Source organism: Pseudopodoces humilis, chromosome 25 (assembly GCF_049639895.1).
Source record: "Pseudopodoces humilis isolate 2021_Gansu_Grassland_sample_001 chromosome 25, ASM4963989v1, whole genome shotgun sequence".
Taxonomy (NCBI): Eukaryota; Metazoa; Chordata; class Aves; order Passeriformes; family Paridae; genus Pseudopodoces; species Pseudopodoces humilis.
The window spans coordinates 928,603-2,054,161 of record NC_142224.1 but is presented as its reverse complement, the minus strand read 5'-3'; the positions used below and the strand labels follow the sequence as shown (position 1 = coordinate 2,054,161).

At 49.8% G+C, this 1,125,559-nt stretch overlaps 34 protein-coding genes and 2 long non-coding RNA genes across 82 annotated transcripts in view; 19 read left to right on the top strand and 17 right to left on the bottom strand.

Moving 5' to 3' along the window:
- The window catches only part of ADAMTS15 (ADAM metallopeptidase with thrombospondin type 1 motif 15), an 11,989-nt gene extending 4,560 nt beyond the window's left edge, over nt 1-7,429 (bottom strand). The window contains exons 1-5 of the mRNA XM_088066845.1: nt 6,389-7,429; nt 2,156-2,288; nt 1,463-1,630; nt 771-1,054; nt 1-11 (exon numbers count right to left, since the gene is read on the bottom strand). The exon at nt 1-11 is cut by the window's left edge and continues 167 nt beyond it. Of these exons, the coding sequence (XP_087922971.1) occupies nt 1-11; nt 771-1,054; nt 1,463-1,630; nt 2,156-2,288; nt 6,389-7,303 (1,511 nt within the window). The 5' untranslated portion in view covers nt 7,304-7,429. The remainder of the gene's footprint in view (nt 12-770; nt 1,055-1,462; nt 1,631-2,155; nt 2,289-6,388) is intronic.
- A 6,358-nt stretch (nt 7,430-13,787) lies between these two features.
- Nucleotides 13,788-33,753, top strand: ADAMTS8 (ADAM metallopeptidase with thrombospondin type 1 motif 8). The gene is made up of 10 exons (XM_005528499.3): nt 13,788-13,805; nt 16,266-16,922; nt 24,127-24,366; nt 24,593-24,725; nt 25,554-25,721; nt 26,131-26,429; nt 27,936-28,119; nt 28,426-28,598; nt 28,710-28,885; nt 30,255-33,753. The coding sequence occupies exons 1-10, from the start codon at nt 13,788-13,790 to the stop codon at nt 30,985-30,987; spliced, it is 2,781 nt and encodes a 926-aa protein (XP_005528556.2). The 3' UTR covers nt 30,988-33,753.
- Nucleotides 33,754-40,596: 6,843 nt separating this feature from the next.
- Nucleotides 40,597-78,368, top strand: ZBTB44 (zinc finger and BTB domain containing 44). 4 transcript variants are annotated; one of them, XM_014257366.2, is made up of 6 exons: nt 40,597-40,706; nt 58,123-59,192; nt 62,822-62,906; nt 68,463-68,575; nt 70,788-71,088; nt 73,146-78,368. In XM_014257366.2, exons 2-6 carry the CDS (start codon nt 58,175-58,177, stop codon nt 73,426-73,428), a joined length of 1,800 nt encoding a protein of 599 aa, XP_014112841.2. In that variant the 5' UTR covers nt 40,597-40,706; nt 58,123-58,174; the 3' UTR covers nt 73,429-78,368. The 4 variants fall into 4 exon arrangements, with proteins under 4 accessions (XP_014112841.2, XP_005528510.3, XP_014112840.2 ...); XM_005528453.3 differs by having other exon boundaries at nt 68,412-68,575; XM_014257365.2 differs by lacking the exon at nt 40,597-40,706 and adding an exon at nt 50,485-50,586 and having other exon boundaries at nt 68,412-68,575.
- Nucleotides 78,369-102,823: 24,455 nt separating this feature from the next.
- LOC148182585 (ubiquitin carboxyl-terminal hydrolase 36-like) lies at nt 102,824-107,948 on the bottom strand. Its single transcript, XM_088066719.1, has 7 exons — nt 107,807-107,948; nt 107,282-107,392; nt 106,673-106,743; nt 105,353-105,493; nt 105,052-105,152; nt 104,779-104,867; nt 102,824-102,858 (listed from the first exon to the last, which is right to left on the bottom strand). Exons 1-7 carry the CDS (start codon nt 107,946-107,948, stop codon nt 102,824-102,826), a joined length of 690 nt encoding a protein of 229 aa, XP_087922845.1.
- Nucleotides 107,949-115,843: 7,895 nt separating this feature from the next.
- On the top strand, nt 115,844-119,671 carry LOC148182584 (uncharacterized). Its single transcript, XM_088066718.1, has 5 exons — nt 115,844-115,898; nt 116,950-116,995; nt 117,545-117,587; nt 118,497-118,835; nt 119,390-119,671. Exons 1-5 carry the CDS (start codon nt 115,844-115,846, stop codon nt 119,669-119,671), a joined length of 765 nt encoding a protein of 254 aa, XP_087922844.1.
- A 6,668-nt stretch (nt 119,672-126,339) lies between these two features.
- Nucleotides 126,340-140,985, top strand: FEZ1 (fasciculation and elongation protein zeta 1). Its single transcript, XM_014257332.2, has 10 exons — nt 126,340-126,478; nt 131,025-131,327; nt 134,016-134,112; nt 134,982-135,083; nt 136,291-136,507; nt 137,696-137,967; nt 138,548-138,628; nt 139,022-139,097; nt 139,593-139,658; nt 140,821-140,985. The coding sequence occupies exons 2-10, from the start codon at nt 131,053-131,055 to the stop codon at nt 140,835-140,837; spliced, it is 1,203 nt and encodes a 400-aa protein (XP_014112807.1). The 5' UTR covers nt 126,340-126,478; nt 131,025-131,052; the 3' UTR covers nt 140,838-140,985.
- A 1,136-nt stretch (nt 140,986-142,121) lies between these two features.
- Nucleotides 142,122-234,544, bottom strand: PKNOX2 (PBX/knotted 1 homeobox 2). 3 transcript variants are annotated; one of them, XM_088066776.1, is made up of 15 exons: nt 234,477-234,524; nt 191,012-191,077; nt 189,555-189,639; nt 182,233-182,378; nt 181,842-181,917; nt 171,356-171,463; nt 165,579-165,718; nt 160,334-160,505; nt 156,949-157,137; nt 150,571-150,703; nt 149,801-149,898; nt 146,754-146,873; nt 144,977-145,053; nt 144,328-144,506; nt 142,122-143,663 (listed from the first exon to the last, which is right to left on the bottom strand). In XM_088066776.1, the coding sequence occupies exons 6-15, from the start codon at nt 171,437-171,439 to the stop codon at nt 143,416-143,418; spliced, it is 1,440 nt and encodes a 479-aa protein (XP_087922902.1). In that variant the 5' UTR covers nt 171,440-171,463; nt 181,842-181,917; nt 182,233-182,378; nt 189,555-189,639; nt 191,012-191,077; nt 234,477-234,524; the 3' UTR covers nt 142,122-143,415. The 3 variants fall into 3 exon arrangements, with proteins under 3 accessions (XP_087922902.1, XP_087922900.1, XP_087922901.1); XM_088066774.1 differs by lacking the exon at nt 189,555-189,639 and having other exon boundaries at nt 191,016-191,077; nt 234,477-234,533; XM_088066775.1 differs by lacking the exons at nt 189,555-189,639; nt 191,012-191,077 and having other exon boundaries at nt 234,477-234,544.
- Nucleotides 234,545-246,862: 12,318 nt separating this feature from the next.
- TMEM218 (transmembrane protein 218) lies at nt 246,863-249,347 on the top strand. Its single transcript, XM_005528450.2, has 3 exons — nt 246,863-246,966; nt 247,120-247,222; nt 248,841-249,347. Exons 1-3 carry the CDS (start codon nt 246,863-246,865, stop codon nt 248,973-248,975), a joined length of 342 nt encoding a protein of 113 aa, XP_005528507.1. The 3' UTR covers nt 248,976-249,347.
- Nucleotides 249,348-254,347: 5,000 nt separating this feature from the next.
- Nucleotides 254,348-263,670, bottom strand: SLC37A2 (solute carrier family 37 member 2). Of its 3 annotated transcripts, XM_014257323.2 has the most exons (20): nt 263,551-263,670; nt 261,759-261,840; nt 261,557-261,644; nt 261,122-261,200; nt 260,793-260,928; nt 260,313-260,389; nt 260,052-260,218; nt 259,635-259,672; nt 259,218-259,397; nt 258,991-259,081; nt 258,851-258,913; nt 258,282-258,367; nt 257,415-257,463; nt 257,051-257,124; nt 256,497-256,575; nt 256,317-256,414; nt 255,932-255,996; nt 255,647-255,695; nt 255,064-255,096; nt 254,348-254,608 (listed from the first exon to the last, which is right to left on the bottom strand). In XM_014257323.2, the coding sequence occupies exons 1-18, from the start codon at nt 263,607-263,609 to the stop codon at nt 255,653-255,655; spliced, it is 1,554 nt and encodes a 517-aa protein (XP_014112798.1). In that variant the 5' UTR covers nt 263,610-263,670; the 3' UTR covers nt 254,348-254,608; nt 255,064-255,096; nt 255,647-255,652. The 3 variants fall into 3 exon arrangements, with proteins under 3 accessions (XP_014112798.1, XP_014112799.1, XP_014112800.1); XM_014257324.2 differs by lacking the exon at nt 255,064-255,096; XM_014257325.2 differs by lacking the exons at nt 255,064-255,096; nt 255,647-255,695.
- A 1,297-nt stretch (nt 263,671-264,967) lies between these two features.
- CCDC15 (coiled-coil domain containing 15) lies at nt 264,968-278,874 on the bottom strand. Of its 2 annotated transcripts, none has more exons than XM_088066769.1 (11): nt 278,845-278,874; nt 278,180-278,357; nt 276,430-276,579; nt 275,468-275,632; nt 274,637-274,723; nt 271,272-271,433; nt 270,099-270,209; nt 268,367-268,470; nt 266,295-266,465; nt 266,075-266,223; nt 264,968-265,395 (listed from the first exon to the last, which is right to left on the bottom strand). In XM_088066769.1, the coding sequence occupies exons 2-11, from the start codon at nt 278,345-278,347 to the stop codon at nt 265,289-265,291; spliced, it is 1,374 nt and encodes a 457-aa protein (XP_087922895.1). In that variant the 5' UTR covers nt 278,348-278,357; nt 278,845-278,874; the 3' UTR covers nt 264,968-265,288. The 2 variants fall into 2 exon arrangements, with proteins under 2 accessions (XP_087922895.1, XP_014112813.2); XM_014257338.2 differs by having other exon boundaries at nt 278,791-278,863.
- Nucleotides 278,875-280,305: 1,431 nt separating this feature from the next.
- On the top strand, nt 280,306-286,386 carry HEPACAM (hepatic and glial cell adhesion molecule). The gene is made up of 7 exons (XM_088066806.1): nt 280,306-280,459; nt 282,695-283,036; nt 283,256-283,537; nt 283,645-283,738; nt 284,264-284,337; nt 284,420-284,490; nt 284,592-286,386. The coding sequence occupies exons 1-7, from the start codon at nt 280,375-280,377 to the stop codon at nt 284,877-284,879; spliced, it is 1,236 nt and encodes a 411-aa protein (XP_087922932.1). The 5' UTR covers nt 280,306-280,374; the 3' UTR covers nt 284,880-286,386.
- A 448-nt stretch (nt 286,387-286,834) lies between these two features.
- ROBO4 (roundabout guidance receptor 4) lies at nt 286,835-294,890 on the top strand. Of its 2 annotated transcripts, XM_088066913.1 has the most exons (19): nt 286,835-286,898; nt 287,020-287,064; nt 287,149-287,427; nt 287,504-287,642; nt 287,717-287,844; nt 288,583-288,695; nt 288,802-289,021; nt 289,100-289,221; nt 289,790-289,961; nt 290,041-290,191; nt 290,272-290,402; nt 290,833-291,009; nt 291,092-291,383; nt 291,468-291,992; nt 292,080-292,262; nt 292,353-292,739; nt 292,820-293,148; nt 293,266-293,403; nt 293,490-294,890. In XM_088066913.1, exons 1-19 carry the CDS (start codon nt 286,835-286,837, stop codon nt 293,633-293,635), a joined length of 3,741 nt encoding a protein of 1,246 aa, XP_087923039.1. In that variant the 3' UTR covers nt 293,636-294,890. The 2 variants fall into 2 exon arrangements, with proteins under 2 accessions (XP_087923039.1, XP_087923038.1); XM_088066912.1 differs by having other exon boundaries at nt 291,468-292,739.
- A 38-nt stretch (nt 294,891-294,928) lies between these two features.
- On the bottom strand, nt 294,929-307,540 carry ROBO3 (roundabout guidance receptor 3). The gene is made up of 26 exons (XM_088066717.1): nt 307,393-307,540; nt 304,334-304,660; nt 303,214-303,371; nt 302,482-302,602; nt 302,256-302,394; nt 301,619-301,746; nt 301,414-301,538; nt 300,763-300,934; nt 300,462-300,673; nt 300,158-300,239; nt 299,905-300,073; nt 299,652-299,818; nt 299,287-299,408; nt 298,987-299,206; nt 298,794-298,906; nt 298,512-298,683; nt 298,203-298,388; nt 297,997-298,123; nt 297,813-297,916; nt 297,523-297,732; nt 297,292-297,460; nt 297,041-297,226; nt 295,568-295,674; nt 295,406-295,483; nt 295,224-295,331; nt 294,929-295,143 (listed from the first exon to the last, which is right to left on the bottom strand). Exons 1-26 carry the CDS (start codon nt 307,538-307,540, stop codon nt 294,929-294,931), a joined length of 4,065 nt encoding a protein of 1,354 aa, XP_087922843.1.
- Nucleotides 307,541-315,970: 8,430 nt separating this feature from the next.
- On the top strand, nt 315,971-337,742 carry MSANTD2 (Myb/SANT DNA binding domain containing 2). 7 transcript variants are annotated; one of them, XM_088066802.1, is made up of 9 exons: nt 325,119-325,209; nt 325,302-325,371; nt 325,444-325,490; nt 325,859-325,894; nt 326,834-326,916; nt 327,545-327,587; nt 328,183-328,441; nt 330,052-330,112; nt 335,876-337,742. In XM_088066802.1, the coding sequence occupies exons 6-9, from the start codon at nt 327,576-327,578 to the stop codon at nt 336,726-336,728; spliced, it is 1,185 nt and encodes a 394-aa protein (XP_087922928.1). In that variant the 5' UTR covers nt 325,119-325,209; nt 325,302-325,371; nt 325,444-325,490; nt 325,859-325,894; nt 326,834-326,916; nt 327,545-327,575; the 3' UTR covers nt 336,729-337,742. The 7 variants fall into 7 exon arrangements, with proteins under 7 accessions (XP_014112853.1, XP_014112855.1, XP_087922928.1 ...); XM_014257381.2 differs by having other exon boundaries at nt 327,542-327,587; XM_088066800.1 differs by having other exon boundaries at nt 325,302-325,490; nt 327,542-327,587.
- Nucleotides 337,743-338,155: 413 nt separating this feature from the next.
- ESAM (endothelial cell adhesion molecule) lies at nt 338,156-347,643 on the top strand. 3 transcript variants are annotated; one of them, XM_088066911.1, is made up of 7 exons: nt 338,156-338,254; nt 344,257-344,411; nt 345,559-345,772; nt 345,849-346,004; nt 346,177-346,299; nt 346,390-346,528; nt 346,906-347,623. In XM_088066911.1, the coding sequence occupies exons 2-7, from the start codon at nt 344,298-344,300 to the stop codon at nt 347,255-347,257; spliced, it is 1,098 nt and encodes a 365-aa protein (XP_087923037.1). In that variant the 5' UTR covers nt 338,156-338,254; nt 344,257-344,297; the 3' UTR covers nt 347,258-347,623. The 3 variants fall into 3 exon arrangements, with proteins under 3 accessions (XP_087923037.1, XP_014112852.1, XP_014112851.1); XM_014257377.2 differs by lacking the exon at nt 338,156-338,254 and adding an exon at nt 338,495-338,590; XM_014257376.2 differs by lacking the exon at nt 338,156-338,254 and adding an exon at nt 338,986-339,077 and having other exon boundaries at nt 346,906-347,643.
- An 840-nt stretch (nt 347,644-348,483) lies between these two features.
- On the bottom strand, nt 348,484-353,659 carry NRGN (neurogranin). Its single transcript, XM_005528446.3, has 3 exons — nt 353,460-353,659; nt 350,967-351,173; nt 348,484-348,633 (listed from the first exon to the last, which is right to left on the bottom strand). The coding sequence occupies exons 1-2, from the start codon at nt 353,472-353,474 to the stop codon at nt 350,967-350,969; spliced, it is 222 nt and encodes a 73-aa protein (XP_005528503.1). The 5' UTR covers nt 353,475-353,659; the 3' UTR covers nt 348,484-348,633.
- A 4,571-nt stretch (nt 353,660-358,230) lies between these two features.
- Nucleotides 358,231-363,911, top strand: SIAE (sialic acid acetylesterase). The gene is made up of 10 exons (XM_005528445.3): nt 358,231-358,413; nt 359,978-360,142; nt 361,189-361,352; nt 361,436-361,574; nt 361,659-361,842; nt 362,140-362,249; nt 362,334-362,467; nt 362,639-362,793; nt 362,872-363,067; nt 363,143-363,911. The coding sequence occupies exons 1-10, from the start codon at nt 358,362-358,364 to the stop codon at nt 363,422-363,424; spliced, it is 1,581 nt and encodes a 526-aa protein (XP_005528502.2). The 5' UTR covers nt 358,231-358,361; the 3' UTR covers nt 363,425-363,911.
- A 313-nt stretch (nt 363,912-364,224) lies between these two features.
- Nucleotides 364,225-367,188, bottom strand: PANX3 (pannexin 3). Its single transcript, XM_005528496.3, has 5 exons — nt 367,008-367,188; nt 366,199-366,341; nt 365,885-366,099; nt 365,107-365,771; nt 364,225-364,286 (listed from the first exon to the last, which is right to left on the bottom strand). Exons 1-5 carry the CDS (start codon nt 367,186-367,188, stop codon nt 364,225-364,227), a joined length of 1,266 nt encoding a protein of 421 aa, XP_005528553.3.
- Nucleotides 367,189-368,221: 1,033 nt separating this feature from the next.
- RPUSD4 (RNA pseudouridine synthase D4) lies at nt 368,222-371,472 on the bottom strand. Its single transcript, XM_005528495.3, has 7 exons — nt 371,305-371,472; nt 370,152-370,317; nt 369,743-369,944; nt 369,432-369,525; nt 369,189-369,339; nt 368,819-368,916; nt 368,222-368,679 (listed from the first exon to the last, which is right to left on the bottom strand). The coding sequence occupies exons 1-7, from the start codon at nt 371,461-371,463 to the stop codon at nt 368,494-368,496; spliced, it is 1,056 nt and encodes a 351-aa protein (XP_005528552.3). The 5' UTR covers nt 371,464-371,472; the 3' UTR covers nt 368,222-368,493.
- Nucleotides 371,473-371,593: 121 nt separating this feature from the next.
- On the top strand, nt 371,594-377,091 carry HYLS1 (HYLS1 centriolar and ciliogenesis associated). The gene is made up of 2 exons (XM_005528493.3): nt 371,594-371,663; nt 376,014-377,091. Exon 2 carries the CDS (start codon nt 376,038-376,040, stop codon nt 376,797-376,799), a length of 762 nt encoding a protein of 253 aa, XP_005528550.2. The 5' UTR covers nt 371,594-371,663; nt 376,014-376,037; the 3' UTR covers nt 376,800-377,091.
- On the bottom strand, nt 371,787-378,166 carry PUS3 (pseudouridine synthase 3). 2 transcript variants are annotated; one of them, XM_005528494.3, is made up of 5 exons: nt 378,104-378,166; nt 374,669-375,098; nt 373,065-373,615; nt 372,562-372,752; nt 371,787-372,191 (listed from the first exon to the last, which is right to left on the bottom strand). In XM_005528494.3, the coding sequence occupies exons 2-5, from the start codon at nt 375,053-375,055 to the stop codon at nt 371,902-371,904; spliced, it is 1,419 nt and encodes a 472-aa protein (XP_005528551.1). In that variant the 5' UTR covers nt 375,056-375,098; nt 378,104-378,166; the 3' UTR covers nt 371,787-371,901. The 2 variants fall into 2 exon arrangements, with proteins under 2 accessions (XP_005528551.1, XP_014112801.1); XM_014257326.2 differs by having other exon boundaries at nt 378,099-378,138.
- A 140-nt stretch (nt 378,167-378,306) lies between these two features.
- DDX25 (DEAD-box helicase 25) lies at nt 378,307-383,774 on the top strand. Of its 4 annotated transcripts, XR_015774530.1 has the most exons (11): nt 378,307-378,408; nt 378,943-379,078; nt 379,164-379,256; nt 379,349-379,451; nt 380,084-380,198; nt 380,551-380,728; nt 381,352-381,589; nt 381,805-381,967; nt 382,087-382,275; nt 382,812-382,989; nt 383,342-383,774. XR_015774530.1 is itself a non-coding variant. In XM_088066908.1 (10 exons), exons 1-10 carry the CDS (start codon nt 378,351-378,353, stop codon nt 382,671-382,673), a joined length of 1,383 nt encoding a protein of 460 aa, XP_087923034.1. In that variant the 5' UTR covers nt 378,307-378,350; the 3' UTR covers nt 382,674-382,926. The 4 variants fall into 4 exon arrangements, 3 of the variants coding, with proteins under 3 accessions (XP_087923034.1, XP_014112786.2, XP_087923033.1); XM_088066908.1 differs by lacking the exon at nt 383,342-383,774 and having other exon boundaries at nt 382,564-382,926; XM_014257311.2 differs by lacking the exon at nt 383,342-383,774 and having other exon boundaries at nt 382,538-382,926.
- A 994-nt stretch (nt 383,775-384,768) lies between these two features.
- On the top strand, nt 384,769-389,693 carry VSIG10L2 (V-set and immunoglobulin domain containing 10 like 2). Its single transcript, XM_088066865.1, has 12 exons — nt 384,769-384,844; nt 384,921-385,274; nt 385,995-386,279; nt 386,775-387,050; nt 387,200-387,481; nt 387,754-388,014; nt 388,103-388,396; nt 388,501-388,803; nt 389,004-389,126; nt 389,204-389,228; nt 389,357-389,535; nt 389,632-389,693. Exons 1-12 carry the CDS (start codon nt 384,769-384,771, stop codon nt 389,691-389,693), a joined length of 2,520 nt encoding a protein of 839 aa, XP_087922991.1.
- Nucleotides 389,694-392,156: 2,463 nt separating this feature from the next.
- Nucleotides 392,157-447,003, bottom strand: CDON (cell adhesion associated, oncogene regulated). Of its 4 annotated transcripts, none has more exons than XM_088066783.1 (20): nt 446,595-447,003; nt 426,542-426,678; nt 424,235-424,507; nt 422,593-422,739; nt 422,178-422,321; nt 421,187-421,474; nt 420,087-420,356; nt 418,836-419,168; nt 414,405-414,697; nt 412,392-412,566; nt 410,118-410,246; nt 408,617-408,823; nt 407,824-408,005; nt 406,593-406,710; nt 403,335-403,457; nt 401,680-401,907; nt 400,376-400,650; nt 397,985-398,064; nt 393,372-393,628; nt 392,157-392,483 (listed from the first exon to the last, which is right to left on the bottom strand). In XM_088066783.1, exons 2-20 carry the CDS (start codon nt 426,615-426,617, stop codon nt 392,317-392,319), a joined length of 3,765 nt encoding a protein of 1,254 aa, XP_087922909.1. In that variant the 5' UTR covers nt 426,618-426,678; nt 446,595-447,003; the 3' UTR covers nt 392,157-392,316. The 4 variants fall into 4 exon arrangements, with proteins under 4 accessions (XP_087922909.1, XP_087922908.1, XP_005528501.1 ...); XM_088066782.1 differs by lacking the exon at nt 446,595-447,003 and adding an exon at nt 445,576-445,756; XM_005528444.3 differs by lacking the exon at nt 446,595-447,003 and adding an exon at nt 445,576-445,756 and having other exon boundaries at nt 406,605-406,710.
- Nucleotides 447,004-459,992: 12,989 nt separating this feature from the next.
- On the bottom strand, nt 459,993-470,165 carry CHEK1 (checkpoint kinase 1). Its single transcript, XM_005528443.3, has 12 exons — nt 470,026-470,165; nt 469,209-469,432; nt 469,046-469,110; nt 468,720-468,789; nt 468,056-468,244; nt 465,044-465,148; nt 462,727-462,822; nt 462,548-462,656; nt 462,169-462,346; nt 460,569-460,700; nt 460,373-460,474; nt 459,993-460,230 (listed from the first exon to the last, which is right to left on the bottom strand). The coding sequence occupies exons 1-12, from the start codon at nt 470,088-470,090 to the stop codon at nt 460,135-460,137; spliced, it is 1,431 nt and encodes a 476-aa protein (XP_005528500.1). The 5' UTR covers nt 470,091-470,165; the 3' UTR covers nt 459,993-460,134.
- A 185-nt stretch (nt 470,166-470,350) lies between these two features.
- STT3A (STT3 oligosaccharyltransferase complex catalytic subunit A) lies at nt 470,351-478,726 on the bottom strand. Of its 2 annotated transcripts, XM_014257315.2 has the most exons (19): nt 478,662-478,715; nt 477,516-477,683; nt 477,237-477,362; nt 477,081-477,141; nt 476,476-476,597; nt 476,158-476,303; nt 475,827-475,917; nt 475,090-475,196; nt 474,541-474,705; nt 473,831-474,011; nt 473,201-473,356; nt 472,941-473,032; nt 472,154-472,309; nt 471,860-472,048; nt 471,669-471,785; nt 471,487-471,589; nt 470,971-471,159; nt 470,741-470,856; nt 470,351-470,664 (listed from the first exon to the last, which is right to left on the bottom strand). In XM_014257315.2, exons 3-19 carry the CDS (start codon nt 477,322-477,324, stop codon nt 470,626-470,628), a joined length of 2,118 nt encoding a protein of 705 aa, XP_014112790.1. In that variant the 5' UTR covers nt 477,325-477,362; nt 477,516-477,683; nt 478,662-478,715; the 3' UTR covers nt 470,351-470,625. The 2 variants fall into 2 exon arrangements, with proteins under 2 accessions (XP_014112790.1, XP_005528499.1); XM_005528442.3 differs by lacking the exon at nt 477,516-477,683 and having other exon boundaries at nt 478,662-478,726.
- Nucleotides 478,727-479,042: 316 nt separating this feature from the next.
- On the bottom strand, nt 479,043-486,709 carry EI24 (EI24 autophagy associated transmembrane protein). Its single transcript, XM_005528490.3, has 11 exons — nt 486,623-486,709; nt 485,574-485,721; nt 483,969-484,114; nt 482,732-482,792; nt 482,033-482,099; nt 481,513-481,637; nt 481,163-481,282; nt 480,961-481,072; nt 480,054-480,165; nt 479,887-479,961; nt 479,043-479,776 (listed from the first exon to the last, which is right to left on the bottom strand). The coding sequence occupies exons 2-11, from the start codon at nt 485,613-485,615 to the stop codon at nt 479,602-479,604; spliced, it is 1,035 nt and encodes a 344-aa protein (XP_005528547.2). The 5' UTR covers nt 485,616-485,721; nt 486,623-486,709; the 3' UTR covers nt 479,043-479,601.
- Nucleotides 486,710-487,959: 1,250 nt separating this feature from the next.
- FOXRED1 (FAD dependent oxidoreductase domain containing 1) lies at nt 487,960-491,874 on the bottom strand. The gene is made up of 10 exons (XM_005528489.3): nt 491,703-491,874; nt 490,717-490,952; nt 490,523-490,633; nt 490,327-490,445; nt 490,144-490,238; nt 489,870-489,971; nt 489,725-489,792; nt 489,493-489,641; nt 488,674-488,803; nt 487,960-488,598 (listed from the first exon to the last, which is right to left on the bottom strand). The coding sequence occupies exons 1-10, from the start codon at nt 491,872-491,874 to the stop codon at nt 488,239-488,241; spliced, it is 1,542 nt and encodes a 513-aa protein (XP_005528546.2). The 3' UTR covers nt 487,960-488,238.
- Nucleotides 491,875-492,284: 410 nt separating this feature from the next.
- SRPRA (SRP receptor subunit alpha) lies at nt 492,285-498,602 on the top strand. The gene is made up of 14 exons (XM_014257321.2): nt 492,285-492,460; nt 493,209-493,292; nt 494,100-494,263; nt 494,360-494,520; nt 494,642-494,795; nt 495,248-495,398; nt 495,561-495,667; nt 495,856-495,974; nt 496,250-496,336; nt 496,427-496,599; nt 496,689-496,902; nt 496,976-497,139; nt 497,265-497,363; nt 497,581-498,602. The coding sequence occupies exons 1-14, from the start codon at nt 492,341-492,343 to the stop codon at nt 497,707-497,709; spliced, it is 1,926 nt and encodes a 641-aa protein (XP_014112796.1). The 5' UTR covers nt 492,285-492,340; the 3' UTR covers nt 497,710-498,602.
- Nucleotides 498,603-498,695: 93 nt separating this feature from the next.
- On the bottom strand, nt 498,696-508,987 carry SIRAL1 (SIR2 antiphage like 1). Of its 4 annotated transcripts, none has more exons than XM_014257327.2 (9): nt 508,897-508,987; nt 508,548-508,579; nt 504,811-504,888; nt 502,605-502,857; nt 501,591-501,818; nt 500,308-500,436; nt 499,746-500,031; nt 499,212-499,271; nt 498,696-499,140 (listed from the first exon to the last, which is right to left on the bottom strand). In XM_014257327.2, exons 3-9 carry the CDS (start codon nt 504,879-504,881, stop codon nt 498,929-498,931), a joined length of 1,239 nt encoding a protein of 412 aa, XP_014112802.1. In that variant the 5' UTR covers nt 504,882-504,888; nt 508,548-508,579; nt 508,897-508,987; the 3' UTR covers nt 498,696-498,928. The 4 variants fall into 4 exon arrangements, with proteins under 4 accessions (XP_014112802.1, XP_014112804.1, XP_014112803.1 ...); XM_014257329.2 differs by having other exon boundaries at nt 499,746-499,950; XM_014257328.2 differs by having other exon boundaries at nt 501,591-501,785.
- A 136-nt stretch (nt 508,988-509,123) lies between these two features.
- Nucleotides 509,124-514,640, top strand: TIRAP (TIR domain containing adaptor protein). Of its 7 annotated transcripts, none has more exons than XM_088066797.1 (6): nt 509,124-509,282; nt 512,033-512,108; nt 512,270-512,353; nt 513,103-513,157; nt 513,430-514,035; nt 514,174-514,640. In XM_088066797.1, exons 1-6 carry the CDS (start codon nt 509,254-509,256, stop codon nt 514,215-514,217), a joined length of 894 nt encoding a protein of 297 aa, XP_087922923.1. In that variant the 5' UTR covers nt 509,124-509,253; the 3' UTR covers nt 514,218-514,640. The 7 variants fall into 7 exon arrangements, with proteins under 7 accessions (XP_087922923.1, XP_087922925.1, XP_014112865.2 ...); XM_014257389.2 differs by lacking the exon at nt 513,103-513,157 and adding an exon at nt 512,812-512,912 and having other exon boundaries at nt 509,258-509,282; XM_088066799.1 differs by lacking the exon at nt 512,033-512,108.
- Nucleotides 514,641-514,776: 136 nt separating this feature from the next.
- On the top strand, nt 514,777-531,007 carry DCPS (decapping enzyme, scavenger). 2 transcript variants are annotated; one of them, XM_014257386.2, is made up of 8 exons: nt 514,777-514,958; nt 516,459-516,627; nt 523,682-523,827; nt 524,113-524,261; nt 525,781-525,859; nt 526,361-526,474; nt 529,675-529,785; nt 530,588-531,007. In XM_014257386.2, the coding sequence occupies exons 1-8, from the start codon at nt 514,791-514,793 to the stop codon at nt 530,852-530,854; spliced, it is 1,203 nt and encodes a 400-aa protein (XP_014112861.1). In that variant the 5' UTR covers nt 514,777-514,790; the 3' UTR covers nt 530,855-531,007. The 2 variants fall into 2 exon arrangements, with proteins under 2 accessions (XP_014112861.1, XP_005528495.1); XM_005528438.3 differs by lacking the exons at nt 524,113-524,261; nt 525,781-525,859.
- Nucleotides 531,008-533,958: 2,951 nt separating this feature from the next.
- ST3GAL4 (ST3 beta-galactoside alpha-2,3-sialyltransferase 4) lies at nt 533,959-552,707 on the top strand. 9 transcript variants are annotated; one of them, XM_005528436.3, is made up of 12 exons: nt 533,959-534,079; nt 542,894-542,963; nt 548,959-549,031; nt 549,541-549,610; nt 550,163-550,246; nt 550,354-550,451; nt 550,945-551,005; nt 551,241-551,336; nt 551,414-551,603; nt 551,702-551,845; nt 551,942-552,085; nt 552,488-552,707. In XM_005528436.3, the coding sequence occupies exons 1-12, from the start codon at nt 534,063-534,065 to the stop codon at nt 552,572-552,574; spliced, it is 1,134 nt and encodes a 377-aa protein (XP_005528493.2). In that variant the 5' UTR covers nt 533,959-534,062; the 3' UTR covers nt 552,575-552,707. The 9 variants fall into 9 exon arrangements, with proteins under 9 accessions (XP_005528493.2, XP_087922913.1, XP_087922921.1 ...); XM_088066787.1 differs by having other exon boundaries at nt 549,541-549,622; XM_088066795.1 differs by lacking the exon at nt 533,959-534,079 and adding an exon at nt 534,794-534,820 and having other exon boundaries at nt 549,541-549,622.
- A 1,127-nt stretch (nt 552,708-553,834) lies between these two features.
- On the bottom strand, nt 553,835-904,806 carry KIRREL3 (kirre like nephrin family adhesion molecule 3). 2 transcript variants are annotated; one of them, XM_088066785.1, is made up of 17 exons: nt 904,379-904,806; nt 678,951-679,028; nt 652,154-652,303; nt 650,156-650,305; nt 610,394-610,551; nt 606,746-606,896; nt 600,736-600,841; nt 578,446-578,594; nt 577,970-578,097; nt 574,917-575,043; nt 569,733-569,833; nt 569,456-569,654; nt 568,229-568,264; nt 565,491-565,598; nt 561,756-561,865; nt 555,612-555,698; nt 553,835-554,723 (listed from the first exon to the last, which is right to left on the bottom strand). In XM_088066785.1, exons 1-17 carry the CDS (start codon nt 904,437-904,439, stop codon nt 554,280-554,282), a joined length of 2,343 nt encoding a protein of 780 aa, XP_087922911.1. In that variant the 5' UTR covers nt 904,440-904,806; the 3' UTR covers nt 553,835-554,279. The 2 variants fall into 2 exon arrangements, with proteins under 2 accessions (XP_087922911.1, XP_087922912.1); XM_088066786.1 differs by lacking the exon at nt 568,229-568,264.
- Nucleotides 806,357-812,575, top strand: LOC148182582 (uncharacterized). Of its 2 annotated transcripts, none has more exons than XR_015774522.1 (3): nt 806,357-807,341; nt 808,184-808,761; nt 811,392-812,575. It is a non-coding gene; the product is annotated as an uncharacterized LOC148182582 (long non-coding RNA). The 2 variants fall into 2 exon arrangements; XR_015774523.1 differs by lacking the exon at nt 811,392-812,575 and having other exon boundaries at nt 806,357-806,547; nt 807,270-807,341; nt 808,184-810,307.
- Nucleotides 904,807-905,879: 1,073 nt separating the features above from the next.
- Nucleotides 905,880-908,802, top strand: LOC148182581 (uncharacterized). 2 transcript variants are annotated; one of them, XR_015774518.1, is made up of 3 exons: nt 905,880-906,187; nt 906,574-906,656; nt 907,320-908,802. It is a non-coding gene; the product is annotated as an uncharacterized LOC148182581 (long non-coding RNA). The 2 variants fall into 2 exon arrangements; XR_015774519.1 differs by having other exon boundaries at nt 907,232-908,802.
- The last annotated feature ends 216,757 nt before the right edge of the window (nt 908,803-1,125,559 follow it).

Below are 1,125,559 nucleotides of genomic sequence, written 5' to 3'. Positions count from 1 at the left end.
CCACCGTCCACCTGCAGGGATGGACAGGATGAGGCGCTGCATAGCCGTCATCTCCATGCCTGGAGCCATCCCTTCAGCAGTAAAACCTCCCATGAACCTTCCTTGTGAGGGGAATCCAAGAGGGAGATGCTGATCTGCCCAAGGGAGTGGTCTGAAGCCGTGTCAGGGGAGGGTTAGGTTGGATATCAGGAAAAGGTTCTTCCCCCAGAGGGTGCTTGGGCACTGGAACAGGCTCCCAGGGAAGTGGTGACAGTCCCAAGCCTGACAGAGCTCAAAAAGCATTTGGACAATATTCTCAGGCACATGGTGTGACTCTTGGGAATGGTCCTGAGCAGGGCCTGTAGTTGGACTCAATGATCCTTGTGGGTCCCTTCCAGCAGAGCAAATTCTGTGAAACTTGCCCAGGGCTGGCTGGAGCAGAGCAGCAGCCTCACTTATTGAGAAATACATGATACCCAAGGGATGTCCAGTTCTTTCCACATCAGTGTCCCCATGCTGGATCTGCACCATCAGGAGATTGGGGATATCTCTGCCAGCACCTGCTCAGAGTGACCCTGTGGGGTGTTTTTGGGGCTCCTGGCACAGGTACTCACCCTGTACTCACTGAGTGGCCTTGTGGGGTGTTTTTGGGGCTCCTGGCACAGGTACTCACCCTGTACTCACTGAGTGGCCTTGTGGGGTGTTTTTGGGGCTCCTGGCACAGGTACTCACCCTGTACTCACTGAGTGGCCTTGTGGGGTGTTTTTGGGGCTCCTGGCACAGGTACTCACCCTGTACTTGCTGACGTTGTGCCTCTCCACGCAGGAGCCCTTGAGGCAGAAGCGCCCCTCGCCGCAGGCGGTGCCGTCGGCCCAGGGGAAGTGGCGGGTCTGGCAGACGATCTGCCCGCGCGCCTTCCCCGTGCACCACAGCTTGGCACAGTACTGCATGTAGGGGCAGGGCTTGGAGCCCACCCCGAAGGCGAGCTCGCACTGCTGGTTCAGGCTGTAGCTCGTCCCCGGCAGGTCTTCGGGCAGAGGGATGGGGTTGGCAGGCTGGTCCAGCAAGCAGTCCCCTGCAGGAGGGGGGAGAGAGGGTCTACCAGGTCCTGGGGGGTTGTGTGGACCAGAGTGGGGAGGGAAAGCACTGCCGTGGGGAGATGAGGGAGAGATCGGGCCAAAACAACCCCAGGGATGCCCTCAATCTTGGCTGTATCCCAGACACAGATGATTCCATCTCCTGGTGATCCCTTGGAGCTGTGCCAGCAGCCTGAGTGCAGATGTCACTGCTGGGGACACCCAGGAGGTCTGGATGCTACAGAAATGCTGCCAACCTCCCATTTCCTTCTAAATTTGTTTCCAGAGGCAGGAGAGGAAGAGCTCTACTGCCAGCCATCTTTTCCCAGTAAACACCTGCAGGAACAGACCCTGCTCCTAGGGGACAGGGACACAGGTGGGGGGGTGAGGGGCACGGGAGGGCTCACCGTGGCCACTGTCCAGGAAGTCAGTGATGATGGCAGCACTGCAGGCTGACCAGGGGTTGGCACGGTCGATCTGGATGAGGGTGGGGGACATCATGTGGTTGGTCTTCAGCCGGCCAAAGACCTCCTCACAGGCTTTCACGTTGTCGTGGGGCATGTTGAACACGTGGCCTGGGGGTGGGATAAGGGAGGCAGCGTGAATAACCCAGCACAGCAGGATGAGCAGCAACCTCCCCCAGCTTCTGTCAGGGGAGACTGAGACACGGAGTGGGGCAGAGCCCTGCAAGGATGGCAGCTGCAGACAGCCCAGAAGAGTCAGCAAACATTCCAGCTCTCACCCAATGCCTCATGCACATGGAAAGCACACGGAAAAAGGAAGGGCAAGGGAAATTGTGAAGGTGAAGTGACTTCAGCACTTGCCCCACTCCCTCCCAGAGGTAGGTGTGCCCTCTGCTTGTTATTTCAGGACTCCTGAATCCTGGAAACCCAGCTGTGGTACAACCATGAGAGCAAAGCCTTTTGCTTCCTCAGCAGCCCCTTCCCACCTGCCTCAGGGGGACTCTTGTACCCGAGGCAGTTTTCTATCACAGGATACCGCCTATTGTCTCATCTCCCAGAGGCTGAAACCAGGGCTTTTCTGAACCTTGCCAGCTCCTGGAATCCTCCTGAGAGGAAGAGGAGAGCTGGGAGCCTTACCCAGCTCGTGGGCGGTGGTGAAAGCCGAGGGCAGCCCATCGTCCTCGATGACGGAGCAGCTGCGCTTGGGGTCACACATGGTGCCCACGTCTGCCATTCCCAACGTGTCACAGGTGGTGGCACCACACAGGTCCTGCCAGTCACAGAGGGAAGGGGTTAGTCCTGGGCTCAGCACAGGCACCGCGGTTCCCCTTTCCCACCTCATCCCTGATGGGAAGAAAGCCCAAAGGGATGGGAACCACACCGGGATGCAGAGGCAGGAAACGTCAATCCTGGCCCAGCTCAGGCTGCAATGGTGTGTTTGCAGTTATCCCTGGCACCAGGGATGTGTGTAGCATCCTGCCCTGCCTTCAGCAACAGCTTTTCCTACCCAAACAGCTCCTCTGGCCACGGTGGAGCTGGTTTTGTCTCGCAGGAACCAGTCTGGTTCCCTTCATCTTAAGTGTGAGCTCAAGGACTAGACCCAGGTGGGTGGATGGGAACACATCTGGCCTTGGACTCAGGGCTCAGCCACTTCTCAGTCTCATTTCTCAGCTTCTTTCAAGGAACAAGAAAGCCCTGGAGCAGGTCCAGAGATTTCCAAGGCTAAAGAAAGTTGCCAAGCTGCCTCTCTAAGACACCCTACAGCCATCCTTCAAGGAGCAACCAAGCCCAGCTGATCAAAGGAGGAACCAGCCCAAGCTTCCACCCCCAAACTGAGGACAGCCATCTCCTACATAGATGTTGCCAGGAGAGAGGCTGGGAAGGGTCTCATTGCAGGCAAATCTGGCCTTCCACAGGTGCTTGTGCTAAAACAAAAGTCCATTTAAGACACACTGATGCTGCAGCCCGGCAGTAACCTTGTCCCAGGTGCTCCCTTCCCCTGCTGGGGTGTGGTTTTGGTTTGGAAGGGCTCGATCATCCTCCCCTCCCTTGGTGCTGCCCCAGAGCTGCCATGCAGTGGGCAGGGAGCTGGTTTCCACATGAAAAGAAAAGTAGGGGACTCGCTGGGCGCTCCCATGCTATAAATAAGTGTGATTCATGCTCAGCACTCGCCCAGCCAAAGCGCCTGGGTTGCTCAAAATCCTGCAGGAGCTGCTCTGCCAATATTTCCAGCAAGGTTTCCAAGCTGAAGGCATTCCCGCGCAGGCAGGTTCAGCCGTGGGTAAATAACAGTCCTGATGACTTCAGAGAGCCCCAGCCAGGGCTGAGATGGCTTTAACAGGAGACCTGGGGCTACGGAGTGTGGAGGCAAGACCGGCATCTCCAGAGAGGTGACGTGAAGAAACGTCTGGGTCTGCACTGGTGGTGGAAAACCCCCATCACAACTGGGCTCAGCGCTTTGCTCTGCAGATTTCCTGACCAGCTGGGAGCCTGCTGCATCCCTGATCCCATCAAACATCGGTGTCAGCAGGGAGAAGAGGTGGCAGCCCCTCGTTGCATTGGCAGTGCCACCACTGGTGGGCACAGGCTGATTAATGGTGCTGGCAAGCCCAGGTGCAGAGTCCCTGTCCCAAAACAGCACCAGGACCCAGTGCCACCACCACACTGAGCCAGCCAGGGGTGCAGCTTGTCCAGGAGCCCCTGCCCGTGCTCTGAGCAGCACTGGGGGTTTGGGGGTGAGGATGGGGCATGGAGAGGAACGTCACAGCTCACAGCTCCCCGCTCACTGCTCTTTGAAGAGTTCTTTCCTCGCCAGCACAGCGAGTTTTGGCTCCCAGCCCAGCACCTGCACTGACACACTGACCCACTTCCCGCTCTGAACCTCGCTGTTCACACAACCAGCGGCTCCTCAGGGGCTTTCTCCTCACTCCTCACCGCAGGACAGACCTGGGGATGCCAGGCAGCATCTCTGGGCTTTAATGAGAGGTCCTGATCCCCCACCTGAACACCTCCTTCAGCCTTGTCAGGTGTTGGAGCTGCTCAGGAGGGGAGCAGAGGGAAATGGAAGAGGTTTAGGGTGGGAAAGCAGCGTGCAAGGCTCTGCCTTTGCTTGCTGTCACCACTATCCCCACTGCTGGCACAGATACAGGGAGGCTGCTTGGTCGCCCAAGGGGCTGCAGACAACCTGCTCAGTGCATCAGCTGCCAGCCTGACCTTCCTACCTGGGACCTTCCCAGGCTTTTTGTCATCCCTTGTGAACTTCTCAAGACATTCCACAGATCAGTTAGGGGGATCCTTGTGGCTCGTGCATTAATTCACCTGCTCAGAGTCATAAGCACTCTCCCTGCCACAGAGGCTTCCTGTGAGCATCCAAAGCAACTCCAAAAAGCTGAGGCTTGAGCTGCAGTTTCCAAATCCCACAGCATCAACCACGTGCTAAGCTACACCCAGATGTTCCTTCATGCAACATCCCTTCGGTTTTACAGCAAAGCAAAGACGCGCAGCCAACGTTTGCCGGTGTGACAGCAAAGTCCAGGAGGGGTGGAGAGAATGGACAAGCCCTTTGCCATGGTGTGCAGGGATATTTCCAGGAGGCAGGATGGCAGCTGAAGGCTGGATGCTCTGCAGGACCCTGGGTAGGAAGGGAATCTGCACCCACCAGCTGATCAAGACTGAGCTTCCCAAAGCAAATCCATCATTCAGCATCGCCGATGTTGGAAGGGAGCAAATCCAAGCAGTAGAAGAGAGCCCCATTCGTCAGCAACTCATCAACACAACTGAAAACTGCCTATCAACCAGCCTGGAGGTGAAACTTAAGTCGAGGGCTTATGTAACAGCTTTTTGGCAGGAAGATAAGCTTCGGGATGTCAGGGGACCACAGATGGATGCACTCAAGGAAGGCAGATGTCTCCCTGACCGTGTGCCTTTGCACTGAGCTTGCTTAGGGATTTCAGGAATGGATGGTTTAGCAATGTGTAAAAAATGCATCCCAGACGTGATCCACATCTTTTGAATCACTGGGACCGACTCTGTCCCACGTGCAGCTCCAGTGACCTCACTGGGTTTCCACCAGAGGTGGAGCTGGCTCGTCCCTGCAGAGGTGTCAGCAGTGTCCTCCTCTTTGAGCTGCTCCAGCAGCCTGGGCTTCCATCCTGTCTGTGCTCCCAGAGGATTCACAGCTGGCCCAGGGTGGGGGGGACAAGAAGACACACAGGACAAGATCTCACACGTCCTGCACGGCATCATTCCTGCTCCAGGCCATTGTCAGCCCTTGATGAGCCCAGCCTAGGGACAGCTGAACTGAGCTGGATGTTATAGCCTTCCCACCCACAAATCTTGGACCTGGAAAAGTGTTTTGGAAATGGTCTCACTGCCGCTGAGGGGAGTTCCTCACCTGTCCCTAATCCAAAAACATCTGGGCAGGGATAGTGGAAGGAGAAAATGCAAGGAGCCTTTTGTGCCAAAGCCTGCTGCAGCCAGGATAAAACGTGACTGTCCCCTCCAAGCTGGGCTCATCCTCCTCCCATCCCATCAGTGATTTTGGAATGCAGGCACTGGACTGATGTCCACACTGAGACAGGGCTACAGGGAGGGAGATGGACAACGGGCAGAGGCTGTGGGAACTCCAGTGTCACCCAGTTTGTGGGGGTGGGAGGATGCAGAGCTCATCCCACACCCCACATCACCGTGGAGCCACGCCAAAGGCAGCTCCAAGCCTCTCTCCCACCACAGGGACACAGCCAGCCCACGGCAGTGGTGGCAGTGGCTCTCCCCTCTCCCCCACCCGAGGGCTGTAGCGCTGGCTGAATCTCTGGTGCTTCACTTCCAGCCCTGAACCGGCTCCGTGCAGCGCAGCCAGCGCCGAGGAGAGGTCCAGCTTCTCAGGAGGACCTCGTGCATGAGTCAGAGGAAGCAGGGAGAGGTTTTTTCTTGGCAGGTGGCACTGTGAGCTCTTCCCAGCTGGGGAGGGGGAAGCGGGACCATGCCCCTCCTCTTCTGGGCTCGGACCTCTCATTTCAGGGTGCACAGCAGAGCCGCAGGGCGCTCGCTGCCAGCTCCTGCACGGAGGCAGGAGATAGAGCAGCAGGTTTCTGCTCGTGGGGAAATCTTTGGACACCTCCCGGCCTCGTTCACCCCATGGCAGGGATTTTTCCAGGCTGCCAGCCAAAACCTGCCCAGGGGACAGCAAGGGCTTGCTCCATGCCTCTGCACCCCCTAGCCCAGCATCTGAGAGTGGAGGTTCCCCGGGAAAGAGGGATCAGCCACAGGCACAACCTCCCCCATCATGCACACAGGTGGCAGAACGCCTTAGCCCAGCAGGGCTCTGTGACAGGGGGCTCAGCTCCTCCGGGTCACCCTCCCTGCACCCACCTGCTTGGTGAAGAGGATGGCGGTGTCCCAGTACTCGGGGTGCTTGTCGCTGACCTTGTTCCACTTCTTCTGCCAGGCGCAGAAGTTGCGGAGGGTGAGGGCGGCGTTGCTGGTGACTTTGGGCCCCTTGTCATCCTGCCCGATGAGGAGGAACTTGACCACGGAGATCTGGATGGGGTTACGGATGCTGGGGTGCTTGTAGAGGCGGGCGGCCGTGGCCATCAGGGTGAGCAGGTAGTGCTGGAGGTCATCCCCGTGGAATTTCACCATCGACTCGTCGGCCACCACCAAGGTCTCCACGTAACGCGGGACCGAGGCAAAGCGCTTGGCCCGACCGCCTTTCCCCCCCGCACGCCCCCGGTACTTGTCGAGCGCCTGCAGCACGCCGGGGGTGAGCCCGGAGCCCACGGCGCAGCGGGATGCTCCGGCCCCGACGGGGCGGCCGGGGCTGCGGCGCTGCAGGCGATGGAGACCCCCGGCCGCCCCCCCCGCCAGCGGGCTGATCAGGTACTCGGCTCCCCGGTATCCGAAAGCCCCCCGGAGCCCCCCGCAAAGGCTGAGGGCGGCGAAGGACTCGCGGTCGGCGTTGACATCCCCCGAGTAGAAGCAGTGGCGGAGAGCGGGGAGCGGCCGGGCGGCCGCCCCCAGGTACTGGGCGGCGAAGGCGGGCGCGATGAAGCGGGCGTCGGGGGAGAGGTGGAGGTAGAAATCCTCCCCGAAAGCCGAGAGCTGGATCACCACCGCCTGTCCCCCCCGGGGCGGCTCGGCAGGGCCCCCCCTGAAATAAGCCGGCCCGTTGATGTCGGGGTCCAGGCGCAGGGGAGTGACCAGCGCGGAGTCGGGGTCCGGGGGTGCCCCCGAGCTCAGGCTCAGCCCCGGGGTGCCCAGCAGCAGCAGCGGCAGCAGCGGCAGCATCGTCTCGGCGGGCTCAGGCCGGCGGCATCGGGGATCGGGGGAGGCGAGGGGGGGGAGACAGCAGGACCCGGCCCCCCCCTTCCTCCCTCTCCTCCTCCTCCTCCCGGACCCGCGGAGGCTGCAGGAGCGGAGCGGCCCCGCCGGTACCTGCTCTGCGGAGCGCACCGCGCTTTTATAGTGCGGGAGCGGGGCGGGGGCCGGAGCCGAGCGGGGCCGAGCGGGGCCGGGACAGAACCGCGCTCCGCCCGGGGCTGCCGCCGCCTCCCCGGGGCGGAGCGGGGTGGGGGGCGGCACCGCCGCCAGGACGGGAGGGGATGGAGGGATGGGGTGGGATGGAGGGAGGGGGTGGGATGGAGGGATGGGGTGGGATGGGATGGGATGTGGGTTTGAGGTGGGCTGGTACAGAGGGTGGGATGAGATGGATGGGACTGAGGAGTGCGATAGGATTGTGTGGGATGGAATGGGATGCCGGGGTTGGAACAGGATGGAAGAAGGGGTGGGGTGGGACAGGATGGGATGGGTGCTGGGATGGAATGGAATGGAATGAGGTGGGATGTGGAGGATGGGACAGGATAGGATTGGGGTGTTGGATGGGATGGAGTGGGAGGAGACCCTCTTCACTTCTATTCCTGCAGCAAAGAGGGAAACTCTGCAGCCCCCCAGGGATGCTCCCACCTGCCAGGCTCCCTCCTGCCACTCTCCAGTTTTTCTGGATCCTGCTCCAAGTGAAGGGATAGAGCTCTGTGATCCCACGGGGAGGGGGCCTCTGGTTACAACAGGGGTGTGCAGGGAAGATAAAAGGTCATAGAATCATTGAGTCATGGAATAGCTTGGGTTGGAAGGGACCTTTAAAGGTCAGCTATCCCAGCCCTCCATCCTCTGCTCCCTGCTGGTATTTGGGACAGTTCAGTGGAGTGGGGAACCCACTATTTGGCAGCTGAGGGCTTAGTTCCCAGATTTATTCAGGAAGATAAATGTTTTCCACATCCCAGGGATGTCTAGCACCGAGATCTGGGCTGCACCCCTCCATGCACCTCCAGACCTGGCACCCCAGTGTAACACTGCCCCAACAATTCCTGCACTCACACCATCCCTGCTCTCCCCAGCAAAGCAGCTTCCAGCACACCCCTCTCCACCCCACCCTCACCCAGGGCTCCAGCTGGGGGGCAAAGGCGATTTCCACTTCTGAGCTCAGCCTCCCTTCATCCCTGACCACCAAAGTGCACTCTGTAAGTGTTAACATCTGCAACATCCTCTCCTCTGAGACCGCAGGGCAACCTGTACGGTGAATTCCTCACACCCACCATACACAGGGATCACCAGAACGGTGTGTGGAGGACCCTGGGACAGTTAATGCTCTTGGGAGGTGGAAAGATCTCACCGTGGATGGGATTTTTGGAGAGCAGTGAAGACTCCTCAGTGACAACCTGTAGCAGAGGGACAGATTTATCAGCACCAGTAAGCACCACAGTTTGGTTTAGTGATAAAATTAAGGCCTCTCATGGACAAGCTGGCTTTGATGCGATTTCAGCAAAGGCTGAAATCCTTTGAAACCCAAGCACAGCTGAAGAATGTGTGCATGTATGAAACAGAATCCGAGGTTATTGCCTGAGGCACAGAGCCCACAGCCCACAGCCCAGCTCGTTTTGCTGTCCCCGTGCTGCGGTTTGCTCAGTCGTGTGCCTTGCAGCTGAACTTGTGACCCAAAAAAACCATCTGACTGGCCTGGGCTGAGGGAACCAGGGATTTTGTCTGTTGGCCAAAGTGCAGCATGCCCAGGGATGTTGGGAATGGGCAGCCCAGGGACTGGAGGAGCAAGGGAAGAAGGACACGGTCTTGAGGTGCTGGGAGGGAATTTCTCCTTCCCACAGCCTTGCTCTGCTCAGCAGGATGAGTTTCTCCAAAGACCACAGCGGCATCCAGAATGCCACAGGCTCCCAGAGCTGCCACCAGGACCTCAGCCTAGAGGTCATCAAGCCAGAGTTAGTTACTGCTGCCCCTGAGCTCCAGCCCCTCCATCTGGGAACTCTCAACAAGAGATGAGTCAAACCAAGCTGGCAGGAACTTTATCTCCAGCCTGGAGAACATTTGATTGTCTCCTGATGGGGAAAGGCAGGCAGAAAATGTGAGTGGTTTGGCTCTGTCTGGGCTGAGACCCGCTGGATCCACCAGGCCCAGGACTCTCGTGTCCCGTGATGCTGACGGTGTGCCAGCATCCAAGGGCTGGGAGCACAGGGATGGATCAGCTGGATGCTCCATCCCAGCCTCCCCAACCCGCCCTCTGCACAACTGGGAATCACCTACCCCAAGGCAGGTTGCTTTGTTTGCAAACCAAACCATGTTTGCTCCCATCCCCTGCCCAGGGTGAGCAGAAAAGCTGTGGAGCTCAAGGAGCAGGTACAGGTCACCCTTCCCAGGCAGCTCCAGCAGTACAGGAATGATTCACAGCACTCCATAAAAGGAGGCACATTTTTTATCTTACTTTTCCTCTTGCTTGAGGATGTGATGTGATTTTTCTCTCTGGGGACAAACCAGCAGCTGCTTGCACCCCACACCTGAAGGAAGGAGCTGGTCCAGGCAGCACCTTGGGGTCACTCCAGGTGCTTGGGGCTGAGCCTGGCTGCTCCTCACCCCCTGCAGTTTGTCTGGATGGGATGGAAATGGGATGAGAATCTTGAGACTTGAAGGAGAGAACACAGAAAGCACGGAATGGAGATGGAAGATGCCTTTGGAACATTCTGAGCAGCTACAGATAATGAAATATATCAAAGTATGTAAGGTGGATTCTGCTTCTGCTTTGACTTTTGTCTAGAAACCACTTTAAGGTAAAGCCTCACTCAGGCTTAATGCATTGGTCACTCTGATCTTGAAATATCAGTGTGAGCTGGTCTGAAGTGTGGATTCTCCTTTTTCCACCTTCCTCTTGCTTCATCACAAGCATCTCCAGGAAGCACCAAGTTATTTTATTTCTTTTATTCATCACTGTCCCTCAAATGTATTCATTTTAAAATACAAAATGAGCAAAAAATAACCACTTCAAACCTCACATATCTCTTGGATGTTCCAGTTCACCAAAGAAATGGTTTTAAATGGACCATCTGAGAATTTTAGACCAAAGATGGAGCAGGAAGGTGGCTAAGACAAGGAAAAGTGCCACTCAAGCAGCTGATTTTGGCTAAAAGGTTGGCATATCCTCACCCAAAAGTTCAAGCTGTGCTCTCCCAACTCCCCATCACCTGGGCAGGAAGGAAGATTATCTCCAGGGCTTGAGGATGAGTCAAAGTGCATTATTAATCAGCTTTCCAGGAAATAAAGGCTTGGAGAAAAAAATCCAGCTGGGTCTAGGTAAAGTCATTGAGGGTGAGATACACAAGAAACCTGAGCATGTGGAGGACTCAGTAACCCAAAACCTGCCCCATCCTTGGACCAGGAAGATGCTGAATTTAATTAGCTTTATCCTGACTGGATGATAGGACAGGAGGTGGGCAGGGTGCTCCTCCTGGCGTTCCCCACACTGTCCTACACAGCAGGGATGGAGCAGAGGAGGATCTGTGCTTTGGAGGTCTTCAAGCACACATCTCTGTGTCCCACAACAAAAATCGAAGCAGCCTGCTCCCCCTGTGCACAGGAGACACAGCAGAAGGATCCCTGGGCCTCTCTCATGGTCCTGACACATAATGGCACCTCTGGAATCTGGGAATATCATGGTACATTGAAAAAAAGCTACCTAACTCCTGGTTTTGCACAATTTCCAGCTGGTGTTGCAGGTCCTGGGGTTGCTGATAGCTCATTCCTTCTGAAAGCATCTAAAATCCCCCCTCTCCTCGGTATTTAAGGCTTTCTCCTGTTTGAGGAAGAGAGCCACAGGTTTTTCCATGGTGTTTTAAAACAGTACATGGAAGCTGAGAAGAGCCAGGTGTCCCACACATCCCAAAACCCAGTATCACACATTTCTGTTCACCTTCAGCCTGGAGATTGATGAGCCAGGACTCACAGAACTGCATTGTTCCCACCTGGGGCAGGGTCCAGCCTTGATTAATTCCCTTTCTGGGGCAACACAGACACCAAAGGTGCACAAAGCCACTGAGCTTTCAAAGGGTGAGGCTGCAGCTGTGGGTAAGCCTGAGGGGTCATTAAAATGATGCACATCTGGAATAAACCTGGGGTGATGGAGATTCCACAAGCCAGCTCTGGAGAGGGCTCATCACTCAGGAAAATCATTACAAAGTTCATTCATTTTCATCAACCCATAAAACATGTGAGAGTGGAATAGAGAGGAGGGGAGATTTTATTTTAAAAATATTATTATTGTAATTATTATTATTATTTGTAGAAAAGAGTCTTTTCATTCCATCATGTTATATTTATTTAGAGAATTTATGGGCTGCTCCATAGGAAAAGCAGCCCTACAGCAAGCTTGGGGAGTTTCAGAAGGTTTTAACCCCGGACCAGACACAGCTTTGGAGTCTCAGGAAGGACCAGACAATCCTTGGAGCATCCTCTCACTGATGTGCTGGTCTCAGGACACCTTGGAAGCCCCAAGACCCAGGCAGGAAGCAGAGAAGCAGCTCCCCAGGGAGGAGGCTGCAATGCTGAAAACAGGATTTAGCCCTTGATTTTGGAAAGCCACAAAGCTGCTTCCCTTCCACCTGGACACAAGTGGGGCTCCAAACCCACCCTGAGGCAAGGCTGACCTCTGGTGCCCCATCCTTGCTCTGGAAATCCAGGTATGAAATGGAATGAAGGCAATGGATGATGGCGTTGCAAATCAAAATGCAAATAAAAATAGGTAATAAATACGGAAAATAGAGAAAATTATGTGGGGAAAAATATCTAAAGATGGTCTAGAAATTAGAAATGGAATTCTTACAAATCATATCAAATCAAATGAAACCATCAAATCACAGCCATGGCTCTCGATGTGCTCAGGATCAAGGGCACCAAATCTCAGAGGCAGCATCATCAGCTGATGAACCAAGCCCCAGCCTGGATTTCCCTGCCCTTTCCTGACTCCTACAAATCTTCTTTTCCCTCGTTTAGGGGACCCAGGAGAATTAGCATTTGCCCAGCATCACTCTCACAACAGCCAACCCTCGGGTGCTGCAGATAAATCACCTCCAGGGATGAGCTGCTGCACCGTGGGGGCGTTCAAATACAGCATTAAGGGAAGCAAAACCCCCTTTTTTTACGGGATATTCACGGTTTGGAGGCACCAAACCCTAAATAAACCACTTTTAAGGCAGGAGGGCCCTCTTGTGGATGTGGCCATGGGGGAAGGGGAGGGAAGGCAGCGACCACAGATCCATAGTGACACATTTCACCACTTAATTCACTCACTGGCTCCAAATCGAGCCCAACTCTCCCCTTCCCTCACAGAAACAACTCTTTCCCTGACTTCCCCCTTCCCAACCCTCACAGCCAGGATGGTTTCACTTGGCAGGACACAGGCCAGGACCCTGACTTAAAGCCCAGCTGCTTTTCTGGTAGGCATTTCCACCCATCTGATTACTTTAAATGAAAACTATAGGAAATGTTTATTTTGCTGTGGGGTGGGGTTTGAGCTGGCTGCAGGAGCCCTTCGCTCCCACTTTCCCAGCAAATTCCCAGGGATGGATTTGGGCTTTCCCACCGCAGCGTAGGGCAGCACTGACATCTAGCGGTCTCAATTTTGGGGCTTGGAGCTGCTTCATTCGTAGCTCAAATAATTGTCCCAAGTGTTTTCTCTGCGCTGAGGGCAGAAAGGAATAACTAAAACTCAGCCTGGAGCTGCAAATTTGGGTGTGAACCCTCTGGCAAAGCAAGGAGGGGACAGCAAAGCATCGCAGCCTGCCCAGAAACGGGGAGGTGTTGCTGCTGCAGAACAGGAATAGCAGGAGCGATGTGGTGTTGCCGCTGAAGATGAACAGATCACACGGACACAGGTAGAGGTGTGGTGAAAAGAAGAGAAAGTTACTTTTCCTCCCAGGATTTATAGGCTTGTGACCACAGCCAGGGATTGGAGGGTCAGGATAACACTTTCTCACTGCACTGGCCATGAGAGATGCCCATCACAAGACGTGTAACAGAAAGAATGTTCACATCTCTATGTTTACAGTCACTGTCCTGGGAAAGGCTTTAGAAAACCATGTCAGCAAGCTCAGAAGCTGAGTTTTCAGGGCTACAATGTGGGTCTCATCCTGGGAGCCAAAATCCCCTCGGGAGCTGCGTGCCCGGCAGGAGCAGCCCTTGGGGAAGGGGCAGGAGGGACCTGGCCGGCCCCGCAGAGCTGGGGACACGCGGAGGGGAGCGGGACACACGGTCCCAAGCTGTTTGATCAAAAGGGTCTTTAAATCACAGTGACTGGGGAGTTAATGGGTTTCACATGCTCAGGCAGCCCCTGGAAATGGGAGCGGAGAGCGAGGTTTGGGGACGGCGCATCCAGCGAGCGGTTAAGGGGCAGGAACCCCAAAAAGTCTCGAGGCTCCTCACCCTTTGCTGGGGGGAGATGCAGAGGGGCAGCCAGGTGAGGTTTTGTTATTTCCCAGAGCGTCTTTGGGCCGGTTTGTAACGAGCCCGGCGAGGCTTCAAGAAATTCCAGCTACTGTTTGCAGAGCGAGCCGCTAATGAAAACCAGCGGTGCCTCCAAGCTAAGATGCGAGCGTGTCCTCCCAGATCAAAGATGCAGCTCCGGGAGCGGAAAGCCGGGAATTAATTACATCCTGTTGCCTGCAGCCTTACCTGTCCTAGTTCAGAGCAGGGGCAGCACCTCCTGCCTCCCCTCCTGCAGGAAGGTAAAGCTCGGGGAGGTGCTGGCACCTTCACTGGGGTTTGGGGATGCAGGAGGCAGAGTCAGGGCTCGCTTTTGGCTTCTTGTCCTGGCTCTGCATTTTCCTGCTGGTGTTAAAACACAAACTGTCCCCAGCCCGAGGAAGCTGAAGAGGGAGAAAAACCCACCTGAGTCAGTGGGAAGAAGCAGCTCCAGCTGTCCTCCGGGAGAGGAGGGGGCTGCTGAGGAGACCAGCCAAGGCTCTGGGTTTTGAAGGACCCCCTTAGATATGGAGACATGTCCCAGACCAAACTCCACCACACCTGGCCTTGCTTTTCTCCCTTCCTGCAGTTTTCTGGCCGCTCTGGATTGGAAGTGTTCCTTTCCACACCTGTGTCACTGTCCACTGCAAGGATCCAAAATTATTTTAAATTATTTTTTCTTCCTCTGCTATGGTCACAAACCCTACACTTTATAAAGGAGTAACCAGAGCCATGGCCCCTGGGAAGCTGCTGCTTGCAGCCAGGGCTGTGAGTTTACTATATAGGTAGGGATGTGGCTTTCAAGTGGAGATAATAACACAGTGAGAGATGTAAATACATCCTGGAGTAAAGGGAGAGCAGCCTTTAACCCCACTCCTCATTACTCAGCACTGGCCAGACTCTGCTTTCCCAGGAATCCTGAGGTGCCAAATGCTGCTTTGCTCTTTCAATTCTTTTTAAGATTAGGCTGAGGGGGAAAGAAACCAAGTGTGGAGGAGCTGGGCCTTGGGCTGGCACTCCCAGCAAAGTTAAAGGAGCACAGCCCAAGTCCTGGGCTCCCTGTGAAGGGTGTAGAAAATCAGGGCATGGAGCAGGATAGGATCCACCACCCCCAAACTGCAGCAAGGACATCCCAGGATGTTCCAGTGCCGCACAAAGGGCACTCCAGAGGCCAGGAATTTCATGAACTAATGGAGAAGGAGGGCTTAGGAGGAAAGAAGGAGTAATATATACGTAGTGATTTCCCTTTCTCCGTGACAGCCGGTTGTTCCCTGTTCCTGAGTGGGTTCCCAGCCAGGGACAGAATGTTTCTGCCCATCTCCCAGTGTTTGCCACACTGAGCACACAGCAGCTACCTGGATTTACAGCCTGAGACTTTTATATTGCTGTAGGATTTTTCCTCACTGCAAGGGAATTCAGTCGGGGATTCAAACTCAGTCTGAAACGGGGTGAATGAAAGGTTTGTAAATGAAGTCACACAACACACACAGAGAAACAAACAAAAAAAGAGCAAGGGGAGGAGCTGGCTGCATTGTATTATTCTCATAGGTATTTTCCACAAGTCTGATTTAGCCCGTTGTCTTATTCCAGCTGGAGGAAACCCCATGTGGATCCAGCTGTTGGTTCAGAGCATGGAAACTCCTTGTACGTGTGTCCTGTTGGAGTTTTCCCTGGGGCCCAAAGCCCTCTCTGTCCCTGGCTAAGGGAAGGACATGGGAACCTCCCGAAGCACCTTCTGAAACGAGATGCTCTCCAGCTGGCATGGGCCGGGTGCTTTCCAGCTGGGAAGAGATGCTGAGAATCAGCCCTGTGGAGTAAATCCTCCCATGGTGGTGGAAGGGGACGTGTGCCAGCTCCTCTCCCGGGGGAAGGACCCCCAGAGCCTGGGAAGGATCAGCCCCGTGCGGGCAGCACTGGGGCTGAAGAAGGGGTTAATACTGGGAGAGCAACAGGCTGGAGTTGACACTTGGAGGCAGGCGGGGCTGCCGGCGCCTGATTGGCCTCAAATCGTATCCAAAAGTGGGTTGGGGTTTTTTTTTTTACTATTTTCCCCTCTTTATTTTTTTTTTCTTTCTCCGCTTCTTTTTTTATTTTTTTTCCTGTTTTTTGGGGGGATTTTTTTTTTTTTTTTTTTTTTTTTTTTTTGGTTGCGGTTTTTTTTTCTCTCTCTCTCTCTCTCTCTTTCACTTCCCCTCCTCCCCCAGGCTCCGGCTGGCAGGGGAGGGGAGTGGGGAGAACAGCGAGAGATCAAAAATAAACCTCTTATGTCAAAGCCGGGGGGAGAAAGTATAAATACAGCGGGCTCGGCGGCCGGCGCGGAGGCTGCGGGGGAAGAGCCCGGGGGGTGCGGGGCCGTGCCGGGATGGGGCGGCGGGCGCTGCTGGCCGGCCGGGCCCCCCCCCCCCCGCTGCTGCTGTCCCCCCCCTGGGCGCTGCCGCCGCCCCGGGACGCGCAGCCCGTGCTGCCCGCCCGCCTGCCCGCGCCCCCGGGGCAGCTGGCCCTGCGCCTGGCCGCCTTCGGCCGCGCCGTGGTCCTGCGCCTCCGCCCCGACACCGCGTTCCTGGCCCCCCGCCTCCGCCTCCAGCGCTTGGGGAGCCGCCGCCCGCCGCCGCCGCCGCCGCCGCGCCGGGGCTGCTTCTACTCGGGCGCCGGCGGGGGGGGCCCCGACGCCCCCGCCGTGCCCAGCGGCGGGGGCGGCGGCGGCCTCAGAGCCGCTTTCCTGCTGGACGGGGCGGCCTACGAGCTGCAGCCGCTCGGGCCGGGAGCGCCCGGGCCGCGCTGGAGGCGGCCGCACTGGCTGAGGAGGCGCGCGGCCCCGCCGGGGGCGCGCCCCGCGGGCAGCGCCCAGCGGCGCCTCAGGGCCCGGCCCCCCCCCGGGGCCCGGCAGCTCCAGGGGGCCCGGCAGTCCTCCAGCGCCCCGCGGCTCCTCGGGGCCCGGCAGCTCCTCGGGGCCCGGCAGTTCTCCAGCGCCCAGCAGCCCCCCAGTGCCCAGCAGCTCCCCAGCGCCCAGCCGCTCCGCAGGGCCCGGCGTTTCGTGTCGCAGGCCCGCTATGTGGAGACGCTGCTGGTGGCCGACGCGTCCATGGTGCGGTTCTACGGGGAGGATGTGGAGGTAAGGGCTGGCGGTGTCTGCCGTCCCCCCTGCACGCAGCTTTCTGTCCGTGTCTGTCCCTAACTCATCTCTTTGGTCCCCGCAGCCATCCTTCCGTCCCCCGCTGTCCCCATCCCGGCCGCCTGTCCGCCTCCTCCCATCTCCTGCGCTCCCACTGCCTCTCCATCGCCTCCATCCCTCTGTCCTCCGTACACATCCCTTCATCCCGCTCTGTCCTGTCCCCATCCCCGCCGTCTCCTCCTCCCGAATGCGCTCTTCCAGCCCTACTGCCTCTCCGTCCCCTCTGTCCTGGCCGCTGCCGGATCCCCCCAGCCCCGGGACACCGGAGACAGCTTTGAGTGAGCGAGGAGCGGAGCAGGGGGACCTTGGTCCCCACCTTCCCTTGCTGTGTCTGGGCTGTAAAACTCCGGGTCAAAGCTGCAGTGCTGATCTGTGGGGTTCACTCAGTGTTTGGGAACCCTTTCCAAGAGCCAGCATCCCTCGCACACACAGGGCACTGTGATGTCCCGTCAGCCGGTGTCCCCAAAGCTGGGGGACAGGGCGGGTTAATGCTGTCCCTGCTGCAGGGAAAGAGCCGCGCTGCAAAGCGATGGGTTTAACTCGCTCCCGGGCGGGAGCCGGGGCCAGACAGTAAATAAAGCAGGGCTGAGTAATGCGCAGCCCCGCTCCTGAGCCACCTGTTAGCAGCTGAGCAGATGGATAGATGGATGAACAGCCCTTTCCCTCAGCCGCCAGCTCCAGGAATTCTCACCCTCCTTAAACACTCTCCGCGGAGACCCTGCCCTGACCAGGATTTTGGGGAGACTCCAGGAGCAGAGACCGAGGTGCCTCAGCCCCCCACGTCCATCTCCAGGGCTGTCCATGTGCCTCATTCATCAGCACCAGGTCATTTTTCACGCCTCTGACAAAGCCAGCTCCTCACCTCTACCCTGCAGGGATGGGTGGTTCAGCCCCAAATTCAGGTTTGCACCATCGGAAATGCTCTGAGGTCTTTGCAAGGGGTAATTGTGCATTGGAGTTGCTCATTCTCGGGTTGTTTAGGCTCGGGGCTGGGAGAAGAGTCCTGGAAGCTGAAGCTCAGCAGGGAGCAGTCGGGAAGCTGAAACGGCAGCCTGGCTTTGCCACTTCTATCGACTTTATCCTTCCCCTAGGGGCTTCTCTGCTCCTAACAAAGCAGTGTTTTAATTCCAGCCCTGCTCAGGCAAGGCTGGACCTTGGGAAATGCTAAACCTTGGGGCTCCAGCTGATTTCAGCTGCTCCGCATCACTCTGGTTTTGCCCATTGCTTGGTTTTGCCACCAAGCCAGGCTGGCAGGAATAGGTAGCAGAGGGTCAGTGAGAGAGGAGTGATGCACTTGGAGGTACCCCGGGTGCTCACAGTGCTCAGAAAAGAGTCTGAAGTGGATTAAGCAGAATTTTTAAGCAACAGACCTATAAATGGTGGTGGGAATTACTCTCCCCATAGTGTGATGTTGGTTTTTGATTCCCCAAGGAAAAATAGTACAGTGAACCTTCTGCAGCCAGATGTGCACCTGATGGTTTTAAAGCAATACCCAGGGATCTCTAAATGCTAGAAATAAGGTTATATTATCCTGATAATGCCCAGCTTGAGCTGGGGAAAAAGCAACAGCCCTCTGGGTGAATCTGTGTGTGCAGGAGGGGAGGAAATGGCACCTACACATAGGCAAGGGGCTGGAACACGGGCACCCTGCCCTGGTTTGGCTGCTGCAGCCCTGGGCTGGGTGATGCTGCCTGGCTGGCTCCCATTTTACCATCATTTCCTTGGCCCCTAGAGCAATATCTTTGCATCAGTTCTCAGAGATGGGAAGGAAACCTTCAAAGATCTTGTTTTGGATGAATAGAGTAAGAGCATATTAAAATATTTGGGAGAAAACTTCCACCAGCTCTGGTGTAGCAGCTAAAAACACAACAACTAAAAAACCACCTGCTGTGTTTCTGTGTCTTTTGTTCTCTGGAACAAGAATGCAGGGAGCAGCACAACAATCTTGCTTCTCCCTAAATACCTTTCTTGTGGGGTGAAAAAAGCAGTGGCAAGTGCTGGTGGGATCTTAGAGAGCTGACTAGGAGAGATGCCCAGGGAGTTGAAATGTTGAGTCAGAATAAACCATATTTATATAATGACTTTTCTTCCCGTAACCACACTTTAATTACCAAATATTTATTAAAGGTCACCAGCATTGTTTGTATTCCCAGTCATTTTCTTGCATAAGTTGTAACAGCTCGAGCAGAAGAGTCACCCTAAGATGCGCTCAAGCGTTGGGAGTTATAATCAATGCCATGCTTGTGGTGGGAAAATGCTGTTAGTGATTTATTTCCAATCAATTTGAGCCTTACAGCTCAGCTGTTAACCTAATTTAGACAATAAGAGCTTATTCTACCTTCAATACTTTTATGTAAACCAGGAGGGAATGGTGAAGTGAGAGCAGAACTAGACCTGAAATTTGGGGGTTTAATCATTGTCTGGGCTTGATGATTGCAGGGGGTGGGATATTTGAGGGGGCAGCAGCAGCAGCAGGACAGTGCTGGGCGGTAAATCCTGGGGCATGTGGCAGGATTCAACCTGCAGGGACTGGGAAGAGCCCTCTGATGTAGGATGGGAGCGAGGCTCCAGCTGGACACAGTTTTTGCATTTTTCTTGCAGAGGATCCCAAGTGCTTGAAAACAAAGGGACTGTGAGCACCACCCACAGAATGAAGTGGGGTTTTGAGCAGGGGGAACTGAGGCAGGAGATGGGGCTATGTGCAGGAGGGCTGAGCACCTGCAGCTGGGCTGCACTTGTGAGGATGCTCTGCATGGCTCGGGAACGTTTGCCAGGACACCTAAAGCACCAGGCGGCTCCAAAACCCAGCTGCAGCATCCCCAGCCAGTTGGCAGCCAAATGGGATTCCTGTGGTGGGATTTCTCCGGTCTCTTGGGTGCAGATGAGACACATTTCCAAGCTTTCCTCCGCAAGCACGATGGCTGTGATCCCCTTTCCCTCCTCCTCTTGCAAGAGGAATCTGCTGTTCCTGACTCCTGGGGCTGGTAATGACTAAGGACCACAGCAGAATCAGATCAGTCTGGAAAAGCTGGGATTCCTTGCTGACTTCTGTGTTTTTTCCAGGCAGATTGATGAGGTTTTGGGAGTGCTGTTGCAAACCCTTCTCTTTAAGACCAGACAGGAGAGCAGGGCGTGGGGCATTGCCGGGGTCCTGCTGCCAGCTCTCCCACACCCAGATGGACAGGAGGTAAATCCAAAGGCACAGTTCTCCCACACCCACATCGACTGGAGGTAAATCCAAAGCCACCCTGGAGCCCTGGGTCCCCTCATGTCCAGGTCTTAGCCTTGCTCTAGGATATTTTGCAGTGTGAGTGGGTAAATTTGCTTAATCCCTTGACAAAAGAAGCCAGCCCCTCCTAAACCACCCCAAAGGCAACTGGAGTGGGATTAAAGGAGATCTTTGCAAAGGGGGACCTGTGTGAAGCTGCCATGCACCAGCTTTTCTTCTGGGATTTGTCCTCTGAGTGTGACCCTGAGCCTGCATCCGCTTTGGGGCAGGGGGCTGGAGGAGCAGGCAGCCTCCCTAAATATTCCTCTGGCTGGGGCACTCGCCTCACGCCGGGATATTCAACAGCTGCTGCATTTCAGGGCTTTGGAATGAAGTGTGCTGGCTCCCACTGAAGCAGCTCCATGCTGGCTCCCAAACTGTAGCACTCTTGCTCTGGGGTGCTCTCAGGATGGGGTTTTACTCCATCTCTACCTCTGGGGAGGTGGGGACAGTCTGGATGTGCCTCAGTTTCCCCTGCCTTGAACAGGGGTAATTGCTGGTTTTGTGCCCCACCTATCCAGCAAAGAGGGAAAGAGGAGGGGGGTGGAAATCATGTGGGAAACAGAACAGGGATGGGCAGGCAGGAGGGCAGGCTGGCACCCTCTCCCCTGGCTTGCCCCCCCATTTCCCTTGGCTGCCTCCCACATTTTTGCAAGGGAATTCTTGGCCCGGGCTTGAAACCACAGGAGGAGGCTGGCAGGGCAAGCAGCAGCCCCCGGGCACCCAAGCCAGGGGGGGAGCTCACAGATGGTGCCTTGGGGGAAAGGGACAACCTGAGATGTTTTTGCCAGTTGAAAGCTGGGCAGCCCTCACATCTGACCCTGGGTTTGCTTCCTTCCATCTGCCTGTGCTCCAGAATCTCAGCATTTCTTTCTTTTTTCCCGCCTCTGCAGAAATGCTGGCTTCTAGGGGGGAAAGCAGGGGGAAAACCCAACCAAATCCGAGCAACAAGCAATCCCACAGCCCCAGGCTGGGCTGGACATTGCTCCCCACACACTGGGCAGCACGTTGGAGGGAGGCAGGTTGTGCTGGGGTGTTCTGTGGGTGCTCCCTGCTGTCCTTCTGTTCTGGGTGGGTCCAGCAATATTAAATCATTCTGTGCATACCACAAGAATAGTGTCTGTGTAAGAGCACTTTCACCCATCAAAATAATAATAATAAAAATAAACACCAGCGTTCTGGTATCTTTGCAGGCTTCTGTGTGGTTCCCATGAAAGGGAATTTGTGAGAGCCTGTATCAGAAAACTCAGTCCTTCAATGAGGGTAAAGACAACCACTTCAGTTCCCCTTGCTCTGATTTGTATTTCTTTTTCCTGTCCTTCTGTTTGCTGCTGGAGGGCTCCTGTCAGGCAGTGCCTGGCTCAGGGCAGGACTCTCCCAGACACAGGGATGCTGTGGCAGGAGGGGTCTCAGGGAGCTGCTGTAATACAGGTGTGGCAGACAAAAGTCATCCCTCCTCATTTTTAGGGGGAATTGGGTGGAATTTGATACTGAGAGCAGAGGGAGCCCAGGATTGCTGCTGGGGGAACAGGGGCAGGAGGTTTGTGGGGCATCACCCTCCATAGTGCCTTGACATAGATGCAATGCATGAATGAGAAGGGGTGCTCCAGGACCCTCTCTGGTTCACACTGGTGTCCTCTCCCCCCAGAGCAGGTAAGAGGCTGATTTTTCACTTAGCAGACATCCTGCCAGATCTCCCAGGATGCTGGTTGGAAGTGGCAGGGAAGCCCCTTGTGCCTGCAGGGCTGCAGTGCCTGGCAAGAAGGCAGAAAAACCAGTGTGTTTGCAGCCCTGGGCTGCTCAAACCCATCCCAAAACACTGCCCTGCACATGATCCCAATCCCCACATCCTCAGTGCTGGAAGGAAGCCCTGGAGAAGGCAGTTTTCCCTCCTGGGCGGATGGTCCAGCCAGAACTGGTTTGCAAAGACAAGAGAGGATGGGACCAGCAGGATTCAGCTCATCCCCAGGCAGTTGTTGGCCAGAAGTGCTCAGCTGGCCTCTTCTGAGCCCTGAGGATCCATAATTTCCTTTTGGCCATGGTTTCAAGCCCTTGGCTAAGCCAAGGCAGTGCAGGTGGATTGCTGCTCTCCCCAGAGCAGTCAGGGTCCATCTGAAACCCAACCCACTCCTGCACGGGCCAGGGATGGGTATAAATAGACACCAGATGGTGGAACAAGTGAATTTGACCTTTTAATCCTCACTAAATAGCTGTTTGTTCGGTTTGCTTTCCATCTTCCCCTTCCAGACACAGGGAAGGTGGACAGATGTTTTCCAAGTCCCTCTGTTCCTACTGCTGAAAGAGGTTTTTGGCTGGATGTACCCCTGAGGATGTGAGGGTTGGTGTCCTGGGGGATTTGTGGTATGGACTGAGATCTCCCAGGTCAAATCTACTGTTATGGCCAGAAACCTCTAATGGCTTAGAAAAGGATGAAGATTTATTCCCTTGGAAGTGAGTGATGATCCCATGATGAGCAGCTCCAGCACAGAGCATCCTTCTAGATCTTCAGGGGCATAATTTTAGGAAGGCTTTATGATATTTTTAGCAAAGTTCCCAATGGACTTTCCCCACAGGGAGAACAATTCCCCCAAGTTTCATGGAGCAACGGCTTGTGGGGATCTCTCTTCAATTTGTTGCCTCTGCAGTGACTTCTCCATGACATGATTGCATGCTCTGGGCTGGATGTGAGTCATGGCATGGAGATCTGGCCAGTCTAAATAAACCAGTCTATTCCCTGCTCCCATCAGCCTTGCTGGGGCCTGCCCTTGGATAATGAGCCGGGGAGGACTTGGGATATATCTTGTTGAAACAAAACATCTGTTTACGTGGAGCTGCCAGTGACGGGATAAAATGTGGCAGAATAATTTAAAATAGCCACAAGTGTGCTGGGCAAGCAGCTCTTGGTGCAGTAAATATGCTGTATCTCTCTCAACATCTCCCTCATTTGCTAAGAAAACAGCATTTTGTGTCTCAGAAAATGGCACTGTCCTGGCAGGACCGTGATGGATGAGCACACAGAGTCAGCTTTGCTCAGGAAATGGATTTTGGGTGAAACTTGGCTATCAGAGAGGGCTCCCATCGAGTCCTTCCAGTTTAATTAGGCTCTGAATTGAGACCGCAGGGTGTAATTTGTCTGGGGAGGAGAGAAGCCACTTTCTCTTTCCCAATACTATATTGTGTAATAGCTGCATTTTTTTCTCCTGACTCTGGGCCGTGAGCGATGCCAACAGAGGAGGAATTTTGATGCTCTGATAAGATGTTTACATCAGCCTAAACATCGCTGGCGCTGTTGACATATTAAGTAATCCCTGGTCATCACCAGGCAGGGGATGCTGCTGGGCACAGTCTTGGCTGTCAAAGTGTTTTAGTCCCCGTTTGTTGCCAAGGAGGCCGGGTTCAAACCCTGTGACCCACACAGACAGAACTTTTACTGGGATGTGCGTGAGTTGGTTCCTGCCCCAGGGCAGCGAGGGCAGGGTTAATGCTTTGGGAATATGCAGAGAACTCTCCAGAAGCTGAGGTTTTTCCCAAGGAATTTCTTCCAGAGGTATTTCTAGGTTCAAAGGGTTCGTGAGAGAGGAGACACGGCGTTTGGAGAATGCCATTTATTTGGTGCATTTGCCAGGAAATGAAAATGGCAAATCTAAACTACTACATAATAGTGTTTTCTACCTGGTTTTTGAACTGAAGCTGTGAGATGGAGAAGGGGATGCAGGTGTAAAATCACATGCAGGGAAGGCAGCACTGAGTCCTTCAGCCCATGGTCGGGATGTGATGTCCTTTATAAATGAAGCTGATTCTTTCTCTTCAAACAAAACAATTGCCCCGTAGCAGAGGTTTGACCCAGGCTCTGCCTGCCCATCTCTTCCCCCACAGAACCATGTCCTGACCCTGATGTCCATGGCAGCTCGCATCTACAAGCATCCCAGCCTGAGGAACTCCATCAACCTGGTGGTGGTGAAGGTGCTGGTGGTGGAGGAGGCAGCGGCAGGGCCGGAGGTGTCCGATAACGGCGGGCTCACCCTGCGCAACTTCTGCAGCTGGCAACAAAGGTTCAACCCCCCGAGTGACCGGCACCCCGAGCACTATGACACTGCCATCCTCCTCACCAGACAGGTCAGCACCCCTCGGGAATGCTCTGCTGCAGAAAGGAAAGGGGTCAAGGAGGGGAGAAGGGGATTGATCACGGAGGTCGATGCCCCACCGTGCAAAGAATGGAGCTTGCAGTTGGGGGAGGTTTTGTCTGGGGTGCAGGCCACCAGTGGGTCGCTCACAGAGATGTTGGGGCTGAATGTGGGGCCCTCTCCCCCTGCTGACCGCTCCCCCTGCCTGGCACAAACAGGATTTCTGCGGACACCAAAGCTGTGACACGCTGGGAGTGGCAGATATCGGCACCATGTGCGACCGCAACAAGAGCTGCTCCGTGATTGAGGACGAGGGCCTGCAGGCAGCCTACACCCTGGCTCATGAACTGGGTAACACATCCTTTCCCAAGGGGAAGCCTGCTTCTTCCAGTCCTGCTGCTGGGAGGGGTTGTGGCACAGCCCAGCACCAGCATCCCTTGCCTGGGGACCACTCACTGAGCCTTGGGGAGCTTCTGGCACTGACAAAAGCTGGTTTGCACCCGCAGAAACACTAAGAAGTGCCCAAATCAGTGTAAAATGGTGCATTTGCACCAACTCAGGAAGCCTTTCTTCACTGCAAGGGTTGTTGAGCATTGGAAGGGGCTGCCCAGGGAGGTGGTGGAATCCCCATCCCTGGCATTGTTCAAGAAACACCTCGACATGGCACTCAGTGCTCTGGGCTGGGTGAAAAGGTGGGGATCAGTCACAGGTTGAACTTGAGGATCTTGGAGGTCTTTTCCAACCTTAGTGATTCTGTGATGAGCTCAGGCATGGGATCAAGCACATCTCTGCCTTGGTTTGCCATTCCTGACTAATTTTTGCCCAGAGAAGCTGTGGCTGCCACATCCCTGGGAACATTCAAGGCCAGGCTGAACAGGGCATGGAGCAACCTGGTCTAGTGGAATGCCTGTCCATGGCAGAGGGTGGAGCGAGATGAGCTTTAATTCCCTTCCATCCCAAGCAATTCTGGCTTTCTACAAATTTGCACTGCTTTGCCCTGCACACAGCAGGCTGTACCACTGAGGCAGAGCAAGCAGTCTTCTATGCCTCCTGATTTATGGCAGCAAACAGCTTTGGCAGAAATAGGAGCTGCTTGGTGCCTTACAGATGGTCCCACACAGCATGAGGAGCAGGAGCTGGGCTGGGGAGCTCAGCTGTGCTGTGTTCTCTGCTCCCCAGGCCATGTGCTCAGCATGCCCCACGATGACTCCAAGAACTGCGAGCGGCTCTTTGGGCCCCTTGGCGAGCACCATGTGATGGCCCCTCTCTTCATCCATTTGAACAAGACCCAGCCCTGGTCTCCTTGCAGTGCCATGTACCTCACCGAGTTCCTGGATGGAGGGCACGGTAAGGCTGGAGTCAGCTGCATCATCACTCAAAACAACCATGAATTTTATCCCTGCAGATAAGTGGCTTTTTTAGGGTTCAAGTGGCTTTGCTGCTGTAGGTCTGAGCAGGAAGGATTAGACTGGATTTTAAAGATTGCTCCTGATAAATTGGGTTGGTCTGGGAGAGTGGTAAGGGGGTTGAATTTTTCTAGGTGGAAATTTTCCAAGGTCTAGGAGGAGGTGATGGCTCTTTGAAATGTCCATTTGCCATGATCTCTCGGGCTCTTTGCCATGCCTGGAGGGGCAGGCGGGGTGAAGGGGGAGTCAAAGCAGACCATGGACAAGGTGTGGGGTGCCCTGCTTGGTGCAATCAGTGCCACCAAGCCCTGAAAACTCCATCTCCAGCCTAACTCCTGAACCTTGCCCAGGTGATTGCCTGCTGGATGCCCCGGCCAAGCCCGTGTCCCTGCCTGCCGAGCTGCCCGGCCGGACAGCCCTGTACAGCCTGGACCAGCAGTGCCAGCAGATCTTTGGCAAGGACTTCCAGCACTGCCCCAACACCACGGAGGAGGACATCTGTGCACAGCTGTGGTGCAGGATGGGCAGTGGGGAGCCCCTCTGCCACACCAAGAATGGCAGCTTGCCGTGGGCCGATGGAACCCCCTGCAAAGGCGAGGGGCTGTGCTGGGATGGGCGCTGTGTGCAGCAGGATACCCTGAAACCCCAGGTAAGGGGACACCAGGGAATGCTGGTGTGGTGGCACCCACCAAAGCCTCCCTCTCGTTCCCCTCCACAGCTGCACAGGGAAGGGAAAAATGGAAGGTTCATGATTTGATATAAGGACTTTGAGAAATTACTCACCAATCACCATCGTGGGCAAAACAGGCTCAAGTTAAAGATGTTAATTGAATTTATAACAAAATCAGGATAATGAGAAGTAAAATAAAACCTTAAAAACACATTCCCCCCACACCTCCCTCCTTCCCAGTCTCCCTTCTCTCTCCAGTGGGACAGGGAGGCAAGGAATGGGGTTATGGTCAGTTCACAGGCTGTTCTTGCTGATGCTCAGGGAGAGGAATCAGAGTGTTTCCCCTGCTCCAGCATGGGGTCCCTCCCATGGGAGACAGTTCTCCACAAATTTCTTCAGTGTGAGTCCTTCCCATGGACATATTCTCCACAAACTGCTGCAACATGGGTCACTCTTCCACTGGGCCAGTCCTTCAAGGACAGGTTGCTCCATTGTGGGTCTTCCACAGGGTCCCAAGTCCTTCCAGCAGACCTGCTCCAGCTTGGGTTCCTCTCTGCACAGGTCCTGCCAGGATCCAGCACCAGCTCAGGTTTCCCACGGGGTCACAGCCTCTCTCAGGCATCCCCCTGCTCTGTCCTGGCTTCCTCCAGGGGCTGCAGGTGCATCTCTGCACCCCCATGGGCTGCAGGAGCAAAGCTGCCTCACCATGATCTTCCCCACAGAATTTTGGGGGAATCTCAGCTCCAGTACCTGGAGGAATCCTTGCCTTTCCTCCTGCACTGCCCTGGGTGTCTGCAGAGCTTTTCCTCTTACATTCTCACTTCTTTCTTCTCTGCACCCAATTACATCTGCCTAATAACTTTATTTCTTCTTCTTATACACATTATCCCCAAGATCAACACCATCCCTGCTGGGCTCAGCCTTGGCCAGTGGTGGGTCCATCCTGGAGCTGGTGTTGGCTCTGCTGGACACAGGGGGAGCTTCTGGAATCTCTCTGTACCACCCCTACCCCCACAAACCCAATAAAGCTGGGCTGGGCTTGACCCTTTGGGATTCCCAAATCTCTGACCCCACCCCTGCCTCCTTCTTGACTGGCTTTGGATTGGGCTGGTTTATTTGTTAATATTTGTTACTGGCAAGTCCAGCTCGCAGACAAAATTCTGCTACTGAGCCATGGGCTGGTCTGAACCGAAACAAGCAGTGTAGATCTGCAATTAAATCACGACTTTTTGCCCTGCTGGGGAAATTAGCAGTGATTTCAGAGTCAGTCAGCAAAGTTCTCAAAGCCCAGCTTAACTTTAAGCATGTGAACAGACTGGTGGAAGTCAGAATTAACTTTGTGTGAAGTGTGTGCCAAAGCGCTTTTCTGGATCAGGGCTGGGGGAGGTTTTAGCATTGCTCCAGCCCTGAGCTTGCCCTGGGAGGGAGCAGCTGGGGATGGACAGGCTCAGAGATGGATTCAGCAGCTTCTCCTGCCTCTTGCAGCCGGCGGTGGACGGCGGTTGGGGCCCGTGGAGCGCGTGGGGCTCCTGCTCCCGGAGCTGCGGCGGAGGCATCCAGTTCTCGCACCGCCACTGCGACAGCCCCAAGCCCCGGCACGGCGGCAGCTACTGCGAGGGCCAGAGAACCAAGTACCAGTCCTGCCACACCCAGGAGTGCCCGCCGGATGGTGAGGATGGCAATTCCCAAATGCCCGCTCAGCTCCTGCCCCTGCTTCTCCAGAACAGGGATTGCTCTGCTCTCCCTTGGATATTCATATCTGGGGGGAGCAGCAGCTTCCTGCTGGGGGCTGTGACCTTCTGTGGCTGATGGAAGGAGACTGGGATCCCTCCTTCATGATGTTCCTCCTCTGCTTGCACGCTCACCACGTGCTCTCACTATCCTTAGCTCACTCCCACATTTCTGTGATGGCCAAGGACAGCAGCTCCTGCCAGCTTTCCATGGATTTTGGGCCATGTTTCACCTTTCCTTTCAGGGAAAAGCTTTCGGGAACAGCAGTGTGAGAAGTACAACAGCTACAACTTCACTGACGTGGAAGGGAATCACTTGGAGTGGGTTCCTAAGTATGCAGGAGTATCCCCCCGGGACAGATGCAAACTCTTCTGCCGAGCCCGAGGGAGGAGCGAATTCAAAGTCTTTGAGGCCAAAGTAAGATTCCTGGTGATGGGAATCACCAAAGATTCCTGGTGATGGGAATCCCTCCTGTTTACCCCATGTCAGAACTCCTCCCCAGTTACTCCTCTGCATCCCCCTTTCCAGGTGATCGATGGGACGCTGTGTGGCCCAGAGACCCTCTCCATCTGTGTCCACGGGCAGTGCATCAAGGCTGGCTGTGATCACATCATTGGGTCCTCCAAGAAGCTGGACAAGTGTGGGGTGTGCGGGGGCAATGGCTCCACTTGCAGGAAAATAACCGGCTCGCTCAACAGATCCAAGTGAGGTGCCAGGGAGAAGCTTCTGCAGGGATGGGCTGTGGGAGAAACACCAGCATCCTCTCTCATTCCCCTTTTTCTATCACTAAAGTTGTAGGCTAGGAATATATTAGGATCCAGCCAGCATCCTCAGCTGGCTGGCATTGCAAGGGCCTGGGCTCCTCCCCAGACTCCGGAGCTTAGGCTCAGTTTATTTCAGAGCAGAATTATACAAGCTAAGTAGAGCTTATTTCCTAAAATAATAACTGATGTGACGGGCTTGCTACACCACTGCAAATAAATCTGCTGGCCCAATGAGTTTACCAAACACATTTCACACCAGTGCAGTGAGTTGGACACATATTTAAGGGCTGATGTGTGATTTAAATGTTCAATAACTTTTCCCTGGGCTTGGGGGTGAATTTGAATACTGGGACAAGGGCACTGAGGCAGCCACTTCCCTCACCCAACATCTCTGTGGCTTTGCCAAAGAGCAGAATTTAAGGCTTTTATTGGAAAACCATAACAAAAGCCCAGCCATCCAGTTCCATGCAGCGAGGTGACTCACACAGTCAAATTAGATTTCCTAAATGATTTCCTTCCAGGGAACAGCTGAAACAGGGCTTCCACTCTCCTATGAGTTGTTTGTGGTTGACTAAAGGGAGATTAGCACAGGAGCTACAGCCAAGAAGAGATCCCATTAAGATCAGGGTGAGGGAGGCCAGGGTGACGGAGAGCAGAGTTTGACTCAAAGGCTTTTTTCCAAAATACTCTGAACCTAATTACTGACCGCAGCATCCACCATGGGGATCCACGGAAAATGATCCTGTGCTGGTCCCACAGTGTGAGTCACAGTGCTGAGGGCTCAGTGAAACCTGCGTGCTGTCCCGGGAGCCGTGGTGCTCCAGGGATGGGCCTTGGCTGGCTCTGCAGGAAAATGTTTCCCTGGCATGGGAATGTCCTCTGTATCCGCCAATGGGATTAATTCTGCATTGTGGCGGCTGCAAAACCCTTCAAAAAGTGAGTTTTTCTACATCTACATCTGTATCAGTACCTACATCTATATGATCTCTATATTATCTCTGTCAATAGGTGATGTCACCCTTCAGCATCCCAAACACTTCACCATTTCCAAGCATAGGAAGTGAGGGGAATTTCCCACCTAGGCTGGTGATCACAGGGCTGTTCATTTGATTGCATCGCTCATTTTCATATGTAATTCACAGAGAAATCTTCCAGCTGGGCTCACATCTAGAACATCTGCAATATCTCTAGCTCTTGAGTGCTCGGGGTTAGAGGGATGGCTTCAGAGCCAGGATCCTCAGTGCTGTTCTTACATGACTCTGCTCTCAGTAAGCCTTGAAGAATAACCGTGTCCCTTTGTCCCGTGCAGATACGGCTACAACGACATCGTCACCATCCCCGCCGGGGCCACCAACATCGACATCAAACAGCGCAGCCACCGAGGGGTCCGGCATGACGGGAATTACCTGGCCCTGAAGACTCTTGAGGGCAAGTACCTGCTGAATGGAGACTTTGCCATCTCAGCCATGGAGCAGGACATCCTCATTAAGGGCACCATCCTGAAATACAGCGGCTCCATGACGACTCTGGAGAGGCTGCAGAGCTTCCGGCAGCTCCCAGAGCCCCTGACCGTGCAGCTGCTGACGATTGCCAGCGAGGTCTTCCCACCGAAAGTCAAGTACACCTTCTTCATCCCCAAGGACGTTCCTTTCAGCAAGCAGAAGGGCAAAGAGAAGAAGTCGGTGAACGTCATCCGACCGATGCTGACCTCCCAGTGGGTCCTGGGTGACTGGTCCGAGTGCTCCAAGACGTGCGGCTCCGGCTGGCAGCGGCGGACGGTGGATTGCCGGGATGTGGAGGGTCAAACCTCCTCTGCCTGCAACAGATCCCTCAAGCCTGAGGACATCAAGCCCTGTGGAGACATGCCCTGCCCTCTCTGGCGCCTGGGTCCCTGGTCGCCCTGCTCCCAAACGTGCGGCGAGGGCGTGCGGACGCGCAACGCCTCCTGCATCGATTACACCGGGAAAATCACCGCCCCGGAGAAATGCAGCTCACCAGAGCCACCGCCGGCCACCACGGCCTGCGTGCTGCGCCAGTGCTGAGCCACACTGCGCTGCTGCACTCAAGGGTGTCACTGGGGCAGGACACAAGGGTGCTGTGGGCTCGCTCGCCAGACCAATGACCACTCTCCAGTGGTTCATCCCCACCGCATCGATGTCTACCTCAGAGGGGAGAATAACAGCGGCAAAACAGGGAGGAATCACTTCTTTTCCTTTCTTTCTTCCTTTTCTTTCTGGCTGGCTGCTCTCAGGCAAGTTGTAACTTAAAGGGAAAAATAAGCATATCTGTAGGGTGTTTCCCAAGAGCTGTGGTTGAACGTGGTTGCAGATTGCTTTTGAAAGGTTTGCTGGGGTTTGGCACTGAGGAAAATGTGGAGCCTGGTTTGGCCATCGCCTCGTCCCAGCTGCAGGTCAAGGGGGTCCAGGGTGGGTGTCTTTGCTGATAAAACTGGGATGTCTTCACAAAAGGCATGGAATGGTTTGCCATTCCCTCCCTGCAGCAGTGTGGGTGTCCTTGAGCATGAGGAGTGTTTTATCAGCTGTGGGTCTCGCTTGGGAGATAAATTTCTCATGTGAAGGAATAAGCTGAGAGCCAGATCCTAGCATGAATCAGGCAGGAAGACAGGTGAGAGATGCTTTCTGCTGGATTTATAATCTACGAGGTGACAAACCTGTCTCCAAACACCCCCAGCATGTGCGATTATTCCTAGAGCTGCTACCCCACACCTCTGTTTCCCCAGCTATAAAACCAAGGCTTAGTTACACCTGTCTTACAGGTGCAACTCACATCCACTGTGAGGATTAATTAATTCCTAATTCTGCAGTGCTCTGACTGTGAAATGCCTATTGCAATGCCCTCTGGAGCAGGTGATCTGGTGTGCCAGTGTTTCCTTTCCCATCCTTGGCTTTCAGTCCCGTGGGCTCATTTTTTCAGCTCTGCTGTAGTTTTGGAGATAATTCACTAACCTGCTTTGCAGCAGGGATGAGCCCAGGATCTGTAGATCATGCCAGAGGTGACCAGTGATGCTCTTCACCTCTGCTTTCCTGGGATGTGTGAAAACTCTCAGATCCGGTGCCAGCTCCAGCCTTACTTGAGCAGTTCCGTCCAAAACCAAGGCTGGCAAGGCTGGAGCTGCTCTTTCCCAGTGGGAAGCAGCCACATCCCTCTCCCCAGCTGCTGCCTGGCCCCAGCACAGATGGCTGTTCAGACCCTGAACTTTGCCCTTGCCGAAGCAATCGCTGGCCGTGTGCTGGCAGCAGCCAGTGCCTGGGGAGCAGGGATGGAATTTGGAAAGATTTTGCTATTGCTGGATGAGCAATTCAGTATCTCCAGGCTCCTCTCATACCCTGCTTTGGCTTCCTTTTTGGCAGCAAAATGTTGAATTTCCAGTGGGATCTGCCTTTTTCTCATAGGAAGGGGAGGAGTGCTGGAATTTTTGATGGTTCAGATTCCCCATTCACATTTATGGAGCGAATCCTTTTCCTTGTCCCTTTTGCCCGAGCGAGCCAAGCTCATGTGAGACCCTTTCCTGGCTGCCCAGACAGGTTTGGAATGGGATTGGTGGGATGAGCTGCTCCACTGAAGACAAAAACCTCAAAAAAAACCTATTTACCTGAAAACATGAAATATTCCTGTTTTATCTCCCACACATGATTTTTATCAAAACCACAGGAGCTACAGCCCAGGACTGAGGGTATTGAGGGCTTGGCTCCTTTATTTTTTTTAGGAAAGGAAAAAAACTGAAGGCCAGCTGCAGAGTTTGGATGCAGAACTGTTTGGGCTGTGGTACAGACCTACCTTTGGGCAATGTTCTACATCTGCTAATTAATCTCCAGGAATTTAAGTTCTAACAAATAGCTGGATGCTAAAGTCATGTAGCCTTGCAGGGTTATTTTCTTTTTCCCCTCTGAGTCTGCAAGGGTTTTAACTCAAAGCCAGCATGTGTTTCCTCTCCAGTGTCACCACCAGCATTTAGGATGGGTCAGGAACATCAGTCTGAGACAGTGCCAAGGAAAACGTCTGTATTTATCACACAGGAGTCGTGCACGCCAAGGGGCTTTTCCAGTTTTTTTTATAATCACTGTGCAGCTGCTTCGCTGGAGATTCCCAGATGTAAAAACTCCTTGTTGAGGGCAAATCCTGCTGCTTTTCCAGTGAGGAGGGAGGTGGGAATCCCCCTGGGAGGGGGGGACTGGAGGCAGTGATGTTCTCTTGAGGCGTGGGTGATGCTAAGTGGAATTCCTGCCCCAGGCTTCTGTAAAAACAAGTAGCCTTTACGCTGATTTAAGTCAAAGAGGTTTTATATATTAGGCTATATATATGTGTATATATATATATATATATATATATATATTTCCCTTCAGTGAAGGATTGTAGCAATGTACTGAGCCTCTTGTGTTAGGTATTTATTACAAATTTCTGTTTGGTTTTGTACAGTAGCTGTCTGGAAAGGAGAGAAAAAATAAAAAAAAAAAGGAAAAAAAAAAGATTAAAAAAACTGTGTTTTAACATGCTGCTCCTACGTCCCCTCTCTGAAAGCTGCAGGGAGCTCGGAGAGGGGATGTCTTTGCTCATTGTTCATCCACTCTGGTATCTGACTGGTGTTTCCCTCCTCCCTGGAGTTCCAACCAAGCTCTGCAAGCAAAACAAACCCAACCAAAATTAAGCTTTGGAATTCATCTTAAGGAGAGGGGGGAAAATACAATTTTCTGATTTTTAGCCTCTTGTTTGTATTTGTTTTTAATTTTGAAAACAGTCTGTTTGTGGCTCTGCCTTTACCCCTTCAATAAAGGATTTCCTGCCTTTTATCTCTTTGCATTGGTCTTTATTTGCACTTTTCTCAGGACTATTCTTATCTCCACCCCAGAGGGATTTTAAATCTCTCTTTTCCATATCTTATTGATAATAAATGGTTCATTCAGTTTTAAGATGCTGAACCAAAATATTTCATGAGAGAACAGACAAAATCCATGGAGCCAGAATTATTCTGCAGAAGTTTTGAAGCAACTCTATTTTGCAGATACCTTATGAGCACCTCCCTCTTTTCTATACCTATACAGTATATATCTATATTATATATTTATTACAGAATTATATGGTTCTATGATAATATAGAACCATTTCATATCAACCATGCATCATTTTATATTATATATGAACCATATCATATAAACCATATATCATATATTACATATGAACCATTATAGAACCATATATTGTGTATATTATGTATAGATCATATATATGTTGTTTATATTATATATAAATTATATAAATTATAATTTCTATATCATATTTATTATATATGCATAATATACATATATATCACAGAACTCTTAATTGTATTATATATATACTATATATAGATATAGATATCTATATATACTTAATCTATTAGATATATACATGTTCTATTATCATAGAATCCCATTACTTCATTCTATTCTATTCTATTCTATTCTATTCTATTCTATTCTATATTATATTATATTATATTATATTATATTATATTATATTATATTATATTATATTATATTATATTATATTATATTATATTATATTATATTATATTATATTATATTATATTTATGATATATAAATGTTATATATTATATAACATATATTAATATATAATATATATATTTATATATTTATATAAATTATATATCATATATATTATATATACATAATAGATACATAGAACTTTATTACAATATGTAATAGATGAATGTAATAGTTATATTCTAGATAATGTATCTTTATATAAGTAATGGGTATTATATATACACACAGAATAGAAATCTGTTCATGTATAGAGATAATTCTGTTTATTAGGACAGACAGCCTAAACTTAAGCAGAGGGGATTCTGATTCCTTCCCTTAACTGTGAGATAACCCCAGGCAGTGGAATTTGGTGCTCTCCTGTTCTCTGAAACACGTCAGGGCTAAATCTGGTTTGTGCCAATGGAACCAGCTCGTTGGGATAAGCCTGGGCTCATTACAGGGGAGTCTGGATACCTGCCAGCCCAGCCTGAAATCAAACAGCAGTTCTGGTTTATTTTCTATAGATTATTATATATAATACAGTAAATATAAATAATACACTATATAATATAATAAATATAAAGAATATAATTAATACAATATCAGTAATATCAATAATATAATAAAAATATAATTAATATAATGTATAATATAAGATACTATAAGATACTATAATATAATGTCATATAAATATGATTATATAATATGGTATAGTATAATATATCATATATATCATGTGTCATATCAGTATGATTATATATGATTATAAAATATGATCATATAATAATAAAATAATATAAAATATAATATAAAATAATATAGAATGTAATGTAATATAATATAACATAACAACATAACATAATAATAATATAATATAATATAATATAATATAATATAATATAATATAATATAATATAATATAATATAATTCTATTCTATTCTATTCTATTATAATATAATATATGTAATATAATATAATATAATATAATATAATATAATATAATATATAATATAATATAATATAATATAATATATAATATATAATATAATATAATATAATATAATATAATATAATATAATATAATATAATATAATATAATAATATTCACTGTTACTATTATTTACATTATAACCATTATACCACATTATTACAACATATAATCCACATACAAAATTTTATTACTATAACATTCTGCACCATATTATTATTATTGTCAACACTTTGGGGATTTCCATCCACTGAGGCAGAAAATGACGCTGCAGAGGCTGCCTGTGCTCACCCTGCCACCACGGAGGTGTCCCCACGTTAATGGGCACAGCCACTGCTGCCACCCTATTTATAACCAGGTGTGACATTCATTGCAGATCACTTCTCTTGGCACAGGGACAGTCCCAGACAGGCACAGCCTGCTCTGCCTTTTCCCCCACATTTTTATTTCCTTGTTTTGTTGCCATCGCTGGGTTTGAGTTGAATCATTTCAAACAATGCCAAAGGCTTTGGGATATTACCAGGTAGGGGAAAAGTCCTTAATTAAGGATATTAGTGTAACCATCATAATTTAACTGAAGTAAATAGTAGGATAAGAAAATAAACCGTGGGGTAAGAAATTTTATGGGATCATTTCTTACACTGTATCCACGATGGTACCATAGAGACAACGGGGACCAGCAGGCAGAGATGGATCTCTGCAGTCCCACCAGGGGAAATCACTGGGATCAACCCATGGCTGAACCTCCCCAGCCTGTGCTGCACGTAATGCTGCTCCCCAGTCAGGGTAATTATATTTTATGGGCATATTTCCTCTGGAGAGGCACTTCCAAAGGATGTAGGGTGTCACAGGCTTCTCCTGCAGGCATGAACATTAGCAGGTGTGTGTTGCAATGGTGGTTTGCTCCTTGATCCCAAGAGCTTCTCCCTCCAAGAACTGGGTTCTCCTGACCTCCAACCCCAGCCATTGCTGGATCATTTGTTTCCCTTATCCTTGAGCTAAAACTGGCCTTTATTTCAATGGTTTTCCTCTCTCCTGGGTCCATCCCTCCCTCCCCATGTGTTTGTGGACAGAAGTCAGATCTCTTCCTACCTTACTTCTCTAGGCTTTGCAAGGCTCACCTCATAAAACACCCTCCTCAGCTCTGAGCTGAATTCATTACCCCTGGACAGGAGGGACCACAGTGTCCCAGCAAGGTCACAGGTGCTTCAGCCACAAACCCATCATTATTCCTGATGGAATCATCCTTCCTGCTGTGTCCTAGAACCATAACATCCCTTTTCTGCCCTCTGCTCAGCTCATCCATCTTAGTCTTACAACCCCTCCACACAGATAAATCCATCCTCAGGTGTCCAAGGAACTCTCTGGCTCCTTGGCAATGGCATTTCTGGGGGCCTTTTGCAATTCAGAGCGTTTTAGAAGGGTTTCTCTCCTAAATTCCTGCTTCAACCTCCTGCCAACTAGGATGCTTTAACCCTCAGCACTACACCCACTGAGGAAAAGGCAGAGCACTTCCAGGTCTGGGGAGGACATAAACCCCAAATCCTCCCCATGTCAGGAAAAAATCAGGAGTTTCCAAAGAGAGGAGTCAGCAGGATTGAGTTAAAGCAGATTAATGGAGCCCTGGACACCACAACAGACATGAGCATGGAGGGGAAGCAGCTCCTGCACTCCGGTGGCAAATTCAGGAGTAGGCAACAAGTCTTTGAGTGTGGGAGCAAAGATGTTTTCCCTCAGGAGCTGCAGGGTCAGGGAGGTGAGAGCGAGGCTGTGCAGAGAAGGTGTCACTTGCTTTGGTTGTTAATGGTGAATCCTGCCAGGAGCAGGCTCCTGGGAGAGCAGTGTGTGCTGCAAGAGCTGCTGAAGCACAGGAAAACACATCCCACAGGCTGCATGGAGAGGGTGAAGCAGCTTCCAGCCAGAAATGGCACCTTCTGGCTGCTTGGATGGGGTAAGCAAGGGAGAGATTGAAGGATTATAAAAAGGGGCAGATCCCAGGGATGGGTGGGAGATAGACCTGGGTGAATGTATGTATTTCTGAATGTATGGGGAAACAGAATTTGTGTTTAGACCAACAAAGGAGGCTTTAAAGGCATGGCACAACCTCCAGTCACTTCCCTCATGCTGCAGACAGGAATCCCATTGAGAGCTCTCTCCTGTTTTATCAAATTCCAGGAGGTTCAGCCCAGGAACTCCTGAGATCCCTTTGTGTCCCTGTGAAGGAGCACAGAGCAGTTTTATCACTGAATCACTCAGGGATTTTTGTTGGTGTTACTCCATCTATGCCCACAAATCAATCCCAGAATATTGTAAAATGCATGTAAGAGCAAATCCCATCACTGGGCAAATACCAAGAATGAGGATTTGGCATTTCTCAGCCTCTCACTGGGAAACTGCAACTTCGTGGAAAAAGCAGAGTAATAAAGGACAAGCCAGTCGCTTAGGAAACCTGAGCAGGTGTGAATCAACACAGCTCCTCCTCTGGTTTTTCTTCTCCCTGGCTCTGGGAATCACTGGAGAACCTCTCCAGGTAAGCCAGGGTTGATAAAATGTTGTTAATGAAACAGCCCCTTCCGATGCAGGGAGAAGAAACTGAGGTCTGAGCCAGGCTGATGTGCCCCTGCCCAGTGATGATGTGTGGAGTGCTCTGTATCCCAAACCTGCCAGCTTCCTGCACACAGGAGTGACTCAGCTAATTACTGACTTAATTCTTTAAAAAGAAACTCAAAGTAGTTATTTATTTTTTATTTTATTTTTGTTATTTTATTTATTTATTAATTTTTTAATTTTTCTTTTTTATTTCTTTATCTATTTCCAGGTCACACAGAGCAGGTTTAAAGACAGTTGGTTTATTTCTGAAGCACAGTGAGGACACACACACCATGCTTAATTTTACCATCTTCCTGCCATGAATTTGTGTAGTTTAGACCCATTTTCCCTCCTGTGCAAAGCCCATGACCTGCTCAGAGCAAGTTTCAAGCTGATTACAAGCATGTGTGACAACCCACAGCACTGAATGTCTCTGCTGTGCTCACCTGATGCTTTATTCATGGAATTGTTACAAATCAGCATTTTAAAGCAATTTTAAAGTTGCAACAACACATCTAGAAAGTCAGCAAGAAAAGGCACATCAGGTTCTGCTCAGTAAAATCACTCATTCTACAATTTCACCATCAAACTGCCCCTGATTGAGACTTTTCAGAGCTTTTTGAAGGTAAGGGATGGCAGCCTGAGGTTTTTTCCATAATCCTCTGTGATTCAGGAGTTGCCATGGGTATCCAGGAGCAGATTTCCTTGAAAATTATGTCTCATTAAAGTGGAAACAACACCTGCAGACGTGTAATGTGCTGAAATTAGTGCTGCTTTACTCCTGCTTTCCACAGGAGTACATTGCAATGGGAGGCTGCACGTGTCAGGATTCCAAGAGAGATCCCTGGGAATACAAAACCAATGTAAGAGGAAGTGAAATGAGAATTAAGCAGAGTCCAACTCTCTGCTCTGGTTCTTCTCCCAGTTTTGCAAGGAAGCATCTAAAAGGATTCCTGAATTTTCACAGCAGCACGAGGGGAGTTTGGCCCCTTTTCTTCTTGCTGATGGAGCAGCGTGGCTTTTCCAGGGATGGGTTTTAAATTTCTTACTGCTGATTAACACTTTTGGACTGTGGCCCCTCAATCTGTTTCCTGCTTCAATTTACCAAGAGCTCATCACCAAAGACAACAAACCCAAACCAACAGAAAACCACACCATAAAACAATCCACTGAGGAAAGGGTTGCGTTAATCCTGTTGGATTAAAACTGTATTTACCCAAGTAAGTGCAGATTTGGACCAAATTATTGGCGTGGATTAATTAGAGACTCATTGAAGTTGATTGAAATTTGTTGCAAACTGGTGGGTGGTTTGTGAGGTTTTGGGAGTGCATGGGGTACCCCACGTTTGGGGAGGGCAGAATGCCTGTCAGAGGGTCTGACATCCTCCTGGATGGACATCCTGCTGCTCTGACATGCAGCTGGAGGATGCAGGAGCAGAGCATCCCGCTGCAGCGGGACACCACGGGCTGGGAGTGCAGGAGAACGCGAGCACTGCAGCATCCCGGTGCCCGGGGGCAGCCCATGTTCGGGGGGATGAGAAGCGCAGCCGGGGGGATACACTCCCCAGTCTCCGCCGGCCGCCTGTCCCGGTGCCCCTCGTTCCCCGGTGCCCCTCGTTCCCCGGTGCCCCTCGTTCCCCAGTGCCCCTCGTTGCCCGGTGCCCCGCTCCGGATGCGGAAAGGGGGGCACCGGGGCCCCTGGGACACCACGACTCGGTCCCCTCTGCTGGGCCGCACCAGGACCCGTTCAGCCTCCGGCGGGCGGCTCTCACACCCCGTTACCCCATTGGGGGGCACCAAGGCCCCGTTTTCCCCCTGCTGGGGGACACCAGAGCCCCGTTAACCTCCGCTGGGTGCAGCAGGAACCTCTTGGGTGCGGTAAGACCCCGCCGGGGTTCACTAGGGCCCGGTTTTCCTCCGTTGGGGTACACCAGGGCCCGGTTTCCCTCCGTTGGGGTTCACCAGGGCCCGGTTTCCCCCCGCCGGGGTTCACCAGGGCCCGGTTTCCCCCCGCCGGGGTTCACCAGGGCCCGGTTTCCCCCCGCCGGGGTCCACCAGGGCCCGGTTTCCCCCCGCCGGGGTTCACCAGGGCCCGGGTTTCCCCCGCCGGGGTTCACCAGGGCCCGGTTTCCCCCCGCCGGGGTTCACCAGGGCCCGGTTTCCCCCCGCCGGGGTTCACCAGGGCCCGGGTTTCCCCCGCCGCTGCCAGGGCCGGACCCGCTCTCCCCGCGGGGTGCCCGGCTCCGCCGGCTGCCCCGAGCGCCCAGTGCGCATGCGCGGGGCCCCGCCCCCGCCGCCGCTCGCGGTGCACTGTGGGACACAAACAAAGTGCCCGGGCGGCGCGCGCGGGAGCTCGGACGGAGGCGCGCGCGCTCCCCCCCCCCGCGCCCCCCCCTTCCCCCGCGTGCACGCGCGGCGCGCGCGCCCCTCACGGCCCTTCGCGCGGGGGGGTCGCCCGCTCCCCTCTCTTTCCCCCCCCCCGCCCCCCCTCCCCCCGCGTTCCCCCGCGCCGCCTGCGGGGGAGGCGCCGCCCTCCGCCTCCCCCCCGCCAATACCCCGCTCATCCCGCCCGTCCCGCCGCCTCCCGGCCCCGCCGTCATGGCCCCCAGATAGCGGCCCGGCCTCACCGACCGCCCGCAGGTAACCGGGGAGCGCGGCCGGGCCTGGCGCGGGAGGGGGCCGGTCGGTGGCGCGGCGGCCGCTGGTGCCCCACAGGGGCGGGGGGCGGGGGGGGGGATCTGGCTCCGGCCCCTCTCCCCCCCTTTCAGACCCGTCCCGTCCCTTCCCCCGTGTTTCCCGTTCGTGCCCCGCGGCCCCGGGGCTGCGCTCACCCCCCCGGGGGATCCCATTGCGCGGTGCACAGCCGGTGTGTCCCCCTCCCGCGGGGCCGTGTCATCCCCGCGCCTCACCGAGGGTTCCCGGGGCGGGGGGTGTCTCCTCTGCCGATGTTTCACGGTGTCACCTTTCTCCGGGAGTGTCCCCTGTCCCTTTTGCCGGTGCTTGGGGGTGTCACCTCCCTTTGGGATGTCCCGTGTTCCGTTGTTTAGGGGTGTCCCCGTGTTTGGGGGTGTCCCCTGTGCCGGTGTTCACCCCTCCGGGGGTGTCCCCTGCCCCGAGGGAGCTGCAGTGGCTGCCGAAGCCTGTGGGTACACACGCAAACCTGGAGTTCCAAGGGGCGTGTGGGGGAAGTTGTGTTGTTTCCTGCATCCCAACGGGATACCTGCTGCCTCCAGTGCCGGCTTATGGGAGGAAATAGAGGGATTCCCACTAGCTGTGAAGCAAAGCTTGCTGTCCCTTTGTTGTTGTTTGTTTTTTTTCCTACAACAGTACCTTCTGCATATTCCTTAGTGTCCATCTGCTGCGCTGCCTCTGTGTCCATGCGCCGTGAGGGTGTCACAGTGCTCATCTGCCAGGAACTGCTTCACGTTTTTCTGCTCCCCTTCCATCTCTCTAGAGTCATTCTCCTATACAAACATAATCAGCAGGTTCTGGGAGGGTATAATCTGTTTCTTCCTTGCCAAAAGCCTCTTGTCTTCTTTAACACACACAGGGTATCCTACTAAAATATGCTGTACCTGTTTCCATGCACATGTGGAATGAACTCTGTGCTTGACCAGCACAGCCTGTTAAATCCCACACCTCAGGGGGCTCCTGCCTGTCTGCAAAAAGCTGCTGAGGTTTTCCCCACCCACAAAGACCCATCCTCCTCCAGATGCTAAGGGGTGACTCCTCTAGCCCATCTCCTGTGCTGTGGAGCCTGCTCTGCCCACTGATGAGGGATGTGTGTCTCCTCCTCCACACTCTCCAGAGTTATCCCACTGCTTTCCTGCCAAAGCCGCTGCATCCTGCACTGTGTGTGTTTGCACCCCTCAGGGAAGGTGCAGTCCAGCAGCCTTTCTGCAGGCAGGCATTTCTCACTGTGGGTCCTTTCATGTCTTGGATGTTCCCACAGATGCCCAGTGCCAGCTGTTCCCATGCTTGCTGCCATCACCTCCCTGCTGCACGTGCCAGAGAGGTCACCCCTGTACCCATCTCTGATCTCTTCTTGGCTGCCTGTTATCTCTTCCATGGCTGAAATTTTCCCCCTTTTCCTTCCTGGGCCCTGCTGATCCTGCAGTGGGAGACTCTCAGGTTGAGCCTACCTTGGTTTTTGCTTTGGCTTTGGGGTTTTCTTTGCTGAGCTGTCCAGGAGTCAGGAGTCTGTGTACTTCTAGGTATCTGCACATCCCATGGGTCTAAAATACGATCACTTTCTCTTTTTCTGGTCATACACATAATTTGGCCACTCCTGGATTTTTTTCTGAGACCTTAAGAGTCCCTTCCAGTGCCTGAAAAGTTTCCAGGAAGGCAGGAGAGAGACTTTTGACAAGGCCGTGGAGTACCAGGACAAGGGGGAATGGCTTCAAATGACAGAGGGAAGGGTTAGATGGGATATTGAGAAGAAATTCTTCCCTGTGAGAGTGGTGAGGCCCTGGCACAGGGTGCCCAGAGAAGCTGTGGCTGCCCCATCCCTGGGAACATTCCAGGCCAGGCTAGACAGGGCTTGGAGCAGCCTGGTCTAGTGGAAGGTGTCCCTGCCCATGGCAGGAGAGTTGGACATGATCTTTAAGGTCCCTTCCAACCCAAACCATTCTGTGATTTTTCTAGAAGTCTCCTGCTTTCATAGTTGTCCTTATGTGATACTATGGGTTTGCCATACCCCCATGGGAGTTTCTCAGTTTTCCTAGTTCCACATTTGCCCCTGTTTTCTTTCTGTGCCTCTGCCTGATAGGAGGCTTTTCTTTACCCTTTTTAAAATTTTTGTTTTATTTATTCTTGGGGTGTATCCACCAGGTTATGCCACATGGCAGCTCTTCCTTAGGAAGAGGTCACCCAGTTCACTCCTGAGCTGATCCCTGGCTCTGAGCTGGATGTTTCCATAGATGAGATGATGGTTATTTGTCACATGCAGGGCACACCTGTGGCACTGCTCTGTGGATCTGCAAGGTGATGCTGAGTGGGAGCAGGTCCTGTGCAGACACGTCACAGACCAGCACTCAGGAGTCTTTCAGGGAATTAGGAGAGCAATGTGCTTTTCTTCTGCCCTCGAGGTCTCCTGCAGCTTGATGTCTACACAGATCCAAGGTGTGATGAGCCTGGAGAGCTTGCCTGGGTTTAAGTGCAGCTGCTTAAGGAGGTGGAGCTGAACCTGGGAGCTCAGACACAGCTGTCCCGGTGTAAATGCCTCCATTGATATCCAACTGTTTATTCCAGGAACTAGTTACAATGCTCTAAGTGCCTCTCCCTTGGGACTACTTCTATTTAAACAGCTGGTTTTAATCCAAACCTTTAATTGGTGCTAACACTCCAAGCAGTCTCTTTCCATGGGAAGGGAATTTCCAGCCCCACTTTAGTCTCCCCAGGTGGATGATGCAGGGATGCTGAGGGAGGATCATGCTTGAGAGCTTTTGCCCTAGTTTTGTTTCCAGGGTGAGAGAATTCCTGCCTCTGTGACTGTGAGGTTTGGAGGAGAGAGACTGTCCTTAGGTATTCTTTCTGCAGTCTGTAAGAGGAGTAGCCAGAGAGTGAAATTGAATCCTTGCCATGTTTGTTGCAACAGGAGGTTAATCATAAACTCTGTCACTTTCCAGAGGGGTGGGTTCATTCTGCATTGGTGAAGAATTGTGCTGCTCGAAGGGTCTGCTTAGCTGTTTGCCAAGAGGATGAAAAGCAAAACAGCTTCCCCCTGTCTGAGGCTGAACAACCACCCAGCCACTGGTTTTGGTTGTATCCTGTGACTTGCTAGAAGGAGATTTTATATCTTTGTGGCTTTTCTGTGAATGGATGTGTGATGCCTGTGCCTGGTGAGGTGTTTGTGTGACTTGGGTCCTTCACACTTGTGTGGGGTATTTCACATCAGTATTTCACTGGCCTCACCCATTATATCTGGTAAACTCATTTTTCAGTGAGCTTTGAGAACATCTGAGTGTATTCCTAGGAGAACATCTGGTGATATATGTAGCTTCACTCCTTTTAGGAATTGTAATCCACTAGCTTAAAGAAAAGGAAAATCAGCCTGTGAGAAAGCAGTGGTGCTTTTGCTGGCATGTGACGAGGAAGGAGATGTCCCCTGACGTAGAAGGGATTGTCTGTTGACATTCTTCTCCCTCTCCCAGTTATAAGTAGGTTATCCCTGCTCAAATTATGCAACTGTGCAGACAGCCAGACTTCAGGAATTCCAAATACTTCAATGTGTCAAGTGCTGACTTCTAAATTAAATGCCACGGTTGCAGAGCGTGTTCACAGTCTGTCGCTTGAAATACGACATCAATCTTGGAATCGTGTGTGGCTGAGAAGGGGCAGCAACTTAATTGCTTGTTTCTTCCAAGAAGTGTTGTGTGAGGGTGCAGGAGCCAAGCTGGGTGGGAGATGTGCCTCTACCTGTGACAGGGTTTCCATATGGAAGTCGGCAGTTACAAGCAGAAAAAAACCTACTGAAAACATTGATTTATGTAACAAATTTAAACACTTCATTCTCTGTGGCCACGGCTGTTCCTCAAAGATGCAGTTTCCAGCATCTAGATCTAATTAAATAGTTGTGTGCTTATTGCTAAGTAAACATAGGAGTCCATCACTCTCCTTGCCTTGGAGAGCAGAATTGATTCTTCTAATGGTTTCACTGGATGAAAGCAGGTGTCTGGGGCTGCTTTGTGCAAGGTGCTGACATGAAATGGTGGTGGGAGGAAACGAGCTGCAAACCTGATAAAATGGGATGACAGGAAAGGTAAACACTCAGCATTTTGTTCAATTCTTACATTCCATTTAATCACATTAAGGAAGTGACTTAAACTGTGCATTATTTGTAAATAGTGTTTTCTTAATGCGTTCCACTTTAGAGCTGGGGAAATAATTATTTCACATGAGCAGATTCATCAGAGTACGTGAACGATGGGATAATAAGGGCTGCAAAAAGTGTGTTGGGCTCAGCTTGTGGTCTGTGTCAGTGGGCAGAAGTAAATCATTAGGGGAGAGTGGAGCAGCAACCCCAGGCAGCTCAGTCACCATCCCCAGCTCCTGGCAGTGAAGGGTTTCCAGGTGGCCTGAGCAAGAGGGTCTGAGCTGGCAGTGCCTGTTGGACCTGTCCTTGAGGGAATTGCCTAAACATTTCCAAGAGTTTATACCTGGAGCTTCCACAGAATACCCTGTGATTAATCCCTCAATTTATACAAAAATAATACCTGGCTTCTGGGGGGGGTTTGTTTCTTTTTAAACTGGAATCTCTTTGAGTCCCTCCTGCTTTTTGTAGAACAAGAAAGAATAGTCTCTTTTGCGTTGGCACCTCATTTGTGATTTTATAGGTTTCAGTGTTCTCAGTTTACTCTCTTTGGGTTCTTCTCCTTTTCCAGGCTGCATTGTCCCAGTCTGTTTAGTGCCTCTGTCTGGGGAGGCAGCTCTACATCATTTTGTTTTGGTTTTTTTTTCCTTTGAGTTCTGCTATTGTTTTGAGGTGATTTGGCCACAACACTTGTTTGCTTGCTTTCCCCAAGAAGACTGAATAAAGGGAGATTTGCTTTTCTAATAAAGGGATACTTTGTAGCTCCTCTGTGATAACATTAGAAACATTTACTATGTGTAATGTTTTACATTCAAAGTACAAATGAACTGGGTAATCGTAGTGAGAGATACTGTGGTGGAAATACAGATACTGAAGAGGATCTTAGTTTATAAATACAGCTACAGATGGCTGTTGATAAGGCATTCTGTATTTGGATATTACCAAGAGAGCATTATGGAAAAAACTACAGTTGTGGTGGATACTTGCCAGAGCTAAGTCTGTTGGAAGGCATTGGAAGCACGAAGGTGCCATGTCCTGTGGAGACCTAAGAGTCCCAGAAATTACTGGTGGATTTGGGAATAACTGGTGGGTTGACAGACACGTACTCCTGTGTTAGGGGCAGATATTGACAGGGTTGAAGCTCTGTGGTCTCACGGTTCCTGCAGTTTTCTTTCAACATCTTGTTTCGGTTTTTTTAAATGGATAAATACCCCTCTTACCTACTGTGAGAAGTTTCTGTAAAATGTTAGTAAAGATGCTGGAGGTTTAAAAACAAACCACAAAACTCTCCTTATACCCAGCACATACCATGGATATGGTTCTGCCAGGCCAGCTTTGGCCATACAAGGGCAGACAGCTCCAGCCTGTGGAGTTGCTGCTCACCTGATAACGTGATTTGTGGGTAAATACAAGGACTTTTAGGTTTTGGAGCCAAGAAGAACTCCTTTTAGGCATTTATCTGCATAAATGAGTCATTAGGAAAATAAAGGTACGAGTAGTGCTGAAAGGGTGATGACACAACCACATTCCTGCCTTGCTTGAACTTGTTGAGGATTCTTTCTAGCTGCTTCCGTTGGGAAGGTGGCTGTTGTTGATGTGTCTGTGACACCTCGGCTGGCTGGCAGCAGTCCATGCTGTCTGGATTAGCAATGCCTGTTCTCCTCCTCGGATCACACGGGATGTGAGACTTTGCCTTGATCTCTCCCTTTTGCTCTTTACTGAGGTTTTTCTTCAGTGTTGCTTCCAGCACTGGGGGTGTTAATGGGGCTGCTGTGCTTCAGGGAGAGTTCACATTTGCATTGTCCTTAAGAAAAAATCATTTATTATAGTTAATGTGGATTTCATTAGGGTGTAATGCTTCCTGGAATAAAAGTGAGAGAGAAAAGCTGTCACTTTGTGTAATAAACCTGAATATTTCAAACAACCAGTCAGTTGACAGGTAAGCTTTGTACTGAACTAGTAAAAACTAGCATTTAGCCAAATTTGGTTGTGACAAACCTACTGGTTGTGGTGTGCCTTCCAGTCACTTATTTCTGTCAAATGAGACAAGGGAACAGGAGGGAACACAGGGAGGTGGGGGGATAATGAAGAGGAGAGACTCTGTACTTTGGTTGCTTTTGGTGTAATGCATCCCTGATTTGGCCTAGGAGGAAAGGAAAAATGATGTGTGAGGACCCACAGATAGGGGAGTTTTGTTATTTTTGTCTTTTTGACTGTTTCATGGATCCAGAGTAGTGCTAGCAAGAACATCTTGTGCCTTACTGCTTTGCTGTGCCATTTTTCCTGATATTTCTTCCACGTGCCACCACCAGAAAGGGCTTGGAGATTTTTGCTTTTGTGACTAATTTGAGAGACTGGCCTGAGTAGTCTTCTTCATTAATATTTTCCCCGACTTTTTGTTGATATACTCATAGAGCTTCTGGAAGTGAAAGCTCAAATGCTGTGGGTAGCCATGGTAAAATAAGAAAAAATAGCTTTCTGGAATTAGTTTAAATTAGCAGGTTGCTGCAATTGCTGCCACGTGCAAATGAAAGTAATATATGGACGTTTTTTGGCAATTTGCAGTACTTAGAAGTACTTAATATTCAATTGGGGGTTTTTGTACTTTGTTTTTTTGTTAAAGACCAAGGACTATAAAACTGCAGCCTCGCTTTTTATTACAGAGTAGGAAATGGTCATCTAACAGCTTTTCTACACTAAGAAATTTGTGAAAAACTTAACCTGAATTTGCATAGAGCAAGAGTATAAAAAAGTTACTGAGATACATAAAAATTATGCATGAACACTGCTGTGGAAAGCATGGTTAAATTTGAATGTGTGCCTTAGGGCTGTAACACATCAGTCCCTTTACTATAGGCTGATTATATTCTGAGGTGCTTCCCTGCAAAAGGATATGAATTCACTTTTTATTGCTTTTATTTTACCAAAAACCAAAACCCAAAAATGTGCAGATTTGTTTCATATGTTGATGGCACATTTAGTAGTTCGATCATGTGGTTTTTGGGGGAATTTGTGAAAACCAAGAGGACAGGGTAGTGAATCTGCTGTTAAATATCCCAAAACACTCTGTCTAGTGAAGTTGACACATTAATTTTTATTATGAGAATGAAGGTAATTCAGTGTGGAGCAAGACCTTTCACAGTTACTGCTCAATTTGTTAAACGAGCCTCAGTTTTAAGTGCTGTCAGAAAATTTGCTTTCATGTGTTACATGGAATGCTAACATGAGATTCTTACAATGCAAAGTTTAAAGCACCAGAGGCTGGGGAAAGCAGCATTTATCTGGTTTGCTTATTCAGCCATGTGAAAGCTATATTAGGCACATAAACTTTCTGCACTACACTGCGGCTTCAAAAAAGCAACAAGTTAAATCTGGGTCCTTTGAAGTAGTGAATGGTAACATTCTGTTCTCCAGAAGTGATGACTTCAAATGATCACAGCATAACTCAAAAAACTGTCGTGGCTGAGGAAAACAAGACAATTCTCCCCAGATAAATCTTATTTCAGAGTATCACTGTTGCATGAAACATGGGTTTTGTTGGAGCCAGCAAGCTTCAGTTATGTAGAAAGGTAGAGAGTCTTTAAAAAGGACACAGATCTTCTTTATCTGTAAATGATCTCAGGAAACATCTTCCTGTTGCAGAAAAGCAGACTGTGGCGTCAGATCAGTTTACATACAGCAGGCACTACCGTCCTGCCCTGATTATTGTAATCTCTGTTGTTAATTAGATGCTGAGATTAAGAGCTGTTGTGCTGCTCAGTGCCCTCGATGTGTTCCCTGTCAGTTCTGGCCACTCCCGTGTCCCTGCTGAAACATCACCTGGTAAAGGAAGATGCTCTGAAAAGATCTAAACACAGTTTACTTTACAGACACATTAAGGCACAGCTGCATAGAGAGGAAAAATACACCAAAATCCCCTTCTCGAGACTCTTTCAGGAGGTTAAAATAGATATTGACAAATACCTGGCAAGAAATTAGGCACTGCAGTAGGCTGGTGTTCTGTGTGCTTTTTACTTAGCTGTTGATTTAATTTAACAATATGGAGATCTTACCCCAAAGTCACTTTTAACTCATTAGCTCCCAGTTCACAGCTGGGGTCCATTCTAGCTCCCTAATGTATCACATCAAATGTTAAATTCATACTGTTGGATTTCCCATGGATTTTGTTCTGTTCCTGGGGCTCCAATTGTCAGTCATTTGTTTTTGTGTGTTGTGCTGACGATACACCTTAACCTTTTGGTCAGCATTTTCTGAGCCAGTGTCTTGGAGATCTTTGCTGAAATAAGTTCTTGCATCACTTCAGAGGTGAATTCTTTAATCTGTTATTCCAAGTACATGAATTTCTTTCAGCTGTTTCTTTACCTTCAGTTTGTCTGTTCATCTCTGTGTTTTCACTAACAGCTCTATTTGTCATGTTAGTCAAACATTTAATGAAGTTCTCATCATAGCTGGCATTTCCTCTTTTTCTGAAAAATACATTATTGATTCCGTTTGAGACACTTTAACTTCAGTAAACACAGGTGGTATCCCAATTTCTGTTTGTTTTCTCATTATTCATTCTTTTTTCTTCAGTTTGTTTTCTTTTGGCTGGATTTCTGCACTTGTATACAAACACCTGCAATCACGTATCTTTGAGAGATGAAAACATCTCTATATTTTTTATTAATCAGACCTTGTACACTAAATATTTGAGAGACAAAATTATCATAGTGCTAATGTTGCCAAGTTTATTTGCAGGTGTGCACCACAAAATGAGACACTCTTTGAACAGTCCTGCCTCTTGTCCTGATACACTGACACCTTTTCCCTGAGAATTAAAGTATCACTGTGTAATCACAGCAGTGTCTAATGGAAACACTTTTAGACTGGCTTCTAATGAAAGGAGTGGTAACATGTTTTACACACCTACAACATGACATTTAATCTGCAAGTTTTATCTGGGCCAGGAGTTGTAGCTATGCTTTAATCTTGCTGCATTAATCCAGCACACTCAGTGCCTACGTTCAGAGCTCCAGGTCGGCTCTCAGTGATTCCCAAGCGTTTGGATTACAAACTGCTGCCAGCTCGCAGCTTTTGCCATCAGTCAGGAGGGTCTGTGCTCAGCCACGGCCATTTACAGAGCTGTGCAGATGAGTTTCCATTGCCCTGAAGCCAATGGGAGCATTTAGCAATTGAAACTTCACTGTGGACAGCTTCAATTCCAGCCCTGTGACATTTCTACAGTTAATAATGTCCCGATTTATCTGTGTATTGGTTTCCCACTCTAGACCTGCTTCATGGCAGCTTGGAGTCCATCAGCTGCAGAGACCACAGCTCTCATTTGCCGGAGACATAATGAGACATAACTGATGTGCAATTCTTGCCACAAGAATTAAAAAGGGAGGATTGAAGTAGAATTAAACTCGCCTGCCAATTTGAGATCAGACAGGAGAAAGTCTTGCAGGCCCCTTCCTGTAGGCCATATATAAGGGTTGATAAGAGACATGATTTCATGAGGAAATGACAAGCCAGAGCTGCATGAGAGTCTGCTTCAAGTATGTGGCTGCTGGTGAAGTTAATGAATGTACCCTTGGAATCTGTAATTATTACAGTCAGGCAGACAAGTGCTTGATTCTGCCAGATGGGAGAGCTCCACTCTGAGTTCCAGGACATGCCTGGGGGTTTCACTCTGCAAAATCACTCTGGAAGATGCATCAGCCCAAATAGGTAAGTTCTGTGCCTTGTTCTGTTCCGTCACTGGGAAGTTTTTGAAGGTTTGTGGAGTCACTGTGACTTGGTTTGGATGCACAATTTCCATCCTGTGCCATGTCCTAGGCTCTCCTCTGCAGGCTGTAATTCTTCTCCTATCAGCCCACACAGGCTCTCTTTAATATCTCCTTTTACACTGTCAGAGCACAACTGCTGAATTTTTACATTCAATTTCTTAATTCCCATGCAAATGACTTAGTCAGGAAAACAAACAAAAATCCCTAAGACACATTGTGCTTCACCTTAAATGTAGAAAGAGCAACTCTGGAAAAATAGTGGTGGTTTAACTAATGGTTTTCAGCTTTTTCTTCGCTGTGACCTCACAGTACAGGAGCAACAGCTCTGTGATATGTTTTGTGTTGGTTTTAATATTCTAAAATAAAAATAGTAGACACATATATACCTTTTTTTCATCACAGTAGATGTTTTGGGGTTTTTTTTGGCTTTTATATGCTCAGGCAGTCTTGTGACATGAGGAAGACTTTGGTCATCTCCATTTGGAAACTGTAAACCTTTTCTTGGAGATTTATAGTTTTGAATGAGGACAACAGATATTTGGAATTAAGCAAATATTTCTGATTTGTTCTTGGTCTGTATTGCTTTAACAGCAGCTATTGTGCTTAACATCCATGGTGTAAAAATACAAAAATTCTGCTAAACCACAGAGGAACGGGAAGTACATGCTAAGGTGTTGATTGTCCGTCTTTTGGCAAGGGAAGTTAAATCAAGTACCAGGGAGGTGTAGATTGCAAGGATGGTGCAGTGTCTGACCATATCTCACACCTTGCTGCTGGTAAGAATTAAAACAGAATGCCAAAATAGGAGGATTTTTTTCTCTCTTTTGTATAGGAATATGCATTGAGAAGTTAATTAGATAAACTTTTTTCAAAAAGCTTCCAGTGATTAAGGCATTGTTACCAAAAGCAGAGGCTGGTTTTGAGTGATAAATTGTAGGGGTGATAAGTGGCTGGGAGCCTTGGCACCTCCAAGAGGAGGGATGTCAACTCCTGGATTCCACACTCAGCTGAAGTTCCACTTGTGCAAACCAGTCTAAAATAATCTGTGCTTGGTCTGTTGGTACTGTTCTCTTAAAATGTGTATGTAAATGTTTCCTAATTTTATCCTTTCAGAAGTGTTCTGTTGCAGCTGACATTCCATCTCCACTTACAATAAAACCATTTTGTAGAGCAAATTGATGGGTTTGGCACCCCACTACTTCTCTCAGTGCCTTCACCAGCCCTGAGAATTAAAATGCACCTCCTAGATTTGCATCATGCAAATGCATTTTTCCATGATCTGAGTCAGTTTTTTCCTATCCCCATGAAAGATTAATGTTTTCGATAGCAGTGACAGCGTGAGTCAGAGCTGTAACTGTGAGCTGGGGCTTTGCCATGGCCGTGCACATCTGCGTTCTTCTTGTGGCATGGTACAGTCAAAACTTTTGTTTTCTATTATTACTGGGTTTAATTTGGGGGGAAACTGAAGAGATCTCTTAGGAACACAAAACATTTATTTCGTAGACACTCTGGGCCTGCCTTTTTGCTAAGTAATTATTTTGGAAGAGGAGATGTTGGATGCTTTTCACCTTGTCCTTTGCAGATAAACACTGTTCCTGGTCTGTTGGAGTAAAGAAATATATAAGGGCTTTTGTCCTTATCTCTTTCCTGCCCTGAAGAGGTTTACCTTGGTTGCTACCAAAAATGGTGGTGGGCCCTGTCACAGCTCAGGATTTCCAGATGTGCAAATCTTTTCAGCAATTTTTTGTGAAGAGTTGCAGCCTTGGTGCATTGACTTTGTAAACCTCAGCTCTTACAGCGCTCACAAGAAACTCACCTCAGTGTTTACAAATTCATTTAAAATTGGGGGATGAGAGTAGTTTATTGTCACAGTGCACTTTCTGGGAGTCTTAAACATTGAGAACCTCTGATAATTATGTGGGTTATTGGATCAGTTTGAACCCTGGCTGCTTCCTGATTGTGTTTTAGTCTCCCTCCATGGAGCTGAAGTCTGGCTCTGGAGTATTGCCTGCCACTTTTCAACAGCTCCTTCTGCTGGGCTATACCTAAAATTTAGGAAGATCTAAATTCTAGAATTTGGAAAGTCTCTTTGCCAGGAGTTTTTTAGAGGAAGAGATGGCTGCTTGTGAAGCAATTTACCCTTGTAGGATCTTTTGAAAGTGCTTTTGTAAAAATAAAATAAAAAATTAAGTGTGGAACAAAGGAACAGGCTGGAGGGTGAGTACAGAGCACCCAACAAATGCTCTCTGTGAGCAACACTGATGGTCATGAAGTCAGTGGCCTCAAAGGCTCTGGCACATGAACTTGTCAACAGTGGTGTGCCAAAACCCCAATCTTTACAAAATATATGGTCTGGTCAAGGGCAGTATTTTTGGAGTACAGTGGGGAAGGACAACACACTCTTTATGTGCCTTCTGCTGTGAAGGGGAGTATTAACTGTTAACAGTAAATAGGTGGGTTGTAGTATTTCAGTTTGTGAGGTGGAATTGTTATTCTATTCCAGCTCCCAAGTGGAGTTCTCTGGAGTTACTTACATTAGCCCCTCTTGGCTGGGCAGACAGAGATCCTCCCAGGGGACTGATCCATGTGGCGCATGAACCCTGCTCAAGAACAAAACACCTCCAAACTCTTTAAAACAAAAAGTGCCTGAAAATAGTCCTCTTCTGAGAAGCTGGCGGGAAAGGGACACGGGGGCAGTATCAGTATCCTGGGATATTTCAGTGAAATGGTTTGGAGTCAGAGTCTGGTTCCTGAGGTGAGAGACCAGCACTGGGTGCTCCCAGCTGTTTGCAGGCTGTGGCATCTCCTCACTCCCAGTACAGGCTGGAGTTTGGCATCTCAGGTTTAACACAACGGTGTTTATGCAGTAGCTCCTTAACACTGGCTCCTTTGTGCACTCACAGTTTAGAATCTGCTGTCCTGGAGGAAATTGAAGTTCTCAAGCCCAGGGTCATTTTCCTGGTCCACTCACCCACTGCAGCCAAAGGTTACAGGTTTGCATTCCAGAGATTCCAGAGCTCCAAAGTGGATGCTCCACACTGACATCATTTTGAGCACAGAAACCTCGTGTTTGCCTCTTTTACATGAATACTGCCAGGCTTGGCAGAGCTGGGTTGAGGTCAAACTAGGTTTACTAAGCTGAGTTAAAATATGATTTAAAATAAAGTTTAGAAAGTGCTGCTGATTGGTTTAAAACTGGAACAGTGTGGTAGCTCTGGCCAGCAGTTTTGTGAAGTGAACCAGGACGAGATTCATAGTGGAGGTAGTTCCTTTTATTAGGCCAGCTGCTGTTGGGGAAACAGATGTGTGTTTAGATAGAAATAGAAATAGAAATAGCAGACTTGAAGTTTGTTCTGATTTAAGCAGTTGTTCTGATTCGATTATGAACTTAATTATACTTAATTATACTTACCAGTTAATTTGAGGGAGTGAGGAGTGCTGGTTCCTGTGTATTGCGGCGAGATGACAGAGATAAAATGCTCCAGGTCACGTGTTTATCCCCGTGGAAGATTTACCTGTGTCTGGACTACTGCTGTGGGTGGAATGCTGCTCTAACCAGTCTGCATTAGAAAAAAATAATAATATAAAAAAAAACAACCAATGATCTGATTTACACCATGGGCTCACAGTTGGATGAATGTATCTGAGGGGTTCTCACCAGGGTGGGCATTTCCTAATCATTTTGAGGACTTATGTGGCAACAAAGTGGTATAAAGTCTGTTGGTTTCAGTGTTCAGAAAAAGTTGATGTTTTCATGCTGTAAATTGCCATAGGTCAGGATACAGAGGTTAAAGGTAGGGCAGTGGTTTTGTGGTGCTAAAAATTATGTTTGTTTTGAAATGATGTGCTTAAGTGAGAAACTGAATGCAAACAGCTGCCTGATTTGATTCACTGACTCCTCTAAAATGTGATTATAGATACCATGTTTCAAACCCAGTGATTTGAGCCATAACATTAACCAGCAGGTGAAAAAGGAGCTAAATTTTGTGTACATGGAAGTAGATACTGCATAAACAATATTTTTCAACTCCAATATAGTTTCTTTTCCATTCACAGTTTCATTACATTATAACATTACACTTACAGTGTAGAGTTTCATCTTTGCTGTTTCTAAGCTCAGAAACTCGACACCTGTTTAATCCCAAAACAGTGTATGTGCCATGGTAGCCGTTGCTAAAACCTGCATTTCAGTAGCCTTGAAACAGTGAGAATGAGCTGAGTTACTCCAAACTGCTCAAAGGTCAGGTCTTCATTAGTGCTCCTAGGAGTAAAAAAAACCTAACTGATTTTCAAATTAATTGTACAAAGCCTTTGGTACAGTAGCACTTCCCTTCAGACTGCTTTTGGCTAATAGTGGACAAAATAGTCCGTGCTCTGGAAGCCCTGAAGTGCTCACATTTGAAATCTCATCTTGTTCAGGGACGTGTGCTGTGAAGGTGATTCCTCACATATTTCCAAGGCAGGAGTGCATGCTGGAAAAGCCATTCTCTCCAGCTGTAAATGTCTGTGGCAGAGTTAAATACAGCCCATTAAATATGGACTGAAGTGTCCCACTGTGAATATTTTTAAAATTTGTGAAAGTGTCTTTGAATTTTGCTGTATTTCCCTAGAGGTTTGAAATGTGTTGTGGGCCAGGGTGTAAGTGTGTGCCCGGGGATTGGAAGGAGGAGCCCTCCTCCGTGATACCATCCCTGGTCCCTGCCTAGGGAATGCCCGATGGTTTGTGGTTCCAAACTTAACAGCTTTTCCAGCTCCAGCCCACTTAGCGCTTAGTTTAGGTGTGCACCTTGATGTTCCCACCCCAGCATTCCCAAGGGCGTGGGTATATTTAGTTCTTGGATGTGGATCCTGTGCCTTATGGTCCAAGAGCTGCTGTCAGGGACTGCCTCAGAGTGGGAAATAAGACCTGACAAAGTGTTACTTGGAAATGGTGATGATCCAGGGATGATGGACTTGTGCTGAAGCTGTAATGTAGCAGCCTTTTACCCTCTGAGGTCACTGTGAATTGAGTGCAGCTATAAAAATGCCTTCTGCCACTGAAAGATTAGAAAGAGGGTTGAACCATTGATTAACCTGGCTGTGCTTTAGCACGCTCATCTTTTCACGTTGAAAGTATTTTCATACTGTTTAAATTGCCATCTAAATACATTTGATGTTTTTACTACATCATTAACCGTAAGGAGCTGATACTGTTCCCCCTCCTCAGCCTGACCCTTTGGATTTTCCTGAAAATACCACATGTGTGGATGCTCCTTGTTCACTCTGAGGCCTGGGTGGGAGCTACTTGTTAGAATGGAGGTGTCAGTGCAATGAGGCCGAAAGTCACTTTACAGAAGTGATTTAATGGAGCAATATCCCACATTTGTGGCAGGAACACTGCTCCTCTGATACATTTAAATCAATTTTTTGCACATCACTGACTTCCGCTATTTTATTTTCAATTCTGTAACCAGATCAAGGTCAAGGAAGCAAAAGATGAAAGGAGAAGGGGAAAGGAAGCCAGAAGAGGGGAGAGGTGGCAGGAGGGAGGGGCAGGACAAGGAATGGTTTAGAGCAGGGCAGCAGAATTGAGCTCTCACTTTGGGACCGGAGGGCTGAGCATTCCTTGTTCAGAAGAACCGAGAGGAAAATGGGCTTGTCTTTTGGGCCTGTAGGAACTGGGAGGATTGCTTTGAGATTTTTCTCCTTGTTCATAACCACGTATTGGTACTATTTCTAAATACCAAATTATTCTGTGGCTTGTCCTTGTGAGCGTATTGTTCTTGTACGAGCTGCAGAACAGAAGTACTTGAGGACTTCTGATGTGCCAAGGAACAGCTGCAGCGACCAGGATTTCAGCAGGAAGGGTATCCAAAGGCCATTTTTGAATATGCTGCTACAAGATTTTGCTGTATTGTGTTGGTCTGAGATCAATGAAATATGCTTTTCATTTGATTCATGCTAAAGAACAAACAGTCTGGATATTCAGATGCCTCTTGAGGTCGATCCATTTTCTTTCAGTGAAGGGAATGTTTTGCTTGTGCTTAACTTCTTCCTCTAAACCAGTGTGAAATTTCATTTTAAACCCAAATGGCTCTAATAATTTCCACCAGACTTTATATATAATTATCAGGTGTTAGTTAATCTGTTCTCTTGAACAGTTAGTGTTCCTCTGTCTGTAAGGGTTTGAGTATCAAAAGTGAAAACCCAGGAACAAGGAGCAGCCAAGTGTGAGTGTCTGTAGAACCAGGTGGGCTGTGACAGCTGCTCTTTCAATGTGTCACATTTGGGGTAAGTTGTTCCACACTTGCAGTTGCTCTGTGAAGCTCCACGTGAGCCATTTGCAAGCATGGAATGTTTTTTTACATGGAAGGGAAAGAAGGATGGTGTGCAGAACTGGCTGACTCCAGGAACAAATCAAACACAGTAATGTTGATGTTTAACCAGTGAGATAGTTCTATATCTTGTAAATTGTATGAGGCACGTACAACACAGAAAACTTGCGTGGAGGCTTGGAAGGAGCTTAAGCAGGTGAAACTCTGTGATTTATGTTTCCTTTACAGTGAAATGGTTCTGAAATCCAGGGGTCAAACACCCCATTCTCATCAGGACCTTGCATAAAAAACGTGTATTTGCTCCCACATGGAGAGAACTGGTCCCCAGGAGGGCAGGTTTGTGTTTTTCAGAAGACTGAAGTTGCCCTTCTTGTTTTATTTATCACATAAATAAAACCAGCTTATGTGTATTTGACTTAAACTTAAACTTTCCTTTGAGGTTTATATTGCATTGTGTTTGTGGAGGAATTTTCAATAACTTCTCATCCTAGTTGAAAACTATTAAAAGCAGCTTTAAGTAATCAATACCTGCACTACAGCAGGGAATCAGACCTATTGGCAACTGTTGTTTTATGTTTACTGGTTTGAACTCTGGCCTCTGAAAATTCATGCTGTAGTTTCTCTAAAGCTTTTCTGGTATTAAATACTTTCCCTTGGAGATTTGCTTACTCCTGCACCCTTCTTGTTGATTCAAGCTGACTTTTCTGCTTAAAAAAACCTTCAATAGTCTCTTAGGTTTAAGAACTGTGAACAATAGTTTTCTGGACCCAGAAAATAAAAATGCAGATTTCTACACAGATAACAGTTTTAAAAATGCTTTATTTTTAGTATTACAAACATTTTTCTGAACTGTGTTGGGAATTTGGTTTTGAGTGGGCAAAGCAGGAATGTGGAGAGAGAGAGGGAGGGAGAGATAACCCTATAGGTATAGGGAGATACAGATACATGGAAGATAGTAGGGATACATTGCAAATAATTTAAGCTGTGATTATGAAAACTACAAGTAATTGCATTTCTGTAGAGTTAGTCCCTTGCACAGTCTGGATTCTAGAGGAATGTGGCCTTAGAGGATTCAGATGAATTCTCTTCGTACAGAGTCTTACAATCACGAATCCACTTTTTGCTTTCAGAGATGAAAATGACAGTTTTCCTCTTTATTTCAGGATACCTTTGATCTGTCATATGTGGGAAGAACGTTAAGAGAACCGTCTAAAAATGGGTGTTAAAACATTCACTCATAACTCCCCTGCTCACAGTCAGGAGATGCTGGGGAAGCTGAACATGCTCCGGAATGACGGCCACTTCTGCGACATCACCATCCGCGTCCAGGACAAGATCTTCAGGGCACACAAGGTGGTTCTGGCAGCCTGCAGCGACTTCTTCCGCTCCAAACTCGTTGGCCAAGCAGAGGACGAGAGCAAGAGCGTGTTGGACCTGCACCACGTGACGGTGACGGGGTTCATCCCTCTGCTGGAGTACGCGTACACAGCGACGCTGTCCATTAACACCGAGAACATCATCGACGTGCTTGCCGCCGCCAGCTACATGCAGATGTTCAGCGTGGCCAGCACGTGCTCGGAATTCATGAAGTCCAGCATTTTATGGAATACACCCAACAGCCAGCAGGAGAAGGTGCTGGATGCAGGACAGGAGAACAGTGCAAACTGCAATTTCACCTCCCGGGATGGCAGCCTGTCTCCCGTCTCCTCCGAGTGCAGCGTGGTGGAGAGAACCATTCCCGTTTGCCGGGAGTCTCGGAGAAAGCGCAAGAGCTACATCGTCATGTCTCCTGAGAGCCCCCTCAAGTGTAACACACAAACCAGCTCCCCACAAGTGCTCAATCCTTCAACTTCCTACCCAGAGTCCAGAAATCAGCCCGTGGACTCGTCCTTAGCTTTTCCCTGGACTTTTCCTTTTGGAATTGATCGAAGACTTCAGTCAGAAAAGGTGAAGCAGGTGGAGAACTCTAGGACTTTGGAAATGCCTGGGCCCTCCGAGTCCGCCAGGAGGATGGGGGATTATGTGACTTGTGAGAGCACCAAAGCCAGTTCTCCCCTGGTGATCGAGGAGGACGTGCGTGTCAAGGTGGAACGGCTGAGTGACGAGGAGGTTCACGAGGAGGTGTCGCAGCCTGTGAGCGCATCCCAGAGCTCCCTGAGTGACCAGCAGACGGTCCCAGGGAGCGAGCAAGTGCAGGAGGATCTCCTGATCAGCCCTCAGTCTTCATCTATAGGTATGACCATTTCTGCAGTTACGTATCCCAGCTGGCACGTGAGCACTGGGGATTTTATTGGGGGAAATCTGCCTCATGCGTTTCCATGCTTTACTTTTGTGAAACTCCCTTTCTTCCCCCTGATTTTTGAAATGTAACACATAAACTCAGAGTTCTTTAAATAACTTTGCAGAAGGCAGCTGAGAATGGTGAGCCTGTGGTAGCCCTCTTTATTCAGCAGAGGTTGATAACTCCTTTTTACCTCTTGCTGCCTGACTGGGGAAACTTAATTCTGCTTTCATTAGTGCCAAAAGGCACGATCTCAGCTGAGCTGCAGCATCAGATTTGAAAAGCTTGTGCCTGTAACCACAAAGGGTTAGAATAGTACTTTGCCTCAGACATCAAATCTCGTCTAATCGTGACAGAGAGCCTTTGTAAGAGGATTTGCAAAATAAGTGGTGAAACACTGTCATCTTAATGCCCCAGACAAAAATAAAACCACACAGTCATAATATTGAGAATCTGCATTTCTGTGGGATTTGATTCTCAAGTTGCTTCATCAAATGCTGCTGGTTGCTGAGAGAAATCTTTTTTCCATGACAGACAATTTGAAACCAGTTTTGGGTTCTTATAGCAGGCTGTTCTTTATTAAGAGCTAATACTTAAAGGTTACTGGAACAATCCCTTTTTTCCTCTGAGCAGAATGCATTGAATGGCTTTTAGTAAATCAGAAGATAGAGCTTTTTCAACATTTCTAGTTTAATTATCAAAATTTTGCCCAAGTCAGCTATTTTACTCTCAAGTGGCTTGACCTGTGCTCAGCAGAGTTTTGCTGAAAGATTTTTAATAACGCCTGTTCTGTTTGAAGACTGTAAGAATGGCAAATGGACTGCTCTGCTTCATTCAAATAACGTGAGTGTGAAAGGCTGCCCCCAGTAATGAAATGAATAAACTACAGCAAAGAGTTGTAGCCTTGTAAGTCTGCATTATTTGTTTGGTTTGGTCGGTGCAACACTGTGACTTTCAGGCTGACCCTCCAGAGCAGCAGTGTACATTCAATGCCAAACTATTCAGGCAATACCCACTAAAAAGAAATGAAAATATTTCCCATTTATGCCATCCCTTGCTGTTGGATTGTTCTCCAGTTTGTATAACTCACGTGTTGATATTTTAGATTATAATGCTTTTTTCAAATGATAATGTTTTCTTTATTGGAGACAAGGATGTTTAGCTTTGCTGAGGAGCAGACTTAATGTCTTATGTTTAAATCTTAAAATGTAGTTTGCCAAAGTAGTACATAAATTAAAAACTAAAAGAAACTATTTGCTGGGGAGCCACCAGGAAAAGTGGTCCTTGTTCAAAAACAAGTTTTGTTTGATTGAGTTTTTAACTCATTGCAGTCAGAACTGGAAGACTTTGCTGGGGCCATGTGATAAGAGATACAAATTGTTTCATCAAAGTAATTATATCATCACAGTCAAAATAGAACAAGAAGCAATAATGATTAGGGAAAGTTAAAAATAGCATATTGAGTGATATATATCATAAATATATAAATAAATATCACACCAAGGCAGCTTAAAGAACAAACTGGGTGTAAACTCCAGGCCACAGATGAGTTTTGTGTGCATGGGGTGGAGAATCTCAGGCTTTAGTGATTATAATTTTTAAACTTAAATATCTGTCATTGCTGTTAGTACAGCATGTTCTGCCTTAAAACAGCTGCAGAGAGAAGGAAAATGTGCCAGGGCCAAATCTTTAAAGTACAAATCTGCTCTTTGTCTTTGAATGTGTTTGAATTAATATTTAGTGGTCTTGGCATAATAACCATCCTCAGAATGGCTTTTATTCATGTTTTGCTATAAAGGGAAATGGTGTTCTTGCTTTTTAGCACAGTTATGATACAGCACACTTTGTAGCTAGAAAGCACTTTTTACCTCCCAAAAATGCATTACTTTATGCAGTAATGGGAGAACAGTAAATGGAGGCAGCAAGATATGTTAAAGTACAGTTTTTTCTTCCCTGAACATATTTTCCTCATATAATTACATATATTTATCTTAGTGTTTTATAGTGCATTTACAAAAGCATTCTTGCCTCTCTCTCTCTGATATTGCAAAAAGCTCTTATTCACTCTTTGGAAAATTTAAGAATTGTTCATTTGCTATTTATTGGAATATTTGGAAGCAGTTTATAATATGGAAGGAGACATGGAGCAGGGACTTGATAAATAAGTCATTATGGTTACAAAACAGCTGTGTCTAAGAAGATACTCTCATAACTCATTAGCACTTTTGGCTTTTGAGAGGTGAAGGCATGAAATTAAACCTAAGAGCAGTTGGGCTTATTTTTCAGTAGACTGTCATGTAAGTATTTAATGAGAAAGAAGGATAAATCAAAATGGGATTAACTTTTGTGACTTTTATTTTATTTATTATATTTATTTTTATTTTATTTATTGTGACTTTTTTTAATAGATTGCTTAGTTGGTGAATTCCCCAAGTATAGTTTGTCACCTCTTAACAAAATTAAAAATTTTGATTTTACTAATTGTGAAACTGCCAGAGATGCAATTTTCCTCTTGCCACTGGCCCCATAACATGGCATCACACTCACTTCAGGAAAGATCTCTCATTCTTTTTGACAGAATTTGCACATTTTCTGCTTCACCTTTCACGTCCCTGTTCCTTCTCTTTGGTTTTCCATTTCGTCTGACACTTTTCAGTGTACACCTAATTCTACTTGATTTTCCTGGTGAGCTTTAGGGTCCCCAAATTCAGATTGCTCATGTACCCCTCTTTTAGAAAGCAGAATTATTTTCCCCCAGTAGCAAGAGCAGCTCGTAGCACTGTCCTGCACTTTGCCTGTCCTCGAGGTGGAGGGAGAGAAATCTCCTTCCCCATCTGTCCTCCCATGGATTCAGTGGGGAGATCCAGAGGCTGCTTGACCAAACACCCAGCAGTGATGAGCAACAGCCCCACCAGTGAATGGAGGTGTGGGTTTATTTTAGTGCTGAATTTCCATTGGATTCTGTTCCCCAAGGCCCTGGAGCTACATTTGCCCTGATGCTGGTGAACTGAGCAGAGCCCTGGAGTGGTTTTGTTTATACATTTCTCTTACAAACAAGTGTTTGGTCTCTTTTGTGTTGCATTTCTGATTTCCTAGAGGGCTCTTCCTGTCTCAGCTGCTTATCAATAAACGAAGACATTATCAATTAATATATTTATGGAAGATTTAGAACACAAAAGCCATTTAGTGTAGCAGGCTTGAATTCCTTATTGCTCAGGAAGTCTTGAAAAATTGACAAAATAATCCCTTTGGGTGAACATAACATTTCCGCTTTACAGGGCTAGTACTGGATGTATTTTGAAAACTGGCTGTATTTAACATTTCCATTTCCTAGGTGCACCAAATATGTGTCCTTTATTGAGCTGTCAATTTACTGGGTAATCTGTGCAGAGAGAAGCTGATTCTGAACAAGTTGCTTCTGGGTGTTCTAAATTACTTTCCCAAGGCACTTTTATTATCTTATCACCCAGGAAGCAGCATCTCTCAGAGATTTGGGAAAGCAAGCTTGATATGTATTTACCTGCCACCCAACCCTTTTTGAACAGGTATTTGCATTAAATTGCCCTTTTTTCTTTGCCTAGGCTCAATAGATGAGGGGGTTACAGAGGGATTGCCCACACTCCAAAGCACCTCTGGCACTAACGCTCATGCAGACGATGATGATCGGTATGTACCAACCTGGTGTGCAAAGTGCTCTGCACCAAGTGCTGTGCTGTAATTAACCTCCCCAGCCTTAATCCCACAATGTTTAGTTGTTTCTACATCAAGTTCTCCGTGTTGATCAAAGTACAATCAGTGCCTGGAGGAGCAGATGCTTTAGAAGAATGTAGGTGATGAAAGTCAGAATCTGCTTACTCGTTGCTTTTTGTTTCCTATCTATTTCCAGGCAGCACTGGTGAAGAAAGATAGTGCTGTTCCTGCTGTTTCTTCATCATTGCTCTTTATTAATAAATTTTAATTAAACCTCCATATGAAACATGCATGCTAAAGCAACAAAAACAAGGACCTAGCTCTGACTTCACAAGGCCTTGCTGCTGCAAGCCACAGGAGAGGCAGAGGAGCCTTAAATCTCTTCTCCCAAACTTTCTGCCTGTAGCTTCTTACCAAGATGCTGTGTAGCACTTACTGTAAATATTTAGCAGGCTTTTGCTGTGCTGAGCTGAGTGATTTATTAAAGGAATCCTTTATAAGGGAAAGCTGGCAGAGAAAACCAAACTAAACCAGGTCTGTTTGGTCAAAGAGACATCGGAGTTCTGTTAGTGAGGTACCCACACATGGCACACAGGGCTGCTCTCAGCTGCTCTGACTTCCAGTTCTTAGCTAGTCCCTCTCTAAAGCACATTTTTCCAAACTGGTGTTCGCAGGGGTTTGTGAGACAAATGGGTCTGAGGAAGAAGTGTGAACCTTTGGAAGTTGTTCCAGAAACTCTGTCAAGAGAAGCTTCCTATAGAGATAATAACCAAGAGGTGCATTTTCATAGCTCATAAAATCTTTCCTGTCATTTCCATCTCAAATGTGTCCCACCTCCCTTAAAAAGGGAAAATAACTGCTTAGATAAGACTTTTTGGATGACATGGAAGATTTTATCTATCTGCTAACAAACTTGTGTATAAAAATAACACCCAGCACTTGAGGGTTGAATTAATAGTAGGAGCACATGTTGCACTTGAACTAATCCAGGCTTTTAAACCTGTAATTCTGAAGTCAAGTGGCACACGTATTTTCAGCAGTGGAATGTTTCAGAAGATTCCTATAAAACTGCAGAGCTTCAGCACAAACTGCATAGAAAATTTAGAAGATAAAAAAGGTCTTTAAACACACTGAAAATTCCCACTAAAAGATCTCTTCCATGCAGAGAAGGAAATAATATTTACCTTAGTTTATGCACCAGTTTGAAAATAGTCTCAGAGTGACAGAAGTATCAGCAAAATTAACTACAATTTGCACCTTTTTTCAATAGCTACAAGTGTACTAAGAGTCATGGGGGTTTTAGGCTCCAGAACTAAAGCTTTCCACCAGGTGATTTATTTTATAAATACAAATGAAAGTGTCAAGAATGTTCTTATTCCAGGAACCAGTTAAATGTGTAAAATGGTGCTTCCAAGACCTAAGCAGTTTCCTTTCAGGGGTGTATGTGTGTTTGTCTTGTCAGTGCATTCAAATCCACTGGGACAGTGTAGGGTTAAACTTAAATTCCCATTTCAAGCATGGGATGGGCACAGCATAAATAACATAAATATGGCCTGTCATTCACTGTGCAGCAGTTTGGGCACACAGTTTTGGGGGCGTAAGAATTCTGAATAAAATGAAATACGTTTCTCTAGCTGGATCAAGAAAAAACAATCAGTGCACTTTTTCAGTGTTTCATGCACCTTTAAGTCTATGTTGTATATTACATTTCTATTTCTAAAACAAAGGAAAAGACTAGTCCTTCTAAAGGTCTCTCAATATTACATCTGTGTCACTGCAGAAAGAATCATAAAAATTTCAAAAACTAAGATGTCTTATCTCTTGAGTTTCTGTATTAAATAATTAACATCATTAATTTGGCCTCCTGCATAATCAGTGTTTCATAAACACTACGTCACGTGTAATTGCTGTCAGCTTAATGGGCACACAGGAATCTTTAAGTATTAAAATTACTGCTCCACAGTGAAGTGACTCGATCTTCTCGAGTGTGGCCCGGCTAGCTCAGTGATGAGGTTTCTCTTCACTCGAGTTTCAAGCCAGCATATGTTTGTGGGGTTCACTGATTTTCTTCAAGAATCCAAGTCTATAGAGCGAGTAAAGAAATCAGGGGGGGACTCTCTCTCTGGTTTGCATTCCACAGTTTATTTCTGTGAAGGGGAATCCAAAGGATGAGAGACAAAGGATTTGGGGTCTGGGGGGGTCTCTTTTAACAGGGTTTCTCGGAGGGAGGGAACATCAGAGAGGGAACCAATTATTTTCTCAGTTAGTACATTTTACAAACTTTCTACAAATCAAGGTTACACACGCCAAGATAAAAAATAACAGACACCGACTTCTTCAAATGCCCACAAAGGTGTGGGAGTATTCTATACAGAGGGGCAGAGGGGAGAGAGGGGGGGCCTGGTTTCCTGGCAACACAGGGGGGAAAGAAAGGGAAGGCAAGGTAAGCATGCCCTCTCAGCTTCCATAGCTCACAGGCATTCTGGGACAGGAAAAAGTTACAAACTTCCGTGTAGGAAAGAAGAGTTCTCTTCTCCCAACCCCGTGCTTTCCTGGGCTAAAGAAACTTCAAGCAGCTGGAAATGCCAGCGGGGTCCTCTCTTTACTCTATCCGGCCTCTCGCCGTGGGGCTGAGGAGAGAAACTTCAGTAACCATGGTAACTTGACGCCAGGTAAACAGGAGAAAGAGAAGCTGGGGGGGAATTACAACTAAAAGATGGGAAAAGATACATTTCAGGCTATCAACTACAACAGTGAAGTATCTATTATTTCTTTGATATTTCACATTTGGATTGTTATACACTTTTCTAATCTTGCCTGCTTTAACAGTTGGTCTGTATCAGTTTGTGGCTGCACTTAAAAAGGAGTTGCCCAGTTATAAAAGTTATAAAAGGTCTCTCTGAACCAACAGAATGAGAACCTCCACTTCTCTAAAATAATTGTTATTTGCAAAAAAATGGAACATTTCTAGGTTCACTGGCATTTTGGCATTCATGTTTGTCAGAGTTTACATAGTTAAATATGTAAATAGTCTCAGGGTGAAAAGAAGAAAATATGCAAGTAGGATATTTCAGCGCAAACATTTGAAACCTCTCTATGTAGCTGGTACTAGACAGACAAATCTCAACTGTTAAATGCCACCTTGATCACAAATTGAAAGCCATGAAAAATTAAGTAAATGTGGGGAAAAAGAAGCAGGGGAGAGACAATCTAATAGTGTTTCAAATATAATCTCTTCATGGTGCTAAGTTATGTCACCAAATAGGTATTTCACCCTGCTGGCAGTGTGAGCATGGGAAAAGACAAGCCAGGCACTGATAGCTGGAGAGCCTCATGATTCCCATTAGATCTGCTTTAATCAGCCCTCCTCATCATGAAAGATGTATGAATTAAAAAACCAAACTTTATTTTCAATTTCTTCTGTGGAGTTGTACCCATAGCACTTCTCCTCCAGGGGTAGAGGAGGTGGCACAGGCGTGGAGGGTGAGCAAGCCTGAGAAAGGTGGAAACAAAAGGAGAGCTCTGGCTCCTGATTCCTGCCCTACTTTGAGAGAAAGCTCCTGAGAAAACTCCTGAGAAAGCTCCAGGAGCACAACGAGCCCGTGCCTCCTCACAGTCCCCTAATGTAGGAGTGAGGGAGGCAGGATCTAAGGTACACGTCAGTAGAAGATGAAATTCTTTGTTGTCACAAAACCCAAATGTTATTCTTATTTGAGCACACTCTGTCTATAAAAAAGGAAGTGGAGTGCCAGAGTTGGTCAGGAATTTGGTTAGAATATCAGAATCTATGTTTAAAATACCTTCACTTATTTCAAAAAGCCTCAGTTGCCTTTTTTTAGACCCCAAAATGGCAAAGAGCTCCATTCTGCCAGGCCCAGGACAGGAGCTAGTGACTGTGCTCTTGCAAATATTCCCTTTATCACAGATCAACAAGTCTGTCAGAATCTCTGTTTTCCACAGCTTTGGGACCCTACTGTGTATAAAAACTCAAGGACAATAAAATTTCTTCTTTGGTGCAATTCTTCCTCCAGTGTCATGTGAGATCAGAAATCCTGATGGGTTTTACAGATTGATACTAAACTCCTACAGGAAACTCTTTAATCTTGGGTGTATCAAGAGATACCTGGTGCTCTGTCTCCAGATAAATTTTACAACTGGAACTTCTGCTGCTGAGAATTCTGCACTCAGAGTTCAGATACCCTCTGTCCTCAGAGTTGTAGTGACATCCTTTTCCAGAGTAGAGACAGATTAAATGTTGATTTTAAAGAGATGATCCTAGTTCTTGCCCTCCTGTGCTGAACTGCTCTGTGGATTTTTTTATAATATCAAGGAAACTGTATTTGTGCAAAGTGCATGTTTCATTTGTGTGAGTGCTAGAAATCCCCATATCCAGCATAACCCTGAAGCCAGCCCTCTGGGATTGAGGGGGAAGCAGAGCAGCAGAAGGCTTTCCTCAGTTAGGAAAACTTTCTGACTGTGAGGAGACCTCATTGCATCTTTTCTCAGGCCATTTCAGACCTTACAGCTGAATAAAGTTAAAGTTGCAATGTGCTGGCCATGGAATGAACAGTCAGGGTCAGAGCAGTTCCCTGCTGCCAGTGATGGCTGATCTTTCAGCAGGCTGGGAGCAGCTGAAGTGGCTGTTTCACCAAAAATCCAGATCCCCTCAGGGAGGGGAAACCCTAGGTAAGTACAAACCCTGTTGTTCCCATGTTTGTACCAGCAGGTTTGTTCCTATTTCACTGTGCCCTTTAGCAAGTTCCTTCCCAGAGGACTTGGATTAGAGCACTACAGTTCCCTTAAACAGTCTGCAGCTGGAAGCTATGGAGGAGCAATTAGTCAGTTTTAAATAAATTACTTTGAAAGTTAAATTGTTCCTTATTGCAGTCCGTGTGCTGTTTTTTAAACACAGCACTGGAGCTCTGTTCATGGAGCTCTTTGAATCAGACAAGGAACAAGTATTGCTTCATTAGATTGATATTTTAAACTTAGAAATATTCAATTGTAGATACTATTTGTTGATGAAACTTGGATTGAGATGAAAAATTAATTTGCTTTAATTTCATTTGCAAATATCACTGAAGCTGCAAAATACTCCTTTGCTTTTCATTTGCTCAGCTCTATAAACTCTTCCTCAGGGACTGTTTAGTGATTGCAAGTCATCAATGTGCTGGAGAAAATGCCCACGCCTGGAAAATAACATTCAGTTTGCAGTTGTGCTCAGGTCTGTTGGCCAAAGAAACAGAATTCTGAGCTTATTCCCTGGCTGTGTTCAGATGTGCAGTGTCAGTGACTGTAAGACTTCAGGTGCAGATCAGACACGTTGTTATGGACCCAGAGATTTCCAGAATAAATGGGGATTTCAGCAGAAAAGTCTCTTCCTTCTCACATAAAAATGCTCAAGGTTCAGATTTTCACAGACAAGGCTTCATGGGTCATTTCTCTGGCTTGTTTGTAAATCAGTGCCTTTTTATTTTGTAGTCTGGAGAACGTTCAGTATCCCTACCAACTCTACATTGCTCCTTCCACCAGCAGCACAGAGAGGCCCAGCCCAAACGGTCCCGACAGACCCTTTCAGTGTCCCACGTGCGGGGTGCGCTTCACTCGCATTCAGAACCTAAAACAACACATGCTTATCCACTCAGGTAAGAAACACCCCTGTTCCCCAGAATTCGTGACTCACAACCTCGCTCTGCAGCAATTGTAATAATGCAGCTCTTTCACTTCACTTGCCAAGTGCTTGAGAGTTGATTTCAGAAAGGCTGGGTAGAGGTTTGTCTCGCTTGTCTTGATCCCTGGAGTCTGACTGATAGTTGTGCTCATGGATGATTAGCGTTTGTGTGGACTGAAAAAAAACCTGATTGCCTGGAACTCATCAGGATAAGTAATTTTCATGAAAAATATCTGAGATGAAATGAAGTATACTTGGCCCTTTTATTGCTCTAAAGAAGTAGATTGAAATTCTTCCTCTGCCATGTTGTAATTATCTGCTGTGTTTCAGAGGAAGCTTGAAGCCATAAGCAAGTATCTATGTCCTTGCATTGAGGAAGGTTGTGTGCCTTGGGATCTCAGACTTTTTGGAGGGATTGCAGGACAACTGAATTGGTTTGATAATCAATTTAGCTCCTGCAGGTAGCACAGGCAACCAAAGGTTTATGTGAGTTCTTCCTCTGGGCCTTGCTCCCCAAATACAGTTTGATTTCTAACCAAGCATGAACTCCCCATGTATTTGCTATTGGTGTTTTCAAGACCTATCAGCATTACGTGGCAATAACATTGACATTTGAGGGAATAAAGGGAATATTGAAGGGTTGTTGCACTTGGGCACAAAGCCTCATGGTTTAGCATCTCCTGGTTTGAGTCTGATTCTTATCTGCACACAGAGGCTGAACCATTCTGGGACAGAGCAGCCACAACTGACAAGGTCCAATTTTTTTCCCCATCAACAATTATTTGTTGAATCCTTTCAAGCAAAATAACCAGATATGTGTTTAATACTTGAAAAAGCAAATTCTGTGGGCATATCAGGTTCAAAATTATCCCAAACCTGTTGTTAAAATCTGACAGCAAAGCATCTCTGGCCAACCTGTCAACTGACAACCCCTGGGTAAAGCTGAGAGATTTGAATAGCTGGTTTAGAATAATTGACATGCAAAAGAACTCTCAAAGCTTGTCAATGTTGAAAGTGTTTTCACATGAGCAAAATGGCTAAAGAGATTTCCCTCAAACTACCAGAGGAAATAGGTGCCCTTGCACAGTAGGAAAGCATGAAAAGTTTGAGCTCCACCAGACCATATTCCAGTTTATTGACTTGTTTTCACATGCTTAACAGGGTGTTTCAGTGTAACCTTAACTACAGCTTTCTCTGTCTAAAAACCCTCAATTAAAAGTTCACCTCCTGCTTTGAAAGTAAGGAAAGTAGAGTGAAAGACTGGGGGAATTAACAGCCAGGCCTGATGCACATTCAGCCTTCTGAAAAAATCTTTTCTATTCCTTGACAGCCCTATTATGAATAGAGCTCCATATTCCAGATTCTTAGCCTCATGTTTGGATTTTCCCACTTTCTGGAGTTCAGACTTTTTATTAAATCTGAAGGTTTTGGTGACTCAGACTTCTACATTGTAATAGTTCTGTTTGTGTGACTGCACATTCAGCCACTGCAACATGTTGCAGAGCTCACATGTTTTAGGGAAAGAAATCAAAAATTTGATAGGAACTGAATTTCTAAATTAATACAAGAAAAAAAAATGAGAGGCATGAAGCTCAGCTGTCTTAGAGAGCTGTCTGTCATGCAAAGTTGCCGAAAAGTCTTGTACAGCAAGGTTCCCACGCAATATAAAGGCTCCTAGTGCCCCTTTTATCACCATTCCTGCTGCCTTCCAGGGGTGTCCATGTGCACACAGTCCCCTTGCCAGAGCACTTCTCCGAGGCCAAAGGCAGCCAGAAAAACGGCAATTAAGGGTAGGCTGATAATTGCATTGTTGGGAACCAGTCTGGCACAAGAATCTGCCGAGATCAAAGGAGTTCAAAGGCACTGGAGACAACTGCAGCATCAGGTCCTTGTTGGCTGTGCCTGGGGATCTTTAATCCACGGGGGCTTGTGTTCCATTTAAAGCGTGGGGAAGGAGCCTCGGGACAGGTCACAGCGATGAGATTTCTCGGAGGTTGTCACTGAGGGAGCACAGCTCTGCTCTAATTGTTTCTGCCTTTTTAAAGTTAACAGAGAATCTCTTCCTCAAACAGGGCTTTGCTGTGACCGCCTACAGCTGCTGTCCCTGTGCTGTAGCACTCTGGGAGGATTTTGCCCCTGAGCTGTGGCTGCACAAGGTGAACGTGTTTGCGCTCTCTCTTCCACAGGCATTAAACCCTTTCAGTGTGACCGCTGTGGGAAAAAGTTCACCCGAGCTTACTCGCTCAAGATGCATCGCCTGAAGCACGAAGGTAAACGCTGTTTCCGGTGCCAGATATGTAGTGCCACTTTCACTTCCTTCGGGGAATATAAACACCACATGCGGGTTTCCCGGCACATTATCCGCAAGCCTCGGATTTACGAGTGCAAAACATGCGGCGCCATGTTCACCAACTCTGGAAATTTAATCGTTCACCTGAGGAGCTTGAACCATGAAGCATCAGAGCTAGCAAACTACTTCCAGAGCAGGTGAGGTGCACAGCAAAAACCTAACAGGGAAACTTGCTTTTTTCTTTTTTTTTGCTTTTTTTTTTTTTCCTTTTTTTCTGCTTTTTTTTTTTTTTTTTTTCCTTAGATGATCATTTCCTGCTTTCAGGGCAGCCTGCTGTGCCTCTCATCAGGTTGCCAGCTAATTCCAGTCAGATTGATTCCTGCTCCACTCTCTGTTGTATCTGATCTGTCTTGCAGCATGGGAGCTATATAGGAGGCTACTGAAGAATCCAGTGATATGCAGAGGCTGGTTCTGGGTTATTTAATTTCTCTTTTCAGTAGTATCTGTGGCCAGGCCAATGGTGTGAAGCCATAGTGTTCTGTCCTACAGGATCTGTGATTTGATATTGATTTGCTTTTCAAAATCTTGTACGTAGCCTGTTCACTTTCATAGGGCACAGACTTCCTACTTCATTTTAAGTGCTTGCTTAACACTGTGGAAAGTTTGCATTACTCCAGACCTTCTCCTTTCTCATTTCCCAGATAACATTACTAAATGATTAGGATAATAGGTTTGGAAATAGTAAGGGCCACTTGGACATTTTTTATCAGGGCACAAAAGACTTGGCATATCTCACAAATGCACTGCTAAAGACTATTAAAAGAGTTCTGAGGTATCAGACAAGTGCTGTATTCTCTCATTGATACAAATGTAATGTTGGAATTTGAGATAGAAAATACAAAAGTTGGATGAGAGAAACTGAAGACAGGAAGGTCTTCCAGCTCTTAAATCTATAGAGAGAGTGCAGCTTGGTGTGTGTAAGTCATCTGCCCTCAGCAATGCAAAAGAGGTGTGTTCTGAATGTTACAGCATCCCAATCCCACCTCTCCTGATTTCCAGACATTATTCTTTTTTCCATAATAAACATTTGAGTATTTTGTTCTGTCTGATTAACTCAGAAGTGACGTAGGACGAAAAAAAATTGAAAAACAAAGCAGGAAAGACTGTCACTGTTCTTTCAGCAGAATATTGTTTAAAAGTACAAGTGCTTCATATCTGTGGGCTTATGCTGTTCTTGTTCTTGGTTCTTGTGCCAAAACTGGAGCATAAACCCTGCAGGGTGGTGCCCTGGTTGTGGTAAGCACTGCATTGTTGTCAGCAAATTTAAGTCATGTTAAAGAGTGTGATTTTAGTTGCTTATAGCCCTTCCTTCAGTCTGATTTGACAAACACAAGGTTTAGCAGAGCTGGCTGTGAGTTTGGGTTGGAGCAGTGAATGCTGCTGTCATTTAAGGATTTCTTTTAACTGAGGCATTGCCAGGTGAACCAAGGCATACAAACGTGCTGATATGTGATATATGTATATACTTGTCTCAACTACAAACTTCATGTCTGGTGCTGAAAACTTGCAAAGAAATTTATTTTTGTTACATCCTCATGCTCTGAAAATACAACTGGAGCGTTTGATAGGTTTTCTTTGGATCCACTCAGCCCTCAGCTGTTAAGAGTGCATAGTTGTCCAGAAAGGATTAAAAGGGGAAGGAAGTGCAATTCCATTCTTTTCTCAGGAGTGTGATACGTGTCAGGATCACAGCCCCCACTGCAGCTGGCAGCTTCCACTGCCTTCAGCTGACTCACCTTGTGCCTCTGGTTCCAGCCTGCCCACTTGGAGGGCAGTCCTGCTGCTGCTCTGGGGGATGTTGTACCTCAGACATGGAAAAGGCCACGTTTTGCCAGTGCTGAACTCATTTTTGTTTCTATTTTTAAAGCCTGAGTGCTCCCTTTTCTTCAATGAGGTTTTCAGTGCCAAATGCGTTCCAGACATTAACTTGCATTCTCATCAAGGTGATACAATCTAATAAAAAGAAGTTGCTGTGTAGGAAATACAGATGCGAAATAGATGCCACTGAATAAATTCTGTGTGTGGGAATGAGAACCAGGTTATGGTGCTTAGTGGAGTATGTCAGTGCCATGATCTTGGCCAGTGTGAAATGAGTACCTTTGTTCTCTGTCAATGCAGTGTGTAGCTTGTGTGATGGAGCCGATTCCATGGTGTGAGAAATGACATTTCTCTTCTGTCCTTTACCCTCTTCCAGTGACTTCCTAGTACCGGACTACTTAAACCAGGAACAAGAGGAGACCCTCGGGCAGTATGAGCTAGGGGAGCATGGCTTTGAAAGCAACTCTTCTGTCCAAATGCCTGTCATTTCACAGGTGTCGTCAACTCAGAATTGTGAAAGCACTTTCCCCTTGGGGTCTCTGGGTGGGTTGGCAGAGAAGGAAGAAGATGTGCCAGAGCAGCCAAAGACTAACGCCACTGCTGAGGCAGCTGCGGGTGACCCTCCGAAACCGGAGCTGTCATCTATTACTATCGAATAATTCATGGTTTGGTTTCATTTTTGTTCTTTGGAAAGTGCCTGTGTTTGGTCCTGTACATTTTAATTTAATTTTTTTAAACGAAAAGTGGGGAGATTTTCCCCTTTTTACTTTGTAAGCTACGCTTTAAACTGAGAACTGCGACAGATGTTACATTATTTTTCATGACTGAATGATCACTTCTGTGAAAATATTTAAGACTGATTGCACAAAAAAAGATCTTGTCAGAACATCATGGAAGCTGTGATATACTTCTAAAGAAGAACAACTGATTCAGATCACTTTAACTATTCCTTCTTCCACAGTTAGAACAGCTCATTAAGTTTCTCTTGCTTCTGCAGGCCCTCTGGTTAAGGGAAAGAAATCAGAGGAAACCTTTTTTAAATGATAAACAAAGGGATGCATTGGAAACCATGATTGAACAGTTTTGACTAGTTTTGAGTGGATGCTTTAATCTTCTCCATAAAGAAGTGACACTTCCTATATGTGCCTGCTGTTTTTCAAAGCCCTTACTGTGCCCTGTGCTTGGAAATGGTGAGCGGTTTTGAAAGGAACAGTCACACACTTCTTCAAAACACACGATCCCTGTCCAGCCCAGATGAATGCCAGGTATTCCTATTTCTTCTATTCCAGTCCTTTTAGAAACTGCTTGATCAAATAGCCTAAACAGATCTGCCCAGCTGAGGTTAGGCCTGGAAAGTCTAAAGGTGCACCAGGAATTGGGAACGATGGAAAAGTGTTTGGCCATGCAAGCCTGACAAATATCTCCTGACTGTATCTGTCTGTAGATGGGGAACCACAAAGGAAAATGAAGATTTTCCCAAACTGAAATTCTTAAACCACAGCCAGATTATTTGCAGTTCTGATCATTGCCCCCTCACGTACACACTGTATTTTTACTAATCTGAGAGCTAGCTAGAGGGAGTTTACAGACCGGAAAAAAATAAGCTCTTTTGTGCATTATTGCACATTTTTTTTTGTTTATACATATGTATGTATAGTTTTAGAGATTTTTATTAGCCTGTTTTGGACAAAACAAGCAATTTATTCTCTCTAAGGACAACTTTCTAACCAACAGGGGGGTTGTTTACAAAAAGCCTATAGAGCAATGATGAATTGTTCCTGTTTCAAAACACTTTAAATCCTTGCCAGCTCGGTTTATTAAAGGCCATTACTCCAGCTACACACACAGCTCAAGCATGCAATAAACTGAAAATATTTGCAATTTTGTTTTTCCATATTTAGAAAAAGCTACAAATGGAGGGTGTGGGATTTTCAGAGCAGTGAGTCTTGTTTGGTCAGTGCTGTTTGGGCACAAGTACTGCTTTGAAACCTAAATTAGGAAGTACATTAGGAGATTTGTGATTTTTCTTACAGCTTCTGAAGTTAACTCAGTGTTTGATGCCAAATACCCACGGCCTACAGATGATGTGCTGAGTGAGTAGGTATTGCTTGATCTCAGTATTCCAAAGGCACTCCCTTACTTTTGGGTCTTGTTTTTTGTAAATTGTTGTTTTCTGGCTGGATTTGTTTTATGCAAACATGAGGAGGAAATGGAACCAATAGAGAAAGTTGCTCCTGAAGAAACAGAAGACACAAAAGTTGTATTATATTGCACATCAATTTGTATTCAGTCAGCCTAGGCAGCTCTAATACTCTCTGGGTCTGAGTTCTTTCTATTAATAGCCAGCTTTTGTAAGGAAAAAAGTTTATTGACCTTTGGAAAGAGTTTAAAGGGTTTCAGTGACTTAAGCAATTTTTCTCCTTTTAGGTAAAACCCACATATTTTAGTTAAATAGAGAGAAAACAGTTTGGATTGAAGTACTTTCCAAGTTGCTGGAATGAGGTTTCTCCACCAGATCCAAAGGGTATTTTAGAAACCTGCTGCAAAGAAGTTCTGTGCTGCAATTCAGTCTTGATTATATCTACCTTTGTGAGGATTCTTAAAAGGGCTTGAAGGAGAAATGCTTTTTCTGGGCTGCTGTACTGTGAAATAGCCCAGTGCCTGTTGATGAGCTGAATTTAGAGACCATTTCTCTTCCACTTCTGATTTCTCTGAGAAGCCAGTGAGACAAGACAATGCCTTTTGCTGAGCTTTATTCTGAACTAGAGGGCTATGACACTGAACTCAAATACAGCATTTTCTCTTTTTCCTTATGTCTTATGCAGGTAAATGAGAGTCCTTTGTGATTCATGTTCTGAAAAGTGCTTCACCCAAAGCACATTTCCTGGCTGCAGAGATGTAATAATCAAAGGTGGTCAGGTATGAGGTGGAGGACATAATCTGATCATTAGAATCTGATCATTTTCATCCCTGAAATATTTTGCTAAAGAGTTCATTGGTGAGAAGGTACAAATACACCATAGACATATCTGGATATTGGATTTTTAAGACTTAAAATTTTGAGCCAGAAGGCAAATTGCTTTCAGAATACCAAAGAGAAGGGGGAAAGTTACAAAGCCTTTATAGCTCTGATCTGTTCTTCCTTGAAAAGAAATAAGGAACATTAACACTGAGGTACAAGGCAAGGCCTGGGGTTCATTATTCATTGCATTGTATGTTACACATTATCTTTTTAACCTCCTTATCTCTGGGTAACATCTTAATTTAGCTCTCACTTTCCAATCTGGTTCAACTGGAGGAACAATAGAGTTCTTGGAGGATTTTGTTTGGTTGGTTTAGGGTTGGGTTTACTTGTTAATTTTCCTGTCTGTAATTGTTTCTTGTTAATATCTCTTTTCTCCATAGAAATGAATACAGTTTAAATGCAAACACTGTTTTATTTCTCCTCTCTAAGTTGTTGGAAGTGTTCAGTTCTTTGAAATGCTGGTGTTCTTCACAAGAGAGATGTAAAAACACAGGACATCTTAAAACAATTTATGTTGCTAATGTTCTTGGATTCCAAACAGAGCAAGAGAGATAACTAAAACAGAAAAGATCTTGCCTTAAACTACACTTGGGATTAAACCTGAAACATAAATTTCCTTCAGTACATTATCAGAGCATTTTGAATTCTAGGATGCATTTTCTTATTTCTTCTTTGGTTTTTTTCCTCCTCCCCCAAAAAAATCCATTATTTAGTATGCATTTCTGTGTCTGCTTTGACAAGGGTCAGGGTTGATGTGGTTCAGCCCTCGTGCTCCAAGCAGAGTCAGCCACGAGTGGTGTTTCCCACAGCTGGAGTTCAGTTGTCAGGCTCGCAGAGACCACGGTCAAGTCTCTCATACTGAGAGATCAGTAGACTCGGTTATTGAAAATGGTTCTGGGTTCACATGGATTCTGAGTCTAAAAGGTGTGAATTTAAACTTTTTTAAAAAGTAATAGCTGCCAATGCAGTCAAATATATTTTATAAGACTATGATCCCTATATGTCCCCTGTGGGATGAAATTTTATTGTTTTTAAGCTATGGTTTAAGGTTTTTATATGAGGGCTTCAGGCGCTTCTTGGTCGCTGGTTCCACCCTGCAGCCCAGGGTGTGGGAGCGCTGAGATGAGTGCTGGTCTCTCCCAGAGACAAACCAGGAAGCATTTTATATGCAAATCCAGCAGGAGCTTTGTGCACCCTGCAGGGATGAGAGAATTCAGATGGAGGAGCACCTGCTGCTCCTACATCCATTGCAACTTCCACACCATCAGAATATGGAAAACAGCTGATTTTCATTCAGGCCGGTTATGTTCGAGTTTTGCTCACAAGGTGAAATCCTGTTTTGGAGGGTTCTCATCTCCAACTCTAGACATAATAAATCCCATAGCATCGTGATGGCAGGTAAGAGGGTTCAAGGCCAGACAGTGCCTCAGCCACATCAGAGGTACCTGGTAAATAGAGTGGGTTCCAAGTATTTGAGGAAATGTACCATAAAAGAAACAAATGTGAATTTTTTTAGTGCAACAGTACTTTCTGCTCTGGGTTTTCGTTCACTCTGTGTGTGCTAGCGCAGTAACTCCGTGTCCCACAGGTCTCACCTACAAATCTGGTTGCACTAAAAAAACAAAGTGGAATCTGGTGCTGCCAGCCTGTGGCAACTGTGCCTACAGTCTTCCTGAGGGTTGCTGAAGTCCCCAGAAGAGTGATTTTGTTTCACCATTCATTTAGCTGATGCATGCTTTTGATATTCTGACCTGTAACCCTGGCTACACCAAGTCCTTGGACAGCTTCCTTGCTCTGTTCCTGCAGTGCCTTCACTCAAGGTGCTGCCCCATGGTGAAACCCCAAAGAGGGAAAAGCGGAAGCTGGAGGGAAAAAAAAATGTGAATTAAATTATTGTTGGGCTTCTTTGTGCATTTTAGTACCAGTGAAACCCCCTTAACTGTGCCAGTCTCCAGTCACCAGCCGTATATCCAGTCATCATCTCATCCACAGTACAGCTTCTCTTGTTGATGCTGGCCACAGCTAGATTACTTGGCATGTTTATTGACCTAACAGAATTGGTTTTGGGTTTTGGTTTTGTTTTTTAATGTATACGATGTTTAAATACACTTCACATTTTATATAATACTATCTGGCTATTAGTATTTTTCAGGAACCATAGTTCTTGGTGGCTATATATATTTTTGTGACTTTTTTTGTAAACTAAGTGCCGTTTCAACGTTACAATCATTTTTAGAGTTATTGTAATCAATGTGAATATCATGTTTTTTCAAATCTGTTCTGAGCCTGTAGTGTTTGCTTTGTGATCATATGTGTAATGTATATATTCTGTATAGTTACATTGTATTGAAATACTAGCTTGTTTGATATAAGAAAAGTATGTATTGGGTAACTTTTTGCTAGCCTGGTTGTTTAATCTTTAAAAAAAAAGTTCCAAAATACAAAAAAAAAAAATCTCCAAACTGGTCCCATTATAGGTCAAAATTAAGGGGGGAGAAAAACTAGTTTTGAGTGTCTTTGGATAGAAACATGAAGCTAAGATTTTTCATTAAAATATTAATGTTTTATGGAGTATATCTTTGCTTTGTGTCGTTATTTAACTCTGCCAGAGTTTGCCTTGCAGTACAACAGAGTAACTTGGACCTTGAGTGAGAAGGTGCAGCTCTGTCCCTTGAGCTACATTCTCTTACAGCTTTGCTTATAACGAGTGCCAAAATAGCTGATAGGAGGAGAACTCACTGGTGCTGAAGCTGCCACTGGGAGAAAGGTAGTTTAAAACAAAATTAACATTAATAAGTGGTTGGAGAAGTTACATGAGTAAAGAGTATTAATAAAGTACACATTTCTGTTTCATTTTCCATTGTATATTACATTGCCTTCTGTTCATGTTCTCTTTAGACCTCATTCTGCAAAGGTGCTGGGGCCAGCTTTGCACAGGGTGATGTTGGAAATCCAAGGGGGAGCCTAATCAAATTAGCAGAATTGTCTGAAAAGGACAGTAGGCACTCATTGTAGTGGCAGCTGTGAGCTTCAAAGTAGTGATGAAACAGCCCAGAATGATGGGACTTAAAATCCATCTCTGCCATTCCTACAACCCTTGTGATTAAAATCACTTTCCTCCTACAGACCCACCTGTCTGAGCTGCAATCCCAGCTGAATCAACAGATAACTTGGGAAAAGGGGAGGGTGGTAAGTGCTTGGCTGAAGAGGTAACTCTGCCCTAGAGCAGCTCAATAACAACAGGCTGGAGTGATTTATACAGCAGCTGCCAATCTGTGTTTGGTGTCTGACACAGTGAGACACAAAATGGAAAAGCACTCCCTGGTGCTGGAGCCACGATGAACCTCGGGTAGGGCTGGAGAGGTTCTAAATCCCAAATTCTCCTTTTACTGAGGACCATGTGTCTGAAAGAGCATTACTGGAAGAGGAGTTTATCTGGTTAGGGCTCTGGAGAGGGTGCAGCATGAGAGGCAGAGGCTTGGGTCTCCCATGAAAGCAAAAGTTCTGGTTCCTTGAAGCCAGGTGCCATTTGGAGTCTGCAGTGATGCTTAGCCAAGTGTCCCCAATTAAATTCTGGCTATGAATGCACACAGCACCCCAGAGCTGGGCAGAGCACCCCTGAAGCTGGAAATTCTCATAGCACCCCAGAGCTGGGCAGAGCACCCCTGAAGCTGGAAATTCTCACAGCACCCCAGAGCTGGGCAGGGCACCCCTGGGTGGATGGTGAGGCCTGGGCTGGTGACTGGAGCAGGTTCTTCCAAAGCACAACCCCATGTTCTGTGTGAAACATCTTTTAGCCACCCTTAACAAAGCAAGTGCACACTATTGAAGCTTTTTGGGTGGATTCCTTAGAGCGTTAAGCATTTTATTCCTGACAGTAATGAAGGATTATTTCTTTGGCTTAGAGGAGAGCATCTGAGCTAAGACCAAACTCAGCTACGGAGAATGGGGCAGAGCAGGGACGAGAGTTCTCCCAGAGCTGATTCCACCGTTCCTACCCAGGTGATATCCTGGGGAAAATGAAGCTGCTGAGAAACCTGGCTGGGGTTATGCATAAAGTGCTTTCCACAAGCTGCATCCCCAGAGTAGTAAGGTAACATCACCACTGTGAGACCCTGAGCATGCAGAGCAGGGGAGGTGTGTCCATGGCAGAGCCTTTCTCCCAGCCCAGAGATTGGGGTGCAGTCCTTGTGGAGTTTGGGGTCTTTAACAGTTTTTCAGAGCACACAAGCGTGCTTGAGAAGCAGATTTACTGATAGTAGCCCTGATTTCCTTAGCTGCCTTTCACAAATCCTTGAGAAATAGGCCACAAACACCCAGAGTGAGATGTGTGTGTTTGAAAACCACTCCAAGGGCTTGAGTTAATTGCCTTTGAGCATGAGTTGCCTCTGAGTCACAAGGTCTCAGGTGAAGATAAGAGCAACTCACAGGGCATCTATTTATGTATCTCACTTGAACCATTACCTCACTGTTGAGGTTTGAACTCTTCTATCCAAATTATAAAGTTAATAAATTCAACATGCCTGTGTGTTAATTTGAGTGGCTGTGCCCTGGCTCTTAGACACACACATCCCTCTCATTTCAAACACTGCAGGATTCCTGTGGGAGTGTCTTTAGGAATGCATGCACTGCATCTGGGTAAGCTGCATTCCCAGTTTCCCCTATGCCTCCCTAGGTGCTTGAAATCTGTTTTGCAAAGCTCCCATCACTCTGAAGGTGACAGTTTTTTCTCACAGAGTGCTGCCCATTCCCCTGAATGTGCACAAGCCATCCCAAGTGTGCTCATTCAGAAGGAATTTTCAACAACGACCATGTGAAAACATCAATTGACCAACTCCCTCCTTGCTGCTTCCCCACAGGAACAGCTGGCACTGCTGTCTCTTGGTTAATGCTCAGGTGAAATGGGTGACAAGCACAGACCTCCAGCAAGAACCTTGCTTTGCTCTGGTTTAGCCCTTACAAGCTTGATTTTGAAGTGGAAATGAGAGATGTGGTTTCCTGCCTTCCCATGCCCATCTCTAAACAAGCTTCTCCTCCCCAGGGAGGCAGGACTTACAGACAAGATACTTTTAAGAAGCAGATATATTTTCTGCTCTTGTTTCTTTTTTTTTTTAGGAGGGACTGAGCATTGGTAGTATTTCAGTATTTGTTTTTTCTCTTTGTAAAGTTTGACATTGTGTAGACTTCTTAAAGAAAAAGCAATGTCAGCTACAAACAGATTGCTCTAAAGTATGAAGGAACATCGAGTAAGTATTGGGTACAATTCACTTATGTCAAAAGTCCTTAATTATTTGCTGGCTTGAAGCATTTCTGTCTGCAGTGCAGAATGGCTTTCAGACTACCTTGGGCCCAAGAGATCTGTGAGTGTGGCCCTGGCATTTGTGGCTCTAGAAAGACAGAAAACAAATGGTAAAATGGATCATTTAAATCCTCCGGGGCAGGGAGAAGCCTCCCTCCCAGGTGAGCACAAAGGGGATGATCAGGAGTGCTCAAAAGGAGCAAGGACACCGTGAGGAGTTTGGAGGAGCTGACTCTCAATTCCAGGAGCATTTCTGTGTGTTTGAGTGAAGAGAGACACACAAGGAGAAACCATCCCACCAGGTTTGATACTCCATCACTGCAGGCAAACAGTCCACTGGTTTTGGAAGAACAAGGTAAATTACAATCCCAGCCATTGAAGCATTTAAATAGTCTGCCTTGCCAGAAACTTAAATTGCTCCTTAAGAGCTTACCCATTTTGTGAACTTGACTTTTGCCAATAGCTTCTCTGACTCAGCAGAGTTTATTTTATAGCCTGTGTATTAATGGGGTGCACAGAACTGGTTTTGGAGAATTTCTGTGCATAAACAGACCCTTGCACTGTGTAAAACAAAACTGGAGAGAAAAGACACCAAAGCACAAGACTAATAGACAACAGAGCCTAGAAAAGCAAAACATCTCTCCAGGGTAGGACTTCATCTTCCCACAATTTAAATGAGAAAAATAACAAAAATCCTAACAAAACCTTTTATATAACTCCAGTGTTGCAGTGATCAGTTTCAGGGTTGACGTGACAGCAATTACAAACAACAGTTATGCAACTGCCTCGTTGATGGAATTGAAATTAATACAGAGAAAGGAAGGAGCCAGACAAAAAAAAAATAAAATAAATGGCTTTGGGTTTGATTGTTATGCTTGAAAGAAATAAAAAAAAATGCTCAGGTCAGCCTCTTTTGAAAAAGTGAGCATAAGCCCAGGGTGAAAAATCTTGAACAGACAGAATGAATTGCTCTTAAAAATTCTCTGTGTTAGAGACAAAATTGTGTTTCTCTTCTAAGATTTACAGCTCATTTTTTTAATCTGACTAGCTAGTTCAGTATTTTTAATTTTGCTCAAGTTCCTTTAAGTCTCCTTTTTAGAAACCATGGAACAGAGCATCACTGGGTATTGTGATTGCAGCGTGGCTGATTCACAGCAGGAGGAGAAGCCCACGTTCACGTGTGCCCCCACATCATCCCCTCCACTCTCCATCTGGCTGTTGGTGGTGGAGCTGAAGGCAGAATTCCAGGCAGGAATGCTTCCTTAGGGTGAATACTGTTTGATATTTCATGGAAAGAAAAGCTGGGAAAATCCTGAGATCCTGAGTCAGAGCCCTGCCTGCATTGACAGGAGCTGTTCCAGGCTCACTCCCTGAGCTGTCTCTGATGAGGCAGGATGCAATTCCTGCTCATCCAGCAATGGGTTTCTGCAGACACGAGCCAAACTCCTGGAATCCATTTGCCATTCAGAGGTAGGTGTATCAAACCATGCCAGGGTGGGTCTCTTACTGAAGAAACACTGCGGATTTTCTGTTTCCCTAGAACTGGCCCAGTGCAAGGTTCCCTGCCCAGGGCAGGGGTTGGAATGAGAGGATCTTAAAGGTCTCTTCCAACCAAACCACTCTGTGATTCTGTGAATTTCTCCTGTTGATTCAGGGAATAAAACACCGAGGGAGATTCGGGGGATAGGAATTAAACCTGTTGTTTCTTTGCTCCTCCTCACCCTTTTCACCCTGAGTAGCAGGAAGAAAAAGAGCCCTGAGCTTTTTGCTTCCAGAGGGAGAAGAGGAGCAGATTTTTGAGGACCCTACATGAGATGGGTTTGCTACACATCCCACTGCCATGTGCTGGTTTCTGGGAGTCACCCTGGGAATTCACTGCCTTGCACAGAGCAGGTTCAGTCAGAACAGTGCTGAAGGAAACTTGCAGGATGGAAAACTCTGAGTATCCCTGCATGTCATGAGTTTTTATGCTGGATTCCCTACGAGCTCAGCCACAAGTAGGTGTTGGACATGTACCCTCATCCCCAGCAGCCTCATTGCTGAGAAAAGCTGATCTCCATCCTTGGCTGTTGAGCCCCCAAAGGCCTCTTGTTCCCACCTGTGTTTCTTGGGCCAGGAGCTGAGCATCGCAAGTGGCCCTTGGCTCTGAAGTGGCATGAAAATTCCAGTTTCTGTTGTTCTCCCTTGCCTTTCCTGCTTTCCTCCTCCTGTCTGTTGCTGTGGGCTCTAAGGGAACAAGGAAAAGTGAAAGCTTGCGTGGCCTCTGACATCTTCCACGCCAGAAAGAAAGTCCTGGGAGGTTAAATCTGATGACTTGCCTGGCCTTCCCCTCTGGAGACATGGAAAGATTAGAGGAGCTTGATCTATGGTGTGGCTGGGCAGCTGTGATGGGTGCTTTGTTACAGCCCAGAGCAATCAGGCTAACACAAACCAGAGCCTTCCCTGTAGCTTTATGGAACCCTTTTAAAAGTGATGGATGTTCTGCAGCAGAAGAGGAAGGGGAATCAGTAGGTTAGGTCAGACTGCAGAACACGACAACCAGGGTAATTAATACCACTTAATGGGAAACTGCAAGCTCCTGGCTCCTCAGATATTACAGGGTTTCTAATCCAGGCCAGATTGCCTTTGAAGTGTGGCTCTCATCAAGGGAGGCTGGAGAGCCTCGCTGCAATAAAACCATTCCATGGAGATGATCCTTGTCGCTGTCTGCCATGTCTTAAGCAGTTTTTGGCTACTGGCTTTGGCCCTCTTTGTCTCACTGTAGGGGCTGTGCAGCTTTGGGAGGGAATGGGATCCCTTTGGAGAGCTGGGAGCTGATCTCAGGTGGCAATGGGGCCTTTTCCCCATCACTTGTTGTTTATGCAAACTCCCTGAATCAGCTGCAGAGCTGTAACTGGGCACAAAGTGGTTTTGTCTTTGTTGCTGGTGATGGTGCCAGAAAGCCTTCAGCCTGAATTCCTGTCTCAGAGTGGGTTTGCAGGACCCTGTTCTGAGAAAGTCTCTTTTGTGTGCTGGCCAGCACAGAGCTCTGAGATGGACGCTGGGAGGGACAAAGGCTGTAACAGCACTGACCAGGGCACATTTTCCCCTCCTTCAGCACCTTGGATGTTTCAATCCTTTAATTAACCTGAGAAATTCCATTTTCCAGGTACCTGCTGGTAGCTCAGGCAGCTGCTTTCCTGTCTTCCTGCCTAAAGCCAGAGAGGGAAGAATCAAACCACAGCAGGAGGAACCAAAGAGAAAGAGGCAATTCCTGCTGAACAAGTGTCACCAGGATATAAAACCCAGCCTTCTCCTGTCCTTGCCCTCTAGATCTGTGCAGGGCCATGGCTCTAAGTCTGCACTTCCTCTTCTTATTGCTTTGTGCTGTTATGGTTTTCTCTGACAGAGTGCAGCCGCATCATTCCAGGGTTTCCTGTGTTCTGAAACTGGCACAGAAGTGGAAGAGCTGAGGTTCTCATGTCTGTGATATTTTTTATACAACTGCACAAAATTCATTACTGCATTGGTTTGGGTTTCATTTATCAGGGGTGTCAGGCACAATTACTTTGCTCATTAAAACTAACTTTATTTTTAAATTCCTGAAGGAAGACAGAGGGAAGGAAGAAGTGGAGTTTCAGTTTTCTGAAAGTGTCTAAAGGAAATTACTGGATTATTGTAATTATCTCCAAAACAAGAATATAAAACCTGAAAAACTGGAAACTAATTTTCACTGCAACTTTTTCATTTAGAAAGTGACTTTCATTCAGAGTTGGTGTATTCTGATAAGATGAAGATGGTGGTTTTGTGCAAAATACCTGAATGATTTTGAAACAGCCTCCATAAAATGTCTCCCTTTTATTTTTAATGTGATATGCTTGCTCTGAAAGGTTTTCTTCTTGTCTTGGAAGACAAGGTAATATCAAATCATTAAAATCTCACACAAAGAGGTCTCTGGCTTGGCCTTTGGGCAGGCTCAGGAAGGCAACACTCCCCTGCTTGCATTCAAGTCATGTTTGGTAGTTTGGCTTTGGGACAGAGGTGCTTTTGTCACAGTTTTGAGGACTGAAAAATAAACCCTTAATTACCCTTGAGAAAACCAAAAGGACTGTACTGAGAATCACCAAAAGGTGCATGGAAAAGGGCAGGTATTGGCAGCCCTCTTTCAGGTCAGCCATGTGGAATTCCCCAGCTATAACCATGGAGCAAAATGCCTATTTATAGAAAACAAATGTAATAATAGCAGGAGAGAGGCTGCACTCAGAAAATTGCATTAGCACTTTGGCAGAGTGTGGGTTCCTGGCCTGGAATAGTGTCCATAACACAATAGTCTGCTTAATTACCCCAAGGTCCAGCAGCCCTGAGTGACAAAAAGCAGATTTTGCAAAGTGAGCCCAGTCCTGCTCTCACCTCTCCACCCCCTGTGCTCAAACAAAGCAGTTCCATCTCTGCATAACCTTGTGGTGAATGAACATCAAGTCTCTAAAGCCAAGGCTGAATTTAGCTTGTGGTTTTTTATCTCCAGAGGTGTTTCATTAGCTCAATTACAAGTGACATGTTCCACTATGTGCTGCTGACTGAAAAAACTCAGCCAGCCTAAATCCCTCTCCAAATAGAATCCAATTAACCTCTTACTCCCCCTTGCTTTAATCCCCTGTGCCTCATGACTCATTCACAGCCACACCTTTTAAAGAAGACCAAATTGAACTCCCTGAGATAACCATGGACTGAAGAGCTGAGCTGTTTGTCTTGGGTTTGTTGGGCTGGGGTGTGCAGTGGTTGTCCCAAAAGTCAGACCTGTGTGTTTTGTGATGGTGTCCAGTGACAGTTCTCTGCTGCACAAACCACCATGGGCAGGTGACCCTGTGTGACACAGAGAGAATCCCAGAATGGTTTGAGTGGGAAGGGACCTTAAAGATCACCCAGTTCCACCCCTGCCATGAGCTGGGACACCTTTCCCTATCCCAGGCTGCTCCAAGCCCTGTCCAGCCTGGCCTTGGACATTTCCAGGGATCCAGGGGCAGCCACAGCTGCTCTGGACACCCTGTGCCAGGGCCTGCCCACCCTCCCAGGGAAGGATTTCTTCCACATATCCAACTTAAATCTACTCTCTATCAGTTTGAAGACATTCTCCCTTGTCCTGTCCCCCCAGGTGCTTGTGAAAAGTCTTTCTTGTTAGCCCCATGAGGTACAAAAAGCCACAGTCAGGTCAAGCTTCTCTTCTCTTCTCTGGGCTCTCCAATTTTCTCAGCCTTTTCTCACAGAGGAGCTGTTCCATCGCTCTGATCAATTTGCTGCCTCCTCTGGCCTGGCTCCAGCAGCTCCAGGTCCTTCCCGTGCTGTGCCCCTGAGCTGGGGGCAGGTGAGGTCTCACCTGAGGGGACAGAGGAGCAGGATCCCTCTGTCAGTCGGGTGCTGACCTCTGTGGACCCACAGAGCCCACCCTGGGCCACAGGGGTGCCCTGCAGCTGTGGACACACCAAGGCACTGGGTGCTGCTCCAGCTGCCAGCTCAGGGCTGGGTGCTGCCCCAGATCCATGAATGTCCTGGCAGCAGAGCTGCCCCACCACTGTCGTCAGGAGAGCTGGATGCTGAAGTCATCAGTGAGGTTCATAACCTGGAATGGAGGGTTTGGATCAGTGCCCTGCTTTGCCACACGAGCCTTGCACAAGCCTGACCTTCTCCACAGGACCCACCCCGAGCCCTCAGCAGCACAGGCCATGGCAGAGCATCCCCTGCTCTGGATCTGGGTTAAAGTCCTGAGGCAGCAAGTCTGTCAGCTGGGGCCAGGAGCTGGGATTTGGAAACCCTGAGTGCTCGATTTGGCCACAGCCTCACTTTGCAAATACACACAAACATGTAATTGTCTCCATTTCTTTGCCATCATATCCGTGGTCTGTGTCCTGATGAACTTGTACTCCCTGTGAATTAGTGGTAGGATTATTGCTGGAATTTCATCTGCTTGCAGGCTCAAAGAAGCTTTGATTTGAGATTTAGGCTGTTGCAGTTGTTGTGTTTGGTTTTGTTACAATAGTTTGTGTCTTACAAGAATTTTCCTCCAAATATAACTACAACAAATAAGCAGTAAAACTGAGAGTGCAGCTGAGGAGGAAGCAGCCCTTGGGACTGCTCAGGACACATTACAGAGCTGTGGGGTTACAAACAGAGAAACACTGGAGAAGACATCCAGGAAAACTCCATCTCTTCCAATACTGATGTTTTGTGTGTCTTGTGGGTCCTGGATCAGCACAATCCAGCTCTCTGTGTCCCAGCCAAAGCCACTTTTGGAAGTATTGCTACAAATGGCACCATAAAATTTCATATCTGTGTTGGGTTTCACTTCTAATTCTTGTAGGTTTGGATGTCCTGACAAGGGTGTTTCAAAAAAATAAAAATAAAAATCTCTGGTGCGTGAACTGAGCCCAGGAATGCTGGAGTGCTGTCCAAAATGAGTCAGTGTGTCCTGGGGGGCAGCAGAGCCTGCCTGGGGAAGGCTGATGGGATCGGGATGGGATGGGATGGGATGGGATGGGATGGGATGGGATGGGATGGGATGGGATGGGTCGGGATGGGATGGGATGGGATGGGATGGGATGGGATGGGATGGGATGGGGTGGGATGGTGTTGGTGGGGCACAGTCTCACTGATGTGTGCCAGTGCAGGCTCCAGGCACAGCCCCCAGAGCGCTGGGACGGGGCCGGTTCCGTGGGTCTGTCCTGAGCTGCAGAGCCAGCACAGACAGAACCAGTCTGGTCAGGTTTTCCTCAGGCAATTATCTATTTATTCTCTTCCAATGACATCCCTCTAAATCCTTTGCTGGATTTTCTGCTTTTAATTCTCCTTTCCTCTCTGAAGCGGAACATCCATCCTTCCTGTCTTCTGCTGGCTGCAGCCCATCCTCGCCAGCGCTCCCAGCAGCTCAAAGCTCCTGTCCTCCCTTCATCAGCACAAACTGCAGCCTCCTCCTCCTCCTCTTCCTCCTCCTCCTCCTCCTCCTCCTCCTGCCTGGCCCAGGGCAGCTCAGGACTCTTGGCTGCCAGCAGATTTCAGTTTCTGTGCTCTGAGCCCAGCTAACCCAGCTGGGTTTGACACAGGCAGCTCCCAAGGCTGATCTCAGCCTGCCCCAGAGGTGCTTTCCCCATGTCCCAGCCAGGCTGGGATGTTCCCAGGTGTCACATCCCGAGGAGCTCTGGGCTGTCTGAAATCCACACAGCCTTGCTGTGGCTTTGGCTTCTTTCTTCATCTTATCCCCTCTGCTCTTGGAGATGTTTTGTTTGTGCCCTTCTCCTTAAGGGGTCAAGTGCTTCCACGGGGAGGTCAGCCTGTAGTTTTCCATGGATCCAGACTGCTCCATGCATGAGTGGATTTGTTCTGTGATAATACAGCCGAGCAGGCAAAACCACAAGTAAATCAGCCTGGGTTTTTTTTCCCATTTTTAATAACAGTTTACTATTCTGTAAGTGCATGTAAAGCACATGCCCTGTTCTCCCAGCCAGGAGCCTGACAGCTTGTCAGCAAGAACTACCATAGGTCTAGAGTGACTGATTTATACAAGTAAAAGCACACGTGCCAAGACCTGGCAACAGCCTCCTCCTTTTTTTTTTATTGCAATGACTTGGCAACCTTCTGTCTTCTCCTTCATCCAAACTTTTGCCTTTTATAGTCTTTGAATAACACCTTTTTTTATTAAATATATGCAGCAGCTTCCCTCCCTTCTCTTTCAGCCATTTGCTCTCCTTATCTGAATTGGCCATGGGACAGGAGATCTTGGCTTCACAACAAGCAGTTCCTGGCTGAGTGTGCACAGTCACAGATTGCACATGAACCTGTGTTTTTGTGGACTGGGATGGGTGTGTCAGGGATTTGTTACACTTTTTTATCTGTGTTCTGACACCTCCAGGCTCTCTTGTTGTACCTGTTGGTGCTAAAACTCACCTCCCCTCATAGAACTCAGCACACCTGAGCTCACACTGCTACAATCAGGTGTTTATTAACATTATTCTCATTTCTTCAGTGTGGAACGGTGGAACAGTCCTCTAAGGAATCCCACAAATTCCTTTGTATCCACGCAGGAATCCTGACATTCATTCACACACATACTAAAGCCACCTTGTGTAATCAAACAGCCTCCAACAGAGATCCAAACTGGATTGTGCCAGGGTTCCTGCGTTGTCTGTGTCTGTGCTCAGGTGCAGGCTCGCTCACAGCTGTGCAGCCACGCGCTTTCTCAGACACCAGCAGTCTCAGGCACAGACAGTCTCTCACACATAAGCTTATAGATTTATGATTTGTTGTCAGAGTGGAAAACAGCTGCTGCAGGCTAATCAAATACAGCAGAAGATTTAATGCAAAATATTGAAAAACACTGTCTGGTAGGAGGGTGAAACTCTGAAAAACATGCTGGTCTCATGGCGCTGGGCCAGTGCAAGAAGATTTGCACCTGGCCATGATAAACGTCAGCAGCCGGGCTGGAGGAGGCTGCTTCACCCTCCTAGGCTGCCAGACACAGGCTAAAATTCATCTTGGGCTTGGCCCTGGGAAGAAGCTCCACCAGTCTGGGGCTGGGGCTTTCCAGCAGAGCTGCTCAGGTGGAGCAGGGGGAAGCAGGAGCAGCCCAAGCCTCGCGGGTCGCTGGCAGAGCAGGCTGGAGCTCTTGCTGCTGGCTCCCTTCTGCCCATCCCTGTGCACACATGGAAAGCCTGGGCTGTCAGTTGAGCACCTTTCACCAGTTCTGCTAAGGCTTGGAAATAATTAACTGCAAATGAAAGAATTTAGTCTCAGGTTTCTGCTGACTGATGACACAGGCAGTTTACGATGCCATAAGAAGCGCAGGCCAGGATTATTTCTGTGTAACACCCAATGCTGCTGCTTGGCAGCTCGGTGATGGTGTTGGAAGGGACAGAACTACATGAATACCTTGTGGATGTCAGCTATAAACTTCCACGGGTTTGGAGCTGAAGGGCTCAGCTTAGCTTGCAACATCGTCATCTCCCTTTCCCAGTGCTGTGGGTGGGACTTGTCAGCACAGCTCTTCCCTTTCTCACCTGGCAGGTATGATCTCACTCATCCATCTCCAAGAGTCAGACCATGAAAGGCTGGGCTGTGAAAACAGCACAGGATCTGTCTTCAAAGTGTCCTTCCCCCAGAGCCTTGGCTTGGCAGGCTCAGACTGCCAAAACAAAGCCACCTGCTCCTGCTTCCCTGTGTGCTGAGCAGAGAAACAGGACACCTGAGCAAGGCACCCCCAGACTGTGGCTGAAGGACAGGTGGATTCTGTTCCTGTCCATTCTTGCTCTGCTACAGGACACAGAGGCTTCTCCTTCAATAGTGGCTGCAAAAAGAGGTTGTTCTTGTCAGCTGATGGTTGTGGGGTCAGCCCCTGTTATTTACTTGCAAAAGGTGCCAGTTTTTCTGGCTGGGAACTCCCCAGGCTGACCCAGCAGGTCAGCTCTGCTGCTCACCCTGCTGTGAGCTGGGATGAGGTTTTCTGAGAAGGGCCATGGTGCAGCTGGGCTGAGCTCACTGATTTCACAGTGCCTTTGTGCACAATCTTCACCCAGGAATCACTTCCAGTTATTCCTGGTCTTTCCTGGTGCCGTGAACTCTGTTTGGCTGTGTGTTCTGAGATCATCAGGTGTTTGGGGCTGTTCAGTCTGCTCTTTGCAGTGAGGCACCAGCTCCGACTCCCAGCTCTGCCAAGGAGCCCAGATTCCCCTTCTCCAGGGACAGACAGCCCTGGGTGGCATCCAGCACACTCTGAATTGCACCATCCAGGGATATGAGAAGCATCTGCTCCTTGCAGATGTTCACCCATCTCATTGTTTGTTAGATTTCAGGACGGGAACCCTCTTCAGTTATGTGAGACACTCTCTGTTCTCAGATGTCTGGGAGAGTGTGTGGGGTGGGGGGAGAAGTGTCTTTGTGTGACGCCAGCAAGGAACAGAGACAGAGGTTTCGTGCTCTGTGGAAAATACTTGAAAGGCCTTTGAGCTCTGGCTAATCTCCATTTCTGGTGTGTTTTCCAGCAGCAGAATGAGGGAGGAAGAGTGCAGAGGCAAGAGAGCAGGGCTGAGAAGTAGAACTGGACATCTTTCCTGTGCTCAGGAGAGCTTGGCAGATTGTGCCAAATGGAGCTGGATGCAACAGAATCCAGGCTTAAGCTTGGCTCAGATCTTAGGTCCAGCAGAGCCTCCTTGGATCTGCAGGAGCTCTGTCAGGAGCTGAACGTGTTTCAGCCTCACTGGAGCAGACACAAGTGCAGCTGTTGGATTCAGCTGTGGCGTGGGGCAGAGGGGAGGTTCCCCACATTTGAGGCCTTTTTGCCCACAGCCATTTTTTATCTTTGGGTTTTCTACAGATTTATTTTCTTCTTTCTCTGTAGATCAGGTTGTAGAATGACAGATGCACTGCAGGCTTTGAACCATTAGTGTAGGAAACCTGAAGCACAAAGCTGCACAACAGCACGTGCAAAGATGCCAGGGAGTGTTTAGCAGAGCTGTGTCACCCCTGAATTCCAGGTTAAACCCCTGATCCCCTCCTCTCCCAGCTCAGTGCTCTTTAGCCATTTGCAGAGTGTCTTTTGGTCTGAGTTACTGTGCCCAAGCTGACAGGTGGGTTTGAGCTACAGGGTCCCCACCTGGGTTCTCATTCTGATGGAGACTTTTCTAAACCAGACAGGATTTGTGGAACAGAGGTAGTGTGGCTCTCAGTTTTTCTGCATGGGTTCAACCAGGTACAGACTAGAGCAAGGCCAGAGTAGAAATCTGACACTGATTAAAGCAGTGCCAGAAAGAACTGGCCCTTCAGTATTTCCCTCCGACCTCTCATGGAAGGAAAACTCCATGCAGCCCCCAAACTTTCCTATTCCAGCACTTGTTCCCTTTCCTCTGCACCAGCAGAAAAGCTTTGTTAAAAAGAATCATTTTCAGGATTTTGAATGTTTTGTTCCTGCCAGTGAGTCAATGGTTTTTCCAGTCCCTCCCCCACAATAAGTGAGTGCAGGCTGAGTGTGGTCCAGAGGAAAATGTGAGTTACACGTGTCCTGGCCACATGCTGCTCTGGTACCAATGATAACCAGATGGTGGCTTTCAGATCCCAGCTCTCCAGCAAGGAGAAAGGTTAGCAGGAGTCAGTGCAGAGTAAATCTATAACCCAGCCTGTGCCCAGCAAACACCTCCCCACAGGAAGGACAGGGCTGTAGGACCTTGGTTTGTGGCTCAGCATCACCTGAGCTGAGGAGGACTGGGCTGGAGCACAGGAACCCCCTGTAACCAACTCATCACTGAGCCCAGACTCCCACTGCCTCTCTCCAGCACTTTGCTGTGCTGCTCATCTCCACTCCTCATCATCTGAGCACATTTTCTGTTCTGGGAGTGGAAATCAGATGGGCTGGACAGCGGCAGAGACAGGACTTGGGGTAATTTCAAGGTCTGGGGGCAAACTAAATGCAACTGGTACTTTATCATTTTGTCATCTTACTCATTTAGGATGCAAATACTGCCAGCCCTCTGTAGCTGGAGCAGCCCATCAATTGCTTGGCAGATTTGAAGACTATCACAGAAGCATCTCTGTCCCAAAAGCAGTGCAGGAGCCACAGTGTGCAGCACGCTCCTGGTGCATGTTGGACCCCTTTGCCTTTGCATGGTGCTGCTTGCACACAAAAAAATGTCCACAGAGCTCTCAGCTCCCCCTGAGTTATCACCATCATCATCATCATTGTCAGCAGAGTGGCAGGACAGCCTAAGCCCAGAAGATGATATTCCTGTAACAACCTAAATGTTAGGTTTAGGGGAAGACTGGGACATGGAAGGAAGTCCTCTCAGTCTGAGGCTGGTGTCTTTGTCTCCCTTGCTCTGCTTGCCCTGGTCTTTGCTCCCCCAGGGAATGAGATTCCCCATTCCTCTGTGGAAACAGCGAGTTCCTGCTCCTACCTCACTTCCCTCTGCTCCTGCTTCCTTATTTTGAGCCACTAAGGGAGTCAACAGGAAGAGATCCATTGATGATTTTTAGGGTAAGATCTCAGATAGGTTACCTTTATTAAAGATAAGTACAAAGAAACATGAGCTTTACTCAGGCAGCAGTTCACAGGAACTTGGCAGAGGCCTGCCTGCATTTCAGAATCCTTCTCCTTTTTCTAGATGAAAGCCCTGCAGAAGGATTTGTTTTTCAGACAGAAGGCAAGCCAAGTTGGTGATTTCATCCTAAAGCAGGCTGTGTCAAGCTGGTCCTATTCAAACACGCAGGAAATCAACCCTGGAGCTCGTTCAGAGATGAGGATGGAGAGAGGGGGAAGAGAGAGGGGCCCTGAGGAGGAGGAGAGCCCGGATTCTGAAAGCAAGCTCAGGACAAGCAGAGAAGGTTCCTGCTGTCAGGAGCCCATCCCTCACCTTGGGAAGGATTAACTGGCACAGTTTCAAGTAACATTCCTTAATTTCCAGCTCTCAAGCAGCTCTCCCATCTCTGTCCTCACGGATCGCTGCGAGGGACACGCGTGGCACTGCTCTGCTGAGGGGGCAGCTGGCTGCCACTGCCCAGGGAGGATTTCCCCAGAGCTCCCTCATTCCAGCCTGATTCTTTCTGTTCAATCATTGCTAATTAAAACAGCTGCTTTATTAGTGTAAATGGGGAGGGGAGGGGAGGGGAGGGGAGGAGAGGAGAGGAGAGGAGAGGAGAGGAGAGGAGAGGAGAGGAGAGGAGAGGAGAGGAGAGGAGAGGAGAGGAGAGGAGAGGAGAGGAGATTGCTCTGACCATGAGAACAGGGAAAAGTGAGAGGGAAAAGGAAAAGAGACTCTGTGAAGACGTTCTTTACAAACTCTCACAATGCTCTCCACTTAAATATTTGTAGAGCAGCTATGGAACACCAGTGATAGAGGGGAGGCAACAGATGGCAGAATTCAGAACATTTGTTCTTGGGTCTGCTTCAAAATCTCTGAGCTCTTTGGACAGTCCATTCCCAAGCAGCAAGGGAAGGACTGTGGATAAAAAATTGGCTTAATTTTATCTTCTGCATTTTTGCAGCTGCCAGCTTGCCTGTTGTTTAGTGAAACATCACTCTGAGAACCTCCACTGCAGAGCCCAGCATCACAAAGCCATGAGAAAAACCTGCTTGGGATCTGTTTGTGAGTGTGTATAATCCTTCATCCCTAAATAAAGTCTGGGCAAGGGAGGCAGCGTTTGCTGTCACTGCTGGAAAAAGCTCAGATCTGCCCCTTTGCTCTCACTCTGTCTGCAGAAAAACTTCAAGGGCTCCAGGCCTTCCTTTCTAGCAACTGCTTTCATTAATCCAGATTTTAGTGGTTTGGGTTTTATTTAAATCAAGCACTTTCTGATGTGAATAATACCAGCAAAATTTTTTTTTGTAATTTTGCAATTTTGTGACTTGGCCTGGAAAATGCAGACACCAAAAGCCAAGGCAGGCTCTTAAATGTCAGTGTTCATTAGGCACTTTTTAACATTTTAACATTAGTGCCTGGTGCTGGAATCTGCCCATGCAGGCTGGAGGATGAGGAAATATTATTTGAACACATCTGTTCCAAGAGATACTGTCAGACTTGGGGAGCATCTTGTGGCAATTAGGGGAATTAATTTCATTATTTAGTCCAGCAGTGGAGTTTTTTTTCCTGATTTTTTTTTTTTGTTTTTTGTTCATTTGTTCGTTGTTTCGGTGGGGGGTTTTTTTTGAGGTTTTTTGTTCGGGTTTTGGGGTAGTTTTTTTTTGTGGGGGATCCATTGAAATTTTGTTTTCTGCATTGTTTAACAACTGAAAAGCTCTCTGGCAATATTAAGACCCTGTATTCTCATAGCACCCCCCTCCCTGCTGCAGAGCACCTGGGTAAGAAGCATTTTGGAAGTCAAGGAAGAGAACCTTGTAACCGAGTATTGCACTGTATTTTGAATTCTTGGCTCAAAACATAATACAGCTGTAGACCAAATTTGCCCTTCTCCTTTCTGTCTCTGCCATATCTTGTCTCTCTTCATTTCCCAACCCACACATGTGCATCTCTCTCCAGACAGAGGCCCCCACGAGACCCCTGTGCTGTGATTAAAGCAAACCTTTGACTTTCCTGTCCAAAATTCTGCCCTGAGCCCTCCCCAGTCACTGTTTCTGAGAGTTCCATACTTAGTGTGACAGAAAGGGGTTGAACAGGATCATCCAGATTATGTTCCAGGCCAGAAGGTTCTTTCTCCTCTTGCCAAAGGCAGGGTGGCACCTGTGTTCCCCAAACCAAAACTCTTCCATCTCCTGAGAAGAACCTTTACAAAATCCATTAAAGAAAATATCAGCTTTGAGCCCTTATTTTTTTTTAATTTATCCTGGAAAAGGGGTCTCTAATACTGTTTAATTAAAAGCTCATTCTGCAAGGCTCATTTGATGTCAGCTTTGAAACTCTGTGCGTTTTGTTCCCGTTCTTCTCCTTTTGCGTGTTTAATTCATTTAATAATGATTCCATAATTATTAGTATTAGTATTATATATATATAATTATTATTAATATTAATAATAATATTAGTAATGATAATAATAATAATAATAATAATAATAATAATAATAATAATAATAATAATAATAATGGAATTTTAATAATTCCAAACAGGGTTTCTGTGTGCTCACTCCTTGAACCTCGGTGCTTTGTGGAGCACTGAGCAGTGACAGAGTTATGTCAACCTCTCTGCTTCACTGGGCACATTGGTTCTCTCAAAACCCACACAGCAGCTGGAGATGCTGACACCTGGAACACCCCTGGCTCCCTCCACAGCACCGAGCTCCTCTCTGGGCTGCCTGGAGTGCACACAGTGCCTTGCACTGAACTCAAGCCAGACAAGCAGGTGCTCAAGGATAACGAAGCCTTAGCCAAAATAAAATTTAAAAAACATCCTTAGCTAGGAAAATACAGGTTCATGGGCTGGGTTTGTGACTCCCACTTTGGCTGCCTCGTTGGGAGCAGCTCCATGGGGTCGTTTCATTGGCATGGAGCAGTTGGGTGGATGTTGATTGGGGTGAATTTGCTTAAAGTCAGGCTTGGGTTGGGGCCAGCTCGACCCAAACCTTCCAGTTCAGCTAAACACAAGCTTTAATCCTGCTCCTGGGGGAGGAGAGCTGGCTAAAACTGCCTGCTGCTCCAGGAGCTTCTCCAGCCCTTCCTGGGAAGGCAAAAGATTGAAGGAAAAGGCAAGGAGTGTATAGTGGGGAATGTGATGGAAAAGGCAAGGATCTTATACTGGAAAATGTGGTTTTGCAAAAGATGGGTGTTGGAGAGCCTGACTGAAAATCCTCCTCCTCAGGTCCTGTGAGGATCCAGCACGCTGGAAAAGCAAGGTGGGATGTTAGAGGTACATAATGCTTGAGCATAAATGCTGTGTGAATTGGGCTGGGGGTAAAACTGTGCAGTGATTGTATTTCTGTCTGATCACTCTCTGGGGAGTGAAGAGCTTGGGAATGCTGCTGGGAGAGCAGGCAAGGTGTTTTAGCTTTTTTAATAAAAAAAAATGAGACAGCAAAGGTCATCCAGAAAAAAAAATGCTGATACCAAGCTCTAAGAATCTTGCAAAGGTAATGCAGGGTCTCACCCTAGTCCTCAATTTCCATTTTCAGCACACCTGGCTGCTAGATCCCCTCCTTGGCTGGCCAGGGATCTTCCTCTCAGCTACAGCAGGGGCAGAAAACAACCACAAATGTCTGTCTTGGAGAACTGAAGCTTTTATGGCACCAGCTCTGTTTTGTGTCTGGATGAGCACTTTGAGAGGACAACAGGACCAGAAGGTGCTCGAAGTGCTGGGAAGATGCAGCAGGAAGGCAGCAAAAGGTGGGAGTGAGAACTGGTGTGTGGGTCCCTTCCAATATTCTGTGAATATTCTGTGATTCTGTTTCAGATGCCAGGGAGGTGGGCTGGGAGGGTGAGGGGGCTGCTCAGTTCAGTGCCTTTTCCCTGAAGCAAAAACGTGTTAATGCCAAGGTCTGAACCATTTAAATTTTATTCCTAACTTTCTGTGTGTGCACAGCTCATAAAATCAGTGATGTGGGTGCCCAGTGGAGATGAAAGCTTCCCACCTGATGTGTATGGTGAATAACAATGATAGATCAGTTGCACATTTTAGAATTGTTCCTGCTATTCTAGAAAGATGAAGCTCTGCCATGAAATGGTGGATTTCCTTAAGCTTTGCCTGTTTCTTAGCACCCATGTTAATTTTCATACAGCTTTTCCATTTGTTTTTCTCGGGTTTTTGGAAACAAAGTGCTTGGAGGTGCCTGCCTGGCCTCTGTGTCAGTGGTGAAACAGGGAGGATTGGAGCTAGGGGTATGAAAATGGGCAGGTTTCCCCTGTCTGCTGAGCAGAGAAGTGACATCAGGGGTCTCTGAATTAGGGAGGACTGTGGCTCATTCCCAGTGTTGTTCTGTCCTCCCCAGCCAGGTGGAAACAGAGGTTGGTGACCTTGGGGCCTGTGGCTTCAGGAGTCATTTTTGTTGTCTGATACCAAGAAATGAGTGGTTGTCATGGTTACCTGCCTCCCTTTCCTGATCTTGCCAGATGTCTTCTCAGGAGCCTTGGGCTTGGAGCAGGATTCAGCATCTCCCTCCTGTTGAGATCACACTCTGATCCAAGCACCTTGAATTTCAAATGTGCTGCTCTGTCACACTGGGGTGACATTTCTGTGCTTGGGTACCTTGGGAGTTCTGGTGCTCCTGTCTCCTCACTGATCCTTCAGAACAGAAATGATTGAAATGAAGGCATCTCTGGGCTTATTTAGGGGTGCAGCCCTGAGTTTGCAGTGCTGTGGAGTTCTCTCCTCACCAGCCCATCCACAGGTTCAGGGGCTCAGTACAGACCATGCTTCCCACAGAAAATCTCCAGGGATCAGCCCAGCTCTATCTTTTCTCTCAGTCCTGTTTTTTAATATCAAACTAGTGTGGCAAGTTACAAAGTGACCTGAACCACGGAGATCAGTCTCCACAAACCTTTTGGATTTAATCTTTTTCCCCCCTTTTAGTGCCTTTTCTCCTTTGACAGAAGAGGAAGCTTGAGTGTGAAGGGAGCAGGTTAACAAAGAGTCTCTTCAGGGTTTTTTTAGTGCTGCCTTTGGTTGGCATTGCTTTGGAGAGGAAACTGAGCTCTGAAAAAGGGCTCTGGAAGCCGTGCAAGAGTCCCTTGCAGCAAGGGGATGGCAGGGAATGCAGCGACTCATGCTGTAGGAATTCTTGGAGGAGGAAGGTGAGGAGTCCCAAAGGGAACACACAGTCATTTCCCTTTTCACAGAGTACATTTCAGAGATGCTTTAACAATTGATCAATATCTAAATGTGCAGTCTGCTGGAGGCCTTGATGATGGGTTATTTTACAGATTAACATGGCCATGCCAACAGGCTGAACCCCTGAGCTGAAGGGAAGGTGACAATCCCATGGGGAAGGACAGCTTGCTCCTCTGGGCTTCTTTTGAAATGAGGTCAATTATATTTACCATTTAAGGAAGATAAATCCAATTAAAATTACGAGGGTGAAAGGAATCCACTGTTGCTTTCTTTCTGTTCAGCTTTAATAGTAATAATCATTACCAAAACGCCAGGAACGAGGGGCAGGGGAATCTCTGTGCATAAACAGCCAAGTGTTACAACACAGCTCTGGCTCGGGCTGCTGAGCCCCCCTGGAGCCTGGGCTGGAACATCTGCTCCATCTCCTGATGGAAGGTCATCCTGAGCAGCCAGGCAGAGGAACCAGGTCCTGACTGCTGCACATCTGTGTCTGGCGCTGGGAGTCTGCGTGCTTGAGGTGCTCCTGGGGAAACACATCGGCTTGTGAGGTCGTGCAGGCAGTGATCCAGGCTCCTCCATTCCCTCCTGGCTCCTGGATGGCTGGAATGCCTCCCAGCAGAGCACTGGGCTTCCCCAGCCCTCCCAGCAGGGTCCTGGTGAGGTGTTCCTGGCATCAGGAGCGAGGGGATGGAGGTGGTGTGCTCAGGGCAGCAATCCCTCCCCACATTTTTGGCTCTGTAGCTGGGAAGTGCCCAGGACTTGCTGCTCTGCCCAGGTTACCTGGGAAACCCTTTGGATCAACTAGCATTTCCAGGAACACATCAGGTTTCTTGCACACCCCTCTCTTCCATCTCCTGAAATCCACATCACACTGCTCTGACACCTGTCTGGGACCTTACCTGGAGCAGGGGACAGTGACAGTGACAGGCTGTCCTGTGAACTGACCTGGGCCCTGGAGATGGGGAGGGAATTGTGCTCTGTGCCTGAGGGTCACCACTGCCACAGCAGTGGGAAGGCATTAGTCTTTTAATTAGCATTAATAGGGCAACTATTACCTTAATTAAAAGACAGATAGTGACACTGAAGTTGTATTTGAGGTTTAAGTGCTGCAGGAGCCAGACTGAACTGTATGTTTGTTAATCCTCAGAGAGGGAGTTCTGTTTCACTGAGTGATGTTTATTTAACATACAATAAGTGTCCTAATGAATCTCTATTAAAGGCATATGTGGAAACTTTAATTTGAAGCATTACAGAAGAGAGTGAGATCTTCAATTCATAAAACCCTTTTTAAACACTGTGAGCTCCAAAATCTGGCCAGTGCCAAAGCAAACTCTCCTGTAAACTCTGTGCCAGATGTCTCATGTGGGGTATGCTTAAGGTCCAAAGAAAATAAGGTCTGAAGGGAACAGTTTGGCCACTGACTCCCTAATCCAGCCTATATAAAGGAGTTTCGTTTCCATTCAGGAAATAACCTCTCCTGGATGGATCCTGTTCAAAATGTGTCTGCTGAACAATTCTTAGCAACACCTACGCCTGTGAGCAGAAAGAGATCTCGTGGGAAGCCTTGGGAAGAATCTGGAACCTCCTGAAGTTTGAGAGAGAAGAGATAATAAACAGGTTAGAGGCATCTCGGTGTTTGGTGTGGCACTGAAGACTGCCTGGCCTGATGCTGAATACAGGGAATATTCTGGTATGTTCTGGGTGTGATGTGAGATGAAACTTCAGCCAACCTCAGTCCCTTGTGTGAAACTTGCTACTGTGCCTTGTTCTGCTCTGGGCAGGGCACTCCAGGATATCTGGGTTAAAACAAACTCCAAATTTAACATTTAATCCTAAACATAACCATAACTCTATCCCTAAAACTAATCCCAACCCTAAACATTGTTAACCCTAGCATGAACACTAACCCTAACTAAAACCAAACTCTAACCCCGAATGTAACCTAATCATAAACACTAAGCTTAACAAAAAAAACAAGATTACCTACCCTAACAACACTAGGAAGCCCAAATGGCCACAAAACCTGACCCTACAGCTACCAAAAATCCCAAAAATAAACCCTACACTAAGCAGCACTATCAGCCACCAGCCATGACCCTACCATTATCCCTACAGCCAAAACCAAAATCTAAACATCAATCCAAACCATAACAAACTAAACCCAAACCTAACCCTTACATAACCCTACCTCAAACCCTAACCCCAATCCTAGCTAACCCTAAATCCTAACCCTAAACTGGACCCTAACACCCTCACCATAACTCTAACCCTTACTTTACCCTAACCATAACCTCCTAATCCCAAACCGTGAGGTGCCCCCTGCCCAGGGAGGCAGAGATTTAGTTTCAGATAAGCATTGTTAAAGTGAGAGGAGTGGCTTTAAAGCCTGGGAAGGGGGGATTCCATCCCTCTGCCTCAGGGGATGGGCCCCTGAGAGCCCAGGACCCTGGTGGGATGGCAGCCCAGGGAGTTCTGGTTGGGTTTGTGCCCCTGGGGTTTCTTCCTTGCTGTCCCCAACCTTAAACTCCACCCTGGTCCCACAAACCCCATCACCCTGCCTCTGTTCAGGCTCTCTGTCCCTGGATCTGAGTTTGTTCCTGCGTTGAATAAATGGTTTCCTGAGCAGAATCCCATCTCATTGGGTCCCATGTTGGTCACTGGTAGCTCCCTGGACATGATCCTGCAGCCCTGGAACGCAGCACCAAACCTTAACCCTTGCCTTGCCTTGGCTGCCCCTGCTTTGACCTGCCCTGGCTTGCATTGCCTTACAGACACATCTGTATCCCTCCCTTGCTCTTCCCACCACTCCACTGCCTTGCTTTGTTGTGCCTACTCATCCCCCACCTTGACTTTCCCACTTTATTTTCCCTGGCCTGTTCCCTGGCCCATCACTGGACTGACCTTCCTCTCCCTCAGCCTTGCCTACAATTTCTGGGCATTCTCTTGTCTTGCCTTGCTCTGCTTTCCCCTCACAGCTCTTGCCTTGCCTTGAGCTGTCTACACTTCCACTGCCTTGCTTTGCCCCCATGGAAGGCAACACAAGGCAGGGGAGGTGTGGGCAAGGAAAGATAAAGCAGTGGTGGCCTTGACAGAGCTGGGCAATTGAGGGCAAGGCAAGCCCAAGTGGCTCAGAGTGCCTTTGCCTGGGAAGCCAAGGTTGTGGTCCCAGTGTTGGTGGATCACATTGTAAGGCACCACGAGGAGCTCAATTCCAAGGGGACATTTTGTCCTACACGTCTTGTAGCAATTCTTGGGTGCAGCTCTGGGTATTCACTACATTCAGTACTGGAGGTGGCGAGTTCCTGCACGAGGGTGGCAATGCTTTGCCATGGGGAGGAAAACACAGCCCCAGGGTCTGAAGTGAAGATTAGGAGCTGCCTAGAGGAGGTCGAGGGCAGCAGCAACTTTCTCTCCTGGCATATTTGGTGCAGGAGCATTCCCTCAGCTTGTACAGTTCTGGGGTTGGTATCCATATTTTGCAGGGGGTGCCCTGAAAGGTTCAGTTTGGCAAATCACTCCCACCTTTCAGAGGTGGTGATCTGAAATTTCTGGCAGAACCTTTATTTTCAGCAAGGTAAGCAGCTCAGTCTCGGTGTGCAGGTGGCACAGTGCCCAGGGCAGGTAACAGCCAGTAACAGGGCTCTGGCACCTTTATATGGGATCATTCCCCAGATGATTGCTGTTTTGGAGGAGGGGATCCCATTTCTTTTGAGATGGGGTCATAGTTCCTCTCTTTGGCAAAGAAACCAGTCTTGGATCCACACGTTGGATAGTCTTGGTGAATTTAATTGCTTTTTCTAGTGTACAGCTCTGTCTGTTAGAGCTGCTGAACCACTACAGGGGGAATGCAAAAGCCAAGCTGCTGAGAGTTTTGTCCTGGTACCTTTAACATGTGAGCAGTCCCTGGTGCTGTTCAGTTTGGCTCCTGACTCTGAGGCAGAAGGATTATGATGGTGCCTAGAGCTGAGAGGGAAAGTGCAGATACCAGGGTGGTGCAGTTCAGGTTATAGCCAGGAAGAGTTCTCTCAGCTGGCACTTTTGTGAGCTCTGCTTTTGCTGGATGCTTTTGGATTTGTAGCTGAACTCCATGACAGTGCCAATAGTTATTAGCAGAAAGGATTTCATGTTGCCCTTTGAGTGTGGTGCAAATAAGATTTTGTACTTGGAAGGGGAAGGCCAGTGAAATCTTTTTGTCCTGACAGAGTTTATCTGAGAGCAGTGATGTTTTCAACAAGGACCATTGGCTTCTCCTGCAAGTGCACAGCGCCATTGTGTGGTGATTTTCTGTGTCAGGTGAACGCCAGGAGCTTTTCTATCCTGGCACTGTTAGTGAGGGAACAGTGAGCGCAAAGTCGGGGTTCCCTTGTGGATCCTGGCTGTGATGCTGCTCATTCCTGGGAAGAAAGACAAATCGTCTCATCATTGACTACGCAATTTATAGGCTGCAAAAGAAAAGTGAATTCCAGCACTGCCTCTTTCTTCCAGAACCTTTTCTGTGCTGAATGTTTTCAGCTGCTGAACTTCTTGGTTTTGGAACTGGACCCTGAGAGACAGAAAGTGCCTGAGGGTCCATTGAGCCGAGCACACAGAGCTGTGTGTGCTGCATGTTAAAAAGCTGCAAGGCAAAAGTGAAGGCCAGCACTTACTTTTTGTTTTAGGCTCTCTGGTGTGGGAGCAGTTGTTGGACATATTAAATTTTGAAGCTGGGCTCTGCAAGAGTGGAAGAATGTGATGGCACCTGCAGCCGGGCAGGGAAGTGCCAGACTCCAGAAGGTGTGTTGCTTTTCCCAGCATGCAGGTTAAATGTGGAAACAGCAACAGCTTGCTGAGCTGGAACCTTTTGTGACCAAAATTTACATTTGATACAGTTAGTTTGGTTTCAGCAGGTCTGCAAGATTGGCAGAATGTGATAGGACATTGAGTTAGAAAGGGAAGCTCATAGCCTTGGTTTGCATGATGCTGTTGCTATCCTTCAAAGTCAATGTGAAACCCTCAGTGTGAAATGTTTTCTCCTCTATTGCTTCCACATTAAAATGATGGAGCTGCATTCAGTGAGAGAGCACAAATGTAAATGTGCACGCAGCACCTGGCCTAAGCACCACCACCAAGTTATCTGCCAACCTGCTGGTGCCCTCTGCCCCAGCTTCCAGACCATTAGTATTGGAAAATGTTAAACAGGGTAGGTGCCAGTGCTGGTTCCTGGGAGACACTGCTTGTTCCTGGCGCCACACAAGACTGGGTGCTGCTGAGCAGCAGCCCTGGGGCTCAGCCATCCAGCCTGTTTCAGTCCTGGTCACTGCTGGCTCATGCAGCCCACGTTTCTTTGAGTGAATTGAACTTCATATTAACAAACCCAAAATTGCCAGGTGGGCACACGCAAGCTCACAGTTTTCAAAATCCCATCACACCAACATCCCTCACTGCGTGTTTCCACCAACTGCCCCAAAACATAAGGAGAAGGAAACACCCCGTAAAATATTCATGGAAGGCCAGGAAATGGTTTTAATTATGGCTTTGGCTCTTCTGCTTGTAGGTTCCAAATGAGTGTTTCCTCCTTTTCCTTTTTGACTGGTGGAAGTCCCTGAGCTTCACAAACCGTCTGCAGAGATGGCAGCCCTACCGTGAGGGTCTGCTCTGCTGTTTCTGTCTTGGCAAGGGTTGTTCCCAAGCAGCCCTGTGTGCTGGAGCACGCTGGAAGCTCCTCCTGGAGGACCCTGGAGCTGTGTCATCCCTGTGAGCGTTGTCATGACCTGGAGGACGCGTTCTCTTCCTCTTCAGTGCTGAGTTGTTGTAGTCGGTGGTGTTCATGATCCAGCTGCGGCGTTCATTGCCCCACAGCGGGGATCTGCTCCTGTCCCTCTCCCTGGAACTCTTCCTCTGGCTGTTTGTCACCCTCATCCTGCCAGGCCGAGCCTGTGGTCCTGCAGAACCTGCCTGGCTGCTGGCCTGCTCCTGACTGAGGAAGGAATGGGACGATGGACAAGGCGCCGTGTCTTTCATTTGTGAATCGGAGCACCTGGAGAAAAAAAGAGGGATCTCTGTTTAGGGCATTTCTTGCAGATTTATCTGGGATTCAGTCATTTTTTTGGAGTGGTTTCTATGACAGAGAACCAAGGTCACCAATGGGAAATTCAGACACCTGGGGTCTTCTTGCCAGGCCTGTGCCTGTCACAGGAAGCCTTTGTCTTTACAGCCCCTACAGCCTCCACTTCACAGAATGGGTTGGGTTGGAAGGGATGTTAAAGCTCATCTCATTCCAAGCCCCCTGCCATGGGCAGGGACACCTTCCATGATCCCAGGCTGCCCCAAGCCCTGCCCAACCTGGCCTTGGACACTCCCAGGGATCCAGGGGCAGCCACAGCTGCTCTGGGCACCCTGTGCCAGGGCCTGCCCACCCTCACAGGGGAGAATTCCTTCCTTGTATCTAAATTAAATCTTCCCTCTTTCACTTTGAAATTGTTACCCCTTGTCCTGTCACCACACTCCCCGATAAAGAGCCCCTCTTCATCTTTCCTGGAGGCCCCTTTAAGTCCTCTTCTCTGCATCAGCCAGCTTCAAAGAGCAGACAAGGAGCAGCTTACACAGGACAGCAGCTAAAGCCCAGCAAGGGATGAGAAGAACTGGTGTGGGATAGTTCAGAACTGAAAGCACTGAAGGATGCAGGGAAGAATTGTCTCCTATGGCAGAAACACTCTGGAGGAGAAGAAGACAAACAGCAAAGCCACCCTGGTATTACCTGGCATAGAACAGCAAATAGGCTTGCTGCCCCAGAACTGTCTGGATGCCACAGCTATCCACAGACACATCATTCATCTTGTACCACTGCTCATTGCTCGCCTGCAAAGGAAGGCATCCATCTCTGAGGGGAAGGGCAGTGTTTCTGCACAGGAAACTGCCAGACCAAGAGACACAAAAACAAGTCCAATCCAGCCCCAAAGCTGGAGCTCTCTCAAAGCCTTGGCTGCCAGAAACACTGCCAGGATAGTCTGAGTTCCCAGCACACGCTTTTCCCTGTCAGGAGGGAAGTGGCTCTTCACCTTTGTGTAGCAGAAAAAGTGTCCACCAAGGCAGGTGTGACCAGAGTGCACCACAACAGCATATAAGGAGTAGAGGACGGGCTCTCCAGCTGGGTCAGACATGTATGGCCGGAGATCCAAATACTCAGGATACTCCACGACCTATGGAGAAACCAAGATGGCTCAGAGATGTTCCTGAGCTAACTCATGAAATAGCCTTCAACATGTAATGGTCTGGGTGGGAGGAAATGTTCTCGGCTGGTCTTCCCATGGGAAGTCTCCTCTCCCCAGAAGGGAACATGAAAATCCCAACATGAGCAGCTTGTGACAGAGCCTTGGGGAATCTGCTGCTCCAAAGAGGGAGCTGCACTCTGGTTTCATACACACCTGGCTGAGCTTCCTGCTGGTCTGATCATCAGCCCTTCCCAGACACACCGTGAGGATCCTGGGTTCGTGATGGACTGTGACCATCTTGGAGGCAGAAACCTTCTTCTTACACCTTGAAGCCAAGCACAGAGTGCCAAGTGCTGAAATGAAGCCGACCTTACCTCGAGAGTGCCAGACAACCTTGTCTTTCTCACACCCTGGCACCAAACTTAAGGCTATTGCAGCATGTGAGGCCATAATTAAAAAATCTGTATCCCATTATTGTGCATTAAACCTGAGAAACTGATTCTGCTTGATTTCACACAGTGCCTCATGCAGCATCTGGTGATAGTATATGGTAAGAAATCATCTTACTTGCTACATTTGAAGCACTTTCTCCCATTCATCTCCTTGGGTGCCACAAAATCCTCCAGAGCTGTGTTGAGGGATGAGGCTCCCTGGAGAAGTGGGAAAGGAGATGCTGAGCTGTGGGGAATCCCAAACCTTTCCTGGGAGCTGACAGGAAGACCCAGGCTGAGGAGACCCACCAGGACCCCACAGGGAGTGTTTGCAAGGAGACAGAAGGAGGGTGTGATACTGAACATTTCCCTGTGTCCCAGGGGTTCCTGGGGCCATCTAGAGCTGCCTCTCAGTGCCACTGCTCAGTTCAGCTACTGATGGTGTGCAGGGGCATCAGGAGTGAAAACTGATCCAACCCTGGGGTCTGGATGGGTGTTGAGGGAGGACCAAGGGAAGAGGGAGGACAATGCAGAGGGGACAGTGCTGCTTAAAACCAGCACTGGAGTGCTGCCAGCAGTGGCACAGCCTTTGCAGAAGGACACTGTCCCCTCCACTTCACACTCATTTCACACACGAGATCCCTTGTGCTTGCAAAAGTTTTCAAGACAAATGTTTTGGTTCTGGAAAGCAACAGGGGCCTTGGGACCTCTTGAAGCACAATTGCAAACCTCTTACCTTGATTTTCAGAAGGATATCCAGGAAGATTCTGTAGAAATCAAAAACTGTGTTGCAGCTCAGGCATGTGACTGGAAGGAAAATCAAAATGCTGAGGGAAGTTAATTGATGGTGTCAGTTCATGCTCCTGGGTCCTCCTTGGCCAGTCTTCGCAAGACCAGCTGCGTGTCACAGGCACATAAGGGCACAGAAAATGCCAAGAAGGGCAGTAGTTCTGGAAGCATACCTCTGGATCTCAGCAAGCCCCCAAATATTTGATGGATGATGGTAGCTTCTTCAGAAGGGACGTCCAATCTGGAAATAAATGGCAAGGCAGAGAGTTACATCCTCCAAGAGCTCAGCACTGAAAGCCCTGGGTGTAGCTTTTCCTTGGTGGGAGCACTTCAAGGAGCCCAACAGATTCAGGAACATTGAAAAGGGAATTTTCTTGTGCTTACTCGCTGCATTCACCCAGACAAGCTGTCTGCATGGCACTGACAGCACAGCGTAAGAACTCGTAGGCATCTCCCGGGATGTCAGGCTTAAATTCTCCTATGACTAAGAAAAGAGTTAGTAGTTCTCCCCTCAAAGAAGGAAAGAAAACCTGTCAAAGCACCTGAAATTGCTTACATTTGAGGTCCCTGATGATAGCTCTGGGGCGGATGGCAGTGGCTGAGGAATACAGGGCTTTCCGAATGTGGGCTTCCATGACGCACATCATGCAGAAACCTTGCTGACAACCTGAGGAGGGAGGGAAGCTCCTCAGGTCAGCAAAACAACCCCCAGGTGGAAAACCTAATGGAGGTCTTGAAGTTGTAAAGCCTCTCTACTCCTCTTCTCCCGAATGTCCTGACAACCCTGGGACATTTTAATGCATAGAAAATGTTCTTCATACAGAGACCAAACTGGCACAAGTTTTCTGTGCAATAAGCCAAGAGGGTTCAACTCGAAGGGACAGAGACCCAGGGCTAGGAGGAGGTGCTTTTCTGAAGATGAATGCACCTTGATAGGACAAGTGGCTTTTAATTTGAGTGTTTGAGGAGCATAAGCTCCTGGGGCTAACAAAGAAGGGCTGCTGTTCTCCTAAATCCAACTGCAGAAATCTTTGGGATGTGCCCAAGAGATTTAAAAGGAGATATTTCTGAAAGTACTCACAGACCCGGCTGTGCTGACGAGAGAGCAGGTAATTAGCCAGGGGGGCTGTGTATGTCAGGCACTGCAGGATGACGTTGAGGTAGCAAGTGCTACCAAGGTTGTAAAGTCCTGCTCCAGGTCTCCGTTTCTGCTGCCAGTCCATGCAAATCTTCTCTGAGGTAGAAAGGATCTTTTGTGATGGAGTCATTCCCTCTCCTTGACTGCAGGCAAACAACATTTGAAAAGAGATGAGATAATGGGTGGGGGAAACAGTGAGCTGGGGGGGAGGACAGTGGGGGACAATGGGGGACAATGGGGGACAATGGGGGATAGGTGCATTTTCCCCTGGGTAATGGCCAGGCAGGGCCCAGAGAGTGGTGGTGAATGGGGCTGCATTCAGTTGGCATCTGGTCACTAGGAGTGTCCCCCAGGGATCAGCGCTGGGCCCAGCTCCTGTTTAATATCTTTACTGATGATTTGGAAGAGTTAATCAAGTGTACCCTCAGCAAATTCACAGACCACACCAAATCTGGAGGGTTGGAAGGCTCTGCAGAGGGCTCTGGACAGGCTGGATCAGTGGAATGAGACCAACAGTACGAGGTTCATCAAGACCAAGAGCCAGGTCCTACCCTTCAGTCACAATAACCCCACCCAGGGCTCCAGGCTGGGCAGAGTGGTTGGAGAGTGGCCCAGGCTGGAAGGACCTGGGGGTGCTGGTCAGCAGTGGCTGAATGTGAGCCATCAGTGTGCCCAGGTGGCCAAGAAGGGCCAAGAGCATCCTGGCTTGTATCAGGAATGGTGTGGCCAGCAGGACTAAGGAAGTGATTGTCCCTCTGTGCTTTGGTGAGGCCGTGCCTCGAGTGCTGTGTCCAATCCAAAGGATTGTCCAATGTCCAAAAGTCACTGATGTGTGGTGCATGCCCAGAGAAGGGCAATGAAGCTGGGGAAGGGTCTAGAAGGAAAATCCTATGAGGAGCAGCTAAGAGAAGTGGGATATTTCATCCTGAAAAAAAGGAGGCTCAGGGGTGACTTTAACCCTTTCTATGACTACCTGAAAGGAGGCTGTAGCCAGGTGGGGTTGGCCTCTTTTCCCAGGCAACAACCAATAGGACAAGAGGATATAGAGTCTGGAGCTCTGCCAGGGGAGGTTCAGCTTGGACATCAGGAGGAATTTCTCCACAGAAAGAGTGATTAGATATCAGCATGGGCTGCCCAGGGAGGTGATGGAGTCACCATCCCTGAGGTTTTTAAGAGAAGACTGGACGTGGTGCTTTAGTGCCATGGTCTGGTTGACATGGTGGTGTTTGGTCAAAGGTTGGACTCGATGAGCTTAGAGGTCTTTTCCAACCTAATTGACTCTGTGGTTCTGTCTGTGAATATTTAAATGCTGAGTTCACTCTATGACACCGAGGACAACAGCTCTAACCCTCAAACCAGAAACATCAGGGGAAGCCTGTTGATATCTACTGAGAGGGAAACACTTCTAGAAAACTGTTCCCCTGCTAATCTGCCTCAAGTCCAACAAATCCACACTGATTCCTGGGCCCCAGGCTGCCTTCCTTTCCCTCTAGAGCCTCAGATTTTCAGATCTTCACTTTTCCTGATTGTAATGTGATGAAAACAAGCAACACCTGGGTCTGGCTGCTCTCAGGGAATGCCCCAGAATTCACTCCAGGCTGTCAGCACATAGACACTTAGGGATGCAGCAGTGGCCATGTCCGTGGTCCGTGGGCATTCACAAAGTCCGAGCCAGCTGGTGAAAATGTTACTCAAAAAAGTCATTCCCTGTTGTAGCCATTGTTCCTCTCAGGTACAGAGTGGAAAGCTTTGGATGACAAAGGATATCAGGACCTCCTCCAGAAAGATCACCTGTTGGGAAAGGAAATATTTGTAGCTCAATAAAATTATTTTAAAACCCCCAAATGCCCAAAAAAACACCTTCAGCTGTCAGAAGTGTTTTGTTGGTGCTTGTGGCTGCTGCCAAAGACAAAGAATACTTGGGAAAAGGCAGGCATGCACGTAGCAGGGAAAAGAGCCAAGTTATCCCAAGGGCCAGCTCAGTCCAAGAGAGCTTTTGCTGGGCCACTCCTGAGGACACCAAGCATTGCACAGGTGAGCTCACAATCACCAGCCACCGGTTCCACATCTCTGCCACTTCTGTGACACAGCACAGGACACACTGTTGGCCCTGTGGCCACCACGTCCTGGCACCTCCCGCAGCTGGAAGTCACTGGGCCACCCAGGTGCTGATGCTGAAGGGCTGTTCATGGGCCAGCAGAGCTCCTGCAGCTTCCAGGACCTGCAGCAGGCAGAGCAGCCAAAGCCTGCTCAGGGCTGGGATTGAGCCAGCTCTGGCTGGCACACTTGGGGTGCCGGTGGTTCCTGTTCCTCCCAGGTATTGGACTGTGCCCATTGGGCTCTTTGGGTCATTTTCAAGGAATTTTCTCTGTGAGCCTCGGGTTGACCCTGAACTGGCTCTAGCAAGGAGACACCTTCAGTGATGGCACAGAGCAGACTTGAGCTGCCTACCAGACAGCTCTTTCACCCTGGAGCTCCCAAAAGTGCTCATAGATGGCTTTTTAGCACTAGGATGCTTTGGAATCCAGCCCTCAGGAGAACATCTTAGGCTCCAAACCTTCCTTTTAGGGTGCAAGCTCCTCACTGAGAGCTCAAAGCCTCGTGTTCCTCATGTCTGAAGCTCCTTTAGAATGTGCAAAAACTGATTTCTAGAGTATAAAGTCCCATTTTGAAGGCCAAAAGACTCATTTGTAAGGTCCAAGTCTGTCTTCTAGTACCCATAGCCTTTTTTAGGACCAGCAGTTCCATTTTTAAGATCCAAAGCCTCCCTGTTTGATTCCAAACCATCCATGTTTGTGCACACTCGTTTTTATAACCAATGTTCTTTTTCAAAGTCTTGTGCACAGAGGCAGAGAAGAACCAAAAGACATTTTACTGTGTCCAACCAAAACCACCTGGGTCAGTCTGGCTGCTCTCAGGAAATGCCTTCTACCCACTGTGCTCAGTTCTGGTTCCTCTCTGCCCCAAGAAATAAATCCTTGGTCCTGGCTGAGAGGGCTTTGGGCACTGCAATGGAAGCTTCAAGCAGTAAAAGATGGCTTTGGGCCAACTCCAAAGGAGGACTTGGGTCTTAAACCAAGCATTGAGCTCTAAAAATGGACCTTTGGAAGGGGAAAGGAGGGTTTGAACCCTGAAGTTACGTTTTGGGCCCTCAAAAGATGTTTTGGTAACAAAAATAGGTCTTTAGAGACTTAAAGGTGTTGAGCCAAATTGCAGACTGAATCATAATGAGGAGGGTTCGGTCCCTCATAGATGGGCTTTGAGAGCTAAAAAAGGAGTTTGGGCCCAAATCTGAGACTTTGGACTCTACAAATGAAATTCTGGACCTTCCAAATGAGACTTGGGGATTTCAGAATTACACTCTGGGCACTTCTGATGAGCCTTGAGACCTTACGTGCAGGGCTTGCAGCTTAGGAATGAGGGTTTGTGCCCAACAAAGACCACAGAAATTACACTGTGAACCCTAAAAAAGGTGAGAAATTTGAGATACTACAAATGACCCTTTGGACCCCAGAAAAAAGTGAAATTTCTGCTTCCTCTCCAGCCCCAAGGACCAAAGCTTTGCCCAGCACAGGTGAAGGTTGTCACTGTACTGTCACAGGCCAGCAACAGTCTTCTGTCCTGGCACCTTTTGTGTGGGAGCAATCCCTGGACATACTCAGTTTGGGAGCTCCTGAAAGAAGAGTGGGGCCTTTTGGGGTGGTTTCCTGCTTCCTGAGGAGGGCAAGAAGTGCCCTGGGCCTGGGCCAGGGGCACTGCCCCCTTCTCTGGGGGATTTTCCTCCAGCTGAGGAGGATGCAGGTGTTGTCCCACCTTGGCAGATGTCGGATGTAGCCACCACCGTGCTCCAGATGGCTGTTGGCTCTAGAAAGCAAAGGAAAACCAGGCTGCACTTTGTGTCTGCCAGCTCTCAACTCTCCAACCCCACTGGGCTGTGGGGCATTGGCAGGTGTGTCCTTGCTGTCCCCAGCCCTGGTGGACACAAGAAAAGGCTGCAGTGCTGAGTCTCGGTGCCTTCACACTGCACTGGTGGGTCCTGGCAGCACTCCTGGCAGCTGTGGGTACCCTGTGATGATCCTGGGGTGATGCTGGGCATCATGAGATGGAATCCATCCTGTTCCAGAAGTCTTGGATTGCCTCACACTGCTGGGCTGACCCTCACCGGGTACAGCTGTGTCAGCCTGTCCTGGGATCGTTTTTGTTGTAGCTGGGAGCGTGCGTGGCCAGGACCCAGAGCTTATCTATGCCACCTCCATCACTGCTGGGGCAGGGGTGAAGGGAATCTCATCCAGGGACAGCGGGTTCCTTCTGGTCAAGAAAAAGGTTGGGGTAGCTGGTGCTGATTATTGTGACAGGCTTTCCATGCAAATCCTTCTTTTCTCGTAGTTTTTGCTATTAATATTGTTGCTGTTAGTTTTCTTTTCTCATTGCTGTTTCCAGTAAACTGTTCTTTATCAACCCATGATCTTTGCCTTTTGTGCCTCCAGCTGGAGGTAGAGGAGGAGGAGGGGAAGCAGCACGTGGCTTTAGCAGAAATACTAAATTGAGGAATACTAAACCATGACACAGCTGTGCTGCAGAACATTAAAACTGCAGCTGGGAGGTAGAAATACATCAGCTTGCCCAAAAAGCTGTTGAAGTGGAGCCACAGAGCTGGACTGATGGGGCTGCCATGCTTCCCAGTGTAACATGGGACACCCACGTTTTAGGTTCTGCCTTGTTTTCATTTAGATGTTCTCTGTACTGTTCACAAATATTTGGAGCTCTGTAACCTATTGGATCAGTGGCTGGTTTCCCCAGTAATGTTCCTGGCCTTTCACTGGGCACAAAGACAAAACAAATTGCAGAGCTCCAAGCCCCAGGGGTCCCAGGTCCCTGTGCTGGCTTGGCTCTTCCAGGCTCCCGAGGTTGGGAACAGCTCTTGGAGATCCATTTCATGGGCAAAGTACAGCCAGTGCCAGGGGGAGACTCCAAAGAAAGAGCAGGACCTGGGGGGAATGGCATCACCACTTGTCTTCCTAATTGCTGCTTTTTATCAGTTATGCACATTTTCTAAAACCTATAAATGTGTGCTCACCCCAGTGGGGGTGGGCTTTTGTGGACATCTTTCCATACCTGCCCCTGAAGGCCTTCAAATAAAGATCCACTTTTACATTACCTCCTTCCTGAAATGATCTCGAGCTGCATTTCCAGGTTAGGAAAAGGCAGCACCCACACCAGGAAGGATGAGCACTCTCACCCTCACCATAGGGACCTACTCATGATGAAATAATGGTGAATGGAGAGATTTTGGTTCTCTAGGAGCCATCAATTTCAGCTGCTGCTGAAAAGGCAAGAGCCATCCCCATGGATCAGGGACGAGCCCTGCTTGAGCTCTGGTGTTTGCACAGGGCAGAGTCTGTGAGCTCAGCCTCTGATCCCAAGCCAGACCATGCTCCTCTGTCCCTCTCAGTGCCAGTGGCTGCTCTTCCATGTCCATTTCTGTGACAACACCATAAATACCTTCTGTGGGGCAGAGAGGGAGCAGTTCTGGAGGAGTCTGTGACACTTGGTCCACAAGGAAATGCATCCCTGGGGCATCACCTCAGTGTGGCCACATTCTGCAAAATTTGTGGCGTGTTTGACTAAAAAGAAAAGCTTCAAAAAGAGTCAGTGAAATCAGCAGCAGAGATTTTTTTCTGGGTTTTTTTTTCTGGATTTTTTCTGGATTTTTTTCTGGATCTCAGCAGTCCCAGCAGCTGGTGCTGAGTGTGAGCTGTGGAAGCAGAGGGTGGAAGGCCTGCAGTGCCAGCTGCCAGGCTGTCCATGCTGGGCGAGGACAAGGGGGGAATAACCTCTCCAGGAGCAGCTGGCAGTGGGATTGGGATGGGCTGATGAGCAAAAAGGGTTTTAATTGTTCATTTTTCTTCCCCATCCTTCCTTCTCCTACCCATGTCCCCACCCCACTTCTGACCCCTGAGGCACCCAAGAGAGGAGAGCAAAGATGAAGTGGGGCTGGCAGAGCTCTAAATTAAAGGTTCTGCCTTTATTTCACTCCAAAGTTTACAGCCATAGGCTTCTATAGAAAATCCCCATTCCCACCCCCACCATCCCAGGGAAGGACACACTCCCTGCCCCAGGGGGCTGGGGAGGAAAGTCGAGGGAAAGCACTGAGCTGAAGCAGCCCCAGGCAGGCTGTGAAGGGAGATCTCTGTCCCTGGAGATGCTCAGGGGGCTGGGAAAGGTGAGAGTTCCCATCCCCTGGATCTGGGGAGATCTCCTTTGCTCCAGGGCAGATGCTCAGCAGAACCCAGCCGTGCTTGAGTGAAACAAGGAGGAAAAATTTGTCAACAACCTTTGCATGAAAAAAGTAAAACTCAAAAACTATCTCTTCAACATCATTCCCAAAACAGCAAAATAGAACAAAAGCAGCAAGTAAAAACATCATTAATAAAAACATCTACACTGACCCCCTTTGCTTTTCTTCCCACTCCATTTTCCCCCACTGCCTTTTTCCTCCTTCCCTTCTTGCTCCCTTCTTCACCCCAATTTCCCTTTTGCTCCACCCATTCCCTTTCCTCACACCTTTTTGTTTTATTCTGCCTCTCCATTCCTGTGTTCAGAGCTGCAGATTATTCCAAAACTACCTGAGGTCACCTCACATGTGTTGAGATGGGCCCAAATCCTTCAAATCAATGACATCAAAGACTACAAATAAATCTGGGGACAAGAAGCAGGGCAGGATTTGTTCAAAACACCCCAGCAGGCTCAAAACTTATGAATATTTATTAGAATTAATTAATTAAACAGCGCTGTAATGCTTTGTATGTATGGATATGGATTTAATTAGCAAGCTGGTGGTAATTAGCAAGCTGCATTGAGATGGTTTCTCTGAGAATGTTTCCCTGTGGATCCCAGTGTGTTTCCCAAGTGCTCCATTGACCAGGTTTAACTTTAACAAGGAGTGAAGTGCCATGGAAGGCCAGCTGTGGCAATAAATCCAGGATTTTGGCATCATTCTCATATGATCCCTATGCTGAATCCCATTGTTTCCTCATCTCACAACCAAATACTCCAAAATATCCCCCTTGGACGGGGCTTCAGGGTGGCAATCATCTTATGAATGCAGTTTGTCCATGGAAGTCGGTTGGAAGGGCTTCATTTGACTTTTATTTCATTTTTTTCAAGTTAATTCATTCCCCCAGGTGTCTCTCAGCTCACAGGTTTTCAGCTTCACTCCTCATAGAACAACGTGAGGATTAAAGTGTTTCAGAAACATTAAGTCCTCTGCAGAGGCCCAGGACAATCCACATTTTTGTAAAAAAAGCAATTTCATCCAGCTCTTACAAAACCAAATCATAAAAATGCCCGTTTCTTCATCACTTTATCTCACACCATGAAGTTAAAAATGTTTTTCCTCCACTTCCCACCTCAGAAAGAATTTAACTCTCCCAATAATTTAATCTTCAAACTCTTGTCACCCTGTGAAGTGTGTTTTTAGGGGTAAAAATTAATTAAAAGCTACGAAATTCTGAATGCTGGAGGTGGAGGGAGGGTACAAAGGAAGCTGCAAGATGAGGGACACTCAGTGTGGCTCCAGGGAATTGCAGCTTTTGACTGAAACCGATCCAAAATATTCTTTGGGTCAGAAAGGGGTGAGAAAGGGCCATTTGAGGCAGCATTTCATCATTGGGGTGTTATTGTCGCCTTTTGGTTTTGTCCTGCTTTGACAACAGGAGAAAACCCATCAAATCTTTTATTCTTCAACTTCTGATTGACTTTGGAGCCGTTTGATTTGCTCCAGCTCTCAGCTGGGACACAGAGCATCACTCTGCTCCTCTCCCATGGCAACAGAACTCGGTGGCCACAAGAGAACGTTGACCTCAGTCCTGGTTGCCAACAACAGAAGCTGGCCCTGGGACCTGCTGGTGCTGCCCTATGACACAAACAGGTGGCTCTTGGAAATGACCACGTGCCAGCGAGGGAATTTTGTCCTCAGCCATGGCCAGGTGCCGCCCGTGCCACATCATTTTTTCCCTGAACCCCCCACATCAAAGTAAGCGCTTTTATTTAAGGAATATCAAATATTTATGTTTACAGGGAGAACTCTGAGCTCTGCAGGGGCTTCTCTAATGGTTATTTTCAGGCCTTGGTGTTCACTCCTGCGCATTAATTAGTGAGAGCTGTGCTTGTTTGGAATCAGTGAAAATAAGATGGAATATTTTGGGTCTAATTTAAGAGTATTTCACCCTTGTGCTGCCCAGTGTGATTCCTGAGCCTCCATGGAACCACTCCCCAGGTCAGGGGCTGCCATCCCTCGTGGCTGTGGTCACTGCCTTCAGTTCAGTCAAGTCCTATCACAGGGATCTACGTAGCTGCAAAACATCTTAATGCAATATCCCCCCACCAGGGAATGGCAAGGGGGGAAATCCTTGTAAATAATGGGTTTGGGGGTGATAGCAGAAGATATTTTTGTCTTTATTGTTGTAATGGGTGCTTGCTTTCTTGTTTTCCTTGATTTTTATTTGTAGTTTCATAGTGCTGCACCCCCAAATCTAGCTCAGATCTGAGGAAAAGAGGGAAAACCCCAAAAACACACTTCCCATATCTGCTCATCAGAAGGGGCTTAGGAGGAGGGTTCCAGGTTATCATCAGAAAATCCTCAAATCCTTCCAAATCCATTTTGCCACAGCGGAATTTTAGGGATAAAAGTGCATAAATCAGTGATGTTAAAGGTGAGTTCTTGCCAAGCTTTGGCAGCATCTGGCTCCAGGTGCTCCCGGTGTTCAGGATCTCCAGAACCATCTCACACCAGGCACAGCCAGCAAGGCACCGGTGTCCCTTGGCAAGGTGAAAATGAGCCAAAAACCTGCTGGTTTGGGCTTCAGAGTGAAATGTGAGCTCCTGCTGGGAGAACTCGGAGTGAAATCCTTCTGGTGGGCAGACAAGGAACCACCCAGGAACTTCTCCAGGTTCCTGATTGTGGGCTGATGCCCCTCAGAGTACTGGATCCTCCTCTTGAGGTGTCTGCTGGTCTGGTCACCATCATCATCATCACCACCAGCCCCAGCTCTCCTGACATTCCATTCTCTCTCTGTTCTTGGCAGTTGACAGAGGTGCCAGCAGCAGCTGGGGCGTGCCAGATGTCCTTTAGTAAGTCCCACAAATTTGGGGTGGGAGAGGGGATTCCACCACCCTCAATCTCCATCAAGGCTTCTCTGGTGCTGGGCTTGGGTCTTCCAGAGCCAAAACCCACCTGAGGTGTCTCCAAAAGGGCTGAAAAGTCCTGAGATGGGTGGAAAACATCCTCCAAAAGCCTGGAAACACCCCAGTAGTACAGAGAATAAATGATGGAATAGGAATAAACCCCACTTTTCAGTCATTTCACCCAGAGCTGTGGCATTTAGGGCTCTGTTTTCTGCCCTGACAATGTTTTGCTGAATGGTTCGTTTCTTGTTCTGCTCATGAAACTGTTGATAATTGTTGATTTGTACCATTATGGGGGAAAGGAGAATAAAGGGTGTAAGTGATATAGAAGGCAAAAACTGGTCTCTGAGAACTCACTTGATGTTTTAAATTGGTCATAAAACATAATTCTTGGATCATAAACCTGTGTCCATCATCAGTTGTAGCATTTATTAACATTAATTTGTTAATTAGGTGTTGGCACTGTCTCCTTAAACCTTTTTCTGATTTTTGCAGCAATCCACAGGCCTTGAACAATTTTGTGCCTGGATCCAGCATGGTGAGCAACAACTCAGCTCCCTCCCCAAACCCACACAACTTCCACAACACAAACAATTTCTTTAAAGAAAACCTGGATTTCTCTATCAAACCTCCCCAAAGATCAGGATCTTTTTAGGTCTGAGCTCCTGCTGCTGCTCATGCAGTACACCCAGGGATTCTGGGGTGTTTTGAGCCAAAACTGGGAACAGGCAGAGCTGCTGTCCAAGTGCTGGGGAGAGCTTGGAGCTTTCTGGGGCTGCCCCTCGCTGCTGCACCCTCTTTTTATTCCCCATTTTTAAAATTCTGCACCAAATAAATATTGGGAATTTCAGACTGACCATGCTGCTTTCTCAGCACAGAGGATGCAGCTGATGCCTCGGGATTTTGGCTTTTATATTTGTCACACATCTGTAATCCTGCCATTCCTCAGTGTGTGACTCCAAACTCCACACACACTGGGAGCTGCTGCTTCCCCACTTTGGGCAGACACAACAATTCCTCTCCAGGCCTGGCAATCAAGGACACCTCACTGCCTCAGGCCCCAGAGATGGAAACAAAAGGGAGTTGGGGGCAGCAAACTTGGGGGAAATTCCTTCATTCCCTGCAGCTGGAATTGGGAGATGAACACCCAGTGTGCAAACGGAACAAACTTAGAAAAGTGTCAAACCTGTGAGTCGTGGTCCATTTTGGGTGCAGCCCCTGGGGGGCTTTGTCTGCCCTAAATGCACCTGAAGGCCCTTCAATAAATAGAACTGCTTTTTATTCCCTTAATTTTGTCTGGCCTCTGTGTTTAGGTAAACCCAAAAGGCATCACACCAGTGCCTTTGTTTGAAGGCCCTGGCCAAGGCCTTTTCTAAACCACTCCTTGGAGAGCCTTTCATTCCCACCATCCTCATCTCCCCGGGTGTGTTTTCCATCCCTTTCCCAGGTGTGGGAGCCCTCGGTGAGCGTGGTGCAGCCGGTGCTGGCGGTGCCCGAGGCCGGGGGCTGCCGGTGGGGCGGCGGGGATCTCCTCCAGCAGTGCCTGTGGGCAGCGGGCATCACCGAGCAGCTGCTGGAGGCCGAAGCCAAGCGGGACCAGCTCCCCGTGGCTTCCCGCAGCGTCCCGCGGATCTTCCCCGGAGCTGGGGCCCAGCAGCCGCTCCTCCAGCCCTTGGTGCAGCACCTCGGGCCCTTCCCCGGCCTCCAGCCGGCCGTGGGACACCTGGGGGGACAGCAGGTGATGGCCACTGCCCTGCCAGCGCACCAGGTCGTGTTCCTGCCGCAGGCAAGTGCAGCCCCTCATCGCTTCCATCCTCTCCAAACACGCTGTTGTACTTCTGTGAAGGGTTTTAGCTCTATATTTTTTAGTTTAGTCCAGTTTCTCTTTCTTTAAATTCCTATGGATTTCTATTTTGCTAATTCTTTTCATTTTTGGTTCTATTACTTTAGTCCTGTTTCTTTAGTTCCTTCATTTGGGAAAGGGGAAGAGGAATAAAGGAAAAGATCCCAATACTTGAGCTTTTATTTGGCTCAATCTTCACCTCCCTGTGTAGACACCTCATTTGTGGGCTCAGGGCACACAGCCCCATTTCTGGGGTTCAGACCCTGAGAGGGGCACGTCTGCAGCACCTTTTTCAAATCCTGGAGTCCTTAATTTGGGAAAACCCTTGAAGATCCTCAAATCTGACCCTTTTTGTCCTTCCTCGTACCCTCCAGTGGCAGGGCCAGGAAGTCCCTTCCTCCTCACACATTCACCCCAACCTCAGGCAGTTTGTGGGTTAAAAAGCACCAGATTTAGGGCGTGTTCTCATTTCCTGCGTTGTTTTTCAGCCTCTCCAGGTGCCACAGAGGATCATCCTGCAGGTGAAGCAGCCAGGCCCTACCATGCTCACCCTGCTCCCCAGCCCAGCCTCCTGTGTCCTGGGGAGTGGCCAGGGGCCAAGGCCACCAGCCCACAAACCCCACTGCCACCCCCATTCTGCCACCCCATCACACCCTGGAGCAGCAGCACTCGTGCACAGCAGCATCCCCACGCCCCACGCTGTGGGAATTGAGCTGCGGCATGGTGAAAACTTCAGGGACCCAAAATGTGGGAAAATGGATTATTTTGTTTATTTTTAATAAAACTCTTGATGGAAAGCGCCCTAAGAATCCAAAGTGAGATTGTTTTGTGTTAAGGCTTGGGTTTAAACACATGCCTGGTCTTGTTTCATGTTTGCAAGACATCATCACCCTGGTCCCTGTGCAGAGGAAAACCTTCTCCAGCATTTCCATCCCCATTTCTGCTGGGAAGTTGGGGGGTCCTTGTGCCATCCAGCAGCCCCTTCAGGTGAGGAACTGGTTTTCCTGGCAGCACTCTTTGTTTCCAACTTTTTCCACTTTGTTTCCAAGGCTTTCTACTTTATTTTCCCTATAAAGTTTATTGACCAGTTTTCTCCTCCTTCCCAGTTTTGTTCTTCATTTTCCATTTTTTTCCCTCTAATTCCCATTTCCCCCTTTATTTCCAAATTTTGCACCTTCTTTCCTAGTTTTACCCTTTATTTTCTAGTGTTCCACTTCCTTAGCTTTCCCCTTTTTATTTCCAAATCCTCCACTTTATTTCCAAGATTTTCCACTTTTTATTTCCAAGGTTCCTTTTATTTCATTTCTTTTTTCTCCTTCAAGTTTTCCCCCTTCATTTCCACATTTCTCCACTTTGTCTCTTAAGTTTTCTCCTCCCTTTCCAAGATCTCCTCCTCATTTCCCGATTTCCCCCTTGATTTTGAAGGGTTTTTTCCACATGAAAGCCCAGGAGAAACGCTGGGACTTCTTTTCTGTGCAGTCAACAGCTCCGGGTGACAGAGCAGAGGAGAGGGAATTCAAAGTGAGGGATGAGGGTAAAGGATAAAGAAAGATGGTGAAATTCCCGCCTCCTCTGGTCCCACCTGTACCCCTCCGGCCCCACCTGTGCCCCTCCTGCCCCACCTGTGCCTCTCCATCCCCACCTGTGCCCCTCCTGCCCCTCCTGTGCCCCTCCTGCCCCACCTGTGCCCCTCCTGCCCCACCCGTGCCCCTCCATCCCCACCTGTGCCCCTCCATCCCCACCTGTGCCCCTCCGGCCCCACCTGTGCCCCTCCATCCCCACCTGTGCCCCTCCTGCCCCACCTGTGCCCCTCCGGCCCCACCTGTGCCCCTCCATCCCCACCTGTGCCCCTCCTGCCCCACCTGTGCCCCTCCATCCCCTCCTGTCCCGGCCGCCTGCCCGGGCCCGGAGCCAGGCGGGGACACCGCCGCATCGCCCGGGGACCGCTCAGCGGCTGCTGCCGCCGCCGGACCATTCCCGGGGCTCTGCGGGACCATTCCCGGGGCTCGGTCAGACCATTCCCGGGGCTCGGTCAGACCGTTCCCGGGGCTCGGTCAGACCATTCCCGGGGCTCTGCGGGACCATTCCCGGGGCTCGGTCAGACCATTCCCGGGGCCGGTACCGCCGGTGGGAGCACCGCGCTGCAGTTCCGCACTTTGGCCGCTCGGTGGCAGCCGCGAGCGTGGGAACCGCACGGCGCTAGAGGGGCGCGACGGGAGAGCCCCGGGAGGAGGGGACAGGAGGGGACAGAGGGGACAGAGGGGACAGAGGGGACAGGAGGGGACAGGAGGGGACAGGGGGGACAGGGGGGGACAGAGGGGACAGGAGGGGACAGGAGGGGACAGAGGGGGACAGGGGGGGACATGAGGGGACAGAGGGGACAGGAGGGGACAGGAGGGGACAGAGGGGACAGAGGGGACGGGGGGGACGGGGGGGACAGAGGGGGACAGGGGGGGACATGAGGGGACAGAGGGGACAGGAGGGGACAGGAGGGGACAGAGGGGACAGGGGGGGCGGGGGGGACAGGGGGGACGGGGGGGACAGGGGACAGAGGGGACAGCGGGGACAGGAGGGGACAGGAGGGGAGAGAGGGGACAGGGGGGACAGGGGGGAGAGAGGGGACAGGGGGGACAGAGGGGACAGAGGGGACAGGGGGGACAGGGGGGACAGAGGGGACAGAGGGCACAGAGGGGACAGGGGGGCGGGGGGGGGACAGGAGGGGACATGAGGGGACAGAGGGGACAGGAGGGGACGGGGGGGACAGAGGGGACAGGAGGGGACAGGAGGGGACAGGGATGGGGACAGGAGGGGACAGAGGGGACAGAGGGGACAGGGGGGGACGTGGGGGGACAGTGGGGACAGGAGGGGACAGGAGGGGACAGAGGGGACAGGAGGGGACAGGAGGGGACAGGGGGGGACAGAGGGGACAGGAGGGGACAGGGGGGGACGTGGGGGGACAGAGGGGACAGGAGGGGACGGGGGGGGACAGAGGGGACAGGAAGGGACAGAGGGGACACAGGGACACGGACACAGCGGAGATACAGGGGGGGACACAGGGGGGACAGTGGGGACCCAGGGGGATACAGCGGGTATAGAGGGGGATACGGGGGGATAGAGGGAGACACAGCGGGGACCCAGGGAGACACAGGGGGGACACGAGGGGACACAAGAGGACACGGGGGGATACAGGGGGACACAGGAGGACACAGGAGGACACAGGAGGACACGGGGGGATACAGAAGGACACAGGAGGACACAGGGGGGACTCAGGGGGACACGGGAGGACACGGGGGACACAGGGGGACACGGGAGGACACAGGGGGGACACAGGGGGATACAGAAGGACACAGGGGGACATGGGGGTCTCGCGGAGGTGACACGCACAGGGGAAGGGCACGGAGGAGAAGCTCAGTGAAGGGACAGCGGTTCCTGCCCGGGGGTGGCCCCAGCGGGAGTCACGGCCCCAGCCCGGCTCATCCACAGCCGGGACCCCAAACTCTCGGGATTTCACCCCAAAGTGCAGCGTTCGGAGGTGCTGTGGTCTTTATCTTTTCCATAATATAAACATGCTGGAGGTTCGTTTTCCATCGTACTCAGTCTGGAGGTTTTCCAGTGCTTTTCCACAATTTAAAGTGGTTTTTGCTTTTTTGCTTTTGCATTTTGGGGAGATTTTGCTTTCTGGCTGTGAAAAGCCAGGAAAGGATTTGGCTTTTCCAGGAGCCCCAAAATGGGAGTTTTCCCCCCAAAACTGTTTTGTTACTCTCCTCACCTCCCTCTTCCCCATTTTATATATTTACAGACATCTATTTAGACTGTTTATTATTATTATATAGAATATATATTAATACTTACACATCTATCTACTTATAAATCTATTTACACATATTAGTACATATAGCACTTCTACATAGGCTGTCTGTTGAGGTTTATGTATTTTGGCCCTCTGAGATTATTTCAGACATCTCTATTTTTACTTTAAAATCTGCTTACATTTATTTCATTATCTGCTTGCATACAATCTCTATTTAGACACCCTCTGTCTCTCTATTCAGCTTTTATATCATAAAGTCCTTTGTGTTAAAAACAGCAAAACCTGCACAAGTATATACAAGTTTTCAGTTTGAAATCAATTTATATCCATATATATATATTCAATATCTATATATATATTCAATATCCATATATATATTTTCAATATCCATATATATATTCAACATCCATATATATACAATATCCATATATATATATTCAATATCCATATATATATATTCAATATCCATATATATATATTCAATATCTATATATATATTCAATATCCATATATATTTTCAATATCCATATATATATTCAATATCCATATATATACAATATCCATATATATATATTCAATATCCATGTATATTCAATATCCATATATATATATTCAATATCTATATATATTTTCAATATCCATATATAAATTCAATATCCATATATATACAATATCCATATATATATATTCAATATCTATATATATTTTCAATATCCATATATATATTCAATATCCATATATATACAATATCCATATATATATATTCAATATCCATGTATATTCAATATCCATATATATATTCAATATCCATGTATATTCAATATCCATATATATATTCAATATCTATATATATATTCAATATCCATATATATACAATATCCATATATATATTCAATATCCATATATATACAATATCCATATATATATTCAATATCCATATATATACAATATCCATATATATATTCAATATCCATATATATACAATATCCATATATATATATTCAATATCCATATATATATTCAATATCCATGTATATTCAATATCCATATATATATTCAATATCCATGTATATTCAATATCCATATATATATATTCAATATCTATATATATATTCAATATCCATATATATATTCAATATCCATATATATATATTCAATATATATATATATTCAATATCTATATATATTTTCAATATCCATATATATATTCAATATCCATGTATATTCAATATCCATATATATATTCAATATCCATGTATATTCAATATCCATATATATATATTCAATATCTATATATATATTTTCAATATCCATATATATATTCAATATCCATATATATACAATATCCATATATATATATTCAATATCCATATATATATATTCAATATCCATATATATACAATATCCATATATATATATTCAATATCCATGTATATTCAATATCCATATATATATATTCAATATCCATATATATACAATATCCATATATATATATTCAATATCCATATATATTCAATATCCATATATATACAATATCCATATATATATTCAATATCCATATATATATATTCAATATCCATATATATACAATATCCATATATATATATTCAATATCCATGTATATTCAATATCCATATATATATATTCAATATCTATATATATATATTCAATATCCATATATATATTCAATATCCATATATATATATTCAATATCCATATATATTCAATATCCATATATATACAATATCCATATATATATTTAATATCCATATATATATTCAATATCCATTTATATACAATATCCATATATATATTCAATATCCACATCTATATATTCAATATCCATATATATATATATTCAATATCCATATATATACAATATCCATATATATATATATTCAATATCCATTTATATTGAATATCCATATATATATTCAATATCTATATATATATTCAATATCCATATATATATTCAATATATGTAAAAAGGATATTTTTTTTTCTTTCTCTCTTTTTCAGCTCCTCTCATCCATATTTACAGAGCTTGGATTTTTTTTGTTTTAACACTTCCCCCATGAAGTTTCAGTCATTTGGGGACATTTTGGACATTTGGAGGCAGCTTTGTCACCCTCAGGAGCTCCGTGCAGGGCTGGGAGGAGCTCCCAGGACTCAGGACATGGAGCACAGCAATGGTGCAGCCCAACTGCCTCCACTCTTCACCTCTCTGGTGAGCTCCAGGTCCAAGAACATTTCTCTGGCTGCTTCATTCAACCCCTGGACGTGGAATTTGTGACACTCCTGGGTCCCCTGGATTGCTCCCAGCCTGTTGTGCTCCTGTCTCAGAGTTCATCCCGGCGATTGCAGCCCCAGGCTGGGGTGAGAGACTGGGGAATGATGACCCTGGGGGATGGAGAACGAGGCCTCTCTGCCCAGCTCCTCCTCTGCCCAGTCCCTGGGTGTCACCCACAAGCCCTGCTGGGCTGCAGAGCATCAGCTTTTGGGGCGAGGGACACCTGAGTGTCCCTCCCGTGCTCCCACCTCACTGTCCAAATCCCTGCTGCAGGAGGTTAATCAGGAGCTGAAGGAGCTGGGGAGCAGCAGGAGATGGGCAAGGCCGTGCTGGAACAGGTGATGGCCAAGAGGAGTGGCTGGCTGCAGGAGCAGGTGAGCCGGAGGGAGCACTGTCAGCTCAGTGGCAGGATGGGTGGGATATTGGGAAGAAATCCTTCCCTGGGAGGCTGCTGAGGCCCTGCCACTGGTATCCCATAGAAGCTGTGGCTTCTCCATTCCTTGCAGTGTTCAGGTCCAGATTTGATGGGGCTTGGAGCAACTTGGTCCAAGCCCTGGGAACAAAATGAGCTTTAGGGTCCTTTCCAGCCCAAACCGTTCTGGGATTCGAGGATTTCTTCGGCACTGTGCCAAAGCATGTGATGCTCCTGCCAGGACTTGGCAAACGTTCATTAAACTTAACAACAACCATTTCACAGACTCTTTTGAGGTTTTTTTCCTTAATATGAGCAACTTATGTGCTAAGTGCCAGAGGAGAAACCCTTCTCCTGTCCTGCTGCATGGAAAACCAGCACGGAGAGGGAGCAGGCAGCTGCAGGTAGCAGAGCCTATCAAGACCTGGGAAACTGAGCTTAAGCCCAGAGATTCCACTGGGCTGTGAATTAAACCCAGATTTCAAAAAGAAAAAAAAAAAATAAAATAAAAAATACGCAGCCTACACGACAACATTCGTCCAAAACAATTGTTTAAGTTGTCAATAAATTTTAAAAATTAAAGCTGAAAAAAAATTATTATAAAAAGCTACTAATTTCTTGTGATCCCCATTTTATTTTTGAGAGGAAAAAAGACTTTATTTATTTATTTTGTACTTCCCTTTATTTTTATTTAATAATTTTAATTGCTTTATTTTCGAAAAGAAAAAAATTTGAGAGACATGACTTGACCTTTCTGTCATTTTTTTAACATTTCCTAGCTATAAATTCCTATTGTCGCTTCCATGGTTTCAATTACTTTCTCCTTTCTCCCTCAGCGTCACGGACACGCGCAGACCCGCGTGTGCAGATGAATGGATGGACACGGCCGGGGTTCAAAGGGATTTTTAGGGATCGGGAAAAGGATGGAGCCCCCCCGGGATGAGGGATGACGTCACGGCTTCCTTGACCACCATCCGCATCCCCCTTCCCGGTGACGTCACCAGTCCTCCCCCGCGCCTGCGCAGTGCGCGCGCAGCACCCCCCGGCGCGGCGCGGAGGATGCGGGGCTGCAGGTGGGTGAGGGGCCGGGGGCCGGGGGGGCTGCAGGTGGGTGAGGGGCCGGGGGCTCGGGTGGGCTGCGGGTGGGGCCGGGGGCTGTGGGGGCTGCAGGTGGGGCCGGAAGCCGGGGGGGCTGCAGGTGGGTGAGGGGCCGGAGGCTCGGAGGGGCTATAGGTGGGGCCGGGGGCTGTGGGGGGGCTGTGGGGGTTGCAGGTGGGGCCGGAGCCGGGGGGGCTGCAGGTGGGTGAGGGGCCGGGGGCTCGGAGGGGCTATAGGTGGGGCCGGGGGCTGTGGGGGCTGCAGGTGGGGCCGGGGCCCCGGGGGGCGGTGAAGGGTGCGGGGCTGGGGGGGCGATGAAGGATGCGGGGTTTGGGGGGAGCGAGGGGCGATGCTGGCCTCGCAGGCGGCCCGGGGGATGTCGCCCGGGGGTGCGGGGGGCGCATGGCGGGCCGAGGCTGCGGGGAGGGGGCGGCGGAGCGGGGCCGGGCGGGGGGCGGGGATGCGCTCGCGCACCGCGGGGGCGGTTCGGGGGTCTCGGGGGGCGCGGGGGGAGCGGCGGAGGGAGGGGAGGGGAGCACAGCGAGGGCGTGTCCGTGTGTGTGATTGTGGGAGTGTGGGAGTGTGATTGTGTGTGTGCGTGTGTGCAAGGGATGCGCGTGTGCGAGTGTGTGTGTGTGTCTGCGTGTGCAAGGGATGTGTGTGTGATTGTGACTGTGTGCGTATGTGCGCGTGTGTGCAAGGGATGCATGCGTGCAGATGTGTGCACATGCAGATGTGTGTGCGTGCAGATGTGTGTGTGCAGCTGCAGGTATGTGTGTATGTGCAGGTGTGTGTGTGTATGTGCAGGTGTAGGTGTGTGTGTGTATGTGCAGTTGTGTGTGCAGCGGGCACGGTGGGGCCCGTGGTGCGTGTGTGGGAATGCACAAGTGTGTGAGAGGATGCAGGCCTGCACAGGGGTGCAGTGTGTGTGTGTGCATGCACAGCACTGCTGTGGGGATGCATGAGTGCATGGCTGTGCACACACGGACCCTCTGTGGGGATGCATGAATGCGCAGATGCACCTGCAGGCTTGCGTGGGACAGGGTGTGCATGCACCGGGGCACGCGGGGGTGAGTGTGTGTGTGTGCAGTGTGTGTGTGTGTGCAGTGTGTGTGTGTGTGTGTGTGTGCAGTGTGTGTGTGTGTGCAGTGTGTGTGTGCGTGCAGTGTGTGTGTGTGCAGTGTGTGTGTGCAGTGTGTGTGTGCGTGCAGTGTGTGTGTGTGTGCAGTGTGTGTGTGCAGTGTGTGTGTGCAGTGTGTGTGTGTGTGCAGTGTGTGTGTGCAGTGTGTGTGTGCAGTGTGTGTGTGCAGTGTGTGTGTGTGTGCAGTGTGTGTGTGTGTGTGTGTGCAGTGTGTGTGTGTGTGCAGTGTGTGTGTGTGTGCAGTGTGTGTGTGTGTGTGTGCAGTGTGTGTGTGTGTGTGCAGTGTGTGTGTGTGTGCAGTGTGTGTGTCTGTGTGCAGTGTGTGTGTGTGTGTGCAGTGTGTGTGTGCAGTGTGTGTGTGCAGTGTGTGTGTGTGTGCAGTGTGTGTGTGCAGTGTGTGTGTGCAGTGTGTGTGTGTGTGTGTGTGTGCAGTGTGTGTGTGCAGTGTGTGTGTGCGAGTGTGTGTGTGTGAGTGTGTGTGTGTGTGTGTGCAGTGTGTGTGTGTGCAGTGTGTGTGTGTGTGCAGTGTGTGTGTGCAGTGTGTGTGTGCAGTGTGTGTGTGTGCAGTGTGTGTGTGCAGAGTGTGTGTGCAGTGTGTGTGTGTGTGCAGTGTGTGTGTGTGTGTGCAGTGTGTGTGTGTGTGTGCAGTGTGTGTGCAGTGTGTGTGTGTGTGCAGTGTGTGTGTGTGTGCAGTGTGTGTGTGTGTGTGCAGTGTGTGTGTGTGCAGTGTGTGTGTGTGTGCAGTGTGTGTGTGTGCAGTGTGTGTGTGCAGTGTGTGTGTGCAGTGTGTGTGTGTGTGTGTGCAGTGTGTGTGTGCAGTGTGTGTGTGTGCAGTGTGTGTGTGTGTGTGTGTGTGCAGTGTGTGTGTGCAGTGTGTGTGTGCAGTGTGTGTGTGCAGTCTGTGTGTGCAGTCTGTGTGTGCAGTCTGTGAGTGTGTGTGTGTGCAGTGTGTGTGTGTGTGCAGTGTGTGTGTGTGTGTGTGTGTGTGTGTGCAGTGTGTGTGTGTGTGTGTGCAGTCTGTGTGTGTGCAGATGTGTGTGTGTGTGTGTGCAGTCTGTGTGTGTGCAGATGCGTGTGTGTGCAGTCTGTGTGTGTGTGTGTGCAGTGTGTGTGTGCAGTGTGTGTGTGCAGATGTGTGTGTGTGTGCAGTGTGTGTGTGCAGTGTGTGTGTGCAGTGTGTGTGTGCAGATGTGTGTGTGTGTGCAGTGTGTGTGTGCAGTGTGTGTGTGCAGTGTGTGTGTGCAGTGTGTGTGTGCAGTGTGTGTGTGTGTGTGTGTGTGTGCAGTGTGTGTGTGTGTGTGTGTGCAGTGTGTGTGTGCAGTGTGTGTGTGTGCAGATGCGTGTGTGTGCAGTCTGTGTGTGTGCAGATGCGTGTGTGTGCAGTCTGTGTGTGTGTGTGTGCAGTGTGTGTGTGCAGTGTGTGTGTGCAGATGTGTGTGTGTGTGCAGTGTGTGTGTGCAGTGTGTGTGTGCAGTGTGTGTGTGCAGATGTGTGTGTGTGTGCAGTGTGTGTGTGCAGTGTGTGTGTGCAGTGTGTGTGTGCAGTGTGTGTGTGCAGATGTGTGTGTGTGTGCAGTGTGTGTGTGTGTGCAGTGTGTGTGTGTGTGCAGTGTGTGTGTGCAGTGTGTGTGTGCAGTGTGTGTGTGCAGTGTGTGTGTGCAGTGTGTGTGTGTGTGCAGTGTGTGTGTGCAGTGTGTGTGTGTGTGTGCAGTGTGTGTGTGCAGTGTGTGTGTGTGTGCAGTGTGTGTGTGCAGTGTGTGTGTGCAGTGTGTGTGTGTGTGCAGTGTGTGTGTGCAGCCCAGCACAGGTGCAGCACGCATGCATCTGTCCACAGACACTCCATGCACGTGTGCACTGCTCTGTGTGTACTGCAGGTACATGCAGGGACGGGCTCACCTGCAGGTGTGCCCTGTGTGTGTTGCAGGTGTGTGGGGGCACACGTGCATGGGGGTGTGCCTGTGCTGCACACGGCTGCAAAACTCACTCAAAACTCACTCAAAACCCTGCTCAGGGCAGGTTTTCCCCCCAAGCTGTGATGTTTGTGCTCCCCTCCACATCACCAGGGCTGAGAGAATGAGCTGGGGTACCGACACCTGTACTGGGCTGCTCCTGGCTTACTACTGAGTTACTGTTTGCTTCCTCTGAGGCTACTGCTAGGATGCTACTGGGATATTCTCCTGAGGGAGTAGTGAAATACTGTCAAGACACAGCTGAGATGCTCTCAGGATACTACTGAGATGCTATGAGTTTACTAGAATGTGTACAGAGAGCAGTAAGGCACTTCCAGAGTGGCACTAAGCTACTCTTAGGATACCATGTAGATGCTACTGGGATGCTGCAAGAGCTCCACTAAGGTACTATCAGGCTAAGATATTTCCAGAGCTGATACTGGGGTACTCATATGAAGGTGCCACTGGAGCAGCTCACACAAGGTTGATTTCAGCATAGTTACATGGTAGTAAGAAACCACCAACACACTCTGAGGGTAACAACTGTATCCCATTACACCACCATTAGGATCCTACCAGGATACTCATTATCTACTACTGTGATACTATCAGGGCACCAGGATGCTGTTGGGATGCTCCAGACATAGAATCAGGATATTCCTTCCTCTGCTAGTGCAGCACCAGGACAATGCTGAACTACTCAATGCTGAGCTGCTACTAGGATACTCTCAGTGTAGCATAAAGGTACTATCAAGATGCTGCTGAGTATTATCAGGGTAACATCCTGGATACTCCAGAGTATCACATTGCTAATGAGGCAGTACTAAGATACTACAGGGTCATTACTAGAACACAACAGTACTGGTACTACTGATAGTACCAGGATGTTATCACAAAGCTCCGAGGTGCAGGAGCCAGTTTCCAGTAGGATGCTCTCAGGATAAAAGTGCATTTTTATCCTAAAGTATCTGTAGGATACTTCCAAGATGCTACAAGGACACTAGAAAAGATGCTGGTAAGATACACCGGGCCAACATTCACATTTTTGGGACTCTGTCAGCACATTACTGATCCTTTCAGGCCACTTGCTTAGTACAAGGATACACCTAAGATACTACCACTTCAGGGAAGCAGCTAGTGCTATGACATTTTTTACAATACTATCAGGGTAGCACTAAGCTGCTTGGAGCACTACCAGCACTTTGTTACAACTAGGAAATTACTATCAGAATAGTGCCACAATATCAGAATATTTCTTCTGAAGGGAGTACATCTTGTTGGGATACTGCCAGGATACTCCAGAGATCCTGCTGGTTGTGTAACAGCCCTGGCAGTAGGGTTTCAGTGAGCGCAGCAGCAGCCAAAGGAACGGAGAGCTGGGTGTTGTAAGCTGTTAGTAGCCTGGTGCCTCACGGGCACGCTGTCCCTGCAGCTAAGGCAGCACATCGGTGTTGAGGAGGATGGAGGCGCCCCTGGTCAGTCTGGAGGAGGAGTTTGAGGAGGGGTCTGGGGACGATGGGGGGTCCCTGCAGCACGCTGCGGACCCGGCGCTGGCCGAGCTGGAGAGCTTCTCGGCCGAGATGATGAGCTTCAAGTCGATGGAGGACCTGGTGCAGGAGTTTGACGAGAAGCTCACCGTGTGCTTCCGCAACTACGACGCCGCCACCGAGGGCCTGGCCCCCGTGCGGGGGCGGCTCCAGGCGCAGGAGGAGGAGGAGCGCCTGCAGGATGAGGAGTGAGTAAGGCCCCCCTGCTCCTGGGGCCATTCTGCAAACCCTGAACCCCCCCAGCCCAGGGTAACTCCCAGCGCTGCAGCGTGGCCATGCTCCGTGTCAGGAGTAGCGCTGTAGTATCCTGTGAGGAAGGGTCTGCATGCTCAGCCCCTTGCACCACAGCACGGTCACACAGCAGCGTGGAGTAGCTGGGGAGTATCTTTCGAGTAGCTGTGTAGCATCCTATAAGAAGGACACCCTCAGGCCTTCATGCATCCTGTCATGGTGGTGAGATACTCCCCTTTCCCAATGTGCAGTCCTGCTCACAGCGTGATTGTGTGGCACTGCAGAGTAGTGGTGTAGTATCCTATGAGTAACACCCCTCCAGGGCCTGTTGCACCTCCTTGCACTCTTCCATGAGTCCATCATGCAAATCCATGCCTGGGCTGTGCTGTGACCCTACAGCACCTTGGAGTAGCTGTGTGGGACCCTTGGAGTAGCAGCCTATGAGGAGGAAGAGCAGCATGTCCCATACCACATTGCAGGGGGCCACAGCTCTGTCTGTGCAAGGAAAGCGCCAGGGGCTGAGCATAAACCTTGAGTAAGGTGTGAGTAGAGTTCAGCCACCCCCTCTGTACCATGCTAGGGGATGGCCAAATTCCCTAAGGTGAAATTCCCCTCTAGGCTCCCCCAATTATTCCTGTGCCTTTTGTGTTAAATTCTACAGTTTCATTAAAAACCTTGGTTTGTTACAAAATGCCATTTTTTCCTGCAAATCCTTGGGCTTTTTCCTCATGATGATTACACACAATCACATTTCTAGTGGATTTTTTGTGTGTTTAATCGGGATTATTCCAAAATTACTAACCCTTACTTCCACCAAACGAAGGGGTTGCTTTCAACCCAAAAAGCCCCAAATCTGTCGGTTTTGTTGCTTTCTGTTTGGTTATTTTTTCCCCCAAACCCACTGAGGCTGAATTGATTTTTGCAATTGGTTGAATTCATGGTTTTTTCAGAGCAAAACGCAGCTTGGCTGCGCGCCGGGGCTGCCGTGCTGTCGCCGCTTTGTGCCACTTATTGTGTCTTTTTTTGGGTCACTTTGGGCAAAACAGGGCTTTTTTTTTAGTCTTCTTTGAATGAGCCCTGTGTGCAGACTGGGGGAGGGGCCACAGCCTCACAGGCACTGAATTTCCAGAGTTTTTAACCATTTCTTGCCATAATTAACTCAGAAATCACTGCTGGTCTCAGCCTGCCTCTGTGGGGTGCTGGTCCTTTAAGAACAAAAAAATAAATAAAAAGCAAATTTGGGGGGGGATAATTACTAATTTGCTGTGCTTTGTTAAAAAATAAGTATTTAAGATTTGGCATCCACATTTTTCTATGTTAATTTTTGCAATCTGTAATTCCAAGGGGAATTCAGCCCTGGTGAGGAAAGAAATATAATAAATCCCAAAAAATGAGCAGTTTTGGGGTTGGAAAAGGGGAAAATGGGTTTGGGGTGATTTTCAGGATTTGGATGTGGCACCACTGTGGACTGAACCCACCATTCTGGTGGGAAAATGGGGGGGTTTGCCTGAGATGGGGAGAAAATGTAAGAAAAAAGGAAGAATGAGGGGGAAAATGGAGAAAATGGCAGGGAAAGTGGAGAAAAGGGAAGAAATGGAGGAGAAAGACAGAAGATGGCAAAAAAAAGAGCATTTTCTCTTTTTCCTCATTTCCTATTTCTCCTGATTTTTTTCTCTTTTTTGGCCATTTTCCTTCTTTTCCTATTCCCTATTTTCTCCCCTTTCCCTTTCTTCCCCTTTTATTCCTCTTTCTCCATTTCCCACCATTTTCCTTCTTTACCCTCTTTCTCATTTTTTCTTCCATTTCCCCCCTTTTACCCAGATTTTCCTTCCTCCACTTCTTCCCCTTTCCCCCCTTTTTGCCCCTTTTTCCATCTTCTTCTTTAGCCCTTTTTTCTATTTTCTCCTGTTTCCCCCTTTCATTTTTTCCCTCGTTCCCCTCCTTTTCCTTCTCTATTTTCTCCTCTTTTGGTCAGTTATTTGGGAATGCATTTTAGGATATTTCTGGGGGTTGAAAAGTGACATTTTGGGGTCTCTGGGGTATTTCAATGAGGAGGTTGAGTGGTTGGAACATGACAGGGTGACATTTTGGAGCTTTGGAACCTTTAAGGGCATTTTGGGGTTATTTCAGAAGAACATTTGGGGACAGTTTGGAGTGTTCCAGGGCAGCATTTGGAGCTGTTTTGAGGCCTTTCAGAGTCTTGTGGCTTTGAGGCTGCTTTAAGATAATTTTTGGGTCACTTCAAGGCATCATGGTGATGTTTTTGAGTGGCATTTGGGGACATCTAGAGACATTTTGGGACGCTGCTGTGGCCTTTTGGAGTGTTTTGATAGCAGCATTTCAAAATGACATTTAGAGGGCATTTCAGGGCAGTTATTTCGTGATGCTATTTTGAGAAGCTTTGGGGTCTTCTAGAATAGCATTTGGGGTTTTCTAGGATAGCATTTGGGGTCTTATAGCATTTGGGGATTTCTAGGATATTATTTGAGATGTTTTGGGATGTTTCAGGTGTCTGTTTTGGGATTTTGGAGGTCATTTTCAGGATGTTTCTGGGCTGTATTTTGGGATGTTTTGTGGCATTTTGGCATGCCGTTTTTGGGATGTCTCTCTGAGATGGTCAGCACTCACCACCTGCCTCCCTGCAGGGTCTGGGATGCTCTGACCGATGGCTTTGCCCCCCGGAGCTCCCCCCGGCCGTGGCAGCTCCCTGGGACCGAGGCCCTTGATGGCACCGACCCCCAGGTACGGCTGTGGCACCCCTGTCCCCACACGCTCCCCTGGCAGTGATTGACAGCTGTCAATCAACCCCAAGGCTCAGTGACCATCATGACACTGCTAAACTACTCGTTTAAGCATCTGGTCTTTGGCAGTTTGCCCCTGTGTCACGGGGGGGGTGGGTGTTTTTGGGGTAGGAAATGTGTTTGTAGTGAGCTTGTGCTGTCAATCGCTGCTTTTGGGGTTATAAAAATGTCCCAATATCCACGGAATTTAACCCATTTGGATGTAACGGCCTCTTGCTAAAGGGGGAAGAGAAGATAACTTCCTTGGGTTATTTTCTGCTAAAAAGGTGAAAAGATAGTGAAAGTTGGGAAAAAAGAAGATGCCTCCTCACCCAACATCTCCATCCATCCATTCCCTGGTGGTGTTCCCCTCTGCCATGTCCCCAGCCGGTGTCCCCACCCCGTGTCTCCATCAGAGCTCTCCCATTCCACTCCACCAGCCCCATCCAGCATTCCCAGCATCTCCACCGAGCGTGTCCAGCCCCACTCCCCATCCAACACCTCCATCCAGCAGACCTGGGCTTCTCCCTGTCGTCTCCCTAGTCCATTCTGCAACTCTCCATCCATCTTCTGGCAACACCTCCCCCTCCAGTGCTTCCATTGTCTCCAGTGTCCCAGTCCAGAGCCCATCCAACATCCCAATCCAGCATCTCCATGTGATGCCCTCAATCCAGCACGTCCCCACCCAGTGTCTCCCCATTTGATATCCCCACCCAGTGTCTCCCCGTGCCACCCCCATGTCCCCCTGAGCCAGGGTTCCCTGGTGGCTCCCCCCATGCCAGGCCCAGGCCAGTGGTGCCACCAGGGCTGCCCAGCCTGTATCTCCTGCAGCTCGGTGGGAAGGAGGAGGAGGAGGAAGAGGAAGAGGAGCTCACTGAGAGGAGTGAGCAGGACTCTGGGATCAATGAGGAGCCACTGCTGACAGCTGAGCAGGTACCCCATGGGCATCTGGAGCCCTGCATGTCCTCCAAAAGCCAGTCTTGGCCACCTCAGCCCCATGACCACGAGCTGAAAGCACAAGAAAAAGCCAAATCCCATCACCTTGGGATGTGGCGTGCAGGACCTGGAATGTGGATGTAGACAGAAGTGCAGGTGGTGGGTGCCAATGTGGGATTTGGGTGAACGTGGTGGCCTGTACAAAATGGGTGCCATGGGAGGACGGGCCAAAGTGTGGGGGCAGAGGTGGGATGGAGCTGCAGGATGCTGGTGTGGATGCGGGATGCAGGATGCAGGTGCAGGTGCAGGTGTGAGGTGCAGGATGCAGGGTAGAGGTGTGGAGAGGGGGATGTGGGGTGTGAATGCAGGATAGAGAATGCAAGTGCAAGTACAGGATGCAGGAGGAGGAGGTGGGTGCAGAGAGCAGGATGCAGATTCAGATGTGGATGCAGGTCCTCAGTGCCCATGGAATGTGGGATTTGGATGTAGATGGAAATGTGGGATGCAGATGCAGGATGCAAATAGAGGACCCAGGGTACAGATGGATGTGAATGGAGGTGCTGATGCAGGGTGAAGGGAGCAGAATGCAGATGCAGGATGGAGGGAGCAGGCTGCAGGTGGAGGATGGAGATAGAGGATGCAGGTGCAGGATGAAGGGAACAGCTGCAGGTGTGGCTGCAGGACAGGGTGCAGGTGCAGGACAGCTGCAGGTGTGGCTGCAGGACAGGGTGCAGGTGCAGGACAGCTGCAGGTGTGGCTGCAGGACAGGGTGCAGGTGCAGAACAGCTGCAGGTGTGGCTGCAGGACAGGGTGCAGGTGCAGGACAGCTGCAGGTGTGGCTGCAGGGTGCAGGTGCAGGACAGCTGCAGGTGTGGCTGCAGGACAGGGTGCAGGTGCAGAACAGCTGCAGGTGTGGCTGCAGGACAGGGTGCAGGTGCAGGACAGCTGCAGGTGTGGCTGCAGGACAGGGTGCAGGTGCAGGACAGCTGCAGGTGTGGCTGCAGGACAGGGTGCAGGTGCAGAACAGCTGCAGGTGTGGCTGCAGGACAGGGTGCAGGTGCAGAACAGCTGCAGGTGTGGCTGCAGGACAGGGTGCAGGTGCAGGACAGCTGCAGGTGTGGCTGCAGGATGTGTGGGGTGCACGGTGCAGAGGCAAGGTGCAGGTTGGATGCAGGTGCACATGGAGGTCCCTGGTGCCCCGCAGGTCATCGAGGAGCTGGAGGAGCTCATGCAGAGTTCACCTGACCCCGAGGCTGACCCTGAGGGTGAGGAGGAAGAGGAGGAGGAGGAGGATGAGGATGAGGAGGAAGAAAGCAAGGCTGATGCTGAAGGCAAAGGTGGTGGCGGGGGCACGGAGCCCATCGTGCTGCGGGAGCTGCATGCTTTCTCCCCTGCCTTCAACAACAACTGCTCCCACGAAGGTACGGCCAGCAAAGCCCAGGCCAGTCACTGTCTGGGGACAATTCCAGCCAAATTGGACAACTGAGTCTCTCCAAGCCTCAGTGCTCTGGGACTTGGCCAGAAGGGCTTTTGGCAAAAACTGTGAAGAACGCAGGGATCTGGCTTTTGGTGTGGAAAGGCACGTGGGGTTCACCAGAAGCCTTTGTGTTGTGCATGGGGTGTTCCACGCACGTGAGATTTGTCACTAGTGCCATGGGCTGTGTCACCAACAAGCCCAGGCTCTCCACTAATTGCTCTGCTCTTTATCACACTGTGCAGGTTACTAATCACACCATGTCACTAATTGCACCGTGCATGTCACTAATTGCACCGTGCATGTCAATAATTGCACCATACATGTCGCTAATTGCACCATGCATGTCACTAGTTGCACCACACATGTCACTAATCACACCCTGCCTGTCACTAATTGCACTGTGAATATCACTGAGTGCACCTTGCATGTCACTAATGGTGCCAGGAAGTTCCTGAATTGCTCTGGGCACGTTGTTTATGGCGCTGAGCGGATCAGTAATTGCACAACGGGTTTCTCTCTTGGTGTCTCAGAAAATGCAGAGCACATCTCGCTCAGCACGAGATGCATTTTAATGGTTGCAGTGTGCGTTTCACTGACTGCTCTGGGGGTGTCACTGATATTGCACCAGGCTTTTCCCTCGTTTCCCCATGCATGGCACTGGCTGCAATGGGTCCAGAGGAGGCCACAGAGATGCCCCAAGGGCTGGGGCGCCTCTGCTCTGGAGCCAGGCTGGGAGAGCTGGGGGTGCTCAGCCTGGGGAAGAAAAGGGAGAGCTCAGAGCCCCTGCCAGGGCCTAACGGGGCTCCAGGAGAGCTGGAGAGGGACTGGGGACAAGGGATGGAGGGATGTGACAAGGGGGGAATGGCTTCCCACTGCCAGAGGGCAGGGATAGATGGGACATTGGCAAGAAACTTCCGTGTAAGGGTGGGGAGGCCACAAGGTTTCCAGAGCAGCTCTGACTGCCCCATCCCTGGAAGTGCCCAAGGCCAGGTTGGACGGGGTTGGAGCACCCTGGGATAGTTGTCCCGGCCCCATGGCAGGGAGGTGGGACGAGATGGGCTGTGCGAGCCTTCCAACCCCCCAGCCGAGGGCTGTCCCCTCGGACACGAGCCCGTCTGTGCTCCGCGGGCAGGGCTGGGGCAGCTGTCGGCGCGGGAGCTGCTGGCGGCCGCGGGCCGGGCGGAGGCGGCGAGCCGGGCGCTGTCGGCGGAGCTGGTGGCGCAGCTGGCACGGAGGGACGAGCTGGCCTTCGAGAAGGAGGTGAAGACGGCGTTCATCGGGGCTCTGCTGGCCGTGCAGGGCGAGCAGCGAGAGCAGCGAGAGGCCGCCCGGCGCCGCCGCAGGGACAAGGGGCTGAGCCTGCAAGGGGCGCGCTCCGAGCGCGGCGGCCACATGCCCCGCAAGGTGCTGGGTGCGGGGACATCGGAGGGAGAGGAGGAGGCGGGGGGATGTGGGGACAGGATGGGGCAAGGGGATGAGGGATGGGATGGGAAGAGTGGCAGGATGGGGCAGAGGGACGTGGGGGCAATGAGGGATGGGATGGGATGGGATGGGATGGGATGGGATGGGATGGGATGGGATGGGATGGGATGGGATGGGATGGGATGGGATGGGATGGGATGGGATGGGATGGGATGGGATGGGATGGGATGGGATGGGATGGGATGGGATGGGATGGGAATAGTGGCAGGGTGGGGCAGAAGGACATGGGGGTAAGGCAGTGAGGGATGGGATGGGAAGGGAATAGTGACAGGATGGGGCAGAGGGACAGGGAATGGGAAGGACACAGCACAGGAGGTCATGGAGCAAGGACGGGAGAATGTGGGACAGGGGGACTTGGAGCAGGGGGACAAAGAGATACGGGATGTGGATATGGAGCAGGGTGATAGCATCTGGGCAAGGTGTGGATGTGGGAGTCAGGGAGTTGTGGGGGATGCTGGTGCCACTGTCCCTGGGAGGTGACAGGGTGACATTGTCCCCCCAGCGCTTCAGCATGGAGGGCATCTCCAGCATCCTGCACTCCGGCCTGCGCCAGACTTTTGGTCCTACCACCAACGAGAAACAGGTGCCCTTTTCCCCCCCAAAATTGCCCCAATCTGTTTGTTTTCACTCCTCCCTGCACTCCCAATTCCCCTGCACCCCCCCAACCCCCTTTTAAAATGTTTTTTAGTTTCACAACACTGCTCTATCCCCTACACCCTGCTAATCCCTCTTGGAAAAATTACCTGTTTTCACCCCAAAAAATCCTTCCTGAGGAGGGATGGATTTGGGTGGAGTTTGCAGCACCCAGTTACTTCAGCACTCCCCAAAATACCTGCAAATCAAATGCAATTGCAGGAATTTTGCAGAAATACTCTATTTTTGCACAAAAATTGGGTGATTTGTCTCAAGGCAGTGCAAAAAGCAGCTGGTTTTGTGCAATCTGTGTGGGGTTTTGGGGTGGCTTTTGTTTCTGCAGTACCTGAACACAGTGATTCCCTACGAGAAGAAGGGCTCACCACCCTCCGTTGAGGACCTGCAGATGCTCACCAACAGTGAGTATTCATTCAAGCTGCTGTTTTGGGTCAGCATCAGATGTTTAGGGGGCACAAAGGCACATTTAGCTTTGCCTCAGAGGCTGCAGTTTGGGGTATCATTGCAGCACAGCTGGTTTGGGGGATTTTTTGCATCATTGCAGCATGGGCAATTTAAGGTGCTACCACCCATGTTGCATCATCATTGCAACAAACCCACTTGGAGGGGAAAATGCCTGGTTTGCATCACTGCAGCACAACTGCAATAATTGCTCTATGCAGGCAGACACCTTCCCCCAATTCATGCTCCTTTTACCAGGGTTTATTTGGGGGTAAATCACCCATTCTGCATTGCCTCGGATTGGCAAACTGGGGGCAAAAGTCCTTTTTGGATGTTCCCAGACCTGCTGCTTAAATCGTTTGTGGAAATTGTACATCAACTGTGGGGCTGGTTTGGGGGGAAAAGGGAGGTTTGGGGGCAGCAGGGCCAGGCTCACAGCTTGTTCCCCCTCACAGTCCTGTTTGCCATGAAGGAGGGGAATGAGAAGGTGCCCACTCTGCTCACGGATTACATCCTCAAAGGTACCTGCACCCTCCTGCCCCTCCATTGCATCCTTTGTGCATCCCTTCCCTCCTGCAACCTCATTTGTCCCTTTTGCATCTCCTGTGCATCCTCTGTGCATCCTTGGAGAATCCCAGATACATCCTGTGTCACTCCTTCCATTTCCCTCATGCATCCCTGGTGCATCCTCCACGCATCCTTCAGGAATCCCAGGTGCACCTCCTGCACATCCCTCAGGCATTCTTTGTACAGCTCTGCTGTTCTGCCACACCTCTGGGGGGCCCTGTGCAGCTTCCTGCCCCATCCTGGGGCCCATCTGCTTCATCCACACAGCCTCAGCACCCTCTGCACGCCCCCTCTCACCCCCACACCCCATCAGGCACCCTCCTCTGCCTCCCTTGGGCATCCCCATCCATCTTCCTTGCATCTCCCAGGCACCCTTGTGCATCCCTGCACATCTCTCACACCCCTCTTGTGCATCCCTGCACATGTCCCACACCCCTCTTGTGCATCTCCCTGAGTCCTCGTGTGTCCTTCATGCTCTTTCTGTGCACTGCTGTGTGTGTGCATTCCCTGTGCATCCTCATGCATTCTGGTGCATCCATGTGCATTGTGGTGCATCCCTGTGCAGTGTCCTGCATTCCAGTGCATCCTCATGCATCCCTGTGCTTCCCTGTGCATTCCAGTGCATTCCCTTGCACACTTGTGCATCCTCCTGCATCCTGGTACATCCCTGTGCATCCTCATGCATTCCTGTGCATCCTCATGGATCACAGTGCATTCTTAGGAATTCCAGTGCATCCTTGTGCATCCCTGTGCATCCTCACGGATCACAGAGCATCCTCCTGCATCCCTGTGCATCCTCACGGATCACAGAGCATCCTCCTGCATCCCTGTGCATCCTCACGGATCACAGAGCATCCTCCTGCATCCCTGTGCATCCTCACGGATCACAGAGCATCCTCCTGCATCCCTGTGCATTCTCCTTCATCCCAGTGCATCCTCATGGATCCCTGTGCTTGCTCATGGATCACAGCACCTCCTCCTGCATCCCTGTGCCTCCTCCTGCATTCCAATGCACCCTCATGCTTCCCCCCCACACCTGTGCATGCTCCTGTCCCACTGCAGCCTCGGTGCCCCCACCCTCTCTCTCTCTCTCTCTCTCTCTCTCTCTCTTGGCAGTGCTCTGCCCGACCTGACGCGGTGCTGCCCCCACACTCCCACCCCGGCGCCTCCAAAACAGGGCCAAACCCAAGGAAAAAGGGGTCACCCACCCGTGGCTGCCCCACCCTGCACTTCCCCCTTTGCACAGCTGGGAATAAAGAATTCCTTACATTAATTAAGCAACTGGTGTCCGGTGTCTGTGTCCCCTCCTTGTTTGTGGAGGTGCTTTGCGACTTTTAGATAGGAAAATTATGTTTTTAAGCAAAAAAATCCCTGCACAGACTTAACTGCAGTGCTCGGGAATATTCTGGGATCTATAAAAAACACAAACTTCTGGCTAAGGAGCTGCTGGGTGCTCAGAGGCAGCTGCAGCTGCCACCATCAGAGGGGCAAAATTCAGATTAAATTCCATTCTCGAGGGTTTTTCCCATTTTTTTCACTTTTCTGCAGCCAAATTTTCTGCTAAAAATTGTGCAAACATCACCTTTTTTCCCTTATTAAATCAACCCATTATGAAGGAATGGCTCATTAAGGGACAGGGGGGCTTCCATCACTTCTGTTTTTGGGAGAATTTCTCTGTTTTGGGGTTTGTCACTCATTTTGGGGAAGAGTGCCTGATTTTGGGGTAGTTGTTCATTTTTGGAGAGTGTTGTCCATTTTGGGGTAAATTCAGTCATTTGGGGGGAAGTCACTTATTTTGAGGAGAGTCACTCATTTCCAGAAGGACCAGTTTGGGACATCATCCTCTGGGGACATGTCACTCATTTTGGGGGAGAATTTTTGGAGAATACAACTCCTTTTGGGGTGAGCACCCATTTTGGGGGGGAAATCACTCATTTCAGGGAGAGATGAGCTCCCTTTTGGGTCATCATTTCATTCTGAGGAGTGATTTTTGGAGACCATCACTCAATATGGGGTGAGCATCACCCATTTTGGGGTTGTCTGTAACATTTTAGGGGAGTTTCTGGAGGGAGAATCACTCATTTTTGAAGAACACAGCTCATTTTGGGGTGTGCATCACTGGTTTGGGGCAAAATCCCATTGGAGCTTGTTTGAGGGGGAAAACTTTCATTTTTGGCAGACCATCACTTTTGGAAGTATAAATCTAATTTTCTCCACATTACTCAATTACCAATTTAAGTCCATCCACTCATTTTGGGGGTAAATTAGTTTTATGAGAGGAGTTCTGCCCATTTTGGGGGGTTATTCCTGCATTTTGGGTCTTCTCCACTCAAAGGAAGAAGCTGCCAAGAAAATACAGGTGCGACCCCTCATCTTGTAGCACTTTATAATAAATGGCCAGGAATTAATACTAAATTACAATGAATCCTTTATGAAATTACAGATTACATTCACGCCAGATCAGTATCCAAAAATAGGCATTTTCTGCCCATTGCATCACTTGTGGTTTTGATCCCAGCTCTTGTTCAGGTTCTTTTGTCAACTCTTCAAGAGCCAGGAAAAAAAAGGACAATGTGGGCAAAAAGCCACCAAGAGAATGAGCCTTCTCCTAGAATCTCACATTTACAGCAGGAACCTGCAGAAGACAATTCCTTTATTTTTGCCCTGGTTTGCTTTTGCATTTCCTCCCATGCCACATTTTAAGGCGAGTACACCCTTTTGCTAGCATTTCAAATAAAAAAAACCCAAAATACAGGGTTTTTGGCATCTTCCCTCCCCCACAGGGCTAAAGCTCCACCCTTTTCCCATGTGGAGGGACAATACCAGGGAGAAATTATCTTTTAAGCAATAATACTGAGTTTCCTTCCACCCAGGCGAGTCTTGGGCATCGCCATTCAATTTTGGGTGAAATCTTGCTATTTTTAAGACCAATTTTTCCCCATTTTTAACTAACTCTGTGCCAAAATGCCTTGGAAAAGTTTTACTTTCGGCGGCCTTTGCCCCAACTCTGCGTCCAATCTCGGCCCTTAAGGATGAGAATGGGGTGAGTTGGTTTTCTTTTCAGATTCAGCAGAGGTTTCAGCACATAAATTAAAGGATTTGGAAGAATTTCCTCCCTTTTCCAGAAAGTTGTGTCCAGAGTCACCAAACAGCCGCAGCATCGGGGCCAGAGTTGGGAGGTTTGGGCAATCCCATGAGTCGAGCAGCAAACCCTCCTCGCAGAATTTGCACTCGCTGATTGTTTTTCTTCCCCCTCCATGCCAGTATTTACTCCTGTGAATGACCTTTCTGGGGGAAAAATCCAAAAAGCATCAAGTCCTGGGGTTGGTTTGGCTTTTCTTTGCACCAAGAAATCCAAGGGATGGACGCCGTGGCCCACCCGCCACTGCCCAAACAGCATCCGAGCATCACGTGGGGAAAACAACTTCCCCTAAAAATGCTTTTGCTTACCAAAAAAATGAAGGGAAAAAGAAAAATAAAACCTGAAATAAAGGATTAATCTGGCCACAATATGTGCCTTGTAAACGTGTGTCCTTCACTTCCGTGCGCTGCCATGGTGGTCCCCGCGCTCCTGTGGGCAGCCAGGGCCTCTGCCAGCGCCACCAGTTCGTTTTTTTCTCACTAATTTCTTCTTCTTGCCTTTTCTTTTTTGCATTTCAGGGGGAATTTTGTATCTGGTGCTGTCAATGATTTGGGAGGGTGCAGGGGGAGCTATTCCAGTGAGTCACTGTGGTCCAAACCAAGGTCAGCGCCAGGTGCTGCTGGGAGGCCGCCAGGCTCTTCCTCCAGCTCTTCCTCCTCTTCCTCCTCCTCCTCCATCTCGTCCTCGTCCTCCTCATCCTCCTCCTCTTCCTCAGTGCCATCCAGGGAGTCGTCATGGGCTGCCAGCATTGCCTGCTGCATGGCCATGGTGGCAGTGGCTGATGAGAGGGGTTGGAGGTTGTCCATGCTGAGCGAGCCTGGAATTAAAAGTACAGAAATAAGGACAGAAATCCAGAATACAGAAAGGACAAAAGAAGTGCGTAAAACAAGAATAACTCAAGTGAGAAGCTTCACCCACAGGGTGTCCCACCTACCCCAGTCACTCTGCAAGGTCCAGTCCTTAAATTTTTTAGCTAATACATCATTAAATAACAAGAAACCTTAGTTCTGAGCAAGTAGATGCCCAAATTGGTTGGGCAGATCTTCTCTTCATCTTCTCTCAAGTCCTACCTTTCCTTCTCTTCATCTAATCTGGTGTATGTTAATTTCTGCTCTCTTCACCTTCATCTTCTCTCTTCATTTTCCTCATCTGTTCTCTGTTCATCATCTCTCTTCATCAGCATCATCTTCTCTATTCTTCACTTTCACTGTCTGTTTTCATCTTCTCTCTTCCCATTTTGTCTCAATGTGTCTTCTCATCTCCATCTTTCTGTGTCTCCCCTCCCTCCCTTCCCCAGCTCCTCAGGAGATGCCCCACAGTGGGTGATCATCACTGGTGGCCAACCGGAAGGCTCTTCTCGCATGGGCCACCTCGTGTGTTTCCCCACAGCTCAATAAAGGGCTCTAGAAATTACCAATTAAGGCCATAATTAGTGCAAGGCACTTCCTGGAAGGGCAGGGGCCACCGGGGCTTGTCCTTACCATCAGGATTTGTCCCTGAATTTCCCCCCTGCTGCTGCAGGACGCCGGCGGCGATGGAGTTGGGCCAGAACCGCTGCGTGGGCCGGTGCTGGGATTTGATTTTCTTGGCTTTGGGGGCTGGGTCTGGGTTGCTGGCATCGAGCATTGGCTGCAGGATGCGCCGCCGGGCGTTTATGAACCTTCCATGGAAAAAAGAGAACACTGGAGTAAGAGTTGTTACACCAATACCGAGTTAAAACAACATTATAGCAAATCAATGAGTTGAAATATAATAATAATACTTTAAGAAATCAGCTTCATGCTTCGAGAAGCTGGGGGATTTTTATTTGCCTGTGGCACATTATAGCTCTGCATTAATTTTTCCTGGATTTGCCAGGAGAGGGCACTGAGACCTTGCAAACCAGCACTGACACTAAACACAACCGAGCTCATCTCCCAGAAATCCCAAAGTCACAAAATCAAATTCTGCTGAGCTGGAAGGACTCACCAGGACCATTGAGTCCAGCTCCTGGTGCTGTGCAGGACACCCCAAAAATCAGCCTTAATCACCCAAGTAACCCCCCCAAAAAGCATTAAACAGCACCAAAAGAGGGTGGAAAAAGTCCTAAAGCCAGCAAAATGACCCTGTGGGCCACCAGGATCTGCTCACCAGTTGTTGACTTGCAAGAGGGTCAGGTTGGTTTGGGCAGCGATTTGCCTCTTCTCATCCTCTGTGGGATAGGGGTGCTGGAAACAAAGAGAGATGGGATAGCAGGATTACATCCCTGCATGCAGGATGTGAAAAATAATGAAAACCTGCCTTTTTTCCTATTTTTAACATTTTCCCACCCTAAATTTCATATCTTCTTGCATTTGCTGAATGCAAGATTGAAGGGTGGCATCCAAGAGCATCGAGATTTCCTCAGGTGCACTTAGGGCTTTTCCAAAGTTTTCCATCAAATTCCCTTGAAGGAAAATGTTCTTGGTTTTTTTTTTTTTTAACTCTAGCAATTTTCCAGTGATGGTTGTTGGTAAACATGGGATTTGTGCTTCAAAACCCACAATGTTTATTATCAGAGGCATCAATAAAACACCCTGAAACATCTGCACTGGAAACCACCAGCACTGAAAGCTCCAGCAACCTCCTGCCAGCTGTGCTGAAATGCTCTTTTCCAACCCCAGAAATGAAATTATTATCAAACCATGCCATGTTTTGGAGCCCCAAGCCAGTGACAATTACCATGGCTTGTTTTTCATCTGTTATCCCCCAGAACAGCGTGATTTCCTTGACAAAACCACCCAAAGTCAATGCACTCGGGGGACTCACTTCCCACTGGGGCCTCAGTGGTTAAAAAAGGCTTTTTTTGGGGAGAAATGTCCTATTTTTGGTATATTATTTCCAATATTATTTCTTCTTGCTGCTGCTCCAGAAATTCCAGTAAAATGATGAGCATTTTTGGTTAAAACCTGTATCATCTCTGCCACCAGATGGAGAAGTCTCATGGGGAAACCCAAATTTCTTCTGACCACGAGGACCAGGCTGAGATCAATGGTCCAACCATCCAGCAGAAGAATTTCTCTCAATTCAATTTCAGTTCAGTTTTGGTAATCTTGAACCATGAGGTTCTCTTGGCTCCTGGCAGAAAATTGCTTTGCAGTTTCTGGTCTCCCAAATCCTTTCTGTGCCTGCAGATTTGCAGTTGTGCCCTCCAGAAACACAGGAGATGCAGGACACAGCAACACTCTTGTCCTCATTGCAATAAATACAGAATTTTCCATTAAAAAAATTAGGCTGGGAAGTTCCCAACCTGCTGCTGCTTCATGTCCTGGCTGGTTTTTCCACAAGTTGCTCTTTGGAGCTTTTACCTTCTGCCTTGGGATCTCCCACCACTTGGTCTTCATGGAGATCCAGGCTTTGAAACCAGTTTCCAAGCGATTTCTTGACTGAATTATGCAGGAAAAAAATGTGGGGTTTTTGGTTTTTTGCCCTTCTCCCAGCCCTGCTGATGAGAGAGAACTCTTCATGCATGAAAATATCCAGTTTGCATCTAAGCTCCCTCTACCTTCCATCTCCAATCCCCCAAAATGGTGTGATCTTGCAATTCTGAGTTTTGACTGATGGCTGGTGTGCTACAACCCTACCTGTGAGCAGCTCTCACATTCCAGCTTGCTAGAAAAGGATATTTTGGAGCTGTTAACTGCAAAAAAATTCTCAATTATCCATCTTCAAAAAGTCAAGGGAGTCCCCTTCTAGATTTGTGTGCTTCTTCTTGCCTTAAGGGAATTTTTTTTCCCACCTGCAGTGACAACAGTCATTCCCAAAACACTCCCAAAACACAAACTTTGCACCTCCAAACACAAATCCAGACAAACCACCACCTGGATCTGAGGATTTCTGGACTTTTTTGTCCTTTTTTCCTGTCTTGCAGGGTGTTTTGGTGGCTCACCATGAGATGCTGGAAGAGCCATGAGCGCATGATGTTGGTGGCGTGTTTGGGCAGGACACCCCGTTTGTTCTTGGACTTCTTGTCCTCACCATCAAGGAGGGAGGTGAGATCCAGGTTCACCTGTCAGGAGAAAAGGAATGGGGAGAGAATTGGTTGAAAGTGGTGATGGGCAACCCAAAAAATGGGCAAAACCAACCCAAATTGAGAGCGGGATGAGTGAGAAAAACCTGGCATTTCTAGGAGCATCCAAAACCCATTTCCTGCTCTACCAAATCTGCATAAATGCAGATTTTCTCCCAGGATTTGTATCTTTTATCTCAAATTTTCTCTCAATGTTTTGCAAGGGGTAAAATGGCACAAGTGGGGAGTGTGGTGATGATGCCATGACCAATTTCAATGTGTGCTTTAGGAGGAAACCACTTTTACCTGAAAAAATAAAGTAAAAAAAAAAAAAAAAACCCAAACCTCATAAAAAGATGATTTTCTCAACTGAAAGTTAAAAAACCCCTGCCCCTCACCAACCCCTTGCAAACCCATGTTCCTCACCCAGCTGATTTCCACCAAAAGGAGGGAGATGCCCATCGAGCCAAAATTTGCTTTTTGCCCCCCAGAAATTAAAAAGATGCATCTAGCTGCAAGAGAAGTTTTAATGAGGATTCAGGAACTGAACTGAAATCTAAGCACTTGAGTTAAAAAGGGATTTTTTTTTCCCCAAGTCTTCATCAAAACACTTCTCCTGGATGAATTAAACATCAGGCCAGCAGGTTCCTGTGATTCCCCTGGGCTCCATCTGAATAAATCATGCCAGTGGCACAGGAAGAGCATCCGAAGGTGCTTGTCCAGGCTCTCTGCCTGCCCCAAAATTCCCTCTGCACATGTTTTTCCCACACCCACAGAGGTTTTTCCTGCAAGATTTAAACCTGCAATGGAGAGATATTATAGAAAGAAAATTTTTAAGCATTGCACAGGCAAAAAAAAAAAAATCTGCCAGGGAGGTGCCACCTCTTTCCAAAATGCTGTTTATTGATTGTTTTATTAGAGGCTCCTGCAATTAAAATGGAGCATTTCAGAAATAATGGGGGTGAATTTCTGCTGCTCTGCCCCCAGGAAGCAGTGTTACAGAAATTGATGTTTTGGGTTTGGTTTTTTCCAGATTCCTGGGGAATAGGGGTTGGGAAGAGCTCACAGACAAGTTGTGCTAATAAATCCAGTTCTGCTCCAAATCATTGTCTCCCTGCAAGAATGCAGGGATCATTGCATAACTCATTGCAATGTCAGGAAAAAAAGAAGAAAAGGAATAAAACCAGAGCAAATGGCTGAAAAATATCCCCAAATTCAGAAAGGAAGACCTGAAAATGAGCATTTCCCACAAGTGCCATGATTGCTGTGCTGAACAGGCAATGCCAGTGACCCCAGAGCTATGATTTACCAGCAATAATATCCTATATCCTATATCCTATATCTTACATCCTATATCCTATATCCAATATCCCATATCCCATATCCCATATCCCATATTCCATATCCTATATCCTATATCCTATATCCCATATCCCATATCCTATATCCCATATCCCATATCCTATATCCCATATCCCATATCCCATATCCTATATCCCATATCCCATATCCTATATCCTATATCCCATATCCCATATCCCATATCCTATATCCCATATCCCATATCCTATATCCCATATCCCATATCCCATATCCTATATCCCATATCCCATATCCTATATCCTATATCCCATATCCCATATCCCATATCCTATATCCTATATCCCATATCCCATATCCCATATCCCATATTCCATATCCTATATCCCAGATCCCATATCCCATATCCTATATCCCATATCCTATATCCCATATCCTATATCCTATATCCCATATCCCATATCCTATATCCCATATCCTATATCCCATATCCCATATCCCATATCCTATATTCCATATCCTATATCCTATATCACATATCCCATATTCCATATCCTATATTCCATATCCTATATCCTATATCACATATCCCATATTCCATATCCTATATTCCATATCCTATATCCCATATCCTATATCCTATCCTATCCTATATGTATATATATCTATTATCTATTATCTATTATATATATAATAATATAGAGTATAGAATATGCAATATGTGTATTTATATAATAAAAAATACAGAATAATACAGAATGTTCTATCACACATTACAAATAACAGATATTGTTATGTTATATATTACACAAATAATAGATATTGTATTATTATTACAATACATTTAATATATTAAATGTAATATAATAAATATATAATAAATAAAATAAATATAATATATATAAATATATAAAAATATATATAACTATATATGTACATATATAAATATATAAATATATAAATATATAAATATATAAAATAAATAATAAAAATATATAATAAATATATATAACATATAATAATATATAAATATATATAAAAATACATAAATATGTAATATATACAATACTATAATATAGTATAATATAATATAGTATAATATAATATAGTATAATATAATATAATATAATATAATATAATATAATATAATATAATATAATATAATATAATATAGTGTAATATAGTGTAATATAGTATAATATTATTTAATATAATTTAATATAATATAATTTAATATAATATAATATTATATAATATAATATGATATATAATATAATATAATATAATATAACATAACATAACATAACATAATATATTATATTATATTATATAATGTTGTGATGTTATGTTATTAATACTATAATATTATGTATGTTATAATTATATGTTGTAATATTTTATAACAATAATATAAGCATTGTTATAACTTCTTAGGTCATTGCTATAATTTGTTAGATACCCCAAAGGCACCTGGCAGATGGGTTTAATCAACGTTTCTTGCTAATTAAAAATTGAAGATCCTCCAAGGATTGAATTTATGGAGAAATGGAGGGTTCTGCCTGCTGCAGTGCAAAGTTTGGGCTAAACCTGATCTGGGGAGGCCTTACCTGGGCATTGGGGATCTGCAGGGCACCAGGGGTGATGGCTTGGGCGAGCACCTGGCCCTGCGACGTCACCATTGTCACAGGCTGGTACAAGGCTCCACCTACGGCACAAAAACCACACAAAAACCTCATTAAGGACTTTTGGGTTAGGTTCTTTTTCCCTTTGAACTGAAGATTGAGAGAGGGAGGCAGTTTTCTCTTGTTCGGTCTGAGTTGTTTATTCTTTTCTTATCAGCATTGCAAGGTACAAGGAGCTATGTGCACTATGATAGAAAAGGGGTAAAATGGCTAACAAAGATCTTCTTCAAGGTCTTTTATATGTCCATTTACCCAATTAACAGATGCCAACTAAATTATTTTTCTTAGTGACCCAATGACCCAACACCTGTGCGCTGCACTGCGGCATTTTTTACCCAATCACCTACTACCACCCGAAAACCCCTAGGAGAAGAACATGAAGAAGAAAGAAGGACAAGAGACAACACCCTAAATCCTCCATCTTGTCCTCTGCTCTCTAAACTACCTTAAACTCTAAACTTCAACCCATTCACCCAGTGACTCAAGAAACTTTCTAATTCACACACATTTTCAGTCTTTTCTACTTAACTCTAACCGTTGTCTCCATGGTGCTGTGCGAAACTCGGCGCATTCTTGGCTGTCAGAGTTAGGCATTACAGATAAATGTATATATCTTGCATCTCTGACCCCAACAGAGGGGGGAACCAAAACCCCCCAAATTCCCAGCTGGCCACCACCTCCCCTGGGCTCCCTACCTGGCACGGCGGGCGAGCTGCTGCCGGTGCCCATGGCCAGGTTGCCCGGTGGCAGCGTGGCCGCGGGCACCACGATGCCCGGAGCGGGGTTGGACGCCGGCGGCAACGCAGCCGGAGAGCTCTGCAGCATCTCCTGCACAAAAGAAAATGTCAAACCTGTGAATTTCAGCATGGGAGTTTTATTTTTATCCCCTGTGATCTTTTATTTTATTTTATTTTGGTGGAATAAACGCAGAAAAGGTGATTTTTCTGTTTGTTGCAGAGAAATAAGGATTTATGCACTGCAAAGCCCCTGTTCAGCATCTCTCCCAAACCTTTCCTCTGTGCATAAAAAAAAAGAAGGAAAAAAAAAACCTTTCCTCTTTTCCATAAAAAAAAAAGAAGGAAATAAAAAGATGGTGAGGGACCAAAAAGAATTTCCTTCATCTTTTTCTTTTTAGACATTCCTATTTTTTTTGGTGCTTTGACTGGGACTGGATGATGCAGCCTTTGCTAAAATTCAGGGTGAGCACCACGGTTTCCCTTAGAGTAAAATAATGAAGTTAATACTAATATAATCCCATTGATATAATTCCTTGCAGCTTTAAGCTGATTTCTTTCAAAAATGGGCAATTTTTTTGAGCCAAAAGCTGTAATTTTATTTTAAGGCCCACCTCTGGAGCAACCACCAAAAGAACTCCGAATGGAATGATTATTTGATTATTTATTTTAATATTTAAATGACTATTTGAGTATTTAATGTGACATTTTGGGAAAGGAGGAGTGCCACAATTGAGGCTACGGGGGCAATGTACCCCAAGCTTCCACGTGGGCAGGATTCTGCAAATAACATTGGTAATATTGATAAAATGATCATTTTCAAATAAACCAAAAATAACTACATCTCTCTAATTCACCCAACTGAAATGGATATAAAACTGCACTTATTTTTTTATCCCTTTCCTACTGACTTTCCCACTCTGCATCACTTCCCTGCTGTCCAGCTGATTCTCGAGTGTTGAACAAAATATCAACAAAGGGGATTTTTTTTCACCTTGTCATTCATTTTTCCTACATTTTGATGCATTTCTTCAAGAATCCTGTTCCTTGGGTTAAGAAAAGAAAACTTCCCTGGATTAGTGATTACATTTCCCATTGCTGGGGGGAAAACCTGAGTTCTGTTCCTTTTTTCCCCCTTCTCCCCAGCACATTCATGCAACTTTTTCCCCATCAATCACCACTGCTTTGCCTGTGCCATCATTCTCACTAAATTTAATGTTTTCTCTATTAAAACCCTTTTATTGCACTTTCTCCTCCTGTGATGCCAATTCCAAAATGTTGGGTCCAATATCTGCCACAAGTTAATTTTGTTCTTTTTCTTATCTGGAAATTTTGCTGCAATTACTGTGAATTTTTCATTCACTTCCCAGACATTCCTTTCCATAGCTGAATTAATTTTAAAAATGCAAATATGACTCTAAAATACTTGTACTTTTTTTAGTATTCCTTCCCCACCTCCAGTCTTCTGGGGGATGTAGTTTTCAGTTTGAGAAATGAGTATTTCTCAGGATATAAAGAGCAAAATTCAGTCTCTTTTGCACATTCTTGGATTCAGCCCTGGCAAATGATAAACAGTGTGGAAATATTCATTAAAAAAAAAAAAATGTGGTCCAGGAGAACACCAAAAAGCACCCAGATATGGCCAGGTGCAACCAGAAGTTTGGACCAGCTTGAAGACCTCTAGATTTCCTCCCCTGCCTTGGTTTTTCCATGATTATTCCCAAAGAAGGGCATCCAGAACATCATTTTTGGGAGTGCATTGGGAAGAAGCAATTTGGAATATCAGAAAACAGGAACAGAAAGCTGCTGTTTCCAGATCCAGTGGTCAAAGCCATTTCCAACAGTATTTTGTGATGAAAAAAATTGCCTTTGTTTTTGTGGGGTAGAGGAAAAGTCTCCCAAAACACCAAAACTGGTGTCCAAAAAGGCAGAATATGGGTAGTTATTGGAAAGAGCTTTTTTTTTTAATTTAAAGGAATTAATTTAAAGAATTAATGAACTTCCTGCAACAGAATTGTGAAACCAAAGTGACCCAATGGAAGTGGAGGCTCCACCTTCAAATAAATATAGATATCTCCAAGAAGATTTAAAAATATATTTTGTACACCAATTGCCTCAGACTGCAAATGTCAACCAAATGCTGTTAGGCTTGGCAGTTTTTCTGCAGTTGAAAATATTTTATGTATTTTTTATTTTATATTTTGAGACTCAAGGAAGTTCATAGAATCCCAGAATGGTTTGGGTTGGAAGGAAACTCATCTTGCTCCTGCCACCTTCCACTGTCCCAGGTTGTTCCAAGCTCTGTCCAGCCTGGCCTTGGACACTCCCAGAGATCCAGGGGCAGCCAGAGCTGCTCTGGGCACCCTGGGCTGGTGCTGCACCACCCTAAAGCTGAAATGTTTTTGGCAATTTTGAAATCTGAGCGTGAAAAAAAATGCATCACTAGGTGTCTCTGCAGACCCACATCTCAGCACTGATCAACAGCAAAACATTTCTCTGAATTAAAAGTCACTTCAATGAAGAAAAGATCTGGGACATGACACAAAAAAAAACCCCTTTCTTACAATAAGGAAAATGTTCAAGTGACAAATTGTAAGAAAGTGCTAAAATTCACAGCAGCTACTTGAGCTGCTGTCCTTCCCTTGTGCTTTATGACACAAACATTCATTTTTGGGTGGTACACAATGTGTCAAAATGTCTGTCTCATCCTAACTCTGAAAATTACTTGTGCTGGAGGAAATTGGGATTAGATGTAGAGAAAAAAAGAAATCCATGGGTTTGCCAAGAAGGAGCTGGCCAAACTCAAATCCATGTCAGATAATTAATAATTATGTGTCCATAACTTTTTAAACATGTCCTGTGGTAAAAAACTTGGCCAAAAACTGAAATGTGAATGGATGTGAATGGATGGGTGGATGGAGACAAGAAAAAAATTGGCTTTAAATAAAGAGAAATCCAGGGCTGATCAAGGGGAAAACTTGGATAAATGAAGATCTGAGGATCACTGAGTTCCACCAGCAGTCTGTGTTTCAGCCCATGGCAGACTGCTGGAACAAGATGGGTTTAAGGTCCCTTCCAACCACACCATTCTGTGATTGTAGAGAAGTAATCTAAGAAGAAATGCTGTCCTGAAAATGCCCATTCAAACATTGCCAATCTGAAAAGAAAAATTTGATTCCATTTAAATGTCCCTGGCAGTGCTGTGGCTCCCGATTGGTTTTGCAACTGTTTCTTCCTTGCAAGTGGAGAGCAATGAGGAGCCCTTTGATGACCAAGGAAAGTTGAAGTTAAGCATTGATTTAAATTGGTTTCTTTCCTCTGAAGGACCTCCCCTCTCCCATCCTGGTCAGAAAAAGCTAAAAAAATACTCATTAAAAAAGGGAGGGGGATAAAAAGAGCCCAAGGAGGTAGAGGAATGAAGCCACTCAAAAGTAACCAACAAAAATAGAAAAGGAATTGCTTGGTGGACTTGCAGGACAAAGAGTCAACAACTCAATCACCAGACAAAGCAAAGCACAAAATGAGTAAAGAGGACACAAAAATCTTTGTAAGGTAAGGAAAGTTCAGGGAAGACTCATCAAATTGGAGAACCCCACACTCGTCAGCCAAACTTGGGAAACACCAGGAATCATCTCTGGACCTGTTGAGATTTCAGCAACAGCCAAAACACCTTGTCTGAGTGTTCTCTCATCTTCCCATCATCTCAGGCATTTTGCATCTCCAAAAATTCTTGCATTTTCCATCTTAGAAAGCAGAAATAAGAGCAGGTGAAGGATCATCCTTTCTGGAGACACCAGGGAAATCCAACAGATTGTCCTGTGATGATATTTTGGCAGGTCCAAACATTGTTTTCCCAGTTTTGGTTGATATCCTTGTTATTGTGTGTCCATAATTTTTTAAACATGTCCTTTGGTAAAAAACTTAGCCAAAAACTGAAGTATTTCACTTCCATTACAAACCTGGTGTATCTCCTCACAAAATGATTGGTGCTCCTACCAAACCCTAAGAAAACCTATTTGCTGAGAAACCTTCACTGATACTAATTGATACTAATTGATACTAATTGATACTGATTACATTTCATTATTTAGATTCTTCTGAAATCCTAAATTAATGGCCCATTTGCTCTTGCACCTCCCCTCAGAATGAAACCAACAGGCCAATAATTAGAGAAATCATCCCACTTGCCATTTTTTAAACAGCAATCCCATGGTTTTTCAGCTCTCTGGAGCCTCTAAAATTCAGCTGATGGACACAGAGTATTTCCACCCTTTTTTTAATCATGCAAACTCGAGTATACTCAATGAGTTGGAGCACTCAAGCACTTGACACGGCGTTGTTGGACACAGGAAATATTGTATTTGTCACTGGTCTGGCACCCTCATCCCATGACCAGGTGAGGTGGTGGCTCCCTCGTGGTCCATCACCGTGAATATTTCACTCCACCTGCTGAAAATCCCTCAGTGGCTGGGCCAACATTTCCCCTCCAGCTGGGTCTTTCCTGGGTGTGTTCCCATTTATTTCACAACTGCCTTCAAACCCTCGGCTGAATTCCTCAACTTTCAAGTCTGGCCCAGAAGGGAAATGTCAGCAGCTCTGGGTTTACAGGAATCAGAAGCGCTTGGTACCTCTCCATGGGCCTGATTATTTTCCAAAGACTTGTGCTAATTTTCTGATATGATCCCCACCTCTTTGTGAGACACTAAATCCTCATTACTTTTCCTGACCGATGCATTCTAATTAGATCAACACTTAAAAAAAAAAAAAAAAAAGAAGGAAGGAGAGGGGGGGGGAAAAAAAAAATTCACAATAGCCACAGGACGGCTTTCCATCTCATTAACTCCCTCACTTATTATTTTCATGAAAATTACTGATAAAAAACGTGCATCTCCATTTGCTGGGACCGGGAGCTTTGTCGGCTCATATCTAACATCTCTCTCATCACCCGGGATGTGAGCTGTTGCCATGGCAATGCACAATAATAGAAACTAATAAATTACAAACGAGATGCTCGTTGAGCAATTATTGTTCTCTTTTATGCAAGTGTCTTGCTAATTTTGATCATAAGGAATGCTTCCATAAAGCAGCCAAGGGATAATAAGTCTATTTCTAGAGATTATTAGAATATAGAGTGAGGATGGGGTTTCTTAGATCAATGATTAAGTGGTTTGGTGCTTTCAGGGAACCCAAATAAGAAACAGAAGTTTTCTGGGGGGTTTTTTCCCTCATCATGTTGGGAGTTTGAACTCTGCAGCACCCAGAGCTGAGCTGCTAAAAATGATATTTTTTCCTTTCCACCACCTTAAAAATGCCCCAAGCCCTAAGCCCTAAGAAGGCCCCACCACTTTCCTCCTTTTCAGAGAGAGCCCCAGGAACTGCCTGGGTTATTTTGGATTCCCTGCAGTTATTTCTGGTGGGATTGTGCAACCCTAAATTCCATTTTTCTACCCCAAAAATCAAGTGTCCAAGAGAAAGAAATGCTCTAGGGGAACACAATATAGCACCAAGTTTTTTTGGATGCAACCAGCCAAGATTTATTCCCTTCACTGCAGAGCACATGAAAACCCCAACCCATGGGAAACTTCTTTTCTGAATATTGAATTTCAGTCCCTTATTTTGCCCCCAAAGCCACCAAGGTTCAACTTCAGCTGATATTTCTGCAGTTCTCAGGCATTTCCTTGTACTCTTCCACTACGCTTGAGGCACCAAATGTCTTCTTCTCCCAGCTAAAATCCAAATTATACAAAAGAAGAAGTCAAGGGAATGTTGGTCATGCTGGGGAGAACTGCAAGATCTGCTGAGACACAAAAAGGAGCAGTGAAGCTAAAAAGGGTTATCTGAGACCCAAAAATCCTTTGAGCTGCCTTGAAACAAAAAGTGAGAGAGAAGCAGTGAAGAAAATCCTGATGTTTTTGTCCTTCCTGCCAATAAACAGCATTTTTTTCATTAAAAAATGCAAGTTTCTTGTTTATATTATTAAATGTGAGGGCTCCCTTGCCCTCACATTTAATTGCTGCAACATTAGAGTTTAGGAGTCCTTCATTATTTCTCTTGCAGAGCCACAAACATCGAGGTTGCAGCTTTGCCAACCCATGAAAAAAAAAAGACATAAAAAAATTAAAAATAAAGAAAAAAGTCACCACAACATCATTTATTGCACTCTAGGAACAAGATGCAGGATATGCAGGATTTTTTTTTTCTTTAAATTGTTGAGAATGGACTCTGACAACTTTTCAGGAGGCCACAACTTGTAGAGCAAGTGTGAAACCTCGTTGGCCCAACTCCCTTTGTTGGCCAAAGTGCAACAATGGTTATTAGAGAGGAATTTGAAGGCATTACCTGGGGGTGGAGGCTGATGGAGGAGGGGTTGGGGGAGTAGGGCCCCCCCAGGTCATTCCTGAGTAGGTTGTCACTGTGCATCTTGGTTTTGAGGCAGGTGATGTAACGGTTGCAAAAGTCCTTGCACAACTCATTGACCTTCTCCAGCTCCAAGAGGTGGATGCGCAGCACCTGGATTGCCTTCACCATCTACACAAAGGGCACAAAGTTCAAATCAATATTCTCCCCCAAAATCAAACATAGACCAAATCTCTTACAGCAGAATGAAATTAATTTCCTTTCTCAACACACAAAAAAAATGAATATTCCTGCCCCAAAACCCATCCCAGAGCCCATCCCTCTGCATATCTGCATTCTTCTTCTCCTTGCCTGAGATCCAAGAGGAAATAATTCACCAAATTCACCACTGCCTTCATGGGAATTGCTCCCCACGCCCCAAAACAAAAGTGCAAGCCAAACCCCTCGTTGTTGAGAAGTGTTTGGTTATTCTCTGGAGGCCACTTCTTCTAACAAGATTACGGGGCTGCAGCTCAGCCGTGAGCTGTTGCTGGTGCAAAGCCTGGGCCTCATTAAAACGTACCCCATAAACCTTAAAAAATTTACACATAAAACATTCCTCTCACCGAGCTGAAACCTTAAGTTTTACAGCCGCTGTTTGAAATCTTGCATAATATATAAAATTTCAGCTATTCACTCCGGGGCAATAAATCCGGTTTTATGTAACAAAGCGTCTTTGCATTTCAAAGAGTGTTTTTAACTTGCAAATTTTAGTGGTCATCTTTACAAACTGCAAGTTGCCATGGTTGGGAAACATCCTGAAAAATCCAGGGCCAAACTCCAGCAGCAGCTCCACGACGGAGAAAGTGAATTTTTGGTGGGTAAATAACAGGGATGATGAGTTGAAAAATGGCTGGAAATAACCTTTTATTTAGCTTTTTTTTTTATTATTATTATTTCTTTTTTTTTCCTGGGGTTTTTTCCCCTTCCTCCACAGTTGACACAGGCAAAGCACAAGGTGGAGGTGTCGTACCCAGGATTTCCACGTCTTCCCAGGGCTCACCGGCCATGAAAGTCAATATTCAAGGGCAAAGGCAAGAAGACCTGACACATATATGTAAAAAAATAAATCTCTCAATTATCTCAGCTCATTTGCTTAGGGTCTCATTTTATGTCCCTGCTCCGCTGCGTCGTATATCTGTCCGGATAAAGAGTTACAGTCCGATGGCGTACGTGCGCGGGGTTGTAAAAAATACAGATGCTGAATTAATTGACTGTGTGGCACTCGGCAGCTGATTGAGTTGATAATGGTGAGATCTGACCTTTTTCTAATTTCTAATTATGTGCATCTTGGCAGCGAGGAATACATGACTCTTATTCTAATGATAGCTAATGCCACTGGCCTTTTCAGCCCTGCTGTGCCATCACCAATTCCTGGCAAGTGGGTGGTGTTAAATAAAAAAAAGAAGAAGCAACACCCAAAAAATAATAACAAAAGTTAAAAAAAAAATAGCAAAAAATAAAGGACAATGTAAATAAGGGAAAAGTGTCAGCTCAAGAGCAGGTTGAAATGTTGTGTTTTGAGCACTGCAAGACTTTTAAACACAAAATTTCTTGCAACTAGTGCCTCCCACCAACAGGAATGTGCTTCTCCAGCATCATATCAACCATCTCCTCTACCTTGATGCAGGTTACTGAGGTGGATGGCTCCTCCTTTTTCAGAGGAGTTCTGGACATTGGATAGAAAATATCGATCCAGCAATGTACTAGAACTAGAAAAAAAATCCTAAATTGAGATACAGATATACAGAATGACACAGCAACACATACAGAAAAATATGACTATGAATGAATCATGTACTGCAAGGTCATCCATGGGATCAACCCAACTGCTCATGGCCAAATTTCACCTTGGCAGCAAGAGAATATGCCTAAAAACCATGATTGCTGTGTATTGGGTTTTTCTTTTTTAGAAATCACAAAAACCCCTGAAAATAACCAGTGTGAATACATTTCCTGCACTGTTTGCTGGTGATGTTTCATCCTGATAGGTACAGAAATATGTTTTCCTTTCCCAAAATTTTAGATTTTTTTTTTCTTCACCTGGCTCTTTCTCTCCTCCTGCTAGACCATTACACCCATATTTATGCAATTTAATGCAATTGGGGTTTGTTGGTGCACCTCAGCATTCGCTCAATCCAAAAACTGAAATAATCCAAAACATCAGTTGGATTGTTGGGTTTTTGCTTTTTTTTTTTTTTTTTTTTTGATTGCTTGTCCCAGAGCAATTTCTGTTCTTGACTGCAAGTTATTGCAAAAAGGGCTTTGCCTGCAAATTTTTTGGAGGTTGTTCCGCAGACTCTTGGTTTAGGGATGTTAAAAAACTCTCCTTCACACAACATGTAAGCACAAACATGTGAGCTTTTACTTCACTTTGAAATCCTTTCTTACTTTTTTTTAAGAAAACCAGTTCCTGCACCTAGACAAGATTTGCTAGTTCTTCCCTTTGTGATACATTTAAAATCGCCTCCTTGATACCTGGAATACTTAAAATAAATAATAATAACAATAAAGTAGCCTGTGAATTGCCTGATTTTGCTTCTTTTCTGGGATGGAAATCCCTCTGTTACATGTCCCATGGGACACACAGCCCCCCAGGGAAGGTGTTTTGCTGTTTGCATCATGAGAAGTGCACAGAATTGCCTCTTCAGAACTTGAAAATTTGCTTGTGGAGCATCAGGACGGTGCCATGAACTCGTCTTAACCCAGATGTTTGCCATGGAGACCACGTTTGGATGCTTTCTGGACAAAATAACAGGATTTGGGGACATTTCCTGAGGTCAACACCTTGAGAGAAATCCCAAGCAGAGTCTTGTGAGACACCTTTCAGCAGCAATGGATGCAGTAGGAAGTTTGAGTTGATGTGGCATGAAATCCACCAAAACCAGACCAAGTGTTCCAAACTGTTGATATCCATTACCCTATGGAAAATGTTTTCATTTTGCTCTGCTTCTAGGACATAAGCTGGCCAGGACACTGCAAACCAGATGGTACCAGATGAGAGAGCTGACACTACTGCACGCTGCATGAGGAGCAGTAATTCCTCCAAGTTTTGGGGCACAAACCAGCCAGCGATCTCAGCTGTTTTCAGGAACCTCATTGACCCCATGAAGGCTGTGTGGGACAATAAGCCAAAAGGGGCCAGAGGGGTTGTTCTTACAGGGGATCTTCTGGAGAAGGTCCTGGAGAAGATCTCACAAGTGTGGAAAACATTACTGCGATGACACCACAGACCCCAAGGACATGGTGGTAGATCTTCATTTGTTCCTCACCCCCTATCTTGTCAACAACCCCCAAAAATCATCTGCCAAGCCCCAGCTGCCTATACCAGGTTGTCCAGCTCGGGGTCGTCACTGAAGAAGGGTTTGTGTTCCTGCTCCTGCTGGTGGACAAAGTTCTCAATGTCGACATCAAAGCTGGCCGAGGTGATGCACTCAGAGCCCTGCGTCGCCTGCTCACATTTCTCAAAGAGCAACGTCAGCAGTGGGAACAGCGGGTGCCTGCAGAGGACAAAGGAGACCACCCATAACGCCCACTGTCTTAGGTCCCATGTGCCTCTTCACCCCACATCAGTTATCCATCCATCCATCCATCCATCCATCATCCATCAATCCATCATCCATCCATCCATCATCCATCATCCATCCATCCATCATCCATCCATCCATCCATCCATCCATCCATCATCCATCATCCATCCATCCATCCATCATCCATCCATCATCCATCCATCCATCCATCCATCCATCCATCATCCATCATCCATCATCCATCCATCCATCATCCATCCATCCATCATCCATCATCCATCATCCATCCATCCATCATCCATCCATCCATCATCCATCCATCCATCATCCATCATCCATCATCCATCCATCCATCATCCATCCATCATCCATCCATCCATCATCCATCCATCCATCCATCATCCATCATCCATCATCCATCATCCATCATCCATCCATCATCCATCATCCATCCATCCATCATCCATCCATCATCCATCCATCCATCCATCATCCATCCATCATCCATCCATCCATCATCTATCCATCCATCATCCATCATCCATCATCCATCCATCCATCATCCATCCATCCATCCATCCATCATCCATCATCCATCCATCCATCATCCATCATCCATCATCCATCCATCCATCATCCATTCATCCATCCATCCATCCATCCATCCATCATCCATCCATCATCCATCATCCATCATCCATCATCCATCATCCATCATCCATCCATTCTCTCCCAGTCTGTAAGAACCTGGTGGTGCAAACCTCACTCCCAAGTCACACTGGAAGTGCCGCCTCTTGATCTCTTTCAGCAACAAAAAACCCAAGCTTAAAAGTTGTAAAATTCACTATTTCCTCCCTGAGGCAATGACTTGTTCCAAAGTCTTGGTGTTTTCCATCACTGCACCAAAGTCAGCATTTCCCAAATGGGCACAAAGTCTGTCTTGGACATAGACAAGATGTCCTGGAGCCATCTGCTGTCCAAGTGGCTCCTCCTTTCGAGGATGGACATCAGCACCTGCTCATTTATTGCAATATTTTACCTCAAAATGTTGGCTGGAGATGATGGATGGGGACTCCTATCTGCCTGCAGCATTCTATGGACCAACCCTGCTATGGGCTGCTCCTCCACCAAGAGGTCTCTTTGCACCTCTGGCAAGTCCACAAAGATGGGTCAAATCCCACTTCTCTCTTACCATGAGATGATCTTGAAAACAAAAATTTATAGCTCTTCTTGAAATTCAAACCTCTCCAGTGATGACACTAAACTGATGCAATATAAAATGCAAATACACAAACAGCACCAAAGCACGTGGACAATACGACGATGAAGACCACAGCTTAGGGCAAGCCTCAGCGAGCCTCTCCAGCTGTGCAAATTCAAATAAAAAATGTTTTATGGAGTCTTTCCAGGCAGAAATGCAAAATACTCCTGCAGGAATGGTCTCCCACAGCACTCCAGTTATCCGAGCACAATGGGATTGGCTCCACCATCTTACCTCCAAAAGATGGCCCAAAAGATGATTACGAATCACTTCCTCACAGCCTTTTTGAGTCAGAGTCAGGCGAAGGGGTTAAACCCCTTGGCTAAGTCTTCATTTGCAGCCGCTAATACCACAGCATATTATAGTTTAATCTGTCCTGATCCTGGTTTAATGCAAGATTCACCGAGGCTGCAGCAGAGAGTGGCAAGGGGGGGAAATCATTTCATAATTTCAGGAGCCCCGCCGGAGCTTAGCCAAGGGATATGAAAGGCAAATTCCAGGCGTAAAGCTGAATTATTGGGACTTATGAAGCGGTGGCACCGCAGCAGGTGCCTGCTGCCATTTCCAGAGCCCCTCCATCAATTAGGAGCAGAGGCATGGAATTAGCCCATGGATGGGGGTTTGGGGAGGGGAGAAGGGGGTTGCAGCCCCCCAGAAATTTTCTTTGAAAAACCCTTTTCTTTGAGGGGTTGCATTGACCAAGGACTTTGCCAGCATCACCCCGTGCTCCTCAGTATTGATAACGGGGGCAGAGCTGCTCTGGGCCCCCAGAAAGGTTTTGGGGCTGGGAGTAGGAGAAGGAAGGAACATGGCTGAGGGTAGAATGGTTTGCTTTTCAGCTGAAAATAAAATGGAATAAAAAATTCAGAATCTAAGATAAAATTTAAAAAAAAAAAAATAATTGGAATCCGATCCAATCAAATCCATCAATATGTAAAAACAAAATTAAATGAAGCAAAACAATAATTTTTTTTAAAAATCCAAACAAAATAAAATAACATTAAAGTACATTAAACAGAAAAAATATATCAAAACTTTAAAAATATGTATTAAAAAAAATCCAAAACAACAAACACAAGATGAAATCAGAGGGCCAAAACCCCCCAGGGATGGGTTAAGGGAGGTCACCAAGGGCACTCTCTGAGAGCAGTCTCCAGGAGTGCCGGAATTTGGGGATTTACCACGAGTTTTCTGTGAACTGCTGTGGAATTTGGGATTTTTTTTTTCATTTGTGCATGGGAAAAAACCCAACTCAAAGCACAGTTTTCTCCATTTCCAGCATTTCTGTGGTCACACCATGCAAAGGAAAGGATGGCCCAGCACGGCAGGTGGAGATTGTGGCATAAAAACTGAGAGCTGGAGCATTTTGCCATGAAATCTGCAGTGGATATCCAGATAGATGGATATCCAGGATGCACAGGGGAGGATTTTCCCCACTGTGGGTGTTCCAGAGGTGGAAACCACCCCTTATGGCACGAAGGAGAGTTTTGGAGTAGAAAAATCTGCTTTTGCTGATTACAAAAAGAAAAACCGTTTTGTTAGTTGGGTTGGTATTTTTTTTTTTTTGCCAGGGAATCCTCCAAATGAAAGGGCTGAACCAGCCCTGACATTTTCCTGCAGGAGAGAGGTCGTTTGCTGCCACTAATAAAAAGGATTCGACACGGGCTAATAAAGAGGAATGAATTCCTCTAATGGCCTAATTTCCCACCTTCAGCCGAGCCAGCAGCACAGCAGGCACATCACAACAGGAATTATATTTTTTTTCACCCCTTTTCCCCTAAAAAAACCCCAAACAACCCAAAACAAAAAAAAAAAAAAAAAAAAAAAAACCAACCAACAAAAAAAAAACCACACACAAAAAGCCCCCAACCAAACTTAATGCAAAGAAATCCAGCCATTTCCCACTTGGAAAAATCCAATTTGTGGTGCTCGGGTGGTTTAAGCATCATTTCCCTTCAGGAGCATCATCTTTTCTGGTCCAAAATCCATTGGGAAGTCCCAGCCCCGCTGTTGCATAAAGTCAAGACAACACTTCAGCTGACAGAAAATTGCAGCTGAGAAGTGACACTGCTGTCCCAGTCCCTGCCAAGCTGCTCCCACATCAAGAAGGGTGGGGAAGGATATTTTTTCCCCCCTTTTTTTCTATTTTTTTAACGGGTGATAAACCTCCTGCTAGGGCATAAAACCCGGCAGGGCGACTTGTCCATCGGTTTTTATATTTCCCATCACATTTTCCCAGCAATTTCCCTCCAGCTTGATCGACTGACACAGCCAATGCCTCCTGCCCTGGTGCAATTATTGAAAATTAACAAAAATCCATTGTTTTGGGTGGAGGGAAATGGACCTCAGAGGGCTGAGGAAAAATCCTTGTGTGCATTTGATACCTAATGGAATATACACCATCCATTTTAACCACTGGAAAAGAGATATTCAGCAAAAAAAGGTTAAGTTTTATGTAATTATATAACGTATTGCATAAATATATAGCAGTATATATTTGTTTTATATAAAAATGTATTTGTGGGGTTGTTTTGGCTAGTTCCCAAAAATAAGTGTCTAGGTTTGGGCAAGAAGTGTACACATGGAAGTGGGAAACAAATTTCCCCCATCTTTTCCAGGGGAATGCCTCCCATAAGGTGTTTTTTGCATTTCTTTGACCTTCCAGTTAAGGCTGTGAAAACTCCAAGGGTGGGGTTTGATTTTTTTTTTTCCCTTTATCCCACTGATGCTGCAGAATTGCTCATGGAAGGGAGAAAAGAAGGTGGTTTTGTCCTCAAATAGCTTCTTTTGCTTTGAGGAAATTATTTCCATCACTGGGAGACCTGCAGTAAGTAATCCTTTGTGTTTTCCTGGGAAAAAGTGAGTTTATTCCATGCTTTCATCCACCTTTTCAGGCCTTTCAGCCTTGTAGGATTTGAATGTTTGGAGGACAAATATTTTAATTCCTTCAAGTCCAAGCTGCAATTTTTTGCTTCACAAGGCCCCACATCCCTGGTCATTGGTGGGTTAATCCTAAACCTTAAACCTTAACCCTAATTTTATTAGAATATTGTTACTCTTACATCATGTAAGAATATGATCTAATATTGTAAATTATCACATATCACTTGTATAATTAGGTATTACTTACATAATTATACTATTTACATAATTAGAATATTACTTACAGTAGTTATACAGCAACTGCCTATATTAAAATATAATATATTAAAATATAATATATTAAAATATAATATATTAAAATATAATGTATTAAAATGTAATGTATTAAAATATAATGTATGAAAATATAATATATTAAAATATAATAAGATAAAATATAATCTATTAAAATGCTCAAATTGAAAAAAAAGGACAGCAGGAGCCACCCACCACTGCCCACACCATGTAGAGATGCAGGAACTGCACATTTCAGGTTAATGTGTGACTTCACTCCTTGTCCAGCCCCAAATCACATGGCTTTTCCCCAAAAAAAGGTTAATTTGAGGGGGGTTTTAAATATTTTGAAGGGGCAAAACAAAGTCCACAAAGGAGCTCCATCACCAGGCGCTATAATCAATGGTTATTATTGCTAAAAAGGAGCTAATTGCTAATTCCCCCCTTCCCATGTGTTAATTAATGCATTAGAAGACAGCAGATTAATAATGCATAATAATAACGAATGCATCAAAGAACCGATGCATTAATTAATGCATCGCCGAATAGATGCAATAATAACACTGCATTATAACAACGAAACCATTAATTAAAAGGCATTAATGAATGCAATTATCTTGCCTCACCTGTAGACAGCCCTCTTGTCGGCCTCCAGCTGCGCCTGGGGGTCGCCGCCCGCGGCCGGCACTGGCGCGTTGGCAGCCGCCGCCGGCGTGGTGAGGTGCACGGGCTGGGCTTTGGTGGGCTGCTGGGCTGTGGCTGTCATCTGGGGAGGGCAGGGAGTAAAGGAGAGAGGGGAAAAAGAATGTAAAATAACCTCAAGATCGGGTTTGTTGCGCTTTTCCCGCGAGTTTTACGGCGTTCCACGCGGAGTTTTGGGAGTTCGGGACGCAGGTAAAGCATAGCAAGGAATATCTTTGCCTGCAAAGAGAAGGTTTAGATTTTTAACACATTTTCCCCCACTTTTCACCAGGGGAAAACACAGGAAAAAAATCCCACCATCTTTATTGTGTGGGGTAATTTAGGAAGGGATGTTGCACAGAAGTCCCAGATTAAATCAGCTGCAACGCCGCGGTTTGCCAAGAATTCTTTCAAAGCAGGTATTACTGTCTAGACACAGTCATTTTCAATTTTATCCCAAAATTAGGTGAATTTCTTCCAGCTCGCCAAGCCCAGCAATGAGTCACCTCAGAGCTGTGAGAAGACAGCCAAAAAAAATCGGATTTTTTTTGGTGCCCAAATCACCCAACTTCAGCCGCCATCACGGGGACGCGCTGTGCAATAAATCACCCTGACAACAAACATTGTGCTTATTTTATAAACTTTTATATATAAATATGAATGTTTATTTATATTTATAAATAAACATTTATTTTTATTTATAAAATTAATAAATATTTATTTTTATTTATAAAAACATAATTAGGTAAATATGGATCTTGAAGATGGGAGAGGTTCTTGTGCCATTGCTCCTGAGACTCCCTGAGCGTCCTTCCAGCACCACCCCAAAAATTGCCACCCCCTGGAACAGGGCAACACCCATTTATGGGGCAGTTTTTAATTAAAACTATCAAATCCTTAAAAAAAAACTTGATTACTTGCTGTCACACTTCAGGTCAAACTTGTGCTTTGCATTATTGTCACAAGATTCAGTTAAAATAAAAATTTTCAGGGAGAATTTGAAACGACTGAGGTTCAAATGCATCAGCAGCACCCCAAATCCAGCGGTTTCAGCTTAAAATCTCAGTGGAAATTTATTGCAAAGGGGTTGGTTTGCCTCCCTCTCTGCTGAAATTTGTAAAAAAATTAGTATTTGCCTATTTTTACCTGTAAATGTTCAGTCCTCCCTCGAGGCATGGAGCAAAAGGAAGCTCTGGTTCTTGCTAAATGTTATATATATATAATTTATTTATTTGTCTAATACACTTATTTCTGTATCTGTATATATTATCTACAATTATTCAATGTTTCTTCCTGTTTTTTGATATAAATAATATATATTATTTATTTGTCTGATACACTGTAACATATTTATTTCTGTGTTTATACAGAAATGGGCTTATACATATTTTTTATTTATTTGTCTGATATGCCTTTACACTTATTTGTGTTTTTTAATATATAAAAATGTCCATACACATAAATGATCATGTGATTCATTAGTGTAAATGTGTATATATGTACATTTATACACAAATATGTAAAACTTTATAACCCCAAGCTGGACCAAAACCATGACACCTTTTGCTTTTAAAATGTTTGCCTTTAATATCTCCTGCCTGACCTTTTGCTGGGGTTTTTTTTTCCATTTTTTTTTTTTTCCTTTTCAATCTCCTTTATTGTTCATAACTCCAAAGTTGGGCTCCAGCACCTGCAAATTCACTTGGCTCTATTTAATTTCCAACTCTCCCAACTCTCCCATCAGGTTCAATTTCTGTCCCTTTTTCCCTTCCCTGGTGCTAAAGGAATGAGTGAAATTTGGGTTTCACTTCCCCTCCTGATCCCAGCAGTTGGGATTTCTCCTTTTCCCCCCTCTTTTTCCATTTAAAACCAAAACAGAGCAGATTTTGGGATGCTCCAGCCACATCACATCATTCCTCATCCTCTTTCCCTTTTCTCCCTTTTTTCTCCCTATTATATCTGTGGAAAATTACACTTATTCAGAAAAAATGGCTTTTTCCCCCAACCTTTTCCCCTTTTTTTTTCCCCCCCCTCATCACACTTATTTACCAGGATTCCAAAGTCCTTTTTGCATCCTGCCAAGTTGAATATTCCCAGCCAAGTCTGCAACTAATTGAGCTATTACCCAAAATAAAAAATCCTCCTTTGGGGCTGCTCCGAAGCCATTACCTCACCTTGGACTAAAGAAAAGAATAAAAAATAAGTAAAAATAATTCCAAGTCTATGGAAAAAGAGGGGAGAGGGCTCTGGGATGGGGGAAATTTGCAGCTGAATAGTCAGGAAGGCAAAAAATAAAGCCAAAAATTGGCATTTGGAGGAGCAGGTGGGGAGGGAAAAGGCAGGAGATTCCTGGGAGTGGGAAAATGGGAAATAGGAGGAAATATTTGGGTGTAAAAGTTACAAATTTTGATAAAAAATGCAGGTGGGTTTTGGTTTGGGTTGGTTTTTTTTTCCCCCCTGGAAAATGGCCAAAAAAAGTTGCAAGAGGGGGAAAAAATGTAAATGAGAAAGGAAAATAAAAAGCACAAAAAATTATGTTTAAAAAGCAGCAAAAAAAAGTGATGAAAAAAATACAATGATGTCAATAAATATTATATCATTATTATAAGCTACTAAAATTTATTAAAATATGTTTCAAATATGCTAAAAATGTGTTTACAAATATATTGGAAAAGTAAAGTTTTAAAATGTTACAAATACATTCAAAGATGTGAAAACCAAAAAATGCTTTGTAAATATGTTAAAAATTTATTTAAAATACAGAAAAATGAAAAAAAAACATGTTTGCCATTATGTAAAAATCTAAAAGGCTTAAAAATGTAGAAAATCCATGAAAATATGTTAAAATGTTGAAAAAATTTTTAAAAAATATTTTTGTATTTAAAAAGATAGAACTATATCCAATTTTTTTTTTTATTTTTGTCCCTTAATAAACAATTAAAAAGCGTTCATTAGTGGGAGGAGGGGAGAAGAAAAGATACAGTGTTAAAAATTATGAAAAATTAACTTTTTCATCCAATTTTTAATTTATTTTTTTTTCAAAATATATTTATAAAGTAAGTTAGTTAATTAGTTAGTTAGTTAGTTAGTTATTGGTCATTTTTGTCCCTATTGTAACTACTTGGGGGAAAGGGAAAGGTGCTTTTTGTCACTTTCTGTACTGAAATTTATGTAAAATTAACCCAATTTTTAATAATATTTTTTTCTTATTTTTCGAATAAATAAATAATGAAAATAAACAAATAAAAATGAAAAAAAAAATAAAGAAAAATAAAATAAAATATAAAATAAAATATAATAAAATAAAATAAAATAAAATAAAATAAAATATAAAATAAAATAAAATATAATAAAATAAAATAAATGGAAATAAAATAAAATAAAATAAAATAAAAATAAATAAAATAAAATAAAATAAAATAAAATAAAATAAAATAAAATAAAATAAAATAAAATAAAAAAATAAAATAAAATAAAATAAGTAAATAAATCCCCCTTCCTCCCTTTTTTTATCTCTCTTCTGACCACCTAAAAAGCATTTTTGGCAGGGCAAAACTGCTTTCACCACTTTGGATGCTAAAAATACCTATTTTTCAAACAGCCTCTTTTTGCCAATGAAATGGCTGAAGACTCTTCCTCAGCTTTTTGTTTTCATTCTTTTTAGAAAATTGATTTTAATGCAGACTTTAATTCTCAACAGGAAGAGAACTCAAGGAGTGAGACCATGTTTGGTGTAAAAGATGCTCCATGTTCCAGTCCTTTAACAGATTCCAGTGATTAATGAAGCATTTTTTCCTTCCAAAAGGCAGATTTTCCCATCATTTCTGCTTCATTTTTGCCTGTTTCTGCCAGTGAGGGTGACAGCTTGCACAGCCTCTGCTGTAAAACATAAATGCAAAGCTCCCCAAATCCCTTTTTTTTAGCACTTTTCTCCCCAGTGGTTCCCTTGATGAGAAGGAGCTCATTGTAGCTCTGATAATCAATAATTTTTCCATTTATCACCAGTCTTCCCCATTTCTTCCCCACTTTCGGGGAGAAGAAATTTGTATCATTTGCTTTTCCCTTGAAATCCCAAATTTTCAGGTGAAAAGTTCACAGCAGTCACAGACGAGTCAAAAAAAAACAAAAATTAAAAAAAAAAAATCAATTCTTGGCTGCAAGAATTGTGTGCAAACCCACAAAACAGAAAGAGAAACGCTTGAGCAACCCCCTTGATAAGGTAAAACAAGGAAGGATTTGGTCAGCAATGCTCCTGAGGGTCCCCAAAATTCAATGTATTAAAAGAGGGGGCAGATAAGGGCCAGGGATGAGGAAGGGAGAGAGGGGACGTCTCCAAAGGATGCTCCGGAAAATGTCGGCTATTTTAAAAGTCCCTTAAATTGCCCATTAGGACTCAAACGGTGCCGTGGCTCCTGCTGAGTAAGTGAGAAAAGGGAAAGAAAAAAAAATTTGGATAAAAAAAAAAAAAAATCCCTACTGGAGGCAGAGCAGTGGAGCGAGCAAATGATGACACAGAAGTTGGAGGAGCCATAAAACCCCACTGAGGTGTCGTTTGTGAGAAGTGACCTTTTCCCACCGAAGGAAATTAGGAGAAAGGAGACGCGGGTGGCTTCAAGGAGGGGGTGTGAAAGTCAATTTATTTGTTTTAGCTTGAAGAGGACAAGCTTGGGGCTTTGGGGTTTTTGGTGGGGTTGTTGTTGGGTGGTTTTTTTGTTGTTGGGTGGGGTTTTTGTTGTTGTTGTTGTTGTTGTTGTTGTTGTTGTTGTTGTTGTTGTTGGGGGGGAGATTTTTCTGCTTTTGCAGATGAGGAATGCAGCAAAATGAGGAAAAACTTGAAATCTTCCATATGAACAACAGAAAAAAAAGCTGCTTTGAATGTGCAGCTGGCTCAGTGCACAACACAGATCACCCCTGTTCAGTCATTGTGGCTGGAAAAGCAGAAATGCAATATAAATTTACCCTAAAAAAATCTCAGGATGGGCTACAAGGTGTAGGATCATGTCCAAAATCCATCCTCAACTCCCAAGTGCAGCCCACTGGGATGCTCCAGAAGAGTTTGGACAAACTCCTCTTCTTACAATAACTCAACTCCATAAGGATGCTTGGAAAAGCTATTTGACCACTTAGAGCACCACTGGAGATGAAATCTTTTTTTCTCCCCTGCCAAAGGTTATTAAAAAATGCCGTTGAAATAAATCGAAGGCCGTTGCTATGACTGAACTGGTTTAGTCAAATGTTTCACCTTTCCAGCTAATTAACCTGCTGGTTGCAGTCATGTCAGCTTTCCAAGAAGACCCAAAGACCCCAAAATCACAGAGTCACTGGGTTGGAAGAGATCATCGAGTCCAACCCATGCCCTGACACCACCTCAACTAAACCATGGCACTGACTGCCACATCCAATCTTTATTTAAACACATCCAGGGATGGTGATTCCACCACCTCCCCAGGCAGAACATTCCAGTACTTTATCACTCTTTCAGTAAAAAACTTTTTCCTAACATCCAACCTAAATTTCCCTTGGCACAGCTTAAGAAATTAGACAAAAAGGGGAAAACCCCATAGTTTTAGCCAAAATCTTTCAATTTTGGAGATGGATAGGAGGGGTTTTCATTCTGCCAGTCTCTGAGAGGAATGCTCTGGGGTTAAATACTTTGTAATGGCCATTCTTTAGGAAATCAAGGTAAGTAATGCAGGAGTTGGGGGTCCTGGAGGACACTCACCTGTGGGGTGTCTTGGTAGGGAGGAGGAGGCACTGTCTGCGTGGCCATCATGGTCAGAGCTGGTGCCGGGGAGACATGGTGCATCCTGCTTGGGATCACATCGAGAACCTGTGGGCAGGAGAACGGAGCTGCTGGATTACCAGGGAACTCTCCTCCCCCAGAAAAATCCCACAGAAAGGGAAGGAAAAATAAAAGACAGAAGGGAGAGGTGAAGTTGCTCACACAAGCCCTGGAAGAAACTCAAGGTGGTTTGATGACCCTTGCTGTGATTCAATGATTTTTTGAGATTTGTGATTTTGGGTGAGGAATGCACTGGGAGGGAAGAGAAGCAGATCACTGGCAGGGAGATCTTCACTGGAGAGCTCTTGGAGATGAAGGTGCCATCAGTGCAACTCCTGATATTTTCTCCCCTGTGAACCCTGGCACACCCAGGGCATTTTCTTTCTCCCTCTCATGCCTAACCACAGTGCCCAAATGGGGATTTCCATCCCCTTTCCAGCTATTCCTCTTTCCTGGAAGCAGAAAGACAAACCATAATTGCAAAACTTGCAATTTTTAAAATTATACATCAAACCCTCCCAAAATGATGTGTCTCTTTGCCCTGAGCCACCACAGAGTCACATCCTCAGAAGGGACATGGAGAATCCAGTGTGGACATTCACCACTATATTTAATATATCCATTTATTAATTCATTTAACATATTCCTATGTTGTGCTGTCCAACCCAGCTGTCTCCTGTGCTGAGGTGACTGCACAGAATGCACAGAAATGTGGAAACTCTCGTTGGATTTGAACCAGGGAGCAAACCTGGATTTTACACACCCCATAAACTGAGGAGATGGTCCTCACACCACCTCCAACCTCTCTGGAAGTTGATGCTTTCTCCAAAGTTCTCTGTGAGGAAAACAGACTAATTTTTTTTGTATCTTCAGGTCCAAAAGAGATGGAGAAAAAAGAGGGGTACCAGGAAGGGACAAATTTGTAGTGGCTGGGAAAAGTCCCTGACAAATAGACCTGGTGGTAGATGTGACCCAAAAGCAGCTCTTGGCCCTGAAGATATCTCCTCTCCCACTATTTCACTGCAGCTCTGTGGTTGCTTTAGAAAGAAAAGCCAATAATCTTGCCTAAATTCTTTTAAAAACTCTGTCCTGTCCTTTCTGCGGCTCGGAGCTCTGCTTTGGGCCAACTCACAAAGTCACCCAGCAGATCTTCCTGGGTCCTCCACAGGTGCATTTCTTCTTGCAATGCCTCCTTTTTGTAAGAGATGACATCTCCCCAGGGATCTCCTCGTTGTGGGGCACTGCTTTTCCCACTGGTTTCTCATCTGGGGAAGAGCTGTGGCACCACCCCATGAGGAAATGCAGAGAGTTACGTAAAACCCCGAGATATTGTGAGGGAATATAACCAAAACCCAGCATCAGCATCGCTTTCACAGCAAAATGGTCACAGGCAGGAAGGTGCAGGGAAGAGGAACAGAGGCACTGATGAGCTCAGTCAGAACCAAGGCACATCTGGGAGTCTTTGTGGAAAATGCAGTTCTCTCTGTGAGGTCCATGGGTGTTTGGGGGAAGAGGTGCAACATTCTGATCTTCTCGAGGCTTCAGGCTTTGCCAGGGACTAAGGTCACAAATGCACCACATCCAAAAGGAAAACCAAATGCTGTGTGCATGGGATGAGAGTCAACAACTCTAATTTATTTTGCATGAATAAATGAGGTTGTTCTTTCTTATGCTTTGCACAAATATGGAGAACCCAAGAATGGAATAGTAAGAAATCACACCCGAAATCCTGTGCATTGTGAAGGTAGATCAGGGTTCTTGCATGACACAGACCTCTAGCAGTGAGGATATTGCATTTATGGGATTAAAATGATGCTTTTCATCTTTTTCCTCCCAACAGCAAAATAGCAGGAGGCAAAATTATCTGCTCCTGAGTGAACTCACAGCTCAAAATCTTTGATGTCCAATGTCAAAACTCAGCTCGCAGCTGCAGGCACACAAATATCTGTGTCCTCAGGGGGTAACACCAAGGGAAAAACCTCCCCACCAGAAAGAGTTTCAGCTGGGGAAAAGCAGAATTTAGCACTGTGACAGTCTGGACATCTGGGTGGGAAGCTAAAAAAAAATAAAAAGACATTGCTATTTTTGGGAAAAATACCCTGCTTGGCATCTATTGTTCCTGCCAAGAGCGATCCTACAACCAGCACGTGGCCATTTACTGGGGGGTGGGAGCTTTTTGGGTGAGTTTATTCCCAGAAGGTGGCAGCCCAGAGCCCAGTTTAATTGCTGAATAATATCTAAGCTGCTCAAATCAAGCCCTTCATTGAGGTTTATGGGTGTTGATTTGTTTGGAGAATAGGACTGACAGCTAAATGTGGGGATAGAAAAAAAAAAGGATAAAAGTGGGAGACAGCTGTTGCCAATAGCAGTATATTTATCTTGGGGGAAACAAATGCACTCAGGCACTGTAAATATCCAGGAAAGTGTCTGGTGGCCACAGGAAAAGCTGGACAGGTGTTTCACATGGGAGCCCCAAGCCATGAACCTCAGGATAACAGTGCAGAGCTGTCAGCCCCGTGGATTTATCAGCAGCCAACACAGGAAGGGTTGAAAGCTGTCATTGCATGCATTAACCCTTTCTTATTTTTTGTATTTTTTGTTTTATACATGAATCTCCTCTCTTTTCCTTCTTTCCCCCATTCCTTAAATTAATTTGTCTGTGGGAGCTCTTGGCTGTGGGCATCCAGACACTGGAAGGAGCAGAGCAGCACCAAACCCCTGCCAACTTCCAGCCCACCTCAAGGAAATGTTCAGATCTTGGGTGAAGAGTGAATTTGGGGATCTGGAGATCAAGGAAGGCAGGAATTGCAGGCAGCTCCTGGGGGATTTGCACAGAAGAAAGAAATGGTGAGCAATAAAAACCCATAAAGGCCCTCTCATTTCTGGAAGCAGCAGTACTTCAGGTTTTGGCAGTGACTTGAGATCAAAGTATCCTAAATTTCCTTATGAAATAAAATTATTTCAGCTATCACTGAAATGTTGCCATTACGTTGGAAATGTATTTCCCAAAATTGTGCCTATCTAAAAGACTCTCAGATTTACAGGCTGGCTTTTTTTTTTTTTTTTATCAGCAATATATTTCATAATTTTCCAAGTAAAAATAATTAAAGCCTAAGCTGAAAAGTTGAAATTTTTTACCATAACTCCTTAAAACACTTAAAAAACCAAACTATTGTCAGTCACCCACCACCCTCTAGGTGAATATGACCTCCTTGATTAATCAAACAGCCATAAACTCATAATAGAATGGTTAGGGCTGCTCAGAATTGGGGCTGAATGAAAAAAAAATAAAAATAAAAATAAAAATTCCTTTTTCTGGACTCTACATCACTGTTTTCAAAGCAAAATGTTAATATTCAATCCAAACTCTTGTTTCTGAACCAATGGGAAAATGGGGATCATTTTTTCAAGTCATTGAGAAGCTTCTGCCCCACAGCAAAACATGCAATTGATAACGGGGGATTCAACACGAAAAATCAGAAAATCAACTTTTCTTCATCTCCACCTGAAGCAACAAAATTATTAGAGATACTTAAGGATGGGGCTTTTTTTCCCCAAAAATACCATGGGAGGTATTTTTCTGTGTTAAGGGCAGATTGCCTTGTCTGAGGGGGATTTTTTTGAAGCGGGGATGCTGCGAGATTCACAACGACGCCGTGTCACTCACGCTCCCCCCACAGCAGGCTGAGAGATTTTTATGTCACCATCTTCAGAGAGGGCTTGTGCAGGCTGAAGGTTGTGATATATGAATTCAGCCAAGTTCAAATGAGGAATTACAGCAGAGGAGGGATGGAGAGGGTCCTCCAGAGGACGATCCATCTCACTCAGAGCCACCAGGACAGGCTCGCCCTCGGCGGGTGATGCCAACTCTTGATTGGCCATAAAGCAAATTAAGAGTGACCCTCTCCTCTTGAATGTCCCATTTCTATCAACAAATCTTCACTTTTTTTGCCTGTTTTTGCCAATATTCACACATTACCCCGAAAGATGAACACTGGGTTTTCATGCCATTACAGGAAGTCCTTTATGCCACCCTGAGCTTATTAAAAATAAACCAAGTGCTATTAAATGGTCAAAACCAGAAAAAAATCCAATTTTTCAAGACATTACCAATTCTTGACCATTCCTCCACATTCAAGGTTGATTCCAAACAGGCTCATGCATCATCTCATCTGGAGAGATCAGGAACATTTGTGCAAAGACACCACTGGGCCATCAAATAGTTCTAATTTTTTTTAACAACATATCACAGCCAAAATTCTTCAATCCAATCCCAGGAGGTTTTCTTGCACTGGGAGCATCTTTTGCTCTCGGCCATGATGCTGGTTTTACTCAATGCTGACCTCCATAACCTCCCAGCACCCTGTTATTAGTTATTGCATGGTAAAAAAGGGAGAAATTGAGCCTGTGTTTCTGCTAAAAGCATGGGTTAAAGCAGATACTGATTTGATATTTCTGTAGAACAAAGTCTAGACCAGAACAAATCCCTTTTCTATTTTTCTCCTAAAAAAGCTGCTGGTCAATACATAAGCACTGGGGGAAAAAAGGGAGAAGGAAACACCGTGTTGGACAATGCCAAAAAAAGTCTTGGTTTGGAATGTCAGTGGATGGGTCCCTGAGCACCAGGAAAAGAAGCATTTATTTATTTAATATTTTCACCTAGGTATTTAATTTTTTTTTTTTTTGTTTGATGTTTACATTGTTATTAGTATTTATTTAATTAATATTTCCCAATCCTCATCCCAACTTCAGCTCCATAGAAAGGACGGAGCTGCTCCAGTGGATTTCTGATGAGAACAACAATTACTGCTAAATATTTCTCTCCTCTCCAAAGATACCCATCTCTGAAAGGCTCCAGGGATATCTCTGCAACATAAACACGAGAATAAAACCTGCAAGAGCCAGTCAGAGCTTTAGTAGACAAGGTTAATGTACCTTGAACGGCAGCATTAAACAACTTTGCTCATTTTTTTAAGTGGAGAGCTGAGATACCTACATACATTTTAAAGTGTTATTTTTATAGGGGAAGACCATTAAAGCACCTTCCAAAACAAACTGGCACAGGGAAACATCAAAGAAGCTTCTTCAAAGTAACCTGAGAATACTTGAATTTTGTGCAACCCAGCCCTCTGCCCAAGAAAAGTTCCCAAAAGAGCAAGCTGTGATTTTTTTTTTCAGCAAATCAAAAAGCTTTGAAGTGAAGTGTAGCTGAGGAACCCCAAAAATGCAGAAACTTCCTCTTGCTGGGCATGAAACGTCCAAAAAAAAAATTTCTGGGAGCAGATGAATGCTTTAACAGTTCTTCTCTGAGAGCAATTAGCTCTGAACAATTTATGTCCAAAGTCTAAAGTCCTGCCCTATGCTTTCAAACCTTGCCTCGTGCTCTTCATTCTCCATCACAACCTGCTAATTCCATGGGTCAGGAATCACAGAGCACCCACATTTCCACCCTGCAGACACCAAACCTCAAACCCCCATTGGCAATGAGGAGAACCACGGAATAGTCTGAGCTGGAAAGGATCCCCAGGGATGATGGAGCCCAGCTCCTGGCATCCCCAAGAGTCCCACCACGTGCCTCAGAGTATTGTCCACCTTCTTCTTGAGCTCTGCTAGCCTTGGGGCCATGCCCAGTGCCCTGGGAGCCCGTTCCTGTGCCCAAGCACCCTCTGGGTGAAGAACCTTTCTCTAATATCCAACCTAAGCCTCCCCTGACAAAACTTCAGGCCATTCCTTCGGGTCTTGTCGCTGGGCACCACAGAGCAGGGAGCAGTGTTTGCCCCTCCTCTTCCCCTCACAAGGAAGTTGTAGACTCCTCTCAACCTCCTCCAAGACCAAGCACCTTCAGCTGCTCCTCCTTGAGCTTCCCCTCAAGACCCTTCATCATTTTTGTTGCCTTCCTTAGGATGCTCTCTAATGGTCCAATATCAATTTTGTGCCTAAATCTGCCCACAGGACTCCAGCTGAGGCCACCTGGGACAATCCCTTCCCTCACCCAGCTGGTGATGCTGGGCCTGAACCCCCCCAGGACAAGGATGTGCACCTGACTGCCTCAAATTCAACTCCTAAATTATCATAAATATCATCAAAAAAATCTTAAATTCCTCACTGCTGACTCAAATTCAACCTTTCATTGACCAGGACCAGGTCCCTTTCTGCAGAGCTGCTCTCCAGCATCTCCTTCCTTTGTCTGCCTGAACCTCCAGGTGCAGAATCCAACACTTTCCCTTCTTCAGCTCCATGGTGATGGCCCAGTGCTCAAATTTGTCAAGGTCTCTGCAGGGCCTCCCTGCCTTCAGGGGACTCAACAGATCAGTTTTGTATTGTCTGCAAACTTGATTAATATTTAATATCCCTTCCAGTTCTGTGTCTCAGTCGTTTCTGAAGATGCTGAGGTGCAGGGGGTGCAGGATGGAGCCCTGCAGGCCCCCACCAGTGACAGGCTGTGGACACTTTGTGCACAGGATGCTGTGACAGATGGCATTGAAGGCTCCATCCCCAAGGTCCCTGACAGGTTAAAAAGAGCTGCTCACAGGACAAAAAAGGAAATGGAAAAAATGTGATTGAGTTTTGGAGACATGAGCTGGAAGAAGAGGTTTAAGTGAAGGTGAACAAGGCCATGGGAAACTGTAATATTTGTGAATTCCACAAAACTTCTGTCCCAAGACCAAAGGTTACATCAGTGCTGCTGCTTGAGGATGGGTAGCTGAGAAAAAACACGCTCAAAAACTCTCTTGCTCTGCAAAAATGAAACCATTGTTGAAGTTTTTTCCATTCCAAACTGACACCTGCAGTCCCTGACCAAAGCCCTGGTTTCAACCAGGACAGAGTGAATTTTTACAATAGCTGGGAGGGGGAACTTCACCAGACCCTAATATTATTTGATACCAAACCATGCCATTGCCAGGAGAAGGGGAAAGGGAATTTCTGTCTTCTGAGAAGGGAATTCATTCCTGTGGAGCAAGCACAGCAGAGCAGTGGGGTCATGCTGGTCCTGAGCAGAGGGAGCTGTTTGGGTGGCATGGCTGTGGTTGGGTAAAGCTCCATCCTCTCTTTTGCACACTTTTGTTATTTGTATTGCTGTCACAAGCTCGTTTCCCTATCTCATTGCTGTTTCAGGTAAATTGTCATCCCAACCCATGATCTTTGCCTTGTGTGCCTCTCTTCTCTATTCTCTATTTTCTAAATAATTATTTAGAAATTTTAGGAATTATTAAAAATTTAGAAAAAAAATTCTAACATTTTCTCTATTTTTCTCTTTTCTCTATGAGGGGAAGGATGAACTGCAGGAAGTTTTGGAGACCTGGGGAGGGGGCACTAAATTGGGAAAAACCATTATTAAATAACAACAACCAATTTCTCTGCCTCTGCAAATATCACAAAATGCAAAACAGACCAATGCCAGTGCAAGACCCACAACACTGCCAACAATTCTGGCACAGATCCCACCACAAACCAAAGACTTTTTGTAAATGTTGCTGCAGTCCATAAACACCCCATAATCAATACTGCAATCTTCCATATTTTTAGAGACTATTTCAATTTAATGCCTTCCTGGGGTGGTTGTTTTGCAACTCAAATCTCACAGGTTTTATGCAAATCTCCCAAAACCTCCATGAGTATCACCAGGTAAACACAGACAGACACCAGCTTTTTCTGTTTTGGACTTGCTAAAAACAGCAGAGTGAACCCAACTGCAGAAACACAGGGGAGGTGAGAGTTCATGCAAAGACTTCCCACTTCCCTGACTGGGAAAATCAGGAAAACAGCAATTCCACAGCACACCAAATAAAATCCCCCCTTAAATCTGCCTCATTTCTTGCTATATCCTGCTATCATGCTTGGAAATTTTCCCCTTGGGAGGGGGAAAAACTCCCTCTGGAGCCCCCATAAATCAGAGTTCTTGACTCGCAGTTTTTACTTCACATCCCTCTCTTGCAACTCTCTGGCTTCTCTCCATCTTACCTTCCTCCTGAATTTCTATGTAAAATGTAAAATTCCCTGTGAAAAATAGGGAATTTTCTGACTGCTGGCCAGAAAACAAAAATAAGGTTTTCCTTGAGGCATGTCAGGCTCTCTGGCATCCAGAGAGAGTTGTCCCTATCCAAACCCCGAGCCAAGACACTAAAGATTGAGATGGGAGCACCTTGATTAATCACCACAATTGAAACATCTTTCATTTGCCCATTTGAAAGCAATTTTTTGGCCATATTTCCAGCCTCAATGATAAAAGAGATGTTTGAGATATGACATGGTGATTTATAGGGAGTTACAGTGGGTTTCAAACTCCTTTAGTAATGCTTAATAAGACTGTCTTCTCCATTTACTCCAAATGGGAGTAAACCTCAGCCTGGCCTGAACTCAACACAATGAGGAGATTTGAGTCAAAAAAGGACTGGAAAGTGTTCATGGTGTGAGACAGATATGATAAATTCTTTCACCATTTATTTTTCACAATGACAAAAGGTATGGCCTGGCCTCAGAGGTGCATCTTGTGGTCATAGGGGCTTCAGGAGAAGAAAAGCTGAAACAGTTTTGTGCCTGGAAACTGGGGGACCAACACACAATGGAGAAATCCAATGGAAACCAAGTTGTTTCTCAGAAGACTTCAGGTAATTTCTATCATTAACCACCTCGAGCAATGCCAGCCCAGCGTTCCAGAAGGTAATTAAGTGGACACCCACCACCATCACATCTTTCTGTGCCTTTACAGGAAGGTGTCTGGACCTTGTTGGCACCATTTGCTGAGCAGTTCAGGTTTGGTCTCCTTGCAGGAGATACCTCCAGGCCAGGTTGCACTTTGTGTCCTCCACAGACCCAGCTCCTCCAAAGAGAACAACCCAATGCACACAAAATTCATGGCAGGGAACCGAGTCCTTTTGATGCCTTGAGATTTTAGTCTTTATATTTTCCAAATCCCACAGTGCATAACTCTAAATTCCATATAAAGTGTCAGCTGCTGTCTTCACACCTTGGCCACACAAAACAATTCCTCTGGGCCTGGAAGCCAGGGACACCCAACAGCCTCAGCCCCCCAAAATACAAACAGCAGTGAACTGGGGAGGGGCAAACTGGGGGAACGCGGCTTCATGACCTGGAGCTGTAATTGCACAATTAACCCCTGATATGCAAATGAACCAAACTCAGATCTGGCTGAAAAACTGGTGCCCATTGTCCAGCCTGGGGGCAGCCTCTGGGAGGCTTTGGCTGCCCAGGGTGTGTCTGTTAAAGGCCTTTAGTAAATCCCCACTTTATTCTCTCAGCTCTGTCTGGGCTCTGCTCTAGGGAGCCTCTCCAAGGCATCACTTTTAGGCAAGCACTGGGCAGCTCAGTTTGAAATACAGATTGGAAAGAGGGCATCAAGCAGACAGGATCCCCCTGAAAAGTGGTGATTGTGGTGACCCCAATCCCCCCCACACTCACCAGAAAGGTAATTCCAACATGAACCTGCACCTTTATCAGAAAGGGGTAAAATCAGGCTGAGGAGAAATTCATCACTTCCTTCATCGTGTGGTTTTTGTGGTTTTGGCTGAAGCAGGGTCACCAGCAAGAATCAGGGCTTAAAGGACAGCCTGGGGGAAATAATCCTCCCCCTGTTGGCTGCTTCTTACGAAAAGGGACTTTCAGAGGAGGCAAGACTCAAAAGAAAAGGTTCAAAGAAAAGATGCTCTGCAGGGCCATGGACCAAATGATGGTTTTGGGGTTTTCCCTGAGAAGCCCCCACTTAAAACCAGTTTAGGAATAAACCTTTGTAGAATATTTACACATTTTGAAGGTTCCACTCCCATTTTCAGTGACCAAAGATCTCTCTCTGCTCCTGCAGGAGGGAAGCTGTAGCCAGCAGGGTTTTATTTTCTGTGTCACCTGCCGGGTGCCCTGGTTTTGGCACGGATCAAGCACATTTGTCACTCTGTCAAGCCCTAATTTTAGTGATCGGGGTTGACTAAAGGACTGTGAAACCCTTGGTTTCATGTATATCTTATTTTAAGCTCTGCATTTCGTTTATTTTTAGTTGGTGACCATTTCTCTGCACCCTACTGCTGGCTGTGCCAAAATTTTGCAGCGACAACAGCCTATATTTCAGAGTATTTTCACAAAAATATATCTGTGTTTTCCTGCAGGCTGCTTATGCCTTGTAGGGCTCTTAACAATATGTTATCTACACTTGAGCTTTAAAACAAGACTCCCTGCACAGACTGAGTTCTTAAAAAAAAAATAAAAATAAGTGTAATTCTGCTCTGAAATGCTCACTGCATTTAGGGAAGGGTTGATACAATTTAAATGCAACAGATCACAGCAAAAATTCCTCCAGATAAAGCCACCAAATAAAACCAAGGTCATGACTCACTAAATCCTACTCAATTAATGTACATAACTGCACAATTAATATATATAATTGATTAATTAATATAAAGCAAAGCAGCCTTACTGTTAGGGGGTGCTCAGGGAGCCACTGCCCTGGAAGTGTCCTCCCACTGCCCCGAAAACTGGGTAGGGATCACAACCTGGGAAAGCAAAAATGAAATATTTGAATATTGAGAGAAAATGATGAAATAAGAAAGTGAAATATTAAGCAAAGGATGAAGGTCTGCACTAGGAAAGGTATTCTGGCAGGGTCAATGAAGCCATGGATGGCAAGTCACTCTTAATTTTTTCTGAAGGATGATGGGGAAAATAGGAGGAATGAAGGAATAAAGGTGGGAATATCCCCTGGGGATGAAAACAGAACTGATGTCTGACCTAGATCAGGGGTTTTCCCCAGCAGGGTTAAAAATCTCCAGAAAAGGGCAAAAAATAAATCAGATATTTAGAGGTCGAACCGAGATATGTCCAGAAATGGAAGTTGTTGTTGGTCTGCCCACAGAGGATGGAGGCTGAACTCGTCCTGTCCCCTCCTTTTCCACTCCTGCTGGGTGGTGAAAGTTTGTCACGGGACCACACTGAGGGTTACTGGTACAATCCAAGTCTGGAAAGGAGAAAAAAGGAAAAAAAAGGAATGAAACAGCACCTGATGTTTGCTGTGTCCCCATTTCATGCTGGCAGTTGCCATTTCCCTGGTCAGTTATAATATTTCCTTGAGTGTAAATGTGTTTTTGGGCTCAGACAGAGTGAACTGGGGAGCAGATACCACCTCCAAAATGGGGGAGCTCCCAGACACTGTTTAATAAAGAAAAGTCCATCCATATGCATATGAAGATTTTGCAACTGCCAAAAAATCTGGTCTTTATGGGACTGAGATTTCCAGGCCTATCTCAGCAGCTTCAGTGGAAAAAGGAAGATGAGCAAGGACCAGCACAGCCACAGCCACAGGGGTGTTTTGTGTTTGACTGCAAAAAAAAGGAATACAAGGGATAAAATTCACCAGATCTCTCCAAATATATCAACTCCAGTGATCCCCTCAGACCTTCAATATCCATCTGATGAATGTCCCTCAATACATTATACAATATATATATATTGTATAATGTATTGTATAATATTTATATCATAATATAAATTATGATATAAATATTATATCATTATATTATAATAATATATAATATAATATTATATTATAATAATATATATCTTGTATAATATTATAATAATATAATATAATATAATATAATATAATATAATATAATATAATATAATATAATGTAATATAATATAATATAATATAATATAATATAATATAATATAATATAATATAATATAATATAATATAATATAATATAATATAATATAATATAATATAATATAATATAATATAATATAATATAATATAATATAATATATATTATGATTGTATAATACATTATACAATCAATTATACATCACCTTCAGGTATTACCTCTACCTCTATAATCATCACCTGAGACCTCCCATATATGTCTGATGCATCTCTCTTGATATTTATCTCCTGGTAAAGAGCTCCTCAGATCTCCAGAATAAATCCCTTATATTTTATATATATACAGTCCAATCTATGGCTCTTGATGCACAAAACCTCCTCTCAGTCTGCCCCTGATGCATCACCTTGGTACAAACCAGCCCTGGACAGCTCCTCACCAGCTCACAGCTGACGTGAACAGCTCTGAAAAACAGCACCAGGCTGCAGCTCCTCAAATCTGTCACACGTGCCATACACCCAGCATGGCACACACCATCTTCAGGGAGCTCCTCAGACACCCCAAACACACCTGAGATACCCAAAACACTCACAGCTCCTCCAGAGAGCTCCTCAGACACCCCAAACACACCTGAGATACCTACCAGCACTCCAGAGAGCTCTTCAGACACCCCAAACCCACCCCAGGGGTGCAGCTCTGCTTTACATCTCCAGCAGAGCCATGTCTGGTGTGCTGTGGCCAGAGAGGAGATCCATGAGAACTTTTCCCCTGGTTTTAATTCCATCCCAAACCCCTGGCCGTATCAACACGTGAGGTTTTGTGCCTTCACAGCAGGCATCCATCATCTCAGCCAGGAACACGGGTCCAGAGTGTGGGGAAGGGCCATTTCTGGAAACCTGGCCTAAGGTCGTTGCCCAAGAACAGACATGGAAACAACCGGGTCATCCCAGAGCAAAACACGCCAGAAACCTCCAAACACGGAAAATTTGGTGAGACAAAAGGTCAAGGTGCCTCTTGACTTCTCAGGCAGGTGTAGGTCCTGCTGAGATCTGCTCAGAAGGGCCTGAGTCCAAAATTCTTCCACCACAGAGGAAGCAGGTGAGATATTAAGGTTATTTATGGTAAATAAACAATGCTCATGCCTTGGAGGAACATGCCAAACACATATAGCAAACCCAGACTTGATTTTCATTGGATTTGTCCTGACATGGTGATGGAAAAGCTCATGTTCTGCACCAGCCCTTCATCCCCATAAAGACTTCTTTCTATCCCACAGGAAAAACTTTGCTTGCTGTGTGAACAAAGCATGAGGGCTGGAGGAAAGGGAGCAGAAATAAGGCTCTGTCAGGCTGATTTCCATCCTTGGAGGGGGTCAGACCTGAGGTATTGGGTGCTGCACGCATTTAGGACACAAACATTGTGCAACTTTAGCAGAAACGGAGCCGTTTTTGTCCCCGTCACGAGGAACACAAGGAGCCAACCCCACCAGGGACACCTCCCTGAACAGCCTTGCAGAGAGAGAGAGAGAGAGAGAGGAGTCTTTTTGAGCACTTTTAGCAACTTCAAAAGGCATCCTTTGAAGTTTAGCAAAGGCTTTTGAAGTCCTCCCGATGCGAAAGGGAGTGGAGGAGATGCCTCCTTCAAGATGCTCCACCACAGGCAATGCAAGGCAGAAGATCCAGGCTGTCCCATGGTTGTATCCAGCAGCTGCCCCAGGTCATGAATGAGACACCATTTCTGACAAGTCATCAATCCCCACAAATGCCCTAAATCCTGATCTGGCTGACCTGAATAGCATCCAGGAGCAGAGATGGGAGCCCAGTTATCCTGGGACAGCAGCCTCTAGCCCGGCTGCAAAAAGCCAAGGGCATCCCTTGAACAAGTTTTAATGAAGTGGAAGGGAATGCTAATAAAGCTGACATTCAGCAAAACAAAATTCAGGATTTTTGCAAAATGTGGGATTTTAAAGCAAGGAGGCTTTTCCAGGCATGTCACTTTGTTCCTTTTCAACGTGAGCAGGCCATGGTGCTTCCAACCTCATCACATCAATGCTATTTAATTGTGACTATCATGTTTTAATAAACTTAATGCCAGCTCCTCTGACTTGGGGGGAAACCTTAAATGGTGAAATCCCCACCAATGCTGGGGTTTTTTGAATTCTTTTTATACCACAAACTATCCCCAGCAGCAAGTTCTGCTGGCCCCAAACTCCACACCCATGGAGACAAGCAGAGGAACCCTGAACCTGTGAAAAACAGTAGAAATGCAGAAATCAAAGCTCAAGTTTCAGTTAACCCTTTAAGGAGCTCCAAGGGATGATTGTGACTCCCCAAATACCCTGACAACACCTGCTGCCATCTGCCAGGAGGACTTTTGTGATAAGAACCTTTGGTGTGTTGGGCTTTTCCCCCTGCAGTGCAACTTCTGTAGCACCTCCAGCCTGTGGATACGGGCTGGGGATGCTCCAAGGGGAAAAGAAGAATATGGTGTTTTCATTTCAGAAGTTAAACTGGCGATGCACAAACCCCACCCTTTCTCAGAGAAAGATTCGAGACATGCCCATACACCCAAATATTTTTGTATTTCTGCAAAAGCAAAGCTACTTTGAGGAAAAACACGGCTGGGAGAGAGACACGTCTGTTGGCAGAGCCCTGCTGTGGGGGACTCACATTCATCCAAATGGGGCATGTGGAGAAATACTGGACATCCCCACCCCAGATTTGTGCATGTGAGCACATCTGGACCCAGGGAACAAAAGCAGCCTCTCTCCACTGTGCTGATAAATAATGGAAAGGCAAAGTGCCCTGCAGAAGCAGCACCACACTGTTCGGCCTCGGGCGAGACGGAGGAAAATTCGGTACCCATGAGGTCTGGAACAGTGGGATTAATAACACATCAATTTTAATGCAGGGTGGCTTGTGAGGTTTTTTTCCCCTTTTTCCTTTTTTTTTTTCTTCTTTCCTTTCCCTGCTTCACAAACAGCAAAGTGAATGTTTGAGCATCTCAGTGGGGGGTTAATGAGGACTCTGATTAGTTATTCAGATTTGCCGATGCTGCCTACATCCATCCTCGGATGGGGGAGTAACAGGAAAGGGTTTGCAGAAAAAGCTCTTAAAGATGACCTGCTTGGCTTTCACAGCTCTGGGGGATGAAGGTTTTGGGGGGCTCACGTTACAGGGGTCCCCAACCCCAAAATCTTAGTGCCAACTTTGAGATGGAAAAGCTTCTTTGCCCATCATTTGTCGGGGATGCTGAAAGCTGCTGCACCTTCAGCCATGCCAATTCCTGTAAAGTTTCTGAGGAAAACATTTGGATTTGTGGGATTTTTTCAAGTGAAATAAAAAAAATAAAAGATCCTTGGGTGTCCTCAATGAAATTTGTGTGCAGTTCTGGTCAGATGTGCAAGACCAAAAATGACGGATGGACGGATGTGTGGATTCATGGATGCAAGGATGCACAGATGCATGGATGAACACACATGGCGAAAAGACACATGGACACATGGTGGAAGGAAGGAAGGATCATCCCAAAAGCCACCACTGGGCTGCAAAAAATGCAACAACTGCTGCAGTATTTCCTACAGCATCCCATAAAAATCTAACAGTGGTTTATGTCCTTGCGGAAAAGCAATGAGCTCACCTCCTTGCTCCCTTGACCCAGAGATATTTTAAGCAGGTTGAGCTCACTTCAGTATTTTAAGAAGGTGGAACTGCTGTATTTCGGGGTTTCTTTCCAGATTTAGGCTTTTGTTCTCCACCTGCATCAAAAATCAAAACGGAACCTGAGAAAATAAATGGCGGCTGCCCAAAATGATGCTGCAAAAGGCCAAAAGGATGGAGCCAGGGATGAGTTTCATGGCATTGCCAAGGGGCCAGCAAAAAAATTCAGGCATTATTTTAGGATTCATTCTAGGTTTGGCTATTTCTTCATCGAGAAGAAATATTTGAAGGATGAGCAGGAGGCTGAAGCCACTCTCAGTGGTAAATTCATCCTAACAATGAATGTCAACACTTGATTTCTTTTTGGGTCCAGAGACCCAGCTGGCTCTTGCTCTGAGCACCGACCCAGCATCCCAGCAGGGTTTTTGGTGGACTAAACTCTCTGGTATTTGTGTCATTTCCCACACCACCTGCCAGGATTTAAGGGGAAAGACAAACTGGAGTTATCCTTTGATTTTACATTGAGGAACTCCATCCCAAGCACTCTTTTCCCAAGGACTGCCTCCATATGCTTTGTCTGGGTTTTAAACGGTGTGTTAATTGTTCTGAATTAACAGCTCCAGCTGGAGAAGCAAACAAGCAATTTGCAGCCTTAAGATAACATCCAACTTATCTCAAGTGATTTAAATTGGGATTTTTTTTGTTTGGTTTGGGGGGATTAGTGTTTTTTTTTGATGGGGTTTGGGTTTTTTGGAGGGGATATAACGCTTTTCTGGTTGTGAATGCACTGTCCAGAGCCTGGCTAAAGTCACTTAGTGCACCCAATCTATCAGGAGGAGGTGGGATTGTAGGACAAAGAGAAAAAATTAAAAATCTCTGCATTTCAATTTGCTTTAGAGGCAGGAAAAATCTAATATAAGCTCATCACTGCTGGGCAAAGCACTGACTGCAGAAGAGTTAAGGATTATTTTCTTCCCAACACCCTTTTTGTTTTTATTACATAGAATCAGGGAATCCCACAATGGTTTGGGTTGGAAGGGACCCTAAAACTCACCTTCTTCCAGCTCCCTGCCCCAGGCAGGGACACCTTCCACTATCCCAGTTTGTTCCAAATCCCTGTCCAACCTGGCCTTGGCCACTTCCAGCCTGTACCAGGGCCTCACCGCCCTCACGGGGAAGAATTTCCATTTACAGTTGGTTTCAAAATATTCAAGCTCTCAAAAAGACCAAAAAAACCCACCAGCAAACTCTGTCAAGCTTTATCCCTTTTCCCACTTTCATCTTTTTCCCTTTCCTTTTTTTCTTTTGCTGCTAGATAGAGGAAGGGAGAAGGAAAGACCATGATGATTATTTGTTTACAATAGTGGATCTTCAACATGAATATATCAATTTTATTTTAATTGCCATTTCAGCAATTTAAATCCTTTCTAATCTCACTCAGGGGGTGGGATTCAAGGATTGTGGGATCCCTCCCCACCCTTCCATTCCTGTTTTTAAAAGAAGCCAATGGCGCTGGCAGCAAAACAGACTCCACAAGGAAAGATTTCTATGATCATGGCCAAGTGTTTGTTGCCAGACTGAGTGGAAATTCCTCTTGCTACCTGTCCTGGTTGCAGCCAGGCGAGGGTTAATTCCTGCAGAGGCTGGGAGGGGGCATGGCCAGGACCTGGTTATTCTATACCACTTCACATCATTTTTGGGGGGAAGGGCAGGAAAGGGACTCTCTTCCCAGCCAGAGCAGCTCTGGCTTAAGGTGAGCAGTTTTGTATGTGAATCACTCTGGTTTTGTACCCTTTTGTTATTTATATTGTTGCTGTTACCGTTTGTTTTCTCATTCCAGTTTCCAGTAAATTGTTCTTATCTCAACCCATCATTTTGATGATGATCTTTGCCTTCCATGCCTCTAATTCTCTTCTCCAGGAGGAGAAGGGGAGGGGAATGGGGATCCAGTGAGCAGCACAGTGGTTTGCAGAGTCTCAGTAGAAGCACTGAACTGGGGGGACCATTCCTAAACCATGACTCCACCCCAGCCAAGAGTGAGTTGGGAGTCAGTGTCCATCAGCTCCCAAATGTTTTCCAAGAGCATCAGGATTGGGTCCTATCAGAAGAGTGGGGTCGTGGATGGGGTCATGGCCCTCCAACATGGTTTTCTGCTGAAGATGGGACAGTTTATCTCCATTTTGTCTCCATTTTGTCTCCTTTTCCCAGAGAAAAAAAGGTTTAACTGTGCCCTGAAGACACGAAGAAGGGACATTAAGATGCAATGACACATCCTTCTCCAGCCATGGGAGGCACCTCCAAAACACAGACCCAACTCTGGGGCCGTGGGGCTCAGGCAGCCTCGGATGCTCAGATCCCCAGTGCCAAACTGTGCTACCTGACGACCTCCTGGCACATGGATAAAGCAACAGGAGAAGCGATAAATCACTTTGGCACCTTCCCTGGGCATGGCAGCCCTTGATAAAATACCAAAACTCAGGGGAGGGAGTCTGACACCACACTATTCCCAGTGCATTCTGTTGCACAGATTAATCCTTCTTGATGGAGAATTACAATTAGGGCTCCGTCTTAAGGAGATATCAGCAATCAGATATCTTATCAAATGCCACCTCAATTATTCAAATAATCCCTGGCTCTTAGATTTGGGTGCTGTTTAGGGAAAGCGGTCCGATTAATGTGCTGACACTTCCCCATCACGTCCGACATCCTCAACTTCATGTCTGATTACGGAATTTGCATTCAATTTAATTTTTTTTCCATCTGGAGTAAATGAATAATCCGAGTACCTACCCCAGCCTTAATTACATTTGTTAAATTAAAAACCTGGGATGTGAGAAATTTAAATGCATGTAGCTCCATGGCCAGACAAACCTGCATGTTCAACCTGCTGCAGCCCTGCCAGCTCCTGCTCCAATTTCTCTTCCTTCCCCACAGCCAGGCATCAAGGAAATTACAACTAGAAAACAAAAATTCTTTCTAAACGATGAAACAATAGATGATCTTTTGACATTTCCAGCGCTGTTTGCGAGGGAATGAGATAAAATGTAATAAATTCATATACTTCTGTGTGTTTCTTGGCTCCAGCAGCTAAAATTTCCATCTCTTTATGCAGGAGTCCTGGGGAGCAGAAATCCTTGATAATGCCAAACAATTCGACACTTTATTTTCTCTTTACTCCACACCATGCAAAACACAGGCTTCAAGCTGCCAGCTGCTGGGAGTGAAACCAGATGCCACATCCCTTTTCCATATGGAAACAGAAATCGCCGCGCCTGGGGGGGCCATGAGCTCCCCTCAGCCTCAGCCCTCCGTGACCCCAGGGCTGCTACTGGCACACAGCAAAAGCTCCCTCCAACAGCAAAAAAATCCACTTTTTCAATGGTGCAATTGTAATTTTCTACATAGCCTGGCTCAGGCTGGATCCTGGTACCATCAGACCCAGAGAACGTGAAAAAAGATTTGCCCCCAAGCCATCATATTTCCTAATTTTAAAATAAAGAAGTGTAAGTAGAACTACTGAACTTGATAAATTTTTCAAAATAAACTCAGCAAAATCTTGCTGAATTTCCCTTCTTTTGGAGATGATGAAACTTAAAAGGAATTAATAGGTGGACTCAAAGTGGTGATGAGAAAAGTGCCCAAATAATTAAAGAATAATTAAACATTAAATGGAAGATAAAGCATTACCAGCTCAGACCATTTTAAGGGGAATACTTCACAGATTAATTGGAAATGGGAAATGTCAAATAAATAAATTTGGGTGTTGATCTAGATGTCAACAGCAATGAAAAGGTTGAGGAAAGTCTCTTCTCAACACTCACAAAGACTGAATTAAATAACTTTCATGTCAGTGAGTGCACTGACAGCAATCCCCCAGTTTGAGGCTTGTGAGACCAGTAATAAAACAGAGTTAAAAATATTCAGGGAAAGCCACGCTTGGGTAAAGTGAGACAGGTGAGAGCAGAATCAAAAATAGTTCTCCCTTTCCTTCCAGCAAGCTTGCAGCTCAGACAAGATTTCTGCACTCCTGGGAAGCTGGATTTGACTCCCCAGCCCAAAAAAATCCCTTCAGAGGGGTGTAACAGAGCATCCCCCCAGGCACAGTGGCCACCAGATCTGGCCATCAGAGGAGGCAACTCAGATGCAGCCTAATGGACCTGCGGTTCCTCGTCCTTCCTGACTTTCTTCTGCTTTGTTTGGAGTTAACAGTTATAGTTCCGGAGAAGAAAACATCATGTTTTAGCAATGAGGTCCCCAGCGAGGCTGTTTAAAAATTAATTAGTGCCATGCAACGTATTAGTGATGAATAGTAATTTTAGCTTTTGTACCTACTTCATTGCCTTCTACATGGTTGTTATTCCAGCTTTTCCATGGTGCTCCCAGCCAGCCAGGACCTACACAGAGCACACCAAGGGAATTATTGGCTGTGTCTCCTGGAAATGCCCAATTCAACAGCAAACACACCCCTCAACGTGTTCTCTCTGAAGCTTTTAAATCAATTAAGGTCATATTTGCTGAGCTGGCGGGAAGGTTGGGAAGCTGCTCTGCTCACAGAGGTGCCCATCATCCAAAATCTGCAGCTGTCCAAGGGTATGAGCCTGTCCAAGGGCAGTCCCTGAGCAACGAGGGCCTTGTGGTGTGGAGGAGGTTGTGGCTTCATCCAGGATGGAGGACAGAGGTCCTCCCTCCATGGACAGACACGGGTGTCCAAACCCAAACCTGAAGGTGGAGAACCTTTGAGGATGGAGGTCTGCCAGCCCCAGATGTATCTGCCAGCCCCAAGGATGAAGATTTTTCTCCAGCCCCAAGGATGAAGATTTTCCTCCAAACCCAAGGAAGATCCCCGTATCCCAAAAATGGAGATACACTCTCAGCTCTGAAGGTGAAGATGCTCAAGCCTCAGGGATGGAGCTGCACAAAACACAAGGAAGAATCCACCTAACCCCAAGGTTGGGAATTCCCCCAACCACAAGGAAGGAGATCTCCCAACCCTGCAGATGAAGATCTCCAAAACCCAAGGATGGAGACTCACAAACTTCAAGGATAGAGCTCCTAACCCTGAGTATAGGGATCCACCAACCCTGACGATGTAGAGCCTCAAAACCCAAGGACCCTCACAACCCTGAGGACAGAGATTGGACAGAGATTCTGTTGCCCTGAAAACTCATCTTTTGAGCTTGCTGACATGGTTTTCTAAGACTTTCCCAGGACAGTAACTGTAAACATAGATATGTGTACATTCCTTCTGTTACATATGTTGTGATGGGCATCTCTCATGGCCAGTGCAGTGAGAAAGTGTTATCCTGACCATCCAATCCCTGGCCGTGGTCAGAAACCTGTAAATCCTGGGAGGAAAAATAAACTCTCTCTTCCTTTCACCACACCTCAAGCTGTGTCAGTGTGATCTATTCAGCACCAGCAGCAACAAGATTCTGCAGACTCCAAGGATGGAGATCCCCCAACCAAAAATGGAGAGAGAAATCCCCTCCAGGACAAAGACCCCCCAAACCTAAGGATGCAAACCCCATCTCCCCCAGTCCCATGGAGGGAAATCACCCCCTGGGACATCAGTGGCTGAAGTCTTCACCCCACACTGCACGGAGCAGAACCTGGGGTCATCACCCTGGCCCAGTAATGGCCACGTCCCGAACTGCAAGCCCAAATGAGCCACCACGGCTCCTTCTGGCAGTGAGCGAGGCAGCAGGGACCGAGGAACCTCGCTGTGTGGACTGCCTTCAGGTGGACTGCGGAGCTGAGGGGAATTTGCTGGGACATCTGGAATATATTGGTTTTATGGCATGTTTCATATCACAGACAGGTACTTTGAAGCAGTTAAGTAGTAGCAGGGCAGCACGTCCCCATGGGTGGGCTGCGGTTTGCGCTTTCAGCCCGAGCTGCACCGGCATGACAAAGGGGCTGGGGAGACAGAGCTGACGTTTTCCAAACACAGCTTTGTGCCTCTGGGGGAAAATCCAGCAAGAAATTAAAACCCAAAAGGCAAAAAAAAAAAAAAAAAAAAAGGAAAACAAGAAAGAAAACGACCCCCACATCTAAGTGATGTTGATACCCACATCAGGCTATTAACAGGCCCATCACAAATTGTAAATGACTCAGATAAATTAAATGGCTTAGCAACTGTGAGGAAAGGCCCTTCTAAAGATTCATTTGTTTTGCGGAAAAGAAATTATTTGGGAATTTAAGATCTTTTCCAGTGGCTTGACACAGGCACTCTGTCAAGCCCACATGTTGATACTCACGCAGCCCTGGGAGGCAGTCAGCCCTGAAAAGAGAAGTCAGAGAATCAGAGAATCCCAGAAGGGTTTGGGCTGGAAGGGATCTTAAAGATTCTTCCAACTCCCTGCAATTGGCAAAGACTCCTTCCACGATCCCAGGCTGCTCCAAGCCTCATCCAGCCTGGCCTTGGACACTGCCAGGGATCCAGGGGCAGCCACAGCTGCTCTGGGCACCTGTGCCAGGGCCTCCCACCCTCACAAAAAAATTGTACCACAGGGAACAATTTTTTTCTGATATCTGAACTTCCTCTCTTTCAGTTCAGTGCCATTGAAGTGCTCCGTGAGCCTCCAAAAGCGGGGGGACACAGGCAGGGCCCCGCTGGTGAGCCACTAACAAGGCTGTGCCTCCTCCTAGCAAAGCTATTAAACACCTCAGCCAGTGAGGAGGGCTGAAAATGGGATGGTTTCACCCAAAACATCTCCACGCAGAAGGAAAGCCGGCAACTCAGCTGCAATTAAAAAAGAAAGTGGGGACGGTACCATGGGGCAGGAGGTTAGGGTTGCAAGCCTGAGTGCAGTGAGGTGCAGTGATGCCAAAACCTGCAGTGATCCCCCGAGGCTCAGTGAGCTGCAGTGATTTGCCCCCCAAAGCAGGGAGCCGCAGCTTTCCTCCCTGTTAATTCATGAAATTCATGTGTTAAACCTACCTGACTTCAGAGGCAAAGCCCAACTCCCCATTCACAACCCTTTTAGCTCATGCAAAATTGAGGGGTTGTTCACCTTCAGATGCTATTTCGCCAGCAGCAGCAACTCAAAACCCCTTTTAGTGGAAGTTCAGAGGTATAAAAGATGCAAAACACCCCTAAATTATTCACAGGGTGTTTCAATCAAAGCCTCACTATGGGGTAAAGGGAAGGATCTCGTGAGCCTGGGGATGTCTCCCCATCTACATCTGGATGGAAAAACCCTTCTTGTATTTACTGGGGAGAAGTGAATGGGGGAGACAATAAAATAAAAGGGTTTTCTGTATCCAGAAAGGGCTGGAGAGTGAGGAATGCAAGGAGTATCCATTTTTCAGGTGCATCCAACCAGAGAATCCTGGTTGCATTTGCCCTTTGGCAACACTGAAGCTTTTCCAAACTTTTATAGCACCAGAGGAGTAAAATTAAAGTGGGGCATGGGAAGAGAAATTGCAAACCAAGAAATCCAGCAAGAAAGGATAGCAACAAGTAAAAAAAAAAAAAAAAAATTAAAAAAAGGGAAAATTCATAGGAAACTCAGAAACTATTATTTTGTATTTCAAATACAGGAGGTTTTCAAAAAAGGAAAAGCCTTGGCAGATATTTTTTCTTCCATCTATTCCTCTCTGTTTTGATTCTTTCTCTTCCATTGAGCATCCAGGTGCTCCTGAGCTGGGATTTCCATTTCTCTGGCTCCTTCCTGGGGCAAAACCCCAACAGCCCAATACAAAAAAAACCCAAAACCCAATCCCAAAAGTAGGACACTGAGTCCTGCTCAATCCAACCCCAGCTTGAGGCTCACTAATTACCCAGTAATAGTATTTATATGCTGCTGGCACACTCGGAAATGCAGCTCCTAATAACTGAGGTCGGCATCAATATTAATGTCCCGGCTTGACTCTCCATACGCCGGGACCAACGAGAGACAATAAAAAACCATCACAGCAAAGTGAAAAGAGGAGCAGAAAATGAATTTAAAAAGTATTTTGGGCAGAAAGGGAGAGCTTGAGGTTAAATGTGGGGAGCAGCAATAAGAGCAAATGTAAGTTCCCATCTCTGAGGCACAAATCTTCCAGTGGTGCAGAATTTTTCACCATCCTCAAACTTTGAGTTTCCTCACAGATAGGAACAAGCCAAAAAACTCTTCTTTTCCTGGGATGGGAATAGATCTCTAAAACTCAGGGCATTGCCCTTGCCAGAATTAATCTAAAATGATTGGCTCCAAATATTCAAATTCTGCAAAATTCAGTCCTCTTTTGGTTACTCATGCAAAACCCCAGGCTTTGGGTTGGCTCAGCAGGAAACAACCACCTAAGAAGCACTTCTTTTCCAGTGATAGTCTGGAAGCATATCCCCCCCAGATCCAGTTTTATATTGCATGCAAATGCACACAGAATATTTGCAGAAATGTGGCTGCGCAGGGCACCGTGTGAGTCGCACACGTGTCCCAGCACCGCTCCATAATTCGATTAAAAACCGTCTTTTCTTAATAATTTCTACGCAGAGACACTTGTCACACCAGGAGCTTTAAGGAAGAGTTGAAATGGAGTTAATAAAGTATTAATAGCCTGCAGTAAGGCTGTGATAGATTTGAGCTGCATGTGATCAGTAGCCCTTGGTACAAGGTGTTACTGCCAATGTCCGTGCTCGGTGCACGTCAAAAAAAAAATCAGAGGTCTTCCATGAAAAATGCAGTTCCAGGAAATCAGACGTTTCTCATGGAAAGATGCAGGTTTTGGGGGTTTTTCCCATCAAAATGAAAGCTGGCAGTTGAAGAACAAGCATGGATTTACTCTGTGGAGTGTCAGGTGTGGTACCAACCCACGCCACTGACACGCTAATTTGTGTTGATTAATGCTGAAAGAAAACCAAGGGAAGCCATGAAGTTCATGCCCAAGATTCCAACATTAAAACATTCCCAGATCATCATTTTCTGTTACTTTCTTTCCAATGCAATTTGAGAATTTCCTCATTTTTAGTCAAGCTCCAAGCAAGAAAAGGGCAAATTGTGGAAAGTATTTGAAACTAGATGCTCTACTTCCCCAGAAAATGTGGCTACAAAGCCTTTACTGACACATTTTGAGCTGTTACTAAACAACATCAACGAGGAACATTGATCCTTCAGGGAAGAGCCAGCTCTGTATTGATGACTACAACAGCAGCAGGTAACACATTAATTAACCCTTCAAAGGCCCAGCCCTGAGTTAATGACTACAATGGCAATGAGTAAACTGGTGATGCCAGAGAGAAGACCCAGCCCTGCATTGATGACTACACTGTGCAGAGGCAGGACTCAAGCCAACTGCCTAAAGACTGCCATAAAAATCAAATGCTACTATTAAGTGATTTCAGATATTGCAAGAAATCTCCAGAGACTAATTAGAACCTCGTTTGGCAATCTGGGTGGAAAGTGCACTCTGCAGTTGTAGCCTTGGCCATCAATTCTGGTCAAACCTGAGATCTTTCTAAAGAACCATTGTGTGACCCAGTGGAAGTGGCAATTTTTCATATGGAATTTTTCCCAACGCTTAAATCGCCTCTTTATTAATTATTTCTTAGTTCTAACTTGTGGAAAGAGGCTGCAAGAGGAGGAGGAGCAGTCTGTGAGAAAATGTCAGAGGGTAAAAACATCTCAGGGAAAAAAAATGAGGATTTCCACTGGAGATGCTGACTGGCACCACCAGAGAACCCAAACCCTAAAACAGGAGAGGTTTGTTTTCCTTTGTTGAGGTGATGAAAGAAGAACCATGAGAAGGAGTAACACCTTCTCCAGCTGCAGATGGTCACCACCTTTTGGGCACTCAGAAATGCTGTTTTTCCAAACAAAACCCTCACTAGAAGACTCTTCCCCACCACTCCCAAGACAGAGGAGTGAAAGCGCCTTCCTCCAACGCTTCCAACAGCATCAGAGAAAACACCAAAATCACCACACCTTGCAAATCCCTCCCTGCCTTCCCCTCCCCAGGGTCTGCTTTCACCAGAGGATCCTCCAAGACGTCCAAAACCTGCTCAAAATCATGACCTGCAGACAAATAAATCAACCAAGAAACCGAGTTAATTAATAAATTGGGAGCTCCTGAAGCCGACGAGCCGCACAATCAAACTCGCCATACCAGACATGGCTGGTTCATCAGTGCTCCAAGTCTGCCCCCGTTGATTCCCCATGAAATGGGAGCTGCAAGGACTGAGAGAAATAAAAAAAGTGATTTTGAGGGTTGCTGCAGCTTTTCAGCTCTCTGATGAGATACTATTGGCTGACCTCCTACACAGCTGCTCCCTGCTGAATAGACACATCCCACCTCCAGTGCCGTTGGCCATCAACCAATGAGGGAATAAATGCAATTTTTGGGTTTGTTGTTGGTTTTTTTTAAGTTGATATGAATTATTTGGAGATTTTTTTATTTTTTTGGCTAAGGAATACCTGGTGATTTATCCAAAACTGCATTTAGATGGAAAAATCCCCTCTTTGCTGTCTCATCCCTACCTAAGTGGGCAGCTGCGGGTGGTCCAGTGTGGTGACCACCATCTACAGCCAAGTGGGTCAGGATTATTTCATACCAAAAAACAGGGGAGAAATATTTTTTTTCTTCAGCAATAAATGCTCCTTTTCCCAAAGTGCAAGTTCAGAATGGAGAAAAACATTCAGTTTTGAAATGCCTCAATGAAATTTAATTTTTGGTTTGAATCAACAGCTTCACTCGGTGCCATTTTAATGCTATTTTATGCTGAAATGTCAATTGGAAACTAACATTTTAAAATGTCAAAACATTTCACGTCTGCAGACGGTGCCGATAGTTTTTTGCTTCCATGTGTCCAAACAGAAAACGCTTTTGGAATTTTACCATGGAAAGAAAAAAAAAATATATCTATATCTCTCTCTATATATATGTATAAAAATCAATATTTTGACTTCTTGGAATGAAAACAAAGTTAAAATATAATATTTCCTCTAGTATGCAAACAATGTTTTCTGACAAGCTGTAATCACCAAAAAGCAATCTGAGCCAAATGTTTGCTACCACGATCTTTTATAGCTCCATGGCAAGGGAAGAGAAAGAGATTTTTGATATTGTAGCCTCTCTGAATCCTTTTTTTTGCCAATTATTTCCAGGGTGCAGGAAGCTCCTTCCACCACACAGAACCATTTCCTTAATTTTCCTTAATAGTAGGGCAAATAGCCTCAAAAAATCATGTTTTTCTCTCCTCTAAAAAGGGAGAATTTTGGGGGGGATGTGAATTTTGGGGGGATTCTCCCTGTATTTTGCACTGATGACACCTTACCCTCACCAGTTTGGGGGAAGTGGGGAGGAAATGGAACTGGGAGGTTTTTACCACACTCCTGCTGGCTGCAGGGAACACGTGCACAGGGTGTGGGGGTTTTATCCAATGTAAATGCAATTATCCAGTCATCTAACCTTTGAAATACCTGCCTTGCCCACGTGTTATCAAAAAAACAAATGGAAAAGAAATACAAAAAGAAAGCAAATAGAAGACAAGCAATGCAGGGCAGTCAGAGTAAAAAAAAAAACAGAATTTTGCTCATTTTCCTGGTTCCAGGGGCAGGGTGTAAACATGCGTTGGAAAACGGGATGAAAACTGGTAGTTTTGGTAGTTTTTATCAGCCAAGTTTCTTGTTCCGAATCTCACAGCTCCATCATCCTCGACAGCAGAGCTCAGCCACCCTCCATCACCTTTACATCTCCTCCAAATTTCTATTTTTCTCTTTTTTCCCTGAGCCCCGCGCGGGGAATAAGCGCAATTATCTCGTCTCGCCACATTTTTCCAGCTCTGCCTGAGGTTTAATTAAAGCCAAGAGAAAAACACAGAGGAGCAGCACTGGGTTCTGATATCACCCCACCACATGTGGCAGAGAGAGGGGGAAAAATGGGGGGGAAAAAAAAACACATAGAGAAAAAAAATAGGAAAAAAAAAACCCCCACCCCCCATTCATCATCGACTTTTTAATTTAGCAAACCTTCCTGGATATTGCTCCTTTATCATATTTCCTTTAAAAATATATTTATATAAATATCTATATATGTAACTGTGCAGGTGTCTATGAATATATGGACAGTAGGATACACCCTCTCTCTATAAAAAATATATATATAAGTGTAGCCTAATCCCCTGTAATCTCCTTGAATTACACCTCAACCACCCTCCTCACAGGTGACCTTTCCACAAAAGGCTGTTTCTATGCCAACAGCATTGTTTGAGTCAGGCAAGAGAAAAAATACGGCACAATAATCTGTAATTTTTCCTTAATTCAGTGTTTTCGCCCATGGTTAGGAGCCAGTTGATGCTAGGAACACCCTGGTCACAGGAAAAAAATAATCTTAAAAAATTAATTAATATCTAGGATTTCAATATGAAGGGAAAAGGGAAAATTGACCCAATTTAGATCCTGACTAAATTTCTGGAATTGTTTCTTCACTGTAATTCCCCTCATTTGGGGGTTTAGGAGCAGAATCCTACAGTTTTAAGGTCCTTCCCATATTAAAATCTGCATTTCTCTCTCCCGCTCCATCTCATCTTGCCAACACAATCCACAGGTATCGGTTCCTACCAACAAGCCCAATTATAGAAAAGTCAGAAGATGTCAATTTTTTTCCATTTTTACTGTTTTTTGAGGAATTCCACCAAATAGCTTATCTCCAGTGAGGAAAAAAAATAAAATTACAATGCATAACAGATCTGAAAAGCTTGAGAAATTGTTATAACACGCACCAAGCCAGCGAACAATGTCAGGTAATAAGTGGTTATGAGATTTGACTGAGCAAAAGCAGCTCAATATAAATAATTTTCTAAAGAAAAAATACTCTTTCAGGTCTAGAAAATGTTATTGCATTTAAAATTTGGAATATTTTCCCTCACTTTTCTCAGTTCCTGGAGTTCCAACTCAGCCCAAAAAGCTCATCCCAAAGCAGAGAATCTAACAATGATACAGAGAAAGAAAAATGAGATTTTTCCAGCAGAAGTTTTGGGTTTTTTTGGTGTATTTTGGAGAGAGGCACAAGGAGCCACTGACTGTTGGGTTGAAGCATCCCCAAAATTGTTTTTGTCTGGTTTGTTGAGAGAGGGACAACCTCCAGATTCCTGCATATTCTTCTTATTGGCTGCTGGGGATTTATTTCTGTTTTTCTTCTGTCCCAACCCCAATATCTTCATGGATCCCAGGAGGGAAAATATTTCCCAACAGATCCATCTCACAAGCGCTGAACCAAGAGGATAAAAATACCGGTTGCCATGGGAACGTAAACTCTGGAGTTTGAAAATACCAGAATTAAACCTTACACTAATTTTGATCCTTAAATCCCTGTTTTTGCATCTGTGTTTTGGTGGGTTTGAAGGTTTTGGAGCAGAAAACCTAAATTTCAAGACCTCTGCCAGGGTTTAACATCCTTACAGATATTTTCCTGCAGCTGGATGCATCCCCAAGCCAGGAGTAAATTTATAAATTTTAAAATTCAAATTCAGAGGTTAATTTAAAATATAAATTATTTTCTAATTGAATAACAATTTTATAATTTAATAAAATACGTTCTTTTCTAATTCAATAATCTAGGTAACTTTTAAATTAAAAACAAGGATTAGTCCCAGCTTGTGGAATCACCTCTCACCATCCAGCCTTGGAATCTGCCCCACGGATAATTCCTGGAATCAGGGCAAGGAGTTGATCATCCAGGGCCAAGATACAAAATCCATTTCTGTATCTTTTTTTTTTAAAAAAAACCACTTCTGAGATTAATTTTATTTGCTCAAAATACACTGCAATCAGTTAAGAAATATTAAATAATAATAATAATCAGGCTAATGATGCTCAGGCAGAGAATCCCCTGTTCAGTGGCAGCGAGAGCTTCAAACGGATTTAATGCAACTTTTGGAGTTGGTGTTGAGCAAAACTGCTCAGCCCAAATAGAGAAAAGCCACACTCAAATGAAAATAAAACATGTTTTACTCATTAATAAGGAGTTAATTTGGGCTCACAAGCACAGGGATCGGTCAGCTAAGGAAAGCTGAGTGATAATCAAGGGATCATGAGTGAGATGGGGACATCAATATTCCCCATCACAACGATTCCAATCATTAAACTTGAGTTTCCAAAGGAAAAATGGAAGAGGGAATCCACTCCCAGTACCAGAAAAACACAGAGTTACTGCAACTGATCTGCGGGCAACAACAATAAAATTACTTTATCCCGGCGTCAGAGGAGCGCTGAGGGTTGGGAAGGTTTGCCATGGGGCGCTGTGGGTTTGTTGGATGTTTTTCCAACAGGATCCCAAGTGTTTGGAGCTTTGGAAGAGCTGAATCAGTCCAACCACCTCCGTAACAAGGGTTAAGTTTCCTTAAAACACAATTCAGGCTGATGCTTTGGACTCCTCCCCATCCCAGCTGCAAAACTTCAGGTGACAGAGACAACGTGGCACCCTGGTGCTGCCACAAATAACAATTGCCATTTTCTTTTCTCCCAAAACAGGGGGGATGCTGAGGAATTTCATTTCTCTAGAGAATCAAGCCACAATCCTGCTGCATTTTTTGAGAAAATCTCTGATTTGGGGCGTTGTGGATGTTAGTGGGACACTCTGTCGGGTGTAGAAGCAACCGCGGGAATTTACTTACCCAGGTGATGCTTTCCTTTGGTAGCAATATCTCCCCAAACCCCAAAAAATGGGGAAAAAACAAGACTGTGGGCCCAAAAAGGGGGTTTTTCACCTCAAATTCCTATCTGGGAGAGGAGGCCTGGCTGTTTGCATGCTTCCACATTAAAAAAATAAAATTAAAAAAAAAGCATGAAAAAGGAAAAAGGAAAGAAAACCAAGAAAAAGGGGAGGAAAAGCAAAACAAAAGCAAGGAAAAGCAAGTAAAGCAGGAAAAGAAGCAAGCAAAAGGCAAGCTCGTTGGTGCAGTTTGGGAAACAGAGAAAGCAGAGCAGCTTTCCCATCGCCCCACAATCCCTCGCTGGCCCCCAGTGGGCTTGTGCAAACACCATCGGAGCGGCCGGCGCTGGCCACGCTCCTGGGGCTGGGATTTTAAATAAATACGGGAAACAGCAGCAGCCAGGGCCAGGGGGAGAGGCTGGACCCCCGTCCCAGCAGGGAATCTGCATTTGGAGGATGCTAAAAGGTGGATTTGGGGGAAGCTGTTTCTCCCACATGTCTGAAAATATGGTTTTTGCAGGTAGCAAAAGGGTAAACTTGATTTTCAAAGGCAAAGGGAGTGAATGGGTTGTATATGGTTTATATGTGCATATTCAGAATTAATTTGGGGTTTTTTTAGTAACCCAGGCAGAAATTCAAGGTATGATTATGGCAGAGGGAGAGGGTGGAGGCCACCACATCACCTAACACCACTATATAACTTATATATCACATACCTTATTATATACATTTTAATTATATAAGTTTAGATGTTCTCTAGCATTACATGTTATAAATGTTACATGTTATATATATTACATACTATATTAGAGTAATATGCATTAGTTATATTCCAATAGTAGACTATACATTCATCTATTTTTTATTGCATGATACCTATTATAAAATATGGGATCAATAAATTATTTAGTCTCTATTATTTCCTTCCATGGTTATATATCTATGATGTGATGGGAACAACATATATTATGTATTATTCTAATGTATATTATCTATCATCCCCATATATTATTTGTTTGATGTGAGATGCATCAAATAGATGGATTTATGTTTGTGTGAGCTTCAGGATTTTCTTGGGTATTTAGTGGAGAAAAGGTCTTTTCCCAGAGGTACCTGCTGGACCTGGGACCACTGGAAAAGCACTGCAGAGCACGGATTTGGGGGGGATGTGGCCCTTGCACAGCTGGCAAGGGAAGATGCTGACAGCTGTTTGCAACCCCTGGCACTGAACCCACCTCTCTCCCCCTGCAAAACTCCATTGCATCATTTCAGGGATGCTTTCAGTGCCAGAAAATAAAATAAGATATAATAAAATAAAAAATTCCCTTCCTGAGCATCAACCTCACAAAAAGGAGCTGAAATTTGGTGCCTTTCCCCACCCAGAGTTTTTACCTGGACCCGGTGTTCAGCCCATCCCAGCTAAAAAAGAAGTCAATAAAGGGAAGATGAAAAGCTATTTATTAGGATTGATAACAATCATTAAAACTGCCTCGGTAGGAAAGCACGATTCTCCTCCAGAGAAAGAAGAGGGAAAAATGCAAATTCTGCATGAAAAGAAGATATTTCCCTAATCACCCCAATCAAAAGCTGGTGCAATTATCTGTGGCCAACCCAACGGGTTAAAATTATCCTCTTCATCTCCGGACACAGTGAGGAGCCGAAAAAATGTTTCATTTTAATAAAAATGAAATCTGGACCCTGCAGAAAGCAGCTTTGCTAATGACGTGTTTACACAGAAAAAGACAATTTCTATTTAATGGTGATTACTAGAGAGAAGAAATTAAACTTCCCAGAGTCCATGGGTTAGGGATAATGGGAAGAAAGTTATTGAGGGTGTGTAAATCAGGAGAGCTGAATGTGGGAACGGCCACGCGTGCCGACAGCTCAGCGCACACAGCTCTGCTTCCCCGGGTCTTAGTGGGCAAAAATGGATGTTTTTCTATGCAGATTTATGTGCCTGAGTGTGTTTGCATATATGCAAATATCCGTGAGCACTGCAAAAGTGCAACGGCATGGGGGAAAGCGGCGAAGGCGCACCTGGAAACGCACGTGGAAACGGGAACAGGCACGTGCACACACAGCCAGGGAGGCCAGCACACACCTGAGAACGGCCCAAAGCACGAGGAACACACATAGAAATGCAAAAAAACCCGAGGAACACGCACAGAAATGCAAAAAAACCTGAGGAACACGCACAAAACCACCAAAAAACCCAAGGAAAACGCACAGAAATGCCAAAAAAACCCTAGGAACACGCACAGAAATGCCAAAAAACCCAAGGAAAACACACAAAACCACCAAAAAACCCAAGGAAAACGCACAGAAATGCCAAAAAAACCCTAGGAACACGCACAGAAATGCCAAAAAACCCAAGGAAAACACACAAAACCACCAAAAAACCCAAGGAAAACGCACAGAAATGCCAAAAAAACCCTAGGAACACGCACAGAAATGCCAAAAAACCCGAGGAACACGCACAGAAATGCCAAAAAACCTGAGGAACACGCACAAAAACACCAAAAAACCCAAGGAACACGCACAAAAACACCAAAAAACCCAAGGAACACGCACAGAAATGCCAAAAAACCTGAGGAACACGCACAAAAACACCAAAAAACCCAAGGAACACACACAGAAATGCCAAAAATACCCGAGGAACACACACAGAAACACCAAAAATCCCAAGGAACACGCACAAAAACACCAAAAAACCCGAGGAACACGCACAGAAATGCAAAAAAACCCAAGGAACACGCACAGAAATGCCAAAAAACCCGAGGAACACGCACAGAAATGCCAAAAAACCTGAGGAACACGCACAGAAACACCAAAAATCCCAAGGAACATGCACAGAAACACCAAAAATACCCAAGGAACAGACTCAGAAATGCCAAAAAGCCCAAGGAACACACTCAGAAATGCTAAAAAACCCCAGGAACACACTCAGAAATGCCAAAAAAAACCGAAGGAACACACTCAGAAACGCCAAAAAACCCGAGGAACACGCACAGAAATGCCAAAAATACCCAAGGAACACGCTCAAAAAGGCCAAAAAACCCAAGGAACACGCACAGGAACGCCGAAAATAGCCAAGAAACATGCACAGAAACACTAAAAAACCCAAGGAACATGCACAGAAAAGCCAAAAAACCCTAGGAACACACACAGGAGAACGCAAACACGCACGGGACACGCAAATCTGCAAATGCACGCGCAAACCACGGCAAAATCCAGCCTTGCTGCGCCCCAGGCCGTGCAGGCCCTGCACCGAGCTCCTGGGGGCATCCTGGGATCCCAGTTCTGAGTTAAAAAGTGTAAAATAGGGTTTGATCCCCAAGCCAAGATTTCAGGGTTTGGCTTCCCAGGTAAGCGGAGCAGATCCTTCCTATTCGTTCTATTTATTTAATTAATTTTTAATTATTGTTCTCTGTTGAAATTATTTTTTCAGGATTTAAAAAAAAAAAAGAAAAAAAATAATTATTAATTTCTTTCTGAAGAAGCCAAGATCTTTTCACACCCATCTCCTGCCTAGGATGAATTAAGTTTTGGGGTTCCTCTTTGTGCCATTTCCATCCCGCACCGACCTGTGCGAACCCATCCCGGGGCAAAATCCCTCCCAACGTCAGGCTTTAATGTCTGCTCCTTCCTCAAACATCTGCAGAACAAGCCCAGATGTGAGTGCTGCTCCCCCCCCTCCTTCAGGAATTTCAGCTCCAAGGCACATAATAAGGCAACGTCTGGGATGGTTTAATAATAGTAAAATTAAAATCGTTCCCGAAGCAGAGTGAAGGGCACACTCGCGAGGAGGTTTGCAAAACAAAAACGAGCCCCGAGCTGAAGTCTCAGGGGAACAGTTGGATCAGAGGAACAGTAAACAACGCACAGAAATGCAACTTAATTATCTTTACAAGCCGAGTACGCAACCGGCTGCCGCAGCTTTCCACGGATGTGGGAGCAGAGAGGTGCCGGCATCCCCACGCTGAAGCTGCAGCATCCCCAAAAAGCCAGGAAAAAGGATTCTTTTTGCTTGAATTTTCAGCCCAAGAGCTGAAAACTGCAGGGCTGATGTGGGATTGGGGATGCTCATTCTGACTTCTTGTTCAGCTTGGTAAAACACAACTTGTTGGTAATTTTTTGCTTATTTTTTTTTTAAGAAAAACAAACTCTTGGCTTGACCTTGTCAGGTCTCACTGCACACATGACCATCGTGCTCCCTGAATTAGCACCAGCTGGGGAAACCCTCTCTCACTGGGATGCTCTCCCATGAAAAATAGCTGTAAAAAATGGGAATGAGCAGGAAAAAAAATATATATTTTATAATTTTTTTATTTATATATATATTCTTTTTAATTCTTATTTATTTATTTATTTCTATTTACATATATAACCTGGAAATCACGTTAATTTAAACTGAGGATGCTGATGAGGAGCGAAATGTTTGAAATCAAAGTGTGGGAATGGTCTCAAACCAGGGATGCTGGAAAAGACCAAAGCAAGGATGCTGGATAGGATTAGCTCATGGATAAAAGAATCAATAAATGGATGTTGGCTCTTCTCAAACTCAAACTTCCAGCTAAACACAAAATGAGGATGCCAAAGGGCCAAAGCTAAGACCATAGCTGCAGATCAGGTTCAAGAACATCCAAGAACATTCAATGCATCCATTATTCAACCTGAAGGTGCAGGAATCCATGGAACCTGGGAAGAGGCACCCACTGGAAGCATTTCCTGAGGGAAATGGCAGAGGAAGTGGTCGAGCCATTATCCTGAGAAGTGGCAGCCTGCACTGAAAGAAAAAGGGGAAATAGAACCAGAGGAGAATTTGGGGTTCTGCTGGGTGAGAGCTGCACAGGCCCTGGCCCAGAACCCCCCTGTGCTGGGCTGAGCCCCCGGCGTGGGCAGCAGGGGAGGGGGGATTCTGCCCCTCTGCCCCACTCAGGTGAGACCCCACCTGCAGAGCTGCCTCCAGCTCGGGGGTCCCAGCACAGGAAGGAGCTGGAGCTGCTGGAGCCAGGCCAGAGGAGGCCACGGAGATGCTCCAAGGGCTGGAGCCCCTCTGCTCTGGAGCCAGGCTGGGAGAGCTGGGGGTGCTCACCTGGAGAGGAGAAGGCTCCAGGGAGAGCTCAGAGCCCCTGCCAGGGCCTGAAGGGGCTCCAGGAGAGCTGGAGAGGGACTGGGGACAAGGGATGGAGGGACAGGACACAGGGAATGGCTCCCAGTGCCAGACATTAGTGTTAGATGGGATATTGGAAAAGAATTGTTCCGTGTCAGGGTGCCCAGAGCAGCTGTGGCTGCCCCTGGATCCCTGGAAGTGTCCAAGGCCAGGCTGGACAGGGATTGGAGCAGCCTGGGATCGTGGAAGGTGTCCCTGCCCATGGCAAGGCTGGAACTGGATGATCTTTAAGGTCCCTTCCCACCCAAACCACTCTGGGATTCTGTGACAATTAAAATTAAACCAAAATCCTGTCTGGGCCCAAAGCAGGGATGTCAGCTGGGATCAATCCAGGGATGCTGGCCTGGAACCAGCCAAGGCCACTCGCAGAACAAACTGAAGATGCAGCCAGGACCAAAGCAAAGACACTGGCCTAAAGCACAGCCCAGCAACTCTCCATTTTCATCCAACTTTAAAAAAAATGCTAATTTTGATATCTCCCAGTCTGCCAACAGCCTGGCAAGGTCCTGCCACCGCTCCACAGCCCCTCCAGCGAGGCAGCAATGGGTTTTTTATTAACCTGACTGAACTAGCTGGGAAAAATAGAGACATTTTCTGGCACAGTTTGGATCACAAAAGGTCCAGCCTGCTCCTGGCTGCAGAGCTAAGGGCAGCCTGGGGCTGTCTGCATGGTGCAGGCATGCCTGGAAGTCAGCTCAGCTCCCCCAGAGCCCATGGGCTGTTTCTACCCCTGCGTGTTTTTTCTGCAAAAATCATTTGTTGCTGCCATTTAACTCGTGGCACGGCTCAAGCACATAAATTCTGTGGTATTTTGCTCAAAAAGCGCTTTTCATCGAAAATTTCTTGCAAAACACACTGGTAATAACTTCTGCACCCAGCACAGGGTTTGGTTGTTAAATGGTGATGATCCTTTTCAAAAGATATTCAGCTTTCAACTAAGGCTTCCAGCAACCCTAAACCAACCAAAACCATCCTAAAACTCTATATTTAGTTCTTGACTTCATCAGAAAACCTCAAGATTTGGGTGGTTTTTGGGGCTTGGGGGGTTTTTTGACACCTGTCTGTATTGCCAAATGAGATGTCTGAAGTGGAGAGTAATGCAGACTTTACCCAACTTCAAAAATAAAATTTTTAAAAAGCCTCATGCTTTGAAATTCAGTTCACTGCTTTTTTTTTTTTTTTTTTTTGCTTTTTTTTTTTATTTTAAAAAATAGGTGATTTTTCCTGGAAACATAAAATTTTTCACCACTCTCTTGGCACACCTGAGCCAGATTTAAGCCTCAGAAATAACACTAAGAAAAAGAGAAAGCTGCAAAAAATCCAGGATTTCCTGCAAACCCAATAGCAATGCAACAGCTGGAGGAAGAACCCAGTCCCCAGCCACCCACCCCAATTGCACCCAGTTTCCAAACTGGACAGCAATTCATTCCTCTGTCCAGCTTTCAGTACAAGGAAGCCACATTACAATATTTTCCTGCCCTGGGATGAAGATAAATTAAGACCTAAGTGTTGCTAGAGCCCCATTCGATGCTCCATCCTAAAAAAGCATTAATTGCAAAATGGTTTTCTAATTACTTTAACAAGGATGCAGCTCTGACAGGGTGAGATGTGATGCTCTGCAACCCCTCCAGCCTCTTTTTCCATGCATTTAAGTGCTGTAATGTCACAGTCCAGCACTGGGGAAGTTCAGGCCACAGTTCCACGAGCTTTGTGCTTAATGAGGGGTGCCTAATGAAAGTTGGGAAGCGCTGATTTTGTCAGGAGACCCTGCATCAAGTCTGTCCTAGGTTTTTTCGGGAAGTGAGCATCCCTGGCCGTCTGGTCACTCATCCCAGCAAGGTCACGCCTGCAATAATTAAAGATTTTGGCTCATCGAGTTGCACCATCAAGGCTCTCCACCAAAATAATCCCAAATAATATCCCAAATTATTCTGATGATTAAGATGGTGCTTGCATTCCCAGAGAAAGGAAAGCACGTGGAAAAATACGGATGCTCTTAAATCTTTGGAAACACGGAAAATCGAAAGCTCGGAGCGATGCAACCCCAAGCTGTTAAATCCAATGAGGATGAGGATGCTAGGAAAACAAGGATGAAGGCAGTGGTGCACATCCACCCTGGCTGGCTGCCAGGTGACAAGGAGCCCCAAAAGGACAGGGTGAAAATTAGCAAGAGCAATCAAGTCACCGAGACGGAGACCCGGTGGCACGCGGCGCTGGCTTAATGGAGCTCTGCAGCAGCAGCTGGCTTTGGCAAAAAATCCACGATTTTGCCCCAAATGAGAGGCTGGAACACACAGCTTCGAGCATTGTTCAGCCCAAGCTGCCACCAGCACCCCCATTTTTGCAAATTTTAGGTGTTTTTCTGCTTTCTAAACCTCACGTGGCAGCTGTGAGTTAATTCAACCAAACCCGAGGTGTCCCCATCAGGAGCACCCCCAGTTTGGTAAAGGAGGGCACTGCCTTTAGACAGCTCCAGAAGGTGCCTAAAAATGCCAGGAAAAATACACACACATCCTTGGAGGTCAGGTAGTGTCTTAAAAATATCCATTTTGCAGGTTTTTTAATGGATTTTGTCTCCTTTTATCTCTTAGGGGGAGGAAGGGTGAGCAGCTCGTGGGTGGGAGTGGCAGGTGGAAGGATGTGCAGCTCAATATTTACTATCATTAAAAATATTATGGAAACTATCAGGAAAGCAAGATATTTACAAGGAGACACCCTTGCTCCTATGCCCAAAATTATTCTTTTTTTTTATTTTTAATTTCTTTCTCGTGGGGCACAGGGAGTTTTTGGGGGAGAGGCCGGATGTGTGCAAGGCAGAGCTGGAGGAAACTGGGATACAATGATTGGTGAAGGATGCAGTGCCAGTCAAAACGTGTTCAGAGGCACTTTTAAATAAAAAAAAGGTCTTTTCCTGAGATAATACAAGATTTGCTCCCCTGGTTTGGTGGGCAAATCCATATTCCAGTGGTTTAACACCCAGAAGAGTTGGAGTTCTCTGGCATGATGAATATGTGAAGAGCAGCATCCAAGATAAAGATAATTGGAACATTTTATAGATATATATTTATATATACACTTTAAAAGAACATTTATATACCCATCCTATACATATAAAGAGAATATATGGGGGGAAAGGAGAGAGCAAGAGGATATATAGAAAAAAAGATATGTATATATTGGATTAATATATTAGATATATTATACTTTTTATCTCCAATGGATAAAATATTAAATTTATATAATAGTGTGGTTATAAGGATATAATATATGCAGTGCATTCATATAATATTTCCAGTGGCTGGATGCAATGTAATATATCCAATATATTCAATGTATATCCTATAAATATATATATATCCTATCATATCTATACATATCTATATACATATCTATATACAGATATATCCATACATATCTATATACAGCTATATCTGTATCTATATCTATCAATTAAAAATATATTATATTTGTATATAGGATATATATATATATATGAAAAACTCAAAATAACATTATTAGTATATATAATTTAAAATAATCATCCAACATAATCCAATAGATGGATATAATGTAACATCTCCAACACACTCAGTCTGTATCTAACATATATATTTATATATAATATCCAATATAATGGATCCAATGGCTGGATCCAATGGAATAGAGGTACTATAACCTGTATATTTATTATATATATCTGACTTCCATAAGCATTAACCCCTTCTGCTGCTGTCAAACTTCACAAAAAACTCAACTTTTCTCCAGTTTTTGGCTTTCCCTCCTTCCACACACCGGTGAAAATCAGCATTTTCCTCAGATGAATTAAATTCCTCAATTAAAGCATTTCCCCTCCGTTTTGGGGCGCACCATGCTGCCAAAAATCGCTATTTCTGGAAATGCAGCAGGTGTGACACTGCAGAAAACAAACTGGCCATTCTACCCAGCTTTTCCCAATTTTCTCACATCTACACAAGCACCTGCTAATTGTGGGGGTGGCTCTGGCTCTGAGTCTTTCACCCCACTGTGAATTCTGATTTTTTAAAGGGTTTTCCCGGAGTTTCCAGCTGGATTTTCCTTTTCCATGAAGCCCCACTCCCGTTATCTGTGCCAGGATGCTTCGGCCCTGAGCATCATCCAATGGCCAGGGGTTTGATTTTGCTTTTCAAAATTAAAAAATCCCCCAGAAAAACCAAAACTAAAGACTTTGGGGGAATTGATTTTTGTTTAATATTTTAAAAAAAGAATTTCCCTGAGCTGTGACACCCAAACTCCACATGGTACCACAGCTCCATCCCAGCACCTGAAGCACATCTACATCCAGCAAAGGAGGGGAAAAGGAAGAGGAAGGGTGGGGAAAAATTGGGAGAAATTTCAAAACCAAAAGGTTTTTAGAAATAAAAATAACACTGAAATAATATCTGCTTGAGGAGCAAAACTAACACCCAGTGAGACTCCAAAATTCAACCAGAAACCCCCAAAAGCTTTGTCTCTACCCCTGCCTGGGGGGGCCAATTTCTGGTAGCAGAAATAGATCATTTTATAGCAATAAATTGATGATATTGAGAAATATATAAATATAGCTAGATATATAGTACTTCTAATTAATGGTATTAAAAATAATATATACACCACAATATATAGCAAGATAATAATTCCTTATTATATCAAGCATTTTATAGCAATCTAATACATATTCCATAAGTTTACCCCTACCTATCAAGCCTTATAAATAAATATATCAATGTGAATAGACCCTAATCAATTCCTGTAATATAGAATTATGTCATGTAGTTATTTAATTATTTATAAATATTTGTGTATTATATGCACTCCTAACAGGTTATATATCAAGATTATTATATTGCTATGTCTCATACATTTCTATAATAATATTTATGGCAATAAATATGATTTATTGATATACACACATAGTAAAAAAAGAATAAATAAAAAAATAAGGAAACCAGTTTTTGCAAATTAGAATCATTTTAGAAAAGGAAAAAAAAAAAACATTTTTAAAAATCCCTCAAAAGCTTTTGGGAAAACTTAACACCCAAGCAACGCTTCGAGCATCCACACCCAAACCCCGCTCAAACCCCAGCACACCGAGTTATCCCAATAAAATAAAAGAAGTTGTTTAAATCTTTTCTTTTTTTTTTTTTTTAATCTTTTTTTCCCTTTTATTTTTTTTATTTTTTTTTGCCCACAGAGCTGGAGCTGGGAATCCATTAGCCTTTAATGAAGTGAAACCCTCATCTTGCCGGAGCCACCTCATTTAGCGCAATTGTTTCGCAGCCATTACGGAAAGACAATTACAAGGAAGCGGCGAGAGTAATTGGAAATGCTGGCAGGAGTTGGGCGAAATGATAATAAATAAAAATATTCCCCCTAATAAGCTTGCCAGGAGGGGGGTGGGCTGGAGAAAATCAACATAATTAGAACTGAACCTCAGTGAGGAAAAACAGACAGCGGGGTGGCGAGCGCTCGGCATGGAGGAGTGGGGGGAAAAGTGGAGAAAACTTTGGGTTTTTACTCAAAAACCGGCAGGGAAAAGGCTTCCCCCACCTGTACGCAGCTATCAGGAGCAAAAAAAATGGTTGGAATGGGAGATGCTGTCCATAGGGATGCTCCTCCATCACCTGGTCCTCCATCACCTGGAGTTAAAGCCAAAAAAAAGCTTAAATTGGGATGGTTTTGAGATCCCTGTCCATAGGGATGCTCCTCCATCACCTGGAATTAAAGCTTAAATTTGGATGGTTTTGAGATCCCTGTCCACAGGGATGCTCCTCCATCACCTGGAATTAAAGCTTAAATTTGGATGGTTTTGAGATCCCTGTCCACAGGGAAGCTCCTCCATCACCTGCTCCTCCATCACCTGGAGTTAAAGCTTAAATTTGGATGGTTTTGAGATCCCTGTCCACAGGGAAGCTCCTCCATCACCTGCTCCTCCATCACCTGGAGTTAAAGCCAAAAAAAAGCTTAAATTGGGATGTTTTTGCTCACAGGACATCATGGAGGAGCATCATTGGGTAACAGGAATTTCTCTTCCTGGGGGGTTTAATGTGGAAAATAGAATTATTTTTGCAAAACCTGTATTATTTACATTAAAACCAGGAAGCATTAAGGATGTGGATTTGGGGGAAAAGGGTTAAATAATACTCAAAACCCAACCCAAGTAGCTGTTGGTGGGTTCCTTCTATGCTCCTAAAATCCTTTTTTTTTCCACCAAATCCCTGTCCCCTATAAAACCATCCACAGCTCTGTTCCCAGTCTCATGCCAACACAAAACTGCTTTAGCAGCTCTTCCAAGACAGTTTGCAGAAAAAAAAGCCTTTAAAATCGGGGGTTTGCACCCAAAAAAGTCATTGAAGAAAAGGTTTGCAGAAAAAATATCCTTCAAGCAGGGAATTGTACCCAAAAAAGTCCTAAAAATAGGGGCTTGCACCCAAAAATGTATTCTTAGCAGGGGTTTTCAGCAAAAAAAAAGTCCTTAAAGCGGAGTTTTGCAGAAATAAAGTCCTTGACACAGGGGTTTGAACTAAATGTTGTCCAAAAGGGGTTTGTACCCCAAAAAAAACCTCCCTCAAAAATAGTTTGCACCAGAAAAGCTCCTTTAAAATAGAGGGTTTGAATCAAAACCAGTAAATGCATCATAAAACGTCATTTCAATGGGTGTCTGCACCCAAAAAGTCCCTCAAACAGCAGCTTTGTACCAAAAATAACTTTAAATATGGGTTTATAGACAAAAAAGGACTTTCAGTCAGGTGTTTGAAGTTAAAAAAGTTCTCAGACCAGGTGGTTTCACACAAAAAACTTCCCCAGGACCTCTCCCCTCTGCAATATCTGCTACAAAATCCAGCTCCTGGCAGCATTCCGAAGGGTTGGGATAAATCCCTGTTCCATCACAGCAAGGGTTTTCCCAAATCCAGAAGAAAAAACTGCAAGGGGAATTCTATTTCTCCTTATAATTTCTGTTTTACTCAGTCTCTGCAATCCTGTTGGGGCAGGTGGGAAAAGCAAAAATGCAACATCAAGCCCTGAGCAAGGTCACCCCAAATATAAAATAAACACTAAATTAAGAAAATAGGTCCCCAAATTCATAAAATATCCTCCCCAAAGACATAAAAAAAATAAATTCCCAAATAGAAATACCTCCAAATAAATTAAAAAATTTAAAAGTGACCCCAAATAAATTATAAAATACAGAAAAAATAAAATTTTCCAAATGAGTTACAAAATACACCCAAAATAATAAAATAACTCAAATAAATTACAAAAAAACCCCAAATAAATAACAAAATACCCCCAGAATAATAAAATAACTCAAATAAATTACAAAAAAAACCCCAAAATAATAAAAAACTCAAATAAATAACAAAATACCCCCAGAATAATAAAATAACTTAAATAAATTACAAAATACCCCCAAAATAATAAAATACCCAAAGTAAATGATAAAATAAGCCTAAGTAAATAACAAAAAACCCAAATAAATAAGAAACTACATCTCAAAAGTAATAAAATACTCCCCAAAATAATAAAATAAATTGAATAATTAATAAAATAATCCCCCCAAATGGTCAAATAATCCAAATATCTGCCCCAGCCCTCTGGAGCAAAGGCAATTTTCATTTAAAAACCACACACGTTTTTTTCCTTGCCAGTTCCCAACTCTGTTAAGATCATTATCACAGAATGGGAGCAGAGATAAAACATTTTTATTTTCTTTTCTTTTCCTTCTAGTGGGATTTTTTTTTTTAGCAGAGCATCCCCCCACTCTCATGGAAGTCAGCTCATGTTGGGAGTTAATGTTTCGTTAATACATAGGTTTTTTTGTTAATTTATTTTACTTTCTTTTACTTTTCCCTATTTCTCCTCGGTCACCAATTATTTTGTTCCCAAAGGGATTATTACAATTCTCCCAGTGACTTCTTTTTTTAGCCTTGGTGCCTTCCATAAGCCACAGGTGATGCTCATGCCACAATAATGTGTTATTAAATAATATTAAATTATTTAAAATTATGTAAAATGATTTAAAGCACATTAAATGTTAGTGAATAGTATAAAATATTATTAGATCTTATTAAATATTTTGCAAAGCCATACACACAAATATTTAGGAGTTGTGAAATGACTTCACCACCGAGCTGGGATGCTCCAGTGGGTACCAACATGCTGAGTCCTGCTGGGAAGCCAGTGGGAAAAACTCGGGAAAATTGGGGGGAAATTGGGGAAAAATTGGGGGGAAATTGGGGGGAAATTGGGGAAAAACTGAGGGAAAATTGGGGAGAAATTGGGGGGAAATTGGGGGAAAATTTGGGGAAAATTGGGGGAAATTGGGGAGAAATTGGGGAGAAATTGGGGGAAAATTGGGAGGAAATTGAAGGGAAATTGGGGAGAATTTGGGGGAAATTGGGGGAAAATTGGGGGAAATTGGGGGAAAATTGGGGGAAAATTGGGGGAAAATTGGGGGAAATTGAAGGGAAATTGGGGAGAAATTGGGGGGAAATTGGGGAGAAATTGGGGGAAATTGGGGGAAATTGGGGAGAAATTGGGGGGAAATTGGGGGAAAATTTGGGGAAAATTTGGGGAAAATTTGGGGTAATTGGGGATAAATTGGGGGAAATTGGGGGCGAAAATTGGGGGAAAATTGGGGGAAATTGGGGGGAAAATTGGGGGAAATTGGGGAGAAATTGGGGGGAAATTGGGGGAAATTGGGGAGAAATTGGGGAGAAATTGGGGGAAAATTGGGAGGAAATTGAAGGGAAATTGGGGGAAAATTGGGGGAAATTGGGGAAAATTGGGGAGAAATTGGGGGAAATTGGGGAGAAATTGGGGGAAAATTGGGGGGAAATTGGGGAGAAATTGGGGGAAAATTGAGGGAAAATTGGGAGGAAATTGAAGGGAAATTGGGGAGAAATTGGGGGAAATTGGGGGAAAATTGGGGGAAATTAGGGGAAAAAATTGGGGAAAAAATGGGGAAAAATTGGGGGGAAATTGAAGGGAAATTGGGGAGAAATTGGGGGAAATTGGGGGAAAATTGGGGGAAATTGGGGGAAAATTGGGGAGAAATTGGGGGAAAATTGGGGGGAAATTGAAGGGAAATTGGGGGGAAATTGGGGCAAAAATTGGGGGAAATTGGGGGGAAATTGGGGAGAAATTGGGGGAAATTGGGGGGAAAATTGGGGGGAAATTGGGTTATTTTGGAGCTTTTTAGACCATTGCTGGTGCAGGAGAGGGAGATGTGGAGAGAGGTGAGAGCGTGTGAGGGCAGGGGAGTGAGAGGGAGAGAGGGACAGGGAGTTGTGGAAGGAAGAGTGAGCAAGGAGTGAGTAGAGAGTGAGCAGGGAGTGAGCAGAGAGTGAGTAGGGAGCGAGCACAGAGCGTGTATAAAAACTTTAGGTTTTACATTTTTCAGATCCTCCAACTCTCATCTCCAGAGTGTTGCTGAGCTCTCCTCACACTCTGGTCAGACAAAACAAAATCCTTCCAGGCCTGAGAACCAAGGTCACCCAACAGCCTCAGCCCCCCAAAAACACAAACAGCAGTGAACTGGGGAGGGGCAAACTGGGGGAACGTGGCTTCATGACCTGGAGCTGTAATTGCACAATTAACCCCTGATATGCAAATGAACCAAACTCAGATCTGGCTGAAAAACTGGTGCCCATTGTCCAGCCTGGGGGCAGCCTCTGGGAGGCTTTGGCTGCCCAGGGTGTGTCTGTTAAAGGCCTTTAGTAAATCCCCACTTTATTCTCTCAGCTCTGTCTGGGCTCTGCTCTAGGGAGCCTCTCCAAGGCATCAGGGAGTGAGTAGGGAGTGAGCAGGGAGTGAGCACAGGGTGAGCAGGGAGTGAGCAGGGAGTGAGCAGAGAATGAGTAGAGAATGAGCAGGGAGTGAGCAGGGAGTGAGCAGAGAATGAGTAGAGAATGAGCAGGGAGTGAGCAGAGAGTGAGCAGGGAGTGAGCAGAGAATGAGTAGAGAATGAGCAGGGAGTGAGTAGAGAATGAGCAGAGAGTGAGCAGGGAGTGAGCAGAGAATGAGTAGAGAATGAGTAGAGAATGAGCAGGGAGTGAGCAGGGAGTGAGCAGGGAGTGAGCAGGGAGTGAGCAGAGAATGAGTAGAGAATGAGCAGGGAGTGAGCAGAGAATGAGCAGGGAGTGAGCAGGGAGTGAGTAGAGAATGAGCAGAAAGTGAGAAGAGTGAGCAGGGAGTGTGTGGGAGCTGGGAGCATGCCCCACCTTCCCACCCATTAAAATCCCATTAGATTTCCTGAAATTTACTTTTTTCTCTCAGTAATAATAAATAACAATATCTTATATTTAAATACACAGTTATAAATATTACACACATATATATATAACTATGCATTTATAATACATTATATATATTTTATATTTCCTATATGTTTAACTATGTATTATAAATAGTATATAGAAGGGGGTTTTTTATATACACACTATATAACTTATTTATTATATAAAACAGAGATAGCATAGCTTATCCTATATGTAACAATACTGTATTACATATAGAGATAGTCTATATTCTATATAGTCTATATTATAGTTTGTATTTCATCTTTTATAGTCTGTATTATCTATTACTGTCATTCTCATACATATTAATTATATTCTTAAGCTATATTAGATACTTTATGTCTATTATAATCTAAATATAACATATATTTATTATATCATATATCATAGATATTATACACTACACTGTATATCACATCATTTAATTATATAAATACATGCATGATATGTAATTTATCGAAAAACCCATGGTTCAGCCCCTATTTTTCTGTATATAAATATATATTTATTTTTTTATATATATAAAATATATGTATTTTAAGTTCCAACCCACAGTTCAGCTCCTGTAAAAAAAAAAAATATCCAAAACCTGAAGGACCACTTGCCATTGGAGAAAAATGTGGAATGTAACACCTGAGATGGAATACATCTCCATTCTGGATCTCAAGTGAGATAGATTGAGAAATAACAGGATTTGAGGTATTTGGGAATATCTCATTTACAAAGATCTATTCTAGTCCATTCTATTCTATTTAATCCAAAGTGAATTTGCTCAGAGATTCCCATGGAGGCTGGCAGAAATAGGAATCTTTAGGAGAAAAACCAACACCTTGACACAGAGATGCACAACTTGGGAGTGAACAGCACTTTCCAGGACTGGCAAGGATTTCCTTCCTGAATTTCCTGAATTCATTTTCCTGAATTTCCAGACTCTGCAGGATTCTGCTATCCTGACATCGTGGCTTTTTGGAGAAAATCTAATTTATTCTTCAACAAACCCACTTTTGCTACACCACAAGATATCAATGATGATTTTGGGGCTACTTTTGAGCCTCAAAACCTCACTCTGCCTTTTCCTGATCAACCATCCCAGGTAAGCCAAAACCCTCTGGAATTTGGTACTTTGCACCAGAATTCCATCTATCATTTGACACACGAGCATCCCAATGTGGATGGATGTTGCAGGAAGCAACTCCTCTAAATTTTTTGGGGGGGATGGAAAAGCATTTTCAGGGTTGCAAGAATTAATTAATTTGCCAAAGCAGTGTTTATATCCTGCATTCCCAGTGGGAATTTTTCAGTAGCCAAGTGGAAAGGTTTATTTAGCCGGGAGCGGCACTGGCTTCACAAACATTTCCCCTTATCCAGCAGGGAGAACCTCACCAACCGAAAGGAGATTTAATTAGTGAAAATCTCGTTAGGCAAACGAAATTATCCGTAAGACAATCCTGCTCTGGACAGGGGGGGTGATTAACCAGAGCCATTAATTGAGAGCGGTGCTCCAACAGGCAGCTCTGCTCCAGGATGGGGGGGCTGGGGGAGGACCCCACACCCCACCCCCACCCCCTCCGTGCTTGCCTAAAAGCCCTTGAGCATCTCATCAGCTCACCTTGATTGCATCATGCAAATTGCAATTAGCTTTTCGTTTCATCACCCCAGAAAACAGGAAAAAAAAACCAAACCAAAAACGTATTTTGGAGGTGCGGGCGCAGCAATGCCCAAAATTTGAGAGGGATCAGAGTGGTACCCACCAGTCAACGTGCCTGCATCTCACCACCCAGCACTGAGACACACAAATGCCATTTTTCAAGTTATTTGAAGATATTTTGTTATTATTTCCAGCTCTCACAGGAGGGTTTTTACCCTAAAGCTGTGGGTGTTTTCACACTGGTCCCTAATGACGCCTGGGAGCACCAAGGGCATTGTTCAGGCTCAGGACTGCAGGGAAACCTAAAAGAGCTGAGAGCACAAGCTGGGATGCTCCAGAATTCTGCAGGACTGAGCCTTGGAGGTGATGACACGGCCAGAGGAGTGGGAAGGGACCTGCAGCTATTTTAACCTCCTGTTTTAGTAGGATATCACAGAGCCACCTGTAAAAATCATCCATTCAGGGCAAGAGAAGCCCTCCTTTTGCCAAGAAGTCCTGCAAGACGCCTTGAAAAAATGGGGGGAAAAAGCCAAAACCTCATCAAATTGGTGCCCATAAAACACTCCTGGGTTTTACATCTATAATTATGTTTATATATCTCTTGTTCAAGAGGAATCCCTAGGGATCTCACCCCAGGAGCAGCCTCCAACTCCAAGTTTGAGCATCCCTAAAATGATGATTCCCACCCCCATCAGTTCCCAAGCGTGGAGGAAGGACACAAAATTGCCATCACCACCTAAAAAAACCTCAAATTTGGGAGTTCTTTAGATGCAGGGTAAAGATGAGCTGACTGAAAACCTGCCAGGGATGCATCAGGTTCCAGGTGGAGTGAGAGGATGGAGCAGGGTGATGATGGATACTGGAGGAATGACCCACCTGATATCCCACAGAGCAGCAGCTAATTGAGAAATACCAATTAATTCCAAGCTGCCAGGGCCCAGTATATATATTCCCCATATATTACATTCCCAAATATGTTCTTCCACTATATTCTCCAATATACCATATTTATATATTAATTTTAAATATATTATAAATATATTAATTATAATTATATTAATTATATATATAAATTATATATATATTAATCTATATATATTTTTTTTAGACATACAGATGTCTGAAACATTGCATTTCCCAATACATATACAAGGAATATTAATTATAAATATATATTTTATATATATATATAGACATACAGATGTCTGAAACATTGCATTTCCCAATACATATACAGGGAATATTAACTATAAATATATATTTTATATATATATATAGACATACAGATGTCTAAAACATTGCACTTCCCAATACATATACAGGGAATATTATCTAATTTTCTTCAATACATATAATATTCCCCAATATTTTCTATTTCTAAATCTATTCCCTAACATTATATATTTTATATTCCTTATGAACAATAAATAAATAAATAGATAGATATATATATTATCTATATATATATTAGATATATAATATATATCTAATAGTATATATATATAACTATATATATATATATATATACTATATTATTTGCATTGTCCTTAACTTTAAATTGATTCAGAGTCTGCAATCAACTCAATTATTTGAATTTTTTTTGCCATATCCATCAGTTTTTCTACATCTTGGGCTCAACTTATTGTTGTCCAACTTCTGTCACAAATTTGTTATGACTTTTCAGTCAAAACTCAATTTTTGTCAGGCAAAAGGCATTTAATCCTTTAAAGATCCTTACCAGATCCTACTCTCTGGACACAAAAAATAAATTTGAAAAACGAGGCTTTATTTAAAATTTGGTTTCATCTGAAGGTCAGATTTTACTGAAAAGCTCTGTTTTTAAGGAAAACCATTTGATGGGCAGTGGGTTTGGATGGGAATTACAGACCTTGGGCATCAGATCCATTTTGGGATGAGATGGGAGTGACCAGCCCGGTGTTGGACACTTGTGGAATTTTGGGGAATTTCCTTTTGGATGGGTTTTGGGGAATTTCCACGCTAAAAGTGAGAAAGGGTCTGGAATTTGGACTTTTGGTGTGTGGGTGCACTGCTGGGAGGTTTTAATTCAGGTGCCCTGTGAGCACCTCTGCTAATTAGGGTACCCCATCAGGACCTTGGCTGACTTGGGTGCCCTGTGAGCACCTTTGCTAATTAAGAGGGCCTGGCTGGAGTTTTAATTTGGGTACCCTGCAAGCATCCTTGATGACTGGGGTACCAACTCAGTCTTTGTTAATTAGGGTGCCATGCCAGGGTCTTTGCTAATTAGGGTGCTCTGGAGGAGCTTTGCTGATTTGGGCACTCATTAACTTGGGTACCCTGCAAGGACCTTGGCTCATCCACCTTTGCTAATTCGGGTCCCACGCCACCATCTCTGCCCATGCAGATGCCACACCAGGCTCTCTGCTAATTAGAAGGCCCTGCAATGACCTTTCCTAATTTGGGTGCCTGGTTGGCATCTTTATTCTTCGTGCCCTACGAGGATCTTTGCTAATTAGGGTGCCCCGTGAGGGTCTGTGCCATCCCACGGCCTCTGCCACCGCGGCTGCTCTGCTGAGCTCCTTCCCCCAGGAGGAGTCTCAGGTGCCTCAGGGCACCTTTGGTCTCCAGGTCACGAGCAGCAGGTGACACAAAGGGCCACCACAGAGGTGACACCACTCCTGCCTCACTCTGGGATGCTCCATGGGCAGGACGTGGCTCCATCCATCCCTCAGCAACAGGAATGGCTTTGGCATCCCAAACTCCCCCAGGAGTGGGTGATGGACCCCAAACTCCCCCAGGAGCAGGTGATACACCCCAAACTCCCCCAGGAGTGGGTGATGGACCCCAAACTCCCCCAGGAGCAGGTGATACACCCCAAACTCCCCCAGGAGTGGGTGATGGACCCCAAACTCCCCCAGGAGCAGGTGATACACCCCAAACTCCCCCAGGAGTGGGTGATGGACCCCAAACTCCCCCAGGAATGGGTGATACACCCCAAACTCCCCCAGGGGTGGCTGATCCATCCCAAAATCCCTCCAGGAATGGGTGATACATCCCAAACTCCCCCAGGGATGGCTGATCATCCCAAAATCCCTCCAGGAATGGGTGATACACCCCAAACTCCCCCAGGGGTGGCTGATCCATCCCAAAATCCCTCCAGGAATGGGTGATGCATCCCAAACTCCCCCAGGAGTGGGTGATGGACCCCAAACTCCCCTAAGGAGAAGGTGATACACCCCAAACTCCCCCAGGAGCAGGTGATACACCCCAAACTCCCCCAGGAGCAGGTGATACACCCCAAACTCCCCCAGGAATGGGTGATACACCCCAAAATCCCCCAAGAGTGGCTGATCCATCCCAAACTCCCCCCAGGAGCAGGTGCTGCACATCCCTGCAGGCCACGGGGCAGCTCCTGGGATGCCTCACTGGAGCATCCCAAAATCCCATCTGCAACCCCCACGCCACATTAATGACTCGTATTTTGCTAATTGTACAAACCTAATGGGGGAAGGAGCTGGCAGGGGGAAAAAAAAAGGGTAATGGCCATCAGGCCAGCAATAAACCAAAATTAATGGGCTGTGGGAAGAAATCATGTCCACTTAATCCCAGCTTTGGAGCTCTAATAGAATCCTGGAACACCAGGGGGGGTTGCTGAATGCTGGGGTCACTCCTGGGCTTGCAGGACAGTTTGTGGGGGAGAGGAAAGAGCAGGAGCATCTCTCCAGTGCCCTGGAATGCTGCAGGCAGCAGGAGAGGGGATAACTCCCGTGGGAGAAGGCAGAGATGGAAAATGCTGCTGAAAAACACCGTGGTGGGACTCTGCCTTCAGCTGGGGGATAGCTGCTTTTTATCCCCTTTCCATTTCTTTATTTCTAATTTTCCTTTTTTTTTTCTTTTTATCCCAATTTTCTCTTTAAATATTATTTTATTTTTTTTCAATTTGATTTTCTTTTACCAATTTCCCTTTTCAATTCTCTTTTTCTATTATTTTCCCTCATTTTGTCTTTTGTTTTTAATCCATTTTTTTTTCAATTTTGCTTTACTATTTCTTTTTAACCAGTTCTTTTTTTCATTTTCTTTTCTTTTTATTTTTTTCTCCTTTTTCCCCACCTTTTCTATTTTCTACCAAGTTTCTTTCTTCTTTTTACTTCTATTTTCTGTTTTTTCCCCATTTTTTTGTTTTTCATTACCATTTTCTTTACTTCCTTTTTTTAACCAATTTTCTGTTTTCTTTTTATTTTCTCAGAGAAAAATGAAAACTATTTCCCCACCACAAAGCAGGAAAAACCCACCCAAAACTCTAACCCAGCAAGACAGAGATGCAGGTGTGGGAACCACCCAGGAATTCCCAATCCCTATTTTCACTCTCTCACATCCAACTTTTTCCCCAGCCCTGCTTCATCCCAGTAAAAATTTAATTACTTTGTGATTTTTGCTTGTCCTGGAACAAAAATCCAGTGCATAAATATCCCTGTTCCTAAAGGGATGGAGAAAAAACTCATCCCAAACTTTCCCTTTGGATTAAACAAAAACAACAACAAAAACCCAAAACAAAAACAACAAAAACACCACAACTTTTTCCCATAAATTTGGGTAGGAGCAAAGGTCCTCATTCTAGGAAAATTTGGATTAAAAATGGATGTGGAGCATTTCTGTGAAGCTGTGCAAATACAGATGAGAGTGGACATCACAAACACTTGGAAAAACTCAAATCATTGTTTTCCAACCAAACTGCCCTGCCCAGGAGACAAAAATGTCCAGTAAAATCCCAGTAAAACCCAGTGGTTTGTATTAATGCCCCAAATCATACTGGGAGTGAGACGCCAGAACCCCAGAGCCAGGCTCCACTCCCTGCTCCTGTTTGGGATGGCTCCCTCCAGGGAGGCTGGAGAGCTTCTTCCTATGGGAAAAATCCCAATTTTTTCTCCTGAAAATGCCAAGGGGGAACAATTATTTTTAAATGCTCCTATTGTTGAGGAGCCATTTAGGGCTGGGAACGATGGATTATCCCAGGCTGGAGCAGGGATGCTCAGGGATGCTCCAGCTCCCTGTGCTTGGGGTACCAAGCAAGGATACAGGGATCACCCTGGGCTGGAGCAGGGATGCTCCAGCTCCCCGTGAGCAAGAATTCAGGGATCATCCTGGGCTGGGATGCTCCAGCTCCCTGTGAGCAAGAATTCAGGGATCATTGTGGGATGGACCAGGGATGCTCCAGGTCCCTGTGAGCAAGAATTCAGGGATCACCATGACTGGACCAGGGATGCTCAGGGACGCTCCAGCTCCAGGGATGCTTGGGGTACCAAGCAAGAGTACAGGGATCACCATGACTGGAGCAGGGATGCTCAGGGATGCTCCAGGTCCCTGTGAGCAAGAATTCAGGGATCATCCTGGGCTGGGATGCTCCAGCTGCCTGTGAGCAAGAATTCAGGGATCATCCTGGGCTGGGATACTCCAGCTCCCTGTGAGCAAGAATTCAGGGATCATCCTGGGCTGGGATACTCCAGCTGCCTGTGAGCAAGAATTCAGGGATCATCCTGGGCTGGGATACTCCAGCTGCCTGTGAGCAAGAATTCAGGGATCATCCTGGGCTGGGATACTCCAGCTGCCTGTGAGCAAGAATTCAGGGATCATCCTGGGCTGGGATGCTCCAGCTCCCAGAGCACAGGGAGAAAATCAAGCACCCAATACAGACACACTGAATTCCCAGATTTTTCCCACAAGGATTCAGGCTGTTCATGTGGAAAGCTAATCCAGGGTTACAGGCACGAGCTGCTTTGATGCCCTGGCAGCAAAAGGAGGAGCGAGCTGATGTAAATCAAGCAGGGATGTCACCCAGGGAGGCGCTGGCCCGAGGCTCAGGTTGCAGGATCCACCGAGGGATTGCGGGGCCGTGTTGGAGCACAGCTATTTTAGGATTGGGGATATCATTTCACCAACAATTCCCCTCAGTTTCATGTGACACAGACCCAGCATCCCTAAAATAAACGGGGACTACACCCCATCTTAAAGGGAATGGAAATAGAAATGTTAAATGTAATAACAGGGATCCAAATCGTCACTGCCAATGATTTGCCTTATTTTATTTCCAGGAAGGAGAATAAATGCACACAGGGGGAGAAAAGCACTTTGGATTTTGGCAAATATTTGGAAATCTTGTTAATTAATGGTAGAGTGGACACAAAGATGCAGCTGAGATGCAGAGCTTGGGATCACAGAGGGATTTGGTGGATGTTTATATTGTATTTGGGGAGTTTCCCCGTGGACATTAAAAATAAATAAACAAAAACTTTCCATTGGTCCCTGCCAGTGACATGCTCAGGGTTCCTTACCCAGAGCAGCAGAAAGATGTGATGTTCCATGTGCCAAAATAGCAAAAATTTCAAGGAAAATTGTTATTCACTGATTTTTTTTTCCCTACTGTGCAATGAATCGAATGGGGATTTTTTTGGGGCCCAAAATCTCTGATTTAGGATTATCCCAATTCTTGCAGCCATATCACTGCTTAATTTCATTGTATATTGAAATAACTTTATATTATACATATTTCTATTAATTGTATTTATTATATATATAAATATGCATGTATTACATTATATATATGCTATATACATGATATATTATGTATTATATTTACTATATATTAATTATTATATTTATTTTTATATATTTATTATATATAATATATGTTACATATATTATATTACATATTTCATATATATTTATTATATTTATTATATGTGTTTTATTTATTATATTATATATTATTTATATTATGATATATTATTATAATATATCATATTATACATTATATATTGTATATTATGTATTACATATTATATTTTATATTATATTTTATATCTATTGTATTATATATATTATATTTTATATTTTATATGTTACATACATATATTAATTATACTATATTACATTATAAAAGTTCATTAACATATCCCAATCTCTTCATTGAAAACTATCACTTATCAGCTGGAAAAATCATCTGCATCTCCTGTGGAAGGTCAACATCACTTTTGGCAGCTAAAACTCACTCAGCAGCAAGTTTCAAATTTCTTTTAGACCCCATTGCTGCAGCTTTAGAGAACCCACCTCTGTTTTAGTCCCCTTCCTCGCTTGCAAATGGAATGTAAAGTTGAAATTCAGCTTGTAACCCAAAAAAAAAACCCAACAGAGGGACAGGGAATTTTCCAGGAAACTGAAAATCCACCGAGCTCATGCACTCAAACACTGGCAGGAGGAGCACCAGGAGTGTGTGCACGTGTATCCAAGCCGTGTTTTTCCCTGGAAATCACCACTGGCATGTTTAGTTTGCATCAGAAAAGTTCTTTTCCTTTAGGATTATATGAACAGGTTGATCACCAGCTGCATTTTGCTGTGGGGGACAAGATTTTCCCCCCTCCAAAACTGCCCAGCACTCAAGCTGCTCTCATGTTTTATTAGAATTAGCAACTGATTGATAATTTGCTATTATAAATCAACCAATATTTTTACTATAAATTAATAATTTTCTGTTATAACCTGACCAATCCATTACTTCCTATTACAAATCCATCAATAATTTTCTAGTATAAATCAATCCATAACTTTTTACTATTAATCAACCCACTATCTTCTATTACAAACCAATCACCAATTTCCCATTACAAATCAATCAACCCACGATTTTCTACCCCCAAACCAGCCAATAAATTTTTATTACAAGCAAACCAACTCATGACTTTCTATTACAAGTTGATCCATCGATAATTTTCTATTAGAACCCAATCGACCTTTGGCTTGCGAGCGGAAATCAATCAATCAATCGGGTTTTATTCCGAGTCCATTTGAATTTAATTGAAATTAATTAGCTCCCAGGGCCCCCACACCCCCCCCAAGCAGGTATTTATAGCCACCATGTCTCATCCCCACTGCCCTCAGCCCCGGTCATTAATTAAATTAGCACAAAGAGGGGTTTGTTGAGCGCTCCAGCCTCCCGAAGTGGAGCCGGAGAACAGGAAACAAAGGCTGGAATTCTGTCTGCTCGGCTCAGGGGTGCTGCAGCAGGGCATGGGGTGCCCCCACCCCACAGCAGCTGTGCCATGGGATGGGGAGCAGCCCCCCAAGATGTGGGATGGATGGGATGGAGCAGCCCCCTGAGGTATGGGATGGATGGGATGGAGCAGCCCCCCGAGGTATGGGATGGATGGGATGGAGCAGCCCCCTGAGGTATGGGATGGATGGGATGGAGCAGCCCCCTGAGGTATGGGATGGATGGGATGGAGCAGCCCCCCAAGGTGTGGGATGGATGGGATGGAGCAGCTGAGTGATGAGAACCTCACTAAAGGAATTAAATCCCACCTTGCAGCGGGTCTCACCCCATCACTTCAATATTTACACTCAGGGCACCCCAAAGCAGAGGCTGGAACACCTCAATTCAGCCACTTCCCAATCCTTGAGCCATTCCCAACTTATCACAGCCCTGCTGCACTGAGCCCCTCTCCAAGCACAATTAACTCAGGGTGGAAAAGCTCCCAGTAATTCCTGCAGGGATAACAGCGCTGGGAATTTCTCTGGCTTTCCCCCTGTTGAGCCAAATCCCTGTAAAAATGGATGCAGGGAAAATAACAACACCCCCACCTCGATGTCTACCTTGAGATAACCTTGGCCCCTTGCCAGCTACTCAGCTATTAAAGATGCTACTAAACCACTTTATTTAGTGGTTTTAGCATAAATATTCTCACCAGGACCTTCAGCTCCACTGTTTGGGGTGTTAAAATTTAAAAGGGAAGGAAAGGGGAAAAAAAAAATCAACCTTCTGGAGGTTGTTTAGGCAAGGAGGAATGATTTAGCACGGTGCAGGGTGGGATTAAGATGGCAAAGGTCAGGCTGAAAAGAAGGAAAAGCTCCCCAACAGCAAGAGGTGTCTCCTGGTATGAGGAAAAAACACTGAAAATGCTCAAAAAGAGTGAAAAGCAACTTGATAAAAAGTGATGGTTGAGACAGTGGGTTTGTATGGGGGAAAATCGTGGGAATGGGGAATTTGGCCAGGAGGGTTCCTGGTCTGGGGGAGTCACAGCCAGGAGCCTGAAGAGCATCACTAGGAATGGACAAATGTTGGTAAAAATACATCAGAACCCCTAAAACTGCACAAGTAGTCCCAAATTTGGATAAGCACCCCAAAAAAATGTAGCAGCATTGCTAAAATCAGATGAGCAACACTAAAAATGGGTAAGAATCCCTAAAACTGCATCAAGTACCCCTAAAGCTGGAGCAGCATCACTAAAATCACACCTAAATTAATCATCCCTAAAACTGCATTTATGAAAACTGCCCTGGCATTCCTGGAACTGGCACCAGCACCCCTGAAGTTGGATAAGGATCTAAAAAAAATCTAAATCTAAAAATCATACCAGCATCACCTTATAGGAAAATAATCCATTGATACCATTTAGTATTTAATTCATTTAATTTATCTTTAATTATTTACAATTTACTTTTTATTGGTTATTGAGTATGTATTACTAATTTATTTTTTATTGTTCATTTTTTCTGATAGTTAAAGTTTGTTCTTTACCATCCCACTGCCAAAGTGGCCCACTTCATTATTTTTGTTTTAGAGCAATTAATTAATTACAGGAGTTATGAGAGGTTGGATCTGGCAGCAAGACAGAAAGAAACCAATTTCTGCACATAAATGCATTAAAAGACCTTTGCAGGTATTTTATATAAATGGGATTTTCTTGGGATTGAGATAAAAAATAATCAGAATTTATTTCTTTTTCTTTTTAACTCCTCTAACAAAGTTCACCTCCTCAGAATCCAGATTTTGGAGGATTTTTGACTAATTCTATCTAAACTGGGTGAGTGAGGAGGGTGAGCAAGGTCAGGGAGGGGATGCAGGATGCAAGGGGTGGGATGGAGAGCAGGGGATGCAGGGAGACCTCCACCCACCATGCCTGAGCCAATTATTTATAATTATTTATTATGAGCTGATGAAGGGATAATAAAATACAAGACCTGGAGAGGGCTCAGCTCACTCACCAAGAGCCCTCCCTTCGGAAAGAGGCAGCAGGAAGACAGTGGAAATAGGGTGAAAATAGGGGAAAAAAAGGAGAAAAATCAAGCAGGAAAAGACATTTTTTATCTGGGACAGCATTGAAATCTCCATCCAGGCTCCCAGCTCGGCAACAGGCAGCGGCATTCGGATGGAGAAATTAGCAGCTTGGAACAATAAATTCCCTTTTAAATTTATTGCTCAGGAGCATTAAAAATGTCTAAAGTGGTTTACATCCACCAGCACCGTGGGAATTCGCCCAGGGATCCAGGAGCTGGTAATTGCTATTCCCAAACTTGCCTTGGAAGCTTCAAGTAGTGTTTAAAAACAACATTTGAAGGGTTTTATAAAGCCATAAAGTGCCCTCGATGTACCTGGGAGTGATGGAGCTGGGAGAGGCTGGTCCTGCCTCCACCAAATAATCCTGGGAATAACTCACTGCTGATCTGGTAATGGGAAAAGAAACTGCTGTGATTCAATATTGGGATTTTTTATTCCATTATTTGGCCAAGTTTTGCCTTGCTGGTGGGTTGTGGGGGGACATCAGAGAGTCTGGGCTGAAAAATGTTGGGTTTGCTGCTTGGACAAGGCTGGGCTGTCAAAAAAAGGGGGGGGAAAAAGGGGGAAAAAAGAGAAAAAAAATGGTAAAATAGTAAAAGGAAAAATAGAAGTTAAAAAAAAAAAAAAGGGAAAGAGGAAAAGCCAAAAAAGAAAATTAAAAAGGGCATAAAAAGGAAAAAATAAGAGTGAGAAAGAGGAGAAAAGGGAAAAAATATCCCCCCTCTTTTTTTAGGGGAGAAAAAAGAAGAAAAGGAAAAAAAGAAAGGAAAATGAAGAAAAAAAGAGAAAGAGAAAAAATTTTTAAAAAGAAAAAAAGTAAAATCAAGGGAAAAATAAAACAGCAAAATAAAACCAAAAAAAGGGAAATATTTAAAAAGAAAGAAAAAAGGAAAGAAAATAAAGGAGGAAACAAAAAAGGAAATATGGTAAAAAGGAAAAGAAAGGGGAAAAAAGAAAAGAAAGGGGAAAAAAGAAAAGAAAGGGGAAAGAAGACAAAGGAAAATAGTAAAAAAAAAATAAAGGAGAAAAGGTGGAAAAGGGGAGAAAAAAGGAGAAGAGAGGGGGAGGAAGTGGGAAAAGGAGGAAAATTAGGGGAAAGGTGGGGGGGGAAATGGGGGGAAAAAGAAAAACAGAATCAGCTTTTCCTGCCATGGAAAAAATTCCAAGGAGTTCAAGCTCCAAGCCCAGCCTGAAGGAACTCCCAGGTCCTGGGAGGCTGAGGCTGCTCCCAATCCCTGCCAGGAATTTCCCACTCCCAAACACATCTTCAAAACAAACATGAAATGGGGGGAAAAAAACAAAATAGAAGCTTCCCATAACTGCTCCAAAATTTGGATTATTTTTAATTGGCTTTCTGAGATTTCTGGCAGGGATCCAGGCACAGCCAGGGAAGGGAAAACCTGGCCAAAAACTGTGGGTTCAGTAATAACATTTTTCATAGTTTTTGTAACACCTTGTTAAAGCCAAAAGCTCCGGATTGAACATTCATGGGCAAATTTTTTTCCCCCCTCAACACAAGTTTCACTTTCTCCTCCACCTGCACCAAAATAATCTGGTTTTTCAGGAGCATCAGTGCTGCTGCACACCTAAACCTGTGGGTTTATGGCCTTTTGGTGATATTTGGGATTCTAATTTGTATGGGAGGGTTGGGACAGGTGGCACAGGATGTTGAAAGACGGGTCTGGAAAGTGAAAGTCAAAAAAAAGTAAAAATGAAAGTCAAATGAAAGTAAAAAAAAATCCAATAATGGTAAAGCAGAAAAAAATGAAATAAAAATTTAAAAAGCAAATAAAAATGTAAGAATAAAAACAAAACTAAACCAGATAATCTAAAATAAAAATAAAATATGCCAAAAATTAAATAAGAAATAACATGAAATTAAAATTAAATTCAAATAAAATAAGTAATAAGTAGATAACAATTCTTTAAAATTGTAGAATTTAAAATGTTGCTTTGGGAAGTGGTTTAGTGGTCGATTTCACAGCTGAACCCAATGGTCTTGAAGGTATTTTGCAACCCAACTATTTAACAGACACCAGTTAACCAGTAAACCCAGGCTTTGTGTTCCTGCTTGGAAAAGCCAAAAAAATAGGATATAATGGAGCAGTTGGGAAGTGCTGAGGCCAAATTCCCGTCTTATTTATACAGCTGCAAATCACAGCTGGGCAAAGGCAACCTCATCCCACCAGGATCATGGTTCCATCCCATCCCATCCCAGTTTTCCCATGGGGATCACCTGGAGCACCACCTCAGTCCCTTCAAGGCTGGAGGCAGAGATAAACCCGAGTTTAAATTTAATTGAGGATTAATTCCCATCCTTCCGGATTATTATTTGGAGCTGGCATCTTAATGATCTGACTAATGATGCTGGGAATTAATTTATTTTTGGGCTAATTAGAGGGCATTTGTTAACACCCTCTTTGGTGGTGGCGAAAATTATTTGGGAATCAAGTTATTCGAGAGTGTATGGGATATTAAATGCAACTGGGAATTGTCTGGATCCAGTAAATTATCCCACTACCACCCCAAAAAAGAAGATTTCCACATGCAGGAGTGAAGGAAGGATGGGGAATAACTGGGGACAGGATGCTGGGATGCATCAGCAGTACCCATGACCTAAAATAAAGATGATCCTGATGCTCAATCTGGCTTTCCCACCAGGATTGCAGATGCCAAACCTCCCTTAATTTATCCCTAATTGTGGCAAGAGTTTCCTCCCAACTTTAGGAAGTGTGGGCTGTTGCTCCTTGCATCCCTCCCATCAACTCTCAGCTGCCCCATCCCATCACTCTGACTCATTTCACTGATTCCTTCAAGCCACAGCAGCTCCCAGGAAAATAAATTGTGCCAAACTGGGGTGTCCCAGCATCCCGGGTTAATTTTCTCCATGTCTTCAGGAAATATCCCAAGAATCCATCACACAAACCCAGCCAGGATGTGCGTGGTACCCAGAGGTGCAGTGCAGCCCCTGCATCCCTGAGGATGAGGATGGATGGGTAAAGGATGCTCTTCCCAGCAGGACCAAGCCAATATTTAAGTTTTGTGGGAGGACAAAAAAAAAAATACCCTGTTGTCACTCAGAGATTTATAGATGCTGTCCATCAACTTGGAGAAAAGACAAGAAGTAATTCAGAAGTTCCCTGGAAAAGCCAAAATCATCCAAAATTCAAAGCTGCCCCATGAGGGTCTTGTTTTATCCTTGAGTTAGAAAAACAGTTATTCCTGATGTGCCAGAGGGGTAAAACATTCTTCTCCCAATACAACTTCATGCATTTAATCCAAAAGAGGAAATTTCCTTTAAAAAAAAAAAAATCCTTGGAAAAAAAATGAGATTTCCTTAAAAAAAAAGTGACTTCCTTTAAAAAAAACACTATTTCCTAAAAAAAGTGTTTCACTTGAAAAAGGAGAAACTTTTTTAAAAAGACAATTTCCTTAAAGAAAGGGAGACTTCCATAAAAAAGAAGATTTCCTTTATTTTCCCCTCCCAAAAACGATGGAGGGAAAATGGAATATGTTCCTGCAAGCTCAGTGGGGAAGCTCAGCATCACTTTTCTCCCTGTTTTTACCCTCTCCCCACGATGTCAGGGAGTGTTTAATGCTATTTATAAATAAATATCTAATATTATAAAGATCTCAGGTTAAAATGAAGGGGTTTATGGGCTGGCTTTGGGGGTCAAGGGCTGCAAAATGCCTTAAAAAGCCAAATTTTGGGATGCTAAAGGAGCACAGCATCTTCTTCTCCTCCTGACACCACCAGCTCCCCTATTAGCCTCTCCTGTAATTAGCCTCAAGCAATTAACTTTTGCTCCTAACGAAGGAATCTCAGTGCAGGGAGTTAAATAAAATAGGAGGGAGGAGGGGAAAAAAAATAAGGGGGAATCCTGATCCCATCATCCGCCTGCTCCACATAGCTTAAACCCAAAACAAGGTGCTATCTTTTCACCTAAATCTCCCAAAATCCAATTGATTCACCCAAACCCCTCTCCCCGTCCACATGAGGCTGGAAAGAGCCCCCAAAACATCGGACCCCAAAGGTTTTGGGGTGTTTTTTTTTCAGAGAGTACCAGTTTTTCAACAAAGGGATGATGCCAGCCACACCAAGTCAGCGCTTTCGGAGGCACGATGTCCAAAAGTTTCATCAAAGCCAAGTCCACTGAGCCACACGCTGCTTTTCCCAACTCCAACCCCAGAACCTTTCAGGATTTAAAGGCAAAATAAGTTGAAAAAAGGCAAATTAAGCCATTTCCTCTCCTATTTTTTGCTTCTCCCCGGCAGACAGCTGTCCCGCATCCCAGCCAAAAATAATCCATCCCCCCCTCCCTTTCCTCAATCTAATCTCCCCGGCTGGGAGTTTGAAAATATCCTGCCGGGTTTAGGGTTTCCCGTTACCCGGTGGGCGGTGAGATAGTGGGAAAAAAGATCCTTGGGAGCGAGAAAAACCGGGAAGAGCCCAAACAAAGAGCCGGAGCCCAAGTTGAGCTTGGACACCTGGCGAGGATTGGGATGAAGTGGAGGGACACCCCAAACCCTCGGCAAAACTTCCCGAGTTGCACAATGCCACCGGAGCCGCCCTCCCACAGACGGAAATGCAACAAAAAAATCAAGGATAAATTTCAAATATTAATAATATTAGTAGTATTAATGATTATTATTATTATTATTATAAAGAAGAAGAAGAAGCCGTCCCTGCATTGCTGCAGAGCCACTAAAAGGCATCGAGTATTCATCCATCCATGGGGCAGCTGCCAAGGGGTCCCGCGGAGTGTTCCGGGGGGGAAGGGGGTGTCCTGGGGGAAATGGGGAGCTCCAGGAGACGGCGGCACACGGGGGATTCGGGGGTGCACGGGGGGTTTGTCCCGGGAGAGGCGGCGGGATGCGCCATTCCTGCGGGGGCCACGCTGGGCCACTGGAGGCGAGCCCGCATCAGGCCCTGCGAGCTGGCACCGCTGTCCCCCCGGCCCAGCGGGTGCCCCGGGGGTCCTGGGGGGGCACCCCGAGCTCACTGGGTGCTTTGCAAAGCCGGGATGCTGCAGATAAATCGCCCCCCCCACCACCACCCGCTGCAGCCCCCCCAACCCCGGGGTGGGGGGGGGACAACTGCCCGGCCACCAAATGCCACCAGCTGGGGGGCTCCAGCCCTCCCCGGGGGTCGTGACCAGCGTGGGGGGCTGAGACCCCTCCTCGGGGGAGCCGTGGCCAGCTGAGGGGGGCTGGCATCCCCGGGAGAGGGCTGCAAGGAGCCAAGGGGGGAGCGCAACTGCTCGGGGGGGGGCTGCAGCCCCAGGGAGGGCACCCCAAGAGCTCGGGGGTCCGCAGGCAGCCCGGGGACACTGCGGGGAGCGCGGGGGCTGCGACCCCCGGCCGCTTCCAGATGCCCCCTCCCCTTGCAGGGCCCCCCCGGGGGTCGCAGCCCCCCTAAAAGCTCAGCAAGCGAGCGGCGGGGGGAGGCTGCAGCCAGCCCTGGGGTACGGCCCCCCAAAAAACACCGCGGGTTCTGCGCCCGGGCAAGTTCTTATGGGGGCCGCAACCTTCGGGGGTCTGCGAGCGCACCCCGCAATCACCGGACACCCCCCGGGATCGCTGCCGTCCGCCGGGGATGGGGAGGAGGGGGTGCACCCCGCCCCGATCGCCGCATCCCCCCAAAATTATCGCGCCCGGCCGAGGGGGTGACGGCGGAGAACCGCAGTGGCACGGCCGGCCGGAGGCCAGCCCGCAGCGGGAACCGGACACCGGGGACGGACACCCGCGCTGCCCCGGCCCCGCAGCGCCGGGGGGACGGCGGGAACGGCAAGTTACTTCCCGCACCGGAGGGGATGGGGGGTGGGGGGGTGTCCCCGCCGCCGCCGCACGTGCCCCGCCGCCCGCGCCGCTTTGTCCGCCGGGCTCCGCGGCTCCGCCCGCCCCCGCGCGGCGGCCCCGCCCTGGGTGACAGCCCTACCTGCCCGCCAATCTTCATCACACCGACACCCGCCTGACAGCGCGGCCGCCGCTCGCCGCCCGCCCGCCCGCCCGGCCCCGCCGCGCCGCCGCCGCCACGCCACGCCCACCGCCCGCGGGGCCACGCCCCCCACGCCGGGCCACGCCCCCCTCGGGCCCGCCCCGCCTCCGGGCCCCGCCCACGGGCACGCCCCCTCAGCTCCCCTCAGCGCCCCCTGCTGGCCCGCGCTGTTCCCCCGCCCCCCGCCCCAAACGGAGCCGCCCCCCCCGGACCCCTCCGGACCCCCCGGTGTCCCCAGCACAGCGCTCAGAGCCTCCCCCGGACACCCCTGCTCCCCTCTAACACAGCCCCAGCACCACATCTGCCTCCCGGCAGCGTCCGTCCCCCGCTTTATTTCCCAGACAGGCTGCCCGTATCACCCCCCAACACCCAGTGCCCCTCCAGCAGCATCTGCTCCCCTGCAGATCTCCTCGCAGCCCTTCTCCCCGGGATGCTTTTGCCATCCCAGACAGATTCAGAGCCAGCCTCGGTGGCCTTTGGGCTCCCCTGAGTCCTTCGGAGTCCCCCCCTCCATCAAGCCCCCAAGGGGAGGTTAACAAACCCGTCCGCCCCCCAGCACAACCTTGAAATTTAGGGTACCCGGTGAAATCCCACCCCAAACCCCTCCTGTGCTATTATTCCCCAGGAAAAACACTCTTATTTTGGAAATATCTATTAGTTATTGTTAATTTGGGAGAGGGGGGGCTTCTGACAGAGCTCCCCCTACCCAAATTTTGGTCCACGTGAGACATCAACTGCCCTTCTCTCTCCCAAAGACCTGAAGATGAGCTTTCCCTGGAATCATATTCACTGGATCCACTGGGTCCTACAGCCTAATTTTCCCACATTTTATTGCAAAAGCCACAGGGGTAGATTTTTCTAGATCAGCCTGGCCACATTTTTTTTTCTCCCAATTTTCCATCCCCTTCCTTAAAGAAAAATGCCACCGAGAACGGATTTAACGAGAAATGCCGAATTTCTGCCCATTTCCTAAAGATATTGGGTGGGAGACAGAGTCACTCAAAAGAGCCCCAGAATTCCTTTGGAGCAGGTCAATAGGTTAAGGAATAGGTTAAAGCTGACTCCAAAGAGTTACAGAGGGATGTAGGAGCCAGGTGTGTAAATGATGGCCATGGAGTAGGGATGCAATGGGAAAGGTGAACAAACAAATTCAATTTAAGGCCAGGAACCCAAAACACTTTAATATTTCCTCTTCAGTTTTCCAGAACAAATGGCCTCTTGAAAAACCAGCATTCCTAAATCTCTCCTTCTAGTTTATCCCAAAAATAAGTCCATCCAGAAAATATTTTCTCCACTGTTTGTACTTCCTACTTGGGAGCAGGCTCTAACACACGCTGATGTCCTTTGGGTTGGCCAGTGAAGAGCAAGGGAAAATAGATGGCTCCCACTTGGAATCCATCAATAAAATAACAGAGAGATGCAGTGGGTGGTTGGGATGAATCCCACCCACCCCCCCCTCAAAAAAAATAAAATACAGAAAAAAATCACTGCATTGCATCGCTGAGAAAACCAGCGGGAACTCAGAGCATCCCCCCGCTCCTTCGGAGATGTTGGAATGATTTATAGGAATTTCTTGCCTTGTAAATCAGCCAGCGGGACGTTTTTCCCCTCCCTTATTACTATTCCACAGAAGCGAGCAAAGATGAGGAGCCATAAAGCTGTCGCCGGTTGTTTCAACCAGCTGGGGATGCCAGACAGAAAATATTTCGGGTTTTGCAGAAGCTGTAGAACTGGAAAGAAGAGAGAAGGGGAGGCAGATGGAAAAGCCATCACCGTGATATCAAAGGACCACTGGATCATCCACACTTGGCATCTCATCTTTCCTGCATCTCATCTTGGAAAACAGGGATGTAAAAAGCAGGCACATGTGGGGCATATTTTAAGCTACATCATTGCCAAAAATATCCAAAAGCTCAAAATTTTAGGGTCCTTGTGGTGCAGGGGTATTTCTTCTGGAGCCAGCAGCAACAAGCTCCTCACATTCGTTCCTCAAGCATCCCAAGTTCATTCCTCAAGCATCCCACATTTGATCCTTGGATATCCCACATTCACTCCCTGGGCATCCCTCATTTATCTTCCCCAATTTGTTACCAATCGCCAAAGCAATTCCTCCACTGGTTTTAGAATCTCACTCTTAAACTCCAGGGAAAGTATGCAGGCCCAGATTTTTCCTTCACAAAGGCAAAAGCTTCTTCTTCCCTGGAGAGGTTTTTCCAGAGGTTAATTATCATCAATTATCATCCCTGGTTAAAAAAAATACATTTCCCAGTTGGATTGGCCACTTCATCACCCAGCCGTGGGAGCTTGCTGGAGTTTTTGGTGATAAATTAAATTTTGCTCATACTCAGTCTCGTAGTTCTTTTCCCCAGAAAAAAAAAACATCTTTCTGCTGCAACAGGCCATTACTGAGTGATTTTTTTGGGGTCAGATCTCAGCCCACAAACCCTGAGCCTCCAGATCTCCAGGATCCTGCATCCCTACTGAGAAGAGTTTGGGTACCAACTCACTTCTTCCCACCCTGGGCTGCTGCTGGAAGGGATGTCCAAACCCCAAAACCAGGAAACCCTCCTTCAGACACCTTTTTCCATCCCTATCCCAATCCAGATTGCTGGAAAACCTCCCTGAAATTAAACCCCCTTTACTTAAAATTCCCCCAAATTCTGGGGGTGGTGCCATTTCCATGCCCCAGACTGGAGCATGGGCACCTCAGAGAGATTTTTTTTGCATGTGTGAAATCAGTATTTTAAATATATAATTGCCACAAACTCACTGGCACTTATTCCAGAGGACATGGATGGGTCCTTTCCAAAAGAGACAAGTACTCGGAGCAGGTTTGATAAAATATTAAACATTTGGCAAGAGCAGCAACATACATAACCAGCAATATTTACATTTTTACATAACGGGCTTCAGGAGAAAACAAATTACATAAAATATAGAGGTTTAGTCTCCGTCATTTCACTGCTCCTCCATAAATAATTCAATTCTCTTTCCAAGATTGTATTATTGCTCGTGCTGGATTTGTCTAAGAAAAACTGTGACGGGATTCTCTGCAAGGTGCAGAAAAGCAAAACCCAGTAAATTATTCAATGATAGATGTTTAAAAAAAAAGGAAGGTTTTGGGGACATTTCCATGAGGCTGAGCCTTGCTTCAGCCCTGCAGCAGGTTGGAGGGCTCCAATGTCCCTTCCAAACTGCTTACAGAGAGGATGTCCAACTCCTCAGGAGTTAAAAGATGCTACAAAGGAATCCCTAAAGACAATTTAGGATTTGTTTCGGGCAGGATGTTTCTCCAAACTGTCCCAGTGGTACCCACCAGCCCTTCATCCCTCTGGCTCAGCCACTACGTTTGGATCTGGCGATGATGTGCAAAGCAAATCACTCATTAAAATTTGTGCTGGATTTTTAGGAGATATTTAAGGACATGAATATTTTCCTACACCTTTCCAAACCCTCTCCAGTAACAACTTTCAAGAAGTGAGAAGGAAATTCAACCAATGAAGCCTTAAAAGCCACGTAGGGACCGTCCACACAGACAATCATCCGTCCAAACCCAACAATGCTTGTGCCAAATGTGGGGTGAAATTAAAAGATTCCCCAAATTTTAACTGTTCAGCTCATGGAAGATTTCTATTTCACTTGATTTTCCCTCCATTTTTGGTATTTCACTTACTCACAGGACAACTTCTCTTTTTAGCTGTGCACATGATTTTCCTGGGAATAATAAGAGAGTCAAGCCCAAAAGATTTACGATGCCGAGACAACAATGTTATTTTTGAAGTCACCGTGCATTTTAAACAATCTCAGACACACAAACAAGCATGTAATTTCACAAGAACTAATAGATAAATACATGGGAGAATATAATTAAGGGGTTTCTAAATAAACCACAGGGACAAGGAGGATATATTAAAAATAAGTGATCAGTTCCAGGATGGCTCTATATTCCCAGAGATTTTCCTATGCAAGATTAAATAAGATTAGGTTTATTTCTTGTGAGAGATTGATGGATTGATAATGAAGAAAGCTAAAGCCAAAACAAAGGAATTTTCCCCATTGATGGGGGAAAATCCACCCAGCAACTGGGATTGGGTGGGAAAACATCTAAAAAAATGGGATTTCTCCCCTCCTCACACCAGCTGAGGGGGGGTTAATGATGGCTTGTTGAGCCAGGAAGGCATTTTGGGGTCCTTCCAGAGGGCAAGTGATGGATAAATTTATCGGGCAGGTTATATATATTTTGATTAGAAAATCCCTGCTGCCAACTTACTCCTCTTAAATGTTTCATTTCAAGGCATAATAAGTCCTCAGCTGGTTTTTGCTGCTCCTTCAGGCTCTCCTGTGCAAAGTTACTGAAAGCATCTGACTGACTGCTCCTTTCCCAAGCATTTCCAGGGATAAATAATAAAAAAAAGAAGGCTTTTAAAAGTGACTTACCTCCAGCACTTGGACAAGGTTTGGAGTCTATTTTCCAGAGGCAATATCAGCCGACTGAGATAGAGATGGGCTGGAGGGATGCCCAAGGGGGGAAACAAAAATTAGAAATGTGAAACGGCACCTTGCGCAAATACTGCAAAAACAAAACCAGGGTTGGTCAATAGGCTGAGCCCCCCTCCAGTTTCTGTTTCCCTTGGTTATCTGCAGTACCTGGCAGTCAGCAAAGGCAACGTGGAGATGCTGATCCCTCCCTTTTAAAATTTTGACTCCACCTGAGATGTTTCTTCACCTTGGCTGGGCTTTGGCGCTCATTCCCCATCCTCTTTCTGGTTCAGGCCGTGATGGGAGCTCAACCTTCACCCGCAGCATCTCCTCACTGAGCTATGCCAGCACCAGCCTGGCTTCCCAGCAGCTGGTGAAGGGAGAAGAGCAGAGATGGTCACAACTCTTTAAAGATGCAAATTGAGAAGCAGCCATCATAACAAGAGAGCTCTGCTAATTCTCTTACAAGTATGCAGATTTCGACGCTGACTTTTCCTAGGCTTATTTGTTTTATTTAGCAACGAATTTAATACCAGCTCCCTGAAGCAAAGAGACAGATGGACTATAAACTTTGAATTTTGAGTAGCTTTACTTTCTTAGGTTCATGTCATCTTTGATGTCTTCTGAAATTACATCTTGGAAAGTTTGCAGGGATTGAATTCTGCTTTTTTACAGCCCCCAAAGCCATTTGATTAGCTGCCTTTTAATTTTTTTTTTCTTGTACAGGTTACCTGAAGGATCTTAAATACCATCTCAGTGATTCATATCCTTGGCTGCCAGAGTTGTCTCAGGGAGTTGCCAGTGGACCTGAGAGAAACAAAGCACTGCATAATATCTTCTCAAAATAAGTTTTATGCATCCTTTGGGATGGAAAACTTCTGAGATCTGAGACCAAAACCCCTGGGCTGAAATAAAATGATGTCCTTGCAGGACACAGGGAAACTGGGGTGGGGTTTTGGAAGGACCACAAAGTCATAATGCAGCAGGAAGGATTCATCTCCTTTTATTATTTTTTTTTTTTTGCCATCCACCAGCAATTAAAAAATTGGGCTGGAAATGAGGAGAAACAATGAGGAGAGGTTGGTGCAGCTCGGGGAAGCCACTGAGGGGAGGGTGGTGTCCATCCTTCAGTTGTCCACAGGTGGCCGGATGAAGCCACGAGCTGATTGAACACCACGATGGTCAGATACACAAGACCACCCTTTTTACCAACAGCCCTGAGGTGTGTGAAAATTTCAAATTTAATCTGGAGGTATAAAAAAACATATCCCACGTGCTCAGGAGTCAGGGAGAGGTGAACTTAAGGGTAACACTGCGACTTTTGAAGTTAACTGCTTCGACCTAGCACATCTAGGCCCAGCCAGGTCCCATCACAACTCATTTCCCTACCATCACACACAAACCGGAGAGGAAATTAAACTTAAAAAAAAAATCCTACAATGACAAAAAACCCTGCATCATTTCCGAGCTGCAGCCCAGGAAACAGTGGGGAAAAAAAATCAATGTATGTCAAATGAATAAGGGTGAGAACAAAGGTGTTTCAAGGAGCCAAGAATAAAACCAGAATTAAAACTGCAAACAGGCTTGACTGCCAAAAAATCCACCTGCCTGGAAGTCCTGTGGGTCTCAGCAATGAATTTGGGCCATTTCAGCAGTTGTTGGTTGACTCCAGCCACCAGCATCCCACCACGGGCAGATGTTGCCACCGCTCAACCCTTTCTGGCTTTGAGACATTATTGACTGCTCAATTGCAGTGGAATTATGACAGATGATTATTATGGGCACATTAAAGTCTAATGAGTGGCCAGTGATTAATGCCATGGTGAAGAATACCAAAAGAACTAATGATGATGGGCCACTTAAAATGGAGTGTTGTGGGTTTCATTATCAATGGCTCCTTGGTTTCTCACCTGAGAGCTCTTGGGTGGGAAGGGAGAGGAGGTTGACACAGGTAAAGGTGCAAGGAATCCAAAATGATGGTGCAAGGAGGCCCCACAGAGATACCCTTTAAAGGTAATATTGGTGAGAATAGCATTTCTTGAGGAAATGTATGGGAAATAGAAATCTCTTGGAAATCATTTTACTGTGGGCTTTAGAGCCTTTGGAAATGTCATTAGAAAAGCAAATTTTAATTGTAACCATCTCCCCAGAGCCTGTTCTTGTCTTTCTTTTTCCCCCCTCAATCCTCTTATACTCATTTTCCATGGATTCTTCCCCTTTTTCCTTTAGCTTTGCCTCTTCTCCATACCTTGCAGCACTCACAGAGGTCTCTGCAGTCAAATTTCAGTCTCTCAGGTGGTTTCTCTCCTTCCTCCCCTTAGATGGAACAGATTTTGCCACAATATCAACCCATGTTGACTCCACGGGGACATGTCATCCCATGTGGGCATGATGACATTAAAACACCCCTAGGAGACAACTACAGGAGCTTTCTTTTTGTAGGGTGTTTTGGGAAATTACAGCAGCTGCTTGAACTTTGGAGAACCAAATATCAAAATCTTTATTTGAACCAATCTATAAATTTACTGGACTGAACTAAAATTACATTTACAAGTCACCAAACCCAAATTATTACCAACTTCCTCCCAGCTGGGAGCGATGTGAACCACAAGAGGAGTCATTAGGTGTGAGGACATCCACCTTCTCCAAGTGCTTCTGGCTTGAGGTCAGCCTTATCCCACAGTGGGAAATGTTTTCTCTCCTCCCACCAACCAGGGTCTTTTAGAGCCATTTCCACTTGCTGGGATGTGATTTATTTTTTTTTCCCATTTGAAAAGTGACTTCATATTCCATTTTATTATTTTTTGAATGTTGCAGGATTTATTCTGTTTGAAGTCTTACATCCTCATTTCCTGTCAGGATGATTAAAATTGATTTCCGCCATCAGCTAGAAAAAGATAATCTGAAGTGGGTTCCTGTGAGAGAGAGCTCTATCCCCACTGGAGACATTACTAACCCTCTCCTATTATTTTAACTTTCTTTTTTTGGGGGGATGTCTCTTTGGAAAAGGACAACTCAGTGCTCTTCAGCCATAAGTGTCCTCCAGGTAAGCTGGCAAGAACAATTTAAGCTCATTTTCCCCATCACAGGAGGTGGACTGGGGGATTTAAATAGCTCTTGTTTACCACTGTATTTTTAGAGGAGTAATTGGATCCTCCTGACGCCTTCACTTTGCTTTCTCCAGCTCCTCATCTCTGACCCCACACCTGCACCTGTCCCAGTTTGTATCTGGGCAAGAAGAAATGGGATGGGGTTTTTCCCCAGCATTAATCTGGGCAGTTCCAACTTCACTCAGAGAGTTTGGAGGAGGAGGAGGGAGGGATTTGGGCTGGAAAAACCATTGGCAAGCTGTAAAACATCTGGCCAACAAAGAAAACATGAAAAAATTAGTCCAGAGGGCAAGTGGCACTCAGGGATACAGCAGTTCCAACCTCTACCCATCTCTTAAATCAACTAAACCTGGAATATTCTAAAAAAAATCAATTAAAATAAACAAAATATTTTTTTTCTAAATCAATTCAGTACATTTTTATAATTGATTAGCTAAATTTTAAAATTAACAAAATCAGCTAAATGCTGGATATCCTGACTAATCCCCAAAATATCCCTGAAATATAAATAACATCTTTCCATGCTGAAGGATCTTGGGGCCTCATGACCACACTGGTTTGCAGCAAAACCCCGTAAGCAAATTTATGCAAATGAGGGGGCCTGGCGGTTCCTATCACACCAAAGATGAAATGTTATGTGTGTTCTGACACTCTTTTCCCCATCCACCACTTCCAGACTCCCAACCCATGAGGAATCCCCCCAAAAGAGGGGTCCCCACCATCCAACAGATCCCCATCACAAGGTTTAAACACCCTTACAAGAAGAGTAATTTAACGCCATTCCCAGCTTAAGCTCCATATCTACCGGGCGTGAAATTAGTTCCAGCAAGCTGCAAATTTGCCACTAATAAAAATATTTAGCAATTCGCTAGTCTTTAAATCAGGAGCAGAATATTTTCTTTTCTTGCATCAACGCCTGTTTCTTTTTAATTCTAATATTGGAGCATCGGGGAGCTCCAGCCGTAAAACTGGAAGTCTCACGACCGCGCGAGCAGTTTTAAATCAGTTCCCTCAGCGCTCCCAACTCCACCACCAAGAGTTTGATCATTTATTATCATTTGATATTAGGCCTCATTGGTTGTTTTGGCCACCAGGATGAGCTGGGCATGGTGGATTTGCAGGTTTTAACCCAAAGGAAGCCGAACCCGCCCTGTTTCCAGGGGCTGCTGCCCTCACAAAAGAGCTTTGATCCATGTGATCCTATCTTGCAGGCCTTGAAGGAAAGTGACCTCTCTGTCCTCCTGAGCCAAGCATTTAATTAGCCTCAGCACTAATTGCATCTCTCTGCCAAGCCTATTTCATCCAATGCCAGCCTCAGGATCTTTGTCACGCCTTTGCCAAGAAATTCCACAATTCCCTGATCTTTTCCATGGGAAAAACTCCCCACAGTGACACCACATCCTTCAAACCATTCCTTTTCCTTGGCAGGACAGCAGCACCCATCCACTGGACAAGAGAATCATTTTTGTCCAAGTAAATCCTTTGAATTGGGTTTTCTGGGCCATGAGCATCCGACAGCACCTGCATGACTCCGCTTCTCCGTATTTAAAGCAGATTATTGCTTGAGAGCCAGGAAAGGCTTTATTATACCTCTGTTATGGATATCAAACACATTGGAGCTGGAATTCATCGTCACCCCTTCATCTGTCATCACTTGGATGTGTCCTGTCCCCAGCACAAGGGTTTGGGTGCAAATTCCACACAGTGCAAATCAAAAGTCTTGGAGAAACCTGAATGTGTGACACCAGCAAACTTCTCTACGTCAACAGTTATCCTGAAAAAAAGCACCACAGATAGGAAGCTTGTCCAAGAGTCATGAAAACAACAGAAAAATCCTCAATATTTGCTGCTCTCCTATGTTTTTTAATTCACTTTTTATACCCAGCATTGCCTTTCTCCCACTTTCTGTTACTTCATTTCTCCAGGTGCAATGCAACACTCACACAAGCAATAAATGAGACCAAATCTAAGCAGGTAAAAGCTGGAAGGAAAAGTTATTTTAGGCCAGCAATAAATGATTTTTGGGCAATAAAACCAGATCTTTACATTCAGCTGATGGGCTGACAGAGCAATCTGCAAGGCAAATCCCCAGCAAGGCATTTCTGGTGCTGGGAGGAGGCTGAGGGTGCAGAAGAAGGATGGGTTTAGGATGATGGGGTTTAGGATGATGGGGTTTAGGATGATGGGGTTTAGGATCATGAGCTTTGTTGCAGATGGGTTGGGGAAATTTCTGGTGAAGGTTGTGCTTTGATAAAAGTATCACACCAATGGGGTTGGTTTTTGCCAATTTTCCTTATCTGTGGGTTTGCCATTTGCCTTCATCGTGCTCATAGAAACCTGCAGCCTTGCTGTGATACCATGTGGGCTCTGCAAATAAATAATATTAAATATTATGTGTTATATGTAATTTATTACATATAATATACCTTATTAAATACATTTAATATTAAAGGGATACATAAAATATAAGTATTTTGGAGGGTGTTAGGCTGCTGGACTCATTTCAACTCCAAATCTTGTGCTTGAGTTACCATCAGCCCTACTGCTCTGGTGGGGTTAAAATGAACAAAATCAGATAAATGATCAGATGAATGATGCAAGGAGCATGGCTCAGAGCTACCCACTGGATGTGCTTGCTGGGCTGTATATTGCATTTATCCTTCAACTTCTGGCCAAATATCTGGGATGTGGCCTGGTCCACCAGCAGGATCAATAGCTGGATGATTCAAGCTCTCTGCTTCAAGATTTTGAACTGGCTTAACATTGCTGTTGCTGGCATCAAGAAACTTCCAGGCAGCACCAAGACACGGAGATGAGAAATGAAAACCAAATCAATATGGGAAGAGGTTAACAAGGCTGTTGGAAAAGCTGTGGATAAGAGGTACAAGAGAAAAATAAGCCAAGGAAAAGCTTTATTGGCTGATGAATCAAACATATTGCTTCTAGATGAAAAGCCAAAGGATGCAAAAGGAGTGGCAGAAGGAGAGGGCTCCAGTTGAAAACAGGGTTATGGAAAGAAATTTGGGGTTTTAGAAACAACCGGGATCCAAAAAATGCAAAGAAATGGGAAAACAGAGAAAAGCAAAGGGAGAGCCCCAAACAACAGGAGCAAATGTTTCATTTCTCATTGCCAGCAGGAGCAGGAAGCACAGGGAAAACAGCAGAGAAGGAGTGGGAAAGGAAGGGCAGAGATGGACATCAACAAGGCGGGGATTGCAGAGGGGGAAAAACCCTGCCTGGTGGGATTAACAACACCAAGCAGAGCAGGAAGGAGTTTGCTATCAAACATACGTTTTTAATGTGTTGGCAGCCGGTCACCACTCCATGCCAAGTAAAGGCAGGTGTCAGAGACAGTTTGTGTTCTGCTTGCTGAAGCATTTGGTGTCATGCTGGCGACTCTGATTTCATCACAGGGAAAGGCAGGTCGGTGCTGTGCAGAATAATTAACCGCTGCTTTATTCCTCCCCTTGAAAGAAGCGACAGAAAGCGCCCACTCAGGTGACATTTTATGCAGCCAAAGTATTGCAGACTTCAAGCAGCTGAGACAGAAAATATCAATGTTTAGGGTTTTTTTTGATTCACGGCCCAGAGTGTCTGGATTTGGAACAAGATCGTCTTTAAAATCCTTTCCGACCCAAAGCATTATGTAATTCTGAGATTCTGTGATAAAGTCACTCATCAAACCACGCTGGCCTGGGTCTGATGGGCAAGATGTGATGGTGAAGAGACAGGATTTATAAACAGGCTGAAATATTTATTTTAAATGGAAATTCCTCTTGTCTTGATATTAGAAGATGTTCATAGCATCGACCAACCTCTCTAGTCTGGCTTGGCTGCTCCAGACCCCCAGCATGGCTGTTCCAAAACCCTGCTGTAAGTCCCTGCGTCAGCGTTACCGTATTAACGAAATCTGCCTGATTTGGGCCCTAAATCCAACTGAGGGGGTGGACAGGTGAATTTTTAGGGTTCTGGGGTGAAAGCGTGTTCAGAGGTGCTCTTTGCAGAGGGCTGGGCAGGAGCTGGGTGTCCCCGGCCCATGCGGGGAATGAAACACAGGGAGGGGAATTCGCGATCCCCCGGGAGCAGCGGCGAGCTCCGGGACGGGGCCGCGGGACAGGGAGCGGGATCCTGGGGATTCCATGAGGCCAGGGCGACCGGGACTCAATAGGGACCGGGTCTGTAGGGCCGGGTTTCAATAGGATTGGGACCGGGATGGCACCGGGATGAGGGCTGGGATGGGATGGGGATCGGGATCGGGCCCGGGATCGGGATCGGGCCCGGGATCGGGATCGGGATCGGGATCGGGATCGGGATCGGGATCGGGATCGGGCCCGGGATCGGGATCGGGATCGGGATCGGGATCGGGCCCGGGATCGGGATCGGGATCGGGCCCGGGATCGGGATCGGGATCGGGATCGGGATCGGGATCGGGATCGGGATCGGGATCGGGATCGGGATCGGGCCCGGGATCGGGATCGGGATCGGGATCGGGATCGGGATCGGGCACTCAGCCCCCCCAGCGCGCCCCCGCCTCCGGCAGCGCGCGGAAAGCCCCGCCCATCCCTCCCCCCTCAGCCAATGGGAAGCGTCGAACGAGCGCCGGGCGGGGCAGGGAACGCGGCGGTCGCGCCCCCGCCCTCTGCCCCTCAGCCAATAGAAAGCTCGAGCCGCGCTGCGGGCAGCGCTGATTGGTCGGGGCGGTGCGGTTGCTAGGCAGAAGCGGCGGCGCGGGGCGGCATGGCGGGCGCGCTGGGCGTGGGGCCGGGGGTGCTGGCGCTGCTGCTGCTCTGGGCAATGGCGCTGCTGCTCGTGCTGGCGCTGCTGCGCGCCGGCCGCGCCCGGTGAGAGCGGGGACGGCACCGGGCCCGGGGACACGGCGGGGATGGGGCGGGATCCGGCCCGGTGGGTGCAAGGGACGGGAAGGGCCCGGTGAGCGCGGGGGTTCGGGCCCGCAGGTGCTGAGCTCGCCCCGCCGCTCCCCGCTGTCCCCGCAGGGTCGCCGCGGTGCCGGTGGTGCTCGGAGCCGCCGCGCTCACGGCCGCGCTGCTGCTCTTCCCCCGGGAGGGCGAGAGTCCGGCCCCAGCCGGCGCTGAGGAGGTGAGGCCGGGCATGAGGGGCCGGGCGGGGCGGGCGGTGCCCCGGCTGTGCCCCGGGATGGGCCTGGAGGGCAGTGCGTGGCCCCGGCTCCTGCCCTGAAGCGCCGGGGATGGATCTTTTCCTTGGGAATGGCCCCAGATGGGTTTTTGACCCAGGGATGGGCCCCAGCGGCCGTCCAGGAGCCCTGGGAATGGTTCTGTACCGCGGGGATGGGCTGCAAGGATGCCCGGAGGAATCCCGGAGGGAACGGGCTTTTACCTCAGCCACAGCCCCGGTACCATCCCCGGTGCCCAGGAGATTGCCCCGGGCTCATTTCTGGTCTCCCGCTGGCACAGCCTGTGTCGCTCATGGAGCCGGTAACTATGAATTTCTCTAACTAAATTGCTGATTTACACAATGATCCACCTGAGCCGTGAGGTTTGGCTCCCCTCCTCCTGTCCCCAGGGGCGCTGTGCGGGGATTGCACTCCTGCTTCTCTCCCTCCCAGCTCCAGCAGCCTCTGCTCCCTCTGCTATTCCCTTTCCTTATCGTTTTCCTTCCAATTCTGCAGCCTTTCCCTCTCCCCTCAGCTCTGTTTTCTGATTAAAGCCCAATAACTGCTCTTTAGCTCTTTTGTAGGTTCTTGCCGTGCTTGAGCATGAAAAGCCATCTGCATTGTCAGGCACAGGGATCTCCCCCAGTTTTTGGATCAGGCTGTCTGAGCTGCCACCCTGAGCTCTCCCAGAGCTCTTTGGGCTTTGAATACACAAAGTTTTGTGGCCTTTCAGGTGCCATTTCCTATGTTCTATTATTAATGCATGTTAATTATTGCTCTTCTGGTTCTTGTTCTGTGTAAATCCCTACTAAAAGACACTTGTAATGTTCTTTTCTTCTCTCTGTGTCACATCTGCCCTGCTGGTGTGAAGGTTAGGAGTGAGATGAAGGGCAGCCCAGTGCGTGTTTGTTGCCTGGGAGGCAAATGGAATTGGAAAGCTTATTTTTATACAGATCTTCAATTGGACTGGACCTGCCCTGCCTATCAATAATACATGACCTGGGCTTTCTGCACCAAAACTCTGCTAATTGGCTAATTAAAAAGTGAAACGTGCAGAAGGAGCCGGTGCTTGGCTCACCAGAGACTCTCTGCAGGAGCACCAGGGCCGAGCTAATGCGATGGATAAAGCTGAGCCGGGGCTGAGCAGAGCTCTGGGGGGTCTGGGGAGCAGAGAGGGGATTTCATAAACAGCCTCTTCACTGTGGGCTTCTCTTTGTCTTGCCTACCTACCATAGGGTTTTTTTTTTTAATTGTTATTTTTTTTCTTTTCTCACTATCTCTGTTCTAAAAGGGAATCAGGGCTGGAGGTTTGTGACTGGGGAGAGCTGCTTCAGGGCTTGACTCCTGTCTCTTCCCTTTGCTCTGGACTGTGCTGCTCCACATTAACATTCCCAGTACCTTTTTGCAGGGATTCTTGTTCTCATTTGTTGCACACTGTGCATCCCAGAGAGTGCCCATGCCAGGGATGAAAAGCAAGGAGAGAAATCTGGGGGAGCCCCAGAGGTTCTTTTTCCCAGGACGTGGTGCCCTGAAGCAGACTGGGGCTGTGACGTGCTGGGAATTCTGTGTTTCTCTTCCCTGCAGATCGTGGACACCTTCCTCATTGGCCGCTTCATCCTCCTTGCTGTGATGAGCCTGGTCTTCCTCGGCTGCCTGTTCCTGTTCCTGATTTACCACCTCATGGAGCCTGTGTACGCCAAGCCACTCCACAGCAGCTAGAGACAGCAGTCTCTGCAAAGAGGAAATCCTGATTTCATGGCAATAAACCAGGAAGAGACACCAGCTGGAGGTGACCATGATGTTCTTTCTGAGCTCAGAAAGAGCCAGGGAAGCAAGTGGAGGCTTTGCTTCATCTTAAAAAGCAAAGTTTGGTCTCAGCAAGATCCTCTTCCTCCCCAGGGGGTTGAAACCTCTGCACCTGCAAAGGTGTGTGAACCTCTGAATCCTGCTCTCATTTACAGGAGAGCTGAGATCCAGGCACTTGGTGCTGCTCCTCATTCAGTGCATTGAACTGAGATGGTTTGTTACTGTTCCTTTTTCACTATAAAACTCTTTTTTTCATTTTAATAAAACTCTTTGTGAAATCCCTGACTCAGGCTTTATTTATTCCACAGGGATGTCACATTTGGCCACACTGTGGTGACAGTGCCCATGAGGACTGCCTTTTTCTGGGGTGGATGTGGGGGTTTGAAGAAAAAAAAAGCCTGAACAAACATCATTGTGTGGCTGTGGATTGTTTGGGATGGTTCCTTGGACTGGAAATCAGGAGTGGGGAGTGAACAACATGCAAAGTGATGGCAGAACAGCAAATGGAAAGCTGCTCTCCCCAGGAGTGAGGGAAAAGCTGTGTCTGACCTCCCTTGTGCTGAGCAGTCCTGCCAGCCATGGAAAATCCCCTTGCTGATACCTGAGTGTTCCCTGCCTGCTGCCAAAGGCTCGTAGCTGCTGCTACCCTAAAACTTCAATGCTAGCACAGATCCTGCTGAAGCTGCTGGTCAACTCCAAACCTTCCCTGTCCCTCTCTTCCCCTCGTGGGGGAGACTTTCTATGTTTTGCAGGAGTAGCAGTGGGGTGGAATCCCATTTTTGTCCCTCTTTTGGGAGGGAAGCCAGGGGAACAATCCTGCTGAATCAGAGCCAAGCCATCAGCCTGTGCTGAGATGAACCTGGGGGCAGCAGTGGCACGAGCTGCACAGCCAGTGGCAGCAGTTTGTTTTCTTGCATGAACTCTCAAAAGGTTTTTAGATTGCAGGAGAAAAGCATTTTTGGTGGCCTGGAGCATCCTGTGACTGTTCTGTAGCAGGGAAGAAGCCTTTACCCTCCCTGCTGCCCACAGGTCATGGGGTGAGGTGGCTTCTATGGTCCATGTTTTCCAGCCCCACAGGGATGGAGCTGCTCAGCCTCCCACGGTTGAGCAGGCAGTGAGTGTTGCAGTGAGGTCAGAGCCACTGAGACAGCCCTGAGCAGTGGTCAGGGTCAATACAGCCAAAAACTTGAGGGCAGAAACTCAGATTTAAATTTTTCTTTCCCGTTTTGGAGATTTTTATTTTTCATTTTGTACTGAAGACAGTAAATTAAATAACTGACAGGCTTTTTCCAGCCCTGTCCTGACAGCTGTCAGTCACCAAGCAGAGCTTTCAGGACATGAAAGATTGATAAGACAGAGCCAGTGGGCGTGGAGGTGATGCTTCCCTGGCAGAAAATGCCCCAACACCCCAGAGCACTGACTCAGTCAGCTAAAAAATATAAGTACAGTCCCAAAAAAAAGCAGAGAGGAGGCATCTCTGCTTTCCAAACTGCTGCCTTCCTGTCCTGCTGCCCGTGTCCAAGGGAGCCGAACGAGGGTGTTGAGGAAATGCTGAGCATTTATGCAACACAAGCGCTTTGGGGTCTCCTGGTGATTTTGATGTTACGCCTGAAACAAAATTCATATTTAATTCATCGTCTTAATAACATTTATGAATGTGGAGTTTGTCTGGCAGCTCTGTGCCTATGGTGTTGTTATCCCTGTGTTTGTGGGATGATTTGGGGAGCCTCAGTGAGGCCATGGTGGTGTTTCACCGGGGCTTCAGTCCAGCACATGGGAGGGAAACCACGACAAAAGCAGCTGGGGCAGTAAAAACCCAGCCCTGAAAGCAGAAATGTGAAACTTCTCCCCATTTTGCACTGTAATTAAACCCAAATAAGGGCTTTTTCTGTCCCCTTAAACTGTTTGTGACTAAAACAGATGGAAAGGCTGATAGTGCAGCAGTTTTTTTGGGGCCAGCAGAAAGCCATGCTGCAAGAGTAGCTCCTGCTCAAGGAGGCCATTTCAGCATTTCCCCAAAACCCCATTAACTGGGGAAAGAGCTTCATGTGCTCTCACCCCCACCGAGACATTTTGAGCTTCATCCTCATCCTGAGCAACCCTTGGCAGTGGGGAACAACCAGCTGGATGAACTCAACCCGGGCTGTCTGTGTATTTATTTATTCTGGGGAATTCTGCTCCTCCTCACACAGGGGCTTTCCAAACGGTTCCTGTTTATTTTTGGAAAAGGAAAGACCACGTCAAGGAATTGGTATGAGACAGAGCTGCTTCCCAACCAGCCCCAAATGGGGATTTTTTTGCTTCCATCCCCATCCCAAAGCTCCAATTCCTGGAGGAAAACCTCTTGTTAGCACATCTGCCTCCACCTAGCAGCCTGATCCTTTGTTTTGGAATTCATGTGCCACAGGAGGGCAGGTTTGTCTTAAACCCCAACCTCTCAGTTGCTGGTGAGGATTTGGGGACCTCAGAAGATGTTATAGCCAAGGAGCCCTGCTCCAGCCCAAACTGATCCAGATTTCCTCTTGCAGAATGAGAGAACCACATCTGCCATGTCCCGAGGTGCAAGCCCCCATGCAGGCTGAATCTCAGCACAAGAAAGCTGTTGTTCTAAAAGATCCCAGGTGTGCCAGGATGAGGGCAGGCTGGCTGCTTTCAGGTCAGCTGGAAAACCAGCCCCCTTTCCCCCCTAAATTCTCTGCCTGGCTCGTTAGGACTGAGCAGGGATGCCCCTGCAGCAGGATGTGTGCCCATGTAGTGCCAGCCTGAGGGCAGCTGCTCCCTCCTGCCCGAGGGAGCAGTGCCAAAGCAGAGATGGAAGGAGCAGGAGTGTCTGCAGGGGAAACTCCTCTCCTTGATTTAAGGTCCTTGAATGACGGTAATTCCTCATGTCTCACGCTGCTCTCTGCTGGCACTTAATTACCCTCGCTGGAAAAACTGCCCTCAGATTTCCACCTTGACTTTGCTGACTTCAGCTTCCCTGCTGTTGGATCCTGATTTGCCTTTGGCTGCTAATTAAAAAGCCCTTCAGCCTTTGCCAGCTGCTCCTTGCATAGGTAATTACAGACCGTGCCCCAGCCACCTCTCCACCTTCCCAGCAGCATTCCTCCAAAATCTCTGCAGCCTTTTCCCACTCTGCCTCCTGGTGAGTGGCACTGCTGTGGTCACCTAGAGAAAAACCCGAGTGCTGCACTTACCAAACCTAAAGAAGCTGAGAGTTTGAGGTGGGATTTTTCCCATCACAGACAGAGGTGGACATGTGTCAGTGCTCTCAGTGCCAAAGGGGATGGTGGCAGAGGAAAAGCAGCAGCCCCTTATCCAGCAGAGGAACAAGGCAAGTTCTCTTCCTGACTCCTCCCAGAGGAGCTCAGCTCCATTTAAACAATTTTTTTGGCTAAGGTGAACCCAGGGGATCCCCTCCCTGCCTTCCCACTCACCCTTCACTTCCAAAACTCAGTGAGATCTGGAGTTTTCTTTGGCATTTGGATCTTCTTTATTTGAAGTTTAAAACTGCCATGGGCTGTGTGCCCTTTCTCCTCGCTCCTGGCAGCAGAGCCAAGGCTGTTCAGACTTTCCAGTCCTAAGTGGGACACGACCCAGGCCTAAATTTGTCCCAGAAAAATTGTAAGCAGATGAAAGAACAAACAGGAGGGGGGAAAGGTGAAAAAAATAAAAAAGGAAAAAATGGGGGGGAGGGGGTGGAACCCCCAAACCAACTTGCTGTTGCAATAATCCCCCATGTGTGTCAGGATTTATGGGATTTTTTGCTTGAAAACGTATTTTGAGCCCCCCACCTCCACAAAAGTTTGGTCATTAAGCATCACAGAGCTCCTTGTGCCCGCAGAGGCCACCTGTGCCACGAGCCAGTGGCCTGGGGACGCTGCAGGGTCAGTCCTGTGGCTCTGCAGAGGACAGATCCTCTTGTGACACCTCTCCCCATCAGGGTTTAGCCCAGCAGGATTGGGTTTTTTTCCTGGGAAAAATGGCAATTGGGGATTGTGTTTTTCTCTGCCTCCTCCATCATTTTTCTTGCTTTTTTCCTCAGGAAACCAGTGAGTTTCCAAGGCCCACTGGGCATTACTGGTCAGAGTGGAGGGGATTGAAAGCCATCAGTGTTTGGCCACCTCAAACCTGCAGCTGCCACTCTCCAAGCTGCCTGCTCCCCTGGGCCACTCCATCACCTTCAGAGGTTTACAGGGAGCTGGTCCAACTGGCCAGAAAGTTTCCTCCTTTTTTTCCCCCCACCCTTTTTACCTCTTTGCTGATGAAATCAGCACTTAATAAAATCACATCAGGCCCAGATGTTTTCTTCTCGGGTCAAGATCCAAGGAGGAGAAGTCAATTTGAGTTGCAATTTATCCCAGGCTTACACAGAACCCCCCGCCCTGGGCAGAGAGCCAGAGCCTGCCCGGGCGCGACCCCCGGGTGGAGAAGGGATGGAAACACATCCCGGGGGACAAAAACACATACCGGGGGATGGAAACACATCCCAGGGGGGACAAAAACACATACCGGGGGATGCAGTCACATCCCAGGGGATGCAGTCACATCCCAGGGGATACAAACACATCCCGGGGGATGCAAACACATCCCGGGGGACTGCAGTCACATCCCGGGGGACTGCAGTCACATCCCGGGGGACTGCAGTCACATCCCGGGGGATACAAACACATCCCGTGGTGTCCAAGCGCCCCACATGTCCCGGCTCCACACACATCAAAGTCGCCCCCCGGAGCACACAGCTGGCTGCACAGCTGGTCCTGCCTTCAGTCATCTGACACCGTGGGGGCTTCTGAGCCCCATCCCTGCCCGGGGAGCCTGCAGGGCTGGCAGCCAGCGGCACCTCCTGGGGAACCTCCCTAATTAGGAAGCGTCTAATGAAGATCAGCAGCTGCCCGCACTGGACCAAGAGCAGGCAGAGTGTGTTAGCAGCTCACCGTGGTGTGGTGCTCCTATTTTGGAGCTAAATGATTTTGGAATATTAATAATCAGGAAAAACATTGGGTTTTGTCTTTTTTTGCAGTGGGTGAGTAAACCCAGCTTAATTGGGGCTCAGCCCAGGGATGTTCCCTGTGTAGAATAAGCAGTGCTTTGTTGGAAGGCAGTGCCTGAAGTGATTTGGCATCATCCTCCTGATCCAGATCCTGGAATACGAAGCATCTGGATGGGGCAGGCTCACAAACAAGAGACTGCATGTGGGGGAAAGCAAGAGGAGGGGTGTGATCACTGCCCCCAAGGATTCACAGACTCGGCTGAGCCCCGTCAGGACATGGCATGGAGTGGCCACACAGTTTTTGCATGTTTTTATTAATAAAACGGCCGATGGTGAAGAATTGACCCAGAAAACCATTTGGCCAGGGCCCTTTGACTACTCCTCGCCCCTGCCTCCATTGGAAGCAAACCCATGGTGGCAGTGAGCCCGTGGGGCCGTGCCCGAGGCTGGGCTGCAGCTTTGCCGAGACGCCCGCGCTCCGGTGTGTGTGCCCCAGCCTCTCTCCTCCCTCTGGGCTTGGGGCGGCTCTCAGGGGGTGCATCAAAACTCCTTAAACCTGCGGGGAGAGAAGCGAGCGGCTCAGGGCGGAGGGAATCGTCCCGCAGAGGTTGGGATCGATGGTGGACACTGCGACGCTGCTGGAGATGGAAAGGGAAAACAGCTCTGCCGGGAAAGCCCAGCCCCATCCACACCACAAGGAGGAGAAGCAGGTGCAAGGAGATCCAGCCACTCTTTTGTCTGGCCAAAGATGAAATGTCCCCAAAAATCCTACAGCGTTTGTGCCTCTTCTCTGCAAGCTGCTCCAGAGACACTCCCCAAAGCCCTCAAGACATTGCAGTATTGCCACAAACTGAGCCAGCTGCTTCCCCCAGCAGAAACCAGGCAGCACTTGGTGCAAACACGGGTGCTGTCAACCCCTAGGACAGCCATCACCCTAACCAGCCCCGGCACAAGAGAGCAGAGCCTGGCAGCCCTCCACCGGCAGCTGGAGAAGATTTGGGCTGCACTTACCGCAGCACGAGGGCCAGACTATTGGTCTTTCACCTGCAAACACAAGACATAAGGGACGAAATGTTCGCAGGGGGTCGGGGTCTGGCAGCCCCACTGCCAGCACCGGCAGTGGCCCCTTCCTCTAGATGTCACATGGGGATGGTGGTGGCAATCAGAGCCAGGCCAGCGCTGATCTGGAGATTATTTATACACTCACTGCAGTGATTCTGCTACAGATTTGATTAGTGAGCCCTGGCTGTGTGTAATCAAGCTCAGTAGCACAGGTGGGCAAAGCCTATAAATTCACTTGTTTCAAGTGCATTAATCAATCCCAATCGATTGGGCACCTGGGCCAGTACCTCCTAAGTCAGCCGGAGACAAGGATGCACTGCCCATCCACATCTCCCTCTCCCCCCTTCCTCCCATCCCCTCCCACCATCCCACACTCTTCATTTGACCTCTTGATTCCCAAATCTTGATCTCGGCCCTAAATGATTGGGGGAGTGGCTATTTGGAGGCCGAGCCTGCAAAGCGAAACTCGGAATCAGAACGAATCAAGCTTGTGTTTGAGTTTAATCCTCAGGGCTCAAGTGAAGATACTTACACCGAGCTACTTCCCATCCATCACTGACTCTGTTAGCTGCACACTAGAGCTACAAAGACACAAGGATGCTGTGTTTAGAACCCCACGTGCTTTTTGAGGTGCAGATGGCTAAAATCCCCCAGGTGCTGCCTCGGCTGGAGGTGGAAATGTCTCTGTGGCCTCACGATGCCCGCGCGAAGATGCAGCAGCGACAGCAAGGGATAACAAACATCTTTCTGGAGCAGCACTGACACCGTGTTTGGGCACTGTGGGACCAGAGGCCACCCCGGGGTGGCAACTACGTACCCTCTCTGCCTCGCCATGTAGCCGCACCAGCCACGGGCCTCTTTGACCACCACACGAACAAGGAGCTGCAAGAGGAAGGGCGGAGGATCGCTGCAAGGCTGGTGGCACTGCAGCCTCCAGCCTTGGCATGAGTATTTCCATCACCAGATCGATTTTACAGCTCTTCTTAGCAAAGATTATATGAGCTAATCCTGTGCAAGGAGGAGGTTGTTGGGAAAAGCCAAGTGGAAGCAGAGGCTTGGAGCCAATACAGGCCTTTGCAGTTTGCCCAGTGCCTGGATGTCTTCTGAGAACCATCTGTGCCCTCCACCAGTGAGCAGGTAGCTAAAAGGGAGCCTGTGACACCCCAGGGTAGAGAAAGGAGTCCTACCAAGGAGAGACCTACCAGACAAGCCAGGACATCAGCTGCTATCAGCATGTAAAAGACGTTATTCCAGCCTGTGGGAGAGATGAGCCCCGCGAGCAGCGGCCCCAGCGCAGCACCTGCGGGGGCACACGAGCCACGTCAGCCCCTGCTCACACACGAGAGGGGACCAGGACAGCCAGCACCCCCAGCCATACCCACCAACAGATCCCGTGCCATCGATGATGGCCGTGACAGTCGAAAGGGCTTTGGCATTTCCTTTCAGAGATTCATGGGTGCCCTGTAAGGATGGAGGAATAAAACATAAGGAGCAAAAGCAGTTTTGGGGTGCACGGCTGGCATATCCCAGAGTGAGGCTGATGTCCCAGTACAATTTCCATGTGTCAGATGCAGCCATGGATGGGAGAATCAAACTCAAATGCTGTCTGCAGCCAAACCATGGCAAAACCTGGATCACCAACAGCAGGCAGAAATTCCCAGGGGATTTGCCACCAAATATTTCCACTCTGCTTGTGCTCAGAGGGAGATGCAGCAAAGCTGAAACACAGCCATATGGCCAAGGTGAAAACAGGAAAATCCACCGTGTTTAGGGGAGAGTGGGGAGCACAGCACCAGGTGTGACAGCTCTGCCCTTCTCCACTGGGCCTTGGAGGTATTGGAAAACAAAGGCAAAGTGCAAAAATCCCAGCAAAACATCCTGAACAGCCTCTGGGTGTGCAAGGGCATCGTGGCGGGGTCTGAAGTGCACCTCTTACCAAATCTGCCGACACCGCTGTTGTGATGAGCGCGTAGGGCCCGTTAACCAGAGCACCACAGATGATCAGCATCCCTACACAGGTGCCCAGGGAGAGATCAGATCTTTAGGTGCAGGGAGCAGCAGGACATTGGATCCATCATCCCCAGCCCACGTGTGGACATTGCTGTCCCATGCATCCGTCTCCTGTGCATCTCCATTTTCCCATGACGATCCCACTCAGCAGGCAGTGAACACTCATTCAACACCACCCTCCCCCAAATTCAGGAGCCTGGCTCAAGAGGAGGAATAAAGGCAGGTGAATGCACAGTGTCTTCCATCACCACTTCAGTGACAGGAGCTGGCTGCACCATGGAGCTCCTTACCTATTGATATGCCAATGCCGTTCTGACCCACGTGGTTATACAGGAACAGCTGGAAAAGAGACACAGGGTGAACCAGTTGCTATTCCAGCTGTTTTACCAAGCGTTTTCCTTGCAGCAGTACCCTGAGGATAGGATGGAGAATGTGGGGACCTGAATTACTGCTCATGCCGAGCACCAGCTGGGATGGGGGGCTGAGTGCACCCCTGTCCTCTGCATCCCACTGGCATGATGAAATACCTGGCAGCTGGCAAACAGAGGTGCTGTCACAATTTATGGCCAGTGAAGAAGCTCTGCTGCCTCCCAAGACTGCAGCCAGACATAATTTGCCCCAGTGGTGTCTCGGGGCCGCGGATGTGACGCAGCCCCTCTGCTTCCCAGCGTGCGCCTGCTCCTTCAGCGGGAGAGGCTCCCATCCTGGAGCCAGCCAGGATTGGATTACAGCTAATTAGCCATGTTGTGGAAGCAAAGCCAAATGAGCTCTGTGCAGGTGCTTGGGAAGGATGTCCAAGCCAAGCTCCAGCAGAGCATGAGGCTGTTGGCATGGGGGCTTTTGGGATGAAAATCAAAGAGACAAAAGCTGGACCGGCTCAGTGGGACTCTTAAGGCTTTGAGCAGAGTTATGGAAGGATGGAAAAACCTACAGGGTTTTTTTAGTTGTCAAGGTCCCTGCAATCCCTTCCCAGCCCCTAGAGCTGGACATCCTTCCCAGGAACATCTGGGCACGTGAATCAATCCCAGCTCTCATCTCAGCCAAACGCGTGACCAGCTTATCCCGGGCACTTGGGAAGAGGAAGGCAGCTGTGACTCAAAGGAGCCAGAGCAGAGGAAAGCCTCGTGACAGGGTTCTGAGCCCGTGTGACAGCTCACCATGGGAGCAGCAATGACCAGCATCACGCAGCACGTGGTGGCTCTGCCGCCAGTGTAGTCAGAGATGAGGCCGGCAAAGATCCCCCCTACAAGAAAGAGTCGCAGGTGTCAGTCACACCACCCCAAAGGCAGAGCTTTGCCCTGGCTCAGCCCAAAATCCAACATGATGCTCCTTCATCCCTCATCTTCTGACCAGTATGCCCCCCAAGGTTAAGCATAATATTATCAGAGTGAAAAGCTTTGATTTATCCCTTCCACTTCCTCCCTGCAGATTGTTTCTCAGCACTTCCATGCCACTCTGTCTCTTCCATGCTTGAAAACTGTAGGAAAAGGAGTGCCTGAGCAAGTGAGACCTGAGGAAAGAGGCTGTGATGGTCATCAAAACAAATGGATGCCAAAATAAAATGGAGGGGTGTTTGCTGCCTGCTGAGTGCTGTGAACACTGAATAAACCTCCCAGGGGAAAGAGATTGGTGTTGCCTGTGGGGGGACCAGCCAAGGCTGGTCAAGGCCAGGATTGTCCCTAAATCATCCCTGATCCACTCCCTCCACCCCGGTTTGTTAACGAACCTAAAATACCCCCGACATCAAAGAGGGTCGACAGGTCCCCGGCTTCCTTGGCACCAAAATGAGCTGTGGGGGAGAGGAGAGGGGTGAGAAGATGTTTCCTTTGCAAGGCTCACTCCTGCCTCACTGTCCCCAAAACTCACCGACGTTGACAATGTAGAGGGGCAGCCAGTACAGGAAGGTGTAGCTCACCAGCTTGGCAAAGAGCAGGCACAGGGAGAACTCCACCACGCCCTGGGAGGAGAGGAGGGGACATCAGAGGAGCCTCCTCCCTCTCACCTCCTCTGGATAGTGGGTTTTTTTCCATTTTCTGCCCTGTGGAGGCTCTGAGTTGCTCTGGCTTTGCTCTTTCCTCCATCCCCGCACTCACAGGTATCCGAAGTGCCCCAAGGAAGCTGATGGCTTCAGGCTCCTCAGCTGGCTCCTTGGGGTTGTGGGAGTGATCCACACTGCTCTGGCCTGAGAGGCTGAGTGGGCCCTCTTTGGAGGTGACTGCTTCAGGATCCTTCTCACTGATGGTCACTCCTCCAGGATTATCATCAGAGGCCATCTAAAATCAAGTGAAAACAGCAGATGTGGCTCTCACAGCTGGAGGAGGCTGCAGCATTGGCTCTGCTGCTGGGGCATGACCTAGAGGATGCTCCCAGTGCAAAATCAACAACCATCCCCTGTGACAACTGAACACTGCTCTAATTCCTGCCATCACAACCTGATGACCCAGTTGTTTCACTGTGCCCTGAGCGACACCCAGCCCAGGCCAGGCCCGCTGGGAATCGGCGCGACTCACGTGGTGCAGAGGTGGATCACAGTCAACATCCTCAGGGTCTGCAGGGACAAAGAATATCCTGTGAGGAGAACCTGGACCAACCCCACTCCACCTGCTCTCCCTCCAGCATCTCACAGGGGCTGGGAACCCCCAGGTCTAGGCTGCATCTCTGGGTACATTCTTCCCCAGTAAAAACCCAAGGGACTTCCCTGATATTCCTAGAAAGACAGGCTCAGAGGAGTGACTGGGATGGGGGATGAGCCTGCCTGGACAACCCCAATGATGCCAACCATCCCCACGGTGGTCAGATCCACATCCCTGCTAGCCACAGGCTGGAAATAAGTATTTGGGATTGCCAAAAATGCTTAGAGCTGGGCAAGGTGGAAAATTGTATATTTTACACAGGTTGTCTGCTGTGCTCCAGATCACAACACTCACACTCCACAAGGAAGAAGAAGCAGATGATGCCTGCAAGGGTGATGATGATGCCAGGCACAACAAAGGACAGGCCCCAGGCAGAGGAAACCCAGACACCGGCGATGAGCGACCCTAAGATGTTGCCAACAGAGGTGTGCGAGTTCCAGATGCCCATGATCAAACCTCTCCTGGTGGGGACACAGCCGGGTCAGTGGCACTGAGGTGGCTGCCAGGGTCAACAGGGACCAGGACTGGCATGGGACACATCGGAAAAAAACTCACTTTCCTTTGCCAAACCAGTTTCCAACACACGCCACGACAGCAGGCCAGCCGGTCGTCTGCACCAGCCCATTGCAGACCTGGCAAGAGATGGGGAGCATCACTCAGCAAGCACAGCCATGGAGCCCCTGCACTGTTTTGGGCAACTGGACTCGAAAATAGCCACCCCTATTCCAAAGCTGTTAAGAAAACACTTGGTTTGTTTGTTTGTTTCCCTGTTGGGGCAATCCTGGAGCCATTTGCGTCGCTGCCATGGCTAAAGTGGGAGTGACTGGTGTTGCCAAACCAGCTGCCTGCACTGCTTGGAGACGGGCACACCCGGTGGTTTCAACACCCACACCACGCACAACCAGGCTTTGCGGGGAATGGATATACTCAGTGCTCCCCTGCTCAGAAACTGGGCCACCCCAATCCATGAAGGTCACTGAAAAACTGGGATGGGGCCGTGGTGATAAAGCCTGGGCATCCCCCAGCACAACACACCTGCACGACAATGAAGTACCAGAGGACGTGGATGTTCCAGAAGTAGCCAAGGCCAAAAAGGGCAGTGAAGAACCCGCTCAGCAACATTCCCCCCGACAGGTAGTAACGTAGAGGGAGGCGCTCCCCAAAAATGCCGCTGCAGAGAGAGGGAAGAGCACGACCAGAGCCGTCACAGGTGACGCCACCAATGGGCATTATCACACTGAGCCAGTACTCGAATCCTGAGCGGATCCTTGGCTGCTTTCCTGTTAGCATGACCCCATCCCAATGGAAACCAGCTTCCGCCAGACTGGTGAGAACTGGTGAGTGGAGGGAAAGGCCCTGTGTACCTGATAAACATCCCGATGGCGTAGGCCACCAGGAAGGCATTATCCAGCGCCCCAAAAAGTTCCTTGTAGTTGTCCCCATCTGGAAAACAAATATTAGGGCCATCTCAGCCTGGCTCCCATCTTGTTCCCCCTTCCCGTGGCTGCTGGCTCAGCCTTGTCCCCCATTCCCAAAAGCCTGGTCTCCATGGTGGCTTCTGGGTGGGTGCCACCCGCACTGGGACCTGGTCCTGTCCTGTCCTGGACTTCACCACCCACTGCTGCCCTTCGGCCCAGGGGCATGGGACAGACTTTTATCACCTAATTACCTCCGGGTGCCTAATGAGCAGGTGGCCCCCAGCCAAACCCTGGCCACGACCTGGTCTTAGGGGATGGGGGGAGCCCAGTTCAGCTGCCACGAGTGTGGGTTTCGGGGTGCCTTGGGGGGCTCAGCCTTACCAAAGGGGGCCCAGCTGCACCATGTGGTGCTGTTGGAGTCATTGTGGGGGTTTGGGCCCAAGGCTGAGCAGTTGGGGTGCAGCTGGCTCTGCAGGGAGAGAGAGAGGGGGTGAAATCAAGGTGCTGTCAGCACCCCCCTCCCCATATGGAAACCTCCAGGTTCCCTGTCCCCACAGCAGGGTGTGGTGAGGCTGGAGCTCACCTTGACGATGCTGATGGGTTTTCGGGAGAGGTGGTAGCTGCTGTAGGAGAGGAAGGTCAGTACCAGAGTCAGTCCCCGATAGCTGTGGGAGGGAGGAAGCGGAGGTCAGGGTTTGTGGGACAGGAGTGGGTGGCCTCAGAAGCCAATGGGACTCTTCTACTGGATTGGTGACCTGAACCAGCTCAGCAGAGCTGGTCAGGAAGTGAGCAGACCCCTCCAAAATACCCAGGATGCAGCTTAAAAAGATCAGCTGAGTTTTGTGGGGAGCATCAAGCAGTATTTCCACCTCCTCAAGCAGTTACATCCCACCGAAACACAGGGTGAGCAAGTGCCTTCCTAGTGTCACAAGTGGAAACTGCACTGATTCATCATCACTCCCAGGATTAATCAAAGATAAACTGGAAAAAAAAGTAGGGGGCTATACCAGCTGCCCTTCCTCCACCAAAAAGCCATTTCATCCTCTTTGCTTGGATTAAATGCAGGGAAATGGGGGAGTCTGGGCTCAGAAAATGGGGATGCCCATCAAAGCTGACAGATAAAGCCTGCAGAATCCCAGGTAGGATCTGGCACTTTGGAGCAAGATGAGTATCTCTGAAGGATCTCTGAGAATCCTGCCTTCAGGAAGGGTTTTATGGCAGCACAGAGGATGCAAGTGGGCAGGCTGCAGCACACAGACATGTCACGGGGTTGCTTCAAGTTCAGAAAAAAACAACAGCCCTTTTTTCGGTGGTTTTGGCCCATTCTGCTCCTCTCTGCAGTTTCACTTCTCCCTGGAGCTGCAGCAATGATGGGTGCCCTGCAAATCCAGGGCAGCTCCCTGTGCTGCGGTGCCGGCTCCAAGCTGTGGCTGAGAAACTGCTCCTTCCCACCCCAAAAAATTAATAAACCACCCAAAATCACTGCTAGTGACTGCAGGGCTGATCCAAGAGGAACAGAGAGGCCACAGTAGGAAAGGGAAAGATAAACTTCATATGTAGTGCCCCCCTGGGCCAGACACTTGTGTGTCGGGCTTTTTCTTTTTACCCTAAGTGTTCTGGCAGGGAAAATTCCAGCAGATGGAAAAGCAGGGGGAGTGTCTGGCAACGGGCTTCCATAAAGTCCAAATATTAATTGAAATTAAATGGGCAGCAGTCCCATCACCTCACCAAAAGAGAAGGCAGCAGGCGAGGTCTCTGTGCTGGCCACATCCCACTGAATTTTCAGTGTGAAGGCCTGAGACATCTGGAGGCTGCTGGGTGCCTTCCCCGTCCCGAGGTTCCCCCTCCCCAGGCCGAGCCCAGAGCCCTGGGCTGCTGGGATGGCTGATCCCATCTCACAGTGGCTCCAGTGCCTGAGGGCGACGCTGGGCCCCCGCGGACCCTTCATCTGTATCCCCAGCCCAGGTCTGTCCCAAGTGCCAGTCCCCAGACAAGTCAAGTGGTTTCCAGTCTGGCGCTGCTCCCAGTGCTGGTGCCCATGCTGGTCTGGGATCAGTCTCCATCCCAGTGCCAGTCCCTATGCCCAGGGCCAGTCTCCATCCCGGTTCCACTTCCAGTGGAATGACACTCCCTCCTCCCTAACCCAGGGCTGCTCCCTGCACCAGCTCCGCTCCCATCCTGCTGCCGGCTCCAGGGCCAACCTCTCTTCCAGTGCTGCCCCAGTAAAGAGTGAGCCCCGTTCCACAGACCGTCCCTCTGCCGTGCCCATACCCTCCCTGCCCGGTGTCCGTCCCTGTCCCAGCTCCAGTCCCGATCCCGGTCCCTCTGTGCAGCTGCAGTGGCGGTCCCGGTGCCGTCCCCCCCGTCCCGCTCACCGGCTGTCCCGGGGGAGGGCGCGGAGCAGGCGAACCCCGGGGGCGAGCGCTGCCCTCATGGCGGCGGCGGCGGCACTCGGGCACCCCCCGGCTCCTTTTCACCGCCCCCGGGGCCGCCGCTCCCGCCCCGCCGGCCCCGGTCCCGCCCCGGCCCGGCCACAGCCCCGGCTCCTCGGCCGCGAGGGGTGAACCGGGCTGTCCTCGCTCCCTCTAAAGCAAAAACCCACTTCAAATCCGGCTGGAACGAGGGAACAGCCGCGCTGGGCAGTGGGAGGCGGCAGAGCCCTGAAGGGACCGACCAGCCCTTTTCATGTCCCCCCGGGGCTCTGTGAGCTTCCCCAGATGCTGCATGTTCCAGCAGAAAAAAAACTGGATTGAACTTTTCCAGATTGAACATTCCCAGCAAGCCCCGAACAGACGTCACTGCCCTGATGGTGACAGCTACGCCAGACACGCTTTGGGGTTATTGCCCGGGATTCTGGGAGTCCTCTCCCCCCACCCCCTTTCAAATATCCCATTTATTCTGCTAGGGACAGATTGAGGCTGAGAAGCAGCAACAGATTTATTTATCCCTTTAACTAAGCCCCAAATCAGCCCACAGCCCCTTTGGGGATGACTCAAGAGAGGTAGGAACAGGGTTCCTCAGGGCCTGAGCAAGTTCCTTGGGGACTTGCCAAGGAACTGCTTGTCCTCAGCTGCCCGAGAGCTGAAATCAGTTACAAAAACCCATTTGCAGCTTTAGCCCTTTGCTTCCTTGCCCCCCTCACGGGGCAGATCCTGCCCTTTCCAAACCCACTCCAATACCCTGAATTAGGGCTGCAGCACCTTCCCCTGACGCAAGCAGCTGTTAATAAACAGCATCAGGCACCATGGATGTCTCAGTGAATGATTCTCCAGGGGAAACTGAGCAGCAGTCCTGGCTCTGTGACTCTGTGCTACCTCTGGACCAGGGGTGGGTTTGCTTTGTGCCCAATGGGATGGAAACAGGGAAAAGAAATGATCCGGCACACTCGGCCACCCATCCTTCCTGCCATAGTTAATATTGGAGAGGGCGGCCAGCAAGGAGCAAATATTAATGACAGGGTACGGAGTAACCTCTGCCCAGGACGTTATCTCACCACAGGCAGCTTTGGGAAAACCCATCTTGCTCCAGTCACTCCTGCAAAGGCCTGCACATTTTTTTACTACAAAAATGCTCCTTCCTTTCAGGAGCAAAGTAGAGGCTATGGGAGCATGGGTCAGGTAGGAAGCTATGTGGGTGTTACTGGAAGAAAGGTCCTCACACAGAAAAGAAGGAGGGAACAATAAATACCTGGCTCTGGAAAGTGATCCTAGTGGCAGGGGCTGGCAGAAGCCCTAGGAAAAGGAGAGAAGGGAGCAGGGAAAGGTTAGAAATCCTCCCTGAAGAGATACTGACCCCTGGCACCTCATTTCTCCTCCCTTCACACTTCAAATGAGACAAAGAATCTTTGAAAACAGTTTATTCCACAGTCAAATGCTGGAATGCAAGTGCCTGCCATAAACCAGCCCCACAGAGCAATTGCCTCCTTCACCTCGACCATCGCCCCGGCCAACCGCACACCTGGAGCAGAGTGGGAGAGGCATTCACAAACCAGAGCGCACAAGCCAGGAGAGCAAAGGTGACACCGTCCTGGCAGCTGGCGTGGAGGAGCAGGCAGGACACGGCACAGCCCCTCTCCCTGCTCACACCAGTGGCTGGGACACGGAGCTGCCTGGCTCACAGATGCTTCCCCGCGCGGGCACAGAGAGCAGCCAGGTCCTGGAGAGGCCGTGTGGCTGCATGGGCACAGGAGGAGATCACCGAGTGCAGCGCCTGGCTGTAGGCTGAGCGGGAGGGGGACACAGAAACACTATCAGGGCATGAGGGTTGCCCTTACAGCCCGAAACTGGGCTTGGCTCTAGCCTTTCACCAGAGCAGAGAGACAGTGATTGGGGTTTAAGGTAAATCGACATGCCTGTAGTTTTCCACACACCCATTTGCACACTCCCGAACATAAAGCAGTACTAAAGCCAAAGACCAATGAACCAATTCATGAACCCAAATTTCTCTATCTTCCCTCCCAGATTGCCAGCTGCCCAGCCAGGTATTTTCCCAAGGTGTGCTCAAGGTCAGAGCACTCCATCATCTAAGGTAGGCCCTTTCCACACCTTTGTGCATCCTCCCAGCAGAAGATTAGGCATTTAAGGCAGAGGGCTCTGTGTCCCTAATGAGACGCTTTTGCAGCATTTTTGTCATGGTTGTGTCCATAGTCACATGTGGCTGTGTCACAGCTGTGTTATTTAACACACTGTAGGGGCTGGTGCCTTACTGAGGATGCCACTACACTCCCTAAGGGACAGAGGTTGGGTCAAGCAGCAAAGCCCCTGACTTGCCTTCTTCAGAGTATATTTGGAGGAGAATCTCTGCACAGCAGCCCAGGAGAATGGAAACACCTATCCTGGATTGATTTCTCCCTTTATAATCAGGCCCAGATGTCTCCTCTCTGAAAGCAGGAGCTCCTACCTTTGTGGTTTTTGTAGAAGACGCAGTTATTGGCACAGGTATCCGGGTGAGAATCCCAGAAATCAGAGCCACAGGAACACAGTGGGGGCAAGTCGATGTTACAGAGTTTGACTTTCTCCCTCATCTGGGCTCTCAGAGCTTCAACATACCTGCAAGGGATCAAACATTCACCTCTGCCAGTGACACCTGGCTCTGCACAAGGAGCACACACTGGCTGTACCTCATGTGCTCCTTATCCCGCTGCTGTCTGTCCCTCACTCTCCTCTCCTCCAGCTGGAGCTGGGCCAGGGCTTCCCAGGCTCCCTCTCCCAGGGAGGGCTCTCGCTGCTCAGCCATGTCTCGCATCCTCTGCTCCTCTGCCCGGCGCCGATTCTCCGTCTGCCTCTTAATCCTGCAGGAACACACGTGCTTAGAGAAGGAGCTTCCCCATCCCAACCTCCATTCCTGGCTGATCCCTGGCTGTGAGGTCAGGGCACAGGAATCTGGGTGATGCTGCTGCTTTCAACGGCAAAAATAATTCTGCACTAATAACAGCATTAAATATAAATAAATATAAACCAATATATTAACTTTAAACATAAAATGGTCAAAAAGGCTTCCTGAGCCTCCATTCTTCCTCCCATATGGCAACACCAGCCTGTGAATGCTCTCCTGCCCTCAAACTCTTCCTGCCTGCTCGTTTCTCACCATCATGGACTTCCTCTTCCAGCTCCTTCCTGTATCACATCCACTCATGCTCCTGCCACCCACAGTTCCCCAAAGCTGTGCTTCTGTCCTTAAACAAAGCATGTAGGCTGGGCTCTTTCATACCCCCCAGAAAGTACCAACACCTTGGCTTCCCAGCTTTCCCACCTCCCACTGTTTCTGATTATGAGGCAGTCATAATCCTTGGATCCTTCTGTAAGCACCTTCCAGGACAGGGAAGCGTGACAGGGCTGGGTACAGCAGAGACATTCCAAGGATCCCACCTTTACTCTCAAACAAGCTTTAAGATGTATTTTTAACCAACTTTTCCTCTATTTCCTCAGTCTCCCTTGCACCTACATGGCCCTCCATCCCTTTAGTGGGACCTGGGTTGTGTAAGTCCCACCAAATACAACACACATTCCCCTGTCAAGCAGCAATTGCAAAACACAAAGACTTTACACCAAAGTATCTGACATTTTATTCCCAAATGCATCAATGTGTCTCAAGCCACTCCTTGCCAGGGGGCATTAAAACTAAAATCAAGGCTGGGAAGAAGCCAGAACAAGACATTTTGGACCTTACTTCACATAGGGGGTCAAATCTTTACATCCAGAAGGAAAGTGCTGAAGTCAAACTTCTCTGAGTTATAAACTCAGAAATGTTTTTAAATGAAATGTAGAACTTTAAGTATAGCACCATAAATCTGCTCCAGAAATTGAGGCCAAGGCCAGCTTGGGGCTTTACACCCCATAATTACAAACCCAGCTCCTCTCTGCACACACTTCAAGGGAAAAAATAATAATAAAAAAGGTATCACAGTAACTAGGAAGTCCCTGGGGCCTTGCCAGCTTTCACAGGGTGGGACAAGCTCTCCCAAACTCCCGAGTGCCATTGGAATGACAGGATGTGGCTCAAGGAGCACTGCTTTAGACTGGCAGTTCTTCCCCAAAAACGCACATGAAAATCCTGTCCTGTGGTGCCTGTCCCACTCCCCCAAAGCCTGATCACAAAAGCCAGGATGGTTGGATTTAGGTCAGTTCATTCAAAGGAAAGCCAGGGAAAAAACAAAAATTAGAGGATCTTTCCTATTTTGCTGTGAATTTGCAGAGCTTCTCCTTAGTGAACTCCTTCACAGCAGAAGCTGAGAAAACTCCACCACAATTGATACTTTTACACAGATACCAAGTGTTCAACTCTGGAACAAATGCCTGGAAATCATTTTATTACACTGTGTAAGTTTTTATGACTGTGAGGGTGAAGGGTCTGATACTAAAAATGCCACAGGGTATCACAGCTTAGCACAATGTGACCTCACCCCTAAGTTTCTAAACACGGGCTTAGGTTCCCAGAGTCATTGTTTGGGAAGTTGCACCTCTCCATGATTTGGCTCCCAACTCCTAAACAAGCTGCACAGGGACTTCAAAAGCAGATGGGGAAGTGCTAAAGGGCTCATCATGGCTCAAGGGTCTCTACTTGGCTGTGTGAATCCCACCCCAGAGGGTCACACACCAGTACCTGCTTTACACCAGACAAACTCACAAGACTTCTCCAACCTCCTGAAGGACCCTGATGGAGGAGGTGACCCCAGCACCTGCACAGACTCACTGGGCAACTCTCTGCTGCCTCTCTCGCTGCCGCTGCTGTTCCCTCACTCGCTCCCGCTCCAGGGCCATGAAGAGGCGCCGGCACCGCAGGAACTCGCTCTGCCGCTTCAGGGAAGAGAAGGACATTTGGGAAGGATGTCTGGGATAAATATCAAGCTGTATCAGTGCTCAGCTTAATTTCTGGAGGACGGAATAGCGCTCTTTCCCCTAAAGACCCTCAAAGATCTCTGAGTGCACATGACCCAGGACTGGGAAGCTGGAGAGATGGCACTGAGGTAGGAAAGACCAAGTCATCTCGAAGCATTGGAGGGCTTTGTACCAGAGTCCATCCACTGAAGCTGCCTATGAGCTGGCAAATTCCTAAACTCTCACTTTGCTGAGGGGAAAAGAGCCAATTCCAGCTTCAGCCTGCTTGAATTTGGATCCACCTGGACACTGGTGCTCCCCTGCAGTGCATTGGAACCCTGTATCTCCTCCAAAAGATGAACATACGACACCAAGCTGGATTTTCTACATGCAGGGGAATCACAGACGTGGCAAAACCACTGCTGAGACAAATCCAGGGGCCCCACAGGGAAGAACTCCCATATGGATTCTGAGGGCTCAGTGTCTGGGCTTTGTCTGATTCCACTGATGCAGCAAGAGCAGGGAAACCTCCTGGCTAAAGCTCACATCAAAAGCCTTCCTTCCATGGGGTACAGAGATAGTTTGAGCTCCATGACTCCCGAAAGTTTAATACATAGATTTTTCCTCATGAATGCCAAAACCTTTGGGCTGAGTTTGTCCACCTCACTTGGTGGAGAGAGCCCAGCACAGCTGGAGATAAAGGAGGAGGAGAAGAGATCAGCGACCAGGCTGCCAATGAAGAAAACCGGATGGAAAAAACCCAGGCAGAGGAGAGGGCCGCAAAACCAGTTATCTTGGATGGATCAGAGCCAAGGAGATTAAAAGCAAGGGGAAAGGGAATGGCAGGGTTAGGAGGAGCAGCCTGAGAAGCCCCAGCTGTTGTCACGCTGGCGAGAAACCACAACCATATTTGGGATCAGTTGGTTGGAAAACACTTGTAAGAAACAAAAAACATGCAAATTGTTCAGAGTTTTAGCTGCAAGCTGCAAGAAAGGTGACAAAAGGAGAGAAAAATGTTCCTCTCCATGGCAGGAGGAAGCAGGAAAATAAAAGTCATTGGCTTTTGGCATCCAAGACAAACATCATCACTCTGTATCACGCAGATTAGCGTGAGCCAAACTGTCCAGGACACAGGCTGTAAACCATCACTGTGAAATCATCCACTTGGCCGCAGGCTGGGCTTGAGGCTATTCCCAAAATCAGAGAAACCTTTATATTCCAGCCTTGTATTTAAACAAGATAAAGTTGGCTTTGTTCTTTCTTCTTTTTTTTTTTAACCATTTTTGGCAGCTTCTTGGGCTCCCTGCAACTACAGCAAGTACCCCTTGGTTTTGCCAGGCAGAATGAAAGGAGCCTGCTTCTCCTTCAAACTTCTGGCATTATTGAGATCCCAGATTTTGCAGGAGGAGTAGTTAACTGTTGCACTTAATAGCAGAGGTTTTAAAAAATAACTTGGTAGCTTTGCCCAAGACCTGAGACACCATCAAAGCTGACAAACTAAACCCAGTACGGGTTCCATACTGAGGTTTCTTATTTGAGCCAGCAGCACTCCCAACACCCAATCCCTTTCAAACAAAACCACAAGGGCTTGGCTGTCCTGGACAGACCTGCTTCCTGGTTTCCTCTTGGTCAACACCAGCCCAGAGTTTGAGGGGAGATTGGTATTTACTGTGTGGCCTCCCAAGCAGGCTCGAGTCCTTCACTGACCCATCACAGACCTGAGAGACAATGGAAGAGAGCAGCATCAGCATCACCACACTTCTTTTTCATCTTCCCCCAGCAAAATGCTCTTTACTGAAGGCAGAGCCTCTGTGTGATCCCTCCAGACCTCAGTGGGATTTCCCACCTTGGAAATCTGCTTTGTCTGGGGTACAGGTTGGCCATGAACAGGAGAAAAGTGCCACATCTCAGCACTGAGCACCAAAGCTTTGTCAAAACATCTCTAGAAATATCCTTGGAGGAGGGTTCTGTTTTAATTTAAATATGGATACACATCTCCCCATCCCAAACTTCTATTATGAACTTCTGGAAGTGTGAGTGAAATATCTAAATATAAGGGGAATTGCACAGCCAACATCTCCCAAAACCTCAGTGTAAACCTCAGCATAAACTTCTGCTGTGTCTCTATCTGCCCAGCAGTATTTCTACTCCAAACTGGACTAATCCCCAGCCAAGGCTGGGCACACACTACCACAGCCATAAAGCCTTTGCCACCACCCCAGATAATCAGGATCAACCATTTCCACCCCTGAGATGCTCAAAAAAAGCTGCCTGAAAACAAAAGAGGAAGGATAAGTACATCAAGCCCCCCTCAACCCCTCCTAGGGCAGGGCCTGCCACCCCCAGGCACCAGGATTGCCACAGCCATCTCCTTCCACTGATACAAAGCTTTTTTTCTTTTCCCCTTCTTTTCAACGAGTTTCTGACTGATTTGATCCCTTTTGATCTCTTCCACCCTCGGGTCTTTCGGTGTGGTCCGAGCATGGCTCTGGGTATGATGTGACTGCATGCCCTCAGTTTCAGCTTTCACCTGGGCAACTGCCAAATGGCACCACAAGCAGGCAGGAATCCAAGGCCACAACTGTACATGAAAGCAGGGAATGGCAGTGCTGACCTCACTGAGCTCCAGTACTGCTCCCGAGCCCACTTTGAGGATGATAGGCTTAACAGTTAAGCAACCCTGAGGGAGCAAGTACTCTACTTCAAGAGCAGCCTCTTCCAGACATCAAAATAAATCTAATGAACCAAACCTCTTAAGACCAACTTTGCACGAGCCTTACTTTTTTAAATTCAATTTTGATGCAGAAGTCATCATCCTGCGCAGCGCTGTTTGTGGCTGTGCCCTGCTCCAGCAGCTCAGCAGGCAGATCGTGGTGTCCTGCCAGCAGCAGCTCCTCACTCTCCTCCATGGCCACTGCAGCTGCCAGGCAAGGGTCTGGTTTCTGGAGAAGGGAGGACATGGGTGTAAACGTGGAATTGAAATCTGGCTGCTTTGGTGCCAAAGGAAAACTGAACACCCTTGGAGCAGCTTTAACACACAGGAGGCTGTGTGTGCTGTCACTTGAATGGGATCTGGCAGCACCATGTGTTCAGCAGCACCATGGGCCACCAGAGCTGGGAAACAGGAATGTAGCAGGGTGACTGTGACTGTGCCCTCCCCAACTGCAGAAGCAGTGGGACAGACGTGTGGGGTGAAGAGAAGACAAGGCAAAAACCTCTCCAGGCACTATTTCACAGTGGCAAGGAGCTGGGATCTCTGAGTGACACCCGAGTACAGAGTACACTCCTTCAGATGGGAAGTGGGCAGGCTCCCCAGTGGCAATCCACAATATTTTGAGAGGCAGCAGATTGTTTCCTACAAACTAAAGAATCAAAATGCCAGAAGCAAGCTTGAAGCCAGGATAAATCTTTTTCCCTTGCTTTCTTTTTTCCCTTCCGCATGGTGGGAAGGGAAGTGCAGGACTGCTGACAGAGGGAAAGGATGGATCAGTAGAACAGGTGATGCCAAGAATTCCTTGATATGGCTCTGCTGCTGTTTGGGAAGGACAGAGAATAGTCTGGAGTCAGTCTGAACATGGAATTATTTGACAGGCACAGGAATTACTCCATCAACCCCATTATGACAGAAACATGATAGAATAGCTGCTTTGGTAAGGGTAAGGGAATAGAGGGGAAGGGTTATTGCTTTGGAAGGTTGCTCTGGAGCACTGAAGGTAGAAAGACATGAAACTGTGGAAAAACACCACCAACTTGGTGGAATGGTGCCATGCTGGGGAGCTACAGATGTCCATCAAAGCCTGAAGGCAAAGACTCAGTAACAGGATGAGCTGGAACACTGGACAGGTCATTTCCAGGCAATTACTATTCCTGTATCTGCTTGGGAAAGCAGGCAATTAACTCTTTGCTTTCAACCTGAAAAGAAATCTTGAGGGGAGAGAAAGAGCAACAATTTTAGGAACATGGATTACTGATCACAGGGAATGCAACACTTCACAGGGAGAAAGGAAAAAGAAGAAAAATTCAGAAAGCAGGACTGAAGGGGAAAAAAACCCAGTTCAGCCAAAGACTTGCTTAGAGTTAGCCACATCAGGGAGAAAAATGCTAGGACTATTATTGGGAAGAAAAAGTCAGGTTATTCCTAAAACTGAGGATTTTAAGGAGGACGGACCTGTCCTGGGCTGCTGCCAGGAGTAGCAGCTAAGGTGCAAACAGCTCCCCAAAATCTATGGAGGTCCAGATTATCAGAAAAGGGCACAAGGAGTGTCTTTCTTTATTTAAAGGAGAGGAAAAGGAAATACCAAATAGAAGATTTTAGCCTCAAGAGTTTAACTGTGACTGTTACTGTTGACAAAACTAGAGGAAATCACCTTGCAAACTGCCTGTAAGCCACGAGAAAACAAGATAAGCAGCAACCAGCATGAATTTGTCAAGACTGAGTCAGGTCAAGCTAAGCTGAATGTCTCCTATAATAGAAGGAAAAGGCCTCAGGCAAAGAGCAGCAGAAGACTCTGGGGTTCAGCTGAGCTCTTGACATGGCCTAATTCAGCACTGGGGTTAAGCAAAACCTCATAGATGGAAGTCTGATGTGGGATGTGCAAAACTGATTAAAAACGTGGCCCACATTTGGTCTCAGGAGTTCACTGCACAGAAACAGGGTAAGAACAAGGTGGGCTCTGCTCTTTGATTTCATTACCAGCCTGGATGAAGGAAGAAAGAAGCATTTTGATTAAGCTACTAACCCCATTTGCATTGTAGAAGTATTGGGTGAAAAAACCCATGGGTTCAAACAGAAGAAATGAGCTGGAATACAAAGCACAAGGAAATCCAGGGAGCACAAAAGCAGAGGCAGCACTACCAAGGGGGTTAAGTCCATGGTTATATCTGTGGCAGCCTTTTGCACCTGATGGGAACACGTTGCTGTCCTGCCAGGCTGGGAACATGCCAAACCTTCATACTGGGAGAGATTCAGATTAATATGGGAGCTTTTTTCTCCTCATATATCATGGAGTAATAAAACAGAGCAATGCAATAAATCAATATATTCTTCCTAGAATTAATCAGGGAAGCTGTTAAACTTCCTTATGTAGATTAACTGTAGCTGCAGTGAGGCTGGGATGGGAGGATGGTCCCAAATCCCTCCCAGTGTTTCTCACTGCTGTGGATGACTTGCCCAGGACTCCCACAGATCTCCTGTAACTCTCTGGCTCACCTGGGCAGTGGCTTTATTTTTTATGTGAGGTCATGAATCAGCTCATCTCACTGAATGCATTAATGGCTCAAACAAGAAGGATGTTTGCTGGAAACACGTAACAAGGATTTTGAGACCATAATTAATGTGTTTCTCTGAGTCCTATTTGCAGAGCTGTCTTCATCAGAAATCCAAGAGTACAAAGAAGAGTAAGAGCCAGACCAGCCCTTCTATAAAAGGTAGTTTCTAGATAATCAGCAAAGATCTATTTCACCTTTGGTGAACCTGAGAAATAGAAGGGAATGAAGATTTACAGGATGGGCAGGAAACTGGCTCCAGAGCCAATAACACAAAACACCAGGCTGGGCTGCTCCTGGTGCTCTCCAAAGTACATCAGTTTAAGAAAGGTCTTGGCATAGAGACTGGGAAAATAGCTACAACACAAAGGTGTTCTTGAGAACTGAAGGAGCAAAAGCAGGATGAAATTCAGCAGAACAAAAGGTGGGACTGAACTCCTTCCACACATTGCTTTGAGAAAAGCATGCCAACCATTCTCTAGCAGAAGTCAGCGCCGGGTGAGGAAAGCCTCTCCAGATCTTTGCCACCCACACAAAACAAGGGACTGATGTAAAGGGAAGAGTTGTTGAGGTTTGAAGAAATAAAGGCACCTGAAGGGAGGGCTGGTCATCACATTCCTCCCAGATACCCAGATCACAATCTCAATCTTTAAAAGTCTTTTTTGCATTCTTGAGTTCATCTCAGAGATGTTTTCACACACTTTATCCTGTTGTCTTCTCTGAAATGAGTTACCCATGAGGTGTGTCAGGAAAGCACAGTTTATTTCATTCCTGCTGGAGAAACATCCTGAATTATGTTTTGGATTTGCTAGTTAGAGCCAAACCTTCAGCAGTTTTCAAGGTGATTTCTCTGCCCTCAGCCCAGACAGCTCTTGCTCACCTCCTGCCTCCAGGCACCAGGGGACATGCGGGCCACGGTCCTGCGGGACGCCAGCCTGCGCCGCACCTGCTGCACAGCCCTGCTGAGCTGCACCCAGAGGAGAGGCAAAGGAAACACAGGACAAGTTCATCTGCATGGAGACATCTCCCAGCCAGTCTGCTCCAGCCAAGAAGTTCAGTCAAGGCAGCACGACCCAACACACAATCATCCAAGGGTCTTTTAGAGCTGCCCAAGGTACCAAAATCCTGATCCAGGCAACTCATCTGCTCCCAAAACATTATTTCTGAGATACCAGATCCCAAATTTTCTTGCTTGGTATCCAGCCAGAAGTGATTTTCCATCCCAAGGTACTTCAACTGGAATGCATCCCATGGTGCTTCAACTGGAATAACCCCAGCTCCTAGGTGAGCACAGAGGCTTTCTAAGACACCAAAGGCACCACAAATATCACTATTAAAAAAACCCAAAAAAACAAAAAACAACCTAAACAATCCTGAAGGCAGGTTTTCCCAGATTTTGGTCTACACAAGACAAGCTGCAATGAGGTGGCACCACCTAGTGCCACCTCTGCGCCAGGACACGCCTGGGAAAACACCGTGCCTGCCAGCAGCCAGACCAGTACAGCCACAGCACCTGGGGCAAGCCACCCAGCTGGATGCTCTGAGGAGCACGACAGCATTCAGGGTGACAATATGAGCTAACCTTTCATTCAATATCTAAACACAAATACTAGGGATGTGCTGTAGAAGAAAAAAAAAACCACGGCCCATTCCCCACTTCTAACACGGAGGATCCAAAACGCCGAAGCAGCGATGGAAGGGCAGGGCTCACCTCAGCAGCTTGTTGCTGGAATGGCTCCCCAAGCTCCTCTTCTGGCTGGGCTGGACCCAAGCCAGCACCGGGCCCACAGATGATGGGAGCAGGGAGACCCTGGAACAGGCACGTGTTCTTCCAGGGGGCCGAGCACTGTACAGCAACACAGCTCTCCCTCTCCGCCTGCCAGGAAAAAGCCAGTGGGATCTCCAACCATGATCCAGCAAGATGTCAACTGTGGTGACATTTCACCACCCTTGGGTGAAATTTCTTGGGAGGGAGGTTTTGGTTTTCCATGCTGAGAGAATACAAAGAACCATCAGGCTCTCTGGGGCCGAGGGCATTTGCAGCTTCCTGCTTGGAGCTGGCAGAGTTACATGAGGACATCCCTAGTCAGCCATGGAAACAGCCCAAACACCCCAAGGGTGGCCAAAGCTGGTGACATGTCAGTGCATTCTCTTTTCTGCCACAGTCAGATCCTGGCAAGCTTCCCCAGTACTTGTTTGAGAATAGAAAGAATTAAATATATTCACAGGATAATCCAAAACAAGCCCATGGGGGAAAATGGAATGTGGAGACAGAGGGGAAGTGTTGTTTGAAAACTTTGGCTGCTCTGGAAAAGGGATGGAAGTGACAGCAGAAAAACTGCTTGACTTTAAATGCAGCCAGGACATCCACATCATTCCCAACTCCTGCCTGGGTGTTTAACTCCAGGCAATTCCACAGAGAGCTTCAGAACTCTGTTCTGCTGTTGCCTGAGGGAGCCAGTAACCTTCCCCTGAGGAGGCTTCAAAGCACCTCCAGCAACAGCCAAAGTGTCACAGTGACCCAGCCTGCTTGGACACTGCTTGCCACCACAGGGTCTGGAACCTCAGATTTTCTCATTAACACCTTAAGGTGTTGACTTAAGATCCAGTGTTTGGATTTCTCCCAATTTATGTTGGGTTTGGAGGAGTTTCTCCCAACAGAGCCTCACTTACTGCTTCGTAGGCCTTCTGCAGCTCCTGCCTCCGGCGCAGCCTGACCTGCCGGTTCACCCGCTGCCTCACCTCGCCCTGGAACCTCCTCAGCCTGGCTGCCTTCTGCTGCTGCTGCTCCTTCAGCTCCTCCTCCACCTGGAATACTGAAGCCTGGGAGAGGTGGAAGCAGATTTCACCAGGGTTTGGCTGCACTGTGACATTAGAGAAGCCTGTATTCCTGTATTTCCCTTTCCCCCAGAGCAAACTTTATGTTTTGTTCCAAAATATGTGGAATAACAGCTTGGACAATATCTACTGGGTAATTATGGACTGGATTGGGTCTGATTAGAGATACAGAGCATGCACACCTCTGCCTTTACCTCTTTGCAACATACACGGAAGGAAAGAAAAAGGAGACCCTCAGAGCAGCTCCTGCTCCCATGAATGGATGCTCAAATATCCAAGGCCTGGATCCAAAAGGAACAGGCCAGCCTCTGATCCTGTTAATTTTCTGCAAGGCTGGAAGCACATCAGGGAAGCAGTTCACAAAGCACAGGACTGCTCTGGAATGTCTTTACCATCTGAAGTGAAAGATTAAGAGCAATGACCTGAAAACCCCCCAAAATCCCATTTTATTCTCCTTGCAATTTTGCCAAGCAACTCTGCAACACCATCATGGCTTAAATTAAAGCAGCACTGCTCTCCTTGCTGCCTACACAGCAAGAGAAACCAGAGACTGAAGGGATGGAGAAAAGGGATGAGGCCAAAGATGAACTTGGAACAGCAGGGTCAGCACAGGCAACAGGTTGGGATGGGGAGAAATCTGCACTGTTAGGGATGGAACCAAGACAGTGCTCCAGGGAACAGCCCAGTGCCAGCTCACCCACTGCCCACCTCAGCAGCAACTGATGCATTAGGCATTACTATGGATTAATTAGAAGTGTATTAAATAAGCTCAGATAACCCTGGGCAGCTCCATTCACCTCTGGAAGCCCCATATGGGGGGCCCCAGGAGCATCCAGGCCCCCTGAAGCTGTCAGGAAAAGTTCAGCTCCCCCAGAAGTTTCACAGTACCAAAATGGAAGTCCTGTGGAATATGGAGATGACTGATTTCCATAAATCATCTCAACCTTTCAGGATTTAAATTACAATATAGAAATAAATCATCTCAGAAGGGCAGGAGCTTCTATAATGTTCAGACATTAATTACAGGGGACTGAATTCATCATCCAATATTTAATGCACTTTTAGTCCTCTTAGAATAACCCTCAAAACAGAAATCCCTCAGATAAGCCTCCATGAAGATTTCCTTATGTGTTTCTAACAGGGTACAGTGGAGATTGGCTCCAGACCCTGGAACACTCAGCTTATTTTTTATTTTTTTAATCATCAGCACAGAATAAAATCTCAGCTCCCTGACATCTTTTAGGGATGAGTGGGAAAGCGAGAAGCAGCACTGGCTGGGTTCCCCACCTGATTGATGCTTAAAATAGATGCATTTATCTCCTAAAAAACACAGTTTATTCAAGGGGGATCAACTCCGAGAGATGTTGTGGGCTTGTGCAAAGGGGAGGCCAGACTACATGGACACATAGCAGCTTATGACCCTGCTAAATCACATTAAAACAAATTATTATTTCTAGGAGACATGTTCCTGGCTGCCCTCAGGCTGTGAAAAGGATCACTTTTGGCTCTGACCCCCCCCGGGAGTTTTACTGGCACTTTGAAGGATCCGAAATGCCCCAGCAGATGGTGCCCTCGGTGCACTCACAAAGGCCGGGCTTTGCTCTCCGGGCGCACTCTCCACCCAGGCTCCCACGGGCACCACGCTCTGGTTCCTCTCGGCCAGCACTCGCCATCCGCGCTGCAGGGGTGCCGCCTGCTGCCTCCCCGGGGCCCGCCCGGCCCCCCGCCGCTGCTCCTTCGAGGGGAGCCCCATGCCGGCACCCCTGCGGAGGGGGAGCCGAGGTGAGGGTGTCTCGCCGGGCACCCCAACCCGCAGCCGGCCCCATCTCCTGCTCTCAGCACCCCGGTGCCCTCCCAGCTCTCCAGCCCACCTGCAGCTCCCCGCTCTGACCGCGGACCCCCAGCCCTTCTCTACCCCCATCACTGCACCCTCTCTCCCCACTGCCCCCCGTTATCCAACCCCACGGCACCCCGCCTTCAGCTCCGCCTTCCCCCGAGGGCACTCAACCCTTCGTGCTCAAATCTCCCAGCGCCCCCCATCCCAACCAGCCCCTCCCCAAGCACCTCATCACCCCCCCGGGGACTCCCCTGTGCCCCCGTACCCTCACCACCTCATCCAGCCCCGGGCAGTGCTGCACCGCCTCGGGCCCATCCTCCCGTATCCCGCCCCCCAATCCCCCCCGGAGGCCTCTGCACCTTCACTCCCCGTAACCCCCTGGCCGAGCCCCGCGGAGCCCCCTCAGGCCGCACCAACCGCCACTTCCGCCGCCACCGGAGCTTTGAATCCCGGCGCCACTTCCGCCGCACGGCCGCGCCCCGGCCACGCCCCCGGGAGTCCTGGCCACGCCCCCGGGAGTCCTGGCCACGCCCCCGGGAGTCCCGGCCACGCCCCCGGGGGTCCCGGCCACGCCCCCGGGAGTCCCGGCCACGCCCCCGGGAGTCCCGGCCACGCCCCGGGGGTTCCGGCCACGCCCCCGGGAGTCCCGGTCACGCCCCGAACACCTTTTGGCCACGCCCCCTATGTTCCCGGTCACGCCCATCTGGCCCCGCCTCCCCCAAGCCCCGCCCACTCCTGCATAGCCAACTCCCGGCCACGCCCAGCCGCAGCCCCTCAGGGTTCTGAGGTCCCAGGTTCGAGTCCCGCCTCCGGTGGAAAGGGGGTGGAGGAACTGTGTGCCTCAGAGCATCCCTGAAACTGCCCCCTGAGCATCCCTGGAACACCCCACACAGGGGATCCCCGTGCAAGTCACTCCCAGATATCCTTATAGTGTCTCACCACAGCATCCCTGACCCCCTCCGAGTATCCTCTTACAACATCTCCACACAGCATCCACCCAAAGCACCTCCCCATAGAGTGAATCCAAAGCATCTGCCTTACGAGCCTTCCCCCCTTAATGTCTCCGCAAAACTCCCTGAAAGCCTCTTCCTGTAGCACCCCCCACACCCCTCCTTGTAGGGTGTCCCTATAGCGCCCTCCCCAAAAGTCCCCCAAGCCCCAGCCCTGTGCCATCTCCCCATAACGCGTCTCCCCCAAAGCATCTCCCTCCCACTGGACCAGGATGCTTGGAGGCATCGATCCCCTTGGGGGGCCAGGGAACCTCCGGGGGTGTGGGCGGTGGCTCATTGGGGTGATGAGCTTGGCAGGCCTCGGGAGGGGGGTGGGAAGTGGCTCCGGGCGTCCTGCCTCACATCCCGCTGCCCTATTCAGCGATGCCCGGGGAACCAGCGCTAATTGGCATGGAGTTGGAATGAAGCCTGGATGCCACCGGCCTTCGTTTTAGAGCCTGGGAAGAGGGGGGAAAAAAAGCGAGGGGGAGCTCCTTTGGGGGTGGGGGGGTTCAGCTTTGCAAATTATCTCTCCTAAAGAAAACTTCGGCTTAGCTTAATGGGATGTTCAGAGCCCAGAATCCCATTGGATTGTCCGCAGAGGGGATGGCAAATCTTAGTTGTGCTCCATGAGGATGCCCCCCACCCCAAATGTGCCCCGGGGACTGGCAAAGCATGGAACTGGGGGTCTGTAACCGGGGAAAAAATTGCAAATCTGAGTGGTTTTTCCTCAAATAAATGTCAGCTCGAGGCCGCCGAGGAGGCGAAAGCCACCAGGACACAGGGCTCTATTGAGAAGGGACAGAACAGAAAAGAAAAAGAAGAAAAAAAAAAAAAAAAAAAAAAAAAAAAGGGAAAAAAATAAATTAGCCGGGCGAAGCGCCAAGCCGGGAGCTCCGAGGGACGTGCCCAGAGTGGGGAAGCGGAGCAATTCGGGGGGCGAGCCTGCCCGAAATGTGGGGAGCGCCGGCTGCCCCGCGGGGCCACCCCGCTCCCCCCTGCTTGCTGCCGGTGACCTGGCTTCTGGCGCTGCATGCAGGTAGGGAATTTTCCCATTTTTCCACGGTTTTCCCTTTTTTTCCATGGGTCTTGGGGGTATCCAGATGGAGGATGAAGGCCGGGGGGGGTGATGAGGGTGGTGATACCCTACGGGGGGGGTTGGAGGGAGGGTTGTTGCGCTGTCGAGCGTACCCTCTGCTCGGGAGCTGGGAAAAAATGGGGCAAAATTGGAATAGAAAACGGGGGAAAACAATTTTCTGGAGCCAAGCAGGTCCTGATGTGGGGGAGGATTTGGCACCGCCCCCACCCTGAGCTTCTCCCCATTTTTTTTCTTTCCCAAATCCCATTTTTTCCTCATTTTTTAGCATCTCCAAATATTTTTTTTTACCCATTCTTCAGCTTTCCTTTAAAACTCATTTTTCACCCCATTTCTAGGCTTGCCTCATCCCACTGCAACACCAGTTTTCTCCATCATTTATTCTCTAAATTCTCACATTTTGGAATTCAGTGAGCCCCAAACTGCCCCATCCCAGGTCTGGCAAGACTGAAAATAACCTTCGACAATTTTGTTCCACTTTACCAAAGTTTGCACCCAAAAGCAGCCCTGGGGAGGCCCCATTTCCCTTCAGATGAGCAGGAAGGATGAAAAACAAAACCATCTGGGTTCTTTGCTGCTTTGATTTAGACTCTAAAAAACAGGGCTGTGGCCAGAACACCCCAAAAATGCTGCTGGGTTTTTTTGTTGTTTGGGTTTTGTTTTTTTTTTTTTAAAAAAAAGGGATTGTGCTACAAAATAGTGTGAAAATGAGGATTTTTGGTGGGCTTTTTTCAACAAAAGCCATTGAAAGGGGCTGAGAGATCTCCATCCCTAAGCCAAGGATGCTGGAGGAAAATGGAACGTTTCCTGATTTATTAATGAACTCCCAATTTTTTTATCCCAAGTGGAGACAAAATAATTAGGAATAGGGTTAAATAAAGGGAAGAAACAGTTAAAGAGCAGCGATTTGGTGGTGCACAGGGAGGGGGCAAGGATGCATAGAAGGCCACATCCCCATCCCATGCCTTGGCCTTCCCCCTGGGGTGAGGGTTCCCCTAAATTTGGCGAGTCAGGACATGTTTGTGGGGCCGAGCGCGGCGCTGCCGGGGAGGACGGACGGACGGATGCTGCATACCAATAGGTCCCATGACTTTTCGGGCTTGTTTAAAGCCTTTCTTGCTCCTGCTTCACCCTGCCCAGCTGGTTTTCCCACTCTCCCCTCCTCTTCAATATGGGGTTTGTTCACTGTTGATGATGGTATCCATATGGGGGGCTCACGAATGGGACCTCTGGGATGTCAGGAGGGGGATGCTATGGTATTCTGGGGAGGGAGAGTGTTTTGGGGAGTCCCCTCCCCCAGAAAATCATGTTTTTACATTTTTGCCTGCCTTTTTTGGCTTAAAACCAGTGATGAGGAGCAATGCACGTGCACAGACTCTCGTGATGCGGTTTTGCATCTGAGGGGGCTTTGTCTAGACAGGAACATCCAATGTAGATGGGGGTGGGACAAAATCCTTCCCCCCACCATTTTTGGGGGAATTAAGGTATCTTTGCAAAGCACTGCACTGATCCAAGCACTGGCGTCTCTCACTCCCCAGGCAGCTTTTGCAGGGCAATGATACAGCTTAGCCAAGAGTTGCCTTGACCTGCCTCCCACCCCCTGCATTTCTGCAAGTGAAGTGTGCATTTTTGCAAAGGGTTGCATCGACCTAGCTGCAGGAGCACTCCCCCTGCATGTTAGGGGGTGATAGACGAATTTCTGCCAAGAGTTGCACTGACCCAGGTGCAACTACCCAAGCCCTGCACATTTTGGGGGCACCACATGCATTTTTGCAGAACCCAGCAACAGGATGTATGCTGTCCACACATCTCCCTTGCATTTTTGGGGTGATGCATGCATTTCTGCAAAGGTTTGGTTACATTAACCTGGCTGCAGGAGCACTCCCACCCCTAATGCAGCTTTGAGGGGTGATAATGCATCTTCACAGGAGGTTGCATTGACCCACCTCCCATGCCCATAGCCATTTTGGGGATGATTCCTTCATTTTTACAACATGTTGCACTGATCTGAGTGCAGGAAGGCTCCTACCGCTCATGCACTTTTGGGGTCATGCGTGCATCTTTGCAAAGGTTCCAGAACCAAGCTGGGCACCTTGAGGGTGCTCAGCACAGCTCCAGCTTGGGGTTTCCCTGTTTTCTCCATGCTCGGCACTCCACTGTCTCTCCCCACACCCCAAGGTCTGCTGACAGGGGTGAACATCACCAGCCCCACTCCACTCGTCCGTGGCACGGCGGGCAAAGCGGCGCTGCTGTCAGTGCGCTACGCCAGCGCCAGCGCTGACAAGCCAGTGGTCAAGTGGCAGCTGAAGAGGGACAAACCTGTCACCGTCGTCCAGTCCATCGGCACCGAGATCATTGGCAACCTCCGACCCGACTACCGCGACCGCATCCGGGTGCTGGAGAACGGCTCGCTGCTCATCAGCCCCTTGCAGCTGGCTGATGAAGGCGCTTACGAGGTGGAGGTGTCCATCACTGACGACACTTTCACTGGCGAGAAGACCATCAACCTCACCGTGGACAGTAAGGGCAAGAAGGACACCCAGTGGAGACTGAATTATCCATGGGATGTCTTCCCTGACCACATACTGGGAGGGCTTTTTCCAACTGGGAGGTGGTTTGGGGGGTTTCCACCACCCTATGTAGTCAAGCTGGTGTGATTTTGATGTCTCTCTTCCTGTCCCCTGAGCCCATCTGTCCCCTGAGACATGGCATCACCGTGGTTCCTCTACTTGCCCACAGTTCCAATCTCAAAACCACAAGTGCTGGTGGCCTCCTCAACGGTGCTGGAGCTCAGTGAGTTCTTCACCCTCAACTGCTCACACGAGAACGGCACCAAGCCCACCTACACCTGGCTGAAGGATGGGCGGCCGCTGAGCAACGACTCCCGCCTGCTCCTCTCCCCTGACCAGAAGATCCTCACCATCACCCGTGTTCTCATGGCTGATGATGACGTCTACAGCTGCCTGGTGGAGAACCCCATCAGCCATGGCCGCAGTATCCCCGTGAAGCTCACTGTTTACCGTAAGCCACCCTTTCTCCCCTCCTGCACTCCCAGGTTTGGCCATCCCTTGCAGATGCTTTCAGCAAAAATTTCTGGGGGGTTGTCCGCCCTCATTCCTCTCCTGCAGGCCGGAGCTCTCTCTATATCATCCTGTCCACAGGCGGCATCTTCCTTCTTGTCACCCTGGTGACAGTTTGTGCCTGCTGGAAACCCTCCAAAAAGTATGTGTGGGGATAACATGGGAGACAAGGGGGGTTGTACCATCTTGTCCCATCCTGCCTTGTCCCATCCCATTTTGTCCCATTTCATCTCTTCCCATCCTATCTTGTCCTGTCCCATACCATCCTGTCTCATCTCATCTCAACACATCCTACCTACCCCATGTCATACCGTGCTGTGCCATCCCATCCCATCCCATCCCATCCCATCCCATCCCATCCCATCCCATCCCATCCCATCCCATCCCATCCCATCCCATCCCATCCCATCCCATCCCATCCCATCCCATCCCACCTTGATCCATCTCTCCTGCACTAATCTATTCTATTCTCTTCCATCATCTCATCCCATCTTGTCCTATTCTGTTCCATCTCATCCTTTTCTATCCCATGCCATGCCATCCTGTTCCTTCCCATCCCATCTCTCTCTCCCTGCAGCACTTGACCCTTCCCTGGATGAGCCATAGGCAGTTCCCCCATCACCTCTAACACAAAGCCACTGCTGCCCCATCCCCTATCCCTTTCCAGGGAGAAGCGACAAGCGGAGACACAACCAACCTCTGACTACGCGGAGCAGGATGAGGAGCGCCTGAAGCACGAGGGTGAGTGCTGGAGCATGGCAGTGGAGGGCTGGGGGAACACCAGTGCTTCTGGCATGGTGAGCAGCACCTTGCTTCCACACAGCCGAAGGCATCCCACGGAGTGGCGAGCACGAGCGCAAGAACCCAGTGGCTTTGTACATCCTTAAAGATAAGGTGAGAGCCAGTAGCACCAGCAGCACCAGTAGCACATCAGCAGTGTCCCAGCACCGGGTCTCACACATGTCCCACATTCTTCTGCTCTTGGCTTTTGGCAGGACTCGCCAGAGGCGGAGGAGGATTCATTGCCTGAACCCCGCGGCACAGTTGAACCAGGCTACACCAGCTCACCAGTACCAGCAGCCGGACGCTCACCAGGACCAGTGGGGCGTTCGACTCGCCGTTACCATCGCTCGCCAGCTCGCTCACCCGCCTCGACGCGGACCCACCGGTCACCACCGGGTTCCCCGGCACGTTCCCGCGGCGCTCCACGGCTGCTGCGGACTGCCGGCGTCCACGTTATTCGGGAGCAGGAGGAGGCCAACGCCGTGGAGATCAGTGCCTGAGCAGGGGGGACTGTGCGCGCTTTGGTGGCAGCGTGCAAGTGAGCAGGGACACCAGCACGGCCACATTTCTGCCACCGAGCAAGCGGGGACACCGGCACAGCCCTGCTCCCACCACTGGGCGTCATTCTGCTCGGCGTAAAGTCACTAATTTCCTATTGATCCCACCCAGAGCTCCCCTCTTCCGTCCCCCATCTTCCTGGGGCATCGCTTTAATGGCTTTCTCGCCGGGACGAGCGTGCAGGGAGCGTGCAGAAAGCACACGCGTGTGCAGAGAGAACATGCAATCATTGCACGGAGAGAGTGTGCCAGAGGGTGTGCATGGAGCATGCAGAGAGAGCGTTGGAGCGCTGCACAGTGGAAGCATGCATGGAGCGTGCAGGAGGGCGCATGGACTGTGCACACACGGTGCATGGGGGCAGGCACGTGTGCAGCAAGTGTGCACACAGCGTGCACAGAGGATGCACAGAGCATGCAGGAGAACATGTGGAGCCTGCAGAGAGAGCACACACTGCACAGAGTGTGCACAGAGTGTGCATGGAGTGTGCAGAGTCCACTGAACCAGCATGGCCTTTGTGAGCGTGCCAGCACTGGGTGTGTGTTCCAAGTGTGCACAGAGTGTGCAGAGAGAGTCCATGCAGAGAGCACCTGTGCAGAGTGTGCACAGAGCACGGGGAGTGAACATGCACACGGCATTTGCACAGGACATGCATGCAGCATGTGGTGAGTGTGCAAAGAGCGGGAGCAGGGAGGCTGTGTGCAGTGCTTGCACGAAGCACACGCAGAGCGTGCATGGTGTGTGTGGAAAGTGTGCACAAAGCCAGCAGCTGAGTGTGCTCAGAGCATGTGCAAGAATGAGTCTGCAGTGCTGGCACAGGGCATGCGTGGAGCCTGCAGTGAGCGTGCAGAGTGTGTGCGCTGCGCTTGCACAGAGTGTGTGTGGTGCATGTGGAGAGAGCGAGCACAGAGAGCTGAGCATGACTGGAGCCAGCACGAGGAGCACACACACTGCACGCCCAGCAGCCTCGTGTGCACACGTGTGTGTAAGAGCACGGTGCCCACCCGCCATGGCACACCCCCCATGCATGGAGCAGGACATGCACTGGCACACAAGCTCGCCCAAGGGTGCAACATGCATCAGGAGGTCTAAACAGGGGGCTCCCTCCTGCCCCCCAGCTCCCCAGCTGCAATGTCCCCTAAACGTGGGCTGGAAGCCCAGGCCCAAGCATTGCCCCTTTGCCACGGTAGGATTTTCTGTGAAAATCCCCCAGTTTTGGGGCACACAACGCTGTCTCTCCCCAAGCCTTCATGGGAAATAGGTTTAGGATGAAAAGCACAGAGTGGCTGGCCAAGTGAGCCGGGCCCTGGGGCATCCGGGGTGGGTGCCGGGGCACCCCGGAGTGCTCGGGGTGCACTACTAACCAATAAACTAAACGTACTACCCATCTGGTGGTGGCACCCTTGGGTGTCTTTGTGGGACAGGGGTCCCCCAGGGTGGGGGGATACCATGAGAAGTGGCTGACAGGCAAGACCACACAAACCCGATGTACCTGGGTGGCATTCAAACCAGCACTTGAAGTGTTTGGGAGACCTTGGACTGTTTCCCTCTGGTACCTACTGATGGTGTCCTCAGCTGAGAGCCCATTTCTTTTTAATTTGTCTTCCTCTGAACATGGCAAAGGAGAAGGGGAATTTATTCTGACTAATTAAATTCATCAACCGCTGGTGTCCCCCACTCTACTGTCTCCGGGTGCTGCCAGTGCCACCGTGGCCAGGCACTCCCACTGCCACAGGATGGCTGAGCTGTTTGTGGCCACCGTCACCTTCCCCCCCTTCGGCATTTCCTGGCCCCCGCATCCGGCTATTGTACCCCCCCATCCGGAGCCGGATCCAGCCCCGGTGCTGGCAGGGAGGAACCGGGATTTCGGGAGGAAACGGGAAGGCTGGCCAGGGCCGGCATGGCGGGCGGCTGGGAGACAGCACTGGGCCTGGGGCTCTGCCTCGCTGCCCTGCACCACGGAGGTGAGTGCAGCCTATGGGGGCCAAAATCCACTTAACTCTTCCCTCTGCCCTACCCCGGATCTGAGGCCATGCCCACCTGGGGCACCTATTGGCATTCCCCCACCTCCTTGTCACCCGACAGGCTGCCACCTCCCCAGCATGGCCACGGCACCCCAAACTCCAGCTGGTAAGGACACCTGGTGGGTGGCTGATACAGAAGACACCAGAAAATCCTGTTCCCCCCACCCACAATGTGCCCTCCCGACCGCAGTGCTGCGGGACAATTTCCGCCTGCAGCCAGGTGATTTGGTGACCACAGCGGGGCAAGCATTGGAGCTGGATTGTGTCCCCCCCTTGGGGTACCCTGAACCCTACATTACCTGGAAGAAGGACGGGGTGACCTTGGACTTGGTAGGTGGCAGGTACGTGGTCACCAAGGGGAAGTTGCAGGTGGCATCGGCGCAACGGAGCGACTCCGGTCTCTACATCTGTGTGGCGGCCAATGCGGCAGGCAAGAGGGAGAGCCGGGGTGCCCGTGTCTCCGTGCTGGGTAAGCCAAGCGTCTCCCACGGGTGGTGGGCACGTCACACCCAGCCATGGTGTCATGTGCGTGATTTCCCCCGCAGAGAAGCCGAGCATTGTGCGGCACCCAAGCGACACCGTGGCGGTGGCTGGCAGCACTGTGGAGCTGGGGTGCAGCACCCGAGGTGACCCAGCGCCACAGGTGCAGTGGCACAAGGAGCGTGGAGACCTGCCCTGGGGCAGGTAGGTGGTGGCAGGGGGGAGGTGTCCCATCCCTGGTGTGAGGATGAGGCTGATGGAGAGCTGGTGACCCGCAGGCACGAGGTGGACCGGGAACACACTCTGCGCCTCTATGCCGTGACGTCTGCCGATGCCGGCGCGTACGTGTGTACAGCACAGAGCCAGCTGGGCACCGCCGCCGCCACCACCTTCCTTCATGTGGAGGGTCAGTGGTGGGACCTCCGTGGCCTCCACCATCACAGGCACCCAGGGCCATCTGGGGGTTCATGCAAGGGGATCCATCTAACAGGGTCCATCTAATGGGGTTCATCCAAGGGGGCCATTCAAGGGCAGTCTGCCCAGGGGGTCCATCCAAGGCCATCCATCATCCATCAGATAAAAGTCCATCCAGCTGAGTCATTTGAGGTGATCCATCAAAGGGGGCATTTCCAAAGGCAGGTCCATCTAAACACATCCATCCAACAGGATCCACCCAAGAGTTCCATCCAAGAAGGTTCATGTAAGGGGATCCATCTAAGGAAATGCATTGAGGTGATAGTCTGTCCAAGATTCAAGATCACCCACCTAAAGGGGATCCAGCCAACCTGGTTCCTCCAGGAGGATCCATTTAAGGGGATCTATGCAAGGTGGAAGTACATTAAAGGGGGATAGAACAAGAAATATCCATCCAAAGGGTCCACTTAAGAGGGATATATCATGGGGGTGTATCATGGGATCCCTTCCCATGTCCCCCGGGACAACACATCAAAGGGGGCCCATCCAAGAAGGGTCCATTCAAGACAGACCCATCAAAGGGTGTCTGTCCAAAATAGTTCATTTGAGTAAGTCCATCCAGGTAGACATCAGGATCTCCATGTGCAGGTATCTGAGGTAGATGTCTGGGCAGCTGCCAGGAGACCTTGGTCCTGCCTGGTGCTGCCATTCACCTTCTTCTGCCTCACAGACCGGCTGGCAACGGGCCAGCAGGAGGCTGCACCACGGGACCTGCTGGCTGTGCGGCTGCACCTGGACAACGGCACTGCACTGCCCACTGCTGCTGTCCAGCTCCGCTGGCAGGTTGGCGTGATGCTCAGCTGCCCCCAGGGGAGGGGGAATGGGAATATGGGAAATGGGAATATCCCCATGTGCCACCTTAACTTGGAATTCTTCCCATCTCCCTCAGCTGCTGATGCCGGTGCCAGTGCCTGTGGGCTACGTGGTGCTGTACCGCAGCCTGCTCCCGGTCACCACCTCCTGGCTCCAACATGACGCAGGCAGGGAGCTCAGCGCCATCATCCCTGCACTCCGCAGGGGCTACAAGTATGAGTTCAAGGTCCGACCCTACACTGGAGGGACCCAGGGCTCAGACAGCAACAGCAGGCACCTCTGGATACCTGAGGAAGGTATGTTGTGTGTCCCCCAGGATGTCTGGGTGGAGGATGGGGAGGTCAGCTGGGGTCTCAGCATCCCTGTCCCGGCAGTGCCCAGTGCAGCGCCCCAGCGCGTCACCGTCAGCCAGGCTGAGACTGGGAACGGCACTGTGGTTGTGAGCTGGGAGCCACCTCCCCCTGAAGCACACAATGGCGTCATCCGGGGCTACCAGGTTTGGGGCAATGGGGCAGGGGGGCAGGGCTGGGGTCTTCTGGCCAAGGACGGTCAGTCCAAGGAGATCCATCCAAAAAGAGAGCCTGTCAAAGGTGGGGGTCTACCCAAGGGGGGAACCATCCAAGGAGTCTATCCAGTCTACCCAATCTAACCTCCATCTCAACAAAAGGGTTCATCCAAAAGGTTCATCCAACCAGGGTGGAGGTCCATCCCAGGGCATCTGTCTAGTGGCATCCAAGGGAGTTCATCCAAAGGGGTCCAGCCTAGGGGATTCAGCCAGGGTGTCCATCCAAAGAGGGATGCATCAATGGGGGTCCATCCAAGAACTATTCACCCAAGGAGGTTCATCCTAGGAGCATGCAAGGGAGCATCCAAAGAGGAGTCCATCAAGGAAATTTATCTAAGGGCACCCATCCAAGTGAATCTATCCATGGGGGATCCAATGGGAGTCTGTCAAGGGATGTTCATCTGACGGGTCACAAGGGATGGACATCCCAGGGTGTCCATCCACAGGGGGCCATCAAAGCTAATCTTCTAAGGGGACACATCCTCTTGGTGTCTGCCAGGTCTGGTCAATGGGTGAGGGCTGGCAGCATCCCACCAACAGGACAGTGGACGGAGCCACCCGCCGCCTGGAAACCCTCCTCCCACACCCTGGGACCGAATTCTGTGTCCAGGTGGCAGCTTTCAACAGCGCAGGGCTGGGGGTTCCCAGCAATGCCACCTGTGGAGTCCTGGGTAGGAGATGGAGAGCAAGGTGGGGTGCAGGTGGGGGTCCGAGTAGTGACGTGAAGTGACACTGATGGAACCCTTGCAGGGCTGACAGCAGGGAGCAGCAGGGTGGTCCAGGCACTGCGGCAGCCTGCTGTTATCGCAGCCGCTGGTTCCATGCTCTGGTTGGCCTTACTTGCCCTCCTCCTCCTCCTCTGCCAGCGCCGTGCCAGCCAGGACGCCGCAGCCCGCCACAGGTGAGAGGCATGGGGTGGGGGACACAGCAGACCCCGGTGTGGTGGGGATTGATGCACTGACAGCACCTCTTGCCCTGCAGACTGATGGCTGGTGACTCACCATGGCTTGGTGGTCCCTGGAAACCCAGCTGTGCCCCTCGAAACCTCAGCAGCAGCAGCAGCCTCAGCAGCCGACTCCTGGGCAGTGATGGCAGGGACCCCCACCCCTCCAGTGAGCCCCATGGGGACTGGGATTCCCCACCCACTGCCATGGGAACCCCACCCCTCCAGTGAACACTAGGGTTGGGACCCCCACCTAGAGCCATAGAGCCTCCACACTCTGCCATGGAACCCCCACCAGCACTGTGGGACCCCCATCCATCCCATGCGATGCCATTGGATGCCCACCCAGTTCCATGGAACCCAGACCTGCTGCAACAGGGCCCCCAGCCCAGGCCTAGGACCCTCACAGAGTGCCATGGGACCAGCAAAGTGTACCCAAGACCCCCACCCTATTCCTGGGGGTGCTATGGGACCCTCATCTTGGTGTCCCTCATTGTTTGTCTGCAGGCAGCAAGGACTTGAGGACACACAGAGACAAGGACAGAGGGGACAGGGGACACATGGCCCCATGGGTGCCCTGACCTCTCTTACTCTTCCAGCTCTCTCCTTGGAGCCGCCGAGCCTTGGCCCCCCCACACCCCCCATCCACAGCAGCCTCCATGGGGGACGCCCACCACCCCTCGGGGACATGGGGTGCTGTGGTGGGGGGCACCCCGGGGTGCATTCCTCACCCAGCACCCCAAACCCAGCACCCTGGGAGCGTGTACGCAAGAGAGGTGGGTGTGGGGGGCACATGGGGGGACATGGGGGACACCAGGGTAATGGCCCATGGCTCTGTGTCCCTCATTCCCCTCGCAGAGCTGCATCAAGTACACAGCACCCCGCTGCTCATAGCTGGCCCCAGCCACATCCCTGTCACCGGAAGTGGAGGCGAGTGGGGGACAGATTTTGGGCTGGCAGCCCGGCAGCCTCAGCAAAGGGGACACGAGGGTGACACCGCTGCTGCCGTGATGAACAGCAGGGACCCACGGCTGCCTGTCTTCAGCTCTCCAAAACCACATCGGGGCAGCACTTCACTGGCCTCTGGTGTAACCAGGTCACCGGTGACACCCCCGAGACCACCCCATGCCTGGCACCCACCAGTGACACGGTGAGTTTGAGTGCCCCCATCCAGATGGGTGCCCTGCAACCCAACCCTTTGCTGCAAAACCAAACATGTCCCTTGCACCTGCAGGTCCCCGGCCTCCATGTGCCCCAGGGACACATCTCTGGTCACCAGGCATCCCAAGGACATGTCCCCAGTCACTGAGATCCCCAGGGACACATCTCCAGTCATGCGATGCCCCAGGGACACATCCCCAACCACTGAAAGCCCCAGGGGTGTGTCACTGGCCACCAGGAGCCCTAGGAACATGTCCTTGGTCACTGAGCACCCCAAGGACGTGTTCCTGGACAGCAGGCATCCTAAAGATGTGTTGTCAGTCACCAGAACCCCCAGGGACATGTCACCAGCCACCAGGCACCACAAGGATCCATCACCAGCAACCAAGCAGCAGAGCAAAACAGTCTTGGCCACCAGGCACCCTGAGGACACCTCTCTGGTCACCAGGTGCCCCAGAGAGCCATTACCCGTGGCCAAGTGCCAGAGGGACACCTCACTGTCCACCAGGCACCCCAAGAACACGTCCCCAGCCAGCAGGCACCCAGAGGACACATCCCCAGGCACTGGGCACTGCAGGGACAAGTTCCTGGCCTCCAGGTATGCCAAGGACATGTCCCCAGCCAACGACTACCCCAGGGAGCCATTACTGGTGACCATGCACACAAGGGACATGTCCCTGTGCAGCAGGTTCCCTGAAAACATGTCACCAGCCTTGAGGCACCCCAACGACACAGTGCCAGCCACTGGGAACCCCAGGGACACATCTCCAGCCACCAGGCACCCCAGGGACACATCCCCACTCACCAGACACCCTGAGAAGATGTCACCAGTCTCCGAGCACCACAGGGACAAGTTCTTGGGAACCAGGTATTCTAAGGACATGTCTCAGGCCACCAGGAACCCCAGGGAGCCATCACTGGTGACCATGCAGACAAGGGACATGTCCCTGTGCAGCAGGTACCCTGAAAACATCTCACCAGCCTTGAGGCACCCCAGGGACACATCTCCAGTCACCAGGCACCCCAGGGAGACATCTCCAGCCACCAGGCTCCCCAGGGAGACATCTCCAGCCACCAGGCATCCTGAAGAGGTGTCTCCAGTCACTGGTCACCAGGACATGCTCTCAGGCACCAGGTACCCCAAGGACATGTCCCTGGCCACCAGCCACACCAGGAACATGTCACTGGAGACCAGGCACCCAAGGGACATGTTCCTGGCTACCAGGTACCCCAAGGACATGTCCCTGGCCACCGGGCGCCTCTCGCTAGCATTCAGCGATGGGGTCCTCACACAACAGCAGGTGGCTGAGGTCCTGGAGATGGACCAGGACACCGCCTCCTGCAGGTATTCCCCATCCCCCTGGGACACTCCCATGGTTGCAGCATCCCCTGGTGCCAGCAGTACCCTCGCTGTGTTCCCCACAGACCCCCGGCACCAACCACACCACGGTCCTTCTCACCACTGCACACCTACGGCTACATCTATGGGCCACCAGCCTCTGAGCTAGGTGAGGAGGAGGAGGAGGAGGAAGAAGAGGAGGAGGAGGAACGTACAGCAACGAGGGGCTCTCCAGGAGGGTCGCTGCTGAACGGCTGGGGCTCTGTCTCAGAGGACAACTTTGCCAGCACCCGCTGCAGCTTGGTGAGCTCCTGTGATGGCTCCTTCCTCCTGGATGCCAGCTTTGCCCGGGCGCTGGCTGTGGCTGTCGATGGCCTCTACTGCAGCCTTGAGGACACCGATGGGGCCTACGGGGGTGAGTGAAGGGTCCCTGGATCCCCTCTCTGACCCTGAGCATTGTCACCTCCCCAAGGAAGACAGTTCCATCATGACACCATGGTGATGCCACCATCTCTTGTCTTCTTCCCTGCAGGTCCCTCACCACCACCATCGCCCTTGGAGCAAGTCTTCCCACCTGGAGTCCACTCTAGCACCTGGGACTGGTGGAAAGTGCTGGAGGTCCCACAGAGATCCAGGACAGAGACAGCCATGAACAGTAGCTCACAGAACGGTGCGTAGTGTCAATGCCAGAGTGGTGGGCACTGGGGGTGGTGAGGTGTTGGCAGGGTGTTGGAAAATGTTTCCTTTGCTTTCCAGGTGGCCAGGGGTCAGGGATTGGCAGCCCCTGGGCCAGGGAAGATGGTGAGCTGGGGACAGGAGGGACAGGAGCATGGCAGTCCCCAGGGCGCAGGACACAGCAAGGCCAGAGTTCCCTTGGCTCAGCTAAAATCCAACTTTATTAGGCAGTTCCCCAAACAGGGGCTCTTTACTAGGAAAAGCCACCCACGGAGGCTGGGTGGCACCAAGGTGGTGGGTGTCCCTCCTTATTCACTGTTCTTGTCCTCCTTCTTCCACAGTGTCCCCATCCCTCCTCAGCATCTCCACCCCTTTCAAAATTCTTCATTCCTCTCCAGCATCCTCATCTTCCCCAAGAATCTGCGTCCCTCTAAGTGTCTTTGTCCTTCCTCAGTGTCCTCCTCCTTCCCCAGCATCCTCATCCCCCCTAACTATCCTTCTCTAGCCCAAGCACTGTTGTCCACCCTGTGTCCTTATCTTTCCCTAGGGTTGTTGGCTCCCTGACCATTCCCATTCCTGCTGACTATCCCCATTCCTTCCAACTGTCCTTGTGCTTTCTGATAGTTCATGTCCTTCCTCAGCATCCTTGTCCTACCTTGTCCATCCTTGTCTCTCCCAAGTGTTCTCATCCTTCCCAAGCCACCTGAGCACCTTGTGCTCCCTCTAAATGTCCTTGTCCCTCCTAATCATCCTCATTCCCAGGTTTCTCAGCCCTCCTGAGTGTCCTCATCCTTCATCAGTTGTTTTGTCCCTCGTGCCAAGTGTCCTTTTCCTTCCCCACTGTCCTCATCCCCCTGCAACCATCCTCCTTGTCCCTTACTACTGTCCTTGTCCCTCCCAAGCAATCTTGTTTTTCCCAAGTGTCCTCTTCCGCCAGCAATCCTCAATCCCCTGGAAATCCTTGTCCTTACTCCATATCCTCTTCCCTCCAGGTGTCATTGTCACCCAGCCTTCTTTGTCCCTCACCAGCACCCTCATCCATCTGCTGTGTCCTTGTCACCCCCATGTAATCTTGTCCCCCGCCAGCCGTCCCCTTCCCTTTCAATCACCTCATTTCTCCCAGACATCCTTGTCCTTTCCCAGCATCCCTGTTCCTCCCAACTGTCCTTGTTTCCAGGATCTTTGCCCCACTTAGGCATCCACCTCACCCCTCCCCAGCGCCCTCATCCCTCTTTGTCCTCATCTGTCCCAAGTGTTTCTGTCTCCAGGGTTCATGTCCTTCCCTGAGCACCTTCCTTGTCCCTCCTGAGCATCCTTGTCCCTCCCCAGGGTCCTCATTCCTTGTGAATTCCTTGCCCCACCCCAAGATTCCCTGTCCCCCCTCACGCTGACGCCCACTGGCCGCGACCTCTGTGCAACCCCATTTCCATGGAGCCGCACAGAAATTAAAGAACATCCCTCCGTGTCCCCTGTGTTCCCATCCCCGTGTCCCCAGCTCTGTCACCGACTCGCCCTCCCTTTTATCGCTTTTCCTGCGGCGGGCAGGGAAACGGGGCCCCCGGGCGGCGGCAGTGGCCGGTGCCTTCTCCGCGCTCCCCCGGGGTCCGGCTGCGCCCCGAGCCGTGGCCGCGGGAGCTGCTGGAGCCGCGGGACGAGACGCTGCCCGTGGTGGAGCAGCTGCCGGACACCTGCCCGCGGGGCAGGCAGGAGGGTTTGTTGTAGGGGATGACCTCATCTGCAGGGGAGGGGACAAGGTTGGGGCTCGGCAGTGACACCCGCAGCCCTTTTGTGGCGCAGCCGGTGGCTCTGGCTTACCGCCGCGGGGCGGGCGGTGCGGGACCCTGCGCTCAGCCCCGCTCGGCTCCAGCTCCGGAGAGGGCCCGGGGCTCTCGCCGGGCGGCGGCAGCGGCGGCGGCGGCAGCTCTGCGGCAGAGAGGGTGGAGAGGACTGAGCTCCCCTGAGCCCCCTGAACTCCCTATTTTTGCCCTCCCACTCACCTCCCATCTGCTTTTCCCGGCGGTAGCGGCTGCATTTGGGCTTCAGGCGACTTTTGGAGATCACCCCGCGGGTTTTCCCTGGGGAGGCGGGGATGGCAGCGTCAGCTCCCCCCAGCAGCCATTGAGGCTCCCACGCACCCAAAGTGGCCCCTCGGGGCTCACCTGTGCCAGGAGGGCAGCGGGCTCGGGGTGGGTGGCCCTCGCTGGCATCCGGAGTCACCGAGGGACTGGGTGCCTGTTTGGGGGTGCTGACGCCGGGGGGGTGTCTCCTGGCAAAGAGGGGTGTGGAGTGAAGGCAGGGTGGGGGGAGTGGGATGGGGGCTCAGTGGCCGCCACAGTGCCGGCACAAGTCCTCTAGAGCTGTGCAGAGCCGGAAGAAGCCATGGGCTATTGTCACAGCTGGATGGCACTGATGTAGGTGGGCTGAAGCATCACAGCTGGATAGAAGTGCCACAGCTGGATCACAGCCACACACCTGGGGTGGCAAAGGGGAGCTGGATGGTACAGCTAGGGTGAAGGGCCACAGGCCTGACAAGGTTGTGATAGCATGGCTGGCCTGCAATGGCACATCTGGAGCACAGCTGGATAGGGGCTGCTCGGCTGGATTACAGCCACACATCTGGATTGCAGCAGCACAGCTGGATCACCACACATCTGGATTGCAGGCACACTGGCAGATTGCAGCTGTACAGCTAAATCCACACGGCTAAGATCATGGCACAACTGAATTGCAACCGTGCAGCTTGATTGCAGCTGCACAGCTGGGTCATAGCACAGCTGGATTGCAGCCATGGAGCTTGGCTGCAGCTGCACAGCTGGAGTGCAGTGACATGCCAGCATTGTGATGGCACAGGCGGATCGTGGCAGAGCTGGATCACAGCAGCACAGCTGTGTGATGGTGGCCCACCTGTCCCATGCAGCTGTATTGCAATGCCCCAGTCAGCCCACAAAATCATGGGTGTGTCATGACAGCATGGCCAGAGCACAGCTGAAGAGCAGGGGTGCATGGTGACACCATGGATGGATCATAAAGAGATGCCTGGACCATGGTAGGACATCCAGACCCCAATGGTAAGGTCAGACCGTGGTGGCACAGCAGGACCAGATCATGATAGCGTGGCTGGATTGTGATGGGACAGCCAGGCCATGGTGGGACATCCAGAAGCCTGGTCCAGAGTCCAGTGGCAAGGCCAGACTATGGTGGAACAGTGGAACTGGATCATGAAAGCATGACTGGGCATGACATCCAGACCTCAGTGGGACATCTGGACCTCAGATGACATATCTGGACCTCAGTGGCATGGCTGGACTATGACAGCACAAGTGACACATCTGGACCATGACAGCACGGCACAGCCAAATAGTGACAAAATGGCTGAGTTGTGATGGAACATCTGGACCGTGGTGAGGCCTCTTGACCCCAAAAGAACACCTGGACCCCAATGAGACGCCTGGACCCTAATGACACAGTTGGATCATGATGGCATGGCAGGGCTGGGTAGTGACAACATGGCTGAATCGCAATGGAACGCCCAGGCCATGGTGGGACATCTGGACCTTGATGGGACATCTGGACCCCAATGGGACATCCAGACCCCAGTGGCACGGCCATACCAAGCAAGGCCCATCTCCTACCAGGACAGGAGGGAGCTATCGAAGTCGCGGAGGCGAGGGATGTCCTCCGTGGTGCGAGGCGATGGTGTCAGCGTGGCGGTGGAACGGCAGCCGGACGAGGTGGTGGGTGAGGATGCAGCAGTGGCACAGGGCACGTCCTCACCACGGTACCACACCTCCATCCCCAACCTGCAGGGTGGAGACCACAGAGTAGGTGCTGGGGGCAGCATGCCCAGCCCCCAAGCCCCCATACTCACCCTCCAGCTGCATCTTCCTCTTCATCCTCCTCTTCCTCCTCCTTCTCCTCCTCCTGGGCACACTGGCTGAGCTCACTGGCTGAGGGTGGTGGGGGCAGCAGCTCTGTCCAGCTCACCACCGGTGGTTTCACTGCTTGCCCCAGCTTTGCTTTGGCCCCTGTGCCAAGGAGGGATGCTGGGGGGGCTGTGGGGAGGGCACCGCACCACGAGCACCCATGTGTGCCCACACCCATCCGACCACCCTACCGTGCTCAGCCCGGCCACGGGGCACCTGGGAGGCTGCAGCATCCATTGGCTGAGAACTCCCCCCAGGGTAGGAGGTCCCATACTGTGAGAAGGGTCGGGGGAATGTGCAGAGCTCCTCACTGTCAACGTCGATGGTGCTGTAAACCGGCCCCTCGCCAGCCCCCGCTCCGAACTGCTCTGTCTGGGCGATGTACCGAGTGATGCCGGCATCTGCAGAGGGTGAGCAGCATCATCAGGGCTGATCATGATCCTCTCAATCAGGGCCACCCAGCCCCATGCTGACCCCTCACCATTGTAGTATCTCTCAGTGCTCCCCAGGCAACTGGCAGCACCGGCTGCGCTGCCACCACGCCACGCATCCACCAGCCACGGGTAACCACCAGTGGCAGCTGCCCTGCAAAAGGATGGGGTGGAGGAATGCTGGTGGGCAGCCCTGGGGCTCCTGGGGAGGGCAGGGGATGCCGGGGGGGTTACCTGGGGTTGCTGCGCACTGGAGCCGGGAAGGCAACTGTGGAAAGAGATGGGGGTGAGGGCAGCGAGAGGCCGTACTGGGACCCCGCAGCACTTAGGGGCTTACCGGTGGGTGTGTAGGCAAAGGATGCTGTAAAGAGAAGGACAGTGGGTGGCTTATGGGCGAGGGGTGAGGGGTGAGGGGTCCCAGGGGTAGCGCCCCCCTGTACCGGTGAAGTGGCTGAGCTCCTTCTTCCTCCGGCGGCGGCTGTAGAGCCAAGCAGCAAAGGCAGCGAGAATGACCCAGCAAGCACCACCAACGCCGGCAATGAAGGCTGGCTGCCTGGCTACCTCTGCTAAATGCTCAGCCAAGCTGCTCCCGCCCGCAGGCCTCGCATCTCGCTCCACCAAGGGGGCTGCAAGTGACACGGGAAAGAGGGACACACCGGCGGGGTGCCAAGGAGCCATCCCCAGCACTGCAGTGGGTGACCCCACCCTGCCCCACCCATGGGAGGAAGTTGTGACAATGAGGAACTCACCGAGGTGGATGGGGACAGGGGCACTGCGGACACCCACACCAGCACTGGTGGCAGCGGCAACTTCAGCACGGTAAGGGACGCCAGGGACGAGTCCCTGCAGCACTGTCGCCAGCACCGTCCCCTCCACGCTCTGGTTGATGTGGAAGCGGCTCTCATTGCCCAAGCACCAAATCTGGTGAGGACCAGGAGGAAAAGATGGGGAACACCCATAAGGACGCCATGACATGGTGTCATGAGTGGACAGAGTGGACCTGCCACGTCCCTGCTGCTGTCCACACTTACCCGGTAATCACGGATGACACCATTCTGCTCTGCCAGAGGGGGTGGCTGCCACGAGATGCGGACACTGGTACCATTCCCAGCCACACTGACAGCTCGTGGCGGGGCGCTGGGGGCTGCCGGTGGAGGACACATGGGGTATCACTGCCAGGCTGTCCCCAGGGACCCACACTATCAACTCCATCCCTACACTCACCCGCTTCGGGGGTGTGCAAAGCTCGCACAGCGCTGTCAGGACCATGGAGGTGTTGAAAATAGGGTCGAACCTTAACCTCGTAGTCCTGGCCCCGGAGCAGCTCGGTGAGCAGGGCCCCCCGCTCCCCTGGTGCCCACACCATCCGTGCCTCCTCCCAGCGCCCGCCGCGCTGCCGGTACAGCACCCGGTAGCCCTGAAGGAATGGTGCCTGGTGCTCCACCTGAGGACCCGAGGGAAGGGTGGGATGGGGGGATGATCAACACCGAGAGCCCTGTACCAGTAGGGAGGCTCAGCACTCACAGTCCAGGAGAGGTGGACGGTGCCCAGTGGCAGCACCACAGGTTCCTTCAGGTGCACAGCCACTTGTGCCAGCTCCTGCTGCACCTGCTCGGGATCCAGCCCTTGCTGCACGGGATTGGCATCTGCTGGAAACATGAGAGGGTGGAGGGTCCATGCATATCTCCACTGGTGTCACCAAGTGAAGGAGCCATGGTGACAGCACATACCCATGGCAGGTCCATGGGAAATTCCATTGGCATCACGGGACAAGGATGGACCCAAAGATTTTGGGTGCACAGGCACCTCCATTGGTGTCCCCAAGTGGAGATGGACCCAAGGGTGGGGGGTTTGTGGACACCTCCACTGATGTCACTGCTGGGTCTCACCTTGGGTGCGCACAGGCTCTGAGATGCCGCTGGGGTCACTGAGCCCGTAGGCATTGACCGCCCGCACCAAGAACAGGTAGACAGTGTCAGGGACAAGGCTGGTCACTGTGTGGGTCTCACCCTCCACATCGGCTGCCACTGTCTGCCACGGGCCACCCGCTGCCTGGCTGCCAGGGGACAGGGGTGACTCGTGACAGGGTGGTATCAGGCCACCACATCATCCCTGCAGCCAGAGAAGAGGCTTGTGTGATACCTGAAAGCCTCCACTATGTAAGAGGTGACATCGGTGGCACCACTGTCCTTGCTCCCTTTCCAGCTCAGGGTGACACTGCTTTTGGTAACGTTGGTGACCACAGGGGTGGAGGGTGGCCCAGGGAGGAGACCGGGTGCAGGGGAAGGCAGGGAGAGGTCGGATTCATCACCTGCAGGGAGATGCATGGAGGTCTGGGGTGGCTTTGTTCCCAGTGCCATGGTGTTCCCGCTGCAGTGGCATCTCCATGACCCACCTTGTACCTCCAAGGAGATGCCCCAGCGTGTCTCGCCCGCTGGGCTAGTGGCCACACACTCGTAGAGCCCAGAGTCTTTCACCTGCAGGGGTGAAGAAGAGCTCCTGCCCCATCACCCTGAGCACCCATCACCTCAGCACCCCCCGCCCTGAGCACCCCCCACGCTTTGTACCCACCACCCTGAGCCCCAGCACTGCTTGTACCACCACCGTGAGCATCCATCTCCCTTTGCTCCACCCCTCGCAGCCACCGCCCCCTCCCTCCCTGCGGTATCCCACGGGTGCCCCTGCCGGGGCCGGCTCACCCGGAGGCCGGTGATCTGCAGGGTGCCGTTCTCCAGCAGGCTGGCACGGGGCTGGGCACCTACCAGGGCACTGCCATCCTTCAGCCACCCCACGCTGCCCGGGGGGCCATGGGCCCCCTCTCCGCACGGCAGCCGCACTGTGGCCCCCACTGGCAGCACTGTCTGGTTAGCGGGAAGCAGGCTGATCACCCGTGGGTGGAGTTCAGTGGGTGCTACAGGGAGAAAAGTGGGAAATTCTCGTGGTGGGGTGGGTGTTACTCATGCACTGAATGTATCAGCTCTCCACTGGCCCTGGACTTACCCCCTGTCACCTCCAGGCCTGCCCTGGCCAGGATACTGCCGGCCACACTGATAGCCTGGCACAGGTAGTGGCCACCATCACTGGGCTGGACGTTGACAATGGTCAAAGCACCACTGGAGCTCACCCAAACACGGCCCAAAGGGATTGGGGGCTGGCCCGGGAACAGCAGGGTCTGAGAGGGAGTGGGATTAGTGAGGGGATGAGGGAAGGGGAGATTGAGAAGCAGGGGCTGAGATGAGGGTTAGGGGTGGGAGTGAGAATGAGACTGGGGACAGGGATGAGGATGGGGATGGGATGGGATGAAATCTGATGGGGACTGTGATGGGAAAGGAATGGGGACAGGGATGTAATAGGGACTCTGGTGGGATGGTGATGAGGACAGGTAGGGAGGAGAATTGGTACTGGTGTGAGGTTGAGATGGGATGAGATTGGGATGGAGATGAGATGGGGATGGGGATGGGGATGGGGATGGGGATGGGGATGGGGATGGGGATGGGGATGGGGATGGGGATGGGGATGGGGATGGGGTGGGAATTGGGATGGGGATTATGATGATAATGAGGACAAGATGGAATGGAAATGGTAATGGGATTGGAATGAGGATGGGGCTATGATTGGGCCTGGGATCAAGGATGATGGAAGGAGACAGACCTGGCTCCCCTCCTTCTGCCAAAAGACAGCGGGTGGTGGGTTGCCCTTGCTCTGGCACTGGAAAGTCACGCTCTGGCCAGGGGTGACAGCTTGGTCATGGGGTCCGATGACAAGCTGAGGGGGCACTGCAACAGTGTGGGGAGAGACAAAGGCTTGTCTGGGCACCCCACCAGCACCCAAGGGGGCTCCCCAGGGTCCCCCTTACCATGCACAGTGAGGGTGCCCGATGCCTCCGACCTGCCCACGCTGTTATCAGCCACGCAGGTGTAGGTGCCCTCATCCTCCACCTGCAGCCGGCTGATCCGCAGGGTGTTGTCTGGCAGCACCTCCCACCTGGGGGGGACCCCACGAGGCTCTGGCACCAGCAGTGTGCTGGGGCACCAGAGAGGTGTGAGGTGCCATGGGGTTGGGATGTAGTGAGGATGCAGGATGTGACGGGAATGTGGGATGTGATGGGTACAGTGGAAATCTGGGATGCAGGAAAATGGGAGATGCTATGGGGATGTGAAATGTGAGGGAGATGTGGAATGTGATTGGGATTTGGGATGCGATAAGAATGTGGGATGCAAAGAAGATGCAGGATGCAATGAGGATTAGAGATGCAAAGGGGGATGTGGAATGTGATGGAGTTGTGACACAATGGGAATGTGGAATGCAATAGGGATGCAGGATGTGCTGAGGATGAAGGAAGCTCCAGGGTTATGGGATGCAATTATTTGATGTCATGAGGATGTCAGGTGCTCCAAGCACACCAGGCTGGCACACACTGATGCCTCCCAGCTGCACCACAGAACCCTGGCTGGCCTTGGCATCCCTGAGCCACCCCCTTCACCCCTACTCACCTTCCCAGTGGCATTTCACCCTCCTCCTTGCGCCAGCGTGCCGTCGGCTGCGGATCCCCCACCGCCTCGCAGGCAAACTCCGCCGTCCCCTCCACCAGCACCACCTGGTTCTGGGGCCTCTTGCCAAATGCTGGGCGCTCTGCAGGGTGGCCATCAGTCTCACCAGGATAGCACCCACCTCCCCAGAAATTGGGTGTCACACCCCAAAAATTAAATCTCCACGCACCAAAGACGACCAGCTCGGCCGGCTCGCTGTCCCTCTCCCCCACCACGTTGGTGGCCACGCAGACATAGACGCCAGCATCGCTCTTGTGAGTGCTGGCCACCATCAGCTTCCCACCACGGATCTGCAGGAGGCAGAGCTCATCCCACATCCCCATCACATTCCACATCCAAACTGTATCCCACATTCACACTGTATCCTGCATCCTCACCACATCCCATATCCCCACTGCATCCTACCCCGCATTGCATCCTGTAGCTCCATGACATCCCACATCCTCATTGCATACATGCACACATCACATCTCCCACCCCCCTCATATTCTGCATCACCACTGCACCCTCCATCTCCACTGCATCTCATATCCCACTGCATCCCAAATCCTCATTGCATCTCTCACCCTGACTGCATTCTGCATCCCCATCACACCCTGTATCCTCATTGCATCTCACATCCCCATTGCACCCACACTGTCATCACATCCCATCTTTCCATTGCATCCCAAATCTCTGATGCATCCCATATCCCTATCCCATCCTACATCCCCATCTCATCCCGTATCCATCACATCGCACAACTCCTGCATCCCACATCCCCATCACATTCCAGATCCTCACTGAATCCCTCATCCTCGCTGCGCCCACATCCACGTCACACCCCCATCCCCATCGCATCCCGTACCCCTACAGCATTCCCCATCTCCTGTGCATCCAGTTCTGAGCCCCCACCCCTCACCGTCAGGCGCTCATCCTTGTCGCTGACCCGGACTCCGTTTTTCTTCCACGAGACGCTGGGCTCGGGGTGCCCGCGGGGTGGGACACACTCCAGCACGGCCGGTTCTCCCGCGGCCACCACCACGTCCCCCGGGGGCTGCCGAAAATCGTCCCGCAGCACTGCGGGGACACCGCGGCCTCAGCTCCCCAACCCCGCACCCCCGGGCTGGGCACAGCACCTGGAGCAGCCTCTGGATTTGCTTTAACAGATCTGAATTGATCTTCATTGATTTGAGTTGATTTGACTAGATTTCATTTGTTCTCATTTATTTTCATGTTTCCAATTCACTTCTTTTCATTTCTTTTACCGTGTTTTCACTTGTTTTCACTCGTTTTCAGTAATTTTCACTTCTTTTATATCCAATTATTTTCAGTTTTTTCATAATTTCTCTTCACTAATTTGCACTTACTTTATTTTTTCATTGATTTTCACTTACTTTCAGTTATTTTCACTTTTGTTATTTAATTTATCTTTTTTTCCATTTCTTAATTTATTTTCTGTTATTTACATCCATTTTCTCTCATTTCAGTAATTTTCAATTCTTTTCATTTATGTCCAATTATTTTCAGTTTTTTCATAATTTCTCTTCACTAATTTGCACTTTATTTTTTCATTGATTTTCACTTACTTTCCGTTATTTTCACTTTATTTAATCTTTTTTTCTGTGTTTTAATTTCTTTTCTGCTATTTACATTCATTTTCACTTACTTCCTCACTTTTATTTTCATTTATTTTCACTTGTTTCCTTTTTTAATTTGTTTCCACTTAGTTTCATTCTTTTTCAATATTTCTCACTTCTTTGAACTTATTTTCACTTGTTTTCTTTTTTAATTTGTTTCCACTTAGTTTCGTTAATTTTCAAGATTTCTCACTTTTTTGAATTTATTTTCATTTCTTTTCACTTTACTTATTTCTATTTTCCCCTTATTTTCATTTATTTCCTTCTCTTCCCTTGGCAGCAGAGGCTTGGGAATGTGAAACCCTCTTGTCCCACAGCCACTGGAGAAGGCTGGGCTCAGGGATGATACCAGAACCCCAAATTTCCACCCCCTCAAATCCTCCCAGCCCTCTCAGGACTCACCAGCCACCTCCAGGGAAGCATTCCGGCTGGTGGCCTCGCCCAGGTAATTCCTGGCCACGCAGACATAAACCCCCTCGTCGGGCTTTCCCCTCCTCCCGTGCAGGATCCGGAGGAAGAAGAGGGATCCTCCCGGGAGGAGGGTGCGGTGCGAGCGGGGATCCTCCCGGTCCGTCTCCACCCGCTCCCCGTCCTTGTACCACTCCACCTCCGGGGCCGGGCGCCCCTCGGCCTTGCAGCTCAGCGTGGCCGGTTCCCCCTTGGAGACCAGGACGTCCGTGGGGTGCTCCACGATGCGGGGAGCCGTGTCCTCCAGCTGGCCGTGGGATCCTGAAGGAAAATCAGCAGGGATGGGGATTGGGGGCTGAGCATCCTTGGATTGTGCCGTGCTTTCCTGGTCCCACACCTGCTTTGCTTGGAAGGCAGGAGGTGAGAGATGAAGTGTGGCCAGGTCCCAGCCCAGTGTATGCCAGGGTGGGTGCCCTGGGGAGGGAGCAGCACCACAGGATCACAGAACTACAGAGCCACAGAGCCACAGAACCACAGAACCACGGAATCACAGAGCCACAAAACCACAGGATCACAGATTCACAGAACCACAGGATCACAGAACTACAGAGCCACAGAGCCACAGAACCACAGAACCACGGAATCACAGAGCCACAAAACCACAGGATCACAGATTCACAGAACCACAGAACCACAGAATCACAGAGCCACAAAACCACAGGATCACAGATTCACAGAACCACAGGATCACAGAACCACAGAGCCACAGAACCACAGAATCACAGAACCACGGAATCACAGGATCACAGATTCACAGAACCACAGAACCACGGAATCACAGAGCCACAGAACCACAGAATCACAGAACCACAGAACCACAGAGACACAGAATCACAGAGTCACAGGATCACAGAATCAGAGCCACAGAACCACAGAGTCACAGAATCACAGAATCACAGAATCACCAGGCTGGAAGACACCTTTAAGGTCATCGAGTCCAACCCATGCCCTGACACCACCTCAACTAAACCATGGCACTGACTGCCACATCCAATCTTTATTTAAACACATCCAGGGATGGTGATTCCACCACCTCCCCAGGCAGAACATTCCAGTACTTTATCACTCTTTCAGTAAAAAACTTTTTGCTAACATCCAACCTAAATTTCCCTTGGCACAGCTTAAGATGGGATCAGGAGGGTGTCAGGCAAGGCCAGTGGGACAAAGCAGTTTAGCTCCCAGTAAAGACCTTTTCCACCCAGTTTCCACCTGGGCATCCCTGAGGAAATGGGGTTGGGGTTAAATTCTCCCCAAACATGGATTTTTCCATCAGCTGCAAGCACTGACTTTCTGTAGCAGAGCTGGTCATTCTGGGCAGCAGAAAATGCACAGTTTTAAGCTTTAAAAAGCCCCAGTGCATGTGCATTACACGCACATGCATGCATGCACAAGTGCATTATGAGTGCCAGTGTGTATGTGCACACGTGCATCGCACACGTAGGTGCATGTACAAGTGTGGGCAGTCATGCAGGGGTGCACACACACACACACACACACATGCAGCCACACAGGTGTGCTTGCACTTTTACACACACACACATGCACATGTGTGCATTCAGGCAGGGGGGTGCATGCCCTGAGATGCACAGATGCATTCAGGTGTGTGTGAGTTCACACAGGGTGTGCATGCACACACACACCTGCACAGGTGCATGCATTCAGGTGGGGAGTGTCCTTACACACACACACATGCAGACAATACAGATGTGCAAACACCTGCACAATGTACAGATATGCACATGCACACATGCACACTGCCCATAAATGCACACACACATGCACATACACACACACACACCACACACGTGCATCTCTCATTCACACATGCCCTCCCCCTGTTCCCCACACCCTGGGGCAGGATTTGGGCATAAGGGGGCTGCAATTTGGGGTGCCCAAGGGGTTGCCATGGGGATGGGATGTGGCTGCCATGGGGACAGAAGCGATGCTGCAGGGTACTGGGTACCCCCGGGGGGCACAGCAGGGACTGAGGGGGCCGCAGCTGGCCCGGTGACTAATTGGGACAAGCAGGGGGTCAGGGCAGGCCCCTTCCTGTGCCTGGCTGGCTACACAGGGGCAGGGGGTCCCATGAGCTTTGGGAACGCCCCCGCCCCCTCACCAGCCACCCAGGGCCAGCTGGAGGGGGGACAGAATGAAAAAGAGAGGAGAAGCTCAAAATGAGGTCAAAATTCAGCAGACACCCTCTCCCTCACCCCTCCTTCACCCCCACTCTGTCCCAGTTAGGGGCCATGGGGAGGATAAGGGCGCTTGGAGCTGTTTGGAGGACACTGGGATGGTTTAGGAATGTTTGGGAACACGGAATCAGTTCCAGCTCCAGAGGACTGGCTTGGGGACACAGGTTTGGAGACATAGAGTCTCTCCTAGTTGTGTCTGGGAGTTGGTTTGGACACACAGGGACAGCTTTGGGACACAGGGCTGGTCCAGGTTTGGAGACAGGGGATGGATGTGGGGACATGAAGGCTGTTTGAGGACATTGGGCTGCCCCTGCTTTGGGGTCTGGGGACTGGTCTGGGGACATGGGGATAATTTGGGGATGCTGTGTCTGTCCCAGCTCGTGGTCTGGCAGTTGATGTAGGAACACGGGACAGTTTGGGAACAGGGAGCTGCTTGCAGTTCAGGATTTGGGAACACAAGACTGATTTGGGAACACCGGGACGGTCCAGACTGAGAGCGGGCTGGTCTCAGTTTGGGGTCGTGGGGACGATCTAAGGACACCACATCACTCCCGGGAGTTAGTCTGGGGACAGGGAGCTGGTCCCGGAACGGGGACACGGGTGTGGGGACATTGGGTCAGTTCGGGAGCTGGGACACGGGGCAGGTCCCGGTTTGGGGACAAGGGGACAGGCTGGGTATCCAGTGTCGGTGCTGTTGGCGTCCCAGCTGGGGCTGGGGTCTGCGGGCTAATTCCAGCATCCCGGCTGGACCAGGAGCAGGAACGGCGGGACAGGGGGACAGAAAGACCGGGAACCACGTACCGTTACCGGGGGCGAGATCGGGCAGGTGGAGCGCGGCGATGGAGCGGTTGATGCCGAGCAGCAGCGAGGAGGAGTTGGAGCCTTCGGCTCCCAGCGAGTCGGCGAACAGGTTCATCTGCAGCAGCGTCTTCAGCAGGTACCGCAGCATCCTGCTCCGGCTCGGCTGAGATGCGCTTGGCTCGGCTCGGCTCTGCACGACACTGCCCGGCACGGCAAAGCCTGGCTCAGCTCAGCCCGGTCCGGCTCAGCCCGATCGGCTCAGCCTGATGTGGCTCAGCCCAGTGCGACTCAGCCCCGTCCGGCTCAGCTCAGCTCGGCTCTGCTCTGCTGGGCTCGGCTCAGTTCTGCCAGTCTGGCTCGGTTCAGCCCAGTCCGGCCCGGTTCAGCCCAGTCCGGCTCAGCCCGGCTCGACTCGGCTCAGTCCAGCGCGGCTCAGCAGAGCCCGACTCAGCCCGGCTCAGCTGAGCTCGGCTCGGCTCGGCTCAGGCTGCAGCACCGCCCCCGGGTGGGGGACGGGCCAGGGCGGTGTGGGGCGGGGTGATGGGGGTGTCCCTGTGCTCCGTCCCTGAGAAGCTGGATGGGGACGAAGGCGGGGGTGTCCGGTATGGGGAGGGGGCTTCATGGTGGAGTGGAGCTGGGATGACTTTTGGAGGGGGCAGAGGAAAAGGGTGGTCCTAGAGCTGGAGGGAGGAGAAGGAAGAGACTCAGCAGCTCCCTGGCTTCACCCCAAATTATGTGACACCACATGGGGCTGTGCCACCCTCGGGACCCCTCCTCAGTGAACCCTGAAAGGCGGCATCACCCCAATACTGGGGTGTGCTGGTAGGGATAGGGGCACTTTGGGGGTGCTGGGATCACCAGTGGCCTCGATTTTACTGGGTCGGGGGCGGGGGGAAACACGAAGGAATCAGCACATGGTGCCATTGAATCCGTAAGTAGCAATTGGCCACTTAATTATTGTGTTGGGGCTGATGTGGAAAGCAATGAGCCTCCTCCAGCGAGCACCCGGCGTGGGGGGGTTGGGGGAATTCGTTAGGGAGGTTCATTATGGGGGACTGCTGAGGGGGCTCGTTATGGGATTTTGTTATGGTGGCACTTGGAATAGGGAAAAAGTGGGGAAAAGGGGGAATTCGGGAGTGTGGGGAACCTGGAGGGGGCTCAGGGAGAAAGAGGAGGTGGGGAGGAGAAGGGGCAGAGGGAAGGAGTGGGGGGACTTGCATTTGGGTATGCACATCTGGGATATTGGGAGGGAGAAGGGTCCTCACATCTGCATGCACAGCAGCGGGTGAAATGGGCCCACACGTGTTTGCACATCTGGGTGCCCAAGGGCATTCGCATCTGGAGGACTCCTGGGGCACAGCTGGGGAGGGGGGAGGCTTTTCCACGTACATCTGGAGCACCAAGGATCTCCAGAATGTTCACATCTGGGAGGGTGGAGTGGTCTGGGGGATGCAGCTGCATTCAGACCAACAGCTGGAGAAGTCCCTGGTGTCACAGCTGGGCACACAGCTGAAGGCACAGGGATGCTCAAGCACATCTGGAGAGCCAGGTGGTTTCCATTTGTGCACAACTGGAGGCACAAGGTGAGCATACTTCTGGAGAGTTTGCACATCTGGAGCGCTTGCCCAGGGCTGTGACAGAGCTGACAGAGCTGTGCTGGGGCTGCAGACAGGCACACATCTGGACTCAGCCTCAGCAGCATCCTCTGGGCTCTTCATATCCCAAATCTGCCAGGTGTCTGGTGGGCAATGCATTATTCATCTGTCCCTTGGAGCCGGGCACAGAGAAAGTAAATAAATATTAATTTGATAGGAGTACAAAGCTTTTCTGCTTCTCCTGCTGGCAGTGCGGCAGCACAGGGATTTCTCAGTAGGATCAGGGGGAAAAAAAAATCCATGGAATAACAGGTTTATCCAACTATTACCTGAATAATTCTCTGGGATGGGATTTGATGACAATGCTGGAATATCTAAAGCTGCTGTGTATCACTGCCTTCTCCTTTTGGGTCCCTCTGAAAAGCTGACCTGAGGAATGGGACATCTCCAACACAGAACTACAGGATGGAAAAGGGTGTTAATCCCTGGAAAGCGTTTGGGGCTCTTTTCATGGAGTTCTTGGAAAATGTGAGAATTTTAATGGGAATCCTGGAGGTTTTTGGAGCCTCAGGGATTAAAGCACCTCTGTATTAATCCCACTGTGAGGCCTGAGGCTGCAGAGATGGGCTCCCAGGGGTGACACACGCACATCCAATACCTCCTCTGAGAGAGCTTGTGATGGGGAATGGAGACAAAGGAGCCGCCTCATCCCGATGGATAATCCCCCTCAGATTCATCCCCGTTAATCAGCTGGGCAAACAGCAAGTGCAGGGGCATCGCCTCCTTGTTAGCAAATTTATTCTCACTGCCACGGCATTTAATTGCTGCTTGATTTGGCGATTAGTGGCTGTTTGCCCAGGCTTTGCCCAAATCACCCCCCTCAAAGTTTTTAGATGGGATGAGGCTTCCTCCATACTTTGTTATTCTCATTATTCTACCTTGATTTTGCTGCTTTCTCATTCTTCCTGGTTTTTCCCAGCCCTCGCTGGGCCACATCGGGGGACTGGGGGTGGGGGGGTGGGAGGGGGTTTGGGAAACTGAGGCATGAAGTTTGGCCATAATGAGGAGCGACAAGATATTTGTCTGGGCAAATGAGCGGCTGGGTCCCCCCTCCCCGCTGCCAGGGGGGAATCCCTGGCAGCCCCATTATTAACATTCCCCCCGGGAGCCCCCCACCCCAAGCCAGGCGCTTGGCCGGGAAATGCGGCTTTTTGAATATTTATAGAGGTTGTGGCAGCATTTGGGGTGGGGAGGAGGGAAAGGGGAGCACGGGGGCTGCTGAGGGGGGATCGGGAAAAGCAATGCTGAGGACTGGGGGTGGTGGGGATGGAGGGGATGGAGCTGGAATCCTTTAGGGATGACACTGGGATGATGTAGGTGCTGGATGATGCTGCGATGGTGTAGGTGATAACACTGGGATGTATGAAGGGATGGCATTGGGATGCTGTCAGGATCTGTAGGGGATACTGCAGGGGATGATGGTGGCATGCTTGAGAGGACAGTGCTGAGATGCTTTAAGGAATGATGCTGGGATGTTTTAGGAGAGAGTAGTGGATGTTCTAGAGGATGAAAGTAGGACACTGGGAGATGATGGATACCTCAGGGAGTGACAACACTGGGATTGTTTGAGGGATAACAGTGTGATGTTTTAAGGAAAAATGCTGAGATGTTTTAGGGGACCATATGGGAACGACTCTGGGATGCTTTAGAGGATGGTGCTGTGATGATTAGGAGGATGATGCTCGGGTACTTTAACAAATAACACTAGGATGTTGTAGGGCATGGAGCTGGAGCATTTTGGAGAGCATACTGTGATGGTATAGGGGATGACACTGGGATGGTGTGGGGAAAGATGCTGGGATGGTGTGGGGAATGACACTGGGATGGTGTGGGTGATGACACTGGGATGGTGGGGGGAACAGTGCTGGGATGGTGTGGGGGATGATACTGGGATGGTGTGGGGGATGATACTGGGATGGTGTGGGGGATGATACTGGGATGGTGTGGGGGATGATGCTGGGATGGTGTGGGGAACAATGCTGGGATGGTGTGGGGGATGATACTGGGATGGTGTGGGGGATGACACTGGGATGGTGTGGGGGATGATACTGGGATGGTGTGGGGGATGATACTGGGATGGTGTGGGTGATGACACTGGGATGGTGGGGGGAACAGTGCTGGGATGGTGTGGGGGATGATACTGGGATGGTGTGGGGAATGGTGCTGGGATGGTGTGGGGGATGACACTGGGATGGTGTGGGGGATGACACTGGGATGCTGTGGGTGATGACACTGGGATGGTGGGGGGAACAATGCTGGGATGGTGTGGGGAACAATGCTGGGATGGTGTGGGGGATGATACAGGGATGGTGTGGGGAATGGTGCTGGGATGGTGTGGGGGATGATACTGGGATGGTGTGGGGGATGATGCTGGGATGGTGTGGGGGATGATACTGGGATGGTGTGGGGAATGGTGCTGGGATGGTGGGGGGGATGACAGTGGGATGGTGGGGGGGATGATACTGGGATGGTGTGGGGGATGGTGTCAGGATGCAGTCATGGAAAACACTGTTTAAGGGGAGCACACTGGGATGTTTTAGGGGATGATGCTGACATACCCTAAGGAATGATACTGGGATTTTTTCAGAGAACAGACTGGGATGCTCTAGGGGGATGATGGTGGGATGAATTAAGGAGCGATGCTGGCATATTTTAGGGGACTTTATGGGACTTCAGGATGTGATGCTGGCATGCTGTAGGGGAGCAAACTATGATGCTTTAGAAAATGTCTCTGGGATGCTTTAAGGGATGAGTCTGGGATGCACGGAGTGATGTCAGGATGTATTAAGGCATAAGGGTATAAGTAAGACAGTAGTACACCAGAATGCTGCAAGGAATTACTGGAATGCTGTAGGGGATGGTGCTGGGATGCTTTAGGGGAATGATCCTGGGAAACTTCAGGGAAGTGCTCTGGAATGATTTAGGGGATGATAGTCAGAGGCTTTAGGGGACAATGCCAGGGTGTGTGAAGGAATAACATTAGGATGTTTCAGATTAACATACTGGCATGATCAAGAGGATGACACTGGGATGCTGTAGGGGTTGATGCCAGGATATTTTAGGGGGTGGTGCCAGAATTTTTTAGTGGATGATGTTGGGATGCTTTAGGAGAGCTCAGTGAGACGCTTTAGGGGATGACTCTGAGAAGATTTAGGGGAGCGCACTGAAGTGCTTTAGGGGATGATGCCAGGGTGTGCTAAAGGATAAAGCTGGAATATTCCAGGAAAGTGCACTGGCATGCTTTAGGGGATGTTGCTGGGATGCTTTCAGTGAGCAGATTGAGATGCTTTAGGGGATGACCCATGGAGCCTCTGTGGAACGGTGTGGGGATGCCTCAGAGGACGGCTGTCAGTCTGTCTGTCCTCCACACCTGGCAGGCGCAGGAGGCTGGTGGGTCGAGATCTCCTCGCGGGCATCCCAGCCCGCCTCATTACCAGCATCTCTGGAAAGCCGGAGCCCATGTGTTCTCGAGACGAGCGGCTTGGGGTATATTAACATCCCATTTCCACCTCTTTAATATAGAGTTTGTCGAGATCATTTATCAGCCGAGCTTCCCTTCAGGGCCAGGGAAAGCCGGGCAGAACTCGGCAGCTGGGTCATGGTGAGAGGCGAGGGATGCTCGTCCCCGAAGGAAGCCGACGCCGGGTTTAACAGGTAGTGGCTCATGTGCGAATCGCTAGTTTGGGACCGCCACATCATTGGGAAAGGCTTTATCAAAGCTGGGCTTAATTGGGTGGAAGGCTTGTTTGCATGGCCGCTAATGGGGGATCAGAGGGCCGGGGACCCAGCGCTGACGGCCTCACAAAGGCAAGCAATTACTTGCTTGTCTGCATTATGTATTAACCCATCTGGGGTCGGGATATTGGCTGTGAAAGGGAGACAAAGAGGGGGGCGTGCCGGTTGCCCCCGCGCCGAATTAGCCCGCCTGGGTCCCCTTTGTGCAGCGGGCAGGGCAGCTGGATCGGGATGCAGGCGCTCAGGATGCTGATGGGCACCGGCGAGCGGCAGCAGGGCGCTGCCTCGCTCGGCATCCCCGCGTCCTTCCAAACATTGCATCGAGCGTCTTTTCTCTCCTTTCATCAGTTTCCTGCCTGCGGCCACATCTCAGGATAATTACAGCTTTCGCTTTAATTAGCCACCGTCGCCACTAATAAGTTTATGATTCTTTTCAGCAGCGTATTTTGGCGGCAGGAGGTTAATTACAAGCAGGTCAGTAAATTGCAGAACACACTGCTCTGGGTCTAATAACTTGTCCGCTCGGCTTTTTGGCGGACTTTCAATTATCCCCATTGAATCGGAAGGCTGACTGGAACGAGGGAGTGTGGGGACCGAGGAAGTGTTTCCCCACTGCTTCCCCAGGCTGCTTGTCCCGCTGTCCGCACATCCCCAGAAGCTGAGAACGGCCACAACTCATTGCATGGGTGAGCCCTGACTGAGAACGGCCACAGTTGATTTCGCAGATGACCCCTGGCTGAGAACACCCAAAAATCCTTGCACAGGTGAGTCTGGGCTGAGAACACACAATTTGCTGCACGGACAAGCCTTGTCTGAGAACAGGCACGAGTCGTTGCACGGGTGAAGTCTCATTTGAGAATGGTCACAACTCGTTGCGTCGGTGATCCTGGCTGAGGGCACCCACAGCCCATTTCACAGGTGAGCCCAGCTGAGAACATCCAGACCCCATGGCATGGGGCGATGCTGGCTGAGAACTGCCACAGCTCAGGGCAGGGCTGAGCCGTGGCTGATCACAGTCCCGGCTCAGGGCAGGGCTGAGCCGTGGCTGATCACAGTCCCGGCTCAGGGCAGGGCTGAGCCGTGGCTGATCACAGTCCCGGCTCAGGGCAGGGCTGAGCACGGGCCCTGCTCCTTCCAGGAATGATTGCGGAGGTGCTGGGGGTGAGCCATGTCCCCCCGCTCAACCATCGCCCCCCACCCCCATGTCATTACCGCGCGGTCAAATGGCGCTGCCGGGACTCGGAGCTGCATCGCAATCAGCTGCTCTCGGCCGTAATGAGTGTTCAGGCCCTAATTAACCGCCACCCTCATTTGCATCCGGCCCACCCCCTCCCTCCCTTCCCGGGCCTCTAATTGTGGTCTGGCCAGCTCCGGGGGGCTCGGGGGTCTGCAGCTGCGGGGACACTGGCAGCTGGTATGGCAATCTGAGGACGCGCCAGCAGTGGGGACACAGGGACTCTGGAAACCCTGCTTTGGGGACACATGGGGTGGCTGGCGGTGGGTGCAGCCCTCTGGGGACACTCAGCAAGGCTGGCTGTGGAGATATCCCCTTGGGGACATGCCTCAAGAGTGGCAGTGGGGACAGATTAGTGGGAACACCCCAGGGAAGTGGGTGCATACCTCTGGGGACATGGTGGCAGCAGGGACACCCCCTTGCGGTCACACCGGCACTGGGAACTTCCGTTTTGGGACACGGTGGTGGCAGACACATGTTTTGGGGACACGATGTGGGTCTGACATTGGGGTCATGCTGGCAGTGGGAGCACACCAGCTGTGTGTCCCTTTGGGGGCATGTCACAGTGGTGACAGTGGGTGGATGTGCCGGCAGCAGGGACAACTCCTTGAGGATGTGGTGGCACCAGCGACATTCCTTTGAGGACATGCCAGGGGCAGATGCATCCCTTTGGATGCCATTGGGGTATCCCTTTGAGAGCTCGCTGGCTCATGACACCCTTGGGGATGTGGTGGCAGCAGGGACATCCCTTTGGGATATCCCTTTGAGGACATGTTAGCGTTGGGGACGTCTCTCGTGGACACTCCCTGGGGACAGCAATGACAAAAAGCCCGATCGGGGTGGGGGATGGGGTGTGGGGTTAACGCTCCCCCCCACATCCGCAGCCTCGCCGCGAGCCCCTAATCCCGCTAATTAGAGGGGTATAATTACACTCCTGATCGCTTCGCACCGTGCTGCGGGCAGGGACAGGCAGAGGCAGGGGGGATGTCCCCTTCCATCCTCTCCCCCCCGCATTTGTTTAACCAACACAGCCCTAATTAAAGCGTTTAATTAACCAACCCGGGCGGGGGTCCCACAGGACCTCTCTAACCACCCCCCTTGAATGGGGGGGCTTTTGAGGGGGTCTGGAGAGGTGGAATCTCCCCGATGCTCGTTAGTCTTGGCTTAACGAAGAGTTGGGGCGCAGCTGGGGTGTCCCCCCACCCCCCGCGAGCTGCGCCCTGGCTCATCAATCACGGTCACCGCTAATTGGGGTCCCGGGGTTTGGGAGGCACCAGGGCCGGGGGCAGCAAGCGGTGGGAAAGGAGAGGTCCCCGACCACCCGGACTCAGCTTCAATCCTTGCAGGATGCTCAGTTCGGGAGTTCTGGAACCCCAGACTTCAGGGGTGCTCCACAACAGGGATGGGGGTGCCCAGCCCGGGGGGATGCGCTCGGCCCGGAGGAGCGAGCTCAGTTCCAGCACGATGGGAATGCTCTGCCCCAAGGCTGGGCTAAATCTCCCGTTTGGGATGTTCGGCCGCACATTTGGAGTCCTGAGGCCAAGGCAAATCCCGGGCGATGGGAGGGAGGGGTTGAAGGGTCTGAGACCCCAAGAGGTCTGAGGGGACCCTGCCCATGGGCCACGCCCACATCGGGGGCGCTGAGGGAGAGAGCCACGCCCATCATCAGACCACGCCCACAGCACAAACCAGGGCCCGCCCATTTTATGCCGCTCACTACTCCCCGCCCCGTGCCCCGCCTCTGGCCACGCCCCCTGTGCAGAGCCACGCCCCCTCCCCGTCAGTCACACCCCTCTCTTGCAATGGCCGCGCCCCCTGTGGCCACGCCCCTTCCCTCGGGGTCCCGCCCCCTCCGCCACCGCCCCGCCCCCCTATGCCCCCCCCCCCTACCGCTGCCGGAAGTCCCGGCCCCGGGTGCCGCGTCACTTCCGCCCGCCCGGTGCGCACCCCCATCATGGCGGCGCCCTGCGGCTCCTCGCAGCTCCCGCCGGCCGAACCACCGCTCCGCGTCCCCAAGATGGAGGTGCTGTCGCCGGGCTCACCGGGCGCGCTCAGCGACGGCAACCCCAGCCTGTCCGACCCCTCCACGCCCAGCGGCGCCTCCCCGCTGGGCGCGGGGCCGGCGGCCGGCGGGGCCGCGCTGGGCGCTCGCGGCGGGGCCTCGCCCTCCGTCTCCTTCTCGCCTGGCGGCGCCGCCGCGGCCGCCGCGGCCGCCGCCTGCCGCGGGATGTCCTGGACGCCGGCGGAGACCAACGCGCTGATCGCCGTGTGGGGCAATGAGCGGCTGGTGGAGGCGCGGTACCAGCAGCTGGAGGGTGCGGGCACCGTGTTCGGCAGCAAAGCGCCCGGGCCCGCCATGTACGAGCGCGTCTCCCGCGCCCTGGCCGAGCTGGGCTACGAGCGCACCCCGTCCCAGTGCCGGGAGCGCATCAAGGTACCCGGGGGGGAGGCGGCGCGGCGCGGCCCGGGACGGGAGGGTGGGCCGGGGGTCCCCGTGCTCGGCCGCCCGCCCGCGGGTGGGTGAGCTCCCGGGCCGGTCTGGGGTCACTTCTCCGGAGGGGTGTTCTCCTGTGTATTCTTTGCTGCTGGGCCTGGGGCAGCCTGTCCCGGGAGTTGAGTATTTTCAGGATCTGTCCTGAGTGTCCTTTGGCGCTGGCTGTGGGCATCCTCCTGGCTCAGCATGTCCTTTGGCCCTGGGTTTGGGGGCACCGTGTCCCCGGGGTCTCCGCGCTGCAGTGTTCTGGAGCATTCTCTGGCTTTGGCACAGTTGTCCTTCGGTCTGAACCCAGCCCTTGCCCTGGGTGCAGGGTATCCCGCTGCCTGGCTCCCCACGGTTCCATTTGTGTCTCCTGGGTGCCACATCCTGTGGGTTCCCCCCTTGCTCCCGTAGCCTCCAGCAGCACCTTTGGAGCACGAGCACTGAACCCCTGGGCTCAGTTCCTATCGCGTTGGTGGGCTGTGGCAACATCCCATGGTCTGGAGTGGGGAGGGACACAGCATCCCAGTTTGTGTCCCATCATGGGGACAGCCCCAAGAGGATCTTTCCCCTGGGTTTTTGGACCACCACCTCTCCTGGGTGTCCTCCTTGGGCCCCGAGTGTTGTGGGTGCTGTGGCTGACTCTGTCTGTGAGGGGCTGGCACTGGCTGCTCCCTGCAGCCCCCTTGGGAAAACAGGGCTCCCAGTTCCCCCAGTAACAAGGGGTGGCTCTGGTTGCTCTTGTATTCCTGGCTCTGCCCTTTGCTGTGGAATTGTTTTGTGGTGTCTGATGCCTTCTCTGGCTCAACAGGAACATGCTGTGGCTTCACAGACCTCTTGAGTAATTGATAAACAGCCTCATGGGCTGTATTTTCCAGTGGGGTCTTTCCAGTTCCATCATTCCCTGGGAAAAAAGGGCTGGGTTTGGTTCCTGGTTTGGGAGCAGTCTCTTTGTGCATCCTGCTTTTACAGAGAGGAGGTATTTGGATGATGTGGAAATGGCTGTGAGGTTTGAGTTTGTAAATGTGGATGATGTTTGGGAGGGTGAATTACACACTGTGATCTCCCTCTGGCTCTGATTTCTGCTTTCCTGACCCACTAGGCTCCTGCAGCCACTTCAAATACTGATGGAGTGAAAAATGAATATGTTATTGCTGGGGCTCAGTGGACTTTTTGTTTCTCCCTTCCTCTTCCCATCCCTTAAAAATACCTGCTAGCCAAGCTGGGCTGGGGCTGTGCAGGTGTATACACCTGGGCTACCTTTAATTTCCATGCAATATGCATGGAATAAGGGATGCTGCAGCAGCAGGAATGCCTGAGAGTGAGAGATTTCCACCTCGATCCCTGTTGATTAGAATAGCCTGTCCTGGAAATAGAGACTCAAAACAAACACACTTTCTATAGAAGTTTTGGGTTCTCAATGTATTTTCCTCATGTCTGTGTATTTGCTGCTCAGGGATCTTTTTCCCTTGAATACACCCAAAGATTTTTGGAGAGAAATGTTGCTGTACTGCAAACCCTCTTGGATTCCCTCATTTTCCTGGTGGCTTTCAAGGTGCTTGTTGCTTGAATCAGCTCTTATGCAAACCTGTGACCTTTTTCAGAGGCAGTTGCCTGACAGAAAAGTTCCTTGAGGTGTTTTGGCTTTGTCCAATGATTTTGGGCTGTGATGAGAGTCAATGCAGTGACTGTCAAGGCCCCCAGCCCCAATTTTGGGGCATGCTGGCAGGTTGTGAGGTGTCACCGTGCTGTTAGAGCAGCCCAGAACTGGCTGTTTGGGTTTGGATGGAGCTGATTGTGGGAGCATTTTGGTGACTCTCAGCAGTTTGAGCTCCTTGCAGCTGAGGATTCTCCCACTTTCCCCTCAGAAGTGAGGCTTGAACACGTCTTTGCCCCTGAAATGTTCAAGCTTGGAAGAAACCACCTATGAAACATCAGTAACAGAGCTCAAGGCTGGTATGTCACCAAGAGCAGCTCCTGACAAACCTGTTAGATGTTTCTAGACTGCAGAACATCAAGGTGGGCTCTCCTTCAACACTGTAACACCCAGCTGGAAAGCAGTTATCTGTGTTCCATCCCTGAGTGTTCCTGTGCACAGCTTGGCCTCTCACCAGGCCATGTGCAGGAGAGGAGCAGCCAGTTGAATGCTGCTGTCTCTGGCACCATACACCCAAACTTTGCATATCCTGGATCCCCACAGTGAGAGCTTTCCTCAGCACAGTCATCTGGAGCAGCAAAAATGTGGCTTTTCTGAAGCCTTTGGGCTCTCAGTGGGTTTTGGCCTGGAATTGCTGGGAGATGAGCACTTGCTGGAAGCTGTAAACTCTCTTGGGTGTCAAGAATTTACCTCATTGCAGGGATTATTGAGATAGTTGGGGTAGCTGTTGTCAACCCTCAAGTCCCAGTTTTTGTAAGATTCCAGGCAGGATTGGCTGCTTGACATTTTGATGGTCCACCACAAACAAAAGTCACTTCTGGTTGTGAAGGGGTCCTGCATTCTGGATTCTTCTCTGAGATGGAGCAGGAGGGCTGTCATGTGCTGAGGGAACAAGAGGAGGGTGCAGGTGCTTTGGAATCCTCCACACTGAAAACAGGACTGGGGAAATGGTGATGAAGAAGCACGTGGCTGCGTTGTTCCATTTATTACCCAAAATGTTCTGTGTTTCCATCATTTTTTAGGATACTCAATGCCCATCAGGGCACAGAAGCTTGAGGATTTGCTGCTGGATAATAAATGGTGCTTCAAACATTCCAGGTTCAGCTGGTTTTTAAATGAATTTTAGATAAGGATGCTGTACTGCTTTCCTTGGGAACATCTGCATTCCCTGGACACAGCCAAATTTTGAGTCTCAGCAGCCAGTTGAGCTGGAAAGGAGCAAGTCAGCTTGTAAGCTGAGGGTTTTCCAGTTGTTTGGCATGGATGCATTCTCTCTTAATTCAGACAGGGTGTGCAGAAAGGTCCTGATGCAGATTTTTGCCTGTCTCTCAGCATCTGCATGTGCTTTTCTGCACATCAGCAGCTGGAATGGGGCTGCTGTCAGGTTGGAGCTGCTCTGGAGGGGTCTGTTTCAAATTTAGGGATTCACATGTAACTATTCCAGCAGCTTTTCCTTTGGAAAGAGACCTGGAGTCCATCTTGGTGGCTCTGAGGTTGGTAGCTTGGGGAGCTGTGCAGCTGGGAGCTACAGGAAGGATGGAACATCTTAATTTCTGCCTGTTGCATTCCCAGAAGAGCTGTCTTGTGTGCCATAGCATCCTCATCCTGACAAGTCATGTTCTATCCTTAATCCTTGCTTGTTCAGTGACACTCTGCTCTTTTCATCCAGCACCTTTACTATTCCCTATGTTCCTGAGCAAGGATTTAGCCTGGTTTTCTATCCTGAAACTCATCACCTTCCCACAGCAGCACATGGAGAGCTTTTTGTTTTCAGGTTTGACCTTGGAGCTGGGATTTTGAGGCAGGTGATGGATTATTTTTGGCTAAACCCTTTCCAGCCTTGCCAGAATCCTGTGTCCTGCACTGGGTGATGCTGTTTCAACCAAGCAGCAGAAGGTTTGCTGGGAATTTAAGCATGGCGAAATGAGACCTTGCCTTGGGCTGTGAAGCTGTTGTGTGAAGGCCACACAGCTTGGAGATGACAGCCCATGGGGTACATGGAACATGTTCCACAGGTGTGCTGGAACTTTGTTTCATCCTCTTCCAGCCCCCCGAGGTGGCTGCAGTGACAGGGATGCTCTGGGAAAGCTCAGGTGAGCTCAGGTGCTGCAGTCGGAGCTGTGCGAGTCAAGGGGCGTTTTCAGGCAGTAAAGGCTTGTTTTGTTTTAAAGGACTGTTCTTTGTTTTAAAGGACTGTTAAAGTTGTTTCTTCAATACCAGATTTTAGGCCTTTTTTTTAAACCCGTGGGAGATTTTCTGCTTCTCTTCTTGGCATCTGTATGGAAGATGGAATCAAAGACTTGTCCTTCTGATGGCACATTGCTCAGCTGGGCTGAGAGAGTGGTGCAGGGCTGGAAATCCTCTGGCTGTGGGTACAGCTGGAGAGCCTTTCCCCAGCAGAGACAAATCCCTTCTTAGAAGTTGCTGTTAAAACTAATTTGGAGGCGTTTTTAAAATGTCATTTCTTCAGCTACTGCAGAAATGTGAGTTCTGCTTTTATTTTGCCTTTCCCAGAGTCAATGCCAGCCTATTGATTCAAAGAGAAGCAGTTCCAACATCTTAACTCCTGACTGCAGGAATTCCCAAGTATCACTGCCAATCCAGTTCCGCTGTTGTTGGTTTTTCTGTGTGCAGCAACCTCCTCCTCCTCCCCCCAGATGGGTGACTGGAGGTTTTGGCTGGGTTGTGGTTGACCACAAAAGTAATTTGGTTTGCAAAAGGAAAATAAATATCTTGAAGATGCTGGTTCAGTGCTGAGAAAGAACAAAGAGTAGATGGGAGTGCCACAAACCCACATGAAGTGGGAAGGGATGAAAAACCACACCTGACTATCAGCTGTTGGTATTTCTTGCTTTAGGCAGCAGTAACTTGATGGTGGCACGGGCTTGTTTGTAAGGGGGCTGTGTTTTTAGCTGCTCTGTGATGTAAACAATCTGTAAATCTTGCATGGCGTTGTTTTTTAAGGCAGGAAAAGCTGCTCCAGCAAACCTGTTTTGGAAGCAATGCTTGCTTTGATTTAGTGTGAGCTGCTGGACATTAGAGGGTTTCAGCCAGAGTTCCATCCTTGGGTCCAGTGAGTGGAGTGGCTGTCTTTGTGACTCAAAGATGTCAAATGATGGAGCATTGGTGCATTTCATAGCAACTAGCCAACCATCCACCTTCAAAGCAACTTTGCCTTTGATTTGAGCTGACAAGAGTGGTGGAGAGGGACTTTCTACAAGGGCCTGGAGTGGCAGAGCAAGTGGGAATGTCTTCCCAGTGACAGGGCAGGGCTAGATTGGATATTAGGAAAAAATTCTTTCGTGTGAGGGTGCTAAGGCCCTGGCATGGGTTGCCCAGAGCAGCTGTGACTGCCCCTGGATGTATCCAAGGCCAGGTTGGACAGAGCTTGGAGCAACCTGGGATAGTGGAAGGTGTCCCTGCCTATGGCAGGAGGTTGGAACAAAATGAGCTTTAAAGTCATTCCCAACCCAAATCCATGATTCTGAGTTTCTATTTCTTTTGAATCTGGTTTATCTCAGTCCCAGCTCCCCATTCCATTAACTCCCTAGGCTGTGATGTGCATAGGTGTTCAAGTTACCTCCCATTCTTCCCTTGGCTTAAATAGATTCAGTGTTTCCCAGGCTGGGCTGTTTCTTGGCATTCCTTGGGTCCTTCCCAGCAGCCCAGCTTCTCACTGGAGGATCTCATGTGCTCCAGTAGGTGGGAGCACAACTTTTTGACATTTATAGCTGGGAAAAGTAAACCCTTCAGTGGCAAAGAGCAGATGTAATTGTTTCAGTCCTTTGTGGGGCTGTGGCAGAGGAGCATTTCTGGGATATGAGTGTCATGTGGAAAGAACCCTCTTGTATTTGCACTCAGCCAGGATATTTGCAGAGTGCTGTTGTGCTGGTAAGAGTCTGGCTTGAATTGCACATGCAGGATGAGTGTCTTTATGATCCAGTGGCTTCTGCAGCCATGGCCATCCTGGCCATCATACCAGGATACCTGGGCCATCCACTGCTCGTTCCCCAGGTGCAGAATGATTCCCAGAGGGAGCTGGGAAGTTACCTTGTTGAGACAGAAAAAGTTGATGGTCAGGAACTCATTGCAGGAGGACAGATTTGTGAAACTTGAGCATTAAATCTCATTTAGGGAAATTTGTGAACATTAAACCCTAGAATGGGTACACACAATTTTTTCCTGTAGTGCTCTCTGACTGTGGAGGACTTGGGGAAGATGTTAAAAATCCTCCTGATTGTTGCACTGTGCTTCAAGCACTGTCACAGGAGCAGATTCCTGCTTACCTCCCTCTTGCTGAGTGTGTCAATTTGGGGTCCAAGCAGACAGTGCTTTCTAGACTGCTGTGGTCTCACCTGTTACCAAACTTTTCACCACTAGAGGTGAAAATTTGGATTCAAGACACTTTTGGTATTTCAGTTCCAGCTTTTCTGATGGATTTCGAGGTTGGTCTCCCCAGTAACGTTTTCACAGCACAGCTGAAGTGGTGTGGAACTTCTTCTAGAGACCACAGGATGACACATGGCTGGGACACTGTTGGATATCAAGTGTTTTAGGGTTCTGAACTACACAAACCATTTCCCTTGTGGTACTGCCCATGTTGATGCTTTCTGCCACTTCAGTGAAGCTCATTTTGGAGAGGAGTGTTTTCCATCCCACCCATGGAGTGATTTGTGCTGCTCTTCTTCTGCTGGATGGGCTGTGGCTCCTTTCACTTGAGAGTGAGGACCAGCTGGGATTTAAGTCTGTGGTCTCTCTCTAGGCTTGCATAGACATGGCTTCTTGAGTGCAGCTCAGACCTCTTTTCATCCAGGCTGCTGCAGTTTGGGTTTTCCTTAAAAGTCTGGTTTTTGTGAGTGGTGTAATGATGTTTGTCCTGATCACAGTAGATGCATGCAACTTTAGGTTTGATTTTTGATATGAGCTTGTTTCCAAAGGCAAGGTAACCTGCTCAGGTGTGGCTCCAAAGTAGTGTTTGAACAGGTCGTGCCAGGAGCAGGTTGAACCTTACTCAGGCATCTCATCCATTTAGGCTGGAAAAGGTTCCTTCCCCAGAGGGTGCTCGAGTACCTCCACAGGCTTCCCAGAGAATGCTCATGGCCCTGACCCTGCAAGAGCTCGGGCAGCACCCTCAGACACATGGTGGGATTGTTGGGGTGTCTGGGCAGGGCAGGAGTTGGACTGGATGATCCTTGTGGGTCCCTTACAACTCAGGATATTCTCTGATTTGGTGATCTCTGTTTGGAGGACCATCCACTACAGCTAAACTGTTTACAAAGTCATTGGCTTTGTGGGTCTGGAGGAGGGTTGTGCTTCTCTGCCTTCTCAAGCTCTAACAAGTTCCTTCCTATTCTTTTCATCCAGTTAAAGAAAACCAGGAGCTCAGAGCATCAAGAGACAGAGGTGCCCAGCTGCCAGCCTTTCTGCAGGCAGTGCTGGAGTCTCCTCTCTAGGGGTCTGGCTCAATTAGCAACAAATCCCTGAGAAGGGTCTGGGTATCCTCAGCATTCTCATAGCAGCACCCAATGGAGCATCTTCCCAGGTTGTAGATGTGAGCCTGCAGCACTGTGGGGTCTGTTGTCACAGCACCACACCCTGATGGGACCCGGCCTGTTGAGCCCCAGCTTTGTTCACTCTTGGCTGCTGGCAAAGTCTGTCTCACAGAGACTGACCTGTGCAATTGGCTTTGGAGCTTCTGTAAATAATTCCTGTGAGGCAAGAGCTTTTTTTTTGTATTATATGTAATTGTGATTTAGAAATTGGCAGTGGTGGCTGTGAAATTTTGTTTGGTTCCAGCTCTCCCTAGCAAAAACCCATGTCTGCCCTGCCTTGGCTGATATCCCCCACCTGTGTCTGCCAGGGTGACTTTGCTTCTTCATTGTCCAAAGAGAGCTCTGGTTGTTACCTAAATCAAGAAAATCAACTTGTCTATATTTACTCCCCCAACCCTTCTCCCCTCAGCACTTTTCTTCTGTACCAAAGCCAAATCCTTCAGGAGGTCCTTGTGTATTTGGGTAAATCAGGATACAACCAAGGCCTTGCTCTTTGATGTAGAGAGCATTTCACTGTGACAGTTGTCATGTCCCCAGTGCTGTGTCCCCAGTACAGTGCTCAGGCAGATGTGCAGCCAGCTGTGGGGCTGGAGCCTTTGCAGACTGGGCTGTGGCAGCTCCTGGGACTGACCCTGAGCTCCTGGGGGCCTGTTTGAATGCTGGGCTCTCCTGTTCTGCAGAGGGGTATTCCTGTTTGGGTCCTCATGCTGGAGATGCATTGATGTCATCAGCTGCTTCCTGCAGTGGCGTGTGGCTCTCCCAAGAGTTTGAGGTGCTGCTCTTCTCGTTTTATTTTTGATAAACCACAGAAATGGGGCTTGTTGAGGCAATACCCCATGTAAGTCTTGTGTTCTCCTGCTTGCACATAGCTTTTAACCTAAAAGTTCATGTACTGAAGCTATTGCATAGATTTGTTACCTTCTGCTCCCAGGAACTTAAAAATAGAGACTTCAAGACCTTTCACTGTCCCCTACAACCACTGCATGCTTCAAAAGCTGTTTCTTTTGTCCCAGTGTAGTTTCATCTTGTGATTCCTGTAAGTATCCTGGCATGATGAGAGAGGGAGCTGTTGGGCACTGCTGTTCTTAATTCAGGATATAAAGCTGAGAGCTCCTCTTCATTAAGTAAAAGAGCATCTTTGAAGCTGAGTGTTGTGCTAAGTGCTACTCTGGGACATCAGGACCCCTTTAGGCTGCTATCAATGAATCAACATAGATGAATGTGGACACAGCCACAGGCCACCAAACTGCTCTGCAGAGCCCATAGCTTCTCCCTGAGTAAGAGCATGTCTCAGATCAGGGATCTGGAATTCCATGTTGGACGACCTCAGGTTATATATAAAAAGCTTGCTGTGGTCTGGTTCTCCCTCATCTTATTTTTTGCTGGATGGAGGACCATGTCTGCAGCCTTCCTAAAGGTTTTTCTCATCCTCATCCTGCAGTTCCTGCAGAGCTCCAGGTTCTTCGGTGGCTTCACTTGTAGAGATGAGGACTCGTGAGTTAGAAATGGTGAGAAAATCCACATTGAGCTTTGTGACTGTCTCCTCCTTTGGTTTTCCTAATTATAAATTAAGCGGGGATAATATGTGTTCGTGTTGCAGGCAGTGTTGCAGAACAATAAGCAAAAGCCTCGGTCTCTTCCAGTCTGAGCAGTCACTGGGCAGTGATCAGGTCTGTTTTCAGTTACTTGTCCTAAATTTCCTGCTTTCTGTATCTGTATCAATATGTGTATGTGCACTTCAGGAACCACGGAGCAGGAGTTGAGCTGGACACCGGGAGGAGTAGAGGAGGTGCGTAAGAAAAGACCAGATCTTAGATCTTGGAGATCAGAATAACCTGGTGAGAGAAAGGTTAAGGGTTATAAAATGCCCAGGTTTCCTGAGGTCTGAGCAATTATTTAGGTCTTACCAGGCTCTCTGAAGAAAAGAAGCCTGTGGACTTAAAAGAAACAAGGCTGACTTGTGGTATTTGGAGGGAACATCAGGTGAAGTTGTAGGGACTGCCTGTTGGAGACACTGGGGAGAGCCTCCAAGAAGAAAGAGCTGGCAAGAATCTTGATTCTCCAGCACACAAGACCAAGGGGCCACCAGCTGCTTAGCCACAGGCCTGTTGGTGCTTTGGAAAGCCCTATATTTGAGATATCTCCCTCAAATTTTAGGTTGTCTGCTTCCAGAAGTGGAGGTAACACAGCCAGGTGAGCATCTGGGCACTACCCCCAAAAGTATCTTGACCTTTAAGAGTAATGAGCAGTCACACTATTGCTCATTTATTTTCAACCCCCTTCCTGTGTTGCTCCCTTTAATTTTTCTACTAGTCCACATTGACTTAATGCTAAATTATTTTGATAGTAAATTATGCCAGATTGCAGCCTGACTGAAATAATTAATTACTACTAGGTTAAAACCTAGTGTGGGATCCTCCATAACCCCATTGGTGGGGAGTGATGTTTGAAGCACACACTGGAAATAGGGTGTGAAAATAGTGGCTAAGGGTGTCTGGCATTCCCAGAGGGCTTGGCCAAGCGTAGGGATGCTTTGGAAACAGTTTGTTTTGCTTGAAGGCTGCTAATAAATTCAGCTGGAGGCTCTAAATCCATGTTTAACTCCTATGGATAAGCTGGGGCAGGTACAAGAACTGGGGTTTGGGAAATACATTTTTAAAAAATCTGACTTGGGTGGATTTTAGTAAGAATCTGGGAGTGAAAAGTGACTTTGCCCTTATTTGTCAGTGAAATTTGAGCTGAAAGAAGAGAAATTGGAGTGAGAAAGCTGAATTCTAACAACCAAATGTATCTATACCCCAGCCTGAGGAAACTCTCTTTGCACCAGTGAATGCCAACAGGTTTCTAGGCTGGGTTTTGGTTCTAGGTTGCCACAGCAGGTTGTTTTCCACTCTGCTCACAGAAAATTAAAATCTTCTGGTGTCCATCCAAAGAGGATCTGCCTGTTGATCCTGAGGTAGTTATGGCAAAAGTGGGAAGAGTTCCACCTTAAACTGTGGACTAACTCATGCCTGTTGCTGCCTGTGTGTTTATTTGGGTTATTTTTTTATTTTGTGTTATTTTCGTGTGTTTTTGTTTAAAACAGCAGGGTAATACTGACTTGCTGCTTAGCGGTTTTGCTTCTGCCCCCAGGGCTCTGAATCTCAGGAGGAAACTGGTTAGAAATGTATCCCTTTGCTGCTGATGCTGTTAAACCAGTGTATGAGGAGCATTAGGTAGGTTCCAGCTTTCTGGAGTTTTAAAAGTTCCTTTATTTGGGGGGTAAAAAATAAGTAGTTTTTGTAATGATGTGTCCATTACAGTCCTCCTGCAGAAAGCAAGGGAGCAGGACTAGTCCTTCCCAAATTAATGCCTCTCTTGAATTCCAGAGACAGCTTTGCCATTCAAGTTAGAACCTCAGCAATCTGATAAACTTAATTTTTCAAAAGTTAATGCTTTCTAGCAGTTTACCAATCTGAAAAAAAGACCCAGCAAACCTGGGGCATATCATTATCTCTCAAAATCAGAGCAGTGGTAGAATTAAAACCACATTGAGGGCTGTGTCGAAAGCTTTAGTTTTTTTACCCCCAGGTAGTTGTCTTTTGCTCCAGATTAGGGGGAAATAATGGATGGAACCATAGGCTTATCCAGCAGCAATGAAGTGGCTCAGCCCTTGATGTGGGATGTCAAAGGGATCACCAGAGCTGGATGAGGCTTTGGCACCTGTGTGGGAGGTTTTGCCCCAGCTCCGTTTGAGAGGCTGCTCATACCAAGCCACCTCAGTGCTGTTACTTACTTGATGCTTGATATCAAAGTCTGGGAACTGGGAGCATTATTGATTTGACCTCTTTTAAATTTCAGCAGCTTCACAAGAGACAGAGTGAGTTAGTAAGGAATGCAAAAATATGTAAGTAATAAATATTTTCCTAGCTGAATAGCTTAGGCATATCCATTTTGTACCTTGTGTCTTCTTACCAGAGTAAGGAAGGTTGGACTGTCTTTGCTTTTGGGGGAAGTCTTTCTGTTTTCCTTTCTCTCTCCTCCCTGCTTCCCCCTCTCCAAGCTGTGGGCACAACACCAGCTCTGCTTTCTCCTCCTCATAGTAGGTGTGCATTTTCCTGGCTGATTGGTGTCTCTGACTGGGGGGCTCTTGGTATTTTTATTTTATTTTTTCCCTGCATCCATAGGAGATCCAGGGATTTTATTTATTTATTTTTTAAGTGAGAAAGAGAATAAGTCGCCCAAGTTAAATCTGAGGAATCTGTAGCTGCTACACAACTTGTCCTGTGTCATAGATGTTAACGCTAAGCGGGAATGTCAGATGTATATGATGCTTCCTGGTGGGTGTGGATTAATTTGGGAGCATTGCTCATGAGCGTGGGGCAAATATGACCAACAGAAATAACCCCCGAAGCCCTAAACTCTGCCTGTGTGACTGTGTGTGAGTGCCTGTGTGCTCATCCAGCCCCGCACCCCCTGACTGAGCCGCTTCTCTCTCCCAGACCCTCCGCAGGTGCTACAGCCGCGTGAAGGAGCACGGCGTTGGCAAGAGGAAAAGCAGCTACACGTTTGAACAGCTGGAGCAGGTGTTTGGGCAGGGAGGATGGGACTCCCAGCCCTGCCAGCCCGTGCTCATCAACAGCAGTGGCTTGTACCAGGAGCTGGAGTCGGATGGCAGCACCATGGAGGAATACTCTCAGGAGGACTGGGGAAACCACAGTCAGGATCTTCACTGCTACCAGACTGGCGAGCAGGAATTGGGTAAGAAATCCCATCTGGGCACATCTCTGTGCTTGGATTTTACCTGTGCTTGTAGCTGTCAGGCACACACATCTCTGTACCACCTATCACCTCTGGGACAGAAAGTGCTCACAATGTTAAACACATCCTTGGGGAGAAAAGGAACAGGAATTCCTCAATTAGTCAAAAGCAAACTATGGTTCTTGAAATATTTTAGGATAGGACTGGAGGAAAGAAGGGCTGTTTGGCCAGAGACAGTGGAGGTGACACCTTTCACAGTTTTACCTTCCCTCATGGGATTTTGGAGATACTTTCCCTTTCAGTGGTACCTGGGTGTTACCATTCAAACACCAGTTGTTATATTGTGAGCGTGGCTTCAGCTGTCAACACCAACAACTGTAAAAAATGTTGCTCTTTCTAATTTACCTTGACATACTGATATTAAATATGTCAATATATTTATATCCAGAGGTGTGGTCTTTTTTAAATAAAAAAATAGCAAGCAAGCTCACACTAGTTGTTTGAGACCTAAACCAAACTCCTCCACATGCTTTTCTTCCCTAAATTATTGCTGTCTCTGCCTGAAAGTCAATATTTTAAATAATTTGGAAGTTTAGTTGTTGCTCATGGCTTTTTGAACTTTGTTAACACATCCCTGATAGAAAACACCCTCCAAACTGAACAGTTCTGGGAAGAAGTGGGTTTCTTGAGGCTTATTTCTCTCAAGCTCCTGCTCTTACAGGTGTGTTCCTCCCTTGCCTTGGTTTTTTTCACAGCAGAAGCTTTAAGTTGATCAGATCCAATGGAGATGCAGGTGAAGAAGGTGAATTGTATACAGGCTTTTTTTTCCCCATTTGTAGGATGAAAGAGGGAGAGGAGACACAGTTGGGTATCTGTACACATCTGTGTTTGGGGGACTGGTGAGTCAGGACGCTTTGAAAGAACCTTAGATCGCAGTTTAATGTTAAAATTTGCAAGTTGGCTGTTAACCGCATTCCAGCTCCTCAGACTCCTTCCCTGGGGGATTTAAAAGTCAGAAATATGTGGGAGAGAAACAGTGGGGAGGAAAAAAACGTTACAAAACATATGTAAATGATGGCTAATTCTGTCTGGTGTGGCTCCTTTTGGTGAGTCAAGCTGGGATCTCCTGGTTTGTCACCAGTTTCAGGGACGTTTGCGTGAGCTTGGGCTGACGATGCCCTTCACGCTCAGAAGTTGTGAGCAAAGCCCTTGGCACACAACGTCTGAATTGAACACAGATGCAGTTCTACTGCTGCTTCCTCTTGAAATGGTAGAAAAATTGCTTTTTCTTATTTTTTTTTTCCGTGAAACAATGTAGTTTGCAATTCTGTCAATGTGTGATTTAATAGGAGGGAGTGGAGACTTGTCCATGAAAGGTTTTGCACTTGCAGAGTGAGATTTAGATCTTAACTGACCCTACCTCTTCCAGGTTAAATAAAAACCCAATCAGTTACAGAGGGTGTAGGAGCTGGAGCTGTCTCATGTAAAACTCCTGGCTTAGGAAGCAGCTCAGATTTCTTTTTTATTTAATTTCAATCTTTTTTAAAAAAAACCAAAACCCTAAGAACATTATTTAAAATCTAATTATGTGTTGGAATTTTACCTTTCAGATGAAATGCCTACCACGAAAAGAACATTAAAGATAAAACAGGAATCTTCAGAAGACACACAGTAAGTAATTTATGAATGTTTTACCCTGGAATGTATTTCCCTGGGGATGCTTTGCAGGAGGGGAGGATATTTGAAACTTCTGTTTATAATTATAAATACATTGTGCAAGACTATTCATACAGTTGAATCTGCTTTATGCATTATTCCCATTACCTCAGAACAGCTGAAAAGCTTCACAACTCTGTTTCTCCTTGGCTTTGCCATTCAGCAAATGAAATGAGACTTACTACATGGACGTGAGGACGTAAACCACGGATAGAATCCACAAGAACAGCTCCCTTCCTTGCTGGGAAGGCATGCCAAAGCTTGGGAGTCTTTGATTTTCATTTTTATAATTTTCCAGACCTTACTTGTAACCTTTTGGCTGGGTTGAATCCAACAAACACTGGAGCCTTTTGAGTGCTTTGAGCATGCGACTCTCCCTTGCCTCTCCAACAATAACACAGAGCATTCCCAAAAATGAAAGGAATTGTGCTCTATTTACTCTGTCCAGGGCTGCTTTCTGCCAGCCTTTAGGGGTGGTTGTGGCTCTGTCTGCAGTGGGAGTGAGCCCAGGCTCACAGATCCTTCGGGGTTCCACACAGGAGCTCCCACACCAGTGGGTTTTAGTGTCACTGGGGTTTTCCATGGTAGAAAATCAGCTGCTGTAGGGTAGGAGGTCACCAGCACTGGGAACAGCAGCAGAACATCCCTGATGAGCCAGGGATGGAACAGAGGCTTTGTACTGTAACTCAATGGAAAAAAAAAATACCTCTAAAAAAATTAATATAAATAAATAGAAATAGAAATAAATTTAAAATAAAGTACCTCAAGAATATAAAAAATAATTTAAAAGAAAAATAATTAATGAAAAGCTTCCAGATCAGAGGAAAGAATTTAACACCATGATGAAACACTGGGGAGAGGATCCTTGCAGGGGAAAAGGTCTTAACAGTATTTTTAAAGCAGTAATTTTTAAATCAAGATTTGAAAACTGAAAACACTGAAAAAAATCCTTCTATTTCAAAGAATTTTTCAGTGCTTAACATATTTTCTGTGGGTTTTTTTTAATTACTTCCTGGTCAAGACCAAGCAAACTGTCCAGAAAGAGTTCAAGAAATCCAAATCAGTATAAATGAGGTTAATTCCAATTCTACTTCAGCAAGTGGATGATCCCCTCTCGATTGCTTATTTTCCTATTTTCCTTCAAGGTTCTTTTTCCTTCTGTCTGCTCCAAACTACATGGGTGTGTCAGTGTAAAATCCAGAGTAGCTTCATCAGACTCCTCACTTCAGGTGGATATTTACGTAGCCAAATTTTCTTCACAAGGAGCAAATTCAGTTTAACAACTCAGGGACAATCTGGAGAAAAATAACTTTTTTCAGTATAAACATTCTTTCTGCCTCCTTGAACAGTTTCTGGGTGCTGCTCTGGAATAATTTTTATCCTGAGTTTTCTGAGGCTTGGACCACATGAATCTTCTCTTCCAAGTTTAATGTCTACGTGAACAGCTGAATTAGATTTTGCTAAATGAGACCTTTCAAAGTTTTATGTTCATTTTTCTCCTCAAATTCCCTCTAAAATGCAGTGGAGTCTGTGAACTCTGGGGCATTTTGTGAGGCATGCCAGCAATAAACTTGTCCTACGTGCAGAGTGGAAGCACAGAGCATTTTCCAACACACAGATTTGCTGAAAGCTGCTTTTCCCCTTGTCTGTGAGGAGAAGGAACTTGTAAACTCTGACTCAGTAGGTTAAAAGCAGTCAGAAGATGCACAGCTGATACAAAGATAAGCTGGGTATTTATTTATTATCTTAAAAAAATAAAATTTCATCTGAAAGCCACAGTAGATAAATAGTTGTCAAACTCTTTCACATCTTTGAACAGCATTTTAAAATGAAGAGAGCCTAGTTCAGAGTTGGGTTCATCTGCCTTCGTGGTCAAGGGCAGATTTTCAGCAGAAATTGTCTCCAAAAATCATTAAAATCCTGGTGAAACTTGTGGTGTGCTTTTGGACATAGAGGAGCAGAATTCTAGAATGGTTTGAGTTGGAAAGGGCCATAAAGCTCATCTCATTCCAACCCCCTGCCATGGGCAGGGACACCTTCCACTGTCCCAGGTTGCTCCAAGCTTTGTCCAGCCTGGCTTTCAACACTCCCAGGATCCAGGGGCAGCCCCAGCTGCTCTGGGCACCCTGTGCCAGGGCCTGCCCACCCTGCCAGGGAAGGATTCCTGCCCAATATCCCATCCATCCCTGCCCTCTGGCAGTGGGAAGCCATTCCCTGTGTCCTGTCCCTTCATCCCTTGTCCCCAGTCCCTCTCCAGCTCTCCTGGAGCCCCTTCAGGCCCTGGAAGGGGCTCTGAGCTCTCCCTGGAGCTTCTCCTCTCCAGGTGAGCACCCCCAGCTCTCCCAGCCTGGCTCCAGAGCAGAGTGACTCTGGTCTCTGCAGCATCTCTACCATGTTCCCCTGGAGGAGCCCATGGCTCTCTCTGTGTCACTTGGAGACACCCTGCCTCAATGGGGCAACCTGGGCTTGGAGCAACCTGGGATTGTGGAAGGTGTCCCTGCCCATGGCAGGGGGTTGGAATGAGATGAGCTTTTTAGGTCCCTTGCAGGCCCAAGTGTTCTGTGTCTGACACAGGGACTTCAACCTTTCACTTTATTTTTGTCAGTATGGGAAGCAAAGGGAATAGGTAACCTGTGTCCATGTCCCATCCTCCATCAGGATGCTCCTTCCCCATGTCAGCTCTGCTGCTGCCTGCCCTTGGCTGTTTTCTCCAAATAAACTGTTTTGAAAAGTTAAATACTACTTAGAGACTTTGAGAAGTGTTTTGATTCACTGCCGGTTTTTGGAAGATGAACTAGAGAAAGCTTGTGGATCTTCAGTGAAAGCAGCTGTTCAGGGCTCTTTGAAGTCTGCCTGGTTTGGAAACAGCTCCTTAAGAACAAATTTGCGCCTACTCTTGTCTCAAGTCTTTCCTCATTTGAATTGCAAAAGCTCCTGAGGAGGAAGAAATGCAGGTCCCAGACTCCAGCAGGGAGGTGATGGTTTGATGATGAGGGAAAATCCAGCTCTAGGGCACCTTCTGCAGCCGAAAAGTGAGATTGTCATGAGACACACGACAGGTTAAACCCTCTGCTCAGTTCCTGTTGTCCTCCTGAAAAACGAATCATATTAACAATATAAATATAGCAAATACATAGGTACATGTTTAATAAATAATTTTAAACAGTTGAATTAATGATAATTACATTTAAAATTAATAAATAATTAAATAATAGTAATTTTTACTGCTTATGATACCTTTGCTTGCCTAAGTTGTTGAGATCCTGGGTACAGCCTGAGAAGGCAAAGCTCAGCCAAGTCAGGTCCCAGCAAAAACAAGATGTTAAACCTGAAAAGCAAAACTCTTTAAAATTTGTCTTTCCCTGTGTTCCTCTGTGCTGGAAGTGGTGGGTTCCCTGTGGAAAGGCTTTCTCTGTCTGCTGCTGAAGCTCTGCTCTCATGCAATGATTCCCCTTCCCTGCAGTGACTAATGCAGCCGAGCTCGGGCTCTGGGTTGTGCCGAGCTAAACCAAGCAGAGTATTTATAGTGCACTTAATAAAGGTGGGGGCTTTGCTTTCAGTTCCTCACTCTGCTCCTCAGCTGTTGAATGAAAACCTGCCCACGCCGTGCTCTCCTGTCTTTGCTTTGGGAAGGGAATAACTGGAGCTCAGCTGCCGTCAGGAGTCGAGCGTGTGTGCCAGTGCTGAGACACCGAGCTGTGCTCCAGCACTGCCCTGTCCCCTTGCCTGTCCTACCCCCTTGTGCCCAGAAGGTAAACTTGCACTTCCAGAAGCCTCAAAATGATATTTTCCAAGCATGGCAAAGCATCAGGGAAGTTTTAAATCAGTTTTGCTGCACTGTTTGAGTAAACGGAATGGATTTGGGGTAAACACACATTCTTCCTGTCTGGGATTTCTCTCTGTTGCTGCCAGGTAGTGGAACTGACTCCTCAGGAATAACTTGCAGTAAGAAGCAGAACTTCGGTGCTGATGGAATCAGCATTTTTAAGAACCCCTGACACAGACAGGGCTCTGCTCTCCTGTCCCTCCTCAGTGCTCTAGAAACTCTGTTGCGCTCCAGTTGTGGAAATGCGCTTCCCAAAATGCCTTTGAAGGTCTTTTCAGGGAACTTCTGACATGGCTGGTGCTACAAGACAGCTGGGATAGATGAGGTGGTGATGGATGTGCTGCTGGTGTCACTGTGGGGAGGGAGCTGTCCCAACCTGGATGCTCAGGAACGCTCCGGGGGGCTTGGACAGCACAGATGGGGTTTGCAGATGGTGTGCACCAACCATCACACATCAAACCAGAGCTCTGTGTCCCGAGCCCAGGGTCCTCAGCCTGCTCCAGAGGCCTCCATCACCTGCAGGACACCCAGCAGCTGCAGAACCTTGCCAGAATCACTTGCCTTGTAGTTAGACCTGTAAAAGCAGTTTTTTGGGATGAAGGCTCTAAAGTGAGGCCTCTCCAGCAGCACATGAAGGCTCTACAGCTCCCTGTCTGGTTTTCTTTGAACCTTTCTATACATTATGATGTAAAGAGACCTACTCCCCCTAGGGATTTACTGGGCAGGAATGCATGTGCCAGAGTCAGCCTTGGTTGTGGGATGTCGTATCTGCCCTTAGAGGCCTTTGTGTCCCTCACCAGTCTGATGCTGGACTCCACTGGGAAGGACTGGTTTAGAGTTCAAGTGATCTCAAGGAACCTGCAGGAGGAGGGAGGTTTGCCCCACAGAAGAAAACCTGTGTTGTCTGGTACAGTATGTCCTCCTGCTGGGATGTGGAAGGAGAGAAAATCCTCCTGGGAGTGCAGCAGCCTCCACAGTTCAGCTTTCCAGATGTGGCACAATGGATAAAGGAAGGAGAGTTGCATGGAAAGATCCTTTACATCCCTTTTGTTGGACCAAGAGAGGTTTCTCCGTTAGCAAACGAGTTGTAATATCTTCCTACAGCTTTGATTATAGGACAATAACTCCTCAAATTAGTTCTCCCTACTGGCTAATTACACCCTAACGCTCTCATTTATCCCGGAGGAAGCGTTTCCAGCTCACTGCAGGTGCACACTGATGCTCTCTCCTGATGTAAACTCCTCTCTGAAACCTTGCTGCTGGGAGTGAAAACAGATTTTTGGGAGCATGGGGATTTCTTTATTGGCTGCCTGGAGGGATTGCTGCTGTCCATCCTGCAGCATCCAGGATGTGTCTGGGGGCATTTTCTGCTCCAGGGGGTTGGTCCCTTGAGCTGTGTTTCTACCCCAGCACCAGGATAGAGCCCTTGGGAATGGCTTCATGCTCATATTGGGATTTTTACGATTACAGTCCCACTCGCTGGCATTAATTTGGGGATAACAATGAGGCAGAAGCGTTTTGAGTGGCAGTTGTGAGTTCGGGATGCAGCTCATGGACCACGTGCTGACAGAAGCCCAGGACTGTAAAGAATGACCCAGTAGTTGAATGTGTATTTATTCAGCAGTGCCAGATACATGCTTCCTTGGAGGTGCTTTGATATCAGGAAGAGTTTGGGTTCAGTTTTTTTTTTGGTTTTGTCAAGATTAATTTAAAATTTCCCCATGAGGACATTGTTATAACCCATAAACTGCCCCAGAAATGTATATAATAGTAAGAAAAATCAGGCAGGAAAGCTGATGGGGATGAATGTTTTCTGAAGGTTGATGCATTCACTGGGAAAGTTTTTCAGCTCTGATGCCTTTATCCTTCTCTCCCTGTTTCTTAATTTCCAGGAAGCGTGACGTCATGCAGAACATTATGCAAATCTTGGAGTCGGTCCAGTTGAAGTGGGAGCTGTTTCAGAGCTGGACAGACTTCTCCAGGCTCCACCTTTCTAACAAACTGGCCATTTTTGGCATTGGGTACAACACCCGCTGGAAGGAGGATATCCGTTACCACTACGCAGAGATCAGCTCCCAGGTGCCCCTCGGCAAGCGGCTCCGGGAATATTTCAACTCGGAAAAACCGGAGGGTCGGGTGATCATGACCCGAGTACAGAAAATGAACTGGAAAAATGTTTATTACAAATTCCTGGAGATCACCATCAGCGAAGCCAGGTGCTTGGAGCTGCACATGGAGATCGACTGGATTCCCATCGCTCACTCCAAACCCACTGGAGGGAACGTGGTGCAGTATTTATTACCAGGAGGGATCCCCAAAAGCCCTGGCCTGTACGCCATTGGATATGAGGAGTGCCACGAGAAACTCCCCTCCCCTCTGGCCGAGCACCGGGCACCCGACCCCGGCAATGAGACTCCAGGGGAGCTCGAGGTCCCCTCGCCACAGGCCTCCCTTCGGGTGGATATGGAATCTGCCCGGATTATCTACTGTTACCTCGGCATCGCCGAGGTCCGGACTCTCCAGCAGTGCCTGTTTTTACACTTCCAGGCAAACACCAAAACCTTCAGCAAAGATTGGGTCGGGATCAACGCCTTTTTATCTCAGAACTGCGTCGTAGAGCCCGGTGTCTCACCCAAATCCATCTACATCAAATTTGTGGAAGTGGAGAGGGATTTTCTGTCTGCCGGCTCTTTGGTAGAGTGCCTGGAAAAAGCCATCGGGTACCCCTTAAAATTTAACAACTGAGTCTCGTCCTTCATAAGGATCAGGGCTTTGCGCCCCATTTTCCATCTCACTGGGATCCTGTCCGTTCACATCCGGGCACGCTGGACTTTTCCGCCTGGAAGCGCGTTTTGGGGTGCGCGGAGGCCGCCGGGGCGCTCCCCAGGCGCCGCGCCCGGCTCTGGCCGGTTCCCCAGGGAGCGGCAGGAGGAGCGCCCGGCCCGCCAGACGACTCTCGGTACATTCCACACGGGACAGGCTCGTCCACACGGCGTTTTCATACAGAAACTGAGGGTTTGGTCTTTCCTTTATTCCACGGTGTCTCATTTGGATGCATCCGTCTCTGAGTGCTCCTGTGGATCTGACTCAATAAGCAATAGATAACGGCGAGGGAAACCCCAACGCCCGGCCCGGGGACTGTTTTTCAAAGCCACCCTTAGATATCTTGTATATAATTTAGAACTTCACTTTTTTCACCATCGAGTGTTCTCCTCTCTCCAAACAGTGTTGCCTGCAAAGACTTTGGGTTCTGTGATGTATTCCACATCCTTAGTAGTGTTGCCATATCTGCTTTTATTTTATTTTATTTTTTTAACATTAAAATAATTCCTGGCCTTTTTATTTTTTCTTTATTTTTTCTCTCATTAATTTTGCCCTTTTTTTGTCTTTTTTTATAATTATTTTTCTCTTATTTCTCTCCTTTTTCCTCTTTTCTTTTTCCTCTATTCCTCCTTTTTTATTTTCTTTTTTTATCTTCTTTTTATCTTGTCTTTTTTGTTTGTTTTTTGAAATTTCTTTATCATTTTCCTTTTTTCTTTTGCTTTTTTAATTTTGTTTTTTTTATGATTTCTATTTTTACTTTTGACCCTTTTTTTTTTTTGTCTTTTCTTTTTCTCCTTTCAGTTTCCTTTTTTTTTTTTGTTTTAATATTAATTGAGTTCCAAAACTCTCAATGAAAACAACCTGGCAGCTGGGAAAAAAACTATTATTATTTTTATTTGTTTTGTTGTCGACCCATTGCTTATGGATACAATCAAAGCTGTGAGAAGGGGAAGGTGGGGAGGGGGAGGGATGGGAGGGGGGTGGGGGAGGACGCATTTATGCCTTTTCAGCGTGTTCCTGCTCCAGCCCCGCGCGCAGCTGCCGGGGCCGGTGGGTTTTATTTCCTGGAGCTCATCCATCGGTGACGTTGTGACATACGATGAATGTGTCGGTCCTAATAAAATCAAACAAACACCTACAGAGGCTTCCACACAATCCTTCTCCTTCTCTGCGGGAGTTTGGGGAGGTGCTGAGCTCTTCCCTGTGGATGTTCCCATCAGGGCTTTGTTCCTGGCCTCGTTGAAGGAGCTGCTGATTTTTTGACATGGGGAGCCGGTTGCTTTCCCTGCGGAGGTTCCCAGAATCCATGGAAGAGGTGAGGATCACTGCCCAGCTGGAAGTTGGCGTCGCCTTTGGGTGCAGCTGAGATGGTGAAGAAGGGGAGCAGGTCAGCAGTGGGTCACCAACCCACCCTCCCCACTCTCCATCTTCAAAACAGAGGGAGCAAGGTGGGTTCCCCGAAGAGGCGGTGCCGAGTTGGAAGCTCCGGGTGTAGCAGAGGGTGGGAACGCTGTCAGGGACAGGTGGGGTCCCGGGGGGATCAAGCCAGGTCGGTCGCCCAAAGCCTCCTCGCTCCCGGGATCCTGCAGGCCTGGAGGCCAGCCTGGATTTACGGGGGGGTGGCGAGGGCGAGAAGGGATTAATTCTGCCCCCACCGCCTCCTCCTCCTCCTCCAGCAGTGTCTAATCTCCGCTGGGGCTTCGAGGTCTGACCCTGCTCTGAGCGAGGACCGGGATAACCCTGGCTGAGCCGGGGAGGATCCACCCGGGGCTCCCGAAAACCAGGTAGTCAAAATTGCCCTTTTTTTTGATACTGTGTTTACTTTTCGGGATCCAAAAAGGTCTGGAGGTGGGGGGAGTGTCGGACGAGGGTGAGGGATGCAGGATGGGACGTTCCACCCGGCTGGGCGTGGGACGGATGAGAACGGGGAGGCTTTGGGGTCCCTGTGCACCCCCTGGGGGGGGGTTACATTAACACCGAGGTGCGGCACTGAACCCACCTTAACCCTACCAGAAGTTATAATAACCCATCTAACTAATTAATAACCGCGCTCCGTGGGGCGGGCGAGGGGCTGGAGCCCGGGGAGGAGGGTCAGTGCCGGGGAGGGGACACCCCCACGGGGTGTGGTGGGCTCGGGCCCGCCCCCACCTGCGCGGCGCCGCCCCCGCTGCCCCCGGGCCCCCCCGGCACCTGCTGCTGCTGCCGCTGCTGCTGCGGCTCCGGCCATGGGCGCGCTGCGACGGGCGGCGCTGGCGCTGGCGGCGCTGCTGGGTGAGCCCCGCGGCACCGGGGGGCTCCGGGGGAGGGGGGACCGGGAGGACACCCGGAGAGATACCGGGGGAGCTTTCGGGATGCGGCAGGCAGGGTCCGGCTGGGGCGCGGGGGAAGCGCTCCGGACCGAGGTAGCGCGGCGGGGACGGGGCAGGACGCGGGGGTACGGGGGGGCGCCCCGAGGCGCTCGGGAAAAGCGGGATGGAGCCGGCAGGAACAGGGAGAGCTTTTGGGAGGGCATCGGGCAGGACCCGGAGACATCGAGAGGGGTCACCGGGCAGGGTGTGGGAGCAGCCGGAGGCACCAAGAGAGAAACCCGGGAGCGCGACACCGCCGGGCGGGAGCCTGGGAAAGCTTTAGGGTGGCACCGGGAAGGACCATGGAGTACCGGGGTCACAACACCCACCTGTCTCCGTGCCCCCAGTCCCCTTCCCCAGCAGGCAGGCTGGGGGGACGATCCACCCCACTCCCCTTTTAGGAGTGCCCGGAGTGGGGAAAATCTGAGTCTTCCCGGGAAAAGCCATTTGTACCTTGGAGCTGCCAAAAAGCCGCTTCCAGCACCCCCCAACCCAAAGCTCCCCCATATGGGAACACGCCAGGGACTCCGATGTGAGAATCCATAGTTCACCTCCCTGTGTGGCATTGGGCAGGAGAAATCCATTTGTTTTCCCTTGTTTACGGGTGCTCCACAGCCATCCCAGCTGGTTTTGAGGTGAGGGATCTCAACCCTTCTCTGTCCATGGGTTTTTCCCGTCTTCTGCCCCTAATTTCCCACCCTATTTGAGATTTTTTCCAACTGCCATGATTGTTCCAAAAGGAAACATCCTTTGGCATTCCCAGCGAAGGAGAGGCCTTTGGAGAAAGGAAATGGCCCCAAAAACAATGGCAGCAGCATTTCCTTCCAGCAGAACACTGGGTGGGGGTCCTGGAGTCACCACTTGTTCCTCCTTGAAGGTTTTCTTCCATGATAAAAGTTAAATAAGCACGTTGGTATGAGGCGCGGACATCACTCAGCCCTTAAATCCCACCAGGGCGCTCCTTTGCCGCATCCCAATGGCATTTTTGGCATGGGATCGTGATGGATTCCCACAAAAAAAGTCACACTTGAGCCCTGGGATGTGACATCATGGGCACTGACAGCTCAAAAATGCAGCAAAAAGACCCTTTTGAACCCCAAATGTGTGTTTTTCCTTCAGTTTTGCTTTCAAGCAGTCCTTCCTCGTCCCGTGGGATCCTCATGGGCTTGTGATGGGGAAAAGCAAAGTGAGGGATATTCACCATCCCTGTTGTCTTCCCATCCCCAATCCCAACCCCAATCCCTTCCTCAATCCCAATTCCCCATCCCATGCCCACCCCACCCCATCTCTGCCTCTCTCCCCCACACTGGGGTGAAGCACGTTTCCATCTATAGCAAAGTCACGTATGATTATTGTGTTATTTAATTTTTTTTCCCCAAATTTGGTCTCTCTGGAGGATACGGCACTTTCTGCCCCCCCCGCCCGCCCCCGGGGTCGTGAGAAATTCCGCTGTGGATTTTCCCAAAGGACACTGCTCCAGAGCCCGGCATCTCCTATCTGCCCGTTTATAAATAGCCAAAGTTAAGGGAAGAAAAGGAAAAAAATCCCCAAAAATGATGTAAAAATAGGGAAGGCAACCGTCTGTGTCGCAGTGCCGAGATGCTCCTTGACCTTTTTCCAAGCTTTTTCAAGGGTCCCTTTTCCGGCCAGATTCCCGCTGTGTATTTTAAATCCCAAGCTTGGTCTTTTGGGATTTAATTTGGGTCTGGGTTTCACATGACTCCAGCGCCTTAATCCTATCAACTGGGGTCATCAAACCCCAACCGCCTCCGGGATTTAATTCCCTGTACAGTTAATGGTTTAGAGACTCGGGGAGGGGGCTGGAGGGAGAGTTTGATTTTTTTGGGGGGTTCAGGCTGTGCCAGAAGTTGGAAACAGCTTTTATTTTGGGGTGAAATGATGCAATTTTAGATGAGGATAGGGTGATTGGTATCAGCACAGGGATTAATGTTAAGATTGTGGGGATTTAAAGGTGATTTTTTTCCATAGGGAAAAAATTCGAAGGGAAATTTCAAGCAGCTTTTTATTTTTTATCTTGGGAAAATTTAAAGTATTTCAGAAGGCTAAATTGTAAGATATTTATTCCATAGGGGGAAAAAAAATGTATTGCTATTTTTAAAAGTAAATTTAAGTCTATTCTGTTTTTCCATATGCAAAAAAATCCCAGCAGATGGGCTGGGGCGGGGGGAAAACACCCGGGCAGGTGTTTAGCTCAGGGCAGCTGGATAAAAATCCAGGTTTTGAGCCCAAAGAGCAGGAGGGAGGGGCTGAGGGCCCCAGGCCCCCCCTGGATCCGTATGAGCACCGCCAGCGGCTTAATTTTTTCGATCTGGTTAAAGCATTAGAGGATTTGGAGCGTCGAGGTGGCCAAAGCCAGAGCTGTGCCAGGGGGTTCAGTCCCATGCCTGCAGCTCCAGACCCAGCTCCACCAGCTTTTTTTAGGATCACATCTGTGTGAGATGGGGAATTTGGGTGAATTCTGCAAGAAAAAAGGGATTTTGGGGAGCGAGCAGCCTTCAGATCTGGATCCATCTCACTCTTCCTGATACACTGGAGGGGAGATGATGGAGCTGGGATCTCCTGTTGCCACAGGAGTTTTAAGGATGACAGAGCAAAGCTGCAGCCCCAGAGCACAATTAACATAATTAACGTGCTCATCATTAGATTTCAGAGTTAACACAGCCCGGTTTGCAGCGCTGGGAGCAGCTTTGAGGCACACGGGGCTGTTTTAATGCCTTGGGGCACGCCAGGAAACCTCTGGCTGGTGCCAGAACATCTTTTCCCTCTCTGGAGCCTGGATTTCCCCAGGAATGCCCAGCACCTTTTGGCCCAGCACCTTTCTTGTGCCCAAAAAATCATGCTGATGGAGGAGTTGGGCTGAAAAACCTGGGTTTTCCCAGCTGTTGAGAATGCACAGGGGTGTAGAAGCTGTGGAGTCACTTATCGATGCCATCTGCATCATTAATGATCTATATTATGAAATAATTATTATTATTATTATCATTATCATCATCATCACTCATTTATTACTATTATCTGTATAATCACTATGTTATTATAAGTGTCATAACTTACAATTATTTTTATTAAATTATAATTATTCTAAAATATCTGTTACCTGTTATCTCTAATATTTCTAATAGAAATTGCAATACAATTATTGAATATCATCTATATTCTTCTAGATTATCCCAAGTTAACACATTTTTATAATAGTGGAGGATCTGGGCTGAAAACACCTGGATTTTCCCAGCTGTTGGGAATGCAGGGAGGTTTAGGGGCTGTGCCATCTGCATAATTAATGAACTGTATAATTTTGATCACTATTATTATTATTATCATCAGTATTATAATTATTATCACTATTATAATTATTATGACTGTTATCATTATTGTATTGGGATCATTGTTACAATTATAATCACTATTACCATTATTATTGTTAGCATTATTAATATCACTTTTACCATTATTATTCCCACTTTTATAATTATTATTCTCACTTTGATCATTACTCTCATTATTCTGAGCTCTATTATCACTCTCACATCCCCACTATTATCCCTATTCTTACAAAAATATACCTATATTTATAACTATTATAAATTATATGTTCTTGATGATCTATTTTGTTCTGGAAATTCCAAATTAATGAGTCGCCATCCCATATTTCTTTCCACTTTCTCTAAATTTAATACAATTATCTGTATAATTACATAGAAATACACTATAATTACCATTATTTTTTCCATACTGTCTATTGGATCTGATACCACAGCTTTATATAATTAATAAATAATATTATCAATTATTTGGGACCCGCAGGCACCTCCAGCATCTCCCCCCTGCAAACCCTCCAGGATTTAAAGGTTTATGTTCTTAGCCTGGGTGAGCTATTTTTAAGCATCCTCACCAGACTGGGCCTTATTTCTCCCAGTTTTTCACCAGAGAAAGGAAATTTAATTATTTTTTTTAATTCCTGAGAAGACTTATCAGCCAGAGCAGAGTTTCCTGCCTGGAGCTGGAAGGCTCCGTCCGGAAATGGCACCAATGCCTTGCCAGGAGGGGGGGATGAACGGATGCGGGAGGAAGCTAAAAATACCCCCCAGCGCCTTGTTTTCCTCTTCCCACCCTGGAAAAATCCAATTAAATCCTCTGAGCTCTTAGTGAAAAGTGAAAGATTGTTGAAAGCTCCCGAAATGCTTCAAACCCGGGGGTTTTTCCCCCCAAACTGAGGATTTGGGATGACGGGGTAGCATCATCCTTTTCCCCCGCATCCCAGTGCGAAGCATCCCTGGGGTGCTGGCAGGAGCAGGGCCAGCCGGGGTCACGGATCGATGGGTGGATGCAGGGATGGAACTGCTGGGATGCAGGGCCTCAGTGATGTTCCCCTGGGAAAAACAAACCAAGCCCAGCACAAACTCAGCCTTGCCCGAGCTGATTAATGTTCTGGCTGAGCCTTAGGGGCAAAGCTGGGGAATGATCTTCCCCCAGGAGTGGAGCATCCCTCTCCGGTCCGTGGTACCGCTCTTACACCATTGCCTCCTCCCAGTGGGGCCTGGGGGAAGGCTGGGATGCAGGGGATTGGGATGGGATATTTGGGGTCAAATGAGATGGGGCAACAGAGGAAGCCACTCATGGATTATCCCAATTTAGTGCTGGCAGCAAAAAGGGGGGTGCTGCTATGCTGGGGAAGGCTGGGGTGTGTGTGGGGGAGCCCTACAAATAAATCCCATGGGATCTGGTGCAGCATCATGGGGGCTGGGAGTACCCCAATACTGAGCTAAGGGGGTGTCTGCCTGCTGGAGGCAGCTGTCTCCTGCCAGGGGTGACTTGGGCCTTAGGAATTCCCAAGCTGAACGTGGGGAGGAAGCTGGGATGGGAGGGAACAGCAATGTCCTGCATCCTCCGGAGCAGGCGGAAAGCCCTTCCTGTGGCTGGGAAGGAGGCGAAATGTTCTTCTGGCCCAGCTTCCTGGTGATAACCTGGGATTGTTTTTTTGTCTTGGGAATGGGGTTTTTTCTCACAGTCAGTGAGGTTTTGTGGAGAAGTAGCACCTGGGGTTGAGTCATTTCCCAGTTTCTTCCCTCTCCCATGGGCAGGTGTCTCCTTGGCCGTGCTGGAGGTGCATGTGGGGACGAGCATGGTGTTCTCCGTGGAGGGGCAGCAGGCGGTGCTGCCTGCCTGGTACACCAGCCACTCCCAGAACAAGCCCTACATCACCTGGATGCTGAACAAGAATGCAGGTCCCTTCCAGGTGAGAAGAGGGCAGGGGCTGCAGGACAGGAGATGGGGGGGGGCCAAGCTGGGCGGTGACCATGTGGCCATGGAGGGGGTGCTGGTGGTGCCCATGATGGGGGGAAGATTATGGTGCCCACCATGGGGTAGTGACCACACTGCCCATGGCGGAAGGATGCCCATGATGGGGAGGTGGCCATGATACAGGAAATTCCATGGTGCCCACCATGTGATGTTCATGATGGGATGAAGCTCATGGTGCCAGTGTGGGGAAGATCCCCACAATGGGTAAGTGCCCATGGTAAGGACATGGTGCCCATGATAGGGAGATGCTCACGGTGGGGATCTCCACAGGGAGATTTGTGTGGTTCCCACAGTGCTTGTGGTGCCCATGGTGGAGACTTGGCCCATGATGGAGTGAAGTTCGAGGTGCCCACCATGTGGGACATGGTGCCCATGATGGGGACATACCCATGGTGCCATCCCCGTACCCATGGGGAGCTGCTTGTCACGCCCATGACGGGGTGGTGTCCATGATGGGGGAAGCTCATGGTGGCCACCATGGGGGGGTGCCCTTGATGGGGGGTGCTCATGGTGATGTGTAGATGCCCATGATGGGGTCATGCCCACAGAGCCTGGGGGGAGGTGCTTGTGATGCCCAGAGTGGGGAGAGACAGAAGATGGGGAGAGATCCAAGAGGGGGTGATGCCTATACGAGGAGGTGTTTGTGGTGTCCACAGTGGGGAGATGATTGTCATCCTCATGATCTGGAGGTTCCCACAGCGGGGAGGTGCTCATTGTGTCCATGAGGGGAGATGCCCACACTGGGGGCCTGCAGTAGGGAGGTGTCGTGCTCACAATGGGGAGATACCCATGATGGGGAAATACCCTTGGAGGATGCTCATGGTGCCTACAATGGGACAATGCCCAAGTGGTGCCCCTGATGGGGAGATGCCTGTGATGGGACAGTTGCTCGTGGTGCCCATGCCAGGGGTATTTGTGCCTGTGGTGGGGAGCTGCCTGCAGTTCCCATGTCCAGGATGCTCAGGGAGGGGGCTGGAGGGGGCTTATATAGCAACCACTGCTCTATGAAATTTGGGATCTGGGGGGCTTTTCTCTCCAGCAACACCTTCCAGAAGTGAAAGCAGGTGTTTTATTCTGTGCAGATCCTGTCATACCTGGGCGGGGTGGTGAAGGTGGAGGAGACGGATCTGAAGCCCCGCATGGGGTTCCTGTACCCCATCCTCACCCACAACATCTCGGTGTTCATCAACGCTACCCGGGAGCAAGACTCAGGCCAGTACATGTGCTCCGTCAACGTGGTGGATGACACCATCAGGTTGGACAAGAACATCGGCATCATCAACCTCACCGTCCTTGGTAAGGCTGTGCCAGTCACCCTGGCTCCCTTGGACCTCCCCATGGTGGCCCTCAGGACTAACATCAGTGCCCACAGTGCCACCAGCCACCCCCACCTGCCAACTGCACGGCAGCGCCATCGTGGGGGCCAACGTGACCTTGAGCTGCTCCTCCAAGAAGGGGAAGCCCTCGCCCATGTACCAGTGGCAGCGCGAGCCGCCCACCCTGCAGGTCTTCTTTCCCCCTGCCCAGGGTAAGGTGGCACCAGTGTGGGGCTGGGGAGTGGGGTGGGTGGTTGGGCTGAAATATCCTGAGAAGATTCAGCTGAGGGATTCTTTGGCTTCATCCCCTTAACCACTTCCCACACGAGGAGGTGCAGGATGTGGGGGTGGCTGTGAGGCAGCTCTCAAATTTCTCACCCGCAGACCGGGCCAGGGGCACCCTCAAGCTGACCAACCTCTCCCTGGAAATGTCGGGGGTCTACGTCTGCAGGGCTGAAAACCAAGCAGGTTCTAAGAACTGCAGCATTGTCCTGGAGGTACACTCAAGTGAGTACGTGTCCACAGGATAGGGGAGGGGGACACATGAGCTCCCTGTGGGCATCAGGGAATGAGGGAATATCTGTCTCTCTCTGGCAGCAAGCACCAAAGCAGTCATAGCCGGCGCTGTGCTGGGCTCCCTGGGTGCCCTTGCCACCATCATCTTCTTTGCCCAGAAGGTTGTCGGCTACAGGAGGAAAAAACGTGACAGCCAGGAGGAGGGAGCCAACGAGATCAAGTGAGGCGCTCTTCCTGTGGAGGGGCTTCAAATCTTCATTAGGTTTCAGTGTTAATGGGTGAAGAGGGTGTTTCACCTCTGGCCTGTCATTTCTCAGGTCCAGAGTTAATAGTGGGGAACAGTTCTTGATCTCTGGGCAGTCATCAATATGCTCCAGAGGTAACAGTCAGGAAGAAAGCTTCCACCTCTGGCCAGTCATCATTAGGTTTCAGAGTTAACGAGGGCATTTTCCACCTCTGTTTTCCCCTTTCCCTTTTATCCCTCTGTTTGGAGGTCCAGGACGTCAGCACAACCTCATTGCTCAGGGAGAGTGTGCTGGGGTGGGCAGTGGAAGGGTTCCCAGAGCCGATTTCTCTGACACTCTCCCCTCTTGGCAGGGAAGACGCCGTGGCACCCAAAACCCCGTCGTGGGCAAGGAGACCAGCTTCAGACACCATGTCCAAAACCAGCACCCTGTCCTCCATCGCCGGCACTCGGCAACCCTACGGAGCCAGAGCCCCCTCCGACACCGCCTCCATCCTCACCACCACCGGCAGCTACCGGGGACCCCCGCCCCGGGGAGGAGGGCGGCCCCCCAACCCCTCACCCCCCGCCGTTAATGGGACCCCCCGGCGCCGCCAGGATCCAGCCGCTGCTCCCGTGGGGTCGTTGCCTCCCTCCAGCCTGGCACGAGCAGGTGCCGTTCCTGTCATGGTGCCAGCGCAGAGCCGAGCTGGCTCCTTGGTGTGAGCACCTCCCCCCAAAAAACAGGGGTGCCCATAGCCAGCCCACCCCACTCCCTGTTTCCTGGGGTGGTTTTGTCCCTTTTTGGGTTTTCTTTTCTTTTCAACAGATGCCTCGAGCAGCTGGACTCATCGTGGGCGTGTTTAATGGGTGCAGGGGCTCCCTGGGTTTGGAGGGACTGAGTCTCCCCATAAATATCACCCCCCAAACCAGCCCCAGCCCTGCCTCAGGGGAATCCCCTTCTTATTATTATTTTTTTCTTTATCTATATATCAGATGAAATGAGGGATTTTTCATAAAAGAGCATTAAAAGTGGGGGGTGGGTGATGGGGACGCGCACACACACACACACACACACACACACACACTTTTTTAGGGGTTTTCTGATTAAAAGCTGCTGAACTGCCCAGCATTGGCGCTTTGGGTGAGTTTGTGCGGATTTCGAGGTGGGGAGGGATGTCCCACAACCTTCTGGGTGATGTCACAGGGCAGGGTGATGTCACAGGGCAGGGTGATGTCACAGTGCACCAGCCAAGGTCCTCAGGGTGAGGTGAGATGGTGATGCACGTATTGTCACACCCCATGACCATGATGTCACAGCCCGTGTCAGGAGCTATGATGCCACCATGTGTGTGACATGACAGCATCTGACACATGCCTGTATGATGTCACACACGTCACACGTCCATCAGGGATGTCATGTGTGCCTGCATGACATCACAAGTACCATCACACGGCACCAGTGATGTGACACATGCCTGTATGATGTCACCCCCACAGTCACACGCAGTGGAATGATGTCACTCCAGCCATCACACACACCTTAATGACGTCACACACCCAGCAGTGACGTCACACACACACCTGTGTGGTGTCACCTGTCCAGCAGTGACATCGCCACCCATCTCATGCCAGCACCTCACAAGTCACCTCCCACCCACCGGTGATGTCACACCAGCTGTCACACGCTCGGCAGTGATGTCACACGCTCAGCAGTGATGTCACACGCTCGGCAGTGATGTCACACGCTTGGCAGTGATGTCACACGTGCCTGTACGATGTCGCACCTACACATGGGAGATCACTGCTGGGCACCACCTGCCCCACACCCCTCCCACCCCTGCCCGCTGTGACCTCACCGCTCTGCCGGTGACACCAAAAGGCACAGAGGACAGGCCGGGGCTCTGGCAGGGGCGTTTATTGGGGCGGGGTGTGTCTGGGGCGGGGGGGCGCAGCCAGGGACAGGGGCAGGGCCTGGCTGTGGGGGGACCCCGGGGGATGCATGCGGGGGGTAGGGGGTGAAGCGGGGGCTCCTGGGCCTCGGTGGGCGGCGGCGGGAGGGGGTCGGTGGTGAGGGGCTTCCGGTGAGCAGCTGGTGGCCCCTGCAAGCAAGGAGAGAGCGAGTGGTCAGCCTGGGCCTGACCCTGCCTGTACCCTGCACACTGAGCCTTGCCTGCACCCTGTGCCCTGTCTGCATCCTGTACCCTGTGCTCCTGCCTGTACCCTGTGCCCTGCCTGTACCCTGTGCCCTGTCTGCACCCTGCACCCTGTGCTCCTGCCTGTACCCTGTGCCCTGCCTGTACCCTGTGCCCTGTCTGCATCCTGCACCCTGTGCCCCTGACTGCATCCTTAGTTCTCTCTGTACCCTGTGCCCTCCCTGCACCTTGAGCACTGTCTGTACCCTGTACTCTGTGCCCTGTCTGCACCTTTAGTGGTCTCTGCACCCTGCACCCTGCCTGTACCCTGTGCCCTGTCTGTATCCTGCACCCTGTGCCCCTGACTGCACCTTTAGTGCTCTCTGCACCCTGTGCCTCTGACTGCACCTTTAGTTCTCTCTGTACCCTGTGCCCTCCTTGCACCTTGAGCTCTGTCTGCACCCTGTGCCCTGAGTGCACCCTGCCAGTGCCCTGCCCGCACCCTGCCTGCACCTTGTCTGCACTCTGTGCCCTGCACTTGCACCCTGCCCACGCCCTGCACCCTGCCTGTACCCCGCTCACATGCTGCTCCTGCAGCCTGCACCCTCTCCATGCCCTCACCCTGCCCACACCCTGCCCATGCCCTACTTGCAGCCCGCCCACACCCTGCCTGCACCCTTGTCCTCCCTCCACTGCTGCCCACACTGTGCCCTCACCCAGCCCAGGAACCTGGGGGGGATCCCTGCCTGCCCCCTCCCTAGGCAGAGCACCGTGGCAGAAGGAGGGGAACCTGGCTCCCCTGCTGCCAACCTGCTCAGCTCCCCTAACAAGACATCCCAAAGGAACCTCTGGGCCCTAAGAAACTGCACAGCACCTCCCCACTGCAGCCCTGTGACATCCTTACTGCAGCCCCAATGCAGCCCTCGTGCATCCTCACTCAATCCTCACTGCAGCCCCATTGAATCCCCACAGCATCCTCAGTTTGTTCCCATTGCATCCTCACTGAGGCTCTGTTGCTTCCTCACTGCATCCCCACTTCATCCCAACCACCACCTCACTGCATCACCTTTGCAGCCCCACTGCAGCCTCACTGTGTTTCCACACTGTCCCCACTGGATCTTCATGAAATCCCTGCTGCATCCTCAGTTCATTCTCATCCCAGCCCCACTCAATTCCCTCTCCATCCTCAGTGCATGCTCACTGCATTTTCACTGGATCTCCAGTGCATTTTCACTGCATCCCCACTGCTTCCCCACCACAACTCAGTTCTCTTCCCACTGTACCCTCAGCTCATCCCCACCGTGTCCCAGCTGAGTTCCAGTTCCATCCTCACTACATCCTCAGTCCCTTCCCACTGCAGCCTTGTTGAATCCCCACTGCATCCTCACTGCATCCTTCTCTTCCTACCCCGCTGCATTCCTGCTGCATCTTCAGTTCATCCCCACCGTACCTTCACTGAATCCCCATCGCATTCCTACCCCATCCTCACTGCATCCCAGTCTCACCCCAGTCCCATCCCAGCTGCATCCCAGTCTCACCCCAGTCCCATCCCAGCTGCATCCCAGTCTCACCCCAGTCCCATCCCAGCTGCCTCTCCAGCAGCCCCGCCACACTCACGTGGCCGAGCCGGCAGCGCTCCCTCCCCGCCGCTAACCCCGGACGAGCCTCGCAGGTATCCGCGGCCATCCCTCGCTCCCGGCACCGGCTCGGCCCGGGGCACGGCCCGGGCACGGCGCAGCCACCACCCGGGCTCCAATGCCACGCGGCCTCGGCACCGTGGGCGCTTTTTAAATTTACCTTTTCCTGCCAGGAGACTGTGACACAGGCTTTTAAAAATAGCATGTGCTGAGGCGAGGCGCTCGGGGTGGTGTTGCTAAGGGAGAGATTCAATCCAAATCTAGGGCTGCGCCTTCCCATCCTACTTCCCATCCTTCCCAACTACTACGGCGCGCACCCAAAATTAGGGCAAGGCAGGGGCTGCCTGCCTGTGTGTTTCCATCTCCTGGGAGGAAAAACCCCTTCTCCACCCTGAACCAGTGCGGGGAAGGTTGCTCCGTCCCAAAATCTGCACGGGGAAGGATGCTCCATCCCAAAATCTGCACGGGGAAGGTTGCTCCATCCCAAAATCTGCATGGGGAAGGATGCTCCATCCCAAAATCTGCACGGGGAAGGATGCTCCATCCCAAATCAGCTTGGGGAAGGATGCTCCATCCCAAATGAACACAGCAAAGGACGCTCAGAGCAGCACCCTTATAGAAATTACCCAGATTTGGGGGAAAGAAGCGGGATTTGGGATGTACCTAGTCGCCGTTGCGGAGGTCGCCGCCGCGGGTGCTGTTGGCGCACTCGGCGTCCTTGGTTTTCCGATCAATCTCGCCCCCTTTGATCTTCTTGCGGGTCATATGGCCACGGAAACTAGCCTGGATCTTGGCAGCTGCCGCGTTGGCATCAGGATCGTCCAAAGGGATGTCCAGGATGTCCTCGTCCAGCTTTGTGCAGGCTCCCTCCTGACGGTGGCAATGGCAGGGTTACAGCTGGTGGGACCTCACACAGCGCAGCCCCCTCCCCAAATGAATCCGTTCAAGAAGGTCTTAAATGAGCCCCTGTTCTAAAAATTTGGGGGGGGGGAGTGCTAAAAATCAAGTTTAGTCATTAAAAATTTGGTTCCTTTCCTAAAAGTCAGGGTCCTTTGCAGGTGTCCTGGGTAAATGGCAAAGCTGCAGGTGGGGGAAGATGCTTCACCTCCTGCTCATCCCTAAATCCCACCCTGGACCACACGGCTGTAGGAAGCCAGACTCCAGCCAGGGCTATGATGCAGGGAGAGGAGAATCCATGGGAGCAGAGGATGGGTTCTGAGGGGTATTTTTGGCACAGGGCTGGGGGCCATCCTGCACAAAATGAGCTGGTCGTGCCTCAGTTTCCCCTTCCCTCGTAGTCTGTTGCATCCTCCTGCATCCCTCCTCAGAGCTTTGGTTGAAAACACCAGGAAATTTGGGAAAGGAGTGATGCCAGAAGGGAGGAAAAGCCCCAGCAAGGACAAATCACTGTAACCCATTCCCCTCCTGCCACATCCCACCAGAGCAGTTGGACTCAGCACCAAGTTCAACGGGGGAAAAAACAAACAAACAAAGGGAAAATGAAATGAGGTGGAAATGAGCTGGCATTGGATGATCCAGTGCCAGCAGCTGTGGGGGTGAACCTTTGTTTTGCCCCAGAAGCGCTTGAAAGGACTTAAAGGAGTTTTGGGGGCTTATTTGGAAGCTGTAGATTTGAGGGGGGAGGAAGCTCATCCTGTCAGAGCATGCCACGGCTCCATGAAGTTGCTCGGGTTGTTTTACCGTTGTGAAAGGTGAGGATGGGTCCAGGGTGGAAATGATACGTCCAGGGTGGAAATGCTATAGCCAGGGGTGGAAATCCTATAGCCAAGGGAGAAATCCTATAGCCAGGGGAAGGAAATCCTATATCTAGGAAAGAAAGCCTATATTCAAGGGAGAAATCCTATATATGCAGAGGTGGGGGAGAACAACCTATATCCAGGGGAGAAACCCTATATACAGGTAGGAGAAACCTATATCCAGGGGAGAAATACTATATCTGGAGAAGGGAATCCTATAGTCAAGGGAGAAAACCTATACATGGAGGGGTATATCCTATATCCAGGCAAGAAATCCTATATCCAAGGGAGAAATCCTATATTAGGAGACAGGAAATCCTATATCCAGGGAAGAAATACCATATACAGGTGGAGGAAATCTATATATGTGGGGGCATTTCCTCTATCCAGGGGATAAATCCTATATTCAGGGAAGAAATCCTACATACAGGTGGCAGAAACCTATATCCAAGTTGAGAAATCATGTATATAGGTAGGAAAAACATCTTTTCAGGAGAAAAAAAATCCTATATCCAGGGGAGACATCCTATATTCAGGGGAGAAAACCCATAAACAGGGGCCATATCCTATATCGACAGGAGAAATCCTATATCCAATGGAAAAACACCATATCCGTGGGGTGAAAACCTCTATGCAGCTTATTAAAACTTGTATCTAGGGGAGAAATTCTATATTCAGAAGAAATCCTATATATGAGGGGAAAAGTCCTATACATAGGCGAGAAATCCTATATCCAGGCAGGATAAATCCTATATCCATCCAGGGTGGGCTTTGCCTCTCTGGAGGTGCCCAAGAAGAAAGATGGGGGCTTTTTCCTGTGCTGCTGTCTTAGCAAGAGGGGGAAAATGGGGGAAAAAAGTGGGGAAAGGGAAAAAAAAAGAGAAAGAGGGGGGGAAGGGGGAAAAGGCAGGAAAAGTCAGAGGATCAGGGAGAAAGGGGAAAAGGATATGGGTTTTTCCCTAAGCCGGCTGGTAGCCAGGAGGGAGGGGAGCTCACCCTCGGGTGAGGAGAGAGGGGTGCAACCCCAATGAAGCCCTTTATCCATACGCAACCCCGATCCCACCTGTAGAGCAATTGTGGGATGGGGGGAAGAAAAAGCCAAATAAAAGCTGGATTCGAGGACAGGGGTTTTTCCTCAGTGGGCTGCGGGGTGCAGGATGCTGGCCGTGCTGTGGCCCCGCTGGGATGGATTCCGAAGTGGGGATTTGGGGGGGCTGGGGGGGGAAGAAGGGCCCGGGGGGCTGCAGCAGCGCTGGCGGGGTCGCGGACCCAGGTGAGCTCCTGGTGGGTGCAGCACCCCCCGCCCCCACCACCCCGGAGCCCCCGGCCGCCCCCAGCCCGGAGCAGCAATAATGGATGAAAAGCAGGAGCTGGGGGGATCGGAGGAAGGGGGACCTACATTGCAGCAGTCCATGGCGGAGGGCGGGTGGGCGGCCAGCGGCGGGCGAGGGGCTCCGGCAGGATCTCGCTTCCCCGGCAGCTCTCCCGGCGCAGGTGGCAAGTTGAGCGGAGCCGCTTGCCTACGTAATGCGCTTTCCTCCGGGCGAGCCTATCAGCCCGACACCCCTGCCAGGCTTTTGGGGGGGAAGGAGGGGTGCCTTATTTTTTTTTTCCTCCCTTTCTCCTGTTTCTTTTTTTTTTTTTTTTTTAATTTTTTTTTTTATTTTCCCTCCTCCAATTTTATTTCGCAGCCTCCAACTCCCTCCTAACACTTAAAGGAGCCGGCAGCTCGCCTTGGAGTTTTGTGGAACACAACATCACATGCAGAGGATGAGAGCCAAGATGTGATGAGCCTTGCCTTTGGCATGGAGGGTTTTTTGGGAGGCAAAGCTTCAGCAAATGGGGTTAATGGGTTCATTTTGGGGGGGTAAATGACCCACAGTGATGCTGGAGGCAGGTTTTGCCCCCTGGGTTGGTTTGCACGGGGGGGGAAAAAACCTTCTTGACCTACTTAGGACTTGGTCCTGAAGAAGGGTGAGGATGAGGGTGGCAAGGATGAAGATGATGAGGAAGAGTGGGCATGGTGGGACACAGCATCCCACCAAGCACCCGCAGAACCCCGGGGTTGATGTGCCCAGCTGCAGGCTCCAAGCAGAGGAGTGGGCTCCACTTTGGGAGCCTGGGGGTCCCTTCCCCACTCACAGAAGCACCTGAGCCCCCAACATTTGGGATGTTCTCCAACCAGACCTGCAGTCCCAGCCACTTTCACAGCCTTTGGCGCTCCTTGCAGACCCTGCTGCCACCCCTGGACTGTGCTGAGGTGCTGGGACTGCCAGGGTGAGCTGGGGCACCCCGGGAATCAGGAGGGACCCCCAGGGCAGTGCAGGGGGCTGCAGCCCACAGCCCCCCCATCGCCTGCCTCGCTCGCCTCTAATCCGGGTTTGGGAGTTGCTAAGCAACTGCATAAATCGCCCGTGGGCTCCGCGCCGATGCTGCTCCAGCCAGCCCCCAAAACACAGTGTGGCCCCCCCAGGGTGGGCACCAGCACCCCCCGACCCACCTGCACACTCGGGCCCCACTGGCTCTCCCTGGCCAAGTTTGCTCTCAAGGGTCATCTGCTTGGGGGCCTGGTGGCACTGACCTTCCTCTTTGCCACCACCACCATCATCATCATCATCATCATCATCATCATCCCTGTTAGCATCCCTGTCCCACTGACATCACTGTTTCTGGCACTGGAACGGGCAGTGTCCCCACTGCTGCCACCAGCCCTGTCCCCGTCCCTGACTTCATCCCCATCACCTCCACCATCTTCTCCATCCCTACCACTGTCCCTGTCCCCATCTCTATCATATCCCTGTCATGACTTCCATTCCACTTCTTGCCCCCATCCTCTTCATAATGCCAATCCCTGCCCCCATTCCCAGCTTCAACCTCATCTCTGTCCCTCTCCCTGTCCCCATCCCCATCATCACCCTCATCCCTGGCCCTGTTCCCTGCCATATCACCATCCTTGTTCCCATTCCCATCCCATCTCCATCTCCTTCTCCAAGGCCGCTCCTGCTGGGCGCAGGTGGGGGCACCTCTTGTCCCCTGACACCCCACTCCCCATCCCAGGCACATCCCACCACCTGCCACCTCCCTCAACTGCTTCACCCACACTTGGAGATTGATGTGGGTCACCCCTGCCCCAGCACCATCCAGGCACCCAAATTCCCCCTTGGGAAATGCTCCCAAGCATCCCTCAAATTCCCCGGAGCCACTTTTCCATCATCACTTCTTCCCACCAGCACACCAGGGTGGGGGGGGGTGGGGATGGGAATAGCTCTGCTCCAGAAAACCCCGCTCCAGCTTCCCGGAGAAGCCTTGGCAGCTCTGCTGGGATTTTTGATGGGAAAAGATCCTTTTCCCTGGATTTTAGACCCTCCAGATCCATCACTGCCTGCTTCAAAGAGAGAAGACGGGGTGTTTTGGGCCAGTTAAGTGGGAAGGGTTTTTGGGGTGACTCATCTGTCATGGATCTGAGAAGTTAGCCCCAAAATTAGGATTAGTCCCTCAATTAGCCCCCAAAATCTGCTCCATCCGTGGCACCCGGGTCCTGGCAGAGCCGCCAAGCGCCGCCGTCTCCCGCAGGCTGTGGCTGCGGAGGAGGGACGCGAAATGCCAGAACATTTCTAATCATTAATGGCGGGTTTTGAGCCTGTTCCAGGCTCTGCATTTTTCCTCTTTGGACCCCTTCATCTGGATGATGCTTTTTCAGGTGCTCCAGCACCTCCAAAACTTGAATTCCAAGGAAACAACTCAGATTTTGGGAGGGGAGAACGGGAAGTGCAGCTGGCGAGACCTGCTGAGAACATCCCGCCGTCGTGATTTGAGATGGTGGCACCGAGGTGCTAAAAAATCCTTTAAAAAAGGGGGAAAAAATCCTTAAAAGAAAAGGGAATTGGATGCTGGAATGATGCCCTGGGCGGGCAGTGTTGCCGGCTGCCGAAGCAGGAGCCGGCAGCCGGTGAGGCGGTGCTGGAAGGGGGGGTCAAGACGTAGCTGGTTGGCATCAGCCCCGGCACGGGGTCCCCGCCAGCTTTTTTTCCCCCATCCCTCCTTCCTGTTTTTCCCGGGGGAGCCGCTGTCATGCCCCGTGCCGTGGGCGAGCACCACATATGGCGATGGAAAACAGGAAAGAGGGGGTAAAAACGGGGTGAGCATGGATGGGGGGGTTCAGGCCTCTCCAAAAATAGAGCAGCCGGCTTCGACGCAAACCCCACGTTTTGGGGGGGATTTTGAAACCACTCTGTGTGGGAAAATATGAATTTCACAGGTAGGAATAGGACTGGCGAGCCCTTGCGTGCACCCCAAAATTTCATTGAGGTATCTCAGCTTATGGAGGGGGGTAGAAGAGGAGCAATGTCACATCATTCCTTCATGCTGGGATGTTATGAAGTTTCTTCCAACCTCCAGGGATGCAGGGGCCTAAATATACAGGCTAAAAATATCATCCCGTGCTCAGCTCAGCCCCAAACCCAGGATTTTTCAGGGAGAAATCTCAGGTGATCGGCGCTAATAACGGCAGGGACCTCGTTAATAAAATTCCTAATTAAAACAGTACCGCAGGGGCGGAATGGGAGTGCAGCACCGACCCACGGGAAAAGGGCAGGAGCCAAAGGAGGACCAACGGGGTTTTTTTAGTTTTGGGGTTGGACAGTGAGAAATGGGGGATTTGGGGCAAGTGCTGCGATTGCATCTCCAGAGACATGTCCCAGTTCATGAGGGTTACGGGGACATGCTCCCCTTTGGCTCCTCTCCACGCATTTTGGGGCGGAATCACAGTGATCTGGAGCTGTGCGTGCTGCCTGCTCCCCCTGGTGCTGCCTGCTGCCCCTCAGTGTCCTTGGCCTCCTTCAGGTCCCAGAGGAAAGAAGAAAATTTAGACGATGTGGCACAAGGCGGGCAGGGACAGCGTGGGAGCAGGGACACAGTGCAGCTCTTGGCACCTCAGATTCTCTGGAGGGGCCTGGAGTGGAGGGCAGCCTACCTGGGAAGGGGGCCAGGTGAGACGGTCGTCCTCCAGCATGGCTCCCCACGCCACCGGGTCAATGCCACCAGCTGGGGAAGGAGGAGGCTTGATGCCACATGCAATGGGCACCGGGTACCATGGGTGGTGGGCACATGGGACAGGCACAACATCCCTGGTGATGGCGCAAACCGAAGGCCTGATTGCCATAGGTGGTGGACATCTGGGACAGGCACAAGGCCATGGGCAATGAGCACAAGGGACATGTTTGGTGCCCTGGGTGAGAGGCACATAGGAGAGGCCTGATGCTGTACATGGTGGGCACATGGGGCAGGACAGACACCCTGGGCAAGGGACATGTGGGGCAGGACTGACGCCCTGGTGATGGGCAGATGCAGAAGGCAGGGTAGATAATGCAGCCTGCCCGGGGAGGCAGGGGATGGCAGTGTGGGGGTGGGTGCTGGGCAAGGCCACTCACCCTCTCTCTGTTCCAGCAGCTTTTGGAAGTGCTGAGCTGCAAAGGCCACCACGTTGGTAGGCTGCTCCCGCAGCACTTCCCGTGCCAGCCCCTCCAGCAGGTTCCGGAAGCCGGCGGGCACCCTCATGGTGGTGTTGGAGGAGGCGATGGACATGGCCGCTTCTCCCTGACCCACTGCAGCGGCAGAGCCCGAGATTAACCGCAGCCCACAGTCCCCGGTGCCACCGGGCAGCGCCGGGACTCGAACCCGCGGGCAAACGCCTGAGGGGGCCAGAGCCGCCGCTAGGGGGCGACACTCTCCCCGGCCGCCGCGTGCGCGCGCGACCGTCTCTCGCTGCGCGCGCGGCCCCGGCCCGGGCGGGGAGAGCGGGGTCGGGGGGGCCGCAGTTCCCCCCGCGGTGTGCCCCGGCTCCCTGCCCCGGTGTGCCCCGGCTTCCTCCACAGCAGCCCCGCAACCCTCGGCCCCGCGCTCCCGCCTTTCCCCTCGGCCTCTCCCGTCAGACCCGGACCGGGCCGCGCCGGCGCCTCAGGCCGTGCTGCGGACGCCGTCGCTAGGCACCCGCCCCCACCACGGGCGGTGCGTGCTCAGACCACGCCCCCTCGCGCTGGGCCCGCCTGCGGGGCGGGGCTACCGGGGGCACCGGAGGGTACCGGGGGTATCGGGGTACTGGAGAGTACCGGGGTTATCGGGGGCACCGGAGGGTACCGGGGTTACCGGGGGCACCGGAGGGTACGGGGGGCACCGGAAGGTACTGGAAGTACCGGGGTACCGGAGGGTACCGGGAGGCACCGGAGGGTACTGGGAACGGTACCGAGGGGTACCGGGGAGTAGCGGCGGTCCCGAAGCCCTCGCAGCCCGTTGTGGCCCCAGGATGGCGGCGTGGGCGCTGCTGGCGCTGCTGGCTCTGGCTCCGGCGGCGGCAGGTAAAGGGCCGGGGAGGGCCAACCTCCGAGCCAGCCCCGCGGGCACCCTCTGCAGCCAGGCCCGGCAGCGGGGCCTGCCCTGGGCGGACCCACTCGGGGCACTTGGCATCACAGCAGCCCGGCCCCGATGCCCAAGGAATTCCCTGAGCCCTCCCGAGCCCTGATTTTGTGCCCTTTGCACGCTCCGAGCCTCCTATGTGCCTTGGCACTTCCCCAAGCCCGCTTTCCGGGTGCACCTCTTGGCACCTCCCGTAAACCCCCCAGCCCCGCTTTGATACCTCTTGTACCCCAGACCCTCTTTGATGATGTTGGCACTACTCTGAGCCCCACTTTGGGGCCCTTGGTGCCCTCCCAGCCCCACTTTGATGCCTTTGGCATTCCCTTTAGCCCAGTTTTGATGCCTTTGTTACCCCCCACCCATCTTCCACACTTTTTGCGCCCCAAGCTCTGCTTCTATGCCCTCTGCACTCCCAGAGCCCCAGTTTGATGCTCTCTGCACACCCTGAGTCCCACTTTGGTACCCGTGGCATCTCCCCAAGCCCCAGTTCAATGCCCTTCACATTCTCTGAGTCCCACTTTGAGACCCTTCACACCCCTAGCCCCTCCCCAACACCCTTGGCCCGGCAGTGCTGCCGTGGGATGATGCTTTACGTAAGGTGGGAGCTGCATGCAGCTCCTTGGTGGTGTCTCGTGGGCTCTCCTCCCTTCCCTCCTCCCTTCTTCTTCCCTTCCCTCCTCCCAGCTGCTTTTTATAGCCTCCACTCTTCCCTGGCGTCTCAGTTTTAATTTTTTTTTTCTCCTCCGACTTGTTTTTTATATAACTCCCAGAGCCTCGTGGCATGAGGCAGTGGGACCAGCGATGCAGCTGACTCCTGAGGGGCCAAGGATGTTGTTCCTTTTTCCCCTTTCCTTTCCTTTTTCCTTTTTCCTTTTTCCTTTTTCCTTTTTCCTTTTTCCTTTTCCCTTCTCCTTTCCTTTCCAAAACCCAGCCTAGGCTGAGGTGCAGAGGAGATGAGGTTCCACGAGCTCTGATTTGGTCACTGGGGTTCTCTGCCCAGATCACCCCTCACACATTGCTCCTGACCCCCTTTACAAACATTATTTTCTTTTCACACTGCAAAAATGAGACTTTTGGAGTTGACAGGGCTGAGCCTTCTGCTTCTGTCCCCACTGAAGGTGCCTTTGCCAATGCTGCACACCTGATGTTTTCCATCCCACCCCTTGACAAACCTTTTTCCAAGGGAAAAAATATATCAGAATATTCATTAGCAAGGCTGGGCTGGGAAAGACACTCCCATGCTGCTATTAGAGGAATTTATACCAAAATCTCTATCCAAATCCGTGTAATACAAGATGTAACATGCTCCCTGTGCTTTGGGAGGTGAATTCCCTCCTGTGGACTTTAAATTCTCCCTCTTCCTCAGCTCTGTGATGATTTTCACCACCTTAAAGCTGACCAGGAAGCTGTAAATTAAGTGGGATCTCATTATCTGTATTTAAGAGGGGGTCAGAGGCCATGCTGAGGGTATTTTTCTCTCGGAGCTGATGTTTGCACTGATTCCAGGGGGATTGCTCAGCTTTGCCTCCTACTATGGTGACCACATGGTGCTGCAGAAGAAGCCGTCAGGGGCTGTGGTGTGGGGCCACGGGAAGCTGGGGGCCGTGGTGACCGTCACTCTCTCAGGGGCCAGTGGCCTTGTCATCATGGAGAAAACAGCACAGGTTAAAGGTCAGTCCCAGACTTTGACTAGAAACCGGGGCCAGTGGTTTTGGTGGCCAAAGAACTTGCCTGAGCCAAAATCAGAACTCTCAGGGGTGAGACAGGGTTTGGCACTACCCCTGTGTTTGTCACACTGCTGCCCTGGGGCTGCAGAGGTGCTGGTGACATCTCCAGCTCGTGCTTTTCCCTCTCCAGGAGACCTGGGGTGGTTCAACCATTCCCCTCCCCAGCAGTGCCAGCCTTTGCTCACTTTGGTTCCCAGCAGCAGATCCCGTGGGCGCCCAGCGGGAGCCGAGCTGCTGCTGGAGTGGGTGGCACCACACAGGCTGGAGCCGAGCGATGAGGCTGTGGAGGGGAGAAGGGGAATTTAGCTTCTCTCCCTGTCTAAACCAGAATCACCAGAGCACTCCCAGCTTCTTTTTCAATCTGTGCCCCCTTGGAGGATCCTATGGGATCTGTAAGCCCTGAAGGATGTTTTCTATGCAAGCAGGGCCTTCCTGGAGCTGGGAGGGCTCAGGGGCCCCTCAGATCCCAGCTACATCCCTGCCTGAAGAGTTGGGAGGGAGCTCATCACCTTTGGAGGGTAAAAGTGCTGCCCTAGGGCACCTCCATAAGATGAAGAGCCTGGAGGTGTCTTGTGGGAGAGCAGTGATCCTGGAGATCTGCAGGATCCAGCCAGAAAATCCACGCTAAGCTCCAGCAGAATATCTTTACGCTTCGATTTGGCGCCTCTAAAATTAGCCAGAGACATCTCAGTGTCACACACAACAAGCTGCTCCTGTAATCCCAGTTCCTCCCAGCAGCTTCTGCTCTGACACACATTTGTTTTCAAGGTTTTATTTTTTAACCCCTAAATTCCTGCAGGAGAAAGGTCCCTCTGATGCCAGAGAGCTTCTGAAATCCCTTTCCCCAACCTGTCTCTGTGGTGGGGAAGCTTTTTCCTGTTGCTTGTCCTTCCCCACTGGTTGGTTGCTGCTCATCCAACATCCTGGTGAAGGTCTTGAGGCCTTCATAAGGGTGGTTGGAGATAAGCACCATCCTCTCTCTTCCTCCAGGATCATCTGGGACTTGGACAGCTCTCCTGGACCCAATGGATCAGGGCGGTCCCTATGCACTGACGGCTGAGCAGGGCTTGGAGAATGTGACACTGCGGGACATCTACTTTGGAGATGTGTGGCTTTGCAGTGGACAGAGCAACATGGCAATGACAGTCCTGCAGGTAGGGCCCCACAGCACAGATCAGCTGGGACCAGGTAGGAATCAGGCAGGGAAGTGCTTTGCATGCTCCTGGCCCTTCCTCAGGTGGCCAATGCCAGCCAGGAGCTCGCCGCTGCTGCTCGCTATCCCTATGTCCGTATCTTTGCTGCGGCACCTGCCCGCTCCGACGTGGAGCTGGAGGACCTGGAGCAGGTTGACTTGCCATGGTCCATTCCAACAGCTGGTGAGTGCAATGTGCCACCAAAAGAGAGCTTGGAAATGGCTTTTTCCCACTGTTTCCCTTTGCAGCCTGCTGTTTCTTGAGCAGAAAACCTGGGCCACGGGAATTTCACCTACTTCTCGGCCGTGTGCTGGCTGCTGGGGCGTTCCCTGTATGAGGCTCTGGGGTCCCCCATCGGGCTGGTGGAGGTAGCCTGGGGGGGGACCCCCATCGAGGCCTGGTCCTCCCGCCGGGTTCTGCAGGCGTGTGGGCTCCCAGAGGACACAGAGAGGTGAGAGAAGGTGCTGTGGAGACACCTTCTGCCCTGTACCATGCTGCTTTTGGAGAGCATCCTCATCCCTTCCCACCCCACCTCCTCTCCTGGAGCCTCACAGACCCCTCTATGCATCCTATGCATCATTATGCCCCCTCTGGATAAAAATCTGTCTCATGCCAAGGGCGTAAGGCACATCTGGGTGGGTAAAAGGGACAGGGAGGCACCCCAGATCTCCCTTTGGCATGGTGCTTGCTTTAACCTAAAGCCTCTCTTGTGCTTTGCACCCCCTTTAAACCCAGCTTTGTCTTTCAGCACTTCCCCACATCAGCATCTCTCTGGCCCACAAAAGCCCTCCGTGCTCTGGAATGCCATGATACACCCGCTGCTCAACATGACCCTGCGTGGTGTCGCTTGGTACCAGGGTGAGCCTCCATTTCTGTCCCCTGGGGTGAAGCAGCCCCCACTATCCCACCGAGCTCTCACCAGCCCTTCTTTTTGGGGGACAGGTGAGGCCAATGTCTTCCTGAACACAGACCAGTACAACTGCACCTTCCCTGCACTCATCGCCGACTGGCGCCAGGCATTCCACACTGGATCAGCCGGACAGACAGAGCCACTTCTCCCCTTTGGCTTCGTGCAGGTGGGGGTGGGGGGGTGGAGGCAGGACCCCCGTTGTCCTGGGGGGATGTCCAGGGAGAGGACACTGTAAACACATGGACACATCCCCTCAAATGCTGAAAATCCCAGGCAGTGACCACAGTGGCCAGTTTTGGGATGTGAGCCATTCCCCCATTTCCCCTGTGCCTCGCAGCTGTCCACCTACCGCCGTCGGAGTGCAGACGACAGCTTTGCCCGGCTCCGCTGGCACCAGACTGCTGACCTGGGGGTTGTTCCCAATGCCAGGATGCCCAGAACTTTCATGGCCGTAGCCATGGATCTGGGTGATGAGCACTCTCCCTATGGCAGGTGAGTCCTGGGCTGGGGTGAGGGTGTAGGGATGGAGTGTTTGGGCACCAGCCCCATCTCCCTCCTCTTCCTGGGCAGTATCCACCCCCGGGACAAGCAGAATGTGGCGCACCGACTGCTGCTGGGTGCCAGGGCTGTGGCTTATGGGGACAAGGACCTCGTGTTCCAGGGCCCATATCCCACCCGGGCTATCCTGGACGTGACCACGGGGCTGCTGAATGTCACCTACAGCCAGGAGCTCATCTGCCGTCAGAGGGATGCACAGGCATTTGAGGTGAGGAGTGAGATATCCTCTCCAAAGAGCTGCGAAAGGGAAGGCAACACTGATGGGGGTGTCTCCTCTCCCCAGGTGTGCTGCTCCAGCCAGGCATCCCCGTGCCAGTGGCTGCTGGCACCAGTGGTGGCAGTAGGGTCCCGCACGGTGACGCTGGCCCTGAGTGGCTGCAGGACGCTGCTGCTGGGCCTGCGCTTTGCCTGGGCTGAGTGGCCCTGTGAGTACCAGGCCTGCCCCCTTTACAACTCCCAGGGGCTGCCTGCACCCCCCTTCCTGCTGGACACCCTCCCTGCAGGGAATGCTGCTGGAGGGAGGGAGCTGCTGCTCCTTCCTAGTTCCAGGTTCCCTCTGAATTAGGAAGATGAGTGAGCTCAGGCTTCTGGCAGAGCACTCATGGCTCCTGGCACTGTCCCTTCCCAAACCAGGGAATCAGAGGCTTCATTACTACCTTATTAATTAAGCAACTTTTCAGCTCCCCTGTGGACTCAAGCCAAGGCTATGGGGTGGGGGAAGGGGAAAAAGACAATTTACAATTATATATATGAAAAATTATGTAAGGAGTAGCAGCAGGACTCACCAATGGGAGCTGAACCCTGCACTGCTGCTCCCTTGCCCATGGAGCTGGTCCTGGCCCCCCCAGACACCCCATTTCTCTGGGCATGGACTGCTGATCCCCAGGGTAGGGTGCTGACAGGATCCAGGGATCAGCTTCCAGCTGCAGGGTGGAGAGGGGGAGAGAGGAGCTCTGCTAAAAAAAAACAGCCAAACACTAAGGCTGGGCTGGAACAGGGAGCTGTGGAGGGCTGCGAGTGCCTTCCACTTCCCTCTCTTAATAAAGAGTTAATAAACCACCTCATTTTATTCCTGAATCCCTTTTTTCTTTCAGAGGAGCATTCCTAATCCTTCATTCCCCACCTCTTGCCGTAAGAGCAAGGAAATTTGTGTGGAAGAGGCACAGCATGGCACCCAGCACTTAGAATAAGAGACCCGAGAGGTTCTGCACAAAACATGGATTGTTTAACCCTTTTTTGCTGGACAAATGTACATAAGAGAAAGGCCAGGTGCAGGAGGTGCAGGTGGGTTCAGCCTGGCTGCTGCAGGACAGCTGTGTTAGAAAAGTGGCTCCTGGGATCACAGGATCCCTGCCTGCTTCTGGGTCAGGCAGAGCCGAGCGAGTCCCGTGAGGCTTTTCCCATCGTTTCCACTCCAGGCTTTGGTTCTAGACAAGGGGGGAAGAGCAGGCAGTTAATTAGCTGGGCAACGGCAGACTAGGATCTGGGCTTTTTTCAGCACCAAGTAACTGGCCCAGGAGCCAGCTGTGCTGGCCCTGGGTTGCCATGGTAACGAGGATGCAGAATGCAGCTCAGTCTGTGGATTTTTTTAAAGCATAATTCAGACTGTGTGTTCAGGGCCAGGAATGAAGCCCAGGCCTCTCAGCTCCTACCTGTGGGGCTGGGCTGTCTCACACAGCCTGCAAACCACTTGCCATGGGTGCCAGGAGTCCCTGTGAGACCCCAAAGGAGGCATCCAGCTCCCCAAAACCCAAAGTACATGGGAGAGGGAGCAGTGCAGATCCTGGGAATGTGGCTCTATCTTGGAACCCATCTCCATATCCACACACAACCCCACTCTGCCCGCCAGTGCCATGCGAACAGGAGAATAGGGTGGGCATGTCTCCTTGGCATCATCATCCCAGGATTTAAAACTCCCAACTCCACTCCCAGCAGGATGAGCTGCCAAAAACAGGGACCCTCCCAGCCCCGCAGTTTGCCCAGAGCTTGGATTTAAGCAGCAATCTCTTGGCTTGCTGTTCCTATAGCAACCCCTGCCCACACCTTGGATCACAGTAGCATCACACTCTGGAAGCCAGAACCCCTTTCAGGATTTGTCAGCCCTCACAGTGACCCCCAGCTATGCCCCAAACACCTTAAGGTCATGGCAAAAAATTTTGGGTGGTCCAGCCACATTCTGAGGGTGGGATCTTATGGTGTGGGAGCCAAGAGAAGAGGGAAGAAGTTGTCTCTACCCAAAAAGCCTACCTAGGGCCGCTCCTTTGGAGAGCGCTGTACTGCCTTCGGCCTCGGGGGTGCAAGCTTGGTGTTTGGGCTTGGTGATCTCCAGCCCAGCCAGCAGTGTCATGAAATCGATGACAGTATCGATGTCCTCCTTGTTGGCAGTGGCTTCCCTCAGGGCGCTGACGGCGTTGAGGCGGCTGAAGGAGGTCAGCTCAGAGATGTTGGCGCGGAGGAAGAGAAGGATGACGTTGAGATCGTTGAGGGGACAGGTGAGCATCCTGCGACTGAGCAGGTCAAAGGCAGGCAGCATCTCATAGACAGAGAGCAGTCCCTTGTCCCACTGGCAGAGCTGCAGGGCATTGTAGATGACAACAGGGATGAGGAGGACATAGACACTGCCCACTGAGAGGCTGATGAGCTGGAACACGGAGAAGAAGACCAGCTTGCAAGGGATGAGCGGAGGGATGTGTGGCTCCTCCTGGAGCAGCCCCGTTTTGATGGAGCAGCTGAACTCATCCTGGAAGAAGATGTTAAGGTGGAGAAAGACCAGGTAGAGGCAGGTGGCAGCCAGGAACAGAAGCAGCAGCAGGTTCCGCAGGATGTAGATGAACACCAGGGCATGGGAACGCTGCTTGCAGGTCAGGTACCGCTCCAGCAATGGGAACTCGAAATACCTCTCCCGACGGGCCCTGGGGTGGAGAGACACAGGGGGAGTGAGATCCACCCCCCATTTCACCCACATCCACCCTGGGTGAAGCCACAGTGCCAGTCCAAGGGCCACGGTGACCTGGCCTTGCCTCACCTCTCATACTCCTCCCAGAATTGCTCTGGCTCGGCACTGGCCTGCTGGACCTTCTTCATGTGCTGCACCAGGCGCACGGAGCGGTTGTAGGATTTATCCAGCTCGTCGATGATGAAGAGGAGGTCGCAGTGCAGGGCGGGGGCGGCAGCGTAACGCCACAGCAGGTACGGCAGGTACATCAGCACCGCCACCACCAGCAGCGAGTAGGGGAAGACCTGGGCAAAGAAGACAAATGGTTGTTGAGGATGTGGAATCACTCTTGCTGTGGACATCCAGATGGATGCAGGGGCACCCAGACATGACTTTAATCCTACCTTGAGAGCCCAGAGGGACTTGGTGATGGCACGTCCCTCGGCGTCGAAGCCATGGTGGATGAGGGAGTCCCAGCAAGCCGTGTCAGTGTAGGCGGACTGCTTCCCCGTGAAGTTGGTGGGAGAGAAGCAGCTGATCTGGGAGCCTGGGGTGAGGAGGAGGAGAGCAAACCTCAGCCATGGAGGGTGGAGGAACACTCCAAAGCCACAAGCCAATGCCTTACAGGAGGGTAATTACATCTTACTCATCTTTGACTCAAAAAAAGCCTTTTTCATGGTCATTTTGGAGCTGCTGTGTTTCTAGCGAGGACTTTTCCATCTCTTCCTAAACACAAACCCTTTGTGTGTAGTGGTGTGTACACAGTGCAGGGAATTATAGACTGACCAGTCAGGAACTGGAGTAAAACCAAATCCTCAGGGAGAGCAGCTGGATGTTGGCCGAGGCCAGATTTAGCCTGAGGTCACAATGCATCTCTCCATGCTGCTGGCACCCTCCTCCTCCTCTTCTTCCTCCTTGGAAACAAGCCCGTGGCACCCAAAGGTGCTGGGCACAAGCTGTTGGGGGTGGGAATTGACTCAGTGCTGCTCCTGGGGTTAGCATGGCTGTTCCCAAGCTTTCCCAGTGAATTATGATCCATTAAAATCAATAAACACCCATGAGGCAGAACAGCTCCTAAAACCGGCCTTCTGGGCTGTTCCACTTCAGATCATAACACCGTCAACATTACAAGGGGTTTGCCACAACAACCAAACCACCACTGGTGATTGATTACCCACGACCTGAAGAACACATTGGAAAAGCCACAACTCACCAGCAGAGAACTCCCGGGCGAAAGCCAGTGAGACGAGGAAGAGGGGCAGCCCCACGGTGACAAACTTGAGCAGGCGATCGCTTGGCAGCTCCAGCCGCAAGCCCTTGGCTCGGGAGCTGCTGGGATCCGGGAGCAGAGCATCAGAGAGCATGTACTCGGCAGCCGTGTGCGACAGGGACATTTTGAAGTGAGGAAGAGACGCTGCCGAGGGCTGCCTGAGGTGTGACTGGCTCAAAGAGTGACTCTGCCGGGCTGAGGAGTCCCTGCTGAGCGCTGTGTCCGGCAGCTGTGAACGACAGCTCAGACAGGGCGTTAAATCGCCTCGTAATTACAGGGGAAGCCTTTTCACAAGCAGAAATAGAAAAACCCACCCCGGCAGCCGCAGCAGTGAGCTGGGAAAGCAGCGGGCTGGGAAAGCAGCTTTCCTCCCTGACAGCATTCCTGCAGGGCAGCAATCCTGCCCGGCCGCAGCCGCTCCTGGCTCCCCGTGGTTTTACGTCCCTCTCTCATCAGCCAACAGATTTTTGGTGCTGTGGGCCGAGGGCATGGGGGTCCCCAGCTATTTTCAGCAGGGAGCCAGGAGACTGGGCCCTCCCACAGCAAGAAACCCCAGCCAGATACATGGTGGCCCTGTGGGGTACAAAAAATCTCCAGCACCCTAACCAGAAAGAGGGGCCAGAGAACATCCAGCCCCAAGCTCCTCAGACAGGCCAGGAGACACCAAATGAAGTAATTTTGAAGCAAAACATCAGCTGCAATTCCCCAGATCATCCTCTTGCCTCCCTCTCAGGGCACAGAGGGAAGAATCTGGCTCCAAGGAAAGCTCCCAAGAGCAGGGGATCCCAATAAGGGGTTCTAGAAATAAGGGATAAGGGATAGGGAAACTGAAGGAGCAGTGGGACAGAACAGTTCCCCAGCAGCACAGTGCTCAGAAATCCACACCAATGCTGCTGGAAGCACAGAGCAGTCTTAGAGCTGCTCAGCCCAGCCAAGCCAAGGAACTCCCTGTGCAGTCTCTCAGCACAGCAAAAAAATACCAGAGCCACTGCCAAATTGTACTTTCGATGGATTTTCTAATGATAGGACTCTCCAAATCTGAGCTAAACAACTCTGGAGAGACAAGTGACAGTTCCAAAATCTGTGTAGGTCTGCTCAGATCTACACAGGGACTGAGTACCACCTGGCTAAAGCACAGAGACACACAACACCTTCCCTCAAGGGAACTGGAGCTTTTATTGCCCGGAGACAAGTTCAAAACACAAATCAGGCAAAGCCCAACTTCCACACAGCCTTGTTCATCTCATCTTCAGCGTGTTCAGCTGCTTCCCTGGGCCAGAAGCACATATAGGCACCCAATCTGAATCCAGCAACATCAGCATCAGCACAGTGACTGCAGGCTTCACCCCACCATTGGCCCCAAGGTGGGCACAGCTGCTGTCACGTGCTGGAGACACGGAGATACATGGCACCATTCCAGTCCTGCTCATCAGTCCTTAGGGATGTCCAGTTCTAGCTTCCTCAGGGTTTTTTGGAAGAAGAGGGGTGGCTTGCAGACAAAGTCTAAGGGCTGGCCCAGGGGCAGGCAGAGCCGGTGGGCGTGCAGGTGTAGGGGCAGGTGCCGAGCCTTGCTCTGTTCCAGCTTCAGCCTCTTCAGGGTGAGCTCAGGAAGCTTCTGCAGCAAAGACAGAAAATGTTCCCTTCAAAACTGCAGCTTTTCAGCTGGGACTCGAAATCCCCAGCCCACGAAGAGTTGAGGGATACAAGGGGCTGTATCAAGCTCCAGCTGCTCCCCAGTGCAAGACTTGCATTACCTGGGGTGCCAGTTTGCTCCAGTGCGAGTATTTGTGATCCCCCAGGATGGGGCATCCCAAGCCATAGGCCAGGTGAACCCGGATCTGGTGCTTCACCCCTAAGGAGAAAAAGGGAAAAGAGAAAGGTGACATCTAGCTGTGCCAGGCCTCAGCACCCACCACCCTCAGTGCTGGACAAAGCCATACCAAAATCACTGGCAGGCAGCAAATAGCTCAGCAGCAAAGCATCACCCCAGCAGGGCTTATTCCCAAAGCTTTGTCCCAGAAAGGATTCCAGTCATGTCTAGTGATAAGTTCCCCCTTCCAGAGATGCTGCTGACTGCACAGAGAGCAGATCCAGCCCCAGGACAGCTGGGCAGGCCTCACTCACCAGTGATGGGCTGGAGCTCCAGCAGTGAGCAGGCGGAGGCCCCGGCCAGCCGGCGGTACCGAGTCACCGCTCTCTCAGCGTTCCGGTTCCTGCGGATTTTCATCACCTTCCCATTCTCCGGACACAGGCGGTAGTTGGGAGCCAGCGTCATCTGGAGGGTGGTGAGAGGGGGAGTTGGGGGAGACAGGAGGGGATGCTGGGGCTGCCTGGCCAGAATGGTGGCTGAGGGAACATAGGACTCACCTTGTAGTGGGACTGGTGGCTCTGCACTTCCTTTTCCACAATGGGGATCTCCACAACGCCCTCAACAGGGTCCGGGTCCCCCAGGACAACTGCCCTGGAAAGGGAAAGCAGAGGTCTGCGGGGTGCTGCTCTCACAGGACAGGAACCTTCCCCTCAGCCCCTCTCCCATGACCCAGCCCCATAAAATGGTGCTGAAGGGGGAAGATAAACAACATCCCCTGCTTCCAGAAAACCCCCACACCCCAGTGATTGTCCCCTCACCCTTTTTTAAACCCCCTTCACAGCCCCTTTTTCACTCAAAACTTTCCTACCAGTAGATCTTCTCCACCTGACGGGTTTTGAAGAGCAGACGGATCTTCTCTGCTGCCGCCTTGCTCCGTGCCAGCACCATCACACCCGTGGTCTCCTTGTCCAACCGGTGGCAGAGGTGGAGGGGGTCAGCTTTCATGTTCTCCAGCATCTTGGCCAAAATGGGCAGCACATCAGCGATGCAGTTCTTGATGCCAGGGCCGCCTGCATGACCCAGGGCAGCAAGGAGTCTCACCTCTTGGGCTCCCCATGCACCCCAAATCATCCAAAATGTGAGGGGAAGGCTGAGATCTGACAGTGACCAAGTCCCTGGAACCCTCCCTGGGAAGGGAAACCCCAGCACAGGAAGGACAGAGACAGAGGATCCCCGTCAGCACCATGGAGACATTTCCATTCCCCGCTCCACCTCACCGTGCACAGGGAGCCCGTAGGGTTTGTCTATCACCACAATCTCCTCATTCTGGTATACAGTTCTCTGCTTCAGGATCTTGGCCAGAACATTGGGGTGAACCTGCTGCAGCTGCTGGCTCAGTGCAGCAAGTTCCCGGAGCCAGCGCTGCACCGGGTCCTTGGGGATCTGAGGAGAGAACCAGACACCAGTGCTGGGGTTTAAACAGCTCTTGGCTTTCACACAAACCTGCACTGAGACCTGCAGCAACGTGCTCGCCTTTCATGTGCTCCTGCTCCACAACTGAGGGACGGTGTGGAATCCAGAGGGATCAGGACAAGCTCAGACAAAGACCTTGTGGCCTCTCATGAGGTTCAACAAGGCCAAGGGCAGGTGCTGCACCTGGGTCAGGGCAACACTCAGGATCAGTTGGGGCTGGGGATGAAGGGATGGAGAGCAGCTCTGGGAGAAGCACTTGGGGTTCTGCTGGGTGAGAGCTGCACAGGCCCTGGCCCAGAACCCCCCTGTGCTGGGCTGAGCCCCCGGCGTGGGCAGCAGGGGAGGGGGGATTCTGCCCCTCTGCCCCACTCAGGTGAGACCCCACCTGCAGAGCTGCCTCCAGCTCGGGGGTCCCAGCACAGGAAGGAGCTGGAGCTGCTGGAGCCAGGCCAGAGGAGGCCACGGAGATGCTCCAAGGGCTGGAGCCCCTCTGCTCTGGAGCCAGGCTGGGAGAGCTGGGGGTGCTCACCTGGAGAGGAGAAGGCTCCAGGGAGAGCTCAGAGCTCCTTCTAGCGCCTAAAGGGTCTCCAAGAGAGCTGCAGAGGGACTTTGGGTAAGGGCCTGGAGTGACAGGATAAGGGGGCATGGCTTCACACCGACAAAAGACAGAGTTAGAGGGGGTATTGAGAAGGAATTCTTCCTTGTGAGGGTGGTGAGGCCCTGGCACAGGTTGTCCGGAAAAACTATGGCTTCCCCATCCCTGGGAGTGTCCAAGGCCAGGCTGGCCAGCGCTTGGAGCACCCTGGCCTAGTGGAAGGTGTCCCTGCCCATGGCCGGAGATGGAACCGGACCTTTTCTGTCCCATCCCTCTCACCCGCTCCCTGTGACCGCCCGCGCTGTGCACGCCGGGAGTTGTAGTCCGGGGACACCGGGCCCTACGGCCCGCAGTCCGCTCACCTCTCGCTGTTGCTCCTCGCTCTTCCGCAGCCGCTCCGCCAGCTCCTCCGCCCGCAGAGCCGCCGTCACCCGCCCGCTCCCGCAGACGCCACGCACCGCCCGGGCCAGCCCCACACCGCTCCGCCAACAGCGCCTCGCCGCGCCGCTTCCCGCCGCCATCTTCCGCCTCCTTCTCCGCGTCTCTCTACCGGCCAATGGCGGCGCCGCGGGTGCGGCCCCGCGGAGCGCCTGTCCAATGGGAAAGCGGCATCAGCTGAGTGACAGCCGCGCTGACCAATGGCGGCGCGCGGGGGTGTTTAAACCACGGCGGCAGTTGCGGATCACAACGGAGCAGCGGGAGCGGCGCGGCCGGGCCGGAGGTACCGGGGAGAGAGCGGGGTGGGGGGGTCCGAGCCCGGAACAGCCTCTGCCGCCCCCCTCACTGCGCGGTGGGGGCGCTGAGCCCCCTCCCATCGCCCCCAGCCAGAACACAACACCGTTACTCCGGTTTTCTTGAGATTTATAAAAAATAGCATTAAAAAAGCGCATATTTTTTTTCCAATAACAGTAATTTAAAAAAGGGTGAAACCTCAGCTGCCCCTATGCCGTGATGCCCCGTCACTCGGTGTCCATGCAGATCCTCTTGGGCAGCTGCTCGGGGGCTCCGGTGCTGCCCCGCTTGCCCTCGGGGGGCTCCCCGGCCCAGTCCCCCGGCAGCCCCGGCCCCTGGGGCGGCTCGATGCGGCCCCTCCGCACGAAGTGCTCGATCCGGGCCTCCAGCCCCTCGCACCTGGGCCGGGCCAGCAGGGGCTTGTAGCTGCGGGCTTGGACCCCTTCCACGAAGCCGCTGATCTGGCTGTGGAGTAGGGGCTGCAGCTCACCCCAGGGCACCAGGCTGCTCCCTGGACCTGTGACATCATGGAAGAACAACATTTAATTGCCCAATTTTTTTTTTCTTTTTTTTTTTTTTTTTTTAAACCAGTTAATCCTCTGTAGTTCACAGAATCCCCTAAAGGTTTTGTTGGAATGGGTCTTAAAGCTTATCTTGTTCCACCCCCTGCCATAGGTAGGGACAACTTCCACTGTCCCAGGATGCTCCAAGCCCTGTCCAGCCTGGCCTTGGGCACTGCCAGAGATCCAGGGGCAGCCACAGCTGCTCTGGGCACCCTGTGCCAGGGTCTGCCCATCCTCCCAAGGAAGAATTTCTTCCAATATCTCATCCAACCCCGCTGTCTGTCAGTGTGTACTCCCAAGTTATTCCCCACAAACTCACTCTACCTTTTCTGGTGACAATGGGAGCAGCATCCAGCCCTGCCAACATGTCCCGGAGCACGTGGGTTTTGACGGCGTGGCTGGCCCAGAGCTGCTGCAAGTGTGTCACATTGAAGCCCTGCACCTCTGGGTCGTAGAGCCACTGCAGGTCTGGGAACTCGCAGTTGTACAGGACCAGGGGAAACTCCACTGCCATGCTGGGGACAAGGACAGGAGGTAGGAGCACAAAAAGGCTCAAGAACAATGATCTGCCAAAGCCAGCCCTAACCTTCACAGAACTTCCTTTCTAAGTAAAAAGCAACTTAGTTTTTACTAACTTCCAAGGACTACAGCTATCAAAACTTTGCTCAAGAGCAAAAGAAGAGATATCCTTGTAGATACATTCCAGTGAGGCCGCTGGCAGCCTGTTTCCATGCATGAGACTGCTTCATGTGCTGGCATGGCTTGCCAACAGCTCTCCAGGTTGCTCTCTGAAGAGCAACCCATTGGTTTTCCAGACCAATCCCTACCTGTACTGTGGTTTCCGGGGGTTCTTCTCCACGTTCAGCAGCTCGTCAATGACATCTGGGCTCTCCATGCCCTGGCCAATGAGGAAGAGCACGGCCATCATGCAGCGGACTTGGTGGTACAGGAACGCCTGTCCTGTCACCTCAAACTGGCACAGCTGGAAGGGATCCCGTGGCCCAGCTTCTCCTCCCCTGTCCACCCACGTCACTCTGGCACTCAGGATCGTCCTCTGGAAGTTGAGCACCCCATTGGCCACGTCCATCTTGCAGAGGTTGCGGAAGTCGTGGGTGCCCACGTAGCGCTGGGCCGCAGTGTCCATGAGGGCCACGTCCAGCTGGGCGCAGGGGAAGAAGTACCGGTAGGTCCGGCTCAGGCAGCTGAAGCGGGCGCTGAACTCTGGCTCCACGGGGGCCCAGGCCAGCACTCGGATGTCAGCTGGCAGCACCCTGTTCAGGATGTGGGTGTAGCGGAGCTCCTCCTGCTGCCCCTCACCCTCGTGGCCATTGAGCTGCTGCCCCTCTGGCAGGCTGGAGCGGAGATCCAGGGAGATCACCTGCAGAAATGACGAAAGGCAGGATTAGAGCGTGGATGGATAGGCGCAGCAGCATGTGGAGCCAAGTCTTCCCACACCTCTGGGAAATAAATCCAGGATCTCCTACATATGAAGGTGGCTTCAGTCAGGCAATCCTGCCATGGCAGAGCTGTGAGTGCCTCTGTGGACCCAAGCAGATGCCATGGATTCCATTAATAAAACAGGGAAAGTTGCAGGCTGCCTACGTATCACGGTATCAGAATGGCTTCATCTTTAGTCACTGGGTTATAATGTACTTTTCCAAGCTGGAGGTGATGACTTGAAGGCAATAACAGCCTGCTGGCCAGGAAGCCTGGTGTGGGAACAGGTTCATTCCCACCCTGGGTGCTGTGTGCTGGAGTGGTGCAAGGGAAGGCACCAAATGCCCTGATTTCATGTGGCTTATCTCATGAAGGAGAGTAGAGCAGCCCTTTGAAGTTAAACCTATGCCAGCTCTGCTTTCTGCGCTGGGAGGGAAGAAAGGAGACCCAGCCCTATGGTGAAGCCACCAAGGTTGTGTTCTCCCAGTGTCTCAGCCAGCCTGATGGCTCCATGCCCAAAGAGCAGGCCAGCTTGCTTCCCTCCCTCCAGCTCCCACTCCCACGCTCCCTTCCGCTGGCTGCAGCTCCACTCAGACCCTTCTGTGCAAGAATTCAGCTGCCTGATGCTGCAGGAAGTGAGCCAGTTCCTGGAGATTTTGGGTTTTTGTAGGATTGGCAAGTTAAGTCAGTGAGAGGGCCCTGCCAAGGGCAGGGTATCACTGATCTATTGGGAAATCTGCAGCCTAAAACACATTCTATCCTCCTAAAACAGGGCCCTGGAAAACAACTAACATAGCAGGGAAATGGCACTGAAAAGGCTTCCAAGGTCTGAAATCATCATTGCACATGCAGGAAGCCACTGCCAGGTTCACTTCCAGGGTTAAGAGCTGATGGCTTCTAAAGAACAAATCCAAGCTGTACTGCGGGACAATAATCCCATCAGAACTCCATCCCAGCCAGGAAAACCCACAGGAACCTCCATGGAGATGCTGACCTGCCCGAAGGCACTGACACCCTTGTCCGTGCGCCCGCAGCGGTGGTAGTTGGATGTCTGTCTGTCGTCCACCAGCCGTGTCTTCTTCAGGGCTTCAAAGAGCTTCTCCTCGATGGTGTTGGGGGTGTTCTCCTGGCTGGCGAAGCCCTGGTAGCCCCAGCCCAGGTAGGCGATGCGCAGTGCCACGTGTCTGCGGCTGTGGGCACCGAAATCAAAGGGCCGTTGTTGGCGTTTCCTGGCTTTCCCAGGGGCTGGGGGAGCCTCTCTCCTTCCAGCACCCTCCTTGTCCTCCTGGAGCTTCTCCTGCAGCCGCTTCACCTCCACTTCCAGTTCCTGCACCCTCCTCAGGAGCTGCTCATGGTCAGTAGCCGTGCTCTCCTCAGCCATAGCCACCACCTTGGAGTGTTTGTTGCTGGTGGATCCTTGTGATCTGCAGGAAAAGAAAAAAATGGTGGATTTGCCTTTTTATGTGTTTTTTATTAGATTTCTAGGCTTGTTCTGCAAAATAACTGTTACCAACAGAGTCAGTCTTTATTGTCTGAGCCCCTTGGTGTTCCCAGGGGAGCACAGGCAGGGCAGAGCCACTGGTGCTTAGCTTGGGCAGCTTCATTTCACTCAAATCTCTTTTTTTGGACTCTTCAATCACTCCTCTTCCCCCAGCTGATGGGATCTGCTCCGTCAGCAGCAGCACGTTCCCGACGAGCCGTCACGGAGCCCTTGTCACATTCACACCTGCATCCCCGCTGCAGACAGCGTGCTGATGGCTGCCACTCATCCCGCCCCACCATCTGCTCCCACTGTTCCCAGCGGCACCGGCAACACTTGTGGCTTTTCAAATCGCCTGAAAAAGATCCTAAACCCATGCTGAGGGTGGAATCCATGTCTGGGTCCCTTTTTGCCACAGGACTGGAGGTTTACTATCACCAGATTCATAAATGAGCATCTGAACACTGCACTGAGCCCTTCCATCCTCTGGAAATAAAACACCCTCTTGGATCTCTTGATTAAATTAGGACTAAATATTTCGGGTTTAGAAGCAGAGATATAAGGAAAGACCATTAATCTCTCACCCAGTGCACGGAACCTGTCCTGTTTTTCCATAAGGACTTCATTTATCACATAATTAATTCTAGTGTAGTTTTCTAGCAGGAATTTAGGGGTTGTATTTGTGTTACTGTAGGGAAGAGCCTTCTGCTGGCAGCAGGAGGTTAAGCAGCGCACTGAGGACACCCCCAACATAAATCAGCACCACTGAACCCAAAAACTTGAGTGTCAGAGCCCCTCTGACATCTTTAGTCAGCCTGAATGTACTGCAATAAATTAACCCTGGTTTCTTTTTCTGCAGAATCCACCCAGTTTGGTGGGAACCATGGAGAAGGTGCTAGGAGCAGAGAGTGAGGAGCAGCTGGCAGCTGATCTGAGCCAGCTGAGCTCCTGGGAGGGAGGCAGCGAGGGGCTGTCACGTTCCCACGATCCCTATGCCGACTCATCCATCGTTGCTGACGCACAGTCGACCCTTCCCACGGGTCACAGGGAAACCAAGGTGATGAAGATGAAGAGGAAGGTGCTGAGGCACAGACCCGATGGAAGGGTGGAGGTCTCCGATGAGTCACCGAACGCCAAGCCACCATTCCTGGGGCATTCCAGGACTAATCTGGGTGACATCCACTCCAGAGAGAAATTAGAGACCAGGCGTGGTACCATGGAGGACTACCTGCACTTTGATGATGATGATGATGATGATGACTGGTTCGTTGAGGACAGCCCCCGCTCTCTCCTTGGGGATTTTGGGAGCGACACTATATCCGTGTACTCCATTCCAGAGCGACCGTCCATGTCCTACATTGCTCCACAGGCTGAACGAGTGAGGAGAACTGACCCAGTGACTGTATTGAACAAATATAGACAAGCCTGGCAAAAATTCCGCTTTCCTGGGGAGGATGCACGTCAGAGCTTGCGCTGGGCCGTGCGGAAGCAGATGCTCCAGCTGGGGCTGCCGCCGCGGGCGCAGAGGCGCCTCGTCCCCAATAACTACGAGGTGCCCACGATGAAGAAGCGTGACGCCCTGCGCTTTGCTGTGCGCTGGGACCTGGCCAACCACCGCGTGCCCCAGCAGAGCACCTCCTCCTAGAGCCCCAGCCCCGCTGCTTTCTCCTTCCCAACATCCTCCCATAGTCTGGAAAATCCCGCTGGTGCGCTTCAAGCAGGTTAAGCTTTGGTGTGGAGGAGGTTTTCTTTGCAATGTCTTGGCAATATCTTTTTTCCTCAATAAAGCATCTGCAAAGATTCCTTATTGTTCTGTGGGTTCATTAGAAACACTTCAGGCAACATCCATTATTCCAGACTTACCTCTGCATCATCTAACTCTGCTGCCTTTGCCTTATTTTACCTCATCTTTAAAATAAAGGAGCTTTAGGATGGAAGCAAGGTATTATTAGCACTACTAGTAGTGTTATTACTATTACTAGCATTAATTTTTTCCCAGATATGGGAATGGACAGAAAAGGCGACAGTTCTGGTGCAGGAAAGGGTCCCCAAAAGCTCAGTGGGATGGCTGGAAAAGGGAGTGGCATGATGGGAAGTATGTGAAAGCTGCAGCCTGGAGTCCTGTGTCCAACTTCCCCTGAACCTCTCTTGGAGCTGATCCCAAATGGGGGACACACAAGCCTGGGGACCCGGCTGTCACCCCACAGTGCAGGGGTTCTGGCATCTCAGGGGAACTTTCAGGTTGGTGTACCCTGGTTCTCCAGCACCCTGTGGATCCCTATCCATCTGTGAAGGAGTCTTTGCCCCCCAGAACCCTTGAAAACCCTCCCCAAACCCTACAGAGGACAGCACCCCAACCCTCCAGTTTTTCTCCTTGTTCAGCACCCAAGGGCCCCTTCCCTCCCCTCTCAAACCCTGTGAGGTCCTGTCTGCAGCAGGGGACCCTTCCTGCTCTACAGGGTCCATGTCATCCAACTCCCCAGGCACCCCACAATCCTATAGGGCAGTCTCTTATTCCCCAGAGACCCCCAAAACCTTATGGGGACCAGTGCTGGCACCATATAGCATCCCTCTGTGTAACTGGGGCCCCTCACTGTCCTATGGGGCAATCCCAGGGAACCCCCCAAAACCCCACAGGATCCCTGCATCTCCATCACCCTGGGGACACCTCCTTCCTTCTTGGTGTCCCAGGACTCAGCACCTTACGGAGAGGGGGACACAGCCCCCAAACCCTGCGGGGTCCCTGTCTACAGCAGGGGATTCTCCCTTCTCCACTGTCCCCGACTCCCCAGTGCCTCCCAGCACGCTACGCTGGGCCTCTGTGCCCCAGAACCCCCTACACCTTAGAGGGACACGTGTCGGCGCCCTCCGGAGTCCCCGTGTGCAGCGGGGGACCCTCCCCGCCCTGTGAGGAGCCGGTGCCCAGCACCGCAAGGACGCGCACCCTACCGCGGGCTCTCCGCTCCCGCCCCCGCCGCTGCCGGTGCCGGTGCCGGTGCCGGTGCCGGATGTTCCCGCCCCATCCGGCGCTCCCGGCTCTGTGCGCCGGCTCCATGGAGGAGTCGGAGCGCGGGCTCGGCGGCCTCGGCCGGGGGGCCCCGCCAGCGGCCCCGGCCCGGGCTGTCCCTGGCATGGGCTGCGCCGCTCGGCCTCTCGCTGTGCCGGGCTGCGCTGCCCCGAGCGGCACGGCCGGGCCATGGCCCGCGGGCTCGGCCTGCTCCCCGCACCGGCCGAGGCGGAGGACGAGGAGAAAGGTGGGTCCCGGAGGGGAGCTCGGAGAGACCCCCGCGGGGTCCCGAGGAAGGGGCGCCCCACAATATTTAGTCAGGATTTAATCAAGAGGGTGTTTTACCTCAGAGGAGGGAAAGGCTCGGTGCATTGTGTTTAGACGCTCATTTGTGAGTACGGTGATAGGCTGGAATAATGGATGTTGTCTGCAGTGTTTCTAATGAACCCACAGAATAATCAGAAATCCTCTGGAGACAGAAGATTATTCTCATTACGAGCCTTTTGTTGTAAACTAAAACACAAGAAGTTCCACCTCAGCATGAGGAAGAACTTCTTGACATGGAGAGTGGCAGAGCGCTGGGACAGGCTGCCCAGGGAGGTCCTGGATTCTCCCTCTTAAGAGACATTCCAGACCTACAGGAACACATTCCTGTGTCACCTGCTCCAGCTGACCCTGCCTTGGCAGAGGGTTTGGACTGGATGATTTCCAGAGATCCCTTCCAGCCCTAACGATTCTGTGATTCCATTTGTTTTATTTACGGAGTTGCTGCCTTTCCCAGTGCCGCTGGCAGAGATCTCACTGATGAACAAGTTGATCCACACATCCCTGGTGGAGTCCCAGCAGCACGTGGAGATCCTGCAGCGGGACCCCAGCTCCCCACTCTTTTCCATCAAGACCTTTGAGGAGCTGCCCCTGTGAGTTGCCACAGCCCCTGGCCCCACCATGCTCCAGCACACCAGCCTCCTTCACATGGGCGCTTGGGATGCTTTGTTTCCACAGGAAGAAGGAGCTCTTGAAGGGGGTTTATATGATGGGCTTCAACAGACCATCCAAAATCCAGGAGCAGGCTCTGCCGCTCATGCTGGCGCACCCGTGAGTAGAACACGGCTCCTCGCGGCATCACTGTGGTGCCAAGCAGGAATGCCCTCACCCCTGAATTCCACTAAGCTGCTTTTGCTTTGCAGGCCCCAAAATCTGATTGCCCAGAGCCAGTCAGGGACAGGGAAAACAGCAGCTTTTGTCTTGGCCATGTTGAGCAGAGCCAGTGCCAGCGAGAAATACCCGCAGGTAACGCAGGACAGGGAAAGCTGATGCAGGAGGGGTTGGCCCAAGTGCCCAGGACACGGCCAGGGGCAGAGCTCTGGGCTTTGTCCCAGTTCCTGTGTGACTTTGCCCACTGGAGTGGGACGATAAGCCACCAGGGCCCGTCACAGTGCCAGGTAGGACCAAAAGCATGGTGCCCACCTCAGGGACGTGCTTTGACCTGCCAGAGTGGATCAGTCCAGACTTCAGTTATCCTGGAATTTAGGTTTTGAGGAGCAACTGCAGACACTGCTGGTTTCTGGTGATCAGATACTCCCAGTCCCCTCTCTGGCTGCAGAATCAGCTTTGCCAGCTGTTTCCAGCCATGTAAGATCCCCTCTTGTGTGTATGGACAGTGTGACCGAGCTAGGGCACAGGAACAAGCTGCACCACGCTTCTGAGAGAGGAATTTCCTCCTCAAAAATAGCAGCAGCAGCTTCCTTCTGCCTCCTTGGCTGGGGCTGGGAACACAGCCCAGCTCCTGAACCTGCAGCTCTGCTGTGCTGCCCCATCCCCTGTGCCTCAGTGCTGTGGGATGCTCCTGAGCTCCTCTTGCTGTCCCTGCCTGGTGTGCCCCATCCCAGGCCTGACAGCTCCTTCCTCTGCTCTCCTGCCAGTGCCTCTGCCTGGCTCCCACCTACGAGCTGGCTCTGCAGATCGGGCAGGTGGTGCGGACCATTGGGAAATTCTGCACTGACATCAAGGTGAACTACGCTGTCCGGGGAAACCGAGGTGAGTCCAGCCCGGCACAGCCACCAGCACTGCTCAGAAATGGGAAAGGAGCACAGGGATCCCCTCTTAGAGCCTGGAGCTACCAGGGACTGCCCAGATATCCATGAAGGGCAATAAAGTAGTGTCAGTCTGCCTCTCCTACTGAGGAGGCTTTTCCACCGTCACTGGCTGCTTGCAGACTGCCTTTTCCCCTGTGGGGGTGGTTCCCACGCCCCAAGGCTGTAGGGAAGTGTCATGATGACGCCTTGAAGGCATCACTGAGCAGCCAGAGTCTGAGCAAGCCAGGGGAAAACACACAGCCCCAGAGAGCTCTGTGCCTGGAGGCAGCCAAATGCCTTTTGCCCCCTTGCAGTTCTGAAGGGCACAATGCTGGAGGAGCAAATAATCATCGGAACCCCAGGCACCACACTGGACTGGTGCTTCAAACAACACCTCCTGGACCTGACAAAGATCTCCTTGTTCGTGCTGGACGAGGCCGACATCATGATCGACACGCAGGGCCTCTCCTGTCAGAGCATCCGCATCCACAGGTGAGGATTGCTGAGGGCTGGTGTCCTGATTCCCTGCTTTCCCTTCTTTTCTTTAGCTTTAAAGGAATCTGTCACCAAAGCACTGTGAGAGTGTCCCCATGGTGCCAAAGAGGCTTGTCCACAGGTCTGTCTTTGTGTAAAACTGCGTGCACTGGACACACAGGAGGACACTTCACCTCGTTCACCTTTCCTTTGAGCTGTTACAGGCCTCGGACTGACTCACAGAATCATAAAATGGCCTCACTTGGAAGGGACCATAAAGCCCATCTTGTTCCCACCCTTTCCCATAGGCAGGGACACCTTCCATTAGACCAGGTTGCTCAGAGCTCCTTCCAGCATGGTCTTGAACCCTTACAGGGATGGGGCAGCCACAGCTGCTCTGGGCAACCTTTGCCAGGGCCTCACCATCCTCACAGGGAAGAACTTCCTCCTAATATCCAAACCTGTTTTCTTTCAGTGTGAAGCCTCTTTCAGTGAGAAACCCTTTTCCTCTCCATCTTACCAGCCCTCTTAGCTTCCCTTTCCACTGAAGGCAACACAAAATCAGTTTAAATGAGGGTTTCTGTCCTTCTCCTGGGCAGCAGCTGCTCTCCAGGGCTGACAGAGCTTATTCCCTGCCCCAGGGCTCTTCCCAAGAACTGCCAAGTGTTGCTGTTCTCAGCCACTTACAAGGAACCCGTGCGGGCCTTTGCGGAGCGGATCATCCCCAACCCCATCGTGATCAAGCTGCGTGAGGAGGAGCTCACCCTGAGCAACATCAGGCAGTACTTCATGGTGTGCCAGAACTCAGATGAGCAGTACAAGGCCCTCTGCAACCTCTATGGCAGCTTCACCATCGGTCAGGTCATGATCTTCTGCCAGGTAAGAGCCCTGCCTGGGAGAGCCCTGCACTGTCCCTCTCCCATTGGAAATAGCAGGAATGGGTCATTTTACACTGTGGGCAAAGTGGGCTCCTTCCAGGAGCCCCAAAACAAAGGAGCACAGGGGAGTGTTGAAAACAGCCTTGAGCTCCCTCAAAAGGAGCAGGGGACTCTGGAGGGGGAACTGTTGGCCTCAGGCTCTCCCTGTGTGTGCAGACCCGGAGGCTGGCAGTCTGGCTGGCGGGGAAGATGAGCCAGGACGGGCACCAAGTGGCCATCCTGACAGCAGAGCTGACGGTGGTGCAGCGGGCCAGCGTCATCCAGCGCTTCCGTGACGGCAAGGAGAAAGTCCTCATCGCCACCAACGTCTGTGCCAGAGGTATCCAGCGCCCCTCTGACAGCCCAAAATGCACCAGGCCTGCTGTTCTTCCACGTGGGCTTGGACAGCTGGTCCTGTGGGAAAAGGCATCCCAAGAGGATCCTTTCCCTCTCTTCCAGGCATTGATGTGCAGCAGGTCACCACCGTGGTGAACTTTGGCCTCCCCACGGATGAGCGCAACGAGCCGGATTTTGAGACGTACCTGCACCGCATTGGGAGGGCAGGACGCTTCGGGCACCGCGGCATTGCCTTCAGCGTGGTGGAGAGAGACAGCGTGGAGCTCGTGCACAGGATAGAGGAGTATTTCCGTGAGTATCCACACAATCCACCGCTCTGGCAGGCGAGGTTGGGACTGTGATCCCCTCCAGCTCATTTCCTCTTTGCAAATTGTCCTTGTTGGGCTGCTCCTCTCCCCAGGGCTCATCTCACTGGGAGATGCAGCTTTTAGGGTGATTTTTTCTCCCCAGCAGGCAAATTTCCCAAGAAGCAGCCCTGGAGGTTGTTTGCAACTTGCAAGGGACGTTACCAGTACCCAGGATGCCTCAGCACCTTTTTTTTTCCATCCTTCAGGCATTTTTTCTGCCTTTCCTTGCAAGGTCTTGTCCCAAGGGACCTGGTGCCCCAGCTCAGCTCAGCCCTGGCTGTGGGAGAGGAGATGGCAGCTGTGGAAATATTTCCTGAGTGGAAATTGATTGTCACTTGTTAACATCAAGAGGATTTTCATGGGATTTGCCAAATGCCAGGACTGCACTGATGACTTTTGAATCCCAGTGCCTGATTTCCCTGTGATTTTTAGAGGAAACCTTCTGATGGGCAGAAAATGGTGTCCCTTTCTCATCTCCAGCCTCAGAGCCACTCAGCCCTCTTGGTTCCTTTAAATGTCCACCTGTCCTTGGAACCTGGAGTGAGCCTGAGGCAGACACCAGGCAGACATGAGCCACACATTCTGGCAAAGATCGTTGCCGTGGAGTAGAAGCAGTGAGCAGCTGGAAGCAGCAATGAGCAGCTGGAACAACTGGCATGTGGGTACAAACCTTCCCTGTCCTGCGTGGCCGTGGAGGTGGGACCAGGGAGTGGGGGTACATCGGAGGCTGAGCTCTGCGTGCTGCTGCCGTGGGGCCGCTGCTTGCGCTTCCTGCTGTGCCTTGGCTGCTGCCCTGATCCAGTTCCTCTCCTGCCTTCTCCCAGCTGCTTGCCCTGCTGACCCAGTTCCCCCTGCACTTCCTCCCAGTTGATTTCCCTGCAGAGGGAGATGCTGCAGTGAGCACTCCAGGAGCTTCCCAGCTGGCGTGGGGCACTTGGGTGCTGCGGACACCGGCTCAGGGGAACCAGCTCTGCGCTCACATCCCAACAATTGCTCTTTCCTTCCTACAGAGACCACGATCAAGCAGCTGGATCCATATGACATGGACGAGCTGGAGAGGCTTGCAGCTGAGTGAGGAGCAAGGATTCGTTCTCCCAAACCCAAGTTCTAGTTCTAAACAGGAGGAAAAGTTACAGGGGGAAACTTCCTGGTTCTCTTGTATCCTCCTGAAGCTGTTGAGTTTTGTTGTGTTGCCTGAGGAGAGGCTGGAGCCAACCTTGTCTCGCTAGATGGCAGCAGGAATCCACTGCTGCTGTCCCAGGTCCCGGAGCAAAACCCAAGTGTTCAGGGTGCCGGCAGTGCAGGAGAGAGGTTGGACCCCCGGGGATCTGAGATCCAAGTGTTTGGGGTCCCATCGGTTGGGGAGAGAGGTTGGACCCCAGGGACATGAAATCCAAGTGTTGGGGGTCCCGGCAGTGTGAGGACAGAAGTTGGATTCCAGGGACTGGGCTGTGTTTGTACCTTTGTTAATCTTTAATAAATGGAATTGTTTGCGAACACCAGGTTGGCTCCTTCTTTACCAAAATTCTCTGAAATGTATCAACATTGCAGGAGGGGTTTGATAAGGTCAGTGTTGACAATTGATGTCATTTGTTGGGTTGGCTACTGCACCCTGCTCTCCTCATCCAGATTTCTATCCAAACCTGACCTGAACGGGCACAAAAAGTGACCAAACCATGATGAGAGCACAGCCAAAAGTGCGTGGCAGAGAAAGCAGAGAAACCTGGTGGTAGCAGGAGTGGGGCTCACCCTGGTTCTGCAGCTCCTTGCCACCAGCTTTAACCCTTTGGGGCATTTCAAGCCCCAAAATCTCATTGTGGGGAGTACACATCTGGTTTTAACAGTGGAATTTTGGTAACAAACAATGAATTCTTATTAAAGGATCAGTGGGGGAGATGAGAGATGGCAGGTTGTTTTCCAGACTTTGCTGAGTGTTCCCTGATCCCCCTCTCCACGTGCACCCCCAAATCCCCCCTGGTTCTCCCCTACCCTGGCATTGCGTTACGGCACAGCCGCCCCTATGAATGTTTGATGGTCTGGGGCGTGGCAGACAGTGGGAGATGAAATATCAAACCTTGATCCTTGCCTGGCTTCCCCAGCTCCAAACCCCCCAGCTTTGATCATGGGGGAGTGGCAGTGTATTTTCCCCCCTTTAGCCAAAAAAATAATTGTATGTGGAAGAGGGAACACTCAAGAATTAAATTCCCACGTGAGGGGAATGCAAGGATGCTGCCATTCGCAAAGCAAGCTAATCCCTCCTCAGCCCTGAGATTGCAGGGGCCAGGCGGCAGCGGCGTCGGGTTCTCCCTGTGCTGGCAGGTTGATAAATAATTAACAGTTAATCAGGGCTGGGCTTAATTACCTAGGGGTAACCCGAGAGCAGGTCGTGCCGGAGAGCGCAGCCCTGCTTCGGCGTGCCGGCGCTGGACATGGCGCCATGGAGCGTGGTCGGGCACCGCCGCTGCCTTGGAGGGGGCCGTGGATCCTGTGCCTGCTGCCGGCGCTGGCGGGGGGTGAGCACAGACCTGGCCCCTCATTTCCCGGGTGGGGGGCGAGCAGAGGCCTGACGGCCGCGCTGCCCCGGGGCAGGGCAGCCGCTGGCGGCCGGCGAGGCGGCCTACGAGGAATGGCGGGCGACGGGCGTGCGAGGCCGGGCGGTGGAGATGAGCTGTGGGCCGGTGGCCGCAGCCCCGCCGGCCGTGGTCTTCTGGAGCTTCACGCCGCAGGGAGAGGGGCTCCCGCAGGCCGTGGCCGTGGGCTCGGGCAGGGAGGTGGCCGTGGCCCCTGGCACGGGGATGCTGGGCCGGGTGACGCTGCGCAACGGGACCCTGGAGCTGCGGGAGCTGCGGGTGGCCGCCCAGGGCCGCTTCCTCTGCCAGGGGCTCTTCCCAGAGCGGGGCCGGCTCCGCGTGGGCTATGCCGCCGTCCTCCTGCGTGTCCTGGGTAAGTCCCGGGCTGTGGCCAACCTGAGGGGACCCACTGGCCACCAGCAGCCAGCATCACACTCCCCTAGATGGTGGTCAAGCCCAACCCCTTGCTCAGTAGCCAACAGAGCCATCCACTGGGCAGTAAAACACCCCCCTAGCCAACACAGGGCTCCCCAAGTCAATAAAGAGTAGCACAAGCCAGCATAGTGCCCCACTAGCCAATGCAGAGTCCCACTGGCCAACATGGTGGTTCGCTAGAAACTGTAGTACCCATTCACCAACAAGGGGCCCTCCTAGGTAGCAGAGTACCCTACTTGCCAACATAGTCTGCCACTAGCCAGCAAAGCATCCTACTAGCCAACGTAACACACTACTAGCCAATATAGCAACCCACCAGCCAGGGTAGCTCAACACGAGCCAACATAGCACTCATCAGCCAGCAAACCTCCCTTGCCTCCAGCTAGTGTAGCCCCCTACTAGCCAACACAGCAGCCCACTAAGCCAGCTTCATTTCCTTGCCCTGGCTACCCAAGCATCCCACCGCCCCAAACTGGTCCCAGTAGCTACCCCGCCTACGTGCCCACAGCCAGGCTGCCCCTCACTAGCCTGCAGGTGTCGTCACTAGCCACCCCACTGGCTGCTGTGGCACTTCACTGGCCAAACAATCGTCTGGGAGATGGGTGGGCCCCGGGGTGCTCTGATGTCTGTGGGGGCCGCTCACACTCGGTGCCCCCAGTGCCTGTCTCCAAGCCCTTCGTGCGGCCCACGGCGGCGGCGGCAGCGGAGGGGGCAGCGGTGACCCTGACGTGCACTGTGCGGGAGGGGACGGAGCCGCTGAGCTTCTCCTGGCAGCACCAGGAGCCCCGGGGGGGTCCCTCAGTGACCCCTGCGGCGCTGGGGGGCTCCAGGGCAGAACTGCAGCTGACACCTGCCAACCGCAGCCACACGGGCTGGTACATCTGCACCGTGCACAACGAGGTCAACAACCACACCAGCGACCCCGTCTACCTGGACATCGTCTGTGAGTGCCCTGGGCGCCACCCACCTCAGGGGGGCCCTCAGCCACCAGCTGGGGGGACATCTTCAGGGCTGGAAACATCCATAGCATGTCTGTGGCCACCATAATGCTCCGTGGTTTGTCCATGGCCACTGAGCACCCTGCCACCATGGTACGTCCATAGCTACCGTGGAACACCCATGGACAGATTGTATCCTGCCACCATGATGCCTCCGTGGCCACCACTATGTCTCTATGGCCACCATGGTATGGCTTGCTGTTGCTTTGACGTGTTCATGGGCATCATACACCCACCAGTAGAGTTCCTCTCTAGCCACCATGGCCACCACGATGCATCTGTGGCCCCTGTGCATCACGGTGTGCTCACAGCCCCCATGATGGGGACCCTTTCTAAGGGGGCTTTGCTGCCCTGCTTCCCACCAGGGGGAGGAAGCCCCAGGGAGGGCTGTGTCCCCTCTGTGGGGACATCCCTGTCTAAAGGGCCCTGTGTCCCCACAGATGGCCCTGATGAGCCGGCCATCCGTGTGGAGCCCTTCTCCCCCGAACAGGGGGGCTTCTCGGCGGGCGAGCGGGAGGACGTGGTGCTGAGCTGCTTGGCCCCCTCCAACCCCCCCAGCCGCTACGTCTGGCTGCACAACGGCTCCCAGGTGCACGTCGGCCAGACCTATGTGATCACTGCCATCGCCCGCGCCCAGGCGGGCACATACACCTGCCTGGCCGAGAACAGCCACCTGCAGACCCGCACCCAGGCCACCATCATCCTCACCGTCTACTGTAAGTAACCCCGCGGGGGGGGCCGTAGGTCCCCACGGGGTGAGACGGACCAGCGCGGCTCCCTGGTGAGGATGTGGGTGGGAGGGGAAATTTGAGGTGGGGCTGGGGGGGAACCCGCGCTCTCCCCCAGTGCCGATGGTCTCCTGCAGTTCCACCAGCCGGGAGCCCCAGCTGCTCTGCCCTGGCCTCCGATGATCAGCGGGATGTGGCCCTGCGCTGCCGCTGGCTGGGGGGCTTCCCCCTGGCCCGGCTACGCTGGCTGGGCCCCCAGGAGGAGGAGGAGGAGGAGGAGGAAGAGGGGTTGATGGGGACCAGTTTTTCCATGGCCACCAGGATCCAGCCAGGGGCAGCCACCAGGAACGGCAGCTCCTTCTCCTGCCTGGCCTCCCACCCCGCGCTGCCACTGGGGGCTGCATGTGGGACCACCCTGTGTGAGTGACAACGGGCCCATGTGCCCCCAAGCCCTTTCTGACCCCCGGTGTCACAGCACAGCTGCAATGACCCCGTGCCGTGGCCAAACCACGGGATGGGCACTCCGGGGCGCTGCTGCCTTCCCTGGCACCTTCAGCACCAAAAGGGGGGACGCTGTGGCACAGCCGGGATTGCCAAACCCCCGTCGCCCTGGGAGGGAGTGCGTCTCATTTTTGGGGGTGCTTTGGCACAGCGTGGCACTGTCCCGCTCTGACACCGCTCCATCCCGCAGGGGTCCCGTCCGGCAGCCCCACCTGCGCGGCGGCGGCCACCAAGGGTGACGAGTACGTGATGCTGCGGTGCCGCTGGGAGGGGGGCACGCCGCTCGTCACCCTGCGCTGGCGGGACAGTGCGGGCCGGAGCTTGGGCGAGCCCGCAGCCTCCACCGCCGTGCTGGTGCTGAGCACGGACGGCAGCCTGGGGGGCCGGGAGTTCGTCTGTTCGGCCGCACACCCGCTGCGGGCCGCCGCCGCCGAGTGCCGCCTGAGGCTGGGTAAGCTGGAGCCGGCCCCAGCGCGCCCACCGTGCCTCGGAGGGGTGCCACGGCCCTGGCGACACCGTCCCCCCTTCTGGCCGAGCAGAGGTGCCCGAGCTGGAGGCGGTGAGCGAGGTGGCGGTGCTGGAGGGCGGCGAGGCACGGCTCGCCTGCCGGCAGCGTGGCAGCAGTGCCGGGCTCGGTGCCACGGTGGCTTGGTACGACCCAAAGCAGCGGGAGGTGACGCCGGGGCTGGCCAAGTACCTGCTGGAGCAGGGAGAAACGTGGGTCAACCTCACGGTCCGGGATGCTGAGTGGCCGGGGGACAGCGGGACCTACCGCTGCACCGCGACCAATGCCGTGGGCACTGCCAGCCTCCCCGTCCGCCTCCGCGTGGACCGTGAGTCCTGGGACGGGCAAGGGTGGGCTGGGGGCATCAAGGGTGGGTTGGGGGCATCAAGGGTGGGCTGAGGGCATCTAGCCCCTCCTGCCATCTCGCCGCAGGGTACCCAGCCCCGCCCAACGTCACCATCAGTAAGCTGCGGTACACGCGGGCGCGCACCGAGGTGCGGCTGGAGTGGCGGACGCAGGGCGCCGGCAACCTCACCGGCTTCGTGGTGCAGCGGCGCAGAACCAAGAAGCCCCTCCGGGAGGCTCCCAGCCCCTGGGAAACAGCCGCCGGAGACATCGAGCCGCACTCCCGGGACCGGCGCCTGGGGGGGCTGGACCCCGCGGTGCTCTATGCTTTCCGCGTCCTGGCCGTCAACCACCGCACGGCCGGGCACCCCTCCGAGGTGCAGACGCCAGGTGAAGTGGGCAGGGGCTGCTGCTCCGTGGGGGCAGAGCAAGGGTTGAGTGGAGAAGGGCAGCGTTTCCATCCTGCTGGAGCTGAGGAGCCGAGTGTGAGCAGCCGTCAGTAGGTTTCAGGCGCAGGCTCGCACCTTCCCTGGCCTCGCTGGGCTCTGCCCGTCCCTGTTGCCTGCCATGTTCCCTCTGCTCTCTTCCAGCCGAGCCTCCCTTCGAGGCCTACCCGGCGGTGACGGGGGCGGCGGTGGCAGGGATGCTGGTGGCCACCGCAGCATCGCTCCTGGCCGTGCACTGCATCGCCCGCCACCGGGAGAGCCTCCCGCGTGAGTGCCGGGGCCGCGGGGGCTCATCGGGGCCACGACCCCCGGCACCCACAGCTCACAGCCCTCTGTCTCCCCAGGGCTGCACGACCTGCTCTTCCGCACGTGAGTGCCCAAATCCCTGTGCCCAAATCCCAGTGCCCAAATCCCTGTGCCCAAATCCCAGTGCCCAAATCCCTGTGCCCCACTGCTCCCGTGCCCGGGCACCGGCCAGACCCCGCGTGTCCCCCCAGGGCTGGTCCCGGCGCCCAGGAGCCCGTGGGCACAGCGGAGGATGCTGAAGCAGCCGCAGGCGGGGATGAGGAAGCCAGGCCAGCACAGGGAGACTCGTCTGCCCCGGGCACGGCAGCAGCTGCCGAAGCAGCAGCAGCAGCAGCAGAGGGGGACCCGTCTGTCCCCAGCACGGCCGCAGGTACCGGGGCGAGCTGAGGCTGAGCCCCCTGCCCCGCTGAGCCTCTGCCCACCTGCGGCACTCGGCCCCCACCCCTTGCAGAGCCGCTCTCGGCAGCACCAGGCACCACCGAGGAGCCACCAGTTAATGTCACCATCACCGTGACGGCGACACCGTGACCGCTCCGGCTTTTGCTCTTTATTTCCCTTCCCTCCTCTCTTCCACACCACGGGACGGCAGCACCCACCTGTGCCGTGCTGGGCTGGGAGGCAGCTGGCTCCAAATGCAGCACCCGGTGAAAGCCCCTCCAGCTCAGGCTCAGGCCTGCAGTTACTGCTGGAGCTAAAATAAATATTTAGGCTACAATAAATAGTTTCTCACCGATGGCAGAAAAAAAGCCTGAGGGCTGAAGCGCCGCTCTCAGCCCCAGGCATCGACAGGGGATGCTGCTTTGGGGCTGTGCTGAGCTTTCTGTGGTGCAAAAACAGCCACAAAGCTTTTTGTGGGAAGGGGCCTCATCTTCACTCCAAAATCCCCAGTTTCAGGCAAAACTGCAGGAGGTTAAGAATAGTGACTGGAGATGGTTTTTCCCTGCATTGGTGCAAGCATGAAGGGAAGCAGGCTCCAAGTAAAGTGTCAGGCAGTTACCAGCTTCCCTGAGTCCTCATCTTCTGGTGTGTGTGGAAACAAGGGCACCTTGGGCCATTTTCTCCATTAACCCATTGGGAAGTATCAAGCCACACGAACCAACCTCAATCAGTGTGCACAGAGTATCAATCCCCACACCAGCCATAAATCAGCATCAATCCCTTTATCAAACCACTGTCAGAAATACAAACCCTGCCCAAAGGCCCTGCAAAACCATCACTTCCAAACACACAACATTCCAAAGGGATATTACAGGTTCTCTGGAAAACAGAGCATCTTTATCTGACACACCCACAATACAGGGGAGATTTAAGCAAGGTTGTTTAAAACCATGGTTAAATTTCAGTGTTTGGGGAAAACGAAGCAGCCAGAATTAAATCCCAGCCACTTCTCTGCCAATCTCTGTTGGAAAAGGGGAAAGCCTTGCAGCAAGTCCTGCAAAAGGAAAATCCATGAGGATGAGACAAACAAAACAGGATGAGGGAGATCTGTGGTGGCTCTGGGGTACGTGGCAGCCAAAGCCCACGGATGTGAAGTCCATGGTGTGTAGAGAACTTTGGAATAAGGCAGCTCTAGCTGGGAGGATGCACAACCCTAAAAAAAAAAGGCAAAAAATAAATATAACCACAAATAATGCAATAGAAGAGAAGGCTTTGGGGAGAGCTCATTGTGGCTTTCAATAAGCCCCTGAAGGGGGCTTAAAAAAAGGAGGGAGAGGGATTTCTTATACAAGCAGACAGGGACAGGACAAGGGAGAATGGTTTCACACAGAGGGCAGGTTTAAATGGGATATGGGGAATAAATTCTTCTCTGTGAGGATGGTGAGGCCCTGGCACAGGGTGCCCAGAGAAGCTCTGGCTGCCCCTGTATCCCTGGAAGAGTCCAAGTTGGATAGGGATTGGAGTAGCCTGGGATAGTGGAAGGGGCTAGAACTGGGTGAGCTTTAAGGTTTCTTCCATATCAAACTGTTCTGGGATTCTATGAAACACAAAAAAAACCCATCCCAACACTTGGAGCAGCCCATGGAGCTGCTGCTACCAAAGCAGATCTCCAGGGCTTCCTCCTCACACAGACATCACTCCCCAAAGCCTGTGACTGGCAAAGCTGCACCAGTAGCCCTGAGCGCCCCAGGGCTTGGAGCAGCTGCAGCCAGGCTGGCACAGCTCCCTCCCTTCCCAGACTGGCCAGGGACACGCTGCTCTGGGCTGTAGATGTCACCTCGGGGTGCCCATCAATGTAAATTGTGCTTCATTTCTGCAGCTTTGCACTGTGACTCGTGGTGGGGGGAGGGAGTGCTTTGTGAACACTGGTTTGGTTTCTTTACTGGGATTGAATTTGGAAAGGAAAAATCAGAACACCCACCCAAAGCCCTGTAGTTAAGGTTGCAGCACCTCCATCGTGCTGTGTCCAGGATGGACGGGTTCCTGGCAGCCGTGCCCAGGGCTGGTGGGAGCTGCTTCACCATGACTGGTTTCATTTCAGAGCTATCCAAGCTGTTAATAATCCCTCAAACCAAGAGCTGAGCTGTATTTTGTCTTCTGCAAGTGGGAAAGTGAGGCTGGATTTCCACCTGTACTTCTGCAGAAGCACCTAAAGACACAGTCACTGACCCAAGTTCTGCTTCAAGCTGCACAGGACAGACTCAACCAAGGCTCACTTTTCTTATTAATCTTCTTATTTCCTCATTGGGATCTTCCCAGCAAAACCAAAAGAGGCCAGGAGGTGTTCATGGAAAGGAGGGTTCAAGTACCATGTCACTGAGCTGGGAGGTGGCAGCTGTTGGTCCTTTCAGACCTGCTTAAATCCCTCTCTTGGGCTCCTCAGAAGAGCCTGTCCCGCTGGTAAATTGCCACAGAAACACACTCCACATTTCCCATCCTCATTCTTTATATTATTACAATTCTTTTTTATACACATAACCAGGCTAGTTTTGTGGTGTGTGGGGAAAAAAAAAAAAAAAAACAACAAAAAAGGGATTTCAAGGCATAAATAATATAAAAAGACAACCATTTTGAAACCAAGATACATTCATATGACACTACTACAAAAAATAAATAGTGACTCTCTCTGTTATAATTAACATCCCCCCGTGACTCCCTTTCAGCAATGCTGCGGTGCAGTTCCTGGCGTTCAGTGGGGACCATGGTCACTGCCTCAGGTTTCCCGCAGCTGGAGCTGACAAAGGTCCCCAGAACCATTTAGGGTGACTCCTGATGAACTCCATCCTGGTTTTTCCTTACAGTCCTTGGAAACAGGCTGAAGAATGAGGGGACTCCAGCTCAAAATGTGGTTCGATGTTTCCGAGTGCACGCAGCTGCCGCCTGCAAAGCAAGAGCAGGGCGGGTGGTTGTGTTGGGTTTTTCAGGAGATTGTCAGCTCAACAGATCCACATGCCCCAAAAACTCTTTATTTCCAGTGGGTGATGCTCTTTGGGCTCAGGCTCATTCCCACATAGCAGGCACAAGTACAGGGCATAGGCTCTGTGCCAACACAGCACCTGAGCACGCTGCGGTCAGCCCAGCACTGGAATAATAAAACCTGCTCTGAAATGGCTATTGCTGAAAACAGCCATGAAATAATGCTTTAGGATTCATTTGCACGTGGTCACAATTCACACAACTGCTACATTCACCCCAAATCAGCAACAGCTCCAGGCATTTGGTGGAAATGGGTCAGTGAGGAGCTCACAGCACCAAGGCCCCACTCCTGATCTGGCACACCCTGCCAGAAGTGTGTCCACCTGAACCTCCCTTCCCCTCCTGCCACGGGGGTGCAGAGGGAGCTGCCTGATTTCAGCACACAAGCTGCAATAATTCTAGGGTGGGACAAAGTACAGGTTCTTTCCACCAACAGAGACTGGTCCCTTCCTGTGCCAGTTGCAGCCTCCAGGATGGCTCTGGAAGGCCTGTGTGTCCTGTGTCAGGGCCAATGGGTGTGCTGTGAGTGCAGCACCCATCAGTCACAGCCTCATGTGCTCAATGAGACCTCTTTAGAGGCACCAATCACAAGGGCATGACAGGACCAGGCACTGGAGCAGCACTGCTCCCTCCTTCTGCGATGGGAAAGGGAAGACACTTCACCTTCCTCCAAGCCTGCTCTTACAAGGCTTTAATTACCGGCTTCTCAGCAATAAATGAAGCTCCCTACAGATGTCATATAGAATATTCCCAGCTTCCCAGCCAGGTGCTATCCTCTGTGGGATGCCTCACCGTCCATGCAATCCACAGAGAGCTGGCTCATGCCCTCCCGACAGCAGGGATGCTGCGCCGGGGGCTGCTCCGCGCTCTCCCTGCCCTCCTCCTCCAGCCGGGTGCTGCACTCGGGGGTGGCCGAGGCCAGGCACATGGCCACCATCACATGGGGGCTCAGGGGCTTCATCTCCACACCATCCTGCTGGAAAGGGGCTCCGAGGGGCACCACGGGCAGCGCGCTGCTGCCAAAAGTGCCGTTGGTTTTGGTGAAACACCTGCGGGAGGGACAGAGATCAAAGTTACTCAGAGTGGCTTCTTCCCCCACTTCTTCTACCCTCCACCCCCACAACTTTTCAGTGTTTTACCACATCAACAATCAGAGCATTTGTCAAATCAGTTTTAAATATATTTGTGGAGTGATTCTGACATTAAGAAAAGGATTGAGTGGGGTTTTTTTTCTCCCAGCAGACAGCTGAAAACATTCAAAACACGCTCAGTTCCTTCCCCCATCGATTGAGCCCCAGTGACCTGACTTGTGAGTCCATTTCTCCATCAAAGCAACTCCATAAAACATGTTTTCACTGCCAAGATAAAGAGCTCAAATTTGAAACCCAAGCAGCACACTTAAGTACCTTGAAAAATAAATACTAAGTGTTATTGGAGTGAATGCAAATTAGAAAAATAGATGTAATATAACAAATTTAACCCCCCTCCTTCTGCTGTGTAAGTCAGATTGTAATACCTGTGTAAAATGGTGGAACTGATATGAAAAGGCTGAATCAATTGTTACAGCTGAGGTATTTAAGCTTTAAACAAAAAGGAGCAGGACTTTGACACACATACCATTGCGTCATGAGGGAAAACACCTCAGTGTTTGCAGCCCCATGAACAATGTGGCCTCAGGGAACATTTATACAAACAATTCCTACATAAGAAAGCCATATCTACCCCAAAAGTAAAAGGTTCACTTGCACAGCTACCACAAACTTTGAGAAGCTGCACGCCAAAATGCTCCTTGTTATGTGGTGCAAGAGATGGATTCACAGATAAACACATGGAAATAAGGATGGAGAGTGTTCACACCCTCCAGTGACACCCCAAAATGCTCCTGTGAAAGCTGAGCAGGTTTCAGGTCCTTATGTGCTAGTGCAGATACAACTCTGAGCACTCTTCTCTTTTTTTCCTACCAGTTGTAAACCCATCCCTCACCTGCTTTGCTCACAGGGATCAGCCCAGTGCACTTGCTGTATGCCATCCCTGGGGCTGTTTAAGGCTGGCATTTGGAAATGCAAAAATTCATCCCTGGGACCTGTCTGCTCAGCTGCTGGCTCAGCAAGTAGCACTGTGTGCTGCTCCAGACTGATTCTGGCCCAAAACTGAGCAGAGTGGATGAAAAATTGCTGGAAAAGGAGGACTGGGACACCAGCAGTGCCAGGGCAGCAGCCAGCAGAGCTGACCTCGATAACAGGCCAGCACTGAACCCAGAAGGGTTAAAACCAGGACATGTTAAGCTTGGCAGTCTCACTTAAGTCCTGTCTAAGTCCCAGAGAACACTTGTATGCCATTAAAAAAGTCATGGCAATAAGGAAAACCACCACGCTGGAGGGAGCTGTCCTACAGCCCTGCCTAGAGCCTCAGTTCATACCTGAAACCTGATCAAAACCTGGGACCAATATTGTCAGAACTGAAAGAGCAACAAAACACCCAACAACACAAATAAATTTATCAGAGGAGGAACTATTGTGAGCTTCCCCTTCCCTTCACCTGCAAAGCCAGAACAGGACAAATGGGCTCCCTCTGGAGCCTGCTCCCCTCCCCAAAGCTGGAAGGATGGAGCAGCACTAAGCTTCAACCTTCACTCTCCTATTTTGTCCTTCTGCTCCTGTAACTGCCTCCAAAATCATTATTCCAAGTACCAAAATACCACAGAAGCCACTGGAGAATCCACATGAAACACATCTGGTCCTCAAACAAATCCATTTATTAGTTTGCCTTTCTCTCCGCAGAGGTTTTGACTGCACTCACTTATTATTTAGAAAAAAAGGCTCAGAGAAACCCATCTAAATGTTTGGGTTTGCATGTTTCTGGGGTTTCTTCTTAAAGATACAGAGGTCAGTGGAGCTCTCTGTATTATTGTAAGAGCTTGAAGGATGTTTCAACACAGCAGTTCAGCCTTCTAAGCTTCAATAACCACAATTTGATGGAAACTAGCCATGGGGATATCCAGAGCAGAGTGTGGAGGAAGAGTGATGTAAAATCCCTGCTGCAGAAAACACATCTTCTATCAATTCTTAACACTGAAACCCTACTAAACCATAATCCAAAAAAAATAATAATTTAGATGAAAAAGCTGGAAAAACAAACTGATGTTCCCACATTTAATTTGCACATTTCAGATTTCTCATCAAAATACAGTGAATTTGCAAAGCAGAGAGATCTGCAAAAGTGTAAATTCCTCTGCAAACATCAGGTATCTTGAGAGCTTTAGCACAAAAGCACAAGAGAAGAAAAAAGATCAATTCTCAATCCTGTCAACCACAAGCTTTGTCCACAATAGTAAAGTGGGTCTCCAGTTTTCAGCAGCTTCTCCCTCTGGCAAGGCTCCACAAGCAGTTATGAGGGATAAAGTGCTAATTTAAACAGAAGACCCAGGGATCTCAGCACTGGAATAATAAAACCTGCTCTGAAATGGCTATTGCTGAAAACAGCCATGAAATAATGCTGAACCTTTAGGATTCATTTGCACGTGGTCACAATTCACACAACTGCTACATTCACCCCAAATCAGCAACAGCTCCAGGCATTTGGTGGAAATGGGTCAGTGAGGAGCTCACAGCACCAAGGCCCCATTCCTGATGTGAGGTGTGTCCACCTGAACCTCCCTTCTCCTCCTGCCACCGGGGTGCAGAGGGAGCTGCCTGATTCCAGCACATGATTCCAGGGTGGGATGAGGAAAAGATTCTTTCCACCAACAGAGACCAGGTCAGGGGGACTGACCTCACCTCTGCAATGAGGTTGAACAAAATGGGAAAAACACTCAAATTCCCACTTGCCAAAAGCTGACTGCACTAACCCAACAGGCCTTCCTCCTGCTTCTGCTGTTCCTCCTCCTCACCCTGGCCGTGGAGCCAGCTCCCTGGTGTAATGCTGAGGCACGTTCTGGTCCTCTCCATTCCCCTCTCCCATGTCCTCTTTCCATTCCCCCAGCGCCAGGACAGGAACGGAGCGGTCTCTGCTGTGCAGCTCTCTGCCAAACCGAGGTTAATGATCCCCTCTGGGCAAGGCAGCTGTAAGGGACAACTTGTTTCTCTATCAAGCAGTCAAATATAGAATGGGGCTGTGAAAACTCAAAGTTCAGGCCCTGCTGATGACCTGTCTGGGAGGAGCAGTGCAGCTGCAGAGGACGGAACCCTTTCCCTTGGTTTCTTAGGGAGTGAAAAAAAAGCAAATAAAAATCTAAATGTGTTTAAAACTGGAAGCAAGCTCTTAATTACAGTGTAACACATGTGGCATGTTCCAAATTACTGTGAGTCTCAGACATCCTGGTGAGAGCTGCTGCACAGCCTGCTCGAAATCACAGCAGTGGTGGGTGAGGGAACATATTGGGCTTTCCTGAGACCTGCCAGGGACACTGGGCCAGGCAAGGCATGCCCAGCTCTGCCTGCGAGCAGCAGCTTGTCATGCACATATTTATAGAAGGATGAAGGATTCAAAGCTCATTATAAGTGCTATTTTGATAAATAAAACTATGAAAATAAAGTGAACATGTTTTCTGCCTTCAACAACGGCTTTATTGTTCAACAGGGGTCAGACTCGATGATGCTCGTGGGCCCAACTCGGAATATTCAATGATTCAATGATTAATTTCAATTCAGCTGGGTGCACACCTAAAGGCAGCTGAAGATTTTAACAATACTGAAAAATCAAAGTATGATTGAAAAAGATGCCTAGAACCTACCAGTCAGAGCAGCCAAGCTTGTCTGACTTCCAGTGCTATTTCTAATCATTAAAATAACCAGAGATTTATTCAGTAGCCGAGGAGGATAATAATTCCAAAGTGAAAATGTATCAATTTTTATTAGGTTTCCAACTCCCAGCTACAATGTAGAAGACAAATTTTCCCTTATTCTACAAAAGAATCCTTTTTCCCATGAAAAAAAGTGTGTCCCACTCTGACAATGGCTGGTCAATCTCCTCCTGAAGGCCTCAAGAACTTCAAATCCCACGTTTTACAAAGAATAGCATTGTGAAGGCAAAGGGGTGAGTTGCTTAGTGTTCTTAAGGGAATGTCAGGAAGTGTAAAATATAGAAGACCAATTAAATCCTATTTGACAAGCTCCATATGGAATGATTTTGTTATCTCAAAACTGAGGAAAACACAGGAAATACGGATTTTTTTAAAAATCCAGCACCCAACCTGTCTCAATTCCTAGAGAGCATCAGAGGAGCACGTTGAGCAAAGAGAGCTCTAACAACTCGTTTTATTTTATCCTATGGACAATCCTCAGCTGCTTTCCAGGTCATCCATGGAACTCCTGGTGCCAGCCAGGACTCCAGCTCAGCTTTTGTCAGCCCCAGCTCCACCCCAGCACACAGAGGGAGGGCAGTTCTCTGGGCAGGTCATTTCTCACCTGTTATTGTTCCGACAATTCCGGCAGCTGATGCACTCCGAGGGGTCAGCCTGCGGCACTGCCGTGTACAGCCCACCACCCTGCAGCAGGAAGGATTAATAACAAATAATTAGAAATCAAATCACTATTGGGACACTCAAGAGCTCTTTGACTCAGTTTCCCCACTCTGATCACGTTATCAATGCCCTGCTCCGGGCTGTACGTGGCACGGCAACACTGAGCGATTGTCCAGGGGAGAGCTTTGCCAGTGTGTGTGTCAGGGAAAAGTAAATAACTGCAGCTTAGACAAGTATGTGGTCATTTCCCTGGTCTGTTTTCAGCTTAATATGCTGAGGTTTAATTTAATAAACACACTGTAAATATATTTATTTTTAACGCTGATGACAGACACGAAAGCGAATTGCTGTTCATTAGCACGCAAGGCTTGTTTAGGGAGACAGAGGATTAAATCTGGAGGGCTGATGTCACACACAAACCCATCCCACTTTCCTGTAATTACTCCGATTAGATCAGTTTACTTCACTATACTGATTTTTGAACCGTTTGGTATTTGTACAGATGGGGTAATTCCTCAGCCAGCAATGACTCCGGGTGAGAGGGATTTTGTGTTGTTGGTTTTGGCTAACAGGGCCATTACAAGCCAGTTGAAATGCCCAGATTAACACATACCTCATTGTTAGGGACCAGGCAGACAGTGATGCAGGAGCCACTCCAACAGGGCTGCAGAGCCAGGCTCCCGGCCCCGCTCCAGGAGGGAGCCAGGCTGGGAAGGCTCACCTGGATTTTGGCAGCTCAAGTGGTAGAGAATTTCTAGCAATCCCTATTTTTGCAAAACCAGAGCTTATCCTGATGTTTTTGAGGGATAGGGAGCACTGAGGAAATGCCTAATTAGTCTTGATTGCCATCCTGGCCAGTTTCTCCCTTCCTCATTTAACCCAATCACTGAAACAATAAAGAGCGACCAAAGGAGGCTCGGAACATCCTGTTCCTGTGTGTAGCCTCACCCACGTGCCAGTCCCAGCCCTTCTCCACAGGCAGAGATCCTGTGACATCGTGTGACTCAAACTTTCTACAACAGGGAGTGGGGAAAGAAAAAAATCAACCCCATCACCTGTTCCCAGCAAGAACCGGCGTTGGGTGGAGGCCTCGTGGCACAGAGGAGCTCCAGCCACCAAGACCTGTCACACACATGTATTTTCCTTCTTTTCCCCCAAAGAAATAAAAATGGGAAGGGCAAAACATAATGCAAACTCTCAGTCTTTTTCCTGGGTGAGCTTTTGAGCACTGCAAACTCCCTGAGGGCTTGGAGATTTCTGCAGAGTTTCACCCACTGGGAGGTTGGACAGGTCAAAAAAAAAAACAGTTTGGGCCTTGGTTACTCTTGAAAACACCCAAAAGTGAGCACTTCTTGCTACACAAGTAGGCCAAGGACAGAATGAGGTAAAGAACTGACTGGTCTGGGCTCAGACTGGAGGGAACTGAAGTGGCAACTACTGTGCAAGTGCTAATTTGTTGTTCAATAAAATGAAGTGCTTGTGCTCAATTACCAACACAAACAATAGACCCGTTTTTTTTCTCCAGAAACAGCATGGGTTATTCAGACTTTTGAACTTTTTCTTTCAGTTTTCCTGGGCAATGTTCACAGTTTTGAGTAAGTTTAGTAAGTTTGAATGCAAGCCATCTGTTTCCATAGACAATAATGAAATCATTATTCTCTCTTGGAAACAGGACACGTTTCAGCAAATGAAGTATTTTTCCACAGCATACAAAGGCTGGATCGCAGACTGAAATTAGTTTTTAATTTTATTTTCAATTTCAAAACAAAAAACGAGCCTGTCTCAACAGTCACAAACAGGGGACTGAAAAAAAAAAACCAACCCAGCATTACTGCTCTGCTGTAGCTCAAGATGTATGGGGCACTTCATTCCATGGAACCTCCTGCGCCATTCGTGCTTTGCCATAATTAATAGCATTGCTCAGAGTTACAGATCTGAAACAGGTGGGGGAAAAACGGGTGATCCATAAAGCTGCAGAATAAGCAGCTATAATTAAATGTATTTAACTTGGAGATTGAGAAATACCATATGTACAAGTAAAGTATCTCAGCCCAGCACTGAGGCATTCTCAGAGCTTACATGCTGTTAGGAGGAGGGTAGAGGCAGATTTCCCAGAGTAAGTGGAATTCTTGCCGTCATCTGATATTCTCAAATGAAAACCATGATGTTTGTATCACAAATATCAGCCCAGTTGCTTCCTCTGGGATAAGGAATTCAGTGGAACTGGCTGTTATCAATGGATGAGTATTCCCCCACTCGAATTAAGCCTGCTTCAACAGCCCCTGAATGAATCCCAAGGTCTGGGCTCAGCCTCCCACCCGGAGTAGGACCTTACGTTCACGAGGTGATGGGGATGTTCGTAGTCCACGTGTGTTCTGGACAGGGAGTTGGTGTGCCCTGGGTACAGTCCTGCTCCTCCTCCACTCATGATCCCATTGACACCATTGGCAACTTTGTGATGGACATGGGGGCAGCCGTTGCTGAGGCCGTTGCTGAGGAAGTTTCCGTGGATGCTGCCGTTGACTCGGCTGGTCCCGGGTAAGGTTGTGTACTCAATCATCTGCCCGTTGATATCTGCCCCTTGGTAGAGGTAGCCAGGAGGGTCATATTCTGCAAAAGATATTATCACTGAAAGCACTTTTATTGCTAAATGAGAAGCTAAATGAGCATCCCTAAAAAATAAACTTGTTTTTTTCGTTCTCCAGCTTTTGTGATCTAACTCTGATCTCCAACTGCTTAGCATACAAATGTAGACATGGAAAACAGCCCCATCCTGGAGAGCAGACCAGAAATGTTGGTCTGGAAGGACCTGGCTGATGTCAGTCACTACCAGAGCATCCTGAAACCGGGGCTTTTGTATCACCAACAGCCCCTCTGCTCTATCTGCTGTAAGCTGCTTCCAGATCTCTCTGGGCTGCAGCTGAAGACACCATCTTATCTTGCAAGAAGTTTTGTTTCATTTCTTTCTGTAGGAGAGTAAGAGCATTTAAAAATAACCACAGGCTGTGGCAAGAGCAAGGCTGATTTATGCACCAGGAGCAGAAAAGGCCAGTGCAGAGATTCTGCTGGCTCTGGGTTGGTGGTGGGTGCAGAGCACCTTGCAAAGCTCCTCCTCCAGGCTCCTGCTTGCTAATGAACAGATTTTCATTATTAACACCTCTCTGGAAGACTTGGCCATTGAATGCCATCTCACTGTACAGGGTAACAAGGGACTCATCCTAGAGCTGCAACTTCTCTTTCTTTCCAGATGCACTCAAGAAAGAGAGAGATCCAGGGTTTAACTGTCCACAATTTTAACAAGTGATAACGATTACACACACTCTGCCTCTGCAATCATCAGAGACCCGTGCAGGGGCTTAAACACAAACTGCAGAAACTTTGCCCAAGCCTTTCCCACACCATTCTCTGGGTGAAACTGCAGCACAATCCTCCAGGGACGCAGCAGGACAGGGAGCATCAGTGTGAAGAAATGGAGACATTGCTGCTCTTAAAAGCCCAAGGCACACCTGGAAGTACAAGTCTCTACAGAAATGCAAGTTGGCTCCTAGCAGGAAACTGCTTCCCATCCGTAAAACGCAGCATGGACATTCCTAATTTTACTCTGGTAATATTTTCCTCGTGAAACCAACCCCCACTCACTCTGCATGGCGTTCTGCTGCCGGTTCTTCCAGAGGCACATGGCTATGAAGACAATGAGGATGAGGACCATGACCCCCAGCACACAGCCCACAATCAGGTACAGCATGTCACTGCTGCGCACGGGGCCGCTGGCGGGCACGGCCCCGCTGCCCCCGGCCCGCTCGGGGGGGTTGGGTGGCGTGCTCAGGTCCCTCACTGGATATTCAGATGCTCCTGGCGTGCGTTTCACTGAGGAGTAGAGACAAACGTGTGTATATCACTAAATGCATTTTCTAAATGTGGTTTTTCATCGTGAAGTGAAAATAATTACAGCTGAGTCCCGATGCCTCGCAAAGAAAGCTTCCAAGTCAATATTAATTCCTACAATGAGAATGCCAACTCCTATTGGGTAATAACTGTTTGCCTTGGAAAATGGTGATTATCCTGCCTGCTCACCCACTCTTTGAGGTCACTGGAACTTTAACGAGCTGCTCGAGGTACCCGTGGCTGCAACTGCTCTAACTCTCAACTTGAAAAGAGCACAAATCTTTCCATTTCTGAGGTCAGGAAAAACCACAACACTCATTTCTCTCGCCCAGGCTCTGCCAGATGACCTGCTCTTATCTGATGTGAACCCTGCTAACCCCCTTCCCAAACCACACAGTTGAAGATCAACCAAGAGATGAACAGAAAATCACTGAAAATGAGATGCTAGTTTAACCCAGGAATTGCATTTACATTCGTTTCCAGTACACCACAGTTCAGATTTATTTCATTTGACACTAAAACCCTAAAAGAGGTGCCTGGCTTAGGAGTGAAGCTGGTCAGAGAGATACAAACACCTCCATGCAGGAGTGTTGGATAAGCTGAATCATCCTTATAAGCCTGGGGGAGATAAATTTTAAGGAAGAGGCAGGGGGAATGACAAATTACATCTTGCCCATTTTAAAATTAGAGAAGAACATTATATTCCTTGCAGGAGGGAGACCCACTGTGTGCACAGTCCCAAAGCCCTGCAGCTCCTATTCCCTTCCTTCAAAGGTTTCTCTACTCACTTTGCTGAATTTTGATGCTTCCGCTCCCAGAGGGCTTTTTTCTTTTTTTTTTCAAACATTTTTTCATAGCACTGCATTTGAAGTTTACTGTCTGCATTTTCCCTTTACAGCCTAACTTGGTTTTAGAGATTAAAGGAGACAGGAATTCTTTGCAAAATAAATGTGACTGCCATATCTGACACTTCCCGAGAACAGTACAAACTTTGTGCCAGAGGCATGCAGGATTAGGGATGGAGGCAGCCAACACAGCCATCAATTGCTGTGGTCTGCACTTATACAACGTGTCACAGAGCCCTGAAGACATAAAACAGACGTACAAATCAATTCTGTCATCTTCAGGCGCATGGTTGTCTCCTAAGGAGAGGCCATCAGCACCGCGGAGGCAGCGGCGCTATCTCTGAGGGCAGGCAAAGCTGCAGAGCTCTGCTGAGAGCCTCACGAGTGCAACAGATCACTTTCCATATGTTCAAAACAATCCCAGCTTGGGAAGACAAAACAATCCTCCGAAACATTCCAGAAAATTATGGTCATCATGGCAGCTGACTTTTGTGCTGCACTAAAATTCCCCCAGTGGATCTTTCCCATCCCAAAGGCCACCTCGGCTTGGCCCCGCAGCCTCACCTTTGGTCTCGCAGATCATCACGTTGCTGTACTCACTCTCTCCCCCCTCGTTATAGCACTGCATCTTGATGTCATAAGAAGTTTCAGGCTGCAGGTGATTTATCAGGTGCCACTGCTTTGTACCTGTTGGGGAACAAAAAGTAAATTGACTGCAGGCCAATTACCCACAGGAGCCAGAATTATGGATGAGTGCATTGCACCAAATGCAAGGGCACTGCAGCTTGTCTTGTTAGCACAAAAATCTTCAGTAACAATTTATGGACTTAGCTGAAGCCATGGTCCACGAGTGGCATCCCTGCTCATAGCAGAGGGTAGGAAATAGATAATCTCGAAGGTCCCTTTCAGCCCAAATACTCCGTGACTCTCTAAGACTTGTGTTATCATGTGAAATTGATTATTAGAAGGACCTTTTGATGAATTAAAAGTGAGAGTTTTTTCAGTATTTTCTTTTAAATAAAGTCTTTCTCTACAAAAGCCAGAACTCACTAAACTCAAAACCCAGCCATCCAAGTGCCCACACATGTGCATTTAAATCCAACAGCAGCCCTGTGCACCCTCAACATGGAACTGCCAAAGGGATGGGTTTAGGGTGGATTATGCTGACTATTTACAGTACACTGGGCAAATAATACGGAAAACTGGCACAGAGAGCTTGGGACAAGGGAAAAACTTGACTGTGAGCAGACCTTGAGGTGCGAGGTACCACTGCAGCCATCGGTGTGGTGCATGAAGGACACATCTGGGTTGTTCAATTTGGCTGAAACCCCAAATAACTGAATGTGCATTTTCTGAACCATCCTGGGAACGCAGCAAGGCTGTCCCGGTGCCACTGCCCCTGCAGAGCCCAAGCCCCAGCCTGAGCCAAGCAATCTTCTCTAATAGGATGGTTTTGTCATCTCTGGCCCCTGGCCAACATTTCATTTAGACACCCTCCTGAAGTACTGAGCGCTTCAGGATAAATCACTCCCAGTTTTTACTTTCACAGGCTTGTGACAAATTTTACTAAACAGCGACCATTTTTTTTTATTTTATTTTTTTTTTTTTTGGTAGTTTAATTAACTGTTTGAGTGCTCTTAATCCCTCTTGGAAAATACCACCTTGAACTGTTTCCACTGTTTCTAAGGAACTGTCTACCACCTACTGATTTAAACATTAATAAAAAGGCTCAGGCGTGCTGGGGCTGTCACTGTGACTCCTCTGAGAGTCCAGACCCTCTGCCCAGCCCCAGCAGGGTGGGGGTACCCAGGAGAGCCCCCCTGCACCGGGGGCTGGTCCAGCCCTCACCTGCTGCACATCCTAGTGAGGGTGGACAAGTCCTGGCTGAAGCTGGAACCGCCTTTCCCTAAATCGCACGTTTTCCCAAGATTCCGACTCGGTTTTCCCGGCGCCCCCACCCCCAAGCATTCCTTTTGGTAATTACTACACCAGGTTTTAGGTTTCCGCTTCAAACCATTAGTGGGACTGGAATCAGTACAGGCACTTTAACTGTCCTCTTCGTGCACCATTAGCAAGGGAAAACATTTAAACAACTGACATCAGACTGCATTTACATTTAAAATTCAATCTCCAGGATCATGGAAACAGAGAAATTCAGACCAGAAACAGAGAAATTCAGACCAGAAACAGAGAAATGCATCGTTGCAGGACTGGGGTGATTTTTTTTTTGCTTTTGCTTAAAGCAGCTGAGAGATACCGAGGAGCCATCAGAGTCAAGCTTTTTGCTTGTTTTTTCCTTCAAATAAAATCTGATTTTGCCTGTAGCGGCATTTATAAGGAAAAAAATGTTTCTGCAGAGTTTTGAATGTCTCGAAAGACAAGACTTAACAGGAAGCGGTGAGGAAAGCCTGCGGCAAGCACTTATAGCACAGGCATCACAACACTTTTTCCACAACTCATACAGTCATTTCAAGATAAAATTCCCTGTCAAAAAACAGATTAATTCAAAGGTAACACAAGGGGAAAAAAAGTGATTTATGGCAAAAATACCTTAAGTCACATGTTCCTCTACATATTTCACATCAAGTGCTTCCAATCACAACTTAATTGAAAATAGTTCTCTCTCATTTTTTTTTTTTTCCCTCCTGAAAAGTTAATTTAGGGGAGCACAGTAAAGAAAAGTTGAAGTTTAAATCTTTCCACCAAGTGATTTCTGTTGCAGGCTCTGGCAGAGCAGAGCAGCTGCTAATGGTTTCAGACTGCCACAAAGAGTTCAATACACACACGCTCGGAAAAAAACCCGAAACAAGCTAATTTCACAGCACAGTGGAGCCCACTTAAACAACTAACTGCACAGTGTATAAGATTTATAAACACACAAGTTCTGTCTAGAAAAGGCTAAAATACATTTGCAGATGAAGGTGCAGCCTGCATGAGGTTCTATAAAGCCTCTGAGCTCAAACTCTGGATCTTTAATAGCTTTATAGTGTGCAAAAGCTTATGTCATGCATCAAAGTACTATGTGCAGTATTGTCTGGCAGGGGAAATTTTTCAAAATAAAGGTCCATTCCTCTTGTAACTGAATAAATGAGGGGGAAAAAAATAATTAACGTCATCGGGCCAGAATGAGATCACTGCGTTTGCTCAGCCCAAGCAATAAGGACATTAAATAAAATATTTTTAAAAGGGTTTTCCACTTCTGGACTAATATAGACATTATCTAATAACTTCTTCCAGGAAAATGATGATCTAATATGCACAGGGGAAAAAAATAACTTGATTAAAAGGCAAAATGAAGCACAAACATACTTGTATTTGCAGAGTGCTACAGCACTTGAGGCTAAAAGCAACTTCCTTATAGCAGGAGAAGTGATTAGGCGAGGTAAGAGGAGAGAAGGGCAGTTACACTCAAGGTACAACCAGATTAGAAAATCCATGCTGGGGTAAATAATTTGAAAAGCCAGCTAGTTGTTAGTACAGTCTGTAACCCAGATGTTTTTATCCTGGGTTAAACCTCATTTACACTGCTTTCTCTTTAAACAAATTGAAGCTACACCAGTTTAAAGAGACCTTCATTAAGGATTTGCAGCTGTATAACAAGCCAAACTTAAACCCAGTATTTAGGTCTCAAGCTTCCACGTCAAAGAGGCTTCAGAAGGAAAAAAACAGCTCACGTGTGGGCAAAACCCAGCGCTAGGGAATTGAGATAGCTCCTTTTGTGAGACAGATTATAAAGACTGCTTGGGAAAAGCAGTTTAGATTTCATATAAACACAGCCAACGTGGCTACAGGGTGTCCTTTCCCTTCTCCAAGCACACGTGCCTGGCACCGTACCGTCCACGATATCCCGCTTGTAGTCGCTGTCGTTGTCGCTGTCCGTGGGCCGGTAATAGATATAAAATCCTTGGATGGGCGTGTTGTTGTTGCTCGATGTGATGTACTACAAAGGAATTTTAAGAGACTGCGTGAGGGAAGAGTTTTAACTGAGTCCTGCTGAGCTGTCATCACTGAGCATCTCATCCTCTGTAACGATGAGTATTTGTCATGAGGTTGTGTAAGTAAAGGTGACTGAGCTCCCTGGAGTAGCCAGAGAAGGATGGGGACAAGAGACTGAGCTTAGGCATCACTTCCCAAACCCTCAGTTAGGGTTTGACCATGCACAGCCTGAAAATCTGCATGATTAATGGAAATGGAAAAGTTAGAACCATAAAACTCTTCAGAAAGAGTTAAGGTCACTCTAAAAATCAGTTCAAGAATCTTTAAGTTATGCAGCCTCCTGAGGAACCAGAGGTTATTTTAAGTTTATTATCCTTAACATCTCTTAAGGCTGAGCTAGCAGAGCAAACTAACACTGGGAACTCTACACATTAAATCCTCCAAAGTATACCAGGGGGTTAGATTTCAAAACAAGAGCAAAGAATTTCTGTGGGTTTCAATAAGGACTTTAAAGTACTTGTTTACAATAGACGAGGTAACAGGGGAAAGGAAAATGTTTCTCTAACATGAAACCTCCACTGGATGTGAGGGAAGACGGTGGGTTTGAAACCCGCTCCCAGCCACCCCAGCCTGGATTGACAAAAGCAGCAGGACTTGCAGGAAACGGAGCCAACTCGCTCACAACTCATGGCATGAGCAGGGCTTGGGACAGAGTTAAGCCCACTGGTGCCTCTGCTATGTCTGTGCCAGAGCAGGTGGACTGGTCCGGCTGTGGCCTCTCACTGGAGCTGCCAGTTGGGCACATCTGGCGTAACCCAAGGAGGGGTGTGTGGGGTCCCCACGGAGCTGGAAGGGGAGTGGGGAGGAGGGAAGCTGGGAGACGGTGCAAAAGGCAGCAGACAACTGACAGGGCTGCCTCTGAGCGGGAAAAAGGGCCTGGAAATGGGGGCAAAGGGCTTGAGAGGCACCAGTCCCATTAATTCCCCCAGTTCTACCATACAGAAGTGCTCAGCCCCATCCTAGGAACACGATTATCTCCAGCTCTCGGGAGGAAGCAAACAGCTCCTAACCCTCAACTTTGCAGTCCAAACTGTGGGAAGAACAGTGCCATACCCACCGTCCATTTCAGCATGATCTGGGTGTCGCTGATGGCCTCGGTGTAGGCGATGTGCGGGCCGGCGATGGGCCGGCTGGAGAAGCGGCCGCTGAACCCGGCCACCTGGTACGGGCGCGACGCCGCGCTCCGCGGGCTCTCCCCGTAGTTGTTCACTGCGATCACTCGGAACCTATACATTTCTCCTTTTAAGGGAAAGAGGGAAAGAAAGAAGCCCTTGTGGCAAAACAAGTGGTGGAAAGAGAATTCAAGGAGTGACTAAACAGATTAGGAAGTACTTTTTGCACAACGTCCAGTTAGAAAAGGACAGGAGTCCTTGCCACGGACTGATGTGGAGATATAAACAGCTCCTAAAACTCACTCAAGGCAAATCCAAAGGCTATGGATGGAGATACCTCCATCAGCTCAGGAAGTCCCTAAACTGGTGGGCACTGAGAAGATGCTTCAAAGGATCCCTATCACCATCCACTCCATCTTCTCTTGTGCTTTTTGCCTGAGTTTTTAGGGCTGGACACTGGAAGAAGTCAGGGCAGACATTTTTCTCTACATTCTGAGTGTTCACTAGGACAATTAAGTTAAAAATAGCAGTGATACACAACCCTCCTCTCCACATGAACAAGCATTAAATTATGGTGGGGTTTTTTTCCACTTGGAAAGCCAGAAATCAACTTGAATTCATGTAACGAGCTCCTAGGCCATGCACAAGACACAAACCTAATGCAGCAGAAACGGGGTAATCCAAGCAGAAGTTGAAAAGAAGCGAAGAGCTGCAGTAATGAAAGAACATTTCTAATACCTGGCTCCAAGTTCCGAACTTCCACAGACAGCTTGGAGGGAGAGATGTTGCCAGCTGCCACGAGCCAGTCGCTGTTGCGACCCAGACGTTTGTACTCCACTTTGAAGGCAGTGATGGGGGAGCCCCCGTTGGCACGGGGGATCCACGTGACGTAGACGGATGATTCCGATGCCGTGGATATCGTGGGTCGGTCAGGAGCTTCTGGAACTGAAAGGAGAAATTTGGTTACAAGAGGATTAGAGTCAGCTGAAACTTAATTTTCACTAACGGCAGATTAGAGTTGTTGCTGATAATTATGTTGGATTTCACATATTAACGAGGAGAATCTTAAATCCTCCTGAAATCACCACTGCCCTTATTCTGCTGAAAGGGATGGATGATGAGCAGACAACAGAAGAATTGATTATCTTATCAATATAATATTAAAAAATTATATGGTATTGCACTACAACCATTTCTACATGAAAACAGACACATACACTAAGTGAACAGGAAAAACATGGTTATTTTTATAGCCCCCAAAATCCCCCCAGACCCAATGAAACTTCAACCCATCTGCATTAACGAGTGCTGGAGAAATGAGAAGGAAAAGAGAACAAAGCATGCAGCAGGATGTACTTACGGAACTCACTGAAGTTACAGGCAGCAGTGGCACAGAGAGAAGGGAAAGAGGGGTGTTAGTAAATGTGGTTTTAAGAGCTGTGAGGCTTTACTAAACCAGTCTGGATTCGTAAACGTGGAGCTGGTGCTGAGGAGTGGAGCAAGGAGCAGCAGGCTGGCAGCTCTGGGGCATGAAGCAGCTGAGCATTTGCAGCCAGGCACAAGTAAGGCCCTTGTGTGGCTCCTCTGACATTCAGTGCTGCCACAAGCTCAACTCCTCGCCTTAAACCTCATCACTCACCTTTGGCTTTACCCCAAATTTTAGATACCTTTGAGATCTCAGCCCCTGACTAAATCTGCCTCAACCAGGCCAATGAGTTCAAAGGCTGGGGGGAAGGGTGGGTGAGAAAAAGGACTATAAATATGCTCTTTCCACTGGAAACCAGGCCAAACGTCACATCTACTGGGAAGTGCTTATAGCTCCTCACCATCAGAAATCAGCCTGTCCCTGGGAAGCCACAGGAAAACATTCAGAACAGATATCACACACTTGGAGAACTTAAAGCTCTGACACAGCCATTTCCCATTTCCTCTTCCTCTGGCTCTTCCTCAGTGGAAGGAAAGAGAATACCAGTGTATTTAGCAAAAAGAAACCATAGGTTTAAAAATGAGCAGTAAGAACATGAGTTGTAAGCGAAAATTCTCTTGATTTTTTGAGAGCCACACATGGAGGCAGCAGCATCCTTGGAAATATCCTATGAAACAGAGTAATCTCAAAATCAACAGGAAATAGAGGAGGTAATACAAGCACCTGGAGCAGAAATAAACACAGGTTAACTCAGATGCAGCTCTTTGCAACACAGCTTTTAGTGCCCGAATCACAAACCATCCACACTCCTACCTCCACTGTGGCGAGACAGGTCCGGAAGGATGACACCAAAATTATTTGTGCCTTCATGAACAATGGGATGTTTGGGGATTCCTACAGGTGGAGATGGAGCCTGTGTGTTTTTCGAGGGTGATGTTCTTTCTAAGAAGAATTGACAGACAGTACATCAGTGTAGGGCCTGCATAAGGAAATGCTGTTTGTCAACAAGGTCACTTGCTACAGTGCTGCCCCAGCTCCAAATCCCAAGCTGAACAGTCAGGAGAGCAATCAGGGAGTTTCTCTGGGAGAGAAAGAGAGATTTCCTACCCAGGCAGTGGGTGAGCGACTGTCCATCTGCAGTAATGACACCCACAGTGCTTAGTGGTGATGCTGCCTGTGCTGCCCAGCCTGCTCATCACATCATCACCAGGTGGGGAAAGCTACACACTGAAATTCAGTCTAGAGAAGGACTGAAAATGCTGTGGAAGCAGCTGGAGTCAGCACACCAGGCTGAGAGGGCTTTTGACATGTAGGGGTGGCAGGAGAGTATAGTGGAGCAGGGTAGGGGTGGCAGTACTGACTCCTCTGAGTTTGCCAGGGACTGATCACAGGACAGCAAAGAGGAAGCATCATCTGGATTTCAAATGATGAGCTGTGATAAGTGGCTTTGCTGGTGTGAAGTTTTCTTGGTCCCCCAGTAAGCTGGGAGGGTTAGGAGGAGGAGGAACATGAGTATGAACACTAGGATGTCTTTTATGGAAAAGTATGGGTGGAATGGGATTTTGCCACAGTTTGATACAATACCCTAGGGGTTGTTTGAACCTGACTCATGGAGGAAGGTGGGGTGGAGGAATGTGCACCTGTGATGATAAAGGGAGGAGGTGTAGGGAAAAAAATCAGGTAGGTGTGGGGTTTTCTACAGAGAATCCTCACACTCATCCTCTGAGGGTCTGTGCAAGGAAGGGGATGGCTGAGAACAGGCTGGGGATGGATGGCTGTGGCCTCTCAAAATGGTGTTTGGCCTCATGGTAGGAACCCAGCCTATGAAGGGGAAGCAGGAGAAGGACTCCTGTGTAGGTAGGAGCCATAGAAGAATTCTCATCCAGCGTGCTGACAGATGCAGATGAAGAATGAGGCTCCCTTTGAGCAGGTGAGGGACCAGTCAGCTGTAGGGAACATTTCTGGGTGTCTGGGTGAGGCTGGTGCAGGCTGGGGCTGTGTAGGGCAAGTAGTAGGTCAGTCTGGATTTGAGTTGTTAGGCAGATACCTGGGAGGGACCCAAAGCTTCCTCAGGCAGAGGTGTTCTGTGGGGTGGGTAGGTCACAATTAGGGAATTGTTGACATTTTTAGCAGGGGGGGAGATTTTCAGAGGTTGGGGGCCATCAGTTTTGTATTTGTTTATTGATAGAATGATGATAAGGATGGATGGAACAATGAATCTGAGTATGTTTCACAAATTTCATGAAGACATTAAATTCTTAAGAAAATTTTAAGCTATCCTTAATTCTCCTTCATAGAATTCCAGAAGGGTTTGAGTCAGAAGGAACCTTTAAGCTCATCTTGGTCCACCCCCTCCCCTGGGCAGGGACACCTTCCACTATCCCAGGTTGCTCCAAGGCCCATGCAACCTGGTCTTGGGCACTTCCAGGGATGGGGCAGCCACAGCTTCTCTGGGCACCCTGTGCCAGGGCCTCACCACTCTCACAGGGAAGAATTTGTCCTAAATATCCCAGCTAACCCTGCCCTCTGTCACTTAAAAGCCATTCTTAGACAGTAGCACAAAAAATATCTACTTGTTTGTGTGCTAAAGAGCACAGGCACCAGTGTCCAAGACTGAAAGAAGAAATGCTCTGATTAAGAATGTTGTGCTTGTTGCTGTCTGCACACAACAATCAGAACAGCTGGCTCGTGGTCAGCAGAGATTGTCACTGAGGTGTCTGCAAAGCAAACCAGGAACAGCTTTGTTGATACATAGAAACTCAATGGTGCAGAGTTTCTTCTGTGATTAGAAACCTCAACAAGGACAGGCTGCTCCTGACTTCGCTCCTTAAAGCAAGAGAAACCTCACAGTACAAATCCTACCATCACCCCAAAAGTAATATCAAGCTTTTAATAGCTTCTGCTTACCAACAGCCTCACACTCAGGCAAGTTTGCCCTACAGCAATTTCAGCTATTCGAGGCTGTTCTTTAGCAAATAAATTGCAGAATATTTCACATATGGCTTAGCAGATGCCATTAAATAACTGATGTCATTAAATAAATGTCTCTGGAAGGCCAGGACACAGGGCACATTGTGCTGCACCTACCCTTGCTGGTGCGGAACGTCAGCATGGCCGGCTGGCCCTCGCCGGCGGCGCTCCTGGCCACCATCAGCACTTCATAGAGGCTGGAGGGCTCCAGCTCGGTGAGGCGCAGCTCGTTCTCACTGCCGGGCACTCGCACCGTGTGCCAGCCGCCCGCCGCGCTCACGCCGTCCTCCAGCTGCATGGGGAGAAACCATCAGCACACAGAGCACCTCTGCCCATCCCCAAAACTGATTTCACCCACAGTTTGTCTCCAGCTGCATCAGGGAGCACCATCAGCACACAGAGCACCTCTGCCCATCCCCAAAACTGCTCTCCTACATCTACCTACGATTTGTCTCCAAGTGCTTCTGCTACAAATCAGCAGCTTTGCACCCACTTTCACAGCACTCCTTGGATAAACTTATTTTCCCTGTCCATAAACACACACAGAGCTGGTTGTGACTGTTTGTTTTTTTTTCATTTTCAAAATGAAAATGTGGCTAAAACTACAAGAGCTCAAATGATTTTCAAGCCTTCAGTCAGCCTTCAGCTGCTTACTACTAAAGGGCTGGACCCAATACCCTAATGAGAAGATTTTCCCTGTACTAGCCCAGCTTTCTCTGTACTTCAGTATTTAAAAATATTTATTGGCTAAAATGGACAACAAAAAGTATGTCTTAGTTACTCCTTAAAGAAAAAGTCAGCAGGGAGACCAAAGATTTGGGTTTATCAATGCATGTTTCCTTTCTTTTAAAACAAAACCAGTCTTTAACTTAGCAGTGAAACCACCAGCTCTGTTAAAAGAAAGACATTCTGGGTAGTCTCTTAATGCTTGACCTTTGCAGGAAAACATTACCCCAAATCCCAAAGGAAAAGACAAAGATTCCATCAAAAATAAACTACTAAACAATATAAGACTTTAATAAAACTTTGGAGGCAGATCTAAACGCTGTGGATTATCAAAGGTTATGCCAGAGGTTTTTGTTCAACTATTTTCTTCTACAGCAGCCACTCCAAGGCTTTTTTTCCCCCAACTTTTTTTTTTTTTCCCCTCTATTAAAAGAGGGAAATCAATAAAATAATTTAATTACACAAAGAGAGCACCACCCTAAAAATGAGGATAAATTCACTGCTGAGAAATGCATGCGTGAGCACATTCAATGTGGAAAGGATTGGTGTGAGAGAAGGGAGAGCATCAAAAAAGTCAAAAAAGCATTCAGAGCTTCCGGGGCTTATGTGAACCAACTGCCTTTGGATGAGAAATTATCACCAACAAACTCTGGCACTTGGTTTTCAGGAACCAACAGGTCAAAAATCTAAGCATTCCCTCCAGGCTAAGACAAGATCAGGATGTAAAGGATTAAAAAGCTTATGAAAAATAAATCAAACAGCTTTGCCATGCAGAAAACTGGTTTGCTTGGAAGAACAGACGCAGGCATTGCTTGGTTCTGATTTTAGAATAACAGAACCTCCTGAGCTGAAAGTGGCCCACAAGGATCACAAAGTCCAGCTGTTGGCTCTGCACAAGAATCCCACCACGTGATGTTAAGCAAAAGAGTTCGGTGTTGACACACTACTTTTAATGCCATAGTGGGTAGTGCCCTGCAAGTTCACTTTCAAATTTGATAACTTCAGTTTAATTGAGTCCCTTTGGGACCCAGAGCAGCAAACTCGGTGATGTACTAAGGTAAAACTCAGCTTCCCTTCTGCTCTCACACACAGATTCAAGCTGTGTGTGAGAGCATCACACTTAGATGCATTTTTAACCCCACTGACTGCACACAACCCTGGAGCCCCATTCTCCATAATGACACCATAGAGGACAGAAAAGCCTGGATAAATCTCACTTAAAACTAGACAGAGCAGCGTGTTGGTGACAATGTCATCCACCCCTCAAACAAGCTGTGTGGGCACAGGAACGTCGTGCTTCGACTACCTCTGCCCATGTCCTGGCCAACACCAGCACCGCAGGTTCCTCGGGAAACCCACGGGGCCGCGACGCGTCCGCGGGCTGGGGATGGCTGGGGACGGTACCTTGCGGTATTTGACAAAGTAGGCGTTGATGGGCAGGCCCCCGGCGCGGCCCGGCCGCCACACCAGGCTGTACGTGTCCGGCTTCGGCGTCTGCGGGGGGCTCAGGATGATGGGGGCCTCGGGCGGGGCCGCTGCGCTCGACGCCTTTTCCATCGCGGCCGCGTCCAGAGGAGATTTTGTCGGAGGCGAGCTTGAAAATGCCATTTCTGCACCAAAATCACCGCCGCTCTCGTTGCTCTGGGCAAGCTCCAGAGGAGCTGTTTCTCCTGCTCTCGTGCCAGTTGCTGAAGGAACTGCAAAGGGAGGGTCTGGTTACATCCCCACGATGACGTACGTTCGCCCCGTGCCGAGGGGACGCTAAATCATTTCAGAGTGACATTTCCAAACAAGCCCTGCTGCAAAACACCAGGGCCAGAGGTGCCCACACAGATCTGAGCCCTGTGCTAAGCTGCGGCCTGGGTGTTTTCTCAGGGCACAGCAGTGGGGTTCGGTTTGTTTTATTTGGTTTGGTGTTTTTTTCCGCAGTTGCAAAGAGAGAAAATCTGAAACTCAAGGTCTACAGGCACAGTTTGAGTATCTCCACTAAATTAAGTCATGGCAATGCATGTTAAAAGAAATAAATAAGTGTACAGCTAAATTTGTGAGACAAACAGAGTAATTTGTACGCTGTTGTAAAAGGAACTTTTCATGGCCTGCACTGGCATGCACACAAGAGGACATTCTCCTACCCCGGTTTCTGAGGTTTTAGCTGAAATTTAGAGAAGCTTTGAAAGCTGCACAACTCAACTACCTCATTTGAAAATTTATGCTGAGAATAAACTCAGTTTACAGGAAGATCTACATGCAATTTAATACCAACACATTTCTAGAAATCCTTCTCCAGCCTCCTCCATTCTATTTACTTTTGCTGGTATGAAAAAGAAATCTATATAGTACCAGAAGTCTAAAAGAGGCCACAAGACAAAAAAAAGGCCCTGTTCAGCTGATGCAGGGCTCATCAGAATTCCAGGCAGGGAAAGGATGGCAGGTTGGACATCTGAGATTATCCAGGACAAGAAAACATCAGTACTTAAAGCAAGAAGGTTTGGGAAGCAGTGCAGCTCCTCAAGGCTGCACACGGCAGCTGCAGGACAGCCAGATGTTCGGAGCCCTGTCCGTCCCTTCAGATTTGTGTAGGTTTATGTTACGTGCCGGGGTCTGGAAGGGGAAGGGAATGAAGGGAACTTGGTTTACAAAACAAACAAATTCCTTGGTAATGTAAAGCCTAGGCAGTGTTAGCCTGGCTGACTCAGATTCCTTCAAACCTCCATTAAAATACCAGCAGCAAGTGTGGCTGCTATTTTTGGCCACTTTTAAAAAAGCTGGGAAGGAAAGTTCTCTTTTCAAATTGAAGACACGCTCTCGGCAAGCATTCCTTGTTTGTTTCTTCTCATCTATTTAGCAATGCCACAAAATTCAGAGACAGGAAGAAGTCAACAACGTGGGGAGGATGTCCCCAAAGCCCAGATGGTCTTAAAATGCCAGGCACTCCCAGAACAATCCCCGAGCGAAAGGGTATCTCTGCTGTCAGTGGAGCAGCGGGAAGGGTGTGATATTGAAAACAAATGGGAGGAGGTGGAAGGCCCTCAGCAGCGTGGTGGACCCCGAGGATGTGGGTGGGCATGGTTTGGTTTGACGCCTGCTGGCACTGGGGACACGGACTCTTGGAGTGGAGAATGAGTTGTGGTTTCAGCTGGTGACAGCAGACCCAGTGCTGTGTTCACTGCTGCAGGAGGGGAGTCGTCAACAACTGCTGGGTTGTATTTTTGCTTTGGAAAACAACCCCCGGGTAACAATTCCCATTAAATAATTCAGTTCTAAGTTCTTTTGGAGAAGTTTCTGGTATAATTACTACCCATATAACCCAGCATCAGCCTTCTCTCTGCTGCTGTGTCATTATGCAACTTTTTTTGGCTGTTGCTCTCAGTGCCATATCTTTTCTCTTAGCCATGGGGATTTTTCTTCCCCAGTTTCCCAATCCCAGCAGGAATACCAGCAGCACTGAGCTGAGTCAGGCTGAAGGCTGCATGCATCCAAAGTCCTGATCCCACCAGCAACTGGAGAAGGATTGAATATCCCGAATTTGGGCATTAAAAGAATGTATTCATAGAATCTTAGAACGATTTGGGTTGGAAGGGACCTTAAAGGCCATCCAGTTCCATGCCCCACTGACCTTCCACTATCCCAGGGTGCTCTGAGCCCTGTCCAACCTGGCCTTGGACACTCCCAGGGATGGGGCATCCACAGCTCCTCTGGGCACCCTGTGCCAGGGCCTCTCCACCCTCACCCCTTTCTATTGAGGAAGAATTTCTCCCCAGTATCCCATCTAACCTGGCCCTCTGGCAGTGGGAAGCCATTCCCCCTTGTCCTGTCACTCAAGGCCTTTGTACAAAAGCCCTCTCCAGCTCTCTCAGGCATGGGAAGGGCATCTAAGATCTCCCCAGATCCTTCTCCAGGATGAACCATCCCAACTCTCCCAGCCTGGCTCCAACTCACACATCCCGTAATACCCAGTACTCTACTCTCTGCTGTCGTTTCTCCCCTTCAGCTATCTCATTTTGAAGGGGAAGAGCCCTCACTTCTTCAGCCTCTCCTCCTGCAGAAACCTTTCCCCACCTGCTGTGCTTCACAGCCCCTTTGCTTGTTCTCCTGCTCCCCTCCTGACCAGGGTACAGCCACGGGCAGAGCCAGGAGCTCCAGGTTTGATCTCTGCTGTGCAAACAGCTCACATTCCCAGGCACCTCTTCCCTGCTCCTTTAACAGCCAGAGGATCTTCCCTGCTTTGCAAGCTCTCCAAATACCTCAGCACAGGCTGGAAAAGCCCTCTGAAAACCTGAACACAGCGCATCAGCAAGCTCACCCACACCTGGCACGTGTTTCAAATCACATTAGGCTTCTCAGAGCTCCTCTAAAGTTTCTGTGGGAGCAACTTCAGCCCATTTGCCCCTGAAACACCCACCTGTGTCGACTAAATGCTCCTTGTGTTTTTCACTCCCACTCCTGATACTCACTCTGCCTGCAGTGTATTTTTCTCCTTCCTTTCCATTAGATGAAGTTATTTTGGAGATTTAACCTTGTGTTCAGCAGCTCTGGGAAGCTCCTGCCATGCAAGCCAACCCCACAACTGTCTAAAACAGACTTAAAAAAGGGAGGGCCATGGGTACAGGATCCTGAGGCATCATTTTACATTTTGGTGGTTTCTCACTGTGATGGCAACTGAAGTTGTCCTGCCTGCTGTAAGACCATGCAATGAATCGCAGCCTGGAATAGATCCAACAAAAGGAAAAAAAAAAACAAACCCATTTTTCAGCCAAATGGGCTCTCTTACTGTGTACTGGGACAAGGCAAACTACAGGACTGGGTACTGAGAGGTGCTTAAGCTGATCCTTCTCCCAAAGAAATGCACTGGAATCCCAGCTGAAGTCATTCAGGTGCCTCAGAAGTGTTACCTGGCAGAAATTCTTCATTAAACAGCTGAGTGTCTGAGCATGTCTTTGGCATGGCTGGGAGCTGTTCTAAACCCCTAACAGCTCCCAGAAAGTCCTCAGGGACTTTTATATCAAAACCAAATGCCTTAACCACCCTCTGCACCATAATCAGCAGCCAGTACAACGTATTAGAAACCGATAAAAGTTAATAAACAAAGCATTAAAATTGAACTCACTGCCATAAAATTCTGAGGCAAAGCAGTGGGATTTTTCTCTTTAACACAGGCTGAATTCTGGGATGATATTTGGTTTCGTGTTTCCACTCAGCAAGGTCCAAAAATAACTGATTTATAAAACTACATGATGGGATCACTTTCTTGAGGTTTCTTCTTTCTTTTTTCCCCCTAAGTGAACCTTTAAGCATCTTTTCATGTTATTTACAGGAGTTTTAAAATCTAACCAAAGAACTTTAAATATGGGGCCACATATAAAATCCCACTGACCTGAAATCTCCCTGGCATTCACCTAAATTAACTAAGGCAAGGTGCTGAAAGAGCTGAGAAACTTAAGTAACTTCATGTAAGTACAAATCTGTATCTCAGTTCTTGAGGGAGCTCAAACCTGATATTAATGTCACTTAATATTCCAATGTGAGGAAAGGCTCTTTCCCGTCTTGCTTTAGTGTAAGTACTGTCTTTTCCTAGGAGAAATTTCAAGAAAGAAATAAAAACCCACCACCCTCAGATAGTTTTTATCACATATAAGATGCTAAGTCCATGCAATGCACACAGCATTCCTCCTTTGTCTAAGGTGGGAGGGAGGAACTGGTCCATGAAGACAACTGAGACTCCTCTGCTTCCTCTCCCTGAGACTCCGCCCCACCCACCTGCCACGCATTTCTTATTTTGAGGCATTTCTCTCCTAAATCAGGGATTCAAGAGGGAAGTTTGAGGCTTCAACTTACGGACTGTGAGGAAGGCTGTGGACAGGGCAGAGCCGTGCTCGTTGCTGGCCTCGCAGCGGAACTCGCCGGCGCGCTCAGGGGTGACGGCCCGCAGGCGCAGGGAGCCCCAGCCCACCCGGGGCACCGAGGGGCAGGAGGGCTCTGGCCCTGCCCGGGGGGGGCTCTGTGCTTTGGGGTGAAGCCCCTGTTGGCCGATCACGAGGCCTCTGCTGTCGTACCAGCGGATCAGAGGAGCGGGCAGGCCGGTGGCATTGCAGGACAGGGTCACGTCCCCACCAGTCACCACAGTGGTGTTGGCTGGGGAAGAGATGATGATGGGGACAGAGTCTTTGCCTGGGGGGAAATACAATCAAAGACTTAATTCAGCTAAGGGATATGACACTTAATGCCAGAAGAAGTCAATATGATTTAAAAAATCACATGTGGTTCTTTCTGACCGTTTTAACAATTATTTCTTCTGTACACAGCTTTTCTAGACTCCCCTTCCAGACTGAAGGGATCAGCACAGACTCCTCCTTAGAGAAGGCTGATAAAAACCTACACTCAAACCACACTGTAAATGCTCTAAATGACGAAGAGTTGACTGTCAGTGAGGAACACAGTGCAGGCAGGACTGGCTTAATCCACTCCCCACACACACAGCCCATGAAATCTCTGCTCAGCCAGGCTCTGCACAGCTCACACCAACTATAACTGGTCCAGAGAAGGTTCAAGCTGTGCATGACAGGGAGAGAACAGGGACAGCAACAGTCTTGCCAGCATCCTTGTGCCAGCAGAAATCAACTTCTCTGGGTATTAGAAGGTATCTTAGACAGAAAAGAGATCAAAAAGACTACTGCTACCTGATCCTGCCAATCTGATAGAGGGGAAGTGTGCATTAACCCCAAACCTGATGATTGTTGTGTAAACTTGATTATGGAACAGGCTTAACTACTCAGCAGCCAATACTACTAGGAGTACCAGCTCATCCAGCACAACAGGATCCTGATTCTATTTAAGAATAAATCACATCATATCCAATCATAAGCTGATTTGATTGCAGCTGATAATCCAGGTTTTAAGTACTGAGTAGTCACACTACCCCAGAAATCCCTACATCTCTTAAAATCCAGCTGAAAGCACCTTCTTTGTAAGATTAGCAGTCAGAAACAAATTAATACATAATCTAGGGAAAAAAAACCACAACAGAATAAAGCTTAAAGTATAAATGCTTCATGTGAGTTCTTGAGGGCTGCGAGTAAGTGCTCCTACCTGGCTGGACACGGAGTCTCCCTGTGGATTGCACAAATCCAATTCCATTGTTTGCCACACACTGGTACAAGCCAGAGTCCTCCAGGGTGACCCCACAGATCCGCAGGTGGTTCCCTGAGGGGAAATGTCGTGGGGAGGGACGGAGAGGAGCAGCGTTGTGGAGCCAGGTGAGGGCAGGAGCAGGGCTGCCACCAACGTCACACCAGAAATGGACGCTCGCTCCAGCAGCCACAGTTTCATCCTGCAGCCCCCTGGAGAGCGAGGCAGGTTCTGGAAAAGGGAAATGATTCTACATAAATGACTTAGACTAAGTCCTGAAAAAACCACTTTGAAACATTACACAGGCTTCTCACATCCAAAGGCTGAGCAAGTACCACAAACTGCAGAGCCCAAAGCTGGTTTTCTCACACATGGGCTTATGTGAGTGGTTTCTCCCTTTTATTCCAACAGCCGTATGTTTGTGTTAATCTTGTAAATAAAACACTTCTATTTTCAAAACAATTAATTAGTGACATCCCCCACAAAGAGGTGTGTTGTGCATCAACACCCTGTTTTCTGAGTAACTCCAACATACGCATTTTAAAACCCAAACAAAATCTGTCACGAATGCAGAAAAACTCAAATACCAGGAAAATCTGCTACAATGGAAAGGGGAGGTGAGTAACAACTAGCAGCTAAACAAAAGAAGCCAAATATATGATTATGTTTCTTTTGCTTTTGTTTATGTTCTCATCCAAACATATCACCTTCCCTTGCCAGCTTTTTGTTCACATACAACCTCAAAAGAAGCAAATCTGGTCCCAGGCACATTAGTGACACTGGCACTCTGTAGGAAAATAAATGGATCAGTTCTTCCCTTGGAGTTTGTTATCCTTCAATTATTTCAGACTGCAAATAGTTTGAAGAGATAAATAATTATTTAAATAAATAATTTCAACTTGGGAGAAATGATGGAATATGGTCATTATAAACAGATCTGTATTCTTTATTTTAATATGGTTGAGAAAGAATGCAAGGCTGTTTGGAAGCACATGCCAAAACTAGCAGGTACACGAAGGGTACGTTTGTTGCCTGAATGTGAAAATGTCTTTGCTCCTTACCAAGTACAGTAAGCGAATAGTTAACATATTTCAGTGTTGCAGAGTCACTTCCCACCACGCAGGAGTAATTTCCAGCATCCGAAGGCTCAAGCCGGTCCGTCACCAGGTGAGAGTGCAGCAGCTTCCACCTGCCTCTCCTCAGGACATCCCGGCCATCCTTCAGCCAGCGGATGGGGGCTGGAGCTGACCCACTGACCACACACTCCAGGGTCAGGGCGCTGTGCCTGGGCACTGCCAGGCTCTGGGGAGCCAGCGGGTGAAGGATCTGGGAGCCACCTGAAGAAGGGCCTGGAGGAAAGGAGATGAGTCATGGAATACAATCACACAATGGTTTGGGCTTCTGGTCACCTTCCACTAGATTGGGTTGTTCCAAGCCCTCTGCAGCCTCACCTTGAACACTTCCAGGGATGGGACAGCCACAGCTTCTCTTGCCAGAGAGCCTTACAGCCTTCACCACCCTCACAGGGACCCAATATCTAATCTAAACCTACTCTCTATCAGTGCCATTCCCCCTTGTCTTGTCACTCCAGGCCCTCTCTCCCCATTTTTTTTGTAGGCTCCCTTCAGGTACTGGAAGGTCACAATTAGGTCACCCCAATTTTCTTAGCTTTCCTTGCAGCAGAAACCAACTAGGCTTTTAAACCACACCCTCCCATCCCATTCCCTGTCCTCCTTCATGTCTTTTGAACAGCACACCTGGGACTGAACATGATGTTGTAACACTGTCTTCCAGAAGTCCTGCTCCAAAATAGATTTGGGGACAGAAGTATCAGCAGTATTCCCTTTCCAAAGGTGACTGCCTGGGATTTAAAAGCAGTCACACTGCTCCTCCACAGCAAGGGGAAATAAGAACCGAATGTCCAAAGAATGCAGGACAGATCTTACATAACATGGTATTGGAGGCACTGATAGGCCCTTGCTAAAAACCTCAGGGATGTTATTTATTCTGTTTGAGCTGTATTAATTCTGGAAAGCTGAACTGAATACTCACGTGTGACTGTGAGCTTCCGTCCAGTGAGTTCTACTCTGAGGTCGTGAGTAACTGGGTTGTACACTGCACACCTGTAGGAACCTTTGTCTTCTAAAGATACATTCAAAATTTGCAGGTTTCCAGATGGAAGAATTAGGTAGTTGCCTAAACAAAGTGGGGAAGGAGAAAGAGAATTAAATTTAATTTCGTTTCAAAAGATTTTTGTTATTTTTAAAGTTAATTTTTCAGCTATACCTATTTATTCTATATATACAATCACAAAGAAATCACCATGCAAAGGAGACTAATTTCCAGGGGTGGGTTTAGATAAAGAGATTGGCACAGGAAGGTTACAGAGAATCTTTTTCCTTTAGGTTCAAAGAAAAAACTCCAGGCAAGCTTTTGTTGGATACTTATATTGCACAGAACACCTCACCTGTTGATTGTTCCAGCCATTTCCCCCGCACTTGGAAGCGAACCTGTGCTTTGGGGTGACTTTCTGGTACCTTGCACCTGATGAGAGCTGTGCCTCCTTCCTCTGCTGCAACAGCAGCCATCCCCAAAGCATCAAAGTCAGCTAAACCTGCAGAGAGTTGGGAACAGGGTTAGAGCAGCCACGGCTTGGAAGAGGGGAAGGGCAGCAAGCTCAGTCCTTGTGCTCAGAATACAGTCATGCTGAAAATCATGCTGATTTCCTTCTCTGGTGTAGCTTTTGGACATTCACAACAACAGGTCTGGTCTATCCTGCATCCCATTACAACATAAACCCTCCTTATCCACTTCCTTATCACAAAGAGCACCAGCTTTTACATGGGAACGGTGAGGAGAAAAAATAATTCCTACATCCCCTCAACTACTCCCAGAAAAGCCAGCAGAGACACTGGAAAGGCTGCAGGACTCCTGACAGGCTCTGCAGGCACTACAGAAGACAATTCACACTGACAGCAGGGAGCCTGTCCATAAAAACATTGGAATTGTCTTTTTGGGATGATAATGAACACAGCAGTGCCGTGAGGCGGGCACAGAGCTCCCAGCACCTTCCTGTGTGCTGCCAAAACCTCCAAGGGAGGAGGCAAGTGTACTCTTCTACTCCATGTTCAAACTTCTTTGAGGCTGTGAAGTTTTCCTGTGTTGGCCACCCTTGGAGTTCTCTTGAGAGGGGCTGGCCATGGGTCAGTACTTTACCAAAACACTTCTAAGCGATTTTCCTCCCAAGGGGATTTTGGACATGCTCCATAGATGAGGTACCCTTCCAGAGAAATCACTCAAACCCTGCTTGACAAAGACCTGATTCAGACAGCCCACAGATCCTAAGGAGACAAATCACACTCATGCAGGAATATTCTCATTCTCAGCACTGCATCGTCCTTTCCATGTGGAAGACATTGTCCTTCCTCTTCCAAACCCCTTGAGGTCACATAATTTACAGATCAAGCATCGAGGCAAAGACTGATCAGAAGAACCAGTGCAACTAAGAGAAGGGAAGCTGTCCCTAAGAGGAGAAAAGACTGTCCCCACCTGAAGAACATCAACTCTGGTTTGATCAAATCAAATGAAAATGAAAATCTGCAGCTCCCACTTATTTCTCAGGCAACAATTTCTCCTCAACTCTCAAATGCACTTCTGCAATGGCATGGCAGCCCAGCTGCTCTTTCCTTTGTGAAGGGAAGCACTTGGGAATCTTGTATTTTTAGGCCAACCCATGGAAATTAGTATTATTTCATTGAATAACATTGGTGTTTGCTGAAGGAAACCCTTGAGGTCCTTCAACTCTAAATGAGGCTGACACCAACACTAAATCCATCAGGTATGGTTTGGTCTAGCTGAGGCTTTAAAAGCCTCCAAGGATGGGGATCCACAAGATGGGGAATCTGTTCCAGGGCTGCATCACCTGACAGGTCTCAGCTGATGTAATTTTTTAAAAGGCAAGAAGTGTATAATCCATCATATCATACGTACTGGCTGGGGAACATTTGATCTAGGCATTTTCTAAAAGTCAAAGAAGAACAAACCATACAAGCCAGCTAAGCTCTGTAGAATTGGCAAGGAGCAAAGAACAGAAATGCAGATGAACTCACTGCCCATGGACACCGTGGCCGGCTGGCTCAGCACAGCTCCCACGCTGCTGCTCGCCACGCACTGATAGCGTCCACACGTCTCCGGGCTCAGGGACACGATTGTCAAAGATCCTGACTGGATTTCCACTTCTCCCACCCTGCTGTCCAGAGGCTCCCCATTAAACAGCCAAGAAATGTGAGCTGAGGAGGGCTCGGCCGAGCAGCGGAGTTGGACGGGCTCACCAGACTTCTGGACAGTAGATGAGGGCTCAGAAATAAAACAGGGAGTTAAATCTAAAAGGAAAAATATACATATATTGAGTTAGAGACCAGAATTTTGCATGGACACAGGTGGTAAGGTTAACAAAGTGCTGACTGGTAGGAAAGACTCACCCTATAAAGGGTCCCTAAACTCTGAGTTGCAAGTGATACTCAAGCAAGTGTTGCCTTTTCCTTGGCAAGAGGAACTCAGGAGAGATTCCTGCTCACTCTCAAACACTGGGAAAATGTCAAGATTCAAACCCCACCAAGGGGTAACAACAATTAAACGGAGGTAGGCGCAGTAAGGGGGAAGTACATCCCCAAGTGTGCACAAGGCAGAGGCGTCACGCTTGCCAGGGCCAGCAAAAATTGGAATCCCACTGGATTTATCCAGAGGAAAACAGCACCCGTCACCTGAAGAGACGGAGCACAGGAACACGCAGCTGTAGCTGATCTGTCCCATATGAAGCAGGCCTGGACGTGACTTGTAAAATGCTAGAAATGGCAGGAGCCTGCCAGGTATTTACACAGAACCGTCTCCGAGTCTGCAGAACTAATTAAAAATAGCCGGATAAAAAAAGCTGGACGAACAGCAAAGGCTCTTGCTAATTCCAAATACATGGACTTCATCAGGACAAGGATGATGAATTGGGCATCCATTATCTTTACTGAGTAAAGATGAACAGAAACAGGAAGAGCTGCTAATAAATAAAAGGTTCAATTCCACAGAACTTGGTTATGAGAATCCATTTATTTGCCAGAAGAAAATTCCTGCTTGTTGGAAGAGATTTTTTCCTATCCTGGCCAATGAAACACTGGGAAGTATTTCCATTTGTTTTCTATTGAATGCTCCCCTAAAGATTTTGCATGAAGGAAGCAAGCAAAAGGCAATTAACACCAGTAATACTTAATTGGTTAGTAATATAAATTAGGAGAAAAAACTAAATTAAAAATAGACACATTGGCAGGGAAAAACAAATTCTATTTTGTAAAGGATCTAAGGAATTCCAGATAGTATGGGTCAAGATGATATTAAATGACATCCAAGTCAGAGACAGTTTTCTTATAGGTGGGGCCCTGGGTTCATGCTTTTCCTCTCAAGTCAGTCCATCCCAGCTCTGGTTATGAGTTTCAGATGAGAAACTGCACATTTTTAACTGAACCATAAACTATCTGCATAAACATAAAATAAAACTGGAAATTAAAGTGTGGCTTCACTTAACAAAAAAAGATGAAATCCATAAAAATGGTATCCAAGCATTTCGCAGGACTCCAGATGTCCATTTTTAGCTTTTAATTAGAAAACTGTTTTTCCTATTAGTTCAGTCTGAATTTCCAGGGATAAGAGGGAAGCACTGACCTTTCAGTTTGCTTGCCACCAATTGCTATGAAATCATACTGCTACTTTCATCCTCGCCCCTGCCCTCACTTCTGACACCAACACTGCACTTCACGTAAAAGGCAAAATTGGTAGCAGTGACCCTGCAGCTGGAATTTATCTCCTATGACTGCTTGAAAAATAAAATTTATCCCATTTGCTCATAACGATTGGCTATGAAGTGCTAAAAGTAGTAAAAGCTTCTTTTTTGTGTGGTTACATTAAGACAAGCTGACTACACAGAGCAGATGTGTCAATTAAAACCATCCCTCTTCTTTTTTTTAACACCAGAGCTGTTCCAACTGCAGCCACGCATCAGCTTTCGCATTTCAAAGGGCTGATTCCCCTCTCCCCCTGCAAATCCAAACCCCTCCCGACCCCTGGGAACACGAGATGCACTGCATGCAGCAGAATCGGCATCCAGATGAATCCATGGAGATCCCAAGGAACAAACCCAAGCGACGCAGAGTCTTCCACGTTCTGGCGCTTGTCTTGAGCCAAGTTTTCACAAGCAAAGTCACATATTGAGTGTAAGGCTGCGTTTCAGTGCTCCACGCTTCCTCAAAAGCAGTTTATTGACAATATCCATTCACGCTGGCCACTTTGAAGTGCACTCCCAAGCGTTGTTTGTTCCAAAGTTTGGGCTCAACCCCAAAACCTGCAAGTCCCCGGCTTGGGCGAGGCCTTACCTGTGCTGGTGGCAGTGACAAGGCTGGTGGCAGCAATGAGCAGCAGTGCCTGGAAGCGCCTGGGGGCTGGATGCATAGCGCCAGATTATCCAAATTGAAAGCCTGAAGCTCCAGACTAAGATGAGGCACGGAAACAGCTACAAAACAAACAGGCACGTGTCTACTGTGAGTTTCAGGAGTTGGTCTTTTGACTCTCTTACAACAAAGTGTTTGGGATTTAAAAAAAAAAAAAGAAAAAAAAGCACAACCAGGAAACAGCCAATATTCTTTGCAATATAGAAACCATCTGTAAAAGTGAGTTAGAGCTGAAGTTCACTGTGGTTCCAAGGACTATTCTTAATGTAAAAGTTTTTCCACAGCTGGGGCATGAGGCATCCGCATTGAACCGCTCTGCCTTGATAAATTAGACTCCGTTCCGCCTAGAGGAGCTGGAGTCCAAAGTAAACAGCTTATCTATTGGAGATAATATTGTTTGCAAACAATAATCATTTGACCATCTATCATCAGGCTGCACTTGTTTTACAAGTTTCTATGAATCTACTGCTGCGATGCTCCTGCCGCTCTCAATTGCTCTAAAGCTGCTCACTGAGACCTGTCATCTGCTGGCTCCTTCTGCTGGGCTTTGCAGGCAAACCACAGCAAAGAAAAAATACCAGTATTAGTTTTGTTCTCATTTATATTCCCAAAAAAATGGTGCTTTCTCCTATATCCTTTTGGGACATCCATTATATCCACTTTTATTTCCATGGCTGCTTCTAGAGAGGGCAGTCTTTTCCTTGGCTGTATCACACACAACTCTTCAGCTATGCAAGATCTCACTTTCATCATCAAAAATAAAAACTACATCATTAAACCAGCAAAACACAAACTAGTTATGATCCCAGAGGTCTCTTCTAACCTAAATGACTCTATAATAAATTATTAAACCAGCAAAACACAAATTAAATAATGGAACTGGCAACTGAACTTACAAGAGGTGAGCCTCAGGAACAGTGTTTCTGACACTCTGAGTCTCAATCAAACACTGGTTTCTCCAAGAAAACAATAAATCCACAGCTGCCATTCACGTAAATGTCCTACTGGCCTTGCATAATGCTATGATGGATAAGATCTGAGCTCATTTAGCACAGTTACTTCATTTATCAGCCCAGCCATACAATTCCACTGCTGATAACACTCAACATAAACTTTAAACATCTCATCTATCAGCTGTGTGTATAAACACGTATCCAACACACACACACAATAACTGGGAGTTTTACTTGAGCACAGAAACAAGTGCAGCAATACACATGCTTGGTAGGAATAAGCCTCAGATTATTGGGTGTTCACAGAGCCATTTGCTTTCCAAGAAGCTGGATCCAGATATCAACAGCAAAATTATTCTTGTGGTTTATTTTAAAATAACCATGTTTTATCATCACAGCATCACTGTAAAGTATATATGCAAATTAAGCATCAGGAAAAGCTTCCAATCTTAATTAAAGGATGGCTCTGGATTTTATGGAGCTGTTTGCTCACTGCCACTTCTGCCCACAAACTGCACCCTGGGTTACACTGACAGCTTGAGAGGGCGGCAAGAAAAGCTGTCGAGTTCTGCTCCTGTTTCTGGGCAGTTTTATCTGATCCAGCAAATTTATTTCAGCTGTTGGGAAGACCCGGTGATCCTGTGGCCCAGGCTGGTTCCCAAGGCAAGCTGGGGCTGTTTTGGGAAGCCGCAGATGGCAGAAGAGCCCAGCTGTGCCGAAGGGGTTGGTTTATTTGAATTCTCCCTCGGTTCAAGGGCAGGAGCGCTGCTCCACCAGCGCACGCAGAGGACAAAGTAAACACCCAGAGAACTTGTTAACATCAAACACTTTGCTGAAGAGGGCTGGGGGCAATGTTGCTTTTTGCCAAATCTTCCCTCCACTATTTATTTATCAAAAGCAACGAAACGTATATTCTGGGTCAACTTTAACCCCAGCACATGGAGCTACCGGGTTATTTTGCAGCTGTCTTTTTAAACAAGGCCAGCTCATTATCTTTAACTAAACTTTATCTTTGGAGATCTACTTTATCCAGGCTCTGATTTCCCTCTGTTTATCTTTCTCCTTACATGTTCCTCGCTGCCAGTGTCAACAGCTACTCCTCTTTTGACCTACCAGTTTGGCTTTTGCAGCCTTGTGGAGTGGTAAGATCAACTGCAAAGCAGTGAGTACACACAGAGAGCCACAAACACCAAAGTTCTTTGACTGGGGGGGGGAAAAGGAAAAATATTGTCTTTAACTGGAGTGGGATTGTTCAGCATCAACACTCAGGTATCTGAATGAAACTTCTCGACATCTGCTTCTGAAGGGATGGCACAAACATCTTGCTCACTGGTAGATCTGGGAACACAGGGGAAGATAAGACCCAGCAACACAACATAACCCAGAAATGCTTCTTTCTTTCTCTTCTGCAGATGGTGACACTGCAGAAGTCCCTTGTTAAATACAGAGAAGACAGCAAGACCACAGCTCGTAGTTTTTTGGTCTTTAGAAAACCCGTGGAGAAACTTTGCCTCTTTAATACTGTACTTAAAAAGCCCTAGGGATGGAAAAACGCAACTCTTCCCCTTTGCCATCTTCTCAATAACCCTGAGCTCCCATTTTGACAGCAAGTACCAGTTACTGGGGACGTGTTGGGATCTGAAAGAGGAGCATCTTGGTTAGATGTGACTCCATTTCAGTGTCCTGGACTCCAAGATGAACTCTGCTCAGAACAGTTCTGCCCACTGTTCACTGTTCCTAGGTTGGGAGGATGTATCTCCATCACTTGTGCATCAAATAGTTGAAATTATTTTGAAGTAAGAGGTGTCACTGTCTGAGCATTTTAAACTAAAAGAGGAATTATTCATATAAATAATCTTCAAGGTTGAATAGAGACGGATGTGGTTTTTGTGGATCAGGAAAATGTTTCACTTTCACTGGCCATTTCTCCAGCCCAGCAGAAAGGCACAGCATGGCAAAGGCCACATTTCTCTCACTTCCACCCAGACCTCTTCACCTAAAGTCATCCTCCAGTTATCTTCACGCAGCACTTGACCTCCTTGTCAGCTCTAAAGTAGGTTATTGCTCATGGATCAAGGGCAACAAGGAAGATAACAGACTTGTGTCATGGGGAGGGCTCACCCTGACCGTTCCAATGGATGCCTGCCCCTCAGAAGCACACACAGGGACACCCAGAAACGTGTGCCTGGCACTTCTGGACGTAATTAGTGAGATGAAGTATTTCTGCACATGACAATTCTAGCTGTGTGCCTCATTTGTCACAGACCCTTTATGAAAGGAGCCCCTGAGCACAGAGCTGTGGGGACAGGCATCCAGCAGCTCCCAGTTTCAGCCCCTCAACCTCTGGAATGCCACGCACAGACAAGAGAATGTAAATAAACCATCACCTCTAACTCCAAACAGAGGGGAAGGGACAGCTCAACAGTGGTTTCCCAGCACAGAAGCAGGGCTGTCCCCAACACCAGACTGGCACATCAGCCTGGCACAGGATGCTGCAGGGGAGCTGGCACACAGTCACACACCTGGCACAGCCTGGAGACCTCACCAGGATGGACATGGGTCATCCTGGACCAGAGAGCAGCCCCTGGGCTCACTGAAGCACCCTACTGAGCCAAGATGGGGAGGCACAGGCACCAGAGCTGCCGGGATTTCTGCAGCCCTGGCAGTGACTCGAGTCTCTTCCCAAAGCTTTGTGTTTGTCACTGTTTCTCCAGAAACCAATGGCCTTCAATGTACAGCTCCACAGGTCTGGTCCTGGCACTGTAACTTAACCCTCACCTCCCAAATAACTCACTCCTACCCATGTTCACCCCCAAATAAGGTTTCATACTCTAAAACATGACAAAATGCTGTTTTCTATGCATTGCCATGGTGCCAAGCTCCAGTGTCCTTCCAAACACAGCTGAGATCCTGCCCCGCTTATTTACTGGACCGTGAACTTCTCCTCTCCACCCTTGCAGCTGAGACCAGAGTCACTATGAAAAGAGCATTATCTCATCCCCATTTTGGTTTAGCTCCCTGAATCATCTTCCTGCCATCTCAGACCAGCTGGCAGGACAACACCAGAACCTCCCTTGCCAAGAGCAACCACCCCATCTCGGATCTGTTACTGCACTCCTGCTCCATCACTCCCCGCTCCAACACTCTCCCAACCTCCAGCGAGCTGCTCCATGAGGAACAGCTAAATGAGGAAGGGTTTCTGCACCACCCAAATGCTCCAGGTCCTATAAATGTTGGGTAGAGCAGGAGGAGGAGGAGGAGGAAGGAAACAGCACGCTCAGGAACAGAGGGAGTTATTCAGGTTTCCCACTCCACCTCCAGGAGCTGACGGCCTTTGCTAGGAAGTCCAAGGAAAAAGTGACTGAGCCTCAGGAGCAGCACTGCCCACCAGCTGCATCGTGACAGCCCTCTGGAGTATACCAGCTTTGGATACACAGATTTCCCATTTTTTTCCTAAACAGCAGCAACTCAAAATTGATTAATCCCACCTCACTTTATAATGCCATATGTGATTTAACACCCAAAGCTTGGAATATTTTTTATTTTTTTCCCTAGGTCATTTATTAGAATTACCAAGAAAAATTTCATTTTAGCTTGCTATCAGTACAACAAAACCCAAATTCTCAAACCACCTAAATTTAGAGCAAATGAATCCCCTTGAATTAACTAAAATACTCTGGCTTCAGCGTGAGCAAGCTGAGTTAGATCATTAAATCTCACACCAAGACACCTTTAAAAAAAAAAAAAAGAAAAAAGAAAAAAAGGAGGTATTGAAGCCTGTGGCATTCCAAGAGAAAGCAATCAGACATTCCTGCCGCTCGGCTCCTCAGTGATCTCCAGAGCCTTTGATCACTGACTGTCTTCATGCTGTCCTCCTGGGGTCTGGCAAAATGAGTGTAACAGCTGGCACATAGCCTTCATTAGCCTCTGGGCTGGGAGCAGCGGGCTCCAGCCCGGGAGCCACCGGCAGCCTGCCCGCAGCCGAACCTCCCGGTCCGTCCGGGGCGGGGACAGCCCGGGGGACAGCTCGGGGACACCTCGGCAACAGCTCCAGCTCGGGGGACAGCTCGGGAACAGCTCGGGGACAGCTCCAGCTCGGGGACAGCTCGGGGACAGCTCCAGCTCGGGGATACCTCGGGGACACCTCGGGGACAGCGCAGGTGACAGCAGAGCGCTCCGCACCCCCCGAGCCGCGCTCCTCATGCCAACCCGCGGGGCTCGGCGTGCCAAAAGGCAACGGAGCCGGCCGAAGCCTCGTTTTTATGAATGCCTAATGACCACTCAATCATTAACATCAACCTTTAAAAAGCAAATGCAGCACCTACAGTGTTCATTACCCTCCCCCTCCCCCCCTTTCAGGGTCTCAATCGAGTCAGTCAAGCGTGCAAACCGATCCTGTCGCCAGCAAAAGCATTTCCTTTCACTGTGGTCAGCCAAAAGCAGGGGAAAAAAATGGAAGTGACTTGGAGTTATGGCACCAAAAAGGCCAGACAAGCAAGGAAATAATCAACTCCACATGAGCCACTTCGAGCCCATCACAATGAAAAGGGCCTACGACTAACCCCAGGAAAGGTCAGCGGGACTATGGGGGTCAGAAGCTGAAAAAGGCAATAGCGAGCAGCTGCCAGCTGCAATAAGAATCAATGTGTTCCTAATTACACTCCGAAGAGAGGGCTCGAGCGCCGGGAAACGCCGGGCTGTAATCACAGCTTGGGCAAAAAACATTCAAGTGCTCCTGTTTTACTCTTCTCCACCTCGAGCACTGGAGCTGCAGTTTGTGTGCTGCTAAATCACAGGAAGCCGAGTGCTGGAGATAAGGAGCCAGGCAGCTACAGAAGGGCTGGGGAATTCTGCGAAAAATACCATAATTGAGCATTTGTGTTGGAATTATGGCATCACCAGCGAGAGGATTTCGTGAGTGTAAGCAGTAAAATTACATTCTTCAAAGGGATTTTGCGTGTGCGTTTAGGAAACACGCAGAGCTCTGCCGACCAGTCCCATACGCCTGGGATTTTCTCAGTCCCCCAAAAAACGTGAAAGGGAAAACCCCAGAAAAATCAGTTTTCTGACAGCAATCCTATAAACCAAGTGTGAGAGACACAAACGGGTCAGAACACAAGGAAATGGACACCAAAGGATCCACAGAAACACTGAATGGAGAGGCAGTTAAAAATTACAAGAAAAAGCATCCTTTGATGTTCTGTTCGTATTTATTTATTGCATTTTAAACAAATGAAAGTGCACCCTCCAGATCCTTATCGGAAGGATAAGGATCTCCTGAATAAAGGAGAGAAATTACAGTTGCTCAAATTTTGCAATCCTCAGTTTGGATTTCAGTAATGCCTCCACATTTCTGCCCATGCCTGGCACCTACACCCATCAGTGCCAAAAGCCAGATCCAAGTGCTTCCTATGCCACTTCCCACCTAAAGATTCAATTGGCATTTTTACTGCTTTTTAGGTAACATATTTTTATGAGCAGTCTTGTATGGAGCTTTTTTATTGCTTCACACTATTTAAAACCCCTATGAATCAGTGATGAATCCAAAGAACAATTTTAGGAATTGAAGGCCCTCATCAATTGTGTAGCAATTTCTAATGGCACATCACCTTTCATAGAATGGCTTGAATTGGAAGGGACCTTAAAGACCTGAAAGTTGATATTTTTGTCAAAATGCAGAGCAAGTGTTTGCTCGGGTAGCAGATGGCAGGAAAAACAAACAGTGCTGAGCAAACAAGACAGTGACTGAGTCCCAGAGAGGACAGGGGATCCCACATCCTGATGGCCTTCCTCAATAATCAGGCAGAGGTGTTTCCTACAAAGCTATAAAACACCTTAAATAATGTCATTCATTTACTCAAACCGCTCTAGGTAAGGTCCAGTGGCCCAGGACAAAGGTGACACAAGAAGAGGTTAAGCAACTGAGGAAAAAATAGCAGTATTAGCCCAAAACATGGCCAAGAGGCTGAGTGCCTCAAAGATGGAGAAGGAAGTATTTTTTATTGGATTTTTTTATTTTGCTTTCAGGCCTGGAAAATCTCATGGTTGGTATCAGCTGTTGGACTTGGATCAAAGTTTAGGCTTCCATTAATCTTTTGAGTTATATGTGAGGCTGATAGAGATTTTTTTTTTTTTAGAAGACAGTTAAGATAACTCAGATACTTAATTTGCACTCCAATATTTCAAAAACACCTTGACTTTAGAACCTCGGTCTTGGCGTACATATGGTCTTGATAGAAGAACGCATGCTTTGGCATGGACTGGAGGAATGGATTTGGGAGCTGAGGGAAGGAAATTTAACAGTTTGTGTACTGTGCCTCGGCACACACAGATGAAAACATTCCCGAGTCACGACTCTGCTCCCGAGACACATCTGTGCTCTGAGGGGGGAGAGCTGGGGTTCCCATCCTGCCATTCCAGCACCGGTCACAGCAAGGCAGGCATCAGGAGAAAAATAAATAAATCATCCCAGAAGCCACGCTTTCTTCTCCACAAACAGGCATAACAATTAGTTTAATTTTATTATTAACTTCAGCCAAAGAGCTAAGACAAGTCCCCCTGCTGCCACAGTAATGAAGTGGGAATGGCTCCTGCCTCCTCTGGCCTCGGGGGAAGGAGAGAACAGAGCATTAGCCCCATACCCAGCTCTGCTGGGCTGCAATTACACTTAAATGCCTAAATCAGGGCTTTCAGCCCCCAAGGGAGCTAAAGGTATCATTAGTTTAACAGTTCCATCACAGTAGGCCAAATACATACAAAATTCTCACTCTTTGCTCTTCGAGGCTCCCCCACACCTCCCTGTCTTGATCTCTCCTGCTTCAGTACTACTTTGCCTCGTATTTCCATTTTTTTCCCCGCATTTAGCACAACACCCGTGCCATGCCACTGAAGGACACCTGTGCCAGCTCTGCTGCCTTCAGCCACATCTCCAAGGGTCCTTGGGCCAACACCCCGTCCCCTGTTTCCTCAGGGCTGGCCTCAGCCTTGGAGAGAGGCGCCTGCTTTACTTCTTTAGCTCTGGTTTTTAGCAAGAATGATTTCACAACCAGGTTTTCAGCCAATTTAAAGCCGGGCTGCTGCCGAGGAGGGCAGCAACACCTTCCTTCAGGACCTGGCTTGCATTCTCCTATCTGCACCAGGGATCCTGCGGCCAGCAAGTGAGTCACATCTGCTGGCAGATCCAGCCGAAAATTCAGCCAGAGAAAAAATGAGGTTCAGTTTTCACCTGGATGAGGGAACAGTTTCAGCTCCCCATGCTGAACTGAGCACCAGCCCAAGGGAGGGGCAGGGAATGGACATCCAAGAAAAGGAACTTAGCACTTGAACAGCATGAGGCCTCAGTTCAACTCATGAAGCACCACCCCAGCATGTTAGATAAACCCTGGACTGCAAGAATGTGCGCAAAAATGAAGAAAAATATACAAAACCAAACTCCAAGTGAGCCATGCCCCTTTTCTCAAGAGAGCTAGGGAACTCACCATGCTAATTATCCAAACTACAGGTGCACACACCACAGCAAGCTGGAGTAACTGCCTGAGGGGTTGTTTTGCTCCCTCCAAAAAGTTTGCATTTTACACGTCAAGGACCATCACCCACAATTATAATCTGTCTATGGTTTCTAAAACCAGAATCCAGCATGAATAAAAACTAAAAAGGACAAGAACCACAGTCTTGTTCTGGTCATGAGAAAAAGCTGTCAGACTCTCAGACAAAGGTTCCTGTGTCCACAGAGGCTGCCTTAAGGTCCACTTCCAGTGGCACTCTCACACCTGGGCAGTTCAGCCACGAGAGAACATTGATGGAGAGAATTGGAACCACGGCTGAGCTCCGTTAGAGGACAGCGAGCTCATTCCCCAGGCAATTCCAGCTGAACACTGACACCTCATCCTTTGGTAGCCTCCAGCAAGCAACAGCTCTGAAAAACGCAGACAAATGGGTTCTTTTAGCTGCACTAGCCTGAGTCCAACTCGGTCTGTTGTAACTTGCAGGGATCCATGCTATCCGTGAGCCCTTAAAGGGAAGCACAGCCATTAAATCCACACCTGCAGCCAGAATTTATAGCAACCTCATCTACTGCTGTCTTACATCATAGGCAATTAGGAGCCTGTGAACTCATGGCTGCAGGATATGGGAGGTGCGCTGGAAGCAGAGAGCCAAGCCTGTGTTACAGCACAGTCGTCAGTCACCTTCGAATTCACCGTGCCTGCGGACGGCTGGGCTGTGCACGGATTGGAGCGACAGACCCACTTGGACCCTGCTTTCTAAACAAAAGGGCTTCTCTGCACTCCATGTCACTCTTTCCCCTCTTGTTACAGCTGTCCACACGCTGTCACAGGCAATGCCAACGCTACCTGCTGCCGGACACAGGCTCCAGGCAGAATAATGCTTATTAAAAAGCAAACCAGCTAACCAGGGACAGCTGAGGGAGAGAGCAGGAAAGACCCCAGCCTTTCCTCCCCCGATTAAAACAAGCCTTCACACAATCCATCCTCCAGCCTTACAGTAATTCAGTTTTACTGCTCTCCTCCCCTCCCTTCCCCCATGCTCAGAAGACCAAACCTGGTTTCAAAATTGAAGTCCGAGCTCTGCGGCAAACACACACTCCTGCACTTCTTCACCTCGAGGGAAGGAATCCTGATACAACCAACAATATTGCTGAGCAAAAGGAGCCCCTTTGCCTCAGGCCCAGATAAAAGCAGCAGCACGGCAGAAAAATAAATGAAAACACTGTGGTGGTCAGGCCAGGTTTGCTACAACAAACCAACCTGGCTCCCAGGCAAGGAGAGGGGTAGAGGAACATGGGGGGAAGAGAGGGAGGCTTTGGGTTGGCTTTGCTCAGTGGTGTTGCACAACCGAGCACTGGTGCAGCTTCCCGCCTCCTTCCTCATGCCAGCAGAGCCGAAAGAGAGCGTTGATCCAAGGGAGGGAGGCAGCAGTCATCACAAAGATCTGGCCTGAGGGTTTGGCTCCTCCAGCCCTCCTGCTTCACTCCCTGCAGCCGAGCTTAGACCTGCCGGCAGCAGGGACCCCTGCTCAGGGCTGGGGGCACTTGGGGCAGCACCCTCACAGTGGCAGGTCATGAGTCAAAGCCCAAACCTCCTCTTGCCAATCAGGGCCATGGCAGCTGTTCCCAGCAGAACCAGTTCAAACACGAGCAACTGATAGGAAAGGAGTTAAGTTTCATCACAGGGACCAGGGAAAAAGTTCCGCCAGGTTCACCTGACTGCGCCCTGTTCTCACTCGCTCAGACATATCCCGCTTTGCCGAACAGGATTTCTGTTCGGATGTCCAACAGCAGACTGACAATCCCTGGAGACACCTTCCCAAAGGAAGATGGATACCACAGAGTCACCACATAGGAAGAAAGTTCCAGACTCTTCATAGCGCATCAACTCCCCCACGAGACTTTAATGCCGATCTCAGCAACATGGGGGCCCCGCAAAGATAACCGGCTGCCGGGATTGATTCCATCCCACGTTAGCATCCATCAGATAGCAAGAAAAACAAGATTAAGCAGCACCACAGCATTAGTCTTCATTTAAACTTGGCAAAGAAAGCAAATGTTTCTTTTTTGTTGGCTTCTCTCTGTGTGTTTTTTAAATCAGTCCCAGGCTCAGCCAGGGAAAGGTGCCTGGACTGTTTAATGTTGGGGGATTAGAAGGGACAACACTTGTACACTCGCCAGAGCCCAGATAAGCAGCGAGTGCTTGGGTTAAGCAGGCAAGCATCTGCCTCCTGCAATATATACATTGTCCCAGTGAAAATAAACAGCTTCACACCTTTGGCTCAGAGAAGGACTTGAGCTTCTTCTGCATCCTCAACCTGCAGCCTCTCCACTCGAGGACGAAGGGTCACAAGGGTGAAGGTTACTCACAGTTCCCTTATTCCAAGTCTAAGGCTGGAAGCTTTCTGTCTCCTCTCACACTGGGTTGAGTCTTTGCTGCTGTGCATCAGATCTGGTGTTGCTTCCTTGTGTTCATTGTGCCCCAAGCCCTGAACAAACTCTGAACACATACACTTTCTACATGTGCTGGTTACGTTCAAGCCACGACAAACACACTAATTAGGAAAAATGCTAACTTGGAAACTGGACCCTTTTTTAAGTGCTCAGCCACAAAGTCCATAATCTAGAAAACCACACCTCAATTTAATGCTGCCACCCCAGACACTGGAAATCACAGGGCTGAAGACTCTAGCCATATCACTGCAGCATCCACCACCTACTGTCTGCTCCAAACTCCTCTCTGGTCCATCTCGATGCACAATTTGGAAGTGCAATCTGCACCCCAAAACCATGCCTCAGTCTGAATAGCTGAATTTAAAATTATATCATTAAGTTTAAAATTTCAACATACTAAGAGAGTTTTGATAATAACATTTTTGATTACATCCGTTGCCAGCTTCCTTCTACACCCTGACAGAGATTTAAAGTATACATTCCTATTTCATTCTGCAACAGAGATTAGTGGCAGGAACAGAAAACATCTTCTGTTCCAAAAAACCCTCAGGGTTTTCCTCCTCTTGCATTTTATTAGAAGAGTCTCAAATCTCCATCAAGCTATGATACACTGTCACTGCAAAGCATTTAAGGCAACAAGTATATCCGAGTGCTACACTGAAACACACCTTCCAAAAAAACTCCTGAGAAGCAAAGAGATTTCCAAAGCTGTCCCAAAGGTGAAAGCACTCCCCAAGCAGTAACAGCCCTCAGCAAGCCTCATGAAAATTTGAGCCTATGCTCGAGCGTATGGCACGCAGAGCCCTAATTCAAGAACTTTTGTGAGCTCTTATTGTGGGGAAGGGGGGGAACAAAGGAAAACCACATGCTATTGTTTATTTTGACTCTGCAAAACATTTAATCTACATGGGGTTGGAACATTACACAGCAAAACTGCGCAGCTCCCAGAAATTATGTACAGCCAACAGCAGCAAAGCCCGCTCTCCAAAGGGAGAATGCCATTTTAAGTGTTATCTTCACCCCACACAGCACAGAAACTCCAAACCTGAAAGCTGCCACCAATCCCACACCCCAAGAGCATGGGATCAAGGCAAGGCTACTGGCATTTATGACAAGGAAAGTCAAAGGTGGGGGCTTCCACCAACTTGAGATTGAGCTATTGAAGCCTTTCTCAGTAAGACTGTGACTGCTTGGGGGGGTCCCTGAGCAGGAGGAGCCCCGGGCACCTCACACCCTCACAGCCTCTTTGAGCCTATCAACAGGAGCAGACCTTGATGCATTCCGAGATGTTAAAGCAACAAGACCCAGCATATGAGCTGCCAAAGAATTATTCCAGTGTATCCACAGGGATGATAACAGATCTCACTACATGAATTCCACTGCTGGAGCTGCACAACTCCCTTCCAGCCCTGTATCCTATTGCAGGTGTGCTGACAAGGACTGCCCACGTGTCACTGAAGGCCTTCAGTGTCTGGCTCCAGGACACCCCCAAGCAGCTCAAGAAGCTGTGGCTCTGCTGAGGAGTTACAGATCTGCCCTGGCACAACTAAGAACCATCCTCCTAAATACCATATTTCTGTTCAAAGCCACCCACTGCCATGTCCTTGTAGCCAGTGAGTTCACTCCCCCAACCCCAATATTCCAGCTCCTTTACACAATTTCTCCTGGACACAGAGCCTGCTGCCTCATGGGGTACAACCACTGCTGCCAAGGGACTGGAGCTGTGCCACCCCAGGCAGGTGCCAGCATCAACACTCCCACCTAGAGCCAGCAGAATGTGCAGACAGCTGATGTCATGGCCAGAGCAGACAGGTGACATCACAGCCCCAGCAGCCCACAGGCACCTTCTCTCCATTCTGGTTTATCTCCTCCTGCACCTGGGAGCAGAGGCCTTTGGCACAGCCCCATCCTCGCCCTCCGCTGGGCCGGGGGCTGGTGCAGACACAGGTTGCTGTGAGGTTTCAACAGGCTGAATGAAACGGTGAAGAAAGACACTTTTCAGAGGGGGAGGGGAGGCACACACGTACTGAACAAATCATCTGTTTGGAGCGCTGGCTCCTACTTGTTCTCAGTTATATTATTCACTCAAGGGTGGATTAATCCATCACTGCAAAGGAATCTCCTGATCTCAGAGATAAAGGCAACAAGTCATGCACTGACTGTCTGTGGATCCTCCTGGAAATGGCCAGCCTTTCTCATGGCCTTATTTGGGCCGATCCATCAGCTCTCAACTAACAACAAGCAAGGAAAAAAAAAAAGAAAAAAAGAAATTAAAAACTGAAAACATACCACCTGTCTACAGTAACTTCAAGTGGATTGATCTGGAAGCAAGCAGAGGATTTTTACTCCAAACAATGACTGTTTGTTTCAGAAGGGGCCACATGAACTGTCCCCTTCCCTTGCTGGTGTTCCTCAGGAGAAGAACAGTCACCTGGGTCCTTACCTTCCAAATTGGCATGGAAAAAGGATTCATTTCTTGCAAGATTCTTTAGGATGAGGCCTTTTACCCAGATAAAAGATTTTTTACTCACTGGGGACTGGGAAACAAACCCCTCTGGTGCCATCCCCTGCAGGAGCATCTCCAGCTAGAGCAGGCTGTACTCAGACACAAGGTGCCTACACAGAATATACCAGCAATTCCAGGAGGTTGGACATCTCATGTCAGTACTTCAGTAGATGCCATAGGGTGATTACAGAGACATTCAGGATCTGTCTGTTCTTCAGCTAAGATTAAGGGGGGCAAAGAAGCTCCCCTCTGACTGGAGCTAGCAGCCCACAATGCCCAGGGCTCACCAGCACACAGAAGGCAAGCTGGCAGGGAATACTCACAGGCAATGCAACCCTCAAACATCTCTGCAGAGACAAAACACCCTCAAACCCCTTCAAAAACATAAATTTGCGGCTCTCAGCCTCTTTGCCAAGACTGTTTCAATGATGAGCTGCTCATGGCTCAAGCCTTTTAGTCCTTATCTTGGCATTTTATAGGTTCACTGCAAAGAAAACCATGGGCTGCGAGGCAGAGCCTCCATACACACTGCAAGGAAGGAAGCATTAAACTTCTCTTTGAATTAAGCAAATAAGATTCAACCACTTGGTTCATTATCAGATTCAATGGTTGCAGTCTGTGGGGAAAGCTAAACAGCAGAACCCAGGGTAGAACTCAAAGATGTGATCAGAGAGACAGGTGAGGCCAAGGGTGTGGTTTCACCTCTCAGCTCAGCCACTGCCAAAGGGATGGTCTCCTTCCCTTTCCCCATGTCTCCTCCCTCCCCAGCACACTCACCCCAGTACCCTCGTGCTGCCAAGCTGATGGCAATATCCCAGCCAAGCTGGTCTTGCCCACTGAGCTTTAGGGAATTATTTTATCCTTTTCCCATGCTGTTCCTGTGAGCTGGACTGGTTCAACTGGGCATTTCCAGAGGCAGGAGATGGAGGGAGGTGGCCAGAACCCCTCCCTCTCTGCAAGGCACCACCCTTGGCTCAGCAGCAGAGCGAGTGCACAGGATCAGGAGACAGCAAATCCAATTTAGAAGCCAGTGCTGCCAAAAGCAGCCATCCCCCCCCAGCCCCTCGGGGCCTTCCCAATCATCCAAGTGGAAGATTTAGCAACTCTTAACTGCAGGGCAAGATCCAGGAAAGTTTGGGGCTTGGGTACTCTTTTTTTTGAAGGGTTAGCTGGAGTCACTCCCCTGCGGCTGCTCCAGTGCTGGATTCCCGCAGCAGGGAAGAGGCAGGAATGTACCTGCCACCTCCTGCAGCAGCGAGTCCTTGGATGGAGCTGTAACGTGAAACTGCACCCAAGGAGCTGGGGAGGGGGAAAAAAAAGGGGGGAAAATAAAAAAAAAATAGTCCCACCTGGCTAGAAGAGCTCCAAGATATCTCATAGGTATGGAAAATGGGAAGACAACCCACCTTGCATGATTGTTTTCCCTCCTGTTGAAAGACAGCAGATATTTCTCACACAGAAAAAATGAGTACAGGCTTAATGGAAATGGCAGGTGGGCTGGATGTACAAGGCTCAATCCCTTACTGGGCTGAACAAGCATTTCCCCTAAAAGTGATCACTGTCACTGGAGAATCACCATCCCCACCAGAAAGGGAGAAGCGAGCTGGGGAACGTAAGTGGAAAACTCTGACACACTCAGCCCTGGAAGTTGTCTTGAGCCATCTACCAAGGAAATAGCTGGAAGAACACTCAAGTGAAAAAAGTGAACACATACACAGAGGAAACTATCTAGTCTAGAAGTTCTTGAGCCAGCGTAGTTGGAGACCTCCCACCAGCCAAAGTAATACAGTAAAGAGGTTTATGCTGACTTTGCCAAAGACAAACAGCATCCCAGAGCAAATGATGCAGGGTAAGGGGACACACAATAGCGGGGTTTGCTCAGGGAGGCCTCCAGGAGAACAAAAAGTGAGTAGGAAAGGGAAAACACCTGGAGAACCAACCAAATACCAGTCCAAACAACAAAATAGGTCAAAATTACCAGAATAGGTTGGAATGGCAAAAAAAGTGGACAGAGAACACAGTTTGGTGCCCACATACTGGCTTTAAGAGTCAGGACTGCAAGGCAAGCTGCAAATTCCCGTTTAAGGAGGAAATTTGACCAATTCCACTTGAAACCAGGTTTTCAGCTCATTCTCACCCCAGCTGTAGATAGCAACTGGCCCTGAAGCTCCCCAGCCCACAGAAAACCAGAGAACTGACTGCAAATCACTGCAGCGAGGAGCAAGGAGCAGGACTCAGCTCAAGGGAGCCACTCACTAAACAGCAGTTCATAAGCAAAGCAGGAGACAAAAACCTGACCCTACATACAAAGGGCAAGTTTACAGTATCAATTAATTTATACAAATGAGATGTTCCCTAACAAAAGACGTTCGGCAGGTTTCCGAGTTGCCAATTAAAGCAATTCCATAAAAAACATTACCTGAGATACCCAATCCCAGCAGGTTTGTGGGTGAAGACCTGCTCAGTCTCAGGGCTTCTTGTACTAAACCAAAGGTTTCAAAGCCTCGTGGCAGCTTCCCAACAGGTTCACCACATTTCCAAGTCATTTTGCATAGGATTATGTGCCAAGACCACAACACTGCAATGAAACCCCTCCAGAGTCACACCTGTGGACATGGGAACAAGGAAGATGCAGAACAGGAGGTTTTCCACCACAGGCTAAAAGGCCTGGCAGAAAGACAGGAGGTAAAGGAGCTCTTGGAGAAGGTGTGAAGAGTGGGTTTGGTGAAGTTCAATGCCTTTTTACACACAGAACTAGAAACTAGCTCACATAACCTGCGGGGAACCTTTTCAATATAGCTCATTCCTTGTGCTATATTGCATACAAACACTCAGAGATCAGCCCCTGACCCACAGCTCCTCACACCCAGCCCTGCAAACAACCTGAAATCACAGCAGCTGGTCCTGTACACACCCAGTCACACCAACAACCGTATGGGAGAAGGCGCTGCTGACTGTACCACCGCATCAGAAAACAGCTTTATTCCCAAAATCATTTAATCATCACATGCTTCCCAGTTAGTTCTTTGGCACTGAGACTTTGTTGGTCTTGCAGTTCATGGTAGTGCCTCATCTTGAGCACCCACCAATTAATGCCCTGGTCATGGTACACCTGAGGCCTCGTTAGGCAGAGCAGATCTGTTGTGGGACAGGCAGAGGGGGGATTTATGAGATGCTGAACCCTGATGTGGCTGTGCACTCACAATCCATTGCTTTGCTTCCCCATTCCCACATCTGCAGAAGCAGTCTTTAAACAAGCCAGAGTATTTTTAAGCTCTGACAGTTAAAATCCTCAAGTGACATCACCTGAAGTTGGAGCACAGCTGCCTTATTCCTCTGGCACACCAGCAAGCCAAAGTAAGCAGGAGCCTCATTTATGGGCTTACAGCACACCTTGAGATAATGAAAGCACTGGTGGGACTTGCCCTGCACAGACAGGCCTCTCCTTGCAAGGCGTTTTTCCCCCCTCTCCTCAGTTTTGGGGTAAAACCCAAGTGTTTTAGCAGCAGAGCAGCCCAGTGATTCAGCAGAGGGGGCACACGGGGGGGCCAGCCCAAATCCCACTGCCACTATCCCAGGGGTTTGGTGGCAAAGAACACAGAGCTGGCGTCCCACCAGAGAAAAAGGATGAAAAATCACCAAGACTGCACGAAGGATGGCAAAAACCAACCCCTGAAGCTACTTCCGTGGTGTACCTGAGCTCATCTGCCCACACTTCACCTTGCACACACAGGCATGGCTGTTTATGAGCACTCGGAGCAGCTTAAGGGTGTAAATCACCTTAATCCAGGCGACAAAGCCACCGAGCTCATCCTCGGGTGAGTTACTAATCCCTCCACACCATCTCACTTCCTACCCCTTGAGGAGGGAAAAAAACCCTTTTAACATGGTAGGTAATTCAGTGGATCCCACCTTCTCTCTGAATCCAGCTTTCAACAAGTCATGGCTCTCCCCACAAGCCTGAGGATTTTCTGGGATGCAGACCAAGCCAGTCAGAGGCTTCCCTCTTCTTATGGAAAGGGGAATACAGGTCAAATATATTTATTTCTTTTTAATCACTCCATTACCAAGTCCTCCCCACAAGATAGGCTTGTAGCTGCTTTGAAAAAGCAGGGTTTGGTTTCAATGTGTTTGACTCATGCTCTCACCACCTATTTTAATTTGGTGGAACAAAAGCATGCTGGCTATAATTAAGGCAAATAATATCAAGTTCAACAGAAAAACGTTAAGAAATTGTGCTGGGAAATGTTCACTGCAGATTTTTGGAATGGAGAAAGAACTGGCCGTCGCCCACAGCAACTGCTACCACAAAAGCAGTTTTTCTCCTTAAAGCAGCTACAGGCAGGCTGTACATCCCATAGCTGTCAAAACACCCAAGTAGTGGGAGATGAGAAAAGGAAAGGAGCTCTACACAGCTCGTCTGGGAACACCAGCACCCCAGAATTACCTGCTTTGTTCAAGGAAAACACCGGGCCACGAAGGAGAAAACCCCAGTGAACCAAAGCTTCCACGCTGCCGGGAACCTCGGCGGCCGTGGCTGGTGTTTGGGTCAGTAAATTGAATTTCTGGTGCATGTGTGAAAGATACAACTCATTGAGTAAACAGCCCTTCAGAGCTGACAGCTTTACAGCCGCAGGATCGGCGCGACTACTCCTTCCCAGAGGCAGCAAAGCAGTTGGGGAGAGCAGTAAAATAATAATTAAAAAGAAAAAGCTACATAAAGCCATCACATTTACCCTTTCACCAACCCTTTACACAGTTACGAGGCGGGAGCAAAGTAAACATTGCCTGTTTGCTGCCCGACAGTGTGTCACGGCTGAAAAACACACCTCTTTTGGTTTAAAAAACATCAGTATTGGAAAGCACGGGATAGACGACTGGAAAGTTCTTCCATGAGAAGTCAGGAGCTACATAATTTATATTTGTTTTTGGCAAAGAGACAGACAAAGCAAGGGAAAGTAATTTAAAATTCAAGAATCGCGTGGCTTTAAGAAGGTAGGCAGCTTAATGCAATAAAAATAGCAATAACAGAGATAAGATGTCAGGATGCTTAACAGCCAGAGACCTCAGGCAGGCATCGCACACCACCTCCTGCCTTAGGGACTGACTTTCCATCGCTCTAATTGCAGAGAAAAGTGACCTTACAGGTTAAAAACATTGAGATTAACCATTTTAAGGCGGTTAGGAGGCTGGACGCGACCCCAAACCCATCCCCTACGGCACCTCCTTCAAGCAGAGCAGCGTTTAAATGACAAATAGAGGGGAGTGGAGGCGCGTTCCCTGCGAAATGAGACCATAAATCAGAGCCAGGCAGCTCCGAGGGCTCGTCCCGCTCCCCGGTGAGCGCGGTGCACCGGCTGAGCCCCGCGCGGCGAAGGCACGGTCGAGCCCTGAGGGTGACAGGAGCCGAGCCCTGCGGGGTGAGACGGGAGCCGCCACCTGCGGCCGCCCCGGGCCGCCCCCGCCCCTCCCGGAGGAGCCGCGCTCGCGCCTCCCCGCGCGGGCCCGCCCGCCCCCCCCGAGCGGGAAGCGCGCGCGTTACCTCTCCGCCGCGCCCCCTCCCTGGTCCCGGTCCTGGTGCCGGTGCCGCTCGGCGGCGGCTCGCCAGGACATTCCAGGCTGGGGCGGGCGTCCCGGCGGGCGGGAGCCTCCATCCAGCGCCGCCCGGCCGCTCGGCGCCGCTTATCTCCCCCCGCGCCGCGCTCCCCGCCCCGCTCCCACCGGCGCCCCGTGTCGGGGGAGGTGCCGCCGCCCCGCCCCGCCCCGCGGAGCGAACCAACTCCTGCCGGGGGAGGGGAGCACGGGTGCCCCGCGGGCGGACCCACCGCCCGAGGAGGGGAGGGAGCGGGCGGCGATGAGCGCGGTCCGAGCGTGCGGCCAGCGGGGCCGTGCGGGCCCTTTAAGGGGGGCGGGAGGGCGGCAGGGGATGCACGTGCGCGAGGGGTCCCCGCGCTAGCGGGCAGAGCAGGGCCGGGATACCCCCGAACAGCCGGGACACCCCCGAACCGGCGGGACACCCCCGAACCGGCGGCACCGGGCAGAGCAGGGCCGGGACACCCCCGAACCGCCGAGTCAGCCCCCGAACCGGCGGGACACCCCCGAACCGGCGGCACCGGGCAGAGCAGGGCCGGGACACCCCCGAACCGCCGAGTCAGCCCCGAACCGGCGGGACACCCCCGAACCGCCGGCACCGGGTCACTCCCGAACCGCCGGCACCGGGTCACCCCCGGACCGGCCGCACCGGGCAGAGCAGGGCCGGGACACCCCCGAACCGCCGGCACCGGGTCACTCCCGAACCGCCGGCACCGGGCAGAGCAGGGCCGGGACACCCCCGAACCGGCGGCACCGGGCAGTGAGCGGCCGGGACACCCCGAACAGGTGCAGCTGGGCACCCGCGGGGCTGGGAGGGCACCCAGGGGGCACCCAGGTAGCCGCAGGGCCCCGACACCCCCTGTGCTCCCCCGGCGCTCGGGCAGAGCCGCGGAGCCGCAGCCGTGCGCTCTCGCTCCCGCACCACCTCTCCACCTGTGACAGTCCCCGTGTGCCCCCATCCGAGCGCACCTGAGCACCGAGGTCACCTGGGCGGCCTCCCGGGAGCCGCCCCCCGTGCGAGTGCAGAACTCATCCCGTGCTCGTCCCCACGAGCCCGCGGCTCCCACTGCGACTCTCCTGCCTCGATGTTCCGAGTGTCGCTGGAGTGAGGGAGTGGCTCTCGCTTTTTCCAAAGGTCCGGGAAATGCCCCCACACGCCACACATGCTCCATGCATCATCTTTCTCCGGTGACTCCACCAAGAACCCCGTACTCACGCTAAAAAACAGCAAAAAGGGGCTTTATCAAGGGCTCATACTGTGCCCAAACCATTGCCCCCTTCTGAAAGAACACAAACACATCCAAAATACACCCAACATGCCCTGTTTTTTGGGAATTTGCTGTATTTTGGTGCCATCCACAAGTAGTAGCTGGAAAGGGATTTATCCCAAGGAGAGTTTAGCCTGAAAAGGCTTCAGAGCCACATGGAGCAGAGTGCAAAGAAACACAGTTGCTGTGTTCAAAAATAAAGAAAAAAAGAAACTTAAAATTCCCCCCCAAAAAACTAGACTTGAAATAAAATCTCATGGGTTTTGGACAAACCTGTGAGACCAAAACACTGCACTACCCTGTGTTTACCAGCCCTAATTTTATCCCTCAGGAGGATTCCTGTAGGACGTCATTATTTCCACAAGTGAGAAAGGGGAGGAAAGAAATGAAAAGTAGAAAAATCCTCAACAGATTTTTAATCTGGTTTTTTAATATTTAATTTTTAATCCCATAATCTGAAGACAACACTTCAAAATAAAACAAAATGGGGGCTGACACAGCTGAGGGGTTAAATGACTTGATTTATGGCAGCCACTGGAAAAAATGAAGGCTTCAGGATTGTTCTCAGCACAGAAGAGACAGCCAAGTCTGTTTTTTTGGGATAAAAATACTCAAAATGAGGATCATAATGAAGGTGTTTTGCAGACCAGGGGAGGTGCCAAATTGCGATTTCTCCCTGTACATTTTTTGGGGCGATGTTTTCCCCTCCTTGAGCTCATTTGCATGAGAATACCCTCTTGGGCAGGAGAATTGCTGCTTAATTAGCGAACAGCAATCACTTTAATTAGCATGTCTCCATGCTCCCTGCTATTTTGCATAGATTCAAATGAGATGCTCATTAGGGAGAAGGCGCCCGGACAAGCTACGCCCTTTAGCCACTCACTAACCCAATTAACTTCAGCCAAACCGTGCCGGGCCCTGTGCCAGGAGGGATCGGGCTGCTCCCACAAGGAAGGTGCAGAACCTCTCCCTTCAACCTGTTCACTTCCTCCTAACCTCTGAGGTTTCCTTCCTTGGAAGGTTTTTCTCCTTCAAGGTTTTCCTTCTTGCAAGGTTTCCTTCCTTGTCAAAGGTTTTCCTTCTTGTAAGGTTTTCCTCCATACAAGGATTTTCCTACACTGAAAGTTTTTCCTTCCTTGAAATTATTTCCTCCTTGGAGTATTTTCTTCCTTACAAGATCTCCTTCCTTGCCTAAGGGTTTCCTCATTGCAATGTTTTATTTCCTTGAAAGATTTTCCTTCTTTGCAATATTTCCCCCACCCAAAGTTTATCATCCATATAAAGTTTTCCTCCTTGCAAGGTTTTGTTCCTTGGAGGTTTCCTTCCTTTCAAGGCTTTACCTCCTTGCAAGTTTTCCTCCTTGTGAAATTTCCTTCCTCATAAGGCTTTCCTCCTTGCAAAGTTTCCCCTCCTCATAAGGTTTGCTTCCTGCAAGACTTTCCTCCTTTTCCTTTCTTGCTCAGAGCTGGGATTTGGGAGCAGAAATCGAGGGCAGATCCCCAAAAAGCCACCCTCCCTCCCTCCTTGGGGATCCTCAAGCCCTCTCCTGCCAGGAATGCCGGCCCCTTCCCCCCGCCCAGGTGGGGCCATCATTCCTGGCAGGAGCACGAGGGAATTCGAGGGTCCCTTTTGTTTTTCCGCCCAGCCAGCGTGGTCCCAGCGAGGTTGGGTTTTATTTTATTTTATTTCTCTTGCCCCGTAATCCCATCGTCTTGTCACGGTTCCCCGGGAAGCGGGGCCGCTCCGAACAAAGCCCCCGGAGCATCCCGGGCTCCCGGAGGGGGTTTTGCAGCTGCGCCTCGGAGCGTGACCGATCGGGAATGAGCCTTCGCAGCGCGTCTAATGCCGCTTGGACAGGGAGCCTTTCATCCGCTCGTGGGAGTGAGGCCCCGGCATTGAGCCGGCAGCTCCCGGTGCTCCGGGGCTCGGCGCTGCCGGCCCCGCGGGAGCCGCTCGGCACCGCCGCCTTTGGGCTGAGCCGAGCGCGGAGCCCCGTGCTCGCCTCCACTGCTGCGGGCTCGGCTGCGGAGATCAGGGGTGCAGGGGCTGAGGGTGGGAGATGCTGCCCATCGCCATGGTCCGGTCGCTGTCGCCCCATGCTGGGCTCCACTGGGTTCCTTTTTGTGGTCTCCTTGCTTCTGGCTCTAGCAGTGCCTCATCCCGGTTCCCAAGTTCCCACTTCCACCTCCTCAGCAGCTTCCTTGTCCTGGTTCTCATCATCCTGTCCCTGGCAGGCACCTCCTTCCAGTCCCCATTCTCCTGCCTCCAGCAAGGAGCTTGTCCAGGTCCCATCATCCCACCCCTGCCCCCTTCAGATCTCTCATCCCCGTCCCCATCCTCTGTCCCTGTCCCCATCATCACGTCCTGGTCCCCATCACTTTGTCCTTGTCCCATCACCCTGGCCTGGATTCCAGCAGGTGCCTTGTCCCAGTCCCTGTGTCTCTCCACAGGGCCAGCCCAAAGCCCCGATGCCCTTTGCCACCCAATGATCTTCATGGAGGGAAGGTTTGTGGGTCCTTTTTGGGAAGGGGACAGCAGGTGCCAGCCTGGTGCCCCCCAGCCTTGGCAGTGCAGGTGGCATTGGGTGGCAGCAGCTGCTGAATGTGCCCTGCAGCGTGACAGGCAACGTGTGTGAGGGGGGAATCTCGGGATTCCACTCCAAGAGAACGGATCAGGAGCAGGGCACAGAGGCTGGAGGGGTGCTGGGATGGAGCACACGTGGAAAGAGAAGATCACATCACCTGGGAAGAGAAGATGGAGATGAGAAGAGACAAGACAACAGGAGAGAAAAGAGGAAGAGGAGAAGGACTAAAGGATGAGGAGGACTGGAAGATTAAGAGAAGGAAAGGAAGAGGAGTAGAAAGGAGGAGGAGGAGGAAGAAGAGGAGAGATATCACCTCTAAAGAAGCTGCTTCTCCCTGTGAGCTTTGCCAACCCATCACTTCATGCATTGGTCAGGGGTGTTTTGTTGGTTTATTTTTCCCCCCAGTGAAAAGTGGCTTTTTGACCTGAACACATGTTTTCATAGAAAAGGGTTTTTTTTGGCTGAAAGGTTTTTTATTCCTTATTAAAAAGAAAATTGGTGAGGTTGGTGGGAAGGGTCACTGCTGTAAAACCTCTTTTTTTCTTAAAAAAGCCCCAACTAATCTGTTTGGGCTTTTTTTTTTCATCAAAAATACCTCTGCAGGAGGCTTTGGGAGTGAATCATTCCCAAAATCCCCTGTCCCACGCTGTGCCTGGTCCTGCCCAGCTTTATCATCTCCCCTGCAGCAAACACCCAGTGGCAACAAAATAAAATTAGAATTATTACGAAATACTTTTTTTACTTTAATATTTTTTTTTCCCAAGCAGACTACGGGGTGATTTTGCCTCATTTTCCTGTATTTTGGTCATTTAACTCCATGGAGCTGCTTTGGCACCAAAAATTGCCTCAGTGTTTAGGAAGGAGCAAAGAACTACCTCACGTAGTGGGGTTACCTGTGGGAAGAGCCCAGACTGCTGGGGTGGGACAGAACTCCCTGCACCTCTGTGGAGGATTCTGAGGGTGATAAAAGTTCTGTGGCCCGTGACCTCTCCAGCACCTGCCTGCCCCAAGGCCCAGCTGGAATGAGCCTTGCTGGAGCCTTGTCTCCAGCCTGGACTCCTGGACAGACCTTGGGCCCATGATTCAGGCAGCTTGTCCTCAACCTTCTCTTTGTATGGACCTCAGTGTTTCAGGGATGTTGTCTCCATCCTTATCTTCCTGGTGGAACCCAGATCAGCATTGTGGGTCTCTTGTCTCCATCCCCATCTCCTGAAGGCTCTCAGGTGGCTGCTGCAGGTACCTTCACTCCATCCCCATCTCCTGAAGGCTCTCAGGTGGCTGCTGCAGGTATCTTCACTCCATCCCCATCTCCTGAAGGCTCTCAGGTGGCTGCTGCAGGTATCTTCACTCCATCCCCATCTCCTGAAGGATCTCAGGTGGCTGCTGCAGGTACCTTCACTCCATCCCCACCTCCTGAAGGAACCCACAGAATCTCAGGTCGCTGCTGCAGCCAATCACCACCTTCTCTGAGCTCCCCAAAACCCAACCCACCACCTCACTTTGCTGATGGTGCCCATTCCTACCCCAGCTGGACCCAGCTCATGGTGGACGCCTCTCGAGGGGCCAGGACTGTGGTGGAGAGAGAACTGGAGACAGGCGGAGGGGATGGAGTGCCTTCAAAATTGACACCATATGGCTGCTCCTTATCCCTGGGCCCAGTAAATAGGTCTTTCATGCTGGGCCGGTTGCCATAGGAGCAAACACGCAGGAAATATCCCAGATAACTCGAATAGTGGTGAAAACATATGTTTTGGATAAAACCCGGCAGAAAATCGCCCCGTTTAACCCCTCCAAGGCAGTTTTAACCCCTTTGCCACACCTCAGTGCTGGCATGCAGTGGGGAAACTGAGGCACACTGGGTCTGGGCCCCTCATTAACTGGCAGTGGGAAATCTGACTGGTTTTTTGCCATGAAGAAGGATTGCTGTCAGGTTCCCTGTGTCAGCTTGCCGCCTCCTCCTCCCCAGAGCCCCTTATCAAGACTGATGGCTGGATGCAAGGCCGTGTGCAAGCATTTTGCTTTGATTTGCCAAGGAATTTGCTTTGCTTTTGCTTTTTTTTATTTTCCCTTTTTTTCCCCTCCCTGCTCTTCTTTTTCTCTCTTTTTTCCAGCCTCAGCCAAACCTTTCCTTATCGCATCTGGCGAGCAGCGGGCCCCCAGCGCTGCCCTGGCCGCCGGCCAAGCGCGGAGCCGACAACCAGGCGGCCACAGCACGGCCAGGTCTCCCCACACCACAGCGTCCTGTAAGGCTGAGCCCCGAGAAACCAACAGCCCTGCCTCTCAGCAAGGGGAAACTGAGGCAGGGAAGGCCTGAAAAGCCGCTGCAGGTGTTCTTGTAAAGTGGTTTTGTGCATTCCCCGCCATGCTGCAAGTGTCCTGGTGTGCTACAAATATCCCCCTGCACCGGCAATATCCCTGTGTGCTGCTAACATCCCACACACCCTGAGCATTCCTGTGTGCTGTCAGCATCCCTGCACACTGCTGCAAACAGCCCTGGATGCTGCAAACATCCCTGGGCACTGCCAGCATCCCTGTGTGCTGCATCCCTGTGTGCTGCATCCCTGTGTGCTGCATCCCTGTATCCCATAAACATCCCTGTGTGCTGCTGCATCCCTGTGTGCTGCTGCATCCCTGTGTGCTGCTGCATCCCTGTGTGCTGCTGCATCCCTGTGTGCTGCTGCATCCCTGTGTGCTGCTGCATCCCTGTGTGCTGCTGCATCCCTGTGTGCTGCTGCATCCCTGTGTGCTGCTGCATCCCTGTGTGCTGCTGCATCCCTGTGTGCTGCTGCATCCCTGTGTGCTGCATCCCTGTGAGCTGCATCCCTGCATCCCATAAACATCCCTGGGTATTGCCAGCATCCCTGTGTGCTGCATCCCTGTGAGCTGCATCTCTGCACCCCATAAACATCCCTGGGCACTGCCAGCATCCTTGTGAGCTGCTGCATCCCTGCATCCCACAAACCTCTCTCCACTCTGCAGTGCTTCCCAGGGCCTTTTTCCAGGAGAGGACATTGCTGCTGGGTTTTCCCAGCACTGCCTGAAGATGAAGCAACCCTGTGGAGTCCATCCCAAACCCTGCACCCGAGAGCAGCCTTGTCTCTATAAAAGGCTGCAGGGTAAGCTGTGGGTGCTGGGATGGTGAAAATTTTGGGAGGGGCTGCTCTGGAATGTCATGAGCAGGAGTTAGGCACAGGAGGGATTGGAACTATGAGGTGCAGATAGCACAAACCAAAAGGATCAAGGAGATCCAAGGTTAAGAAGCAGGGGGTGATCCCCAGTGGGAGGAGGTCCAGCCAACCTGGGATTTCTCCTGGTGCTGTCTTGTAAATACTGCTGACGGCAGGAATGTGCAAGCACGGAGGAAAATCCCCTTCCACAGCAGAGCATCGCCTCACAGCCTCCCTCCCAGTGGGATCAGAGCCCTCCTGATGCTTCTTATCCTCCCAATTCTCCTGGGGAATTTTTTCTCCATCTTGATTGTGGTGGGATGCACATCCCCAGCCAGGTGCAGCATCCCTGCCACCCACACATCCCTGCTTCCCACAGCATCCCTGCCAGCACCACATCCCTGCCACTGTCATAGCCCTGCTCTGCTCCAATCCCAAATTCATTCTGCACTTCAGCTCTTGTTTTTTTGTTTTCCCCCTGTTTTTTAATAACCTTTCCACGCATCTCCCACCTCCTCCTCCCTCTGAGCTCTGGTTTGGGTTTTGGTGAGGTTTAGCAAAACAAACACGGTCCAACCACCCCCTCCTAATGTGTAAAATCCCTGGAAAAGCCACAACAGCTCCGCAGGGCGACCGAGGGCTCGTGCAAGGCGCTGGCAGGACCCTGAGCTTCTCAGTCAGCCCTGTGAGCAGAGCACAACAGATGAAATCCATTTAATTTCCCCCTCTTTTTTGATGTATTTTCCAGCAGGATATTCCTTGCACGCAGGTCCCTTTGCCCCAGGGGGTTGTTGCTGGGTGCTGAGCCCGCCGAGATGATGCTGAATCAAGGAGGGATTGAAGTGATGATAAAACTCTCCAGGACAATGGGAAAAATGGCATTTTCCCTGCCAGACCCCCTCACTTTCCTCTTCTCCACATCCCAAAAATCCCAGCAGTGGCCAAATGATGCTCAAAAGCCACTTTAATGATTCAGTTCTCTGCTCACAGGGGGGATTTTCCTCTCCTCCATGAACTGTTTTCACACCTCTCCCACCCCAATCCTCATTTACTCCACACCTAGAGATTTCAAAGAAACAGTCTGGGGACTGGGGAGCTGATTTGGGGGGGTTTCAGGGTATTTGGAGTTTTTCCTCTCTGGCATTTGGGGGTTTGAGGGTTCTGCTCTCGATGGTGAGAGCAGAGCTTTCTCCCCACCCTGCCCAAGAATGTTTCTGCTGATATTAAACCCGACCCGGAGGCATTTGGAAGGAGCCGACTTCCTCGCCAAGAAAATGACCTCAGCCTTCTGCTTTGGAGCTTTTTTTTTACCTTTTTGAAGCATTTTTCTCCCTCTCCTGCCTGCCAGGCAAGAGGCACTGCTGGGGCCTCATCTGTGTCCCTGGCACCACTGCCAGGCTGCATCCACAGTGCCAGCCCTCCAATTCAGGGTGATTGTTTTAAGTTTTAACCTGAAAGTTCCAATTTGAAGCTGTAAATTCCAGGTTTTTTCCCCACAAAATCCCTCCCTGATACTGACTGGAGGATCCAGGGGCCAAACCTGCTGCCAAAACCCACCTTGCACCATGCTCTGGGCACGTGATGACCTCCAAAACTCATTTTCCCAATGAAATAAAACAGGGAAAAAAAGCTCCAACCAAGAGCTAATATTGACCACGATGTTTCTGGAAGGGATTTTTGCAGGAGTTTCCTTTACAGACTCCTCTGCATTTTTGCTTTTATTAATGTGGCGGCATTCCCAAGGCTGCTGCGATGCTTTTGCAAGAGCTAAAACATCTCCTGACTTAAAAATCCAACAAATCCAGCCCTTCAGGCACCTCCACAGTGGGAAATGCTAAGGAGAGAGGAGGGAAATGCTGGATTTCAGTGTCTTCAGATGGAATTGTTCCAGCTTTAGGGTTTTTTTCTCTATATGAATACTTCTGTCCTGGAGACACTGAGCTGATGGGGGCAGTTCAGAAAAGAAAAATGTTTCTGGAATCCTGTTTGATTCTGGAATCCTGTTTGATTCTGGAATCCTGTTTGATTCTGGAATTCTGTTTGATTTCCAGTCCCCAAGAAGCTGATGCTATTGGGAAATTCTCTCATTTGCCCCTAAAAATCAGATGGGAAATGCTCCCACCATTCTTCTGTGTTTGAAGTGGTGCATCACCATCCTGGAGTTTCACTGGTACCCCACAACATCCAGCACCAACATCCTACATCCCCCTCCTGCACCCTGGATTCCACATTCCATTTCTTCTATCCTAGAGCTGCACCCTCCACCTGCACCCTGCTTTTGCATCCCACACCCATCCCCTGGATCAGCATCCTGTGGCTGTCTCCTGCATCCCAAATCCTGGTTCTGTACCCTGTGCCCTTCATCTCATGTCCTGCACCTGCACTCTTCATCCCACATCCTGCATCATGCATCCCACTTCTCACACCCTGCATCCCAAATCCTGGATCTGTACCCTGTGCCCTCTCATTCCACATCCTGCCCTCTGCATCCTGCTTCTTGCACCCAGCATCTGAGTTCTGCAGATTCTTGCATCCCAAATGAACATCCCAGATCCTGCATCTGCTCCATGTCCTGCCTGTGCAGCCTTCATCCCACATCCTCCATCTGCACCTGCATCCTGCCCCCCTCCTACACCTGCACCTTGTGCCAGCCCTTGTTCTGTGCCTGCATCCCAAACTCTGTGTTTGCATTCCACATCTTCCCACCCCTGAATCCCACATCTCCATCCCACCCCCTGAATCCCACACCTCCATCCCATCCCTGCATCCCACATCTCCATCCCATCTCTCACATCCACATCCCCATCCTGCTGCCTGGATCCCAAGGGCACCAACAGCCCCTGATGGTCCAGTTGGCCTTACCAGGACCTCCCACCCACCCAGGGTGCTGGGTGAGCTCAGCCCAGGGTCCTTACTGGGCCATACTGGGCTGTGCCCCCTATAGCTGCACCCTGGCTCTGTCTCATTGCCACCTCCCCCAGCCACAGGACAAAAACTTAATTACAATAAAAATCATTTGTGAGGCTGGATTGGTCCCATCCAGTCCTTCCCTCCCACTGCTCCCTGCTCCCATCCAGGTGTTTCTTCAGAGCAGGTGTGATATGGTAAAGCTGCATTCCCAACCTGGCCTGCACACAGGGGACTGGGGAGGTTTCCCATCCACAGGGGCTCTGCTCCCCTCCCCAGCACATCTGGCAGGCAGATGTGGCCAAATGGCTGGGATCTGCCTCCCAGATGGGGGACGAGCTGCAAAATGTCTGTATGGGATTGCAAAGCAATATTTTTTTCCTTGGAAGTCTGCATTTCCCGGCTCGTTGCACGCACTCCCCATCTCCAGGGGTGCTGCAAAATCCCTGTGCAGAGCTGGGGCTGTGCTGTGGTGCTCTGGTCTGAGCATCCCATATCCTGCACCTCCATCCCATGTCTGCACCCTAAACCCCACTTCTGCATTCTGTATCCTGCATCCACATCTCCTGTGTCCTGCATCCCACCTCTGCATCCCAAATCCCTCTTCTGCAACCCATGCCCTGTACATCCTTCATCTGTATCCTATATCACATGCCCCTCATCACCTGCCCTATATTCCACCTCTGCATCCTAAATTCTCCTTCTGTACCCCACGTTCTGTATCTGCATCCCGTATTCTGCATCTGCCCCTTCATCCCAGGTCCTGTGTCCTGCATCCCACATCTGCAGCCCTTCTCCTGTGTCCTGCATCCCACATCTGCAGCCCCTCTCCTGTGTCCTGCATCCCACATCTGCAGCCCCTCTCCTGTGTCCTGCATCCCACATCTGCAGCCCCTCTCCTGTGTCCTGCATCCCACATCTGCAGCCCCTCTCCTGTGTCCTGCATCCCACATCTGCAGCCCCTCTCCTGTGTCCTGCATCCCACATCTGCAGCCCCTCTCCTGTGTCCTGCATCCCACATCTGCAGCCCCTCTCCTGTGTCCTGCATCCCACATCTGCAGCCCCTCTCCTGTGTCCTGCATCCGTGTCACATGTTCTGTGTCTGGAAAACTGCATCTGCCTCCTAAAACCTCCATCCTGCATCTGGGAACATGTGTCTACATCCTAAATTCTCTATCTGTTTCCTAAATTTCTGTGTTTTTTCCTGGGTCTGCATCCCCCATCCTAAATGGTTCCACAGTCCCTCTTCTGTGCCCTACATCTGGCACCTTGAATTTGCATCTCAAATCCTGTCTCACATCTGCATCCTGAATCCTCCATCCTGAATCCTGCACCTACATCCTAAATCCTCGATCCTAGATGTTGTCCTGAATCTTATGTCCTACACCTGTATCCTAAATCCTAATGTTCCCATAGTGTTTATATCCTAAATCCCACGTCCTCAATTACATTCCAAATATTCCATTCCAGACCTGCATCCATTCTCCATTCTGTCTTGCATTCTACATCCTACATCCCCCACCTACATCCTAAATCCTCTATCCTGCATCCTGCATTTACATCCCCAGTCCTGTGTCCCACATCTGCATCCTCCATCCACCATCCTAAATCCTATATCCCACATCTCCATTCTAAATCCTACATCCTGCATCCTAAAGCCTACATCTCAAATCCTGTGTCCCACATTTGCATCTCAAGTTCTCTGTCCTGCATCCTGCACCTGCATCCTTTCCCCCATCTAAATCCTAAATCATCCATCCCCCATCTTGCCTCTATGTCCTAAATCCTGTGTTCTGTTATCTGCATCCTAAATCCTCCATCCTGTATCTACATCTGAAATCCCAAGTCTCCCTGTACCTCCTAAATGCTCTATCCCACATCTACATCCTAAATCTTCTATCCCACAATTGCATCCTGGATCCTCCATTCTGTGTCTTGCATCTTCATCCTAAATCCTATGTCCCATATCTGCATTTCAAGTTCTCTGTCCCAGATCCTGTATCTATGTCCCAAATCCTGTCCCACATCTACATTCTAAATCTTGTGTTCCATACCTGCATCCTGAAACCTGCACCTGTGTCCTAAATCCTACAGCCCCATCAACATCCTAAATCCTCTGCTGCATCCCATGTCTAAATCCTAAATACTCCATCCTGCATCCTGAATCTACATCCTAAATCCTGCATCCTCAGCAGGATCTAAATCCCATATCTGCATCATAAATTCCACTTCACACCCTGCATCTACATCCTAAACCCTCCACCCTGTGTCTACATCCCAAATCCCATATCCCACATTTGCACCTCAAATTCTCCATCCCACAGCCAACGCCTACATCCTAAACCCCACATCCCCATCTAGATCCTAAATCCCCCATCTGTGTCCTAAATCCTACATCCCATCCCTGAATGCTGAATCCTCCATCCCGCATCCAGCACATCCCTAACTCTGCATCCCCAACTCCAGGATGCTGCCAGGAGACCGAGGGCAGGCAGAACTCCCTGTGCCTGCTGGAACATCGTGAATTTGGGATGAGGAGGGGGCAGAACCCCCTGTGCCCTCTGGAACTCCATGAACTTGGGATGAGGAGGGGGCAGAAGCCCCTGTGCCTGCTGGAACATCGTGAATTCGGGATGAGGAGGGGGCAGAAGCCCCTGTGCCTGCTGGAACATCGTGAATTCGGGATGAGGAGGGGGCAGAAGCCCCTGTGCCTGCTGGAACATCGTGAATTCGGGATGAGGAGGGGGCAGAAGCCCCTGTGCCTGCTGGAACATCATGAATTCGGGATGAGGAGGGAGCAGAAGCCCCTGTGCCTGCTGGAGCTCTGTGAATTTGGGATGAGGAGGGGGCAGAAGCCCCTGTGCCTGCTGGAACTCCGTGAATTTGGGATGAGGAGGGGGCAGAAGCCCCTGTGCCTGCTGGAACTCCGTGAATTTGGGATGAGGAGGGAGCAGAAGCCCCTGTGCCTGCTGGAACTCTGTGAATTCGGGATGAGGAGGGGGCAGAAGCCCCTGTGCCTGCTGGAACTCTGTGAATTTGGGATGAGGAGGGGGCAAAGCCCCTGTGCCTGCTGGAACTCTGTGAATTTGGGATGAGGAGGGGGCAGAAGCCCCTGTGCCTGCTGGAACTCCGTGAATTTGGGATGAGGAGGGGGCAGAAGCCCCTGTGCCTGCTGGAACTCTGTGAATTTGGGATGAGGAGGGGGCAGAAGCCCCTGTGCCCGCCCTGGCCGTGCTGTTGGTTTAAGGATTTGCCACGCTCCGGTGCCTCCGGGTCCCCGGCGGGGCTGCACAAAGGGCGCTTTCAGGGCCCCGCTCAGCACGGCCCCCCCACCCGGCCACAGAGGAACACAAACCTTTTATCCCCCTCGAGTTTCCCCCACACACCCCAAAAGTGGAAAATAATCCCGTCCACGGAGTTAAAAATACAAAAGGACCCTAAAATTTAGGGTTGAAAATGATTCCCACGGGAATGGAGCCCATGGGAATAAGGGCAGAAGCAGAGCCCAACCTCCTTTGAAGCATCCTGGGCAGGATGGGATGTACCTGTGACCCCCCAAAACATCCCATTTCCAGCAGGTAACAGGTGAAAAATTAACATGTTTTGACAGTAAGACCCACTCATGCACTGAGTTGTGTCCAGCCTCACACCCCTCCACAAACCTCCCTTCCCAAGGCATTCCCAAAGATTTTCTTTTTTATGCCCTTAGAAATATAAATTCCTGGGGGGAATGAACCAGAAAACCCTGTATTCAGCCTAATTATCCCCCCTGGCCGCAATCTGTGATCTCTGGGACAATTAAAAGCGCTTAATCCCAGCTGAAAAGCAAACAAGGTCGGAGCGCGGCGTCTTCCTGCTTTCCCCTCGCCCGCTGCCGGGGTCTCGCTCCCCAGCTGCAATATAAATATGCAATTAAAAAATCGCTGCTAATTGCTTTGCCCAAGGGGGGTTCCCACCAGGGAAACAAAAAAGCCAGGGAAAGGGTTATTAAAAAAAAAAATAAAATTAAGAAGTGGTAAACAAGTAAGAAGTGTAAGAAGTGCATTTTTTAGCCCAGGAATTAAATACTGATGCAGCTTTGGGGAGAAACCGTGGTGATATCTCAGGGTTTGCACCCTGGGGTGGGGTTTTTTTGGGGGGGATGCTCTTTTTTGGGGGGGATGGGGTTAATCCCTGTCTCTCCTCTCTCGCTCCAGCGCTAACAACCCCTGGCAGCTCTCGGGCTCGTTAGTCCTTCCGAAAAGCAATTAGAGAGGCTGGAAAATGAGGGCAGCCGCTGCCCTGAGACAGGGCAGGAATGGGGGGTGGGGGGGTCAGCTCCCAAACCTTGGGGCTGCTTTAGGGCTGCCCGGCTCGGCAGAGATCCCACAGTGGGATTGATGCTGCGCCATCAGGAGGCTTCAGAGTGAACACCCCCCCTCTGCAGCAACCAGCCTCGCTCTGCGGCCCCCAGGGCTTTATTGAACCTTCAAAACCTAGAACAAGTGGCCAGACATCCTCACAGCGTGTGGGTGGTGCTGCCAGAGCCCAGCCAGGAGGAAGAGGATGAGGTGGAGGAAGAGGCAGAGAAGGAATGTGAGGGCTCAGGTGCCGGGCAGCCAGACTTTCTGGGTGCTGACGATGTCGCTGAGCTTGGCTTTGATCTTCAGGAAATGTCTCTTGAACTCCAGGCCATCGCCCTGCGTGGGGAGAGACAGAGTCTGCATCCCCCTCCAGCCCCTGGCACCCACCTCCCGTGGTCACCCCACCCTGCACCCACCTTCCTTCCCCACCCTGCCCCTGCTGTGCAGCCCCCACCACCCACCCCGACCCCTTGCACACCTTGGAGAGGCGAAAATCCACCAAAATCTTGCTCTCCATCTCCACCAGGTTCACCTTGAAGATGAGTTTGTTGTTCCTCCTGTCTGTGGTCGAGATGGTGACCTGCAAAGTGGGGAGGGGGGTAGGGTGCCTCGAATTACTCCCTGATGACCCAGCACAGGGGGTCCCAGCCCCACTTCCACACCCTGACCCCCACCTGGTTGGTGCAGCTCATCTTCCAGCCGTATCCCATCTTCTCACACACCTCCTTCAGCGCGCGGTAAGAGCCGTCGGCGTCCAGCTTGGTGAAGAACCGCGTCATCCGCTTCACCAGCCGCTGCCACGGGCTCTGCCGCCCCAAGAAAACGTTCCAAAGGTTATAAATCCCGCCAAAAAGGTCACAAATCCCACCAGGTTCCAGCCCCAGCTCTGGCAAATCCCGGCTTTCGGTGAGGAAATGTTGGGAAGCTGCACCCCCTGATGGCACAAGCCAACAACCGCATCCCAAACACCAGAAATGCTGCACAGCCACGTCCCAAAGCAGCCCCTGCTACCACAAAAACGCTCTTTAATGACACATATATGATGCAAAGTTCCACCCCAATGGTATAGTGCAACGATGGACCCCAATATTGTAAATTGGATGCCAAGTTGCCTCCCAAACGCTGCAGAGCTGTACCCTGGAACTGGAAAGTTGCATTTTATTACTTAAAATACTGCAAAATCGTGCCCCAAACACCACAAAGTTGCACTCTGAGATGACAAACCTTGCCAAGCTGCTCCCTGATATTGTAAATCAGGTGCACAGCTGCTCCCCAAACACCACAGAGCAGCCCCCAGCGCTGCACAAAGGGCACCCTGATTCCATAAATGATGCACATTTGCATCCCAAATCTTGGGAGGTGGCACCCTGAGATGATAAAACTCACAGCTGCATCCCAGCCTTGCCAAGCTGCTCCCTGATGTTCCATACACAGCAATGTTGCTCTTTAATGTGGTATTTATGATGTAAAGTTGCACCCCAATATTTTACACAGCACAGTGCTGCACCCCAGTGCTGTAAATGAGATGTGAAACTGCCCCTCAAGTCCCTGGCAAAGCGACAAACTGACACCAAAATATTGTAAATTTGCACCCCAAATCCTGCACCTCACACCCTGAGGTGATAAATATTCAGCCACAGCCCCAAGAGTTGCTCCCTGACATTATAAATAGGACGAAAATTGCTTCTTAATCTTACCTATCTGAGGCAAAGTTGCACCCCTGTAGTATAAAAGCTGCAACACCAGATCCTGATGTTGCAAACTGGACGAGACTCTGCATCCCAAACGCTGCAGAGCTGCACCCCAAGACGATAAACCTCACCCAGCCACAACCCCAAACATTGCCAAGCTGCTCCCTGGTGTCATAAAAATGCAAAAAAGTTGCTCCTCATCCTCATAACAATGCAAGGTTGGACCCCAGTGTTGTATATTGGATGTGAAGCTGCCCCCCAAACACCCCAAGGCCACGGCAAAGCATCACCCTGATACTAAAAATACCGAAAAGCTCTGCCCCAACTCGGGCAAACTCACACCGAGGAGATAAAAACCAAAAAGTTCCGCCTCCAATATTGCCCTGACACTCTCCATCAGGCAAAGCTGCACCCCGACCACCACAGAGCAGCCCCCAAGCCCTGCAAGGTGCACCCTGACACCGCCGATGATGCCGAGCTGCGCCCCAAACACCGCGAGGCGAAATCCCAAAGAGGATCGGCCTCGCCCAGCCCAGCATCCCGATATTCCGAGTGGTGCCAGGTGCCCCCTGCAGCCCCTGACCTGGGAGGAGCCTGGGGTGCCCAGGAGTTGGCTGTTGACCAGCATGTGCTCGGGGCAGGCGGGCTGTGAGAAGCTGAAGCCCTGCACCAGCTGGTCGATGCTTCCTGCGCCACTCTCCCAAGGCATCCCGCCCGTGCCGGGCTCCGGCTGAGACGTGGAATAGCTTGCCTTGTCCTCACTGCAAGGCAAGGGGGGACACGAGGGTTAGGAGCGCTGCAGGGAGCTGGATGTGGGAGCTGCACGGGGTTTTGCAGGATTTGGGACGATGGCAGGGCTCGTGCCTGGTCTCCACCCGAACGCCTCCCGGAGAAAACGCCGGGAAAGGCCCGAGGTGCCGAGGAACCCGCAAAGAGCCGTGTGGAGGGAAGCAGAGGCTCACCCCAGCGCTCCCTTCACCGGCGAGAGGTCTGAATCGGATCGGATGTGCTTGGAGAAGCCTCCAGGGGAGTCAGCGACCCCCCCCGAGGAGAGCCGAGCCCGCTTGACATCTGCAAAGGGACAGGACACCCAATAACCCCCAAATCCGGGGGCACGAGCGCGTCCCCCCCGGCCCCTTACCCTTCTTGAGGGGTCTGCAGTACCACCGGTCCTTCTGGATGTCGGGAATGGTGATCCTCGCTGCCGGGCTCTCCGTGAGGATCTTGTGCAGCAGCGCTGGGAAACGAGGGGGTGGAATCCAACATGGTGTGTAAATGTGTATATTTGTGTGTATATATGTAATATTTGTGTGTATATATGTAATATTTGTGTGTATATATGTAATATTTGTATATATGTGTATATTTGTGTGTATATATGCAATATTTGTGTGTATATATGCAATATTTGTGTGTATATATGCAATACTTGTGTGTATATATGCAATATTTGTGTGTATATATGCAATATTTGTGTGTATATATGCAATATTTGTGTGTATATATGCAGTATTTGTGTGTATATATGTAATATTTGTGTGCATATGTATATATATTTGTGTCTATGTGTATATTTGTGTATATATGTAATATTTGTGTGTATATATGCAATATTTGTGTGTATATATGTAATATTTGTGTGTATATATGTAATATTTGTATATATGTGTGTATTTGTGTGTATATGTATATATATTTGTGTATATATGTGTATATTTGTGTGTATATATGCAATATTTGTGTATAGATGTGTATATTGGTGTATATTTGTGTACATATGTATATATTTCTGTACATATATGTATATATTTGTGTATATATATGTATATATTTGTCTGTATATATGTAATATTTGTGTGTATATATGTAATATTTGTATATATGTGTATATATGCAATATTTGTGTATAGATGTGTATATTGGTGTATATTTGTGTACATATGTATATATTTCTATATATATGTATATATTTGTGCATATATATGTATATATTTGTGTGTACATATGCAATATTTGTGTGTATATATGCAATATTTGTGTGCATATGTATATATATTTGTGTCTATATGTGTATATTTGTGTGTATATATGCAATATTTGTGCATAGATGTGTATATTGGTGTATATTTGTGTACATATGTATATATTTGTATATATATATGTATATATTTGTGCATATATATGTATATATTTGTGCGTATATATGCAATATTTGTGTGCATATATGCAATATTTGTGTGTATATATGCAATATTTGTGTGTATATATGCAGTATTTGTGTGTATATATGTAATATTTGTGTGCATATGTATATATATTTGTGTCTATGTGTATATTTGTGTATATATGTAATATTTGTGTGTATATATGCAATATTTGTGTGTATATATGTAATATTTGTGTGTATATATGTAATATTTGTATATATGTGTGTATTTGTGTGTATATGTATATATATTTGTGTATATATGTGTATATTTGTGTGTATATATGTAATATTTGTGTATAGATGTGTATATTGGTGTATATTTGTGTACATATGTATATATTTCTGTACATATATGTATATATTTGTGTATATAGATGTATATATTTGTCTGTATATATGCAATATTTGTGTGTATATATGTAATATTTGTGTGTATATATGTAATATTTGTATATATGTGTATATTTGTGTGTATATGTATATATTTGTGTGTACACATGTAATATTTGTGTCTATATGTGTATATTTGTATATATATGTATATTTCTGTGTATATATGTATATTTCTGTGTATATATGTGTATTTCTGTGTATATATGTGTATTTCTGTGTATATATGTGTATATTTCTGTGTATATATGTGTATTTCTGTGTATATATGTGTATTTCTGTGTATATATGTGTATTTCTGTGTATATATGTGTATTTCTGTGTATATATGTGTATTTCTGTGTATATATATGTATATTTCTGTGTATATATGTGTATATTTCTGTGTATATATGTGTATATTTCTGTGTATATATGTGTATATTTCTGTGTATATATGTGTATATTTCTGTGTATATATGTGTATATTTCTGTGTATATATGTATATTTCTGTGTATATATATGTATATTTCTGTGTATATATGTATATTTCTGTGTATATATGTATATTTCTGTGTATATATGTGTATTTCTGTGTATATATGTGTATTTCTGTGTATATATGTGTATATTTCTGTGTATATATGTGTATTTCTGTGTATATATGTGTATTTCTGTGTATATATGTGTATTTCTGTGTATATATGTGTATTTCTGTGTATATATGTATATTTCTGTGTATATATGTGTATATTTCCGTGTATATATGTGTATTTCTGTGTATATATGCGTATTTCTGTGTATATATGTATATTTCTGTGTATATATGTATATTTCTGTGTATATATGTGTATATTTAGGGAGCTGCTGGGTGCTTACCCAAGGGAGCTGAATCAATCTTCTTCCAAGGTGGGAGGTAGGTTTTTTTCTCCTTCCAGTCGCTGTACTCCTGGCAGCTGTCGCTGGGCTGGTCCCAGGGCAGCTCTGCCGGGAGATCCCACTGCTGTCACCCCTGGTGCCACAACCCCCCAGGCACGCATGTGGCACTGTGGGGACGTGGTGACCCTGCCCTGCCATGGATCCTGTGTGCTCCCTGTGCATCCCAAACCTCCCTGTGCATCCCAAACCTCTCCGTGCATCCCAAACCTCCCCGTGCATCCCAAACCTCCCCGTGCATCCCAAACCTCCCTGTGCATCCCAAACCTCCCCGTGCATCCCAAACCTCTGTGCATCCCAAACCTCCCCGTGCATCCCAAACCTCTCTGTGCATCCCAAACCTCCCCGTGCATCCCAAACCTCTCTGTGCATCCCAAACCTCCCCGTGCATCCCAAACCTCTCTGTGCATCCCAAACCTCCCCGTGCATCCCAAACCTCTGTGCATCCCAAACCTCTGTGCATCCCAAACCTCTGTGCATCCCAAACCTCCCCGTGCATCCCAAACCTCCCCGTGCATCCCAAACCTCTCTGTGCATCCCAAACCTCTCTGTGCATCCCAAACCTCCCCGTGCATCCCAAACCTCTCTGTGCATCCCAAACCTCTCTGTGCATCCCAAACCTCCCCGTGCATCCCAAACCTCTGTGCATCCCAAACCTCCCCGTGCATCCCAAACCTCCCCGTGCATCCCAAACCTCTCTGTGCATCCCAAACCTCCCCGTGCATCCCAAACCTCTGTGCATCCCAAACCTCCCCGTGCATCCCAAACCTCTGTGCATCCCAAACCTCTGTGCATCCCAAACCTCTGTGCATCCCAAACCTCTGTGCATCCCAAACCTCCCCGTGCATCCCAAACCTCTCTGTGCATCCCAAACCTCTCTGTGCATCCCAAACCTCCCCGTGCATCCCAAACCTCTGTGCATCCCAAACCTCCCCGTGCATCCCAAACCTCTCTGTGCATCCCAAACCTCCCCGTGCATCCCAAACCTCCCCGTGCATCCCAAACCTCCCCGTGCATCCCAAACCTCTCTGTGCATCCCAAACCTCTCTGTGCATCCCAAACCTCTCTGTGCATCCCAAACCTCTGTGCATCCCAAACCTCTCTGTGCATCCCAAACCTCCCCGTGCATCCCAAACCTCTCTGTGCATCCCAAACCTCCCTGTGCATCCCAAACCTCTCTGTGCATCCCAAACCTCCCCGTGCATCCCAAACCTCTCCATGCATCCCAAACCTCCCCGTGCATCCCAAACCTCTCTGTGCATCCCAAACCTCCCCGTGCATCCCATGGTTTCTCACACACATTCCATACCTCTCTCTGCATCCCAAACTCCTCCTATGTGTCCCATACCTCCCCTGTGCCTCTCACACAGCCCCCTTACACATCACAAACATTCCCCTCCTGCAGTCCTCTATTCCTTCCATACACCCCTACAGATATTCCAAACATCCCCCTCCACGTATTCTACACCTCCCTTATGGATGGACACCTTCCATCTCTGTGTTTCACACATCCCTCTTGCTGTGCACTCCATACATCACTCCCATCTCAGGTGTGCTCCTTCCCCATCCCATCCACCTGTGCACTCCACACACCTCCCCTCACACATTTCACCCGTGCACCCCTTCTGCATTCCATACATTCACCCCTGGACATTGCACAAACACTCCCCCATGTCCTCTGCACCACTCCTGCATTTCCCCCACACCCCCTGAGCACATCACACACATTCCATCCATTCCTAGAGGCATTCCCACCTCTGCTGGCTGTGTGTCACCCCCTGAGAATTCCATCCATCCCAACATTCCCACCTCCAGCCAGCATGGCCATGGGCACATCACATCACCCTCTGGGAATTCCACCCATCCCTGGCCAGCATGGCCATCAGCACATCACCCCCTGTGAATTCCACCCATCCCAACATTCCCACCTCTGCCCAGCATGGCCATGGGCACATCACATCACCCTCTGGGAATTCCATCCACCCCAACATTCCCACCTCTGCCCAGCATGGCCATGGGCACATCACATCACCTCTGGGAATTTCATCCACCCCAACATTCCCACCTCCAGCCAGCATGGCCATGGGCACATCACATCACCTCTGGGAATTCCATCCATCCCAACATTCCCACCTCCAGCCAGCATGGCCATGGGCACATCACATCACCCTCTGGGAATTCCATCCATCCCAACATTCCCACCTCTGCTCAGCATGGCCATGGGCACATCACTCTCTGGGAATTCCATCCATCCCAACATTCCCACCTCCAGCCAGCATGGCCATGGGCACATCACATCACCTCTGGGAATTCCATCCATCCCAACATTCCCACCTCCAGCCAGCATGGCCATGGGCACATCACATCACATCACCCTCTGGGAATTCCATCCATCCCAACATTCCCACCTCTGCTCAGCATGGCCATGGGCACATCACATCACCTCTGGGAATTCCATCCATCCCAACATTCCCACCTCTGCTCAGCATGGCCATGGGCACATCACATCACCTCTGGGAATTCCATCCATCCCAACATTCCCACCTCCAGCCAGCATGGCCATGGGCACATCACATCACCTCTGGGAATTCCATCCATCCCAACATTCCCACCTCCAGCCAGCATGGCCATGGGCACATCACATCACCCTCTGGGAATTCCATCCATCCCAACATTCCCACCTCTGCTCAGCATGGCCATGGGCACATCACATCACCTCTGGGAATTCCATCCATCCCAACATTCCCACCTCCAGCCAGCATGGCCATGGGCACATCACATCACCCTCTGGGAATTCCATCCATCCCAACATTCCCACCTCCAGCCAGCATGGCCATGGGCACATCACATCACCTCTGGGAATTCCATCCATCCCAACATTCCCACCTCCAGCCAGCATGGCCATGGGCACATCACATCACCCTCTGGGAATTCCATCCATCCCAACATTCCCACCTCCAGCCAGCATGGCTGTCAGCACCACTCCGCAGGCCCAGACGTCGACGGGCTCGGCGCGGAATTCCGGGCGCCGCAGCAGCTCGGGGGCCACGTAGGGCAGGGTCCCACACATCTTGTTCAGCAGCCGCTCCCGCCCGTTGTGCCGGAACACCGTGGCCAGGCCGAAATCCGAGATCTTCAGGTTGTCTGGGCCCAAACAACAGCGAAAAGCCAAGTTAAAACTTTAAATCAAACTTTGCCCCCTCCAGCAAAATTAATTTAAAATGCAAATTGGAATCTAAGGAGAAATCAAAACGTAAGTTATAAGTTCAAACTTAAAATTTGTTTAAAAATTTGAGTTGAAAATAAAAGTTGAAGTTAAGATTTTAAAGTTCTAAGTTTAAAAGTTTAACCTAAAATTTGAATTAAAATACAAATAAAATGAAAAGAAATTAAAATGCAAATTCAAATAAAAGCTTAAATTAAGAAATGAAGCTAGAAACTGCAAAATCTTTACATTAAAAATATACTGTAGAATTTAAATTCAGAATAAAATTAAACCCCTACATTAAAAGCTCAAATGCAAAATATAAGCATTCAAATTAAAGCTTTAATTTAAACACTCAAAAAATACAAGTTAAGAAAGGAAAACTTCATGAGGGTCAGACACATCTGCCCCCACCTCGCTCATCCAGCAGCAGATTCTCCGGCTTCAGGTCGCGGTGGGTGATGCCGATGCTGTGCAGATACACCTGTGGAGGGGCAGGGTGAGCCCTGGGAATCACAGCAAGGAACAGAGGGGCAGCTCCGTGTGGGAATCACGGCAAGGAGCAGAGGGGCAGCACCGTGTGGGAATCACGGCAAGGGGCAGAGGGGCAGCTCCATGCAGGAATCACGGCAAGGAGCAGAGGGGCAGCTCCGTGTGGGAATCACGGCAAGGAGCAGAGGGGCAGCACCGTGCAGGAATTGCCACTGGCACCAGCGGCATCACCGCCGGTGAGCGCTCACCACGCCGGCAATCAGCTGCTGGAAGAACCGCTGTGCCTCTGGCTCTGGCATCCCAACATCTGGCTCTGGACGTGGGGAAGAAGAGGAGCAGTCCTCAGCCGCGTGGAGGTGACAATTTAGGATGCCCCATTGCCCCTAAATCCCCGGGTACCCCCATGCCCACCGATGCGGTCGAAGAGCTCTCCGCCGCGGCAGTATTCCAGGAACAGGTACTGCGTGGCCCCCTCCCGCCGGTGTCCGTAGAACCGGACGACGTTCTCGTGGTTCAGCATCTTGTTGATGCAGATTTCCTTCTTGATGTTCTCCGGGCACTCGGCCGCGCGCTTCATGTCCACGATTTTCACGGCCACGGCCTCCTCAGTGCGGCGGTTCACGGCCAGCTGCACCCTGCGGGGGGCTGGGGTCAGTGGGGCACGGTGGCCATGGAGCAGGCAGGGAATGGGCATGGGCACGGGAATGGGCATGGGAATGCTTTCCCCAGAGACAGGCAGCAAGCAGGCAGAGAATGGGGAGAAAAAGAAAACGCTGCCTCTGGAGACGGGCAGCAGGCAGGGAATATTGCTACTGGAGACAAGGAACGGGCAGGGAATGGGCAGCAAATGCTGCCCCTGGAGACAGGGGGAGGGCAGGATACAGACAGGGAATACAAGGGGCACGATGGGCACGCCGGGGGGCACGCCGGGTGTGCGAGGGGATGTGATGGGCAAACAGTGGCCCTGCATCGGGCACGGACGGGGCGTGTGATGGGCGAACAGCGCGGATTGGGCAGGCCGTGGGCACACATCGGCACTTGATGGCCAGGAGGCGAACAAACAGTGGGCAAGCAGTGGCCGCGCAGGGACGAGCCGCGGGTGCGCAAGCGGCACACGGCGGGGGCAGGGGAACAGCGGCCGCGCAAGGGGCAGGGCACAGGGCAGGGGCGTGCAAGGGGCGGACCCGGCCGGCAGCAACCCCGTTCTCCCCGGCCCCGCCGCACTCACTCCCCGTAGGCGCCTTCGCCCAGCGTCTGCACCAGGTCCCAGTCCTCCACGAAGGGCACCGCCATCCCCGGCCCCGGGATCGCTCCGGACCGCGATCCCGCTCCCGGCACCGCTCCGGCCACGCCGCCTTTTCCCGCCAGAGCCGCGAGCCCCGCCCACCCTGCGCGCGCACGACGCAAGCCACGCCCACCACGTCACCCAGGCCCCGCCCTCACCTGGAACCCCACACCCCGCCCCCCTCGCCGCCGCTATTTCCATTTCAATCGATTAAAAGCATTTAAACGGCCCCAACGCCCCTCTGGCAGAATTCGGGGAGAAAAACCCGCCAAATTCATTTTTATTTATTTTTATTCTTCACAATTCCTGGTCAATCAGCCCCGGTGAGAGCCGCAACTCCTGATTTGGCGACGGCTCCGTGTGTATATAAAAACCACTCCCGGCAGGATGGGGTGGGCAGAGTCCTCCTGCCGCTGCCTGCGCTTACAAACGGTATAAAACAACCCCGAAACAGCCCCCCTGGAACCCCCAAACCCCCAAATCTCTGCTGCACAGGCCAAGGCTGGGTCAGTGCGGTGTCTGGCACGGTCGGTGCCGGCTCTTCTATGTCCTTGACAACCCGCGGTTGTCCAAATCTTTCACCTGGGCAGTAAAGAGGGTTCATTAGGTAGAATTCCATGGGTTTTTCCCAGGGTCTGGGCTCGTTCTGGCACCATACCTTGTATATTCGGACCAGCCAGTGCTCTGTGGTGTACGCCTCCTCCAGCACGTCCAGCTCAAAGTCCTTGTTGCCGATTTCGGCGTTCCTCACCCGGTCGTAGCCTGGCGGTCGCTCTAGGAGAGGGCAAAGGACAGGGCAGTGCTGCTGCATCGTGCCCCAGAGACGTCAGGGCGCAGTGGGGCCCCCCACAAGCAGTGTCACACCCCGGGGGTGACTCAGGCACTCACTGGCCTCAGTGTAGACCTGGCCGAAGCGGTAGTAGCACATCTTGTACATGAGGCAGTTGAGCAGCACCGGGGAGCCCTCGCGGTCGACCCGGAACTCCCCGGTGGGGGTGTAATAGTCGTGCTCCTTGATGTGGCGCCCCGTGTCCGTGCTGCCCCCGATCCGCACCATCCACAGGAACTTGTTGATGTCTGGAAGGCAGAGTTGGGGGGCAAAGAATGACGGCTTGAGTTGATTTGGGGGGCTAAGAGCAAAGGGTTAAATCGGGGTGAAAGAACATAAAGTTGGGATGAGGTAAAAGAATGAGGAGTCAAGTGGAGCTGGGGGCCCAGGAGGGAGGGTTGAGGTGATGTGGGGGTGCCAAAAGCAAGGCTGAGTTGAGGGGGAGCTCCAAAGGCACGTGCAGCTCCAGAGAGGAGCATTCCAGCCCCGTTTTCACTCCACAGCCCCAGCTGGAGGTGGGGCTCTGCCAGCAGCAGCCCTGGCTGGGTCTGACCTGGCTCACAGCGGGATCTTACCGTCCGAGGAGTACCCGGTGAGGCCACCAAAGATGACCAGCACGTAGCTGACGTCCAGCTCCCTCATGATCTCGTAGGCTTTCTCCTCTGTCGAGGCCATGGCCTGGGGCAGACGTGGTGTCAGCCAATGCTGGTGGTGCCCAGAAAGGCTGGCCAAGGCAGCGGGGAAGGGAGGGACGCACCTGGCCGACGCGGGAGATGTGCGTGTTGTTCCAGGTGTTGTTGTCCACCAGGATGGTCCGGTTGGCCATGGCAGTGATCTGGTACCCGTAATCCCACCAGGACATCACCTTGGCATCCTGCACCAAACAGCAGCTGTGTGTCAGCAGCTCAGTGAGCTGTGTCGGGTGCCCACGGCCCCAGCCCCCCGTACCTCCGGCGTGTTGTGCCGCAGCCAGTAATAAGCTTCTCGGAAGTCATCGAAGATGATCCTGCTGCCATCCCCACCGCGGGCAGAGAGGACGATGGAGGGGGAGGAATAAGCCTCGCTGGTCACCCAGGTGGAGTGGAAGGTGTAGGTGATCAGGAAGAACGCCATGACCAGGATCATGCCGCTGGCAACCTGCGGGAACAACGCAGGATCTCAGCACTGGAGGGACGGGGCCGTCAGCCTCCTGCACTCAGCCCATCAGGACCAGGCGTCTTCCTGAGCCAGCCTGGGGCTCACCTCGTTTTTAATGGGGTAGGTGGAGTCTTGCTGCTTTTTGCTCTTCTTGTCTGGCCGGCTGATATCCAGGTTCTTCATGTAGGTGGACAACACCTGAGAGACCCCAATGCCGGACAGGATGCACATCACTGGAGCCAGCACCAGCATGAGACGCACCTATGGCAACAGCACAACTGTCGCACAGGGAATCCAGCAGAAATCCAAGAGAAGAGGGAACTGATGCCATTCCTAATCCAGCACCTCAAATTCAGTGGATATATCAGCCTCGGGGTAAACCTGTGGCTGTTTTTTGTAGGGGGAGCTGCCACCACATCTCAGACATGCCCAGGGGAAATTCCCCGAGTGCTCAAAATTGGCCCACATGGGAAACTGAGGTCACTTCAGCAGTCTCAGGTGGAAGCAAGGATTGGTAGCTGCCTCCACACCAGAACTCAACCACATTTAGTATTCAGGGTGCCACAGGAAGAATGGAAATGGGCTCATCAGCAACCGTTTGTCACCAGTCCCTGTTTGAAAATCCAGGGAATTTGTTTGAGATGGCAGTGGGAGCTCAGCTCTGGGAGATCAGGAACACTGCCCAGGCAGTGCTGGCCACAGGGACACGAGTAACACCCAAACCACTGAATTTTGCAACTTCACCTTCCCTCACAGCAGAGAGGGGCGAAACAAAACCACATTTATGGAAGGGAGAAAAGCCCTCAGGGTGAAAGCACCATCACTAAGTTCAGAAAAGCAAATTAAATTGTTATGAGCACTCAGTGGCAGTGCTGGTGCCTGCAGCCCTCACCATGACAGCCGAGAAGTACATGCTGGTCACGCCGTACATGATGATGAAGATACGGGCATCCGAGAGGTTGCTGAAGCAGTAGTAGAGACCAACTGTGAGGGAGGAGAAAAAGGGGTCAGGTTCAGCCCAGAGATGAAATAAAACCAGGCACTGAGGGACACAAAAGGACACAGAGGGACACAGCACTCCCCAGCAGGCTCGGCATAGCCAGAAGAGGCAGGAAAACCCTCTGGAGACTAACTCAGGGTCTGGGAAGTCACCTGGGAACATGAAAACAAGGAGCTGCAGGTCGAAGTAGTAGGAGGACCAGGTGGTGGGCTGGTGCTCAGAGACAGAGGCGATGATGGGGATGTTGTTCTTGGCATAGGAAGGGTCCAGCAGGGAATAGAAACGCCCTGTCCATGGGGAGATCTTCCCTAGGAAAGCGGAGAAAACAAATCCTCTTTGGATCCAGCAGAGTAATGGGCAATGTTGACATGCACTCTCCCAGGGAAGCACATGGGAGGCTGAATGAGTGATCCCAGACCTCGTTTAGAAACTCCATTACTCAAATCTGCCATTTTAGAAAGGAAATACAATGTAATTTCACTCTAAAAAACTCAGCCCTGTGCAACTCCTGGTTCCAGCTAGCATCTCTTTGCTACTACAGAGCAACAATCAGTACCTGCAGCATCAGCCTGGTGTCCCCAGAGTCTCTGCCCCTCCCATCGTACAGCTGCTGCTGAAATATTCCTTGCTAATGCACAAATTCAGGCAGGTCCCAACCTCCCCCTCTGAGGGGACACACAGGCACTGGCACCACAGTAAGAGTTAGGCTGGACAAATTCCATGCCTTTGGAAACAAGGAAAGGCTGTGAAACACCCTTGTAATGGCCATGGCCCCAGGCTACCTGTGAGCATCAGCACAGCCCCGACAGAGAGGAGGACGAAGCCGACCAGGGAAATGACGCTCCTGAAGAGGATTTCAAACTGCTGTGGGTTCAGCTTGCTCCGGAGGTAGTCCACAAAGGCATGGATCTGGCACAAGCCGAAGACTCCAAGGGCAGCCATGTGCTCTGAGGAGAGGACAGGCTGGGAGGGGGGCAGAGTGTGGTCAGACACAGAGACAAACAGGAGACATTACCAGCTTTTTTCCCAAATCACTGCTTGGAACAACCTCTGCCAGTCACAGGAAAACGTTCAAATGTTCCCTCCCTGTGATTTGCACAGCTGGCACAAATCCTTTTCCTGCATCCGCTTTGATTCTGATAAGAATCCATGTGGAAAATTAACCAGATTCTCTTGAAAACGAGCTGGACAGACCTGTTTCCTGCCACACCAAGATACACATGGCATAACTGCTTCCTTCACCAAAACCAAAGACATTTTTATGAGAGACAACCAGTGCCAGGAAAGTTATTAGGAGCTTTGAAAGTCATCCAGCAAAGCCAAAGGCTCATTTTGCCAAAGGTGGCGGGGAATCAGCATAATGGAAGCTGGAAGAAGGAATCATCACCTGCTCATAACCTCAGTGATAAAGGCAAGAAGTAAAACCAGGTGTCAGCGTGCTGTTGTTCTGTTAGAACCCATCCCTGAGTGTGCAAACCCTCCTGGTGCCCACCTGGAAGCCAACAAAGGAGATCTGCATGGAGAGGATGGTTCCCAAGCAGTAGACTGTGCAATAGGCTACGTAGATCCTGTGAGAGAAGCGCCCGGTGAGCATCAGCACCAGGACGTGTAAGGGGATGAGGTTGATCAGGAAGACGTAGCCGCCCCATGAGGAGACCTGCCAGGACACAAAGCAGACACACACCCACAAGTTCCAGGACTGAACAGCTGCAGAGCTGAGGTGAAACACAGAGGTTTAGCTTTCCTGGGATCACGGGCTGGATTTTCACACAGTAGCAATACCAGCTAGGATCTGCTCCATCTTAGGGCATTCTCCACACCCCAGCTGCCAGAAACATGGATTTTTCAACGCTACTAAGAACAGCTCATACAAAACCCACTAGTTTTGGGAAGAAAGGACCCATTCCATTTCCACCTCTATAGAGGTTCTACCTCTCTGGACACATGGACACAGGAACAGCACACCATGGCTTCCTGGTGAGTGCATCCAGAGGGATCTCAGAATCAGGTTCACCCCAGAGCTGGGAGAAGGGACACTCACCATGTAGAAATAGGCGAGGGCACACATGGCTGCCCAATAGATGGAGCCAGTTTTGACAGCCTTGATCCACATGTAGTATGTCAAGAGCATGCAGAATATGGCGATACCTGCAGAAGGACCCGGAGCTGTAAATGTCATCCCTGGGGCACAGCAGAGCACTCAAGCCATTAAAAATAGATTTGTAAATGCTTTTGCTGCTCCATCACACAAAGAGCCAGGCCTGGGAAAAGCATTTGATATCTGGCTTCCAGACCGAAACACTGCAGAGTTTGTCTCTCGCAGCTCACGTGGCTTTTTCCAGCCACACCAGCTGGAAGAACTCCTACACAGCCCCCAAGAGCCCAGCTACAGCAAAGGAACTTGGATCCTCTTCTGCCCCAGGCACTGGCAATGAGATTGCTGCCTTTGCCAGTCCCAATGTCACTGCTGGATCAGGGATAAAACCACAGAGGAACCACAAAGATCTAGGCAGAGTTTGGGAAGGTGACAAAACCCTTTTTGATTGGCAAACAAGGATACTGGAGTAAACTCGCTGCCAGAGTTGGGAAACACTCCCTCTACTCCATGGCATGGCCAAGAACAACCTCTGATCCCAGATGGGTCAGGTTTATACAGCACAAACCCAGCAGGGATCACTGGGAAAGGACAGAGCCTCTATTGTGCCCTGCAGCATTTTCCAGCACCACTTTCCAGCACCCAACAGTCCTTAAAGGTTCCCCCAAAGGTCACAAACTCACCCTCATTATCGTAGGAGCCGGCCACGGATCGAGAGATGTATCCAGGCACAACAGCGATCATGGCAGCAGCAAGGAGTCCTGCCCCTGCATCCTGGGAGAAACAGCCAGGGGAAAGACATCAGGGTTTAGGGATTTTATTACTCAAAGGAATAAAAACTGAGTGTGAAAACAAAGTTCTCAAACAGATCTCCCACTTCCCAGAAGGTCGGGGTTTTGAAGAGTGTGGCGGTCACCTCTAAACCTCTGACCCAGCTGCTCTCCCAAAAGGAAAACAGCTCCTGCTCCTCTGGAAAGCCAAAGCCTGTGGGGCACACCCTGCTGGCCCCTGTACCTTGAGCTCTTTGGTGAGGTGGTAAGTCACAATGGTGGTAAAGGAGGAGAAGAGGGGAGCCAGGAACACGCAGACGTTACGGATGTCGATGGTGATGTGGAAGAAGTGCAGCACGTGGTAAATCGCTGCTGATGTGATCATCAGACCTGGGGATGGAAATGACATCATTATCCAGGTGCTCCAAAGATTCACTGGGAAGGAGCTGCTGCCAAGGATGCATCCCCAAGCTGCCCTCTGTTCCAGCTGGCACTCCTGGATGCAATCCCCACCCCGATTTTCCCTTGCACCAGGTGCATTTCAGCTTGGCAAAAGCTTTACCTGGGTAAATGGTTCCCCCGATGATCCTGCCCAGGGGGTACCACGCTCGGTCATCAAACCAGTTGTGGAATTTGTAGAAGCCCTCCTCAGCCAGGAAGCGGGTGGTGCGGTAATTGAAGTACCTGCAAGGGTGACAAGGTGTGACAGCACTGTGGGGGCTGCTCTCATGTGTTCCACGCACAGGGAACTGGCCCTGTTTTATTCAACTGCCCCAAACATCAGCTGCAAAGGTTCATTCCTCCTCCCAGTGGGCCTAACAGTGCGTTTACAAAGGTGACAATGTCCCTTGGGACTGATTTAATCAGCTTGGGACACTGGCACTAATTGTGCCAGGAGCTCCCTCTCCTGTGTCCAGGTCAGGAATAACCTCATCCCAGGAGAAAAGCAATGGCAGGTGATTCCTGAATCTGGGTTGCAGGAAGAGCCCTGGGTACCAAGTAAATTTGGGTGGGGAAGAAGAGAACCAAGCTGTACTAAAACACACCCTCCAAATCCCACATCTTTAATGGGGATTAACTTGAGCCTGGCACCATTGCCTGAATTCCGTGTGCTCCAGAAGGGGAAAAGCCCAACAGGCCCCCAGGAAATGAGAGAACGACACTCACGGGTCAAACTCATGGATGACACTTTCAAATCTTAAGACCGAGAAAAGTCTTGTGGAGAAAGCTGCAAACACAGAAAAGGGCAGAGTGAACACACAGAGCTCAGGAGTGACCCTCGGTTTCCCTGCACCAGGACCACCCCTGAGGGCACAGACTTACACAGGACAGCTGCCATTGACAGGATGAGGAGCTTGAGCAGCGTGTCCTGCTTCTCATAGGAGAGCCGGAGAAACCCCAACTTGGTCATTTTCACATCAAATGCAGGGCCTGAGGATCCTTGAATGCCTGAACACAATCAAGAAGATATCAAAGAGCAACTCACATTGTCTTTAAAGCCTTCATGAGCCTTTGGACTTTAAATCCCCTGCTATGGCCCAGACTTCACCCCTGCCAGGTGCTTGTGCCTCCCCCCACAACCCCCTCACCCCCTGTCCTGACCTGAGCTGCCACCCCAAATCCTGGCTGGTTTTCCTTCCTTTACAGAGCCCAGAACTTCTCCACGGCAGAGGATGCGCCTGTTTCTCTGTGCACAGAACAAAACCCCCGTGCAAACTTGAGCAAAACCCCTGCCTTCCTTCTGGATGCTCTCTGCAGTTTAACCATCACCTGCAAGCAATGCACAAAGAATATAATCCATGGAGAATGCAAGAAATGGGTGCTTTTTCTCACATGCAGGAGATCTGAACAGCTCCTAGTTAATCCCATTTTGGATTACTTATGTCAAATATATATCCCAGTAGTTTGTTAATGCAGACCAGGATACTAAATCGGTTTTGCTCACACCAGACAATGTGGATGTTTAATTCTACCTCCCTGCGGGGAGGAAAAGCCACAGAAATCGTGGGGTTGCACACCACGGAAGTGAAACTCTTACTGAAGAATCACAACTTAAACATCTTTCTACCTTGAAAACATTCAGATTTCTTTAAATCCTTTCTTGCCCAATCAGTCAGGAAAACCCCTCCCGCTGCTGCGGGCAGGCTCAGTCCCAGCTCGGGTGGGTGAATGCGCAGTTCAGGTCTCTGAACTACGACATCAGGGAGGATGCATTGGGACAGGCTGAGATTTAAAACCCAAACTGGGCCTAGAAAAGCCTTCCCGTACCCAAAAGTGATTCTGACTGGCACACGTTGGGCACTGCCTGGTACAGAAATACCGTGTGGTGGTTATTTCCTGGATCCCCCGGGATAACGGAGCTCAGTGCAGATGCCTCCGGGCACGAGTGGCTCTGCCTGGGATGCCCCGATGTGCTCGGGGGGTGCCTTCACCGCCCAGGAACTCCCAGTGACACAGAGCACTCCCGACCCGCCGTGCCGCCCCCCACGCCCCCCGGACACCGCCAGGCTCCGGCCCCTGATCAGCGCCAGGGTCTCAGCCCACACGCCTGGGGACTCCTCAACGCCCCGGCTCCCTCTCCCCACACGCCCGGGCACCCTCCAAGGCCCGGGCACCCCATGACCCCTCAGCTCCCTCACTCCGCACACACATCCGGGCACCCCGCAGCCCTGGTACCCCTCCACCCCGCGGCCCGAGGATCCCCCCCAGCTCCCCCAGCCCCGCTCGGGTCCTGCTCCCGTCCCTCACCGCGGCCCCGCCGCCCCGTCCATCCGCCCCGCGCAGCCGCCCTGCCACCGCCGCCGCCAGCCCGCGCCCCGCCCCCGCCCGCTTCCCATTGGCCCTCGGGCACGCCACTCCAAACGCAACCCCGCTCATTGGCCGAAGCGCCGAACACTCAATCGGGTGCGGGCGGCGCGTGGGGGTCACGGCGCCTTCCGATTGGTGGAGCGGGAGGTGGGCGGTGCCGGCGGGGAACGAGCCGTGACGTGTCCGTCCGGCTTGGCGGGGCCGGCGGGTCACGTGGGCGGAGCCGGAAGCGGGCCGGCCTGGCCACGTGGGCGGCGGAACCACTGCGGGGCGCGGGGGGAGCCCGGCCCGGAGTAACGACAGCGGCAGGCGCAGAACGGCTGAGAATCGTGGTTTCTCCGTTTAATGTTTCAGTGTGAAAATACTAGAGAAAAGTTGATAAACCGGCCCGAAATATCCAAAGGGGTTTGAACGTCACCGGTTCCTTCCCCGACCCGACAGAAACGGTACATGCACGGGAGGGGGACGCTGTGCTCAACGGCAGCGGGAGCCCCCAGAAATGCCCGCCCCCCTCCCACGACCTGAGTTAGGGGAGATGGAGGGAGCGGGAAGGGGGACGAGGGGCAGGGGAACACGGGGGAGACACGGGAGGGACACAACGGCAAAACGGGGTGGCGGAGTTCCGACCCACTGGCCCGAGGCAGGGAGATGGCACGGGAAAGGCGTACAAAAGAGTCCACTATAAAACAAGCGCAGGGCACAACCCGGCTCCTGGAAACTCACAAAGGTGTTAAAAACCCAGATTTCCCCCCAAAAAACTTCCAGGGGTAGACGCAGAACTGACAGTGACACCTTGTCAGGCTGGGTCCTGGCCGTCCCTGGACATCGGGGGCGCAGAGAAGCCCGTGGGTGTCCCCCCTCCCCGGGGTCTGGGGGCAGCTCAGTGCCCCGGAGCAGCCGCGTGTTTGGCAGGAGAGGGCGAAGAGGAGGAGGAGGAAGAGGAGGAGGAGGGGGAGGAGGAAGCACCGCTCAGAGCGGACTGAAGGTAAACGGTCTTGTGAAAGAGTCTGTTGCTGAGGAAAACCACCAAGGAGAAGAGGCGGAGCTGGAAGTGGCTGAAAGGGAAGAGAGTCCATCAGCTCCCGATGTCAGGAGCGCCCCCGCAGGGTTTTGGGGAGCGTTGGGGGTGTTGGACAAGAATCAGTGGGTGTGAATGGATACTCACTAGGTTTTGCCGGGGGTCCTGGCTTCATTGGCGCTGATGATGAAGAGGGGGAAAAGGATGGAAAAGAGGCAACCGCTGCAGGGGAAAAATACAACAGAATAAAGTAAGGGGCACTTAATGTGTCTGGTGGGTGTCAGGAGGAGGAGAGGCCAGAGTGGCTTTCCCACCTGATGATGTAGGAGGATTGCATGGCCGTGAGAAATGCCAGTGGTAAGCCAAAGCCAAAGTAGTAGGGCCAGTTCCTCTCAATGTTGGACAACCGTTGGTGCATTTCGATTCCTGCCAAGAGGAAAATGAGCCCATGGGGAGGAGACACCCTCACTACAGAATCACAGAACCATTTAGGCATGAAAAGACCTACATTCACCTCCTTTGACCAATCCCCACCTTGTCAGCAGACCAGAGCACTGAGTGCCACGTTCATTTCCTGAACGCCTCCAGGGATGGGGACTACACCACCTCCCTGGGCAGCCCCTTCCAATGCCTGACCACCCTTTCAGTGAAGAAATTCATCCTGATGTCCAACTTGAACCTCCCTGGCACAGCTTGAGGCCGTGTTCTCTCATCCTGTCACTTTTTATGTGGGAGCAGAGTCCAACCCCTACCTGGCTGTCCCTTCCTGTCAGGGAGTTGTGCAGAGCCAGAAGGTCCCCCCTGAGCCTCCCTTGCTCCAGGCTGAGCCCCTTCCCAGCTCCCCCAGCTGCTCCTGGGGCACCAGCCCCAGCTCTGGATCCATCTCTGGACATGCTCCAGCCCCTCCATGTCCTTGAGGCCTCATGAGGGGCTCAGAACTGGACACAGCACTCAAGGCCTCTGCCAGTGGCCAGCACAGGGGCCAAGCAATGCCCTGGAGCTGTGGCCAGCACAGTGGGCAAGCAATGCCCTGGAGCTGTGGCCACACGGGGGCTGCTGCAGGCCAGGTACCACTGGCCATCTTACCACCACTGCTGGCTCACATTTACCCTTCATTCCATATACAAACTGATGGAAGATCAGCCTCTGACACCCCAATTGGATGCTCCTTCAGCTCAGTCCAGGTAAATTCCCCCTTCCCATGCAGGGAGCCTCCTTCACCTTTGTTAAACCAGCGGTACTCGAAGCAGTAGAGCGAGTAGAGCAGCGACATGTGGAGGAGGCTGATCAGCTGCCCAATGAGGTCGATGGGGAACAGGCTCACGATCATTCCCTGGGATAGAAAAGGAGAGGATTGAGAGAGGGATGCTCAGGATTTGGGGGAGGGCAGCACCTGAGCTGGTGAGGTGGTTGCTTGTCTCACCTGGATGAGGAAAAGCGCCTGCAAGAGGAGGTTGAACAACATGTCAGCGATGATTTTGCTGACGCTGGGGAAGGGGTGAGGCTTCCTGCCCGACACTTCAAACGCCAGATCTGCGATGTCCTGCCAGCAGAGATGGGTGTGAGGCAAATGGAACTCCAGAGAAATGGGGGCTTTGGGGAAATTAAACCCAGGATGATGCTCCTGAGCTGCTTTTTCCCATCAGGAATATGCCCAGAGCCTGTTCTGGGGTGGGATTTCATCTTGTGCCCCCATATAACCTGATCAAGCCCCACCCAATGAGGAAATTCCCCCCGTTTGCTCAAGGCAGGGCCCAGGTTCCTGTCACCCACCTGAAACCAGATGGCATTGACCACCTTACTGAGCACAAAGAGGGGCAGGACCCAGAGAGCGCTGAAAATGGAGGTGAGGATGAACTCCAGCCAGGACCAGACATCACCATGTAAGGAAGGGTCACCTTTGGAAGAGAGACACACCTGAGGAAATGGTATAGGAACCTGCCAATGCTTCCTGGCACAGCCATCAGGGAGTTTCCCCTGACTCTAGTTCTTTAAATGTCTTTAAAAGCACATTTCCATCCCCTTGATTTTTACTTAAATGCAAAAACACACAGACAAATGTGTTTGAAATCCACCCCTGGGCTGGATCCCTGATGTGCACAGGCTGTCAGCAGGGTGATCCACCCCTGGTTTTCTATTGGATGATTAATGATGGGAGTGGTTGGTACTGGGAAGAAGTGGAAAACAACACAAGGGGACAGAGGTGTGAGGATCAGTTCAATGAACAAAGACTCCAAACTCATCCCATGGACTGCTGAGCACCCTGGAACACCCCAAGGGGAAAGGCACCCACCGATGATCTGCGCCGTGACCGACTGAAGGACGGGGATGAACACTCGGTAGAACAAGAAGAGACTAAGCTGCAGGGAAAAACGAACAAGGGCTCTCAGTGAGGCATTGCAGGGGTATTTTGTGCTCCTGTGGCTACAGATTCAAAGGCACATCTGCCTCTCCTCCCTGAGTAAGCCAGAAATACAGAGGAACAAGGATTTCTGTTTAAATACAGCCACAACTTGCAGCTAACACTGAGCCAATCCCTTGTAAACTGCACCACTGTAATGAGAAAATGAAACTATTTATTTGGTTGTTTGATTTATGAAGTGTTGGCTCCATTAAGAATCAGCCTTATGAACCAGGCATAGCAAGTCAGAGCTGAGGAAATGTCTTTTAAGAATTCAATATCCAACTGGCAAAACAGTATGCCAGGCTGCAGCAAAGCAGGAATTAAATATTCAGGTGGAGAGCAGTCTCAAAGACTTGGAAAAGCAGCTTGGATTTCATGTGTGGGTCTCTCGAGTAAGTCTGTGGTCCTGTATCCCATAGTGAATCCCTTAAAATACAGCACTGGGATGGGAAAGTGGTGGTTCCCAGCAATTCCTGCTGCCATGCTGATAGCTCACCACTCACAGCCTATGAGGGCTGGAGCAGGACATGGGTTTTTATAGGACTTTTAAAATAAAAACCATAATAACCAAGAAAAATCTCTACATACCCAGAAGACACCTCCATTCCAGGCACAACACTGAAATATCCGGCTCACTATCCGGGGTTCACTGCAGGAGAGAGGTGTGTTAATGTCCCAGCACCTGGACAAATGTCCCCTCATGAGTGCCAAATGCTGCTGCCCCACATTTTGGACACCTTGGAAAAGTCACTGAGAACCAGCTCAACATCAATTGTGCACCTGATTTTATCCAAACATAGAAATCCTGGAAGGAATCCCTGCAGAGATTCACAACATGTCTCAGCCAGTGCAGTCTCTACAAGACTTAATCAGGGAGACTCTTTCAACCTTTATTAATTCCCAAAATCTGCACCGAAACAGAAGAAAAGCAAAGCACTCTTCCAGATTTTTTAAGCACATATTGGAGATCTTGGGCTTTGTTCTCTCCAAACTCTTGCCACAATAAAATCAGGAAATTTGGGACATTTTTTGGTCTTGGAAGAGGCTGTTTCAGCTCAGGGTAGTTTTGGTGCCTCTGGACATGCAAGAGCAGCTCCATGGGACTCTGCAGCACTTTCCCAGTCAGCTCTTGACACCAGAGTGATTTTGCTGGAAAACCATCAGAATTCAGCTGTTTATTAACATAAACAAAATGAAAAAGTTATACTTTCCTTCAGAGGCAGCCAAGATGTGGAGCTGCAGAGACCCCTGAGGACTATCAGGATCAAGGGAGATTTCTTCTTTCACCTTTCAGCCAATATGTGCATTACTGCCAAAACCACTGTGTGACATGCCAGCCCGGTGCCACCAGGGCAGCAGAGACATCCTGGCATGGTCTGGGAGTCAGACATGGGAACAGATACTGTTTGCTCCCGCATGGGGATAATTCTGGCATTTCCAGAACCACTGAGGTTCTGCAGCTCCAAACTCCACAAAACACAGCAGGGCTGAGGAAAAGAGACACTCAATCTGCCCCAAAGTGGACATTGGATCCAAGCTGCTGTTTCTTTCCTTATCCCATGATTACCAGCAATAACAATGGATCTGAGATAGCACGAGGATTCAGGAGGAAAGGAAACCCATAAATCCACATTCTTTCGGTGGTAATTCAAACTGATTATCAAACAACGTAAAAGGTCCAACTTCTTATCTCATGATAACAGCTCCAGCTCCATTACACAGTGGAAAAAGGGAGTTTCATGCCATGTGTTTCCCATTAATTGGCTCTGACTACCAGAGGAGAAGGGAATTACCCCATTTCTGACCAGCCACGCCCTATACTCACTTCTCTTGCTTTTTCTCTTCCATGTGAAACCTCCGCTGGGCGAGCGCGCTGTTGGCTCTCCTCCGCCTCTGCTCTTCCCTTTTCTGCTGGATCCGGGCATCCAGCTTGGAGATGGTGCAGATGCCCCAGATGGAGTCCTTAATTCCCTGTGGACATGAGGAGAGAGGAGCAAGAGCTGTGGCTGACCCAGGTCAAACCTTCCTGGTGCCATGGCTGGCCTCGCTCCCTGGCTGCTTGGGCTCAGCTGGAGCCAAGGCCTGGAGCAGCAACACCGCCTCTCTTCCATGGCCCAGTGATCTAAATCACTGCACATTCCAGCATCTCCATGGCCAGCAGTAATTTTTTTCTGTAGAGGTGTGACTTCTCTTCCAATCTGCACTATTTAAAACCCTGGCAAAAAATCAGTCGGATCTCTCCCAGCCTTGTCTGGCAGGAAGCCCCTCATTCCCTGCCAGCTCTCTGAGGCCAATAAAGTGAAATTACACCAATATTTGGGATGTGCAAGGTCTGACTGTGTGTTATGAATTTGATGCTTATTCCTTCACAAATAAAAGCATCTGTCCTCATCCCAGAGGCTGCCTCCCACCAGCCACATCCATGCAAGCCTGGTAATAAGAGAGTGTCCAGAAGCTTTCCCTTACTCCATGCTTGGAAGATTTGCAGAGCTGCCTCCTAGGACTTGGCTTGTCCAGAGAGGTTGTGGCTGTCCCATCCCTGGAAGTGCCCAAGGCCAGGCTGGATGGGGCTTGGAGCAACCTGGGATAGTGGAAGGTGCCCCTGCCCTTGGCAGGGACATGGAACAAGAAAGACTTAAGGGTCCCTTCCAACCCAAACCACTCTGGGATCCTGTTCAATTACTTCCAGCTCCAGGTGATCCCATAACTATCATCATCACAATTTCCCTTTAAAATAAAGAACATAAGGATAAGCCAGGATGGTGTCACCACCCTGGTTGGGTTCATGTAGCTCTTGACCAAAGAGGATAAATTCCAATGCCAAATTCACATCTGAAACAGCGGAGCTGGGCTCTGACCCAGGCAGCTCTTCCAGCTGATGGTGCAGGAGCACTGGGAAATGACACAACTCCTGCTTTTAGATTGTGGCCACAGGACTTGGATCAAACCTTTCTTTGTTTTCCAGAGTTATTTCTGAGCATGAGTTATTGCTCAGTGCCACAGCATAAATGGCTTTTAGCCTGTATTTAACCCTGGATGATGGAAGAGGGAGCAGTGAAGTGACACAGACCTTATTACTGGGACAGAGCTGCTGTGGTAACAGACATTAATTTATTATTATTGTTATTATTATTATCAAATTATATACAATATTATACATTCTAGATTATATTATAAACTTTGTGTGTTGTTATGTATTGTGATTTTATAATTAATATTATTGTTTCTATTATTGAGATTTTTCATTAATTTGTGCCCAAAGGAAATCTGTCAGAGGTTCTGCAGCAAACACTGAGCCCTTTGCAATAGACACACCACAAAACAGTGTTGAAATACACTCGGAGACACTTTTTCTTCAAATTCCCTGATGCCATGGGAAGGAGGGTGCTCCCAAAGTGCACAGGAGCAGCCCCAGGACCCGGAGCCTCACCCTGACGAGGTCATGAAGGAAGATTCTCACGCTGTCGGCCATCTCGACTCCAGCATCACCTCTGCTTCCCAAACTATCAACTACAGGGAGAGGGGGAGAGCCGGACCCAAGCCTCTCTCATCCTGGAGAGATGTGAAACGGATGGAGCCTGCAGAGAGAGAACACAGGGCCATGGCACAGCTGTTAACAGTGGGCTAACCGGGAATTACAAGTTCAGTCACACCCCGGTGATTTCCAGCAGGATTCCCGGCCCTCACTGGCTTCCCACGGGCACAACCATTCTCCACCAGGCCAGGGAATGGACCCACCCTGCTCATACCAGTGTTAGCGAGCTCAGGGTTAGAGGAAAACTCTTGTAAAGCACCAGAGAAATAAGACCAGCATCTGATTCAAGGAAAAAAACAAACCACCAGCTAATAAAATTTGTGCTTTCCCAGCAGGAAGCAAAGCTCTCATTCCTCCCAGGCAGCTCTGGAGCAGGCTGGAGTCACAAACCCCGGCTTGTCAGTGGCGCTGCTGCAGCCGCGAGACACAAACAATTAAGAATCATTTTAAAAACTGGTTTGTTTTGGTTATTCCTAGTCAGACCCTGCCGGGATCTAAGCTGCAGAACCAGAGTCGGCCTTCAGATTTATTACCGAGTTAATCACAGACAGCTTCCTCCTAAAAACCCGAGTCATGGAATAGCCTGAAGAGGAAGGCACCCACAGGAATCGCCCACTGCTATGGGGGTGACCTGGGGTCTGCACCCCCTGACAGCTGAGGGGGTGACCCTCAGGCACCCGGGGAGGGGCAGAACCCCCTCGTGGCTGCCGAGCTCTGCGTGACCCCCATAATTGGGGGAGGACACGTACTTTACCTCAGGGCTGTTCCCACAGTCTCCCCACACAGTGTGTTTGAGGGGCGACGGTTCCCAAATGCCCTCAGGGCCACCCCCGCAGTGCCCAGAATCCCCCTCGAGGTTTGTCTCGCCACGGAAGACCCGCGGTTCCCGGCGCTGGCCCCCGAGGGTCTCTCCCTGTGCCGCCCCCCGGTCCCCCCGCACTCACCGGGGCCGGGCCAGGGGCGCACGGCGGGGCGGGCCCGGCTCACACGGCCCGGCCGCGCCCACCGCGCATGCGCCGCGCGCACGGCGCACACGCACTGCCGCGGCCCCGCCCGCCGCCGCTCGCCCCGCCCACCGCGCGGGCCACGCCCACCCGCAGGGCACCGCCCCGGCACCGCCCCCGCCCCCTCTGCGCATGCGCCAAAGCCCAGCCCCGGACACCCCCCCCACTAATGCTGTTGCGCGTGCGCGCTGCTGCCGCCCGCCGCCAGAGGGCGCCACGTGCTCGGGAAGGGAATTGGGAACGGGGATAACGGGGGAACACTGGGGGGTACTGGGAACACTGGGGGGATATTGGAGCACTGGGGGGAGACTGGGAACACTGGGGGGATACTGGGAGCACTGGGGGGATACTGGGAACACTGGGGGGATACTGGGAACACTGGGGTGATACTGGGAACACTGGGGGGATACTGGGAACACTGGGGTGATACTGGGAACACTGGGTTTATACTGGGAACACTGTGGGGTACTGGGAACACTGGGGGGATACTGGGAACACTGGGGTGATACTGGGAACACTAGGGAGATACTGGGAACACTGGGGGGATACTGGGAACACTGGGTTTATACTGGGAACACTGTGGGGTACTGGGAACACTGGGGGGATACTGGGAACACTGGGGTGATACTGGGAACACTGGGGAGATACTGGGAACACTGGGGTGATACTGGGAACACTGGGGGGATACTGGGAACACTGGGTTTATACTGGGAACACTGTGGGGTACTGGGAACACTGGGGGGGTACTGGGAACATTGGGGATATAGTGGGAACACTGGGATGATACTGGGAACTCTGGGGGGATGCTGGGGATACCAGGGGGACTGGGGCTGGGGGCACTGCGGGGATACTGGGATCCCTGGGGGTGGATTGGACTGGAGGCACTGGGGAGCTGATGGGAGCACTGGTTGGGGTAATGGGCATACTGCAGCTGGAGATACTGGGGCGGATAATGGGGTATGAGAGCATGCTGAAGATAACCAGAGCACTAGAGGTGGGGATACTGAGGATACTGGGGCTGGAGGCACTGAGGGAATATTGAGGGCACTGGATCATAATGGAAGTACTGGGGGGAATGGGGGTAAGTGGGGACACTGGGGAAAACGAGGGACACTGGATCTGGAGAGTGGGAACGGAATGGGGGTACTGGGGCTGGAGGGGATTGGAGCACTGGATAATGGGAGCGCTGGGGGAATGGGTGACTGTGGAGATGCTGGGATTAGGGGGAATTGGGAAGGCAATAGGTAACACTGTGGGATACTGGGGACACTGGGACTGCAGGTATGGGAACATAATGGGGATACTGGGAGGGAATGGAGTGTACTGAGGGGACACTGAAGTTGTGGAGGGCATCAATGGGGACCTCAGAACTGAGAGTACTGAGGAGGATGCTGGTAGCATTGCTGGAGGGAGCATGGCAGGTGTGAACCCCATTAATTAATTCCCTGGCACACTCATCATCCATCCACCCATCCATTTTATTCCTACAGGACACAACCTCTGGCCTGGGGAGGGGTTCCATGGCTGTGCCTCAGTTTCCCCCCTCTCCGCCCCCATCAAACCACACCGTGCTCCTCCAGCGGCTCCCCATCCACCAGCCTGTCCCATCCCAGCCTCCGCAGATCCAGGGTCTCATAGCGGCCCTTGATCACCAGCTCGGCCACGGCTCTGCCAGCGGCCGGCGCGTGTTGGAGCCCGTGGCCACTAAAACCCGCGGCTAAAAACATGTTTTCCAGCCGGGGGTGCGGGCCCAGCACCCCGTTCCGGTCGAAGGTGTTGTAGTCGTAGTATCCCGCCCAAGACCCCCGGACCTGCAGGGATTCAAAAGCTGGGACACGCCGAGCCAGCCGGGGCCAGACCTGCTCCTGGAAATAATCGTGATCCACCGAGAGATCGCTGGGATCCGGCTCTTCCTCCTGGAAAAGGATAAACTGGAGGTGCCTGATAAAGAAGAAGGGGGTGAATGATCTTAGGGGATCCCATGGGCTCACCTCGGTGGGGCTCATCCCGCCCAGGTAATTCCCGGCGAAGCCATCCCGACGGAAATAAGCACCAGAGGTGTCGATGAGGAAGGGGCAGGAGAGGCCAGGGCCATTGGGGCAGTGCCAGGTGAACACATACCTGGGGAACCCCCAAACAGAGCGTGAGGGGTGCTGTCCCTGCCCCCCACTATAGCGTGTTTGTCCCCCTCCCAAAAATAACACTGAGTGCTCTGTCACTCTAGGCACACTGGGGCTGGGAATGTGGGCACTGGGGGGATAATTAAAGTACTGTGGGGTAATGGGGATAATAGGGCTGCAGGCACTGGCAAGATAATGCAGGCACTGGGGGAATAATGGGGGAATACTGTGGGTACTGGGGCTGGGGGGAAAAATTTTCCCCCCACTGGGATTGGGAGTATGGGGACATAATGGGGACAGTGGGGGAACTTGAAGAGTAATGGGAGCTCTGGGATGCAAGACCCCACTTCCAAATAAACTGAGGAAGCTCACCATCCCCCCCAGAATTTGGAGGGTGGTGGGTGCTGGGATGTGTGTCCCATTCTGTGATCCCCCCAAATTAGCACCCAGGAGTCCATGTCACCCCCTCACAGACAGAGGGGTGCCAGGATGACACCTCCCAAAACAAAAGTGCTGAGGTGACCCCCATGACACAGGGGTGGTGGGGTTAAAGTTCCCCTCCAAAACAGCACCAGGGGCATCGCACCCCGAAAAAGGAGTTGCTGGGATGTACTCCCCCTCTGACCTCAAGAGCTGACCCACAGCAGAGGGGGTGCTGCCCGGCTCTCCCTGCTGGGAGCCCCCCAGTACCTCTTCCTGGGCTGGATGGGCAGCGGGGGCCGGCACAGCCCCCTGGGCAGCCCGTCCACCTCCAGCAGCTTCCCAGCCCAGGCGCCCGCAGCATTGACCACGATGGCACAGGCCACTGGCTGGTATTCCAGGCTGTCTGGCATGTAGACCTGGGAGGGCACAGACAGGGGGTCACACGTGCAGGGGGGTCACGGCCGCTCCTGGGGCGTGGGGGTGGCACACAAACACTCACGTGGACGTATTTGATGCGTGCAGACGACGGTGCTGGTGGCATCATGTGGTTGGCCGAGGTGACAAAAGCTGGAGGGTTTTGGGGTGAGGTGGGGTGCCCTGGGGGTGGCAGGGGGCAAACCTCTCTGAGCACCCCCATCCCTCACCTCGCACCTCCCCGGAGCAGCTCTGGACTCCCAAGGATATGGCTTTACGCCGGAAAGCGTTGAGGAGGGTCCAAGGGTCGAACCAGCCTTCATCCTCCAGACCTGGGCAGGAAAACGTGGGAGGGCACTACTGTGTAACCCCCCCCAGTGCATGCATTTTGGAGGGCTGGGCCTCCTCTGCCATAAGCAAAGCCAGGATGAAGCACCAGGAGGGTGAGGATGAGGAAGGATGTTAAGGGGGGGTCTCCACGCCCTCCCCCCTCCTCCCACATACCATAGGACGCCACAGCCACATCCTCTGTGTTTATCCAGGGGAATTTCGCCTTCAGCTGGGTGGGGGACAGCAAGGTCACCTGCGCCCCTTCATCCCTGGGGATGGCCAGCATGTGGAGAAGGGTCAGGATGATCCCCAGCCCCTGAAACCATCCCCCAGGAGGGTCCCATGTGGGTCACTCACCTCTGGAACTGGACGGTGGCCTCCAGGGCAGCAGCGTTCTGGGGGGATGCGAGGAAAAGGTATCCAGAGGGCTGGAACTGGATATCGATTGGGGGCTCATTTGGCACCCCAAGGTGCTCCTGTAAGGAGACAGGGGGACCACAGTGGGTGGGGCTGGATTCCCCAAATTACCCCCCGCCCATAAAACCCCACGTACATTGATGTCACGGAGGAAGCTGGCAGAGAAACGGGACATTTGGATATTTTCCCGGAGGGAAAACTGCTGCCGGATCCCCCCCGCCGACAGCACCGTGGAGGCTCTGGAATACTGGAGGAGAGGACACCCCCAAAATACAAGGGGTTCAGGGGGGTCCCCAAGGCCATACCCTGCCCTGGGAGGGAGTGTCTCACCATGGGGTCCCGCTCCACCACGAGCACCTTCATTCCGTGCTGCCGCCGCCGGCCCTCCAGCACCTTCAGCCAGTACGCCACGGACCAGCCCACCACGCCGCCCCCCACCACCACCACATCGGCCTCGTCGGGGGGCCGGGGGTCGGGGTGGGTCCCCAGCGGAATGGGATGCCTTCCCGAGGATGGCAGCTGATCCCTCAGCGTCTGTCCCATGCGCTCCAGGGTCTGCCCCAGCTCTGCGGTGGAACGGGGGCTGCCGAGCCCGGGGGCACAGCTGGCAGCCCACCGTGGAGCACCCCGGTACCCTCTGCATCCCTTGGGACCCCTCCAGACCCCTCTAGGACATTCTCAGGATACCTCAGACTCCCCCCAGGCCTCTCTGCGAACCCCCCAGGTCCCCCTGGATCATCCGGGAAAATGCCCGGACCCTCTGTGAACCACCAGAACCACTTCCCAGTAACCTGGATCCCCACCAGCCCCTCCCGGTCCCCCAGTCCGCTCTGGGCATCACCCACGACCTCCACAAGTCCCCTGAGACATGCCCCCCTTGGGATCGATCCCCAATCCCCACTGGGACCCCTCCTCCAGTTTCCCCTGGGCCTTCTGGAGCCCCCCAGTTCCCTCGGAGACCACCAGCCGCCCAATTCTCCCTCAGCCCCTCCAATGCCCACTGTCATCTCCCGCAGTCCCCAGGGACCACCCCCAGACCCCTCTGGCACCCCCCATATACACCCAGAACCACCCCAGCCCCATTCCCTGCGACTCCCCCCCATTCTTTGACTCCTTCTCCATTTCCAGCAATCCCGACCTCGCCGTACATTCTCACACACCCCGCAAGCCCTCCATTCCCTGGGACACCCCAATTTACTTGGCACCCTCCCCCTTCCCAGCGATCCACACCCCGACCCCCCCTTAATTCCTCCCGTGGCCCTCCCCCCGTGCCCCCCAAATCCCCGGTGCGGTGCCGGGGACCGCTCGGATCTCACCGCGGAAGAAATCGGAGCTGAGAGGAGCCGCGGTGCGGAGGGGGCGGCCCGAGACCCCTGCCGGGATCTCCCCCGGTTTTGGGGTTCTCCCCGGGGTCCCCCCCAGTCCCCGGGGCCTCCCCGCCAAGTCCCCCAGTCCCGGCGCGCGCAGCGCGCGCCCCCACCGCAGCATAGCCCCGCCCCCACACGGAATGATCCCGCCCCCACCGCAGCATAGCCCCGCCCCCACACGGAATGATCCCGCCCCCACCGCAGCATAGCCCCCCCCCCCAACGGAATGATCCCGCCCCCACCGCGGCATAGCCCCGCCCCCACACGGAATGATCCCGCCCCCACCGCGGCATAGCCCCGCCCCCCCACGGAATGATCCCGCCCCCACCGCAGCATAGCCCCGCCCCTACACGAAATGATCCCGCCCCCACCGCGGCATAGCCCCGCCCCCACACGGAATGGCCCCGCCCCCACACGGAATGGCCCCGCCCCCACACGGAATGATCCCACCCTCGGCCGCGTGGCCCCGCCCCCGCCCCGTGGCCCCGCCCCGTCGGCCGCAGTCCCGCCAATGGCGGGGGCGGGGCTTCCGGCGGAAGCGCGGGGCAGAGCGACGTGTGCGCCCCGCCGGGCCCGGCGCCGCCGCCATGCTCGACTTCTTCACCATCTTCAGCAAGGGCGGCCTCGTCCTCTGGTGCTTTCAGGGCGTGCGCGGGCCCGCCGCCACCGCCCCCGTCAACGCCCTCATCCGCTCCGTCCTCCTGCAGGTCGGGCGGGAGCGGCTGCCCGGGGGCGGAGGGTTGCGTAGGGGTCACACAGCTGGCGAGGGGGGAGTGGGAGAGCCCGGCTGCCGTGAGGGAGGGGGGCGGTGGGAACCGTCTGCCTGGGGAGGGAGAAGAGGTGAGACTGGAGACATGGCGGGGGATGGGGGGGTGGGACCATCTACCTGGGAAGGGAAATCAGGTGAGCCCACGTAGCTGGCGGAGGAATGGGGACTGGGAGCACCTGCCTGGGCGGGGGAAACATGGGCATGAGCGTCTCTGGGGGAGTGGGATCAGCCCGCTGAGGGGGAGGTGGATGGGAGGCCTTGTGTGGGGACGGGGGACATCGGAGTGGGACCATCTACCTGGGGACGGGCGGGAGAGGGCTGGCACACAGGTGGGGCCACCTGTTGTGGGGGACACACAGGCACGGCACAGGGGGATGGGGACGGTTGTGGGGTCACCCATTCGGGGGGTGTGGATGGGACCGTCACCTTGGGGAGGAGAGAGACGGGCGGAACCACCTGTCTGGGACGGGGCAGAGGCACGATCAGCCTGAGGGTGGGTGGGCTCACCCAGCTGAGGGGGACGGAAGAAACAACCTACCCCGGGTGTGTGGGGTCATGTGTAAGGGATGCTGGACCACTTTGGGAAAGGGGAGTGACAGGGACGATGGCAGGGAGAGGGGGAGGACAGGGATGAGGGGATGGTGGGTGCTGTTGGCACCCCTGTTCTGACAGCTCCTCTTCCCCAGGAGAGAGGTGGCAACAACTCCTTCACCCATGAAGCCCTCACACTTAAGTACAAACTGGACAACCAGTTTGAGCTGGTGTTTGTGGTAAGTGACCCCCGCAGGCACCCCTGGGGTGGCAGGAGGGTCCCTCCAGCCCCCCATGGGCCCCCAAACCTGAAGGGAGGAGATTGCCCCCAGAAAAGAGGGGGAATGGTTGCCACTGTGCTGAGGTTGGAGCAAACAGCTGTTTGCATTGCGTAGGGCTGGACCTCGGCTCCCAGACTGCTTTGGCTCCTCTGTCCCTGGGATTGTGGGGAGCGAGGGGCTGTGATGAGCGTTTCAAGGGGATGTTGAGTGAGCAGTGACCCCAGTGTAGCCAGACTCTCCCCAGAGGGGGACATGGGTGTCTGTCAGCTGAATGACGCTGCAGTAGCAGCTTATTTTAATCATCTGCAACAGGATTAAAACGAATCAAACCTCAAATAGAAGCTGCAGCCTTGTAAAACTTCACTTTGGCCAGATCTATTGGAAAAAAAGCCAGAAATGTGTCGTTCCTTTCATTTTACGGAACATTTAACACTCTCTTTAGCAGTTTCCTGGCACCTTACAGCCATAAATCTATTATACAACCTTCCTTGTTGACCCACAGATAAGCTAAAGGTTTTCTGCCCTTGCCCTACGTGTCGTTTTTGCCATGAGACAGCCTCTGTGTGTTAGGGACACCTGTTGAAGCCAAGCTCTGGCTGTTCTTCACCTTTTTGGGAGCATTTAAAAAGCCTGGGAAGGTGGAGCAGAAAGTGCAGGCTGAAACTTGCCCAAGTTAAAGAACTCTGAATTAAACAGAGAGGTTTTTGCTTGCTTGCTGCTGTTGAGTGAGCTGGAAGTGCAGTGTCTGCACCTGTTCCTTGGCAGGTGGGCTTCCAGAAGATCCTGACTCTAACCTACGTGGACAAGTTGATAGACGATGTCCATAAAGAGTTCCGAGACAAGTACCGCAACGAGTTCCAGCAGAAAGGTGCCCTGGGCCTCCTAAATGGCACCTTTGATTTTAAAGATGACTTCATGCGCCTCCTTCGGTAGAGAGCTTGAGTTTTGTCTTAAATTTCTGTTTTGAGCAGAGATGGGAGTGGGGGAAGAGCTGAAATCCAGGCTAATGGGTCATCTCCCTGCAGGGATGCAGAGGAGAGCAGCAAAGTCCGAGCTCCCACGGTAATGAAGACATTTGAGCAGTCTCTGAAATCCCAGAAGACTGTCAAGTGTATGATTGAAACCCGAGGGGAGAAACCAAAGGAGAAGGTCAAGAACAAGAAGAACAAAGGTTCCAAAAAGGATGGTGAGTTGATGGGGAAGATAAATGGAAGGGAAATAAATATTCCAGAGCAATGTATTGCAGCCTGTGCTTTCCCAATCCACTTGGAGCTGGACTGAGCTTGTGTTGGGGCTCTTCCTGTCAGGAACTGAAGCTGTGGCAGTGCCCAGTAAAGCATCTGCGAGTGACAAGCAGCTCTCGGCAGCAGGGGAGAAGGAGGAACTGACCAAGGATGAAATCCTGCAGAAGAACCGGGAGGAATTCTTCAGGAGACACATGAAAGCTGGGGAGAAGTCCAGGTAGGTGATGAGGGCATCACCCTCATCTGTGATGAGGTCTGCCTATGCTTTGAACTAGGTCATGGCTGAATCTCTCCTTTTGGTGACCCCTGGAAATAATCCCTGCATTATTTCCCTCATTTCCCTCCTTGCTAAAAAGACTGGGAGGAGACACCTGGGCATCCTAGAGGGGTAATAGAACCTGATTTTCTCTTTTTGGGAGATCCAGAAACCCTGGGAGAGGTCCAGACCTGTCTTTAGTGAGCAGACAGCAGCAGTGCATTGGTACCTGGCTTAAGGGGAAGGGATGCCATACAGGGCTAAAGTTCAGATAAATAAATTCTGGAGACTGGATTGGTCGATTTCTGCCTTTTTGGGTAATCCAAGCTTTTATTTTTCACATCTCCTGAGGAGCTGAAGGATGCTGTTTCCCTGAACTGAACACACTGTGTTTCTGGTCTTTGTTCCACCAGATCTCCGAAACCCGATGCACAGAAGGAGAAGGGGAAGAAGCCCCGGGTGTGGGATCTGGGGAACTCTAATGCCAAAGTACTTGATTACAGTAATTCCGCTACCAACGGCAGCGCGGAGGCTTGTCCTGTGGAGGAGTTTGACCCTGACGTGGTAAGGAAAAGCCAGGCTCCATCTGCTGTTGTGCATTCTCTGGGATCAGCTGGGCATTATGAACCCAGCCCAGTCTCTGTGCCTGGATGAGAAAGGATCATGAAGAAACATGAAGCAAGGATCGTGGCACTCAGCCTATAAAGCTGCTTCTTCCCCTCACAGGCCCTGGGGGACAAAAACCGGGAGCCTGGCCGCCTCTATGACCTGGAGTATGAGAGTGATGATGAAGCTGAAGAGGAGAAAGTTGTCCAGAACCCTTCAAAACCCAGGTAAGAGGCTCTCACAGCCCTTGTTTGTCACATGGTTCTTGATTTCTCTCCTGTAACTCCTGTTCCAGTCTAACCAGTAATGCAGGAAGCACAAACTGATGTGTTTGTCTGCTCAGGGAAAGCCCTTCTGCATCTAACCATCTTTGCAGATGATCAAACCTCAGTGTGACTCTTCTGTGTCCCCACAGCGTGAAGAAGGGTGGCCTGGGGGGCATGTTTGGCATGCTGAAAGGACTGGTGGGTTCCAAGAGCTTGACCAGAGAGGACATGGACCCTGTGCTGGAGAAGATGAAGGATCACTTGATTGGTACGTCTGGATCTGTGGTATGAGGGATTAGTGGCGGTTCCCTGTGCTCTGTTGGGTAGGCCCCAGTGTGGGTAGTGCCCATGGTTTGGGATATTTTCGCTCACAGGAACTGTGGTGGGTTCCTGTCTCACCCCTGGGGAGCCCTGGACAAAAGGGGGGCAGCAGTCAGGTCTAGTGGGAATCCTGCACTCCAACTCCATCCTTCCCTTGACACTGATGTGAGACTTTCATAACCTTCTCAGCAGCACTGACTCCCTGCTCTGTCTTCCTCAAAGCTAAAAATGTGGCAGCTGAGATTGCAGTGCAGCTCTGTGAATCTGTGGCCAAGAAACTGGAAGGGAAAGTGATGGGAACGTTCACCAGTAAGTGTCCAGGTGGCATCCTGCCTGTGGTTTGGAGCTCAGGAATATTCCCCATGTGTGACATGTCCTCTTTCTGTCCCCTTTTCCCAGCGGTAACCTCGACAGTGAAGCAGGCGCTGCAGGAGGCCCTGGTGCAGATCCTGCAGCCCCAGCGCCGTGTGGATGTGCTCCGTGATGTCATGGATGCCCAGCGCCATCGCCGGCCCTACGTCGTAACCTTCTGTGGTGTCAACGGTGTTGGGAAGTCCACCAACCTGGCCAAGGCAGGACAGGATCCTGATCACAGGACCGGGGTGACGGGGTCAGGCTGTGCAGCTACTCACGGGCTTTTCTGATCTGTTGCCACCTGCAGATCTCGTTCTGGCTCATCGAGAACGGCTTCAGCGTCCTCATTGCCGCCTGCGACACGTTCCGGGCGGGAGCGGTGGAGCAGCTGCGCACCCACACGCGCCGCCTCAACGCGCTGCACCCTCCGGAGAGCCACGGCGGGCGCACCATGGTGCAGCTCTACGAGAAGGGATACGGCAAGGACGCTGCGGGCATCGCCATGGAGGCCATCTCCTACGGTATGTGCAGAGCCGGGGGCGGCTGGCGCGGTGCTGGGGCAGCACCGTCCTTCATGCCGCCTCCCTTCCCCAGCTCGGAACCAGGGCTTTGACGTGGTGCTGGTGGACACGGCGGGACGCATGCAGGACAACGCACCCCTGATGACAGCACTGGCCAAACTCATCGCTGTCAACGCTCCCGACCTGGTCCTGTTTGTTGGGGAAGCACTGGTGGGAAACGAGGCTGTGGATCAGCTGGTGAGTGTGGAGGCTTTGTTCCTGAGAGACCAAGAGGGAAAAGAACCCATTTCTGTAGGTTTTACCTGAGAATTGGATGGTGGCAGCACCACAAATGCTTTTCTTGGATCTTTTTTCTCCCTCAGGTCAAGTTCAACAAGGCCCTGGCTGATCACTCTATGGCCCAGACACCGCGGCTCATCGATGGCATCGTCCTCACCAAGTTCGATACCATCGATGACAAGGTAAGGAGGCTGCTGAGGTGACTGCACAGAACTTCCTGATGGTGACTGCAGGGGAGAGATGGGAATTGTCAAACACAGGGCACTCCTGCACTTTCTTCTTGCATTTAAGCCATTGAACCCTAATTTATAAGTCTGGTTTCCACACATGGGGGATGAGTGAGTGATGAGCTCCCTGAGGGGGAGCACTGGATTTCATGGTGCTGTGTGTTCCCGGCAGGTGGGTGCTGCCATCTCCATGACCTACATCACGAGCAAGCCCATCGTTTTCGTTGGTACCGGACAAACCTACTGTGATCTGCGAAGCCTTAACGCCAAGGCCGTGGTCGCAGCGCTCATGAAGGCCTAAACACCAAATCGCTGTGTGCAGATGTCCCAGAAGAACCTGCTTTACCCTGTCACCAACTAGTCTTTCCCGTGTAGTGCAGAACAGAATGGAGGAATAGCAGCATGAGGAGTACTTTTTTTTGGATAAACCCCCTTTTTATCCAGAAAAAGCCCTTCCCTGGGTTCCTCCATTCCGTGTCCAGTGACGCAGGCTCCCTTGCGGGGAGGCCGAATCCAGAGCTTTGTATTGTTCGTGCTGCACGGGGTGGGTGGGCTGTGCCAGGATCTGCTGTGCTTTTTGGTGGGTTTGAAGGCTTTTTTCTTGAGCTGCTTTTGATTTTTTGACCAGCTTAGGGAGGAGACAGGAGGGACTTGGGCTTAGGGGCAGCATTAGATCTGGCTGTTAATGTCGCTGCCCATGGCAGCTCCACTGAAGCTGATAAACCAAAAAAGGTGATGGCCTGTGCTGGGCTGGAGGGGACATGCTAAATTGCCTTAAAGTCCCCCATATCTGTCCTCACTGGACTCTGGAGCAGGGTCCCCAGACACCATGGATTTGGGCAGGAGCTGGAGAGCTGCAGCAACCAGGTCCAGAGGAGGAAGGCAGCGTGCCCTGCCTGGCTCCTACCCACTGGTCTTGGCATTATTTGCTAGTAAAAAGGAAAAACAAAACAAACCACATGAATACTGGAAGAGAATGGTGGCTGCTTGCTGCTTTCCTGCACCCTTTGTCCCCCCTCCGAGTGCCTCTTGATCCCGGTCGGAAGTGCTACACTGAATAATACAAACCTCTCTGACGATGTCTTGTAGCTCTGTATTGCAGATGTGCTATAGTGCAATAAATTGAATGCTGTCTGCTAAGAGACATAATTTATATTAAATAAACTTCATAATTTGTTCTCTGTGTATAAATAACTTGCCTCCAGCCAGGACCTGTTTCCTACTGGGTTTGGGGGAGATGAACTCCCGCCAATGTGAAAGGGCCTTTAAATTATACAGTAGCCAAAGTTCAGTGAGCAGGCCTTTAATACAACTTCAACATACAAAATACTGTACAGTAAAAAGACAGGACTAGAAAACTAGAGCTTCCAGTAAAAAAAAAAAAAAGCTCAAGTTTCATTTTTTAATTGAAATACAGAATATAAAAGCACTAGGTATGAAGTTAAGAGGAGGCTGCAGCTCCCTGGGGGACGCTGCGCTCCACAGGCACATGCAGCCCCAGTAAAACCACAATTACTATGTTAGACCAGGTGTTCATCCATGGAGACTCTGTCCTGGCCTCTTCCCTGCCGGAAGGGTCCTGGCTCGGTGCTGGACAGCAGTGGACAGTGGTGGGTTCCGGCCCCTCTGAGGGCTGCGGGCCTGGCTTGGGCCTGCCCCAGGAGCCCCTGCCACGGCTCAGGGCCTGGGCAGGGCTGAGGCTCAGGGGCTGCATCCTGTGTGGAAGCAAAGGCTGAAAACCTCCCTGGGACTCCAGAGAGCAACACAGGGTGAAGCCTCGCAGGTCCAGAGAGCATTCCTTACCTTTTACCTCGGCGTGGGCAGCGGCAGAGCCGTTCAGCTGCTGCCCCTCCTTGGGCACACCTGGGACAGAGCAGAGACCGGTGTCAGGTGGAGAACCAGCTGCCCACGTGGCGGTTTCACACAGGCTTTCCTGGCTGGGCTAACCCTCAGAATACCTGCCAGCAAGGCTCTGGCCCGTGAACCCACTTTTCCCCATTTTTATGATTTATTAGTGATACCTCTTGTATATAAACATTGGCTCAGGCTGAGCAGCAAGAGGGTCAGTGACGCTAAATGCCCCTTCACTAAAAAGGGAACAAACAGCTGCACATGAAAAACAAAGTTTGCAGGCATGGGAAGCAGCACAGCTGTTTAAACTGTTAAAACATACAGCGATTTCAGAAAAGCAACCCACAAATCCAGCTACCCTTAGAGACACTTTTGCTCTTTTTAAAAAAAATGGCTCCAGGAGTCTCTGTATAGCATGGAGAACAGGGGCTATGAACCCTGTCTACTCTGCATGGTGACAGCCAAGGGTCCCCCAGCCCCTGGTACCTGTGCGGCCCCGCATGGCAATCTCGCTTGTCAGCCGCTCAAAGTACTCCGGCAAGTCAGTGTATTCGTCTCCATAGGAAATCACTTTGATCCCTTTGTCCAGCATGTTCTCACGGAGTTTCTTGAACTCATCCACATCCCCCCTTCGCACCAGCATGAAGTGCTCCAGGTCTGACTTGTGCTTGACAGCCTCTAAAAACAGGGCCTGAAACGTGGTGTCATCAACTGTCCAACCACAGCCCAAGAAGAGGAAGGACTTATTTTCATACAGCTTCTGAATCTCTCGCTTTAAGAAAGGGAAAGATGTTCCTGGTCAAGGTGAGCTTCATCCTCACAAGAGACAGCACCTGCCCTATCCCTGGGGAGGCTCTGCAGCAGTGCCATCCTTCAGCAAGTGTGGGAGTGTTCCAGCACCTTAGCAGGCTAGGGAATTCAGCCCTCCTATCTCCCATATGTAATTCTCCCCCACCCTCTATGAAGCTCAGTCTGAACCCAGCTGAGCCTATGTGAGGTTGGCCCAGTAGGAGCTGCAGCTGCACGAGCTGGGCCCAGCGTGGCTCACCATGACCTCGGTGTTGCGCAGAACGTTCTGGTAGCCGGCCGGGTGCAGGACGATGCCGCTGGGGTTGGTGTAGACGCCATGGATGTGCAGGACACTGAGCTTCCTCTTCTCTTGTGCCCACTCCAGCACCTGCACAACACAAACACACAGCAATGTCAGTGAGTGCATCACATTGGCTACCACAGCACTGCTAAATGTAACGTTTTGGAGAAGCGGTCCGAAGAGGCTGCTTCTTCCTCATCTTCTCTCCACCATCAGCCTCTACACTATGGCCTGCAGCCACAGCCTGTGCTGCTCATTTGGGTCAACAATTCATCTGACTGGTGAATGTGATGAGAAGACTGAATCAAAATGCCAGATTGACCAGAAAAAGGGGAAAAAAACCTACAAATCCTACGTCAGCATGTTTCTCATGCCTACCAAGTTTTGTTTTGTGGCCCCTACTAGCTCTGAGGGAGTCACCAGCTGAGCTGACCTCCATTTCAGACAGCTTCCGAGGCTCTCAGTTTACTCCTGCAGACCTCAGCTCATTTAAGCTTGCAATAATTAGAATGCTTATTTGTAACACTGTAAGTACTTCCAGCCATGTAGATTAAGAGGTCACACAGGAAATGTGCGGCACAGAAATGAGAATGAAAAGAGAGCAAGGACTGCACAAGACACGCACACTGGGGGTGTTTAACATGCAATCAGAAGGATGAGATGCTCCCCACCAGTAAAACCCTCAATGGAGAGATGAGGTGGGCAGGGTTTCACAGCCTGACTGGGGCAGGAGGAGGGATGTTGGCATGAAGAGAGCAGCTCTGAGAGTGCAACAGAAGGAGCCATTCCAGCCATTGCAGGGAAGAGGACATGGGGCAAGAGGGAAGCCTCGAAGGCTGTAGCCCTCACAAAAAGACCCATCACAAAAAGCACTTTGCAGCACCTTATAAAAATAAAAAATTCAGCTTTGCATCTCGTGTGGAATTTCCCATACTTGTTAGAAACATCAACCCGAGCCTTATGTGGAAGCAAGGCCAAGCCTGAAGTTTCAAGGACAGAGATCAAAGGAATAGCAGGCTTAAGGACTCCTCCTGAGCACTGGATGGCAGCCAGCAAACCAGCGTTCCAGAAAGGAGCGTTCCTCCTCATTCCTCTGCTTGCTGCCCTGGATAGTCAGAGCCTCTGCCTGGAGCTTGTCTGCCACCAGTTAAACCACTACAATCAGTACAATACCCTCAGGCAGCATGAGAGCACATCCTGCACCACCACAGTCCCTGACAAAAGAAATAATAATATTTTACCTTCTTTTCATCAGTCAGGTCAAGAGACTCAAGGTGCTTCCCCTGGTGTGCTGCATACAGCTCCAGCAGGTTATCAAAGTTTGTGGTTAACACAAGGGCCCCGTTTTCCATCAAGTGAAGTACAGACTGAAGCAGCTGCTTCCCAGAATCTTCCATTTTGGATTCCAGGTCATCAAACACCTCATATAAACAGTCCTTGAAAAAGGTTGAGCGAACGTTGCTTGTGCGCTGAGAAGGGGAGACAGATTGAGATCAAAGCCCAGCCCCTTAACATCTCATGCCAAATGACTCCATGAAAAACTACCCACGTTTCCCCAGCACCCTGCAAAGCTCTGGGTCCTTGCAGGGCTGCACCAGAGTAGGTGCTCTCCTTCAGCACAGTCATAGGATCACAGAATCCCAGACTGGTTTGGGTTGGGAAGCAGCTTCAAGCCCACTCTATGGCTCTAAACAGCATGTTTTATCTCGGCACATATGACCCTGTGCCATGGGCAGGGGCACCTTCCACTATCCCAGGTTGTTCCAGGCCTCTCCACCCTGGAACACTCCCATGGATGGGACAGCCACAGCTTCTCTGGGCAATCTTACCACCCTCACAGGGAAGAATTTCTTCCCAGTATCCCATCTAACCCGGCCCTCTGGCAGTGTGAAGCCATTCCCCATTGTCCTGTCACTCCAGGTCCTTGTCCACAGTCTCTCTCCATCTTTCTTGTCAGCTCCCTTCAGGTATTGGAAGGCCACAATTAGGTCAAGCCTTCTTCTCCAGGTTTAACAATCCCAGTTCTCTCAGCCTTTCCTCATAGGAATGTACTCCATCCCTTTAATCATCTTGGTCCAGGTGCAATACCAAAAAACCACATCCACAGCAGGTTTATGTCTCAGGCACCTGGCACAGTAACTGCATTGGGGTTCCCTGTACTTAAAGGAATTGTTGGGATGGGGGCACCATTGCTGGAGAACCAAACCTGGCTATTTCCAAAAGCCAAATCCTATGCCCAGATCAAGCACACTGACCGGAGACAGCTTCTGAATAAGGTCGTGGGCAACATGAACCAGATTCTTGTCTTCATGAAGACACTTCTGGAATCGTTTGCTCTCTTCATCTTCCAGGAGATCAAAGTCAATAGCAGCATCCAGGAGGGCCTGAATCAGCCCCTTCCAGGACTTCAGTGCTGGGACCTGGGGAGCAACTGCAGCACTAATTCCTGTCCCAATCACCAATACAAGTTCCCGAGGCTTCTTGGTTTTGAGGCTTGGCAACAGCTTCCTGCAAAAGGAGAAAGGAGCACAACTGGTACCACCATGAGTGGAAGGGTGTCTGGGGTGGTGCCACACACAGACTGAGGGACAGGGAGGTAGCCTGTGCCTAAATTTTGAATCAAATATCCATTGGGGCTCTCTGATAAACAGCAGCTTGGTACCCTTAAAAGACATCAGGCAGCTGCGTGGATCAGCAGCACAAATGCTCCAAATGCAAGGTCCATAATTACAACATTTTTGGGAATCAAATCTGTTACCAGGATGGTTACTGGGGAAGTCAGTGATGCTCTGGGGTGCTTCTGCAGCAAAACTGGTCCACTACAAATCTGGAATAAGGGAAGTCTATTAATAAAGGTTACCTGGAAGGCTGGAGGGCATGGGAAAGGTGTGGTGAGCGCTAGAGAATGAGACACACACATGCTCTATGTCCCGAGACAAAACATGCATCGGATCCTGTGCAGGCTGGAAATGAAACCTGGTTTAAACAAGGTACAGAACAGGGGCCTGGAGACAATATCTCCATTTATCCCATCACAGAGAAAAGGAAAGGAAGACTTCCTCCTAGCTCTGTCCTGAAGGTGCCCAGCCCTCGTTTGTTGAGGAACCCCTCAGCTGTACCAGCAATCCCTTCTCTGTGATGCCTGCAATGTCAGCAGGATGCTGTAGGCCAATCCTTTGGAATATCCCAGATGATACAGAGTCACATGAAAGGGCTGCAGGGCTGGATTCTCTTTATTCCTCCCCTCCCCTCCTCCCAATTTTCCTGGCTTTACACCTGCACAGTGCTTTTAAACGTGACCTTTATAATTTATTAAGCTGATGTGCTGCTCCTTGCCTTTCCTTGCCTGGTGTCCAGCTGCTTTCTGCAGCAAGGACCTGCTGCAGCTTCACAGGGCTGGAGCAGCAGCCCAGGGAAGCAGCTTGTATGGAAGAAATGGGCTTTATCAGCAAACACGTGATATTTAGTGAGAAGGGGAGAGGAAACCAACACCACACAGATGGAACTGTGCCTTCCCTCAGCTCCTGCCTATGAAAACAGACTTGTTAACCCTTCCCTTGAGGAGGGCTTCACTGTTACTGCTAATAAATGGGGTTTCATTTGAGGACTGCAAGCCTTGTGTGAGGAATAAATTAGTATTCATGCTAATGAACTAATATAAAAACACTATTGGAAATACAGGGACTGAAATCCAAAGTAATAACGAATACCTAAGTCTTAATGTCCTGCATGCCTGAAAGAGGCATTCTGCTCCCTGCTAATAAATGCACTTGTTTCTATCCTGATATCCTGAGCAAGGAAAGAAATCATCTCCCAGTGTCTTTTCTGCACATTCCAGGATTACTGATCAACCTCAAGACCATACAGAACTATCCTGCAGCCCTCCAGAACCTGCAAATAAATCAAATTAGTGGGAGATAACCCCCAGATGAATTAGCTGCTTGTTCACAAGAACATTTGAGCTTGCAACAGCCACAGTCTCGGTCTCAGACAGACAGAATTATTCACCAGTGAGGTCCCCACTCACGGAACTGTAATACCAGCTACTTCTAAGCACAGGGAGCCTCAGAGTGAACTATTTAGCCTTTACATGCAGTTCAATCATACTAATTTGAGTAACTCCCCATCCTCCTGGAAACCACCATTCAAGCAAAGAAGCATAACCACCCTGACACTGTGAGTGGACAGGACCATGGAGACAGAACAGTAAAATACAGCTCTGAGTGCAACCCCATCCCCTGGCTGAGGGTTAAAACCCCAAAAAAGTACATTCTGGGTGTGAAGGTGCTTGTTCTACAAACAGCAGGAAAGCCCAGGGCATGGCCAGAAGCCAGTGCGCCGTTCTTGGATCAGGAAGCGAAACAGCTGCAGGTGCCAGGGGTCACAATCCTTAAAGAACAATGCGAGGCAAAGGAAAAGGCTCTTGTTAGAACAAATGCACTGGAGTGTAATTAAATTTACCTGGGCTTTTTTGCAGGTGGCATTCCATCTTCCAATAATGTTTCCTTGCCCAGGCTCACCGTAGAAGCCATCCAGTTTCTATAGTAGACAAATCACCACAAGCAAAGTCACTGCACATGGACAACAAGGTTTTACAGAACCAGCTTTGCACTGGTGGATAAATCCCAGGTTTGTTATCACTCCAAGATCACCTCTGGGCTGAGAATTGCATGTTTTTGTCTCTGAACTTTGTCCCACAGTCTCATCCACTTTCTTAACCTCTTTTACCATAAAATCCTTGGCTGTTTTGCCCAGGTGTGATTGCCTCAGCAGAACACAGTTTGCCAGACCCTTCATTTCCCCTCAGCTGCTCATTTTCCCAGAAAGCCTGGATCTTGGAGCTGCACTCCCCCCTTCCCATCAAGGCCTGTCAGCAAACTTGCTGCTTGGGAAACAGTGGGAGGGAAGAGAAGACAAAGAGATTTTTGTTGGCTCCAAAAAACCAGGGAGAGCATTTCATTCCCTGGTGATGAGAGAAGGGTTTCCCAGCCCGCCATGCATCTGCAAGCACTGGGAAATGACCTTAAAGCCCACGGAAAGGAAGTGCAATTTGAGAACTCTTTCAACAGCCTGTGACATAAAATACAAAAGCTCTGCCAGCACGCAGTCCTCTCCCACTCTGCTTCTCCCAAATAAGTCTATGAAAAGGGAATGAAAATTAACAGAACTGTTCACCCTTCTCTGCTTTTTCCTTGCCAATTGTCATGAAGAGTCCAGCAAAAACTCTGTTAAACAAAGGCTTTTGGCCAGAGGAAATGCTGAGGAAGAGTTGCTGACCCAAAAATCACAGAGTTTTTGCAGGTTTTTCCATCTCAGGGAGATCTGAGGGCTTGTCCTAGAGATGAGATGCTGTGATTGCTCCCCAGCAGCACAGCAGGTGACAATGGGCAGGTCTCTCCAGGCAGGACACCTCAGCTGTGCTGCAAATGTTGGCATGGATGATGTGAGAAATCAGCCAATGTTCTAGGAAACCACCACCTTTCAGTGCTGGATGATGAGAACAGGGCAAAGTGACACTGCCAGACACGATGTGTGTGCAGCCTTTACCTTCTGACCCCTTTGGAAAACTTTATACAATGGCATTATGGAATGGTTTGGGCTGGACAGGACCTTAAAAGCTCAAGTTGTTCCACCCCTGCCGTGGGCAGGGACACTTTCCACCACACCAGGCTGCTCAATAACAAAACCTTGTAACAACAGGAGAACACCTCAGAGAGCTGGTTTTCACCATCTACCTCCTGAAACATTACTGAACACATCACTTCAATTAATCACCTTTTTATCTTACTGGGCCTTACTGTAGGGCCCAGATTTTGGACAAAGGTCTTTAGCAAGTGAGAAATCTGGTTTTCCTGACTCTGTGCATGCCAAGCAGGGCTTCTGCATCACACACTCTTGTGAACATTGTACTCTGTATTTTTCCAACCCTGAGCCCTGGAACACTTCAGTGCTGTTCTGACAATGAACCTCTACAGCCTCATCACTTCTAAACACCTGCAACCTGTCAGGCCTCATGGTGAACTGTTTTGGGGGGTTACATCTGCACAGACCAAAGCTGTGACTCTCAGGAAGACAGGAGGACCTGCTGGACACAGGATCTGTCAGATTCACTCTCAAATCCCAGCTGAGTGAATGCAGCCAAGCACGGTCAGGATAAAGGGGGAGGAAAACCCTCTTTTTCCTTCCCAGGAGGGTCCCATCCCTCCTTTTGGATTAGCTGATTTTTCTGGAAGGGCAGGCTACTTCCACAAAGCCAGCCAGATTTTATTTAGTGGTGCAAAAATGCCTTAGACGAGCCAGGGACTAACAATAGATAACTGGAGTGTTTCAGAGGGAAGTTTGAATTTCTGCTGGTGTTGGGTCTGCCCTCGGCCCCTCTGCAGCAGCAGAGCTACAGGAAGTTAAATACTTCCTCATTTTCTAAACTGGATATAATTTAAGCTTATATTATCTTTGTGTTGTGAATCATCAGCTGAGCCTTGAATATCGAGGCTGTTTGTAAACTCCCACCTAGGAACTCCCCTGTTTGCTTCTACCTGCTTCAGCACTGCTCCCATCTCGCTCACCCTGCACATTCCCATGCTATTAACAGCAGGATTGGAGCCATCAAATCAATTTTAAGTGCCTCTAAATGACATTTCAAAAGTAATTTTAAACTTAGGGAAAAACACCTCTTGGAATTATAATCACCTTGTAAGTTTTTCTGATATAATGACCTTCAACCTTTAGGTTTAGTGCAAAGAGCCATAAAGGAACAAAAACCCCATTATAAATACGGCCTAGTTCCAAAAAAGTTATTACTGGTCTTAAAAAGAATTCATGGGGATTCAGCCAAGAAATAGAAACCTCTGGTTTTCAGTCCTGGGAAGAAGCTCTGCTCCCCAGGGGGATGGATCACACTGGCACAGCTGAGGTAGCCAAAATTAAATGGAATTACATCAGAGCATGACCCTGCCACAGGAAAAAAGCACACCAGGTAGTGCAGGCTCCCCCTGGGAACACAGGTACCACGGAGGAGAGGGAGCCACAGGCACAAGATAAGAAATGTCTCTCCAGCCTTCTTCAGACATTGGGAACTTTCCAACTATTTAGACTGCAGGGAGCTGAAGACTGTAAACACAACACTCCATGGATTCCTGGCTCAGCTGCCCCGTTCCCCTGTCCCAGCCTTGTCTCCATCACTTTTATCAGGGATACTAATGTGGGATTGCTGCATTCTCTTTCTTCCTCCACACCACAGAAATCCCTTAATTTATCCTAAAGCCTTCCAGATTTCAGCTTTAAACTGTGCCCAAGTCACCAAAACTGGGTAAACCCAACTCCCTGTGTGACACAGACATATCCAGCTGCAGAAACGTTGGAAATACAAAGGTGTATCCCAGGTAAAAGCAAACACTTGAACACTATGTGTGTCAAAAAAAGGCCGAGGTTCACACAGGGTGTGTATTTACATAAACCTCTCTGCAAAACACAACCACACCACACAGTCAACACCAGAGTCCAACCTGCAGAATCAAAATGGGGAATTAATGGAACATTTTCTCCCCCACTTGATGGAGAAGTTGCTACTGACACCATCTCCATGCTCAGCACCCAACACGCAACTAAACCTATACCCAGATGTTTAAAATTGAAGCCAAATGATCCAGCTCCACGCTGGAAGATGGGCAAAGAAACAAGCACAAACCTACTGCTCATCCATTTTTAACTTTGAGTGCTGTGAACTGCCACCAGCAAGGATGTAATTCCCAGCTTCCTTCTCAATTCAGTGGCTTTAAGGTGTTGGGATAAGATAGTTTAAAAATCACTGTGTTTCAGCTACAAGCTGAGCTGTCCCTGGCCAATTCCCAAGCCTATCCGTCCATGTGGGAGCTGCACTGGAGCTGGATCACAACCATCCTAGAAACACACATTCTCCAGGGACAATGGGACCGAGGATAAGCCCTGCTCCTGTCCAAGCCACAGAAACACAGGATTCAGCCTCCTTGGATGCGAGTCAAAACACACCAGAGGTTTTTATTCAACGCTGTGATTCTCCACGTGCTCCATGAGGAAGGAGGGGGAGTGACACAGCAAAGCCTGGCTGAGCTCTGGATCCCACAGACTCCCACGGAAGCACGCTGGCTTTCCAGGACTGACTCGGGAAAGGGAAGCAGGGAGAGGGGGGGTCACACCTTCGGGGTTGCTCGAGCCCTTACCTGTCCTCTCCGTTGTGCCCTCCTCGCTAAACCTGCGGAAAAAGCAACAACACGGGGATTCAGCAGGCGGGGAGAAGACCGAGGCTCCTTTCCCAAGGGGAAACATCAATGAAAACGAGCTTTTATAGAGGGCGATGGCGCGGCAGGAGTCACAGCCGGGCCGCCCGCCGCTGTCAGAGGTTTCCCGGCTCCCCGATCTCCCCTCAGGCCGCTCCGTCCCTCAGGCCGGCGGCCATGGGACCCCCCCAATTATGGCGGCCCCCGTCGCTGTGGCAACAGCTTCCCCCCCGCTGTCTCCATGGCAACCGCGCCCTGCCCGCCCCCCCGCCCCCGCGCGCCCCGCACGCACCTGGCGCCGCGCGCGCGGCCCCATTGAGGAGACGCCGCCGCGCCGCGCGCAGCCGCCTCGAGCCCGGCCACGCCCCGCCCCTCGCGGAGAGTTGGCCCCGCCCCTCCGGCCCCTCTCTGTCATTGGCTCCCAGCGGAAGAGGCGGGGCCAGGCGTGGGTACGCGGCGATACTCTCGCGGTGCTTGCGAAGGTATAAAAGGCGCGTGCGCAGGCGGGGCGCAGTGGCGGCCCGGGAGGCGGGGCTGCGTGAGACCCTCTGGCTTGGCCCGGGGCCGCGCCGGGCCCGGCTGTGTCCCTGTGCTCCCCCTACCCCTCAGGGGTCTCTCTTCCGCCAGCTGCCGCTGCCTGCGTTCGTGTATGTGCGACCGCGTCTCCAGCCCCATGAGGTACACGCGGTGCCTGGGCCTGGACGGCCGCTATGATGCCTTCAAGTATATGTGTGGTGGAATTTGGGTGTAGTTGGAGCTTCCCAGAGAAAAACGATTCTGTTTTCTGGGTAGCTGCGCACTGTTTTGTACTGGGACCATAAATGAAACATTCATAGCGTTTTCAGGGATAAAATTAGCCTTGTTTTTTTACCAAAACCACTTTTGTTTGAGCATGCCTTGCAGCACCAGGTCTTCACCGTTTCTTAGTTCTGCAGGCAATCGTGTAAACCTCAGGCTCCTGGTGATAAGCAGCCTGAAACTCCTGCTGCAGGGATTTCAGCGTGGTGCTGCTGCTGGTGGGTCAAGGCATGCTATGAATAGAGCAATGCCTCCTTAATTGCTCTTTTAATAATTATTATGTTATTGCTGAGGTAGGGTGGAGGTCGATCAAGAGGACGCTGTCTTTTGCGGTCTTGGGTTTGTGGGTTCTCCCTCAGGTTCCCTCTCTGGGGCGGCTCTGGGGTTTCCAGGTGAGGTGATTGCAGGTGACTCCCCCTCCTCTGGGTCCTGTTCTTGGGTGGGGAGTTGATTTTTGGGGTGGTGGCAGCAGTGCTGGTGCAAGGACTAATGCAAAACAGGTCCCAGTGAGATGAGTGGTGCTGGGCCGATGACTGGAGGTAGCCTTTGGGTCCCTGTGGGGTTCAGCATTACTCAGCTTTGGGCTTTTTCCTTTGGCATTTGGCCACCAAGGGGCCAGCTGATGTCCCCTGCTTGGTGGAAAGGTAGTTGAGGTGGTGGCAGGGGGTGGGGAGGAGCCCAGTGTCTCTCAGAGAATTCATTGCATTTTTGGGCATATTCTGGCTGTGGTTCCTCTGGCACTCAGCACCGTGTTTGAAGCTGTGCTGAGGGCCCTGCAGGAGGATTGTGCCTGCTCCTGCACCCCCAAGGTGCCTCCCAGGGCTCGTAGATGGACTGTCTGGGGAAATCCTTGGGGATGGGGAGGTGTTTATGGCAAGGGGGAAAAGCCATCAGGGGCCCTCCCCCATTTCACGTGGTTTTGTGCTATTGTACCCTGATCTGTTGTTTTGCTGAAGGTGGTGGTGAACAGACATGGAAATACCTGTGAAAGCCACAGCCAGGTGGTGGCATGAGGGAACACTCAGTAGCTGACAGCAGTTTTCAAAGACCTGTGGGACGCAGTGGTGGTGTAGGCATAGGGTTCCCAAAAGCCTGAGAGGTGCTGGTGGGTGTTGGGGGGGTCTCCTGACCTTAATCTCCTTAAGCCCTCCTTCCCAGAAGACTCAAAGGTCCCTGGGGGTAAGGAAGCAAACAGCAGTGTGCTGAACAAGGAGGTGGATTCAGCTCTGGGGCACAGCTGGGTCATCGTGGCATTGATGAAGGGGTGTCTTGACTAGCCCTGGCCTGAGGTGTTGAGGTTAAATGTGGTGGGGGGACATTTTTGGGGGGTCAGAGGACATGGGGCTTTTCCCTGAGAAAAATATTCCCTTCAGGGGTGAGGGTGTGGGGGTTGTTGTCCCAGTCAGCTTGCAAGCAGATGAGGGACACTGGGGTTATGTTTTGGGGGCAGGTGCAGCAGTCCTGAAATGGGGGTGATGGGCACTGGACGCAGACCACCCCCTCCATTAACACTTTGAGTTAGGTGAGCATGGCTATCTGCCAGGCCCAGGCTTTCAAAGGCCAGTGCTTGGAGTAATCTGGACTACTGAAAGGTGCCCCTGCCCATGGCAGGGACTTGGAACAAGATGATCTTTAAGATCCCTTCCAACCCAAACTGTTCTGGGATGTTGCGATTCTCCTTGCTGGGATAGAGGTGGGTTCTGGCCCAACTCCTGCAGGTTGGGGACCCCACAGTTGGAGCTGTGGTACAGTGGGGGTGTGATGGCCACCACTCTGCTTCAAGGTTAACAGTGAGGGAGATGCTGATCCAGCTTTGTGCTCTGCTCCACCCTGGGCTCACTCTGGAGATGCTCCTGTGTGAGTGCCAGGGCCAGCTTCTCTGGGGATCTGAGATCAAGGGGCTTTGCTGTTATCCAGGGCAAGGACTCGGATGGGAGAGGGAGGGACACATTCAGCACTGGGGGTGGATCCCCAGGCCCCCACCTCCTGGTGCCACACGGGGTGTGGGACACCTCCTGGATCCACCTCCAGTGTGCTGGGCCACCAATGTGGCCAAACTGACACTGCAGCAGCAGGTGGAGGGTTTAGTGTCCACATCAGAGGTCCTGGCGTTGTCCCCTAGGCAGGGGAGAGATGGGAAATCTGTGCCAGGAACAGCCTGTTAGGGAGCTGGATGGGTATGCAGGTCCTGGAGACCCTCCAGATTCCTGGGGGATGGAACCAGGACTCACCTGAAGCTCATTTCTCACAGGGCATTGGGGAGGAACCACCAGGCATTGTAGGGGTTGAGGATGATGATGAGATGAAGGCAGTGTCAGTTGTTCACCACCAGCAGCACCAGGGGAAAGAGACCTGGGAAAGGAGAAATACTGTGGAGTTTTGGGGTGAAAAAAATCACCTGTTAGGTAAATTTAATTTGTAAAATAGGTGAGTGGCAGACATGGACCTGTCTATATTTAGTCAGGAAACCAGGGAGGAGAACAGATCTGGGTGCTGGTGAGGGCTGGGCGCTCTGACACCCAGACAGTGACGGCATGTGGTGGATGTGGGAGGGAGGCCCTTGGAGGGCTTGGCTTCCCCTCCCTGCAGTCCCAGCCCATTTACCCTGCTTGTGCTTTCACATTCCCTAGAAGAGGCTGGAGCTGCTGGCAGCTGGGGGCGCCTGGGTGTTTGGGGAGCTCCTCCACTCTGTCCCTGGGGAGGCAGGTGGGTGCCCCTGCCCTCTGCCCTCATTTCCACCAGGCAGCTTCATTGGAACCGCTCCTGGATGTGGAAGCTGCGAGGATGGATCAGCCTCGCTGTTCACTGCAGATCCCATTAGACTGCAGGGTGAACATACTGCATTCTACCTGTCCCTTCCCACCCAGGTAATCCCAGAAGACCTTTCTTTACCAAACCCAGGGGCTGATGCATCCCATTCCCTGCTCCGGTGCTGGACTCCTGCATTCCAGGTAAGCATCCCTCCAGCTTTCCCCCCACTGCTCACTGTCCGTGCTCATTGTTCCAGTCACACTTGAGCTTTTGGCTGTTGCTAAGTGGTGACACTTGGGCACTGTGGTTTCCGTGGGTGTGCCGGGGTTTTGCCGGCATTTCCTGCAGTCCTGTGCTGTTTTTGAGTAGGGGAAAGGCTTCAGCATGACTCGGGGGCCCTTCATTTTGGAAGGGGTAATGCCAACAGTGGAAAACAGCAGCTGTTTCCCATTTTGCTGCTCCTGGGTGTCCACTGGGAGTGTCTGGGCTCCCTAAATCATGCTGGGAGCACGATGCTGAAGCATGGGATGGTAGGGAGCAGACAGGAATGCCAGGGCAGACCACACCAAGGATGCACAGCTCCGGGCATCACCTGCACTGCCTTTGGTTTGCCAGCACCCAGTCCATCCCTGGTGATCCCAACCTCTCTCCTCCACAGGATCTTTTCCCTACTGATGGGAATGAGGGTTTCTCCTCCCTATTATCTCTCAGCCTTGCTTGCTGCAGGTGTGTATCTCCAGTGGAGAGAGCCAGTAAAAGGTAAATGTTCCTTCCCAGCACATTTTGAGGAGGCAGATGCAGAAAACCCTGCTGGGGTTGATTTTGGGGCTGTAAGAGAGCATCCCAGAGGTGCAGGTCCCTGGAACCAGACCGCACTGAGATCCTGGGGCTGAGACCTGCCATGAAGCGGTTCTTGCTCTCAGTTTTTATCCCTCTTTTCTGCTCTCAGGAGAGGTGTCCTGCTGGCAATCGGTGGCTGAGCAGCGTGCTGCCCATTATGGCTAGTGAGTCTAAGAATAAACCCTCTGGCTCTGTCCCCTCCCTCATGGCATCCCCTCCCCAACAGATCACCAGAGTGCCAATGGGCAACGATGCCACAGCAATTCAGGTGTTGGTGGCAGCTCAGGTTTTAGGGACTAGGATGGTTTTGGGGGTTAAGGTGAGATCCCACCCACCCCTTTCCATCTTGGGGCATCCTGCAGATTGAATGATGCTGTGCTTGGGAAGTCCAGGGGGTGCTGAGTCCCCCAAAACTCACTGTGGCTTTACTCTGCAGGTTGGTTTAGGCGGTTCCTGCATAAGCCCAAGCCCAGCTCAGTGGAAAGCCTCAAGTCCAGCCACTCTGCTTCATCCTCACCTTCCTCCTCTTCATCCTCTACCAAGAGCTCCAGCTCTTCTCCTGGCATGAGCTTGGCCACCAGCTCCATCTCCCTGTCGCCTGTATCAGCACCAGACATCAGCGCCTCAGACAGTCCCCGGTGGGACAAGAGCTACGACGTCTGCATCTGCCACAGCGAGGGGGACATGGAGCTGGTGGAGGAGCTGGTGTCCTATCTGGAGAGCCAACCTGAGAGCTTCCGTTGCTTCCTCCAGCTGCGGGATGCGGTGGCAGGAAGTGCGGTGGTGACAGAGCTGTGTGATGCCGTGCAGAACAGTCACTGCTGGGTCATGCTCATAACCCCTGGCTTCCTGCAGGACCCCTGGTGCAGGTACCAGATGCACCAGGCCTTGGCTGAGGCTCCGATGGCCAATGGACGCACCATCCCAGTGCTGAAGGATGTGGATCGCAAGGATTATCCCAGGGAGCTGCGGAACATCTACTACATCTACATGGCGCTGAAGGAGAAAAGCTTCAAGCAGATCAGAGACACTGTCATGCGCTGTGAGTATCCTGTGGGAGGCTGATGAAACGTCCTTATTGGGATGAGGACCATGGGAAGGGACCAGGTTCCATAACTTTAAATAAAATTGATTTTTAGAGTAATTGTTTGCTGATGGAATTCATCTGCTGTCTCTGCAGACCTCCAGGAACTGTGCCAGAGCTCCACAAAAAGGATGGAGTAGTGCTGGGAGCAGGCAGATGCATCCCCACAGGCATCATGGAGCTGTCACCGTTGGATCTGGGTGTTGGCATGTCCCATTGGACCTTGAGATCAATCCTGAGCTGCTCAGAGCAGACCTGGAAACAAGGATGGGGAGTTCCCCACATCTGTGAGGGACAGCAGACCAGAACCCACCACGTCCTGGTGGCCAAAATCTTCTCAACGGGGACATGGACATCCATCACACAAACACTAAGTTCTGACACTGGGGTGTTCTCAGGGTCACCAGAGCTCTCTGCTGTGCTGGCATTCTCTGTCCTGAGGGCTCCGGGACCCCTACTAAGCTGACAAGGCGCCTGCTGGGCTGTAGGCAGGACAAGATGAGGCAGGCAGTGACTTTGCACGGAATCGTTGCGACTACGAAAATGCAGAAGTTTTAAATTTTGGTGTTTTTCCGTATTTTTGTCTCAATCCGCGGTTCGGGCGTTTGTGGGAGGAGGCGCGGGGCTGCGCGACCTCCGAGCCGCCAGGGGGCGCGGTTCCTCAGCGCGCCCTCAGGAACCGCGCGTGCGCAGTGCGGGGGCGGGCGCGAGCCATGGCGGAGGGCCCGCAGCCGAAGAGGAAGCGGGAGGAGGAGGAGGAGAAAAATGGCGGGACCGACACTCAAGGCGGCGCCACCGCCGCCTTCACGCTGTCGGACCTGCGGGTGCGACGCGTCCTGCGGGAGTCGGCGCGGGACAAGATCGTGTTCCTGCACGCGGAGGTACCGGGGGGGGGGGCGGTAGCTCCCACCGCCATTTTGCCCGCTGAGGGCACGGCCCCGCCCCGGCGGCGCGCTCCGGGCAGGCCCCGCCCCGGCAGCACGTGCCGCCAGCCCCCGGCCCCCCCCGCTCATCCCTGCCTGGGCCCGAGCCGCTTCTCCAGCCTGGCGATGCCCAAACCAGGCCAGGCTGGCGGCTGCAGACCTCATTGCAACCCTCTTTCTTGTTGGTATAATTCGGTGCTTTTGGATTCAAGCGGGGTTGTTCGTGCTTGGTAGGTAAAGTGGCGATAGATTGCAAGCAGCATGCTGACTCTGGGACTGTAAATAATACACCTATTAAAGGAGAATTTGTCAAATTGGGATTCTTGAGATTATCTGTGCATGGCGTGGAAACCATGCACCTGCTTCGGCCCGTGTCTCCTGAAGATGTGCATCCGAGCAGGAGATGGGGATAGGAAAGACTCAGGACTCTTTGGTCTTGAGGCAGTGGGTTGCTGCAGTGACTGAACTGGGCACAGACCTCCTGCTCTGCCCTGTGAGTGTGTCAGGAAAATCCATGAACGCCAGAGGTTTATGTCCAACAAGGAGATAGAGGAGTTCTTTGACTTTATTTGAATAAAGGCAGAGTCCACTGGGCCACATGCCCACGGGGTTTTCTCTCGAGGTTTCAGAGCCTCCCTTTTATTCTAACTCCTGGCTGCAGGTTGTCCTCTTCCTTTTCCTGTCGGCTGAGCTACCAGGAAGGTACAGCCTTCCTGAACCACCTACCCCATATCCTTCCTTAAACCTGACATTTTCCCCAAAGTTCAGAAGTTCAGGCTTGTGCAGACCCTCATCTCTTCCAGGAGCTAAACTGCTCAAAGTCAAAGAGGCATTAAGATCCATCAAATTGTTTGTAAAGGCATTAGCACACATCTTCCTTCTCAGGGGTGGCAGAGTTGGGAGCCCCAGGTGAGCCCCACTGCTCTGCCCAGGTGGTGTGGTGAGGCCTCACCTGGGTTTTGTACAGACAGGAGTGATGTTGGGGGATATTCCACACCCAGCACCTCCCAAAACCAGCGTGCTGATGCCACTGGATCAGGGGCTGTGGTTCCTTGGAGCAGGGCAGCAATAAGTGCCTCCTGCCCCAGAACTTGCCCCTGACTATGATGAAAATCCCTGTGCCTGCCTTTGCCCTCTTTGTGGGATGCATCAAAGATGAAATTGGTGCTGTGGGTCAGCAGGAAGCCTGGGAGCATCTGGGGAGGTGCAGATGGGCTGAGTCATTGCCCACATCCCCTGCTCCCCCAAAAACCACCTGTGTTCCCTGATGGGGGAGCAAATTCCTGCTGTGCTTCAGGGAAAATGTGCTCTTTATTTTTGGATGGGTGTCTGGCCTGCAAGGGGGTTTGGGCATAAGGACTGGGGGGTTACAAGGTGTCTGCCATGATCCCTGACCTCTGGCTGTTCACCCTGTGCTGGATGTGTGTTTGCTGATGACTTTATCCATTTGTATTCCAGAGGATTGGTCTCTCTGGAGAGGGCACAGATGCTGTAGTCATCCTGGAAAAGACTCCTTTCCAGGAGGAGAAGATCCCAGACCTGCTGAAGAAGCCCATGAATGCAGAGCTGCAGATGCACAATGACATTTACTGCACGTTCTACCTGAGCCCTCCCCCGGAGCTGAGTGGTGAGTGCCCTCAGCCCTGCTCAGGAGTCCTGGGAGGGCAGCTGGGATGCCAGGATATGGTTCCTGCCCATTCCAGAGGGGAAGAGGCAGTGAGATGGGCAGGGTGCCACTGCTGGACCTGGCTGTGCCACCGTGGTTGTGGTTCAGTGACAGCAGCACACCTGGCCCAGGTGGGGAGGTCAGTGTGTTGTTGCCCCATCCCCCTGCTGATTTCACACATCTTTGTTATAAAACTTTTAATAATCAAGTATGACAAGGGCAGATGGGCAGGTTGGGGAGCTGCAGTGGAAGGCACTTGCCCTGCGGAGAGGACTCTGGTCCCAGTGCGAAGGTGTCCTGCAGTGGTGGTGCTTTTCCAGCTGCCTTTTGAAAGCAGGGCTGGTCTTTGAGCACTTCAGTTTAATCACAGAATCTCAGACTGTTTTGGATTGGAAGGGACCTTAAAGCTTATCCTGTTCCATCCCTCTGCCATGGGCAGGGGCACCTTCCACTATGCCAGGTTGCTCCCAGCCCCATCCAGCCTTGAACACTCCCAGGGATCCAGGGACAGCCACAGCTGCTCTGGGCACCCTGTGGCAGGGCCTGCCCACCCTCACAGGGAACAATTCCTTTCCAATATCTCATCCAACCCTGCCCTCTGGCACTGGGAAACCATTCTCCCTTCTCCTGTCCCTCCAGGGCCTTGTCCCCAGTCCCTCTTCAGCTCTCAGGGAGCCCCTCTAAGGTCTCTCCAGAGCCTTTTCCTCTCTAGGCTGAACACCTCCAGCTCTCCCAGCTTGTCTCCATGGCAGAGCTGCTCCAATCCTCAGAGCATCTCCATGGCCTCCTCTGGACTTGCTCCAGTGGCACCATGTTCTTCCTGTGCTAAGGACCCCAGAGCTGGAGGCAGCTCTGCAGGTGAAGTGTCACCTGAGCGGAGCAGAATCACCTTTCACTGTGTGAATGCTGGGATGTGTTTAAATTCTGGAAGTGCAGTGATAAATTCCATGTCAATGCTTTTATAAACACAATAGCAGCCAAACGTGTTTAATAGTCAGAATTAATCTGAGTGCCTTAAGTAAGGTGTTGTTGTAGGGCCACGTTAAATTTTCAGGATGTTTGATATGCCTTCCCAAAAATGCTCTTGTTTTAGCTCTGTTCCCATGATGTAGGAGGGAGCACTGTCTGGATCTGTCAGCTTGAGTTGTGCAAAACTCCTTTTCTCCTGTGAAGGACTCAAAATTAAACATTTTGTTGTTACAGTGAGTTTCAGTCAGAGGAAAGCACCATAACACCATGGGAGTTGTTGGAAGACGTTAAAGCTCCTCTTTCTTAGCTGGGAAAGCTCCTGTTTGGGTGCCTGTTGTATTCCAGCCCAGCAGGAGTTGCAGTGATTCCCACGAGGTGGCATTGCAAGACTGAAATCCCCTGGGCTGCCTCCAGCTCAGCCGTGCTGGCCTTTGCTTTTCTTGTTGCTCCCCACTGCAGCGCTGTGCAACTCCACATTGCTCTGATAACAGAATTCCTTATTTTGTTTAAGGCTTATGCCAGGTGTGAAGCCCCTCCTGCATGTTTGAATGGGGAAGAAGCCTCTGGCTTTCTTCTGCCAAGCTTTATCTTTTTAATGACTTTTAAATCTGCCCTTGAAAGGTAAGTTTTTGCGGAAGTAGTACACAGTGGTGCATTTTTGCTTCCCACCCCTCTCCTTGGCACTCCTCAACTTGCTCTGGATGCTGAGCAGCCCCACACAGGGGATCAGGAGGGGGCTGTAGACCCTGGAGCTACTGTCCAGGCTCCCTGAGTAGGAGTGGAGAGCAAGGAGCTTTCTTCCTTTGAAGCCATTAGCAGCAAATAGCTGTTTGGTGGGCACATTGCATGAGCTGCTGGTGGGCAGGGAAACAGCCCTTTGTCAGGAGGGGAAGGAAATTACCGTTTGAAACTGAGTCATGGCCCAAGGATGCGATTGACATGAGGAATGAGACTTAAAAACCTAAACAGGAGGAGTTGCCTGTAAAGCTTTAATCAGGGTTTGACCTGGGATGGAGACCCATGGAGCCCTTGCACAGGGTCTGTTGACTCCTTATGATGTCTTGAGAGTTGCAGGGTTAGAGTTACAGGGTTTTATCCCCTGGTCCTTGCAAGTTTACACTTGGGTACAAGATACAGTAAAATATTTTGTAGAAAAGACCAGACTTTGACATGAAGCAGTTTCATGGAACAGTCCTGTCTTGTGGTGTTGTGGGATGAAGGAATTCACGTGGGGGATTTCATAACACCTTGGGCAGCTGAGCCTTGCCACGCTCAGCCTCTTGCTTTCTGAGGTAAGCTAGACCTTGAGACAGAGGAAGTGGTGACTCTAGGTGACTCGTGCTGACACCGTGAGGAGCTGCTTCCGGAGCATTTCTCAATGCTGCCTCTGTGGTCCCAGGGACCTGGGGCTCTTCATTCAGCTGGAAGTGGAGACTTCATTCACTCTTTCCCCATGTCTGTGTTGAACAGAGTCAGGTGCTGCTCCCTCTGCGCAGTCAATCCAACACAGGCCCTGTGCAATGATGACTTTTTTATGGTGACACAGGGAAAGGGAGGCCAAAGCATGTTACTTGAGCAAATGACTCCTCTCTGACCTCAGAAGAGACATTTCACTCGGGGAAGATGAATTTTAACTCTGATGAGATTTTTAGGTCTGGGAGCACACCAGTGTGAAGGCGGCACCAGATGAGTCTTGCTCATCTCATTGATTTTACTGCACTTGTCAAGGCTAAAATGGGAAATAACATTTGCAGACAAGCCAGTAATGGTCAGAGATTGAAGAGCAACTCAAACCCCTGGACTGAGGAAAGGTGAATTTGTGGGGAGTAGTGTGTCAGAGCTGATGTGACTGTGCTGCTGCCAAAGGCAGGTATGTACAACTTATTTTAAGGCCACTTTCTGGATGTTGCCTTAATTTAAGAGGCAGCTTAAACCTAGATGTGAGAGGAACCCCCAGCCTTGGCTTTCCCCTATAGGGAGAGCAGGGGCTGATTTCACAGAAATGGAAACATTTCAACCTGCCAAAGGTTGGATTGCAAAAGCTAGATGGTTCAATATACACATTCCCTGATAACATCTAGTTCCTCACACCCATTTACCAAGGAGAGCTTGACATTTGTGGCAAAAAGCAGCCTCTTTGTGCCTGGCTGCTGTGGGACTGTTTCTCCAAAGCTGTGCTGGTGTGATTTAAGGGGTTTTATCAGTCCTCTGAAGAGTGATAGGCTGAAGCTTATTAAAAACCTCTTAAAACAAGCACAAGGGGAGAAGCTCTGGTTCCCTTCTCCAACATGAAGTGGAGAAATTGTGGGGAAAATGGGAGAGTGTGGAAGGAAAGTTTTCAGTCATGCAGGAAGTAATCCACATCCTAAAAAGAGTCTGGTTTCAGGCAGTGAGGAGCTGGAGCAACTTGCAGGAGCTGCAGTGGGAAGGCTGGTTCTTCTCCCTGTGTTTCCTTGCTTTGGCTGTCTCTGGGGTTTGCCCAGCCAAGGAAACTTTCTTGCATTTACACTTAAATAAAAAGCTTGAGCCTGAAGCTATGGGAGTACGTGGGATGGTTTGGAGGATGGTGGGGGGTGTCACTGTACTTTGCTCTGTGTTTTGTGGGGGTGGTAAACTGCAACTTTCCTCTTTGCAGTGCCTGTTGCAGCTGAACTCCACTGAGCCCCCCAAATCCTCCTGGCATGAGCCCCAGGGGCCAGGCAGCCTTAGCTGAGTCCCTGGCAGCGTGCTTGGCTTGCCCTGGCATGTGCTGGCCTTGGAAACTGTGAGCTCTTGCAGGCTTTATCCTTTGCAGCTTTAATTCATTCACTAAAGAGTGCCCCAGCTGTATGGGACAAAGCCGTGGGCATACCTGGCTGGGGCTGGGTTGGAATCCAGTGTTCCCGTGTGACCCCTGTGCAGTTGTGATCATAAAACCAGACAGGTTTTATGCAGGGGAGACAGGGACACAGTTCATGCAGGGTAGATTGTGTCACAGATTTGCTTAGGGCATTATATATTTAATTAGGGCTGCCTCCAAGGTGCTGTCTTCCTACCTGCTGGTGGGAAGACAGAGCTGGGTGCAGCAGGAACTCTTCCTTGCAGGGGAAAAGAAAACCTGCAAGAGTGCAAGTGTTGACCTCCTTGTTGTTCCTTGGCCTTGGCACCTTCCTGCACCTAATGGTCAGGTTGATTAGGGAGGTTATTAATGAGAACTCTGCTTCTTGATAGCAAAAAGAGGAAACTGCACCCCTGTCCAAAAGGAGAAATACATTGTGCCTGCCTTGTGTGCTTCTCCTGGCTCCCTGGCAGGTTAAAGCTGTCTAAAACAAGCTGACAGTAGGTGTTAATGCTGCAGTGGGATGGGAGAAGAGAGTGTGAGGCCTCTCCTCACTGATGTGCTGACTGCAGGGGGATTTTGGCAGAGCCTGGGGACAGTGTGGCACAGAAGGGGGGATGAGGCATCATTAGTGAGTTTGGTGTGCCCTTTCCTACCTGCACAAGATCTCTCTGCCCATATTTTGTCCTCTCTTCTGACAACAGTTGTCTCCAGCCCTTTTTCCCTTAAGTTCCCCAAGTGGTCTTCTGATTTTCCTTTTATCTTGGGTTGTGTTTTCCTATCTTGTTTTTAGCAGGAGAGGGGAGAAGTGTGTGCCTGGTCAATCTGAGCCTCCTTTTCTCCTGGGCAGTTTCCCAGCACTGTGGTGTTTCCCCTCAAATGCCTGTTGTAGAATGACCAGCCTGGGCAGTTGTTCTCTGCCTCCTGCTCATCCAGGTTCCTTCAATGAAACCTCCTGACTTTTTATAACCTCCAGTTAGTTGATGGTCAGTCTTGTGTTCCAGAATAAACCACAGATGCTGTGTGGTGGCCCCGGGCCGGCATTCAGGAACGGGCTGCCTGATGTGACTCAGATGTGAGCAGAGACAATTCCTGATGCTTCAGCCAGCTTAGAAACCCACATCACGTGTCCAGCGGTTCCCTACCCCTGTTTCCAGGCCAGGGCAGGTTTTGGGTGCCCCACGGCCTACGTGCTGCTCCGGTGCACACGGAGCCTGCCAGGAGCTGACTTGGAAACCAGAGCGTGGCCGTGTGCCAGCACTGGAAAGATTTTGGGGCGAGCCTGGTCTTGCTGTGGATGTTTCTTGCAGCTGAGCCCAGGCTCAGCTGTGACTTTGCATCCTGTGTGTGGCTCCTGTGTCAGGCTCTGAGCAGGTATCAAAAGCCTCTTTGGCTGCAGTGATTGATGCTAATTGGCATCGCTGGGGCATTTTGGGGTTGATGAGACCTTTAGAAGGGAAATAATCATAAGTGAACCACAGCCTTTCCCCTGCCTCCTCTTCCAAACATCTGCTCGGCTGCAGCTGCACATTAAGGAGTTCTATGATCTCTCATTTAAAACACCCTGAGTTCTCTCCCCACCATGACCAGCCACCCCCCAATTGGGGAGGTGCCAGGGTGGTGCATTGTGAGTTCCTGCGCCCCCACGCACTGTGGTTATCACCACCCAGCACTGAGGGGCTTCTGCTGCAGTTTTTGCTCTATTTTTGGGGTATAAAATCAAATTGTGAAAGTTTCAGCCTGAGGCAGGCTTTGGTATTTTATCTTTTGCCTTTTTTGTTTTTTCCCCAGTGCTTTGCTGATCTTTTTAAGTGAGGAGAGCTACAGCCTTGTATTTTTTCTTTGGTATTACATCATCCTGCTAGGAGTGCTAATTGAGTCCTGGAAAACAACCTTGTTTGAACATGTGTATGGTGGGAATCAGACCAGACTGCCCTTGTGGTTTGCATTTTCATATTTCATGTTACCAGCATTTTCCTGTGGATTTCATTAAGCTGGGTTTGGCATGGAATGAAAAGGCAGAGTCTCTCAGATTGTGCAGCGCTGACCTGAAAAAAACAGAAAGCAGAAAACTAAAAAAGACTCAAACCATCCTAAATCCTGGCTCTGGGAACAAATAGGTGTTTATATTCAGTGTCTAGCTAGCCTGTATACATACTTAAGGCATGAAGCACAACTCTGGTGCCCCTTGTCTGCAGCCCCTGGTTTTCTGTGGCAGACCCTGGGCACAAACTGCAGTGTTCACAGTGCCCTGGTCACTCACCTCAGTCTGGTCTGCCTGGGGTTTGCTCAGGCTCATGGGGCTTTTCTCCTTGCATTGAAGTTTATAGCACCTCTGAGTCAGCTGGGAAGGGAAAGACACTCCTGTGCCCTTGGAGCACCTTGGAGCTGTGGCAGGCTCTGTATCTCACATCCAATCTTGGCCAAAGACGGATGTTTTCCGTGTGTTTTAGCCCTGTGGGTAGGATTTACTGCTGCCGACATCACAGCTGCCAGGTTGACAAGGTGAGCACTTGCATCCTGTTTAATGCCACAGAAATTGTGCAGCAAAGTTCTGATCTTGAGGCAAACAGAAAATGCTTTCTTTTGTCAGGGTAAATGATGAAATGCTTTTTGTGGGCAGAGGGTCACTCAGCCCTCTTCCCCTGGCTCATCCTGAGCTGTGTTGACCTATCAGCTCATGTTGCTTGCTCTGGATCTGTCCCTGTGCCCTTGACTTTTTTGCCTCCTGTACTTGGGGCTCAAGGCCAAGCACTCTGACTGAGCTCTGGGAAGAAGCTGCTCCTTGGAGTTCATCTGGGCTTGCGGCTGGATGAAGTTACTGGGTGCGTCCTGTGAGCTTTGAATTTAAGTATGAAGAAGATGTGTCTCTGTCCCCAGGGTCATGTTTCTGTCCTGGTTGTTGACTGCACAGAAACACTGCCCTGGGAGCCCCACCTCTGCCCCGATGTTGCTAATAGGCGTGAAAGAGCGAGTGTGGAGAAACTCAGACAGCAAACTCCTCCACCTGAACTGGAAGGAGAGGCCCTGGCTGTGCCATTGGCTGTTTCTTCCTCCAGAAAAGCAGCAGCAGTGCAGGAGGTTAAAGCACTTGTTTGCTTTCCATGTTCATTCTCCCTCACCCTCTCTTCAAAATGTCTTGGTGTGGCATTTTTTGGAAGGGAAAAATTTGTTGGGGACTAAAGGAAGCAATGTGGGTGATAACTCAGTCAATGTGTTTGTTCCTAGAGATCAAAGCCACAGTGGTGTACCCTGCCACGGAGAAACACATCCAGAAATATCTCCGTCAGGAAGTGCACCTCATCCGTGAAACCTGGGAGGATTACAAGAACATAACCCTGCCCTTCATCCAGTCCCAGAGCTTCAGCATCCAGGTATGGGTACCACGCCCTCTCCTGCAGACAATGATGTCTTTGGTCTCCTCCATCAAAACACTGCTGCCAGAAGGCTTTTCTGAAGCCAGGCTGGAGAGCTGGGAGTGTTCTGCCCCATCTCCCTGGTGGTTGAGTTGCCAGCTCTGTGGTGCTGTCCCCTCTTATTTGGTTGGCTGGGACATCCTTTTCCAGCTCTGCAGAAAAATGTTTGCCTTGGAGCTGTACTTCAAGTTGCTTTTCCCAAGGTTTCTGGAGAAACTCTGAATTATTTTTCTCCTTTCCAAGGTTGGCTTCCTGGGGCATTGGTGCAGTTTGCTGGGCTTCTTAGGACTCTCTGGGTTGTGGTGGAAATGGAAAGACATAGATTGTGCTTGGATTCCTGCATCACAGCTCATTCCTCCTGCCATTCAGCCCCTCAGTCCATATTCCACATGGTAAAACTGTTACTTTTAGCGTGCTGCTTTGCTCCAAGCTGCCCCAGCTTTTTCCTTGGCCTTATCCTTTTTCACTGTTCCTCTCTTTCCCCTTTAGAGAGCAAAGGAATACAAGTCTGTAGGGATCAATTCATGCCAGCCTTTGCAGAAGGGGGAATAAACCAAATCCTGCTGCTCCATTAAAAATAACTCCCCAAAACTAACCAGGAGCCTTGGATGTCCCCCATTCCCCCATCTTTCCTGCTGCCTTAAACTGCAGCATTTATTGGCTGGAGAAAGCCAAGTATGTGTTTCCACCAGGCCACAGCCTTCGTGGAATATTTTCTCTGTGCTTTTGCTCCCAAATCTCTTATGTTTCCTGTGTAGCAGCTGCCTTCAGGAACTGCTTGAGTTCTCACTCTGCTTCTTCCCCCAAATGCTTGTGAGCTGGTTTCAGTACATGGAAACATGTTCCTGGTGACCATCAGGAGCATCTGCTGAGAAATCCTGGTCAGTCCTTGACTTATGGGATTTAATAATGCTGTTCCTTGTCTTTATCCAACTGGTTTTGCCAAGTGGAAAGGGAAATGTGAGGGGTGACAGAAATACCAGGGGATTACAGAGGCGTCTGTGTTTCCTGCTGGAGGATACAAAGCATGGATGCTTTCAGGGTAATGGTTTTATTGTGGTGCCAGTCTCTGGACATGTGTTCTGCTTGCTGGGCTTGTCCTGGGAGCAGCAGGAGCAGTCAGCCAAGGACCTGCCCATCACAAGGCAGCCTTGGGTTTAAAATTCAGCTCATCTGATCAGTAACCTTATTTAGGGCACTGATAGCTTGGCACTTGTGATCAGAGCAGGCATGAAAACCCCAGCAAAAGGCAAATGTCCATTTTCTGCTGAGCTTCCCCCTGAACTTTCCTCCCAGGGTTATGGAATAGAGTGAGCTTGTGCTGTGCTTTTGAGAATAGCTTGAAGAATACAATCTCTAAAATGATGCTGAAGAGAGAAGATAGCAATTAAAGCAAAAAATTCCAGATCAAGGGACAAGAAGTAGTTTTTTCCCTCCAGATGTATTCAGGTCAGTTTGCAGCAATCCTAAGTGTTGATTAGATTAATTAAACTCTTGATGGATTTCCCCCAGAGTGTCTGGTGTGCACAGCACCTCCAGCCCAGCTCATTTGGTGTATTTGTGAAACTGGCTGCACCTTCCCTACCCATCTGGGGCAGTCAGAATATTTCAGGCCTATAATTGGTGGGGAAAATGATGTTTCCAAACATTTTCAGCTTCCAAGCATTAGCAATTTCCTGCTGCCTTGTGTTACCACCTTCCAGGGACGTGGCTGAGGTCTCTCTTACCAGCCCAGTAGTTAAGCTAGGCTTAAGCTAGAGCATAACATGCATTTTGGAAATGTAAAGGATGCTGGAGCCGAGGCTGGGAGCCAGGGAGAGCAAAGATACTTTCCTCTGGTCTTAGTCTGTCACTTATCCCTGGTGTCCTCCATTTCCATAACTCTTCTCTGAATGGTGCTTTGCCTTGCAGGAGGAGCGAGGGGGATAACCAGAGCAGGGATTACAGGCAGGCTGGAGGCTGGAACCTTAAGTGTGGAAGAAGAAGAGTGGTGAGCTGTTTTCTGATCAGCCAGGGAGCCAAGAGACATGCATTGCCCAAAAAAAACACAGGCCTTTCGTATCCCTGTAGTGAGCTGCCAGCAGCCAGAGCTACATCCAACTCTGCTCCTTCCTCTTTGAATAGGGAACAAAATCAGCTGAGTTCCCTTCCCAGACCTGTTTGTAAAGATTTTGCTGCAGCTTGGGGAGTAAAAAAGATGTAAACAGCCCCATGGTACTGCAAGAGGTGCGTGCTGAGCCCCACAGGAGCTGGGTTCCACTGCTTTTTACTGAATTGATCATAATATTCTGGAGTTTATTGGTTGATGAAGTGTTTTATGGCTAATTGATTACAAATTATTTGGTCATCTTCAAATGAAATCAGTTTTTTTTTTGTAATATATTCCAGTTGCAGAGAATGTGCAGTAATCCATGATCTTGGGCTAAATACACCTTTAGATGTTGGTTTTTTAATTCTCTGCTGATTTATAAATCACGTATTTCTCTTTCAGTGGGTGTATAATATCCTGGAGAAGAAAGCTGAGGCTGATAGAATCGTCCATGAAAACCCAGATCCTTCCAGTGGCTTTGTTCTGGTTCCAGATTTAAAGTGGAATCAAAACCAGGTTGGTTTGCTCCTCTAATGCTGCCTGTCAGAATGTAATCCAGAGGAAATGTCCACTTTCAGACTAGTAAGAGCATCCTGAGAGAGTCTGAGTAGGTTTCTGTGCACACTGCTGTTAGTGATGGCATTGCCAGGGCCTCTCAGCACAAGCTGATCAGGGATGCTGCAGACCCAAGCTGTTCTCTCTGCTGCTGAGATGTATTTATTAGGTTCACTTCCATCTGTCCATATCAGCCCAAATGTTGTCAGGATGTGTCCAAACCAAAATCCTGTGTATTTGTTCTGCTGAACTTGTCTGGGTTTTTTTTTGCAGGCCTTGACTTGAGGTGCAAACCAGACAGCTGTGTTGTTTTTGGTTGCTTCAATTAACTCTCCTCTACAGTGTTAAGCAGATGGTTCTTGGCTGATGAGCAGCTGCTTTACCCCTTGTGGGAGTGGCCACTTGGTGAAAGTGATTTTTAAGACCAGGCTGTAATTCTAAATTGAGAATTATTCTTTTGGTTCTGGTTCCCCTTCATGCTTTAAATCTGGGGAGGTGTAGCTCCATACACACACCCTTCCCTTGAAGTTGGTGGCATCAGAAAAAGTTCCCATTGTGTTTCTGATCCTCATATGCTTCTGCAGGGGGCACGTGGGGAGAGTTGCTGTATGATTAAGACTTAGAAATGGAAATTTAAAAAAATGGGAACACAAGGCTGCTGGTGGGCAGCTCCATCCTGTGTCTGTGCAGGGAGCAGCTGTTTGTGGTGCGGAACTGAGTTGTCTCGGGGAGTCCCTGCAGGCTGGTGTCTGCTCCTGGTGAATTCCTGGCGCATCACTGACTCCAAAAATCCCCTGTCAAGTGGTAACTAAGCTCTAATTTCCCTTTGGTTACCAGAGGCACAACCTTCTTCCTGATGAGATTTTGCAGCACAGGGGATACATATCCAGCTTGTAGGATGTGCCCTGTTCAGTGCCCTCCCAGTGGGGCAATATTTGGGGATCCTAAAGCAAGCAGCATCTTGTCCCTTTCCTGGCTGTGAGTCAAGCCTTGCTGGAAATCCTTGTGTGCTGCAACCAAGCTTTGCAACTCACATGGGATTGGGCTAAAATCATAGATGGGCTAAAATTTGGGCTTTGGCTTTCTCTGGAGACCTGCTGCATCCACATCTCCCAGCTGGCATGGGCGGGGAGTGCCTCAGTGGTAGGATTTGTCCTCAGGGGAGGTTTCTCCATGTTCCCGTTGCCTCTTGGAGTGCTGAACAGGATCTTCTGGACTTCTCCATAGCTGCTGGGCTGCTGTCTGCACCCGAGTCACCCCTGGAGCTATCCAGGCCCTTTGCACTGCTGATCTCCTTCCCAGGCAGGCCAGGCAGCATCCAGGCTGCCTTTGAGCCAAGGAATTTCTTCTTGGCTGTGGGTGGCACTGAGCCAGAGTTGATCGCGACAGCCCGGGAACACCGGTTCCTTCTGCCACATCCCACCTGGCAGGCAAGGCCTGGAATCAGGGAAGTGAGATACAGCTCCCAGCAGGACTCTCTGAGCCCTCCCTCAGAAGTCCTTTCAGCTGTGTGGCCTCACACTCCTTTAGTCCCTGGCCTGCAGATCCTGTGAATTCACCTCCATTATTTCAGACTAATGGATGGGAACAAACTTCTCTTTAGCACTGTGAAATCTGCTGGCCTCAGCCTTCTGGGTGCTGCTGCCCAACCTTGATAATAATTTGAATTGGTTTCTTGGGCTGTTTTAAAAATGATTTATTTATTTATTTTACATTTTTTGGTGTGTTTTTTTTCTTCCACATCTTTTGAGTTGGTTTCAAATCTGTAGGAGCCCTGAGGCGTAGCCTGAAGCGATGCCTGGCATGACATCATTCCAGGCCTTTTTAGCAACAGGCTTATTTGTTTCAAACAGCAACATGCAGATGTTGTTCTAAGAAGAGCTGTTTGCTTTTCCTCTCAACAGCCAGCCTGGAGCCAAAGAGCACAAGCTGATACACTGTCTTTTTCTGGAGCTGTGCATGGGAATCAAGTGGAACCATGATCATGGCTGTTAGGGCTGGCTGCAGGAACAGCTCTGTGCTTCAGGAGCCCTGCAAAGGGTCCTGAGAGCATCCTTTGAGACAAGCATCTATTTCCAAAAAGCTGCATTGGGTTTCTCACAGCCCTGGAGAGATCTGCTGGATCTCAAATATCCAAACCCTTTGCTTTCCAGTGTTTATATCATAAAGTCACTAACAGAGCTGGAGGTGACTGGGATTTTTATTTTTATTTTTTTAAAGTGTAATGATCCGTGGCTTTGTGTCATGTTAAACATTGAACGTGCTGAGCGCTTCGGGGAATGCCAAAGGGCTGTCTGAGAGCTGCTCAAGGGACATATTTTAACTGCCCTGGGTTTGTACAGTGAACAATTAGGTCTTGAAAGTTATTTATAGAACTGATGTGACTCAAAAGTGGCCAGTTGTTTGCACAGTGGAAAAGTAGAGAGCTTATCACTGGGGAAATTTTCAGTTTCAGCCACTGTCGTTCACTGTAAATGCTCATCTGAGCATGCTGCAGATCAACCATCACTGAGAGACCTGTGGGGTGTGCATGGGGTGTGCTGGCAGGGGTTTAGTGACCCCACATATCTGGGTGGGTGCCTGCACCTGGTCTCCAGCCTCAGTCACACAGAGAAAGCATTTTTGAGTCGCTCAGGAAGATGTGAAGGTGGAAGGGCAGCACTGAGTGCAGTACTCACAGTGGGAGAGGGCTGGTCACTCCATCTGCCTCTAAAGCTGAGAAGGTATTTGTGATCCCACTGTTTATGGGTTGGGATGAGGCTGTTCTCTTCTGGTCATTTCTGGACAAAACCCAGATTCTCCAGAAATGATGCTTTGAGGTGCAGTGGGATTGTGGGTGAGCACATCCTGTACTGGGAGATTCAGCCCAGTGTGGGTGTTGAGAACAAGTATCCCTGTATGGCACAAGAATCCCTTTATAACACAAATATCCCCATGTGGCATAAATATCCCTTTATAACATAAATATCCCCGTGTGGCACAAGAATCCCTGTGTAACTCAAGTATCCCTGTATGGCACAACTCTCCCTGTGCAGCACAAGTATTCCTGTATGGCACCAGGATCCCTGTATAACAGCCTGGGAAGCTGTGAATGCTGTGTCAGGTCCAAAGCACTGCTGCCTCTTTCTGTGTCCCCTCCATCCCCTCCTGTGTCTCTGCAGCTGGATGATCTGTACCTGATCGCCCTCGTGCACCGCCGGGAGATCAAATCTCTGAGGGATCTCACAGCTGAGCACCTCCCGCTGCTGAGGAACGTCCTGCAGGAAGGGAAGGTGAGTGTGAGGCTGGTCCCACGCTGCCTGGGCCAGGGAGAGCTCGGCTGTCTCTGCAAAGGCACTCCCTGGGTTTTCTGGCACAGCATCTGCCTGGGGACCGCTCCTCAGGAGATAAGTCATGAAACAGGGCTGTGTTGCCCCCTCTGCCCAGACACCCTGACTGCTGCTCTCCATCAGCACCTTCCCCAGATCATGCCACATCCAGGTGTTGTAGGAATCCTCTACACTTCCTGTTAACAGTGAGCTCTTCATATTAACAACCCTGTCCTGATCCCTTGCCTCTTCTCACCGGCTGGTGTGTTTTTCTGCAGGGCGTCTTTGGGAGATGGATGTGCAGTAGTTTCTCTTTCCTTCACTGTGTTAGAATTTGGAAAGTAATTGCACTAGGGAAGGTGGGAGATTAATTAAGAGATTAGTCAGGGGATTGCAGTGAGCAGAGCCAGTGTTCTGGAGTTTGCCATTGCTGTTGATAGCTTTAATTACACTGGCTGGTAATGGATCCCTGTTACTTTTCCAATGAGTTGGAGTGATAAGGGTGAAAGGGAAAATGATAGGGGTGGATAGCACATCCCATCGTGGAGACATAAAAGTGGGGCAGCTGGAGGCCTTGCTCTGTCCCTGCAGAGGCTGAAATGGAGGGTGGGGAAGAGCTCTGTCCTTCCAAATTTTCCCCTTCCCCTTGCTGTGAGGAAGCTGAGCTCCCTTTTACTTTTCTCTGTCTTCCCTGCCATCCAGGGCTGCTCTTTCCCATCCATCCCAAGGATTTGCTGGTGCTGATCTCTCTGTTTCCCCTCTGCAGGAGGCCATAGTGAAGCGCTTTGGCGTGCCTGGCTCCCAGCTGCGGATCTACCTGCACTACCAGCCCTCCTACCAGCACCTGCACGTGCATTTCACCGCCCTGGGCTACGACGCACCGGGCAGCTCCGTGGAGAGAGCCCATCTCCTGGCTGATGTCATCGACAACCTGGCCATGGACTCCATGTACTACCAGAAACGGGCTCTGACCTTCCCCCTGAGGGCTGATGAGCCCCTGTTTAAGAAATTCCAGGAGGCAGGAAAAGTGTGAGGAGGCAGAGGCTTTTGTATAATTTTTTTTTTTTTAAATAAATACCCATTTTTGGGCTTTTTTTTCTAAGGTTGTGTTCCTCTTATGTTTTTAAGCTCTGTTTTTGTACAAGGTGGGGCTGATGATCCTTTGCTATGGAAACCATGTTGTCTGTTCAAGTCCATTAAAATATTGATTGAATAAACCCCTTTGAATGTGCTGGATTTTACCTCAGACTGGGCACCTGTGGGATGAGTGAGCAGAGGGGTTTGGGTGGGAGTGGCTGTGTGTATCCATCTTTTCCACCCAGATGTCAGCCCAAATACGGTAGTAGGTAGATGGACAGGTCCAAAAAACCCTGCTGTCCTCAGAAAGCTTCATGTGTTTCCTACAGATTTACCCTTGGGAGTGAGATTGTTGCTTTCCCCGAGCAGGGAGGAGGGGTGCCTTGCTCCAAAGAACTCCAGTGACTAACCCGAGTCCTCACCCTTCCTGTCTGGCTGTGTGGAGACCAGTGCTGTGTGCTGCCTGATCCCCAGCCCGAGAGCCATCACCCCTCTGCTGCTCCTTCATCATCTGTGTCTGAAACAGCCTCGTGAGCAGGGCAGCCCCTTTCTGACAGAGGCTGCTCAAGGGTTTGCAAGAATTGTGGGTTAAAGCCCCCCCCAAAAATAAATAATAGTGCTCTTCCTTCTGCTAAGGTGGTGGCAGGACGGGAAAGTGCCAGGAGTTGGATTCAATGATCCGTTGTGGTGAAAGACCCAATTTCTCTGTATGCAGGGAGCTTGCCATTGCTTAGACTGCTAACCTGGCAGCTTCTCCAATGAGCACCAACCTCTGAAAACTTCATGAGTTCTTGGTGCCAAAAAGGGCTCTGGTTTCTGGTTGGTAACCAGGGATGTAATTGCAGGAATCATCTTGCTGCTACCCCAGTTCTTTGCTCCTTTCCACACCCTGAGCTCCAAGAGGGGTTTTTTTGCTGATGGGGGAAAACCCAGATGTGATTTATTTTTTTCCAGCCTGCTGGCTCTGCCAGAGTGCAGCCTGGAGCTGGCTGGAGCAAAGTGGCATCATTGAAGCTGCCCTGGGGCTCTGCTCATCCCATTTACAAATATTCAGGTCAGGCAGCTCCCTGGTGCCTTTCAGCAGCAGGGAGAGGCAGAACAACTGGATACAGCCACCTTCCCTTTTTTCTCTGCAGAAATTCCCATTTCCTGGGTGAACAGTTGGGCTTGATAACCTTAGAGGTATTTTCCAGATTATTGGAGTCTAGAGGTGCAATCCATAATAAGAAAGCTGCAGTCATCTGCTTCAGGAGCCTTTCCCTCTTGCTTCAGCTCTACCCACCTCCTGAGCAGAGCAGAGCAGTTGATTTGGGGAGCTGGGCATGGTCAGCAGGGTTGCCTGTCCCATGGCTCTCCCCTTCCCTAGGTTTTAAATTGCTAAGGGACAGGGATGATATTTTTTCTGTACCAAAGCATTTTCTCTGCCAAGGGGGAGCTTGGTCTCCTTTGGTGGGGAAACATCCCAATTTTACCTCCACCCAGGCCAGCCCAGAAATGGAGACAGTTAAAAAACACACAAGTCCATCCTGTCTCCAAGGAAGTCTCCCTGGTCCTCAGGTATTGAAAAAACACCCTCAGTCTTGAAAACAGTCTCTCAGAGGGTGACAGACAGACAACCAAGCAGCTCATCTTCCACAGACCATCTGCCTGGCTCCTGCTGGACAAATCATTTTCCTGGGAGACTGCACTGGAGAACAGGGGGGTGCAGGGGAACTGGGATGGAGGCTGTCTCTGCCTGTCCCAAAAGAAGGGGTCAGGGGGGAGCATTCCGATGGATCTGGAGCCTTCAAAGGATTAATGGAGGTCCTGGGGCTGGGCCTGCAAAGCCAGATGGTATTCCCAGGCTGTGGCTTGAGGAAGGGTGAGCCTGAGGTGACCCAGGACAAAGCCAGCTTGTGCTGGGCATGAATCGCCACATTCTTGTCCCTCTGGAGCAGATGCTGCGAGCCTGGCTGAGGGCATCCCCTGCCTGCTTTCTGAACAGATCCTGCTCGTCTGGCTCCTGCTTTGGCCTCGTCACCCTTTTGGGAGCATTTTGGCTGTGGTGTGATGGGTGGCACAGCCTCTGCCCACGCCCTGGCGGGGCAGGACACCAGTCCTGTCCTGCACTGGGCAGCCACAGCATTCCCCAAACCCTTCTGTCTGTGTGAGTTCCAAACTTGTTACAAATTCACTTCTCAAACAGCCAGCATTTTTTCCCCCTCTTTTCTTCTCCAAATTACTCAGTGCTCATCATGCTGAATTAATCCAACTGGCAATTTATCCTTTGTAAGTTAAATATTAGGGCAGGGTGTAGTCATTAACAGTGACTAAAAACCCAGCAAAGGCTCCTGGCACTCTGCTATGGCAGCAAATTTATTCACATTTTCTGGTGGGCTTTAAACCCCTGCTGTGTGCTGAGGCTGTGGTGGCCACAGGAAGCTCGTGGCTGGATTTTGTGTCCACCCAAGGCAACACAGGTACCTTGTGACTGCTCCATGGATGCGAGCAGGTGTTCTGAGATTCCTGCAGGATGGACACAGCTGGTGTCCAACACTTCATATGGGATCACCATTGCTTCCCCAAACCTTGGTGATGCTTGAGCCACAGCACTGTGACCTCTTGGCACAGAGGTCCAGGTAATCCCTGATCCTGGATTTGCATCTCTGCAAGGGCTTTTATTCTGCTCCCAGTCCTGTTGATGTTGCCCTGGGCTATGGAGGGATGCTGGGGGTGGAGCCCATCACCCCAAAACGAGCCCATCCATCATCACCAGCAGCTGCTGGGGACTGAGAAGATCTTGGGAAGCGAAGCTTTGCAACCTCTTTTAATATTCTGTCTTGGGGCCACAGCAAAAATAGACATTTGGGATGCATTATTATTGCTGGAGCTTCATTGAATGCTGTTTATTATTTTCAGATGCAATAAACCAAGCAGTGGGACCCATGAGACTGAAGGGTCAAAATGTCCTTCAAGCAAATCCCTGCCGAGCTGTGGCCCCACTAATTATCCCAGATTGTCTACAAGCCTGTGGCAATTAAAACCTAATTACAGCGAGTTTGCCTGTCACCACGGGTAAAACTCTGCCCCACTTGTTAATGGCAAGGGAACCCCAGCCTAAAGAGGATGAGGAACAAGACAAGGATTCTCTTCAAATATTGATGTAGTTCTCTTGGCAAAATCAGATGTGTCAGCTCAACAGGTACTTTATCAATTTATATTGGCACAGGACATGTTGTCTCAGGGATTTGCAAAACTCACCCCGGGCAGGAGGGATGAGTGTGAGGCTGCAGAAATTAATAAAATTAAAAAAAAAAAAAGAAAAGAGTTTTGAGGAGAATAAGAAAAACCTTCAAAAGTTGACTGCTAATTTTGTGTATTGTGGGGTGGGATGGAAAAGGAATCCCTTGGGAGAGCGAGGTGGCCTGACGTGGGGCATTTCTGTGGTGAGGATTAACGTCTTTTCAGGAAAAAGAAAAATACTTAATATTAGTAGATGATTTTAAGCAAAGCCATCCCCAGGGCGTTTGTGTGTCATCTCATGGGGTTTCAATGAGGGAACAGTGCAAACCCCCTGGCTCAGTGTAAATCTCCAGCAGGATGGGCTTTGCCCACCCCCCCAAAATGTGCCGTGAACCAATTTTGGCAGGTTTCGGGTTGGGGGTTGCTTTTTGCCCGAAGATTTTTGGGGGGTCCGAAGGCCACGGGGAGGGCGTTGTTGCCCTCCCCCCGCCTCTCCGAGCCGGGGATGAAGGATCGGGTGCCTTCAGCTCCCGGGATGCTCTTCCCTCCCTCCTTCCTCCTCCTCCTCCTCCTCCCTCCGCCGCCCATCCCTCGCTGTGCGCAAGCGTGTCCGCCCCCCGCCCGCCCCTCCGGGCCGGCCGCGCATCCCGCACCCACCCCCCGCATCCTCCGCCGCTCCGGCCCCCCCGCCCGCCCCATGGTGAGTCCGTGCCCGGGGGGCCCCCGGTGCCCCCGGCTCCAAGGGGGGTTTGCGGGTCGGGGGGTGTTGAGGGGTGGGAAGCAAAGCGCCGGTGTTTTTTGGGGGCTGGAGGGGTCGGAGCGGGCACCCCGCGCTGGGGGGGCGCAGGGCAGGAGCTTTGCCCGGCCGGCAGCTCCCGGGCAGGGCTGGCATGGGGGGAAAGCTGCGGATTTGGGGGTGCTCCCCGCTCACCCCGGCTCGGAGCCACAGCGCTGCATCCCACGCCTTTGGCATCGATGTCCTGGCGAGCGCGGCACGTCGGAAAGAGAGAAAGTGGCTTTATTTCTACGTTCCGTGGGGTTTTGAAAAATAATTATTATGATTATTTTTCTAATTAACACAATTAATCAGCGCCTGAAGTGTGAGTGTGGGCAGCGGCGAGAGGAAAACCCCCGCTCTCCCAGAGCCCTTCCATCTGCTGTCTCCCCATTCCCGGCAAAACAAACCTCATCTCGCCGGGAAAAGACGGCCTTTGGCATCGCTCCTGCCCATGGCCACTCCCGGAGAAGGAGATCCCACCCCGAGAGCCCCGGGAAGGGAGTCTGGCATCTCCCCATAGCACGGGTGGGCTCGCTGCGATGGGTCTGGGAGCCGGGGGAAGGAAGGAAGGGAAAATCCTCCCGGGGGCCCTGGGAGGGGAGGACGTGTCCCGTGTGCAGCTCAGGACGGCATCGCTCCCCTGCGGAACAACGGGCTGAGGAGGATTTCAGTGCTCTGAGCCCTTTTTTCCCATCCCTGGGCATCCTCTGGCTGGCTGATGGATGTGCTCCGGTAGCCTGGTGATCCCAAAGGAGTAGGAGGGGTCCCTGCCGGTCCCTCACCCAATGCTGCTGTGGACAGAGCTGCTGGCAGCGCGATCTGGGCGTGTTGGTGCAGGACAAACCCTGTCCCGTCCCACTCTGTGTGCCTGCAGCTCCCTTCTCCCACGGGACAGGATTGATTCCAGGGAGAGATGAGGATGCTTGCCCCAAGACCAGCAGGAAAAGGACCAGCTGGACATTTCCCCGTTGATCTTTTCATGACAGGTCTTTGCAGGGTGAACCAGTGGTGTTTTATTGTTCTGGGGAGTGGAGAACAAAGGAAAATTATTCCTCTGGGTGTTTTATTTGTGTTCCTCAGCTCAGACACCATCTCTCCCATTGGATCAATAGGGTGATGCCTGGTGGGTTGATGCTGGCTGCTTGGCAAGTCTGATCTCCATCTCTTGGTGAGATGAGCTGAATAAAGTTTTATGGTGGAGCTTTTTGGGAAGCTCTGCTGAATTTCCCCATCTTTTCTGCTGGGCTCTCCCTGTGGAAGCTCCTGGAGGCAGGTGATGCATTGCCAGCTCTCTCCACCGAGGGTGTCCGTGGGACAGGCACCCCAGGCAGGCCAGAACCTGGGCTCAGTGATGGTTTAAGTGTCCTCTTCCTACCCTGGCTCCTAACAATGTGCCCAACGTTTAATGAACTCCTCATGTTGCTAAAAGCTGTAGGATGGGACCAACATGCTTCGCTGGACTCTCCCTAACCCCTGTCCCTAATTATCTGCATCATTAGATGCTTGCTCATCCAGCTTCAGGGAGGGAGTTAATAGCAGCTGCTCCAGCAAGGCACCGAATTCTGAGGAATAATGCCTCTGCAAGTGTAAAGATAAAAGGAGGAACTGTCTGTGGACACTGCTTTTAAGGGATGTCCACTATGGAGATCTGCAAGTAGGGTGTGTTCCACAGCTGGGATTGGAGACTCCTCCTGGAGCATCCACCCTGGAGGGAAAACACCCATTTCAAACTCTGGAGCAGCTGTAGCAATGTCTACGAGCCTGTATTTTTATAGCTTGTGTCATCCCCATTCTTGCAACCAGCATCAGAGGTGGATGCCAGGCTGCAGGACGTGGGAATGCTGAGACCAGTGCCCTCCCCATGCCTGTGTTCAGGGGTTTTTAGCTGGCAGCAATTCTCAGGTTGAATCCTGCTAATTAATTATTTGGCAATATCTCTAAATCCCATGTATTCTGTTGCTTATTCTCTTTGATGAAGTGATGGTCCCATTGCTTTAGCTTTGAATATTCCAGAGCTGATGCAGGCTGGCAGCATGGAATCTGCTTCTCCACAGCTTTCCCTATTGTGCTTTTTTCTTTTTTTTAAAAAAAAAAAGATTTATTTGATGTTATTTTTCCCCTTTCATTTTTTTCCCTCTGGATGTAGCATGATGGCTTTGTAAGGAGCAGGGATGTGGTTGTGTTCCTGCAGAGGTTGGTTGGCATCCTGGATTCACTGAGATCCCCCTGGGATCCCATCCTGCTCTACCCATTCCAGGCTGGGACCTCCCCATACACTGCCCCCAGGGACTCTTGCACGAGTGGTTTTGGTTTTCCAGTGAGGAAAGGAAATGATTTGATGCTTTCATGCTGCTTGTTGCAACTTCTGGTTCTCTTTTTTTGGTGTTTCTTAAGTTCCTGTCACTTTGCTTTCACACTTCTCTGTCCTTCAGCTGTAATCCTCGTGTCTATTGAGCTTTTTCTAGGAAAACCCTGTCTTCTTGGGAGGGAAGAGAAAAAAAAACCAGTACTTGTTAATCTCTTGCTTTCCCAGCTGCTGACCCCTTGCATGTGACTGGGGTTGGGCTGGAAAGTTTCCTTGGAGGAAGGAGTAAGGCATTTGGCTGTCAGGGAACAGGAAAAACCAAAGGAGCCGCTCTCCAGCCTGGTTTTCCTTTGGACTGGCGGATGCTCGGAGTGGTTTGGGGCTGGCACAGGCTGCGGCTGCTCTCCAGGATGTGTTCTGCTGTCTGCTGGAGTCCTCTGAGCCACAGCTGCTGCTCCTGGCTGGGATGGGCAAGGGATGGGCAAGGGATGAGGGATGGGCAAGGGATGAGGGATGGGCAAGGGATGAGGGATGGGCACGGTTCAGTACGGGATGGGCACGGATCAGCACGGCCGTGCCGGGCAGGTGCGTGGCAGCAGGGCTGGGCTGCAGCTGGTGCTGCTTTTGGGGTGCTCACTGTGAGATGGGGCCAAAGCAGTGATCTGGGGGAGCGGGATGGGGCTGGAGTTTGCCCATCCCATGCTGATCTGCCCTGCTATAAACTGCTCTGCTGGGCTGTCCCAACTGCTGCTCCCTGTCCCTTTACTCAGGGAGGACTGGAAGGGGTTGGGGATTCCCCAGTGCATCAGCTCCTCACAGAGGTCCAAGCTAGGCTGGCTGTGTCCATTGGCTCTTCTGTGCCATCCTGAGATGTTGGGGTGCTCCTGGACCATCATGGGATGCAGCCCGTGCTGGCAAGGGATGCTCGGAGGGGGGATGCAGTGGTCCCAAGGGATGGATGGTGTAGTGCTGAAGGAAGACTCCTGACACCACACCAGAAGATAGATCCACAAATCCATGGAAAGATCTGCTCCTTTTTGGAGTTTTGGTTTCTTTTTATTACAAGTCAGAATAACTCTAAATCACCAAACCACGTCTGGGTAGGACCAAGCAGGAAGCTGGCTCCCTTTCCCTTGATTTTTGTAGGTTTAAAAACACATATCTGTGCTGAAGTTTGGTTCTTCTCTTTAATTCTGGGTCTGTGAAGGAGGCTTTAACCTGAGCTCACGCTGTTGGAATTCCCTGCTGCGCCAGGGAGAGGCTCCTTGCCTTCAATCGCTTCCAGATGCCATTCCTGTTCCGGCTCTTCCCCTTGCAAAATGTCTCCCCCAGCCCTCCGAAGTTTTCCCGGCCGGATTCGACATCCCCATATCCGGCCAGGCTGAGTAAGCTGAGCCTTAATTTTTTAACCAGAGCCTGATGCCAGTGGCAGGAGGTTGGAACTCACCCGTGGTGTTGCACAAGCCGGGGCCCCGGGGTGGATCCTCCGTCAGGGTTTGAGCTGCTTGCGACATCGGCTGTTTTTTAAATTTCATTTAAAATGGAGATAAATGAGCTGGGCTGGAGTTTGGGGTTTGGGATGCCTTGGTGCCCGCATTGCCAATGGGGCAGAGCTTCCCTGGACCCCAAAATGACAGGAAACTGAGGCAGGAGAGTGCTGAGCAAGAGCTGAGCAGCCTTAAACACTGCTGTGAGGCTTTGCAGATGCTGTGTGCTCCAGCCAGCCCAGCATTCCCACCGTGGATCGGGAAACACCCCTGGATGGGGATTAAACCCCCAGCACAGCAGCTCTGCTGGGCTCAGGTCTGTGGGTGGGATTTTGTCAGACCTGTCTGTGTTGGGAATGGAGGAAAATGCTGAAGCACTGAGGGGGAAAATGAGGTGGACAGTGAGAAGTGAGGGAGATGCAGAGAGAGGGGATGCAAGTGAACTTTGGGGATGCAGGACTGAGCAGGACTAGGGTGTGGGAAGTGGGATGGTGTCAGAAATGAAGGCCAGTGAGGGGTTTTAGGGGTTAAATGTGGTGCTGCCTTTGAACAAGGCATCAGGAGCAGTGCCAAGGGCTGGGAAGTCCTCGAGCCCATCCCTGTGCGATCACCAGCGCTGCTCCCAAACCAAAAAATAGACTGAAGAAAAAAAAAAGGATCACAAAGAACTGTCTGTTCAGGCATACTCGGGCTCAACAGGATTCACTCCTGGGCGGGGTCTGGTATTTGGGGTGGGAGAGGCGAGGGTGGCCAAGAGCTCGGCTGTCAGAGCAGGCTCTTTATGTAACGAAAAGATGTGATTTGTCCTCAGAAATTTTACCCCGGGCTCCTTTTCCACTGCCTTTTTTCTCGTGGGGTGACGGCAGCCCTCAAGGGCTTGGGTGGTGCAGGCGGAGTGGGAAGGGCTGGGGGAGCTGGGGGGGAATTTCCAGTTAAAATATGGATCAACACAAGGTTTTGGAGCCCAAACATCACAGCACCCGCCCCAGGACCAGACCCCACTGCCAAAGCCCTGCATCCCCCGCACATTTCGGCTTCTTCAGCATCCTGGTGGTCCATTGGCATCTGCCCTGGAGCTGGGGCTTCCCCGGCCCCTTTGCTGCCTAATTAACAACGTTGCTGCATAATCCCCTCTGCATTTACAAGTTAAATCGACAGATTATCTGTATTATGCAAACGCAGCTTTAAATCTTAATTATTTATTTGCATGGGGTGTCTGGAAATCAGCAGCACTAAAGCCTGGGGATGCTGTTCTCTTGGAAGTGCAGACTTGTGCTAGGAGATGGACCCAAAATAGGCTTTTTTTGGTGTGGTGGGTGATGCTTGACGCCCCATCTTGGGAATATGTCTATTTTTTCCTTTTATTTTTTTTTGGGGTGGGGGGTGGTTATTGTGGGAGGTTCATCCTTAAATAGCAGTGGTTTATTTTTAGGTCGGTCGCTGCTTTGGATAATCCGGCTTGGCTGGGCAGCTCTGCTTTTCTTGCCATTCTCAGGGATTTGATAGAAATAGGTTTATTAAATTATTTTATTTTTAATAAAATAGTTTCATAAATTTAATAAGTTATTGATAGAATTAAAGAAACACGGGGTTGGAGGGTGGGAGTTCTGCTGGTGCTGGCCCTTTCGTGCTGTCTTGGACAGGGAGCATCCACTGGGATGACCATTGGTGAAACCTCTTCCCAAAGTGTAATTCCCACACTGGAATTACACCTTTGGCTCGGCCAAAGGATGGTTGGGAAGCAGCTGGATTATCTCCCATTAAATACTTGCAGAATGAATAAGCTGCTGGTCCCGGGGCCATAGCGACTGGGGTGACGTGAGGGATGTGCTGGGCTTGGAAACACCTTGCTCCTGCCAACTGGAGACGTTTTCTCTGGAGGAGGATGAGCTCACCTGGATTTTATTCCCCTCCCAGCCTGGCTTTTGCTCTCTCCCCCCTCGGGAGGTAATTTTAACTGAGGGAGGCTGGCGCCGGTGATGGAGCACCGAGGGACGGACGGACGGACGGCTGCCTCGCTGCAGGTCTGGAGGGAGCAAGGGCGAGAGGCTCGTCTCCATCTCCCCCTCCCCTATTTTAACAGCCCTGGGGGGATTTGGTCCTCGATGGGGAGGATGATGACAGGAGGAATTTGTCCCTGCCCTGTGTGTCTCCTCCTGCCTCTGGAATATCTGTTCCTGCCAGGGTCCTCCTGCACTGGGGCTGAGCCCCACAAAGGGCCAGTTCTGGCTGACAGAATTAACACAGGAAGGGATGTGCCCATTGGGTTTTTGAGTTTTTTGCCCAAAGCCACGAGCATCCTGGAGGGAGATGCTGGCGAGCGGGCTTTAGTGCTGCTGATTTCCAGACAGAAGGTGCCTTTTTCCCCCTCAGATTTGGAAACTGTTATTTAAATGATTAAACTGATAGGCAGGACAGGAAACTGAGGCCAGCAACACAGCTGGAGAAGGAAAGGAGCAAAATCCAGTCTGTTTTTGCGACCTGTGCTCGTTCTTGAGGGGTCTGGGATATGCGACATTCATTTCCTGCTGGGACCAGCTGCCAGATGGGTTGAGCTGCCTGCGGCGAGTGGTGGAGACAGCAGCTCCTGACCTGCTGGGAGCTGGAACCGTGATGGGACTTTTCTGGACCTTGGGCTGGGAACAACTGATTGCATCGGCTCATGGCAGGGAAAACAACCCCAGGAAGACTGGCAGCAATCCAGCTCCTGGCTCTTCCAGTCGAGCTGGAAAAACCAGCTTAGGGCAAGAGCTGGGATCCACCAGGATCCTGCCTGGCTGATGTGCTCTAAGGTATCACAGGATCCTTCTGGAACCCCCAGGCAGCTCTGAACATCCTCATCCTCGTTTCCACAGGCAGGGGCTGGTGCTGTGCCATGAAGTGCTTTAGCAGGAGCTCCCCAGGGAGAGTTTAACCTTGGTAGTGGATCCTATAATTCACAGCTCTAAATGAAAATGCTCCTTGTCAGAGGTAGCAATGTTGGCTTCTCTGGTGGATTCAGGGCTTCTGGAAAGACCCTGGTGCCAAAGGTGAATTTTGTGGCCTCAAGTGCATTTGGTTTGGCTGCTGATTGCCCTGAACCCTTGGGATTAATCACCCCCCAAGGCAAACAGCGATGGAAGGGGGAAGCAAAGGTTCTTTGTGTGGAGAGGGAAGGTGTGACACTGGGATGGAGCCATCCCTGTCATCCCGGGGCCTGTGCAGAAAGCCTGATCCCTGGTGAGAGGAATCCAGGAGAAACCATCTCAGGCTGCTGGGTGGTTTCCCTCCCCACCCCTCAGACAAGGATATAACCCTCTTTGTTAAATTAGTGGGATATTAAGAGGGGAGCATGCTGTGGGGAAGGCTTGCACCTCTCTCATCTCTGCTTTTTCTAGCTGGAGGAGATGGAGAGAGGTGAGGAAACCTCTGGCCCTTCAGAGCTTTCCCTTGAAAGCACCTTCCCTGCCAGAGCTTAAGGAGCAGCTGACAGAGAGAGGCTTGTATTCCTCACTTGCATCACTGTTTCTTGCACTGAAATGAGCTGACATTTCCTCTCGTGAGTTTTCTGGGGAGAGCCGTGGCTCCCACCACACCCCATCCATCCCAGGGGCACAGGGATAACCGGGATAGCAGTGGGCTCGCTGCCTTCTTTACCTGGGAAAATGACTTGGGATGCAGAGCAGAGGGGCTTTCTCCGAGGGGCAGCATGGCAGGAGGGTTTCTGTGTGCGGTGTGGTTTCTCGGCAGGGATTTTCCTCCCCCAAATCAGGAGGATATCACAGTGCTGCTCTAGGATAGTCTGGAAAGTTTCTGGACAAAAGATGCCAGAGATGCGGGAACAAGGAGAGAGGGCAGGAAAGCTGCATTTCGCTTTCTCGTCTTCCTAAAGGTGGGAGTGATCCGCGGAAGGGGATTTGGGTGTTCGGGGGAGCTGCGGGAGCTCCGCTGCGATCGGCCACTCCTCCTCTCCCAGGGAGCCCGGCCCCGGGCCTGGGGGGCCGGCGGGGGGGGGTGGGTGGGGGGGAGGTGGTGGCTTTTCGGAGGTGAGTGGCTTTTGGGAGAGCTCAGACTTCCGTGCGACCTGTGCCGGCTGCCGCTGCCCCGGGACCGGCTCCGCCCGGCGCTCCGAGCTGCCCTGGCCGGGGATCCGCAGGGATCCGGGGATCCTCCTCCGGAGGATTCCTGCAGCTCTAAGGATGTTCTCCCTTCTCCCTTTCCCAGGGGAAGACAGGATGGCCTCGTAGATCCCGCCGAGCTCCCGCCTGCTCCGCCTGGACCAAGAGGACGGGCCGTAAGTAGCCGTGACTTGCTGCCAGCTCATCCCCGCCCTGCTGGGACTGGTTTCAGGCTCCCCCGCTGCTGGGGATACAGGAAAAGGTCTCACTGGAATGGGAATCCTCCTCCCTGCGTGGGTTAACGGAGCACTGAGGTGATGCTGGGGGTGCAAAGTGCCGGCTTATTTGCTGGGAATCTCCCTCCGTGCTGGTAGCATGGGAGAAAAGAGCAGAGAATACCCCAGGGGATTTGGGGCTGGCCAGATAGGGCTGTGGGGTTGCTCTGGGGGTTCCGCTCCTCTGAATCTGGTGCAAAACAGGAAGCAGAGGAGAAATCATGGGGCCAAGATTGAATGAGCCTTGCAAGAGTGATGGTGACTGCAGGAAGCTTCAGAGTCCCCAAAAGGGGACCCCAGAGTCAAAAGCCACTGGGAGCCAGGAGCTGCCTGCAGGACAATAGCCCTGGGACTTCATATCCCTTAATTTCCCACTCCTTTTCCCAGAAGAGCTGGGACATTGCTTGAGTTTGGGTTGGGAATGGGCTGGAGCATCTCCATGGTTTAGTTTTTACCTTCCAGAACTGTAAGGGACTGGTGCTCCCAGGAGAGCAGGGAGAGGCTGCCAGCATCCTGCCTGCACCCCCAGCTCACTGCCTGCACCCCCAGCTCACTGCCTGCACCCCCAGCTCACTGCCTGCACCCCCAGCTCACTGCCTCCCCCTTTCTGCTTTTTGGGGGGACTCAGCCCAAAACACGGGTTCAAAGCTGTGTTGCCAAAGCTGCTTTTGCTGTTGCTGCTGCATCCCTGGGTGATCCCTGAGGATGGAGATACCGGAGAGTAAACACAGAGCTGAGGTGAGGGTGGCAGCAAAGGGGGGCTGGATGGAGCAGGTAGGAGGAAGGTGTGGCTGGATCGATGTCAGGGGATCAGGGATGAAATCCCACAGGTCACATTATCACTGCCCTCCTCTCCTTAGCAGGGGCTTGTCACCCCATGGGTGGCTCTGCTCTCTTCAGCAGCTTGGCCATAACCTCCAGGGTGTAGTGAGCTGCATACAGCAAGAAAAGTCTTTATTTTAATGTTTGAAATAGAAAAAGTGATTAAACCTATATAATAAAAATAATAATATATTATCTCTAACACTGTAGCTTTACTGTAGCCCTGTAGCTCCATGATGGCCTGGGGTTACCCCAGAGCTGTGAGATGATCAGGTATACCCACATAGCTGGTGTTTTGGGGCTGTAGGAAGGGATTTGTGTCCCATCCCTTTGTTTTTATTGCTGCAAGGATTGAAAAAAAACAGGTGGAGAGGATGGAGCCAGGGCTGGTCTGAATTGCTCTGGAGCACATTAAAACCAACAGTGCCATGGGAAGGCAGAAGCAGCATGGATTTATCCTGAGGACTTGCTACTGTGCAAACTTGTTGTACTTGAGCTTATTTACTGTTGCCGCCTTCAAAATTGCAGCCTGGTAATGGGTAAATGTTTTGTTAAGACTCACATGCCAACGAGGGGTTGTTTTCCACTATCGTAAATCTTTGGCTGGGTTATTGTGTGCCTGGGATACCACTGCAAAGGAAACAGCACTGCCTCTCCAAGTAAGAGGCAATTAAGATTCCTTTAAAGATTCCTTTAAAGTGACTAGCAGGGCTCTTAAAATAGGATAAATGTGGGTATCAGTGCACAGGCCAGGCTGGCTCCACACCCTCTGTGGGGTCATGCCCAATGTTCAGTGGAGTTGATTTTTGTGGTGCTGTGTCCTCAGGACCCTCTTCATCCCCCCAGCCCACGGCCCTGCAGCTCCAGCTCTTGACACCGCTCTGCTCTGAGGTTTTTGGCATCCCTTGCTCCTCCCAGCACCACTGGTCCCCTCTTGCTATCCCTCTTTCCCTGCCAGCATCCCCATCCCATGCAACGTCTCTTGGAGGGTCTCAGATCTGATCCCTGCTGCCTTTTGGGCTTGCAGCAGTGGTTGTTGCCATCCCACAAAGATTTCCTTCCCAGCTTGGAAAAAAAATTCCCCGAGCCCCGGGAGCTCACAGCAGCCGGAGCGAGGAAGGTTTGGGATGCCAGGCTGGGGGTTTGGATGTCTTTGATGCTCTGCCAAGCCCAGGCAGTGCCTGCTGGATCCTTTCCCTGCAGGATGGCCCCCGGCCGCCTCCCAGGTTGCGCTCAGGCTCCGGCACGCGATGGTTGTGCCGGGGCAGGGCGCGGTGTGGGGCTGAGCCGGCACCTGCCGGGCTCCCCCGGCGCTCCCAGCCCTGCCGTGTGCGCAACACCCGCGGGACGGCGGCTTGGAGGATCCCGGGGCTGTCAATCCCGGTTGTTCTCCTCCAGGGACAACAGGATGACAGGATCTGCCCCGCTGGTTCCCGAAAGCTCTGTGTGCCTGGAAAGCTCTGGAAAGATGGTGTGGCTGGAACTGAAGGGGTCTGTGCTGTCCTGTCTGTCTGTCTGTCTGTCTCCCTTTGGTTCCCACTGCTGAGAGTGAATCCTTAGGGACTGCCAGTGCACCCCTTCCTCGGGTGCTGCCCAGCCCTCCTTCAGTTAAAAATAAAGGCGTGTTTTTTTGGGATAAACTGTAGGAGATGCTTATTTTTCAGTGAGCATCTTTCTTACCCAGGGAGGCTGGACCAGGCAGTGGGTGGCTCTGTGTCCTGTGGGCACGTGGAATGGGACGGTGGGAGCACAGGAGAGGTGTCCTTGCCTCGTGTCATGCTTTTCCCAATCCATAGGTTACCATGGAAACATAAAAGTACCAAGCCTGCTGGTCCATGATGCTTTGCCAGGATGCCCTGAGATCACCATCCATCCATGCTGGGATGGTGTGGGGGAATTTATAACTAGTCCCCACCTCGGTGCTTGTTCCATGCCTTCAAATTCCCTTTTTTCCCTTTTTTTTTGGCTGGGAGCAGCTTGGCAGGTGCTTGCTGCCACTTTGTGGATTGACATGACTTAAGTCTGGGAATGCTGGAGCCACTGAGGCCATGGGGGGAGATGGAAATGGGTGGATGAAGATCCAAGGAAGAACTTCCCCCTGGCAGGAGGGTCGGTCTGTATGGATGCTGCTGGCAGCTCCCATCGTGAAAGTGGGAGGCAAAACCCTGCTCCAGGTCAGAGAGAGACAGGGAAACTCCATGAGGCTTGGACATGAACTGGATCCTGGGATGGGGCTTTCCCAGAACACGGGGTGGGGAAGGGAGTGGGAGAGGGGGAATGGGCCATGGGGCTTTTGGATCCTTTGTGCAGCAATAATTGCAGCCTGTGGTGCTGTGGGGGCGCATCCTCCAACATCAAAGAAGGTCTTTTCCAGTCCCTTCTTCCAGGTGTGGGGAGCTGAATCCAGCTGGGACTTTCCCCCCAGCTTCAGGGCTTGGCGGGGCAGGCGATGCCCTGGACCAGCCCTGGGGGAGCAAGGGTTGATCCCAGGAGGGCTGAGTCCCTCCCTGCCGGACAGGGATGCTGCAGTGTGGGATCCAGGGAGGGTGTTGTGGTGAGGGGTCTGTGTTGGGGGATCTGAGGAGTGCTGCACGGGCTCTGAGGATGCTGTGGTGGGGCAGGGATACTTTGGGAGGCTCAAAGGATGCTGTGTTGGCTGAGAGGATACTGTGATGAGATGGGGATGCCAGTGGCAGGGGACTCTGAGGACATTGTGGAGGACCAGGGATGCTGCAGGAACAGGGGGATGCTGTGGGAGGGCTCTGAGGCTGCTGTGATGGGACAGGGATGCTGCAGGGGGCTCTGAGGCTGCTGTGATGGGACAGGGATGCTGCAGGCTCTGAGGATGCTGCAGCACTGGGGATGCTGTGGGGACCAGCAGGACCCTTGGGCATCGCTCCCTCCCTCCAGCAGTGCTAAGAGGAGGACTCAGGACCTGGCTTGGGTAGTTCAGACCTTCCTGCTTTCAGCAGCTGCTCTGGTTTAGGCTGTGGATCTGGGAGGGCTGTGGGAAGCTTGAACTCATTCCAGAGGCACCACGGGCACGGAGGCAGCCGGGTGTGCTCTGTTTTGCTCTGCATTCCCTGAACGCTTCACTAAACAACCTTCCTTCTCCTCAGGGATTATTAGCTGTGTTTGCCTTAGATAAGTTTTGCATCAAGCCAAGCTTGTGCATACAAGCCTGGGAAAAGATCATAAAGCTGTCAAAAAGTATTATTTAAAAAAAGCTGGTATGTAAAGGCAAGTCATTGTGGGCAGAGCAGATTTTCCCTGTGTTTTCACGGGTGGAAGAAGTGAAGTGCACTTGGTTGGGTGTTTTGGCACCCAAGGATGAAGCTGGGGGGGTGAATTTGGTGCTAAAATCAGGTCCTGATGCCCAGCAGTTTCCCAGCCCTTGGCAACCAGGGTTACTCAGACCCCCCAGGAGCATCCCCAGCCTCCAGCTGAGGCAGTGGATTTCCCCTTGGGGCTTTTGTGGCCGATTTTGCTAAGAACAAAACCCCCCAGGAAGCACAAGATGCTTTTTACCTTCCCCTAATTTTACTTTTTCCAAGCAATTGTAAGATGTAAAGGGCTGAGACCCCCCTGTGCCTTCTCCCTGTATTGCTCCCACCCTTGAAGATCCAGGTGTGGGTTTCATCTTCCCAAGCAGGAGGGGCTTGTTGAGCCAGAAATAGGATGCAGGATGAGAGGCAGGGTGTAGGCTGGGATGGGGGGTTGCTCCCCCATTCTGGAGCCCCCAGGTAATGGTGGGACACAATTATCCATGTTTTATGAAGGAGAAGTGGTTCAGAGGGAGAGAGGTGCTTTCCTAGGGGACCACCTCAGCTGTCCCCATCCCTCTGCTGTCAAATGGACACTGTTTTCTTTTCCTAGTGTCTTGCCCCATTGCTTTTAGTGTGGCTTAATTGTCCTTAATTGTCTTTTAATTACCCTTCTTGCCCTTTTTAATTAATTGCTCTCCTGCCTTTTTAACTTCAGAAGCCTGTGACAGGGAAGGGAAGAGCTTGGCTCTTTTGGGATCATCTTTGATCCCATTTCTCCTCATTCTTGATACGTTTTTGCCCCCGATCCTGGTGTTGGTGGCTGGCTGAGGCCGTGGCCCTGCCGGGATTTTGGCAGGTGTCAGGTTTGTTAGCAGCACTTCCTTGGGCAGGGAGGGGGTGAGGTGGGTGCCCTCCCTCGGCAGGTGACTAATCCCTGGAGCCTGTGATGGGCAGGCTCTGATTGAGAGGCTGTTTGGGTCGCCCAGCCCGGGTGTGCCTGGCTGGCATTTGACACAGCGAGATGTGGCTGCTCAGAGCCACGAGGAGCTCAGTGACAGGGTGCCAAATCCACCCAGCTCTGAGCTCGGCTTAGAGCAGGATTCACCCTGGGAGCAGAGCCTCCCCTGTACCCCAAAGCTTCTCCCACCCGGTAAGTTCATTTTCCATCCTCGCCGTGTCCTGCCGGGACGTGATGAGCAATCCCGGGATGGCTCCGACCACGGCTCTTTGCTCCTTATTCCAGGAGCCAGCGGTTTTGGAGGAGGACAAAAGTGGCCCCGCTTCCCTGGGCAGTGTTTGTGGGCACTAAGCTTGCAGCACCTCCTTTCCCCGGGCCGGGATGGGTGCACACAAGGCGCTGGAGGTTCCCCAAGTACGTGCTGCTCTTCGGTTTGATCCTGCTCTGCTGCTCCTGTCCCTTCTCACTGCCTTTGTGGTGCCACGTTGGGCTTTGTCCCTGCTGATGCCAGGTGGATGCTTAAGCTGGGCTTTAAGTCTCCCCTCATGGGATTTTGTGGTTGAAACCTCACTGTGGGCTTGTTTTTCCTCTGTAATTAGTTTTTTTATTCATTTGGCCTCTAACCTGTAGAGCTGAAGCTCCTTGGGAAGTGCAGCTGCTTGCCTGACTTTGATAAGCTCTCTAAACCAACCTTTTGGTAGCAAAGAAATGTGAATTTAAATAAATTAATCCTTTGGGGAACCCTTGCACCTGCTTGTCCACAGATACAGATGGGCAAGCAGGGGATGATGCCTCTTGGGTGGGGTTTTAGGGTCAGCCCTGATGGGTTTTCCCTGTTTTCCTGCTGCAGGTGACCAGCCACGATGAGAGCTCCGGCCCTCGCCTGATCCCTTTCCTGCTGATAAAAATGATCAACAAGTCTCGTGAGTCCCACAGGGGATCCCATCTGCCTCTGTCCAAGCAGGAATGGGGAGCCTGGGGAATTTGCATTTGGAAATCTGGGGGTTGGGGTGCTGCTTCACTGTGGTTCCAGTTGAGTGATGGAGTATTGGGGTGTCACAGGAAAAGGTCACGGTGGGGAGGGTGGTTTTGAGGACTTGGATCTCTGGGCTTGAGCACCTGGAAATCCTTGACTTTGTTGCACAGAAATGGAGTGGAGGCACATGGAAAAACAGGATATTTACCTAGGCTTTGATGCAAAGCAGGCAGGAGGAAACAGAAACCTTGCAGTGGCTTTTAAACTTTGGACAAAAGCACCTGACTCATCTTAGAGCTGCTCCTCTCTGGGTCGTGGTGCCAGCCAACCCTGCTAACTGAGGAGAAGGCTCTGCCATCCTGGTTCTGGCTAGATATGCTGTGGGACCCCATGAGCAAACATCCACACCCCACGGCTGACGTTAGTTTTTCTCTCCCTTCCCCTCTGGGCATGCAGGAGGGAAGATACTCGGGGTGCTGGCGCTGTTTCTGGTGATGGTTTGGTACTCGATCTACCGGGAAGACAGGTACATACAGCTGTGAGTGCTTCTTACTCAAGTTTAAAGGACCTCCTGCCCTTTCCTTCACTCCTGAGAGGCAGCTTCTTCCTGCCCATCCCATGCAGAGATGCCAGAGCATGGCAGATTCCCTGGATCCGAGCGGACTGGGGAGGTGGCAGCATCCTCGGCTGCTGCTGGAGAAGGGGGACACAAACGAGGTTCCCCCTCGGGGTGTGGTGGTGGTTGGGCTCTGTGGGGTTTTTTGCAAATGCTGGTGCTTTTCTGAGCCTGGGAGGATGGGAAAGCCCCCTCTCTTCCCAGTGGCAGTGATGGTGATGGAGATGGGGAAAGTGGAGTGTGAGGTTCACAGGCAGAGCAAGAGAGACCTCTTCTGATGCAAGGCTGCAAGCCCAGCAGATAAATACCCAGGCAGTGCTGGCCTTAAATCCGGCAGGAAATCTCTCTCTTACAGCTTGAATTCCACAGTGGAGATGCCTGGGGGTGCCAGAGCCCCTTTTACCAGGAGGGGGCTGCAGAGGAACAGGCATAATTTGATTTAATTAACCTCTTCCTTTACAGCTTTTATTTCCCTGTGCAAGAAAACAACAAGACAACGTGTCCCCTTGGGGAGGTGGAAAAGAAGGCGGCGCAGCTCATTGGGAAGTGAGTTTTGGGGCTGGGAGCAGGGAGTGGGGGGGGATGCAGAGCCAGGACCCCCCTCCCTGTGCCATCCCTGATCCCAGTCTCACTGACCCTTTGCTCCTTGGCAGCTACACAAGGGACCACCCACTGTTCTTGCAGCTGAAGGACTATTTTTGGGTGAAGACGCCGTCGCTCTATGAGCTGCCCTACGGCACCAAGGGAAGTGGTAAGCCTGACAGTGCTCCATGGGGTCTGTCTGTCCGTCCTGCTGCTGCTCCTGGCCTTTCAGCTTCCCTTTTCCTAAAGACATCTGCAGGTTGATTTTGTCTGGGACAATTCCCAAGCTATTTTCTTGGTTTTTAGACTCTGCAGTGTGTATCTGCTCACCCTGGGTGTGCATGGTGCCTCTAAAAGAGTTTAGGGTGGGCCAGGTTTTACTAAGCCCCAGAGACAGATTATCTGCCTGAAACCAGAATTAACAGAAGGAGAAAATTCAGCAGGAATAGGGCAGCACTCAGAGTGTTGTGCCAGGCAGGAGCCACCTTCCTCACCTTCCTCACCTTCCTCACCTTCCTCACCTTCCTCACCTTCCTCACCTTCCTCACCTTCCTCACCTTCCTCACCTTCCTCACCTTCCTCACCTTCCTCACCTTCCTCACCTTCCTCACCTTCCTCACCTTCCTCACCTTCCTCACCCTGTCCTTGCCCTTGCTTTGCAGAAGACGTCCTCCTGCGCCTGCTGTCCATCACCCACTACTCCCTGCCCGAGAGCATCCAGAGGTAACACCGGGGTGGGTTTAGGGGCTTTTCTTTCTTTTTCTTCATCATTGCTGTCTTTGGGGGTGTTTGGAATTTGTCTGTGATGGGCCCAGGAAATGAATCTCTGCAACCCAGGGGTGGTGGTGGGAGCGTGGGAAGGTTTGGAGACTGGACAACACCGGGTTTAACCCCTCCAGGGGTTAAAATCACCCTGGTTTTGGAACAGGTCTGGTTGAGACAGGGTTTTCTCTCGCAGCCTGAAGTGCCGGAGGTGTGCTGTGGTGGGCAACGGCCACCGGCTCCGCAACAGCTCCATGGGGGACACCATCAACACCTACGACGTCGTGATCAGGTACAGCCCCGGCCCGGCCCACCGCTCCCTCCCCAGTGCCACCCGCAGCTGGGGCTCACACCTGTGATGTCCCAAAGGCTGAACAACGCCCCGGTCCACGGTTATGAGCAGGACGTGGGCTCCAAGACCACCATGCGCCTCTTCTACCCGGAGTCGGCCCACTTCGACCCCCGGACCGAGAACAACCCCGACACGCTGCTGGTGCTCGTGCCCTTCAAGCCCATGGACTTCCAGTGGATGGAGGCCATCCTCAACGACAAGAGGAGGGTGAGTGTGGTGGGGAACCGGGTCCAACCCCTCCCTGGCTGCTCCAGACTCCCAACTGTCATGCCACCCCACGCTTGGGGACATCTGGCCCCCTGCAGGTTCGGAAAGGGTTTTGGAAACAGCCCCCGTTGATCTGGGAGGCCAACCCGGAGCAAGTGCGCATCCTCAATCCCTACTACATGGAAGTAACTGCTGCTAAACTGCTCAACCTCCCCATGAAGCAACCACGGAAGGTCAAACAGGTATGGGGTGGGGATGGCCAGTCCCCCTGCACACCCTGAGGGGGGACAGCCTGTTCCCGTGCAGCTCCCTGAAGGCTGTGGCTCTGTGTCCCCCAGAAGCCCACCACGGGGCTGCTGGCCATCACCTTGGCACTGCACTTCTGTGACCTGGTGCACATTGCGGGCTTTGGCTACCCCGATTCGGCCAACAAGAAGCAAACCATCCACTACTACGAACAGATCACGCTCAAGTCCATGGCCGTAAGTCTTCACCCCACAGTTTTGTCCCTGTTCCCCCCATTTTTTCCCCAGGATGGGGGATGGCAGCCCAGGAGAGCAGTGCCAGGATGCTGAATGGCCTGGGAGGCTCTTCCCTCTCACTCCCCTCCCATGATCAAAGCTGGAGACTACCTTTGGATGGTCATCATCCAACTTCTCTTGGTAGCCAAATGTCTTTGGAGGCATGGAGAGCTGAATCCATCCCCAGTTTAAGTGTGAGGAGAAGAGCTTGTGGACAGGGGCACTGGGCGGGGAGGGTTCCATCCCTGCTTTTGGGGGGCTGAAGTCCCTGCTGGTGAGGAGGGAAAGTGGGAGGGGTGGAAGGAAAGCACATGGCCCCTCCTTGCCAGACTCTGGTGTCATCCCCTGTTCCCCATCCCACAGGCATCAGAGCACAACGTGTCACACGAGGCCGTGGCCATCAAGCGGATGCTGGAGCTGGGACTTGTCAAGAACCTCACCTACTTCTGAGGGTGGGGCTGCACAGGGACACCGTCCCCAGGGCAAGGAGACACCGTCCCCTTCAGTGAGGGGACACTGCGCTGCCATGGCCGGAGTGACCGAGGGCAGAGCATCGTTGTCACCGCCGCCACCATGCCCTGGGACTCTCGGAGCAGGGCCGGGGCTGGGGGGCCGCGCTGGACCGCGGGTGCCCAGGGTGGGGCAGCTCTTGGGGGGCGCAGGGAGCCCGGCGGGGCCGTGGCCCAGCGCCTTTTCTACTGAAGCACTGAAGCTACCGAGGACTTGGAGGGGGTTTTTGGGGTAGGGGGGTCCTCCCTCCCAGCAGGCCTGAGGGGGTGAGTCAGGGCAGGAGCCCTTGCCCTGGACCTTGTCTTTCCCTTAATTCCCTCATCCACTGACGAGGGCCCTGCTGAGGGGCTGATTTTGGGGGTCCTGGCCCCTCCTCCCCCAGGGAATGGGAGCTTTTGAAGGCTAATGTTGCCTCCTCCCTACCCTGGACCTCCCCCCAAATATTTAATGTCCCCCCCCCCCTTTTTTTTTAATTTCCTTTTTTACTTGGCGGCCCTGTCCTGTGCCTTAGCGCTGGCGTAGGGACTCGTCCCCACAGCCCCCCTGGGTGGGGGCACCCTGGGGTGCTTGGCTTTGGGGTCTGCCATGGCCCTTTGGTGGTGCAGAGTAATTTAATTAATTTAAATGCTTATTTATGGTGGAGCCTTCACCCAGGGCCCGCATGCCACTGGTGTTGGGGACAAGAGGCCTTGGGTGGGCTGGTGTGTGCTTAGCTCCAGGGGTGGGCATTTGCCACCATGGAGGGGTTGACTGGTGCCTTCTCCCTGCTGGTGTAGGGTCCCCTCTGCCCCCTGGGGCCGCAGGTGTTGGGGGGACCCATGGATGGGGGTGTTGGGGCTTGTGTTGGCACCCAATAAAGTCCTGGTGAGGCTGGGATGGGCTGGGCACTCCTGGGGCCTGTTGGGGGGGATGTGAGGGAGTCTTGGGGCTGTGAGTCGCTGGGAGGGTGGCCTGTCCCCATGCCCTTGTGTCCCCGCATCCCCTTACCTGTTGTGACGCCCCATCTCCTGGCTCCCACGCTGGGGCTGTGCGGTGCCAGCTGCCCCGTGCCTCAGTTTCCCTCCAGCACCGGCCATTTCTGCCCCCACGGGGCCTGCCCCGGGAGGCCATGGCACACCCAGGCTCCAGGCCAGGTCCGTGCCGGGACAGGGTGCTGGGGAAGCTGATGTCCCCGCGGGGTGGCCATCAGCCCAGGCGTGCCACGAGAAACACCTCTTGTATTGACCGCGGTGCCGCGATACAGCGTGGAGAGGCCCTTCCCGGGGGGTCCCTGTCCCACCGCTGTCCCCCCCTCCTGTCCCACACGGCGGGACCCCCCGACCCCCCGAAACGGACTCTATAAGAATGGACACGGAACAGCACGAAGGAAGGGGAGGAGGCGGCTGGGAGAGGGCAGCGGGAAGCGGAGGCGAGCGGCTGTGGGGCACCGCCGAGGGAGCGGCTCCCCGGGGCTCAGCGCGTCCTCAGCGGGGTTGTGCTTAGCATGTACCAGGGCGGGGGGGATGCTCGGCCGGTCCCCTGCCCCACAGCCCCGCTCTGGGGGGGCTGGATCCGGCCTCTCCCCACCTCCGCTGCCGGCGGGCGCCACTGTCCGAGCACGGAGCCACGGCGCCCACGCGGAGGGTCCCGAGCGTCCCCGGAGGGCTCAAACGTGCGTCTGCATCCGCCTCTGCAGGGGCCGGCTGGGGTCTGAGTTTTGGGAAGACGACTGGGAATGGTGGGAGGAGGATGCAGAGGCCTTGCTGGCCTTGTCGAACTGCACGTAGCCGTCCTGCTTGCCGCTGCTGCTGATGCTGCTGTCGCACTGGGTGTCGAGGAAGGAGCTGCTGTCGCTCATGGAGCCGCGCTGGAACTCGCGCTCGCACAGCTCGATGGAGCTGCTGCCCATGCCCAGCACGAAGCGCTGGCTGTAGTCGTAGAGGCGGCTCTGCCCGCTCAGGGTGCTGTAGATGTTGGTGAAGGACATGCCCGTGGGCACCCGCTGCTTGCCGGCCGGGCGCAGGTCAGCCGGGCAGCCCGACAGCGAGATGGTGGGGGTGGAGTGGTGCTCCTTGAAGGTGTTCACGCTGTAGTAGCCATTGGTGGGGTCCTGGGGAGTGGGAGAAGCGGGGCAGCTTGCTGAGGTCTCCTTGGGTACCATGGCATTTCGGGTGCCCACCCTGCCAATCCACCCGGGACATGCGGGGCTTAGAATCATCGAATATCCTGAGACCCACCTGGACCATCCAGCCCAGCCCCTGGCCTGGCACAGACACCCCCAAATCCCACCCTGGGCATCCCTGGAGCTCTGTCCAAAGGCTCCTGGAGCTCTGGCAGCCTCGGGGCTGTGACCATTCCCTGGGGAGCCTGGGCAGTGCCAGCACCTCTGGGGGAAGAGCCTTTCCCTGATGTCCAACCTAACTCTGCCCTGGCCCAGCTCCAGCTGTTCCCTCAGGTGCTGTTGCTGGTCACAGAGAGCAGAGATTAGAGCTGTCCCTCAGGAAGAAGCTGCAGACCCTGAGGAGTCTCCCCTTGGTCTCCTCCAGGTTGAACAAGCCAAGTCACCTTAGCCGTTCTTTGTATGAACCCTCCAGACCCTTCCCCATATTCATAGCCCCCCTTTGGAGGACACCTCAACCACCAAAACGTCCAGCAATGTCCTCTTGTGCCATCAGTGGATTCCAGTCTGTTCAGCCCCCTCCACACAAGTCCCCCTTGCACAGCACTGTCCTGGCACCACACCTCCGTGTTTCCCCTAAAATCTGCTAAAAGGGGCCACAAAACAGTTCCAGCATGCCAGAGCCTCTCCCTGTACAGGGACAGCCCTGTGGGACAGGCCACCATGGGGACAGCACAGGGACAGCCTGCAGCAGCAGTGCTGGGTGTGAGCTGCTTCTGCCCTGCTCCCAGCACCCCAGCCCCTCTGCCAGGAGTGAGAGGGGGGCTCTGACCCCGGCTCTTCACTGGGGACAGAGGCAGGCCCCAGGATCCAGCTCACCTTCAGGTTTTGAAACTCCTTCTCCTCCTCCTTGAGCACCTCGAGCTGCTTCAGCACCGAATCCTGCTGGAACTCCCCCCGGTCCATCTAGGAAAGGATTCAGGCAGGGGTCAGCAGCCCTGGCTCCGCCTGGCCCCGGGTTCCCCATCGCCCCCAGGCCGTGTGGGGTGAGCCCCACATCCATCGGTAGCCCCAGGGCACTGGGGAGTTGCCACCTGCTGGATTCAAGGACTTGCCCAGGGCCCCCCAGCCGTGTCTGAGGGCGGTGGAGCCGGGTGGATGCACAAAAGCCACACAATTCCCTGGCTTACAGATTGTTTTTCCCTGTTTAGGACAGAAAAAGCCGGGCTGATGCAGAAAACAAATTATTTACCTTGGTGACTGCTGGGGCTGCACTCACCTGCCCAAAGCAACACCCCCAAAATCGCCCTTTTTTTTAAATTTTTTGCTTCCCTTCTTTCTTCCCTTTCCTCCTCAGCTGAACTTGGCTGCCTCATTAGTTTTCCTTTGAAGGCTGGCTGTGATCGGGGGAGGCGGAGAGGAGGGGCAAGGTGCACATTAATTACACAACGGCTTTAATTACCCTTCCTTCAGCACGCGGGACTGCAGGAAGCAGGATAATTATCAAGGCAATTTCTCAGTTGCCTTTTTTTAGCTTCTCCCGTATTCACCGGACGCTTCCAGCCCGGCTTCTCTGGGATCACAGCCCCACATCAGCCCCAAAATCCCCTTTTATTGCCCAAATTCCCTCCTCTTTAAGATGGTAAGTGGCGGTGGAAATTCAGCCCGCAGCACTTGCTGTTCATCTCTCGAAAGCCTTTGATGTGGCTGTTAAAGGCAATAAATTAAAGTACCTGAGTTTTCCTAGGGAAAAGAAAGCCAGTACCAGCCATTGATTTACCAGGATAAATACAAGTGTCGCCGAGGATTAAACGAGTGCAGCTAAATGGGATGTGCAGGGATTTTTTTGCTCTGCCAGCCCTGGCGACCCCCTCGATTCTCTAAAGCATCTCTGCAAAGGCAGAGACGGGGGGTGTTAACCCTACCGAAACAGCTCCCAGCTCGCAATGAAAAAGAAAAACCACTTCTCCTCCTTGAATTTGACTTCTTTTTTTTGTGTTGCTGCGGTTGACCCAAGTGGGCAGGGCCAGACCCAGAGACTGAGGGGGGAGAAGGGAGGTGGGAACCAAGGGACCAGTCCCACTGTGACCAAACCTCCCTGCAACTAATGCCGGGTTTGGTGGGCTGTTTTAAGCCATTTTATGTTGTCTCTTGAAGTGATGGTGGGAATGATCCAGGCACTGGGATGCTCCTTGAGCCCCGTGGGGACCCTGCCTGTCCCCGGGGCTCTGAATTTGGCTGCACCTCGTGGATTTGCAGGGAGTCCCCAGATGAGGTCCACAAAGCACCATCACATCATTGAACCTTCAATTCTCCCATTGCATCTAGTCATTAATGTCAACTTTATTAAAGTTTTACACCATTAATTAGTGGGCTGTGGGATCCTCGTTAGTGTGATTTCTGCTTTGTCATCACTGAGTAAACACCAGGAAGGGACAAAAGTTAACTCAAGTTCACTCCATCACCAATATTAACGGGGATTATGAAGGGGGAGAGGGAAATACATAGAAAGAGAGACCAGACACATCTGAGTGTGCTGGCATGGGATGCCCCAGTGTCATTTCTAGATTTTTTCCAGATCCATGGCTTTCTCCAGCCAGGTGACAGCACCAATATGCTCTGGGCCTCGTTGTGCAGGTGGCTGAGGATATTAATGCCTGTTAGAGCCACCATTCCCATCCTGGGAACCTCATGCCCACACTTAATCCTGCTTAGCACTGCCAGGCACCAGCAGCCTTCCCCATCCCCAGATCATCACAGGTGGGGTGTGAAGTCCTGTCCATTCCCAAACCTCGCCGATGCCTCCTGGATCAGCGTGGCTGAGGGATGTGACAAATCGCATCCCCGCATCCCTGACCGCCCCTGCTTCGGTTTTCCCCACTGCAAAAGCCAGGGACACCCTCCAGATCCTGAACATCACCCCAGCCTTGTTGTGCTGGCTCGGGGAGCACATCCCTGCAGAGCAAAGCTCCTGCCCAGGGTCACTCAGTGCAGGGAAACACTGGCTGGAAGCAGCAGGCAGTGCCGTGCCTCCCGGTCCGCTCTGGAAATGTGGAGCTCCCCCACGTTTCACACCACCAAATGAAGCCTCTGAGATGGAGAATCCAGCAGGATATTAAATTCTTGTCTTTCATTAGTGGACACAATATATTTTTTTAAATGCTGTTTCAGGTCCCCGAGTATCCTCCAGACCTGGTGAGCTCGAAGTGCCTCCCCCTGCCAGGTTTAATTACAATATTTATGGCTGGTTGGGTAATTGGATGCCACCTGGCAGCTCTTGTGCGGGCCAGACGTCACCAGGCTGAGGGATGCTGGTGACGATTCTCAACTTCCTCTGCTCCCAGGGAGGGAACAAGCCCAAGAACCCTTCTGTGAATTCCCAGCTCGAAGAAACTTTATCACCTTCAAACACCGGCTCTGGCCTCGGTTGCCCAGTGCCGTGAGCTCCGCTGGGTTGGGTGTAGCTGCTCACCACGGGAGAAGCTGCAGCTCCTTGTCCCACCTCTCCCCAAAATCCTGTTTCTGGATGGGCTGGTGCTGCTGGAAGGGCTCAGCTGTGAGGGAGAGATGCTCCTCAGGCCTCCCAGTGAAGCTGGATGTTGTGGAGATGCAGCTCGGGTCCAATTCAGACCCGGCTCTGACAGCTCAGGGTTGCTGGTGTTTCTCAGAGTGGCAGTGGCCACCAGGCACATGGAACATGGCAGGGAAAGGGATGCTGTGTCCACTGGGCTGCAGAATGGAAATTCAGAATGGAAATTCTGTTTGATTTTTCCTCTTCCACTGGGATCTGAGCTGAGCACCTGTCTGGAAAGGTGTGTGGTGCTGATCACCTGTGAAGGCTGTGAACAAAGTAGGAACAGCCCTTGGAGTAGAAGGATGGGTTTAAGGAGACAGGAAAAGTTAAAGTTGTCACTGGATTGATTATTTTGACTATTTCACTCCAAATATCAACCAAAGGTGAGGCCTGGCCACACTGGATCCCCTCTGATGGAAAGGATGATCCAGAGATGGAGATCTGTGGGGTGCCCCTGCCTGCCTGTCACTTTGGGGTTGTGTCTGACTGCTCATGGCAGTGGGGATGGCTCCTTTGGGATTATCAGCCCCATTTCTCAGGTGGGGAGGCACTGGGTCCGACCAGCCAGGAATGAAGCCGGCCGTGCTAAGGGAGGAGGCTGCCGATGCCCTTCATCTCCCTCCTCACAGCCCAAGGCATCCCGCAGGAGGGAGGATGTGGCTGTTGTGGTTTATCCTCCCCACCATCAGACCCTTTTCCAGGTTCTTTCGCCTCCAGCCACGAGAGCTGGCAGCCTTTTCCCTGCCCGTAGGCGCTGCCTGGCAGAACAGCTCTGGGGGCAGGGGGTGGGAGTGCTGCCGAGGCAATATGAACATATGCAAATCAGCCAGCGTGACGCGTATCCTGAGGTGTTAATGAATTTATAGATGCATGAATAATTACTTGTGAAAAGCACGGTGGGCTGCGGAGGTCACAGATGGCTGGAGAATGACAAAACAGAGTTTGGGGGAACGGAGAGTCACGCTGGCTCTCTGTGACAGAGCAGGACGCCGTGGGAAACCGAGGAGCAAAGGCACATCCACGGTGCTGAGGATCCTGAAATTCAGCAGGAGCAGGTCAGGCTGTGCTGGGGTCAGGCTCGGCTGAGAGGCCGGGATGGGGTTGGGATGGAGGAGATATTTGCCAGCTTGGCTGCTCCTCGTTAACATCCACATTAATGACCCAGAGCCCTGGCATGGCAAGGACAGCCACAGCTGCTATGAAACTGCAAGGTGTGATGAGCTAGTGGGGGTGAGGAGATCACCTCAAGGGATGGAGATCTCACAGGACACTCAAAGAAGGCACATGGGGAAGCAGAGGGAATAATGCTGGCACTGGGAGGAGGGAGAGCTGGAAAATCCCAGGGTGAGGACAGGGAGGTGCTGGGCACTGCCCTCCTCCTCCTGCTAGAGAGGTCTCATTGCTCCTCATCAGCAAGAGGAAGTTTGTAACTCGGTCCTTCATTTCACTGATAAAGTTGGAGCATTTTATCAGGAGCCTGTTTGGCATCCAAGGCTGGGTGTCTGCTGGCTGGAGGAGGATGCCCACACCTGCTGCTGGACACAGCAAAGATGTGGATGAAGGACAGAGCAGGTCCCTGCAGACTCTGAGGAGAGAAGGAATTGGAGAGTATTTCCTGGGAACGTGCTTGTTGAGGGCAGATGAGGGTGGGGACGCCTTGATCCAGGCAGGGGAGGGGGCTTGGATGCCTTCTCCCTGCAGGTAGGATCTCCCAAGCCCTCAGCATCAGGGTCAGAGATCATGGACCACCTCTTCCAGCTCCTGAATGGCGCTGATCCAATGAATCATTTCCAACTGCTGTATTTTCAGGAAAAATACCTGGATTTGGCCAGGAAAGGGGAAGAATTGCCCTCTTCCAGTCCAGCCAGGCTGTGAATCTGTTGTGTCACATCTGCAAGCACTCAGCTTTGCCTTCCCTGCTCACACTTAAACAGTTCCATTGTGCCATGACCAAACCACCTCTCACCAGTCTGGCTGATAAACCCAGGAGCTCCACAACCTCTCCCTCTAAGGCATTTTTTCCCAGCTCTCAAACAAATGTTGTCATTTTTTTCTGCACCATTTCCACCCTGCCAGAATCCTCATTGCAACGTGCCCAGCTCAGCTCTGCTCCATTCCCAGCCTCACCAAGGCAGAGGCTGATGTGAAATCACACCCTGGCTCCTGCAAATAACCTAAGAAAGACCCCAGGATGGCTTCTAAAATCCTGTGTCTGACCTCCCACCACCATCCTCTTCCTTGTTCACTCTGGTAAATGTTCTGTTCTGCTGAGGTTCCGTGTGTGCTTCCAGCCTGGCAGTTATGGTCTGGAGTGGGATTTGGGATGATCCCAGATGTCCCTGTGGGAGCCAGATCTGGGCTTAGCACTGCTGATCACACAGATGATGTACAGGGTCCCATGGAGAGTAAGCTTCTCACTCCTCTTCATCCCAGCAGATTGCTCCAAATCCAACCCCAGCCTCCTCTGTCCTTCCAGCCTTGCAAATCCCACCATGGACTTGCAGATCTCTCAAGGCAAAGCTCTACTGGCAACAAAGGGTCTTGCACAGGAACCTCAGTGGTGCTGGGATAAGTTGCTGGATCTCCACCTCCTCCTGCTTCATTGTTTGGAGGCTCCCTAGCTGGCAATCCTGATCATTTCAGCAAGCAATTCCACCCACCCTGTGATGATCAGCCTTGCTTTCCCACCACGCATTCATGGAACAGCTTTTGCAGGCAGGACATACAAGAGCTGCCCAAGAAATTGAGGTATGGGAGGAAAAAACCACCCAGCAGCCACTGGCTTCTTCAATCCCGTTCCCCTTTCCCATCTACTCTTTTATCTCCTTTTGTTTTGCAGGTTTCTTTGCCATTTTCCAGCTTTTGTCACCAGCAAGCGAAAGCCAAGACAAAGGGGCCGAGACACAGGGAACAGACCGCAGCACCCAGAGGGGCTGGAGGCGAGGATGCACCAAGCTGGGTTTCCTGGGATCTCAGGCATCCTCCTGTTGCTCTGCCCGTGTCTGTCGGTGTCCCCGGGTGGGGACAGTGGCCTCGGGACACCTCGGTGACACCTCCCGTGCTGTTCCAGAGCCGGGTGCAGCCACAGCCCCGGCGTGTGCATCCAACCCTGTGCGCACACCTCGGTGCTGCCCTCGCTGGTCAATGAACTCGTTATCACCCTGTGTCTCCCTGCCCTCTGCAGCTTTCCGGGTGAGAGGTGGCAAATTTGCTTTGCAATTAGCCCGGCGGACAGATGGGCCACTGCAACAAACCCCTCTCCCTCCTCGTTAGCCAAGTTTCACTCCAGGAGTTTTTATGGCAAGAGGATGTGGATCTCGAGAACAGGATTTTTGGAAGAGCATCTTTGCCTTCAGTGGTTATTACGGGGCTGAACGATGCTTGTCTGGGCTTGTCACCATCAAACTTTGCCCGGAGCAATAGCTTAGGGAGGGGGAGGAATTCCTTACCATCAGCTGCTTGATGGTCGGGTGCTCCTCTGCCTCCCTGCCCGAGGCCGGCTCCTTGTGCACGATCTCCACACGGATATCGTTCTTGGCAGAAACCACACCCTTGAGATCTGGGACAACAGGGAGAGTGAGAAGGGAGTTAGTCCGAGGCAGTGGTGGAGCTTCTGCAGGAACCTAACTGAGGATTCCTGGCAGCAGCAGAGAAAATAACCCCGGCTCAGCAAGCCCACTGGAGAGCTGGAGGAGCAATATTTGTGTTTCCATAAGGCATGGGCAGCTCAGACTCCTGTGGGAATTCCTTCTGGAGCTCGCTTGGCCTCTGCCACACTCACGGGGCTGTTACCAGGGCTGGGCTGTAGCAGAACTGCTCCCACAGGGAGTGAAATCGTTGTCCAGCCTGCTGATCCATAGGAAATACTGCTCCTGAGGGATGGACCAGCTCTGCCCAGGCACTGGGAACCCCTGAGAAAAGCCTCCCCCAGTCTGGGGTGCAGACATCACATGGAAAAGGCCAAGCAATGAGCACGGATGTAGCCAGGGATGTTTTATCATCTCCAAGCAGCCTGGAAATGACAATGGGAGAAGAGAGAAACATTCCTGGAGAGACTCCCTGCCTTCCCTGAAGGTGTCAGGCGTGCTTTGAACAAGTCATTTTAGCAGAATTAAACCACAGACGTGGAGCAGCGGGAGCAGAACGGCGGCACAAAGCTGAGATGAAAAGCAGAGATGGAGGCAAATCTGAGCAGCAAGACCTCAACAGCTTTGAAGCTGGCCCCCAGCCACGGATCTGGCTCTCACCTCCCAGGATGGCTGTGCCAGCCCAAAAACTGCATTGAACTGCTGGCTTGTCAGATCTATCTCCAGCTGACAGATCCAGCAGCGCCCTGCCAGGCCAGGATTGTGGGGTTCGGTCCAGAAAAGGCTGGACCCTCGGGAATTTTATCTCTAATCCAAACTGAATGACGTAACCAATACCAGCTCGAAGCTCTGTCCTTGAATTCATCTCTCCTGGCATCTCCTGTCCTCCACACCTGCAGCCCCCAGACCTCTCCAAGGCTCAGGGCACAAGGCAAAGCCTTTCACTGGGAAGTTACTACAGCTTATTTTTTTAATGTTGTCCTGCTGGGACCACATTCCTGGTGCTGGAGCCTTTGTCTTTAATCACAAGAAGCTAATCAGTGTCTTACAGCTCCTCTCCCAGGAGTGTTCCCCCTTAAATAACTCTGGGCTGTTAAGTCACTGAAGATATAACAACAGATGTGCAGTAAATTTTTTTCTTTTTCAGAGCCTCCAAGCTCGGTGTGTCTGCACCTGGTTCCTTTTTTTTTTATTTTTTTTTTCTGCATTTTCCCAAAACATGGTCAGGAATTGCCTCCCCCATTGATGTTAGCAGTGGTCAGTGGCTGGGTCAGGGGATTCCTTCTCCAGAGTTACTGCTGGGTCACTGTGTCCCCTCAACACAACTGTTCCCGCAGCCTGCACTAGGTTGTTGTTGTAAATGATGGCACAATGCTCCAGTATTTGTCTTGGGAGAGGAATCTGCAGTCACCCTGGCAGGAAATGAGCCCTTCTCCTGATATCCAAGTGCTCTGTCAATCCCATCATTCCTGAGCTGATCTCTGTAATAACTCCGCTCATCGCACGCCGCTAACAGATGAAATTCCTTTCCTCACCTTTCAGCCTGGTGTCCCGACCCTCCAAGCTGGGGTAAAAGCTCATCCACCTGGCACATCCAAGTCCTTCCCTGCGAGGTTCTGCACTCTGAGTGTCACTGGGGTCTGGTTCAGCTGCTGATGCTCCCAGTTCCCCCCAGATACAAGGAGAGACTCTGTGTTTGTAGCTTCCAGTGGCTTTTGGAGCCAGGCAAAGGGGAACTGAGTGGCCTCAGTGCCACCAGCACCCCATGCAGGGATCTCAGGCTGGGAAATCCCACCTGCACCCTGGATTTGCTGCTGTCCCCAGCTGGGTCTGGCTCTTCCCATAAGGTTTTGGGGAGGGGTGATCAGGGCAGGGATCTCTGCTGATCTCTTGGGTGATCTCTTATTCTGATCCCAAAGTGAAGCCTTGTAGGGAGCACAGGGACCCCTGGCCTGGCCTGGGGATGCTGCTGACCTCTCCCCAGGGGATCACACTGCCAGGGGAGCAGCAGAGCAGGGAGGATGCCCAGACCCAGCAGCCTCTGATGTATTGGAGACCCAAAAACCTTTTCTAAATGGGGTAGCACCAGAAGAATGGAGAAAAGGGACCTCAAACCTTGCCACCAAGTCCCCAGTGCCCTCTTTCCACAACCTATTTTCCCAGCCCTGGTGAGGAAAATGCCTCTTCTTTCTGATTTACCAATGGGATAAATAACACAAGGCATTTGGCTGGGATGGCCTCGTCCCCTCCTGACTGTCCCCTTGAAGAGCAGCCCATCCTTGCATGCCTCCAGCTTGTGAGGGTTTAAATCCCGGTGTTTTTACCACCTCAGGGATCTGTTGTCATGGCATTCCTGTGAAATCCTGTGTCCTGTAAAGAGCCCTGCACCATCTGGTTCCATCAAACGAGAGGGAAATAATGAACCACAGGCTCTCTGTTGCTCTGAAGGATGTGGCATGGGATAGAAACAGCCCCTGGACATGGGAACACGGCTTGGCCCTGCTCCGTTCAGGTGCTTGCATTGTCCCTTGCTGCCAAATGACCTCCAGGACATCAAACTGGCTTGATCTTGAGTCCTGTCCATCAACAATCCTTCCCCAAAAAGCAAGAGAAATTGCTTCCCCTAATTAATTAATTAATTGATTAATTCTTGCTAATGGAGGCTGTAAGAGTTAAAAAAAAAAAAAAAAGGATAAAAACGGGGAGAGGCATCATTATCACACTGAAAATTAAACACATTTCTGCAGTGGGAGGCTGTGTGTCCTTACTGAATCCAAGAGCAGCCTGGTGTCTTTGATGGCTTTGTAAACCATCAAGGGGAGGAAAAATAAAAGAACAACAACTGGGATTTCTGGCACACATGTGGAGAGTTTGGCATCCCAGAATCCGCACCAAGCGTCTCACAAGCCGGGAGCAGTGCCAAGGATCTCCTGCTCTCCCCAGAGGCTTGGAATGCTCTAGACAATCACAATTCTCCCTCCTGGTTTGGTGCCTTTTCATGGAGCCCACAATCCTCTTTTAATTTCGTGGTGTCTTTTTAATGAGGCCAGACAATGCCACACTGCTTCCTCCTTCTCCTGCTCTACCTGCATCTCTAATGTCACTTTAACTCATATTCCCACTGCAGCCAGACTCCAAAATGCACAAGTCCCATGAAAAGCCCCTCTGCTGGCTGTCATTCCTGCCAGGAATATGCATGTCAGGAAAACTGGAATTAAAACAGAAGCAGAACTGTGGAGGGTTTTTAAGCACCGATGTGGCACAGTGAGGATGCTTCTCCCTCTTGGACCTCAGGATTTCTCCAAGGGAGAGATTAAGAAGTCCCCTGCACACCTCCTGAGCTGCCTGTGCTGCTAACAGGGATCAGCAGTTACCCTCCATGTTTTCCATAAACCTTTCCCTTTTCCCACAGGGCTGCCATTTGCAGCAAACACTTGGTAGACCAACACGAGAAGCAGCTTGTGCGGAGAAGTAAATTCAGCCAACCGTGTCATTAATTCAGGCTCTGATTTCTCCCCGCTCCACTCGATTCACCCTCTCCCCAGAGTTGTCCCCCCAGCCCTTCCAAAGGGATGCAGCGTGGTGGGTGACACTTACTCCTCTGGGAGCGGGCGCAGCAGAAGGCGACGATGGTGGCCATCAGCACCAGGAACGCCACACCGGCCCCCACGGCCACCCCGATGATCACCGCCATCGGCACCGACTCTGCAACAGGAAGGAGAGGAAGCATGAAGTGGGATGAAGGTCACAGAGGGGGCTTTTCCCCCAGGGACCCACCCCTGGCTATTGGCAAGAGGCTCAGTGATGAGCCCAGGGAGGTGTTTGGGGTCTCCTTCCCTGCTCCCCATCCCTGTTGGCACAGCTGCCCGTGGGACGCTGCAGTTTGCACAACCCTGCTCGTTCTGTGCCTCAGTTTACCCTGGGAGGAGAGGAGGGGGGAGCCAGAGGAGCAGATTAGCTCTTGTTAGTGCCCTGTGGGTTAATGAATGAGCTTCTCTAAAGGATGAAGTACAAAAGAAGACTGTGTTTTAATATTATTAAGAAAGAGAAATGGCATCCGAGCAGGATGAAGGATAACTTAACCCAAGCCATCATTCACAGCCCCTGCCTATTTTATATTCCAATTTCCTGCCTTCTCCTGTGGCTTATCAACTGTCATCCTTCCCAAATTCCTGAGGGTGCTACAAAGACTGGGACAGGAGGGAAGGCCCATGCTGGGGCTGAGCACTGCAGGGTGAGACGTGTGGGCAGGGTTTGTGGGAGGCAGAGCAGGGGGTGCATCCTCACATCCTTCTGCCTACAAGAACTCTGTCATCAAGTTCCTGGTGGGGATTTTGGGCTGTGGCTCAGCCAGCAAAGCTGATTTATCTATGCAGGCCCTGGCAGCAACTTGTGAGGTGTGGGGAGGGCAGAATGGAAAATCACACTTGTGGGGAGAGGGTCAGGTTTGGAGCCCCAAGCCTTGTTATCCCCATGCTCTGTCTCTCCAGTTCTCCAGGCACAGCTCTGACTGTTGGGCTGGATTAAGGAGGGGCAGAGCTGGGCAGCACTCACACTGTAGGACACCACAGCTGTGGGTACCACAAATTGCCTTCCTCAGCTGGGATGATAAAGCTACATCCCAAAAATCCTCTCCCCTAAAGCTGCAGGTAGCTCTAGGTCCCCATTCCTTTTCTTTCTAAAAACTCTGTAGGATCTTGTGAACCAAAAGTGGGATAACCCTGGATAAGATCAGGTGGGAGTGTGTCCTCACAGCTTTCCCGGACACCTCCTTGGAAGGTGTTTTCTCCTTGGAGCCCCTGCCTTGGAAATGGATGGGATGAATTTATGGAAAAACGTATGCAGAGAGGTGTCTCTCCTCAGAGGTGTGTGCAGATGGGGGGCATGAATGCTGCTGGACCCTGGGGACACAGGGGGTGACCCAGCTGAGAAGCAAAGCCCAGGGATTATCGCTTGACTGGGGGATACAGGAACCATTTCCCATTGCCCTCTGGTGTGGAGCTGGGGTTGGGCACGAATTTCATCCTGGGCCTGAGACCACAGAGCCCACCTGTGCCTTCCAGCCTTCCCAGGGGGGACACACCCCTACTGGCAGGACTGGGAGCAGTTCTTGTTCCACCAGCATCCCCTGTGTAGTCAGCAAAGCGTGTCTTCCTCGTTACCCAATCCCAGGTGGGACAGGGGACTTCTAAAGGCACTTCAAGGTGCCCTTAAGCCATGGCTGTGGAGCTCCTGGGTCCTGAGCCCTAATTTGGGAGCTGCAAGGTGGTCCCTTGATGTGTCACATGTCACTCAAGCTGGGCCACTGCTGACATGACTCAAGTGGCACTGAACCAATCCATCACCAAACCCCTGAGAGTGCCCAGGTGGTGGAAAGGCAAATCCCCTCAGTCCTCTGCTGCCTCGAGCAGGAGTTCAGGGAACAGGGTCCAGCTGCCCCAAGAAGCTCACCCTAAAAATCAGAATCCTCCAACACAGCAGCTGAGCCATGGCACGAAGAAACCGGGATTTTCTGAGGCCGCCTGCTCACCAGGGCTCCTGCCAACTGTTCCTGCTGTTCCTGTCAGTGGTAGTTCCTGCTGGGATTGTTTTGGCCTTCCCAGGTGAATATGGAGCAAGGGGCTGGAGAGACAGGAGCCTGGAGGCCCTGGGAGGGCGGGCTGGCTCTCAGCTTTGGGGAATGGGATCTGCTGGGCTGAGCTCAGAGAGAAGCAGGTGATGATAGGGATGAAGATGATGAAGAACCATGCAGGGAATGGAGTGGGGAAAATGTGCAGGACTCTCCTGAGCTGGGGTAAAGGTAATTGCAAAAGGGCAGTGACAGAATGTTGGGGATGGTAAATGGGGATGGGGCAGATTGCTGGCTCCCCCAGGAATCCTGCTCTGGGGCACAGGATGAGGAACCACAAGGGCAGCACATCCTGCAGACCTACCCCAAGATCCATCCAAACCTGCTCTGGTGCCAATTGATGCTGGCCAGCACTCTCCCACTATGCTGAACCAAGCTGATGTCTGTAAATGACCCTGGAAACATGTACCTTTCCCTCTTTGTTTTTGTCCCAAAGTAGCACTCTATGGGACTTCTGCAACACTTTAAACATGGCTGAGTAACAGCATTCCCCTCCTGGTGACTAGGGAGCTGGGGCAAAGAAAGTGCTGCTTTCCAGAGTGCTTCAGTGGCACGGGGGGCACTGGACCACTCCAGCTTCCCAGTCCTGCCCCAGTCACTGCCCTGCAGCTTCCCTAAGTCCCTTCCTGCCCTATGGGAAGCAGCCCTCAGGTGTGGTAATGGCTGGGGACAATTCACATTCACCGGCAGCTCATGATTTCCATACCTGCTTGAATACCAGCTCCTGATTTCATTTCCGTACCTGTTTGAAAATAAAGCAAGTGTCCACAGCCTTGCACAGCCCACGTGCCCACCACAGCCTTGCTGAGCGCTCAGCCCTCTGCTCTGCTCTGCTCCAGGGCTGGCCCCATGAAGGGGATGGCCTCTGCCACCTGTGGTGTCCCCTGGCCTGGGCAGGGCTGTCCCCTCTGTAACCCTGTGGTGTCCCCTGGCCTGGGCAGGGCTGTCCCCTCTGCCACCTGTGGTGTCCCCTGGCCTGGGCAGGGCTGTCCCCTCTGTAACCCTGTGGTGTCCCCTGGCCTGGGCAGGGCTGTCCCCTGGCTGGCCTAGCAGGGACTCCTGGATCTGAGCTTGGAGCTGGCTCGGCTGCCCAGCCACCCTCCGCTGGGACCCAGGCTCGCCGCTGAGCGCTCCCGCTGACTGGCAGACGACCTGGAAAAACCACTGGCTCTGTTTGCATTGGAAGAAGCCCAAGGCTAATTTTAAGGGGTTCATTTAGCTCTGATTTAATCTGGACGCCAGCCTTGCCTATAAATCACGGCTTAATGAGAACAATCCACCTGCCTGCCCTGGCATTTAATAAAATAGAGGAGAACTGGAGTTCCTCCAGGAGCTAAGCATTCCTCACACAAGCCATCTCCCTCCCCTGCTGTGGAGAGCCCCGAAGTGGAATTTCCCTGGCCATCCCCTAGGAATTGCTGGGAGCGTGGGCCCAGCCCTGTGGGACATTCTGGTGGCCAGGATGGAGAGTTGCCACCAGCCCAAACACCTTCCTCCCGTCACTCCTGTCACCACAGAGCAGTGGGGCCTGCCGGGAGCAGCCACTCCTGTTTCTCCAAGGCTATAAATGATCCTCCAGCCTGGGGCAGTGACATCACCTTGTACTGTGGGATAGGGAGTAAAGGAGGCAGGATCAGCCCGTGCCCTCCAGCTTTAGCAGGCCAGGTAAAATCAGGAATACCTTATCAGGCACAGGCTTTACAGGGCTTGTCCCTGCTCCTGCCCCTTTACCGAGATCATGTGCCCTAAGGATGCAATCCTACAGCTAGCACAGCTGGAGCCTTGTCACCATCCTTCCTAATTTCCTCTTTGGCATCCCAAGAGCTCTCCTGAGCACCTCCTGCCTCTCACAGCACCTCCCCACTCTCACAGCCCAGCCAGGTGCTAATTCCTGCTGCCCAGCAGCCCCCAGCAGCTCCCCAGCAGTGCCCACCTTGCTCCTTGAGCCGGATGATCTCCGTGTCGGAGCCGAAGCTGTTCCAGGCGGTGCAGTTGTAGATGGTTTGGAAATCAGCCCTCACAATGTTGCTGATGGTCAGTGTGGAGATGACCCCCTCATCCGTGCTCACCGTCTCCACCGTGTAGCGCCCGGAGGTCCCGGATTCCAGCACGTTCTCCTTCCAGGACCAGGCCTGCCAAGCGAGAGGGGGGTGAGCCCGGGGCACCCTGAGGTGTTCCAGGCACCCGCCGTGCCCCAGGGTGATACTCACAATTCGGTCTGGCGGCGGAGTGCTGCGGATGAAACACTTGATCTGCCCCTTCTGGCCGTGCAGGGCGTGCTGGGTCTGGGTGCTGGAGATAATGGGGGGCCCTGTGGAGACAGGAGAGGCTGCTGGCACCCCGTGGGACTGGTGGGGATGGGGAGTGCTAGGGGAGCCCTGGATGGATTGGGGTCCATCTCTGAAGGGCAGGGATGGAGAAACAGCCCCATCACCTCTTGTGATGGAGAACACTGAGTGGAGGCTTTGGGCTCTGCTGGGTTTTGGCAAAGCCCCCTCAAAGCAGCAGGGTCCCCCATCTCTGTACCCCCATCCCTGGTGTAATGATCCTGCCCCCATGTCCTTGGTGAGCCTGGCCTCTGAGAGGGGCTGCTTGCTGCAGAAGCAAAGCAAGATCCCTTCCCACCTGGTGTTCCTCTTCTGTGCCTTCCCAGATTCATTACACAACCATTAGACTAACTGCTCTCCAGGGCATTAAGGAAGATGTGGTGGAGAAGTTTCTGCTGGAAAATCTTGACACCCATCAGCTGGGCTCTCCTGTGCCATGTGGATCATGAAAGGAGCCTAGGAGAAAGGGTAGGACAGGCTCTTCCTGAGCCAAACGCCAGCTGAATGGGAAATGTCCTTGTCCTACCTTGGTGAACATCCTGTGATTGGGAGAAAAGAGGTGGGAGAGGAGAGCAGGGCCTGGTGAGATCGGTGTGTCCCTCACTCTTCTAAGAGCCCTGGTCCCCAGGGGAGCAGCACAAGAGCTGGGATCCTAATTACTGTTTATTAACCTCCTTAATTAAAGCAGATTTGCATTTCTATGAGTGGCTTGCTGCTGGGAGAAAAGAAAACAGCAACAACTGGGCTGCAGGGCAGGGAGAGAGCAGTGGCAGGGGCTGTCAGAGCTCCCCCTGCTCCAGCTCTGGAACTTTGGGTATTCCCTTGGGGTTGTCATGCCTGGTTTGGAGTACGTCACTGGGTTTATCTAATACAGCCTCGTGGATTTTTCCCCATTTTCCCCACCTCCCTGCCCTGCACCTGATGTGTTCCTTCAAAAAAAAAGTCTCAGGGATTTGGGGTAAAGTGTGAAGAAAGATTTGCCTGGGTATTCCGCCCTGATTCTCATCCAAATCACACATTTATAAATTTCAAGGATGCACAAAAATATACCAAAGTGCTAAATCTCGGGCATTCTTACATACAGCTGCCTTTTGGAGCTGTCCCATAACCCCTTCCTGAACCAAACTTGCACACTCCCCACTGAGGCACAGCCCTGTCCCTGCTTCCTTACACTGTTCCAAGGGGAGATGGATGGAAAACAAGCTCATTGAAGCACAATTCACTGACCAGTGACCACAGTTCTGGCAGCTCAGGAAATTACTACTGGAAGGGAGCCGCCATCAACATCAGGAATAGCAGGAGCTGGGCGTGAAGGTCAGGACTTGTTTTGCTGTAATGGGCATAGCAGCACGGTACTGGAAACTGTTCTGCCCTTTTTGATGGAAGAAGGTGAAAAAAAAAAAAAGACACTTTGTTGTGTTTTCCTCTCTAAATGCTCAGGATGTTGTTCTAGGCACGATCCCAAGGTGTGAGTTCTCATTTATCCATCGCTGAAAGCCCGGCTTTCCGAAGGGTCTCAGTGGAGGCGACTCCTTGCTTTGCCTGAGGAGCCTCCCGTGGTCACTGATGCTCCTGCTCACCTGGTGATTCCAAAGCCAGCAGAGGCAAGAGCAGTGATGGGATCTGCAGGCCAGGCCTAAACAGTAATAAAAAGAACCATCTCCTTTCCATTTTGATGGTTGTGTGTTACTTATAAATTCTGGAAGTGCTCCAAGACTGGGTGACGCTAGAGAAAAATGGCTTAATAATCATTAAAAGGATCATTTTCCCCAGGGCGAGTGGATTTTAAATGGCACAAATGCCAATGGCTTTGGCTTTTATTATTGCTTCAGGAGCTCCGAGTCGAAGGCTTATCATCATGATAATAGTGGATGACTAAAGACTATTTGTGAGATGAACATGCCCAGAAATAATAGCATGAAGGTGCAGCCTCTTCACATTCAGGGCTGGAGTTTGATTCTCCACCAGGCTCTGGCTCCTTATGAAAGCTGCCAATCTCCAGCTTGGCATTCAGCACCGAGTGTGAGACAGCCCACAGGCAGGGAAAAGGCTCTAAGCAATGTTGCTATGGATATAAATGATGGAGCTATTGGTGGAGGTTATTTTTAGCACCTCAGTGCCAATTTATTTGTGTGGTCCTGGCGGCTCACACAAAAGAGAAGTCTGAGGTGGAAGCCTTCAGGAATGAAAGGATAGGATGGCCTTGGCTTCTCCAGTCTGCTCGAGTCCATCTGAACCTTTCTCCGAAGCACTCAAAATTATTTGGCAGGAGAGTTTTTTTTAACTCCTTGCTTCCTGCAGAAGTCCTGGGCTGGCTGGTTCTTCCTGGTATTGCAAAGGAACATCACAGAATGATCTGGGTTGGAAAAGAATTTAAAACCCATCTCATTCCAGATCCCCTACCATGGGTAGAGACACCTCCCACCAGAGCAGGTTGTTCCAGCCTGGCCTGGAGCCCTTCCTGACACCACGGTGTGCTCCTGACCAAGCAGGGTGGCAGGTCAGCCCCTGCCCTGCTCCCAGCTCTCCAGCATGCCTGACTTCCTTGTTGGGGTGAATCCCAGGCAAATTACATCCTGAATTAGTCACCTGGAGTTGTCCAGCCCTTCCAACAAACTTCTCTTGAACAAGGTGGATGGGGTGGTGGTTCCTGCTCAGCAGCCCCTGCCAGGCAGGGATGGTGCAGTGACAGATGGGACTGCTGCTGGTGATCTGCATGTGAAGGTGACCTTGGGGGGCTTCTGCTGGGGTGGGAGCTGCAACCAGGCTGGGTGCAGTCAAGAGCATCGAGAGGCTTTGGCTGTAAATCCAGCTGCTGCTGATTTATGATGGCACCAGGTTCCTCCCTTCCCTCGAGCCTCTGCTGCTCTGGCCCTGCCAAATGCTGCTGCTTTGCATAATCCTCCTTCCCACTCACCAGACTCTCAATCCTATCTGCTTCCTTGCAGGCTGGTGGCCTTGGCTCTGGCACGGGATTGGGCTGCTCTGCAACCACAGCCCTGTCTGCTGGGTCTGGGTGGGAAGGGCAGGAGGATGCTCTCCCACCCCAACATCATGATTTTGGACGATTTTGGGAGTGGATGGGCTGGTGGGATCACAGGCTCAGAGTGGATCAGGTGATCCCTCAGCTGGGATCTGTGTGCTCAGAGGGATGGATCAGCCCCCAAAAGTCCACGTGCCCAGATCAGGGGCAGTGCAGCCAGCCCAGAAACAACTTCCCAATGCCTGATTTTTTTTGTGGCAAAGGGAGGCATTTGGTAATACCAAGACAATTGTATCACCCTCTGAATTTAAAATCACTTCCAAATATGAGGCATTCAACTTCCCCCTTGAATTACATCAGAACAGAATTCATTAGTTGGATTAGACACACTGCGCCATGGTCTGGAGCTGGAACGCTGCTCCCACTTCAGGACAGGCTTCCAATCCCAGTTCCTGGTGGATGTTGAGCTGCTCAGGGGCTCAGTTCTCCTCACTTGGAGGGCCAGGAGACCATCCTGGCCTGGAGGTGTGGGATTGTCCCTTGGTCCACCACCTGCAGTGACATGTCCCAACGCTGTCACCTTCGGGTGCACCGAGCCCCTGGCAGCATCGTGGGACAGGATGTGCAGGCAGTCAGCTCCTGGGAGATGCTCAGGGCTGAGCAGTGAACCCCATGCATGGATTTCATTTGCTCCCCAGCAGTTTCCCCAGGCATAAGCTGGGGGAAAAAAAAAGTTGCTGGAGAGAAAGTTTTCTAGTCAGTGCTGCAAATGCCCAATCCTGTGGGGAGCTCTGCTCTGCTCTCAGGGCATCCCTGTGCCTGGTAGGTGTCAGGGAAGGAGCATGTTCTTTGTGCTAATTTGTTGCTTTGTTTTCCATGAGCTCATTTAATTGTAATTAAAACCCAGCAGCTGCTGGGGAAGGAGACTGAAGGCGCCGAGGATCTGAGCCCAAGACAGGGGAATGGTTGGTTTTCAGTCCCTGCTGCGTTGCCCTTGGCTTCCTTTTCTAGGATTATAGAAATGTGGAAGAGTTTGGGTGGGAAGTGACCTTTAAAAGTCATCCAGTCCTACCCCCTTGCCATGACAGGGACACTTTCAGCTAGATCAGGTTGCTCAGGGCCCTGTCCAGCCTGTCCTTGAATGTTTCCAGGGAACCGGGGCATCCACCGTCTGCATTATCTGTGTTTGAAATCAATGCTTGCCTGAGCTGCCTCCTGCTTATTTTCTTCTCTTGTGACAGTGAGTGGGGAGTGAAACCTGCCAGTTTGTCATGCAGGTGAGAGACAATGCAAAATTCATCCTCTGCTTACACCATTTGCAGCCTGCCTGCCTCTTTCCCTGCCGTATTTACGCTGAAATTTGTTACCAGCTGCTGCGAGGTCCTGGCCAGGGCATCATTAAACTCCAGAGCTCTGGGTGTGAGCCCAGGGCACATCCTGACACAGTGCTGGATGAGCCCTGAGCAGCCATGGAGGAATCCTGACAGGAATCCTGGCAGGAATGTTCACAATATCCCCACAGGTATCCTCATATGGACTGGAGAGAGTGATTAGGCTCCTGGTCTTGGATCCAGACTCAATTCCCAGCTCTCCAGGTGTACAATAGAGACAACAGCACTCTCTGACCTTGCGAGGATTTTGCAAGATTAATCTATGAAAGATTTAAAGCTGCCAGCTCCCAACTACTCAACAAACCCCTGTTGATAATAAGGAACTGTGTGGGACTGAGCAAATGTTGATTTTTTTTTTTGCTTTAACTTGTGCATTTCCAGGCAAAATAATGCAAAATCCACTTTACTCCAATTGCCTGGATCCCTGATCCAACTGGGGGTGGGGTTTGCTCCAAAAGGAAGTGTCTGAGGTGATAATTTGGGAACAAGAGCTGTCAGAGCAACAGGATCAAGGCAGGAGGGGAATGGTGGAAGGGAAGCAGGAGGGAATGGTGGAAGGGAAGCAGGAGGGAATGGTGGAAGGGAAGCAGGAGGGAATGGTGGAAGGGAAGCAGGAGGGAATGGTGGAAGGGAAGCAGGAGGGAATGGTGGAAGGGAAGCAGGAGGGAATGGTGGAAGGGAAGCAGGAGGTACCGTTGACGGTGAGCGTCACCTCCCGCTCCCCCGCGCCCACCCGTGGCACCACGGCTCGGCACACGTATTTCCCGGCGTCCTCCTGGCGGACTGACTTCAGAATCAGCTTGTTCTCATTGCTCAGGACCTGAAAGAGAGGAGGGAAGCTTTCAGGTGGGCCATGAGAAGTTACAGACAAAACAAATTACCTGAGTTACAGGAGCTGTGCCACCAGCTCCTGAGCATCCTTGGGAAAGCCAAGTGGATGAGCCCAAAGTCTGGCATTGCATGGAAACAGCTTACTGCTGTTGACCAAAGAATAAAGAAACACCACAGTTTTTTTGGGGTGGAATTAGAAATCCTGTTCCTATTCATGAATTTTTACAAACTCCAGTTTTGCAAGAAGTTCAAGATATAAGAGAAAAATTTTGGTGGCTGCAGTGACACAGGCAGAAAAACCTCAGAGGGAATTACACTCTACACTTGCACCTCCACATTCACAGGCACAGGGGAGGCTGCTGGGATTGACTCGGGGATTTTAAGCCCAGAAGTGATGGTGGATGTGGCAGACACCTTGGAACAGGTCTGGATAGCCAGGGAAATCTCAGCTGGCTTTGGTCAGCCCCCTGCTATGGACTGGCTGACGGTGTCTCAGCTCTGTTGCTCCCCTGCCCTGCTGTGCAAGAGCAGCTTTATTAAACCTGGAAAAGCACAGAAGCTGAGGGATCTGGCTGAGGCTGTCTGCAGCATCTTGGCACTGCTGGGTTTGAAAAAAACCATGGCAGATCTCAAACAGAGAGTGGATTCTGGAGCGGTGACTGGGAGCGAACTCCTCCAGTTGCCCTTGGTTTTCTCCCCCAGGGCTCCTCAGGTCATAGCACATCATCTCTCCTCCTCCTCAGCACACACTGCTGGGTGAGCCTCTGGCTCTGCTGGTTGCTGCTCCCACAGCTCTGGGAATCAGGGCTGATGCAGTGGTTGGATGTGGAGCTGGGTCTCTCTGCAGCAAGGTGGGGGTCTCAGCCCTAACCTGGGACAAGGCAGAGGCACAGAGGGTCAGGTCCCTTTAAACCCACTGTGTTAGCACTGATTGCAGAGTTAGCCATAAAAACACCTGTGTTTACTTGGCCTCAACCTCTCTTTGGTCTCTGACTTGCTTCTTTTTTGTGAAAAAAGGAGAAAAGAAGGCGATCTTGAGGGACTTCAACAGGCTCTGAGAACAGAGGGGCTGGGGAAGAAGCAGCTGTGATCCCAGGTCCCAGTGGGATGGCTGGGTGCTGATGGCTTTACAAAGCACCATCCTCTGCCAGAATCCCTCTGGGCAGATGGAGGTAGCTCTGGTGACCAGCATAACCATCTCTGCTGGGTTTTACCAGCTGGAGGGTCTCTGTCCTGAGATCACACAATCATGGAACTGTTTGGCTTGGAAGGGACCTCGAACACCTCAAACATGTCTCATTCTAATCCTCTGCCATGGGCAGGGACACCTTCCCCTATCCCAGGTTGCTCCAAGGCCCATGCAACCTGGTCTTGGGCACTTCCAGGGATGGGGCAGCCACAGCTGCTCTGGGCACCCTGTGCCAGGGCCGCACAGAGAAGAATTTCTCCCTAATATCTCATCTAACCCTGCCCTCTGGTAGTGGGAAGCCTTTCCCCTTGTCCTGTCACTTCAGACTCTTGTCCCCAGTCCCTCTCCATCTCTCCTGGAGCCCCTTTAGGCCCTGGCAGGGGCTCTGAGCTCTCCCTGGAGCCTTCTCCTCTCCAGGTGAGCACCCCCAGCTCTCCCAGCCTGGCTCCAGAGCAGAGGGGCTCCAGCCCTGGAGCAGCTCTGTGGCCTCCTCTGGACTTGCTCCAGCAGCTCCAGGTCCTTCTGAAGTTGGGGGCTCAGAGCTGGGCACAGCACTGCAGATGGGGTCTCATGAGGAAGTAGTGGAAGGGCAGAATCATCCCCTTCATTGTGCTCCAAGAAGTTCCAGCGTGATGGAACTCAGCTGGGGAGAGGCAGATAAAAAGGGAGAAGGTGGCTGTGCCTGGGCACTGCTGGATAACAAAGGCAAGCCCTGATGGGGGGCTGGGGCTGGAGCAGGAGGGTGAGGCAGCCCTTTTTCCCAGCTCCTACAGCCACCTTGAGATGGTGGAACAACTGTCTGTGTGTGATAACCCAGAGAAACAGCCGTGGCAGCTGTGGGATGGGAAACCACCCAGGAATTATTGACCCACTGGGATTCCTTTGCTGATTCAAACCATCAGCTCTCCCAAGGCTATAATTTCTTCCCAGGAGATGGCCTTCACCAAGGCCATTATTTTTGGAAAAAACACCCCAGCAGTTAATGCCTCAATGTCCCCAGAGGAGGAGAGGACTCAGCCCCTCCATGGGGGCCCAGCTCTCCAATTCCAGCATTGACCTGGAACAGCAGTGTTTCCTCATCCACAGATCTGCCCAGGTGAAGCAGGTTGGGCTTTTCAAACCCAGACCTGTGTGTGCTTCTGAATGAGTTTTACATCTCAGCTTTTTCTTTAGTTTTTTCCTGTGGCTTTGCTCAGCCCTCCTGTCTGTAAAGAGGGATCAGAGCATCTCCTGCCTCCCAAGGCTGACTGAGCCACATTTACGATTGGCAAAGCTCCTTACGATTTTCAGTACATAAGAGATGTGGAGAAATCTGCTGGGACAGATCCAAGCTCTGCCCTGGGGCAGGCTCCAGTCGACAGCAGGGAGTGCTGGGGTGAACATACAGGGATGTGAGATCCCAGGCCTGGGGGGCAGAAAGGACCATCCCAAGAAAGACCATCCCATGAAGGTCTATCCCAGGAAGGACCATCCCACATAGGACCATCCCAGAAGGAACCACATGCAGGTGAATTGCAGAACTGTTCCCCATCAGTGAGATGTTAAGTGATGCTCTGGTTCAACCCTTCTGTCCACCATCATGGAAATAAATTCCCCCACTCTCAGGACCCCTTTGCATTTGGAGGAGCCAGCATTCATCCAGCCAGGAGCTCCCAGACCACGTGGGCTCCATGGGAAGCATCCCACAGCACCCTGGACGTGCCCCCTGCCCCACAGCGGTTCTTACCACGCCTGAGCCTCGCTTCATCCAGACGATGGTGAGAGAGGGGTTCCCAGTCCAGGCACAGTTGAACACGGCGTCTGAGCCCAGGTCAACCAGGAGGGACTGAGGTTCTGTCGCCATCCTGGGCCCAACTGTGCAGAGGAAACTGGAGTTACTGCCAGTGACGGGCTCTGCCAGCCAGAAACCCTCAAACCAAACAGCTCAGAGGGAGCAGTGGTACATCTTGATGGGCCCCAAATAGAGAAAAGCCTCAGGCAAGTGCCTGCTGCAGCTCCAGAGGGACCAGCTCCCCAGTGATCACCCCACGAGCTCACAAGGAAATCACAGGTCCAACCACAGGAGCATTTACGAAGCGTGAGAGGAGAGCCCAGCAAGTCCTGCCACCGTGGGCAAGTCAGACTGAGCTGTGCCTGCTTCCCGCTGCTTTTCAGCAGCTCTGCTGAGCCTGGAAGCCGGGCTCAAGCCAACAGGTTACTCACAGTAAACATCCACGGTCCTGCTGATGTTTGTGCTGCCCAGGGCATTGGTGACCTCGCAGGAGACGGGCTCAAAGAAGAACGTGTGGTCCACGATGGTTTCGTAGAAGTCACCGGAGGCTTCCTTTATAACCTGGCCTTTTTTGGCCCACCTGTGGAAGGAAACAGAGCATCGTTGTGGTGCTGTTTTGTGTCTCTTGCCATCTCCACATGTAGCTGTCACAGTGCTGGGGGCAGCATGCCCAGAATGTCCCTGACTTCAGAAGGGACATGAATTTGTCCTCAGCATCGTCCCCTTCCTCAGGGATTTAGGGACTACAGCCACAGGTTTCGGAGAGGAGCCATCAGAGAGATGTGTATATGTACCACAGAAACCTTTCCAATAGAAACCTAAATTCTATACCCTGTTTCACTGGGAATACACCTCATTCTTTAGGATTGTGAAGGACCTTAGTGATGGGAGGAATGGGACATGGAGGGTCTCTACTTGATGGGGAATGACAGTCCCTTCCTGAACGCTTGTCAACAACACTGCCGGTTCTTCCACATCTGTGTTGGTTTGGCAAAACCATAAAACACTTTCTGCTGCCCCTCACTTGGACACTTTTCTTCTTTTTTATTTTTATTTTTTTCCCCAGTCAATGAGAACTTTATCCCTTTAAGGCAGCTGAAATAACATTTCCCGAAAAGCCAAGCTGGCATTTGCAACACTGCAACTTGCAAATTGTCTTGGAGAACAAGCTGTCAACTCAGCACTTGAATTAAGCCCTGTTTGCCAAACAATGAGCAAATGTGACCTAATGGGGCACCATCTGGCAACCTGCCACTCGGGAACGGGTGGGAGAGGCAGGAGATGCTGTCAGGCAGTGTGAAACTCCAGCCACTCTCCAGGGAAGGGAAAAAAAAAAGCCTGGGGAAAAAAACCACATAATAATCCTCCCGAAACAACTGACAGGTAAATTGGAGGGAAGAGGGTTTCCCTGAGGAGTCTCTGCCTTGTTGTTTCGGGGCTGCCCCTGTGGTTGTGCTGGATGCGTTGGGGAGGATGTAGGCACTGGGAGCTGGGCTCTGGAGAGAGGAAGGAGCGGCGGAGGCTGCTCCCCACGCGGGGACCCTGCGGGGTTTGGGGAAAGCTGTCCCCTTTCAAGGCAGGCAGCATCTGCTCCTGCTCCTCCCAGCACTCTCCTGCTTCTTTCTGCTTGTTCCTGTCACTCTGCCGTGGTTCCCCATTGCTTCAGTGCTGCCCCAAAGGCAGCCAAGGACAACTGGAGTCGCAGGGAGCTCCTGCTGAAGGTCCATAGGCACTGACGTGTCTCAGCGGGGCTGGAGACAGAGCGGAATGCTGCTCCATGGCAGGATGGAGAATACCCTGAACGCTGCCAGAGCCAATTCCCCGAGCACCTGGCACTGAGAACCTCCGTGCCTCCTGCCAGTGATGGCACAGCGCTCTGAGAGGTGTTCCCGGCTGGATGGAAGTGCTTGGGATGCCCTGACCTGCCCTAGCCTTCCATTTATCTTCACACTTCTAACAGATGCTGACTGGCCACCGCAGCTTCCCTCCCCTGCCTCCCTCCTCCCTCGCCTCCCCCTCCAATAATTAATCAGGAGATGCCGGTTTTATTCCTAGGGCTGCGCTGGTGTTAATGAGGGAGGTTCCGTATGGGAAGAGCCGCACAAGCGGAGCCTTCCAGGTGCTGCTCCCAAGGTCTGAGTGGTCAGTGATGCTTTGGTGACGCCTTTCCCCTCCCGGAGGGAATTGCAGCCCAAGCCAAGCGGCTTGTTCGGGGTTAGGCTGCAATGCTGAGCTCAGCATCCTGCTTCCCTGCCTCCCCCTGGATCCGCCTGCCCTTCTGCCTCCCAGCCACGGGAGCGCTGTGCCCGCTGTGGGAGACATCAGCCAGGGCTGCATCCCTGGGGATGGGCCAGGGGAGGGACAGGGACATCTGCCACACGTCTGGAACCTCGTGCCCAAAGACTGGCACAGCCTGTGGGATGGAGATGAGCTCCTGACATCTCCTGCTTGGTTTGCTGCTCCAAAAGGTCTGAATTTGTATGGGAGGGAGGGAGGGAGGGAGGAAGGGAGGAAGGGAGGAAGGAAGGAAGGAAGGAAGGAAGGAAGGAAGGAAGGAAGGAAGGAAGGAAGGAAGGAAGGAAGGAAGGAGGGAAGGAGGAAGGGAGGAAGGAAGGAAGGAAGGAAGGAAGGAAGGAAGGAAGGAAGGAAGGAAGGAAGGAAGGAAGGAAGGAAGGAAGGAAGGAAGGAAGGAAGGAAGGAAGGAAGGAAGGAAGGAAGGAAGGAAGGAAGGAAGGAAGGAAGGAAGTGGCGGAAGGAAGGAAGGAAGGAAGGAAGTGGCGGAAGGAAGGAAGGAAGGAAGGAAGTGGCGGAAGGAAGGAAGGAAGTGGCGGAAGGAAGGAAGGAAGTGGCGGAAGGAAGGAAGGAAGTGGCGGAAGGAAGGAAGGAAGGAAGGAAGGAAGGAAGGAAGGAAGGAAGGAAGGAAGGAAGGAAGGAAGGAAGGAAGGAAGGAAGGAAGGAAGTGGCGGAAGGAAGGAAGTGGCGGAAGGAAGGAAGTGGCGGAAGTGGCGGAAGGAAGGAAGTGGCGGAAGGAAGGAAGGAAGGAAGGAAGGAAGGAAGGAAGGAAGGAAGGAAGGAAGGAAGGAAGGAAGGAAGGAAGGAAGGAAGGAAGGAAGGAAGGAAGGAAGGAAGGAAGGAAGGAAGGAAGGAAGGAAGGAAGGAAGGAAGGAAGGAAGGAAGAAAGGAAGGTCCAGCTGGTGAATGGGGAAATGCCCCTTGCTCTTTGTCAGGAATATTTCTGCTCCATTAAGCTCCTTTTACAATGTTGTCCCTGTAGCTATTCCCAGCCATGAGCAGTTTTCCAGCCTCTGGAGGGTCTCGTTCTGCTCCTCAGGTGCTCAAGGGAGGCATCAGGCACATGAAACCATTTTTTTTCAGCAGTCGGTGGGACAGGCTGTGGCACCAAACCTTTGGGACAATCCAGAACTTCTCTTGTGCCAGGCACTTCCTGAGTTATTTTGGACAAGTCTACCCTCCCTGCTATGCAAAGGACAAGAAGGAGGCTTCAAGATGAGGATAAAAGTGACTGGGTCATGTCCTTGCACCTGCCTGCAGCTCATCCTCCCAACATTCCCAGAGAGCACAGGGAATTGGAACCAGATGGAGAAGTGTCTGGAGGTGGGTTTGAGCTGGGCTGACTTCAGCTGGGATCCTTCTGGATGTTGCAAAACAGAGAACAAGGTTTCCAAGAGCTGTTTGACATCGCAGCTGCTTGGGAAAACACCCCCAACAACCGTGGCAAGGTGCTTTATGGATTTGTTCAAAACCCATCGCTGCTGCAAAACTGGATTTCCTGAGTGTGGAGATGTGTCACAAACACCAATTTTTCGTGCTTCAGCAGAGATCAAGGTTCTCTCTCCAGTTTTCCAAGGCTTAACATGGCTAAATCAATGTGGCTGAATGAGCAGTATAGATCTTTTATAATGTCAAATTGGTTTTTAATAATGGAAGCTGATAACCCTCTTGAAAGCTTCCCATGATGGGCTCGTGGACAGCCAGAAGGCAACTTACTGAGGGTTTTAACAAGCCCATCATGTGCCTTGCTCACCTATTAACCATTCAGTTGTTATTTATAAACAGAACTTGGATAAAATGGAGCAGAGAAGATGGGAGGATGCTCCTGCAGCCCCATCCACCACCTCCACTGCTGTGGCTCTCTGTGATTTCTTCCTCCTGTCTCCATGTCCGTACTGCAGCAAGCCTGGCTCCCAGCCAGCACTCCCGTCCTGCAGGAGACCAGGGGCTCTTTCATTTATGTTGTTCCCTTGAAGGTATTTATAGATTGCAAATGCACCACCCAGGGTCTTTTCCAGGCTGTGTAACTGTACCTGCTTTCATCTCTCCCCGTTTGACTTGGCCACTAGCTTGCCTGTCACTGCACTGATTTCACCCTTGGCCAGACTCCAGTGCAGGGGCTGCAGGGGCAGGGGGGCTCCTCTGAGCCAGGAGAGGGGTGAGGGTCTGTCTGGGGGGATCCTGCCCACAGGACCTGTTTCTGGGACTCCCTTGGGCTCTCCAGGCTGGGGGGTAGCACAGGCAGAGGGGTTGCTGTGGGACCCAGTGCCCTGGGTTGTCCCCACAGGGTGACAGTGGGGTCATTTCCTGCGCTCTAGCACTGACAGGCAGCAGCTCTGAACTCACCCCTGCTCCCACCATTCCACGTCCTATGACCAGTGCAGATCACAGAGCCATAATCCCAGAAGGGTTTGGGCTGGAAGCGACCTTAAAGCTCATCTTGTCCCATTGGGAGTGGCACTTTCCACTGTCCCAGGCTGCTCCAAGCCCTGTCCAACCTCACCTTGGGCACTTCCAGGGATCCAGGGGCAGCCCCAGCTGCTCTGGGCACCCTGTGCCAGGGCCTGCCCACCCTGACAGGGAACAATTCCTTCCCAAGATCCCATCCAACCCTGCCCTCTGGCACTGGGAGCCATTCCCTGTGTCCTGTCCCTCCATCCCCTGTCCCCAGTCCCTCTCCAGCTCTCCTGGAGCCCCTTCAGGCCCTGGCAGGGGCTCTGAGCTCTCCCTGGAGCTTCTCCTCTCCAGGTGAGCACCCCCAACTCTCCCAGCCTGGCTCCAGGGCAGAGATGTTCACATTTTCTCATCTTCCTTTCTCCTCACCAAGCACCAGCTCAGTCTGTGTCCCCAGATGGGCATTTCTTCCCCTGTGGGCTGAGTTTCATTCTGTTCTTTCCTTTGCCATATTTCTAATGTGCTTTTTGTTTCCCTCTGGCCTCTCTGGAGGCAGTACCAGGTGCCTCCCAATTCAGTATCTTCTGCAAATTGAATTTGCTCGGGTGATGGAAGAAAACAAATTTCAACCAGGAAAGAGATATTTTGATCCAAGTTTCAAAGGGGTTTTTACAGTCAGCACTGAAAAGCTGGTGATTAAAGAATGAACAAAAAATAGAATACCTGCAGTGGGTCCTTTTAACACTGAAGAGGGAGGGAGAAACTTTTCTAAGGAGACATTCTTCAGGGAAATAGCATTTTTCTGACTCCATTGATTGCTTCCCAGCTAAGAGTACATACAAGCAAATAAGAGAGGACAGTTTGGGATTTGTCAGCTCCTAAACAATGCTGGGGCTATGTTTTGGCTTCATCCATGCTCACGCTCACCTGAATGAACACCTCCCTGTCTGCCCTACAAGGACTTGTAATCCTTCAACACCCATGTGGGAGCAAACCAGTGACTTCCCAGCCCTGGGAAAGCTGGAGAACTCTACAAAATCTTCTTTAGAAAGGTCTTCATCAGACCACGGCTCCTTCCAGCAGCACAGGAACCCCTGGGGGTTAACATGGGGCTGCTGGAGCTCTCTGGACTCTGAAATGCTCCATCAAGCACTGCACAAATCCACCCTGCAGGTTCCAGGGAGGATTTTGGAGCTCCCAGCAGCTCTGAACGAGCACTCCTGGCAGCGTGGCTGCTCTGGTGGCGAATAACCCGGGGAAGTGGAGTGTGTCATCAGTTTTAATTAACAATGCAAAATAAAGTGGTTGCTTGCCATATAAATCGTGTTTACTAAGAATTACTTAAAATGGATAAATATTTTCTTGGACGCATTTTAATTGCTTAATAAAAGTACCAAGAACACCCACAAATACCTTAAATAAATGCATGGCTCAGGGAAAGAATTAATTAACATTTCATTCCTGGGAATGGCTATTAATTGCTACAAATTGCTCAGAGAATGGGTTTTGTGGCTTTATTGCCAGCAGTACCTTCAGTTCCTAGTGTGTGATGTGACAGTCCCCTCCTCTCACCCTCAAAGGAGAGAAGTCCCCAGCGGGATGCCGTGAGCACCACCCCAAATGCCCTGAGGCCCCTTGGTGTCCTCCAAGGGGAGGAGATGGTGTTTTGATGATGACATTCTGGCATCCTTTGGAGGTCCAGAGGGGACAGGGACAATGGATGGCTCCTGCTAGTGACAGCCTTGTGAGAAACGATGGAGTGAGGTTCCCAGCCCGAGCGGTGTCACGGTACCCCCCGCACGGCTCCGGCGTGATGCATCGCACAAATTATTTCTTTATTATGGGTAAATTTTCATAATGCTGATGTATGGGGTTATTCCTCCTCTCCCTCCTGCTCCCTCCCTAATGAAGACGTGTGGGCCTTGCGCGGTTCCTCCGCGGCTCCTCCGCCTCCCCCTCTGCTGTGGGTTCATTTATCAGCCCTGGCTGCGCTCTCCACCATCTCAATTGCACGGCTGCCCCTTCCAGCCTGGCTTTCCTCGAGCTCAGGAGGAAAGAGCCTTGGGAATTCTGGCTGAGGCTTGGCTGGCCCTTGATCACGGGGACTGGGGTGTGGAATCACGGAGCCAGGGAATTGTTCAGGTTGGAAAGGACTCTGAGATCATCACTCCAACTGCTAACCCAGCAGTGCCAAGGTTACACCTTGTCCCTAAGCACCATGACCACAGGAGTTTTTTAACACCTTCAGGGATGGTGACACCACCACTGCCCTGGGCAGCCTGTACCAAGGCCTGACAACCTTTCCATGAAAAAATTTTTCCTAATATCCAACCTAAACCTGACCTAGGGCAACTTGAGGCCATTTCCTCTTGTCCTGTCCCTGTTCCCTGGCAGCAGAGCCCGACCCCCCGGCTGTCCCCTCCTGGCAGGGAGTTGTGCAGAGCCAGAAGGGCCCCCTGAGCCTCCTTTGCTCCAGGCTGAGCCCCTTTCCAGCTCCCCCAGCCTCTCCTGGTGCTCCAGCCCCTTCCCAACTCCATTCCCTTCTCTGGATGTGCTCCAGCACCTCAATGTCTTTTTTTTTTTTGTAGTGAGTGGCCCAAAACTGGCCACAGGATTTGAGATGTGGCCTCCCCTGTGCTGACTACAGGGGAAGAAAGCACATGGAAAGGGATTTCCTTGTGTATTGTATACCCTGTACTCAAGGAAAGGCTTCCAAGCCTCCAGCTCCCATCCTGACAAACCTCCATGCACACACAGCTGCCGTGGTGATGACCTCTTCCCAAACCTCTCTATCCCAATTTAGGGATCTTGGCTTCATCGTGAAGCCAGCCTTGAGTTCTAATGGTGGAAATGCTCAGATGCAGAGATTCCAACTTTGCTTATCTCCTCCTGCCTATTTTTTTCCCTTTTTTTATTTTAAACAAATAAACAAGGAGAAAGATTGCAACCTTTTCCCAAATTTCAGACTTCTACCCCTGACAAGGACCTGTTTGGTGTCTGATTGTGCTCACCACGATGCACCAGTTGCCGCTACTGGGGTTGGATTGTTTTTAAACACTCTGGGATTTTGATGATAATAATAACACCTCATTGCAGTGGAAAATTTTGGCTTGATTCGCCATCTCATCTCGGCTCCAGTGCTCCCACTCCTGTCAAGCCAGGAGGCTGGGATGAGCCTGATTGCTCATCAGCTGCAGGCTTCAAGGGCAGTGCCTGGGTTTTGCATCTCCTCCTCACCATCAGCAGGTCCCGTGGGTGGGAAAAATCCATGAGGGGCCCCAAATCACCCTTGAAGATGTTCATTGAGAGTTCAGCTCTGAGAAGGGCATTGGGGTAGTGGAGGAGAGATTATCAGGGACACCCTGGGGTCAGGTCTGTGCTGCCCAACGCACAGAAACCTGAAAGAAGTGGGGTGAGAAGGTTTCTCTCTCCCAGATGACAGAATTAAAGCCATGCCACCACTCCGCGCACCCACCATGGTTCATTTTTGGAGAGAAACCAATCAAAACAATCTTTCTCTTCGCACAGGGATCGGAACAAACTGGCTGCAGAAGCGAGAGGGAGAAGTAAACAAAGCTGTTAACTTGTCAATGACTTGACTGATCAAGCGTGGGGAATAGCTGGAGAGGGCTGATGAGCCGTGCAGATAATCAATGGACCCGGCACCGCAGCTGGCGCTGCACAGAGCTCCAGAGACACGGAGAGCCCACGGGCTGGGCTCGGCCAGGGGATGGGGAATAAAACCTGCCCAGTGCACCTGCAGCCCAGCAGGTGCAGAGTGGAGCAGAGCCAGCAGGGTCACGGACACTGGATTTAGTGGCAGGGAGGGGTTGGCCAAAGCTCATCCCACCGTGTCCCCCTGGCTCCTTCCCTGCACCAGGGGCTGTGAAGGACCCTGGTCCTGAAGGAAACCAGAGAGGCCCTGCTGGAAAAGCTGTTACTGTTTCAAAGGGAGAGCATCCAACTTCATGGACTGGGTGATTCCTTCTGAAAATCAAGCTGCTTTTGTGACAGATCAAAACAAAAAGCAGACACTTTAGATGTTGTGCTGTTTTAACCCCGCTGTTTAAAATCCCCCCTCCTCCTCCACCCCATCACATGATGGGGCTGGGCACCAAACCTGTCCCCATTAATCCGTGTTTGGCACTTCTCTTGTCACTATGGATGTTTTTCTGCCCCTCCCCTTTCACAAATTCACCCTCTTTCACAATAACTCATTTCCCCTCTAAGGAGGGGACTTTAGATTTAAGAATCTTTGGCCTCAGAATCATAGAATCATATGAAAATTGTAATTTTTCTCCCCAAGTTAAATTATGAACATTAAATTCCTCATTTTAATGTATGTGGAGAAAGTTTAAAACCATTCAGACTATGACAGCCAGCTGCCAAAACTGCTTATCCTGGGGAAATACTGGGGATGTGAGTCACCCCCCAGTCCTGGATGAGCTTGGAGATGTCACCTCTCCCTGGGGAGTTTTTTACCCCTTTGACAGTGATTCTGCATTTCATTTTTCCTGCCTACATCATCTTGACTTACCCCACCACACAATAGACATGACTAATAGCTTAACTATTATTTTGGGTAATCCAATTTCATCACGTGGTTTGTGTTTTCTCAAATCGTTTAACAGGATTAGTCCTTTCTGGGGTCTTCCTACCCCACTCCACCTCCGTAGCAGAATGTCTTTAGCCAGATTTATGGATGCTGGCATGTTGAAGAGCTAATTCTCTGCTGTGTTTATCCTCCTCCTCAGTGCAAAGTGAATCTTAGTGCTGTGAAGCTGCTCAAACTTGCCTTTGCCTCTGTCCCAGTTCCTATTTTCCACCCGTGCTTGAGGCCTTTGCAACTTTACACCTCAATGTACAATGCCTTTGAGACTGACAGGAAAAAGGCAATGGTGAATGGGGACAGAAACTCACAGGTCTTCATCAGCAGAGCTGCTGCTTGGGGATCTTGATGCTGGGCTGGGACCTCGTGTTCCAGATCACTGGAGCTGCCAGATCCACACATTTCAGGGCAGAAATGACTGGCACAGCAGGCAGCAATGGCTCGTGCCTTTCTGCACAACAGAGAGCTGCTGGGTGTCTGGGTCTTCTTCAAGGATTTTCTTTTTCTTGGTTGGCTCCTAAAGTTCCTCTGAGGCTTGGACCTGGTCCTGAGTTTGGGATATTTTCAAGGGCTTTGTGGTTTGATGTCTGTAGCATGAGAGGATCTGCTGTCATAGCAAGAGGAGACAGACCTCGGGCCAAGTTTATATTAACTCTTCAAGGACAGTGGCCAACCTTGGACATGTCAAACAGCCCAGGCAATGCTCTGGGCCACCAAAAACGGTGCCCACCAACCTGAGCAGTTCTGTCTGACTTTCCAGCCCCAGCAGTGTCCCTAAAGCCCTCCTTCCCCATGGCAGCCACTGTTCCCATCCCATGACTCAGGCTTGTTCCGTGTGCTCTGTCTGACTCCTGGCATGTCCTCAGCTTGGTGTGAGGCACAGCTCCTTCTCTGGCAGGTTCCCTGGCCTGCCCTGCCAGAACAGTTAATTATTCAGGGCTCAACTGTGCTTAGATCAGATGGTTCACATTAGGATTATCAACAGGATATCAGGTTCACTTTAGGATTATCAACAGAGTCACCCTGGGTGAGATGGGCTGAGCCCTCATTTTGTGGAATCTCCTCACAGAAGATGCCAAGGGCAGGAATTTCTATGTAAGGAACTTGGACTTCTGCTGGCTGGAGTGTGAGCAGCTTGAGGATCTGGCAAGTCACGAGGAGGAATAATAAATATCCAAAGTGCGTTCCCTTGCGGTAATGCAAACACACAGGCAGCTCACAGGGGAGTGGAGTAAAGTTATGAGTTCACCAAAAGATCTGTTCATCTTTTCAGTGTCAAATTGATCCATGGAATCACAGAATTGCTCAGTTTGGAAAAGACCTCCAAGATCATCGAGTCCAGGTGTTAGCTGGCATTGCCAAGGCCACCACTGTAACCCATGTCCCCAAGTGCTACAGCCACACACCTTCAAAATCCCTCCAGGGATGGGGACTCCACCACTGCCCTGGGCAGACTGTGCCAGGGCTGTTCAGCCTTTTTGGGGAAGAAATTGTTCCTAACATCCAATATAAACCTCTGCTGGTACAACGTGAGGCTGTTTGTTCTTATTCTACTACTTGTTACTTGAGACGAGAAACCAACCCCCACCTCACTACAACCTCCATTCAGGCAGCTGTAGAGAGCAATAACGTCTCTCCTGAGCCTCCTTTTCACCAGCTGAAACAACCCCAGCTCCCTCAGCCATCCATCAGTTCATCCATCCATCCATCCATCCAGTCATCCATCCATGCCCAAAATTGTGGTCAAGTCCTTCTTCTCTCCCAAGCCTCTGGAATGCCCTTGACACCCTGGCACAAATCCTCCCTTCTCAGCCATGTCACGGGGAAACAACCTGATGTGGCTGTGTCCTGGTACAACAGACTGACCCAAAGAGCTCTGGGATTATCTGCTCACTCCTGTATAAAACAGCATGAAATGGCATTTTAAAAAAAAGACATCTCCAAACGTAACAACCAAGAAGTTCTTCACTACTCACTTCAGTAACTAAGAGGAGCTGAGCAATAATGCTGGTTGATGCTTTATAAACAACCTTCTAATCCAGAGACAACATCCTGCCTTTTCTCTTTTAATATTTACCAGCAGCCTCTGGAGTGGAACAGAAAGCCCAGGGTATCTGAGACCTGATGTGAACAGGATTACTCCCCAGTCTCATGCTGGATGAGACCAGAATATCTTTGGGGTCTCTCTGGGATGGGGTGTGCAAGGGTGGGTGCTGTGTACCCCAAACAGTTATGCCAAGATAACTCCATGCCAGGTGGAGAGGATGCTCAGGGTGCACAGCATGTCCTCAGCCCTGTCACCCAGGTTTGGGGAGGAAAAGCTCCCCAAACTCTCTCTCTGCTTGTCCCTTGCTTCTTGATTTGCTGTTTCCTGATGAACCCAGCCTGACTTCCCAGCTCCAGCTCAGCACTGGATCCACATTCCAGCTGCTGATAAATGGCAGGATGAGCCCTCTGGTTGCCAGTGTCCAGTCATGGGAACTGGACATGTGGTCCTGGAGGCAGGTGGGACCCACTGGGTTTGTTGTGGGACACCAGCACCCCCTGGATTTTCCCATTCTCCTGCCATGCCTGCTGGCCTACATTTTGCAGCTCTCCCGACCATTCTTTTGGCAGAGAGGTCTCCAAAGGTGGCACCTGGGGAATGAGTCAAGTGAACAACTGGTGCTGCTGCAGTCACCAAATCCCCACTGTTTTACTGGGGCAGAGACAGTGACAGATGTAGATACTCACAGATTTGTCCTCCATTTAAACACACCTCTAGCACCCAAAATCTGCAATAGAGAGCAAAGGGGGAATCAAGGAGTGAAATCCCTTAGAACAGCTCCTACAGGACTGTGGTGGGTGCCACCTCTGTCCCTATCCCACATTCTCCTTGCACACTCTGCTTCATCCTTCATGCCCTGCTCATCCCCGGTCACATTTTTCCCCTTCTGGCAGAAAAGCCTCAAACAGAGCTGAAGGCCTCTTAAATCAACGTCTTTCCTGACTCAGAAGCTGTAAGAGGATTCATTATTTATGTGGCAGAAACACAAAAGCTTAGCATATTTTAAGCTGTCTGAAACAACTTCAAGGCAACTCTTCCTCTGTCTTCTTTTTTTTAACAAAACACATTGAGATGTCTCTGAACCGAGCGGCAGGGGGAAACTGTTTTTTTAATTCCAAAAGATAAAATAATGTGTACAGATTGAGGGAGAGAACGAAAAATCCCTGTGATCTAGCTTGGGATCACCAAGGAATGCCCATCAGGGGATGTTGCCTGTGAGGTGTTGGCATATTCCTTGGTCAGACTCTGTTGTGACGTGGTATTGGTGTTGTGGCAGTGGGAGAGGTCAAGGAGAAGCTCTGCTCCTCCACAAGCACACACCACCGTATCCTTCAGAGGCAGCAGCAGAGGAGGTGCTGGCTGTCTTTTTTCCCCCTCTTTCTCCCCATTTTTACATTTTCAATTTAGTCACAGCATCTCTAATTTCCTTAGATCTGAAGCCACCTCGTGAGACTGGAAGGGAACGATATAGAAGAAAGATGAGGGGAAAAAAACCACCAGTAATCTTGTAAAAGTCAGTTTTGAAAAATCAATTTTCTTGTGTGACAAGATTTGCTTAAGGCTTTTCGTTCTGTGAAATCAGCCCATCATCCTGCGGGAATGCATGAAGGAAGTGGCAAGTGTGGTTTGGAATAACTCAGATTAAAGACTGCTAAATTAGGCTCAAAAAGCTGCCACTTCTTGCAAAGGGAGAGGCGATCTGGCCAGAGGAGGCAATGATGCTCCCTTCAGAATCATATTGCCAGCTCCAGGAGCAAGTCTTGAAGGAGAGGTGACTGACAAGGCTGGGAAAACACAACCACAGCCCTGAGGTCTGCTGGAAATGAGATGCTGCTTTGGAGACAGGTTCACTCTGATGCCAGGAAAGGGCTGCAGCAGAGTTCAGAAAACCCACTGCTGCTGACTGGGGCACCCCATGTTTCTGTGAGCTCTCCTGGAACACCCAGCCCCCTCTGGCAGCCCCAAAACTGGAGAGGCTCCATCCAGCCCCAGGCTGGCTGCTCCATCACTCTTTGCTTTGGTACCTTTCATCATCTCTACCTCAGGGCGGTGCTCACCGGTACACAGCGTTTTCTTCCCCCCGCCTTTCCCCCCTCCATCAGACTGTCTCTCCTCTACACTCTCTCCTAATTAGTTCAAGCTGCCTCTGAACATCTCCCACCCGCTTGTTCCCATTACCTTGACAAGCCAGGGAATGGGAAGACAAATCTCCCTGTCCTCACACCTCCATGAGCGAAGGCTCTTCCAGCCCTGTCTTCCCAGTCTCACCTGGAGCTCTGTGCCTTGGCAGAGCCCCCCCCAGCAGCCCAGTCTCACTTCCCAGCTGCAGGGATAGTTGTGCCTTTTATTTTACTTTATTTCCCTTTTTTTAAAGCCTGTCTCTCCACCTGCCACCCAGCCATGCTCCGTTCCCTGTCACAGGGAGCTGGCAGATGGGGCTGATGCATCACAAAGGAGATCTGAAGAATTCATTTCCTGGTATTTTTTTTTTCCCCCAGCTTTCATTTTCACTTCAGAGCAAAGGTCCAGTTGTCTGGGAGGAAGCTACAAAGACAAACCCGGGCAGGAAAACAGAGATAGTCAGGAGAAATGTTACAGTGCCGATAACTTGAGACCTCAGCGTGCTTTGCATTTATTTCAACTCCCGCTTTAGCTGCATTTTGCTATGTCTATAAATTAGATTTATTCTGTTACTGCTGTGAAATGCCTGCGGGCCCCTTCCCCACTCCAGCTTCTCTTCCCTCCCCTGCCAAGTTTGGCTGTGGGAGGCAGCAGGAGAGGTGACAGCCCTGCCGAGGGACAACATATGGACTCGCAGCGTCCTGCCGCTGGACAGACGGAGCCTCGGCCATTGGAGCGGGAGGAGCAGATGGGAGCGGGGAAGGAGGGCAACAAAAACTGCACACTGGCATAAATGAGAACTTTCCCAAGCTGGACTGGAGGAGGGAGTTGGCTGGGGGGGAGAAGGTCCAAAGCGTGCCAAGAAATGGCAGCAAAACCAAACTGACCATTCCATTTAAAGATGCTGAAATGCCTCTGGTCTGGATCAGACATTTGTTGAGGTGCTCCCCACCTCGTCTCTCTGCAGCCTTCTGGGGCAGCTGGAACCCTGATACTCTGCAGAACCTCTTGTGGGGCTTCCCCAGGTCATAGAATCCCAGAATAGTTTGGGTAGGAAAGGACCTTAATGCTTGTCTTATTGCAACACCTTCCACCAGACCAAGCTGCTCCAAGGCCCATCCAACCCAGCCTCGAAAGGGTCCCCAGAGGAGCCCACCCATGCAGCCCCCAGAGGAGCCCACCCATGCAGCCCCCAGAGGAGGAGGCTGGCTGATTTTCCTGTGAGTGCAATGGCTGTGGAGAAAAGTGCCTGTGCATCCACAGACTTCACACCTTGTCTGCAGCCACCGGGGCCCTGCAGCATTTCAAACCCTTGACAGCCCCTCTTAAATATGAAGAGAGGGGTGATTGTAATTTAATAAGAGTTGATGTGGCAGATCCCCCTTCCTTGGCCAGTCTGGTTGTGGTCTCGGTGATCAGAAGCTCTGGGAATGCAGGGCATGAGGGGTTGGTCACTTTTATCCTTCCATGAATGGGCAGAGGAAAACAAGGAACCCAAAAACACAGCAGCTCCCAGGGGACGCTTTTCAAAGCCACTGGAACAGCATATTAAAATATATCCAGGTTTTATAGTGCCAGAAGAGGGAAAACAGCCCCTGCTCTGGCTTGGCTGGAGGCAGTGCCCATTAAATGGATCATTTGCCACTTTTCCCTCAAAAGTTGCCAATGAAATCATCGCCCTGCATCTCTGATCAACTTCCCACAATCCAGTAATTCCTTCTGGCCCTTATAGCCTATGAATCTGTGAATATTCAGCTGAATGGAAGAGGTAGGGACAACTCTGGTGTCAGGAAAGGGTGTTAAACTCCAAATATTCCCTTCCCTGGCCTTTCACCCAGGAACAGGGATCTGTGCATATCCAGAAGCTTGACTGACCAAGCAAAGAAGCAGTGGATCTAGCTGGAACAGAGACATCTTGATCCCACTGTCTGGGGTGATTTCTCCTTCTGCTCATCCAACCTGGCAGAAGCAAACCATTCCCATGGCTCTTCCTTTACTAAGACCTGAATTCCTTGTCTCTATTATTCCTCCTGCTCCTGAAACAGGGGGTACCCATTTATGAGCCCAGCTCTCCTCACTGCCTGGATGTGGGAGGCAGTTTTATCTCACCTTCCCTTTTATCCTGCTAAGGATGTATCCCTGGGGCAGACCTCTGGCATGGGAACAGGTATGACCTCTGAGTGAGTGTGAGGAACTAGGGATGGGATTCTCTGGGTTCTCCATGTGAATCCGTGATGTGGGACAAGTGGAAACAGCCTCAAGTTTCATCAAGGGAGGTTTAGATTGGATATTAGGAAACATTTCTTCACTAAAATGTGGGTCAGACATTTGAACAGACTGCCTGGGACAATGGTGGACTTCCCATCCCCAGAGGAATTTAAAAGATGTGGCACTTGGGGACATGGGTTAGTGGTGGCCTTGGAAGTGCAGGGGAAACAATTGGACTCAATGATTTTAGAGGGTTTTTCCAACCTGATTCTGTGATTCCAAGACTTGCTGAACTTCATTCTGGGCTTCCCCCTCTGCCATAACCAGCCCCTCAGGGACAGCAGGGAATGTCTCTTGGCTCTCTCCTTGGGATTTGTTTTGGAGAAGCTGGGTCTGTGTGTTGAGTCCATGACTGACTGATGATGGAAGTGCTCCTGGCAATGAATTGGTCCATCCAGCCACATCCACTGGGGCAGTGAAAGTGCAGTCATTGTGCCAAGACAAGCAAGGGCTGGCCAGCTGCTCATTCCCTCCTCCATTCCCCATCCCTTTGATAAGGCTTTCCCAGTTTTCTGCTGCTTTTCCTGCTCTTTGCCAGCACCAAAGCAATGCTGAGCCACAGGGGAGCTGGTTCAAGTGTCTGAGAAAACTTCCAAGCCATTTCCAGCAGGACATGGGGCACTTGCTCTTGAAGATCTTGATCCCCTGTGGGAGCTGAGGCAGCTCATGAGTAAGGAGAGATGCCAGCAGGTCTCCAAATGGTGCAGAGAAGGCTGAAAGGGTAAAGAGCAGCAAAGCTCTGTGGAGTTTGAACTTCTCCCCAGTTCAAATGAACTGTGGGAACGTGTCTCTGTGGGAGGAATGCCTCCAAGATGCACAGTGTAAGGCAGGCAGGCCAAAGCACAGATGATGCACATTGTGATTTTCTCATTCTCTCTCACAGCTCCTTGATATCAGGTGAAATTTTTCTGTATCTACCTGAACCACCAAAAATCTGCCACTTTTTTTCTCCAAGGCCAGCAGCCAAAACACCCCAAACCTTTACCTGGCCATGTACAATCCTTGGAGACACCAGATCTACCAAAAGCACTTGGGCTCTTCATCTACTTCTTTTCCTAAAGCTGGGTGGGAAATGCCTATCCCATGGAGAAGGCTGGAGGAACAGGACCAGGGATCTTTCCCCTCTTGTTATTCCTTTGTTTTCCCTGGGCAAAGCCAGCAGGAAGCCAGGACACTGCCTCCCACCAGGTGTGTTCAAGCCCCAATGCCTTTAAAGAAAACCTCGTTAAGAAGCAGTTGAGTTTGGATTAATATTTGATGAGCAACAGTGAGCTGCTGTTCGGAGATAAAACAGTATTTACTGAGCAAGGGCTTTCCTGCTGGCCCGAGCTCTGAGCCAACAAACAAACAGTGCCCTGGGGGGAAGCACATGCAGGTGAGGGCAGGGGATGCTGTGGGATGGCTCTGAGCTCAGCACAACATCACCAGGGGGATGGGGGGCTCGAGGCCTGAGCTGCAGCTGCCACTCACAAAGCTGGTTCATGCAGGAGGATTTGGGCTTCAGCCCAGCAAGGGTGGGTGGAACTTGCTTGGACTGCACCTGCTGTGATCCTGGGCTGGCCATGGGATGGGAAGAAGTGGGGCAGCACCATCCCATGAGTGGCTGAAAAATAAATGCCCCCAGCTCCTCCTGACCTCTGCTCCTGCTCCTGTTGCTGCTGGACCTTTTGCTACATCTCTCCGCTATGAAGAGCTGTGTGTTGCTCACAGCTCTGTGCTCAGCACCTTGCAGCAGCTGGGAGGGATGTCTCCCTCTTCCCAGCTATGTCTGTGTGTCTGTCTGTCAGTCCCACACCTTTCTTTGGAAGTGCAGTGGTGCCCAGAGCTGCAGCTGCTGCTGGGGGTGGCTCCACATGTCCCCCTCTGCTGCCAAAGATAACATTATTTTCAAAGGTCTCTGCCAGCCCTGGGGGCGAGAGCTCTGTGTGGATGCACAGAATGAGATTTGTATCACTGCCCTGCCTGCACCAACTCCCCATTGCTCTGCAAAAATAATCATCAGCCGAGGAGCCCGAAAGGCTCGGGGACTCTGCCTCCTGCAATATTAAACCTTCCCATTTTCTTCTGCCACTTTAAAGATTCTCTTTCTTACTGAGAGTGATAAATAATAACAGCAAAAAAACACCCCACAGACACACAACAGACATCAAAAGCCACGAGAAGATTGGCAAATAGAGAGATCTGAAGGGAGCAAAGAGGAGGCCTGGTTGGGAGTCGGTTCACGTAGCCCCGACTTCTGTTGCTTTCCATTAATTTTGCCGCCATCGCAGGTAGCAGAACAACGGCGACAGCTAATTACTCTCCCTTTCCCTTTCCTGCCTGCTTGCTTGCAGCAAAAGAAAGCCAGTAAATTCCCAGACCCCCCCTCCCCATCCCAGACCTGTCCAGGGAGCTGCAGAGGTGTGGGAGGTGGGATGTTGAGGTGGGATGTGCCAGCCTGGCACCGGGATGCTCCGCTGGCAGAGGCTGGCAGTGGCTCAAGGGAGGGGGACAGGAAAGGTTAGTGTGGTCCCCTACCATCCTTGGGACACCAGGGAGCCTCTTTGGGCTTCCAGCCCCATGTCCATGGTGCTAAAGCAGATGGGGACACATCCATGGAACTGCTTGAGGAGCTCAGGTCGCCTTGAGCCTTTTCCAAGTGGAGGATGCTGCACTGGCAACGCCAAGGAGCTTTTTGCTGGGCTGAGATACTCCTCAGCTCCAAAGGGAACCTGGCAGAAGTGAGATAAACCCAGGCCAGATGGGGTATAAGACCTTACAGGAGCTGTAGGATGTGTCTGTGCAAAGCTTGCTCTTATATGGAAGGAGGAAAAACATCCAAATGAGCAAAGCCCTGCTGCCAGAGGGTTAATTCACCCCTGTGCCAGAACCCCCTGCTCAGGATCACTGTGACACCTCACCAGCCTCTGCCCTCCACTTGCTTTTGGTGTCACCAGCCTGTCCTGCATCCAAAAGCAGTGACAGCCCAGGTGACATCGTGGGCAAACAAACCTCCCTGGGGAAAATGCTGCTCCTTGTCAGGAAACAGCTGCTGCCAGCGAGGGAGGAGGGCTGTGATTTCAGCTCCAGCATCCTCAGCTAAGGAAAGGAGCAGAGGAGCTGTGCCTCCAGCACAGGACAGCCTGCCCCAGCCCTGCCTGTTTCCCAACATCATGAGATGCCAGCAGATTTTAAAGAAGAAGGATTCTCACTTAGAAAATACCACCGAGGCCAAAGATTTCATGAAAAACTGTCAGTTTTGAGAAAATACCATTAACCCTCTGCCTTCAGAAGAGAAGACACAGTGCAGGCTGTAACTTTCCACTCTTGCTCTGGCAGTGGATTGCTCCGAGGTCTCTTTTCCAACCAGGGTTTTCTTGCATTAAAATCGACCTGTGTGTGATTATATAAGCAAGCACAAAGAAAACTTCCTAAGGAAAAAGCAGCTCAATTTCATCAAAACTATGTTCTCTATAGGGGCAGAGTGGGACTTTTTTCTCTTGGGAAATTGTGTTGAATTTTGTTTCTTTTCCCTTGCCCTCCTAACTAAGAGAATAAGAGGTCTGGGCTTCAAATCTTGGGTTGGCAGGACCATGGAGGTGGTTTAGTGGCTTCATCCTAACAAAAAGCCCAGTTCATGGATCCTTCCCAAGGGAACATTTATGGGTGAAATATTTGACCTCATTTGCTTTTCCCAGGAATAAAAACCAGGATGCAAACCTAATGCAAAACCAATGGCTCCTCAAAACTCCAGCAAGGTGACAGCTTGTATTGTGTGGACAATGATGGCCCTGCAGGGCTGGCTGTGGATTTATGCCCACAAAAGGGGATTTAGGTTGTTTAAACCTTATTCCCTTGTGTTCAGAGTTATTTACTGACAAACATACTGGGGGGGATTAAAAATAAATATTGTCTGAAGATCTGGGGTCTCTGTCCGAGCATGAGGGAAGCTACAGGAGATATACCAGAGTGGTCCTTGCCTGAGGAGAAAAAAATATCACGCTTCCTATTGTTTTTTTTAAGGCAGAATAAATTAATTTTCACCAGTAGTGGGGTCCTGAGTGACCCTGGGGTTGGCACCAAGCTCATGTTCTTCCTTCTGAAACTTCCAGATGTCTCAGTCCTAGGGCTTTACACGTCCCATCCTCCTCCCCTGGCCTGTGTCAAGGTGCAGGGTGTCCCACTCCAGAGGGCTCCAAGCTTCAGTGCTGGAACATCTGCCACTTTTACATAGAGAAGAGCTTTGGGATCTTATGGGAAGGAAACAAATCTCCCCTCCATCAATCAGAGCCTTTAAGCAGAAGGAAGCCCCAGCGAGCACTGCTGAGTCCTGTTTGCTTGTCACAGTGGTAGGGAAAAAGCCTCGTGTGAAGTATCCATGTTAAGGGAACTCAAGAAATGAAAAACCCAAAGTGATTGAATTTGTCCTGCCTCTTCTTTTTTCCCCACCCAAAACCCAAAAAAATGGGAAATCACAGCCTGAAAAAACATGCAAATAGTTTTTAGAGTAAAATCCACCATGAAATGAATCCCAAAGCCATTTGCAGCAAAGTAGAGTCATGGAGGCTCAGGGGACAGGAAGGGTGACAAGCCCCATGGCCTCAGGGTGGGTGAGAAGGAAGGAAGAGGCAGAGGGGGGCATTTGCAGACAGGGGAGGTGGCAAAATCCTGTGCTACCAAGATGGCAGCAAAGATGGGAGAGGAGTGATGTGTCCACCTCTGCTTGCTGGAGAAAAGCAACGTAACTTGGCTTGGGCATGGATCCCAAGGGTGGAAACAGCCAAGAGGAATCACAGAGTGCCAAAATGGTTTGGGCTGGAAGGGACTTTAAAGCTCTTCTTGTTCCACCCCCTGCCTGGGCAGGGACACCTCCCACTGTCCCAGTTTGCTCCAAGCCCAGTCCAGCCTGGCCTTGGGCACTGCCAGGGATGGGGCAGCCACAGCTGCTCTGGGCACCCTGTGCCTCACCACCCTCACAGGGAACAATTCCTTCCCAATATCTCACCCAGCCCTGCCCTCTGGCAGTGGGAAGCCATTGCCTGTGTCCTGTCCCTGTCCAAGGAAGTGGAAACCCTAGACTGGAGCCTTTCAGGCTGCTGCAGTGCTCAAGGGATCAGCCCAGCTGGGTTCAGGGATGATGTGGAAGGTTTCTTTGTTGAGAACCACGCTGATGGAGCAGAAGTTTTGCCAGGGTCTTGCCACTGTGTGGTTCCTTGACCAGGGGTGGTTGTTTTCCCTTGGACTGTACCAGAATCAATCCTGAGGTAAGAACCACGTGGGTCCTTCCCCCAGCCTGCCACGAGCTTTGTTTTCCTGCCAGCTGTAAATATGAAAACAGGGCTATTTGTATCTTTGACATTAATTGACTTCTTGAATTAATAACTCTTCCGCGTAACCAGGAACACAATTATTGCTTTGTTGTGCTGATATCCAGCTGGAAGGAATCGTTCCTACCAGGAAACTCAATTGTACTAATTAAGCTGTACGAGCCTAACAGGTCATGGTAACCTGTCCCCGGAGGTGCCTGCTCTGCTGTTATCCATGGATGGTTCTGCAGAGCTGGAACGGGTGGTGAGCCTGGGTGTGTGTGCTCAGGCCTTCCAGGCAGGAGGGGTGAGTGGCTGATGGATGAGGTGGGACAGGGATGTACTTGGTTACACAAAGCTCTCTTCTCCCAAAGTGTGCTGACAGCCTGCCCTGCTTTCCATACTCATATTTTGTCTGCTTAGACAAAAATAAAACCTGGGAGAGGAGGGGTGTTTTCTGATGCAGGAGACCTCACACCCAAAGCCAAGGGCCCATGGCAGAATCTTTGCTCAGTGCAGAGCATCTTCTCTCCTGCCCATCAATCCCTGGATAAGCATTCACAGATTCATAGAATCTCCTGAGCTGGGACACACCCACAAGGATCATCAACTTCAAACCCCAGTCCTGCACAGACACCCCAACAATCCCACCCTGGGCATCCCTGAGGGTGCTCCCTCCTGGAGCTCTGGCAGCCTCGGGGCTGTGCCCATTCCTTGGAGAGCCTGGGCAGTGCCAGCACCCTCTGAGGGAAGAACCTTTCCCTGATATCCAACCTAACCCTCCCTTGGCACAGCACCAGCTGTTCCTTGTGTTCCTTTCCCTGGTCACCAGAGAGAAGAGAGGACCCAGGGAGGCTCAGGGCTTGCAGGGACCCCATGCACCACCTGCACCTCGGACCTCTCTCAGCAACAGTGACACATTTCCTCCTGCTCCAGAGCTCCTCCTGTGCCCTGCTCCGAGCTCACCGTGGGCAGTGCAGGGGCACTGCAGACTATGGATAGCAGAGATGACCCCACCCACTCCAGGAGATCCCATCCCCTGTGTCCCCTCACATCTCTGGCACCTGCAGCTCTGCTCTGGCCCGTCCCTAGCTCAGCTCCACCGTGTTGGGCACAGAGAGGCTTGTGGTGGTTGCTTAAGGGTTACGTGGAGATGGCGACAGAGCTGCTTTGTTCAAACCATGAAAGAGTGTGCTGAAAAAAGGAGAGGTATTTTCTCACAATAGACTTTCCACTGGGCATGCATTGCTCTCAGTGTCCCCAGATGGCTCTGCCAGCTCAGTGCCAGCCTCCTAATCCACTCCAGGCTCCGATGGATCCCTGACCGAGGAGCTGCTGCAGGCAGCAGAACGTGGCACACGCCTGGCAGGCGGCAGAAGAGGAGCCTCTCAACCTCCAACAATGTCATCAAGGCCAGAGCAGCACCAGGGAGCCACCAGAGCGGGGATAAGGACCCTGCCACTGCAGGGAGGAGGGGATGGCTGCAGCCCCCTCGGCAGTGGGGAGCAGAGGCCCTGGGGATGAGCCACAGTGAGCACCAAGCAGTGAGAAACACGGGAGGAGGTGCAGTGGCCACCAAAAACCACAGCCAGGGGTTCTGAGCACTTTTGGGTCACCTGGAGGGGAAGTGCTGCAGGGGGAAGGCAAGATGCTCTCAGCAGAGGGCTGGACTGAGGTGCCAGGGGTGCCAGGAGTGCCAGCTTACCTGTACTGGGTGACAGCAGGGTTGGCCTTGGCAGAGCAGTGGAACTTCACAGTGTTGTCCTCTAGCACCGGCTGCGGCTCCACAGACAGGTTCACCAGGGGAGGGTCTGCAAAGAGAGACAGGCCCGTGAGCAACCCAAAGACATGGCACAGCATCCCCCTGCCTGCTGCCTGCCAGGTTCTCAGGCTACAAAGCAAAACTTGGCTGCGAGAAAGCCTGGCAAAAGCACTGAGACTCCTTGATATCACAAAATCCCAGAACGGCTTGGGTTGGAAGGGACCTTAAAGCCCGTCCAGTTCCACCCCCTGCCATGCACAGGGACACCTTCCACTAGACCAAGTTGCTTCAAGTCCCATCCAACCTGGCCTTGAACACTTCCAGCTTCTCTGGACAACCTGTGCCAGGGCCTCACCGCCCTCACAGGGAATAATTTCTTCCTGAAATCTAATCTAACCCTGCCCTCTGGCAGTGAGAGGCCATTTTTCAGTTTAAAGCCATAAAACGATTGTCAGACAGGCTGATGCCGTGAACGCTGCTCTTCTCTTGAAGGGCTTCAGCGAATAAGACAGAAAGAGGAGCCACAGACACCATTTGATGTAACATTTCACTTGGAAAATGTGACTGCTGGCTCTGATTCTCATTTAAGGACATAAACTTGCCTGCTTTGAGACACACCAGTTTAATATCTTGCAGTATAACAATGATCTTTTATCTATCCTTTAACTTTAAAGTGGCATTTCTGCTTTTTCATCAGCCTAATCATCTCTGCCAAGGCCTTACTGGTGTCACAGGCTGCTCCAGTCTTTCAACTGCTCCTCAGTTTCTCTCCCTTTCACATGAGAAGCATCTAAATGCTTTAGCAGCAAATAAAATTTAGGAAAGAACCAAAGAAAGCAAGCAGGAAATGGATGAAACGTTCAGGTGAAGAATACCCAGAGATGTTTTAATTTTTTGTGATGACTGAGGTGGGGTGTTAGGTTTTAAGCATGGGACCTCATTTGAAGGGAAAAAGCAGAAAGGAATGGCTTTGTGGAGAGCTTTTTTGGTGCCTGGAGAAGCAGCTGTCCCATGGCAGAGGATGTTGGGGCTCATCAACACAGCTGAGGGGCTCTCCTGCCCTTGAGGTGGCAAATACATATATATACATATGCCAAAACACATCCTGATAGGGCATGATACATGTCCAACTTTACCTGCTGCCTCTCTCCTCCTCCAAGTGTTCCAGCAATGACCTTCCCAGCTGGAAAATGGGGAAAGGCTGCAGGTGACAGGGCAGGGAGCAGAGAAGCTGGGTGGTATCCCCTGCTCCAGGACACCTCCCTTGGCCTCACGTGGGGCTGGGGCATCCCAGAGCCCAGGACTGGGGTGTGGGGTCGGTGCTGCAGGGTTGGGCATGGCCCAGTGCTCGAATTCCTGCGGGGATGCTGTGGAGCCACGGCTCCAGGCAAGCCCAGGGAGTGTCCTTGTGACCAACATGGCACAAGGATCAACAGGGATGGAAGGGATGGAAGGGATGGAAGGGATCAACAGGGATGGAAGGGATGAAAGGGAAGGAAGGGATCAACAGGGATGGAAGGGATGGAAGGGATCAACAGGGATGGAAGGGATCAACAGGGATGGAAGGGATGCAAGGGATCAACAGGGAAGGAAGGGATCAACAGGGATGGAAGTTTCCCTGCTGGCCTCTCCCCCCACCAGGCACAGTCAGGGTCCTGCTGGAGTGACCAGGCTCTGGCAGCCGTGCTTCTGCTGGAGGCTGTGGGCTCCAACTGGGCACACTGGTGTGGGAGCTGCCCCCAAAGCAAGCCCAGCTCATTCCAGCCGAGGTGGCCTCGGCAGTGACCTTGGCTGGCCGGGAGGGGAGAAGCAAAGGCAGAGTCCCGGCAGAGCTCCAGCGCCTCCTTCTCCTCCACCCTGTGGTATTTACCCAGCCGGAGCCTGGCTTTGTTGTGAGCAAAACCACCTGCCTTCCTGATGGGAAATTATGACGGGGAAATTATAGGTATTTTCAATTTACCCTAATTTCATTTTAAAATGTGCAATTCAAATGACAATAAAGATGGGCGCAGTTGGGAATATAAATGAGCTTCCCTGACATAGCAGCCCGGAGATGTATAGCGGGCTCCTAATTCATTCCCAGGCATCCTGACACTTCCCCATTGTTAGACAACAACAGCTAATCACCTTCCTTTGTTAAGTATGAATCACACTTCTCTTTAGTAGCTTCCCCATTGTTTGATGGGTTAGGAGCTGTGCCTACGATTTACAGAGAGAAGCCTCTTTGTATTAAAATGAGCCTGGCTCCCTCCTGCACTCAAAATAATAAAAAAAATAAAATTAGAAAGACAAAAAAAAGGAAAAAAAAAAGAAAAAAAAAAGGAAATGAATTAAAGTCTTTGATCTCGCCTTTCAGAAATGGGATTGAGCTTTCGAGTATTGCGGGTGCTGCGGATAGCGTGGGCTTGCGTGTGCCAGTGCGTTTCGGGGCATTTTAAAGGGAAAAAAGACACAAATTGTAACTCATCAGGATGCAATTCCACTCGCTTACAATTATAATTCCTGCCTGGCTTGTTGTAATGAATTTGAGTGATGGAATGGGATGGAGCCAGCCCACAGGCGGTGGGAGGAGAGGGTGTGGGTGCTCACACAGGTGCCAGGACCGGCATCACTCCTCAGCAGCACTGCAGCCCCAGAGACACCTTGGCAAACCCCTCGGCTCCCAGTGCTCCCATTCAGCACCTGAGGAGTGGCCACAGGCTGAGCTCCATGGGCTGCAGGCACTGTGCTGGCACTCACCCTGCCAGGTGCAGAGCCCTCTCTGTGCTCTTCTCCCCTGTGGACAAGCCCTTCCAAACCTCTTCACTAAGGCCAAGACGCCACTTCAGCCCTGGGCTTTCCACTCCCCAGTGGGAAGCACAAAAGGGAATCAAACACTGCAAAGCTCCAAGGATAAACGCAGCAGGAGATCCTCCAGCACAGCGATGTGCCCCTCATCACCCTCCACTTTCCTTCTCCTCCTCCCACCTCCTGCAAAAACATACAGATGCAGCCAAATCCCTTCTTGCCATGACAAAAAAAGGTGTAAAACTGAGCAATTGCACATGTGTGTGCAGAGGTTTGGAGCAATGGCTTTGGATAAGCAATAACCCTGCTCCTCCCCATCCCGCCACGCCGGGCGCGCATTTCCATGGAGCCACTGGGCTCCTGCAGTATAAATAGTTTATGGCATATCAAACTATTAAACATGATTTTAATCCCACTTGTGATGTTCGACGCATAACTCACAGGAGGCTGACTTTGATGTGGCTGGTGGAACGGAAATCACATTGAACAGATGTTCCAGCTGGAGCCGCTTAGTGTTTCCATTACAGACCCTGCACTGGGGCTTTTTCCAGCTCTTTCCGCCAACCCTCCTTTTTTTATGTATTTGGAAGGGGAGTGTTTTATGACTCAGCTCTTTCATTGCTGCTATGATGGTCAGGCATGAGATTAATGGGACCCCAACTTCAATTTTCCATCAGCTGAAAGAGGATAATCTCTCCCACCACGCACACACCCTTCCTAGGGATAACCTCCATCCTGGTGTTTCTGTGCTGCCTGTGAGCATTGCTGATGTTCTTCTGAGTTGCAGAAGAAAATGAAAGCAAGCAGTAGGAGTGATTTACCAGGCTTCTGCTTCCTGGGAAGGATTATTTTTGGTTCCCTGGGATTATTTTGCAAGGCCATCTCTCAAACCATGCAGCTGGGTGATGTTTGCTATGGTGTGAATTCAACCTCCACCATTGGAGGTGGAGAGTTTGGGGTTCAGGGGGAAGCTGCAGCTCATGCTGGGCTGGGATGAGCTCCCCAGCCAACAACTGCTGCCTGCTTTTCCTTATTCTTGCAGAAACCACTTCTTCCTCTGCCCAAGGTGCTGCTTCTCTGCTAGATATGGGAAGAAGACCCATGAGCAACACTTCCCAGAACAATTCCCTAGGGAAAAATGAGTGGCCATATTTTTTGCTTACAAAAAGCACCTTTAGCTCTTTGCAAAGTGAACACAGCTGGTTGTCTACAAGGCTGAGAGTGAGACCTCATGAGATAAAGCTGGGTTAATAGTTGCACTTCATGATCTTAGAGGTCTTTTCCAACCTTAACAATTCTGTGATTCTGTTACTAGATGCATCAAGAGCAGACTTTTGCATCCAGGTCAAAATCCATCCCACCTCAGCTTGGTTAATCCATCTTGGTATTTTTCTATCCCATCATGCATCCAGCTTTGGGAAACTGATATCCTCATTAGCTCCCATTAAGAACAACATACTTTTAGTAGCTGGGTAGAATATTATTGTTATTATATTCACAGCATGGAGTATTTAATAGCTCAGAGTGGAAATTGGTGTTCTTTATCGAGTTTTTCTCTTTCTCAAGCATATTCCATGTGGCTTGGGGATTCAGCTCACGTCTCCAGCCCACACTGTACTGCCCAGTGTAATGATGTCTCCGCTCTGCGTTGTTTGTGTGAGTGTGTCTCCAGCAATTGTAGCTGTTTGCTGGCTGTGAAATAACCCAAGCTATTATCTCATTTTATCTGCCCAGTTCTGTCAGGACATGCAGCCAGCGACCCAAGAGCCTGGTAATCTTCCGGCAGCAAAAGCTGGAAGTCTTAAATGGTGAATTTTCTGCTGTGCTTGAGTTTGTTCAGTTGAGTTTGCCAGTTTTAATTGGTCTCTGGAAAGCAGCTGGCATGCTAATATTGAACATACTGCTTTTGCAAGTCGTGGGTAAATACAGCTGCAGGAACTGGATGTGTGAATGGAGTGTGGCTGGAAGGGGTCAGGAGGAGCCCAAGAGCAATGGCTACTGAAGAGGAGGAGGAGGGAAGAGGTCCGTGAAATGTGAATTTTGGAGGATGGCAGATTTTGCTCTGTGGATTACAGTAAAAGATGAATGGCACAGCTCTGAACACAGCCCTGTCCCCTGAGGTGGTGACTGGCACTGGCTTTGTGTCATGGGAGGGACACTGTCCTGATCTGGTGTCTCACAAAAAACTTATCACTGTAAGTCTGGAAACACGTGATCCTGCACGTGAAATCCCGATGGGACTTTGCTACTGGCCATGCCCAGAGATGTTGCTTGCTCACCCAAAACCCTTTAGGGGTCCATCCCTGCTCCAAAGACCCCAAGGACCTGGATCAGGGCACAGCTGGGCCACCCAGAGCACAGCAGCTGGTGCTGCCTTTGCTCAAATCCATGGACATGTGGGAAGCAGGATATCTCTATAGCGTGGGTATTCCTCAGTGCCCCAGGGAGCTCAGGGGCCATGAAATCTGGCTGTGACTTCATTCTGTTGATACAACAGTAAATCCCAGTAAAGAGAAACCCCCAGTCCCAGCGTTCTGCTCCTGGCTGGAGTTGGAGTGCTGTGAGTTGCAGTTTGTTTCTTGTTAATGGTTCTGTTATTGCCCAAGTTGATGGTTTGGTCCATATGAGACCCTCCCACCCCACGTTGTCAATCTAGCCTGAGTCTCCTGTTGATCTCTCTTAGGCCCACCACATGCTTGGAATTCCACTTTGGAAATCCCCTAAATTTCCATGTTTGATTAGTCCACGTGACCCAATTTCCCCCTCACCTCCCTCATTGGATGATGATTTTGTGAACCCTGCCTTTTACCCTCCCCAGGATATCTCTGATTAGCTGATGCTTTGTCCCCTCCCTTTGAACCCCCTCCCTATTTCAGCTGTTGCACGCTCGCATTTTCTGTCTTTTGCCCACAAGATTCCCCAGAGCAATAAATCCTCTGTTATCCCATGCAAAAGACCTCCCTCTTGTCCTTGCCTCCTCAGAGCACAGTCTGACAGCCAAAAACTATAGAGCAAGAGCTCCAGTGGCACCTCAGGTCATCCTGCTCCTGGGGTGTGAGCCACTCTGGAGCAGGCTGAAGTGATAGAGCCAGAGGAGCGGTGGAGAGCCCTGGGGCAGCGATGGAGAGGGCAGAGAGGCTCCCAGCAGCCAGAGCTGGGTACTCACGCTGGATGTCAATGGTGACAGAAGTCTCCTTCCCGCTGGGAATGGCTTTGTTGGTGGCACGGCACACGATGTTCTCCCCGTTCTCAATGTCGGAGGGGGCGATGAACAAGGTGCTCATGATGCTCTCCCTCTTGCCGTCACGGAGGAGTGTCTGTGTGGGGGAAACAGGGGTGAGGAAAGGACTTTCCTACTGGAGAGGGGCCCTTTCCCCATCCCCAGGCTCAATAAGAGCTTCTCAGCCAAGCAACTTCCCGCAATAACAATTCCTCTGGCTGGAATCTGCCAAAAGCCTTAGGGGAATAACAAAGACAAATTTCACTGCACTTCCCTGGGAATTGGGCTCTTAACTCCCATCTGCTTCCCTGCAGCCCTGCTGTGCCTAGGCTGGGGAGGAGAGCTCCAGTGGGACAAGTCACCCCCCACTCCAGGAAAGAGGGAGCCAGAGGCCAATGGCTCCCCGCTGTCTTCTTCTGCCAGGTGAGTGCACAAAGCTGCCTGGGCACTTCCCATGCAACGAGTGGTGATGCCAGCAGCAGGGATGGACCCTGGCCATGCATCCTTGGCTGCCATGCTGTGGTCTGGCCCAGCCCATGGTAAATCATCACCTCTCAGGTGTTCACTGATGGGGGCCAGAGATCCAAACCCTGCTGGTAACCAGCTCTGCCTGCTCAGCCTTGGCACCGTGCTTCTTCCCTGGATTTATCTGACTTCAGCTGTGGTGCCCTGCCATGGCTCCTTTGGGAGCACAGGAGCCTGGGAGTGCTTCCTTACCATCCCCTAATCCTCCTGCAAGTTCTTACAGGAGGTCACGTCACCCCCTAACACTGACTTTGATAAACTGAGCCCTTGGAGCTCTCAAGATGTTATGTGGTTTTCAGTCTTTTAATCATTCTCCAACCTCTGACCTCTCTCTGCTTTATCAACAGTGGATTTTGGACCCTGCCAGGCAGTTTTTCCTTCAAAGTTGCTATCCTTCAAGTTTGTTCCTCACAGTGTAAGACAGGGTTTCATTGGGAGTTAAACAGATGTCAGCCAGATGTGTGGATGTGGCACTTGGGGACATGGTTTAGTGGTGGCCTTGGCAGTGCTGGGGGAATAGTTTGACTTGATTTTCAAGGGCTTTTCTGATCTAAATGATTCTTTGATTCCAAGACTAATGCTTTCCCTGGGCTCAGCATGGCACAGCCTTCATGCACACAAGTTTGTGGCTCTCAAGCACGTGAGACAAGGAATGATGCTGAGAAATTGTCTACACAATCAGCCCAGAATCCCAGAGTCATTAAGGCTGGAAAAGCCCTCTGAGATTGAGTCCATCTCTTTACCCAGCACTGACAGCACTGACCCACTAAACCATGTCCCTCTCCACCACATCCACAGGTTTTTGGAAAACTTTCAGGGATCGGGAATCCACCACCATGCTGAGAGCCCATTCCAATGTCTGAATACCTTTTCAGTAAAGAAAATTTCTCAATATCCAACCTGAACATCCCCTGGCACAATCTGAGGCCATTTCCTCTCCTGTCCCCTGTTTCCTGGGAGCTGAGCCCGACTCCTCCCTGGCTCCCCCTCCTATCAGGGAGCTGTGGAGAGGAAGAAGGTTCCCCTGAGCCTGTTTTCTCCAGGCTGAGCCCCACAGCTCCCTCAGACACTCCTGGTCCTCCAGCCCCTTCCCCAGCTCTGTTCCCTTTGCTGGACACAAACAGAGGACGCTGCCCTGTCCTTGATTTATTGTTACCCTCTGTTCCCTTCCCTTGGGCAGCTGCCCCACTTTTGGTGTTGGGGTTGAGGCAAACCCAAGTCTGTGCAGAATTTCCCCTATTTGAGGTTAACCTCAAATTCTACAAGTCTTGCAGGATCTTGTAACATTCCCTGTCCCCTTCAATACAGATCAGGGGATTTCAGTCAGCCATGGCTGTTCTGTGCTGCCTGGCTGGGATTGCATGGGGCTGCATATGGATCAGTTGGTGGACTGAAAATTCAGAGTAACAAAGAAATTATCACTCAGTGTGAATGGTTTCAGGCAGTTGGTAACCCAAACAGGGCTTCTTTCCGGTTGGCTGGAATATCTGGATCAAAGGAAAGCTGGGTTGGGTTTCAGTTTTTTTGGAAAAGCAGAAAGAGGAAAATTGAGGAATTATTTTAAAGGACGCTTCAAAAGGGAAATGTTTCTAAGACCCCAAAAATCCAAACTTCCCACTCAAAAAATGTCCAAAATTGTCTACTAGTTTTTCAAAAGGCTGATTTTCTTTTTTAATGTGGAAGAGCCTCATGGAAACCCTCAGGAAGTCAGGAGGAAATGAGGCTCAGCCTCAGAAACAGAGGTTTTCCTGGCTCCAGGTGGAGGGAAGGATGCTTCCCCCATGCAGAACAGGGCTCCCCTCCCAGCCCATCCCTGCCAACTGCTTAAAATGCCATGGAGATCTCTGTGTTGTGGGAGATGGATCTGCAGCCTGGAAAACTGCTTTGGAAGGGTGTTTTGTTGGAAATATTTTAAAGATGGGCTTTCCCCCTTTTCTGCTCCCCACTGCTTGTGGGTCTGAAAGGGAGAGGGCTCAAAATTTGTCTCCTCAGGGCCAGAGCTGGCAGCCCTGGAAGGGAAGGCTGGGGGCGAGGGGGATAAGCTATGAACAACTGCACTGTCAACAGCCTGGATTTTAATTAATTCCACTCGATTTGAGCAAGAGAGAGGTCAATTCTCGCTGGCTCTAATTAGTGCTGCCTCTTGCATGGCACGCAGGGAGATGGGGCAGGTTCCCCTCTGCTCACCCCTGGCTGCAGGGGAGCAGCTCAGCTCCAGCAGGGAGGAGGAGGAGGAGGCAGGGAGGGTGTTCTGCCTCCTCTGCTCTCCCCAGCAAATCAGGATATTGCTGGAATTAGGCTGGATAGAGGCTTCACAGTGGCAGCAAAGGATGAAATGTTTATTAAAGATCTTCAGGAGCTCGAGGAATGGCTCTGTCTGCCCACTTTGAAGTTTTGGCTGCAAACTGACCCATTTTAAGTCTCGAATTTTGCTGTTTAGAAATTTTCATTAAAACTGTCAAGTGTTACCGAATCTTTCACGCTCACCAGCCATCAGGAGCCCATAAAGAGGAGAACATGTGGGGTCTCATTCCCAGTGTGCTGCTGATTGCTCTTTGATGATTTCCTTCATGACCCAATAAAGACTTTCTGTCTAAATTAAAAAATGCCAAGAACCCTGACATTTTTTCATGGAAAACTGCATTTGGAGGAGGGGACACATGTCACTGCAACCACCACTTTGATGCAGAGGTTCTGTTGCAGAAGCAGAACCAGAGCTGGGTCAGTGCTGCTGTACACAACATTAACACCACACCCAGGTGGGATTAATGGGGGAGAAGTGGCCACACCAGGTGATAACAAGCTGTGAGAAGGTGCAAAAAGACAAATTCAGAGCAGAGCCCATTTTGGTGACAGTTTGTGGCTTCTCACTTGCATCCTCCTGACTGTTTTCCTCCCAGCCTCCCCACTGGGAAGGTTTTATGGAGGGATGCAGGATGAGAGTCTCAGCTCTGCAGAGCTGGGGGTGCTGCCCCAAATGTTTTGGGTTTGTGTGAAGTGTCAGGCCTGGTACCCTTTTCATGAGCCAGGGAAGGGCACAGGCCTTGTCCCAGCCCCCTCCTGCCTCACCTTGGAATAGGTGGCTCCATTGATGACTTCTCCCCTCCTCATCCAGATGATGGAGGCTGCTGGCTTGGCGTTGTCTGCATGGCAGGTCAGGTTCAGGGGGTCTCCTGCTCTCAGGCTGATGATGGGCCCCCCCATAATGACAGGGTCATCTGGAGGAACTGCAAGGAAAGAGCACAGAGGAGACAATGTTATCTGAAACATGAAACCCACCTTGCTGGGGTCACCTGTGGGGGCTGGGCTGCCAGGACTGGCCTGTGAGCTCCCAGACTCTGCAGATGGCTGGGGATGGCCATGGCAGTGCTGTCCCCTGGCCCCAGGCTAGAGCCACCTGCCTTTTGCTGCTCTCGTGAAAGCTGGGCCCCAGATTTGAACTCCAGCAGCAGCAACTGGAGAAGTTTCTGGGGAGACTTGGGCCAGGTGGCTGCAAGATTTGCAGGAGTATGAGGGAGTCTGTGGCAGATAAATGCACTGAGGGCTGCTAAATCCTCAAAGCCCTGGATGTCCTGAGCTGCAAACTCTGGGAGGATGGTGAGTACTTGAAAACAATATCCCTGCTTGAAATAAATGTCCCTGCTTCCTGTGCATGCTGCTCTCCTCCCTGGGGATCTCTGGCTGCTGCTGGACACAGGAGGTGGGGATTGGAGAGGATTGGGTGTGATCTCTTTTCTTCTGACTGCAAAGTGGGAGGGAGTTGAGGGTGCTTTGGGGCAGGGGAAGTTGGATTTGGACCTATGGGACTCAGGGTGGGATAACCTCTGGGCATCAGGACTGTGACTTGCAGGTGGCTGCCTTTGAGGAGGGCTCCCTTGGCCCTCTGTCCCAGGGAGGAATGGGGGAAGCCCTGGGCACTCCCTGCTCTCTTTGATGTCCCTGTCACTCCCACAAGCAGGTTGTGGTCATCTCTTGCCACAGGGAGGCTTCTCAGCACCTCCCTCTGGGAATGCAGATCTAGCTGGGGGGGCACAGAGACATTTCAGGCCTCAGTCTTCCTGTGAAAGCGCCTGAGAGCCCGTGGGAGGCTGCAGCTCCAGGCCGTGGCTCTGCTGGAAATGAAGCCAGAGACAGGGACAGGTGGAAACAGGGAAGCAGAGGAGGGGCACCTGAGCATCTTCTTCTCTTTTGGGACCAGCTCTTGAACCTGGCATCTCAGAATGGCAAGAGATGGGAAATCCAGCTGGAGACAGGGGCTGTTCTTTGATCCTGAAGGGAGGAGCTTTTATCTCTGCTACCCTGATGGGTCTGCTCCATCCAGGATCTGTACTGGAGATGGAGCTTTGTCCAGCTCCTCATGGAATCAGAGCATTATCTAGGTTGGAAAAGACCTTTAAGATCAAGTCCAACCATTCCCCATCACTGCCAAGCCCAACACTAAACCATGTCCCCATGAGCCACATCCACATGGCTTTTAAATCCCCCCAGGGATGAGGACTCCAGCCTGTTCCAGAGGTGAACCATGGCAAATTTGGCCTTACTGACCATTGGTGGGTGTTTCATCAAGAGATAAAAAGTTCCTGACTAAGTAAGACAAACTTTCATTTCTGCTCTGTGAGAGACCCGAGTTCAGCCCTCCCACTCCCTGGCTCTTTAACAGCATCCCCAGCCCCATGGATACCTCACATTTTTCCAGGGAAGCAGCAGGGAGTTCCTTGTTGCTGAAAGCTGCTGGTAACCCCCTCATTGAGAGCCCTTCCAGCCCAAACTCATGCCCAAAGGCACTGAGCTCTTCCCACCCACGACCCCAGGGAAGCCAAATGCTGTTCTTGCTATGGACAGATGTGCTGTCCATCCACCCATGCCTGTCTGGGCTCCTGGGGCCCATGTGGGGGTGGCAGGCCAGCAGGAACGTGGAGGTCACCTTCAAGGCATTCTCAAGGAACACAAAATTGCTCCTTCACACCCTGCTCAGAAGTGGGTGGCAGAACCCTCCGACCCTCATCATCCTTCAGAGGGGATGTTGGGTGAAATCTGACAGTTTTCTGCCAAAGTGGAGCTGGTTTTGTTCCAGTGCGCTCCCCCTCAGAGCCAAAGTTGGCCTAAGGCCCCTCTGAAATCCCCAAGCCTGTCTCTACTCCTGAGCTGCCCCCGCATTGTGGTTGGCCAAGGAATATTTAAAAACTCCTCACTGGCTCCTCCAGGGTCGGGATTGGGAAGGGATTATGTTCCCTGACAATCCAGAGGTGGCTGCCTGCCCCAGCCTGGGATTTGCAGGCGAGGGAGATGTGCTGCGGGCACACCTCGCTGCGCACACGCGGCTGCCAAGCTCTGGGAGTAATGGGATTTTTCAGCTCAGTGGGTGGAACCCAAGGACCAGGGAAAAAAAGCTTTTCTACACTCATCCAAAATCTACTTTTTTTTTTTTTTTTTTCCCCCTCTCCAGGCTAAAAGTGGGAAAAAAAGAAAGTGCAAATCTGTGGTTTGGGTTAGTTGGAACGCCTGTCACTGGGATGTGAAAGGGGGAACAATTCTGCTCCATTCTGATGTTATTTAAATATAAAGGAAGTATGAATTTTAATTCTTAAAATTTATATTTTTTATTTCACTGGATGAGCTAATGCTGTTTAAAACCATATCTGGCAGTTTTCAATAGTTTTTTCCCCCTCGCTGAATCCATTAATTGAATTTGACCTCTGCTTGTAAAAAATATTGAAAATTCATCTTGTAGAGTGGGGAAAAAAACCAACCCACAAATCTTTCTCTGAAGACCATCTTGGAATTTAATGAAGAAACTTTTATGATGTGGTGTTTGACATTCCTGCCTTTTTTTCCTGATGTTCCTGCAGCAACATCTTCCCTGCAAAGCAATCTAGTGTGTTCACTAGAGGATATTATGGGACAGGGGACAACATAATGCAAGCAAACATGGAACCACTTGTCTGGCCTGTGCCAAAAATCCTCGGTTTTTAGAGTTTTGCTCCAGTTTCCCCCTATGGGACCAGCAGCCAGCTTTGAGGAGCTGCTTATGGCAATGAGGAGAGGATGGGTTCTGGCTACCTCTTCCCAAGTAAATGGTTTTCATCACCCAGTCCTCCAGGTAGCTGTGAATTATTGATGTCTCCAGGCTCCCTAACAGGGAATTTGCTTGGGGTGGAGGGTCTGATGAAGAGGAATCAGTGATGTCTCTGTAACTTCTGCAATATGAAGGATGGATGTATTCCTTCCCCACCCCAAATCCAGCCTGGGAGAGGAGACAGAGGAGGAGGAGGAGAAGAATGAAAAGATGGAAAAGGGAGAAGAAGAAAGGAAGGAAAGCAAGAAGCCGGTAGCATGGAGCCATGATCCATTATTCATCCACTGTGCTCCCAGGATTGGTTGTTATTATGAGGCACCACTACAGAATCTGGTCTCCTAATTTTTAATCACGTAGCTATGGAAGCGTTAGCCTCCCTGATTAAACCAGGGATATAAATAGGAAGAGTTGTTTGGGGTTGCAGGGGGTGTTATTCCTCACAGCAAAGCAAATGGAGTTAACCTGCACATGCCCAGGAAGATTAAAATGATGGAGAAGGGATCCAGGACAGCTCAAGCCCACAGGAACAGAAAGCTGGATGGAAAGGGCCTCAGGGTGCACCAGGGGAGGTCTAGTTGGGATATTAGGGAAAAATCCTTCACTGAAAGGGTGGTCAGGTGGGAACAGGCTGCCCAAGGCAGCGGTGGAGTCCCCATCCCTGGATACGACACTTGGATGTGGTTAGTGGTGAACATGGTGGCAGTGCCTGGGGGAATGGTTGGGCTCAATGGGATTACAGGGCTTTTCCAGCCTGAATGATTCCATGAGTCTATGACATGCAGCTTTTTATGGGGTGGGAGTCCCCATAAATTATCCCCAAAAGGAAATGAGAGTGAGACCTTCTGGGGTGGAGGTGACTCACCCCAGCAGAAGGTCTCCTGTTCCTCACATTTCCCTCCAGACCTCAGCTGGGCACTTGTCCCTCTCTTCACTGCAGGCAAAACTTTCCAAAGAAATGGTGACAAACTTCTCCCTGCCAAACCCCTCATTTTCTGTCAAAATACAGGAATTGCTGAATATTTTTAAACCCGTCTTGGACAGGCTTCAATCCTTTCTCCACAGCTCTGGGCTGCCTGCAAGAGAGGGAACAGCCTGGGGTCCCTGCTCCCTGCCCTTTGGAAAAGTGCACTTACAGCACATCATCATAAAGAAACACAATTAAATTATGGTGCTCTTGATGCATTCATCAGCTTTTTAAATCAGTTGTTAGAGACTTTCCTGCACACTGTCCCACCCTGCACAATGTGGTTAATTAGTGACCCCCACAGAATTCCTCAGTGCTGGGCTGAGACCCCAGGCTAAAGCTGCCTTCGAGTCAGGAATGATGTGGATGTCTTTAAATGCTCCTGGCAGCTGGACAAGGATGTGGCAAGCAAACAGAGCCTCAGTCATTAGCAATATTTTCTGAGATAACAGGATCCTCCAGCAGCCAGGTCCTGGAAGGGGAGGAAGCAAAAAGCCCTGCAGCCACCAGTACATTTTCCCTAATTAAGGCTGTTTCCAGTGTTTTTGTGGCTGGTACCTTGCTGCTGCTGGGTTTGTGTAACCAACCTCCTCTTCAGTGTTAAGTGATTCAACCCCAACACCTGCTGGTGGGAAAGGGCCACCCAGCTGCTGGGCTGGAGAGGCCAACACTGAGCAGCCCCTGAGGGTTGCCCTGAGCCAAATAGCTGCAAGGAATGTTCAGCTGGTGTCAGGTGCAGCACAAGAGTCCCCTGTGGAATGAGATCCCTGATGCATTTCTCATCTCCATGTCTCCCCTTTCCCCAGCCTGTGGCACTTGGGGCTCTGGGCCCAGCTCATGAGGGAGTTAAATAAGTAACAGTGACCAGAGGATGCTCCTGAGGATCACAATGTGCCATGGACCACTGGAAGGTGCATCCTGGCCCCAAAGGTGAGAGAAGAAGTGCAAATCATTTGGGCATGTTCAGCCTGTAGAGGAGAAGGCTCCAGGGAGAGCTCAGAGCCCCTTGCAGGGCCTGAAGGGGCTCCAGGAGAGCTGGAGAGGGACTGGGGACAAGGGATGGAGGGACAGGACACAGGGAATGGCTCCCAGTGCCAGAGGGCAGGGATAGATGGGATGTTGGGGAGGAATTGTTCCCTGGCAGGGTGGGCAGGCCCTGGCACAGGGTGCCCAGAGCAGCTGGGGCTGCCCCTGGATCCCTGGGAGTGCCCAAGGACAGGCTGGACAGGGCTTGGGATAGTGGAAGTTGTCCCTGCCCATGGCAGGAGCGGCACTGGCTGGGCTTTAGGGTCCCTTCCAAAGCTATTCTGTGATTCTGTGATGAATCAGGAGCCTGCCCAGCCTCCCCAGCGGGAACAGCTGCCTGGCAGTGAGCACTAAGTGAGAACACGAGGCCGTGTGGAGATGAAAAAGCCAAGCTGAGCACAGGTACCTTTGCTCCTGTATTTTGTCTCTGCAGTAGGGGAAGCCCTGGGGAGGCAGCCCAGAGGGATTCAGCTGGCTCAGCTGAGCCTCTCGTGCAGAGAGGGTGGATGTGGGAGCTTTGCTGTGCTGTGGTGAAGTGTTTGTGCATTCAGACACGGTGTTGCAGCTTGTCAGGGAAGCATGTTCAGCTCTTGTAGACAAGTCAGGCTTATGAGGCATCACAGAGCAGTTGCTGGGTCTGAGTGGATCCAGCGCTGCCCTGACCCACACGAGTCCTTGGGGAGGTTTTGGAATACAAACCCTGCAAACAGAGTTTGCCTTTGCAAACCCCATCTCTGCTCCACGCTGGGTCATCCTGAGTCCAGGTTTTGTGGCTGGCAAAGCACTTGTGAAAGAAGCAGGACTGAGCCTGCAGCCTCTGGAAGATCCTTCCCTGAAAGATTGTGATCCTTTGATCTGGTGGAAGGTCCCCACTTGACAGTGGCAGGGGGGGTTGGACTGGATGGTCTTCCAACCCCAAATATTCTGTATATCTATTATCCTGTCCTGGTCCAAAAGGTGGTCAATGTACCAAGACTTTGGGGGTGTGACTTTGGCAGCAAGCCCTTGTTAATGATATTCAGCAGAATGAAGAGTTAATTGGCTGTGGTTATCATTTCTATGCATCATTTGGGATCAGAACATCCTCTTCTCTGCTTGAGAACTGCAAGGAGCTGCCTCCTCTTCCCAGACAGTGTCTGCTTTCCCCACCAGCCTTGGAGGCATTTTGGAGCTTTAGTGGTGTTACTCTGCACGATGCTTTTGAGATTCTGGGGGGGTTTGGCCACAGTCATGGATACAGAACTCCCTGGAGCTGATCAAAGGAAAAGAGCAGCTCCCCTACCAGGCGAAATCGGCAGAGGCTGCCTTGTTTAATTGGCAAAATGAAGGCTGGGAGGCTTCACTGGGATGAGCTACAGTGAAAGAACCAGGAGAAGGTTGGGAGAAGACAAAGGAAAAAGCAGGAAAATTTGGATGCTGGGGGAGAAAAAAGGTTCTCTGTTTCATCAAGTGTCTAGGAAATCTTTCCAAAGGGAGGAAAAGGGGCTAGAACACAAAACTGCTTTTAGGATGAAGCTTGCTACACTGGATAAGAGAATTCCCTCAGAGGGATTGTGTTTCTGGCAGAGTTTTCCAGCAGGCTGCTCAGGGTCTCGCTGTATTATCAACTCTGAAGGCTGCAAATTTTGAGGGCCTAAACCACTGCAGAGCAGCTTACAGCTCCAGGAGTGTTTAGCTTTCCATTTATCAGGCCTTTACACATTTAGGATTCAGATTTCCAGCAGTTCTTCAGAGCTAAGAAGGATATAAACAGACTCTTAGGTTTTGTCCAACACTTGAAAGGCAGGGATTTTGCTGTCTGAGCATTGTCATGGGCTGAGCTTCTCAGGGCAGCACCAAGTGGGGACTTGGGGCAGGACTGTGGGGCTAGGTGACCTCAGATCTGGAGGAAACCTAGCCCTGGATGCCAATTGCATCCTCCCCTCCCCTCTTGGTGTGTGTCTGTTCTACCTCTCCCCTTCCTGATGCAATTAGGATTTCAATCCTTTTGCTGTGGCAGGTAAGGAAAAATGAACAACACGAACGAGTGGTCTGAGTTTAAATGGGGTCAGCAGAGGGCTCGGAGTCCTTCCTGACTGCAGTGTGTAATATTCCCCCTTCAAGTATGACTGATCATCTTTCTTTGCATTGTCTGTCTGAAACCTGGAGAGCATTCCTGTCTGCAGCTGCTCAGCAAGAGGAGGCTCCACTCGTCCTTATCTTTGCATCCTGGGCTCATCCCCAGCAGTGTGGGCAGCAGGATGAGGGAGGGGATTCTGCCCTGCTCTGCCCTTGTGAGACCCCATCCACAGAGCTGAGTCCAGCTCTAGAGTCCTCAGCACAGGAAGGACCTGGAGCTGCTGGAGTGAGTTCATGGATGCTCTGAGGGCTGGAGCCCCTCTGCTCTGGAGCCAGGCTGGGAGAGCTGGGGGTGCTCACCTGGAGAGGAGAAGGCTCCAGGGAGAGCTCAGAGCCCCTGCCAGGGCCTAAAGGGGCTCCAGGAGAGCTGGAGAGGGACTGGGGACAAGGGATGGAGGGACAGGACACAGGGAATGGCTCCCAGTGCTAGACATTACTGTTAGATGGGATATTGGGCAGGAATTGTTCCCTGTGAGGGTGGGCAGGCCCTGGCACAGGGTGCCCAGAGCAGCTGTCACTGCCCCATCCCTGTGAGTGTCCAAGGCCAGGCTGGACAGGGCTTGGAGCAGCCTGGGATAGGGGAAGGTGTCCCTGCCCATGGCAAGGGTAGAACAAGATGAGCATTAAGGTCCCTTCCAAGCAAAACCATTCCATGATTCTGTGATTCCCTGGAGCTGTCTGCACCTTCCCTACACAAGACAGAGAAGAGCCCAGCCCATGTTGCTCACAGTCAATTTACAGAGGCCACACTGGCTCTGGGATGAGTTCTGGCATGGTTTCCAAGCATCCAGCCCCCTCTGAGTGCTCCCAGCTGGCCCTGCTGGGAGGCTGGTGCTTTACAGGATGCCTGCATGACTGGCACCCTCCCTGCCTCAACCCCATGCCAAGCCCTGGTGGGATTGCCCGCCCTGGGAGGGGTGGCAGCGGGATGGGATTTTTGTTCCGTGCAATACGGAGCTGTCCCCTGGTCCTTGCTCGGCCAGGGATGGATGGGAAAAGGAGGATGTTGTGTCTACAGGTTCTCTGTGGTCCCTGCTGTGTCCTGGCCACATCTTCCCCAGCCTGATGCTGCTCTGCTGCCTCATTCCTCCTGCCTACCCACAGGAGCTGGGCCTGGACAGCCTGAAAAATGCCGGGCAGCTCCTGGTGCCCCGGAACGGCACCGGCTGCTGCTGGGAGAAGAAGGAGAGGAAAGAGATGCAGGCAAACAGCACAGCCTGGGGAAAACACACTGAAAAATAAATCAAAAGAAACAAGGGGAGCCAGGGAGAAAAATAGTGATGAAAGTTTAAATAGTGCATCTCTCTCTGGGTCCTATTTGTCTTGTGGCACTTCAGTGTGTGTGTGAGCAGGAGGGGCCGGGCAGCTGCCAGGAATGCTGCCTCCTCTCCATCCCAAGCAGACACCTGTATCCCTGTTTCCCTCCTGTCTCTGCAGCTGAGCCTTGTTCATGGACCCTCCTCACATTAAGGAGCTCATGAGAAATAAATCACCAATGTTTCCTAACATTTCCCCCTTTTCTCTTCTATTTTCTCCTAAGGATTTGTCTCCTTTTTCATCCGGACACTGAAAGTCTCACGTATTCCACATTTCTAGGGTCAGCAGGATGGGTTTCTCCAGTGGAACAGTGTGTTTCTGGAGAATGCAGATCCCTAAAATTCAGAAATGATTCCTAGAGATGGTTTCATCTCACTGCAGCAAAGCTCAGCTCTGCTTTCTCACTCACTGCCCTGGAGGGGCTGATTTTCCTCCATCTAAACCCTCTCCAGGTAATTTCAAGGAATATCACTGGAATACTCTTTGATTTTTCATGCTGATGAGGGCTTTGCTCCCAGATTCTTGGCTAGAGAGTGTTTAAATATTCAGTTTTCACAATGGATTGGAATGAAACCAAATGTCAAAGTTCTGAAATCCTTTGTGAGAGCTGGCTCTGGGCAGGATCCATTTTGGAGAGCACACAAGCAGATCTGACACGGGATAAGTGAGTATTTGTATTCTACTGAAAAGCCTTCTGTGTGAGGAGAAAGAAGTTTTGGCAGCCCCCTTCCACACTTTAACAAAGACCCAGATGCTGTGCAGGCAGGTAGCTGGCTAGGTATGGATTGTTTATTTGGAATATTCACTCTGCAAAGAGGAAAAAACTTAAAATTTTCTCTCCCAGCTGAAGGAGCAGCACAATGCCAAAGAATATATTGCATTTGCCAGGTTCTCGTTCGATTCTCCCCACCAAGGCAGTGTCTTTGGATGTCCACAGCCACTGCCAGGCCCTAACTCAGGGCAGGGGGATTTGGAGGGAGCTGTTTTGCTTTGCTGTGTCTGCCCTGGCTGCCCATGAACTGAACAGTGCTGAGAGAGGTGGGTCTGTGATCCAGGACAACCGTGATTAATGGTTCCAATTCTGCCTGTCAGGATGGGGGAAAGTCAGGGTAAAGCTTCGCAGATGTGTCAGCAGGGATGGGAGAGGAATGGAGGAAAAATGACCCCCCTGGCCTTATTAGCACTGATGTAATCAAATTTACTGATAAGAGCCCCTGTCACACACAGGATCCCTGTGTTGGGGATGCCCCTCCCCAGCACAGACAGCTGAGTATAAAATCATGGAATTGTGGAATGGTTTGAGCTGGAAAGGACCATAAAGCCTGTCTTGTTCCACCCCTGCCATGGGCAGGGGCACCTTCCACTGTCCCAGGCTGCTCCAAGCTCTGTCCCACCTGGCCTTGGGCACTGCCAGGGATCCAGGGGCAGCCCCAGCTGCTCTGGGCACAGGGGATACTGAGGCACAGATTGACCAGGTGCTCTGAATCCTGGGCTTTCCCAGCTGGAATATCCCTTCATCCCTGCTCTTGTCCAAGCCTCCTGCTCTGCCCAGCTGTCCTGCACCAAGACCTGGGCCAGTCCTGTGCAAAACCCCTCCTGCTTTGGAGGGACAGCAGGGGGCTGTGGCTTGGGTGTCCACATGGGACCTTCTGTGGGAAAAGGAGGCTCAGGGGGGACAGCTCCCTGACAGAAGAGTGGAACCAGGGGAAGGTCTGGCTCTGCTCCAACAACAGACAGGACAAGAGGAATCAGCCTCAGACTGCATGAGGGGAGGGCTAGGTTGGACATCAGGAGGAATTTTTCCATGGAAGGGGTGGTCAGGCATTGGAAGAGGCTGCCCAGGGTGAAGTTGGAGTCCCCACCTCTGGAGATGTCCAAGGAACAACTGATGTGGCACTCAGTGCTCTGGGCTGACAAGGGGGGATTTGGCACAGGTTGTTCTTGATAGTCTGGGAGGTCTTTTCCACTCAAAATGATTCTGGAACTCTCCAGATGAATCTGGGACTCCACAGAGGCTGCAGCATCCTCACTAATCCCACACTGGGTGGTGGTTAGAGGTGCTTTTGGGGCAGATGCTGAAACTAAAGGGCATCTGGGCCAGTCTCCTTTGGAGGCAGCAGGGACCTGCTGGATCCAGTCCCAGAGCCCCTGGGAAGAGGGAAGAGCCCAAGAGATTGCAGAGGTGCTCCAGGCAATCTCACTTTACTGTAGCTGCAAACACCCTCCCACAAAGGGAAATACGAAGCTGAAGGAAAAGGCTGTGGCTCTCCTCAGCTGCAGGACATGCCTGAACCTTCTCCTGGGAGGGGGATCAGCAGGAACATCATTATCTCCCCAATGTAGGCCAGCATCCCTGCCTCCCCCTCCCCCTGTGTGCAGCTCCTGGGTGCAGACTGACAGATCAGAGAACGCAGGCGAAAAACCGAATTCATTATTTTTCCCGTATGTCAGATAGTTTCAAATTGTTTAAAAAAAAAAATAGAGGGGAAAAAAAAAATAGGGATTATTACAGTTCATTAAAATAGAGGAAAAATAGGAAAAGAGGTGCAAAACCCTGAGCTGGTTCCTCTACTTTTGGTGAGAGCTGCTCTTAGATCCCCTCTCTTGCAGGATGGGGGGGAACTCCTGCCTGTCTTCTCCCAGGAGGTGCCAGGGAAATTCAGTGATGCAGAGCACAGCAGAGTGACATGGGAGACTGGGACCTGGTCCTTAAGGTTTGGGGCTTGATTATCTGGATCTGTTTTGAGGCTGCACATACCTTGAGCTCATTAGCCAACACCTTCTCTGTTAATTAGCCATGGTATTTACTATCCTAACAGCACCTTACAGGCCTAGGTACCTCAGCACAGCTGAATCCTGCATTTCCCCTGGGCTGGGCCTGGCAGGGTGTGTGTAAGGAGCTGGAAGGGTACCAGAGCAAGGCAGGCAGCACCTCCCACTGTGCAGCACCAGGAGACCTCCCTGTCTCAGCCTGCATCCAGGGCAGACGGTGGATGGGCCATCCCAGGGATGGGCACTGCCCTTCCCAACTCCCTGCAGGCTGAGGAGAGCAAGGACAGCTTTGTATTTTGAGCCTTGCTGCATCTCCAGCCTCAGTCCAGGGCTCCTGTCTGGTGCTCAGGGACAGGAAGACAGAATGAGATGTGAGTTTCCAGCTCAGGAGCTCATTTTCACTGCTGTGGCCCCTGTGCTGACGCACTTGTTCAGTGCCAGAGGCTTTGCCCTCCCCTCTCCCGTGGCATTTCCCAGCTGGGATGTGCAGCAGGTCAGATCCAGCTATTCCAGACCCAGATGAGAGAGAAATGCCTGCTCTCACTGACGCCAACCATTCCAGCACGGGATGGAGACATCACAGGCGTGCTTTGTCATTCCCAGACTGCACTTTGAAGAGTGTTTGAGTGTTTTTTTGAGGGATTCTGCCTTCCTTTGGGTCTGGAAGGACTGATTTTATCTTTTCATTTTTAAGGTGAAAGGCTGATTTTTCCTTTTTTCTCTTCTTTCTCTTAAAGGCCACATCTTTGTCATGTGCTCCCCCTTAAATCATTCCCTGCCCCAAAGCCGTGCTGCTTTACCCAGCTGCAGCCCAGGGCTGGAGAAAACCCAGACCTGGCTGCTGGGATGTGTCAGAGAGGAAACTGGGAACAGGAAAGGGTGAGGAGAGACAAGACTTTGGGCCAGGTTGGGCCTAAAGGCTTGGAAAAATCTCCCTGACACTTCCTGTGCCTAAGATTTGAGGCATTACTGCCATTTCAAGGAATAAGAATGCCTTTTCATTTGTAGAATCTCAGAACTGATTTGGGTTGGAAGGGACCTTAAAGCTCCTCTCATTCCACCCCCTGCCATGGGCAGGGACACCTTCCACTGTCCCAGGTTGCTCCAAGCCCTGTCCAACCTGGCCTTGGACACTTCCAGGGATCCAGGAGCAGCCACAGCTGCTCTGGGCACCCTGTGCCAGGGCTCCTCACCACCCTCACAGGGAAGGATTTGTTCTGTGGTTTCTCTGTTCTTGGCTGTTTGCACAGCAGGAGGATCAAACCGAGGGAAAGGATGAAGATTTTTCACACCTGTTCAATTTGGGTCACTAGGAAGGGTGGAGATTCCCCAGAATTTCAGGCTGTTGCCTTCATGGACATCTTGGGATGGACCCACAGGGCTGGGAAAGCTCCTACCTCACTCTGCAGGAATAACAAGAAGATTTCTTGACCCAGCCACTCTTCCTTGGGCATGGATCCTTGTTCCCAAGTGCTGAGCACATGACATCAGCACAGCCTGAGTTTGGAAGGATGGAGAGGTTTCCAAGACCTTAGAGCACGGCTGGCTGTGGGCTCAGAGGAGGATGTGGGGTGTTGCCCTGAAAATCAAGTTTTCTGACATTGTTTTCATAGGTTCTAAACACTTTCCCAGGAAAGTAACTATAAACATGGATGTTTATGCATTCCATTAAAGACATGTCTTTTGATGGATATTTCTTACAACCAGTGGGGTTGGGAAGGTGATAACCTGACTATCCAATCCCTGGTTGTTGTCGAGAATCTATAAATACTGAAATGACAGAATAAAGTTGGTTCTTCCTCTACCACACCTCGAGCAGTGTCTGTGTAAATCATTTCATGTCTGACAGTGACAGTGGGGTGCTGCCTACAGCTCATATCTATGCTGTGGCTGTTGGAAACCAAGGACAAATGACAGATCCGTTCCTTTCCAGCACCTTTTCCAGGCCATGGCAGTGAAGCCCTGTAGAGCTGGGGCTGCCCCTGGATCCCTGGAAGTGCCCAAGGCCAGGTTGGACAGGGCTTGGAGCAGCCTGGGACAGTGGAAGGTGTCCCTGCCCATGGCAGAAAGGGGATGGAATGAAATTAACTTTAAGGTTCCTTCCAACTCAAATCATTGTTGGATTCTGTGAATACTCTCAGCTGCAGGTCACCAACTGGAAGTTCTTGCATCCCTCCTTCCTTGGCAGGAACAGGCTGTGCATCGTGTTGAGTGATGCTCTTTCCAGCCTCCACCAGGAGCCATTCCCACTCAGATCCATCCCTGGCTGTGCTGCTGCAGAGGAGTTGAGGGCAGCTCACACCAGGGAGCCCCACAGGGACATGGAAATTCAATGTTCAATTGCCTTGTGGTGGCACCGAGATGGACGAGGCGGGAAGTGCTGGGCTGGGAGCCGGGAGCTTTGATCTGGCTACCAGCCAAACCCTCCCAGGTGAAAACCACCAGAAATATTAAATGAAGGCCTTAGAAAGAGACTAATCTCATGTCCCAGATCTGTCAGTGCCTTGCTTCCCTCCCCTCTCCCCAGCACCACAGCTGGACTCAACTCCCCTGTGGCATCCGGTCCAGCAGCTCCAGCCAGATAAAAACTCTCCTGTTCAGCACTCCTGGCCTGAGCCACCTCAGGCCTCTCACACCCCACATCCTCCCACTGCTCTGCTGGACAGGGTCCTCTCCCTCATTCAGGACACGGGAACCCCAGAGCTGCTGTGCTAGCCATCTCCTCAGGGAAAAGTGTAGCTGGAGCTGGACATCCAGCCCTGGCAAACAAGGATCACCCCCCAGCTCTGCTTTAAGCACCATGCAGAGCATTTAAAGATCAAACAGACTGAGCCACTGATGATGTCGTGGTGGATCCCATGGGAGATTGCTGGATGCCAGGGATGTGTCCCTGAGCTGCAGAGGTCACGGGCTCTGCAGACCTTCAGCTGCTCTGCAGCGAGGGCTGAGCAAATCCCCAGGGATGAATCCAGCATCCAGCAGTGAGTTTGATCAATGCACTGCAATTCCTTATCTCCCACATGGCTGGGCCACACGTTTCGAAGGAAACCAAACCCAGCCTGTCCAGGACGGAGCACGATCAATCCCAATGTGCCAGCATTGACACATGTCTGGGTTTGCTCTGAATCCCTTATCAGGCAGCGGCACAGCTCCACATGGAAAAGCTTCAGCCTCACAGACACTTGAGTGCCCTTGTCTGCCCTCCAGTCCCACAGCCTTTCCTGGGATCATTCATCCTGCATAGACCATTAGCACACCCCCAGTTTAAGATAAATTACCCAAATCTTTAAACCTCTGCTCAGAGGGAATCCCATGGGGTGGCTGTTCACAGTCAAGTCCCTCTGTGAAGGCATCCCTATGGAGCCAGAGCCATTAATACAGCATTCCCAGAGAGCCTGCAAATTGCATAGTAGCAGGAAAATGGGGCTGGAAAAGCAGGAATGCTGCTTAAAGCCATGCCACAAAGATCATGAGAATACTGGCTTTGAGTTTGCTCTGCTTCCATGATTGGCCAAAGGTTTTTATTTGAGAGCAGCACAAAGATAAAGGTGTCACCCATCCTTAGGACATGGAGCCTGTGCACAGGAGCCTGCAGGGAAACAGGCAGGTTCCCTGGGCTTCACCCTCTAGAAATGGTGACAACCCTACCAAAAATGGTGGGATTTGTGGAAAAGTCCAGAGGAAAGGATGTCAGTGAAGAGAAGAGAGACTGGAGAGCATGGGAAGGCAGAGCAAACAGAACTCATTAGAGAAGGGAGTAGATGTACTACCTGGGGCTGCTCCAAAATCTGCTCCCAAATGTGTTTTGGTTTTTTTAAATAGGATATTGATTTTGTTTCCTCTCCTTTTTTTTTTTTTTTATTTTTTTTATTTTGACTGATGGAGTGTTTCAGAGAAATGTCTGCTTTGGTGGAATTTTATTCCTTTTTAATTAAGGAATCAATAGCAAAAAAAGGCAGCAACATGTCAATACGGGAAATGTTTTGGTCTTGTTCCTCTTGAAAGGTGATAGCAAATCCAAGCAGGTTTGGCCTGACCTGGGAAATGAGGTGAGGAAAGAGCAGGGGAGGGAGCACCAGGTGTCTGAGTGATGGCTCCCAGGAGTTTCTGCAGCAGAAATAGTTGTATTTCCTCCTGACTTTTTTGCTTGATTTTTTTATTGTTTTCTCTTTTCTGGCAGTTCTCATTATTGTTCTCCATCCAGCACCTCTGAAATGTTATGGGCTGAGAAGCAGCAGCTCCCCTGGGGCTGTTCCCCTCCTTAGACTGAGATGTGCACAAAGCAATTAGGACAGCACTACCCACATCCCAGCTCCTGCTTCCTGCTCACCAATCCTAGCTTTTACCATCCCAGCTCCTGCTCCCCAATCCCAGCTCCCACCACAGGAGGTTCCTGCTCACCAGGTGTGCTTGGCTCTACCAGCTTGAAACAGAAATGACCCTGCTCAGTCCCAGCAAAGGAGCCTCCAAGGACACAGAACAAGCTGGGGGGTGATGCTGCTGTTGGTAATGGAATATCAGCTTTTCATTCCATGGAGAAACCCACTTTGAGGGGTTCTACCAGACCCTTTCCCATTATTCCCACTATCCAAGTGCATGAGGAGCTCTTGCTCGGTTTGACTCACAAATTTATCCCGAAGTTTATATTTCATAAACCCATAAATGGTAACAGATAATTAAACACCATCACTGTACTCCTGGTCTGGAGCCCCAAGGTGATGCCTTGGGATGCTCCAGCTCCCTTGCTCTGAGCTGTTTTGGATCTCTTCCCAACACAGCCATGGACAGCACGAATAGTTGGAGCTGCTGCCAGGCCATTGTTGGTCACAGCTACTTTTCCTGGTGGCAGAGGCAGCCCAGCTGAGAGCTGCAGGGTTTGGGATGCATTCCTGGACCACTGGCAGCCAGACATCCTGGTGCTGCTCCTTTGGGATGGGACGAGAGCTATCCCATCCCATCTGTCACAAGGAGAGGTGGATCTGCTCCCACTGCCATGGGGAGGCCACTTAAAGTGCTTGGCTTGTCCCCCTGGCACAGCCCTCACGCCTGGCCATGTGCCCAGGGCTGCCAGGAGCCTCTGTTCTGGATTTCCCTGGTGGGGAGCACAGAGAGAGATCCACTGGCATTACCCAAAGCACCCATCACCATCCTCCTCCTGCCTCCTGAGGGTTTGATCAGTTGGGTCCTGGCTGCTGAAGGGAAGAGAGGTGAGAAAGCCCAAAATTAGATGGCCCAAGGGGCAGGACAGAACCCTGCCATGTCACAGCTGAACTGTGACACGTGAACAGTGTCACAGCAGGACAGAAACTGTGCTGGATGGGAAGGGAATGGGAAAAAAATCCCACTTGGGAATTTAGTTTTGGTTTTTTTTAAACAAGAAGTGCTGGGTTAGCACAAAAGTAGATGTCAAAACACAGGTGTGTTGGGTTTTTCCCTGCCTAACCTTTCATTTTGGAAAAGCTCATGTGAAATTTGTGGCCACTTTCAGGAACATAAACCCCTCTGCTACCCTGTCCCAGCTGGAATGTTTTCCCAGCTTTGACTCACACAACAAACAGCTCCCAGTGAATTTATCAGGCATGGAAAAACCATCACCCAGCTCTGGACCACTGGCTCCATCACTTTATGAGCTCTCATTTTGGGACAAGCTGTGCCTGACCAGAGAGACAGGGCATGGAGGCCTGGAGGTGGTGGTTAAATAGAATAGACTGAGGAAGAAGAGGCAAAAAGCTGGAAGAAGGGGGATCCAAGTAGTGGTTGGTGGGAAACTATCTGGAAAGGATGAGGTTTGTCTGGACATGCAGGCTTGGAAGGCAGGGAAGTGATGCAAAGCTCCTTCCCAAGCTCCCCACTCATCCCTGTAGCCCGTGGAGCCATTTGCCAGCCCTGTCCCTGAATCCTCATTGTTATTCACAACAGCCCAATGGTGCTATTTAACAAGCCTGATAATTAGAAAACACCACAAGGTTCAAAAGTGGAGAGGCTGCTCAGAGGCTGATGAGGGAGGGAAGAGACAGTGGGATCCAAATCCTGCCTGCAGCAGGAGGGGACAGCCAAAACCTGGCTCGTCCCTGTCTGACCAACCTCCTGTGGCAGCAGCAGATTCAGGGGCAGCAGCCCAGGATGAGGGCCCTGTGTGAAGGCTGGAGTGACTCTCCAAGTTCCCCTTGGCCCATTCCACTCCCATGGATCCGGCAGCATCCGCCGCCCCGAGCCGGCTCTCGGCAAAGTTCTCTCCTTCCCTTTCAAAGTGCTGGAGACGAGGATGGCACATCAGGGGAACTCCCAGCCCCTGGGTACTTGTCAGTTATCCCTGAGACGCTCCAGCTAATTAATTTTATCCTTCATGAGTCGTGTGGCATTCCAGAGGTGCGGAAAATAGGACATTCTCGGCATCTCTTTCTCTCTGACATGGGCTAATGGTGCCTGGAAATTGCTGCTCTGTGTCAGGGGATCACTGTTCCTAATCAGGCTGAGATTTCTGATGGGCTCCATGCCAGCCACACTTCTTCCTCCCCTGCTTTGCTCTGGGGAGAAATGCAAGATGTTTTTGCCAGTGACAGAAGATTTTCCTTCCCCTTGTGCCCATCTCAGTCCATTATGGGCTTGCAGGACTCTGGCAGGAGGGAGGCAGGAGTCTCTGGGAGGGGATGTATGGACTGGAATGCCATTCTTTTTTTTGGCCTGCAGACCACCAAAACCATCTGAAAAGTGTCTCACCAGGAGGCAAAGGACTGGTCTGGCTCTGCAAGCACAAGGTTGTCTCCTGTTCCTGTCTTTTTTTGAGAAGTGTAAGGTGGTGAAGGTGAATTTGTGCTTTCCCTGGGCTCATCCTCCTGTGCTGACCTTTGGCCCTGAGGGCTGTGAAGGGTACAGAGTTTTTCAGGAATGGGGGGCAGGTGTGGGGGTGAGCTGGGGGTGCTCTCCATGCACAGAGAGCCTCCAAGGTGTGTTGTGAGCATTGCATGCTCTGGGTGAGGATGGGGCCACAGCCTTGGCGGTACCACAGCCACGTGGGAGCTCTGCCCACACACAGGAATTCAAGTGGTGAAAACACAAGGCAGAGAAAGGTGTTTGTTTCCTATCAAACAAACAAACAAACAAACAAACCAACAAACAAACCAACCAGATCTGCTTGTGACTCTCCTCCAGCTGCTCCAGGCAGCGACAGAGGAGCTGGGTTGTTGTTTACCCACTCGGAGAGGAGATAAGGTCAGGAAATCATAGTTGGCTTCTGCAATCCTAAGGGGGAGAGAAAAGCTCAATCTGGCAGATGAATCACTTGCTATTGACTGCTCTTCTCAATTATTCCTCCATTTCGTGAGAATCCGCCAAAGCACACACAAATATTTCCACCCAGGCCACAGCGATGCTCCATGCTCTCCTGCAGATCCACACCTGCCTCACCAGGAGCTGCTGCGAGTCCTGTTGCACACCCTGGGCCAGGGCAGGTCCCAAGACAACCTCTGGAGAAGAGTTTTGGAAGTCAGTCACAGCCATGGGACAGGTAGGAGTTCTTCAGCACAGGCTGCCTCGTCACAGCTGGATGCAAACTACCATTTGCATTAGGTTAAAATCTTGAGTAAATTTGAAATTGCAGCAACATCTGCTGCTTTTTCATTAAGTTTGTGTTGACACCAGAGGAGGGGGACCTTGGAAAGACAGATGGAAAGGAGGGGGAAAGGTGGATTGACTGAGCACAGGCTTTTGAATTGCCTCTGGCAGGAGCCCTGGGCTGGTCCTAGGCTGGTCCTAGCAGTTTGAACAAAATGACCTGAAACAAGAAGGTCCCTCCACCTTGAGCTCAGCTCAGCTCAGGGTCAGGGAATGCAGAGCAAAGCTGTCCACCCATGGAGTCACCCCCTTCCCAGAGTGGGGCCTATGGCACTGCCAAGAGAGCTCCCAGCAGTCTTGGATTGGTTTTGAGAGAGCCTTGCTCGGCTTCTGCAGAGCAGAAGGGATGGGAGCAAACATCTGCCAGCAAACTGAGCCTCACCAAATCCACAGCAGCTGTACCCTGCTTGTCACATCATCTCTCACTCTTCTTCCAGCTCAGATTCTAAAACCACCAAAGGCAAGGAGGAGTGGAGCTTTTCACCACATAAAAACCGACATGTTGCTCATCCTCAGCACTGCAAAGCTTCAGAACGTGACCCTGGCATTCTCCACCAGCAGCAGAGCAGTTTTATTTTCACTAGAAATTCCCTCACTTCTTCATGCAGTCTCGAGGCTTTGGGGACCTGACATCTGATTCTGGAGTGCCACTTGTGCAGTGCAGCTGTTCCTCAGCCTCATCCCAGGGCCTCACAGCAGCAGCAGCTTCCCAAACAAACCCAGCTCAAATAAAGAGGGTTATACATGTCTGCAAACAGCCACCCTTGTGCCAGAACTTGTTTGGAGGACTTTTTTCTCCACACTGTGCCACCCACCAGCATCATTCCATGATTTCCTGGGCTGTGGCTCATCCTGGCCGTGCCAAGTGCTGCCAGCTCCTCTTGGGGAGCTCACACAAGATCATCTGAGGCAGTCATTGGTTTGTCATTTCTCTGGTGATTTTGTTCTCCAACATCCCCAAAGAGAAAGGGATGACTTTCCCATTTGTCCAAGAGGCTGCTGGGTGCCCTAAAAAAGCCAGGGATTAACACACCAATTCCTCTGTCCTTGCTCTGCTCTTGTCCATGTTTGGGGCCCAAGCAGAGAGCAATTAGAGCTGACAATGAGCTGAAAAGATCGTCTGGACATCCTGACCACGATGAGCAACACTGCCAGGTCAGGAGAGCAGGAATACTTCAGGAAAAATGACTCATTCCAGTTGAGAACATGATGCTTCTGCTCCTGCCCTGGGCTCATTCTGTACCAATTCAATTCACCATTTGCTGTGCTGCACTAATGCAAAGGCAGGATGAGGAGCAGGCCAGGGAGAGCACCTGGCATGGGGGTTCAGCTCTGCCCTGCCTGGAGCAGGGCTGGCTTCTCCTTTGTTGGACCACTGAATGGGTTGAATAGATTTAGAAACCTGGCTTGAGGTGGCTGCCTGTTCCTGACAAACCCTGAGTGCTCCCTGCAAGTAAAACCCCAGACACTCACCAGATTTCAAAAGTGATTTGGATGAAGGAATTGTCCCCAAAGCAAGAAGTGCTGTTAATTTTCTCCTTCACTGCAGCAAGGCTGCTGGAGGAATGGGGTGGGGCTCCAGGCAGACATCCCAGCCCTGCCCGAGTGGCATAGCTGGATAATTCACTGCTCTCGTGAATATTCAGGTGTGATGTGAATAGAGAACACCCACTTTCCTTCTCTGATTCCCCACGGCAGCACCTGCAGGGGGAAAATCCTCGAACACAACCACTGCCAGCCCCACAGGGGAAATGAGCAGGGTGCAGGAATGGGAGCAGCACAAACACCCTTGGAGGGTTCTGCCCTTCCCACCTCCCCCTTGGTACCTGTCCCTCCACCCTGGCACCCACTGAGGTCCCACATGTGCCCCCAATGGACACTGCCCTGTCACCCCATGAGCAGGGCAGGGGTCACTGCCAGCTCTGCAGGCTCTGAGAGGAGCAGGCAAAACCCCATCAGAGTCCTCGTGCCTGCACAGAATGAACAATAAACTCCAACATTTCATTCTGGACAGACAAGATGGAATTTTTCAGTTTTCTAATGACAAAAAACGTGTAAAAGGAAGGTTATTCACCTAATTTTAACTCAGTAATTTATTTTCTTTCTTCCTCTCTGGTGGAAAGAAATGGAGGAAAGAAGAGGACAAAGCTTAAAACCTTATCAACGACTTCACATGAGTGTCTTCCACTGAAACCAAGGAGGGAAAAGAGCATCTTGGCCTGTTCACTGATAAACTTGTTATCCCAACTGCTTCATCTTTCTTTCATCCCAGCTGCTGTATCTCCCCAAAGTATCTCCCCAAAGCCCATGGGAAGCGTGTCCTGTGTCCATCTCCCTCACACTGGCTGTGTCAGCAGCATCCTTAGCACTGCAGAAGTGCCACCACTCCCTGCCCCTGGCCTGAGTTTGCCCATCTAGAAACCAACAAACTGGGAATTCCAGTTCAAAGTGGAGCTGCCTGGATGGAGGCTCAGCCTGCAGGAACTGCTGATGGAGGGCTAAACCAGAACTGGGGTGGGAGCTCCTGGATGAAGGGAAAAGATGCAATGAGGCCCCCGTGCCAGTGGGGCTTTGAGCTGGGGATTAGGGATGAAGCTGTCAGGTAAAGGTGGAGAAGTTGGTGAAACTGTAATAAGACACAATTTTCAAAGCCTGTCAGATTCATGGGTTTGAACTGGAAGGATGATTTATTCAAAGGCTTGGGTCAGAGGCTGTGCTATTTATTCCCTCCAGCAGCCTCTCCTACACTATTCTTTAGGATGATTCAGCCTCCTACTCGGGAGAAGTAAAGCAACAGTTCATTTACCCACCCCACACTGCCACTGCCAAAAGTCTGATCATCCATTTTCTGGAGCCCTACGGACAGAGTTGCCTCTCCCAGAAACCACACACTGCTCACCAATAATTCCCTTCATGCTGAAAAATAAATGAAAACCCCCCAAACCACCTGATGATTATTTTGTTTGGCCCATTGCTGTTAAAAAAATATCTCCCAATTCCTCGTTGGATGATTGTTTGTAATGCTGAGCACCAGCCTTGGTTTTGGAGCTATTAAGCCGGGTGTTAAATGTGAGTGAGCGTTGGGTTTAGGATTGCTGGGGGAAATCCACCCCATTTCTGCTATTGCTCTGAGCAAAGCTGGGCCCTGAGCAGGAAGTGTGGGATGAGTGCTTTGGGATGCTCTTGGCATGGCAGAGACTCAGGCAGAGCTCACAGAAACTGGGGGGGCTGAAACGCCACAGGTTTGGGTCTGGCCCTGTGGTTTCATAGAATATCCAGAGTCGGAAGGGATCCACAGGGATCAGCAAGTCCAGATCCTGGCCCTGCACAGACACCCAACAAACCCACCCCGTGCTTGGGAGCGCTGAGCAGGCTTCAAGACTGAGCTCTTGTGGAGCAGGAGGAGGTGGATGAGTGAGGAGATGCGAATGCAGATTTCACTCTGAAGCAAACCAGAGAAATGAGTTCCTGCCACTTTCTGTGTTTTTTTGCCCAGTCAAATACCACAATCAACACACAGAGGATTATAACCAACCCAGAGGCAACTCTGTGGCAGAAAATAAAGGGAAGCAGATGAAAGAAACCCTCTTATTCTTAATTTACTCCAGTTAATTTTAGTCTAATTTGATCACAATGTTCTTCTGTAAATATCAGCCCCTCTTTAATAAGGCAGCGTTGGCCACAGAGGCTGTGATTGCGATGCAATCACTCCGTGTGTCGTAAAAGACTTTCTCTGTTAATTGTTAGGGGGAACTAGAGCTATTCTGAGGCAGGTACAGGATTGCAAAGAGAGATAATTATAACCCAATCTAATTAGTAATTATAACAGACCTCTCCTAGAAATTGTTTTTTACCTAAATATTCCCCTGGTCCTCCTAAGCAGCCGTCTGTGCTGCTGTCAGGAGGTCTGGGCAGGGACAGGGTTTGGGCACTGAGCTGCTGTGTCCCTGTCCCTCACCCTGGGTGTGATGGAGCCTCGGTCCTGGCACCTGCCAGGGGAGGGAGCAGGGAGACAGGCAGAGCTGAGACAGGAGAGGGTGCTCTCGCCACAGCAATGGAGATGTGGGTGTCATGTGCCATGGGGTGTCCTGTGCCGGGGGGCTCGCAGGGTGAGGGGTCCTGCTGCCTCCACACACGTCCAGGAACGCCGCTCCTCCCGGAGTCTGCAACAGCAGCAGAAATCACAGAGGGTTTAGGGGAAATGGGAAGACAGGAGAGGGTATACAGAACGCTGGGAGCCGGCTGGGAATGGCTCCCAGTTTTTTTCAGTTGTGTTAATGGATGCAATCCCTCCAAACCTTGCTGTGACACAGCTCCGAGCCCAGGACACAGCCCGGGGCTCTCGGCCACAGACACACATCACAGAGTGTCACGAGAGACAGCCAGGTCCAGGGAGGCAACAGGCACACCTAGAGTGTGGCAGCTTTCCATGTGGGTGGGATTGCATGAACTGGTTTTGTCCCAGTGGAGGACTGCCCAAATAAATTGTTTTTCACTTCATTTCAGTTGTAGCAGAATCCTTCATTCCAAAAGGGAAACTTTTCAAACCTCAGCAATTTTCCTCTCTCACTCTTCTTGCTGCCTCTGCACCAGCCAAAGATATCCCTGAAAAGCAAAACACCTCCAAGTGCTGCCTGGGGAGCTGAGACAGAAACCAACAGTGCCAGGAGATGGAGCAGCCGGACCTGAGGAACCTCTGCATAGAAATCCTTGCTCCAGGATGCTTCCTGAACCTGTATCCCCTTTTTCAGCTCTTCCAGAGGCGCCACCCACAGCAGTGGGTGCTCCCTTTCCTCCCCACCCCAAGGCCATCCTACTGTGGGTCCTTGTGATGCCCAACGTGCTTTGGAGGAGTTGCACAGCTCAGCCTCTGCAGCACAGACAGGCAGGACTTTGCTGCCAACCTTCCCAGATTGCCAAGAAATGGTGCAACCTCAGGAATTACACAGAAAAGTATCAACAAACAGGAAACCTCAGTGATGGAGTGGGAGCTGTCCTGACATGGTCCTTTCTGCGATGACAGGGCTGGGAGATGCGAGGAGTAATTAAACACAGCTATCAAAAGCTGGCCTTAAAGGGTTTAATCTTTGAAATCCAGGCTCTAATTATGGGGCTGCACCAATTCTGACCCTGAACTGATGCGCTATTTTTTAATCAAGTTATTTTTTCCAAGCAGAGCCGTCTCCGGGGGCTCGGCTGGGCAGCAGCGTTAGCTCACAGCTGGGAACGGGCTAACTAGGCCAGCACTGCAGGAATTCTCTGGGATTGTTGTTTTTTCTGCACGTCTCAGTATTATTCCAGCAGGGAACACCTGCAGACAGGAACCTGTGAGCAGCACACGTGTGTGTGACGGGGGGAACCACCACGAGAGGAGCAGGAGGCAGCAGGGGCTCACGGTGCCACGGTGTCCAGAGGGATGCTGCTCCAAAAGCAGGATGCTAAACCTGGAGCAGGATGTTAATTTGAGAGCACGATGCTAATCTGACAGTGGGAGGCTGCTCTGAGAGTGGGATGCTAATCTGAGAGTGGGATGCTAATCTGAGAGTCTCATGCTAAACTAAATCTGGGATGCTAAACCAGGAGCAGGTTACTAATCCAAGAGTGGGATGCTAATCTGAGATCCGGATGCTAATCTGAGAGTCTCATGTGATCTAAATCTGGGATGCTAAACCAGGAGCAGGATGCTAATCTGAGTGCAGGATATTAATTTTAGAGAGGGATACTAATCCAAGACCAGGAATGATAATCCAAGAGCAGGATGCCAGTCTGAGAGCAGGATGTTAATTTTAGAGTGGGATACCAATCTGAAATCAGGATGTTAATCTGAGAACAGGATGTTCCAGTGAGAGCAGGATGCCAGTCCCAGAGCAGGATGTTAATCCAAGACTGGGATGCTAATCCAAGCACAGAGATGCCCATTTCCCAACCCGCAGTGGCATCCCTGAAACAAAAGAAATCCCCCTGAAGCACCACCTCCACCTCCATCCTGAGCTGGCCTGGAGAGGGATGTGCTGCATCCTGCTGCGTTTTCACCATGGCTCCTACCTCTCTAATCAGGGCTTCTCACTCCCAGACAGAGCTGCTGACCTTGATCCCTTCCAGTTCGAGGCCCCTCCATGGCAAAGTGATTCAATTAAGCCCTGGTTCACAGAGAGGGCTAAAAACAAGGAGGCAGGAAAAAAGAAGTGCCCAAGAACAACAAAAATCCGCACTCCTGAGAACAATTTCCTTCTATAGATTTTTAAGACCAGCGGCTTGAGAATCACTTTCTCGTTTCTGTGCTGTCTCTCCAGTCAATAAATAAGAGGGAAATAAAGGATTTCAGAGAAAATAGAATGCAGTCAAAAGGTAAATTGTGGTCTTAAAAGCCCCTAAGAGACTGTCACCGACTTTGAAATGTTTCCTAGTTTGAGACCGTTTCTTCCTGACTACATGGTTTCCGCTCCTTTATTTGCATCTCTGGGAGGTAATCTTTAAAACTGATTTTCCCTTGGTTGCATTTCATTGGCAAAGAAACTAAACAGGCTGCTGCATTACAGTAATAACATCAACACTGCAGCCACCTTCGCCTTAATTATTTCTCTGTCTTGCCAACAGAACCAGTTAAACGAGATTTATATTTGGGTGGGGAGGAGGGGGGGTGAAGTGGCAAGTGTGTGGATGGGTGAGATAACCTGGAAAAACCAATTTCTCCCTTGTTATGTGTCACCAGCAGTAAAAAAAGGTAAAACAATAATAAAAAATACACGAGGTAAAAGGTTTGGGCCATTTAAGTAATAATAATGTCAGCATTTCACCTGTCTCTTGCTTAATTATTTCCTTCTCTCAGCTCTGACACCTGAACCAGTTTAGATAAGATTTCAGTGTGGATAAAGAGGAAGAACCTGTATTCTCCAAAGCAGATAAGCTGCTTTTTCCAGTCAAAAGGAAGAGAATACGTCACTAAAGCCTTCCTGCTGCCTCCTCCAAATTTATCAACAGCCTCTTAGCAAAAGTCTTGCTACTAAAAGCTTTTGAAGTTTTGCAAAATACTACCAGATAAGAGAGAAGCACTTGTAAAGACAAGAAAGAGGCTGGATGTGCCAAGTAGCTCATCACAATGTGTGTCCGGCCAATGCATGCTCAAGGTCACCCCAAAAAGCCCCAGGGAAGGGGAAACCTGTGTTTAAGGAGAGCCCACAGGCTCTGTGAAGGTCTCCTTGCACATGCAGGATGTCCAAGCTGTGGACATCCTACTGAGCTGTGCTTAAAAGTCAACTCCTTCCAGACTTCCTGCTCTGTCCTTTCAGGCCTCCCCCCTTTCTAGGTCATCCACATCAACCTTTGTCCATCACCAAGGGGTTTTAGAACAGCTCTGACTTGCCAGGAAAAAAGCTTGATAGAACATAAACCCATAGAATCAGATTGCCAGAATGGTTTGGGTTGGAAGGGACCTTAAAGATCACCTTGTTCCAACACCTTCTACCCAACCAGGTTGATCCAAAAATTCCCACTGCCACCATCCCTCCTATGCACCTTCACCATAAATACAGCTTTGATCTTCCATCTGGTTCTCTCCACTGACATCACAGAGATCACAGAATCTCAGAATCCCAGACAGGTTTGGGTTGGGAAGAACCTTAAAAAACCCATCCAGTTCCACCCCTTGCCATGGGCAGGGAGATCTTCCACCAGACCAGGTTGCTCCAAGCCCCATCCAACCAGGCCTTGAACACTTCCAGGGATGGGGCAGCCGCAGCTGCTCTGGGCAATCCTCACAAGGAAGAATTTCTTCCCAATATCCAACCCAAATCTCCCTCAGTTTAAAGCCATTCCCCCTTGGAGGCCGCGTGTCCTCACAGCTGGGGAGAGGAGGTGGGACACTCCTGCTGCAGGGCTGTGGCTCCAGCAGGGCACGTCCTGGGCTTTATGACTCCCAGATTTGCCCTAAACCAGGACAAGGCTCTGGCAGGTTGGGATTCACAGCTCAGGCTGCCTGTGCCGGCTGCTCCCGCGGTGCTTCCAGGCAAACGCTGCCAAGCCACGTGTTCCACTGCTGCCAAGGCACTGCAGATGGGCCTCGAGGCCTGTGTGCAAACATTCCCCCACACCTCGAGGCACCCGCGAAGCCGCGGCAGGCGCCTGGAACCCGTCCACCGCGGGACAGGCGCGGAGGGCCCGGCTGGGCGGGAGCTGCTGCCGGCGGAGGATGAGACGCTCTTGGCTGCTCTGCACTGCACGACACCTCTGGTACTGCAGAGAAGCATTTTAAAAGTGAGAGAAGCAGCTCTCCAGTACAAAGCCAAGAGTTTTTCCTCTGCTTGTACTGCAGAGTTTACTTTTATTATACAATTTTCACCCTTCACGGCTCAGATGTTTTGCCTGCGTTTCATTGCTGACCCACAGGACAATCCTCAAAGCAGTATTTGCTCAGGGTTTTGCGCGTGTGTGGCTTTAAAGTTCTTTTTTTTAAAAAATAAATTCAGTGTGGGCAAAACTTTTTTCCCTGATTTGTAACGTGCAGGGGAGGGATGATGGATTTTTGTGCTGGAAGGCAGGAGAGCAGGAGATGAGGAGGGTTAACCTGAACGGATTGGGATAGTGGAAGGTGTCCCTGCCCTGGCAAAAGGTTGGGATTTGGTGGCCTTTAAGGTGCCTCCCAACCCAAACCATTGTGGGATTCTGTGACTCAGTGGTGCTTCCTGGGCTGTGATGTACGTGCAGGGTGGAGCAAAGCCCTCGATGCAGGAATGGTGTTTGTCCCTCTGTGTGGGAACTGACAATGGTCAAATCAGAGATTTTTAGGCTTCAGGCATTAGCTTGAACCTGTGGGAAACTAAGTCACACAACTTTCTCACTCTGACCTGAGAAATCATAAGGAGGAATCCAAACAGTCCTTGGAGAAGGAAAACAACCTCTGCAGGTGTTGTTTGTTCCTTGTTGTTTACTTGTAAGAAACAGTCAAGGGGTGTTGTTCCAACTGCCCAGTGATGGTGATGTGTTGGTTCCATGAGCAATGAGAGTTTTACCTCTCAGACCTTCTCAGAACTGTCTATAAAACATCTGGAAGAAGAGAACTTGCTCTCTTTTGCAACCAGGGCTAGAGAGTCTGTCATACTTTTATCATTCATAATATAGTGGGCACCACTGCAGTGTCTGTTCTCAGCTGCTGACTCATGAGGGCTGAGGAACTTCCCCCCCAGTGACCTCCTCCCAGCTCTGTGCTCTCCTTGTCACCCCAAACCTGGAAGCTAACTGGCTGCTCCTGCTACATCCAACAGTGGGGCTGGTTTTGGCCCCGTGGCTCTTCCCACAGAGCCTCCCTGCTGTTGTTTTTGCTTCTGAGCTCCTCCAGCTTCCCTTCCCCGGCCTTGCCTTCCCACCCTGCCTCGTGCCTGATTATATTGGGTCTGCATGTGTAAGTACAGCCTCCTGCCATCCTAATCATCCAAAGTGGCTATTTGAATAACAGTTGTTGGTGCCTGTAGCTTCCTGTAATTTTCCAAAGGAAACAAATCCATGCAGACTGCAATTTTGCGCCTATGAATTTTGAATGAATGTCTCTGAGAGCCTCGATTTCTCTCTGCCTTCTGTCCTCCCCTCGCCTGCCTCCCAGGCCCAGCTGAGCCAGAGGCTGCCACCACAGGGGCATAATCCTCCTTTCAGATGGAGGATTTTGGGCTGGGAAGGCTTCATCCCTCCCAGGACAGGCACCAAGACATGGTGGCATGGGCAGAGCTTGCTGGGGGATGGCTGAGTTGCACCCAACCCATGGGAACAGATTTGCTCCACAGCAGGACAAAGCAGAGCATGGAAGAAGAAGCATCATTTGAAGGATTTTTCCTTGTGTTGCTACCTCCAAAGTAATTTTGGGATGTCCCTGGCTACCCAGCTCTGATGGTACCCCTGCCTTGGGGCTGTTCCTGCTGGCCAAACTCTTCACCTCCTAACTCAGAGCAGCTGGAGGACATTTCTCCTAAAGAGCTGATCATCCTGATGGAAACTGTCCCCATTTATTGTGGAATCATGGAAAGGTTTGGGTTGGAAGGGACCTTAAAGCTCATCTCGTTCCACTACCCTGCCCTGGGCAGGGACACCTTCCATCATCCCAGGCTGCTCCAAGTCCTGTCCAACCTGGCCTTGGGCACTTCTGGGGATCGGGCAGCTGCTCTGGACAATCTGTGCCAGGGCCTCCCCACCCTCACAGGGAAGAATTCCTTCCCAATATCCAAACCAAACATACTCTGTTTTATTTTAAAATCATTATAACCTTCTCCCTCTCAAGTTTCCCCTCCTGTTCCTCTGTGTACCATTTTATGACACTGAGGGTTCTCCTTTTTTACGACATTGTTGTTTTTAAAGTGTTTTTATCACCTGGTTTTATTACTAAATTACCATCGAGCACCCCAAATGCTGTAGGAGCAAGGAGGGAGAGCGGCTCTGGAAATGCAGCAACTCTTTCCTGAACAGCTTGCAGCCTCGCCAGGGAAGGGGCTGTGATTTGGTGATGGATGGAGTGCTTGTTATCCAGTATATTTTTATCCATACATATATAAAGCACTTTGTGATCCCAGCAGATACAAGGCACTATATAAATGTAAATCATTATCATTATCATTAAATATCTTCTGTATCTTTTAAACCTACCAGCTGGAATCAGATATGCACAGGGCAGCTGCTGTCTGGGTTTTGTTGAGGAACCAAATGTGAGAGGTGTGATTTTTGTCTTTGTTAGCAATTAAATGGGATCTCATGAAAGACTCTTATTTTTCCGTTGCAATTTTTTCATGCTGCCACTGATTTGAAAGTCACTTCTCACCCACTAAGAGAAATCTCTGCAGAATTCCCTAGCAACAACCTGAATAAGAAACAGCCACCTCGGGTGTGAGGATGTTCCCGGGATTATCCGAACCCACTGCGGGCGCTCATCACCATGAGGACAGGGAGAGGATCCACGGGGTCATGGGGAAGAGAGTTCAGCTCCTCCATGATTTATGACTCAATGAAGATTATAGACACTTGTCTCCACAACTGTGACTCTGCAGTGTTTCTGCTTGGCCGCTGCCCAACCCTGGGAATGAGAGCACTGAGCTCCTGGATGCTCTCTTGCCGCAGCCCGAGCCGCAGTGAGCGCAGGGACCATATCCATAACCCAAAGGCTCCTGTCCCTGCATCACCCTGCTCCTTTTTCCTGTTCCTTAAGGGAGGGATTTGAGCCTGAGGGATCTGAAGGGTTGCACATGGAGGCTTTGGCACCCCAGAAATGACCTCAGGCCATGTGTGATTCCACTGAGGCCATAAATGACCGGATTCCCTCTCTGCCCATGGGACAAGCCAAGCTCTTTGAGAGCCCCTTCCCTGATTTTCCTCCCCTATTTGGTTGCTAAAGCCTGTCTTCCTGCACTTCTAGGAAAGCCACCCAGTGACAGCTAGTGACAGCTTCTCCCTGTGGGAATTCATCTCCAGCTGCATTATCCTAGAGTCGTAAAATCTTGGAATGGTTTGGGTTGGAAGAGACCTTAGAGATGATCTCATTCCATTCCCCTTGCCATGGACAGGGACACATTTCACCAGACCAGGTTGCTCCAAGCCCTCCAAGTCCAACCTGTCCTTAAACTTCATGTTTGGGAGCCAGGAGCCTGGTCTAAGATAAAAGTGCACTTTGCAGTGCATTTTTTTTTATCCTTCTGATGCTCCCTTGGCATTTCTCAAAGGGAGATGACTGATGCAGGGTCAAGCTACACTCAGAATGTAGTGAAGGGCAGGTCCTGGCCCCAGAGACAGGGGATCCGTTGTTCTGAGCCCCCAAGGGATCATCATCAATATTATTTCATTTCCCCTTGTCATGACAACCAAGGGGATGGATTTGGAAACCTTGGATGTGTCATGGGTCTGAGCCTTGGCCTTTAAACCCCACTAACTTGCAAGCAGTGGCTTGCAAAGGTTTTGCAATATTTAGTTAATAGAACAACGTTTTTCCTAGTTCTCTATTTTTTTTCCCATTTTTTTCATTCTATTTTCCCCAGCCTCTCAGGAGCTGCAGCCTCCTGCTGCCCAGGGGAAATCTTCCATTTAGCTACATTTTCCTTTCTCATTTCATGCTGTAATGGGGATTCATCATAGGTGTTAAATCCATAATTTGCCATGAATCCCTTGTCTCTCTCTGTGGAGGTCAGAATTGAGTTTAAAGGAACCCAATATTGTGGCTTTGTGGCTGCCCCTGGGGGAGAGCACCAGCCCAATTCCCCAGAGCAGGAGGAGGCTGGAGAGTCCTGGCTGGGTCAGCCAGTGCAGTGCCCATGCTTTCCACCTCTCTTGCCTGCTGAAGGGGGCAAATTTGAGCACATCAGGCACCTTTAATGTCAAAAAAAAGAGTAATAGCCCCTTCCAGAGGGTCATTTGTCCATCTTGGCATGTGAGAAATATCCTGAGGCAGGAGAGGTTATTCTCCTGTTAATTACCAAGGACACCCACAGGTCAGTCATTAAGACATGACTATCCAGTTTTACAGCCCAGCAGGAAGCTAAAGGAATGCCACAGCTCCAGACCCATCCCAGTGCTCCTGTGGGATGGGAGGCTGGCATCCATCTCACTGACAGGGCACCTGGAACGCCCCGAGATGGATGTGTAACAGAGAGATTCCTTCAGCACGAGCTGGGAGATGCTGGCTGAGCTGGGAGCTGAGCTGGGAGCTGAGCTGGGAGCTGAGCTGGGAGCTGGGAGATGCTGGCTGTGCTGGGAGCTGTGCTGGGAGCTGAGCTGGAAGCTGAGCTGGGAGCTGAGCTGGGAGCTGAGCTGGGAAGCCTGAACCATCCAATGAATGTCAGAGAAGCTCAGGCACAGTGAGGCAAGGCTGGACAACATTTCACAGAGCAGGGAAATGCAAGGTAAGCAAAAAGGGCTGGCCAAGCTCTTGGAACCAGGAAACAACATTCCTGCAGGCTGGGCACGGGCAGAGGGCTGGGATCCCTTCAGACAGCCTCTCCCAGAGCGGCTCCTCCGCTTCATTTGTCACCCGGGCGATCGATAGCCAGGCGGGGGCTGTCGCTCAGGTGATGCCACGCTCCGAGAGGTTCGTTCCTCTGCCGGCTGACACGGGGAGAGGGAGTCAATACTTGTGTCAGGGCACTGACAACCCCCCGAGCTGCCCGCGCTGCCATCGCATCCCTGCGCACAGCTGGAGAGGTGCAAAAGGATGCAGGATGCAGATGCAGAGGAGCACGGGAAGGATGCAGATGCAGAGGAGCACAGACAGGATGAAGATGCAGAGGAGCACGGGAAGGATGAAGATGCAGAGGAGCAGGGACAGGATGCAGATGCAGAGGAGCACGGGCAGGATGAAGATGCAGATGAGCACGGGCAGGATGAAGATGCAGAGGAGCACGGACAGGATGAAGATGCAGAGGAGCACGGGAAGGATGCAGATGCAGAGGAGCACGGGAAGGATGCAGATGCAGAGGAGCAGGGGCAGGATGAAGATGCAGAGGAGCACAGACAGGATGCAGATGCAGAGGAGCAGGGGCAGGATGAAGATGCAGAGGAGCACGGGAAGGATGCAGATGCAGAGGAGCAGGGACAGGATGCAGATGCAGAGGAGCAGGGGCAGGATGAAGATGCAGAGGAGCACGGGAAGGATGCAGATGCAGAGGAGCAGGGACAGGATGCAGATGCAGAGGAGCAGGGACAGGATGCAGATGCAGAGGAGCAGGGGCAGGATGAAGATGCAGATGAGCACGGACAGGATGAAGATGCAGATGAGCACAGACAGGATGAAGATGCAGAGGAGCAGGGGCAGGATGAAGATGCAGAGGAGCACAGACAGGATGAAGATGCAGAGGAGCAGGGGCAGGATGAAGATGCAGATGAGCACGGGCAGGATGAAGATGCAGAGGAGCACGGGAAGGATGCAGATGCAGAGGAGCACGGGAAGGATGCAGATGCAGAGGAGCAGGGGCAGGATGCAGATGCAGAGGAGCAGGGGCAGGATGCAGATGCAGAGGAGCACAGACAGGATGAAGATGCAGAGGAGCAGGGGCAGGATGAAGATGGGGGAGAGGACTCTTGGTTGGGAAGAAGGAGAATCGTGTGTAGGAGTGGAATCAAAGTGAGGTCTGCACGTGTGGGGGGTCCGGCCGGTGCAGAATGCGGTGTCAGCGACTCAAAAGCGCATGAAACAAAATAATGCCCGCTGTCTGCAGGCATCCCGGGGAGCTGGAGACATGGGGTGCAGCAGAGGGAAGGCCTGGTGTGATGTGGAGGGAGCTGCTGGCCCCCAGATGGCCTGTGCAGAATTGCAGGAGATGCAGAGGGGCCGTGGCCGGAGCAGAAGGGGTGCAGACACAGGAGTGATGAGCACAGCAGCACAGAGCAGCCCTGGCACACACAGCACCCTCACATCATTCCACAGCACCCTCATGGCCATCAGAGAATGGAGTAACGGGGGCCAGGGCAGTGGCAGAGCCAGCAGAAGGGGCTGGGAAGAGACAGAGGGATGACTAAAAATCAGGAAGGTTTTTTTATCAGCCCTCTGTGCTTTGCATCCATCAGGTCAGCCCAGCCCAGCAGACTGCAGAGAGGAGCCAAATGCTCCGTGTTCGATAAAACCACAGGTCAGAACCACGATGACCTCCCTTCATCGAGACAAGGAATCACAGATTGGTGCAGGAACACCAACATTAATCATTTCTATCCTTGTCTCTTCCTATTTACTCTGTGGTACTTCAGAGTGCAGGTAGGAACACTGGTGTGGCTCAGGGCTTAGGGAAGGGAAGCTTTGATGGGAGAGGAGACATCAGTCAACACCAGGGCCCAGGGCACTAAGAAAATATAAAGTTTCTAAGAACTGTGTGAGCCCATCTGGAGCAGGGTTTGAGGGAGCAGAGGCAGCATCTGCTCAGTGCTGGCCTGGCCCTGCTGAACCTCCCCTGATGTGATTGAACAGCAGCCCCTGCTCAGACACAGCCCTGTCGTGGGAGGGGGACATGGGACAGGAGGAGAGGCCATGGAGATGCTCCAAGGGCTGGAGCCCCTCTGCTCTGGAGCCAGGCTGGGAGAGCTGGGGGTGCTCACCTGGAGAGGAGAAGGCTCCAGGGAGAGCTCAGAGCCCCTGCCAGGGCCTAAAGGGGCTCCAGGAGAGCTGGAGAGGGACTGGGGACAAGGGATGGAGGGACAGGACACAGGGAATGGCTCCCAGTGCCAGAGGGCAGGGTTAGATGGGATATTGGGAAGGAATTTTTCCCTCTGAGGGTGATGAGGCCCTGGCACAGGGTGCCCAGAGCAGCTGTGGCTGCCCCATCCCTGGGAGTGTCCAAGGCCAGGTTGAGTGGGGTTTGGAGCCACCTGGGATAGTGGAAGAGCAGGGAATCAGAGCTAAAGGATCTTTAATATCCCTTCCAAACCAAAGCATTCCATGGTTCTAAGATGTTTCCAATTTGTAATGTCTGTAAGGTGAACCAAATCCCTTCCTCAGCTGCTTCTCCCCATGTTTGTATGACTGCAGTCGTTACTCCACTGCTATGACCCTGGCAGAGCCCGAGGTGGGTGGCTCTGTCCCATGGAGTGTTTCATCCTGCCACCACCACCAGCCCAGATGTTCTTACTGGGGATGTAAAGATGTCATTTTGCTTGTCTCCTTCAAAGCAAGGAGAACAGAGCTCATGCAGATGCTGTCTTCCCTTTCCTCCTTCACCTCCTCCTCTTCCTCCTCCTCCTCACAGACAGGGGGCAAACCCCTCCAGAATGGGGGAAGCAGCACTTCCCACCACCCAGGTGAAACCCACCTTGGGAGGACCCATCTCAAGACCCAGTTTTTTAGCCCACTGTCCCTCTCTGTGGTGTTTTCCAGCTCTAGGCTGCTCGAGGCAGCAGCTGCCTTTCACCTGAGAGCCCCTGGGTTTGCCAGAATGGTCAATCCCCTGGAGATGCCTTCCCACCCCAGAGCCACACAGGGACGTGAGCAAGGAAATCTGGCCACCCTCTGCTATCAAAAGGAGCCGGCTCAGAGAGCTGTAAACTTAAGCTGCTCAGACGTGACATCAAATATTTAGGTTATTTGGGATTTGCACTCGATTGTTTGATGTTTCTGTTTCATTCCCAGTAGAGCCAGTTGCTGTTTTGCCACTGAAAATATTCCCAGCAGAAAATGCAGCTTTGTGAAGACCCAAAGTTGTTCAAGGAGAAGAGACTGTCTGGAAGAAAATGATCACATTTTCATCATTTTTTTTTTTTTTTTTGTTCTGAATTGACATCCCAGCTCTACATGCTCTGAATTTTGCATTCAGAGAATTGAATTCTATTAAAAAGTGTGGAAAAAGGGTTCCAAGCTGAACTGTTTCTGGATTTGAAACATCACCTCCTCACATTTCTCCTTGCAGCTCAGCATTACAAACAAATGTTGAGAAAGGACCTTACCCAGGACATAACCTCTTTATTTCCTGATCAAACTCCACTAAAGAGCTTGAAAGCTGGGAAATGCAGATGTCTCAAACTGCCAACCATCGTTTTGGTAATGGAAATACTTACTCTGCTCTGCAGGGGAGGACTGGAAAGGGCTTGGCAGGAAAGAGGATTGGAATAAAATAAAAAATGAAATAAAATAAAAAGAAGAAAATGGCTGTGATTGAATGTGGATGCACTTGACACCCCAGTGACCCTCCTCCTGTCCCTGCCTTATGCCATTGTAAGAGAAACAGGAACTCTCACTTCAAATTAACTTAATCTGTAGAGTTAAATAATTCATGTTGATTTAAGAAAGCTTTATTCCTAATGGGACACACGCGAAGACAGAGTTAATATTAGAAGAGGCCGTGGAGGGGAGGAAAGAGAGAATGAGACTATAAAAGGTGAAGGTACAAGTTAATTGCCTATCAATTATTCACCTTAAGTCTCTGGAAGCTGCTCCCCTGCCTCCCTCCTCACACCCTCATATTCTCTTTTCCTGCTTGTGGCCATTTTCCCCCTGGCACCTCCGGGACCAACCTTTTCCCTGTGCCAAGCAGGTGGAGCTTCCTGGGACAGCCCCAGGTACACGGCTGGGCTGGAGGTGCCACACCTCCTGCAGGGGAGGACAGACCAGGCCAGGCTGATGCTCCTGCCAAGGTGCCATGAAGGAGAGGAGCCATCCAGTCTCCCATCACCTCATCTTCCATCTGCCTCATTGTCCTGCTTCCTCCATCCTCCGGGCACGTTCTGCTGGCCCTGGCCAGCGCAGGCCGAGGTGTCGGCACCGCCAGCCGGGGCTCCCCTCTCCCTCCCAGCTCCCTCCCAGGGAAACCAAAGCTCTCTTCAAAGTTTCTCCTCGCTCGGCTGCCTCCGAGATCTGGGAACTCAACACTAATTAACGTGTCTGCAAATCCCAGCTCGGCTGCCGGGGCCTCAAATTCCTTCACGGTCCCGCGAGTGCAGAAGGATCCACGAGCGATCCCTCTGGCTCCTGGAGCTACACGGCTGGCAGATGCATATTTTAACAACACACATCTGTTGGCAATATAATCTCTTGTATTTGCCCTCCTTGCTCTGAGCTTTGATGGAAGACCGGAGGGAACTCTCCAGTGGTTACAGCCAAAGTGTTTGCTTTGCAATTTTGCTCGATTGCTGCCTGATTTTATTTTTAAATTTCTCCAAGTCCTAATCAGGCTCTTACTTTATTTAATTAATACCCTGGCTTAGTTAAATAGATCATAAATTAAGCAGCCCTGCCATTAGAGATGTACCAGGTAGCAAATAGCCCTCCAGTGGCTTCCCAGAGCCTGCCTGGCTTGGGCTCCCCTGCCAAACTGCCTTGAAATCCTTTGCTTGTAGAAAATCTGGATGCCTCCATATACCCCAAATCCCATCTCATCAGACTTATCAACCTTCCCTGCTTGGGGCAGATATCCTGAGGAGATTGGGCAGAGACTCCTTCCCCAGAGCTTGGGCAATGATAGGAGGGAAGGTGAGGGAGAGCTGGAGAAGGGGAAACCTCCAGCTTTGGGATGCATTAACAACATTTCTCAGCAATATTTGTCCCTGGAACTCCACAAAGAGAAGATTTTCCCTGATGCTGATGACATTAATAGGCTTGTCTGTTTGAGTGTTTGGACTTCCAAGGCTATGGAATGATCTGTTCCGCTACATTTAACCATGTAGATTTGAAAACAATGTGACAAAACCTTAAATATTTTATTAAAATATGGTGTAGCTCTGCATCTGAGCAGGGAAGTAGGAGGCATCAGCCCCATAAAGCTGTTGTCAGACATGAATGACAGCAGCTGGAGCCTGACTCGGGAGGCATTAGGGGATTTCTTGATACCAAGGAAGTGGAAAACTGGGCAAGGACAGACTGGGCAGCACCAGCCATACAAAAAGCAGGCAGGGTTATTTTTCCAGAGACAAGGCTGGGGCTGATAGAGTGGGAGAGAGTTCCCCAGAACTGCCTCTAACACAGCTGGCTGAAGAGTCACTGAGAAACCAGCAGCAGATGTTGGGCTCCCAGAGCCTCTCAGCTCTGCCTCAGCTGTGACCCATGGCTTCCTTGAGAGCTGCATGGTTTGCACCAGCTCCAGGGATGCCTTAGGGATCCTCTCCTGCCCAGGGGAAGTCTGCAGCCTCAGGTGAAGCTGGGCAGACTGGGATGAAGGAATACCCCCAGGCATGTTCCTGTGAACAGCTCAGGCAGCCTGGCACATCCCTTCCCAACCCAGGGAGATGAAATCTGGGAGATCCAGCTCCCTCCAGACACAGCTGCTTAGCTCACAACTACAGCAGGCTCCCACACTGCCTGCTAAGAGCAGAGATGTGTGCACAGCTGGTGGTACTGCACATCTGGAAGAACCAGCAATGCCTCTCCCCCTTCCCAGACATGTGTGACCCCCCTGTCAGGCGCTGAGTTCAGCCTGACAGGCAGCACACTGTACCCAGCTGTCAGAAACACGGGGGCTTAAGGCTTCTACTCTTCATGTGCCACTTCTGTCCCTTCTGGGGTGGCTAAAACACAACACAGATCCCACAGCAGCCCCTGCCCTTGCTGCCAGCACAGGACACCCCATCCCAAAGGAACAGGGCGAGCTGCTGAGCACCAACCGCTTGCAAAGGCGGGATCATCACTCCTATCTCTCCAACCACCCTGAAATGTCCTAGAATCACACAATTTCCTGAGCTGGAAAGGACCCACAGGGACCAATGAGTCCAACCCCAGGCCCTGCATGGGGCAACAATCCCAACCTGTGCATCCCTGGGAGCGTTGTGCAAATCTCCTGGAGCTGCAGCAGCCTTGGGGCCATTATCACTTTTCCCTGCATAAATACCCCTAAAGTTAAGGATGACCTACCAGTGGGTGCCAAACCCACACTGGCCCATCGATTTGGCTTAAATTAAACATGCTGTTACTTGAATTTTCTTAAAAGGAAAAAGCTCTGCAAATACAAGTTGCTGAACATCTTAGGTAAATGTACCAATTAGCAACTACCATGTATATCCACATAAACATTAACTACCATCTATTCAACACATTCCATAACCCCAAAGATAATAACGATTTCCTTTTGATCCATAAAAACATCTCTCTGCTCAATCAACGCTTCGCAGCAGCTCTGACGTACGCCCTGGGACTAAATTAGTTTTGAAATCTTTAGCTCTAATTAAATAACATTATTTCTTTTGTCTGGCTCCCGCAATGTATTCTGCTTTCAGAACAGAAGGAGGGAGCCCAGGCAAAGGAGGGGTTGTCGGTGAGCAAGACAACGTTTCCCTTTCCCATTCATTTCCAGGATTATTTCATGTATGGGCACATGTCAGAGCTCTGAGCTGCTGCCAAGGGTTGATTGAGCAGAGGGAGGAATCAAAGGAAAATCATCATTATCATCAGGGTCAGGGAAGGAAGGGATAGCAGCTGTGAAATTTGGGAGTTGGGAACGTTGTAGTGTTGTGGAGGGAGGAAAACAAATGCAGGGGAAATTGCAAACCGGGAATTTAAACTCATTTTCATAGTGCAGACTCCAGGGAGGTGCACTTTTAACCACAGCTGGTACCTTAATTCACTTCTTTTGGCTGTTTAAAACTAATCAGTGTTGATCTGACTAAAAGCACTGAAATTCTTGATTTGGATCCTCTTAAAAGTTTTTTTTTCCTCCCTAGAAACTAACCAGATATAAAAACAACATGGAAGAAAGAAATCCAATCTTCAATTTAAACAAACTTAAATATGCAAATGGCTTCACTTTGAGGGTTGAATAATCAGGATAAATCTGGGAGCAGCAATACAGACTGGGTTTTGTCCAAGCTGTTCAAGAAAAATGCCATTTTCATTGACTTCTCTGAAGCCACGTCCATGCCGGGAAGCCTCGCTGACGCTCCTGCCTTTTCCCAGCACTGCAGTGGGGAGAGCCTCCCTCCCACTCTGCCAGATGGCAAACACAGCCCTCCAGCTCTGCCAGTGCTCCCCACCCCTCTCCCACACAAAAAGGTCCTCTACATGATTTTGGGAGCCACTTCCAGCTTGCAATCTCAGGCAATGTCTTCCTCTACTGCTCATTATTTACTGCTCATTATTAATTACTGAGAAATGCAGGGTGATAAAATATTAGTGTGTAGATAGTTTAAAAATACTGCAATAGTATGAAACCAGCCTTTCCTCATGGGGTGGAGGCATGCCAGTCCTGTAGGCAGGGTAACACATAAGTGATGACACTGACACTCTTCACGTCCTTAAATTTATGGACAAACTCTCTTGAATTGGGGCATAAATCCATAAAGCTGAAGTGCCAAGCTTGGTGCCTGTGTTACTCCTAGAACTGTCATAGTCCACCCCAAGCAGCTTCCTTTGATCCTGTTCCCCGGACTGAGCTGTTCCCACACTGCTCTCACGATGGATTCATTCCCAGTCCTCCTGATCCAGGGACAAAGCATTTCATCAAAAACCACTCAGTGTGGCCATGAAGGCAGTGAAACCCCAAGAAACACCCTGAGGGTGTGAGGAGCAGGCACTCACCGAGGACAGTCAGCCGGGCAGGTCTGGATCGGATGGCTGCTTGGATGGCCTGGCACTCGTACACGGCGTCATCCTGGAGGTCAGCTCGCAGGATTTTCAAATGGTGCTGACCTGACAGGTGGTCTCCTACCACCAGATAGCGCGGATAACCTGCCGAAGGGAAAGCACGGGTCAGGGGGCAGCTGGACCGGGGATGAGGAGAGCAGAGCATGGCTCCAGAGCCCCAGCATCCCACAGCAATTCCCAGGATCCAGGCAGCTTCCTCCCCTCCTTGGCAGCCAGCCTGAAGAGAGAGGGAGCAAGAACCTGCCAAGTCCAGGAAAGAGAATGAACGTTTTCCTCTGTGGGTTCAAAAAAGAAGTGCTGATGAAGGACCATTGACAAATCCCAAGGAATCATGGAATCTTGGAATGTTTAGTGTTGGAAGGTTTGGTTTTGACCTTAAAGATCATCAGAACCCAAGACCCCCTGCCATGGGCAGGGACACCTCCCACTAGATCAGGTTGTTCAAGGCCTTCTCCAGCCTGGGTCTGAACCCTTCCAGGGCTGGGGAATTCACAACCTCCCTGGGCAAGAAAAAGGGATGAGCCCTTCCACCAGGAAACCCACGGCCTCCTTCTCCTCTGCACCCCACCATGGAATATCCTCAGCTCCTGAAGTCGGCTGTGGTGACACCCTGGAATAGAAGCACGGTGTAAAGCCTGGGCAGGGGTCTGGGGGCAGCCCTGCTCAGCCTGGCTGGACACGTGGGATGGACACACGGGAGGAAAGGCACCATCCCCCCATCCTGCCGTGTGACACAGCCCTGGCACACGCTCGTGCTTCTGTTGTTTCTTGAGTTAACAGCAGGATTTGCTCTCCTGAACCGTGAGAAGTACAAATGATGGGTTTGTTTGTATTGTGCTAATTAGACACTGGCTGAGCTGGTATCACGCGAGCTGGCAGCTCCTGTGGCTTCCAGCAGCCCCGGCTCCGTTAATTGTGGAAGTCATTCACATCAGCTCCCTACTTCACTGGAGCTCTTGTTACCCAGTCGTGTTGCAAGGTCTTGCATGGAAAGCTCAGCTCTCTAATAGATGCAAAAATTGTGGCTCAGAGCTTTGAAAAACAGGCGAAGATGGGGCTGCTCACTCGGGCACAGCTGTAAATGAGCAATTATATGTATTAATAAAAAATAGAAGGAAAGAAGAAGCAGGCACTGCACTTTAAGGAAGAGCAGGGTCCCTGGAGACCAAAAGGCAGGAGCCTCCCCTGGTTTCTGAATGCTGCTTCATGCCTTGGGGAAAACTCTCTCAGGTCACCAGGAGCTGAGCACTGTCACACGTGTACAAACTCTGCAGAGCCTGGGGGGAATGCTGCAGCTCCTGGAGGGCTCCATGCCCTCCCAGGCTGTTTCCAGCAAACACTCCCCTTACTCACGTGAAATATTTCAGTTCCAAATTAGTGTTTTCCAGCAAAATATACAGAATAAACTCAAAACTTCCCCACTATTGCACCAGTCTTCACCAGCTGCAATTAACCCTCAATCACAGTGTGGCTGTGGGATTAGGAAATGTGAGTTCTGAAGAATTTGGTCACCAAATTATAATTTGCCAAAACTAAAGCTTGAGGAAACCACAAACACTTGTATAAAGCAAACAGAGGCTTGTGGGTCCATTAAAACTCAGGATATTCTATGGTTCTTTTAATTTTTCAGAATATCAAAATAGGCACTTTCAACATTTATAAAACATTTTATTCCACATTCTGGAAAGGTGACATTAGTTTCCAAGGAAATAAAACCAGGGCTTTCCAAAGGGTCAGGTGACATCTGTGGGAGCCAAGAGTTTTGTTTCAGGTCAGAGTGAAACAGATTTTGATTTATTCCAAGCATCAGTGCCTGTGTTTGGGCGGACTGGAAGGTGTTGGAGTTGAAATGAAAATATTATCCCCCAAATAAATGTTGGGCAAAGAGAGCTCCTGCTTTCCTTGTTTATAGAGGGTGGTGTCCCAACTTACTTGAGAGATCCCGTCCGACTCCAAGGGCCAGCCCGTCCTTGATCCAGAGCACGATGCCATTGTACTCGGGGATGGCGCAGAGCAGCGTCACCGGCTGCCCCGCGATCACCACCTGGTCCTGCGGCTGCTGCGTGAACGAGGACGCCTGGCCTGGACAGGGGGACAAGAGAGGAACAGGTCACTGTCAGTTCTCCAGTGATTTCCAACACACTGCAGTTCCTTGGGATGCACCAGACCAGGATGCTCCTGGTACAGCACAATTGGGAGACTGAGCTCTGCAGCGCTTAATTATTGCTTAATTACATGGTTGCCCCATAGAACGATGGAATGGTTTGGGTTGGAAGGGACCTTAAAGCTCATCCCATTCACAGGGAACAATTCCTCCCCAATATCCCATCCAGCCCTGCCCTCTGGCACTGGGAGCCATTCCCTGTGTCCTGTCCCTCCATCCCTTGTCCCCAGTCCCTCTCCAGCTCTCCTGGAGCCCCTTTAGGCCCTGGCAGGGGCTCTGAGCTCTCCCTGGAGCCTTCTCCTCTCCAGGTGAGCACCCCCAACTCTCCCAGCCTGGCTCCAGAGCAGAGGGGCTCCAGCCCTTGGAGCATCTCTGTGGTCTCCTCTGGACTCACTCCAGAAGCTCCACATCTTTCCTGTGCTGAGGACCCAGAGGTGGATACAGCACTTCCGACAGACAAATATTTGTAGTATTTTTGCTCTCTTGGGGGGAACAAAGCTCCAACCAAGAGGCACCAACATTTCATGTAACTGTTTTATTCCAAATTGTGGTGGTAGTGTTTCAGCCACAATGATCACAGATAGAGAAGCAGCAGGATGTCCAGCAGCAGCAATATTTTATATTACACATAATAAAAGAGGATATTGGTCCTCTGCTTCTGAGCCTTGCTCCCATCTCGTGTGCTCTCTGAAATCAGGATGTGCAGATAACAACCTGCTATAAAACACACAGGGAAACAACCAGCTGCTGCTGTTCTCCTCCCTCCCCAGGTGTAACCTCCTGGCATTTGTTGGGAGCTTCCCACACATCTGGAGGGGACAGGAAGGCCCAGCTCTGCCTCAGCACCACCTTTTGCTGGAGCTGCATCAGCAAACTCACAAATCTCTCTCCTTACCCTTCCCTAGCCAGAATGCTGCAAGAACAAATCCCAGCCCTGGCTCATCTCCTGCCATGGTGGGATGTCTCACACCTCAGGTGTGACATGGCACTTCTCATTTCCCATGGGAAGTACTCCAGTCACTGTAACCTCTTCCACAGCAGAGTTTGCTCAGCATTATGTTTTATTTTCTCTCTCCCTTGGCTTTGCCATGGTTGAAAATCATTCAGAGAATCAGAGAATCCCAGAATGGTTTGGGTTGGGAGGGATCTTAAAGCTCATCTCATCCCACCCCTGCCATGGGCAGGGACACCTTCCACTACCCCAGGGTGCTCCAAGCCCCGTCCAGCCTGGCCTTGGACACTTCCAGAGATTCAAACTGTTCCAGGAATTCAAAGTGTTCAATCCTGCTATTCTATTTCTTTCCATAATGAGTGCATGGGACAACCCCAAAATCCCCCTGCAGAGCCACAATCCGAAGCTGGAAGATCCCAAATGTGGGGTGATTTCAGTCAGATCTGCTGATATCTGGGCTCCTCTGGGTACAGTCTTTTGTCTGAGTTGGTTGTGGAGCATTGGAATTGCTCTGCCACCACTTAGTCTTGCTCTGATTCTGGATTCAGGAGATGACCTGGAGGAGAGAGGTGCTGGGGGAAAGGCAGAACCACTGAATTGCCCTGTGGGGTTTGTAAGACCAGGAGCATCTCTGGGTGGGAATTATGGCCCTGCATCAGGCAGGAATCCAGAGCCTGTGCCCTCCACTGAGTGTCTGTTCCATGGAAGGGACTGGGCTGGAGGAAGAATTGCTCTTTAAAACCAATTTGTCAAAGCAGGACAGTCTCCATGTGATCCACCCCAAATCAATTCAATCCTAATTTACACTGACTCCATTTAATCATTGACTGATGATTAATCCAGAACCAAGGTTAAGTGTGACACAAGTTCTTGCATCTGAACTTGTTTCCAGATGAGCTGCTGGGCCTTTCCTACAGGGCAAGGCTCCAAAGCTCCATCATTCTCCAACTCACACTGTTGAACCAGAGTGTGCCCCCACATGAGTGCTTATATTTCAATTTAATTTATTATAGCTTCAGCTCGCTCTTAGACACCTAAAGGAGCACAGGGAAAAGCAGAGCTGTCCTTTCCAAATTCCAGATGCTTTATATTGCAGGAAGGTAAAAAGCCCAGCTGAAATTTTTGCAGATCTCCAGGAGCACCTTGGGCACCTTATTCCCGGGTATTTCAGAGATCCCAGGTCTCCCAGCAGCCACATCTCTCCAATGAACTCTGATTCTCACCCCAGATACTGCACAGTGCTGGGGTGCTGCCTGCACAACAGGGCAGGTTAATTCCAGATGGGATTCCCATTTTCCCTACTGGGAGACACTCACTGGAAGTCATGGTGGCCTCTGACACCAGAACAAAGCCTTGTGCTAAGTTAAGATTTAAATATTTGATTTCAAAGGTAATATGAATCAGCTCTGTATTTTTTGTTTTTGGATTCATAAAGGACAAGCACTCCTAGGATAGCAGGGAAAAGTGGGATGAGAGAGAAAACTCAGAAAGCAGAAAAAGTGGGTGTTTTGCTTTGTTGTTTTGTTGTTTTATTTTAATATCTACTTTCCAGCCTCTAACTGGGTTTTCACAGCTCACTCAGTAATCCTGACAATTCTCAAGGCAGAGCTGGGTGAGCAGGGACAGTGCAGGAAGGCAGCAATAACCCAAAAAGATTTGTTTTATCAGTGAGAATTATCAGGTTGTCAGCTGGGAGCTGCATGAGCCCTAATGAGAACACAGAGGCACAAAGTGGTGTCTGTGCCCTCTGCAAATGCCCATTAAGCACAGGCTTCATTTGGTAATTGCTGCTGGAAATGAAGCTTTTTATATGTTTTATTGTGCCTTTTTCTCTTATTTCTTGATTTGTTTTAAAGATGAGCTGATGGCCATGGAAAATCAGAGCAGAAACATGGCATATGTCTGCTGTCTTTTCCTTCCCCGTGTTTGTTCAGTGTGAAGAATTGTCACTTAAACCCATTTTTTATTCATCCAAGGCTCCATTTCAGCTACAAACAGCTCAGACTCAGCCACAGGAGAGGAAAGATGGGTGTAAGGACCTTAAGAGCATTACCTGGCCCAGTCCCTGCTCCACAGCAGGATCATCTCTCCCTAAATCACAGATAAAAAAAAAAAAAAAAAAAAGAAAAAAGTACTGAAGGCAGAGCTCAACTCACTTTCAAATCAGCTTAAAGTCTGATTACTGGGTTTAACTGGGTTTGGAAGATCAGAGGCCCGTCCACGTTCCAGCTTATGTCTTAATGTCAAAGGAACAAGTAATTTGCAGAAAAGTTTTAAGGGAGATAAGATACTTGACAGAAAATAACTGAAAATGGGGAGATTGGGAGAGGATGATTTACAAATGCAGGCTGAGCGTTTTCAGCTACAAGAAAATGGGTTGAAAGACGTCAGCTGGGTATTTTTCCAGGAATGTTTAAAATGGCATTACAAAATGATGCTTTGGTTTCAAAGCAGGAGCTTTGACTCCAACCTGTTGGGCAAGCAGGAGATCCCAATGTCACCCCTCCTGCTATCCAGAGTTTCAGCAAAAAATATCTGCAGAGATAGGAGTTCATCACAGATTCATGGAATTGTTTGTGTGGGAAGGGAACATAAAGCCCATCCAGTTCCACCCCTGCCATGGCAGGGACACCTCCCACTGTCCCAGGTGGCTCCAAGCCCCATCCAACCTGGCCTTGGGCACTGCCAGGGATCCAGGGGCAGCCCCAGCTGCTCTGGGCACCCTGTGCCAGGGCCTGCCCACCCTCACAGGGAACAATTCCTGCCCAATATCCCATCCAGCCCTGCCCTCTGGCACTGGGAGCCATTCCCTGTGTCCTGTCCCTCCATCCCTTGTCCCCAGTCCCTCTCCAGCTCTCCTGGAGCCCCTCCAGCCTGGCTCCAGAGCAGAGGGGCTCCAGCCCTGGAGCATCTCCGTGGCCTCTCTGGATTTGTTCCAGCAGCTCCAGGTCCTTCCAGTGCTGAGAACCCAGAGGCAGATTCAGTTCACCACATGAGCCCAACCAAGAGTCCAGACATGGAACCTCATGACCCATCTCCTTGTCACCTCCTGCTGCACGAAGAATCCCTAAATCTGGATTTGGGAATCGCTGCACAGCAAAGCAGGGAGATGCAGCAACAAGTCCATGTGCCCCCAACCCAAGCTCTTTTATTTCCACATCCCATCTTCCCTCAAGTGTAAAGACTTGCAATATTTTCAAAGAAACTACTCAGTTGATGCCTGGATTCCTGGGAATTTCCTGGGAGCTACTCTGGGAGTCACTGGACACTGTCTCTGCCCCTGAGACTCTCGGTCCATCCAGCACAGCAAAGCTCTGAGCAGAAGCAAAGATCAGGGCTCTGAATTAACTGGTGATTTTTTGGGTTTGTTTTAAAAGCAAACAAATATGGAAATGAGATGCTAATGATGCCACTTGGCCGTGGTCCAACACAATGCCCGTGTCCCACCTGCGCTCTGGAGCTGGGAGTGTGCTCTCACCTCAGTCACCTGCTCTTGTAGGTCAGGGCTTGGTGTCAAAGGAGCTCTGGATTCCAGAGCCTTCCCATCTCCTCCTTTGCTGCTTTGCCCCACTCCCTGAGGAGCTGCCAGCCCCTTTGCTCCTGCCTTCCTCAAGGAGTCTCATGGGGGCACTTCTGCAGCCACTGAAATCCCGAAGGGCAGGAACAAAAGGGACAATAAAGGCACCATGGTGAAGAGCAAGCAGCCAAAACACTAACCCTGCTTTCAAAAACCCCAGGCAGGATCCTTGTGAAATCACAAGCGCATCACAAAAGCTAAAGGAAGAAAAAAAGACAAAAAAAGAGACAACCACTTTAGAACTCTTTATATTTCCTTAATGGATTTTGCACCTGTGGCTCCTGTTTTTCAGTGTTTCTCTGTAACGTTGCCTTGTTCTTTCAAACAAAGGCTGGGACTCTCTGTTTGTGACTTCCAAGGGAAATAACACTGCCAGGGCCTTGCTTTTCCGATGTCCCAACGCCCACGGATGGCGACAAGGCCCCAAAATCCTGTTTTACAACCCAGAGGACAGAGGAAGGCACCTACACAATGACATTGCCACAGTCTGTGCTGCAGCAGGACCTTGAAGCCCCTTCCATCGCTGAAGCCAGAGTTTGTGACAGGCTTTTAAAGCTCTCTGAAGACTGAAATCTGTTTGCATGAGTTCCTGGCTGAATTATTTCAGCTTGCAGCCTCCTGTGCCCAAACCAGCAACCGGGAGCAGCAGAAAGTTAAATTTTCATTACCCAAGAGGAGTGAGTATTGTAGTAGGAAGCGAGGGACTCACTGAGGGAACAATGACTCATTAGAAATGGAGACATTGTGGCTGCTTTTATGTAAGTGAAGCTTTGAATGTCCATTGTGCTCTGAAAAGAATTAGTCCTTTTTGTTGAGGAGAGCATAGAAGTGGAGAAGGAGGACTATGAGCTCCTTGTCAAAATATTACTGTTCTGAAATGAAAGGCCTGGTGATTAGGAGTGGTGGGACATTCTCCTTGCCCCTCAGTGGGAAGAGTTGATCCTTCCCTCAGCTTGGAGCTGTCACGACGCGTGCTAGGAGGATGATCAAGGGGCTGCTGTGTGACATCCTAATCCTACACAGAATCCCAGCAGGCTCCCTCTTCAGACCAAGCAGATCCCACCCGATGGAAATCAAGGCATTTCAGCCCAGCTTGGAGCTGGTTTCTTGTGGCACGATGCCTGGAGATGGAGCTGTCTCCTGGCCATGGAGAGGACTGGGAAGAGATGGCTCCGTGCCCACACTTTCCCAGCAGACCAGTGCCTGGCTCTGCAGCACCCCACACAGCTCCTGCCATGGCCATGACAAGCAGGCTGGTTCTCGGTGCTCCTTTGGGTCCCCTCCCTGGAGCCAAGGACACCGAGCCCCCTGCACAGGGCCTGTGGTGCTCCAGAACACGTGCCCGCATTGATTTTCTGATGAGTAGGAAAAGCAAGCAGACAAAAGCCTTACATTATTTACAGAGCTCTCTGGAACCGTCAGTCGTGGGGAAGCACGGGGAAGAGCCTGTTCATTACCTCCTGCATCCCAATTCCCTCCCTGCTGGGAGACAACACCCAGAGCTGCACTGAGGCCCAAGGCCTGGCCGAGTTCAGAGCACAGGGAACAGCAAGGAGAGGGAGCCACATATCCCCAGGGGCAAGGATTTCTCCAGACAAGGACAGAGATGAGCTTTTCTTACACCATCAGAGAAACAAAAGAGCTGTGGCTGCCCAGACAGGAGCACAGGGATTGCACCAGGGATGCTGTCCTCAGTGGGGAGATGTGGATCAGCCTCCCCACAGGAGAGCCCCTTGTTGGTCATGGCCACAGCCATGTCAGGCACTTCCTTGGGCTTTGTGGCACAAACAGGAAAGAGAGGTAGCTTGAGTTCAGCCCTTGCATAAGATTTCCATTTTTTTAAAAAAATTTGGCTTCCTTGGGGAAAAAATAAAATGAAATCCATTTGAACAAAAATACCAGTTTGGCCTTTTTTAGTGTGACTGCGTAAGAGGCTCACGTGGCCTCAGTGCTGAATTATTCAACTTGAAAGAAACCAAAGCACAACACCTTCAGTCAAGGGATGGCTCAGGTGTATGGAATGGTGCTGGCCACCAGCCAGCTGTGTGACCTGGCAGAGGTGTCCCTGCTCCAAGAGGGAAGCAGGAGCTGAGCTCGTGCCTTGCCCACCCACAAACACAGGGAGATGAGACTTTCCCTGGAAGCACAGCCTGGGGGTCCCCAGTGATTCCAGCCACCTGTGCAGCCCAGAGGTGTGAGGTGTGGGGTGCACTGAGGTGAAAGAGCCAAAGAAATGCTCAGGAAAAGCAATGAAAAGTAGGGCAACAAAGCTGGGGAAGGGGCTGGAGCACCAGGAAAGGCAGGAGGGACCTTCTCCCTCTCTGCAGCTCCCTGACAGGAGAGGGCAGCCAGGTGGGGGTCAGGCTCTGCTCCCAGGGAACGAGAGACAGGATGAGAGGAAATGGCCTCAAGTCACAGCAGGGAAGGTTTAGGTTGGATAATTTAGGGAAACATTCTTCACAGAAAGGGTTGAAAAGCAGTGGAGGGGCTGTCCAGGGCAGTGTGGGGTCCCTGTCTCTGGGGTGCTCACAAGACGTGTGGATGTGGCACTTGGGGATACGGCTTAGCAGTGAACATGCTGGGGTGCTGGTTTGAGGGCTGGACTTGATGATCCTAAATCTTTTTCAAATGAAATGATCCTGTGGTCCTCATGCCAGCTGCCAGAGCAGAGTTTAAGGTGCAAAGCCAGTGCTCTGCTCTCCTGCCTGGCCTCTGGGAACGCGTTATCTCCTGGCCATGACCAGCTCTCAGCAAGCCCATGTGCTGTGAGCTGAGCTCATCCTGCAGTGATGTCAGATATTTTCCTAGCCCTGCTTTGAGAGGAACCATCAACATCCCACTGTGTCCACTAAGTAGCTTCAAACAGGAAACAGGGAAATTTGGAGTAAGATATTAAACCTTTCAGAGATCTTTTTGTCTATTAGTCACACAGGAAAGAGATCTGAACTATTGAGTGTTCTGCTGGCTTTGATACCCACATGAAATCCCAGCACTGCTTTCAAAGTCACTGTGAGGAGTTTGATCAGCCATGCAGAAAGGGCTGAAATGTCATCAGCTGCTCGGTTATTAGCTGCCAATTGGGAAAGGTGTAAGGGTATCCTTACCATGGGATATTTATTAGCAAACTCTTCCCACAGCAGCCTGGAGAATTACCTCTTGTGAGATTAAATGCCTGCTCCTGGGAGCTGCACTGATAAGAAACAAACGAATGTAGTGCATCGAGGCACCAAAAAGCAGCATTCCACTGACCTTACAGACTGGATCTCGTGGAATATTCCAGCTCCACGGATGGCTCCTGGCTGCTCTGCTCTCACAGCCTCACCTGCTGCCCAGATATCCCCGAGCTCTGAGCAGGCAGCACTCTCTCCTATTAGACAAGCTGCCAGCACTGGAGTGAGTGCTTTGGGGCACACAGGACTCGAGCAGGGCTGGAGGTGGAGGCAGCAAACTGGATTAGGTGGTGTTTTACCCAGGGGCTGGCACAGGTGAGGTGTCACAGGGGGGTGGCAGAGGAGCTGAAGGGTCAGCAAGAGGCAAAGCTGGTGGTGTCACTAAAGCTGTGGCAGAGGGGAGAGGTGTGAGAGCTTCCCTGCACCTTGGGCTGGGGCCAGGGATGAGGAATCCCAGTGCCTGGGCTGCCGTGGCTCCCTCTCCAAGGGCAGCCCTAAGCTCTGAGCCCCTGCCAAGGCTGCTCGGGGCACGAGGTGATGCCTGTCCTTGCTGGGAACAAGGACAGTGGCATCAGCAGCTGTTCCAGAGGCACTGGAACCCTGGGCAGGTGCTGAGCACCAATCCCTGGTGGAGACAAGAGCAGAGGGGAATAGATTTCCTCACATTGATCCACCTGTAGGCCCGGCTCCACTGAACACTGCCAATGACTCCAAGAAATATTTTGTTACCGGCGCTCCCGAGGAAGCCGTGGCACAATAGAAAATCACCATTTGTTCTCCTGTCAAGGTGCAGTGTCCTGGCACAGCTCCCCAGAGCCAAGCTGATGGGCTCAGGGGGGAGAACAGAGCTCCTGCTCCAGAAATTCCAGCCAAGCAGTTCTCTCTGTGGCACCTCCAGCTGCTTTTTGGATGATAATCATTTGTAGCTCAGAAGGGAGGTGGCAGGTCCCCAGCCACAGGAGGCTTGCACAGACACTCATGGGACCTAAAACCTCCCACTTTAATCCACAGAGAAGAAAAAGGATCTTTTCCTTCTAAAAATAGCAGATGTGCAAACCAGTGGGCTCCAGCCTGCACAAAGTCTCCCAGATAAAATCCTGAAGGATTTTATCTCTTGTGACCTTCTGAAATCTCTCAGGTGATCCCCCTTTCCTGGATTACAATCAATCCAGGACATCCCCTTTGCCCACCCTTTGTTCCCGGATCAGGGCTGCTCTTTTGAAATAGAATCCTTTAAATCTCAGCTCATCTTTGAGTTAGAGGGCACAGAGGACACTCATCCGTAGGAAAACGAGAAGGATGAATAATCCATTTCACAAACGATTTGGAGATTTCAAAGTCTGGCTCTGCTCCCAGGAAGAGAGGCAACTGGAAGTTGTGCAGTTCACGGGGTGGAAAATCAGAGCAAAGAGCTTGTCTTGGGTCGCACCATGTTTCACTTCCATCCTCGTTTTTCAAATTCTGTTATCGCACGCTTTGAGGCACGGAGAGAAATCAGAATGAAGATGCAGCTCAGAACAGAAAATGCAGATATTTAATGTTATATTCTCTGCACAGGGAAAGGAGGTTGGATGATCTTTAAGGTCCCCTCTAACCCAAACTGCTTTGGGATTCTATAATATTAAAATGAATGGAAAATTCTGCTCCTTCACAAAATAATTTTAACTAGTCTTGCTACAGATTGGTGAGATGTTGTATAGATTGGAGAATTCATCCAAGGAGTGGTTAAATGAGTCTCTCTACAGGGTGTTTCCATCTCTGCTGATGTTGGAAGCGCCACCATCAAAGCTTCCCTTAACAGGGAACTTCCCTGAACAAGAAACATCTTGGTGGCACCAAAACTCAAGGATGGGGGGAAGAGAAGGCAGTAATAAATCTTATTATTGCCCTGAGAGGCTGAGAAGTTGCTGTCTGCATGAAACATCACCTGGGTGGCTTTTGGGGGAGCTCCAGGCCAGATGAGCTCTGGGATACTGCAGAGCAGGCTGTGGACTCGCTCCAGCTCCTGCTGCTCACCAGAGCAGGGCGGGATTGCTCGGGGTTGTGCTGTGTGAATTATCAGCTCTGAAGATGAAGTGGAGTGAGAATTAGCAGGTTTCTGCTATAATTATTGTTTGTTTGGATTTTTACAAGTGGAAGAGATTGTAAATATGTGCTTTTTTTTTTTTCTAACACATGCAAGATTCATATTTAAAATTAAAACAAATTATTCTGAAAAACAGCCTAAAGTGAAGTATATGCAATACACACACAAAAGAAGTGGCAGGGGGAAGGCAGGAGGGGTTGGAGATGCTGAGATGAACAGACAGGGAGCAGATCATCTCTGAGGAGGAATTGTTTCACACATGTGCCCATCTTGTTATCCCAGGAAGGTGCTTAAAAATTCGCGTATTTCTTTGTTTGTATGTGAGAGCTTAATAAAAGCTCCCCTCCATGAAAATCTTGGCTGTGCTATCCCCAGAGCCAAGGAAATGCCTAGAAAGTGCATTTATCCATCACAGAAGAGGCCAGTGACCTGCACCACTGCCGACAACAACCAGCTGCTGCTTTTTACCTGAATTTTACCCAGTAAAGCCAAGAACCATGAAAAACGAGAGGCAACATGAATCCAGTCAATATTTACAGCCCTGCAACTGCTTTATGGGCCCTGGGAGAAGGCACAGGGAAGGGGCTGTGCCTTGTCACTGCCTACAGACCCCGTGGCTTCTCCCCTTCCCTGCTGGAGAAGGGACGGCTCGGAGGCGACTCGGATTATTTAACAAGGATTTTGCCGTTTGTTTTGTCACCAGCTCCTTCTCAATGGTCCCCACTGCAGAGTCAATGGCTGCCTGGTGCAAAACCCCAGTCCAAGAGCAGATTAGCACATTCCAGCCTGCTGTGTTAATTAGCAGGTAATGAGAGATGCTCGTCAATAAACTCAGCTGTGTCTGACCCCCCTCCTGGGCCGCTGCCTGCAGGACTCGGAATGACAAACCCCGCTGGGGTCACTTAGGAGATGATGTGGAGAGCTTTGGAGAGTTCACACAACCAGCACAGCAACAAACCTCATTTCACTCAGGTTTTTGGGGGACAGCTGGAAGGAATACTTTTCTACCTGGTTTTCTGGTAGAGGAGCCCTCGCTCACAGTTTGGAGCTGATAGTGTAAAGCCAGGAGTCAAAATGAAAGGAACTTTATTATCATTAATCAGGAGTTTGACTCGGTGATCCTTTTAGATCCCTTCCAAGTCAGTGTATTCTAGTATTGCATTATTCTCTAAATACAGAATTACACTCTCTCAGGGCAAATCAGTGGAAATCTCTCCCCAAGGATTCCCCACTCTTGAGAACTTTTCCGCAGTGGGAATAAATACCCCTAAGGAAAAATAAACAAACAAATACATAAATAAAAAAAATAAGGCTCTTTGGCAGCTTAAATCAGAGCAAACTTCAAATGCAGGTCCTTCTCAGGCTGAAATCCTGAGGAACGGTGAAAGCAAAGTCCCCAAACAGTAACAGTTGCCTGTGCCACATCCATTTCTGACTTGAGGAAAAGCTCCCTGCCTTCTAGGAGGCAGGAATATAACCTGTTTGAGGCTTTAGAGAGAGACACATAACCATCATCATCATTTTCAAGAAGCAATGTGCACCACAGTGCCTTACGGACACCTATAAATTACCCAGCACCCGCCTGCCAGCTCAGCCTAAGCTCGATATTGCCTGCAGTAATTATTTGGATCAAATGCAGTTTATCTGCTTCATATTTGTGTTTCTGTGCTCTCTGGTAACTTATAAATGTCATTGCAGTGTTTATTTGTCATAATGAAACTTAATGACGTTTGAAACCAATGGCTGTGGTTGCGGGCTGCAGGTTTGAAGTAATCTCTTCATCTTTGAAGCAGGAGGCCCAAAGATAACATTAAATTATCCTACAGAAAAGGAAGATGTATGCAGACAGATATTCAGGCCTGTGTATTATTCATTGGAGAGATGACTAGCAATGAGCCACAGTGCCTAAGGCGACGGACTCAAAGCATTGTCACCCAGCGAAGGCAAATGTTCCTGTCCAAGGGGAGCCAGTTGTCAAGCCACAAGCCCAAGTGCATCTCAATCTGCTTTATTAAACCTTCAGAGGCATGCTGGGGTGGCTGGGTGCCAGATGCCCGTGTGAGACGGCTGGCAGGGAAGAAATGAGGTGGGGCTACTGTAAAATACAGTGGAGCTGTGTTAGGAGGGGGAGTATCCAGCTTTGGGAGGCATTGGAGGGGTGGGGAGCAGAGCAGGAGCTTGGCAGTGCTGGGCCCCTGTCCCAGGTGCTGGATGCTGAAGGCTGCTCTCCCTCCATGCAAGACCCAGAATAAACTTTTCTTGCTTTGCTTCAGGCGCTGCTCCTTGTCCTCCCTCCTTCTGAATAATTTCCTCCCTTGGTTTCTATTTCTGTGTGTATTTATAGACTCTGGTCGTGTCTCCCCTTGAGCCTCCTCCAGACTATATAAATTTACCTCCTCCAGTCTCTCCTCTTACAACCTGCTCTCTAATCCCTGGGGCATTCCTGCCACCACAGTCAGAATTTTCCCTGGCTTTGCTCCGTGCTCCCCCGCTGCAGGGGCTGGCAGTGCTGCGGTGCCAGTCCCATCGCAGCCCACGTGGAGCTGCACAATTACTGCTGCCTTATCACCTCGGGACCTGCTGAAGCAAAATGCCCCTGGCAACAGCCAGGAACATCTTTCCCTCAGCTCCCTCCGTGCTGTCAGGAGTGTGGAAGTACCCAGCACTCAAAGAGCTTTAACCCCTGCAGCACAGCCGAGCTGTGGAACTTCTGGGTTTTGAGCTGCCTTCCTTCACAGGGGCTGGTGCTCCCACACCTCCTGCCCAGGCTGCTGCATCTCTCAGGAATATGGAAACAGCCCCACTAGACCTGTCCTCATAAGGGCACTGAGACTTAAGGGTCTGCAGGAAACAGGACCTCAGTGAAATTTGGCTTTTTGTCTTCACCTGCTTCTCCTGCACAGGCTCAGACAGGTCTGGAAACGCCCTGTACTGCAGAATCTGCCCCCAGCTCCATCCTCTGGTCTGCCCTGAGCAATGGGACAGGGTGGCCAGAGGGTGAGGGAAGGGCTTCTGCCCTGCTCAGACGAGACCCCACCAGTGGAGCTGCCTCCAGCTGTGGAGTCTTCATCACTGGAAGGACATGAACCAACTGGAGCCAGGCCAGAGGAGGCCACGAAGATGCTCCAAGGGCTGGAGCCCCTCTGCCCTGGAGCCAGGCTGGGAGAGCTGGGGGTGCTCACCTGGAGAGGAGAAGGCTCCAGGGAGAGCTCAGAGCATCTTCCAGGGCCAAAAGGGGCTCCAGGAGAGCTGGAGAGGGACTGGGGACAAGGGATGGAGGGACAGGATAAGGAGGAATGGCTTTTGACTGCCAGAGCACAGGGCTGGATGGGATACTGGGAAGAAAGTCCTCCCTGTCAGGGTGGGCAGGCCCTGGCACAGGGTGCCCAGAGCAGCTGTGGCTGCCCCTGGATCCCTGGAAGTGTCTAAGTCCAGGCTGGACAGGGGTGGAGCCACTGGGACAGTGGAAGGGATCCCCCAGGGCAGGGGATTGGAACAAGATGAACTTTAAGGCACCCTCCTACCCAAACCATTCCATAACTCTTTGATTCTGTGATAGCCTTCCTGCACTGCCATGAGCCTCTCTTCTTCCCAGGGCTGTTGTGTGAAACCATTCCAAATCCAATCCAAATTCCAGATCCCTGAACTTTCCCTGAACACCCTGAGAGTGCCAATGTTTAGAGTTTCAGTTTCATGTGATTGTAGGGCAAGATTGTTTCCCTCCAAATCCTCCAAGGACCAGCCCATGGCGCACATCCATCACTGGCATCTCTGTACCTGGCAGCTGAGGTCCCTGCCCTGGACACCTGCAGTGCAGGGATGTGACCCCTGCAAAGAGCAAACCCTACAAGCAAATACTGTAATAAAATAATTTAAGCTTTAGTAAAAGCTCCCCTCCATGAAAATTTGGTGAAAAAAATGAAAAATCCCCCCTGCAAAGCTGGTCAGTGCTTTATTCACTGAGCCCCAGGAGTGCAGGAGAGCCCGGGTAACTCATTCCCATCGCCCACCTGAGCACCTGGATTGGAACCAGAGGCCATTATTGGCAGATGAGCTACCTGATGACAACTGATAAGAGAAATTCATCTTCATTACTCACCATCCTTACACAGCCAGACCTAGAGAACCCCCTGCGAGGATCTCACCCCTGAGAGCTCATCCAAGGCCCCAGCTCTGATTTCCCTACGAGCAGCCCTCTTTCCCAGCTGGGAGCGCCTTGGATTAACTAACACACCTGTCCCCGGGTTCCTGCAGCCCCCAGAGCCTGGACAGCTCTCCCATCCTCACTCCCACTGGAGCTAGCATTGCTTAAAACCTCGGTGACATCGATTAATGAGGAGGAGAGAACTGTGCGGGGCCACCTGCAATGACCTTGATGGAAACCCTTGAGAAGGGAGTTAATTCCGGACTCTGGCGGCGCCCGGCTCGGAGGAGATGCAAGCTCTGCCCTCTCCCAAGCAGCTCTGGAAACAAACAAGTTGACAAATGAGGCTGCCTCTTAATGAAGCTGCAGCCAAAGTCAATACTCGGCCCTTCTATCAGGGCACAGATCAAAGATGGTCTCAAGGGCAAACGACCTCGGCAGGGGTGGGACAGCTGTCACTTAGAGGAGGGAGGGGATGGCCTGGAAATGAAAAGGAGCAGCCTCAAAAGCAGAGGGAGACAAGGGCAAGTTGCAGAAGCAGAAAGGAAAAGGATTTAGAAGAGGAGACATGTAGAAGGTGGGGGAAGCCTTTCTTCGAGGCATGCTCTGTCTGCAGTTAAATCTGTTTGTTAAGATCCTGGTATTCTCTCTGTCTCCACCATCTCTGCTGCACATCCAGAGCTACATCCTCACAAACCTGTATTGCAGCTATTTCTCTGCAGGTTTTCCTTCTCCTCCCACCCAGCTGACAAAAGACTGAGATGGGGAAGGATTAAGGTTCTCCCATCTATTTACAAGTATCTTGAGACATTTAAAGCTTCGCCTTCAAGTTAGGTACACTTGGGGTGATTTTCTGGGGGCAGGGATGGGCAAGAAGAAAGAAAACAGCAAACAGATAAGGAGACACCTCCCACAACAGCAAATCAACTCCCCAGTATCTACAGCTGCTTGCAGCTTGGAGAAAGGATATTCTCCCCAGGCAGTTGAGCCCTGAAGCTGCTTTAGATCCTTCAGTGTCCACTCCAAGCCACCATTTCAGGCCATCCCCTGTCCCAGAGAGCAGTCTCACTGCAGGGAATGGCCAGGACAGGAGCCCTTTGGTGGATGGTGAGAGCTGGGACTCACCTGGACAGGCCATGCCTGATCCCAGCCTGGCTGCAATTCCATACCCCAGCTCTGGCTGGCTGAGGGAGCGGCTTCTGGGGCAGGGATTGTTCCCTCCCCGTCTGGGAGGTGCTACAGCATCTGTCCCAGCATGGATTTGACCCTCAGCTGAAGGCTTCTCCTGCTGTGTGAGCCCACCCAGTCCTTCCCTGTCTCCAGGAAAATCCACCAGCAGCTCAGCTCCCACTTTGAAAACTCCAGGATTGAACACTGGTCTGAGCTGATGGCAACAACGAGCCAGCACACTTATCTCCAGGTCAACCTAAATATTTTATTTAGCTTCTAAAGGAGTCAATGCCTTTCTCTCTTTCTTCCTTTATTTTAAATCTCAGAATGCTACTGACTCTCATGAATATTGATGAGGATCATTAGTCACTGAACATTTCACTTCCCTTCTCTTTTCCCTGTCTATATAAAAGCTTCATCTTTGTTAAAGAGAAAAAAAAAAAATCCATCTCAAGTTATATCTCTGGATATGCTTTGAGATTAGCTCCATTAATACATTTATAGAGAAGTACATACCCATGGGAGCAAATACTGGGTGTAGAAGGGCACAGGGATACTGACCCCGAGGCTGGTGCTGCACTGGAGGGAACTGGGAAGGTTTGTGGCTGATGTTCTTTGCTCTCTGAAGGCTCATTGTGGCAGCCTTGGCTACTAAATAATCCTTGCATTGGCTGCCTGGTCTGGGGGATTCCACTCACTCTCCCCCCACACATGATCCACACCTGTCCTGCAGGTTTTTGACCATTCCCACTTTTTTCATCTTCATCAGCCTCAGCCTGAAGGCTTCAATCATTGAGTGAACACAGGTGGGAGGGTTTGGCCAGATACAGCAAATAACTTGGGGCAGACAAGAAAAGCAGGACTTGCACCATTCAGCTGGATACTTCACAACCAGATTTCCCTATTTCCTTACAATAAGAAAAGATTTTTAGAAGGGTTTAAAACCAAGTCATCTCAAACACAGCTGTGTGTTGCTGGGTGCTTGGCAGTGTCTTTCAGTCAAATCCAGCACAGCCTCACTTCACTGAGGAATGGAAGTAGGATCATTTTGCCGGCCTGAAACACACAATTTCATCCCATTTTGTCATTATAGCAGTGAAATAGAGCTGCCTCACACTGCTCCTGTAAGAGAGGAGCTTCAAGCTATGGGTTGGGACTGCAGGGATGGTGTTACGTGACACACAGGGAAGCCCCAGGGATGGAGCTTCAAAATGAGTTATTTAAGCCTTTTCCAAGCACAGCAAAGGCACTGGCTCCCCAGTGCCCAGAACACCAGAGGGTTTTGTCTTCACACCACTCTTAGCTCCCACCCCACTGCCTGTTGGGCTGGAAGTGCTCCAGCACTCCAGTTTCTGCTCACAATTGCACAGCAGATTGCCTCATGCTGACTCAAGAGCCATTTCAGTGGCAGGCCTGGCTGTTTGTCCATCCCAAGTGTGTCTCAGGGTGGGACTTACAAGGCTGCAGCGGTTTTAATTTATATTCTAACTGACAGGAGATTGGTACTGCTTCATTGCTCCAGTCTGGGCAGCAGCAGCAAACCATCTCTGCCTGCAGAAAGCATGTGGCTGCCTCCTGAAGAGGGTGGTTGGAGATCCAGAGCAGGCAGGAACAATCCCAGTGTCTCCCTTCAGCCATGTGTGCACTGCAGTGTCTGTGCCCCACAAGTGCCCCCCCAGAATAGCAGAAATGATGCTATTGATTCCCTTTCTCCAGTCTTGGGTGCTGTCAGAATCCTGCCCCCTTTCTGACCAAAATCTGGATTGTTTTCTTGAAAGCAATGGCTTCCAGATGCCTTGTGGGCTGGAGACTTGCACACAGCTGGGCTATCATGTCCGTGTCAGGGGGATTTACAGCACCTGGCTCGATGGCAGAGCCAGACCCACCTGTCCAGGCTCTGCTCTGGTGGTCACCATGTCCTTTAGAGGTGGCCTGGCAGTGCTGGGTTATTGGCTGGGGTCAGTGATCTTCGAGATATTTTCCAGTCTAAACAGTTCCATGATTCTGTGTCAGCAGTGTGCCTGGGATCACTGATCCCACTGCTGCCAGCAGCCTCCCTGGCAGGGTCCCCATGGACACAAGGGAGGAAAGCTAAATGACAGAGCCCAGGATGCAGCAACAGCTCTGCAGAGAAGGGAAAACTATCAGCAGATCCAGCTCCAAGGGAAACTCAGCCTGGAGCAGCGTGGAGCTGGGAAAGCCAGAGCTGCCATCTCCAGAAGCCTTGGACCTCCTGTCATTCATGTCCTCCCACCTCCTGATTAAAAGAAAGTGTGCCCAAAGCCCACAGCACCAAAAGATGGCCAGGCAGCCGTGGCGAGGTGAGGCCCCAGCCTTAGCTCTGCCTGCTGCCAGGTGCAGCTCACAGGACAAGCTTTTACCAACAACTTGCCATATTCCTCAGGTACACATCCCATTTCTGCGCCAAAAAGGATCTAAAGGGACATGGCAAGGGCAATGGAATTCAAGTGGCTGAAATAATCTATATCCCACTCTAGATATTGATCCATGTGTGTAAATAATGGAATCCCAGAATGGTTTGGTTGGGAGGGACCTTAAAGACCATCCTGTTCCACCCCCTACCATGGGCAGGGACACCTTCCGTTATCCCAGCTTGCTCCATTATCCCAGCTTGCTCCATTATCCCAGGTTCCTATCCAAACTGGCCTGGAACGCTTCCAGGGATGGGGAATTCACAGCTTCTCTGGGAAACCTGTGCCAGGGCCTCAGCACCTTCACAAGGAAGAATTTCCTCCCAGTATGCCACTCTAACCCTTCCCTCCTTCAGCTTTAGGCCATCTCCTCTTGTCCCACCACTACATGCCCTTGTGACGAGTCCCTCTCCAGCCTAAGATTCCCGAAATGTTTTTAGTGGTTCCCCCAAGGAAGTCCTGCAAAGGAGCAGTGCACAGATTCCACAGGATCCAGGTTCTGTACACAACTGCAGGCTGAACAGCGAGAGAAGCAGCTCCTGAAATGTCTGATGCTGGTACTCAGGGAGTGAGGAAAGATCGTATTCATTTATTTAAGACCACGCAGCAATAGCTTTCCACAGGGGACTGCTGCTCAAATCAATAGATAAAATGATACCCTTCGACCATTAACTGCTACAACAACACTGTTACCATAAAGCTCCTGAGCTTTGGATCAGATTTATGACCAGCAGAGTTGTTCAGCCGCTCTACAGCCGCTGTAGACAGCTGGAACATCATGGATGGAACTCTGCTCCCCCTCTCCAAAGGAGCAGAGAGCAGCAGGAAGCTGGGGAGAACGAACAGCAGGTAACACAGGATCCTTCCCTGAGCAGCATCCTCGGGAATGCTCAGCACCAGCCGGGACTTGGCTCATAGCCAGGGAGATCCTGCCTTACTGGGTTTTTCTGCTGAACCAACCCAGGCAGAGTTTCCCCTGACACCAGTCACAGACAGCCCCTACACTGGTTTTCCTCAGGTTTCACTTACATCCCTGCCTTGTTCAGCTCCCAGACACACAAAGCACCACCGAAATATCAATGAGACCTCTGAGATAACAACACATCCTTAACAACGCCTTGGGAGCAGCTCTATCCACTCTCCTCTTCCTTCCCAAGGCCCTTGTCAGATAAAGAACAAAAGGCTCAATGCAGCTCACCTGGAGCTGCTGGCCCCAGTCAGTTGTGGTGGTGTCTGTGCAGGGACACGAGTGACAGCAGTGGGAGCTCCCCCACCTCCGAGCTGCGAGCCCAGGATGGGGTGGCACGTTCAAAGGGAGTGACAGCAGAGTAGGCAATGCAGAGTTCCCACCACAGCCCATGGGGAGAATGGAGATCAGCTGACAAATGGGGCTGCCACCACTGTGGCTGCCAGGGCAGTTTGTGCCAGGGATCCTGCAGTTTGGAGCAAAGCTTGGCAGGAATCCCATTTCCAGGGTGCAGACGGTGCAAAGCCCAGAGGGCAAAGCTGTGGGAAGATGCTGGGGTGTTGTTGGAGCTGTATCTGGGCTGCTGAGCTCTGCTGTAGGCTGAGTAGAGCCAACAATATTTGAACTAAACCAAGTGACATGTCACAGGTCTGGTCCCAGAGGACAGACCCTTTCCACTGTCAGGCCAGAGAACCAAGAGAAGTTTGACCTTCTACAGCAGCACTGAGGTTGTTGGCATCTGGTAGAGGAGAAAGGTCATGTTTTACAGGGATGAGAGGGACTAGGTCCTATTTATCCTTGAGGCTCAGGAAGATTCACGCTCAGCCTGTGCTGCTGCAGATGTAAAAGTCACTTGCAGGATCTAGTTTAAGTGTTCCCATAAATCCAAGTAATTCTGAGGCAGCAACTGCCTTGCTGGGCTGTTAATGGGTGGCACAAATATGCCACTGTGTCTCGGTGCCACACTCTAATCAGAGGTTTTGCTGGCAGGAAGGGTTCACTGAACCCAGTTTGAACTATGGCAGGGAGCAGAAGAGGCGGTCAAGCAGAGAGACATTTGGAGCAGAGGCACAGTCAGCTTTTCTGAACAAGCCATTTTTCCCCAAAAGAGCAGGGACTCCAGCCCAGAGCCCCAGCTGGTTTCTCTCCAGGCAGTAACATGGGGCCTGACAGACAGGAGCTGCAAATCAGACCATTGTAGAAAGGAGGCTCAGGCTCTGGGAGGAAAATATATTGTGAGTCTTTCTGTTCTCCACTGGAGAAATGGAAGGGTATGGAGGGAAGGATGGTGAGGGATGAGACATCAGAAGGACCTGGAGCTGCTGGTGCAAGTCCAGAGGGGCCACAGAAATGCTCCAGGGCTGGAGCCCCTCTGCTCTGGAGCCAGGCTGGGAGAGCTGGGGGTGCTCACCTGGAGAAAAGGCTCTGGGGAGATCTTAGAGCCCCTTCCAGTGTCTAAAGATGCTCCAAGAGAGCTGGAGAGGGACTTGGGACAAGGGATAGAGGAGCAGGATAAGGAGGAATAGCTTCCCTCTACCAGAGGGCAGGGATGGATGGGATATTGGGAAGGAATTGTTCCCTGTGAGGGTGGGCAGGCCCTGGCACAGGGTGCCCAGAGCAGCTGGGGCTGCCCCTGGATCCCTGGAAGTGCCCAAGGCCAGGCTGGACAGGGCTTGGAGCAGCCTGGGACAGTGGGAGGTGTCCCTGCCATGGCAGGGGGTGGAATGAGATGAGCATTAAGGTTCCTTACAAGATAAACCACTCCATGATTCTGTGATTCTGTGACAGATCTGCCCACAGCCCTACAAACGCCAACTCAGCCACGCTCTGTGCCCACCACATTATCAAGGATTTCAATATTTGTGACGTGCTTTAAAACTTTAACCCAGTTTGGTGTTTAAATCCATCTCCTTTCCTCTTTGTCTTCCTTGGTATTGTATTTCCCCACCTCAGCAGTGCTGCCCAGCTCCCCAGGGATCCAGCTGTGCCCCGCAGCAGCGCTGCTGCAGAAGGAGCCGCAGCCCTCGCTCCTGCAGGAGCTGCAGATTGCCTCAGAGAAGCTATTAAGGAGCAGTCAAATAGAGCAACCTTTCATTGACAAGGCACTCGGCCCTTTAAACGATTCCAAATAGTGTTTTCTTTTTATTGCTTTCTGCAGTTTAACAGCCTTGATTTCGAGTTACTTTGGCTTATGATAAACTCCGGATCTATAACACCTCTATTCTCTCCCTCTTTGGTCTCTCTCGCCCACTTCTCCTTTATGTTTTTAGTAAAAAAAGATCCAGGAAAACAGATAGCAGATTAAAAGGGAAACAAATTGAAATGGGTCAAATGTATCTTGCTTAGATGACAGCCGCCCCATTAGATACTTTTAAACAGGACAAATAATCCGTTTGGAAGCATAAGTGGGCTTTTACATTTATTCTAAATTACAAACCAAATGATTGCAGCCTCAAATGGAAGCACTGGCTAATTGCACTAATATCTCACTAATTCCAACATCAAGGAATGGGGGAAAACCGAACAATTTTCACCATTTTACCAATTATTCGATTTAGGCCAAGGTACATTATGCAAACCCTGGGTTGTGCTTCCTCTCCATTTTGTGATCTATGACAAGGACTGGAATTCCAGTTATTAATAATGGAGGAGCTATAATTATTCTAAGAATGGGTACGAGATAATTACAAGCCATAAACCCAGCTTTCATGTGCACACAATTCTCTCCCCATGTCTGGCAGCACCAAAATGCAGCACCTTGCTGCAGACTGGAGCCACCCCGAAGGTCAGGACAAGCCCCCCACGTGGAGCTGCGGTGCTTGCAGGTCACAATGTGAAGCCAGAGCTGGGAACACGAGCAGGAACTGGCAGCTGCCCAGCTCTGCAGGCAGGGCTGGTCAGAATCAACCTTCCAGAGGCTGGAATTAGGTGATCCTGAAGGTTTCTTCCAACCCACACCTCTGGATGACTGCATGGTTCCATGATCCCTAGAGGCTGCAGTCTGTGAGGGCTGCATGGATGCAGGAATCATCCCAAACAGAACAGGCTGGTGGCTCTCCTGCCACCACTGTCCCTGTCTCTCTGGGCCAGCTCACCCCTGCCCATGTCTGAGGTATGTGGATGAATTCCTCCCCCTTCTCCCAACAACTTGCTGTTGGAGCAAGTCCAGAGGAGGCCATGACTTTGACAAGAGGACGAGAGCACCTTCCTGGAGAAGACTGGGTCGTGTGGAGACCTTATAGCACCTTCCAGTATCTGAAGGAGCCACAGGACAGGGGCAGAGGGACTCTTAGGAGCTGTAGTGACAGGACAAGAGGGAATGGGCACAAATGGGAATTTAGACCAGATATCAGGAAGAAATTTTTCACTGTGAGAATGAAGAGATACTGGCACAGGTTTCCCAGGGAGGTTGTGGGTGCCCCGTCCCTAGAGGTGTCCGTGGCCAGGGAAAGCTGGGACCAGATAATTTTTAATGTCCCTTCCAACCCTTAACATTTTGGGATTCTATGAACAAAAGAATAGAGCTTTCCATTAGTCCCAGTGTCTTCAAATAAGATCCCAAACCTTCAGAACAGAAGAGTCAAGGTGAGATTGCAGCTCAGACTGAGAAACTTTCAAGGCCTCACTCTTCACCCTCCCAAAATGGAAGATTTGTCTTATGCTGTCCAACAGCCTCACATGGCTTTTAAAGAAAAGCTGAGCACCTTGGATCTGGGCAGCCCTTCCCCAGCAGAGATGATCTGCCAAGCTCTCCCTCTCGCACAGAAGGCAGAGCACTCGTTGCTATGTGGAGCTGCAGCTCTGAAGCACAGGCTGCTGGTGCTGCTGTGCTTTGTGTAGTGAATGGAGACACCTTGAATGCACAGCCCAGCCCCAACACAAACAGAGAGCGGCTGCTGCCGGAGATAACTGCGGCACAGCCTTCTCCTGGCACAGCAGGCAGTGTTTGCATCTCTCTGAAGAGGAGGGTTTGTCCTTCCCTGAGCACAGATCATTAACCACTCACTGCTCCAGGAGGAAGATGCTGCACCAAATCCTTCTGTCCCTTTCCCCAGCCGTGCCTGCTTTCCCCGCTCCGTGCTGGGCACGAAGATGAAGCCCACCCCTCATAGACCAAGAGCTGTGTCCATCCCATGGAGATGCCATCTGCCCTCCACATGTGAGGACATGAGAGCCAGCGAAGGGTCTGGAAAGGGAGGTCAGACGAGGGCAGGGATCTGCCCTGTCCTGCTGCCCTGTGTGGGGGGACGTTGTTATAGGCACCTTCCAGCAGCTGGCGGCTGGTGGGAACAGGTGGTGGAGGTGAAGGCTGACACCTCTCAGTGCTTAATCGTTCCCGTTAGTAGCTTTATGAATGGCAGCCAAAAAGTGCCATAATTGCTGCAGTGACGCTTGCTAATGACTCCAGTTAGATCTGGCAAGTAGTCAAAGGCAGGAGACAAGAAGTAAAATGCAGGAGCAGCATCTGAATTCCTGCCTTGGACCGCCACAGAGGAGAGCGGAGCAAGGCCAGCTTGGGGCCTGCAGGTATGGACAGGGAGGGACCAGGCATGATGGGTTAGCAGAGAGAGATATTCCAGCACACCCCTTGCTTGCCCCTGGGGAGAGAACTGTGTGAGAAAGGAGAAGTGGAATAGAAGAACAAACCCAAGCTTTCAGAGTAGCTCAAAATGCTTTTTCTTGGGGGACTAAGGTGACCCACCTCCTAGAAAACATTTTTCTACTCCAAAATCACCTTGAATCAGGGTGGCACAAGCCCTGGCAGAAGCAGGGTAAGTCAGCTCACTGCCAGCCCAGCATCAGCTCCAGCCCCAGCACCACCTCCCTTGCACTGCACGTGGGACATCCAGGCCACCCTCCGTGGCTCCCACTGCTCCACCCTCATGGCCACGGGAGAGCCATTCCCAAGGAACAATCCAGCCCCTCCTGAGCTAACAGCACGCTCCTCCTGATTATGTATCTGTTTCTGAATGTTAACAAACAGTCGGCAGCAGCTGATTGAGTGGGTTATTAGCAGAATGAAGACAGATGGTGGAGGATTAACTCCAGAGCATCTTCATTGCACGGCCGTCATTGCAGACAGCTCTGCCTCTCCCTCTGTCTACAACTGTCACCAGCTCCATTTCACCCCACAGCTCCCAGGGCACACCAGAGCACGGGACCAGCATGAGACCAGCCCATCATCAATCACACGAGCGCAGAGCAGCCACGCTGGAGCTGTGCCTTCCTGCTCCCCAGCCAAATCCACCCCCAAATCCAGACTTTTCCTGCTGAGGGCTTTACAAAGAGAGAAGTGGTCGCACCTGATACAGCACAGCAGTGCAAGGACAGTGCCCAAACTGGGTTTGCTGTGCCCATCACGTGGTGCCTGACAGCTGGGAGAGGCTCCAACACTGCACCTGGACCTGTCTGATCACTACACAGAGATTGAGATGAGGATCTGATGGAAATGATGTGGGCAGAGGAATATCCACGGACACCAATCTTGGCTCCTCATCCTGGGCCCCAGCTCAGCTGGAAGAGCCACATCTGCAGCCAGATGTTCTAGTGGACATCATCCCTTGCCAGCTGGTCAAAAAACAGCACAATGCCACCAAAACCACTTGCTGTGCCTCTCTCATCCACGTCTATTTCACCCCACTGGGAGAGGTTGCCAAAGTGATCTGTGAGCGTCCAGACCAGATCTTCTCTGTGGGGACATCCAAAACAACCGTGTTCACAGAATCACAGAGTATCCTGAGGTTTGAGCAACCCACCAGGATCATCCAGTCCCAGTCCTGGCACTGCACAGACCCCCAACAATCCCACCCTGAGCATCCCTGGAGTGCTGTCCAAAGGCTCCTGGAGCTCTGGCAGCCTTGGGGCTGTGCCCATTCCCTGGGGAGCCTGGGCAGTGCCAGCACCCTCTGGGGGAAGAACCTTTCCCAACATCCAACCTAAGAAATTATTTCCCATCTGTAAATGATTCTTCCACACTGTGAAGGCTTCCAACTCCTCTTGTGCTTATCTACTTCCAAGCCAGTGTAGATGTCTCCAGTAAATGGCAGGAAGGTTCTGATGGTCCCTGCAATTACCTGTTTCCTCTGGGATGGAGACCCCACACCTCATATTATCCCACTTCCCCACTGCCTTTCTGTGCTTTCTGTTCCTTCAGCTCCCTTGTGTTTATTAATATGGCTGCACTTCAGCCTCTTTTTAAAGGGAGAAAAATCTCTCACTTGGCACAAATACAAAAGGGCAGCTGCTCTCTCTCCTCATCATGGCAAGGGAACTGGCCCAAAGAGGTGCTCAGGTACCTTGGGTAGGAAATTCCTGTAGATGACCAGACACCTGACCCCACTGCAGCTCACACACCATAGAGTGTGGATCTGCACTGCAATCCACCAAAACCCTGGGAAGCTGGATGTCTGCAATTGTCATCTGTAACTGCTTTGAATGAAAACACAAGTCCTAGGTGGTCTTTGTATCCATGGAAATCCCCCTGACTTTTGTTTTTGGCAGATTGTACCTTTAAACATAATGGCCCTGCAGCCTGCAGGGGCCAGAAACTGGCTGCATGTCAGGCAGGAACACTTTGTTCCCTTTCCCTCACAAAAGCTTTACTTTCGGCCTTTCATGTCTCTTTGTTCTCTCCACACAAAGCCATGCTCAGCCTGAAAAGGGGGCTCACTTCGTAGGCTGACGCAGGCTCTGACTCCATCAGGGGACCAGAGCAATCCCAAAGGATTGGCAGGATGCCCAGGGTCCTGCCAGCTCTCCAACATGCTGTGAGCATCCCCAGGGTCTGGACACAGCCACAGGCAGCCTGTCCAAGAGGCTTGAGGGACAGGAAGGTACCGAGATGGAGGCTGCACCTTCTCACAGCACTCGTGTCCCATGGGGCAGCCCCTTTCCATTAAAAACATCCTCTAATCAATGTTTAAAGAGTGTGTGGTAATTAACAAGCATGAGGTGAAGTCTTGTGAAGTACTTTCCCCATGTTATCAGCTCAGTATCAGGCTCCTGGGAACGTGAAGGAACCTTTGATCTTCTAACTAATGTTTGAGCCATAAACTTGCCTCTATGTGAGTTTTACTCCATGGAAACTCACCTTTTACTCTCACAGCAAAAGGCTTCCTGCAGGAGCAGACACCCCCATGGCTAACTGCCACAAAACTCCATCCCATGTGGGGAAAAAGAATCTGCAATAGTTTGGGTTAGAAGGGTCACCCAAACAGACCCAGCTGCAGTGAGCAGGGACACCTTCCTCTAGACCAGGTTACTCAGAGCCCATCCAGCCTGACCTTGGATGTTTCCAGAAAAAGAAGCACAGTAGGACAAGAGATCACACCCTTTGTCCAAATTATTTCCAATCAGCGTCCCTAAAAAGGGTTCAATCCATGCTTGGCTCAAGTTTCTCATTCCCAGTGACCTCACAGCCAAATTCTCTGTGACACTTCCTCCCATCTCACAGGCTCTGGGCTTCCTTCTCTCATCCATTAATCAGAAGGGGCTGCACCAGGGCTGGCTCCAGGAAAGGAAGCTACCAGAAGCAAGGATGCCAGTTCTTCTGAGTATAAATAGTTTTTGTTTAGTTATTATGCTTCATAATTATTTATGATATTTCTATGGATTAATCAATGCTCATAAAGTACTTGGGGAATGACTGGAATATAAAATAGGGAAATTTTAGTAGAAGTTTGAAGAACAGTGTAATGGCGACTCTGTGAGGTTCAAAGGCACTGGAAACTGGGATTCTGGAAGTGTCATGGTGACCACTGCCACCCAACTAGAATAAGAAGAGCAGAGTGCAGCAATTGCTGCAAGATCTTCCTGTGTGACAAATCCTTTCTGTAGGAAAAGACAGTGGGTTTTGGATGCATGGAACCACAAAGCTCCTGCTCTTCTCTTGCAGCTTCACACAGGGGGCTCCCCACATGCATGGCCTCTAAGATGTTCCAGAGATCAAAGGGGAAGCAGGATTTTCTCCTGGGTGGGAACAAGAACCCAGCACATTCTTAGAGGTGAAACCCCTCACAATGAGATTGCTAAAGAGGAAGAAGAAGAGAAGGTGAGGGAACTGCTCACCTTCAGTCATCCTGCGGTACTTCTCCTTGTACATGAACCCCAGTACTAGGCAGCATCCTCTTCCTGGGAGCCCCAGTTCTGCAAGAGAAGAGAGCGTGGGGTTAGACTGGGCTGGGAACAGGAGCAGGTACATGGGGCTGCTGCAGGGAGCAAATCCTGCTGGAGACAGCCTTCAGGAAAAGCTCCAGGAAGGTGGGCACATAGCTGAAGTCTTTGGGCAGCCTCCCAGAGCTGAGCTTGGCTGGGCCCCATGACAGTGCATCTAAAGACAGGAGGGTCAGCATCCCCTCCCTCGCCTGTCCTTAAGCATGCCTCTGTTCCAAGTAAGGGGATGAGCTGCATCTTCCTCCACAGCAGCATGTTGCAACAACAGGACTCTTTCATCCCTTTCTCCCTTAGTGGGCAGCAGAGTGAAACGGGAAATGGCCCTCAGTAGGGAAGATAATTCTGGCCTGAGGAATCTTGCTCTTCAGAAGCAAGCAAGTGACCCTATGAACAGGAGAGTGCCAGAGTCTGAGGAGCCACAGGCCTTTGATGCCTTGATTTGTTAATGGGGATTTTTGACTCTTGGTAACAAACAGAGAGATCTGAGCTTGGGTTTTTCCAGAAGTAGGCTGCGAGCACAGGCGCTCTCCCCGTGTGCGTCTCCGAGAGGCAGAGAGCTCTCGTTCTTCAAACAAATTCTCCTGTGTCACAGTGCAGAAAATTAAGGTACCATGTCCCCAGTGCTGCCTGCGGACCTGCAGAGCTCCTCGGGGCCTTCTGTGCTCTGCAGAGCCCCACTGATCAAAGCCCCTTTGATGTTTACTTAATGTGGCTGTGGACTGTGCAGAGCCCCCTGTGCCGAGGAAGGAGTGCCGGGAAGTTGTGCCGCTCACAGGAGGGAAAGGCGGCAGAGCAGGAGGCTGGAGAACACAGCAGTGGCTGGAGAGGAGCAGGACCTGCCTGGCAAACTTGGCTTTCAGTGCCATGAGGCAAACTTGGGGTTGAATCGCAGATCTGGATCATGTCCAGAGGAAGAGGGAAGTGAGATGTGATGTGCAGGGAAGATCCCCAGATTCACGTGGGTATAGACCCAGATACAGAGAATTCCTCCCTAACAGTGCTTGCTGCCATGGCATCCCAGTAGAGCGGTTACATCTTCCTCTTGTGCACAGTATGAGGCAGAATTTGTGCCTAAACCTAGAAAGAAACAGACTTCTTTTGATGCCAGGGCACACACAAACCCAGTTAAAGCACTCTAGCATTGTCCAGGGCTCCACCTTGCAGGAGGCTCCTGGTCCTAAGGCTCCCGTCAGGGAGGAATCGGCATCTAACCCAAACAAATGACACGTGTAACCCACTGAAGCTGATGCTCAGACAAAAGCAAGTCTCTTGAAATAATCAGAGGAAGCTGAAATTTAATTGCTCCCCTAAATCCGCCTTGTCCTGGAGGGAATGCCCTGGAGAGAAACAGGCGTCTCCAGAATGTGACTCCACTTTCAAGATGTCTTTGGGGGTGCTTGTAAATCTCTCATCAGCCATAAAAGGTGGTGACTAACTCAGAAACTCAGGTGAAGATGCCTAAAGATCAGGGCAAATTAAGCAACCACCAGAACTCTGAGTGGTTTCTTGAATTAACAGGAAGGGGTAATGAGCAACCATTGTCCACCTCTGGTGGTGGAAAGCTGTTCTCTTGCTCTCCAGGACAGGTAAAGTGCTCCACCACAGTCTGCACAAAGTGCACAACCACAGAAAGGTGTCGGCTGCAGGATGTCTCTGACTGCAGGGACGCCCAGCTCAGGCTGCCTCCCTCAGCCCTGCCTGACAGTGAGAATCGATAAGACCTTGTTGGGCTCGGGGGATTTTCCATGCAGGATCCTGTGAGGACACGCACTCCTCGTGCCTGGCAGAGCCCTGAGCCCACGCAGAGCCCCCAGGGCCGACTGCGCAGAGCCGCCAAAGCAGGTGAGAGCTTTATGTCTTTATTGATAGGAAAACAAAACCCTATCGATTGCTATTGAGCCTCCAACGAGCACCAAGGTATCAAAGTAATTAAAACAACACAATTAGATTAGTGTCAGACAAGGCAGCAGAGCCCACAGTGCAGCTGAGCAAGCCAGCACTGCTCGGACTCAGACGTGCACCCGGGGCCTGTGTGGGGATTCTGGCTGGGTTTTCCTGGACACAGACCTGCAGTGAGGGGGCCTGCCACAGCCTGCACACACCCTGAGCACAAACATCACCAAGGTTATGGAAAGGTCTGGGTGGGAATGAACCTTAAGGACCCTGCCATGGGCGGGGACAGCTTCCACTGTCTCCAAGCCTGGCCCAATCTGGCCCTGGGCACTGCCAGGGATCCAGGGGCAGCCACAGCTGCTCTGGGCACCCTGTGCCAGGGCCTGCCCACCCTCAATTCCTTCCCAATATCCCATCCAGCCCTGCCTTCTGGCGCTGGGAGCCATTCCCAGTGTCCTGTCCCTCCATCCCTTGTCCCCAGTCCCTCTCCAGCTCTCCTGGAGCCCCTTTAGGCCCTGGCAGGGGCTCTGAGCTCTCCCTGGAGCCTTCTCCTCTCCAGGTGAGCACCCCCAGCTCTCCCAGCCTGGCTCCAGAGCAGAGGGGCTCCACCCTGGAACACCTCTTTGGTCTCCTCTGGACTCACTCCGGCAGCTCCAGCTCCTTCTAATGATGGTGGCCCCCGAGCACCTCGAGCCAGGGCAGTGCTGGGGCAACAGGAGCTGCAGTGTCTGGGGACAATCCCACCACCCAGGTGTCCAGATCTCACTTCCCCCTTGCAGTGAGCAAAAAGCTCCCCAAAAGGGGGCTTTGGGCAGGGTCTCCAGCCCCAGGCCCAGCTGTGCTGCCCAACAGGTCCCAGGCCCAGCTGAGCCCTCAGAGAGGGAGGGAGGCTCAGGCTGAGCTGGATCCCAATGAAATGTGGGTTCTTGTCTCTCTGAGCCTGGCTTAGCAGGCTGCTGTGGGTGCCTGTCTCCCTTTTGCCTCCCCAAGGGGTGCTATAATTAACACTTATAAACCACTTTGATATCCCATGATGAAAGGAGCTGTACAAAAGCGCTGCATTATAATAATTCATACCATAAATTTGTGAGAACATGCAAAAATCTTTATAGCTAAAGGCACCTTTAAATACTTGAGAGTGCCTTTAAAAGGTAAAATACTTCAAGATGACTCTGCTGCCTAAGGATGTCTCACCATTTTGGCTTTTAGTGGCTACCTAAAGCTAAAATATTTAAGCAGGTACCCAGCATTTTAAATGTCTTGGCTTTAGGGGAGCTGCTGAGACACATTGAAACCAGAATGTTTTAACCCTTGCATGTCCCCATCTCCCCCAAATCAATCCCATCCAATTCCTTGTGATGACAATTGAATTTCTCAGCATGGTGAAAGCTGTTACAGCTGAAGTTGATCATGCCAGGCACTGTGATGAAGTGGGAGTTAAAGTATCCTTGTTGGAAACCACACAGCAGAGCCATGGTTTCGACTCTCTCACAAGTACCTGCATTAATTAACCCCCAAACTCACTGGGCAAAGCTAGAACAACTTCAAAGCACAAATTACCAGTGACAATGAAGCAAAAGACAATTAAAAGAAACAAGATCTTGATGTCTTCTAGAAAGGGTTCCTCAGCCTGGGAAATAGAGGGGAAAGATGTTTAAGAAGAAAGTTCTCTCAGCGTTGGCACAAACTATGGATTCCTCCTGCTTGTTCTTTCATTACTTTCTCTACTCAATGTCAATTCCTTCCCTCACCACTCAGGAAGGGAAGGAAATACCCGATCACCGGTGCACTAAAGGCTAAAGCTGCAAAGCTGTAATAAGGGTTTATTAACATAATCATAATATGTACTATTGTGTAGCTGTATCCCACCAGGAATGATAATAAACATTTAATAGCCCAATAATACCTGTTTAATAATTTTTCAGCTCACCCTGTCTAATTGCAAGTTTATTAAAGAACGATAAACTTTATAATCGTTGTAAAGGCATAATTGCAATTCCATTGCTTATTTAATATTGAGCTAATGATATTACAACTAAGTTATATTTTCCCATACATATTAAATATCAATTAGCTGGTTTAAACTATTGATTTGTATTTAATTAACTATGCTATTATATACCAATTAAACTCTTATAAGAGAAGCAGAAACAGCTGGTCTCTTAAATTAAATTTTTAAAACTTTGTATTAACATAAATATCACGTTTCTATTTTGTCATGTTTTTCTTCTACAGTGATGGTAATTTACTAGCTGTAAATATTTTTTCTGATTGCGTGTTATATCTGTGAGTTTAACTCTGCTTTCTGGGATGGGGAATGGGGAACCTCCATGGCAGGTATCCCACTGCCAGTGACACCAAAATGTGGGAACTAGGAAAGGCAGAGGGCTGGAAAAGCCTTATCTCACCTCAGGATCCCAGAAGCAAAAAACTCGGCTGGGAGCTCTTCAAAGAACATGAAATTTTCTGAGGAAAGAAGCTCAACACCTTCCTAAGTTGGCCAGGAAGGTGATAGGAGAAGATTCTACATCACCAAATCAAAGAGATTTTGTTATTGAACACTTTGATGGAGAAACCTCATCCTCCTGCTTACAAGTGTCCTGTCCTGGTGGATACAGTTGTCTTCTTGATAAAGAAGAAATATGGACAGAAAAGCCTGATCTCCTGAGGCTTTCCATGCTCTTGGCTTCTCTGTGTCTAGGGATGCTGCATCCCAAAAGTCTGAAGAAATATGTGAAAGAGCATTTTCTTTGTTTTTCGTGGTCTTGATTTCCAGGCTCAGAACCATCCCAAACATCCCTGTGACCTCTTCTTCAGAGGACTCTGCCCTGGGCACCCATGGAGCACCTTCCCCTGAAAGTTCTCCTGCCATGACTGCTGGGTTCAATCTTCCTCCCTTGATGTCATTTACATCCATGAGCATTCCTGAGCCATCCAAACTCCTGCTGCAATTCGGCAGAGAGCAGACGTGTCCTTTGGCACGGAATTTCTGTATTACACTGTTAAGACTGCAGAGCAATCCAAGATCTTTGGAGATGAAAAAAGGCATACGAATGCACGTTATTATTAAATCTGTGCCTGGTTAATTTATAAAAACGTATTAAAAAACCTAAGAGGCTTCCCAGATGAGAAAATGGGCACATTACTGTTTGAAATATGAATGAAGCAGAGATCAGTGTTAAATGCCGGAGTGGTATTGTATTTTATTGTACAGTGCTCTGCAAAAAAGTTGCATTTATAAACCCATTTATTGTATTATGTACTCGCAAACCACCTTGTCATCCATTTATTGCACAAATAAAATCTTAAAAGCAGAGGATTAGTTGAGTGTGTCCCTGTGGGACCACAATCTGACTTTAAAGAATCCATCAATGAAAGAAAACAGATGGAGCAGAGATGTTTGCCAGCTCATTGCTCTGAGATGGAAAACACAACTGGCTATTCTCCCACAGCCAACAGACCTGGAAAGAGAGAAGGACATCCAGCGGGGCTTGTGGAAAACTGTCCCCATTCAGGAACCAGTTCTGGTTGAAGAATTTCTCATTCCAGTCTCCTCTCTGATTACTGTACAAGATAAAGACCTTGGAGAGCACAGCTCTACCTTGCATGGTGACAGAAGACTCCCCAAAACTGAAGCCCTGTGTAGAACCTCTGTTAAGACCTAAATTTGCCTTAAACACCACTGGAGAGGCACCTACCTGCATTTGAGAACAGCAACAGCACAAACCAGTACCAGGGCTGTTGTCCCTCCTGGGAATCTCTGGTGCTGAAGGGTGAAGGTCTGGAGGACTCTTAAAACTTCTCTCAAACATTTCTTTTGGGTTAAAAACCGTAATGGAAAAAGCTTGGATGTGCTGATTTTTGCTGTGCCTCTTTCAACCCAGTAGAACACTGGAGTCCCCGTAACCCAGGAAGAGATTCTTTGGGGCAAACAACTTTGGACAGGCACATGCCTTGAATATTGGAGTACACTGGAATCCAGCTCTCCAGGTGCCTTGCAAGGCATCAGCACTGGAAGCTTCAAGGGGAAGAGCAGAGAAACACACAGGAGGCAGCTCTTCCTGGGAACAAGCTCTGCCTTGGTACCAGACAATTAAAAGTTGCTTCTTAGCAGGAAACACAACTGGCAGAGGGAGAAAGAAAGAAAGAAAGAAGAGGGATTTGTGCTGCTGAGCAAAGAGAATGATATCCCTGTGTTCCCTGGCTAATGAAGGGAAAAGAGGCACCTCCAAGTTGTAACTCATCACTGGAGTGTTTTGAAGAGGTTTTTCTCTCCAGTGGCAACACAGAGCCTTTTGTCCCTAAAGTTCAGAACGGGATCCATCTGTATTCCCCACTCTCCTCCCCAGCCCTTCAAGGCTGATGCACTTTTTCTGAACCTCTCACAAACATGTCCAATTTGGGGAGCATCCAACAAGCGAAGAAAAATCTTCACAAACCTCAAATCCAGTCATTCTTTGGATTATTTTTTTCCTTTTCCTGAAGTTAAGAAATCTGATGGAGCTGCAGTAGGAAAAACAATTCACCCCAGAGTAAGGTGGCTGTTGGTACTTGAACCTTCCCACACAAACAGATTTACAGCTTTGTGTGCACAGGCACACGTTTACACTGGTCAAATTGTCCAAAATGTTTTGTGCTAAGGCCTTGGGGCAGCAAGTTCTACAGCTTAACTACACCTCCTGTGCAGGAAAAAGTATTTTTCCTGTATTTCCTACTATAAAAGTCATAACTTCTACACAAGGTTTTATTTGAAAGAAAATAAAATAAAAAGTTATGTAGAAACAATCTATTTTCTATACTGAATATCAAACCCACTCCTGTTTTGCACTGCTGAGAGATGGGTCAGGTACCTCACACAGTCAGAGAATTCCACATCATGGCAAAAGGCACACCCAGGCATTGGAAAAGGCTGCTGGGGCTGCCCATGATCCCAAATTCAATTAGCAGTCCCATGTGACTTTGGGTTGCACTTGCTCCCTCCATACCCCACTTCTGAAGGCTCCACTCTTGTGGGGTGGGTGTTTCACAATCTTGCAGGATGCAGATGTAGCTCCAGCATTTCCCCCCATTCACGTGAGTTTCAGGGTATTTTTCAAGAGCTGCTCTCCCAGACACCTTTCCTGGTTCAGCCCCTCCGATGTTCCTGGCCTTGCTGCAGCCCTGGAGCTCGGATCCTCCTTGTGAGATTCCTGTGCTGTTCAACCAGCTGCTGGTGGCTCTGACCTGCACTTCAAGGGCTTCCCAGGGAATGAATCTGCTTCCCTACAGCCCATTGTACCTGCTGCTCCAGCCAAGTCTTCAAATGTTCTGTTCCAGTGCAGCCAGCTGCTGCAGGAAGGGCTGGAACAAGCCTTCCAGGGAAATTTAAGCAACAGGCAAGCACCTGCCCATGCATTGCCCAGTCTCTCCTGGTGTTTCCCCAGGTCAGCCCCTGAAACCAGGACACATCACCATCCGCATCATCCCACCGGGAGGAGATCTGAACTGACAGGGTTTGCTGATTCTGGGGAGGTGGCAGGGCAGCCAGGGACACAGCAGCACAGCCAGGGACAGGCCAGGACAGGCAGCTGTTGGGCACATCTGTCTTGGCCTGACTGCAGTGGATGTGCTGCACCAGCCCACACAGATCCGTGTGTGCTCCACGGAGATCCTTGAGCCCCCGGGACACGGCCAGGGCAGGAGAGGGGAACAGCAGTGCCTCTCACCCTGTGTGACTGCTCCACCTCCTCCAGGAATTGCTCTGCTCCAGCCAAGGCCTGGGATGGCCCTGGGCTGTCTGTCCCTTCCCCCCATGCTCTGCTTGGCAGCTCAGCCCTGCACTTGCAGGGACTGGGGACGTGCCTGGCAAGGGCTGTGGTGGCACTGATACCAGGCTACTTCACCCACCTCTTTCCACCCCACCCTACCCAGGGGCTGCACATTCAACTCCAGACAGCAGAAAAGCAACCCCACCTTCCCATCCCACCTTTCTGCAGCACCTCTTCCACTGAAAAAAGCTCTCCAGGGAAATAAAATGGGGACATGGCCCAGAGACTGGAAAAAGCCCCAGAGTCTACAGCACAGGGGTTCTGGGTGAACCAGGGGGGGCTGCAAGGGCTGTTTGTAAGATGGATCAAGCTGGTCTAAAGCTGTGTTGAGCCTTCCTGCTCCATCTCCAGTGATTGGATCAGGATGTGCTCGTACAAACCAGGAGGGCTTTCAACAGCAGGGATTGTGGGACTCTGGGATGGTCTAAAACAAGCTCAGAACAAAACTGACAGGGAGAAAGACACAAAATCCACATATTTTGATTCCTTAAGAGTGCAGGGTTTTCTCTGAAGGCCTGATTTCACTGGGGCTCCTCATTTCACTGAAAGCCCCTGCACTGTCTTTGCTCCTGGTGAAGGACCCCTGCATGTCCCACCCCAATCCAAGCAACATCATCCTGGACCTGGTGGGAACATAAATAACACTTCTTGTGCTCCCCTGCCACTCAGAGAGACACATTTACATGCAGGTCTAGAGTTCCACACAACAGTGGGAGTGTCCCTGCCTCACACCCTACCCAGAGAACCTTGTAAAAACAAACAAACAAACAAACAAACAAACAAACCCCCTTAAGGTGAAAATCCAACAAAATAAAACAAAACAAGCTCAGCTGGGAGGAGAACATGGCAGTGGAAACACTTTGCAATAAACCCTGGAAGTCCCCACGCTGCTCTGACAGATTGTGGATAAGCTGGAGAGAAAAATAATAAAAATAAACCCACAGAACCGTAAAGGTCACATCTATAGCCGTGCTCTGGATCAACAATGGCTCCTCACACCTTCCACCTTGGACGTGTTTCTGCCTAAGCCATCCCTCTTACAGGTCTGGAAGATGGACAGCAGCACAGGAAAGCACAAACCACTTCTGCCCTGGGAGATGTGCTGGGATCACAGCTTTCCTCGGCCTGACCTCAGTCCCTGCCTTCAAGCCCATGTGCCCCAGATCCTCCAGAGAATCCCATTACCCAGCTGCTCCAAGGGCTGCATGTCCTGGACACCCCAAAAGTGCCCGGCTGCTCCAGGCTGGGGGAGCTGTGGCCCTGCCCTCCCCTCCGGAGGCAGGGAAAGCTCTGCAGCACCGTCCTGCTCTCTGTGAACACACACCACAGCCCAAACAGGGATCCCTGCTGTCCTCCTATTACTGGGAAATCACACTCCAGCCTCACAGGCTCCATTACTCCTGTGTATCATATAATTAAATTCTATTTGCTGGTTACCTCACAGCACGGCTACAATTCTTCTGCATCTGAGGCGTTTTAAAAATATTTCTGATCTTCAGCTTCTATTTCATTTTTCCTCTCCTTGGCAACTCTCAGGTGTCTCTTTTAGCTGCCTTCCTGCCTGTGAGGTGGGAAGGGGCAGGAGACCTGCTGTGACCAGTCCACTCTGTGCTGTCTCCTCTCCAAGATGAAGAAAATCAGTGACGTGAATGTGTTACCTTGGGGCAGACTCATGGCAGAGGTTAATCCCCATTTCCTGCTCAGAGGAACTTGAATTACTTCCCAGGAATTTGAATGGGAGCTGAGGTTCCTAAACAGCTTGGGGAACCTTGTGGTGGTGTTGCCAAACCATCACAGATGAGTAATCTGACCAAAGAAGAAGCAATTCCAGGTTAATCCCAGTTGGAGGTGCATTTGCTGCAATCCCTGCTCCTCCCCTTTGGTTCAAACTTTCTGGAAGAGCTGTGGTGCTAAATGGAAGGGGCAGTGTGAGAACAGGTCCCAGTTCTCCACCAAGGAGTGAGGCACCAATTGCAGGGAGGGGGAGAAAGCCATAAGATTTAAGGGGTTATCTCATCACCACATTTCCGTCCCTTTCTGCTTTGATTGAGGTATTGAGGTTTAAGCACGCTGGCAGGGAAGGCTTTGGCCATGCTCAGCAGGAGGAGAAAGGAAAGTGAGTGGGCAAATCTCAGGCTGTGGGAGGCTGATTGCTGTTCTGTCCAGACCATGTTCCTTCCATGTCCCAGTGGGAGCAGATTCGATCCCACCAGGAGGAACAAATCCATCACCCAGGCCATGCAGGCATCCACAGCAGCAGCCTCAGGCTGGGCTGCTTCAGCTCACCGTGCCTGGCACCACTGACCCTGCCTGGCTCCAGAGGGGACACCAAAGACACTGAGCATCCACAACAACTTCAGGCTGCAGCATTCAGCCTAAATCTTTATTCCTGTGATATTTGTGTCTCATGACCATCCCTCTCCCCTTTTCAAGTATTTTCAGTTTCCTAATTGACCTGAAAACTCACGATTTCTGCAACTGGTGCCACTGGCTGGATCTTCACACTGCAAATGCTGTGCTAGCGATGCTCAGCTGCCTCAGCTGAGATCATTGTAGTTCACCCACGTTAAATCCTCCTTCCACCTCTACAGGTACAATTAGCACAGGTAAGGGGCAGGAAGGTAAACCAGGGAAGATGGCTATGAGGGAGGGAACAAAGCAGGCACATGCAGCAGGATGCCCCCATCCTGCAGCAGGATCTCCCATATCCTACAGCAGGAATCTCCCTCATCCTGCAGCAGGATCTCCCCATCCAGCAGCAGGATCTCCACATCCTGCAGCAGGAATCTCCCATATCTTACAGCAGGATCTCCACATCCAGCAGCAGGATCTCCTCATCCAGCAGCAGGATCTCCACATCCAGCAGCAGGATCTCCACATCCAGCAGCAGGATCTCCACATCCAGCAGCAGGATCCCCCCATCCAGCAGCAGGATCTCCACATCCAGCAGCAGGATCTCCACATCCAGCAGCAGGATCTCCACATCCAGCAGCAGGATCTCCACATCCAGCAGCAGGATCTCCACATCCAGCAGCAGGATCTCCCCATCCTGCAGCAGGATCTCCCCATCCAGCAGCAGGATCTCCCCCATCCAGCAGCAGGATCTCCCCATCCAGCAGCAGGATCTCCCCCACCCTGCAGCAGGATCCCCCCATCCTGCAGCAGGATCTCCACATCCAGCAGCAGGATCCCCCCATCCTGCAGCAGGATCTCCACATCCAGCAGCAGGATCTCCACATCCAGCAGCAGGATCTCCCCCATCCAGCAGCAGGATCTCCCTCACCCTGCAGCAGGATCTCCCCCATGCAGCAGCAGGATCTCCCCCATCCTGCAGTTCCCCTCCTTGTGAGCAAAATCAGCCCCTGCTCAGGGCTGACTCGTGGCACTGGTGCCTTTATGCACCTTCCCTGCTCCCTCCCTGCCAAACCCTATCACTGCACACAGCTCCCACTGCCAGGGGGGCATTTTCCCAGCATTGGCCATAACTTGGGTGATCTGTGGGAACAGCTCCCCTGCTTTCCCCAGCACTGTTCCTGCGTGCACTCTCTCAATCCCATTAAAAGTAATGGGGTGAGATTGTCCAGCCCATTACTTTCAATGGCTTAGTTTCAGCCAGACAGCCTAAAGCTCCCATATCCTCCAAACAGCCAGCAGAGGAACTCCAAAACTCCCCATTTCATTAGCACATCGTGTATTCCAGCGTGCCAGGGTTTAATTGGAAAGACAGCCAAGCCTGCTTTAAGGTTTGCTAATTGCTGCAGGAGAGACACCAGCACTCCTTGCACCACTGATGATTATTTCCTTGCTCAGCAATTTTGGGTTCTTCAGGGTGTGAGGTTTTATGAAAATAGTCCAAGTTAGTTAAAAAAAAAAAAAGGAGAGATGTAAGCAAACACAGCCACAGGAGAGGGACTTTATGGAATAGTTGTGTGCTCCAAGATTCTACAGGGCTTGCTGGTGCGGGAGGGGAAATGCAGTTGCAGGAGGATCTGCCAGGGAGAAACATTGGTCTTGCAAAAAGCCAAGTGAAAATCGTATATTTAAGATGCATCACAGGAGCTGCAGTTTGAGTCCTTCTGAACTGTAAGTCCAATAACCCACTGAGGGCAGAGACAGGCCAAACATCAAACCACTTTGCTTCCAAGACAGTTTGATATTACAAGATGCTCGGAAAGCAGCACAGCCAAACACCTTTCTTTGGGAGCCGGAGAAATCCCATTTCTGGTCTGATTTCTGACCTCGCCTTCTGCTCCACGTTTATAAAAGCCTGTCAGAACTTGATCATGTAAAGCCAGGTGTCCTGTTACAGCCAGGGAAGGGACCTATTAGGGATGTACATAATGATGGATCCAGGAGACCAAAATAATGACATCTCAACAGCTGGCTAAAAAAGTGGGAAGAGCTGAGTAGTTAAAAGATAGAATGTCCTGAGTTGGAAGGGACCCACAAGGATTGGGTTGGAATCCCACCAGGTGCCTGAGATTGTTGACAAATGGTTGATAAAAATCTCCTCTGACCATAAAGCACCAGGAAGCTGCTGGTGACACTGGAAGCTTCCAACCCAGCCCAGCCCAGACTTTTCTTGCCTCTGAGCAGATTAAGAAGTGCAGCTCTCCTGCACCAACCCCTGTGAGGTCTCTGCTGGCCCCAGGGGCTCAGAGCCGTGCCCTGGTGTGATGTTGGGTCTCTCTGCTGCTGCTCCAAAGCTGTCAGCAGGGTGATGCTCCAGCCCTGTCCAGTCCAGGACAGATGGTAATAAATTTTTCAGTGGCTGGAGTAGAGTGCAGCAACTGTGGGATTAGCATCTTTTTCTCCACTGCACATTTCATCTGTAAACTAAGATTAACTACTTGGAGGAAAAAAGCTGCAGGAAAAGGGAACTTTAATATGTTTTCACTGCAGAGCTCCCACAAGTGAGCAAACAGCTCAGATCCAAGGTTGGGGTGGCTCGTGGGGCAGGGAGCTTTCCCCATGGGCAGAGTCAAGTTATCCACGTTTCATGAAGGTGCTCTGTGAGAACTGTGGAAAGGATGGGTTGGAAGGGACCTTAAAGCTCATCTCATTCCATCCTCAGGGACAACTTCCACGATCCCAGGCTGATCCAAGTCCCTTCCAGCCTGGCTTTGGACACTGCCAGCGATCCAGGGGCAGCCAGAACTGCTCTGAACACCCTGTGCCAGGGCCTCACCTCCCTCACAGGGAAGGATTTCTTCCCAATATCCTCCCTAACCCTGCCCCCAGTCAGTGTGAAGCCATTCCCCCTTGTCCTGCACTACCTCTAACACATCTGTATCTCAGGATTCTCCTGACTGCAGCAGCTGGCCTACAGAGCAGCGCTGTGAGGAGCAGCAGGGTCTGCAATCCCCTCAAAGTGAACAAGGCGAGCAGAACCGCTCCATTACCTGCCTGGCTTTGAACTCTCAACTCATTTAAACCCAACAAAACCTATTCCAAATGCCTGTCAAGCCTCACCGACCTCACTCGCCTGCAACCTCAGCCAGAGATAAAACAAGGGAATGAGTTTCATGAACCGCATGGGAGATGAGGAATGGTGCCTGCTGTTGAGAAAGAAGGAATCATCACCTACAATTTCAGCAACCATCAAAACATTGCTCTTCATCACTGTAACACGAGTGCCAGGGCAGTGATGCTGATAGGGCACCTCAGGTGGTGAGCACATCACCATTTTTTAAAAATACAAGCATAAAACCTAACAAAAAGTCATACACACAGAGGAAAAAACCACCACACTTTTTGTTTAGGAGTGCATCTGGCTGATAGCCGTAAGAGTGGTGTCAGTGCTTGTGAGCCATCCTTCCCAATCCCAAAAATAACTGACTCTGCACCGCCAGGTATTGCACCAAGCTTTCATTCTGCTCATATAGATCTGACCAGGGCATCCTGCACATAACCCATTCCTTATGGGAGAGATGAGAAAAACAATGAGATTTGAATGCTCTGGCTGCACTTGTAGGAAATTTTTTTTCAAGCACCTTCTTGCCTAAAGGAAAATTCCAACATGTCCAACAGACAGGGCTGCAGGCCAGGGAAATGGCAGAGTTTGGGAAGAAAACTTAAAGTCCATCCAGTGGCACCTCCTGCCATGGGCAGGGACACCTCCCTTCCAGGAAAAAAGCTGCAGGAAAAGGGAACTTTAGAATGTTTTCACTGCAGAGCTCCCACAAGTGAGCAAACAGCTCAGATCCAAGGTTGGGATGGCTCGTGGGGCAGGGAGCTTTCCCCATGGGCAGAGTCAAGTTATCCACGTTTCATGAAGGTGCTCTGTGAGAACTGTGGAAAGGATGGGTTGGAAGGGACCTTAAAGCTCATCTCATTCCATCCTCAGGGACAACTTCCACGATCCCAGGCTGATCCAAGTCCCTTCCTTGGACACTTCCAGGGATCCAGGGGCAGCCAGAGCTGCTCTGAGCATCCTGTGCCAGGGCCTCAGCAGCCTCACTGTCAAAACCTTCTCCTTGTGGGCCGGGATTGCCCTTTGCTGTTCAATCTGCAAACAGCTGTAAGCACCTTTCCCCATTCCCACCCATCCTCTCTGCACAGGGAGCCAGGGGAGCTGGGCACACACAGCACACACTGTGGGGCTGACCTGCCCCAAATTCCCGAGGAGCAGGAGGATCCACGTTCGAGGCACTGATGGATGGGCACGCACCACCCGCCTTTCAAAGGACATTACATGCCACTGCTGTAATCAATAATGTATTATTTCCTCTGTGCTTTATATCCTCGTGTTTATTATGTGTAAATAGGGATTTACAGTGATCTGAGAGTGTTCATTTAATGCAGCTGACACCCTGCATATGAGATCTGCCAGCTGCCCCTCGGGACCTGCGGGGAAATGAAACAAGGCTTCTCCCACAAAGCCTTCTTTGCCAAAGAAATGGGGAAAGAAAGGAAGAAAAAAGGGAATAAAACAAGGCCAAGGTAGAGAGATCAGAGCCTGTGCACATGGGATGGATTGCAGAATGAGTGCCAGTTCTGGGATTCAGAGTCATGCCGGCATCACTGTGAAAAGGACGTCAAACACTGCTCTCATCTCAAGTCCAAGGTGCTGCTTCCAGGAGGAAAAGGAAGGTTGGGGTGGGGGGAGAAACTTCCCCTTGAAAGGCATTGGCACACCCATGCAAAGTTCCTTCCTATTTGATCTCGGGCACAAAGAGCAGAACAGAAGCGTATCGTCCTTTGCAGCTAAAATGAAAAAATAAGGAGGACTTTTATCCCAGATCCATTTATCTCAGGTAATAAATTCTGCTCCTGCCTGCAGCCAGTCAGTATTTTCCAGGTGGGTAACTTTCTCACTGGAAAAATGAACAAAGCAATCAAAATAATTTGCTAATTCATTTCATACTCTCTCTTTTTTTTTTTTTTTTTATTTGATACCTAAACTGCAAGTTAAAGCAAACCCGAATAGCCTGGTGTGTTGTGTCAATGTTTTGTTCAACAAATATCAAAGCAACACTGAAATTCTTAATTGTCTCTTAAGAGATCTTAGGACACCTCCAGAAGTTACACGGCACTTCCCAGCAGGAAGGCGACGCCACGGCTGCACTGAGCAGCCTGGATTGAGGTTCTGTAGGATGGCAGCAGCCTGGATTGAGGTTCTGTAGGATGGCAGCAGCCTGGATTGAGGTTCTGTAGGATGGCAGCAGCCTGGATTGAGGTTCTGTAGGATGGCAGCAGCCTGGATTGAGGTTCTGTAGGATGGCAGCAGCCTGGATTGAGGTTCTGTAGGATGGCAGCAGCCTGGATTGAGGTTCTGTAGGATGGCAGCAGCCTGGATTGAGGTTCTGTAGGATGGCAGCAGCCTGGATTGAGGTTCTGTAGGATGGCAGCAGCCTGGATTGGTCTCCTCACACCTTTTGGGAAGTGCCTCTGCCTGTCTCAACAGCAGCTGCAGCACGTCCACCCTGGAGCACCTTGGGATGCCAGGACAGCATCCTGCTCCCACCTTCCCAGTGAAGCCACCAGATAAAATGAAGCAACCTGACCTGTCCCCAGCAGGTTCTCATTTCTGATTGACACAGCAGCTCAGTGGAACAGTCCAGCACACTCCTGGGAAATACAGGGTCTGAGCAGCTTTCCTGTGCCAAGTTATCCCAGCACTCCCAATGTGTGCCTTTCCCAACAGCTGGGGCCTCTCTCGTGTCCTCTCGAGCTCATCTTGGTGCATCCAGCCAAGGAAAAACACAGCTCTGCCCCAGAAACAAACCCCTCGGGATCAATCTTCTCTTCTGGCTGTGCCAAAGCCTCCTCATGCAGCCTGGTCTGTATTATTTACTCTTCTGTGTTATTTACTCCCAGCTTAGCTGGGGAAGAGCAGCCACATCCTTTTCCTGCTTTTGGGAGGATGTGGGGACTGTGTTTCTGTCACACAGGAGACTTTCTGCAGCACTACAGAGGAGCAGGAGGCTCTCCTCGCTCCCTGAGCTCATCTGCCTCACCAGGCTCCTGCACCATTAAACAGCTGCCACGTTCCACCTCAGAACTTCCTGCAACTCAGCAGAAAAAAAGGAAAAAAAGAAAAAGAGGGGAAAAAAAGGAGGCCTAGCAGAAAAAAGAGATAAGTATCATAAAACACTGGAGAAAACAGAGGCCCCCATTGGTCAACAGCTGTGCACTGCTGTGGCATCGTCCTTGCTAGAAGACACTGCATTAGGGGAGGCAATGATCATCATCATTAAATGCCTTGATGGAAGTCAGGCATCTGGTTTGCAGCATTTAGCTGATGAAATAAATAAGGGTGCTTTTGTCGAACACACAGGGAACAAACATGAGAGGATCACAGATGCTGGAAGGATTTCAACTTCCCTGATAATGTCCTTCCCTTTTACCAGCTCAGGGACTTCCCAGAGGAGAGCCCTGCAGCACATGAAGGCACTCACACCACTGCCAGAGGGCTCTTTGGGCAGGCAGATCCCATCACCAAGGGCACTCAGCCCTCCTGGTGTGGGGAAAGAGACAACAATCTGCATTAAAACCTCACAGCCATGCAGAGATTCAATGGCACAAGTGGAAAACCCACTGCCCGTATATCTCCAGCCCTGAATGCTGAGGGATGGATCCACAGGGCTCCCTCAGGACGAGATGAGCAGAGTCTTGGTCTGCTCATCTGCCCAGATGAAATACCCTTATCTGGGACTCTGAGGAAACTCCTCCTCATCCCTGGAAGTGTCCAAGGCCTGGTTGAATGGGGCTTGGAGCAACCTGGTCTGGTGGAAGGCATCCCTGCCCATGGCCAGGGGTGGAATGGGATGGTCTCTAAGTTCCCTTCCAACCAAACCACCCTGGGATTCTCCAGTTCTGTGGGTATCCCACAGGGAATCACACTGTCAGCCTACCTGCAGCGAGGACAGAAGGCTGCCCACCTCCTCCATCTACACTTGGAGCAAGTCATTACTCCACAGACCAGCTGTTCCTTCTTCCATTCCCATCCCAGGGATGCATCTCTGATCTGCAGGACTGTTTGGATAACCCACCTCTGCTCAGACACCTGGGCTGTCCTACCATCAAAAAGTTGCACAGCCCCAGAGAAACTCATTTCCCATATTTCTGTCTCTGGATGGCTTTTTACTTCTGGCTAAACTGCAACTGCAGGACAATCTCAGTGACTGATTGGGCCATGTGATGCAGTCCCTGCATGTTGAGATTAGAAATGATTATGACTTACATGAAATAGCTGAGCACAATTCTCATGGCCATCTATTCCCCCCTCCCCTCTTTCAAACACAGCAAGTGAGAGGCACAGAGCAAGTCTAGAGGGATAATAAAGATACCAGGATCCAGTTCCTGCCCTGAACATTCTCTTAGGCAGCTGAGCAGCTGATTTACAGCAGATCAAGACTGTCTTTCACCTCAACATTCCATCATCCTCCTCCCAGGGAATGGCAGAAACATCTCGCTCCCTTCCACAGCCAAAGGAAGTAGGATTGGGCACAGAGGACAGCTGTCCACTCCACACAGACCCCAAAACCCCCTTCTTGGGCAGAACAACACAGGAATAACTTTGGAAGGAGGAGACAGAGTCCCTCTGTAAAGGAGGGCTAGTACTGTCCCTAAGGAACATGGAGAAATGCCAGAGCTGCCTCCATCACAGCATCAGAGCAGAGCAGGGAGGGGTTCCCTGGAATACAGGACACGACATGGGGGCATCCTGAAGGCCTTGAGGTAGATATTCCCTCAGCAAGCTTTAAATGGTCTTGGTGACAGGGTGGGGATTAATGGTGACCACATTCCCTGGCATTCCATGGGCTGGGATATTCCCATATCTGCAGCCAGCAGCAGGCTTGTGAGACACGTGGTTCTCCAGCCATGAGGCTGGAGGGAATGGACCAGACCTGCTGACCTTTCCCAAGGTTTATCCCAATACTGTCAGCCCTGGCAGGAGAGATTCATCACTCAGAGCTACGTGGGATGGAGAGAAGGAAGCCCACGTTCTTTTAAAGTCTCATCAGGCACCACACCTTAGGGAAAGTGTTTGGAAAGAAATTTCTCCATCACCAGTAGGCAAAGGTGACATTTCAGGGATATACAGGCAGGTCACAGCCCTGCCAGGCCATGGAAGAGAACAGGATTAATGAACTTTGAATGTCTGACCTCAGGGGGACCCTAACAGCTTCTTGCTCTCAAAGCCACCAACAGAAGCACAGGTCAGGAATTGCCTGCTGCAGACAGTGACCCCAAAAATCCACCCCCAGCCCCTCCTCACAGACACCTTTTCCTATGGAAAACCCCTCCCAGAGCACTTGTGCTTCTCCCATCAGCTGCCCATGCACTGGCAGCTGCCCCCCATCTCAGCACGTGACCAGACCAAGGGAACAGCAAGGTCTTGGGTAAATTTAGGGCTGGATTATAGCCCAGCTGACTGTGACTAACCTTCCGAAATGAAGGTCATGCTGCTACCTTGGGATGTGGTTTTCTTCCATTTATTTCTTGATGGGAAAGCGATGGAGAGTGTAATTACTGCTGTACTACCGCACACAAGTTGTGAATCGCCTAGTCCAGGGAAAATGAAGATTTGGGTACAAGTTCTATGTGAGAAGGGGGAAAGAGGGATCTTAAACAGTCAGAAAAGGGGTGTTAAACAGTCAGGAAAGGGGTGTTTAACAGCCCATGCCAGCTCCCACTGTGCTGAGGGAAAAGCCACCAGGCCATCCTGTCATCCCATGCATGGGAGATGCTGCATGGCAGCTGAAGTGCAGGGATATGGGAAGCAGCATCCATTGTCTGGATCCATCACAGCTCTCAGCTGTGCACTTCTGAACCTGCAAAAACCTTTTAAAACTTCCTGTGACCCAAACAGCTGCAGCACCACTCACCAAGAGCTTTGGAGAGGTTACAGAGATGATTGCAGCAAGCCCTGGGATCCTTCAAGGCTGGGAGCATCTCAATCCCAGCTATGGGCACATCAAATCCAGTGCTGTGCATGGCAAACTCCAAAGAAAATCCTGCTGGGAGCTCAGGAAAAACAGAGCAGCTACTCCAAGAATCAAAATAAAATCCAAAATCGACCGAAACCCCACAATTACTGCTTCAGCAACAAGCCAGGAAATTGATGTTTGGTTGAAGAGGTGTTTTCACCTGGGCTGAGACACCCCCTGTGCCCAACAGCCCTGAGGGAGGGCAGCCACAAGACCCCACCACACCTTGGGGCTGCAGAGCCTGCAGAGTTTGGGAGCAAAAATCCCACAAGCACATCCACACCCTTCCTGCAGGGGTTTTGGGGAGGGCACTGTACAAACTGAACACTGCTCTGCAGTGGGGCCAGACAGCAGCGCCTGTCACCTGCTGTCACACTGTACAACAGTGGCACGGTGAAGTGACAACACAGACTCTCTAGCCTTGGTTGCAAAAGAGAGCAAGTTTTATCCTTCCAGATCTTTTATAGACAGTTCTGAGAAGGTCTGAGAGGTAAAACTCTCATTGGTCATGGAACCAACACATCACCATCACTGGGCAGTTGGAACAACACCCCTTGACTGTTTCTTACAAGTAAACAACAAGGAACAAACAACACCTGCAGAGGTTGTTTTCCTTCTCCAAGGACTGTTTGGATTCCTCCTTATGATTTCTCAGGCCAGAGTGAGAAAGTTGTGTGACTTAGTTTCCCACAGGCTCAAGCTAACGCCTGAAGCCTAAAAATCTCTGATTTGACCATTGTCAGTTCCCATAACCCACCACACCCCCTGGGTTGCCGTCACAGCAGCCACTGGTGTGTCCTCACCACAGCTCCTGTCTCACCTCCTCTCCTCACCACATCACCACAGCATCAGCCTCACACAGCCACCCCCAGCAGCAGAGCCAGGGGAATGGAGGGAGCAGCTGCCTCAGGGCCCTGTGTAGCTCAACCCTGGTGCCTGGGACTGAGGAGCCCCCACGCTCTGGACACCTGAGAAACAGAACCAGAAAATCACAGAATATCCTGAGTTGGGAGGGACCTGCCAGGATCCAACCCCTGGCCCTGCACAGACACCCCCAAACCCCACCCTGGCCATCCCTGGAGCTCTGTCCAAAGGCTCCTGGAGCTCTGGCAGCCTCGGGGCCGTGCCCATTCCCTGGGGAGCCTGGGCAGTGCCAGCACCTCTGGGGGAAGAACCTTTCCCTAAATCCAGCCTGAGCCTGGCCTGGCCCAGCTCCTGTCCCTGTCCCAGAGCAGAGATGGGAGCTGCCCCTCGGGAGGAGCCGCAGCCCCGCTGAGCTCTGCCCACATCTCCTGTGCTCCAGCTGAACGAACCAAGTGCCCTCAGCTGCTCCTCGTGTGGCCCCTCCAGGCCCTTCCCCATCCTCTTGGCCTCCTCTGCACGCTCTCTAATGGCTTCATTAGGGCACCCAAAGTGCCCTGAGCACTGGAGGTGAAGCTGCCCCAGAGCAGAGCAGGACGATCCCTCCCTGGCCTGTCCCCCCAGGACACACAAGTGACTCATGTCTGACTTGCCCTCAACAGGAACCCTCAGGTCATGTCCCACAGTTCTACTCAGCTCCTCCTTCCCCTTCCAGCACCTTCTTCCTCCCTGGGGCAAAAATCATTGTGAATGATCTCACCAAAGAGACACCTGAGGGGAAAAATTAAATTAAACTCCATAAAGACCCTTCCCCTCGCTCCAGGTGGCTGAGGGTTGAAGGCATCTTGCCTTGAACATCCCCCTCCACAGTGACAGGGACCCCAGGGAGGCTCTGCACACATGGCTTTGTTTCCCTTCATGCTTGTATAAAGAGAAAAGGACAAATAAATTGAGATTTATGGGATGCCAGAACAGCTGATTTTTTAAAAAAATAATTTTTCCCTTCCCCCCCTTGAACTCAGTGTTTTATTTTCTCCCCTGCAGTGGCTGTTTGGAGGCTGCAGATGGAGTGGGGAGAGCAGCTGGGATCTCCTTGAAGAGAGATCAGTGACAGCAGCATGGGCTGGGATGTGCGTGGTGCCCTCACAGCATCTCATTCACCTCGATGTGGTACTGGATATCCTGGAATCTCAGAATGATTTGGTTCGGAAATGACCTTCGAGATTCCACCCCTCTGCCATGAGCAGGGACACCTTCCACTACCCCAGGTTGCTCCAAGCCCTGTCCAACCTGGCTTTGGGCACTTCCAGCTGCTCTGGGCACCCTGTGCCAGGGCCTCCCCACCCTCACAGGGAAGGATTTTTTCCCAATATCTAATCTGACCTCCCTTCTTGTGCTTGTTTGGAAAGCACCTGAGCAAGGCCCAACCTGGTTTCCAACATATGAGAATCAAATAATGTAGAAATTAGTTTCCTACAGCTACTGTGCAAGTTGTTGTGGGATTTGCTTGGCATGGGGGCTGTCAGTGCTGGAAATCAGAGGGAAATGGGAATGGCCTCTTGATGGAACCACCTCCTACAGCATCTCCTGAGGCCCCCAGGCAGAAGCAAGACACCATGGACAGAGAAGGGAATGGAGCTGGGAAGGGGCTGGAGCACCAGGAGAGGCTGAAGGAGCTGGAAAGGGGCTCAGCCTGGAGCAAAGGAGGCTCAGGGGGCCCTTCTGGCTCTGCACAACTCCCTGACAGGAGGGGACAGCCGGGGGAGTTGGGCTCTGCTCCCAGGGAACAGGGACAGGAGGAGAGGAAATGGCCTCAAGCTGCACCAGAGGATCAACCTCACCGTGATATCTTTAACCTCTCCATGGTCTCTACAGCCTCACTGTCATGTCTTTAATCTCTCCATGGTGTCTTCAGCCTCACCACAGTTTCTACAACCCCTCCATGGTTTCTACAATCTCTCCATGGTCCCTTCAGTCTCACTAAGGTCTCTTCTGGTCTGTCTGGATGCAGACACGTGCAGCTGCACACCCCAGACGTGTTCCTGTGTCACACAGGTGTGTCCTGCAGGTGCAGCCCCTCCATGCACTCCCCTATCAGCACACACAGAAGTATGAATGCTACACGCAGGAATGAGAACATCTCACACATATGACCCTTTGCAATGCCTGGTTTCTTCTGTTTTTGGGGTTCTTTTGGGAACCCCAAACTGATATTGCATGGATGGGCTGGATTTTCCACCCTGCTCTCTGAATCTACACTCTTCTGGGTCTCACACCCCCCAAACCATCTCACTGCCTCTGCTCCTTTTCACGTCCCAGCTGACTGCTCAGGGATTGGAGGCAATGGTTAATATTACATTTTTTCCTTCCAAGCATGCAAATGCCCAGAGTGGAGCTGCAAACAAGTGACTTCTGACCAGAGCGATGTGATTAGGAAACACAGATTTTCCCTCTCCCTCAATTCCCGGTGACTGGAGTCAGGTCTGTGTCACCCCTGCACACCAGCTCTTCAAACACCTGCCTTCAGTGCATCTTTTAATGAAGTCCCAGTGCCTGATTGCTCCCTGGCCTTACAGGGATGCTGCCGGCCCCCGACCCGCTCCTGCCAGCTGGAGGATTCTGGCAGGGAGGCTCAGCCCACGCCAGCCCCGGGGCTGTCTCTCGGCTGAAATTTCCTCCCTTCCAGCGCGGATGTGCAGCACGAGCAAAGTGACAAGTTTGAGCTGCCGTCAGCAGAGGAGCCGACGGTCTCATCTGAATAGCGGTGCGCGGGTTTAGGTTTTAATTAAGCCCTCGTGGCTTCCTTGAAAGGTTGGAGATGACACAGCCTCCTCTGAAGCTGGCCTAGGGAGACATCCAGAGTCAGCACCAAAGCCTGCCTCCTCCTCCAAATGATGTGAAATTGGGACCCTGGAAAAAAGGATGAATTCTGAAGAGCAGCAAAAATGTTGTGGTTTTCTTTTTCCTGAGCCAAGGTCGGCTCCAGGAGGAAGGCAGGCTCCTGCCAGCTCAGCTCCTGTGCCTGGTGAGCCATCACTCTCCAGCTCTGTGCCCGGCCGTCCCTTCAGGGTCTCGTGGTGATGAGCACGATCTTTCATCCCGAATTTATCGCTGCTCTCCATGCAGATGCCGACAGGGAAATGCTCTCCCTTGCATTTACACTGCTGGATACACAGCCATCAAATTCCCTCAATCAAAAACCTCTGGCTACTGCCCAGTAAGTCCTGGATCCACCTGTCCATGTAAACCCTAACCTGTGCCTTTTGCTCTCTGGACAGATGAATGTGCATCTTCCCTCCCCCTCCCGCTCCACAGTGCTGTATTTTAGTATTGACTAGAAGATTCTTATCAAACAAAATAAACACATTTATCAAAAGTGCTCTCACTGGCTGGGCTTCTCTGAGGAAATGATGGAAAAGGAGCAATGTTTAATTCCCAGGTCGGTGGGATTCGCAGCGCTGTGTTATTTGAGCTTCGTTTCCTCCACACTTCCTTCTCTGCTTTTTTTCTTTTCAGGATGGAAAATCTCTCAGGCTAAAATATTTTTACCTGGCTTGCACTCATTTCTAACCCAAGCCCCCCTCTCCTCCCACTCAAAAAAAACCCACAAAAAACCAACCCAACCAAACCCTCCCTCCCAAAAAAAAAACCCTCAAGAAAACAACCTGATAGTTTTGAATTGGTTTATGAAGAAAACAAATCAAGCAACAATGCAGAGCAATTTTTGGAGGAGGGCTTGTTTTTTTCTGGTTCACACAAGAACAAAAATGTTCATTTTCCCCAGCAATCCTCTGGACATTTTAAACAGGAGGGTCAATAAATGGGGAGAATGGGAAGAAACACTTTTATAGCTGGGAAAATGAGATAGGGAGAGGAGATATGTGGGAGGGGACATCATGGATTAGCACAGGGAAGGAGATGCCTGTTCCAGAGAGTCACCAGAGACCCTGAATTTCACAGGGGCAGTTTGAGCGATGAACAAGGGGGAGATGAAAAGGAAAAGGAAAAGGATGAGGAGGAGGAAAATAAAGAGGAAGGCTTCTACTGTCAAAAGGCAGATAAAGTGGAGCTTAAATGTCACATCCTCTCCTGGCAGTGCCCTGTGTCCTCATGCTGTGACCTCCTGCCCCTCTGATCCCTGGCTTTGTCTGGAGGGAAGTGGAGACATCTCCATGCTGGTGTCACACAGGCTTGTGACTCTTGGGACTCTGTCTTACAAAAGCACCCAGAACAGCCTCAGCAAACGTCCTCTGGACAACGTGGAGTGAGAATTGACACTGAACACCATTTCTAGAGCCACTTGTGCCATGAAGCTGAAGAGCTCTTCTGTGCTATCTCCTGTTTTGAAGTGCTCTCGGTGTGACACAAGGTTTCAGGTCAAGCATTCTCACTTCCACCAGTTCCATCCACTCCTGGGAAACACATTTCTAGGAGGAGAGGATCTGTGCTCTTCCCTGTCACATTTTTAGGCAGCTTTTTGTTCCCTAGTTCTTGTTTGCCTTGTTTCTAGCAGGTTAAGGAACAGCTTAGAAGATGCACAAAAAGGCACAAACCCTGTCATTATTTACACATCTCCACCCCCCAAAATAATTTCAAGCACTTGAAAAGTGTGTGTGAGACCAAGGTGCTTTCAAAATAAAAAAAAAAGTAAAAGAAATGATGAAATTGTTCAGAAATAGAAATAAATAGCAAACGACTTCCATGTCCTTTTTATTTGCTCCCTGGCTCTGCAGAATGTAAAGGTTATGCTTTCCAAATTTTCCCTGCTGCTGTAAAGATCAAACAGTCAAAAGGCAAGGAAGGCTGAGCCCCTCATTTCGTGTCATGACTTCAGGAACTGGGTCCTTTGTAAAAGCAATAAACATCCCTGATACTCTAGAGTATTGGTGAGATTTGTGAGTAAGAACAGAATTTTATGAGCCTTGACTGTCCTTAGGATCCTTCAGGGGGGACTTTTGGTTATCCTAAACATAACTTTCTTCCTTTCCAAAGTCCCTTCTCACCTGGCTTGTGCTAAAAGCTGTGCATGGGGTTGTGAGCTCTTCCAGAGATTTCCCTGTCTGCTTTCCGTGGCTGTACCTATCCCATGGGATGCTGCCTCAGCTCCCTGTGTCTCTGTGTGTATCTCACAGCCTGAGCAGCCTCTCTGAAACATCAGGACGATTTCTTTTCCCTTTTTCCCTGCCACAGGCCAAGCACACGGAAGAAGGGCTCTGGCCCCAGGGGATCCCACTCTTGAGATCGTTCCAGCGGGAGCAGATGGCGATGGCACATGAGCATTTCAGGCATCACTACCACTGTGGATGGGCTCACCTTAAGGAAACAGAGAAACCCATTTGTCCTGCTATTCAAACCATGTCTCTATCCTTGGCTGACACAACTCAGCCTCATCGGTGCACGCAGCCAGGTCGCTGAATTCAGCTCCCTGCAAGCCGGGGAAGGGGAGCAGGAGGGATCCCGACACCTCCCTGTTACTACGGTAACACAGCAGTCCTGCTCGCTGCCACGCTGGTGACTGCAGCAATACTTTTCTCTAATGGTCCCACCCGATCCTGCCTGGAAAAGAGCTCAAGCCAAGGGGAGGAATGCAAACAGCCCCCCTCAGCTGAGGGGGAAGCTGTCCCTGCTGCCCACAGCCACCCCAACATTTTATTAAGCCTTGAGCCATTCCCTTTGCCTGTTGCTGTTTTATTTCCATTACCTTTCAGCAGGGAAAGATTTAGGATCCATCTCCCTGTTTAGCAACATCCATTTGTAACAGCAGGATCGCTGGGGAGCAGTCAATAAGTGCTACACCGGTCCATCCCTGGAAACTTGCAGCAGTTAGTGCAGAATATGAAATATATATGGCTGCCTTCACCTAATCTAAAACTGTATCAAATGGCTCTTAACCTTGCCCGAATGAATTCAATTTGGCTACTGGATGCGGATCCAATCCTTGGGCTAGAACAGAAAAATCACTTACTAAAGCGATGCTCCCGAGGGACGAGCTTCTGAAAGAAAACTCGGGAAGATTTCCAGTTCGCTAGTCCTGTGATAGTTCACGCAAGACAAATCTGGAATGATGAGGTCTTTTCGTCAAACACAAGCAAACCCCAGGAAACACGGGAATAGCATTACAAGTGCATTGGAGGGGGGATTGTTAGGGAAGCTCAGGGGAATGCAGGAGAATACAAGGATGGGCTGAAGATGGAGATGTGAATCAGAGGATCTTTGTGTATTTCTGGGGGTCTCATAAGAGAGAGGGTCTGTAAAGAGAAGCAGAGTGCTTAAAGCATGGGAACAAAAACATCTATTCCTACCCTCTGGCAGTGGGAAGTCATTTTCCCTTGTTCTGTCACTCCTGGCTGTTGTCCAAAGTCCCTCTCCAGTTCTCTTGGAACACCTTTAGGCACTGGAAGGGCCTCTAAGATCTCCCCAGAGCCTTCTCCTCTCCAGGTGAGCACCCCCAGCTCTCCCAGCCTGGCTCCAGAGCAGAGGGGCTCCAGCCCTGGAGCATTTCCTTGGATACAGTATTCCAGGTGAGGTCTCATGAGAGTGGAGTAGAGGGACAGAATCCACACCCTCAAGCTATTGGCCACACTTGCCCATTCCTGGGCTTTATCCCTGGAGTACAGACTGCTGTGGAGGCTGTTCTGACAGACAAAGCTGCCTCTTCCCGTGGGGGATGCTCATGGAGACGCTTTCCTCTGCAGATGCTCTCTGCCCCAGGATGGCAGCCCGTGGCTGAGGGCTCCAGGCAGCGGGATGATTTCCCCTGGCTCGGGAAGCGCCGCGCTCCCGGCCCCGCGCTATTGACTCCCGCTGCAGTTAATTGAATTGTCTTGTACTACACTTTGTTTGAGCTGATGAGTGATGGCTCTCACTCCAGCATTCAGCTCCCGGTGAAATAAGGACAGAGACACGTCCTGCCTCTGACAGTCCTCGGTGCCAAACCCCCCTGGCCACCAACACCGTGCCCAAAAGCTGCTCCCCCTCCCTGGGAACCCTCTGTGCTGGGCACTGGCAGGAATTGATCCGGCTCCGAGCCCTTTTAGAGTTGAGCATCAGAGGATGATGCTTTGGGGGAAAATCGGGATGGCTGCTCCAGGGATGCGATGGGACTGAGCAGGAAGGATGTGTGAAGGTGCTGCACAAGCCACGACCAGCAGAGTGGGGAAGGGAGAAGGATGTGAGGAGAAGGGAGGTGAACAAGGAGAGCTCAACAACTTCATCTGGAGCAGGAGGCCGCCGGGCCCCTCGGCACAGCTGGGCTGCGGCGCACGCCGTGGCTAATGAGGCATCTGCTCGGGCTGACAGGCGGCATCTGCTGCCGCTCCCTCCTCCTGCAGAGCTCCTGGCAGCCGGGCTCAGCCTCCCACACAGCCAGGTGTGCCCACCTGTGCTGCTCCTGCAGCCCCAGGCACAGCCAGGCGAGCCCGAGGCAGGGACAGCTCTGCGAGGGAGGCGCATCCAGGGATGCTCCCTGCAAATGGAGCAGCCTCTCTGCAGGGAGGGAGCTGGAACCTTTGCTCCAAAGCTTACCCGTGCTCACCTCTAATTGCTGGTATTAAGCCATGAAATTTTATGTTTGCTGTCTCTCCTTTTATGTCTGACTCCCTGTTTACAATCACTTAGGCCAAGCTGCCAGGCCTGGCATTAAAATATCCTGTTCAATTACTGTGGGAGCCCAGGGCAGCGGGGGCAGTGGGAGCAGAGCTGAGGGATGCACTTCCAGCCAGGAAATGGGAAAGGGCTGACCAGGACTGGCTTTAACTGAGGTGGAACTTGGCAGCTCAGCTAGAGATGGCTCAAAAACAAACCCCAAGACTGGAACAATGTAGAGATGAGGAGAAAATCTGGATTTGGATTTGGCCTCTCTCTAAACAAGAAGTGTTGAGGATGGGAAGGTTTTATTTTCCTTGAGAAAATGGTCAGTTTAGAAGCAGAAGAGTATTTTGGCTTTGTTTAGGGGCTCTGTGGTGCAGGCCAGCGAGGAGCAGGGAGGTTTGGCCAACAAACAGAGGTTTGCCATGATTTTTTAAGTGGGAGCATCTGTTGGTGCTGCTGGAAACCTCTGTCTTCTTCTGAGTTGCAGATGCCTCTTGCCCAGGGCAGATGAATTATCAAGGGTTCTCCTCTCAAGATGAAATCTTAATCAAAGTCTTGATCACTACTGGTCATCAAAGACCCCACACGGCTTTTCTAATCATGGAAGGGGAAATTGACTGTCTCAATCAAATCCTGGTTAATTAATTTCCCAGTTGAAACTCGATATTCTCACCATACTCATTTCCTTGCCTGTTCGGCTGCACTGTTGTACCACATGGGAAACATCTGGGAAAGCTTTCCAAAAGTGTGGGGCTGTGCACGTGGTAGCTGTGAAATCCATCTGTGCGCTCCTGAAGCTCTGAGAGATCCATCACAAGCGAGAGTGGAATGGGATACATAAATCCAAAGGCAGTTTAAGTGCCCTACCTGAATGGCAGTGCTCCTGCTTTGGTTTTGCCAGCTTTATGGGATAAATATGTGTTTCAGGGAAACAGGAGTTTATCAATAAAAGTAACAGTGGGACCAGTGCTGAGATAACTGGGGCAGGCGAGTGCTGGGTATAAACCTGATTCCCATATGGGGACCACAAGGCACCTGGGTTTTCTCTTGACGTTTGACAAGGTTTTCCTTGCTCTGCCTCACTTTCCCCGACTCAAAACGAGGAACAACCTCCCACTATGGACATTCAGTTGCTCAGTGATGATGAAGCCCTTTCACAGGCACTGAGAGGGGCTGAAAGGGCAGTTTGGCAGTCCCTGAGCTCTCCTCAGCTGGCAATCCTTGTTGAGTGCAGAGCAATGAGCTCCACCTCTCATATATGAAATGAATGTGGTACTCATGCAGAACAGGGGGGAAAAATGGGTCTTTTGCATGTCCAGCCCAGCCTCACTGTCAGCTCTGCTGCACGGGGATTTTGCACCCTTCAGACCCTCTCAGCCACCTCCAGCATCACAGGTCAGGCCCCACACAGAAGCTGTGTGTTTGACAGAACACACGGCCAGGCAGAGGATGGAGCCTGGGTTTTGTTGCATTTTAATCCAGCCCGACTCTTCCTCTTTGCCAGAATCCCAACAGCATCTCCTCTTTGCCCAGGACCCCATCTGGCTCCTGTCCTTCTGCCCCGCTGCAGCCACATCCCCCTGCTCCTCCCTGGCTCTGCACCAACTGCTGTGAACAGAACTCGCCACTCTCGGAAACCGGGACTTGGCTGGGAGTGTCTTAAATCTGAGGCTCTCCCTGGATATTTCCATATTTCGGCACTTTAATGCATTGTATTTAATGTACTCAATTTGGAAGCCAGCAGGCAGCGCAATTTTCAGGTGCACACAATGTGAATAATGAAAGTCTCTGAGTCCCCAGTTCTCAATCCACCTGAGTCCCTGGAACTGGATTAGAGGAGGGAGAGAGGAGGACTGGCCAAATGAAACTCAGCAGCTGAGGGATAAGAGACAGAAATGAGTCGAGGGCTGATGGATGGATTTTGGATGTCCCAGCCAAACTGGAGGACACACTGTACCGAGCTCACGCTGGGCACACCATCTCCAGGAGATATTTAACTGGCCTTAATAATGTCAGTGTCTCTTAATGAAAACAGTCTGTTCCACTTAATAAGTGCAGTGCAGGCTCGAGCCATTAATTCACCGAACCTGGGGTTTTCCAGCATGGGAAGTTTGTTAGTGCCACTGCAGCCTGGAGCTAAAGCAGGAGATGGGCAGAGCAGAGCATCCTTTCCCTTGTGCATTTCCAGATTAATCCCAGCCTCTACAGCGTCCCCACCAAGCCCAACACCAGTGTGCTGACTTGTGCTACTGCTCTGTTTTCCCACTGGGAGCTGAGGACACAGCTGGCACCAGAGAGGCACCAAAGGCTGGCATGGGGGAAAGTCCTGCACTGGGTGTGCTGCCTCCTTCACATCCCACCAACTTCCAACCTGCTCTGAGGGTGAAAGCAAAGCCACTTCCCTCGGTTACCCTACGCAAAATGAAGATTAATTTTAGCCAGGTGTTAAGCCCACAGAGACTGTTAACTCCATTCAGTGGAGTGGAATAAACATCTGAAGGCACATTATCGGCACAGGAACGTCATCCTCTGGTCCTCTGGGGACAGGGCAAGAAGCAAAGGAAAATACTCCCCCTGGGAACACGTGGGCTGGAGCAAGAGAGAAATTCTGGGATGCAGAATTAGCCGATGATAAAGGACCTGCAGCTGATGGAAGAGGAGTTCTATGGGAAACAGCCCCCCCAGCACAAAAGACTCTCAGCCCATAATTGGGGCTGCCAGGCTCCAAATTAATGATGCCAGTTAACAACAATATTAATAATGAATCCACTCATGTGGGATCTGCCTGCACTCTGCCATCGGGGTCCTTCAGAAAGCAGCACCGAAGGGAAATTGAAACTACTGAGCAAAGTGATAGTCTAACCTCCCCCGTAACTCGCTCGGTTATCATGATGTAACTTAAAATCTGCTTTAGCAATTACATTCCTCACAAGATCTGAAGTGGTGGAAAGGAGAATTATAATGATAATATTAATATACAGCCTCTTCCTAGCGAGAGCAAGTCATTAGGCAGCACAGAGGAAAGATGCACAGGCAGAAACAGATGGGAAAAGCGCTACATCAAGAGTTTAAAGGCAGGCTTACAAAGGGGAAAAAAAGCTGCAAATTCTAAGTGGATTATGGAAGGCAGACTGCAAAGGGAAAGCGAGAATTGCTCTGTGCCGTGCCGGAAAAGGCTGTTCACACACGGCCTGTGAGAGGGGGATGGATGGGGGAAAATGAGCACCAGTGGCACAATAAGTATTCCGGGAATGCGCTTTGCTCCCTATAATTCCAGGTGCTGAATAGGTTTTTGTCTCATGGGTTTGACCAGGCTGTTTGTCCTCAGCACAGACAGATCAGTACCTCTGCCAGGTGACACATCCTGCCTGTGACAGATGGGCAGCAGAATTTAGGTGGGATAAATCTCAGCCTGGTAGCAAAGTGCGTGAGGACGCACCAAGTTTGCTGAGCAGAGTATAAAATCAGTGTTGTCAAACCCACAGTGCTCTGTGAGGTATTTTCATCCAGGACCAGCAAAAAGCAGGAAATCAGTGTGTTTAAAAACACACTGCGTTTATCTCTCTCTCCCCTTAAAGTCTGGCCATGTCTTCCCACTGCCTTGTGGCCATCAGCCCTTGGGTGGGTTCATTAAACACAACACTGTCTCACTTTTGTCTTCATCCAGCTCTTTGCACCTCTGCCTGCTGAGAAGGAGCCCCAGCAGCTGCTGGGTGGTTTTTCCTCCTGTTCCTGGCTAGAAGGAGCCTCGATTTACACACACACACACACCCCACACCCACACACACAGCAGCAGAAACCCAGCAGCATCGGGGTGTCCCTGCTGCCTGTGATGCTCCCTCGAGCCCGCTGCACATGCAGGGGTGGCAGCAAAGGGACTCATCCCTTGCCCTTGGGCTCTCAGAACGTGATCAGGGAGATCAAGCAATGAAAATAAACTCAGAGAGCCCCAGTAGTTACCCTGGGATGATGGGGGTACAGCCCTGCAGCCCCTCACCTGCTGGGCTGTCAGATGCTAGTTGGAACTTCCCAGGCTCCCCAGGGAATGGGCACGGCCCCGAGGCTGCCAGAGCTCCAGGAGCCTTTGGGCAGCGCTCCAGGGATGGCCAGGGTGGGATTTGGGGGTGTCTGGAGCTCTGCATGGTCCTGGTGGGACCCTGCCGGCTCAGGATATTCCACGATCTGTGATTGTTTCTCTACAAGCCAGTGCATGTGATATTAATGATTTTGGGGCTCCATCCCAGCCATTCCCCCCTCCCTGGCTGTCCTCGAGGAGCTGCAAGCTCAGCAGTTCCCTCAGCTGCTTACAAGAGCTGGGGTGATACCGAGCCCAGCTGGGGACACTTCAGCAAAGCACGCCAAGAGCAACCGGCACAATCGTTCTCATTCTTTCACTCCTCACCAAAGCATCCATCATACACAAAATTCCTCCAGAACCTGCAGCCTGCACCTGCCCAGGTGCCCCAGCGTGGCCACAGCTCAGCCAAGGCCTCTCCAAGGGATGCTCTCAGGGGTTTGGCTCTCGTCTCACATCACCTGCTGACAGGAGACATCGAGGCACTCCTTGCCTCAGCACCCCTGGGAACGGCTCGGGGGTGACACAAACCCCTCAAACCACCCTGACTCCTCAGCAGAGTGGGACCACCCGGGACGATTTGGGATGAAGGTGAAACCAGGAGAGCTCACCACAAATTCCAGCAGCTTTGGAGGAGGAGAAGTGCCCAGCAGGAGGTGGTGAGGGATGATTTTGTGGTGGGTGTGAGAGGACAGAGGCCTCCTCTGCCACACTGTCATAATATTTCAGCCTGCTCTGCCATCAGCCAATTGAAATGCAATTATCTCCCAAACACTCAGCTATACATTACTCCCTTATTGTTATCTTACTGGATTTTTCCTGCTGTTCCATGCCAGATAACCTTAATTTTTCCCCATTTATTCCAGCATATAACTATTTGTTTACAATCATTGCCTATTAGATAGACAGATCCTGCAAAGAAGCCAACATTTTCCCCCCATAATGCAGTCACAAAAACTTCTAATAGTTTATTTGATCAAATAATCATTGCCATATCAAAGCAAAACTATTTTCTCTTCAAAACTATGCATTTATTAAAATGTAAAGTAGTCTGATCATATTGGGAGCAAAAAATAAAAATAATATTATGGTCCTTTGCAGGAAAATATTGCATATTTATTTTGGATGGCTTCCCTGGAATTTTAATTTAGGCCTTTATATATTTATTTCCCTTGCCAGCCAGCTGGGGAGTAAACCTAAAAGGTTTGATGTTCAGTTCTTTTTAATAGAACTGTGTTCAGGACTTCAATTTTTAAGAGTTGTTTTTGGCTTAGGCCAGAGACCCTTTTTTTTTGCAGGATCCGTGCAGGAAACAGCACCTCCTGCTGCTGGATTTGGAGGGTACTGAGAGGGTGGAGCCGCTTGGAGAAATAAGAAAAGTGGGAATTCAGGCGATGGGCAGGCTCCTGCTGGGAGCTGGCTCTGGGAGCAGCTCTGTGTTAGATGAGAAGTCCATTTGTAGGGGCTTTACGAGCTCAGAGCATCCATCGCTCTCTGGCTCCAAGGAGAAAGAGCTGCATTTCCTAGTCCAAGCGTTCAAATAAAGCCATGATTTATGTCCCCACCTCATGGGACCACCTTAAAAAAAAAAGGAAATCACAGGCATTTATAAAACAAGTAAATTTTAGTGGTTTCTTTCTATTTCCCTTCTGAGCCTTGAGCTTTTAAGGGGTTGTATTTTAAAGCCTTCTCTCTGCAACTGCATGAGACCAGAACTTTTAAAGATGCTGCTTATCCCTCTTATTTACACAGCTCCAGGGATTTTCAGACATTGGCACAAACAGGAGTCTACTGGGAGTCACTGATGGGGCTTTTCCTGATGGGGAAAGGAGGATCCACTGATGGGAAGATGCAGCTTGACCCCATCCATCTCCTGCAGGTGTGACCCTTGGGACGGATGGGCACAGCTGTGCAAATGCCTCATTTTACAGATGTGGCACAGGTAGGCTCACATGGAGAAGCCCAGAGAGTCCCTGCTCCCATCTCCAAGGCCACCCCAGGTCCCAACACCCAGCAAGATTAACAGCTGCTTGCAGCAGGATCAAGATTTAAGGAGGATGCTAAAACCATAAGGCCTGGCATTCATAAATCTCCCTTTATTGTGCCACTTCCAGGCAAACAAGCTCTTTTTAACAGCACAACCTCCATACCAAATGTGTGCCAGCTCTCTTTGGACATTCTCTGCTGGAGCAGTTCTGGGGCAGGACAGAGGGGTGCCTGCCCCCAAACTGGCCAAGCAGCAAGAGCTGCTCCAGCTCAGCTGAACAGGAGAAGAATCGAGGTGTGCAGACGCTCAAAGGTTTTGTAATCCCACTTTAGCCTGACACAAATTTCCCTGGGGCCACATTGGAGCTGGGTCTGCTGCACACATATGTTGGGTCTTAAATTCAGCCTCCCCCTGCCGTGATCTCGGCAAAGCCCTGGCACAGTTGGGTACGTGTAGCTCCATGCTTCATAATAAATCAAAAGGGATCTTTGTAGCAAAAAGCTTCTTGCTTTTCACCAAATGTAATTTTTGGGGTTGTCCTGTACCAGACCAGAAGCTTGACTTGATGGATCCCTTCCAGCTGAGGAGATTCCATGATTCCATGAAGGAACCCCCCTGCTTGCTTTCCAGCAGGACGTGGGGTGACCTCCTGGCTGATTTACCAACCTCCTCTGCATGGGATCCCCCATTGCAGCTCCTGTTCATGCTGGTGGAGCTGGTGTGCATGTCCTGGGAGCACTGCTGGGTCCAGGAGGATCAAACCCACCCACAGCACAGGGATCAGCTCTTTGAGTGACACTGAACAAGTCAGAGGGGTGACCCAGTGCCTGGTTTACCAACGAACAGCAATCTGAGCTTCTCACCAGGATGCTCCATCACAGTTTTCCTGCATTGATAGATTGCTTAGGAAATGTGGTGGTGGGGCTTTGATCCCAGCTCTCCTGGCAAAGCCTTGGCTGCTGAGGGGATTTAAAGACTCCAGCATGAAGGTTTAGCCCTTGGAGACACTGGCCCTGCTGGAAGGGATGTGAGATTTTCGAAGACACAAGCCCCAGCCCGGCCCATGTATCCCTGGTGCCCCAGGGGTGATGTCCCCCCTGCCAGGGCCCCATGAGCTCATGAGACCATGAGTGAGGAGTTTAGAACCACAGAATTAACAAAGCTGGAAAAGACCTCCAAGATCAAGTCCAGCCATTCTGTTTTGGTGGTGGCTCCACCAGTTCCCTGTACAGCCTCTGCCAGTGCTGTCTGCTGCCACGGACAGGCAGTTTTTGCTCAGGATTGGCACCAGCCAGGCTGGTACCGATGATGTGGCAGGCTCAGGATTTGGGACCACCTCCCCACCTCCTTATAAATTAAACTGAGAGTTGAGTTTCATTCAACTGCATGGGGTTGGTTGCAAAAAAAGGAGAGGAAATTAAATTAAAGTATTTTCTTTTTAATGTAATGCACCATTACTTTGGGGGGTGGAAGAACTGGGACTTTTTAGATTCCAGCTATTTAAAAGGTAAAGAAGAAACCATACAAAATGTGCTTCTATTTTCTAAAACACCCATATAATATCTTCAATTAGGGTCCAAGCACAGGAAAGATCATTATTAAAAATGAGACCCTCCAGGAGTTTCCCAAAGTGTTTGCTTTTTGCTGTGGTGGGGAAGATTGCTTGGAATAATATAATTTTGTGTGTTCAAAGACTCAAGAGTACGCTGAGTGGGGAACAGGAGAAAAACCCAGCTAATGGTAAATGATCTCTTAAAAGCAAGGGAGAGGTTGGAAAAGTGGATCCATGCAGAAAATAATACACTATTATTTAAAAAAGTGAATTGCTGAAATGATACTCTTTCCTGAGATTCTGTCTCCAGAAAAAAACATCTTGGCTGAATCCTTAATGTACAAGGGGTTGGGATTATTTTTTTTTGCGACAGTGTAAGGCCTGCAGAAATATCTTAGTTATTTACCAAGTGATTAAACCCCAGTCATTTATTACAGTTTTACTAGAACATTGTTTTCCTGGTTCTTCTAGGGTTTATTGCTTCCAATATAACACTCCTCCCCTTTTAATAATCCCCACTGCTTTGCCTCAATTGCTTTATATTTTTAGATTTCTTTTAGCTTTTTGCATAAAATTCCTACACTAATGTGCTTTATAAAATGAGATGTATTGTCATGGATCCAAGCCCTTATGAAGATAATTATCTTGTCCATTTGTGTTTTCATTATGTTGAGAAATACTTTTTCTCTCTCCCCCCAATATTTTATTTCCCATCCCAAAACACAAGGGTCCTTTATTTTTTAATTTTCAATCCATTGGCAATGGAAGAAGGAAATCCAAGCAACTGCCATCCTCTTTTTTGGCTGGTGGAAATTCCTCCCTGAATCCTGGAGCAGAGAGGAGAGGAATGGTGATGTTTTTAAGGACCTCATGGTGGGGCACAGGACAAGGTTACAGGAGGATGGAGGAGAGAGGTGACACGGAGCCAGGTGTACAAAAATGGAATACAGAGCCAAAATACTCCGGTGATGGGAACACCAGAAGGTGGAAGCAGCTCAGAGGGGAAATACAGAAAGGAGACATCAGGTCCAAAGCACCAAACACCCCCTTGTGCTTTTGGAAGGAACTCAAGTAACAAGGCAAATGCAGTGGGCAAGTGGAGCCCAGAGATGCCTGTGGCAGCCAGGGCAGGGCACTGAGCCAAGGGCTCAGTGCAAAAGATGGAACAGGCTCTCAAGGAGAAACCTCCCCCTTGGAGCTTCCAAACGTGGCTCCAACACATGGTTTAACCACTGATTGCATGGGGACAGCATCTCCAAACTAACTGAGACCGTGTTTTCCACTAGGATCATTAACTCCCTAAGACAGAGCCTGTGTTTCCCTGTGGATTTGCATGGATCCTCACCCAGTCCTGGCACTGGCCTCTCCTGCAGTCTTTACTTCCACATAAACATGGATTATCATCTGAGAACTGAGTACAGCTTCCAGGGGCCTCATGGCTCTGGAGAGCCACCACCAGACACGGGAAGACAAGGCAAGGGAGAGTCCTCCTGCAGAGGCTTCACTGACAACTCAGAAAACCTTTTGTCTTTTCCCTGAGGCCTGTTGTACGGAAATGGGAATATGTGCCATTTGCTCAAGAAAAGCTCCCTTGAGCTGGGGAGAGCAATCACAACTGGTATGTGGGGGAGATGGCTCTGCCCTTGTATGGAGTTAGGCTGGGTATATATTACCACATTCCCGTAAAACTGGGGTTATTATTTCCACTTGAGATACATCCAGAGCTCCTTGTAGAGCAATGACAATTATAGAACAACGATGACATGCGAGCTGCACCATTCACCTGCCTAACAGGGCCCGTGTGCATAGTCCAGAGTGTACTGGGAAATAACTTCCATTGATCCAGCAGCACAGCACTGCCAGGAGCCATGGAGACAAAGATTGCATCAGGACTAGACCCTGGCTGGGCCGGGGAACAGCCAGATCCTTCCCTGGTTTATGTGGGTGTGGTTATGCAAAACGTTAACACACTTCTGGTGTAAAGTCAGAAACCAAAATCTGGAAAGGTGGCCCAAGTCCAGGACTAAGGCAATGGCTTTCCCCAAAGATCAGCTGCTGCAGATATTGCTTCAGTCACCCCTGGAGCTTTGCTGGTCCCATTAATCTTGATGAGGTTGTGAGTAATGAGGTGACCCACCCCAAACACACATAGCACAGTCTTATGCCCCATCCTTGTGGGGTACTCATGGCTCGGGTTCCTGGCATCCTCCCTGCCATGGGGGGCATGACCCCATCACCCCAACAGGACATTGGGCTTGTCCTGCACAACTGGAGAGGAATAGGGCAGAGGGCAGGAGCTGTGAGTAGATGCATTGTTGGAGCTACAACCCAAGTTTTCTCCCTGGGCACTTCCAGGTGAGTCAGGCTCCACCTCAGCACAAGGGAGAGGATCCAAGCACAGCCAGAATCACTGCCTGTGTGAAGGCAGAGGATGAGAGTGGGTTTAAATCAAACCATCCCACCCCAACAGACCCTGGACCTAAATGAGTGTCCCACATCTGAGTGACGGCACAGTCCCTTATCAGCTGGTGCCTCAGCTTTGCCCTTCCTTCAGGAAAGACAGAAAGTAGAAACTGCCAGCTGAGTTTGCTCCCAGGCAGCGATGGTCCCTCTGGACCAGCCCGAGGACAGCAGGACAATAGCCACAAACCCTGAACACGCCCGGCCCTCTCTGGAGTGAGCGGGGTCCCGGTGCTGGCACAGCCACCTCGCTGTCAGCGCTGCTTCCCTTTAATTAGAGGTGGCGTTGCAGCCCCTGCTCCCCGTGGTGAGTGACACTGCCAGTTGTGCCGTGCTTTAGGAGTGTCACATCGAGGAACATCACATCCTAATTAACGCATCCTGTCAGGTCCGGCAGTTGGCTGCGGAGCGCGATCCCAGCAGCTGTCACTGGGACCCAGCCGAGGGACTGGGGCCACCTGGCTAGGTGGCAATTCATTGCAGTGAAGGTTTTACTTAAGGAGAAAAAGTCCTAAATTCAGGATTGTGAGGTGATGATGGCTTTGACCCTGGTGGCAAACTGGGCTTTTCACCTGAGGGCTGGGTGGAAAGAGGGAAGCAGATTTTCCTGTCTTATCCTCATCTTGTAACAGGACAAAGCAGCATCTAGCATTCATTTATGCCTTGAAAACAGAAATGAGTTCAGGTTCCCCAGTGACCCTGCACAAGGGATGGAGAAAGTGTCTCCAGGATGGACAGTCTTGCTCAAGGTCACCTGCCACATTGGATGTTCTGAGTTTTCGGTCCCCAGCATCAGGCATGAAAGGAAAACGGACTTGACACATCCAGGGACTGAACTTGTGCACCCTGGCTGCTGCTGCTCTGCTAATGATTAGGCGAGACAGCTTGGCACAGGTGAGTGCCAGGCCCAGGTGTCCCGGCCCCTTGGCTCTTCCCAGGATTAAACATTTAACACTGCTGCAGACCAGGCTCGGACACAGCCTGGCTGTGACCCCAGCTCAAGCTGCCACCTCCTCCTTCCCAGCCCAGCACCGCAGCCAGAGCCCTGAAAAAACACCAACAAGGGGGATAGGCAGGAAATGAGGGATTTTATAAGGGATTCTTTACCCACATTATAGGCTCTCTTTTAATTCTGGATCCTAAAGTGCATCTGGTCTCCTTGGGGTGAGGACAGTGTTCTTCAGCAGCCCAATTTGGAAGGGATCATTAGCACTTTAATTGAAAATAAGGCACAGACCAGTGCCTGTGAAAGGTCCTGTGGCAATTTGGACAAGAAGAGGGTTTGGGGACCATGGCACTGGCCAAACCCCACTCTGATGCAGGAATCAGAGTGCAGGAATCAGGCATGGAACCCTTCAATTCCAGGAGCACGGATAGAGATATTCATGCCAGGATGCTCAGCAAAAATTCTGAAGACGTAAAATTGCTCTGGAAATATTCCTGCTGGGTCAGACAAGGTGTGGTGGGAGCTGATGGTCCTAACAGGCCCCCTCCTGAGCTTACAGCAGCCAAATTAGCTTTTTCCAGCACATGGATTTAAGGAGCACCCACCTGGCTTCTCCTTTCTGCCTTGTGCAAGGTCACAGAGACAGCCTGGCTGGAGCTGGATGCTTCCTGGAGCCAGGATGCTTCCCCCTGAGACAACAATTTCTGCTCCTTCCCTCTGCTGCTGGTCCATCCATAGCCCATCAGCAATCCCTGCAGATGGAAAGGGCTTTTCCAAGCAAGCACAGATCCCAAGTCAGTGGAATTTGTACAACTTTGATAACGAGCATTTAAAGGGTAAAGCCTAATGAAGGGATACAGAAACAAGCTGCAAACGAAGGCAGGATGCAGCTTTTTAATTAAAACTCTGATGCTTTTTTATCTCTTTCCCTCTCCCTCGCTCTTCCCCCTGCCGACGGAAGGGATTTCTCCATCTGAGCCCCGTTGCTGTACAAAAAGCTCAGCTTTAATATTCTCTTTGATTAAATGAGATTTTTTCCTTCCTCCTCTTCTGGTGCTGCTGCTGTTGTGCTCCTTGGTGAGGATTTAAAGGAAGAAGGGCCCTGCCAGGAGTCTGGCAGTACCTGCAAAGAGGAGAGGAGACACAGATCCAGCTGTGCTCCAGAGAGGATCAAAGCACTGGGGTGGCCACGTGCCATTGTAGCCCCAAATGCTGCCTTTTCCCACGATGTGTCTCAGCAGCACCTTCCCCTAACACCAACCCAAATATGCTGGTACAAAGGGTTAAGCAGCAAGAAAGAGGGAGAAGATCAGGCCCATTTGAAGGGATGATGAGACGCTCTAATTTGATTGATTTTCAGTGAATTCATGGCACTTCTCATTTGCAATTCCCCTCCTTTTAATTAGCTGATGCTTGTAGCTATCACATTCGATTCTCATTACTTAATTAAATAGGGTCCTGCACCTTTAGGCAGTGCTGGGAGGTAGTGGAAAGAACCAGCTGGAGGGAGGGCTGGACAGGAACAGAAGCATCCTCCAGTACTGCTCCATGCTGGCTGTGAAAGCAACATGGACCTCAGCATCATCTTGAATAGCCCAAGCTCCTTCCCTGGCTGAATCCTGCTTGGCAGCAAAATATCCACAGGCTAAAAGGGAACAGAGCCTGAGCTCTCCTTTCAGCCCGTGGAGAGTTTCCATCTGCACCAGGTGATCTGAGTTCAGGAGCTGCTTGAGAATTGTACCAGTGGGATTTAAGTCACAACTGGGTGGGAAAAGATGCCTTTGCTGTGCTGATGCTCAGCTCAAGAGGCAAAAAAAAAGTCCCCAACCCACTGCAGCAGTTTATCTCTTCAGGTAAAGCTACAAAAAAAGACATGCAATTTAAAATCCAGCGAACTGCCTGTAAACCATACTGTTAATTGGTGCCACAGTGAAATCCTGACCTCTGCAATGCTGACAGTGTTGTGTGGCTTGTGACAGGGATGGTGCTGGCACTGGGGCCTTGTTGTGTCTCCTTGGTGGGAGGTAACTGGGACAGATGTGCTGGCAGTCACACCACTTGTATTTCTCCTTCTTGGCTGTCATTTCCCTGTCCTGTGCTCCTCTGTTTTATCTATCCAGCTTCTGGTGTGTTTGCACATGTGTTTTCACACCATCCCAGCTGAAATGTGCAGCCTGTATAAAATGTTTACCTCTGATACAGCAGGTCTGACTGATTTTGGGGTGCTTGCAAACTCATCTCTCTGCACAGGAACGGTGTTCCAGAGATTATTGCTCCAAAATCACATTCAAGTGCCCCAGTCCTACAGATCTGCAGCCCTTTAATGGCACATCCTGGAAACACTCCTCAAAACACCCCAGGCCAGCACAGCCAGGCACCTGGGCAGCTTTAGCCCATGGCCATGGTTGTGTTGGCACTTAAAGCATCCTCTCACTTCAATTCCAACCTGTTTGCACCAACAGAACTGTTTACTAAGCGTTATCCCACACTCCATGGATTTGGGGTGCTGATGGTGCTCAGATGAAGCACCAACTTGGGGGACACCCCTCAAATTACTGCTCCTTTGATTTGTGATAAAGGCAAATGTTGTGATGATGACATCTTGGCTTGATGAGGATTTCTGTGGGTCTTGGTTAATTGTCTCAAAAGCACTTTGAGGTCTGAAGATTAAATGGGTGACTGAAGCACATTGAGAAGTTATTACTATTATTATTGTTATTATTATTGTTATTATTATATTGTTTTTATTATTACTAATAGGAATTTCCATTTGGACTTTCCCTGTTGGAGCACAATATATTCCATGAATTATGAGAGCAGCACAGGGCTGAATAGCACCCTGATAATGAAGGGCTCTTTCATTTCCCCCTCATATGCATGGACCAGTTCAGAGGCTGGGAAATGAAGGTCTCCCCCCTCCACCGATGGCATTTGAGAATTCTTTCAAGAGAATAATTTTATGGTTCTTGACTCAGGAAGTCAGTTTGAACTTTGGTTTTAGAGATAAAAGGACTGACAAAGCATCCCCACAGGACGCCCGGACTCGTTTGCATTCATAAATGTGGAGCCAGCACCAGAGCCCTCTTCCACACGCCAGGAATTACCTTCACTCAAAGGTTTTTCTGTATTCACTTATCATCTAATGAGCAGTGCAAGAAACTTCATTTTCAGGAGGAGAGAAGAGGAAGGCGGATTAAAAAAAAATCCTCTCTTGGTGGATGCCTTTAAATGGAATTCGATTTCTGTGGCTTTTTCATATCCTGCCAGTGAGGAAGACAAGGCAAAAGAATGAAGAGTTAAAGAGATGCAGAGATGAAAGGAGCACCAGCCCCTTTAGGTGGGGACAGGCTTGCAGTGATGGCAAACACTGGAGCATGAGAGAGCTGGGAGAGGGCAGGACAGGCAGGAGGGACCTGTCCTGGGATCCCTGCTGAGCTGGGGAGGAGCGAGAGAGTAGGGGGAGGAAAATACTGCTGGCAGCTGGATGGGAAATTATTCCCTGGAAAAAAGGCAGCTCGGTGATGTGTTCCATCACCGTTGGAAAAGTGCAATAACAGCACCTGCCAGCTCTTGCCTGCTGTCCCAGGGCCATCCCAACAGTGACACGGACATGATCCCTCACACGAATCAAAGGCCCCGTGCCAGCTGAAGGCTGGCAGTGCCTTTATTCCTTCACCAGCAGTGAAGGAACTGGTGAAGGAATAAAGCAGCTCCTCCCTTCTGGCAGCCACCACATCGATGCTGCTGCTCAGAGAGGCCTTAACCGCGGCCTACAGGGCCACAGCCGCCGAGTTTGAGGCTGGGGACAGACAGAGATGCTCAGAGGGACACTGCTGGTGGCTTGGGAACACCAGCCAGGAGCTTGGCAAGCGAGAGGAGAGATGCAACAGGCTGGGGAAGAGAGGAAGCTCCATCCCCCTGTTCCTGGGTCCTCTGCAGTGATCCCTGCTTGGCCCTCCCTGCTTTCCACTGCTCCAGCGGGACTTGGGCAGGACAGCACAGGGAAATGAGGAGTTTCCAAACATAAATCCAGGGAAATGTCACGTTGTCTGTGCCATCTCCACACCTCCTGGTGGTGGCTGTGTAGTGCCCTTTGCTGTCTTACCCAAGGGAGCCAGGCTGGAGCCCTGACCTTCCCCACATGCATCCCAGGCTCTGAGCTTGTCAGCTGGTAAAGCAAGGAATGGCAGGGATCACAGAGCCTTCAAACTCTCCAGAGTGCACCATTAATCCAGTGAACCAGAAAATACCCAGGGAAAAGGCTCAAGGTGAAGAATCACCAGCACTTAATTTTGGTCTTTCAACAAAGCAACTAAACCATGATTTTGTCTGAGATGTCTCTGCACCAAAAGTGGTGAAATGTGGATTTTCCTGTTTATCCACCCTACCATTGCCATTTGCCCCTTTCCAGCCCCCAGGGAGCAGAAAGCTTTGCTTTTTTTCCCCCCACCTTTATTTCCCAGAGCTTTCTTTTCTAAGCCTCATGACCTGGTGAGGGTGGCAGCCCCTGAGGTCCTGGGGACCAGAGGCTCAGACAGCACAAGTTGGATGCAGCTCCAGGTACCAAGACACAGTTCCATGTCCTGCTACTGGAAAGGACATCGGTGCTAACCCTGGAATTTGTCCCTCTGCCATTTAAGCACATGGCTCAACAAAGGGCAGCCCAGAACAAAAGGTGTGGAAAACTGCTTTTCTGCACAAATCTGTGTAAACCTCTTGAGCATGCAGACCCCAGTGCTTCCAGCATGAGCTTAACTTCCCTGGCCTGATTTAGTGCAGTCCTCCCCTGTTCCTGACGTTTTGGGGCAGATTATACCAAGATCAGCCCAACTACTTGTGAGCTTAAATGTAAGTGCATGCTGAAATATTTGGAGGCATCAAGACCTGAAGAGCGAAACCACAGCTCAGCACAAATAAAACACCATAGACTTGGCAACTCCTGACCCCACTCTGCTTCCCAGGCAGGAAAAAGCAGGAGCCCAAGGCATAGTTGGGGCACAATCTACTTACCCAAAGTGTGTTTGAGCAGCAGATCTGAGCTGCTAAAGGCTGTCAGATTAGTATTCTGGGCCAGGCTGATTGCGTTCAGATATATTGCTGACATCAATCACCTCTTCCCAAACTCATCTGTCTGGATCAGTCAATTACAAACTTATTTTCAAGCTGTGGGTACTCATCTGAGATAGACCCAGGGAAGGAGCTAAACTCATTTAGGGGGTTGACCTCTCTGCCTGGCTGATCTGTGGCACGGTTTAATAACTCCTCTGCTCCATCCACTGCAGCCTGGGCTCGGACCAGCTCCCAAACAGCCACCCTGGGGCAACACAGGTGTTGTCCACACTGATGGAAGGAAGGTACCACGGTGGCCCTGTGAATACTAAATAAATTCATTATGATCTCTGCTAAGGCCACGGATACAAAGCGAATTCATAATAAGACAATTAACCTGCTACCTTTCTCAGCCTTTAGATGACTTGCAGCATCTTCTATTACCTCTGCCATGCAAATTGGAAGCACAAAGGATGATTTTTTCCCCCAATAAAATTGTTCCCATCCTTCTCCCATTGCATTCCCCCAAGTTAAAAGCTGCAATCAGTGAGACTGGCCTTGGTTCATCCACTTTTTCTTACTAAGAGGTATATAAATAAAATAATAACAGATGATTAATAACCCTGAGAGCTTTCCAAATATTAATGAATTGATCTTGTTGCTCGAGAAGAATGGGAGAGTTTTAGATTTAAAGCTTTGATAGATTTTCTCCTGAGAAGGCACGGTGATAAATACTGCGTTAAAATGCTATTTGTATCTGTGTTGCTAATATTAAGTTCGTGTGTTCATAGATTTGAAAGCACAGAAGGAGAATTATGTCACCTGCTCTGACTCGTAATGAAGGCCATCGACTTTCTCCTGGCAAAATGAGTAGAATTGAGTGAAACTGAAAAGATACATTTCAAGGGAAGTTCTCTTTGAGGACCCTCCTTGGGGGACATCTGCCAACCACCCTTTGTTTACACGGTTGGACCAGGCATGGGGCAGGCTGGATCATCAAATCCATCCCCAAACCCACATTTCTCTCCTTACAACCGCCCCTGGTGTCATCCATCCTCAATTCGAGACAGCACCACAAATCATTCTGGCTGCTCCTAGGAGAAGAAAAAGCCCAACAGCCCTCCTGTGCAAATCACAGAATGTCCTGAGCTGGGAGGGACCACAGGGATCACCCAGCCCAGCTCCTGGACCTGCACAGACACCCCCAAATCCCACCCTGGCCATCCCTGGAGCTCTGTCCAAAGGCTCCTGGAGCTCTGGCAGCCTCGGGGCTGTGCCCATTCCCTGGGGAGCCTGGGCAGTGCCAGCACCTCTGGGGGAAGAACCTTTCCTTAAATCCAACTTAAACCTCCCCTGGTCCAGCTCCAGCTGATCCCAGGGTCCTGTCCCCAGCCACAGAGAGAAGAGATTGGCATCTGCCTCTCAGGAGAAAGCTTTAGATGGTGATGTCTCCCCTGAACAAAACAAATCCTCACTGATCAGTGGGATTTTGGGAGAACCAGCTCTGCCCCTGCAGCTGTTTTGTGCAACCTCTGAGAACCTGTCCCGGGTGAAAATACCCTGCAAAGGCACCCCCAAAATCCAGGTGCAACAAGACCAAGTAATGAATATTTGGAAAGCTCTCAGGGTTATTAATGAGGCAGAAAGGACCATGGTCCCTCAATTCCACAGAACCCAGAGCAAACTTTTGGCTGAAAAACAACTAAAAGACAATCCAGACATGAAGAGGATCCCGGGTCTAACCCTGTCAAAGACTTTTTTGTGTCCTTTCCAGGCTGAGAGATGATGCAAAGCAAGGTCCTGGCTGCATGAACTTGGCCCTTTCATGGTGCTGCTAATGCTCGTGCACACAGTAATTAAGGCTGGATGGATGAAGGCTGAATATTGAACTCTGAAGTCTGTGAAGGTCAGGGATGTGCTACAGGAGAGGCAATTTATCCCCGATCTGTAATAAGGTCTCACATCTGACCTATTAACTGAATGTTACATGATATTAATAATCTCCCTACAGATCGGGGAGAGACAAACAAAAGTCGAGTTTGGAGGTTGATTTGCTGGAGTTAATCCATCAAACACTCTAAAAATCTACAGTCAAACTGATTATTTTTAACTGAATATGCCTTTCTTTGATGAGACTGTGTGTGCATCACACTCCACACATACCTTTCGATGTAATAAAGATCAATGAATTATTCATGCCAACATTATTAGTCCTCTATATAGGACACTCTCCTACAGATGGGTGAGCTCCTTCCAATCAGAAACCTCATTTGCTGAAAACTGAAGAGTCAGATAATGTCCCCAAATCGTTGACAACCAGCTTGAAACACTTCTAATTGAAAATATTCTTCTTCTATGGGAAAATTGGGAAGTTTTTATCTCTGCCTTCTCAAAGCACAGCATTAGGATTTTTTTTCTTCTTTGAAATGATGGTTTGTTTTAAAATTTACCTAAATTTAATGTAAAGCTTTTTTTTTTTAGAAGCACCACAAGGCAGTCCTAAAAATCCAAGCACTTCAGTGCAGCTTCAGCAATAATTCATTTTAGCCAAACCCCAAACGTTTTGTTTTCATGCTATCAAAGGGCTTTGATTTGCTTTTATTGTTTCAACTTTATAATCATACGATACCATAAACCAGAAAGGAAACACACAGACCTCATCAAAGCAATGGGTTGCTATCAGGTTATGTTGATACAGCAGCAAAAGAAGGGGGGGGATTTGGTTTCTTTTGGGTTTTTTAAATATTCTTCTAGAAAGCATTTGGTTTTACAAGAAATTCCATCTTTTATTGTGCTTCAGGTGTACTGTGCTGTGTTAGAGTTTCCTACCGAAAGAGAAATCGTAGAATCACAGAATCATGAAAAATTCTGAGTTGGAAGGGATCCACAAGATCATTGGGTTCAAATCCTGTCCCTGCACAGACACCCCAACAATCACACCTTGTCCCTGAGAAAGTTGTTTAAACATTCCTGGAGCTCTGGCAGCCCTGGGGCTGTGACCATTCCCTGGGGGGCTGTTCCTGTGCCCCACCACACTCTGGGGGAAGAATATCACAATATCCAACCTAGACATGACACAGCTTCTTGCCAGTTCTTAGGAGAACTGCCAGCTGCTAGTTCCTAGTTCTGGGAATAAGAGTGGTTTATTGGAAGAAGTGGTTTATTGGCATCTTGGAAGAGGTTGTGGCATCTCACCAGCAGGGACAGCCAATGGGCTGGGCCCCAGCCAACCAGTAAGGCTGGAGAAAAATCTGGTGAATTCAGAATATTTTGGGTTGGTTGGGCTCCTAAAGCCCATCCAGTGCCACCCTCTCCATGGGCAGGGACACCTCCCACTACCCCAGGCTGCCCCGTCCAACATGGCCTTGGACACTTCCAGGGGTGGGGCAGCCACAGCTTTCTGTGATGCCCTGAGAGGCTGACCTGGAACAGAGGCTGGGCAGAGTTAAGAATAAAGTAGGGATTTATTGAAAGGCCTTAAAGGACACACATGGGGCAGTACAAGAGCCTGGCCAGGGCTGAACCCAAGGTGAACCCAAAATGGTCACAAAATGGGTGACTGGTCATGAGTATAAGTTTTGCTCCATTTGCATAATGGGGTTAATTGTCCAATTACAGCTTCAGGTTATGAAGTCCCATCCTTCTTGTTTTTTCTCTTCAGTTCCCTGTTGTTTCTGCTTTTGGGCCTGAAACTTGTAACGATTGTCCTTGGTACCAAGCTGGAAAAGGAATTGTTTTGTCTACCCACTCTGTGAAGAGAGCTCACTAATACTTCATATGAAGCTCAGAACTACACACCTGGGCAGCACAGAATCTGAAAAATATGAAAGCTCAAACTCAGGGCATCATCTGAGCATGCCAGGGAATGGTTACACCTTGCTGGCACCACCCATCCTACAAATCGGGAAAGAAACCTTGGAGGGCCACAAAGATTTGTCAGCTGAGGGTCTTGGGGGGCCAAGTGGGGGTCAGAGAGGTTGAGCTGAGCATCTTTGAGTCAGGGTGGGACGGAGGAGCTCACAACTGGCCCTGTCTGCTGGCAGGAGGCCACATGGGGACCTGTGAGTGCCAGCCCTGCCCAAACCCACCCTGTGTGACACCGACAGCTGCAGAACTGCCAGTGCTGGCACTGGACCAGCCCAGGTGCCTCACAATGACCTGTCCAGCTCAGCAAAGGTCCCCGAGCCTCAGCTTCAGCACTCCCTGCAAAGCCCCTGCTGGGATCTCCACCCCTCTCTGCAATTGCTGCAATGCAGATCTCTGCTTCATTAGCCAAAAACACCATAAACTCACCCAACCCCTTCCTGGCTGCTGTGCTGTAGGAATGTGCATGGACAGGGCAGGCACATCCCTGCACTTCCACTCTGTTCTGTGTCCTTAATTCCAGCAAGGTTTGTGCTGGAGGATAAGTGACAAAGCCACAGCTCAGATCCATGGCAGCCAGAGCTGAACAAAGTTTTTCCAAGCTATTTGATTCTCCCAAGAACCTGCCCCAAAGATCTTCAAACCAGGGAAGAAACAACACAAACGACCCAGCTTGTGGCTGGAAGTGGAGAGAGGAGCTCAGTGCCTTGTAAAACATGATGGGCTCCCCCCAACCACAATATGGAATTAACATCCCTCAAAAAAATCCCAAACTGATAATTTTTTTAAGAAAAGGGAAAAATCAGAGCTGCTTGGGACTATTCTGCTTGGGAAAAAGGAGACAAAGCACTGGGCAGGCAGACAGAGGGAAAACACTCCTGTGCAATTCAGATGGCCATTGCCACTTCTCACTCCATTTCCCCAGCTGTCAATCTTCACCTTTCACAGGAAAATGGAGTTTTCCACAAAATGCCAAAGTTTCTCAGTCAAATAATAATCTTCTCCTTGAAACATCACTAAAATTATTTTACAGCAGCTGGAGAGGTCATCTGCTCCCCACCAAGGTCACAGACGGAGATATTTCCATACTGTCCAAGGCTCCTGTGGTGTAATGAGTGAGGAGTGTGGTTCAGTCCCTGTAACTGGGTCTGGCTGAACCTTTCAGTCAGGGGGTTTCCAAACTCAGAGCCCATCACCACCTCCATGCACACTCAGCCCATTTCCTGCCCCTGCCCACTGAATCCCTGGACAATCCCCAACCATGGATAGAGCAGCTCAGCACTGCTCAGGCTTGCTTTGAATGTTCTCTGTGCAGACAGAAGTGCAAAGTCTACAAGGGCAAATCACAAAATAAATGGGATGATCTCATGTCCTCATGAGAAATGGAATGTTCATCTTGTCATTGCACAAGGTACTGGAATCACCTGTGGCAGAGCTGCAGGAGGATTTTCATGGGACAAGCCAAATCCCCTCTCCTAATCACTCTGCCCCCTATCCTTGCCTTCAGAGGAGGCCATGGAGATGCTTCAAGGGCTGGAGCCCCTATACTGGGGAGCCAGGCTGGGAGAGCTGGGGGTGCTCACCTAGAGAAGGCTCCAGGGAGAGCTCAGAGCCCCTTGCAGGGCCTAAAGGGGCTCCAAGAGAGCTGGAGAGGGACTGGGGACAAGGGATGGAGGGACAGGACAAGGGGGAATAGGTTTAGACTGGATATTTGGAAGAAATTCTTAGTTGTGAGGATGATGAGGCCCTGGCACAGGGTGCCCAGAGAAGCTGTGGCTGCTCCTGGATCCTTGGAAGCATCCAAGGCCAGGTTGGATTTGGAGCAACCTGGGATAGTTGAAGGTGTCCCTGCCAATGGCAAGAGGATTGGAACAAGGTGAGGTTTAAGATCCTAAACCATTCCATAGTTCCATGACTGTGAGTGCTCACTGTGAGAGTCCTTTGAGCACGGGATGAGAGATCTCGTCCCACCTGCATCAGAGAGCAGCATTTGCCCACCCCAGCTGCCTGGTGCCCTCCCTGCTGGTCCTTCCAAACTGGGATGTGCTCCCTGGAGGAGGGGTTTGGCTGTATGAAATCCCATGGGAGCCTGGTGGAGGAGTTGTGTTGCAGAGCTGGACTTTGGAAAAGGAAAAAAAAAATTGCAAAGAAAGGCGAGCCACACACAGCGAGACATCAGCAGTGGTGCATGCACGCCAACAACGCTGCTTTGCCAGAAAATGAGGTTTTGATTCCTTTTCAATTTTGTTAAAAAATGACAAATAAATGTCTTAATATTAATAAAGAAAAAAATAGATCCTCCGTCGGTGTGAATATATAATGTGATTTGACATACAGAATGGAATTAAATTAGCAAAATACAATGGGCTGGAAAGAAGAGCTGCTTTCCCTTAGAAGAATTGGCATTGGTGTGGAACCAGAGCCTGGCAGGTCACGCTGGCGTGCAGCTACTGCTCCTCACAAATCTCAGCCGAATCCTCAGGTGGTGGAATTTGGCAGGAGCCCCCCAAAACTGGCATGGCAATGCCAGATCCTGCCAGCTGAGGATCTGGCTGGAGGAACACTCATTGTGCACATTTCTGATGGGATGTGTGTGAGGGGACAGCGCTGTCCTCCTCATCTGTCTGATGTGGAGAGGGATATTTAGGAGCTTCAGGGGTTGGAATCTCTGGGTGCAAAAGGGTTGTGAGCTCACATGGCCTTGAGAAGTGGCGCTTCCCTGTTGTGCCTGGAGGACATCAGGGATGGAGAACACACCTCGAGGCTTAATATAAAGAGACACCAAGAGAGAACAAGACTTTTCCCCTTGTCTGGAAGGCCACCCAAGGCAGGGACAAAATGAAGAGCTCCAAAGACCTTGTGAGCATTTTGGTGGTGAAGGCTGGCATTACACCATCCTAGGTGGTTTTGCATGGGTACACCATGGCTGAGCTGCTGCTCTGGGGAAGGGTTTTTACACATGTATTTACAGGTGGCAGTTCCTCGCTGCTCCCAGAGCTGTGCCTACCTCCCTCATTTTGCTCATTTCCAGAAAGTTCAATTTAAATGTCAAATTTAAATGTCAAAGTGCTGAAAACCTGTGAATCAGAAAAACACGTGAGGGGATCAGAGAAAGCACCTAACGTTGCTTCCTTCTGCATCTCCAGACCTCTGGAATTTGGTCAGGCATTGGCACTGGCTGCCCATGGCAATGGTGGAATCACCATCCCTGGAGGTGTTCAAAAGCTGTAGATGTGGCACGTGGGGACAGCTGTGGCCTTGGCAGTGCCCAGGGGACAGTTGGACTCGATCTCAGAGAGGTTTTCCAACCCCAATGATTCTGTGTTTGTACCTCTGCTCCCATGGGTACCCTTGCATGCTAATGACACTTCCCAGACATCCCAGCCCCAGGAATCTGCCAGGGTCTGGCACTGCTGGTTCCCACCACCCCAACCAGTGACTCACTCTGATTCCCGAGTATCATTTCCTACCAGCTCCCGGGCAGGTCGCATTGTTGCATTGTGTAATAACGTATTGATTAGCCAATCACTCCAAATTTTAGTACTGTGCCTACAAGATAATTAAATTATCTGCCTTTGTTTAAATTGTAATTTTATTTACTCTTGATTCTACTCCATAAAACTCACAGGCATACGGTGTGTTACGTGTCTTATTAGTGCTTAACTCCGGTGCTAATTTTCAATACTCCATCAGCACAAGTATTAAGTAATTGCTGCTGTTTATTCTTTGTGATTGCACCACGCTCGGATCCGCGTGCGGCATCGCAAGTACCCGGCGGGAGCTGAGCGGGGCCCAGCCCTCCTGGTGGATCCAGGCACCTCCGGCCCTCGGTGTGCGTGGAATGTGATTTTCCCACTTTGTCTTCCTTCTCTTAGGTAAGGAAAGATCCCATTGCCACATATGTGCTCTGAGAAGTGGAACCAAAGCTCTCAATTCATGCAGCCAGCGCCCTGGATTTTGTCAGGGATGGAATGTTGGGGGTGTGGTCCCAAACCCTGTCTCTAGGGGCTGGGAATCATTGAGCACCTACAGGCACCAGTGCAGGGCAAATCCATCCTCTCCCACTGCTGCACGACCAGGGCCAGCTTGGGTGCACAGAGAGATGGTGATGCAGGGAGACACACAGGTGGAGACATCAAAGATGATTTCCCAGGTGCATTCCTGGCTCTGAATGCCACCAGGGCTCTCAGCAGCAGTGGTTCCTGCAAAAGGGAGGATTAAGCAACAGAAATGTGCTGCTGCCAGGCCTTCCCACCCCAGTTTTCTGGGAGAAGGTGTAGGAAGAAATGGTATTCAAGACATTCTACTGGCCCTGGGGCGAGTGCAGGAATGATACAGCTGCCTCTGGGATGAATGCAGAAGAGATTTTAGTGGGTTTAGATTGGTGTGACATGAATTATTTTTCATAATTAACGAGACTGTTGATTTTACATGGTAGGTGTTCAGGTACTCTGGTGATCCGTGGCTGTTAAACACCCAAAGGTAATTCTAAATGCTGTTGATCTATGTCTGTTCTCAAGGGATGACTAATCTACATTTCTCTTCTCCCTCTACAATTAATCCCTGGATAATCTTATCTGCAAACACAAGTTTGGTACCTGGAGGCAGATGAGTCACAGATCTGCAGTGGAGGTTCCGTTCAGTGACGGGAAGATCTCTGGCACAGAGGGAGCCGTGGGTGCTTCCCGAGCCCAGCTGCCACCCTGCCTCTCCTCGGGGATGCCTCACCATCAGGTCAAACCCAAAGCAGCTGCTACAGAGCTCTTCAGACTGTTTCCTAATCCACATGCACAACATCACCTCAGCCTCAGGATCCTGCTCCTCTCCCCACAAAGCCTTCCTGCATCATCCTCCCCCTCCATCGCCCTCCTCCCATGGGCTCAGGCCCTCCCCGGAGCCTTTCTCCCTGGGTACCACAATCCTTTCCTCTGACCTTTGCGAAGCAAACTCTCCCTGCTCGCGTCCTGCCTGAATCCCAGCTCTCAGATCACCATCACAGTGCTCTGCCCTCCTTGTGACACGGCCACTCCTCCCATCCTTGATGCCAGCTGATTCCATGCTTCCCACCACACTCCTGTCACACCCTTGGTGCTCTCTTCCACCCCTTGTGACTCTCAGCAGGGCTCCCCCAGCTCTTCCTTTTGTCTCAACACCTCCAAAACCCTCTGGCTGGCTGGGACTGTGTCCCCACATCACCTCTGTGGATCCCTGTTTCCCTGGGTGCCTGATCCCCTCTCCGAGGCTGGCTGGGCCAGGGGGCTGGGTCAGCCCCACATTCTGTGGGATGCTGGACAAGGAAAGTGCTGCACTGCATGAGCCATAATAACACGAAAAGTAAATAATTACAAGGATTGCTAATGCATCAGCTGCCAAGGAGTGAAAAATGAGCTGGTTCCAAGGGTAGCAATGGCACTGTTAATTCCAGGAAAGGGGAGTGGACACCTCCCAGTGTGAGCTGCTGGGCTGGAAGTGTGGACACCCTCACACCTGATCTCTGGAGCACAGCCACAATTCCCAGAGGGTCTCACTGTGTGCCCCTGGTGGGTGTCACAGGGAACACAGCAGTGCTTCCCTCTGCCTTGGAGATCGTAATTGGGTCCTGAGGATGGAGCCAAGTAGTTTGGTCACACTTTAAAATAAGTGTCAGCGGTTCATGCCTAATTACTTCTGAATTAGCTAGGTGATTCATCAGGTCTGATTATGAATGCATAATGAATTTACCAAATCCACATGTATTAGTGAGATATTAATTCCATACGAAATCCCACAATTCATTCATGTGCCATTTGTTTTCATTCCCTTCTTTTAATAAGCTAATTAGTTCAAATTATTTGTACTTCACTAAAGGCTTGAAACACATATAAGGAGTGATTAGCTTAAAACTCAGTAAATGGACAAGTATGGAGCTCACATTAATTGTGACGGGAGGTTCATAAAGAATTATTATCTCTCAGCCATCTCTGTTTGCAGCAATAATAATAATGTCTAATCGTGACAAGTGGATAAAACATGTGAAGCCCTGAACTAATGCAGCTGTACATGAATTTCTAAAATGAATATCTCCAGGCTCGGTGCTTGCCTTTGAAGTCGAGCTCAGCAGAAAGTTTTGTCTCTCTCTGACAGAAAACAAGACCACAGCTTTGGGGTGGATCCACCCTTTTCCTTTGCTGAGTCTCCCTTCCTTCCCCAGCACGCAAAGAGGGAAGAGAAAGGGATGTGGAACTAAACCTCATTCAGCTGGGGCAGGATTGTGGCATTCCAGGCATGCCTTGCCCACCTCACAGCAATGCAGGAGGTCAGGGGTTTGCTTGCACCCAGACTTCCCTGCTCCTCCCAGTAAGTATCCCAGACCCCCAGAACTCTCTGGGATTTGAGTGAAGAAGGAGAAGAACACCTGCATTTTTGCTGGCCTAGATGCAGGAGGAATACAGACAGAACAACAATGCCACAGGCAGATGCAAACATCCCCATTTGGAGCAGTGCTGGAATGAGGAGGGTTTTTAGATACAAGAGGGGGAAAAAAGACAGTTTTTGTCCTTTTAAAGGAAATATTCTTTGCTAGTGTCAAAATTCTCCCCCAAGCACTGTTGCCTCTTTCTTCTGTTTTTATTTTCCTTCTCCCATTTACTTCTGTTCAAAGAGGGGGAAAAGTCTCCTGCTGGCTCCTGCTCTCCAAAGTGGGTCATGCCAAGGCTTCCAAAGGAGCCTTGCCAAGGAGCTAAATGCCTCCCTTCACTGGAGGCTCAGGGTCTGGAAAAGGCTTTGTTTGTTTTCCTGCAAACTTTGACTGGCTGAGAAATGTCACCCTTCCACCCCCCCTCAACACCACCCTGCTCCCCTGCATCCCCTCCTCTTCTTTCCAAAGCCAGACAATCCTGGTCCCTTCCTTCCTCCTCTCCCTGCTGCTTTCTCCACTTGGCTTTTAGCAAGGACCTGAAGATCATGGAATTTTTCAGGCTGGAAAAGGTCTCTGAGATCATTGAGTGCAACCAGTAGTGCAGTTGGATGCAAAGGATCCAGAAGGTATTGCAAGGGATCATATCTGAGCCTGGAGCTTTGGATCAGCCTCAGGAAGGATGCTGGCAGGGATACACACGGCTCTGTGCATGCAGGTGATGTGATATTTGGGAGTCTACATAAATGTCCACAGGGAATTTTGTGTGACTGGGACAGCACACAAGCTCCTTTACATTAGAATTCCATCACTGACATCCACCAGTAGCCAACACTCTTCCTTCAGTGAAAGCACAACCTCTCCCTGTGCCTTCTGTCTTCCACCAAACCCAAAGCCATGGCAGCAAAAGATGAGTCTCTGCTGAGGGCCCCAATGCTCAGGGTTTTTGGGGAGAAGAATTATTTTTATGGTATCTCTGACCTTTGGAGGTGATCTTGCCCCTTTGCTTTGGGAAATTGTGAGGTACCTGCCAAGGAACATGTGGCCCCTGTCCTATTTCCCTTCAACGTTATTCCCTTCACTATTACATATTTTTCAGCCAAATGTACATATTTTATTCACTCACACACTCAAATTCAAGCCCAGTGCCTTGGAGGAGAAGAAAATGGAAGAGGAGAGTACTGGGGAGGGGGGAAATGCAAATAATTGACGGATTGATTTTCCAGGGATTTGTTCTAGAGCCCTGGAGGTGAAAGTCTCCCTTTGCCTCTCAGATTCAACATCACCAATCTCTTAAACCTCCTCTTCTGCACACACATCATGGACAGGGCTTGATTACAGATACCCAGTGCTGTGACCCAAGAGCTCTCCTGTCCACCACATCCCAAACAAGTGCCTGGCACTGTGGGATCAGGGATGAAAGCTTCCCATAGGACCCTGTCCCATGTAGCAGAGGAGGCAGCGAGTGCAGACATGATCCACACACAGGAGGGGTGTGGCAGCTCCTGGGTCAAAGTGGATCCTGTACTTCCTCTTCTATGGAACCAGAATTACTATCAAATCACAAAAAAGGGGGGTTGGGTCCCATTTCCAGCCCATGAGCTCTGTTACTCTCACCTCTTCTTTAGATTCCCCTATATAGGACAGCAGAATAAGACTCCAGAGACAGCAAGAAAATTTTGGGGAGCTCTGGCTTCTTATACCCAGGAGGTCACAGCACCCAAACCAGCAGGTGAATCCTGTTACAAACTGGGTTAAACACAGTGAATCACATGAAAATATAAGCACAGATCCACAGCTGGGTCCTATAAACATCAGGCACTGGCAGCAGGAGCAGCATTCAGACCCTGACCTGCTCTCCAGAACAGGCAGTTTGCAAGGAGAGAGCTCTGCAGAGAAGGGGACTATGGAATTTCAGGTGATGATGGGGTGACTTTGGGCAGAGAGGGACAAAGCATCCTGTGGCAGTGCCCACCACATCCAGCCAAGTGGGTAAAACCTGCAGGTTCTGTGCTCCAAGATGTTCTGTAGGTGCCACTTTGGCTGCAGATGCGTGAGCCAGGGCAGGAGATGGGGATGGCCAGGGCTGGGAGCATCCAGCAGAGCCCCAGGCCAGCCTGCAGCAGAACCCAAGGGTGACCTCATCTCCTCTGTGAGGTTTCTGTGCCTGACTGAGCTGTTTGGGGTGATCCTGAGCAGCTCATGCAGCCTTGGGAAGCTGCTCCTCACAGAGCTGCTCTTCCCAAGCACCTGGAGCTTTCCACTGTGCCTGCTCCCTCTGCAGCCCCGTGTACCTGATGTGAGGAGACACCAGCTCAGAAGTGCTTTCTCAGGGCCTTTTCCCCTCTTCTGAAGGAGCAATAAAAACCTGAGCAGGAAGGATTAGGGGCTTTGAGGAGTGTTCCCTGAGGCAAACCACAGTGACACAAACTCCATCACCAAATATGGGTCCTGCCACCTCACCCCAAATTGTCCCCATGGCAGCTGTGAGTGCTGGTGCAGTGAGCCCACAGCTCTGGGTGGGACAGGGATGCGGGGGAGATCTGCAGAAGGGGAAAACTGCAAGGGAACAGTGGTGATAAACAAGATAATCTAATTTATCATAGAATCCCAGAATGGTTTGGGCTGGAAGGAACCTTAAAGCTCCTCTCATCCCAGCCTCTGCCACGGGCAGAGATACCTTCCACTACCCCAGGGTGCCCCAAGCTCTGTCCAACCTGGCCTTGGACTCTTCCAGGGTGGGGCAGCCACAGCTGCTTTGGGAACCCTGCATCTTTTACCTATTCCAAAAAAACCAATGCGTGGGGCAAAAAGCAGCAGCGCTGTCTGATTCCTCAATTTGAGGCTGATTTAACTCCCTGAAAGCCCAGCACAGAATGCATTCAGTGCTGAGGTATATAAAATATTCCAAGCAAATCAAATGTACAATAGGTTAGGAGGAATAAAAGCAATCAGCCAGTCTGCTACTAATGAATTCAATAGCAGCAAAGCCCATTTCCTTCTGTTGGTTTTCTATAAACAATTTACAGAATAAATGTATTTTTGAGGTGTACAAATTGGTCGGTATTAAGATGCTTGATAAACAGTTTCTGGGGAAAGACAGGCTGTGAAAGCCTTCAAGTACTTCCTGAAATGCTAATTTATTTGCTCGCACCCTCACTTTTAACGGAGATGAAGCGTTTTGTGCCGGGAGTGAGTTAAAATCCTGCGGAAGAGAATTATGGCGGAGCTGGAATGAAACCCAAAGGACTGTGTATAATTAGATGAAGACACACAGTGCCAGCTGGTTCAACACCACCTCGGATTTGCAACATATCCATGTTTTATTATGCGTAAGAGAAGACATCAATAATAAACCAGTGGGATATCCAGGTGAGAAGTTTTTCCAGCGCAACCTGGCAAAGTTGCATTGATTTTGTTGCAGTTTTCCCCAGTTATGAATGGTGAAACACCCCAGTTTCACCATCATTTGAACCCCCAAATCCCACTGAAACTACACAATGTGCTGTTACAACTTCAAAAAGCCTCCAAGCTGTGGTTTTGGCTCTTTGGTGCCTGTCACCCTTGCAGGGTAAGCGGTCTTTGGCTGGTGGGTTTGTGCCTCAGCACATGGGCAGCCCATGGGCCGTGGATGTGCAGGATGAACCCAGTGCCACTCCAGTACTGAGAGCACATCCAGTGTGGAATAGGAATCCTCTGGCTGAAGAGCTCTGGAGAAAGAGTGAGAGGTGAAATCCAGCTCACAGTCAACAGGATCTAACCCTGCAGTGTCCGAGAGGCAAGAAAAATTATCCATCATATGGGAACAGCTCGATCTGATGTTCTTCCTGTCCCTCAGAGAGGTTTTGAGAAGTCTATAAAGCGGAAAGCAGTGAGAAAAGCAGCCCAGGAAGATAATGAAATTCCAATAACAGAGCCATCATTGTGGGAAGAGCAAAGGACGTTGCTTAATGCAAGAAACATGGGCTGAGCTGGCAAAATTCCGGCTGCCACCATCTCCTGGGGTGGCTGGTGGGGCAGGGAATGAGCTACTGGCACCAGTAACATTTACCAGAGCATGGAGAAGGAGGGTACCAAGGCACCTTTGGCAACCTTTAACTCCTAAACCCATCAGTTCTTGAAAATAAGAGACTTTTCATGTTTTGATAACTCCACAAGAGCCTGTAGACATTATGCAAATGCTCAGGGAGCGCTGTGAAGAATAAGGCCAGGACACCGAAGGCAGGGAGTTTATAATTGCTTTTTAATATATTTTCTGAATTCATTGTGCATGCGCTATCTGTCCCAGGGGCTGAGCTGGCAGAGGGGACAGTGTCAGGTGGAATAAATAGGATCTCATAACTTTAGTCATTCTGTATTAAATAGCGTTGAGCAGCACAATAAACAGAGGGACTGGGAAGCACATGCAATAAGGAAATAATTCAAGCACTGTGCATGCAAATCTTTCTCTCTCAGATCACCCTCATTAATCACCTCATGCTCATTTATACACTTAAAGAAGCCATAAACAAAGGCAGAGATGGTTCCTCTCATTATTAGTTTTTTTATTGAGTTAACTTCCAGAATATTTTATAATAATAGTCATGGCTGGTGATGGAGTTGCCTGCTCTAACCAGCTCATAAAGTTCCCCCTGCTCCTCCTGTCTTGGTGTGATATAGGTGGTTATACAGAGACTATGAAGCTTATTGAGTCAAAAGAGGGAGATGTGATGGCAGCTCCATCATTTCTCCTGCCTTTGGCTTATTCCAGGCTCCAGAAAGCACCAGGGGTTTAGCACTTTGTTATGGAGACACAGAACCTAGGGAGGAGGGAGATGGAGGAAACCCCAAACCCAAATCAAAACCAGCTGTTCAATTGTGACAGCTCCCTGAACTCTGTGCATCTCCAGCCTCCCTGGAAAATAAGGAAGAAAACGATGCCCATTTGTCTCTGGGCTCAAAGAACCTGGGTCCAGCCCAGGAGCAGAGAGCTGCTGGGAGTGGGTAGTGATGCTCCCAGTGGTAGTTTTTGGACCTGATGGACACTGTTCTGAAGCCTACATCGTTAGAAGGTTTTTGATTTTTGGTGACACTCTGCTTGTGCCCAGCAACACTCCACACTCTCCTCCCTCCTCACAGAGTCATGGATTCTTTCTTAATTACTGGCTGCTGCTGTTCTCTGGACAGAGCCAGGCAACACCAGCCTGAAGTTCAGTGAAAGAATAAGGAGAGGCTGCAGGAGATGCTCTGTCCCTTTGGGATATCAGCAGAAATAAAGGGATGGGGAAGTGCATGGTGATCACCTTCAGAGCACTCCACCCCCCTTACACACACCTCTATCCCCCTGGCACAGCTCCCCCCTTCAGAGTCCCTAAATCCTGGCCAATATATCCTGAGTGCCTCATACATAACTCTGTCAAGTAAGAAGATTAAGTGATGTTAACTTAAGTCTAATATGAGGCTGGGTAATAAATTTCCCCGGGAGCTGCGGGAAGTGGGCGCCGTGGCGGAGCGTCAGGTGCCTGGCAGCACTAACACACATCTTAGGGAACTTATCATCTAATTAGAGGGGATGAAGCTGATTTTTCCAGTGTGGTTACATGTGGTAATGAAGCATGCAGAAAGCCATGCAAGATAGATGGCCACTCTCACTGCTGAAGCTGAAAACTTGCTTAACTTAACAGTCTATTTATTACATTTAGTCCCGAGTGTCCCTGCTTAATAATGCCAGCTCATCCCGTGCCCTGCAATTAAAACCACTCCATGTGTTTGGAGGGCTTGGGAGTGGGATTTAGCACCCTGGGAATAAGTAGGGGTTAAAGGTTGGTGCCTTCTCTTCCTAAAAATGCTTCTTGAGAAGCCAGGTTTGTCCATGGCTGGTTTTGTCCACCTTACAGAGGGATTAAACTACTGAGGGGAGTTTGGTGCTGCTTCCCTGGAAGTGTCCAGAAGATGTGTGAATGTGGCACTTGGGGACAAGGCAGTGCTGGATTAATGGTTGGAAGTGATGATCTCACAGGGCTTTTCCAAAATGATCCAAAATGATTCTATGATTCTTTATCAGCAGCCCACATCTCCCAGGGCACTGCATCCCCATCCAGTGGCTGATCCAGTGGGACACGCAGGCTTCCTGCTGCTCTCCACCCCAAAATGGGAAATTTCACTGCCAGCTCGGGGAGAAAATTCTGCTGAAAACCGGTTTGAAATACAAATTTTGCATCCAGACCTGTTTATCCACTCTTAATCCATTTGTCACAACAATTGTTAGAAAACTTTTCTCTCCGGAGCCTCCAGAGCCAAGAGCGAGGGATGAAGAGTAAACTCATGCAAGAACAGGGGTTTAAGCATCCCATTAAGATTAATTTATCTGCAGTAATTGACTTAACTAGGGGATTTTTAATGCTTTTCAAGGTTTTTTGGAAGGCGGTTTTGCAGCAGCCAGCAGTAAAGATGCTCCTAAAAAAAATAAGTATCTTGCACGAGAAGTCCATAGCTAAGACTTTCTAAGGCAATGATTCCAGGGGATTTAATAAGAATGTAATTTGTATAATTAACCATTCATCACTGTCAATTTCATTAAATGAATGCCAGAAATATTACCTTCACCAGCACGACCTAACAGGATTGGAATATATTATGTGAGAAATGAACGCTTAGTGGGGTTTTTTTCCTCTCTCTCCCTTTCCGTGCCTGGGCTGTGGCTGTCAGGAAGAGATTTGCAAGGCTGTGAAATAATTTAAAACAGTAGTAAATGAAAACGACTAAAGAAAATGTGTGGATTTGGGTAACCAACCCTCATCATTATGTATGAAAGTTCAAGTCAAAATGTTTTCCCTTGTTCAAAGAGGAGCGGAGTGGAGGAGCTCCCATCGGAAGGCTGCAGTGCTGGGAGCCATCTGCTGAGGTCCTCAAGAATCTCCTGCAGCATGGAGGCAGCCAAGAAAGGGCTTGTGGGGGAAAAGATGCCGTCCTAAACATCTAATTTTGGTTCTTTCTATTTTGGAGTAGAGGGATGAGTGACAAGGGGGTTGGAGAGGCAACACAATGAGAGTTTCATGTGCATTTCCCGCTCCTCTGTTGGGTACGGAGAAACCCCCAAACACTTTATCTCCAAACTCCCACCATTTCTCACAAGAAACTAAGGGAGGATTTCTTGGGCAGGGTTCCTAAAATTCCTGTTGATCAGCCATTAGAGGGCAACATCACACAAATTCATCATAACAGCACAAAAACCCATCCAAAGTGTACCAGAAGAGGCTGAGGGGAAGAGAACATCCAAGGAAAACCATTTCCATTGGAGGCACATAGGGAAGAGTTGAGATTTTACCTTCAGACATGTTTAATAATCTTTTCAGATGTGAGAAATAAGGAGGAACCGAGAAAGTAGGTTTTTTTGTACTTTTTTTCTCCTTTCCTGTGGGTTTCTGTGCCTCTGCCTCGTTTGAAATGCAAACGAAGATTTTATGAAAATGTTCATTTCACAGGTCGTGGTGGCTGCGATCACAGGGAAGAGGAAGGAAGCGGTGGAGGAGCAGCTAGACAGACAGATGGGATGCTGGAGAGATGAAAGGATGTTTGCAGACCAAGAAACCGAACATTTCTAGATGCTTTTTTGGGATAAATTCTCCACCAGGGCACAGAGGAGACTTCAGCTTCGTTAGAATTAAGAACGAGTAATGAAAATAAATACCAGTGATATTTAAAGAAGGCAAAACCTCAACACATCAACACTATCACCCTCCAATGGTAGTGGAGAACAGCAGATGGGAGAAATTGATTCTCACTCTCTGTGCCTCATGGAAATTTCTAGCTTTCTCATGAAAACAGAAAATTGCCCTTTTTTTGTTGGTTTCAAATTAGATGCAAAGGTGGGTTGGTGCAGAAGCTGAGTCTGGCTCCTACAGAGCTCCCCAGGAGCCAAGTGTCCCCTCTCTGTCCCTGACATGTCCTGAGAGTTCATGGCTCTTTTTCATATATTCCTCCTTTTTTTCTCATTTGTAACAACCGTCCGTTGCTGCTCTCTGGCTTAAAAATCCAGAACAAATCAGCATTTCAAGTCAAAATGTCAATTCAAAATAAATGTTTTCATTTAATTTCCTGTTAAAATGTCATTGCTGCCAAGTTGTTTTTTTTGGGGGCTGGAAAAGAAAGAGAAGGCTTTGGAAAATATGGACTCTAAATTATAAATAAATGAGTGCAGGTAAGGGGCCCGTTTCCTGTTGCAGTTCTATCTGTGAGACAAACTGCTCATCCCAAACCCCTTTGGACTTCCAAGGGCAAGAGCAAAATCTTCCTGACAAAAGATATCCTGGGATTCAGGGTTTTCTGCTTGAATTTCGTTCTGAGGAAAATGTGGGTTTTCCATCAGGATTTTCCTTGCCTGCCAAGTGGGATGATATCGACAGGACCTGCCCACTCGTGGTTCAGGGCTGAGCCATTCCTTGTGGGAAAAAGGGGGATTGCAATGAAATGATCTTTCAGATCCCTTCCAAGCCAAACTATTCTATGATTCCATGAACCAATTTCAGCTTGTCCCACCCAAAAGCAGCAGTTTGGACTTTATGGTTTCACCACGGCAAGGATCCACTTGGGTTTCCAAGACAATGATTATTTTCACCATCCTATCTCCATTTTAAACCCAGGATGGAAAGCACAGTGAAGCAGAGCTGGTCATGTCAGACCAAGCACCAAGGAGAGAGGGAAGAAAGGATGAAATGTTGATGAGCTCTGCCCATTTGTGTGTGTTCCCATCTCCCCCTGCCTCTCCACTGCCACCCCTGGCATGGCACAAACCTTGGGATTTAAGTGGTGATGGCAGCCCAGGAGCACCTACAGCATCAGCAGGGTCCCCCCAGCCCCATCCCTCATCACCAGCTGCCATCCCAGGCAGCAATTTACACCGAAATGATGAAAAGTTGGGGCTGACCCATCACCAGGGGAAGTGAACAGCCCTGCCAGCCCCAGTGGGGCTCATGGTGGTGGGAAAGGTGAGGCTGGATTTGGCAAGGACCAGACATCGCTCCGGCACTGCGCGTCCTTCCCCAGAAAACACGAGTGGAAGGATGGGGGAAACTTTGGGGTCCTCCCACTGCTCGGAGCAGAGGGAAGCTGCAGTTTCATAATCAGAGGTGAAGGATGGAGCAAAAAATAAAGACATAAAAGGACAGGAGAGAAGAATTTATTGCCTGCTAAAGGTGCAGAGCATTTAAATCCTAGAGATAAGTAATTTTATTTATGTTGATGCCAAAGTAAAGAAGATACATGACTTTCTTAAGAATAACTCGTGTCTCCTCAGGCTGGTCAATGCTGAAAGGCATATAATGATTTTTTTTTTATTATTTTCATTTTTCCTCCCCCCCTTTATATACGAAGATGGATGCTCACTAACGGCATCGTATTGTCAGGGCTGTAAATTAGGGAGCAGGGAGACATCATTCCCTATCCATCTCTCTGCCTTGGGAGGTGCTTGGCAAATGTCTTTCAAATTTGGGCTGCAAGCTGCACTTTCCCTGAGAAAATCTTTTCTCCCATTTCAAGACTATCCCTAAATTCTCCTTTCCCTACTTCTAATGGGACACGGTGTAAAGTGTATTGACTGCTAAAGATTGGCACCAATCAGGTGGAATGAAAAAAACAGGGGAAAAGGAGGATGGAGCAGAACCAGGGGCAAGGGAAGGGAAAAAGTACTCAGAAAAAGGAAAACAAATAATCTCACGGATTTATCTGACTGGAAGTAGCAACGTTGTGGGGATCTTGGGAATGCTGGGGGAAATGACAATTGCAAACCAGTGAGGGTGGAAAAAAAATAGAAGGGAAGAGGAAAGAAACAAAAATAGGGAAATAAGCCATGGAAATGATCAGAGGGGTGAACACATCCCTGTGTGCCTATCCAGCCTTATCAAGCAGCACCACTCATGTATCTAATCACAGTTAAATTGCAGGGAGAGGTTGTAATCCAGCCCTGAAAGAAAGAGGGAAAACTCGATGCTGCCTGAGCCACCAGCAGCGCTGGCATGGGGAGGGTGAAGCTGGGAGATGAGAGGGCATCGCTGCTGGGGGAGCTTCTGCCAGGGCTCCCATGGCCAGGGGAGCAGTGGGAGAGCCACAAAGGGCCCTTAAATCCCTCTGACAGCCCCTGGAGCCCCTTGTTTCCATCAAGGAGTGCTGAAGGAGCAGAGAGATTGGTGCCTGAGCTGCTCCTTCCCAGCACAGCAGTCTGACAGCAAAGGAACACTCACAGCCTCCCACGATCCCTGTGCACGGCCAGGATGGGAACGGGAGCCAAGGAGCCAGAGCACACCGTGCCAAAATCAGCCCTGGCTGAAACCAGATCCTGGGAGCTGTGTCTCTGCAAGACATCTTTCAGGAGAGGAGATGTGAGTGGTTTTTCAGGTCTGAGAGCTGTCTGTGTCCAGGCTGCTGCCCCAGGATGTCAGACAGATGAATGTGAGCTCAGCACGGCCACAAAAAGGTGTCTAATTGCCACAACAAAGCAAGGCAGGGACCATGGCAGAGGTTTTGGGAATCTGAGCCCTGTTGAAGAAGGGCAGGGACTATGGAAAAGGTTTTGGGAGGCTGAGTCCCATGGAATCAGAGCAGGGAGGATGGGAAACATTTTAGGGGGCTGAGCTCCGTGGAAGCAGGGCAGGGACCATGGAAGAGATTTTGGGGAGCTGAGTCCTGCTGAAGAAGGACAAGGACTATGGCAGAGGTTGTGGGAAGCTGAAGAACAAAATGGAGAATGGAGAGAAGTCAGGTTTTGGTAGCTGTGTGCAAACAGACAGACACACTCAGACCTCAATCACCTCCAAGCAGCAAAACCACCCAAAAGGAGCAGTTTTTAGGTTCACAGCTCCATAAAGAAGGAGCAAAAGAGACATGAAGGTCCCTTGCAGCAGCAGCTAAGGGTAAAGGGCAAAAGGCTGTCCCTACCCTGCAAACACCAATTTTGTCATAAATAATCAATTCCCTTCTCATCTCCCACTTCCCATATTTTGCTTGCAGTCCATTTATTTTGATACCAACTTATTCACTTTCCTGAATTCTTATTTTATTTCTGTATTTCCCCATGTATATCGATTTACAGGACACAAAGGAGTGCTCAGGCTTCAGGTAGCCTCAGGGTCTGGCTGGAGGACTTTGAAGCAAAGGATTCTGACAGGGCTATTAAGACATGGCAAGAGGGAAAATAAATGTATTACATACATATAAATACCCAGGTTTGCATGTCAGGGCGGTTTCCATTCCAAAGGAGCTCCTGTCACCCTTGGTAGGAGTTTGGTAAGAGCCAGAGCCAATGTGGGAACACCACAAACACCATCCCCAGTGTTATCATGGGAGCTGGGAGAAAGTTTGCACTCAATTTACGATCTTCTTTCCAAGAGAAAGAAAAGCTGACAAAGACATCGTGAATCATCCAAGTACTCTCTTTTATTACTATTATTATTTTCCTGATTCAGAAAACTCAACAAATGGCCAGTGGCAATGTTTTCAAACCAAAGTGACCATAATGTGAAAAATAAACTGTTGAGAAATAACCTTTCAGTGCTGAAATTGAATGTCCTGACTTGGGCTTAGAAAATAAAAATAAAGCCAAAAAAAGAGTGGTGAGCCACCCAAAATAATTCCTGTTTAACCCCTCAGCACATCAAATACTGAAAATAAATACACAATTAACACAAAAATAGTGATTTGGGTTGAAATGCGGCTGTAATTAGCTGTTCCCTTTGCTGCTGGCCTTGAGAGCTGCCTGCCCTCCCTGCTGTTTGTACACAGGGAATAGCTGGAGTGGGAAGGGACTTTTTAAAGGTCACATAGTCAAAACCTGCTTGAAAGTGTCCCTGGTGAGCTGGAGAAACCCAGAAATCACCAAACCTACCCCAAATCAGCCTCCTGAGGGTTGATTTCCCAGGGAAACCCTGCTATGCATCCCATGCCATCCATGATGGGGGCTCTGAACTCCCAGCAAAGCCTCTGCCAAAGCCCCATCAGTGCCTTTCCCTCCTCCCAAAAGCCGGGGGATGCTCCAGAGGTGTCCAAAGGAACACGGAACCGTGATTTGGGCAAAATAGCAAACGGCTGAGGACAGAAATGGCATCGCCAGAGTAAAACTCCTCCCTGGAGCACAGATGGGAGGGAGAGGGTAATCTTCTGGAAAAGCCTCTAATTGTCTGCCCACACCAATAATTTCAGCATGCTCGTCCCCCTCCCCGTGTGTAATTACACCGCTCCATCTGTCTATCAGCAGGTTTTTACAGCTCCCGGCACTCAGCCCTGCAGCCAGACGAGGGCTGGGTGGGTTTATTTTTTTTGAAGATTTAAGGATGTTTCTGACACACATCCCAAAGACAAGGCTCTGGGGACAGCAAATCCCTCCCAGGATGGGGAAGGCACTATTAAAAAACCTCAGCTAATGGCTACGAGCTGGATTCCAGTGCCAGAGCAGGAGGGGCCGGTTTGTTTGCAGCAGTTTGCTGTTGTTTTAGGGCTGGGTTTAATTTTTTTTCTTTAGGAAACCCTCTTTTTTTAATTCATTCTCAGTAATCTGGCCACTCTGCAGCAGTTTGGCACCACTGGCTCTTGAGTGAGCCAAGATAAAAACCCAGCTGGGAGTGCTGGCTCTTTCTAGGTGCGAGAGAGAGCCCAGGAGGGGGGTTTTGCAGTGGGTTGGCTGATTTTACCCTCTTCTCCCATCCCTTCCCAATGACAAGCAGGTGAGGATGCTCTATCCAAGGAGGTTTGACATTTTGGGGTTGCCTCCAGCCCCTTCTCATGAGAAATCCAGGTGAGGTGGGGAACTGGGGGCTCAGCACAACTTTGTAACCCAGAAATTTCTAATGAATCCAGCAGGGAGGGTTGAGGTGCACCACGGAGAGAATCCAGCAAAGGTCATATTCATCCCAACAGAACCTTTGAAAGGGTGTAGCAGGGTGTGTCTTTGCAGAAAAAATAAATAGATAAAAAATAGAAATATAAATAAACCCTCACAATACTGTTTGAACAAGGCAGCTCCAGCTAAATCATGTCCATGCTCTTCCATCATTTCACAACATCAAGGCTCATTTTTCAATATCAAGGTCCTTTAGATGATAAATGAGTTGCAGGATTTGTGGTGGGGTGATTTTTCAGACTCCTTTCCGAGAGGAATTTTGGGATAAGGCATGTCCAAAGCTATCCATGCACCATCCCAAACACCAGGATCATGGAGCCCCAGAATGGTTTGGGTTCGGAGGGACCTTAAAACTCACTTTGTTCATCTCTCTGCCATGGACAGGGACACCTTTCACCATCCCAGGCTGCTCCAAGCCTTGTCCAGCTGGCCTTGGACACTTCAATGGATGGGGCAGCCACAGCTGCTCTGGGCAACCAATTACTCACCAAGCTCTGAAAGAGCTTTTAAGCTTAAAGAACTTTTTTTTCCACAGAATCCCAGAATGTTCCAGACTGAAAGGGATCTTAAGGATCCCTTAGTTGGATTTTTTAAAAAGTTGGGTTTTTTAATCCAAATCACCCTTTTTTCTTTTTTTTTTTCCTTTTTTTTCTTTTTTTTTTTTTTTTTTTTTTTTTTTTTTTTTTTTTTTTTTTTTTTTTTTTTTTTTTTTTTTTTTTTTTTTTTTTCTTTTTTTTTTTCCTTTTTTTTCTTTTTTGTTTCCCCTTCTTGGGACAGACTTCAGAAGGGATTCCCTTAATCCATACAAGTAATTGGATGCAGCAGCTCTCGCTGCCTATCGATGATAACCCAGGCACAGCCTTGTGATCTAATGTTATCATGATCTAATTCTTGCTGACACAAACACCCAGCAGCTCCCCAAGTTTCAGCAGTGCTCAAGACTACCCAGGGAGAACAGAGAGCTTATTGCTCTCCTTGGTTTGAAGGTGGGTTAGGCCCACCTCTCTCTTTTTTTGGATGAGCTGACAGATCCCTGTGTGTGGCTCTTGTTGCTGCCCAAGAAAGGCAAAAGAGCCTTGGGTATGAAATGATCTGAGTGTTTGCAGCCACAGGTGTTGCCTTGGCACGTGGAGCAGGGCACGGGGAAGTGAAATAAGTTTTACACCGGGGGAGCAGGAGATGCTTCTCCTCAGGCTGGAAGTATTTGGATTGCAGCATTCCCTGCCTCAAGGGCAATCCTGCCCCACTCGCTCTGCACCCAGCACTTCTGGCAATCCCAAAGTCGTTAACATTGGAAAAGACCTCCAAGATCATCGAGTCCAACCCTCAACCCAGCATAAAATCGTGTCCCTGGGCACCATACCCACACGTTTTCTGAGCCCTTCCAGGGACAGTGATTCCAGCACTGCCCTGGGCAGCTTATTCCAGGGCTTGGCCACTTCTCAAAGGGTGTCTCAGAGCACATCCTGACAGTGCTGGAGTATCACAATTCCAAATCTGTCTGGAAAGAAGAAAGTATCCCTGTCTGCCACCATCTTCCCAGGCAATTTGAAATTTGGGAGGTGATGGAATGGCCTCTGCTTGAACCTCAAGCCCTCAGGTGCTCCCTGTCCTGTGGCTCTGAAGCCATGAATGATGCTCCCATCACACCCACACATCTCCCCAGCAGTAAAAATAAATGTATTTATCCCTATGGTTCCCGGGTTCTTTCCTTTTCCCCCTTCTCAGTGTTTATCACATTTTCTCCTGGCAAATTGCAGCACTGCTTTGCTTTTGAAAGGAATTAAATGAGCCTGTGAAGTCGAGCATTGGAGAGTATCAAAAAGTCTGAAATAAATAATATCAGAATAATGATCCCATAATAGCACAGATTGTTTGTTGTTGTCGGGTACTTTTCATTTTCCCCCCTGTTGTTATTTGTGCTACAAGAGCACCCGGTTGGGATCCTTGTTTCCTTTTTAAAAGCCACATTAAAAGGGGAAGTAATTAAATCCCTACTAAAGGCAGCAGGCACTCCCCTGCCCACCTTCCCATCGCCTTCCAAGGCGAAAATGCTCCCAACAAGAACGTTTTAAAAGTCACTGCTGATCCTGAAGGAACCAAAGTGTTTGGATAATGGACTGGGGAGCCTTTCCCCTTCACATCAGCAACACAAAGCTCCAGCCAGAGCGATTCCCGTGGCTTTTTGTGCAGCTCATTCTTCCCCCCAGGGTACCATGGTCATCCAGATGCTTGGAAGGAGTTTTATTTTCCCTCCTGTGAGCTTTCAGTGCTGCACCAGCAACTTCTCTCGGTGCTAAATGGGATTTCTAACAAATAACCAAGCTAAAGGCGAGGTGGGTAATTCCCTCCCTAAATCAGGGTAGGAGAATGCTTGGGAGCAGTGCTGCCCCAGGGTGGCCACGGAGCTGGCACAGCCAAACTTCCATGAGCCAGCTTTCCTAAGGAGAGGAGAAGGAGCCCTGGAAGATCCCGTGGGCACAGGCAGGGATAGGAGCTCAGGGAAATCACTCTGTAAATGCACTCTCCATGAATAACCATCACCTTTCTCATTTATTCAGGCACAGGCTCCTCTGTCAGCGCCAGGAGATGTGGGTGGGGAACTCCCACTGCACCGAAGAAAGGTGGCCAGGAACAAAAAATAACCCCCATGTAATTAAGTGTCTCAAGTAAAGAGTTGATTTAGATTTAATAAGAATGTTATTCTAAGTCAAACAAATGCCAATTGGTTATTAAGAACCTCATTACTGCACTGGAACACCTGCCACCAATGGGTTTTTTCCTTGTTTTCCGGCTGCAGACTTGTTAAATCTCAATAAATACTCTTTTAATAATTAATTAGCATTTAATTAATAGACAATAACAGTTGAGAAAGGTTGGTGTATCCTTCTGTATTGAGCAGGAGCTGCTTGGGAGCTGAGACACGAAGCAGAGAGGGACACAAGGACTTGTCTGCATCCTTGGTTGATGTTGGACCTTCATCCAACACTCCTGGTCTGCACTTTGCTGAGCACCCAGCTCAGTCCAGAAATATGGTTTGAGTCCCTGGGATCACACCCTGGACCTGAGACTACCAAGTGGATGCAGCTCACACACAGATGACTCTGGAGATGCTGGAATGCCCACCAAAGCCTTGGCAAAGTTTCTGGGGCTTGAAAAGCTAAAACCACAGCAGTCAAAAAATAAACAAACAACTCCCCCAAGGAATTAGAGGGATTTGTTTTGACATTGGCAGAAAAAAATAAGAGGGACACATTTTCCCCCTTTAGTTTACTTTTAATTTCAAATTATTCCTCTCTCTTAGCAAAACCTGTACACAAACACTCGTTGCTAAGAGGGAACATTGCACCTGGGAGTTGAGCAAAGCTCTGCATTTGATCTCAACCTTTCTTTGTTTTTTCTATCACTGGTTTGCTGAAAATCACAAAGAATCTTCCTTAGTCTCAACTAACCCCACCCCCAGCTGTTGCTCCAGCCTCTGGCAGCCTGCAAAGCAGCTCCTCACACAATTCCTGTTCCCTCTTTCCTTTGATGATCATCACCACTGCCCAAAAGGGGGGAGCACAGCCCCTGTCCTGCCTCCCTGGCAGGACATCAGGGGGTCTCCTTGTGGGTCAAGCCATATTTACAGGGATGATAACCCCAACCAAAAGTTGCATCGGCCCCAGCTCTCTGGCTGTGCCCCCGTGGTGCTCAGGCACAGGAATCACATCCTCAAGAGACACGGGGTGATGGGGGAATCCATTCCCTCTCGTGGGTAAAATTCCCTCTGCTTTGCTCTCCCAGGAATGCAGGACCCTCACAGGATGGTTCACAGCGAGTCCTGGGGCTTCAGCCTTGTGTCAGAAAGGGGTAGCACCTCCAAGCCCATGAATGCAGCAGCTTCCAAAGAACTCAACATTTTTATAAGCAACAGCAGGGAGGGCAGGAGGGCTGTGTGTGCAAAATGCAGCCCTGTGAGGAAGTGAAAGAAAGAAGTTCCTTCTTTCCAAGGAAAAACACTGCCAAATCTTTGCATCAGCACACACCAGCCCCAAAAGCCCTGGGGGTATCAGCTCTTTCCCTGGGACTGATGGGTCCATCCTTTCTGGGGTGAAGGTTCATCCCACTCAACCAGGGTCTCACCTCATCCCTAGGGAGGATAAAGAACCTTGGTGCTGGGTAGAGACTGAGGAATCCTCAAGTGGTTTGGATGGGAAGGGACCTTAAAGCTCATCTTGTTCCACACCCCTGCCCTGGGCAGGGACACCTTCCGCTATCCCAGGTGGCTCCAAGACCCATCCAACCTAGCCTTGGGTATTCCCAGGGATCCAGAGGCAACCACAGCTTCTGAGGGCACCCTGTGCCAGGGCCTCCCACCCTCACAGGGAAGAATTCCTTCCCAATATCCCATCCAGCCCTGCCCTCTGGCACTGGGAAGATGTTCCCTGTCCCTCCATCCCTTGTCTCCAGTCCCTCTCCAGCTCGCCTGAGCTCTCCCTGGAGCCTTCTCCTCTCTCAGGCTGGACACTCCCAGCTCTCTCAGCCTGGCTCCAGAGCAGAGGGGCTCCAGTCCTACATGAAGTCCCCTCAAAGACTTTGCACCCACCTATTCCCCATCAGACCCCATCCAAGAGACACCCACATGGATTTGGCCAGCCAAGGGTTACCTTGTTATTTCCTTCCTGATTTATGTAAACTCCTGCACCACGTCCTAATAAGAAATCAGTTCCTGTCATCATCTTTATTTCTTATTCCGAGCTGCAACACTAAAACACTTCACGGTGATTACAAATAGCAAAGTTATTTTTTGCCAAGTCCTCGCATCAGAACTTAATAGCACGGTGTAATGCCACCCTGCGCTGATGTGTGGCATATTTAATATCCATCTTTCTTGGAAATAACAGTTCTCTGAAATTAGAAGGGACTTAAGCAGCAAAATAATTAATGTGGATAACCATCATAAATGCCACAAACGGAACAAATACAGATAGCAGCGAACCATGATTGTTAATACTCTAACCTGGTGTGACAGAACTTTAAAAAATGAAACCCTTTTTCCCAGAGACTGGTGGAAAATTAGAAAAAGAGGGGATTTCTCTAATTGCATCGTCCCTCCTCGTTAGCAGCCACTGGGCCTGCAAGGCACACGAGGTACCTGCACTCCCAGCCTGCTGCACCCCATTAGCAACAGGCTCTTATTAGGGCCAAGCTTATCAGTGCTAATTATTTGGGTTGTTATTAGAGGGAGCAGCAGAGGTGCAGCACAGTCTGCTTCACATCTCAACTTCAGCAGAGAAATGGCCAATCCAGCCAGGATGAAACTGAACCCACCCCATATATCCCTCATTTTATGGGGAGAAAAAGCCTTGTGGTGTGCCCTCAGGCCCTCTTTTGGGCAAGCATCCCTTCTTTTGTCTATTTGGTGAGTCCTCTTTAGGCCAGGCATCCTTTGGCTCTGGGCAAGTGGTGCTTCCAGCCTTAAACCAGAGAATGGCAGAATGGTTTGGACTGGAAGATCATCTCTTCCCAAACCCCTGCCATGGGCAGGGATGTCACCCACTAGATCAATTTGTTTCCCCATCCAAACTGGCCTTGAACACTTTCCAGGGTGGATTAATACGCATTAAAAGAGGAGATTATAACAGAAATGAGAGGGAATAGCCCCTTTGTCCATAGGGAGCAGCAACTGGCACAACGGAGGCACCTGAGGGGACACAGAGCCCATCTGGCACAAACAGGAGGGTCACAGACTGCAGGACATCTCACCTCAGCCCTGCTGAGTGCCAGCATTTTCACTCCTTCCCCTGAGACCTCCCTTCCTCCTTTTAATTATCTCTCTAAATCCAGTCCGAGGGAGGGACTTTTCCTCACTTAAGCCCACGCTGTGCAGAAATGACACAGACTCTGCTCTGGGCTGGGGACAGAAGGGCAGCAGCTCATTCCTCCCTTACCCTGTGCACCACAGACCATGAGAGAGCCTGTGGGGTGTCGTGGGGACATCATGGACCCATGAGCTCACAGAGTCTCTGAGGCTGAAGAGGTGAATCTCAAGGTGTTTTCAGCCCTGGATGAGACTTACATCCCCAGTCCCTGGGACAGGGTCACTGAACAGCACCTTGAACATCAGCAGAACCAGCAAAACCATAGAAACCACAGAATCACTGAACATTCTGTGTTGGAAGGGACCCACAAGGGTCATCGAGTCAACTCCTGACCCTGCACAGGATACCCCACGAATCCCACCCTGTGCCTGAGAGTAATACTTGAGATGGAAGTGATGGACCATGGATTAAAAGAAAAGACCTTGCAAAGTCCTCTTCACTCCAAACCACTCAGTCCACAGCAGATTTCATGCCCTGGGGACATCTCCCAATCTTATACTCAAGCATGCCCTAGACCAGGACTTCCTCTGCTCTCTGTCTGGATCATAGCCATGACCTTGTTTCAATCCCAAGCACATCAAGGCCTCAGCAGCCTGAAGCCTGCTCCACATTGTCAGATCTCAACATTGGGCATTTCAAGAACCCCAACATCTGCTGGATGTTATGTTCTAAATTCCCTTAAAAGTCGCTTTTTGCTCTGGGCGAGGTGGGGGATTTGCACCCTCAACCCCCCATGATGATCAGAGGGTTTCAGAGGGCTCCGAGTCAGCTGCAGCTGAATTTTGGTGCCTTTTGCAGGGCTGCAGCACCGGGGTTTGGCAGCATTTCACACATTTCCTAAAGCAGGGGGCAGGTGTTTTCACACCCAGCCTGTCCTGCTAAAGGAGCCCAGTCTGCTCGCCCAGCGCTTGGAAAACAAATTAGGAAGCAGAAAAGCTGAAGCCAAAGTAAAATCTGAAGCAGACAGTGATTTTCCTAACTCGCCTAACCGAGGAGATGTGGAAGGAGCTGCCTGGCAGATGGGTCCCCTTGGGGTACATCGGTTTGTCACTCCCTATAAGGCGTCGCAGAGCAGCCGCCGCGCACGATCCCTCCCTGTGCCTGGAGACGGATCAGGAAAACCCCCCAGAATCCCAGCCCCCTTCTCTCTGCAGGGAGGGAGGCAGGGCCATCCTCGGGCCTGCTGTGGCCACAGGAGCATCCCTTCCCTCCTCACCTCGGAGAGTTGCTGCATTCCTGGTGGAACTCTGCGCACACGGACGGCGCGAGCGGAGCCGGCCAAGGGTTATTTATGGTGCCAGCATGAAGTCATTGAGGCAGAGGCGAGTGCGAAGCGTGACATCCTGTGATGTATGGGTTAGGACAGCTTGGTGCTGAGAATGCCATGAAGTATTAATCTCAAGGAGATGCTACTGAACTCGAGAGAGACTTAACATCAGCACAGAGAGATCAAAGATATGATATCTCTGGCAGAGCGCGCTATCAGAAGTGATCATAGGAAAAACAAAGGGGTCATTTTAGTGCCTTCTGCATTAGCAGAGTGACTCGTAGCCTCCAGGCAGAGGTGAACAGCAATTTTTTCTCAATCCAAACCAACGTGCACATGGGATTTTCTGACATTTCTTTACATCTCATTGTGGGCTGCCAATAAATGGAGGCATAAGAATGTCAAATCGCTTTTCTCTCGGGACTCATGAGCTGCCCTCGGTGTTTTTCCCTTTTGGATCTTTCCAGACAGCCCACGATCCGAACTCTTAAGACCTCTAAATGCAAAACTTCAGCAGTAAATGAATGCTTAAGCATCTAGGTCACAACAACATCTGCATGCTGGGGAAAATCCTGACAGGAGACTCAGCCACTCTGTCTGCAAGGGGAAAAAAGAAAATCCTGTCCTGACTAAACCTACAATGGCTCTGGGAAAGGGCATCATATGGTGTTGAATTTTCACCAGGCACCAAAAAGCCCTGAATGTATTTTGAGCTGCTCTTTCCCAAAACCAAGTTATGTTTTCCTGTCCTGGGGCCAAAGAGTTTGGTGAAGAAAGTGTTTGGTCCATGCAATGCTTGTCCTTGGGATGTGAGACCAACCTCCTGTGAACTTGGGATGCAAACAGCCCAGGAGCAACTGGAATGTTTTGAGGACAATCATGCTGGGAAATTGTTTGTGGTGTCCCTCTGGAGAGGCAGGGCTCTGACTGGCGGCTGCACTTGAGCACTTTGGGAAGGAGCAGCAACACAGATTTTATGGGTAGAGCTGTCCTGAGGCTCATCCCAGCTGCCAGCACCGTTTTCTGCCTGCTTAGGGAGCAGCAGGATCCCCTTTGCAGTATGGAGACCTCAGGAATGGGCACTGTCCTCTTGTTCCCCCCTGCCATGCCTCAGTCTCCCCAAGGATATAAATCACAGAATCAGAGAACCACAGATTATCCTGAGCTAGAAGGGACCCACAGGATCATTGAGTCCAACTCCTGGCCCTGCACAGACACCCCAACAACCCCACCCTGGGCATCCCTGGAATGCTGTCCAAAGGCTCCCAGAGCTCTGCAGCCTCGGGGCTGTGCCCATTCCCTGGGGAGCCTGGGCAGTGCCAGCACCTCTGGGGGAAGAACCTTTCCCTGAGATCCAGCTTAAACCTCTCCTGACACAGCTCCATGCTGTCAGTGGGAGGGAATGCTCTTCTTTGAACAGCAGCTTGGGAGCTGCAGCACAGAGGGATGTGAAGGGTTTTCTACTGCTCCAGGAAAATAGGAAAGTCTGGAGACTTCAACTAATGGAAAATTGAACCCTGTGGGAAGTTAAACCTTCATGCAGTCCCCCAAGAACCTCCTAAACCTGAAACATCCAAAAGGTCTCATGAAAATACAGTCAAGTGAAAAAATAAACCACCTGAAATTTTCCTGTTCAGGCCCTCATGGCATCCCCTTCCCGAGCCCCCGTTCCGAGCCCACGATCCCACTGTGGCATGGGATAGAGGCACGTGCTCCTGCAGCCCTCTGCAGCCTCTTAATTCCCTTATTCCATCTGCAGCTGCCTGCACTTTCAGGGGGTCACTTCCCAATGCTTTTTAATTACTTCCATTAGGTAACACTGTGCCCTGAAGGCTCGTTGGGAAATCCTCTGTAAATCAAGGTATTATCAGGACTAAGGAGAATTCAGGCTCCCCAAGGACACAGCTATTGTAGTCCTTGTACAGAAGAGGGCAAAAGGCACAGGGAATAATTAAGAGATTTGCTCTATAGCCCAAAGGTGCTCAGTGCTGGAGTCCAGACAAATCTGACACTGATTTCTGGTCTTTAATTCAAACGTGCTGGGGAGGGAAGGGGCTGCTCAGCTTGTCTTGCACGATTTTGGGCCTGACCTGAGTTTTCCGATTATGTTCTCTGCTATATTCAGGCCCCAAGTGTGGTGATTCCACATGCTCCAGGCTGGAATGGAGGAGGTGGCAACACCAGGAGCAACTGGTGGCTGCAAGCAAATTGAAAGTCAAGAAAGCAGCAACATGTTGCAGGATCCCAACCAAGAACACTCTGGAACCTGACCAGGAATGTTCCAGGACAAAGCCTGGGAAGCAGACAGCAGAATACAATGTGGGACTGGATGTAGGGAACAAACCCACAGAAGCCCCTGTCATGTAATTTTTAGGGGAGAAGTTCCCCCGTGGGGCTGAAGGAAACCCTGCATGTCCCTGGCAAGAGAAGAGGCTCCATTCTTGCTCACTTCAGGATCTCTCACTCCCTGGAAAGAAACCTGCTCTCCTGGCAAGATCCAGGCTCTCATCAGCTTCCTTATGCCAACAGCCAGGCAGGAGTCTGGTGGCCTCCTGTATTGTCACATAACATAAATTCTGGATCATTGCTGTTCTGCTTCCATCATTGTTAATATTCTTAAAAGGTTCCTGGAAACACATTTACACATGGCTACATGAGCTGTTTCTGCGTTGTCTTGAAATTTAAATGTGAGTTTTAGCCAGGCTTTTGATGTGCTGTTTACTTTAATTATTGTTCTCCCCCTGTCTGTGTCTTGCCACGATGTCATTTAATATTTTATACATTTCCCGAAGTCCCCTTTCAGTCCCCAGCATGCACGGCTCTGCGTTCTCCCCCGCCTCCTCCCCACCCCACAACTTGCACTTCTAACTTTTCAGGGGCAGGCTGTAAACAAGATGTGGCATGTCACTGAGATTATCCTCCCATGGTGACTGCAGAGGGGATAAATAAACCAGGAAACAGATGCTTCCCAAGCTGGCATGGGGAGCCGATACCAGCTCCGTGCAGATGCGCGGCTCCTCGCGCTGGCACGGGCAGGTACCCGGCAGCCAAAGGGATGGGAGGATGTTAAAAAAAGCATCAGCACCATGCATCTTTCAAGGATACACTGGAAAATCCTGGAAATCCAGGTATTTCCTCATGCCTGGCATGGCTGTGTGTTACCAGATTGCTTCAGCCACACAGGAATGCAACGAGTTCACATTGCAGGTGCCAGAAGATGGCACTCCAGAATGCACAGCTCTTTGCCTGCCTTCGCCAGCCCAATAAAGCCGAGGATGTCTCCCTGTGGCTGCTTTTATACCAGCTCATTATGTTAGGAAAACTTTAGTGTGAGTTCTGCATGTTGTGAGCATGAGGGCTGTTAATTTGACATTCCTTCTCTGGTCCGTAATGGCCAATCCAGGACGTGTCTCCATGGGAAGGGCAGGGGATGGAGGATGTAAGAAACTTGGCTCCTCTCATTTGTGAGCTCCCAAATGTGATCCAGGCTGATCCCAGGAGCAAGGGAGGGCCACTCAGAGCAGAGAGGAGTCTCCAAATCCGCCTGTGTTCCTCCACTTGGGCATCCTGAACAGCCACCCCTCTTGGCCAAAGCAGACCCAGAATATTTGGGTTAAGTCTTGAAGGCTGTACCCAGACAAGGGTTCTAATGTCTCATGATATCAAAGCTGGTGACCCTAATATGGGTTTCCTTGAAGGGTTGGGAGAGGAGTGCTGGAGAGGGACGTGGAGAGCCATGGAGGGGCACAAACACCTCCTCACCATTCAATCTCCCCTTGGCAGGGAGGAACAAAGTCATTCTCTGCCATCTCCCACCCTCTGCCTTCAGGAGTGGGAACCAAATGAGCTGAGGGAACCCAAACCTTGGGGCAAGGAGGGACCTGCTCAGAGTTATGAAATCACACAACTTTTACAGGCACTGCAAATGTGCTGGGGAAGAGCGAGGCACAGGAGGCAGCCAAAGAGCAACGCAGGAAAGAGCTAAAAAAAGATGGATGGTGAAAGGAGGCTTTGAGCATCCTGCCCTGTTCTGGGCCTGCTGGGGCAGAGCTGTGTTCACACCTAATCCAGCTCCAGCCATGGCTGGGTGAGCAATCAATAATGCTGCGACTGCACGGGCGGCTAAAAAGTCTTGAGGGACAGAAATCCGATGCTGAACTCCAGGTAACGTGCTGAAGGGGGGCGGCGAGGCTCTGCCTAGGCAGCTGTCATGGCATGACAGCCCGAGGAGAAACTGAAATTACTCACTGCCAGACATCCTGGCTGGATACTGCTCCCTCCTCCTCCTCCACTGCTTTGGGGAGAAAATGTTGCCAGGGAGCAGACTCCAGTTCAAGCTGTCACCGCTTCGCTGGGCTGCCATGCCAGACGGGGCTCTCCCAGGTTTTGGAAGCACCAAGTCTTTCTCCAGGCCCAGGTAAACATGCCCTTGGAGTAATGCCAAGGAACCTGGGATGCTCCAAGAGTTTGCCACAAGTGTTGGATAAAGAGGATGCAAACTCCAGCCTCCTTTATCCTGGTATGTGATGGGAAGAGCACCCAGCACGAGCCATGGAGCTGAAGGAAATCAGTGGCTGGGAAGGTCTGTTCAGCCCTGTGGTTATGGATGAACAGAGAGGATGGAGGGAATAGAAATACGAGGAGCAGGGATGATGTCTGACCAACCCACCATCGGCAGCACAACAGCAGGAGGGTAAAGCAACATCTCCAGATGCAACAGGAAAATAATGACCTTGATCCCACTGCTCTCATCCTGACCTCTGCAACCTCCAGTGTTTTCCAGATCAGAGAATCCAGATGAGGAAATCCAAATCAGCATTTTGTGTTTTTCCTCTCTCAGAAACCCCATTTCCTCTTTTTTTACTCCCCTTATCTTGCCCTGGTGTGTCCCACACCTGTGTGACCTGCTCTGCCCAGGCAAGGGGATGCTGGGCTCCTGCTGTCCCTTCATCACATGTGCCCATGGTCCTGCTCAGTTATTCTTGAAGCATCAAGCTAATTAATTTATCACTCAATGAAACTGCACTGAGCATTAATGAAGCCATTTAGTATTCACGCAGAAACTTCTCTCTCCATTTCCACAAGTGCTCCATTGTAGATCAGCATTTGTTGGGCAGTAATTAATGGTACTTAATCCTTAAATCCTTAAATTGTTTCTAATTTGGTAAGCAGCAGAGTTGCAGCAATCCATCTCTTTGCTGCTTTTCTGTGGAGCTGTTTGAGACCCTCCCATGAGTTATCCAGAGGTTCAGCAGGGGCTGTGCCAGGGAAGGAGGGCTCTCTGACTTTCCCTCATTTCCATCGGTGACTTTCTGAAAAATGACTTCATCTCTTTTACACCTGTGTGTCCATTTGTGTAAGTAAGGAAAATGCTTATTTTCCCTCAGGAGGGTGAGTCGATAGCACAAAGAGCTCCTAAAGCAAAGGGATCGATGTGTGGGAGAGTGGAGATTTCCACCTTTTGATCTCCCATGCATGTCCAGGAGCTGGGGGACACTGAGACACCAAGTGTGAGAACAGGAGCCTTTCACTCCTTGCTTTGCTCTTTGAAATTTCTTCTCTCTCACCAAGAGATGAAGCAGCACTTACTGCTCATCACACACTTTATGGAAGTTCCGAGCACATCCCAGTGCAGCCACAGGAATAAATGATTCCTCCTAGAGTGAGCAAACACCCCCCTGGTATGCAAACAGATGCAACAGATGGGTCCTTTTCTTCCCCTGCCATTTTCTTTTGAAGACAACCAGAGTTTCATGTCAAAACAGCAGAGCCAAAGGCGATACAAGGTGCTAGAGAACGGGATTCTGAGAATTAAAGGCAGCATTGGGTCATTCTCCATGCAGCTCCAGGGGCTGGATGAGAACATGGAAACAACCACAGGTATTTGGATGACCTATTCCTAATGAAGTTGCTGATGAAAGTGAGTCCATGAAACTCTACGTTCCCTGTCCCATTCCCCACCTCCCCAGCAGAAGTCAAGGTTTTATTCCTCTTTCAGCTTTCTTGCTGAAACCAAGCTGGTTTCTCCTCCTCTCTTCACTGGAAGACTGTTCAGTCTTATCCACAATATCCACTTGAAGAAAACCATCCCTTATTTTGTACACAAAGCAATGCCCAACCCTCTCAGCTTTTCCTCACTGACAGCTTTCCAAAAAATCTTTCTTTTCTAGACACACTTTGCATTTATCCCGCTGTGCAATATCCCAGCTTCCCACCTCTCCAAATGTTTGGATACACTCTGTGTTTGCTTCCTCAAACAGTGACCAAATATTTGAGGTTTCTGGTTTGTTTGGTTTTCTTGTTCTCCAGTGAAAGTAAGCAAGGAAAGAAAAACATAAGGGGAGGGGAAACACCCATAAATCTCCCAGTGGTTACTCATCAAGTTGAGCCAGGGAAGAAAAATTTCCCTTTCTCGCCCCTTTTCTGGCCACCCCATCCCCTCATTCCTGCCCCACCATTAGGCTGGGCTGTATTAGGACAGATTATGGACCTATGAGGAGACAAACCTGCAATGCTGAGGGCATGTGGTGTTGTTCTATGCCCAAATCCACAGCCCTTTGTAAGTCCATACTCTGGGAATGTGCTGGAGAAATGCAGACTCATTCCTTGCAGATTCTTTCAGTAGAGGTAACCTCCAGCTGCCTCCAGAAAGGGATTGAAAAGGTCTCTGGTTTGCAGTTGCTGAAGGGGTTGGATGAGAAGAAGCGCTTACAACATTTTTTGACACCACACTTTGATCAATTGGACGGATTTAATATTACAGAAATATTTCATTTTTCAATGTGGATGAGAGAGAGAGAAAAAAAAAAATCTAATCATCCATCCAGCAGGCCTCTATATTTGTCATAATTCACTGGAAAGGAAAGTAAAAAATACAATCCCCCAAACCTCTGATTTAAAATCCAACTTAACTCGAGGTAATTTCCATCATTAGTTCAAACTGTGCGATCTTCACTCTCTCCTTATTTTTCAAGCCATTGTTCTGTTTTTTTCCAAGGTATTATTTAAGCAAAGCAGCATCTAATTGTGTTTTCTCTCTGCACTCATTTTTAAGAAGGTAATGAATGGTGTGGGAGAAACAGCATGATGAATTCATGCCAGGGAAGGTGGATGGGGCAGAATCCCACACACAGAACCAAATCTGTTCTCACAAATACCTTAAGAAGGAAACAAGCCACCTGGAGAACATCAGGGAGAGGTTTCCACCTGCCACCTCTGCAAGGTGACACTGAGGAGGCACCTTCCCAATAACACAATTAAGGAATTAATGGGAGACTCCTCAATTCTTTGGGAGGTGAACCGGGTTGGGGACACTTGAACAAAGTCATCGCTAATGAATTTGGTGCGTTCATCAGGCAGGAGCTGTCCCAGAGCCTGGTTGAGCTTTACAATGTTTATAGCACAAGTCACCTTCTCTTTTGAAGGGGAATCAGCCCAAAAGCCACGCTTCAGTATCCAAATCCTGTCCCAGGAATACCTCTTAAGGATGACGGACCTGCCAACACTTTGTGATGGGAAGGAGCAACAGTGTAGGTCCTGCCTAGACCACAGGTCTGCGACCTCTTCCAAATGAATCCTCTTCCAAAGCCATCACTCGGCCCTTGGTCTCTTTCTCCACATCTCCCTCTGCCTCTTATTGCCTTGGATGTGTAAAACAGATGATGATGGGGGAAGAGTAGCATTATCACACCTTGAAATAGGGCAAGGTCTGGAGGACAAGAAGACCAAGGACTGTCCAAGACACTCAGTGAAGTGTTTCTGTTTATCTGGTTTCCAGGCCATCTTGAAAAAAAATCCTCAAAACCCATGGAAATAAACCCAGCCAAAGTATGCTGGAGAAATGAGGTCAACAGGAGAAACACCCAATTAGCAGTATTTTGTGGCTGGATGTGGTGTGCCAGCTGGGATTCAGGGAGTTGCTGCGCCTTAGGAAAGAGGAGAGAAGCTTAAAATAATAACATCTAGTGCTCAGAGAGCATTTTGCATCTTCCCAGTGTGACATGAACTTTAATTAGTTTGTGAGTCGAAACGTTGCTGGGCGAGTGAGAGATATCGGTGCAACATGACCAGTGCAAGAAGCACATGTGGAGCTGTGGGAGCTGCATCCAGTTTGGAGAGAGGGACAACTCCAATGCCTCCAGATGGCCCAGAGAGGAGGAAAACTCCTGGCAGAGGGATGGAGCTGTCTGAGCTTTGAAAGGGGCACAGGTGAATTCAGGTCTGTGGCTGAATTCCAAGACAACTCTGCTTACATGGAGGTGAGGTCATGGTGAAAAAAATAACCCCAAATGCTCTGGGCTTAAGAAACAGCACCTGAAATGAGAACTGCGGGGTGAGGATGGAAAGTCTCCCACTTCCATCCTACAGAGGATTGGGATGCTGCTGGAGACAGCGGGAAAAGTGGGGGCTCGATCAAGTAGGGATTGGACTTCAGTCCTTCTCCAGAAGATGTGTGGTCTGGAGGAGATTTCTGATATCAGAGACAGGGGCAAAGGGAGAATTGCTCATTTTCCCATTGGAAATATTTCCCTCACAGAGCTGGTGCATGCCAGGAAATGCTGTTCCTGGTGTGGTTCCTGACTGGCTGAAATGGTAGCCAAGAGAAATTAGATGGCTGGGAGGTTGATGAGGTCTCTCCTCATTAGCAACCCAATAACATGGGCAAAGACTTGTTTATTCTCTCCATCTGTGCCACCACTGCATTTGTCCTGCTCCCTGCTCGTGGAGGATGCTCAGGAGCATGTGAGGGCTCACACTGATCCAAGATGACAAGACATCTCCTGGAGCCCGCCAAGCCATGCCTTGTGCTTTTAGTACTGATGGCCTGGGGTCAGCACCACGCTGATTTTGGCTGGAGGTGCAGCTCTCTGGAGCTCCCTTCGGTGCAAAATCCAATTAGCAAACAAATGAACAAACCCCTTTGTGCTGGCCAAGCCACTGGCAGGGTGGGATTGGGAGCAGCTCCCACAGAACAGGCATGAAGGGCTGGCATGGAGGCTAAGGGCTAGGCTGATCCAGTGGAACCCCAAATTCAACCCTGCAATAATAGAGATGGTGGTGGTCTCTATTCAGGTCAAGTGAGGAGTGAATGAGAATATATTTATCTCGTCATGCTCCTACCCCAACATTCCCTGAAACAGCAGGGAGCAGGCTGGGAGATCTGCCTGGCCAGTGAGTACTCACACAGTGGCTGAAATGATAAAATGAAAAGAATAATAAAGCTCCTGAAAACATCCTTCAGTGATTAAGAAATAAGTTTGGTTTTGACCAAGCATCCCACAGGCTGAAAGTAGAATTGCCATTCAATGAAGAGCCAATATCTGGTTTTACCCTGAAATACTGAAACAATGGTGTAAAACTGAAACAAAAAATGGATAACTTGGTGTAGGGGCTAGAGATCAGTGGGAAACTAAAAGAAAGAGAAGAGAGAAAGGCACAAGTGCTGTTCAGCTGTCACAGCTCCCGGGTCCTTGTCTCTGCTCAGCTTTTGCCCTCGTCTGCTAATTTGCTTACTCCCCCAGTAACAACCTGGTTTTCTTTTACTGGAGACAGCTTTAGCCTGGGGAAGCTATGGAAAGCAATAAAAAAAATAAACTGTTTCTGGGTCACCACCAGTTCCAGTCCCGAGGGGTTATTTAAACAATGATTTCTCCTTCGCCTCTGTCAGAGCTGAGACTCGGCCCCCAGGGTTGTTCCATCAATAACTCCTAAACCACCTTAAGGGCAGCAAGCTCACCCCCAACAAGTTTTGAAGGCAGGGCCTCCTAGATCACAGATTTTAGCCACACAGATGTATTTAGCACAAAGAGATGATGCTCCTGAGGTCAGGGAGAGGTGTCAGAGTCCAGGCAGGGCAGTGTGTGAGACGCTGGCCCCCACAGCCACCCACGAGCACCTCAGCCAACTCTGAGGGTCCAGTGTCCACAGGAGCCTCTCCTTGGCTTTGTGTCACCCAGAGATGCTTGGGACAAACGCTCTGTGTTCCTGAAGGCTTTTCCATTAACCTCCGTGGCACACAGCTCGCTCTGTGACACCCCAGTGCCACCCCACGGCCCAGGGGGTCAGTCTGTCACACCTGGCATGAGGAGAAAGGCACCGTGGGCTGCTCAGGCCATGGGATCAGGGAACAATATCCTCACCTGAGCTGCCAGTCCCCATGGACACCAGGAGCAGAGAGACACTTCCCTGGGAAACCCAGCTCACAACACAGGTTTTCTGTAGGGATTTACAGATAACAGCAACCTCCCCTTGCTCTGAGGGCAGTCAGCATATCTGTATAGCCTTCAGAAACAAATCCTGCAGCTCATAACTAAATTTCCCATTTACAGACCCCCCCAGAGTCCCATCAAGAGAATACTCCCAGAGACAGACTGGGAGAGCCAGAGAGAAGAGAAGGCTCCAGGGAGAGCTCAGAGCCCCTGCCAGGGCCTAAAGGGGCTCCAGAAGAGCTGGAGAGGGACTGGGGACAAGGGATGGAGGGACAGGACACAGGGAATGGCTCCCAGTGCCAGAGGGCAGGGCTGGATGGGATATTGGGCAGGAATTGTTCCCTGTCAGGGTGGGCAGGTCCTGGCACAGGGTGCCCAGAGCAGCTGGGGCTGCCCCTGGATCCCTGGGAGTGCCCAAGGCCAGGCTGGACGGGGCTTGGACTGACCTGGGATAGTGGAAGGTGTCCCTGCCCAGGGCAGGGGGGTGGAACAAGATGAGCTTTAAGGTCCCTTCCCATCCACTCCATCCACTCCATTCCATGATCAGCTGTCCCAAAATCCCTGCTCTGTCCATGGTGGCCTGGAAGGCTCCAGCTGCTCTCTGTGGGCTGCTTGTGGATGCCACTCAGGCACACGGGGAAAACAAAGCTCCCAAAGCAGAGCCAGGCCCGGGCAATCTCTCTTCCTGACAGTGGCTGTGTGAGAGACAAAAGGCTGCAGCAGAGAAAAACGAAACCATAAAAGCAGGGGTGTCACAGCACACGGTGCCCTGAGAAACTTTCTGAAGAGAGGCACCTGAGTGGATTACAGGATGAGGCTTGGCTGCAGGGGAGCAGCTGCCTGCAGTAGTTTGCACTTTGTCATCTCCAGCACCTGTTTGCTGTGGCTGGGCACAGCTGCTCCCAGCCTGAGCTCCTGCAATACAGTCCTCTCCCAGAAATCCCCTTCCAGGGCCTGACCCTGCAAACACGGCCTGTGGGATCGCTGGTCCTGGCAGCATTCACGCCTTAGGATTTTGGCTTTTTTATTTTTCATATGTTTGTAATCCTGCCATTCCTCAGTGTGTGACTCCAAACTCCACACACACTGGGAGCTGCTGCTTCCCCACTTTGGGCAGACACAACAATTCCTCTCCAGGCCTGGCAATCAAGGACACCTCACTGCCTCAGGCCCCAGAGATGGAAACAAAAGGGAGTTGGGGGCAGCAAACTTGGGGGAAATTCCTTCATTCCCTGCAGCTGGAATTGGGAGATGAACCCCAATGTGCAAATGGAACAAACTTATAAAAGTGTGAAACCCCTGAGCCCTTGTCCATTTTGGGTGCAGCCCCTGGGGGGCTTTGTCTGCCCTAAATGCACCTGAAGGCCCTTCAATAAATAGAACTGCTTTTTATTCCCTTAATTTTGTCTGGCCTCTGTGTTTAGGTAGCCGTAAAAGCATCATCACCACTCCAAAGAAAAGGCTCCCAAGGAGACGAAGCCAAACCAAAAGAGGCAGCAATGGCCTGGATGTTCTCTCTGCTCATGCCCAGAATGTGCTCCCTGACCCCATGTGGGTTTTGGGGGATGGAGAGGTTTTGGGGAGGGGAAGATGGATTGCATCTCATTGCTGAGATGAGAGGAGCAAAATCTGGATGATATAAACATATAAAATATGTAAAAATCTATGAATATATTTGTGAAAATATTTGTAAATATATTAAATATGTGAAAAAATAAATATAAATATATAAATTTATTAATATATATATATAAAAATAAATATTTAAAAGATGTAAATATGGATTTGATTTCTACCTGAGGAGAAGCAGCATGGAGACACAATGGAACATCCACTGCTGGGGGGTGCTCCATACTCAATTAAACCTGGGGCTAATTCAGCTGGAGTGGGGTGCTTCTCTGATTATCCTGATTGTGTCCAAAGAGCCACTTCATCTCTAGCAGGGTTTCCACACCAAAACCACTGGCAGCACACCATCAAACCAAAGCAATGGGAGCTCCAAGGTTAAAAATTCCTGGTTGTCAAGGAAGCACCAAGGAGGAAAACATAGAAGACTAATAATAATAATAATAATAATAATAATAATAATAATTATAGGAGAAGGAAGAGAAGGATGAGGAGAATGAGTTTAAAAAGGAAAAGTGATGAAAATCCCAACACTTGAAACCTTCAAAGTCAAGTCTCCAGTGCTCCCGGCCATGGGGATGAGCTGGCCAAAGGGATAAGGGAGGGTCCTCTCTCACTCCAAGCCCTGGCCCTGTAAGTGCAGCTTTATCCTCATCACACACACCCAGCCATCCATGAGCTCTCTGGGGCACAGCCTTGCCTCCCATCATGCCTAAAACTGGTTAAGGAGTGGTCACGGCTCAAAAGACAAAAGCTTGGAGCGTCAGCCTGGCTGTCAGGCTCCTGGCTGAGAACAGCACCCCAGGGGCATCAAAATCCAACGCTCCCCAGAGTGCTCTGGGGCTACTCTGGAACAAATCCTTGCAGGACTTGAAAAATAATGAGAAAAAACCCCAAATGGATCCACTTCTAAGGGAAAAAAAATAATGTTTTGACCAATCTTCCTTTGCTGATGGCAGATTGCTCAATGAAATGGGTTTGGACCAGCCCAAAAGACATGTCTGATAAGAAATATCACACTGAGAGCCTTGTCCTGGGAGAGTGAAAACAAATGAATCCCCAGGAGCCAAGGAGACAGCAAAGCTGTCTCTGACCCAGACCCCAGCCTTCCCCACCACCAGGGATGCTGCATTTGTCATTTCTCTCCTGTGCATTCCGTAGGAGCCTCAGCTCCATTCTCTTTAGATGATATTTATATTTTTCTAATCTTCTGGCTGTGATGGATGGGAAAGAGATTTCTCCCTGCAAAACCATTTACAATGGAGAAAAGCCACAAGCACAATATAGAACTTGTGTGTGTGTGTGTGGTGCTATAGACAAATAAACATTGCTCCTTTTTCTAAAACATCAACATCTTGTACAGGAAATATTAGATCTCAGTTGACTGGAAAATGAAACCAGCTTTATGTTCTCTTCCAAAGCCTCTTGTGATATTAGCAATATTTTTTTCCCCTGTCGAGAATAATGGCTTTTCTACAGGCCAGCAGATAGGAAAGTGCTTACAGAGATTTCCAGATGCAAAGACTTCCCTGAATTACCTTGTCTTAATGTACTTCAGAGTTTGGAGCAAGTTCCTTGATGACTCTGGATAATCAGAGCCTGTGGAGAAAAGCCATGCTAAATCAATCACTCACTGCAAAAGCAGGATAAGATGATGATAAAGGAATCCCATAGGAGTCCTCACAGGTCTTGGGAAGCTGTTTTAGGGCTGGTACAACATCAGTAATCCCATTCCAGGCAGGGCACACTAAAGGCAAAACGATCCAGGTTTGGGGTTTGGGTTGTTTTTAGGATGTTGCTGAAGGATGAAAGGAAAAGGACCCATCAAGTGCAACAAAAGCCCCTCGATTCTGCCAGTGGTGAAGCTCTATCTGGTTGAGAAGTGCAGAAATTGCCCCAACTTGCTCCAGATAAAAGAAAAACACTTCTTGCTGAAAAACTGAGAATCAGAGAATGGCCAGGATTAGAAGGGACCTAAAAGTTCTTCTTATTCTATCCCTTGCCATGGGCAGGGACACCTTCCACTGTCCCACATTGCTCTAAGCCCCATCCAACCTGGCCTTGGACACTGCCAGGGATCCAGGGGCAGCCCCAGCTGCTCTGGGCACCCTGTGCCAGGGCCTGCCCACCCTGCCAGGAACAATTCCTGCCCAATATCCCATCCAGCCCTGCCCTCTGGCACTGGGAGCCATTCCCTGTGTCCTGTCCCTCCATCCCTGTCCAAAGTCCCTCTCCAGCTCTTTTTTAAGATTTCTTCAGGTCCTGGAAGGTCACAATTAGTTCTCCCTGGAGCTTTTCTCTTCTCCAGGCTGAACAATCCCAAATTTCCCAGCTTTTCCTCACAGCAAAGGTGCTTCATCCCTCTAATCATTTCCCTGCCCTCTGGCCTGGCTCCAGCAGCTCCAGCTCCATCCTGTGCTGAAACCCTCGAGCTGCAGGCAGTTCTGCAGGTGGGGTCTCACCTGAGTGGGACAGAGGGGCAGAATCAGCTCCCTCAATGTCCTCCCCACGCTGTTTTTGAATCCCAAAGAATGTCCAAACCAACAGAATAAGCTAGAAAAGCAGCTCAGACTTTTTCCCCGACATCCTTCCCATGCCAGAAAGCGTGGAAGATCAAAACCCCAATCCCAAACAAAGAGTTGCTGGTTTTTCTTCTGTAAATTGAAACCAGGCAAGAGGTGGGAGTCCCACAGACCCAAAACCTTCTCAAAGCAAAGACATTATTGTTTTTTTAAACTTCATTTTGGTGAAAATCTAATTTTCAGTCACAGTAAGGTTTCAGTGGAAATGTTGGAATAACCCCACAGAGAAACCCCTGCACAAGGAGATGTTTCTGTTCCCTTTAGGATGGGAATTGCAAAACAAAGGGCATGAAAAAATCCTGTTGTCACTACTTATCATTCCCAGTTAACAATATAAGATATATGATAGGAGCAAAACAATTTGGTGGCAGAACATCATAAATGAAGTCTGTTTTCCCTGGAAACTGCATAACCATTTGAATTAATTTAATTTGAAATATCAAATTAAATTAAACTGTAGAATAATCCCCAAGGGGAAGCATATTTCATTTGCAATGTCTTCTGATAGAGTATTCTCTGCCAAAAGTTTTGCTATGCATCTGGCTTTGGATCTAAATTTATTACATTAGCTCTGGGAAGACTTTTAATAGAAAGTGAGATTAAAGGGGAAGAAAAAAAAAAAAAAAAAAAAAAAGAACTTCTGACGGGGAAAAAAAAGACCCCAAAGTTGATAAAGAGCAAAAGAAGTGCTGAACACGGATGGATCTGGGCTGCTGCAGCTCACCTGGCTCTGCCTGCACCAGTTCCAAGCTCCAATCCAACGGGAATGAGATGTGTCATCAAGCAAGCGGAGCGCTGAAATGTGTGTATCCATATGCACAAATGGGGTGTCTTCAAATCTGCCTGACAGGCTCCAACATCTCCTGACTCTTGCCAGCCAGCGTAATAGCAACCCACGGGGGGGAATCAAAGGGGGTCGGGAGATGATGAGTGGAGGAAGATTACGCGCTTTTAAATCAGCTCTGAAGGATGCAGGCAGGAAGGGAAGCACTTTCCTGGTCAGGTGGAGCCAGGCTGGGATTTTCATTTGCAAAGGAGAGTAAAGGGGAAAGGGAAAAAAAAAGCAAAACATCAAACCTCACCAGAACAACACCGTCTTATTAGTAATAGCTACCTTGCTTTTTAAATAATCTCCAAGATAAATACAATCTAGGACAGATCTCAGAGACTCTTTGGTTCAACAGGTTGGGAGGAGGGAGGTGGTGACCCCATCAGTTTTCAAAATATAGGTCACACACAAAAGCAGCACTTACAAAATGAACGCTCTTGCTTTTCACGGCGAGAAATTGAAGAAAATTGCAGCCAGCAGATGCCTGTAGGTTGATGCAGGGGGAATAATCTATTTCTTTCTTTCTTTTTCTATTTTTTTATAGTTTCCCCTGCGAGCAAATACAGAGCAGCAGATGTTGGCATGGAAGAAGGGATTTGCTCTAAACAAACAACCCATTCCCTCCACAGAAAGCTTTGTACCAGACCAAAATCAAGCACAACCCCCTCACCCCCATCCCCTTCCCTCACCTGCCCCCCTATAACACAAATGCTCAAAGATCTCTCAACCAAAACAAAAACCTTTAGGACTTGAACCACCAGCACTTTAGTAACCTCCCAGTTTGTTTTAAATCTTGATTGGGAGAATTATCCTGACAAGAAAATTAGCGGAAAGTCAATAAAGCTGTAGCCCCGAAGACAGAGCAGGAGGAAGTGGTGGAACTCATTTGCTCACGCACACGAAGGCGCCGGCGACGCGGGGCTGCCTGGGCTGGCAAAGTTCATTACGATTTTGCCCGTGAAGCCGTGAAGTGCAGGTAATCATATTTAAAGAGATAAGAAACACAAGGAGCACAGGCCTGAGCTGTGACACAGAAATTCTCATTTATAGCAGTCACGGCTGGAAAATCAATACCCACTTTTGGATGCAGAAGGAATGTCAGACTTGACAAAGCTTCTTTGGATTTTTCTAACCCCTCCCTCCCCTCCCCTGCTCTGCTATTCCTTCAAAACCAAAAAAAACCACAAGGAGATTTGCATGCTCACTGCATCCAAGGCTCCCCCCAACTTGGCTCACAATTCCTTGAGATTTTCTCTGGCAACAACCTCATTCCATCTATCCTTGTCAGAGTACATCTTCCTCCCCGGTCCAAGCAAATTGTCTTCATGCCACTTACTTGGATCCTCCTGCCTCCCTTCTGCGCTCACATCGGCGGATCCGGCTCCAGTGCCAGAGGGGAGTTTGTATTTACATGGGAATTGAGGAAGTCGGCTCCAAAAACACATTTTGGGAAGAGGGCAGATTATTCTGCAGCTTCTTTTAATTAATTTTTAAGGTGACAGGAGAATAGTCCATTTTTTCCCTTTGCCCTCTATAAAATAATGAATTATTGGCAGCAAATGGTTCAACAGGCCCTGGTGTTTATGAACTTCCCATGGTCAAGCCTCGTTATTTACGAGCTGATTCTTTCTGTAGCATTTCTGGAGAAATGGGGGATGCAAACATATTTCAGCCTTTGGGTTGCTGGCACCATGCACTGTGATATCACTGAGGGCTGGGATCCACTGGGATCAGGGTGATCAAACACGAGCGCTTCGTTAAAAGAAGGAGCTGAGGCAGCTAAGAGGAACTTGTGTGCAGTTTGTGGACCAGCTTCCCAAAACACACCCCTGATCTCCACAAGTCCAACTGCTTGGGCTAAGACAGGACAGGGAATCATCCTTGCATTTGTAAATTGGGCAGAGCTCCTTCTGCTCCCTGCATGGGGGATTTTTACATCCCCAAGGACCCTCCATGGTGTGTTCCCAGCCTCGGGGTCAGGAGCTGAACAGTGGGGACTGATGATCCCACCTGTTCTCAGCAGGAAGGTGACACACACAGCTTCTTTATCCTCAGAGCTTGTGCTGATCCTGCAAGCACGGGTGAGCAAAGTGGAATTTCCATCACATTCCTACCTAAAGAAGAAGTATCTCCATGGCTTGTCCCATGGAGCAACCAGGAGCAAGGCACAGCTACATGCCAAAGACTGGATGTCACATGGATGAGCTGACTTGGGCTCACCTCATCCTCCTTGTCAGAGTTGGGAAGGGAGAGTTTGATCTGAGCATCCCTCTCAAGAAAAAAGAAATCACCAGGCAGCTCCTTGACTGAGTCCTGGAAGCTGTAACTGGATTGAACTGGGTGAGTGAGGGGACCTCATCAGGAGCTGCAGTGACAGGACAAGGGGGAATGGCTTCAAGCTGAAAGAGCAGGGATTTAGACTGAGTATTAGAAAGAAATTCTTCTCTGTCAGGGTGGGCAGGCCCTGGCACAGGGTGCCCAGAGCAGCTGTGGCTGCTCCTGGATCCCTGGAAGCGTCCAAGGCCAAGTTGAGAAGATGCTTGGAGCAGCCTGGGATACTGGAAGGTGTCCTTTCCCATGGCAAAGGTGGAACTGGAACTGGAGTTTCAAGGTCCTTTCCCACCTAAACCATTCCACGATTCCCTGACATACATTTGGAGGAAGGCACATCCCACACTGCACGTGCCACTCCTGACTCCCAGAGCCCCGTGCCTCCCCGAGCACCAGCAATCAAAAAGAAAAGTTCTGGGGCAACCTGTGAAATCTCCAAAATGAAAATCAATTCCATCTCCATTTCACAGGGCCTAATGTGGCACTTACAACATAAACAATTGCTTCTGTTAGGGAGGGAAATTAAAAAGCTGTGCTACATAAAAGGGAACAATGTTTAAAGTTCTGCTGGAAATGAGCAGCCGGATTGGAGATAATTACAAAGGGGTGCTGGGCACGGAGCCCCCGCGGCACCAAGGGAGCCAGAGCAGCCACAGCTCCACTGCCCCAGGAACAGAGCAGGGGGACTCAAAAAAGAACACCAAATCTGGTGGGGGTGCTGTGAGGGAGGCAGAGGATGGAGCTGAGCTTCCCAGGATGGCCAGGTTGCAGGAATAACTCTCATCTCAAACAATCACCACCAAGCTCCTCCTTTCCAGCTGGAGAGGAGCTTTCCGGAGCCAGAGAGGAGCCCAAGCCAGAGCTCTGAGTTAATTTTCCATCCCCATCTCTCAGCAGGGTCAAACAGCCCTGGGATGCAGAAGTCCTGGCATTAATTACCATGCTGCCTTTTAATTTCAGCACAGCAGTGGGGCTTGTGAGCTACCCCCAGCCAGACTGATCCTGCCATGGGAATAAATTTCAGCTGGAGAACATGAGAGTGTTTGAGCTGTGACAAGGGTGAAGTGCTGGGAGAGCATCTTGAGAGCGCTGTGGGGTGATGCCAACAAAGAATTGAATCAGCTGTAACACAAGCTCTGGTACCTCTGCAAACTCAGCCCTGAGATGGGGATGCCTGTGGGAGGAGAGGGCTGGGTGTGCCATGGAATCACAGAATCAGGGAATGGTTTGGGTTGGAAGGGAAAGCTCCTCCAGTCCCACTCCCTGCCACGGGCAGGGACACCTTTCACTGCCCCAGGCTGCTCCAAGCCCTGTCCAGCCCGGTGTTGGGCACTGCCAGGGATCCAGGGGCAGCCACAGCTGCTCTGGGCACCCTGTGCCAGGGTCTCTCCAGCCTCACAGGGAGGAAATTCTTCCCAAAATCCAACCTAACTTTGCCTGTCAGTGTGAAACCATTGCCCTTGTCCTGCCCATATAACGAATCCCTCTCGGGAAACCCCAGGACTACTCCTGGGGAACCTCCCAACCATTCCCTGGGCATGGGATGCTTCCCAGCTCCAGCTGGAAAGATTCCCTATCTCCCCCTGCCATGAACCCTTGGCTTTTCCTTTGCCCAGAGCCCAGCAGGAGCTGTAGGAGACTCAGAGAATCCCTGCACTCTGCTCAGCTCCAGCAGGACTGTCCAGGGAAGGGACTGGGATGAGGATCCACGTGGCAGCAGGGAGAGGAAAACACCCCAAAAAGCCACCAGGGCCCATTTTGTCTGCACAAGAGGTGACTGAAGAGAGACACAGGAATAATCTTTCAACACAGAAACAACCAGTGGCAGGAGGGAGGAAAGCTTCTCTCCATGTCCACAGAAGATTGGATAAAAAATAATAAGCTTAAATTGCAGTAAGGAAATGTTGAGAAAGACATTAGAAACAGCTTCCTGAAAAAGAAATAAAAATATAGCTTTGCACAATCTGAGCTGCTGCATGTTCTTAAGCACTGCTTAGACAAACCTAGTCCAGGTGTAGCAAAAGTGTAGAAGTCCTGTCAGACGGGCTTGGTGATGCACCTGCTGTTCAAACCATCCCCTTGGGAAAACTGGCATAAAAGAGCATCCTCTGGCAAAGAAACCAAATAAACAATGCAGGCTCCCAAGCTCTTTGGTCCTGTTCCTCACCTGTGTAAGGTGTTCTGAGCAAAGCTCCCCTGCCCAGGATTATGTTTGATCTGAACATGGCAGAGGCACAAGTGCTTTCCCCAAACCTTTTTTCAGCCCTCTACATGCACTGAAATCTCCTGATGCAAGAGGTCAGATCCTATTTTCCCTGGTTCAGGAAAAGAGATTTTGCAGGAGAAAGATCTTTCCCTGGCAGAAATGGCACAAAAGCCCAGAAAACAAAACCAAAAGGTCTTAATTCTCCCGTGAACAGTGAGTAGTTCTGGGGGAGGACTGGCTCCCAGATCATTCCATGGGATGCCTTGATTTACCTTGATCAGAATAATTTAGCAGACATTTCTTTGCAAAGAGCACTAATCACTTTTTTCCTCCTTCCTGTGCATAAAATAAGATTGAAACACACTGCACAAATTGCTTACCACAGTCCCAAAAATGCTAATCAGCTGCAAACATCTAAATCATGACTCGAGCCCCAGCCTGGTAAGGTAAGAAAACAGTGTCAGTGCACAGAGAACTATTATTTACTGGTGTCAGAAATAACTCTGGCATTTCCATAACTGTGAGCCTGCATGACAACTTCCTCCGGGAAACTGCTTCAGCTGCAGAAAAATCCATGACTTGAATGAATTGGGTAATTTTTTCATAAGGAGCAAGGAAATATGAACCGGGATGCAAGTGCTTAACCTTCCAAGGGCTCTGTCAGCTGGTGATCTGGGGAGAAATGTGCTCTTTAATAAACAAACCCAGGGACTTTGCAGTGCCTTCCCTGGACATGCTAATTCCTGCTGTGTTATTAAATCCAAATGTGGATGGTAGCACCGGATAACAGAGCTGGACAGGGCTATTTGGGTTTAGGACATCAGTGCTTCACTGGAAGGACCATCTGTGGGAGCCTTGGGTGTCAATGGTCTCTCTCCCTCCCTGCTCCATGAGCTGCCCTCCAGCTCTCCTCCTAAAGCATCCTGCTCTTCTCTGGGACTTCCAGCTGAGCCAAGATGGAAAATTATTATTGCTGAATGCCAAGCCAGAGATCTGCCTGGCTGGGGGATGCCTCTGCTCTGTGACCATCCCACTCCAGACTCCAGCACACCTTGGGAGCACTTCCCTTTGAAAGTCACCACAGCCAGAGGTGTCCTCCTGCTCCCCAGCTCTCCTGTGACACATCCATGTCCCTGCACCAAGAGCCCACCCAAACATCCCTCCTGCTGGTTACAGCAGCATTTTAACTACAGCTCCAGCCAGCCTCAGCAGCAGTAGGTGCAGCTGCACACCCCTGGCCCCAGCAGAGCCTTATCACCACTGCCAGCTGTTTCCCCCCTTCAACCTCAGCTTCTCCTATCTTTTGGGGAGCACTCCCAGCTAACAGGGCATGTCAGGACTATTTTCCCTGATTTCATGACCCTCTGGGCTGGCAGCTAAAATTAATACTTAGATTTATATTTTCCTGAGATAGTCCTGTTGAAAGTAAAGGGGGAAAAATCCCATCTTGATTTGCATTCCCTAGGGGAATACTGGCCAAGTTCATACAGATTTATGAGGGTGGGGGTAGATATTGACTTAGTCTCTCCAAGGGCTCGGGTGGAGGAAGGGACACAGAGGACTCTTATCTTGCCTGCACTCTTATGAAGTCAGGGTCGACTCCACTGAAGCTGACTGAGGATTTACACCACTACAAGCAAGATTAAAATCTGGCCCTGACTCCAGTCAAATGAAGTGAGCTACTGGGGATTAGGGCACTGCTAATAACTAATTCTCGCTGCAGCCACCGAACAGATAAACCGAGTAATGAAAGCGGAGTGGATGGGGAGACGCTCCTGGGCTGTCTCCAGATCAGAGAAAGGCAGGAGTGCTACACATCCACAGCAAAGGGAACAGAGGGGAATGATCAGCTCTGGCCATGGGAAGCAGCTCCTTTTGCAGGGAGGAGGAGCAGGGCTTTGTGAGAAGGATGCACAGGGAGGGACCCAGGTCTCCCTTTCCTCCCAGCAGACAAAGCAACAAAGCCTTAGCAGGGACTTGAATGAAAGGCTTTCTACACAAAGGTAAGGTAAGGGTGAGACAAACCCTGCTTTTCTCTCTCAGAAACAAGCCCCCTTAAACCTGCAGCAGTTACACTGCTGGAGCTGGAGCTTCCCTCTGCAGAACTCACAGGAGACAGCGGGGCCCCTGCTTGCCCACCTCACCACATCCGCAGCCCTGGAGGAAGGGGTGACTTTTCCCAGGCATTTCCCCAACCTCAGAGGTCCCCAGCCTGGTGGAGAGATGCTGGGGAGGCTGAGAGCACGAGCACAGCTGCCCATTGCGTGCCACAGGCTTGCCTTGCCCAGCCTCTCGTCGTGGCTGCAGCCATCCCTGAATCCCTGCATCCCCCATCTCCCTGCATCCCCCATCTCCCTGCATCCCCCATCTCCCTGCATCCCCCATCTCCCTGCATCCCCCATCTCCCTGCATCCCCCATCTCCCTGCATCCCTGCATCCCCCATCTCCCTGCAAGGCCCTTTCTGCCTTTACCCTTTCCCAGGGAACAGCCGAGGTAAGGCTGTGCATATGCTCACTGATATTTCAAATCCTCCAATTAACGGGAAGATAATTCATGCATTTGAGCATTAAAAAGGTACTTAAGTCAGAATAAATTCCGCTTCATTGTTTTCCAAGATTCACTTCCCACTCCCACAGCTGAAGGAAATTTAAGAGGCAAACACAACCTGCTCCTCGGTCCATCTCTCCTGGCCACCAGATCCACATCACCCTGGGTTTGCCCACTAATGAATTGCTTTGTAAAACCGGGTAATATTACTCAGTTCAGTGTATTCCAACCTGTAGGTGCAGCCAGGGAAGGTTATTTCAAGCTAATTGTCTGGGAATGTCCCTCCACAGATCAGCATCCTCATCCCTCTGTGTGAATTATGTGTGATGCTACAGAGGGGAGAGTTAAAAGCATTAGGAAGAAACAATCCTGTGTGCATCACCTTGAAACAAAACAAAGTCTTATTTCAAAGGCTAGCTGCTTTAATCTTCCTTATAATAGTTTCCATGTTCCTACAGTTTAACAGGTTTGTGGCTTCTGCATTTAGCACTGGAATAAACAATGCTCCAGTAATTGCCAGGTCACTGGTATTTACTTCTGTCTTTTTAAAAACCCTCCCAGCACAGCTGCCTTGAGTGGGATAGACTGTAATTTTCTTTACTGTCTCCCACTAATGAAGGCAAGAGGGCAGGAGGACCAAGTCAGATGGTGCCAAACGAAGCCAAACAGCCTGGTTGACTTTCAACACGATATTAAAATAAACTCCCACCTGTAACAGATTAATTGGCCTGGTCTTTGGCAGCCTGACGGGAAATAAAGACCACTGCTTGAAACCCAGTGCATCATTGTTTTTAATTATAGCTGTTTTTCTCAGCTGGCCTGGTGAAAGGATTATTTTCCCACAGGTTTTCTTTGCAATTCAGGATGAGCAGGTAATGGGGATGGGGCCAATGCAAAGCATGGGGACAGGACACCAAACCAGGTGTGCTCCAGCAAGCTCCCAAAGCTGGGATTTCTTGTTTCCTTCAGTGCAATGGGTCTCTGGGCTCCATGTGCCACCTCCTAAGAAAGAGTGGGCACTTTTATCTCCTTTCTTCTCTCATGGTGCAAAAGCCAGAGCCAGAGGCAGGGCCAGCTCCTCACTCTGCGGGGACATGGGCAGGGCTGGGACTGAGCATGGGGCTGGCACAGGTGAGACATCACATCTCTGACCAAACAGAGCTCTGTCTGACGGGCCTGCAGGGCTTCCCAGTGTGGCTCCTTCCCAGCTCTTAGGAAAACCAGTTCATTGTCCAAACAGAATAAAGCAAAAGCTGTCCTGTATCCCTGTATCCCTTCATCTTCCTAACTTCTACCCTGGAATCATGTCAACACATTCCATGGGTGCTCCTTTTAAAGTCCCCATATTCCTTGAATCTGAATGGAATTCCTTGCCATTTTCTGGCTGTGAGTTGGCACAAATGCTTATCTCTATTCTGAAGAAAAGCCAAACTGCATGCACAGGTCACCCAGCAGACACAGGGAGAAGTCCCTGCTCCAGGCAGAGCATCACAAGAGTTTGTAGCTCTAAATTTAAGCTCTTTCTGCAGGTTGAGCTATTAATTACAGCTCTGGAGTGTTTCATGACAGTGCCTATTCACTGCCTGTGCTCTGCCACGAGGTGCTGGAATAGAACCGGATAATTCATGGATGGGAACAGGAACAGAGGTTTACAGCTCATTGGGAAATTCACTTCCATGAGAAAGTGCAGCAGAACACAATGGAGGCACTGAGGATTTCACCACATCCCCTTTTCGTGCTCCAAACCGGTGGGTCTGAAAAGCAAGGAAGGCTTGGTCTAAAAACGAGCCATCAAATTTTGGCCAAAATTAGCAATATGTTCTTTCCTTGCTATGCTCAAATGTTTGATGGAAAACAGAGAGCTTCTGCTGAAAAGCCCATGCTAAAAAAAAAACCAACTTACTTTCTGTGGGAGAGGGGAAAAGTGAATACAATCTGCTATCAGCTCAACCATTATTAAAAGGAGAAATCCTAATCCCATATGCTGCTGTTTACTCAATGATCTCCACCACATGTACACAGTGTCCTTACAGAGGAGAGATGAGAAAAGAGACCCCAGAAAGACAAAACTAGCTCCCCTCCAAACTGATTCTGGTAATATAAACTGAGCAGAGCAGATACCAAGACCCTCCATCCTTGCCCTGACCTGGACAGTCTGGAGCTGTGGCCTTGGTGGCTTGTGGCCTCTCATGAGGTTCAACAAGGCCAAGGGCAGGTGCTGCACCTGGGTCAGGGCAACACTCAGGATCAGTTGGGGCTGGGGATGAAGGGATGGAGAGCAGCTCTGGGAGAAGCACTTGGGGTTCTGCTGGGTGAGAGCTGCACAGGCCCTGGCCCAGAACCCCCCTGTGCTGGGCTGATCCCCGGCGTGGGCAGCAGGGGAGGGGGGATTCTGCCCCTCTGCCCCACTCAGGTGAGACCCCACCTGCAGAGCTGCCTCCAGCTCGGGGGTCCCAGCACAGGAAGGAGCTGGAGCTGCTGGAGCCAGGCCAGAGGAGGCTCCAGGATGATCAGAGGGATGGAGCAGCTCTGCTGTGGGGAAAGGCTGGGAGGGCTGGGGGTGCTCACCTGGAGGAGAAGAGCTTTGGGGTGAGTGAATTGTGGCCTTCCAGGGCCTGGAGGGACTTGACAGGAAAGATGGGAAGAGACTGTGGACAGGGAATGGAGTGACAGGACAAGGGGGACCGGCTTCCCACTGCCAAAAGGAAAGGGTTAGATGGGATATTGGGAATTAATTCTTGTCTGGGAGGGTGGGGAGGCCCTGGCACAGGTTTCCCATAGCAGCCTCTGGATCCCTGGAATTGTCCAAGGCCAGGTTAGCTGGGACTTGGGACAACCTGGGATAGTGGAAGGTGTCCCTGCCCATGGCAGGGGGTGTGACTGGAGGAGATTTAAGTTCCCTTCCAACCCAAATCATTACAGGATTCAATGATTCTATGACTTCTCCTCACTGTATTTCTAGGCATTTTTGCTTGGTCTTTTCTTTGTCTGCTGTACCGCCAGGGTTCAAAAAGCCCACAGAAAAATATGATAAATAGGAAAATATCTCCATGGCATTTGAGAGGTGATGCTTCTGGCAGTAAGATCCTTTATGTTCTACTCAAGTCTTTAGAAATCTGAGCAGAGGCTGTGTTCTGAGGGAAGAAATCAAAGTGGTTTTAAAAGCCCCAATGCTGCTGTGGGATAACTCCAGAAGAAGGAGTGCACACGTGTGCCAGGGAGAGAAGCCTCCCACATTGTGTTCCTTGCAGGTAACGAGAGGATGGTTCATTACAGGCAGTTTCACAGAACTTGACATCTTAAATTTTTTACAGCAGCCATGGGCATGGCAGGATCTGGTGATTTGCCACCTGCACTGAATTTGTTACCTGCAAAGACGGTACCTTCCTAAAAGCAAAAAAAAGAGAAGGAAATGGAAAAGGAGGAGAAATTCCTCCAGCAGAGACACACTGTGTGGCCTCCTCTGTGAGCAGCAGGCCTGGCAGGCAGTGCTGGATGAATTAATGCTTCATTAAGGACCTTTCCCAATTCCGGGGCTCTGGCGTGGTGCTGAGCACGCTGAGCTGGAGGAGCTGCGTTCCTGATGAGCTACAACCGAGTGCCTTGAACATTTGGGTTATTAGAGTCGGGAGAGCAACTCCAAGGTTATTGCCTTGCTCCAAACCAGCTCTGCATATTTTGTGAGTGACTGAAGACTCTGCTGCTTTCTCTCTGCCTCTCTCTCAGCCAGCGGTCCCCACCGAGCCCTGGAGTGGCTGCGTTTGGCGGTGACAAAAAGCTCACAGTTTAGCTCCGGTTGGTTCCGTCTCGTCATAAACTTTACAGGCTGCTGGAGGGCCTTTTTCCATGAAGAACGAGTGTGGGAGCACAGGCTGCACACAGCAGTGAGGCTGAGAACACAAACTCCAGTTGAGATTTGCAAGAGATGATGGGGAATTTTGCCTTGCAACTCCCATTAATTTCTGTTGCAGCTGGGTGATGTTGAGCACATGATTTATCGTGAGTCTCACGCTGGTTTGTGTTGCTTTTCAGAGTAAAATATCACCTTTCCTTTAGATAAGAACAATCCCCTCTCCCAGAGTCCTGGCTCTGTCAGTGGCACATTAGGAACATTAATAAAAGTGAGTGTAGTGTTAATAAATTAGCAGGTACCTCACAAAACTCAGCACAGAATCCCAGAATGGTTTGGGTTGGAAGGGACCTTAAAGAACATCTCATTCCACAACTCTGCCATGGCCAGGGACACCTCCTACTATCTCAGCTTACTCCAATCTGGTGTTAGATACTTCCAGAAGGATGGGGCAGCCACAGCTTCTCCGGGCAACTTGTGCTGGGATCTCACCACCCTGACAGGAAAGCATTTCTTCCCAAAATCCCATCCCTCTTTCATCTTAAAGCCATTCCCTCTTGTCACTCCAGGCCCTTACCCAAAGGTAATGGGGAACTGCAGGGTTGTTCCTGATTTTGACTGAGTAGGGAGATAAAGATGCAAAATCAGCTTTGGGAACCCAAACTTCAGCCCAGGCTTAACACCCAACACAGCAAGAAAAAAGGAAAACAGAGAGTCAGACCTCAAAACTACAGTTTCCATTAAATCCAGGCAAACAGGGTGTACATGGATCCATTCCTTCTGCAGGCACCTCTCAGCAGATGTGATTAAATGGAATAACCAGATTTGTGGCATTAGAACAGCCCAGTCCAATCTCAGGTGGTGCTGCCACTTAGGAGGAAGAAAGGAGGTCTTGGGGAACTTCTGAAATAATTTTAATAATGAAGCCAAGCCTCAGGTGAAAGGTTTTCAGCAGCAATCACTATCCACACCTGTTGGGCACTTGGAAAGAGCTCATGCATCTCACTGTCCTGCTTGCATTTATAGAACTTCCTTGCACTCAGAAGGGTCCCAAAGTGATTAGAATTGACTGGCTACAGGATTCATTTCCCTGGGCCTGAACTGCATCGATTTTGGTGTAGAGCACAGCAGCTCTTTAATGATGAGCAGTAACAAACCATGAGAATTCGAGGCAGGAGGTCAAGAACAACTCAGCCATCCAAAACCGCCCAAAAAAAAAAAAAAATAAGGATTGAGGGAAAAGCACTGTAGTTAAAATAATCTAAAATCTGAGCAGAGCCCATGGCCAGCACCTTCAAGCTTCTGGAAATTTCCTTCAAGGCATACACAGACAGGTGATTACTTTCTCAGTTTTGGTTGAAAAAGCCCAGCATGGATGTATAAAAACTCCCATTATTTGCTGGGTACAACAGAGGGAATTACCAGCCTTATTTGACAGCATCTTGAGCTTTCTGATTGATTTCCCAGCTAAGCTGTTGACCAGGGATGACCCAGCAAGGATGGCAGCCCCGGCTCGTGAAGCTCCCTCCCAATCTGCCTGGAGAGTGAGTGATCTCTGTGCACCAGCAGTGACCCTGGAGGCAGAACAGTTTCTTGGCACCTTTATTAGAAAGCAGTAACAATATGAGAGCAAAGACCCCTGGTTTTATTTGAGGGTGCAGTAAATAATTTATTTTCCAGTGAGACTTTCAGCTGGTCTGTCTGCCTTGCTCTGGGAATCACAAAATCCCAGAACAGTTGGGGCTGGAAGGGATCTCTGGACATCATCCAGTCCAACCTCCCTGCTGAGGCAGAGTCACAGAGAGCAGGTGACACAGGAACATATCCAGGTGGGTTTTAAGCATCTCCAGAGACAGAGACTCCATGACCTCCCTGGGCACAGGAGATGCAGCCAACAGGAGACATTAACCTGGATTTCTGAGCACCAGATCCTAATTCTGGGAGCAGGGACCAACTGAAAAAGACCTTTACTACTGAAATCCTTTAGATTGGCCATGACCTCCAAACACCCTGGATCTCTCCATAGTTCCTACAGCTCGACAAGAGCACAGTCACACCTTGGACTTCCCTTCTGGCCAGGGCTGTGCATTAGATGTGCCAACCTCCTCCCAGCCAGGCTCACCTCCTGGACACACCATTCCCAGGAATGCCTTGCAAAAAGATTTCATGCTGCTGGAAGGACCATGGGGAGAGAGGACAAAGCCTGTGCTGAGCCTGCCATTAGCACAAACCCTGCAGATCCAAAAACACCGAGGCAGAATTACACTGCCCACAAGGCTGGACCTCTGTGTGCCACAGGATTTATGTGCACAAGCAAACTCTGGAGTGGGGTCCCTCTCCAACCTCTGTTGCACTATATTAGGAATGGTGAAAGTACAACACAGACTCTCTAGCCTTGGTTGCAAAAGAGAGCAAGTTTTATCCTTCCAGATCTTCTTTTATAGACAGTTCTGAGAAGGTCTGAGAGGTAAAACTCTCATTGGTCATGGAACCAACACATCACCATCACTGGGCAGTTGGAACAACACCCCTTGACTGTTTCTTACAAGTAAACAACAAGGAACAAACAACACCTGCAGAGGTTGTTTTCCTTCTCCAAGGACTGTTTGGATTCCTCCTTATGATTTCTCAGGCCAGAGTGAGAAAGTTGTGTGACTTAGTTTCCCACAGGCTCAAGCTAACGCCTGAAGCCTAAAAATCTCTGATTTGACCATTGTCAGTTCCCACAAACCTCCATGAGCATTCCCCTTCCTGGCTGTACAGCTCCTTCCTGGGCCTTGGCTTCACAAACACCTCAAACCCTGTGGTGTGGAAGGACAGTGTCCCCTCTCTGCACCCTGGCTGTGCTGCTCCCCCAGGTTCCTGGGAGCCTTCCCCATGTCCTGCTCTGGGCAGACAGGGCTGTGCCTGTCCCACGTGAACGGGAGGTGAAGCGCGGTTATTGCCGGCTGGAATGTCCCATGGCTCCCGAATGGATGAAGGGAGGGAGAGGTGGATTCCATGGCACACAACTTTTCTAAAAGAGCCAAAACATCTGCTGCAAACCTTTGTAGCCAGCTAGCCCTGGAGAAGGCTGGCTGAAGGATGCATGAGTGCCTCAAGAGACCCAAAACTTCCATGAACCGTAACACTGCCTGAGTGGGTCTGTCCCAATGACACCAAAGGTCTCTCTTAGCCAGTTCAGAGCTGCTGAGCCCTGGGAATGAAGATCCTGCTCTGAAGGTAATAAATCAGGGATGACAGAGGGAACACTGATAGGGAATGCACGAGGCAAAGAGCAGGGGAAGTTGGCTAAGAGATCCCAGAGACCACATGGGAGAGAGTTCATTACTTTTCTCAAGTCAGTGCTGTTAATTACATTCAGAGCTCAAAATAAAAGTCTTCTCTAGGTGAGGAAGCCTGACAGGGCTTCGTTGTATTTTGTGTTTGCTGAGTTACCTTTCCTGCATCGCTCACCTGGTGGGGAAGGTTTGCTCGGACTGCGGTGACAGCAGATAAATCACTGGCTCTGCTGCCATCTTTGAAAAATGAATTTCGGGCCCCTGCATTTCTCATCAGTGCATCTCCCTTCCTGCTTCCTCCTCGCTGGCACAGGAGGGCTGGAGGTTATTTTGAATGGAAAGCCAGGACAAATCTGTGGCTGAGCTCCTCTGGGCAGCTTCCAAGGTGAAGTCAGAGCTCCTGCCCCAGGGGCTGCTGCAAACACGACCTGGTGGTGCCCACCAGCAGGCACTGAGCCCTTACCTGAGCTGGGAGCACTACAAATCGTGGTCTGGGTGTGTTTTTAGGAGCAGATAGGCAGTCAGGTGCCCTCACCTGAGCCAAACTAAGCCTGGAGGGTCATGCCAGAAGCTGAGCGGTCACCCCTGCCCAGCACCTGCTGTGGGCATGTCGGGATGCTAAGGGAAGGCTCTCAGGGGCTCCCCAAAAGCAAAATTCTGGGGGCTGTTCTGCAAGGCTCATCCAGGCCACCGGGCTCAGCTCTTCCAGGAGGAGCCGGCCTCCCCCACCAAGTAAATCCAGCCGCTGTGAAAGAGCCGGATCCGCTGGCGATGCCGCAACCAGGTGTTTGAAACAAAGGCATGGGAAGAGCAAAATTAGGTCAAATCTGCTGATGAGAGATGAGTAAATAACAGTTGCTATTCCAGGGAGCTTTTGTTCTTGCTAAAAGGAGAGCAGGCAGCTTTGCAGATCTGTCTTCTCTCATTCCTGCTGAAGCAGGGGTTTAGGCATCCTCAGAGTTTCATGGGAGCATAAAAGGAGGCTGTGGGGAGGGAGGGGGGTTTAAACTGTGCACACTCATGGAAATGTGTAGCTGAGGCTGTGAAAAGTGATTAATAGAGCCAATCAACAAACAATAGTGAGAATATTATTGAAAGACTTTCTTTGCAAGTGTCTGAGCACGATGGACCAACAATATAGAGGAACGCTCTGCTTTATAACTGGAATTTTTTCTTTGCAAGTATAATAAGAAAGTGGCTAATAATAGGATGGAGAATATTTTCAAGGTGTGTTTTATTATCCACTTATCTCTGACGCTTGCCAAAAGAGGCCTGAATATTCCTCAGTACATTGGAGACTTTCTGGCAGGGGAGAAAGACTGATGAGTGCTATAAAATAGGGAGTTAATGAAAGCAACTACATCTAAATGCAATATCTGGGTCCCATGGCTGAGATTTCCTGCGGACCGACACCGTATCCCTCTGTGGCGCGGGCTCTGCAGCCAAGTGAAATGATGTTCTCTGCCACAGGAGGTGGGGGAAGCTGAGAGTCATTGCCAGAATTTAATGACACAAAAGTAAGATCGTAGAACCATAGAATGGGCTGGGCTGGGACCTTAAAGATCATCAAGATAATTGCCATTATCTAATTTGCTGATAAAAAGGAGTTCCACAAGCCCCTGCTTCCCAGAGGGATGCAGGCAGAGAAGCTGGCAGTCTCCAGGCAAAGTAATTTGAGAAAAAAGCCCAGAGTGCTTTTTTTCTCATACAGAGGGAAATAAGGGGCCATAAATGCTCAGTTACACATATTCCCTACCAAAGCATCTGGGATTACCTGAAATCCCACAGCTACCAGCAGCATCCCAGAGCCATTCGAACAGCAGGACCCCCCAGGTGTCCCCTGCTGAGGGGAAATGTTGGAGTTTGGCTCATTTGTCCTCTCATTCCTGCGACGTGATCCCAACCAAGCTGAACATGCAGGAGCTGGAGATGTGCTTTATGCTCTTTGTAATACCAGCTGACAGGAGATATATATATATTTATATAAATAAGTAAAAAAAAAACCCTCTATACACAAAAATCTATCTATATTTGAAGCATCTAAAAGAATTACTTCTCTGAAAAACATGGGAGATGTTGATGGCAGTAGAAGCTGTCAGAGATGTGCAGAGATTTAGCACTGCTGGGCCTTAAGAAATGCTGTTTTTGTGGATGCTCCTCATGTGCTGCAGCTTCCCCAGCTCAGCTCCATCACTTCCCCTCATCTCCACAGCCACCAACCCTGGCATCTCTCACCTCATTCAAATTCCAGAGGTTCATCTCTAACGTGCTGAGCAAAAGCTTCCCACCTCTTATCCCAAGCTTTCAATCTCATGAGAAATATTAAAAGGAAAACATGAAAATTACAGGAAAAGTATCCAAAGGATCATAACCTGCCACAGCAATGAAAAATCCAATTGGGCTTGGAGTGGAGCTGGGCTGATGTAAAATAAAGAGGAAAATGAGGGATGTTTAGTCCTGCCTGCGGGAAGTGCTTCTGTGTGGGGCAACAAACAGAACTCTATAAAAACCCACAGATGGAACATTTCTTGGGAATCACAGAATTATGGAATATCCTGAGTGAGAAAGGGACCCAGTAGGACCATTGAGTCCAACCCCTGGCCCTGCACAGATCAACAAATCCACAGACCAACAACCCCACCCTGGCCATCCCTGGAGCTCTGTCCAAAGGCTCCTGGAGCTCTGGCAGCCTCGGGGCTGTGCCCATTCCCTGGGGAGCCTGGGCAGTGCCAGCACCTCTGGGGGAAGAACCTTTCCCAACATCCAACCTGAACCTCCCCAGCACAGCTCCAGCCATTCTCTCAGCTTCTGGGTGCACTGGAGAGGGAAGATGATGGGCTCAGTTATTCCTGGGAAAACAGCAGGACCTTTGGAAACTGTCAGGGGTAACTGGTAGGGAAGGAGAAGTGTGTGTTGGGGTGCCAGTGCCAACAGCAGTGCCTTGCTAACACCCGTGCCAGGCTGTGTCCTGGTGGATCATCCCTGGATGGAGCTCGAAGTTCTGCTGACAGCCCCTTCCCAGGTTGGCTGGATCACCCTTTGTGCCTCAGTTTCCCTCTGACCAAAACCACTGCAGCACTTTGGATACCCCTCTTTTCCAACCCCCATCTCTCAGCCTGAGTTAAACCAGCAAACTCCTCTCCCAACCCCCGTCACTGCCTTTGCCAGGCGTGGAAAAGCGACTTCCCTGTCAAGCAGTGCAGCTCTGGCTCCCTGTGGCACCAGGCACTCCAATATTCACAGAGCCTCTCAGAGACAGGCAGGGTCTATTAGTGCTAATGAAACTGGGGAGCCCAATTCCCCACGCAAATGAACTTGCAGGAAGGGGATTACATCTCCTCCCATGCACGAGGGTGAGATCTGGCATCCATGGCTCTCTTTTAAAGTCTGACCTCATTCCTGCCTTGTAAACACCCATCCAAGTATGAATAATAACAAAAACCCCTCACTTTTCTTGCAGAATCATTACATTGTTTTATTATTTTCCTATTCATGCTGTCAATAATAAATCACATTACCCAAGATGTTCACATTTATTAGACTATTTAGAGCTCAGCATCGCTGGCGTGGATTTGTGTTCGTGCTGTTACCAGAGCTCAAGGTTTGTTAATAACTTTGGGTCCCCAGCACACACCTTTCATTAAACAAGGCAAGAGGCTCCTGAATTAGCAACACCATCCAAAAATCCCAGTGTCATGGGAGGCTCAGGAGAGCGGCTTTGGGCTTCAGGGCCAGGTTGAACAGGGCTTGGAGCAGCCTGGTCTAGTGGAAGGTGTTCCTGCCCATGGTAGGGGGTGGGATTGGATGAGCTTTAAATTTCCTTCCAACCCAAATCACTCTGGGATACTACAGAGCTCGTGCAGACTTTGGTAAAGGGGAAGGAAAGAGTTAATGGGGGTAAGAGATGCAAAGGAACAGATAGAGCTTAAAGGCAATGCTCGCTCCTTTCTCCAACACCAAACTAATCCAAGAAACAGCAGGGAAAACGTAATTCCTACAAATTATTTCTCTGCTCACTTAAATTGCCCTTTTACTCTGAGTGATGCACAGACCCATGAGAGAATTCCTCACTTGCCAACCTGAACCCGGAATTTTCAGCCCATTTCTAGGTTCACCCTGGGCACACTGAACAAGCTGGAGAAGGCCACACAGGGCCCTGGGAGATGAATTTCTACCAAGTCTGCAGCCCCTTCCCTGGGGTATTTTGGGCCACAGAGAGTTTTAATGGTGACACACAAAGTGTCACCCATCTGTGTGAGCCTGCAAAGCCTGGGATCACCTAGAGAAGCACGAGGGCTTTGTGAGGAGCTCAGTGTGGAGACAGAAGGCCTCAGCCAGGGTGTACTGGGAGAGAAATTGAGGGACAAGAAGAGGAGGAATTTACTCAGTACATACACACAACACAGGCATAACAAATCCAGGGTCTTTACTCTTGACTTCACTGCTGAAGCCAGAGAATCACCATCCCTTGGTGCCAGTGCAGTGGGATTTTGGGATGCACCTTCTCTGCCAGCTTCCTTGGATAAAGCACAATTTAGCACTTCAGGTTTGTTTGTGCAGGCTCAGCCTGGGGCTGCTGCACAGCGAGGGTGGGCAGAGCTCCCAGGGCAGCAGCGAGAAAACAAACCCAGCCCTGGCTGGTGCATGTGAGCAAAAGGGAATCATATGGTTGAAGAGAAGAGTAATTGTAGTGGAAATTCAGAATCACTTCACTGAGCCCATTTCATGCTGTCCTTGTTGTTCCTGTAAATCAGCAGCGGCAATTTATTCCTAAACAACAACAATCCTGAATGGGGAAGAAAATGAAATAATTGTGTTTTGACCAGCTTGAGACAATTCCTCCATATTTATAAACACAGGTGTCGAGTGTAAAGGCCCTGTCACGCTCATCAGACAGCAGCAGGCTGGGCTGTGCAGCATGGCTAGGGCAGGAGGCTCCTCCTGCAAAACTTGGCCAAGGGTTTGGGATTCCCATCTGGCCTCCCAGATACCCAAAGAATTTATCAGTGTTTTAGGGAAAAGCAAAGCCAAAACAGCCAGAGCAAAGCTCCCCCACGTGTGTATCCGAGCCCCAAACCAGGACTGTCCTGCTTCTGGTGTTTTCCTGGGTCATCCCAGCCAGTCCCTCTCACTCCCACACTGAGCTCTGCTGCTTCACCTCTGTCCTTGCTCACAAGAGTCCTCACTTCCTTGGGACATGCATAAATCACAGAATCCCAGAATGCTTTGGCTGGGAAGGGAACACAAAGACCATCTTGTTCCACCTCAGGGGCACCTTCCACTGTCCCAGGCTGTTCCAACTCCCATCCAGCCTTGGACACTCCCAGGGATCCAGGGGCAGCCCCAGCTGCTCTGGGCACCCTGTGCCAGGGCCTGCCCACCCTGCCAGGAACAATTCCTGCCCCAAATCCCATCCAGCCCTGCCCTCTGGCACTGGGAGCCATTCCCTGTGTCCTGTCCCTCCATCCCTTGTCCCCAGTCCCTCTCCAGCTCTCCTGGAGCCCCTTTAGGCCCTGGCAGGGGCTCTGAGCTCTCCCTGGAGCCTTCTCCTCTCCAGGTGAGCACCCCCAGCTCTCCCAGCCTGGCTCCAGAGCAGAGGGGCTCCAGCCCTTGGAACATCTCCATGGCCTCCTCTGGCCTGGCTCCTGCAGCTCCACATCTTTTCACATGCAGAGAAAATATTCTGGTTTCTATCAAGCTGCCCAAGGCAGATTCAGCCCTTTGCTGCCCTCCCACACAGAGCAGGGGATGCTCTGCACTCAGGGAAGGGATTGGCTGGAAGGGCTCTGCTCAGACCCGCTGCAGCCTCCCGGGGTCTCCCCAAACCTCAGATCCATCGGCGTGCAGGGGCTGGAACAGCCTGTGTTGCCTTTGGCTATCTCACAGCCCTTCATCCTTGATCAGAAGATAATCATTTGGTGCAAAAAGAATCTGACATCCAACCACCTTTGCTTTTAACCATCCTCAGGATTGTACCTGTCAGTCTCCCACACTACTCCTTGAATCCCTGGGGGGTTTGGGACTCCCTCAGCCTCTGTGCCACCTTCCTCAGAGCTCTGACAGCCTCTGCATCACAGCAAAGAGGTGCCAGCAGCCAAGACCCATTTGCAGAGGAAACCAAGGTATAAAAGCTCTCCAGGTACATCAATCAAAGTGTCTTCTAGGGGAATATTCAGCCTTTTTTCCCTAAAAAATGTATTTGGCAGATGATGAAAACAATGTCAGACTTTGTCTGCCTCACAGTTCTCAGCAGAAGACCTCTCAGCTCATTTTCTACATTCTCTACTCCAGGTGCCAGATCCTCTATGATCCCCACTGGATCTAGCAGCTGGAAAACCTTCCAGGCTCTCTCCTTATCCGTTTCATTAATTATTATCTTTAGTTTCACCCTCATTTCCTTAAGCTGTTTTGACAGCCTTGTTGGTCCGTCAATCAAGTGTCTTGTAAGTACTTTTGAAATTCTTGGTGAATCTCAACCAAACTTGACAAGGGATGATGAGACTTCACTGTTAAAGGGAAAAAGGAATATGAGAAAACCTAAAATAACAGCAACAAAAAAAGCAAGATGTAAAAGGAGGCTGGGTAAAGGGAAATGCCCCCTCTCTCTGGAAGTAGAGAACACAAAACACAAAATACAAAACTTCTTCCCCCCTCAGCACAAGTTCCTTATTCCTGTGCCCTGGGAAAGGGGAAGGCAACACTCTCCTCCCAAAAAACCCCAGCACAGGCCATGAGACAGTGCCCAGGGAAGTTTAACTGTAATAAATGGAAAAGTTTCATCAGGATGTTTGTTTGAAATCTGTATCACAGACAGGGAGATGTGCCAGGGGGAACAAACATCATCTTGATTAAGATTCTGCTGCACAAGAGGATCAGGAAATGCCTCCTGTGAGAAGTTTGCCCTCTGAGCCTGCCATGCCTGGGATCTCTAGAGACAAAAGACAATTCCAATACATTTTATTCCTTCTTTTCTCTTCTCCTTTAAGACCAAAATACCCACATGGCACTTTGACCTTCCAGTTTCACTCCCACTGTAATGAGCCCCAGGCATCCCTTTAGCAGGACCCATGAGCAGCCCCTGCTGTGACATTCCTCTCTCTGCCTGATGACAAGGACTTTTCCTCAGTGTTTTTCAGGGATCATTCACAAACCTCCCCTTTCCAGCTGCATGGGACTGCTCATGCTCAAGTTTGAGGATGCCTTGAGCTCCAAAGTCCGAGGAGATCGTTTTATGGAGTTGTGGATGATGGATTGATGGGAGAAGGAAGGGGCCATCCCACAGTTTGCCAGTGCACACTGTAGGAAATGTACTTTGGCTGTCATTTGGGCTGAGATGGACAGATGGAACCAGGGCATCACTGCAAGGAAAATTATGCAAATATGAGGTAATGCCAGCTTTGGCTTCAGCAGGTTCAAGTAGGTGGTGCAGGATGAGAGGAAAACTCAGGGAAGGGCTGGGGGGATGCAAAGCAGCTTTAAGAGGAAGGAGATTAGGGGCAGGCTACTGTCTCCTGAGGCAAAGGTGGATTGCTGGACCACTGGAAGTTCCTCCTGTCCAATTAATGTGCTGACACAAGGGCTCATGTTAAATCTGAGCTCTTGCCACTGCCCTCGTGACTTGGTCCCTGATCCCAGGATTACATCTGTCAGAGTCTGGGTTTGAGCACCCTCATCATCGTCCTGCCCTTGCCCTCCAGCCCTCAGGGAGGTTTTAGCCTCTTCTCCAAGGGGTCCAACACCAGGCACTTGGCACCTAGCAGGGATTTTTGGATTGTGTTTGGAGGCTGATGCCCACAGTCCAAACCACAATTACCTGAGATGGTTTTGCTTCACACAGTGCTAACAAAACCTCTCTCTCTGCTCCTGCTGCTGCCCCAGACTGATCCCTGATAAAGGTGAGAACACCTCAGACACAGACAGAGCTGCACTTCCCATTACTGCTGTTGCTATTGAAGTTATTAAGATAATTGCTGTGCCAGACTTGCCACAGCAGCGGCTCTTCGAGCTGGTAATGCTGCCTGTTTTACACTTGTGGGGATGGCTAAGTGGGGGAGATTTACACACAGCCTGACAGTCAGCTGCATTCCCACTCCTGATAATTTGCACCTGGAGCCCGACTGGAGCGAGAAAGGCCAGTGCCTCTTTTCCAAGCTGCTTGTTTTACGTTGGCTTTGGTTTCGCTATCAGCTAAATGCACTCAAGGGTAAAGGCTCCTCGGGGACCTGTGAAACGGTGCTACTGCAAACACAACAGCTAGAATTGTTGCCACGGCGATGGTTAATAACATTCAAATGGAACAGGGACCCTTTTTGCAGCAGGACACGTGGAATGATGCCTCTGCAAAGTGGGGGAGATGGAGGCAAGGGGGGACGCAGAGCTCGGTGCCTCCCTCTCTGGGGGCTCCGTGCTGGGAGGCCCCCGTGCCCATAGGGAGACACCAAGGACAGCTTTGCATCCCAGCCAGGATGGAGAGGATGGAGAAACCTGGAAAATGTGGGAGGGGTGGTGCTGAGATCTTTATAGCTGGAGAAAATGCCAGCTTGGGGCCACACCATGTCCCTCTGGCCACCAGCACTGAGTTCTGCAGTGCAGAAGTCTCCAGGATGACCTTTCCTAGACAGACACTAGAAAGCCATTATTGAGCACAAGCCAATTTGCTTTGCAAGTCTAAGTGGCAATTTTCCTTCTTAAATACATTACAGTTGAAGGTAAATGGCTATAAACAGAAAGTTACTCCTCACTCCCTCCGCAGAGACCTCTCCCTGTGGTTATGAGCTATGATCTTAAAAAACACTGTAGCGAGGCACTGGCAGCACAGGACATGGTTGTTTTCAGCAAGTGACTTTTGTGCCAGGTTTTTATTAAGAAGGAAAAAAGATTAAGTGATAATATCCGCAGGGGGCAATGACTTCTTCAAATATCCTTATGCAGCAATTTTACCAGGGAGTGAAAAATTAAGAGCAAGGTTTAAGGTCTCTTGGATTTTATTCCAAGTAGGTGCACTGGCTGAAGAACAGCAGCTTGCTGAGCACCTAATGAAAATTCAGCAGGATAGGGTCATAAGCTCTGGTTATGTGAGGAATTTCAGTACCAGGAGGAGGAGGAGGAAACACAGGGACTGCAAAGAGCTTCCCCCCAGTCCCACTGCAGGCTCCAGAGAGCTCCCACAGCTGCCTCAGCCATGGTGATAAAAAGGTGAGGTGGTGTGTACAGCAAGGGAGATGAGCCCTGCCTTCCCACCACTCATCACTGAGGCCAGGAGAGCTCATCCTGCCCATCTCCCCCTGCAGATCTCACCTGAGCCCAGGAGAGCTCATCCTGCCCATCTCCCCCTGCAGATCTCACCTGAGCCCAGGAGAGCTGGTCCTGCCCATCTCCACTCAGGACTGCAGTGACCAAACAAAGGCATTTCCCCTCCCAGCCCCTCCTCGTACCTCTCAGCAAACAACCTGAGATTAAACTCTTTAATTAGCAGCTCTCAAAAGCATTGTGGGATTCCCTTATTTTTGATCAACTCGTTGGTTTTTGCTGTCCAACACCTGCCTCCAGCTGCAGCACGGTGGCTCCAGACAGCCTCACACAAAGGCAGGGTAATCATACAACCCACCTCGGAGAATTTAATCCTTCTCATCTCTTATTTTGGCCTGACATTTCTGTTCATTAGGAGCACGCTGTGTACAGCACTGTACATCTTCATTGGGAACCCACCGTTTCTATTAAATGTAATTATTTCTCCCTGCGGCTTGCATGCTAAAGATGGGCACTAAAAAGCAACTGGCTGCTGCAGGAAGGCATCACAAAAGTCTTTTACAATCCATGTGCTTTGCAGCAGCATTCATGGACTACCTGAGGCTGGACCCACAGGTTTTGGAGGTGGGCAGGACCATTGGGATGAGTTATTTCCAACTCTGGGCTCAGCAGGAATGGTTTGGGGTGGAAGGGACCTGAGAAAACACCAAACCACGAGGGCTTCCCCTGCCAACACCTGGCTGAGCTACAACATCTGGGGGTGAGCAGAACATCTGGTTTGCACTGAAACTCCTCCAGGAGCAAAAGATCTACTGTAACCCCTGCACCCTGTGCCAGGAGCTAATTAAGCTCCTGGTAAAGGTGTTGCTTATTTTCTAGTCTGAATTTGTTTGCAGGTTTCATCTTCCAGCTACTGGGTTTTAGTGCCTGTGTGATGGCCAGACCAAAACACTCTCCTAATGCTCTCCTGGGATCAGGCTATCCCTGCCTCTCACCTCTCTATAAGTTACCCAAACCCAGAAGAGACAGAAAAATTAGGGCCAGACCAACCCTAAATTCTTCCTTTTTCCCCCTAAGTATTTTCCCACCTTGTAACGTTATTTTGTCTGAAACATTTTTTTATTTTATTTTTTTTTATTTTCAAAACTGTTTTCATCTTTACCAAGCCAAAAAGCATTTATGGAGTCATTTTCAAAGCAGTGGCACATCCTATTCTGGCAATTTGGTATCAGGCTTGTGCTTCTTTGAAATGAAATGGTATTTTAGAAGTATTACAAAAGTAAGTAAAAGTAATTTCAAGTACTTAATTTGAAATTAAATGCTATTTCAAAAGTAACCAAGAATCATCAGAGCACAGTTTTCATATGTGGAATGAAAGAAAGAATATGAAGGAAGGGGCTTTTCTGGGTGGGGTTTGGGTTTTTTAATTTGTTTTTTAGTGACATTTTCACAATGTTTCAAAATGTTGTAATTTTGTCTCATTTCAGGCTGAAATTGCCATTCTTGACTAAAGAGAAAAGCCCAGGTAAAACCTTAGGGGTGGAATTTGAGATGGCCAGAGCCAGAGGGGATAAATTCCACCCCTGATTCCAAACGATGGCCAAGCACACAGAAAAACAACCTCCATTAGCAGCTCCCTGGCATCGGGACCTGTGTGAGCCTTTTCAATTCCCACAGTCTCAGAACTTGAAAAAGCCATTCCACACTTATTTAGTGGAATATCTTTATTCAACCCTAAATGTACGCAATCAGCATTAGGTTGATGTATTCCAGCCAGCAGCGACTTGGGGGACCCACTTGAACAGGAGACTTCATGAATATTCTACAGACTGACATTTGTTTGCAGTATTTGAATATTTCCTAATAACCAGGGGAAAAAAATTGTGTTCCAGGAGGCCAAGCTCATGAATGCTTTATAAAGTCAGGTCTCCCCTGAAATATCATAAATGACAAACATTGCTCACTACACAGAGATATGCAAAAACCACCGGGCATTTCCAGCACCTGAGCTCCACTGGGAGCTCCCCTTTGCAGGCTGGGGCTGGTGGGCAGCGTCTCCCAGCTCCAGGTTCTTCCATGGGATGGAGGGAAGGAGGTGCCCACCACTGCCCCACCCTCCTGACGTCCCCAAAGGTTGTTTTTTCATGGGAGCAGAAAATAGATGTCTCACAGTCATTGTGTTGGCAGTACCACAGAATCACAGAGTGCTCTGGGCTGGAATGAATCTGAAAGATGATCCAGTTCCAGACCCCACTGTGGGCACTCTATGGTTGGAGAAATCCCTTAAGGGAACTCTTATCAAGGATTATTAGTATTTTTTAAGAGCCTCAGTCCTGCAGCAGCACTGCAGGAGTGTTTTATTTTTTACTGCTGTATCTTTTCTCTTTCACATCATAAACTTCAACCCCTCAAAATATAACTTTCAATCTATGCCACCCCCAGTAGTTGAACACAAGGAGAAAAACCACACTCGAGGTAACTGCAGCCATTAAGGATGTGAACACTTATTTCCTCCAGCTCCTCTTCAGTGACCCTTATTTAAAGCATTCCAAAACTCCAGCCTTTATCCAACCTTGGCCTGTGCTTGTTGAGGGCAAGTGAAATGGATTTTCATTTGCTACAGAGTTCTCTCCAACCATTCAATCTTTCTGCCCTTATTTATCCTTTTACAAAGTCATTGGGTCTCTATCTAATATTAATATTTCTTTGTGTTGAAGAAGCACAAGGATTACTCATAAAATCTCTGCTCCTGCATATTTTGAAGAGTAAATAGGGGGATTTTGAAAGCTTATTTGGCACCAGCCTAAATCTGCCTTTCAAAGCTCGTTTGTGACCAAACCAGTTGTCCAACACACTCCTCTTTGTCTCAACAGCTTCACAATTCTGATGGCGCTGTCTCACTCCAGACAGATTGTTTTCAGCTCCAGGATTAGTCCAGTGACGTACAGCCAAAGTCAGGGAATTCAATTCCTTTTAAAACACTCAGAAAGCATCAAAAAGCTTCAATGTTGTTTGGAACAAGCAGGCCAGATAGCTGGAGTCAGACACTGAGGGATGAATCCATCACCTGAGATTTCTTTTACAGCCAAAGAAAGGAATGAGCACTTTTAGCAGGCAGGTCTCCTTGAATGCCCATTTTCAGCCGAGACAAATCATCCCTGAGGTTGTCTCTTTCCATTGACTAAAATCCCATGAATCTGGGAGCACAAGGCTCACAGTTCATGCTTGGAGACTCCACCTGGAACTTTAAATCTCAGAAACACCAGCCTGACACAAAATCCTAACAAACCACAGGGACTGCCTTCCATCCCAGCTTCATTTCAGCCATTTTCCCTGCATTCAAGAGATTCCTCAATCCAATCAAGGGCTTATTAACTGCCCTGAGCTCTTATCAGCAGAGATGTGCTGCTGCTGTCAAATTAGTGCAACACGGATTAAGTCACTCCTGGAATGTTTTATCCCACAAAACCTGTGTGTGCAACCAGGTGAGGATGTCCTGATGGAGTCCAGGTCGTGCTCCTGCAGAGCCAGTGGAGGTCCTGGTCTCATTTTGGGCCTGATATTTTCACCATCAACCATATGGAAATGTTTCACTAATTAAAGGCTCTCCCTGAAAACTCAATTTGGGGAAAATCCTCCAGCTCTGCAGGAGATTTGACCTCTGTGACCCCGACTATTGTGCTCTGCAGGTTGACAAGGCGCTGAATAAACAGGTAAGCACAGATTTTGTTGCCTTTACTAATAAATCAATTTTAATTACGGCGACAACATCAGCAACAGAATCGAGTCAAACTGCTGGGCCCATTCTTCTCCCACGCTAACTATCCCAAATTAAAGGGTGAATTGCACTGTGCTCGGGGTATTGTCATGCAGACGAGGGAAAACAACTCGCTTTCCAATTTCCTCATGCAAATGCAGGAGGAATTGTTGAGACACAGAATATATTTTGCCATCTCAGTGGTTCTCTAGAAGATAAGAGGAGCCGCGAAAGTTTTGCAATTTGTAAGCTGGCAGCTTATTAAATAAATAAATAAGAACCCCCGCCCTGCAAACCCAAATGTTTAAATAACATTACAAGTAAACTGTCAAGGTCAGCAAATAATGCGTTTAAACAATCTTGTATTCTTTTTGCCTTTCTGCAAAGACTATGCTATAATTTATGGGTTTATTTCCTTTTCAAAAGAAGTTTCTTGATACAGTCTCAAACTCTAGTGGAATATTAAAAAAATAATAGCAAAATATTCCAGCCTGAAGGCTATTGCAGGGTGCTCTGCATTCCTGAGCTGATGCCTGTACCTCCCTAGCACGAGGGAGGCGGCACTGCAACACCAATTTCTGTGAAGTTACACCCTACAACACCAATTTCTGTGAAGTTACACCCTACAACACCGATTTCTGTGAAGTTACACCCTACAACACCAATTTCTGTGAAGTTACACCCTACAACACCAATTTCTGTGAAGTTACACCCTACAACACCAATTTCTGTGAAGTTACACCCTACAACACCAATTTCTGTGAAGTTACACCCTACAACACCGATTTCTGTGAAGTTACACCCTACAACACCGATTTCTGTGAAGAAGTTACACCCTACCCAATAATTGCAGGAATCCAGAAAAAGCTTCAGACCAGACCTGGTGCACAGCACCCACCACAAGAAGAAATAAACTTGTGTGGATATTCAGAAGAGACAAAGCAAAGGGAAAAAAAGGTGACTCAGTCATCACCAGTAAGACCAGATGTTATTTTTTTACCTTTTCAGGACCAAATGAAAGCTCAAGAGTAATTATGTGAGTCTGAGCCCTCCTCCCAGGCTCCTAATGTGTTTCATCTCCATGACTCCATGTGTCACTCTTTTCCTTTTATCCCACATCTGAGAGGACCTCCTGTTCCTACAGGAATGCTCTCCGTGCTCTTGGGGTTTGTGTCAGGACTGGACCACACGCCCTGCTGCAGGACACCCTGTGATGGGGACATCTCCAGGGTGTCACCCACAGCTGTGGCCAGTGACAACATAAACTGTCCCCACGTCCACACTCCCCCAGCTCTTGTGGCTGTGGGGCCAGAGTTTGGTGGTTTCCATGCTGAAGTCACCCCCAACAGCATTTAACTCAAATCTCCAGAGCCAGGGATAGCAACAGGAGCCAAACCCAGGAAGTGAGAATTGATCCATCAGGCAAGGAGAGGAGATCACAGAATTACTGAATCATTAGGGCTGGTAAAGACCTCCAAGATCATCAAGTCCAACCTTTCACCAAGTGGAATTCCAGGCCCACTAAACCATGTCTTGAAATGACACATCCACTTGTTATTCTGAACACTTCTGGGGGAATGACTCCTCCACTTCCCTGCTCCAATGCTTAACCTCCAATGCTTCCTATGGAGAAATTCTTCCTAATAACTAACCTGAACTTCCCCTGGTGCAACCTGAGGCCACTTATTCCCTGGGAGCAGAGCCCGACCTCCCCCTGGCTGCCCCCTCATGTCAGGGAGCTGTGGAAAACCAGAAGAACACCCCTGAGCCTCTTTTTCTCCAGTCTGAAGACCCCCAGTGCCCTCAGCTGCTCCTCCTGGGACTCATGTTCCACCACAAGCCTTCCCCTTGCCTTGGCCCCCTCCCCTGCTCCAAACCCAGCCCAGCGTGGCCAATGTCACGTAGGGATCAGCTAAAGGCGCTTCCCTCTTCTCCGTGGTTCTATCTCAGCTGCTCTGGCACGCTCTGACACTAGAAAGAAATGGATATAATCCTAAAAACAGCCTCATGGGGCTGGAGGAGGGAGCTGAAGCCGAGCTGCTGACCATATGCACTGAGCACGGAGAGGGATTGGGAAGCAGGATTGGGAAGAGGCTCCCGCCGAGCAGCTGTCAGCCCACCCTGGCTCTTTGCGGGGACTAAAAACGTGTAATTCCCAACTCCTGCATGCTGCACAAGTTATCATTTGGAAGTTGTTGCTCTGCAGTGACTTGACAGTCTAACAATGCAAAATAAATCTATTCACGCTGCTTTGGTGAGACCAAATCCCGGGAATGTGCCGCAACAGCAGAGAGCAGTGATAAGTTCTTGTAACTTACAGCAACTCGGTGCTGTCCTCATTACCATAAATTATCTTCCTGCACACACAGGAAACCTTTCCAACGGACTCCAGCTTTTATTCCCTGCTCTGTGTTAAAGCTGGGAGTACTTTGTGTGAGCCCAGAGCCCTCCTGATAGCGCCGGGTTTGAAGTGCCTGGAAGCTGCAGCGCTGTTCCCGGTTCTCTGACCGGAGCATTGGTGTTAGCAGCACTTTCTGGAGGCTTGTAAAGGGGATTCTCAGCTGGATTTTGTCCTCTGGAATGCACAGGGACTTTGCACATCATCTCCTGCAGGTTTGTCTGTGCAGCCTGGGTAGGGCTTTGTAGCAGAATGTGGTTAAAAGGAGGGGGAGAAAATTCTACCTCAAGGGGAAGAGCAGAACCGAGACAAATTCATAGAGCCCAGGAATGAGGCACCGAATTAATCAAAGTGGACAGGTGAGGGAACAGTGCTCTGCCTATCAGTGGGATCTCGGTTGCATCAGTGTTGATGAGAAAGGACAGAGACATCTTCATTTCACTCAATCCCTCATGGAGGCAGCTGGGGCGTGTGCCCACGGCCAGGACTGGGGGAACACAGATCCCCACGGGATGCTCCCAGTCTGGCACCAATTCCTTGCCTCATCTCCTGCACCCTGTGCATGCTGGAGCTCTGGAAGGAGCTGTCCATGCCCCATGCTCCACCCGGGATCTGCTGGCCAGCACACCCTGCAGTGCTACAACAACTGGAGATCCCCAGGCCCTGCCCTGCAGCAGGCAGGGACACACAGGGCCTTTACTGAAATAAAAGTGGGTTTTTTTAAGCTTTGTCTGGATTAGCATCTCAGAAAAGTTGCTCTACAAGGATGTTTGGGGCCCCAGCCTGAAAGGAAACATTTGTTCAGGATGAGACAGCTGGAACTTGGACAGGCTGGGAGAGCTTTGTGTTCAGCCTGGAGAAGAAAAGGCTCTGGGGAGACCTCAGAGCCCCTGCCAGGGCCTAAAAGGGCTCCAAGAGAGCTGGAGAGGGACACTGGACAAGGGATGGAGTGACAGAACAAGGGGGAATGGCTTCCCACTGCCACAGGACATGTTCAGATGGGCTATTGAAAGGAATTTTTTCTTGTCAGGTTGGGATGACCCTGGCACAAGGTGGCCAGAGCAGCTGTGGCTGCCCAATCCCTGGAAGTGTTGAAGGACACTGACATTGGACAGGGCTTGGACAGGAAGTGACATTGGACAGGGCTTGGAACCCCCTGAGACCAGGGCAGGTGTCCCTTGCCCATGGCAAGAGATGATCTTTAAGGTCCATTCCAAGCCAGCCCATTCCTGGATTCTATGATTTCACAATCCACTGTGGTGTGTTGACCTTGGCTGGACACCAGGTGCCCCCAGAGCTGCTCCACCTTTCCTGCTGGACAGTGGAGACAAAATAAGATGGAAAACAGCTCACAGGCTGAGACAAGGCAGTTTACTAAAGCAAAAGCCAAACTCTGCATTCACAAGCAAAGATTAAAAAAAGGTTTATTCTCTCCATCCCATCAGTGAGAGATGCTCAGCCACTTCCTGGGAAGCTGGGCCTCAGCACAGGGAGTGGCTTCCCCGGAAGACAAATTAAAAGTGCCCCTGTTCCCTGTTCCTTCCCTCGCTCTTTGCTCTGAGCTGGAGGTCTGGAACATCCCTTTGGTCAGCCTGGGTCAGCTGGTCTGGCTGTGTCTCCTCCTGGGATCTTTCCCACCCCAGTCCCTGGATGTGGGGAATGTTGAGAGTCAGTGCTGAGGCTGTGCCTCAACATGGGTGTGTTACAAACACCTTTCCACCTCCCACTGGGGCACAGCACCGGGACAGCTCCTGTGGGAAATGAACTCCAGCTCAGCACACCCAACACATCCCCTCCCACCCAAAAATGCACCTGAGCTGGCACAGGAAGAGCATCTCCCTCCCCCTGCAGCTCAGCAGAGATGGCAGAGTGGGAAGAGCAAATGAGGGACTTCCACAAAGGAAGATGCAACTACAGAAGGCTCCAAGCACCAGACTCAGCAGCCTGACAAAGCAATTCTGCACCTCAATACCGTGGTTCTTCCCCACCAGGTGGATTTTGGCTCTACAAAGACTCCAGTGGGGCTACAAGTTCATACTAGCAAATAGCCAAACAGCAACTTATCTCTAGAAGCCCTTCTTGGGCAAAGGCTTTTGGAGGTTTTCTGTTTGGGATTTAGGGATTTCTCCCAGTTTTTCCTTAAAACAGAGACTGCTTGCACCGATGCAGGCAGAACTGACTGGGGGAACAGATTTAGGGAATGGGAGGCACAATCCCAATGGCCAGTTCAGGTGTCACACACGAAGCATTAGCCACGTGCTACATATTGCACACCTCTCTCCACCTGGAACTGGGGACTTCCAGCTTACTCCCTTGAAATCCCCCAGCCACAGATAGCAGCAGGAAGCAATTTTGATGTTGAAATGTTTTTTTCCAAATCACAGGGGTTGAATTAAATTTATTTTTCTTCTTTATTCCAGCCAGGCTTAAAACCATGCTGCTGAAATCCACATTGTCATGAAATGAGGGAATGTCACCCAAATCCCCCACCCTCCAAAGCCACGCTGGAAGATGTGTTCCCATCCACGCCTCCACACCAGGAAACATTCGCACCTCTCAATTCCCCAGGTTCCCCAAGCTTCAGTCCAACACGGATCCAAGCCTTGTGTCTGGCTGGGATTTAACTGAGTGGCGTCTCCCGCCCCCTTGTTGGGGGCTCAGCTCTCGGGGAGCTATTCCCAATTTATTCCTCAGGCTGGATGCTCCATAAGCAGGCGACAGCCGTAAGTGTTTCTTGACAGGCGCTTGGAAGTATAATGCGCCGCAGGTTGTGTTTCCTTCCTCTTAATAGGATGCAAAGCTCTGTTTTCAAAAGGATATGCTAACATTTTAAGCTCTTTTTGTTCGTATAAATGATAATGTAGTCAACACAAGGGCCTCATCTCTCCTTGAAGTGAATATTATTCCTATTCACCTTAACATATAAGCACCAGGCTCGAGAATAAACCTTAGCCAAGCTCCCCCTGAGTGGGCTCATCCAAGGCTTTGCTCCCAGAGAGGAGATGCTGGAGGAGAAGCAAATCTGGCCACTGACAGAAAACTGAAGGATGGACTTGAGGCCTCCTTAAATTGTACAAGCCACTGGAGCTCCTCCTTTGGTGCTGTGCAAAAGGAGATCTCCCAGTCCCAGAAGAAGGATTTCCCAGAGGAAGGATGCAATAAATAATTTGTCTGATACAGAAAGGCCAGGGCATTGTCCAAGATGTGAGGAGAGCTTTGCTGTGGGCAAACAACAGAGCAGGTGTTGAGTGAAGCCATAAAAGACAAAACCCATCAGTTTTTAGGAGCACAGACCTCTCCAAGTTTCTTCATCATCCTTCCAGTGCCTGAAGGAAGAGCTGACAAGAAAGAAGAGAAGGTACTATTTACAAGGGCCTGGAAGGGCAGGAAAACAGGGAATAGCTCCCAGTGCCAGAGGGCAGGGATGGATGGGATATTGGGCAGGAATTGTTCCCTGTCAGGGTGGGCAGGCCCTGGCACAGGGTGCCCAGAGCAGCTGTGGCTGCCCCTGGATCCCTGGAAGTGCCCAAGGGCAGATTGGATGGGGTTTGGAGCAGCCTGGGATAGTGGAAGCTGTCCCTGCCCATGGAAAAGGTGTGGCACTGGATGAGCTTTAAGGTCCCTTCAACCCAAACCATTCCATGACTATGACTGTGACTATTTAGGCTTGTGCTGCTTTTCCACTCTTAAGGACCAGGATTCCCTCCACATGCCAGCTCCCCTCTGAAAATCCATCCTGTTGTCTCCAAAAGCTGTTCCTGGCACAGCACACGAGCAGCACTCAGATACAGGGAGGGAGGAGTTGAAACCCTACAGGTTTTTCTGCTTGTGAGGTTTTGGAAGGTGCTGTTGGCCTTGTTTTCAGCGCCTGGGCTCCTCATCACACCTGTCTTACACACAGCCCCTGACAGGTTCACAGACAGCCCTGTCTGCCTGCTCCCAGATGACAAAGGAAGGATCAATTCCAGCCTGTCAATCCCTCTGTTTCATTAGCCACTGATTGGGAGGCATCACATCCTGTCTTCCAAGAGTCAAACCCGTAAACAAGACAACATTGTTAAAAAAAATACAAAAAAAAAAAAAAAAAACCCAAAAACAAACCCAAACCACTAAAAAAACAGCTAATAAAAAGCTCTGCTTGCCAGATGCCAAGGATCGCTATGAGACTGCAGCAGGAATAACAATTTGGGAGATAATTGAGCTATTCCTGTGGGCCATGAAACCACAGCTCTGGTGGGACAGGCAAAAAGAGGTTTCACAAAGTTATTGGACACCTTGGAAGATTCTTTCCCTTTTAGGAAGAGCAGGAAAAAAGCTGCCATAAGGAGAGAAGGGGAATTGCTCAGAAAAGCATCCCTCTCTCTCTAGATTTTCGATATAACCTCATCATTTCCAAAGCTGGGGAGGTGCTGGCTGGGTTCCTCAGGAAGGACTAAACTCGTCCATGTTTTTTCCTAAAGCACCAACTGTCACGACTGTCAATTCAGCTCCTTTCATGGAGATTAGAATTCATTTGCAAAAGCAAAAAGAAAATGGGAGGAAAAAAAAAAAACAAAAAAGGAAAAGGAAAGAAAAGGTATTTAATTGGCAACTGAATTCTTCATGAAACAAAGAGATGGATTCATGCAAAGAAGAATAGGGAGAGCTGTTTTGATATCTGAATTTTAATGACTCCATAGCATCCCTATTTGTTATGTATCTGCTTTCGAAATGTCACGGCTGGCTCTAGTGGTAATTACTGAATTTCAACATTTATAGAAAAGCAGCACATACAGTATGGAGATAATTGCCCAGTTGGAGAGTTATTGAAGGATCCAGGTTCCCCCCGCCCTCCTCCCTCCTTCTGTGACTACAGAATTTTGGTAATTATCACTAGAGCCACTTGTTAAAAAAATCAGAAAGCAGGTAAACAACAAACACCAGTGTAGTTTATTCATTAAAATTCAAAAAACACATCATCATATTGATCTTGAAATTACAAACTGCTGCAGCTTGCAAAAAGCAGGGCCCTCCCGCTACCCCGGCATTTAGTGCTGCTGTACATCATACTTTGAGACACTTTCCTGATAGGAATTGTTATGTAATAAACACTATTGTGGGGCACTTACAGGTAAAATAAATCGATTTATCCAGGTTATAACATCAGCTCCGATCAGACCGTAAATCCCGAGGCTTGGGGTGGATCTGATGTCAGCACAAAGCAGGGAGCACTCACCAGGCTGCAGCTCTCCAAGGAGAAACACACTCCAAAGCACCTGGGGAGTTTGGTGTTCGTGTTTTGGCTTAAACTGTGCTCAGCTCCAGTCACCTGTGGCTCCACTGAAGAGTCTCTACCTGCCCACCACAGCTGTGGGCTGGCTGGGATAGCTCTGCTCCCTCTTTCCTGTTTCCCAGCCTGGGCTTTCCTGTGTTCTGGCTTAAACTCCACATGCCATTTGTTGTGGTCTGTCCCAAAATGCTCCTGCACCCATAAAAAAATCACAAAGGAAAGGGCAGCTCAGCTCTCCCTCTGCCCTGCTTTCACCCACACAACTCCTTCTCTTTGTAGAAAGAACTCTCCCCATGTCACAGACAGGAAAATCCAGACACTCAGCTATAAATCCCCCCTTGATTTCTCTCAGCTCCTCACTCGAGGGCTGTGTGATGTCCCCCACCTCCCGTGTGCCCCACTGCAGGAGTCACAGCAGCACCCACGGCAGAGCTGGCTCCACACAGAATCCAGGCTCAGCTTCAAACAGCCCCAGGTTCTGAGTTTCCAGAACATGGGATTTTGTGACGTTCCGATCTTTAATCAAAGTCAGGTATAAAGCAAACTCGCCTGCTTAGAAGTGGAGATGTGTTAGAAGCGGGGGCATGGGTTGGGGAAGGTAAACACACGGGGATATAATTAAAGGAGAAACGACAGTTAACTACAGACAGAGAATCTCCTGGCTTTTACAAAAACACAGAAGGAAAAGACCATTATACAGACACAGGAGATAAGTGGATCCAGCACAGATAAGACTGACAGAGGGAAATTGGAGGCAGAAGAGGATAAGAAGCTGACACCGACACTTACAATATTTACTTTTGCATCTGTGTTCACAAATGAAGAGGATGAGGATTTGCCTAAGTCAGGGATCAGATCCCTGGGGAGAGGAGAAGAGGAATTAGGGAGTGTGCAGATAACACAAGAAATGGTCAATAAGATCTTAGGGGAATTTAAACAAAGCATTAGGGACCAGATGGCAACATGTGTACGAGGGATTTACCAAACAGGGGAAGCAATGACAGGGCAGGACTTCAGCCCCGTGGATTCCCTGAAAACGGCTGAGACAGGGAACAGAGGGTTCCAGCAGCAGGAGGACATTTACACCAGAACCAGCAGTGATCTCTCAAAGACCCCATTACTCTGCCAACTCTCTCCTGGTGACGCTACAGACAGCAGGGTGGATTATCCCAGCTGCCTAAGGCAATATTTTTTTTGACAAAAATGTCACTAATTTAATTGCACTGAGGACTCCTCTTGAACTGCTCTTCCCACCTTTATTTTTACTATTCAAGGCTTAGACTGTCCAGGAGAGAATTAAAATTTGAGTGTTTTCTGAGGGCTTACAACTAAATCTTAGATAAAAAAATCAGGGCTGAGCCGGCTTTCTCAAACCACCACTCAGTGAGACAGTTAATTGTAATTAAATCCATCTTTATTTCAGACCAAATATAAGATTTGCTTAACTTAAGCCTCCCTCCAAAACCAACACATGTGACCACCACAAAGCTGGAGGGGTGACTCCTTCAGTCCTGGGGGAGTGCAGAGGGAATCAGCTGCCCATCGACTGGAAGAAGAGTATTTATATGGAAGCTCATTTTTAAGGGGAAAGAAAGGCTTGAAAATGCCCAGGTTCATTAAGAACAGCCAAGATGATCTGATGAGAAGCAGATCAATCCTTATTAACTTGTTAGGAGCCTTGTAAGAGATTATTCTGTGGGTGGACATGGGAGCTGTGATTGGCACCTCTCTCTGGCCAGGGAGTCACGGACGGTGTCCAGCCCATGGGGCTCATGCTGGTGGGAACCACTGGAGGCCTGGGAACCAGTGGGAAAGTCTGGGGAGAGAAAGGAGATCCACAAGGATGCCCCACAGTGTCAGGGGCTGCCCTGAGATCCTGCATGAGGTTCCCTGGGGAGATGAGGAGCAGTTTTACAGCTCACTCTGCCCACAGCCTGCAGAGCAATTTAATGAATTTATCGTCTGGACACACACTTGTAGTGTAACCCCCAGCTTTGCCCATTTTATTGCACTTCCAGCTCTCTGCCTAAGCCACAACTCAGCTCTACGACTCCCTGACAGGTCTGAGCACCCTTCTCCTACTAAAGCTTCTCCTGGAGCCAAGGAAACAGGAATCTGGCCAAAAACACCGATGGAAAGGCTGAGTTGGAAATATTACACACACCTGGCAGCACATCCTACTGGACATCCCTCACCCTCAGCTTGAACCCACCAGTCCAGACTGAGCAAGCCATGATGTCATGGAAATATTCCCCATTGTCATTCCAGAGGGAACGGGGCTGGGCTGGTAATAATCAAATAACACTCCAGGAAATGAATATCCCTCCGCCATCATTAGGGATGAGTGCTATAGAGATGAAGCAGTGGAACGGGATAATGAGGTGTGCAGTGGAGGAGGCTGAGAGCCTGCCAGACAGGGAGGATGCCAATTCCTATCATTTTTCATCGGTAAAATTGATAGCTTGTGCCACTAGCTATCTCCCCCAGTTCCACTTTCAATCCAATTAAGAAATCAAGACTGATCTAGTTGAGGAACCAAAGCGTCACAGTGTTCAGCTGGGGCGGAGCAACTTCACCTCCCAACTCCCACAGCTGCTGGACATGAAGCTCCCACCCCACCTGATGTCCTGTTTCTTCCACACAACAAGAAAAAATGTTTCTCGTGTCCCTGGAATGTTTCCTTGTTCTTGAGCAGCTGAGAAGATGAGCTCACACCTTTCCCCCTGTGTCCACCTCTGCAGAACGAGGTCTACATCCCACAGGGAGGACAATGCTCCACCACAACCCTGCTAAAATCCCAGGCAGTGTCTGGAGCTGGCTTTGCCTGTGGGTGGTGACACACTGCCAGTGACGGGTGCCAGATGGGATAAAGCAAACCTGGGATCTCATGCATGGAACTCATTAAGTTGACTTTGTAAGGAACACCCCGATAACACCCCTCGGAGAGGCGCTGCAAACCCACATCTCACGAGGCAGCAGAGACTCCCTCTCTCACACCTGACTAAGCCCCCTAATCACAGGCAAAACTTCAATCAGCGCTTACAACAATCCCACAACACAAATCCATCCGACGCTCCATTAATGCTCACAGTATGACTTGTTATCCACAAAGGAAACACTGCTGGGTGATAATGAAGGCGTTCGATTGGGATTTCGAGATGAGCAACAAGAAGTGCCTGGTTACCAGAGCGTGACACTCCAAGCTGGGATAAATAAGCTCTTGATTGCTGTGCTCAGCCCAAGTCACCTGTGGCTTCACTGAAGAGCCTCTACCTGCCCACCACTGCTGTGGACTGGCTGGGATGACCACAAAGCCATGGCTCTGCTCCCCCTTTCCTGTTTCCTAGCCCAGGCTTTCCTGGCACAGGACTCCCGTGTTTGTGTCACCACCAATGCCATGAAACTCAGCGAGGTCACGGGAAATAGCAAGACAGAAGTGGCTCATTGTGAGTGGAGCATTATCTCTGTTAATTGAAGCTGGGTAAGAGCTGTACAGGCCAATTTTTACCCATCATCCTCTTAAGAGGACCAGCTCACCTCTGTGGGCTCTTGGCCAGCATTAATGTGGGGGTTTTTGTGCCCTGCTCAGGATTCTTCATTAAAGCACCCTGGCATTTCTGCCAGCACAGGGTCACGATGGTGCTGCACAGCCTCGTCTGCACCACAGCAGCACGAGCTCTGCAACAAAGGAGAGGAAAATCTCAGAAATACACTGTTTTTCCTGGCATGAGGCTCAGAGAAGGGCTGGCATCACTGAGGACTTGCTCTCTTCACTGCTGGCTGCAGCTGCCCTGTGAAAGGCAGCCCTGCCCTGCACCACTGAGCACCAGTGTCTTGTCTCACCTGCCTGGCTTGGGATGTAAAAAAGCCCTTCCTGAGCCTAGGCTGCAGAAGACTAATAATTCTCCTGGCAGCTGGAGTCCTGACTGGAAGCCTTATTTTATTGCTTTCCTGCTACTTTTTTGCTCAGAAGGCAAGGAAAACGTCAGAGAAGGCTAAAATCCCTCCCATTTTCATATTCATTGGCACAGAAAGCAGTGAACTTTCATCTTCCCTCAGCATTGATTTAGGGCAGCTTTGCTGGGACAATTCAGAACACAGTAATAATGATGATGATAAAAATATAAATATATTATAGTCTCACATATATGCATATATCCATCATCAGCAGGGAAGAATTTGGGCTGAGTGGAAGCAGAAGAGAGCAGAACTTCTCCAGGCAATGCTCTGCCACCCACAGGTTTGTCTTCCTTTCTCTCACAGACGAAAAACTCGAGGGGCACATTTGGAACCAGTTCCCACTCACTGCCTATAAAAAGGGCTGTGACTTCCCCAAACACCAGCTCCCCTCTCCTGGTGTGAGTGGCAGCAGGAACCTGACCCTGCTGGGTTTGGAAGGAACCACAGGTTGGTTTGGGTACTGAGGGTGAGTGAGGGCAGTTGTTGAAAGGGAGGAGCAGTTTGGGACAGACAATAATTACCTCAGGTTTCAGGGCTCCTTAAAGCAGTTTTTGGCAATTAGGAGTTAGAGCAGCGCCTGTCTGGAGGCTGGGGACCATTTCTTCCTTAGAAATCCCTAATGGTGGACCCAGGCAGTGACAGGAATGCTGGAATTGTTCTTGCTGGCAGCTGTGGGCACTGCCCCACACACTGACAGAGTGAAGCAGCTCTCCCAGGGATTCCCCTTCCCCCTACAGCACACTGCCCATGGCACAAAATGTTCCCCCCACTCCCAAATACTGCAAAATGCAGGATATTGGTGAGCCAACAGGTAAGTGTGGCTATGCACAGCAAAATATTACACCTGTGTGGCCCCACACACCTTGTCAAATCTCCTATAACCAGCTCTAAAAAGCTCTGAGTTGGTCAGGAAGGACCAGCTGAGCAGCTGATGGGGGCTCTACCCCATGTACCTGTAGGTGCTTTACTCACCCTTCCCTTCTTTTTATTTTTAATATCATCACTGCTCTAAAAATAAAATCAACTTGACACTGATGAAAGCTGAAAAACCCCACCAGACCAGTTTCTCCATGTGCCTGACTCCAGGGCCCCTTGATCAAATTGTTTTCCTTCTCCCTGCAGATCCCCACGATCTCCTCAGCTCTGCCCAGGGGGGACAGGGCTGGAAATGGAAGCCCAGGTTTCCCTTTGGCATCGAGCTGTCAGAGGCAGCTCCGTGAGCATCATCAGTTCTGCGCCTGCTCCTCGGGAGTGAAGCATGGCTTTGGAAATGGAAATGAAAGATTTCTTTCCCATTCTCTTTTCTCTGCCAAGCCTGTAACAAGCTGAAGATGGGAAGTGCCAGGAGTGGATGAAAATAGAAGGAAAATAGCTGATAGTATTTCAGCCAGACCACCCCTAGGATGAGGGGGGGGAGCATCTCCTAAGGGACTGCTGACCCTCACAGTAAAGTGAGGTTTTTTTCCTGAAAACAAGAAGGGTATTTCTGCCACAGGGAACAGTCCTGCCTCAATTAGCAAATTTTTCAGCCCAGATGGAGCAGGGTGATTATGTACCATAACTATCACTGTTGCCTTCACCTTCAAAAAACCCTGCCTGGCTCCACAGCCCTTCCCTCTCTGCCCAAAGCACGTCCCAGCTTTCGGAGTTCACCAGCTCCTTCTCCTTTCAAGGCTGATCAACCTTGGCTTGTAAACAAGGTGAGTGGCTGCAACACTTGTTCCTTTACAAGCTCACTCCTGCAGCATCTTTAGGAGGTTGGTGGGGGAGAGAGGGGAGAATAACACATTCTGCTGCCACTGGAAACCAAATTATTCCCCAGCCAACATGAAAAACCCACTCATGAACTGACCACGGATTGCTCATCGCTCCCACTTGGGATGTTTCACCAAATGAATCCTGTCACCAGCCTTTGCAGGCAGTTGCCAAGTCCCAGGAGCAGCTGCAAATCTTCATTAATAAAATTTCAGGATGTGCTTTGTTTGGGCTGGAGACTGCCACTTCCCATTCTACCACCCTGCAAGTGCGAGGTGGCACCGGCACCAAAAGTTGTGTGCAAGAAAAGGTGAATTTTAAATGAAACCAGATGTTGGGAAATATCCAGCATGTTCTCCAGGAAACAGCATTAACATTTCCCAGTGATGGGCCTTGGAAACTGGGTGCTGCAAGGGATGTGTTCACAGCTAATGGGGTACTTCCATGGGTGGTGGGACAATGGGGTCACAGCTGCTGCTGGTGGGGTGGCTGTGAGGGGTGAGTCTGAGAGATGCCACAGACAGCACCTGGATCTCCTCAAGCCAGGAGCTCTGTGGTCCCAGAGCATCAGACTGTCCTGCAAATTCCCAAAGTTTGCTATTCCCTTCATGCAGACGCAGAACAATGACTAGAGGATAAACAAGGCTTATCCCAAACAGCTCAGATGGAGATAGGGAAAAGCTAAACCAGCACAGAACATTCTCCCTGTGCCATTCCCAAAGCTGGGTGTGAGGGGCAGGTGAGGTGGAACCAGGCTGCTGCCCTCAGCCTGAGCCTCCTGCCGAGGTGTCTTTGTGCTTCTGGGAACACACATTCCTGGTTCTCAAAGGGCAGGAGAGAGTCAAAGCAACACTTCCAGACAACCAGGAGGGTTCACAGAATATCCTGAGTTGGAAAGACCCACCAGGACTATCCAGTGCATCCCCTGGCTCTGCACAGACACCCCCAAACCCCACCCTGGCCATCCCTGGAGCTCTGTCCAGAGGCTCCTGGAGCTCTGGCAGCCTCTGGGCTGTGCCCATTCCCTGGGGAGCCTGGGCAGTGCCAGCACCTCTGGGGGAAGAGCCTTTCCCTAAATCCAGCCTGAGCCTGCCCTGGCCCAGCTCCTTCCACTCTCTGGGGTGCTGTCCCTGGTCACAGGGAGCAGAGATGGGAGCTGTCCCTCAGGAGGAGCTGCAGCTCCTGGTGATGTCTGACTTCAGTCTCCTCCAGCTGAACAAGCCAAGTTTCATCAGCTGCTCCTCGTGTAGGCCCTTGAGATTCTTCACCATTACAGGCTTGACTTGGCTTCACTTCAGCGGCAGCAGAGGACAAACCCTGGCACCCGCTGCCCCTGGGTGCTGGGCCTGGCTCTCTCCCGAGTCCCAGAATTTGGGTGAAGGTTCCAGTCTGGGAACACTTTGCAAGTCATGCCCAGTCTCCCCATGGGAAGCTTTGCTGTTCACTGCAGGGGTGTCCTCATGCTGGGGCTCAGTTCCTTCGAGACATCGCTCTCCCCTGCCAGGTCAGCTCGATTCCCTCGGGACATTTGGGGTTCCCTTGGGGTACTCGGGGTTCCCTCGGGGCATTCGGGGTTCCCTCGGGGCACTCGGGGTTCCCTCAGGGCACTCGGGGTTCCCTCAGGGCATTTGGGGTTCCCTCAGGGCATTGGGGGTTCCCTCAGGGCATTTGGGGTTCCCTCGGGGCATTCGGGGTTCCCTCGGGGCACTCGGGGTTCCCTCAGGGCATTTGGGGTTCCCTCAGGGCATTTGGGGTTCCCTCAGGGCATTTGGGGTTCCCTGCTCTCCACGGCCGCTGCCTTTTCACCTCTCCCTGCTCAGAGCAGCGGGACCCTCGCTGTGAGTGACGGTGCTCTGGAGCGGAGCCGGCCGCGGCCTCCTCCGGCAGCACCTGCAGCTCTTGCTCAGGGCTGAATCAAACCCAGAGAATTCCATTTAAAGCCACAAACACTGCCTTTAAATCAGGGTAATGCCGGTTCGTGCAGCCAGGAGCTCTCTCCTCGCCACAGTTTCCCTGATAACGGGATCATTCAAGGCTCCCGGACGCTTTGTTCTCACCAAAGAGGAGCTATCGGTCACCCTGCCCTGCGGAGCTTCACCCCTCCCTTCCCCACCTGCTTTGAAGGATGAGTCAGAGCAGACCTGTAAAAGCACAGCAGAGGAGGAACAAACAGTGGGGACAGCAGGATCCAGCCCTACAATCCCATCCCGAGCTGTGGCCTCCCCACAGCTCCTTCCCCTCTCACCGCCTGCCAACCTCGAGCAGCTTCTGCTCTTCCTGCTTGCAGTCAAAAAGCTTGGAAATTGAGGAACAGAGGAAAAATATTTGCTCGTTATCCAACCAATTAGTTGGTGGTAAAGACAGCAAACAGAAGCGAAGTCTCCGAAGCACCACATTTTTCTTTTAAGTGCTGTAAGCAGCTAATGACTCTGCAGAGCTCTGGGAAAACAGACTGGGAGCTCCAGCGTTTTTGAAAATGTGAAAATAATCTGGAGCTTGCTGTGTTGTTTAGGTCTGAAAAGAAAAGGTTTGGGAAGGACATCCCAAAAGCTTTCCTCCTTTCTTTCCTTCACAGGCCTTGGTAATATCCAGCAGTCTCTGCAGGTGCCACATGCATCTTTTCACCTGTTAAATAAGGGACCATTGATGTTCCCTGAGGGACAGGATCATCAATGTCCCCAAGGATAAGGAAAGGGTCCTCCTGCTCCCCAGGCTCCACCTTGGACAGGAAGGTAAATGAAAATACACATCAAACTCACCAAACTCCTGATACCACCACTGTCAGAAGGGTTGAAAAATACCATGAGCACACTGCAGCACCTAATTCCCAGGAGAAAATTTGCTGTGGGTTCATTATTGGTTATACAGTGTGGGAAAACACTTCCTAAGCAGATCCAGATTTGATACCACAAACCCCCACGCTTTTCCCTGAGGTTCTGACCAAAATGCACACCCAGCACAAACACTCCTGTAATCCTGATGGCTTTGAATCATGGGTGTCACACAGAAATCAAATTATTTATTTTACTATCCCCACATCCCTCCCAAGCTGCTTCTGTCCCAAAATTGCCTCTTACATTTTCTGTATACAGATAGTAATAACTAAAATAACCATGTGGATGGATATCACAAACCTGGAAGGTAATAAGAGGCAATGACTCCAGTGACTGAAATGAAGGAGAAAGACAGTTAATGAAATAGAGATGCCTTCCAACAGCTTTTAAATCAATTCACAGAGGCAATTTAAACAGCCCATCCTGTCATGATGTTTAAAATATGTCAATTCTGCTACTTTTTCCCCATTTCCCTTTTTGGCTGAGTTTCTTCCAGTTTTCCCTTTTGGTTTAAAAAAAAAAAAGGGGGGGGGAGGGGATATAGAAAAATTCACCTTCTTGGCTACACAGCTTGAGCTTGGAGAAAGACAAAAATCTACTTGAACACAAGTGAAGTAACTCCAATGACAGAGTGCCCTGGTTAGAAAATTCCTAATAAATCACCAAAACCAATTGCTGCTCCAATGCCACATTTGACAAATTGAAAATAAATTGCATCAATTGCATGGGAGCAAGGAGAGCCCAGTTCAATATTTTCTCCCTAATACATCTACAGGTGGTGTTGGGGGGGACATTTCTATAATTTATTTATTTTTCACACCGATCGATGTTGTGTTCTTTTCCAATACACCCTGCTCAGTGCTGGTCAGTAAATATTCATCTCTTCCTCTAAATAATGTGTGTTCAGGAATAGCCAAACACTGCATCTTCCCCTTCTGCACAGGGCAGGCATCGAGGTGGTCAAACTCACAAAATTATGAGCTATTTTAGTGAAAGGATTTGAAATCTGAAGTTTTTGCTCAGACAATCTTCACACATCCCACTCCTAAACACAAACTCCCTCATCTCAGTTCCCTCCAAAATCATGGGGAGGGCCAACATCTGGAACACAAGTTTTTGAGGAGTGTTTTTCTTCACCTGTATGCCATTAATAAAAACTAAAATGACTATAAGCTGAAATAAACGAAAAGAGGAGAGATTCAAATATTGGGAAGGAATTCTTCCCTGTCAGGTTGGGGAGGCCCTGGCACAGGGTGCCCAGAGCAGCTGTGGCTGCCCCAGGATCCCTGGAAGTGTCCCAGGCCAGGCTGGACAAGGTTTGGAGCAGCCTGGGACAGTGGAAGGTGTCCCTGTCATGACAGGGGGTGGCACTGGGTGGGCTTTAGGGACCCTTCCCACCCAGTCCATTCTGGGATTCCATGATTCCCACCAGCCTAACACCACATGTAAAATTCTTCTGCAATTCTACAGCTCCAACAGGTCCCAACAAAGTCAGAATTTGGAGTCTGCCCACTCCATCATAAAATTCTCACTTCAAAGCGCCGCCTATGCAGGAATTCCAGGCAAGGCCAGGAGAAAAAAGGACAAAATGGGGATTGAGGCTATATAAAAACAGCTCTGATCCTCCTGTGAAACCTCCCTACACACAGGGATGCAGCAATTGGAAGATTGTGATCAGATAACACCATCTCTGACTAAATTAAACATTGCCAGGTTAAGTCCACTAAAGCCATCCCTGCTTCATCCCAGGATCTCCAGCCCACACAAGAGGCAGAGCTCCTCTCATCAGGAGCTGTTTAATACCAGCATTTCTCCTTAGGTCTTATTTTGCTTCCCATTGCTCTGAGACAGGTTTTTTCCTGGATCACCACAACCAGCTCAGCTCCTTCGGTGAGTTCTGTCCCCCCAGTGAGGCCATGACCTGCTGGCAATCCAAATATGCTGTGACTATGTAATTAAACCTCTGTAATTAAATTCTCTTATAAAGCAAGTGCAGCAGAGCCACCTCCTCCTCCTCCTCGCTGCATGACCCAGCAGGACCATGGAAATAAGGCTGGGCCTGCTCTGGTTTTCCTGGCAGCCTTGAGGCTGTGAGGATGACATGACACAGGGGACAGTGCCACCACAAGCTGCTCCCTGGGGGGATTTCCCCAGCAGTTTCTACCTGCCCTATCCACCTGCACACTCAAGGCTGTTCCCAATGCCAGAAAGAGTTTTTTCCCCAAGGTGGAAGGGCATTTCCAAGATTAAAAGAGGGCATTTTCATGATCCACCAAAAGCACCTGTCCCTGTCCTGAAGTGCTCAGGCTCTGGAGATACTCATTAGTGATTTTTGCAGCAGGCAAACCCAGGGAAAATGTATTTTCCCCATTAAACTCAGTCTTGGAAACAATGGAAAATGTTGGCTCTGATTTCAGCTAGGAAAAAGCAAAAGCACCAACCAGCCCTGCTGTCCCCATCCCTCCTCGTCCATCCCTGCAGAGCAAACAGACAAAGCCTGTGAGGCCGGGAGGACATCTGACCCTGGGAATTCCAGCCCAAACAGTTGCAGCCTGGCACAGACACAGGCAAGGGAAAGCAGAGTCTCGTGGGAGGTGTCACAGAGCCTTAATTACAGGTTGTGGGTAACACAGCCTTACACAGCAGGATCTGCCCCAAATTCACGTCTTTGAGAGATCTCCTACAGCCTTCACAGACACAAACCCTATATTCCATATATACAGCTGCAAACATCTCATCCCTGACCGGAATTGCTCCTGTTAGGAACAATTTCTAACAGTGCTGAGAGCAGCCATGCTGCCAAGTCAGTGCCTGTTGCCCAGCTGCCAAATCTGGAGCCCAAAAATCCCTGCTGCACCTCAGTCCTTGTGCTGCCGTCCCATGGTACAGGGGCTGGAGATCTGGAGGAATCCCAGCCTGCTTTCCCCAGCCTAGGACATTGCGTGGTTGCTAATTTGTGCAATTATTAACTGGAAGCAAGTAGAAAATGGGATATTTGGGGGCTGTTTGGGCCATTTGTTGCTCTGCCCTAAGGAAGGCAACAAGCGGCCATATCACCCTGAGGGGTGCAGGGATTAATTAGGATCAAGTGGCTGCACTGTTGACTCCAAGGAGGTCCATCACAGGAAGAGCAGATCCCACACTGCCAGAGGATGGTGTGGAACAGGGATATCTGCTCCCTCCATCACCCCCCAGGCACTGCTGAGACAACGCCCTGCTAGAAAGTCTAACCCCATCCCAAGGAAACAAAGAGGAACTTCGAAATTTGACACAAACCCAAACTGAGTCTCTGGAGAGAGGACTGAGGGGAAAAGAAAAAAAAAATTCCAGCAAAGGGCTTTGGCATTACTACGGTTCACAATCCAAGAAAAGGGGGCTTTGCCATGGCCCTGCTCTAAAGCTGTGCCTCTTGCATTAAAGGAAGCATAATTCAGAGTCGCCAAATCCCAGGCAACAAGCCCAGGCAATTGTGTTTGTGTCTCTACTCAGGGTAAGAAATTAGTTATCTGCCTAAAACAAGCAGGCAGTTTCCAATGCTGTATTTGTGCAATTTGCATGCCTCAATAATGTTTTATGTATTACGCTACTTATAAGCTAAAATGTACATGCACGCTCCTGCAAATTTAGGTAAATTATGAATAAATTAAATCTTATCTAAATAAACAAGTGTCTTTTTGAACAGAAATGCGAGCTGTCATGAATATTTAAGTGGACAAGGATAAATCCTCTTCATACAGTGTTACTTCAAAGAGGATTTTAGAGCTTCCTGATTTTTAGTTAGGGGAAAGTAAAGAAAAGAAAAGAGGAGGGGAAGGAAACCTCAGGCCCAGCTATTCTCCAGAGAAATCACTATTGAAGAATCTGGCCCTGTGGGGAGAGGCAGCAAAAGCTCTTTTTTTGGAAGCCTGTGAGGGGTTTTTGTTGTTATTTTCAAGCAAAGGAAGACTTGGAGGTCGGGTTTGCAGGGAGGAAACTTGAGCAGAGCCAAGGCGTGGAGCCCATGGAAATCCAGCGCTGGGAAAGGAGAAAAGGGAGACTTAGAGGACACAGTCAGCATCGTGCGCTGCTGACGTATCTCCGCATCCAGCTCATTCTGGGGCTGGAAAAGGGGATCCTGAAGTTTTCACTCTGCTGCAGCACCTTATGAGAACTTTGGGCAGGCGGTGCAACCTCCGGGTTCACTGTTCTCAACTGCACAGGGGAGATAAACATGCAAATAAGACAGCAAAGATGAGGCAGGAGATCCTGAGTCTTATCTGCCTGCCGGAGCCGATCCCTCCTAATTGCAGCTCCAGCGCTCCTCGCCCGGGCCTCACCCGCGGCTCCAGGGGGCAACGTGAGTCTTAATTAACTGAGTCTGTGAAGAGCTCCGAGATCCTCAGATAAAAGGTGTTATGGAAGGGCAGAGTGTTATCAGCTGGAAATAAACCCTGGATAATCTTCTCTCATCCAGAACTAGATGTCTCTTAATAATAACCCTGCGGCGCCGCAGTGGTCCCGATTAAAGCCCATCTGGTGCTCCAGCAGGAGCCATGCGGGAATTGGGAGGGCTGGGGGTGCTGGCAGCAACTTCCCTCTGGAAACATCCACTAGGACATCCGTATGCCCTCACTGCCTGTAACCTGGAAGTGCTCGGTCCTGCTGATAATCCATGAATTCCCCACAGGCGCAAAAGACACGGAAGGGCACGCAGAGAGGTTCAGCTGGGAGGAGAACCACCAGTGGCACAGGGAAGCTGGAGAATGTTGTTTTACACATTCTCAGGGAGAAATGCTCCAGGTTTTTACCTGGTGAATTGGAGAAAGTGTAGACATTTTTATTCAGAGGAGGAAAAAGAAGAAAAGGAGGAATAAAGGACCTGGTTATGTGGATTCTGCTGTAGGACATGGAGGTTTTCCTGTATTCAGGTTGGGTCTAAAGCAATGATTGCCCTCAGGCCGTGGGAAATACTCTGCGGGATTTCAGCCCTGCTCCTGCCTAAAACATGGCACTGCCTCTCCACAGGATGAGGAGCAGGGAGCTCCTCGTGGAGCCAAGGATGGCACAACCAACCCAGATGCTGATGCCAAGGGCCAGAACAAGGGCTCCTTCCCCCAGTGCCAAGGTTGGGACAAGTCAGTTGGTCAGTGGTGCTTCCCCACCAGCTCCACTGACCCTGAGGGAGTTTGGCCCTGATCTGCTGCTCCATCTCAGTGGAGACCTTTCCCTTCACACCTCGGGGCCTGGTAGCCAGATTCCTCTCCCTGATGGCAAATCCACCTCCCCATGAGCAGGGACCCTCCTGGCATGAGAGCCTTGGGCACTTATTTGTCCATGACATTCCCTCCTGCCAGTCACCAGGACAGCTTAAGGAACAAGTCAGTAGGGCAAACCAAAAATGCCCCTAATGAAGCTCTTCAGAGCCCACCGGGTTGGATTTGTTAAGTGAGCAGTAATGTTATAATTTCAAGGCATAATTCATAATGGCTGTGTTTGTTATTAGGAGATAATGGCAGTGTCACTGGAACATGCAAAGCCACTAAGGCCATTTCAGGCAGAGAAGCAGCAGCAGGAGCCACTTAATGAACTGCAAAGATGTTGCTGGGAGCACACCCCGGCTCTGAGAGGGGCCTCCTGCAGCCAACCATCACATCAAATCACTGTGGACACATCAGTCATCCTTCCAAAACCACAGCTCCAAACCCTGCTGTCCTTTCCTGGCACTCCCTCACCCCCTCTACATTTCCCCCATTGGGTCACTCAGCCCAGGCCTGGATCTTGCTGTGAGAGGGACCAGAGGCTGATGCAGTCTGGGGAAATCAACCTCGTGTGACCAAAGTGTCCCCAGCTGGCAGTGGAGGGGCACAAGGAAACACTTCCCAAAGGAATTGCTGCCCTCCCTCCCCATACAGATGGTCCTATGCAGATTTTCTCATCTTTCAGGTTTTGAATGGAGGAAAAGAGGAGAGGAAAGAAAATATCTTTAAGGTGTCTGTTGGTTTGTCAGATCTTAACCTTTAAATGGCAATTTTTTTGAGTCATACAAGAGTAAAAAGACTTATGAAATCAGTGCAATTTTTTTTTTTTTTTTTTTATCAGTGCGTTCTGCATTTTTCCAAGTCAGACAGATCAGTTTTGGTCTGAGACAAAAATCTTGGATAACAAAAGCAGAGGTTGCTGCCTCATCCCAGCATTCCAGGGAAGTTGTTGAGTTTTGCCCTTCTTGGAGGATCTGCAAGACTCATTTACAAAGGCACTTGGTGGCCTCCCACCTGCGCTGTTGCAATTCCACGCTAATGAGTCAGTCCCAGCGCTCCTGCAGCCCCTGGGGAAACAATCTCATCCTTGTTCCAGCTCAGCTCTTTATGAAAGCATAATTACAGTTCTAGCTGAGGATTTTAGCCCAGGATACTCATCTTCAGTGCCATTTGCTGTTGCTCCCAGGAGAAGATCCCAGCACGTGCCTGGTAACAGCAGCTCAGAGCCAGCACTGCAAATCCCTGCCCTTGGCGGCCAAGGGGCTCCCGAGCCACCCTTGGAGAGACTCCCAGCAGTGGGATTTGAGCTTGGCCAGGCAGCACAGGGCCATCCTCCAGGGAAAACAAACTGTTGTGGTGAGAGGAGATACAACAACACCTCTGACCTTCCCTGAAAACTCCTGATCAGCCAGGCAAGGCTTCACATTCCCATTAACTCCCTGCAACCTCACGGAGGAGGGACCAGGACTGGCAGTGTTGGGTTTGCTCAGCCCCTGCTCCCTTCGGAGAGGTTGAGGGCTCCCACATCCACCTCTCCATGCAGTCCAGGTAATTCCATCCCTAAGCCCCAGGGAAGAGCAGTGTGCCAGTAAAAATGCTGACACAGCTGTAGTAAGAGACCAGCACGTGCCATGTTCGCTCTGGAAAGGTGTTCCATAGCTCCTCTTACCCACTTTTGTCCCCTGTGACACTTAATCCATCAAGCTAAGTTGGAAACAAGCTTGGGGGGGGACAGACAAAAAAAACCCCAACCCAGACCCTCTAAGATGTGTCCCATTTAGCATCCTCACAGCTTCCAACAACAACAAATTTACAGCAGAGAGAGGGCAGGCAAGGGAAGATGAATGAAATTGCCTAAGAGAGGGAAATGAGCAAACCCAAAAAAGAAATGCCTTTATTTAAAAATATATAGTTGAGAAGTCTAATCACAGAGCATTCAGCTGTGAGGTCTATCCATTATCAAGAGACTGACAACACACACCAGTAGCCAGTCGGGGAACGTTACTTAATAAATCAAAGCTGACAAGTGCTCCCAAACTGATATAAAAATGCTCTTTAATGTCTGTGACCTGCATAAGTTTTATTCATTTTACTTTCTAAAATAATAGATGAATAGCAATCGAAAACAATCTATTCTGCTCAAGTAGGCATCATACATCTTTATTTTTCAAGTGGTTATGGGAAAGAAAGAGAAGTCCCTGGGTGTGGAGGCACAGGGCAGGGCTGTGTGTGCCACAGGCACCTCTGAGGTAAATTACCCTTCCAGCTGGTTCTCTGTCCCCCTGCCTTGTTTCTCCCTTCCTGAGCAGTCAGCAGCCAACTGATGTGAATGTTTTTGACACATTGGAGGGGCTGAAGGATGCTCAGCTCCACAGATTCCACAGCTGGGCTGAGACAGGCCCCACATGCCAAGAGAACTCCTGATGCTTGCCCGTGCCCTCCTCTCTGCACAAAGCTCCTTGGAAATATCCAAGCTCAGCATTCCAAGTCCTCATCCATCCTGCAGCTCCCCTGCAGCCCCTGATTCCACAGTGTTCCTGTGAACCTGTCTCCCTGAGCTTTTATATCCTACATTCCAGTGTGAACAAGGCTTTTAGGAAGCCAGGAGCATCCACGAGAGCCCCGGTGACCATCACGCCTCCAAAAGGCAGAAGCTGTCAAGGGAAGATGCCGTGAGAGCCAGAAATGTTGCTTCCAAAAATTAGCTATGGCTGCTTTGGAATCAGCCCAGACTCCCTGATAATTCAGACCATCAGCTTCTCTGCAGGGTGATTGTTTAAAAAACAAAATAAAACAAAAGGAAGCAGTTTCTCCACTGCCCTCAGTTTCCATCAAATGATGATCTTTCAGGAAAAGGAAGATTGAAATTGCTGTGTGTGTGTGTCGTCTCCCTTACCCCACCTCTCAGCTTTCAGGAGAAATAAGGTTTGATCTTTTCAAATGGAAATTAAGCAATTTGCAAAATATGTATTTTGGCATTTCGGCAACTTGGCTTTCAAAACAAACTGGGGGTTTATTGATTCTGTGAACCACCACCAGAGTTATCTGCAGACCATAATTTCCAGCTTTAATGAGAAGAGCAGCTTTTCATTTGGAATAATAAGTGCCCTGCTCTTGTGTTTTGGCCCATGCCCTCCTCTCCCATCAGTGCCTGGCAGCCAGGGACCTGGTGGAGCTCAGGCAGGGACGGATGCTCCCGACATCCCGATCCAAAAACCCAGCGTGAGGCAGAAGGGAACCTTCCCTCGATTTTAATCAGCCTTAATTCACACTGTGGCTACAAAGTGGTTGGGAGGACTGGTCAGGCATAAATCACAATCCTTCCCTGCAAGTTTAATCAACTTCCAACTGAACCAAGCACCTTTCTGGTGATGAAAAGGACCATAAAACCATGGAGAGCGCTATCCTGCGTGTTATTGCTTCCATGGCCTTAGGTCTGGGAGCAGCAGTGCCATAACCCTGACGGGAGCATCTTCCATCATCTCAGCACCGATAAATATTCATCACTCCCTTCTCTTACACAGGGAAGGGGATTTGCAAGCAGCTTTCCATCCTCTGGGTGCCCCAGCAGGTGTGTCCCAAAGAGGGAACAGCCAGCCCTTTCCCAGGCATTGCTCCAGGAAGCACAGCTTTAGTGGGAAGTTGTCCTGCTTTGGGAGAACAGACTGGCAGGAGACATCGCCAGGGAAAATGTTCTCTACCTATAAAACGAGAAGAGTGATTCTGCTTTTATGTGCCAGGAACAACAAGGATAAGCTTCTTAGCACCTGTGGAATGCCCAGTGCTCCATTAAAACAATGTCCCAGCAGACAGAGGGGTCAGACTGGATGCAGGAGAGCAGGGAATGTACTGAGCTTAAAATAACATCCAAAAGAAGCAGTTTGTGGTTCAGCAGGGAGACTGGGGTCTGGCTCAGTATTTGGGATGTTACATCCTGCCCTTCCACAAATCCTGCTGTGATCAAACATGTGAGCAGGCATGGAAACAGCAAAAAGAACAAAAAAAAGGAGACAAAACTCAAAAAAATGGGAATTATGCATGGCAGACCTCTGAGATGTGCCAACAGGGCTCCAGCAATCGGCTGCCCCCTGCTGATCCACAGCCCAGGAAATGAGGCTGCGTGAGACAGGTGAGAGCCAGAGCTTCACTGCACATGGTAACAGGAGATGTTTTACCTCCTGATTTACCTACCCCAATTACTGAGCTGTGGCAGCTTTGCTCCTGCTCTGCCTTTCCCCCAGGGAGGCTCCTGCTCCATTCCCTGCCCAGGTGAGACGAGAAGGTTCCAGCAAAGCCAGAGCAATCTGGCACAGGCTGGGGAAGAGATTTGGCCACTCCAGATGGAGTCTGAGCAGGCTGAGAGGATGAGTGTGCAGGGGATGAGCACCAGACACAAGAAAAGCCATGAACAGAGTGCCCAGAGCAGCTGGGGCTGCCCCTGGATCCCTGGAAGTGCCCAAGGCCAGGCTGGACAGGGCTTGGAGCAACCTGGGCTCGTGGAAGATGTCCCTGCCCATGGCAGGGATTGGATTAAGAGTTTTAATGCATTTTCCAACCCAAACCATTCTAGGATTCTGTGATTCTGTGAAATCCCATTTCCAGTGAGCCCCAAAAGCTGTGAGCATCCTGGGAATTGCTTGGTTTGGGGACATTCCCTGTGGAGCTGCAGTGCTCAGCCTGGTTCCTGGCTACCAAACCGGGCAGGACATAGGAAATGGATGGAATAAAGAGTTTCAGAGAAACAGAAAATATTTGTGAATGTCACCAATGCCAAACTGCTAATGGAGTTTGCTTTGTTTTTTAAAAGCCAAACGTTTTACCGTCAGCACTTCTGAAATAAAGTAATTTGACATTTTGGAAATAAATTCCTTTTGATAGAGCATTTTAAATTCAAATTACTCTAAAAACAGAACACTAAAGCAAACATGAGGGTTAAATAGTCCCAAACCCCACAGATGAACATTTTGCATAGTTTTACTACAATCTGCTTTAGATTTTCCTTTGTGAAAAAAAAGAGAGCAAGAACTCCAGCGCTCCTAGCATGGTTTGACCTGAGTTATTAGTTTTTTCCTCCAAAGCTTTTGGCTCAGGCACAGCACTGATCCAAGCTCTATTTAGAGAGACTGACACAGGCAAACCTCCCGTGGTCAGTGCATCCCCTTTGCCCAGGCATAAAAGAACCTATTTTCAGCCTGGCCCCATTAACAGGGGCACGGCCCCCCCGCTCCACCTCCCACCCCAGACTTCTTCAATAGGAACATGAATATCAATAAAGCATTAATGAGCAATTTTCCCAGCTTCACTGGCTCTTACTGGAAATAAACCCTGACATCTCTTATGTCATTGACTACCTCTCATCTCCCGGCTCGCCTGCCCTGACAGATCCCCAATAGAGCCTCGCCTTCCTTCGCCTCTCAGAATAGCAGCTTTGCTCCACGGGCCTGGGGCCGTCTGGGGGCTTCAGCTCCCGCTTGGGCCGGTCTCAGACCATCTGAACCCATGCCCAGGAATAGTCAAAGGCCTTGCCTTTTTTCTGAAGTAACTGCTAAAGGGTTGGTGATGCTGCCCTGGCACCAGCCAGCTGGAAGGGAGGCAGACAAGGGAGATGCAGCTACCAGGTGTACATTAGGCACTGGCACAGGCTGTACAGAGCAGCTGTGGCTGCCCCATCCCTGGAATTATCCAAGACCAGGTTGGACAGGGCTTGCAGCAACCTGGGCTAGTGGAAGGGCACCCTTTCACCAGCCTCCCAAATGGGCATCTCCACCTGCCACAACCAAATGCCCCTTCCAGTGAGATGGTCCCTAATCCTTGATGAAGCCAGCACTGCTTAAGCCAGGACTTGGAGGAAAATGGATGAGTTGTGTGATGCCTCCAGGTCCTCTCATGCCATTCTTCTAATTCTGCATTTCTCCAGTACCAGGAGGAGCTGTGCCCCCAATAAAAACAGCTCATGTGTGTCTGAGCTGGCTCAAACCCCTCCAGGGTTCTCTCTCCTCACAGAGGAAAGGATTTTCCAGATGCTAAAGCTAAATGTCCCCACTGGAATTAAAATATGGGATTATAACCAGTCCCCACTGTGCTCAGTCATGATTCCCCTCTTCTTTGCAGCAGTTTTTGGCATGGCCAAGGCTGTTGGTGCTGTTCTCCCACTCTCTCTGCTCAGCTGCTTCCAGACCACCAGAAAGGCACAAGGGAAGGAGTTAGAGGCATGGGAACTGCATCGCCTTGCCAAATAAAAAAACCCAACATAAGAAACCCCAAACACCCCAATCAACCCGAAACAAATGAAGGAAATTTCCAAAACACCAGAGGAAAAATGGAATTTGCTTTGAAACCTCTCTAAAACCTCAGCAACAGGGAGAATGTGGGGTGAAAACATGGTAGTGTATGATGTGTGGCTGACCCAAGTACTGGCTGGGGAGGCCCAGGAGTATTTTGTGAGGATAGGATTATTATTTTATCTTATTTCAGGGAAATAAGATATTAAAAAAAACCCCTAAGATGGAAATAAAAGCAAAGGGGGAATCTTTTCACCCCTTTAGAGCAGAAAGTTTTCCTGCCCTGTCATTACAGGAAACCTCTGCCATAAATTGCCCCCAACACAGATTTCCCTGCATGAAGAAGGGATTATTTCTGCCTTTTCCCCTTCCACACATCATTCACAACATTCTGCAGTGATTTACCAACATCAGCTGCACTCCCTGGCACCAGAGCAAGAGAAGCAGCTACAGAAGTGTTTGTTCTCCTTATTTCCACAACCTGCCCCGCACTGCCCTGCCCCATGGGGGCACAGGGAGCAGCTCCCCTGGCTCAGCCCTCGGGCTGAGGATCCCTCCTTGGAGGTTGTTGGAGAGCTCTGGCCACCCTCCTTAAACCTGAGCTCTGCTGCAGTGCTCTCAGAGCCCCCTGAGCCATGGAATGTGTCTGAATTAATGCACTGGGACCTGCTGCCCTCAGCAAGGCACAACACTTCCACTGAAGGCAGGGAGAACATCAATCAATGTAAGAATAATAAAAAAACAGCCCTGTACGGCTCTAAGTTGTACATTCAGTGGGACTGGGTGAGTGAACACTAAACCCACACTCAGGCACATCCCAGTGCTGCTCTTGGGGTGAAGATCAGGGAAGTTGGAGTTGCACCAATTGTTTGCTTAAATGCTGCTCTTTATCTTCATGTTAACAGCCACACAGTGAGATAAAACAAAATGAGGGGAAAAGCTGCTATTTCCAAGGCTGACCCAAACAACAGCAAGTTGGGGGCACTTCTGACTCCCTACAAGTCCCTGAAAGCTGTGGCCAGGTGGGGAATCAGGTTCTTCTTCCAGGTAACAGCAACAGGACAAGGGAAACAGCCTCAAGTTGCACCAGGGGAGGTTCTGGTTGGATATTAGGGAAAATTTCTGCCCTGAAAGAGTGGTCAGGCATTGGAAGGAGTTGTGGTGAAGTTCCCATCCCTGGAGGTGCTCCAAAACAAGCAGACGTGGCACTGCACTACATGGCTTAGTGGGTGGGGGGATATCCCATCCAAGGGTGGACTTGATGATCTTCGAGGTCTTTTCCAGCCTTAATGATTCTGTGATCAGACATCTCCACTTTTCCAGAGCCCAGTGAAAGAGAAGAGATATTCCTGGGGTTCTGTGTCCCAGGCCACCACAGGAAATGCTTGGGTTGCTCAACTGCTTTGGAAATTTGCCTCAATTTCTAAACAAGAAGCTAAGCCAGCACAAAATAAAGATTTATATATATTTATATAAAATCATGGAATCCCAGAATGGTTTGGTTGGAAAGGACCTTAGAGATCGTTCAATTCCAATTTCCTACCATGGGCAGGGACACCCTCCACTATCCCAGGCTGCCCCAAGCCCTGTCCAGCCTGGCCTTGGACACTTCCAGGGATAGGAAATGTATATTAATATGCAGCCAGGGATGCAGAACCATCCTGTTGCCCAGCCAAGGCTTCCTCCAGTGCCTCTCCACACTGGTTGGATCCTCATAGGATCCCCCCCAGTCACTCTTGGGGCTAGCCTGGCCCCACAGGAGAACCAAACCATATCTTCTCACAGAAAGAAATCCATAAAAGTCAAATTTTCTCCAAGCAAAAAAAAAAGAGGAAAAAACAGTCAGTTTTGACACAACTTTCCTTTAAACGACTTCTTTCCCTTTTACAAAGGAAGAGTGCTTTAAAAATGTCAAAACATTGGATTTATTTATTTATTTATTTGGAGCAAAATGACATTTCACTTGGAAATGTCAGTTAATTTTTAGCTTTGAAAGTTTTACAAGATGAAGCAGTCAAACTGATTTTTCTGACAATACCAAGACAATTTCAATGAACTTGACTGGAACATGTTTTGGGAGGAAAGTGCAGGGCTTGAAGAGGTGGTAAAAAAAAAAAAAAAAAAAAAAAAAGAAAAAAAAATAATCAGTGCTCTTCCAAAACCTTTAGAACAACAATAGGGAATGAAAAATATCATTTGAATCCTCAGAAAGCAGTGAAGAAAATTGCCAGCTCAAGTGCTTTGTGCCTTGTCGGTATTTACAAGTTTTACTTGAAGCAATTAAACTTCCTGAGTGGATTTTGGTGATTGCTCAGAATAGAAAGTCTAATGCTGCTCCTCCAGCTCTCCTCGCCTCCTTAATCCGAGGAGAGGCGGGAGAGCAGTCACTGGAGAAGGAGGTGCATGGAATAAACGCTCTGGCTCACCGCGTCTCCAGCCCCGGCTCTCCCGGAGCTGCCGGCACCCAGCGGGGATGGGGAACGTTCCTTCCCCTTGGTGCCACTTCAGCTGAGACCTCCCATCCATGGAGCTCATCGAGGGAGAAGCTGGTGCAATTATTGGGTGTGGGAACAGTTGTTGATCCATTCGTTTCTCACTGTTCAGTAGAAGGAAAAATGACCAGGGATGCCCAAAGAGCTGCTGCTGCCAACCCTGAGGCTTGGAGCCAGCATGGATTCGTGGAAGAGTTTGTAAAGGAAGGATGGAGAGGACCTCTTCATGACATTGGTCCAGCTCTTTGCAGACCTTAGGTTGGACATCAGGAAGAATTTCTTCATGGAAAGGGTTGTCAGGCACTGGAAGGGGCTGCCCAGGGTGGAGTCACCATCCCCAAAAGTGTCCAGTTAGGGTTACGGGCTGGGTGACAAGGTGGTGGTTGGTCACGTGCTGGACTTGATGATCTTGGAGGTCTTTTCACATCTCAACAAATATTTGATAGAACAGCAGAACCATGGAATGATTTGGGTTGGAAGGGGCCTTAAAGATCATCTTGTTCCACCCCCACTGCCAGGGCCAAGTGAAGCTCTCCCACATCCACATGCTGATTTACTGGAAAACAGAATTCAGGATGAGCACGTGGCTTCCCTTTGCAGCAGAACCATTCACCAAGAGTTTGGAGCAGTGTTCAACCCCTCCACCAGGAAATCCTGAACTGATAAAGATTTACCACAAACCTCTTTTTTGGGCGTTAACCCCCAGAGCCCAGGAGGGGCAGAGGCTGTGCCTGTGGCCATGGGAACGAGCAACTCCATGGGCAGCTCCTGATGCCCAATCCTTGGGACACCAAAGACAACTCCAGCCAACAGGACAGATACCTCCTCTACTCTGCTCTCTGAAAGAGTCCAGAGAAAACCATGGAGATGTCCCAAGGGCTGGAGCCCTCTGCACTGGAGCCAGGCTGGGAGAGCTGGGGTTGCTGAGACTGAAGAAGAGAAGGCTCCAGGGAGAGCTCAGATCCCCTTCCAATGCCTAAAGGGGCTGACAAGAAAGATGGAGACTTTTTACAGGGGGATGCAGACCATCCTCACAAAGGGCCTCGAATGACAGGACAAGGACAGAGTTAGATGGGATATTGGGAAGGAATTGCTCCCTGTGAGGGTGGGCAGGCCCTGGCACAGGGTGCCCAGAGCAGCTGGGGCTGCCCCTGGATCCCTGGAAGTGTCCAAAGCCAGGTTGGACAGGGCTTGGAGCAGCCTGGGACAGTGGAAGGTGTCCCAGCCCATGGCAGGGGATGGGACTGGATGATCTTTAAGGTCCTTTCCAATCCAAACCATTCTGGAATTCTCTGACTTCTGTAAGCAAAATCACTCTGCAAACAGGGTTTGTGCTGCACCGAAGAACTTCCCTTGCATGCTCTGAACTCCCATCGGTTTCCAGCACTGAACAGTTTTGTTGCTGGACCCACTGAAGACTTTTTTGCCAGTCCAGGTCCTTCAGAGCATTTGGGATGTCCTGTAGGGGATCATACTGTGGGCACTGGCACAGGAATGGGCAGTGCTGTAAACTTTGACCCTGAATAAAAGCCAGGCAAAAAGCTCCAGCACTCTGCACCTCCAGCTGCTCTCCTGCATTCCAGCTGCAATCCCAACACCTCCAAAGCCACGGAAATGCTGCACGCGGTAATCGCCCGCTGGAAATTTAAAGCCAGCAAGCTTTGTCAATGAATAAGTGTTCCAAAACAGTAAATTAATAAATTCCCTCGAATCCATAATAGATACATCTTTGTTCAGCCACAAAGCTTTGATATAAATTGTAGCTTTTTAGGACTGCACTGTCAGAAGCGTAATATATCACCCGAGAGTGGATCCGAGTTCAAAAGTACATATAATAATATAATTAAGATGGCTTGACAAGAATGTATTTTAAAAGTATAAAATACCTGCAGGTATAATGGCTTCATAAAGTCTGTCAGATTTACTTCTGCTGTGAAGAAATTTAAAATGTTTTACTCTAATGCAATGCAAATTACGCCAAGGATATTCATATAACAGACTCCTGAAGAAAAAATAAGGTGGAGAGAGGGAAGAATCAGGAGTCAGGAGCAGAGCAAACAAGGTACTGAGCTTTCCAGACAACTGGGCTGCTCAATGGAACAGCCAGGAGCCAGCAGAGCTGAGTTTGAGGCATCCCTTTGCCACCAGGGGGGCGGAGGTGAAGTGATGAGTTTCCTTCCAGGTTGTTCTTATCCCAGATTCCTCACCTCACACTGCAGCACTGATGTGCTTCATGGAACTATTTGCAAGTGGAAAGTGATTTTCTTCTTTTTTCCTTTCCCTTCCCTTGCTGCACTGAAAATTTAAAATAACAGAGATGTTCAAGGGGGGAGGGGGTAGAAACCAAATCCAACCTTGCCGAAGTTCCTGTACTTTCTTCACTGGGCATTTCCTCCCCAGGGGCAGGTTGGGACTCAGCCTTGGAACCTTCATGGCACCTCACACCCCCTGCCCCACTGCCAGCCCCTGCCCCAAGCCCCTTGCAAGCACAGCGAACATTTGCCTGTTTCCAGGAAGAAAAGCCATTAAGAAATCAATAGCAGAATGTTAATAAAATACTTTCCACTTCTCAATTTCCTTGGCTCCAATGGCTGTGTTTGGATTTAACTCTGACAGCTCTGCTGAGACACACAAATCCCTCTGACAGCACAGGCGGGGAGAGACTTTTCCCCTCCCTTGCTTCACATGTGGATATTTTTTAGACAATATGAATTAATCTCCTTTCTAACAGGAAGACACTGCCTTCAAAGGCCACTGTGTGCAGCAGGTGAGACTTGGCTTCTCTCCTCCTCCACCAGCTTGGTTTTGTGCCTCAGTTTGCCCATCCAAACCACTTGAAGACCCTTAGCAGGATCTATTCAAACCAGGACTTTTGGGGTCATCCTTCCCATGCAACAAAACTCCTTTGCCAGGGCTTTCATTCATTTTCCCATCTCAAAGGGAAAGAAATCATCTTTTTAAGCTTTAACATAGCGCCTGAGGGCATCTGGGATTTTTTTTTCCTCTTCTGTTCCCTGCTGAAAACAGCTTTAATATTCAGTAACCAGCTCCATAAGGTGGGTTCCAGGAACACAAGACATGAAATATTAAGAAGTTTGCAAGGAACAGCAACACCTACAAGGGTGGAACAGCCCCACTTTTAACAATATTTGGGACAAAGCTGAGCCTAAATATTTTTTTAAAGCTGGGAAGAAAGAGAGGGAGTGTGAAAATGAACCAGCATAAAAAGCCAACAGTTCTGGCACTGGAGCAGCTGTCTGCCTCATCCTGTTGTATCTCTATCCCACTTCCCCTTGCTCTCCCCCCCAAAAAAAGCAGAGTCAAAAAATCAAAGAGCAAAGCAGTGACAGCCAGGGAGGGACCGGGCTCGTCCCTGCGACAGGTGGCAAAGTGCTGGGCTGCAATTGCTGCTGTTAAGTCACAAGAAAACAAAGATGTCAAGAGTCTACGGGGAGAGCTGGGAGAACGCAAATCAAGATCCATTTCCCGGTGTCTGTGCCAGGTGGAAAAGGGAAGTGTGAGCTGATTAAATCTGCACTGGCGTCAGATGGGGAGAGGGCTCCTTCCATCTGTCTGCTCGCCAGCTCCGAGCGAGCTCAGCAGCCACAGGTGAGCAGAGCCCAGCCCTGTCCGTGTGAAAACTGCTCCTGGCTGGGCAATGCAGGGACAGAACAGTGCTACTCCACTCACCTGCTGATCCCTGCATCCCTCCATCCCCACCCAGAAAGTTCTTTCACATCCAGAAATGCTGGGTCCTTCCCTGAGTGCAGCCAGAGTTCCCATTTCTGTCTGCAGACCAGGAACAGGGATGCTCCCCACACTGCAGGGTAAGTTCAGTACAGGGCTGTTGGTCACTGAAATGATAAAATTCTGGATTGGTTTGGGTTGGAAGGACATTAAAGGACACTCATCCCAGTCCCACCCACTGGCATGGGCAGGACACCTTCCAGGTTGTTCCAAGCCCCATCCAGCCTGGCCTTGGACACTTCCAGGGATCCAGGGGCAGCCCCAGCTGCTCTGGGCACCCTGTGCCAGGCACTGCCCACCCTGACAGGGAACAATTCCTTCCCAATATCCCATCCAGCCCTGCCCTCTGGCAGTGGGAAGCCATTCCCTGTGTCCTGTCCCTCCAGGCCCTTGCAAGGAGTCTCTCTCCATCTTTCTTGTCAGCTCCTTCAGGCACTGGAAGGATGATGAAGGGGCTTGGAGAGGTCTGTGCTCCTAAAAACTGATGGGTTTTGTCTTTTATGGCCTCACTCCACACCTGCTCTGTCATTTTCCCACAGCAAAGATCTCACATCTTGGACAATGCCCTGGCCTTTCTATATAAGAAATTATTTATTGCATCCTTCCTCTGGGAAATCCTTCTTCTGGGACTGCAGGACCACCAGTCCCTCCAGGCTTGTGGCATCCAGCACATCACCAGCCCCGCTGAATTTATCCTCTGCCTTCACCAGACAGACCTGCAAACTCAGGAGTTTCTCCAAAAGAATTCCCAGGTTTTTGGGAGTGATCCAGCTCCACCTCTGCAATGCACACATCACACTTCACTTCATCCTTTTGTTGGTTTTCTCAGTTTTGCAGCCACCTGAGGTAGTTTATTTTTAATCAAACAACCACAACACTCCGGAAGCCAATGCTCCATCAACAGACTAAAAAGTCTCTTTGCATCATGGCTCTTTTCTGCTGCACACTCCGTCTGACAACACTTCCTACGAGGGCTAATGCTAAAAAAAAAATAATAAAATGCTTTCCTCTATTTCAGCTTTTATTGGCAATCCATTCTCATTAAGCCAAACACATTTGTCTTCATAACGTGTACTTCACAATTACAATATCAAAGGGTTTGTATCTACATAATAAAAATGATCTATAGAATAATACAAGGGGAAAACATCGTAACATAATGTTGTTATTAATGAATCCAATGGGACGTGGGAAGGAGATATTCCCGTGGGGCAGCTCCACCCTGCACTGTGAGCTGCTGTGGAGAGTGCTGGGGTCTGGGATCAGCACTGGGAGGGGAATGAGGGCAGGTGGCAGTGGAACAAAAGGACAGAGGGAAGGCAGCTCCGAGGGCTGTGCCAGCAGGGTGATGGCTCAAACACCTTTGGGGTGAGAGCCCAGCCCCAGCCCCAGCCCCCTCTGCCCGTCCTGCTGGGGCACAGACAGCCAGAGTCACAGATCACAGAATGTCCTGAGCTGGAGGGACCCACTGGGACCACCCAGTGCATCTCCTGGCCCTGCACAGACACCCCCAAACCCCACCCTGGCCATCCCTGGAGCTCTGTCCAGAGGCTCCTGGAGCTCTGGCAGCCTCTGGGCCGTGCCCATTCCCTGGGGAGCCTGGGCAGTGCCAGCACCTCTGGGGGAAGAACCTTTCCCTAAATCCAGCCTGAGCCTGGCCTGGCCCAGCTCCTGTCCCTGTCCCAGAGCAGAGATGGGAGCTGCCCCTCGGGAGGAGCCGCAGCCCCGCTGAGCTCTGCCCACATCTCCTGTGCTCCAGCTGAACGAACCAAGTGCCCTCAGCTGCTCCTCGTGTGGCCCCTCCAGGCCCTTCCCCATCCCCATGTCCCTCCTTTGGATGCTTTTTAACAGCTTTTGATCTTTCTTATACTGTGCCCCCAGCACTGGAGGTGAGGCTGCCCCAGCCCAGAGCAGAGCAGGACAATCCCTCCCTGGCCCAGGCAGGGCTGATGTCACCAGGACTCGGTGGCCTTTGGGCTGCCAGGGCACTGGTGACTCGTGTCCAACCTGCCCTCACCAGAACTGCCAGGGCTCTTTCTCCTTCCTGGAAAAGCTCCCTTGGTGCTGTGCAGGGCTCTGGGTGGGTCAGCCTGCTGCTGGGAACATTTTTGGGGTGTGAGGCTGGAACAGGAGCAGGGCTGGCAGAGCCCTGTGCCCAGGCGGGTGCTGATCCCCAGCAGGGCCCTGCACAAGGATCAGCTCTCCCGGAGGCAACTCAGACGCTGGAAAAAGCTTTTCAACACTCAACCTCTTTAATTCCTTTGTGTCTCCCAGACAGGATTCAGCAGAGCACCAGTGGGTTGATTAAGCTACATTGTACGAGATTACAAAGAACAAGGATAAATAGAAGGGGGAGGTTCCTGCAGTCAGCAAAGACATTTTGGTCCAGAAAAGTGGAGGAGGAGGAAATAACCCTGAGCAAGAAGGCAGGAAGGCAGAGCTCATCTGCAGCAAAAAGGGAGAGACTTCAGAGACTCAGAGCAAGTGGGAGGACATTCCAGAGGCACCTAGCGAGCAAAAACCATGATAAATAAAAATAATAATAGAAATGTTATTATTTAAAATAACATAATAATTACTATTATGTTATCTAAAATAACATAATAATATAATTATTTCATAATAGCAGCAGTATAAAAATGGGGAGGAGGGGAAGAGGAAGGTGGAACATGAGGTTTAATTCAAAATTTGTGTTATTTGCCAAGTCCATTTCCAAGTGCCCAAGGTGGGAGCACAAAACCACTCCCCTGCCTGACCCCAGCTCAATATTCCCAGAGCCAAACACACAAAAAAGGGAGCTGAGCCTCTGAGCCAAACTTTGTCATTTGCAATGACAAACAATATGCTCCCATTTGTGTTCCACCAAAGTGAGAAGGCAGATTTTGTATAAAAGGGCACATTATTGACTATCATTGGCAGCTGCTGGCCAGCTCCAGGAGTTTAACCAAGATACATGGCTGGCTGCAGCTACACAGAGGGCCTGGCATGTTTTTTTCTGATGCAGCAAAAATAGTGATGCTCACAAATGCAAAATACCCACCCAATACTATCAACATTTCAGAAACAGTCCTGAACTGGAAAAAAGCCCTGGGAGATTAGGCAGGCAAGGCAGTGACAGCAAATCTTCTCAATAACTTTGACATGCTGTTTGTCGTCCTGTTTTTTCTCCCTTTCCTTCTTCAAACAGACCAACACAAACAGCATTTGAAAACAGCCATTTCAAACCAGGAGCTGGAATTCTGGACATCAATGATGTCAAACTGCTGCAATCAAGTGCTTACAAATAAGTTCTCGCCTCCTGACAAGAGAAAACTGATTTTTGCCTACAAGGTGCTTGTTGAGGGAAGCGCTGAGCTCTCTCCTCGCCAGCTCTCACACAGGGGCAGAGCGTGGGATATCAGGAAATATCCTTCAGAGATCAGGGAAAGGCTCTTCCCCCAGAGGTGCTGGCACTGCCCAGGCTCCCCAGGGAATGGGCACGGCCCCGAGGCTGCCAGAGCTCCAGGAGCCTCTGGACAGAGCTCCAGGGATGGCCAGGGTGGGGTTTGGGGGTGTCTGTGCAGGGCCAGGGGCTGGGCTGGATGGTCCCAGTGGTCCCTCCAGCTCAGGAGGATATCCTGTGATTTCATGGGAGTGAAGTGCATTGCCCATCACCAACAGTCCAGGCAAGGGAGAAACTCAGGATCAGAACTCTGCTTGGGAACACAGCTCTGGAGCTGCCTGCTTTTCACCATATTCATTTTACTGAAAAGGGAAATTTATATAAATAGCCCTCCCTCCCAAATTCTGTTTGTAATCTCTGTGAATAACTATTGCTTTAGGAGGGTAGAATTGCTGACTCCTTTATTTCTGAAAAATGTATTAGAAAACCTTCTCTTTATAAGAAAAAATGAGAAAAACAAAATCAATAGAGTATGAAGGAGCATGAAAAATGCATTTTAGAGTCTCTCTTTTCTTTTTTTTTCTTGGTCCAACATTGCTTTCCTGTAAACCTTCTGCAGAAACACACATTTAAATGTAAATGTTCTGAAAGTAAATGGGTAAGGATGGAAAAGATGAAGAGGAATCGCGAGCCTCTCGCAGCAGCTCCTTGGGATAAGTAATGCAATAAACAGTGACAGGCCAGGATGGCACATGGGACTTCCCTGGCTCTTCCTACGTCAGAGTGGATGTGTTCCTGCTAGAAGAAAACAGCCAGGCTCTGCTGCTGCCCAAATCCCAGAATCCCAGAATCAGACACCGGCTTGGGTTGGAAGGGACCTTAAAGCCCATCCAGTCCCACCCCTGCCATGGCAGGGACACCTTCCACTGTCCCAGGAGGCTCCCAGCCCTGTCCAGCCTGGCCTTGGGCACTGCCAGGGATCCAGGGGCAGCCCCAGCTGCTCTGGGCACCCTGTGCCAGGGCCTGCCCACCCTGACAGGGAACAATTCCTGCCCAATATCCCATCCAGCCCTGCCCTCTGGCACTGGGAGCCATTCCCTGTGTCCTGTCCCTCCATCCCTTGTCGCCAGTCCCTCTCCAGCTCTCCTGGAGCCCCTTTAGGCCCTGGCAGGGGCTCTGAGCTCTCCCTGGAGCCTTCTCCTCTCCAGTTGAGCACCCCCAGCTCTCCCAGCCTGGCTCCAGAGCAGAGGGGCTCCAGCCCTGGAGTATCTCTGTGGCCTCCAGCGACTCCAGGTCCTTCCTGTACAGGGAGCCCAGAGCTGGAGGCAGCTCTGCAGGTATGGTCTCACCTGAGAGATTGAAATCCCTCAGCTCCTCCTGGCTGCCAAGCTGAGAGTTTGGGGACCACACTTTGAAGATTTTGGGCAAAGCAGAAACTCACAGCTCATTGGGATGGAAAAGAATAAAATCCAGGGAGCCATCCCTCACAATAGGCAAGAAAGTGGGAGGTCAAACACAACAAGAAAAAGACCCCCCTGTGCTATAATTCAGAGATTTCCATACATTTCCCTGAGTTGGAAAGGGACCTACATGGATCATTGGGTCCAACATTTGGCCCTGCACAGGAGAATCCCAAAAATCCCACCCTATGCCTGAGAGCATTCCAAACACTTCTGGCTGACCTTCACTTGCCCAGAAAGTTTTTGTCCTTCAACAGAGCAGGTCAGAGCCTGGCATCTCTTCTGACCCCCAGGACCATCCCCAGCCCTGGCAACACAGGATCTCTGAGCATCTCCCAGGGTCCCTCCTCCAGCCCTTCCAGCCCTCATTAGCAGGAAGAAGAGGGAATTAACCCCCACAGCTGCTGGGGAGGTATAATACCAGATCTAATTTCATAGACACTCTATATAGGCCACAAGCCTATAATCAAAATAATACAGATGTGAGATACAGATGTTCCCAGCACAAGCCTGGGCGCATCCTGTTAGAGCAGTGACTCAGTCTGGTGCTAAAGCTGAGCTAATACCAAGCTCCTGAGAGGATTAATAGACATTAACGGGGCATTATCCAACCATTAAACACACTTGGGACTGTGCTGGCCGGCCCTAATGCTCCCCATGGCTCAGACATTCCCAGCAAGGTCAGGGATTCTGAGGGATGCTGAGCTCCCTGGCTGGCACACAGCAGCCAACGAGCTGCTCCTGAGCAGCAGTCCACACTCCATCCATGCCAGCATCTCCTGGAGAAAGGATATCTCCCAAAGGGCAGGGATTTGGGGGATCCCAACCTTGGGAGTGCTGCCTTGTTTCTGTAAAGGCAGACACCTCTGCTAGAGCCAGCAGCCGGCCCGGGGAGGAAAGGGAATTGTTTTTTTGGATAAGCCAATATGCTCAGGTGGTGGCAGCTCTAAGGTTGGCACAATTCCTGTCCCACCTGGCAGCAACAGGCTCAGACTGAGAGGATGAGAGGAAATGGCCTCAGGTCATGCCAGGGGAGCTTTAGATTAGAAAAATTTTATAATAGGAAAATTTTCTTAGTGGAAAGGATTGCCAGGCATTGTAACAGGGATGTGGTGGAGCCACCATCCCATGGAATTGTTCAGCAAACACCTGGATGTGGCACTTGGGGATGAGGGTTTGTGCTGAACGTGGTGGGGCTCCATTGATGGTTGGCCTTGATGATCTTAAAGGTCTTTTCCAATCTTAATGATTCTGTTTGCCTGACCACCTTGGATGAAAAGAATCAGACATTATTTCCCTGACATCTCCTGAAGAAAGTGGAGAAAATGTGTCCCTGCCAAAGAAGGGGGAATATTTTCCTTTGGAAACAGAAGCCCTGATAAAGGCAGAGGACAGAAGATGGGAAGCAGTGACTGTTAAGGCCATTCCTCACTCCTTTCCCTCATTGCTGCAGTAAGGGAGAAGAGGCTTCCCAAAGGATTTGTTCATAAGGCTCCTGGATTTGAACAATCCGAAGACTTATTCCCCACTCCAGAAGCGGCACTGGACCAATTTTCCACTGCACAAGCCTCCACATCTCTTCAGTAACCACAGACCTCAAAAAAACCTGGTAAAGTGAGGAGTGAACCACCCACACCAAACATTCCACACTTCACCTGCTGGTAGGAAATAAAATATCAGGGTTCAGTCCCATCAGAACTGGGGGCACAACATGAAACTTGTAATTCCAGAGCCCAACCAAGCACTGCTTTAGCAGAAGGGATAAAATCCCATCAGCCAGCAGTGGAAACAGGCTCGTATTATCCTGGTTTCCCAGGCAGGAGGGATGTGCCTCAGCCAGCACAGAGCACCTTAAAGAAAAGAATTTGAAACACTCCATGGCCAGCAATTGTCGCATTGACCACTTCACCTGGTTTATCATCATACACTGCTTTTCCTTTCTACCTTTATTCAGGTCTTTCAGCACCTATCTTGCAAGATTTATTGACTCTACATCAATGAGGTTTTCTCTTCCTTACCCGGCTCTAAAGGAAGGGGGAAAAAAAAAGCCCCTCTTGAAATTATTTGTATTCTTCCATATAATACCTCTTTCAGAGACCCATCAGAAAAGTCCTTTACAAGCGAGGAAATAGCCAATATTTTAGAATCTGCAGCGCGGCGCTTCAGCTAAGCTCACTTTATTGTAAAATTAGATGTCATTGTGAGAAGTACCCATATAAATACAAGTGCAAAGGGCCCTTGTGCTAATGCAGGAGCCAGGGTAACAATGTGCTATTTCTACCTGTCTGCAAAAAACTTCCCTTGATAGCTTTGCCCATATAATACACAGCATATTTACATGCAGCATTAAATAAATATTATGCAAAGAGTACCGTGCTCTAATATCCAAGTGTATTTATGAAAAGCTAAATTATATTGCTGAGTTTATTTTAGCCCTAGAGAGCCCCGTGGGGAAAAGATATTGTGCATCTTAAAAGGTAAATGTAAGCTCTTCAAGAGAAAGGAGCCTTTACTGGAAGCAGCACATTGTACCTGGGTAAATCTTGGAGCAATTACACAGCAAAGTTTTCTTTGATGAGGCAGAGATGTGATGACATGTAATTACTTTTTCAATGCTGCACCGTGTGTTTATCAAAATGTTAATGCAAGCATAATAACAGGCTGTATGTTTGTGCCGAGAATGTCAGAGCCTCCAGATGTCAATCACATCTGAAAATAAAATTGCAAATAAGTAGGAAGGCTTGATGGCACAAGTGACAGCCCGGTCCTCGGGCGGCTGACAGGCACCAGCTCCCTCTCCCTCGGCGCTTTGTCACTGTAATGCACCTAATGGAACAGAGATTCCTTCTATTAACCCAAATGGAACAGGCTGGCTCCAAAGTGAACTAAGCCATGCATGGCCATGGGCAGAGGGAGGCTGCTAATGAGCACTTCTGTAGGCAAAGTTTGATGGGTTTCTCATTTCCACCGTCCCTCTCATTCCGTGCAGGCCGGCACAGACATTACTGGGCTCCTGCGGCAGAAAAACAACCGGGAGCAGCTGCATTCCCAGGTGAGGATGGAGGATTGGAGCCTGGCAGAGGAGCCAGCAGCACCCCAAGGGCCAGCAGCACCCCAAGGGCCAGCAGCACCCCAAGGGCCAGCAGCACCCCAAGGGCCAGCACCTGCCACAGCATCACAGGGCACTGCAGGCACCAGCTCCATGGCACTGATGCATTTCATGGTTACAGAAAAAGGAGAGGCCAGACAAAATTCAAGGAATAAAAAGCAGTTCTGTTTATTGAAGGCCCTTCTGATACATTTAGGACAGACAAAGCCCCCCAGGGGCTGCACCCAAAATGGACCACGGGTCATGAGTTTTCACACTTTTACAAGTTTGGTCCATTTGCACATTGGGGGTTCATCTCCCAATTCCATCTTATTCCAATTTCCCAATTCCAGGGTAATGAAGTAATTTACCCCCAGTTTGCTCCCTCCAACTCACTTTTGTTTCCATTTCTCAGAGCCTGAGGCAGTGAGGTGTCCCTGATTCCCTAGAGAGGATTTCTAGAGAGGAATTGTTTTGTCTGACCAAAATGGGGAAGCAGTAGCGAACACTCCATATGGAGTTTAGTTTTATAGTAAAGAGTTACAGGATTACAAATATATGAAAACCATAAAAGCTAAAATCCTAAGGCATCAGTGCAATCACAGAATCATGGAATGCTTGGCTGGGAAAGGACCTTTAAACCCACTTTGTTCCACCCCCCTGCCATGGGAAGAGCACCTTCCACCAGACCAGGCTGCTCAACGTGGCCTTGGACACTTCCAGGGATGGGCAGTCCACAACCACTCTGGGCACTGTTTCTCACCACTCTGATAGTAACAAATTGCTGTCTGATATCTCATCTAAACCTACACCTCCAGCTTTTCTGTCTTTTAATTGTCTTAGCTCCTATTAGCTCCTTACCTCCTAAAAATTTGTGGTTTTTCTTTACATAATAAGGAAAAAGCAAGACTGGAATGCTTTTGCTAGTGATGAGGTGCAACATCTGGATTTCCAACACTCTCTCACACTCAATGCCATGCCAGATGTCCAAGCACATGCTGGAGGGAGAGCCAGGCACCACCTCAGAGCCCAACCAGCAGGATAATCAATGGGATGAGTGGGCAGAGAGCTTTGGGAAAACATGCTAATAAAGCCAGGGAAGATAATGTCAGGATGGGAAGAACGCTACCTGGTCTTCCCAAAGCTCCCTGCCCAGGGAAAACAGCAATTTTGGAGAGTGGAGTGGCAGCATTTGGGTCCAAACATCTTGAAGGCGGCCTGAGCATCTTGGAAATACAGCTGACAGTTGCTTGGCAACTGCGGTTACAGAAAGATTTTCCAAGTAAGCAGCAGGCTGAGGGAAGTTTAGCATCACAGGCAGTCAATAATCCCAGTTTGTGGCGGGTGAGAGGAGCACAAAGGGAATTTCTAACAACCCCTTCCCCAAAATAGTGCAGACACCTCGTGGGGATGCATGTGAAGCCATTGGATCAGGAGCAAGGGGAGAGGGCTGTCGGGACAAGGCAGTGACAGAGAAGTTGTGTCTGTCTTTCCAAGAGGGTGACAAGAGAACCTGGAGTCAGGATGGGACTCCAAAGAGGAGGTTCTGTGCTCTGCAGACACCTACAGTACAGTCAAGAATTTTGGATTTCAAGGCTTTGTAGATCACAATAACCAAAAAGCAGTGTTTCGAGAGCAGGAGGCTCCACAACAGCTCCTGCATTTCAGGAGGGATGGAATAGTCAGTTGTCAGCACAAAAGCATCCAACCAGCTCCTTAACAAATGGAGACAACACTACTGAAACCATCAAAACAGCCAACAAGTCTCACGTGAGCAAATATACTGAAAAAAGGGGGAGGAAATAGCAAAGCTCACACATTTGCCATGATAAGCAGCTTAATCCTCAACAAAAGAAAATAGGGAATAACCACTTGTTGAGGGAAGATGTGCCACGTGCTGATTCCAGGCTGGACAAAGCACTGAAACATTGGTTTCATTTATCCTTCCAGCACAGTGACAAAATTGCTTAGCAGAAAATTATTGCCTTCAGAGGGCTGCTGGTGACGGCTGACTGAGCTGATGATGTGAAAATCGCACCTCCGATCAGTATGCAAAAAACCCCAACAGAATGGAATAATAATAATAAAAACCTCCAAACCAGCTTTTGCTCTCCCCTCCCTTGTTCCTCCTCCCCGTTCCAAGAGCGCTTGGCCACAGCCCTTTGGTAGATCCCTGCATGAATGCCTGGGATACTTAACCTTTGTATTTGCCACTCAGCAGCTGAAAAATGAATCCTCTTTTTTTTTCACTCTTTTTTCAGAGTAGCTTTGGGAGCTGCCAGCAAACTGAGTGTCGTTTGGACACTGACATGAAACTCAGAGCGCTGTAAGAATTCACCGGGGCTTTGTGGAGGATGTCATTGTCGTCGTCATCATCATCATCGTCATCCTCAACGCCACCTTGGGAGCATCTGAGTTAATGTTTGGAGTCCTGCTTAATTGGCTTCTCTCAAGTTGAGCCCTGCAACATGACAGCCTCACTACCCAGCCTAAAAATAAAGGATAGAGCTTTTCCAACGCCTCTGGGAAGCTGCAGCCAGCGTGAGGGATCTGAGATGTGTCTGACAAGGCAAGATCTCGCCTTCCTCAAAGCAAGGGCCTTACAATGCAAAATGTATTTATATTTTGGTGCTGCTCTCCAAAGCAGGTGTTAGATAATTCAGTAATTAGTATGCACATCTAACTTCATTGCAGCCTCTGTTGATCTCTCAATTAGAGTTAGCTGGGTCCTCTGAAGTTTGCAGTAGTTAATTAGAGCATTATTGAACAGCCAGGCTCTGCGGGAGAGCTCCGCTGGCAGCTGCCGGCTCCGGCTCTCGCGCTCCTGTCCCCCTCGTGTCCGGCTGGAGGGGTGGGAACTCTGACCCACACTGCTGGGGGTGTCCCCTGCCACAGCCAGCCCCCTCAGGGGGTTGGGGCTCCATCATCCTTCCTACCCAAGCCATTCTGGGATCCTGTAAGATACCCTGAGAAACTCTGCGTGCTGCGTGCTGCCATTAATGTTTGGGGGAAAAATGGGGTAAAACAAAAGGATCAAATCCAGCATCAGTGAGACCAACAGGGAATGAAAAACCCCATCCCTACAGCTTTCAGTTCAGAACTCAGACCAAACAAGGCAGGGAGCACAGAGAGGAGCAGTTTAACAGTGGGATGCAACACAAAAAGAAGTTTAAAACATGGGCAACACCTACTGAAACTGTTTTCATAGAATCATGGAATCACAGACTGGTTTGGGTTGGAAGGGACCACAAAGACCATCTTGTCCCACTCCCTAACATGGGCAGGGACACCTTCCCCTACCCCAGATTGCTCCAAGCCCCATCCAACCTGGCTTTGAACACTTCCAGGGATCCAGGGGCAGCCCCAGCTGCTCTGGGCACCCTGTGCCAGGGCCTGCCCACCCCCCCAGGGAAGAATTCCTTCCCAATATCCCATCCAGCCCTGCCCTCTGGCACTGGGAGCCATTCCCTGTGTCTTGTCCCTCCATCCCTTGTCCCCAGTCCCTCTCCAGCTCTCCTGGAGCCCCTTTAGGCCCTGCAAGGGGCTCTGAGGTGTCCCTGGGACCTTCCCCAGGCTGAACTGCTCCAGTTTGTGAGCCTCTGAATACCTGAACAAACCACAGCCAGCAGTTTGAAACCCAGTTCCCAGTAAATAATTGAAGGTGTCATGTCAGCTGCAACACCTGAAACCTGTTTTTGAGAAGCTCCTGGTAATCACTGAAGTACAGCTTAGCATTTATCCTATAAATATTAGAGGAGGCGTGTGTGTACATCATTTCACATTCCAAATCAAGCCTGTGAGCTGAACTTAAGGGAAATCCATGGGAAGAATACATGAAGCACAGAGAGGCGCATGATGCAACATGATCAAAACAGGGAGGTTTTTCAAACACTTGTCTCAAACACAGGTGAGGATTTTTACAAGAGCTTCCTGCAGAAACACCAGTCTCAGGGGACTCAGCAGAACGAATTGTCCAGGTCCAAGGTAAATAAACACCCTAAAAGGCAGTGCCCATGGGAATCTCTTGGAGACTCCAGAAATTTCTTTCTGGAGGATTACAGTCTTTGATACAGATGCAGAACAGACGTGGGGCCGTAGCAACGCTGCCGAGTGAAACCCAGAAACACAGAAAGCAGCAAAACACAGAGCTTTGATGCAGCAAAACTCCTGCCAGCCCTGAGAAAAGAACCCACGTTTGATGCACATCCCCAGCCAAGCTGTGGGGCTGCCTCCCAAATTCCCAGAACCACCAGAGGACACAGCCTGTGGAGAAGCCCCCCTAGCATGGACAAAAGGCCCTGTGGCACATTTGGAGCTCCAACACCTGCTATCAGGAGCAAGTTCCTTTGCAGGTGGCTTTATCACTGACCTCCAGATGGAGGTGAGCTCCACGGCAGGCTCTGAGCAGGGCTCGGGGAGAGGCATAAACAAAAAGCCATGTTTTGAAAAATTAAGGAAGCAATTTAGAAGTGGATAATTAGATCTCCTTTTCGTGCTGCACTGGGAAAATTAAATTACTTTTTTATGAAGGTGTGTGTATCAGCTCTGAGAGAATTGTAGGGAAAGATTATTTTTCTAATATTCCTTCTCCCTCCCCCCGCCCCAATTCCCCAGCTCTCTGCTCCTCACGCATCCAAGGAAGTGGCACTTGTAGCCTTCAGCTGTGGCAGGCGTTCATCTCCAATAATTGCGTTTGCTGCATAAATTGCCGGTGACACGGAGAATAAAATTAGTTTAAAATGAACCCAAATGACAAATCTCAAACAAGTATCAGATGGAAGAACTCATTAATCCTCATTTCAAAATGGGCAGAGTGTTGGGGCGGCTGAGCTGGCCCCAAGCCTGGTGGGAGGGTGGGTTCTCTTTGGAGCTGGAGCTCAGTGAGGTGGACCCGGCTTTAGCAGAGGTTCTGGTCGATGTGGAACTGCTGCCTGTTGAGACACTGACTTCACTCTGCTTAGAAAACCCTCCCTACAACCCCATGGTGAAGAAAGAGCAGGTGAGCAGCTCCACCCTGCACTGCCCAACTCTTCTCTGAGACAAGAAACTCATCCAAGCCCCTCAACTGCCCATGAACCACATCCCACCAAGCTCCTTCTGCCTGGCAACAGCTCCCCAGAGGGAATGCTACAGCCTCATGGCAATGGGCACTCACAGAATCATAGAATTGTTAAGGCTCAAAGAGAACTTTCAGATCATCAAATGCAACCTTCAACTCAACACCAGCACCATGTTCCCCCCCAGACCGTGTCCTCATGTTCCACATCCACATGTTGTCTGAACATTGCCAGTGATGGTGACACTGCCTGGGCAACCTGTTTCGGTGCCTGACAACCCTTAGGGTGAAGAGACTTTTCCCAATATCCAATCTAAACTTCCCCTGGTGCAGCTTGAGGTGGTTTCCTCTCATCCCATCATTTGTTACTTGGGAGCAGAGCCTGGCCCTCACCTGGCTGTCCCCTCCTGTCAGGAGAGTTGTGCAGAGGCAAATGTTCCCCCTGAGCCCCCTTTTCTCTGGGCTGAGCTCCCCCAGCTCCCTCAGCTGCTCCTGGGTCTCCAGACCCTTCCCTGGCCATGCTCCAGCCCCTTGATGTCCTTCTTGTGGTGAGGGCACAGACCTGGACACGGGATCCAAGGTCCCTCAGCAGTGCCCAGTGTCAAGGGACAATCACTGCCTTGGTCCAGTGCCCACACTGGGGCTGGCACAGCCCTGGGGCCATTGGCCACTTGTCCCCCTGGGAACACCTGGCTCATGTCCAGCCACTGCTGACCACCACTGCCAGGTCCTTTCCCATGGGACATTTCCCAGCCACTCCACCCCAGCCTGGAGCAGGGGGTTGGTGTGACCAAGGGCAGGACTTGGCACTTCTCTCTCGACTCACATGTGCTTTGTCCTCCCACACAGAGCTTTTGGTACTGCCTGGCCCTGGACAGGGATCCTGGATCGTGGCCCCACCACGTCCGTTCCCCACACTGGGTTGCTGAGCTGCTTTTGCTGACTTTCTTTAATGAGGTTTATTGTTTGCGCTGCATAATTTTCAAAGGCATGTCACCCACTTGGAGATGGCCCTCAGATCTCCAGCTTGGGGAGGGGGAGGGTCCTTTGAAGCAGCAGTCATTAATTCAGGAGCTGGTTTCTGCAGTTAAGAGCACACGTGTTTGAAGCACACAGAAGCCACCGTGGAGACATCTGAGAGGTGTCCCATGATACTGCACATTACACAGAGCGATTATAAAACTGCCAGGCCTGCCGTCCTTCCCTGCTTTGTAACTTCCCTCCAGATATCAAAAAAAAATTGTCTAGAATATCAAAATATCACTGTCTAGCTCTGATGATGATCTTAGGAATAAAGACCACATGGAAGAAAGATTTCACTTTAATTATCAGCAGAGCCATTTCTCCTAACCCTGCTGTTGAAAATGAAAGAAAACCAAAACAAATCACAAACAAACAACAATAATAAGAAAATATCTCAAAACTTCATGCAGGCAGCTGGGAAACTGAAATGTTGTGAAGCTGAGAAGTGAATGTGTTCATAAGCCAGGAATGCAGACAGGCACAGTTTTGTTTTCAACATTCCCAGTTGCTTTCCACCCCTTTACTTGTAGTTCCAGCAGAAAGAAAACTGTCCTGGTCTCACCAACGCTGTTCCTGACATTGCCACCAAGCCTGCTTTCCTGTACATGTGCCACTCATCAGCAAGGCAGGATGAGGACAAAATTATTCTCTTTATTAAGAGGGTAATTGATCACCTTTATACATGAAAACACCCAGAACACAGCCTTCTGCAGAGATTATTCCTTTGTCAACCGATCTCTTATTCTTGGCTTATCCAAAGAGACCGAACTTCCAAAAGTTTTAGCTTTGAGGAGAGGACTCACAGACACCTGGGGATAAAAGCCTCAGCGTTTCTCTTTATTTTCCCTTTATTTCTTCCCTTTATGTTCTTTTTATGAGTTGCATCAGGGAAGGTTTACATTAGATATTAGGGAACATTTCTCTTTGGAAAGAGCTGTCAAGCACTGGCACAGACTGCCCAGGGTGGTGGTGGAGTCACCAAACCTAGAAGTGTTCAAAGAGCAGCTGCAGGTGGCACTTGAGGCCGTGGTTTAGTGGTGAACAGAGAATTACAGAATTATTAAGGTTGGAAAAGACCTCCAGGATCATCGAGTCCAACCTGTGCCCAATCCCCACCTTGGCCCTAGGGCAGAGCTCTGATTGCCACCACCAGGCCTTAGACACCTCCACACCTTCCTGGGCAGCCCCTGCCAATGTCTGAGCACCTTTCCATGGGGAAATTCCTCCTGATCTCCAACCTGAACCTCCCTTGGTACAGCCTGAGGCTGGTTTTTCTCATTCTGTGCTTGTCCCCTGGGAGCAGAGGTCTCTCCCATGATGGTGGCACTGGATCAATGGTTGGACTTGATCTTGGAATATTTTCCAACTTGAACAATTCCAAGTGATTTATTGGCAGCATAGGTGAAGGCTCTGACCCCAAAACCTCATGCAAGAGCCACCTTTTTGGCAGAGCCACCACCACCAGCTGCTGCTGGAAGAATCCCCCTGCGGTTCCACCCAGACTCCAGCGGTGTGAACCCGCCTCACAAAGGGCACTGGAGAACCCAAGAGTCACAATCCCCCCACAAAAACTCTCTTTACATTCAGCAGACAACAGGAGCCACATTAACAAGCTGCCAGCGAAGGGAACCAAGCTGCTGCTGCTCATTATGGCAGGAAACTTCTCCCCCTGCTCCAACACGAGGCGGCCCCGGTATCACTCAGGCATTTATTTTTATATACCTCAGCAATATGTAGCAATTAGCAGAGGTAACACTAATTAGATGTTACATTGTAATGCAAGTCCCTCTAAACTTAAGTCATAACATACCTCTCTCCTAATGACTGCAAGGTCATTTTGGTATTCTGCGTAATCGCTTGGATGCTAATGAATCGTTTGCTATGCATGGAAACATCCTGGCTTTTCCCTGGGTGGTTTTCACCATTTACCAATGGACACTTGCTTTAAATTGCTGCTGAGCCTAATGTGGTCTTGAAGAAGCCACCTAAGCACCCCGATTAATTGCAGCGTTTGGTGGCTCCCAGGAAAGCAAGACCCCATGGCAAACTTGCTCCAAGGGCAGGGAAATGCTTGTTTGAAGGGATTAGTTTGAGATTACGATGGCATGAGACTCCAGGAGGCAGAAAACCTGAATTTCCTTTGTGCCTCATAATGGAAAAAGCTGGAAGACAACAGGCTTACAGGCAGCTTAGTGCTGTTCCTGTGTCTTTTCCATCATCTATGTCCTAATCTCTTTAGGAGACAGCACGGCACCACACCACGTCAGGAGCCCATACTTTGATTCCCTCAGTTTCCCAACCTACAGCCACCACCAGAGCTGAAAAAAATGGAAATGGCAGCATTCAGCAAAAGTAAATTCATTAAAAAAATTTAAAACAACATTTGTGAGCTTAATAATTAGCTTTTTAATTAATTTCTTATTCTCCTCTAATTACTCTGCTTGCAAAGAAAAATTATAAGAGCTATAATCGTTTTACTAAAAGCAACTGGGTTATTCCAAGACTAAAACCATGCATGCCATAGGCAATGGGAATAATGGGAGCCCCAGGCTCGGACCTGTTGATAAGGGAAGCCACCATGGTCCCTGCACAGCTGGGATCTGATGGGATCCTGATGGGATCTCCTGGTTTGGAGCACAGAGCATTGCTGCAGGGAATTCTCTCAGGTGCAGGCAGTGCCCCGCCTGCAAGATGTGCAACAGCTCAATCCAGGACAGACCTCACTTCCAAAGACCTTCCTGAAGCAAAACCCAAAGGAAAATTTGTGTCATCTCTTCAGCAGGATGGAAACAGGATTGAAATGGAATCCTGGAATTGTTTGGCTGGGAAGGGACCTTAAAGCTCATCCCATTCCAGTACCCTCCCCTGGACAGGGACACCTTCCACTATTCCAGGTTGCCCCAAACCCCATCCAACCTGGCCTTGAACACTCCCAGGGATCCAGGGGCAGCCCCAGCTGCTCTGGGCACCCTGTGCCAGGGCCTGCCAACCCTGACAGGGAACAATTCCTTCCCAATATCCCATCCATCCCTGCCCTCTGGCACTGGGAGCCATTCCCTGTGTCCTGTCCCTCCATCCCTTGTCCCCAGTCCCTCTCCAGCTCTCCTGGAGCTCCTTTAGGCCCTGGCAGGGGCTCTGAGCTCTCCCTGGAGCCTTCTCCTGTCCAGTCTCAAAAGCCCACCTCTTCCAGCATTTCCATGATGGGAAACTGCATCAAATCAGGAGGGAGGAAGAGTATAAAGGAGTTTTGAACTGCTGGCTGCAGGCTGGATATGGCAGACAATAAAATCAGAGTGAACAAATGACTCACGACTTATCTCTTGAACTTTGGTCACTCACTAAAAATCCAAGGAGAAGCCATGCTGGGATGCATTTTCCAGGATCCCAGAATCAATGCTTGCAGTAACTAAAGCACTTTAACATTAGCTGGAAAGAGCTGCTACCATTCCAGGCTCTGCTGTGCTCAGTCTTTAGGCTTTGAGCGTTCCTCTCTGCTGGAGTGGCCGGATGGATCCGGCCTGGCTGTTGCCACAGGGGTCACAAAGTCCAGCAGAAGCTGGAAGCATCTCCTTGCGTAAATCAATGGGCTTGAACTTGCCGAGAGAAATTTGCCAACGAAGAAAAACACACTGAAAGCAGATGGAAGAAATCCTTCAGCCTCAGCTACAAGTCTCTGGAGAAGAGGCTTTGTGATTTTAAAAGCAATTTAGGCAGATTTCCCTGCCTGTTTGGATAGGAAGGCAGGGGCAGGTAGGCAGCTAAATCCCTCAGACCACTTCCTGCATCCCAACCCGCGTCTTTAGCGTGACTTAAGCCAAGACTCTGCACACTGCAAACGCCAAAATAATCACGCCAGCAGGATTTTGAAATTCAAAAGAGCCCTTTTTGCAACCCGCCGAGCTGAGGGAGTTCAGAGGCGGCTCTGTCGCTGCACTGGGGTCTGAGCGCCGAGCAGAGGGTGCTGCAGTGGATTTGTTGGTTGAGAGAACAGTCTATTCTCATGCTCAGATAATGCAGAAATAAAGTGCATTTGTAACAGACAACAAAAGGATTATCCTCCATTCATTTCAAAGCACCTTTCATTCCACTCAGGGATTACATTTTTCTTTACTTATCTTGCAAATGGTTTTTCATAAGAGAGCGTGGCTTATGGCAAATACCAAACTGTGGTTGGGACAATGGGAGCGCGTTCTGCAGGAGAGAGATCCGGCTCCAAGCACAACTCACTGCTGTAATCTACTGCCTCACAAGGGCCACTCTGCTCTGCAGAGGCGGATCAGCTTGGAAACCTTGGCACACTTCACATTTGGGGGAAGTTTCTTAGAAGTGCAGCTTCAGCGTTCACATCTTGTCACTGGAGTAGAACAACAGAGCTTCGCACTTCTGCTGGGTCCATCTGCCCAGAATCTCAAAGCACTTCTGCAAACACGAATCCCATCCAGTAAACAAAATCTAACCCTGCATGGCTTCTTGGCTTGCTGGATTGCTTCTGCAGTTCTCTGTGTCTGGGAAACCAGTGCACCACGGCAAAATTCAAGTGCTCCCCACACATGGGAGAATCCAGGGCAGAGACACACAAGAGCCTGGTGTGATCACCACACATCCCCTTTTCCAGGGAAAATCCAAGAGGATTGAGATGACTCTGCTCCAAAAAAAGACTCAACACTTGAACCATCAAGACCAGACTAGGGACCACTGGCAAGAGCTGGTTCCCCCTGGGTCAGCAATTCCCATCTCGTTCACTCAAAAACTTAGGATTTTACAGACTGTGAGTGAATTTTCCTTGGTCTCAGCCCAGATGTGAGCAGTGAGTTGGGAATACCAGAGCTGGGCTCTGCAAGCCAGGGGAGCAGGTCAAGGGAGTAACTCACTGGTTACACCTGTCCTGCCTCTTTCTGCCTCCCACTAATGCAGAATTCAGAGTTTCTCTCTCACACACACACACAATAACCTGAGGATGTAGTGAGCAGGTGTTTTGGTGCTGTCTGTAAATCAATGACTCTTGGAGAGTTATGATTGATTTGAGCTGGGGAGGGGACACTTTTCCATGCCTAAAAGACAGGTAGTCCCTGCTTGCTGCATCTTAGCTTTCCAAATAAAAATGGAGAAGAATACAGTGCTTGCCATTACGGTGTCACTCAGCCAAAAAATAACCCCCCATGTTTGTCAGTCTCCAGCCTAACAGAAAGCATTCAGTTATCTCTCCTGTCCTGCTGTTCCTGATAAAGTAAATTACAGCATCATCGAGGAGCTGTAGGAGCAGCCCTGCTCTCCACTGCTGCTCCCTCGTGATTTATTCCCCATGGTCACTCTCAAACCCCCAAAATGCCGGTGTGTATTTCCCTGTCCCCAGAGAGATAAAAGTGCCACAGGAACATAAATAGCACTGCTGGCAGGACTGGATTTTCTCACTGACACGTAAGCTGCTCCTTTTGAAAACCAAAGGCAGCAGAGTCACACAGGGGGCATGGAACTAAGGGAAAAGTGGGAAAATGTCCCACTGCTGTGGGAGCTGGTCCCCACACTCATGCATTGATCCCAGCAAGCCCAGAGTCCCCAGTGCAAATCGTAACTGGAGGCAGGAGCTGATGCACAGTTGGCCCCATTTGCCTTCTCATTGATCAGCCACTTTCAGCTCTGTGTTTATGGAACTATTTGGTCTCATATAAGACCTATAGACTTCCCCCCCTTCCTCCTCTTTTCTTCCTAATGGATTGAAATTTTTAAAGGAAAAAAGAAATCCAGACAATACGACCACACTGCAAATCAATGCATCTTGTGGATAATAATACCCGAGATTTATGTAACACTTAATGTTTGCAAAGTGCCTTGGAAAAAATAAATTAACCTGCAGAACTGCATTGCAATAGGGAAGTGTCATCATGCAGCTGTGCAGGGGGGGAAATGGAATCACAGGGATTCAAACAAGGCAAGTTTGAACTGATGCTGCTTTAACCACCAGCCTGGGCTGTCCTGGGGACCCTGCATCGATCTCTGCAAGCTGCACAAATAAAGATTATGCCACAGATGCTCAGTGACACTTGTTTGAGTCAGGAGACCAAAATCTTTGGTTTAAATCTTGCTTAAGACCAAACCCATGAGAAAATACCCAGAGCACTGGAACCCGTGGATGATTCAACATATCCTGGGGTAATGGTCAAAGTTGGGACCTCATTTAAAACCATCCAGGTCTGGGACAAGCAAAATGCCAAAGGTGGTTTGGCTCCAACCCTAAAGTTGGACAAAAAAGGGCAGTGAAGCTGCGAAGGGTCTGGGGAGTCAGTCCTATGAAAAGAAGCTGGTGAGGGAGCTGGAAAGGGGCTCAGCCTGGAGAAAAGGAGGCTCAGGGGGCCCTTGTGGCTCTGCACAACTCCCTGCCAGGAGGGGACAGCCGGGGGGTCAGGCTCTGCTCCCAGGGAACAGGGACAGGAGGAGAGGGAACGGCCTCAAGCTTCACCAGGGAAGGTTCAGGTTTGAGATCAGGAGGAATTTCTTCACTCAAGGAGATGTCAGACATTGACAGGGGCTGCTCAGGGAGGTTTGGAGTCCCTGTCTCTGCAGGTGACCAAAGAAGGCCTGGATGTGGCACTCAGAGCTCTGGGCTGGGTGACAAAGTCGGGATCAGCTCCAGGTTGGACTCAATGATCTTTTCCAACCTCAGTGATTCTGGGATTCTCTGAAGGAACAGACAAATACCAGCACAAAAGTTGCTCAAACCACCCAGGCTGGTTCCTGAGCTCACGAGGCAGTGATGCAGCACAAAATCCCTTTTGCACCTTTGCCAAAAGCTGGCAGCTCCCTGCAGACACACCTGACCTACAGGAGCAGCTGGGGCATCCATAGGGGTCCAGGTAGATGTTCCACTCTGCTTCATGGTGAAGTCCTGACCTCCTGGATGGTCCTGGAAGGTCCAGGAAGGGCTCTAAGCTCTCCCCAGAGCCTTCACTTCTCCAGGCTCTCCCAGCTCTCCCAGCATTTCCATGATGAGAAACTGCCTCAAAGCAGGAGGGAGGGAAGAGTGTAAAGACTTTTAACAACCTTGCTGCCTCCATGGCCCTGGAACTGTGATTCTGTGCTGATGTTCATGTCCCAGGCATGGAAAACCACCACATCCCTCCCTCCTGCATGCAGAGCTCCCTGGCCCAGGAGAGCCCTCCCATCTGTAAACACGGGATCAATGTGCTCGCCAGAAGATGGATTATTTGTGCAGATGTTGGTGCTCTTCAGAGCAGTTTCCATGTGAAGGTGAACAGAAGCACTGCACACTTCAGCAAAAGCTCATTTAATTCTCATCATTACCAGGTCTCTAATGTATAACTGATCCTTAGCTTGTCGGATAACTCCGGCTCCAGCAGCTACAGCTCCAAGGGATGGAGTCCTGCCTGTACCCAGGAGGGCCCCAGAGAGCACAAACTGGTTCCAGTGAAATGGGAAAATCACAGCCCAGCTGCAGGACAGCCTGAATCAACACAGCTCCCACTGCCCAGTGCAAAGCCTCTGCTCTTCCCTGCTCCAGCCCCACTCACATTCCAAGTTCTGAGCACTGATAAGAATGGAAGCTCCCAGCTCTGTGGTCCAGGAAACTGCATTTGGCTCTGAATTGAAAAATTTGGAATTGAGCCTTTCCCAGGGCTTCACGCCTCAGTTTTGCTAAAAAAATACTTCAGCTGCTGGAAGCTATTTGGGTTTTGGTTTGTTTGGGTTCTGTTTCTGGCCTAATCTAAGAGTTCTGTATGCTGTAACCCAAGGCTAAACCTTTCCTCAGGTGGAATGAAACCCAAGGCAAGGCTTTTCGCTCAATTTTGATGCATGAGCACAATGCAGGCTTGGGATGCACCAAAAATTTCAAGGTTTGCTGAGCACTAATAACAAGAGGTTCGTAGGCTCTCTTTTCTGTGATGGTATTGATGGAAATCAAATCCTCCAGAAGCCAAGAGCTGCTCCCAGCAGTGTCCAGACATAAAACACATCCACAGACTCGTTCCTGCTCTGTTCTTTGGCATAGCTAATGAGAGCTCTGCAATGGAGGGTCTGTCTGTCACAAACTCTTTTAGAGGAAGGCTCCCAGCCTGCAGTTGTTGACCAACACTGAGAAATCCCAGGTTTCCTGCCTGTCCTTCTGGCTTAGTCAAGGCTCACCCACAACACTGCATAACAGCAATGACTCTGCTTTTCTCATGGAAAATGAACCCATAACTCACTAATCCTGGAGCAAGGCAGGTTGAGAGAAGGGTGAGTTAAAAAATACCCCAAGCCTGGCATTGTTTGTGGAGCAACAGGAGCCATGACGCCAAAACACCGCTGGCTGCTGCCTCCCCCCAGCTCACCTCCCCCCAAAGGATGAAAAGAGCAAGTAATTAAACAATGGGTTTGCCATAAGTGCTGGACTTCAGAGACTGCTTTTCCCTTTCTTCTTTTTGTACGAGAAGGAAAAGGGGAAAAAAAGATTTAAGATAATGGCCTTTTTTCTCTTCAGAATAAATTAAGCTCAAAGATAGAGAATCCCATTACTAATGCCTTTTAGCAAAGCCCAGACATTCTTTTAAAGTCAAACTTTAAAGTCTAACATGCAGTGATCTCGTTGAAATCTTTCCTGTAATGATATTTAAGTGATGGCCAAGTATATCAGTGGGTTCAGGAGAAGTGCTGATTGCATATCTTCAAGGGAATGAGGCACTGCAGAGCTGTGGCAAAAGAACCCATGCTGCTGATATAAAAGTTGCCTTTAAAACTACACACACACAGTTGCTAGTAACTAATTATTCCAGGAGTCATGACAGAAGAAAAGAAAAAGGTAAAGAAATCAAGGCAAAGGATCCGCCTCGAGGAGGGGAATGTGGGACACGCGGCTCTGATGTGCGATAGGAAAACTTGTTCCCATCCCTTCTGTGCACCCTTCCTGAATTTAATATTCTTTTCAAATTCTTCTTCCCTTTTTGGAGCAGGAGGAAAGCTGACAAAAGCACGATCTTCACATCCGCTCAGGGAAAATAAAATATAAAAGATAAGGTGGTGATGGGGGGAGGATTGAGATTGCTCACGTGGCCACCCCTTTGGGAAGGGCAGCTGGGTGGGGACATCACCTCAGCACCTGTCTGAGGTGTCTGGGGGCCACAGGCTCAGGTGGCCCCTTGTGCTGCAGGTATTGGCCCTTCCCCAGCCCGTTTGGGACCAGGCTGCAGAACCCACAGCACCACCCTGACCCCAAAAGTCAGGTTTTTCCATGGAGACAGCAAAAGGCTGGACCCGGAGCGCCAGAAGGAGACGTTCCCTGTGTGGCACCGAGCTCTGAGGGCACAGGGAATTTATAGCAGTGCCTCCAGCACCAGGGCAGCCTCTCCATCTGCTGCAGCCTCTGCAGCTGAACCACTGCCCCGGGCTGGGCAGAAAGAGGAGCAGGATCACAGCAAAGGGGGAGGAACTCCCTCTGTTCGCTCTGCAAACCCCTTCTCCAGCCAGCCCCTGGGGGATCGGGGGCTCTGCTCCTGCCCGGCGGGGGAGCTGTGTGAGCATGGCTTCACAGGAAGGGAAAGGCAGCAGATACTGGAGAGACAAGAGCTGGAAAGCACAAGAGCAGATCTGGCCAGGCAGGGGTAGCTGAGCTCCCTGAGTGCTTCCCAAGCACCACTCCAGATGGGCGCAGCTTTGACCCACACGTGCACCCTCGTCCTTCAGCCTCTCTAAACCACGGGCCCAAAAGTTATGGCCGAAAGCTTTCAGGCTAATCTCACCTTTTGGAAACAGAAATGTAGCAGAGCTTTAGTCCTGTGTCATACATAAACATCCCCACACCAGCTGCAAATCTGTTTTCCCTCGGTGCTCTCTGTAAAGAAGCTGTTCTTGTTTTAGGCAGTGTGGTAGGAGAGGTTAGAAAAATTCCTGCATGGACATGGGGGTGAGGTGGCATCACCTGAGCTCCTGCAACCAGGCTCAAACCCTCCCAGAGCTGGTGAGGTCCTGTCTCACCTATTTCAATCAAAGCTGTTTGCTGCCAAAGCAATAAAATCATGTAATGTACAAAAATCACTCTGCCCATACCACATCCCCTCATTTTTTCCTCTAAGTAGTTTTGCTACATGGACCACCCAAGCACAGACCCCAAAATGGAACAGAAATTCAAACAGCACCGAAAATCTTTAACCCACTCTCAAGACAACAGAACATTTCAGTGCAGTCAGGAATCAGCACCAGCTCGAGCATCCTGCAGAGAAACAGGAGCTGGAAACAAGTGCCAGCAGCTCCAGCTCCTGACCTCCCCTCCAGATGGATTCATCACCACCTCGCTGCCTGATGGGCACACACAGAGGCCTCCCCATCATTTTCAAAAGAAGCTTCTGATAGGAGGAATTACAATTTAAAGGATATTGAACATTAATGGTCATCGACTGTGCATTTAAGGGGTAAAATAAGAGCAAGTCCCTCTGGCAATTACCACTCTCCAAGAACTTGGGCTCTCATTTTTCTGTTAACAGTACAGAGATCAGACTTACACATTTATTAAGAAGAGGCCACTTATGTTCAGCTTGGCACAAACACGCTGTCAGCAGTGGTGTTTAATTAGGGATTACAGCCACGGAACTGGATAATCAGGCCTGCTAATGAATCAGGAAGCTCAGTAAAGTGCAGAGATAAAGATTTTGGCTGCTTTCCTTTACCTACCCATGCTCCTCCTTCACCATATCCCGCTCCTTCCACCTAGAACTGGAGCTGTGGAGATTTCAGAGGAGAAAAACAAAGCTTTAACTTTTGGTGCAGCCCAGGTAAATGCAAAAAGCCTCCACAACACCACTGAATATTCACAGTTTGCCCTGGGATCCCTAAATAAACAAACAAACCCCATCATTATTGCCTTGCTTCCAGGGGGTCCCGACCAAGAGAGAGTAGTTTCACTTTTCCAGCACTGCCAGCAGGAAGGTGCAATATTTAAGGCGATTTTTATTGGTTGGACACTGAACACGGGGTGATACATTTCAAGCCTCATTTGGCACAAAATTGAAATGGTTTGAGTCAACATTCAAGGTAAACGTCTGCATTTTTATGGCCAAAGGCCTCGAGTTATTATTATTTGCTTCTGTGCTGGTTAAATTCAGCTTTGGTATATTTACTGCATCATCCTAAACTCCAATCAGACTGATTGCCGGAGGGGATATTATGGCTGGGAAAATGGGTCTTTTGCTGAGGCAGTGAGAGGGTAACAGACTTCCCTTTGCAAAGTTGCTCATAAATAAGAGGTCATATCTAATAATGTTTGCTTAAAACTTCTTAGCAGAGCTTCTGTTCTCAGACACTGCTTGGCTTTTTAGCTTCAGCTTTAAATAACTACGTGGATTTGCTGGTGAGAGCAGAAATAATCCCCCTCAGCTGTTCCACCCCTGGATGTGCACAGGGCAGTGGGGATGTTGAGAGAATGATGAAGGAAAGAGAAAGTTTATTCTAGAAGGCAACAGAGCAAAATTTCATCACCCAAAGCCTCACAGAGCTGGTGGCACCCACCCCTCACTAACCATCCCCAGCGACAAATCCCTCCAGGCTGGGGATGAAGGGATGGAGAGCAGCTCTGGGAGAAGCACTTGGGGTTCTGCTGGGTGAGAGCTGCACAGGCCCTGGCCCAGAACCCCCCTGTGCTGGGCTGAGCCCCCGGCGTGGGCAGCAGGGGAGGGGGGATTCTGCCCCTCTGCCCCACTCAGGTGAGACCCCACCTGCAGAGCTGCCTCCAGCTCGGGGGTCCCAGCACAGGAAGGAGCTGGAGCTGCTGGAGCCAGGCCAGAGGAGGCTCCAGGATGATCAGAGGGATGGAGCAGCTCTGCTGTGGGGAAAGGCTGGGAGGGCTGGGGGTGCTCACCTGGAGGAGAGGAGCTTTGGGGTGAGTGAATTGTGGCCTTCCAGGGCCTGAAGGAGCCAAAAAGAAAGATGGGGAGAGACTGTGGACAAGGGCTTACAGTGAAAGGACACCAATTTTGGACACTACCATTCCCTTCCACAGCCCTGGTCTGGCTGCAGTGACCATGCCAAGGCTGGGGGATGACTCTGGTCTGCAGGAGGTGATGCTAAACCATCCCTGAGCCCCTGCACTCAACAGTGACATCAGTCCTTAATCCAGCAAGCACCTCTGCAGGGGCTGGGACATTTGCCATTTATAGTGGGTATTGCAGGGAATTTTTAGGATATTGACTCTACAAGTAGATGGCCACAGAGCCCTATCAAAACCAGGAAGATGAGAGAGGATCTTGGATATAGAAACACGTGAGACAAACTGAAATGAAGGCAGAGCGCAAGGGCCAGCACCCAAAGCTTTGTCATCCAGAAGAATTTGCCATTAGAATGACATCCCTGAATTAGTCTCTGGCATCAGGATGGGGATGGAGCTAACTTGACTTGTGACAAGCTCTTGAGCATGGAAAGGTCAAGGAAAGACCCTGCTCAAAGCTTCAGACTGAAGCCAGAAACAAAGCCATTGCCTGAGCAGGGAGCTGCTAAAGAAACAGGGTTGGCAAAGCCCTTCCAAGCAGAGGTTGTGGCCAGGGCCCAGGGCAGAACTGGTGCACCAAGCCAGGAACACGAGGGTGGGCAGGGAGCAGCTCCTGGGGAAGGCAGGGAAGGGGCACTGAAGCAGTTTCCTGATGCACACACATAAATGTCAGTAAGCAGCATGGACATGAACCAGCCCTGACAGATGGAGGCATCCTGGTTTTTGTTTGTCTCCAAAGTTGTCAATTCAGGTCTCCAGGTCAGAAATCATTTTATCTGTTAAACCATATGCTTTGTAGAACAAAAGGCCTGGCAGACTTCAAGGCATATGTATTTTAAGGAGCACAGTAACACAATGAACATCAGCAGACACTTGCTTCCCAGTTGTTATTGCTGTGCTACAGGCGAGGCTTTTCTCCTCTTGCCCTGGCTGTGGCCTGCAAATCACTGAGAAAAAGAAAAACACAACTTCACTCCGAGTTAACCATTTATGAGTATCCTGGTCTAGAAATCTAGTAAAGAATCATATAAAGGCTTGTGCAGGAAGGGACCTTAAAGCTCTTCTTGTTCCACCCCCTGCCATGGCAGGGACACCTTCTGCTGTCCCAGGTGGCTCCAAGCTCTGTCCAGCCTGGCCTTGAACACTGCCAGGGATCCAGGGGCAGCCCCAACTGCTCTGGGCACCCTGTGCCAGGGCCTGCCCACCCTCACAAGGAACAATTTCTTTCCAACCTCAGCCTGCTCCAGTCTTTATATGAACAGCAGCCTTTTGGACTCAGCACATAAATCCCATCCCAGGCCACCCTCCCACTGCAGGACCATCAGTTATCACAGCTGAGGGTTCTCTGCCTGCAGCAGGAGGGTTGGTTTCACTCCAGATGAAAAAACTACAGCTAAACCTCAGGTGAGGGGGGTTTTCCAAGCCTCATCTTAGTGGATGAGCACTTAGGCTTTGTCTCTGCAGATTCTTTCTCCAGAAACCCCACTAAAAACAGATGAAATTTCCTGCTTTGCATGATCCCCATTAACACTCAGCAGTGCTTGGGCTGGGACAGGAAAGCTCCCTCCCCTTCCTGCTTTTCCTCATGCCCCCCATGTCTATTTTAGGCTGCCCTAAGCCTGCGAGGGCCAAGCCAGATGCTGTTTTCTGCCACTGGCCACAGCTCTTTGATGGAGCCCAGGCAGAAAATTTCCCATATCCTAAATGCAAATAAATAAAAATAAATGATAGACAGTCTATCAAACTGATTAAGCCAGACACAGAGAAAGCATCCCCAGCAGTCAGGTTCAGGGCCATCATCTCGAGCACTCAGAATAAATGTCCAGGAGACGTCTCCAAGCCCTAACTCACTGCCTCAGGGTCAGGGGTTCAACTCACACACAGCATTTGGGGCAGGATAACAGATGCTGTTGAAGGTTCCTTGCTGAAATCATGTTAAACCATCTTTATTTTTCTTCAGCCAATAATGCAAAGTCTCTAATCCCAGCTTGCAGACAGCCTAATTAAGCAGTGAGCAGAGAAGGTTGGATTCTTATCTGACAAATAATTCGAGTTTCCCACCCCACCCAGCCCAGACCCAATCCCCTCGGGCAGCAGGGACAGCTCTGAGCAGCACCCAGGTTGTTACAGCTGGACATGGGGCATTCATCATCCTTTGTCCAGAGCCATGGATCATGCTGGATGTGCCTGCCTGGAGCTCCCAGATCCTGCTGGAGCTGCCCAGGGAGCAGGGAGGGACAGCTGCTGCTCCTCCTGTGCTCCAGCTGTGCTGACAGGGAGCTGCAGAGGCAGGTTTTCCATTGGGATGATCAATTTCCAACCATTTTCTACTGAAAACCTGGCTTTGACTAAAAAGCTGGCTTTTCACTAAAGAAAAGACTGGCTTTGTCCACCAAAGAAAAGATTGGCTTTTCCCACAAAACCCCAGAATCATCAGAGGGAAACCAGTGACAAGCTGGACTTTCTTTTGTCAAAGAGACAGCAAAATCCTGAACTAATAAGCCAGGAAGGATAAACTGCTCTGTTCTATCCCCAGGACTCCTAAAAGCTTCACCTCCCATCCACTGCCTCTTACCTTTACACACCTATTGTGTCTTTGCAGTGAAAATAAAGGCAAGAAAAAAGGCTCAGAGGATTGGGGTGCTGAGTATTGCAGGAAGAGAGAAAAAAGCACCCGAGGGCTCAGGCTGGCTGCCTGTGCTGGGGCTGCCTGGGGGGACAGAGCATCTCTCAGGACTGATTTCTGAGCAAGGAGAGTCTGGAGGCCAGCACTAAACAGACTGCTCAGCAAATGGTCCATAGGGACAGGGCTTGGAGCAGCCAGGGCTGCTGAAAGGTGCTCCTGCCCATGGCAGGGGGGGATGAGAGGAGCTTTAAGGTCCTTCCCAACCCAAACCAGTCCGGTGTTCCATGGTCTGCACTCCAAACCCAGTGCTGCTCCCAGACACACACAGAGGTCTGAGAACACCAGCACTTGGGGCTTTGGCAGGAAGATTTCAGTGCCTTGCTTTATTTAACATTCAAACTCCTGCAGAGCAGAAAAACAATGTGTTTCCCCCCTCCTTGTTCCATTAGTTTCAAACAGATCCTGCAAATAGAAACATCTTTTCCTCCTGCCTGTCCTTACCTTGGACTCTCACTGCTCACCCGTGTCCATTTCTAATCCTCACTGTCAGCCCCTGTGCTCTGCCAAGACTCTTCTTGCTTTTCCCTAACAGCACTGATTTTTAATTCCAGAAAAATGCCCAACTAGAAAAACTTCCTCTAGTGGAAAGTGTCCGTGGCAGGGGGTGAAACGAGATGTTTTTATGGTCTCTTCTAACCCAAACCATTCTGTGGATCTATGGAAATAAAGCTGAGGCCATTTCAGATGTGCTGGATGTGAGATGAAACATCTTTCCTCCAAAGTGGTTCCTCAGCAGCTCCCCAGCCATGGCCAGCCCTGTGGAGCACCAGGACCATCACAGGAGGGTCTGTGAGCACCCAGCCCCAGGAATAAAACAGATCCAACAAAAAAGGTGGGAAAGCCCTCTCAGATCACCAAATTCAACCATTCCCCCAGCACTGCCAGGACCTAAGCCAAGTCCCCAAGAGCCACACCTACCCACTTTTGAACATTTCCAGAGATGGTGACTCCACCACTGCCCTGGGCAGCCTTTTCCAGAGCTTGACCACCCTTTCAGTGAGGAAATTTTCCATCATATCCAATCTAAACCTCATCAATCCCATCATTTTGCACTTGCAGGGGCACGCCAAGTCTGTTAAGTGCCACCAGAAATGCCAGTGGGATTTAGGCACAGGCCAGCCAATGGTTCCCTGGAGATGCTGGCCCTTGGGAGCTCTGCCAGGGTGCTCCTGCATCCAAGGCAGCCCTTGGATGGGCTGAACAGCGGCCCTGCCAGCTGGGAGGGTCACAGTGAAGAGAACACTAAACAGAGCCAGGGACTAAAAGGACCAGGACTGAACTCCAGGCAGCCAGCGAGGCTCTTTGCCAGTGATTTGGCAGAAATCTGTGAGAGCAGATCCGTCCAAGAGGCACCAGATTTCCCTGGCATATGGGGTAAGCAATTTCTGCACTGCTGTGCCTGATCCCAGCAAGCTGAGGCTGTTTTTATGCACCCAGCATTGGCTTTAAGAGGATGTTTTCCCTCTCTTTGCAGGCTCTGAGGTAGCTGGAATTAATTACCAATGTGCCTTTCCCAGGGCACTGTGGGACTCTGGGAATGGCCAGTTGGGATCACTGGAATCACACAGCACAATCCATCTCCCACACGCTGCAGCTGCCCCTTGGAGAGCCTCTGCCATGGTGTGGAGCTGCATTTCATGGCACATTTCATCCTGGGGACACCCAGAGCTCCTCCTGATGAGTTCTGGGATACCAAAGCACAGAATATTCATTTTTCCAGGAGCAGAGATGCTGCCCCTGGCCACAGACCCTGCAGCACCTGGGATAAATCCCAGATGAGGGTTTCAATTCCATCTCAAACCTTCCACCAAAAGCACTCCTTGCATTCCAGCCCAATCCCACGCTGTGGCTGTGGCCCCAGATGGGTTTGGTTCTCAGGACAGAGGGGTGGGGCTGTGGTTAAAAGTCCAGGCTGAACACGGCTGCTCTGGACTGGGGCCCCACCTGAGCCGTGGATTCACCCCATGACCTCAGACAAATTCTCTCCCATCATCAAAATGTGGTTGTGGTGCCTTGAACCAAGGGGATGAGGAGACATTTGATTGCCACAGCAGAGCACAGGGATAAAGGGGATACTGAGATCCTGACAGACATTTTCACAGGGAGATCTGGAATTTTCTCTGGCCCAAAATTCAAAGCAGTGCTTCCCCAAACTGACGTTTCCAGAGAGGTGAGGTTTTTGAGGGAGGTTGACAAGTAAAAAAAGTCAGAGAGGGGGCTTGAAGTAATTTTGCAAATCTGAGCTACATCCAGAGAACACCTTCAGCTCGTGAAATTAAAGTATTTTCAACCCCAGCAGTCTTTATTGCAAGGAAAAAAAATTATCAACATTTTTTAGTCACTCTGAGATTTAAAAATAAACATTTTGTTTGCAGTATATTCCTGATAGATCATCAGGAAACTTCACTTTGGTGAATATAAACCTCCTGTATTTAATATCCAACCAGAATAGACCCCCCCAGCCCTCTGGGACCCTCAACCAGGTACCAAACCAGAAAAAGCTGTAATTTCAAAGTGCTGTCTGTATTTTACCTCTACAAAGGTTTGTCACCGAGAGCTCCAGGAAAAAGTACAGTGGGATACAAAGGCAGCCCTGGCACCTCCTCCTGCAAAGGAAAGAAGGGTGGGGAAAAAAAAAGAGAACTTTGCCAATATCCTCTATCCCTAAATCCCCAGGCTGGAAGTGGAGGCACACCTGGAAGCAGCACAGGCACTTTGCTGCAGCCCAGGAAAGCCCCTGAGCACAGATTAACACAAAATCCATTTGAAGCTGAAGACTGATGAGCAAAACCCCGTCCGTGGACATCAATCCCTGCGCTCCTGGGATGCTGAGGAAAGGCACATCCCCAAACCAGATGTGATTTCCAGCCATGGTGCTGAGGAAAGGGAGGACCACGGCTGCCTGTGATGGTCCTGCCCCGCCCTGGCAGGATCTCCCTCATCTGGAGGGAAATTTGCTGTTTTCATGTCTCGTTCATCTTCCTAAGCCATCAATCAGCGAGTCAATAATTGGTAAACATGCTCCAACTTTCAACTCCGGCTCCCTTGGAGGAACAGAGTCACCAGCAGCTACTTCAAAATCCACTGGGCACCTCCCTCCCCGTTTCCCATGTTTATCACTGTCACCGAGCAGCTTCTAAAGGGTTTTTGCTGTGCCTTGAATTCAGTTGCTCCAAATTGTCTCTCAAGTATTGCATGTATGAGTTCAAAGCCTCGAGATGTTAACAGCAGCAGCACATCCTGGCATCTTTCTGTAATCTTACAGGGGAATTTTATTCCAAAGAACAGACACTCTATTTCTTAACAAGTTTTGCTTTTCTCCTGACGTGCAGCTTTACGCTCTGTGTCTCCTGCCTGGGCTGGATCACCGGTCAAGGAATCAAAGCCTGGCTCAGGCTCCTCCAAGCCCTCACTCTGCTGACACCACCGAGCAGCACAAATTGAGCTCTGGGGAAGCTGAAATGCTTTGGAGCTGTCGGCAGCCCCACAAACCACGAGCACTTTGCAGAAAGCCGAGGCTGGAAACCAGGCTGAGCAAGGAGCCCCAGCCAAAACAGGGCTCCCACAAAAGGGGAACCCAGAGCAAAGCAGAGCTCCCCACAGCCCTGCAGAGCTGTGCAGGGGGACACACCTGAGCCACAACCAGCTGGGAGCACACACCTGGCACTTGCCAGGAGGGCCCTGGGGACACTGGCCCAGCATCCACAGCCTGGCCAGGAGGGGATGCTCCTGCTCTGCTCTGGGGCAGCCTCAACTCCAGGTATGGGGCAGCTCTGGGCACCTCAACATGAGAGATAAATGTTAAAGAGCATCCAAAGGAGGGACATGGGGATGGGGAAGGATTTGGAGGGGAATAGAACCATAGGAGGAGCAGCTGAGGGCACTTGGTTCGTTCAGCTGGAGCACAGGAGATGTGGGCAGAGCTCAGCGGGGCTGCGGCTCCTCCCGAGGGGCAGCTCCCATCTCTGCTCTGGGACAGGGACAGGAGCCAGAATGGCTGGAGCTGGGCCAGGAGAGGTTTAGGTTGCATTTCAAAAAAGGTTCTCCCCCAGAGGGTGCTGGGCAGAGTCCCAGAGATTGGTCCTGGCCCCGAGGCTGCCAGAGCTCCAGGAGCCTTTGGACAGCGCTGCCAGGGATGCTCAGGGTGGGGTTGTTGGGGTGTCTGGGCAGGGTCAGGAGTGGGACTGGATGATCCCTGTGAGTCCCTCCAGCTAAGGAGGCTCTGTGATTCTGTCTCAGGACCTGTAAATTCACAGCTCTGAATGGTCAGGACCCTTCTGCCCCAGAGCAGTCTTTGCTGTAACACAGAGTAAGACTGAGCTCATCCCCAGGGGCTGGAGTGGGGCACAGCCCAGCCTGGATGAGGAAAGTGTTATTTCCACCCCATCTCAGAACTGCTGAGTTCCCTCTCTTTCCTCACTGTTCCCTCACCAGTGCAGAAAAGCATTCGTGGATCGGCAGGAGTCCCCCACCCACCTTTCCCTGTTTTCTGCTGCACTCCTTGTGAAATGATTCAGAATAACTAAAACCCTGTGAAGTTCCCAGGTAATTTTCATTTCGCTGTGATCCGACCATCTCCTCAGAGCAATAAGACCTCTCAGTGCCAAAATTTAACAACTGCAACAATTCTCCTTAACACCTCCTGCCAGCGATATTGTTCATCACTGAATTGCTTCATTAATTCCAAGTCGATACAAGCAGCTTCCCTTTGTCAATCTCGCTATATTAACATATAATTTCAATGTTTGGGACCATTTTCAGGCTGGAAATGAGATTAGCGTCAAGTGATTAAAATAAGTTCTCAAGACTGGGCAAAATCAGCTCACAAAGGCTATAGATTGATCTTTGCAATGGTGAATGTAACAACCATTCCCAAATTACAAGTTTACTGTTACACCACTCAATTTTTGAAAGCTGTTTGCTTTCAATATCTTGTTTTTTGTTTTCCCAGGAAATCAACATGGGCAGACTTCATCAAAATTGCAGCCCTGATTCCAGAGGGTTGCAAAGGCTTTGGTGGATGAGCCTGGGTGCATTTCCCTGCTAATGGGATGTCAGGACTGGCTGTGCTGAAGGACATGAAGTGCAGGGAAATTGGGAAATCCTCCCAGCGCTCCCCGCTCTCGTCTCCATCGTCCCTCGCTGTTCCAATCACACGTGACATTATCAACCACAATTAATGAATTAGATTTGTCACAGGAGATATTTTCCTGCAGTAGGACTGGGAAGTGACCCTCCCAACGGAGCCAGCCCCAGTTCAGGAACCAGGATTTGGCTGTGGGAGATTGATGGTTTTACCCTTTCCTTGGCTCCCAGCAGGGCCAGGCTGGACACAGGCAGTAAAACACGAGTGACCCATGGTCCACTGTGACATCAGCCTGGAGCCTGCCAGCTCTGTGAGGGGCCCAGATCCAAAGGGATCCCTTCATCACCCTGGCCAGGCAGTTAAGAGCAAGCACAGGCTGTCCTTGAGCACACAAAAGGTTTTCTCCACTTGCACGTTCAAACTTCCCCTGTGGTGCACACCCAGGGTCAGGGGATTTTCATTGCACTCATGGTACGAGTCCTCCTTTGCACCTCCTCCCTTCACCATGGCCTGAAGGGCCTCCAGAGCCTCCTGGGGAAATCTTTTCAGGTGACATCACCTTGGGGACATCCCTGACCAACAGGGGAAGGTGTGAGAACACCCAGGTCTCTGCAGGGGAACTGGATCAGGGACCAGCAACAGGACTCTACTCAAGGGCCAGGCAAGCTACAAACACTGAAGCCAGGAACTGCCATGCTTGTCTCAGGGAAACCTAAAAATGAGAGGAATCAACTTACAGGAAACCAAAAATCAGAGCTTTTTGGAGAGAGAAGGAATCTCCTAGTAAAACAGAGATCAAAGATGTGCAGCTGATGGAGCTGCTAAGGCTCGCTATGTCTGGAGGGAAATCAATGCCACTGAGCTCACGGGGAGTTTTGCTGGAATCTCTTGAAGTTTTACCCAAAGCTGAGCTCTGCAGGCTGGGTGAGTCCAGTCCTCTCAGCTGTCAGTGAGAAGTTTTTAATTCCATGGCTGAGAAGTTGGGAAATGAGACCAACCCCGTCCAAAGCAACGTGGGCAGAAAGGAAGGCTCAGAGCACCCTCAGTGGGGGCAGAGAGGAGCTCTGGGTGTAAACCTCACTTCAGAGGGGTTTAGTACAGAGGGCAGAAGCTGCTGCTCCATCCCTCAGATGTGTCTGGAGCCTGTGTCCATTGTCTCAGCTCTTCAGGAGTCCCAGACACAATCCACTGCTCTTGTTTATGAAAACAAGCATCAAATAGAACAAATCAATGCAATCTTGGGGGTTGTTTCCTGCGAAGCTCCCCCAACCCTGGCATTTCTTCCCTCCCAAGCCAACATTTATTTTTCAGCATGCTGCATAGTGTGATGGTGCTCTGCACTATGTTCACCCCCTCCAGCCCTCAACCTGCTGTCCTTTACCATCTCTAGAAGGTTCCAGAGGTGCAGCATCACTGCAGGCGCCCTGAGCAGGTTCAGCTCAGCATCACCACAAAGAGAGGACCAGAAAGCTCTTTGTGACATGCAGCAAGTTGTTCTCAGCACCAGGCTGTGAAAACCAGCTGTGCAAGACAAAGTTTGGGAAACAGAAACCCTTCCTCCTGCCCTGTGACCTTTCCAGAGAATCACAGAATCTCCTGAGCTGGAGGGACCCACCAGCACCATCCAGTCCCACTCCTGGCTCTGCACAGACCCCCAGCAATCTCACCCTGGAGCTCTGTCCAGAGGCTCCTGGAGCTCTGGCAGCCTCGGGGCTGTGCCCATTCCCTGGGGAGCCTGGGCAGTGCCAGCACCTCTGGGGGAAGAGCCTTTCCCTGATGTCCAACCTAACTCTGCCCTGGCCCAGCTCCAGCTGTTCCCAGGGCCCTGTCCCTGTCCCAGAGCAGAGATCAGAGCTGCCACCCACATCTCCTCCAGCTGAACAAGCCACGTGTCCTCAGGGAGCTCCTCCACAGGAGAGGGTCATTACAACAAGGAAAAAGACCCTCCCCAGAAGGCCAGAAGTGAGGCTGAGTTGATATTCTCCTCAGTCAGGCACGTCTGGAAACCTCCTTCGGCCCTCACTGCTGCCTCAGGCTGTTACGGCTCCGAGTCTTTGGTTTTCATGTTGGAATGAAAATATCATGATGTACAAATTATTACTTTGTAATTAATTATGCAGAATAACTAAAGTGAACATGACTTCAGCATTATGACAGCTTTGAAATTTACCACTTTGCAAATTAATAAGTAATGAATCTGGCTTGCTGGGTGTATGGTTAATATAAGAGAAGGTTACCTAAACAAAAGGGAAGGCTTCAGCTGATTTAGCCACAGGAGAGGAAGAAGGATCCTCAATTTTGTTGGCAAGGAGGAGAGAGGAAAATACACTTTTTGTACCCTTTTCAACTGAGAGACACTGGCAGGGGTGTGAGAATCCCACTGCACACAACTCCTGCACCCAGAACTGGCTCAGATTTCCCCAGACTTGGCAGAACCTGTGGCCTCGCTGCTGCGGAGCCAGGGCAGGGAAGGAGACATGAGGAAATGTCTGCAAACAAGGTTTGTTTAAACCAGGCATCTGAATTCAGGGAAGATTCAGGGAAGATTCAAGGTCCATGAGAATGTTGCTGTACCCTGGAGAATGCCAATGCTCATCTGTTCCACGGGCAGCTGGGAGCAGGAGGCAGAGCCCATGGGGGCCCTCCCAGCCAGTTCACCCTGGGCAGAGCTGGGCACTCACCCCTTTCCCACCCTCAAACCAGGCTCTGACACTGCCACTCAGTCCTGACCAATGTTTTGGGCCCATGAGGTGCCAGGTTCCAGAGGCAAACACCCGTCCTTACGTGAGCTTTGCTGCTGAGTTCCTGCTGCCCACCTCGGGAGGTCTTTCCTTTGGCTCCAAGGCTGGGAACACAGCTTTTGGTATTCCTGACTTGTTTCTGCTCTCATTGCCTGCCTCTCCATGGGCTGGGGGCATGGCACAGGACCCCAGGGGCCAGCTGGGTGTGGTCAGCCTCAGCTCCAAAGGCTCTTTCATTCCTCTGTTCTTTCCCAAGACAGGGAAGGGACCTGAGGAGCATCATCACTCGGGTGTCACTTTGTGCCTCTGCACACACACACACCATATTTTTTCCCCCCATTCCATCTGACTGCCCGCAGCCTTTGAGTGTCATTTAAATCACTCCCACTAAAGTGGCAGGGCTGTGCCGGGAACTACAAGTGAGAGCTGACCTTGGCAGCAGGGCAGCACTAATCACGGTAATTAGAGGCACGTCCTGCGTGTCAGCCTGTTAGCCAGGGATCCACAGGACTCCTGTGGTGCAGGATGTCCTGTACTGACCATCAGCTCAGGGGTAGGCTTTTCCCAGCTCTTCCCACAGCAATAAATCACACATTTTGTGCATGCAACAAAACCCCAACAGCCGGTGAGGACATGGCCCCAAAAAGCAAACCCTGCTCTGCTCCATCTGGTGAGCTGAGGCAATTCTGGCACACGTGTCACACTGGACAGGCTCAATAGAACCCCCAGTGCACACAAAGGTTTTCCCTGGAGCCAGATCACACCTTTAGAGGGGACAAGACAGGCTACATCCACCTGCTTTCCCGGGAGCACAGTCACTGCCAGCACTAAACACCATAAAGATGCCCACAAGCCAGGGAACAAACATCAGTTTCCCTCCCAGACAGAGCACAGACGTTTTTCTTCTGCACAGGGACACGTTTCAGGAGTCGGGAATGGTTTAAGAGGCCGCTCTGCATGGTATTTTTCCAATCACTTCTTTTGTGTCAAGCACTGCAAATTCAGCTAATTTTGGGAGGACAGAGGGGGAGAAAAATCTTAGGGAAAAATCACACCCAAGAGAGCTGGCTGGAGTGTAAAAATAGCTGCTGAGCTATTCCCTAATAGCCCCTGTGCTTGGGCACGAGGCTTCAGCCACTGACAAGGTGCTAAAGAGATGATGGGTGGCATCTCGGCACTTTTTCCATGCCAACAGGTTTCACTGCAAAGACAGCTGAGCTTTTTCCCTCTTCCTAAAGGACCTCACATTTCCTTCTGAAAAGGGACTGGGATATTTATGTGGGATCAGTCCCTCCCTGAGCTCTGCTGCACCAGCCTGTGTTTGTTTGGGGGCCCCCAGGTACTGTCTGAAGGACCCAAAGAAGCCACAGCCTGGCACGTGAGCTTCGGAAAACAAAAATGCTTTAAAACCTTAAAATAACACAAATGTGTTCCTTGGGCTGGAACCAGCCCTGCAGCAACCACGGAAACGCCTCTCCTGCAGGGAATGTCCCTCTCTTCCCCAGAAACCTGCACTCCTCCCCTGTCCAGCCCGACACAGGAGGTGAATCCAAGCCCCCAGCATCCCCTGGGATGTCCCTGTGCAGGAGGGCAAAGGCTGCCTGCAAACCCCTGGTGTCCACACCAAGTCTGGATTTGGAGGGGCTGACATTTCCCAGAGGGGGAACGAGGCACATCACAACCATGCCATTCTTGAGAAGGCAAAGGTGAAGGGATCTAAGTCTGGCTCTAGACCTGAAGAGCTGCACAGGTGAAGCCCCAGCAGTGTTTGGACCACCAGCCCCACAGGGAAAAGGTTTCCCGGTATTTTGACTGACACATTTTGTGGATGCCAGAGGCTCAGGGCTGACAGCTCCCTACCCCAAAACCAGCTGAACCCCACTGTCTCAGGACCCACTGGGAGTTGTTCCTCATTTTCTTCCCTTTCCAATTGTATGGAACACTGTATGAAAACAGGGATGCGATAATTCCACACAACTCCTGTCTTCAAAACTGACTCAGGTTTCCCCAGACTTGGCTGCTCTCAGCTGAGCCTCCTGCCAAGATGTCTTTGTACTCGGGCCTGAACACACATTTAGGGTACTCACAGGGCAGGAGGGAGTCACAGCAGCACTCCCAGGTTTTCCCTGTCTTTTGGCTGGTATGTTTTGTGATTCCCAGAGGAACAGAGTCAGCAGGCTGGATTTGTGGGCTCACTACTCCCTACCCTAAACCCAGCTGAACCCCACTGCCTCAGGACCCACTGGGACTTGTTCCTCACAGCAGCTGACGCTTGTTTGATTAATTCCTGTCTCTGTCTCTCTCAGGCAGGTGGGGAAAGTCATCAGTGTCTGACAACAAGGGCAGTGTCTCATTTGGGCTCCGGCCTGCCCAGCAGCTGCTCCCCTAGCACAGGAGCTGGGGCGGGCAGATTGCAGGGATGAAGCGCCCGGGCGGGCGGCTGCACAGATCGGTGGGATTTAGGGATTAGGGGAGAGGATTGTCAGATTCGAGGAGGGATCAGTGTGAAGAATGAGTGTGAGAGCAGATGTTGGTGATTCCCTGCTCCCCCTCATGGCTCATGCCCTCCCCACCGCTGTCCTCTCCGAGCATTATCCACTCTCAGCATCAGAGATCTCCTGTCATCCCTTTTTTCATTTGCCAGCCTGGCTCTAAGGGAGCCAGCTGCCTTCCCCAAATCCACAGGCAAAAAGACTCAGTTAATATAAAAGATTAAAGGTGTCTATCTGGCTGTCTTCCCTTGTTTCTTTTGCTCTTTCTCCATGGCACAAGCTCCCTCCATCACTCCTAAAGACACGTCCTTATCCCCACAGCACGAGCACTCAAAGCCCCTCGCCTGCACAGTCATCGCCCTCTTTGCCCAGGGAACAGCAGGACCTCAATACAGAAGAGTCTCCTCTTTTCCTGTTTTTAACCTTTCCTACCCCAAACCCTGCAAGTTCCCTGTGACCACCAATCCTTCTGCTCCTGCAGCAGGCACAGGAGACCCTCCATGCCCGACCTGTGTACCTGTTTACCCGGAACACAGATCCGCAGCCGACTCACTCCCTGCAACACTGGCAGCACATAATGAGTCCCCAAGGCCTCTCCTCTAAGAGGCTCCAAGAGTTCCCTAAAACAGCCCCACTCGAGCAGCTTTCACAGCTTGACCTCTGTCCCTCCTTGCTGGTGCAGCCGTGGTTAATGAGCCAGCCCAGAGCACCGCGCTCGGGCCGAGCTGGAAGCATTCCACTGGCACCCATGGAGGGGGCATTTGTCATTAGCCCAGGTACCCCCAAGGCTGCCATAAAAAAAGACTCAGAAAATAGAGAAAGGGCACCAAAACACCTGCACTGAGCAGCAGCAACGTGACAAAGAGACACTTGGTGCCCCAGCAGCGCAGGACGAGCGCAAAATGGAGAGGGCAGAGGTAAAGGGGAACAATTCCCTTCCAAGGGAATCAGCTCCCTTCCAAATAAATCCTGCACATCAAAAGCTTTATACAGCGGTGAAATATCAACTGCTTCCCACAGCCACTGTCCAAAGGAGCCAGGGGGATCCAGCACTCACCTCACACCCGCCACAGCGGGGCTGGGAGGAGCCGCCTGGCGCTAGGTGAGGACAAGCCCTCCAGCCAAGTCACAGCAGCACATAAAGCAACCAGACACAACTTACCCGTGTCACAGAGTGGGAAAAAATGGAATAAAAATAAAATAAAACCAACTAGGATGGCTACCACCAGATCCCGTGGATGAGCAGGTTCCCCCTGCTCAAGGATGACAATTTACGGGGGGAGGAAGGCCAGAAAAACAAGTAAATAACTCTGTGCCTGCATTGCTTATACAGGAGAGAAGATTTAATAGACAGAGAGAACGGAGTCTTATCAGCACAACTCACGCTCAGTAGTGCAAGGGAGGGCATCATACATTAGCTTGCTTTGACCTGCAGGGCCCTCAGTGGGAATTTTCTCCACCACACTGACATGATGTTGTTTAGATGCAATTCACATCTCGCCTGCATGGAAACATGCTGACACTTTGGAGGCTTTTGAATGCAGAGAAGGAGCGGAGAGAAAAAAGATGTCTCGGTCAAAATGTTTCTCTAATGGTTATAGATTTAATTCCATGGTCTGGAGGGAAGGGTGAGAGAAGACTTTTTTTTTCCCTCCCTATTTCCTTTTCAGAACATGATAAAGAAATCCAAAAGCATATTACTGTCCTGCTCTGCTTTGCTTTTCTTCAATTCTCTGGTTTGGCTCTGGCTTTCTCTTTCCCTCCCACCTCCATCAGTACATACAAGACCCAGGGAAGTTCTGGCCAAAACTGCCGACAATTTTGCTCAGATAAAACATTCCTGGGTTCCTTTAAAAAGGAACAAATTTACATCAGATTTCTCAACACACAAGGCCAAATAAACAGGGAAATTATTTGCCCAGCTATGCTGGTACTTTAAATTCTCTCAAAGAACTGGGTTGTATCCAGAGAGATAGAGAATATGATATATTCTTTCAGCTGAAATTGCTTGTAGCCCCTCAGATTTCCCACTTAGCAGCTGTTTTTCATCTCAGACACAACTCAGAGGACACCAGCACCCAAATTCAGGTGGGGAACAAGATGAGGAGTAGCAGCAGGAGGTTCTTGGGCTTGGCTTTGGCCATGAAGATTAAAGTTGTCGCAGTGGGGCATCAGGACATGGTGAGGAGGATTTATAGAGGCCACAAAATCAGAGGTTGGAAAAGACCTTTGAGATCAGAGAGCCCATCCTGTGAGCCACCAGCACCACATCAGCCAGACCATGGCTCTAAACACCTCCAGGGACAGGGACTTCACCACCTCTCTGGGCAGCCCATTCCATGTCTGATCACCCTTTCTCCAAAGAAATTCCTAGACCTACCTTGGTGCATTTCAAAATGATGTCCTCTCTTCCTTTGATTAGTTCAGAGCAGAGCCCGACCCCCACCTGGCTGCCCCCTCCTGTCAGGGAGCTGTGGAGAGTGAGAAGATCTCCCTGAGCTTCCTCTTCTCCAGTCTGAGCTCCCCAGCTCCCTCATCCGACCTGTGGTGACCCGGGACCTCTCCCACCGCATTCCCTGAGCTGGTGGGTGCCAGGACGGGCAGAGCCACCCCTGCTCTGCAGACAGAGGAGGCAGCAGGTGCCTGGCAGTGCCAGGGTTTACAGCAGCCCAGAATTGCAAAAACAGCCACCTGGGAGCAGGAGAGCAGTGCCAGCTTTCCTGGGCACGAGGCAGCCTCATTTATCTCCATCAGGTGCAAATGGGCTGTTCAACCTTTAAGCGCTTAATTAGTTTCCTTTTTGTTTTTAAAAGCAGCGCTTGGGTGCCGTGTTCCAGTTCCCCAGAAGGGCAGTGATGGATGGCCTGGCTGGGCACAGCAGCCCCATCCACCCCAGCCCAGCTCCCAGGAACCGCCGGCGAGGAGCAGGGTGTGATCCCAAAGCTCGGCTCCAGTAAATGCCCAAAGAACTGGGCTCAGCCCTGCTGCTTCCCAGCGAAAGGACTGGTGCCAGCCCCCCCAGCATCCCTGTGCTCCCGGGCCATCCACACACGGCACATGTGGCACCCCCAGCCACAGCACATCCCTGGAGCCATCCCCAGGTGCACACAGCTCTCCATCCCTCCCTCCACCTCAGCTCCCTGCTCCAGCCCTCGGCATCCAGCTCCAGAAGAGCTGTCAGTGTCAGCAAGGTGCTCAGGAGCTGGGGAGAGACAAATCTGCTCCGGCTGGGGTCACGGTAGGTCAAAGAGATAAAAAAATACATGTTGGAAAAGCCACTGACTGGATATAGAATTGATCTGCTGCGCTGGCTCCAGGCTCCCGGGGAAGCCGGGGTGCGAATGCTCCACACCCATGGATCGATTGGAAAAGTGCTCACAGAAGCCCTCAGTACCTGCATTGCTGCCCCCCAGCCCCCAGCACTCACAGATGTTTTCTTTCCCGTTTAATTCCTCATAACTCATTCCCAAGACATCCCCCTCCCTCCCTTCCACATGCTTTTCCTCCTAGATAAAAACAATATGTGGTGTTTCTTTTTATTCCAGCAGGGTTTCAGCTAATAAAAAGATTTATAATTAAGCCAGTAGATTTCCTTTTGCTATGCTGTCCTGGATTATGAGAAAGTATATTTATATGCAATTATGAAATGAACAGTATTTCTTACCCAAGTGAAGCTTTAAAAGTCATTATGAATCCATTAACTCAGCAGACCTTACAAAAGGCCTTCTCTGCTCTGGATTTATTTTAATTTAAAGCAGATAGGAAACTTTTCCCCTCCTTATTTTTTAAACCCAGCTTTTCTGCAGTAGGAATGTGCAGAAATGAACAACATGTATCAAATTCAGTAGAAAGGCCAAACTCTGGTGGACTCAGCACCACTTTGAATCCTTCCAGAGTGCTCTGTGATCCCAAACTATCAGAGAATCCTGGAATGGTTTGACTTGGAAGGGACCTTAAAGCCCATCCAGTCCCACCCCTGCCATGGCAGGGACACCTTCCACTGTCCCAGGCTGCTCCAGGTCCTGTCCAGCCTGGCCTTGGGCACTGCCAGGGATCCAGGGGCAGCCACAGCTGCTCTGGGAAATCTGCCACCTTATACTGAAATCTGGAAGATGCAGAATTTGAGAGTCTCCTTTGACTGCTCCTTCCTGTGCCTCAGCATCACTCCCTGCAGCTCTGGGAGCTCCTTTCCGTGGGATTACAGGCAAGGATTGAGGTGCTGCTCACAGGAACCACCTCTTTCTTTTTCTCCTCCCTGCAAAGCCTCACCCGGAGATCCCCATCGAGCATTATGTGCTCAGTGGTCTGTGATGCCTCAAGCACACCCTGGAAGAGCCAGCAGAAAAGAAATGAAGATTGGAAAAGTCAGAGAGGAAAACCTGCCACAAACTCTGCCCAGAAAGCTGCTGCAGCACCGAAATCCAAGTGGGAAGAGGCACAAAAGCTTTAATCAGGATGTGTGGTCGCTGCCGTGGCTCTGGAGCAGCCCCGTGCTCCCAGCACCATTGGGACATGCTGACACCTCCCTGCATCACTGGGAAGGGGAGCAGCAGCCTGCTCCTCCCTCCTGCTGCTCCCAGAGCTCTCTCAGGGGGCAGCTGAGCAGCTCTGCCTGCACAGGGACACGATGCAACCCTGGGCACAGGTTCCAGCAGCTGCAGAATCCCAAGGAGACCTTTTGGACCCCCAATAGATGAGGGAATTTCTCCTCCCAATCTTCAGTGAGGTCCTCAGTGCCCTGGAGAAGGCTCCATGGAGACCTCAGAGCTTCTTCCAGGGCCTAAAGGGGCTCCAGGAGAGCTGGAGAAGGACTGGGGACAAGAGATGGAGGGACAGGACACAGGGAATGGCTCCCAGGGCCAGAGGGCAGGGATGGATGGGATCTTGGGAAGGAATTGTTCCCTGGGAGGGTGCTGAAGCCCTGGAATGGATTTCCCAGAGTAGCTGTGGCTGCCCCTGGATCCCTGGAAGTGCCCAAGGCCGGACTGGATGAGGCTTGGAGTGATCTGGGGTAGTGGAAGGTGTCCTGCCCATGGCAGGGATGGCACTGGAGGGGCTTTAAAGTCTCTGCCAATGACTCAATGATTCAATGACTCTCAAAAAGCCCCACCTGCCCCATCCACAGCTCTGCCTGACAGGGAGGGACTGGATTTCAAACAACTCCTCAGGCAGAAGGATGGCCTCCACCCAGCAAAATATGCTCCAGTCCCAACCATCCTTCACCATTCCTTATCTCCACGCGGGCTGAGGATGGCTCATTTTACTCGCCTTAAGAGGAAATCCATCTCCAAGTCACCAAAGGAGCCTCAGCTACAATGGCCTTTTCATTAATGTGGTGGCAATAAAGCACAGCAGCATCCCCTGGCTGTCACGGGGAAGGGAGCTGGGAGGAATATTAAAAGGGAATTTGCTGGCAAGTGGATGCAGGGAGGAAGGCAAACCCTGTGGTGGGGCACAGCTCTGCCCCTCCACCTCCCAAACTCCACCTGGAGAGGGCCCCCAGTCCCTCACGTGCCACCAACCTTCCCTCTGAGCTCAGGGCAGGAACTGAGTGTCCACTGGGAGCTCTCCCAACAGAGGTCAGGCTCTCTGGGTGGCACAACCCTTCCTTGTCCCATGGACACCAGCCAGTGGCCAGAGGTGCTGCAGCAGCTCTTCCCAAGCTGGGCCCTCCACTGGGCACCTCCACCAGCTCCAGCACGTGGAGGCACCTGTCTGTCCCAGCTCTCCTGTCCAATCCAGTGGGGCTGGGAGTGTTCTCAGCCCTCAGATGAGTTTAACCTCCCTGACAGGCTCGATCTGCCTCTGGTTCCCCATGATGCTTTCACTTCCAGTTGGCTCTGGCAGCGACAAACCTGCTCTGACACCTTGGCTGTGGCTCAGTCTCATTCTCCCCGTGTGATCTGCCTCTCCCTGTCTCTTTGCTGTGCTCGGTGTGAGCTTTGCACTGACAAACCCATTTTGATCTCCTCCCCCTGTGCTCCCCCCTCCCAACGACTCCATCTCTGCAGTTCCTACAGATACAGCATGACTGCTTTATTGAATAAGAATAAAGGAGTACCCGTGCCTGGGGAATTCTCTGCAAACCAAATGCTCTGGATTTAATCTGGGGAACATGGTCACAGTTGGTTTCATTACACTTGCCCCCTTGGCCCATAACACTGGCTTTCTTAGCCATGGATTTTTCAATTCAGCAGGAGCAAAATTCCCCGTGTGTCTTGCACCACGAGGAACAGAGCTCGGAGCTCCTGGTTTAATCCCCGTTTGCAATTTACAGAAGCTTTGGCTGAGGGTGAAAGGTTCTGTGTTTTATTACGAAGCCTCGCAGGGACCTCTGCTAACCTGCACTGTGCAGCACTCCTTGTCACAGCACAGCAGCTGCACTGAAAAAAAGTTCAGTGTCTGGGATACATCCCCAGCTCCAGCAGCCATTCCCTGTTCCAGCTGCCTGGAACAGCAATAAGTCCATAAAGAACTTTGAAGAGCAGTCCTGCTCAGGGGTGTTCTGCCCACAGGTACGCCCAGTGTGCCCCACAGCCAGCTCTGCGCTGCATCCCCCTTGAAGTGTTTCCAGACACACCAAATAATGATCCACTGGAAGAGATTCTTGCACCTACCGCGGGTTTTTTTTACCTCCTGAAGCTCTCGGAGCACTTCAAAGGGAAACAAGCTCTAGTGCTGCAAAAGGAGAAAGCTCCAACCATGAGGTAAGATGGAAAAGCACAGGCCCCAGGCCGGTGGGTGGGAACCAGCCGTCACTGCCTCCAGCAATCAATGTGTCTTTGCTCTTAACACCCACCTAAGGAAAATCTTTTTATCCCTTTCTCCATGTCTGTGCCTCCAGAAGCACAGACCCTTCCTCTGATCAGAAATACATCATCTCAGAGCACACGTTTGTGTTTAATGAAACAGCCTTCCTTTAGAAATGCACCTTATTGTACTGAAGTCCATCTCCTCAGAGATGCCTTTGTCACCTGTTAAACAGCAGCAGCCGGCATCACTGGGACCCAAAATCCCTTTGGGAGGGATCTGTGGTGCAGGAAATGTTCCCTTGAATCCCTCTCCTTTGCAGCTGGCCACTAACAAAACACAAGCACAGCCTGTTCAAAAATCAAAGCTGGGGGTCAAGCAGCTAAAAGCTCCAAATTTGACACTTCCTATCCCATTCATGGGATTTCAAAAGAGAACACCAGCTTGGAAATTACACTATTAGCAACAGCTCCTGGCTCTCAGCTCTGGAAAATGCTGCTGTTCTCTTGTCACACCATCCAATATGCCAAGAAGTGGATACCCAGTCCCTTTTGTTTCTGTGGGTTATTAAATGGGTTCCAGCACCATGTGGAAGTGGTGGGAGCTGGAGATGTGGATGCAGAAGGAAGGGCCTTGGGAGCAGCAGCTGTTCCGTGGCATTGGCTGCTGCTCTTTGCTGTCTCAGGTCACGGGTGGGAACCAGACCCTAAAGCTCCAGCTCTGGGGAGAGGGAGCTGCTCCCAAACCCAAAGCAAATCCTCCAACAGCTCCAACAGACTCACAGAAATCCAAAATGGTTTGGCCTGGTAGGGATATTAAAGCCCATCCAATTCAATCCCCCTACCCTGGACACCTTCCACCTATCCCAGGTTGCTCCAAGCCCCATCCAGTCCAGCCTTGGACACTTCCAGCAATCAGGAACCCACAGCCTCCCTGGACAACTTGTGCCAGAGCTCCCCACCCTTACAGAGTAAAGGATTCCTTCCTTACATGGAATCACAACCTTCCCTTCCTCAGCTGGAATGCTGAGCCTTTGCCAAACTGGCCACAGTCTCTCCCAGCTCTAGGGCTCCTCATTTACTACCTCAAACAAATTTATTACTTCAGAATGCTGAGTGACTCCCTGATTCCATAATCTTGGCACCCACCTCTCTTCCAGCTTATGCACACAAAGCAGAGGAGTTCAAACCTCTCAGCCTAAAGCTTGAGGTTAAAATGCAGCTGGCACTTGGGTGGACACTTGCAGAGGAAATTTCAAAGTGTTGGTGTGTGTTCCTGAGCACTCCCTGTGAACCCTGTGAGATTTGCTCCGGCAGATTTTCCTAGGCAGGCAACGGCGAGAACACAGGAGGCGGAAAGCACATCTTTAAATTTTCCCCAAGCTGTCTCCTGGACAGACAATCCCATTAAGTGAAGCAGAGGGACCTGGAGCTGTGTAAAAGCAACAAGGTGAATCTCCTTAGTGCAGAAGCCTGACAGATGAGAGCAAAATGCCGGATTTAACTCCAATGTAACACAACAGAGCGCAACGTGTCACCGGAGGGTGAAATGCAACCCTGGTCTGCAACCCGCTGCACACAACCAGGTGAGCTCCCAGCTGCCAGGAGAGATTTCATTTAGGCTTCCCTCTCCAAACGGAGGGACTTCATTTGGAGATAAGACAGTAAAATGAGACAGCTTTGAAGCAATATGCTCAAGGTCACCTAAGGAATTAATTGCAGAGCAAGAAGCAAACTCGAATCCAACCACGATGCACACTTAGCCCCAAAGCCACTCGTTATAAGACATGCAATTTATCAACATCTATCAAATTAGGCAGAGTACCATAAACCCAGGCTTGTGGAGCATTTTTTAAAATGGCAGGAGAGGAAAGGCAGTTTCCCCGTTCTTAAGAGTGTCTCATAGAGAAAAATACTGGTATAATAAAAGTATTTTAAAAGGCACCTCATGTACTATTTATCTACTACTCAACAGTCTCCCTAAATCTGAGCGCAACATGTTGGTAATGGATATCTCAGACACATAATTTAAAGTGTTACTGAAATTTCTTCCACGAAGATCAGCCACTGAGATCAAAGGCTGACGCATGCAGTGACTCTGTCTGTGACAAAAGAGAGAGATTTCTAACAGTGAATTACAGTGTTAAACAAATTGAGCTCGTCTCCCCCAAAAACACTTCCCTTGGCACTTAAGAGTACAAAGTTTGTGTTAGATAGGCCACTTGGAGAGAAACAACAGCCTGTCTGGGAGTGACTCATGGAAGGAAACCACGGTGCTGGACGGCTGGGGAGAGGAGAAATGCACACAGACATCAGCCACCAGGTCAGAAATTAGGGAGAATATAAAGTTCTGGTAAACATAAGTTGGGACAGGCTCCTCAGGGAATGGGCATGGCCCCATGGCTGCCAGAGTTTCAGGGGCCTTTGGACAATGCTTTCAAGGGCAGGATGGGATTGTTGGGGTGTCTGGGCAGGGCCAGGAATTGGACTGAGTGATCCTGGTGGGTCTCTTCCAGCTCAGGATATTCCTTGATTCTATGTCCATGTCCCAGAGAAAACAATATAAACCATCTCTGCTCAGCCTCCCTAAAGCAGCACCTGCCCAGGAGCAAACACCTCTCCTCACACCTAAAGGCAGAGCAACACATCCCTCAAGGAACACAGTGAAAACTTGGGAAAATAAAAATAGGAGACTACTGCAGCATTTGGGAAGCAGTGGGAATGCCCCATCTTCAGACACGCTGTAATTCAGCCACCTGAGAGCACATCAGAGTGTTCCATTCCCAACCATCCTTCACCATTCCTCATGTGAGGAATCACATCCCTTCAATCCTTTTAAAATTAGCACCAAGTGAGGAATTTCAAGCGGAGGCCTCCGAGTCCCTCCTCACCCGGCATGGAGGCACAGCTTGGAGCTCACCCTTCCTGGCTGGAGACTTGTGGCTTCCAGCTGTTCATAAGCAAATAAAAACAGCCTTCTGCCAAGCTCACAGCATGGGGATGGTGAGGAGGGCAGGGCAGGAGCGTTCCCTCAGTGAGCTGTGTGCCCTGGCTCACTCCTGACTCATTCCCTGGAGAGGGCTCCTTTGCTCCCTGCCTGTCCAGATGGGATTCCTCCAGCTGCTCTCCAGCCCAGGCTCTTCAAACAGCAGGAGCTCTGTTTTTCTTGCAGGTTGCAGGGAGTTTGGGAACTGCTTTTTTCTCCCCTCCAAGCTCCAAGTGTTTCATTTGTTTGATTTTGCTGAACCATAGGCATATTTGCACGAACGATACAAGGAATTCTTTGCTGGGTTTTCCCCACCAGCTTCCTGCCCTGAATATCAAATACTCGGGGCTGTACATCCACGCTTGCCACCTACATGGATGCTTGGATTCCTCCCGTCAATGGGAGCAGGGAAGGCTTCCTTTCATTTGTTTTCTTTACAGGATCACAAAGCAATTTCAGAGGTGTTCTCTGCAGGGAAAAAATACCTTCAAAACATGATAAACAACCAGCAAAACAGCGCTGTCTTGGGTTTTTAGGGAGGTTCGAGGCAAACAGCAGGAAGTAGAGGGAATCCTGCAGCTCCCCACTGCAGTGGGCACACACCAGACTCGCCTTTCTCACCCCACAGATGCTCCCAGGGTTCTTTTTCCACCTTCACCTGACACAGGTGGAGGCTGAAACTGGCTGAAATCTTTATCACAGGCTTGTGGGAGGACACTCAGCGAGAAAAGGTTCCCAAACAAGCTGCAGGCACGGCAAAGGGTGGAGGAAGGGAAAAAAAACCCTCCTGCTGCTGGTCTCAGACCTAAACATGCCCAAACTGATGGCAAGGCAGGGTCACTGACTGCCCTGCATTGCAATGAAGACAATGCTCGAGTCCTCCAACCCCACTGCCGCTTTCCACTCCATTTGCAGCTGGAAATTGCTCAGGTTTTCCCTTTCTCTCCTCGTGCCCTGTCACTCCAGCTCCCTGGCCCACTCCCCCCTCCCGTGGCTGTATCTTTCTCCCCCGGTCACCGTCGCTAATGTCAGAATCATTCCATCTGACAAAGTCTCTGCTCGGCCGTGTCTCCCCTGTCTCCTTGCATCTCTGTCAAGGCCTTTTCCACATGTCTGAGCATTTTAATGACATATGTTGCTGGGACAGGGGGAGGGAGCAGCAGGAGGGAGATGGAAACCCAGCACCATCCACGGCTGGGCAGAACCCGTGGGAAAGTCCTGGGAGACAGCTGGGTGGTGAAGGAGGCACCTGAGGAGGATGTCCTTGGAGAAAGTTGGTCCAGCACAGCGTTCAGTTCTTCTCTCACCTCTCCCACAGTTGGTTACTCAGAGGAAAAGGCTCTTTTTGAGGATATCTCTGTCAAGAATGGCTGATCCTGCTTTGCACCTCTGTTCTGGACCCCTACATTGTGGCCACCAGAGCCTGTGGGACCACCAGCCACACACAAAGGCACAGCCCGACTCTTTCTCAGCCCAGGAGGTGTTTTATTCTCGGCTGGATGTGACTCATAGCCCCAGACTGGGTTAAAGTCGGGCAGGCCACACAAACCCCACAGCTTGGCAGCATTTCAGTGGTGTAGGAACCCACCAAAGGCTGCACCACAGCCACTCACACCGCCCCAAATGTGGGGGTCTGAACCTCATCCCTGAATCCAGAATGATCCCGACATCACCTCCAGCCCAGCAACCTTTCCCCTGCAGTGCTGCACACTTAAGGCTACTTTTCTCAAAGCACAGACTTAGCAGATCTCAAAGCTCCCAGACAGCTAAGAAGCCTCAAAAGTCCTTATAAGACAGGATATCCAGCAGAATCCTAGTGGATTTCTTCCTAAGTAATTACATTTTGTCTTATAATCCTCCTGGTATTTAAATTTCTTCTTCACCTGTCGTAAACTGGTGGGAGATGTGGCAGATGATGACATTGTCTTGTGCTCCAGGCAAGAAAACTAAGTGATCTTGTCTTAAAGGGACAAGAGACTCTCAGCCACAAAAGACTAAAAAGAAAATGGACCCAGATCCAAATTACTCCAGCATGCCCCCAGCCTGGCAGCTCCAGGACAGAGGTGACAGCAACACCCACGTTTGGAACTCCTCGCCTCTTCAGGAGCTCTAATCCCATTGCAAGCCAGCTGAACTTCAGCTCAAGGATTCTGGCAAATCCCATCTCTGGCAGATTAAGGAGAAAGCCAGCAGGAGCACAAATCCTTCACAGCACCAAGAACTTGCTGCAGAGCCCTCGAGACTTGGAACAACCTGGGCTACTGGAAGGTGCCCCTGCCCATGGCAGGAATGAGATGAGCTTTGAGGTCCTTTCCAATCCAAACCAGTCTGGGATTTTAGGATTCTCTAAGACCAGCAGGCTGCATAGGGAACAAAGCATAGATGGGATGAATCTGGCACATATGGGTGGATTATGCTTTTTCAGCTTTATTCAGCAGCACTGCAGCATCTGGTGTTTATTCTCTATCCCTCACATATTCCTGGGGTTTGGGGAAGCTTCACAAGACTCTCCAAGTACAACAGCTACGAGCACACTCCCAGTCTGGCTCTCACATAAAACACTGGAACAGAGGAAAGCAAAGACAAACAGGTGCACAGTCAGTGTCCCAAAGTGTGGCACTGGGGTCCAAGAGGTGACTGGTGAGCGAAACAAGTGGACTTCTCTTCTGAACACTGTATTTTACAATGTGCAACAAAGCCTTGAATGAAAATGAGGAACCACAAAATAAAGCACCTCAGTTCCCAAATGAAAAATGAGCCCCCAAAGCTACAAGCAAGAGGCTTGTGCTGCCTGGGTTCTTTGCACTCTGCATTGTAGAAAAAAAAATTAGTCAATAAGGAATGCCAGACAAAACAGTCATTTGTCAGCTGACACGAGGGAAGGATGAGGATACACTTCAGGAATTTATCAAGGAAATCTGTTGAGCTGTGCAAGTTTTTTTTTAAGAAAGATGCTGAAGAGAAAGCAGCTTCCCAACTAAACCTGTAAGCTGCTCAATGAATTATAAAGCAGAAATACCCCCTTAACACCCAGCATTACCTGGCAGCCTATTTACCATTTCTGCCAAGGCTGGAAAGCTGGTGGATCATGGCCAGTGCCTTCTGTCCTCCCCATTTCCAGTCAGCCTGGAAATGGCTGAAGCCTCTGAGTTGTACAGAGACTCTTCTAATACAAATATTGTCTGCCTTCCTCTGGGGGGTGGGGGAGAGGGGAATATTTCCAGAGTGTGCTCAGTGCTGAACAAAGTTTGTTTGAACTGGGCTTAACTGCAACAAGAGCAGCATTAAGCCAACCTCAAGCACTTGTGAAAACACTCTGCTTTAAATAGTACCTCTTCAAGCTTTAACGTCATGTAAAGCTCAAGAAGATTTTATGGGCCACCGAGAGCATCTAAAGCCTTGGCATCCCATCTGCAATCCCAGCAGCTTTGCAGCAGCAGCACAAAGGAGGTTTGAAGGGTGGTTGTGGTGCCCCAAGGAGCCCTGCCCAGCCCAAATCCACACAACTTCCCAGCAAACCAAGCTGGAAACCAGCCCTGCACCCCCTTAACCCTGCACTTCTGCAGGTTTCCAGCCAGAAGGCAACATCCAAACTCAGTGCTTGGTGACTCCTTAAGGAAATGATTCCTCAGCAGCCCCCTGGATGCTGTTCATTTCTGTCACCAGGGTCAAAAGCTGCACTGTTGGGCCAGGCAGGCACTTTGCATGCTCAAAACTCATTAAAGTCAAACACTCTGAAGAATTTTTACACATGAAAAAGCAGATGAAGGTGAGACAGAGCTGTGCCATGCAGTACAGGCAGAGTTTTATTTAATGAAGGTATATTTACTCAGAAGAGCTGAAGGGCTGCTTCTTCACAGCAGGTCAGGGGCTGCTATGCAAATACTAATAAATATTTTGCACTTTTCAAGAATGCTTTTACCCAGGCGCTCTGCAAGCGTGAACTGCACTGAACCTCCCAGGATCTGGAAGGAGCAAGGGAGAGAACAGGAACAGACACTTTGTCCATGACAGAAAGACAGAAGCCTCTTGGGTTGAAAGCAGAGGCATTTGACAGCACCAACAGCTTCCCAGCTTCCCCACGGAAGCTCTTTTCCATGGCTAACCTCACACTTGTGGGGTTGGCAGCTTTCTAGAAACAGCAGCTCTGCATTGGTTCAGAAAACAGAGTCATCTGTGGTTCATTACTCCCAACAGATTTCCTAAGGGATCTTGCCTGGTGCCTCAGCTGCTCCTAAGCCAGCTCAGCCTGCAGGTTCTGGTGTGGTACAGAACAGCAAAGCTTCTTATGAAACACCTCACACAGGACAAAAGCCATCGCAGGGACGAGTTCATCAAGCCTGGAGAGATTTGTGCTTTATTAACTGGAGTTCCAGCAGGTCTCCTTGGGCTGGGGGACAAAGGGTGCAAAGGGGCTTGCTGGTCAATTCAACAGCTCTGGAAACCAGAGGCAGCTGAGAACAATTCCACGGAGAGAAGCAGCTTCTGTCCTGCAAGACACTGGGGGGAAAAAGAAATAACCAAGGATGGCTCCAGGGGTATTACAGAAAGACTCAGGAGAAGGTGGCTCTGAGGTCTCAGGTTCCTCCCTGTGGGGCGCTGTATGATGCCATGAAGGATTTATGGCAGCCCAAAGGAGCGGTTTTCCTTCCCTGTGCCTGCAGTTTGCACCCAGCACCTCTGACTGAGGAGGGCTGGGAGCCATCCCGAGGGACAGGAGGGAGATCCACAGCCCTGGGAGCTGAGGCAGAGCTGGGATCACACCACAGGACAGGAGTGTTTTACTTCTGAGACAACAAACCCAGACTGTTCCCTTCAGCTGAAGCGCTGTCTGTGGAGGAGTTTGAGATCCAGACACCAAATCCTGCTGCTGACAGTGGAAGTGGGAGCCCACAGATAAAACCTGGAGAGCTGCAATGGGGAATTCCCACAGCAGCAGAGCCCGAGCTGCCCGGAGCCAGCGTTGCTGTACTTCCAAGATACCAACTTATTTTGAAATCAATACTGAGATTATTGATCCAGGAAGGAAATACAGACTGGCAAGGAAGCCTGGTCAATAGTAACCCCAGTGGGTAATGAGTTTTAATGGAGACCAGGAAAATTCCAATCTGAATTTTGTGCTGGGGTGAAACTCTGCATACACTGATTATCTCAGCCCCGGAGCAAGGCAGACTCCTCACTGGTATCTGCTGATATTCCCAGGGACCAGCTCAGGTGCCAAGGTCTGGGAATGCACATCACTGCTGAGAGAATGAAAAGAGAAACCCCATTAGCTGCTCTCAGCGATCAGTCTGGCAGAGGACGAGCTGCTAATGCCGACTGCCTTGAAAATCAGAGCAAGAAATTCAACCTGAACAGTCAAGGCCAGAATCAGGTATGTAACTCAGTGATGGCAGCAGTTCAAGCACTTAAACTGTCTTTTGAAACCACAGTAAAATCCTGCTGTCCCATCTCTCTTGGAAATGGACTCCACTGAATGTCAAGGTCCTGAAAGGCAGAGCACAACAGCAACAAAAAAAACCACCCCAAACCAGCTCTGCTTGACAGAGGCTGGGAGGACTGCAGCAATTCCCCTTCACTTGTCAGCAAAATCCCATCAGCCTCATAAAAATATGAAAAGGGGTTTAAGTTGCCAGGAGGGCACCCTCAGTACTGGGACAGGGGCTGAGGAGAGACTCCACACCACAGTTCTGATGGGGAGAAGTTAAAGCCTTAACTCCAAGATTTTGGAAGATTTTGGAAAATCCCACCCTCAGGGAAGTACTGCTGGGGTGCTGCAGATCCACACAAATTGCAGGAGCACTGTCCTGCAGCTCCAGGGGATGAAGAACCTGTTCTGCACTTCACAGATAACAACAGCTCTGACCTCCATTCACAGGTTTCTAAGAAGCCATTGCCTAAGCTCCCCCTTTATTCCCCAGTCAATACCTGCAAAACAGCTTTAGAAGAACAAACAGCTCCTTTTGTCCCTTTGAAAAGACTCAGGCAGGCCAATACTGCCTTGGGATACCTGAGGTAACCCCAAGGCATGAGCAGCTGCAGAGAGGGGTGGGAAGGCAGCTTTGGAGAGCAGGGTTTTCCTCGGAGCGATGCTGGTGTAGAGGCTAAAGGCTGCCAGCACCCAGGGAAGAGACTGGCAGAGTCTGACAGCCCTGCAGGAGGATAATTGGGCAGACAGTGCTGTACAGACGAACTAAAGTGTTTACTGGCTTTAATATTTAATTGTGTCAAATGAAGAGAGAGGAGCTGGGGAGTCGGAGCTGCGGAGAGAGGCACGAGCGTGATGGGGGCTCCACTCCTTCGTGCCAAGTGGGGCACCCGAGAGAGCCACAGCAGCAGCAGCTGGGATGTGCCCAGGGAGCTCCCCCTGCCCTCTCCCCAGCACAGGAAGGAGTGCTCCAGTTTGGGAGAACACAGTATGGAGGGGGTGCTGCAGGCAGAGGGGAAAGGCACCACCTGCAGCAGCCGTGAAAGCAAACATGGGAAATCCATCTCCATGGGACCTGATCATGGGCTCCAGCCAACCTCATGGCTAAGGAAACTATTGGCACCCACATCTCCAGGTAAAATCACTCAGAGGCGTGAGCCAAAACAACCACAGGGAAACTGCTCCTTAGTTAGGTGCTGGAAGGTGAAGGCAGGTGAAGTCACCACCTCTGGAAGAGTTCTGCATGGGGAACTTGGGGATATGGTTTTGGGTGATTATGGTGGCACTGGGAATTAGGTGATCCTGAGATTTCTTCCAGCCTTGATGATTCTGGGATACACAAAGAGATGCCTTGCCCTGCCACTGCTCTGTTTAAAGGCTTGGAGGGAAGGATCCAGGTCCCCTGCACCCTGAAAATCCCAGCAGTTCACCCACTGCTCCTGTTATGGCTGTTCACCTCTCTGCAGGAAAGGACACACTATTTCCCTTGGGATGGAGGCAGGGAGAGTGCAGTCGCTGTCAGACACACTCAGCCCTTCCTATTTCTTCCCCAAAGGATACCAAATCAGCTCCAAACAGGCCTCTGGAAAGCCTACATCCCAGCAAGGGAAAAGCCTGGACTACTGTGTTACTGAAGCCACTGTTTGTGTTCTCTCTCTGCCTTTGGCCAAAGCCAGTGCAGAAATTCAAAGGAAGGCTGGCTCCATAAATATTGCAGTGTGAACAACACAGGGCCTTTGCTGGATTATCACCACTAAAAGGAGCTGCAAAGCATCCAACTCCAGGAATGAAAGATGCTAATGGAGCGTTCCCAGCGGACACCAGGGCTGTAGATTACGGGGAGCTGCTTTCACATCCTGCAAAATGTGCAGATTTAAATAACGCTCCCCTTTTCACATGGAATAAATCTCAGTGTTGGCCACAAACAAAGGCAGTTCAGGCCCTCACTGGCCCATTCCAGGGGGCAGATGGCTTGTGGGAGATACAGGTGATGGACGGAACACCTGGAATTTGTGTCCACTGGTCCCAAACACTCCCTGAGATGAAGGCTGGGCCATGCCTGCCTGTGCATCTCTCTACCCACAGCACACTTCAAATGCACAAAAAAAGGGTTAAGACAGATTTTTCTCTCCAACCTTTTAATTAAGCCATTAGTCTCTTCCCCCTTAACCCAGGAATGAGAGGCCTGTCTTCACAGGAGCAAATGATTTCCCCAGAGTAATGAAGATGCATTATCATACAGAAAAAAATCATTAGTTGCTATGTCCAGAACAATGCGATTGCTCAATTACTGCACTAAAACAGATCACAGCCTTCCCAGCACTGCACGTGCAAACTTGGAGGAGAAGCATCCAAATGGATGTGTCTAGAAAAACAGCACTTGTTCAGCAGAAGACCTGGGCCACTACAAAGATCCTACCTGAATGATTTCCCATCCAAGCCTTTGCTCACTTCACATTTTAGACACCACAGCAGCAGATCCCAGCAGGATTTTCTCCAAGTGCTTCACATCAAAGGAGTTGGGATGTTGGGGAGTTTCTCTTTGCACTGAGAAGGTCTCAGTTATCCTGGTAAGGATTCACCAGGAAACACTCAACACTTTGGAGGAGCTGATGGCAGGAATTTGGGAACCTGGCACGTCACCTGTGGCACCCTCACAGAGCCCCTTGGGATGAGGAAGGACCAACAGCAGGAACTGTCAACTGTGTTTGGTTCCCAATAGGAACCCATAAGGATTATCCAGTCCAACTCCTGGTCCTGCCCAGGCACTCCAACAATCCCACCCTGTGCCTGAGAGCGCTGTCCAAAGGCTCCTGGAGCTCTGGCAGCCTTGAGGCAGTGCACATTCCCTGTTCAGTGCCTGACACCCTCTGGGGGAAGAACCCTTTCCCTACATCCATCCTAATCCCCTCCAAAGCTCTAGGCCAGCTGCAAAATACTATTCACCCCAAACTTATCCAATGAAGATGATCCAACCCCCGATTTCCCCTCTTCGCCGCCCCCAGGATGATTAAGAGCAGGATTTAGTCACCTAACCAGGGTCCTATTATTCCTTCAAATGGATAATTTTGGTCCTTCTCTCACCTACTGAGATACCCATTAAAAAATGACTCATTAACTCTTCCCCCTGCATCTTTGGCACAATAATTCCAACACAGATGTGGGTCAAGCAAAGCTGTTCATGAACTCCCATCAAACCCATTTGTCCCGAAAGGGGAGGAGTGGGTGTCAAATGTGAAAGTGGTTTATTTAGTCATTTTCTCCTCCACATGAAACATTTGGACTTTTTCCTCCCAAAGGCATCTCTGAAGTTAATTTACTTTTAAAAAAGGTTTTTAAAGTCTGAACAAAAGAACATATATCTACTGAAATGTTTTATTTGACCTGAAATAAATATTTTTGGTTAACTCAATACAGCATTTTCTCTTCAGTTTTTCAGTTCAGACAGACAAGGGCAAAAAGAAAAAAAATCAATTTCAGAGCTGCAAACAGCCCATTCTGTAACAGTTGTCACAGAGACTGCAGCTTATGTTAATATTAAAGTACTGCTTTAGCAATTTATGAACATTATCTGGAAAGCGAAGGCACAAATTAGCAGAGATGAAGGAAGTTACCCAAGTTAATGCGTTTTTGGCACTAATATCCTTCTATTGTTCAACTCATCTGAAAGAGCTACAGGTCTGCAGAGACAAACCAGGGAGAGCTTGATGGTTAACACAGCTCGGAGATGATTCCCAGGAGGGTTTCCACCCATGGCAGGACAAGGGACACAGAATGTTGGGATGGTTTGGATTGGAAGGGACCTTAAAGCTCACCCAGTTCCACCCCACTGCCATGGGCAGGGACACCTTCCACTATCCCACATTGCTCCAAGCCCCGTCCAACCTGGCCTGGGACATTTCCAGGGATGGGCAGCTACAGCTTCTCTGGGAAATCCATTCCAGGACCTGCCCACCTCACAGTGAACAACTTCCTCAAATCTAAATTTACCCTCCCTCATCTTAAAGCCATTACCTCTGTCCTGTCACTCCATTCCCTGTCCACAGTCTCTCCCCATCTTTCCTGTCAAGTCCCTTCAGGCCCTGGAAGGCCACAATTCACTCACCCCAAAGCTCCTCTCCTCCAGGTGAGCACCCCCAGCCCTCCCAGCCTTTCCCCACAGCAGAGCTGCTCCATCCCTCTGATCATCCTGGAGCCTCCTCTGGCCTGGCTCCAGCAGCTCCAGCTCCTTCCTGTGCTGGGACCCCCGAGCTGGAGGCAGCTCTGCAGGTGGGGTCTCACCTGAGTGGGGCAGAGGGGCAGAATCCCCCCTCCCCTGCTGCCCACGCCGGGGGCTCAGCCCAGCACAGGGGGGTTCTGGGCCAGGGCCTGTGCAGCTCTCACCCAGCAGAACCCCAAGTGCTTCTCCCAGAGCTGCTCTCCATCCCTTCATCCCCAGCCCCAACTGATCCTGGGCGTTGCAGCACCTGCCCTCAGTCTTATTAAACTTCCTACAGATCATTCCAAAAGAAGGTTTTCAGTACCCACATCCTGGTGAAACTACAAAGAATTCAGCTCCTGGACTTGATTACCCTTCCAACCCAAACCGTTCTCTACACATTTGAGTATTTTGGAGGAGGCTGGGGAGAATGTAGTGTGGTGGCCAGGGGGGTCAATTCCAGCCAGGATTAGTGCTGAGCTCCAGGGCAGCCGCAGTTTGCAGGAGCACTCCCCATGGAAGCAGGAGTGAGGATCCCAGCTCCGCCAGAGCTGCCGGTGCTGCATACGGTGCTTGCTTTAGTTAAATGCAAACCAGCAATCTCTGCCTTCACATGTGACAATTGCCATGCGATTTCTGTCTCATTAAGCTCTGAAATGTAAAACAAATGGGATTTATGTGGCTGCTGCTCGGCATTCGCTCGCACGGAGTCAAGTCTTGCCTTTAGTGGCTCTTCAGTCTTATCACCGTCTTATCTCGTTTGGCTCCTGAGCCAACCCGGTACCTGGTGCTTCCCCACCTCAGGCTGAAACAGCATGTGCAGAACAGACAGACCAGGGCCAGATCTAGCAAACAGATCCTCCTGTTTGTCCCCTGTGATACCAACTCTCATGGATGTCACATGAGCCTTCCGTGCCTCAGTTCCCCCCCCATGCCACTGTCAGATCCACTCGGCTCATTCAAATTCCAGCCCACCAATCCAGCATGTTTATTTACAGCACTGTGCATGGAATAACAAGCTCTGAAACGTGGTTCTTTGTAAGGCTGGCAGGAGAAAAGCTACAGGCAACATTTGGGAGGTATTTTGGAGAACAAGGACCATCAGTGAAATGCTTTCCCACACACAGCCCAGGAAAAAACTAAAAGCTGCTTACAGAGCATTTGATTCCAGCAGTCATTCCCAGAGGTACAGGGAGTATTGTAAACTCAGTATTTGGGGTGATTTCAATGGTGCCACTGCTACCAGGCTGGGCTGGCCAATGCTCATGAAGCTTTATGACCACAGGTGTCCAGGGCCATGACGCTGATCCTTTTCTTCCAGCTACAAAGATCAACCACCCACCAATGCTCCACAGACTGGCAACATCAACAAGGATGGTCTGAGATCCAGAGAATCTACAGCAGCATGACTGGTCACTGAGTGTCCTGGAGATGTCATAGGATCATGGAATTATTGCAATTGGAAAGATCTTTAAGGTCATCAAGTCCAATGGTCAAGTCAAGGGGATTCACTTAAACCACATCATTTGGGATGCTCCATCCCTGGAAGTGTTCAGGGCCAGCTTGAACGGAGCTCGGAGCAACCTTGTTGTGTGGAAGGTGTCCCTGCCTCTGGCAGGCCGTGGGACCAGATGGGCTTTATGGTCTCTTCCAAATCAAACCATTCTGAGATTCTGGGACCACCTAGAAAACTGCTGGAGAGCACCAGCCTCCACTTTAGCCAGCTCAGCTTAATGCCGAATTTTGCCAAGAGCAGCTCAGTTTTGGGTACCCAAGTGGCCACGTCGAAAGGTGGGACATTTACACAAAGTATCAAGCAAATGCCTAAACCACCATTAATTAGGCACATATTAATTAGGCACCAACCCCTGGCTCCTCCTGCCCTGCCCAAGGGTGCTCAAGGAGCCAGAAACAGGACAAGACACCCCAGGAGCTGGTGGGATGCTGTCAGTGGGGTGCCTTGGGATGAGACACCCATTTAAGGAATGTTCTCCCACAGTCCTTGCTGTTATATGTGAACGTACCCATTATGTCATCCCTTCTCCCCGTCCCAGTTCCAGAATGTTCCCTGCTCCTGACTTCCCTATTGGTCCCTGTTCCTTGTCACTCCACCCCTGAGCCTGGTTGGCTGTTACCCTTTGTCCCCGCCTTCTCACTGCCCCTGTGCCCTCATCCCATTGGCCCTCAGCCCTGATGCTCCGCCCCTCCTGTTGGAATATAACCCTGGTCCTCCTCTGCTCTGTGTTTTGTCCCTGGTTCCCCTCTGTGCAAGGTCAGTAAACTCCACAGGAATGCCACACAAAGAGCTCCTCTCATCTTTTCCATCAACCCTCAGATGTCATCGTGGTGCTCAGAGCTTTCCCTTCTCATGGAGACGACGCTCTCGGGAAGGCGCTGGTCTCGGCAGCGCCTGCCAAAAAAAGGATCCAACTCCAGCTCCACACTCCCCGCTGCCCCAAGGCCACCTTCCCAACCCACGCTGTCACCTCGGGCACCAAACACCCTGCGAGCAGCAGGAATTGTAATGCCAGAGGCACAAAGCGGCACAGAAGGAGAGGGGTTCTGGAGCACCTGGAAAACCAGGGAAAAACACAGCAGCAAGGAGGAGGTTTCTGTGGGGAGCACAAAGCCAGGTGTTGTTCAGCAAAGCCCCGCTCTGCAGGCTCAGGAAGAAAGCCCAGGACAAAAGCAAGAGCTCCCACTGATGCCATTGTTGAGCTCGTAGAGCTGAGATTTCTCTGGAAGAAAAGCAGCCCCGCGACAATTATTTATCACCACAAAAACATCTTCCTCCTCAGCTTTTGTTGGTGCAACACAGACCACGTGTGGCTCCAGCCAGGGAGAGAAAAGCTACCAACAGGATCAAGGAAGGCTGAGATTAATCTGGTTTAACATAGATAAAAAAAACAACTCGAGCAATCAGTTTTGAAATTAATATTAAAGTTGTAAGTCACCTTTGACTATATTAAAACACAAACTGGAGCACGCAATAAGCCCCAAATAAGCCCCACTGGCAGTCAGAACAGCTCCCTTATCAACCTCTAACATCCTCTGTAAAATAATAACTGGAAACCAGACTGCTCTGAGAGAAACTCCCTCTCCTGGGGCAGCGCAATGTGACCCAATTCCTGCTGCCATTTTAGGAGCCCTGGCTTGGCCAGCATTCCCTGTGCCAGCAAGAAACTCAGCTGCAGCAGGAGTCACCCGGGAGGGAAAGCTGGCATGGAAAGGCTGAGCACCAAGCTGTGCTCTGGGTGTGTCTGCTGGGGCACCGAGTCACAGCACAAAGGGACTCAGATGGTGTCCCCCCCAGTAATGCTGTGAAGTTTTGGGAACTGGTTTTCTCCCAGCCCTTGGCTTCTCCTTCTCAACATTTCCAAACTCTCTTCACTATTGCTTTGCAAGAGGCTGAGAGGCTCCTGTTGAGCCCCACGGTGTGGGTGGAGCAGGGCATCACCGAGGGAAGCCGGGGATTGATGGGCAGCACAGCCCAAGGCCCTGTGCAGCATCCCAAGGAAAGGTGCCCAAAGACACCCGAAATAGCAGCCCCATAACAGAGAGAAGGAACACAGGGAGCTGTGGGCAGCACCCCAAAGTCACAGAGAGAATGGGGACACGCTCTGGTTATTCTGCCCATGGACCTCTGCAGTCACCATCAAGCGGCTCGTGCTGGCTGTACCCAGCTCTAACACAGAAATGTTTCACCCACACCCAGTTAACACTAGCATGACCTAAAGAGGCATCTCTGGGTAGTTAAGGAGGCTGAAACTGTTGATCTCCACACAGGTTGAGAAAGGCTGGGCCAAGGATGTTGGAGCAGAGCCCACCAGCCTCACCTGCTTACGCACAGGGGGCAAGCGGATCTTGGGACAAAACTGAGGCTCCTTGTGCGGCCACAGAGCTCTGTCACCAGGAGAGCTGCACAAACTGCTCCCAGCACACGGCTGCCTGCCTGAGAGGGCTCCAAATAAATAAATAAGGCCACTGCCTCATTAGCATGCAAATGTATTCAAGCCCCATTTCAATTTGAATTCTATGCATACGATCAGAGTGCAAAATGCAAATTATACAAATGCACCCATAGGAAGAAACAAGCAGGAACTCTGCACAAAGGGATTAGGGCCAGGCTACTTCGCTCAGAAGATTCCAGCGCTGGGGGGGCTCTTGTTGGGGGGGATCCTTTAATGGCCACCAGTCACGCTGCACTGATCTTTGTTACAAACACTTGGAAAAGCATCCTGACTCCGGCTCTGGAGCAACGGCTGGCTTGGAACTGGCTCAGGGAGAGGAGGGGAGGACAGACAGACACCAAGAGGTGCTGTAGTCTCAGCACTCACAGCCAGGGGTCTTCCCAAGGGAACAGCACCCATTCAGATTGGCCTGAGAGAACACAGGTGTCCCCAGTGCTCCTCCAGCAGCCCCAAAAGGCAGCAGGAGCCAGGTCCACCCACCAAGCCAGGGAAATGGGTCAGGACAGCCAGAAAGGGGCAGCAAGGGGTGTCTCAAGCAGCAGAGACCATCAGGAAGAGGCTCACCACCACTGTTCACAAGGGAGGTGATGCTTTCCCATCCACCCCACCTCTCCTTCCCATGGAGATTTGGCTGAGAAGGCTCTGCAAGGTGTGGGAGGAAAGACAGAAGCCCAGCTTGGAAGGTCCTCTGCAGACCAAGGTCAGCTCAAGAGACCCCCAATGGTCCTGATTTTACCTGAGTAAGGCTGAGCTCTGCTCCACACAAGCCCCAGGCCCTTTGTCCAGGCTCCCAGGCACGGCAGCCCTGCGGTGTGGGAGATCCTGCTCCCAGGGACACACCAAGCCCAGGCAGAGCAGATGGGAGGTTGTGCATGTTCATCTCTCCCTCCTACGTGTGCGAAATTCTCAACCCACCATTATCGTATTACATTTTCATTTTAAAGTAAATATCTGTTTTCAATTAGTACTTACCGTGAGGGGCATGCATCACTGAGAACACTTATTTCTCTTCCTTTCATTATTAGATTAGAAGTCGCTCAAGTTTAACCACATTTAGCAGCGGCAGACACCCGACTGCTCTGCAGACACTAATCCTCTTCCCACCTCCACCCCCACAAAGGTCCCAATCCAGCTGCTGCAGCCTCCCTGCCAAGGCTCCAAATCAAGGTGTGACATGAGCCTGGTGCAGCCCTGGCCAACCTTCCCGAGCCCATCCACCAACTCCCTGCACTTCCTCCCTCCAGGCTGTTCAATTCCCATCATTTTTCTTTCATGTCACAAACTCTGACCCTCTGGCCATGTCATCTGTGTAGCAACAAGGCTCACGTGGACTCCCCCAAGGTTACATGAAGCAAATAGAACCTGGAGCAGAGCTGCCCCAAACCTCACAAATACAACCAGAAGCACGGGATGGGGTTCAACCACGTCTGGTGCTCATTCAGTCCTGCCTTAGCACTTGGCCACCCAATATCCTTCCCAAGTGTCCCACTCCTGATTCTTCCCCAGGGAGGAAAGCCCTTCCTGCAGTGAGATCATCCCAAGCACTCCCAGGCACCGCCTGTTCAGCCCTCGGCAAGAGCACTCTAAGCATAATAGTACTATTATACCTTACTCATTATGCCTCATTTTTATTACTTGGCCTCATTAAGTTAAGAAGCCTCTGTAATTTAACTGCATCTCTTGGTCTCCGCACGGGGGCTCCAGCTGTGCCTGTCGTCAATCACTTTATTAAAAACACAGGACAAAAATTACAATTATGCCCATTACTGCCCATCAATCTCTTCAATTGCCTCTTAGGTCCTTTCTTTACCTGCTCAATGCACCAATGCCAGACTGGTATCATTGGCACCCTCAGAGTCTTTCCATACTCCCAACAATTAGGGGCTGCTTTTAAGGTGCTTTCAGATGCAAGTGAGGCAGATGCTGGCACACGACAGCCTCAACCTCATGGTGCAGGCAATAAAAGCACACAACCAGACCAAGAGAAATAAACTGTGTCAGACAATAAAACCTAATTTTATCAAACCCAACACAAGATGCTTTATAGACACACAGATCAGATTAACACTGGTTTAGAATTCAATATACTGTGACAAATTGGGATGTTCAGAGAGTCACCATGGTGGCTCACTGGCCAGGATAAAAGCAAGAAGAGACCTGAAATCCTTTTCCAAGCCCCAGAGAAAAACAGGCAATCAGCAGAAAAATGTTTCTTACAGCAGTTTCCCTTCCATCCACCACAGGGATACTCACTATCCTTTGTTCAAAAACCCTTTCCTAAACTCCATGTTAAAATTTCAGATATCAAAACATGGTCTTTTGCCATGTCTACTTCCAAGTCTCCAATCCCTAACTCTTGGATGTTTCTTGCTCTACAAGTTTCAAAAGTTCAACTTTTCTTCCTGATTTTGAACAAGATGCTCCCATTGGGACAACAACTCCAATCTGCTCGAGTCAGCAGAAACTTGCAGGGGTTAAGAGCACTACACAGATTTCTGTCTATCCTTGGGAGAAAGCCAAACCACAGGGAGAAACCTCCCTGCTGCAGAAAAAAATCACTGTGCTGGATGAAAGGTTTGCTACAACCACCCCTGCAAATACATCACCAAGGGACCTCAGCCCCTTGGCTTGTGGTCCTTTTCCTTGAGATGTTTCACTCTTTCCCCCTCTCCTCCCTGGGGAAAAGCAGTCTTGCTTTAGCACTTCCCCCTCTGATTCGCTTCCATCACAGCAAGAGTGAAAAGAGGCAGTGTGGGGAGTCCACAGGAAGCTGCACAGAGATGCTGCCCAAGAGTAGCAGACACCACCTTGTGCAGTCAGGAGGGGAGGAGGGTGAGAGGTGGCAGCTCTTTCATGGCACAGCATCCTTAGGAGCAGGTCAGCACGGAACCACGGCAATCTGAACACCCTGGAATGCACTGGCTGCTGCCTTTCCAGCCAGCCCACTTGATGAGAGAGAGCTTTGAGGATTTCAAAGGGTGCTGTGCTCCCCAGTTTATCACAAGTGTCTATCTTAAACCAACATTATCATTTTAAGCATGACTGGAGCAAGAGGAATCTTCAGCAGGCGCTCCTGCCGCAGGAGAGAGACACACAGACAGAAAAGACCCCTCAGACTCACAACCCCATGCAGACCCCGACACAGCCAGCCCAAGAGCTCTGCTGCTGCCATCAGTGCAGATCTGTCAGGAGGGACATTTACACTGCTCCAGGCTTGACAGAAAAGACATTTCTGCTCTGCCATGAAATTCCTCCTGCTGCCCTTTCCAGAGTGTTACAGCTCCACTTTGGTGCCACTCAGCCCCTGCTCTGCCACCCCAGTGGAAGGGAACGGATGTTTTCCAAGGGGTGGCAGGTGACAGAGACAGGCACAAAATGCTTCCTAAAATGCCAAAATCCCAAAATGCTCCCTACAGCCACTGCCAGGCCAAACACACTCGGCAGGGAGGGAAAGAGCAGCCGTGGCGTGACACCCACCCCAACACTCAAACCATGAACACAAAGCCTGCACACACTAGAAATGCCCAGAAAATCTTCCCCCTCACCAAAGCAAGAGACTCTGGCCAGGATGTGGGGCTGGACTGGGACAACTTTAGGCATGCAGAGGCTGAGCTGGACTGCAGAGGTTGTCCAAGCTGCACACAGAACAGGGTTTAGGCACATAAACCCTGCTGAGGGACAGCAGGACTGAAGATGTTCCCCCGGTCTGTGGTGGGGAAGCTCCCGAGCAGGCCAAACCAGCAGGGCTGTCTCACAGGTACAAAGAGAAGACCCTGTCTTGTTCTCTGGCAATTCCCATTATTAGAAGGGCAAATAAAGGAAATCACAAGAAATCTACCATCCGTAAGTCAAGCCTCAGCTTAGACAGAAGGAGTTAATTTACAGGCACTCCAAGCTTTGATATCTTAAACCTTTTCAGTGTCTGGACAAGATGAGGAATAAGCACAGACAGTGTCAGACTCTGTGATTGGGAGGACAAAACGCTGCAAACAGCTGTGCCTAATTTTAGCATCTGTTGGTTCTGTTTCTCCAGCACTTGTGGAGGGTGGGGGGTGGCCCCGTCACTCCTGGCTTATTAAAGACACAGCCAGAAGGAAAAGAGGCGAGTGTTGAATCACACTCCGGGGATTAGCTCATGGGAGAGAGCAAGGAACAGCACAGCACCACTGACCAGGAACGGCAGCCATTCCGTGCTGCAGGTTATCCCACACGGATCTACCCGGATGGGGGAGCTGTTCGTGGAGCTGGGGACCCCCTTGTGTACATTTATCACTGTGGGGGGTACAGAGTCGGGTCAGACAGCCCCACGTCCCCGTCCTGCCTGTGGAGCAGCCCACGGCACTCACGCACGATGTGTTCCCAGGCAGGGGCACCTCCAGCTCCTCCTGGACACGTGTCCAGCCACACACCGGGCTGGCAACTTCAGAGGGGCCCCAACCCTCCTCCCACCCCAGCACTCAAACAAGCTCTCCATTTCGAGGGAATGGCCCTTAGCTGCTGGGCCCAAAGCTCAGGTGCGGTGCTCTCAGCATCCCCCAGCGCTGGAGCCCCGCGGGTCACCTTGGACCTTTCCAGAGGAGCGTGCCACGGGCAGGTGGGAGCGCAGCGCTCGGCTCCATGCGAGCGCGGCTGCTGCCACCGCCAGGCTGAACGGGAACACTGAGGGTAAAACCTGCAGCAGCTCCGCCAGGTGACCTGGTTTGGAGCCAAAACACTCGGGCATCCCTTCCTCTGTGCACCCCCGGCGCTCTCCTCCTCAGTCTGGGCTCCGGAGACACCCCCGTGTCCTCCAGCCGCTCCTCCGGGACTGCGCAGCCGGAGGAGGCGAGAGCCGCGGGCGGATCCTCGGGCAGATCCAGCGGCTGCCGGGACACGGCTGGGATGGGATGCTCGGCACAGGTCCCCTGGAGCAGCCACGGCCGGCCACTAAACACACACTCCGCGGGGAACGAGTGCTCGCAGGGCCGAGGCAGCTGCAGACATCAGAGGAGCTGATAAGGCTCATCTGAGTGATAACGGGTTTGTCTCCAGTTATTTTTGTGCAGCTGGGAACAAGTGGCTACAGTCAGCGCCTTGCCAGCTGGGGAGAGAGCAGCTCTTTGCTATCGTCGGGAATGGAAACACGGCCAGCTCAGCCCCCCACCACACTCCCTGGTTTTCCCTCCTTGCTGGCAGAGCTTGTCATGGGCTGACCCAGACAGCACCAAGTGACATCTCAGGGTGACAGGTGAAGATGCAAAGCGAGGAGTGGTAAAGAGCAGGGTTTTCCTGCAGACACAGCTTGAGGGAAAGATTCAAGCCTCAGCAACATCTCCATGTGATGGCTGGGTTTAAATTCCTGTAGAGAAGCCAGAGGCCTTTTCCTGATGGGCAGAGAGAAGCTCTCACCCAGCACCTGAAGGCAGAGCAGGGAGGTGACCATCTCCCTGCCAGCATGGACTGAGGGCACCCTTTCCTCATGGGCTGTGTCTCCATGGCTTTGGGAAGCCGTGAGTTGAAGGTGAATCAGGGTTACAGCTCCTCACAAAGCAGTGACAGCGGAGCCTCATCCTTGGCCTCACCAGCTGCACCCAAGCAACCCCCAGTTTGTACTGGGAAAGGCAGAGGCAGATCCAGCCAAGCACTGGTCACCTGGGCAGATCTGGAGGAGGGGCTGCTCCTCCTGAGCCAGCAGCCTCACCAGATCCAGCCAATATCGGCCAAACCACATTTTCATCTTCGGTTTGCAGCTTATGCCAAAGAAGGAGCAGCCCTGGTAGTCCAAAAGGAAGCTCCACATATCTCTTTGCACTCCATGCCACAGAATCAGAATGGTTTGGGTTGGAAGGACCTTGAAATGCATCTCATTCCATTTCCCTGCCATGGACAGGGATGACATTCACTATCCCAGGTTGCTCAGGTTCCCATCCAACCTGGCCTTGGACACTCCCAGGGACAGGGCACAGCTCCTCTGTGCCAGGGCTTCATCACCCTCAGGGAAGGATTTCTCCCCACCATCAGCCACCCCTGCTCTAAGGAGCTTCTGCATCTCTCTCCACATCCCTTTCTGATCCAGGGGCTTTGGATCCATCCAAAACAGCTCCTTCCATCCCACTTTTTCCAGAGACTCTCAAAATCCCTGCTGTTGTTCCTGCCACGCTGCCCATTATGCAAGTTCGGCTGTCTTAACTCGCTGCTGAGCATACAAGTGGGGCTGACATTTATTTAATCCTCATAGTAATGTTGACTGTGTACTTACTGAAACACCTCATGCTTATGGAAGACATTTGTTTCCAAGCAGCTTATGCTAAATTGCAGTGATATAAAGGAAACACTTATCCAATATTGACATTCACTGACTGGCAGCAGACTGCTTGAATACTCATTTATGCTGGGGGTGGGAGGGAGACAGGACAACAGGCACCTGAGAGAGATTCAGGCCCTTTCTTTCTGACCTTTTAACGAGTTAGGTGATATTAGGTTAATGATAACCTGCCCAAAATGCAAGGTGAGGCTCCAAACCCTTCTTCCACTCACTCCCTGCTTATATTGGGCTAACAGCACAAAGACTGATCCCTCATCCATGGGGAAGTTTGAGGAAGCTCATCCCTTCCACCATCGTGCGTATTTCACCTGTAATTAGCAGCTCCTCTCACCCACAGTGGGTGCCCTGCTGGGCAGAGCTCCTCAGAAAAACCACACTGTCGAACATTTTCTCCATTTCTATTTCCCCTCCCACAATGTTGGGGTTGCTCACCCAGGAGGCTCCTGAAAAATTCAACTTCAGGCGCTGCCGCATCCTCCCAGGGCTGGCCCAGCCAGGCAGGGGCTTCACCGCTGCCTTCACCTCGTGTCATGTTGAGTGTGACAACCCCAGAACATAAATCCAGCAGCCCTTAGGAGGAGAATTCGCCACCACATGACCACACACATGTGAAACCTGCAATTCCACCCAATGCAAAGTAACTGGAAACAGAAGACGGCGTCTATTATCCGAGTTGAAAGTCTGACCGTGCCTGCATCAATGGTTAATGAGCAGCAGTTATGGCAAAGCCCTCAAAAACCAATTACATCCTGCTCCACCCCAAATGCAGCAGACCAAAAGCTGCTGTAGCTTTTGTTGCGAGTGGGGGCGGTGAATGAACACATTAAGACAAGATCTTATCCCCAAGTTAGCATCTGAATTTAACAATGCGAGTGTTCCACCTCCCACTTCTCCAGCATGTGACACTACCCGCGGCAGGACGCCCAGAGCCCATCGCTCACAGGCACTAAAAGCACATTTAGATTTTAAGCTGTTTAATGCAAGTCGGTAAAAGGAAGAGCCGTGTAGCAGCCAAGTGACCTCCAGCTCCTTCTGCTCCACTTTGGAGGCTGCTGCTGCCACCCGGGAAAGGCAAACACTTGAGTGTGGGTCTTGCCAGCGAGGCAATGAATAAACAGGCTCGGCTACACTCAAAGGGCATATTGAACCACGACATCTGTTAGGCCACCGTTTCCAAGACCAAATCCCAGCATTTCTCTGTCCTACCACAAGGCACAATTCAGAAATGGATACTTTCCTCTTCCCCCTTCCCGCAGTCATGAGGTGCAGTGGAGGAATGGAAACCCATGAGATCTGAGCAGCATGAGGATCCTGCTGCTCAACTTTTGTCTAGAAAGACGAGCATGGGTTTTAAACTTTATTTCTTGCCAGCCAAGAAATCCTGCACATCTCCTGGCATGTTTGAAATGAATACTGGGTTCCCACATCCCTGCAAAAGCCAGGCCATGTGCCAGCCCTGGAGGCAGGGCAGACCACCTCAAAAACTCACAGCTCCACCAAACGCCTTAAATCTCAGCAAATAAGAGACTGATTTACAACCAATTTGTTTCACTTCATACTGATTTATAAAATAAGCTTGTACACGGTCACTGCAGCTCTGTTGCTCTCTTTGACCAGAGGTAGCTCTCAATGAAGCCAAAGGAAAGACTTGTATTGCTCCTGAGCAGAAGATAAATTAGGGCCTTCAGCAATTGTTGGTATAAATTTGCTGGGCTTTAAAGTAAATAAATAAATAAATAGAAGCTGTTTAATCCTACTGGAAGGCTTCTGGAAGTGATGTAAAGCCAATTCTCCAGCAGCATTTCCATAAAGCCCCCTGCGCCCAGCGTGCTGAGGAGCTGAGAGCACTGTACAAACTCGCAGAGCTGATCATTAAATCAGAGGTTTGGAGCAGCCACACTCTCCATCACAGGCCGTTCACAGGAAGAAAACAGTTTATTCAAAGCCCTTGATCCTCAGCCAACTCACAACCTAAGGGGCACATTGGCCTCTCCCCTCTTTATTTACAGCTACAAAAGAAAGAAGAGCACGGAGCTTTTTTATCCTAACATTTGCAGTCCGACTATAGAGCGGCTGGAGCCGGTGACATGCGGTGCTGGGAACCTGTCAGGGATTTCTAGGCACGTTCAGACTCCAGTTGGTGTCCCCTAAACCAACAGGAAAGCACAGAAATAATCGACATCAGCCCGAGATGTGCTGTGCATAAAGTGCCTGGGCACCTCTGCTTAACCTTGGAAGGGGGAGGCTGTGGGGATGCAGAGTTAGCTCCGAGGAGGAACACCTGCCCAGCTCCCCTCCCTATGGCACAGGACACCTGAGCAAAACCCCAGCTCCTCCCTCCTGTGCTTTTCTGAGAGCTGAAACCTTGCAAGAAAAGCTGATTTGAGCAAAGTCATCAGTGGTCCTCACGCAGCTCTCACTGCAGGAGGTGCAGATGGGAGATGGGAAACCTAAATTGTGTTAAAACAGGCATTGGAGGAGGCGGTTCTGCACCATTCCTCTGGGACAGCACAGACTGGACAATGTCAGTTTTAACTTGAAGCTTATTTCAGTTTCCTTCCCACATAGCCCAGCTGTGAACGCATTGCCCCTGCCAAGCCTTCACCTTTCCACCAGCAGCACCTCACAGAGCACTTTCTGAACCATCTCTGTCTTCTACTCAACCATTTTCAGTTCACAGAACCACAGAATATCCTGAAGTGCAACCTCTTGGACTTGAGTTCTTCCTCACCATCGTTTTTAAAGCTCAGTGAATGCTTCCACTCCTTCCCAAACAGCTCCCAGTGCAGACACTGCTGCGTGTAGGGAACAGCCCAACACCCTTCCCTTGCAAAGCTGCCCTGCTCTCCACCTGGCAGCAGGAATTAACATGGAAGAGGGACCACAGCCACAGATTTCCAGGCTTGTCATTTACAGACTCGTGGCTGTCAGACACAGAAACCCCCAAGTGCCCCAGCTCTTGCACACACACTCCCAGCACCTCAAACCTTGTATTTTTCCTCCCCATCACCCACTAACCACCCCCAAGATGTGAAAATCCTCATTTCTTGGTCCTAACCAGTCTTGGTGGGTGGAATTGGCCTGGTTTCTCTCATCAGCATAATTTCACCCTTCTGCACCTGGGGGCTGCTGCTGAGGCAGTGGGAAGTTGAGCCACTGCTGCTGATAACTGGCCCCTCTGACAGAAGATTGTAAAGCATTTGCTTCCAGGGAGGAACCAAGTGAACTGTGAAGGAGAAAAACATACCCTGCAACACCCAGAGAACTCGGTATTCATCACCCTGAGGGAAAGCAAACATGCCTTTGGAAAGAGAGCCCCAGATAGGCAGAAATCTTCCCATCCAAGGTAAATTTAAGATGCTGCCAAATCCATCTAGTACAGGCCAGTGAGAGGAGGAGGTGGCTGTAGGTGCATCTTCAGTGATGCTCCTCCCCACAGCCCCACCTCCCACACCGAGACACATTCCCCAGTTGTTTCCAGCCTCCCCCAGTTTGGCTGGAACGGGAACAGGGGAGGGATGGGTAAGTTATTCCCCAGGCAGAAACAAAGGCAGGCAGATTCATTGCAGCAGCAATTCCTTCCCACCAAGGGTACCACACACATCCCATCACAGGAGGACAGTTGTGCTGGGACTTCTCCCCGTCTCCAAAGCCATGGCCCTGACAGCTTTGAGGGGGTGAAGAGTGAGTGGTACCAGGGAAAAACCTGGAGCACCGGCCTATCAGCTCTCAGAGCCTACACAGGCTGCTTTAGAACATTTGCAAGGGGGAAGGAAAGGGAGGAAGCTCCAGGAAAACCAATTTGTTCTTTCCAGGTCCCCTGGAGCAGTGAGCTGTGGGACAAACCCTCCTCCCTTCCCTCCCAGGGTGATCCGTGCCTGGGGTGCCCAGGTGCAGCACAGCCCCAGACAGGAGCAAAAAGCAGTTTTGTCCTCCTGCAAGCTCCATTGAAAGCCCATGTCCAGCCTGCACGGGCTGCAGGAACAGCAGGATGCCAGGGTATCACCAGGGTGCCCATGAAACACAAACCCAAGGGCACAGGTGTACAAATCCCATGATGGAAAATGTCCTTTTGGGGAGGTTTGGGATAAGGAGATTTTTTTTTAAAGTAGTGTCCAGACCAGAGATCCCAGGTGGGGTTTTCAGCAGAGGTGATCCTTCCAGCCCTGTTGCCCTTGGCTCAGGGGAATTTTATTATGGCAAATCCCTTCAAGCCTTTGGCAAGAAAACACAGCCCTGCCTGCCTCTAGCCCACAAAAAGGAACTTCTGAAACTCCTGAAGGGCAGAGCCAAGTGATTTTAGTTGTCCCTTGAAGTGACTTTTGGACCATCAGCTCCTCCTGAGCAAGGCAGGGCTGCCCCATGCATCCCATCCAGCATCCCATCCCCACACCTCAGGGACACCTTTGGCACGGACAGCGAGTGCCACCACGTCTGGACACACCACGGCGGCCACTCCAGGGGAGACAAACACAACACGTGCTGGAAAATCAACTCCAGCACCCCCATCCAGGTCTTTCCTCCCCCACAGCACCGTGAGGCTGAAGGAATCCTGTGCATTAAATCCTCTTAGGGATCCTTTGCACGGTTTCACCCCAACGGGAAGAGCCACGGTGCTGCCAGCAGCGCCTTTGTCGTGTACGGAGAGCAGCAACTCCACAGAAATGCTCTTGGCTCATCCTGTGGGAGAAAACAGCCCAGCAAATGCTCTGCAAGGCACTCTCCGTGCCTCCTAACCCGGCATGAATAAGCAGGTACCAGATGCACGATCCTGCTGGAAATCAGCTGAGCTCAGGCAGCAGAGCCGAGGAGCCGCCGTGGCTTCCCAACGCGAGCGCTATTAAAAAGTGCATTAAGCCACATTAAAATCATGGCTGCAAAAGGAAGGAGCAGGGGAAGAACGCAACAAATCCCGGCTGGATCCCGCACACAAACTTCTCCGGCCCCGCTAGCAAATTGCCATTTGACCTGCAGGGACTGACAGGAGCTGTGGGAGCAGGGAGGGATGCGGGAAGGCCGGGAGCAGCTTCCAAATCGCTGCTCTGCCCGGCCCCGCCGCTGCCCTGCTGTACCGGGGGGAGTTCAGGTTTGTTCAGCCAGAAACCCACACGGAGGACACAGTGGGTTTCTTTTGTGCAGCAGCAAAGGCAAATGCAAACACAGCTTCCTCCCCGAAGGAATATTAGTACAAGCAGAGAGTGAGGGGAAGAGAAAAGGGGAAGAGAGGACACTGTAGGAGCCCAACATCACATCCGAGCCCAGGAAAAGAGGGAAGGATAACCAGGAGCACAGACACCACAAACACGGCGTCCCTGCTCGGGGAATAGGGTGAAACCCAGCGTATGGTGGGGGATGTTCAGCACAAATGTCTGGCTGAGCAAAAACCCAGCTGCCCGTGGAGAAGCACTACTCTCTTCAAAAGTTTTATCCTTCATTTAATCAACAGATGGACTAGCTGCGTGGGTTTGGGGTTTTTTTATCCCTTTTTTCTTTTTTTCCCCAAGCATCCCCAAGCCGTACCCTCACAAAAGCTGGCGTGGGGACCGCGGCGGCGTGACACAGATGGGATTTGACACCGGCGTTGGGAGGGGATGAGCAGCACAGAGGCGAAGCCGGGGTCCGGCTGCAGCTCAGCGTCCTCCACAGGTGACAGATAGTCCAGGGAGCAGGCACACAGCAGCACGGCAGATACGGCTTCCCAAAACGCACTCCCTTCCCAAATCCTTCTTTATTTTTTTATTTTCATTTTTTTTGCGTGGGAATCAAGCAGGTTGTTAAGTTGCGGGGTGAATTCCTGCGGGTTCCCACGCTCCTGCCCTCGCTCCGGCGCTGTAGGGAGGTGGGGTGGGGACACCCCCGCGGGGTGCCCACCTCCCCCGGGCCGGCTGCATTGCGAGAACTCTCCTTCCTCGCACCCATCCTGCTCAAATCGCTCCCTACCCCGGCTCCACGGCCGCAGGCTCCTGTCCCCGGCTGGAGCCGCTACCGCCAGCCCGAGCGGCTCCTCCGCCGCCACGGAGCCGAGCATCCATCGCCCTCCTGCACCGGGGGAAGCACCGGGCGGCGATGGGGGCGATGGGGAGCGGGGGGGCTGTTGCTCAGCCAAGCCGTGTTTACACACGAACACGATCCAATTAACCGAGCTGGAACAGAAAACACTCATTTGCATACTAAAGATTTTTTTTTTTTCTCCTTATTTTTAAAGGAAAGAAAGGTAAGCTGCCTCGGCGGGGATGCAGGGAAAACTCTGCAATCCTCCCTCTCTCCTCCGCACCCTTCTCCCCTCGCAAGACCCGCACCCCACCCCGAGCCGGGGACCCCCCCCGCCCCGCTCGGGAAGTGCGGGGTCCTACCGTGGCTGAGCAGGAGGCAGCCGAGCAGGAGGAGGAGGAGGTCTGCCTGGAAAGCGCTCATTCCTCAGGGTGGGCTCGGGCTCGGGGCTCCGCTGCCGCTGCCGGCGGGGGCTTCAGGCCGCCGCCCGCCGGCTCCGCTCCATCGCCGCCCCCCCAGCTCCTCCCCCGGCAGCGCTGCCTTCACTGGCGGAGCCTCGGCGGCGCAGCCCGGCTTTTGGAGCGGGGGGGGAAGGGGAGGGAGGCAAAGTGCCGGGGAAAGGGGGAGTAACTTGCGCGCAGCCGGCTCAGCGCGGGGAGGAACATTCGTGCATCGCCCCCTCCCCAAAGCTCTGCGCACCCGGGCGGGGGGAGGGTGAGGAATGGGACGGGGGGGTCCGGGCGGTGTTGGGGCAGCTCCTGCCTCAGGTGTGCGGGAGGAAAGGGATGCTCGGCCCCCTCCCGGCGCTGCCGCCGCCCCAGCGAGGCTCCTAAAGCAGGAGCGCGAACACCTGAGCAGCTCTGCCGGCCCCCTCTCAATTTAAGGTGTGGGGGGCACTGCCCATGGGTCACGGCACCCCTGGAGCCCTCCTCACCTCCCTGCGGGACAGCCTGTCTTCCCGGGGGGCAGGGAAAGGACAGGGGGGCAGCCAGAGCCTCACCCTGAAACACAGGGGAATACTCCCAAAATCCCGGGAAATGACGGGGGATAATGTGTGTATGTCTTCGTTCCCCCCTCCGCCCCCCGGACATAAATTATATCCAACAACCTCCCACGCTTCCAGAGGGAGCTGGAGATGGGGGGGGTGCTCTGGAAGACCCCCAGAGCTGCACCCTCTTTTCCTGCAGGAGAGGAGCAGCAGCTCTTCACACCTCTATAAAAACATATATTGGAGCTGAGACTAAAAGATAAAAATACCCCCCCTCCCCAATAAAGTTTTGTTTGTAAGAGGGGGGGCCCTGTGCAAGCACTTCTGTCATTTATCAGGACTGGGGCAAGGGACAAAAGGGCCTTTTCTCTCCTTTAATCACCATTTTTATCATTTTGGTTTTTTGTTTTTATTTTTTTAACCTTCTTTAATTTCATTTTCACCCAGCAAGAGTTTGGGGCCAGAGCAGAGGTGCCCAAAAATCAAGCCCAAGTAATAAAATCATTGCTTACCCCACTACACTTTGTGTGGCTACTAATACTCATCACCAGTCTGAGGGGCATGTGGGGCTGGCTGAGGCAATTATTAAACCAAAATGAGAAAGTAATTACAGCTGTGGACTCTAATTACTGCAAGGTGAGTTTGAAAAAAAGGCTGCACAGCTCTCCCTGCCGCTCTGGGGCTTTCTGCTTACCTTGGTGGGACCATGGTTAAACCATGGCTACCAGCCCTGGTCTGGCTGAAAAAGGACAACTTTCCAAACTCCACTCATGCTAACAAGCTAAACTGGTGCCAGGTGGTTAAACCTGGCTTAGGAGCAGCACTGAGCTGAGTTTTATTGATTGAAACTCAAGCACTGCACGCAGGCTCTGCTCTCAGCACAGGAGGAGTCACCCTGCAAATAAAGAGCTTTTATTATTATTTTTAGCTTGCATCCCTAAGGAAATCAAGCTTATTTGGATTTGTCCACGTGTGCTGGTTTGCCCATCCCTGCCTGCTTGTGTCCCTGGGAGAAAGAGGTGTAGAAGTGGGGCTGACTGCTTAGAACTGTCCTATTCCTGCATTTTTCCACTCTAAGGGACTCCTGGAATGCATTTTCCACCAGGACATCACCTGCAGCCCTGGCAGGGATTCTGGCCCTGGCCACAATCACAGTGGTGTCCCCGAGCCTGGCAGTTTACAGGTGGTGCATTTTTTGGTGTAACTTTTCTGGCAGCAGCACTGATTTAAATGTGCGTGGAATAAATTGCTCAGTGCCTGATTTCAGTGGGAATTAGATTTCTAAATAATTCCAAGGCTCTCCCTGTTGTGTTTCAGTTTATTCTGCAAAATGTTGTTTGCTTGCAGACGAGGGGTACTAATGTATATTAAGGCTGCTACACAAGTCAGGCTTTCCTGTGAAGCTTCAAAACACCATTAACATTTGCATGGCAATTTCTTCTTTTCCTTTCACGAAAAATATTATTCCTTGCCTGCATCCAAAACAGCAGAATTTTTAACTTCCAGGAATCATGAATATTTTTCTCTCCTTTTTTTTTTTTTTTCTTTCTTCTTCTTTCTCTTTCCCAGTGAAAACATTTCAGCTGGAAAATTCTCATCATTGCAATACTGACCTTTGCAAAGGGCTTTAAATCCTTGAGTGGAAGTAGCAGGTAAGTACGAAGTTTTATTAACTGATTACCTCTGTGGTTTCGACTACATTGGTAGTCAAATTTGATTTAGAGGACCAGGCATGTAAAAAAAAATCAGCTTTCTGACATAATTTTGGCTTGCTGCAGCCTGAGCAGTGTCCTGCAAGATCAGCTCCCCTCCACCTGATTCAGGAGAGCAAATCGAGTGCAAACTGATTATTAGCTGCTCCTCTCGGATATCTCATTTAAATCTGCTCTGTGTTGTGGAAGGAAATGAATCATTCCAATTAAAAAGCTGAGAAAATCAGGGAGCTGTGGGGAACAGCCTTTGGGGAGGAATATGAAGCTGGTGCTGGGTGGCTCTGCCCCAGCTGGAAACCCCACGTGGGGCCCCTTTGCACCCCCTGTGCCCAGACCTGGGTGTGGTGGGGCTGTGGCCACTGCTCCCCCTGGGTTTGGGGGTCACACACCTGCCCTGGGCAGTATCTAAAGGCAAAGAGCAATTCCAGAAGCTGGAAAGAGCAGATGCTCAAGCTCTCCCTTCCTTCTGACTGTCAGTGGGGATAAAACAGGTAAATTCCCCTCTTTTTTTTCAGTATTCCACGTTGACAAGCGTAATAGATATGAAACACCACGGCAATGAAAGCCCAGACTTTCTCATGCCTTTACCTCTCTTACTTCCAGGCTATTTACTGAGAAGTATTTACTGGGAAAAAACCAAAATGTTCTGAAATGCTGCAGCAAAATGGAGGGAAAAAAAAAAAGAGAATAATATAAAACATGTAAGCAGCTTGATCAAAATGAAGCAATATTGACAGAAAATGGGGTTTTAAGCAGCAGGACAACAGCAACTCAGATGGATTTCATTCTTGTGGTATTACAACGCTAAGCCAAGCACCTGGAAGAGAGAGAGAGAGGAAAATAATCACGTTTCCCTGGTTTAGAAAATCTTTTCCTTGTCATTTAAAAATACACATGACAAGTGAAAGCTGTGCAGAGTCCTTCTGGAAAAAAACATGGAGCGGGGACTTGGAGGTTTTCCCTGCTCCTGCTTCAGAGCTTCCCCTGTGAGTTTAAGGAAGCGCATCCCTTGTGCCTCAGTTTCCCCTCTGCAGCACACCACTGCCCTTTGTCACCTGTTTGCAACACAAACGCTTCCAAGCATGGGCTAACTCCTGCTTAGGAAGCAAAATCTTGGATAAAGGAACGCAGGAAGGAGCAGCTGTCCCTCCAAATAATGCGAGTGAGGCACAGCCCTTGTCCCACACTGCAGGACCTTGCTGCAGTTTTGGGGCTGAGAGGTTGTGGAGATGCCAAGGATATCATTGGGATGGCAGGGTGCAGCGAAGCCAGGGTGAGGATTTGGGGGATGTTTGGGGCTGTGTTTTTCCTACCAGCAAAGCAGGGACATCAGAGTGGGAGGCTGATCTCCCAGGAGGTCACCACCATCCTGGGATGCCCTTGGAGGGGACAGAAAACAGGGAGAAAAAGAAAATCTTTTTGCTTGGCCCCAGGTAGACACAGCTGCCACTGCTTTTGCCTGCAAGAGTGAAGGCAGCTGCCTCCCCAAATTCCCCAATTCTGCCTGCCCCTCTGCCCAGGACATGAGAGGAGTTTGAGTGTTCCTGCTCTGGCACTGCCTCCCTTTCCAGAGCAACCCCAGCCAAAAAGTGTCAGTCCCTTTCCACACCTCCCACCGGATCCTCTTTGAAAACAACCCAGGGAAGGCCAGGGAAGCAGTTCCGTGGGGAGAGCCTGGGCTCTGTTCTCTCCTTGTCTCCTGTTCCTCCCGGCTGTGTGGAGAGCTGCCAAAGCCCCTCAGCCTGTGACACTCGATAAAGCTCTGGTACAGCGGCTCTGGGAGCAATATGGGCAGGGCCTGGGAACAACCGGGAGCCGAGGGAGCAGCCTTGAGGGTTAAAAACAAAAAAGAAAAGAGCTCTGATGACATTGTGGGTTCAGGTGGGGAGAGGTTCCTATGGCAGTCTGGCACCCCCTTTGTCTGAGGGGAGCAGCAGCTGGGGAGGCTGGAGCTGGGTGTCAGGAGCAGGGATGGGATCAGGAGCTCTCCTGCTGCATCGCTGCTGCCAGCCAGGCCCTGGGGGCTGGAGTGAACACACAGGGCCCTGGGGCTGGAGTGAACACACAGGGTCCTGGGGGCTGGAGTGAACACACAGGGCTCTGGAATGAACACACAGGGCTCTGGAGTGAACACACAGGGTTCTGGGGGCTGGAGTGAACACACAGGGCCCTGGGGCTGGAGTGAACACACAGGGTCCTGGGGGCTGGAGTGAACACACAGGGCTCTGGAATGAACACACAGGGCTCTGGAGTGAACACACAGGGCTCTGGGGGCTGGAGTGAACACACAGGGTTCTGGGGCTGGAGTGAACACACAGGGTCCTGGGGGCTGGAGTGAACACACAGGGCTCTGGAGTGAACACACAGGGCTCTGGGGCTGGAGTGAACACACAGGGTCCTGGGGGCTGGAGTGAACACACAGGGCTCTGGGGGCTGGAGTGAACACACAGGGTCCTGGGGCTGGAGTGAACACACAGGGTCCTGGAGTGAACACACAGGGTCCTGGACACTGGAATGAACACACAGGGCCCTGGGGGCTGGAGTGGACACACAGGGTCCTGGGGCTGGAGTGAACACACAGGGTCCTGGGGCTGGAGTGAACACACAGGGCTCTGGACACTGGAGTGAACACACAGGGCTCTGGAGTGAACACACAGGGCCCTGGGGGCTGGAGTGAACACACAGGGCTCTGGGGGCTGGAGTGAACACACAGGGTTCTGGGGCTGGAGTGAACACACAGGGCTCTGGAGTGAACACACAGGGTTCTGGAATGAACACACAGGGCTCTGGGGGTGGAGTGGACACACAGGGCTCTGGAATGAACACACAGGGTCCTGGGGGCTGGAGTGAACACACAGGGCTCTGGAATGAACACACAGGGCTCTGGGGGTGGAGTGGACACACAGGGCCTTCTCAAATCCCCCTGGAGCAAAGCTGGGTGTAGGGACACACTGGGAATGGGAGGCTGGACAGCAGCACCACAGGAAGAGCCCTGGCAGTTCTGGTGAGGGCAGGTTGGACACGAGTCACCAGTGCCCTGGCAGCCCAAAGGCCACCGAGTCCTGGGGACATCAGCCCTGCCTGGGCTGGGCTGCTGCTCTGCTCTGGGCTGGGGCAGCCTCACCTCCAGTGCTGGGGGCACAGTATAAGAAAGATCAAAAGCTGTTAAAAAGCATCCAAAGGAGGGACATGGGGATGGGGAAGGGCCTGGAGGGGCCACACGAGGAGCAGCTGAGGGCACTTGGTTCGTTCAGCTGGAGCACAGGAGATGTGGGCAGAGCTCAGCGGGGCTGCGGCTCCTCCCGAGGGGCAGCTCCCATCTCTGCTCTGGGACAGGGACAGGAGCTGGGCCAGGCCAGGCTCAGGCTGGATTTAGGGAAAGGTTCTTCCCCCAGAGGTGCTGGCACTGCCCAGGCTCCCCAGGGAATGGGCACAGCCCCGAGGCTGCCAGAGCTCCAGGAGCCTTTGGACAGAGCTCCAGGGATGGCCAGGGTGGGGTTTGGGGGTGTCTGTGCAGGGCCAGGGGATGCACTGGGTGGTCCCTGTGAGTCCCTCCAGCTCAGGATATTCCAAGATTTATGAATTCCTGCCATGCTTCCCACACCCACCCGCTCTGCTCACAGCCTCAGGCCATCCCTGCCAGGCTGGGGACCCTGATGGATCAAAGGCACAGAGGTGGCCAAACCCCATCACTGACGTGGTTCTTGTTAGGTCCTTCCTAACTTTACCAAGATCAGTCCCCAGGCCATTCCCTGGAGGCTTTTTGGCTGCCTTTCATGCAGGTCTTTTAATGCAAAGTTATTTTAATGCTGTGCTTTGCATTCTGCTGCTTCCCTTCTCCGCTGTCAGGGCCGCTGCCACACAAGGTTAAAGCAGCCAGGCTGGACCTGCTGGAATGTTGTGCACGGATGGGCTGGGTGTGCTCCCTCTGCTTCTGGAAACTGGGATTTATGGGGCACCGCTGAGAAGCTGGTGGTGGAGAGGGATGGCTCCCAAACCCTGGGGTGAAGCTTCACAAGATATTTCCTGGGATCAAGAGAGAATTGCCAGCGTGCAAGAGCTCCCTGCTGTGAACAGACACAGGGAGCACCAGCCAGCCTCGAAATTCCCAGCTCCTTTTTCACTGCCCAGATGTGCTTGGGGACTGTCTCAGTGTCTTGCTGGTGTTACAGGAGAATTGGGGCCAGGTTTCACCCTCCACCAGCTGGCCCGAGGTGGTTGGTGATATTCAGATCTGGGCAGATTGTCCCAATCCACTGGAAAACTACTAAAACTCTGGCTTAGGGTGTTGTTTGCATGTCTGAGCACCATAAACACTGGACTGCATTAGTGCTTGCTGAGAATTAACATCTGATCCAGGTGTTTTCCAGGTCCCACAGAACTTTCCCAGCTCAACAGGGACTTTGGAGGGAAGGCAAGAGCTCCACAGCTCCTCCTGTGGCTGCGGGAGAGGAGCTGGCAGCAGGAAAATGTGATGGGAAGGATGTGCTGAGGCTGCTGGACACCGTCCTCCTCACCAGTTATGCTTTTTAATATAATTTTTGGCGATTTTTCATGCCCCAGACTCACTCTGGAACCTGGCTTGGACTTTTTTTTGCTGAGGAGCTAAAACCCAGTGCATTGGAAAATTATGAACGAGCTGCAAAGGGTTAAAGGGAGCATTTGTATAAAAACAATGAATCCCATTTTTGCTTGATTGGCACTTTAATTAGGCCCATGTCCTTTTTCTGCCACTGCAATCAGATTGGAGGAGAATGGGAAGCTTCCACACCGTTATATTTATCTCAAGATTACAAGATTTCCATTTTTTTTTCAATGCAAAGGGGGAAAAAAAAGAAAAATAAAAAGAAAGAAAAAAAAAAAAACCCTGCTACTTTATAAACGTGGCAAGGGAACGATATTATTTAGGGCTCGGTGAAAGTGTGGCTTCCTGATTGCAGCACAAGAATTAATCTTATTATGTTAACAAGGGATTGTTATGCTAAGGAGAAGAGGGAAGAAAAGTTCTGTCTCTCAAGTCTGCCAGGAACGAGGCCGGGGCTGCGCAGGCTCCAGAGCCAGCCTTGAATTTAAGAGCTCCAGTGGAAAGAAGAAAGCCCAAAGTCCTTGTGGTTTTTACAAGGCAATTTCCCTGGTTTTCCTCTCTCTGTTTTTAGGGGAGGTTGTAACTGCAGCTCACAGCCCGGGAGTCCCTGGGGCTGGTCAAGGATGGCTCAGATCACAGCACCTGTACCTGAGCCCAGCCACTGCCTGAAATCCCAGCCCTGGGAGCAGTGAGGCTGAGCAGGGTTTTACACCCACAAAAAAGACAACTCCAAGCCCATCAAAGAGAGGGAAATGGGATCCTGGAGATTTCCAGTTCCTCACCTTCGTGGGAAATGTGTCTTTTGGGGGGAAGAGGGGTCGCTTTATCCACTGAAAAAGAGAAAAAGAAAAAAAATTGTTCTGCACTACTTTTGGTGCTTTCAGGTGTAAAAAGACAAACCTCAGGGTAACCCTGGAGCTCCTTCCCCATCTCCCAGTCCTGAGCCCCAACATCTTCAGTTTTGGGAACAAACATTCCCCAACACGTGTCCACATCCTACCTGCCACCTCTCCAGGCTGGCTGTGTCACAGGAAGAGCCTGGAGTCAATATCCAGCCCCACTTTTTCCTCTCTTCTTTCCCAGGGAGCTTTCAGAGCCCATGACAAGCGTGAGCATCTCTGAAAGCAAAAGTTGGCTGCGAAATTCCAGCCTGTCCCTGGGCTTTGCTCAAATCGAGGCAAAGGCGTTTGTTGTGCACTGGAATAGTTTATTCTTCGAGCAGAGATAGAAATGATGCTGTTTGATTGAGGTGGCTAATTACACAGCTTGGAAAGTAAATTACAGCTATCAAATACCCCAGTGAATATTCCCTTACAAATAGGCAGAGAAGAAAATGAAATTTTTTGGGTTTGCTGGCAATTTGGAAATAAAAACATTGTCTCTGGTGGCGAATGTAAAACCAATCCCTTTCAAATTCTTCTGCAAATGCTAAATTCAAATGATGCTTTGTTGTAGACCAACCAGACAGCTCACCCTGATAGCTCTAAGCTACTTTTATTTTTTCTGTTTTGAGGGTTTGTGTCTCTTTGTGACTTTTGGAGACACTTGCCCTCTCTTTGCCATCTAATCTTTTCAGTGAAATATATTAATAGCAAGTTTTAAACCAGATAAAACTGCCCAAGTGGAATAAAATTCTTGGTCACGCAGAGTAAATTGCTTGGCAGAAAAAGTTTAATAGGAAAGAACCCACCCTGAGCCATCCATCTTCTCAATTAGTAAATACACAAAAGTCTGAATTTCATTGCCACATGCAAAGATTTATAGGCAAGGATTAGTGTGAAGGGAAATGTGGGGAAGAGCAGCAAACACCTGGATTGAGGCTGAGGGCTGAGCTGATCCATCTCCATCTCATCCCTGCCTGCATGAAATGGCTCTTTGGATGCTGTTTGCTTACCCAACCCTTCCCAGAAGATGCTGTTGCTTGTTTTTCTGGGACCACACCCCAAACCACCCCTTTACTTCACCTGCAGCCACACAAACTTGGATCTCCTCTTAAATATCAACCTTCTGGGGCCAGGCTGCCAAGCTCTGCTTCCCCAACACCTCCCCTCTGCCTGTGCTTTTGGCCTGGAGGACTGGAAACCCAAACTTCCCAAGCCTTGGTTTCTCCAAGAACACAACAGGTGCCTGGCTGGGGGAGTTAGGGAATGTTTTCCAGGCCTTTTTGCTGCAGAACTCTGCAGTAATGACTCCAATCTCCCTGTTTGCCTCCCTGCTGAGCCTTCAGCCTCTCTTGCTGGGTAATGAAAGCCAAGCATCTCTCTGGGTGTCTCTGCGTGCCTCTAAATTCCTGGGGCCTATTAGGACCAAAAAAAAAAAAGTCAATTTTCTTGTCTCATCCTCTTTCCTGGCCTTTAGGAACAAACCCAAAGCTCACAGCAATCCCCCCTTCCCAGCCACCTTGTTACCAACATCCTTGTGCATCCCGAGGCTCGCTGGTGGCGGGGACAAAGCAGCACTTCAGGGACACTTTGGCATCTCCTAATTTGCCCTGTGCCACCCCTTAGTCCCCAGAGAGGTGGTGTTTTGTTGTGTGCAAACAGCACATGAGGTGCTGGGGGGATTTGTTATCCCATTCCCAGGGGTACAATGAGGGATGTGTGGGATTTGCAGCCTCAAGGAGCCTGGCGGCCTTTGGGGTCTGTATGGGAGGAGAAGAAACACAACAACAAAATCTCAGACGTGTGCCAAGGGAATCCCATCCGAGCCCTGATCCTGGAGCAGCAGCTGCTGAAACTCCCTTGGACTCTGGAGGAGGGCAAACACCTTGTGGCAGGTGCTGCTGCTCGCTTTGCTGGGCCCAAATGCAAAATAAAGCTTCTGTTTCACCATCAGCCACAATAATTTGTGTTTCCTCCTCAATATCCAGCTGTTGGGGCTAAAAGTTTGGTTCTGAGCATACCGCTGCAGATCCCTGGATATCAGAGCATCCCAGACCCAGCAGCTACTCACCCCCATCCCCCTGTGCTGCAGCCACCCCAGGGCTGAATGGAAGGGGGAAACCCTGAGTGCACTCTGCACAAAAAGCCACTGGCTGCACTTCCAGGGCGTGTTCCCGGACACAGACGGGCATGGCATGTCCTGGAGGGGGAATTTTTCCCTGCTGCATGACAGGTTTTGTCCTAGCATGGGTCAGAGAAAGCCCAACCTTGATGGGTTTCATCTAATTTCTATTACAGTCGTTAAAGCTTCCTCTTGCATGAGCTGAGCCTGTCCACGAGGCCTGGACTGACAGGCCATTAGGGAGCAGTTATTTATAGCAGGCCATGTTAATTTTACAGGATCACAGACCAGTGATTCAGTGCCTGGCGCTGCTGAAAGGAATCACTCACAGCAATAAGTGGGAGCTGACATGAAAGCACCTCGATCCAGCCAGGAGCTCCTGGGTCAGCAGCGCAGGGAGGGGTCACACCGGGATGGGCCATGGGTTGGGGACCCACGTGGGGGATGCTGAATGATCAAATCATCCCTTGCAGACCTGGTTTGGTGTGAACTGATGGGTTGAGACAGGGAGGAGGTCAAGGAAATCCAGAGAAATGGGTGATCTGAGATGCAGGGAGAGTGGGTGATGCTAAAGGGAAGGGGCTTTTTTTCCTGCAGTACCCCCAGGTTTTTCCAGCCCTGATTTGGGAGCTGGGAAGAGCCCACACTCTGGAACAGCCACCTTTTCTGCCTCTCTGCTCCATGGCATTTTCTTGAACCACCAGGATGCCCAGTTCTGCAAAAGGGCTTTGCTCAGCCTTTATCTGCCCCAGCAAAGGGCCTGAAGATACTGAATGAAACATGCTGGAGATGAGGGAGGAGGAGGAATAGACAAAAAAAAAATAAAACCTCCTGCATTGTACTGAATTCCCTTGAATTTTAAAGTGCTTCATGCTTGAAGCTTTCTGGGTGGAAGAATAGAAGTGGGGAGAGGGAGAAAAGACAGGACAAAAGGAGCATTTCCCAGACATGGCACAAATTGCTCTGGCTCTGGGTATGGCTGATCCAGATGGTGCTGGGGAACTTTTCCCACAGGCTCAGAGCAGAGCCCTGCTGAGGATGGCCAGTCCAAGGCTGGCTCTGGGGCTCTGAGGTCCTCTCCCCTTCTACCAGCCCATGGTCATCCCAAAATGAGGCACCAGCACAGTCCCGGGGCGGCTGCAGGACAGGGCAGCGGCAGGATGGAGGCTGGCACAGGAATGCTGAGGACAGATGGATGAGCTGTTCCTTGCTCTGCTCCCCGTGTCCTGGTGTGCCCCAGCCCTGGGAACACCGAGGAGGGACAGTGTCCCAGAGTGGCTCCCCCCGGCCAGCCCCGCTCTGCCCCAGGGCTTTCTCCATGCCCACGAGTGATGGAGGCATCAGAGGCAAACTGGGGCGATTTTGGCCCAAAATCCTCAGCATCACACCCTCCAGAGCCCCCTAGGAAAGGGATTTTCTCCAAGAGATCTTTTCTAGGGATCTGGGCTGGCAGCATTTTCACTCCCAGGGGCTGAGAGGCTTCTCCTGCTCCTGCAGCCGGGCTGTGCTGAGCCACGCGCTGACAAACAGCACAGACAAGCAGTGCTGAGGGGAAGGACACTTTTCCTGTAATAAATATAATAAAGGGACCATAATTGCCCTGGAAGGTGACCCCGGAGTGCTCCAGGCTCCTGTCCCCGTGTCACCCACGGCATCTCTGCTTGCAGACAGTGCTTGCACCCACGTTTTCCTGCCAACCTCACCCCGTGGGCGATGTCGACCTCTGACAGAATTGGGCATAACCCAGTTAAACCTGATCTCCTGCTCCCCTTCTCCTGCCCAGCCAGGACACCTCACCCCTGCCTGCTTGTCTGCCCAGCTCCCTCATCACAATCCCCCTGGACATGGGGCTCCCCTTTTTATGCACTCCTACAGCATCTCCTGTACCCTGACCTCAGCTGAGCCATGCAGGCCATGAAATAATCTGATAATCACAGCACTGATAACAATAATCATCATAACAACCCCGGTCCTGGCCAGGGCACCTGTCACCTGGGCACGGAGTGGCAGTGACAACCGGCTATTACACACCTACCGTGATCAGAGTGGTGCCAGGGCTGCTGTGAGGAGGGGAGTGGGGGAAGCAGGAAAACAAACCCAGCTCTCCCAAAGGAAACTTCCACAAGGGCAGCAAGACAAGGGTTTATCTATGAGCCCAAAGAGCCATTCGTGACAGGGGGGCAGAATGGTTTGGCCTGGAGGTGGACCTTGAAGATCATCCTCTTCCACCCCCTGCCACGGGCAAGGTCACCTTCCACTGTCCCAGGCTGCTCCAAGCTCTGTCCAGCCTGGCCTGTGACACTTCCAAGGATCCAGGGGCAGCCACAGCTACTCTGGGCACCCTCTGCCACGGCCTCCCCACCCTCACAAGGAAGAATTCCTTCCCAATACCTTTTTCATCTAAATTCCTTGGAGACCCTGGCCCCTGACCCGTGTTGTTGCACATAGCACTTCCCCTTGGATAACACCAGCAGAATTCCCACCTTCCCTGGAAACCCCAGCTCCCCCCACCCAGCCCCAACCCACTGCCCTCCCTGTTCCTGGCCCTGCTCTGGCACATGAAGCCGCTGGAATAAGTCCATTGCACGGGCCACTTCACCTCTTCCCCTCTACCTGTGAGGAATCCCAGCTCCTGCTATTCCTTTGATGCCTTCCCTTCAGCTGCCGCGGAGCAGAAATGCTCGTATCAGCAAACAGATGGCGGCTGAGGCATGTAGCATAAAATATATTTATCAAGGCAAACAGCTGTAGCCCATTTCTTTCTGAAGATTTCTATTAAAAGTTCTCTGGAGCTACAAGCTGCTCCGGCTCTGCAGCCGGAATAAAGCCGAGGGGACAAATGGCTTTTTGCAGAGCCTTTCTTTCCCCTTCCTTGGCTCTTTTTTCACTGCCTGAAGAAAGCCCAGCCCAGCTCTGCCGTTGTGGCACATTTGCAGGCATGTTTTAGATCACTGTTGTGCCCAGCTGTGTGCTTGAGGTGGGGCAAATTATCCAGAAAGGTTCCAGGAGCTCCAAGACTTGGGACAACACTGGGACATCAGAGCTGCAGGGTGGATGCCCTTCACTTCCAGGGATATCTGTGCCCAAGGCCAACGCACACTGAGCCCTGGGCTGGGATGGATGGCTTCCCATGGCCCTTTGGCAAGCTCTGCTCTGCTGTTTTCCTTGTTTTTACCCTGAACAGGCTTTGCCACCACATTTACAATGAGTGAGAATAGCCAAGTTTGGAGAAAATGCGAAGTTTTGCTCAAGAGTAAATTAATTTTCTTGGCAGACGTTCCTTGCACGGCTTCGGAAAATTCCCGGCTTTTGCCATGAATTTCATTGAAACGTTGACAAATATCACGAAATCCTCCATGGAAATGGGAATTTCCATATTTTGTATTAAATATACTCTCTCAGTCCTGCTGTAGTGACTCACGGGGAGCCCACTCCAGTGGGGCCCCAGCTGAGCAAAGGCAGCCCCAAAGGGGGACATGTCACCCTCTGAGGTCATCTGCCACCAGGGCCAGGACTTTGGGAATGCCCAAAGGTAGAAGATGTGATTTGGAGAGGAGATGAGCTGAACATGGAATAATCTAGAAAAGTAAAACCGTGGAGATGCCTTTGCTTCTTCTGTATGGATGTGCCACATCTTTACATCACCCACTGCTGTCCCAAATCCCCCTTTTTCCTGCATTTCTCTGCAAAGGAACAGCTTTTCCAAAATGATCCTCCCAAGCCCCAATCATAAACAACATTTTCTCCTCTTTCCTTTTTGAAAAAAGCCCTTTTTTCTTGCTTTTCTGTCTTTTTTTTTTTTTTTTTATTTTTTTGGTGTAAAATATTCTTGGCAGCCCCTCCTTTGTAACCGCCTGCCGCTTCCCCAGCCAACAGCAACGCATTTCATCCCAAATTCAGCTTTCTATTTTCAGGCGAGCGAGCAGTGGGATGAAGAGTTTGCCCTAAAAATGTGCTCAGAGGAGTCAGGCTGCCATATGTGCCTGGAGATGTTCCTTGCCAGCCCCCTGAGCGGGGAATCCTGGCAGGGGCTGTGCCATTACCTGGGAGCAGGGATTTGGCCGGCTCTTGGAAAAAACAAAGTGGAAGAGGGTGAGTTGGATGGTGAGGGGGTCACAGCTTGGGAACAAGACCCAAGAGAAATGGGATTTTATTCCAGCTTGGCTGCTGGGTGGAATTCCCTCCCTTTCTGTGCCTCAGTTTCCCCAGTGCTGTGCATTGCTCTGCAAATTCCATGTGTGGAAATGAATGGGGAAAATGGCACATGTCATGTCAGGAACATGGATAAGACACCAGGAGTTTCCTTTTTCACTCTGGGGATGGAAAATGTGCCTCAATCCCAACACCAGCTCTACACCTCCTCTCCCTGGTTGCTTGGGATGCCCCTTGGAGCAGATCTGTGTGGGATGGATGCAAGAAAAACCTGCCAGGGGCACTTATCCACTTCCAGAGGAGCCTAAATGATTCTTTGATTATCTCATTACTGCTCCAGTAAACAGCTCAGCTCCGCTCCCGGTGCCACTCCAGCTCTGTGGCTGAGGAGATCCTGGGGCTCCTGCAGGATCCCAGCACCAGGATGGGCCCCACACCTTCTGCCTCTGTCCTGAGCTGTGGTGGGGAGGCAAAGGAATGGAACTGAAGCCCTTTTTTGGAGTGTATTTATCAGTCAGAGTTCATCATTAACCCAGAATTACTGCAACTCTGTAATTGTGGAGTCCCAGGATGGTTTGGGGTGGAAGAGACCTTGAAGCTCATTCCATTCCACTCCCTGCCATGGGCAGAGACACCTTCCACTATTCCAGGGGGCTCCAAGCCCCACTCAGCCTGGCCTTGGGCACTTTCAGGGATGGGGCATCCACAGCTGCTCTGGGGGCTCCGTGCTGGGGCCTCCTCATCCTCACAGGGAGGAATTTCTCCCCAATATCCCACCTAACCCTGCCCTCTGTCTCTTACATTTTCACTCTGGGCTCTGTGACCACTTTGCAAAGTTCTTGGAAGCAACTGTGTAAATAATGATGCCAAAAGATTTTGGGAATGTGTGAATGGATTCAGAGGGTGCTGAGGGGGGTGGGATGTGCTGAATATTTGGCCTTCCTGCTTCATTCATCCCAGAGATTTTATGGCCTTCAAAGCCCTAGGGAGGATGGTCCAAACTGCCACACGTCTCCTGGATTTGGAGACTGGGACGTGGCCACGGCAGGAGAAAAGGGAGCTGCATCTCCCCTCCAAATGAGAGACATGAAGGGAGAGGGAGAGGAGAGAGATCAAAACAAGCGAGGCAGCAGCAGGAGGCAAGAGAAGAAAGGCGGCAGGAGAACAAGACCGGTCCCAAAATATCCCTCGTGTTTCCTGCGCCGCAGACCAAAGCTCACACTGGGAAAGGCTTTTTGCGAGGGGAAGAGGCTCTAAGCTGTGCTCAAAGCTCTGCCTCGAGGTCCCTGGGGAGCCGTCCCTGCGCTGAGCGGGGAAACAGCTCCCGCTGCTCCCCCAGAGCGGTCCCTGCGGGGCTGCCTTTGATCGGAAACGCTCCAAATTCTTCCTGAGATGGAGCCTCAAGAGGCAAAACCCCACCTTGTCTCAGTTTTATTTGGTTTTTTTCCCCTTCCTGACTGGTTTGGGTTAAATAGCAAATCCATTTATAGGTGGAGGAACTGATTTTCTGTGTTAGGACCCACCTGCTTCACGTACTCCCAATTGTGAGCACAGGAGTGGGAAGGGGAGTGATAAATCCCAAATTTCCTGAATGACATTTAAATATTGGCCATGTAGATAAATGAATTTATTTTCATAATGAATTTATTTGGTGTAGCAACTGGTCAAGCCCTTAATCTGAAGGGATCAGGGCAATTTGGGAGCATCTCTTGTGGTCACCAGTGTTGACTCATCCGGATGTGGGATGGAGGTGGGATGTTGGGCAGGTCTCACTGCTCATTCCTGCTGCTGTGCTGCCATGTGAGGACAAAAGGGTGTAGGGAAGAGCATAACCCAGCTCTGCACAGTGATTTCCAAACATTTCCTCCACCTTTCTTTGGACTCTTGCTGGTTTCAACCTGCGGCCACTGACCTGCCCCACCCTCCTGAGGATTAAAATGACGCCTGGATAATAATCAGGACACTTTGTAGGGAATTTAAGCAGAAGGTCACTGAGCAGAAATAACAACCCACCTGCCAGCCCTGCCCTGTGCCACTGTACCCCCAAAGTGCCCTGACAGGGGCTCTGAGCATCCCAAGGTTATGACCAAACACCATCAGAGCTGAGGGGTGGTAATATAACAGCCTAGAAATTGGGAATGAGATTAAACAAAACACTAGCAGGTTTGGAAGGGAAGAAAAAATCAAAAATCAAAATCAAATTGCAAGTTTCCTGCATTTGTTGTTTAATAAGAGCCATGGTTTTATTGTGCTGCTGGACCGGCCTTGGTGGGGTCTTTCATTTGGCCTGGACAATTAAATTCCCTTTAATTACTGAAAAAACCCCAACATTTGGCACCTGGCAATTCCTTAGTGTCTCACAGCCTTCTCCAAAGGCAGATGGGTCAGTCCTTTCCCAGGGCAGAGGGGAACAATCATTTCACAGGGACTGGCAGGGGCTGGAGGTGCTCGCGGTGCTGCTGGAGCCCGTTGGGAGCGAGCCTGGCTCTCCCGGCTCCTGTCCAGGGGGAGCTTTGGGCTCCATTAAAGCTCATCCTTCCCAAAGACACCTGGGTTTTATCCACACACATCAAGAGGTGGAGCATTTCCCATTTTGCTTGATAATTTATTCCCAGGGTTAATCATCCTCCCTGCTAAAAATTCAGCCTAATTTTGATCTGAATGTGTCTGGCACCAAAGTCCTGCAGCAACTGCTCGCTTTCTTTCCCTGCCCAGCCTCTTCTCCCTCTGAAGCTCTTGGATGTCATTACAGCTCCCTTTTTTCTGGCCCCTCGAGTGATTTTCCTCCAGCATCTGCAATTTTGCCAGGCTCTTCTCTGCCCTCCTGGATTCCCATCGTGGGACCTGTCAGAGCCTCATCACACCTTAGGATAGATCTCAAAGCACCTAAATAATATCCGCACCCCCCAGGGCCCTTCTGCAGGATTAATTTTCCACTTCAAGATAGAAAAATGCTTTGCAGTTCCCCGTGTAAAATAAACAAGAGGCGCTGCTCCTTCCTCAAGCAGCTGCTCGGGGCTGATTTCCCTGGAACATTTTGGGATGCTGACAGCCCCATCGCCTCCCTCCCTCCCTCCCTCCTCCCCTCGCCCGTCTTTGCTTCCCGTGCCACGGTGACGGCCCCGGCGCAGGAGGAGATTAGCCCGGTGTCCGTGCCTCGGAGAAGCGCCGCTTCCCTTTTATCTCTGGGATGCAGGCGAGCTGGACGTGAGCCCTGCAGGGATTTATCGAGGTGCCCTGGATCTGCCTCCTCCTCCTGCAGCAGCTCCTTTGAGCCCGTGGGGCACCAGCCCCGACAGGAGCGGTGGAAGGAGGGGTGCAAAGGGCATTTTTGTTTTGCCAAGGGCAATCCCATGGAAATTTTGTGCTGAAATATCTTGGAGGCAGCACCTTTGGAGTCATCTCCTTTGCCCTCTCCTGGTCACTGCTTTGGAATTCCTGGGTGATGCTTTGGTTTTGGACAGACACAGAAACTCTCTGGCCTGTCCAGGTGGCACCGTGGTGATTTTGGGGGGTGTTTGTGGCTCCAACGCAGCTCTGAGCAAAGCGAAGGCACCGGGAGTGCTGCAGGAGGAAAGGGATGCTTGGAAAGGGGTGGGAATGTGAAAATGCCAATGGTCACTGTGAGGAGTTAGGCTGGGGGGTAGGACACAAGGCCACTGGGCTGGGTGTGGTGATAAGGAGATGGTTCAGACCTCTGAGTGCTCTCAAGGACACTTCCTTTGCCTCCCTGGCTTCCAGGGATGTGTGATGTGGTACAGAGGGGCATGGAGGCTATTCCCATCCTACCCAGAAACCTCCACACCCCATGGATGGAGCAGATCATCTTCATCAGCCAATTCCTTATCCTCTTCCATGGGACCCTTTTTTTGATGAATCCCTTGACTTTCTCCTGATTTTTGGTGATCCCAGCACCTTCAGGGATGCTGTCACATTGGGATAGAACAGAGAAGGAGGGACTGTGCGGAAAATCACGTGGGAAAAGCCATAAAGGAGACAGAGGAGTCCTTCAACTTTATTTGAATAAAGGCAGAGTCCACCGGGCCACATGCCCATGGGGTTTTCTCTCGAGGTTTCAGAGCCTCCCTTTTATTCTAACTCCTGGCTGCAGGTTGTCCTCTTCCTTTTCCTGTCGGCTGAGCTACCAGGAAGGTACAGCCTTCCTGAACCACCTACCCCATATCCTTCCTTAAACCTGACATTTTCCCCAAAGTTCAGAAGTTTAGGCTTGTGCAGACCCTTGTCTCTTCCAGGAGCCAAACTGCCTGGGCTCTGTAACAAACCTGGAGACATTCAGAGCCATTTCAAAGCCTCCAACACTCAAACCCTCACCCATGGAATTGTTTGTAAAGACACCAGGACACTTCTTCTCTTTCAGCACCCTCCTTCCCTTTTTATGGGAGTTTTCCGGGCTCCTGCCCATTTTTTCGGCGGGTGCAGATTGTACAGCAGCGGCTGTGGGAGTATTTGGGAATGTGCCCAGGGGAGCCGGGTTATCCCCTTTTCAAAGACAGGAAAGCTGAGAAAGGCAGAGATTAAAAGAGTGCAAAGCTTGTGTTTCTGGATGCTTGGCTGCATCCCGAGCCCTGTTTTCCAACGAGAACAGGCTGCTCTGAGCACTCACTAAATCAGGGCCCTGTAAATGCTCTCAGAGAAGCACTTAAAAATCACTCGGTGTTTTAAAGATCGTGTCCAGCGCTCGTGTCTGAAGCGCCTCGAAACGGCTGCCGTGCCCAGCATCCCGCACAGCCACCTGATGTGGGATCCTGGTCCCTCCCCAGGAGATCCCCATGCTCTTCCCAAAGGAGAACCGAACAATTAACACCAGTTTGCAAACGGGGAAACTGAGGCAGGCTGCGGATTAGCCCTGAATTCCCATCAGCTTCCCATCCCGGCTGGGCAGGGGAGCGCTGGCTCCAGACACTTCCAGGTGGTGGCTGAGCCGTGACTCGGCTCGGCCAGGCTGGAATGTGCCAGTCCTGTGGCTAATGCTGAGGAGGGACACGTGTTTTCTGGCTGGATGAGTAATTTCTGGCTGGATAAGTATTTTCTGGCTGAATTGGGGGTCTTTGGGAAAAAAATAATTACATTTTGCTTCAGTTTCTCCTGAGCATCCCTCCCGTCCCGGGAGGATGGAGCGGTGCGGGCTCCCCAGACGAGCAGTCCTGCTCGTGCATATCAATCCCATTTTTATCTCATTCCCTGCCCCTTCCTTCCCCATCTCCACGCTCAGGAGACGCTCCCACCTCCTTGGCAGGGAGCGAGGAGGCTGCAGGTTTGCAGGGTGCGACACAGGTACAGTATTTCACAGCTGGTTGCTTTGTAATGGGATTCTTTTATTGGAAGTTGTTTCCCGGGATCTGGCTCTGATTAGCAGATGCAAATCCTGCCCTGCATGCTGATGGAGCCCCCGGGACCCGAGGGAGGGTCACCACAACACGAATTGAGCACTTCGGCTCCCAGCCGGACACCTCTGTGCTCTGCGAGCCCCCCGGCTGCTGCAGCCCATCAATCCTGGGAAACTCCCGTCTGGAGAGAGCAGGAGGAGCAGGATGCAGCCGCAGGCGCTGAGGAGCAGGGTGAGGGGCTGGCAGGTTAAATTAGTGCTGGGAGAGCAGATGCACATTTAAACAAACCATCCGCTCTCAAGAAGAAAACAATGACTTAGTACTTCCTAATTACCATCCTAAAGTCAAGCAATTACTCCTTATTCACACGTGATTACCAAGAATAGCTTGAAATGAATAAACATTTGAAAAAAAAAAAAAAAAAGCCTCTTACTAAATTTTCATTAGCCACCACAGTGAGTAAGATATTTACACTCGGCACAGCCCCCGTAAACACAGACAAGACATTACTCAGTAAATGAGTGAATTAGTATTGTGCTAATTGCTAGAAATTATTATCAGGTTACTACAATTCCCGGCAGGATCAACCCCGTTTGCTATTTTTTGAAAAATAAAAGAGAAATCTTAGTGATGTGGTTGATGCAGTTAAAAATAATTGAGGGGGCAAGCGGCTGTTCCTCAGTGGAACCAGGAGAGGGGAGGGAAATGGTTAAAGCCCACATGGCAGCTCATACTTCATTTCTGAGACCGTGGCTCTGGGGTATGTCTGGGACAGGGCTGTGGGTGTTTTGGGTAGGAACTGGCAGGGGTGGAAGTGATGGAAGTGGGAAAACGCACGAAAGAACAAGAACATGATTTCAGCTTGTGCAGCTCGCTCTTCATCATCCCCAGCCGCCCAAACCCCCGCAGGGACAGCAGGCCCTTTACCGTGGGTGTCACTCCAGGAATCCCATCCCACCAGCCTGCCCACTCCCAAATCCCAGCCTCACCATTTCCTCACCACCTTCACTGTCTGGGGCTCCAGAGCTGAATTGGCCTTCTGCTCTCTGCCCATCAGCACAGCCTTCTGCCAGGTGGGTTCTACAAAAAGGGAGGCAGCAGAGACAAAAACATATTGGCATACTGGGAAAAATGACAAAAGTCATATGATGGATATTTTTTTTGGTGAGCCAGAGGTGCCAAAGAAGGATTTAGGTGGGATTTTGGACTTTGGCAGTGCTGGAGCTTGTAGACTTTTCCAACGGGGCTGATTTAATCCACTTCTGCACCTCCGGGGTTTGGGGAGGTGGAGCCAGCCTGGCTCTGGTGTTGTGCAGACAACCTGGTCTGTGCACTTAAAACCTGTCTTCCCTCCTTGCTAGATCAGTTGGTCTAATAAAAGATTTTATCTGCCCCTATAAAGTGTCTCCTCTGGCAGCCTCAGCCCCGGCACAGCTGCGGCTTTCCCAGAGCAGACACGCCGGTATTGCACTTTGGGCAACACTTCTGCAAAATTGGGTGCTATAAATCGTCCTTGTTTCCCCTCGTGTGAAGCAGGGGATAATGAGCAGGACGTGTGAAGTCTTGATCAGCTGCTGCTGGTGCAGCACACCAGTGTTTTCAGATGAAAAGCAATGAGGGGGAAAAAAAAGTGGTTATTAGAGCAGAAGCGCATTAGAAATAAAATCTGACTTTCCATTCTGCCCCTGGAGCTTGACATCGCTGCAAGCCGTGGTATTTCCATCGGGGCTCTGCTTGTTATTCCATGGTTGGATTTTGAATACCCCACCCAGGAGCTGCTGAGATCCTGGGGTGTTAATCTGGAGGCAGGTGGAGATGGGGATCACTCACCCAATGACATTAATTGAGGTCCTGGGGATGCCTCACCCCGTGTAGGTCTGAGTGGGGTCTATTGGCAGGTGTCAGGAGCTGGTGGCTTGGACAACTCTCCCCATCACTCAGGAAAAGGCTTTTGCATGGGATTGGAGCAACCCTGCAGGTCTTAATCGATTTATATTAACAAATATAATAGGTAAAGCAATATTACAAAGGTTGGGAGGATAAAAAAGACCTCTATTTTGAGCCTGTCGGGCTGACATGCACAGGCAGAGTGAGGGAGGGTGTTTGCAGACATCTGCAGATGTGTTGGGTCACGGTGCTGCAGCTCAATAAGGACCCTCCTGCCCCTCAAAGCATGGACACGGGGCTGGAAATGCCTTCGGAAATCGGGTCTAAGCAGCCAAAGTTTTCAGTCTGCTCTTGAAAATAATGAGGGAGATTTAAAAGCAAAAGGAAAGACAGAAAAATGCAGTGATTTGGGTTCTGCCCTCTGTGAACTTGGCCGGCTCTGTGGTGCCAGCTTCACACGCTCGTGCTTGGGACTGCACGATGGAGAAAATGAGAGTTCTTGTGGAAAGGGATCCAAGCCCCTGCCTCCCTGTGCTCCCCCTCCCTGCCCTCAGCCTTCACCCTGCTGTACAAAGAGCAGCCACAGCCCCGCTCCCCAGTCCTGGAAACGAGCAGGATCCGCGGGCAAATGGAAATAACTGGTGTGGTCTGGACCCCAGCGCACCCAGAATGAGCTGGAACAACCAGAACAACCGGGAGACGGGAGGGGAAAACCAAGGGGTTGCGGGTGAGGAAAGGGATTTGCAGAGCTTCCAGGGGTATCAAGGCTTAAATTCCTGCTGCTGCCTGGCTAAATCCTCCACCCTGCCGGACTCTGCTGCCCCTGCCCTGTCGGGAGAGCAGCTGGTGGCTGTGCAGGGAAAATCCTGCCTGGCTGTGGATGCTGTCCCCACGGACACCCCTCGGCCTGGGAGATGGATGGGGTGAAGGAGCACGATCTCTCCCCAGCTCCTAAGCATGAGTCAGCAGGATCCCTGCGTTCAGAGCCGGCTGCTCTGGAGAAAGCATTTGCATTTCAGAGAGCTCCCGCTCTGCTCCCCCACTGCCAGAGTTTAGCTTTTGTTTAAAGCCGGGCTCCGGCAGCGGCCGAGTGCGGGAGACAAGAGGCAGGAGCCGCTGGGTTTGATCATTTCCTCCTTTGTCTCTGAAAACGCCTCCCTCGCCAGGAGGAGCCTCGTGTAAAATCCAAAAATCCTCTTCCAAAACATAAGGATGAAGGCTCGGGGGGCTGGGCCCGGGATGTGCTCACAGCAACCCCTCAGATCCGGGCGGGTTCGTGCATTGGGGTGCGATGGGAACCTCCATCAGCCCGGGCTGGGAACTGGTCCCGAACAGCTGCAGGAGCCCAGGAGGGACCACAGCACAGGGAGGAGCTGGAGCTGCTGGAGCAAATCCAGAGGGACCACGGAGATGTTCCAGGGTGGAGCCCCTCTGCTCTGGAGCCAGGCTGGGAGAGCTGGGGGTGCTCACCTGGAGAGGAGAAGCTCCAGGGAGAGCTCAGAGCCCCTGCCAGGGCCTGAAGGGGCTCCAGGAGAGCTGGAGAGGGACTGGGGACAAGGGATGGAGGGACAGGACACAGGGAATGGCTCCCAGCACCAGACATTAGTGTTAGATGGGATATTGGGCAGGAATTGTTCCCTGTCAGGGTGGGCAGGTCCTGGCACAGGGTGCCCAGAGCAGCTGGGGCTGCCCCTGGATCCCTGGCAGTGCCCAAGGCCAGGCTGGACAGGGCTGGGAGCCTCCTGGGGTAGGGGAAGGTGTCCCTGCCATGGAGGGAGTGGGATGGGATGAGCTTTAGGTCCCTTCCAATCTGAACCCTTCTGGGATTCTGTGACTTACAGATACAAACGCAGATTTGCAAATGTAAATGCAGATTTGCAAATAGGCATTTTACCCCAAACTCTTGGGCAGCAAAACTTCCCAGATGGCACCAGGCAGATGCAATGAGTCACATGTTCCATCCTCTTCCATTTCCACTCACTAATTCCATTCCCTGGAAGCAAAACCCCAGCAAATGTGGGGGATCTGTTCCCAACACCTGGGTGAGGAGAAAACCAGCAAGCTCAAAAGAAAAGTCCAGATTAGTTTGTATTTCCCTATTTATTCCCTTATTGGTTCTGATTTTTCTTTTTTTTGAAGGAAAATAAGGAACCCGTGGAGTTATTTCAGTGTTTTGAAGTGATTCTATTTACTGGGAGCTGAGAGGATTGATTTACACAACACGGGGAATGCAGAGAGGGTGAAGGAGATCCCAGAGCAGAGCAGCAGTGTTTGATTTCAGGGCTGCTTTGCTGTGAATTCTAATGCCAGGAGCAACTTCAATCTGTGGCCAGCTGAGAGTGAAGGTCTGGGAATTGTTTTGCTGAAATTTGGATTAGGAATGAGGGAAAAAAGAGCACCTGGCTGTCCAAAAGAGTTTTTGCAACACCGTCTTGGTGAAAAATAATCAAGTTTTAGTTGCTTATGGATTTCCTTCAAGGTGGTGGGGAGATTTTTCTGTTATACCCTTATTTTTTATGCCATTTCTTTTAGAAGCAATGGAGTAGAGGAAGAAAACACCAGAGAACCAAGTTTTTGTTTACAAGGAATTATGAATCAAAGGAAAATCCAAACATTGAATTCATAAATTGTTTATTTAATATGGTGGAAAGTTGCAATCAAGCCAAAACTGCCATTTTTTTGGTTAGTTCACTTTCCAGAACATATAGAAAGAATTTTGTGGGAACAACATACACTTGAGAAGCTTCTTTTGGGGTCTCTTGATCTCAAATTTCCCTTCCTGAGCTCTCAGGTTTGTTCTCCCAATATTTTCCCACATCAGCATCTCTCCAAGGGGAAGCCTCACCCCAATCCTACAACGTTGTCCTTGGACAGCCCCAATTTGGGAATTCTTTCCAGCCTGAATTCTTGCCTTCCTGAAAGCCTGGCCTGGTGTTTTGTGACCTCTAGGAGAGCAAAGGAAAAGGCCAAACCTGTTGTCAGAAGCAAGGCAAAGAGACACCAGGAGCCAGTGGCTTTGCCTTTCCTCTTACAGTGCCATTATTTCCTGCAGAGGCTGATTTAGATCCCCAAGACCTCAAAACTCCCCAGATTTTTCCCAAGTTCTACATCAATCATTACACAGCTGCAATATTCCAAATGAAAACCTCAGGCTTCATTCTCCATGCCTTTATTCACCTATTTTTCATTCTCCTGTGGAAAAAGCATTGCTTTCCTGTTGGAGAGTTTGGATTAAGGGGACATGGCAGGGATATCACTCTCCCCTCTGTGATCCAGCTGCACAAGGACATCAGGATAGGATTGTCTGAGCAAGGAATCACAGGAGGTTTTGGGAGAACACACACCCAGCTGGGAATGCTGGAGCAAATGAACAATTTTTAAACCCTTGGAGGTTGGATTTTTTTGGCTCAAAGGTACAAAACTCTCGGGTTTCAGTGCCAGGTGATTCATGAGCAGCTCCATGGAACCAGAGCCAGCTGGGCAACATTTGCTGGTTGGGAATGGAACTGGTGGGCTTGGAGCAGTAAATAAGGAAAAATAAATTGGTGGCAGCTCTGGGCATTTTTTGCTGACTGAGGTAAAGGGGCAAGAAGGGAATAAAACCACAAGTGTTGCAGTGGGGATGTCACTGCCCCTGCCAAGGGGACCTGGGAGTTTTGGGATGCAGAGCAGAGCATGGGGAGGCAGAGGGTTTCACCCAGAGCTGCAGAGCATCCCAGTGCTCCAAAGGGATTTAGGAGCCATGTCTGGGCAGGGCCTTTCAGTTTGAGGGATCATCCAGAAGATGACAGTAGGATCACAAAATCCTGGAATGGTTTGGGTGGAAGGAATTTTGAGCTCATTCGGTTCCACCCCTGCCATGGCAGGGACACCTTCCACTGTCCCAGGTGGCTCCAAGCCCTGTCCAGCCTGGCCTTGGACACTGCCAGGGATCCAGGGGCAGCCCCAGCTGCTCTGGGCACCCTGTGCCAGGGCCTGCCCACCCTGACAGGGAACAATTCCTGCCCAATATCCCATCCAGCCCTGCCCTCTGGCACTGGGAGCCATTCCCTGTGTCCTGTCCCTCCATCCCTTGTCCCCAGTCCCTCTCCAGCTCTCCTGGAGCCCCTTTAGGCCCTGGCAGGGGCTCTGAGCTCTCCCTGGAGCTTCTCCTCTCCAGGTGAGCACCCCCAGCTCTCCCAGCCTGGCTCTCTAGGAAAGCATCACACCTTGAGCTCCACACTAAAATAATCACAGAATCATGGAATATCCTGAGCTGGAAGAGACCCACAAGGATCATCCAGTCCAACTCCTGACCCTGCCCAGGACAATCCCAAATCCCACCCTGGCCATCCCTGGAGCTCTGTCCAGAGGCTCCTGGAGCTCTGGCAGCCTCGGGGCTGTGCCCATTCCCTGGGGAGCCTGGGCAGTGCCAGCACCTCTGGGGGAAGAACCTTTCCCTGAGATCCAACTTAAACCTCCCCCCCAACAGAACTCCAGGCCATTCCCAAATTTGCCAAAGCTGCTCCCAGCCCCCAGGATAGCCTGGGAGTGTCCCCAGCCTCCCCTCACACAATGAACTTTGGGGGCTCAGCACCAGCTGTGCAAGGCCCAATGCTGGGGTGATGGTGGGAAAAGCATCACAGCGTGAGAAAGAACCAAGGAATAATCAGATTTACAAAAATCTGAAAGCTTTGAGTGAGTGTTACTAACAACAATATATTATGGCAGGGGCATGGAAGGGCTCGGGGTATTTATAGACCCAACGAACCCTGGGATCCAGGTGCCACGTTTTGACTCCGTACCACCTTCTCCACTGGATTTTGTTGCTGCCTGAGGATTATTTTGGAAAGAGTTATTATTATCCCTGATTTATTGCTCTGCACTAGGGGGAACTCTCACTTTCCACCGAGACAATTACGGAACCCTTGCCGAGAGCCTCTTGAAGGAATGGCAGCCTCTGCTCCAGCTCTGATTGCAGACAGACGGGGGAAGCTGCTTTTCCAAGGGTTTGGCTGATTAGGCATCGAGCTCCATCTCCCTGTTACCTGCAGATGGGATTTTTGTCTGTATTAAACTAACAGTTTAAAGCCTCTTAATTATTGCAACAGCAGCTTGCGGTTTGCTGGGGTGGAGGTTTCTTTTTTAGCCTTTCTGGGAAGTTTTCATTTCCTTTTCCTGGCTCTTGCTGTTCTGGGGAGCAGCCATGCAGGCCCACCAGCGGAGGCATTTTGCTGCTCCTCTGTTTTGCTGTCCTCCAGCTCACTCCATATTTTTCACATCCCTCACTGCCACTTCCAGCCCCACCTTCCCAGGCTGATTCAGGCCCATCAAGACTATAATCAGAATAAAGTCAATTAAGGACAGGATTAGACTGAAGGGAGGTTAATAGGACTGTGACAACAGGGCATTTATTCACAGGGCTTTCCCTTCCACCTTTCACTGTCCAAGTCTATTTTCCCCAGCCCATCAAATCCAGTTAATGCTTCACCAAGCACACTGTGAGCTCCACAAGGAGAAACTGGCTAGAAGATAAAAAAAACCAACCAAACCCACCCCAAAAAAGGGGTATCTGGACCCGACAGCTCCTTGTGATGACACTGCCCCTGCCCTGCCATGTGCCAGCTGGTGACACGCTGGGAAATCAGGGTTTCTGCTCCCTCAAAACCCATTTCACCTCTTTGCTCTTCTTTTTGCATCCCCTTCTGCCCTTCCTCTCCAAAAGATGTGGAGAAGAAAAGGAAAATCATCATTTTGAGGTCCAGCACATGTGGACATGCAGCAGCCTCCCCTTTCTGGGTGGTGGACACCAGGAGCACGGTGCATCCTGAATGAACCCAGCTGGGAATTTCACCCCTCTGCCCCAAGCCAAGAGGGGTTTTATTTCTGGGAGATTTTGCCACACAATTCCTTGGAGATGACCATCCAAGTGCTCTCCAAGCTTCATCTCCCCATCGTGGTTGCTCCATGGAGACATCTCCTCCCTGAGCAGCTTCTCCAGCCGCCCCTGAGGGACAAGCAGGACACACTCACGGCTGCTGAGAGCACGAGTGGTTTCCTCTCCCTGGGTAAGGACAGAAATGCCAGCAAAAACCAGGCAGAATTTGTGGGTGGGAGCAGCTGAGGGCTTGTGGAGTTCTTGTTGGAGCTATTGGTGTGGATAATGAGACCACCTGAAAGTGGAATAACCCTGACTTACAAAACAGCTTGAGAAGAGCTGGGAGTGCAGGGAAGGGGAAGCTCTTCACAAATTCCAGTCTGTTTTTGCTGCTGCCACTGTGATTTTCCCAGATTGTTGTGATGAGAACTGGTTGGGGTTCAGTGGTACCGGCTGCCTCCTCCAGGTGGGAACATCAGCAGATCCCATGGGGAATGGCTCTTTATTTTGGCTCTCCAGGTCAGAGTCCCAGCAGGGGCCAGCATGGTGGGCATGGTACCAGCCATGGGAATAAAAGGATAGTGCCCAAATCCCAAAGATTGTAAAGTAGCATCACAGCCAGTGTGGAGCCTGGGAAATGTTCCAAACTTGTCAGGAAATACCTATTTTGGGGGAGAGGGATGTTTGGACTATGACACACTTGACAATCCTGAACAATTTCAAATCACTGGCTCCTGCCCTGAGCATTTATTGGCTTAACCATTTCAATATATCACTTTTTTTGGGATCCTTGGACCTGCATGTGGGCTGGTTCCACATTCCCCTGGGGTTTGCCTGAGGGACCAGATCTGGTCTTGGTGATTGCAAGCAATGGTGGGAAAATTGATTAATGTACATACAAAACCAATCATGAATAAATTGCTCCTATAAATAGTCCTAAATAAACACTCCCCATGCCATGATTGCATCTGCAAGTTATACATAAATAATAATATAGTAACAACAACACTAATAATAATTAATAATAAAAATAATAGCTTATTCTGTGAATAAAAAATTGTGCATTTAATTCTGGAATGAATAATTTCCCCTGAGTTTGCCCAATTCTTCATTTTCAGTTCATCTATAATTTAGATTTCCAAAAAATCTTTTGGAAATGAGTTCCACAGTTCAACAACTATTTTCTTTAAACCTACCCCTTGCTAATTTTCTCTGGTGCCAATTCCATTTTAAATGAAAACTTGCAGAAATGAGGATTATCATTTTGTCCTCTCTACCCCATCCCTGGTTTATAAACTTCCATCAAACCCTCCTCCAGCTGCTTTTTTTTTTTCTGAGGAAAGAAACCCAAGTTATTTAATCTCCTTTGGAATGAAACCTTTTGTGCTTTTGCTGGTTGTACCCAGGAGGAATTGATTTCATTAAGCAGTAAAAGTTCGTTTGTCTGGTTTAGCTTAATTCACTTTCTAAGACACAGGAAAATACTCACCCAGGTGGGGTGAGAGCCACAGGAACTCCCTTTTGGTTACTTTGAATTCCCTCTTTTCCTACCAAAAGTCTGGAATATAAAGTTAATAACCTGAACATGAAGGATTATGGGCTTATGTTTTACAAAACTTCCCAAGATTTGATGATCCCATGAGTTTTTTCAGTGGGCTTTGCTGCAGGTTCCATGTTGAGCAGCACCCAAAGCAATCCCAAGGTCTCCATTTGGTCCTGGATGTGGGGATTTTAACTGAGCCCAGGAAAGCTTGGAAGGAGAGAAAGTGGAGGTGCAGAGGAGGGGAAACCACTCTATAAACACCCACCTTGTATTGGTGCAGCAGCTGGAGAGTTTCTTCTCCTTCCTGTGCTCATGTTCATGGCTGGGAGAAAGTTCCCCATGGAGAGAAAATGATGGAAAGAAACCAGAGCCGCTTTTCTGAGAGCTTTGGAGGACTTGGATTTTGGGAAAAAATAGTCTTGTTATTTTCCCCTTTCTTCCAGCCTTTGTGTAGATGTGCTCAAAAAAACCTCAAAATTCGCTGGGTGGTAGGGATGGATTCCTACCCACTCCAGTCTGGGAAAAGAGCAACGAAATCCATCAAAACCTGCTTCAAACCCTTCCAGAGTCTCAATTCATTTATCCCCATCACCTTCCCAGGGGCCGCCTGATCCTCCTGCAGCCCAGAGCCGCTGTCACCTCTCGGGGGAGAGCCTCGCCCTCTCCCAGACCTGTTGTGGGAAGAGGCACCATGATCCAATTTCCTCCTAATTGCACTAACAAGGATGAATTAGGACTTTCATCAACAGGGGCGAGCGATCGGCTCGGAGTCAGCCATGGGCGACGGAGCCAGAGATTAAACAAAACTATCATGTTAATGTCTAATAATACAACAGCAAGTGGAAATTAAGCACAAGACAAATCTGCTGCGCCGGCGACATTGGAGAGTTTGTTCTTTAAACACAACGTTATTTTAAAGGCAATGCTATTATTAGGGCCATCTAACTTAATTTCGGAGGCATAATAGAAAAGTAAATGTGCCGCAGTTGCACTTTATGTGCAATTTCGAAAACAAACCCAAAGTGAGGGAGAACGCGGCGTGGGACTGAAATAGCCACTCCAGCTAAATTCCTCTTTGATATACGTTAATTATCTCCAGCAGGGAACGGACAATTTCATTTGGAGCAGTCGGCTGGGTGCTCCCCACAACGGGAACCAATCCCTTGATGTACCATAAAAACAATGGAAGCATCAACAGGGACCCCCCCATCCCCCTGGAAAATCCAGAGGGCTTTAACCCCTGTCTTGCCATCATCTTGGTGTGAGCTGAGTGGATTTGTCCCACATTCCTCATCTGGATGTCCATTTTCCTAGAGCAGCCGGTTTATTCGATAGGACTGGAACTTTTTCCTGCTTTGACCTGTGGGAAAATATTTCCCTCTAGGTCCATGGGATTTGTCCCACCTAAAAATGCCTGAGCAAAGCTTTCCTTGAGCTTTTCTGCAGGGCTGAGAACTCTCCCTGTGCCTGTGCCATGTGATCTTGGGATTGATCCAAGGGTAAAGTGATGTAATCCAATTCCCCTGCACGCATTCTGTTTTTTCCAGCAGTGATATCATTTTTCCCTTTTATTAAGTTGCATAAAAATGGCATCTTAGTGCTCAAACATCTCATCCTGCACTTAAGGGAACGTTTTAGAGGAGTAGCAGCATTGAAAGCTTTCCTTCTTTATTAATCTGGGCCATTGCCCTGTGTTCTATGGCAAACAGGGAAACGGAGCAGGTTGGAATGGTCGTGTAGCACTCCTGAGATCTCCTCTTTTGGGGTATCACCTTTTTGCTGGGTGTCACCTCCCCCAAACCCCAGGGATGGGTTCACAGTGGTGAAAATCCAGCATCAGGGGGGACTTTTGGCTGCTGATTTTTAAGGAGGGGACTTTTTGTGCCTCCTGAGCATCAGGCAAGCAGAGCATCACACAAAAATCACATCGGGATCTGTCTCCTGCCTGGCCCCTTCCTCAGCCTGCTCTGAGGGTCCCAGGCTGAGCCTAAAATAGCTAAAAAAAGGGAGGTTTCAGGGTGCTTCCCAAGCCATCCTTTCTGTCTCATTGAAGCTGAAATTCCTTCCCCGCTGGCCGGGGCATTCAGCACATATTCAGCACAATATGAAATTCCTGCTCAGATCCCCCCAGAGAGGCTCCTATCGACTGTCCTTTAAATAGAATTAAAATTGACTCGAGACAGATCTGCAAACCTATTGAATTACTCAGTCCACCACCGAGCCTGGACTGGCCCTGCAGGAAGAGATAAAACTGCCTGGAGCAGAAATGAGTGGACATGATGGACATGAGGACATTACGTTGGGGACCTCTCGAGATGGACTTGCAAAAATGCATGACCTGGGCAGGAAATAGAAACCAGAGCCCTGAGGTGAGGGTTGCAGGAGTGTTGGGGGCGGTGGGTGAGGGGCAGGAAGAGGGGCTGAGATGCCCCATGGCAACAGTGACTTGAGGAAAAATGTTCATCCCCAGGTTCTCCCTCCCCAGCAGCAAATAACAGAATCAGAGAATGATCTGGATTGGAAAGGAGGTGACTTTCTCCTCACCCAGGTGTTGGGTGACTGAACAGATTCTCCACATTTGCTGAGAATTTGCTTCCAGGGGATGGAATTAGTGAGGGGAAATAGAAGAGGATGGAACATGTGTCCCATTGCATCTGCCTGGAACTGTCAGGGAGGCTTTGCTGCCCAAGAGTTTGGGGTAAAAGGCTCATTTACAAATCTGCATTTACAGTTGCAAATCACAGAATCCCAGAAGGGTTTGGGTTGGAAAGGACCTTAGAGATCATTCAATTCCAATCCCCTGCCCTGGGCAGGGACACCTTCCACTATCCCAGGTGGCTCCAAGCCCTGAACAGCCTGGCCTTGGGCACTTCCAGGGATCCAGGGGCAGCCCCAGCTGCTCTGGGCACCCTGTGCCAGGGCCTGCCCACCCTGCCAGGGAACAATTCCTGCCCAATATCCCATCCAGCCCTGTCCTCTGCCACTGGGAAGCTGTTACCCTTCATCCTCCCTGTATCACTTGTCCCCAGTCCCTCTCCAGCTCTCCTGGAGCCCCTTTAGGCCCTGGCAGGGGCTCTGAGCTCTCCCTGGAGCCTTCTCCTCTCCAGGTGAGCACCCCCAGCTGTCCCAGCCTGTCTCTCTAGGAAAGCATCACACCTTGAGCTCCACACTAAAATAATCACAGAATCATGGAATATCCTGAGCTGGAAGAGACCCACAAGGATCATCCAGTCCAACTCCTGACCCTGCCCAGGACAATCCCAAATCCCACCCTGGCCATCCCTGGAGCTCTGTCCAAAGGCTCCTGGAGCTCTGGCAGCCTCGGGGCTGTGCCCATTCCCTGGGGAGCCTGGGCAGTGCCAGCACCTCTGGGGGAAGAACCTTTCCCTGAGATCCAAAATAACCTCCCCCCAACACAACTCCAGGCCATTCCCTCAGGTGCTGCCACTGAACACTGAGGGAACAGATCCGTGTCTGCCCCTTCCCTTCCCCAGTGTGGCAGGAGGAGTAAAAGGCAGGAGCTGTTCACAAACCTGTCCCTCTCCCTCAGCCATGCTGTAGGAGCTGGGAAGTGCCCAGGATTGCTCAGGAATGCTTTTGAGCTCTGCCTGCTGTGGATGCACATCGTGGCTCTGCATCCAGGGCCTGTCTCTGGGCCACCTAATGGGCTCCACTGGGAGCCCAGCCCACGGTCCACAAATCAGCAAACCTGGAAACTCATCAGTGCTCCAGGCACCAGTGGCATTTTAAAGATGTTTATCATGAGTGGAATTAACAGGATGCATCCCTCAGGAACCTGTTAGCTATTTTATTCAGACCCCCACTGACCAAAAAAAATAAATACTGTGCATTTATTTTGTTTGGAAAAAAAATCTCTTTAAGGCCTTGGTGCTGTTGAAGGCTGTGGGATTCCAGGGGATAACAGGAAACATTTCTTCAACTTCCCTTGCTGGTAGAGGACAAGATGTCACTTGGTAGGGTGAGAATGAACAATTCCAAGCATGGATAACCTCTTCTTCCCAGGCTGTCCCTGCCCGGGGAAGCATCATCAGTTCCATAGGAAGATCCCATTGATTTGGGCTGGATGCTGTGGCACAAGGGGAGCACTGGGGTATATAAGAGATTGTTCTGGTCACCTGGCTGGGATATTGCTTATTCTCCTCTCTTTGGTGCACAGGCTTGCTCAGGATATGCTCTCCTTGGTGTCCAAACGGGAGGAAATGCTGGCAGGGCTCGGGAGCACCCCTGATTTATACCTGTGTGCCAGCCCAGCTCACCCCGGCCCAGCCACCGCTATTATTAGCTGACAGATTTTAAAGAAAAACTCTATAAATCTCCCCTTGTGCCATAAGTACATTCCTGCCTTGGGAGACCACAGAGCAGCTCATTATCCCACATCCTGAGAGAGAGGCATGTGTCATCCACAGTGACACCCCGAGCATCCTCAGGTTACCTCTCTGGCCGGGCTGGGGAGCTTCTGCTGCTCTCAAAGAGAGCTGGAAGGGGAGATGTGCAGCTTTGGCAAGGCAGGAGCCCAGGAAATCGGATTCCTGGCTTTCATTCCCTTCTGCCTGACCACAGCAGGGAAATACAAACAATAATTAGGGGGGAAAAGGGTGTGAGGGGTTGGATTTGAGGGCTGCTATGAGCTGGTGTCAGGTGGGACTTTGGTCTGAAGAACAGTTTGTTTCCAGGGCTTTCCTGAAATGAAAAAAAAATAGGAAAAGAAAAAAAAGAGAGGTTTTTGTCTGAATATGGGTCTGGTGCAGTGTCTGATGATGCTCCATGGACCTGGGAACTTCCTTCACCTCTGGTGTAAGTGCCTCTGGCTTTTCCTCATGGATGGGAACAGCTGGATGAAAAGGACTCCCTCAGCTCAGTAACTCCAAACCACCGGCCCTGACGTGGGTTTCCCAATTCAAACTGACCCGACCTCCACAAAGTTTTCCAGTGTGTTTTTTTGGTTCCAAAACACCTTTTTCAGACCTTCTCCTCCAGGTGCCAGGCACAGCTGTGGCTCTTTGCTAAGATGTGCCGTGGAGCAGCAATCACTGGAGTCCAAACCAGTTCTCCAGATTGAGAACTTGCCAAGTGCTGGATAAGCTGTAATAGTCTCTTGTTGTAAGTGCACCCCACTGACACAGGCTCTGAACTGAAAGGAGCAGGAGCAGAATTAAATTCCTTTGGTTGAAATCTGTCCATTATTCTCGGACATTGGATTGCAGGAGCAGAAAAAACCCCACTCTGGAAGCAATAACCTGATCACTGTGGAGAGCCCTGAAGGCTCGTGTGCTGGGTGTTGGGAGAAATCACACGAGGCAGCCTCGAAAGCACAGCAGCTCTGCTGCCTGGGGCTTACAAGAGGGCTTTTTTCCCCAAGGAAAGACACATTCCTGGAGAAAAGGGGGGGCTGGAGAGCAGGAGGGGAGCGTTGAATTGGATGCGTGTTGCCTGAAACCCTCCTGACGCAGAGTCAGTCCCGCAGTGCTTGGCTCAGGGAAGTCACTTCAGGACACGTTTTTAATATAGCTGGAAGCCTAAAGGTTCAGCCAGGTGCCTCGTGGGATTTGCAATAGCATCTAAGAGCTGCAATTCCTTGAAATCCAGCAAAATGCGTGAGGAATGAGCTGAAGTTGAGGGAGAAGAGCAGAGTGGAAGTGGAGCAGGGTGTTGTACGGCTTTCACAGGGGAGAACCAAAGCAGTTGTGCTCCAAAATGCCCCAGAGTTTCTACCTTTTCATACCAAAAAGATTGAAGGGAGATTTTCTGTCTGAAAAGAGGGTTTTCTTCCTTAAAAGCATGGAGATGCTCCAGGGCTGGAGCCCCTCTGCTCTGGAGCCAGGCTGGGAGAGCTGGGGGTGTTCACCTGGAGAGGAGAAGGCTCCAGGGAGAGCTCAGAGCCCCTGCCAGGGCCTAAAGGGGCTCCAGGAGAGCTGGAGAGGGACTGGGGACAAGGGATGGAGGGACAGGACACAGGGAATGGCTCCCAGTGCCAGAGGGCAGGGCTGGATGGGATATTGGAAGGAATTTCTCCTGGTGGTGGGGGTGGAATGGGATGATCTCTAAGGTTGTTTCCAACCCAAACCATTCTGGGATTCCGCAATTCTATTCTGTTCTCCTCTTCCCATCCTTGCCCAGCTGCCCATCAGCCCCTCTCCCATCCCTGCTGCCAAGGGAAGACTCTCCCTTCTCCAGAGCTGCTGAATCCCTTTATTAAGATGCCTCTGGAATCGATGCCCTTTCCTCTCCCTCCCCTGCCACTGCCCTGATCCTGGTGTCAGCTGCAGACTCTATCAGGGGTGATGGGATGTTTTCTTCCAGGTCATTGATAGAAATGTCAGCCGGAGCCAGCCGGCCCTGGCAGGCAGCGGAAGCACAAGGCTCTGTTGATTCCCACTCCAAGAGGTGCCTTCTCCAAGTTGTCAACCAGGCAGTTTTTAATCCATCTAATTTCTGCCACGGTGATTTCCTGCCCTCCCAGTTTCTTAATCAAGATGACATGCAGGACCCAACCTTGCCGGAGCTCGAGTGCGTTGTGCTGACAACGTCACCTTTATCAGCCCAAATTTATAACCTCATCAAAAAAAGATATCAACTTAGCTGGGCAAGATTTATTTTCCATAAATCCTTGTTGATTGTCATCTTTTATGTTATTCCCTTTAATTCCTTATTAAACAAGTCCCGTAGCCGACATCCCATTATTTCACCCAAAATCAATGTCAGGCTGACAGGGCTGTAATTACACAGGTCATCTTGTTTATCCTTCCCACATATTGGCACAACACTCGTTTTCTTTCGGCTTTCTGGATCTCTCCCAGTGCTCAAGGGTTTATTGGAGATCAGTATCACAGGCAGACCTGTAGCTGACTGGGTGGCACAGGCAGAGATGGGATGATTCTGCATCCCGTATGGAGATCTCATGATTAGTCAAAATTCTGAGATGTTTCAACTCTATCCTGATGGGATTTAAACCTTTTTTTTTTTTACAAGTGGAGAGAAGTGTTCGTACCCAGCTTGGGCTGGTGTAGAGGAAGTTGTCCCTGTCCACAGCTGGAGAGCAGAACAAAATGAGATTTAAGGTCCCTTCCAATCAAAAGTGTTCTATTATCCCATGAAAATGGGCAGAAAACAGCTAAACCCAAAACTCATGCTCAGCACAAAGTCCCCAAAGAACATTGATACTCTGAAATCTCAAGGGTTTGATACAAATTATGCATTTATGGATGTGTGCAGGGATCACTCTCTTGTGTTTTTATTTTCTCCTCAATCCTGGTTTTCTGGCCCAGGAATATTAAGTTTGTGCCTGGATGAGCAATTGCTACTTACACTGATGGGGCTCTCACGTTTCAATCTCTGTTTCTCGCTTGGGTTATAGACACTTCCCAGCATTGGCTGCCTCAGAACCTATAAATTAAAACCTCCACGTTTCCTCTCCTCACTCCCAGTTCAGCAGAGGACAGAATATCCATCTGGGCATGTTTTTCCTTGCCTCCACCTCAGGTGAGAGCTGTGCTATCAGCCTGGTTCCTCAGCGCTGTTTGGACCAGGAGCATCAAAGGCAAGGGAAGGCATTTTTCATCAAAGCTGCCAGATTTCTGGGCCAATTTTAAGTGGAAGGGGCTCAGCTGGGGCATCTTGTTCCAGCCCCGCTCCTTTGCCCTGGGGAATTTCAAAGGAGCCTCCAGCTCTGATCTGCACATGGAGCATCCCCTGCCCTTTGGAGCAGCTCCTTCTGTCACAATCAGCAGCAGGACAGAGCTCAGCCCGTGGGGAGTGGAGCCATGGGGGAAAGGGGGGAGGTAGGAAAGGCTTATAAAAAAATTCCTGGGAGCAAGGATTTGATCTGAGCTGGTGCTGCACACATGGGACTGCAAAATAATTAGGAAGGAGGATTGCATTTCTATATTTTCTGTCATTAGGATGTTTTTCCCCCAGGGCAGCATTACACCTGCCTCATGCTGGGAGGTTTCTTTTTTTTTTGTGTGCTGATGTTGGGATTTACCTCTCTTTTCTCCTCCTGAATTCAGCTTTCTCCACACCATTCCTGCAGGACGTGGGAATGATTTTCCCTTGAGGTGGGAGGGGAACTCAGGCAAAGAGAGTGAGCCAAGATGGGCGCAGCAGGAAAGGAACACTTTTTGGCTGTGTTGCAACCTCCAGTGCTACCCATGGCTGAGCAACTTGGGGTTCAGGGTTACTTCTCTTCCCAAACCAGAAATTGCTACTCCAAGGGTGACAAAGTTCCCATCTCCTGAGTTCTTGGGGAATCTACTGAATCTGAGCCACTTTTTAGCCAAGATCAAAGTCTTTGCAGCCAAACCAGCTGAAATGCTGGCCTGGTTCCTCACCCATCCTTGGCAGGGGGAAGCCACAGTCGAGGCTGGCCAGGTATAAAAAGGCTCCCTGGTGTCACCAGCCTTGCAAGGTCTGGCTTTTCCCACTCCCTCTGCCAGGTTTGAGGAGTTTCGTTGCTGTGAGCCTCACGCCGGGTGCTGTCTCTGCGCCTCCAGGCCTCCCCCAGGATATGACAAGCCAGAACACATTGCAGAAGGAGTTCAAAATTATCTATCGCCAACATCCACTTAATCCATCGTCAGGAGAAGTGAAAAGCTCTCCAGGCCTGCAGGAGCTCGGAACAAGCCGCCGTTTCTTATGCTGAGCCTGTGTTCCCACTTGTCAGTTTGATTTCTCAATGCTTTGCAATCTCTGGTACTCTCGGGCAGGAGATGGCGTCACGTCCATCACCCGTTATCGCTCAGGCCCCGTGTCTCCCTTTCTTCTTCCTCAGCCTCTTTGCAATCTTGAACCACTGAAGAAAAAAAAAGGAATGAAAAGAAAAAAGAAAAAAAATGAAAAAGGAAAAGAGGCAGAAGCAGAAGCGGCTTTTCAGTTCCTTATCTGCTGGAGCCTGGATTACATCCAGGCCTCTTGCTATGATCCTTCAAGTTCCTGCTAAACATGCCCTGCATCTCCTGATAACATTAAATCTGCATCTCGGGTGGGTTTATCGGCACTTCTGGGTACAGGAGGGGTGGGGGTGTGGGGAAGGAGCAGCACTGGCACAGGTTGTGGGGAGGGCAGAGCAGCACCGACACCTCCTGCCCTGGCTTGCTCCCAGCTGAGTCTGGGCTGGGCTGAGGATAAAGCAGGACTAGCCCAGGACACTTACAGGATGGGCTGAGTTTCCCAGATGATGAATTTGCAGGGTCAGGGAGGTCCTCAGGCTGCACAAGACCGAGGCAGTGCAGGTCGCAGCTTCTCGGGATAAAGAATTTGATTTCATATCCCATTACTTGGGATCAGTTTAAGAATTCAGTATCCCATTGTAGCACTGAAGCCACTGGGGACTGAAAATTGTTGGTGCAAAGAAATCAACCTCCAAATTCATGCAGGAAGTTAATGAAGAGAAAGAGAGTCTTATTTTGGACTCATTACAGTCAGCAGTGATGTCCAATTAAGAGAAATCCACAGCGTATCCCCAGCAGTGATTTAAAAATAGCAGCTGTAGGCTCCGAGTCATCCCGGGCTCCAAAGAAGGGGAGGTGGGGGTTTAACTCTTTTCCTGCACTCTCTGCTTCAGGAGGGTAAGGCAGGACTGGAAATCCATGAGTTCTGACCAAGAGCATCCCCAGGCTGGCTTGGCAAACCCTGACTTGCTGGTCACTGCTCTGCTGGTTATTGGTGGTTTTAGTTATCAGAGCTGTTGGCCATTACGGTTGCTTGCCTTGGGGGCTGTTGGTCACTCAGGCTGTTGGCCATTGGGTCCCTTGGTCACTGGGGCTGTTGGCCATCAGGACACTGCTGGTCATTGGGGCTGTTGGCCATTGGGTCTGTTGGCCACTGGCTCTGTTGGACATTGAGTCTGTTAGCCATTGAGTCTGTTGGCCATTTGGCTGTTGGCCACTGGCTCTGTTGGCCACAGGGGCTGTTGGCCCAGACCTGACCTGGTCTCTACAGGACCAGTGGAACTGCTGCTAAAACCCCTCAGGGTTCAGAGTCCTGTATGAGCCTGGTTTGAAGAAAGGCTGAGTTTCCTCATTTTGATTTCCTGCAATCCCCATGGAGGTGTGGGGGAGTGAAGGTGCCTGGACCTGGACAGGGATGATTTCTATGGCACATCTGAACCGAGCGCTCCCAAGACTTATGGCTTGTTTTGGTGCTAACCCAGCGCAGTGGGTGCAGTGCTGATGTTATTGATACAGGCAGTAATTACATTTTCACACGGGCATTTTTTCTGTCTCTACACCGTGTTTATTGCAGACTTTCAATTATTCATTTTTTCCCCCTCTCTTGTTATCCCTCCCTCTTCTTCTTTGCTGATTTTTCTTGCCTCCTTGTCTTATTTTTCATCTGCTCTTTGGCTTTTTCTTCACCTCTAATTCCTGTGTTTCCAGACTATCGCTCTGACCTGGACAAGGACCCTGAAGACCAGACCTTGTCCCCATCCCTGGACTATTTTGGGATATCTCCTCTGTGTTCAATTTTCTCACCACCCTTTGCCCCAGCTGATTTTTCCGCACCGCCGAGCTCCTTCCACAGAGCTCCCTGGTGCCTTTTCTGTTACAGAATGAGAAATAAAAATGTGGTGCCTTTGTTGCTGCTCATCTATCTGCCTTGCCCAGGTGAATAATGCAGGGAAACATGTATGTATTTATACAGCAAATGGGAAAATACATTTCTTAAGATGAATGAGGTTGTTTTCAGCCTTGATGCACCCAATAAAATAACCCAGTATCAAGAGGGAGGTTTATTTTGAAGTCTGGACGTGTCATAATATCAGCTCCCAAGCAGGACTTCAAATTATATAAATCAGAGGGAGGAGGAGAGGGGAAAGGCCGGGAGAGCAGCGAGCACAGAGGGAACGTGGCCATAAAAAGCTGGAAGCAGGTGTGGGATGCACAAACACAAGGACACATCAGTGGGACATGCTGGATGGAGACTTGAGCTGAGTTTGACACCAGCTTTTTTGTCTCCTCTTTCTTTTGGTTCGTGTGTTTTCCTCTCTGTGCCTAGCTTGGGAAAAATTGTGGAGCATGGGGAAACCATGGTATTGATCAGCCTGGTGAGGAGACACCAACCATGACCTCAATCTCTGGGTGCAACAACCCCTCCCTAAGGGAATCCTGCTGCCCCCTTCTAGATCAGCTTCAAATCCACCTTCAAAATCCTATGAATTTCCATAACTCCACCAAAAACCACACTGAGAGCCTCATGCTGGCCACAAACTGCTGCCAAATGAGTCAAGATGTTGCAATAGGTTTATGAGCAAGCAGCAAATTGTTGTTTATGTGGGAAAAGAGCATTTTCTCTGTAGAAACTGTGGCTTTTTAATACTTCTCCCCCCCTAATAAAAGAGAGCTGCCAAGCTTCCTTGTGTTGGTGTACAGATTTCTGCTTTCCCGGTGGAAATTTGGGGGTGTGTCTGGCATACCACATGCTCTTCCCAGCTGAAAACTCCTTTGCTGTGCCAATGCAAAGTGGGGGAGATGTGGAAAAAAAAACCCAACCCAGCCTGTAACAAGCCGTAGGCTTTATGTCACAGCTTTTCCTGTCACAGGGGGAAAAAAAATTCCCATGCTGTATTCCTGCAGCCTGGAGTGAGCTTTCCCTGCTGCAAGTGCAAGGCAGAAGTGTAAAGCATGTTGTGATCTTGATTTAGGATCACTGCTGTTATTTATCCGTGAGGTGTCACCCAGACAAGGAGCAGGAGAGGAGCCTGAGGGGGAAAAAAAGCTGCTGGTCTTCGGAAGTCACGAGGCTGAAGAGCTCCCCCAGCTCCTCCTCAAGGTCCCAGTGTGTCTGTGGGGGTTTTAATGACTTTGGGAGATGTTTAGCAAATGGGGTTTTTTTCGGGGTGGGGGGAGAGGAAGCTGTAGAATGCAATATTTCTGCTCCAAGCCTTCAGCAAAAAGGTTTGGATCCATCTCCCAACCTGGGATTTAAAAACTGTGTGGATGTGGCATTTAGGGAGGTGGTTTAGTGGTGGCCTTGGCAGTGCTGGGGGAATGGTTGGACTTTTGCAACCTAGATTATCACTGACATATATATTACAATATATAATATATCAGAAATTATATGATTCTATGGTCTCATGGTTGAACCCTACTCTAGAGGAGGGGGCTGCAGCCTCAGAACACTTTTGCCCCTTTTTTGCTTTTAGTTTTGAAGAGTTTCTGATGTTTTGGGAGCACACCTCCCTGTGCAAATACAGCTGTTCCCTGTATTGCTTTTCACCCAGATTTTTCTTTTTGGGGGAGATGCTGCTAAAGCTTCTTAGGAGGAGCTTCCTGAAGGCCAAACCTGCTTGCAGAAATCCCTCAGGTGAAGCAGCCAAGTCAGGGTCACCCCCCCTCATTTGTCCATTCCCCTCCAGTTTTGGCTTTTGTCACCAGAGCTGTGTTTGCTGCTCACAGCAGATCTGTCTTGCAGGGGATGTCTCACTTGCCGGGAAGGCTTCATTCCCAATAATTTTCAGACATTGCTGCCCTCATGATTTATCCCCCTTCAGTTTAGATCTCATTTTTCCCAATTTTACCTTTGTCTCCAGGAAAGCTCGTCTATTTTAGTGCCATTTCCTCTCTCTCTCTCTGGCTCACACACTCCCTGTAGCCCAAACTTGTCTTCTTTTCATATTTATTTCAGTATTAGTCTTCTCCTCCCTGTGCCAGCTGCACTCTCAGGATTTATCTCCTCTCTTTCCATGATCTGTCTTGGAGTCCAGTGACTTTGTTTTTCTTGTTCAGCCGTTTTCTTGGACAAGGTTTAACCGTGGTGTTTGCTGAGGGCTGAGGGCTGTGGAAAGGGAGAGGAAAAGAGGGTGGGAAGGGGTTGGGAGTCTTGCCCCTGTTTTGGCACTGATCTCCAGGGATCAGCAGTGGTTGGGCACAATATTTTCCAGTGTTTAATCCATATAAACATGGCTCCCCTTGGTGCCACACAGACCTTATATTCCAAAAAATGAGAATTTTGGATTACTTTGAAACCTCTTGAGCATCGTGTGCTTCTCACCCTGCTGGCTCTTGGTTCAGCAGAAGCTTCTCAGCCTCTGCAAAGGTTGGTGAAGAGACATTCCCTTGCCTCTGTAGGGAAAAATAATGGTGTTCATGCCCACATTTCACAGGGATCCAAAATTTTTCCTGCAGAGGATTTAATTTAACAGTGGAAAAACGAGGGCTTTTTCTAGGAAAAAAACACAAACTTATTTTTCGTAAGGCAAACTTAATAGAAAATTATTTTTATTTTTATTTTTACAAAATATTTGGGCTTTTTCACTGGGATAGTGTAAGGATTAAAAAAAAAAAAATCAAACAAGTTGTTTCAACAAATTTTCTTGCTGAATAAGGGCTTTTCCTCCTCCCTGTGTGGCCCTGGGGGATTTTCAGTGAGAACTTCCAGCTTTGGGTTGGGATCCAAAGTTTCAATCACTGGCACCAAAGGAGGATGAAACCTCCAAGGGAAAATGTGTGTGGGAAAAACTCCCTGGGGTCACCTGATTCCAGCATTTTGGACTGATTTATTAATTTGGGAATCTGGGGAGCAGCATCCACAGGATTCCTGTTGCTTCCCATCCTCTGTTGCCCAACCACTCACACCAAGTCCATCCCTCCCCCTGGTCATTGCCTGGTCACTGGGACATGAGGTTTGGTGTAATTCCCAAAAATGTGCCTTTCTCCCCTCCCTGGCAAGCTCTGGAAGGGCTGGGATGGAAATAAAATCCTCCCTGCACGCCCCATGCAGCCAAGTCTTGTGCCCTGGGGAGGGCAATGCTTCATCCCCTTGTTTCCCATCAGCATCCCCGATTTCCAGGCGGTGTGATGGGAATGCAGTTCCCAGCCTCCCCCTCTGGGTCCATCTGGAAGGACTCCCCATCCCCTCAGCACAAAACACATCCTCCACCTGCCTGCTGGCATTTTCCAAGTGTTCCTAAATATCCCGTGCAGATGGTGAATGTGCTTCACTTGGGTGAACCTGGACTGGGGTAGAGGCAATGTGAACTGAGGCATCTTCCTTATCCTCCATGGAAGCTCTTCCCAGCCTGGAATTGCAAACCCCCACACCTGGGAAGACCCCAGTGCTTCCCTTACAGTCCTGCCCAACAATTCCAGCTCCCTGTTAATGTCTCCCAACCCTTGAGGGGTTTTTTTTTTCAAAGCTTCACTCTTATTTTGATCCTTAAGCTTTGTGCTTTCATTAGTTTAAAACTCAGCTTCTCCCTGTTTCTGTAGATGTTGAGATTGGGCATGACCTACCATATTAATTTTTCCATATTTTCATCTTCAGGAAAGAAGGAAATCTTTTCCTGAAATACCGATGTTTTTATCTGTTGGCTTGGGATATCCAGCATCTTTCCAGCCTGGCTGGAGCAGATGTTTCTCCTTCCATTGAGCTGCTGACTAAACAGAACCCCCAGCAAAGCCTTTGGTTTGGATTCACCCCAAGAACATCTTCCAGGGATGAGATGATTCAAACTTTTAAATGAAAATTAACAACTCAGAGCCTTCCATCGCTTTCCTCTGGCCTGGCAACCTCGTGGCACATCCATTTTTTGGGGAAAAAGGGAACTGAAATAACAAGGTATCAGATGCCTGCTTTATCAAAAACTTGGAAGCAGCTGATGTGCAGATGTTGCACTCCCAATTTATTGCTACAACAAAGCCATGGCAGTGATGAGATGGAAATCTGGGGAAAGAGAAGGGGATATTTATGGACATGCTGCTGCATGTGCTGTGGGGGTGTCTCCCTTCCTGAATATCAGAGGGAAGGGGAAGGAGGAGGTAGGGAGAACTTCAATTTTACAGAGAGCAAGAGTAGGTCTGGAAGGGAAAATACGGGGGAAAAAGTGGATTTGTCCATGTCTTAAGAATTCACTGAGCGTCATGAGACAACAGGAAGAGGCTTCTTCCAGGCACTGGACATTGGAGACTTAATAGGTGCCTTTTCAGGCTCCAAGGATGATTTTTGCCTCACCCATAACAGCTTTTTGCTGATTTCAAGGGGTTTGAAGGGACAGGGCTGATGTGGAGCTGTTGGAGCAGTGGAGCCATTGGCGCCAGCACCGTCTGCCTGAGGAGCAGCTGAGGAGTCAGGGACTCTAATTCCGCCTGTCCTCTCTCTGAGCCACTTCTTTCCAAGCAGCAATTCTGTTCCAGCTCCTGAGAGCAGCTTTCATCACATCAGTCACTCCTGCAGCCAGCAGGGCTTGCACAGAGGGGCTTCTTCAACAGGGGAGATGCAGAGACCTCGTGCCAAACCTGGGATGCTCCTCTGAACCTCTGTGCCAGTTTTGGTTCATCGAGCCCAGTCCGTGATCTTTGGGAATTACTCAACAAAAGGGATTATCCCCTTGTAAATCCTGAAGCACCTCCAAGCATCCTCCCTCAGCATCCTTTACTTCCCTTCCCCTGTGGCAGAGCAAGATTCCCCTTCCACACCTTCCCTCTGGCTCACGAGCGTAGGCGAGGAGAACACCTCATCCCTCTTCCCCGGTGTCTTCCCCGGGAGCAGGCCCAGCTCCAACGTGGGATTTATTGGGCAGGGAGCATATGCCCGTGTTCCCACCGCATATGATCCACGAGATGTTTGTGTGGATGTAATTGTGGCGTGTGTTTGTTGTGAATCCCTAACGAGGGGCCGGAGCAGATGGCAAAGGCTGGCTGCCAGTCACGCTTCCGCAGCGCTGCCTTTCTCTCGGGAGCACACAACGGGATCGGATGATGGGGTTGGTACAGGAAAGGGTCCCACAGGTCAAGTTTTTGGGTTGGGAAAACAGTTTCTTCCTTGTGCAAAAGCCCTTCACCTGTGACATCAATCACATTAAAAACAGTCCCAAATCTGACACTTGAAGCTGATGGTTTCCCCGCCGGACTCCGATGTGGAACCTGATTTTCAACACAAAGCCCATTTCCAATCCCACATCCAAATCAGCCCACCAAAGCAGCATGTGGGAGGTTCAGATGAGGGGGAAAGTGGGGAAAATCCCCTCCCAAAGGACATGGCTGCATCCTCGCAGCCTCCCTGAGCTAAATTTGAATTTCCCAGCTACCTGAACGTTCTGGGAGCCTCACACTGGTGCCGTGCTATAAATACAGATGAGAAGACACTTCTATTATAAGTCACCAATTTCTGGAAGCAGAATTGGGCAAATTAGAGAAGAAAAAATGGAATAAAATAAAAGGAGAGCGGAGAAGGAGGAGGAGGGACCTCGGAGGTTTGCAAAGATTTAGTTATCCTTGCTTAGGAGATCTTCCCAGGGATGGCTCAGAGAAAATGCCGACCTGAGGAGGAGCCTGGAGAACAACAGCAAACCCAGCAGCAGAGCACAAAGTGAATGGAGCCACAGCGTTTGGAAGTTAATTAGCACTGGGCAGATCATTAGCTACAGCAGCCCTTTTAATTAGAGCTGCAGGGCTCCGTTTCACTCTGGATTGGCACCGTAAGGTTGTCCCCACGCCGGCATCGCGGAATCGTCGGGCTGAGGTTCCTCCTGGGCAGCTGCTGCCGTCCCGTTGTTTCTGCCACTGAAAGGTTTGTTAGCAACCTCATCCCTGCTTCCCCGAGTGCTTTGGGAGGCAGAGGCCTCTCCCTTGGTCTTGGAACTAAATCCAGCTCCAGAGGCCAAATTCAGAGCATCAAACTGCTTTTGTAATTAAGCTTGAGGTGGCTTTGCTTTGCTTTGACCTCATTTAGGCTCCGTTTGGGCTCTCCCAGAAGTGAAACGGCCCCTTAATTGCTCAAACAAAGACAGGCATAATTAATAGCCATTTTATCAAATTGCTTCTTTCAAATGCTGTGAAAAAAATAACCCTCAAAGCAAGTAAGGAGCCTTCCTCCATCTCTCCAGAGTCACTGTTCTGTTTTCAGTCCATGTGCCCTCTGCATTCCTGGGGCTCTGACACAATTGCCTTCAACCTCTCCCCTGGAAAGGGCAAGGGGAAGGGTTTTAACTAAAAGAGGAGAGATTTAGACTGGATATTGGGCAGGAATTGTTCCCTGTGAGGTTTGGCAGGCCCTGGCACAGGGTGCCCAGAGCAGCTGGGGCTGCCCCTGGATCCCTGGCAGTGCCCAAGGCCAGGCTGGGGCTTGGAGCAGCCTGGGACAGTGGAAGGTGTCCCTGCCCAGGGCAGGAGATGAGCTTTAAGCTTTCTTTCAACCCAAATCTTTCCATTATTCTGTGATTCTCTCTCCAAGTCTGATCTCTCTTCCCAGCAATTACTTTCCTTTGCCCTTGGGTGGCTGCTCAGGACCAGCTTTGCCATCCTCGAAGGGGCAAGAAATGGAAAAGGATGAGGCTGTTCTTGGCTCATAATGGGAATACAGCTCCAAATTTATTTTATTAGGATCTGATAAGAGAAGGGTTTTTCTCCTCCTTTCTGCCTCACCTTGAGAGCAGTGTCTGCCTCTGTCACGTGCGACCTTGGTCGTGGTTGCTGGGCTGGGCAGAGCCCTCCCATTTCCTTGCAATGTCATCCATTACTCAGCTCAACACTCCCGACAGGAGGAGATGAACACACCAGGAAAAGAAAAAAGGAGAAGCCTCAAAGAGAGCACAAATTAAAGCGACTGAGATCAGATAATGAGGAAATACAGTTAAATTGTTTCCTTCCTTTCTTCCTCTGGGCTGGCCCTGGGGAAAATCCATCTCATTTACCATTCTGGGCCACTGGATGTGATTTTTCTGCGGGTTTGGTGGGGAGTGAGGATGAACCTGGAGACGATGAAACTTTTTCCCCTCCTCTTTTCTCTTTCCCCAGCTGTTCCTTGACCTCTGCAGTTATCTCCAGCCTTATCAGCAACACAAGATGGCTTTTTTCACATCAGTAAGCACCATCCAAAATACAACAGTCAGAAAGAATAAGAGAAAAATAAATCAATGCCCACAAACAATGGGTCAAAAGATGCATAAGGGTTAGTTTTGATGAGTACAATTTATAAAAAAGCCCTAAACCATAAAATCTTTGAATCTTTCCAGTATTAATTGCTTAGTTTTCCCCTGGGGAGAATATACCTCACATCCTGAGCTGAAGATGGTTTGTTTTGGCCTCTTGGGGTTGTTTTTTTGGTTGGTTTTTTTTTTTTTTTTTACTTCTCCAGTTTTAAATGAGCTTTCAGTTTAATAAATGAGATTATTTTTTTTTTTTCCTTGAGGTGCTGAACCTGTGTTGAGGCCACTCTGGGGTGCAGGATACCCCTGGATGCTTGGGCACAGATCCTGCCTCCAGGAGCAGCAAAGCTTCCCCTGCCCATCCATCCATGAACATTCCACTTTGGCAAGGGGATCACTTGGCCAAGACCTCACCCAGTGCTCACTGAGGTCTGAGGTGACCTGGATTAGGCCTTTTTACCCATTTTGCCTCATTTTTGAGGGTGGGAAGAGATGGAGACAGGCTGGGGATGGGCCCACACAGGGAGCTTGGTCTGGGATCAGCTCCTCACCCCCCCGGGCAGTTTGCTGGAAGCAATAATTAACAGTCATGTTAAAACAGTTTTAAAACATTATTCCTTTATTTCTTCAGGCCAGAGAGGAAAGCAGGAGGGATGGTTTGGGTAAAAGCAGCTCGTGCCCATCGCTGAGATAAAATGGCAGGAGTTTGGTGCTCTGGGAAGGAGCTCAGGTATCCCTGGGTGTGGTTTGGCACATCTGAGCCGGGATCACTGCAGCCTCTCCCAGCACAGCCCCGTCCTCCAGCTGCCTCTCCTCTGTCTCCGTTTGAAGCTGCAGCAGGTCTGGAGCTCAGCAGAACCCCCCGCTAGATGTATTATTCATTTCTGCACTTTAATGATGTGATAAAGTTGCTCGAAATAGGGAAAGGCTCATTAAACTGCCATTTGAATATAGAGCACAACTACATTTGAAGGGAGAGGGAACCAGTCCTGCACCTTCTCCCCTCCCTTCCCGCAGCCTGGAAAGAGCCCCCAGGTCGGTGTTGATGAGATTTTCACTGCTGAGGGGTTGGCAGGAGGGAATGAGGTGCTGGGACATCCTGGAGCATCCAGAGGGGCCGGCAGGGTTGGGGTCTGCTGTGTGGGGGGCTTTCCTCCTCCTGGTTGAAAGTGCCGAAATCAAAGGAGGAGTGAAGTGCTGGAATTTGCTTCGGCTTTTCTGCCAGAGGCAACAGCATCTATAAAAGATGATCTGGGTCCTCTTGGTCCTTTGCATTTCCAAAAACTTCCCTCGAAGGCTCGGTTGCCCCCTCTCCCCGGCAGAGCTGAGCTGAGCTGGGCTGTGGATGCTGCAGGACAAGGGGGTGCCCAGCCCTGGTGTCCCACCCAAAGCTGGGGCTGTTCCAGCCCAGCCACACCTGCACTGCATCATTAGAGGTGAGCCATTCACTCCAGCCAGGTTTCTTTAAGGTTTATCTAGCCCCTGCTGGAAAACTTCCCCTTGCTGCCAGCCATCCCCCTGTTCTTTCTGTTTTTCCTGTTCTCCCTCCCTGTGCAGGGATCCTGCTCAGCTCTCCTGATCAGAGGTTGGCTTTGATCTTCCCCAGAGAAGCCGGCTCGGTGGAGATGCTCAGCAGTCCTTGGGAAATAATTGCACCTCTCTGCTGCTGAGGAGAGAGAGATGTGTCTGCCAGGGCCTCCTGCCCCTGGGCTCCACAGGGCTGGGATGCTGGGATGGGATCCTGAACAGGGAATGTGAACAGGGAATGTGAGCAGGGAATGTGAGCAGGGAATGTGAACAGGGAATGTGAGCAGGGAATGTGAACAGGGAATGTGAACAGGGAATGTGAGCAGGGAATGTGAGCAGGGAATGTGAGCAGGGATCCTGAACAGGGAATGTGAGCAGGGATCCTGAGCAGGGAATGTGAGCAGGGATCCTGAAACAGGGAATGTGAGCAGGGAATCTGGGCAGGGATCCTGAGCAGGGAATGTGAGCAGGGAATGTGAACAGGGAATCTGGGCAGGGATCCTGAGCAGGGATCCTGACCCACTGTCTCCCCTCTCACCTGCCCCTGGTTAGTAAGACCCTGTGGATGGGCAGGGACAATCCTGGTCTGCTCTTAGTGAACTTCCTGGGAAAAAAGTGTTTGCTGCTAAGTCTGAAGGTGCTGAAATTATCTTTTTTTTAAAAAAAATCACATTTCACCCCTCAAGCTGAGTGTCCCCTGGCTGTCAGTGGCTCTGGCACGTGAGCACGTGATGGGGATGATCTGAGCAGGAGCACCTGGAGAAGTGGAGTTGTCCAGAGAGACTGTGGACTCCTCATCCCTGGAAGTGTCCAAGGCCAGGCTGGATGGGGCTTGGAGCAACCTGGGATAGAGGAAGGTGTCCCTGCCCGTGGCAGGGGGTGGAACAGGATGAGCTGTAGGGTCACTTCCCACCCATACCATTCCATAATTCTGTGGGATTGATCAACTCTGCCATCACTTTCCCTGCAAACATCCCTGTGTCCATGGCCGAGGCTTTCTTAGGGCACAGGATTATTTTGCAGGGAGCAATTGGCCCATTCACCTTTTTTAACTGCTTCTGTCCTCTCCCTGTAGCTGGATTTAGGGATGCAGATTGCAGTGGGATTTACAAACTCTGTAATAAATCCCAGCAACCTCATGGCAGGAGGACAAAACCTCCCAGGACACGAATCCCAAAGCTTTAATCGCTCCACAGTTTTGTTTGAGTGGTAAAACCGGGTGGTTGTGTACCGGGAAGCTCCAGGCAGAGGTGGCAGAGTCACGATGTCCTCAGCTCAGTTTTTCTGGTGCTTCACCCCCTCAGGTTGGGTTTGCTGGGCTGCTTCCCTCTCTGGGCTGGGGTTTGGATCCCCCTGACCTGCTGCACCTCCGTGTGCTCACACCTGACACAGCCCCGTGGGGAGGAAGCTCATTAGGAGCCCTGCTGTGCTGACCATCCCCAGCTAATTATGAGCTGCCTCCTTAAATTTCCCTTGGCTTGTTTCTATTGGAGACGGGATTTGTCTCCAGTTGAGGCTGTCATTGCATTTCAATTCTCCTCTCTGCACACCGGGCTTTGGGTAGCAGCTCACATTTATTTTATATTTTTGTTCCCTCCTTTTTTTATTTTTTCTCTCTTTTTTTTCCCCCCTCTTTTTTTTTTTTTTTTTGTCGAGTGCTTTGAGAGAAAAGTGTGATGGAAATATGGTGTCATTGTTATGATGATGAGGGGACTATTTGTGATGTGCCAGCACCCTTCTCACTGGGATCGAACCATTTGAGACATCCCCCAGGTGGCATTTTGCTTCCACAAAGCCAAGCACTTATGCAAATCCACACACATGGAAAGTGTGCGTGTGTGCGTGTGTGGGGATACATAGATCATGTGGGCGTGATTGGAAAGCAAATTCTATAAATAAATCCCATTATCTTATTACACTGTAATTTTCTATCATTATCTTGCAGTGTGGATCAGATGCATCTGTGGGTTGCGAGGAGAGCGAGGGGCTGGGAAGTGGCAAACTTTGCTGTCTAGCACAGAGATCCAAGGGTGGAGGAGATGGGAAGGACTTGGGGATATCTGCAGCCCTCCCCTGCCTTGCAGAGAACTTGAGACCCCCAAATCCACTGGGATAATCCCCAGTATTCTGCCCGTGCTGCTCCCCACGGAGCCGCTGTTTCACAGGTGATTTGTCTTAATGGTGAATCCATCTTGCTGATGGGGGACAAAATTAAAACAAAATAAAAACCCACCGTCTAATTTTTAGTTCGAATGGATTTGGCTTCTGCTTCCAGCTTTTTCTTCTTTTCCTGCCTTTGGCTGATGGATTAAAGAGGTTTGGCCGTGCTGGTGTTTTCTCCCTGAGAAGGTGCTCCTGTGCTGTAATCAAATCACTCTCATTCTTCTTCCTGATAAGATAAAGAGGTGAAGCTCTTTGAGTCTCCCACTGTAAGGCATTTTTCCTGGCCCTCAGGTTATTTCTGGGCCTTTCTCTGCACTCTGCTTAATTTTTCAGCATCCTTTCCTTTTGCCAGGTGCATCCCTTGGGACTGGCAGGAGCAGCTAAGTGTTGTCCCCAAACCCTGCTGCGCTCAAACCGCCTCTCCAGCCCCTGGGATGCTTTTCCTGGCTGCTGTGATTGAAAACCATGGATTTTTCTGACTCCAAGACCCCACTTTTTCCAAACAATCTGTCTCCGAGCCGCCTAAAACCCCCAAAGAGCTTTGGGACTCTGACTCGGAGTCACCATTCAGCAGAAAGATCAAAAAAAAAAGCCTCAGCCTCGTTTGAAAACCAGCACCAGGCTTTGGGATTTTGATTTAAAATATTTTTCTCTAATCCTATTAGCCAAGAGAGGAGACAGGGCTCCTGAAATGACAGTTTTATGTTTTTTTCCGTGTTAACTCCAGGCCTGCAGTCAATTAAACAGTAGATGAGGTGGATCATGGTCGTGGTGCCTGTTGTGAATATATTGTTTTATAGGGCTGGATAGGAAGTGGGATTTGGCCACTCTCACCTGGGGTCTGGGATAAACATGTGACTAATTTCCCATGGATTCTGCACTGGGCTGATGCTTTGACCAGGTGTAAATAACCTGGGAGAAGAGAAAATGTTTTTTCTATAACCAGAGAGATACTGGGATCGTGGGTCTTGGGATGCAGATCTGGGATCCTCACTTGGATCATTATTTCACCAACTTAATCTTATTTTGGAGCTGTAGTCATATGAAATATTTGCAATTGAAATTTTTTTTGGCTGTGTTTTGGCCTTCAATGAGTGAAAACCTGTTGGACACTCCTCCACAAAACGATCTTTTGGGAAGGCGAGGAAACAGTTCGGTGGCATCAGGAATATTTTGTATTCAGAAGATCAAGGTTCTGTTCCACGACTCCTGGAAATGAACATTTGAACAGCAGCAAATGCTGTGCCTGGAATGGCTGAGGTTCAGTCCCAGGTCAATGACTGCATTTTCTCTCCACGAAGTGATCATTAATTTCAAGTTTACGGTTTATTGCCGTAAAGGACTTAAAAGAAGGACTGTGCCATCCATTGGGCTGGGCACGTGCTGCTCCCTTGTCTGGGTAAGCAGCGCTTTCCTGGCAGGCTCTGAGCCTCACCAGCCACTTCTGGAAGCTATTCCAGGGCAGCCTCAGAGACTTTTTACGACTCCGTGTGTTTATTGCACTCAGAGTCCAACGCTGGAAGTACCTGGTTTTACAGGTGAGGGGACACAAAGAAAACAGCCCCTATAAAACTGTTTAAAGCACTCTGAAATGTGCTTCAGACACTTCCCCGCTGCTGCACACGGGGCTTTGGCTCCCAGCAAAGAGGCTCTTCTCACTGGGAAGCTGCTGGTGGATGTGAGCTGGATCAGATGGAGCTCCCTGGAGAGTGGGAGGTGTGAAAATCCATCTGACTGCCATCTTCCTGCCCTCCCCGATTCCTGGTGCCTGCCAGCCCCACCCAGGTGACCTCAGGAATGACGGTGAAACCATCATTTCCAAGTTATTTTGAGCAAGTTCAAAGTGCATCATATCAAGACAGAGCCAAAGAGGCTCTTGGAGCATTGTCCCAGCCACAATTGCATCTTCCCAAAAAGCTGGAGCCGTGGATGGCCTGGGAGTGAACCCTGGAGTTGTTGCAGGGTTTGTTGAACCACGTTGATTTGGTTGTGGCAGCCCAAAGGGCCAGATTTCACACTAAAACCTTTCTCTTTCCCATTGCCAAGTTCTGTGTTTCTCTGATTCTGTAATTCCATGATTTTCCCATGCCCCTCTCAAGGTCTGCAGAGCCCCAGGGAAATGCCACCATCAGGGGGCAGCAAGCTGGATGTCTTTGGGGTGAAAACTCCCTAAAAAGAGAAAGAACACAATAATTTATCTGTGGGGACCTGATGGATGGCCACAAACCCAGTGACTGCTCTCTTCCTCGGGATGATGAGTGGCAATGATGCTCCTCAGCATCCATCACCTGCCCTGTCCCTTCCCAGTGCCAAACACTTTGTACCGCACCTGGTGGAAAAGATTTTGAAATTTGGCAGAGCCCTCAGCTGTTATCAGAAAGCTGCTCATAAATTAAATCCTGGCTTTTTTCCCCTCTGGGAAGAAATCCTGGATAATAAGAGTCTATTGCAAACCCTTGGTCCCCCAACACCTCCAGGCACGAGGAGCTGAGGAGGGCTGGTGTCTTATGGGGTGCAATGGCCTGGACTCCTCCTGATTCCCCTCAGTCCTTGACTGTCACTCATCACTCAGGAATCTCCTCTGGAGAAGCTAAAAGGGGGAAAAAGCCATAAAACCAATGCACAGGCTGGAAAATTTATTCTTTTATTGAGGATGCAGTGTTGGATGATCCTACGGGCTGCGAGTTGTTACTTGGATATATTGATTTAAAGTATCTGTCGGGCTTGATTTTTAAAAGTGTGCTTGATTGCTGGCAGGTTTATAGGATTATGGGTTTAATTGGATACCTGTATTTTACTGGATATAAGTGGAATTTATGGCTGTAGTCTCTGCTGTGAGAAAAGCATCCCTCTGACACCTTCCCTTCCACCAGCCATGGGTGGCAGAGAGGGCTCAGGGCAGGAGAAGAAAGTGAAAATCCATCCCAAAAAGGCTGCCAGGGAATTAAAAATGCCTTTATTAAGGCTGCAGCGCCAATCCAGAATGAAGAGTCTCAGGAACTGAGCCTACCTGTGAGCTAAAGACAAGGCTCTTGTTAATTGCCTGATTGCACATTATTTTCGGAAGGGCTGATCTGCATATGCCAAATTTGCATAATGCAAATGTTCTGAGGGAACTGTAGCGGGACCTGAGGCGGGTGAGATGTTGGGGCTGGATGTGGTTGGGCTGTGTCCTTCCAGGGGAGCCTCTGAGTGGTGGGAGCAGAGCCAATTAATCCCAGGGATTGATTAATCCAGAGAAAAGACAAAATAGAATAGGAGAGTGATGGAAAAGGCTGGTAACAAATCTCACTGTCCTTGCAGGACATGTCCTTGCCTTCAAATTCAGCCTCACTCCATCAACTTTGCTCTGCTCTCCTGGCTGGCAACAAATTCTGCAAGGTCTCCTCTGGGATCCTGGGAGAGATCTGCCTTTCCATCTCTGCTGGGCCGTGTCAGCTCTTTGCAGTGGTTTCTGCCATGGCACAGCTTCCCTTGCCCCAAACCCTTCCAGCTCCACCCTTCGTGGGGCACCTCAGGCAGGACTGGTCAAAACCAGGTGCTGGGGCCCCAGCCTTGGGCTAAAATGCGGATATTTCCATTGCAGCCTCTCAAGGTGGTTATTCCCAGGGCAGAGGCAGACCCACTGAGCCGACAGCAACATTTCCTGAGCTCAAAGCAACCAGAAAATCTTCAAAGAGCCTCTGAGCCAGACATCTCTCCCAGTTCCAAGCCTGGCCTCGCCTCTGGCACCGCTCTGACGTCCTCTCCTTTCATCCTGCTTGAGAACATCTCTCTTCCCGAAATGCTCCTGCGGGACCTCTTTCCTTCCATCTCCCCCCCACACTTTTCATGTCCTTTTAGAACTCTTAAGTTCTTTTTGCCTTCCTCGAGGCCTTGCCCAGGTCTCCTGCCCTGCTGAGTCCTTCCCAAAAGGACTCTGTTGACCTCTGAGGAGAGTTTGCTGCTCTCCTTGCAGGCTTCTTGTTTTTTCCCAGGTGCAATTTTTCTTGCTCACTTTTTGATGGAAAGTCTTTTCCTGATGGATAGAGCTAAGTCAATCCTTCCCCAATTCCTGCTGTCTTCAGCAGGGGAGAGGAGGGAAAAAAAAAACCCCTTTTCCTTTTGGTCTTCCATCACCTGTGTTTCCAATCACTCATGTCAGGATTTCTCCTCTCACCAGGATCTTTAATGAGCGCAGCCAATAAAGACAAACTCGTCTCTCCCAAGCACATCCAAACTGCAAATGTTTTTCATTCCTTGCCTTTTTAAATTGGAATTCCAGAATGATTTCAGTTGGAAGGGAATTTAAAGCTCATCTAATTCCAACTCTGTGCCACGGGCAGGGACACCTTCCACTATCCAGGTTTCTTCAAGTCCCATCCAACCTGGCCTTGGACACTCCCAGGGATCCAGGGGCAGCCTCAGCTTCTCTGGGAATCTCTTCCAGGGCCTCCCCACCCTCCCAGGGAACAATTCCTTCCCAATATCCCATCTGATCCTGCCCTCCTTCAGCTTAAGGCCATTCCCCCTCTTTCCATCACTCAGGTCCTTGTGAAAAGTCCCTCTCCAAACATTTCTGTGGTGTAAGAGGTCACCAGAACCACAAAACAGGAGATTTCCTTCCATGGAATCACCACTATAATCCCTCTACATTCCCACCTTCCTGCATTCCACCCCCTGGTGTTGTCATGGAGGCTCAATCTTTACTCCAAAAGGTGCAGTTCAGAGGTTGTAAAAACCCAAAATGGACCTTAGAAGGGTGGTGAGAAAACTGCTGGAGCAGCCGAAGCATCATCTCTTGCCTTGGGCAACTTTATCCCAAATGTCTGCACCCAAGGCAGAGAGGGGCTTTACATCACTTTCCACTGGACTCAGGGATGAAACAAGGAGTAAATGATGGAGAAAACATCTGTGCAAGGGGAAAAACAACATGTAAGGCTCTAATTAAGCTCAGCTTTTCTCAGAGATCCCTTACTAAGGGTGGCTGCTGACAAGGCCCCTCAGCAGATGGATCCTGAGCCCTCTGGCCCCTTTGGAAGCTGTAATTTTTGACAGAAAGCCTGTTTATTTGGATTTTAAACACTTTCCCCTTTCCTCCAGGGGTTTAATTGTCTTTTAAAGAAAAAAGTTAACTAAGTACCTATCAAAAAAATCACAAATCAAACCAGTCTTTGTCTGAAGTGAGTAACTTCAGGGGGTGTTTTGTTGGTAATAATAATGAATCATAAAATCCATTGGACATAAGGTGTTATTAAATCCAACAGAGACCGAACTTCCAGCTGGCAGGAGCTGGCAAAGCTGTGCAGGGAGCAAACCCTCAGTCACACCAGCTCTGGTTTGCTGTCAGTGTTGGGAAGGAAATAGAGCAGGGATGGAGCTGGGGCACAGCACGAGGGAGGCTGGGGCTCTCCTCTGGCTGAGTGGACACTCGTGAGCCCAAAGTGACCTGAAATTCAGTAATTCCATCCAACAGCTGCTGGCTGGGTCTGAGCTTTGCTGTCGGAGCTGCTGGTTTGGTGACAAATCCATGGAGAGGTTCCTTTGGATCCTGGGAGAGTTAATGCAACCCAAAATGTGCCTCCATCCAAACTGGATCCAGCTGCTGCAGCTCCTGCTCCATCCCAGACCCAATGGCCTGAGGATGATGCAGCAGGGTGGGAGTAAAGAGGGATTTGCAGAGGTGATCCCATGGGGGAAATCTGGGGGTTTACAGAGGTGATCCCATGGGAGAAATCTGGGGGTTTACAGAGGTGATCCCATGGGGGAAAAGCTCGTGTTGTGTTCTGGTCACTTCTTAGAGTGGCCAGGTTTGAAGAGAGACTTTTCACAAGGGCCTGGCATGAGAGACTGGGAATGTCCCATCTCAGACAGATTCCAGCCCATCCCAGACAGATTCCAGCCCATCTCAGACAGATTCCAGCCCATCCCAGACTGAATCCAGCCCATCCCAGACTGCCCAGCAGGACTCTGAAGGCTGTTGGTGCTGGATTCAGGGCAATTGAAGAGTGATTGGGGGGAGAGGTGTTTGAATACTCTCACACTCAGAGACTCGTTAAACAGACCAAAATCCCAAAGTGAGGGGCAGCAGATCCCTGACTGTTGCATTTCCAGCCAGGAAGGGCTGGGATTTGCAGCCACTGGGATCCATAAAGCCACAGTTTCAGTGCTCCATGAGCATCCCTGTCAATATTTTGGTCACCTTCACCTTTTCCAAGCTCTGCAAACTGGGCTTCTGCTCCTCTGCTGTTGGTCTGCTCTGGACACAGTGGGAATGGGAGGGTGGATCCCACTGCCAGAGGGGTTGGATGTGCCGGGGGAGAGCCTGAGCTGCAGTTCCTGCCCTTCTCCTGCCACCAGCCCTGCCTTGCTCCGCACTCCTCGCCTGCCTGCTCCAGGGAAATGAGGAGGGGGAGGAGGGGCTGCTGCCCTCAGCCTTCGGGAAAACAGAGCCACCCTCGGCTGGGAGAAAAGGGACTTCAGGGATCGAGGGAGCAGGAGAGTAGGGAAGGGTGAGATGGGATGGGATGGGATGGGATGGGATGGGATGGGATGGGATGGGATGGGATGGGATGGGATGGGATGGGATGGGATGGGACAGGATGAGATGGATTGGGAAGAGATGAAATGAGTGAGACAGGATGGGACTTTGATGGGATGGGATGGATAACTGTCCTGAGGAATGCTGGAGGGAGTCAGGAGGGATTTTCTCACCTTGAGTTCTGCAATCCCCTTTGAGGGAGCTCTCAGGGATGCTGTGCAGAAGTAGTCCCATTGTTCTCCACGACTTTCTCCCACCCTTCACAATGATTTTCTGTCTCCTCAGCACTAAGTCCCCCTCAGTGGATCCCAGCACAGTCTCTGGCACCCTGAAGGATGGAGTCTGGGGCCAAACCTGCTGTGGGCCCCAACACCACTGAGGCTGGAGGAAGAGCAATGCAGAGCTGCAGTTTTTGATTCTGTAAAGGTCAGGTGGCAGCAGGTAACACCCACAGGGGATCTCCACACCTGCCAGGAGGGTGTTCTGCACTGCATAGATAGATATTTATGCTCTAAACCCAATGTGGAGCAGGAATTGGGATTAGGAGGAGGCTGACAGAGAGTTTAAAGCAGGGAGGGACCCAGAGCCATGTGCAGGCTCTCATCTGTATTTATGTGTGGCCATTCCCTCTGATCTCCCTGAGATAGAACAAATTGATCCCTGCAGTTTAGGGAATGCAAAGCCCAAATTGCAGACACAAATTTAAGTCTTTTCAATCTCCCATCCCCGTCCCTCAGCTTGGGGAGGTGCAGGGAGTCTCGCTGACTCCATAAAGTTCCAGGAGCTGATGTGCCCAGCTCTGAGCAGCCTCATCTGTCTCGATGGCAGCAATGAGCCTGCAGGACCTTGGATTTATTCCCATTTTTTTGGCAGGCATTGAAACTTTGTGCATCAAACAAGAGGCAATCCTGCCTCAGCACAATGGGGAGCTTGGTGCTCCGGTGTCCTGGGACAAGCTGTTCCAAAGATGAACAGGGAGAGAGTCAATCCTTCACAAATTTATCCAGCTGGGCATTAGCCTTGCATTAAAACCTCCCATCCATGGCTTAATGCAGCTTAATGACTTGTTTCCCCTCCTAATTGCTGCTTGGCTACCAGCAGCTCCTTCCATCAGGTTATTCCGCAGGATGCCTGGGTGTTTTCCTGCCAGGCTACAATTAATTCACAAACCACTGGCGTGCAGGAACTGTTTAAGTGGTCTCCCCACATCGCATTACCTTGCACTTCTCTTTGCTGAATAACAGCTCCCAGCCCATCTCCCAGGAATCCTGCCTTCCCAGGCTGCTTTCTCTTCAGCCCCTTTCCACTTCAATAATGTAAATATTTAGATCAGGAAAGAAAATGTTGTTGTCACAAAAAGTTTTTTCTTTTTCTTGCATGGACGGTGTTGAGCCACCACAATTTCCCTGCTTATTCCAGGTTATTGTGAGGGGTACAAGTATTGATGGGTGGGTCCCAAGGGCTGATGACCAGGATTCTATAGGTTGTGATCCCAAAAGGAATTCAGATTTGTAAGGGAAGTTTCAGGCCTGACATAGGGAGTCTGGGACACTGCTCTGCTCACAGCAGCTGAGGCCAAGGCCTGACATGGGGATCATTCAGTCACAGAAGATTTGGGTGGGAAGGAACCCCAAAGATCACCAAGTCCAACCCCTGCTGTGGCAGGGACACCTTCCATAGAGCAGGGCTCCTTCCAGCCTGGCCTTGGGCACTGCCAGGGATCCAGGGGCAGCCCCAGCTGCTCTGGGCACCCTGTGCCAGGGCCTGCCCACCCTACCAGGGAACAATTCCTTCCCAATATCCCATCCAGCCCTGCCCTCTGGCACTGGGAGCCATTCCCTGTGTCCTGTCCCTCCATCCCTTGTCACAAGTCCTTTTCCAGCTCCCAGTAAGTCTTCCTTAACAACTGAAGTCCCACAAACCCCAAGCCTCTTGTGCCTACTGCAAGTTTTCCAGGCTGTTCAAATCAAGGGTTTCTTTAGAAATAATTGATGCTAAAATTGCGGTGTTGCTGCTGTCTTTGATTTGCTGCTCTGCGTGACACTCTGATGTCTCTGCAGCTCTGAGAACTCCCTGTGGAATTAAATACAATCCTGTGGCCCTCAGTCATCCCTCAGTCATGGAACTGGAGAATAGCTGGAGCTGGAAGGGACCCACAAGGATCATCATGATGACCCACGATGGCATCAAGTCATGTATCCATTCTGGGCACAGCTGGAAGAGGCAGAACGCGGACCCAACCCACACCAGGGCTGCAGCTCTCACTCATGGAGCCCCAGAGTGGTTTGGGTTGGAAGGGACTGGACTCATCCAGTTCCACCCCTGCCATGGGCAGGACACCTTCCACCATCCCAGGCTGCTCCAAGCCCTGTCCAGCCTGCCCTTGGACATTTCCAGGGTGGGGCAGCCACAGCTGCTCTGGGCACCTGTACCAGGGCCTCACTGCCCTCCCAGTAACATCTCCTGGGTAATGGTGATAACCAAGACATGGGGCTGGAAAAATCAAATAAACCCAAGGTCTGGAGCCTCAGCAGAGTCCCCAGGTTGTGGCAAACATGGGGTGAAGCTGGCAGCGCCGTCAGTGCTGTGCCAAAGCCCTGCAGAAGCAGAAAAGAGCAAAGCACCAGAAAAGAGCTGCAGCCTGCCTGGATCCTCACCCTGCTGAGCTCTCTCCATCCCGATCCAAAGGCACTGAGTGATCAGGGCTGCTTTGGGCCCCTTCCCTGTGCTCCTAAACGTTTTCAGTGCTGATTTGCCAGCGGGGCAGGAGTGGGACCTGACTCACTGCCAGTCCCTGGGAGCACAAAGGCAGCAGCACCGGCTGCCAGCACGTCTGCAAGCTCTGACTAATCAAAGCTACATTGATTACACGAGTTTTGCAAAGGTTTCTTCGCAGGGATGATGCAGGGAGGCTTTCAAAGGGGCCAGGCTGTCAGGCACTGGATGGGGGATGTGATATTGAGGCCAGAGATCCTGCAATATTTTCCTAGATTAGAGATTAATGCACTTCTAATTAATTTTGATGCTGTGTAATATGATAAAGTTGTGTCTTTTTTGTGATGCTGGGCTAGCTCATAATCCAATCTTTAATTATTATCTCTTGCTTTTAAAATAAAGAAAAAGGCTATTACGTTATAATGCCAGCCAGGCAGTGGCCGTCGGGAAGCCGAGGGCTTTATCCAGTGATGGGGGCTGTAAATGTAAAGTCTTTCTTTCCATTTAATGAGCTGGATTGTCTGAAGGATCTGACTGGCAAGAGGTTTGAAACTATAAAACCTCCTAGAGGCGGAGCACAGCCTCCCGACCTGGATATCTGGGGAGCAGGATGGGGATGGGCAGAGGTGCTGGCTGTGCCCTCACTGAGCTCTGCCAGTAAAAGCAGGGCTGAGAAAGAGCCAGGGAAAATAATTCAAGAGCTGGGGAAAAAAAAGCTTTAAAGTGTTCCATCTGCTTAATTTATTAAAAAGGAGACAGAGAGGTGACTTGATTACCATGTCTAAGTAGCTTCACAGGGAGAAAATACCAGATACTAAAGGGTTCTTTAAGCTCTCAGAGAAAGGCAGAATGGGAACAAATAGTTTAAAGGCAGCCACAGAGCAAAGTTAAGTGAGAAACTGCAATTTTTTTCCAAAATATTGAGGCTGTGAAAGCATCAGGGGAGGAGGGTTCTCCGAGGCTCTTGACATCTGTGGAACAAGAAGGGATGTCTCTCAAGGGGACACATGCCAGCATCCAGCTTCCCAAGAGCTGCAGGGTGTAGATCCCCCTGTGGTTTGGGGTGCAGGACCTCATCTTTGAAAAATCAGACTGAGGACCCCGAAAGCATTGCTCAGCCTCTTCCCAAAACGGTGCAAGCAGAGCTTTTTCCATGCCGGCAATCTCCACAGTCGCGAGGTATTTGTCTTCATTTACCACCAAAGGCATCAGCAATCCTTCCACTTTGTTTTCTCCCCGTGAACAAACAAACAAACCAACCAACAAAAAGCCTTTGCTCCTCAGGAAACTTTTTAACAGTCATGAGGTGTCCAAGGGCCACCTCAGATGCTGCCTGAGCCGTCTCCTGCTCCCTTTCAACGCTCAGTCTTCTGGGTATGCATTTGTTTGCTTTTGTTTTGCTCTCAAATAAAGTTGTAGCTTTGTTCTTGCCTTTCCTAACGTCCTTAGTATTCCCGGGGAAAAGCCTGGAAATAAAGCTGCCAGCTCCTGCCAGCCTGACGGGAGCGGACACTGATCAGAGGCCGATTCCCCAGCAGTTTTATTTACCAACACCAAGCCCTTATCTCCAGCTCTGCCCAGCTCTGGAGAAGCTCCCCTCGGCCCCACTGCTCCCTCTCCCAGTCAGAGAAGTGATTTGTGTAACCGGCTCTGCCCTGATCTCTCGCCTTGATCAGAGCTTCATCCCACTTAGCTCCCACCTGGCTGAATTTTTGACTTGATAAATTGGATGGGGATTTCGACGGGATCTCAGGGCCTTCCAGGCTGCTCCTTGCTTGGCTGAACTTTGTCAAACACAAACCGGCGCGTGATTGTCAAGGGAGATTTGGATCCCGCGAGTCAGAGGGAGCTGGAAGGGCATAACATGGCCCCAGCCCCAGGTTTTGTGCCAGGGTGTGCGGTGGGGAGACATCAGGCCTCCTTAGACAAGAAAAAGAGACTTCTTTGACCTTCAGTTCCACACTCCCATCTCTGCTGGAGCAGTTTTGGCCGCCAGGTTTGATGGAGCGCGGGGCTGATCCGATAGCAGCGCTCGGATGCGCCGGCGGTGCTGAGTTATGGATGCGCAGCTAATGGCACAGCCTCGCCTCCCGGGAAAAGGGCTCCAGCTAAATTCCAATCTTTATCTCACCCATGTAGCCTGCACATACTTATGTGCATCTGTTATATCTAAATATTTATTTGTGGCACACCAGCAGAGGTCCTTTACCTCTCTATTTACTCTGCTTTGAAGTATTGATCTATAATTACCCGTGAGTACCTTGCCTGTAAACATTTCCCTGCAGATGTACTTATAAATACCACTTACCTAAACACCCCCCCGAATTTTCACCTGTAAATATCCCTTGCCAGGAAAGGGACATGGCAAACTTCTTAAATCAGCAGGAGGAGGAGACTCTCCAGAGCCCTTTGCTCAGGTGGAGCAGAGCCCGGAGGGGCACAGGGTGCTGGGGAAAGTCTGAGATCATTTTGTGGTTTCAATCTGTCCCCTCAAGAGGCAAAAGTAGCTGTTCATTTATTTTTATTTTTTTTTTTTTCTGTGGCTGACCTTAAACTTCACTCCTGTCATTTGGGAGGTCATCAGGAGTAATTAGGAAGTCCAGCTATATTCCAGACTTATTGATAATGGTATTAATATAGAGCAGCTTACAGACTCCAAAACATCAGAGACCTTGGGGACCAGATGTTTGTGAGTGTCTGTTAAAGTCATCTGCTCCAAACTGAGCACAAACATCAGGAAGCTGAGCATGCTTGAGAGCTCCAGGTGTTCCAGATGTTGGAACAGCTGTTGGCAGAATTTCTCCTATGGTATCACAAGGGTCACAATTTCCACAAGTGAGTATCCTCCTAAGATTTGGGGATAATTTAAATGGTAATGCCTGAAAAACAAGTTCTTGACAGGATAAAGCATCTTGGATGGGTTGTGGATAGAAATTTCTGGCTGAAAGCACAGATAAAGCCCCAAAGAATGTCAGGCACCGGATCATCCTTAATGATGGAGACCTGGAGGATGCACAGAAGCCGTAACTCCAGGTCTCACCTGGAGAGGGGCAGCCCCACGAGCACAGCTACTAATAAAAATATTATTTTCCATCACCAGATGAAAATCTGGGAGTCTTTTTGCAGGTGCCAAATACTTGGAGGGAGATGTGAGACACCGGATGAGCTGGGTGACCTTGAGGAAGGGCACTCAAGGGTGCTGAGTGAGACCAGCCACGACTCATCTGTCACCTCCTTGCTCCAGCATCTGATGTACTTTGGAAGTAAAATTTGGATTTTGCCCTTTGGAAAGATATCTGGCTCTGGGAGCTGAAAATATTTGGAAAGGGGGAATATTGTCTTCATCCCTGCTGGCTTCATTCCTGATGTTTTCAGCTCTGCCCAAGTCCAAGGGAGATTTGCTTTAAGAGCAGCTCTGAGGGCACAAAGGAACCTTCACCAGTCCTGATGGCCACCCTCAGGAGGGAATCTGGCCTCTTCCTGAGGGAATTTGGGAAAAACCCCTAATGGAGTCAGTCCTGAGGCCCAGAGGTTGCCCCATGCTGACATGGGACTGCCCAGCTGTGATTCCTGTTCTCTGTGACCAAACATCCAATTTATTATGGAAAACAAATTTTACCTTAACCAAACCTTCTGCTTGGAAAGAGCCTGTAAATGTACCTGATGGGAAGAGCTCCTCTCGAATGAGGTGCATCCCTCCTACAATGCCGGGACTGAACCAGACACTTTCACACTTTCACCTCAGCCTTTGAATCGCTCCATGCCTTGATGCTCTGCTTTCTGAACTGAAAAGGAAAAAAAAAAAAAAGAAAAAAAAGAGAAAAAAATGAAAAGTGTGGGTTTCCATGGAGACAAGAGTTCTGTTCTAAAATCTGAGGGCAGGCAAGATCAGGATTTGGTGTTTTGATGCAGATGCTTGGGTTTAACTTTAGGGGAAGAGCTCAGACTGGAGCTGTTTGGAGGGGCTGTTTTTTGGTGTGGGGGGTGTTTTGTAGGATTTGGGGAGATTTCATTGAAGAGGGGGAAGAAAACCCTCTTGAGTCCTTTACAGAGGGAAAGAACCCACAAACAATGGGAATGGTGGAGTCATCTGGAGTACATCCAGCTCCTCCAGGTGTCCATAACAGAAGATCCAATCTCCACCTGATGCCAGCAGGGAGAAGATGTGTCCTCTCCTGGTCCTGAAGCACTGGAGAAAACATGGATGGCTTGACCCAGGTGGGAGCTCCAGGATGGAGGCGGTGGGGAAGGAGAAGGACCTTGGGCTGCAGCGTGCTTTGCTTCCCACACATCTGCTCTCCAGGCAGGAACTTCACAGGCTCTGTAATAATGTGTTGGGTTCTTCACTCCGGCTCATGAGCTCTTGATACTTTGGGCTTTAATTGATTGGCTTTTCTTGGACTTCATTGCAGCAGCTCGGAGGAATCAGAGCAGCAGAAGGTGACAGAAAGCGTTAGCACTTTGTTTGGAGAGCCCAGCTAATGATTTGTGTGCAGGCAAAAACGGGAGTTAATTCTCAGGGAAGAAATCCCTCTTTGAGGGAAGGGAGACACCAAACGTGCTAACAACCTGTCAAAGCAGGTGCTGAGGAGCTGCTGCCCCAGGCTTGACCCCTCATGGGAATCCGAGCAGAGCAGTTTGGAGACACAGCACCAAACCATGGGCTGGGATGCCACCCCTGGAAACTCCTTCCAGAAAATGTCCATGGGGCTTCCTATGGCTCCCCAAGGTTCAGGGAGAGCAGGCAGGCTGCCACTGAAAATCAGTGAGGGAGTGAAATGCCAGCAAAGCCATGGATAGCTTCATAAACTATTGTTTTAAAGATAATCTTATATTGGATAGGGAGACAGTGAAGAGAGGTGGAGGGTATTTGCAGCAGAGCTGGGTGGAGAAAGCCCTTCTTGGTTCATGAACCATAGAACAGAATAATGGAATAATTTAGGTTGAAAAAGCTGTCAAAAATCATCATGTCCTATGATTCCGCAGCACTGCCAAAACCACCACTGATGTCCCCAAGTGCCATGTCCATATGGCTTTTAAATCCTTCCACCACTTCCCTGGACAGTTTCAATCCTTTCCATGAAGAAATTTTCCTTAATATCCAATCAAACCTCCCCTGGTGCAAATCTTTCCTCTTGTCCCATTCATTGTTCCCTGGAGCAGAGCCCAACCCACCTCGGCTGCCTGCTCCTGTCAGGGAGTTGTGGAGAGCCAGAAGAAGAGATGGACATCAGAGCATGGATGAGGCAGGAAGAGGGATGATTGCTGTGCCTCTGTACATCCTCAGTGTGCAACAACCCCCTGGGAGAACAGAAATGTGCAGCCCCTGAGACTCCCTGGCAGTGTCCAAGGCACTGGCCAAGGCTGGATGGGATTTAGAGCCACCTGGGATAGTGGAAGGTGTCCCTGCCATGGCAAGGGGTGGGACTGGATGAGTTTCAAGGTCCCTTCCAACCCAAACCAGTCTGAGATTCTGAGATCCTCTGGGGCTGTCCCTTTTTCCTCAGTGTGTTTTTAGCTTCTTGCTGGAAATCTGGGAGTCCTCAAAGCCATCCCTGATGTGGAACTGGCTCCTGAAAAAGGCAGCTTTGAACCCCCAGTTTTATTTGGGGATCTTAGGGAAAAGTTCTCCCAGGAGGATTTACTCAAGGATTTACTCCTGGATTTCCTCCTGGCGCCAATGCTGAGAGCAGACCGGAGAAGGGCGGCTCTGCTGAACTCTCCCTACAGTGGGAATATGAATGTTTTGTTTCAATAACATTTAACAGCAATTGCCTGGGTGACCTTTGCCCTGCTGTGATTAAATATTAATATTCTTCTAGTCTGGGCTCCTGCTCTGCTTTTTCTCCTCTGGTTTCTAAATGAAGCTGCCTGGCCTTGGCCTTTCTTTGGAGCACAGGGATGGATTACGGATGAGGCAGTGCTGGATCCAACCATCCCAACCAAAGCTCCGAGCTTTGCTGGGGGAAAGAAAAAAAAAAGAGCTGGGCTATGAAGTTGCTGAACTCAGGGGAATTTAATAACAGTCAGCCACCAGCAAAGGGATTAAATGCTGGCTCCTAATTCTGTAAGTGCCTCACTGATGGTTTCCCCAGCGTGATGGGGTAATCTGTGAACGGGCCACACGTTATCACACCTGCCCCAGGAGCTGGGATGAGGCTGGAATGAGCTGCTGGCATTTCTGCAGCGGTGATGGAGGGGATGAGGGACGAGGGCAGCAGGCTGGTGGCTGGTTTGCTGTGCGGTTTGAGGGCCTGGTTGGCTTTGGGGTATGCGATGCAGGGAGAGGGGGTGTGGGGCTGGATGTAGGATGCTCCTAGGGAGGGAGGAGGAAGGCAGAGGGAGTGCTGAGTTTGGCTGAAGCTGTGCTGTGTTCCTGCTCCTTTTCTGCTGGATGTTTTCAGGTCTCAGCTTTGGACTCAAAATAAACTCTATTTTGCCTTAAATTTCACCTCTAAGGTGTACAGATAAGAGATTCTTCTTCAGTCTTACTTTTTGCTCCATCCAGTGCCATGTTCCTGTTGCATCACCCTCTTTCCCAAGATTTTTTGTTTTGGTTTGGGTTGTTTTTTTTTTTATTTTTTTATTTTTTTTGAGAACTCTGAGTGTGCTGGATTTGGGAATGCCTCAGGGATTTGCTTGCTCCTTTCAATCCCTGGGCTCAGAGAGCACCAGGAGCCAAGGATGCTCCACAGCCGGCACAGCATCCCTTGTTCCCTCTGTGCCGGCGCAGCTTCCCCGCTGCTCCCTCTCCGTGCCTCCGCAGCAGATCATTTGCCTGACCTTTAGATGGGAGATGTTCAGAGCCAGCCAGGCTGATCGGGAATTTAATGCTGATTGAGGTGCTAATGTGGCTGTTCCCGCCGCGCCCCGGTGGCCTGGGGGCTCTTCCATGCTCCCCCGGCAGAGCTTCCAAATGGACTCCACTGCCACGGCCCTGTTCAGTCCAAGGGGATCATTTATTTCAGTTTTGAGGATCAAAGTGTGTGAACGGCCGTGTCTCACTGCTGCAGAGGCTGAAAAACTGAGTTGTTCAGGAGCTGTGCTTTGGCTGAGGGGCTCCAGCCTAGAGGAGCCTGAATCAAATGGATGGGAAAAGCATCTCTGTGCTGCTCTGAGTACTACATCCCATCCTTGGGCACCATGTCCCATCCTTGGGTGCCACATCCCATCTTTGGGCACCATATCTCATCTTTGGGTTCCATATCCCATCTTTGGGCACCACATCCCATCTTTGGGTTCCATATCTCATCTTTGGGTTCCATATCCCATCTTTGGGTTCCATATCCCATCTTTGGGTTCCATATCCCATATTCCTCCAGCTTCCAGCACCCCTGCATCTCTGCCTTATAGAGGCTAGCCACATCTAATGGTGGGGTGAGAGCAAGACATGCAATTCCATGGGGGAAAACAGGGAGTGTAAGGAAATTTTCTCATGGAAAGTCATGGCTGGGCCACCAGGAGGCAGTTCATCCTTTTTAACAGTCTCAGGACACTTTGGAAAAGAAGTCCTGTGCTGAAAATACCCTTTTGATACCCTTGGTATAAAAGGGTTTGGGTTCAAGGGCCTTTGGTATAAAAGTCTCACTCTTCCCAGCCCTGCCTTGCAGGACGTGGCCATTCCCTGGAGATCTGCTCCTTTTCCAACTCTTTGGCAACAGCTATGTTGTTCTAGCTCCAAAAAATAACAAAGTTGGGGAAGGAAAAGGACAACAAAATATATCCCACTGTAAACAAACACGTCAATTAGTGTAATCAGCTCTAATGAGGAAAGGAAAGCCAAATTCCACACTTTGAGTGGCTGTTTGGGCCGGCTCATTGCAGGCAAGCCCGGCTCCTTCACCCCACGTGTTGGGGGCAGTTGGGGTGTGATGGCCACACCATCCCTGCTGGATTCGGGATCAGTGCTGTGCCACTTTTCCTCCAGCCCCGTTTTTTGGGAAGTGGATGGAGGGTGCATCCCTGACTTGCAGCGCTCAGTCACAAACAAAAGGCGATGATTTATAATTTGCTGTTATTGTGCTGCTCCTCCATCATCCCGAGCCAGCCCTGCCAGTTGGGCCTTGGGACCGGCAGAAGGAATTGCTTTGCCTTCCATTTGCCCAATAAATAATAATAATAATAATAATTGACATAATGGCAATAATAAAACCCATCCATCTCCCCCCCAGCCCTCCCCAGCGCAGCAAGGGGAGCCCAACTTTTGATATCGTTTATTTAGCGGGTGGATTGGGGTTGGTTGACTTTAACACGAGTTGTCATTAAACAAATCTCCCTGCGGCACAGTGGGTATTAAAACCATCTTTCATGGATTCAAATCTTCCAAGAGGGGCCATCAGAGAAATGAGGACCGGGACTGGAGGCTCAGTGTTATTTTTTTCCCCTCCTGTGAGATGTTAAGCACTAAACATCCTCATTTGGTCCCCAGAGCCTGTCCAGGGATGTCAGGGCTGTGCCAAACCTAGGATTGGAGGGGTTGGATGCTCCCAGGAAAAAATTCCATCAAAATTAAACAGCTGTCCTTTGTGCCTCCCCAGATTTAATGATTTTCCCATTATTAGTGCTGCTGGGTCAGTTATTATGGGCTGGGCATCTGGGATGAGGGGACCAGGGGGAGAGAGGGATATCCTGGCAAAATGGTGTGAAACAGTAAAACCTTCCAGCAGGGCTTGGAGGGGGTTCTGGCTGTGTGGACCCCATTGGAAGGAAGGAGAAGTGGGATAAATTTGGAGGACAAGGTTCTGTCCCAAATGCTGGAATATTCTGGCTGTTTCTGCTCCACAGCCTGATCCTGAGTGCATCCCTGCACTTTTGGAGCCCCCAGATCACATGGATGGAGGTCTGTGCATGGCAAGAACTGATCTGTGTAACACAGCTGGGGGCTGAATACAGCTCCACAATGGAAAAGCTGCATCCCAAATCTCCTCCCAGCCAAGAGTCCCTCCCCGTGGTTGTTGTGGTAGGATTGATGTTACCCACCAGAGGCACTGCCATCCTGAGGAGCATCCCAAAGCCTTCCAGAGTACAGGCCCTGGAAATCAGGTTCCCTGTGAGCACTGAGCTCTAAAACAAAACAAAAAGAATGTCCCTGCTCATTGCAGGAGGGGTGGAAAGGATGATCTTTGGGGGTCCCTTCCAACCCAGCTGAACCAAATCCAACACATTCCCTTCCATTCCATTCCATTCCATTCCATTCCATTCCATTCCATTCCATTCCATTCCATTCCATTCCATTCCATTCCATTCCATTCCATTCCATTCCATCCCATCCCATCCCATCCCATCTCCTCTTAAAATAAAGAATCACACTAGAAATTCTGTCCCTCCTGATTCCTCTGTTGCAAATTTGATTTTCGTTTTTTTAAATTTTGAACTTTTTATTTCCCTCCCTTTTCCTTCTCCCTGGAGAAATGGTTTGAGGGACAGCTGCTGGCTCTGCTGCTGCTCCTGCAAACAGCCAGAGAGCTCCCAAACAGCTCCTTTGATGGCCCAGGAACACAGGGAGAATAAATCCACCATGGAGAAGCAGCGCTGGCTTCCCGGATAGCTCTGTGCTCCCCACGGAGCCTGGCTGGTGTTTCTCCACAGATCCCACTGCCTGGGGAAGCGAGGGCCAGAGGCACCAGTGGAGCTTTGTAATAGGGAAGGTGAATAAATGGATTATACACCAGGTCCCTGCATGGTCCCCACGGGTGGTGGGTGTTTGGAGGAGGAGGGTGCCGAGCTCTGGAGCAGGGATGAGATCCCGTGCAGCCCATGAGGGACACACATGCCAGGTCATTTGGGATCCTGGAGGGCTTTGCTGTGAGCAGGGCTTAATCAGAGCCTGGCAAAGCGTTTTCCTGAGGGTTGGTGGGACAGGCAGCAGCAAAAAGGGCCAGAAAGGAGTAGTTTCAAAGAGAGTGGGCAAAACGTAATCATATCCAGGGAGGACTAATCCCGGATTATCATCAGGGGTTGGAAGGGATAAACCATATCTAAGCACACAGCTTTCATCCCACGGGGCTGTCAGAGCAATCGCAGCCGCTCTGGGGCGCAGGGACCGCAGCGAGAGAGGGAGGGGGGAGACCTCTGCCAAGGGCATGGGGGGATGTGGGGGGCAGCTGGAGACCCTCACCGAGGGGACACCTCAGCGTGGGTCCTGGGCTGGGCCATCCTGTGTCCTTTGTGCCTCCAGGGTGTCCCCGAGGCAGGCGGATCCATCCTGCTCTCATGGCTGGCACCGTGACCGCTGCCTGGAGGATGTGGCTGCTCTCCTCCTTATCTTTTTGGCTTCTCTCCTCAAGTACAAATTGACCTCTCAGAATTTTCTCCTTTAATGCCCTTGTTCTCAAATGTTAATAACTGGTCAGTGACAGGCTGATTAAGCCTTCCTTCCTCCCTTATTTAGATTGGTGTCACTGCAGCAGCTCGAACGGGGCCGTAAAGAACATTAACACCCGCTCGGCACTGACAGGGCAAACTATTCCCTGGGAATTGATAAGGGCTTTTTCTGGAAATGAATTTGGCGCTGGCAAAACAAACGGATGCCTTGAGCTCCATCCATCTCCCTTCCTTTAATAACTTTCATTTGTTCGGCGCTATCTCCAGCACCAATTAATGTAACGAATGCCTTTTGTCCCAGCAGGGGCTTTTGCAGGAGCTTCCAGTGGGACAGATCCTCTTCCCTCCTCTTCCCTACCCTTCATTTCTCGGCTTGGGATGAGGTTTCCTCCCCATGAAGGAGCTGAGTGGCCCAAAATAACATCCTTTTCTCATGGCATCATGCCTGGGTCCATAGCTATATCCATACCTGTATCTATATATCTATACCTTGGTCTAGTATCTATATCTGTATCTTTATCTTATCTTTATCTATACTTGTAACCATATCATCTGTATTTGTATCTGCATCTGTAGCTATTTTCATGCCATTCATATCCACATCCATATAATTTTTATTCATATCCATATAATTTGCGTCCATACCCATCCAACCTGTGTCTGTATCTGTAGAATCTGCACCTGTAGCTACACCTATATATGTTGATATATCCATATCCATGAGATCTATGTCTATATCCATATCCTCAGCAAGCACATCCATGCCCATGTCTGTGTCCATGTCAGTGACCATTTCAATTTTATCAATATCAATATATATTTTCTTATCATCTATATCCATATCAACTTTATTTGTATCTGTATCTGCATCTGTTGCTGCACCCATGTCATTCCCATCCATATTCATGTAACTGATAACCATATCCATATAATCTGTATCTGTGTCCATGTAATCCATATCTGTAGCTATACCTGTACCTGTATCTGCCTTTATATCCATATTCATATCATCCATATCCCTAAAATCTATGTCTATATTGATGTCTTTACCACATATATTCATGTCCATATCCACACAGCCATTGCATCTCTATCTGTATCACTACTCACCCGAGCTGAGGAGGAGCTGGAGGGGTGGAGGGAAGGGATTCCCGTGAAAGGATGAAGCCACCACTCGTGGAAGGCCCTGGATCCCTCCCAGGGATGGGGCAGCCACAGCTTCCCTGGGCAACCTGTTCCAGGGCCTCTGCACCCTCACAGGTGAATTCTTCCCCAGTATCCCCTCTAAACCTTCTCCCTTTCAGTTGGAAGCCATTCCCCCTCATCCTGTTACTCCAGGCCCTTGGAATAGAAACCTGGAGCTCCAAATGCTCAGCCCTGGCACCTCACTTCCTGAGCTGTACCCCAGTTTTGGCACATTAAGAGAATTAAACACTCCATGAGTGGGAGCGTTGCAAAGGGAAGAGGCTGGAGGAGGGATGAAGCTTTAGGGTCAGCACACAGAGCAACCCTCTGATGTCTGAGCATCCCAAAATCCCCCAGCACCCCAACCTCTCACAGGACACAGCCTGAGCCTTCCCAAGAACAGGATTTGGAACATGAAGCCAGTGATTTAATTACCAGCAGAGAGAAGAAGAGAGAGGATTTTTTTACAGCTGGGTAAGTGCTGCATGGGGCAAGTCAAGAGTTTCTCCTTTTATAGACCTTATCCCACTGCTGGGATATAATCTCCTCCCTGTGTCACTGTAAATACTTTCCTAAAAATTCAGTGGCCATGCCCCAACTCTGGAGCTGTCAAATCCTCCTCCTGCCAGCCTTGGGCGAGATCCAGGCAATAGTGGGAGGGTTATTCCTGTTAAAGGGGCTGTAACACCACTGCAGTGTTTAAAACATGCCTGGCCCTCAGCAAGCAAGGCAGAAAACTGGGAAGAATGAGGAAATACAAGTAGGAGAGGATCAAGGCAGTGCCACAGTGGCTGGGGAAAAGGAGATATATAAATGTGAACATGTTTTTTCAAGAGCAAAGAAGAAGCTTGGTCAGCTGTCACCAGACTGTGATAGGGATGGGGGAGCTGAAATCCCATTTAGCCACAATCCTCGGGAAAGGGCTGCAGTAGGGAGGCAGTGGGAGGCAGCACAGACCCAGCAGGTGGAAATATCTCCTCCAGAGCAGGGATCAAACCTCTCTGAGAGTGACTCTGGTTCTCCAGCAAGAAGAAATTGGGTGCTTGATCTCCCTCCACCACCTCTGAGCCACTCTTTTCCGTGGTGAAAGGACTTCTCTAAGCCTTTGCTGAGGTTTTGGCGCTCAGTCAGGCAGGGAAACAAATGTGAACTCGGGGGCTAGCACATCCAACTCCTTCCCTGGTGCTTGATTAAATGGGTAGAAAATAAATTCCAGTCTCCCATTTGCTTTCTCTGGAGCTGGGCTGCTTTTTTGGAGCAGTGAGAAGGTGGAGGCTGCAAGCCCAGGCAGCTCCAGCTGCTGTGCCAAGCAAAGCACCGGGGGACTGGGACAAACACAGCAGAAAAAGCCCATCTTACAAACAAAACCTTGAAGCTTCACTTGAAAATGAAGAAAAATTCATTTTCTGATGCAACTGAATAGTCAAAGGCGGGGTATCAAGGGTGCAACAAAGTTTGGGTTGGAAGGGATCACTGTTCTCTCCCCATCCTCAGCCCGTGGAACATCTGATTTCTCCAGGCAGGGATATTTTGAGCCAAAAAATCCTAGAAGGAGGTAGAAGTGCAGTTTGGAGCCCCCAGCTTTGTCTGTATCTATGAGGAGTCCAATTGCAGAGGCAGAGGCAAGGTCAGATCCAGCTGGGGCTGCTGTGATCCCTGGGGTCCTTCATCCATGATATTCCAGCTGTGCTGGGTAGAGGGGGAAAAGCTTTTATTATAATATGTGGGCAAGAGGTGCTAAATCTCAAAAAACCCAGAAATCATTTGCAATATGTCATTGAGGACAGATTTTGGCTCTTTGATGCCCCAGGAAGGCACCAAATGGGGCTTCCAGGCCATACCCAGTCAGGGATTGTAGGTATTTATTCAGGACAAGTTTTGCAAGCCATTAAAACATTGTGGGGTGTGCACAGTACAGCTTTTTTCCAGGATTAGGAGTAGCCTAAAGAGCTGCCATCCCTGTGCTCCATCCCTGCTCCACATCTGCTTTGTGTTGGTCACCACTGGGATTCCTTGATCCGAGGTCTGGCTGGTGCAGGTCAAAAATGTGAGGTTTGCTGAGACCCAGAGCTCAAATATCTAGAAATAAAGAGTAAATAACAAATATCCAGATCTTTCCAGCTCAGCTCTAAGTGGAAGAAACATTTCCTACATATCCCTTCTTTTTATTCCTGTAGAGATTGTTGATTTTTTCCAACACCTTGTGGCCCCAATAACTCAGAGCAGGTGGCAGGGGCTGGGATTGGGATTTGATTACTGATCTGATTTAGGCTGTCAGGACAGGTGTCTCTCTGCAGAGATTGCAAGTGTTTCATGGACAATTTGCAATGAAAGAGAGGAGCTTAAGGAATGATTTATTCCATAACAAAGGCAATGATAACAGGGGAAGGGCTGGATGTGGGCAGCATCCAGCACACAGGGAGTCACTTCCACAGGCTCTGGAAGCTGCTGTTACACGAGAGATAGGGACAGATACCATCCAAATAGGAGGAATATGAATTTCAGATTCCCCTGGCACATTCTCCTTGGTGTAAAGGGAGGATAAGGACACTTGATCCCTCCTGTGATGACTGAAGTTGGTTGTTAGGGTAATTCCTGTTGGGAAATCAAAGTGAGATCCATGGCAACCCCTGCCAAGTCCTTTAATTTATCCCTTCATGGTCCCTGTGGTGGGGAGGACCCCGTCTCACCCTGCAGGGATCCTGCAGGAGGCTGGAGGCTCCAGTGACGTGGGGATGGTGAGGAGACAGTAAATAGGTTGTGTATCAAAGCACAGGCATTCCCTGGCCGTGCACCCCTCCTGGGAAGAGGCTGCACTCGGATGCTGGGAGATGTGGAGCCAGAAGGAATCTTGTCCTTTCCACACCTGTGCATTAACCGGGATTTTATTCTGGGGAGGATGTGCCTCACCTGAGAAGTCCTTCAGATGCCACAGCCAAGCTCTTCTCTGATGAAGTGCCAAGAAAAGCTCCTGAGAGGGCTCTTTGACGTCGCTGAGAGGTGATGAATCAGCAAACGCAACTCATCCCATTCCATCCCATCCCATCCCTTGGCTCTGTCAGCCTGGGAGGATGGGAGCTTGAGAGGAGGATGGAGGATCCAGACTGCCCTGGGAGCAGGGATGGAGGATCCAGGCAGCCTTGGGAGTGGGGATGGGGAATCCAGGCTGCCTTGGGAGCAAGGATGGGGGATCCAGGCAGCCTTGGGAGTGGGGATGGTGGGTACAGGTTGCTTTGGTTTTCCAGCTCCAGGTCCAGGGGCTGTGGCAGTGCTGCCACAGGGGGCAGAGGCATTGCTGGCACCTTCTGTGGAAGGTGTCCTCAATACCTTCATCAGTAGGGTCAGAGTGACCTTATCAAGGATTTCTGAAGATCCTGGATAGCCTTGACAGCTGCATCTCCAAAATCCTCATTCCCAGGCATTGACACGTCCTTATCTGAACATATTCCAGCCCCAGATATTAACTTGGTCCAGCCTCATTACCCACTCCCTGGCAGATGAACATCTTTGTGCATATCCCAGCCAAATCACCTCCCTCCCCCTCCTTTTGCAGTAATTAACACCATCCCCAGGTATTTACTCTGTGGATGGATCCATCTCCCTCTCCACTGCAGAACCTTTCCGTCCCTGACAGCAGGAGCCCCAGCCATGTGCCCAGATTGATATCACCACACTCCAAACACTGTGTCCTCTTGTGGAGCAGTGGAGCACAGAATGCAGGGGATCAGTGCAGCAGAACGCCGGGCACGCCTGGGCAATGTCACTCCTCTGCCAGTGAAGGCCACCACAGTTCCTTGTCCTTTACTGTTGCCTGCTCGTCTGCTCCTCCTCAGAGACCTCTGCTCCCGGGGAAACTGGGAAAACCCTTCCTCCTAATGCTGTCATGATGGGGAGAGCATCTTCTCTCCTGCACAGATGCCGAGCCTGGGTTTGCAAACTCTTCTTGCCTCCAAAACAGCTTAAACCTTTCGGCTCTCAAGTGAAGGGCAGCCATAACCCGGCACAGCACTGAAGAGGTTTAAGTCAAAGCCAAACCGTCCTGACCCACTTCACTCCCTGTAGTCAAGGAGATTTTTCCTCTTTGGAAGAAAAGAGATGGCACTGGAGGGCCTGATTCTCATTTACACTTGAGCTGCTCTGAACATTAAAGGGCTCTGGGAGCTGTGTTTGCAGCCTGGAGAGGCTGGAGTGGAAATGAGGATCCAGCCCTTGAGCTAATGAGATGCTCAGCACCTTCCAGAACAGGCATGGAGTCAGAGCCTCCCTTCTCCACAACGCTCTGGGTGCCAGCAGCCAGGCCAGGGGATCCTAAAACACCCAGGTGAGATCCATTATACTTTTTAGGAAGAAGCCACATCCCAAAAGACGTGCCCTGTGAGCATCCCACTGCAAATTCCCACAGCTCCGGACAGGGATGAGCACGTGCCGATTCCAGCTCCAGTGGCAGCATCAGTCCTTTGGCACTGCCCTCACTGGGATGGCTTATTTGTAGAATCATGGAATTGATTAGGCTGGAAACGATCTCCAGGATCATCAAGTCCAACATTTAACCCTCCACTGCCAAAGCCACCTCCAACCCAAGTCCCCAGGTGCCACATCTACATGTCATTTAAATCCCTCCACAATCAGTGTCTCCATCACTTAGGGAAGTCTGTTCAGCACATTTCTGATGGAATCCATGGAATTATGCAGACAACAAAATGGTTTTGACCAACTGAAGAGGAAAGAAATCCCCCAGATTTGCCTGAAGCATTTTGTTGAAGTCCTGGATTTTGGGGTGTGCATGCCCAAAACCACATTCCCACACACCCAAAATGAAGATTTATGGAGACCTCCCTGTTTCTAAAGCCAGGCTCATCTTCCCACAGGTATATCCAGATGCAAAGGGATGGAAATGTGTGGTTTGAAGGAGTGAATTCAACTGTGGCCAGAGATGTTTGGGCCATGAAGGCACTTGGGGGATGCAGGGTTAATGGAAATGAAGAGGAAGCAATGAGGATACTCCCAAATGGAGATGGATCCTACCTGTACATATTTCTATCTGTGACAGAAGCAGCCACATGTTGTCTTTATAACCCCAGCAGAACTTCCTCTGAATTTATCCCAATAAAACAAGGCCCCTCAGCCATAGTTCTGTTATAGCTCAGTGACTGAGGGTGTATCCTCACCTCAGCCCCATCCTTCCCACAGCTGGAAGCTGCTGGGAGCTGCTGCAAACCCTTCTGGGCATGTGGGGAGCCCCAGGTGGGTTTGTCATGGAGCTGCAGTTCTCACCACCAGGTCACAGATGGATTTCTTGATGGGAGAACTGGGAATAAGGTGTGAACCTGGAAAAAACCGTGGCCTCGGGGTCAATCCTCTCTGAAGGTGGTTTTGTGATCAATTTGTGCATCTGCTGGAAATGATGTTTGAGGAGGACCAGAGCAGTGTGAATTCAGGATTATGTTAATGAGATGAATAATTTCAGGTTAAAAAAGAATTAAAGAGCAGCAAACCTTTGAAAAACGCTGAACTGCTCATGCTGGTACCTCTGAAGTGAAAGGCTTTGTTTCACAAATGCCAAAACATTTTGCTGCGCTATTTTTGAAAGCCCTGAAAAGCTCTTTCCCCTCTTTTCCTTCTCTCCAAAAGGTGAACCAGAAGTTGAATTAATTGACAAAGCCAAGCCCAAAGGCTCCGTTTCCCTGGCTGCAGGGGGAAATTGCCACGTGGGTGAGCCGTGATGGGTTTTGTCTCCCTGCTTACCCCGATGCTGATTTTCCCTCGCAGCATCCCCAGCTCCAAATCATCCAGGCACAACTCCTGCTGCTCCAGCCACAGCCTCAGCTGCAAGTCCTTCAGCTGGTCCTTGTCTCCATATGAATAATATATTTTTTCTCCCTACATGGGGGAAAAAATAAGCAGTGGGATATTTATTTTCCAAAAAGACGCACAGCCTCTTTTGTCTCTGTCTGAATAGCGAGTGTTGCATTAATGAAAGATGATGGAATTACTACAATCTTATTTTTCCATTTAATTGTCCCACCTGTGCTGAAAGCTGTTGTTGGGATAAGGCATTGAGGGATTGGCACGTGGAATAAATCTGCCCTGGGGAAGGGGAAAGCGAGGCTGAAGGGGTGCTTTTACCTCTCTGTTGCCTCGTTCCAAGCCAATCCAAAGGAAAACAGAGTTCTTCCAAATGACTCCCTGGCCAATCTCACTGCAGGAGAATAAATCTGAGCCAGGGACAAACTCCATGGATGGGAGAGGTACTTTTTGTGCTGTGCCACCTTAACTCCACCGTGACACCCAGCTGAGGGAGTCCTGTCCCATCCTTTGCCTGACACTAACTGACTTTGGGGGTTCTCTTGGACATGCCAATGGCTTTTCCCTGCTCCAGCCTCAGTCTGAGCTTGTTACATCCTCCCACCTCTCCTTTGGTCTTCTGCAGGGAGAACTTGTATTATTTTCATGTTTCATGCAATTTATTGCATTACAGCTTTAACATTTCCTAAGTTTTGCCCCTTCCCAGAGCTGAAATACCCCCAAAATCCAGCTGAGCTCCCAGCAGGAAAACCCTGCTTTGTTTTCCCTAATGCAAGACAAAAAAAAAAAAAAATCCCCAAACTCAATAAAAGAATAAAAAACCCCAACCACGTTTCCTCCGAAGGAAATAAAACCACTTGCTGTATCTTTATATATCATAAAGGTGCCGGGAAGGGCACAAACACCATTTTTATTTTTTAGGTTTGCAATTCACATTTAACCTGGAGCCATCTGTTCTGAGAGCAGCTTGGCAGTTCCAGGGATGAGATGTTCCTCTGCACGCACGGCTCTCGCTCCAGCTCACTCCATATTCCAGCTGCTGTAGGCAGGTGGCTCTTGGCTGCTGCCTGGCGAGCCCATGGAGCTCCTGCTTGGGAATGTTTCCACCCCTGCCAATGCCCCCAGCCCCAAAATGCCTCTGGGAGCAGCCAGCCATGAGCTGCTGTCACTGCTCAGCAGATTTTGGGATTTCTGGTTGTTTGAGCCCCTCCAGGAGCTCCCCTGAGCTTGCACCTTCTTCTGGAAGGGAGACTCTCATGCTTAGTGAGGGTTGGGCTTGCAGTGCTGCCTTCCTCTCCACAGCCTCTGGAGCACTTTCTCCTTCCCTCAGGAAAGGTATTTTTGGGACTGGTCTGTGTCTCTGGAAATCAGGTTGGAATTGGGCCCCAGGGATTAAAGCCCTGAATGAAGAGGTTTGTCCCACATCTCCTTTTGCAGCCAGAGGCATTGAGATGTCCAGGGATTTTATTTCTTATGCCCCATAAGGACACATCCCATCCCTTCCCTCATCTCCATGCCCTCTCGTGAGGTCACTTGGAATTCCCTGAGCTTCACTGAAGCACAAAGCCACCACCAGGACTTCGTCCCATTCCAGCAGAAGGCTGGAATTTCTTGGCCAAGGATGACCCCAATTTCCCAAGGGCTCTGGCCACCTCCATGACAGCTTTACAGTGGCTTGGCTTGCAGAATCATGGAATCACAGAATTATGGAATCATGGAGTCATAGAGTTGTGGAATCATGGAGTCACAGAATCATAGAACCATAGAATTCTAGACTCATTAAATCATAGAGTCATGGAGTCATAAAAGAACAATGGAGTTAAAAAAGAATTATGGAATCATAGAACCATAGGATTACAGAATGATGGAATGGCCTGGGTTGGAAGGGACCTTAAAGCCCACTCGGTTTCAGCCCTGCCCTGGCAGGGACACCTTCCTCTGGCCCAGGTTGCTCTCAGCTCTATCCAGCTTGACCTTGGACACTTCCAGGGATGGAGCATCCACAACTGCAATGACACAACACCACATGGAGGAGAGGTGGCCTGGACATGTCCCCAAAAGCAGGACCAGGAGTGTCCCTGTCCCATGGAGACCTGTGAACAGCCTCCTGACACTGAGGAAATGCAGGAGGACACAGCCCCTGCCATTAACAGGCCTCACTCATAATTAACAAATAACATATTGGTATCTGGGATGAGCTGAGTGTGCAGGGAAGGGAAGGGCTGGGAAGTGCCCCCAGTGGTGCCTCTGCCTCTCCTGGCTCTGTGTGCAGGGCAGAGCATGATATTTTATTTATCCAAAGGCCAGCAGAGCCAGAAGGACACGGAGCTGAATGGGGAGCCTGGGCGGGTTATTTTCATTTTTATGTCCATTAATGCAGCATCACTTTTAACCACTCATTGCTTCTCCTCACTGCAAAAATCCCTGCCCATTTCTCCTGCTGCAGACACAAACCCAGCTCGGGATCGGCTCCAAGCAGCGAAAGCCCTTAATAACCCTTAATTAAAGGGCATTTGGGGATGAGGTCTGAGGAGAGGTGACAGCAGGAGTGGGTTCCTCTGTGCCAGGCTGTGACCTCGAGATGCTGCTGGGGCAGGGCAGGCTGGTACCACTGGGGTTGACACAGGGAGGTTTGCTCATCCTCTGGATACCCTTTAATTGTGGTGATGGGCACACGAGCACAGAGCAGAGCTGGGGGGTTTTGTCTTTGGTTAGCAGGGAAAAACAGGCTCCATTTCCAGCTCTGAGCACTTCCTGGGCACGTGTCCAACCCCAAATCCCAGCACTGGAAACGGGAATGGGGACATGCAAACAGGAATGGGGAGATGGAAATAGAAATGGAAGGAATCAAACAGGAATGGGGAGATGGAAATAGGGATGGAGGGATGAAAACAGGAATGGGGAGATGGAAATAGGGATGGAGGGATGAAAACAGGAATGGGGAGATGGAAATAGGGATGGAGGGATGAAAACAGGAATGGGGAGATGGAAATAGGGATGGAGGGATGAAAACAGGAATGGGGAGATGGAAATAGGGATGGAGGGATGAAAACAGGAATGGGGAGATGGAAATAGGGATGGAGGGATGAAAACAGGAATGGGGAGATGGAAATAGGGATGGAGGGATGAAAACAGGAATGGGGAGATGGAAATAGGGATGGAGGGATGAAAACAGGAATGGGGAGATGGAAATAGGGATGGAGGGATGAAAACAGGAATGGGGAGATGGAAATAGGGATGGAGGGATGAAAACAGGAATGGGGAAGTGCAAATGGCAATGGTGAAATGGAAAGAGGAATGCTGAGGTCCAGGCTCCAGGGATGAGATGGAAACATGAAGAGAGATGCAAACAGCAGAGGTGAGATGAGAGCACCACCAGGGAGAAGATGGAAGTTCCAGGAGGGACCGGCAGGAGATGTAAAGCTGGAAGTCCTTGGGGTGAGATGGAAGTGTCAGGAGTGAGATGGGAGCACCAGGAGTTTTTCACTTCCTCCTTGGATCCTCGAGCTTGCTGGCCTTTGGAAGGCTGTCCAGAAATCCATGCTGGAGTTGTTCCCAGCTCCAGACGTGAGAGGTGCTGCTCTCCCCACCCCAGCACCCCCTCCCTGGGCTCGCACAGAGCCTTTGGGGCGCAGCCGGATCACGCGGATCACAGACAGGGAAGTCTGGGCTCCGGGCGATCCTGGGAAGAGGCACTGAGATAAAAGCATCTCCTGCTTTCCTTCACAATTCACTGAAATCTGTGCACGTGGAGTGCTTTGATATGGGAACAGCAATATCAAACACATCCTGGATCGGCTGGAATATGGCCAGGGGAAAAAAAGGAAAAAATAAAAAAAAGAAAATAGAGGTGAAAATCCCTGTGAAGGCAAAGCAAAGAGCAGCTGAGATTAACAAATTAAAAATACAGAAGTCACCTTTGTCCTTCAGCGTCCCGGCTTGGACCGAGGGATGGGGAAAATTCTCTGTGTTTGTGCTCAGGGGGGTTAAAAGCTGCTGATTTACAGAGCCAAAGTGCAGCTCTGCATCCCTGAAACTGCTCCCAAGGATCCAGCCGGGATGCAGAGCACTGCCGGCTCTCTGGAGTCCTTCCCAAAGGTCAGACACCCGCACTTGGAGGGCAGGACATTGAGAAGGAGGTGCCAGATGAATTCCAGCTCATCCCTGCCTTTGGGTGGTTCATCGGGAGAAGGAAGGGAGCGCGCACAGCCCGAGCTGACGATGCTAAAGAGATTATTGAAGCCCAGGAATTGGGTTAGGGCTGCAATTGGCCAAATCAATCATTGCAAACCAGTTCTTCGATGATCTCTGCCCTCTTTTATTTGGTTTAGGAATCGCTCACGATGGCACCGGGATTTTTACAAACTCTTATGCAAAACCTCGGTGTTAAGTGCAGGGCTGCTCTCCTGTGATGAGGTGTTAAAAGTTCCCTTTCCAACCCAAACAAGGCATTTCGGGTTTCTTTTTTTGCACAGGGGGACCTTTCCTGGTTCTTTAACAAAGGCATGAACTGATATATTTTTATTGATTTTCTTGTTCCTGAAAAACAGATTTTCGATAAAAACTTCTTTTACTTGTAAGCCATAAAAAAAGAAGAAAGAAAAAAAAAAGAAAAAAGAAAAAGAGAAAGCAGCCAAAACGCTGCAGGGGAAAGTGTTATGAAATATCAAGGAAAACAACTTTCTATCATGTTTCTGATACTTTCCAAAATGTTTCTCTCCTGCTAAGAAGCAGGAAAGGCAGTTTGGGATCAAACCCATCCTATCTCTTTTTTATTCAGGGTTTTATTCGGATTTTGGAGTTGAACTCTCTCCTTTCCCTCCTGCTCCATCCTCAGAGGGTTGAACCCTTTTGTTTCTGGAAAGGCTCTATCATGACATGGGGTTTTCTCCCTAGGACATCATGGAAACACATCCCACCAGGAGCATCCCAAGGCTGGTAGGAGCCACATGGCATCTGCAGTTATTAACCCTGGAGAAAAAGCATTTATTGCATTTTTTTTTTGGCTGTGATTTTGAAAAAGCCTTGGCTTTGCCTGCAACATTCCCAAAACCTTGGCTTTTTCCTCCCCAGGCTTTGTTGGGTGTCTGAAACTTCTCTGTGCTTCCACCCTTTTGCTTTTTCCCCTTTGAAAATTTCAATATCAACAAACCACCTCTTTTTTGGGGGGAGGGAAGCAAGCAGAGGGAAAAGTGGCTGGTGGCACTGGAATGCTGAACCTTTCCAAGCTGCTGCCACCAGCTGCATCCCAGCCTGTCCTGAGCAGAGACACAGACCCTGTGGGTCTAATCCAGAGGGCTTTTATTTCTCTGTAGTGGGAAATGGGAAACAACAGTGTTAATCCACCTTTTTCTCATATTAAAGCACGACATTGGGTGTTTTTATATGGGATGGATGAATTTTCTGCTGTCTCTGTGATGGAGGCTGCCTCGCTGGGCTGCTCCTCACTTTGTGGGCTCTGAGGAGTAAAGGGAAAAGGAAAAACATCAAATATCTGTATGGTGCAGGGCTGCCACGGCCAGGAGTTGCCTCTTCTATCCAGAAAATTCAGCCAAGTTTTATTTTTCTTAAATAAAAATATATTTTCCATATTTAAAGTGTCCATTCAGGTGGAGGAGAGCCAGCTTCTCTGCTGCAGCTGGTTGAGGATCAGCCCATGGGTCAGGCACACCCAGAGGGTGAATTTACTCCTGACTCCCTGTCTCCAGCTCTGCTTTGGGAAAACATTTCTGTATTTTCCTTAAGGCTGGCCTGGGAGCTTGGCTGGAGCACTCGTTAGCAGAAGGAAATGGACAACATGAAAAGCAGGATGGGTTTCCCACCCCTCGGGTGAAAATTAGAACATGGAGGCAGATGTAAAATATTAAAATGAAATGCAGATATGATCCTAAACACAGGGAAAATACCTTGGATGGTGCAGAGAGAAGCTTTGGGGTTTTCCCCCCCAAACCAAGCCCCTTTTTCTCTCAGGAGAGGAAGAGCCAGGCTCAGGGAAGGAATCACTGAGACAAACACAGAGCCTGGGGCCAGCTCCTCCTCGGGCTCTGAATAACCCAGGGCTGCAAAGGAAACCTTCTGCAGGCGTCACCCTCCAGCGAGCCCGGGATGGGGTCGCTGGGGCTGCACGGAGCTCTCTGAATTGAAGCACTGGAGTGTGAAATAGGAATTACTGACAGCTCTTAAGTATATCAAGAGAACAGCCCTATTCCTTAATACAGAGCTGCTAATAGACATCTAAAGACCTATAAAGCAGACAATTCCTCTATATCATCCTAGTTAAATCAATGTACTTATATTACTCTCATCATTTTCCCTTTAACGTTTATTACATTTTGCCACTGTAATTTATTTTTTCATATCCATCAGCCGATTAAAGACTTTATTCTGAAGATACACACACAGCCTTGTGACCTACTTGAGGCTGACCGAGGCTGTTAAATAAAAGCAATTTGGTGGAGGAGGTTGGAGGGGTTTTGCCCTCCCTCTCTCCCTGTTTTTTTGCCCTTGCAGAGGGAGATGGGAATGCGGGACTATCCCGATACCAGCACAGATGTGTGTCCTTGGGCAGCCTTGAGCAGTTTTTACTCTGTTTTCAGCAGTCCTTGTCCTGCCTGGAGATCTGGGATATCCCGAGCTCGTGGCTTTGCCTTCCCAAGCCAGGCGAGAAGGGCTGCGAGGCCATTTGAGCTCCCAAAGTTGTTCGCAGCTGATCCAACACCTCTCCACCATCCCTACGTTAGTGCCAGAGGAAGGAGCAGTTCTTGAGTGCCATCTATTGATGCTGTGCCTCGGAGGTGCAGGAGAGCGCCTGGAGCTGGGCAGGGTCCCACCTGCTCCCTGCCAGGACCCAGCCCAGATTCCTTCTGCTTTGGCCATGCCTGGACCTGCCTCCTCCTCCTGATCCCTGCTTTGGCCACTCTCTTGCTTTTTATTCACTCCTCTGCCTGAATTATTTAAACATCCCCACTTAGGCTTTTATGCATCTGGAGCCACTCCTCTTCCTCTATGTCCAAATAATTTCTCCCTCGGGAAAGAAAGGAATCAATTATTCTTTTACTGTTTGGGCCTGTGTGCACCCAACACTCCCATTTTATTGGATTTATTGCCTTTTTTTCAACTTTTTTCTTTTTTAATTTTTTTTTTGCAGAGGGATCATTTTTATGGTAGCAGTGTCAGAACAAGTTTTCCTCAGGTTTCACATGATGCCAATAAGGACAAGCAAAGCAATGGGAAATGAGGAGAGCCCCAGGTCATGCTGGTACCTGGGGGTGTTACTGACCACGAGGAAACAGAAAAACTTCTGAGTAAAATGATTGAAAATAAGATGGAATGCCTGAAAACAGGGAGGAATGCCTGGAAATAGGAAGAACATTCCATAATCTCACAAGGAAATAAATCCCATGTGAGGCAAGGATTAGGAAATCCAAAGCTTTTACACCTGGGGCTGTTGGATGTGGCTTTCCATGAGTGAACAGCAGAGCTGGGGTGCAGCGAGATCAGCTGTTCTGAGTTCTTTAGTTGTATTTATTATTTACTGTGGACATTTATGGCTTTTATTTATTGCTGTAAATAAAGGGGAGTTGATTTGACCTCTTCCCTCCACTTCCCCATCCAAAACCAGCCAAGAGCACCAGCACACGCCTTGCAGGAAGAAGAACATTCCTGGGCAAGAGAAGGTGGATCTTGTCCAAACAACCACATCAGGAAGGATAAAAACCCCAAACTTCTGTCACAAAATCACCCAGAGCTGGGAGGGAGGGAATTCAACTCCCTCATTTCCATCCCAGGCGTTCAGGGCACCTTTTCTTTGACAAATCCCCCTCCCTGGATTGCAGCTTCCAGAAGTGAATATTTCCCAGTTTTATTGTCCCAAATCTTTCCTCCTGCCCCAGAGAGGTTCCCCAGAAGCTCATGGTCGTTATCTCAACGAGACCCTGAGCTCCAATCCTCAGCATTTAGCAGGGAGGGAATGACAGCTCTGGAGGGTGCTTTGCTCCAGGAAATTATCTTTTCTCCCTAATTATTTCCGTTTTGTTTGGCTCAGTGATGCCAGGATGCTCTTTGTACCTCATCCAGAGGCCATCCAGGGAAATGACTCTTTCAGCTCCACAGAAATGATGCCTTGGATGCCAACGGATCCAGCTCCACTTTATTTTTAAAGATATGATTATTTCCACACTCCCATGGCCATTGGAGAGCCCGTGAGGATCAGGGACCTTCATGGAGGTTATGGATGGGACTGCTGCCCTGCTTTGCAGCAGAACGCTCCTTTTTGACTGCAAAATGGGCCAACTAAGCAAAGTTTTCCCTGTGGAGCATAACTGGGAGTTAGTTACCTTGGGAACGAGATTTATCTCTTCCTTTGTTCGTGCTTAATCCAGGGAGGGCACTTTTAATAACCAATTGATGAGAATTGCTGGGGATAAATTATGCATCCCGGGCCCGGCAGTGAGTTATGGACTTCTCCCTCCTGCTCCAGCACGAGGACCTGGCTCCGACTGCTCCCGTGCCCTTTGGAAACAGAAAATCCATTGAAGATGGAATTCTTCCTGGCAGAAAGGGCCCTTTGGACTTTCTCAGCCCAAATCCCTCAGCCTCATTTGAAAGTAGCTGGGTCAGTGTTGGCTCCGAAGTGCAAACAGACACAGGAAAACGTGGAGAGGATGAGGAGGGGATGGAATATGATATTTATATTTAACGTCTATAAAATATGCATCACACTCTTGCAATGAATACAGGGAGGGGTCCTCTCCTCATTCCATAATCTCAGCAAAAAACTTCCAGTGTGGTTTGGAAATGACATTTTTTAAAATTCATCCCATTTAAAATATTAATCTGGCATGTTATTAATAACGTGGGGCAGAAATGTATATTTTAAGTGAAGGTTTTATCATCTGGCTCTCGCTTTAATGCGCGGTTTGTCCTTTTCCTGCAGACATCCATCCTCTGGACATCGCTGGGAGATGAAAACTTAAATCGGAGTCGCTCTTGAATTTTTCATCTGAGCCTGATTCTCTCTTTAATATCCCATTTTTATAAAATAATCATCGTCCAGCTCGCAGGGCTGGTAGAAACAAGCCTGATGTAGATGTGAAATGCAGTCCTGTCTATTCCCATCTTAATTTGCAGCTTCTTCCAGGTATCCTTGGGCCACAAAGCCAGGGAAGTTATCCTGGATGTCCATCTCCATCCAGGGACCCGGAGGGGCGCTCAGTCCTTGTCAGCTGTGTCAGATTTGCATGAGATGGGACAAAATTGCCCTGGAATTGAGGGTTTCCATGGGTTTATTTGGGGGGTTTTCATGCATTTATTTGGGAGTTCCCATGAGTTTTTAGCTCTTTCCAGAGTTATTCTCTGCTTCCAAGGTCCCTTTTGCCAGCCTGTTTTTCCAGGACTTGCTTCCTTTCCATGGTAGACACAACTGGAATCCCAACCAGCTGTGATTTTTGAGATGCAACAGGTAGAGGAATGCACCAGCTTGATAATTTTTCAGGGAGATGTTTCCTTCCAGCATCCCTTGGATAAATCTGGGGCAGGACCATGCTGGGATGGCCCCAAGCTTTCCCTGCTTTCCTGGGATGTTCATCACCGGTGGGAACCTTCACCTCTGGAAACTCAGCTGGAGAACCTGGAGAGGGAAAGGTTAAACCAAGGAAATAAAAATAACGCAGAGGCTTTTCCCTTGACTTCTCTGCCTTGGCACCAGCCCGGTCCCGCTGCTCAGGAGGCGTGTCCCATCTCTCAGAATCCCGAGGGATGCTGCCAGCCTGGGCTGGCATCCCTGTTCCTCTCCCCTCCGAGCCCCGATGTGCTCCCACAGCCGCCCCCTCTGTCCCGCTCCTCACAAATCACCGTTCCAGACACCCCACACCGAACCTGATCCTGTGGATCCATCTGGGAGCAGAGGGAAGCATCCTGCCATGCCAAGGAAACAAGGATTTTTAATTAAATTCTGACATCAGGGTTTTATCGGCGGCATCAGGCAGGCAGAGGCTGGCACTCGTGGCAGACACCGGCTTTGCCAAGGAAATCTTTATGGGATAAGGGATGCTCGTCCACCCAGGGATGGCAGTGGGAAAAGGCTTTCCCTGCTATCCAAAGCCCTCCTTCCCTCCATCCCCGCTGCCCCACGGACAACGCTCCAGGAAAGGGGAATATTCCCAGCCCAGGGAGTGACAGCAGGAGCTGGCACTGCCCCAGTGTGAGGAGCACCGGCTTTAATTAACTCCCAGCAAAATTGGCAGGGCTTTATCTGGAGCCTCCAGCAGTACATTGCAGCCTCTGTCCCGCCCCAGCAGCAAAACTGGGACAGGGAAGGGCAGCAACTGGAGCTGCTGGTGGTGACACAATCTGTGGCAGCAGCACCCGCCCAGCTGGGCTCACACCACTCAGTGCTCCACACTCCAAAGCAGGAAAGCTCAGCCCTTATTTCCCCCTCCTTTAAAAAATATAATAAAAAGAAATCGCATCCAAGGCTGTTTCTTTTTACTTTTTTTTTTTTTTTTTTCCAGCTGCCCCAATTATCCCATTTGTTCAAAGCAAAATCTTGCAATTCGAGGCAGTTTATTTATTCTGCCCAAGCCGTGTTTACAGCGGCGCATCGGAGCACTGGGGGTGAGTTAAGCGGTGCTGGGGGTTGGGGAGGGGAAAAGGGGGGGGGAAAAAGCATCTTTTTGGGCAAAAAAAAATTAAAAGAAGGAAATTAGAAAGAGCCATTTTAAAGAGGCAGACATCAAAGGCATCATTTATATTTCAAATCGTGGGGAAATAACTTTCTAATGAGGAATCATAATGGGGAAAGTAAAGATTCCAGTGTTATTGCATCGCCAGCTTCAAAACCCTCCCATTGTTCTACTTGAGAGAGGAAAAATAAACCCTGAACCAGCCAATTAGAGGGAAGAGGGAAAAAGTGGAATAAACTATTATTTTTTAAAGGAGCAGCTCAATTGGTGGGAAGAGCCTCTCTAAAAATTTGGGGTGTTGTGCTCCAAGCTTCCTGCTCCCCTCTTTTCCAACCTGGGGGTTGTGTTTAATTTATTTTATTTTAAATATATCCAATCCATGCTAGTCCCATGGGGTGCTCCAAGCATCTCCCACACCCCCAAAGCCAGACCATCACTTTTTTGGGTTAGAAGGACAGGATTGATCCCAAGGATGTTGCCCTGTTCATGACAATTTGGGTGTTAAAAACAACTCCTGCTATTCCAGGATTAATGAGTTGCTGTCTGGGAAGGACGATAGAGCTGCCAAGCAGTGTCACTATGGTCCCATTCAGAGGAGTCAGCTCTGCTTATCATTAATTATTATTATTACAACCACTTGGGGACCAGTAGGGGAAAAAAGAAAAAAAAAATCCAAGGGGTTTGTTTGGAAATTAAATGCCCAGTTTCCCCCGTGGAGTGCTTGGGAAGAAAGGGATGGTGGAATTTGCAATGCCTGAGGAAGCAGCTCGGGGAAGATAAGGGCTGGCTGGGAAGGAGGAGAGGTGGAGACATGGAGCCCAGGGAGGTTTTATGGAGCTGCTCTTGGCAGGAGCAGCAGGTGACTCCATCACTGCACGTGCTGAGAAAATGAACACCCTTGGAGCTGGGAACATCCCCCAGATCCATGGGATCATTGGGAATCACAGCCTGTCCTGCTGCTCTGTGGCACTGCTGAACTCTGGCTGCCCCTTGGGTCAGCAGCACCACGGTCACAGTGGGAGCTGCCAGGGGCCAGCCCAGCACCAGCACGGAGCAGAGAATGGACAAAGCCCATTCCATCCCCATCTCCTGCCAAAGCTTAAGGGATTTGGGAACTCAGCCTCAATTTTGTCTAATTTCTCTTGTTCTTTTTAATTGGACTCATGCATCTAAACCCCCTCGGCAAATCTCTGCTTTAATCTCCCCACTCCCTGGTTCATCATCTGTTCAATTATTAACATCTCTAATTACTATTAACCACAGCTCTCCTCCCAACTTGCCATCTGGCTGCTCGGCTCCCAGGATGGCAGAGGAGGATTTCAAAGATCCCAGTGGTTTTTTGTGGGGCACCCAGGGATTTCTGTGTCCTTTGGGAGCTGCCAGATGCCAGGATGGATCTCTGGGTGCCTTCATCCAATCCAGGGATAAGGTGCTTTAAAGAGGGGGATGAGAAGAGTTTAAAGAGCTAAAAGGGATGATAAAGTCAGATGGACAATTACCAGGTGGGCAAAAGGGGAGGGCTGCTGGAATCACCTCATGAATGCTCATCCACATCCAAACTCACCTGAGTTTGCGGTGGGCCGTTCTCTTCCTGTGCCTCAGTTTCCCCTGTGAAAAGCAGAGCTTGCCGCTCCTCCTGCAAGCCCAGGAAATAAAACTCCTTCATAGGAACAAATGGAAACAAAGCTTTCCTGAGAATCTTCTCCTTCATTTCAGATTTCCTTTCAGTTCTGATTCCCCTTCATTTCAGACAGGAGAGGGGGATTTCAAAGAGCCCAGTGTCTTTTTGTAAAGCATCCAGGGATTTCTGTATCCTTCAGGAGCTGCCAGCATCAGGGATGGGGTTCAGGGCAGCTCCAGCCCATCCAAAGGCAGGTGCTGCCATGGGAAGTGATTTAAAGAGGTGAAAGATGATAAAACCCCCAGAGTGGGAGGGGTGAGCTCTGTGCAGCATCTCCTGGAGGCTCATCCACATCCAGGGCAGGCTCAGGCTGGATTTAGGGAAAGGCTCTTCCCCCAGAGGTGCTGGCACTGCCCAGGCTCCCCAGGGAATGGGCACGGCCCAGAGGCTGCCAGAGCTCCAGGAGCCTTTGGACAGAGCTCCAGGGATGGCCAGGGTGGGGTTTGGGGGTGTCTGTGCAGGGCCAGGGGATGGACAGGATGATCCCTGTGGGTCCAACTCAGGATATTTCATCCTGAGCTTGCAATGGAATGTTTCCTTCCTGTGCCTCAGTTTCCCCCACCAAAATATCCTGATACTGAACCTGCAAGCCCCACCTGGGAAATAAAGCTCAATAAGAAAAACAAATTGAATAAAACTTTCCTATGGATCTTCCCCCCATTTCAGATTCCTGCCCTTCCTGATGCCACACCAGCCTTTGGACCTGAGCTCTTCGGTTTCTCCATCAGCACCACAAACTCAGGTGGAAAACTCGCTCCTCATCAGCCTCTCTCAGAGAGTTTGTCAGGAAGGAGCAAGGAGATGTGTTTGCCCCGGTATCCCACAGCCCAGGAATGTTTGTTGTGCAGAATTGCTCGTGCTGCTCTCCTGGGAACAGCGTTGGGTCTGGAAGTAAATCCTTCCCTCGGCTGCTCTGTGCTGGAGTGCAGCGTTGGGATTCTGCCCCAGCACTGGCTGATTTATGTCACCAAGCAGCACAGCAGGAGCTGCAGTTTTTACAATCAAACACACAATTGGTGCTGCATTTTCGGGTGCACATTTGAGCAGCTGAGCTGGAAATCGCCTGTTGGAGTTGCCCAGGAGTTTGGGAGCGCTGGTGCTGCCGCCTCTGGAATTGGGGAATATTTAAAGTCCACGTGCACCAAGGTGAGGCTGCAAAGAGGAAAACTCATTTCACTGAGTTTTTCACCTCAGATTCTCTGTCTGCATCTACTTCCCTGCCTTAGTTTCCCCCCTGGGTGCCTGATGTCCATTTTTAGGGATGCACTGGGACAGGAGCCACCCAACACCACGGAGCTGCCGGCATCTCCGTGGGCTCAGGCTTTTCCCTCGCAGCAATCCGACGGATCAACACTTCCCGAGAACTGCAGCAATGAATTTTTCATAGGAGCAAGGAAATTTGAGCCCCGGTTTGGTTGTTTTATTAAACACACAACAGGGATCCTTCAGGGGAGACACGGCGGGCGGTTCCGGAGCCGTGACTGGCGTGGTGGATAATGCGCCTCTACAGATGTTAATTCCTAATTTGCTGCAGAGCTTCGCCCCAGGGACATCGTGCTTGGAAAAGAGGAAATTTGTTCTGGTTCAAAACCTCAGGAGAGACCCACCCCTCTGGAAAGGGGAGAAGAGTTGGGATAACTCAATTAAGCCTTGTGTGCTTGGAACCAAAGGTGTGGGGAAGAGAAAGGAAAAGGGGATGAGTGAACCCACCCATATCCCAGTTTTCTTCCCAAAGGAATATGCAGCAACTTGGGCTCAAGCACAGGCTGCCATTCCATGGAATTGTTGGTAATTTTCCTAATTTCCCATTGCAAAAACTCCATTTTAATTGAAGGGGAGGATTACAGAGGCAGCAGATGAGAAAGAGCAATCTTGGCCACTAATTGAAATTAGACTTGTCTTCTGGAAAACCTCGGCCTCCACATGAATTCAAATGGTTGCACTGTGATCAATGCAAATATTCCCAAATATTCCAATTGCTCTGCAGGGAGAGGGGCTGCCATGGCCAAAAAAGGGCTTTTATCTAAAATGAGGCACAATTTTGTTCACAACACCCAGAAACTCCCAAAAAATCTTCCTCTCCAGAAGAAAATGTGAGGCTGAAACCTGCCCAGAGCCACAGCGTTTATGGGAAGGAGGAGGAAATCTGGATTTAGTGCTATGGATATTTTTAGGAGAGAGCTGGAGTTGCAAATGTTGGTGTATAAACATTAAGAGCATCACTGCAGGATGATCCCAAATCCATGTTTCCCTGAAAAGGTGATGATGGTCAAGGAGAGGAGCAGTGAATACCATCCCAGGGAAGTGAGAGGATTGAAGGAGAAGGAGCCACCTCAAAACCTGCAGCAATGCCAGGGATTTCTGGAGATTTAAAGTAATGCTTTTCCAGCTGGGAACATATCACAGTCCATATATTCTTCTCTGGATGCAGGGATGGGTTCCTGGGTGACTCCCTGCGGATGCACAGCTCCACAGCAGCGCTGCCTGGGACTCCAGGATGGCCATAATAACAATCCACAGCCACTTCCACTCCTGTGAAAAGCCCAGCCCAGCCTTTCTCAGGCTCATTCCCAGCTCTCCAGTTTTCCCTGTAATCAGCTTCAGGTGGGGAAAGCCCCGAGCTGGGCACTGCTGGTGCTCAGGGTTAAAGAAATGTGAAAATTGGTGAGGTTTGCCCTAAATCCCTTGATGTGAGGACTCAGGAGTCCCAGCTTTTATTGAAAAGCAGAGTTGGTGGCTTTGGCAGGAATAAGCTTGGAAAGAGGAATTGCAAAGGGGTCAGGGAGGAGGTTTCATGAAAACCACTCATGAAAGGAGCTGGAGATATGTAAGGACTTCTTAAAATCATGGATCACTCCTGACACCTCCCAGACAACCGGAGCCACTGTTTGTGCCATAAAAATAGAAATGTGTAGGGAAGAGCTAGACTGCTCTTGGAATAACTCTGACATGCCCCATTTGTAGAGGGTTTTTAAGTTTAGTGGCTTTATTTCTCCTTCTGGCAGAATTTAGAAGACTTGCAGACATCCTAGAAAATAAATATCCGTAGGGAATTGCTTCCTTTCCCAGGCTGCTCCAGGGGTGCCCGTTCCTTACAGTGATTTTTGCTCTCAGACGTGCAACATCCATGGGCTGCCCTTCTCCGTGCTCATCCCAGGGATGTCAGCTCCACTGACAGCTGTCAGTCTCAGCCAGCTCCAAAAAACGCTCCCAGAGGATTGACTCTCCGGGTATTTATGGAATTTATGGAATTCCTGGCTGGTTGTTATCACAATTTCCCATTGCCATCATCCATCCTGGGGGTCTGAGGGAATCAACAGGGAAAGTTTTCTGTGCCAGGTGCTGACGTGGCACAATGGGGAGTAATGGGAATATTTTGGGATGTAGTTTTGGTAAACACTGCCAATGCCATTCCCCATTCCACATCCCAGACAGATTTCTCCACTGGATGTGTCCCATGCTTAGATCCTAGCTAATGGAAATAATTTAATTTAATTTTATTTTATTTTATTTTATTTTATTTTATTTTATTTTATTTCACTTCATTCCATTTCATTTCATTTTCTGTTTTATTTATTTATATTTTATATTTTATATTTTATTTCATATTCTATGTTTCATATTTTATTTCATTTCATGTAATTTCATATTTTATTTTATTTTATTTTATTGTATTTTATTTAATTCTCTATTTTATTTGTTATATTTTATATTTTATATTTTATATATTTTATATTTTATCTCATATTAAATATTTTATATTTTATTTCATTTAATTTCATGTCATTTCATTTTATATTTTATTTTATTTTACTTTATTTTATTTTACTTTATTTTATTTTATTTTATTTTATTTTATTTTTTTTTATTTCACTTCATTCCATTTCATTTAATTTCATTTTCTGTTTTATATATTTTATATTTTATATTTTATATTTTATATTTTATATTTTATTTCATATTCTATATTTTATATTTTATTTCATTTCATGTCATTTCATTTTATATTTTATTTTATGTTATTTTATTTTTTATATTTTATTATTTTTTATATTTTAATTTAATTTAATTTAATTTAGTTTTAATCCCACATGGATTTTTTTTTATTATCCCTGGGTATGTCCTGATCTTCCTGGACCCATTGGCTGTTTGTGAGGGGTCCTGTGGGATCTGGATGCTGCAGAGGCAAAGCCCCACCATCCTCCTCGCTGAATTCCCCTTGTGCTGTTTGAGCCACAGCAGCTCCTGGGTGTCCCCAAACACTGCGACAAGTTCACTTGCCATTGTCTCACATACAGGGGTACATTTGTCCTCCCAGAGCTGATGGAAAATTCCCTTTGGTGGGGACAACACCACCTTAATCAGCAGATTTGGGGTTCCAAATTGTCAGCACCCCTCTGGAAACATATAAAGAATAAACATAAATAAAGAAGGGATTTATTTTATTCTTGGAAGCATGGAAAGCTTTGGAGAAAAAACCAGATTCTGGTGGAGAAAGTGCTAGAAATTCAATCATTTGGTGGGGAATGATCTGGGGGACTTGTGTGTGTCTCCTGGAGGAGATGGGCACACTGAAGGCAGTTTTAGGGTGAAATTAAGGTGAGCAATGCCCACACCCAGCCCCGATGGAAGGGCTGATCCCTCACCACATCCTGATGGAGAGCACCATCCCTTCCCCACCCTCCCTACAGGACTGTGTCACCAGCTCCTGGGTCTCTCCCAGTACAACACTGGTTGTGTGGAGCTTTTCTCTCCCCAGGGACAAAATCAAAAAAGCTGAAATCGAGATATTTCACACCAAGCTTTAGTGAGCTTCATATGCTCCCTGCTCACAGCCACCTGCTTCCAGATGGCCGGGACACATTCCCATCTGGGATGGGAAACTGCCTGACTTTTGCACTCCTTCCTCCACACACAGGCTGGGGATAGGGTGGGATCCCCCCTCTGCTCCAGAGGACAAAAGCAAAGTGTTCAAATACTGACAGAAGGATTTAATCCCAGGGAAGTGGTCACAGCCCCAAGCCTGACAGAATTCCAGAGATCTGGACAATGTTCCTGGGGTGTCCTGTGCAGGGCTGGGAGTGGCACTCCATCCTGGTGGGTCCCATCCAAGTCAGTGCATCCTGTGATTCTGGAATGTCCCCTGTGCCCTGAGAAGATGGGAAAAGGAGGATTTTGGGCTCTGCCTGAAGAGCCAGATGCTCGGTGAGCCTGTCTGTTATCCCTGTGATCCAGAGCGGAGTCTGTAATAACTGGAGAGGACAAAGAGCTGTGTGTTGTTGGAGGCGTGCAGAGAAAGGCTGGGCTGTATCAATTAAGATAAGAGCCCTGTCTGAGGCAGCTCACAAAACCAAGGAAATGCCTTTAACCTCTCATTTCCTCACTTTGGAGGCTCTCGATCTGAGCTGCGGTATCGCCATCTGTGACATTCCCTGGATTGTGGTTCCTAATGAATTAACAGCTTTATTTACTGATTTATTCACCCAGTTTTCCTTCCTGGGTGTGAGAAGGCCCTGGAAGCTGCAGGGATGTGGGATGAAATCTCTTCTGGAGGCTTCTCCCTCAGCAGGGCTTTCATGGCACTGTTTGGTGACAGCACTGTCACAAGTGTCCCCCTCCCACACCTCACTTGTCCCACTGTAGAGCAACATCCCACTGGGATGGAGCTCTGGGATGTCATTTCTTGTGGATTTGGGGATGGACACTTGCCTGGCTCAGCTGCTCAGGGCCACCGTGGAGTGACACATCCTTGTCCTCCATCTGGGGACAATCCAAGCTGTTGATTGAATTCTGTTTGAATAAAAACATCTTGTGTAAAACACAAACTGCACCTGCCTGGGGAGTTTTGCCCCCAGTCACCCCAGCAGGGCTGGAATCACTGCCATGGGCTCAGCCTTTAAAACCAAGTCAGAAATGATGCCTGGTCCCAGTTTAAGCCCCAGACCCTCCTGACACTGCTCTGCTCTGTGATCAGTGAGGAAAAGGGATGGTCCATCTGTTACGAGCTTCTCTGTCCAGGAGTCCTGAGCTCAGAGTGATGCCAGGAATTTCAATTATTCCTGCAGTTCTTGCTGAGGACAAATCAGCTCAGCCATGCAGTGTGTCCATGCTCTGCAGCCTGGATTTTAATTGGGAAAAGGCAGGTTTGGGGCTGTCGGGCATGTCTGAGAGCACGGCAGGGTGCTCAGGAGTCCAGGCACCAGGACAGCTCCATCCTGGAGCAGGCTCTAGGATTTCAGCTCCTTCTGGCCCAGCACTGCTGTAAATTTTCCCTGGTGTTCAAACCCTGACCCAAAATGAGCTGAGAAAGTTTAATGCATAATTGAAATAAAATTTCTATTTCCTCTTTGGATTATCTTACAAAATTTTAATTTCACAGAAAAGTCATTACTTCATTTGTTTTGCTAATCCTTCAGATCTGCTCCATATGGAGGATGATCTGGAGCATTATTAGAGTCCCTAATAAGATCTTATTTCCTCCTCAAAGCCACTCGGTAAAGTCTGAACAAACAACGCAGAGCTGCTTCTTCAGCTTTGGACGCATGGGGCTGGAAGTGGAGACATCCCAGATCCTCCTGCTCTTCATCCCAGCAGGTTTGCTGTGCCTCAGCCCTGGGATGGGATGGCTGCCAGGTGTTGGGGTGGCCTGAGCCAGGAAACCCCAAAATACACCATGGAAAGAGCTTTGCCAGGCAAGGCTCCCAAGAGGAGCAGCAATGGGAAAAGGCGTTTGGGCTGGAGGACGAGAGGAGGAGAATGGGGGAAGCTCAGGAAAGGCCATAAAGGAGATGAAGTCTTCCAGAGATGCTCCTGAAAGCTTCCTCCATCCCAGAAGTGAATAAAATTCCCAGCCTTGGCTGTGTCCTGCATCCTCCTCCATCTCTCAAACAATCCAGCAGGAGCAGCAAACCTTGTCCTTATTCCAGGGACAGATGGGAATGTGCTCCCAGTTGGTGCCATGGGTGTCCATCAGGGTGAGAAGGGCAGAGGGGACCTCTCCACCCCCCCAGCATCTTCCTATTCCTCCCCTTCTCCTCCCAGGAAACCCAATTTTGGATGCAGACAGAGACCAGCCAGGAGCAATGGCAAAGATCCTGTAAAGGCTGGAGTCCCTTTCCCATGGAGCCAGGCTGGGAGAGCTGGGGGTGCTCACCTGGAGAGGAGAAGCTCCAGGGAGAGCTCAGAGCCCCTGCCAGGGCCTAAAGGGGCTCCAGGAGAGCTGGAGAGGGACTGGGGACAAGGGATGGAGGGACAGGACACAGGGAATGGCTCCCAGTGCCAGAGGGCAGGGCTGGATGGGATATTGGGCAGGAATTGTTCCCTGTCAGGGTGGGCAGGCCCTGGCACAGGGTGCCCAGAGCAGCTGGGGCTGCCCCTGGATCCCTGGCAGTGCCCAAGGCCAGGCTGGACAGGGCTGGGAGCCTCCTGGGACAGTGGAAGGTGTCCCTGCCATGGCAGGGGGTGGGACTGGATGGATTTTAAGATCCCATTTTTAAGAACCCAAACCTTTCTGGTATTCCCTGGTTCCTTGATTCCCAGAGCAGCGAGGGAGGAGCGAGCCCAGGCGGGTCAGGCCCGGTCCCTCCCGGGGGCTCTGGGGGTTCTGTGGGATCACGGCTCCCACTAGTGGCTTCTCCCAAACGCACTCGCCTGCCCGATACCTGCAATTTTGCATCCTGGAATTTGGGGGACCACAGCCCTGCTTTCCTCTGCTCCGGGGTGCATAAAGATGCTGCACAGCGCAGGAACACAGGAATCCCATTTCACCACACCTTAACCTTACAAGCTGCTCCCCAAAAAGGCCCTTTTGTGCTGCTTTACAACCCAAGAGATGCCCAAATGTGCCAGGACAAGACCTGACCCTTGTCTTGCTGAGATCTCCCTGGGAAAGAGGGGCCTGCCCAGTAAATAACGGGTTACAGGATGTCCTGGGAATGCTGCGTTCGCGGATCCTCTGGAATATCAACGCAGTGTTTGCTGAGTTACTCTCACAGCTGGGTCTCTTTCCAGAGGTGTTAATAAAATACACAGCATACACTGTAAGGGAGACCTGGGGAGCTTCGAGTGCCTCTGAAAGGTTAAACTGGCAGCTGGTTCTAAGAGGAATCAGCAGAAAATTCGCATTTCATTGATCAGCATCAAAATAGTTGCTCCTACTTTGTACAGTACCTCTTGCATCGCTTAGCCTCCAAAATCCACCCAAATCCATCACTTTTTAGGTAATTACTGCTCCATTACACCGAGTTTACTGTGATCTATTTGCAATCATGGAATGAATTATGCCTTACGAGGGAAAAAAAATGTATAAGTTTGGGGGAGCGCTGAGAGAAGGGAATAAAGAGCAGAAAATAAAATCAATTCATGGCTCCATTAACACCCAACCACAAAGCTCCTCACCACAGTCCATTCCTGTACCTACAGCTCCTGCACAGCCAGCAAAGAGCCTAAAAAACAATTACAGAATAGAATTAAAATCACCTTTTTAAGCGAAAGTTCTCGAGACGCCTCCCTGCGAAGATTTAATCAGGCGGGTATTGAGTGCCAGCGCGATAATTGATTATTAAATCACTATAAATACACATCTGTACAAGGCTCCAGTCCAATTTCCCCTCTGCAATAAATATTTCTCGGGGTGTTTATTTAATCCACGCCTGCCCACGTGAATTTCGGTGATGGATCTTCGGCTGCCTGGATGCAAAACAGAACCTCGGCAACGCTGCCATCCATCAGCCACTAAGTTGCTGTTAATAACATTCCCTAGGGAGAAATTCCAGGCAAACAGTTATGAATTTAGTGATAGGGAGCCTCAATCTTCTATTTAAGGAGAAAAGGTGAAGAGGAGTGCAAGGAGAAGGCGCTGAGCTGGGAAAGGATGGAGAGAAAAATTCTTGATGTAGTTGGGGTTGAAATACATCCTGAAATGGCATTTTTCCTGTTTTCCCTTGCTTTTTAGGGGAGTCAGTCACAAACATGTGGTTCCCCCTGCCTTGTCTCTCACTGGGGAGAGGATTTGGGGAGAGAGGGGGAGAGCAGTTCATGGGCAAAGATTCTCCAAACAGCTCTAATTGGTTCAGTCAAGCACCAAAACTGCAGAAATTACAAGGAAAAATGAGCATTCAGCAGGGCGATGAGGCTCAAAGCACGACAGGATAATAAAAAATGTAAATAATCAAAAAATCCCTTTCTCCATTGAAGTCCAGCCCAAGAGTTTTATTCCCAGAGGTGCTGGCCTATGGTTTGGAAATGCGGTTTTCATGGATCTTGGCTACCCAAATGGGTTAAAAATAAAATGGTTTTGCCACAAAGCCAAAGGAGGGGATCTGCACAGCCAGGGGGGCTGATGGACAGCAGCTCTGGAGATCTGGAGATCCTTCCATCCTTCCACCCTTCCATCCTCCCATCCTCCCATCCTTCCATCCTCCCATCCTCCCATCATCCCATCCATCCATCCATCCATCCATCCATCCATCCTTCCATCCATCCATCCTTCCACCCTTCCATCCTTCCTCCTTTAGCTGAGATCAACATTTAACGAGGACAAAAGAAGCCCTGAATGAGGAGATTTTCGAGGCTGTTTGAAGGTCTAATGAGAACAGGGAATGATGCATAATTAAACACATGGAGCATCCAAATCCCAGGGAAGGGGAGCGAGGGGCTCTGCCCTGGCCACACCCAAGGCTGTACCCCACTGACGTGCCCCCCATTCACCTGTCCTAAAAATGAGCAGTTTTAAAAGTTTCTTTAAAAAGCCCTAAAATCTGCATTTTCCAAGAGGGAAACTGAGGCACAGGGGTTCCAGGATCACTGATGTCCATCAGACCCCTGGAAACCCCTGAAGCTGAAGGGAAGAAAGGAAACTTCCTTGTTTTGCTTAGGATTGAAATGCGTCATGAAAAAACACTTTTCTTTGATTTTCCAGAGCTTCCAGTCTTTTCCAAGGAGTTGTCCAAGCTGAGTTGACCCACAGTTCCAGAAGAACAATCTGTAGCACCACGAGGAAGCAGCCTGGGGGATATTTTGGGATAATTCACCTTCTTTTCCCTTTGTTTATCAATATTTCCTGATAAGGAGGTGCAAAGTTTATCATGGAAAATTCTCAGCATCCCAGGATTATGGAGTGATAGCTCAGAAGGGAAAACAGGATGCTTTATTTGGATTTTTTTTTTTTTTTCTTTTAAAGGTATTTCTCAGGATTATCTCACCTCCATCCCAGCTTCACCCACACATGGATAAATCACTTCTCTGGTGTCACTTTTGAAAGGATAAATGTTTCCGTTCCCAGGATATTTATTCCTTTTTGCTCTCGTTTGACAGACAAATTGCATCATCCTGGGATTTCCCTGGCAAACTTTGGAGCAGCCAACTTGCCCCCAGGGATTTATTTCACTATCAAACCATCTTTTGGAGGGGGATGTGGAATTTTGGGTCAGCCTGATGGGTTTTGTGAACAGGCTGAGATTCTTCATGGGGATTTACATTCCCTGGATTGACTGACTTAATTACACATTCAACAAAGATGGGAGTGTGATGTGATGGGGATGGAGCTGGGATGGGAGAGCTGGGGTCTCCTGGCTGCAGTTTTCCAGGTAAAAATTAAGGTGGAAATGACTTTCCACCTCAGATGGGCTTTTGAAGTCCAACATCATTGACATCTACAACTTCCTCCTGGGGGAATTGGAGGGGCAGCTCTGATCTCTGCTCCGTGTGACAGTGACAGGAACTGAGGAACAGCTGGAGCTGGACCAGGGCAGGGTCAGGTTGTGTCGCACTACGAGGGACAGCAAAGTGACAACACAGACTCTCTAGCCTTGGTTGCAAAAGAGAGCAAGTTTTATCCTTCCAGATGTTTTATAGACAGTTCTGAGAAGGTCTGAGAGGTAAAACTCTCATTGGTCATGGAACCAACACATCACCATCACTGGGCAGTTGGAACAACACCCCTTGACTGTTTCTTACAAGTAAACAACAAGGAACAAACAACACCTGCAGAGGTTGTTTTCCTTCTCCAAGGACTGTTTGAATTCCTCCTTATGATTTCTCAGGACAGAGTGAGAAAGTTGTGTGACTTAGTTTCCCACAGGCTCAAGCTAATTCCTGAAGCCTAAAAATCTTTTATTTGACCACTGTGAGTTCCCACAAGGTTGGACATCAGGGAAAGGTTCTTCCCCCAGAGGTGCTGGCACTGCCCAGGCTCCCCAGGGAATGGGCACAGCCCCGAGGCTGCCAGAGCTCCAGGAGCCTTTGGACAGAGCTCCAGGGATGCCCAGGGTGGGGTTGTAGGTGGTCTGTGCAGAGCCAGGAGATCCTTGTTGATCACTTCCAGCTCAGAATATTCCATGATTTCTACTCTCTTCCTAGAAAAGAACCCTGCCATATCTGCAGCTGCAAAAGCCTGTTTTCCCTCTGAAAAAACCAAGTTAGGGATTGTCTCATGAAATAGCCCCTGCAAAATGAAGGATTTATAGAATAGTATATAAAATCCTGACATGCCAGGCTGCTCCTCTGTGTCTTGGCATCCCTGTTTTCCCCTAAATGCAAAGGAGATTTTGGAATCAACACCATTCGCTGTAAGAGCAGGGTGGTAGAAAAACAGGATCCACTAATGGCTCAGAGATGTTTTACAGACCTTAACAACTGTGGGCTCACAACAACTCAGCAAGAAATAGGGAATGTAATTGTCCCCATTTGCAGGAAGAAGAAAAATAGATACACATGAATCAAATGAGGAGCTGAGTAAAGTCTTACCAGGAGCTGGGGGAGCTCTCCATTACCTGATGTCTTAAAATCAGTGCTGGATCTCTTTATATCAATCATACTCTGCCTCTGCCAGGAAGAAGAAGTAGCTGTGTTAAAAAAAGGCTCTTTGGCTCTCTCCCTCCTTCCCTTTTTTTCAGGAATGTGTTTTTCAACTGAAAAATGAGGAAAATTCACTTTTCTTCAAGTAGCTCCATCCGGACTTTATAAGATTGGTCCTGATTTTTTCAAGGACATTCCAAAGGAAGAAGAAATAGGCCAGAATTGCAAGACCAGGCTCCAAACACTTCTGTGTGAGAATAATCCTGGGATGTTGCAAGCAGCTTTGGCTTGATGGAAACCAAATCAGATCTTCAAGCATGATTATTTCTCCAAATGTTTTGAGATGGGGGCAGATTTGTCCTGATTTCCCCAATGTGCCCCCTTCCCACACATCCTGAGCATCACTAGAGCACTGATATGAATCCAAAAGGTAAGTAGGAAAATAATTTGGGGATTTAGGGGTGTAAGTGTGCAGGGACACCTTCCACTATCCCGGGTGGCTCCAAACCCTGTCCAACCTGGCCTCGAGCACTTCCAGGAATAGAGCAGCCACAGCTTCTCTAGGCAACCTCTTCCAGTGCATGTGGAACATGAGGCAAAACAGCTGTTCCCTTCCCAAATTGTTGGACATGGAGTAGGGAAGCTGAGAGAGATTAGAGCCTGGCACACAAATCCCAGCATGAATTCCATATCCAGCCAGTGCTGCCAAGGGGTTTTGTTTGCAAATTGCCTGCAAACAGATTGGAGAAGTCCCCACCATATTCCTTGTTTAAAAATTTTTGCACATTTCTTCACGGTCTGAAGATCAATTGGAGTCCAAAATGTGATTATGGAATCTACAATTCCCAGTTGCATAATTCCCACTGACCGAGCCATGGCTTTTTGATGTTTCTGCACCATAAATACACAAGAAAGGAGTCTGAAAGTCAGTTTTAAATCTGGATGTGAACAAATCATCCAGCTGGACTTCCAAAAGCTCTGCTGATTGTTGCTCAAACTTCCCAAAAAAGCAACTTTTAAGAAAAGTCAGTGCCTGCATTCAGCACCTTGAAGTGGTGAAGACTTCACTGCCTTCTGCAATTGGATGAGCTGAGGTTTAATTCCCCTCCTGTTTAATTTGTATCTGAATATTTCTAATTCACATTAGGTCTTGTGACAGCTTTGCTGAAGAACCTTTGGCTCTCTGGAGCTTCTCCCAGTGTGGCTGCTGATGGACCAACAATTTTCCTCCATTCCAAGTGCTGCACTTGGATTTTCCAGAGCTGGGACCCTTCATTTGCAAATTTGGGTTCCAAATCAAACCAAGGTTGTGTTCAAAGCAAGGGAGCACCTCTGCTAAAGCCCAACTGGCCCCTCACAAACTGGGAGTTTTGTGATCAAGGAGAGGTTTTGAAACATCCCTGGCAGGGAAGATCTGAAGGAAAAGTTTGTTTTCTGGAAAAATTCATGCCGGCAGAGCTCGGCTGGCTCTGTTCAAGGTGAGTGAGCACAAAAGGGTCAAGCTGCAGCTGTCTCTGGAATTAGAATAAATTATCCTCTTTCAGATGCCTCCTTAATGGCTCTGCTCTGCCGGATCCCCCTCGACCACACGCAGCTCGGAGGTGAGCTGAGACTGCTCCTAATGATCAGCTCATTACATCCATGAATTATGCACAGAGCCAGCCTATGCAAAACAAGCCTGGTATTATTATTATTAAACTCCTGACACCAGCCCAGCAGCTGGAGGCTCCCTGGCTGTCATCCTTGACTCCTGGTGAACATGCTGGCCAACATTGCCTCTGTGTGACTCCGTGTGACTCCATCTGTCTGCACATCCCCACTTTTGCTTTTTTCTGTCTCAGGCACCTTTTGTTACAGGCTTGTTCAGTCTCCCACAGGAGATTGGCATGTCCCATGCTGGGGTCAAAATCAGGGAAAAAATGCATTAAAACTTCATGTAGACTTTGGGTTTAAGGAATTAGAGATATTTGCTAAGCTCAGGGGGGAAAAGTGCTGGGCATGGCACAAACTGGGATATCTGGTCTTTACAGCTGTGGATTCCAGTCCAAACTCTCCTGTGCTCCTGCTACCTTATCTCTTCCAGCCTTTGCACCTCTTTGGGTTTGCTGCTCATGCTCCAAACTCAGCTCCTGCCTGGGCTGTGCTCTTCCAGCTCTTCCCAGGAGGCTCCAATCCTGCAGGAACTTCTACATGCTGCTGTTGTCCAAATACTATTAAAGATTAATATTCAAAGAAATTTGTTTTCCACTGTTTCCTTGGCTCTGCTCAGTGCACACTCAGTGTTTAAATGACATTGGAGAGTGTGGATGAGAGGGAGAGAGGAAAAGAAGGGAGAAGGAGGGAGGGAGGGAGGGAGGGAGGGAGGGAGGGAGGGAGGGAGGGGACACATCTGGTGCTTTGAGAAAATTGGTTCGAAGCTCGGAGCTTCTTCCTCTCAACTTCTCACAGTGCACGAAGAGCCCATCGAGGAACTTCTGGATTGACCACACAGAGGGGACCTCTGACACTTTGGGAACCATGTGTTTCATTTATCTGTCACCTTTGTTTACTCTCATTTGTATACTTAACTAATTTGACTTGACACAATAAGGGCATGACCATGAGAAGCAAAAGACAATGCTTAAATATTTCATAAAATGCTTTAAAAAAAAGAGGCATGAGAGAATGAAGTCCTGGCTCCTTGGTCCTGCTCGTTTTTATTAGAAAGAAAGCAGTTTGGGGGGAAATCACCATCATTACCTCAGATTCTGCATGAATGCCTAATAAAACTCCTAAGGATATGTGAAATATCCATGCGTTCACTAATGGGAATTGATTCAGCATTTGATCCATTTTTAAGCAGATTTAATGACGTTTCCTTGTCTGTGTCTCCCTGTGGTTCATTATTCCATTAAGTGCCATTTAGGCTGGGTGATGTGTGTAGAAGGGAACAGCTTGCGATGGCTTTTGTTTAACAAAGCCCTCCCTGCTGCTCCCGCGGGCTCCAAACGAGTGACAGGTCCCATCCCAGCACGGTGGCCGCCACTGCAGTCACATGAAAGATACATGGGATCAGCTGGGAGTCAACTGGTTTTGGCAGCTGTGCTCCTCACTGATGGATTTGGGGCGGGATTAACAATTTAAACCCAGCCCTTGTGTTAACATCTCCCTCTCTCATTAGCAGGGGCACTCCTGGAACAGCTGCAGAAAAATTACCTTGGAATAACATGACAGTCTGGATGGGAAGATTTCCTGCTGGATTTGGGGTGTTCTGCTGTTTTCTCCTTGGGGTGCTTCGCAGTGTGTTGGGGCTCCAATGGTTCCTGGTCATCTCCCGGGGCTTGGCCTTGACCAAGAGCTGTGGGAGGAACCACCAGGCCGGGGCTGGCCTCACCCCGTTCTCCAACAGATCAAGTTTAGTCTTCCAAGGAGTTCAGCTGGTTCTGAACCAAACTGCTTTGCCTTTTAGGCCCTTTCTTTTGTCTCACAGTCTAAATTTAGCTGCTGTTCAATCGTGGCCTTTAACTTCAGCCATTATTTCCTCCCTTTGTTGCTCTCCCCTGACGTATTTATAGAGAGCAGCCGGGTCCCCTCTCGCTCTTTGCCTGGGAAGGCTGGAGGAGCCTGGCTCTGATCCTTCCCCCTCCCAGGATTGCTCTCTCTTTCCAAGGACAACGAAGTTGCTCTTTGTAGCAGCTGTTCCAGGGCCTCTCCAGCCTTTTCCAACAGCGGATATTAAAAGTGTCCTGTGGGTGTCAGAGACAATCTCACCTGGGGCTGGTGCACCAGCAGGAATCCATCGACATCCCGACTGGAAATCACTCCTTCCAGATGTTCCTGGAGGAAAATGCTTCAAACAGTGAGGGCAGCAAGTGGATTTTCTTTTCTTTTCCAGCCATACCACACTGCAAGAAGGACATTGAGGTGCTGTGGCATGTCCAGAGAAGGAATGGAGCTGGGAAGGGGCTGGAGCACCAGGAGAGGCTGAAGGAGCTGGGAAGGGGCTCAGCCTGGAGCAAAGGAGGCTCAGGGGGAACTTCTGGCTCTGCACAACTCCCTGACAGGAGGGGACAGCCAGGGGGTCAGGCTCTGCTGCCAGGGAACAGGGACAGGAGGAGAGGGAACGGCCTCAGGCTGGGCCTCAGGTGGGAAAATTTATTTATTAAGGAAAATTTCTTCATGGAAAGGATAGTCCAGCCCTGGCACAGAGGCCCAGGGCAGTGGTGGATTCCCCGTCCCTGGAGGGATTTAAAAGCCATGTGGGTGTGGCACTTGGGGACATGGGCTAGTGGTGGGCTTGACAATTTTAGGTCAGCCCTTGAACTCAATGATGTTAGAGAGCTTTTCCAACCAAATGATTCAATGATTCTGTGATTTCAGCTGTCCCACGGGGTGCTGACCTCCCAGACAGCTCCACACCCCACCTGGCACTTGGCATGAACAGATATCGGGGCCCAAGCTGTCCTCTCATTCCATCTTCTCCAAGCCAGGCCTAATGTGGCCACTTCACCTCCTTACACAACCTCCCAAGCACAGACCCTGCCCAAACCTGCCCAGAAATCTGTTCCTGGGGCTGCTGGCTCCCAGTGGCACTGGAATAAAGGAGAAGGCACTGCTGTGCATCTCTCTGGGTTCAGCAGGATTCAGGCCATTGAAATGCAGAGTTAATTGGAAATACTCAATGACTGGAGCCAGGGGGGTGCTGGAAAGCCTGCCATGGAAATGTTTGAGGTTACTTGGCCCCCATTTCTGTCTTAGGACAGTGTTAGTGCCACCATCACCCACGCAGTGCCACTTAAAGGCAATATTTACAGGCCCTGTGGAGATTCCTGACTGGGTTTTACGCTACAGCCAGTGACACACATCTTCAGCCTCAGCTCACCCCAAGCAGAGAGGCACTGACACATCTCCACACAGGCAGGGCTTGCTTTGCGTGGTGTGGAATAAGAGGAAAAAAAATCAATATCATGCAGAATAAAGGCATTTTCAAAAATAAACCGAGCCATGATTCACTTTCTTTCAGAGCCCACAGCCCTCGTGTGTAACCTGCTGGCACAGCCGAGCAGAGAGCAGGGCTGGATCCTGGCCAGTAATTACAGTGATCAGGAGAATTGAAATGTTTTGCAAAGCTTGCTTGGCTTTTATAGGTGAGCTGCGGAACAAGACAGCTTGGAAGTCTCCTTGCCTTTAACAAAGATGCCATTTCATTATTCAAATGAGCAGGTACCGTGGAGTGGTGATTACACAGCTGGTGTATGACTTTCCCTGAGACTCCAGCTCTTTAGGGGATTTTGCTGTTTGATTCCAAGGGAAAATGGGAATAGCAGGGCAGATGATTTCTCCTCAGGTGGGCTGTGCTTGGTGGATGTGATATCTCCCTCCAGAATGCTTCCAAACTCCATGCTAGAGGAATTCAGGCTGCACAGAGAGCTGGGATGACCCTCCAGAGCTCTCCGAAATGGCTGGCAGGAGGTTGGTAGCACAAAGTAAATGGGAAACTGAGGCAGCGAGAGATGAATCCTGTTTGGAGCTGACCCAGCCAAGAGATTGGATGAGGGACAGTCAGATAAATCAGTCTGGGCTGGTCAGGTCTGTCTGCAGGGACCAGAGGGATGGTGCCAGATCTTGGGCATTCGTACCCCTGTGCCTGCCCTCACCTCTATCCAGCAGCATCGCATCGGCAACCAAAAAAATAGAGAAAAAAATGAAAAGGAAACGTTATTTAGGAGAAAAAGCATTAAAAAAGAATCACTTCTTCTCCTTAAGTAACGGCAGCAGAGTCTGAATCCTGCTCATCATTTCAAAGTGCTGACTCATTTACCACTTGAAATGAATTGAGGGCTGTTAAAGGGTTTATAGAAGATTTCATTAAATATGGATTGAGCCATCTTAAGATGGAAATTGTTATAAAAGCTGGCACCGGCTCCGAGAGCCAAATGGTTCCGTTTATTACGGAGATATTTTACTGCTGCCTCTGGCCCGAGCCCCGCGGCGACCGCGGAACGGCAAAGTACAGCGGAATGGCAAAATACAGAGGAATGGCAAAATACAGAGGAATGGCAAAATACAGAGGAATGGCAAAATACAGAGGAATGGCAAAATACAGAGGAATGGCAAAATACAGAGGAATGGCAAAATACAGAGGAATGGCAAAATACAGTGAATGGCAAAATACAGTGAATGGCAAAATACAGAGGAATGGCAAAATACAGTGAATGGCAAAATACAGTGAATGGCAAAATACAGTGAATGGCAAAATACAGTGAATGGCAAAATACAGAGGAATGGCAAAGTACAGCGGAATGGCAAAATACAGTGAATGGCAAAATACAGAGGAATGGCAAAATACAGTGAATGGCAAAATACAGTGAATGGCAAAATACAGAGGAATGGCAAAATACAGTGAATGGCAAAATACAGTGAATGGCAAAATACAGAGGAATGGCAAAGTACAGCGGAATGGCAAAATACAGAGGAATGGCAAAATACAGTGAATGGCAAAATACAGAGGAATGGCAAAATACAGAGGAATGGCAAAGTACAGCGGAATGGCAAAATACAGAGGAATGGCAAAGTACAGCGGAATGGCAAAATACAGAGGAATGGCAAAGTACAGCGGAATGGCAAAATACAGAGGAATGGCAAAATACAGTGAATGGCAAAATACAGAGGAATGGCAAAATACAGTGAATGGCAAAATACAGAGGAATGGCAAAATACAGAGGAATGGCAAAGTACAGCGGAATGGCAAAATACAGAGGAATGGCAAAATACAGAGGAATGGCAAAATACAGTGAATGGCAAAATACAGAGGAATGGCAAAATACAGAGGAATGGCAAAATACAGAGGAATGGCAAAATACAGAGGAATGGCAAAATACAGCGGTGTGGGAACAGAGCTGTCACATTCCAGAGTGGGAATGTCACATTCCAGAGTGGGAATGTCACATTCCAGAGTGGGAATGTCACATTCCAGAGTGGGAACAGAGCTGTCACATTCCAGAGTGGGAATGTCACATCCCAGAGTGGGAATGGAGCTGTCACATTCCAGAGTGGGAATGGAGATAGTGTATTCCAGAGTAGGAAGAGAGCTGCTGTATTCCAGAGTGGGAATGGAGCTGCTGGGTCCAGGGTGGGAATGCAGCTGTCATATCCCAGAGCAGGAACAGAGTTGTCATATTCCAGGATGGGAATGGAGCTGCAGTGTCCAGAGTGGAAGCAGATCTGACATGTCCAGTGTGACCCATTCCCTGCAGGGTGATTGTCTGTCCAAACCACAGCGCTGGTGTCACCCTATCCCAGAATCCAGCATGGTGTTGCTTGGAAGGGACCTTAAAGCCAGTCTCTTTCCCCTGCCTTGGCCAGGAACACTTTCTACTGTCCCAGGTTGTTCTAAGCCCCTTCCTACCCCTGCCAGGACGGGGGCAGAGGTGGAGATGAGCTTCCCAGTGCCGCTCCAGCAGGAATGGGAAGGCCAAGCCAAGATCTTTGAGGTGATGTGAAGGACACGACAGGCACACTTCAAAGGACATTTCTGGACAAACCCTACACTCTGTGCTATTCCTCACACAGCTCGGAGCCTCTCCTGGGCTTTGGGATCACCAATAAAGGGGTTGGGGCATGAGGCAGTGCCCAGTTCCCAGTTTCCCTGGAACAGCAGGGAGCTAAGCTGTCCATGCCCTCACCCTTTGCTGGACCCAACCCATCCTGCCTGCACCCAGCACATTCTGGCTCTCTAGCTCCAGGCAGTGGGATGGTGGTGTGTGAATGAAAGGGTTTGTCGGGATCAGGACAACATTAATGTCCCCCCAGGCAAAGCACAGATGTGTTTGCACTCCAACACGATCCCGACAATTAAAACAACTGTACCTGCATTTATCATATTGATGGGATGGAACATGCTTGGCTGCACTGAGGCTATTCCAGTACATTATTCATGGGGCCTGATACATTAAAACTGTTTTCATCTCACTTTATAAATGTATATGGGGTGAGAGGGACTGTGGGATGGTGAGGAGAAATGCCTGTGGAGGCAGGACTGTGTTTGTGCATCCACCACTGCTGAAGTGACATTTATACCATCCAGAGTATTTAATTTAATTTCAAAGTGAGGAATTCAGCAAGATGGAAATCCTCTGGCTCCAATATCCCCCATTAGCATGAAGCTGTGAATTTGAGCCACATGCAACCATGGTGCAGAACTTGGCCTTGAAGGATATTGTAGAATTTGGGAATAATTTGAGGTGGAAAGAACTTCAAGTAGATCAGAGCCACAACCACCATGAGTTATGGGACACTTGACATACAGACAGCTGTGGGAAAAATGACTTTTTAATGCTGAGGGTGAAGGGACCTCTGACAGGGGTCCAGAGTGTTTGCAGTGCCTGGAAATGCATCTAGAAGGAAGGCACTGATTTCCTGCTCACATCTACTTGTTATCTCTGACATCCCCAGGGGACTGGGGGAAAAATTCCCACCACACACAGAAAGGTGAGAAAGAAGCTGGGGGAGGATTCCCTGCTGGAAAAACAGCAGGCAGTGTCACCTCCAGGCAGTGGGCAGGGGTGACAGCCTCCTCTGTAAGGTGAGGTGAGGAGGTGCCAGCCAGGCCCGTGGCCACAGTGGATCCCACATGTCCCACTCTGGATGTTCCAGAGGGGTGACATCTCCTCAGGCTGGGCTGACACCTCTCTCCACATCCCACCTCCTGCCTACAGCCCGAGCACTGAAGCTGCAGCTCTTTTATTTCCAACTTGTGTCCCTGTTTTTGGCTGGTGACAAGGCTCATCACAAGCTGGTTGTGCTCACACCCTTGCAAATGGATGTGAGCACTGGTTCAGAAGCACCTCTAAATGAACCCCTCACCCCCAAAATTAACCAAACCAGGCAAAACTATGCCAGAAAGCAGGTGTGGGTGGAAGCCCCCATATTTTTGTTTCCCCCCCAAAGGCAGTGGCCAATGAAAAGGCGCTGGTTTTGTTACTCACAGCACCAAACAATTAAGGATTCTCACGGCTGATTTGCTTAGGTTGAGACAGTTATTTTTAAAACCAGGAACAAAATAAGTTGCTTCACCTTTGCTGAACCTCGTCTCTTTACAGCAGGGAGAGACAAGCTGAGCTGGCTGAATTTTCTTTTATTGGAGTCTTTTGATTTTTCTTGGACATCTACCTGGAACATTAAATGTTCTTTCTCTCCCTATAATCCAACTAGTGCAACAAAGTATGAGAATCCTTCAGCTTCTGTTATAGCAGAAAAATGCCTTCACCTTGTGACAAGAAAGGATAAGGTACTTTTTCCCAGAAAGGTACAAAAATTTACAAGTAACACTTTTAAAGATCCCCAAAACTGCAGCAGCAGCTCCCTGAATGAGAAGAGCAGCTGTTGCTGGGCTTTTTCTGTGGATAGAAATGCTCCGACATCAGCCCCTTTGGATAAAGAGAAGGAGAATTTGGGCTGCATTTGCTTTCCTCACTCAGAAAGTAGTGATGGGATGTCTGTTTGCTGTGCCCTCCCTGGAGAGCAGAGCCAGGTGACACCCTGTGCTCCCTTCTCTGTCTGACCTTCAGGGATGGTCCTGGATGCAGATGGGGCCTCCTGCATCCTTGGATGCTCATCCCACCCTGCGGGTCCCAGCTGCACTGGGAACATCCCTGCTGGCATCTGCAGTGACAGATGCTGCGGCCACCAAAGGGGTTTCAAGGTTGCTGCAGGGTGGCAGCAATCCCTGCCAGGCTGGGTGGGATCTGCAGCACAAGGACAAGGTCTCTGGAAGCTGCCAAATGTGCAGCAGCACCACAGGGCAGGGCTGGAGTCTATGGAGGGACTTAAAAGCTGTGTGGATGTGGCACTTGGGGACATGGGTCAGTGGTGGCCTTGGCAGCTGAGGGGGAACAGCTGGATTCAATGACCTTAAAGGTTTTTTTCCAACCTGATTCCATGATATGGGGCTGTGGCAGGAGGAAGGAAGGAGGATCTTCAGTGGATGAGAGCCAAAGGGAACAAAGGCCTTGCATGACAGGAAGGGAGAATGTCCCTTATCAAAGTCCCACAGTCACCCATCTCTGAGGATGCACTGAGACTTGGAAATCCCTTTAAAATTAAACCCTCAGACCCTTCCTCAGAAGTCCCTTTCAAGCATGGGTGGGGGGGGTCTATTAACAGATATCTTCCCCATGGCAGGCTTTAGGCCTTTCCCAGGCTGTTTTGGGAGGGAATGGAAGCTCTGTGGCAGCAGTCAGCTCCTGAGATCAAACAAAATGTGCCACAAACCCCCTTTGTCTCAGTATCTCCCCATTCCATGTGATCAATGCTGGGATGCTCTGGCCTGGGTTCAGCTGCTGGAGCCCATCCTGGCTGGGCCAGCTCCTCTGCCCTCTGGCAATGCTCAGCTGGGAAAGACTGCCCGGGAGGGGGAATCCTGGCGAGGCCCCAGAGGGGCCATAACATCTCTGACACCCCTCATTCCCTCCTTGAAGCCTCCTCTTCCTTTGTGTTTAGTGCTGAAGCCCAGCAATTCTCCTTGGGAATGGGCAGAAAAGAGACAATTTGGGCAAACCCTGTTTTATCTTTAGCTCAGCCTTCATTTCTAGGAAACCAGGCTTGTTTTCTGTATTGTTCTTGTGTGTCTTTAAAGCTGTCCTGTCATTGATAAAGCAGAATAAACCCAGTCATTCTTCCTTTTTTATTTGTCTTAGATCCTGGTCTTTATTTATAGCCAGAGCCTGGAGCAGGAATGAACAATCTCCAGCCCGGGGCTGTCCCTGCTCCCTTCCCTTAACCTCATCCCACATGAGGCAGCTCACAAAGCTTCCCTCATGGAACAGCTCTTCTCTGGGGCCCCTCCATCCTCCAGAGAGACAATTCCCTTTCATTTTGTGGCAAAGAAGATTTGGTTTTGCAAAATGGACTAAACCTGTCCAGTGAGAGCTGAAGGAGAGGGCAAATCCCTCTTGTTTACTCCAGAGGATTCTCTTAGTCCTGCTGGGTCATTTGAAAATACCCAGGAAAATCCAAGGAGTTTCTAATATTTTTGGGATTCCTTTCTGAATGGCCAAGGGATGCTTGGTCAGGCTCCTTGTTTCTCCCTGGGGAATGCCCCAGTGCTGGCTGACACAAACACTCAATAGAGAATTGCAGGATTGGGTTAATTTTCAATCTGAGCATTTAGGAATGAGGCAGAACTTTCCAGCCCTTTCCCCTGCAACTTTTGGACCTAAAAATAGATTTCTTCCTTAACAAAAATGGAGTTTTTGCCTTAGACAGTGCCTGGGGGTGTTAAGGCTTTGCAGAACATCCCAAAGCTCCTGGGACCAGCAGAGCTGGATCTAGAGACCCATCTTTTACCCAGCCAGCAGTTTGGGACTGCTCCATAATGAAGATTAAACACCTACAAAGTTTTAGTGATGTCTCAGAATTTCCTCCAGGGCACGTTAGGAAGAGAGGACCTGCAGAGCTCGGCTTTGATATGGGAACAGCCACCTGGGGAGGCCCTTGGCTCCATGCAGGAGTTTGGACAAGCAGCTGTCAGGAATAGTTTAGGTGGATTTGATGGCCTGGGGACAAGAGCTCAGACTACAAGACATCCCCAGTCCCTGCCAGCTTGTACAGGTTACCCAAGGGCATCCCAAGAACAGGGCTCTGGGATAAAAAATGCAAATAAAAGCAGCAAAGCTCCTTTAAAAACACCCAGTGGACATTCAGGTTGAGGTTATTTTGGGGTTCAAGCCCTCAGGGTTTTGATTTTGGGGTGTTGGGAAGGATGTGGCAGGATGGTGCCCTCAGGAGTGGTCACATTTACAGGAATCCTGCCTGGGCATGGAAGGCTGCTGGATAAGAAGCAGCAAGTAAATGAAATGTGTGGGAATTAATCTGAGCAAATCCAGTTTGGGGCTTATTAGGCAATTGGTATGCAAGGAGAGGCTGCTCTTAAAGCACATTTAGCCCTGGGAGGAGATTTTTGATTCATCTCCTTCAAGGTGCCAGAATGCGCCACCAAGGAAACTCCGTAAATATTCCCCAATAATTTGCCAGAGTGGCCTGGCCGTGGCCAGAAGCCCCCCAAGGGCCAGGGAGGAGCTCCATCCCTCTAACCCAGCATTCCTAGCAGGCTGCTGAAATGCCAGAGACAACAATTAATGTCAATTGCTGCAGTCACTTCCTCGACAGACTCTGATCTGGATTGATCCACTGGTTCAATTTTGTTGTTGGGGATAGAATTTCTCATTTCAAGACATAAATCTCTCCCTCACTTATCAATGCAAAGATTTGTACAGTTAATAGGCACTGGCAGTATCTGTAATTCCACATGCTGGGCTGGGAGACTATCTCAGGGCTAGGGAATGGCCTCCTATGGAAGGAAAAAAATTATTAGATTAGAAAAGGCAGGAGCACCAATATTTCTGCAGTTTATTGCCAGGATGAATTGAAGTCTTGGCCCTATTAAGCTGATAACAAACCCAGCTTCAGCAGGGCCAGGGTGTGCATGGAAATATCTGTAGGAATAACCAGTGATGGTTTGGGATCTTGATTTTTTATTACGTGGGGAAGCCAAGACCTCTGGGATGAGCAAAATCAGCCTGTGGGAGAATAAACAGTCCCAGATCCACCAAATTCTCCTTGGTGCAAAGGAGAGGAGGCATGAAAACTGCTGTGGGAATTTCCTTCCGTGCTCTATGTGTTATGGGAGAGGGGTTTATGTCCAGGTCTGCAAGGCACCTCTTCTTCCACCCCTCCAATCCTTTCCCCCCACAGCATCCAGCCCTTCCAGTGTGGCTCTACTCATCAAAGCTGCTCCCTAATTCCATGTCCATCACAGTATGGGGAGGGAGCAGATAACTTCTAACTCCTTCTGCTTTTAAGAGGACTTGGAAGTGGCTGAAGCTCAGGAAGGGAAGTGAAAGGAGCTCATTTTTGAATAACTGCTGCCATCTGCTCCTCTGCTCCACCTGGAATTCCTGGGTGTGTCTGCAGGATCCACTAGCCATGGATAATGGAAATAAAAATTCTCCTCTCTATGGTTTCCTACTCTGCTCCAGCAGGGATTTTGCAGGGTTTTCCCCCTCATTCCTGCTGGTGGTGGTTTGCAGGGTGTCCATCTCTGTTGCCTTCCTACCGGATTTGGGAACAGATTTGGGCACAGATTTGGGCAATTTCAGACAAAATCTGGGATGGGCTGGAAGGTCCTTCATGGATTGTGGCAGTTTCCCTGCCTGTGATCTGCCATGGTGATCCCACAATCACATCAGTCACAGAGACATGGAATGGTCTGGGTGGAAATGGACCTTAAAGCTCATATTGTTCCACTCCTTGTCATGGGAACCTTTCACTATCCCAGATGGCTCCAAACTGCATCCAGTGTGGCCTTGAACTCTTCCAGGGATGGGACATCCACACCCTGTCTGAGCAGCCTGTTCCAAACACCACCAAGAATCAGAAAACAATGAAGTTCTGGGGCTCATTGGAGCCACATCTCCAAACATCTGATCCAAAGTGCTGGATTTCATGGCAGAAAACTGAAGATAACCAAATCCACTGGGAAAATATCTCAGGCTTGGTTTGTTCAACACAGCAAAGCAATGGCTGGTGGAAAAGGTGTCCCAGAAAAAGCTGAATAGCTCAGGAATTTTATTCCTATTTCCCTCTCTGGCAAACTGGGGATGATGTGCAGGATGGTCAGGATACCCTGGATTGCCTTCAGAGGTAGCAAAAGCCGTTTTGAGTAGGAACAACCTTGATTTTTTGCACTGCAAGAGGTAAAAGTACACATCCATTAGAAAATGAGTGCTGTGGGCACCTTACACCTGTGGAATGAGTGATCAAGTTTCTTGTGGAGAGAGATGAAACACCCCAAATTTACAGAAACCTGTTGTCATAGATGGAAATTTCACAGGTAAGGGAATAAATCCCTGGCAGCCGTGGGAGTGCAGGATTAGATTTGTCTGATAGCGATCTTCAAAGCACCCAAACCCAGGATTTCTTCCCCTGGACAATGGAAAAGAATGGATTTTGGCAGGGTGGGTTCTCACTGAGGGTGATACCCAAATCCTAGACATCCTGACCAAAACATGTGGGAGGGACAAGGACACAGGACAATTAATTTCTTCCTTTCCTTGTAGGTTCTTGCTTTGACTTGAATTCTGAAAACCCTCCGGAAGGCAGGGAGAAAAGAAAGGCACCATTTCCGATAAGCCAGGTTCAAAGGGAAGCATGAAATTTGGATGGATGTGGAGCCAGAGCAGCCCAGCCTCAGCTGAAAACCAGCAAATGCCTGCAATATAGATTTCATTTAGATTGAAGGATTTGTTTAGTGTGCATATTAGAAAACACTGCCCTTATTAATTCTCTTCCTTTTGGGATCTTTCCCTGTTTGTTTGGGTGTTTTTTGAAGCGAACAATTTCAAAGTCAATTGAATCCTGGGGGAAGGTGTTGGCTTGACAGGTTTTAAGCTCAAATTTCTTCATTTACATGCAGAGATAGCACGAGATTGGGAAGGGTAAACTTTCCATCTGCTCTAATAGGCATGGGTTGGGAATACAAGGAAGGAAAAGTGCATCTGTAGGTCTTCAAATTTTAGTAGGGGTGTAAGCCATGGATCAGGCACCACCAAATTCAGTCCATTTGGAGTTTTCCTAAAATAAACAGCACAGACTCAGGTGAGTGGGAATGAATCTCCTGCCTATGTTTTATTTCCATTTTCTGTGAATTTTCAAACACATGTAAAATGGGGTTAAATTTGGATACAGGGACCCAAAAGGTGCCTGTTGTGCCTGTCCCAGTGGGATTTCCATCGCCTCAGCTGGACATGCTCCTTTCTGCTGGCAATGGGGCACCGTGCCGGCTCCAGGAGTTGGCTGGAGCCCAGCACATCTCATTTCACCTCATGTAGGTCAGCCCAGCTCCAGCAGATGGGCTTGTCATGGAGCTGGACTCTAATTCCATCATCCCTTTGATCCAGACACATCCTGGGAGGGTGGGGACACTGCAGCCACTGGGGAAAGAGGTGTCAACAATAAACTCCTTCTTTCATTAATATTTAAAGTGTCCCAGAACATCGAGGGAGATTCACTAAGGGGTGATCCAAGGTATTGCAAATCAGGAAATAAAGGGGGACTAAAGTGTGACATTTATCCCTGCCCATGGCAGGGGTTTGGATCTAGAAGATCTCTAAGATCCCTTCCAGCCCAACCTTCCCATGATTTTGATTTTTCAGTTTTTTACCAAAAAATGTGATTTTTAACAGAGTTAAAAATATATGTCAGAAGAAGCTAAAATGAAATATCTCTAAATAACAACTTGCAGTCTCCTCCCCTCCACTCCCAATAACAAAAGCTGCTGAAAGCAGATGATGTTTAGAGTCTCATTGTGTTTTCTCCTTTATCTCCTGGTTTGCGGGGTCCTTGGAGGTTCTCCCATGATCCCTGCACTGCAAGGAGAGCAAAGGCCCTGCCCTCCTGCTCTAACACATGGCCCAAACCTCAGCTAGGAGTTTCAGAGGCAGAAAATCCCCTTTAAGAGTAGTTTTTGCTGAATTTGACCCTGCACTGACGTTCTCCTGGCCTCTTGCACAAACTGAGGCCATTAAGCTTGGAGCTGCCTTTGAGTTTTAAGAGAGGAAAGAAAGGCCAAAGACACATTCCTTGCTTCCCCCTCTCTCCCTCCTTCCCACTCTTCTCCTCAGCCCCTGCAGGTTGCTCTGCGAGGAAGGGCTTTGGATATAAATAAATACAAACCCCCTCGGGATGCCCATCACTGACAATTCCAGCACAGAGAAGCTCCCAAAGTTCAGAGTTCAATGCAAAAGTCTGAAGTGACCACAATTTATTCTAAATTGCTTCGCTTGATCCAATGACCTCAGGAAATAATCGCTGGAGGAGCCGGGGATCGGCAGCCGGGAGCGGTGGGAGGCAGCGGGAGCGCGGATGGGAGACAGCTCTGCCAAAGAAGGCTCTGCCTGCAACAACAAGGATGAAACAACGTTTGGGATTTTAAAGAGCCTTGGGAGACATTTTTCCTCTGGAGGAGCTCAGGGATTTGAAGCCCATGTTAGCAACCAACATCAAGCATCCCGCGGGAGGAATCAGCAGGGACTGGGCTCCTCCAGCCGTGCTTGCCCCGTGGTATTTGATGGGTGCCAGAGACGGGGAAATTTGGGATGGGAACTCCCTGGGTGTTTTGGAGCCAAATTCCCTCCTCGCTGCTTCAGGGCACCAGCACTGGGAATAGCTGTGAGTGTCAATGGATTCCCAGCACTGTGAGGCCCCTGAGGGAGGCTTTGTGAGCATTGCCTGGGATAAAGACCCAGTAATAACTAAATGGACTGGAGTCCTCAGAGGCAGAGCAGTCTGGATTCGATCAGACACACGCTGTACATGATGTACTGGGACAGTCCTGTGCCCAGTTGTGCCTCTGATAACCCACAGCCTTGTGCTGGGAGTATGGTCAGGATTTATTCTCCTGCCTCTTTTTTCACTCTTGGTTTTGCTAATTGAGTTCTGGAGGGGGCCAAGGTTGTCTTGACCTCAGCTGTGACTCCAGGGACAAATCCTGTGTCTGTCTGGGCTGGGCTCTGTGATCTCTGCTCCATCCCTTCACACTCAGGGCAGCCTTTTGCTTCTGCTAAATAATCCAAATGGATTTCAAACCCCCAAACCCTTGAAGCAGCAATATTTAGGATTTCTCTGTGTGCTGGGGAATGCTGGAAGTGGCAGCTTCTTTGAGGCTAAATCAATTGACAGAAAAGCACTGATTTCACAGAGCTCCCAAACCCTTCTGGGTCAATACAAGAAAATGAGACACTCAAATGAAGCTGTGAATGGTTTGTGCAGAGCCTCCAAGTCCTGGCTCCGTGACAGGATTGGAAACAGGAGTCGTAGGTTTTCGGGAAACCTGCCTCTCATCCCTGGTCATTTCTCATAACAAACCCCTCTATTTTTTTCCTTCTCCAATCACATTGACAGGACAATGACAGTCCCTGCCAAGATCTGCACACGGATGGGGATGGAGCATCACATCCCACTGGTCCCCAGGATGTGCTGGGATCCGGCAAGGACACATCCAGGAAACTTCCACCATATGAAATCAGAGCCTCCAAGGAGACAGATGATTGAAATCCTGGGTATTTTGGATGCGATTTGAGGGGGATAAACCCTTCTCTTGATCTAAAGCCACCAATGGGAGTGGCATTCCCAGCTAGCACGAGGAAGCTTTGTTCCCACTCATCATGGCACTCACAGGAGTCATTATTCAGTCCATTTTGGGAAGGAAAAGGATACAAATAAATTACTTCAACTCCTCTTACCTCTCAAACCTGCAACCTGTCTGCAGCAATACCCTGGTGCGGGAGAGCACAGGAGTGATGGACAGGAACCGAGCTGGGAAAGATGATCCAACTCCAGAGAAGCAGGGGAGGGAAGCTGAGGTGGGAGTTGGTGCCCAATTCCATTGAGCCCTTCCTCCATCTTTGCTATCCTTGGAGGTCTTAAAGAAGGTTGTCTAAGCCTAATGTTGGGATAATACTCAGGCACAGAGTGGGATTTTTTGGGTTATCCTGAGCAGAGACAGAAGTTGGACTTTGATGATCTTTGTGGTTCCTTTCCAACTCAGGTGATTCTGTGATTCCATGATTTTAATGAACTCATATAACATTTTTTTCCAGAGCCAAAAAGGAGAATTTTGGGGCCATAGTTTTCCCTACCTAAAAGTCACTTTTTCTCTCTGTTACTCAGATGAACACCAGCACGCCAAACAAAAATGATCATGGAAATCATGGAGTTGTTTAAGTTGGAAAAGCCCTCAGAGATCATTGAGTCTGACTGTTAACCCAGCACTGTCAAGGCCACCACAAAACCACGTCCCCAGCTGCTACATCTGCACATCTTTTAGATCCTTCCAGGGAGGGGGACTCCAACACTTCCCTGGGAAACCTGTGCCAGTGCTTGAAGTCTCTGAAATCCCACTCCTCAGAAAATTCCCCCTTGCACCCTACCAACTTCTTGCACCTTGAGAAAGCCACGGGAAGCTTTCAAATCCCTGCCTTGACCATCAAACCCCTGCTCTGAATTGCTTCCCTCCTCCCCTCCCCACATTCTGGCTCTGGTCGGGATCTGGGATCTTTCTGAGGGGGCAGATGCTGGTGCCATTACCCCGAGCCGTATCTGGCTCCACGGGAAGCCCATCATGACTCCAGTGCTATTCCTTATGTCATCCGATGCTCTCCCTCAGCATGGAAATCACAGCCTGGATGCATTTAATGTCCAAATAAAGTGGCTCTTTCCCTGCTGGAGCTGAGTGCTTTTCCTGCGCTTTCCCAGATTTCCTCAAGCACATGTCCCAGGGTGCTGCAGGGAGCTGGAGGGGAGGATATTCCAGAGTCACCTGTGGGGCTCTCTCTAATTAGACTTAAATGAAGCTGTTTGATAAGGAAATGCCTTTCCCAGCATTAGGAATACAGCCGTGGAGAACAACACCAGCTGTGGAATAACACCCGTCTCAACCCAGCAAAGATCAGTGCTATGGCTAAATTGCATCCTGGCCCAGAAACGAGGGGATTTTTGTCCCAGCACAGCTTTTAGATGAGGAAATCAACAGCAGGAAGTGTCTCTTAATTTGCTAATAACGGGAATGTGAGCGGCGGCTGGAGCGCTCCGGTGACACCGGTGGGGTTCGGCTGGATTTGTGCGGCGCAGGAAGCGCAGCAGTCGGGTAGCAGATGGCACTTCCATGTCTCCCATCAAAATGCAAAGTTCCTTAATGGATTTCTGACACAGAGCAGCACGGCAGGAACAGCTCGGCTTGGGAGTGAGCAGAAGAAACAGGAATGAGCAGAACAAGGAGGGACGGAGGGCTGCTCATCCCTGTGCCAAGGAATCCAAAGGCAGGACTGGGATGCAGCGGGAAGAAGGGACTGTCAAGGGCAGACCTGACAGCTGCTCATTCCAAAGGCAATTCCCTTTATTGCCCATTGGCTCAGACAGGACTCCCTTATCTGGGGCAAGTGGCCGTCTCCGATGGGTGATAACGGGAGCCATTTAGAACTGTACAAAGAACAATTCTCCATTTGCCAGCTGACCTGGAATATCAAGGGAGAGGGGGAAAAAAAGATTATTGATCTAAAATAGCCCTCTTTTGGTTTATTTTATAACAGTTGGAAGGAGAAAAAAAAAGTCTCCTAGAGCTCCCAGTTCAATGAATGACAAGGGAGTGGAATTTATTATGCCAGTTCATTCCTTTCTGAATGAGGGCAGGTGTTTTTCAAATGAAACACTTTCCCCAAATGAGCAGAACAAAAAGGGATTAAAAGCACAAAGGAAGCTGTGGCTTTTCCAGCTGATGGAGATTTGTTTTAGGTATCACTCAGCACTTTGTTTTAGAGGGCAGGGAAGACTTCCATGGGGCTTTCTCTGAATGTCTCTTATTGGAATTCAGGATTTAAGGAGTTAATTCCCACCTTCCCTTTTCAAATTCCAGTTCATTTAATTTAATAGTAGAAAAAGGAAGAGAGTGACACATTATTGAGTTTACATGACAGTCCAAAGACATTACAATGATGGAATTATGTGCTTCGGAGTAGCCTTATCATCCAAACTCCCACACGCTGGCAGGAACAGGAGAAATCCTTCACTCAGTCCTTAGCACTGCTTGTCAGAACTAGGATGGTTAATTAACATGACCTTTTTTGCTTTAAAGGGAAAATCCAGAAAATTCCATCTCTCTTACATTTGTTTGTAAAGAAATGAAATAAACCCTAAAATACACTGATCACCAAAGGCATCAAAGGATATTCAGGAGCCTCCTTTTTCCTCCCTACTCCACAGGCCAGAGGAAAACAAGTGTGAAAAGAAAGTCTCTGGTAAATAGAGCTGCTCTGCACTAAATAAAATATGAAATATCAAGTGTGGTCTCAAGTCCAACACCCTCAGTTGTGATCACTTGGCTTCCACAAGCAAGAAACCTTGAGGGAGACCTTCAGAAAGTGTGAGCCCGTATTTAATGGAGGGCTGGAGAAAGGAGCTGGGAGCAGCTGGATCAATAAACACAGGCTCATCCAGAAACCTCCAAATGTATGCAAAAAAGGGAAAAAAGCAGGGAAAAAATGTCCTGGAGAACAACACGAGTGTAGCTTATGGACCATCCCTTCCCAACCAAGGGAAAGCAAAGGGAACTTTTCAGCAGCCTTGAGTCATCCCTGACTCCAGGATCTTTCCCAGCCATCCCTACTTCAGAGTATCAACCTCTTGATTCCTTCTTTCCAGGGAATAAAGCTGCTATTCAAAGCTGCTGGCTGCAGGGTTGGGCTGGAAGAGCAGCAATGGTCAGCTCCTCTGCGGGGAGGCTCTGCACGAATCCCTTCATTAAGCACTGGCCGAGCGCGGGTATCGCTGCTCTGAGATGCAGCACTTTATCTTTCTTTTATGTTTAATCTCCTTTTTCCACTCCCATGGGTTGAAAACATTTCCTGCAGAATTCTTCATGCTGCAAAGAAAGTTCCTCAATGTCAAAACTGGAGGAGGTTCAGGCCTTGCCTCATGTGAGGATAAAGTCAGATGAGGCATTGGGAAGAGTCTCGAGAGCAGACAAGGAGCAAGGACATCCCGGCTGCCTCCATCCCTTCTCCAGCCAGGGAGCCACGGGGAATGGTGGCCATGGAAAGCCCATGTGTGTGATTCCAGCAGCACTTGGAGCCGCTGCTCCTGTCCCAGGTGGCTGAACGCTCTATTTAACTCATTTCTAAATATACCTTGCCCAGGCAGCGTCTGGCGGCGGCTCCGCTCCTGACCACAGGCGAGTTATATAAAATTGTCACCTCAGCTTCTCTCCCTCAGCTCAGCAGAGCCCAGGCAGCCTCTGCTGTCCTCCAGCTCTCATCTTCACTCATAAAAGCCAATAAAAACATTGAGAATGAGACCCGGGCGTTTTTGCCTTCCAGACAGGAGAAGATTTACTTGGAAATGCCCCCTTGGGTATCCCAAACCCTGACTCGTCCTGAATTCCACCTCAGCCTTATGGACAAAAACAGTGCAAAGAAGATATCAATCACCTCAAAGGGACATTTTCACACCATTAAAATGTGGCTTTGGCCTGTTTGGTTTGCAGCTTTATCACTTCAGAATAGATGGAAATGGGAGCAGAGGAAAAATTTTTATAAAATTTCACCCTTTAACCACAGATTTACTGGGAATTCAGGAAAAGACAACTTCTCTTTTTTCTGGCCTTAGTTGAACCATTTCTCCATGTTCTTTTTTTCCCTCCAGAAAAGGAATCTCTGTTTCTGGGACCCTCTCACCCTCAGCAGAGTGAGAAAAGGCTGTTGGAAGTGGTCAGGTCCTCTTGGCAGAACAGCTGAGACACTCAGCACGTGGCTGGTGCTGGATCTCACTTGAGCGTTCTGAACTGCTCCCACCATCCACATGCAGGAGGCTATAAATGGAATAAACCACTTGGATACTTTCTGATATTGTCAGAAATCACTTCAGCATCCCCATAACAACTACAGCCGTACAATGAGATGTCCAGGGCAGGAATCCTTCTGTTCTGGGAAGTACAGACACTTCAGGGGCTGCAAAGCCTTGGACAAAGCATCTCAAGGGACAGGATGTTCATCCTTTCCCTGTGTAGATTTACACCAACACTTCAAACTGATTGTCCAAGCAGGGTGTAAGAACCTCACTGGATTTGCCTGTGTGTTTTGCCTTCCTTGTTTGTTTTTTTTTCCTGGAGAGGATGAAGGCAGCTACAGAAAGTGTTATTCAGAAAAGAGGAATTCTAATGCTGACTTACCTAAGGTGACGGTGCTCAGGTCAAGAGCTAGAGCTCATCCCATCTCAGATCCCACTTTTCTCTCTTTCCTTTACATCCCAGTAGGCTTTGGAGGTACATGAACCATTGGAATGCTGTTGGATGTAAGGAAGAAATTCTCCCCTGTGGGCACCACAGGGTGCCCAGAGAAGCTGGGGCTGCCCCTGGATCCCTGGAAGTGCCCAAGGCCAGGTTGGATGGGGCTTGGAGCGACCTGGGACAGTGGAAGGTGATGGAGGATGGGACTGGATGAGCTTTAAGGTCCCTTCCAAACCAAGCCCTTCTGCAGTTCCATGATTTTATAAAATATGGCTCCAGCATGAAAATATTCTCACCTGACTTTTGAATGCTCAAAACCAGACCAGATTTTCAAAAGGTGCCAAATGAATTCCATTCCATTCCATTCCATTCCATTCCATTCCATTCCATTCCATTCCTTCAATAAGCTCTGCTTGTTGACCTTTCCCCCAAAACTCCAGAGGAGATGTTGAGGAGCTGCAGCAGACAGGTTGTTTAGGGCCCATCTGAGATTCCTGAGTGACTTTTTGCACATGTGGGATCTTCTGGGCTGGATATGAACATCTCCTTGGATCAGCAGCAGATTCACAGCCTGTGCCAGTCTCTGCCATCAGCTGCATCCAAGTGTATGAGCTGAAGGTTTTCCAGCTCATGGAACACAAGCTGGAGATGAAACCTTGGACCAGAGAAAGAAGAGGCCATGAAAGGCAATGACTGGTTTATGTGGAACCAGGAGAGAGGGAGGCAAGGCGAGATGGGTCTGGCAATGGTCACCAAGGAGCTGGGAAAGATGAAAAATGGGATTTTAATGCCTCTCAGGAGAGTGATTCAGCACACTGGGGTCAGAAAGCTTCAAATGACAAAGGGATGGTGGCTGGGAGAGTGCACTCAGATTCAGGCTTTGCTGCTGTTTCTGAGAGTCCAGCTGAGGTGGGTCTGTGGATTATTCCTCCCCCATCTCCTCAATCCGTGACCATACCTTTAACAAACCTGGATCTCATGTGCTCTCCTGTGCTGTTCAACCCTGCAGGGCAGCCTGATGTGAAGAAGTGTTTCCAAGGTTCTTCAGAACCTTCAGAAGAGAACTGGCATAATTAGTCTTAATTTATCCTCAGTAATTGCCCGTGGCATCCGTCAGCAAATAGGGGGTTGGAAATGCAGGAGGAGAGATCCTTTATTTTTCATTATTTATTTTCCTTGACACAGAACAGTTTTCTTTCTGCAGGGAAGCTGCTTAGCTGAACTCGTGCAATAAATAAACAACACCAAAAGTTTCTGGGGAACGTCCTGATTTGATTAATTTTGCCACAAGGAACTTCTAAGTAGAAAAAAAAGTTCAAATCTGCAAACACCAAAGTAATTTTCATTTTTAAGTCATCGTTCTTTGCATTTTTCACAGAAAATGCTCTTCCTACCTTGGGAAGAGCAAGGAATGCTCTTGAATGGATCAGCTGTTATTGGACCCGAGATGATCTCTCCTCCACCCACACTCAGCAAAGAACTCATGAATCTTCCTCCTCCCAGATCCTTGCTGCAATAGGAACATGTTAAAAATATGGATGCACCCAGGAAAGCCGGATGGGGACTGGTGGTTGTTAGCTGGGAGCACGGAATAAGATTTCCCCTCCAGTTCCAGAGATGTTCCTCACAGTGTTACAGCTCCCTATTTTTTAATTTACAGCTTTTCCCTCTTGTAATGCTCATATTTTGGGACATGAAGTCATTGCTTGAAGCCTGAGATTCCTGAGTGAGTTTTTCCACACGTAGGATCTCCCAGGCTGGATATAAATGGCTCCTCCTTGGATCAGCTCTGCCCCAAGCAGGGCTTCTTGTTGTGCTGTCCCCAGGCAATATCCAGCTTCCTGCACTGCTCGTTGCCTTTGGATCTCAGGGAATTACTTTACAACATCTTCCCATCTGCTCCAGCCTCTGGATGCTCTCAGGAGTGTCGGTGCTGCCAGCTGGGTGCGTTGGGTGGTGATTGAAGGGCCCTCAGAGCTGGTATTTCCATGATCTCTGTGCATCTTTCATGCCCCACAGTGAGCTGGGAAACAAAACAAGGGGAGGAAGGGAATTCTGTGTCTCCAGTGGGCTGCTAAATACAGCATGGATGGCAAGGTCTGAAATCCACCAGTGCCAGGGGTTAGGTTTGCCCTAAAACACGCAGGAAAGGCTATGGGAAAGCATTTAGAAATATTTAAGCTCTGTCTAATCTGGCATTTTTATTTTCCCACAAAGCAGGCAGTGCAGAAGTTTTCCAGGGGAAGAAGTGTTTCAGATGATCAGGAATTCCTGCGGCTACAAAGGGCTGCCTGAGATGCACTGGAGCATCAGCCAAAGTGGCTCCAGGGGATAAAATCCCATTCCTTGGACACCACCCCATGCCGAGCCTTCTCACTTCACTGCATTACTGCTGGCAAATCCTCTCAACTGCGTTGTTTCCCACTGAAATCATGGCAGTTTCCAATTGTGTTTCCAGTGGCAGGTGGAACAGCAGCTGAAATTTGCTGCTGCCCGAGAGCTCCCGGTGCCAGCGGAGGTGGCACTGCCACCCCAGGGCTCTCTGCAGGGACTGGTGCTGCTGCCACCACGGTGCTGTCCCCACTGCCCGCACCCAAACCCACCCAGCAGGGCTGACCCGTTCCTGCCCCAGGCCCAGGGCTGGGGTTGAAGTGGTGTAAATGCACCAATATTTCACCAAAACTGGCTTTTTTCCACTTCTTCTCTTTTTAACAGCTCCTACATACACAATCAGCAGCCACAAGGCTGTTGGGAAAAAAGTGCTAGAAATGACAGCAGAGTAACAGAAAAACTAAAACATTTTCACAGCCTTGTCTGCTGGTTTTAAGTGCATTTCACCACAGCTCAAAATTACATTATTTAGTATCAATTATCCTTCGATTGAAGCTTGGAGAGGTGGCAAGGCGAGCATTTTTATCTCATTAGCATGTCTTGCCTGCTAACCATTTGCTGTATTCCCTCCCTTTGATCCTGTCTTTGATTATATTGTGTGACAAAAGCCCGTGTAATCTACCATTATTTCCATTAAGAGCAGAGCTGCCCTCCTCTTTGACAAGGCAATTTATTCTCATTGCAGCGCCTTTGTGCAGCCCGGCCAGGTTGCCACCCTCCAGGGTGGGATTGGCAGGTGTTGATCCAGCCTGGGTGGCATCGGGACCTCGGAGTGTCACCAAGCAGGGCTGCAAATATTGACATTTTAATGGCAAGCGGGAGGGGATGAGCCGCTGCCGAGGCTGCACAGCTCGAGTGGTTCTGCTCTCTGCCCCCCAGAGAGGTGGAGGATGAAGATGCAGGAAAAGGTCCTTGAGGAGGTGAGATCCATAAGCGACCTGTGAACATGAACAACTTGTTTTTGAGCCCTGAGCGACCTGTATCTGCCCCTCAGCCCCCCTTTCTTCACCCTGCTTGGTGTCCAGACCCAAATCAGATTTAGAGCAAGAATCCTGTGATCTCCGTCCATCTTTCCAAAGTCACTTTGAGAAGCCAAGTTATTTATTTAGAAATATCCTTCTTGCACTTTTTTTCACATGATTTTGCAGCCACAAGCTGGTGCTGAAGCCAGAGTAGATCTGCCCAGCCCAATTTTAACAAACTAAATCAAACCTTATGAAATAATCAGGCATTATGAAACCAGCTGGAAAAATTTTGACCATTATTTGACTGATACTGAGCCAAAGGATCTTAGCCTTGTCCCAGTTTTAAGAGGGACACTGCTATGGCAAGGATGGCTTTAAATTGGATGCCCACACTGGGTCACAGCCCAGCATTTCTCCAGGGAGATTAAGCAGCCCTGGCTGCTTTTCTCCACCTCCTCCAAGTATAAACACCTATTTCTGCCCTCAAAAGGGATGCACTTAAAATAAACCTCCGGTGTCATGAAAATACCGACTCCAGCACTCCAAAAGGATAATCAAGGTCCTTAACTTGAACACAGTGTTCTGAGTGCTTATTATTTTCCCTGGCCCTTCTGGTCTAAAAAAGGCAGTGGGAAATGAGTTCTGCTTGGAGAATGAAGAAGGGTTTGGTGGGAATCAGTTATCCACAGCAGCGTGGAAGAGGACAAAGCCATTGAGAAGAGGAAGTGGGAATTAACTGAGATTGAAGTCTCCTGTTGGAGACACAAGAGGTTCAGGCCCAGGTATCAATTGCTGCCTCCCCTCCTCCCTTTTCATTAACATTTCTTCCTTTACCTTAAAATTAAAGCAGATGAGTTGCCCAAGGTACTGAGTTGCCCTTCAGGGCTTGTGGGGCCTGACATCCCAGTGGAATTTGTCCTGAATTAGCCCTGGGTCTCGGTGACCATGGAAAGGGTTTGCAGGTGTGGGTTCTGAGCCGGCTACATTCCAAAAAAACCTCCTGTGAGATTTTCTGGCCCTAATTTGGTGAGGTACCAGATCTTCTCAGCACCTTTGTGGAAGTCAGGATGCACAGAAAGGATCAGGAAGGCATTCCTATGGATATGCATATCCATCTGTGCCCCAGCTCAAACACAAACAGCTCCTTCAGCTGATGGAATGGAAGTATGATATGACAAAAAACCAGAGTCTCTGGTATTAAAACCTGAAGAATATGGATTTCATCCCTTAAAATTCTCTGATTTAAAAAAAATAAAAAAATAAAAAAAATAACATTCTTAATTATTTTCTTGTGAGTTCCAGAGACTCATTTGTCTCAGCAACGTCCAGATCTGATTTAATTTATGAGACAAACTAAGTGCAAATTCTGCTTATTTGTGGCATTTTCTCACATTTCAGGGAGATCTTCAAGACATAAAATAATCTTAATAGAGGGTTCTGGATTATCTTTGAGCTGCAAAATCCAGCTGTATGGAACAAACCCAGGAACAAGACCCTAGTGCAGGGCAAAGCCCACATATCCTGCTCCCAGCACGGATGAGACCAAATTCCTTGGAGAATCCTGCTGAGAAAAGGAGGCACCTGCTGCAGGAGCTGCTCCAGGCACAGGGAAAACCTTCCCCTGCTGCTTTGGAACTCGGTCTGACAGCATTTTTTATTTTTATTGCCTGAACATGGAGGTTTTATGAACATCAGAGAATTTAAAGCAAAAAAGTTTTTCTGGGCCAAATTGCAGAGGAGTCCTGTAGAGAAAAACAAAAGTTTGCCATTCTCCTCAGTTTTGATTTGGGTAAAAAAAAAACAAAACACAAAACCAATTAGAAATACAGGGGTGAAAAAAAGCAAAAGAAGGATTTTTGGGCTGAGAAGTGTCCACATGGGGGTTTCCAGGCCTGTGTGTGTAAAGAAGCCCTTTGGAGAATGGTTGGGCTGTGGCCCCAGAGCTCCTCATCCCTGCTGGAGGAGAAATCCCTCCTGGAATCCAGCACTGGGAGGCAGAAGGTCAGGTTCCATTATCCCCAAATCCCCCTGGATTTCTGAATCCATGCATGTTAACTGCTTCTTTCTCTCTTGATTTTATTAGTTCATAAATAAATGAATGGAGTGGGCTGATGCTTCTACTTCTTTTTTTTTTCTTTCTTTTTAATCTTTGAAGTGTTTTTGAAGAAAAATAATTGGCAAAGAACCTGTCCCTTTCCCCAGCAGCTCTGTGGATTCATTTAAGTTTTATAAGTGCTATTTCTCTTAGATTAAATCTTTATTAAAAATGACTGTAATGATCCTGGATCTGGATCATTATGATTTGGACAGGAGCAACATAACCCCAAATCCCACTCTCTCTGTTGAGAGCTTTACCCTTTAAAACACAGAAATTCATCTCCAGGGAGACTCAAACAGCCTGAAATCGCCCTAACAAAGAAAACACCAAATAACAAACTCTTGGGAATACACTGCCAATCCCACACTCTGGAAAACCCCTCCATTTCCTTCGGCAGGAAGAAGAAGAAGGTGTTTAAGATGGAAGAACACGGCTCTTCCATCTCACTCTGCAGCTTCAGCTGAGCTTCCAGCCCCCCATGAAGGGCTTGGGTCCTTGCTGAGATACTCAGGTATTTTTTGGAGTGGGGAAGGGAGGAAACAAATGAATGATGGTTGAGGGGATTGGGGTGGATGATGGAGCCCAGGGCTGTGTTGAGTTTTGCTCTTAGCACATGGATAAGTGAAGCAGACCTCCATGAATGGTTAATTCCTGGTTTTCAGCCAAAATAAACCCAGTTCTGTCTCCCCAGAAAAGTCCAGCAGGCAGAGGAGAGCCCAGACCTGTCAGTGGCTGCCTCCACATCCCAGTTTCTCCAAAATTGTTTGGCCTTATCTAATCCCATTTGCTGCTTTTCTCCCTTCCCACCCACCCTCTCCGCTTGATCCAAAACCTGGCTGGAAAATCCCGCTGGTGGGGGAAACCAGAACTCCAGGAAAAGCTGTTTACATTCCCAGAGGAAGGACTTGATAACGATTCCATGATCTGTGCATTACTTTTGTCACCTGTTGTGACTCTCAGGTCCATGATGCATGGGCAGGAGGAAGCTTCAGTGCTCTTCCAGAGTGAATGAAAATGGAAACCCAGGGAAGTGAGAGAGTTTTATTATCTCTGGAACAGACACTTCCAGGGGGTTTGTGGAAAATTAACCACTCCAGGGCTATACAGGACCTAATGCCCCCCTCCAAACCTTTGCAAAGCTTTCAAAGTTATTGTGAATAACAAATCAGAACTCATCAATTGATCAATTCCATCTTTTCCTATGTGAAAACAGGATGGATTTGGCTCCCTCTCCAAATCTGAAGTTTCTTTGTGCTTTGAGGGATCTGCCTCATGGGATCTATTGGATTCCAGCCATGATTTTCCCATCCAGGATCCAGCAGCAAGCCCAGTTTGGTCTTTCCCAAAGTTTCCTCCACTCTTTAACCTTTGTCTCTGGCTGTTGCAATTCCAGACCAATGTTCCCAGCACAGTGTGATGAGCAGAGTCCTGTGAAGGGTGGAGTGACCCCAGCAAGAAATCAAAGGGAAAACAAGCTCAGAAAAATGAGCAGGCAGAGATGGAGGGCCACTTGTCCCCATTTGGGAAAACCCAAAAACTTGACCAAAAATCCTCTTAAAAGGCAGGAAAAGGGTTTAAATTTCTTCGATTTTGTTGTTGTTCCCAGACAACTCTTGCAGGTAAGAGAACTTGGAGACAGCCCTCTGTGCTTTGCCAAGCACGTTTGCATCCTGGGAAGTGAATTGTCTCCAGAGCTGACCACCAGCCATGGGGAAAAACATCTTGGGAATACACACCAGGGGGGAGTTATTGGAGTGAATTCCCAGAAAACAAAGTATTGGGGGGAATTATTCAGGGCATTCCATTTTAGCCTTGATGAAAGCAGAGGGGCTGCAGCAACTTCCCAGAACTGCTAAAGTATTTTTAGACCAGAGAAGTGGTGACAGAGCTTAAGGGAAAAAAAATCATCAAATTAAGGCGAGCAAAGCTTTAAAGAAATGGGAAAGAAAACCAGAAAAATAAAATAAAATGGAAATGTAAGTTAATGGAAGCTTCAATCATGAGGCAGCAGGAGCCACAGGAGGCTGTCACAGTGACAGCCTGAGCTGCCAAAATTGTCCTCTGGAGAGCAGGACTGGGGACAGCAGGGTGGGCTTGGGGTGCCTCAGGGCAGAGGGCTGGATTTGCCCTCCTGCCCAAAGCTGGGCTCTGGACACGGGGTTTTCCCCACCTGCCTCATGGCAACATCCCCAGGGAAGGAGAGAATTCAATGGCAAATTCAGAGCTGGGGTTCAGGACCTTTGGATCCTGACTGGGGCTGTTTTCCCCCTTCATGGCAGAGTTTTGGAAGCAGCCAAAGTCTCCCCTCGCTCCGGCGGAGTTCAATGGGCTGAGTTATCCCAAGAGGGAATAGGAGGCTCGATGGATCCCCTATGACACCAAAAACCATGGAAAAGCCCTTCTGCCATGACCTATTGAGATCCTCAGCAGTTCCATTCCCTCTCCCATCTGTCACACCTTTCAGAGCAGAGCTTTTACATCTCTCAGTGTTCCCAAGGCAGCCCCAAATAACTCCTTCACTTCCCAGACACCATTCCAGGCTTCCAGCCTCTCCTCCCTGACACTAAAAATAGCTGAATTGGTTCTAACAGATTAATGGGTTGACCTGGAGCACCCCTAACAGCAGATCCTCCTACACAGAGGAGCAGAAATCCCCTCCAAGCCCAGCTCTCCAGCTCCAAGCATCCCTGTGCATCCCAAGCTTTTTCTGCCCCGCTTTCCCAGCCTGCAGCTCTCCTGCACAGCTCATGGGCATGACCTTGGCTGGAACTCTGCTTTCCCAGTCCCTGATGGGTGTCTGCTCTGAAGATGAATCAGATTTTTAGGTCCCAATCAGCTTCCCTGGTTTAGGCAAAGTGCATCCATCCCTCTTCCAGCCTATTAAGGGCTGGGATAAACCTCCCAGCTAATGCCGGCTGCAAATCCACCGCCACTCGGGAGATGTCAGGCACCCAAATAATTTTTGTTGTTTGCTAATGAAAGAATTCCGTAGGAGGAGAAAAAAGGAGGAGAAGACGGCGCCAATAAAGACACTGAGCTCCAATTAAATGAGTTTTCCTGTAGGCCTGAATTTGTCTCCAGCTCCGAATTGCTCTGGCAAGGTCAGAGCAGGGTGGGAGTTGTGCATCACTCCAAGAGTTCAGCATTGTCCTCTCTCCAAGGACTGCAGAGACCCAGAGGATGCTGAGACACCAAGCCTTGGTTTGGGGAGGAGAGAGCTCCACATGTGCTGGCCCAGCTCCCTCCTGATGCTTTTGAGATAAAAGCAAATAGAACAGCTCAGGTTTCACCCCAAAAGGAGATTTCCTGCTGAAAACTCCCCAAAACCTGGAGGTGAGGAAGTCCTGGCACACCGTGTGTGATTTCACAGCTGGAATGCCACAGTGTGAGTCCATAGAATCCCAGAATCCCTGATTAGTTTGGATGGGAAGGAACTTTAAATCTTATCCCATTCCATCACCAGGGACACTTTCCCCATCCCAGGTTCCCTCATTTAACCTCCCCAATGTGTAATGACCCTGTTGGGTCTCTCCAGCACAGCTCCAAGGAGCTCTGATGCTCCTCCTCTCAACCAAAACCCTTTTCCATCAGGATAAATCTCCTGGGAGCCTTCCCATGTAATGAGAAGCCTTTCCTGAGATGCAGATGGGAAATGAAAGCCCCCCCAAAGCTTTTGTGTGCTGAAGTGTTGCTTGAGCAGCATCAAAAGGGGGAACAAAACCCTCCCTGTTTTGCTGAGCCCATTTTTTTGTGTTTTCACAACTTTTCCCAGGAAAAAATTAACACAGGAGCCCTCCCCTGGCATCGGGATGAGCTGCTGCTCAGGTGGGGATGGATTCCTGGTGGCATGGGAGGGAGGGCAGGCAGGGCAGGATCCACATCAGTGACAGGAGACCCCTTAACTGAATCCCCCTGGAATTCAGCTGGCACCAAAACACCTTAGGGCAGTTAAATCCCACCTTTTTAGATGCCCAAATTCTTCCTTTTCCTTCTCAGGGTGCGGGAATAGCAGCCAGGAATGGCGCTGTGGAGGGGGGATGCTCAGGCTGAGGATGTGCTGTTTAATTAGCTGTGGACTTTAAAGGGGCTGGAACCAGGGTGGCCTTTCTCCAGGAGAATAAAAGAGAGATAAAAGGATAAAAAGTTGTTGATTCCCTTCCAAGAGTGAAAAAGCTGGAAAAATATCAGCCCCCAAAGCCAATTGCAACCCAGTGCCGTGCCCGAGCCTGGTTGCATGGAGGGAATTTGCTTCCCTCCCTGCCCAGCTGCAGATGCAACTGCTCTAATAGGCTGTAACTTTCCTTTCCATTTGGAAGTAATGAGATATAATCTGGTTAATTCCAGTCTTTGAGCTCTTTTGGCGGCCTTTTTCTATTCCCTTTTCGTTTTTTTTTCCTTTTTTTTTTCTCTTTAAAGGAAAACTCCATCACGAAGCAAAAGATTTTCTAATCACTGGCTCTAATTACAAAGCAGCGTAAATTGCCATAAACTTTTTGCTTCTTCTTTTTTTTTATTTTATTTTTATTTTTATTTTTTCAAAATTGCTTTAAATATAAAGAAGAATCACTAAAAATCCAGCGAGCAGCTGCAGATTGGAGTGGCTGGTGGAAGCAAGGCTGGGGAGAGATGGGAGGTGGGAGCTGAGGCTTGGAAGGAGCTTTTGTGGAAAACCACAGAGGTGGAGATATCCTGAAGGAGCTGAGATGGAGGTGCCCAGAATCCATGCCCAGAATTCCCATCCAAGCAGAGCAGGCTTTTCCTGGGGATTAATTGGTCTCTCAGTGGGTGTTTGTTGAGGTGCATCAATTTTTCAGGCTGGGAGAATCCCCAGACCAGGCAGGATTTGCCCCAATCCTTGCAGGAAGCAACCTGCTGCCAAAGGCTGGAAGAGTTTTGTGGAAATCATCCCAATTTCCATCATCTCAGCAAACACCTTGGGACCTGGAAAGATGCTGGAGAGCCCTGGGCATCCAGAACTGGGGGATGTGCATGGAGCAGAGGGGCTGAGCCTGCACAAGAGCCCCCACTGCAAACCCAGGGCAGGATCCTGCTGGAAAATATCCCGGTGCATCCAACACGGAGCCCTTGCCTTGCAAACCAGCCTGGGAGGGTGGGGAGGCTTCATTAGCAGCAATCAATGGTTACCATAGCTACAAATGGAAAGCAGGGAAAGCATCACACACTGGTGTAGACACAAAAATGGGGGAAAAGGGGGAAAATCACCCCCCGTGTCCAGACATGGCCGAGGGGACACTGAGGTGGGAGAGGAGATGGGTACAGAAGGGAAGAGGGATGGATTCAGAACATCCAGGAAGGCTTTTTGCCTTATTCCTGATCTATTTAACTTGTGGGATGTCTCCAGCAGGACTGGAACATCTTGTCAGCCCCCAGGAATCCCCAGAAGTTGGGTGTGAGGTGTTCTAAGGGGAATGGATAAAATTTAGGCTGCAGCTCTTGGTACATGACCTCCACAAACCAACTTTTTAGGAGCAACCTGGAAAAATAAGTCCTGACTGACCTACCTTTACCTAGAAAACAGGGAAATTTGAGGGACCAGCTCCTGCAATTCCTACCAGGGAACTGGATGCTCTACACTGCTCAAGTGGCTGAAATACAAATCAGCCCAACTGAGGCCGTGTGGGGTTTATTACACACAGGGAGAGTTTTGGAGGGGTCATAAATCACCTGTTTCAGGTGTCAAGGTCTTCCTCAGAACAGGGCCCCGTGTCCTTGCTGCCCAATTAACTTCCCTCTCCTCTCTTTGTGCTGCTGCAATTCATTGCTTGGTAGTCTTGAGAGGGAGCTTGGATAAAACCAGGCTGGGCAGCCCTTCCCACAAACAGGGCCACAAAAAGAAGCTGAATTCATTTAAGAGCTTAAACCCTACAGGCTGTGCCTGCAGCAGAGTGAGATGCTGTGCAGGAAATGTCCCCACAAAGGTTAAATGGCTTTAAAAAGGATTTGACAAATCAGTGTGGAGTGACAAAAACTCAAAACTCCACCCCAGAACGTTGGTGTGGCATTGAGCCAGGCTGCTCCTGCCTCCCTGCCTCAGCAGAGAGCTGGCTGAGACCTCAAATAATTCCTACAGGTGTCTGGAGGCTCTCGCTGCTCCCTCTGGAGAAACCTGGTGAAATATTCAGTGTAGGTGGTGGAGTGAATCTCTCCCAAAAATCAGCACCAGGTTGCACATGTTCCTCCAGGCCCCCCCGAATCCAGGTCCCTGACCTCAAGGAAATCTGAAAGAATTCCAGTTTGAGCAGAACACCTGCTTCAGTTTCACTGAAAGCCAGAGGTTTTCAGCAACTGCTGATGTGTGGAGAGTGGGTGCTTCCTGAAAAAACACATCTCCATAGGTTTTTTTTTGTGCAGCCTCACTTTTGAACACACTTTTTTCCCCAGGTTTGGCCAAAAAGTTCTACATCTTTCAGGGAAAAATATAAAGTAATCTGTCTTTAACAAGCTCAACCCTTATCAGACATTGGAGAATCCACACTCAGCTGTAATGTGACACCACAAGATCCCAGCACACCTTGAGTAAAATTCAGATTTTGGGGTCTGGTAATGATTTGGGAGACAGCTGCATCAATCCCAATTCCCCCTTCCACTTTCCAACAACATCCTGGAGCTGAAATTCTCTACATGCCGAAAAATGTCAGTGTTGGGCTGGAAAAGGATTTATGTGGTTTTTTCCCCTTATACCTGCTTACATCCCCCCACCCACCCTACCCTGTCCTCTGTCCCCTCCTGCAAACCTCCCTTTGCAGAAATAACACCCCCAAAACCCCCACGGACTATGGCCAGGGAGAAAAATATCATAAATATCATAAATATCATAACTATCACTTTCCCCTCCTCAGGGGCAGGGAAAGGTGGGCATGGAGCTGTTCGTGTCATGTCTTTTCTCCAGGGGTGGGAATCACCTGGAATTTGCCATTGGTACCTGCCAAACATCCCTGTGAGATGTTTTCTGGGAACATCCTGGGGTTGATGCTCAGCTCATAATAAGGATGCCACGGGGGGAATGGAATATCACTGTCCATATGATCCGTGAGGTCAATGGAAGTCATTTGGGATACCAGGTTTTTAAGTGGTGTGATGCTCATGGAGGTGTTCCAATACCTCATCACCCATGGAGCCACCTGGAGCGATGCCAAAGGGAATTCTGTGGCTCTTTGGATAAATAGGGTTTGGGGAACAAGATTGCCTTTAACTGATAATTTGACAACTTCAGCCTCCTTGGCTGGGGGTTTGGGCTTGGGTTTTATCCCCCCTTCTCCATCTTTTCTCCTCAACTTGAAGGAGTTTGACCTGAGGCAATGGCTGGAGCTGGGCCAGGGCAGGCTCAGGCTGGATTTAGGGAAAGGTTCTTCCCCCAGAGGTGCTGGCACTGCCCAGGCTCCCCAGGGAATGGGCACGGCCCCGAGGCTGCCAGAGCTCCAGGAGCCTCTGGACAGAGCTCCAGGGATGGCCAGGGTGGGATTTGGGGGTGTCCAGGAGTTGGACTGAATGATCCTGGTGGGTCCTTTCTCACCCAGGACATCCCATGATAGTATGGACTCATCAAATTCTGCTTTTCAGTTGCAAGCCCAGCCATGAGAAGGACCAAAACTTCCAAACCACCAAAGTTTTTGCTCAAAATTCCCAATGCAAATTCCTCTTGATGTGCACTGGATACAACCCCCTTGGTCGGGGCTTAAATCCCATTTTTCCAGGACTTCAGGAGCACAAATTACAAGTCACAAAAAGCAGGCTGGGACTGGTCCCTTTCCTGCTGCAAAAATGATCCCCCCGTGCTCAAAATCATTGAGTCTCAGGTGCCTCGGCAGTGATTGTGACATTCATTTAATCCTGGCTCTATAATTAGATTGATTTTCCAGGGAAGAGCAGCAAATTGCATTGGAGGAAGTTATCACATTATTTTATTACACTCCTGATTATTATTTTTTTTTTGGGTGCAGGTGAGGAAATAAAAATGAAGATGCACTTGGCAAATTTGGTGCAAACTCTTTTTTTAATTGTAGATTAATTAGTGAGAGTGACAGACTTACTTGGGCCTGAGGAGAAGAGCAAGTAAACATCCTCCCCCTCCCAAAACCTGCTCCATCTGCATTGCAAACTATTCCTTAAAATCAGCCGTAAACAAGAGTGTCTGAAATTCCAACCTCTCAAATCTGTGCTTTTGCTCCAAATCAGCGTGAGAAACAGGGAAATTGGAGATTTGTGAAACTCCAAAAAGCTCCAATTTAGAAACAGGCACTTACATGACACCGGGTGTTAAAAATGTGTGTTAATATCAAACAGCATAACTCAATACCACATTTAATGGAGTATCTGAAGGGTGATAAAATTCCCTTTTTTTTTTTTTTGATGTTATCAGAGCAGAAGAAGACATTGGAAGTGATTTTTCATTCGTTAAGTGCCCAAATGGCCCCATCACTGCAAATTTGTGTCAAACTCCTCTTAAAGAAACAAATTTCTCCTTTTTGAGGGTTTGAGTCTACTTGGCACAAACCCCAGTGCAAGTGTGGGTTCCTGCCCTGTGGTCAGGACAGAGACCTTGGTCCTACAGAAAACATCCCATAAAAAGGTGGGAAAATCATTTGAAATAAGTTGGAGCAGCCCATTCTGGCCTGGGATTGCCTAAGGCTCCCTGATGTGCCTGGAACACCCTCTGGTTGGGATCTTGGATAAACCCTCTGCGTTCTGAAAGCCTTTTGCGAAGCTGAGAAGTCTGGGAGGTCAGCAGGGGAAGCGAAACATGCCGGGGAGACTCCTCCTAAAAAAACCCTTTGTAAGGTTTCGGTGTCCCGAGGGTTTTCCCACAGCTCACTCCTGCCATCCCGCATCACTCGGCCGCTCTCCGCCCGCGCGTCTCCTGGTGGAGGGTCCGGGATGTCGGGCTAATCCGAGCAGACAGCATGCATAATTCAGCGGGATTTGGGGAGGGAAGGATGGGAAGGGGCAGGAGCCATCCCGTCCCTCCATGTGGCTGATTCCATCCCATCTCCCGGCGTGTCCCTAATTGGATGGCGCCCTTCGCTTCGCGTTAGGGATGCACACAGAGCGCCCGGAGAGGGATCTGGCCTCCATCGTGTCCCTGCTCCTCTCCACTGCCAGAGAGAAGCAATTTAAACATTTTAATGTGTTTGGGCTTTTTTCTGATGGACACAATGGAAGCCTGGGATTTAGGCTGGCTTTGGAGGGATGCTCCATGCCCCAAAATATCCCCAGGATGGGATTCTCCAGGAATGGGGGAAGGATAAAATTGTCCATGTTTTTTGCATGGTTTTAGTGTGGGTGTTCCACAAAGAAAAAAAAAATAACAGAGACAAAATATTCCAGGCGGTGTAGAAGCCCATGGGGACATTAAGACACTTTTTCCTCTTTTCAAGTTAAGTTTTACAGAAAAGTCCATAAAATGGTGACATTTTTAACCATTTTTGCTCATTGCTTTGAACTTCCCAGCCTTGTCTTTGCAGGCACCGAGGCCCAGAAGGGCCAGGAGATGTAGTTTAATGAGACAAGTTTTAAAGGTCACTCTGTGTAATAAATCTGTGCTTTTTAATATTTAAACTTGTAAGGCATTTAAACCTTTAGGCTCCTGGGATTTGCTCCACCAGATCCAACTAGATCCATCAAACTCAGCAAGCCTTTTGCCTCTGGGAATATTGGATTTCTTCTGCTTGAGATGAAGAGGGTCTCTTTATCCAAGTCCATTCATCTGTCATAACTCAGGTACCTTTAAATCCTTTAAATCTCTTGGGATGGTGGATAAGGTGTGGAGGAAACCTTAATAAGTTCAAGCTCAAGGAGCTCCATTCCTCTCTTGTTGCAAGTCAAGAGGAATGAGAAATGTCAATAAGAGAAAGGTGGTGCCTCCCAAAAATGTGCCCCAAGTCCTCTTCCCTGACCTTGGCCAAGCTCCCTGGCTCAGGTTTAGAGGGAGATGCTGAGGAGGATCAAGGAAAAAGCAGGACAGGAACTCAGGTCTTGGGTGGAAAAGGGATGAATTTAGTAAATTTGCCCATTTTTGGCAGCAAATGAGAAGCCCAGGTTGAGATTGACCCTCAGGTTGGGGCACTCTGGAGCTAATTTGGTTAAATATCCCTAAATTACACCCCAGAAAGCTTTTGGATGTTCCCAGCTGAGCCCCCCCACCCCTGGCCGAGGGCTGTGCTCTCACAGGGTGTCAGAGCCGATGCCGTCAGCCCCCGACGCTTTCCCATCGCCGGGCACTGGGGCTGCTCCCGCTCCGAGCGCTCGGAATTGCTCCGCTGACTGGCAGATTCCCTTATTGATATTGCACTAGGAATTAGATATTATTAAACTGAATCATTGCCTCCTAATCAGACAGAGGCCAGAGGCACCGTGGATGGTCAGATAGTGAATTTTGGATGGGTTTGCAAATCAGGCTTCTAGGAACTCTTCATTTTTAAAGCCAGTCTAGAAAAAAAGGCATTTTTCTTTCACAAGATTAAGTTTTCCAGGGTTTCCTGGTGCCCCAAACCCTCCTGACTCTCACCTGGCATAGCCACGTGGGAGGAGGGAAGACATATCCCAAGCCTTAAGGAGAAGAGTCACCAAAAACTACCCAAAAATGGTATTTCAGAGAAAAAAAACGGTGCCTACCACAGAGAGGGACACAGGATCTGGAGCAGCAGTCCTGGCAGGAGAGGAACAAGCTGGAAAGCCTTAAAGGTCCAGAGGGTGGCAGGGAAGACCTTTGCTTTCCATCTTCTAAAAAGCTTCTGTTTATAGAAGGAAATTGGCCCCACTCCTGATTATTCCATTGCAGGCCCATTATCCGCAGGCTCTGGATGCATTACAGAGCTTTACATTAATGCTCCGGTGATGGATGCGCTGTGCTGTGTGCAGGATCCGCTCCCCAAACTAACACCAATTCCATTAGGAGGCCGGCTGGGAAATTAGGTCTTTCAAGATTTAAATCCTTAAATAGCATTTTTTCAGTTCAGGGCCAGCATTAAGCCATCTATTTGACTTCAGCACCGAGACCCGGCTGGGCTGCCGGGATAATCTCTGCAGTTATCTGTGTTTGAGGTAGGGCCTTATCACTGCTTGTTCATCTTCTCCTGCTCCTGCCTCCCGACTCAGAATGATTTCCCTGCTTCTGTAATTAAGGCAGCATCTGAGGTCACTTGGAAACTCTGCTAAAACACACTCCTGGTTTCATTGGGGCAACCTTGAAATGCCTCCAGCTGCTGCCCGTGGCACCAGCGGCAGCAGAATCTGATCCAAGGGGTTGGTCCATCCCTGTCTTCATGTAGGACTGGGAGGTTGGACTGACTTTGGGGTAGAAATTATCCCATGGAGCCAGGCTGGGAGAGCTGGGGGTGCTCACCTGGAGAGGAGAAGGCTCCAGGGAGAGCTCAGAGCCCCTGCCAGGGCCTAAAGGGGCTCCAGGAGAGCTGGAGAGGGACTGGGGACAAGGGATGGAGGGACAGGACACAGGGAATGGCTCCCAGTGCCAGAGGGCAGGGCTGGATGGGATATTGGGAAGAAATTCATCCTTGGAAAGGTGATGAGGCCCTGGCACAGGGTGCCCAGAGCAGCTGTGGCTGCCCCTGGATCCCTGGCAGTGTCCCAGGCCAGGCTGGACAGGGTTTGGAGCAGCCTGGGATAGGGGAAGGTGTCCCTGCCCATGGCTGGGGGTGGCACTGGGTGGGCTTTAATGTCCCTTCCAACTCAAACCCTTCTGGGATTCTGTATCCTTCTGGGATTCTATGCTTAAGGAGAACTTCTTAAAGTTTATTTCAGTACTACCCCAATTATCAGTATTACCTCAATTTTGAGGGAAAAGGGAGAAAACCAAAGATGAGAAGTGGCAGCTCTTTCCTTTGGTGGGGAAAGCACCTTTAAATATTCCCCAGGTGGGATGAGCAGCATCCTGTAGTTGATGGATGCTCCTCCAGTCCTCAGGCTGGCTGGAATTACTCCCCACCTAAGCTGGGACGTGGCAAACCCATGAAAAGGAAGAGAAAAAAAAAGTATGAACATCCCTGAGGGTTTCCAAAGACAGGGATTGAAACCCCACAAATCCAAAGGAAATTCAAGCCCAAATACTTGAAAACTGAAAGGGAAGGGGCTGAACAAAACAAACCCTTTGGATTGGGATGAGGCAGGAAAGGTGGTTCCAGTGTGGGGCAAGTGCTTTTCATTCCTTTCTCTGCTCTTGCAGGCTTGTGCTGCTGCAGCAGCCTGAGGAATGTTCAGTCCAGATGTGTCTCCAATGGGAGGGAAGTGAAAGAGGAAATGCTGCCAATCTCTAAAAAGTGAAAGCAAACCAGGCACAGGAATATTTTGAGGATTGTCATCCTCAGCCTATAGCACTGATCTGGATTTTGTTTTCAACCTAAATACTGAAGGGAATAATGTGGAACGACACTCTTAGATTAGGTTTGTTGTTTAGTTCCATTTCTGAGGTCTTTTGACCCTTCTGTGCCTGGTGGTGTCTCTGAGCTGAGATGGTTTCCTGAGAGGGTTCCCAAGCAGAGGGATCCATCTTGCTGGGACTGGGGGATGGGAATGTGCTCCTGTGGAGCAGGGGGGTCAGTGAGGTCTGGGACTGTGGGGGACAGTGAGCCAGCCAACAACACCCCTGTCCTTCCTTGGAGGAAAGAAACCATTTGGGATACAGCTCACCACTTTCCTTAGCGAGGAAACTCTGGCTGGCCGCCTTCCCAGGTGTGGTGAAGCAAAAAGCCACTTGTCCAGCGTCCTTCTCAGTCCATGTTAATTCTGGGTTTCCTATTGCTTGTTCCCTTTGGCATGCCCTGACCTGCAGGAGATAAAAGGTCACATTTCTGTGAGCCCAGAAGCATAGGGAGATTTCTTGGAGAAGGGAGCTGAAATAAAAAGTTTTCCAAGAAGATCAGATGCGGAGCTCTGTCTCTCTTTCTGCTCCCTCACTGAGAGCTGAATTTGACTCAGCCTTTTTAAGGGCTAAAGCTGAAATCACTGTAGCAGCTGAGAGGTGCAGGGCCTCGGCACTCCACCACCCCAGCTGGCCTCCACCAGACCTCAGGACTGTCTCAAAGGAATCCTGATGGCTGATGAGCTCCTGATACAGGAAGATGTTCATGTGCTCCAGGTTTCTTCCAAGCCTTGTTGGCAGCGGAGGAGAAGGATGGGAGGATTCCCAAACCCTCAAATAAAGGGGCAGAGAGCTGTTTTTGCCAAGTCATGATCCTAAATGAGCTGTATTTGATCTCTGGAGCAGCATCAACCCCAAACCCCCCAAATTTGCTGTTGATCTACTGCTCTTCCAGCTCAAATCCTTCTTGGATTACAGCTGGGGGAAACAAAGAATATTTTCTTCTCCACATTTTATTGAATGATCAATCTGTGCTTGAGCCTAAAGCCAAACAAAATAAAAACTTAGGCTGGTTTAAGATGGACAATTAACCCCAGCAGCAAGAGGGGAGAAATCCCTAAAAAAAAGGAGTTTTTATCCATGGAAAAAATCCTGAAATAAACTGGAACTGTGCTGCCTTTCAGAACCAGACAGTTAAATGAAGATGGGCAAGACTAAGCTGCCTAACATCCAAACCCGGCATTAGCCCGATCCCTATTCATGAAGGTTTTATGTTGAATTAATGTTGTTATAGAATTAGGCTCCTAAGAGGCTTGGAGATGTCACCTCCTGGAAGTTGCCATTATTTGTGGCCGTCCTGGAACAGTGAATGTGCTCACAAGGACCAGCTCAGCTGATCCTATCACTGGGTATCCATCAGGAATCAGGAAACCCCAAGGGTTGGGTTTCATGAACTCTTTTTATTTGAACCTTTGAAAGGCAGGAAAACTCTTCTGCTCCAGAACAACTTGTGTTTTTCATCTCCATTTAACTCCCATTCCACTCTTGGAGACATCCACAGGCACTTTCCCAATTTAATCCGCTTTTGTCTCCATCACTTGGAGTCCTTTCCCCACTGTGCTGGCAGCCAAGGGACACTGTGGGATTTTTTGCAGCTTGAGGATGTTCACCACGGGATCTCCAGGAGAGCCCAGGGTGGAGCTGCTGGACCTCACTGGCTGAAAACAGCACTGGCAGATAAACAGTGGTGACAATGGACCAGAGCATTCCAGCTGGGAAAGACCTTCCATGGCCATCGGGACTGTTGGGACAAGGACATCACACAGGTGGGATCAGTGGGGCAATTCCCCCCACTGCTCATCCCTATATTTCCCTAAAATTATTTATTTCCCTAAAAAAGGGAATCCCTGTACTTCCCCAGAACTGCAGCCCCAGGGAGGGATTTTCCTGGCCACATCCCTTTGGGAAGGATTTGGGTCAGCTCTCCAGGCTCACCCTGACTCTCCAGCCTCCCCATCATGCCTTATTGCCTGACTCATTTAAAGGAAATTAAAAGCTCAAGAAAAAGAGAAACTCAGGACTTAATTGAGTCTTATAATTTTCCAAGTGCAAACGGTTTTGACACACAGCTCTCCATCTCTTCCTAGCACGCTGGAATGCTCCTCCTCTGCTTGCTCTTTGGGATAATAACCCAACCTCAGGATGCTGGAGAAGAAATCTGGGGCAGTCCAAACTTAATCTTGATGCCCCCAGAAAGGTTTAGAAAGCTGGGGGTGATCTGCTCCCATCCAGTGCTAAAAATGCCTCCACATGGGGCTTGAAGATGTTTAAGTTTCCACATGGAATGGGAAGGAAAAGGAAAAGGATAATTTCCTTTCAACTCAGCGTTGCAAGTGATTAGTGCCCAATATACCCTGGGCAGCTTTAGTCTTTAACGTGGAGGTGATGGTGAGGATTTATGGGAGCTCCTGGACAATAACAGCTTTCCAGAGAAGCTTTGATTAAACATTATGGATCCACATTATGCAAATTTATTGCGTGGTTAATCTGACTCCAAATGAACACAGTGGCACTTAAAAAAGCATTTAGAAGGGGAAAAAAAATAATCAAAGGAGCCAAAGACCAGGGTGTTTCTCAGTGCTCCAGGATGGTTCAGGCTTGAAGGAGAAGTCACAGAGCCATTGAGGAGCATGGGGGAAATGGGGAAACATGGACAAAATCCAGGAGTTTAAACAGCAGACAAATTCCAACCTGGATTTTTCACATTCAAATGGATGCTGGCACTAAATCAGTTGCAAACCCCTCTTTTCCGCTTTTTTGTTTGAATTTAGGATAACGGGAATGGTAGGAGATAGAAACGTGCTGCCTTTGCCAAACTGGGCTTTTCTCCCAGGAATGTGGGGAGGGGGTGTCACTGCATTTGTTTTCCTCCCTCCAACACTTTTTGGTCTCATTTGTTGCTGTCCCCATGCAATAACAGGATTGCTGCTGGCAGCTGATTGCGAGGCCTTCATTAACTTCCACGGATTTTCCTGCATTTCAAACTCTGACTATTGTAAAGCCCAGACTTGTTTTCCTCCAGAAATCAAGGTTAGGGAGAAGACAAATCCCATCCACAGCTTCTTCTCCGACAGCAAAAGCACAAAAGTAGCAGAAATCGGAGATGTGATGGCAAACTCACCCTTCATCACCTGGTGCAGCTTCCAGTGGGGGCTTTTGGGTGTAAATCCCCAGGGTTTTGGTCAACGATTGTGAACTGGGAGCTTCTTTAGGCAAAGAACCTGGAGTTTGGAGAGGTTTCAGGGCATCACTTCTCTCCTGCTGCTTGGAGAAACCTTCCCTGGCATAAACCAAAGCTTCTCCCAGGGAGCAGAGATCTTTCTGCTCCTCCCAGCTCTACCAAGCCTTCCTGTTAAGCTCTGGATAATTTCAAAGTCATAACACAGACAATAATTGTTGTTTGTGCTCTGTCCAACAATGGCTCTGTTCATTTCTCCAAAGGATATTCCCAGAGGAGGCTTCTGGAGTGAGGGAAATGGGCAATGCTTTAAAGTTTTAATAAAAACAGAAAGAAGAAGGTGCAAAATAAGGGTCCTGTAGAGCACAGGGAAGATGGAGAATGAGAGCAGAGCCAGAGGGTGGAATCTTTGGGAGTTTCTTGGGAAGGAATGGACAGCTCTGGGCTGTCCCTGTTTGGAACACAAACCACATTCAGCCCCTAAACTGCTGGGTCACCTCATTTCTGCTTCACCCTTGTCCAGGGACAATCCACAGGGTCACTTTGGGATAATCCTGGAGTTTTTAACTCACTCACTCACTCACTCACTCACTGAGTTTTCCCACAAATTTTAAGGCAGGGGCTAATGAACCATGTCCCAGCCAAGAACTAGGCCAGGCTTAGAGTGGCTTAAATAAAACTCAGGGTGCATTTCAAACCCAACCTCAAGCTGCAGTTATGGGGCTGGAGGCACAGGGGGATGAGGCGTCCCCAGAACACCTTGGCAGCCCCTCTCCACCCCAGGATGGCACATCCAGAGTCTGCTGGTGGGGGGTGAAGGACACCACAGGCTCCCATGGGAGGGGAAGGTCGGCTCAGTCTCACCCATGAGGTTCTTTGTGAGGGGTGCTTCATGAGATGAGCTCACTCAAGGCTGGATTAAATGGATTTAATGTCTTGCTAATTGTCTGGTGTTGTGTTTTCTTCAGGGTAGAAATAAAATTAGAGCCTTAAGAAGGAACTAGTTGGAGCAGGGCAGTATTTTTGGGCTCTCAGAGATAGTTTTCCCCAGAAATCATCTCCAGACAGAGACCAGTGCTGAGTGTGCTGTTGGGAAAAAAAGGTGGAAATTTTATTTGTTCCTTTCCTTCTGTAGGCTTTGAATACTCAAGAAGGTTTTCTCTTCCTCTTCTTCCTTTTAGGAGCAGGAAAGGGGAGCAGGAGAACTGGGAACTGCTCATTTTCCATTTTTGTCTCATTTCACTAAAAAAATGATTAATTTTAGTAATGGTTTCAATTTCATCTGAGCTCCAGTGCTGAAGCATGAGCCCAGCCCTGCGTGTTCCCAGCAGGATCAGGAGCTGAATCCCTCAGCATTCCCATTCCACAGGGCTCATCCCTCCCCAGCAGCTGTCCTTCCCGAGGGATGGGGTGACACCCCTGCCCTGTCCCCATGGAGGAAACAATTCCAGTCCTGCACCCAAACCCTGCGTGCCTGGGGATCAAACACCCCCTGGGCTGGCAGCACATCCCAGCAGCTCCCTGCATGTGGTGCCAGGGGTTTTCCTGCTGGATGTTGATCTCTTTCCCTCACAGCACCTTTCACTTGTGTAGCAGCTTTTATCCAGTAATCTCTGAAGCACTTTACAAGTAATAATTAATTGAGCTTCATAGACTCTTTGTTCAATTCCAGATTATTAATAAATTACTCTTTATTATTTATAAATACATGGCACATCATTTTTCTCCTCTCTGTTCCCCTGAACAGTCACTTAGCCCACATTAGCACAGTTTAATATCAATTTGGCAATGGTGCTCTTTAACCCTTTCAAAGCTGCTTGGTTTTAGGGGGGATTGAAGAGCTGTAAGGACAAGAGGGAGATGCTTGTCCTGCCCAGATCCTTGATAATGGATTATCCATAATTTCACTGCATATTTTGAACAAAAGAATTTTTAATTATTTAATTTATTAATGCCCTTATCCCTGCCCAGCCAGAATTAGGAGCCTTATTCCCCCCTTGCCTCCACCCCTTGCCATCCCCTCTCTAATTCCGAGCCCAGGAGCTTGGGCCTGTTTCATTTTCCTTGCTCTAAAACTGCCCAAAGCTGCTTATCCAAACTGAGAGCCCAGAGCCCCTTCCTGTTCCACCCCCAAATCCTCCTGACCTCAGAGCCACCAACTTCTGCTCCGAGCACCCAAACCCCCCAGATATTCCTCCCTGGAAGCAGAGCAGGATTTCATTCCCCAGAAGCAAAAACAAGTTAAAAGAGAAAAGCCATGAGATGGTTTTCCCAAAGCCCCTTTTGAGGGAGAAAAGCTGGCAAGGGATGTTCCTAATGGCATTGAAAGGGGAGAAGGGAGAGTGAGGCTCATCCAGCTCCTGCAGCATATAGACAGGGAATTTAAGGGCTCTAATCTCTGGAAAGACACGCCAGGAAAAGGGGAGAGGAGGGAAAAGCAGCCTGGAGAAGCTCAGGAGTGGAGCTGATCTCCTACAAATCTGTTACATCCTTCTTCTTACCTTTTTCTGGGTGGATGGAGGGGTTAAGGACAGCGTCAACTGGCCCATTCCCACTGCTTTCACTGCTTTTGGCTCGTGGTGCTCCCAGCCAGGATCCTGGATGGGAATAGGAAGAGCATCCTTCTTCTCCTTGTCCATCCATGAAACCTTAAAATCTCCTTCTGGACACTAATTTGGGCTGCAGGGCAGAAGAATGAGCCCAGAGCTGCTCTGCACCTTCCAGGTACAGCCAGGTAGGCCTAGAACCCAGTTTGGCTTAAAACCCACCCCAAGTGAAGGTGCACAAGATCCTTTCCCAGCCTTTGGCATCAGGCAAAGCAGGAAAAATGTCCAAGGAGGAGCCACAGCCCCAATTTTTTTGCTGTTATTTGCAAGCCTGAATGCTTTGGTGACCATGAGCACTTTGCTCATCCTCTGCTTTGCTCCTCAAGTGTTTGGAGGCAGCTCCAGGCAGGAAAAAGGGATGTGCCTGACCCATCCAGGCTGGCAGAGGAATGGTGCCTCTCCTCTCCTCTCCTCTCCTCTCCTCTCCTCTCCTCTCCTCTCCTCTCCTCTCCTCTCCTCTCCTCTCCTCTCCTCTCCTCTCCTCTCCTCTCCTCTCCTCTCCTCTCCTCTCCTCCTCCTCTCCTCTCCTCTCCTCTCCTCTCCTCTCCTCTCCTCTCCTCTCCTCTCCTCTCCTCTCCTCCTCTCCTCTCCTCTCCTCTCCTCTCCTCTCCTCTCCTCTCCTCTCCTCTCCTCTCCTCTCCTCTCCTCTCCTCTCCTCTCCTCTCCTCTCCTCTCCTCTCCTCTCCTCTCCTCTCCTCTCCTCTCCTCTCCTCTCCTCTCCTCTCCTCTCCTCTCCTCTCCTCTCCTCTCCTCTCCTCTCCTCTCCTCTCCTCTCCTCTCCTCTCCTCTCCTCTCCTCTCCTCTCCTCTCCTCTCCTCTCCTCTCCTCTCCTCTCCTCTCCTCTCCTCTCCTCTCCTCTCCTCTCCTCTCCTCTCCTCTCCTCTCCTCTCCTCTCCTCTCCTCTCCTCTCCTCTCCTCTCCTCTCCTCTCCTCTCCTCTCCTCTCCTCTCCTCTCCTCTCCTCTCCTCTCCTCTCCTCTCCTCTCCTCTCCTCCCCTCCAAGGGATTTGTTACCCCTGCCCTGTGCCAAATTTTGGGATAGCCTAAGCCATGAGGGTGTGCACATCCACAGATCCAAGCAGTCACCAAGTCCCAAACACCTGGAAAAACTGGTGTCTTTTATCCCTGTTCAGTTTAGCAACAAAAAGGAGGAAAATTGACCTTTAAATCTCCATTGTCTCGTTATTCCTGAATCAATATCGAGGGATAAAGGGGGAACAGAGTTAAAAAAAACAGGAATTGCTTCTCCTTTTTAAAGCATATTCGGTGTCCTATGGACCATTCCAGACACAACAGTTCCTTTGATGTTATTTGAATCAATATTTTGGGAAGCTTAAAAAGCACCCAGGGAAAGTGATGGCACTGCATCCCATGGGAAACTGAGGCACAGGGAAGGGAGACTGTTTTTGTAATCCTCTTGGTTCCTTTTGCAATGGGAATTCCAAAGCAATGTGAATCTCACAGCAATGGGAATTTCTAGCCCTGAACTCCCCATCATGGCTCTGTGGTTGTATTTGTCAGTGCTGTTTGTTGATCCAAGCCTGAATCCCACCTCCTCCTTGGGACGAGAAAAATGTCCCTGGGAAAACCCTGCTGCCATTTTCCCTGTGGATAAAAGGAAGATGATGCCATTCATCCTTGGCCAAGCACCTGGAGCTCCCACCAAGGACAGGGAAGAATTCCTTTTCTTCCCAAACTAAAGCTGAAGCCCTCAGGGCTGCCCAGAAGATGTTCCTGAGGCTGCTTTTTCCAGAATGGAGTGTTGGGAAGGATGTGGAGAAGGAAGCCAAGGATCGGTTGTCATTTCTCCCTGCATTGATTCCCTTTTTTCCTTTGTTTTATTTGGGGATAATTAACAGCTTTGCCTAATACAGAATTAATTCCTTGTGTCGTTGCATTAATTAGCATTAAAGAGATCCTTATATCACTGTCTGGAGCTGGAAGGAGACCGAATCCAGCAGCAAAGTCAGCACAACTTTTCCATATTCCCCATCGGAATGCGGCACAAAGGAGGAAGAAAAAACATCCGGATGAGGCTTTTCCCAAAAAAACCCCATCTCCCAGCAGCAGTGCAGCAATGCAGCATCCTGGAGGATACTGAGATGGGAAAATAGCTCCAGGAGAAGGTTGATTTTCTCCCTGTCAACGTTTTTCTTCACTGGAAGCTTTAAAGCCCTGATGTTGTTATCTCGATGTTACCTAAAGCCACCAAATCCACTTCAGGCTCTCCAGAACCTCCTCAGGGGCTGGAGCACTGTAGGATATTCAGGAAGATCGGCCTTTTCCTGGTATTTTTGGGCAGCAGAACATTGTCCCAGGGATTTCTTTCCCAGGAGATGTTCTGGAAGGAGCTTCTCGGGCTTGGGGTGGGTTTTTATTCCTGGTTTCCTGGCAGAATGGGTTGGGAAAAGGGCCCGGGGGGTTTGGAGAGAACAGGGCAGGAAGTCCTGGGGTGGTTTCCAGGTTCCAGCTGGTGAAATCTGGGGATAAGTGCTGGGAAATTCTGCTGATGGGAAGGAGAGGGAACAGCCCCGCTCTAACCAACAGCTGGGTCAATCTCCAGTGCTCAGGAGAAAATGAATCTCCAATTTTCCATAAAAATAACCCTGATCTGAAGGGGAAGGAGCCCATCCCTGTCCTGGAGTGACTTTTGAAGGTTATTGGGAAACTCCAAGCAGAGTCAGGAACTGCAGGATCCAGCATCACTCACCACGGGAGATGCTGAGCCCAGGGTCACAGCTTTGGGAATAAACCTTTGGGATAAAACCTTTCCAGGCACTAAAACCCCTCTGGCCTTACTTCCTCTCCCCCTTTAGAGCCACGAAATAAAGAAATTTGGAATAATTTTACTATTAACCCCAGAAGTGACACTGGGAGTTTGAGCACAACAAAATCAATGTGGGGCTGAGGTGTCTCTCAGCTCTATTGACAGCCCTGCCTGGCGCTTTTTCCCCTTGAAGTGGCAGAATAAAAACCAAAAGCTGCATTCGTTTTTTTAATTAAGACTCCGGCATTATCAGGCTTTACAAGGCAGAGCCAATGCACAGATGAATTCCCATTTAATTAAGCTTTCCAAGAAACTTTTGAAGACTGCAGATTAAATGTGGGCTCGGATTTCTTGCAGGGTTTGTTGTTTGAGTTTTTTGTTTTTATCATTGTTATTTGAGAGAAGTTTTAATTGTTTTCCCTGAGCTTGATAAAGAAAAATAAGAATAGAAATCATTATCTGCAAGATAGAGCTTGATGAGTTTTGGTTCGTGGAGCAGCCTGGATGTGTCTTTCTCTCCATGATATATATTTATAAATAAATATGTAGTGTATATATGTATAGTGAAAACTGTGATGTATTTATGCTCCAAATATCTCCTTGATATATTTATTATATGTATTATTTTATATTTATTATGTACATTTACTATCTGTATTATACATATTTATTATATGTATTTTATTTATTATATTAATTCATTATATGGATTTATTATCTATTATTAGGTATTTATTATATTTATTTTATATATAGTATATGGATTTATTATATAGGTATTATATGTATTTATTGTATTTATTATGGTGTATTTATTATATGTGCGTATTATATGTATCTCTATAAATTTATTACATGTATTGTTATATGTTTTATATGCATTTATTGTATATTGTTATGTATTTAGCATATGAATTTATTCTATGTAGTATATGCATTTATTATCTGTATTATATCTATTATATGTATTTATTATATGTGTGTATTATATATATCTGTATATATTTATTACATGTATTGTTATATACATATAACAATATGCATTTATTGTATATTATATATTGTATATTGTATATTGTTATGTATTTAGCATATGAATTTATTCTATGCATTATATGCATTTATTATCTGTATTATATCTATTATGTGTATTTATTATATGTGTTATTATGTATTTGTTGTACATATTTATTACATGTATTTATTGTATGCATTTGTTTAATATATTTATTCAATGTATTTATGCCCCAGATGGAACAGGCAGGCTGGAAAAATTCCAGGAGTCAAACACAGGGAAGAAAGGAGGATTTGGGGAAGAAAAAGAAATGCTGTTTGCATTTCATGTCTTTATTTGGGTTTCCTTGCATTGAGATGCAGACAGGGCACAGAGGAGGGGCCTGGACAGAATTCCATTAGCTTTCCCTTGGGAATCCGGCAGCAGAGGGAAACCTTGGAGCTGCTGAATGCAGAGCAGAGCTCCACAGCAGTGTCTGGTGGGGTCTGTCCCTGGGGCTTCCTGCTGGGGCTATTCCCTGCTGGGCTTTCCAGGGAATTTGATGTCAATGCATGTGCTTCAGTGCCAATATTGGGGGATTTTTCCATTATTTGTGTAGTTCCAGAGGGAAAATGTCCTTTAATCCCATTGCTGCTCCCGTGTCTGAGTGTCTGCAGGAATGCAGAGCAGGGAATGTGAGGATATTGGGATCCCTGGTTTTGGGGGGAGGATTTTCCACGGAGATCCCTGTGCCAGGTGCTCCTGAACACCTGGGAAAGCCTCTCGACCCCAAGAGCCAGATTCCCAGGATCCCTGAGCAACAACCTTCGGGTTAGAGATGGGGAGGTGATGGAACTTGGAAATGTGAGCTGGGGTGGGACTCAGGGCTTGGTAGATTTAATACCCTGCGGTGCCAGATCTCTTCCCAAAAGTCCCTGGGGTGTGTTTTGAGGGAAATGACCCCATGGATGCAGGGTGGGGAGGCTCTGGCACCAGTTACCCAGAGAAGCTGGGGCTGCCCCGTCCCTGGGCCAGGCTGGAAGGGGCTTGGAATCATCTGGGGTAGGGAAGGGTCCCTGTTATGGGGTGGAGCAGTGTTATAAATTCATTTTATATTGTTGGCTTTTCGCAAATATTAAAATGAATGTTATGTGTATAGGAATGAGAAATTTTGTTGCATTAATATAGTTTTCTTTATTTCTGTTATTGATTAAATTTAGAAATAGTAGTATAATACATATATGTTAGGCTATGGAATAGTATTAAAATAAAAACTGCTTTTGTTTGTATAACCCAAAGACTGAGGAAAATAAAATAGTTAGAGAACTCCTGCATTTGTAAATTCTCTTATCCAGATGAAGACAGCAGTGCCCAGAACTCTGGGGGGGAGGAATTTATTGCATTCCTGGTATCAGAGAATGTAAATCTCAATGGCACCAAGAAGATTGATCTGTTGGGAAGGGAGCAAGAGAAAACTAAACAGAAGAACCCCAAAGATCCTAAGCAGAATGTATGAATATGTATGAGAATTTATGGATATGTAGTAGGATTCTGTTTTTAAGGGACAATCCTTTGTCAGTGAGGTGAATGCAGAGACACCCGGCCCTATCTGTGTACTTTCCTTTATTTTTTTCTCCTAATTGTCTTTTTTATCAAACTTTTAAATTCTATAAAAATTACATGACCCTCATTTTTCACAGCAGGAGGAGCTTTGAGGTCCCTTCCAGCTCCGTTCTGGGATTTGATGCCGTGGGAAGCACAAACACACGGCGGAGCACAGAGGGACAGCAGTGCCAGCCCTCCACAGCCCCGGCACCTTGGCAAGGACAGGGGGGGATCCAGTGAACTCTGGGGAAGGTTAGGGGGTATTTTTAATCTGATTTTACAAAGAGCCATTCCCAGGTGTCTGTGCTGACCTGCCCATACCTCCAAAATTTGTGCTCACCTGACACCAGGTGAGATGATCCAACCTCTCCATCCCCAAGGATTTGCCTCAGGGCAGGGACTGAATGTTGAACCCCAAACCCATCTCAAAGGACGGGATGTTCACACCAAGACCTGTGGGGTCACAGCACCACCTCAGCTCCTGCCCCACTGACCAACACAAACAGCTCAGCACATTCCAAGGTGCCAGCAGGGAACCTTGCTGTCGTTTTGGGACATCCGTGGGATCCCAGCTGTGTCCCCAGCAGGGAAAGCCCTGCAGGAGCCTGGGGAGAGGAACCAGGCAGGAATAAATGCTTGGACACCTGCTGGGAAGAGAGAGAGCCTGGAATGGGATGAAAGGCACTAATATGGGCATTAATTCACACTTAAGCAGCACAACCCCCCTCTGCCAGCCCCTGCTCTGTGCTCTCAGCCCCTTTTTGGGGCAGTTTGGGGTTTTCTGGCTCAGCCTGTCCATTCCTGCATCAGCTCCGTGGCCAGGAATAAACCAAGTGTGCCAAAACTCCCCGGCAGCTCTGACCTGCTGCATTCCCCATGCCTCAATCCCCCGGATTTCCAGCATCCTCTGCCTTCAGGAGCTGCTCCACGCCTCGCCTGGCTTCCCAGAGAGAATAAAAACCCCAGCCCTGTGTCAGGAGCACAGGAAATTTTTGAGACCAAATCCCTAAAGTGGATTTTTCCCAGCACCGTGGCTGCGGCTCCGGTGCCATCTCCTGGGTATCCCTGGATGCTGCAGCCCTGGGGTACCGCAGCTTTTGGGGCCGCACCCAGAGCCTTTGGGACCCTTGGGTGGAGCAGGGCAGACGACACTAGGGGACACCTTGATTTGGAGGTCATGGCACCAGAGAACAACACTGCTCCCACCAGGGACTTTCTGCACTCAGATAAAAAAAAAAAAAAAAAAAAAAAAAAAAAGAGAGAAACATAAAAAATCGGAATTTTCCTAAAAATTTATATTTTTTCCTGATAAAGCATCCCTGTATCTCTGTAATCACCCAAACCTGTGCTGGGGCAAAATGCCCAGGCTGGAGATTTTCCCAGTGATAAACCCTTAGAGGGAAAAGAATGTGAGTGGGATTTTAAATTAAATTACTGCTAAAATATCGCTCAACAAAAGTATTTGACTGCTTTTCCTAGCATTAAAATCCAGCCTGCACAGCTGGATAATTCCATAGTGATGGGGATGGGGCTGGAGCTGCAGCCGGGGCTGTGCAGGCAGACCTGGAGATGGCAGTGCAGCCCTTCGGATGGAGAATCTCATCCCCAGTCCCTCTCCTCCATCCCAAATCCCTCTCCTTGGAGATGCCAGGAAGGAGCCTCAAGAGCCAAACCCTTGTTTTCCTCCTTTTTCCCGTCTCCTTCAATTCTGGAAATGGAAATTGGGTTGTGGGGGTTTAATAAGGGGGGTTTGGGGGTGAGCTGAATCCAGGGGAACGAGCTGCTCCAAGATCCTTAAACCTTCTGCCACCCCTGACAAGTGAAATGAAGGCATCCCACTTACACCCCAAAGGGAATGAAATATCCATCCAGATTCCAGTGGGAAAACCATTCAAACCAAACCCCACGTTTGGGATCTGCTGCAACACAACCACACTCAGAAAATTATTTCACAGCATAATTCTTTTATCCTGGGCACTGATTTGGCCAAGTTTTTGTTTGTTTGTGTTGAGATTTTTAATGGATTCCAGCCCTTTTTCATTGCCCTGGGGCACAGGGCATTTTCTGGGTTCCCCCTTGGACAAATCCTGAAGCTCAGGGAATTAAACTGTGCAAGACTTCCCCTCATTCCCACATCACATTTGTGCATCCCTGTCTAAACAGACTCCTTTCAATCCCATCAAATAAAAGCAGCTATTCCAGGGCAGCTATTCCAAAGCAGATATTCCAAAGCAGATATTCCAAAGCAGATATTCCAAAGCAGATATTCCAAGGCTGATATTCCAAAGCAGATATTCCAAAGCAGATATTCCAAAGCAGATATTCCAAGGCTGATATTCCAAGGCTGATATTCCAAAGCAGATATTCCAAGGCTGATATTCCAAAGCAGATATTCCAAAGCAGATATTCCAAAGCAGATATTCCAAGGCTGATATTCCAAGGCTGATATTCCAAAGCAGATATTCCAAAGCAGATATTCCAAAGCAGATATTCCAAGGCTGATATTCCATTTCCCCCTTGTCCCAGAGCAAGATGGGTCAGCTTGACTATTTTCCAGGACATAATTTTCTGGTTTTATTTCCATTGAAAGTGAAGATTTTCCAGCATTCCTGTGAGCAGGTGGGAGCTCTGTTCTCCCAGGAAAGCATTCCCAAAGCCCCAGGATCGTGCAGCCTGTGTGATGCCGATGCTGAGATCTGTGCTGGCTCTCCCAGGACAGCTGGGGTGAGGGAATGGGATCATTGCCATCCAACCCAAATATTCAACTCTAAATTAATGCACATCCTCATCCAGAAAACCCAACAAGCCCCATCAGAGCCCAGAGCTCTGTATCGACCTGGAAATACCTTGAGCTTTGTGTCTCAGTCTCTCCACCTGGAAAATAAGGTTTGGGAATTGCAGGCAATGGGCTGAAGGCATGCAGAGGCACACTGGCTCCTCAGAAAATAGAAAATAAATCCCATTTGGGGCTGCTTCAGACAGGGCTGAGCTCTCACTGCTCTGGGGCTGGAGGGCTCTGGGCACTGATGCATCTCTTTTATTCTTCCAAGGAAAAAAAGCAAAAAGGAAGAGGGTTAAGGAAATATAAAAAGTGGTTTTTTTCCCTCCTGGGCTCAGCTGAGAGGTTTGGGGGCTGTTTCCTGCTGTGAGAAACTCAGTCCTGGTGCTCCCAGCCAGGGCCTGTCTGCAGCTCTCACACTTCTCCTATGTGAAAATACAACAAAATAGGAATATTCCACTGGGTTTTTCTCCAGGAATGAAGAAAAAAGGGTATTTTGAGGTGTTTACAAGAGGATTCTCTTAACCTCTGGCTGAAGATGATCGCAAAGATGAGGCTCATCACCCAAAGGAGACACTGTTGTCCCCTTGGCTCCTTTTGGCCCCTGGGCACTGAGGGTCCCTGGTACTGACCCCAAGAACCTCCAGAACCCCTGGGTGAGCTCCAAAGTCTCCTGTGCCTGGGGAAATCCCGCACTGAGGGTGGGATGGTCTCCTCTTGTTGACTTTGGCTCAGCTCCAGCCGGAGCTGCCCAGGGAAACACATCCCTAAAGGTCCTGCAGGATGACCTGACCCGACCTCCTGTCCATTATTCATCCCTGTGGTGCTTCCCAAAAAGAATGGAGGGGCTGAAAAATGTCCCCTGCACCAAGGTCAGCCCCCCAAGGGCAAGATTTAATGGAAGTCCTGAGGCCAAACCTTCAGACCCCCTCAATTTCTGCCTCCTGTGCCCCAGAGTGCCCATGACAGCCTGAGATGTTTGGAATGTTCAAGATAATTTTGCTCCCTGTTGAAAAAACACTTTTTTAGTGGAAGCTTTAAACCCCAGCTTTGGACCCCACCAAGAAAATTGATCTGGAGAAGAAATGCAGCTGAATGAAGTGAAGGAACATGAAATGAATTTTTTCCCAGTCTCTGGTTGGGTTTATTCCTAGAGCTGGAACTGGAAACACAAAGCAGCAGGGAGTGGAGCATCCAGGAGGAAAAAGGGGAATCCTGCTGGCTCTGAAAGCCCTGCAGACCCACCTGATGAGCTCCCAGTGTCAGGCAGGGCCAAGCCATCAGTCAGGAAGGTGTTGTTGCTTTTGGACCAGCTGATTGCCCTCTTCCTCTCCAAGGAACCGGATTTCCAGTGGCTCTTGGATGGAGAAAATCCCTGCAGAGCAGGAGGCAGCCCTGGGCCTGCAGCTCCTGGCACAGAGGCCATCCCTGGAGCCAAAGGAATTTCCTGGTGGAACTTCAGGGTCAGTGAAGTTCTGCAGCCCCTCAGCTCTGTGAGGATGGTGATGGTGGGGTTTGCTTTATTCACCTGCTCTGGACATTTAGGCAGAACTGGCTGGGAATAACCAGGATGCAGAAGCAGGAGAGGACACAGACCCAGCTCCAGCACCTGGGACATGGAATGAAGCTCCATGGAAGTGTCCAAGGCCAGGCTGGGTGGGATTTGGAACAACCTGGTCTGGTGGAAGGTGTCCCTGCCCATGGCAGGGGTGGAATGGGACGGGCTTTAATGTCCCTCCCAACCCAAACTGTTCCATGATGTGATAAAGCAGCTCCTGGGGAAGGTTTGGGCTGGGGCAGCTCCTGGGGAAGGTTTGGGGCAGCTCCTGGGGAAGGTTTGGGGTGAGGCAGCTCCTGGGGAAGGTTTGGGCTGGGGCAGCTCCTGGGGAAGGTTTGGGGCAGCTCCTGGGGAAGGTTTGGGGTGAGGCAGCTCCTGGGGAAGGTTTGGGGCAGCTCCTGGGGAAGGTTTGGGCTGGGGCAGCTCCTGGGGAAGGTTTGGGGCAGCTCCTGGGGAAGGTTTGGGGTGAGGCAGCTCCTGGGGAAGGTTTGGGCTGGGGCAGCTCCTGGGGAAGGTTTGGGGCAGCTCCTGGGGAAGGTTTGGGGTGAGGCAGCTCCTGGGGAAGGTTTGGGGCAGCTCCTGGGGAAGGTTTGGGCTGGGGCAGCTCCTGGGGAAGGTTTGGGGTAGCTCCTGGGGAAGGTTTGGGCTGGGGCAGGTGAGTGAGCAGCACCAGAACAGGACACTGCTGACTTGTGCTGGCAAATGGAAGCTCAGGCCTTGCAGCCCCCTGGTCCCAGTTGCCCGTGCCAAACCTTCCTTGGAAAGGGATCTGGAACCCACATGAAGGAGCAGGAGAGAGCCAGAACAATCCCATTTCTGTCTTCCTCTTTGCAGACAGAGTGTTCTGCCCTTCCCTGCAAATCCCCTGGGCAGCAATGGCCAGAATCAGCCCCCAGTTCCCTCCTCCTCGCTCTGGATGTCACTGTGTCACATAAGAGCCAGTAAATCTCTTGGATTAAGAGCCAAGAAGCAAAATCTGGGAAGGCAGAGTGCCTGTCTGCTGGAAAGGACATGCATGGATTTTTTCCTGGCGAAACCACTAAAGAAAATGCAATTAAAAACAAAAACTTTCTTTGACTTGCAAAATCAGCCTTGTGCTTGGCAAAGCAGAGATGTTTAATGAATTCCCTCTCTGCTGAGGTTGACTGTTTGGGCTAAACTTCCTCCTGGGCAATTACAAAGTCCAACCAATTCCTGCAATGCAGCCTCTGATGGTTAAGCTGGCAGATAAGCCTGGTCTAAAGCAAGGGCAGCTCTCCTCAGCTTCCAGTGAGGGACAGGAGCAGCTCAGTGATGCTGCTGGACCCAATCCACTCCTGGATCACAGAGGGAACATCGAGGAGAGAGTTCTGGGTTCAGGTAACTCCTTCCCTTGGGTCAAACCAAGTTCCCTCTAGAGAAAAGAATTCACTCTTGTGTGTGTTTTCCTCCATTAAAATGTGAGTGTTTTGCACAGTGATGAGGGCACAAGTATATAGAAAGGCAGTCACATTTATATTATTTATATTTATATTCTTTATATATATATATATATAATATTTATATTATTATATATAATATAAATATATAATATTTAGAGGTAATATATAATAATTATTATATTATATTGTATTGTATTATATTGTATTATATTATATTGTATTATATTGTATTATATTATATTACATTACATTATATTATATTTTGTATAAATATATAAATCTATATATTTATAAATACAGTTACCTATAGAGACATCCCCCCTGAGCCACCCTTGGGGACAGACCTGCAGCTCCAAGTGACACAGGCACAGGTGGAAGGAAAACCAGCCCCAGTGGCCAAATACATTCCATGATGGAATGGCTTTGGTTTATACTAAACTATGACAAATTCCCTGCCTCAGTTCCCAAATTCCTTTTGTAATTCCCACCCCAACTTTACCCTCCAAAAATCAGCATTTCTACACAGCCACCCTCTCACCCAGGGGAAAGCACTTTAACACAACAAAGGCTCAGAATGAATTAATTCCCCCAGATTTTGTGTGGTTTGGGATCAATCAGTCCCATTTTGCTGTTAACAGCCAGTTTATTTCCAGTTCTCAAATGTTGGTGATTCCAACATCCCTGGGCATCTCCTCCCAGCAGCCAAACGCTTTTCCCTGTCCTGCCTGTGCTTGGAGGGGGTGAATGTCAGAGCCAGCCCAGTCCCCAGTGCAGCCTGAGCTGGGCTGAGCCCCAGCCAGAGGCAGAACTCCCTCATCCCATCCTCTGGGCTGGCATTTGTTCTCTCCCACACTGACACTGAGGTCAACCAGGTTCCAGATGGAGGAGCTGCACCTCTGCATGCCCAGAATCAGGGATTTAGCCCTAATTAAGGGGTGATGTGCAGCCAAAGCCTCCAGCAGCCCGGGGTTCTTCATTAGCCTGATTAATTTGGCTGCTTTGGGGCTCTGCTGGAAAGTGCTGAGCCCTGGCTGTGAAAATCCCCAGCTGGAAACCCGAGACCCCTCACCCAGCACCTCCTGCTTTATTTCAAGGCTGTGCTCTGCCCTCCTGCCTCCCCCTCGGGCTGTGCTGGGGGGGGTTGAAATCAGACCCCTCCAGGAACCTTAACAAGACCCTGTTTGCCTTAAAAAACCTTTTTTTTTCCTTCTTATTTGCAACGTGATATCCCCATTTTACAGCTGGGTAGCGCCTGCATTTCCCAGGAGCAGCCTCCAGCTCTGCAGGGGAGGGCTGCAAGGACCAGTGAGTTTTTCTCACTCCCAGGAGAGAAAAAAATCCTTCAAAACGGGATTTTTTTTTGGGAATTTTCATTCATCTTCTGCTGTTTGAAAAGGCAGAAAGGTGGAATCAAGGCTCTGCTGGGACACACACACAGCTGGATGTGGGAAACCCTGGATGCAAAATTGTCTCTTTGGTGAGGTTTGTGTTGAAAACCTCAGATGGTTGAAGGGTGCCAAGGTTTGGGCTCAGATGGCCAAGTTTGACTTCCCAGGGATTTTAGTCAGATTTGATGTCATGATGAATCAGATTTAGATGCTGAGAGGGGAAATACCAATGCCTGGCACCCTGTTCCTGCCTATTGGTATGGGAACTAATCTTTGTGGATTAGAAATGGTTACAAATCCTCCAGGGATCTGTCTTCCTCTTTCTTCCCACAATCCACAAGCTTTCCTCCCCTGAAGTCCTTCTTTTCCCTCTCACTGGGGTGGGTTTTTTCCTTGTTTCCAGTTCCCTGGGTATGTGCAGGACTCCTGGAGGCAGGAACAGCCCAGCTGGAGCTGCAGAGGCAGATGAAGAGCACGGAATTACCCTGAGGGGAAAAGTGATAACCTTGAGGGAAAAGTGAGCTGGAAGGCACCAAAAGGGGTTAAAGAGAGGCTCTGCCAAAGGGATGGGGCCGGGCAGGAGGGTGGGACTTCAGCCCATGGATTTGTGGGGGAAAACTCCTGAATTTATCCCCCTCAACTCTGCTCAGGTGAGACCCCACCTGCAGAGCTGCTGCCAGCTCAAGAGAACCCAGCAACAGAAGGAGCAGAGCTGCTGGAGAGGGTCCAGAGGGGGCCATGGAGCTGCTCCAGGGCTGGAGCCCCTCTGCTCTGGAGCCAGGCTGGGAGAGCTGGGGGTGCTCACCTGGAGAGGAGAAGGCTCCAGGGAGAGCTCAGAGCCCCTTGCAGGGCCTAAAGGGGCTCCAGGAGAGCTGGAGAGGGACTGGGGACAAGGGATGGAGGGACAGGACACAGGGAATGGCTCCCAGTGCCAGAGGGCAGGGCTGGATGGGATCTTGGGCAGGAATTGTTCCCTGTCAGGGTGGGCAGGCCCTGGCACAGGGTGCCCAGAGCAGCTGGGGCTGCCCCTGGATCCCTGGCAGTGCCCAAGGCCAGGTTGGACAGGGCTTGGAGTGACCTGGGATAGTGGAAGGTGTCCCTGAGGTTGGGATGGAACAAGATGGTTTAGGAGGTTCCTTCCAACCCAAACCACTCAAAGATTCTATGGATTTTCTGTTTTTCCTTTGGTTTAGGATTGAGAGCAGCCCCTTTCTATGGGAGAACATGGGCACCAACCCTGGCCCAAATAAAATAATTATTAAATCCTATCAGGAATTATTAGGAAACAAACTCAATTCCCTGCTTGGTTTTTCCTTGAAACATCAAACGTGGCAGGATGAACAATGGAGGGACAGGGATAAATAAAGAAATAATGGGAAAGGAATCATCTGGAAGCAATTAGCAGGAACTTCAGTCAGGAAAAGCTGAAGGTGCTTGTAGCATTAGGGCTGAAGTGATCGGTGCTGTGGGACCATAACTCACCCACACTCCTGGCATTTTCCCTGCAGATGTGCGTTTTCTGCAGGAATATCAGCTTACCCCTTGGAAAACAACCTGGGGAGGGCTGTCCAGCCCTGGAAGTGCCCCAGGAAGTATTGGATGTTGGGATTTACCCACGGGCTGTGGGAGAGGGGGCTTCACTGGCAATGGGGTTCATGTGGCAGCCAGAGGGGGAGGTTGGAGGCTTTGTCTTGTGAGAAAGGAAACCTCCCTGGCTGTAAATTCCCAGGGATTTGGACAGGTAGTGGAGAAGGCAAAACATTGTCATTTTTGGGAAGAAGGGCAAGGAGAATTTGGAGTTTCCTGAGGAAGATGCTCTTCCATACCCTCCTCACCACACACTGCACACACCAAGAGCAGCCCTAGAGACCAACTCCACCAGAAGCAATTTTGTGATTCCAAAGGGAAAAATTACCCTTTCCTTCACAAAAAGCAGCTTTGATCTTTTTCCCCATCCCAGTGCAAGACTAAAACAAATGCTGGGTTTTCCCATGGGGCTGGAATTGTAATTCCCAATCGGGTTTACACCACAGAACCCCTTGGAAAAGCAATGCATGCAGGTTTTTCTGCGAGGCTTTTTTTGGGTTAAATTATTCCCTGAGCTGGGGATGCTCCAGGTGCCTGTGGAGATCAGCAGGACCCACAGAGGGCTCTCGGGCCTCAGCTGAGGAGTTTTGGGATGCTGCCCAAATGGAGGGCAGGATGGGGCTGGAGAGGCTTTGGTGTTCCTCAGAAGGACGAGAGGATGGCGAGGCAGGAAACAGGGAAGGGAAGGAGGTTTTGGCTCATCAAGGAGAACATAACAGGGATCCATTTTCCCATCTTAATTTAACTTATCCAAGCTAAAACTCCTCCCACTGCCATCTGTGGAGGGATCCAGGGATTTTGGAGAGTGATTTGGGGAGGAATGGCAGGGCCAGACCTTTGTCATTCCAGACCCTCAGCTTTGGGACAGTTTTCTGTTCCACTCCAGGCTCTGGGAATGAAAACTTTCCAGCACCATTCCCTGCCTGCACAGAGGGTGGAAGAAATGGTTGTGAAATGGGTTCTGGGGGTTCTGGGGTGAGACAGGTTTGAATTTGGGGTTTGTTTTCCATCATCTCTTGAGGGAAATTCTATTTCTGTGAATTGTGGTGTGGCACAGGAGATCCATCTCAGGAGGAACAGGGAAAACAACATTTGTCAGATCCAAACCTTCACTTGCCTCCTGTTTTTAGGGTGAAAAGTGATTTTTTAAAATGTATGTGTCTCTGGAAATGCCATTCCATCATCCTATCCAACACCAATGGGAAACAATCTATGAATCAACTCCTCATCCCTCTGCCTGTGTGATCCCAAAGCCTTGGAAAACAAAACTCTGTTTCCCATCCCACTGATATTAACCCACACTGAGTTCTCTGCCCTATAGGGAGGTGTTTTCCAGAGGAAAATCCTGACAGATGTAAAATCCCCTCTCAAGTCACCATAAAGCTGTGGCACCATCGCCATCAAAGGGTTCCCAGGGGGGCTGTGAAAGGTGGGATCAGTTTTTATAGGGGAAAAATAGAGGGAGAAAGTGGGAGAGGTAAAAAAACTCAGGGAGATTTTTTAAAAAAAAAGGTAACATAGAAAAATAGAAAGGAAAAATAAAACAAATAGAAAAAATAGATGGAAATTAAAATATTCAAAGGGAGGAACATAAAGAAAAAATAAAAATAAAAAAGAAAGAAAACATTAAAGAAAAAGGAAAGGAAGAAAAAAGAAAAGGAAAGGGAAAAGTAGAAAGGAAAAATAGAAATCAAAATGGACAGATAAAAAAGAGATAAAAAATAGAAAAAGTAGAAAAAATAAATAGAAAAGTGGAAAGAAAATATAAAGAAAAAGTGATAATAAGAGAAAAATAAGTAAAATTAGAAAAAGTAGGAAATTAGGGAGTAAAAGAAAAAATATAAAGTAGAAAGAAAAATTAGAAAAACTAGAAAGGAAAAATAGGGAAAAAAACCAAAAAAACAGAAGATTGGGGAAAACAGGGGGGAAGAAAAAAAAAGAAAAATTATAATAAAATAAATAGAAAGAAAAAAAACAAAACTAAAGAAAAAAGGTCCCTGAGCAGCCTGGCATTGAAGTGGAAATACAAACCCGCGGTGTGTCCAGTGCGGGACCGCCAGGAGTTCTCGGTCCAGCTCCAGATCCTGCCCATGGCTGTGCAGAACAATGCGGGATGGGGAGGGAAAGGCCTTTTTTGGGATTTCAGCTGCTCGGGGCCAGCGGGACAATGGCAGGAAAGGGCTGGGAAGGGGCAGGGAGGGATTCAAAGCTGGCGGAGCCGCTCCCTCAGGATCCGCTGGGCCTGGAAAAGCCCGCTGGAGCAGCACGGTGGGAATGAGCCGTCAGCACCGGCCTTGGAACGGAGACCAGGAAGGGATGGAAGGAAGGCTCTTCCCACTCCTCTCCACCTTCAAAATCCACCTATTCCCACCAAAACCCGCTCTGTGCCATCCTGGCTGGAAAAGGGATGAGATCAGCTCCTCCCAGCCCTTCTCTTCCCGATAATTTGGAATTTGGGATGGTGGTTGACCAAAAGAGGAGAGGAAAGACTTTTGGGCTTTCATCATTCCTCTGTGCCAGAGCACAGACAAATCCCTGCCATGGATAAATCTGTGCCATGGACAAATCTGTGCCATGGATAAATCTGTGCCATGGACAAATCTGTGCCATGGATAAATCTGTGCCATGGATAAATCTGTGCCATGGATAAATCTGTGCCATGGACAAATCTGTGCCATGGACAAATCCCTGCCATGGATAAATCCGTGCCAAGGACAAATCCCTGCCATGGACAAATCTGTGCCATGGATAAATCTGTGCCATGGACAAATCCCTGCCAAGGACAAATCCCTGCCATGGACAAATCTGTGCCATGGATAAATCTGTGCCCTGCTTTCATCCAACATATCACCATTGATTTTTCCATGCAGCCTTAGAAAAGACATTGAGGCACTGCTGGACAAGGCCAAAGCAGAGCTTTTTTCCCTGGAATGAGCTTTTCCTGCCTGGAAAGGGAACAGGAAATGGGATTTTGTGTCAGAAGCATCTTTTCTCCAGAGCTGGTTGTGCTCGGATGCTGAATAATTTGTGGGACTGGTATCCAAAGAGATTATTCCAGAGTTTTCTCCCCTTTCATTCTTAATTTCCCCCAGCAAGGAACAGGAACCACTTGTAAAAGTCACCACAGAAGCCTGAAAATGGTGAAGGAAATGGTCCTTCATGAAAAATCCACGGAAGCTCCTGAGCTGGGGACACAACCCCTGCATCCCTCAGTCCTATCACCAAGACAAAGCCCTCAGACTTTGGAATATTGTAATTCTTGGGATTAATTCAGCTTTTACCTCCAAAAGAGAGTGACACTTTAATATTTCCAAGCTCACTTCTGTGTTAACCCTGAATAAATCCACGGTTCTGCTTTGCCACTGGCTCTGCTCTCCTGGGGCCACCTTTTCCTGCTGTTTAACAAGGAACTGCTGTCACCTTAAATAGGAAGAGCTTTAGAAATTGGATTTTGCATCTCCCAGGCCCCTTTTAAAGAGCTCCTTACAACATTCTTGGTGATATCTTTTAATTACATTGCAAGACATCTCATCAGCAGCGTGTCAATGATCCCAGACCAGCCTTTCCTCATCAATATTTAACCAGCATTTTTACAGCATGTGTTGGGAATCTTGGGAAGAAATGGAAAGCAAGTGATGAAAGACATGGAGAAAAAGATGTTTGTGGATAATGAAAAGGAAAACAATGTCAGGAAGGTTCCTGGGGCGCAGGGGCAGCAAGGAAGGAGTAGCACAGTGTTAAATGTGATCACGGAGAGGGATAAAATCCTGGGATTTGGGAGCATTTGGAAATTGCTGGTAGCAATTCAGGCTCCAGGGAAGGCTGGTGGGACAGATGTGGGGTCTAAGTGAGCTGCTGAAGGGGGTAAAAATGGCCAAAAACCAATGTGAGGCTCATGGGCCACTTTAGGCACTGGTGGTCCAAGGATCCTGGTCTTCCCAAGATGTCCTGTCACTGGATACCATTCCCAAATAATTTTCTCTGTTATTTAAACTTGGCAAGTAACACTTCAACCTCAGCCGTGCCTGATTCAAAGCAAGGAGGGGCTTATTCCTCCCTTATTTCCAAGGCTGAGCTTTGCAGGGAAAACAACTTCTCTGCCTCTCCTGGTGGAGCTTTTCTGGTCTGCATCCAATGAATATTCATTGGACAGAAGAGGAAAGCCAAGAAGAGGGAAAGGCTGGGGCTCCAGCGAGCAAAGAGCTTTGAACCTCTGCTATAATATCAACTCCTGGTCAAATCAAGATAATAGAGAGGCTGTCTGCTCCCTAGAGCTCGGAGAATCCCTGTTTGAGGCTGTGGAAAAGCTCCATTCCTGTGTGGATAAAGCAGGACTCTGCTCTCCTCTGAGTCCTCCAAGGCTAAAATAACTCCACGTCCCTCAGCTCACAGGGATCTGGGCTGTGCAATCTCCTCAATCCCTCCCTCCTCTCTCCTGAGCTTTTGGGAGCCTGCTTTCTTCCAAGGTGCTGATCTGCAGGCGGTGTTCCAGGCTGGAAGTGCAGGGATAAAATGCAGCTCCATCATCCGAGGCAGGGAGAAAGTGTCAGGCCCGCTGAAGCCCCACTGATCCGGGCCCAGCCCAAATGTGTTGCAGGTGCTTGGTGAGGAGCAGAGGACAAAAAATGAATAAAACATGTGGGGGCTGCAGCCTCCAGTGTGACAGGCTCGGATCTTTGGGCTGGGGGGAAGCAGATGAAATATGAGCTGGAGCTCATCTGAAGAGCTCGTAACTAATCCAAGATGTTGTTCCGTGCAGCCTCGCTGCTGCGGGGAACAGGGAGAGCCAGGTTTCTGCAGATCCAGGGAAACGGAGTTATCCTCCAGAAGACAGCAGGATGTGACCTCTGGCCACTGCTGATATAATTCTGTGCATTAAAGTGAGGGGTGTCTGCATCCCTCTGCTCTGAGACTGGTCTGACCCTGCTCTGCCCGAGCCCAAAGGAGAAACCAAGAGGGAAAAAACCCATCGGAGATGCCAAAGCAGATTACATGGGAATGCACAGGCTGGAAACCTGCAGAATCCTGAAGGACTATCTGTGCTCTGAGGTCAGCTCACTGAGGAACAGCCAGCAAATCAAGTATTGCTTTAGGAGCAGCAAATCTCTGGGATTTATTCCTGTGTGGATCCCCCTGCACCCCGCCAATGCACCCCAACCTGTGGCTGATGAACTGTCCCAAGATAGAGCTTTCCCCCCTTTTTGAACCAGAATTTTCCATAGGAAGGTGGTTTTCATGCTACCAGTGCTCACTGGAGGGTCTGAGGACAGGAGGTTGAACTGAATCCACATGGAAAAATGAGCTGGGAATGCGACCAGTGCAGTGACATCAGCACTGGAGGTGCACTGGGACTGTCTGCTCCCTGCCCAGCACTTCCCACTGAGCTATCCTGGCTTCACTCCAGCCCAAGGAGGAACAAAAATAGCATCAAGACTGTGCTGTGAACACCCCTATTAATGAATTAATTCTTTTCTGATCCATTTTCACTATGCCTGCACTTCCTTTCACATCATTACTCTTAATTAGGCATACAAATATTCCCCCAAATCCACCTACGCTGGGTCTAAATTAGGCAAAGGAAGGGTGAGCTACGTGCTCCAGGTCAGCGCTGAGCTCAGCTCCTGCAGCTCCTCTGCTCTTCAAGGGGGTTTTTCCTTCCACAATTTCTTTCTCTCACTTTTTTGGATCTCACCCCATCCATTCATGTTGTCTTTGTGTCCATGAAAAAATAAAAAGCTTGGTTTGTGCCATCACAAATAAAAATAGCCTGAAGTAACAGCTGGGGGAAAGAGCTGACTTTGGAATCCAGGCCTGTGTCTGCAGCTGGTTCCAGGCAGCTCAGTCATTTATCTGCCAATTAATTTAAATTTTTTTTGCTATATGCTGTATTCAGGAGGATTTTTGGGAGCTGCTCAGCTGAGATCCCGAGGATCCCAGCACCCCTGATCTCAGCAAACCATCAGCTGCCGGCCAGAGAGCGTTCCTGCGCTCAGGCCTTGAGCTCCAGGCAAGATAACACAAAATCCTCAAAAAATGTGCTGTTACCCAATCCCATCTTGCAAAATTCTGCAGGTTTGGGAATCCAAAATACAACATATTGTTTTAGGAGTATCCTCAGATGAACCCTCGCTTTTTGCTTTTAACCCGGGCTTTATTCCTGGTGGGATGCTCTCTCCACTTCCCATCTTTCTCCAACCTGTTGATTATCTTCTGTTCCTCATGGATGGCTCTGAGATCTCCTGGGAGCTGGAGGATATCCCACTGACCTCGGGTGTTACTTTACACCAGCCCAGGTCCCTGCTCCGAACCCTTTTCCCTTCATTCCTGTCTGCAGCTCTCTGGATCCCTTAACCCAGATGGTTTCTCCCTGTCAAAAACATTCCCTGTTGTAACTCCAAAGGCAGCTGCTCAAGAGCTCAGGTTTGGACCTGTTCCTCTTTCCACGAGGAAAGAATGAAGGAGAGAACAGGCTTCCAAATCCACCCTGAGCTGCCAAAAATCCTTTCACACCAAACATGTGTTTTGCACAGGAGTTCACTCTCTGCCAGAGGACAACTTTGGCAAGGATTTTTCATAGAAAAAGAGCTCAAATCCCAGGAGAGCTGTAATTCTTTGTATTCCAGAGCCTGCTGGTTCCTATCTGGAGGTCAGATGTGGATTAAAGCGATGCATGTAAAGTCATAACCTCCCTTTGAAATCCACAGGCACCTGGAGAACACCAGGACAGGGAGAGCTCGGGGGGCTCCGTGAGGCTGCTCAGTGGAGCAAGGCAGGAGTTGCCCTGCACAGGTGGATTTCCCACTCCAGAGGACCAGGTTAGGGTCTCGGGAAGCAGCTTTGATCTCCAGGTTCATCGGGACCTACCTTTGCTTTCCTGCTCCACCATCCCGGGCTGCAGCCAGATGGCTCCTGCACCTCCTTTTCCTTGTCTGGGGAGAGATGAACTATTTTTGAGGATGGTGATGAGTAGGATCTCTCTTCAGGTGCAGTTCCAGAGCCAGGAATTACACACACAGATGTGATACAGATATATATACACACATATCTGTGTATATTAATGAATTCCTGGTATGCACACACATGGGGGTGTTCATGGCTCATTGCCCAGCCCAAAGAGGAAACCTTAAGCCCTCAAAACCCCAAACCCAGCAGGTATTTTGGGGAATTGACTCATCCCAGTCCCAGTTTTGAGTGTTCCATAACTTTTCCAACCAGGCCGCAGAGCAGCTGGAGCTTTGCATAGACTGAGGGAGCCACGACTTCCCTTGGGAAGGTGAAACTGCCAAAGGCTCAGCTCCTGATCCCAAAGCCTCTTCCCCACATCCCTCCACAAGCTCTGCAGTCCATTGGAACGGGATGGGATGGAGGGCTGGCCTCTGAAGGAGCCCGAGCACCTGTGGGTGACCCCGGCGCCCTGAGGCCCTCCCTCCCGGCAGGGAAAAGCTGAGGTTCAGTTCAGGGCAGTTTTGGCAAGAGGAAGGAAATCAGGGCAAGGTTCTTCCCCCAGAGGGTGCTGGCACTGCCCAGGCTCCCCAGGGAATGGGCATGGCCCCGAGGCTGCCAGAGCTCCAGGAGCATCCAGGGATGCCCAGGCTGGGCTTGTTGGGGCGTCTGGGCAGGGCCAGGGGTGGGACTGGCAGATCCTTGTGGAATTTTTCCAAATCAGGATATTCCATGATTCTATGAAAGATCATCCCAGATCATCTTTGGGAGAGATCCCAAAGTCTGGTTGGAAGTTCATTAAGTGGCAGATTGGAGAAGCAGGAAAGCCACGAGCCAGCTGCTTTCTCCCTCCCCTTCTTGGGCATCCTCAAGGAGATGCCAACACCTCCAGTTCTGCTGAAATGAATCCCATCTTTAGGTCCCACCAGGGAAGGGACTGTGGCAAAAGAGAGTTTCTCCTCTGCTCTTTATTGTTATTTTCTGTGAATTTTATTTATTTGGTTGTTTTGTCAAGGCCCCAGGGGAGGTTGAGTGGCTGAAATAACTGATCCCAAAGTGGACATCAGTGAGCACAGCCTGGGTTTCCAGAGGCTCTCCTTGGATTTATTTATTTAGCTTCCATGAAAGCCAAACTGGAGCACCCTGAGTTCAGAAAAGCATTTCAAAGAGTCGTGGGTGAAAGAGCTGGAAAATGCTTTAATTGACTTTTGGAATTTCCATTAAATTGCCATCAAGGGATCCTCAAAGGTGTCCTTCCCATCAGCCAAATCCCTTAGAAAATTCACCTCTGGAGTCCCCCTCCCAGCCCCTGCCCCTCAGTCCTTGTCAAAATTGGCAAAGAAAATGCAGAAGGCAGGAATGAAGGAAGAAAAGTCTCCAAAAAGACAGGGGTGACTCAAAATCTGAGGAATGAACCCATCCTCAAAACCATCTTCAGGATTTTGTGGATCTCTGAGGGCTTGCTGGTGTCTGTTGTTGTAGGACTGTGTTTCCTGGATTCCATGGATGGAAAAGGCACCTTTCCCTGTCAGTTGTGGCCCACGGACCTGGGCAGGTTTCGTAGGGAAAACTGTTGAGGGCAAAGTGAGAAGTTTCCCTGTTTCAGCACAGCTCGACAGGTTTATCCCATGGTTTTGCTTTCCAGTTATTTTTCTCCATAATTTCACATCATTCAGTGAGTTTTGCATCATTCTTCCATATCTGGCCATCACTGCAGTCCAAGATCTTTGAGCACCTTCTTTATTTTCAAAAATTTGGAGGGATCCCAATTTTTTTTCTTTTCCCAGTGTCTACAAGGGGTCACGAGCCTTCCTCTCCCAAATCCTATAGGGAGTCCCCAGAGCTTGCAGAGGGAACGTGCCCAGGGCAGGAGAAGTTCACAAGCTCACAAATTCAATGGCAGCAAGAGATCCAGCTTGGGTGTCTCTTGGGGTCTCTTCACCAGAGGGATTTTGTTCGGTTTTCCCAGGAAAACATCTCTGCCCATATCCAGCACTGCCAGGCAGAGCATTGTTGTGCCAAGACCTTCCTGGCTTCCTACAGCAGCCCAGCCTCAGCTTTCATTGGGTGCTTTCCTTGAAAGAAACAATCAAAACCCCATAAACCTTTATTTTTTTGCCAAAATCTCCACGTGGCGGTGTGATGGAGATGACAAGGAGAATGAATATTCTTGGAAACTATTATTATTTCACAATGTTGTGGAACCAAGAGAGAACAGACTGTTTAGGGAAAAAATTCCCTTTCTCCCTGACATGCCAGGTCCTCCAGCAGCTGCTGAGGATGAGGGAGAAGGTGGTCAAGGAGAGGAATTAGGCAGCGACTCCAAATGAATCCGGAAGGTGCTGAGAGACACCAATAAAGATGGAGCAGGCTGGGATCAGGTCAAGGCAGCGGGAATTTCTCCTGGTAACAAATGTGTCTGGCTGCTCCCCCGATGAGCTCACAGAGCTGACAGGATCCTCCGTTAATGCTTTGCAGACCTCAGGTATTGTTATCCTACCCCGAGCCTGAACCCGCCGGGAAAACCGCGCGGAGGAGGGAGGTGGGAAACGTCCGTGCAGTGGTGGGACTGTCCCAGCAGTGGGACTGGGGTGTCTGCGGTGGTGGATTTGGAAAGCTCATGGTGCAGGGATGGAGATACCCAGGGTGGTGGGATTGGGATGCTCACGGTGGAGGGATGGAGGCATGGCAGAATTGGGATGCCCAAGGCAGTGGGATGGAGATTCCCAATGGTGGGATAGAGGTGACCATTGTGGTGGGATGCACGTGCCAGGGTGGTGGGTGCCCATGGTGGTGAGATTGGAATGCTCATGGTTTTGGGATGGAGATGGCCATGGTGATAGGATGGAGACACCCGTTGCAGTGGGATGGAGATGCCATGGTATTAGGATGAAGATGTCCAAGCAGTGGGCATGGAGATGCTCAAGGCTGTGGGATGGAGATATCCGTGGTTTAGGGATGGAGATGCCCAAGGCAGTGGAATGAAGATGTTGGGGTGTTGGGATGGACATGCCTATGGCGGTGGGATGGAGATGTCCAAAGCTTTGGGATGGAGATGCCCGAGGCAATTGGATGGAAATGCCCATGGTGGTGAGATTGGGAGGCCCATGGAACTAGGTTGAAGACACCCACGAAAGTCAGATGAAGAGTCCCATGGTGCTGGGATGGAAATGCCCAAGACTGTGAGATGAAGATATCCATGGTGTTGGGATGGAGATGCCTGAGGCCGTGGGATGGAGATATCCATGGTGTTGGGATGGAGATATCCACGGTGTTGGGATGGAGATATCTATGGTGGTGGGATGGAGATATCTATGGTGGTGGGATGGAGATATCCATGTTGGTGGGATGGAGATATCCATGGTGGTGGGATGGAGACATCCATGTTGGTGGGATGCCGATGCCCGAGGCGGTGGGATGAGCACATCCCTCACTCCCGGACCGAGAGGTGGCGCCGGCAGACTGCCGTGTGCACAGCCGCGTTATCAGCTCCGGCAGCAGAGCGCAGAGCCAAGGCAGGCGCGATTTTATCTCTTATCTCGGTGCAACCCGGGTGGATGAGCTTTCCCAGGCGCTGATCTTGTGTCTGTCCCGAGTCCCTGAGGAGCCAGGGGAGCACCCCCAGCACGTGGCCCTCAACTTCCAGGTCTGAAGGCCACGGTCAAAGGCAGCTCTAATTCAATTAAATGAGAGAATTGAATTTTCCTGGTAAATAAAACACAATTGCTTTGTGGAACTGGAGGCTGAGGGGCAAAGAGAAGGTGAAAAGTGCTGGCTGTGCCCAGCAGAAAATGCAGATTATTTCCTGGCCCATCTTGACCCATTTTTCTCCTTTGGGGTGTGCAGGATGCAGAGGTTTATGGAGGGGCCAAGCTCAGAGTTCTGGGACATCAGGAGTCACTTTTGGCCGGGTGTGTTGCACAGCACCCGGGGCTTTCACAGCCACGTCTGTGGTGAACTTGATGAAAACCCACTTTTTTCAGAGAAAAACCAAAAAACTCTACCCTGGCTGCCTGGCCTGGGTGATAAACAGGTGGCTGCAGGTAAAACCCAGCCCTGCACAGTCAGGCTCCCCTTTCTTCAACACCTTCAGTGTTTCTGACACAGATGAGTCACTGGAAATCCCCTGTCTGGTGACACTTTTGCTCTTCCTCCGGAGCTCTGCTCTCAGCACCATTTGATGCCACTTTGAGAGTCACACCACATAGTCCTTGCTTAGCTTTTCTTGCACCAAAATGCTCAAACGTTTGGGGAATAAGAGGAAGAAAGGTAAAGAGGGCACCTATTAAAGGCAGGGCAGGTTTGCAGAGAGACTATCTTCCAGAAAACATCATTCACACCTTCCCGGTTTGGTTAGGAATATCCCAAGCTGTGTTTGCTGTCAGGAGTTGCTGATATCTTTCCTCAGGAGTCAGCTTGGGAAAAAGTGGTGGATGTGTTTCACGTGGGCATCTGGACAGGATCAAAATCCCTGTGGTTCCCAAAAGTTTGGAAGAGATCAGAAGCTGAGCTGGAAACAGGAGGCTCACAGGGTGCACACTGTGCTCACACTGTGCAGCAATAACAGATGGAGAGGGAAAAGTGTGGGGTCTCCTGGGCTTGGGCATGCCATGGCAAAACACAGCTCCTTGAGAAGGTGCATTTCCAGAAAAAACTGCATCTCCTGTGCTGTGATCAACACGCTCCAGCAGTTTAAATCCATCAATGAGAAATCCATTCTGGATTTGTGTCTGAATTCTCACTGTTGATGGACAAAATTAAGATATCAGGGGTGCATATCAAAGGCATCAGAAAGGGCAAAATTGTGACTCAGCATGTCTGTGTTAGAAAGAGTTGGAAATGAGTGCTCCTGGGCTTCAAAGATCTTGGGGGATGTTCAAGTTGGAGGAGATTTGGAGCAAGCAGCAGTGCATTTAGCAGGTGTACAGAGCAGAAAACCCAAATGCTGCTGGTGCCACACACAGAGAAGCAGATGAGTCAAGAAACCCCCTGAACACAAGGAAAACGCAAGGAAAACACAGCCCCCAACATATAAGAAAGATATAGGGAGATACAGGGAGGCATAGGGAGATATTGGGAGATATAGGGAGGAAAATTCCAGTGGCAGAGTCAGGTTATAGCTCTGGGGGGTTGATTTGTACCCCTTGTGCTATTTTTATGACCCAGCAGCATCAGCTTCTGTGAACAGAGACACAGCAGCAAGAGATTTCTGCTAAAATCCCTGAAGTTCCTGCTGGAGACTCAGGAGGGCTGTCCTGGACCCTGGGGATGTGCCTTGGATGGGAGGGGAGGGCCAGTCCCAACCACTGAGTATGGATCATCATTTGGGGCTGGCAGGTACTTGATACGTTTTTCCATCCCCCTGTGGTGATCACGGATCCTGGATGGGCGTCATTAAAGGATGCAGGAGAAGGTGGAGGAATCCTGAGAGGCCCTTGGGGGGGAAGAAGCAAAGGGGCCACACTTTGAGAAGAAAAAGAGACTAAAAAGGTTGTCCTGGAATGATAAACTTGGCCTCAGGACAAGCATTAGCGGGAACTGTGGACTCTCCTTCCCCAGCATCAGCCTAATGGGTACAAATCTTCCAATTAGGGACAAATCTGCCAATTAAGAACCAATTAAGGTTCATCTTTAAATCCATTCTCCCTGCTCAGCAAGGCCCTGGCACACATTTAACGATCAGCAATAGGTCAAGGTCCTTGTCCCTTTCATCTGAGGATCTCACAGCCCTTGATGAGGCTCGGCTGCTTTTCACTGTGGTAGGTAAAGGCTGTAATGTTATTTTAATACCATGAGCCTCATTTATAAGGATAAATTACAGTGGGAGATAAAGAGCACATGGACCCATGTGGATAAAAATAAAAGTCCATATTGCCCCATTATCTGGCATTGGTTAAGCTTCTGCTTGTCGAAGTTTTTTTGGCTAATTTCTCTCCTTTATTTTTTTTTAATGAAAAGCTATTTATTTATAGCTAAACGCCAACTTTGAAGCCCGAGCCAAGCATTTGGGAGCTGCTCTGATAGAGCCCTTAAAAAGGAGAATTATGTGTGTTTCAGATGTTTCCAGAAGTTATTGTTTCAAGGCAGAGAGGACTGTGACACTTCTCCCAAGGAGCTCCCCCTCCCCTCGGCATTTCCAGAGGACACGGGCAGAGCAGATGTCTCCGGGCTGGGAGAAGGGGAGGTGACAAGTGTGTGTGGGGGAAAGGCACTGGGAGGGGAACAGATGAAAGGGGAATTTAGACAGGAAAAGCCCTGAAGGTCCAGGGTTGGAGGAAAGTGCTCCGCAATGCCCCACACGAGCCTCATCCTGCTGCTCACCAGGGTACGGGACACGAACGTGGGAGATCAGCACTGAATCCTGGAATGATTTGGGATGGAAGAGACCTTAAAGACCTCCCCATTCCAGGGGTAGGGACACCTTCCACTATCCCAGGGTGCTCCAAGCCCCATCCAGCCTGGCCTTGGACACTTCCAGAGACCCAGGGGCAGGCAGAGCTGCTCTGGGAAATGTGGTTGAGGATCTGAGCACCTCCAACACTGATACCATCACGGGCTTCCATCTCAAGAGCTTCCTGCCATGGAGTTCTCAGCAGGACAAGGCACAGGAGGGTCCTCACAGCCCCTGGCACCACTGGCTGGGCTGTGCTACATTTCCAGAGGCTTCTTTGCTGTATTTGGATGCTTCCCATTGCAATGGAAACATTTCCTGCACTTCTCCCTGGGGATGACTCAAGGCTTCAAACAAAACCCTGTTGGCAGCAAGGGGTTGGACTAGAAGATCTTTAAAGTTACCTTCCAACCCAACCTATTCCACAACTCTGACAATCCAAAATTGGTCCCAGCACACACCATTCCAGGGAAACCCAGGGCTTCACTGGGAGCTCTTTCCCACTCTGGTGCATGGAAATGTGCATGCACTTGTCTCATCTCAGTGTCCTCTGTGCTTCCAGGAACCAAGAGAGAGGCTGTTCCTGACCAGTTCTCCAGCAGTGAGGCCCCTGCATGGCCATGGGAAATGTTTTGCAGGGAACAGATGGATTTCCACTGAGACAAGGGGATCATGGAAATACACGACTTTCCTGTTGCTCCTGCTTTGGCGGCAGGGTGACATCATCCCCTCCCGAGTGGCAGCAAGACAGAGAGGCTTTGATGGCCTGGAGGGGACCCTGGCCAGGATGATGGTCAGGGGCACCCTCATTGCTGCCATTGCCCGCAATTCCTGCGGGATGATATCACTGACTGCCCGGGGCTCCGTCCTGGGGAACAGAGGTTGTGTGAGGGAGGAGAGAGGGGAAGAGCAGCAGGATCATCCCCCAGCCATGTGTGTGGAGCAGCTTGGACAATCTTCTGGGAAATGAGGAGTTTTGTCGCCTCTTTATGGATTCTCCATCCCTAACTCATTCTGCACTGCCCCTACAAGTACAAAATCAAATCCCAGGGCAGGTTTTTCCCAAAAGCTTTAGAGAAGAGCAATCCTTTAGACAGCTAAGTCCTTCAGAGGTACAGGCAAGTAAAAGGTTGGATTTTGGGAAGAGATTCTTCCCCCAGAGGTGCTGTCACTGCCCAGGCTCCCCAGGGAATGGGCACGGCCCTGAGGCTGCCAGAGCTCCAGGAGCCTTTGGACAGAGCTCCAGGGATGGCCAGGGTGGGGTTGTTGGGGGTCTATGCAGGGCCAGGACTTGAGCTCCATGGTCCCTGTGGATCCAGCTCAGGATATTCTGTGATTTGCACCATTGTCCTCCAACTCCATTGCTTTTGGATTATTTGGGAGCCTGGGCCTGGAGCTCAGCAGCTCAGACTCTCTGACCCATCAAGAAAGGATGAAGGCACTGTCCAAGGAATTGCCATTTCCTTGGGATTTCTGCAGGATCACACACACCTTGGGCCAAAACTGGTCCAGAATTCCTGTAGTATTACACCTGATATCATTCTGTTCCCTGTGCTGACCTTCCCATAAGTGATCCCTACTCATTTGGGATAAGGACACCACCTCAGCATCTCCAGAGCACCTTCTCCCAGCCTGCTGCTACCTCAGAAATGCTGACTCTTTTGGGATTTGCCATGAGCTTTAGAGGCCAGCCCAGGAGGCCAGCAGAGTGCTGGGCACACGGGAAGTGCCTCGACACTGATTTAAGGTGTTCAAGCCTGGAATCCACTGCAGGAGCCCACCTGGCTCTGCCACAGCTGATTTCCAGAATGGGAGGGGGAAGATGGAATGACAGATTATTCTCTCACGATCCCCATGACAGATCCTTCTCCAGTCCCTCTTTTGGAGCAGGAGAGATGCTTGAGCTCAGTTCCCATCCTCTGGCAGGGACAGAATCCTTCAGGTCCTACCTGAGAATCCCCCTGGAGGTCTCAGAGCAGCATCAGCCTTGCTGTTACCAAGCAAGCAGCACCCCAAATTCCACTTCCCAGACCTTGGAAGTTAGAGCAGAGTTTCTGAAAAGGAAGAAGATCTCTCCTAAATGGAAGATTATTTTTAGCCCTTTTAGCCCCTCCTGGAAGCACTTCTCCTCCCAAGTCTTTCTTACAGAGGGAAAGGGCATTTTCTGCCTTACACTGGAGCCCTTCTGCTCTGGAGCCAGGCTGGGAGAGCTGGGGGTGCTCACCTGGAGAGGAGAAGGCTCCAAGGAGAGCTCAGAGCCCCTGCCAGGGCCTAAAGGGGCTCCAGGAGAGCTGGAGAGGGACTGGGGACAAGGGATGGAGGGACAGGACCCAGGGAATGGCTCCCAGTGCCAGAGGGCAGGGATGGATGGGATCTTGGGCAGGAATTGTTCCCTGTCAGGGTGGGCAGGCCCTGGCACAGGGTGCCCAGAGCAGCTGGGGCTGCCCCTGGATCCCTGGGAGTGCCCAAGGCCAGGGTTTGGAGCCACCTGGGGTAGTGGAAGGTGTTCCTACCCATGGCAGGGGTGGAATGAAATGAGCTTTATGGTCCCTTCCAGCTCAAACCATTCCATGATTCTGCATAGACCTGAATCTCCCATTCCCAGCCCCTGCAGAAATGGTGCTCAGCATCCTCTCAGAGGCTTTAGAAGTACTGATGGATACAGGGATACAGGGATGCTTTTGGTTTTTGCAACATCACAGGAAAAAGTTTCCAAACTGGACTTGCACTGTTTGTAAAGAGCTGAGTCAGCAAACCACACCAAAATCCCAGCTTTTCATCCCGGAGCTGCAATGGCACCATGGGCAAGGGGAGGAATAGAGGAGTCCAGGCCTGTTTGAAGTGTAAATCCCATCTCCCCTCTCACTCCAGAGCCACCAGCAATGTGTCCATGAGCCAGAGATCTCCCGTTGTCCCCCTGGAAATCTGAAAGCCATCAGCACGCTCAGGAAAGGGAGGAAAAGGAAAATGTGTTTGCCAGTTGCAGCAGATGTGAGGGCAGTGTCCTGGACAGCTTTTATTATTCTATAAATATCAGGGGCAGGAGGTTGTTATTAACCACCAGTAATTAATACAACGTGCTCTGTCCAATTAACAGAGTCCTGCCCTCCTGTGCACGTGGGGAATTCCCAGATGTGGCACAAAGCCGGCAGAAATTGGGATCAGGCAGGAGCATCCCCGAATCCCAGTATCCATGAATCCAGTCCCCCTGAGTGTGGAGGATGAGCTGATCAGAAAACAGATGGTGGGGAATGCTGCAGACATCAAAGCCTGTCCCAGCACATCCCTGCACATCTTCCCGGCGCATGCAGGGAATGCCAGCCCTGTACGGAAAGGTGGTGAAGGGAACAAATTCCAGAGCTGCAGTTGCTCCCTGAATGTTAATTAGCACAGCAGAGGGCTCCAGAACATCTGCATATCCAAGGACACTGCCTGGCTCCAAGGAAACCCTGCCCTGTGCAGCACAAGATGTGGAAATGTCTGGCTAACTCTGGGTGCTGCCAGAAAAGCCTGGAGAGCATTTCACCAGTGGATGCTCTTGCTCCTCTTCCAGAGATACCTGAGGCTGGATGTTTTACACGGTGCTCTGGGAGGTGGGGACCGATAGATTTCCAGAGCAATCCAAGGAGATGTTTGGAGTGCAAATGTGGATGGGTCATGCTGAGCCCCTGTGAGCTGGGTTAGTGCAGGGGGGCAGGGACCTTCTGGTGTGTGAAGGGAAGAAGCTCAAATGTGCTGTGCTGGAAAAATGGGAGAGTGTGTGGTGCTGATGTGGGAAATCAGGAGCTTTCAGAACTGGCTGTGTGGACCAGGGTCAAGTTTTTCCATGCTGGGTTTGCCCACAGCAGCAAGGAGAGCACTTGGCACATCAACACAGCCCCTGTCTGGTTGTTTCCCCTGAGCCATCAGGACCAAAGGAATTATTTCAGGAATATGGGAATTGTTTTTAACTGCAGCCACATAATGCCAGGGCACCAAGTCCTTGGAGCCCACAAGCCGGTGCCCATGAGGAACTTACTCCTCTGTTCATTGATGGAAGTCCCCAAGAACATCCCCTGAGGTGACCTGCCACTGGTGATCCTCAGTTTCACTCCTGAGCTGGGTTTGTGAGCCCAAATCCTTCCCCGAGCAGCCTGGAGCATCCTTCAGGGGCAGAGGGACAGGCTGCAAGGTGGGAGTGCTCAGAGCAGGCAAACAGCAAACCTGCTCTGGCTGCTGCTTTCCAACCCAACTGCCAATGGATGGGAGCCAGTGGATCTGGACTGACTTTGGGAAGGGAGCAGCTCTGCTCCCTCAGCATCTCTGCCCTGACCCTCCTGGGTGTTCCTGGATGGAGGGGGGACCTCTGAGCACCAGGATCACTTGGAAACCTCTCCCCTCATCATCAATGACCAGCCCAGGGTTTGTCACTCTGGAAAGGCTCTTGTTTGCATTCCCAAGCAAATTTTGGCCAAGTACTTTGAGATGGCTCCCTGAGGGATGCTCATGATGGGAGGGAGAAGCCAAGCCTGGGTATGTGCCTGGTATTATCCTTTTTAGGCCTGGCCTGAAGTGCAAATGCATCCCTGAAGCTGGTGGCTTGGAACTGAGTCCTGAGGACATTATCCAAGCCTCTTTCCTGAGCAACCTCCCACTTGCAATGTCACCTTCAACTTCCCCAGCCCCTCTGTTTGCATGCTCAGCTCAGGGTGATTTAACACCAATTAAGAGCATGGGGGTTGTAGCAGAGGGGTTATAAAGCCCCTCCCCTGGAGGCACAGATCCCACACACAGCCCATGGCTGAGCTTCCCACGCCGCGGGATTTTGGCTGCAGGCTCCTGGTGCTGAGGTGTGAGGGAGAATGAGCTGCACCACGAGTACCTCCAGTGATTTATTTTATTGCCTGTGTGCAAAAGAGTCTTGGCACACTGAGGGGAGGTCGCTGCCAGCTCCAGGCCAGCCGGGTTATCCCTGGTGGAAAATGAAATGGATGAACAGGAATATTTTTCCAGAATAGCAGAGTGAGGGAAGGAAATGATCCTCCTTGAACATCCATCTCTAATTCCCTGACCTTGGAGCAGTCTGGCAGCCAGGCCCTGGGATGAGGAGAGCTGATAAAACCCTCGCCAAGCCCTTGTTCCCAGCTCCATCTGGGCTAGCCAGCAGTGAGAACTTGCATCCCCTCAAAGCCATGGAAGGGCCATTTCCAGGCCATTCCCACATCCGGCATTGAGGCCACTGGGTGATTCCTCTGGCATAGGACCAAGGCAGTGCCACCACCTCAGCTGCCTGGGGTGGGAGGAGAATGAAGCCCCCCGTGTGATCCATGTGCTGAAGAATTCCTGGTATCTTTCCTGCCTTGCTGGGCACTCAACCCAACCCATCCCAAACCAACCCAACTCAACCCAACTCAACCCAACCCAACTCAACCCAACTCAACCCAACCCATCCCAAACTAACCCAACCCAACCCATCCCAAACCAACCCAACTCAACCCAACCCAACTCAACCCAACCCATCCCAAACTAACCCAACCCAACCCATCCCAAACCAACTCAACCCAACTCAACCCAACCCAACCCAACTCAACCCAACTCAATCCAATCCAACCCAACTCAACTCAACCCAACTCAACCCAACCCAACCCAACTCAACCCAACTCAATTCAACCCAGCCCAACCCAACCCAATCCAACCCAACCCAACTCAATCCAACTCAACTCAACTCAACCCAACTCAAAGTTTTGGGTCTCCTGAAGGCTTTAACTCTGAACCTAAAACTCCCAAAGCTCTCAAACTCATAAAATCTGCCAGCAAAAAGCACTTGGGTCACCTAGGGGTGGCAGATGAGCATGCAAACCCAGGCACAAAAGGTGTGCAAAGGGGAAAATATCCATAGGAAAATATCCATGTGCAAGGTGGGAAATATCCATTGCCACAAAAATCTGAGGTATCAGCCCTGCCTGAGCTGTTCCTCCCGTGGAGATCCCCCAGTGCCACAGCAGATGCTTTCAGAACACCCTGATTCTTCTCCTCCTCTTGGTTAAATATTCCAGGCTGTTACCATGTCCTCAGGTATTCCCTGCACTGACAAACTGAGGGGTGGAGGGGCAAAAGGCTGCTGGAAATTGGGATTTATCCACCTCAATGATCTCAAGGAAATGGAGGGGTTTCCAAGGCTTTGGGGGAATTTTGTTGATTCTTCTTCCTGTTTGCCCAGGATTTGTGGTGAGAAGGTTTTAGCCCAGAACTGGAAGATGCTGGGCTGAGAAATATATAATATTAATAGATAATTAATAGATAATTAATATTCTCTTTGTTATTCAGCCTCATCTCATGTCCCTGAGCCCACCAGAGGACCATTTTTCTTGCTACAAAGCAGAGTGGGGCACTGTTATGAGCCCTTCCCTACCTCTCTTCTATCTCAGATGGCATTTCCTCAAGGATAGGGAGACAAATCCTGCAATTTCCATACAGGAGGGCAGGGTCCAGCCCTCAGTGCCAAGAACCAGCACAGAGACAGCTCTGGGATGGCATTTCCAGCCCTGCCCAGCCTGCTGCTCCCAGCATGGAGCCCTCCTGTCACACACTGAGCTCCAGGACTCGCTGTTATCCCAGACTGGGCTCCAGGGAGAGCTTCCCCTCTCCTGGCAGGGCTGGTCCGTGCCCATGGCCAGAGCTGGGAGCAGCAGAAGGATCCGGAGCGGGCCAGGGAGGAGGATGGAGCTGGGGTGTGCTGGGGTTATCTCTTTACCAGGTTTCTCCTGTCCCTGAACATATGTGCAGGAACATATCCCTGGAAAAATATGTGAGTGGGTGAGCTTGGCCCCGGCTCTCTCCCAGATGGGACATTCCAGAGCCCACATCACAAAGCCATCAGCCAGGCTTTGACAGAGCTGCCAGCACCTCCAGCCTCTATCAGAGCCTAAAAATGTCCATATGATCCTTGCTCCCCCCAAAAACTCTTTCTTGCTCTCATTTACAAGCAGGAAATGTTGGCAAAAGGGGAAAAGTAGGGGGTGGGGGGAAAGAAAAAGAAATGAGAGGGAAGAACAAAGCTTCCAGAGGAAAATGAGGAAGAGGTGAGACATGAGGTGCAATATTGCTGAGCCCACTGCACAGAGCTGGCACCCCAAGGGGCACAGACACCAAATCTCATCCCCAGGGTGCCCAAACCCAGCTGGTGTGGGCCCATTCTTCAGCAAACCCTTCAGGGTTGTTCCACAGCATCTCCTGGTCCACTCCTGTCACTTCCAGGAGATGCTCCCAGGTTGCTCAGCCCTTTTGAAGTTGTAGCAGCATCTCTTCCACAGAGGGGACTTTTGGCTTTAAGCAGCACCAACCCCACAGTTTTAGGGCTGATGCTGAATACGGAGCAGCCTCAGGCTGATCCCATTTCCATCTGCAGAGAAGGGAGGTTTTGCTGAGGCCAGGGTGACATCCCCCAGCTGGGATGCATTTCAGCAGCTCCAGAGATTGTTCCAGGCTAAAGAGCTGTTTCCCTGCACACAGCCGAGTGTAATTCCCAGGAAAACCAGCTGAGCCCTTGGCCTGAGCTCAAAACACATTAGGAAATCAAAATCATTTATTTTATCCAATTTTTCTCCTGAGCTTTGCTCAGTACTCCCAGAACAAGGAGCTTTAATAGACTTTGGTTTGTGACTGCAGACACCTTCCATAGCTTGGCTCTTTCATCACGTGGGAACTCGAATATCCATCATCTGGAATCCGCTTAGTGCCGTGTTCTCCTTCCCTGCTCCTGGATTTGCATTTTGTCCACTGGTGCCTAATGAATTTAGAGTGTCAGGGCTTATAAATCATGAAATCCAGCAACTCTTTGCATCCCATTATCTACCAAGAATCCCTAAGAGCCACAAAGGCATTCAAAACCTCTCTGGGCAAGTTCTATGGGGATAATCTCCAATCTGAATGTTTGCTGTGCTTAAATTTGCTAAAATATGACAGATTTGGAGGAGGTGCAAGAAGGAAATTGTTCACCAGCTCAAATTGAACCTAAAGTTTTGAACAGATTTGGCAAAATATGTCCAGACAGATCTTACTCCTTCTTGTCATTGCCCAAAAGAATGTTTGGTGTAGGGTTTTTAAAAAGAATTTTATGGATATTTTAGTCTTAAAAGCAGCCAGCACAGCAGGGTTTACTCCTCACCCAAAAAACTCCTCTTGAATGTCAAAAGAACCATTTGCTTCTTCCAAAAATAAATAATTTGGCACAAAATCCCTCTGCTTTGACCTGGCCTGAACTTCCCTTGGCTCCTTGCTGCCGCTTTCACTCCTGTGCCTTGGCCCAAAATCCAGGGATGGCTGCAAACACCTCAGGCTCAGCTGCCTTGGGATCACATCCCTGACATCCAGGCTTGGAATGGGAGCTGGGAGCACCCAGATTTGAAGTGGGTGGGAGATTTTGGCAGGTTGCCAGTGATCCAAAAGCACCCTGGGGCAGGAGCACCCCTGAGGCGTTTCCAGGAGGAAAAGCGCTGGCAACTTGGACAGACCCACGTTCAGTCCCTCAAAACCTGTTCTTTCCTTAAAATCAATATTCCATTGTTTTCCAAGGATAAAGCAGGCTCCCACTGCTCACTAGGAGTGCAGGGAGTAGGTGATGTTATTATTGGATTTTTCCCACACAGACCTGGATCCCTGAAGCATCAATGGCCAAAACCACACAGGTGACCCAACCACGCTGGAATTTTTTCCCATATTTTGAGCCACCAAAATGGTTTTTGGTTGCTTCCCAAATCCAGCAGCTCTGTTTCAACACCCAGAAATCAAAACCCCCAGGCTTGGAATCGGAACTGGGGCTCACCCAGATCCTTGAAGCAAACTTTGGGTTGGGGTGGGGTAGTGGGATTTTTTTTTCCCTATTCTTTCTCAAAATCCTTATTCTTTAACAAACTTGTTGCCAGCCAAAAGACAAATTTTCTTTGAATGTCAAAACAGGATGTTTTTGACAATCTCAGGACATTCAAAGAGTGTTTTTTTGTTTTCTTTTTGAAACAGGAAACTCGTCTGAGAGCCCTTTCCTGCAAATGGTTTCAGTTGTGACAAAACTGCCACTTTCTGACAGAGCTCGGGGGTATTTTTTTGTACAAAAAGTTGCCACATGTAAAAATTTTTGAGAAACCCATCCAGGTTACTCAGTCCTGAAGCTGGATGTGGATTTTTCTCCTCGTTAAAGGGGAATATGATGAGATTGAGCTGTGGAGCAGCTGGGAATGGGAATGTTTGTCATGGATATTTGGAGATCCACATTAAAGTGGATTCATTGCAATCCAGCTGTCTCTGCTGCATCCCCAAATCCCCGTGGCACCTCTTTGGGCACAAGGGGATGGAGGATTCTGGAGAAACATGAGTGAAACAGCGCTGCTGAGATCCTCAATCCTCAATGAGGAACCGAAATGAGATTTGCAAGTCAAACTCTCTCCCCCTCTTTGCACCCAGAGGGAAACGGGGCTCCAGCAGCTCCAGGGGGTTGAGGGTGGGGGGTTCAGGGTGGGTGACAGGGGAGCAGCTGGTGGGATCTGGGTTGTGGAAAATGCTTTGGAAAATCCGGGGTGTTTTCCAATCTCAGTGGATCCTGCACAGAACCTGAGCTGCTGCTTGAGCCCTGCCCTTTCCAGGTGTTGAACCTGAGCTGTGGAGGGGATTGCAGCAGCAGGAAACCCAAGCCCTGTCACCACTAAAAACGGACCTGAGGCTCTGGATCCCTGGATCTGGTCACGTGAACCTGGATGTTTGGAAGAATTTGGCTAATGAAGCCATTCCAGGAGCTCTCCCCCTCTTAGCCTGGCTTTGACAAGCTCTAGTACAGGAATGGGAAAAACAGTCTGGTTTGCACTTGGACACAGATATTCCAAGACTTTTGTATTTTATTTGCTTAGAGATGGAATCAACTCATCCCAGCCTGATTTGACACAATCACCTCCTTGTGGGACCAACCCATCCCAGCCTGGATTCAAACCTTGGCTGGGTCTCCTCTGCTCCTCGGCAGGACGAGCACCCCACGCTCCAAATGTCAAAAGAGCTCCAGACTCCTCCAGAGGACATTGCCCTGGACATTGCATGGAAAAGCTCTGGGATGTCTCCATGAGATCCCAGCTCTGCCAAAGCTCAGGGAGCACCAATGAGCCAGCTCAGAGTGGGAAAGGTGAAATCACCATCGAGCCCCATCAGACTTCTGTACAGTTGGGTGGTCTGGAAGTTGTGGGATTAATGGGATTCATCCACAGTTCTCTGCATTCCCCCTCTCTGTTTTGGCCAGGCTTCTGTGGGGACTTGCAGGAGAAGTCAGGATATCAGCATCGGAAGAAATGAAAGGAAATATTAATTCCTTCTGTCAAGGAGATCCAGAGAAAGCAGGAGGAATTAACCCAATGTGAAATCAAGACAGGAAGATGAGTCCTTCTCCATCCATTTGTATTTCTGTCACCCAGAGCAGAGAGAGGAGGGATTTGGCTCCTCATCACTGTGCTGGATACAAGCAAAGAGCAACAGCAGCACAAGGGCTCTGCCAGGAGAGATCAAAATCTTCTGGTTGATCTGCAAGGAAGAGAAGAGCGGCTTTACTGGAATTTCAGCAAAGGGAAAACACTGCAGTAAGAAATGCCTTGGTATTTTCTTGTACAGCCCAGATGAACAGGACTGTGGTGCTGGAATTGGTGTTCTCCTCCATCCCCTTCCCTCAGAGCGTGCAGTGTCCACTTGGCACTGCAGGGATGGATCAGTGTTCCAGCACTGCCCATCAGAAATGCTCCACAGGAGTGCAAAGCACCAATAAAATTGTTCTCCAGATTGGATTTTCAGACTCGTCTTTCATGTAATTTGATTAACTCGGCTCATTTCCTGCTCTCCCTGTGATCCCACTGATGAGATGTGCAATCCCAGGTTTGAGGTGTCCTGACTGGGATCACTGAGTGACAGGAGGGAGCTTTGCAGGCACAACAGCCCCAGCCTGGCTCAGTGGATTCTGTGTCCTGAGTCCCCCAAGCTCCGTCTCTGTGCCTAAGTGCTGGGAGATCATGGAATCACAAAATCCTGGGATGGCTTGGATTGGAAATGACCTTAAAGCTCCTCCAGTCCCACCCCCTTCCATGGGCAGGGACACCTTCCACCTCCCAGGCTGCTCCAAGCACTGTCCAACATGGCCTGGGACACTTCCAGGGATGGGACATCCACAGCTGCTCTGGGAATTCCATCCCAGCCCCTTCCCACCCTCACAGGGAACAATTCCTTCCCAAAATCCCATCTATCCCTCTGTCCATGGGGACCGTTTTTCTCTCCTGTCCCCACCACTTTAGGAGGTGGTCCATGGAACCACAAGCAGGCTGGGGTCTCCTGAGCCCCTCCAGAACATCTCAGGACCTTGGAGCTGCAAGTTCTGGGCAGTGCCAGACCAGCTGTGTTTGTGCACAGGAATGTCCTGGAGTGATCCCAGATTTCCTCCTGTTGCCTTTTGGGGGTCCCAGCTTTGCCCCACTCCTGATTTGAGGGGATGGGAGGTGGGGCTGTGTGCTCTCAGCCCCGTTATCTGCTCTTTAAACAATGTTAAGCCTCCAAAAAGAAATCCTCTGGAAGAGCTTGGTTTTGTTCAGCTCCTCACCTGGCAGCACTCCTAAAACATCCAGGAGTTTTCACAGAGCTTTTTAGGATAATATTTGACATTTCCATCACTCCTTTCATCCTGAAGTGCTTTTCCAACCTGAGACCACTGCTGCAGTCAAACTGTTCATGGAATAATGGGGTTTTTCCCTAAAACCAAATCCTACATTATCCTGGGAGCCCTGTGCATCCTCCATCCCTGTGAAATCAGTGAGGGCTCAGCACACTGCTCATCCATGAGGGGATTCCTGGGATGGTGCCACTGCAAAGGGAGCACTGGGAAGTGGTCCTGCTTTGGGAAAAAGTGGTGGTCTTTGGAAAAGAAAACCAAACAAATATGTACAGAATATAGAGAGCACAGAATTTGGCTCTAATCCTCTGCTGGAGCATTGGCTGGTGCTGTTGCTCACACCCAAAGCAGGACAAGCACCTGCCAGAGTGAATTCCTTCTTATCTCCACCTTCAGAACCGCTTTGGATCCAGACAAAACGATGCTTTCCAGGCTTTGGGAACAGCTTTAAGGGTGAAGGAGCTCCCAACCCTCAGTGTGCCCCAGCACATGATGCAGGGACAGGCTGAGGGCAGCACAGCATCTCACTCACCACCTCCAGAGGACAAATTTATCCTAGACTGGGATTTTCCATCTATCTGCCCCTGGCCAGACCCCAAACACTTAAACCCCATCTTCTTCCCCACTGATGAGCTGGAGATGCTCACACCATTCTAACAGGGTTAACTCTCCCTGTTTATTGATAAACTGATAACAAACTCCTGGGATAAAATCCACTGATAACAAACTCCTGGGATAAAATCCAACCCTGACCCCACAGCTAAACCCAGCACTGGCCAAAGCCCGGTGAGAAAACCCCAGGACAGGGCTGGGTCACAGCAGCCAAACAGAGAGGATTCAGTGCCAAAGAACCCATTCAGATGTTGGCCTTGGATTTGATCCTTCCAGGCAGGAATTTAACATGCTGTTTTCCTTAAAATTGCCACAAAGAAGTGACTGGCCCCCAAATCCTTGTTCTTCTCAGTGCTGGACTCCAGGAAGGTTTAGGACTGAGAGGTGGGAAAAGACAAGTTTGGCTTCAGCAGAGCAGGAGTTTGTGCTGCTACAGAGGATGCTCTGGATCATCACTTTCTGGGAAGGCTCCAGAGGAGCATTCATGCAAATTGAGCAGGATTGCCAGGAAAAATGAAGCAAATCTGGAAAAAATTAACCAGGAGCTGTTTGCAGGAGCTCTCCTCCCTCTTCCAGCCATGCAGGTGTTGTCTGGCCTGGAAGACTCCAGGAGTGTGGCAGTGGGGTGTGGCTGAGGGACAGGGATGGGCCAGTGGGTTTGACTGGAAAAATGCAAATGGATTGAAATGGAGTGTGTGTGGCTGGGAGTGGGGTAGGGCAGGGTGGGCAGGTCCTGGCACAGGTTTTCCAGAGAAGCTGCGGCTGTCTCATCCCTGGGAGTGTCCCAGGCCAGGCTGGACAGGGCTTGGAGCAAGCTGGGATAGTGGAAGGTGTCTCTGCCCATGTCAGGGGCATGGAGTGAGATGAGCTTTAAGGATCCTTCCAATCCAAGCCATTCTGGGATTCTGAAATTCTGTGGCATTATTCCCTCTGTTACTGAGACCCGACACCCCTCTGCTCCCCAAAATCTGCCCCTGCCTTGTCAGGTCTGGTCCTGGAAGAGGGAGCAGGGTCTTGGCACTGTGGCCAGAGCTGGAAAGATGTTGGAGAAGGATGGATGGCAGGAGGAGAAGGAGGGTACTTGGAGAAGGATGGAGAAGGACGGAGAAGGACGGAGAAGGACGGAGAAGGACGGAGAAGGATGGAGAAGGATGGAGAAGGATGGAGAAGGATGGAGAAGGATGGAGAAGGATGGAGAAGGATGGAGAAGGATGGAGAAGGATGGAGAAGGATGGAGAAGGATGGCATCTCTCTGCTACTGTCGCTGGCAGTGGGAATGTGAAGTGCCTGGAGCTGCCCGGGCTGTAGTTAAGGGGCGGTAATTAGCTCATTACTGCCTAATGAAGGACAATTGAAATGGAGAAGCCACGCTTGGAAAAACCAGAAGAGTTTGTAACTGCTGAGATCTCAGCTGGAGGGGGGAAAGGGAAGCTGCAGGTCCCTGCTAAGCCAGGTGAGGGAGGACGAGCCCATTTCTGGTTCACGATTCCAAAGTCTGACCCATCCCGGAGCCATCCCACAGGATGAGCTCATCCCACAAACCCAGCTAAAGTGAAGCAACAGCTTTGTGCAGCCTGCTCGGAAAAGAGGGAAGACAAATCGCATCTGCTGCCCCAGACCCCCCGGTGATTCCTGCTCCCCGCAGCACGGGGCGTTTTCCAGCCGCCGCCGCTTCCATCACGTCTCGCAGCGCCTGGGCAGAGCTGGAAAATGATGTTTAATGTGTCTGCCTGGGAAAGAGGTGATTAATTTGTCTGGGGGCACGGAAGAGCTGGTTGTGTTTGTGGCCATGGAGCTGCTTTCATCCAGGGAGGCGCAGGAGAAGCTGCGGACACCCAGGAGTTGGGGCAGCTATTTATTTGCTTTATTGAATAAATATATTTAATCCTTAAGCCGTGGCTGACCTCCTGCATGAATGGGTGCCCTGTTGGGAAAAACCATCCCACCCAAAGCAGGGCAGCTCCCACCAGCATCCCTGGCTGCGGCTGGGAATGCCGTGCCAAGGGGAAGGGCAGGGCCCCGGCATCTTGGCACAACAAGAAACGCCGGGATGGAGGAAAGCCTGCGGAGATTATTCCTCCCAGCACACAGCTGGGTTGTTTCTGCTGCCGCCAGATAAAAGGCTGGAAGTTTATCCAGGCTGGGTGCAGCAGGGATCTGTTTCCTGCAGACAGGTGAAAGGCTCACGTGGAACTGAAGCAAGAGGAGGAGACAGAGCTTGGGCTCACAGCATCTCCTCTCCAGAGTTTGGGGCTCACAGCATCTCCTCTCCAGGATTTGGGCACACAGCATCCCCTCTCCAGGGTTTGGGGCTCACAGCATCTCCTCTCCAGGGTTTGGGTCTCACAGCATCTCCTCTCCAGGGTTTGGGGCTCACAGCATCTCCTCTCCAGGGTTTGGGGCTCACAGCATCTCCTCTCCAGGGTTTGGGTCTCACAGCATCTCCTCTCCAGGGTTTGGGGCTCACAGCATCCCCTCTCCAGGGTTTGGGGCTCACAGCATCTCCTCTCCAGGGTTTGGGGCTCACAGCATCCCCTCTCCCCAGCGAGGCCAGAGCCGCCGCCGCGCTCCCCCCGGCACGGGCGCAGACGGGAGGGTTCCGATAACAGCCCCGGAAACCCATCAGAGACACCCGGCCCTCCTCTGCCTCTCGTCACAATTCCCTGCCAAGGAGGCTCCTGCACCTTGTCAGCCTCCTGCTAATGGGAACCAGCTGCCCGTGGGGGATGGAGCCAGAGCAGCGGGGGGAAGGGACCATTCATAATTCCTGCTCCTTGCCCAAAGCTCCCGTGGGACGGTGGGATGGGGAGGAGGCACCTGAAGAACCTGGCAGAGAGGATGCTGAGGATGCTCGGCCCCCCCAGAGCCAGCTCTCGGGACCTGTGTGTGCAGCTGACACTTTGCTGAGCAGTTTTTCCAGCTCAGTGGCGTTTCCCATTCCCTGGGGTGGGTTTGATGTTCCTGCCTGCCTTCCCCTGGCCCAGAGGAAGGATTTGTACAGAGAGAATTCCATAAACCACAGCTGAGCTCAAAACTAAAGCTCATGCCCAAGAGACAAGCTGATATTTTATTCCAAAATATCCATTTCACCCCTCAAATGACTCAAATCACTGCCCTGCACAGAGAACAGATCTCCCAGGAGAGGTGGTCCCGTGGAGAGGATTGCTCTCGGTATGTGACAGCATCCCTGTGCTCCCACTCACCAAAGCTGTGCAACACCCCAAACTCTCTTCCTTCTTTTCAGGATTTTCACCCTCTGTAAGGTGGGAGCAGGAGCAGAGTGAGGATTTCCACCCGTGTCCAGACTGGGCTTCTGGGAAGAGCAGCATCTCCAAGGAACCAGCTCCATAATTGTGTTAGCCACGCTCATTTTCAGGAACAGGTTGCTGTTAACGAGTTTTAATTAAAACCATCTTCACGGTGTCAGCAAGTTGAAACCAAGGGCAGCGTTTCATATCCCCAGTAATTTTCCCAGCCGGATCACAGGCAGGGTGTCTGCCAGAATTCCAATTCTGGGGCAAAAAAAAGCCAAATTTGCCAACCCAAGGAGCTCAAGCCCTTCCTGGCACACAAAGCCCAAGGGCAGCCCAGCCTCTTCCAGCTTCTCCCTCCTCCATCTCCCAAACTTTCTCCAGGCCAATTTTAGCAATCAGCCCCTCCAGAAGTTTTCTCTGGAGCTTAATCCCACTTGGAGAGGGAAAGGAAGAGTTTTCCTGCAGTGCAATTACTCTCTGCTCTTTTCTTGCCATGAAATTCAGGTTTTGGCCCTTCAGAACCTCTGAAGAGATTTTCCCCTGCTTTTTCCCAGCCCTGGCTCTGCCCAGAGATTTCACAGCTTGTTGCAGACACACTTTGAGTCCATCTTGAGTGCTTTAAAGGCTCTTCTGTGCTCCCTCCAGCTTTCAGTGCTTGAGGGAGATGGGATCAGGGAGGGACACGGGACCACGGCGTTTTTGGATGTGCTGCTGCTGGAATGAGGTGGGATCCGGACCGGGTTTGGGCTCCTGAAATCCTGGGATGCAGGACAGGCTCCAGATGTGCAACCCTGGCACAGCTGCCTGCCTTTTGCAGCTCTGCCTGTTGGATCAGATTCCTGGGCTGCTTAGAAAAGGGATTTAATTCACCAAGAGACAAAATTCCACTTCAATCCATCAGTGGAAAATGAGCATTGAATTCCAGGGGCTGTTTGGATCCATTCTCATACTCAACCCCAATACAAGAAGAGCTAAAGCTTCACACTTCTCATCACAGAAATTGAATATTTTCCCATTTTTTCCTTCCCAAACCAGGTCTCCAACCCAAATCTGTGGCTGCTGTTGGCTTTTTGTCTCCTTCTTGTGCCAGGCCTGGAAGGGATTTCCAGGGAGGAGGAGGGAAGGTGCCTTTGCCACATCAGGTCTCAGCTCCACTCTGAGGATGGGGTGAGCTCTAAGGGCTGTTGGGACATGAGGCAGGAATTAAAGGTGCCTTTAATGTGGGATTGTCTGAAAAGAATTCCAAAGGCACAAATCCTGCACGGACACGAGCATCACTCATCCACCACGAAGCCCAAGGACCAGCACTGGACAAAAGCTGGATTTTTTGGGAATCTCAACTCTGCCTTTCTTACCTGGACTAAAAAGATTTGGCTTGCTGTTAAAGGAAGGGAAACTCCTGCTGGGGTGGGAATCTTTAAGCTGGCTGTCCCAGAGCAGGCACAGGGTGGGTTTTGGGCTCTCCCAGCGATGGGCAGATGCAGGAGCCATGGGATGCACATGTTGGAGAGGGTGGGTGAGCAGCTCCGGGCTCCCGGCCCTCTCGGGGGATCCCAGAGCCCTCCTGACAGAGGGATCCTAACCCAAAGCAGGTGGGAAGAGAGGAAGGGGAAAGGAGGGAGGCTTTTTCTAGGAATCTGGGGAGATAAAGTGATTAAAACCGATCCTGTGCAGAAGGAGAGCAGAGATGCCCCAGGGTCGGGGGATAAAATTTGGGATTAAGTCTCCAGCGGGGCGGGGTTTGCTGCATCTCCCTGCAGGGATGCCCAGAAACACGTCTGGGAGGCAGAGTTCATTCCAGCTGGGAAGCTGAGTTAATCCATTCCCTTCCCAAGCCCCAGCTCGTGGCAGATTTGATGGATCCCAGGGCTGCCTTCCCCGCTTCTCCCCATCCCTCGCTCGGATCCTGCAGCAGGAGTGAGCCACGGACACTGCATCCTCCTCCTGCCTCTGCCAGCCTCGGGGTCCCCATGGAAAAATATCAGGAGAAGTCCTGGCTCCCTCAGCCCTGGGAAAAATTTGTGATTTCTTTGGCAGGGATGGGAGGCAGTGCCCATGTGATCCCCACACCTCTGTTTGGACCCACGGGAAAGGGTTTGGGGGTCAGTTTTGGGACTTCAGCAGGAATGCCAGGTCTCCCTTCCCTCTGGCTCCTACAGAACCCCCTTCCCAACCCATAAAGCACGGCAAAATTCCCTCTTTTTCCATCTGAGCTCAGAAAAAGCAGAGGAAATAGTGTGGATGTGGCATTGCAATGGGTGATCTCTGCCCACTGCACACATTTTATGGACATTTGTGGGAAAAGTCGTTGTTTGGAGGGGCATGAGGGGGTGGCAGCACAAGGCCAAATCTGACCTGCAGTGAAAATCCAGGGAAAAAATACTTTATCCAGAGGTTTCTTGCTGATATTCTCCCTGCAGAGTGTCCTGGGCAGAAAAAAGACCAGCCCCAAAGCCCTTTTCTTCTCCCTTCATGGGACTGGGTCTCTGCACTCCCAAATTCCTGCTGGTCCCTTTCCAGCCCAGCCTTGGAGAAGAATAACCCCATTGAATGGGCCAAGTTAATCAGGTGAGCTCCTGACACACCTCATTTATCTTCCCTGAGCCCAGGAGACCCAAAAAATGGGATTAAGAGCAGCAATAAACAAAAGATCCCAGACGGCCAAGAGATTTGTGGATTCTTCCCTGATCTGAACTCTGGGCCCAACATTTGGTTTTTATTTGGGAATAATAAGAAGTGACGGAATTGGGCTTTTTCTGCCTCACTTTGTGACCGATAAAAATATCCTGGAGGAGGTGGGAGGGAAGGTCTGGGAAGGGGATGGACAGTGGGATGCACTAATATATCTTTTTTGGGGGATTAATGGAGGGTCTTCTCCACCTTTTTATTGCAGAGGGATGGCAGCTCCCACCTCCCCTCCCCTGGTGCTTCCCTGGATCTCCATCTCCAGAGGGGAGCAGGAGCTCATTCCTGGGTTACCCAGAGTGCAGGGGTTGGGATGAAAACACTCCCAAAACATTCCCAGCCTCCAGGGCCACCTCCATCCATCACTCTGGATCCAGCCCCAAACATCCATCACCCCCAGGAGCCCTCTCTGCATCCCTCTGATGCCTTGCAGACCCACAGCAAATCCTCTTCCTCCCCTGCAATCCCTCAGCCAGCCCTGCTCTCCCTCAGATCCAGCAGCAATCCCATTTTCCATGTAAAAACTCCTTTCCTTACAAACATTCCCAGCTCTGTCTGCACCAGGGAATTTTGGGTGCTGCAGCTTCCACTGGGCACCAGAGGCTCTGTGTCTGTAGGATGTGCCAGCACATGGAAATGCATCCCTAGACATTTCTGGGGACAAATGGAAGTCCCTTCCTAGGATTTCTAAGAAATAGAGACATGGCAGGGGTCCAAAGCCCTGGAAATTAAAATATTCCAGCAGTTTTCTCCTTTCACAGTTGCCCTTTCTGCCCTGGATGAATTATATTCCTTCATTTGGAATTCCCCAAGAGGAGCACAGAATTCCATCACCAGGGTCTGAAAAATCATCAGTGATCTCTTCAGTTCTGAATTTTTAGGGAAAATAGTTTTTTTCTTTACAGAGGATTTTAAAGATTTTATTAAAAAAAAAAAAATGCACCAAGCATCATTTTATGTACTGACTTCTAAGAGCTGAAGCCCTGTTCCTTATTCCTGGGGCCCCTAAAACAGGATCATTGGCAAACTCTGGATTTAAGGAACACATCTTCACAGGAAGGTGGTTGGGTTGTTTTAATTTAGTAGAAAACAATCCTGAGAAGGGAAAAAGCCCAGCACAGGATGGTGGAAACGGCCCCTTTTTTGCTCTTTAAAATGCCCTGAAAGCAGTGAGGGCTGGGCTATGCAGGTGTTGAAGAGGGAATGCTCTGATCTGGACATAAAACTCCAGGGAAAACCCAGCCTCCCCATAATTTTATGGAGTTATCCAAGTGGGAATTTAGTTTCTTACAGAAGTTGTCTACAGGCTGCTGGAGGTGGGCAAGAACAGAAGAGGTGCTCCCCAAAAATCAGTGTTCCACACCAGATTCCTGGTGCAATTTAACCTTTTGGGTCAGCTGGAAACATCTTCCCAGGATCCTGTGAGCCAGCAGAGCCAGAGCTTCCCTCTCCTCAAGGTTCTTCATCATTTGGGGTTTGGGTTTCCCACACTGAGCATCCCAAAGCTTCCCAAAGGCTGGAGGAGCAGGAGGAGGGGCCCTGACCCCCGTCCCTAAGGAAGAAGCAGCTCTGCCCTGCTGCCACTGGAGGCTGCCAGGAGAGGCAGTGGGAGGAACAGGGTGGGAATCCGGGGGGATCCATCACCCCAAAGCCCTGGGGATGAGGGTGTGGGGCATCACTGCAGGTGTTACAGCCCCCTGCCAATCTGGGCTGTGCGAGGGCTGCATTTGGGAAGCGCCTCTCAGCTGGGATTCAAATCAAACAAACCCCCCTGGCTTCATTCCAGTGAGTGCTGGAAGTTGGGATGAGCTATAAAAGCCGGGGGGATTTTCTCCATGTCAGGTCCCCTGAGCTGTTCCTGTGTCTCCCACTCCTCACATTTCTCCCAAAAGCCTCAAATCCCATTATTACAGATGAACATCAACTTCTTTTCCTTTTAATTGAGGAGGTTTCCAGACCTCACTCCATCCCAAAAACCTCACCTCAGGCACCTCAGGGGCTTGCAAAATCCCTTCCCATCCCCGGGGGAGCCATAAAGAGAGTCAGGAACTTTGAGATCCTCTGCAGACTGGAGCAGGGAAAAGCAGGGTGGGATGAGCTGGACTCTGCACATGGAAAGGCTTTGGATTTAAACTGGAGCAGGAAAAGTAAGAAAAGTGCAGAAAAACCATCCAGGGCTTTGTGTTTTCCATGGTTCAGCATCTCCTATGCAATATTCAAGATGAGGGAATAGTGTCATGGAGATGATGGGATGCACACAGTGCTTCCCTGGGGAAACTGAGGCCTGGAAGGCTTTGGCTGGCCTGGGAATCTGGAATGGGTGTAAATGGGATGAGAACCTTTGATCCAGGTTTCCATCCTGACAGGTGAGGAAACACTGCCTGAGGAATGGGATGTCCCAGGACTTGCTGCAGTCATGAACAGAGCTGGATCCGTGGCACGGGGCCGTGTTCCAGGCCCTTTCCATCCCTCTCCTTTCCCTCTGGCATCCCCAGGATTGGCCTTCTCCACCTTGGCTCCTCAGGCCTGGGGCTGGGATGCAAACCCAGCACTGGGCTGGGCTCTCCACGTGTAGCACTCTCACGGGTTGGTAGTTTCTTCTCATTTTTGCCCTCCTTTATCCCACAGTCCATAGGGAGGGAAGAGAAAGGTGTTTGGAGATTAAAACCCACCCAAACTCTGCCCCCAAATCAAGGGAAACCCTCTGGGAAGCTCCTTTATGTCACTGATTGTTTGATGTGGCTCAGCACGGAGCAGCCACCTCCCGTTACCCTCCCATCCCAGGTGTCCAAGAGCTTTTAAAATCCAATAAAAAAGGAGTTTGGAAGCAAAACTGTGGGAGAATCCCTATCCTTTCCCACTGAGAGCCCCTCCCATGGCTGCAGTGTCCCTCCTGGGGAGCAGCTGGGCTGGGGGGAGCCCTGTCCCTGCTGTGTTATTGTGAGCATCACGTTACAAATCCCCTTTCCATGCCCAGATCCCAGCGGGAAAATAAACAGGGCAAGGTCAAGACCCTGCCAATAAACAGGAGCCCAGCCCCAGCAGGCTCCTGTTTTGGGGCTGGAGGATTTGCTGGCCTGCTCCTGCAGATCCTGGCTCCGAGGTGGTCACTGTCCATCCCATCCTGCCAGGACACACCGATCCCCTGGAAAAGCAGCGCTGGGAGGGGCTGGTGCCTCTCACAAGCCCTGCAGGTCAATCTATAATCAATCTTGCAGACACAAAGGAGAATGGTTGGATTTTCCCCAGTAATAATGCCTTTGGCCAAACCCCTTCATTTTCCAGGGAATGTTCCTTGGTGAATATTTGTAGACCACACTCAGGGGGGTGAAAATTCCCTCGATCAGAATGAAGCATGGAAGGAAATTCAAGGCTGGAGCTGTGGATCCATTCCTGGCACTCCCCAGGGTGGATTTGCAATGAGTTTTTGGCATCTGCTGAGGCAAAGGGAATTTTGAGAGCATCCCAGTGGGAGCCAGGGATCTTGAGCAGCAGCAGGGAAAGGGTTAACAGGGATATTCCCACAGGAGAAGCTCCCATCCCTTTGGAGTCACAGGAGCCCATGAGGGAATTACCAGGAGCAGCATCACCTTCAAGCTCCTCTCCTCCCCGTTTTCCCCAGCCCTGGATGTCCTTCCCCTGGATTTTCTCCCTGATTAAGGATGTTCCCTATGAATGTGTGGATTTGTTTTGCTGTGCAGAGGGAAAAGCCAGAGAAGCAAAAATCCCCCCAAAGGGCCCCAAAACTCAAGCTCTCCTATTTCCATGTCCCTTTCCCACAGCTCCCTCCAGCACCTTCTGCCCTTCCATGGTTTGGAATGAGGGCCCTGGGTAAATATTTGCAGTGTAGGGGAGAATAAAAAAAAAAATTCATTAATTTGTTCACCATAAGGACAGAAATAAAATAATAAACCAATAAATAAGGATTAGATAAATAAATAATAAATTCTTATAAATAACATAAATTCTTATATATATTAGATTATATGTTCTATATAAAATAATAAGTATGTTATATATGAAATAATAAATATGTTATATATGAAATAATAAATATTTAATAACAAATAAATAATAAACCAATAAATAAATATTAGATAAATAAATAATAAATTCTTATAAATAACATATATTCTTATATATATTAGATTATATGTTCTATATAAAATAATAAATATCTGTTATATATAAAATAATAAATATGTTATATATGAAATGATAAATATTTAATAACAAATAAATAAATATTAGATAAATAAATAAATTCTTATAAATAACATATATTCTTATATATTAGATTATATCTTATATATAAAATAATAACTATGTTATATATAAAATTATAAATATGTTATATATGAAATAATAACTATGTTATATATGAAACAATAAATATGTTATATATTAAATAATAAATATGTTATATATTAAATAATAAATATTTAATAATAAATAAATAATGAAACAATAAATATTGGAGAGACAATAGGGTTGAAAGCATTGGAGTGAGGAGGGGGTATAATTGCACCAGGCTTCATTAATAATCCACTTTTCCTTGTGAAAATGGGTAGAGATGAGGGTGAGGCCCTGGCCCAGGTTGGGTGGATCCCTGGAAGTGTCCCAGGCCAGGCTGGATGGGGCTTGCAGCAGCCTGGGAGAGCGGAATTGTGCCCTGCCATTGGCAGCGGTGGAACAGGATGAGCTTTAAGGTCCCTTTCCCACCCTGAGCACTCCGGGATGCCATAATTCCATCACTGCAGGTGATTCCAGGTCCCATCACAGATCCCACCATGGGATGGGGCAGGGGTGGAGGGGAGGGCTCAGTGCCCAGGTCCAGATTTTGGGTGGTGACCCTGAAACCCCCACACCCACACCGCTGGGTGCCCTGAAATAGGGACCTGCCACACCCAGGACCTGCCACCCCAAAAGCACCTGGAGGGTGAAAAATGAGAGAAAGAGAGAAAAAGAGGAAAAGAGGGGAAGGGAAGGGCTCAGCAGCACAAAGCTGCTCAGCTCAACGAGAGTCTGGAGCTGGCTTTAGGTCCAAACTGGAGCAAACTTTTAACAGACAAAGTCTGGTTCAAGCCAGATTTCATCAGTGCAAACTGAAACTTTGCTGCATCTTCAGGAGTCAGTAATGACCCACATTTCATGTTCTATTCATATCATATTTCATATCGTCAGGAAGAATAAAGGACACAAATTTTGTATCATTTTTATCATATTTTGCATCTTCAGGAGTCAATAAAAGACCTACATTTTATATAATTTTTTCTATCTTTAGGAGTCAATAAAGCACACATATATTTATATTATATTCATATCATATTTTGTGTCTTCCAGAGCCAATAAAGGCCCCACATTTCATATCATATTTTTATCATATTTTATATTCTCAGGAGCCAATAAAAGCCCCACCTTTCATATAGTATTTGTATCATATTTTGCATCTTCAAGAGTCAATAATGACCCACATTTCGGATCATATTTTGTACCTTCAAGAGCCAATAAAGGACCAACATTCTGATTCATATTTGTATCGTATTTCACATCTTCAGGAGCCAACAAAGGCCCCACATTTTCATTCTCAGGTTTGGGGTGAGACTGAGCCAGCCACGTGAGCTGTTCCAAACCTCTCTCGCTGCTGCACCTCTCCAAAAAGCAAACTCTGCAGATGCAGGGGAGAGATTTCCGTGGGTGCTGCCGTGCTGAGCTCTGGGGGTTGCCAGGGGCACCCAAAACCCCGAGCAAACAGCGCTGACTCCGCGCCCTGGGTGACGCCGCTGTGGGGTGGGTGCGACAAGAGCTCCCCTCTCGCTTCTGCCCACGGGTCAGCTCGGTAACAGCTCCTGCCCTAAAGACACAAAGGTGGTTTGCTGAGGGTTTTGGGGTTTGGTTTGCAGCTGCTTTGCCCAGGAGCTGAGTGAAACTCTTGAGATCAAGATAAAGGTTGCGTGGCAACCGAGCAACCTGTGATGGGTGAAATATGATACAAATATGATCTAAACATGGGGCCTTTATTGGCTCCTGAAGATGCCAAATATGATTTGAAATGTGGGTCATTATTGACTCCTGCAGATGCAGCAAAGTTTCAGTTTGCACTGATGAAATCTGGCTTGAACCAGACTTTGTCTGTTAAAACTTTGCTGCAGTCTGGATCTAAAACCAGCTCTGGATGCTCCCTGAGCTGAGCAGCTTTGTGCTGCTGAGCCCTTCCCTTCCCCTCTTTTCCCTTTTTTCCCTCATTCCAGGAGCTGGGAGCACAGGAGGAGGGGCTGGACTGGAGCTCCTGCTCCTGTGGAAAGTGGAGAAACCTGGGTTGGTGCTCCTGCTCCAGCTCCTGAGGGTGGAGAAACCTCTGGGATGACGCAGCTGGAGGAGAAAGTGATTTATGGGCTCCAAGTCCTTCCTCCAGATTTGCTCCTTGATGAGTCCTCATGGTTGGACTTGATGATTTTCGAAGTCTTTTCCAACCTAAAGGATTCTGTGATTCCGTGATCTTCCCAGAAAAACTCAAATTGCTGCAGATCCACTGGAAGGGGCTGAGGTTGGAGATGAAAGCTCCAAAACTCCTGGCCCAGAGGCTCAAATAAACTTTATTTTGGAGTTTAATCTCATTGTGGATCAAAGCCTGAATTACATCATTTCTTCAGAGGAGGGTGGCAAAGAAAATCCCTGTTTGGAAAAAGAGGGAAACTGCGGCACAGCACAGGACTTGAAAAATCCTGGCCAGGTCAAATATTCCACATTTATTGGAGGATTTTGGAGCACATTTCTTGGTGGAATAAACCAGGGGCTGGTGATAAACCAGTAAGAAAATAACCCTGTGTTCAGGGAAACCTGGACTGTTGGATCAGGGGAGAGAATTTTGCTGGAAATGTCAAGCTCAGTTACAAAAATCAGCCCCTTGTTTGGACAGATTCCCCCTTTTCTGGAGCAAAGGAGATTTTCCCATGGAAAGCCATGTTTTGCTCATTAAGAGGAAAAGCTGCTCTGCCTGTTCAAATATCCTGATAAATGCTGGATAAATAAATCCTAAAGGATCTGTTTAATAAATGATATTTTTAAGCATCCTCAGCCAGTCCCTTCTGCCCCTCGGTGAAATTCAGAGGATGCTCAAGAGCAGCGGGAATTTCAGAGGAAAATAAATTCTTCCCTTCCTTTCCACTCCCTTTCCCTCCCAATCCAGGTGCTCCTTTAGGAACCTCCAGGAACAGAAATACTCACATTTTCCAGTTTAATTTTTATGGGAAAGCTGAGAAGGAAGCATCCACCCCCAGTGACAATTTGCATTTCGTGAAATCCCAATTTTCCACAGGTCCATTAATTTTTATTGTGACCAGCCACAATAAAGTCCTTCCCCTCCACGAGGAAATGTTTCAGTGGTCTTGGAAGGAGATTTTTGGGCCCAGTTCCACTAAAATACCAACACAGAAGTGAAGAGCCCCCATCTTTCTCTCCACTTTTCCAAGCAGGGAAGGGCTGGAGCATCCCAGGCCTGAGGGCTTTGCCTGGATCCCCTCTTTGCCCATTTTCACATGGAGAAGTGGTTTGTTAATGAAGCCTGGTGGAATTATATCCCCTCCTCACGCTCCTGTAAAATTCCACAGGCTCCAAATGAATGGAATTGCTGCGTTTGATCCCCATTTTCCCTCTCACTCCATCCCCCCGCTCCAAATTTCCTCTTCCCCACCTCATAAAAGGATTCTCTCCCCGAGAAATGCTGTTCCTGCTTTGCTGATGGGGTCAGGACCTTTCTTTTTTAGTTTTTTCTTTCCTTTTTTAATCCATTTTATTGCCCCTGAGGAGGGAGTATTTCCATCTGGGAGCTGTGTAATGCAATCCAAAAATAACAGCACGGCTGCTCCCTCCCTGTGCCCCTGGAACCCTGGGAAGGGACCACCATCATCCCTCTGGAGTGATGGAGAGATGGGGAAAACCCTGCCCAAACCCTAACTGATATAAAGATATTCTGTAGATGATGTATAATACTCATTATATGTATTGTAGATATTAAATACTTGCCAATAATATAATGTATAAATATTATAAAATTATATTAAATAATTGTAGATTTTCTTTAATAGGGAGATCTTTACATATAGAAATATCTATTGAATAAATATATATTTTAATTAAAGAGTAACAAATAAACAATAAATAATAAATAAGTAATCTTATCCATATAATTATTTCTCCCAAAGACCCCATTCCTGAGGGTCACCTGCTTAAAGAAACTCTTGGATAATTTTAAAAATTAAGCAGGTGAGACTGGGAGAATCCTTGTCCTCACAGAGATCCTGGCAACTTCTAGATTTGGGCTCTTTTCCCAAAAATCCTCTCCTCCAATGGGCCAGAGGCACAGCTGAGTGGGCAGCATTTCCTTGGAAAAATGGGGGAAAAAAGGGAAAAAATTCTTGTTTGTTTTCATGTCAGCCTCTGCCTCATTGCCCAGCTGTGTCCAGGTGTCTGGGCAGATGGGGAGAATTCACCTGTAAATGCAAAAATCCGTAATTTTTTTTTCATTTCTTACCAAACTTCTGAGTTTTTTGCTGTGCCTCATTTCCCAGCAGGAATCCCAGGCTCCCTGCAGGTCCCAGGTCCCTCTGGGACCCTCCCAAATTCCCAGATCCGGGGAGGAGGTGCAGGACAGCAGCTCCACCCTCACACTCAGCCCTGGAATTCTGACTCAGCCCCTCGTTGCAGCCAGCAGGATGCAGGAATGCTTTATCCCAAAAAGTGGGGGGTGTTGGGAATCCCCCTCCTGCTTCCCAGGATCCTGTCCCCCTGGATCCACCTTCCCCACCTCCTGCCTTCTCCTCCAGAAAAGGGAAAAGCCATAAAAATCTGGGTGTCCTCTGCTGCATCCCCAGCTCCTGCCATGGCAGGAATTCCCCAGGAAATGGAGCAGCATCATCCCCCTGCCTGCACTGCCACAGAATCCTGGGAGAGCAGGATCCTCTGGGCTGGACACAAACATGAAATCCTGAGCTGGGATTCACATCTTCACATCTCCAACTGGATCAGCTTGTTCAGAACCCGGCCCTGGATGATTCCAGGGAATGCCCAGGACATTCCAAAAGGCAGACTGGGGATCAGCAGGGGGTGCTGAATTGAGGATTCCCCGTGCAGATCCCTTTAGATCAGGGTGTGCTCCCCTTGGAAAAATATATTCTGAACCCAAACCTTCCCAAATCCCTCAACTCTGCAGCTTAAACATCTCCCAGAACACCCCAAGGACAGCCTTGGCTTTGGAAAACATCTCCAGCCTGGGATCTCAGCCCCACAGCCCCACCCCAGGATTAGGTGGTGCCTTCAGTCCTTCCCAATCCACACAGAGAGGGGAAACAGGGACACTTGGAATCAAGGAAACAGAATCACAGAATTCCAGGCTGGTTTGGGTTGGAAGGGAACTCAAAGCTCATCCCATTTCCAATCCCCTGCCATTGCAGGGACACCATCCCCTGCCCCAGGCTGCTCCAAACCCTGTCCAGCCTGGCCTTGGGCACTGCCAGGGATCCAGGGGCAGCCCCAGCTGCTCTGGGCACCCTGTGCCAGGGCCTGCCCACCCTGACAGGGAACAATTCCTGCCCAATATCCCATCCATCCCTGCCCTCTGGCACTGGGAGCCATTCCCTGTGTCCTGTCCCTCCAGACCCAGGGAAGCTGCTGAGGACTGACTCAGCTCGTGCCATGTGCTCACCCCCAGCCCCTCCACACTGGAGAGGGTGGGAAAAGGATGGGAGAGGGGTAATCCCATACAGCACGAAGGACTTTTTGGGAAGCCGCTCTGAGGATGGACTGTAGCTCTCCATGAGAGTTTTTCCCTTGGATATCCAACAAAATGTCCCTGCCTCCTCCTCTCCTGCTCCCCGCCCAAGGCTGTGGAGATGCCAGGAGGGAACAGGCACAGAAAGCCACCCCAAATCCTTATCCAGCCCACACTAAAAATGCTGCCCCTGCTCTGCAAACCCTAGAAACAGCTGTTTTTGGGGGGAAATGCCATCCTTAGCAGAACTGGGTGTTTCCCATGAAAACCTGGGATAGGATATGATGGCCAGAGTGGCAGAGGGGGAACACTTTATTATCTATTTATATCTCAATGTTATATAGATATGTAATCTCTATCATATATTCTATATATCTCATGTATTTAATCTCTATCATATAATTTATATATCTCATGTATTTAATCTCTATCATATATTTGACTCCCCAATCCCCATGGAAGGTGTTTTCCAAGTCACCTTTCCCCACTCACCCCTTTGTTAAACCAGTTGCAGCTTCCAGGCAGGAAATAAAACTCAAATATTTTGCCCCTCACAGCCAAACTCAACCTTTATTTATTTTAGAAACATGGCTTGGAAAGAAACTCATAAATCTCTCATCTCTCAGAGCTTCCAAAGCTCCTGGGAACATCATTTTCCTTTGAAGTGGGAAGTGGGGAAAGTAAAGTCTGGGAAAAGAGGCAGGTCCTGCATAGCCCAGTTTCCCCTCCTGCTGCACCTCTCCCCCTTCAGTTTCCAAGGGTTTCTTTTCAATTTCAAAATGAGTTTCACTCCCTGGTTTTGGTTCAAAAAGTGCAGGAGGAAGATCCCAACCTGTCAGATTCACAGATGTGCTTTAAGAAAAAAAGGGAAAAGGAGACATTTGGCTTTTTTCTCCTTACTTGAGGGAAGATAGCAGGCAAAGTGTTAAACCTGAGATTTTTGGTGTTATTTTTGAAAGCAGGGCTGAGCCTCAGCACAGGCAGCACCGCTAGAGGGCCCAGAAAGAGCTTTAAGTGATGCTGGTGCTTTCCTTGTTGTGTTTATCATAAAATCCAGTGCCCTAAAAATTGCTTGTGCATCACTTGATTGCTTCAAAAAATTATAATTAAAATAAATAAATAAAGTCCCAGCAGTTATCTGGGAGGATTTTTCTATAGAGGCTCCTCCAAGACTCAAATCTCACACATTTCAGCCCCTGTTTGCAGCTGCCAATATAATTTTATTTATAATCCATATTTTTGGCACATTTGTACCTGTTTAAAGTTATTTGGGATCAATAAACTTACATGGATGTCATTCCCTTTCTCAGGCTGGAATTCAGCTCACAGTCACCCTCCTGCCATGGATAATTCCCAGGGGCTGCAGGACCCTCCTGGCAGCTGGGGCTGGACAGTGATAATCAGTTCTCCTGGGATTTTTAAACTCCTTTTCCACGAAATGAGGAAGGGAACAGCTTTTCCTGCCGTTCTTCTCTTGGATATTCGGGTTTCAGCTTAGCAAACAGGGAGAGGAAGGCCCCCCAGGGGTGGTGTGGGGGTGTTCCCAGCCCGGGAACGGGGATATTTGTGAGCAGGGATGTCGGGAGATGTTATCCCAGCCATTATCTGTCATTCCCGACTGAGATCTGTGCCTCCAGCAGCCTCTGCCCCTCCCGAATCATCCCTGAGTGTTCCCAGGAGACAGGACTAAGAGCTCAGGCTGTTCCTAGGGGACACCATTAAGGATTGGAGATGGGAAATGGGATATTTATGGGAGCAGTGATGGGGGAGGGCAAGTCCAGAGAGCAGAACAGCCCCCAGCCCTGTCTCTGACCCAAATTTGGGGACTCCCAGGGCCAAATTTCTGGAGATCTCGGTGATGCTCCCAGCATCATGGATCCAGCCAGTGGTTAAAGAGCCCTTTGGCTGCTGTGGCTCAGGGAAAAGGCCTCTGACAGATTTCCAGCTGTTTTGGACCCTTCCACCTCTCCCACCTCACCCTGCTCTGGAGTACAGACCACTGATGCTGCTTCCTTTGCATTGCTTCCACTTTCCTGCTCGAGAAGGGATGCTCCTGGACAGCCAGAGGTTCACTTTCCACCTTTCTCCCTTTCCAGAGGTGGTCCTTCTGTTCTTAAGGAGCTGAGGGACATTCAGAAGGAAGGTGAAACCCCACAGAATTCCAGCCAGGACTGTACCGGGGCAGGAAGGGGCTGGGCTCCCCTCCAGAGCCATCCCAGGGCTCCCGAGCAGCCAGGGTGTTTCCTGGAATTCTTGCCGGCCCTGACCTGGCTTTGGTTATCGAGGTGCTGCTGCTGGGCTATCACAGACCTTCCCTCGAGCCCGGGCTGCAGAATTCCTCCATCCTGGGGTTTATCTCTCCGTGGATTTCGCTTCCTCTGGAGTCTTTGGATCAGCAGAGGTGGCTCCATGGGCTGGAGGCGGCAGTAGGGGAGCATCTTAGCCTCCTGTGTCCTCAGGAAGCACAGGCACAGATAATCCCATTGGATGCTGGAGCAGGGTGGGAATCCTGCTGCCTCCACTCGGCTTGGGAAGAGCAAATTCCATTGTCCACATCATCCACAAGCAGCTCCCAAACCCCTCTATTTAAACTTGCATGGGTATCCTGGAGAATCCCAGAATGGTTTGGGCTGGAAGGGACCTCAAAGCTCATCCTGTTCCAGCCCCTGCCATGGGCAGGGACATCGCCCCCTCTCCCAGGTTGCTCCAAGCCCCATCCAGCCTGGCCTTGGACACTCCTGGGGTGGGGATCCTGGATAAATTGGGGTGTCCATGGGGTGGAGCAGAGGTGACCCTTCCTCCCCAGCCTGTTGGGATGTTGAGAGTTAAACCTTGGTGGGTGTTTAAACCCAGCCAGGCACAGGGGCCCCTGAGGTCCTTCCACAACAAACCGGCATCCATGGATGGGTTCACCATTTCTGGGGAGTGGGAACCCCAAACCCGGCAATGGGGAGCTGCAAGTGCCAAACCCAAACGCCAGCTCCCAGCTCCCACCGAATTACCCAACCCTTCAGAGAGCCCAGCCTCTAAAGGGCCCTTCCAACCCAAACTATTCCCAGATTCCACGACTTTCCGGGGGTTCACCGTGTGGTTTGGGATCACCATCACCCCACAAGCCCCTGCAGGGACTGGCTGCACCCCCAAAGCAGAGGCTGAGCTGCGTCACCACCCTGCGGGGCAGCCTTGGCCCTGCGCTGGTCCTCTCCAGCCTTTTCCATCCTCCCCGTGCCCATTGTTCCGCAGCCCGGCCCTGACCCCTGGTATTTATAATCCCCCTTTCCGGGCCGGCATTGTGTGGATGAGCCGGGCTCCGCTCGCGCTTCCGCGCTTTCCTGTTTACAGCACTCGGGTGGAGCCAGGCCCAGGCCCTCCACAGAGACCCCCACACAGCTCTGCTTCTCCTTCCAGCAGGGACAGAGCGCGGCTCGGATGGATCTGACAAAGCCATCAAGCCCCTGAAGTTTGGGAATAGTTGGGTTAAGCCAGGATAAGCTCTAAGATGAGCTCTTGCTACTGCCACCAAGTCAGGCACCAGCTTCAGACCCTGGAGAGTTTGTCCTGGGACTACTCAGGCAATAGAACCTGGGATATCTCAAGTTCTTCTATCTCCCTGAAACACTCTGTGACCTCAAAACCATGTCCAGGCTCAGATTTGGGCCCCAAATGTTTTTTTTTTTATTTCCTAGAACAGGCAGAGTTATAGCTCAGCAGGCCATTGCCATGCCTTGACACAGGCAAGACTTGGATGTGTTTTTATATTCTAAAAAGTGGTAAAAAATCTCCATTCTGTGCTGATCCTGTGTGCAGAACTGATCATTCCAGCAGCAGAGACCTTTTTCCTAGATAGTTTTTGTTGTTGTGGGAGGTAAATGAGAGCTGGCAAGGGGCAGAGCTGGGGCGGCCAAGGGCTCGTGGTGACCTCTGTGACAGAGCTGGGCCACAACAGGATGGGCTTTGGGCTCCTCTCTGCTGCAGGGCCTCAGTTCAGGCTGACAAAAAACAACTTGGTGTTTAATGGGAAAAGGTGTAGCAAGAAAATCAGACCTGACCCCGGTTCCAGTTGCTCTTGCTCAGACGGGTGGATGACTGTGAGGGATTCCCAGTCCTCCCTGTGGTGCTGTCCCAGCAGAGGGAGAGCCAAGGCAGAGGAAAAAGGTGTTTCACTCATGCCAGAAAGAGGGAAAATTGCAAAAAGGAGGCAAACCAACACCTGGGTTTGCTCTGAACAGGGTGTGACCAGCAGGGTGGGCAGAAGGGTGAGCAGTCCCACCCTCGTCCCCTCTGCACTGCACGGGGGATTTATCCCCATTTCCCCAGTTTTTGGTGAGCAGAGCCATCATTTACCACCCCAGTTTGCAGAGGTTACCCCAGGTCCAAGCCCTAGCCCGTGCCACCAGCCCCTGGGGCCCACAGAGGTCCCTGCCCTGGAATGGAATAAAGGCAAACACGAGCTCCGCCAGCGTTAATCTCCCCCTCGCACGAGCCGGGTGGAGCCAGAGCTGCAGGAAACCCCCATTCCAGGCATTCATTAATCCAAACTGGATAAATCATTATCTCTGCTGCCTGTCCCCAGCCCTCAGCCCCGCTCCAGGTGGGGACGTCACTCACGGCCTCCATCAATCCCTGGAGGAACTCGAGCCGTGTTTTCCCCTCAGACATTGTGGGGAAGCAAACAATGGCCCTGAGTCACGGAGCTGCAAGGTTTGTGTGGGTTTTTCCTGGTCCTGGCCCGTCCAGGGAGAATTTCCCCTGAAATCCCACCTGCAGGCCTGGCAGATGTGCAGAGCCCATGGCTGTCACTCCACATTTATCCTTTATCTGTCCCTGACAGGCCAGGCAAACAGAATTCCAGATGTTTCCTACCTCAGAGCCCAGCCCAAGGTTTTGGGGTTTCCAGTGTTGTTTTGGGTTGTTCAGTGTTTGCTCGGCTTGCTGGGACATCTGGAGAGAGCAGCTGCCTGCAAACATTGATTCTTTTTCCCCCTCAAAATAGGAAAAAAAAATTAAAATTTCCATGCTGCTCCTGTTAGTCAATATTTAATATAAAAATAAAATCCCATGTGCTGTCTAATTTGTTAGGTCATTGATAACATTATTTATGGGGAGAGGGATGGATAACAGGAATAATCCCACATAAAAGAGGCAGTGGGATCACTCTAGCCTTCATGTAAGGATCTGAATTCCCTTTCCTGGGAATGGCACCAGGATGGAAACCCAGCTGAAGGCTGGTGCATGCACTCCACAGGTTTCCCTGATCCCTGGGAGGGACAGGATCAAACAGCTCCCAGAATGATTTTCGATGTGTTGGTTTTGGCAGAATGAGAACTCCTAAGAAAAACAAATATTTGAAAAAAATATATTTTAGCTTTCACTTATTAATTTTATTTTAACTCTGAAGCAAAATATTTTCCATGGAAAGCCCATGTCTGGCTGTGACTGTCTGTGAAATGGAGCTGATGAAGCTGATCCAAACATCCCACCCACGGCCTGTGCCAGTGTGGGCTGGAGCTCCTCGGGGCTGGGATTCTTCCCTCCTCTGCCAGACGTGCTCCAGGCACTGCAAACTGAGCTTTGCCAGCAGAAATCCCACCCTGCATCACCTCCAGCTCCCTGAAAACTTCTGCAAAGCAGCAGCTGGGGAAGGGATTCCTTGGAAGTGCTTTTGGGGGAACTGGTGCATTGAGGAGCATGGGGTGGTGGGATAGGGGAGTTTCCAGCAGGAAAATGTGGATTTTCCCAGGGCAAAAAGCAAGATGGTGCTGGTGATCTGCCTGAAATGAGCTGGGAAATGGGTGGAGGTGAAGCTGGAGATCCACATCCCTTCCAGATGGCAGCCAAGAGGCTGCTGGAAGATTCCACCATGGGGTTATGCCAAGTATTTTCTCTGCATTAATTCCCAGTTTGGACTTTCCTGGGTGAGCCCCTGTACAAGTCCCCAGCCTTGCTGATGTTCCTGGTGCTATGGATGAGCTCTCTGGAGACAGAGATTCCTGCTGTCATTTGGAGGAAAATAAAATTTCTATTTTGATCTGCAGTCACAGATCTATGGAATCATGACTGGTTTGGGTTGGAAAGGATCTTAAAGACCACCCAGTGCAACTCCCTGCCATGGACAGGGACACCTTCCACTGCCCCAGGCTGCTCCAAGCTCTGTCCAAACTGGCCTTGGACACTTCCAGGGATGGGGCATAACTTCATCTCTAATTAATGGAGGGAAGCAGAGGCACAACAGGATCACACATTGATGTGTAATTAAAAAACTCCACAGTTCCTCCATGTCCAGGGGAGACTTCCCAAAGCATCCCTGCTCTGTGGCCATCAAGCTCTGCTGGGTTCATATGGAACATCTGAAAAAACAAGAATGAAAGGGATTGGAAAGGGAAAGCTCTTTATTTCACTGCCTGGTGAGGGGCAGTTACAGGCACTGGAATTTCCCTTTCATTGTTTGCAGGTCATTGGAAAGAAACACATGAACTGAGGAATTGTCTCCCTCGTGACCATTGAGATAAGGCCTGGACAGTTGTTGGTTTCTTTATCTTGTGGCCATCACTGAGATCCACCTTGCTTGGTGCAGGTCACTGTGGTTGCATTGAAGTGACGTGGGGACAGGGCTCCAAGATCCATGGAATTGCTGGAGGAGTTCCAAAGTGCTCTGCACCCTCCACTGGATCGCTGGGAGGAGCTGCTCCCATGTCACATCCTCCCCTCACCAAGCAAGCAGGGGCTGGGCTGCCTGGGGAGCAAACTGGGACACAAAGGTTCCCTTTTCCTGAGAGGAAGCAGGAATCAGTCTCAGTTCTTGGCTGTAACATCCCCGGGATCACCCTTGGAGCTGCTGTGTCCTGGGTCCATCCCTGCAGAGCTCCGCCAGCACCTGCCCAAGGCCAAGAGGAGCATCCCCTGTGCTGCCCTGGCTCTCCTGGGACCCAGCTTGAGCTGCCTTTGGAAACTCAGCAGCTTTTCCCTGTCCTCATTAGGCAGGACATGGAAACAAGGACAGGCCTGAGCCCCAAACCGTGCCCAAAGCCCGGCTGGGCCCACAGAGCCCACACAGTGCCCATGCAGTGCCCAAGGACACAGTGCCACCCCAGGACACAGTGCCACCCCAGGACACAGTGCCACCCCAGGACACAGTGCCACCCCAGGACACAGTGCCACCCGTTCAGCACGTGTGGACACCGAGCCTGGCGGTCACAAGGGACACAGGGGTGCCTGATCTCCTGAATCTCTTTCAGATCAACACCTTTACTGTGTGTGGGGTCCAGAGCGGTGGCTGTCAGCAGACATGGGCTGGTTGGGGTATTTCTGGAATATCAGTAGGTTTTCCAAGGGTTTTGGCTCCTCAGTGACACTGCTGGCTCTGTGACCTTCACCTGGCTGCAGCAGAGAGCCAAGGTTTTGTGAGGAATGTCAGCTCACCCCCAGCCTCCCCACATCTGGCCCTGCAATTCCTGCTCCCCTAGAGCACCAAATTGTTTTAAACATCAATTATGAATGCTTAGGATTGTGGCCCAGGTCTTGCAAAGGTGTCTTCAACACAGGCGTGGCAAGAAACACCTGGAGAATCCATGACAGATGTTTCCATGGAATGTTTCCAGGATCAGTGATTTCTTTTACCCATGGTAGGGGAAGAGGATTCATTGGAAGACTTCTTTCTATAAAAAGGTCCTGAATGCAGCTCTGCTGCCCTCCAAGACAGGATGAAGCTCCAGAGTAAACAGGATCACTGCAGGGATTTGATGGGGAAAGGGATTTAGAGGAGATTAGCTTCTCCAGGGGAATCCGAAGTTTTCTGAGGGAGGAGTTTTACCCACGATAGGGAAAGACATCATTTACAGGATGGGTTTTCCTTCTTGTAAAGGGATTGAGAGCAGCAGGAGAGTTCTGAGCACATGGGATGAGGACAAGCAGGAGATCTGGGCAGCAAAGATGGGAAGAAGCCGGGAACATGGACTTGTGGATATTTCAGAGCTGGGAAATTGGTGGATCCATTTTTTTCCCTGTGAGATCCTTTCTTCCCTTCCTCAGCTTTGGAAGCAGCTCTGGACCAAAGGCAGCTCAGCATTCCAGGATTCCCATAAAATATCCTTTTTTCCACTCCAAAGGAGAGGTGGTGGTGGTGGCTCCCTGTTCCAGGAATGGGGGAAGGAAAAGCAAGAAGGGTCAGAGGAGGGAAAGGGGTCCATGATATTGGCTGGAATGGGACTGGGAGTATTTTCAGAACTCCAGAGATGCCAAACAGGGCTGCAAAACCTGGGCGCTCAGAACTTCCCAGAAGCAGGGAAGTCTGGGCAGAAATTCACATTTAGGGGCTAAAACTCAAAAAAAATTCTTTTTTTTTTTCCTCAATTAAACATTCCTCTGGTGAGGAAGGACACAAGTCCCCTGGAAATCTCTGAGATTCCAAATAAAACACCTCCTCAGACTTCCCACCCCCTTTCATTTCCATTCATCTTGCAACATCCCTTTCCCCACACCAGGAAAATCCAAGTCCTTTCCTCACCAGCCCTCTCAGAAAGTTCCCCAAGCCCTGAGCCTTTCCCTCTTTATTCCCTGTGGGATCATCCAGACTGTGAGGAACCACGATAAGCAGAATGTCGTTGAGATGGGAGGATAAACATGGCTGGGAGGAGACTGGCATCTCCCCATTATCCACATCCCCAGGGAACAGGAACATCAACAGGAACCCTTGGTGGCTCTGGGCAGGTTGGAAAAAGTCCAGACTGAGGCTGTGGAATTCCAATTGCTCCTGCAAAAACTTGTGTAGCTTAAATCCAGCATCCTTGGGAACACATCCATCATATCCAGCAACGTCTCAGTGCCACCAGGCACGAGGAGCATCCACAGAGAGCTTGTCCCATTCCTGCCTCCATTTCCCCAGCAGTCCCAGTGGGATTAAGGATCTTTTCCAGCCTGGAAAAGTGAACACCATATGGCACAGGGGATATATTTAATTAATACAAATTTTAATAGAATTTCAGCTTTTTAGAGCTTAATCCTCATAAGAAGGGGCCAGCAGAGGGGGTCTGCACTGGGAGCCATCAGAAATCCAGCACAAAGCTCTTTTAGGGAACAGGCATGGAAAGAAGGGGGTCTCTTCCAGTGTTTCCTTGTGTTTTCCAGCTTTGGTGGACATAAAGATCCCCAGGATTTTTCCCTGGTGATTTTCATCCCTTTCCATCCATGCACTGAACAGAAAAGGGTGGAGAAGGACCAAAATTAATCAGGAGTCATTGGCAGGGAGGGGACAGGAGCTGAGTATTGATACACCATAAATAACAGCCAGAGGGGCTTTGGAAAAGGAAAATAATCCAGAGAAATTCCAGAGTAAAGCAGGAGAGAGTAAAGCAGGGATAAGGCCTAGTGGGTTTCCCAAACTCTGCAATCCTCGGAGCAGGACCAGGAGCTCTCTGTGCTCAGCCCAGACATAAAGAACAGGATAATTTGGGAAGTGCAGGATGGATTTCCTCCCCAGAACCCTTTAGATTGTCTCACCAGTGCATTACATCCTCTAAAGCTTCTAAATCAATTAACTCAGGCCTGCTTAGCTAATTAGAGCTGCTTACATTTCCAGCTAATAAAATATTTGTCATTTCTAAGGCACTTGGGAGTTTTTCTTCAGTTTAACCCAATCACCCTGACAATTCCTGCAGCTGAAGACATTCCCAGAAGCATTTTTTGCCAGAGGTAGGAAAAATCTGATTAGGTAAAATGATAAAAACTTGCATTCCTGTAGTTTTCCCTGCTGGAGTGTGGAGGGATGGAAATGATGCTCCAGCATCACTCCCATTGGTAATCTAGCAGTGGGGCTGGAATTTGGAGAAAATTTTGGGATTAAGGGTGCAGAGATCTGTTGCACACTTGAGTTCAATGGATTTCATCATTTTGGCTTCATCCTTAGGCCAATTCTTGCTGATCTTGGGAGGATTCAAGCTCACCTGCCTGGTTTTTGGTGTTTATTCATCTCCACATGTCTAATTCAACAAAGGAAAAAGAAACTCTTTGAATGTGCTGCTGCATCCAAATGTTTTTTTTTCCCCCTTCTATCTTCCCCTATTTTTTAATGGGCTTAATAAAGAAGGAAACATATCAGCCAAGTCCAGCCCATGTGGCTTTAATAACTCAATTTAATTAACATCTCCCAAACTGTCTTATTAAAACTAAATTAAATCCTGATTTGAGAGGTTTAATAGATCATCCAGACCTTGTGCAGAGACAACTGCAGCTGTGGGAGTGCCAGCAAAAGGAGCTGAGCTTTTCCCTGCTCACCTTTGTGGGGCCAGAGCTGCTCCATCCCCCATTCCCAGGCTGCAATCCGGGTCTGCTGCCGGGATAAATCAGTGTTCATTCACTGGGGCTGGAGACAGCCAGGGGGTGGAAATAGGCAGGAGCTCCCTGAGTCCTGAGTTTATCCTGGAAGACAGGAAAAACTGCCAGCACAGAAAATTATACAGAATATACAACCCTTTCCAAAAAAAAAGGCTTTTTTTTTATCCATTTACCTAAACCATATTTTCGTATTATTCTTTGACTTATTAAAAAAAAAATAAGGTGAGCAGGTTAAATAAGAATTATCCTAAAAATGGCCCTGTTTGCCATATGTGCTTTGTGGGGACGGAGTTTGGCTTTGGGGTTAGGTTGAAATTCATAATTTTTGGAAGGGAAACAGGGAAGAGCAAGAAAACACCAATTTATTTTGGAAATCTTTTCTCCCGACAAGGAAAGTTCTGCTCCATCGGCCTCTTTTGTGGAGGTGCCAGTGTCCCCATCCTTCTGTGCCTTTTCTCTCCATTTCCCTTTCCCCCTTCCCTTCCTTCCTGCTTCCAGGGGGCTTCTGCCTTCCCCCTCTTCTCTCCATCTTCCAGGGACGCTCTCCCACCAGAAAACCCCCAGGATGTGCTGCTGATCCTGCTTTTCCCTCAGCCCCTCCGAGCTGCCGAGGGCAGCGGCTGCTTTCCCTCCCCCTGCCAGGCCCAGCTCGGCTCTGCTCCTGTCCGATCCCTGCCGGGCACCAAACACATCCCGGGTTAAACCCCTGCCCTCACACATCCCGGGTTAAATCCCTGCCCTCACACATCCCGGGTTAAACCCCTGCCCTCACACATCCCGGGTTAAACCCCTGCCCTCACACATCCCGGGTTAAACCCCTGCCCTCACACATCCCGGGTTAAATCCCTGCCCTCACACATCCCGGGTTAAATCCCTGCCCTCACACATCCCGGGTTAAACCCCTGCCCTCACACATCCCGGGTTAAATCCCTGCCCTCACACATCCCGGGTTAAATCCCTGCCCTCACACATCCCGGGTTAAATCCCTGCCCTCACACATCCCGGGTTAAATCCCTGCCCTCACATATCCCGGGTTAAATCCCTGCCCTCACACATCCCGGGTTAAACCCCTGCCCTCACATATCCCGGGTTAAACCCCTGCCCTCACACATCCCGGGTTAAACCCCTGCCCTCACATATCCCGGGTTAAACCCCTGCCCTCACATATCCCGGGTTAAATCCCTGCCCTCACACATCCCAGGTTAAATCCCTGCCCTCACACATCCCGGGTTAAACCCCTGCCCTCACACATCCCGGGTTAAACCCCTGCCCTCACACATCCCGGGTTAAATCCCTGCCCTCACATATCCCGGGTTAAATCCCTGCCCTCACACATCCCGGGTTAAATCCCTGCCCTCACACATCCCGGGTTAAACCCCTGCCCTCACACATCCCGGGTTAAATCCCTGCCCTCACACATCCCGGGTTAAACCCCTGCCCTCACACATCCCGGGTTAAATCCCTGCCCTCACACATCCCGGGTTAAATCCCTGCCCTCACATATCCCGGGTTAAACCCCTGCCCTCACACATCCCGGGTTAAATCCCTGCCCTCACACATCCCGGGTTAAATCCCTGCCCTCACACATCCCGGGTTAAACCCCTGCCCTCACACATCCCGGGTTAAACCCCTGCCCTCACACGCTGGCTCCGGGGGCTGGAGCTGCTCGGGCCGAGCGCCCAGAGCTGCTGCGGGGAGCTGCGGGGCAGGGCTGGGGCTGCTCCCGGGGGTGATCCCTGCCTCACACGGATGGTGGGGAGGCCTCAGCCGCTGCTCCCAGGGGATCTGTCGGTTCCTGGGACACCCAGAGCGGTGGGAAGGGCCGTGGCCAGGGATGATGCCAGCCTGGAAAGGTCTCTGCTAAAGCCAGGAGACACCGGCCCACAGAGCACAGGCACGGGCCGCGGGCCTGCGGGAGCCGTGCAAGTGCTCAAATCCCTTAAATCCCGCTGGCCACGGGCTCAGCACTCCCAGGAGTGGGAAGGCAGCTGCGTGTAGGATCCTGTTTTCCCTGGAAAGTTTGGGATTCATTCACCTGAGAGCACAAAAGGTGCCCCTGCCCATCCAAACCAGCCCTTCGTGTCAGCCAGCAGCTGCCAGGATGGCTCAGACTCCGGTGCTTGGGCAAGAAACAGGATTCAAACCCAGATTTAAACCACACCAATTAGTTAAAAAACCATTGTTTCATCATTTGGTAGTAAAACAGTGACTTTAAAGCAACAGCTGCTCATTTTGCAATTCTAGTGACGAGTATTTTCCATCTCTGCTGACGTTGGTGGAGTTATATCACCTGGAAATCTTCTCTCAGTGTGTGGGGCAGTGTAATTTACTGAAAAGTTTTAATCCTCCATTTACAGCCCCTCTGCTGTGAATCTGCGCTGAAATCAGGAAAGGCATCTGAAAAAAAAAAAAACAAAACCCAAAAAAAACAACAAAAAAAAAATCCAACATAAAGCACCAAACCCAGAAAACCCTTTGTAAACGGAAGGGAAGGAGATTTGAATCATCGAGTGCTGGAAAACTTCTCTCATCTATTTATTCCTGGGCCTGACATCTCCAAGAAAAAAAATACCCAAGCACTTTCCAAACTGCAAGAGGGGTCTGGAAAGGTTAATCCTGGCACAGTTTTACCATCAGCCATTCTGGAAGCTGTTTCCCCATGGAAAGTTATCCTGGCTTGGGCTGGGGTGTCCCTGGGTGCTGCAGGGCAGGAGGAGGATTGGCCCCGAGCTGTGTTTGCTCCTAACTCCCGATAATGCTGGGAGATGAGGATCCTGTGATAATTGCTGGCAACAGGAAAAGAGAAATATTCCCAGTTACAGCTCCAGCCTTCGGGGACAACTCCCGTTTCCCTAAAAAACACTGGGGGGGAAATGTCCTGTTCCCTAAAAAACACTGGGGGGGAAATGCTCCATTCCCTAAAAAGCATTGGGGGGAAATATCCTGTTCCCTAAAAAACACTGGGGGGGAAATGCTCCATTCCCTAAAAAGCATTGGGGGGAAATGTCTTGTCCCCTAAAAAAGATTGGGGGGAAAATGCCCTGTTCCCTAAAAAACATTGAGGGGGAAATGCCCTGTTCCCTAAAATCACTGGGGGGGAAATGCTCCATTCCCTAAAAAGCGTTAAAAAGTTGGCAGAAAACCATCAGTGAGCTTTTTTTCTGGCACTTCACCTTCCAGAGGCTGCCAGGATTTTTCCCAAGAGGATTTTCAGGAGTTTTGTCCCTATGGGTTGGGGTTTGTGTTGGTGGTGGCTTCACCAAAAGGTGGCACGGTGACCCGGAGCATTTGGGAGAAATCGAATGGTGTTTTAAAACCAGAGCTCGAGTTAGAAATGTCACTTAAAATCTGAGCTCTGTGCCATTTGAAATTGTTATTTTCTTTTTATAAAGGGTCCTTAGAGCCTTTTGCTTCTTGGTATGAATAATCTGCTTTTATGTTTCCTGGGAATTCACTTCAACAGCTCCTTGGAAAAGCCAAGTATTGCCTTCCAGCCTCCCAAAGAATCTGGATGCTGTAATTAAGGACACAGAAATTCAGGTGAAAGAGGAATGAACAAAAATATAGAAATTGTTTTTCTGACTTTTTCAAAACCCCTTTCCCCTCCCTGCCACCTCTGCCTTCTTCAGCTCTTCCCTTTCCTCTCCTGAAGCAGTTGGTTGTCAGTGGGGTTCAAATTTCCATTGTCAAATTAAACTTTTCTTTTAGAACTAAAAAACTTTCAATTTAAAAAAATACTGGGAAAAGGTCTCAGTAAAAAATTAGAAATTTTGTTTCAAGTGAAACTTAATGCTAAAACCCAAAGTTGTGGACAGAGTCATTGACCCATTTCTGTGCGGTGATGATGTGGAATCATCTTCCACATTAAAATTAAAATAATTTTTAATATTTAAAATATTAAAAATATTTCTTTAATATTGTACTTTATTTTTAATTCCCAGAGCTGCTTTCCTTCAACCCAAAGACCCTTTGAGTAGTGTGAGCACTGAGGAGGCGAGATCCCCTCCTGAGCTTCTCCTTCTCCCCCACAGCATCTGAGATAACCTGAACTTCCCAGGGCAAACATCAAAGCCAGGGGCAGTCCTGGTGCTCCAAAGGGGGCTCACTTTGGGATTTCAGCATTTCAGGCAGTGAAATCATCCCAGTGAATCTCCAGTCTGAAGCAGAGAGGTTTCTGTGGCCCTTTGGAGATGGGAGCAGGGATCAAACACTTGGAGAGGGGAGAGGAGAAGAGATCCAACGCTGCTTTTGATCCCTCTCAGCGTCGCCCCAAGGCCCCCATGTGCCCAGCACCTGAGAAAAGCTATTTATAAACCTGCAGGAAGAACAGGGAGCCCATAAATCTTCTGGGCTTCCTTTTCTCTCTGGAGCAGGAGGAAAATTAAAACCACATGCTGGATTTCCCAGGGATGCTCCATCCTCCTGCCAGGGCCTGAAGGTGCCCGCAGGAACCTGATTGTCCTGACCTGGGGATACTCGATAAGTCACGAGGTGAAGCCACACACTGGACAAGAGGGAAGAAATTTTCCTGACATTTTGGGGTGGTTTCATGTAAAAACCCCAAAGGTCCCAGGACATGAGCTTTGCTGCTGCTGATCTCCATCCCCACGGCTCCTTTGAGGACCAGATCCCCTCATCTTTCTGCCAAAGCCATTTTATTGGAAAGAGGAAAGCTGATCACTTTTAATGGGAAGCCAAAGCCTTCATTTTACCAGGGGAGAGTCATAGAGGTCCCTACAGGCTCCTGGAAGCTGCAGGGGAGAATCTCTGGTGCCTTATAAGGGGCTGAGCCCCTGCTTCAGCCCAGCACCTCCACACTCAGCATAAATTAGGCTGCTGGACTCCAAATTCCCGGAGGAAAGGTGGATGCCATCAGGTGGATGCCATCAGGCTCAGCCGTGCACAGGAGTGATGATGCCTCATTGATGGACAAAGCCATCAAATGCCACCAAATGTGCCCCCATGGGTGACCTCCCGTGGGGGCCAGGAGCTCATCCCGACACCAGAACTCCTCGTGGGGGCTTTGGGGCAGCAGTGGGGGAGTGGGAGGGGAGGGGAGGCTGCTCCCTGTCGTGTTCCCGGGGTGAAAGGGGAGCAGGGCCCCTGACCCAAAAGGCCGCGGGAGGAGCGGGAGCAGATGGGAAACAGAAGCTCCCAGTGTGGCTGTGGCTGCAGGAAGTGACCCCGGGCACGAGGCATTGTCACCAACAGGACACTCACTGAGTGACTGGGGAGAGCAGCCTGGGGCAGCAGCTGCTAAAAATACAGAGAGGGACAAAAATCTGGCTCCTCCTGTCCCTGCAAAAATTGGGAATTTGCTGCACTGTTTGCATGGCCATGAAAAAGCTGTTCCCACTTTTGTTGGTATTTTTTTCCCCTATCCTTCCATCCTTTCCACCGGTGTTGTTCAGCTCTGAACCCTGCACCTAAAATGAAGAACAAGGGGATCCCTTCTAACAATTAAAAAAAAAAAAAAACAACAAAAAAAAACCAAGCCATTCTTGATATCATTTTTAAGGTGGGGAAACTGAGGCACAGAGCAGGGGTGGATTTTTCCTTCCCTTTCATGTCCTGGGAATTTCATGCAAGTTTTCACACGACCCTGGCCAAAATCAAAGCTGCTGCCCATGGACACGTGGGATGCTCTCCACATGGAGTAAAGCTGCCCCACTCACTTTGCATCCACTGAAGCAAAAATAAATCAAACAAACCAAGTCAAAAACTCCCTCCTAAAGCCCCAGTTCTCACGGCTGGCAGTGACCAGAGCCTCCCTGCTGTGCTTTCCTTGGAAAAACTTGGGATTTTTTATCCATGTATGATAATTGGGGTAGAAAAAGGGCTTATTCCAAAGCTATAAGGAGAGAGAGGTGCCAGAGAAAGGAATTCAAGGTAGTGAGAGGGAGGTGCTTGGCTGCACATCTGGGATCAAACCTGTGAAAATCAGTGAGAATCTGAGAAAACCACATTTTTGGGATGGAGCTGGGCATAAAACTGGGAAAAGCAGAAGACAAAAAGAGGAAAAAAAGATTAAATCTCCTCTAGCACCATCCAAGTGTTTCTTAAAGCCCCAGACCAGGTTGCACACCTGGGACAACAGCCATAATTCAGGACATTGGGATTGGGAGCATTGGGAAAAGCAGCAGCTGAAGTTTCCACAAAGGTCCCACAGCACCTGTGGAATATTTTCTCTGCTGCCTGCCCCTAATTGCATCCATCTGGGATGGAGGATCTCTTTCAACGCTTCCATGCGTGGGCAGAAACTGTTGGGTTTTGCCCCATTTTTGCTCTCAGATCCCAGACAAGCACAGCCCGGTCCCTGGAGAGGCCCTGGGGTGCTGGGATAGGGCAAACACATGAGGTTGTGCTCTCAGGGCTGCTTTAAGAATTAAGTTCTGATTAAACAGACAATTTTCAGCTTCTTTTTGTCATATTCTTGGGAAAGAGAGGGTGATGGAAAAGGTAAAAAAGAGGGGCATCCCTCTTGCCTTTTTCCCTGGGAGCATCACTGGGAATACAGGTTTTGTGTTCCTCAGTTTCCCTGTTTATCTTTGGGACATGTTTAAACTTGCTGCCCAGATAAGCTTAACAAAAATTCCAATTAAAGTGACATTTCCATGTGCCACCCCCACGTGTGATGTCCCAGCAGCAGAAATGTAAAGGAAAAGGGAAAATCCCCCCACTCCGCATGGAAAACTTTACTGGAGGGAAAACTCCTCCAGGAGGAGGGAGCAGGGCGTTTGGAGCTGGTTGGAGTTCAGCATCCCCCAGGGATCAGCCTGAGGCTGCAGCAGGGGCTGGGATTGTCATCACATTATTAAACAGTTCTATAAAACATCCAAGTTTTCTTCTGGTGGGAAAAAGCTGCAGGAGGGAGGATGGGGGAGCAGGGTGGATTTTTTCCCTGATTGCAATTTTCTTTGTCTGGATGTCAAGCTCTGATGCTCCAAAACATCCCAGTGACTCCAAATTATTCTGGACAAATCCTTTCATGTTTTGGCATCATCCAATAAAATTCTGGAGAGATTTTTCTCCCCATCATATTCCAACCAATTCCTAGAGGGTGGGGAGAGGAGATAATTAAGTGAAGCCTCATTAAGTGTTTTGAGAATCCTTCTCTCCAAAGTTTTCCTGTGATCCCTGCACTTGCAGCAGTCTTGACCTGAGCTCATCCCACCTGACACAGCTGGAGAAGTGGGAAAAATCCTAATGTGAGGTGCCCAGGGATGGAGAAGGGTCTGAAGCAAGGACTTGGACCCAATCCTGTCACCCTGGATGATATCTCTGCTTCTCCTGACCAAGGGGTTGGGATGAGATGTTTATTGTCAAGCAGCAGCACCTGAAATCACAGAATCGTGGAATTACTTTGGTTGGAAAAGACCTCTAAGGCCATCAAGTCCAACCATAAATCCCAGTGGGACTCACTGAGTTCTTGTAGGATGGTGTGGCTCTGACACTGCCCTTTGATCCCCAGGCCATGAAACCCCTCCTCAGCTGGATCAGAAGAGGCTTTTCATGGAATCCTGGAATTCCAGAATGATTTGGGTTGGAAGGAACCTCAAAGCTTCTCCAGTCCCACCCCCTACCATGGGCAGGGACACCTTCCCCTATACCAGATTGCTCCAAGCCCTGTCCCACCTGGCCTTTTCTCTTCCCCATGCTCCTTCCTCCCTGCTCCCACCATCCCAGCTGAACTTTGTGCAGGGAGTGGGAAGCAGAATCCAGGGAGGTGGAAAAGGGTGGGAGAGGAGGAAGAGGAGGGAGTTTCAGACCCAGCAGCTTACTGAGGATTTTGCTGTTGCTGTTTTTATTTTTACTCCCTTTATGTTTTTCCAATTTTGAAATTCCACTTAATTAAAAAAAAAAAAAAATTTAAAAAAAGAAAGTCAAAGCCCTGCCTGGAATTTCTTTTGCTGCCCATTCTCGGCCTGTGAATTTCCCAACGCCTCGGCAGGGGCCGTATGGACTCAGTGGGCCCAGAGCCAGCTCTGGTTTCTATTACAGTGATTAATGTCAGGGACCACGCTCAGATCCCAGGCCTTCCACGCTGCTCAGGGATTTGGGGAATTTTGGTACCAGCTCTGGTGAACCCCTTCATTCCTGAGGGGCAGCCAGGGTCACGTTTCCAGCGGGAGTTTGGAACTCGTTCTCCGGGAGGATGGGAGCAGGGCAGGGCAGCCCTGGAGCTGCTGGGGTCCCTCAGCTTTCCCTGCTCTCTGCTGAGGATTTCTCCATGGTCAGATCCCAGTTTTCCCTGCTCTCTGCTGAGGATTTCTCCATGGTCAGATCCCAGTTTTCCCTGCTCTCTGCTGAGGATTTCTCCATGGTCAGATCCCAGTTTTCCCTGCTCTCTGCTGAGGATTTCTCCATGGTCAGATCCTGAGTTCTTCTGTGGGAAAGCCACTGCTGAGATATGGGGAGGGATGGGAGTGAGGGGTTTGTGATGGCAGAGGCAAAGCAGATCAGAGCATTTTCCTTCTTCCCTGTGCTCCTATAAAGTCCTGGAAACATCTAGGAAGCCTCCACCAGGACCAGCCTCTTCCTCACCCCCAGTGATTCCCACCTAACTTCAATCTCATCCTGGGAAAAGCATCACTAAATACAACTTTACTTTATTCCTTATACTTTTATTTGCTTTCCTTTGTTCCCAAAGACTGCAGCTGGCTGCTCCCAAATCCTGTGTGATGGGGGATTTCAGCAGGAATCAGGAAAGCTGGGATGAAAGCAATGCTGTCCAATCCAGGCTAAATCTCCCCTGGGAAGGCTAAACTTCACCACCCTTAAAGGCACCTCAGAGCCACCCTCACAGTTATCCTGCTTGTGCAGTTTTCCCTACGCTGGATTCATTGGATCAGCCCCAGGAGGAAATGCCCAGACTCCCAAACTCCTTCTCCAACAGATGTTCCAATAACAGCACATTAAAAAGGAACTTTCCTCTTCCAGGTAGCTCCAGCTGTCAGCGATCCAGAGGTGAACTTTATCCTTTGCTCTCATCCCTATAA

What these genes read in the sequence shown, in the direction of transcription:
- ROBO3 (XM_088066717.1), bottom strand. Translation starts at nt 307,540, where the DNA reads ATGCTGCGGTACCTGCTGAAGACGCTGCTGCAGATGAACCTGTTCGCC. An exon ending in CCGCTGCCCTCCTGGCACAG is followed by an intron (nt 295,484 to 295,567) that starts GTGAGCCCCGAG and finishes CCGCCTCCCCAG; the next exon opens with GGAAAACCCGCGGGGTGATC. An exon ending in CCGGGAAAAGCAGATGGGAG is followed by an intron (nt 295,332 to 295,405) that starts GTGAGTGGGAGG and finishes TCTCTGCCGCAG; the next exon opens with AGCTGCCGCCGCCGCCGCTG.
- ST3GAL4 (XM_088066787.1), top strand. An exon ending in CTGGACCAAGAGGACGGGCC is followed by an intron (nt 542,964 to 548,958) that starts GTAAGTAGCCGT and finishes TTCCTGCTGCAG; the next exon opens with GTGACCAGCCACGATGAGAG. An exon ending in TCCTCAACGACAAGAGGAGG is followed by an intron (nt 551,604 to 551,701) that starts GTGAGTGTGGTG and finishes GGCCCCCTGCAG; the next exon opens with GTTCGGAAAGGGTTTTGGAA.
- CHEK1 (XM_005528443.3), bottom strand. Translation starts at nt 470,090, where the DNA reads ATGGCGGTGCCCTTCGTGGAGGACTGGGACCTGGTGCAGACGCTGGGC. An exon ending in AGCAGCTGATTGCCGGCGTG is followed by an intron (nt 468,790 to 469,045) that starts GTGAGCGCTCAC and finishes GCCCCTCCACAG; the next exon opens with GTGTATCTGCACAGCATCGG. An exon ending in CTGCAGACCCCTCAAGAAGG is followed by an intron (nt 462,657 to 462,726) that starts GTAAGGGGCCGG and finishes GTCCCTTTGCAG; the next exon opens with ATGTCAAGCGGGCTCGGCTC.
- VSIG10L2 (XM_088066865.1), top strand. Translation starts at nt 384,769, where the DNA reads ATGGAGCGTGGTCGGGCACCGCCGCTGCCTTGGAGGGGGCCGTGGATC. An exon ending in CGTCTACCTGGACATCGTCT is followed by an intron (nt 386,280 to 386,774) that starts GTGAGTGCCCTG and finishes GTGTCCCCACAG; the next exon opens with ATGGCCCTGATGAGCCGGCC. An exon ending in CACGACCTGCTCTTCCGCAC is followed by an intron (nt 389,229 to 389,356) that starts GTGAGTGCCCAA and finishes GTGTCCCCCCAG; the next exon opens with GGCTGGTCCCGGCGCCCAGG.
- ZBTB44 (XM_005528453.3), top strand. Translation starts at nt 58,175, where the DNA reads ATGGGTGTTAAAACATTCACTCATAACTCCCCTGCTCACAGTCAGGAG. An exon ending in CCCTCAGTCTTCATCTATAG is followed by an intron (nt 59,193 to 62,821) that starts GTATGACCATTT and finishes TTCTTTGCCTAG; the next exon opens with GCTCAATAGATGAGGGGGTT. An exon ending in CATGCAGACGATGATGATCG is followed by an intron (nt 62,907 to 68,411) that starts GTATGTACCAAC and finishes TTTATTTTGTAG; the next exon opens with TCTGGAGAACGTTCAGTATC.
- ROBO4 (XM_088066912.1), top strand. Translation starts at nt 286,835, where the DNA reads ATGGCGGGCGGCTGGGAGACAGCACTGGGCCTGGGGCTCTGCCTCGCT. An exon ending in CACCTTCCTTCATGTGGAGG is followed by an intron (nt 287,845 to 288,582) that starts GTCAGTGGTGGG and finishes TCTGCCTCACAG; the next exon opens with ACCGGCTGGCAACGGGCCAG. An exon ending in GAACAGTAGCTCACAGAACG is followed by an intron (nt 293,404 to 293,489) that starts GTGCGTAGTGTC and finishes TTTGCTTTCCAG; the next exon opens with GTGGCCAGGGGTCAGGGATT.
- KIRREL3 (XM_088066785.1), bottom strand. Translation starts at nt 904,439, where the DNA reads ATGAGCGCTTTCCAGGCAGACCTCCTCCTCCTCCTGCTCGGCTGCCTC. An exon ending in CATCCGGCTCAAGGAGCAAG is followed by an intron (nt 568,265 to 569,455) that starts GTGGGCACTGCT and finishes ATTTTCAAACAG; the next exon opens with GTACGGAAATGAAATCAGGA. An exon ending in CGACCATCAAGCAGCTGATG is followed by an intron (nt 555,699 to 561,755) that starts GTAAGGAATTCC and finishes ATCCTTTCCTAG; the next exon opens with ATGGACCGGGGGGAGTTCCA.
- FOXRED1 (XM_005528489.3), bottom strand. Translation starts at nt 491,874, where the DNA reads ATGCTGCGGTGGGGGCGCGCGCTGCGCGCGCCGGGACTGGGGGACTTG. An exon ending in CTGCTCCGGGGAGGTGCGAG is followed by an intron (nt 489,793 to 489,869) that starts GTGAGGGATGGG and finishes AAAACCCTCCAG; the next exon opens with CTTTTGTCACCTCGGCCAAC. An exon ending in GCGGGATGAGCCCCACCGAG is followed by an intron (nt 488,599 to 488,673) that starts GTGAGCCCATGG and finishes ATCCTTTTCCAG; the next exon opens with GAGGAAGAGCCGGATCCCAG.
- PANX3 (XM_005528496.3), bottom strand. Translation starts at nt 367,188, where the DNA reads ATGTCCCTGTCGCACACGGCTGCCGAGTACATGCTCTCTGATGCTCTG. An exon ending in CGCCCGGGAGTTCTCTGCTG is followed by an intron (nt 366,342 to 367,007) that starts GTGAGTTGTGGC and finishes TCCTCACCCCAG; the next exon opens with GCTCCCAGATCAGCTGCTTC. An exon ending in AGTCCCTCTGGGCTCTCAAG is followed by an intron (nt 366,100 to 366,198) that starts GTAGGATTAAAG and finishes TTCTTTGCCCAG; the next exon opens with GTCTTCCCCTACTCGCTGCT.
- SRPRA (XM_014257321.2), top strand. Translation starts at nt 492,341, where the DNA reads ATGCTCGACTTCTTCACCATCTTCAGCAAGGGCGGCCTCGTCCTCTGG. An exon ending in AGTGATGGGAACGTTCACCA is followed by an intron (nt 496,337 to 496,426) that starts GTAAGTGTCCAG and finishes CCCTTTTCCCAG; the next exon opens with CGGTAACCTCGACAGTGAAG. An exon ending in ACGAGGCTGTGGATCAGCTG is followed by an intron (nt 497,140 to 497,264) that starts GTGAGTGTGGAG and finishes TTTCTCCCTCAG; the next exon opens with GTCAAGTTCAACAAGGCCCT.
- CCDC15 (XM_088066769.1), bottom strand. Translation starts at nt 278,347, where the DNA reads ATGGGGCTCCCCTCGAAGGAGCAGCGGCGGGGGGCCGGGCGGGCCCCG. An exon ending in TGCAGAAGGCCTACGAAGCA is followed by an intron (nt 275,633 to 276,429) that starts GTAAGTGAGGCT and finishes TTTTCCTGGCAG; the next exon opens with GCGGAGAGGGAGAGCTGTGT. An exon ending in CTGGTGCCTGGAGGCAGGAG is followed by an intron (nt 271,434 to 274,636) that starts GTGAGCAAGAGC and finishes TCCCTTCTCCAG; the next exon opens with AAACCAGACCCTTGCCTGGC.
- STT3A (XM_005528442.3), bottom strand. Translation starts at nt 477,324, where the DNA reads ATGACCAAGTTGGGGTTTCTCCGGCTCTCCTATGAGAAGCAGGACACG. An exon ending in CGGGGGAACCATTTACCCAG is followed by an intron (nt 476,304 to 476,475) that starts GTAAAGCTTTTG and finishes TTCCATCCCCAG; the next exon opens with GTCTGATGATCACATCAGCA. An exon ending in TCTCCTTTGTTGGCTTCCAG is followed by an intron (nt 474,012 to 474,540) that starts GTGGGCACCAGG and finishes CCCCCCTCCCAG; the next exon opens with CCTGTCCTCTCCTCAGAGCA.
- FEZ1 (XM_014257332.2), top strand. Translation starts at nt 131,053, where the DNA reads ATGGAGGCGCCCCTGGTCAGTCTGGAGGAGGAGTTTGAGGAGGGGTCT. An exon ending in CACTGCTGACAGCTGAGCAG is followed by an intron (nt 135,084 to 136,290) that starts GTACCCCATGGG and finishes GGTGCCCCGCAG; the next exon opens with GTCATCGAGGAGCTGGAGGA. An exon ending in CCTGCAGATGCTCACCAACA is followed by an intron (nt 139,098 to 139,592) that starts GTGAGTATTCAT and finishes TCCCCCTCACAG; the next exon opens with TCCTGTTTGCCATGAAGGAG.
- ESAM (XM_014257376.2), top strand. Translation starts at nt 339,032, where the DNA reads ATGGGCGCGCTGCGACGGGCGGCGCTGGCGCTGGCGGCGCTGCTGG. An exon ending in TGTCCTGGAGGTACACTCAA is followed by an intron (nt 346,300 to 346,389) that starts GTGAGTACGTGT and finishes TCTCTCTGGCAG; the next exon opens with CAAGCACCAAAGCAGTCATA. An exon ending in GAGGGAGCCAACGAGATCAA is followed by an intron (nt 346,529 to 346,905) that starts GTGAGGCGCTCT and finishes CCCTCTTGGCAG; the next exon opens with GGAAGACGCCGTGGCACCCA.
- SIRAL1 (XM_014257327.2), bottom strand. Translation starts at nt 504,881, where the DNA reads ATGGCTTCTACGGTGAGCCTGGGCAAGGAAACATTATTGGAAGATGGA. An exon ending in CCACCTGCAAAAAAGCCCAG is followed by an intron (nt 502,858 to 504,810) that starts GTAAATTTAATT and finishes CTCCTTTTGCAG; the next exon opens with GAAGCTGTTGCCAAGCCTCA. An exon ending in TTATTCAGAAGCTGTCTCCG is followed by an intron (nt 501,819 to 502,604) that starts GTCAGTGTGCTT and finishes TCCCCTTCTCAG; the next exon opens with CGCACAAGCAACGTTCGCTC.
- PKNOX2 (XM_088066775.1), bottom strand. Translation starts at nt 171,439, where the DNA reads ATGCACCATGTCTCCCCGGCACCAGCTCTGACCATGATGGCCACGCAG. An exon ending in CCATCAGCCTCCACCCCCAG is followed by an intron (nt 150,704 to 156,948) that starts GTAATGCCTTCA and finishes TCTTTTGTGCAG; the next exon opens with GAGATGCTGCAGAGCTCTCC. An exon ending in CTCTTGCAAGTCAACAACTG is followed by an intron (nt 144,507 to 144,976) that starts GTGAGCAGATCC and finishes TTTCCATGGAAG; the next exon opens with GTTCATAAACGCCCGGCGGC.
- HEPACAM (XM_088066806.1), top strand. Translation starts at nt 280,375, where the DNA reads ATGTGGGGAGCGCCGGCTGCCCCGCGGGGCCACCCCGCTCCCCCCTGC. An exon ending in CGTGAAGCTCACTGTTTACC is followed by an intron (nt 283,538 to 283,644) that starts GTAAGCCACCCT and finishes CCTCTCCTGCAG; the next exon opens with GCCGGAGCTCTCTCTATATC. An exon ending in GGAGCGCCTGAAGCACGAGG is followed by an intron (nt 284,338 to 284,419) that starts GTGAGTGCTGGA and finishes GCTTCCACACAG; the next exon opens with CCGAAGGCATCCCACGGAGT.
- MSANTD2 (XM_014257378.2), top strand. Translation starts at nt 315,971, where the DNA reads ATGGCGGCGCCCTGCGGCTCCTCGCAGCTCCCGCCGGCCGAACCACCG. An exon ending in AGTGCCGGGAGCGCATCAAG is followed by an intron (nt 316,451 to 328,182) that starts GTACCCGGGGGG and finishes TCTCTCTCCCAG; the next exon opens with ACCCTCCGCAGGTGCTACAG. An exon ending in GACTGGCGAGCAGGAATTGG is followed by an intron (nt 328,442 to 330,051) that starts GTAAGAAATCCC and finishes TTTACCTTTCAG; the next exon opens with ATGAAATGCCTACCACGAAA.
- DCPS (XM_014257386.2), top strand. Translation starts at nt 514,791, where the DNA reads ATGGCGGAGGGCCCGCAGCCGAAGAGGAAGCGGGAGGAGGAGGAGGAG. An exon ending in CCCTCCCCCGGAGCTGAGTG is followed by an intron (nt 516,628 to 523,681) that starts GTGAGTGCCCTC and finishes GTTTGTTCCTAG; the next exon opens with AGATCAAAGCCACAGTGGTG. An exon ending in ACGTCCTGCAGGAAGGGAAG is followed by an intron (nt 529,786 to 530,587) that starts GTGAGTGTGAGG and finishes TCCCCTCTGCAG; the next exon opens with GAGGCCATAGTGAAGCGCTT.
- ADAMTS8 (XM_005528499.3), top strand. An exon ending in CACCCTGGCTCATGAACTGG is followed by an intron (nt 24,726 to 25,553) that starts GTAACACATCCT and finishes TCTGCTCCCCAG; the next exon opens with GCCATGTGCTCAGCATGCCC. An exon ending in GGCTCGCTCAACAGATCCAA is followed by an intron (nt 28,886 to 30,254) that starts GTGAGGTGCCAG and finishes TGTCCCGTGCAG; the next exon opens with ATACGGCTACAACGACATCG.
- DDX25 (XM_088066907.1), top strand. Translation starts at nt 378,351, where the DNA reads ATGGCCCGCGGGCTCGGCCTGCTCCCCGCACCGGCCGAGGCGGAGGAC. An exon ending in GGCGGAGGACGAGGAGAAAG is followed by an intron (nt 378,409 to 378,942) that starts GTGGGTCCCGGA and finishes TGCCTTTCCCAG; the next exon opens with TGCCGCTGGCAGAGATCTCA. An exon ending in CACCAACGTCTGTGCCAGAG is followed by an intron (nt 381,968 to 382,086) that starts GTATCCAGCGCC and finishes CCTCTCTTCCAG; the next exon opens with GCATTGATGTGCAGCAGGTC.
- LOC148182585 (XM_088066719.1), bottom strand. Translation starts at nt 107,948, where the DNA reads ATGGACTGGCAGCAGAAACGGAGACCTGGAGCAGGACTTTACAACCTT. An exon ending in ACTTTTTCTGCTACACAAAG is followed by an intron (nt 105,153 to 105,352) that starts GTGAAGAGCCAC and finishes CTTCCTTTGCAG; the next exon opens with GCGAGCAATGAGCAGTGGTA. An exon ending in TATTTGCTGTTCTATGCCAG is followed by an intron (nt 104,868 to 105,051) that starts GTAATACCAGGG and finishes TGCTCTTTGAAG; the next exon opens with CTGGCTGATGCAGAGAAGAG.
- PUS3 (XM_005528494.3), bottom strand. Translation starts at nt 375,055, where the DNA reads ATGGCTGAGGAGAGCACGGCTACTGACCATGAGCAGCTCCTGAGGAGG. An exon ending in GTGTCAGTGCCTTCGGGCAG is followed by an intron (nt 373,616 to 374,668) that starts GTCAGCATCTCC and finishes TCATTTCTGCAG; the next exon opens with GTGATCTCCCTGGATCTCCG. An exon ending in TCCCATTGTCACCAGAAAAG is followed by an intron (nt 372,192 to 372,561) that starts GTAGAGTGAGTT and finishes ATGATGTCACAG; the next exon opens with GTCCAGGGAGCAGCCTGGTG.
- LOC148182584 (XM_088066718.1), top strand. Translation starts at nt 115,844, where the DNA reads ATGGCCAGGTGCCGCCCGTGCCACATCATTTTTTCCCTGAACCCCCCA. An exon ending in TTGTGCCTGGATCCAGCATG is followed by an intron (nt 117,588 to 118,496) that starts GTGAGCAACAAC and finishes TCCCTTTCCCAG; the next exon opens with GTGTGGGAGCCCTCGGTGAG. An exon ending in AGGTCGTGTTCCTGCCGCAG is followed by an intron (nt 118,836 to 119,389) that starts GCAAGTGCAGCC and finishes CAGCCTCTCCAG; the next exon opens with GTGCCACAGAGGATCATCCT.
- EI24 (XM_005528490.3), bottom strand. Translation starts at nt 485,615, where the DNA reads ATGGCCGACAGCGTGAGAATCTTCCTTCATGACCTCGTCAGG. An exon ending in GTACCGCTGGTTTAACAAAG is followed by an intron (nt 480,166 to 480,960) that starts GTGAAGGAGGCT and finishes TCCTCTTGGCAG; the next exon opens with GAATCGAAATGCACCAACGG. An exon ending in CAATCCTCCTACATCATCAG is followed by an intron (nt 479,962 to 480,053) that starts GTGGGAAAGCCA and finishes TTTCCCCTGCAG; the next exon opens with CGGTTGCCTCTTTTCCATCC.
- CDON (XM_088066783.1), bottom strand. Translation starts at nt 426,617, where the DNA reads ATGCATCCAGCCCCCAGGCGCTTCCAGGCACTGCTGCTCATTGCTGCC. An exon ending in ACGGAAGCTCACAGTCACAC is followed by an intron (nt 421,475 to 422,177) that starts GTGAGTATTCAG and finishes CCTTTCCTCCAG; the next exon opens with GCCCTTCTTCAGGTGGCTCC. An exon ending in CCTGTCTCGCCACAGTGGAG is followed by an intron (nt 408,824 to 410,117) that starts GTAGGAGTGTGG and finishes TTCTCCTTTCAG; the next exon opens with TTCCAGAAGCTCCTGACCGA.
- TMEM218 (XM_005528450.2), top strand. Translation starts at nt 246,863, where the DNA reads ATGGCGGGCGCGCTGGGCGTGGGGCCGGGGGTGCTGGCGCTGCTGCTG. An exon ending in CTGCGCGCCGGCCGCGCCCG is followed by an intron (nt 246,967 to 247,119) that starts GTGAGAGCGGGG and finishes CTGTCCCCGCAG; the next exon opens with GGTCGCCGCGGTGCCGGTGG. An exon ending in CCCCAGCCGGCGCTGAGGAG is followed by an intron (nt 247,223 to 248,840) that starts GTGAGGCCGGGC and finishes TCTTCCCTGCAG; the next exon opens with ATCGTGGACACCTTCCTCAT.
- SLC37A2 (XM_014257323.2), bottom strand. Translation starts at nt 263,609, where the DNA reads ATGAGGGCAGCGCTCGCCCCCGGGGTTCGCCTGCTCCGCGCCCTCCCC. An exon ending in GTGATCCACCTCTGCACCAC is followed by an intron (nt 259,398 to 259,634) that starts GTGAGTCGCGCC and finishes ACTTGATTTTAG; the next exon opens with ATGGCCTCTGATGATAATCC. An exon ending in CGATGGCACGGGATCTGTTG is followed by an intron (nt 256,415 to 256,496) that starts GTGGGTATGGCT and finishes GTGCCCCCGCAG; the next exon opens with GTGCTGCGCTGGGGCCGCTG.
- RPUSD4 (XM_005528495.3), bottom strand. Translation starts at nt 371,463, where the DNA reads ATGGCGGCGGGAAGCGGCGCGGCGAGGCGCTGTTGGCGGAGCGGTGTG. An exon ending in GCGAGGAGCAACAGCGAGAG is followed by an intron (nt 370,318 to 371,304) that starts GTGAGCGGACTG and finishes TTCTCTCCTCAG; the next exon opens with ATCCCCAAGGACCCGGTGCA. An exon ending in CAGGTGGAGAAGATCTACTG is followed by an intron (nt 369,526 to 369,742) that starts GTAGGAAAGTTT and finishes TTCCCTTTCCAG; the next exon opens with GGCAGTTGTCCTGGGGGACC.
- SIAE (XM_005528445.3), top strand. Translation starts at nt 358,362, where the DNA reads ATGGCGGCGTGGGCGCTGCTGGCGCTGCTGGCTCTGGCTCCGGCGGCG. An exon ending in TGGCAATGACAGTCCTGCAG is followed by an intron (nt 361,353 to 361,435) that starts GTAGGGCCCCAC and finishes GCCCTTCCTCAG; the next exon opens with GTGGCCAATGCCAGCCAGGA. An exon ending in GGGATGCACAGGCATTTGAG is followed by an intron (nt 363,068 to 363,142) that starts GTGAGGAGTGAG and finishes TCCTCTCCCCAG; the next exon opens with GTGTGCTGCTCCAGCCAGGC.
- TIRAP (XM_088066797.1), top strand. Translation starts at nt 509,254, where the DNA reads ATGTGCGACCGCGTCTCCAGCCCCATGAG. An exon ending in GCTGGACTCCTGCATTCCAG is followed by an intron (nt 512,354 to 513,102) that starts GTAAGCATCCCT and finishes TTCTGCTCTCAG; the next exon opens with GAGAGGTGTCCTGCTGGCAA. An exon ending in CGTGCTGCCCATTATGGCTA is followed by an intron (nt 513,158 to 513,429) that starts GTGAGTCTAAGA and finishes TTTACTCTGCAG; the next exon opens with GTTGGTTTAGGCGGTTCCTG.
- HYLS1 (XM_005528493.3), top strand. Translation starts at nt 376,038, where the DNA reads ATGGAGAAGGTGCTAGGAGCAGAGAGTGAGGAGCAGCTGGCAGCTGAT.